The 1,153,433-nt window shown below is 33.5% G+C and overlaps 9 protein-coding genes across 13 annotated transcripts in view; 6 read left to right on the top strand and 3 right to left on the bottom strand.

The window, feature by feature from the left end:
• Positions 1-26,805: 26,805 nt before the first annotated feature.
• On the top strand, positions 26,806-27,204 carry LOC140435752 (uncharacterized). The gene has a single exon (XM_072524472.1). The coding sequence runs from the start codon at positions 26,806-26,808 to the stop codon at positions 27,202-27,204; it is 399 nt and encodes a 132-aa protein (XP_072380573.1).
• A 67,221-nt stretch (positions 27,205-94,425) lies between these two features.
• mEFTu1 (mitochondrial translation elongation factor Tu 1) lies at positions 94,426-111,599 on the top strand. The gene is made up of 6 exons (XM_072525766.1): positions 94,426-94,586; positions 94,677-94,967; positions 95,082-95,459; positions 99,807-100,121; positions 105,066-105,267; positions 108,978-111,599. Exons 1-6 carry the CDS (start codon positions 94,550-94,552, stop codon positions 109,162-109,164), a joined length of 1,410 nt encoding a protein of 469 aa, XP_072381867.1. The 5' UTR covers positions 94,426-94,549; the 3' UTR covers positions 109,165-111,599.
• Positions 111,600-118,039: 6,440 nt separating this feature from the next.
• LOC140436717 (uncharacterized) lies at positions 118,040-130,779 on the bottom strand. The gene is made up of 4 exons (XM_072525767.1): positions 130,162-130,779; positions 129,970-130,092; positions 118,403-122,014; positions 118,040-118,345 (listed from the first exon to the last, which is right to left on the bottom strand). The coding sequence occupies exons 1-3, from the start codon at positions 130,319-130,321 to the stop codon at positions 121,140-121,142; spliced, it is 1,158 nt and encodes a 385-aa protein (XP_072381868.1). The 5' UTR covers positions 130,322-130,779; the 3' UTR covers positions 118,040-118,345; positions 118,403-121,139.
• Positions 130,780-132,614: 1,835 nt separating this feature from the next.
• Positions 132,615-135,688, bottom strand: LOC140435567 (uncharacterized). Its single transcript, XM_072524316.1, has 2 exons — positions 135,499-135,688; positions 132,615-135,301 (listed from the first exon to the last, which is right to left on the bottom strand). Exon 2 carries the CDS (start codon positions 134,022-134,024, stop codon positions 133,020-133,022), a length of 1,005 nt encoding a protein of 334 aa, XP_072380417.1. The 5' UTR covers positions 134,025-135,301; positions 135,499-135,688; the 3' UTR covers positions 132,615-133,019.
• A 10,931-nt stretch (positions 135,689-146,619) lies between these two features.
• On the bottom strand, positions 146,620-153,291 carry Ran (RAN, member RAS oncogene family). The gene is made up of 3 exons (XM_072525771.1): positions 153,137-153,291; positions 152,176-152,624; positions 146,620-147,259 (listed from the first exon to the last, which is right to left on the bottom strand). The coding sequence occupies exons 2-3, from the start codon at positions 152,605-152,607 to the stop codon at positions 147,044-147,046; spliced, it is 648 nt and encodes a 215-aa protein (XP_072381872.1). The 5' UTR covers positions 152,608-152,624; positions 153,137-153,291; the 3' UTR covers positions 146,620-147,043.
• A 226-nt stretch (positions 153,292-153,517) lies between these two features.
• Positions 153,518-679,653, top strand: Syx1A (Syntaxin 1A). 5 transcript variants are annotated; one of them, XR_011950302.1, is made up of 11 exons: positions 153,518-153,662; positions 153,960-154,049; positions 175,635-175,734; positions 480,792-480,866; positions 523,004-523,186; positions 549,769-549,842; positions 564,891-565,028; positions 587,153-587,263; positions 604,088-604,161; positions 635,245-635,315; positions 637,879-645,795. XR_011950302.1 is itself a non-coding variant. In XM_072525768.1 (10 exons), the coding sequence occupies exons 1-9, from the start codon at positions 153,630-153,632 to the stop codon at positions 676,530-676,532; spliced, it is 888 nt and encodes a 295-aa protein (XP_072381869.1). In that variant the 5' UTR covers positions 153,518-153,629; the 3' UTR covers positions 676,533-676,539; positions 679,431-679,653. The 5 variants fall into 5 exon arrangements, 3 of the variants coding, with proteins under 3 accessions (XP_072381869.1, XP_072381871.1, XP_072381870.1); XR_011950303.1 differs by lacking the exon at positions 587,153-587,263 and adding an exon at positions 587,558-587,668; XM_072525768.1 differs by lacking the exons at positions 604,088-604,161; positions 635,245-635,315; positions 637,879-645,795 and adding exons at positions 676,449-676,539; positions 679,431-679,653.
• A 26,477-nt stretch (positions 679,654-706,130) lies between these two features.
• On the top strand, positions 706,131-741,810 carry LOC140436721 (uncharacterized). The gene is made up of 6 exons (XM_072525774.1): positions 706,131-706,427; positions 717,515-717,681; positions 723,555-723,683; positions 729,926-729,981; positions 735,795-736,002; positions 740,836-741,810. Exons 1-6 carry the CDS (start codon positions 706,379-706,381, stop codon positions 741,046-741,048), a joined length of 822 nt encoding a protein of 273 aa, XP_072381875.1. The 5' UTR covers positions 706,131-706,378; the 3' UTR covers positions 741,049-741,810.
• A 74,911-nt stretch (positions 741,811-816,721) lies between these two features.
• On the top strand, positions 816,722-825,904 carry LOC140436723 (uncharacterized). Its single transcript, XM_072525778.1, has 2 exons — positions 816,722-816,869; positions 824,858-825,904. The coding sequence occupies exons 1-2, from the start codon at positions 816,807-816,809 to the stop codon at positions 825,764-825,766; spliced, it is 972 nt and encodes a 323-aa protein (XP_072381879.1). The 5' UTR covers positions 816,722-816,806; the 3' UTR covers positions 825,767-825,904.
• A 16,316-nt stretch (positions 825,905-842,220) lies between these two features.
• The window catches only part of LOC140436722 (transcription factor Sp9-like), a 549,705-nt gene continuing 238,492 nt past the window's right edge, over positions 842,221-1,153,433 (top strand). The window contains exon 1 of the mRNA XM_072525777.1: positions 842,221-842,560. Within this exon, the coding sequence (XP_072381878.1) occupies positions 842,552-842,560 (9 nt within the window). The 5' untranslated portion in view covers positions 842,221-842,551. The remainder of the gene's footprint in view (positions 842,561-1,153,433) is intronic.

Here is a 1,153,433-nt window from a genome sequence, read left to right on the forward strand (position 1 = left end):
TTATCTGGAAAACAAATTGTGTTTATTGTAGTTCAGTATTATGTTGCAGGTTATCGCGATATCAAAAATATAACCTAAATATTGTTGTTAATTGTGGGTGAGAAACTTGGATACGTTATTAGAAGATTTAATGAAATCGGAGAGTATGATCAGTGTGATGTTTAATGTTTATAAACTTAGTGCCAGAATATATTTGAAGCAAAATCGAACATTTTAATTTTTGTAATGATGAGGACTTTTTTAAAAGGTTTAGATTAAGTAATCCGACAGTGATCTATATTCTCAGAAAATATTGTAAATAATTGTTAATAAATGATCATAAAAGTAGGTGTATACCTCTTTTTATTTACTTAGTTTAGACATTCAATGTTTTCATAATCTTGATAATTAGAAAAATGAATTGATTAACGTTTTTCAAGAGATATTGGTGCTATTAATTAAATAATAATAGTATACGTTTCCAAAATGAAAAATATTCACATAGTACCTAGGTGGTCAGATTCTTTTAATAAATATAAAATACATTAAATTATATATAAAAAAGACTCAGCATAAGTACACAAAATATCCAGAGTGTAGTACGAAATTTTCAAAACTATGAATAAATCCTCTAGATAATATATAAAATATTGATTTTAAATTCTTACAATTTCGTGATACTTCTTGGTAGGTACCGCCAAGAACTTCTTATCAAGAATACAGAATTATTTATACCTACCAGTTAGGTATAAATAATTCTGTATTCTTGATAAGAAGTGTAAATGAAGATAATACAAATGGGTTGTTACTTAGTGAAGTAATTTTTAAGAAATCTACTAAACAATCGATGAAGAAAATTTCTATAATGAATTCCATATTAAAATCAGATATGTAACAGAACTTTTTATATATGAAAGAGAAGGTTTAGATACTATTTTACCAATAAAAGTGGTCGTAAGGTTGAAAAGATTCAACCGTTCTAATCTACAGCAAGATTCTACGAGTATAACCTAGCAAGAGATCAAAATGAAGACAATTTTGAAGATTAATTGCTAAATCAATACAATATTGAACTTTCTGAAGTTAAAGATGTTTGAGCTAAAGATTTTAGTGTTATGGATAAACCCCAGAAGAATCATTAAACATGTATTATTTGTTTATTCGTTATTAAATTTTTCTTTACATTGTTTAATTTATTCCTACCACCACAAATTGTATAATCAAAAGAGATATTAAAACAGTAGTGTGATTTCTTTGTCAATTAATTAAATATTGGTGTATTCCGAAATAAATTTTACATCTATCTTACAGATAAGCAAGGTAGGTACATTTTATTTTATGAATAAATGTCTATCCTCCAGATAACTATCTGTCAGATAGGACAATATTTATCTGGAGGTGAAAAGAACGGCCTTTTATGCAATAAGAATGTTAATTTGGTGATCGGTAAGGAATATAATACAAAACTCGAGCTTTCCCAACAAATGAATTGCCAAACTAGAATTACGCTGGTAAGATCGACTTCATAAAACGACTTTACGCAAAAGTTCAGCGATTCTCCAAAACTGACTTATTTGTTATGAAAATTGTGTCCAATCGTTGTATCCAATCGATCCAATCAATTGGCAATTGATTGGATTCCCGTCGCGTGGCGACGGTCAAAATCACTAGTATACTTATCTTTTTTAATCATTTGTGTGTCGGGTTAGAGGTGATAGATATTTTATCTACTACTTCAAATACTGTTCTGAAGCTATTTTCTTGTGGCATTTTAAAGTAATTACTATTTAAATGGGAATAAGCCACAATTAAAGGTTAAAGTACGTTAGGTTATTGACGCTTCAATTTCCACTTCGGAAATTGTTCTCAAAACACAAACATTAGTAAATTAAACAAATTTTGTTTTTTTTTGTTACTATATTGACAATTCAGACATACATTATACATTTTAAAGTAGACGACTTTAAAATGGTATTGCCAATATTGTTCAGTTGCGTTCCTGGGACGACTTTAGTTGTAAGATAGTTCATTCCATTACATAAAATCAACTTTAACTTGAGAATATCCGTCAGAAAAGATCATAGCATGTAATTTGCCTTTAAAAAGACAAACACATGCCGTGATGACAGTAAAAATCTCCTGTTAGTAATTTCATAGTAAATTATGAGGGAGAAACCAGGAAAAGAACCTCATAATACTATCCCGACATGGTAAGTATTTGGTCGTGCATGTAGTTTACTTTCAATAAACACCAAATTCTGATTTTATATGTTTGTTATTAAAAAAAAAACATAAATTATGTATCCTCTATATGTTGCTGACTTACTAATATTGATATTTTCCTATTAATAACTTCCTCTTTTAATGTGGGTAACCAGATCCTACTATATTCTGCCGAGGAATTTGCGACACAATTTGTCTCATTTAGCATATTAGAGCCGCTTCTTTGATTTTTCTCTTTTTACCATCCGTTTCTTTTAGGACTATATTTGAATCATTCCATTGAACCCTATTTTCATTATCCCATGCGTGTTTACCTATTTGAGATCTATCAAATTCTCTATTTTTAATATAAGATTGATGTTCACTTAACATTTTATGGCCTTGATGTTTCACCTAAATAAAACTGATCTCGTTCACAAGGTATTTTATAAATGCAATTCTTTGTTCTTTCTTGTTCATTGTTAAGTTTGGTTTTAGACAAAATAGATCTCAAAATTTGTTTTAATAACAAACATATAAAATCAGAATTAGGTGTTTATTGAAAGTAAACTAAATGCACGACCAAATACTTACCATGTCGGGATAGTATTATGAGGTTTTTTTCCTGGTTTTTCCCTCATAATTGATTATGGAATCACTAACAGGAGATTTTTACTGTCATCATGGCATGTGTTTGTCTTTTTAAAGACGAATTACATGCTATGATTTTTTTTTGACGGATATTCTCAAGTTAAAAGTTGATTTCATGTAATCGAATGAACTATCTTACAAGTAAAATCGTCCCAGGAACGCAACTCAACAATATTGGCAATATCATTTTAAAGTCGTCTACTTTAAAATGTATAATGTATGTCTGAATTGTCATTATAGATGAGTCAGATAAAATTAAATTATTAGAAGAATTTTTCACCAAGTAACAAAGAAACAAAATTTGTTTAATTTACTAATGTTTGTAGTTTGAGAACGATTTCCCAAGTGGAAATTGAAACGTCAATAAATTTACTTACTAACCTTTATTTGTGGCTTATTCCCATTTAAATAGTAACTACTACTCCAAAGTATTACCCATTTCTCCGCTTCTAACTTTTGATATTCGGTCGTATTTTATTTTAAATTTTTTGATCTAATCTGCTGATACTCGTATTTGTAATTCCACGAAAATTCTCACACTCTTTTTTATCGCCTGTTTTATGACTGATATGGTAATAATTTTATCGCAAATTATTAGAAACTTATGGTAATGTCCTATCAAGGCAAATAGTTACTGAGTTTTCAATATCCCACCCTACTACATTAAAGATTATTACATTTTGTAATTATAAAACAATTAACTCATAAAATGGTTTTGAGCTACTTTGGAACAAATATCTAACCTATTCTGTATTACTTTTAGCTTTTCTAACACTTTCTTTAATATTAGTGACCAAATCTGACTACTTTCTGCAAATGCAATTTAACTTTAATTAATTTCGGTTGACAAAATAATTAATATTAATAAAGTTAGTTAAGAAAATAATGAATTTTGTGTGAGTATATTTTTGTACATTATTGATGAATTTTTCTACTCTACTGGACGTTTATTGTGTCTGGATGTTATATTTGAATGTTTTTATACATATCACTTTTCTAATGTATTAAATATACGTTGAATTATACTTTACTTAGGAGTCGGAAACTTTCAGAAGTTCAGGAGAAACAACAGTAGCGCGCCATCCCTATTAACGTAGTTAACAACAATGAACCTATAAATGCACTTATCACAATCAGAGAACTAAGAGAGATGGTAGATTGTTTAAAGGATACATCCCCAGGCCCCGATGACATCCCAGCTTCTTTTTTGAAACACCTTCCTGACGAAGCAGTAGAAATATTATTAAAAATATATAATCGTTTATGGACCAAACATGAATTTCCCAATTTATGGAAAACAGCCATAACTATCCCCATCTTAAAATCTAATAAGCCACAAAACAAAGCACATTCTTATCGTCCAGTGTCTCTATCTTGTGTAATGTGTAAGCTTTTAGAAAAAATTATAAATAAACGTTTATTGTGGTGTCTGGAAGAAAATAACCAACTGATTAATGAACAATCTGGATTTCGTCCTTTAAGATCGACTACCGACAATTTAGTAGATATAGAATCACATATTAATAACGCATTCTACAACAACCAAAAATGTATTGCAATTTATTTTGATTTGTACAAAGCATTTGATATGGCTTGGCATCACAAAATAATTTCAACACTGGAATCATGGCTCTATCAAGGAAATATATTTGCTTTTATTAAAAATTTTCTCCTAAATAAAAATTTCAAGGTAAAAGTAAACGGACTTCTATCTAATGTGAAATATCAAACAAATGGTACACACCAAGGCTCGGTAATCAGCCCGACGCTTTTCCTTATAGCTATCAATGATATAATCAAATCAATGAACAAACCCATTCAAGCGAGATTGTACGCGGATGATCTTATAATATTCTTAAATGGAAACAATATACAGAGTATGGCCAAATTATTACAAGATCAACTCGATAAATTTATAGCATGGTCTAAAAGGAGTGGTTTTCAATTTGCTTCATCTAAAACTCGCTGCATCATATTCTCAAAGAGACCAAAACAGATAAAAGAAATACCTACTTTAAAACTTGGTGGTCAAACACTTAAATATGTAAACACAATTAAATATCTAGGTCTAATATTTGATCAAGCTCTAACCTGGAAGGACCACATCAAATATATATCAGCTATATGTTAAAAAAGACTAAACCTCTTGAAATGTCTTTCTGGTACGAACTGGGGAGCAGACGGTAGAACTCTACTCATACTATATAAAAATTTGATCCGCTCTAAGATCGATTATGGATGCCACGCTTACTCGTGTGCTTCAACAACAACTCTAAAAGTTTTAGACACCATTCAAAATAACGCTCTTAGAATAATAAGCGGTGCATTTAGAACAACCCCTATCTTAAGTCTTCAGGCAGAACTGGGTGAACTACCATTAGATTTACGAAGACAGGAATTAATGCTCTCTTATGCATCGAAGCGGTACTCTTTACAATATCACCAAACCATTCGCTGCTCAAATATCGAGCGCGCAAAAACCCACATTCCCTTTTACGAAAGATGCAGACGAATCATAAATGAATTAAACATTAAAGTCCCCGAAATCTATCCTAGCAAGATGCCAACTTCCCCTCCTTGGCTAATGTCTTCTCCTCACATAAATTTGGATCTATTATCAGAAAATAAAAAAGAAAGCAATTGTCATCTAATTAATTCTAAATATCAAAAGTTAATTTCTCAATTTTCTTCCTTCAAACAGTTATTCACAGATGGATCTAAAACAGAGCGTTGTGTAGCATCTGCCTTTGTAACAAATGATGAAATAAAGAAATCTAAACTAGCGGAGACTAATACTATTTTAACAGGAGAACTTTTTGCAATATATAAAGCCATATGTCATGTTACAAAATGTCCTGAAACTAATTTCTTAATAATTACTGCCTCACTAAGTTCTCTAGAAATCATCTCAAAAATCTATTCTTCCCATCCTGTGGCCGAACTCATTAGACAAGAATTGCATAACCTAAACCACAGAAACATTGCTTTTCTGTGGGTACCATCTCATGTTGGAATCACGGGAAACGATTTGGCGGATAAATATGCACGAGAAGCCTTAGAGGACACAACTATTGAATTCTATCCAAAAACTCCAGCGACAGATCTCAAATCATATTTCCACAGCAAAATAGTCAACATATGGAATAGCAGATGGTGTAAAATACAGGCAAAATTACTTGAAATAAAACCCATATTTCAACCATGGTCTGATAGTTCCACCAACCGTTTTTCTCAGGTTATCATCACACGACTGCGGCCTGGTTATAGTCGCCTTACGCATGGACATCTGATGACAAGGGATCCACAACCGGAGTGTTATGCTTGTGAGACCCCGCTAACAATAAAACACCTTCTAGTGGAGTGCCCGTTACACAGTGCGGAAAGGTGTAAATTCGGAATCCCGGAGAATTTGAGGGAACTATTCTTAAAGTGCGGTGCCAAAGTAATTATCCAATATCTAAAAGCAATAAACTATTTATACAAAATTTAATTGTTACGCTATTCTATTATTATTGATACTTTTTCTTTTTTTTTTTTTGCTAACAGCCTTACAGGCTGATGCGAGTTTGTAAATAAAAAAAAACAGTAGCGCGATTGAATCATGGTGATACCAAATACCGTGAAAATATTTAAATTCACTATATACTTCTATATAGTCCTTACTACATCTACAATATGTACCAAAATTATAGATTATAAGCAACTGGTTTTATTAAGAATGCAAAAAGGAAAAGAGTTGTTAACCACAATAAAATCAGCCAAAATCGAATACCTTGGTCACATCATGAGGAACAGCAAAAGATCTGGGTTGCTGCAATTAATTCTACAAGGAAAAGTAGAAGGAAAACGAGGATCAGGAACGAAGGATTTCCTGGCTGAAAAATCTACTTACGTGGTATAACACAACAACTACAAATCTTTTAGAGCAGCAGTTTGCAAAATACAGATTACCATGATGGTCGCCAACATTCAAAACAGATAGGCACTACAAGAAGAATGGCCAACTAATATAAAGATTCCATATTATGTCAATGTCATCAGCCTAGTCTTTATATTTTTATCGATCTATTATAAATAGATCAAAATAAAAACACTGGACGCTAAATTAGACTTCTATTAGCCTAGAGAACAAGCTGGATTTAGATTGGGATACAGCACTAACGACCACTTACTAGTGATAAAGAACCTGATAGAGAAGTTTGCAGAATACAAAAAACCATTGGCACTGATATTTGTCGACTACAAGAAAGTATTAGATACCATAAGCCATCAAAAAATGTTACAAGCATTGACAGAATGCCAAATAAACTATCGTTAGACTAATATAATCAAATATATCTACCAAAATGCCACAGCTAGCGTAAGACTACCTGAACAAGAAACAAATAAATAAATTCTGTACACAGCGAGGAGTACTGCAAGGAGACACAGTCTCTCCAAAACTATTCACGACGCTTTTAGAACATACTTGTAAGAAGCACATCTAAACGAGCATGGTATCAACATAAATGGAGAGAAGCTCAGTCATTTGAGATTTGCGGATGACATCGTCCTTACAACCGATAGCATGGATGATGCAATAATAATGTTTGAAAAACTATATCACGCTTCCTTGGAGGTTGGACTAAAGGTTAATATGAACAAGACGCAAATAATGACTAATCTGGTGCTAAATTGAAATATTGCTGTTGATGGACGGGATATTGTGTAGACTACATCGTATAAGCACCTAGGACATGAAATTCGGTTGGGCAGAGATAGCGGTGTAGGGTTGTGGTATAGAGGTAGTAGCTTTTATTGGAACGACCACGTCAAGCGTCATAGACAGGAGATGGTTCTTGATAACTGGTCCTCATAAGACACCTAACTCTCACTTATGGCTCCACACTCCGGGCAACTGCATTGGTCTGTAGGCTAAACTAAGTGAGGCTAGCCAGATATGGCGAAAAATTTCACCGAGTGATTGCCGGTATAAGCAGTCCCGCACTTACTGACCAACGGCTTCAGGCGTAGGAGTTGGTAAGTGGTAGGGGACCTTTTAGTTCTGGGGTTGAAAAATCGACCCCGAAGGCGAATGAACCAAAATTTGGCCAACGACATAAAGATGTAGAAGGTAAGAGGAAACCACTACATTAAAGATCCCTACGGATATCACTGGAATAATTATCTTATATGTCGGACGAAATTGAAGCAAAGGCCTTCATTATCGGGCAGACCTTAAATGGTCCGAGGGTGCTAAAAATCCCCCGAGTTCGACTTCAAGATGTTATTCATAAAGTAGCGACATGGAACGTCAATAGTTTGTGCATCCCAAGAAAGTTACATAACCTGCTCAAAGAAATGTGACTCCTAGAAGTGAAAACAATGGGTGTAAGTGAATTTAGGTGATCTGGCTCAGGTATTGATATAAATAATTACCACAGGCATGGAGTTGCAATAGTGCTTGATAATAGAATTGCGTAGTAATCATAGTGAAGTTAGCCGGTCAACCTATTAATATAAATCTAATCCAAGTTTACGCACCTACATCTGATAAACCGGAAACTGAAGTTTTAGATTTCTATAAAGACATAAAGAAAGCATTAAAGGTCACAAAGAAAAACGATATCAACATCATAATGGGCGATTTTAATGCCAAAGTCGGTAGGGGTAGATGTGGTAAGCCGGTCTGAGATTTCGGTGTGGGTGACAAAAATGAGCGAGGAGAGTTAATAATTGAATTTTGTAATGACCATGATTTTGTCATATCCAATACGTGTTATCAAATTGTATACATGGCGAGCACCAGGAGATCGTCCAGGTCATATGATACGAAATCGAATTGATTTCATCCTGATAAACAAAATATTCCGCCGCTATATATAAAAAGAGTGGCCGCTTACTCTGGTGCGGACATTTCGTCTGACCACAACCCCCTAATCGCGAATGTAAGGCGTTGATTGGCAAAGGTTAAAAAGCCATCTAATAAAAAATACATAAACACTAGTGAATTAATAGGAGATGAAGAGCTTAGATCTACATACAGTAAGCACATCAACGAGAACTTGAGAAACATACAAGGAAATTTCATAGAGAAAACCTGTGAGAAAATAAAAATAGCTATAGTCGAGGCTGACGAAGTAGTCACAAGTAAAATAAAAAGAAATCACAAAAACGAGTGGATGGCGGAAGAGATACTTGATCTAATGGAGCAACGCAGACAGTACAAAATACATCAGAATCAACAGGAATACAAGGAAATCTAACGTACGATAAGGGCAAGAATTAAAAACGCAAAGGAAAGCTGGATGAAAGAACGTTGTGAAAAATTGGAATCACTACAAGAAAAGGGAGACAGCTTTGGACTACATAAAAGGGTCAAAGAAATTTCGAGTATACACAAGAAACACCATGAAACTCGCCTGAAGAATGATCAAGGAAACTACGTTCATACCTAGGAAGAACTAGCTAAAATCTGGGCAAATTATACTTCGTCCCTCTTTGCGGATAATAGACCGAATCTGCCAACTACTAACTTACCCACGGAAAATGTATCCGGCCTTCCCATTATTCGCGCCGAGGTGGAGTACGCTATAAAAGTAGCAAAACTAGGTAAGGCCCCTGGGCCGGATGGAATTACTACGGAAGCCATAAAACTGTTAGAAGATGATTACATCGACATGCTGGTAACAATTTTCAATGCCATATATAACACCGGCCACATTTCAACGGATTGGCTTTATTCAATCTTTATAATGAGCCCTAAATCACAAAGAGCGACAAAATGCAAAGACCACAGACTGATAAGTTCAATGAGCCATTTGCTTAAGGTGTTTCTTTTCATCCTTTACACAAGAATGTTCAGAAAGCTAGAAGATCTAAGCAGTGAGACTCAATTTGCTTTCAAGAGCGGACTGGTTACACGTGAAGCAGCTTTCTGCTTAAATACGATTGTACAAAACTGCGTGGATCAACGAAAGGATATAGTCATAACATTCCTCGATTATAAAAAACCGTTTGACATCGTAAAACATGACGCAATGATAAAAATGCTACACATTATAATGTTGATATCGTTTTTCTACACAACGCTAACATTGGCGAGAAAGATATAAGAGTTATCCAGAATCTCTATTGGAATCAAAAAGCACGAGTGAGACTGAACAAATCAACCAACACAGAAAAATTTGAAATTTTAAAAGAAATGCGACAGGGGTGTATTTTGTCTTCTATGCTCTTTAATCTCTATGTGGAGAACAGTTTTGCAGAGACACTGGAAGGCTCTGAGTGTGGAATAAAGGTAAAAGGGTTCCCGATAAATAACATGCGTTACGCAGACGACACCGCGATAATAACAGACAACGAACATGATATGCAGTTGATAGTTAAATAAAATAAACACCGTAGGAAAAATATATGGCTTGAAAATAAATGCTGGAATAACTAAATGCATGGCAATAAGAAAAAACGCACTTTTAAGAATACAACTGCAAGTAGATAATGCTCCAATCGATCGAGTGAAAACATTTAAATACTTGGGAATGATGATGAATGACCAATGGATCCTCAACAAGAAATAAAATGCCGTACCGAACAAGCAAGACAAGTTTTTATTAAATTTAAACTGCTACTATGTAACCGCAATCTTTCCTTCAATATCCGCTGCAGGATGGTTAAATGCTATGTATGGTCCATATTGTTATACGGCATGGAAACATGGACGTTAAGAGAACCTTCCATTAATAACTTGGAGGCCTTCGAAATTTGGACTTTGCGAAGAATGTTTCGCATATCATGGACAGATAGGGTGAGAAACGAGGAAGTCTTAAGAAAAGCAAATACTGAGAGAGAACTACTCAATTGGATCAAGGTATGGAAAATTGGATACCTCGGCCATATTCTGAGAGGGAAAAAATACGCAATCCCTCAAATAATCATCCAGGGAAAGATTGATGGCAAGAGAGGAGTGGATCGCAAACAAATTACGTGGCTACGGAACATAAAGAACTGGACAGTAATAAATAACACTGGCGATCTTTTGCATGCTGCAAAAGACAGACGTCTGGCCTTAAGATAATTCGCCAACGCACTATAGGTGCACAACACTATAAGAAGAAGAAGAGATAACCAGACATGTGAGCTCCCACCTTGCATAGGATTAGCCTGGACAGCGTTTGGTAAATTAAACTATGTACTAAACTATAAAATCTTTGGCCAATATGTGTTACCTGTACTCACTTATGGAGCGGAAACATTAAAACTCACAAAAAAAGGTAGTTAATAAGATTCACGTGACTCAGATGGCTAGGGAGCGCCAGATGTTAGGTGTCTGTCTGAGAGACCGAATGCCAAACGAAGAAATACGTCGAAGAACAAAAACAACAGACCTTATCGAAAAAATCGCGTCGTTAAAATGGAATTGGGCAGGACACGTCGCCAGATTATAAGATAACCGATGGACAAAACCTATTTTAGAGTGAAGACCAAGGCAAGAAGCAATACGGAGCCGGAGACGCCCACCAACTAGATGGACTGACGACCTAAAGCGTGTTAGCAATAACTGGATGCAAGCTGCACAAGACAGAGACAGATTGAAAGAGCTGAAGGAGACCTATGTCCAGCAGTGGACGCATACAGGTTGATGATAATGATAATTGTAAATAGTACTGATGTCTCTAATTCGTGTTTCTTCAACTGACTTTTCCAAGGCACTATTAAATACAAGACAAGCCAGAGTATCCACTTGTATGAATCGATCCTTTATCGCAAAATTTGTAAAATTCTCTCCCTGTATCCTAGCACTTACTTTTACGTTAGATATTCTCATTTTCGTTAATTGGATAAGTTTGTCTGGTATACCAAACTCATGCATTGATTGATATAGTACTGTTTTCTTGACATTGTCGTACATGGCTTAAACTCGAGAAATAGATGATGGGTTTCAAAGTTAAATTCTAACGTTTTTTTTGACGATCTATTTCATTGAAGCAATCTGGTCAATTGTTGATTTTTTTGGAGTGAATTTGGCCTGGTATTTGCGTATTATTCCCATTGTGTAAGCTTGTAGCCCACCATAGAGAATATTTGCTAATTTTTTGTAAGCAGTTGTTAACAGGGTTATACTTCTCTAATTGTCACATTGGAGTTGGTCGCCTTTTTCATGTAACGAGCATTTTACGCATTGAGACCATTTAAAGGGCATGGTCTTAATTTGCCATACAAGAAATAAAAGTTTATGTACCTACTGTCTCCAGCAAGGCATCTCCACCAATCTTGTAGAGCTCACTGCAAATTTGATCATTTATTGATGATTTATTATTTTTAAGCTTTTTAATGGCTTCGGCAACCTCCTCAGTGGTAGGTGGTCTTTCGCTTGGCTTAAACTCTTTGCTCATTTTGTTTGGATTTCTGTAGAATTTTCGAGTTTCGTTTTGATTTTGATTTTATTTGATTTAATTTGATTTGATTTGATTTTTGTAGTCTGGAGCTGGTCGCCTTTTTTATGTAATGGGCGTATCACACCTTGATACATTCACAGGGCATGTTCTCATTTTGCCAGTCAAGAAATATCGTATCTTTATCGTCTAAATAAATTGCTTACTATCATGAAAAAAGCAAGAGTTCTTTATTTCGTTTAAATCTACTAGCATAAAACCATAAAAGATGGAATAGACTGTGAAAAAACCGACACGACTAAAAAAGTATCATTTAATAAAAATCAACGAAGCAATACAAGTCACCCTCAAATTATACAATTCCTTTTAATTTCAAAAACATCTTCATACTCTGTTACAGAGACGATTTATTTAGTTTTTTTTTTTAATAAATCTGTGTTGTTTATATTTCTTTTGAACCTAAAGAACTTTCTCCAAAGAAAAGTTTCTAAGACATCCAATAAAATTATTGTGACTCTACACGGCATTTTGCTTTCTACAGAAATTCGTCTACCTATAAATTCTGTTACCAATACCCGTCTTAGAATTCGAATAAAAAAACTAAAATATAGATCAGGCATTTGGGGTTTTAAATAAAGATTTATACGGTTATGATAAACTAGTGATTTTGCCAAAAAATAGCAATAATGGGAAAAAAAAAGTACAAAAAAATGAAGTTAATCCTTTAAATGTTTTCGACTTTCTAAACTTGACTTACAAGCTCCATATTCCGTCTAGAAAAACTTCTTAATATGTTTAAAACGTGTGCTAAATTTTGTTAAGATCGGTCGGATAGGTTTTGCATAATAATTTTGCAATCCAGCCTACTGGAAAAAAAATCGCAAATTTTCAAATTTATAGTAGGCCCTAAATAAGCCTCTCAGATAGTTGCAAATTTTTTTACATATAAAGGAAGGCACAAACTTTCAAACGCTTTTTGTAAAATTCAAATCGGTTCACTAGGAGAGCCTAGAAATTTTTTTAAAATTTTAAACATTTTTCATATATATATTAGGCTTGTAAACAAATTGAATAACTTTACGAGCTTTAAACATATTAATTTCAAAATTTATACACTTAAAGAATATTAAAAGACGCTTCTTAAAAAAAAGATACATTCGGCTTACTGGTTGCCGAGATATTGAAGGTCAAAGTTGGCATACATTTGCCGTGTAACCATAAGTGATAGAGGGCTCGTTTTTAAACAAGTACCCTCGCCTTGTCAAGTACTGTTTATATGAAAAGTTTTACGTAATGCGCTTCATGGCAACATCCATAAAAAAGACAAATAAAAAACCGTTTTCGCGAAAAATGTCGCTCGGAATGCATGAGAGGTGGTGGTGGGGACATTCACTCGAAATGTGAATCGGCGAGTTCAAAATCATAGCGCGCGCTAAAAATTGCATTACCTCGGCTTCTTGTTAACCAATTTTGCACTTTTTTTTTTAATTGATGTCTCGGACGACAAGGATTTCAAATATCATATTTTCAAATACCATTTTTAATTGCAAATTGGGAAATTTACAATAAACAATTGTATGTTAAACAAGTAATTGCATTTTTTCTTCATGCATTTTTTTTGAGCTTGCAATTTATACATTGAAGTAAATTTTTACTTTTAGTAAACAAATATGTATTTATAAATTGTTAATAAATAATTTAAATTGGTAAAACAAAAGCGAACGAAAAAAAAATTTTTTTTTTCATAAATAAACTTTATTTTGACTCAATCTTCAATAATTTTTTTTAAGTCTTTCTTTTTTTGGAAGGACAAGAATCTTCAGGTCTTATTTCTTCCTCAAAACCTTCATTTTCCATTTCAATATCTTCATCCTCGATCTGTAAATTTAATGTTTCTTCTCCTTCATCTGTAGCTTTATCTTGTGCCTCTAGAAAATCTAAGGAATCCATTTTTGAACAAAGTTTTTTACATTTGCAACTAATATTTCTGAATAATCAGTGAGTCAGGTAGTAATAGGGGAGAGTAACATAAGATGGGACACTTTTTTTGTTCCAACGAATTTTAAACAATCATTAAGGCAAATGAAAAAACAAAATATGGAAACAGAAACTTTATAACATTGACAAGAAACATTTTCATAGATAATATGTAAAAAAACAAAACTTTTTTTTCTAATTTAAAATGCAAAAAACTTTGCAAATGTCCCATTTTAGGCAACCTATATCCTAAAATGGGACATGGGGTTACTCAAAAAGGGACACTAAGTACAACAGTTGATACATGTGAAATAAAGTTCATCTAAAATTCCACAAGTTTCATTTGCCCAAAGGCAACAGTTTTTGCACTGATACCAGTCCTCTTTGCTAGATGCGTAAATACATTTACACACTGCACACAACTCCTTTTCTTCGCGCTCTTTTTTTTGTTCTGAGTCTAGCTTTCTTTTGCCTTTTCCACTTTTATTTTTTGTATTTTCATTCGCTTCAAGTTCATTTTTATACGGAGACTCAGTAAGAATGGTTGATGGTAGGGACCTATTAGAATTCATTTTCTTTTTTCTGCTCCGGGCTACTGGAACAGGACTTATCTGCAATATGCTGATATGCTTTTTCTGAGATTTTTCACTTTCGTCCTGGATTTTTGATGTTGAAGGTTGTGGATTATTTAAGATTCCGGCGTTTTCCTTTGATTTTTTCTTATTCGGGATATTTAGTGACTGATCTTTACCCAGAATGGACACTTCATTGGTGTTACTTTCAATAACTAGAGGGGGAGGGGCTTCAGTTCTGTCGTTTTCTTCCAAAGGTAATTCTGTCGTTTTACTTGGGGCAAATTCGTATTCCTGAAATATGTCGGGGTTGTATGGCCATATGCCAGCTGCTCTAAAACCATTCATAGCAGTTTTAACAGAGTCTGCCTGTGAAAAAGCATCAGTTACCGCTGCAGCAACCTGATATATGCCAAAAGTACGTCCAGGGTGGTTTTTCATCCATCTATTTAGCCCAGCGTCGTAGAATGTCATAAAAGGTTTAAAAAATGACACATCTAATGGCTGCATTTTGTGCGTGCAATGAGGAGGCAAGCTTAAAAGGATAAGATGGTTTTCTCTTGCAAAATTGATTACGTCTAAGCTTTTGGTGTGCGAGACATGACCGTCTAATATTAATAGGACTGGTTTTTCGGCAGTAGGTCTTACATTATCCACAAAATATTTCAAATATTTCAAAAAAACGTCGCGGTCCATCCAGCCCTTATCTTGAGCAAATGCTACACTTCCATTGGGAGCATTATCCATAAGCTCAGGTTTTATCCTCTTACGAGCAAAAATAAATGCTGGTGCTAGAAAATTTCCCGTCGCACTCATTGCACAGACGAGTGTGGTGTTCACTCCTCGTTCGGCACTTGTTAGCCCTCCTACCTGTCGTTTACCTTTCTGAGCTAGTACTTTAGACAGCTTTTGTACTGTTGTTACTCCTGTCTCATCCACATTCCATATTCGATCAGGAGACAAATCATACTTGGCAAAGATGGCTTCTAAATTTTTGAAAAATGTCGAGACAGCATTTTTGTTGAAGCCCGTCGCCCTTGCGTAGGACGTTGCTTCTGGTTTTCTAAGAGAAATGTTCGAATGACGGGACAGGAAACAATAGAGCCATTTTTTGGAAGCCATTCTTGTCACTTGGTTGAAGTTGTTGGGGATGCCGTTAATTGCAGCGAAATCGAAGGCTAATCGACGAAGTTCTTTATAGGAAACTCCAAAGAATCTTGATTCCATTTCCAAAACGTATGCTATAATTTCCTGTTCTTGCTGTTCATTGAAAACGCTACGAAATCTGCCCAGATGTTTTTCGCTGTTCTGTACCGTTTTATTTTTATTTCCCGTTCTTCTTGCGAGGGTACTTTTTGGCACATTGTAACGTTCTGCCGCGTCTCTGATGGAAAGCTCTCCTTTATGGACCTTGACAATCGCCTGCGACATATCTGTTTGAGACCACTTGCCGCGATTGGTTTTTCTAACATATTTGTATTTTTCTAAGTTGGGCATCTAGAAACAAGAAAAAATGCTGTTTACTATTCACATAGTAACTCTTTAAATAACCCTACTAACCGATAACACTTTATAAAAATATGTTTTATTTTTATTGTAATGCATACCAAATATAAGAGAAGAAAATAGAATAAGTTACCTAAGATGGGACGTCTCGACTTAGGAAACTTCTTTCTGTCCCATCTTAGGAATAATGAATATACAAAAAAATTTCATAACCCTACTTATCAGCAGTCGAAAATAAAATCATGCAACCATAGCAATATGTACAGTATAAAGTACCTAATGTTATGCCAAATAAAGAAATAAAACGCACTTACATTTTCCGAGTAAAAACACGCCTCGAATAAACCAGAATATTTTAACGAATGGCACGATAACAAGCAACGGCTTCTCACAGGACACTGCGAGATCGATGATGGCCGATATTCGTAAAACTTGTTCATACTGAAGGAAGGTTTCCGCACGGGACGGTAGATGTCAGTAGCCTCACAGAATAGACGGGCAAATTACGTGTCTCATCTTAGGTTACCGTCCCGTTTTAGGTTACTCTCCCCTCCCTGCTCAGTTTGTATTGGCTCAAGACCATTTTGAGTTAGTTCCCACCCCCACTCAGTAGCATTCAGGTTATTTCCAAGCCACTGCTGTACTTGGAAATATACACGAAGCGAGTGTTGCTCAGCTGCAGATTGTGTTGGTGGCAGCATGAACAATTGAAAATTTTTATTTTTGCAACCTTTATTAAAGCACAAGTAGCGAATTTTATTCAATGTAAAATCGCAATTTGAGTGGCCCATATACAATGCCGATATAATTTTACATCCGCTGCGTTTAATTTCTTCCTTAGTGGCACTTTTTTCATTAAAAATGGTTGCTTCTTGCGATATATCATTATTTGTTGAAAACAATTTAACAATTTTGCTTTTTCCTTGATAAAAAAATGCAGAGGTTGTATCACAACCTCATAAATTTTGAAATTGATATGTTTAAAGCTCGTAAAGTTATTCAATTTGTTTATAAGCCTAAAAAATGTTTAAAACTTTAAAAAAAATTTCTAGGCTCTCCTAGTAAACCGATTTAAATTTTACAAAAAGTGTTTGAAAGTTTAAGCCTTTCTTTATATGTAAAAAAATTTGCAACTATCTATGAGGCTTATTTGGGGCCTACTATAAATTTGAAAATTTGCGATTTTTTTCCAGTAGGCTGGATTGCAAAATTATTATGCAAAAACCTATCCGACCGATCTTAACAAAATTTAGCACACGTTTTAAACATATTAAAAAGTTTCTTTAGGCGGAATATGGAGCTTGTAAGTCAAGTTTAAAAAGTCGAAAACATTTAAAGGATTAACTTCATTTTTTTGTACTTTTTTTCCAATTATTGCTATTTTTTAACAATAAACATTAAATTTTCAATTTTTAGCTAACGAAATATTGTGTTAAATTAAATAGCGAAACTTTTTACTTCTTATAATTTTTTTTTTTGGATCAATATTTTCCGAATTATAAACGAAAATAGGAGCAAAAAAATGGGAAATTTTCAATTGTTTTCAGATTTTGTTAAATAAAAAATTTAGCACAGGGTTTACGACTGGCGCATATCGTGATTATCGATATTGGGTACATCCTGAAGGGATTCCAGCAAAAAAATAGCTTCCTATGGAAAATGTCCATTATGGTCTGAATTTCTACAGATCCCACCAAGTCTATTAATGTATGCACCAATTTCATAAAACTGTTACTAATCAAAAATACAAACCGAAATCTGAGAATTACAAATTTAAATGCAATACATGTCATCAAAAATTTACTGCTATACATGACGAATTACAAAGAAATTTTATGTCGTTAATAACAATTAGCATTTATTCTTCTATTCTGTATATCTTAACAGATCTGTCGATCGAGAAAAGGAGTACGACCGTCAATCCAATATAAATTAAGGATCACTCGAAGAGTGGTGGATTTTTCAGTCAAAAGGTGGAGAGAGAAAAGACAAAGAAGGTGGCTACTTCATCTGTTTATTGAAGACGTTTCGCTTTCTAATCAGAAAGCATCATCAGTTCATCTAAAAAGAACAATATGAAAAACCAAACATTCATAGAAAAGTTATTATAAGTGTGTTACCTCAAAAAGACATAGAGCAGTCAATGATATTAAATATGTAAAGAAGCTTACGACAATGGACATTATAAGATTATGTTGTATAGACAATTAATTAAAACTAAATACAGTTTACAAATTATATAAAAATTATTTAAAAAAGTTTAAGTAAAAAACATTAATTTGCAGAGAACGAACAAGATCATAAGATGCACTTTCAATAGTATATTATTATATATATTCAGGGATTCTACAGTATTCACTGCCTTCCCTCGCTCAACCGTTTACATCTCTCTCTGTTGTTCCATTCTCCATCGTTTAGGCCTTTCTTACTCATGGCGTCGTCTACTTCGTTCCTCCAGGATTTTCGGGGTCGTCCTCTTTTCCTCCCTCCTATGGGGCCCCATTCTCTTTATCCATCTGCTGTCACTAGTTCTTCTTACATGTACATTGTACATACCACTTTAGTCTTTTTTTTCTACGTATGTTAGTATGTCTGTTTCTATTGATGCTCTTTGCTTTATTTCGTCATTACTTCTCCTATCCATTCTTGTTACTCTGCAGCATCTTCGCAGACATTCCATCTCTGTTGCTACTATCTTACTGTTGTTTTTGTCTTCATATTTAGGTGTCTATCCCACCATACTGAGTTAAGTTGTCGGATTGCTGTTCTTGTTTGTCCTAATCTTTGTGTAATTTCTTCCTCTGTTGTTGCCTTTTTCGTGATTATAAACCCCAAGTATTTGAATTTATCCTTTCCTTTGAATGTTACGTTGTCATCAATCTGTAGATCTTCTATGTCTTCTTCACTTGTAGATAGGTACTCTGTTTTCGCGAGGTTAATATCTAGGGCAGCCTTGGTATATTCTTCTTGTAGTTTCTTCATCATGTACCTGAGGTCGTCTTGGTCTTGTGCAATCACTACTTGATCGTCTGCAAAGCTTAACGTATATAGGTATTCGTTCCGTACCGGTACTCCCATGCCTTCGCATTTTCTTTTCCATGTAGTCAAGGCTTTCTCTAAAAATATTTTGAATAGGGTTGAAGATGTGGAACAACCCTGCAGGAGCCCTTTTGTTGTGGTGAAGTCTCCTATGATTCTTGTTCCCATTTTAATGGACACTTTATTTTCTTTATACAGAGCTTTTGTAGCTTATATGAGTTCCGTCTGTATTTCTAATTTGTACATTGCCTCCCATAGTTCTGACCTTGGTACAGAGTCATACGCCTTTCTCAGGTCCACAAATGCCAAATGTATATCTCTATTTTTTACTTTTTTCTTTTCCAACAGTTGTTCCAGTGTGTATATGTGCTCTATGCATGATCTTACTGCCGTGAAGTCTCCTTGATCCTCCCCGATTTTACCTTTTATCGCTTGCTCTATCTTTTCTCGCAGTACCTTCCCATATAATCTTCCTATTGATGATATTACGCTTATTCCTCTGTAGTTTTGCATCGTTTTCTATCTCCTTTCTTAAATATAGATGTCATATATCCTCCGTCCATTCCTTTGGGAGCTGTTCTCCATTTATGGCTTTCTGAAATATCCATTGTATCATCCGGTGTAATTTTTTTGATCTGTATTTTATAAGCTCAGGTGAGATGCCTCTAGGTCCCGGTGCTTTCTAATTTTTGATTGTTTTTATGGCCGTTCTCATTTTCCTATCTGTTATTTCTATTTCTTGTTGTGGGGATCTGCTTCGTCTTCGCCTGTTTTCTTTTCCAATAAATTGTGGTCTTTGTTCTGTTAACAGTTCCTTGTAATAGTCCTTCCATTCTTTGTCTTATATATTTCCCAATTTAATTTTTTCTTTTGAGTTTTGTTTCAATTCTCTCAGTACTTTCCATAACTCCGAAGTTCTTGTACCTCCTATGTATGTTTCAATATTTAAGCAGGTTCTTTCCCATTCCTCATTCTTTTGTTGTCTTATTTGTTTTTTCACTTCTCTGTATTTTTCTCTATATTCTTTATAACTTTCATCGTTGTTTGTAGTCAGCTATTTTCTGTATAGTTGGTTCTTCTTTTTATTCTTTTTGTTGGTTCATTTATTTCATAATAGTGCTGTTTATTTGTTATATGTTCTTTTTCTCCAAGGGCTTCGAATTCTATTAATTTTTTATCTAGACGTTGTTGGTATAGTTCTCTTATTGATTGTTCTTGGAGTAGTTCTATATTGTATTGTTTTTCTCTTATAGTGTTCAACGGTTCTTTTGTAGAGGGGATCTTGTAATGTTTCCAATTAATGCCCATTTTTGCTGTCAGTAGTTTATGGTCCGTTTCGCATTCTGCGGAATTTTAACTTTAGGTAACATTATTAAATTGATTAAGATTGAAATATAGTAATATTTAAAAATATAATGAGGTTAAAACTCTTAGCTTCTTAGCTGCTGCCGGTTAAATGGAAGCAACAAGTAGAACCCACGCCAAACAACGAGAAAAGACAGTGGCCGTAAGGTCAAAATATGACAGAACAGCAATGCGAATTACCAACCTCTAGTGCAAGAGAGCGGTAAATTTAAAGTATGTGATAAATTTGGGTGGCAAACCTGTCAGTAAAAACCAAAGAATGAAAGAAAAAGGTGGTTAAGATCACCATTTTCGCCAGTGATTGGTTAAGAGGGACAATGAACAAACAAGTGAGGTCGATCCATAGTATCATATATTAAAATATTCTACGTTGTGGCTGGATAGCCAGCCACAAGTAAAGATTAATTCAACTTCCAACAGTCCAAGGTTCATAACATTTGGAACTGAGACTAATAAAGATTATCATGCATTAATATTGCAAAATTAGGCTTAATATGTTGTTTACTTTAAAATTGTCCCTTAAGGTGTATGTTTTATCATATATTCGTATTAAATAATTTCAAATAAAAATAAAATAAAATAATATTTTCTTACTTTATTTAACTTAGATTCATTTAACTTACATTTTATCGATTATTTTGTCTGTAATGTGTTACATTTACATATGTGAAATAATTGTTTCTGATCAAATAGTTTAATACAATTTTAGAATTAAAATTGATTCATAGAATCTTTATTAGTCTCAGTTCCAAATGTTATGAACCTTGGACTGTTGGAAGTTGAATCAATCTTCATCTGTGGCTGGCTATCTAGGTCGTTTTGTAGATTTTAATTTTTGTGTTTCGGCTCATCTTTTTATCTCTAAACATTTTTTTTATTTCTATAAAACGCTGTATTTTTTATCTATAAACGCTTTTTATATCTATACTTTTATTTTTTCTGTTAACTAGTACTCCCAAATATTTGAATGCTTCAACCTCTTCGAAACTGTGTGCATCTATTGCCAGTTCTGTCATTTGTGTCTTGTTTTTCTTGTTTACGTTCATGTATTTTATTTTATTTTTATTTATTTCAAGTCCTCCCAGTTTGGTTTCGTTTTCCATTTCTTGAAAGGTGTTCTTTAATGGCTTTTTATCTGTTGCTACTATGGTTATATCGTTCGCATATCCTATTATTTGTACTTTAATATTATTTATACTTCCTACGTTTGACAACTTTTTTATTATCTTGTCCAGTGATAGAATAACTAGCGCCGTTGAGAGCGCATCTCCTTGTCTTACTCTATTTTTTATTTTTACTATTTCTGTTCTTTCTCTTCCGGTGTTTATTATTGCTTGGGAATCTTGCATTGTCATTTCTATCATTCTTATAATTTTATTTGGCGTAGTACTCCTTTGTAAGTCTTGAATCATTTTTCTTCTGTTTAATTTGTCAAACGCCTGTTTAAAGTCTAGGAAAAGTATATCTGTACAGTGGAGGTAAACAGTCGTATATCCATAATGTGTACATTTGCAGGAAAGCGCAAAACATAGAGACTACTTAATAAACTATAAAAAATTTTGTACGTCCATATTATTTAATTCAACATTATTGGTACATTACACTACGTAAATGGAAATATATTACTAGATATTAGTATTGTTAAGAAATGATTTACCTGGTGTACGATATTAGGAGTTACGACTTTTTACCTCTATGTCTTTAAACAGGTAATATGCAAAATAAAAATCGTAAGTGATGACAAAAATATTATATTCTGTGTTTAAAAATGCAAAAACCAAATCACAATGTTTGAAAAAAAAACTCGTTAAGTGGAAAAAATATAAAACCTAAATATTTTTACTTTAGTTGTCGTTGTCACTGTCACCTGCTTGCTGCTTTGAAATTGACAACTGTTGGTAGAAATTATGTAATTGCACCGGGATCCACTGGCAAAGCTTTAATGAATGTTCGTATTTTTTTTGTGATACCTTTACAATTTGCACGCATAGCAGGCAATTGATCAGGGAATGGTATTGGAGTTCTTACTGATCTTGATACATTCAAACTCATAAAATATTGGTTTGTAAAGTTTGTTTTATAAAAAATAGTTAACGACGACGCAGCGCGAATTTGAAAGTGCACCACAGTTGAAATAAGGAACTCTTGTTTTTCATTATTCCGTGTTTTACCAATATATGATGAGTGAGGTTTGGCATACAATATTTCGAAATTTTTGAAATCCGATACTTCCATTTCAATCACAGTTGCACCTGAAGAGCGGATTAACTGCTGCCAGTCCCAAGGCGTAACGATTTCCATAGTTGCTTGTTTTTTTAACGTCCTTTCAATTAAACCACGAACATGGTCTGCCTCCATGTGGGTATGCACTCTCAACAAAAACTTGTGGTTTATTGTTTTCAAATTTGGACACATTTTTAGTTGCCATAGGTAAATGAACATTATCATTATATTACGATTTTGACTGGGACAATTGTCCGACCAAATAATTAAATGTTCTACCGTAGAATTTGCAAGAACAATTTAACTCCACTTCAATAATGCTGAAGCAATTTCATGTCCACCCCTTCCAGCTTTCGATTCGTCCCACACCATGCAGTAAGCCTTGTTTGTGGTGGAATTATAAATTGTCAGGTTTAGTGTCCATAGCTTTAACGAATAAAAGCTTTGATTATTTGTCAGGTAAGGGGTTGGAAGACTTTTTGTAGGTCGATCATAATCACTTTGGTTCTATCAACTGGTAACTTACCTGTTATTTTGTCGTTCTTCTTTTCAGTATTCCTCATATATCAGTGTCGTGAAGATGATCTTCATATTTCTGACGAACGGAAGCCGTTGCTTCATCTTGATCATCTTGTTTGAGTTGTTGACTAAATTTATCGCATCCATCGCATGTATCAACTGAGTTTTGAATCCCAGGTTAAATTCAGTATTGAAATTTTTTTTATAAAGCCACATCTTGGCAGTTTCTGCTTTGGGAACTCCATCATCTTTACATTTTGCCAGGTTCAATTTTATCCTTATTTAATTCAGGTTCATAATTTTAGACACCCTTGCACTAATTAATTGACGTAAATGTTTGTTTTCATTAGAAGTCACGTTAATTCTAACGTCAGTAGAAGCAATAAAGTAAAATAATAATAACAGTTACACGTGGTAACACCCTCAAGTAAATATCATTTAATGTAGAACTGGAGCTACGGTTATTTACCACTACCGCATTCCAAAGCATACTATCATGTAATACGCACGTATCTATGGATATACTACTGTTTACCTCGACTGACTAATGGAGTTGCGGTTGTTTCTAAACGCCTTATCTAGGCAACTAATAATTCTGGATATACGATTCTTTTCCACCAGATGGTATGAAAACCTGACAACAAGAGCGTGGTCTTAACTCCATTTCGGCAAAAATTGGAGTTACGACTGTTTACCTCCACGGTATATATTATGTGTTTCTCCTATGTACTTGTATGCTTTCTCTATCACTTGTTTTAGCCTATGTATAGCGTCTATCGTGGATCTTCCATTTCTAAAACCGTACTGGTAATCCCTATGCTTTGTTCTGTATATATTTTTAGTCTGTCTATAATTATACCAGTCATTACTGTATATGTTACATTCAGTAAAATAATTTCTCGGTAGTTTTTGCATATTCTATGGTCTCCTCGTTTTGGAATTGTCACTATTATTCTCTTCTTCCATTCTTCGGACATTATTTATCTGTCTGTATAGTGCCTCCCCACCGTATTTTATAAGTTCTGTACATATTCCGTCTTCTCCCGCTATTTTTCCGTTTTTAAGTTTGCATATTTTCTGTTTGACTTTTACATAGGTTAATTCTTCTTCTTCATCATCTTGTTCTGTGTTCGTTATTGTTTCTTTTTCTTCTTCTCTATCCGTTTCTTGATATGTTTCTTCGAAATACTTCTGCCATTTTTCTGCTTATATATCTATATTAGCTGTCCGTTTTCGGTTACCTAGTTTTAAGTATTGGTAGAATAGTTTTGAGTTGTGTCTTTTATTTTCTGTTTCTATATCATTAATAATTTCTGCTATATTTTTTTTTTAATTTATATAGTTTATTTGTCTTTTGCCTTTGATCTTTGCCCGCACGGATGATATGACCAAAAAATATTATTTTTGTAAGTAAGAAACTAGATAAGCGTCATGGGCTATTAGCCTTTTCAAGTATTTGTCATTGAAAAGGGGGTAACTTTCAAGCCAGTATGTCGCTAATATTTTAAGACTTACCTTAGTATTTAATCCATATGATGCTAATTCGTTTATTGTAGCTTTAATGTTTTGTAACATTATAATCGGCTTTCGTTCATAGTAATATTCATCGACGTTCATTTGACAGTTTATATCGCTTTAGTATAGTTATTCACAATACTTCGCACACTTCCACATCTCTACAACTTCGTCTGTATCTTAACATGATCTACCGATATTGCAATGGTATTGGCATATTCTTGTAAAATAATATTAATTATTTTTAATCACTTTTTTTAATGTGATTTTCTAATACATTTAATACTAAAACAGTTGAGTTTTAAAAAACTTTTATTTATCCATTTTTATCACCATATTTCTCACTACTTTACATCAATTAATAAAACAGATGATTTATTTCATTGCCTGGACTAAAAGTATAAAGAAAAATAGGAAGCAAACTTCTGGAAAGAAGTCCGGATGGCAAACATGATATAAAAGGGCAACAAAACACCAAAAAAAGTTCAGCACCTTGCAGGAATCCAGTCATAATATTTACGTCTGTCGGAGACGTGCGAGACCATTTCCCTCCATTTTCGCATCCATCCCCCAATGCCCCGAACAATTTATTTCTACTACAGTTAGAGATGGGAAATGTATTCGTACATTTGACGATTGACATTACACTTAACACAAGGGTTAATCGGATTTATATAATACAGTTATTTTCAAGTAGAACATTTATTTTTCAAACTGCAATTTTAGAATAGTTGGGTCATGTGCCGCTGGGAAAACATTTTTATTATTTTGCCCATTGTCGAGAATTTTGTGATTTGATCCAGATAAACTAATTAACTAATTAGGGTAGGGTCGCATATATTGGAACGGCTACTAAATTGGACCTCTGTAGATTTAAGCGAACCGACAATAAGTGGTACTATCCGTTAATACCAGCTAGGACTACATCCCGAAAGCTGTTAGAGTTTCAACACGTGTGCAGCTGTAAACAACGGTTGAGAAAATATTAGTGTTTTCGTGATTATTTAACTTCCGCTACAAAGATACTACTACTTACCATTCAAGTAAGTAATCACAACATTTATAATATCTTTCTTTCTCAAGATTCGTTAAAGAGGCCATATTTTAATGAATATTTTCCTGACCTAACCTCAAAATTGGTAAAACCCGCTGTGGGTGAAAATTGATATTGTTTAGCTTTAGAACAAGATTTCCTAAATTTGACCGGCAATTGACTTGTAAATTGGACCGGTCCAATTTAGGCAACCGTACAAAACCATCACGTGGTAAATACGGTAAGTGGAGCAAAGAAGATTTAAGCAGTGCTATTTCCGCTTTTCGTAATGGTTCTTATGGGCTTAATGAATGTGCAAGGTTGTTTAAAGTACATAAAGCTACTCTAACAAGACAACTCGAAGAGAGAAACAAACGGGCAAATAATGCAATTAAAAAAATGGGCAAGTTTACTGTATTTATTAAAGAAGTTGAAGCAGAATTGGCTACGCATATTTTGATTTTCGAAGAGCTAATGTTCGGGATCAGCATACAAGACGTCCGCAAACTGGCATTTGAATTGACAACAAGAAACAATTTGAAACACAATTTCGACACAGATAAACATATAGCAGGCAAGACATGGAAGAAGCCATTATGGCTTTATGTCAAGACATAAAGAAATATCGTTACGGCAGCCGGAGAAAACATCAATAGCAAAGATTGCAAGATTTAGCAAAGCACGAGTTGAAAAATTCTATGAACTTTTAGGTCTTCACATGAATTTGTGAAGAGGAAAAATTTACCGCCACACGCGTATTCAACGTCGATGAGACAGGCTGCTCAACCGAACAACTGCAATGTCATCAAATTGGGAGCATTTCTAGTGGAGAGGGAAGGGTAAATACTATATGGTTTGTTGCGCTAGTGCAGCAGGGCAGTCTGTACCGCTCATGATAATTTTTAAGAAAAAATGTTCACAAAAGGAACTTTCATTAGGTGCTCTGCCTAGCAATATTGTTACTATTAGCGATACTGGATATATCAGTAGCGATCTTTTTGTGACATGGCTTGATCATTTCGTTGAAATAGTTAAGCCAAACCCTAAGGACCCTGTTTTGTTATTGTTGGACGACCACAGCACACATAGTAAAAACCTAAAAGCTCTACAAATTGCTGGAGATAATACAGTTAGATTATTGCAGTTGTCAAGTCACACCACACACATACTTCAACCGTTGGATGTTGGATTCTTCAGAGCCTTACAAAACGTTTATGGACAATGCATTAAAAAAATGGTTAAGAAATAACGTGGGTCAAACTGTATCAATGTTTCAGGTTTCCGGGATAATTGGAGAGGTTTATGGGCTTGCTGAAACAGTGAGAAATCCACGGAACGCTTCTTTTCGTGCTAGTGGAATTTGGCCTATGGATGAAAATGTTTTTAAAGAAACTGATTCTGCAGCTTCAATGATGTTTGACAGTGCATCAAACTCTAGCCATGAATCCCAACAGGAAGCATCCTCTTCTGAAGAAGATAATATTCCATTGGCAGAGCGAACGAAGAGAACATCGTCAACTTCCCTAAATACTATTTCAGTTCAGGATATTTCGCCGTTACCTATAAAAAAATCAAAATCATCAAAAGTTTACACCAGGACGCAGTTGAATTGACTAGTTCCCCGTACAAAAACGAACTTGAAGCACGAGCTGAGGCATCTAAAGTAAAATCGGTTAAAACTACTTAAACTTGTCAAAAATTGGTTGTGAAAAAAAAGTAGCAAAATTAGGTGTAGCTAAATCTGACAGATGATATTGTGAAATATGCGAGTCTGAATCAGTCGAAGAAATGATCCAATGTCTTAAATGTAAAATTTGGTTTTATGCAAAATGTATCAATGTATCAAAATTAAACTTCTTTGAGATGTGGTGCTACAGGAGAATCCACAGAATATCGTGGACTAAAAAAGTAACTAATATAGAGGTGTTACAAAGAATACGGAAAGAATGTGAAGTCATAAAAACTGTTAAAATTAGAAAGATTCAATATCTGGGTCACATAATGAGGGGCGAGAAGTACGTATTACTTAGGTTAATTATGCAAGGGAAGATACAAGGGAAGAGAAACCCAGGACGACGTAAAATATCCTGGCAAAGAAATTTAAGAGATTGGTTCGGTTGCAGCTCATTGGAATTATTCAGAAGCGCGGCCAATAAAATTAAAATAGCTTTGATGATTTCCAACCTCCGATAGGAGAAGGAACCTGAAGAAGAAGATCAATGTATCGCTAAGAACTAAGATATTTTATTGTTCAAATTATAAAACTTAACATTGATATTCATAATATTACATAACAATACAGATTTTTTACATTGAAGTTAAGTTTATCAGTTATAAAACGTTAAATATTAGTTTATGTTTGTTAATGTATATTTTTTTAATACATTCCGAATGTTTAGATATAGGTTTTACCATCGGTCCAATTTAGGTCGCTAATGGTCCAATTAAAGATGCCGGTATCTCAAATTGGACTTTTGTTTATATTTAAATGATTTTTATGATACAATTTTGAAATATATATTAGCATGTGTAATACAATAGATATTTGAAAAGTGATCCAAATTAGGAAACCTTACCCTAACTATTACATGGTTGAGAGTTAAAGATTAATAAATAGTAATAAAGAAACGGACAAACCCAAAATCGACCATTTTTCCATGTAAATTACCTTAAGAAAATCTAAGAACGTTTGCCTTTAAAACGTTTTTCTTTATGTTAAAATGTTTTAATTGTAAATTTTTCTTGTGAATGGTATCAATAACTTGAGTTTTTCCACAAGGATTGATTATCAGTTCTACTCTATTTTTATTAGCAATAAATGATATAATAAAAATTGTTCCGAAACCTGTTCAGGTAAGACCATAATGACCTAATTATTTACTTCAATGGCAAGAACGTTAATCGTATAGCGTTAATATTACAAAAAACTTAAGTACACGAGTAAATTGGTCCCTTAGTAAAGGTTTCAGGTTTTGCTCTAATAAAAAAAGTTGTAATATTTTCAAAAAGACATATCGAGGATAAACCGAACCTAATGCTTGAAAACCAAAATCTTTTCTACACAAACGAAATAAAAAAAATAAAAGCAAAAAATAGAGATATACACTTGCCATTTGGACGGAACTCATAGAAGCTACAAAAGCTCTGTATAAAGAAAATAAAGTGTCCATTAAAATGGGAACAAAAATCATAGGAGACTTCACCACAACAAAAGGGCTCCTGCAGGGCTGTTCCACATCTCCAACCCTATTCAAAATATACTTAGAGAAAGCCTTGACTACATGGAAAAGAAAATGCGAAGGCATGGGAGTACCGGTACGGAACGAATACCTATATACGTTAAGTTTTGCAGACGATCAAGTAGTGATTGCACAAGACCAAGACGACCTTAGCTACATGATGAAGAAACTACAAGAAGAATATACCAAGGCTAGCCTAGATATTAACCTCGCGAAAACAGAGTACCTATCTACAAGTGAAGAAGACATAGAAGATCTACAGATTGATGACAACGTAACAATCAAAGGAAAGGATAAATTCAAATACCTGGGGTTTATAATCACGAAAAAGGCAACAACAGAGGAAGAAATTACACAAAGATTATAACAAACAAGAACAGCAATCCGACAACTTAACTCAGTATGGTGGGATAGACACCTAAATATGAAGACAAAAACGCAGATTTATAACACATTAGTGCGAAGTATTATGACATATGGGGCTGAAAATTGGATCATAAACAAGAAAATAGCAGTAAGATAGTAGCAACAGAGATGGAATGCCTGCGAAGATGCTGCAGAGTAACAAGAATGGATAGAAGAAGTAATGACGAAATAAAGCAAAGAACATCAATAGAAACAGACATACTAACATATAGAGAACAAAAAAGACTAAAGTGGTATGGACATGTAAGAAGAACTAGCGACAGCAGATGGATAAAGAGAATAACCGAATGAAGCCCCATAGGAAGGAGGAAAAGAGGGCGACCCCGAAAATCCTGGAGGAACGAAGTAGACGACGCCATGAGTAAGAGAGGACTAAACGATGGAGAATGGAACAACAGAGAGAGATGGAAACGGTTGAGCGAGGGAAGGCAGTGAATACTGTAGAATCCCTAAATATATATACGAAATAAAATTTCTAGGAATGATATTTGATCAACAGTTAAATTGGAAAAGTCATATCCAGCAGTTAGTTCTTTCATGTCAAAATGGCGTTAACTTTTTAAAGTACCTAACTCACAAAAGTTGGGGTGCCTATGGTAAAACACTACCTACTCATGTTATACATATCCTTAATTCGTTCCAAAATTAATTACGGATGTGTTGCATATACATCTGCCAGCACTACAAGGTTTAAACCTTTGGATACGTTACATAACACCTTCCTAAGGATTATACTTGGAATGTAGAGAACAACTCCGATAAATAGCATACAAGCTGAAATAGGTGAACCCAGGCTAGAGCTTTGTAGGCAGCTATTAACCCCTAGTTGCACTTCTATCATAACTGTAAATAAAATAATTTCAATAAAAAACATTTTAGACATATATGGCTATCTAAGGCTGTATCAAAGTTCAATCTTCCATATTCCCGTAGAATTTATCATGTAATGAACCTACTTAACTGGAAGGAATTTCCACCCTTATATGAATTGAAATTTCAAGAAAAATTCAAAAATATATCTTTATCTTCACCTTGGATAATAAAAATTCCAACTGTCAATTGCAGTCTATTATAATTCCAAAAAAATAGCACCAATCCTAATCTTATCATACAACTCTTCAGAGATCTAATTAACTCCCATTCCGATTACACAGTATACTATACAGATGCGTCTAAAACTGAAAACGGAGACGAAGTGGCAATAATTAACAGCACAAAGATTCTCAAATATAGAATTCCAGATTTAATTTTGTAATTATTAAATATTACAAATTTAGTAATTATTTTTTTGCGAAGTTAGTTACTTTTGGACAGACTAAAAGTTGCTCGAAATTACTATACAACCAAGCCCACGTGCTCATAGTCAATATTAATAGTAAACAAACTAAATAGTAAATAAAATAGAACTTTGCGAATTACCGACAATCAATATTTAATTTTCTGCGCCATATAATAAATAGCTATGTTAAATTATAACAACTAAAATATATTTTTTAAATATATACTACCCAAAATGTGATGGGTTTAGTATACACTTACACTATTTAAAATAATTCTTCTTTTTTTTTTTAAGAAAGAAGTCTGCAATAGTAGGATACTTGAGCTAGTAATACTGAGAAGTAGGAATTGTTGTGTTGTATTCTACATTTTTGTAGTACTTGCTACACTTACAAAGCATTTTGCTTTCCTCCGTAGTATTTGCTACGATTTACCAGATGCATAGAAGGATGTACTACGCTTTTGAAGTATTTGCTAGTTTAGTAGAATTTGCTTCAGTTTAGGTGAAGTTGGTGGATGAACGACTTCGGCGTAGGTGTTTTTTGTTAAAAAATGGCAGTATTTATGAATGTTCGTAGATAAATCCACAAACCTGAAAGAATATACAATGACGATATTTATCGTAAAATATTCAGGTAATTATCATGAATCGTGCAGTTTTATTCATACAGTGCGATGGAATAAGTGTTACCCCCCATATTAACTCATTTATTGACGTGACAACGTCTTAAATTAGGTTGTGGCTCGGAGTCATTCATGAAAAAGTGTAACGCCCGCTCACGTCTGTTACAGTGAGTCACCGAACGAGAGAGAGGCCCGCCGGACCGGCGAATGCCTTGCGTCTCTCTCCCACTCAAACATGATCGGTCCGCTGCGCGCGCAGCACTAGAGAATTAGGCGCGTTGAATCGGTGCGTGCTTCCATGCTTGTGTCTCTGTCTGTCTCGAGCGTTCTTGGCGTTCAAGACACATTACAGCAGAAACACTTCCTTTCATTTCATATTTCTCCTATCATCGTCCTATCCTCAACAAAATCACTCAAATAGAAATTAGTTAAGTTTAAGTTTACATGTACAATGTTTTAGTAAACAAAATATATTTCTATAGTTAAAATTTGTGCAATTCTTATTTTTATTCAATTCCTTGTTCCTATTGTGCAATTTAATAATATTCATATCAATAAATATTCTACCGAGAAAAAGACGTTATCACGTAAAATTTTCGCCCGTAAAACCGACTTTACAGGCAACCGATTTTTTTTAGTATATAAGCAAAACGCTCGGAGATGTCGATTTTTAAAATAATCATAATTATAGCATCAATGTTTCGAACTTTAAGCAATCCTTCTTCAGGTGACAGTCATAACTTTGATTTTTTAAATGGGAAAGTAGGAAAGTAGGAGGGAGGGGTAAGACTTATTTCAGCGCAATGCATATGTAGGTATATATATTTAGGTAATAATATACAATCTTTATAAAAAGTTACTTTCATATTTTTTGTTTTAGATTCAACAGAGAAAATGTAGAGTAGCTTGCTAGTCATTTTCTTGACGATGATGATTCCATGGAAAAAAGAGGTGGAGCCTTGTCAGCCACTCGGAAAATGGGGATATTTTTGTGAAGTTTAGGTTAGTTTTGTAAATAAGTTGTAAACTTTGAAAAATATAAATATTACCTTTTTAGGAGATCCTAAATATCAGCAGAGAGTTGCTGTTGATTTAAATGTTAACCAAAGTACTGTATCCAGAACCTTGATCAGTGTTTCATCAGAAGCAATTTACCTAAAGAGAAATAACTGGATAACATTTCCTAATACTAACGAGTTATTTAAAGTTGCTATCAATCAGTGGGCAAATACCAATAAGAAAATGCCCAATGTTATAGGTACTATTTATTGTACCCACGTCAAAATAACAAAAGCCACGTATACATGGTGAAGAATACGTGAATAGAAAAGGAGTATATTCCATAAATGTACAAGCTACTTGTAACGCCCAAGAAATGTTTACCAGTGTCGATGCGAGTTGGCCAGGCTCCGTGCACGATAGTCGAATTTGGCGAAACTCCGTAGTGCATCGAATTATGTATAATAATGTGCAAGGAGCAGCCTTGATAGGTGATGAAGGATATGGTATTGCACCGTGGTTGTTGACACCTTTTAAAAATCCAACCACACCTATTCAACAAAATTATAATACAATTCATGCGAAGGAACGTTGTGTCATCGAGCGCTGTTTTGATCAGTTGAAAAGGCGTTTTTCAATGTTACAGTATACTTTTCGCCTAAAAACTGAAAACATTCCAAAACATATTTTAGGTGCATTTGTACTTCACAACATATCTAAACATCTGCAGGATCCGTACCATGATTTTGATCTAGTTCAAATTGTAGTGCAAGATGCAAATGAAGTGATACGTGAAGGAAATCAAGCACAAATTCGAAATCGAGGCACACAACGTAGAAATGACGTTGAGGAGGCTCTATTTCGTAATGCCAACTAACACATATAAATTATTACCATATGTAAAGGGTCTAATAAAAATTCGTAACGAATATTTTGATTTTTATTCTATTAATATTAAACAAAATACAATATAACTTTGTTTTTATAAAAATACATATCTACATACAAATTTTGTCACTGTACCATATCACGTTGAACTATATGGTTGAATAATTGCTCACCAGCTTCAGCAAACTTTATCAATGCATTCGCGGCTCGTTCCTGAGCTTCTGCCGAAGACTGTTGAGCTCGAGCACAAGAAATTAGAGCTTCGGCTGCTTTAATTTGTTTTCGTAAGTAGGTCTTCTGTAGTTCAATCAGCGACTCCTCCTTCGCACTAGGATATTTGGGAGCTCTGCCTGTTAGTTTTTGGCAACCAGAATTGGAGCTAAAAAGAATGTTTTCATCATTATTTTTTTGTGATGAAACCCCAATCTCCTTTGTTACACCCACCTGACAAGCACCTGGTACCCTGTGCAAGACTGGATTTTCTCCAATGTTCCATAACTCATAGAATTTTCTTGAGAAAAGTTAGTTAGTACGATTTTTTTGTTACCAGTATTTTTACGTCAACGATTTTTTTAACATTTGTTTTCATGTTGTTGAATTTCTTCATAATTTGTTTTGAATCCAGGTTTTTTTCGATAATTTCATTAAAGGCAGCAGTTAATTTATTCAATGCAGCTTTCTTTTCATGTTTAATTTTTGGGATCATTCTTTTATCAAATAAAATTTGATAATTTTCAAGAAAATTAACAAACAATACTTGTTCATTTTTGTCCTCGCCTAACTCTTTTGTCGCTTCGGAATTTGAACCACTCATTTTTACTCACTACTCACTTATTTTAATAATAATTATTTACATAACACAAGCATATGAAAAACCACATCAAAAACTAGTTCTAATACGTTTGGTGTGATGCGTACAAGGGCACTACGGCTGGCGCTACGTTTAGTAGTAGCAGGTCAGTAGCAAGTACTTCGGTTGTGTAGTACAGTCTTTTCAACAAAGCACCTCCTTTTATGTAAAAGAAAATGCTACAAACTAGATACTATTTGCTGAAGCAATAGCATCTATTCTTCGTTCACAAATTGTTGAGAGCACGAAATATGCCTCAAACTCATAAAACGGTCGTAAATCATAGGCGTTCCTAAGGTGTTTATTCATTAAATAATAATATAATGTTTTAATACTGTTATATATAATATTGATAATATTTTAATACTAATATATTTAGCAAAAAAACAATTAAAACTTTCACGACTAATGTGGGTTATTATATTATATTAATAAAAATAAGAATTTAACCATTAACAATTTTGTAAATAAGAATACCTTATCTCTTTGAATATTTCAATACTAATCTTCGCGTTTAATCACTTTACTAGAAAACCTGGAATTCATATCCGAAGGTACTATTCGTTGCAAGATAATTAAGATGGAATTCCCCAGATTTTTAATAATATAATTATATTCGAAACTTAACTTGAAAGGGTGAAGTTATTACGAACGAAAACAATTTTTTTGTTTAGTACGTTTTTGGTCGCATGTAATTTACGGCTCGTCGGTGTTTCCGCGTCTACGGCAGTAATTAGCGTCTCGAATATTTCTTTTGCGAATTATATGCAGTGCGTGAGTGATTTTTTATTCCCTATACCTACGAACATATACGTAGCTTTCGCTCGTGCTCGTTTTGTTGGATTGTTTGTGATGACTACATCATTAAGTTTTACACCGGTACTGTTGCGTACAGTCAGTAAGTCTGTCTATTCACCAAGAGAGAAGACTATTGTCCTGAATGTTCACGATGCTCTGGTTTCTCAGAATCCCACAAACACTGTTCGCAACATAGTCGAAAGTTGTGCCAACATGACTGGCGTAGGAGAGTCAACTTTATATAGGTTCCTATCAGAAAGAAAAAAACACGGTATAGCTAACCCAAACACAAACGAACACTTAAAGAGAGGGAAAAGCCTATTGAAATTGATGAATTTGCCAAAAATGGTATTCGAAGGAAAATTCATGGATTTTTTTTCAAAAAAGAAATACCAAACCTAAACAAAATTTTACAAGAAGTTAGAGACGACCCGGATTTGCCTTATATCGGACGAACTAAATTGTGGCAAGTTTTAAAAGAATTAAATTTCCGGTGGGAGAAATCAGACCGAAAATCACTTTTGATTGACCGGGAGGAGAAGATAATGTTGGAGAAGAAATTATCTAAGATTCATACGAAAATTCCGGGCTGAAGAAAGGCCCATCTTCTACCAGTATGAAACGTGGGTAAACTCAGGTCATACTCTAAAAAAATTTGGTCAGATAAAAATATATTAAGCTCCAGGCAAGCCTTTATGGAAGGTTGGTCTACTGGTATCTCCCCACCTTCTGGTAAAGGCAGTAGATTAATAATTTCTCACATTGGCAGTGAAAAAGGATTTGTTAAGCATGGTTTGTTGGAATTTCATTCCAAAAGCATAAAAGACTATCACGAGGAGATGACAGCTGATGTTTTCGAAGAGTATTTTGAGCAAATGATTGAACACATACCACCAAATTCAATTATAGTATTAGATAATGCACCTTATCATTCACGACTAGTAGAAAGACTTCTAACGAATGCGTGGAAGAAACAGGATATTCTTGACTGGCTGCGGAATAAGTATCTGCCTTACGAAGATGGAATGGTAAAAGCAGAACTTTTAAAAATTGCCCGGCAACACAAATCTAAGTTCAAGAAATACGTAGTTGACAAAATGACGGAAAGGCGAAACATCAGTCTTTAGACTTCCACTCTACCACTGCGAAATAAATCCAATTGAACTCATTTGAGCACAAATGAAAAGTTATGTGGCTAGAAAAAATACGTCATATAAAATACAAGTTGTACGTGAATTGTTATACGAGTCTTTATAACATATTACAAAATAAAACTGGAAAGATGCAGTAAGACATGTAATAGAAGAAGAACAAAAAATGTGGGATCTTGATAACATAATTGATGCGACCGTAGAGATTATTAACCTAATTATTAACCCTCAAGACGACTCGGATTCCGAAGTTGATCCTATTTATTTTGAATTTGCATAGTTTTCTAATCGTAATTACCTATATAAGGTAAGTAATAGTAGTTGTAATCGTAAGGTATTAAAGGGGAAAGGCACAAAATGTCGCCTGTCAAAATGTTCAATGTGTTTTAAATGTATCCATTTTTTGAATGAAATATTTTTTAGAATAAATAAAAAGTTTCTTTTGCATGCAATATTTTCAATTAAAAATTATACCATATTTTCTGTATACAACACTGTAGAAGTTTTCAGAGACTTTCTGCCCTGAGTAATAATGTAATCTTTCATTCTGCGTTTAAATTTTTCAAAAATATTTATTAGTTTTCTCCGGACTCGAAAATAATGGATACATTTAAAACACATTGGAAATTTTGCCAGGCGACATTTGGCGCCTTTCCCCTTAATTAAATAAATGTATCTTTTACAAATGGCAAGAAACTTTTTATTTTTGAATAAAATAAATAAGTTTTATTAAAAAATACAATTTACATAAGTACAATTTAAAAAATATATTTATTTAGTTCAAATAAATGTTTCAATCATAATATACTTTACGACACTGGTCGTTCATATCTAACCATTCAAAATACCCCCGTAATAGGATTATAACGTATTGTACTCCTTCAGATACAAGGTGGGTTAGTCGAAAACGTCTTAAACCGTCAGTTTTAGCTTGGTTTTTACTATTATATCGTATTACTTATCCTCTCTGTATTTCAGTTTTCTAATTAGGGTTAAACTTGTAGTGAGCTATCAACAAATTGTGAACCGGGTATACTACGTTTTATGCATTCCACCCAACAGTATCCCCATATTACCCCAATCTGTAAATATGGATCTAAAAAGTTACTATTCGAGAACTGGAACAATAAATGAAAATCCACACCATCAAAATTTCAGGAGATAGAAAATAAGATTGAACCATGGCAACCACCCGAAGTATCCAGACGAAAGCAAATAATTATTTCCCGTTTACGACTTGGACATACCCAGTTTTCTCATGGACACTTGTTTAACCTTCGGAGTACGGAGATTATTTTACTTACTTAGATTACGATGATGGGTCAAGCGCGACCCATTCTCATTTTATTTATAAGGATGTTTTAAATAGTCAGTAGTATTAATCAAAATCTTTAATTCGATAAAAAACAAAGAAAAATAAAAACTATAGTCCTAAATTATAGTATTTAAATTTTGTAAGATAATTCACCATTTTGGTCTGTTTGGCAGTAGTTGCATTTAATTTTGACAATATGGACTTCTTCGCGTTTTGAATAAGTATTACAAACAAATCATTTACACATGTCACACCTTTTTGAATATCTATTGTCACTACCCCTACAAAAATAACAACGACCTCGTTTTGTTGCGGATTGCGGCACTTCTATTTGCTTTTTTACACTAACACCGGTGGTCTCTATTGCAGCGATTACGGATTTATGGTACCCGGTGGGTTCTTCTTGTATTGCCTCAGCTCTTCGTTTTATATTGGGTGAGGTTAATTGTTTTCCAAGCTCCTCCAGAAATAGTTTTCTGCGATGTTTTATATTTACTTGGGTGTTCCATTCCGGATTTTTCATATTCCATAGAACGAAAGCATTGTAGCATGCAATATCCAAAAATTTTAAAAATATACGTAAGGGTCATCTTCTTGTTGCTCCTTTACATGTGTACTCTCGGATCAATTTATCTAAAATATTAACTCCACTTTTGGTTTTGTTGTAATCCAAAATAATCTTTGGTTTAAACTTTTGGACTTCACCAGAAACATCATGTTCATTGTGTAAGGTCGATAATAATACAACAAACTTGTTAGGCTTGGTTACATATGAAACTAAGGTAATTTTTCTAGTGAAAAAAAATTTTAAAGAATACAGTGAGCGATCTGTCATTTCAAGCAATGATTTGGGTCAACTCTTCCTATTTTTTCTGATAGTTCCCAAAAGAGTTAAATTTTTGGATAAGAGTTCTTCAGATAAAGCAATGTCGGTAACAAAATTATCAGTTGTAATATTTCGACCAGACGTATACCAATGTTCTGCAAGTATTTTGACAGCTCTTGGGCCTTGGTTACGTTCAGATTAATCACCAATCTTTCCAGTATGTATCTCAAAATTACAGCAATATAAATTTTCAGCGTCACATAGGGTCCAAGCCTTTATACCGTATTTTTTCGGTTTACTAGGTATAAAAATCAGAAATGGACAAGTCCCCTAAAATCTATAAGCTGCTCGTCGATAGTACCAAAAGCAGATGTTTCATATGATTCTCTACAATTTTGAAAATATAGATCAGTGATTTCTTGAATATGAGCTAATTTGTCTCGTTGTCTTCTTTCTGCTCTTGTATCCAAATTATCAAAGCATATATACTTCAAAATACTTATAAATATATCCCGGCTTAGAGATGCTTTATACATAGGATGTGTAAATCCATTATTTGTATTGGACTATAAATTATGCACCTTCTCATGAGACTCTCTGAACCTTCCACATAATATAAGTATACCAAAGAAAGTAAGCAGTTCAACTAGATCAACGTCAATCCAATCCTTCATTTTTTTCTCGTTTTTACTGTTATACGTAGCTATGAACTCAATAGCTCTCTTATTGGTATACTCGAGAATCATTGACATTATACTATCAGAAAAAATAAATTGAAGGCATCCATACATGTCTCAATATTTTGACTTTTCGTAGTGAGACCTATGTTTTTTTGTAATAAATTACATGCCAATGTCTTACTCTTTTTTGGAGCTAAATAACGCCATGTTCGTCCTTCGCACATAACATTAGACACGTTAGATCTTTCACTATCTGTATTTTCAGAAGTTGTCGCTAAAACTTCCTCGTTTCTCGAGTTTAGTAATTCAGTAATTGATAAATTACCTTTTTGTGCTTCTGGCTCGTCATTATCCTCGCTTCACTATTGCTTTCACCCAGCTTTGCAACGACATCTTCTTCACTATGTGATAGGAGTAAGGCATACAACTCAGTTTCACTCAAAGGTTTATTCTTTTTACACATTTTGATATATTACTGCACACTTCAAGATCGATGCTTGAATTAAATTTAAAAACAAACGTGAAATATCGCTTTACACCAAAGTTAGACTTCTCGTTTCTTATAGAATATGCCTATTAGACACTTCATTTACTCCCAAGATTAACTTCTATCTACTAATATTTCTACAAACATAATCATTTGGCTTTCAATACGTTCACTAGTAAACAGAAACGGCTGCGTTTTACGTATACCTACAAACATATTGAAAATATTCTTCGAAATTCGAAGACCGGTTCAGGACTGACCCGGCGTCATAGATGTTACTAAGAGGAAAAACTGTAATTTGTATGTTCACGAATGATACACGAAAAAATAAATTGAAGCAAATAAGGAGAACTTACGATCAATCGGATTTGTAAAAAAATTATTTCATGAAATATTAAGAAATCGGGTCACGCTTGACCCATTCTTTGTACTCCGAAGGTTAAGGAAGAAGAACGCCCAATTTGTGATGAGTGCGGTTCACCCCTTACGGTAAAATATGTGCTAGTGGAAAAGTGCGAAAAAGTTCAATCGTCACAGAGGTAAATTCCGTTTACCAAACAATCTTAATGACATTTTGAATTCAAAAACACTATAGATAACCTACTTTTGTTTTTAAGAGACTTTAATTTAGTAAGCAAAGTGTAATTAACTGTTACTGTTTCGCTAATAATCTTATTAGGTTTTTTTTTTATTTAAAGGCAGCCGCATCAACCATATTGGTTATTAGCGGATGAATTTAATACAAACAATAATGATTACAAATAACAAATAAATAACATACTTATATGTGGTTCAATATGTTACAGTCTCTTAAAAATTTCACAATATTTTCACTGGTACACTCACTAAAAATGTCCCTTATAACTAATGGGATTTTATTAGTTAGTCTTTCAGTACTATATTTGGGACACTCCGTTAATACGTGTTTCACTGTTAACGGCACGTCACAACTCGTACATTTTGATTGAGGTTCCTTCTTCATGAGATATTCATGGGTGAGTTTGCTGTGTCCTAATCGGAGCCTGGTTAATACAACCTGAAGGAAACGGCTAGGGGCGTTGTTAGTCCATCGTCCAAAATTTGGTTTAATTTCTTTTAACTTTGAGGATTTTTCTCCCAACATTTAGTCCAATTACATATCAGCTTTTGTTTAAAGTACGGATTGAGATCTTTTGCTAATGGTTTTATTATCGGTCTGATATTTGGGGAATTTGCTATTTCCCGAGCATTTTTATCAGCTAGTTCGTTTCCTTTAATGCCTATATGTGATGGTACCCACACGAAGACTAATGTTTTGTTTTCCAGCTGCTGCATCTTGTTTTTAATTAATTTAGCTATCGGGTTGCAAGTGTACATTTTTGACAGTATATGAAGGGAATTGATTGAGTCAGTAATAATAAGGAATTTATCTGGTTTGACTGTTTGTATGTGAATTAGAGCTCTGTATATTGCATACAATTCTCCAGTTATCACAGTGGATTCTGTGGGCAATTTAAAACTTTTTATTATGTCTCTTATAACAAATGATGATCCTACAACAGAAGTTGTTTTAGATGCATCTGTGTAAACTTGGGTATATTCAGGGAAAGAAGAAAGTATTCTATTATAATTGATTATAAATATTTGTGGATTAGTTTCAGATTTATGATATGATGATAGTTCTAAATTTAAAGTAGGCAAAGGTATTAACCAAGGAGGTGGCGTGTTTACGTTTGCTGAATGTGTTGAGGGAAAGTTAAAAATTTCAATAGAGTTTAAAATGTTTTTGATCCTTAATTGAAATGGTAAATGTGTTCTTATATTGATATTTGATAACGATGGCTGAGTAAGAAAATGGTTGTCAGGTTGTAGTGATGATTGTTTTGAAGCGTAAGATAGACTAAGTAATTTACGTCGTTCATGTAATGATGGCTCTCCAAGTTCCCACTCGAGACTTGCAACAGGAGTTGTTCTATAAGCTCCAGAGATTATGCGTAATGCATTGTTGTGTATAATGTCTAAGATTTTTAAATTTGTCTTCAAAATCTTATTAGGTTGAAAAGGGTTTTTTGTAAATAAAAAAAATAACTTGAGTTTGTTTATTCATTAATTTATTCGAAATTTAAAGGTATGATATTAGAACTATATAAAATATTCATGTGTATATTATATTTAGAAACAATTTTAGTGCAGCATGCTTTACATTCAAGTATATTTTTTGGGAAGAAATCACATCTGTAATTAAAATACTATGCTTCCGGTGTGGAAAGTCCATATTTGCACGTTTCTCAAAAAAGTACATCGTTTTTTTTACATATGTTATGTATGTTCGACAGTTGTTTTTATTTATTAATGTGTGAAGTTTTTATTTTCTGATTAGCAAATTCTTTTGTCAAATGAGTATTAATCCTAGTTCCTACTTTTCGCATATAAACTTACATCATAATCCCTTTCGTTTAATAAAGTAAATGCTGCTTCTCTTTTTTATATAGATATAGGCTTGATTATTATACGACTAATAATATGTTCAATTTATTTAAGATAGTTAAGTAAATATCATGAAACCCGTAATGACATCCCCGGTATATCCAGAGAATTTAAAAATTCTTTTGGATAATTTACGGCTTCGTCTTCATTAACAATACTGTCGATTGATTTAAAAAATAGCAGATCACCTGGTAACAACTGAAGACCTGAAATGCTAATCGATCTAAGTGCCATATTTATCAATTTCATTTTATTCCTGCAAAATGATCTATGTCCTGACGCCAATACACTGCTGAAAGATCTAAGTGCCTAACCCCCTCCAAACGGTTTAAATAAATTCCAACGGAATGCGCTGTGCGCAAGTCCCAGAGCAATGGAACTGCTAGTTGATCTATGTGTCAGATGTCAACCAACCATTTTGTTGATGTATATCAGTGCGTTTCTACACGGTTAGTAATTGTTTACATGTTTAAAAGATGTCTATTTCTACAGATATTAATACTAGTAGAGCCTTTTGTGATGAATCTGAAATTGTAGGAACTTCAGGAAGAAACATAAAACCGCCAGATTAAGTGGTAAATCCTATGTTACCCTAAACAAAAAGAAAGAAATCCCAACAAAGCCACTGCCGTGTGAAAAGGTTAGTATAATATTTATTTAGAAAATTTTGTAATTTAGGTCATTCTGCTGTTTATGTACATGTATGATTGTTGATGACAAGTTTATTTATCTTAACAGTTTACTATTAGAATCTATTGAATAGGTTTCGGTTACCGGTATCACTATTCGATCCACATATTACTCATTGCCAAACAAAACATATAACCTAACTCATTTCTTTTTTTTTTTCAGGTAATTTGCAAGTGTAAAAACAGATGCAATCAAGTTTCATTTAAAATGAAGAGGGAACTGTGTAAGTCCTACCACCAACTTGGATTGAATGGCCAAGGTTCTTATTTGATGGGTTTGATAGACATTCGTCATATTACCAGTCGGCGACACGGTTCTTACGTGTAGCCAGAAAGCAGCCGAAGGCAAAGCACTCTAAGTTACAGGGTACTTGATAGGGAAGGGGAGTTCCTTAAAATATGTAAAAAAAAATTTAAATATTTTTGTATTTTCACCTCAAAAAATCTCACTTGTTGTGGAGAAGTAGAAAAGTGGTGACGTGGTTTTTTAAAGATAATCGTGGTGACCCCACTACATTTAAATTTACGAAGCATGACAGGAAACAGATTAAAAACCACATTGATTCTTTGCCTCAAGAAGAGGGTCACTACGGCCGTTCAAAGTCCCAAAAGGAGTACTTAAGCTCCAAATTGAACATGACTTCTTCTTATTAAAGTTCCATCTCCTATCGGAGGTTGGATATCATAACGGCTATGGTCACTTTGTTAGCTGCTGCTCTGAAAAGTTGTAGTGAACTACAGTTAAACCATTCTCTAAGGTTTTTCAGCCAGGAGATGCGTCTTCTTCCTATGCTTCTTCTTCCTTGGATCCTTCCTTGCATAATAATTCTCAGCAGCTCATATTTTTCTCCTCTGGTTATGTGACCCAAATATTCTAGTTTTCTTCTTTTTATGCTGTTCATAATTTCTAACTCCTTATTTAGACGTCGTAGTACCTCAGCATTGGTAATCCTTTGAACCCACTGAATTTTTAATATTCTTCTGTAACACCACATTTCGAACGCTTCTATTTTCCTTATGTGTTGTTTCTTCAATGTCCAAGCTTCCATTCCGTATAGTAAGATAGAAAATATGTAACATCTTAGAGCCCTCAATCTGAGATGCAACTGAAGGTCTCTGTTGGTAAGCATTGTCTTCATTTTCACAAATGCTTGCCTTGCAGTTTCAATTCGGACTTTGATTTCTCTGCTTTGGTCATTTTTGTCATCAACCCAGGTTCCCAGATATTTATATGTCTCTACTTTTTCTATTTGGGTTTGCTCTATCATTAATCTTTCATTTCCATGTTGCGTTTTTGAGACAATCATGAATTTAGTTTTTCTCTTATTTATTTTTAGTCCGTATCTAATGCAATAATCGTTAATTCTATTTACCAATTCTTGTAGCGATTCCAGGGTGTCTGCCATTATAACGGTGTCATCAGCGAATCTTATGTTATTTACTATTCTTCGGTTTACAGAGATTCCATCACCCAGATCCGCTATCGCTTCCTGGAATATGGCTTCACTGTACACGTTAAACAGTAATGGTGACAGAACACAGCCCTGTCTTACTCCTCTCTTTATATCTACATTTTCGGACTTTTGTTCTTCTATCTTTATATTGGCCTTTTGATTCCAATACAGATTGATAATGATTCGTAAGTCTCGTCTGTCTATATCTTTGTTTCTCAGTATTTCTATTAGTTTTTCATGTCGGACCCTGTCGAATGCCTTCTCGAAGTCGATGAAACAGGAATAAATATCTAGGTTCATATCTAAGCATATTTGAGAGAGGACATTAAAAGCAAACAATGCCTCTCTCGTTCCCAGTCCCTTGCGGAACCCAAACTGAGTATCATCCATATCATCTTCTAGTTTTCTATATAATCTTCCATGAATCACCTTTAGAAATATTTTGAGGGTATGGCTTATTAGTGATATTGTCCTATAGTCTGAACAATCTTTGGCATATACTGTTTTTGGTATTGCTACAAAGGTGGACACCAACCATTCCTGTGGGATTTTTCCAGTTTTATATACTTCATTAAATAGGTCCAGAAGTACAGGTAGAGTTTCATCGTCTAGACATTTCAGTAGTTCCGCAGGTATTTCGTCTGGACCTACAGTTTTTCCGTTTTTTGCGTTTCGTATTGCTTGTTCGATTTCCTCTATTATGATCTCTGGCCCCGTTTCGCTGTCGATTTCTTCCGGTTCTTGCCGATTATCCTCAAACAGATCTGTTATGTATGTCTTCCATTTTTTTTAATTTCTCTTTAATTTCTATAATGATTTTTCCATTTGCGTCTTTCAGAAGGGCATCTTTCTACATGAAACATACTAACATGACTAGATGCTGCTTTTAAACAAAAATATTCAGATAGTGTTGTAAGTGCCAAATTCTATCGAAAAGTATTTTTAAAAGACTTCCCAAATTTATCGTTCAAAAGACCAAGGGTAGACCCTTGTAAAATGTGTAACTGTCTTCATATTCAGACCAAAAACAAAGATGTCGCTGTAGCAAATAAAGCCAAGACAGAACTAGAACTACATCATAGAAAAAGTGAAAAAGCCTTAAGTACATTAAAAAAAGATGCATCTGACAGCACAATGCCTAATAGTGGAGTGTTTTGTGTAGTGATTGACCGTCAAAAGGTATTTTCTCTTCCGAAACTTACACATAGCGATATGTATTATTTAAGGCAATTATCTTGCTACAATTTTAATATTCATATTACCGATACCAATGACAGTATTATAAGTGTATGGCATGAGGATCAATCAGGGAGAGGAGGGAGTCAGATGGCTTCCTGTATACTGCAAGCCTTAAATACAGTTATGTTACCGGCTTACAAGAAAAAACTTGTTGTATGGAGTGACTGCGGTGGTCAAGTCAAAAACCATAATATGGTTTTTGACATGGTTTTATATGGTTTTTACATATTATGTTGGTTTTCTTGTACATTTACATAGTATCTTTGGGCATATTTGAGTCTGTAGAGCATAAGTTTTTGGTACCTGGTCACAGCTTTTCTGCAGCAGACCGGGACTTCACATTTATAGAAAAGAGATCTAAGGTATCAAAAATGCGTAAACTGTTAAAGATGTGGAAAACGTAATTAGACCAGCCAGACCATCAAGACCATTCCGTGTGCTAAGCATTGATAGATTTTTTAACTTTGACTAAGCATCTGCTATGTGTATCAATACTAAAGATTTAATGATATCCAAGACAATTGATAAAAACGAACCTGGCTACGTACTTACCAAGAAAAACTTCAGCGAACTGTATGGGTTTGACAAAAACTGCTACGTCTTCAAGAAAAATACTTCTATTGAACACATAGCTTCCATGGAGCTCCTACTCTACCAACAAAGGTTCCACTAGCAGAAAACAAAAAAAAGGACTTAGGAAGCATGTTAGGTTTCATTGATGAAGAAAACAGAGATTTCTACTATGAAATACTCTGTGATGGCACTTAGATCTTTAGAAAGTAAAACATACCAATGGATTTAGATCTCTTAGAAGTGAAAATTATCAATGGACTTAGATCTGTTTAAAAAAGTATATGGTTAACATGCGTTGTATTTGTTTCGTTTTTGTAAAACTGTACAAAAATTACAAAACCATCTATTTACATTTACTTGTTTGATTAAAACCCATTTTTGTAAATAAAATTGTATTCTGTTGAAAACTGTACAGTCTTTTTACTTTTCCCACTAATTTTAGTTTCGGTACTTAGATTAGCTTTTCAGGTCTTCAACTGTCGACTCTGGAAGTCATTGTGCCAATTATGATTCAAGTAATTATTCAGTATAGCCGTAAAGACACTTACAATTAATTCATGTTTGATCTCAACAAAATTGCAGACATTGTCTAGAAGTTTGATACATTATTATGGTCAATCGAACTATTTCGAATTTCGTCATAAAAGAGATTCTGTTAAACATGCATTAATCTCACCCGCATATGTAAACAGAGAAATAGTCGGTAATGTCTGTCTGCCTCTAAACTAACAATTGAAGGGTACGGTCGTAAAACATGTTAAGTAACATTACCTAAGATTTAAATGATTTTGCAATGAAAAAGTTGTTAAGTTACCAAATTACAGATTGCAATTTTCAAAATTGGGTATTTGACTCATAGATGTCACTACCCCACATCGTCAAAATCTGTTAACTGTCAAATATTATGTTTTTTGCATGTAAAACCTGTGAACTGCAGTGAGCACACTATAGGTGTACTTAACAAGTTGCCTGTTTTATTTTGTTTTATGCTTAAAAATGTCGAAAAATGATGTTTCTTCAGCAGAAGAGCCCTTTCAGGGCACAGATTCGGATCCAAATTATAGTGACGAAGAAAGTTCAATCGAAAGTTCCGATTTAGAATAAGTAAGTTTTATTAAGTAAGTAAGTAGGTTAAGATTCTAACACCGCATGTAAAATCTATTAAGTGATGGCGATTAATACGTTTTACTTGCTATTAGTGATATTTATTTATTATATTAGTAAAATCTCTTAAGTTATGATTATGATACATATAACATGTTTTACTTGCAAAAATAGCTAGTCATATTACTGAGTACTTGACATTATTTAACACTACTAAATTTGCATTTTTTTAGAATATTAATGTAAAGAAGGGAAGAAAAAGAAAGAGACGGATAAACAGACAAAAGAAAACAAAAACATTAAAAGATTCTCGAGAGAAATATAAAAAATACAGAGGAAGTGGTGATGAAGTGACATACTACAAGAAACTGGGCTGGAGATAAATTTCGAGAAAACCAAAATGATGACCAATATGGTTCCCAGCGAAGAGATACAAATCAATAACAACAAGGTAGAATTAATCGATAAATACACATACTTGGGTCATGAAATTAGAATAACCAGAGACCCAAACCTGCGAGTTAAATAGACGAATCACGTTGGGATGGGCGGCATATGGAAGGATGAGAGACATTTTTAAAACAAATACCCCAATTCACCTGAAAAGGAAGGCATTTAACCAATGCATCTTACCAGTCTTGACCTACGGAGCAGAGACCCTAACTTTAACGAAAGCTACTGCCGAAAAACTGAGGGTAACACAAAGGCGAATGGAGAGATCAATGCTGGGCCTGACCTTGAAAGATCGCGTGAGAAATGAGGAGATACGCCGACGAACTGGCGTAGACGATATTATACTGCGAATCAATAAACAAAAGTGGAGGTGGGCTGGACATGTTGCTAGAATGGAAGACGGAAGATGGACGAAGAGATTATTGGAGTGGAGATCAAGAGCCGACAAGCGAAGTCGAGGCAGACCACCCACCCGATGGACCGACGACCTAAGGAGAATAGAAACAAACTGGATTGCAGCAGCTAGAGATAGAGAGAACTGGAGACGTTTGGAGGAGGCCTATATCCAACAATGGATGTGAAAATGGGGCTGGATGATGATGATGGTGGTGAAGTAAGCAAGAAACCTGTTGGGCCTCCATGTACATGTAAAAGAAAATGTTTTGAGATAGTATCAGCAGATGAGCGATCCAAAATAGTTTCTAAGTTCTGCCAGCTCTCAAGCTAGATATATAAAATACTTCTATTCGGATGTATGCGTAGAAACAATATAAAACGAAAGACCAGAAAAAGGGATACGAGGAGGACTTCTACTTTTGAATACTCTATTCAATCAAGCAACAAAAGTTTAAAATTTGCAAAAATGCATTTATATCTTTGTATGGAATCGGTAGAGGTCAAGTGCAATATATTGTGAGTAAGCTTAAGAAGGGTGTAATTGTTTCTGAAAAAGGCCGCAGAGGTAGACATTCTTCTTCTTCTTTCTCTTTATAAACAATTCTGCTTGTTCATTTTTATTAATAAATATTTAATTAATTAATAACTCGTACTTCTATGAAAGGTTGTCACTCTATCTTTTGCGCGGTCGTCGGATACTTCTTCTGCCGATTGGTGACTTATCTCTTGCTATTTTGACAACACGGGTCTCCTCCATTCTGCTTATATGGTTATTCCATTTTTTTTTCCATTTTGTGTCCATTTATTTATACACTGTACGTTACATTTTCTTCTAATGTCTTCACTTCCCTTTCGATCTCTCAGCGTATTTTCTGTAATTCTTCTCAGTACTCTCATCTCTGCCGTTTTCAGTAGCCTTTGCGTTGTGGCTGTGTCGGGTCTTGTTTCTGAGGCATATGTCATTATTGGTCTTACACTGGCTTTATAAATTCTTGTCTTCATCTCAGTGTCAATGTGTCGGTTTCGCCATATAGTGTTATTAAAGCATCCTACCAGTCTATTTGCTTTTTGTACTTGATCTCTCACTTCTTTGTCCAGGTCTCCATAGCTAGACAATTTAATTCCCAGGGATTTTATTTCCAATATTTGTTCAATACTGATGCCATCAATTTCTAGTTTACATCTAGTTGGTTCTTTGCTGACTACTATTGTTTTACAAAAAATTTATTAAAATCCTTTATAAAAGGTATATAATTAAAAAACCCAATCGGGCTATGTCGTAAAGACAAAACGTTTTCGGAATCCATATTCCATCATCAGTGTCTAGATGTACATGTTTTGAGTATTATCTGTTAATAACAAGTACAAACTTGAATTTGTTATAAGTTAGTTTGTTTGAGTTTGTTGCAAGTGATTTTTCTTTTGATTTGTTTTAATGAAGGGTGTACTTATTGCAAATAGCAAGTAAAAATTGGTGATTTAATACCGACTGATATTGCTAGGTCGGTAACAATGGTCAAAAATACTTGAACTTCTAGGGAAGCTGCTGCAATGTTGCTGCAACCAGTACGAAATAGATGTCAAACGGAAGTTCAAACCAGAAACCTGCTGCAAAATGTTCGAGGAAAAACCATAAGTGAGCGCACAGTAAGAAGGCGACTTAAAGAAACCGGTCTCAAGTCATATGTGCCAACAAAAGCTCCCACACTTCAGAAACACCATCGTGTAGCGCAACTACAAATTGGTCGAGAACATCAAAATTTGAATAATAATTAGTGTAGTCAAATTCTCTTTACCTACAAGTGCCATTTCTATGTAAATTACATCGACGGTAGAGAAAGTTTGTATCGACGCCAAGAAGAACAAAAGTCACCTTTTAATTTTACTACTACCGTACCTTTTGGTGGAGAGTCAATTGAAGTGTGGGGCGTTATATGTTTAGAGGCACAAACTGAGTTATTGGTGACTGATAGTGGAGCATTAGCAACAGATAGATACATCAGATATATTCTCCAAGACCTTTTGCACCATAAATTTTATTTTAATACAGGATAATGCGTCTTACGCTGTGTAACAGACTTCTTATTATAAGTGGATATAACAACAATGAATCATCCAGCGTGTTTCCTAGACCTAAACCCGATAGAGCATATTATTTTATGGGACAAGCTAAGCAGAAAACTTATGGCACGAGTTTCTGCTATCAGAAACAGAGAGGAAGTACGAATTACTTTAACTAAGGAATAAGAGGACTGCCTCAACAACTGATCGATAGCTTATCAGAAGTATGAGAGGAGGAATGAATGCAGCTGTAAGAGCTTGTGGAGAAAACATACTATTAAAGCCAAAAAATGCAAAAAAAATCATTTAAGTTCAAATTGTACAATAAAGCTATTGTGTTTAAAATTCGTATTTTGTTTAAGTCTGACATATTTTTTTATTTATTTTTAAACAGGTTTCACATTATACTAGCATTGTAATACAAATTCAAAATACTTCACTAAAACTGGTATTATGAGATTATCTAAACAATCTTAACAATGTATAGACTAGAGAGAAAATTATCATCATCATCCAGCCCCATTTTCATATCCATTGTTGGATATAGGCCTCCTCCAAACTTCTCCAGTTCTCTCTATCTCTAGCTGCTGCAATCCAGTTTGTTTCTATTCTCTTTAGGTCGTCGGTCCATCGGGTGGGTGGTCTGCCTCGACTTCGCTTGTCGGCTCTTGGTCTCCACTCCAATAATCTCTTCGACCATCTTCCGTCTTCCATTCTAGCAACATGTCCAGCCCACCTCCACTTTTGTTTATTGATTCGCTTAGTTTTTCGGCAGTAGCTTTCGTTAAAGTTAGAGTCTCTGCTCCGTAGGTCAAGACTGGTAAGATGCATTGGTTAAATGCCTTCCTTTTCAGGTGAATTGGAGTATTTGTTTTAAAAATGTCTCTCATCCTTCCATATGCCGCCCATCCCAACGTGATTCGTCTATTTAGCTCGCAGGTTTGGTTGTCTCTGGTTATTCTAATTTCATGACCCAAGTATGTGTATTTATCGATTAATTCTACCTTGTTGTTATTGATCTACATCTCTTCGCTGGGAACCATATTGGTCATCATTTTGGTTTTCTCGAAATTTATCTCCAGCCCAGTTTCTTGTAGTATGTCATTCAGTTCTTGGAGCATGTCTTTGATCTCTCCCAGATTATCTGACAGAAGCACGATATCGTCCGCAAAAGGTAGATGGTTTAATCTTTCTCCATCGATGGATATTCCTTTCTGTTGCCATGTTACTCTTTTAAATGCATACTCAAGAACGGTAATGAACAGCTTTGGTGACATGGTATCACTTTGCCTGACTCCCCTTTTTATCTTTATTTTATTAGTTGCTGAATGTAGACTTATGGTTGTTGTGGCATTTTCATATATATTTTTAACTATATTACAATATCTGTGGTCGACCCTGCAATCTTGTAGTGCTCTTAAGATGGACGGTAGTTCCACTGTATCAAACGCCTTTGTAAAGTCTACAAATATCAATGCCAAGGGACGGGTATATTCGTTAGTTTTTTCTATCAGGGTTTTTAGGCACTGCAGGTGATCGTTTGTGCCGTAATTAGGGCGGAAACCAGCTTGTTCGCGAGGTTGCAGTGTGTGTATTTTAAACAAATTATATTAAATATTAAATAAATATTAAATATTAAAATAATTTTATGATTTATTATGTTTGCTCTTAACGCCACCTGCTAACACATTAACAAAGCATACGTTACTTACTTCTGACAGATCTATCAAATTCAGACAAGATATTAACAAAGAATATAGACGCTTTATATTCTTTGATATTAAATTAAAAATAAAGCATAAATAAATATCATTTGATAGTAAAGTTAATTATTATATAAACTAAATAAGATGTTTAAAAATAATAATTGTATTTGTATGAAATTATTTTAAAATGAAAAGTGTCATAAAAATTTAAACAGATGATTCTATATTGTTGGAACAGTTGGATGACATTTGTGAATTCTATATTTTGACAATCGTGTCGAATCGAATATTTTATTGACACTCTTTTAATTTTTTATACAGAAAAGATAGTTAGGGAAGATATTTTGACCTAGAAATAATCCAGGTTAAGTCAAAGTAGATGATACTCGGAAATATAGGTACACCAAAAAGAACATGGTCAGTTCACTTTCACATCCAACAAATCAAGAGAATATAAATGTTGAGAGGGTGGACCATTTGACTTACCTGAGGATTATTATGGAAGAGAAATGACATGAAAAATTAAAACTAAAATCCAGATTAGCAAAGAAAAATAGAAAAATAGAGATTTTTCATTTTAGATCAGAAGAGATACTATTCGTACATATTATCAGTATCACTCTGTATAGAGAAACATTAACGTTTTTATATATGCATTATTTCCAATCAACACTTAAATGCATTTCCTTAATATTAATGCTAATAAAAATTTTCTAAGATATTTTTTCAAAGATGCTGATATCCAACGGATTTCCGAAGAAGCCATCAAAACGTATTGCGTGTTTACTTCTGACAAGAAAATAGCAGTTATTTTAAAAATACATTTTTTAAAAACAGTATTACTTGTAAGATGTACGGATGTGGCACTACATTATCCGTAATTAAGGTTTTTGTTTGTCATATAAAAATTAAAAACTGGCGAATTTTATAAAAAGAGGATTATGAAATCAACAAAGATAATAGAGATATACTCGTAACATTAGGTAAAAGTACTAAGAAAGAAATTAAAATCTCCATCTCAGTTTAGGTCTGCCTTTGGTTCTTTTACCTGGTGGTATCCATTCCGCTATAACTCTTACCGGATTGCTCTTCTCTCTTTTCCTTATGTGTCCATACCATGGACGCATCATTCCTTGTGTTTTTATTGCTCTAACTATATTCCATTGATCCATCTATTCTTGTATTCGTGATTTATTCATTCTCTTGCATATTCTTCGTTTTCCCTCTTTGGTCCCAGTATTTTTCTCATAATCTTCCTCTTAAAAAGTCTTCCAAATGCTCTTCTCCTCTTGCTGTTAATGTAAATGTTTCTGCAGCGTATACATTGGTCTTATGGTCGTTTTGTAGATTTTCATTTTTGTGTTTCGGCTTATCTTCTTATCTCTGAACATTTTTTATTTGTATTAGATGCTTTATTTTCTGCTTGAATTCTTCTTTTCATATCTAACTTCCATTTGAATCGCTAACTGCAGAAAGGCATAATGTCCAATGTGTACGAATTTTGTGTATTTTATTAAAATTGTTTCCAGTAGCAAAACGCAACGTTTACTACAAAAAGGAAACACGTCCGCATATTAGTATTGGCATGGAAACGCTTTCAATATTCTATTTACTGCAGAAAGGAAACTAGTCCAGGACAAGTTCTCTTTCTGCGGTAAACAGTTGCGGCGCTAGAACTGCCTGGCCAATATTCGAACTATCCTCACAGCTGAGTTTAGTCAGACAATATTGTGCTTTGTTTATTGATGATTGTTGTCGTCTTTACTGTGGTTAATAATTAGATTAGAATGACTGGTTCAGATGAGGAATGCCGTGTAAACAAGAAAAGAAAAGGTTTTACGAATGATGACAAATATAAAAGGAACATAATAAAGAAGTCTACAGTGGCTGGACAAGAACACGTAAACTGGGTTGGCAAAACTGTACCAGCTAAAAAACCAGGCTCAAATTTTTGCAGGTAAATATTGTTTTATTCATTGTTGTTAATTTGTACATTTTGGTTTAAATACCATTTTACTGATAATTTAATCTTGTATGTCTTTCGAAGTAATATTAGGCTACTAAAACCTAACCTCAAAGTCATTTACTTATCTTCAATATCTTTTTCACTAAATTACTGTTACAATAAAGTCTTTTGTTGTTTCAGTTGCAAATCCAATTGCCTTGGAGTTTTCGCTGAAGAAGATATGATTGAAATATCCGCCAAACTACATAACATGACAACCAAACGGAACAAGACATTTATATCCAATCTGTTATGGAAATTAGTAAGATTGCAAGGGAAAGACCCAGGTCTAGTTCGTCAACCGCGAAACCCAATACTTTCAGTGTGATTTATTATGTAGTACACAATGGAAAACATACAAAAGTATGTAAAAATGGATGTATGAAAACCTATGGTTACCGTTTGCCCCATCTATTGCAACTAAATGAAACACCAACTGACAACAGAGAAAAAAACGTTTCAGGAAATGCAATACCTGGGTCCGTACTGTCTAAATTAAGAGTCCATGTAGAATCATTCCCCACCAAAGTAAATCACTATACAGAAAAATAAAAAAAAGTATTTTTCAGCTAATATGAATTTAAAAATCATGTACGAACATGATGTATTAAAAAGGAACATACTTTCCTTATTTCAACATTAGGAACTGAGAAAAGGCTTTCCTACAAGTTTTTTTGGACATGTTTCAAGGAAAACTACCCTTCTATTGGCTTTGCCCAACCAGTTAAAGATGCATGCGTTACATGTGAGGAACTAAATTTAAAAATAAAAAATCCTGTTTTGAATGAGAATACAAAGCGAACAGCTCTGGCTGAGCTAACAGTAAACAAGCGTAAATTTAAAAAGTTCTATGCATCACTGAAAGAAGTGACCACGCAGTGTGCCAGTAAGCCTGAAGAAAATGTTGGCATCTGCATAGATTTTATGGCCAACATATCTCTACCTTGTATTCCTATTCAAGATGCCTATTACCTTAGACAGCTCACTGTAAACGTCTTTGGTGTGCATAATCTCGCGACACGGGAATGTACAATTTTTATCTATCATGAAGGTGAAGGGAGTAAAGGCTCAAACAAAGTTTGTACTATATTAGATTGGTACATACAAAACAAGTAAAAAACCTTTATCTGTTTGGGGACAACTGCGCAGGGCAAAATAAAAATAATACTGTGATTCGCCTGATGTACTTGTGTGAGATAAAAAAGTTTAATGAAGTCAAACTAACCTTTCCTGTTAGGGGCCACATTTTTATGCCAAATGACAGAGATTTTGGCACCATCAGAAGAAAATTAAAGCAAGAAGAACAATATTATACTATTAATGAGGTTGAAGAGCTTATAATGAAATCATCAAAAATTGACGGCAAATTTTCTGTTATTAAAATGACTGCTGATGATTTCATTGACTTCAGTTCATGGTGGCCCCAGTTTTATAAAAAATAAACCTGCCTAAGTGATGATTTGTATGGCAAAAATGTCCCAAGAAACCAAAAAAGGGCTTTTGCCATATCACAATACAGATTAACATCGGCGGCTTCATAATGGATGAATTCAAACTACGGCATGCAGTACAGCCAATTCTGGCTCCTACTAGAAGAGCATATTCAACTGTACTTCCAATTAACAACAAGAAAATGGAAGACATGAAGAAAACATTGGTATACATCTCGGAAGAAAAAATGAATTTTCGGCATCCGATTTTGTCATGGCCAATTACACCGGCATTTACAGAAGAAAACTTAAAACTTGAACTGAAATTTATTTCAAAGTTTTAATTTATGATTTAATTGCTTTATTTCATGTATAGGACATTGTTTTATTTTATTAAAATTAATTATCATAAAATATTCTGTTTGTATATTAATTGTTTTCCTTAGAACTTCTTAAAGTTTCTTGTTTACGGCAGAAAGGGAACATGTCCTTAACACAAAAAAAATTCTCTTCCATCTCCTCTTAAAATATTTAAATATTTTATAAGTATGTAGTAGTCCAGAATGCCCAATCACATAAACCTTAAATGCAAAAAAAAAATTAATACCAGTAGTGTGTTTGAGTGTACCAAGTTTTTTTGTCTCTCCTGAAAAATTGGCAAAACTGGACTTGTTGCCTTTCTGCAGTTAGCGATTCATTTGTTCTTTTTCAATTGTTCCAAATATTTAAATGTTTCAACCTCTTCGAAACTGTGTGCATCTACAGTCATTTCTGTCATTTGTGTGTTCTTTTTCTTGCTTACAATCATGTATTTTGTTCTATTTTCATTTATTTCCAGTCCTCTCAGTTCGACTTCGTTTTCTATTTCTTGAAAGGTTTTTTTAATGCCCTTTTATCTGTTGCTACTATGGTTATATCGTCCGCATATCCTATTATTTGTACTTATATTTGGATTGCAATACAGATTATAATAACAGATAAATAATTATTATTACTAATAATTATAATACAGATGATCTTATTTAATTATATATTTTAATTACTTATTTACTTTAAAATGTTACAGTATAGTTTTTCTCTTCTATTTAGTATGACACCATAGTATTTGCGGACAACTTAGAAGACCTACAAGTTCTTGTGAACAAAATCAGGTTTTACAGTCAACAATATGTACTAAATATAAACATTAAGAAGACAAAGCTTATGATAATTAGCAAGAAAAGGATAACAGAAGGTCATCTCTACTTCAACCAATCCCCTGTAGAAAGAGTGACGCACTATAACTACCTCGGCACCATAATAAATGAAGAATGGACCAACAACCAGGAGAGCACGCATCGGAAAAGCTAGATCTACCTTTAATCAGATGGGAGCGTTCTTCAAGAGTCACAACCTGTTAATACAAAAGTAAGAATGCTGCGATGCTACGTCTTCTCTGTCCTTTTTTATGGTGTTGAATGAATCGTGGACCTTGAACGAAGATATGTGCAGAAAACTGGAAGCATTTGAGATGTGGTTATATCGGAGAATACTTAAGATCCCATGGACTGACCGAGTTACAAATGAGGAGGTCCTTAGAAGAATGAATAAGAACCGAGAGGTACTGACCACCATACTGACAAATCACGATTGTTACTATTCTTTATACATATTATGCGAAATGAATCCAGATATGGTATCCTTCAAGCCATCCTGCAAGGATAAATATTTGGAAAACGAGGTCCAGGAAGAAGAAGAACATCTTGGTTAAAGATCCTCAGAATCTGGTTCAATACAACATCTGTGCAGCTTTTTCGCGCTGCTGCAGATAAGATAAAGATTGCCATGATGATCGCCAACATTTGTAACGGATAGGCACATCAAGAAGAAGAAGAAGATTTATTAAATTCTCATTGCCAAACTGGCTTGCACATGGTAATCTGTTTTTAAGTTCACAGAAAACCCTACAAAATATCAAATTTCTGTAAACCATTTATTTAAATAATCGCCTTTCAAAATTGCAATACAATAACATTGATTTATAAACATACACTTGCCCCACTAACCTACGGACCATCTAAAAAGAGTGGTCAGAAGGTTTGTGCCCATACCAAGTTAACAGAGATCGCGAAGAGACATCGCGATGTAAACATCTCCAGTTTGACCAGGACGCATCAGTTGCGACGCGCAGATGCTACTTTTCTACCCTATAGAGCATTCCACATTAAGAAAATAACATTGTGCTTATGCAGATCAGTGTGGCCAAAACACTCAGGCAAGTGTTGCTATTAGATTGTCCATATATGATTCATTCTAATCAGAGCCGTATTCAGCTATTTTGACCACACGTGTCTCCCCCATTCTGCTTATGTGGTTATTTCATTCTTTTTTCTATTTAGTGTCAATTCATATATATATAGGTATATATATATATATATATATAGGTATATATATATATAGGTATATATATATATATATATATATATATATATATATATATATATATATATATATATATATATATATATATATATATATATAGTCCAAAGTTCGGTCTCCTACTTGTGAGTTCAATGTCGATTTGGCACTTTGTGTCCACCGATTTGCACATTATCACATAATTTACTCACTGCATGTTAACATAATTCTCATATTCTCTATCATCGCTATCACTTTCATTACTGTCACTGTCATTCATCACATTTATTACCACAGGATCAATATCGTCCATCAACCCGGCAATAACCCAAAATTGTTGCTCTTCCTTAATAGAAAGTTTACAATAGTTTGCATTTCTTATTAATTGTTCCATAGCGGCGGTCTTAAACTCTGTGTTGTATGAGGCAATATGTCTTTTTATGTATTTTTCTTTGTATGTGTTTACAACTTCCATGAGCTCTGATTTTAAATAATCTTCTTCAAAAAAGATATCTTTCTCTAGCAACCATGTCTTAATTTGATCTTTATTGAAGACTTGTGCCGGAATCATTTCTTCTCTCCTCGAATGGTACGAAGCGTTGTCCATCACTACAACAGTTTTCTCTGGAAGATTAGGAAGCAGCTTTTCCTTAAACCATTGTTCAAATTTAGGACCATCCATCTCATCATGATAGTCCGCTGAGTTTTTTTAGCTAAAAACCAAAAAGCAGCATCTTCTACAAAGCCCAATTCGCTACCCGCATGTACTATAACAAATCGGGGGCCTCGTTGTGTCGGCTGTTTTAGGCTTGTTGATAACCCCTTAGCAAACGCATCCCTGGTTGAAGTCACTGAGAGGTCCTTCCATTCTTTGAAAACACTATGTCCAACATTCATTCAAGTTTCGTTAAAATAAACGACGGTGTATCCTTGAGAACGAAATTTTTTATCTCACGCAAATACTGATGCCTCCATTTTAGAATATCGGGCCGTTCAATCATGCTTGACTTTACTCCTCGTTTGCAAAGAACAAAGTTCATTTCATGTATTCTTCACATTATTGTGCGTGGCATGTTTGCTAAATCTTATATCTTTTTTAACCAGTGCAAAAACTTTGTTCAATCTCGGCGGTAAATTTTTAAATAAAAAACTATGCACGATGGCACTTATCTGCGTACGAACTACTGCATCGTAAGTGAACTTTCTGCTGTTCATTCTAGTTTTGGTACGTTTTCTATGGGCCTTAGTCCTCCTTCCGCAGTTTCTTTGCGTATTTCAGAAATAGTACTAAAACTTAATCCCGTCATAGCACTTACTTTATCGGTTAAACTTCTAACACTTTCACCACTTCTTAAATTTAGATGATAATTAAATACATTTAAAACAATTTGTTTTGCACGGGTGTTCAAGATATTCCCTTGGCTTAATTTTTGAATTTCCATTTTCAATAATTAGATATATGCAAAGCGGCTCGTTTAATTGCTTATCTTTCAATAGCCAGCAAAATGCATGATTTAGTTAAAAAATATTTTCTACTGATTTCCGTGATTAATGGCATATGGTGTTCTCACCGAAAAATAAATAACTGTCGTTACTATAATTAAAATAATATAAAATAAAATTATCTTTTGTAAATACTATTTATTTAATTAAAATCATTTTCCCTACTTTTCATCTCTTTTTTCGAATGGGCATTTTTGGTCAATTACGTTAAAAAACATTAATTTTAATTCAGGTCTGTGGAAACCAAAATACAAATAATACAACCCTGAATCGGGCTTGTGTTCATCCTGGCATCGCTTTGCTTCATTCGTCTGTTGGTGAATATACTCTGAGTGTCACTGTCTCTTTACCGTATATGTCTATATGCATTTTAATTATTTTCTCGTTGATTGGTTCCCATGTGCTAACCCTGTTCTTCCACTTATTTTTGATTAGTATTCCCACTCCTGTCTTTGTTCTTCATTCTTTATTAACTTCGCTCCAGCTGTGGATATGGTCTTCTATTGTTTCTGTTCCATATCCTTTCTTTTTGGTTACTGTTGTTACTAGTATGTCGATGTTGCTTTCTCTAAACTCCTTGATCACTTCCGTCGCCTTTTTGTTCCATCCTTGTATATTCCATGTTGCACATATAAATATTCTATCTTTTCTTCGTTTTGATATTTGGTTGAGCTTTGATAAGACTGGGTCTTCCGAACTCTTCGCAAAATTGCCCCCTCCCCCCGTATCCGATCAGAGGTGTGGATTATTTAGGTAAAAATGTTATTGTCATTACAACCAATAATTATAGTGGCTTAATCAAATATAAACATTATATTTAAATTAACTATTATAGTTCCAACTAAAGAATCTTAAATAAATTTAACAAAATTTGAAAGGAAATATTTGACCTATATTTGTAAAATGCACACGATTCATTTTAAATTTTAAATGTATCGATCACCGGCTAGTAAAACATTTTTACATAGTTTTAAGTTTTAAATAATAATTAATAAATAAGAAAAACATTGCCTTCTTAAAAAATAAACATATTACATTCTTTTAAAATGAAAAAAACAAATTTTTTTTTAGTCGATAGTTTATAGGGGCTTGATCAAAGAAGCATATATAAAAAATGAGATATAGTTACGTATTTTCAAATATGTTAAAGATTGGTTAACGTAAAATTGGACAAATTGATCGGACAGTTAAAAACTGGTTTAACAAAGGACTGTAATCATTCATAATCCATTTAGTCATACATAAGTCTGCCGTAAGTCCGTCAGAAGGCACAACAACTAGGAGCAACTGCTTATTTTCAGACGAGGATAGGCAATAAATAACAGACAATTGAAAAGAGTCTTCTTCTTTTGGTGCCTATCCTCTGTGGATGTTGGCAATCACGTTGGTCCATACAACTTTGTTGACAGCTGCTCTAAATAGATGTATGGTAGTTATTCCTGTCCACTGTCTGATGTTCTTCAACCACGATGTCCTTCTGTGCCTTGAGATCTTTTGGCTTTTATCTTGCCTTATAAAATTAGTTGAATTAGTTGATACTTCTCAATGCGCATCACATGCCCTAAGTATGTCATCTTTCTGACTTTCACAATATTTGTTTGTAACATGATGGATATAGGAAATTCTAAGCATGCGGCGGTAGCACTACATTTCGAAGGCTTCTAATCGTTTGGATTTTGCCTCCATCAAGGTCCAGGCTTCGACTCCATATAAAAGGGTAGAAAATATATAGCATCTCAAGGCGATTGAAGACAGCTCTCGATACATCTTCCTTTTCCTTTTCTATACATCTTATTTCCTGTGAGTGGTCCCATTCCTTATTTAGGCTGCATCCGAGGTATGTAATTTTGTCGATTATTTTCAAGGGTTCATTATTAGCTGTGAATTAGTGCTGTATTACGTCGTTTTTACTTACTACAAAAATTTTGGTCTTCTTACAGTTTAATTTCATGCCGTATCTATCACAGGCTTCCACTATACGGTCTATTAATGTTTGCAGAACCTCCGCATTATCAGCAATTAAAACCGTATCGTCCGCATATCTTAAATTGTTTATGACTTCAAAATTGATTTTTATACCTTCTTTTAAATCATCAATAGCTTCCCTGAACAGCATTTCGGAGTAAGTATTGAACAACGTCGGTGATACAATGCAGCCCTGATGTACTCCTCGTTTTATCGTGAATTCTTGTGAGGCTTCGTTGTCTACTCGTACATTTGCCCTTTGCTGTAAGTATAAATCTTTGTCATCAATACTAATTCTTTCAGTATCTGAAATAATTTTTGATGTTGCACCTTGTCAAATGCTTTTTCGAAGTATATAAAGTATGCATAGACTTCGCAATTTACCTCATGACGTATCGTATAATGACCTTTGTATCAATACTTGTATGGAAAATATTGCCTCTCGAGAGAAAAGAGTGTGGTAAGCTAAACCAATAGGGAAAAACAGAAGAGGCAGACCAATAGAAGAGTGGAACAGCGACATAGCAGAGATATTACAAAATAAGAGCAAATCTTGGCAAGAAGTAACACAATTGACGAAAACTAGAAAATGGAGAAAGTTCATCAAAAGCTAGTATCACCTCCCTCGACACCTAACGGTAGAAAAGGAACGATTATGTATATATGTGATAGACAACAATAAAATTATAAGACCAATAATATATGAAGACAAACAGAGCAGTCCAATATTGGAAAGGAAAGATCACTATTTTTTCCTTCTGTAAAGAAGTGAAAAAGGTAATACCCTATTTACACTAAAAAAGGTATCTTATACAAAAATTATTACGCTGATGGATACAAGAACAACGTGTGAACTGATTGGTGCTCACAAACAGAAAAGGACGCGTATTTGTTGGAAACTTCGCATATCCCCGCCGGAATTACGCCACAGCTTAAATCGTATGATTAAATCCGACCAATCGAAAAAATAGCTTCATTAGGACGCATGCGACATCTCTCAAGGAACGTTTGGCCAAACAAATTTAATCACCAGACACTCTTTTAAGACGAAATAAGTCATGCGGGGAGGGCATAATAACTTCAACGTTCTGAATTAAATGAAATTCAAAAAACTGTACGTTCTCTGGATGGTTACACTGCAAAAGACATTATAAAAGGCGATGTGATAATACCTCATACCTTTCGAGCAGAAACTGATCGCTGGTGATCAGTTAGACCGGTATCTGCAGACACAAGCTACAGAAGAAAGGTCAGGAATAAATAAATCCAAATTACGGCCTCTAAGTTTGATGGTCAATGTATTATAAAAAGAAATACCAACCGTGAGATCCCATACTTTTTATTAAATTTTTGACAAAATATTAACAAATGACATATATTTGTTTGTTAGCTAAATTAGCGTGAGTATTTGTTTGTTATTATAACTGTCTCTATAAATATTCTCTATAACTTAATCTAATAAATAGCATAATACAAAAATTTTATAGTCACTATTATTACTTATATTACTACTGTATTTATTTTTTGGTAAAAACTATAAGTCATATTTTTCTGAAGATATTTTCTTATGGCATCTTAAAGCAATTACTATTTTAATGGGAATAAGCCACAATTGAAGTTTAAAATAAGTTTATTGACGTTTTAATTTCCACTTCGGAAATTTTTCCCAAAATATGAAACATTAATAAATTAAACAAATTTGGTTTTTTGTTACTTGATGAAAAATTCTTCTAATAACTTAATTAAATCTTAGTCATTTATATTGACAATTCAGACATATCTTGTACATTTTGAAGTAGACGACTTTAAAATGATATTGCCAATATAGCCGAGTTGCGTTTCTGGGACGACTTTATTGTAAGATAGTTCATTCGATTACGTGAAATCAACTTTAACTTGAAAATATCCATCAGAAAAATCCTAGCATGTGATTCGTCTTGAAAAAGACAACCTAATTTCATGATGACAGTAAAATTCTCCTATTAGTGATTCCATAGTAAATCATGAGGAAAAAACCAGGAAAAAATCTCATAATACTATCCCGACGTGGTAAGTATTTGATCTTACATTTAATTTGCTGCCAATAAACACCAAACTCTGATTTTATATGTATATCATTTAAAAAAACATAAGTGATGTATCCTCGATATGTTTCTGGCTTACTAATAGTGGTATTTTGGCATATAAAAAGACGGCAAGACTAGTTCGATGAAGAATGTAGGAATGTTTTGGCAAGAAGAAACAGGGCAAAACTACAAAGAGATAAGGAAAATACCCGAAATGCGATCGAAAAATATGTGGCAAGAAGAAGGGAAGTGAACAGAATTTGCAGAAAAAAAAAAGAGAACAGCTAGAAAAACAATTGAAAAACATAGAAGAAACCTAAATAAACAAGGAGGTAAAGAATTTCTACCAAGAAGTTAAGAAATCCAGAGAAACAACAAAGAATAATCCACAGTATTGCAGAAACAAAGAAGCCTTATTTCTAAGTAAAACACCAAAAAAATTAAACATATGGGTGAAATATTTCGAAGATCTATTAAATACAGACTAACAAGAGGAACTTGGGGGAAATGAGAATTGGTAAGAAGATGAAGAAGGGACGTGCGAGGAACTAACTCTGAATGAAGTCAAAGAAATAATAAGAGAAATAAAAAATAACAAAATTGCAGGAGAAAGTGGTATTGCAGCTGAGATTTTTAAGGAAGGTGGCGAAAGATTGAAGGAAAGGATATTTCACTTGACACTAATAATTTTTCAAAAGAAATAAATGCCGAAACAATGGGATAGTGCTCTTATTTGTCCTATCTATAAAAAAGAAGATAAAACGGAGTGCGAAACCTATAGAGGTATAGCACTATTAGAAGTAGTCTATAAAACACTTACAAAAATTATTAGGAAAAGATTAATAAAATATGATAACAAAGTGATTGGAGAATACCAGGGACTGTTTAGATCAGGAAGAACAACTACTGATCAAATAAGTATGTTAAAATTAATACAAAATAATAGCTACGAATAAAACTTAGGATTACATATGTTATTTATCGATTTTAAACAAGCATATGACTCCCTAAATCGAACGATGCTATATGAGGCTATCAGAACATTAGAAATACCAGAAAAGCTTATAAGGGTAGTGAGAATGACGCTTAGGAACACGATGAATATGGTAACAATGGAAGGAAGATTTTCAAGACAGCTCACAGGATGAATTGAGGTTTAAAACAAGGGGATCGGCTATCAACGAATTTATTTAACCTAGTTTTAGAACAAATCGTAAGAAGATCAAATATAAGCACAAACAGGACTATTTTCAATAGTAGGGAACAGTGCATAGCGTACACGGATGATGTGGTGATACATACGAGAACAAAAAAACATTTAGAAAAAGTTTTCCAGAAATTTTTTACACATTATATTATGTTCCTTATAATAATTATAACTTGATTCGTTGATTTTCCCGGATTTTTCCGAGATTTCCGGAGGGGTGAAAATTATGTCATCATTATTAATACTGCGACAGATAATTCCAGCCAAATAAGTTTTTACGGTGAATTTCAAATTGACTCAATTTTTCCGAGGTTTCCCATATTTCCCGGCCAGTGGAAACTATGTAGTTATTCATATTTCGACGAGCTACGCCAGATTAAAAAAAGAGGCTTCTAGCTGCAATGGAAGCCGAGATAATGTAGATTTTTCCTACGTGTTTCAATTTGAAGTTCCGATCTCGAAAAAAAACGGAGCTGAAACAGTTATTCTCCACTTTCCTATGCCGATCTTTCGAAAGTGCCTTCGTTTAGAAGGGCTGTAAGTTTCGAAAAATTTGATGAATTTTATATCTATAAATTTTAATATAAAGTTTAGATTTTCATTCAAAATTTGTGTAAATTTTACTTCTTAATGTTTATAAACAATGGAGATATGATTTTTTAAAGAAATAGTCCCTAACTTCGTTCCTATTGGTCATAGAAGGTTTTTTTTAATGTGAGTTTTTTCCCAGCTATCCAATGGTTGTACATACAAGTCTCTGGGTTGAAAAATATAGAAGTTATTACAATTGTTTATAAGTAAAAAACATTACCATTTTTCATACGTTTATTTTGTAAATAATTTCGATGAAACCGCAATATGCATTTAACATCTGAGATTCAGTCTTAAAGAACCCTACGAAATTTGCTAAATATGTCTAGCATCATTAATACAGCAAGTTCAATAGTTTAAATATTTTGCCTTAGGAATAAACAAATTAAATAACTATTAAACTATTTGACCGATCGGGGGGAAATTTCGCACAAATTTAAAAGACGGTAATTCCTCGATGTTCAAATGTATTAATAACATTTTATTTTGTTAATAAAAAAATTATTAAAATTTATAAATTAGTGCAAAAAAACTGCTTTTTTGCAAATATCTCCGTAAATTATTTATCAATTTGAATTTACAAAACGGGGAAATAAAGATATGCTTAATATAAAAAAATGATATAAATATTGTTTATGTAAAATATAAGGGAAAAAACTTATAGACAAAAAATCAAATTGTGACCATAAATTATTGTTTAAAAATACGAGTACTTTTTCATCTATTGGTCATCTAGTAACCCCCACCTATGTCTTAAAAGCTTCAGATATCTGCGAAAAATTTTTCGATCTTTTTTTTAACCAGACTGGGCTAAAACATCAAGATCATTTAATGTTAGAATAAGTGAACATCAATATTATATTAAAAATAGAGAATTTCATAGACACAAATGGGAAAATGAACATAGGGTTTAATGGAACGATTCAATTATAGTCCTTTAAGAAATAAATAGTAAAAAGAGGAAAATCAAAGAAGCTGCTCTAATTAGGCAAAATAAGACCAATTGTGTCTCTATGTTATGCCAAATAACATAAATATAAAATCAGAGTTTGGTGTTTATTGAGAGTAAAGTAAATGTAAGACCAAATACTTACGACGTCAGGATAGTATTATGAGGTTTTTTCCTGGATTTTATCCTCATGATTTACTATGGAATCACTAAAAGAGGAATTTTACTGTCATCATAGCATGATGTTGTCTTTTTAAAGACGAATCACATGCTATGATTTTTCTGATGGATATTCTCAAGTTAAAGTTGATTTCATTTAATGGAATGAACTGTCTTACAATAAAGTCGTCCCAGGAACGCAACTTAGCTATATTGGCAATAATATTTTAAAGTCATCTACTTTACAATGTATAATATATGTCTGAATTGTTCATATAATTGAGTTAAATAAAATTAAATTATTAGAAGAATTTTTCAACAAGTAAGAAAAAACAAAATTTGTTTAATTTATTAATGTTTGTATTTTGAAAATTGATTTCCGAAGTAGAAATTGAAACATCAATAAACTTTTTTTAAACTACAATTGTGGCTTATGTCCATTAAAATAGTAATAACTTAAAAGACTGTAATTGCTGATTTTTGACGACACGCAAGTTTTATTTAAATAACACCGATTTATAATTTGTTCTTGGAATAAAATGTAAATAATATAACCAAGTAAAATCGTCAGGATTGCAAAAATGGTCATAAATCAAACAATTTTAAAACAAAGGAAAGATTACAACAAGGAGACCCACTATCAATGACTCTCTTCAATCTGATACCAGAAGGAATAATCAGAAAAAGCAAAATAAATATGTAGGAAACAATCTTTAAAAATGGTCATCAACGTAGGTATAGCATTCGCAGATGATCTAACGCTAATAATAACAAATAAGAAAAAACTGAAATAAATATTGAACAATATAATAAAGAAAGGCAAAAAATTTGGGTTCTAATAGACAATGAAAAGACAAAATACATGATAATGGGAGAAACAGATAAAGAAAAAGAAGACTTCACATTAGAGATAGAAGAAGAAAATACATGCATAATCAAAAGAGCTTTAGAATATACTTACCTTTTGTAAAGGTAGATGACAAGTCGGTAGACCGACAAGGGGAGATAAAAGCAAGAATAGCAAAAAGAAACAAAAATTATGGAACACTACGTTCGTTAATTAAATTCAAATATGTCTCAAGAAAAATAAAAATTAGAATCTACAAACAGTTATCGGGCCTATAGCTGCAAAACGTGGGTGCTTCAAAAATCAAAAATAGACCTTTTAGAAGATGGAAGAGGAATATACAAAGAGCAATATATGCAGGTGTGAAAATAGATGGTTATTGGAGAAGAAGGAATAATAAAGAACTTCTTCTTCTTCTTCTTCTTCTTCCTACTTTATAAATAGGCGAAATGCCTGTTTTACTTCGGTTTTTAGCCTCAATTGTCGATTTGTCTCTTGCTATTCGTACTATTCTATTTTCTGTCATTCTTTCGATATGTTGATTCCATTCCACTTTTCTTCTTTTGGTCCACGCGTTTATTTCCTCTATACCACATCTCGCTCATATTTCCTCACTTTTTACTCTGTCTCTTAGAGTTCGGTTTGTTATTTTTCGTAAGACTTTCATTTCTGTTGTTTCCAGTAGTCTTTGTGTTTTCGCCGTATCTGCTCTTGTTTCCGCTGTGTACGTCATTATCGGTCTTATTGTTGATTTATATATCCTGGTTTTCGTTTCCGTTGTGAGATATTTATTTCTCCAGATTGTGGATAGCTTGACAGTTTTATTCCTAAATATTCAGTTTCCATCACTTGTTCTATTATTTTGTTATTTACGACTAGTTTACATCTTCTCGGTTCCGCTGATATCACTATCGCTTTAGTTTTCTCTGTTGAGATCTCCATGTTGTATATGAGCGCCGTATTTTCGAATTCTTTAATTAATCTTTGTAGGTCATCTTCATTTTCGGCTGTTCTTATGGCGTCGTCGGCGTAGCATATTATCCTTATTTCCTTTTCTCCCATTCTATATCCCCTTCTTTTTTTAACTTTCTTTATGATTTCATCCATTATCAGATGAAATATTAATGGGCTCAGCGAATCTCCTTGTCTAATGCCAGTTTCATATTTGATAGATTGTGATAGTTTTCCTTTACATCTTACCATAGCTATGTTATCTTTATATATATTCTCAATGGTTTTTACTAAATCCAGTGATATTCCCTTTTCATATAATAAATGTATCGCGTCCCGAATTCTCACTCTATCAAACGCTTTCTTCAAATCTATCAGACACATATATGCTGGTTTGTTGTATTCCAGCGACTTTTCTTCTATTTGTCTTATTACAAGAACTGCATCCGTGCATGATCTTCCTGTCCGAAATCCTTGCTGTTCCTCTTGCAGAGATATTCGTTCGTTTATTTTTGTCGCTATTATTCTTGTTGTCAATTTGAGTGTTGTATTTAATAGATTTATTGCTCGATAATTATTGGGGTCTTTCTTATCTCCTTTTTTGAAGAACATCACCATGATCGCTCTTCTCCATTCATCTGGTATTCTGTTCGTGGTGATTATTTTATTAATAAGAAGTTGCAGTTGTTGTACAAGATGATCACCTCCATATTTTAAGAGTTCATTTGGTATTTGATCTTTTCCTGGGACTTTCTGTTTTTTAATTTGTTTATTCTTTCTTTCACATCGTTTTGGGAGATTTCGGTCTTTTTCTCAGTTATTATATTTGGCGTTTCTGGTAAAGGTTCTTCATTTTGTTTTTTAAACATTTCTGTCAGGAAGGCCACCCATGTATCCTCTTGTATGTGTTCTATTTCAACTAGTTCTTTCATTTCGCTTCTTTGTTGTCATATGAAGCGCCATACTTGTTTCTGTTGTCCTTAGAAATCCATCTCTAGACCTTTTGTGAATCTTTCCCAGTAGTCTGTTTTTGTTTTTCTTACCATTTGATGAGTTTCAGTTCTTATTCTTTTATATTCTTCATATAATTCATTCGTCTTTTCTGACTTATATTTTAGGAAAGCTTTCTTTTTTTGGTGACATTTTTGTTTAACCTCTAGTGTAAACCATGGTGTTTTCGTTGACCACTTTTTGTTAATTATTTTCGTTCCAAGTCCTTCTCGGGCAGCATCCAGAATATTTTTCTTAAGTTTTCTCCAGCTAGTCTCTACATTGCTTTCATTTTCGATATTCTCCATTTGTATTTTCTGTTCTAGCCTTTTTTGATATAATGATTTTATGGAGTCATCTCTTAAATTTTCTATTTTTATTATTTCCTCTGAATTGGTTTGTTTAAGCTTCTCTTTCCATCTTTCATTGAATCTAATTTTACCAAGTACCAAATAGTAATCGCTTCCCACATTGGGTGACGTCAAACTTCTGACATCCACTATCTGTTTATGATGAATATTTCTGTTTATGACCACATAATCTATCATTGATCTATGTCGTCTTGTATTTTCAAACGTGTATTTGTGTTGAATTTTATGATCAAAAAATGCGTTGGTAATCCTTAGTTCGTTTGATGTGCAGAATTCCACCATTCTCTTTCCGTTTTCATTGATAACTCTTTCATTAAACCTTTGTTTTATTCCTGGTATTACTTCGTCTCCTATTCTGGCATTGAAATTTCCCAATAATATAAGTAATTCATTTAATAATGTTTGTAGCTCATCATAGAATTCTTCTTTATCGCTGTCAGGTTTGCAGTCTTCTGGTGCATATATCCCTATTATGTTAATATAATTATATTAACATAATAGGGATATTATATTAATAAAGAACTTAAAGAACTATATAATGAACCAAAAATAATGATGGTAATCAAAGCAAAGAGAATAAGATATTTAGGACACATTGAAAAAATGAGAAAGGAAAATGGTACTATCACGATAGCCAACACAAAAAAGGAGAAAAGGTAGACCAAGAAGAAGATGGAAGGACAGCGTATATGAAGACTTATAATAAGAATTGGAAAGAAACAGTACAGAAATCAATGGAAGGAATTGGTAAAGAAATGTATGGAAAGAATATAAGAAATTATAAATGTATTTTATATGAATAAATGTAAATGGTAATTCTAATAGAAAACCAAACTTTTCAGCCCTAGGCCTTTAAGGCCTGTTGAGCTTTATAAATAAATAAATATAAATAAAATATAAAACCATTGTCTACCAGTTCCAAATGGTCACATCTCTACTCTAACACGCTATAATGTATCACCATCAAGAGTCAATCTGTATGTATATCGATCTGTTTCAGATTCAATTGTCATGATGTACCGAAAAGTGGAGATGAGACGCCCAATAAGGACGACGAACATCCTGTTACAATAGGAGGGAATATGACGAGGACGACATCGTAGTCGTGGGGTCCCGCAAGTGCCTACACAGTGAACGAGAAAAGTAAGAGAACGAACGCTAAAACGAAGGTATTGCGTTAAGCTTCCCCAGATACACTTCATTAATCAATAATTACTGGAAAAAGTAGGTAGAGACACAGGAAATCTTAATATACACTTCAAAACAGTCATGGTGCATATTCTATAATTAAAGGCATTAATTATTATTTTTTTTAATTTTATTATGAATTATAATTAGATTTCTAATTATAATTTAAAAGAGGTCAAGAGTATAAAAGGGAGTTATTGAGAATTAGATATACAAATAGTTATGACGGAAAACACATATTACGTACTAATGTAGAAATCCGCATATTCCAAGTCTTTTTAAAATCACTTTGTTACTAACTTAAGCATCCCGTTGTTGCTATATTTTATATTTGTATACCTACTCATTATAAAACCCCCTTCCTGCTAAGAACGTTCTCAACAATTAAAAGACAAGTTTTATTTCGAAAAGTAACCTCAATTTGTAAGTTCAGTCAAAAAATAGTAACCTTTGTTTTATACCATTTGTTTTAAACCTACTATCCGTGACCCCGTCTAGTTTGTGTTTTTTTAATTTAATGTCTTGATGGGTCCCTAGACGAGAAGTGAGTAACCATGTTTGTTCCATGTATAACCAAATACTCAATAATAAATATATTGTGATAATTATTTTCTTTTCTTTCCTTTGGGAAGAACTTAAAAAAGTTGTGACTGGCTGAATGGCAAATGCCTATGCCAAAAAAAAAAGAAAGACAAGTTAATCCATAAAAAAATAAAGAGCAAAGAATATACTTAAATATATTAAATATCGGATCATAACCGCTTCCTAAACTTTAACTAACCAATCAACGACCACACCCTTGTTTTTTTTGCGGATTTTAATAATTTTTATGGAGTAGAATCCCCGAAAGGTTACAAATTTGCTCTTTTATAAGGGTTCTTATACAATTGTTGATATACCTAATAAAGTTAAAAGCAGTCAGCGTTCATTCCTTAGTCTGGTAAACTATTAAAATTGCAGTAACTCAACATGTTGTTAGGTATTCCTTAGGCGATATCCAACATAAAACATACAATATCTAGCATACGATAAATGTTGCGTATTTCATAATCTGTGAAACGCAACATGAGATAATGTCGAATATTTCATAATAGAATACATGAGCGTGCTAATTATAGAACTTCAGTATTTGAAAAGTTTTCAAGTGAAGAAGATGTAAACACGCCACTGCCATTTTCTCAGAAGAATCTCAAGAATCGCACAACATACATTGCCGAAAGATATGCACCGAATGTCTCACGTGGACATCTTAATGTGGCTGGACGATCTTAATCTCCGTTGCTTCAGTAAACGATAGGTCCAGCAATCCTCAGTAGTTTTAAATGCGTTCAAGCGATACCTATTAACCGGCGATAGTTATTGGATATTGCGTGTTTCATGTTGCCTATTGGATATCGCCTTGGTGGAAGAGCCCACTTAGTTAAAAGGCAGTAGCTACCTTATACCAGCGTTAAAGGCAGTACCTCCTACAGAAAATGAAGATACTGCTTTTTAATCTGACAACTACTTGACCTTATTGCGACATGCCCCACCTCCTCCTAAGTCCTAATCCCTTTTGGGATGTGATGACACCATCAGGTTTTTACAGATTTTTCACGATTTCCCTCCATCCTTCCCTATCCTGGGCTAGTTGTGCGGCTTCATGTAACCCTTGGTTAATCAATATTTTTGTTTGATCTACCCAACGGCTTGGAGATCTTAGAGACCCCTAGGTCTCTTTCCTTCAATTCTACCCTCGACTATCAATTTTTCCATCGTACCTGTTCTTCTAGCAATGTGTCCAAATTACTTCAAATATCTCTGTTGTATTTGTTTAAGCAATATATCCTTTACTTTAAGTTGTTCTAATATCGATACGTTAGTGCGATGATCAATCCAGGATATTCTTAACATGCGGCGGTATATCCATATTTCAAAAGCGTCTAGTTTATTTTTATCCGCTTTCGTTAAGGTCTACGTTTCGGATGCATATGTGGCTATGGGAAAAAAAGTGCCCTTACCAGCCTTAGTTTTGTGTGTATTGTTATGCTAGAATTTTTCCAAATTGTCACACCCTCCGTCATTTGTTATTAGGGACCCAGGTATATGAAAATATTTACTACCTCAAAGCCCCCAATTTCTTTAATGTGTTGAAGATTATTCCGAGCTCCGTCTACTATCATGTTCTTTGTCTTACTCCTATTTAGCTTTAGTCCATATGTTTTGCTTTTCTCCTCCAGACATCTCATTATGTCTTCTATTTCTTCTTGATTTGCCGCGATTATTAAAGTGTCATCAGTATATCCCAAGTTACTGATTTTTTGACCTCCTACTGATATTCCACCCTTCCATCCGTCTAGTACCTTTCGCATAATGTGTTCGCTGTAGATATTAAACAGAGTTGGCGAGATTATGCATCCCTGCCTGACACCTGCATCTGTTCTGAAATGATCGGAATGGGTGTTGTTTATTTTCACTGTGTACTTATTATTTTCATATAGACTTCTAATTAGTTGAATTAAGTGGTGGGGTGTTTCCATTTCCACTAGTATGAACCATAGCTGCTGCCATTTGACTTTATCGAAGGCCTTTGTGTAATCCACAAAGCACATAAGCATAGGAGTATTGACTTCACGAGTTTTTTCGATTAGCTGTCTGACATTAAGGATGTGTTCTCTTGAGCCTTTTCCTGGGACAAATCCAGCTTGTTCTTCTGATATCTGAGGCAATAGAAAAGCTTTTAGTGCCCCACCACAATTGCTAGAATAGTTTCGCCACGTTTTTAATATTCCATCAGTATCGTTCTATAGATTACCTTCCCTATGCATCACAGACCACGTTTAAAATTTAAACTCTCTAGTAAGGAGAAATTTTTGAAATAAATCTCTTGGTTCATTCCAACAACCATGTTCTTTTATTTATCAGCAAGGTCATCCAGATTATTAAAAATCTAGATTGGAATCAAATGACTCACATTAAGTATGGACATACATAACCATTTTTAAGGGGTAGTGGGTCAAAGCATAACCATTTTTAAGCGAATTAGACAGGGCTGAACTGGTATTCAACCTATATACGGAACAAATATTTTTAGAGGCAATGGAAGACTACAATAAGGGTATCAAGATTCATGACGTACCAATAAGGAATCTTCTATTTGCATATGATACGTTATACTGGCCGATAACCTCAAATACTTATATATGGTGATAAATGAAGTAAATACTACAGGTAACATATTTGGACTTAGACGAACAGAAAACTAAAGAAAACTAAATTTATGGTCATTAGTAAGAAGAACATCCAAAGCAGCTCTTAAGCAACCGCAAGCTAAGCGTTAGTATCCGATGGCGACTCACAAGTACAGAGAGTACGTACTCTCTACGCTACTTTATCGAATAGAAGGGTGGACGTTAAGTAGCAACTATGAGAAAAATAGAAGGTTTAAAAATGTGCTGTATCGACGCGTACTGAGAATACCTTGGCCAGATAGAGTGATCAATACAGAGGTATTGAGACAAATGCGTAAAGAGACAGATTTGTTATTAACTGTTAAAAGGAGGAAAGCATCATATATGGACCTTGTGTTTCGTAAATATAAGTACATTCTGCTATAGCTTATAGTAAAGAACAAGATTCAAAGTAGAAGCGGGTTGGGCAGAAAGAAAAAATCCTGCCTGAGAAGTTGTAAACATAATACTTCAGTAGAAGACGTCACATAAATACAAGTAGGCCCTATTAACGTGTGTTCATCAAATATAAATTTTGCCAAATTGCTTCACTAGGTATATTTTCCCAGTGATAGTTATGTTATGTACGGATTCACGCTCTGATCCAAGCGCTGACAGTGCGTTTTGGCACTCCTAAGACCAACTCTGGATAGAAGACTTTGTTGCTGATCCTCATTTAGAAAATTAATCAGTTTTTTTGTTGTCAGGTATTCCTTGTTGATCTGGCACTCATACCAGTGTAACATTGTTATCCACCTCCAGTCTGTCGATTTTTTCTTGGCCTTCCCACACGAGCCAAGAAACTACCTTGGCTATCAGTCAAGCGGCAAATGGGAATACCCATAGTCGCTTTACTGTCTGTGTATATACTGATTCACTTAAATTCATTTATTTACCTGTTTCACAATTTAAGATTGGATAAATCTATTTCTGTACTAAAGACTTATATTCCCGTAGTCGAATAAAGATTCATCATCATCATTCTGGCTTTACAACTCTGCGTGTATCCAAGCCTCCCCAAGAATTTTTCTCCAGTCGTCCCTATCCATCGCCATCCTTCACCAAGCACATATTCCCATATTTCTCATGTCTTCATCGATGTTATTAAGGAACCTTGTTCTGGGTATTCCTCTTCTTCTCTGAAAAATGTGGCAGCCGTAGCTCAGTGGCTATGTTACTGGCTTAACAAGCTGGAGGGCCTGGGTTCGAATTCCGTCACCGATAAAAATTTAAAATTTCTAATTTAACTGAGCTGCCACCGTGCTTCGGAGGGCACGTAAAGCCGTCGGTCCCGGCTACAAAAGTAGTCGATAGGTCATGTTAGGGGCGCTTGCGCGACCTGAAAACCCTAACACTAGACCTTAGCCAGAAGGTTACACGAACTTTACTTTACTTTCTCTGAAAAATAAGTCTATCAAGGAGCATTTTTCTAGCTGGGTCATTTTGTTTCATCCACATCACATGTCCTATCCATCTTAGACGTCCTATCTAAATATGGTTTACGATATCTGGTTCCTGTTATATTCTATAAAGTTCGAAGTTGTATCGTCCTCTCCACGTATTTCTCGATATAATTGTGAATTTAAGGAGATTGAGCCCAAAATAGCTTTTGGTGGCCGTGCAAATTTTGCGAATTATCTCTGCGGTAGATACTGTTTTATTGGGAATAAGCCATAATTAAAGGTTAAAATAAGTTTATTGACGTTTCAATTTCCACTTCGGAAATCGTTCTCATAATACAAAGATTAATAAATTGATTTGTTATTATTATTATATTATTATTTATAATAATCAATTTATCTACTTTAAAATGCCACAAGAAAATAGCTTCAGTACAATATCTCTGCGGTAGTATCATTTTTAGTGTTACGGAGCGCTCCCAGGTATACAAATTCGTTCACTGCTTCGATGACGTCGTTTTCTATAACAAGTTGTTGTAGGATTTGTGGTTGCATGCTTGTTTTCATTTACTTCATTTTGTTAGTGTTTATTATTAAACTAATTTTTGTAGCTGATTCTTTTAATGCTACATACGCCTCCCGTACACCGTTTTCCGTTCTCAAAATAATATTGATATCATCAGCATAGGCAGGATTTACACTGATTTATTATATATTGAACCAATGGTTGTGATTTGTGACATACGTATTAGTTTTTCCAGAGCCAAATTAAACAGTATACAGGAGAAAGGGTCTCCTTAGTGCGGCCCGTTATTTGTTTTAAAAGGTTCAGACAGTTCCCCCTGAATTCATACTAAGTAGAGTACTTCAAGAGTTATTGAGTAGTATATAGAGAAAAGCCTAACCATCATACAAGCCTAAACATCATACAGTGACAGAAATAAAAGAACAATACCTGAAGAAAGATACAGAGAAACGGAAATCGTGGATGACCGATGAAATACTTGAACTTATGGATCAGAGAAAAAAACAAAGAAAATCTCCAAGAATATAAGAGAATACATACAATCGTCAGAAGAAAGATAAGAGAAGCCAAAGAGAAACAAAAAACAGAACTACAAAACAATGTCAAGAAATAGATGAGTATCAGAGTCGATATGATAACTTCAATGTCCATCGAGAGATGAAGGAAATAGCTGGAAATGAAGGCAATATTGCCATAACCAAAGAATATAAAAAGAACGTATGAGAAGAATACTTGGAGAAACTTTTCCATGACCTTAGAACAATACAAGAAACCATCATTGAAGAAAATTCAGGTCCCGAAATCCTACCAGAATAAATAACGGCAGCCGTCAGACAGATGAAGGATGGAAAGACACTGGGACTTGATGAAATTCCTGCAGTACTGCTGAGGGTATTAGATAGAGAACAAAAAAAAATATTAACTAAAATATTTAGTGAAATATACAAAGCAGGAAAAATACCAGTAGAGTGGCTCAAATCGGAGTTCGTACCGTTGCCCAAAAAACCAGGAGCAAAAGTTTGTGAAGACTATGGGACCATAAGCCTAATGAGCCATCTGCTGAAGCTGTTTTTAAAAGTCATCCACAAAAGAATTTACCGGAAATGCGAGCAACAAATTGCGCCGAATCAGTTTGAATTTGTGGACACCCTTGGTACGAGGGAATCTTTATTTAGCGTTCAGGTATTGTTTTAGAAATGTAGAGATATCAGCTGTGATGTTTTTCATGCCTGATTGATTACAAGAAGGCTTTCGATAGAGTCAGGCATGAACAAATTATGAAAGTGCTGAAGAGGACAGGGATTTACGGAAGACACCTAAAAATAATAGCTAACCTGTATTGGAGTCAATCAGTGATGCTTCGAATAGATGGAGAATATACAGATTAGGTCAAAATCTTAAGGGAAGTGAGACAGGGGTGCATAATTTTACCACTGATATTCAATCTGTACTCGAAGCACATTTTTGAAGAGGCTCTAAAAGATATTGATGAATGTATCTCAATAAATGGAGTCAAGTTCAATAACCTGCGGTATGCAGATGACCTGCGGACACATAGCCAGAATGGCAGATGGGCGATGGACAAAGAGGTTATTGGAATGGAGGCCAAGGGAAGACAAGAGAAGCGTCGGTCGACCACCTACAAGATGGACTGACGATTTAAAAAGACTCAATAAAAACTGGATAAGAGCGGCGCAAGATAGACGGGGTTGGAAACATGAGGAAGAGGCCTATGTTCAGCAGTGGACTCTTGAGGCTGGATGATGATGATGATGATGCAGATGATACAATAGTGTTTTTCAATACCATAGAAGCGCTGCAAAACTTAATGAACAAAATAACGGAAACAAGTAGAACATAATGGACTGGATGTAAACACCAGCAAAACCAAGCTAATGATCATCAGCAAGGAAAACATAACTAGAGCAAATCTGAATGTGAGCCAAATGGGAATTGAACGTGTGTCATAGTAGGTACAACTACTTGGGAACTATAATCAATGAGTCGTGGGACAATACCCAAGAGATTAAATGTCGCAACGGAAAGGCAAAAAATGCATTCTTGACTGTGAGCTTTGTGTTCAAGAGCGATGACCTCACCCTAGAAACCAAAATAAGACTCCTTAAATGTTAAGTGTACTCAGTGCTTCTGTACGGAGGAGAAACGTGAACAATAAAGGCGGAAACTTTATCAAAACTTTAGGCTTTTGAGCTATGGTTATACAGAAGGATCCTTAAGATACCATTGACAGACAAAGTCACCAATGAAGAAGTACTGCGGAGGAGGAACACAACCACGGGCTTGGTCAACATCGTGAAGGGCCGTAAGTTGCAGTATTTAGGACATATAATGAGAAATCAAGGCAGATATGAGCTACTAAAATGCATTTGGCAAGGTAAAATTAAAGGAAAATGGCATCAGAACGAAGAAGAATATCCCGGCTTGCTAAACTGAGAGCATGGTATAGAAAGACCTCAACACAGCTATTCCGTATAGCAACCAACAAAGTCATCATAGAAAGAATGATCGCCAACGTTCAGAACGTACAGGCAACCTAAGAAGAATTTTTTTAAATTTACCAACCGATTTGGTATTCCTAGCTCTTTCATTGCTTTGAACATTTCTCTTCTATTCACAGAGTCGTAGGCTGCTTTGCAGTCCATAAATATGTAATAAGTATCAATGCTATATTCCAGTGTTTTTCCTAAAATTTGTTTCAAGGTTTCAATCTGATGAATTGTCGATTTACCACCTCTGAAACCAGCCTGGTATTTTCCTACTATCCGTTCTGCATACGGTGACAGTATTGTAGAAAATATTTTATACGCTGCATTTAGAAGCGTAATTCCCCTGTGATTAGAGGATTCAAAGATATCTCCTTTTGTGTATGGTGCAAAGTATTCCAATATTCCAATAATTTAGGAGGGATTTCTGTGTCCATAGTCGAATAGAAATTATAAACAATAAATTTCTCCACTAAAAAATGTCTACTTGGTTTACCAAGTATTTGAATTATTAATATTTTATCTAAACTTTAAAGTATTGAACGATTATACAGGCTTATATCAGAATGGAAAGCTGGACACTAAAAGTGGATAATATAAAGAAGTTGGAATCATTTGAGATGTGGTGCTATAGAAGGATTTTGAAAATACCATGGTCCCAACGAGTTACAAACGCAGAAGTGTTAAGAAGGCTACAAAAGGATTGCGAGGTCATAAAGCACATCAAAACAAGAAAGCTGGAATATTTAGGCCAAATTACCAGAGGTGCGAAATATGAGATATTAAGGTTCATAATGCAAGGTAAAATCAAGGGTAAAAGATCCATAGGAAGACGAAGAATTTCCTGGCTGAGAAACCTAAGAGAGTGGTATAGTTGCAGCTCAGTAGATCTTTTTAGAGCAGCCGCCAATAAGGTACGGATAGCTGTGATGATAGCCAACCTCCGATAGGAGAAGGAACTACAAGAAGAAAAAAATTTCAGACTAAACTTCGGTTATATAGTTCTGAATGCCATACCAGTTCAAAATATTAATAGGTTGGTAATTTTTGGATTCAAACTCATAATGAAGTCGAATTTTGTAATCGTGTAGGTGTAGTAAAGTTCTTGATAAGCTTGTGAGATATGATTTGCCATATGATTCCATTTCAAACAATTTTACAAAATAGTGCCAACCCAACGCCATTAACTAAGTTTTATGAATATATTGGTAAGACATTAGAGGTAAACTCTACAGTTAAATACATAGAATATATTACTAACATAAATCCTTATTCTAAAAACACGGCCTGCTATTGTACTTCTTTTGTCTCACTTTCTGTGAGAATAATGCTGAATGTATAAAATAGATTACGTATGTACATGAACCTCATCATCCTACAATGTTTTCTTGGGCAATAACTATGTAAGTGGTCAATCTGAGGATAACCGTAGTGGTTTAAAAAATACTGTAAGTGTATCTAGTCTAGAGGTTTTGTGGCATGAAAACTGAAAATGATCGAGCGATCACGTACTTGGCGATTTTGATGAATAATACATTGTAAAACATAATAAAGCAACGGTTGTTACAAACGCCTAACATTTTCACAGACTGGAAATACTACAAATGTTAAATATTATTTAAGGGTCACTAGTAGACTGACAATGAGGAATAATACATGTATTTGAATGAATGAACTGGAAAAATACTGCAGGATGTGGAATCTAAAAATAAATTTAGAAAAATCCAAAATTCTTGTATTCAGAAGAGGAGGGGGTATGATCAGGGAATCTTGGAAACTGAATGATCGAGTATTAGAGGTAGTGAATAACTATAATTATTTGGTAATGATTATATATAGCCCTTTTTCTATCCGAATTGTCGAATAAAGGCCTCTCCCATTTCTCGCCATTCATCCCTGTTGTGTGCTAGGCGTTTCCACATTGGTCCTGCGACTCTTTTGATATCGTCGCTCCAGCGCATTTGAGGTCTTCCTCTTGGTCTCTTCGCATCGTACGGTCGCCAGTTTCCGACTTCTTGAAGTGATTCTGTTGCTGCGTTAATGTTATTTTGAGTTTTTACCAGCTTTCCTTGATGTTATCGTTTTCTAATATTTCATTCCCAGGAATCTTCTTAGATATTCTTGTACTGTATAAATATTCCGTGGATTCCGTATCCTGTCCTTCGACTCTGATTTTTGTTTGCATTGGCGGCGCTATTTTGGGGTGTGAAGTGTTTGATGATGATTCTTATTTTACATAATACTAGGCTATGGTCGCTACGTACATCTGCTGATTTGAGGCATCTTACGTTTTTTATTTTTGATGGTTGTATATCTCTGTTAGTTATAATATAATCTCTCATAGATCTTTGCCCAGGGCTGTTATTGAAAGTATATTCAATAAATACTTTTTGACCACCTTTGTGTGGCCTCCTTTCTTACAGCCGTAAGAAACTGTTACCAACGAGGTTGCGACTTCGGACCGCTACAGGTGAAAATGCCAACATTTATGGAGAAATCCAGGTACAATTAGGAATTGGAGCAGAAAAGTTCGTCCATACTGTTATAGTTGCTGACATCGAAGAGGATGTTATATTAGGAATGGACGTAATGAATGGGCATGGATTCCAATTTGATTTTAAGAATAAGATAATCAAAGTTGGTAACGAGGAGGTATTTTTTCATCCACATGATGACAACACTGTGCAAGCAGAGCCGTTAAAGAAGATATAGTCGTGCCTGCGAGAAGTGAAACGATCATAGAAGCGCGGTTACAGGGAATTGTGGACGAAGGGACACCTGTTATGATGGAGCCTTGGAACCATGACGCCGAGGTTGGCCGAGGAATCATAATTGAAAAGGAATTGGTAACTTCGGATAAAGAAAAACCTGTGAGACTTATCAATGTCAATGACTACCCAGTGACCATCAAGAAAGAGACAAAAGTCTCTAACTCAGATGTTGGTCAGTCTCTAAATCAGATGGAGAAAAGGAAATTAAGGGAATTTCTTCGGCGGTATCGTGATATTTTCGTACCCAAAGGAGGAAAGACGGGAAGAACTACCGTTGTTAAGCATAAAATTGATACTCGTAATGCTAAGCCAATTCGTGAAACAGCTCGACGATTACCACAGGCGAAAAGAGAGAAAGCTGAATATTTACTTATCTTATTCTTATAGTATTTTTAATCACTGAACTTTTGTTTACCACTTGTTGTCGGCTATTGCTGACAATTCGTGAAAAAAATTTTAATATCGAGTAAAAAAATATTTCACTTACTGATAGCCTAATATGCTTAATAATATAAATAACTATTCTTAAATTATATTATGTTTTTTGTTAAATAAATTAATTTAAATAAAATGCTGTTGACACTTCTTCTTAAGGTTCCTTCTTCACTACGGAAGGGTAAGGGTGGCTATAACTACAGCAAATTGCTCTCTATCTTGAGCTGTTGGTCACGTGGTCTGTCCATGAAATCTTCAGCATCCTTGGAAAAACACACATTTTAAAGGCGTCCTATACGCCTCATACTTGTAATTCCGAGAGTCCATGTTTCCATTCCGTATAGCAATAAGGATTAAATGAATGTTTTTACAAATTGATATCGGATATCCAACGATAAGATAGAGTTTATTAGGAATGTTTACATTTCCATTGAGTTATTGCATTTAGGAGGGATGTAAAAGAAACATTTTGAGAGCAATATATAGTGTGTTAGAACATATTATTTATTTTATGAGAAGAAAAACTAACAAAGAATTAGAATGGTATGAAGGGTCAAACATAAGTACGTAATTAAAAGTTAAAGTAATCCCCTTTAAACCTTATTGGTTAGAAGATGCTCAAAGGCAGACTGCAAAAAATGTAGAAAAGTATGGAAAGACTACATTGTCTTATCATTTATAATGGTAATGCCATGGTAGTACCATAATAATGGTAAATCTAACCATTTATATTGGAAATAAAAAGCACTAGACAAAGGGAAATAGAAAACAAGGTAAAGAAGGTTCATGGAAAAAATTTAAAATAAAATTAGGAGTTAAAATCTAAATATTAAAAAGCTAGTAGAATAAAAACATTATGTTTTGATAGTTTCAGTGATGTACGTAACAATGAACCTTAAAGATATAAACGTTTTCAACTAAGAAGTGGACACTATAAATATCACTTGCGACCGGCATTGTTTAAAAATAGCGTGAGAATATCACCGCGATTACGAAATTCACACATACTTGCGCATAATTCTCTTACCTGCCTTATATACTTAATATTAATTAATAACGTTACAACTGAAGAAAAATGCGATTATCCATTCATGCGGCATGTTCAGCAATTCATCGAGTGATTTTAAATAGGCGTAGAAGCAACAGCTCTACATTTGAATATTATATCATGGATTGTAATGTGTATATAAATAAATATTAGTTAACTTTTTGTATGTGTAAGTTTTATTTATAATTTTATTTAATAATAGTGAGACATAATATTCATTAAAGAAACAAAAATATGCAAAAAAAATCATTATATCAGGATAAAATATAATATTTATATTACATACAATACCAGGTAAATATAAACAGGAGTCAAAACTGTTACTCCAGTCACTGTGGAGGAAAAGAGGTCAATACCTCTAAATTTTTTATAACTGAATCGATTTTGCTAATAATTTGGAATTAGGCTTATCTTACCTCCCTCTTCAAAAGTTATATATGCGATAGGTGAGCTTTTTATTTTTAAGGGGTGAAATCACCCCTTATTGAAAATAATGAAAAAAATTTATATTAAATCATTTTATGGATTTAAATCGTGTTAAATTAGGTAATTGAAATATTGTCAATTATATTAATGGATATTGTGTACATTGTCAACCCTTAAATAATCTTAAAAACCACCCCTTTTAATAAAAATAATTGTAAAAAATCGTTTAACAGGTTCAAACGCTTTTGTAGTGCCTTTATATCATCTACAATGTAATTCTCTGCTTATATAAAATAATTTTGGTTGATTGCAACACTTCAACCCTTAAAAACTACCCCCTATGTCAAAATATATAAAAAAATCTTTTTAAACAACTTCAAAAGTTTTTAATGTACATTTATATTCAAAAATTCCTTTCTTATCAATAAAATATTTTTTGATTGATTGCTTATTTTCAACCCTTAAAAACCACCTCTATGCTCACGAAACAAATTCCCCTTTGGTAAATGTCTAAATAAAAAAATTAAGTATACTCATGATGTTTTTATTGTAAAAAATTATGCATGAAAATACTTTACATTAGAAAGTATACAAAATGTATTTACAAAAATAAAAATTATTTACAATATATCAAATTATTCATTGTCTGAAGAGCATGTTCCACACGTAGCATTGTAAAATAGACCTAGTCTACGACAGCCACACGCTGAGCCGCAACCCTTTTTGCAATTGCAAAAAATCATTTTCAATAGTTCTTCTGGTGCAGGTGAACTTTTCATTTTTATTGGTTGTAAAATATCATCACTCTTGAACCATCCCCAATCCGTTATATCAATCTCTTTGTTTCCAAGCCATATCTGAGTTTGTAAATAAACTCTTTTGATATGCTCATCCAGGGCACTTACAGTTGGTATGATAATTTAACTGCACTATTTTTAGTTGTGGCTTTAATAAAGGATTCGTATCGCATTTGTTCAAGTAATGATGAATAATCTTCGACCTTATTCATTTTGTTCATGTGGGTGTCTTTCGCAAGGCCATACAGCAAAATTGTACAGTATCTCCCAGCTTCTAAAATGTCTTCGAGATCTGAAGTACTCCTGTCATTGGCACTCATTGGCGGCTTGCCCACGCAACTTCAAAGGAGTGTCGCTTCTCTGTGTTCGTTAGTTCTCTGAAGCAAATGTTCAGTTTAGAGGTGCCTATATTATATACATAACATATATAGATGTATGTATGTATGTATTATATACATATTTGTTTGAGTGTTAGTGTGTCTGTTACCAGTTTTTCGAATATACTTGAATAAAGCATTTATATATACAGAAAATTAGTTGATGCTCCAAAATATAAATAACATGCTCCAAAATTTTTTTAGAATAACTCCGTTAATTTTTAAGCTACAGTGTCCATTAAAAAAATATTTTGAAGGTAATTTCAAAAGCTACAAGACTAAGTAGATTAAAATATGTTAAAATTCTTTCTTTGTAAATAGTAAAGGGCCAAAGTGCTGATTACAGGTGTGTCAGCCGCTGTATCTCAAACTTCAATTGGCTATATCTCTATTATTTTTCAAGCTACAACAAAAATAAAAAAAACCAAAATTTTTGTTAAGAAAATAACTACATTTTGGTATAGAACCATTTTTCACGTATCTCTTATAGTTTTAGATTTATTTTGAAAAAAAGTAAATTTTTAGATAATTAAAAAAAAAGATTTTTTAATTTAAACATGATTTTTACAAAAAATACGCATTTTAAACAGGCTAAACTTTTAAAACTTATAAATAACACTAAAATAAAATGAATTGTAGAAGATATACGTTAAATTTCAATTCTGATCGAAATAGTGTTACTTATACCATCTTATACTGCTCGTTTTTTTTTAAACGCTAGAGTAATTCAAATTCTTTCCTTCGTATTTCGCTTTGTTTTAAGCGAAATGGCGTTTAACATAGCTCATTTTAAAGGTTTTTTCTAGCTCTTTAAAAAGTGTTGTATGAGTTTTTATCAAAAAAGATCCATTTTCCGATATTTGATGTTAAATGCATCGAGTATAGTATCCCAAAAATAAAAAGTCATCTTCAAACAATTATAAATCGCTTAGTATTGTACTTATAAAATTTAAAAAAAAAACAATCTCTTTGTTTTTTTATAAGCTTTATTTTTGTTCAGTATAGATTTTTCAATAAAACGCTTTGTTTTTGAGTTATTCGTACAAAATCATTGGAAAACATGTTCTTTTTTGCGAAAAGTTTACTTTTTCAAGTGCGTATAACTCAAAAAGTATTGATTTAGCGAAAAAAATTTATATGACATTTTTTGTTTAAAATATTATTCTTTATCAATTCCCGGGGTTATTTTGAGTGTAAAAAGTTCAACCCCCTAGATGGGGTGCCAACCACCCCAGGGGTAGAAGCACACATCGGCACCATATAACTTATGTTTTTTGAGTAATTTACTATCCACTGTAAAAATTTCAGATAAATCGGTGCAGTTATAAAAAATTTAAAGGGAAAATGCCACAGTAACTGGACTATGTTAAGCATGACACTAAACTCTCAATTTAAGTCACTCCATTGCCAATAAAGATCTTCATCATCATTAGGACCATCACCGTCGCTATAGCACTAAAGCCTTGTACTTTCTCTTCGATATTATTTAGTCCTATTCGTTGAGAATCGTTGTCAGTTTGTCTCAGCCATTTTCTTAGCCTTCTCCTTCTTTTCTTTGTTATTCGTCATTCTTCGTCATTTTTGCCTCCGTTTCGATTTGTAATTTAGTATTTGGTTAGTCGATTTTGATGCATTCTATTTATATTTAGTTTCAATTTTATCCCGTATTCTTTTATTTCCTCATTGATTGAATAGATATATTTAATTCTATTCCTACTTCTTTATTTTTTTTATATCAAATCTTGTAATGATCTCACTCTTCTGAGAAATCAAATTTCGCTAAGAATTATCTCTTTGTGTCATTACCCAGCTTTCATATCTATATAACAGAGTAGGTGTTACCATTGATCAGACATCCGCCATCAAAAGATGTTGATGGCGGATGTTAGATCTAGCACTTGTGATAGCGTGCAGTTTAGGCTGCAATCATGCATGCATTATCCGGTAGCTACTGATGTGAAATCTGGTGTGTGAATTCTCGGAGTAACTTAGATCATAGGGATCAAATTCCTTCCACTTCTACTATTAGCTCACTAATTTGGTTTATTAAAGCCTCTCAATTTCTTCTCTTGTGGGCTTTGGTATTTCTTCTATTACTATTTCAGGTTTAGGAACATTATCATTTTTTTTCAGTAGTCACTTCGCCATTTAGCATCTCTTCGAAATATTCTTTCCACCTTTCACAAATTTGGTCTTCGTCCACTATCAGGTTTCCTTGCTTATCTTTTACATTCATCGTTGTTCCCTGATACCCAGTTTTAATGTATTTTACCTCTTTGTAAAAAAATTTTTATTTCATTTTTCTTGTAGTTTTCTTCAATACGCTTTACTTTATCATCCATATATTTTCTTTTCCGCGCCCTAGGATTTTATTTACTTTTTTATTGTTCGGCATACCTTTCTAGGTCGTCTTGTTTTTGCGATTGCAAACTTTTAAATCTCAAATCTGATCTTTTTTTTAACTCTATTCTACATTCATCATCAAACGAGTGGTTTTTTCTAAATATTTCTGTTCTTGGTATGTTCATCGACATTGCTTCCTTATAGTGTTTGTCATTTTCAAGAACTTTTGTTGTATGTTATTCACAGTAGCACTATCTTGTTTGGCGTAGATTTCTTGTATATCCTTTTGATAATGCTGCATTACCTCAAATTTTTGCAGTTTTTCAAAATCAAATTTACGTTGCACTTTCTTTTGCCGTTTATGCTTTTTAATTATTAGATCTATTAGATATTAATTCTAACCAAAAATTGATCAGGGTCTACGTCAGCCCCTCTGAACGTTTTCACCATCTTTGTCAACCGTTTTCCTTTCACTCCTGAATGTAGGTCTCTCCCAATTGCTTCCATCTTGCGCCAATCTAATCCACTGTTTGCCTGCCACTGCTCTTATGTCATTTGCCCATCTTTTATGAGGGTCTTCCTATGCTTCTTGTTGTCGTCCTTGGTCTCCATTTTAGAATTCTCCGTGTCCACCTGTTGTCATTATATCGGGCTACGTGACCTGCACAGCGCCATTTCGTTTTTGTAATTTCTTCCACAATATCCCTAATCTTCGTTCTACGTCTTCGGTGTTTCGGTGTTTCAAACATATTCACATTTGTTATTAAATTGGCGAATTTCTCTTGTATTAAGATGTGGTCTATTTCATTAGTTTCATTTGATCTCGGAATTCTCCACGTTCCTTTATATTTTTTTTTCTACTGAAATGTGTACTAATTATTTTCATCCTGTTTTTAATTGCGAATGTAATCAATCTTTGGCCATTATCATTTGTATTCATTTGTTTACTTTCGCCCCCTGTTTGCATTGGCGTCGCCTATAATAATTTTAATATCTTGTCTGGGCAGTTCTTCAGACAATGACTCTAATTCTTCATAAAATTCATCTTTAACTTCTTCTTCTTTTTGTTCTCTTGGAGCGAGTATATTTATCGGCGATATCATGTTCTCTTTTCCTTTATTTTAATTGCACACATTCTGTAAAATTTTGTTACATATCGTTTTACCTGCTCCACGTCTTCATGTAGCAGAAAACCCACTCCAAAATTCCTATTATCGCCTCCACTTGTATAAAACGTGTATGGATTAATCTTTTCAATGTTGTTTCCAGTCAAATGTGTTTTTTGTATTGTTATGATGTGTATTTTATATTTTTTAAGTTCTTCTAGTAGGTTAATTAATACTACCTCCTCGTATATTCCATGTCGTAATATTGTTCAAACCCATTTTCCTGTTCATCGCTAGGGTCCGTCGGTATAATGGGTCGACTTTTTCTTTTTCCACTACAATATGCCATTTTTTGGGTCCATACTTCTAGAATCATCTCGTTTGAAAGTACTATTTCCGGCTCATTCCAATTTTATGCCATTCACAGTTAGTTTTTTGTACCCTATCTTCACGTTTGTACCTTCAGCTCTTAATTCCTTGCCTTTATTTACAATTTCCTGCCTCATGTGTCTTTCCTTCTCGGTCAGGTCATCATTCATGAAGATCTTTTCTCCAGTAAGAGATGTGAGTTTGCCTTTTTCTTTCATTACCTTATTTTTTCCGCCATAATCCTTCATTTTTACTAGACATATATTATTTTTTTGCTTCATTGGAGATTCTATTTTGACAACATCTTTTAGGTGCTTTTGTATAAAATCTTTTAAGTTATTTTTAAGGGTGTTTCATCTGTTGCGACTATTGGTAGACCCGTAATTACTATGTTATTTCTTTTCATCTGTTTTTTAATTCTTTCTACTTTGTTTTCAACCTGGGTTAATTTGTTTTTTGTTTCTTCCAATTCTTGCTTTTCTTTATATTTTATTTTATTAGCGCTATCATCTCTTCTCTATATTCCTTATTTTTATTCCTGATTTCTTTCAGTTCTCCCATCATCTTCTTGAACATACTCATAATGTCGTCCTCATCCTCTGAATCTTCTTTACTTGGTTTTCCTTTGCTTGTGATTGCCAGTTTTTTTGCTCTGCACGAAAGGTAAAGTTGACCCTCTATCTTTTCTCGTCTTGCCTTTTGACGCATTATCATCACTATCCGTGTGCATCATATATATTTCTAAGGACCGCAAAAGGAACTAGAGCCGCTTCAACCGCTCAAAAATCCAGTTCCTATCAGTCCTTAGTTAACAGAATCATTTTTAACTTTGGCAACGTCGCAAATCTAACGGACAAAGTTCCACCAATATAACTGTTTCGACTTGTAAATAACCTTACTTACTCTTATCACTTCTCATATATTCTCAGTTTTTATTGAAAGCGAGTTTTTTTTTCTGAAATTTCTCACTGCTCTATTACGAAGCCTTTTTAAATTCACATATGTACTGAAACCGTAAATTATTTTTCACTACTAATCGCGATATTTGAAATTTTAGTAGGAGAGGAATAAATTTACTTTTATCTGCTTAGTACACCGTTGCCGGTTTTTCTAGTTTTTAGTCCATATTTAACATCTACACCAACGACCAACCAATGTACCCTCAGACTGAGAGTTTTGTCTACGCTGACGACCTTGGTATAGCCGTAAAGGGGAAAACACTCACACAAGTAGAGTCGACAATGGAAGAGGCTTTAAACATGATATCAACTTACTACAAACAAAACTCATTAAAGCCAAACCCTACTAAAACCCAAGTATGTGCATTCCATCTCAACAACCAACTGGCGTATGTAAAACTGAATGTTTCTTGGGAGGGACAACACTTGAAACATACTGATAGGCCTAAATATCTTGGAGTAATACTAAACCGGTCACTAGCGTATAAATTCCACTGTCAGAGCACAAGACAAAAGGTTTCTACGAAAAACAACCTTCTCCGGAAACTTGTAGGGAGCAAGTGGGGTGCAAACCCCCATGTCTTGAAGACAACAGCTGAGGCCTTATGTTTCTCAACAGGGGAAGATGTCTGTTGTCTCGTCTAGGGTAGATCTAGACACGCCTAACAAGTCACCACGGCGTTAAATGAAACATGTAGAATAATTACCGGTTGTATGAAGCCTACCCCTCTACCCCTACTGTACCGGGTAGCTGGATTCGCATCACCAGACGACCGTAGATGCGCCTCGCAATATGTGGAGAAGTTCAGGCAAACTTTCGATGAAAGGCACCAATTATACGGGTTTGACGAACCGCCAGGAATCAGCCGACTTAAATCAAGGAAAAGTATTTTGAGAAATATCAACGTCGAACCACCTAAACTGTTACCCCTACATCCAGAACGACCTAATGGAATGAATCTGGACTGGAGAACCTGGCAGACACTCAATCGCATACTCACAGGTGTTGCCCCTGTAAAACAGAACCTCATTAAATGGGGCATCAAGACAGACAGCGACGCACTTTGTGAATGTGGGGAAATACAGAACGTGGAGCACCTGAGAGTATGCAGACTTTGCCCATCACAGTGTACCCTCGATGATTTATGGTTCGCAAATACAAAGGGTGTAGACGTAGCCCGATATTGAGCAGAAAAACTGTAGTCGGAACCAGATACGAAAAAGTAAACTAAGTCTTAAAATCCGATTAAATAGAACTACGTACTATATGCTTTAAAACCAAACTACCAAACACAAAATATGTGTCATAACTGAAAAATAGGCCCGAAATTACAATGTTGCCTAGGGCCTGATTTAACCTTAGTCTGCCACTGCACGGAACTATTCACAGCAGCAACAATTAAAATTATCATTGCCAACATTCGATAGCAGATATGCACAAGAAGAAGAATATCCAAAGTTTACTACCACTAAACTCTGGTATCAAAATCAAATAAATTGACCTCATCGAATAATCTCGTCAATCGTAGCACATAGTGGAATCTTAAGTTATTCACTAAATTCAACTTATGCTCGCATAGTTGCTATTTTAATTTCTTTCATAACAGTTCATGAAATCATATATAAGATTATTTTCAATAATATTACGTATTATTATAACTGTTTGGATGCTGTAGAGTATCTATATGAAATAATTACTGTTTAATGATAATGACAGTCCTGCAATTAAAGTACTTAATATGCAGAAGTTGTTGAAGCACTTCATCTTATAGATCGTATGGTATAAAATATAATTATTAGAATTATTGGGTTTGGAAAATATTTTAATAAAACGTATTTCTTATAATATATGACATTTGAAGAATAAGGAATTGGCAATAGAGTAATTGTAAAAGTGAATGGAAACAAAAAATATTTATTTTAATCAATGTTTTCCAATTATCAAATCCCATTAGTAAAAAATGTAAATACCCATAATAACTATAATAATAAATATGGTAAAATTATCTATAAAACCATGCAAAAAACGATACAGAGCTCAATCTTTGTGATACCTTAGGTATATCTGGAATTAGTGAATTTTTCCCAGAAAAGGAGCGAGAGCCACATTTCTTTAATCTAGATACAATACAGTGCCTAGGTTTTCCTCAAGCAATTCGATGTCCCCAACCATGTCTGTTGCTCCTAACCACATATACTCCGTTTTTGACCTGCTGGTCTTAAGTCCTCACTCTTCAATTGTTAAGTATAGGTTGTTGGTACAATAGTGTAAGTTGGCTACGTAATTATAACTTACGTTAAAGTCAAGGACTATAATAATTGTAAGATAAGATGGTTGGAATATGTTGTTCTAAATAATTTTAAATAATAAGGTGGTTGGAATATGTTGTTCTAAATAATAAAGAAATAATCCATTAATAATATACTTATTTTGTCATTTATAAACTTAATATTGAAAAGGTTATGGGCCCAGCTGACTCCTTGACAAATAAGTAAAGTATAAATTAAGAAAACGTGATTACCTTGGAAGATGTTTAAGGGTCAACAATTTTCTATTCTCGCAGGAGAGAATTTTAATAGTTGAAAGTTTCGTGTCAAGATCCTATTAAATGAAAAGAAAGTATTATCAATGATTGAAAGTTTAGACCCAGCACAGAGAGAAAATTTTACATATGACGATTCAAAGGCAAAATCCATTACAGTTCAGTGTGTGACAGATAAACATTTAGGCATTGTAAAAGATGCAAAAACCGCCAAAAAAATGATGAAAGCACTTGAAGATGTATTCGAAAAAAAAAGATGTATTCAAAAACTGGAAGACCATTTTATGAATTTTGACAAAATTATAAGAGAACTGGAAGGTGTAGGTAGTAAGATAGATGAATCAGACAAAGTATGTCATCTTCTTTTAACCCTTAATGAAGAGTATGAAGCTGTAATTACCGCAATAGAAACATTAAACACTGAGGTAATTATGGAGTTCGTTAAATCTAGATTATTGGATGAAGAACTGAAGAAATTTGATAAAAACAAATCACCTAATATGAGCAATGAGGCCGCATTGCGGCCGGGTATTCCATGTTGGATTATTCTCTGACCTGGAAAATTCTTCTGAAAAGTGTCCACAATAATATCAAATGCCCCCTTAAACGATCTGAACATCATCATAACGAGTGATTGAAGTTTATGCGTGGTGTACGGTGGAACAGATAACACGATTACGCTGTTTCCTCTGGCAAGAATAATAGCGTTCAAAATTAAATGCGAACTGTGGTCATCCAAAATTAAAAGCACAGAGTGCTATTTGGATTGTCGAAGAATTTTAATAAAAAACTTCAACCATTCAGAAAAGATGTCTGCATTAATCCAACCAGAATCACTGCACCAAGCGGAGCTACCAACTGTTCCAGGATCCACCATTCTCTCTCCCCACTTTCTTCATGTTTCCGAAAATGAAGGCTGGCGGAATAAGACTTCCAGCGCCATTGATGCAACAAATTATTGTGGTTAGTTCACCTCTCTCAGCAGAACTTATTACATCCACTTGGTTTGTTCCTTTTACTGAAATGAGCCTTGGTGTCTTAGAACATGATGTTTTCACACCAGACTCGTCCATGTTACATATTCTGATTGGGTTTTATACGAAATTGTATTTTTCATACAATTTTAAAACAGATTTCCGAAAAACTCTCCAACTTTTCTTCTATTGAATGCTACACTTCTCGCTATACTTCTCGGCTCAGGCAATCTAAACAGTAATTCCGGATTCCGATTCTTAAAACCGTCAAACCATGCTCTTTCTGCATGGTTGTTCTTAAATGGATGTGGTACATCTTTTTCACTTCGAGCTGGAACACAAGTTTTTGAAGAGAATTCCGTGTGAGGCCACAAAACTTGTAATCCATTTCTTTGGGATATTTCACAACTTCGCGTTCCATTTCTGGACTGAATACTGATGTGAAGTGACCCAACTTGTTTTCGCTGATCCTTTCTTTATGTGAAGGTGAAGCGTACCCAAAGGAATACTTTAGCTTTTGAAACGCTCGTCTTGCGACGGTCACTGCGGGCTCCATATTTTTCTCAGTACATTGACCCTGAGAGCTCTTTCGTTTATATTTATTAACTATTTGAATCTAGACCAGATTTCGAATTTGAATAATTGTAACATGTATATATAAGCAAAGCGGAAAGTTTACACTTTGCCCACAAACGAACTTTCCACTATGCCCTCCCTCAATACAAACCGTGAATTCTAGTATAGAACACTTGTTTAAAAAATATGTGGCGGATCTTCGGTGACTTTGGTCTAGAATAATAAATAAGGTTTATATTTTGGAAAATAGTGAAAAATACACAAATACACCTCAGTTTGTTTGATTTTGATCATATATTCTTCTTGACGTGCCATATCAGAGCGATCCGACGTTGGCAATCACCATTGTGAAGGTTTCTCGATCTTGTCTTCTAATTGTCCTGCATTTGTTTGATGATATGTATATTCACTAAAACAACTCAAACTAATATACAGTCTTGCACGTGGGTAATATAAATGACCATGTGGGACAAATACAATGCTGCCCTCTGTTGTAGATGATATACACCATTCATTAGACTTTCTATAGGAAGCTACGAAGTGCATTTACAATGGCACCATCTATTAAATGTCTATGAGATAACGATTTTCCGCTTTGTCCGCTATTTTCTGTTATACCCTCCTTCCCCTACACACATATTAATAAGGTCAATATGATATATATATATATATATATATATATATATATATATATATATATATATATATATACATATATATATATATATATATATATATATATATATATATATATATATATATATATATACATATATATATATATATATATATATATATATATATATATATATATATATATATATATATATATATACATATATATATATATATATATATATATATATATATATACATATATATATATATATATATATATATATATATATATATATATATATATATATGTAATAGAAATTGAGAGTAAATAGTAGAAAATAAATAATGCTTGGAATCTCAGTAATGATCAGTAACAGTCAGATCAATAGCGTGGAAAACACTAAGAAATAGAGAAAAACTTACCTTTGTAGATATACGATGGTAAAGACAGAAGACGCATGTGGAACTAACATCAAAGAATATAGACGCTTATATTCTTTGCGTCTATATTCTTTGCTAACATGTTACATGAACGGATAGTGAGGGACTAGCCAGAATTGCAAGATACCAAGAAGTTTTAAAACAATTTTAACCAACAAGTATAAGTCCACCGGGAAGTTCTTTTAATCCTAGTGCTTGATCTTCTCCAACAGAAGAAGAATCATGTATTTGTTGAGTAATAGGAAAATACATAAGTGTATTGTTTGATTGCACTATATATTATATAATAATTAACTGCATGTATTTAAATGGGATATTTAATATAAATTCAAAGGAAACGCAATACCTAACACGTTTGAATTAAAAACAATCTTTCAAAACTGCAATAACCTTTAATAATCATGATACCAAAGAATATACTTAGATTATTTGATGATAGGTTTATAATATCATATTACTCAGTATTCATTTAACAGACACTTTTAAGGATATGTGCGATATGTTTGGTTGCATAAAACATGGAAATATTAAATATTTATAAAATATTTATTTGTTATTTTTGTTAAATTTCAATTTAATGAAGTAAAATATTTTATTTTTGAATATTTATTAATAATTTGTAAAACAAGGTTTTATAGTTCATTAATTGTTTATGAACATGTGATCGTTTTAGCCAATCCTGAGCTATGTCACAGAATGCATTGTCAAAAACGTGTTGGTCGAATCTAATCAAGAAAATTTCGAACTATCCTTCATCCTTCGCCATTATTCTGATTAAATAATAAACTCCATGCCGGGGTTTTAATGTAAAATATATTTATTAGTTAATAACTTCCACTTTCTATTCAAATATGACTTCAATTATTGTTGCTAGAACTTTAGCACCAGGTAATTTTATCTTTATGTTGTAAGGTTATCTTTATACTCTACTCTTTTTTTGTACTTGTAAGGTTATCTTTAGACTATATTCTTTTTTAGTGGTGCACCGTTCCCTTAAACAGCTTTTTTCCAAAGGAACTGCCACAAAGGTCAGGAACTACTCTAAAACGTTACAAGTGGCGACAGTTCAATACAACCAAAAACGATTATATGCAGAGAAAAAGGTGTTTGAAAGAACCAAACCACATTGTAATGTGGGTACTATAGGACATGTAGATCATGGTAAGACTACACTTACTGCAGCTATTACCAAAGTTTTAGCTGAACAAAAGTTAGCTCAAGCAAGAGGATATGCAGATATTGACAATGCTCCAGAGGAAAAAGCTAGAGGTATGTAATAGGTGTGTGCTACAGGCAATAAATCGATGAAACTTATTAATTTAATGTGGTATATTTTTAGAAGGATATGAATACTTGCATATAATAAAAATTTACATCTTTTAGGTATTACTATTAATGTTGCTCATATTGAGTATCAAACAGAAAACAGGCACTATGGCCACACAGACTGCCCTGGGCATGCTGATTACATCAAAAACATGATCACAGGTGCAGCACAAATGGATGGTGCTATAATGGTTGTAGCTGCTACTGATGGTGTCATGCCCCAAACCAGAGAACATCTATTATTAGCAAAACAAATTGGTGTCCATCACATTGTAGTCTTCATCAATAAAGTTGATGCAGCTGATAAGGAAATGGTTGAGCTTGTAGAAATGGAAATTAGAGAGCTGCTGACAGAAATGGGTTTTGATGGAGAGAATATTCCAATTATTGCTGGATCTGCCTTGTGTGCTTTAGAAGGAAAGAATCCTGAACTAGGTAAGTGTGGTATTCTGTTGTTGCTAATTATCTTACTGTCATCCTTGGTATTATTAAAAGAATGGGTTTAATATAATCAAATAAAATATGATTGCATTACTTCAATAATAAAACATGTTTTAACAGAGGAGGGACTTCTTCTTCTTCCTTTTTGTATGTAGGCTTTAAAGCCTGTTTCTTCTTCAATATTAGCCTCAGACTAATAAAGCCAACAGACTTTCCCCTGATATTCATCAGAGTATTTTCATCTCTGTTGTTTCTAGTAGTTGTCTAGTTTTAGAAGTGTCAGGTCTTGTCTCTGCGTGTATGTTAATATAGGTCTAATTGCTGCTTTATAGATTCTTGTTTTTGTGTCTTGTCTTAGATGTTTGTTCTTCCAGATTGTGTCATTAAGAGGTCTCACCACTTTACTTGCTTTTAAGCTTTGTTGTCATACTTCTTCAAGATCTCCATAACTAGTGATTAATATTTCAAGATATCTAAACCTTGCTTTATTACTTTCCCATCAATTTCGATTTTACATCATAATGGGTGTTTAGATGTTTTTATACATTTGGTTTTTTCTGTTGATATTATCATATTGTATTTCTTGGCATTGTATTCTGTAACCATGACCTTTACATACTGTTTGTATTATTTTTTCCATTATTATATTAAAGAGAAGTGAGCTTAACTAGTTACACACTGTGTTAGTTTTCCATTTATCTTTGCCTGTATTTGATTATAGAAGTAGGTGTTTTCATATGGAAGTAGTAGAGCAGGGATAATACATAATATTCTTATTTCTCTTCTGGTCTAAATTATAAAAACTCTCAAATTGTTCTAACTATCTACATGATTGTATACAGATACTTCTATAGTTTTTTGACATAATATTCTACTCCACTTTCAAAAGTAAATGATGATTCACTATAAATACAATGTACAAAATTTGAGAAAGAAATTCATATAGATTTTGTACCATAACATATTTATTCATAAAAAAAAATTAATGTTTTGTTTATATAACATGACACCTATTGCTGCTATAGTAAAAAATAGTACATATTTACTTTTTCGTAATTTAAATTCAAACTGCTTTCACAGCTAAAGTGGTGTAGAATGTCTGTGGATATTATATCTCTTTAAGGACTTTCGCAGGCCTTCACATTCCTTCAATTATCTTTCCAGCTGTTGTGGGTGCAAATTGGATATTATTGGGACTGTATAGTTATTTCGGTTGTCACTAAGAATTAAATAGATTTCATATGTGGCAGAAACATGACCTGATAAAGATAACAAAAAGAATACTAGAAACAGTAGAGATGAAATTGCTTATAAAACCGATGGTAAGGCTATATGATAGAACTAGAAGTACAAATATATGACACAGATGCAAAGTGGAATACATACATCAAGGACTGGGTAAGAAAGAGAAATATAGAAGAAAATGATCATATAAGCTGATTGACAACAAATAGAGTAGTAAAGATGGCAAGAGACAGTTTCCAACAGGAGGACAATCAGTGACAAGACTACAAAAATGATCCACTGGCAACTTACTGGAGGCACATTGAAAAACAAACAGATTTATGTCTACACAAAAAAAAAAGCAAAGAAGACATGTTATTTAGTTGAAAGGAAATAGTTCAACATATGAGTGCGTTGAATAGATTTTCAGTAGTGGGTGACCATCGAAGTGTGAAAGAAAAGGAGTAAAGAAGGAAAGAATCAAACTTATAATAAAGAAGAAGCTAATGAAGTTGTTACCCCTGGAAAACTCTTCTAAATATGCAAAGTATGTGTAGGACAGCCTTTAAAAATCTGGGGACTATAAACATTTTTTTTTGAAGAGGAAATCTTCATAAGACCCTCAGGGTAGACCACAGCACCCCAAGAAACCTGCGCATTGTGCTCTCCCCTGGTATGTGGAATTCAGTTTGCTCGCCTGATCCAGACACCTGTGAAGCCGAGGAAATCAATTGTAAGAACGCAACTACCTACCCACTACAACTCACTCATTTCCAGCTGCTGGCACCTGGTATACATTCTTAGCAAATGTTACTGTGGCTGATTCGCTGCTGAAGCTCTCTGTGCTCCGTGTCAGTAAGGCCGATAGTGAGAAGAATTAGTCCATCTTTTGACTTGTTTTGATTTGTTCCATAAAATAACGAATAAACGTATTAGTCTTCTGTCACTCTCTCATCTCCCATCTTGTCTCATTCTCTATCGTGTTTCCTTTTTTTATTATTTTTTTGTTACTTATCAGGTCTATTATCAGTAGTAATATCCCTAGGACATTGATAACAGACAAAATAATTTCATGACAATCGAAAGCTTGTTCCTTGGTAACAGCACGAAGCCGAAGGCTGAGTGCTGTTACCAAGCAACGAGCTTGAGAAATTTGTCATGAAATTATGAGGCATTCATCAATGTCCGAGGGATATTCGGCGGATAATTTTTCGAAAAAAAAAATCATAACGAAACATTTATTTATTAAGCATTTATTAGCATAAACATTTATTTATTTCGAAGCCGAAGGCTGAGTGCTGTTACCAAGCAACGAGCTTGAGAAATTTGTCATGAAATTATGAGGCATTCATCAATGTCCGAGGGATATTCGGCAGATAATTTTTCGAAAAAAAAAAATCATAACGAAACATTTATTTATTAAAAGTACAGTTAGTGAAAGTACAATTATTAAAATTTAAGTTAACATTAGATTCGTTGCTGTTCTCTACTATAGAAGATCTATTACTACGCATAATATTTATAATCTTGTTGTGGTGTTCTTGATCGAGATTCAAGTATGGTTTTATAGAATTCTGATTGCCATGACCACTAATTTTTAGCAATTGTTGTTCTTCTACACCACTTTTTGCTAATTCGCTAACAGCAGTTGATCTATTCGAGTGATTTGTTATCTTTTTCTCCTTTACATTCAAGCCAATTGCTTCAGCAGAAGATTTAGTTTATTTATGTATACTTTGAACATTCTCATTGCCTAAACGTGACATTTTGAAATTTATTTGGATGAAGTTGTCAAACTCGATCGTGTTCTCATAGGGATTGAAAATTGCACTGAATGCAATTATCAGTCTAATGTTGACATGAATGGGTGATGTTCCACATGACACAAAATGACGAAATTTGAATGGTTGTTAGAACAGTCGAAAAATTATCACGTTAAGGTTCTCTGTGTTTTGCATGGCGACATTCATTTTCTGGTGTTGTCGCTCCCAGCCTTGTTATTTATCGTGGAAAATGTTGCAATAGAATACACAACGCTCTGCGTCATCGCGCACTCCGCGTATTATACATAAATCGTTTTCAGTTTTCCTTATGCGATATGTGACCTAAATGAGCCGTGTCTGATCGGGAATTCGCCCCCTCGTTATTTCAGGGGGATCCCTGAATTTTGCGAATTTTGGATTTTGCATTTTTCTCTCCGGCTACAAGCAAATCTTTTTTTCTCTGGGATGTGTTGACTATATTCTCTATGTGCTATCTGTAGTGCTCTCTGTTAATATTTGGGGAAATATAGCATGCTATTATGCCTATCCTATCAATTTTTATTATTACATAACCATCTTTTCTTATCATTTTATTGACTTACACCTTTTTGTTTAGTATATTTATGGCTACGTCAATGTTATTATCATATATCCAAAATGTATTCGTTATTCCCTTTTGAAGTTCTGGGACAAACAAGAGATCTGCTTTGATTTCTAAGGCTTTTGCGTAAATTAAGTTGTGCTCTTCGCTCTTCTGGCATTGACTTGTAGTATTTTTAGTCTCTTTGTCCCTATGGAAGCCATTTTAAGTCTGTACCACTAGCGTATTAGATCACCTAGATGAGCCATGGTAACTATTGTCACTATTACAAGATTCTTCAGTGCATGCTGTCTGATGACAATTCATCCACCTTCTGGCTTATGCCCTAGGGTGTGCAAGCTTCGCTGAGCATTTCGTCACAAGTCTTCGAGAACTCCGCCATAAGAGGATCTTCAAAGACATCAACTTCTTCCACAGGTACCTGCGCGCTGGTTTGTATACTAGGGGGAGGAAACATAGACATGCATAGAGGAAATTACATCCTTTGTACTAAGGAAGTATCTGCAGTTTCAAACTGTCTGATATTTTTCTGTAACTTAAAATTTCTCAATTCCATTTTTTCTTCAGTTAATTGAAGATTTTAGTTTGACAGATTACACTATATAATTCTGTAAAAAAATTGATTCCAATTTTCTGAAAAATAACTGTTCTAGTTATTGATTGCCATTTTATTTTAATTGATATAAAATATGTGGATAATTAATGATTATTCTTGATTAATGATATTTTTATTTACTGTATAATTATTTCTAGGTTCTGAAGCAATCCTAAAACTATTGAAAGAAGTAGATGCCTACATTCCTACCCCAGTAAGAGATTTAGACAAACCATTCTTGTTACCTGTAGAACACACTTATTCCATACCTGGAAGAGGTACTGTGGTGACTGGAAGATTGGAAAGAGGCATTTTAAAGAAGGGGGCTGAATGTGAATTTGTAGGGTATAACAAAGTGCTGAAAAGTACAGTTACAGGTGTGGAAATGTTTCATCAGATTTTGGATGAGGCTCATGCTGGTGATCAACTTGGAGCTTTAGTGAGAGGATTGAAGAGAGATGACATTAAAAGAGGTAATCTTTTTGTATTAACCATTGAAGGTATCTTGTCAGTAACATGCTGTGGGTAAATATAATTTAGTGACAGTTTTATAGGATAAACTTCTACTGGGTTCTTTAGTGCATTTCCAAGTGTGGGAGGATACTTTTCAGAAATAGTTTCGAGAAACCAGAGTATGTACAATCTGTTCAGTCCAGTTGAAATAATTGTTAAATAATATTTTATTATTTTCACCTTAGATGGATTTAATCTAATGAAAATATTTTGCTGTCTGCCTATTTTTCATTTGTGACAACTGCATTTTCTTAGTAAATAAGGTTTATTTTATCTTTCATTTCTATATTAAGAATTATACCAACTCTATTCCTCAGCAAATGGCAAAATATAAATTGGGCATGAACTAATAGGGTTCAAATACTGTGAAAAGCACGCAAGAATCAGCTCGAGAGTCATAACAGACTTCCTTACTGGACATGCACCAGTCAAGATACACCTGCACACATGGCTAAATTCGTGACCCTCCAGTTATAAAAACTGGCCGGACCCTGGTCTTCCTGGCCTGAAAGGCATATGACCGTAAGCGACTCCACTGCCCCTACGAGTCCGACACCAAAATGATACCCGTAATACCTGTGTTGCGATTACGCACACCCATCCGTTAGTCCCCCCTCATGGCGGAAAGGTGACGCAGGCAGAGGAATTCCACCTCGCACGTAGACAGGTCGCCGCCGAGGATCTATTATCTACCACTCTTAAATCTCCAATCCATTGCTCAGTTCTCTGCTGTGCCACCATAGAACCCTCCAGCACATCTTCAATATTATCAGCTGCAATGGCCACTGTCTTATTCAAAGAGTGTATACTTAGGCCGTCCGCACATGAAGCTACTAAAAAGAAACCAGTTGGTAACTTAAGTTACCAATCAGTTGCTTATTAGTTACTTTCCATGTATTTTAATGAGTATCCGCACACAGCGCTACTAGTTAGTAACCGGTCTCTAATGCATCAGTGATCAGTCGACAGCAGACTGGACGTGCAAGTCGCTTGGGGACTAGTTTCTAGTTTGTTGTGATATTTTTAAAGTTTACACGCGAAATGGCGAAATTGGTAGAACAGTCGTTTAATATAAAATTAGTGCAAGAAGTGGAAAAACATCCCTGCTTATACAACTATATGTTAAATTAATATTCGCGAAAAAGATATTACCGAAAAGACTTGGAATGATATATTATATGGTATTCCTTCCCGTTTTCGTACATAATTATGTAGAACACAAACAGATTGTGTTATCTTAATAATTGTTTTGAGTGAGTGACATTTTTAACGCGATTATAACACTCAATAATATAATATAAAGGTTAAAATTTAAACACCCTATAACAAAACTACTCGTACAAGCAAGAAGTGGCTCGTTTCTATTAATTTTCAGTAGCGTAGTGTGCGAGTCACAGTTAGTAAACAGTTGGTAATTCTAGTTACCAACTAGTTTAGTTTTTTTTAGTAGCTTCATGTGCGGACGGCCTTAGCCTTATGTTTTATGTTTGGAAGATCGTTCATATAAATCAAAAATAAAATAGGGCCCAGTATTGAACCCTGGGGTACTCAAATATTTAACACATTCTCTGCCGACAACACGCCACCCACCCTCACAATCTGCACCCTGTCTTTCAGATATGGTTTTATCAGCTCAATACTCTCGAAAAAAACGTTATATTTTTCTAATTTCTGCACAGGGATTTCTTGGTTGACCGAGTCAAAACCCAAGTCACACAAAAGGACTGAGTTAAATTCAAGCTTATGAAATGACTCTGTACAATATAAGGTTTAAAATACCTACCTAAAACTATATTTTAGTGTCATATACTTTTCCACAATTTTCGAAATAATTGGCAGCTGTGAGACTGGTCGATAATTTTCTGGCTGCTTTGAGTACCCTTTTTTGAAGATTGGACAAATTATTGCTTTTTTAAGGACAGATGAAAAAACCCGTTCTTTGTTTAGCATAAGTGGAATTATTGTCATATCTTTTATTGTTTTGATCAACTTTACATTCAGTCCAAGTTTGTCACTGCTGTTTTTATTTTATAAATTATTGATAACAGCCTGTACTGTATTAAAAGTGACTGGGAAAGAAAATGAATTTAATATATTTATTTGGGTTGTATCTATTTGATTCAGTTTTAAAACCGAGATATCTTTGATCAGGTTGAATGCTATCTGTGAAAAGTTATCATTAAAGATATTTGGACTGATATTAGGAGGTTTGCTAGTATTTTTCTTAATACCACAATGTTCATTTATGATTTTCCACATAGACTTTATTGGATTACTAGAATTCCTGATGATTTTGTTATTTGCCATGATTTTTGCATTCTGTATTTGCCAGTTTGTATTGCATTTTAAAGTCTTTATATGTCCTCTCAATGTCTGGTGACTGATACTGTTTTTTAAGTTGTTTTATAAAGTGCAGTTGATCACGCATATCTTTTAAGTTATTATTAAACCCATTATTGTATTCTTCTCTGGGAAAGATTCCAAATAAGCTTCTTCCAGAATATTCATAAATCTGTTAAACTTCTCATTCACATCCAATTCTCTCACATTCACATAGTGCCAACTTATTTAAAATATTCTATTATAAAACGGAAATAGATTTCTCTGTGAATTGGCCTAAAAGAATTTTTTTTTCCTGATACTTAACAACTTGATGCAATGAAAATCCAACCTTTTGTCCTTTGTGGTCTGAGAAATCCAGTTCACATACTCCTGCCATCTCACACTGTATCTCAGAATCCAGGCAAATGTTATTAAGACAGTTTTCTCCTCGAGTCGGCTGAAAAATTGCTTGATTTAAATTGTAACTTCCCATTACATGTACATTGTACTTATAAAATTTGACATTGAAATCACCTGCCAAGACAATCAGTCTCCCCATACCAACACTTTCCAGAAGTCCACCTAAAGATATTACGAAGGTGTCAAAAGTGCTAGATGGGCTTCAATATCAACATATTATAATACTTACATTTATCTTTTTTAAAACAACCATACAGTATTCAATACACTTTTCTTAAGTTAAAATTCACATTACAATTAAACACATTAAAATTCAAATTCTCACATGTTCCTCCTCCAACTGAATTAAATCTGGTTGAAAAGGCTGTCAGTTTAAATTCCTGTAAGTGGATTGCTTGTCTGCATTTTTCTTGTCTGTATTAAAAGCCTCCAGTTCATCAACTTTATTCCGTAATTATTGCACATTTGCATGTAGAATCCCTAACTTGACATTATTGTTTCATGGATAGTATGCGGGATTTTAAGGTTACCTTCCCCTGATTCAGAAAATAGTTAACAGGACATATTTCTCAACATAAATAATGAAATGATTTGAATGAGTGCAATGTTTGTTTCTTCTAGTTTTTATTGTCTCGCACTTGCAGTAAGCATCCAAAACACAGGACTTCAGAAAGTTTTCATCTATCATTTTTGTTACTAACATCTTCCATTTGTTAATATTGTTGTCATGTGTCAGTGGCGTGTCTGAAATATGTTTGTGTTTTGTGTGACTGAGTCGGATTTTCGATCTTCATGGCAATGGGGTTTTCCGCTTGCTGCGCTATAATTAAAGCAGCTCTAGTCGTGTAAGTATCTTGCGGCACAGCTGGCGCATTCAGCTCGTCATTTTCCGCTACAAACGTAGATATAGCTCTATCCTCGTCACCTCATTTGTTGCAAACTTTATGTTGTTGATTTTGATGACTGTTGGAGGGAATGCGGGAACTGCGTTTTGTTTACTAACCTCAGTTTTCTGTTTTTTGGTTGTATTTTTCAACTTCTGCTCCAATTCAAACACCTTTTCACGAAGAAGGTCAATAATTTCATTCAGGCTCATCACCAAGGTACTTAGCAGTCCATTATTTGGGATGTAGAGCTTTAATTTATCCGAGATTGATAAGCCGGCGTTGTTTTTTCAATCGGCACATACAATTTCTTTTATTTCCTGAACCATAAAGCTCATGGTCATCACGATGCACTGCATGTGAAAATATTTCTTGCACTACACACATCAAATTTTTCCTTTTCTATCACAAATTTTACAGAAAACTGAAACTTTTTCAGATGTCGTCAAGTCAATCTCACTTTCCGTCATCTTAAATACAGTATACTCCCTCTATAACGAACACGGTTATAACGAGGTTTCGCTTATAACGAGATACATTAGATGTCCCGTGAAATTTCTATTGAACTATAACCATCTATAGCGAGGCAAATTTGGTTATAACGAGAGAAAATAAGATCCAAAAACGTGTTTTTTACGTTTTTAGTCCGGTCGTAGCTATAAATAAATACCATTTCAAACAGCCCCTCAATAAACTTAACTGCAGCCCGCAATAAACTTCTTTACAATGAATAAATACAACTGTTTCACATCTTAAGAAAATATATGATAGAATGATACTGGACCATTTAAAGCACTTAAAAATAACAGAGTTCTTAAAATTGCAGAAGCAATAGTTTATGTTATCCTTGAAAATACAATTTATACATTATGTAGTTGGAAAAAAATATAAGTACAGCTTTTTTGTTTTAACGTATATCATTGATAATAAAAGTAAACAACTCTTTTATGTTTTAATATATTTCATTGACAATAAAATTAAATAACTTTTTTTCAAAAACGCCATTCAAACAATATTTATTAGCATCTTATATTGCTCCGAATAGCTTCACTATAGGAAGTTAATGGTTTAGAAAACTACAGATTCATATATGTATGCACAGTATTATGATTGTCTGATATAACGAGATCGGCTTATAACGAGGTAATTAGTCTGTCATTTCAGTTCTCGTTATAGAGGGAGTCTACTGTAATATGTTTCATATAAGTCATATTAAAATGTTACTTATTTAAGGTTTTAAGACCTTATTTAATAAATAAATCTTATTTGTTGTTTAAGGTATGATTATGGCTAAACCTGGAACAGTAAAGGGCTATGACAATGTTGAAACTCAAGTATATGTTTTAAGTAAAGAAGAAGGAGGTCGCTCAAAACCGTTCACATCTTTCATTCAGTTACAGATGTTCTGCAGGACCTGGGATTGTCCTGTACAAGTAGTTGTACCAGACAAGGAAATGGTCATGCCAGGTGAAGATTCCAAGTAAGTTAAATAATTTGGAGTATTCTACAACAGATCAGATAAAGTTTTTATTCAAAAAATGGTTCAACAAAAATTTAAGGAATTTGTATAAAAGGAAATACAGTCATACCAAATATTTCTATAAGTTATAATTTCATTTGATCACAAGCTATCGGAAAGGTACCTAAATATTTAGTTTTTTGTTGGTGGAGTTTTTGTTGATTACATTTTTTTGGATATTTAGGACCTTTCTATATAATTTTGCTATAGTTGTTACAGCTATTCATCTTTAGTTTTCATATCTACTTCGATCACACTTTTGCTAAATATTAACTGATGATTATGATGAAAGTACTGTCTTAATAATAACAGACATAATTATTAACAACCGTAGAGATCCTGGAAGGTTACTGACCTTATTGTAATAAAATTTTTATGTATACAAAGAACAACAAAATAATCGGTTTAATGAAGAATGCAAACGGGTAATCAAGAAGAAAAATGAGGTGTATTTTAGAATGATCAACAGGGGAACTAAAACCAATGTTGAAGAATATGAATTAAAAAGGAGAGAGAAGAAACAAAAACATAAGGAACAAATCAAGAAAAAGTTTGAAAAAATTGAAAGATTAAACAGAGAACAGGAACACAGAAAATTTTACAAACAAGTTAATATCAAAAGAAAAGCTTTCTAGACACAAGCAAACCAGAGTAAAGTTCAGAAGGGAGACCTGTAGTAAATGAGGAAGTACTGTAAATGAGGCAAGAGAATGTTAATATGTTACTTAATGGGGAATATAGAGACCCTATAGAGCTCGAGCACGAGGAGATGGAACTACCAACCATCGAAGAAGTAAATAAAGCAATTTAGATTTTAGCTACAAACAAATCACCGGGATCAGATAAAAAGCTACTAGGTATTGTAAGAACGCACTCCACCTGAAGAATGGAATACAGAAATTATAATCCCATACATAAGTAATGAAACATGCTTGACTGTTTGAACTTTAGAGGTATTTACCTTCTTTAAGGAGGGATTTACATAAAATTGACTATAAAACGGAGCAAGGTTTTGAAAAACTTGAATTTCGTTTCATTTTATGGGGTGTATCTGGTGTAGAAAAATCTATCTGCTGCTTCTACTCCAATAAATGGGAATCAGCGGGTTCTCACACCTGTACCATAACCAAATTTTTTAATGTGTTTTTTGTGGAGTCCAGTGCACAGTCCTTTTTGTGTTTTTTCCTTAATAAAGAGGAAAAAATAAAATAGAACCATCTTTTTCTGTAATTTTATTACCAAATGATCTCTCCTAGTAGTGATACTTAAATATTTGACCATAGCTCTGAAGATGGCTTTGTAAGTCGAAAGCGCTAGGAATTAAAATTGTTTACACACTTCAAAAATACTTTCCTTTTTCCATCTTTTGAGTTGTCATAAGTTTGTACAAAAACAAGATCAGTCCTCTTATTTTTTTTAAATGTTAATGGTACACTTATCGATGAATTTAAGGAGCTCTACTGGTAGTTGACCAGATCCTTTGTCTTGTCCCTATCTTTTTGCTTGATCACATGCATAACTTCCTTGCGCATCATCGGTGGTCGACGCATCTTGTAAAAAGTCCGTCATGTATTCTGACCAGCGGATTAACTGTTGACGCTTGAAATTAGTAAACCATTCCTGTCTTATACTCAACTTCTACTTCAAGGAGTTCTACTGGTAGCTTCGTTTGGCTTGCTCTCCTTCGTTTTCTTAATCGCATGTACTACATTCTCGCCCAAAATCGGTGGGCACGTTTCTACAAAAAAAAACCATTCCTGTCTTAAATATTGCAGTTGTTTGCCTATAAGCTCTTAATACAGTCATCTCTTTGCCCTGTTTTTAAAGGGTAAAGCTGTCGTACTTCCGTTCGTATTCTTCAGTCTCGTTACATTTCTTGCGAATTCAGTCTTCCTCGGCACACTTTATATGCCTTTTGAACTTATATTTTATTTCCTTGTATTTAATTGAATCTAGCTTATTTAATCTTCTTTCGCCAATTAAGTTTAACATTTTGTCTTTTCCAGTTCTATATTGCTTGTCGCTCTGCCAATAAATTTTCTTGTCCTACTTTCACTATGGTATTTTTAATGTTGTCCCATGCTTCGTCTATTTTGGACTTATCTTGACAGCTTGGCAGGAGCTGAACGCTTCTTATTTATTTTCTGCTGAACTTGTCGAATTTTAAAATTTTTTAGTTTTCTCGTATCTATATCGTCAGAGTTAGCATCAGTTCTTGGGTAGGTTTTTACAGACTTACCGGAGTTCTTATATTTGTGACTAATTAGAATAAAATCTATTTGGTTTCGGACCACGCTATCCTTATCTTCTGGATACTTCCACATCCACAGTCTATGTTTTGGTAGTTTGAAAAAGGTATTTGTGATAGTGTTAATATATCACAGATAACAATAAACATTGTTGTCAATAATCTTATAATTAAACAGATTACAGCTCTGAAATAAAAAACTCGTAAGAAAAAAAAAGTAATTAAATAATTTCTTAGTGTTTCAAAAATTCATCAATGAAAATAAATAAAATATGAGCTATAATCTCGTTAAAAAATGTAAAGCTTTTCGTTTCTACCTAAATATGGTACATAAAAGAATGGCACATAATATTCTTTTCATCGCTGAAAAATACATTACTTTTAATAATGAAACTAAATATGAATTAATCAAAAAAACTTCAACAAAAAAATGGCCAAAATAAAATAAAATATTTACACACTCACTTTAACAGGTCGATGACATTCGAAGAGAACATCTAATACAACCAAAACAGGTGGGTTTCGGTAGCATTTAAAAGGGCCTAAGGTTACTGCCCTCAAACATTCCTTCATATTTCGTCGGCAAATAACCAGATGTAGGCGATAAAAGAAAAAAAAGTATTTTTCCTTCTTCAGCAAAAATATTGATAAAGGCGGTCGGCCTCAAGATTGACAAAAAGAGATGGTCTGTGAAACCCTATAATATTTCGAATTTATTAACGATTGATTGACATATAATAATTATTTAGCTTACCGCATTTTATGAAGGTTTCACCACAACTTCAAACAAAAGAGATATTTGTGTCAAAATGTATATTTCTCGGAGATTAAAAACGGACTGAACCAAGAAAAGTTGTATTATTTATTTTTACAAATTAGCCATTGGGGAGGGGAAGTGTAGTTATTCAAAATATTTGTTCCCTTGAGGAAATAATAACGCCTTAAAGAAATTATGCCAAAGTCGATAAAATTTTGAGGATGATTATGTAAAATCGCTCTCAAGTGAATTAAATTAAGAAAGAACTGTGCAAGTGTTCATTGGAAATTGAATACCCCAAACATAATTTATTACTGAAAAAAGGGTACTTTTAAGTACATATACTTGACTTATTCGAAGCGATAAAAATAATAATTTCTAGACAGAGCTAACCGAAAATACAGTCTCGCCAAAAGTTTAAAATTTAAGAAATTCAATAGAAATTCACCTTCACCAACTTTGAAGTTGAAATCGCCCAAGACAAGGTTAATTTCTTGGCATTTTGTAGTTCTCATCGCGGTATCTAGTTCCCTATAAATATTCTCAAAAACATTCTACAGGGTTACTATTTCTAAATTTCTAGGCAAAATTTACAACAAATAATCGCCAAATATTGAGCAACTTCGTTTGTTTTGTAAGACCTTAATTATTGTATTTTTGTTACAGGTTAATTTTGAAAATGATGCGACCCATGGTACTTGAGCAAGGTCAGAGATTTACGCTAAGAGATGGTTCACAAACCTTAGGAACTGGTGTAGTAACGAAAACGTTACCCCGTCTCACAGAAGATGAACGTAATTCGTTAACAGAAGGCAAGAAAGCCAGAGAAAAGAAAATAAGTGCAACCAAGTAGATTGTAAATTTTTGTATATTTTGTTAATTGTTTACTATGCCGAAGAAAACAGAAAATACTGATGTTTCTGTGTGAGAATGTTAGAAGGTTTGTTTTAATAGAGAAACTAATAGGTATCATTTTTTATTTCTATGTATTTTAATTTTAGTGTCTCGTTATTAACAGCTGACTGTATATTTTATATATGTTTTGAAGTTTCTTATGAGTTTGTTTTTGAATTGATTAGTTTGCAATAAAATCATGTGCAGATATTACTGGACAATAATTTTATGCTATGCTTTAGTAACCATTCGTTTTCTCTGTGTATTAAAAACTGGGACAAAGAGTATGTATAAAAAATAATAAATACAAAAACGGGATGTGGTACTGCTGCAATGACCGAGGAGGGGAAGCAATGCTTTCTTATTGTGTACGCCCGGAGCGAGTGTTTATCATCATCATCCAGCCTTCATTTATCACGTCCACTGCTGGACATAGGCCTCCCTTAAACTCCTCCATTCTTTATGATTTTGTGCTATTTGTTGCCAATTTTTGGTGATACGCCTGATGTTGTCAGCCTAACGTGTAGGTGGTCTTCCTCTACTACGTTTGTGTGTTCTTGGCCTCCAATTTGTAATTTTGCTCTTCCATCGTGAGTGGTGTATTCTCGCTACGATAAAAAAAGCTATGCTTCCAAAAACAGTTATACTCCATTCGCTTAGCTCGGGCATATTTTGACAGATTCATTGTCGGAAACCTACAACACAACAATTCCTACTTCTCAGTATTAATAGCTCAAGTATACTACTTACTATTGCAGACTTCTTTCTTTGAAAAAAAGAAGAATTATTCTAAATACTGGAAGTGTATACTAAACCCATAACATTTTGGGTAGTATATATTTAAAATATATATTTTAGTTGTTATAATTTAACATACTTAACTATTTATTATATAATGGTGCAAACAAATAAATATTGATTGTCGGTAATTTGTAAAGTTCTATTTTATATACTATTTAGTTTGTTTACTATTATTATTGGCTATAAGTACGCGTGCTTGGTTGTATAGTAATTTCCAGTTACTTCGAGTCTGTCAAAAAGTAACTAACTTTGCAAAACAAATAATTACTAAATTCACTAGACAGTTCGGACTGGAGATAGTGGACCGAGTATACCTTAGTGGCGTGGCTTATATTATTTTTATAACTATATAAAAAAAATATCTAAATTTAAAAAATCAAGCTAGGTCAAGCATAGAAACTTGCCATGGATTGCTGGAAAGGAAAATGAAAAGATGAATTAAAAAAGCAAATGTTTATTTTATGTAAAAAAATTTAGTGATGTAATAATAGATTACATAAAAAAATCGTATATATTTTTAAAATTTAAGAGAATACGTATGAAAAAAATATAGATCTTATAACTTGCAAATTTTACTTAAGGTCTATTGGACACAATGAAATTTCGACTGGGCACACAAATAGCCACTGAGCCCATAGAATAAACTAACCAACCTCAATAAAAGCTACAAATGAATGTACTTATTAAAGAATGTAGGGCATGATAAAACTATCTATTAATCTCAACTAAAAAATCAATATCCAGACTCCTCTACTATTTAGTTGGCAACAATATTAATGGATATACATAATTGGTAGTAAGTGAAAATCAAACCTAAATACAAGCAAGGGTGGATTTATTCTTTGAACAAAAGAAATTTAATATTTAGTGTGAACTAGACAAAATTTTAAACGCTGAAAACTGATTATTTGGCATAAATTAATTTGATTGTACAGTCAGATTTCGTTTTATGGCGAGCCATCATTTAAAAAAATGTTTCATAACTATATACACGATCTCTGTACAGTCTCTATAAAAAATGATGTGTGCAAATTATTTTCAGCGATAAAAAATACTTAGAAAAGTTGGAGAATGGTGCAATTGAAAAAGTAAAGATACAGATTCGGCTGGAACTTCGTCCGAACTTATATACAATTTTTCAACGATTTTCGAAGTGGAAATCGAAACGTCAAAATAAACGTATTTTAAATTGAAATTGCGGTTAATTCCCAATAAAAATAGTAAATAATATTAAAATGCCACAAGAAAATAGCTTCAAAGGAAATATCTGTCGACAATGAAGGTCACTTTACTGCAAAGAGACTCCTGTGATCCAAGAAATCAGGTTAACATTCATAAGCATATCTAGATTGTTGATAATTTGCCCAGTGGGACAAAAAAAATAATTTTTTGCAAATCTTACAAAAGTGCTACAATGTATTATCATGAAAACAGCATAAATTCCATGTCTTTATCAACTATGTGTTTCGACTTGGTAATACTTTAGAAACAAATTGAAAATTCAAAGATATTCAAAAACAAACATAATAAAATGTATTTAAAATCATATTATTAGGGTTACTTTTTCATTGAATAAAGTATAAATAAAATACGCTTTTTTTTTATTTCCGTTATCTCATCTATTTATAATCGAATTATAAGTTATACAGCCGAGACAGTAAAGTATATTTGGTGAACTTACACAGGTTTCGGATTAAGTAAATAAGCAACGATTCAACTGACTAACAAAAAACAATATTTGGGTTGATGTATTGTGTGCGTGGCGACATTGGTTAACTTAAAAATCCCAGAAAATAAACAAATTTATATTTCGCTTTGGTGAATTTCTGACAATGTGATTGAGGTTATGTTATATTTTAAACTGTAAGCTTAAGTGTATGTTAAAGCAATGGCTAGTCGTAAAGCTATTTTAGATAACGCTAAAGATTTTATAATTGTTGAGAAAGACCATTGGAAAGAAAACGTGGCAAAATTTAACCCTTTGTTTCCTGAAAATTTTTAAAATCAAAAATTGAGGTAAAAATTAAATTATCTTACTCTATTGGGTTCCTAAAAGACAAAAAAGTGAAAAATAATATTTTTTTATGTATTTTTTTTTTTTTTGATAGGCTATGCTTTCGACATGATACCACTAGGAAACTAAAGATTTTTCTTAAGCAAATAAAAATCATATAACTAAATAATATAATAGTATAAAACGTAGGTTACTTTTTATGATACAACGAAAAACAGTTCTTTTTTCGCTAAGGCACAATCCAATCTTAGACGTCGCCCACTCCCACCTGGTTCTGTGAGGATCCTTACTAGTGCTACAAAAAGCACATCGTCTAGATGTCCCGTGTCGTGGCATATGCAAACATTGGTCAAAGCGTTTCTCATAAGGCACAATTTTTTTGAAATGTTTACCTGTGACTGTAGGAGAAGCAACCATACTTCGTGACAGTTTACTACCACTGGCGCGGATTAACCGTGAAGCTAAGATAACCTAAAAAATTTCAGGTGTAGAACCGCGCATTTCGTTTTTTGCTGGAAAAGAATAAAATAATTCACAACACATATATCTATGAAATGCCACAAAATTCGGTGCCACCATTTCTTTAATTTGCGGTCAATCTCATACACAGATTGCAGCATATATGTTTTGTCAACGTAGTCCATTTGCTGGTTATATTCTTTGACCATCGTTGGACAGACCACGACTTGTGAATTTCCGTCTTTTTGCTTGCGGGAAACAGTTGCTTCTTCTGAAGGGTTTAGATGATTTCCCAAAAAATGCACTACTTTCCGGTCTCTCCACTTTACAAACACCAGTCCATCTTTGCTGACCCTCCAGTCCGATTGTCTTAGGATGTGTAATTCTTTGTCAGATGCTAAGTCTTTTGGGATATCTTTTCGGTTAGTCTTGACAGTGCTGCACGCATAAATACATTCTGATTGCAGTTTTTTTTTGTAAGGACACAGAGTTGAAAAAGTTATCAAAGAAAACGTGATATCCTTTTGCCACCAAATCTCGAGTCAAATCTAAGATAACTCTTTGGCCCAAATCTTTTTCAGGTTGATCGTTAGTTTTTCCAACATATATTGAAATTGGCAAACATATTTATTCTCGTCAGATCGAACCCAAACTTTATAACACCTCTTGATGGGTTTTAGGCAACTACGACCCTTGAAACGAATCATAGATTCGTCTATGGATTGATGCTTTGAAGGGCCATATTAAGAACGAAACGTTTTTGATAAAGTATACAATAAAGGGCGAGCTTTATACAATTTGTCATAATTTGGAGAGTCGCGACGAGGCATCACTGAATTATCTGCTAAATGCACGTTTCCTAGATGCCAAACAATATCTAGTAGTTCCTCTGTAGATGACCAGTAATCGGAATAACTGGACAACCTTTTGATTCCCATAAATATATTGATAGCAATGACAATTTGAATTTCTTTAGCAGAAGTTGGTGTAAATGAAGAGTCTCCACCACGTTTCTGAAGAGCGTAGAGGTTTGCTTCGATTACAATTTTGTCAATTAGAGTTCCAGGGAACAAGTGTAAAAAAAATCTACTGGCTTCTCCATATCATCTGGAATTTTAGGACCGGTTTCCTCAGTGAACTGCTTGATGCTAGTAACGCAAGATGCCGCTGGGTTAGGCCAGGTTGTTCTTTCAGCTAATTCTATATCCCTCAAAATAGAAGGGGGAATATTGTCCTCGTCGTCCGGGAAGGCTTCATCATCAGGAATATTCTCTGAATTGTCGTCTCTTGAATGTTGGTCTGGCTGGTCATTTTTAAGTATTATTGGCATATTCGCAATGTCAAGCAAATCCTCTTCGTCACTACTCGATTCATCTGACTCGTCATCTAAAGGAATGTTATCTAATAATGTGAATAAACCACTCGACGACATTATTTAGCTCTCTAAATGGACATACTTTTTTTCCTGAAATAAAAAAAAATAAGTACATATTTTATCTAGTTTCCTAGTGGTTTCAGGATGAAACCGGCATTTTATATCTTCAATATACTTATTGTAAAGTGAAAACTTTTAGTAATAGGAAGTATTAATCATACATACAAATGTTTCTAATATTGTAAATAAAAAATAAAGTTACCTGCCATAGCGAAATAATCCAAAAACCACCAAAATTGCTTATACCACTAACCCGGTTCAAAACACGTGTTATTTCCCACTAATAACGAGAATATAAATGGCGGTGCGCGATACATTTTAAAGAAGGAGGAGCCTTATACGTCATATTCCGTGGGTGGTGTCAGTCAAATACCACTGAGAATGTAGCTAAAAATTTATTTGTATGTGGTTTCACAATGAAACCACTAGGAAACAAAGGGTTCAGAGGCAGAGTGGACAGGAGTATGTGTCAAAATTTAGGGAAAAACTGTACAGGGAGTAAGGTATTGTCTGTTGTCCGTAAGTGTTGTGTAGAAAAATGTTTTGCAAAAATAACTTCGCAAGATCAAAAGCGTTTATTTGACTGTTTTTATGATAATGGTTCAAAAAAAGAACAAGACACTCTTCTAGAAGGTTGTATGGTATTAAGGGAGCCTCCAGAAAGGTATAAAAATATAGAAAATCCCAAAATTAGCAGACAGTATCACTGGAAATACAAACTTAAAACTTCTGGTTGTGATGTGCCCGTGTGCCGTTCCTTGTTTGTTGACTTATATTAAGTAGGAGTGAAGAAATGAAAAATGGAAAATGATTGATGAAAAACACGGAAACCAAAGAAAAATTTCAGATGATGTTTATTCTATGGCTTTAGAACATTTAAAATCGATTCCACATAAACCAAGTCATTACACACCTGGAAAAACACAGATTGTACTTCGACAACCCAGACCTAACGATTAAGAACATTTTTGAGCAGTTTCAAAAGTTGTTTAAAAGACACTATTAGGAATAATTTTACCATGAAATGCAAGACCTATTTTAAGTTTTTCAGAGAATCTAATTTTACGTTAAAAAAACCGAACACTGACACACATGTGATTATTGTCGTGAGTGTGAAATCAAACTTGAAAAGAACCGAAATAATGAAGGCCGTGTTAATTACAATATCCATAAAAAAAGCCTCGAGGTATATTCCAAGCTATAAAAATGATTACTTGAGAAAGGCAACAGATGATAGTGTCATTCTTGTCCTTTGGAATTTGATTACACACAAAATCTACCGTTGCCAAAACTCAGCATAACAAAACAGTTCTATAAAATACTTTTATGGATGTACGTATATACGTATGGATGTACGTATTATACACGTGCATAATGATGGATCATCATAATATATGTATGTTGCTTCATTCATCTTTGACTGTATTCACAATAAATCAGACTTTTACGGATTTGTTCTTGGATATCAAAACTATACAGAGTTGAAGTGAAACATATTTATCCTGTTCGTGGACACTCCTTTTAGTTAGTGCAATAAAAATTTTGGGGTTATAAGACAGGCCTTAAAAAGAGTTCAAGATGTCGTGGAACCCATGTTCTACCTAGAAAAAATCGTACAGTGCAGACAAACTCCTCCTTTCTACCTCATGACTCCTGTATAATATATGACTGGGATGCAGCACTTCTTCCTTATTTTTTGAAGAAGCCGGTGAATAAAATAAAACAGTATCGCGTGCTGAAGTATAAGCCTTGTGGGACACTGGCTGCTGCTAAAACCTACTTTGAAATTTTAGCAGATAGGCCCTTCTTCTAGCTACCGCCTCAATTACAAAATTGGTGACAAAAAAGGAAAAATGTTAATTATCGTCAAAGAATCTCGCACAAACCTTATGGAAAAATGCCCTCGGTTAAATCTGCCCAAACGTTGCCATATTTTAGTATTCGATGTGTCAAACAAAAGTTTCCATCTGCACAATATCCAAAAACCAAAATTTACTATGTGCTTGAGATTCATTCTAAAGGTCATTTGGAGGTCAAAATGGCTTCTTCGTTAAAAGCAGCATTTTTTTCTTTGTAACAGAGGTCTACATTTTTTCAAATATGTGTCACAAGAATTGGTAAAGACAAAAGGATTTTTGGGGTTGCTATTTCCGAATTACTGGTCATTTAACCTCTTGTCAAAGATCCAAAGAGCCATGGAAAGGCAAATGCTGAACATCAGGCTATCAGATAAGAAAAGAAATACTTGGATCCCCAACAAAACAAAAGTGACCGATGTATTAACGCAGATAGCAAAACTTACGTGGAAGTTCGCTGGACATACCATAAGACAGAAAGACGACAGATGGAATAAGATGATTATACACTGGAGACCATATAGTTACAAACGAAAAAGAGGAAGGCCACAAATGAGATTGTCAGATGACTTGAAGAAACACGCACACCCGAAGTGGATACAAACTGCCTACAATAGAGAGACTTGGAAGAAGGAAGAGGGGGCCTATGTCCAAAATTGGACAGCAAGGGCTGTATAGATAGATATATAGATTAACCTCTTGTCAAATCGAGTTCGAAGATATTTTACGATTTATCTAAAGTAACCTGAAAACTTCAATGTTAGATTGAGAATGTATGTTATTTATTTTTTTATATTTGCGACGCGAATTGTCCGCGTGGCCTCGCTGGTACTGCAATCGAGACGGCTCGGAATACCTTCCAAGTCGGCTCGCCCCCAATCCGCAACCTTGCGAAGCGCTCTGTAGATTTGGACTAGCTTACATGTTTCCCCGCAATGAGAGATTATATGACACAGTTTGTGGTGTGTCTGTCTCACGATTGATATGATCAATCACGATTGATTCGTTCGTTTTGATTCAATCACTTCAAAGTATTGAACGATCGAATCCCGCTATCCGATCCCGATCGAATCCGATCGTGCGGTGACAAAATCAATTCATCGGCCGCCGACGGCGCCGATCTAACCAAAACAAAATTCCACAGCCAATATCCTTATTACTTTTGATCCTCACTTGCAATGAAGACCGATCCGCTGAATGATTGAAAAATTAAAATACTAAATATTGAATTAAGAATTGTGTGCAAGGCAGGAACTTAGCTGCAGACCGGGAGTATTGGAATTGGAAAATATTCTATCGGCACCCAGCGATTACTTTCGCTTGTGTTGTTAATAGTTAGTAGGTAGTTAAAATCATAAAATATCTATTTGCACGCCTGCAGAAGGAGAGCATATCTGGATTCATTTCGCATGATATGTCCGAAGAACTGTAACTTTCGGGATTTGATGGTGGCCAGTACCTGTCGGTTCTTATTCATTCTTCTGAGGACCTCAGTTTGTGACTCGGTCAGTCCACGGGATCTTGAGCATTCTCCGATATAGCCACTCAAAGGCTTCCAGTTTTCTGCATATCTTTGTTCAAGGTCCACGATTCAACACCATAAAAAAGGTCAGAGAAGACGTAGCATCGCAGCATTCTTACTTTTGTATCAAGAGAGAGGTTGTGACACTTGAAGAAGGCCCCCATCCGATTAGGTGGATCTAGCTTTTCCGATGCGTGCTCTAATCTCCTGGTTGTTGGTCCATTCTTCATTTATTGTGGTGTCGAGGTAGTTGTAGTGCGTCACTCTTTCTACATGGGATTGGTTGACGTAGAGTTGACCTTCTGTTATTCTTTTCTTGCTAATTATCATAAGCTTTGTCTTCTTAACGTTTATATTGAGTCCATATTGTTGACTGTAATACGTGATTTTGTTCATAGGAACTTGTAGGTCTTCAAAAGTTGTCCACAAATACTATGGTGTCATCTGCATATCTGATGTTGTTTAGCCGGTAACCATTTTAGAGTAGAATACCTTTTTCAGTTTCCCCAAACGTAACGTTCAGGACGGCACCTATTTGCCCTTGCAACGCCAAACAGACGGCAGTTTTTAGCGTGCCTTGTGGACGGATGGCACATATATCGGTCAGAACAAAAAAATTAACACGTTATGTTTAATAACTGTTTATTGAGTAAAGACATACATATTTTTTAATATGTATGTTTTATATATATATATATATATATATATATATATATATATATATATATATATATATATAGCTTTTATTAAAAAACCTAAAAAAAAACATTTTTTTTAATTTCTTGGTAGAAAAGTGCATTTTTTTTTTAATTTTCTTTAGTATGGTATGTCTCGAAGCGTGGAACTACACACAAACCTACATCACATTCTTTACACATGTATCTCGATACCTTGCGTTTTTTGTCCGTTTCTTTTGTATGCGAACACACAACACATATTCTGGAGGCAGTTTTTGTCCTTTCGGTCGCTGGAACAAATGAAGGAAAATGCTTTTCCTTTAATCTGGATATATCCGCTAACATGGATCTGGGATTTTTCACTTGATATTCATATCTGAAATTAAAAAAAGCTATAATGTATGTAAATAACGACTGAAAAACAAAAACTTACCTTCTAAAAATCTGATGTATGACTCAGTTGAAATTTGGCAAGTGGCATTGGCATAGTCTGGTTTGTCAAGAACATAGCGTGGGCATTTAGTACACAGATATCTACTGTGTGAAAAAATAATTTTTTGTACCATTTTGTGGTTTTCCTCATGCAATAAATGCTACTTATCATCATGTCAGAGCGGTCGACTGGTCCCATTTGTTTATTGTACTCAATAACACAATCTGGTTTCCTTACTGGTTCTTCAGTAGTAGGATCAATTTTGTCAAGAACAATCATTTTATTTTTTTGCATTGTTGTTATCATCATAACATCTCTTCTGTCTTTCCATTTAAACACCGAGCAAATGTCAGAATTGCTCCAATCTACTTCACCTTTTTTCAATTTTTCTTGCAAAGAAGGCACTTGAAGCCTTTTAGATCTAACAGTCCCACAAGAATTTGTTTTATGGCATACAAATAATGTGACAAGATTAGACTGCTATAAAAATTGTCAGTAAACAGTGAGTGGCCTTTGTTTAGATATGGTTTCATAAGCTGAGCCACAACATTTCCAGTGGCACCCAAGCCTTTGATAGTTTCTTCGGTAGAATATGTATTCTTCCCAACATAAACAATAAAATCCAGAACAAAACCAGTCTCGCAGTCACATATAACAAATTTTTATACCAAAACGGTGGCGTTTGGTTTTTATGTATTGTTTAAAAAGGAGTCTTCTCTTAAATAATATCATACTCTCATAAATAACGAGGTTTTCAAAGGGATAGAATTGTGACTGAAATCTTTGTTTTATTTGTGTCAAAACCTCCTTTATTTTATACGAGCGATCTCCAGCTCCTGCATGTTCATTGATAGAGAAATGCAAATATTTCATAATTTGTAAGTATCTGTCTCTTGACATTTTTTTGTTAAAAAATGCGGAGTACAAAAGAGGATACTTTGACCAATTCTCCTTTCTGGACATAAGCATAGTCAATCCAAGAAAGGTAAAGAACTCATCTAAATAAAGATGTTTCCATTTTTTATCATTTTTTTGCATAGCATACCCCTGTTAGTTTCATCAATTATATATTTGGCTGTATCCTCGGTAAAAATTTTCAAAAAATAATCTATTGCCTTTGGTTCTTCCGTTAAGTTCATCATGTCCTGTACTCCGCTCTGACTATCATCAAATTTATGTAACTTGGGGACGAATTGATTTTTTTTCCCACTGGATTTGTATGTCACTATAATCTTTTTCAATATTATTTTGATCGTTTGTATCTAAGTTGTCACAATTCTCTAAGCTTACATCTTCATCAATTTCTTCTTCAGCACTGCTTTCTTGATCACTTTCTCCAGTTGGCAAATTTTCACTCCCACTATCAGAAAATTGCTCCTCTTCACTATCAGAAAACTCAGGTGTGTCCACTATTTTTAGTAAATTAGCCACTTCCTGTTGGGTTAATCCACAACACGAAGAATAATCATTTGTAGTCTTATTATTAACTTTAATTCTTTTGCTCGAAGGCCCGGCGTTCTGGTTGCACGACATTTTAGTTGCTACTGAAGATTTTTAGATGCTGCGTGCGCATCTTTCTCTCTAGCCGAGAGTAGCACATATCGGTCGGTGACTGATATAAACGACACTCGTGTGTGTGGCAAATTATGAGCTCACGATATATCCGCCAGTCGTCTACCTGCCAATTTCATTTTAAAATTTTGGCTGATTAATCATACACTGGTCTTTGGAGGCGGATAAACATAGTGACATATATATCGGTCAGCCGTCCGTGTATCAGTTTTCTTTCTGTCCGATAAATCGGTCAACCGTCCTGAAAGGGTTAAAATAAGAAGAAAAAAATGTTTACAAGGGTGCTGGGTGAAACTGCTTAAAACAAATTTCACATTTGTAAAATTTTTACCAGCGTGCACACTCAAATGTATTCTAAAATGACCTGCATTACTAAACTTCTCAACATCATACAATTGTACGATTTTTTTCTAGTATGCACTCTCAAATATGTTCTGAAGGTAGTTCCTTTACTACACTGCTTATTTCACACTGTTACTGCTTTTCTTCAGTGTATGATCTCATGTGATATTTCAAACTACCTACTAAGAAAACTGCGTAAAAATTTTTACACTTGTAAGGCTACGCCAGTATGCACTCTCACATGCTTTTTTAAACTGCCTGATACGCTAAATTGTTTAAAACAAATTTCACACTTGTAGATCTTTTCTCCAGTATGCACTCTCAAATGCCTTTTCAAACTGGCTGCTACACTAAACTGCGTCAAGGAAATTTCACACTTGTAAGGATTTTCTCCAGTGTGCACTCTAAAATGGATTTTTAATTTACCTGCTTGACTAAATTGCTTAAAACAAATTTTACACTTGTACGGCTTTTCTCCAGTGTGCGATCTCATATGTTGTTTTATAACACTTAGTTGAGAAAACGGCTTAAGAGAAATTTCACACTTGTAAGGCTTTTCTCCAGTACGCACTCTCAAATGATATTTCAAACCGCCTGCTTCGCTAAACTGCTTAAAGCAAATTTCACACTTATAAGGTTTTTTTCCTTATAAAATGGTTTTTTAAAGAATATTTCTTAGAAAACTGCTTAAAACAAATTTTACCTTCTTCAGTCTGAATGATTGTTTTTTTGTTTAAATTATTTATGCCAGAGAAATCTTTAGGACAAGCAGAATCTTTTAATGTTGCTACTTCATAGTTTAGACTTCTTCATAGTTGTACTGTCAAATACAACTGTAAGGCTTTTCTCTAGTGTGTACTCGCAAATGATTATTCAATGTACTTTTGTCACTAAATTGCTTCAAACAAATTTCACACTTGTAAGGCTTTTCTCCAGTATGCACTCTCAAATGCGTTTTCAAATTGCTTGCTATACTAAATTGCATCAAACAAATTTCACACTTGTAAGGCTTTTCTCTAGTGTGTACTCGCAAATGATTTTTCAATGTACTTTTGTCACTAAATTGCTTCAAACAAATTTCACACTTGTAAGGCTTTTCTCCAGTATGCACTCTCAAATGCGTTTTCAAATTGCTTGCTATACTAAATTGCATCAAACAAATTTCACACTTGTAAGGCTTTTCTCTAGTGTGTACTCGCAAATGATTTTTCAATGTACTTTTGTCACTAAATTGCTTCAAACAAATTTCACACTTGTAAGGCTTTTCTCCACTATGCACTCTCAAATGATTTTTCAAACTGCCTGCTTCGCTAAACTGCTTAAAACAAATTTCACACTTATAAGGCTTTTCTCCAGTATGCACTCTCAAATGATTTTTTAAATTGCCTGCTGCGCTAAACTGCTTAAAACAAATTTCACACTTATAAGGCTTTTCTCCAGTATGCACTCTAAAATGGTTTTTTAAAGAATATTTCTTAGAAAGCTGCTTAAAACAAATTTTACATTTGTAACGCCCCTCTTGAGTTTGAATAATTGTATTTTTGTGTAGATTATTTATGCCAGAGAAATCTTTAGAACAAGCAGAATCTTTTAATGTTGCTTCTTCATAGTTTAGACTTCGTTTAGGTTTCTTCATAGTTGTACTGTCAAATGTAGGTAACATTTTCATAATTTCCATTTCGTTCTTCTGGGAAAAATCTAAAATAAAAATAACTAGCGTAAGCAATATAAAGTAGAGAAATTGGCTTACAAAATAAGAGTTAATCAGTTTAGTACGACAAAGAGAGATGTAGCAAAGAGAGGTGTGTGGGAATGAACAACCCGATTTGTTGGCAAAACAAGGCTCGAAAGAAACTTTTGTAGGCCCAGAAACATTATGTGTTATCACCAAAAATGCTACAAAAACGAGATTCAGAAGTGGCTGATAAGGAATTATCCAAAGAAATGGAGAGCCACTAAAGGGCAAATCCAGACTAAGAAAATAATCAAGAATATTGATAAAAAACTCTCGAACAATTTAATAAACCTCGATAAACGGGAGATTAAAACTGTCACCGAAATGGTGATAGGACAGTGTCGTTTAAGGAAATACATATACAAATAAGGTAAGGTGAATGAACCATGGTGCAGAAAATGCGAAATGGAAGAAGAGACTGTCATACACATCGTATGCGCCATCTGAATCGTCCGATTTTGCGCCATCTGAATCCAATTTCTAGTCACTCTTTTTATGTCATCTGTCCATCTCGTTGGGGGTCGACCTCTATTTCTGTTAGCTTGTATTCGGGGTCTCCATTCCAAAATTCTTTTTGTCCACCGGTCATCAACTGATCTTGCTACGTGACCTGCCCAGTTCCACTTTAGTGTTGTTATCCTTTCAATAAGGATTGGGTAATAAGCATTGGGGATAAGCATTGGGTATTCTATCACGTAGAGAAATCCCTAACATTAACTAACTTGTAGTTTACTCACTGTTGTTCTTGTGAGTGTTAGGGTTTCTGCGCCGTAAGTCATCACTGGCAAAATATACTGATTAAATACTTTTCTTTTTAGACACATTGGAATCTTAGACCTAAAAATATCCTTCATCTTTCCAAATGCAGCCCAAGCGAAGTTTATTCTTCTTTTCAGCTCGATTGTTTGGTTGTCTCGACTTATTCTGATCTCATGGTCCAAGTATTTATAGGAGTCAACTGGCTCAATATCTTTGTCTTCTACTGAGATGTTTTTGTTGTGGACTAAATTTGTCATAAATTGTGTTTTTGAAAAATTTATTTTAAGACCAACTCTTTTTGTGGTAGTATGGAGTTCTTGGAGCATTATCTGTGCCTGATCAAAGCTGTCTGCAATAAGAACGATATCATCTGCAAATTTAAGGTTATTTAAAAATTTTCCATCTACAGTGATACCCTTTTCGTTCCAATCTATTGTTTTACAAGCATATTCTAGTAAAGTTGTAAATAATTTAGGAGACATGTTATCTCCTTGCCGAACACCTCTTTCAATACGAAAGGTTATCTTCATTAAGTCTTACACAGGGTGTAGCATGCTGATAGATGTATCTGATGAGGGATATGTATCGGTGATCTATTCTATTCTACATTGTGTTAGAGCTTGGAGCATTTCACTTTGATTGACTGTATCAAATGCTTTTTCAAAGTCGACAAAGACAAGTATCAGGGGTCTATTATATTCAATGTTTTTTTCAATCAACGACTTAATGGTTTGCAAATGATCATTTGTTCCGTATCCAGCTCTAAATCCTGCTTGCTCGCAAGGTTGATAGGAGTCTAGTTTTGATGTCAACCTATTAGTTATTATCTTCATAAACAACTTATAAACGTGAGATAACAAGCTAATAGGTCTATAGTTCTTTAGCTCTTTTTTGTGTTATATTTTCGTAAGTCCTTTCTCACTGCTTTATTAATATCTTTATTAAGTTGTTGTAGCACGCGTGCATTCGTATCGTTTTTGTTCTTAAGTTCTCTTCGTGTCTCCATAAGTCTTTTTGTCTCTTGACTGATTTTTTCCTCCTTATCTCTCCTAGGATTTGTATTGCACTTTTTCTCTGCGTTCTTAATAGCTTTTATTAAACTATCATTTAAGGTTTCGACATCCATAACGTCTATATTTGTTGTCTCTAGAGATCTCAGAATTTCCTCTTCGAAGGACATAGTGTTTTCGATTGGATTCCATCCTATTGGGTGTGTTTTTGTTATCATTTTGTATCTTTGTTTTTGGAGATTTAGCACGATCTTCGCTCTTACCATTCTATGATCACTTCCCACTGAACAGCTATTAAGAACTGTTACATCATGGACCATGTCTTTGTTGTTGGTTAAGACAAAATCAATTTCATTTTTGGTGACTCCATCTGGACTTGCCCAGGTCCATTTTCTTTGGGGACTTTTTTTGAAAAAGCTATTCATTGCAAAGAGGCCATTTCGTACCAAGAAACCCAAAAACATTTCGCCTCTTTCATTCTTTGTCCGAATCCGTAGGGACCTATTGCAACTTCGGTCCCGTCCAGTTTACATCCCAACTTCAGTATGCAGAGTATTATTCTTGGGTTGATATCTTTAAGTTGTTGGATATTTTTAGTGTCTCTTATGTATAAGAACTCCAACTCCTATTTTTTCTTTGTTTCCCATATAGAAAAGTTGATGCCCTGATTTAAGAGTTATACAGTCTTCTTCTTCGCGTCTTACTTCACAGAGTTAGAAGCTAGCATAAGGCAGGGTCGCTAATCCCTGTAGCAGCCTGTCTTCTACTGGGATTGTAGAAAAGTGCTACCTGCTACCTAAGCTAAGTGATATGAGGCAGGAATCCACCAGTCAACTGAGGATTGAACCAGAAGATCCTAAAACTACCAATAATGAAACTGTTGGCCTTCGTTGAGGCCACATCACTTATTCGAGTGTAATGGAAAAAACAAGCTATTGTACAACGACCAAGTGCCAAAGGTTAACTAGTTTTGTGTGAACTAAGAAGAAGAAGAGGGAACTATGGCTATCCAGTCAGTTTTAAATAATGGTTTGTATATAGAAGATCTGCATCTCAACCTTGGTATATCTCGTCATCAAGCTCCATCTAGTTTTCTCTAGTCTTGTAGAGTAGCTTTCATTTGCTCTGCACAGATATCTTGCTCACTGTAGACATTTAATTTTTATTACAATAACTACATCTTTGGCTTTAGCTATTTTGTTGTATTTATTGTATAGCTCTAAATTATAGTGATGACATTAAGTTGCATTATGATTATTCCATCATATCCATCAATATTAATAATCTGTTTTCATAAACTTATATTTTTAAGCGGTATTCTTCAGTTTATCTCTTCCGATTTTATGTTTGTGGTGTTAACTATGCTTACCAGTTACCACTTACAAAATTATAGCTACCAATGTAGCTGTTTTGTCCCATGATTCTGATTCTCTAGTCTGTCCCTGATGTCAAGAGCTTTCTTTTGTTTTCATTGTATGTAGATCATTAGACCCGTATTATCTGGTGCATTTGAGGATGCAGCAAACATCTCCTTCAAGCTACAGATCCTGCATCCTGCAAGGTCCAAGTCATCTGCACATGAAAACATCTGGGTAGAATTATTAAACATTGTAGCTGTGTTGTTAAATTCTGCATCTCTTATAACTTTCTGTAGCACAATTTTAAAAAGTCTGTCCCAGTTCTCTGTTGGTGTTAAATTCTTCAGAATGGCTATTTTGAACTTTTAATTTACATATGATAACATTATTTTGACACTGACATGTTTATCTTGTCAAACTTCCTAGTTTTTCCAAGAATTCCTAATACAACTGGTCTACTGTTGACTGATTAAGTCTGAATTCTTAATGATTTTGACCTAGAATTTCTTTAGAGTATGGGCTCGCAGGTAAGTAAAAACGCAGAAATAAAGCAGCCACAAAATATAACAATAGGAAATACAACATAGAGGGGGTAAAAATTTTTATATACTTGGGATCCCTAGTCACGTCTGATAATAACGTTACAGAGGAACTGAAGAGGCGAATATTTATTGCAAATAAATGTTACCATGGCTTAATTAGGCAACTAAGATCAGATAACATCGGAAGAAAAACAAAATGCCAAATATATAAAAACCTAATAAGACCGGTACTCACATACGGCTCAAAAACCTGGACACTCACTAAAAGAGAGGAAACGTTGTTAGCCACCTTCGAAAGAAAAATCTTGTGACACATATATAAGGGCACAAAAGAAAACGGAATATGGCGAAGAAGATACAACTCTGAACTATACAAAATATACCAGGATCCGGATATTATAACATTCATTCAAATAGGACGGCTGCGTTGGATAGGACATGTAGAAAGAATGGAAGAAGGCGAAATACCAAACAAAATATTCAAACAGATGCCAGTAGGAAAAAGAACAAGAGGAAGACCGAAGCTGAGATACTTAGAACAAATAGAAAATGATAACAACCTTAAAAATAAAAAACTGGAGAAAAAAAGCATGAAACAGATCAGAATGGAGAAGAATCCTGGAACAGCCAGTGATGATGATGATGGGCTCATATGTGTGTACCTATGTTAGAAAGTATATTACAAATTATATTAAACAAGATTGTCTCTTTAATTGTGGTGGCTGTAGCTCAGCAGCCATTTTATTGGCTTAACAATATGGAGGATCTGACTTTATTTATTTGTAGACATTTATAGACAGATATAACATTTATCAGAATGCAATACCATGGCTAATGGCCAAGTGATCTTGTGACAAAAACCTTAAAGACAGCATTTGTGACTTCTAATTTTTTTTTATTCTGTACTTAATCAATAACTTCTCAAGTGCCATGAAAATATTCAAGTAAAGCATTATACTGAGACAAATTAACAAACATATAACACAGTAGTACTGGGGTTGTATTTTCTAATTGAATCGAATTTTTTCATATGAGTTAACTTGAATGGAACATTTCGTATACGAATCTGAATGTGTATTTTTGAAAGTCCTTCGAAATGCTATACATGTAAAAGGAGAAGAATTTGCACCAGCAATACTGCAAATTCGAATAACTAAAACTAAAAAAAAAGAAGAATAATTGACAATTTTACTTAACTTGTATTATGGTGATTTTGTCATCTAAAAAAATTCGTTTCTTGTAAATTAGCTGAAAGGCGTAAAAAAGAGCGTGAAATATGGTGGTTCAGTGTCGGTAGAACAAAAAAAGAGCCATTTAAGTCTATCAACTCCATTATGTGGGGCTTTTTTAGTCAATTTTTGAAATTGTACATCTGAATAGTTCTGTACAGGGTTAAGAAAGGGATGGTAAACTCTGCCTCTCTGTTGCGCTAATATTTCTGCCTCTACAAAGGCATTAACTATATTTGTTTCTATTAAAAAACTATTTAAACAAGCCATTGAAAACAAAGTTCAAAAATATTGTATTAATGTAAATTATATTGTATTGTTCAATGTAAAACAATGATTAAAAACTATCAGCTGAAATCTTATCTGACATACACGGGCTCAGTGACAACTGAAATGACAACAATTACTTTGATCATATACTAGCATCAAAATTTGAATGGTTCAGAGCCATTCGAGTCGTAGTACATGAAAAAATTCGTACACGCAGATTCGAAAATACAAAAAACTGGATTTCATGCGAATTTCTTCTAATTTGGTATGCAAAATATGCACGAATGAATTCGAAAATACAACCCCTGAAAAGTAACTACATATTGAATAAACGCTATAAAAATAACTAATAAAAGGGAAAACACAGTGGTTGACTCATAGTTTAAAAACTTACAATGAAGTAAACAACTTCTAATGTATAATAGTATATATATATATATATATATATATATATATATATATATATATATATATATATATATATAATTGAAATTACCCAAACAGATTAAAAGTTTCAGAATACATCATTAGTAAAAACCTAAAAGTAAGTATTTCCAAGTTAATGGAAATACAGCTAATACAAAGATATAAAATGTTGACTGTTAAACGAAAGAATGTAGTAAATACTTGAATCATTAGTAATTGAAAGTAGCCACATATTAAGGTCTAATAACCCTTAGATTACATACTGCATTTATTAAATTTTAAAATTCTTGAACTCAAAACAAGAATATGTGTGTCCTGAGAAAGATTGCAGCCAACTGACTGTAAGATCAGGAAGTGAATAAAAGTTTAACAGATTTATGAATGTTCTTGAAGAAGCTTATTTGGAATATTTCCCAGAGAAGAGGTATAAGGTAAAGGCCAATCAAACTAATAAAATTAATTGGTATAACAATGACTTAAAAGCTATATGTGATCAACTACACTTTTTAGAACAGCTTAAAAAACAGTATAGGTTACCAGACATTGAGAGGACATATAAAGACTTTAAAACACAATACAAACTTGCAATACATAATGCAAAAATCATGACAAATAACAACATCATCGGGAATTCCAGTAATCCAATAAAGTCTATATGGAAAATCATAAATGAGCATCATGGTGTTAGGAAAAATACTAGCCTAGCTCCTAATATCAGTCCAAATATCTTTAATGATTACTTTTCACAGATAGCATCCAACTTGATTAAAGATATCCGTTTAAAATCTGAATCAAATAGATATAATTCAAATAAATATATTAAATCAATTTTCTTTCTCAGAAGTCACAAAAACTAAATAAAAATCTCTTTATTTTGAGCAATCTTTCAAAATGTGTCTCACTGGAGACTATATGTACTATGTATTCCATTCACATCTTCCATATTCTATCCTTGTCTGGGGTCATGCAGCTGACACTCACAGAGTATTTGGACTGCCTAGGAATGCAGTGAGGGTCTTTGCTGGTTTGGGATTTAGGGAAGACTGCCGTCAGGCTTATGAAAGATTTGGAATTCTTAATGTACCAGCACAGTACATTCTAGAAAACCTTCAATATTCATGAAGAGGAATACCAATATCGGTAAGATAGTTTCGAAACTAAAAGATAGTTTCATTTTCATTCAGGAATACCAATCTTTATAGAAGCATGGTTATGATACTAGGCACAAACAGAATATGATACCAGCATATTGGTGTTTGAAAAGGTATCAAAATGGACCAGGATATTGGGCAATAAAATGTTTTAATGTTTTGCTTGAAAATATAAGAAACTTGACTGAAAAGGAATTTGAAAATAGAATTAAAACATATTGATACTAAATTCCTTTTATTCAATTCAGGAATACTTACAGCATAATTTTAATTTTAATTGAGATTTTGTAAATATTTGACATGTGTAAGATTTTATATTTTTAACATGAATAAACAGTATTGAGTTTAATTTTAGTTGTTACTTAAATACAGCGTTAGCTGTCTTAAAGGCATTATTGGTTGTAATTAATTTCACTTCCTGATCTTACAGTCAGTTGACTGGTATCTTTCTCAGGACACACCCATTATGTTCCCTTAAAGTAAATTCTTTTAACATCAACCTCATGTCACCTAAATTTAAAAAATTCAATATGTAATCTAAAGGTTATGTGACCCTAATGTGTGGATAGTTTCAATTACTAATAATGTAAGTATTTGTCACATTTTTTCAGTTCACCAGGCAACATTTTACATCTTTTTATTAATTATAATTAATGTGGAAATAATTTTAGGTTTTCACTGATGATGGTCTAATAAGACCAAAATTTTTAACCATTTGGATAATTTTAATTTTCAAAAAAAATATAGGTACATAGTAATTTTGGTGTTACAGAAGAATCCTACGAATATAATAGATTCAAAGAATGTCAAACGTGGAAGTATATAGAATGATATGAAATGGGGCAGAAATAATATTAACTATCAAAAGACGAAAACTTGAGTACTTAGGACATGTGATGAGAGGGCAAAAATACGCATTATTACAACTTATTATGCAAGGCAAAATCCGAGGAAAGCAAAATGTGGGAAGACGAAGAATATCCTGGCTTAAAAACTCAAGGGAATGGTTTGAATGCAGTAGTACAGAACTTTTTAGAGCAGCTGTCAACAGAGTCCGCATAGCCATGATGATTTCCAACCTTCGATAGAAGATGGAACTTAAAGAAGAAGACATAGTACTACCTACATTGGATAAAATAATATCAACCTACACATTGTTACTATTTCCCTCACCTGAGTCTTCCTCTGGTTCATTCTTTAAGTTTTCCAGATTTATGGAGGTGGAAAGCTGACTCTCTATATATTCTTGGTCTAATTCAAAAGACTCTTTCTTAATTTCAGTTTTTATTTCCATAGCTGATAAAAAATAGGAATTATATCACATAGTTTAGTATACTGAAACCAAATTTTTAATATTTGTCTTACCTGAGTTATCTTCATCTGGTTCATTCTTCAAATCCCCAAGATCTGTTGATGTAGATAAGGGACTCACTACATATCTTGGATCACATTTAACAAACTTTTCATTAATTTCAACTTTAAATTCCATAGCTAACAAATTAAAAGTTCGGGAATTATTTAGCATAAAAAAAGCTAAAATTTTAATGTTTTCTTTGAACAATATTGAATATTCAAAATGTAACCAACAAACAAATAATAAATAATATTATCAAAGAATATAGACGCTTATAGAAGAATTGTTCAAATGGGCGATTTGGTTACGGTTTATACTTCAAAACACTCCTCCTGAGGGTGGCTGCATAAACTCAAAGCGTGGCGCCGTGGCGAAAATTTCATAATGAAATATGTAGTTAGGGGGAAGTGGGAAAGGAGTACGAACAGGTAACTTTGCATCTACGCCTAAACAAATTTTATCTAGAAATGTATGACATTTACTAAAATATCATCTTCATAACTGATTTTTTTATTCATATATGAATGAATGAATAAATTATTGGTTTCAAAAATGAAACCAAATGTTAACTTAGTGTTTAATTACTACATAGTATATTCAACTAAATAATATTCTTTTCATTATATATATATATATATATATATATATATATATATATATATAGGTATATATATATATATATATATATATATATATATATATATATACCTATATATATATATATATATATACCTATATATATATATATATATATATACCTATATATATATATATATATATATATACCTATATATATATATATATATATATATATATATATATATACCTATATATATATATATATACCTATATATATATATATATATATATATATATACCTATATATATATATATATATATATATATATATATATATATATATATATACCTATATATATATATATACCTATATATATATATATATACCTATATATATATATATATATATATATATATATATATATATATATATATATATATATATATATAAGAGTAAGAAAAAAGAAGTGCTTGTGACTCGTTTGGAAAAAATATATAAATATGTTTTCGATTGGTTGGAGTCAATAAACGGGGCTAGTATGTAACTATTTTTTATCTCGAGCTTTCAATTGTGTTTCCAATCATTTTCAAGAGCTGCTAAAAAATACAAAATATCTTACAAAGTTGAACTAGAAAAAAAAATATTAACTCACCAAATGAAATAAAATATTTATATATCTCTATATGTATATCGACATTTGTTAAAATAAATGTTAAAGATATATTAAAAAACAAAAAAAGTAAAATAAAAATATATGAGAAATTATAAACGTTTTAAAGGTAAGAATAGTAGATAGTTTAAAAACCTTTTATGTATAAATATTGCTGCTCTTAGCTAATATTAATTTGCTTATAACAATGTTAATAATGTTTAATTAATTTGTAATAATAGGCAAGTTAATATTACTCAGCGGGAACCAAGCGAGAAGGTAGCAGTTATCTCCCACCAGGATGGTAAGGAATATACTCAGAGTCCAAAAGTTAGGCATCCTATGTATATAAAAATTTACTATTTGATTAATTAATATTTTTTCGAAATACGTCAAGTGGATTAAAAAAGTATAAAACGATGGATTCACACTTTTTCAATATTTTAAAGATCCAAAAAAGATGATTTTTCAAAATACTTTTGAACTCTGAGTGTAAGGATAATAAAGGAGAGAAGGACGATAAGAAAGGAGAGAAGGGATGTGTTATTGTTCAATATGATCATAAATTAAACTGATTAAATATGTGCAGAAATATCAATAAAGAAAGAAACTTATTGGCGATTAAATATATGCAGTATACATTCAAGAGAAATATCGCTTTCAAAATGGATTATTTGCCATAAAAATAAATTATCGGGAAAAACGAAAGGCAGAATTTACAAAACAGTCATCAGACCAATAATGACACACGCGGCAGAAACAAGATCTGACACAGAGAAGACAAAAAGGATATTAGAAACAGCAGAGATAAAAACACTTGGAAAAATTGGTGGTAAGACATTATGGGACAGACCTAGAAGTACAGATATACGTCGTAGATGCAAGGTGGAGAACATCAAGAACTGGGTAAGAAATAGAAGAGTAGAATGGAACGAACATATAAGCCGAATGGCAACAAAAAGAGTAGTAAAGACGGCAAGAGACGGTTCCCCAATAGGAAGACGATCAGTAGGAAGACCACGAAAACGATGGAACGACAACTTACTGGAGGCGCATTGAAAAACAGACAGACTCATGTCGATATAAAAATAAAGAGGAAGAAGAAAAATAAATTCTTAGACTATATTTTTTTTTATTTTTGTTAGTTTTTATGTTTTTTTTTTGTTTTTTTTGTTTTTTTTATTAATGTTGTCAAATATTTCTGAAAAAAAAAGGGTATTAGTAATATTATGAAAAGGAAAAATAATAATATTTAAAATATTAATGACAAAAAAGCAATTCTGTGTATAACTTAAAATATGAAGCAGTGAAATAAAAGCATTAAAAAAATCGAAAAATTAGGTAAGGTATTGAAGAAAATAAACTAAAAATTGTTATAGGAATGTATATTTAAGAAATTTTTATTCTAAAATTGATATTGCTTTTTTACATTACCTATTGATGTCTCATTTTTTAAAGTTTTTGATTTGGCTTATCACTACTAGCAATTTTAGATTTTCTAGCTCTTCTAATATCTCGATTATCTTTATTAATCCATTTTAAATTATTGAATATCATAACTCTAACAAAAAATTCTAATAACCGTTGTCGATGTGATTTACAAGAGTCATCAATGTTTAAAAATGATGGATTGATTTCATTTAATTTTTTTTTATAGCATTTAAAATCAACTTACTGACATTTTCCAAATAACAAACATTTTTAAACTCAACATCAAAAATATCAAGTGAAATACGTATTACTTCTGCAAATTCATCTGTAGGTACGCAAAGATTACCAAGTTCGTTACTATTTTGAGAAACTTTATAAGCTTTAAAAAATAATAAAAGATCTGTCATTGAAACAAAATTAACATTTTTACGAACAAAATAATTTTCACACGTTTCACAATTAGTTTTTTTTAGACATTTGTATGCAAAATATCCGGCAAGGTACTTAACTGAATTGAGATAAAGAGAAGTTGAGCCAGTCGAAGATGCATTATGTGATACTCTTTCAAATATTGATAAACATTTTAAACTCGTTTCTGAAAGTTCCTCATTGATGGTCAGATTTGTATCAAATGATTTACAATCAAAAACTTCATTCAAGCTAGATGTACTACCTAATTCATCTTCGACAAACTCATCAACTTCCTTATAAGATATTATCGAATCATCACTATCGCTATTACAATCTTGTGCATCTGAAAACCGCGAGCATTTGTTTAAAGGGTCATTAGAATAAATAGTATTTTTAATATTTGCATCATGTTTTTCTGACATTTCATCCCCTGTATCCATAAAAGCGCAATCTTCTAAATCAATTACAGAATCAATACGTTTATTATTAAAGCTTATTTGTCCATCATTTTTTTCTTTCATTTCATTTAATTCATTTTTAATAAATTTTTGTAAATCAATTAAATTCGGAATTGCTAGTAGCGATATAGTTTCGTCAGCTTTGCAATTAGTTAATTTAGAAACAGATGTTAAATTAGCATACATTGTATATTGTAAATTTTGCCTTAATTGCATCGCAGTTGGATTTGAATTATAACCAGATCTATGTCTAAGCGTTCCGAATAAATTCTCTAACGGATCTTGGTTAAGCCGTGAAGTTAATAAATATTCATTACCCTCTTTTTTCATTTCGTCCCACTGCATTAAAACACTATTAATTGTTAGATAAAAACCATTAAAAGAGGGTGGGTTAGTTTCAATATCTTTACATTTCCATGATTTAATCCAAATTCTTAAATGATTCTTTAAATAGTTTTCAACTTGGATATTAAAATGAGATAATGGTTTACGTAGGGGAACTGCAGAAGTTCATTTTGACCTCAGATAGGAGCCTTATCAAGTGCTTGCTCCAGTTTGTTAAGGATCAAATTTGCTTGAGCCCGATCTAGTTGAGTAACAGGATGGTGCCTGTGTGCTACCACTTTTGTCAGGGTGCTTTATGACCTAGTCTGCTCGTTAGAGCACCTTGAGTTCTTAGCAACTCTGTTACGAGGGGGTTGATGGTATTCTCCCGAAGTGTCTTTTTATCGTCGGGTGTTGCTGATTTGGATTTCTAAGGATTTGCTATGGTCTATGTCCCAGCAGCCATTTTTGCCTTTTTCTTATCTTCCTTTGTTGAGCTCTAGTGAGGAGTTATTTGAGACTTACGTATTTATTTTTTAATTTAAAAATCCGAAATTATACTTCACAATTTCGAATTCTCCAATTGTAAAAAATAATTCTTTGGTGTATTTGTTAAAAAGCAATCCTAGCGTACTATCAAGATCAGGAATTGTTTTTTGATCAAAACACCTTACAATTTTTTGAGCTTTCTCTCCCGGTGATTGACTTTTAATTAATTTTATTTATAGTTTATAAAAAGAGAGTTTTAATTATATTATTTGTAGATTTGTACATTATTTCAATTAAAAATTTGAATCATAATAATTTTTCTAAAAAGATTAATTAATTAAAAGTTAAAACAATATTATTTTCTCTAAAAAATTTTATAAAACGCAAAAATTTAATCCTATTCTACGACCACGCGGCATCTATATATAAAAATATCTAAAGTTGCATTTATTGCCCCACTCTTTCATATTTTAGAAGCAATAGTAGAGCCACAGTGACATGACCGCTCCTTAGTGGTACCATGTGCAACACGTGCGTTCCACTAGTCCCACTTTTCTTTTTCTATGTCTCACTTTTTGCTAACTTTCAAAAATAACAGTGAACAATTCTTCTAATATTCTTTGATATTATATTATAGTTCTTAGTTCTAGTCTTCTTTTTATCTACCTTCTGTCGAACTCATTGAACTGTCACTAGGTAGTTGAAGATCACATATATTCTTCTTGCTACATACTCCCCTTTTGGATCAAAAAACCGACCAGGCTCCAGGCTGTGAATGCTGTGATCAGCTTTGCCAAAGCCAAAACACTCTAGAAAAAAATCGTCAGAATTATATTTAAAAAATCATTAGAAATCGTGAGATTTTCCGAATTCAATAAAAGATTCTTATTAGGGGGTAAGAATGAGAAAAAAACGAGATCCATAATAAATACGTGTATATTTTTGCAACTAAAATAAGAAATATATTAGAAAAACTTAAAAAAAAAAATCCAACAAAAAAACATACCTTTTTTACTGAACGTGACCCAAGTCCACTTTTTTTCCCAGTCCAGTTTGTATTTTTGTTGGTAAACAATTTTCTTTTTTTTTACTAGGAGGAGATCCAACAATACTTTCGTCACTATCAGCAATTTTGTAAATCGCTTATGCACTGGTTTTAATAATACAATTTATCACAATTTAACACAGCTTCTAAAAGTAACCTTATAAAACTGACAACTGACGGCCAAACCAAAGAAAACAGCGACAAGCGTAATGCAACCATCGAGCAAAAAGACAAAAGAGGGAATCTAATCGTTATGAAAAGGCGACCAAAAAAGTGGCCTCTGATGGCGGACATATCCGGAAATGCGAATGCGCCAAATTTAAATTTTCCGACACTTATTAACAGTAGCTATAAAATAGTTTTCAGAATGTGTCTTAGACGAGAAAATTTTAATTAAATATTAACGATAACAGTCTAAAATGTGAAACAATTGTTAAAAAACTTCAATATAAATAAGATTTCATGTGACAGTTGGGACAAATAATAACATAACCCAACTAAATTTGATTTCTTAAACAAGGAAAGACTCTATTTCCTTGTTTAATTTGGCCTCTCAAGATGGCACTTCCTGTATAACAATATTTTTGCCCCCACTACCTTTACATTCCCTCTTTTGTCTTTTTGCTCGATGAATGCAACGCGCGCGCGGTAATATTTGTAACTGGTACAAGAGCGGGACTTCCCCGAATTCTGATTCAATTTAATCCAGGAGCAGCGAATTGTGGATGGTAGAAATAAAATTAATACTTTTAGCTCCTTTTTCGTTCCGTTATAACGGGTTTGTTAACAGGGTTTTTCTGTCTCTAAGTAATTTTTTTACAAAATTATATATAAACCTAGTTATTCCTCTAAAGTGAGTAAAAATGTGTAAATCCCAATATAATTCGTGAAATCGTGAGACATTTACCGAATTCGTGTAATCTCACCATTAATCGTGAGTTTTGGCATTACAGACTCAGTGGCGGCTTTTGGGGGTAGGCAGGATAGGCCGGGCCTACCCAATAATTTTAAGAGCTTTAAAATTGAAAAACATATATTTAAAAATTATCTTAATGCATGTGAATAACTTTTAAATGTACTAAATCACTCAATACATTAGCGTCCGTTAAAACAACTAAGTTATTATATTACCACAGAAAGCGTCGAATCGTATTCAGGCATTTTAAATATCATTAATAGGCCCGTTCGGAACTGGCCGACCCAGCTCACATAAGATCCCCGTACAAAAAGCGTTTGAAGTTAAGCAGCTTGCCGGACAACGACTTATATTGTCGTGTTTATGCTTGCTGTTTAGGCACCAGACGATAGGGCCTACGATGACCGTCGTTGTCACTTGTAACGTAATTATCGAACTGTAATATAAATTTTCTTTTAAATTATGATAAAAAAATATGTAACATAATCTATAATTGTAACATATTTTTAAACAAACAACACAATTGCAAACAAGTGCACGGTTGCCCAAATAAATTTAAAAAAATTCGTAAAATTCGAAGAAAAAAATCACATTTGCGTGATTTCTATATCGCCTGATTGTATGCAACTTATATATGTGAGATTGTTTTATAACTGATACATAAAAAAAAATATGAGTTTTTATGACGCTTTACCAGGTTGCAGTAATAGTAATGTTGATAGTGAGTGTTTGGACATTGTTGTTTCACTATTGGAATCGCCATTATCTAGAAGAACTGAAAGTGATAGAAAAAAAAATTATTATGAATGAAAGGCCTACTCCAACATTGCGAATTGACCAAAAAGATGTAAAAAAGGTGCGTACTTTTAATTGCTCTTGGTATGATATCTACAAATGGTTGTCTGGAAGTATTACGAAAAACAGACTATATGTTGGCCGTGTTTGTTATTTTCTAATAAGAAATATGTATAGAATTGTGAAAGATACTTTGATTTAAAAAATATGTCTGCCTCCTTAAAAAAACATTCCAGTTGCAAGGAACATTTAAGTAATTTGCTGTCCGTTAAGGATGTACAGAAGAGGGAGTTTTCTGTTCGCGATTTGCTAGATGAAAAATCGCAAAAATTAGAATGAACAGAGAAATCATTAAAAAATTAGTTGGGGGGGGGGAGGGGTCATGACCCCGTGACGATAGCTATGTAATTTGCTGGCTTGGCCTACCCAAAATTTTACCACACCAGCCGCCACTGTACAGACTGTGATACAACAAAACAAGCAAGAAGAATTTACAAGTAAAAAAAGTCACGTTTTGGACGGAGCACTCGCGAAAAACAACGGACTTCCGAAACCGGTATATACGATGCATTAGTCTTTGGAACATCTGGATAAGTGGCCGTTGTAATAATCTGGCGGAGTGGATCTGCAGTTTATACTGAGTTCAGACCCTAGATTGTGGATAAAATCTGTCTGGAACGTCCGCGACGTCGAATGGGATGCCCGCTCTTGGAAGAGGCGCATCAGGATCAGTGGCAATATATCTGGTTAAATCAGACACATGGTAAATACCTAAGGGCACAGATGGAGTATCTAGATTCACTATTTCATATAAAGTAGGACATAACTCTGGAAATCATATAAGGTCCATTTCTGCGGGGTGCAAATTTTTAAATTATAATCGCCTTAGCTTCACCAATGCTAAATCTAATACTTGGAATGTCTGATCTCGACGTTTACTATCAGCATATTTCTTCCTAATACTTTGTTGGCTCTCATGGGTGTCTCTGACTTGTTTTAAGGTACCAGCAAGAAATAAACGTAAGTAAGGCGTAATCTGAGGTACGAAGTTATCACTTCCAATTATAACTCGAAAATCTCGTTGAACATCATCTGGGGTACGTAGTTCTTGTTCGAAGGTAAGATAAGCAGGTGTGAAACCAGTAGACTGACAAACAGTAGTATTCATAGCAAACCGAACAGAGGATAGCTTTTCTTTTCAGCTAGTATGTAGTATGGTCACTTGAGGTCAATATAGCCAATAAACGGGAATCAGACTCTGACCACATCCTAAAGATTGAGCTGATGTTGCATGACATCACTGACGAACTGTGCTCCATTATCGCAGATAACTTTCATGGGAGTTCTAAATCGTAACACAAGCTCGTCAATGAGTCATTTGTCACAGGACTCAGCAGTCACATCCTTAAGGGGAAACATCTCCGTCCATCTAGTAGAGGTGTCTTCAACAATAAAAATCCACCTTTATCTACTTGGCGTCTTTGGTAATGGACCAAAACGGTCAATGACAATGGTTTCAAAGTGCTGACTTTGAACTGGGGTTTGAAGCAATCCAGTGAGTTTCCGATTAGTTGCTTTGTATCTTTGACACTCGATACATTTTAACACATAATTGGTTACATATTTGCGCATACCTACCCAAGGGTATCGTGGTATAATTTTCTGTAAGGTGCGCTCTACACCATAATGGCCGACCAGAGGTGATTCGTGAGTTTCTTGTAATACTTCCTAGATGGAACATTTTGGCATAACGTGCTGAGCTTCCTCTCCATCATGTTCAGGGGAATAACGATATAGGATGTCATTCATCATAATATATCCTCTCTCACTCCATCTTTTGATTTTAACAGCACAACTCTCGTGAGTCTCAAAACACTTAATTATATAGACCACACCTGTATCAGATAACCGTTTTTCTCGAATTTCTCTAGCTTCAGCTGTAGGCAAGTTAACAGTCACAAAACAAATATTACATGAATCTTCCTTGGCAATTTCATGTCAAATAGTGTGAGATAAAGTATCTTCTAAGGAATTTTGTTTTCCTGGCACATATTCAACTTTTATATCATATGGTTGTAATGACAAAGCCCATCTAGCAAGTCTTCCTTTTGGTGACTTTAATGACATAAGCCAGCCTAAGGTCTGTAGATCACTCTGAACAATGACATAGGATGACTCTATGTATCCACGAAATTTTGATAAAGCTCATACTACTGCTAGAGCCTCACGTTCTGTTGTGTGGTAATTCTTCTGAGAATCAGTCAGCAAACAACTTGCATATTCTATTGGTCTTTCTTCGGGACCCTCCCCTTGGAGTAAAGCTGCTCCTAATGCATATGTATTAGCGTCAGTCCTAATGATAAATGTCCTCGTAGGGTCAGCCTGACACAGTATAGGGAAGTGAGTCAATAGTCGTATCAATTCGGTGACGGCATTTTCTTGAGAGTAACCCCGTTTACAAATAGATATCTGGCGAGTAAGTAGGCTTAAAGATCTGGATATTTCTGCAAAATTTGGCAGAAATCTTCGGAACCAAGAAAAAGTTTGTAGGTAGCTAAGAACCTGTTTTACATTTTCAGGAGCACGCATGTCCTTAATTGCAGCTATCTTGTCTGGACAGGAAATGAAACCATCCTGATTAACAATATGTCCAAGATATTTTACCTTATCACTGCTGAAAACACATTTAGTACGATTAACGTCAAGTTTAAAAATTTTTATTCTTTTAAAAACCTAATCCAAATTCTTGAGATGGTTATCAAAAGTATTAGACATTATTATGAGGTCATCCAAATAAGCAAGCATAGAGATATGTGGCAAGCCAGATTTGAAACGTTCAATAAGCCGTTGAAATGCAGCTGGTGTTGTCCTTAATCCAAAGGGTATACTATTATACCTATATGTACCAAAAAGAGTGATAAATGATGATGTATCTGGTGATATCCACTTTTTAAATCTAATGTGGTAATGAAAACAACCTTGGCAGTAGAATGAAGTAAATCATTAACTCTAGGTCTTCTTCTTCTTAAAGTGCCTATCCGTTCCGGATGTTGGCGATCATCACGGCTATCTTTACTTTGTTTATTGCAGCGCGGAACAGTTCAGTGGTAGTCGTGTTATACCACTTTCATAAGTTTTGAAGCCAGGAAATGCGTTTTCTTCCCGGTCCTCTCTTACCGTTTACCTTCCCTTGGAGAATCAGCTGGAGAAGGCCGTAACGTTCTTGATTTCTCATTACATGTCCTAGATACTCCAACTTTTTATTTTTGACGGTCATGAGAATTTCACATTCTTTCTCCATTCTACGCAGGACCTCCACATTAGTAACTCTGTCAACCCAGGATATACGTAAGATACGCCTATAACACCACATTTCGAAAGCTTCGAGCCGATTCATAGATGCAACAGTCAGTGTCCAAGCTTCCATTCCGTAGAGCAGAACTGTGAATATGTAGCAGTTTAATAGATGGCATTTTGTTTTTAATGATATGTCTCGACTGTTGAAAATGGTTCTCATTCTAACGAATGCTGCTTTTGCTTTTATTATTCGCTGTTTAATTTCTGTTGATTGGTCCCATTGGCTATTTAAATTGGTGCCTAGATATGTACATTGCTCGACTCGTTCGATATTCTGTTGGTTGATTGTAAGTTGACCGTTTAGTATTGGTTTTTTACTAATTGTCATAAATTTGGTTTTCTTTATGTTAAGAGCTAGTTCGTATCTGTTATGCGATTTGTTAATATCTAAGTCATTCAGATTATCGGTAAAAACTATAGTGTTATCTGCATATCTAATGTTATTCAACCATTCACCGTTTATTAGTATTCCTTTCGCACAACCGTCTAAAGCTTCCTTAAATACCCATTCAGAATAAATATTGAAGAACAATGGAGACATAATACAGACCTGTCGTACTCCACGTTCTATTGCAATTTTATCAGTTAACTGGTCTTCTATTTTGATTTTGGCTGTTTGATTGTAGTAAATGTTTCTGATAATTCTAAGATCTTTGTTGTCAATTCCAATTTCTTGCATTAGAGTAATTAATTTTTCATGTTTTACTCTGTCAAATGCCTTCTGGTAATCTATAAAGCATACGTTTATGTCACAATTCACATCCCTGCATCTCTGAAATAGCACCTGTATAGCAAAAATGACCTCCCGTTTTCCCAGAGCATCACGAAATCCGAATTGTGTTCTTGTTAGTTGTTCCTCACATTTTGTATATATTCTTTTGCGAATGACCTTTAGAAATGTTTTAAGTAAATGGCTCATAAGGCTTATAATTCTATAGTCTTCGCACTTTCTCGCATTGGGTTTTTTTGGAAGATTTATAAAAGTTGACACTAACCATTTTTTGGGGAATTATGCCTGTATCATATATATTGTTAAATATATTTGTCAACCATTTTATGCCATCATAGTCCATAAGTTTTAAGAATTCTGAGTGAAAATTATCAGGACCTACTGCTTTACCATCTTTGGTGCTTTTAATGGCATATTTTACTTCTTCGGCTGTAAATGGTGGTCCAGATTCGCAATTGGTGTTTGTTGTAATACCAATGTTACTTCGTATATCTTCAAAAGTTTTTTCCACGTATTTAATCCAAATATCCCTTTTATGCTCTATTTCCAGTACTATGTTTCCCTGACTATCTGTCAGGAATCCAGTGTTCTTGTATTTATATAAGCCTGCCGCTTCTTTAATCTTTTTATGGAGGTTAAATGAATCATGTTTTTGTTGTAATGACTCTATCTCTGTACACTTCGAGCTAAACCAATTTTCATTTGCTATTTTAATAGCCCTTTTTATTTCGTTATTTATGTTGTTGTAGGTAATGGACATTAAATAATCATCATTCTGGCTTTACAACCCTGCGTGGATCCTAGCCTCCTCAAGAATTTCTCTCCAGTCGCCCCTATCCATCGCCTTTCTTCGTTCGCCAAGCACGTTTTCCCATATTCATTATGCCTTCATCGATGTTATCGAGGAACCTTGTTCTGGGTCTTCCTTTTCTTCTCTGACCAATGTGTTTATCAAGGAGCGTTTTTCTAGCTGGGTCATTTTGTTTCATCCGCATTACATGCTCCACCTCAGATACACTCAGTTACATTAAAACACCGTGTAAAAGCATTAGAAGATACACTAAGTGAAATCAAAATTGCAAACTGTCAAAAAATGGAGGAGTTTGAAAAACAGATTCGTGAGGTAACTGATGAAGTCAAGAGTTTGAAAACTAGTTTTACTACCTCATTTGAAGACGTTAAGAAGAATCTTACCTTCATAAAAAATACCACCTCTACATCAAATACAAATAACGGCAATAATTACAGTTCCACATTGAGTAGTAGTATGCCGTTCCACGGCAGTATTTTGTATGAAGTGTCTGAGAGACAAAAGAGATCTTGCAATCTTATGATCTTTAATATGCCTCAAGATGGTGAGGAAGATGACACATCTAAAGCTAAGGAAGTGCTGTCGGGTTAGCTGGTTCTGATGTAAAAACAGTCAATTCGACTAGAATTGGTAAACGAAATAAAAATGGGTATTAACTAACTAACTCTAGAGTCAGCTGAAATATTCGGTTGATATTGAGAAACAAGAGGGATTTGGATAGAGGTTTAGAAGTATTCCTGGAAGATGATTGAACTAATGAACAATGAGCTTAGGTCAATGCACTGAAAAATTAGTTAAAATAAAGACAGCGTAAGGGTGAATCCGATCTCATTTTGAAATATGTTAATGGTGTGCCAAAGTTAATACGAAAACGCTAAACATATCTACCAGTTTCAAAGGCCCCTCAGTCGAGACTTCAAAAGCGCTGGTGTATTTTCAGAATGTCAGAGGGTTACGTACAAAACTTCAGTTACTGTTTGAAAATACTTTTTACTCACAATATGATGAATAGAAGAGATAGATCCTCAGAAACAAGTACCTTCAAAAGAGGTGGAGGAGTGCTTATAGCTGTCCGAAAAATCATAACTAGTGTTCGTTTGTTAGCGACTCAAAATATCGAACATCTGTTTGTCAAGATTGAGATTGGCCACATCGACAAGTTTATCTTTGCAACTGCCTACTTTCCACCACGTAGTCATCGAGAAGTCGAATTTGCAGAAAATGTAGATAATCTAGCTGAAAAGTATCCAGAATATAAGTTATGTATCCTGGGAGATATCCTATGAGTCTTCTGTGGCTACTCCATTACCAGGAACCTCACCAAGAAGTCGATTCCATTCAATTCCTCTCATTTTTATGTTTCTTTCATAATCTGTATCAAATAGACACTGTTAAAAATTAAAAAACTCCTTATTAGATCTATTCATGGTTCAAGATGAAGAGGTTGAGGTATCTAGAGCTGAGAGTGCCCTACTTCCAGAGGATAGGTATCATCCTCCACTCTCATTTGGGTTTAAATGTGAATCTCAATATTTCAATGAGCCAGGATTGATTGGAGATGGCTTTTATAGAGACTTTCGCTCAATGAGTATACGGGAAGTAACAAACTTTCTTTCACAATTTATCTCAATTACTTGCTGACTATAATGAGTTTTCTTTATTACGAGCTAACTATAAACAACTGAAAGAACAATGCTATCTTGATTATGTTGCTCTAACTGAATCCTCTCTGAAAGACAATGGTAAACATTTCTGGAAATTTGTTAACAGTAAAAAAACAGGAATAATATTCCTTCTGTTATGCACTATAATAATATTTCTGGCTCTTCTGGCATGGAGATTGTCAATTTATTTGCTGAATTCTTTTCCAATACTTTATAGTGATAAAGATTTTGACTTGCAGGAGACCTTTTTAACAGGAGACATTAACCTATCACAATTTAGCATTTCTATTTCGTCTATATATGAAAAACTTTCCATTTTGGATACCAACAAGGGGCTAGGTCCAGATGGTCTTCCACCTTCTTTTCTTAAACACTTTAGATTTTTACTTTCTAGACCTCTTTTTCACATTTTTAACCTGTCTAAAGACGGATGTTCCCGGTCTACTGGAAAACTAGCTTTATTACCTCAATACTAAAATCTGGAGATAATTCTCAAGTGAACAATTATCAGCCTACTAGTATTCTAAGTTGTATTTCCAAAGTTTTTGAGAGGCTTGTCTGTGACTATTTGTCAGCAACTTTAAAAGGCTGTTTTATCAACCAGCAATTTGGATTTCTCTCTAGTTTCTCCATAACTTCATTTATTGACATTTACTGATTTCCTTATAGAATCTCTTGAAGATGGCTTCCAGGTTCATGCTGTATACACAGACTTTTACAAAGGCGTTTGACCGGGTAAATCACAAGATTTTAATTAATAAGTTGAGGAGTCTGGGTATCCAGGGTGAACTTTTAGAATGGTTGTTATCCTACCTAACTGAAAGAATACAAATAGTATGTGTTCAGGGATTTCATTTGTTTGTGATTAAGGTACTTAATCCACACAAGGTACCATAAAGATCACACCTAGAACCTCTTCTATTCAATAACTATGTTAATGACATTGCCTCCTGCTTCCTCTTTGCTGATTTCCTAATGTTTGCTGACGATTTAAAATTATATTTGAAAATTGAGAATGATAGTGACCATCAAAAACTACAGTCTGATTTGGATCGGTTGAGCTATTGGTGTGACAGCAACGGAATTGAACTTAATGTTAAAAAGTGTCATTTAACGGTTTTTGGTTGGAATAAAACTCCTATAAATCATATCTATACTATTAGTGGTTGCCGTTTAGAATCTGTATCTCAGATAAAAGACCTAGGTGTTGTGCTCGATTCCAGCTTATCCTGCATCCCTCATATCTCATAATATGTTGTCTCAAAATCACTTCAACTTTTCGGGTTTATCAAACGTTGTGCTAAGATTTTCTAAATATCCCATCTATAAAAATTTTGTATTGTTCACATGTGAGACCTCACCTAGATTCCTGTTCATGTGTTTGGTCTCCTCACTATAACACCCATATTCAAGCTATTGAGAGAGTTCAACACACATTCTTAATATTTGTTGCATTTAAACAAAACCAGAGGATTGAAGAAATTAACTATTCAAATATGGAAAGGTTACTCAACATAACTTCTCTCCAAATCCGACGCATGCACAAAGATTCTCACTATGTGTTATAGTACACTACACTCGTATTATTTTTGGTCCTCAACTATTGGAAAAAATTAATCTGCATGTTCCCAGTAGACAAATAAGGCTAAATCAATCCTTTTATGTTAGACCCCATCGCACAAACTAAGGACACAATTCCTTCACGTCTAGAACACAAAGGTTTGCTAATCAATATTCCTAAAGGTTGAATTGTTCTAGTATTCTAAAAGAATTTAAAGCTCATCTTAAGAACTGTGTGTGATAGCTTGATTTCCTTGTGTTTTGTACATTCTTTGTTAATTACTGTTCCTACTTTTATTTTTTGTATGATTAAAATTTTTAAATTAAATTTAAGTAGGTTACATTAAGAATCTTCTGTAATTTATAAATAATGTTTACATTGTATTTTAACTGGTCAATTGCCCGTTGATAAATAAATAAATAAAAGGATTACAATTATTCCAAAACGTTTTAGGCCCAGTCAGACCATCGTCAGTGAAACTTTAAGATTCCACTTTAAAAGGACATAAAAAAGGTCAAATTATGACAGATAACTTTCTAAAAATGTAGAAAATACTTATATTTTGAAAGGTAGTTTAAACTAACTACTGAAATATGTTTAAAAACCTTTAAATTAGATGACAATCATGGTTATATTTATTAAGGTGATGACACAAGGTCGATGTTACAGTGAAAATGTGCCTTTTTGGCTTGTTTCAGCTGGTGGTCAAAGTAGTCCTCTTTTTCGAGCAGGGAAAAAGTATGTTCTTTTTAGGTGGAATCTCATATCAACTTTGTGTCATCGCCTTAATAAATATAACCACGATTGTCACCTAATTTAAAGGTTTTTACACCTATTTCAGTAGTTAGTTTCAACTACTTTTTAAAATGCAAGTTTTTTCCACATTTTTAGAAATTTACCTGTCAAATTTTCCCTTTTTTATGTCATTTTAAAGTGAAAATAAACTTTCAGGTTACACTGATGATGGTCCGACTTGACTGAAAATGTTTTGGAATAATTGGAATTCTTTTGGATAAATTTTTGTAAGCCTTTGTAAGTTTTTTTATTCTAGTGTAAATTCAACAAATGGAACTTAGTAATTTTTTGCCTTCAGCAGTCAATATATTTAAACACCCATTTATACAAAGTTGAACAATTCTTCTTCTCTCACTTGTGTTAAACAAGACATGATATAAAAACAATTTTTGGTTTAGCTTCCATAAACAAAGGTAAATTAAAAAGGGTATAGTACATGAAGAAAAGTAACAATACGGAAAAAATATTTATTGAAATTAAGACTACACTCCTATGTGACAAGAACTGTTACAAACGGTAGCTAGCTGACTCATAAAGTTACATTCTAACAACCATACCACTAATATTGAAGAACATACGTCCAGACAAACCTTTCAACAAATTTAGAAAACATTTATATAAAAATATCAACAGTTCTTCTTCAGAAATACATACAACGTAATTTAACTTAAGTCTTGTAATATATCAATTGTTACACACGCAGTTTTTATTTGAGTAGCACCCCAGTTAAAAAAATGTGTTATCGTTATTTCCCCCTATCGCTACTGTCATCACTACCACAAGCTCAGTTCAATAAAATTATAATAAACTAATATTTTTAATGATTCCAGGGTTGCTTTGGACTTGATGACAGAGTTTTAGTAATTGGTTAATGAGTTTATAAATCTTCATCATCATCAGGCAGTGCAGTTTCTGAGGCCTCTTTAAGATCCTTTTCGATTTGTTGTTGCCATTGGGGATCCATTTGGACTTCGGGAGGAAGCAAGGCAGGTGCGGCTACAAATTCTAAGTTTGGATCTCCAATGAGTTTCCTAGCCAACCACAAGAAGGGTTTTTCGAAATTGTAATTGGATTTTGCAGAGATGTCATAGTACTGTAAAATAAAAAAAAAGGTTTGAAAATTTTTACAATTAAGGCACATGTTTAAGAAATTACAAATGTACAATGTTCTAAAGAATAAAGCAATCATTAAAATAAATAATTTCAATGGACTGATACAAATTATAAAATGAACAACAAAAAGCTAAGCTCACAATTTTCATTTCATTTATTTTCAAAAAAATATATATTACTCCAGTTGTCACAGACGAAAATGCCACTGAACCTCTAAAAAGCACATTAACAAGCTGAATTTTGCTGAGAATGTCAATTTTGGGACACCAAAAAATTTGCAAAGAAGTTTACTTTCTCCTAAAACTCCCCTTGTAGAAGGGTAAAAACGAAAAAAGAAATCGATTTACCAAGAAACTGTAAGCCATACAAAAAAAAAATATTTCAAATAAAAAATGTAGCTAAGATAATTTTGAACAAAAATGTCAGTTATGCGCGTGAAATTAATGTTCAATAAAATTTGTATCAGCTCGACGGTAGAAATTCGGTATTCGGCGTTAAATAAATATATGTGGCGCGATTTTTGTAAATTTTTATGATTCTTATGAGATCAATACAATTTATCCCTTTTATTAATTGGCCACTGTGGAGTTTCGATAACTAGAGCCTAATCTTTAAATCTTATAACATAAAATTTTAAAAAATTAATTAAAATCCTTTGTAAAAGGTATATATTGAATTTGTATTTTTTAATATATGGTATACAGCCAAATACAGGAACGTAGATTCCTTGTGGATTATAAAATTTTAGTTTTAGAGTTTTGGCAACAAATTTGTGGCATTTGAGATATGCATAAAAAACACTGAATTTAAACTTTCACATTACAAACAATCTAAAACTGTTCTTTTTCAATTATGATAGAACGTTTTTTAAAACTACTAATCTTCTGCTACGAATTACACTCAAAACCATCTTCTTGGAGGAATTTTCTGTGACGTGCGATTGTTTGTAATGTAAAGTTTAAATTCTGCGTTTTTAAATCATATTTCAAATGCCTCATATTTGTTGTCACAGCTCAAAATTCACATTTCATGTTATAGGTTTTGAGGACTGGTCTCTAAAAATCGAAATTTGACCAGTCAATTAAAGTGACAAATTTTATTGATCTCACGAAAATTGTAAAAAAAATGCAAAAATTGCGCAATGTTTATTTATTGACCAGATTTATAGAAACTGACTTCATTTGCGGCAAAATATAAAAATTGCACAAGAAAGATGCACTCTTCACCTTTAAAACGCATTTTGATTTTTGTCGATACAACACTCTTGACATCTCAGCTACATTTTTTATTTTTTAATTGAAACATTTTTTTCTACGGCGTACAGGGTCTTGGCAAAATTCAGCTTGTTCATATATATATATATATATATATATATATATATATATATATATATATATATATATATATATATATATATATATATATATATACACGAGTGGTGAACTCAGCACAAGTGATAAGGAATGTATTGCTTGGAAGATTGCTGACTACATAGGTAAAAACTATTTGGAAAGTTCATTGCCATGACAAAACTAATAAAACGATATAATATAATAACCATACTTGCAGCAATTAAACCTTAGAAAAACAAGAAAGTATTGCACTCAGGGGACTGACGCCCAGAAAGGAAAAATTCTTAAATTGCATTGAAATTATAAGTATGATGAAAATGAAACTAAAATTATGAGTAAAATGAAGTGTAAATTAAGTTCATTTGAGTATGCAACGTTGCTAAAGAAGTTTTCACTTCAAAAGTACTAAAGCTGAATATGACACATGGAACTTGCTGATCAGTAATTAAATGTTTAAAGACATTATGACAATATATAATATATATCTGTCAGTTTTTCAGATCGTTAGAATATACAACAATGAAGACCATAAGAACAAGGAAATGTACAAAGTCAAAACAGCTTTAAGAAAAAATAGCTTCTCCACACCTACCATTGAAAAGGCACAGAAATCTCGAAAAAAAATTAGAGATCCAGGAAAAAAAGAAAAAAATTGGAAAATCTCGCCCTATATAAAATCAAAAGTTGCATTGGAAAATCTTGCCCTATATAAAAACAAAAGTTGCATTGGAAAATCAAGCAGTATACAAGAACCTGTGTGAGGATTGTGTTAAATCATACATCAGACAGACCAATCGAAGAATACAAGTAAGATGAGAAAAATGGAACAAAGATGCTAGCTAACATTGAAAATAGGACCAAACATGTAATCAAGGAAGCAATAGAGATTGAAAAACATCCAAAAAATTTAAATATCTACCAGGAATGATGCCCAAAACCTCCCAAATAAGTGGAAATTAATTCTACACAAAAACATAGAAATTAAAATAGCGAATTAGACCCTGCCCACTCTACGCACAGGAGCAATAGGGAACAAGCAGACCTATTCTGACTGGACAATGGCAAGTGCGAGCTTGGTGAAACGTCATCACAACAATGTTTTTTCTAAAAAATAAAATCTCTTAGTTAAACTCAGAAAACAGCATAAATAAATATAGCTCTTGAGAAAACTTCAAATCCAACATCCAATATTTTTGATCTCAAAACAAGAGGTTCAATTTGCATGGTTTTCTTTACACTCTATTATTTTTGACATTTTCATTTTAATTTAATAATGAATCTAATTATTTTTCAATCAATCAATAATTATATTTTAGGAAGTTGAAATTAAATATTTTATTTATTTCAATAGATTCTGCTCCAATAAAAATAAGTTCAATAATAAAGGCATTATTCAAAAGATATTTCCAGTGGTTAAAACCTATGCATTTTAAATGCTGTAATAGATTATTTATAAAATATCAATATTTTTCATAAAATAAAATACATAGGTATAATACTTATTTAATCAGGATCTATAAATGAAAATTGAAACATAATTTATCTTCATAATTCTATTTTTAAACATGACATTCCAAAATATGATTCACAATGTATAGTGGAATAATTAATTGGTTTTGTAGACAGTACATAGACACATAAGAACTAAACCTATTAAAATTTTTAACATTACCACTTCTTTTTCTTTTAAACAAATGTAAGACATACTATGTAGGCATCAAATTCTTATTCCAGATTTTTATGTGACAGTTTAGTCATATAATTCTTTTATATAAATATTTAAAGAAATAATTATGTTAATATTTCCTAGTCTATCTCTGACACCACAGACAAACATCAATGACTAATATCAAGACAAATCAAAATTACTAATGAGTAATTAAATGTGGGATAAAACAAACCTATTTCCTTAACATTTCAGCTTTAGAAAGATCCCAAACTTAAGAAGCTGATTAATAGCAAAACTAAGCTATGAAATAATAAATATGATGTGCCTTTCACACTGGCAACATTATAAATGTATCTATTCTAATACATTAAGAGTTATCTATATAGAAGAATATTGGACACACTGGCCCCAATAATCATTGTATCATGAATAGATGGACACCTTAACAACACTTTTAAATTTTGCACATACCTCCATTTCATTGTCACCATAATGATTCATTAGCGCAATTCATTTAATTAACTTTAAGTGAAACTTTTTTTTTCATTTACTCTAAATACAAATCTGCATCCTTCGAGATATTATAAGCTGCTGTAGAGGGTATGATCAAGAAAGTTCTAAATGAATCCACCTGCCATACTTGACAATAATTGGATGTGTCCACTCCATAAAAATTTTGCAGAAAGATCTTGTTTGTGGCTTACGAAATCCAATTCATGCAAAAATTGAAGCCTTGTGACCTAAATCATAGTGTCCATTGGTTGTAAAAATTCACAAAATAAGATTAGTGCAGATCTAAATTTCACAAGAAAATTTTGTTGAGCAGTGAAGCTTTTTGCTTTACTTAATGGCTACATCAACTTGGTATGCTTTATGACGTGGGGGAATTTTCCATCTTTACTTGTTCAAAAATGATCCTGTGTGTTATAGTCAAAAGTAAGTGATAAATAGACAATACCAATATGTTTTTTTGTTCCTGAATTGAATTGCATTGATATAAAGAAGCAGTGGTCTCAACAAGATTGTCAGAACTATCCACACATGCCAAAATCAATATTTTTAACTGGCGAATTAACTTCCAATATCATGTGATTTAACACTACAGGACTATTTTGGATTGGGTTATGTGAAAATGCTAGTCTACGATAATAAGCTAGAGATTATTGATAATTTAAAAGGCAATGTTCACCACAATATTACCAATACATGTCCTTAAATGTTACAGAACAATTGAACCTTCCAATTAGACTACACCTAAATCAGATGTGAAGCACCAGAAATTGTATTGCGATAGAAAATAAAAATCCTGTAATTTTGTTGTTTGACAAATCATCCTCAAAACTTGAAAGTTTCCTGTATCAATATGTGCATGTATCAATAACTGTCCTTTCTCATATTCTATGTGTAGAAAAGGGACAACATAAAATAATTTGGAAATATTGTCACACATATTCAAAGAACAAGTTGATGAATGTTTCACAGCTTTTGTCAAGAAATGATAAACTTCAATTTTAAAAATCATAGTTTTAAACTATACATTAAACAAATGATTTCTGAAGTGGAAATTGAAAAATCAAAAATATACTTTTTTAAATTTGTGGCTTATTCCCAATAAAAATAGTAATTAAGATGCCACAAAAAAATAGCTTCAGAACAATATCAAAAGAACCATTTATAACTTTTTCAGCTTGCTTGTTTTGAACTTGAGATTGAAACTAAGGCTCAGGTAAAATGACTACCTAGAAAATTTTAGAATTATTTTACATATTGAACTTATTTTTACCTAAAGTAATATAAGTTTTCCATTTTTACTCAATCATATGATTGTCAACTAATTTAGAACTAGAATATAACGGTATTAAGGGACTGACTTACTTGTAAATTCTTCTTTCTATGGAAGACAATGCTCTTTGCCTTAACTTTCCTATCTTTGATGTCAACTTTGTTTCCACACAATACAATTGGGATATTTTCACAAACTCTAACAAGATCTCTGTGCCAGTTTGGAACATTTTTGTAAGTGACTCTAGAAGTAACATCAAACATAATTATGGCACATTGTCCTTGGATGTAGTATCCATCACGCAGACCACCAAACTTTTCTTGGCCTGCTGTGTCCCATACATTAAAACGAATTTGTCCTCTATTTGTGTGAAAAACTAAAGGGTGAACTTCTACCCCTAAGGTGGCTACATATTTCTTTTCGAATTCACCAGTCATATGTCTTTTTACAAAGGTAGTTTTACCGGTGCCTCCGTCTCCGACCAAGACGCATTTGAAGGTGGGCATATCTTGTTCTCCAGCCATGATTCTTTGAATTTAAACTAAAAAAAATACAAAAATTACTTATACAATTCGTACATACCATATTGCCGCCAAATTACGACTGTCTCAGTGCTTACTTTTCGTTTATATATCTCGTAACGAATATGTAAATACAAACTATACATCTTATAAATCTTTTATATTTAAAGAGTTACTAATAGAACAAGAAGAAAATAATGTAATAGTTAAAATTTGTTATTGTGTTTTTAATATAACCTTGTCACTTATAACAGTACAATACCATTTTATAGAAAATTCTTCAAATTTATATCACCCCAAGCTCCAATTAATATTGAAAATATTTATCAAATTACGAAAACTCAACATTCAGAAATGAAATTGCAAAGCACGTTTCAGAAGTTTTTAATTTCAATGCTAAATGGCGCTCCTAGAACGTTACAAAGGATTTTGGTATTGAGATACCGACTTTATTAATAATTTACGATGTTACTAATGCAGTAATTGCAAAAATAAAACGTAAAATACGTTCAGTACAAAAAATAATATTTACCTTGTGAATAAAAAGTACTAGGAAACACCGATGGCACAAAAAATCACGGATTACTTTAGCTTGGTTCCAAAGTCGTTAGAGTTCACAATGGCGTTCACAAGAAGACGGGAGTAGGTGTTAGGAATGCGCGCCAAATATTTTTTACACTAAATAGTTTATGATAACCAAATATTTAAGCACCTTCTAAAATTCAATCTAATGTCATTTTTTTAAATCAAACATAAATACTGATTGTCAATTATTAGAAAAAAATTAATAAAGACCGAAGTTATTGAGTGACGTCACGTGAAAATTCAACGTCATTGGCGCAGACGTAGTAAAGTGTCCGTACTGCAGAACTCTATCGATTTTTGTGTGGAAAACTGGTGGCCGTTCGCTTCAAGTTTTGTCGGGAGTTCGTTGTAGTTGTGCTCGTATTTAAACAATAGTTTGAATGGGATTATTTTCTAAAACTCAAGTTTTTAGTGGTTTGTGATACTAAGATCGGATTAAAATGACAAAGGATAGATTAGCAGCCCTTGTTGCGGTAGGTCTTGATCTTCCTACATATCACATATCTCCCAAGATAAATCAAATAAAATTTGACCTAAAAATCATTTTCCTTTAATGACAGTTGGTCCACCTAAAAGACAATTGAAATACTATATGCTGGTATAAGATTTTTGCCCATTAAATGAGAAATTATTGTTAAAATCCGAACAAATAGGTTAGGTGGAGAAACTGTTACTGAAATGTCATTCATATTCTAGCCCCACCTCTCCTCATCAATCTTAATTGATAAGCTGTCCCTTTTTCCTATAATTGTTTTTATTTTTTGTTCTAGGCCCAAAGTGATGATGATGATGTGGGCCCTGATGATGTTGCCGTTAATGTCGAGGGCAGAGACGGCTTCATGGATGCTTTCTTCGGAGAGGTTTGTGTTTCCGAACTTCATAATTCCAAATCTAAATTAAATTTTGACATTTCGTTACGTCATTATTCGGCGAACACCTGACAGATTTGCCGATTACTCATCGAGTCATATTTACAAGTGTATGCAATTACTATTATTTGAAATGTAAATATGATTATCTCTCTCTTAAATCCTTTCTGCTCTTCTTTATAGAGGAAAACAATGAAAATAAATTTGGTATCCTAAAATTCTTGAAATTTGTTATAATCCAAATAAATTACAGAAGTCAAAATGTATTAAGCTTAAATAATATTTTTTCATGATATAGTGTCAGTATTTTTTATATCTAGGTCATGAAATACTAATTGTCAAATTACTATTTTTTATTCTATGCTCAGTTGGTTTCCATATAAATCTATATCAATAGGTTGGGATTCTTAGTACAATTATATCATTTACTGTTCACTTTGTGACAGAGGGCACTGTTTGAAATGTATATAAATTATTTCAAAACACTGAATAATTTGTCACACTTTTAATGTAAGTTTCGTCAGTTAGTTGTGAGTCACTCAACTCTATATGAAAAATATCCCAAAATATAGTTGTTGAGGTCATATTTTGCCTTATGAATCTAAAAGACAGAAAAGCAATATTTGAAACAATATTGCAGATAGGAACAACTAAATTATTTAATATGGTTTCACAACTGATTATCTAGTGGCTTCCCAAATTTGTTTCTCGAACTATATGTTATAGAAAAACACTGAAGATGTTGGTATACAAGACATATTGTTAATGTATTGGTAGGCGGTAGGCTAATACTCAATAGAGATGAACAAATTGAACAAGAGGGTGATTAAGCAATATATAAGTCATCAGTTAGTAATTATTGAGTATAAGCATTCAGATCAAAAATAAAAAAAATGATTGTGGCTTATCTAAGAAAGTATAAAAAACCTCAAATTTGAATGTATTTGGCGCAAACTAGTAAAAGTTTAAAAAAAAATCAAAACGGATTATAAAATTTTCAAAAAAGTTGAATGATATTTAAAATTGTATCCTGAAAAATACTAAATATCAATGATTTTGTTGAATTATGTAAAAATAGATGTTGGTTTTGTCAAATCATTTACAAATTCAATAGAATATGTTGTACATGCTTCTGGCGAATAAGAATGCTTTTTAAAATTAATTTTCTCAAAATTCTTATATATTATAATATAGGGTATTCTTATTTAGTTTGGAAGATATTTCTAGATAATATTATCTGTTGAACAAAAAAACTGTTGATCATTGTATTCTAAAAATGTAAAAAACTTTTTCAAGTTTGTATTTCATAGAAACAAGAGAACTTTATGAGAAAACCTTATCAAACCTTGCCTAGTCAACTAAAAAAATTTTGCTGGCTTGCTTTATTTATTAAGACCTATTCAGCTAATCTAACATGCTTCTTTGATACTACAGTAAACATTTTTTTTTAATAAAATCGTCAACTTATATTTTGTATTTTTTGTATTTATCGAAGATTCGCCTGAGTTATCTTCTGTATTGTGTATATAAAAAAACTATCATTGTTTGTAGTAAACAATAATTCCTATTTTGAATGGAAAATGCATAAAAATTAATATTGAGTTCTGAATCATATGCATCATGCACTAACTGAACCAGAATTCTTTGATATACATTTCGGAATTATAGATGTAGTCTTATAGGTACTATACTAGTACCCCTCTCAATATTGTAAAGGTGTATTAAGAAATATATCTTCACTTGGTAGAACACATATGTAGAACATATTTGAAAAGAATCACATAGATCCAGAAGTAAAAAAAATCAATGTTAGATTGAATAAATGGGAAAACCTTCAACAATCTTAGATTTATCAAATCAAAGGGTGCTAAAATCAGCAATGTTGTGTTTATTTGAATATGGCATATGTATTACATATTGCATATTGTTTATTTGAATAAATTGTCAAGAAGATTCGAAATGATACTCACAACATAAGAAAAAGTATTTTGTATTGAATATTTTTTTTGCCCATATAGAAATGTGCTTTTAACTGAGCCTAGGACAGGCATCAACTGAAGTAAACCATATCTCCCATTATTTCGTATAATATGTTTTTAAATTACTCTAATTTCCATTTTTTTCAGTGAATATAATATGTTGTTTTATCTCAACAGAATGGACCCCTCTGCTGTACATTAGTACCTATATGTATAGCCCTCAACTTGTTCAATTTGTTAATTGTTTATGAATAGCTGATTATTTAGGTGTTTACAGCTCTAGCCTGTATAATTGACTCACTTCTGTTTTTAAATTAGTACTATACTTCCATACTATATGCAAACAAGACTGTTTTCGAAGTTATTGAGTCTACTTATCCGAAGTTTTTTATCCCTAAAGTCTTTATTTGTTCACTAGAATTCTCCCGTCCACATGTTCTGTGACATGTGTAAATTTTTTTTTAGATATTATGCTCGTACAACAAGGGATGATATGCATCCTTATTTTATCCCTCATTATATTAATACTAGAAATGTCAACTATTTTTATATTTTCAGTTTGTTAATGGTTACTAATCAATTTCAGTAATATAGGGTCTTTAATTAAGTGCTTCTTATGTTTAAATTTAAATAAAACAAAGTGTGTGAGATATCATCGAAATTTTTTATTCGTTTTAAAGGCCTCTTGATGCCATTAAGTATGGAATGTAACATCTATCAAATGTTTGTCGCGGTTTCATTGCATACTTCAGAAATTTACAATTTTTCATGCCTCTGACGCATAAATCATGCTGAATTTAACTGATGGCATGGGTTATGTTCACTTTAAGGCTCGCTGTACTTTGTAGCTTACTCACAGACAGCAACTTACGAAAACCCAACAAGAAAGAGTCTAACAGAGTTAAATCACACGCTCTCTGTGACCGTTCACATCACCTTCACGTGAGATGACCATGCCCGCAAACCGCTCGTGCAGATTGTCAAATGTGACTTGAGTTGTGTAGCACGTAGCGCCGTAACCACATATCATCCACACCAAACAGTTTCTGTTTATTGACATATCTGTATATAAAAAAATGGGCCTTATCACTGAAGATGATTTTTCAATGGAAATCATAGTCAATTTTTAACTGCTCCAGAGTCTATTTTAGAAACATGTCGTTTTGTCGTTTACTTTCAGCTACAGGTTCAGTTAAATTTTGTACGGGTGCAGGCCCACGTCACGACGCAAAATTCAACAAGACGAGTTCTTGTGAGCGCCGTGAAATCAACTGCTTCGGATTTTGCAACGTTTGCCCAAACAGATCCATTTTGATAAAAGAATTTTATCATATGCACCGGTTGTATGTTATATCCATACATTGTACATTGGCAAGACAGACTGAATAAATGACTAATAATTCAAGAAAATAAAAGTTTAAAAGTGTTGAGGCGAAATACGAACATCATAGGCAACAAAAATATGTACAAAATAAAAAATAAAGATGGAAACATTACTACTGATAGAACCAAAATCCTTGAAGTTGTCGAATCGTTTTATCGCGAAATGTATGAGAGCACCGACGAAAGGCAAGATCAGCCCCTGCCCAAAATCACAAACCAGGGATCAGAATTAATGCCAGAAATAACTCCATACAAAATCAAAACGGCACTTTTACAAATGAAAAATAACAAATCCCCTGGCGATGACGGAGTAGTGATCGAAGCGATCAAACTAGGTGGAAATAAAATTATCCAGACTTTGGCCAAGCTTTTCACCGAATGCATCTACCAAGGAAAAACTCCTTCTCAATGGAATAATGCAGTCATTACTTTATTACGCAAGCAAGGAGACATAGCAGATTTAAAAAACTACCGTCCTATCAGTTTGCTTTCACACACATAAGTATATAAATTTTTTACAAAAATTATCAAAAAACGACTGGACGCTAAATTAGACTTCTATCGGCCTAGAGAACAAGCTGGATTTAGATCAGGATACAGCACTAACGACCACTTACTAGTGATAAAGAACCTGATAGAGAAGTCTGCAGAATACAAGAAACCATTGGCACTGATGTTTGTCGACTACGAGAAAGCATTCGATACCATAAGCCATCAGAAAATGTTATATTCAAAAAATGTCTCTTGTGTCATCCACCCATTTTCTGACCTTCCTATTGCCCATTCCGGAGGCATATTGCCAATTATTGCTTGTGGGATCCGAACGTATCTATATAGGTACAATCATAGGAGGTACGAGTTCACCTTCAGCGTTTGATGTCAATAAAACTGTCAAATTTTGTTTTTCGTGTCGGCTCCTGCTGCAATGTATACATTTTTGCTCCCTTTTCTGCAAGTACTTTACCAGGTTTGGGATTAAGGAAGAATGCTGTCTCATCACTGTTAAAAACTCGTCTTGGATCTTGAAAAATTTGTTCCAATTTTTTGGTTTTCATGTACTTGCCCACCTCCTTAAACCATTCATAAATCTGATGTTGAGTCACTTTACATTCTCGAGCAAGTTTTTCAACACTAAATAGGAGAGACTCTTTAGATACAGGAAAACCTGATTTTGCCATAGATTTTATCCATTTTACCAGCATTTCTTCTTGGTCGGCAGTAAACACCTGTTGAGGCTCCAGGTTTCACCTTAACATCAATTTTTGTTTTAAATTTTCTTATTAATGTAACTCTGGATACTTTTTTGATGCTGTTCTAAATGCTAGACTATTTTGGATGTCTTCTAGCGCATTTTTCAATTCTTCATTGCTATATTGGCTACGTTTTATGGTCATTCTGTTACTAATATAAACGAATGAATAAATTTTCATTCGCCCCATCGACCGCTTCAAACTAATTTTTTATACGTCTTGAATTTTTCGGAGAATGTGCATATCAGTTTCACGTTCCCGCTGAAAATTTTCTGCTAACTCTCGTCCTAATTGTTTTAAATGTCTATACTTTTTGACGGATTTAAATATCTGGTGAAATTATTTATCATTAGTCCATTTAGAGCGCAAACATTTATAAGATGGAACAATGCCATTGGCCATCTACACACAATTTATCATTGGTATCAACACCAGCTTTCGTCATATTTTAAAATGACAGCTGCTCAAGTTTTTTGTACTTTCAGTTGTTCTTCCTGTGTCCTGCTCGATTATCGTGCGTTGGCTATCAAATTGGCTATAGTAATTTTGTTGACGGCACCTCGGAAAAGGGATGCAGAGGATCTGTTAAACCATTCCCTCAGGTTTCTAAGCCATGACGTTCTTCATACACCTGGCTCCCTTCTTCCAAATAAAGTATATTATACTCTCTGGGTGACGCATAACATATTGCAAGAATATTATTTCTGTAGTTTCTTCTATTGAATCATCCAGGCGGTGTCAAGATCACTGGAACTGACCATCCTTTCTTTGAACAGAAGAGATTTACGATTTACAATAGAAAAGTATGGTTCGAAAATCTAAAGACACTGCTAATTATCGGTCGTCTTTGATTTTATTGGAATTTGGGAGAAATATTTTTGTTTTTTTTTAAAGCGTTTCTTACAATATTAGTTTTATTTAAGCGAGTAAAATAAAGCTTACGTTAGCAGGAGCAAAATTTATATTAATCAACCAAAGAATTTTCTAATACAATTACATATTATTTTATTAGTGCTTCGACCTCCAGCCTGGAAATCGTTCTCATAATGCAAATAACCCAATTATTAAATATATATTATGTTTTATGTCGATGGAGAAGAAATTATTTTTTTAAAAATAATTTATTTATCGCCAATCGACCGAAAAAATCGGTAATATTTATCAATTAGGATATTCGCGTTTTGGGAATGATTTCCGCACTGGAAGTCGAAACTGGAAGTCAATCAAAATATGTAATTTTAATTATAAATCTTTTGGTTTATTCCCAGAAAACATGTAAGTATTAGTCAGTTAGGTTTAATTTTTTGAAGATTTTTAATAAAAATGTTACAAATCTTTATTTTGGTTTTTATTAAACTACTTAAAAATGCCCAAAAAATGCTTTTATTTTCCATCAATCCATTACTCACTGGCTACTGTGCAAATTTGGTACCAACATCTTCGTAATAAAAATCTCCACAACTTTTCTAAGTAAAATTTTTTTGATTGGATTTGGGGAACATGTAAGGTAGATCAGGGTTTGTTTTACTTATAATTAATTTTTGTTGATTTATATTTTGCATACTGTTAAATTCAAGTATGTCGGCTCCTTCAGGTATTGTACGTACATTTTCAAAAAAGTTTCAAGCGAATTTTGACTGCCTTGCAAAATAAATCAATTAGCCCCGGGTGCGGGTTTAGTTGATTAATGGCCTGGGGTTAGTTGACTCAATATTTTCTTAGTGATATCATAAGTATAATAATAGTGATACAACCCAAAAACAAATACAATTTTCAATTTTTCAATTTTATTTTGACCATTGACATTAATAAAATCTAACAATTAAAAACGAAACTCACATTTGATTGCATTTGATGTGAGCCCATCTGCTGCAATGCACCCAGTCATCACATCTAGTGCTATTTCTATAGAATTCTTCACATACTAAGCACTTAGTTTCATCCTCAGATTCCGAAGATGTAGGGTCATGATAAGCTGCAGACGGCAGACGCAGCAGACGTAGATGGAATCGGGATTTCTTCCCGGAAAAGAAATTTTCGACCTTCTATAATTTTCTTGTTCTTAATGTCTTTCTTTTGGTTGCATGTTTTTCTTTTATGTTGACCTTTCTGTTTTTTGCATTCTGTCTTTCTTTCGCGAGAGCATCTTTTATCGGAGTATCGATTAAAATAGCAGTTTGTCTCTTCTTTCTGTGATTTTCTCTGATTTTGTCGAAGACCTGCTTTTGGAAACGGCCTTACTTCTTCAGGGGGCAGCAATATCGAACTTGGAGGTTCTATTTTTGTCGATGCGACTGCGTTTGCAGACAAATTGTCGGTGACACCTGGGAAACGTTCTAGAATTTTTGGTGGATTCTCCATGATTTTAGCTTGCTCCACTGTTGAAATATTTCTGTTGCTTTTGGTAGCGTTTCCTTCTTGATTTGCTGGTGTAGCCCTGTCTGTCACATATGATGGTAAGAAGTTACTCTCTGTGAAGATACCTTCATGCAGAAGACATATCCATGTTTTACTGAACCCAGCCATTATATTTTTTGGCGAAGCAGCTAAAGGCAGACTCAATTTTGTAATGCCAGGAACATCATATATGGAAAATGTCTTATCTGAATTGTTCACCATCCAGTTATTCATAACTGAATTGCAGTATTTTTTTAGGGGCCCGTAAACACTCTTATCTAGAGGCTGCAATTTATGCAAGCAGTGCAGAGGGAAAGATAAAACTGTTACTTCATTTTCCTTACAAATATCTAACGCCTTGATAGAAAGGTGGGATTCATGGTTGTCAAGCAGAAAAAGTATAGGGTGCTTCTTAGAACATCTTGTGTGAAACACAAAATGCTTAACAAATTTCACAAAATGTTGTTTTTTCATCCATTGCATCTCCTAGGCTTCCGACACGTGCATCTCTGATAAAGTGGTCCCTGTAGTTTACCCTCGGGAAAATAAAGAACGGAGGAACAGTATTACCAATTGCTGAAACTGCAGAAGTGAGTGTTACAAGGGTTCCTTTTTCTGCGGACTGAGTCTATTTGCTTGAAGCCACGTCGTGTCAGTATTCTATCCGGCTGAACAATTGTGATATGCGATGCTTGCAAATTTAGACGCTTATATACCGTTTTCAAATTGTTGAAAAACATGTCTACATTTGATTTGTTGAATAAAGTGGTTTTTGACAAACTGCCATTTTATTGTTTGTCCAGCTATCTGAAACTCTTAGATGGTTTACACTGGCATACTGGAAGTCGAATTTTCTAAGCTCATTGGGGGTTAAACCGTAATAAATATACGAAGCTTGTTTCAGCTAATTAGCTAGAAGTGTCTCTTGTTCCTCAGAAAAAATATTACGCCCATTGAAATGACCTACACGTTCTAGCTTTACATTTCCAACATGTGCTCTGGCTCTACATAGCGCTGAAGTGTTTTTTGTGGTATTGAGAAGTGTTTTGCGACACTATTAACACTTCTGCCATCATTTAAAACTGTTGAAATAGCCCGTTGAATGATATCGGGTGCTGTCTTGCCCTTATCACTTTTCCTCTTGTAGTTTCTCATAGCCCTTTTGTAACAAAAATAAAGACGATTAACTCTCCAGATCTATTTACATTTGAAGAAACATATGCAATATAACAGTTGCTAATAGTTTCCAAATGCCTCGATATCACTATCATTAATATCCATTGTAAAATGCAACTTAATTCACAAATTCTGAAATTTGAGTACATAATGGGGTTTGTCGACTAAGTCAACAGACCCGGTACGGCTTAGTCAACAAGCCCCATGCTTCACCCTGTCATTCAAATCATTCAATAAAATCATAGCCAATGTACGTTACTTCTTAAAAATCTTCACTGAAATTTGTGACGAAAGACAAGTAGTACATATTTTTATTACGAACATTTTGCTACCAAATTTGCTCGGTAGCCAACAAGTAAAAGGTTATAATCATCTTTTTCAAGGTTTGCCGCTCATCTATAAGGAAACACTGAAAAGCTATTGTATAAAACATACACATAAAGTTCCTTTTTTCACTTATGGAATTGTCACATTTGCATTATTATCGTCCTATCAAATTTTCCACCCGTTAAACAAGTACTAATTTATGCACTTCTTGCGTATTTTTTTTTAATAAATTTGGAAATGTCACGTAGACATTTAGAATTTTTTTAATAGCATTAGATTATTATATTTGCTATTGTAATATTTTTTAATTTGTCCAATGCCTTTTTATCTTGATAGGTCCTCAACTCTTTAAATGGGGGACAAATAAAAACTGGGGAAATATTATTTCCCCGGTTTTCATTAACTTTCACTTTTTCTAATATGACAATATTACATGATATACAATATTTTATATTTCCTTTGCTTTTTCTTCTGATATTCACATGCGTTAGCTTCTGGTTGGTTCTGCTTTTTCACACCTAATTTTGGCCCTTTCTTGGTACAGTGTAATCTTCAGATGGCTTATTGTGTTTAGCCTATTGACCTCTAATTAGATGATAAGTAGTAGCTTACTGAATCATATAGTGATTTGGCTCGAAGGGGAGATTTGGCAGTATTAAGGTCCAATCTCTAATAAAAATCGGTTTACAAATATTTAATGGACGTTCCACAGGCTCTTCTTCCTCTTAGCATGCTCAACGTATATCTTTGTGTTGCAACTTGCGAGCAAAAAAATCGACTCAAAAGTAAAATAAGTTATATTTTTTGACTACGCTGTTAGGCCAGTGTATATCCACATATGTGAAATTAAAAGTAAAATATCGTGAACAGAACTAATGTTTATTGCAATAACACCAATATTTATAAAGTTATTAGTAAATAACATAACAAAGATAACTTAATATTGTATGTGAGAAAATATATTACGAATGAAAATCATTGTGTAATGAATATAAAAGTAAATTAACATAAAAAACAAATATAAAACTGCGTATTTTCTTCTCTGAGTTGTATTACATTTTGCATGCGATCTCTTAAGGTATTTATTAAGTTTCTGACTGATTCCTGTGGAATCGCTTCCCACTGTTCATCTAATGCAGTTTTTAGCTCCGCCACTGTCGCTGGTGCTGGATTATGGACCATAACCCTGCGTTTAAGTTCATCCCATAGGCGCTCGATGGGATTCATATCCAGACTCAATGGAGACCAGTTCATTTTTGTTATATTGGTGTTGACCATGTAATATTTCGTAATCCGCGCTGTGTGGTATCGAGCGTTATCATGCATTAGCCGGAAGCCATCGTTTATGTAGCCGGCGTAAGGAACAACATGTTCTTACTCAAACCCCTTCCGTGACCACCATGGGCACAAACACAAGCTCTTTTTTTTCTTCTAAAGATATACCACCCCAAAACATACACGAACCATTTCCATAACTTACTGTTTCAACACTGCCGCACTGGGCAAATCGTTCTCTGTGTCTCCGATAGACGCGTCGTCTTCTGCCATTGTTATACAAGCATATTCGACTCTAATCAGAGAATAAAACTGGACATTCGACTCTCATCAGAGAATAAAACTCTGCTCCATTGGCCAAGGTCCCATTTGACGTGTTCTCGGGCAAACTGAAGTCGAGCTTGTGTTTGACGTGCGTTCAATTTGGTTCCTGTGTTAGCTCGTCTGGTAGTAGTAAGTGGCTGCCTTAAGTCTTCTCGCTAACTGTCCACTGAGTGACGGTGACACCTCGTTCATTCCTCAATGATTGTTCAAGCTCAACAACTGTCGCGTGTCGATTCCGCGAGGCACTCAGGACAATGAATCGATCGTTCTTCTCTGTCATTACACATAGACGACCCGAACCTGGTCGTCTACTGTAGCCTGTAGCTACCCTACCGGTCTCCTGGTATTGACGGTAAGCCCCTGAGATTGCAGACGGCGTCATAAGTAGGCGACCGACGATAGTCTTCTAACCATAGCACTCTCGTAATAATGCTTACCCGTGAAGTATCCATTTATAAAATATTTAGTAGGCAAATTATATAACACGTTGCCAATTTGCATAAAATAATTATTTTTTGGAAGCTCAATAATAGACAATATTTTTTTCCATTAGTTATTTTACTTCAAAGTAACACAACAGAAAATTACTAATCATAAACTACAATTCATCGAGTGAGTCGTTTTTTTTTGCTCGCAAGTGTATAATAATAATTCGAATCTTTATTTTATAAAAGAAAGATTTAAACAATATTTGATAAAATGATAAGATTACCTGTAGACTTAAATGTGAGATTGATAAAAAATCAACAGTATGCTTAATAACATCACTTTTATAGACTTAAGTTATAAATAGATTTTAATAATAAATAACTACAGAGCAACACAAGATAAGTGCTCAATTTAACGCATTTGGGTAACAATAATTTGATTCTTATCTTTAATATGTAATTTAATTGTTTCAACTAATGCGTGATATAAAAGGTAATGAAAGGGAATAATTTTTCTAATTTATAGTTAGGTTTTCCAATTACAAAACTTGGGGAGACAGTCACTTAACAATTCATTACAAATTTATTAATGATATATACTAAGTGACATAGAAATCCGAACACCCAGTTTAAATGATTTTATTTCAATAAAATTTTGTGTAATTTATTTATCTTACTTAAAAAAAGAAGTGATAAAGTTTTTAGCCTTATCAGTTGGAGATTCCGGTTTTTATACTTTTTGTTTTTAAATTCACTAACAATTTAAAAATGAATATTTCAGCCGGAGTAAAGATCCAAATTTGGCGGATTGTGGTTCTTGACATTCTTTACGATTGGTTACGATGCCCAGAGTACGGACCTGTACGATTTCGTCAACTTAGTGAGTTTGATAGAGGCCGTATAATGGGACTTCGGGAAGCTGGACTTTCTTTTCGGGAAGTTGCAGTTAGAGTGCAAAGAAGTGTAGACACCGTGGTTAGGTGTTGTCAGGCATGGCTTCAAGAAGGCCGAACGCAAAGAGCAAGGGACACTGGACGATGCCGTAGAACAACAGACCGTGAAGATCGCCGCCTAAGATTATTGGCCTTAAGAGACTGTTTCTCTACTACCAGCTCCATTGCAAATGAATGATTTGCAGAACACAGAAGACCTTTTGGCATGCGAAGTGTTTACCGAAGAATGAGAAGTTTTGGCCCGTTTTCATACCGACCACACTGGGTCCTCCCTTCAACTCCAGAACACCGCCGTAATCGCCTTCAGTGGTGCAGGGAACGGTCACTCTGGAATCAGGAATGGAACAGTATTGTCTTTAGTAACGAGTCTCGATTTTGTTTAGGCGTGCACGATGGTCGAGCGAGGGTTAGAAGGCGACGTGGTGAAAGGAGGAATCCACAGTTTTTTGTTGAAAGACATGTTCATCACACTGTTGGAGTTATGGTTTGGGGTGCTATAGCTTATGGTTCCAGGTCACCTTTAATCTTCATCAGAGGTAACATGAACGCGCAGCGTTATATCCAAGAAGTTCTAGAACCCCACCTTCTACCCTATCATGATACCCTGTCAAATCCAACTTTCCAACAAGATAATGCCCGACCACATGTTGCAGGAGTCACAATAGACTTCTTTCAACATATTGATGTCACATTGTTAGCATGGCCACCAAGATCTCCCGACTTATCCCCAATTGAGCACGTGTGGGATATGATGTGTAGGAGATTGCTTAATTTGCAACGTCCTCCTCAGACTCTACAAGCACTTCGAGAGGAGTTAGTGGTTGCCTGGAATGAGATACCACAAGAAGACATTGACCACCTGATCAGAAGCATGCCTAGGCGCGTTGGAGAATGTGTAACACATTGGGGGGCATCCACACATTATTAAAGGTAAAAGGGCTTTAAAGCAATGCAATCATTTTGAAATTTTAATCATTTACTTATTATGCTTCATTAAGTACTTATACAAAATTTTATTAAAATAAAATCATTTAAACTGGGTTTTCGGATTTCTATGTCACTTAGTATACATTCTCAGCAAATCCATCTTCTTTTACCGAACCTTCTTTACGGGTTACACTTTACCGCCGTACACCAATGCAGGTATATTATATCTTTACTCTCAGCCCTTCCTCGATTTTTCGATCACAGAGTACCCCGCTCATTCGCTTCCAGTTAAAACAACCAGCCTGTATCCTGTGGGCAATGTCTCTATATAGTGTCCCATTTTGCGTTATGTAGGAGCGAAGGTATTTAAATTCCCCGACTTGTCCTAGATTTTTCCAAAACAACTCGTAGTACCCAAGCATTACTGTTCCTCCCAACCACATACCTACCCAACCACATATACGCAGGTACGATTTTGACTTGCTAACCTTAAGTACTCTCTCTACACTCTCCTTTCCAACTTTCCAACATTTCCTTCCTGTCCTCCTCTAACATGATGTCATCCGCAAAGAGCATTGACCAAGGAGCTCCCATCCTTACCTTCTCTATCGGTACAGTCCTTAACTGGACAACTTTCGGTCAATCCGACACAAGTCCCTACTTTGGTATACTCTCCCTCATACACATCGTTCATAAGTCTTACGTACTTCTCAGGAACCCATTTCTTTCTCATACATTCCATGCTCTTGTCTAGGAACTGTGTCGTATACCTTCTTAAGATCTATAAATACCAGATGCAGCTCACTTTTCTTCTCGTCTACTTATACCAATCTAGTTCACTTTATTTCTCTGTGTAAAACAAGACATCCGTTGTCCTATTACCTGGATAAACCCAAACTGTTCCTCTCCTATTTATGTCTCTCTCCTTAACCTCCGCTTCGCTCTGCAGGTATGTTCCAATTTTCATTGTGTGCGACATGTACTTTATCCCTCCATAGTTGTTACAGTCTTGAATGGTCCCCTTTATTTTATACCATCGCGTTCTCCGTCCATGCATTGGGCATCCTTTCTTCCCTATATATCTTACTCATAATTTGTCAACAACACATTAACCCCTTCCTCACCTAGAACATTCCAAACCTCCACAGGTATTACATCATATTATAACTTACCATTCTTCATCCTATTTAATGCCTCGATAACCTCATCTCTCGTTATCACCTGTATCACATTCTCGTTTGGGGTCCCGCATCATCTGTCTCTCCTCTGGTATTCTTCACTTAACAACTTTCTAAAGTACTCGTAACATTTTTTCTTTATTTCAACATCGGATCTTAACACTCTTCCATTTCTTGTACCTGCAGAATGCCTAAAACCTAACTGTGCGTGTATGTGTCAGTTGTCATTGAATTTTCTATAAATTCGTTTGTGGATTATTTTTAGAAAAGTTTAAAGTAAATGACTATTTAAGCTAATGATCCTACATTTCTCACTCTTTTTTGCGTTATTTTTCTTCGACATAGTAACAAATTATTAATTATAACGTTATTTTTCTCCGCCTTGAGCGAGAGCAGGAAGCAGAGCATGCGCTGAGCGACCGCCAATATAGTTTTAGGACCAAAAGGTCTACCATAGATGCGGTCATATAAGTGACCTTTTTAGTCAAGCAGGATACAAAGAGATGGCTGGCTCTCATCCTGCTTGACATCAAGAATGCCTTTAACATGACGTCATGGGAAAAATCATTAGTGAGTATCTGGTTAATATGGTTGACAGATACTTTACTGACATGCCCATAAGGGAAAAAATACCATCAGGTTGTCGCGGGGTGTTCCGCAGGTTTCATTACTAGGTCCCACCCTATGGAATATCCTGTACGACGCGTTTGTTGAGGCTACAGATGCCAAGCGGATGCACTCTTGTAGCTTATGCTGATGATCTTGTACTGCTTGTGAAGGCGAGTCAGATAACGGACATGGCTAATGCGGCTAACACAGCCCTGCGTCTTATTAGTAAGTGTATCAGAGCGAACTATCTACAGCTCGCACCTCAGAAAACTGAGGTGGTAGTTCCCAAAGGGAGCCGTACAAATCATCTCTTCGCTTTATAGTAAGAGGGGTGGAGGTTGCACCGGTTAAATCGGCTAAGTATCTCAGAGCCTTGGTGTCAGAAAAACTAAAATTCGGAGTACATATCCAAAAGACGGTGGAGAAGGCGAAACGAGGTCTGGAGGCATTGGATATCTCAAATGAGGCTGAGAAAGAGAGAGAGAACGATGAAGAAGTGGCAGAGAGAATGGGCGAATGATAGCTGAATGGGCGAATGATAGCTTATTCCCGATCTGAGGCCGCGGTCGGAATTTCAGGAACCAGATTACTTGTTGACGGAGTTACTGACCGGACATGGTAGTTGGATGCCGAACATTGGAGGTCCAGGTAGCTCCAAAAGAAGGGTGCTAAATGGAGTGTTCCTGTCGGTGGTGATCTACGCTGCCCTCGTGTGGTATATCGCACTGAACACTGTCAAATACGCCAAGTTGATGGAGACTTCGCAAAGACGAATGCTCCTAAGAGTATCTAGCGCCTACAGGACGGCCTCAAATGAGGCTGAGAAAGAGAGAGAGAACGATGAAGAAGTGGCAGAGAGAATGGGCGAATGATAGCTGAATGGGCAAATGATAGCTTATTCCCGATCTGAGGCCGTGGTCGGAATTTCAGGAAACTAGATTACTTCCAGACGGAGTTACTGACCTGACATGGTAGTTTTGGCACCTTTGCAAATAGGATAAACAAATCTGTCTCGGCAGACTATAGGTTGTGGGATATGGTTATATGTAAGTTTTTCCTTAATATAATATAGTTATTCGTCTTTTTAGGTGATGATTAATATATGGATTTTAGTTGTTTATTGAGTGGTAAGACCACTACTCTGGAACGGCGGTTAAGGTTTTAGCCGGAAAAAAAGTAACAAATAAACATGTTCAATGTAATTTATGGATTGGTAAACATAATTCAGAATGAGAAGTTATTTTTGTTTTGCAGTATATGTAATGTACAACTTCAAACTCTTGAATAAATGAATAATTGTCTTCTCGAATCTGAAGTTGATCTATATTATAAAATAATACATTCAAGTCAATTTAATTCCGAACTTTCACCATTTTTTAGCCATAAATTAGATCAACTGAATGGTTGACATGTTTATTATCGTAATTAATACAATTTTGATTGCCATTTGGTTAACATGAGTTATTATTGTTTGACACTTCTTATCAGCTGCGCAGATGGAATCAACTTATAAATGATCACACTAATTCTTTTTTGGTGAGGTCAACTCTAAACATTCCTTAACTATCATTACCAATGCATAATCCAAAAAAATAACATATAGGTACTAATACATTACTTTTTAAAGTTTGTTTAATAAAAGGATAGGATTTTTTTTTTAATTTTACCTTTCTTCCCGTTTTTAAGCTTTTACGTATTTTCCAGTTGGCTTAAAATAAAAAAAGTAATTTTATGTATTTCATTATTTAACAATTAATATTATATATATATATATATATATATATATATATATATATATATATATATATATATATATATATATATATATATATATATATATTATAGGATCCAACTTGTAAATACAATACATTTTGGAGACGGCTATCGCCGTTATCCTCCGCAATCCTCCTGGTCCAAACCTCTCAATTCCATCGCTCTTCTAATTCCTTCATTCCATGAGCGTCGAGGTCTGCCTCTTTTTCTTCTTCCAGGGGGCTTCCATCTGTGAAGTTTTTGGGGGCTAACGTTCGTCAGACATTCTCAATAGGTGTCCAAACCATTTTAAACCTCTTCTTTCTATTCTGTCAATGACCGTTTCTGTAGCATTCATGTTATTTCTTATAGATTCGTTGGTTTTCCTTTCCAGCCTTGATGTTCTAGCACTTCTTCTTAAATAATCCATTTCAACTGCCAACAATCTTCGGGTCTGCATTAATTGTCCATACTCCAGAGACATAACAAAGAACTGATTAAACCATAGTTTGCCCTATTCTTTTTTGTTCCTTTTGGAAATGTTGGGATCCCACCATAAGGATTTCTACAGTTTTACGTTCCTGATTTATTCGGTGTTTATTTTGGTTTCTCCCAAGCCATTCTTATCAATGAGTACACCTAAATATTTAAATTTTTCCACTTGTTTGATTTCCACAACTGTCCTCGTCTATCAACACTTCAAACCTTGCATCTGAATTGATAACTAAATATTCTATTTTCTTCATGCTGACTTGTAACCCCCGTTTTACATATTCTCTGTATAGACGCTTTATCATAAATTCTAGATCATAAGAATCTTGAGCTAGGACGACTTGGTCATCCGCAAAGTTCAGGGAGAACAGTACGTCATTTCCTATGGCGATTCCCATTCCCTGGCAGTGGTTTTTCCAATTTTGGAGGGCTGCCTCAATATATAAATTAAACAGTAAGGGTGACATACTGCATCCTTGTCTTAGTCCTTTAGTACGTTTATTGGCTCTGATAGTCTATTTCCGATTTTTAGGTAAGTAGTGTTACTTCTGTGATTATTCCTAAAACGTGTGGACTAATGCCGAGTTGTTGTAAAGCTTGTCACAATTTAAGTCTTGGAACTGTATCATACGCCTTTTCTCTAGATGTACTTCGGTGCCAACCGCTATTCTTTTTTCTATTAATTGTTGGAGTATAAACAAGTTATCAGTGCAAGATCTACCAGGCGTAAATCCACTTTGGTCTTCGCTAATTAGATGGCCTAAATCATCTATTTATTATTGATATATATTTAAGACGTTTACTGATATCAGTAGTAGCATTCCCAGAATTGATCTGATAGTAATAGTGATATTTAGATCATTAGAAATACAGGGTGAGTCATGAGGAACTTTACATACTTCTACCATATGTAGAGTCCCTCAGGGAGCATATCATGTGGCCACTAAAAAATGTCAACTCCTCTTCTTTATTAATTAACAGGGTGATTTGTGTAATTGACCATTTATTTCATTTTACTGTAGTGTTTATACAGCTCATTTGATTTTTTTAATTTTTGCATGATACAGTACACTACTATCAAGCATTCGACTGGTATTAGCTAAACTAAAAAATTCCGGGACTGGCTTTGGAAAAATTAATTTAGGGATTCGTATTAAATATTACACCCTGTATAAATTTTTTTTAAAATGCAATAAGTGATTTTCAAACTACATAAATAGCCAATGAAAACGACATATGCGACAATGTTGTCGCATTTTTATTAAATTTTTAGTGAACGATCAAATCTTATCAAAAATAGAACAACCATAATGAAGTATCAAATTATAAGGTAATTAATTTAAACAAATATTATAAATTTCAAACATTTTAATTGAAATGATAAACTGAGTCACTGCACAACAAAAAACAGTAACTACTAACAATAACGAAGAACAATAAAAAAAAAAAACTAAAAATATGTACATAGTTATGATAAACCCATAAATTAGAACTGGAAAAGATACAATAATGGTAACAAAATAAAAATAATTCAAAATAGATTTTCGAAATGGAACCCTGCAGCCTGTACACATTTTTGTTGCCGAATTGTTAATTGACGTATTGAATTACGGATACTCTGGGGATCGTTTCTAATAGTATTACAACAATGTATAATTCTATCAATTAATTGTTGTCGGTTTTTAATATTCACTGCGTAAATTAGTTGCTTCAATCGTCCCCAAATATGGTAATCAACGGGATTGAAATCAGGGGATCTTGAAGGCCACGAAATAGGACCTGCACGTCCTATCCACCGGTTGCCATAAACATTATTGAGATGTTGTCTCACTGCCAGTAAAAAGTGTGGGGGTGCCCCATCATGCTGAAAATACATCCCTCGGATAGCAACGCTCGCGTTGGCAAGCAAATTCGGCAAAATATTTTGTAGAAAGTTCAAATAGACCTGCCCTGTTAAAGGACCATCAAAAAAGTGAGGACCCACTAATTGGTTATTATGGGGATTTTCTTCTGCCCACACATGTGAATTTCGTGAATTATTTATCCCGTCTCTGGTAAATTGGGCTTCATCTGTAAATAGTGTCCTGTATAGCGTTGGTCGATTATTGTTAATCCATCTACAAAATTCCAACCTATCGATCTCATCTCCAGCATGTAGTTGCTGAACCATTTGAATGTGATATGGGTATAGATTATTTTTTTGTAAGACTCTACTTACTTTTGATTGAGTAACATTGAGTTCTCGACTTACTTGTCTAGTGCTTATTGTAGGGTTCATAGTAACGGCGTCCATAATGTCATCTTCCTGCGCTTCATCTACATGTCGCTCTGTTGTTCCACTAGGAAAAGTGCCATTTTCTCGCAAATAATAAAAAACTGACCCAAATGTTGGATGACTGGGAGTTCGACGATTAGGAAATCTCCTGCGATATTCTCTACTAGCAGCCCTACCATTCCCATTACAGAATCCATAAACAAATATTATGTCTGCATATTCTGTGGTCGAAAACTGATGTGGCATTTTGAACGAAAGTAACAAAAGCTCTACCAAAACTAACACAATGTACTTAACGTAGATATGACAGAAGAAATATGTATTCTCGTACACATAAATAACAATTGATAATGACAATAATGACAATGGGTATAAAATATCAAGAAACATCAAACGGTCAACGCCAACCTTCATTTTAAACTTTTTTAGATTTATTTTTATTTAGTACAGTTGATGCAATGTATTATTATTTGACATAAAATTTTAATCATTTACAATCAACAAAAACTAACACATACAAGAGGTTTGACTTTTTAATCAATTTAATTTATTATATATATATATATATATATATATATATATATATATATATATATATATATATATATATATATATATTTAGGGATTCTACAGTATTCACTGCCTTCCCTCGCTCAACCGTTTCCATCTCTCTCTGTTGTTCCATTCTCCATCGTTTAGTCCTCTCTTACTCATGGCGTCGTCTACTTCGTTCCTCCAGGATTTTCGGGGTCGTCCTCTTTTCCTCCTTCCTATGGCGCTCCATTCGGTTATTTTCTTTATCCATCTGCTGTCGCTAGTTCTTCTTACATGTCCATACCACTTTAGTCTTTTTTGTTCTATATATGTTAGTATGTCTGTTTCTATTGATGTTCTTTGCTTTATTTCGTCATTACTTCTCCTATCCATTCTTGTTACTCTGCAGCATCTTCGCAGGCATTCCATCTCTGTTGCTACTGTCTTACTGCTGGTTTTCTTGTTTTCTTTCTAATTTATTATTTATCGAAAATAATGCCCCAATACGATCTATGAGTAAAAATTTAAAATTGAAAAACAATTGATTCTATCGTAGAGATAATACAAAGTGACAGTAAAGATGTTAATTTTCTACGTATTAGATTATGTTGTAGGAACTCATTTTAATTAAAATGTTTGAAATTTATAACATTTGTTTAAATTAATACCTTATAATTTGATACTTCATTATGGTTGTTCTATTTTTGGTAAGATTTGATCGTTCACTAAAAATTTAATAAAAGTGCGACAACATTGTCGCATATGTCGTTTTCATTGGCTATTTATGTAGTTTGAAAATCACTTATTGCATTTTAAAAAAAATTTATACAGGGTGTAATATTTAATACGAATCCCTAAATTAATTTTTCCAAAGCCAGTCCTGGAATTTTTTAGTTTAGCTAATACCAGTCGAATGCTTGATAGTAGTGTACTGTATCATGCAAAAATTAAAAAAATCAAATGAGCCGTATAAACACTACAGTAAAATGAAATAAATGGTCAATTACACAAATCACCCTGTTAATTAATAAAGAAGAGGAGTTGACATTTTTTAGTGGCCACATGATATGCTCCCTGAGGGACTCTACATATGGTAGAAGTATGTAAAGTTCCTCATGACTCACCCTGTATATCAAAACGCTACATTTCATGTAAAACTGTTAAATCAGCTAGAAGTAAAATGCAAAAAAACAACAACGGGAAGTTCGACCAGGTGATAACATCTCCTTGAAGTTACTCACTTTACTCCTAGAAGACGTTTTTAAGCAACTATAATGGAATGATAAAGGAATTAACATGGTTGGCTAATACCAATTAATCCCATATTCGCTGACGACGTTGTTTTAAAAGCTAGAAACATTAATGAATTCATTAAATGAAATCCTTAAGAGTTACATCAAAACGTTGCAAGTGTATTGTTATAATCTAACTACAGCAAACAAACATTATCTCTTATTCACGATCAACTAAAAGAAAACGCCAGCGTGTATGTCTATTTACAAAATATCCTGAAAAATTCCATAAATAAAATTTATACATGATATAATAATTTTATTATCCTTTGATTACTAGAGTATTTAACATACGAACTTTTGGGTTGCACACAAAAACAAAGGTTATTCTGAAATACAAACAAATAGTGAGACATACCCTACAAAAAACGTTACACTGCGCTGCACTAAATACATATGGAACAAAAATTAAAAATAAAACCAGGTATATTTTATATTTCCTTCGTTCACCAATAGAAAATATTTAGCATTGTATCTCCAACTGTTATGCCACAACTTACAAAGAATTCTGCTACTTTCATCTAATCGGCATGACACTCACTTCAAACACTTAATTTAATTTCTGTTAGCTGCTATTGCATTTCTTTTAAAAAAAGACTGTGTACTTAAATGCTGGTATTATTTAAATCTAATAGTATTGTTCTCTTTTTTACGGGCAAAGTACTCGATTGCACCGAAATAAATACAAACCAACCTTTTTGGTTCGAACCTCCAACGACCTAACTTCTGAACTGATTTCTATTTATTCATTGGGTTAGTCGCCGATCTCAGAATTTTCAGTATTTATTTTAAAATCTACGCTAAACAGAGATAAAACGTATTTAAAAGTGAAACAGTTAATATTTCTTCTTGAAAGTGCACTTGGCCAATTATAAATAGATTCCAAAGTTGTTTAGATTTTTAATCTTAGAAACGCAAAAGATTATGAACCATTTTCGGTTCTTATGATTTACAGGGTGAAATAAAAATGCTAGATTATTAATTTACCATATTCTATTTTGTTTACTAAAAAACACTGTTTTCAGGTGGAAGAGATACGTGACATGATAGACAAGATACAGGCGAATGTTGAAGAAGTGAAGAAAAAACATAGTTCCATTCTTTCAGCACCTCAGAGCGATGAAAGTGAGTAGAGACTTGAATTTTTTTAATGATTTTGAATTTATTGTTTATTTTATGATTAAAATTTAACATATATTTTTTAAAGAAACCACAAGAAAAAATTACCTGTTAGGAACTCAATCTTTCATAAATTAATTAAAGGATATAGTTTCATAATAGGAAGAAGTATAATAAGACCTATAACGGTTGTCGAATGCTAGGTGGAATCAAGCAATGTAAGAACAGAAGTTATAGAAATCGTCAAAATACTTCTAGAAAGTGCTACAAATAATCAAATATTCGTCAATGATACGCAAAGAGAAAAAAATTAGAAATACTGATTAAATTATTTAGAATGAAACTCGGATCCTTAAGAATAGTCTTCTTCTTCTTCTTTCTAAGCAATTATGTTTGTTCATTGGCGGATTAATACCTCTATGGAAGGTTGTCACTTCATCTTTTGCGCGGTCGTTCAATACTTCTTCTGCCCATTAGTGACTTATCTCTTGCTATATTGACGACACGGGCCTACCCTCCACTTTGATCTTGTTGCTAAAACACTCGAATATTAGTTGTCAATTGGAGTGTCTTTAAGTACCGCCACAAATTGGATGATGTTAGTCATGCGTTTAGTTCGTCCGCAGCAGTGAATTCGGGAATAATTATTAAATAAGGAACAGTCTGACAATAGAATGATGGTTCCACCAAAAATGTTATTGATTGTCACGAATATCTTTCAAAGTTCTGTCCAGTGCCTGTAATGACTTTTTGTAAGCCAATGTACGTCTGTCTCAAACGCCTGTAAAATCTTCGAAATTGCGCTATTTTTGGCGATGTTGGAATCTGGTGTTTGATTTTGTATGTTTAATGGTAATTTCAAGGCAAAATGTGCAGTTCGTCCTCCTTCTAATAAAGTTGCAGATATTGCGATTACTGCGATCTTATCATTGCCAATAACAATAAAATTAGTAATGTTGTTTCTGTCCCTCCGAGAGCACCAAGACAGTAAATTCCACCAGATCCAATGTTCACAGCTTCTATCAAAGTATCGTACCCAACCCTTTTTTGTTGATTCAACCGTAGAAAACTTGTACGAACTATTTCGGCAAATGCTTCAGTGTTGAACGGTTGTTCTCTTTGTAACTGTTATTCTCTTTCATAAAGTCAAAAAGGAAATGAATAACATTATTTACTGCCAAATAATAATGGTGCGTCATTTTATTTTTTTTTGTATTATTTATTTATATATAAATTTTCTTTAATATATATATATATATATATATATATATATATATATATATATATATATATATATATATATATATATATATATATAACTACATAAAAATAAACTATATCTTGATACTAAACTAAAATAAAAGATATTGTTCTGGTACTATTTAAATGGGAATAAGCCACAATTAAAGGTTAAAGTAAGTTTATTGGCGTTTCAATTTGATTTCCGAAGTGGAAATTGAAACGCCAATAAACTTACTTTAACCTTTAATTGTGACTTATTCTCATTTAAATAGTAATTAAAATAAAAGAATAAAATAAAAGGCAGACCAAATGACAAACCAAACAATTGAATTAGCATACTGCGGGTCTATTAATATTTGTCAAATTTAAGATTTGATTTTATTATATTTTATTTTATTTTTATTCCCTTTTATTTTAATTTATTTTATTTTATTCCATTTTAATCTAATTTATCTTTTAGATAATCTATTATAATCTAGTATAATCTAATATCTATACTATTCTATTATAATCTAATTTATTTTATTTTATTATTATTTTGATTTATTCTATTTTACTCTATTTTATTCTATTTGATTGTATTTTGTTCTATTTTATTTTATTTTGTTCTCCTTTATTCTAATTTATTTTAATTTAATTTTGTTTTATTTAATTTTATTTTACTTTAATTTTATTTTCTTCTATTTTATTCTACGTATTTTATTTTATTTTAATTTTATTTTGTTTTTATTTAATTTTCTTGTATTTTATTATATTTTATATTAATATTTTTATTATATTTTATTCTTCTTTATTCTAATTTATTTTATTTTTTTTTTGTTTTAATTTTATTTGATTTTATTTTAATAAACACTTTTGTATGTATGTATGTTGTCAAGTTTCCCTTTGTTGAAATGTTGAAAAGGTAACTTTTTTAATCACAGTATGACTCCATCTATTAATTATATTGCGATTTAAAATGACGGAACATATAAAAACTGTTTTTACGTCTGTCCGTACAGTTTTCTGAACTTTACCTTTTATACAAACCTTGTCCTGATAATAACAAACACAACAAAAAAAGAATTATCTAATTTGGTTGCAGTCGTTCTGAAGTTCTGGCGCCTACAAACATTTCAGCGATTCATTTTTATTTATATACAATCCTTTTTATTCCCTAAAAATTAACATTGGATGTATATAAATTTTCAAAAAGCTTCTCAGTTTTAATATAATGGCGAAGGAAGGAACTTCCCGTTTAATGCCATCAACTAAAACATTCACTAAACGCATTTGTTTTGGCGATCAGGCCAATAGTTAGTTATTTGCGCTTTAATTTAGTGGCTTCACTAGTTGCTCCACCAGTGACCAAGTGTAATAGCCACCTAGGGCTCCTTGCTATTATTTCTATTACGTTTTCTAATTACCAATGTATTCTTGGTAAGTATAACCTTCTTATGAGTGTCTCATAGATTCCTGTCACCCTCTGCTTTTCTAAGTTTTTTTTCAGATTATATCCATTTGAAATCATTATTTTCACTATATTCCTTTTGCTCTAACTTCTTTAAGTCTCAACTGTTGATATTATTGCTTTTTTAATAATTTTGTATCACGTCCTTATAAGCATGTTAAACATAATAATCTTTCATATTTTTTCACCCGGCCTTTCTTTGTTGAAAGATACGATATTGTAAATTTCGTGTAACAAGCAATGTAATTACACCGTTGAGTATAATTTGGTGCCTTAACTCAAGAACTTTTATCTGAAAATCTGGTTAATAGATTAACTCGTTGCATGCGAGAGTTTGCTATCTTTTTATTCAGAATCGTGTCCAAGAAGCGTTTCGAGCTCTGTTTGGCGAACAACAAAGGAAATTACCAGATTTTAAAATCAGTCGATGGTATTAAATTGCCCATAGACAGTTGCGAAAATTACTACCAGCTGGATTTTTATATAGTAGTAAATAATTTTTTTTAGATTTCTCCGCGTATTTTATTATTCTTGCCCTAAAGGACAATCGTACCGAATTGATTTTTTTTTAATATACTTAACTAATTACTCCTTGTATATAATTCGGCGCGAGTAAACATTAGTGTTTTTGTGATAGTTTCTTAACTATTTTCTATGAACTATTTATAGTCCAGTCGTTAGGATTTGATCTCTAAAAATGAAACAAGCAAGCTCTATTTTTCTGTGAATATTAATTTGAAGACCCCAAGAAATATGGAAAAAAGTTTGTCACTCCTACCCTCGGGTTTCTCCCTAAAACGCCCCCTCGTACTGGAGAAAACGGAAAATATCGATTTACCAAGAATCTGAATGCCGCAGAAAAAAATGTTTAAAACAAGAAATGAAGCTGAGATAATTTTGAACAAAAATGTTTATTAGCACTTTTTGTATAGAATGAACCGTTCTCTCAAAAACAATGCTTGAATCGACCGGCCATTTTGAATGTCAGGCGCGCGAAATCAATGTTTTTAAATAAAATTTGTATCAACTTTGATCAGAGTATCCTATCGACAAAAATAAAAATGTGCTTTAAAGATGAAGAGTGCTGCTTTCGTGTGCGATTTTTCCATTTTGCCGAAAAGAAAGTCAGTTTATATAAAGCTGATAAATAAATAAACGTTGCTCGTTTTTGACGTGACAACGTCTTAAATTAGGTTGTGGCTCGGACTCACTCATGAAAAAGTGTAACGCCCGCTCACGTCTGTTACGATGAGTCACCGAACGAGAGAGAGGCCCGCCGGACCGGCGAATGCCTTGCGTCTCTCTCCCACTCAAACATGATCGGTCCGCTGCGCGCGCAGCACTAGAGAATTAGGCGCGTTGAATCGGTGCGTGCTTGTGTCTCTGTCTTTCTCGAGCGTTCTTGGCGTTGGAAAACCGAGAAAGCGTCATAATACAAGTTCACACGTGTGGTTAAAGTATCGTCAGCTGTGTCTGTAGTGAAAATGTGGAGTGCTTAGATTCGTCATTTACAACAACTACAACAATAAAGGTAAATAATTGTACACTAATATTTCATTATCGTAAACTATGATTGATTGATTAATTGTTAGATTGACACAAAAGTTGAGAAACTGAGTTTATAGGTTATGTCATACTATTGACAAATGTTGATAGTGTTAAGTAAATTATTAATGTCATTCAATTCCTTGTTCCTATTGTGCAATTTAATAATATTCATATCAATAAATATTCTACCGAGAAAAAGACGTTGTCACGTAAAATCTTCGCCCGTAAAACCGACTTTACAGGCAACCGATTTTTTTTTACCATTTTTTACGGTTCTCATGAGATCAATAAAATTTATCACTTACATTTCGATCTATCACATCGAAATTTCGATTTTGAGTTTTGGCAACAAATATAATTTTGTTAATTTTTTTAATAATTATTAATTTAAACTTTCACATTACAAAACGTCACGGGAAATGCCTCCCACGAAGACAACATTGGGTGGAATTTATAGTTTGAGTTGTGTAGTTTGGAAAAAGTATTTGTGCAATCGAATAGAAGCAGAGCATATCTGATTTTATAGACTTGACAAAGGCTTTCGATCGCATCCAAGTCCAAGACGTCTTATACAAACCATCAAAAACATCTACTTCCATAACCGAATACAGGGAAAAATAAGTGGAAAATAGATATAACTAGTTAAAGAGATGTTGAAGAAGAAGTACAACAAAGCTTAAAAGCAAGTAAAGCGGTGGGATCTCTTAATGACATAATCTGGAATAACAAACACCTAAGACGAGACACAAAAACAAGAATCTATAAAGCAGCAATTAGACCTATATTAAAATACACGGCGGAGACAAGACCTGACACATCTAAAACGAGACGACTACTAGAAACAACAGAGATGAAAATACTCAGACGAATATCAGGGAAAAGTCTGTTGGATAGGGAGAGAAGCGAAAACATAAGAAGAGCATGCAATATAGAAGGCATACATGGATGGGTGCCAAGATGGAAACAGGAGTGGAACGAACACATTGGTAGAATGGGACACACAGAGGATATGTTAGTACGAATAGCATGAGATAAGTCACAAAATGGACGAATAACTATTGGCAGACCAAGAAAAAGATGGTGCGATAATTTAAACCATTTATTAGGCTAATATTGAAGAAGAAACAGGCTTTAAAGGCTACATACAAGAATAAAGAAGAAGAACAGAAGCAGTTTTAAACGTTTTAGATCGTCTGTAATATGAAAGTTTAATTCAGCGTTTTCTAAGCATATTTCAAATGTCTCATACAGTAACTGGCCAAATTATTAGGCCAAACAAGGAAAAATTTACTACATGAAGTTATTTCTCCCATGATTCTAAATATATTTGGAAAAAATTACCATTTTGTTCTTTTTTGTGAATAATAACTCTTAGGTAATAAAACTACTAAAAAAATTAAGTAAGAAAATTTATTTATTTAAAAAGTATAATTTTTACAAAGTAATGATCAGTTCAATATTTTGTATGTTCGCCTTTGGCTGATAGAAGACCTTGAACACGTCGAATCATGCTCTCGATACAGGCTTGAATAGTTTCCTGGAAGTGTTGATTATGATGCCATTCATATATGAGCATTTAAAGTACCTCTCTTTCATCAGTAATGTTTTTTTTTTTCGAAATCTCCCTTTTCAGTAGTTCCCACCCATTTTCAATAGTGTTCATATCAGGCGAATTGCATGGCCAGTCAGGAACTTTAATTTTTTTTTGTTTTAAATAAGTCTCATCTCGAGTACTTTACGGTACTGGTCTTGTCTCATCGTGTTTTCCACCACGTAGAAACGGCCTGTACCTTTGCCGGATACCACAGTCCAGAACATGAGTGACGGTGGGTGTTTGATATCAAAGGTGGGCACAATGTATTCGGGCTAAGAAATGCTCATGTTTTATTAATTTATTGATATTCAAGCAAAACAACACAATATACCTTTTTCCAGTCTTCCACTGTTCAGTTTTTGTATTTTTGTGCCCATTCAAAACGTTTCTTTATCGAAGTATCCTAGCTAGCAGTTTGTTTGCGACAAGTCATCGACGAACTCTTCTTTCTAAAACGCAAATTCCTTCATCTTTTATCTCCTGGGTAAGCATTCGCACTGTTTTTTTTTTCTGTTTTCCAGACAAATATCTCTTATTTTGCGATCAGTTCTAGGAGTAGTCACGCGATGTCTTCGGCTATGAACCTTTCGCTGTGTATCCAAACTGACTCCAGACGCAATTTTCTGTTTTATATGCCTTAAAGAACTTTTTGATACTCCTACCATTGCTGCTATTTCATTTTGAGATATTTGTCCAGCTTTTAGGAGTCCATATATCTGACCTACTGTTTTATGTGACAGATCAGCGTTTTTCCCCATCAAAACATGTATAATAGGTACCATTAATTATACCAATAACTGTTCTATAATCTAAAAAATATTAAAAGAAAGAATAAATCACTCTCCTCTGCAATAAGAGAGGTGTCCGATTTTTTTGTCAAACAGTGTATTTATCTCATGGTCGCGTAATGAAGGACATATTTAAGACAATTCGCACGCTCCATGAAGTCCCTGTAACAGAGATTGGATACCCTTGCTATAAAAAACTAAAATTCTTAAATAAATGTTCCAGACTGATATAGTCAAAATCATAAAAACTATGTGGTCGATAAGATTTCAAATGAAGTAAAACCCAAGTGAGTCATGATATATGAATTTCCTTTGATGGAGGCGTATTTACCGAATTGACTGATTAATGCGGCTGAAACCAACTGTACAGCCTATTATAATCGAGTCTTTTTTAATCATTAGAGATAAGACTATCTAGTAAAATGTATGTGAATATTTTATTCTTTACTTATAGGAAAAAAATAATTTGTACATATTCTTATTTTATATTATTAGATCATAAGACCATTTGCAGTACATACAATGTGCCAAGACCATACATTTTGTGTGTTGCAATGAACATAATTCAGATTTTACGTTTACAATTCTACTGTTCCAGGTTATTATTATTTATATTATCTTCCTCTTTATGTTCTGTTTTCTCGTCGAAGGTTCAAAATCAATATAGCGTTTCTAACTTTATTTACCGTTGTTTTAAACAGTTCAATTGTTGTAAGTCCAAACCAATCTCTTTCTTAAGTACTTAAGCCAGGCTATGCTTCACCTGCCTTGGCTCCGTTTGCCTTTTATATTTCCCAGCATTATATTTGCAGTATTACGTACTTAGGTCCTTTAATGACGTGTCGTAATTGTTCAAGCTTTGTTGTTTTCAGGATGCTAATGGTTTTTTCGACTTTTTTTCATTTTCTAGAGGAGTTCTACATTCGTTATTCTCTCAGTCCTTGATATTTTTAACATCCGGCGGTAAAACCACCTTTCAAAGGCCATTAAGTGATCCATTTCAGTTTTCCTAAGTGTCCAAGCCCCTGATCCATAAAGGAAAGTTGAAAACACGTAGCAACTCAACATTTTTATTCGGAGCCTTAGATTGAGGCAGCTATAACAAAGAAATTGTTTAATCTTTATAAATACTGCTGTTGCTATTTCTATTAGGACTTTTATTTTTGACCATTGCTCTTTGAAATGACCATAAATTTTGTTTTTATAAAATTAATTTTCGACCCATAGGTTTTAAGTGAACAATTTAATCACTCTACAAGTGTTAAATCCCAAAAGTTATCTGTTATACAACTGTGTCGTCTGCATATCGGGTATTGTTAGAAACTTCTCTATTAATTTTTACACCCACACTACGGTCGTTCAAAGATTCGCGGAAAATAAATCCATTGTATAAATTAAATAGAAGATGAGAAAGAATACACCACTCAAAATTTCTACTTCCTCATAGAGCTCATCATCAACTTTAACTTTTGTTGTCTGCTTCCAATAAAGATTCGCTATGATTCTTATATCCCAGCTCTACATATTAATGCCTGTGGGTATTTGTATTAGCTTGTGCTGTTGGACTATATCGAATGCCTTTTCGAAATCTATAAAGCATACATATATATCCTGATTCATATCCAAACACCTTTTTGATTCTCGCTGATTTCAGACTACTTTCTTAAATATTCTGCTGTAAGCTAAGAAAAACCTTAAAGTGGGGCTAATGGAATTAATTGTACGATGGTCGGAACATTCTTTGGCGTTCGGATTTTGGGCAATGTTACGAATGTTGATAATAGCCAATCTTCTGGAAAAGTGTCTGCTAAATAAATCAAGTTGAACAAGTCAACATAAATTTTAATGTTATGGCATGTAGCACCGTCCTGCTGGAATATAAAATCCAAGTCCTGGTAGAGTCGTAAGCACTTGGTACAAGACTATTCTTCAAAATTTCTTGATACTTTGCTGCGTTAATTGTGCCTTTTACAACCTCATAGGTAATGCTTCTTCCTCTAGGTAAAGGTTCTTTTCAGGTAATGCTTCATTTTGACTTCTGATAACCCGTTTTCGAAAATCTTTCACGCAATCATCAAATTTCGATTCGTCACTGAATATTACGCTGCACCACCCAAGATTTCATGGACCGTTGATGACTGGTCCAGAGTCATATTCAGTGACGAATCGAAATTTGATGTTAGCGTGGAAGACTTTCGAAAATTGGTTATCCGAAGTAAAAATGAAGCATTCCATTAAGAATACCTCAAAAGAACTGTGAATTTTTCCAAAGAAATTATGATTTGGGGCTCCGTATCATTAGTGGATCTAGGAAGATATGAAGACAGAATAGAATTAGTTAAGCTATACTATGGAAATCCGAACCACCCAGAAAAAAACGTAAATCACCCAATATGTTAAACATTTAACTGATAAGTTTAAAGCTACATGTGACGTTAATAACACAAAGCACGAAGGAGACCGTCAAGTGCGAAATGAAGCAAGTGAAGTGGCGGTATTGGGTCATTTACAAATGAAAAATCGACAGTCTATCATGAAACTATCTCATGTATCTGGTGTATCAGCATCTAGTGTTTATCGAATTATAAAATCCAATAAATCTCATCCTTATAAAATACGATTTCATCAATTAAACGAAGATGATCCTGGTCGTAGGCTTCAATTTTGTGAAGAATTTAGTGAAATCATAAATAACAACCAACATCTATTTTACAATACGTAAAACGTACAATGCGAAGTCAATAGACATAATCCTCATTTATTCATGGAGACTCATACACAAACACCTCAGAAATCAAATGTATGGGTTGGCAATTTAGGGAATCACGTTATTGGACCATTATTTCTTTAAGGAAATCTCAACGGAACAACTTATATAAATTTGTTATAAGACGTTATTGATCTGCTCATCACTGACACATCTTGTAGAGGATGAACTGACTTTCCAACAGTATGGGGCACCCCCACATTATGATATACGTGTAAGACAATTTTTGAAATAACGTTTTCCATAGCGTTGGATTGGCAGAAGGGGTCCAAAGAGTGGCCGGCAGATCAACTGATCTTTCGCCTTTGGATTTTTTTTGTGGGAATACCTAAAATCAAAAATATACGCCACTATGCCTGCAGATCTTGCAGAGTTGCAAAAAAAATTGTGACAGAATGCCGATTATTGACACCGGAGGTATTTGCAAATGAACGAAGAGGTTTTAAAAATATACTGTATTATTGTATGGAGGTCACAGGAGGATATTGCGAACATTTAATTGGTTAATTTGATGAAATTTAATATTTTTTGTTATTACTGTGTTCAAGCAATAAATTTGTTAAATCCAAAATTATCTTTAAATTTATTCTGAAAATTAAAAAAAAAATGTGACGTGTAGAGAAAAAAACCTTTCAAATGATGTGCCACTCGACCACACTTGCTATTTAAAAAAAACTGGGGGTTGATGCGGCGCAGTAGGGGGTTACATTTGAGGGCATAAATTTGGCATGAAAATTCCTCCCCCTCCCAATACAAATTGACGTGTTTTTTTAAATTTTGAAGAAACTATTGGTTTCTGAGTTTCCTGGGGGAGGGGTCAAATTTTCATTGGAACACACTATATATATATATATATATATATATATATATATATATATATATATATATATATATATATATATATTATATGTGTGTGTGTCTGTATCTGTGTGTATAATAATAATACCATTAATCTCTTCGGTATGTACAGAATCTAATTTATTTGTCCCTTCCATTCAATAAATCTAGCCCCGATGATTATCTGACTATAATTTATTGGCGAGTTAAGGTTCGACATAAATCAACATTCAATACTACTAAGTACACAACATCGACTACCTTGCCACATTTCAATGATGTTTCATTGAAACGTGCCTCAACTACAGCAGAACTGCCTTTGGTATATCAGTTTTATTACAGTGTTGTATACGGGTAGGAAGGATAATGGAGAAGATATTTGGAATGTAATCAAATGTAGTTTGGTTTATTTGATGTTTGTATATTTGATGTTATCGCAGAAAGGTATAGCTCATAAAAAAAGTTTATTTTCATCTCTGAAAGGTTTTAGCCAGAGACGGAAAAGAATACCAGTTATCTGGAGTTATTTTCTTTATATATACAGTGGATGGCCAAATTATTAGGGACAGTAAAATGATTTCTTAATTTTCTTGTTTAACTGAATTTTTTTAGCAAGTAGTTGGCTTTTAGGTTTGCATTAATTTTTTTATAAGATAGTGTGGTATTAAGGTCACAAGGACAACGAGTTTTGTAAAACCATTTATTTTTTTCGCAAAAAAAATTGTAACAAAATCACTAATATTAATAATTAGAGGTGCCACCCTTTAATTACAGCTTCTACTTTATTTAATCTACAGCTTCTCATACAAGCGTCTTCGTTATTTTTTAAATTTTGGAATATGATGCCATTCTTTAATAAGGTCTTCAATCAACAGCCGCTTCGTGGTGATCTATCTATCTTTGGCGATCGCCCGTTTGGTTAACTCCCACATGCGTTCTATGGAGTTCATGTCAGGTGAATTTCCCGGCCAAGGCAGAACTGCAATATTTTCTTTTTCAGAAATGCAGTTACACTCCTAGCTTTGTGGCACGGTGCAGAATCGTGCATAAAAATGTAATGTTTTTACCAGGGAACCGTTTTTTGATCTGGGACAGTAGGCGAGTTTCAAATACTCGCTTGTACTGGTCCTTCTTGTCTCTTCCACGATGTATAAGCGTCCCATACTCTTGGCCGAGATTACAGACTACACCATAACACTAACCAGATATTTAACCCTCTCCACAATGCAATCTGGATGGACCTGCTCCCCAGGACGTCGCCGGACGAACGCACTTTTGTCCACCAAAATCTAGAATGTTGATTCGTCGAAAATATACCTGTAAAAACTGATAACATTCGCTATTCACGAACTCTATTTGTTAAAAATAGTTGTAATTACTCGACTCCAGCCTTCAACAGTCATACTTCTGTGTTGTTTGGCCCATTGGAGCCTCTCTTCATTAGCTGATTCTGTTCGGCCAGTTGTCGTCTTACTGTTCTTCTGGAAACATTAATTGCTTCATTATTAATCATCGTAGTCAGATGTGCCACACTTTTTTTACTATTTTCGAGACAAGTATTTCTGATTTTACGATTAATACGAGGAGTAGTGATCCTTGTCCTGCCATATTTTTGAACACGACCCAGTTCCAATGCCTCGTTTGAATCCATTTTTATTTTTACTCGATTAATTACAGAGTTTGAAACAACTGCAGTAGTTGCTATAACTCTCTTGGAAAGTGTACAGTGCAGTAATGACGTCTTTATTTCTTTTAATTTTCCCTGGAGACAAGCCTGCAGTTTTGCCCATGCTAAAAAAATAATTTTGATTTTGAATAATTTTTTAAATAAAATCGTTTCAGAAATGACTAAATACCAAATATTACTTACCTGTTAAATATATCAGACACGAAAATCTAGCGAAAAACAATTTAAAAAAGTTTAAACGATTTGCAAATATTTTTAAGCCTCACTGCGATAACCAACTGGGATGTAACAGCAATTATTATTTTATGCATACACAGTCTGCCAGTCTTTTCAACGGCAAAACGCTGTTATATAAAAATAACATCCGACTGTTATAAAATAAATTTGTAAAGTAAAGACTGCAATTCAACATATATTGGACAAACACACCAATATCCACATAGAAGAGTTGTTGCACACAAACGTAGTGTACAAACCAACAAATTAATCACTACTGCTTTAGCCAACCATTCAAACCATTCTCTAGAAAATAGCAATTGTTTGGTTTTGAAAATGTACAGATTTTGGAAAAAGAACAAAACTCCAACAAAAGGTGCACATAGGAGATGATTCATAATATCATAATTTAATAAATTGAATTGTTTTTTAAATGCACCATTGGCAGATATTGAAGATACGACTCTGACCCACTCGAATTTTGAAGTACCTACCATATATATTAAATTTTCTGACGGTTATATTAAATTGGTGCAGCATATATTGTAAATCGTCTTGAGAGAGTAGTATTGCGTCGTCTGCATAGCAGATTATTTTCAGTTGTTTTTCTCCCATTTGGTATCAATTTTTAGTTCTTACTTTTTTTATTATTTCATCCATAAACAGGTTGTACAGAAGAGGACTCAGGGAATCTCCCTGTCTTATCATATTGCCTGCTTCAATATTATCGGTTAGTTCTTCTTCTACTTTTACTTTTATTTTGTTGTTTTGGTAGATATTTTCGATTGTTTTGATTATTCCTAACCGTATCTCTCTTGCGTACAATAAGTGGATAACGTCCTTTAATTTGACCCGGTCAATTGTGTTCTTAAAGTCCACGAAACATAGATATGCCGGTTTGTTGTATTCTAATGATTTCTATTTCACTTGCCTCATTATAAATATAGCGTCGGTGCATGATCTTCCCGACTTAAACCCTTGTTGTTCTTCTGCTAGTGTTATAATTTCCTTCAGTCCCCTTTTGAAGAGAGGTATTAGGATGCTTGATCTCCATTCTAGAGGAATTCTGTTTAGTTCTATTATTTTTTGGATTAGTTTTAATAACTGCTTGGTCAGATCTGGTCCTCCGTACTTTAGGAGTTCGTTCGGTGTTCTGTCCTCTCATGGTGATTTTCTATTTTTTAATTTCCTTAATGCTTCCTTTACATCTTCCTCCTCAATATTTATTCCTTCGTTTGTCGTCACCTCTGGTGTTGGTGGTTCATTATCGTCACCTTTAGCAAATAGGGATCGAAAGTAGTCTACCGATGTTTCCTTCTGAATGTGTTTCGTTTTTATTAGTTTGTTCATTTCTTTTCTTTGTCCTCTGATCATTCTCCATATTTCTTTTTATGTTCCGTAGAAGTCGTGTTCCATCTATTTTGAGAAACTCTGCTAGTATTCCCTTTTTATTTGTCTAACTAAAGTATTCGTTTCATTTATGATTCGTTTATAATGGTTATATGCTTGTTGTGTTTGTTGTGTTCTGTATTGTAAAAAGGCTTTCTTCTTTTCTTCACATTTTGTCTTCACTTCCTTTCTAAACCGCGATATTTTCTTTTTTGATATATTAGTGTTCGTTGCTTTCCTCTCTCCAAGTGATTCTGTTGCTGCGTTAAATATGTTATTTTTGAGTTTTCCCAGCTTTCCTCAAGATTATGGTTTTCTAATATTTCATTTCCAGCGATCTTTTCTGATATTCGATTTCTGTATAAATATTCCGTGGATTTATTTTTGTTTGTGTTTGCGGCGCTCTCTTGGGTGTGAAGTATTTCAGGATGAAACAAGTTTAGGTGGTTGTGGTAATTGTACTCTGGTAGTTTTTTCAGACTCAGTCTTACGGCATTACAGTACCCTAGTAATACTTGCATTGTACAGTTAATTAATAATTTAATATTAACTAAACTAATAATATTATTAATGTGTTTAGTCTTCCTTACCAAATTGACCTATATTTAAGAGTAAAAATTCAAAATATTGTTCATTTAGTCTCTAATTATATAGAACGCAGTATATTGATTCACTCGGGCTAAAACATAAAACCAGAAGAGACAAATTACCATTGTGATGCGCGTTTGATTAGTCCCTAACAATACCGAGAATTCATCAAATTCGATTTACTTCAAATGTATTTATTTTTATCAGCCAGATAGCTAATTAATGTGCAGAATGTATGTTGGAGTTATGGTTTAAAAATCGTATAGTCGATGGTCCTTTTCCGAGTATACGCATTTTAGTAGCAAATTTAATACCTATCCCTGTTTTATTGAAAAATTTACTGTTTGAACTGTTCACATAATCTGAAATTAATCGCCGTTTGTTTATTTTAAATTGTCAAATTTTATTTGTTTGAATTTTCATTTAATTTGTGGAATAGGAATATTGTTGATTTACATTGGAATTTGATTTTATTTATCATCAAACGGGAATGTTGACCACAAACTTAAGCATGCACTTAAACAGTGTATGGTATTGTCTATCGTGCCGTATAACTAGTTGTGTAAAATCGCAAATGTTGCAAAATGTATAATATTGTCAAAATTTACACCAGAAAGGATCTAACGAATGTAAAAGATCTTTCAAAAACAAAAATACAGAAGTGAATCTTTATAAGTAAAATACTTTACTTTCTAAAAAACACGCAACAGGAACGTGTTCAGAATACTATATTATGTAATCATCATCATAATTGTCTGGACAATTCTTTGTAGATCTTGAGCTGCTCGCAGAGAAGTCGCCACTCCCGTCAATTCCTAGCAACTTCCCTGCATCTTCTGACCCTTATAATCTTACGGTCTTCGTCCACATCATCAGTCCATGTTCTACGCGGTAGGCCACTAATTCTTCTGCCCTATGGGTTTAAGAATGTCAATCTCTTCGTGTATTCATTATCTGACATCTTAGCAATGTATCCAGCATGCCTCGGCACTTGAATAAATTTCCCAATATCTGGATCTGTGTATAGCTGGTATAATTCAAAGTTATATCTTTGGACGCCATAGCCCATTTTCATTTTCGGCCCCAAAAATCTTTCGAAGTGTTTTTCTCTCAAGTGTACCACGTCACTTCTCGTCCTTTTGGAATAAAGTCCATGTTTTAGCCCCATATATCAAAACCAGTCTTATTAAGTCTTTGGATGCTTTAGAAATCGTATTGTTTGTTATATGTCTCTCTCTTTGTCCGCCTGTCTGCGATAACGCTTGAAGAAACAACCTTAGAGTCTTGAAACTTGCTACATGGCGCAATGTGAGGTCAATAATTGATTGAAAATAAATGAACTTCTATAATATAAATTATGCAATTACCTGAAGCATAGTTTTTCATTATGACCTAAATAAACAAAGTAAGTATAATCGATGGTCTTGCAGTATGAGTTTAGCTCTAGATGTGAGGGATACCGGGTTCAGTTCCCGATTGAACCCATAATGTAGCGTTTTCTTTTTTCTAGTCATAACTGTCCTTAAATTTTGATTGTGCTGCACCACGATATGCCTATACTATCTCATATACTCTTTTTATTACGTCTAATTACGCTGTATTTTTAAGTTTCCATATAATTAATTTCCTTTGTGTTTAGTCGATGTAAAAAGTACGTATTAAAAAGCGTTTACAAAAATCAGATTAAAAACTTTACATAAAGAAATGTTTTATTTTCTTCTATTCGTAATAACGTCGTGTCCAATAAATCTTTTTTCTCATAAGAGATGCTGCCGTGTTCCCTTTAGAGATATAAATCGAGTGAATGCCTAAAGGAATCCACAAAACACATTTTATTTCTCCCAAGAAGGAGGCTTACTAAGCAGGTTTGCGGAGAATACTAGCAAGTAGCAAGAAGGGCTTTTTCTGAGTTTCTTAATAATTTTTTTTCATAAATCTTAATAGCAGAAACAGTTGGAAGCCACAATGATAGGATTTGGGATTCGATTAAAAAGTTTTGAATTGTTTGTGACTGAAATTTAGTTTGTTTTTAAATCAAAAAGTTTCAAATTTAAATTCGTACATTAAAAATAAAAATTAAATAATATTAAATTTAAGCTAATATCAGAATTAGTTGACAACTTGTCAGATCTATTGTGCAAATATATTATGTCGTATTTGTATAAAAATGTTACTGTTTTTAGATAATTTTATGTATTAAACGCTCTACACTCTCGATCGAAGTGCTTCGGACGAAGTGTCGAAGTGAAGTTAATCGAGGCGAAGGCGAGGTGATTCTGTACATCAGCGTTGCCAGGTCCAAAAAATTTATTTCCCCAAATTGTGTTTTAAAAGTTGCCAGATTTTGAACAGAATTCCCCAGATTTATGTATTTTAGTTTTTAACAAATCTCCTACATGTATGCAACCCGTGTTGCGCTGTGTGTTGCCTGCCATGTCGGTTACTGATATCATCCAGCCATAGGAGTTTTCAACGCTTCTTGTTTGTTTCGAGCTTCTGTCATATGGCGTATATTAATATTATCATCGAGCAAAAAGACAAAAGAGGGAATCTAATCGTTATGAAAAGGCGACCAAAAAAGTGGCCTCTGATGGCGGACATATCCGGAAATGCGAATGCGCCAAATTTAAATTTTACGACACTTATTAACAGTAGCTATAAAATAGTTTTCAGAATGGGTCTTAGACGAGAAAATTTTAATTAAATATTAACGATAACAGTCTAAAATGTGAAACAATTGTTAAAAAACTTCAATATAAATAAGATTTAATATGACAGTTGGGACAAATAATAACATAACCTAACTAAATTTGATTTCTTAAACAAGGAAAGACTCTCTTTCCTTGTTTAATTTGGCCTCTCAAGATGGCACTTCCTGTCTAACAATATTTTTGCCCCCACTACCTTTACATTCCCTCTTTTGTCTTTTTGCTCGATGAATATTATACACGGATTATATGACATAACAGAAGCTCGAAACAAATGAGAAGCTTTGTAAAGTCCTATTGGTGGCACTGACAGGCATAGTAATTGTTTTTGACATTATTGACAGTATTATTGACAATTATTATATAGAATTACAGGAAATGATAAATGACAATGCCTCATGACTCCTAAGAAGTCTTGATAATTTTATTTGTTTCCTGTAAGTCGGGGAACCCCGGACCTACACAGGTGGTTCATAATAGATGACACTGTCAGGGAACCCCAGGCAATATCATTGTTCGCGGTAGTACCAATTCATCAAACTGTATTGAGTGTGGCCTATATGTGGAATCAGACAACGCGATCTTATCATGTCGTTGTAGTACATTTAATATTCACGTAATCACTAGTATACTCGGTTCGCTATTCCCAGTCCGAACTGTCTAGTGAATTTAGTAATTATTTTTTTGCGAAGTTAGATACTTTTTGACAGACTAAAAGTGGCTGGAAATTACTATACAACCAAGCACACGTACTCATAGCCAATATTAATAACAAACAAACTAAATAGTAAATAAAATAGAACTTTGCGAATTACCGACAATCAATATTTATTTATCTGCACCATATAATAAATAGTTATGTTAAATTATAACAACTAAAATATATTCTTTAAATATATACTACCCAAAATTTGATGGGTTTAGTATACACTTCCACTATTTAGAATAATTCTTCTTTTTTTTTAAAGAAAGAAGTCTGCAATAGTAGGATACTTGAGCTATTAATACTGAGAAGTAGGAATTGTTGTGTTGTAGGTTTCCGAAAATGAATCTGTCAAAATATGCCCGAGCTAAGCGAATGGAGTTTAGTATAGTGGCTGCTTTAAATCTTCCTCAGAGTCAAAAGATATCACATTATTATCACCTCAACCAGTTTTATGGTACATCAAATATGAACGGACCGTTTTTTATTCATTTTTTACCAAACTATAATTACAATATATGGCCAACATTTTATTTCTCTTTTTACATCGTGTCCCATATGTATGGTGTATATTAATTATTGGCTATTTTTATGTTATCTATCAGCTACAATATTAGACGAGTGGGGCGAACTCCTCAAAGATATAACTATGACTCAAACTCATTGGCTACCGAGCAAGTTTGGTACCAAAATGTGTAATAAAAAACAAAACTGTTCTTAATAATTTTTTGATTGGGGGATTTGATTTGAAACAATATACTATGATAATTTCCGCAAACAATGAGATGTTTCGGAACTCTTAATTTTAATTATAAACAACATTATAGTAGTGGTAGCAGAAGAGAAAGGGTTGAAATTGAATTTTAAATGAAATAAAATCTATTTGAGTTAATTTTTTACTATTCTATTTTCTCTCTCTCTCTCTCTCTCTTCTCTCTCTCTCTCTCTTCTCTCTCTCTCTCTTCTCTCTCTCTCTTCTCTCTCTCTCTCTTCTCTCTCTCTCTCCAATCGCGCTACAGCGCAAATCGAGCTTTGGCCTCCTTCAAACATGCCTCCAACCTTGCCGGTCCCTCGCCTATCTTGTTCAGGTTCTCACGTTCTGCAAATTTTGCGCGTTTGCTGCCACTTCATCCTCACACCTTTTCCGTGACTTTCCTTTTTGATCTTGCGCTCTGCATTTTACTATATCTTGCTCTTTTGTCAATCTTTCTGTCTACATTCTCACTATATGACCAACCCATCGAATTCTCTGAAGTTTAACGAATTCTTAGATCGGTGCCTCTTTGAACAGTTGGTAGAGTTTATGGTTGTACCTGGATCTTCATCACCCATGTCTAGCATCCATAATATACTATTGGTCTGAAACTATTTTAATTCTATTCTAATTCTATTTTCTTCTTCTTCTTCTTCTACGGCACTACAGCCCAAATTTACCATGGCCTCCTTTATTTTTTGCCTCCACCCTTGCTTGTTTGTGGCTGATCTTCTCCATACACGGACTCCTAAAAGGGCTTGTGCATCGCTGTGTATTGTGTCTTCCCAGCGCTTTCTTGGCTTTCCAACTGGTCTCTTTCCCTGCATTCTAGTTTTCAGTGCTCTTTTTAGTGGCCTATCCTCTCCCATTCTTATCACATGTCCGGCTCATTGCAATCTTTGTATTCTAATGAAGTCTGTTTCCTTATAAAGTTGATAAAGCTTCACAGAATTCAGTGGTGAAATTATCCCATATATTGCTTAGGCTCTGTTTTCATTTTCTTTCCAAGTGTCTCTATTGGTTTAAGATCTGGGCTGCTAGAATGATGTGACAAAACTTTAATGTCATGTTATCCCATCCATTTTTTGGTAGATTTAGCCGTATGACATGAAGCTCCGTCCTACTGAAAAATACAAGAAACGAATATTCTAGGATATCTTGATATTTGCTGCGTTTACTATGGCATCAATAAAATGTAAAGTTCCCAACCCTTTGACCGACACACAACCCCACACAATGATGCCCTGTGGAAACTTTACAGTTCTTTTGAGAAAATCCTTATGGAATGCTTCTCGAATCACACTTTTTCCCGAATCACATGCTTTCGATAATCTCCCACACATACATCAAATTTGATTTCGTCTCTATAGATAACTTTGTCCCAGTTATGTTTGGTCCACGAAAGTTTTGATTTAGCCCAAATATAACGATTCATTTTTTCAGTTTTCGTCAGCAATGGTTTTTCTTTGACCTACTTTTGTAGATATATTTGCGACAGGATTCTTTTGAAACATTCATCCCAGTTTCACTATTCCTTCTAGCAGTTACTTCTCGTAGTGTCTGTCTTCTTCCCGACTTACGTATTCTAATTAAATGCTTTACACTCCTTTGAGAAATAGCTTTTAGACAACCTGAGCTCATGCCGTCAACATCAATACTGGCAGTTTCACCATATTTCTTAATTATATTAAACACAGTAGTTGTTGCTACAGTCAATTCATTGGAAATTTCACGCATTGTTTTCTCTTCATGGTACCGATGAATAATAATTTCTCGAACTTTTGGATCGGTAGGGCATCCACGTGTCATTATTATATTTTACTCGTAATAAAACCGTTGTCTTTATTCAAACGTGAATTTAAGAAAAGCAACAAATGTTCCAATATTTATTTGTCAGCAGCTTTCGATTATCAAACAATTAATTAAATAGTAATGAATATAAAATATATAATTAATGCTCAAAAATAATTAGATAATACATTATAAAAATGTTATTTCATATTTACAATTAAAAAAAATTAAATAAAATAATTTCGATAAATTGGCATTATATTCGCAAAATTACTGCCGTATCGTGATTAAATAATAAAATATTTGTATCTGTAGTTTTATTTACCAAATGAATATTGATCAAGTTTTACTCGAATCTATCAACTACATACCTTTTTCAACTTCCTCGTTTATAACTCTTATCTCAATAAAAATTTGCCCGATCTTAGTCTGTCTAATATTATCCCTTTTATAAAACAACGGATAATACCTTAATTGTTATTGAATTATTTATTTATTTAAGAGAAATCCAGTTAAGCGTTGAAGTTTCTTCATAAATCAGCGTGTCTCTCTATAGAGCTTTGCTAGAGATATAATAATACTCGAGCAGGCTTAATTCTCTTGAGTGTAGCTAATATATTCACGAAAATGAGCAGAAAGGTCGTACATTTCCTTTTGACGGGACAGGCACCCATAAATTTGGGAGCGAATTACTCTGGTTGAGTAATAAAATTTCAATATAGTTGGTTAAACAGTGTAGCTGATTTAATATTATATTTATATGGGATTAAGCCACAACTTAGGGTTATGTGGTATATATAAAATTGTTTAATAAGATTATCTTTGTATAAAATCTTTTTTTATATCTGTTAAATATAACTAACCATATTAACAGATATGGAACAGCGAAGATAAAGAAATAATATGAAAAAATTATTTCTTCACATATTATGTCAATATGTGATATATAGTACAAGGAGCAAAGTGGTTGATTCATGTTTCCTTCATTGTTATAATAGTCTATAGTATGTTTATAAATAAAAGCTTAATAATATGTCAATATGTGATATATAGTACAAGGAGCAAAGTGATTAATTCATGTTTCCTTCATTGTTACATATAGACACAAAATCTAGTGTTTATTGCATTGATACAGTTGGAAACAATACTCTGAATCGTCGTCGTGCTGTTGTTTTTCGTCGATTGTTAAGTAAAGTAAAGACAGAACACGTTTTCAACAAAGCTTTCTCATTGTCAAATCTTCATGCAAAATAGAGAATCTACTGGTTTGTGATACCTTCAACTCCTCCTGTATTCTTCTCTTAATCTATATGATTATAATGAGAGCAAAGAGCTAGAGCTAGAGCAAAGTTCAGAGTTTTGTGCAATTTATGTACCTTCAATAAAAACCAATATTTTAACTGTATACAGATCGGATAAGGGTGACTTGTTTTTGCTGAATTTTGAGAATGTCATAACGTCCTTGCTTATTAAAGCAGACAAACTGATCATACTGGTGATTTTAATATAAATTTAAAAATTGAATCTGAATTTTCTTTTGATATTCAAAATCTATTAACATCTTTTGGTCTAAAAGTAACTATAAACGATTATACCAGAATCACATCCCAGTCCAGTAGTTGCATCGACAACATTATGACAAATTTTTCTGAAAATATCTACAGAGTGGGCGTATTTGAACCTTGTTTTTCTGACCATCGAGCTCAGTTTTTATTTATTGACTCTGCGCATAAAGTTGTTGACACTTATCAAACATTTCAACGGTTTATTACTTCTTCTGGTTTACAGAAGCTTAAACGTGCACTTGCTAGTACAAATATGGACTTTTTCTGTGATATTAATAATGATCCTGATTTTTTGAGTCTTTCTTACCGAAACTTATAACAACTGAATATTTAAGCATTTTCCACTAAAAAAAGTATGACAAATTGCTGAAAAACACCCGTACAATGGATTAATAATGAATCTTATTAAACACATTGCAGATGCCACTAAGGATCCCGATTTGTTCAAAGTATATAAACAAAAAAATTGAATATAATCGACAATTACAAATTGCTAAAAAGTCAGCTTACTAAAATTTTATTACTAATTCCAATAATAAACGTAGAGACTGCTGGAAAATAGTAAATTTCGAAAGAAACAACACAAGATCCAGTTCGGTAAAACCTGATCTACCTCCAGACGCACTAATCCATTTTTGTACTACAATTGCAAAGAATATAATTACATCCCTTCCCACTAATAATGTCGATGTCCTCTTCAATTATAGACATTATCCTTCTCCGAGAAAGTCCTTTTTTTCGCCCCGTTGTGGAAGAAAAGGTCTCTGAATTAATAAAGTCTCTTAGTAATTCTAATTGTAGGGACGTTCACGAAATTAATAGCAAAATTTTAAAAGAAACTTACCAAATAGTTTTAACACCTTTCACTCATCTTATTAATTCAAGTCTATCAACTGGAGTATTTCCAGAAGTACTAAAATACTCAAAAGTACTACCTATCTACAAAAAAGGTGATTCCCCAAAAACTGACAATTACACACCCATAAGCATTGTTTCTACTTTTGGGAAAGTGATTGAAAAGGTCATCAAACAAAAATTTTATTCCTATTTTGAATCAAATATTTACTTTAGCAACTCACAATATGGATTCAGAAGTGCTTGTTCTACTACGAACGCGGTATTTAATGTTGTTAGCGAGGTGATTGAGGGGCTTGAATGCGGCAATCGCATAGCAATGTCTCTTTGCGACTTGTCGAAGGCTTTTGATTGCGTTTCACACGACATTTTGCTCCACAAATTAAATTACTATGGAATCAGAGGTATCCCTCTTAAGCTTCTAACTTCTTATCTATGTGCCAGACACCAGGCGGTAGTGTCTAAAGGTCATCTCTCCGATTTTCTATCCCTAAAACATGGAGTCTTACAAGGTTCTGTCTTAGGACCTCTTTTCTTTATTATTTATCTCAACGATTTGCCTAAATTCATATGTCCGTACAAATCCATACCATTCGCAGATGATACGGCATACGTTATATCAGAAAAAAATAATGATGATTTAAAAATATCATATGAGGAAGTTTCTACTAAATCTAGCACATGGTTTGCTCCAAACAAACTAAAACTTAATTCTGATAAAACGCAAAATTTAGTTTGGTCTGCAAGTAATTTACACAATGATCCAGATAACAAAGAGACTGTTAAACTATTGGGAATAACCACAGATAATCGACTGAACTGGTCGGCTCATCTCACAACTCAAGAAAATGATATCAAGTTCATTATTTGTTATTCGCCAACTAGCAAGGGTTGTCAACTTTGAAACATTCAAAATGACATTTTTTCTTCATTCCACTCTCACCTAAACTATGGTGTAATTATATTGGGCATTTTAACAAATACACTTCAAATTTTTAGAATGCAAAAGAAAGCTATCAGGATTTTAGCAGGGGTTAGTTATCAAGAACACTGCCGACCTTTCTTTATCAAATTCAAAATTATGCCGCTACGTACTTTGTTGATATTTCAAGTTCTAACTGAAATTCACAGAAAACGTGCCCATTTAATAAAGCAGGCTGATGTCCACGTTCACAATACGCCACGTTCACAATACGTTCACAAAACTGTCACTACCTACAAACAAATCGTTGTAGATTACGTCTTTCAGAAAAATGGCGTTAATTATAGTTATTACAATATTTTACTAAAAAGTATTAAACAGCTAAGATGTATTAGTTTCGAAAAATTTAGAAAAAAATATCTTCTGAAACATTGTTTTTACTGCTCACAAGAATATATGATTCATTGCAGAACATCCACTGAACAGCTTACCGCGACGTTGCCATAAAACTTTTTCTGTTTAATATGTGTTCTTCTTTGTGATATATTTAAGTTATGTTTTATATTCCTTTTTTATATACTATGTATTTTTTTGACTTGCTACAAACAATATTTGTATTTTTTATGTAGTTAAATAAATACTCTACTCTACTCCTCATACCACGCAACTTCTCGAGCAAATCGTTTTAAAGTCGCTTTTAAATGGATACTCTAAGACATTAGTCAAAGTCTGTAAAAAAAAAACCACGCAAAGTCGTAAATCAATCACTTGAAGTAATTTCATAGCCTAAAATATGTATGTTTTAGATATAATATATTGGTAAATATTTGCTTTCGCTATATAGATCGGTTCACCTAAAAATAATTCCTGATTTAATCACGCTATTAGGACTATTAAAGTTATTAGCAGTGGCATGAACGTGATTTGACATTTCTTGGAATTTTTAATATAAACAAAAAATCGTTTATGAAAAGAGCTTTTCAATATGGTCAAGATGCACAAGAATTTATTTATAGACAACGGTCTCTTCGGAGACTAAGTTCATACATACAAATTGCATGGATACTCAATTCATTACTTTTCAAGAATAATAGACCAGTGTCCAAGCCTTTATAAAAGTTAAAAAGTCAAAAAAATTTATAGTAGAATGAAACCTATTGGAAAAGGAAGAGAATATGCTAAAAATGGAAGAAAAAATAAATTCCACTCCATCCGAGGTCGGGAAGTGGGAGGGGGTGAGTTTTTAAGGGTAAAAATCGGTTTATCGCGATTTTCGGCGAAACTATAAGTGCTATGGAAAAAAGTTAAATGGCAAAGTTGTAGGTAACAAAAAGATCTACAACTTTTGTATTTACACTTTTTTCACATAACCTCAAAATTTTTGTGGAAAATTCAAAAAACAAAGTTTTTGATTTTTTATTTTTATCTTTTACAAAAAAAATTTTTTTTTACGAATTTTGGTGAAAACTTGCCTTAGTATGTACCAAACACACTGTAATTTTTTGGAATTGAAAATTTTTTTTTTTACCTGATATTGATTTAATATCGAAAAAGCACCCTAATTTTCAATCGAAAATTCACGCGTCAAAATATCAGCTTTTTTTAAAAAGTCGGTGGGCTTTTTGTTCGTTGAAATATCTACTTTCCGATAGTTTAAAAAAATATACATTACTATGGGAAATGTTCTCAAAAAACGCAAAAAACGAAGAATATTATAGTCACAAGGGTTTTTCTGTAAACAAGCAGAAGAAGATGCTGATGCTGATATAATTAAGACTTCGATATAAATTGCCAGAGATACAAATAAAACTGTCATTGTTGTGGGTCAAGATATTGATCTTTTGGTACTTTTGATTCAATTAAATGAAAATAATAATAATTTATTTTCTTAAACCAGGTTCTGGAACTGTAAAAGATCAATTTTTCACGTCGAATAGTTTCAAATATGAATCTTGCAAAAATATCATTGCATTTCTGCATTGTTTTTCAGGTTGCGATACAACATCTGGATTTGCCGGGAAAGGAAAGAAAACTATCGTAAATTCATTATTAGACGCTAAAAATTTGTCAAGTTTGGCTAACATTTTTTATGAAAAAGATTCAAATAAACAAGATATCGCAAAAAATGGATTACAATTAATCAAATCTATTTATAAGTGCAAAAATGATAAGCTAAAGCTGAATCAATTACGATTTCAAAAATGTTAATTGGCAAAAATCAAATCATCTTTCGTATTGGCAAATCTTCCACCCACAGAAGGTGCAGCAGAACAACATTGTTACAGGGCATATTATCAGCTTCAAACATGGCTGGGCAACGAACTGACAGCAACAAATTGGGGCTGGAAACAACATCAACGAGGCATTATGCCCAAATTTACAGAAAAGGAATTGATCACGGAAATACTGCTCAAAACTATTTGCTGCAGCTGTGAAACTGGATGTAACAATTTAAAATGTGGTTGCTGAAAACATGGTTTGAAATGCACAAAATGCTCAAGTTGTCACGGTTCAGAAAAATGCTCTAATGTGGAGGAAAAAGCCTACGAAGAAATTAATGATAATGATTCTGATGAAATTGTGGATGAGGAAGTAACGCAGACAGGAAACAATATTGGAGATGAAGACGGTGATGGTCTTGAAGATTTCGAAGATCTTCTAGAATCAGATGGCCTCTAGAAAGAGGCAAAAATTAATGCCCTAAAAAAATTATGATAAATATATACATCATAAATATATATATTGTAAGATTGCCCATGACAAAAATGTAATTAAACATTAATAAACCAGCTTTTTAATTGTAAAAAAAAATCGTATAGCACTCACATTTTTTTGATGAAATTCCCTTTAAATCCCATCTTGAATATTTTTAACAGCTATTTTCACATGTCTTTTTGCAATCTTAATGTTTTGTGGATTTATAATTTTTTTGTTTATCAATGTATCATGAAATCTTAAGCTACATGACTAATTACAGTATTAATTATAAGAAATATCTCAAAATTGTACATAATGATGAAAATTTTTTTTCGATTTGAGTTTTTTTTGTTTTTTGCGTTTTTTGAAAACATTTGCCATAGTAATGTATATTTTTTTACACTATGGGAAAGTAGAGATTTCAACAAACAAAAAGCCCACCGACTTTTTTAAAAAAGCTGATATTTTTTTGACGCGTGAATTTTCGATTGAAAATTAGGGTGCTTTTTCGATATTAAATCAACATCAGGTAAAAAAATAAATTTTTCAATTCCAAAAAATTACAGTGTTTTTGGTACATACTAAGGCAAGTTTTCATCAAATTGCGTAAAAAAATTTTTTTTTTGTAAAAGATAAAAATAAAAAACCAAAAACTTAGTTTTTTTAATTTTCCACACAAATTTTGAGGTTATGTGAAAAAATTGTAAATACAAAAGTTGTAGATCTTTTTGTTACCTACAACTTTGCCATTTAACTTTTTTCCATAGGACTTGTAGTTTCGCCGAAAATCGCGATAAACCGATTTTTACCCTTAAAAACTCACCCCCTCCCACTTCCCGACCTCGGATGGAGTGGAATTTATTTTTTCTTCCATTTTTAGCATATACTCTTCCTTTTCCAATAGGTTTCATTCTACTTTAATTTTTTTTGGTTTCAAAAATTATCGACCCTGGTCTATAACGCAAGAGTAACCGATAGTGATAGTAGCTAAATTTTATTCATATCTTCTAATCAAGATCGTTATCTAGTTACGAGTATAATTCTCGATAACTTGTTGGCTCCAAGCAAAATAAACTGCGAGGCGTAAGTTAGGGATATAGCTTAATATTAAATAAATAATAATACAACGATTATACAACTGTATAAATCAACAAATAGAAAATTTCTGGGGGAATTTGAATAAAATTGATTAAGCAGACAAAGTAAAAACCCACAAATTGGTAAGAGATAATCTATTGAATTGTAATAAATTAGTAAAAAACAAAATATTACTTACATGCCGGTACAAGAATTATTAGTTAATGATTCGGGAAACATAGTTCAAACTATCCTGTATTGCTGATGATGGGTGATCTTCGGTTTTTATTGTAACTGTTTGATAATTAGCGGGGAAGTTTCTTGAGGGGTTACCTTCACTATTATCACTTTCTTCTAATAATACTCATAATTCGTCTATTGGCAATCCTTTACGCTTATTTATACTGACACGTAACTGCATCGTCTCGACTCTTCGTATCGTCAGCATATACGGCTGACGTGGCCCTGAGCGATGAATGAATGCTGGCAGGGTCATGTCGGTTATATTTGACCGACATATTTGTTAGGTAAAATCACCGGCTGTTTCAATAAATGTAGGGTTCTATGTATACGAAATCACTAAAAGTAATGTCAAAAACAAAAATGCGAAAATATAAACGTGGCCAGCTAGAAGACTAGCTGTGGCGATCAATGTGTTAATAGAAAGAGGGTATTATCTCGTGGTTATCGAAACTTTTACTGCTCCATGACATTTAAGCTAAAAAAAGCGACTTTTTTCGTTAATTTCAGTATTGTGAAAAAACTACGCATTCTAGAAACACTTTCAACATGCGACTTTCTTGAAAATATTTGCTCTTTAAAATAAGATTTATCAAATTAAAAAATGTTTATAAGTAAAAAAGTTATTGCAAATTGGTTTTGTTTTTGAGTTTTTATGTAGTTACTACAGTTGTGAAAGATGGGCACAATCGGTCAAGTAGTCTTTAAAAAAATATGTTTGTTTATCTCGTTCGAGAGAACAAAGGTCATTTTCAAATGGCTGTAAAGGTGCTTTGTCAATACTTAAAATGTTTTTTGGTCTGATTCTCACATGAAGGTCTCAAATTTTGATGTTTTTTAAAAACTAATAATTTCTATTTGTTTACTTACAAATAATTGATGCAGAATGTAGTACCATTACCATTTATATTGGCAATATTCCTAACTTATGTCGCGCTGTATAGTTTCGTGGTCATAGCAAATAAGTTTTTTTTAGTAATAAAAACTGCGGTAAGTTTTCCTATTAGAGAGCAGCATTTATCAAAGGGGTACAAAAAACGACAGAAATGCCGATTTTGGTATCTTATTCTGATCTAGTTGTGTATTAAAACTAATATATAAGAATATCGCGACGATAAAAGACACGTTCAGGAATATATTGTACAAAGAAGGTACAAGAACGACAAGAAAAAAATCATAATACGTACAGTAAAATGCAATCAAAACTTCAAATTGTAATCATACTTTTAAGAAAAAAGACTTAAGGATAAAAACGCGAAAAAGCTTTTTAAAATCGGCTCCAACTCTTAATTTTAGGAAAAGTCTCTAAAAGCAAATCTTATTAGTTTAGTGAATTATCCACTAATTCAAACAAGTAAAACTGCAGTTTTATTTAAAAAATAAACTGTAGTTTATGACCGACTAAAGGGACCTGTTTCTGACATGAACCTCGTTAGCGGAGTGTACTTCCAACAAATCTAAATTACTGCTAGACAGTAATTGAATAAGTTTACCCGTATGAAAATTTCGTCTTCAACTTTGGGGAGTTTTAGTATAATTTGCGTTTCAAGGGATAAGAAGGGAATCACGAGGCGGCGTATAATGAAAACAAGTATTATGCAAGGTAACGAAATGGATTGTCTTTGAATTTTTAATAAGACAAGAAAATTTTTTTCTAAAATTTCATCAACAATATATTCCGTTATCCGATAGGGGAGACTATCCATTTTTCATTTTGATGCTCTATTTATCCATACCCTACAGACGAATTTTGAGGATTCCATGGGTACAAAGAGTTACTAATGTTGAGGTACTTCGTCGCATATGTAAACAAAAAGAATTTTGGGTCATGTGTTGAGAGGCGAAAGATATGAATTACTTCAAGTTATACTGGAAGGAAAAGTACCGGGCAAAAGATCAGTAGAAAGACGCCAGAACTCGTGGCTGAAAGACCTGAGGAGATGGTTCGACCGCTCATCCGCAGAGATCTTTCGCGCAGCAGTTTCCAAAACTACAATTGCCATTTGGATCGCCAACCTTCGAAAGGAGACGGCGCAATGAGAAGAAGAAGATTTATCCATAGATATCCTATCCAATTCCTATCCTCACCTCCAAGAAGTATCATCATAGTCACACAGGTGAACTATGGTAACCTGAGCAACCCTACTTGAGATTAGGTAACCAACCCTAATGGAAGGTAGGGTCATGGCTGACAAGGAATAGAGCATTCTGGTCAACGGCTTCGGGCGGATGAGCTGGTAAGTGAAAGGGCACTCTCTTGTCTTGTTGACAAAGCGGTCTCAAAGGCGGATGAACCATGAATGGTAAATGTATATGGCATGTTATAAGGATGCAGAAGGCAAGGAGAAAACACTGCATTAAAGATCCCTAAGGATATCTCAAGAAAAATTACTAATGGAGAGTCAAAACAAATCGGCCCCGAGTGCCTGGCGTCCCTTAAATGGGACAGGGGTGTGAAGAATCTCCGGGCGGAAAAACAAAATAAATATAAATCGTATTACAACGTGGAATGTATGAACATTATATAAAACTGGACAACTAGCAGCAGTAGCACTAGAAATGTGCAGATTTAAATAGAGATACTTGGCCTCAGCGAAGTAAGATGGCCCAGTGCTGGACAATATTATCATAACGACATTGTTCTTTATTACTCGGGTAGCAGTATTGATGATCACAAAAATGGTGTTGGAATCATATATTCTTATAACCTTATTCTTATTCTTATAATGAAAGAATAATAATGTTCAGGTGAAAACCCTCCCAATAAACATAATTCAAATTTATGCACCAACATCAAGCAACACCGATAATGGCATAGATATATTCTATTCAGATTTACAACATCTAACGAAAAACATTAAAAAAACGTAGTAAAAGTAAACATAATAATGGGCGACTTTAATGCCAAAGTTGGTAAAGGGAAAGTAGAAGATATTGTAGGTAATTATGGTCTAGGATTAAGAAACGAACGGGGAGACCGATTAGTACAATATTGTCAAGAGAAAGAACTAGTCATCACAAACAACTGTGTTATCACTTACCACCAAGGAGACTTAATACATGGAGTGCACAAGGAGACAACGAAAATAATCTGATAAGAAACCAAATCGATTACATTCTCGTTAACAAAAGATTTAGAAATTGGATTAAAAGCGTGAAAACATATCCTAGTGCTGATACAGACTCCGACCACAATTTACTTCTTGCCAACGTTAACATTACGTTGAGAAAACAACAGAAAAAAAGTAAAATTGAGACTAGATTTGTCAAAGCTTGAGGGTGAAAAATGTCAACAACAAATAAATGAAGCAATTACACCAGCATTCACATAAGCTTCAAAAAAAATCGGTTGCCTGTAAAGTCGGTTTTACGGGCGAAGATTTTATGTGACAACGTCTTTTTCTCGGTAGAATATTTATTGATATGACTGAATCGACTGAATTACGATTGATTGCAGAGTGATTTAAACTAATAATTTACTTAACACTATCAACTTTTTTCAATAGTATGACATAACCTATAAACTCAGTTTCTCAACTTTTGTGTCAATCTAACAATTAATCAATCAATCATAGTTTACGATAATGAAATATTAGTGTACAATTATTTACCTTTATTGTTGTAGTTGTTGTAAATGACGAATCTAAGCACTCCACATTTTCACTACAGACACAGCTGACGATACTTTAACCACACGTGTGAACTTGTATTATGACGCTTTCTCGGTTTTCCAACGCCAAGAACGCTCAGAACGTAACAGGCGTTACACTTTTTCATGAGTGACTCCGAGCCGCAACCTAATTTAAGACGTTGTCACGTCAAAAAAGATAGTAACAGTGCCTGGAACGAAATGAAGGAGGCAGTACTTAACGCTGGCGAAACGTTTGGCGAAATATGTTATATTGGTTTCTTGAGAACGAATATGTATAAAAGTATATATGTCGAAATCAACAGAAAATATCCAGTTTTTTGAATGCCAACAACATTGATGTTGAAATTTGGATGCATACTCGTGGTACCATTTTTTTTTTGTTCTTTAGTACTTAAAACTGTATAAAAAAACTGAAATTTCGTAAATTAAATTAGAAAAATAATGTGACATAAAAATGCCGCGATTTAAAATCACTGTAGAATCTGTTCAAAAGCACCTACGAACCTTAAAAAAAAATCAAAAAAAGTTTTTTTTATACATACTTTTAAAATAATGCTCAATTTACATATTGATATTGAGTTTTCCATTATCTCGGAAACGGCTTGCACGATTTTTATAGATTCTGGTAAATAAGGGTCTTATAAATATTATGGTGGTATTTATATTAGATCTTTCGTTTTTCTGAAAATCTAATGAATTTTCTTATTTCAAATGGATCACTCCGTACTGTATATTTTTCGCCTTTTCAAGTCCGTAAGAAATAATGTCTATTTTTCATGTGATGTTCCCTAAATGTCATAAATTCGTAGTTAAAATAATACCTTTAGAATAAACTCTTTTAATTTCAATAATCTTCAATAATTTGTATCCTAATAATATCATAACAAGGTCTTCAATAAATCAATCAATAAATGAAATATCCACTTTTTGATGCCAAAACCATTTATTTTGAAATTTGAGAGGCACTAATTTTTTTTTGTTTTGTAGTACTTGAAACTGAAGTAAAAAATAGTGCCGGAATAGTTTATCGTTAAAAAATATAATGAAACTTGTGCAGTAAAAGATTTGTCCAAATCATAACGCAGAAAACCTACAACAGCTGAACATAAATTCATGTTAGAAGTATGTCAATATTTGGGTAGTAGAAAAATTTGGAATTTTAGAAAACAAGTAAGGGCGATTGCAACAGATTCTTAAAATCAAGCCATGCGATTTTTTAAAACTTTGCTGTACATTTTACAGCATCCCTGACTGCTCAATTCTTCTCTTATCTCTGTGGTAAGCCTATCTTTTAATTATTGAATATTAGCAGGTTCTTTTTTTGTAAGCGATGTTTTTTTTTTTTGGTGACCCTACAGGAAATATTCTAAAGGAGTCATGTCCGTCCACCTTCTGTAAAATACATTATTTAGATATTGCTAACCACATGCGCATAGTACGGTGGATCACCATCTTATTGCAGCCAAATATTGCCGTTTGTGATATTGTTATTTTTTGAAAGTTTCTAGTAATGTAATTTCTATATTAAACTGTAACTGAAAATACTTACTTGGATTAACAACAACTTGGAAAACAACCGAGCTAACTCAGGTATAATCCTGGTTTCCAAAAAATCTAATTACGCCGGACCATTTAAGTTTGTCTCATTAAAAAAGGGACCAATTATTTTGTCGCCTATTATTCCAGCTATATAATGTGTATGGTAATCACGCATCCTACGAGGATTTTTACATGACCGATTTACGTTTCTATTAATTAAAAAAGTGTCCTCATCGCAAAACATAACATTACTTAAAAAATTTGGATCATTTTGATTGTAACCTTTTTCCATCATTATTTCTGCAAACTCTTCACGTCTATCGAAACCATCATCTGACAACTCTTGGACTAATCCTGGTATATTTATTTCTTCGTTTGTCGTCGCCTCTGGTGATGAACCACCAACACCAGAGGTGACGACAACCGAAGAAATAAATATTGAGAAGGAAGGGGTAAAGGAAGCATTAAGGAAATTAAAAAATGGACCAGATCTGACCAAACAGCTATTAAAACTAATCCAAACAATAATAGAACAAAACAGAATTCCTAAAGAATGGAGATCGAGCCTCTTTTCAAAAAGGGAGACAAATCGGACCTGGAAAATGCTAGAGGAATGAATTTATTAAACACAACACTAAAATTAACAACCAAAGTGATAACAAATAAACTGCATGAAAGTATACCACGAGCAGAAGAACAAGGTTTTAGGTCGGGGAGATCATGCACCGACGCTATATTTATAATAAGGCAAGTGCAAGAAAAATCATTAGAATACAACAAACCGGCATATCTATGTTTCGTGGACCTTAAGAAGTCATTTGATCGGGTCAAATTAAAGGACGGTATCCACTTATTGGACGCAAATACATAAAAGTAAAAGTAGAATAACTAACTGGCCCTATTAAAGGTGGCAATTGGATAAGACAGGGAGATTCCTCGAGTCGTCTATTGTTCAACCTGAATATGATGAATAGTAAAAAAAAGTAAGAAAACAAAAACGATACCAAATGGGAGAAAAACAATTTAAAAAAATCTACTATGCAGACCACGCAATACTACTCTCTCAAAGTGAATATGATTTACAACGTATGCTGCACCAATATAATATAACCGCCAGAAAATTTAATGTATTAATTTCCCCAAAAAAGACAAAATGCATGGTTATAGCAGTAAATTTATTAAGATGTAAATTTGAGCTGAAAGGTCAGATAATAGAACAAGTGATCTCTTCTAGAAATATCTCGGCATCACATTATCTAGCTACGGAAAGCTCGAAACAGAAGTGGAAGATCAAGTGAATAGATCAAACAGAGCAGCAGTTTGCCTGAATGAAACAATATGGAGAATTAAAAATATCAGGAAAGAAGTGAAAGGCAGAATTTACAAAACAGTCATCAGACCAATAATGACATTACGCCGACAAAAACACGACCTTACACAGACAGGACAAAAAGGATGTTAGAAATAGCAGAGATGAAAACACTTCCATAATTAATCCGTATGTTACCAGAGGTCATATCACTGCTGTGTACATCAATCAAATCGCTTGGGTTTTAACCCCTTAGGTTTTACCCACAACAATTCTGCATTGCAAGAAGAGTTGTGTAGCCTAATTGGGAATATTATTATTATGTGTATTTAGATTGGACTTGGAATCAAAGATCACCCCCAAATATTTTGCCGCGTCGATTCTAACTAGTTCCTCCCCAAATAATCACCCAGTTTCCACTTATTTGTGTAGATAACTAGTTGGTATTAAAAAAGTTCACAGATAGGATCTCTTTTAGCCATTATTTCTCCGTTCCATAAGTTTGTTAACTGTACCTCTCCTTGATTGAGGTATCCTTTCGTTGGCTTAAGCTGATAGCCCCGTCATGCGTTTTTTGCGATATAACTTGAACATTGAAGCATTTGCGTTATTCATTTGTGTGATGTTTTATCGGTCTTATTTTTTATCTTCATACAAGATCGTTATATACGCCCGATTGAGGTAGTATCAAATGCACATTCAGTCTCTAATATAGATTGAATAAATTGATATAAATGATTATATTGCATTAAATATGCAAATCCAGTAAAATTCGAAGTAGAAACTAAACTGTAAACATATTCATATCGTTATCGTGTAAGTTATTAATAAATTTTCAAGGAAAGTGGAAAAAGCAAGGAACGTATTATCGGTGCCGGCGAAACGTTGATTAAAATCAGCGACTTTCGCCGTGTTGAATAAAAATGTTGCCTTTTTAATAAATGTTCGACCGTGAATAGCCTTTCAGGCGACTCGGCTGGTGCACGCAAATTAAAAATAAATGCTTCAGACACGCCGAAAGAAAGGTTAAAAATACTGTCAAAGCCTTTTCTAACTTCTTATCCGTGTCAAGGAAACAATTGAAGTATGTGCTAACATACGAAAAGAATGTAATTATGTTATTATGTTGTAATACAAAAGAAATTCTTTAGCGTTATTTAAATTAGGAATCTGTAGCAAGGACAAAAGAATACAAGGAAACAGATGCATAGGAGCACATGGATAAGCCACGAAGGAACGAGTTAATCCTCCGGTATTAGTCGGTAAGATACTGTTTTATGGATGAGATGTCGTGCTCACGGCATTTCTTGGTCAAATTTGAATAAGAATACAATCCGAATTCAAGAACCGAATAAAATTAAAATATTAGAAAAATAAATAAGGTTACTTTAACATTTTCAAAAAATGTTGTTTTTGTGATTGGGTTACAAGATGTAGTTAACCTTCTAGAACTAGGGGGACAGTGCTGTACCTATAACAAAAAAATTTCTTTGAAATTCCAAGCTTTTTCCAGAGCACTACAAACTGCTTATAAATTACTACCCTCCAGCGCGTAAGTATCTGCAGGAAACGTACAGCGTAATGATTTTTCTTTTGATTTCTTACTTTTTAATTCATTTACAAATGGTAGGAAGTTTTAGTATAGTCTGCAGGCCATCAAACTAGGGAATTAAAAGAAAAACTACAAGCTTCGTTGATTATTACCTGGAATACCTAGTAACAGCAATCCAATTTCCTCAATAAAAAGCATTAATACGTGTTTTTTTTATCTAAGTAAAAAAAATGTCTGTAGATGTTGTAGATTTGTAAAACGATTTTTTTAAATTTCACGCAGCTTTTTAAATGTTTAAAGTTTAATAAATTTCATTCTACTCACTCCAAAATTTTTACCATTTCTATAAAATAATATTTCGATGAAAAATGCAAGTTGTCAAAACTAGGAATGACTTTAAAAATCCTACAATCTGTAAGCCCATTTGATGCGCAGCAAAATTGCAGGACATTTTTAGTAGAAGACGTAAACTCGACTTGAACACTACGTTTAAAAATCGCTTAGTCGTGTTTCGGCGTTCATTCATTTCTTTCTCTGTCTGCTCTTCTCCGAATACTTTCTCTGGCTACTCTCTACGCCGATAGGTAAATTTCGAAAGACATTTCTAGTAAATTCTGCATTTTGATTTCCGGTTCCATCAGTATCATCATCATCAACATGTATGCGTCAACTGTTGAACATGGGTCCCCTCAGCTTTTCCATCTGCCTGTCTTGTGCAGCTTGCATCCAGTTACTGCTAACACTCTTCAGGTCGTCAGTCAATCTGGTTGGAGGGCGTCCTATGCTCCGTAGTACTTCTTGTCTTGGTCTCCACTCGACAATACGTTTTTTCCATCGGTTGTCTGATAATTTTCCGACGTGTCCTTCTCAATTTCATTTTAACGACGCTATTTTGATGGCGTCTGTTGTATTTTTTCTACGACGTATTTCTTCGTTTGGGATCCGGTCTCTCAAAGAGACATCCATCTGGTGCTCCGTAGCCGTTTGAGTCACGCGAATTTTATTCACTATCTGTTTTGTGAGTGTTAATGTTTCCTCTCCATAAGTGAGTACAGGTAACACACATTGGTCAAAGATTTTAATTTTTAGGCATATGGGTAGGTCCGATTTAAATACATGTTTAATTTACCAAACTCTGCCCAGGCTAATCCTATGCGACGTGAGAGCTCACGTCTGGTTATCTCTGCTCAATCGAATTTCATGTCCTAAGTACTTATATGTACAATATCCCTTCCATCAACAGCAATATTTCAATTTAGCACCAGTTTATACATTATTTGCGTCTTGTTCATATTAATATTTAGTCCGACCTCCAAGGAATCGTGATATAATTTTTCAAAGATTATTATTGCATCATCCATACGATCGGCTATAAGGACTATGTCATCTGCAAATCTCAAATGACTGAGCTTCCCATGCTCGTTCAGATCTGCCTTCTTACAAGTATGTTCTAAAAGCGCCGTGAATAAGTTTGGAGAGTCCATCAGTATCATGTAACAGTTTTTCGGAATATTGTCTCCATTCTTTGCAACATTATTGGCAGCTGTTATTGTTTCTACGTCATTGATTATACTTTGTGTTTGTGGTTTGAATTCTCTAAACAGATTGTGTGTAGTTTTGAAAGAAAGTATAGCTTATTTGTTCCGTTTTTTATTAGTTCTTCTACTAGTTTTTCTGTACCTGGTGCTTTCCCGTTCCTTAGTGATTTACAAACGCCCTTTACGTTTTTAAGATTTAGTCTAAGGGATCTTTTGACTGGTTTTAAATTCTTCTCTGTTTTCCATTACCATGTTAGCAAGGTAGTTTTTTTATAAAGGAAAAAGTAAAAATCCGAAGATTTCTACTATATATTCGATACCAAAATTCAGATTCTCACTTAAGTTTGTGCTCTACGATATTCAAAGTAAACAGATGATGAAATAAATCGACATGGGGAATCTAAAATTGCTTTCCGCATCATATCGTTTCATCTAAGAACCTGTGATGAACTCGATTTTAGTACTCAAAATATGAGTAAATAAAAATGTCTTTTCTATAGTTTTTTCTTGTTTGGGCCATTATTAGTTATATTCTTTTCTGGTATTCTCTTTTAACGAGTTTTTTTAATACTTTACAACTTTCTGTACTTTTTCTACCTCCGAGATATGTATTTATTCTGGAAAATTTCTCTCCCAATTGTTTCCTTTTTTTGTTCTATTTCCTTTTCAATTTCTGTATCCCACCAATAACGCTTATTGCTATTTTATTACATTACTTAAGTAATTTTTAAAAATTTAAATTTTTTTATTAATATTCCCGACTTATTTGAGAGGGAGGATAAGTCAATTGTTACTACTGAAATTATCACCTAACTATTTCAGCAGAAATCCGAATGCCACCTCTTACATCCACCTTAAAACATCTATATCCGCCCTGGTCCATAATCATTTTCCACAGCTTAGTAGGAGAGAGTTGCCAATATTGTACCACTTAACATATTTCGGAACCATTGACTCAATTTCAATGCTTGCTGCTCTTCCATAAGCTTCAGAAATCAAGCCAGCTACGTGAAGTTGTGTAACACATAATCCGGGGTTAGAACGAAGCCACTTTTTAACTGATTGAGTGTAGTATCCTTTGAAAGGCTTAAAGAATCATCTATCCAAAGGCTGCACGCAATGGATCGTATGCCGAGGCAATTGTAGCAATATTATACCTTGCTTTCTAGCACGTAAAATTGCTTCAAGATTCTTGGAGTGCGTTGTATGTCCATCCAGTACCCCAGAAGAACTTTTTTTCTACTGTTGTGTTTACAGAATCAATACAATGCTGGAGCCATTTTACAAAGAGATCACGTCATGTAGCCTGATTCTGATATCTCAACCATACTACATGGTGGAGCACCAACCCTCAAATCATTGTTCATTCGCATACGCTTAAATATAAGCATAGGTGGAACTTAAATTTCTGAAGCACTCGCACAGGAAACATCTATGTGACGTGACCCACGTTCTCCACTGGACACTGACCCAACTTGCCTTTTACCTTTTTGTGCGAGAACCTTTTGGCATTTGTTCTGCACAGTGCTGACACCTGTTTCGTCAAAGTTAAATATGCGAGTTGCATCAATATTATTCTCACCAATTTTTTCCAGAAGGTCGAAAAAGACATAAACATTCCTTTTATTGAATCCTTTTACGCGCATCATGGACGTTGCTTTTGGGATTCTTTATTAAAATTATGTGGTATTTGATTTCTCTCGACGATTTGAAATGCAAGCCGTCGAAGATCATTGATCGCGAGGCTAAATATCAACGTCTCCAGTTTTAAAATGTGATCAACTAGCTCCTTCTCCACTGTTGTTGGTAACACACTGCCTCGGCCAAAAGCCTTCGTTTCTTCATTTGCCTTGACATTGGTCCCCTTAAGGTGACGGAGCAAGGTAGGCTTAGGGACTCGTTAGTACCTGCAGCATTCATTTAATCCCATGTCTCCATTACGAGCCCGGCTCATGTCGTCCACAAGTCTCATATATTCCTTTGGGCATCTAAAACAGACAAGAACGGTGTGTGTTATTTATTTATTTATTTTTTAATTATGAAATAGGTCTTAAATACCCAGTGGTATCTAAAATTGTACCGGTACAATATAGGCAACCCGGCGTGGTACAATATGGGAAATTTACACTTTATGTAAAACACCACGATTCCTAACCTAAAAATGGCCCGGCAAAGGGAAACAACTGAGTTTTAACACCTAAATACATACTTTTCTTGTATTTATGAATCAAAATGGTTTGCACATACCTTTTCACATGCTGTAACCTTACTTATGGAACTAGAAAACTATACTGAAACACCATGAAATACAAAAAATTCTATAAAACAAAATCATCAAATGTGAAGTTGTAAAACTTCAGCACTCAACCCTAGGTAATAACTAGTTCCACTAAACGACATAACAGCGCTCTGGCTACCTCATAAAGGATAAATACAGCGGTGGTACAATATTGCCGCCGGTACAATTTCGGCTACTTTCTCCCAAGTCTTAAAGTTTCCATTCTACCAAGGCTTTTGATTAGATTCTTTAGCAATTTTTTTTTCCATTCACACAAAAACCATTCCCGGCGGAGTTTAAACAAATACTCAACTTTGTTATAAATTCGTGTGGTTTATTTTTGTTTGCAAGCTTTTCAAGTTGTTCGGATATATTCGTTTAATAGTCCATTATTGCCTACCTTATATGCCTTTTGTATTTTTTGTCTAGGAGTTTCCTATTTTTTTTGGATCACTTCGAGTACTTAATTTTTGTATGTAGAGATGTTCTTTAAGGAGAGATTTCGAATATTCATTCATTCTTAAGGTCGTGGCATATTATCGTGCACGTTGCGTTTCCAGCACATAGCGTTTAGTTTCCGAAAAATATAATTTAAATGGTTTTAAATATGAACAACGCACACTGTCCGGAACATAGCGTTTCAGACACTTAACGTTTCCGTTCAGTATATCTGAATATTTGAAAAACAATATTTTACTGATGCCGACGGCTACGTAACGAGTCGTAACCGGTTGGTAAGGATAATGTGAATTAGATGTCCGTCGTTTCCCCCCCCCCCGTTGTTTATTTAGGTATTTGTTTGATTTTGATACAGAGTATTTAAAAAAATAATTTCCGAGGCTATTTTGTCATTTATGCATGTGTTTTTATTGCTTTGTGACAATTAAACACGGAAGTGATAAACAATTAGGACTTTTGTACGGAAGTGATACCTCTTCTTTTTAAAAAAACTTTTTGGTTTGATATGTATGGCTTCGTTAAATGTAGTATTTTATTTTTTAACTGAAGGTGAAATTAAATTTAAAACATATTTAAACTGAATCCTATTCATTCTAAAATATCCATAATATTTTTCAACGTCATCAATTAATTCTCTGTATAAAGTCCAGTATTCACCTCCCTTCTTCCTTTCTCTTAGCATTGGATGTACTTCAAACCTTCTTTTTAACACACTTTTTCATTCTTCATCGTTAAGTAGAAGAGCAATTGCACATAATTTTGGTCGAGAAAAGCGAGATCATATCTTCACCGAACCAAACTGAAACGTTCTATGTATGAAAATGTGAACGCGCAGTCCGATTGATGAAGTGGAAACGCTACGTGCCGGAAACTATACGTGCACGATAATATGCCGCGACCTTTATTCATATTTAATGTCGGTCATACATAACACGTGTTTCAGATCTGACCTGAATCGTGTAAACACAATCACTTTGAACGAAGCAGTATAACTATGTGCCAGTTATATTTACAGAGCCGTAAGCCCTAATACTTTTCCCCCACACACCCCCTCTAAACACAATGCATGAAAGTTGTAATGCCGTTATACATAGAGTCATAAATCACGTGTACCTACATATTCTGTTTGATAACTATATGACCGTGATACGGCTGTGATAAAATCCAGCATACGATCGATATATTTACTTTGGTATGAAACTGAATGAGATTTGTTTTGTGGTGACGGCCTGTGTAATCCTCTTGTAGTCGATGCAACAACGTGCATTTTTAATGGAACTTTCAGCAGATTGTGTCGAGGTTTACATCACCAACCTGATTAATTTCAATGTGAATGAGGACGAAGTTCTAAAATCATTTAATTTCACAGTCAAATAATAACGGATCTAAAATATTATTCGATAATTTAAGGTTAAATTATTCGTGCTCATTTCAAAATTATGTTCAGCCTAGCGTCAGAAAATTAACAACTTTATAAACGATCGATTTTTAGTCGAACATTGTCCTTAGATTGTAAAAGGGCAGATTTGTTAACTGTATTTGATTTTTTCCTATCCTTTTTTTTATTGTACCCCATTTTACTGGTTTTGTTTTTCCTTTGTTTGGTTTTTGTGGTAATTTAATTTTGATTTGTCGTTAGATTAAATTTTGATTTGGATATATTTATTGTAATTTTTCCTTTATTCATAATATATATAAGTATAGTCCGTCCCAAACCCTTCTTTCAGTGCGTCACTAATTTTGACGTCATATAGGATTTTAAGAATGTCGAGAATTATTGCATGACATTTTAGTTAAATCTGACAGTTGCAGGATCGTAATCGGCTAAATGTGCAAAGGTAATGTGGAATAAAAACTTTAAAAATTATTAGAGGTCTCGTCCTGTATATAAATTTTTCCTGCACATTATATTGGAGGCAGTTCGTCATATCGTCGGCGTCATGTGAAAATTGCGTAAGTCCACTTTTTAAGAAAATCCGTATTTTAATGCCATCTTGTTAGGCAGTTCGAACTTCATAACACTACAAAATATTTAAGCGATTACTTACTAGATGGTGCCACAAGATATGGATTTGAATGTTGCCCAAATCCGACGTTATCTGAAGCAACGTGAATTTTGCGTTAGTCCGCACATTCTTCACTCTGAACGTGGTTTAATAACGTGCATCCAGAATTATTGCATTTATACGTTTAAAAACAAGATTTTTTATTGAAACAGTAATTGGAATTAGCTGTCAAATAGTTCAGGTAAGTAAGTTTTGAAAAAAAAGTCCATACGGGTGTGTTTTTTTTGTTAAATTCTCTTAAAGTTAGGCATGGGACTTGGGCATTTTTCAGTTTTCATTTCAAATGGAGTTACGCCATTTTCATATTAAAATGATTTGTTGGTTTCATGCACGTGTTGTGATTTTAGAAATAAAATAAAGGGACAACAGAACCAATTGTGAGTTTACTGACGCATTTTTGTTCTTCTTTATATTCTACCTCCAGATCATTCAATTTCAATATCATACGATAAGTTATGCACAAAGCCAAAGGTCCTATGTTTTGGGCTGATTTCTACGTATCCAGTACTTGGAGAGGAGGGTTTATTTAAAACCCGTGCATTTAATTCACGAGTGAAATTCGTATAATACAGTGATGAGCGTCTAATAACCGGCAAAATAACGCAAAAGATGGAAAACATAAGAATCTGTTAAATAAAACGAGATGAAACTAGTCGAGGTGGGAAATTTGGCAATAAAAACTTAAATTAAAAACAAAATTAAAAATCTATTGATAGTTTTTCACCTTTAGACGTATCGAATGAGTTTGGCAACTGCCACTGTGACAGGAGAATTTTATAAAATGTGACAGTGACAGTTTGACTCCGATACGTCTAAAGGTGAGATACTATTAATATTATGTATATTTATAGGTTTATATCGCTAAATTTTCCACCTCTACTAGATAATCGTCAAATGCATAATATAAATCAGACTTAAATATATATATTTTTTTCAGAATGAATGAGAGTTCAAGAAGTTTTAAAATACTAAGCAAAGTGACACTTATACGTGAAGATAAATATGGTACAAGCTAACGGTTATTACTGATGTCAATAAACCCCTTGGAAAATCCGAGCCAAAAGTTGTTGTTTTAAGCGACGTTAGCAATTTTTCTTTAAATTCAGATTATTTATCTGATGCAATAAAAAGTTTAAAAGAAGAGTGTATCCAAGCCGAAAAAGCTCTTAATGTATCTAGAGAAGATTTACAAGAAAATATTGATCCCAACATAACGGGCAATGAAGATTTTGTCCAGGAAATCATAGAACTAAATAACACTGATATTTTAGATGCCTTTATAGACATAGATTCTCTAAACAACGCCGATGTAACTATTGAAGAGGTTAACTACAAAAACAATCTAAGACGGGATAATATTTTGAATAGCGATGAAGAGAAACTAGAAATAACTAACAGTACAAACTTTAGCGATGTTTCTAAAGGCAACAATGCAAATGAAATAAGAAATTCAACTGGTTTTGAAAACAATATCGATATAAATGCCACGAAAAAAGAAAATTCTGGGTTAAATGATGACTCATTAGAAAAAGAGAGTAGCTCAGAAGCAGAAAAAAATGTTGCTGTAGATAATGATATTAAAAAGCGCAAAAGGAAGAAAAACATATTAAGCGACAGCCAAGACTGGGAGTACAATACCAACAAGAAGAAGAGACAAGAAGGGGCATCATATAAGGGAAGAAAGGATAATAAATTTGTGGTGCAGAAACATGAAAGGAAATTAAAAATTAGGTGTTCGTGTGAAGAAAGAACGTCGAAAAAAATCACTTTCAAATGTTATATTTTAAGCGAAGAAGAAAGACAGCAGATATTTCAAAAATTCTGGAGCTTTACATGGGAAGAAAAAAAAGTATTTGTCAGTGGAAGAGCGATTGCCTCAAGTATCAAAAGAGCCAGAAACCGAAAATCTGAAGGGGAGAGTCGAAGAAAATGTTCTTTTTCTTTCTTTCTAGACAAGAAAAAGGAAAGAGTAAGGGTGTGCAAAACCATGTTTTGCAACACGCTTGGTGTGTCTATGAGAACTATTACTCATTGGTTAAGTGAAAGCCTCAATTCACTAGAAACCAAAAAAAGTGATCGAGTAGAAACTACAAAAAGTAATGATTTCGACAATAAGAAGCAGTTAAAAAATGATGAGAAAAAAGAAACAGTAAGAGATTTTTTTAACAGCTTGTCAAAGCTAGAGTCTCATTATTGTCGGAAATCTTCTACTAAACTATATCTAGAGCCACGCTGGAAAACCAAAGCTGAATTGTATGACTTTTACAAAAATGTCTGGTTAACAGATAGAAAAACAGAACCGGCTGGATTAACCCTATTTAAATATATTTTTGAGGAGTCAAATTTGTCTTTATTCAGTCCCAAAAAAGACGAATGTGATATCTGTGTAGGATATCCAACACAAAACGTTTCAGAGTTAGTTTATCAAGAACACAGAATTAAAAAAGATGAGGCGCGTAATGAAAAAGAAAAAGACAAGGAGTCACTAAATCAAGTTTTTACTATGGATCTTCAATCTGTTCTATTGTGCCCACAGTCAAACGTGTCTGCGCTCTATTATAAAACTAAATTGATTCTTCACAATTTTACTATTTTTGATCTTCATACAAAGGATGGTTACTGTTTTTTATGGCACGAGGAAGAAGGAGAGTTAAAGGCGAACTGTTTTGCCTCAATTATTTGCACTTTTTTATGTACCAAAGTCTTACCAAACATGGATCCAAACAACAAATTTATTATCCTTTACAGTGACGGTTGTGGTGCACAGAATCGCAATTTCACTTTATCGAATGCCCTTTTAAATTTTTCAATGGAAAATAATGTTTGTATTATTCAAAAATACTTAGAGAAAGGGCATACACAAATGGAATGCGATTCTATGCATTCGACAATTGAAAGGAAGATTTCAGGAAGGGTAATAAATGTACCAGCCGACTATGTTAATTTGATAAAAAATACGAGAAAAAACCCAAGACCTTATGATGTACAATATTTAAACAATGCTTATTTTAAAGATTTTTCTAAAATCAATTAGTCAAGTCAATTTGTCCTGGACGTAAAACTGGTGACGCTACCGTGCAAAATATTAGAGCATTAAAATACAATTCAGACGGATCCATAGAATATAAGATTAAGCATTCTGATGAGTTTCAGATCCTTCCCGTCAGATTTAATAAGAAATGCTCAATTGTTCCCATGGAAAAACTGCCAAAACTTTACCAAGGTAAATTAAAAATTAAACGGGAGAAATTTGAACATCTTCAATCCCTAAAAAGTACCATGGAACCAGATTACCATCCTTTCTATGATAGTCTTGAACATGATTAAGCTTAATTTTTGTGCGTAATTTTTATTTTTAGTTAATAAAGATTTATAATATCTAGCGTTTTGTTCTTTTTTTAGCGACTAATAAAATTTTTTTAATAAAATAATAGTTTTCTTTTTAAATGAAATTTGCGTAAGTCCAAATATGTAACGAATTTTTGTGTGATTTTTGCCTAAGTCCATTAAATTATCCAAATTAAAAGTAAACGATGTTTCTTTTAACATTCCTGAAATTATTTTTCAAAACTAACTAACTAACTAAAAAAAAACTACAAGTATTATAATTACTCTAAGATAAAAACTGTTTTTTTCACTTCCTATAAAATTTACATTTTGGTACTTAGGCAATTTTCATATGATGCCGACGATATATCCTATTCTATACATTCCAAGGAAAGTGCTTAATTAGCTAAGATTTATTTATGGATTTATTATTATTTAGTACAAACACTATGGAATTGAACTCTTGTTGCATTGACTCTGTGGCAGCCAATATTTTAATTTTGTGAAGATTTATCATTAAATAGTGGAAATAGTTTAAATAGTTCTAATATACACGAGTTCTATTAACATGTTCATATTTATTAGTTAATGAAGGTCCTAGATTATCACATGCTGAAGTACTCATTGCCACAGAATAGCTAGCATCTGTTTGAATGCCCTCATTTGCCAATCATCTAACTGTTGGTAACGAAACTCTTAACGTCTCGGCAACACGCTAAAATGTATAGTATTTAAAATACTATTAATATTTTTTAGAATAATTTAAAACTTACTTTACCAGCCTCTTTTTCTAATTGAAAATAATTTAGTAATTTTAATATTAGTCATTGTTCTTTCTCGGTATATCTCGGCATACTTATTTAAAATACTTTTATGACAATAAATACAAAATTAAATTTTCACTGTAAAATGTTATACTAACCTGGAATGACAATTATCATTTTATCAGTTGACATTGTGAAAGTAGGTACTATCACGATCGAGACCATCTGCGTCAAATTATATTTATGCGCATCATTGATTGGACATCTATTTAGCGTATTCTAAACTCCAACCAATTATACATCTGCTTTAATATGCAAATACCCGTGAACGATACATAATTTTCTATGTTCTATGTTCTATAGACTAAGTTCTATGTATAATAATCACAGACTCACGTTTTTTCTCTCACTTCTAGCTTAATGCGTTAGAGAGAATTCGATCAACTGTGACACACTGAAAGAAGGGTTTGGGACAGACTGTAAAGTCTATTCGGTCAAGGTACACAGGTTTTGCATTAAGGAAATAAGCAACGATTCAACTGGCCACCTCTACAAATTAGTCTAAATAGGTTGGTATCTTTCAGTGAATAACGACCGTGGAAGTCTAGCCGTTAGTCTAAAATTAATATTTTAATTTAATCTTTTGGTGGAAGTTGCAATTCTTCCCAAGTCATTAAGTTAAATAACAACAGAGAGAGTGCATTCAAAATTTGTAAGAACAAATTTCTGGCGGTGCACACGAGTTCTCTCCCGAGGTCAGAAATGAAACGAATACTTAAGTTAGACAAATAAAAAGGGAACACTGACGGAGCTTCTGAAACCAGATGGAACGCGACTTCTGTGGAACACAAAAAGAAATATGGAGAATGATCAGAGGACAAAGAAAAGAGAGGAACGAACTAATAAAAACGAAACACATTCAGAAAGAAATATGGGTAGACTACTTTCGGTCCCTATTTGCTAAAGGTGACCATAATAAACTACCAACACCAGAGGTGACTACAAACGATGAAATAAATATTGAGAAGGAAGAGGTAAAGAAGCATGAAGGAAATTAAAAAGCAAAAAATGACTAGGAGATGACATAATACCGAATTAACTCCTAAAGTACGGAGGACCAAATCTGACCAAACAATTATTAAAACAAATCCAAAAAATAATAGAACAAAACAGAATTCCTTAAGAATGAAGATTAGGCATCCTAATACCTCTCTACAAAAAGGGAGACAAATCGGACCCGGAAAATTACAAAGGAATTAATTTATTAAACACGGCACTAAAATTAAAAACCAGTGATAACAAAAAAACTGAAATTAAAGCACTAACAAAAGAACAACAAGGTTTTAGATTGGGAAGATCATGCACCGACGCTATATTTTAATGAGGCAAATGCAAGAGAAATCATTAGAATAGAACATGTTTGGTGGACCTTAAGATAGCATTTGACCGGGTCAACTTATCCACTTATTGTACGTAAGAGAGATACCTCTAGGTATCAAAACAATCGAAAATATCTACCAAAACAACACAATAAAAGTAAAAGTAGAAGAAGAACTAACTGACCCTATTGAAGCTGACAATGGGATAAGACAGGGAGATTCAATGAGTCCTCAATTATTCAACCTCATTATAGATGGAATAATAAAAAAAGTATGAACTAAAAAAAATATCAAATGGGAGAAAAACAACTTAAAATAATCTGCTATGCAGACGAAGCAATACTACTCTCTCGAAGTGAAGATGAATTGTGGAAAAAAACGGTAGTAAAATTATATGGCAAAATCCAACCCCTTCTTCGTCAAAGTTTTGCCGGCCAATTCGATTTAGATTTGTAAAAGAAACAACGGATGTAACTAAAGAAGAGATAAAATATGTGCAGGAGTCCATTAAACAACTGAACTATACAATTGTTACGTTAAATGAAGAGGAGTTTTCGTTCGAGCACCAACTCAAAATGACTATGATTGATGGTAAGGTGTGCAAAGCAGTCACAGACATAAAGTCAACATCCCAGTGCTACATTTGTGGAGCTACCTCAAAGAACTTTAATGATTTGTCAATTTACAGTATTTCGTAAACCCTCAAGCTTTGGAATTCGGTTTGTCAATATTACACGCGCGGATCCGTATTTTTTGAAAATATTATACGCCTTGCGTATAAACTACCTGTAAAAAAATACAGGGAAAGAAAAAGTGAAGAAGAAAAGGCATTAGAAGCCCAAAAGAAGTCGGAAATTCAGGAGAGGTTTCGGAATGAAACCGGACTACTCGTTGACATGCCAAAAGCTAGCTTTGTCAACACCAATGATGGCAACACAAGCCGCAGATTTTTTGAAAATCCCGAGTTGGCTTCAGGCATTACAGGTATTAGCTTTGATATGATATACAGATTCAAGGTAATTTTAGAAACTATTTCAAGTGGCTACAAAGTAGATGCTCAAAAATATGATATGTATGCGTACGAAACAGCAAAATTGTACGTGGAACTTTATGGTTGGCATCTAATGACGCCAACCATGCACAAGCTATTGATACATGGAAGCTAAATCATAAAAAATTCGCTACTTCCAATAGGACAGCTATCAGAAGAAGCTGCAGAGGCCCGGAACAAGCATTTCCGATCGTATCGGTTAAATTTTGCTAGAAAGTTTTCTAGGGAAGAGTGTAACTTAGATGCATATTATAGGCTTTTGTTAAGTTCACATCCCTTCATTCAGAGTCAATGGAGACGTCTGAACAGGAAGATAATGATTATTAATATATTTTTTTTATTGTTAATTTTGAGTTTTCATTCTTTTGCGTGTTGTAACGATTACTGTTTTTTTATAACGTGACAAATATATGTTTGTTGTAAAAAATATATACTTTTCCTTTAATTTAATTGAACGTAGAACCAAAATTACACCAAATATAATTTTGGCCACCTAAATCTTTGAAATCTATGTATGTGCAACGTAGGTGCAAGATGGAGAACATTAAGCACTGGGTAATAAATAGAAGAGTAGAATGGAACGATCATATAAGCCGAATGACAACAAATAGAGTAGTAAAGACTGCAAGAGACGGTTCTCGAATAGGAAGACGATCAGTAGGAAGACCAGGAAAACGATGGAGCGACAACTTACTGGAGGCACATTGAAAAACAGATAGTCGTGTCTACATAAAAAGAACAAGAAGAAGAAAAAGAAGAAGAAAATTGGTACTGTGACTGTATTTTATATAGGAATTATAAAAAAGATTGGTCGTTACATGTTTATATACGACACAGTGGAATTAGATTATTTTATGATCACTTCATTTTTGTCCGTATTTTGAAAAATGTTAGTGATTGATTTAGAAATTTTGATCTGGTTTAGGAATTTTTTTAGCTATTTCTATGTTAATTCTGTTTTTAAAAATTACTAAAATTATTTGTGCTAATTCGAAAATACATGAGACAATTAATACAAGTGTAAAAACATTCGTAATATCTTCTACCTTTACAAAATTAAACAAATATAAATTAAAACAAGGCATTTGTTTTGCTATAAGGCTAAATGAAATACATTTGAAAAAACAAAATTTACTAATTTTATTTTGCTTTAATTGTGCTATTTTGTGATGAAAAAATTTTTTTTCGGTACTCTTTTTTTGGTTCCACAGAACTTCGTATTTTTATATAAGTGTCAATTTGAATATCTTTTACAACTTGTAACAATTGGAATATATGTTGTTCTGGTAATAAAAAGTCTAAAGCAAAACAAACACCTACGTCTAATGGATCTAGAAAAGGTAGACCAAACATATATCTAAGATATTGCACGACTTCATTTTCCTTTGAGTCCATTTCAATAGCCAGTCCAACTTTTTGAATTTTTCTTCACCATGAATGTTCGAGATGAAATCTACATCCTTTTATTTCCGCAGATGGAAACACTTCACTTACAACTGAATGGATCGTTTTTTCGAAATCGGCATACACAATCTTGGGACTAAAATTTAGGTTTAATTTTTGACACTCCGTCTTTAAACAATTTAAGGTAGTCACATATGAATTTGATAACTTATTTAAAAGCAAAAAGAATGCCAACGGCACATAGTGTCCATTTTCGAGTCCGTGAACTCTAAGCAGTTGAGTAAAATATCTTTTGCAGTATTTAAAAGTTCCATCAACATAAATTGCTTTTAATTTACCTAAAAATGTTAATTTGGATACACAAGAAAAAGCAACAAATTTTTGTACCCGATCATTTTTAATAAAAATTATTCTTTTTGATTGGTTGTCACTTCCACAGAGTTCAATGAGTTATGTACTTCCTGCACAAACTTCGAAATTTTGGGAATAACTTGTTTTCGATCATTAGTAATATTTTTTCTAATCAAATGTACATCTTCTACAGCAAGAGTTTTGAGAACCAGTTCGTTTAATTTCACTGTATATTAATTTCAACGGGTTTTCACACAAATCATCCATTGCCTTACGCTTAACAACATTACTTAATTTTTGCCGGTTTAACAATGTTTTTAATGAACTTTCATGGTTGTGATTATCACTACATTTAACTACACTGTTACAAATATTTAGAGTTTTAACAAATGCTTTGCAACCTCTTTCTTACAAACGTTTGATATTATTAAACGCTGTCGTCATCGTTAATTGTTAATATGATTGGGCTTATTTCGTTTATTTTGACATTGACTGACATTGAGAAGTCACAGGTATTTGGATAAATTAAAATATAAATATGAGTAACCAAATAGAAGATTCATTGTGTTATAGTTTTACATTTAGTTTATTGCTACAAAACGTTAGCGTGGGTCAGTTTAATGTGTTTACAAACATGTTTCGCTTAATAGTCGTGATTATAAACACAAGTTGGTTGTTATACAAATAAAGTAATATAGTGAATTGAAATACATTTTGTTATGAGTTCGTTTAACTAAGGACCCAAAAGGAACCTCGCCCTAACACCAACGTATTTAATAATACACCAAGACTTTTGCATATCGGCTATATATAAGCTTCCCACCAATGTCCGATATACTCCTCTTATTTGGCCTTGCTAAATCCAGAATTCTTGTATCAAAGTTACATCAAATTTTGTCGTAGCAATAATAAGTTCTACTGAAGCTAATGGTTCGCCTACAGGACTCTGATCATCTTGAAGTCTTTAATATTACTTAAAGTGAGCAGTTCTTAATGCTTCGTATAATGCCACGTCGCCACCTTTCCCGATCCTCCGATTTTTCTATAACAAGTTTTCCTTGTTAATTCTTGATATAGGACCAAGGGGGGCTTAGAGACATGTAATTGGGATCGACTAAATACAAGTCTGCTCCGTACTACATATACTTCATAGCCCTCACCACATCAACCGCCCATTTTATTAGTATATTCGTTAGCACAGTTCACCCACAGGTGAAAACATTGTTTTACGGAGCTGAAGAAGTTGATTCTAATTTCCGATAGGAGCCCTATCCTCTATTTGTTCCACTTTGTTGACGATCAGGACTGCTTGAGCCTGATCTAGTTGAGTATCAGGATAGTGTCTGTGTTTTACCTCCATCTTAAATAAATACTTTACTGATATTCCTGTATCACCTAGTATGCTCTTTGAGATGGATAAAAAGAAATACTCAGCTTTATAAAGTAACGAATAGTAGATTGGTTGGGGTATAATATAGAAACAATAAGAATTCACAAAATGGCAAAATGAATCCAGCAGCAAAAACTGAACTGAAACTGAAATAGAGTACTGTGTAATTAGTAACAGTAGGTATATTTTTTAGTTAGAATTTTATGATTGTAATGTATGATGGCATGAAATCGTATCTTTAACCCGGAAACCTTCAAATCCTGTTAACCTATAATCGTTTTGTGTAAAATTTAATGAGGTTGCTGGTTAAATGATAAAGAATAATAAATGCAATAATAAAAAAATGCAATATTTTGATTGTGAATAAATTAGCAATTTAAGTATCACGAGAATACCTGGCTTAACTCATTATTGTTATCTGTACAAAGAAAAACAATTACATTTTAAATACGGTGTATTAATCGTAGCAAGTAGTAAAAGAGTAGCATCTGCACGTCGCGACGTAACGGATGCACTGGTCAAACTAGAGGAGATGCTTACATCGCGATGGCTCGATTCAAAAGTGATCTTTGTTAGCAAGGCTAAAAATCCGCATTAAAACATTCTAAGGTGTGGCAACAGGAAGCGAACCCTCATAAATCAGAGTTTTAAAACGGTCACCCAGCCTTGATACCAAATTGATCTTGAAAACTCAAAGAGATAAATACAGCAAATAAAACAAATCACAAAAGTACTTTAAAAATGATGATATAAAGCATTGTAAATATAGGCTTGATATTTTGTTTACACTGTCTACCAATAATGTTGAAAATAAAACTAAAATGGCTTGGCAATTGGTAAAAGAGATTAAGGGTAATTCCAAAAAGCACGGTAATTTCTGTTTGGAGAATGACCCTCAGGTGCTTTCTAACGAAATAAATCAATTTATGGCAAATGCAGCGACAGAAGCTATAAAGAAAATAAAGCATGTATAAAAAATTATCAAAATAATACCGAACAAAATATTCATTGCATGTTTTTAACTCCCGTTTCAGAGAAAGAAATAAGTTACATAATAAATAACTTAAAAAACAAGCATAGCTCTGGTTATGATGCAATATCAACCAGCTTAATTAAATATGTTTCATCAGAGATTTCTCTTCCTCTTTATTTTATAGTTAATACTTCTTTTAGGCGAGGTAAATTTTCTCAAAGTTTACTGGCAAACTGGCAAAGCAAACTGGCAATTCTTCCATCATTCTCAAAAATATTCGAAAGAGCAATATATTTCAGACTATAAAACTTTTTTACTACAAACAACTTATTTAGTAGTTCACAGCATGGTTTTATCGCAGGGAGACCTGTTGAGACAGCTACCTATGATTTTATATCAAAAATTCTAGAAAAACTAGAGGCAAAGATGAAAACAATAGGTGCTTTTTTGGACCTATCTAAGGCTTTCGATAGCCTAGATCATTTATTACCAAAATTACATCTTTATGGAATACAGGGGCCGGCATTAAAATGGATAAAATCATTTCTCACAGATAGGTCGCAAAGTATGCCTGGAGAAAAGGGGATGTAAGGTTTACTCTGAACCGAACAATTTAAAATTAGGCATAACACAGGGGAGTGTCTTGGGGCATTTCCTCTTTTTGGTCTACATAAACGACCTTCCAAATGCGGTGGTTAGTTGTTCCTCAAACCTTGTAAATTTTGCTGATGACTCAAATATGCTTTTCTGGGAAAAAACAGAAACACTCCTCACAGTGGAAGAGCAAATTCTCAGCAAGGCTGAACAGTGGTTCAGTGGAAATCAGTTGTTGCTTAATACTGATAAGACAGTTTTTGTTTACTTTAGAACCAGCCGTTCTAAACATCAACAGTTTCCAGATACAATCAATTTTCTATCACAAAACACGGAACCTGATAGAGTAGTTAAATTTCTTGGTCTTCATATTGACCAGAATCTGAATTGGGGGTAACAAATACAAAATACAACAAAAAAACTGAATAGAGCCTAAGAGTGTTAAAGAGCTATCTAGACCAGGGGATTTTACTATCAGTATATTATGCAAACTTTTATTCTGTTATGCTATATGGAGTAATCTTCTGGGGTACTGCAGTAGATAGCTCAACTGTCTTTGTAGTCCAAAAAAGTCCGGCAGTCCGGGTGACCTTAGGCCTAAAAGCGGGAGAATCCTCAGCCATCTGTATATTTGAATGTATTATGTTTTAAAAATTTTACTTTGTTTTATCACCTGCTTTCCAATCATGAATATAATACAAGAAGCCTTAATTTGAATTTGCCACTTCACATATTGTCTATAAATAAGAGAAGTCCTTTGTATGCGTGTGTTAAATTTTATAATAGTCTACCATCTGACATTCAACAGGAAACACACTATAGAGCTTTAAAAAAAAGGTTTTTCAACACCCAGTTGACATTGAGCCCTATACTGTGGCGGAGTGCCTGGCCTATTCTTCTCCCTGATCAGCATATTTAATTTGTAATGTTAATATATTTTGAAACGTCATTTGGATGACTACTACTTGTTGCGCTCTGTAACACCATTTTTTATTAATTGTGTAAACTTGTGTAATATTAAATTAAATATGAAAACTTTTTTAAAGGAACATTAAGAAGAATTATGTTATAATTTAAATATATTTACTAAAAAAATTACATTTATGTGAATTCTTTTTTTAAAAATATCACCTTTCTTTCAAAATATTTTTTGTAATATCCCTATCTTATCCAGCATCTCTAGTTTCTTTCACTTTAAGCCACTTCCGGCAGATATCGACCGCCTCCGCCATGGCCGCCTTCTCCTCCAGCCTCTTTCCCGTCCCAACGCCACCCTAGACGCATCCTCGTTTTTGACGGCAACAGCGGCGATGACTTTGTCGCGGTATTTCCCCAAAAATTCCTGCGCTTAATTTAATCGGAAGTAAAAGTATAGCCGAACGAAATTAATTACGTGCTGTGGTTTTTCTTTTAGAATGCCGTTGGTACGAACCCAGAACCGGCACAGAATGTTAAATAAAACAAAAGATCAGAAGGCAATACTGAAATGTTTATTACCCCTTTTTTATATACAGGGCACTATTGTATTGACATTTAGTAACTAATATCTTACCAAAATGTTTAATTACCAACAGTAAAGTATGATTTTGCTACATTAGCTTCCTATGCTGCCTTAGTTATATTAAATATATTTTATACAGTAGACAAAAACCATAACACTCTTAAAACATGTTTTAACGCTCTTTGTTTCGGGATGGAAAAATAGGCAAAACAGGGGAAAAGTGTAAAATGTTCAGGGCTTCGCAATAGCCAGATATTTGACGAGTTTTTCCGGTAATATATATCTATGGTAAGAAAACCGATACGTTTGCTGCAGAAATTTCGGCGTTGTTTTTTTTTATTTATTAACAATTTATTGCAAAAAAGGGGTTTTTTTTCGAATTTTCACTTTCCATTAAAAAAGTATCTATATTTAAATATAAAATTTTATCTGTTAAAAGAAAAAAATATCTTCAAAATGGAGTATTCTAAAACTTTTTAAATTAATTTGTTCCTCCCAAAAAAGAGCAAAATAGGACGAAATCGTTGATTATTTATTTTTGTCCAGTCGTCAGAGATTTGACTCAAAAAACCATACGAACAAGCTGAATTTTGCTGAGGATTTACCGTTCATACCCCCCGGCTTCCGCCTAAACTCCTCCTCGTATGAATCGATTTATCAAGAAAGGGCTCCCACATACTATTAATTTTGTTTTTTAAAAGACTGCTGTACCAAATGGAGGCTCGCATACTATCGTCTAAATGTTGGCTCGACAAAATAGTCGTAAAACCTCATAGATCGCTTTTTTACTGAAAAATCGCACTATCAATCAATTTGTTTTGGCATAGCACAATCACAATACACAACAATAATTAGTTTTTATAGCTATTAATCTAAATTTAATATATATTTATAAGTACAATTTATTAATATATAATATATTATGATCAAATTGTGTAACAAATCAAAACATAAACAAAATTCTTACTCTAAAAAAGCGGCAACACTTTAAACAGTTTTGCCACATGCTGAACTGTCATTAAAATTTTAAGTATTCCTGTATCAGTTGCGTACAATTGTCTAATCTATTTAATTAAAATTATTATTTTGTGGAATATTAGACTTAAAGAGTTATTTCATAAAATTTATATTATTAATAATAACAAATGTTTTTGGTTATTTAATCAATATAATTATAAAATTCTCAATATAATGATGATTACATTTTTCTGATTATTATACCATGTTGACGCCTATGAAAGATCGAGCAGTTTCGTATGGGTTTCTTATTATTAGCTGTGTTAGAAAAAATTTAACTCTAAGGTTGACGTTCTGGAAATTTTATATATAAGTGACGTCACTTTATATAAATTGTCAGCCTTGCCTTATATCACGTAGAGTATAGTAGAGTATTTATTTAACTACATAACAATACAAATATTGTTTGTAGCAAGTCAAAAAGAACATACATAGTATTAACAAAACGAATATAAAACGTAACTTAAATAATATATACAAACAAGAACATATAATAAACAGAAAAACATTTATGGCAAAGTTACGGTAAGCAGTTCAGTCGATGTTCTGCAATGAGTCATATATTCTTCTGAGCAGTAAAAACAATGTTTTAGGAGATATTTTTTTATAACTTTATCGAAACTATTACAGCTTAACTGTTTTATACTTTTTGGTAAAATATTCTAATAATTATAATTAAGACTATTTTTTTCTGAAAGACTTAATCTACAGCGATTTGTTCGTAGGTAGTGACAGTTTCGCGTATTGTGAACATGGACATCAGACTGCTTTATTAAATGAGCACGTTTTCTGCGAATTTCAGTTAAAACTTGAAATATCAACAGAGTAGGTAGCGGCATAATTTTGAATTTGATCAAGAAAGGTCGCAGTGTTCTAGATAACTAACCTCTGCTAAAATCCTGATAGCTTTCTTTTGCATTCTAAAAATTTGAAGTGCATTTGTTGAATTGCCCCATATAATTACACCATAGTTTAGATGAGAGTGGAATAAGGAAAAATATGTCATTTTTAATGTTTCAAAGTTGACAACCCTTGCTAGTTGGCGAATAACAAATAATGAACTTGATAGTTTTTTCTTAAGTTGTGAGATATGAGCCGACCAGTTAAATCGATTATCTATGGTTATTCCCAATAGTTTAACAGTCTCTTTGTTAACTAGATCATTGTGTAAATTACTTGCAGATATAACCAAATTTTGCGTTTTATCAGAATTAAGTTTTAGTTTGTTTGCAGCAAACCATGAGCTAGATTTAGTAGAAACTTCTTTATGAGACATTTTTAAATCATCAATATTTTTTCCTGATATAATGAATTTAGGCAGATCGTTGACATAAATAATAAACAAAAGAGGTCCCAAGACCGAACCTTGTGGGACTCCATGTTTTATGGATAGAAAATTGGAGAGATGACCTTTAGACACTACCGCCTGCTGTCTGCCACATAGATAAGAAGTTATAAGCTTAAGAGGGATACCTCTGATTCCATAGTAATTTAATTTGTGAAGCAAAATGTCGTGTGAAACGCAATCAAAAGCCTTCGACAAGTCGCAAAGAGAAATTGCTATGCGATTGCCGCGTTCAAGCCCCCCAATCACCTCGTTCACAACATTAAATACCGCGTTCGTAGTAGAACGAGCACTTCTGAATCCATATTGTGAGTTGCTAAAGTAATTATTTGACTCAAAATAGGAATAAAATTGTTGTTTGATAACTTTTTCAATCACTTTCCCAAGAGTAGAAACAATGCTTATGGGTCTGTAATTGTCAGTTTTTGAGGAATCACCTTTTTTGTAGATTGGTAGTACTTTTGAGTATTTTAGTATTTCTGGAAATACTCCAGTTGATAGAATTAAATTAATAAGATGAGTGAAAGGTGTTAAAATTATTTGGTAAGTTTCTTTTAAAATTTTGCTATTAATTTCCTGAACGTCTCTACAATTAGAATTACTAAAGAGACTTTATTATTTGAGAGACCTCTTCTTCCAGAACGGGACGAAAAAAAAAGGACTTGCTCGGAAAAGGATAATTTCTGTAATTGACGAGGACATCGACGTTAATATTGGGAAGAGATGTAATTATATTCTCTGCAATTGTAGTAAAAAATTGATTCATTTCGTCTGGAGGTAGATCAGGTTGTACTGAACTGGATCTTGTGTAGTTTCTTTCGAAATTTACTATTTTTCAGCAGTCTCTAGGTTTATTATTGGAATTAGTAATAAAATTACAGTAAGCTGACTTTTTAGCAATTTTTAATTGCCGATTATATTCAACTTTTTGTTGTTTATATACTTTGTACAAATCGGGATCCTTAGTGGCATCTGCAATGTGTTTAACAAGAGAAAGATTGGATCTGTAAGACCTTAATTCATTATTAAACCATTGCGCAGGTGTTTTTTCAGCCATTTGTCGTACTTTTTTAGTGGAAAATGCTTTAATATTAAATTGTTATAAGTTTCGGTAAGAAAGACTGTTAAAAAATCAGGACCATTATTAATATCATAGAAAAAGTCCATATTTGTACTAGCTAGCGCACGTTGAAGCTTCTGTAAATCAGAAGAAGTAATAAACCGCTGAAATGTTTGATAAGTGTCAACAACTTTATGCACAGAGTCAATAAATAAAAACTGAGCTCGATGGTCAGAAAAACAAGGTTCAAATACGCCCACTCTGTAGATAGTTTCAGAAAAATTTGTCATAATGTTGTCGATGCAACTACTGGACTGGGATGTGATTCTAGTATAATCGTTTATAGTTGTTTTTAAACCAAAAGATGTTAATAGATTTTGAATATCAAAAAAAGGTTCAGATTCAAGTTTAAAATTTATATTAAAATCACCAAGTATGATAAGTTTGTCTGCTTTACTAAGCAAGGATGTTATGACATTTTCAAAATTCACCAAAAATAAGTCAAAGTCACCCTTACGTAGATTCAAAGTCCGATAGGATAACCCTGAGAGAATGTATAAAACGTGAAAGAGATTTATTATTGGATTGTTATTGTATATTTACTGTTCGAGATGTGTACATAACGTAACAAACTTCTCGTAGACCTGTAACAAATGTACGTGTATAAATCTAAATAAAAAATTGTGGAAAGTTAGTGATTTTCTTGAGTTCGAGAGTTGGCCCTTTTTATCCCTTAAGGACCAACGTGACACATCCATCGAGAACTTATTTCCAGTTTTAGCTTATAAAAAAATGCTGGTTTTAGGTGAAACAGATCGGGCGCCGAGGATCTGTAGAATAGTCTCAAAGATCACCAAATTTTATTCCACTAGATTTTTCTGGTGTTTATTCATGAGGTTTAAATACGAGCGCATTAAGCTGTTCAACGAATGCAGAAACTCGTTACAGACTTAATTCTAAGACGCTATATTTTGTCATATTTCCTCTAAAATTCGGATGCCTTGACTACATCGCAACTGTGCTTACTACTCACAGATTGTATATTTTTGTTCTACATTCTCAGTAGGCATTATCTGTGATTGGATTTTAAACAAATTTTATCAGAGTTATATACAATTTGTATTGTTGTATATTAAATCATTTAAAACTATTTCAAAATTTGCTAATATATAATACGTGCTAATATATTATACAATTCTATGTTTCTGCTCTCTCTTTTTCCACATCTAATTTCGCTTGATCGTCGAAAAAGTTCCTTAACTCCGTTCCTGTTCGTTTAATCGACGAGACTCAATTTTAGAGCGATTGATCTCGAATCACTTTTTGTAATAGGAAAAACCTCAACACGTAAATCTCGATCGAAACGTTGTGCTTTGGTGGCACGTTACAATTTTCCGGTTAATTAGTCTTGGTTACAAGAAAAGGTTATTATGCGTGTGTGCGCGACGTGGCTTTTGCCTAATTAATAATTGGATTAAAGAAATTTGGCGGCGTCTTATACAGTATGACTGTTTTTTGAAAACGGGAACAGTCAGTAATAATCAGATAATTAATAAAAAGAGATTATCAAGATATTTTATATTAAAAAAAAATTGAAAAAGTCCAAATTAATATATTTTGATGTATTTATTTATTTCTTTTTTATATATATATATATATATATATATATATATTGTGACAATTAGGGTTTATAGAAAATAATTTATAAGTTATATACTACATAATATTAGATATAAAAAAGTATGTGATTATTTTAAATAAGTTATATACTAGAGAAATCTATAAAAATATATTTATGTGAGGGCATTTTTAATAAATTAGCATATAATAATTGTAAAAAGTTGTATTTTAGTAATTATAATGTGGTAGATACAGTTAAGTGAGCCATGTGCCTAGGCAACCAACTATACAGTAAATATTTGACAGATAAAAATTAATCATAAGGGAATATAAGTGGGGTTATATTGTTTGAAATGTGTATTTTATTAAATTAGAGTGTTAGTTACTAATTTGAATGTTTATTCTGATCTGAAAAGCCTAAATGTCAACAAAATTATCAATGGAACAGTAACGAATTCTCCAGAGTGCAGAATTTGACCTTTGTTGACGGTCGAACATTCTGGAATAATGATTATGTCGGTGGATCAAACAGATATTTTTCGAGAACATCTATATAGAAGTTAATAGAACAAATTAGAACATGATATCTTACGAGATGGTTCTAGAAATCCAAAAGATATAAATACCCGTGATTTGGATTCAAGAGGGAGTTTTTGAAAGTTTTTAGTCAGAAAAGTTTTAGATAGTGCAGTCAGAAGAGTTTTAAGAGTTTTTGGAAGTTTTTAGTCAGAAGTCAGGCCAGTTTATTATGAAAGTTAGTAGAGTGAAGTAAATTGTTCAGAATTTTCAAGACAGTCAGTGAATCAGTTACAAATAGTCAAATTGTTTAATATAGTGAGTTAAATGAAGATTAAAAATTATGCATATATTTAATGCACATTTATAATTATACACAAATAATTATTGAAGATAAAAAAGGTATATTGGAAGAAATTAAATTATATTATGGTTGGAGATTAGTATAAATCAACTTATAATAATTGGATATTGGTATATTGAAAAGAAGAATAAATATAAATGCTGTTTGCTGGTTTGGTTGGTGGTGTATAAATGCTGGTGAAGAATACTATATCTTAAATTGGTAGAAGCTGATAATTGGAAAAAGTAATTTCACAAAAAACAAGGATAACTGAAGTACGAAGACATTCAGTGGTGATTAGAATCTATATAGTAGAAAACATTTCATTTAGGCATTCAGTGAAAGAAAGGTACAAAATTTTGTTAATATAATTTAGTTAGTGTCATAACAATTTCAATTTTGAAGATAGTTTGTTTAAATTTTAGATTGTCTATAGAATTTAATTAGTTTTATAAGAATATCAGTTTAAAGATAGTTTATTTTAAATTTACATTGACTAGGTGAGATATATATGTGTGTTTCATAATAGTTATAATAAAGATAATTTAAAAAAGTACTTACAAGCTAATTCTTTGAGAACCGCGATAAAAACCCTATATATTATATTATTAAAAATACTCATTGCTCATAATTCAAACAAAAAAATACATCATAACAATATATATATATATATATATATATATATATATATATATATATATATATATATATATATATATATATATATATATATATATATATATATATATATATATATATATATATATTAAATGCGATCTCTCCAGACTATGATTTCTCGTTGATTGACTACTGCTCTACTGTCCGTTAACTTTGTCTATTACTCTTTAATGTAACAGCTACACATTGATACTATATGAACAAAAGTAATTTATTTGAAATTAGCAAGTTGGTCGAAAAGTGGATCTTCGAGAAAGGATTATCCCAATAGCAATGTCTCATTGAAATGGTTTCTGTGTTTGGGAATGAAGCATCGCACTAGTCAACTATCCCCCGCTGGTTTTGCGAATTTAACATGGTCGCTCCAGTCTCGGCGGCGAATCCAGACCAGGTCCACCCAAAACAGCAATCACACAGTAAAACATTGATGCGGTCATCAGCTAATTAAGGATGACCGCCGTTGATTACCAGAAAGCGTTCGATAGAATAAAACATGACGAACTGATGAAAAGAGTAATTTCAATTGGTCTAGACAGCAGAGATCGCCGTATAATAAACAATATCTATTACGAACAAACTGCAGCTGTTAGTTGGGGATCAGTTAACAGACGACATAAAGATAAAAAGAGGTGTGCGACAGGGATGTATATTGTCCCCATTATTGTTCAATACATATTCAGAGCACATTATGAACCTAGCGCTAACGGACAAAGACGAGGGAATACTTATAAACGGATTGAACAACATAAGATAAGCTAATGATACTGTCATTTTTGCAGACAGTCTTGAAGGTCTTCAGACACTTGTCTCAGGGTCGCAGAAGTAAGTAGCAGGTTTGGGCTTGATTTTAACATCAAAAACACCAAATACATGGTTAGAAGCAAAAATAGGATACCACCTGGTGAATTACTAGTTAACCAACAACCTATAACACAAATCACGAACTTTTGGTTATCTGGGTGCAAACTTAAATGAACGGTGGGACCAATCGACGGAAATTAAGATAAGGATCGAGAAGGCAAGATCAGCTTTCGTCAAAATGAAAAAAATCTTTAACAGCCACGATATAAAATTGGAAATAAAAGTTCGTTTACTAAAATGCTACGTATTCTCCGTTCTTTTATATGGCGTGGAGTCATGGACCTTAACTGAAGCATCACTGAAGAGACTCAAAGCATTTGAGATGTGGTGCTATGGACGCATGTTGAGGATTTCCTGGATAGACAGAGTTATCAACGAAGAAGTACTACATATAATGGGTAAAGAGCGCTAACTAGTCGTAACTATAAAACGTCGCAAACTAGAATACCTGGGCCATATAATGCGCAATGAACAACGATATGACCTACTTCGGACCATACTTCAAGGTAAAGTGCATGTTAAAAGAGGTCCAGGACGAAGCAGAATACCCTGGCTGCATAACCTGCTAAAATGGTTTAACTTAACCACTACCAGACTTTTCAGGGCAGCAGTCAACAAAGTCAGAATAGCCATGTTAGTGTCCAACATCCGTAACGGATAGACACCATAAGAAGAAGCCGTGTAATTTACCGGCATAATTTACCAGATAGAGGCATATTTGTGCATTTTAAAGTCCTCGATCCAGAAGATCCTACATGAAGAACTGGGTATTACGAAGTTGATTTTCCGTTGGATCCCTCATTTGCCTACAGAACAGCAAAACGCGGTTTGCGTCAATTAATGTCGAAAAACAGTGGAACGGTTCAGCAAAGGAAGCTCAAAAGACATTTATAGTATTGCTAGTGTCGATGAATCTTGAATTTACTCCTATGAACAGGGAAAATAAACGGCAATCGGCTGTGTAGGTGTTTCACGATGGGAAAACCAACAAAACTGATCCGTTCTGGATCACTTTTCCAAAAGAAGTGTGTCAAAGAAAATGGTCACAACTTTTGTGTCAAAATCTGGTCATGTGGCAACAATTGCTTTAGAATATCGAAGAACGGTTACTTCTGATTAGTATATAACCGTTTGTTTACCAGAAGTTATCGCGAAACTCCGAAAAAGCAACACACAACGGCGAATCATCCTACATCGGGACAATGCAAGTGCTCACACCGCCCAAAAGACAATCAGAGTTTTGGAGCTTCAAAATATCGAATTGTTAAACCATCCACCGTATAGCCCCGACCTAAGTCCCCACGACTTCTTTACGTTACCAAAGATCAATAATTAAATGCGTGGGCAGCGATTCCAGTCGCCAGAAGAAGCCAGCGATGCCTTTAAAAGAGCGATTTTGCAAGTGTCAACTAAAACCTGAAATAACTGTTTTACCAATTGATTTGAACGTATGCAAAAGTGTATCGATCTTGGTGGGGCATATTTTGAAAATCAATAAATTACTTTAAGTCTATACCTACATTTTTTGTCTTTATGGCTATATGCAAAACTAAAAAGACAACCCTCGCAACACTATTACATTACAATTAAAGGAATATCAATTAAAATTGAGGATACAGTGCTTTTAAACTATAATTAGTTATAAATAAAATATGTATAAATAAGTATGCATATATCAATATCAAAATATCAAAAAATATTTTGTTTAAAATAATATAATAACTATATAGTACAGTAAATAAACGTGAAATACGTAAATAAATTTGGTTCTACAGACAGGTTCTACTTACCCTCCACTTCACTGTTGGACTTGTGCCATTGGTTGCTTTTTATTTTTTAGGGCTGAAAGCAACCCATATTAGAAAAAAATCGTTTAATTGTAAATTAAAGCGGGTAATTGATTCAAATCGTCTTTTATCGTCTGTTAAGTGAGTGAATGTCTCTTAACATTAAACAACATAATTTAAAATTTTATCACAGTTTAACCCATAAGATAACTCCCTAGATTAGTTATAATTAAAACAATGTCATTGAATACCTTGTCTTTTGTCTCCACTAAATTTGGGTTTAGGTTATATATATTATATATTATATATATTATATATTATATATATATATATATAATATATATATATATATATATATATATATATATATATATATATATATATATTACTTCAAAATTGGACTTGTGCCCTTGGTTGCTTTTTATTTTTTAGGGGCCAAAACGACCCCTGCTACAAAAAATCATATAATTGTAAATTCAAGCAATTTGGAATTATGTATTTAATTATAGTGAAATTAAATTTAGCTTTCTTTACTGTTTTAATTTTTTACCACATAATTTCTACCCTTATAAAAACCACCCCTTGCGAAATTCGAATTGCTGTAGTAATTTTTTTTTCATCGAAACTATAAATACAATAATTTTTGTAATCAAAATGTTAGGAATTATTTTCTTTCGACCTAAAAACAACCCTTATTAGTTTATTTTATTAGTAAGGATGGGTAAAAGTATGTCTGTGCCTTAATAGCACATTATGTGTATCCTGATCGAACCGAACGTGTCACTAATCACGAGTGTATGTAAACTTTGAACAGCAATATCTTTATTTTATATTATTGATATTATCTACCAAATTTTTTTTTACAGAAAAACAAAAAAAAACCAAATATCCAGAAAAGCAAAAACCGATATGTTTTTACCTCTTAAGATTATTCGTTACACTATTGTTTTTAAGTTATTCTGAAAAAAAATGCATTTTTTTAATTTCAAAAAGGTTTCTTTTACTTTAAAACCAATTTTTTTTTCAAAGATAAGCTCTTTGAACCGGTTACATTTACAGATCATATACACGATAAGTAAATGAAGTAACTTATAACGATTATTTTTATTTGGGGTGCTAATTAGAGGGTGATTTTTATAATTTTTTTGCCAAAAAATGTATTAACTTTATTTCGAGCGCATTTAACACTTTCAAAAAGCGTTGATGAATTTTCTTCGAAGAGTGCTTTATTTTTTGGTTATTTCACGTTGAAATATTCGATTTGGAATTTGACAATAAGAACCTACTTTTCATGAACTACAACTCAGCTTCTACTGGGTCTACAGACTTCATAAGTACACCATTTTTTTTGTTTTGTGACTAATAAGTCACTACTTTTTTGTTAAGAATAATTTTCTTAATAATTACTTACTTTTTGAGTTCTTTGTGAAAAACCGCCTGAAAACTTTGTTTTTATTTTGAAAAACATTTTCACTTGCAATAACTCAAATCAAATAATCAAAAATAATAAAAATAATAAAAAAACTCTTTAGAATAAAAGTTGCTTAGAATTAGTCAGTTGATCCATTTCCGTACTTATTTTGAACGTATATTTTTCACCCCCTAGAAGGGATGGCTTTCACCCCACAAGTAAAAGCTACTCTGAGCTCAAATCCAAAAGTGAAATAGGGTAAGAGGAACCTAAATCCAAATTTTCAAGCCAATCCGTCGTGACGAGGAAAGTTACATTCCAAAACGATCATTTACTAGACTAATATGGTTCACCACCATTCTAAGTAAAACTATTTTATATTTAACGTACTGATATTGAAAAAGTGAGAAAATACAGTTATTTAGATACTCTTTTTAACGAGATTTTTTTACGGCATGAACTCTCGTCATTCAGCCAGCTTCAATAGATATAGTCAGACAAATACACAATGCTATCCCGAACACGAAATAAATGGATAATTAATGGAATAAAATACTCAAAGGAATATACAAAGTCAGTCGCTTCTCTCGTCTAGGGTTCCAATAATACATTTATGAAAGACAAACAATAGTGGACGTAGTATTTTGTAGACGACACTTTCATCAGTGCGGTACTATGACGTGGAATCATTATTACTAAAAAAAGGATGATAAAATAATAATAATAAAAGCTTGTGACGATCTGGGTGTATGAGCTCCTTCCCATATAATTTGGCCCAACGTTAGGTGAATAAGAAAATTAAATTTTAAACAAAAATAAAAGCGCGGCGTAGATTTTAGAAGTTTTAATGCATCTAACAACATTTTAACTATTGATTAAACTATTGATTAAACAGAATAATAATAAATTTAAAAAAACGGATAGAATATGTAATATTAACAAAAAAAAGTGAAAGTTTACCAATGAGTTACATCCCCTTTATTGTTAATGACATCCACAATTCGTCGAGGCATAGTTTTTACCAACTTCTGACAAAATTCTAATGTAAACGAATCCCATATTTCTTGCAATTTTTCCTTCAATTCGTTGACTGACCTGGCAGGATGTTTTCTCAAAGCTTTTTTCATTTCGCGCCACAAAGTCTCTATCGGGGACAAGTCAGGACTGTTAGAAACCCATTCCAGAAGTGGTATGACATGGTCTTCAATCCATTTTAAACTCTTTTTTTAAGAATGACAACCTGTGCCGTCCTGTTGGAAGACAAAATCTTCCGCTGATGGTGTTCCATAATCGGTAAAAGAGATTCTTCTAAAATATTCAAATATTTGCCGTGTTTACAATCCCATCGATAAAATGTAACTTTCCCACACCTGTAGACGACATACTGCCCCAGATCATGACAGATGCAGGAAATTTGACTTTTCTCTTCAGACAGTCGGGATGGAAAGCTTCATTTTTCCTACGAATGACGCGACTCCTACTGTCTCTAACATACACTTCAAATCTGGACTCATTACTCCATTGTATTGAATCTTATTACGACTGAGTCCAATCTTTATGCTCTTTTGACCTTAGTCTATTTTTCTTTTGTTGTAATGTTAAAAAGTGGCTTTTCCTTAGCCTAAAATAAAATGAAATTTATTAAAAACAATTCGTATAATTTTTTCAACTATAAAACTTACTTTGTAAGTATCAAATCCTAATCTGTGGGCCTCTCGGTGACATGTTGATCTAGAAACGTGTCTTCCAATAACATCACTCCATAAAACGCTTAACTCCCTATAATTTGCTCGTCGATTTTTCACTTTAATGCGTTTTAAGGCCCTTTGATCGGCTTCGATTTATTTTACTTTTTCGTACATTTCTAGGTTTTGTGATCACCGAACCTGTAGTTTTATATCTTCTGACTATATTTCTTACACTATAGCGTGACAATTGCAACATATTCGCGATTTCCGAATTGGATTTTTCAGAATAAAAAAATCTAATAATGATTGAACCAATTTTCTCATCGATAACTTTACCTCGACCCATTGTACAATCCACAAACGGCAAAAAGCTTTACAATACTACAAAATACATTTGACATTAACTGACAATATTATTGTTTTGATATTATTTTTCCATAGCTACCTCTGGATTTAACATAATTTATGAAAAAATCAACGTATATTGACCAACGTATATAGCCAGGGTTTAGTGATTTTTTTTATTGTTAAAAATAAATAAAAACCATAAGGGTAATGTTTTTAATAAATATTAATAAAATTGCCATATTAATTAATATGGGAACTTATAAAAACATGCAGAGTATAATTTGTTTATGGTAATCGATTTAAACTGCAAATTCCATAGGTGGGCCAACTGATATTGAAAGAGGCTCGTATTGCTAGATATTATGAGTTTCATGAGTGAAAACTGGTCTTCCTTGTATACTTTGCACGAGATGGTAGATTTTTCAAAACCTACAATGCCGTCCCCAAAACTTGTCTCTCGTTTTTAAACTGGTCTAATTTCTCAGCCCGCTTTTCAAAACTTCACAAACTATGTGTTGTTATGTTACGTTAATAGACATTACAACTTAAGACATCATCCTCAAAGTGAGCGGAATATCTCAGAGTCGCTCACTATATCTCAGAAAATCAATCACTGATTCTCTTCTTCTTCTTCTTTTTATGTAGACACGACTCTGTCTGTTTTTCAATGTGCCTCCAGTAAGTTGTGGTTCCATCGCTTTCGTGATCTTTTTACTGATCGTTTTCCTATTGGGGAACCGTCTCTTGTCGTCTTTACTACTCAATTTGTTGTCATTCGGCTTATATGATCGTTCCATTCTACTCTTCTATTTCTTACCCAGTTCTTGATGTTCTCCACCTTGCATCTACGTCGTATATCTGTACTTCTAGCTCTGTTCCATAGTGTCTTGCCATAATTTTTTTTTAAGTGTTTTCATCTCTGCTGTTTCTAACATCCTTTTTGTCCTGTCTGTGTCAGGTCGTGTTTTGCCTGCAGCTCTGTTTGCTCTATTCACTCGATCTTCCACTTCAGTTTCGAGCTTTCCGTATCTAGATAATGTGATGCCTAGATATTTAAACTCCATCACTTGTTCTATTATCTGACCTTCCAGCTCCAATTTACATCTTAGTAAATTTGCTATTGTAACCATGCATTTTGTCTTTTTTGGGGAAATTAATATGTTAAATTTTCTGGCGGTTATATTAAATTGGTGCAGCATACGTTGTAAATCGTCTTGACTTTGAGAGAGTAGTATTGCGTCGTCTGCATAGCAGATTATTTTAAGTTGTTTTTCTCCCATTTGGTATCCTTTTTTAGTTCTTACTTTTTTTTATTATTTCATCCATAATTAGGTTGAACTATAGAGGACTCAGGGAATCTCCCTGTCTTATCCTATTGCCTGCTTCAATAGGATCGGTTAGTTCTTCTAGTTTTACTTTTATTGTGTTGTTTTGGTAGATATTTTCGATCGTTTTGATTATTCCGAGACGTATTTCTCTTGCGTACAATAAGTGGATAACGTCCTTTAATTTGACCCGGTCAAATGCCTTCTTAAGGTCCACGAAATATAGATATGCTGGTTTGTTGTATTCTAAACGATTTCTCTTGCACTTGCCTCATTATAAATGTAGAGTCGGTGCACGATCTTCCCGACTTAAAACTTTGTTGTTCTTCTGCTACTGTTGTAATTTCTTTCAGTTTATTTGTTATCACTTTGGTTGTTAATTTTAGTGTTGTGTTTAATCAATTAATTCCTCTGTAATTTTCCGTGTCCGATTTGTCTCCTTTTTTGAAGAGAAGTATTAGGATGCTTGATCTCCATTGTTGAGTAATTCTGTTTTGTTCTATTATTTTTTGAATTAGTTTTAATAGTTGTTTGGTTAGATATGGTCCTCCGTACTTTAGGCGTTCATTCGGTATTCTGTCCTCTCCTGGCGATTTTCTATTTTTTTTAATTTCCTTAATGCTTCCTTTATCTCTTCCTCCTCAATATTTATTTCTTCGTTTGTCGTCACCTCTGGTGTTGGTGGTTCATTATCGTCACCTTAAGCAAGTAGGGATTGAAAGTAGTCTACCCATGTTTCCTTCAGAATGTGTTTCGTTTTTATTAGTTTGTATATCTCTTTTCTTTGTCCTCTGATCATTCTCCATATTTCTTTTTGTGTTCCGTTGAAGTCGTGTTCCATCTGTTTTGAGAAACTCTGCCAGTGTTCCCTTTTTATTTGTCTAACTAAAGTATTCGTTTCATTTCTGATTAGTTTATAGTGGTTATATGCCCGTTGTGTTCTGTATTGCAAAAAGACTTTCTTCTTTTCTTCAAATTTTGTGTTCACTTCCCTCTAAACCACGGTGTTTTCTTTTTTGATATGTTAGTGTTCGTTACTTTCCTCTCTCCAAGTGATTCTGTTGCTGCGTTAATTATGTTATTTTTGAGATTTCCCCAGCTGTCCTCGATGTTATCGTTTTCTAATATTTCATTTCCAGCGATCTTTTCTGATATCGTTTTCCTGTATAAGTATTCCGTGGATTCCGTATTTAGTCCTTCGACTTTGATTTTTGTTTGTGTTGGTGCCGCTCTCTTGGGTGGGAAGTATTTTAGGATGATTCTTATTTTACATAATACTAGGCTATGGTCGCTACCTACATCTGCTGACTTAAGGCATCCCACATCGATTATTTTCGATGGATGTAGGTATATCTCTGTTGGTTATAACATAATCTATCAGATCTTTGTCCACGGGTGTTATTAAATCTATATTTGTGTTGGTCTTTGTGATCAAAAAATGTGTTGTTTATTCTCTTCTGTCTGATTCTGAAAGACTATTTTATCAGCTTTAGAGATCTGAAAGAATTTTTAATCTGGAACCGATTCGGCTCTGAGCGCTAAAATTCTGAATTAATTAGCTTTATTGCTCGCCAGTGTGTATTAGTAATACCTAAATAAAACAAAAGTATTAATTCTTATTTATTTATTTTTCCAATTATATTGAGATTGAAAAAAAAATGAATGTGAGTCGCTCAGTATTACTCAGAGTATTACCGTTTTGACAATTTTTGAAGTAATAACTTAATAATATTAGCTAACCTACTAATGGGATCGAAATTTTATTTTCGGATAATTCTTTCGATCCTATAATTCAAGATTTGTTAGAATTGCACTACTAATATTTCCCACTTAAATTTGTTCGATACTATGTGAATTTAATAACACTAAATGAAATGGTAATTTAATAAAACCTTTACTGTGGATAATGAGAGACATAAACGAGTTCATCAACGAGACGACGTATTTCTCAGCTTACGCCTAATTATTCACACACAAAGCGCTAAAGTCACGGGACATACCCTGATGATTCACGCTTGGGATTCTCCACCTACTTGTTTTCATACCGTCTATAATTTTACGTAGGTAGTGTCGAATGCGCCGTTATATGAATGTTTGTTGGAGAAACTTTGATTAACTTGTTCGGAATTGTTGTATAACCAACGGATTCCTATAACTATTTCTACAAGAGCTCTATTTTTCATTCTTGAAACTGGGCTTTCTGTTGTGAGAAAAAGAAGGTTGACATATTATACCGTGTAATTTATCATTTTAAATAAGTAATATATTTATAAATCATAAAAATGCATATTAAAACTTCCTACCGTTAATATCTTCATTCCCGCAAATAATCTCAGAATTCAGTGAATATTTTTAGTCATCAAGTTTCACCCCTTAGCAAGGGTAAATATTAACTTATAATTTTTAAATGGGAGAGGTTAAGTGATACATCATTTTAAATGGTGTTTAAGTTTCTTTCCAATCGTAGCCTAATTTAATATTTTAATATTTGCTCAACAGTTGCCAACAAATCGCTTTCGAAAGTTATAGAAGTAATTAAAAATTTCCCCCACGGAACCCTGTTAACTAAGATAAGACTGTGCTTGACTACGATCTAGTAGAGATCGTTAGGTCGTTGCTATATAATAGAAGCTTCTCCGTTATGCTAAATGCAAAGAAGAGCAGATGGCGGACTCAGAAAAATGACCTACCCAAGGAAACGTTCTGGCCCCGTCCCTAGTTAACATCTACACTAAGAATCAACCAATGCGCCTCAAGCTGAGAGCTTTTTTACGCTGACGGTCTTGGCACAGATAGAGTTGACAATGAAAGTGGCTTTACACATGATGTCAACCTATTACAAACAAAACTCACAAAGAACAAACTCTGATAAAACCCCCACGCCAACCTCCACCCAAGAGACGTCACCATCGACGGTATAAATGACCGGTCCTCTATTTCCAGCATCAGTTAGTAATGCATTGGTTATTGATCAGTGTAGTAGTGTCTGGGGGCTCGGGAGACAGAGACATCAGAAGCCCTGAAGAAGACATCGAAGAGGATGTCGAAAGCTCGGCGCAAGGATGATCGACGCGGTTCAACCCGGAAGACTATCGAGTTTAATATTAATTCCCGTAATAGTATTAATCTTAGCTCTAGGTTTAATTGTACTAACCGCCGAAATCTTTCGGAACATTTTTGAATATAGTTAAATTTCTTTTTTCTCTACAGTAAAAAATGCTGAGGCGAGCGTCACGGAACTAACGCCACAAGATGGCGTCGTCAAGAGATTAATTAAATTGAGAATTAATGAGAAGTACAAAATTAAAAGAATATCTGTCACTAGAAGATTCGATTCGTAACGATTGTCAAAATTTAAAAGAGTTTAATGTCATCCGATGAACTCCGCCTGGAATGACTGTTGGGTGGATCGAGTAGCTTAACAGTCTTTCTTGCCGGTCCCAAGCCCGTATAAAGGAGGAGGATTAAGCGGAAGGTCAACAACCTGCCCTTATAAAAAACAGTCTGTTATGAAAACTGCAAGTTTGCTCGGAATCGAACAGATACATATGGAAAACGACAATCGCATTGGAAAAGGACTTTAAATGTTAGAACATGGAATGTTCTAAGTTGGTACCGGACGGGAGCATCTATACATGCAATAAAACAGTTAGAAAAAGTAGGAATGGACATTACGGCAATACAAGAACTAAGGTGGCTAGACATGGGAAACATAAAAATAGACAAGGCGGTCATTTTCTACAGTGGAAACCAGACAGGAAAACACAAATTTGGCACATGTTTCATAGTACGAGAAGAATACCTGAACAGTATTATAAGTTTCACGCCCATTAGTGAAACACTTTGTTATATTAGACTGAAAGGAAAATGGTACAATATCTCAATTATATCCGCACATGCTCCGACAGAAGATAAAGACGAACATATTAAAGATAACTTCTATGAACAGTTCGAAAGAACGCTTGAGAAAATCCCCAAACAAGACATGCAGATCATCTGTGGAGACTTCAACCCAAAAATTGGCAAAGAACCTAACCTAAGACCGACAACAGAACAACACAGCCTTCACGATATATCAAACGACAATGGACAAAGGCTCGTAGAGCTAGCATGGCTAACAATATGCTTGTAAAGTCTACTACGTTCCAACATAAAAACATTCATAAACAGACTTGGGTCTCTAATGACCACTCCACGAGGAACCAAATTGACCACGTAATTATCGATACTAGACATGGAAGTAATGTGCTGGATGTAAGAAGCCTCAGGGGAGCAGATGGAGATCACCTAGTAAGAGCAAAAATCAGGTTGAGAATATCTTGAGAGAAACCTAAGGCCAACGAAGCATTGGGACAGTGGAACATCGAGAAAATGCAAAATGAGGAAATCCGAGAAAAATACAAACTAGAAATTAAACAGCATCTAAATACAGTAGATCAGAGCAATGATGTCAAAAGGCTGTGGCAACAAATGGAAAAATCAATTATGGAGTCAGCAGAACTAATAATAGGAAAAAACAGAAAGAGAACAAGGAAATGGTTTGATAGAGAATGTCAAGAAAAACTACACGACAGACAGATAAAGCGAAACATTATGCTTCAACAAGGAACAGCAGAAAGTAAGGAAAACTATACAACTTCACGCCGAGAAACAAGAAAATTAATTAGAGAGAAAAAAAAGGAAGTACGAACAACAGAAATATAAAGAAATGGAAAGGAATAGGCAACAGTCAAATAGTCGAGCATTTTACAAATCAGTGTCAAACGAAACACAACAAGAGATAAAAACCCGAATACAAATGGCAAGACAAGCTTTTGTGAAATTCAGACCGCTCTATGTAATCAAAACCTAAATTTCGAAATACGCTACAGAATGGTGAAGGGCTACATATGGTCCATCTTGCTTTATGGCATGGAAACGTGGACTTTGAAAAAAACATCTATCAACAAACTTGAAGCATTTGAAATGTGGTCATTGAGAAGAATGATCCGCATACCTTGGGTGGATAGATTTCGAAACGATGACGTCCTTAAGAGAGCCGGCGTGAAAAGAGAACTCTTCTAATTAATTAAAAAACGCAAGATTGGTTACCTTGGGCACATATTGGGAGGAGCAAAATATGAAATACCACAGTTAATCCTACAAGGGAAGATCGAAGGTAGGAGATGAGCCGGCCGCAAACAATTATCCTGGTTAAGGAATATTAAAGAATGGACAGGAATACACAATACAGGCGAGCGGTGTCACGCCGCCAAGAACAGAATTCTAGTAATGAGATAGTCGTCTACGCACTTTGGTGTATGGCATGTTAAGAAGAAGAAGTCAAACGATAAGAAAAGCTTCAGACCTAGATGCGTGTCTGTACTCAGAAAAAATGATGAATTAATAATAAATGAAAAAGAACTGCTCCAAACATGGCAAGAATATTTCAAAACTTTACTAAACATACATCAAGAGGAAGAACATGGAGAAAATATATATTTTGGGGTGGACCTACCGGTAGAGGACCCCAAAATAGATGAAATATTGCAAGCAAGTAACAAATTGAAGAACGGAAAAGCTACAGGCTCTGACAATATACTGGCTGAATTCCTTAAGTACGGAGGAGAAACTCTACATAGACAAATACACAAACTAATAACACTTATATGGAAAGAAGAGAAAATACCAACAAAATGGGAGACAAAACCAAGTGCTCTAATTATAGAGGCATCTCCCTATTTAATACGGCATATAAAATCTTAGCGAACATCCTATTAAGTAGGCTGAAACCGTTTGTAGAAAATTTCATGGGGGAATACCAAGCCGGCTTCAGAAAACATAGATCGACCATAGATCAGATCTTTACTCTAAGACAGCTGCTTGAAAAAGGGTGGGAATTCAATAGAACTATCCATAATCTGTTCATAGATTTCCGGCAAGCGTACGACAGCATTAAAGGGGATCAGATGTGGAATGCAATGGCAGAACTTTCAGTTCCAAAAAAAAATTATCCAGCTTGTTAAGTAATGTGTGAATAGCTGTAGATCCAGAATACGGATAGGTAACAAACTCTCAGAATCTTTCGAAATAAGCAGTGGCCTGAAACAAGAAGATGCGCTGTCACCTCTCCTCTTTAATATTATCCTGGAGAAAGTAGTAAGAGCGGCACCACTTAAAACAGAATTACTGACAGTAAATGGACCAAAATTACTACTAGCATACGCAGATGACATTGACATTGTGGGAAACACAGTCACCAATGTGAAGGAGACTTTTAATAAATTGGAGGTAGAGGCAAAGAAAACTGGTCTAAGGGTAAACGAAGAGAAAACCAAATACATGTGCATCAACAGACAAAAAGGACGAGATAGAATAGGGCAAAATGTTACAATAGACCCATATAACTTTGAAAGAGTGGAGAGTTTTAAATATCTCGGAGCAACAATCACTGCAGATAACGATATCGCGGAAGAGATTAAAGGAAGAATTCAGGCAGCAAACATATGTATGTACAGCCTCCACAATACTATTAAATCTAAAAGCCTAACACGAACATCAAAAATTAGAATATATAAAACGGTGATTAGACCGGTGCTCATGTATGGGTGTGAGACGTGGACCCTGATCAAAGAAACCGAAAGAAAACTTAGATGTTTTGAGAGGAAAATCCTCAGAAGAATCTTTGGGCCTTATCACATTAATAGCAACCAATACCGAATGAGAACAAATGCTGAGGTCAAGCAGATGTATAGAGCGAGCAATATAGTCCAAGAGATTAAATCCCAACGTCTAAGATGGACTGGCCATGTCCATAGACTCCCTAATAACCGCCTTGCCAAGCTACTATGGGAGGAAGCCCCCACAGGAAGAAGGCCCTTAGGATGTCCACGAATGCGATGGAGAGACAATATATGGTCAGATCTAAGAACAATGGGGCTAACCACTGACCCAACTATTATGGACGACCGTTCAAGATGGAAGCAAGTTGTGCAGTCATCCAAAATCCACCCAGGGTTGTAGTGCTACGCGAAGAAGAAGAAGAAGATGAATAACAACATTGAATCATCAGTTTAAATTTTTAGGATATTTCTTTTTTAAAATAATTTCATTTAAACACAATTATTATTTTTAAATATATTATATAGTTCATAATTAAATTTACTATCAAATGATATTTATTTATATTTTATTATTAATATTTGGTTTGAATTTGACAGGTTTATTATAAGTAAGCAATGGATGCTTTGTTAATACGTTAACAGGTAGCTTTAGGAGCAAACATGATAATTGTTTTAATTTCTTTAAAATATAATAAATAAATAATAAAATTAGTTTATTCAATTTTAAACATATTATTTAAATTTTCACAATACAGAAAACATAATATATGAAGCTTCACGCTAGTCTACAGTACCGCCTACTGTTCCACCTTTTTTTATTTCAATCTAAAATTTGGTCTGGTGCAATATTTCGTAACATTTATGTACATATTATTCGAAAATAAGAAACGGAAACAACATACATATAACCGTTTTCTTGCTATTTAGTAAATAAATGTGAAGTTTTAGATATTCGAACTACACTTGAATCGATTACTGTGAAGACTTATACAGCATACAATTTAGAAAATATAACCTAAAAACCATCTACCCACGAAAAAGGCTAGACGGTAGGAAAACACGTAGGTAGAGAGAATCCCGAGCGGTGACTCATTGCCATCGGGCGTCTTTTCTTGTATATAGGTAGAGGAAGTGACGGCGTCGGTAGCGTCGGCGTCGACGTCGCTCAATAACTACACGGACGTGGTCGACTTCTCGAACGTCACCGGCTCTCGATATGCGATGCTTATCCAATTTCTGGTTGGTATTTCAATTCAATCCTTCCATCAAAACGTTAAGGGTTGCGAAATTACGATTGATCGAATTCGTAGCTATTTGACATCCTTATTTGACGCGTTAAACGAACGCGTATATATTTTTTTACAATTTCTTAAATTGGCTGGCAACTTAAAAAAAAAACTAAACTTTTTAAGAAACTTGAAATAGGAGTTCCTTGTGGGATTTTTCAGTTCTATTAGAGACTAACCTATAAACCTACGAATTATCACACCAGTTTATTTAGCAGAAATAGTAAATGAATCGGTCGTTCCAGAAACAAAACAAGTCTCTTAGTTTATCTAGTTCTCACTTTGTATTGCTGTGTGATGTTATCCTTAACTGATCCTTATATTCCTCTAAGCATTCTTCTTTCTGCCACTCTCAATCGGTTCTTATTTTGTTTTATTATTATCCATGTTTCAAAGGCGTACATTATTATAGGTCTTATGACTGAATACTAAATTCTTATTTTCGTACTGCGGGATACGTAGATTTCCACCGTGTATTCTCTTGTTAATCTCTTGTGTAATGTTGTTTTCAGATGTGATCGTAGTTCCCAAATGATGAACGCTTTCAAAGTTGTACTGATCCATTGTTACATTTTGTTCTATTCTGTCTCGGTGTTCTGTTCATGTTATAGCCATATATATTTTGTTTTATCTTCGTTGATTCGTAGACCAATTTCATGTGCGCCATTAAAGTTTAGCGAAGTCTTCTTGACACTAATGGTTCTTTTTTTCACTATATACATTAGGGTGTCCCGTATTTGCATAAAAAAAATTTTTTTGAGCTACACTATCGCAAGAGCTCACCAAATTTGCGTAATTTTCCAGAGAATATAAAAAATGTAAAATAAATACGATAGCATGTCACCTTCAGGGCTCTACTAGACTTTAAAGTTTTGTAAATTTTACGTTTGTAGAGACCTAAATCATATACTTCAAATAATACACAAATTAAATTTAAAAGATATTTTAATATTAAAATTAATAAAAAAGATTCAAAACAACTTAACAAACAAAATAGATCCTATATTTGATGACAAAAACTTAAAAATTTGAACTTATTTTTGTGTCAAAAATTTGGCATTTCTTCCCGAGACTCCAACCTGATTCTGATAAAGCTATCTCTAGAAGTAGCACCAGTTAGATTCTGCGAGGTCTCTGTAATCAGTTTAACACATCTTTCCACAGATTGTGAGTGGCAGGAAAAGTCAAAAATATACAAGCTTTCATCTTTTACCATGATGTGAAGGTCCTCAGAAGAAATATGCCGAAGAACCGGTGGTGTTGTAACCTGACAATCCTGACATTCGTGCCACATAATAATATCGGTGTAATCTTTAGTAGAGAAGTTAATTTTTGGTGTTTTAAATATTCTGCGTTTATCGCTACTTTTAGTGCCTCAAGCTTTTTTTATTCTTCGCCATGCCAGCTCCCTAATGTGATCTCTATCATCAAACAACATACTCACAAGTAAGTTTTATGGGTGGGCAAAAAAGGCATTTATTTCGATAACGGTATCCACAACAGATCTTAGATTTTCGGGTAGAAATCGAGAGTACATAATTAGTTGAAAAATATGCTTCGCTCCATCCTTAAAAGACGCTTTTTGCTTAATTCTGAACCACATCGGAGCATATACTTTAACAACATAGTTTACAAGCAATTGTAAATTTTCTGATAGATTAAGCGTATTTACATAAAGTCTGAGTAGACGATTAGCAGTAGTAAGCCATCTGTAGTGCGCCATTTTTCCATGTTGACGGTTTGCCAATTCAGGAGTACAGAAACCGGTTAATACTGCTTGACATATTTCATATAGATATTTTTGATCTGTACTTAATTAATTGACCACATTTTTTGGCAAGTCAGGCAAATTACCATTCACAGCACAAAAAGTCACGGTGAATTTATTTTCATAAGCAATTAACTGTTTTCCAATAGGTCCAGAGTATTCTCTAGGACCCGAAGTAGAACCTTCTATGGTCAGGAACAAGTGACGAAACAGTAACTCATTGGCATGAAGCAAACAAACACACCATTGTGACGGTCTCTCCAAATACTCCTCTAAATATTGAATCACACCACCCTTCCAGCCAATATTAGTTGCAGTTTCATCACATACAACGCAAATTACATCATCTAAATTCAAACTTTGACCCTCAAAAAAAGTTGTGATCGAAGTAAAAATTCAATTTGCAGTGCCACGACTAGGCGTTGTATGTCCCAAATAAATTGATCCGGGTTCTGATAGCAATGAGATGTGTTCTTCCAAAATCTCTTTGCGATGGTAACGATTCCCCATTTTCTCATTTATCAGGGTCTTGTCCTTTCTTCTATCAAAGTAAATGTTATTTACAATAATACCTGCAACATCTTTTGAAGCATCTCTTCGGGCTTTACATACAGCTCTGTGGATTTTGTTTTTATCAATAACCAGTGTCAGATCTTCAGTAGAAACCAAACCCACGTCAACCAAAACGGCAGAAGCAGCAGCAGCAGCAAATCGCATCGATAAACTGTATCTATCACTTTAGCACCTGTTGGCAACTACAACGTATTTCTATTAAACGTGGAAGTCGACGGTGTCTCTGTTGAAAAAAAAGTCAGGCACTGCTTTTTCTTCTTCATCGCAATTTGCTGATATAGAATCGGTCGTTTGAGTAGGACACAACTTTTTTGGTGCCCTCATTGATTCTTCTGATGTAACCAAAGTTCACAGAATTCTCTAAACTTTAACGGAACGTATAATACGACGCAATATTATACAATCGTACAGTACAATCTCAATTTATTTTAGTTCAGGAGCCGAAAAAAAATTATCACAAAAATGACAATTTTCCCAAACTTTGAAGATCGGTAGAACCCTTAAGATATATTTTTATTTTATTTTTAAAAATACTGTGATAATATATTGGTAATTACATAAATTTTAAGAGGTCTTGCATTAAATAATGTTTTATATTTAGTTCAGGATGCGAAATTAAGTATAGTGAAATATTACCATAAAAATGACAATTTTTCAAATCTTTAAAGTTCGGTAGAACCCTAAAGATATATTGTTATAATTTTTTTTTAATTATTGTTATAATTTACGAGCAATTACCCCAATTTCAAGAGGTCTTGTATTAAATAAAAACAAAAAGCGATTTTTCGGGACACCCTAATATACATATCATCGGCGGAAGGTAGTATAATGCGAGGACCTTGATTTCTAAAGAGGAGAGTTTATGTGTTTGTTCTCCGTACTATGCTATCCAAATGCAATGTTAAAGATAAGTGAGGATAGGGTATCTCCCTGTTTGAGGCCACTATGTATTGTAAAGAAGGTCGACAGTTTTCCTTAAGTCTACTGCACTTCTAGTTCCCTCTACACAATATTTTGTGAGAATAATTAATTTCTTTTGTATGTTTAGTTCCGCCATGGCATTCCACAGCTTCACTCGTATGATGCTATCATATGATTGTTTAAAATCTATAATGAGCTGGTATAATGTTATGTTGATATTTGATCCACAGTTGATCAATTTTTCATAAACTCACACTGATGGTCTCCTATTTGATATTCATCAAATTCACTCATATTCAATATAACAGCACAAAAGTTAAACATGTCAATATCCAACGAAAAGACCCAGGCAATGGTTATAGCCAAGAGCCCCATAGAGCCAAAGATCCAAAATCCGGGCATATAAAGCGTATGTAAGACCAGTACTAACATACGCAGGGGAAACGTAAAAAGGAGCTGAAACGTCGCTACAAAAAGACTGACGAGATATAATACGGAATGAGGATACATCAGTTAACAGAATGGACCCACGAAGAATCGCGAAATGGTATGATAACTGGACATCAATATTACAAGAGCTGTGATAATAGAATAAGCAGGACCATGCTCTACAAAAACAAGAAGAATAATATGACCAATTCACTCAATCGTTCCAATAGTATTATAGAAATACCCTGGGTTAGTAAGTGATATATCTGTATAGTTGTTACAGTACATTTTATCACGCTTTTTGTCTGTGGTTATAATAACACTTTCTTTGCAGGTGGTTGGTACTTGATCCTCTTTCCAGATTTGGCAGATCAGCCGATAAAACATTTTGCAGATATAACGTTTTCTGGGGCTTTGTTGTTTCTGCGATTGATTTGTTTAGAGCAGCAAGTTCAAAAATAAAAATAGCCATTATGATTGCCAACCTCCGTAGGGAGACGGCACTCTAAGAAGAAGAAGTTTTCAGATTGCTCTTCTTGCTGATCGGTTTCATTTACCTGCACGTTTAACAGCTCGTTAAAGTATCTTTTCCAGGTAACTATCACTTCAGCCTTCCCCACAGCCAGCTTACCTTCGGCCTTCTTTATGACAGTTTCAATCCTTGGTTTAAAGCCATTTTAAATTTTTTTTTCTTCTCTAACGAAGTGTCTACCCCCGCCATACTCGTTAAGTTTGCGAGAATCTTTTATTTGTGTGCTATTTTTTTTAATATTGTGTGCATCTATTCTGGAAGGCCGGTATTTTTGTATATTTTCCTCGTTAGGATGCAGCATCCATCATTGTCAAGCTTTGTTTCTTAATTTTAAGACATTCTCGAATTCGTCATCAAACTATTCCCTTTTGTAATTTTTTTTTTGACAGTGGTTTGTATACTATGAGTAATTGAATTTTTAATTATTTCCCATATTGTGTCACATTAAATTAAATCAATTAAAGTGGTAATACTTATTCCAGGTAGCAGCACTGCTGATGGAATATTCATTCCCAAAAAGGTTCTGTGATATAGCTCGAAAGGCTTCTTTTACATAAATATACCTTTTTAGAAATGATTTTTTAATTAACATATTTTATTTGGTATATTCTTATTATATATTTTATTTATAACGGTTTTCTTTTTTTACAGGTAAGTCTACCAGATGTGCAGTTTAAAAAACATATTGACTGGTGTAAGTTATTTCTTCTTTTATGTATATGAGAATTCACTAATGCTGTGCATCAAATGATGGTTAATCAATACTCAGTAGTATTTTTTAAATTATCACATGACAAGATTTGGAAGGAGGTAGGAATCGTACTGGTAGAACTTTAAAATCTTCATAAATATGGTGAATGTTGGCTAGATGAAATTTAAGATACCATCGAATAAATTTGTTAGCCACATACAATCAGAACAAATTGGAATAGGGAAAAATGTAAATAATTTATTAGTAATTAACCATAAATGTAGGCAAGACCAAAATACGGCTTAGGAAGCTCTTCTCCTAGTTCTTTGGTTGTTTTGACAATTCTTTAATCTATTGATGTATTTTCTTTTTTCCCCAAATATATTATCTGGTCTATCCATTTTTTTTTCCGGCGTTCCTTTCATCGTTTACCATTGTTTTTCGATTCTATTTCCAACATTATTCTAATTTCTGTTGCGTCTTTTAGGTCTTTTCTATTATCCCCTCTTAGAATCGCTTCAATTTCGTTTTTCTCTATATTTTCTTCATCCAAGTCATACACCATCATCCTTTAAAGTTTCAGGAAACTCTTTGACCATTAAGCTTTCTATTTTTTATCAACAATTTTGGACGCTTTCCACTTCCCTTCTCTTATGCTTTGTCGAATACCATAACGTCACCTTTATCCTTCGTAAGAATGTGGTGACGTTATGGTATTCAACGTACCGCTGCTCTCCATTCTTCTTTCTCCTGGATATGGTGTGCTGCCTCAGAGAGGGAGTAACCGGCGATGCTCTTCATTTGGTCTGATCATCGGAGTAGCAATCTTCCTCGGGATCTTTTACCAACTATTTTGCCTTCAACCACTAATCTCTCCATACCTTTCTTTCTTTTGGCCATGTGTCCAAAATACCTCAATATATTTTGATGATTGATGATTGTGGTAAGCCTAGTGTTGATCTCGAGTTCTCTTATATAGAACTTAATGATATATGGTGTTAATCAGATAAAATAATTTGTACTTCCAGATAGATATCTTCGGTTTATAACATTCGGCGACGTTTTCCGACTTCTTACCACCATTGCTTTCTTTCCATAAATAGGTTATCTTACAGGTCTCTCATTTCCTTTTCTACACTTTCGTCTGTATAATTCTTATATTAATTTATAAGATATATACCAATAAGATACTTAGCGGTCCGATAAGTACTTAGCCTACAAAAGAAAAACGAAAATTTTGGAAAAGTGGCGATTTAGTTCTCAACATTCTCCTTTTAGCTCGATACATTTGATCCAGCGATGCTCCAACATTTTTAACTCGTTTGAAAAATACGCTTTCTTGAGATCTACAAAGTAGGCTTCCAAGGCGGCAATGACCTTCTCATTTGACTTTGCCTTTTTCAAGTTTGAAAATAAAAAGAAGTCGCAGGGGGCGAAATCTGGAGAATACGGTGGATGGAGCAACAATTCCATGTTTCGTCAACAGTTACGAAACGACGTAGAAACTCCTTCGGATTACGCTTGAATAGTGTCAAACATTGCTCTGAAGATGTCTCACGGTTGCGCTTGTTGTCCGAAGTGAGCAAACGCAGCACTCATCACGCCGACAGCTTTCTCATGCCCAAAATTTCATGCAGGATATGACGCGGTCTTTTGAGATGCCTGCTGTCTCAGCTATGTAGCGTTCCTTCAGTCGGCGATCTTTCCATCTAAATATATATTCCATATTGCCAGAGCGTCATATGTATAAGACATCCAGTTTTTTTATTAAATTAAATATGCGAATTTTTTTCTGTAACATATTGTATTTATTTGACCTAAAAATATAATATTTCGTAAAATACACAGAAAGCATTCGTCATTGTAATCAAAAGCAAAAGATAGGCGATGATGGTGAATAAACACAATTTTATTCAGAGATAACAAACACTAGGATTACTAGTTTATGAAATAGTTTAGTACAAATATAGACTCACCATGAAATGTTCCGTTGACCTACAATGTTGGGGAATAGGGTAAATATATGTACAACCTGAAATATCACCGTCCTACAAATATGACGCTGCTACTATATGGGATTAAAGTATTTGTCACTGTAAAATATTACTTTAACTTTCAATGCTAATTGAATCGATATGAAATTTTAATAAACCCAAAATATTGATATTCTTGGAATTTAACAACACTTGAATTTTATTACGTAAGTGTACGATGTTACATTTTTTACCCTGTGCCATTGTTCATTAATGGTCGTCGTCGTTAGTGCGAACGCAATGAGCCATAGCGGCACGCTTTGTTAATAATGGCCGTAATAACGAAAGCCAATCAACTTCCCTTTCGTCCTCAGGGGGATTGAAGCGTTTCTAAACTGTGTTAAAACTATTTTTTCGATTACGTGTGGAATTATGCATGTTTCAACATGCACATTTACATGAACATGCATTTAGGTCAAGTCAATTAGTCATTTACGTTTTGTGCTAGCCTTGTAGCGACACACATACGTCGGAGGTTACATACACTATGTGGGAACTACGTTATAATTTGTGTGTTTTAAGTTTAAATTGACTTAGTTTTGCATATATCGATTTCTGGTGTCCAGATGTTTTCAGCTGAGTTTATGTTACTGCTAAAATTCATTCAAGGCTAATATAAAGAAACTTATGAAGAACTTAGTTTTATATAGAGTGTAAATGTAAAGAGGGAATATTTAATGTTAATAAAAACTACATTTTTTACAAAAATCTCATTTATTTATGAAGTAGGTACTAATGTATTAATTCTGGAATATTTCGGTCACTTTGATGATTGAAGATGATCATGATTAAAAAACATTAGGGCTGAAAAATCAAGACGATGTTAGGGAAAATCGGCTACATCATTATAAAGTAGTCACCAAAATTCTGGAAACCTTACAAAAATTTTAATTTTGTTAGCAACATTTCACTTTTTCACACGACTTGTGTTAGTTACTAGACTATCTATAATTTTATTGCATCGTTTTATACTTCTACTTAATATTTAACGTCTATTTTAAGATACCAAATCCTCTAAAAATTTTAAAATAAATCAAATAATAGCCGTTAGCTATTACTAGATATATTTTAAAAAATGACACAATGGTTATTTTGAAGAAAGTAGAATTTGGTGGGATAATTTTTGTTTTTTAGCGCAGACTCGATTGTGCGAGGCATGAAGTTCACGAGACGAGCCAAATCTTCTGGTGTAATAACTCTATTTTGAATAAGCAATTTTGAAAAACGATTTCTATCAGTTCTCTCTTGTTCCTTGGGTTTCGGCTTGCTATTCTTTCAGTTTGCACCATAGATTTTCTATTTTATTTAGATCGGGATAATTTCCAGGAAAATGCAGAACAGTCACGTCATGGCTTCCCAACCATTCGATGGTAGCCTTGGCCGTATGGCAGGACGCTCCATCCTACTGGAAAATGAAGTGTTAAGCATTCTCTTCAAGCAAATCTCAGATAGACGGCTTACAGTATTTCTGCCTCATATGTTTTTGCATTACTATTCATCATCATCATCATCATCATCATTCAATCTTCGCTTATCCACTGCTGGACATAGATCTCCCTCATAATTTTCCATCTCTTTCGATCTTGTGCCTCTTGCATCCAATTTCTATGACAACGTTTTAGATCGTCAGTCCAACGTGTTGGAGGACGACCTCTGCTTCGGTAGGCATCACTATTGCCCTGTATTAATTCCAAACGTCCAACTCCGTTAGGGGTCATATAAGCCTATATCATGACTCTCAACTGGTGCTTCATAGTGACCGTAGTACACTGGGACAAAAGATCTTCCCCGGTCGGCGGCGAACAACCTTCACTTCACCACTCTCAAAGATCGAGATTCTGATTTCATCACTCTAAATTATCTTTCTCCACTGTACTTCTGTCCACTCTTTGTGTGTTAAAGCCCAATCAATGCGTTTTTTGGTCAGGAACGGGTTTTTTCTAGAGGTTCTTGCTTGCAATCCATTTTCACACAACCTTCTTCTGATAGTGCGGTCTGATATTAGTAAGCCAGTTGATTTGACAATAGCATTAATGTCTTTTTCGGATCTGCGACGATTGTCTAAAGACAAACGGCATATTCTGTGCTGTTCTTTTTGCTGATGTTGACATTCCAGTGTTATAATAAACTTTACAAACTTTCATTACACCTGATTTTGTGGATACATATTTCTTTGCTATTTCTTGACATGTGTAACCTTCTTCACGAAGGTTAGTAATTGCTTTAGGTCACTTTCCTGGCGACCAGTTAAGATGTTTTAGGTTTCTGGGAGCCATTTTCATTTAATCGACACTAATATGTTCCTTTCTGACAATTAAACATATCACTTTAGTAACAAATACCTGAAGCCACTAATAAACACTGGAAGTCGCATTAAATAATACTAAACGCTTTCAATTGGGCAACTAAATCATGCCACTCGTAGTTGACTGACTAGTGAAACTCTGACTCAATACAGTATGTATTGCCACTGCGATGCTATTAACAAATATCAAATTTTCAGCGTTTTGCTTGAATCGGTTTATATATTTTATTGAATAATTATGTAAATTAATATACAGGGTGTTTGGTAGGTCGATGGAAAATTTTTAAGGGATAATAGGGGAGGTTATTTGCAAAATTTTTTGCTAATAATGTATCGCTCAAACTGTTAAGTTTTCCGAAATAAAATAAATTTGTCAATATTCGAAAATACGGCTTTTCGTCCTTTTTTTATTTTTTTAATAATTATCTAAGATGTTGAATCTTAATGCATTGTTAAAATAACCTTCATTAATGAAACGGCTAAGAAAGGTAAAACACAACAACGATATATCATGCTTTTTGCAACATTTATTATGCCTTATTGAGTATGTACATAAACTTCAAAAAACAGTCATTGTTGTTCAAAATGAGAACCATCATTCCTAATGCTTCGATAATCCTTTCCATTAAATGAGCTCTAGTTCGGATTGGAATTTGATAAACAAGTTCTTTGAATCTGCCTCAGATGTGGTAGTCACACGGTGTTAAATCGGGCGATCTAGCAGGCTACAAAATCGGTCCAGTTCGTCCTATTCACCTATTGGGATAGTGATTGTTGAACCAAGCCTTAACAGCACGTGCACAATGTGCAGGGCATCCATCATATTGGTACACCATTCTTCGTCTGAAGATGAGGGGTAAATCTTCTAAGAGTGGTGGTAATTAATTCTCTAGAAAGTCTAAGTACACTTGGCTATTTAACCTGCCTGACAAGAATGGTGTACAAACATTATGGATGTTGGTACACATTATTTTCTTGGCCTTATTTTCGAATATTGACAAATTTAACTTTATTTCGGAAACCTTAACAGTTTGAGCGATACATTATTAGCAAAAAATTTTGCAAATGGCGTCCCCTATTACACCTTAAAAAATTTACATAGACCTACCAAACACCCTGTATATATAGAAGGAAAAATACAGAAATTATTTAACAGATATACAAAACAAAAAGATACAAATTTAATTGTATTGTTAAAGTGTTACTGGAAAAACAATAATTTTTCTAAAGTTTCCAGATATATAGCAAAACTGGTTGAATTATCAATCAAAACATAAACAAATAATTTTGTAGTGAATTAGCAGGAATGCGGTCTGTTATATATTTGTAAATAAAACTCCTTTTTTTCTGTACGTCTCTATATTTCTCTAATTGTTTGTTAGCTTCATCAGGAGAAACTACGATATAATTTTAGATAAAATTAGTAAAAAGAACAATATTATTTATTAAACTAAAGAATTAAGAGTATTTTTATACAGTTCCATGTTCAAAACAGTACTGACAGACAATATCACTTAAGTGTATAATTATAATCAGTGATTACAAAACACAAAAAAGAAACATAAAAAACACAAATACATATTTAAAAAACAATAGAAATAGTCAGTTTTATACATGTTAAAAATATACAGTATGGATAAAATTTTTATTGTTTACACAGTAAAATTAATTTAAATTATATAGTTATATATTAGTAAATATTACTCAACTGTCCCGTACCTGCCTTTAATTTTTATTGACTCTTTTTCTTTTTTAATGTGACAAATTTCCAAAAACAATCTTTGCAACTATTTTCTTTGGGTAGTCAAAATGGTGCCCAGTTTTTAAATGGTGGTCAACTGCCGCACACGTATTTTTCTATTTTCTACAGTCACTTGTGTGTTCTGTTATTCTCTGTTTGAGTCATTGTGAAGTTTGACCAACTTAACAACTCTGACAATCCGAACAAGGCAACTTGTAGATAACATTAGTTTTAAGAAAATTTTATTTAAAAGGCAACGCTCCATCTCTTTATAGAAAAAAAAAAACGTTTGCGGCAGTTGACCACCATTTAAAAACTGGGCACCATTTTGACTACCCAAATGTCAGGGTTTTAAGGCAAGACAATAGTTACAAAAAAATATTGTTTTTGGAAATGTGTCAATCAATTACAAGGCAGGTAGGGGACAGTTAGCAATATTTACTGTAATATTCTAAATAATTTAACTATTAAACTTAACTTAATATTTAACTTAACTTAATATTTACTGTAATATTCTAAATAATTTAACTATTATTTTAAAATAAAACATTTTATCCATACTGTATATTTTTAACATGTATAAAACTGACTATTTCTATTGTTTATGTGCTTGTGTTTTTTTTTATGTTTGTTTTTTGTGTTTTGTAATCACTAATTAATATTATAAATATACTTAACTGATATTGTCTGTCAGTACTGTTTTGAACATGGAACTGTTTAAAAATACTCTTATTTCTTTGTTTAACAATTTATAATATTGTTCTTTTTACTAATTTGGTTGTTATTTTTGCTAATGATTTTCGATGTAAACTAGATTCATTGAATGTTTTATTATTATGAAAAAAACTGGTAAATATAAAATAACAGATAAGAACCTTTTAAACAAAATTAAAAGTATATTTAATTGATTTTTACGATTTAATTTTAAAGAAATAAATAAAATTGTTGTAATGAGAATTTTGTGAAAGAAGAGAATGGTGAAAGAACTTTTAAAATATAGGTGAATATGTGTCGCCTCCACCAGAAATTAAATCTACTATTATTGGAAAATATAATTTGTATAATTATTATATACACATTGGAAAATTGTAGAAACAGATATTCATATCTTTAGTGCCTCATTATAACAGTGATTCAGCAATATAATTAAACAACCTACCTGTTATTGCTCGTTATTTGTTATTTCATTTGCAGAGAGCTGTACGATGATAAATTAACACTTTGAGAGTGATCTGTATTTAAAGTCGTTTGTGTGTTCAGTTTGTACAAAAAATCAGTTTAGTATTGTTCTAAAAGTGTGTTTTTAAAACTTTAGAGTATGTACACTTGCCATGGAAATCCATGTAAAAAGTAAAATTTACTTTTATTGTATGCTACAATATGGGGTCCGTAGGATCCAGATAATAGGGCGATTTTACCAGTTGATGACCGGATCCAAATTGAAAAGGAGGTTATCTCATTCGAGTCTTAGAATCTGAAGATCGCCAACGAGTAGGTACATTTATTTATCTATTGATGATAAACACTAGATATTTTAGTCGACAGGCTTTACGCAGGCAACAAACACTGAAATAGTGCGGCAGAACAACTATTTGTAAGTATTTGCAACGTACATGGTTTAAATACAAAAAAAAGCGAGAGTTACTTATATCGTTTACGAGTATGTCGAATAAAATATTTAAATTATCCTCGAGAGACCACATTTATTATTTATTTAGATAAAACTTGGTTCGACACTCCCGATACGCCATCTAAAGGTTGGGTAAATAACAGTCAATCTTGCACAACAAAGGGTCCTTCTAATAGAGGAAAAATAATAACAATATTGTATGCTGAATCAGTAGGTTATGGATTACCATAACAACATAACTTTCGATATATTTGAAGACTGGTTTAAAAACAAGATCACTGTATTGATGTTTTTATTCACACACACATATATATATATATATATATATATATATATATATATATATATATATATATATATATATATATATATATATATATATATATATATATATATATATATTCAGTGATTCTACAGTATTCACTGCCTTCCCTCGCTCAACCGTTTCCATCTCTCTCTGTTGTCCCATTCTCCATCGTTTAGGCCTCTCTTACTCATGGCGTCGTCTAATTCGTTCCTTCAGGATTTTAGGGGTCGTCCTCTTTTCCTCCTTCCTATGGGGCTCCATTCGGTTATTCTCTTTATCCATCTGCTGTCACTAGTTCTTCTTACATATCCGTACCACTTTAGTCTTTTTTGTTCTATATATGTTAATATGTCTGTTTCTATTGATGTTCTTTGCTTTATTTCGTCATTACTTCTCCTATCCATTCTTGTTACTCTGCAGCATCTTCGCAGGCATTCCATCTCTGTTGCTACTATCTTACTGCTGTTTTTCTTGTTTATGATCCATTTTCAGCCCCATATGTCATAATACTTCACACTAATGTTTTATAAATCTGTGTTTTTGTCTTCATATTTAGTTGTCTATCCCACCATACTGAGTTAAGTTGTCGGATTGCTGTTCTTGTTTGTCCTAATCTTTGTGTAATTTCTTCCTCTGTTGTTGCCTTTTTCGTGATTATAAACCCCAAGTATTTGTATTTATCCTTTCCTTTGATTGTTACGTTGTCATCAATCTGTAGATCTTCTATGTCTTCTTCATTTGTAGATAGGTACTCTGTTTTCGCGAGGTTAATATCCAGGCCAGCCTTGGCATATTCTTCTTGTAGTTTCTGTTTACTTCACTTCATTCACTTTAGTGTTTTTAATCACTGTAGTGTTAACCATAAACATCATAATATATTATGTAAAACATAAAATAAACTATTCATTCAAAATTGCTAGTTGCCCGAATGTCTGAAAAATATAAAAGGTTTTGTTAATATCGTGCTGTTGCTCCAGACTAAGGAAAAGTTAATGGCTAATTCGTGTGATTTGATAAGTTTTATTTCGTGTTGAAGCCGTTAAAAACAAAATACCGAAAAAGTATTTTGTAAAAAAATACATTATTATTAGTCACTAATGAATGTATCCATCACGAGTTTTTTTAATTAGAGCTAACCATTAAGTCATTACGCGAAGCAAATTTTATCACATTTTAATTAAAGTAGGTGTCGCCTCGTCAGTGATAAAGCTGGAAATATTGCCGTTACAATTTGATATTAAAATATCTAAGGCATTTCCTAAAGGTTGAAAATCCGGAAACTAGCAGGCAATTGGAAAAAAATGTACTTCAATATTAGGAAGTAGATACAGCTGATATAGTTTGCCGAAAAGTACATACTCCGAAAGACTAGCAAAACAATCTTAAACGATCTCTTGAGAGATATTGCAGAGGGCTTTGGTAAACTGGTTTCCATAGTTTCATAATACAACAGCCCAAATATACCACTGACTGCAACCAGTTCTGTCATCTCACTTTAACCCTATTCAGACACATCCCAACATTTCTGTCCTCACTTCAAAGCGAGAGATTTGAAGTGAGGACAGAACATTTTTCGTCGCTGACAATTTTAATTATTATTGTAATTGAAAGTAAGGGCAATCAACGAAGAGGTTTGTCCAAGAGAAGACGAGACATCATAAATTTAGGAATGAATGCTAGTTGCTACACACGACATCGTTGAAGAACAAGTTTAATTTACGTCAGCTTTATTGACTGAGAATTTTTTGTTAATTCAAGCTGAATAGAATTAGACGAGTACGAAATCCAGCTCCTAACTCCATTGCACAATTAAGTTGGTGCACACGAATAATGGAATAAAATTCCGCAAAAATTCATGAGAATTCTATTTTTTATGACATTTTATATCGATTGATTTATTTTTCAAAAAATTTGAGGATTTCCGAGCTGGAAGCCGAAACATCAAACAAAATTTACACGAATTATTCCACCTGTTTGTATGTACTATTATTTAAACAAGATTACAAGAGACAATTTTTGTTTTTACAATAATTTTGTAATTATAAATGGTAAACATATTTTAAATACGTACATGGCGTATTTGTTGAATAATTCAGTTAACGGATTAATCAATACGCTCTGAATATCACAGTTAGTGTTATATAATGGAGATTCATTAACAGTAAATTATCCAATTGGACTGCCCATTAAATTATATGTATATTCAACTATAACAGAGTTAATGTTTGCATGTTTAATGGTTACAAAAGAAAAACAAATTATTATGCATACAGTAGGGTAGAGGATTTCTCGTCAAACAGAAGTTGTAAAGCATTCTGAAAAATATTTTATTTGTATGTCAAATAAAAGAGTTTTTTTTATTATAAACTTTTACAGGTTATATTAAAGTTAAAGCAAAACACAATATTTCATTGGTTGTTGTGATAATTTGTTTTATAAATTTTATTTCATGAGTTTTTTTGGAAAAATAATGTCCGATTATAGTCCGACAATTTTCAATTAAAGGTGACTAATCTAAAAATTGAACGAAGTGCTAACGGCAACCATGTAAAATCTCAGAAGTAAATTCTTACCGGGGTCATTTTTATTGTGTATGCTTTGCCCATGTAAATAAGTGAAAAATTAAGACAGTCCCATAAAAATTTGCCCCCGAAACAATACAAATTGGTGCGATTCACGAGCGTATAGTTCGACAAGTTCATTGAATAGTTTGAAGCATCGGTAAACTTATCAACATTTCTCTGGTCTATATATATTTACGTTCTTAGAAAGAATGGGACTGAGATATGATATTTTAGTTTAATCGTTCCACGTTTTATATGTGCATATAAAATTTCTTGGGAATATATTTATTAAATAGACTTTTATTATTAACTTTAAAATAGTTTTGAGGTAAGTAAAGAAAATTTTAGATAAGTTTATTCTTTTTATAGTATTAACCCATTAACGACCGATACAATAAACAAAGAGAAATTTGACAATTAATTTATTAATAAAGGAACATATCGTATCTTAAATGTAAATTAAATTTTAAGGTAAAAATTTTCGAAACGTTCGGGGTGTAGATGCACTCTACACCTTTTACATAAATAAATAGTATTACTTTTACACATCTGACATTCTTGCACTATCGTCTCTTTTTGTAATGTGGCCAATATTGTCGAATCTGGTTTCATCTGGTAAAGCAAATTTAGATTGCCGTCCATGTACTAAGTTTGACACTGATGTAGCAGTTTCTTCACTATTCTCTTCTCTTCATGTTTGATTAAACGAAATCTGTGTCGACTCATGCTTTCTCTTATAATGTGCACTTCTTTATCCTCATCCTTCATATGCCAATAAATTTTTTAAATCTATGTCATTCATTTCAAAATCTTGGTGGTTATTCTGCGATGCATAAATATTTGTAAAATATAGAATGCTCTCAATTACTTGTTTATAAAAAAAGAGTAAAAACACTTCATAATAAACTTGCCTCCATGGCTGGCTTTTATATTGTCTAAATATCAATCAGACTGATGTTGAATTACTACTGAGTACGAAGGAGTATCTATTTTTACCCAACTTGAGACAAATTTGGATTTACTATTTTTGGCTAGTTTTTTCTTTGGACGTTTTATCTGCGGTTCAGAGGAGTATCCGAATATTATAATCAGAATCGTCAAAATTCCCAATCACTTGTATTTCATATGTACCTGCAATATCCGATTTTATTCCTTCCTCACAAATAATATTATCATTAATGTCTTCTACATCGGAAACTTCATCTGATTCCGACGGCAAATAAACCACATTAAGTGAATCAGCATTTTCATAATCTGTCTTCTTCTAAGAAAGCTATTAACTCTTTAGTAGTTAGTGCCATCTTCCTTTCATATTTCGAGAATTTACTGAAAAATGCATTACTATATACACGCATTCACATGATAATAGTTTTGCTTACTTTATTTTAATTTATATGGAATACAAAACAAATAAACACAAGGAAACTTTCAAATCAAATCATTCAATCAGATCATTAATGTCTTCTACATTGGAAACTTCATCTGATTCCGACGGCAAATAAACCACATTAAGTGAATCAGCATTTTCACAATCTGTCTTCTTCTAACAAAGCTATTAACTCTTTAGTAGTTAGTGCCATCTTCCTTTCATATTTCGAGAATTTACTGAAAAATGCACTACTATATACACGCATTCACATGATAATAGTTGAGCTTACTTTATTTTAATTTATATGGAATATAAAACAAATAAACACAAGGAAACTTTTAAATCAAATCATTCAATCAGATCATTAATGTCTTCTACATCGGAAACTTCATCTGATTCCGACGGCAAATAAACCAGATTAAGTGAATCAGCATTTTCACAATCTGTCTTCTTCTAACAAAGCTATTAACTCTTTAGTAGTTAGTGCCATCTTCCTTTCATATTTATCTTGTAGTTTATTCCCAAAGTATAAGATTATATATTTATATCAAAGAATGATTAAGATCAAATCTCCAAAAGCTAATTAGAAAATCTCAAAATAAGAAACATTTGCAATAATCATCGTCAGCTTTCACTAAGAAAATTTACACATAAAAAAAGAAAATGACATTTAAAATAATATTGCATAGTATCCATCCCCTAATAATATTGCTTAACTTCCACCCCCTATAATACCACTATCTAATATCGAAATATCTAATTTATAATAATACCGCCCAATCCCGTCGCCATGTGACGTCAGAGGTCAAAAGCCAAAGTATGCTGAAGTGTCTACCTATCTACTAATACCAACAGTAAATTAGTAAAATTAAAATATACATACAATAGAGTTTTACCGGATATTAGACAAAAAAACTACTAACCAGTGGCGGCTGGTGTTCATAATTGTGTTCAGAAGCGCGCTGATTCGAGAATACAAAAAATAAATAGGTAATTACTTCTTAAAATGAAACTCAATCCTTCGGTTATTATCTGAGATGAACCTTTTCATCACTTTCATTCATTTTCGTTGAAGTTTCCAAGAAGTTTCTCAAACCAAAGTATTTTTACATCGACAACATGGCAAGAGCCGTCAATCTTTGTTCCGACATTGTATTCCTGAGAAAGATCGTAAACTTAAAGTATTTAAGCAACCGATTACATTTTCGTTTTTCTGTGTTATTTCTGGCAGCGAGTAAATTATTGTCAATTCCAATTTCAGGGCATATTTTTCAACCATTGTCTTTATATTGTAAAATTTAGTTCGGTCGGGTAAATATATTTTAATGGAATAAGTTTCAACAGAAAAGGGAATGAAGTTTCAATTGAAAAGTGTGAACACGAAATATGAAATACAATAATGAAATATTTGGACATAATTTTCTAGGGAGGGCGGCGTCCCAGAGGCCTCCTTCACTGGATAACACCTTTAACAAAACTATGGATATTCCTAGAAATACCACAATCTATTCATTATCCAAAATGTACGATTTAGCAATCTACCCGCATTAAAACAAACGACTTAGGAAACTGCGCTCTGACTCATCAAAATTTTAACAATGTATCCAATTTAGTCGCACTTAAGACACCCTTTAGGTACTGTCAGGGCGTTATTAAGCAAAACTATTGTCGTCGTACGTCGTTGCGGTAGAACTAATCCCTCTAATACTGTTCCATTTTGTTTCTCATTCCAGATGTGCTACTATAACAAATCGGGTTACGTTACGATAGATAGATGGGGATAAAATGGAACGGTTAAAACGTGGAAGAGCAACTCGTAAGTAATGTCGAGCTATTATTTGAGTTGATTCGGAAGGATAGTTTTAAAAATGTTTCGTTTAAAAAGTTAATGGAAGCTATTTGTCTTCCAAACTTATCCGGTGAAGATATAACTAAGTACCAGCGAGAAATTTTTAACAAGTTTTGTTTCCTGAATAAGAAATACAGTTTGTAACTAGTTAAATTGCTATTAATAATTTAGGTGAGGACACAATTTCTAAAGATTCTTGAGATGCTATTTATTTATGGCTGGATTTATTAATTTTTATTTATTTTTAAACATAATTTTACCTTTTATATAGAAAATTACGTAAAATAGTTGAAAAAAGATTGTAAAAATAGGTTTATAGATATCATCGAAACTATTCACATTGAAAGTATTGTTTAATGTAGGTTCGATTAAAAAGTCAAAGTCTTAGGGTACGAGGAATGTTAGATAAATCAGTGTGATCAACTATTTACTTTCCGGGTTTGTGTCGTTATTTGTTTTGACAACCCATCGAATCTTTGTTACAAATATATGTATGTATATATATATATATATATATATATATATATATATATATATATATATATATATATTTCCGCGGATAGTATTATTAAACCTAAAGCGTCGATTATCACTGCGCTGAGCTTTCGACATTCTCTCTGATGTCTTCTTCAGGGCTTTTGAGGTCTCAGTCTCCCGAGCCCCCAGGCACTACTACACTGATCACTAATCAATGCATTACTGCTGTTAAGAACTTCGGACGGATCATTTGTACCGTCGATGTTGACTTGATTTGGGTGCAGATTGGTGGGGATTGGTGCGGGGTTGGCGCGAACATTTCTGATGACAGGATTTTGATTGGAGGGTGGAGCGGACGATATTTTCTTTATGAGAGATCTTCATGTCAAATGTAACCGGATGTCGTCATCTCTTTTATTGAGATAATTTGGCCTTTTTTCAATTTCTATGGCTTCTCGTATAAATCTTGGTTTATAGAAGCGGATGGGGGCTATAGTTTTGGAGTTTTCAAAATCAATTTTGTGGCCCGTATAAAGATGGTGTTGACCTAAAGCCGAAATTGAATCGGAATTGCGAACAGAAATGGAATGCTCATAAATCCTATTTTGGATTCTACCATTTGTTTGGCCTATATAAGATCGAGGCAATCTGCACAAGGAATTTCATAAACTCCGTGCTGCCATCGTTTGTTAGACCTTCTGCTACGTTTATTTGCATAGTTGCATTGTCGTATATGCGTTATAGGAGTATTCCGTGTCTGGAATCAATCATTGCATAATTCATTCTGTTTAATACGCCCATAGTTCTATTGTAATCCACAAATTCCAAATGAAGAAGTTAATTTTATTCGTTACACTTTTCTGTCCGTATTGTCTGTAGGTGTTCTATGGTACTACGCCCTTTGAGAAATCTCGCTTGTTCACCAGGCTGTTAACTATCGAACTTATTTGATAGTCTCCTGATATTTATTTTGGTAAGCAGCTTATACGGATATGGTAACAGGCTTATTCATTTGTAATTTTAGAGCGTTTGTGCTTGTCTCCTTTCTTGTGTAGTAAAAGTACCTGCGCATTTTGCCAAGAGGCTGGAATAGCATTTCCAACGAGCCACTTGTACATTAAAATTTTAATTGCTTCCAAACTAGTTCCAAAGTGGTTTGACCTCCAGCTGTAATCATCATCTTGTTATTCCTTCGTCTCCAGGAGCTTTTTTATTTTTCATCTGTTTTAAGGCATTTTTAACTTCGACGGTAGTAATTTTTGGCAGTATTTCAGATCCTAATTAGTATTCTTCGTTCAACGTTGTGGTTTTCGGGTTTTACTTCTTTGGAGGAGTACAATTCTGTATAGTAATCTTCAACAATATTTATTATCTGATTTTTATCGTTTATAGTGATTCCATTTTTGTACTGGTCCAGACTGGAATATTGTACATTGTTCTCCTGGTAGTATCGTTTCACGTAGATCAAAGACATCCCGTTTGATCCTAGTTAGTTTTTCCAGTTAATTCAGTCTTTCAGGCGATTTGAGGGTTCTAGCATTGAGACTAGATGTTTGCTATATGCTGCTTTCGATGGTTTATTTTTGAGTTTTTACGTCTCCCAGATTCCATGAGGCTGACCTCCTTAGAGTGTGAGATTCAGCGCCAACTTGGGGACCAGATCCTATTGTTTCAAAACTCATATAGGATGTGTTATCCATAACTCGTCACGTTGGCACAACTAGTTGACGAGAGTCGGTGGGGGATATAGAGAAAGGATTTGAGATTTCTTCTTCTTTTTGTAGTGCCTATCCATTTCGGATTGATGCAATTTGTATTTTTTACTCTGCTGCTCTGAAAATATTTGTGGTCGTTGTGTTGAACTACCTATGTAGATTTTTCAGCCAGAAAATCTTTCGCCTTCCTGTCTGCGTTTTCCTTCTACTTTTCCCTGTAAAAGCAACACATAACTTTCGCTGTTCCTTGGCGTATTGTGATAAGCAGCGCAGAAGAGAAATTGTTGGTAAGGCAAACAAGCCGAGGGGAGGTATTTTAAAGTGTTACCAGCCATACTAGGAACGGTTCTTAATTAGCATTTTTGGCTTACAGTTAGCTACGATATTTTATGGGGATTGATTCTAATATATCAAAATATTCATCAGGAAGTTCGTTTTCCAGTGTTATGAAGAAGTTTTGCTGGAGAGAATGGAACTTTTCTTTTAGGAACCCTGGTGAGTATTTGCCCTCGGCAATGGCAAGGAGTTTTAAGTATTTGTTTGGCTCGTTTGTTTGAGCCTGCTATAGTGCGAATAACATACCTCCTGCTGAGGGTCAGGATTATGTCCTTAATTGATGTCATTTTAGCTACTTGGTGTATGAGTGCTGACGGGTAGTCTCTGCGCTTCCTCGTGCAGTATTTTTTTTCTATGGCCATGATGGTGTTCATTTGGCGGGTGTTAAGTGATGCATAGACGCATGCCTTGTATTTGATTATCGGTCTTATATAGGTTTTATAGGTGTGCAATAGTGTTTTATTTGCCGTATTTTACCCATTTTACCGAACAGCGCTGCCAGGAGTTTTGTCCTTTTTCTTACCCTGTCTAGGGTGTTTTGTATGTAGGTTTTTCAGTTGAGACTCCTACTAGAGGAATTAGCTAGTAACTTTAAAAAAAAATTATTGCATTGTAACGATATATTTTGCCTACCGTAGGGATATTACTATTAGGGGTAGAAAAGGGGGGATAGAAATTCTTGGGGCGAAGATAGGGTAAGCAAAATAAACGCTACTTGTGCGAACGGACACTCAGGGGTTAGTTGGAGAGCTGGGGTCGTGGATAAGTAAAAAACAGGGCATGTCGAATTGGGGCAACTACAAAAAAATGAAATAAAGGGTCATAAATCTCTTGGGACAAACAAAAACAAAACGAAACAGGAAACACCTCAAGACATTTTATATAGGGCGCCACTTGAGGTGCCTAATTATATCTATTACAACAGCTAGTTGTAACTGGAGATATAATTATCAGAAATGCAAAACATTCAAAATCTTTTTCAAATTAAACTCAAAAAGAGTTAGTTAAAAAAATAAACAAAATGTTGAAAAACAAAATTTAACATTTATTTTTGTGTCACCACAAACAGTTACAAAACATAGAGAACACAAGAATGCTAAAAAAAAAGACAATACAAAAATATAAGAACAATAGCTGCAAAATACAAAAATACAAAAAAAAAACTTACATGTGTCATCTGTTTACAATTTCCAGGAGTTGAAGATACTACAAAAACTTACAAAATTTACATGTAAGCTAACCTTTCTTTTAAAGAAAACAAAACAGATCAAAAATGCTAAAACGGGCTGTCATAAATTAACATTAAATTTAAAAAAAACTGGACAAATAAATTGACAGCTAAAGTCAAACCATAAAATTTACTACTTTAAATATTACAAATTCTTTTTTGTATGAAAGCAATTATTACTCTTTTTAAAAAATGTCTGCTTTACTTTAAATTTACACAAAAAAAATGTTACCTGGATTTCACTATTTCGCACATAACTCTGAAACTTGTTACATCTCTGGACTGAAACTGCAAGAACGAAACTCTGGAACAAAGGGAAACCATTTCCATAATCTTGAACGAAAATCTGACGTGGATGGAGTTGAATCCTGGACGCGAACACACGAACAAAAGGGACTGGATCTCACACTACAAATTGGATCGACAATTTGAGGCCGAAGCCGGCACTGAGCACAAAATGACTTTGCCTCTTAAACAACCGGAACAGGTGGAATTAGACGATTAACTGCTACTAAAATTGATTTCCATAACGTAAGACGAAGATTTCCCTGAAAAGGAACAAAAACAGAAAACTACAAATTCAAATTGAATTTGGACATGACGCTGGCCGCTCTTCACCGCGACTCCAACGAAAGTGACGAAATTATCTTTAAAAATTGCTCGCATAAGTTAGAACAAACAAAGCACTTAGCGTATAAACTAAACACAACGGAAATTAAGACGTAAATTAATTTGAAAACGCAATATCGGGCGGTTTGAACAAAGAAATATCGAAGAATTTGCGCCTGTGACATAAATAAACAATAAAACGATTTATTATCCACGGCGGCGACCTAAAAAGAACGAAAAAGATTATTTGGGTTTTACATTGAAACATTGAAAACATTCTTCGTTATTATAATGCATATATAAGGGGATTTCAATTAACACATATACGAGGGGACTTCAAAAAATAAAATGCTACAGCATAACCCCTACCCTTTTACAATTAAAATTTATAATAAATTTACCTAAACCATTGCAGATAATTTGTACGGACTGGCAAATGTTTTGACTATTGCATTCAAAAATTAATCAGCTTAATATTTTATTACCAAATGTTTATTAATAGATTTATAATTGTAAATATGATATATTTAGTTTCTGACACAATTAATTATAATTTTACTATAGATTAACTTAGTTTTGTAAAGATTATGCCAATATTATTCATAAATTAGATAAAAATGTCTATTTAAAATATTTAGTCTATATCAAATTTAGTTCTGATTACTTCACATCATATAAATTGATGACCATTTTTACAATTCTAACTAAAAAAAAAGCTGTCAAACTTTAACCTCCATCTACATTGACAATGTCAGTTTTACCTCTCAAAAATTTATTAGACAACAAAAAACAAGCCATTGCTAGCCATTTCATCAAAATATCCATTTTATTCTACCTTTTTACAGTGCTGTCTGTTCTAAATTAATAATTTGAATAAATAACACACATTTTCAAAATATATCTGCGCAGTGAATGTAAATAACTTCTAATACAACATCACACTTATTTTTCAACAAAAAATTACATCAATAATTCGATTTCTATCCTGGTTCAAGAACTTTACGAATAGTCGTCAATTAGTGCAGTAAAGCCGATGATCACTAGTCTCCAGCTGACCATAACTGGGTTTTAACTATGTTTTCTCAAACATTTAATAATAATAATTGTATCGGCATGTAAATAACATTTATTTTCCGCCGACCGTCCATTTATGATCAATTTTAACACCCTTAAAATCATTGATTAATGACCCCTATTAATGAATGATTTTCTATTAACGAACGATTTCATTATAGGCAACACAACATACATTGCTTGCATAAATTAATTAAACGCTCTGTGATTGGCAGGGACCTGTGGTGTAGGCAACCAAACATATACCTATTTATATTCCCACTAAAAAATTTAAAATGAAGTAGCCGCTGTTAGTACTATCTGTCATTGTATGTCATCATTTACTTTATTGTTTAAAATTCTGTGTATTTGAAAAATCAAAAGATGGATATTGACGAAGAGTTTAATTTAACTCCACCAGAAGTGGCAGAAACTGCAAATGAAATATCTTTAAGTTTACTGCCTGAAAAGAGCAGAGTGTTGTATGAAAAAACATACGCTGAATTTATTGCATGGTGTGACGAGAGAAAAATAATACGATATTCAGAATCTGTATTGTTGACATATTTTTCAAACATTGCCGAAAAAGGACTAATAGCAAGTTTGTGGCCCAAATATTCAATGCTAAAATCAACCTTAAGTTTTAAGTTAATTATGTTTATCAAGAAAAAATCAGGTTATGTATTAAAGAAATCAAAAACACTTGAAAAAGAACAAGTCCAGAAATTCATCTCTGATGCTCCTAACGACGTGTTTCTAATGATAAAGGTAAACCAGTAAATTAAGTTTATATATTTAATACTCGTATTTCATAACATTTCATTTTGTAGGTTGCATTGATTTTCGGAGTGGCTGGTGCGTTAAGAAAGGACGAACTATTGAAATTAGAAACAAATAACGTTCAAGACTTGGGGTCAAAGTTTCTTGTCACAATAAAAGTATCAAAAACACACACAAATAGAATATTTACCATAGTAGATAACGAAGCAAATACCATTCTCAATGCGATCAAAAACTATATTTCTTTAAGACCGGCACACACACCACAAACGATTTTTCAGTTTTTATAAAAATAACAAATGTTCCACACAGCCAGTTGGCATAAATACGTTTTCCAAAATTCCTTCCGTTATTGCTAAATTCTTAAAATTAGAGCACCCGCATCTCTACACTGGGCATTGTTTTAGACGTTTCTCTGCCTCAATACTGTGTGACAGTGGTTCAGCTATTAAAAGACTAGGTGGCTGGAAATTGACTGCTGTAGCAGAAGGTTATATAGATAATTCTATGCAGAATAAAGTTGAGACGGCTGAAAAACTCTTGGGACAAAATACCACCAAACCTTGTCAAAGTACTTGCTTTAGCACCACCGCTTCTTCTTCTATCACAGAATTTACAGAGGTCCAAGAAGACTTAAAATAAATTTGTCAAAATGCTATACAGCAGATAATCATTTATCAATACCTTCCTTTAATTTCAGTAATTGTACCATTTCGAGTATTAATGTTTACAATAATAAAACTACCACTAAGGAAAATTAAACTTTGAATAAAGTTAATGAAAGCTGAAAAAATTGTTGTTTATCGTTAAGTAAATAAAAATTTAAACTAAGATATCTTTATTTCTGAAACACATTGGCATAATTGCTATATATTTTGTACCAGACAGCACCCTAATACGGGTTATTGTAATTTTAGCATTTAATTTGCCATGTACCATAGACCTGAGGATGCATAAAAAATTGTAGTATGTGAAACCGGTCGTCGGTGGTAGAATAAATTGATTATAAGTCTTATTCTTATTTCTCTTAACCTAAATTATTTATCTACTTTTATTTGAAATAAATTACTTCCTCATACTGATGTAACATAATATATTATCAATTTCCCAGAGTGCACACAGCTCTTTAGTGGCTCTCTCCGACCATGAACACTGTTGCATATACTTCATAGTCTTCGTAAATTTGCTTTTACACACCAATATCCGAAACCATTATTTAAACCATCCATGTTCATATTTGTTTTCCACGCCATGCAACTTCACAGTTCCCGCGCACTATTTTGAATACAAACACAAGAGACATCCCTCTATTTGAACGAAACCTCGTTAGTAGTGTAGCAATAGAAAGGAGATAGCGAAAATGCATCGCCGTTCCACTTTCCGAGCCTCGCAATTACCCCACGACCACCGAACGGATTTCCAGTATGATCCTTTGTACAGAAACAGAAATTCTATTGTCGGTCTTAAATTTATTTGTTCCTTTCTGGACTAAACTACTTGTGTGGATCTCGAAGAATATCTCTGTAACCGCCGGGAATTACTTGAAGCTTTTACTGTTCTTTTTGTTGAAACACTTTGAATTACTGGATTGTCTGCCAGAATTTCTGGATTGTATTATAAAATTAATTGTATGTGCAAAATACAGACTGACTTTTTGATATAAATTAAAAGATTTTTTACGTAATTTACGTGTTTTGTTTATTCTGTAAAACATATATTAGTTTCCAAATATGTATTTACCTTTTATGCAATTGATTATTTAGGAAAAAGATTTAAAAAAACTTTATGTTTAAGCACTATAATTGCCTTAGGTCAGGCATGGCCAATTTGCGTCTAGCGTGCCATAGCGGAGTGAACAATGGCACGCGAAGACAGTGTTGAAAAAAAAATTATACAAAATTTGGCAAAAATCCGCAAAAAATATGCTACGGTACAAACAGTATATATATATATATATATATATATATATATATATATATATATATATATATATATATATATATATATATATATATATTGTTACAAACATGCTCTCGGCATGGCCCAGGTAACGGTTGCATTGCATCTCTAATACCCTTCCAGAAGCTTCTCCGTGTATCGAGTGCGAGAGAGAATAACCGGTCACGTAGGCGAACTAGAGGTGGGACAACGCCAGAATATTCTCGAACGTAGTAACTGTAGTATATATATAGGTAACAATGTTAGAAGTAAGTTAGTTGATAAGAGAGTACCGAACTGTAAACTTATAAATAAATATAGTTATATAAATTCGAACCGCTCGTTTTATTTAAAAACGCTACAGTTGGTGTCCGGTGTGAGATTTGCAAATAAATTCAGCAGTGATTTTTGAAAAAGACTTTTGAACTTTTGAAAAGTATTGTTCGTCGGGAAAATTCGCGTAGTTCGGTAGTGACCTTTGTACGAAAGAACATTTAAAAAAGTACGTGTGTGCCTGACCAAAGATGCTGCTAGTAGAACTTTCGGTAAAACAGTTGCGTGAGCAACTGGAAGAACGCGATGAAGACTGCAGCGGGTCCAAGAAGATACTCCAAGAACGACTGAAGACTGTTCTCAACAAGAATGGAGAAGACCCAGAGACATTCCAGTTCCAGTCAGCAGACGAAGCCGTTTTAACTAAAATAATTGATGGAAAATTCGAGAATGTTTCCAAAAGATTCGATGAAACGTCGCAAATGATAGAAGAAACTTCTAAAAAAACTGATGATAAATTCGAGACTGTTTCCAAAAGATTCGATGAAACGTCTCAAATGATCGAAGAAACTTCTCAAATTATTAAAGAAACAGCTAGACAAAACGACGAGAAATTCGAAAATATGTCTAGAAGATTCGACGAAGTATGTAATCAAAACAATGAGAAATTTGAAGAAGTCTCAAGAACATTTGATAAGATACAGAAAAATGTTAACGACAAGATAGAAGACGTAGAAGAGAAGATCAAACAATTAGAGACCATGATAACTAACACAAAAGTGCTACCACCAGTTAATACAATAGCCTTAGATCCGGTAGTGAAAGAAGAATCACCTAGAGACGAAACGACACATAATATGAGATTCAAATTGCCACCATTTGATGGAAAGTCCTCTTGGTCCATATACCTTAGACAATTTGAAGCTATTTCGACAGCCAATCATTGGACAGAACAAGAAAAAGCTGTTTCCTTGACTGCTGCTTTACGAGGTGATGCTGCGGATATCCTAAGATCGATTCCTAAGGGTCAAGAAAAATGTTACCAGACCTTGTTCACTCGACTAGACAAACGTTACGGAGATGCCCATCTACAACAAGTCTACAAGGCGCAACTAAGAAGTAGAATTCAACGAGCAAGTGAAAATTTGCAAGAGTTTGAAGCAGATGTGGCTCGTATAGTGCGGTTGGCTTATCCAGAGGTACCAGACAACATTTTAGAAGAAATTGCTGTAGATACCTTCGTCAATGGGTTAAAAGAAAGTGAATTACAGAAAGCTTTACGACTAGCAAGACCGAAACTTCTAGATGAAGCGCTCGCTATTGCCTTGGAACATGAAACAGCTAGTCAAACTTCACGGAGTCATCGAGTAAGAATCATTGAAGAAGGCGACGAACCAAACGATGAACGTCTGGAAGAAATGGTACGAAAAGTAGTTCGTAACACGATGCCGAAGAGACGCGAGCCCAGATGTTGGAATTGCGGTGACGTAGGTCATATTCGCCGTAATTGCAAGAAAATGATACAACAGTCGGAAAACTAGAACGGGTCGACAACAAGGGGCAACTGCCGACCTCGAGAAACACAGCCCCCATAGTAACTGTGAACATTACGTCCTCAGGTGGAATTCATAGCTTGTACATAGAGGGTCGTATCAACAATAAATGTAGATCGTTTTTGGTAGACACAGGTGCAACGAGAACTATTGCACGGCCAGAAGTAGTACGAGGCCATCTTAAATTATTGCCTGCAACAGTAAAGCTTAGAACAGCAACTGGTGAGATAATTAATACATATGGCGAGGCTAATATGTCAGTATCCATTGGCCAGACCACAGTGAAACATACAGTATTAATTGCAGAGATCTCCGATGAGTTCATATTGGGGATGGATTTACTAAGGAAAGTTGGGGCTGTATTGAATGTCAAAGATGGAGTTCTCGAGATCAGTGGTGAAGAATTGCCGTTTCATGAAGACAAAGAAGATGTTATCAGCTTAATAACTACTTGTGACGTAACAATACCCGGTAATAGTGAGAAAATTTTGATGACCAGACCTGATGGTTACTGCCGAGAGGGAAGTTTAAGGATGGTCGAAGATGTGAATAATGCCGAGTTCCTAACGGCAAAAGCTTTGGTGAGAATTCGAGATGTCATTCCTGTAAGAGTTATGAATTTAAAGGGAACTGCTATTAAGTTAAGTAAAAGAACTTTGATCGGACAGTGTGTTCCCGTGGCTTCGATTTGTTCCATGAATACTAATGAGAAACCGTCGAAATCTAAGTATCCAAAGGAGCTTGTTGAGACGATGATTAAAACGTGCCAAGACCTTGATGATGAACGAACAAAAAAAGTGAAGTCTATGCTGATAGAATTTCAAGATGTTTTTGCCATGGATAAGAAGGATAATGGCAAAACAAGCATAGTAAAGCATAAAATTAATACCGGAGACGCTCAGCCAATCAGACAACAACCTAGACGACTTCCATTTGCGAAAAGAGATGAAGCCGAAGACATCATCAAAGATATGAACAAACAAGGGGTAATTGAACCATCAAATAGTCCATGGACATCACCAGTAGTGCTAGTAAAGAAGAAAGATGGTTCAACACGTTTTTGTATTGACTACCGACAGCTCAATGCAGTAACTAAAAAAGATAGTTATCCTTTGCCCCGAATAGACGATACTTTGGATACACTTTCTGGTTCTCGTTGGTTCTCCACACTCGATCTGAAAAGTGGATATTGGCAAGTAGACATGGAGCCAGCTGATCGTGAAAAAACCGCATTCTCGATAGGATCAGGGCTTTGGCAGTTTACAGTTATGCCCTTTGGTTTATGTAATGCCCCGGCCACATTTGAAAGATTAATGGAGGCAGTTTTAAGAGGTCTAACATGGAAAACATGCCTGGTTTATTTGGATGATGTAATTGTGGTTGGAAGATCCTTCGATGAACATGCCAATAATCTGACAGAAGTCTTTCAACGATTGAGGGCAGCGAATTTAAAGTTAAGTCCAAAGAAATGTCACTTGTTTCGACGAGAAGTAAAGTACTTGGGACATATTGTAGCAAGTAATGGTGTAACAGCTGATCCTGAAAAACTTTCAGCAATTAAGGATTGGCCTGTACCAAGAGATAAACACGAAATTAGAAGTTTTCTTGGCCTATGTACATATTACCGACGTTTTGTTAAAGGATTTGCCAACATCTCCAAGCCATTAACAAAGTTGACAGAAGAAGGCAAAGAATATACATGGAGCGAAGAGTGTCAAAGAGCTTTCGAAAACTTACAAATGGCTCTAACCAGCGCACCGATTTTAAGCTACCCTAGACAGGCAGGAAAATTTGTGTTGGACACCGATGCAAGCAACAGTGCAATAGGAGCTGTTCTCTCACAAATCCAAGATGGACAGGAGAAAGTCATCGCTTACTTTAGCAAAGTCTTGTCAAAACCAGAAAGAAACTATTGCGTTACTAGGAGAGAATTGCTAGGCGTAGTAAAGGCTTGCGAGCATTTCCATAAATACTTGTATGGCAGAAAGTTTCTTCTTCGCACGGATCACGCTGCTCTAAAATGGCTTCTACAATTCCGTAATCCAGAGGGCCAGATGGCAAGATGGTTAGAACGATTGCAAGAATATGATTACGAGATCGAACACAGGGCTGGCAGAGTTCATTCAAATGCTGATGCCCTTTCGAGACGGCCGTGCAGTGCAAACTGTAATCACTGTCTTAAATTAGAAGAACGACTTTGCCCCGTGAGACGAACCACCGTCATTAATGATCAATGGCAGCCTCAACAGCTACAAGACGCTCAAGCAGATGATCCATGTATAAAAAGAGTATTGGATTGGATGCGTCGAAGTGAAAGACCTTCTTGGCAAGACATTAGTGCATGTAGTCCAGAAGTCAAGTGTTACTGGAGCCAATGGAATTGTCTAGTGCTGAAAGATGATCTTCTGTATAGAACCTTTGAGAACGATGATGGTACAGAAACTAAGCTTCAGTTGATTGTACCTAAAAGTAAAGTGTCAGAAGTATTGCGTCAGTTGCATGACGGTGCATCAGGTGGACACTTTGGTATCACGAAGACTCTGCAAAAGGTTCGGGAACGGTTCTATTGGGTGAACTGTAAAGATGATGTAAGAAGATGGTGCCGGAAATGTGAACTGTGTGCAACCAGTAATGGGCCAGCTGGTAAAAAGAGGGCACCCATGAGACAGTACAATGTTGGTAGTCCTATGGAAAGAGTAGCAATCGACATTGCAGGTCCACTTCCAGAGACAAATGATGGAAATAAATATATCCTGGTAGCCATGGATTATTTTACGAAATGGACTGAGGCCTATGCGATACCAAATCAAGAAGCTGCTACCGTTGCAGAGGTACTTGTTAAAGAATTCTTTAGCCGATTTGGTGTTCCTTTGGAGATCCACTCCGACCAAGGGCGAAACTTTGAGTCAACCCTATTCCAAAACGTTTGTAAATTGATTGGTGTCAATAAGACCAGAACGACACCCCTGCATCCTCAATCAGATGGAATGGTCGAGAGAATGAACCGAACAATGGGTAAACACCTGTCCAAAGTTGTATCAGAACATCAAAGAGATTGGGACCAGCACATTCATTTATTCCTAATGGCCTACCGCTCGGCCGTGAATGAAACTACAGGCCAGACTCCAACCTGTCTGATGTTAGGTCGTGAAGTTCGTTTACCCTGCGACCTAGAGTTTGGCTGCAGACCTTCCGAAGAACATGTTGCAAGCGAAGATTATGTCGACCGCCTGAAGTTAAGAATGAACAACATTCATGAACTTGCCCGACAACACATCCAGATAGCCAGTGACAGAATGAAAGATCAATATGATTCTCGATGCAAGAGTGAAAGCTATGAAGTAGGTGATCTTGTTTGGCTTTATAATCCACAACGTCGTCGAGGCTTGTCTCCCAAACTGCAAAGACAATGGGAAGGTCCATATGAAATTAAAAAGAAAATAAATGACGTAATATACCGAATTAAGAAGTTGCCGAAAGGTAAACCAAAAGTAGTTCACATAAATCGTCTTGCACCATATGCTGGCTCAAATGAAACAGAAGAAGCACGAACCCTTCAACATGAGAGCAAAGATGACCGGCGACCAAGCTTTAATGAATTTATGTCAAATTACGCAGAGAGAAAGAGTGCTAGATTCGGCGTGACCACAGAAGTTCAGCAGGATCTTTTTAGTGTTCCGCATAACGTCTCTCTAGCCCACTGTGTTGCCCAAGATCTTGAGATGACTAAAGGAATCTCATCCGTATTTTATAAGAAATTCGGTCGTTTGGACGAGTTAAAAAACCAGCAGCCTAAAGTTGGAAGAGTACTGAGATTAGAAGATGGTTCTCGATCTTTGTTGTATATGGTGACTAGGAGGTCGTATACAGACAGGGCAAGCTACGAGGATATATGGCGTGCTCTAACTAATTTGAAGAAAATTGTGTGCAATTACGACATCAAGAATTTGGCCTTACCCAAGATAGGCCATGCACTAGATAATCTGGATTGGAAGATTGTCAGAAGCATGCTTGAAGTAATCTTCCGAGAAACCGGCGTACGAATTACTGTGTGTTGCATTAACCCGATGAGATCGTATCCTTCAAAGTCAGTAGACTGTTATTTCTTTCTAAAGGGTTCATGCAGAGCTGGAGAGTCCTGTAGATTCCGCCATCCTGTGCCTACATATAGAGTTGCTGATCGGGACGATCAGATTTAAGAGGGGAGCAGTGTTACAAACATGCTCTCGGCATGGCCCAGGTAACGGTTGCATTGCATCTCTAATACCCTTCCAGAAGCTTCTCCGTGTATCGAGTGCGAGAGAGAATAACCGGTCACGTAGGCGAACTAGAGGTGGGACAACGCCAGAATATTCTCGAACGTAGTAACTGTAGTATATATATAGGTAACAATGTTAGAAGTAAGTTAGTTGATAAGAGAGTACCGAACTGTAAACTTATAAATAAATATAGTTATATAAATTCGAACCGCTCGTTTTATTTAAAAACGCTACAATATATATATATATATATATATATAATATTCTCAAATTTCGTTAATACTCCAGACTACAAACCAATTCCTAATGATCAAACAACCTATCTGGAGAAAATCAAACAACAAAAGCCATTATCAATAAAACCTCTCTTCCTGTTGACATCAAACAATCTCTAATTCCTCGCGAAACATCTTCCAGAACACCTCGAATATATGGTCTACCCAAAATTCACAAACCCGATATTCCTCTACGTCTCATTGTCAGTGCATACAACTGCCCTACACAACCATAGGCCAAGTATTTGGCCAAAACTCTACAACCTTTCACCGAAAATGCTTCATTCTTCGTTAAAAACTCTTTTCATTTTATCGAACTTCTTAAACAATACCCTATATCAATGTCAGACATTCTAGTAAGTTTCGATATTGTCTCACTCCTTACAAACATCCCTATAGATGAAACTCTAAATCTTTATGGAAGACTTCGAGACCCGAGCACTATCCACATCAAAACTCAAACCCACCTGTTAGCTACGATATGTTAACGATACATTCGTCATTTGGCCCCATGGCATGGATGCTTTGGCTTCTTTTCAAATCCATCTAAATGGTATACATCCTAGTATGCAGTTCACGATGGAGATGGAAACTGATTCATCGCTACCGTTTCTCGACGTTATTATAAAGAAAAACCAATCCCAAGGTTTTCATTACTATGTTTATCAAAAACCCACACATACCAATCATTACTTTCATGCCAACGCTCACCATCCACTTTCACAAATTAATTCAGTCATTAATACCCTTGTCTCCAGATTAATACGCCTTTGCAATGATGCAAGTAGACCCGCTGAGCTCTCTTGTTTAAAACAATCCCTCATCGAAAACGGTTACCGCGAAAATTACATCAATAGGAGCATCCACAGACATCAATCTCCCATTCAATCTCAATCCAAAGACTCAGACCCTTATCATACGAAAGCTTTTCTTCCTTACATCAAAGGTGTCACTGACAAAATCTACAAGATTCTTAAATCAAGAGGAATAAAAACAATATTTACCCCCCAACAAACACTTTCATCTCTTGTCCGATCAATCACAGACATTCCAAATGAACAGCACGGAGTTTATGAAATTCTTCGTGCAGACTGTCCCCGATCCTATATAGGCCAAACAAATCGCAGAATCCAAAATAGGATTTATGAACATTCCATTTCTGTTCGCAATTCCGATTCAATTTCAGCTCTAGGTCAACACCATCTTCATACAGGTCACAAAATTGATTTTGAAAACTCCAGAACCATGGCCCCCATCCGCTTCTATATACCAAGGATTATCCGAGAAGCCATAGAGATAGAAAAAAGACCAAATTGTCTTAATAAAAGAGATGACGCCATACGGTTACCTTCTACATGGAGACCTCTCATAAAGAAAATATCGTCTCCTCGATCCTCAAATCAAAATCTAACTGTCGGAAATGTTCGCGCCAATTCCGCGCCAATCCCCACCCTAAAACGATGGTGATTTGAATCTGATCTATAAGTGCAGTATATTATTAAGGTAACGGAAATATCAATCTGTTATGAATCGGGATCAAAGATAGTTTTTTTTAATCGAATTAAAGATGGATATTTTTAATTTATTAAAAACACTGAAACAGAAGCTAACTTCATTAGAACTAATTAAACCCAACATTAATAATATTTGTGTGCAAAATCAAAATTAATATGAACATAGAAATTGGAGCAGATTAGATAAAAGTTTAAAAATCATACATGTTAATGATTTACTGAGAACAAATATCAATATTATTTTCTTGTATATAAATTGTCAACTCCAACATTAATCCTTCTGATCGTTAAATCTTCGTCTACATAAAAACATTTGTAAATTAAAAAACTTCCGTGTTTTGCCTTTGAATTTATTCGTAGCGTACGCACGAAGCTTTCTATGCACAAATACCTGGAAAGAGGATAAAATACGAACATTGTATATTGATAAAAGCTCAACTCTTCCATGACCGGAACTAGGACAACGTTTATCGGATAAATTCTCCTCTCAGGTGCAGTCTACAATATTATATACACGTGCTTTTTTCTCGTATCAACCAGAACCGGAGTAAGAATCAAAAGTCGATACTCTCGTTGATTTGTGCAAATAAGTTTGTAATTAGAGTAGTGTGTATAATAGAGAAATGGAGTTAAATTTGAAGTTAAATCTTTTTTTATATCATTAGTTTATGCTTAGTCAATTTTTTTTGTTTTTGTTTTATGCGTAAAATTAAGGAATTTTTATTTATATATGTCGCGCTGATGTTTTGTACGTCTGTTACATTTTATTTTCTCTCCTTCCTCTTATATCTTCTCTATTCTCCTTATAATTATCATTGTCCATCTACTTGTTTGTTATTCCTATTCCTTTTCTTTTTGGGTTTTCGTTTATTCTCTGCCTTCAAACTACCCTCTCGAACTCAATATTTTTAATTCTTTATTTCCTATTCGTGTTTTTACATTATCTCTGTATATACGTTGCATTTGCCTCTATCGGTATATTTTTTAGGTTTAATTAAAAATATTTTATTTTCGTATTCTCTATATATTATGACTTACAAACGTTTTTAAATTGATATCTTAAGATGGGATCTGAAAGAACGTGGAGCGGCGTTCGTCATGGGCAAAGAGAAATAGAAAATACGCAATGGAAAAACACAAAATATAAAGACAGGAACCAACACAATGTGGAATACCGTTTTCCGGTTTGTCGGTAAATCGACATGGTTCAAAAGACGAATGCACCCCAAAAGAAGCTGTTACACCGCATGCCCAACCCTTCGGACGCGGCTAGGGACTGGTACGGTCAGTGTCGTGGTAATTTTACTATGGAGTGGTCTAACGAAGTTGTGTTAAAATTTGTATCATTGTTCATCATCAGTTCCGACTACATTTTGGAGTAGGTCAAGTGTATTTATCAAAAAGCAAATATTTAATTATTTCACAGTAACCTGGGGTACCAACCCACTGTCTCTTTTCTGTTCACTATTAACTATTTTCTATTTCTTTTTGCCGACTTGAAACAACGAAGAGCTCCTTTCCACGAGCTGTCTGATGCCGGCTTTAAATACTTTATCGGAAATAAATGTAGACCGACATGCATAATTTTGCTATGATTTGCTATTACTCAACCATTTATTCTGTATATTTTTTAAAGTTTGTTAGATGTATTTGATAAATATTAACTTTCGTTTATGACATAAAATAGTGGGCTCAACCAGGATTTGAACCTATCTGAACAAAAACAAGGATCATACCTCTAAATCAGGGGTCTCAACGTTCTAACAACTGCGTACCACTTAAAGGTTTTTAAAGATTTAGGCGTACTACTATCACCAAAACATTTTGCTCCTGTATTTGCGAACAAAAAATGACCAACTTTTTCTTTTTCCGGCATGCCTTTAACTGCTAATGCTTCCCAGGGATTACACAATGTGTATACACATTCAGTAGCAACTTTCTTTATTTTTGCAGCTAGTCCTATTAATTTTCCTGACGTAAGCATTTGCTCCACCTGTGCCTAAACCAATACACTTTGACCAATGAATGTCTATTTTGAACACATACTCATTTTAAAAATTAGTTCCGCTGTAGTGTTTGATTCAAGTGGTTTGCAGAACAAAATCGTTTCTATAACTGCGTGATAATCAAATCGGACAAATACAAGTAGTTGTGCCATGTTTGTTATGTCGCTACTTTCGTCTACTTGAAGTGCAAAATATGTGCATTCTTGAAGTTTTAAACACAATTGTTCTTCATGAGTTGGGCAATTTGCCTCTTCACTGTGTTGTTTGACAATGCTATTTTTTAAATTTATCTGGCTGCCTTTTCTCCCAACATAGTTTAAACCTTATCCAAAGCGGCCGGTAGTACAAGGCCGCTTTTCACCTGTTGTATGAGTCTTTAAATTTTTTGGAATCCCATATCTAGCAAGGTAGGACGTCTTTATTAAGGTAATATCAGTATTTACAAAGCTTGTATATTTATTTTCCCCCTTGAAAGAAGTAGATTTTCTTTCTAAAAATGCAGTTGGCTTACCAACCAAATCAGATTGCTTTGTGTTTTGATGACGCATCAGCAGAGAAGGCTTCATGCTTGGTTTGAAAAGCATGAAGCATTTCGAAACAAGCAACACATTGAGAAATGGGATTGTCACTGTTTTCCATGCCGGACTTTACGATAAAATCAGACTGTAGGTAGCTTTCGTCGTATTTACGATTGGACTGCAATTTAGGTTTTTAACATTATTCTTTGAACTCACAGGGTTCACCAGAAACCGCTTTATAGTTTATAATAGAAGCACAACAAAATCACACACAAAGTTGGTAATAACCAGTTTAAGTAGAAAAAGTAATAAGAACAACATATCCCCTAAAGAAACATTGGCTGAAATAAAAGAAAACGTTAACCTAAAAAAAAGTTCAAGCTATGATTTAATCACTGTATTTAGCACTGAGGTACTCAAAACCTATTTTGAAACTTATAATTAATGCTTCCTTTAGGTTAATCTATGTACCCAGATTATGGAAAATGACGGAAGTCATAATGATCGCTATACCAGGAAAACCTCCCAAGGAACTGTCGTCGTACAGACCGATTCACTACTTGTTGTAATATCGAAGGTATTCGAGACTCTTCTACTCAACAGAATGAAAACAATTAATGAAACAAAAAGTTTGATTTCCGAAAAAAGTGCATAGAATAACAAATATCATTGAAAAATCATTAGAAGAAGAGAGAGTATAGTCTAGTATATTTCTTGATGTTGCTCAATGTTTGATATATAAATTAAAACAGTTATGCTCAAGCAATATTCGCAAATTTTACAGTCTTATATATCTGAAAAACACTAGAATTAAACACCTATTCAGACATAAGAGAAATAAGGGCAGGAGTTCCGCAAGGTAGCTTATTGGGCCTTGTCCTTTTTGGCTATACACGTCCGACATAACCAAGTACCATATGCAAATACGGCAAAATAGGGTATAACATTAGAAGCACAGCTACCTGGAAAGGTCATGTTACCAAAAAAAGGCAGAGTTTGGCATAAGATACAAAAAAATGTATTAGATGCTTGGAAGAAACTCTTCTCTATCTATATACATACAATAAGTTTTTACTTTATAAACAAGCACTATTACCTATTTGAACTTATGGTAGCCAGCTATGGGGGTGTACCAAGAAAAATAATATAGAAGTAATCCAGAAATTTCAGAATAAAGTACAGAAAACGTTGTGAATGCTTCTTGGTTCGTAAAGATCTGGGTGTGGAGACTACAATAATTATCAAGAAGGCGTCATGAAAAGCGATTCCATAGCCATCTAACTGTTAAAACAATGCAGCTCTTTGACAACACAGGGTTGATTAAAGGACTAAAGAGGACAAAGCCCTTCGAATTAGTTGAAGTGACACTGAAAAAGCATAGCATAGTGTTTTTACGCATGGAGCAAATTACAAAATTAGGCATGCAAATAACCAACGATGGCGAATTAGACGAAGATAGGCATGCAAATAACCAACGATGGCAAATTAGACGAAGAAATTAAACATAGAAATAACCAGGGAAGACAAGTCATTAGGCAATTAAACAGTGTACTGTGGGACAAAACAAAATCCAAAGAAAACAAACACAAAATCTATAACAGCATTATAAAAAGCATTGTTACATATGGAAGTGAGGTATGGCCACTGAAAGGAAAAAACTTAAAAGCATTAGAAGCAACAGAAATGGACTTCTGGAGAAGAGCGGCTGGAAAATCAAGATTATGCAGAGTTAGAAACGAAATAATACGAGCAATTATGGGTGTTAAGCACAATATAACAGAGGAAATCAGAATAAATCAACTAAGATGGTATGGACACTTTCAAAGAATGGATGAACACAGAATAACAAAGAAAGTATTGAACTGGACACCGCATGGAAGAAGGAAGCAAGGTAGACCGAGAGTAAGTTGGAGAGAAGGAATATATGAAGACTTAAGGGAGAGGGGAGTTGAAGAAAACCTTTGGAACGACCGAGATTAATGGAGACTGGAAATCAGAAGACGGCGTAGAAAGTTATAAACTGATTGATTGATTTGATTGAGCAAATTAGTCACAGGTATTCTCAAATTCAAGTTGATTTCATGTCATCAGATAAACTAACCACCAATAAGTCGTCCCAGGAACTCACCTCAAAAATATTTCCTAGATTAGCTTTTGACCTTTAAAATGTAAAATATATTTATGTCTAAAAGTTCATGATGAATCAGGCAGAAAAAACTAAATTATTAGTAGAAGTTTTGGTGTTACCAAGTAAAAAACACAGAATAATTTGTATAATTTGTATTGTCAATTAAAATTGTCATTTTTGAGTTAAAACTACTAAAATTTTTCAATTCAAGTTTTTCTAAAATACTGCTATTGTCCAGTATTGGACATTATTTTTAAGATTAATAATTTTGTCCGATTTCATTCCAAACTATAAAGCTTTTACAACCCTTGGTTACAAATCTCTTTCACGCCCAGCCTAACGAGTATTAAATCCTTCAATCTCTGTGTGATCTAGTAAATCCGTCACTGTTTTAACTCAGTTTGTCCTCGCCATTTTAAATCCATTTTCAGCAAAGTTTGTCGGGAATATACATATCTCGATAACTGGTGTTTTAGAATGAAACTGGGGAAAAAGTGCCAGTTTGACTGGCACAATGTAGATATAATCAATATAGATGCAGTATGCATACAATATGCTCTCTAACAATAGACTAGAAAATAAAAGAGAAAAAATTCGGAGAGGGCGTATCAGGTTATATAAAGTTCTGAATTTTTTATAATGGAATCACGTAATATATATTTGCATTTTGTTGTTTCTTTTGGTTAGATTTATTGACTTATGTTGATAATGGTGTTGCCTAACGACCACCACATTTGGGAATCAATATTTATTTGAGTATTATATTTAAAATTTCAAAGGGAAATTCCCAGTAGTTGGCTGTCTAACTTGTTTTAAAAAACTTACTATGAAGTAAGAACTTCTTCTTTTTCTTCTTCTTCTTCTTTTTATATAGACATGACTCTGTCTGTGTTTCAATGTGCCTTCAGTAAGTTGTCGCTCCATCGTTTTCGTGGTCTTCCTACTGATCGTCTTCCTATTGGGGAACCGTCTGTTGCCGTCTTTACTACCCTATTTGTTGTTATTCGGCTTATATGATCATTCCATTCCACTCTTCTATTTCTTACCCAGTTCTTGATGTTCTCCACCTTGCATCTACGTCGTATATCTGTACTTCTGGCTCTGTCCCATAGTGTCTTACCATCAAGTTTTGTAAGTGTTTTCATCTCTGCTGTTTCTAACATCCTTTTTGTCCTCTCTGTGCCAGGTCTTGTTTCTGCCGCGTATATCGTTATTGATCTGATAACTGCTTTGTAAATTCTGCCTTTCGTTTCTTTCCCGATATTTTTATTTCTCTATATTGTTTCATTCCAACTCCAATTTACATCTTAGTAAATTTGCTGTTGTAACCACACATTTTGTCTTTTTTGTGAAATTAACATGTTAAATTTTCTGACTGTTATATTAAATTGGTGCAGCATACGTTGTAAATCATCTTCACTTTGAGAGAGTAGTATTGCGTCGTCTGCATAGCAGATTATATTAAGTTGTTTTTCTCTCATTTGGTATCCTTTTTTAGTTCTTACTTTTTTTATTATTTCATCCATAATCAGGTTGAACAATAGAGGACTCAGGGAATCTCCCTGTCTTATCCCATTGCCAGCTTCAATAGGGTTTTGATTATTTCTAGAGGCATCTCTCTTGCGTAAAGTAAGTGGATAATGTCTTCTAATGCCTTCGTAAGGTCCACGAAACATAGATATGCCGGTTTTTTGTATTCTAATGGTTCCTCTTGCACTTATAAATATAGCGCCGGTGCATGATCTTCCCGACCTAAAACCTTGTTCTTCTGCTAGTGTTATTATTTCATTCAATTTATTTGTTATCACTTTGGTTGTTAATTTTAGTGTTGTGTTTAATAAATTAATTCCTCTGTAATTTTCCGAGTCCGATTTTTCTCCATTTTTGAAGAGAGGTATTTGGATGCTTGATCTCCATTCTTGAGGAACTCTGTTTTGTTCTATTATTTTTTGGATTAGTTTTAATAGTTGCTTGGTCAGATCTGGTCCTCCGTACTTTAGGAGTTTGTTCGGTATTCTGTCCTCTCCTGGTATTTTTTTTTTAATTTTCTTAATGCTTCCCTTACCTATTCCTCCTCAATATTTATTTAAGAAGTAAAAACTTCTTGAGTAGAATGATATAAAATTTATTAAACATTTTTAATAATTATCCAAAATGAATTTATACATTTTCAGAAGGTTTTGAGCCCTATCGGATGATCATCAGTGAAAAACGTCTACAAGTAATTGGAACTAGCAACATAATTTTGGCTTTTATTTGGTGAAATTTCAAGTAGATCTTTTGTGATAACATCTCGAATCATAAGTCGATTTAATTATTTCTCGTTAATGAAGGTAACTTTTGACAATACTAACATCAATCAAATATAATATTACTTTCTCATACCATCGTATTGATTTTCGTGGACAGCTTTAATAAGATGTCAACTGGTCACTTCTGTCAATACCTGTCATATTTAGGTTGTATTCTGAGACTTTTTTTGGTTTAATTTTAGTTTTCCTTTGATGTATTCTCTGAAATTCAGCCTGCCTCTATGTAATAATAGGGACTCATCTAGGGACAAGGCTTCTTTGGGAGAGTAAGCGCTCTGATAGTTCCTGATAAAAATCTTCAATAATTCTCTTACTTTATTGAGCCTATCGGTTTTGTCTTTTTCATTTGTGCAGTTGAAATATCTGAGCAGATATTCATATCGGCGGACATGACACAAGGATTTGACATGACAAATTTCCTTATATGACAAAGACATATAAGAAAATAGAGAGTGGTAGTATAATGGATCATATGAGAAAAGTTTTCGCAGAATTGGAAATCGAATTTGTCCGTGCAATAAAGAAATCCCTATACGTTTATAAAGTTCGTCTTTTGTAGTTTCAACAAAGTTAATTGTTCTGGAATGTTTAGGTTTAGAGCGATTTAGTATCTTCAGCTTGACACCATTTCCATTGGTACTATTCACAAGAAGATCCATTACTATATTTCTTATAAGCATTGTGGTTGCAATAACAGACGTGATATTTTCGGTAGTGAACTGAATGTGTTAACTTTTGACATTGCTAATCCATGCGATAGAGTTAAACATAACTTTATACCATTTTATTTCACTCTTAACAATATTAGTTTTCGGTATATTTGCCTGTTTTGAGTCACAAACATTGTTTTGTTTATTCGTATATGTTGCCGTGATATGCCAAACAGTTAGTAATTAAATTAATGTGCTACTCTTTATTTAACTTTGTTCACAAAATAAACTGCCGGACAAAATTACACTAGGACTCTAGTAAACTTAAATAATTACATCGAAAGGAAATTAATGAAAATGAAATTAAATGAATATATAAATGAAATTATAATGAATACTTACAAATTAAGTTTATTTTAAATCAATATTTTTTGCTAATAGGAGGAACATAAAAGCAACAATCAGAATTAAATTCTTTCAACAACATAGAATGCCATAAAATAAATGAATCCGATGTAACCAGTATTTTGCGGATCTGTCTCAATCTCTAATTACGATTTTCTTCAAATTAAGTTGTTGAATATGCTCATGGAATATTATTCCTGAGAAATAAGGTATATTTCCAATACCTAATTGGAAACTTTGACCCTTTGACTCTGAAAATAAAGTAAAGACCAAGATCTGAAAATAATTAAAAATCTTTACTGGAATCAGATAGCAAATCTCGGAGTTGAAGGTGAACACACTGACTATGTGAAAATCATGCGTGGAGTGAGGCAAGACTGTATTTTGTCTCCTCTAATCTTCAATCTGTACTCTGAAAGAATATTTATCGAAGCTTTGCACGAAACTGAAAAAGATATTCTACTAAATGGTTACCGGCTAAACAACATCAGATATGCAGATGACACCATAGTATTTGCGGACAACTTAGAAGACCTTCAAGTTCTTATGAACAAAATCACGTATTACAATCAACAATATGCACTCAATATAAACGTTAAGAAGATAAAGCTTATGATAATTAGCAAAAAAAAGAATAACAGAAGGTCAACTTTACGTCAACCAATCCCCTGTAGAAAGAGTGACGCACTACAACTTATTCGACACCATAATAAATGAAGAATGGACCAACAACCAGGAGATTAGAGCACGCATCGTAAAAGCTAGATTCACCTTCAATCGGGTGGGGGCCTTCTTCAAGAGTCACAACCTCTCTCTTGATACAAAAGTAAAAATGCTGCGATGCTACGTCTTCTCTGTCCTTTTTTATTGTGTTGAATCGTGGACCTTGAATGAAGATATGTGCAGAAAACTGGAAGCATTTGAGATGTGGCTATATCGGAGAATGCTTAAGATCCCGTGGACTGACTGGGTCACAAATGAGGAGGTCCTCAGAAGGATGAATAAGAACCGAGAGGTACTGACCACCATCAAATCTCGAAAGTTACGGTTCTTCGGACATATTATGCGAAATGAATCCAGATATGTTCTCCTTCAAGCCATCCTGCAAGGAAAAATATTTGGAAAATGAGGTCCAGTAAGTTCCACACTGCTGAACAAAAAGACCAATGTTGAAACGCCACAATACAACATTGGAGATCTTACAAACGACTAAAAGGAAGACCACAGATGAGATGGGTAGACGACATAAAAATAATAGTCAGACATATTAGAGGTATGCTACTGAGGATAGAGATCGATGGAAGGAGCTGGGAGAGGCCTATGCCCAAGAATGGACGACAGAAAGCTAAGAACAAGAACAACAATATTCTAATTATTTTAATGCATATTTTAGGACTGATCGCCTGATTGTTATAATAATAATAACCTACAATTTACCCGAGGAAGAAAAATTGCACCTGTGGATGGGACAATCTCTGCATGGGCGGCATCCCAATGAAGTCAGCAAGTACAATATCGACAATACAGCATCGATCTACTTTTTGACATCTTGAAAGATATTTGCCAAAGCAGAGGGTTTCCTACTTGCCATTCAGGATCAGATAATCACAATCATAAACTATCTCAAAATTTTAAGAACGATTTCCGAAGTGGAAATTGAAACGTCAATAAACGCACTTTAACCTTTAATTTATAGTAATTCATTTAAATAGTAATTACTTTAACATGCCACAAGAAAATAGCTTCAGAACAATATTAATTCTTAAATAATTTTTAACTAAAATTCACATGATTAATTTTCGTTAAATACCTACTTGGGTTTTTTTAATTCTTAAAGTTGGTATGAAATAGGAATTAAAATCTTATATAGAGATATATTACATATAGGCAGGGATTTCTTTAAAGTAACTAGGTTAATTGTACATAAAGGGGTGGTGGGTAGATTAACTTAATTATTAAACTGTACATGTTACAATAACTTGGGTTCATTAAATTTGTTGTACACACTAAATATATTAATTAGTACCTTTCCTTTTGTTTTCAGCCTACAAGGTCACAATACAGATATACAGCACTATAAGATAATTCGTAAAGTATATGTTAATACTTTCCTGGCGCCCACTCATCTAGTAGAGCAACTTCTTTTCTTTTATCACTTATATTTTCAGTCATTTATTCCTTTTTATTTACTTTCTATCTTTATTCTCATATTACGGTCTCTGTAGGGCATGCAAATTGGCCGAATCCTTCGCTGAGTGTCTAGTGGTCATTATCCGGCATAGCCTGCTAGCCAACCTTCAATTTTGTTATATTTTAAATTCATATTTGTACATTTACTTATATTTTATTACCTTGCTCATTTCCATCAAATCTCTTTCTTCGTTTCAAATATTAGTTTCATTGGTGTATCACTGTACATTTTATAGTTTACCATATTGGTGCACCAAAGCCCATCTCCATCTCATCCTTTCATGGGCCTTTGTTACATGGGCGCTCTTTCAGAGTGCCACACCTACAAAGATCACCCGAGGAGTATATATCGTCTAACAGAATTAATACAGGAAATACAGGATACAAAATGATTTGTCTAGTAATATATCTCCGTTTTGTCGATAGTTTCCCGTTTTGAAGCTTCTACGACTGCTTCAGAATTTTTATTTATCATCCTAAAACTAAATATGGGAATATAAATTTAATCATCTGCAATTTTCACTCGGTGCTGCTCTAGATTGCCGATAAAGCTATGTCGGAAATCGTTAAGTTTCTCTAAAAGTTAATCCCGTAGAAATAACCCCAATTTAATTTATCATGAGATTCATCTCACTTTTTCTCTCATGTTCTTGAAAAACTTTAGTGAATCAATTTTATCGAATTAAAAGAAGAAAAACGATGTCGGTGCCTTCCTTTTGATATCAAAAGGATTAATTACTCTCTTTTCACACGACTTTTATCCATCAAATAATTTGCTGGGTGGGGGATAAAAATGTTCTTTATAAAACTATCTTACAAAATCGGATCGTTACTTAATCAATAGTATAATACACTCTTCGAAAAAATTATATCTATATACTAGGATTATAGTAAGTTATATATCTATAGATATATACATAGAAAAATACACTAAAAGTCTTATCAGAACAGTCAACGAGTAACCACAATAAATTCTAATTATTCGTTTTTCTGTTTTTTGTAAAAGTTATTTACGTGTTTTTTTATATGTGCGTTGTATTTTAATTGTTTCTCGACTGCTTTCATGGAATGTATTACTCAAGCCATACGCCAGTGATCACTATCCTATTAGAATTAATAAAGAAGAATCATCTACAGCTGTACCAGAAGCAAAATCATCATCATCATCATCACCCAGCCTTTTGCGTCGACTGCTGGACATAGGCCTCGCTCATTTTTGTTCGTTATGCTTTATCTAGAGCACTTTTCATCCAATTTCTTGAAATTTTCTTGAGATCGTCAGTCCAACGATTAGGGGGTCTTCCTCTACTTCTCTTGTCTAACCACGGCCTCCACTCAAGCAATCTCTTCGTCCACCTTTTATCACTGATTCGGGCGACGTGTCCGGCGCAGTTCCATTTCAGTGTGGCAATTCGGGAAATTACATCGGTAACTCCCGTTCTTCGTCTTAAGTCTTCATTTCTAGCTCGGTCACGAAGCGATATACCCAGCAATGACCTTTCAATGGGTCAACACACAGGTCAAATAGAAGCAAAATGGAATTTAAAAAGTGTATGCATGTACAGTTTACATGTCATAAATCAAAACAGTAAATGAAGAAGTTGACTTTATTAAAAAATTAATAAAAGGCTAAGCAAATAAAAATATTGGGAAATTAACTTCACCAGTAAATTCCATCCAGGTCAAAATATTCTACTTGTACTTGAAGGTTTAGAGATTATAAAGCTTTTTATAAAATTGCAATTCATTTTTAGAAAAAAAATCCCAAAAATACTAATTAAGGTATTTTTTTGGGTGAGAAATATCCTACGCGGGGGTTTTAGGGAAAGCCTTGGAATAAAAGTGGTAAACTTTTTGCATCTTTTTTAAGGTTCTAAAATTAACATTCTCAGCTCAATTCAGCTTGTTTGTATGATTTTGAGAGGTCAAATCGCTGACGACTGGACTATTATTATATTTTTCTCGATATTTTTCATTATTGTACTTACTGTTAATCATTTTGGCAGCTCTATTTTTGTTTTTTATACCAGTATCAGCAATTTTGATCATTGACTTCATTGTTGAAGAAAATGTTCATTCATAATTATTAACAAATGTTCGTTTTTATTGCTATTTAATGCAAAATTCTTAGTGTCCTATGTCATCGTGGTTATAATTAGTTAAGTTAATGGACGTTTATTAGTAAAACAAATGTTTTTTTAATGGCATATCTCTGTATCCTCATTTTATCAAATTGGTCCAGATTGTGAGGCCTCTCCCGCAGAAAAAATGTTTCTGATTTGGCTTCTTTGCGGATTTCTCTTCAAAAATGTCCACTTTAAAAAATTTTTTTAAAACAAATTCCAAAAATCACATTTTTTGCCCCGGAAATCATTTTTTTAGGTTTTTTTGAGCAACTTTAAACAAAAAAGCGTTGCTGTCATTTTTCTCCAAATTTGATATAGTTTTCGAGTTACAAATGATTTAAAATTTGAAAAATGCAAAAATACGCATTTTCTTAGCTTGAAAACTCATGTAAATTGTTATTTATGAGGTTGCCAAGTGCCTAAATTGAAGTTTTAAGATTATGAAGAATAATCTGGGCTTATTTTAATTTAGATCGTTGTTTCCTCATTGTTACTTAGTGCGTACTCGATTTTCAAGCCGCCGCGGCGCGCCGCACTATATGGTGCGTCTCTGTCGCACTTGTTCATATTATACGTAGTTACGCGAAAAATTCCCAACAAATCTTCTTCTTCTTCAAGTGCCATCTTCGTTCCGAAGGTTGGCGATCATCAGGGCTATACGTATTTTCGAAACTGCTGACCGAAACAATTCGTTGCTGCTACAGCTATACCATTCCCGTAGATTCTTTAGCCAGGAGTTTCGTCTTCTTCGTATGGACCTTTTTCCTGCTATTTTCCCTTGCATAATTATTCGAAGCAGTTCATCCTTCGCCTCTTGTAATGTGTCCCAAGTATTTCAGTTTTCGTTTTTTGATCGTAAATATGACTTCCTTTTCTTTATTCATTCTTCTCAAGACCTCGACATTTGTGACTCTCTCGGTCCATGATATTCTCAGGATTCTGCGATACATCCACAGTTCAAATGCCTCTAATTTTTTGGTATCAATATTTTTCAACGTCCATGACTCCATTCCGTAGAACAGCACATAAATTACGTAACATCTCATCAGGTGAAGTTTCATTTCAAGGCTCAAATCTCTTCCGCAGAACACTCTCTTCATTTTAGTGAATATGGATCTGGATTTTTCTATTCTTATTTTGATTTCTGCTGAGCTATCGTTGTCTTCATTTGAATCGGTGAGTTGAAAAAGGTACACATTCCAAAATGGCTATTTTTCAGGAACTAAAAAAAACTGTTTATCTGCAAAACTAAATATGTTACAGAAAATGGTTCCATTATGAAGTTTCACAAGTAAATGGAAGACATTCAACTGTTATGGTTATTTTGGTTTTTTTAATACTATGTCTGAGTTATTAGCATTTTAGATAATGGAATGTGTCCCTTTTTACACTCAATATCTTGCAAATGAGATTTTAAGGCAACATGAAACAAAATAATTTGAAATATAGCAATGTAATATTAAAATACATACATGATTTATAAAAAAAGTTTACAGCACAATAATGGAAAGTTAATTTTCATCATTTTCATCAGGGGTCTCAGCTTCTGTCGTTGGCCAAGTACGACGTTCATCATAAAAGGGCAAGTATTCCTCTGGAATGTATTTGATGAGTTTCATGACGTCATTGATCTTGCTTGCCTTAATAGGTACCTTTCCATAATCGTAAGCCTTGCTTGAAGGAAGCACTACATCATTGGATTTTGTAAGTTTAAAGGTGTGTGAGAGAAAACCACCAATGAACGATGACGCTACCACGTATCCTTTCCGGTCACTTCTGTGAATCAGATAACTATATTTGCTTATGGCAAAAGATATTCTTTTATCTTCAAGGCTTTTTGGTAATTTAACAAAGTAAAGAGGCCACCACTTCTTACAGGCTAGTACATCTTCATTTTTTACTTCTTTTACTTTGTAAGTTGGTTGAATCTTTTTGGCGTTTTCTATGATGGCCTTGTATTGGTCTGGAGAATAAATGCGATCATATTTTCGTACTGCTCTCTTAATAACTGCAAAGGTTCTATCGCATGGCAAAAAGCTATGCCCTCTTACCGGGTAATATTGATGGATTGATGTAAATCTACCGGTCATAGTTAGGGCTGAAAGTACCCTCACCATAGTGTGGTTGCGGTTTTGGCCGCCACATGCGTCACTGAAAATGTGGAGTTCCGTAATCTCTGCAGGGATTTCATTTTGAAGAAAATCTAATACAAAAGAGGTGACTTCATCTGGTCCTTTGTTTGCAACACCTTCGGGGTATGTGTAGAATACTGCCCTATCGTTTTTAAAATCATAAACATTAAATACATAGTACCATAACTTTCTCAGAAAAAACATTTCTTGTACGGGCAAACTGGGTAGCGGTAAGTTTTGCATGTAGTCAAAAACTATCCCCATTACATTAGGTCTAGTTTTACTCAACTCTTTCACTTCATTGAGCTTAGTGTAAAATTTTTTTGCACGTCTCTTATGCACTATTAGCTCTGCAGCAGCGGTACGTTTAGCGTTATCATTCAATGTAGTGGATTTTAGTTTAGTTTGAAGGTCTTCGCAAGTTGAACATACGTCGACTTGTGGCTTCCCAAATCTATATCCAAAATTTTCTTTGAAGTATTTTAGAAAAAACTCGTACTTTACTTTTGTTCCAAGGTCAGGGTGTTTTTGAAGAAACATATCATACATTTTCAGTACATCTAACTTAGCATCCAAATAGGTTATAGGTTGCTTAGTGTAATGGGTTAAATATTTAGGATATGAATCGATATGTTCATGTATTTTGGTAGTTATAGTGGTTGGAATAGTATTAACACGATTTAAATGCTTGCCTCTCATGTCAAGAGGAGACATTCCCTTCGCCAAGAGATTTGTGAGTCTGATAACTATTTTGTGTGAAATTGCATACAAACTTATGAATGCTTTGCGACATACTTCTGAACGATTTCCAGACACGATCACATAATACTTAAATGAGGCATTGATTTGTTTTGAATGATCAACTGTTGGTCTGTGCCGTTTGACATCGAATATTTCAATACACCCCATTAAAAAGGTGTCTTGTTCATTTTTTGATTGGCCAGCATAAAGTTTTTCTAAAATACGTTTTTTGTCTTCATCTAATAGCTTAGACATACACTGTTTCTTACACTGACAGTCAGGGCCAGTTTGTTTAGCTTCAACTAGTTTACCTGATGACGTAACAAACTCTTCACCCTTGCGTCTAGCAATTTTTTCCATCTCTCTGACATGTAATTCTTTATTTAACTTTCCCTTCTTCCGGCGTGGCTCTACATTTTCACTGTCTGAACTCGACATCGCAAATAACACACTATAACTATTCACTGTTAACTGTTTACGTTATAACACAGCTCCACACTAACTAAACAACAACAGATAAATGACTGGCCGTTTATGTGTAGAAGCCGGATATGCGCAAACGATAACTGTGCGGACTCCCACTACACTTGCGCTGTGTGACACGCGTCGAGTTGAAGAAGGGACACATTCCAGGAATGTGTTCCTTCTTCAACTCAACGGAATATTTTGACCTCTGCATAAGTAATATTTTGTAATGTAATGTGTACCTTTTTCAACTCCATAGATGGAACTTGATCTTAGAAACAAAATGGCTATCTCAGTTTAAATTCGCATTTTTTGGAATGTGTACCTTTTTCATCTCACCGATTCATTTATAAAAGTGCCTAAATATTTGTATTTGCTAACTCGATCGATAATTTCATTGTGTAAATATAAATTTTGGACATTTTGTGTTGATTTCGATATTACCATAAATTTAGTTTTCTTTATGTTCAAAGATAGTCCATATTCTTCGCTGCAGTCTGCTGTCTTATTCACCAATGTCTGTAGCTCTTCAAGTGTTTCTGCGATCAGAACGGTGTCGTCGGCAAATCTCAGATTGTTTAATCTAACACCATTTATTTTAATACCTACGGATTGCTCAGAGAGCGTTCTATTCATTACGTCTTCGGAATAGAGATTAAACAGGGTTGGTGACAGTATACACCCTTGTCTCACACCTCGCTTTATTTCAATTTCTTCAGTGGTATTATTCTCTACTCTCACTACTGTTTTCTGATTGTAGTACATATTTGCTATTAGTCGCAGGTCTCGTTTATCTAAATTCTTTTCTGTCAGGAGTCTGATTAGGTGATCATGCCGCACTTTATCAAAGGCCTTGTTGTAATCTATGAAACACATGAATACATCTTGATTTATGTCAAGACATCTTTGAGACATAACGTTCAGTGCAAACAACGCCTCTCTTGTTCCAAGTCCATTTCGGAATCCAAACTGGGTATTGTTGATGTCCATTTCCAGTTTTCTGTGTACTCTAGAGTGTATAATTTTCAGGAATATTTTCAGTACATGGCTCATCAGACTGATTGTACGATAATCACTACATTGTTTGGCATTTATCTTTTTTGGTATAAAAACAAAGGTGGATAAAAGCCATTCTTGTTGTATTTTTCCTGATGTATAAATGCTATTGAAAAGTTCAACTTAAATGTGAATCGAGTCTTTTTCTATTAGTTTAAGGATTTCCGTTGGTATTTCATCTTGACCTGGGGCTTTATAGTACATCAACTAATAATTTTCCAACATAAACATGTCTCATTCTGGTATCAAAGAGACCGCCTTTCAAATCAAGGTTGTCAGACATATTTCCTAAAATTCCTAAGGTTATATTTAAAAAATATTCTCTATTCCCTATTCGTTATTATTCAATTGCTAGTCAACGAACGACACTCTTAAAAAATAATATAAACATATTCTCAAAAAATATATATATAAATTAATTAACTAGGTACTAATATTTCCATGGACTCTTCACTAATGAATTAAAGCAACCGTGAACTTTGTATATATTACTTATATTCTAAGTAATTTTCGAATATTGGCAACATTGTAGTCTGGAGAGAATTTGAACGTTCGACGTTGCCCTGTTGGTGAATTTAGCGGTAATACTTTTATAGATATAATGATCGACTTTTAAGAAATCAGACAACTTAGAATCCAAGTTCTCAAAAACGGTTTCAAGAATTGTATTATTTTTTTCCAAATTTCATTGATTTTATACCTTACCCGGAAACATGAAAAATTGCAGATATATTAATAATGGTATTAAGGTTATATTCACTAATTTTAAACTCATGCATTATGGCAACAGCGCGAAGCGCAAAGCCGTAAATTCTAATGAACACCTGTTGTCTGGCTATGCGACACCCTAAAATATTTCCTTTTGCAGAGGTGGAGGCGGAGGCTTATTATAAGGTATAGGTAATATAAGTTATAAGTAATATTATATTTTTCTAGGATGGCATTTTTTAAGATGCATCAACTTCTGTGTTATCAATAAATAATGACAATTATGTTAATGACAGCTCTGAATTAAAAAATAAAGATTTGCACGTACAATCCCAAAGAATAGTTTTAAATATGTATGAGTGTTTGAAAAAAGAAAATATTGGGATGGCTGATAATGCAATTGTTTCGAGAATTCATGTATTAAAAAAATCGGGTATAAGACGATATATACAATTATTAAATTAGGCACAGTTACAGATCATTCCTTAAAACGAAAGCGACCAAATAAAAAATTGGGTAGGATTGACACTGCTGCAAAAGACGTTATTCAGCGAACAGTTTACAATTGATAATGCAATTGTTTCGAGAATTCATGTATTAAAAAAATCGGGTATAAGACGATATATACAATTATTAAATTAGGCACAGTTACAGATCATTCCTTAAAACGAAAGCGACCAAATAAAAAATTGGGTAGGATTGACACTGCTGCAAAAGACGTTATTCAGCGAACAGTTTACAATTTTTACAAAGAAAATAGAGTGCCTACTTTAGAACTAATTCGTGAAAAATTAAGAGATTTCCCTGAATATAATTATATATTCCGCCGAATTCAGTGATTGTTATGGATAATGCGTCGGATCATTCCCGCATATTAAATAAAATACCTAATAATAACACGAAAAAGGACGAAATTTTAAAATTTATGCAACTTAACAACATCACTGTTCCTAAAAAGATTCCAGTAAAGAAAGAATTAATTAGAATGATCAAAAGTCGGAATTTTAAAAACGAATACGTTATTGACACCATTTGCAGCAGGCACGGCCATACTCTTTTGCGATTACCCTCATACTATTGCATTTTTAATCCAATTGAAATGGTTTGGGGTACCGTAAAAAAACGATTGCGAAAATATAATCAGTCACCAACATTAAGCGCAATGGCCATTGAGAATATTCGAGAAATAATTAGTGGCATTAATAGCGATGTGTGGAAAAATTGCGAAGCTCATGTTGTAAAAATAGAAAACGAATATCCTGTTTTACCGGCAATAGCACCAATAGTTATGCAACCTGGGAACGATTCGACTTCAGAAGACTCTGACGATTCTTTTCAGTCCTTCTAATTAATTTCTTTACAGCTATCGCGATGCATCTTGAACACTAGTATTCATTATTATACAGTGTGTCGCATTTAAGATGAAGACAACTCTATATATCAGCTACTAAAATACATACAGATTTGACATTTTGCGCAGTCATACATGTTGATAGTGCACATTTTTTTAAGATAGTCATCTGAAATTTAAATTTTAAACGCGGCTTACTGCGAATCCACAAACAGGGTAAATTTTCGATATTTTGCTTCGCGTTAGAGAAATCGGAAAAACTTATTTGGAAAAGTTGTTCCACTTATTGTAACCGCACATACCAAATTTCATGACAAAATTCGCAATTTTAGTTTTTTAGTATTATTTGTAATCTCGATCCTAAATCTACAATTGGCTGTCTAAAGATGCATCTCGGGACAGCCAACTGTCCGTTTTAGAATCCTGACTACAATTGATGAGCTTATTTCCAAAGTGTTACATCCATATAATGAAATCCATGAAATTACAGATTTTCATACAAATTTAACATACAAATTATACAATTTTACAATTTTCATATGCACTTTTAAATGGTAAATAAGAAGTTGTTTTGGTACATATAACTTTATTCTAGACTTGAAGAAATCTATAAAGTTTAAAAAAAGAAAATTTAAAAAATCGAAATTTTGGATTTAAGACACTTTGGAAATAAGCTCTTCAATTAATGAAAAAAGTAAAAGTGCGAATTTTGACATAAAACTTTGTTATGTGGGGTTATAATAATATTTGGAACATCTTTTCCAAATAACTTTTTCAGATATCTCTAACTCGAAGCAAAATATTGAAGATTCACCCTGTTTGTGCATTAACAGTAGGCCGTGTTTAAAAATTAAATTTCAGTTGACTATCTTAATTGCTGGATAGACAATCTTTTAAAATTTTCTGACAGAATGAGCCATTATTTACAGATAATTGTAAAAAAATATTATGGTTTATGTAAAAACTAAATAATAAGTCCAATATTCTTATAAATCACTAAAATTAACAAGCTTTAATTTGAAAGAATTAATTTGTTATTTATTCGATGTTGTGAGCACGCTCCCATTTGAAAAAAAAACTGATTCTGTCCTTTGAAGAGTCCTATTCAAAAATGCCCCGTTTAAACAAATCGAAGGTTGAAGGGTGCCGGACATTTTTGCCGGAAACAATTCATATTCAAAAGATCACCTTTTTCTGCTACGGAAAATATTGCTCCGATTTCTCACCAAAATCAATGTTGATACTTTAGTTTAGATACTCTTGAATCTCAAAAATACTCATTTACATATTTTTCAAGCCTCGAAAATGCATATTAGGTATCGCATTTTTCGGATTTTAAATCGCCTATATCTCCAAAACTATTAACTTTTGAGAAAAATGACATAGATCTTATTTAGAGTCACCCAAAAACCTAAAAAATATTTTTTGGAGCACAAAAGGTGATATTTTGAATTTGTTTAAAAAATTGTTTAAACAATTTCTGCCCAAAAATTGAGAAATTTTCCTGAATATAATTATGTAAAAATTATTAAAAATTATATGATTTTTCTTGAAATATGCGTTTGATAACTGATCCCTTTTCTTAATTTCCACGCCAATGGTCGGCATTGACATCAAAGAACCTCAAAAGCCGACGCTTGGCAAATTGACGATGGAAAAAGTATACCATTTTTCATTCTTTTTAGTGCGTACATTACTTCTTCTTCCGTTATTTCTGGATCTTCGTCTCCTTGTATGTTACTTAGCTCAGATTGTTGTCTATCATCTGCAAAGAGTTCTTCAATATAGTTTTTCCATGTCTTCAACTGTTCTTCTAGTTCTGTTATTATGTTTCCGTTGACATTATACAGGGTATTTGGCTGCTTACGTTTTTGTGTACCTGCAAGTTCTTTTACTTTTTTATGTACATTAATAATATCATGTTTTGCCTGCAATTGCTCTATTTCTTCACATTTTCTTTTATAAAAATCTTCTTTTGCTATTCTGATATCCCAACAAATACTTGACATTTACTAAAATTTTGTAATTTATTATTAACATGGTTTTTTTAATTATTTAGTTATTTATTAAATTAATTATTGATAATGTGGTAATTAAAATCGCCAATCATCACAATAAAATTTCCGCATTTTTCAGATTTTAAATCGCATCGCTGATAACTGGAAACTAGCAACATTAGAAAAAAAGGTCTTTTTCTTTTTGTAATGATCCAAAAAACCTAAAAATCGTTTTTCGGAGAAAAAAAAAAGAGATTTTTGGAATTTGTTTAAAAAAATTGGAATAGAAAATTGGAAAATAGGAATCCGCAAAGAAACCGAATCGAAAACATTTTTCCTACGGGGAACTTCCTCACAACCTGGACTATATCTTGCAAAATGTTGACTTTCGAATGGCTTCTCAATCTCTTAGCTCTTAGTACTTTTCATATTTTTACAGAACGTTTTCATTTGTTTGAGTATTGTGTCATTTATATATCTCTACTTATCATGTAATTCTTATACCAGTATAGGTAAGTGTAATCATTGGATTAATTGCTGAAGTAAATTATTTTTAAATGCTTTGTTCATTCTATATACATAATACATAATACCGTGCACATGGAAAATTATACGAAAAATTAGATCTTCATAATAAACTTTCAGAACTTCCTTAGTATATTATTCAGCCACCCAAAACTGGAATCAAACACGATAGTACAAATTTTCTCCCACTAAAAGGTTATAAAGTTGTTTGACTAAAATATGGAGGAAATGTGAAATACAAACAGCGAGACCCAACCCAACCAAAGAAAAAACTTCGCCTACTACCTTTCCCGAAACTATGGTTTCCCCGTCACAATTTAATTTTGGAAGTTATCAATGAATTCACCCTTAAAACACTGATAAAGTAGACGTAGCAAAATATATTACACTATTGCGAATATACATTTATAAATGAATCTGATTAGATCAGGTTCGGGCCTCTGAAACAAAAGTGGTTAAATTAGTAAGTTATATAAAACACGTTTATTCTTCTTTTATTATAATTACCGTTGGTTTTTATCGAAGATGTGAATGGAACAATTTTGCAAATGTCGAGAAAGTTTTATATGTTTTGTTTTTATTATAATTAAAATTCTTTGCTAGCGAAATTAGGGTCCAACATCAACCACGAATAAATTCTAAAACAATGCGAAGCATGCTGAATAATGCTTGTGCTTTATTTCTAATAAAGTTGGTCAGGCACTACTGTTGTGTTAATCAAATTCGGAATTAAAAAAAAAATTGGGAAATTTTGACGATTTGATTCTAGGTTTTGCTCAACTACAAGTCACTATAACCAACTCATTTAGAAAGGTACTATATACATGAAAAGATGGTACAGTAGGCGGTACCGTAGACTAGCGCAGAGCTTCATGCTGTTTTCTATATTTTTAAAATTTAAATAATATTTTAAAAATTGAAAAAATAATTTTATTATTTATATTTTAAACAAATTATATTATATTAAAATAGCAGCTCCTAACGCCAGCTGCTAATGTATTAATATAGCATAAATATGTTGTTTACTTCTGACAGACCTGTCAAATTCAGATGAAATATTAAATTAATAATAAAACATAAATAAAGATCATTTGATAGTAAATTTAATTACTAATTACAACTATTAATTAATAGTTGTAATTAGTAATTAATTATTAATTACTAATTAAACTATTAATTAAATTAAACTAAATTAAATTAAACTATTAACTAAGTAAACTATTAATTAATTACAACTAAATAAGATGTTTTCCAATAATAATTGTATTAAATGAAATTATTTTAAAACCAGTGTCACAACAATTTAAACAGATGATTCAATATTGTTGTTAATTGGATGACTGTTTAGTTTATTGTCTATTGTCGTTTTATTATTATTACTAGGCAAAAATGAAAACTAGGTGGACTGTAAACACTGGCTTTATTTTAACTTTAACAAAACGCTGTTTAAACTAAAACACTATCGTCTTTTGTAAATGAAACCTTTCTTGATGTCGGTAACTTGGATAACTCTCATCTCCTTCTAGAGAGAGAGAGAAGGCTCGTTGACCGCTCTATCCATTGCTTTGTGTGACCTAAGTGAGTAGGGCTCTCGGTCAGTGGCCATAGACACGGGCTATGGACACTTAGCTAGGATTAAATTGCCTTTTTAAAAGAAGAAACACAATAAATAATGTTTATTAAGCAATAATTAGAACAGTTAGAAAAGATATGTTATAACTTATACTAAGAATCTGAAAGAAAGTTATAATTATCTCCTGATCCGGAAATCGGGAAGATAATTATATTAGTTATTCTAAGAATCTGGAAGGTAAAATATGTTAGTTATTAACAATAGACAAAATATAGACAAAATTCAAATTAATAAATAGGGAAAATGTCACTTGTCAAAAATGCTTGGAGTGGGAAGGAATTGAGCTAGAGACTCGGGATAAAGACAGGAATGTTGGTTATTATGCTATTCGGGATAATCAACAATAAAAGGGAACAAAGTACACAGTAAAAATAATTAGAGACAAAATTCGAATTATTTTTATGAAAAATTTTTTAAGTAGCTGAGACCTATGAAAAATATTATAAGTTATTTTAAATGGTGTCAAATACGCATAAATAATATAAGTCAATTTAAACAACTGTAAATAAAATAGCAAATATCAAAGTCAGAAAATAATTCTCAATTTTTAACAGTGTACCTGAAATAAAATAAATATCAAAAAGATGGAAATAAATTTTATAAGTTTTACAGTGTACCTGAAAGAGAAAAGAAATAGGATACAAGTTATAAGTATTTATATATATATATATATATATATATATATATATATATATATATATATATATATATATATATATATATATATTAAGGTATCAGAGTCAAAGTTAAATATATAAGTTTTAACAGTGTACCTGAAAGAGAACAGAAAATAAAACACAGTTTATAAAGTTTATTTGCAAGTATCAAAATATATATATTATCAATATATCTGAAAGAGAAAATAAAACACAACACAGGGAGTCTTTATTTAATCTCAATTTGTTTAAAAAAGGATATATGCACCGTCCGGTGGCTAAGTCCCGTGAAGTAGGGACTTAGCAGAATCCTGAAAGAGAGAATTCCTTACACTACTTGTAAGCCTACCGAAATAATCAGATTTTGGACTAAGTCCAAAAGCACAGATTAAATCGATGAAAAATAGCGACGCTTTTAAGGGAATTATTAGCAAATTCGACTAAGTCGAAAAGCACAGATAAATCCCTCAAAAATGGCCGCCGTTTGCAAACAAACCGTAGTTATAGATGGGAACGTTAGGTTCCGGGTTTAAAGGTGAGCTGTAGAAAGAAAACAAGAAGCTCTGAGAACTTAATCGATCTGAGGATCTTAACTTGCCTAGAAGGCTGGATCTGCGGACCTATCCTGACCAGATCTGATTTCTTGGCCGTCGTGCACTTCTTTTATGCCAAAAAAAAGTAGGTCAATCGTAACGGTCGTTTTGGACTTTTTTACGATTGGACCTGCCCGACGACCAATGCCCAATTTTCAGAATTATCATTGGCTGCAGCTCAGATGCCGTTCGACCAACGATAATACAAAAAATGAGCAACAGACTCCTGAATTATGATTGGCTGCAATTACTGTTGCCATTTGACCAATCACAATTCAGTAGGCTGGGCGACATTGAACGAATTTATTGTTGTTTACCGAACTGCGAACTGCTCGCTTGTTAATGTCTGGATCTCAATGTCGTCTGCTAGGTGCGCGCACTCCTCGCTAAAGTCACGCACACTGTTGAAGATTGTATAAAAAAGTTTAAAATAATTGTTTGCGGCGCAAACAATGACATTTATGACTTTTAAATTTTGACAATAATTTGTACACTATTGCAGGTTCACTGGCTTCTACAAAAGCACAAATATCAATATCCCTGTTTTGACGCTCCTCATCGACAGGTCTAACACGTGGTTCATTACCTTCATGACACTTTTTACAACTGTTTACACATCCCGAAGTTTGAAAATGTTTAATGGTATTTTTAAATGTTGTAACACTTGGTGAGGGTCTATTTTCGAAGACAACAATAAATAAATCAATTACTTCGCGTATCGAATGACCCTGAAAGTACCATGTTACAAGTTGCACTTTTTCTTTGACGGTATACAACGTAATAGGCATTTTATTAATTATTTGTTTATTCTTTCAGAACTTCGTTTGAAATTTTTAATGTCAATGTGATAATTACGACAATTCGTACCTACTGTGAAATGAATATAGAGGTGAAAACGTGTAACATGTTACAGCGATTGCCAGTGTGTTGTATGGTCAATAAAACAATGTCGGGATCTGTATAGTAATAACACGCTGTAAGTATTCACTTCTGTAAACCTGCTTAGAATAAATTGATGACTAGAAACGAATTGATCGAGAGTAGTGAATCGATGTAAAGACTATTTTTAGTGGCGCTAGCTCCGTGACGCTCGCCCCAGAATTTTACTATAGAGAAAAAGTAATACAACGCCAATATAGAAGCTTCGCTTCAAAAACTATGAAGTTGAAGCATATCGGTCATATTTGAAAATACAACCGTGACATGACTTTACTTTTGGCTAACGATTCATTGTAGATAATGGTGATATCTTGTTTTTTATTTGTCCTTATCGTATTGTTTAGGTTTCTTATGCTATTGAGAGCCAGTATTTTGTTTTTTTCTTGACTCGTGCGATAATATAATATCGACCTGAAAATGAAACCAGATTAAATCAATTTTGCGTTCCTTGATAACAAACTCTGGATTTAGTTCGGCTTTTTTTTTCGGCTTTTTTCGGCTCAATGTATTCAAGATGAAAATAGTCAAATACTAATTCACGAAAAGGATGTCAAAAAGAGATGAAAAAAGTACTTTGACAGGTAACAGCAGTTACAGCAAAGTAACAAACGAAGAAGTGGCTGAAGCAATTCAAAAAATATAGAAAGGAAAAGCAGTTGGACCAGATGATAGTCCTGGGGATGTGTGGAAAGCATTAGGAGAGACAGTGAAAAATTGGTTAACAGGTCTATTCAATAGAATTATGAAAGTTGGACAAATACCAGACGAATGGAGAAGTAGTGTATTAGTACCTGTCTACAAAAACAAGGGAGATGTACAACAATGTACAAACTACAGGGCCATAAAACTACTTAGTCACACCATGAAAATATGGGAGAGAGTAATTGACAGACGGATACGTGAAGAAACCGACATATCCGATAATCAGTTTGGCTTTATGCGAGGCAGATCAACAACAGACGCAATTTTCATTATAAGGCAGTTAATGGAAAAATACAGTAATAAAGAAACAAACGCTCATATGGTATTCATTGATCTTGAGAAAGCATATGATAGAGTTCTTCGGGAGATTCTGCGCTAGGTAATCAATAAGAAAGAAGTCCCCGGTAGATATGTAAAGATTGTGAGAGACATGTATGAGGCAGTAACAATTGGTGTTAGGACACGTGAGGAAGGGACTGATAAACTTCATGTGAAAGTAGGATTGCACCAAGGCTCGGTGCTTAGTCCTTATTTATTCTCATTAGTTCTGGATCAAATAACAGCGAAACTGTAGGGTAACATTCCGTGGTGCTTAATGTATGCTGACAATGTAGTGTTAGCAGGAAATAGTGAAGGCTACTTAGAACAAAAACTGGAACAGCGAAGACAAGCTCTTGAAGAAAAAAATTTAAAACTTAGTAGGACAAAAACAGAGTATTTGGAATGTTTATTTAAAGATGGAGTTAGTAAAAATAGAATGATATATTTGGATGGTGAGATTATTGTAAAAAGTAATAGTTTTAAGTACCTAGGACCGGTGTTACAGAGTATTGGGGGACTAGATGGAGATGTATGCAGTAGAATTAGGGTTGTATAGATGAATGGAAGGAAGCGAGTGGTGTGTTGTGTGACAGAAAAACTTCTACTGAAGGGAAAAATTCTATAAAACAGCCATAAGACCAGCTAGGATGTACGGAACTGAATGTTGTGCAGTTAAAAAGAAAGAGGAATGCATCTGGCGGAAATGATAATGCTTAGGTGGATGAGTGGAGTGACAAAAAGGATAAAATTAGGAATGAGTATATTAGTGGAAGGGAAGACCTAAAAAGAGATGGGAAGACGAAGTCGATGAGGATGCCAGGAACTGCCTGGGAACGCGTTCATGGAAAAGAACATCGGTAAATCGAGATGATTGGAGAAGCCTGTTGAAGGAGGCCAAGACCCGATTTGGGCTGTAGTGCCATTGGATGGATGGATATTAGGGAAAGTCTACAGGTGGCACCAATTGTTGCCAAGATGGGAGAGCATAAGCTAAGATGGTTTGATCATGTTCAACGTAAAGACCTTAATCACCCAATACGAAGAATTGCTGATCTGCGGGTTCCTGGAAGTAGTAGGAGAGGAGGACCAAAAAAGACGTGCGGGGGAGATACTTAGACAGGACATTTATGTAAAGGGTATTAATATTAATATGACCGAAGATAGAAACTTATGGAGAAATGTAATTAGATTAGCAGACCCCTTAAAGATAAAAACAAAGCGAATGATGATGTTTAGAGTTGTACCCTTGCAAGACTCAGTTTCTATTGAATTAGATTTTGGACCAATTTTAAACTCATACAAAAGATGCCACATGTAATTTTTCTGCCTCTGTCAATAAACTTTTATTTATTTCAATTTTATCCCTTTCTTGGTAGGTTCCCTGGTGTTGTATTAGAGACATTCTCAAGAATTTCTTGACAATTAATTGCTAATTAAGATCATGGCACAGGTAGGAACATAAGTTTCTGTATATATTTGTAATCTTACACTGAATAAACCAATTTTCTAGACCATTTAGAGCATATTGTAAATATCTAATGGCTGTGTCTGGTCGGATGTTTCTTACTGCTAAGGCTATGTCGTCAGGGTATCGGCTGAGGAAGGTCTCTTGTGTATTTGGAGGATGTTGTGTATATTTTGTACAGTATTGTTGACAATAATGCCCATTGTGGTAATCTTGCTTTGTATAAACTGGTCCATCACACCAATTTTCTCACTCTTTGTAAGTAAGTTTTAAAATATACAGTGTGGATATTAAGTCTTACCCCCTAGTGATCTCCGTTATTTAAGACAAAGATGAAAAACGCTCGGACCCGTCAATTTTTATTTTAATAGAGGTATTTTATAACATAAAAAAATGTCACCCCTTTCATCCCCTTCACTTGACCGCTACCCCCTCAGATTTTTTAAATAGCAATGGGGGTCGTGCGATAGTTCGTTGGAGAGGGGTTGAAAAGAAGAATTCAAAAATGTATAAGTTTTAAATTTTGTATGGCATAATGGTTTTATTTAAAATAAAATATACAAAACATAATGTATTAAATTACATCTTTAAAATTAAAGGAACTGGCAAATTAGCCTAAAGAAAACTTAAATTACTTAAATTTTATTTAAAGTTGGTTACATTATTTAAAAACTAATATCTTACATTACAATTCTGTGGCTAAAGGACTAGTTTCCAAGCCAACTCACCAAACACACACACACACACAAAAATCTAGAGGAGTAAGATCTGGTGATCTTGGTGGTCATTCAATGAATCCACAACGTCCAATCCATCTTCTATGATACAAATTATTTAAAAAATTTCGAACGCCAGCATCGTAATGAGGCGGAGCTCCATCTTGCTGGAAAACAAGATCTTGAGTGAATTTGCCTGGATTGTTTCTAAGCACATTATTAATTGCAAGAATTATTTGTGTTTCCAATAGATTAAGATAGCTTTTCCCCATTAAATTGCCTTCGAATTAAAAAGGGCCTATAATGTGATACCCTAGTATACCTTCCCAAACATTTAATTTAGTGGGAAATTGAGTATGACACTCTCGAAACAATCGAGGGTTTTCATCAGACCAATATCTTACGTTTTGTCGATATACATGACCATTTAAATAGAATGTAGCTTCATCGGAAAAACAAATATGTCTTAAATAACTTGGATCTTGTGAAATATTATTATCCATAGTTTCACAATATTGCAGTCGTCGATCTGGATCATCCTCTGTCAATTCGCGCACTATTTTCATCTTATAGGGATGAAATTTTTGCTTTTTGAAAATGTTTAAGACAGTTCTGTGACTTACTTCGCATTCGCGAGCAACATTTCTAGTTGAACTGGATGGATTTACTACAAATTGAAACAAAATATCTACTTGCTTTTCCTCAGAAGTCTTTTTTCTACCATCCCGTTTCTTGTTTTCGACAGAACCAGTTTCACAAAATTTGGTGACAAGTAGTCTATAGTAATGTCGATCAATTGGACGATTCGGAAAACGTTCATTAAATATTCTCACAGCGTCATGGTAGTTACGGCCTGCTTCACTAAATATTAAAATTGCTTCACATTTGTCTACTAATCTACGAGATGGTGCCATTTTGATTGTTTTGACTTTTGAATACTAAAAATTTACAGGTTACCACTAAAGCTCACCAAATCTCAAGTTCTTGTCAATATTCTTTACAATCAACAGTGCTAATTGCTTGGTTTTTATGACAGTTGTCAAAAACTTGACACGCCAACTAGATTATTTAAAAAATTGTTCTCACCACGATATGTTTTAACGACACAAAAATATTTATTCTGCAAAAAAATAATTCGGTATAAACGTTCAAGAATAAAAATTAAAAAAATTTTGTTATACCGAATGTCCCATATTAAAGCAAAACCAGTGTACTTACTTTTGTATTGTTGTATCGCAAAGTGTATCTCCAAACAATAAATCGTTATTAACAAACATATCCTTAAAGTTAAAGTAAAGTGTCATAGATTTTAGAATTCTTCTTTTCAAACCCTTTCCAACGAACTATCGCACGACCCCCATTGCCATTAAAAAAACTGAGGGGGTAGCTGTCAAGTGAAGGGGATGAAAGGGGTGACAATTTTTTTTATGTTATACAATACCTGTATTAAAATAAAAATTGACGGGTCCGAGCGTTTTTCATCTTTGTCTTAAATAACGGAGTTCACTAGGGGGGGTATCCACACTGTATGTCTTCTTACATAGACGAGACTTCTTTATTAAACTCGGATCGTAAACTATAAGCTATAATAGTGAGAATAACGAATACTTTTAAAACTTAAAAGCATTAAGAATGTTATTTATTTAATTACTTGTCTGTGGCAACATTGCTAATGGAACCTCGTCCTTTATAGCTTATTATAGTTTAGTTTCTTACCGAATGAAAATCGAACTGCTAGTGCATATCTAAATTTAAGTGTATATAACAGCAGAGAACAAATTTAAATTTCTCGAATTCAGAAAGTCTATTAAAACATTCATTGTCTTCGCTATATATAACCGTAAACTGATACCGACTCTTTTAGTAAAACGAAGTTTTTCTACAATTGTTTTTACAACTAACTCGAGCTATAGAAATGAAGTAAACTTCTAAAAGTATTCACAAGCGAAGTAAATGCATTTTTATTATATTACATGTTTTGTTAGGAAGTCGTCTTTGAAAAATCGATTCATTAGTGTTGGAATGGAAAGCAACCAAGTCTTCATTTAATGGAAATATTATCATTTGGGTCAACTTTTCTTGTAGTTCTTGTAGTCTCTGAGTACTCGAAGAAATAAATAAATAAATAATAGCTGCGGTTTTATGGCTGGATATCATCTATGACTATGATAACTTTCGTTATAGATGTAAGACACGGTGAGAGATCGTTTTCGATACATTTTGTCATTTATCTCAAAAATGATTGATTTTAGGGAAACATTTGATTTATCGAAAATGGAATAAAATTAAATGTTTTCCAAGATAGGCATGTTGCAAAATTCAAATTTTCGAAACCTCAGTAAACGTTGGAAGTGATCACAACTTGTTTGCTGACAAAATGGGACCAAATAAAATTATTGAAGAAGACAATATAGAAACGACATGAAAAAAAAAAATGGAAACTAACCAAATGCAAGCAGCGTGTCAAGCATAGGAACCAGTGCAGTAAACATAAACCACACAAAATCCAATAAAACGCCTTGATTCCGACATGAAATCAAAATACCTTGCAAAAAACGAAGCACTTAACTGCAAAAAAAACATAAGAAAGAAAACTAACAAGTCTTTTTAAGAATGAAAGCCAACTTCTGTGGACTGCAGATACAGATTTATTATAACACAAGAAAGAGAAAATAAATAAGTGAGCAAACATAAAAAAAAAAACGAAATAGAGGTCTGGCAAAAGTGCTGCAACTCTTAAATCACCGCGTATTTTCCAAGAATAATGTTGGTATTGTATATTTGATAATAAAATTCGTGTCTTTCATATGAATTGAATACGCAACAACAATCGAAGGTTTCTTATTTCCAGTATACAGACGCACGGCTTTAAAATAAGTTTAGAGAAATCTATACACAACCTCCAGTCCTTAGATAATCAAAATTATCTTGTGTCACAAACAAGCGTTGTAGGTCTTGATCCCATCTACAATACAAAAATATTATTTTTCTCTTTGCAAGAAGACTCTAGAAAGAGTTAGCTAGACACTAACAAATATGCTTGGTTCTTTCTTCTTCTTTTTATGTAGACATGACTCTGTCTGTTTTTTAATGTGTCTCCAGTAAGTTGTCGTTCCATCGTTTTCGTGGTCTTCCTACTGATCGTCTTTTTATTGGGCCACCGTCTCTTACCAATCTTTACTACTCTATTTGTTGTTGTTCGGCTTATATGATCGTTCCATTCTACTCTTCTAATTCTTACCCAGTTCTTGATGTTCTACACTTTGCACGCCTTATATCTGTACTTCTAACTTTGTCTCATCGTGTTTTACCGTAATTTTTTCTAAATGTTTTCATGTCAGCTGTTTCTAACATCCTTTTTTCCACTCGGTGTCAGTTCGTGTTTCTGCTGCGTATGCCATTATTGGTCTGATCGACTGTTTTGTAAATTCTGCCTTTCATTTTTTTTCCCGATATTTTTATTTCTCCATATTGTTTCATTCAGACAACCTGCGGCTCTGTTTGCTCTATTCATTTGATCTTCCACTTCTGTTTAGAGCTTTCCTTAGCTAGATAATGTGATGCCTAGTCATTTAAACTCCACCACTTGTTCTGTTATCTGACCTTCCGCCTCCAACTTCGTAGTAAATTTGCTGTTATAACCATGCATTTTGTCTTTTTTGGGGAAATTTACGTGTTAAATTTTCTGTCGGTTATATTAAATTGGTGCAGCATACGTTGTAAATCTTCTTACAAAGTGAATCGCATTGCGTGGTCTGCATAGCAGATTATTTTAAGCTGTTTTTCTCCCATTTGGTATCCTTTTTTAGTTCTTACTTTTTTATTATTTCATCCATAATCAGGTTGAACAATAGAGGACTCAGGAATCTCCCTATCTTATCCCATTGCCAGCGTCAATAGGGTCAGTTAGTTCTCCCTCTTCTTTTACTGGTATTGTGTTGTTTTGGTAGATATTTTCAGTTTAGTTGTTATCACTTTGGTTGTTAATTTTAGTTTTGTGTTTAATAATTTATTTCTCTGTAATTTTTCGAGTCCGATTTGTCTCCTTTTTTGAAGAGAGACGCTTGATGTCCATTCTTGAGGAATTCTGTCCTCTCCTGGTGATTTTCTATTCTTTAATTTCCTTAATGCTTGCTTAACCTCTTCCTCCTCAATATTTATTTGTTCGTTTGCTGTCATCTCTGGTGTTGGTGGTTCATTATCGCCACTTTTAGCAAAAAGAGATCAAAAGTGGTCTGCCCATGTTTCCTCCTGAATGTGTTTCGTTTTTTATTAGTTCGTTCATCTCTTTTCTTTGTCCTCTGATCATTTTCCATATTTCTTTCTGTGTTCCGTAGAAGTCGTGTTCCATCTGTTTTGATAAGATCTGCCAGTGTTCCCTTTTTATTTGTCTCACTAAAGTATTCGTTTCATTTCTGATTCGTTTATAGTGGTTGTATGCCGGTTGTGTTTTTTGTGTTCTGTATTGGAAAATGGCTTTCTTTTCTTCACATTTTGTCTTCACTTCCTCTCTAAACCATGGGGATTTCTTTTTTAATAGATTACTGTTTGTTACTTTCCTCTCTCCGAGTGATTGTGTTGTTGCGTTAATTATGTTATTTTTGAGTTTTTTCCAGCTTTCCTGGATGTTATCGTTTTCTAATATTTCATTCACTTGCTTAGTTCTTTGACAAATCTAAATCTCGAATTAGATTATTGAGTTTATACTAATTGATTCTGAGTAAATTTCAATATTCAGGAGGGACCGGAATCTCTTCATTTTGGAACCGGATCTTATAGCAGAAAGCAAGTTAGAGTATTTAACGGTCGTCTTGGTCTTGTTCCTTATTCCAGCAATTTTTAGAATGCAGAAGTAACAGTCCATAGGGTCATCATCATCTTTGGTTCTACAACCCTGTGTGGGTCTTGGCCTGTTCAAGAATTAGTCTCCATTCCCCCCTATCTTTCGCCCTGGCTTTCCAATTTCTGACCCCTAGATTCCTCAAGTCATCTTCGACTTGAGTTTTAAATCTAGATCTTGGCCTGCCTCTCTTCCTGGTTCCTACTGGCTCTTGATATAATATCTGTCTTTGGGGGTCTCCAGTGTCCATTCTTTCAAGGTGTCCTAGCCACCTTAGTCTATTAATTTTAATAGACCGAACGATGTTGTATTTTTCATAGCATTGATACAACTCAAAATTGTAGCGCCTACGCCATATCCCGCTTTCTTGTACTCCTCCGTATATGTGCCTAAGTATTCTTCTTTCAAAGCGGCCTAACAGTTCTTCGTCGCTTTTTACCATAGTCCATGTCTCTGACGCGTATGTCAGGACAGGTTTAATAAGTGTTTCATATATCAGTATCTTGGGTTTTCTGCTAATTATGTGTGTTGTTAAGAGCTGCTTTAGTCCAAAGTAAACTCTGTTCGCCAGGTATATTCTTCTCTTAATTTCTACGCTTACTAGGTTGCTGTTATTTAGTTGTGTTCCAAGATATATAAACTCCGAGACCCTTTCGAATGTGTGTGCTTCTGTCACCAGATCTTGTGGTGCCGCTATTTGTGTGCTGTTCGTGACCTTCATGTATTTTGTTTTGGATACGTTGACCTGCAGTCTCATTGTCTTCGCAGCTTTTTTTAATGTTTCAGAAGCCTGTATTAGGTCTCGTTTTGTCCGTGTTTCTATGTTAATATCATCTGCGTAGGCCATAGAGTAGTCACTTAGAATACCATTGTATTCTAAGGGACTTGACTTTACTTAAGGGACATATTCGTCCTGTTTACCGATTGCACAACCGAAATAATGTTTATTTGCCTTTTTTTCAGAAGAAGTAATATTCTTTCTTTGACATTTCAAAGTTAGTCGACCACATTGTTTGGACAGTTTACATAATTTCGCGGCATTTTAAGATAACTGTTCGTTCAAAAATTTATTGGGAAATAGAGACATAATCTTCTTCAAGACATGTAAGTAATTCCTTAGTAGTCAAAGTTCGTGTTAGTTCATACGTCTCATATGCAGTCAAAGCCTGACCAAGCAACCTTCCAGAAGTACTTGGTTGACTCATGTTGGCTGTGTTGTAAAAGACAGTTTCAGGCTACACAGCTAATTTTGAAGTAAAAAGTTGACAGTTCACCTTTAGATCACTTCGACTATTCACATGTGCTACAACAATTATTTTTATATCTTATTTATGTAATATAATCCACGTCACAGTAAGGACAACTATTACACGTGCTCATTATTGCAGTAGAAATGCAACTGTCAATGATTGATTTCACGATGGCGCTGATGCTATTATGAGCCAAAGGTGCGTAGGCGCACCCGCTATATTTAAATCATAATTGGAAAATTTCAAGCCGAGTTTTATCCAAGTATGTAATTTATAATGAAGCGTAGTTTTTGAAGCTATATCATTATATCATATCTTCGTTTCGTCAAAAAGTCGATAAAACATTATTGTCTTCATGATGTTGTGAAACAGTTGAAAGATCGTGTTAGTTTCACAAAGTGTAGAACATCTGTGAATACTTGTTACTATGTAAAAAAAATAAAAAAAAAATGAAAAGGGTGCGTAGACGCATCTTTGGCTGCTAATGGGTTAATACGAAAGAACACTTATTTTTGCTGCTTTAATTCACCACACGACATAATTATTAACTGAATAGGCAATTTGCATTTCAGTACAAACGAAAAATCCTTGTTTGAACATTGCGGTAATCAATTTGCAGAGAGTCGCCGTTTTTCCAGGACACTGAAAACATATTTCCACATATTTTATCACTCTAAATAAATTAGAGACACAGTGCAAATCGTTATGCGGAAACCATTTCATATCTTCTGGAAATAATGTGCAGCATCTGTGAAAACATTTATTTACACTGTCGCTGACAAAGCGACTTAATTTAAAATTTAAAATTTTCTCTTTGTGACTAAACTAACTAGAAAACTGATTTAAGGAATATCTACGAAAAATGTTTGACATCATGTTTAATTTTTCTTTATACGAGTACAAAGCGTTATGTCATTATTACCATTATCTTTGACTTTATCCTTATACGGGATTGGTTTCCTTGTAACGAAGTATTTTGCCTACCACACGGGGCATTAATACAAGGGGTAGAAAATTGGGGGAAGAAACTACTGGGGGTGGAGATAGGGTAAGCAAAATAAACGCTACTTGTGCGAACGGCACTCAGGGGGTTGCTGGAGAGCTGAGGTCGTGGATAAGTAAAAGACAAGGGGGTTTGGACTGGGGCAACTACAGAAAAATGAAATAAAGGGTCATAAATCTCTTGGGAGAAACATAATGAAAATAAACCGAAAACACCTCAAGAAATTTAATATAGGGCGCCACTTGAGGTGCCTAATTATACCTATTACAACCAGCTAGTTGTAACTGGAGATATAATTATTAAACATAAAAACCCATATCTTTTCCAAATAAAACTCAAAAAGGGTTAGTTAAATTTATTTTTGTGTCACCACAAACAGTTACAAAATTAAGACAATACAAAAATATAATAACAATAGCTGCAAAATACAAAAATACAAAAAAAACTTACATGTGTCATCTGTTTACAATTTCCAGGAGTTGGAGATACTACAAAAACTTACAAAATTTACATGTAAGTTAAACTTTCTTTTAAAGAAAACAAAACAAATCAAAAATGCTGAAACGGGCTGTCATAAATTAACATTAAATTTAAAAAAACTGAACAAATAAATTGACAGCTAAAGTCAAACCCCAAAATTTTACAATTTATTAATTATTACAAATCCTTTTAAATTTTAGTGAAAGCAATTATTAAAAAAGTGTCTGTCTTTACTTTAAATTGGACACAAAAAAAAATTTACCTGGATTTCACAAAAACACTTTAAGTTCCTGAGGTTGTAAACTGGCACTTTCAAATACAAAACTGCTCCAGGAACAAAACGATGTTGAAGGGGGCATTTATGCAAATCTTGAAAACTGGAACCATTTTATTTACTTTTCAGATGTTAACACAAATCTTTCAGAACATCGAAACGAGTGGTTACTCTTCTAAATTCGACATATTACATAAGAGTAAAATTCCACTTATTTTAAACAAATTATATCATCTCATAACAACGAACTGTCAACTGTCCCCTTTGATCGACTCTTCAAACCTAACCTCTGTAACTACACATTGAACTGCTACATACTAAAAAAGTTCACTAATTCCGATAAAAAAAAAACAACAAGGAAAAACCATTACGAACTAGATGAAAATTCGGACCAACACCGAAACCACTGCCTCTAACAGCGGCTCCACTAAGAGTGACGAAATTATCTTAAAAAAATTGATGGCATAAACTAGAATAAGCAAAACGCTAAAATAAACAAAACACAACGAAAATTAAGACGTAGATTAATTTGAAAACGCAATATCGGGCGGTTTGAACAAAGAAATATCGAAGAATTTACGCCTGTGACATAAATAAACAATAAAATGATTTATTATCGACGGCGGCGACCTAAAAAGAACGAAAGATTATATGGGTTTTAAATTGAAGGATACGAACTAAGAAACATTGAAAAAATTCTGACACAAAGGGAATTTTAATTGACACATATACGAGGAGATTCCAATAAATTTCAAATGCTACATCCTTAATTACATTTTTCCATAAATTTCATCTTGGTTCATACCAATATTAGACATATCATATAGACATACTTTTTACCGGTATGTGCTCCTAATCATCTTCCACCAGGTCTTTTTTTCTCCCAACTTATGTTCCTTCCAGAACTGGAAAATCAGCAATTCTTCGTATTAGGTGACTAGTATCTCGACGTTAAACATGTTCTAACATCAATTCTTTTTTGTTCCTTATGATCGAGATACCATAGCCTAAGTGTAGTTCTACGTTGAGATATAAGTATTGATACTCTTTTTAATCTTAGATTTGTTTGTGTAACCTTACTTAGTACTTCGCGAAACTTTCTGCAGTATGTTTGGATATTTATGGAAAATAACAAGATTTTGCTACTCCATCCACCACCTGTTTAATTTGGCCTTTGAAAAGATAATAGACAGCCATATGAATAGAGCGGGAACAATATTTGATAATGGTCACCAGTTTCTAGCCTATGCTGATGATGAATGTACTTTTGGCTGGGAGTTGAAAAGAAATAGAAAAATAGCTAAGAATCTTCCAGAGGTCGCAGGAAATATGGGATCATAAATATAAATAAAACAAAATACATGGAACTGAAGAATAAGCAAAAGAAAAGTAGAAAACTAAATATAGAAATTACATTAGGGAGAGAAATTCTGGACACTGAAGAGGTGGAGGATTACATGTATCTGGGAGTTCTTGTGACAAATAAATGCGAAGAAGAAAAGGAAATGGATCTATGAATAGCAAAAGGAAAAAGGTGTGCAGGCAGTTTGAAAAGAATAATAAAATCGAAAGAGGTATCGAGAAATACAAAAATAAGGCTGTATAAAACTATCCTGCGACCTACTCTAACGTATGGGTGCGAGACAAGGGTGTTAACACAGAAACTACAACAGAAAATTTAAATATGGGAACGAAGAAGATTAAGAAGAACTTTTGAAGGAAAGTTGATAGAAATAGGATGGGAGCAAAGAATAAATGCTGAAATTTATGAAATGTTCGGCGAAGGGAGAATAAGTGATTTTGTCAATGCTAGAAGATTGCAGTGTCTATAATGGCTTAGAATAGAGGACAGTAGATAGGTAAAGAACATAGTATGGAAAACACCGCAGGTGAGAGGAAAAGAGGCAGACCGAGGAGATATAAAATAAATTGGAGGAAAGAAGCTAGAGACAGGAGATGGAAGAGAATTACTAAGAAACGGCCTGCTACAAGCTTTTATATATAACCAGATTTTGTTACATTTTTGTATTCAAATTGTAATGTAATAGATTGCGTATATATTTATACTGAGTGATAAAAAAGGTAAACACCTACGTGTATGGTATGTTTATAAGAATTCATTAATTTTTTTACATATCGACTTATCTTGTCACTAATAATAAAATTCTCAGGTTTATCTGTTTTTGTGGTGGCTGCGTAAATTATTTGGTGAAAAAGTAGCATTCAGTTTTCGTGACTTTACGATATCAGTTAAATTTTAAATTTCGTTTGGTTGATTGAGAATCCTTTTTTTATTTTATTGCTCAAAATGCCTGGAGTTTGTAGAATTCACCAGGTGTCCCAACTAAGTAACTTTGAAAGGGGTCGAATTGCCGGGTTGCGTAAAACCGGTTTATCGATAAGAGATTTTTTAGAAAGAACTTCTTTAAATTCCATTTTATATCGAATGTTGGAAATCAATATGGCTATGCAGACCCTGTTGACTGTCGCTCTAAATAATTCTGCACTACTTCATTTAAACGTCTCCCTCAAGTTCTTAAGCCACGATATTCTTCGTCTTCCCACATTTCGCTTTCCTTGAATCCTAGAAAGACTAACAGATACTTATGCAGTATACTGCATTGTGAATGAGCGTCGACTCAGGAAAGCCGAGGACACCGATCGATGGGGTCTGGACATCACAGAAGGACCACAGAGTGACAAGATCGCCGATTAAGACTTCTGGCTCCAAGAGAGATTCAGTAGTATTTGAGCGATTGCAAATCAGTGGTTTGAAGATCATGGAAGGATGGTTGGTATGAGTACGGTATATTGCCGAATACAACAGTTTGACCTTTTTAATTATCGTCCACATTCGGTGCTACTTCTCCAGAGCTAAACATCAGCGTGATCGTTTGCTCTGATGTAGAGAAAGAGTTTCTGGGGATGTATGATGGTCGAGCAAGAGTGAGAAGGCGACGTGGTGAAATATGTGACACACAATTAGACAGAGAGCAGCGTGGTTACCACACCGTGATAATTATGGTATGGGGTTCTATTGCTTTTGGTAGCAGATCACCAATAATATTTATCAGACGCAATATGACAGGTCGACGCTATATTCAGAAAGTAGTGGAGCCTCATCTTATTTCATACCTAAACACCATCTAAAACTCAATTTTTCAGCAAGACAATGCCAGACTGCATGTTGCCTCAGCATATTTATCCTTCATGGATCAATATCACATCAACCATTTACCTTGGTCACCACGATGGCCTGATATGTCTCCAATTGAAAATGTCTAGGACATGTTAGGTCGCATGCTCTTTAAATTGCAGCACCCTCCACAGACTTTAGCAGCGCTTACTCACGAAGTTACAATAGCCTGGAATTAGATATCCCAATAGAATAAAGATGTATAAACGTGTTAATGAGTGTATAAGAAATCGTGGATTCTCAACACATTATCCAATCCGTTTCTGGAATAAATTGACGAATCGAGATGAAAATTTAATCAGTTTACTAATAAGGACTGACATTTTTACCAAAAATTATTAAAATCGGGTAAATATATATATATATATATATATATATATATATATATATTTTCACTTAGTATAGCCATTTGAGCACGCAATAGATTAGCTTAAATTATTGTTCAGTTTCAAAACCTTTTAAAACCCAATATTGCCACAAAGTATGGTTTTAATAGTCACCAACAATATCAGAAATGTTTTATAACAAATGGGATGCAAATTAAAAATGCAACGGCTATGACAAGATCTATTTTAAAAAACAATTTTGTCCAGTTCATTTTGAATGTGGACATGAATATTTATTTTTACATTAACACGTTCAGAATTGAAAAAAAAAAACTGAAAAGGGAAACAAATTAGGTTGTATGCGCTATTGAAGTGTTATTATGAGTAAATTTTATATCGGTTTTTAGTTTAACTACAATTATAAAACCATTTAAAATGAAAGAATTAAATGTGGACTTACACGCCATGTTTATTTACAGTAAACTAGAAAGTATAGGGTGACTGTAAAACTGAATTCTATTATGTAATTATCAGGTTTAGATGTTTTTGTACTCAGATGAATTAAACTTATGCAAATGAACTAATTATCTAAAGGTAGCAATTTTACTTAGATATCATAACAACACCACAAAAGATTACCATTTTGGCTTTGATAAACAGGAGAGAAAAATTATATTTTAGAAATGAATTGTGCTTATTATAAAATTTAGTAAAACGCGTTTGCCAAGAAACTTTACCAAACGGTTGGCCCTTTGGCCGGAAACGAGACGTTTAGCACACAAGAATTAAAAGCGATCTCTGGTTCTCACAAGCAGAAGTGTCCAAGAATAATAATCGTCACGCTATGTACATTTCCTTGAAGGGGATATTTTTCATACACATGTGCAGAGAAAGTTTATAAAGTTACACCCTTTAAAAAGTTAGTCTTAACAAAACGACTTTGATGCCGATATATTCCATATGTCGAGCTCAATAAAGGGGCCAAGATCATTTAATAAATAAGGAGTTCAGCATTCTTCAACAGGTATCATAATATGTCAAAAATTTTGATAGAGCGTACCAAGTGTCATCTATTTTGGACCGTCAGAGTACCCAGTACGTCAGACCGACACTTTTGATAATACACTGCTAATTAATTGGAAAAGTATGATCTATAAAAATAGGTCTTGCCGCACTTTGGAATTGAGTTTTTTATACACTATATTATATATATATATATATATATATATATATATATATATATATATATATATATATATATATATATATATATATATATATATATATATATATATATAAATAAATACGTTCAAATTATCGGGTATAGTGGTCTATAATAAAAATCTTTCTTTTTTCTAAATTACTCAATATTTCGCTATTTATTTAAAAGCTTCCTCAGGAGTAAACTAAAAACAATTTGAACATTACAAAAAATGGCGTACAAATACATTTTAAAACACTTACAGAATTTAAAAGATTTCGCAAATGTCAGTTTTTATTTGCCGTTTTCTTCTAAATGAAGGTTAATATTTCTATAATGTGGTATAAATTTGTATTTATTGTGAAATTTGGTGAACGCAAACGCTCAAATTAATGATTTTTTTGCCTTTTTCTCAGGCCTATAACTCCTATATGCCTAAGTCTACAACTTCAAATTTTTACCCCTTATTCTACTCATTAGGAACTAATATTCAGCCAAATTTAAAATTTTTACTTGCTTGCCCATCAGAGATATAAGGGCTTAAACTTTGAAATTTTTGAAAAAATTACATTTTTGAGATTTTTTTTGAAAAAATTGACTTAAGTCTCAAAGCTCAAACTTTTTCATTTAAATTATGTATGTCTGTCTTTTCGAGAAAAAAATTACAAACCATTATCAGCTTGCCTTATGTTGTTAAAAAAATGCTGAAAACGGAATTTTATCAGTTTACCTTTTCAAACTTTGAGGTTAATTTAAGGCATTAAGGGTAGTTTGTAATTAAATAATGCTATGGACCATTTTTTTAGAGCATACTTTTCCAAACAGTTTGGTTTTTGATTTATTGTTTTAGGACAAACCTAAATGAAAATATTGGCTAAAGAGTGAAGCCATGTTTTCCGTGAAAATGACCGACACGAGGAAACAAAAATGGCCGCTATCTGCAAAATAAATTTTTTTAAAATAAAATTAATGCAATTTTGTATACTCTATGAACTGAAGTATAAAAGGTAGAAAAATAAAAAATATTAAAAATAGTCAAGCATCCACCTTTGGACCACTTGGCAGGATTGACCCAGAAAGAAAGGCTATTGTGGTCTAAAAATACTCTAATTGGACTGTAGACGACTAGAGAAAAGTCTTATTTACAGATGAAACTCACTTTATAGTTCAGGGACAGCGGTCGAAATCACAGAACTCCAAAAATGTCAGTCCCAAGGAGGAGCGATTTTTCAACCGGATTTTGCTCCCTGTCACAAATCAAAGCAAATGATGGAATTTTTCAAAAATAAGCAGATTAATATTTTAGATTGACCCGGTAATCTGCCAGACCTCAGCCCCATTGAAAATTTTTGGGCCATTTGCATTCAGGTTTAGTTTCGCGATGAAAGGATATCTGGGAACTGTCAGAAACTTGTAGAATCTATGCCAAAACGGGTAAAAGCAGTAATTGCAGCCAAATGGGGACATATTTCTTACTAAATGATGTAAGTTTACCTTTTTAGTTTTGTCAAAATATAATCTTTTTCTAAATAAACTGTTTTTTCATTAAAACAGCCTATAATTCCATTAATTCGCACAGTGCTGTAGATATAGGAAACCCCAATATAGATTGAAAGCTAAGTAACTTTTCCACAAGACAGACTAATAAAATACAGGGTGTTTCATTTAAAATAAGTACGTTATTACAGCTTCAATTTGCTAATAGGATAATCTAATATTTTGAACACCCTGTAAAATATTTTGTTATAAAGGTAAAGAATATGAAAGTAATAGTGCGCCTGTGCATCCGCTTATACGTATTTCACCCTAAAAGGATCTTTGGAGCGGCTATTCACAAACGCTCTGAACGTGAAAACAATCTTTCCTGTCATAGTAGAAGCAACACTAAAATGGCTTCGAACTGGACGCAATAGCAACATCTTATAAATAAATCCCCAAACTCATTTTCGAAACCAAATTCAGATTTCTGCTTTAATCTGTGCCTTCTAAAAATTTGCAAGACAAAACAGACGTTGATAAAGATATAATTAGAGACATGGGGAATCTAAAATTGCATTCCACAACATTTCTCCTCAACTAAGCAGAAATCATTAGCGAATTGGTTTCTTGTACTCATACAGAGTAGATCCGAATAAAATGAAAAAGACAGTCAAGATTTGATTTCACGTACAAAGCGTCTATGTATCTGTTTATACGTATTTCGCCTTAATAAGGCTCATCAGAACAGATATTCATAGGCGTTCTCAACGTGAAAAATAAATCTTTCCTGTCTTTAAGAAGCAACATTAAAATGGCTTCGAAAAGGACGCAATAGCGACATCTAATAATAAATCCGTAAAATAGTTTCGAAACACAATTCAGATTCCTGCATTAATCAGAGCCTTCTAAAAATTGCAAGGCAAAACAGACGTTGATAAAGATGTTAATAGGGACATGGGGAATCTAAAATTTGCATTCCACGACATGTCTCCTCAACTAAGCAGAAATCATTAGTAAGCAAAAATCCTTAGCGAATTGGTTTCTCGTAACCATAAAGAAAATTAGTTTACGGTTTATAACAGTTAAGAAATAGGCTATTATTAAGGTCCAAGACAAAATTTGTCTCAAATTCTTAGATTCGTAGACCTTTAACTTTTCTAAAACCGTACATTTTTAGAAAAATCGGAATTAATCAAAACACCCTGTATTTATGTATAGAAAACCCTTATAAAAGTATAGCTTTTAAAATATCAAAATTATTCTTTTTACCCTTCCAAGTTCTTCACATTCTTTTGAACCCATTTTAAATCACTAAAAGCAATATAAGTACAAAAAAATATAAAAACTTTCAGCGTTTTGTGCTTAACTTGTTCACGCGCCCTTAATAAATTCATTATAATTCTCCTACTTCATCTTCCTGCTTCACCCCAAGTCGCTACCACTAAATTATGCTGTTTAAGACCGTCATCCTGTTATTTTTACATTCTACTTTTTCAGTGCACTACAACAAAACAAACGGGAAATAATTAAAACGGGACACTCTTCGTTCTGGATGCCTTTTGCGAATTTGTAACTGTCTGCCACAAACGTGTACCTCTTAAATTACAAAATGCCCCGGAGGTTTTTTCGTGAAAAATAGATATGCATTTATTTGGGGGAAAATATAAAATCCTTCGAGGCCACAAAAGCCAACAATACGACCATAAATTGGTATATTTTATTCATTCGTCGAAAATGAGGTTACTGAGATTTGCATTTTTTATTGGTTCAATCAAAATGGGGTCAAGTCGTGTAACGCTTTTTTTCGATCTGTTTTCTTAGCTTTCATAACTGTAAACATATTTGTTTACTCGACCGTTCATTTTTAATTTTTCTTTATGTATTTATTAGTCGGCAGAAATAAAGGCACCATCCGCATTTTTTAATGGAACACAAAAAAGGACCAAATGTTTTGTATAAAACTTAGAGGTCGCTGGTTAAATGATATTAGAGATAGTTATGAAGAAAAATGCAATATTTTGACTGTAAATAAATTAGTGAAAAATAGCAAATACAACTGTCAATAAATTACGAAATTAACTGGTCTTAACTCATACTCTTGTCTGTACAAAGAATGTAGACTCACCAATATTAATATATTCGTAGCAGGCAGAAGAACTGGTCGCGGTGCGTCAAGACGTAGGGACGCCCGGCACCGAGGCTTAAAAGAGGACTTAACCAATACACTCGATATGCTTACTGTACTCTGCCTCGTGGTGAAGTGAAAGTGTCGTTTCGAGACTTAAGATGGTCAGAAAGAACCCTCTAACCGTTACGTGGTGGTCCGTATACCAAGAGGGTATACCAATAAATCACTCTATTGTATTGCGATTTTAAATGGCGATAATTTAAGTTAATTGTCACGGTAATACGATACTTTACGCTTGTGTGTATTGGCGACACAAAAATAACAAAAGAAGTCAAATTCTCCGTACTTAAAACATAATAAATGAGATAGCCAGTTTAACAATTCGACATAATATTTTAACAAGTCTTTAGAATACAACATTGAATTAGATCACATTATAGTACAGCACAAGAAAAATATTTAATCATATCATAAAATATACCATGAAATTACTTATAAACAGGATAAAAAATAGTACAATAGATACAGAATCAATAAAAATATATAAAAAGGATATAAAAGTAATAAAAATATACAATTAAAATATATGTCTATTTTTGTAAATAAATACCAGGCACTCATAAATATATGTTCAAGCGGCTTCCCACGATCGTCGATATTGCGGACGGACGCAGACCAGCTCGCACCACGCACCGAGTGAAATGTCTCGTCCGTGGTAGCACAGGTACGTACGTACTGGTGCGTCGTATCCATCGAGAGTCGGTAACATCAAAGGTGCGGTACATGCCCGTGCGACGCGATCCAAGCGCGTCCTTGTTTTAACAGACAAGTGCAAGTCAGAACAGTAGTTGTTCATTCGCTGACACGAATAGTTGTGTGCAGTGTTTTCAAAGTTGTTTTGCACTTTTTTGCTAAAAAATGGAATGGACAAAGTTATTTTTGATTTTTTTAAATTTTTATCAAAATAAAACAAGTTTATGTAATTCTACGGCGCCAGAGCATAAGAACCGGAACGATATATACGATGCATGGAACCGAATAAAAAATCGATTGAAGAATAGTACTATTTCGATTAAAGACTTAAAAAAGAAGAGAGACAATTTAATGTCGACATACAGAAGGCAAAAAACAAAAGTAGAGACCTACACAGACTGTCACGGACCGTAGGAAGAGCTCTATCTGCGGTACGTTGCCGTCCGTGCTCATCGGCTGTGCGCGATGATCTGTAGAATCGCCGATCGTGCGAAGCCGCTTTACAGTCCTTACACCTAATTCTTTGAATTTTTCCTTGCATCTACTAAAAATACTTCCTCCTCTTGTATTTGGACACTTGTACCTCCTCCTCTACTTGGTATGATACTGCTGTTCATTTTAGTTTTAAAAATCATATAATTTGTTTTCTCCCTATTTACTTTAAGTCTCTTCATATTAAATCACATCTGAGCCTCCTCCAAATTATCATTGGCAATATCTAGAAGGTTATTCAAAGACGATCCTAAGATTAATATATTTGTGTCATCAGCAAAGTTTACTAGATGAATAGTGTTCCTATATTTTACAATGTTTATAGCGAGATCATTAACATAAAAAACAAATAACAAAGGGCCTATAACACTGCCCTGTGGGATGCCTATAGTAAGAGAGCCCTCCTCGGAGACGTACTTGACTTCTTGATGTTCTACAACTACTTTTTGCTTACGTTTTGTTAAGTAAGATTTTATCTACTGATAAGCTAGCCTTCTAATACCATACCTTTCCAATTTCTAAAGTAAAATTGAGTGGTCCAAACTATCGAACGCCTTTGACAGGACAGATCTAAAAACATTCCCAGAGAAAGATGTTTATTTTCATAACCGGACACAATCTTGTCTCCCCTTGAGACAGGGCGACACTCTCAGCTAAATTATTTATAACGGTCCTCGAATACGCCTTTAAAATGTTAGATGGGGAAAATAGAGGAATAAAAATAGATGGAGAAATGCTCAATCATCTGCGTTTTGCCGACGACATAGTACTTATTACGGAAGATCTGGGTGAAGCACAACAAATGGTACAAGAATTAGAAAACGTATCTTCAACAACAGATCTAAAAATGAACATCAGTAAGACCAAATTTATGACAAATTTAGTTCCCAGCGAACACCTAATCATCCAAAATCAAGTGGTAGAATTGACAGAAAAGTACATATATCTTGGTAATGAAATCAGAATAGGCAAGGACAACCAGACCTGCGAATTTAAACACACGTGCTTGGGCGGCGTATGGTTCACTAAGAGACATCTTTAAGAGCAACATCCCGATAGCTATGAAACGGAAGACATTTGACCAATGCGTTCTTCCTATTATGACATACGGAGCAGAAACTCTCACGCTCACAAAAACAACAGCACTAAAAATGCGAGTGGCACAAAGGCAAATGGAAAGATCAATTCTCGGCGTGACAAAAAAAGACAAAATAAGGAATCAAGACTTAAGGAAAAGAACAGGTATCAGTGATGTCGTCGAACGTATAGCCAAGCTGAAATGGAATTGGGCAGGTCACATAGCGAGACTGAAAGACACAAGATGGACCAGAAAACTAATTGACTGGCGCCCACGAGAAGACAAACGCAGCAGAGGACGACCACCAACACGCTGGATGGACGACATTAGACGAATATCCAAGAAATGGCAACAAGAAGCACAGAACCGTGAAGAGTGGCGAAAAATGGGAGAGACCTATGTTCAGCAGTGGACAGAAGAGGTTGCATGATGATAATGATGATGACACAATCTTGTCCATAAAATTGTAAATAGCAGTCTCGATTGATTTTCCCTTTAAATATCCATGCTGTGCATGACTTAATAAATTTTGAGAATAGAAAAAGCTGAGACGCCTCACACACATCGCTGATTCAAATAATTTGGAGAACGAAGGGAAGAGACTGATAAGACGATAATTTTCCAGAAGTTCAGGATCACCCTTCTTAAACAGAGGTTTGACTAATGCCACTTTCAGTGCATTGGGAAATACATATGTTAAGAATGTATTAATAATCAAATGACACATTGGTGTTGCTAACTCAAAGGTACAAAATTTTATTAAGCTATTTGATATATTATCATATCCTGGACTATGTATATTCTTCAACTTTTGTATTAAAACAATTACCTCATTAATGGTTAGTGGTGTTAGATACATAGTTTTAGTATTTAGTGTATGTTGCTTCTAAACTTTATAGTTGGTATATCACGCAATAATTTTGAGACTACTTCAAGGATAAATTTATTAAAATTATTACTTACATTTGCAGTATCTCCTGATATTTTTAAACTACTTGCCGTTTGATTAGTACCTCTAATTTCCCTGACTATCTGCGATAAACATTTTGATTTATTGTCACTGTTTTTAATTCGATACTTATACTACAACTTCCGTGACTCTACTAACATTTTGTTGTAATTTCGTTTTGTTTGCTGATATTGTTCCACATATTTAGTATCTATTCTGCTAAGCACTAATAAATAATCAAGGAGCTGTTTACACTGTTTCAGTTATATGCTGTTATAATAATTTACCTTTCTTTTATTCGATATTACCGTTTTGTCTTGAAAGCAGTAATTGAAGATAGGAACTAGTATTTGCATAAACATTTCTCATTGTTTATTAACATTTTCAGATGTATTAAATACTTGTTCCCACCACTGTTCTCCAAGCATGGATCTAAAGTGTTCCTTATTTTGTTGATTAATAACCATTCTTTTGATAATATTCACATTATGGTTGTCAGAGACCTGAAAGGTCAACTTTTGTGCTGAGTGATCAGATATATGAATGACTAATACTTTAGCTTCAAAACACTCACAGTTTGTTAAAATCTTGTCAATACATGATCTAGAGGTTCCGAATATGCGTGAGTAATCTAACATTGAAGGAAATATATTAAAAGTGTTTAACATGAAAAGAAAATTTGTTTTATTGTTGTTTTCAATGATCAAATGTATGTTATAATCACCTGCAATAAAAACAAGACAATTTTGGTTAAAAATATATAAAAGCAACTCTTCAAAGCATCCATAAATTGCTGCATACAAGATCCTGAAGGACGATACATTCTTATTACTCAAAATTACTTCTGCAGAAGAACACTCAAACACCCTAAGTATAGCCATCTGATCGATATCTATTCACACTATTCCATTTTTAAGATAAATAGCTATAATAAATAAATAAATAAAGGGGGAAAGCTGCAAGAGTCTTAAGTAACACCTGTCGACTTGAGAAAATATCAATTAGTGCAATTATTTTATTCTTTTCTTCTGTATCGAAAGAAAAACTTAGAAAAACCTAGAAAAACCTGATACAGCCATTATCTTAGCTTAAAAAATTGAAAGGACATTCATAGGCTCTTATTGTAGTATTTTAGCCCTTTGATATACCTTCGATCTCTCTTTGTACCAATTCAGCATTCCATCTTTAAAAACAGGACACAGCACATTTATCCTGTTCCGTTCATAACCACAAACCACTAGAGAATATGGAAAATATTTATATCTTCAGATATAATATATCAGATAGGAGTAATAGGGTCGATACACTATTACTCCTGTCTCGATACTCGCTCGGCCTGGTAAAATATTTTTACATGAGAAACAATAACCTTATTCACATTAAAGTCCTTAAACGTTCCACACAAAATTTTTAATGACATTTTACATCAAAACATTTCACATCGCCTAAAAAAACAGATCGGATCGCGATTAAATATACCTAATATAACTCGAATAATTTGGGACATTATTGGTTTTCGCTTCATTCTAGTTCGTGGTTTGCAGGAACCACCAAGATAAATTTACCAGTTGGCGTATTTCAGGAACTTTATTGCAATAAACTCCTAATTGTTAATTCAATTTAACCCTCCAATAAAAACTGCGGTCTTTAGAGTGAATTAGACAAACTTTTTGCTCGGTTATCTCGATTTCATTAACAAGACCCCATCGTTTCGTATTTACTTGTACTTCACGTTCGTTGGCCAGTATGGATCCTTCTTAAAAAAGAATCAAATCCCATTGTGTCCGTGTCAAGTTTTGGAGGTCGACTGGGGTAGCAGTAACGACTCATTTCTCTCGGGGGTGATATTCCAGATTACGAGAGGAAAAAGTCCCTGTCAAACCCGGTGTTGTTTTTACAACCTTCGTACAACGAAACGGGGGCTTATCTATCGCCGGGAAAGGGTCTTTCCCGTTCGGGCGTTAGCGACACAGCTTCTTTCCTGGGTCAATGAGTGAGAACAGTTTCAAGGACGAATTACAGGAATGGATGTTACACGGGGAGAAATGTAATTGGCGTTAACTGGGAACGCAGAAACGGGTAATTTTAGCGGAATTATAAACGGTTCAGTTGAAGCGAAGTTCCAGACAATTTTATATTTTTAAGCTCAGCATTAGACTATTTGCGCAAGTAACATATTTATGAAGAATAAAAAATAACATCAAATCAATAAATATATAATGAATATCTATATATGTCGAAGGAATAAACAAATACAAATAATTAGATACAAAGATATAATAACTTTAGAGTCAATATATTGTAAGCGAACTTCTTCCTGGCAGCTTGTAAGCGTTGTTGTCCTGTTAAATTACTAGTACAGCTAATCGGAAAAACTCAGCGTTTGCTACATCCAACCAATTTTGTATGTTTCTAAACCAGTAGTCTAGTTTTAAACTATGCTGCGTCTACCAGTCAACCTTGCCGGTGAGTATAGGGTTTCAGTAAGTTTCAGGAGGGAGTATATTGATCCATGTGAGAGGTGTCCAAATAAGGAACCTTTTGTTGTTTCGCTAAGCTGTAAGCAAACGAGCTGCGGAATTGGAGAAATGATTCCGAAAAATATATTTTTCTACTGGAATTGGAGGGTAATATTGAAACTGTCAAAAATAGTGTACCTGTCTCGGTAAAATATTTCTTTCTTTTACTTCCACAGGGACAGTTACCATGTATCATTCATATCATAATATTGAAAATGTTATATATTTTAAACGGCAAATGCAGCTATAAGTCTATACCTCCCGCAACGTCTGGACGGCATATGCCGCTTTGTGTTTGTACATATAGCGTCGTCTGCCCAACGTATTAAGAAGACTTATAATATTTGATAAAATTTAATGGTTTGAAAACTTGTAAAAATTAAATTAAAATGTGATATTTTACTGGTTTTATAACGGAATAATAAAATTCTAAATTTTGCTTAGATTTTGAATTTCTGATCTTTTGTTTAAATTATTATCACTCGTGCTAATACAAACCAGTTCTAAAAAAATCTTTTTGAATTTATTCATTACACAAAATTTTAATGTTATCAAAATCGATAATATGGTCTTAAATGGTCTTATATTATACAGGGTGTTTCAAAAACAGGTAACCCCGTCTCTAGGGTAGGTAAAAAACAGATAAATAATTGGGGTTTGCTTGGTAAAAAATTTACGCATTTTTTACGATTTTGCCGAAACTACTGGCAACATTGTAATGAAATTTTATACGAATATGTTTTGGAAGCTGATACATCCCATGAATTTGTTTTTATATCTGATTCTCATAGAGGGCGCTAGTTACACGGATCGTACTAAGTATTAGTCAATATAACTTTTTTAAGAGTATAATTATTAATCAAAATTTCAAGTAAACTTAAACATCATTCAATTTTAAATGAATAAGGTACTCTTGGTAAAACTCGATACTGTGTACCGTTTTCGGAATATTTTGATTTGAAAATTATGAAGTAATAATTGATGCTGGTAATAATGATAAAGTTCTAACAGGTATACCTCTATTTTCTCCAAGTGTGCCATGGAAATCTGACATTTATTGATTGTTATGACGATAAATCAACAATAATTAGAGTTTTGAAACCTTGTTATTTGTAAAATCAAATCAAAATGTACTCAAATGTTGAATACACTGACATGTTATTAACCTTAGGCGAATGTTTAGGATGTTCTAGTGCAGCTGTGACACGTTATGCAGAAAAGTTTCTAGAAGAAACTTACCAAGTAAAAAAACATTTAGAGCCGTTGAACGACGTTGTCGAGAAACTGGGAATGTGAGACCAAATAAAATAAATTCTGGTAGACCAAGAACAACAAGAACAATTAATAAAGAAAATAATATTTTAAATTTACTTGATCAAGATCCAACAGTTAGCGTAAGGAATATAGCAAGACAAACAAATACTTCTTCTTCAAGTACTTGGCGGATACTGAAAGAACAGCAATTACATCCTTATCATTACAGACAAGTCCAAGAGCTCTTGCCAGATTAGAGTGGATTTTTGTGAAACATTGCAACAAAGGACAGCCCACAATCCAATTTTTTTAAAATGCATTCTTTTTACGGACGAGGCCACCTTTACGCGACAAGGTATGTTTAACTCCCAGAATGCACACTACTGGTGTGATGAGAATCCACGAGTCAAAAGGGTATCACATTACCAACACTCATTTAAAGTTAATGTTTGGGCAGCAACTTTAGGTAACAAATTAATAGGTTATCATATTTTACCTGGAAATTTAAATGGTGATATGTATCTTGATTTTTTAAACAATTCCTTATTCGAGATATTAGAAGATTTAACGCTAAACGAGCGAAGATCTTTATTTTTTATGTACGATGGAGCTCCACCACACTTTGATAGAAGGTGTCGTAATTGGTTGAGTAATCATTTTCCGAATCGATGGATTGGTAGAGGTGCAGAAGCTCCGATTCATTGGCCTCCTCGGTCATGCGATTTTAACCCTTTGGACTACGCAGTTTGGTCGTATATTAAGGAAAAAGTCTATGCTACAGAGGTAAATTCACGACAAGAATTGGAAGAAAGAATTCAACATCAATTTAATGACATCATAGCTGATCCCCTACCGTTTAGAAGGTTAATGGAATCTTTAGAAAAAAGAATAGACTTGTGTATTCGCGAAGACGGAGGGCATTTTGAACACTTACTGTAATTGAATTTTATTTTATGTTCTTAGTCATTAATTTAATTTTCTTCTTGTATGTTTTGTTTAATTACTAACTATTTTATACCAGCATCAATTATTACTTCATAATTTTCAAATCAAAATATTCCGAAAACGGTACACAGTATCGAGTTTTACCAAGAGTACCTTTTTCGTGTAAAATTGAATGATGTTTAAGTTTACTTGAAATTTTGAATAATAATTATACTCTTAAAAAAGTTATATTGACTAATACTTAGTACGATCCGTGTAACTAGCGCCCTCTATGAGAATCAGATATAAAATCAAATTCATGGGATGTATCAGCTTCCAAAACATATTCGTATAAAATGCCATTACAATGTTGCCAGTAGTTTCGGCAAAATCGTAAAAAATGCGTAAATTTTTTTTTTCTTCAACGCCCTATATGTTGGACGTTACAACGGATGGCGTTACAAACATTTTTTACTAAGCAAACTCCAATTATTTTTCAGTTTTTTACCTACCCTAGAGACGGGGTTACCTTTTTTTTAGACACCCTGTATAATATCATTATTATATTTATTAATTTTTCTGCCCTATACTGTTCTATTATTTGCTTGGGTTTTCCATTTCGAACCATATATCCACCTTATATTTTTTAATTTATTCACTTTTCTCTTACCCCCTGGCTCACGAAGTTTTCTTATTTTTTGTCGTTTTTGATTCTAGTGCTACGCCTACATCTCCTGTGTATTGTTAACAAATTTATTTGATTGTAGTAATATGTTTCCACCGAACTTAACCGCATCTAACCGTGCTGGAATATTTTCTGTATCTCACAGTTGTATCTGCGCCTGCATGTTTTTACAAACAGCTTTAAAAATGTTGCGTAGTATCTTTCATTTTATCGAATTTAGTGAGGATCCATGTCTCCGTTACTGTACAGTCATATGTTTGTTTTTTGAGATACAAGGTTTTGAGATAAAGGTACTTTGATAGACTATAGTAGAATCTGTTTGCTAGTATTGTACTTCGTTGTATTATTGCTGATATGTTGTTATTAGCGTCAACTCGTGTTCAAAGATAGATAAACTCTCCCACAACTTTGAAGCGTTGGTCATTAGTAGTGATATCTGCACAAATATTCTAGTCTAGGTGCCAAGCGATATACTGTATCACTCATACATAACATGCTACAATTTTCAGGATAGCTTCATAAGACCTCGACCCCCAAATATCTTTTGGGATACTTTCTGTACCGGGTGCTTTTTCTCTCCAGCTTATCCAAAAGTGGTCATATTGAAATGATGTATCAAGTTTATTAATAACGTATTGCTGTTTAATGAATACAAAAGTCGACTTCGTGAAATATCCGAAAAAAATCTTGTCCGACAAAAATTTTGGTTCCATAAGGGAGTCCACCAAACTAAACATGCCAAAAAAACAACTTCAAAAAATTTAGTAATAACAAGCTGATTTTCTCTGTATCGTTCAAAAATAACGTGAAAAATACTATTTTTACATTGTCCGACAAAATGTACTTGCCGATTTTTCCGTCCGACAGTGAAAATCGGATTTTCCACGAGTCTGTGGAAATTTATTAATCACGTTTTTTTTTATGATTTTTAGTTTTTAAATGAAGAGTACAACTTTATGAATGAATTGTCCGACAAAAAAATAGGGCCTTTTATGTAAAAATTTAAAAATATACAGTCGAGATTACTTTTTTGTAGAATGTGTGAGCATTCAAATTGTAGATACATCCTATTTATAAATAACAAGCTGATTTTTTCAAAGCCGTTTTATAAAATCTCGTAGTATACAAATGTAGAATTGACGGACAAGAATCTTTTTCCGATTTTTCAGTCGAACACGTTTCGTCGTACCCTTCGCTGAAATTGTGTATATAAATTTGTTTTTAATTGTAAAACTTGCGTTTTTATTTATTAATATCTTTGATATATAAATTTAATATAGGATTTCGAATGGATCAACCAATGTACTAATCCTTTCTCACATGACTTATCTGAAGATCATTTATACAACATATCTTCTGGACAAATAGTTTCCAACGATATTTACAATTTCTTGTCATCCGTTGAAAGTATAGGCAATGAACAGCGTTTTAATTTTATTTTAGAAACTTTACAAGCATCAGAAATATTTGATAAAGCAATTAAAAAAAATACCATCATAAACTTTGCTTTTAAAAATACGAAAAAAGTCAAAATTAATGAGAAAGTACAAGAAATAAAAATTGAAAGAAATATTTTTGGACGATTATTGTACGCAGCATTGCATAATAACATTGATTTAGAAAAAGCATTAAGTTATCCTTTGACCCCTGTACCATTTTCTTTATGTCATGTAAATGGCATAATTTGCAAAACTCTGAAATCTGTTATTCTAAAGGAGTTGCATAATTACCAAAATACAGTTATTGATCCTACAGTACGTGACACTACTATTTATGATGGATTTTACTTGCTACATACTTTAACAAGATTACCTCAAAAGTATGCAGCAATTTCTAAATACATTTTTAAATTTCTACTCTTTGAAAGAAAAGAAGTTCATATCATATTTGGCAAATACAACTCATCAACTATTAAAGACCACGAACATCAGTTGAGAGGAGAAGAGAGTAATATTCAGTATGCTGTCAGAAGAGAAAATATGCGCTCAACAGATTTTGGCAACTTATTAAGAAATAGAAATTTTAAAGAAAAGTTTGTGGAATTTCTCATTGAAGACTGGTACAACGACGAATTTGCTGTGATATGTGAAGGAAAAACATTAAAATTGAATTATGATAATTGTTACGTGTATGAAGTTTTCAACAATCGACTGAAGAGATCTGTAGATTATAATTCATCTTGTACACATGAAGAAGCAGATACAAAGATTATACACCATATTTGCCAGATGAACACGAACTACCAAGTGACAGTTCGTTGTACCGATTCTGACATACCTACAACTATGTTATCCAATATGGAATTTTTAAAATCTAATGTGGAAGTAATTATAGATATGTCAACCAACAAAAAAAGGAATATTTTAATATCAATGATATTTATCAAAATTATGGAGAGCAAATGACACGAGCTCTAACAGTAGGTCATGTATTTACTGGCAATGATTATAACTCTGCATTTTATAGAAAAAGAAAGAATAGACCATTTGATATTTTGAAGAAAAATGAGAGATACCAGGTAGCCTTCCAGGATCTTTTAAGAATCCCTCCATCTGAAAATATTTCAAACCCAACATTTAAAGTCATTGAAGAATTTATTTGTAAAGTTTATTCCTTAAAAAGCAAAGACGTCAACATGGGGCGAGTTGAGTTCTTCGAGAAGGGTTTTGGAAACAAAAATCACGATGAAATGGTAATAAAAGCTCAGTTAAGAGGTCTCGATGCATCAAGTATGCCTCCATCTAAAGAAGAGCTATTGCAACAAATTAAAAGAACAATTTATATATGCAGTGTGTGGTGCAATGCACATTTAAGATCACCAACAGATTTAAAACCTCAAAATTGTGGATGGACACCGATAGAAGTAAAATATTTCCACCATTGGTTTGATGGCCCTCAGTGTCCTACATTTGATGATATATCTTCAAATATATCAGGTAATAATATTTTATGCTTGTTATTTATATTTGAAATATAGTACTTGTAAAAAATCATAATCTATTATTATTTCAGATACGGAAAGTCAAAATGAAGAGAACGATAAGGACATTATTAGTTCAAGTGATGAAGAGTTAAATAACAGTTCTGATGAAGTATGACAAAAAAAAAAAGTTTAATTATTTAATTTTTTTTATTGTATACATATGTTTATATATATATATATATATATATATATATATTTATATTATTTTTACAAATATTTTTAATAATCATACAGAATATAATATATCAAATACTTACTTAAATACCAGTAATCCTTGTTATAAGCATAATTCTCAATAACGCGATTTAATAAATGCGAATTTTTGCATTTCACGGGAAAAATAACTGATTTTTTCATGGGGCGCTACCGCACCATTTGATTTCTCCCCCAATAGTATTAAACATTAAATAATTATCTAAAAAATGAACTTTGTACTTAGTCCGACGGTTATTAATAAAATTTAAGCTTTGCGTAATATCTGAAATTTATATAGATTAAATAAATAAAAAAAATTGCCATTTTTGGTCGGACTGCAATTTGGGTACATTATATTTGTCGGACACATATTCCATTTAGTATGTAAATCTTTCACAAATCTAATTTTTAATTGTCCGACAGTTATTAATAAATTTCCACAGACTCGTGTAAAAGCCGATTTTCACAATCATATGTAAAAATATGTGACAATGTAAAAATAGTATTTTTCACCTTATTTTTGAACGATACAGAGAAAATCAGCTTGTTATTACTAAATTTTTTGAAGTTGTTTTTTTGGCATGTTTAGTTTGGCGGACTCCCTTATGGAACCAAGATTTTTTCGAATATTTCACGAAGTCGACTTTTGTATTCATTAAACAGCAATGCGTTATAAATAAATTTGATACATCACTTAAAAATGACCACTTTTGGATAAGCTGGAGAGAAAAAGCACCCGGTACAGAAAGTATCCCAAGAGATATTTGGGGGTCGAGGTCTTATGAAGATATCCTGAAAATTGTAGCCTGTTATGCATGAGTGACAGAGTATGTCGCCTGGCACCTAGACTATTCCCAGCTCTTATGTGTGTCTTAGTCATTATACACCTTTTATTCTACATCTGATCCTATTCTTACTACTGCTGCTGATATATCTCTTATCAGGACTTGTCTGATTGATGAGCAGGAGCAGTCGCATTTTCCAATGGCATTGATCATTAACTGATGTATTAAATGGCTGGCGTATCAGCACGTCGCCTTGTCTAAGTCCGCTGTGCATTTCAAAGTTAGTTCATGTGTCTTTCTTAATTTTTACTATATAGTTACGTTGACATCGTTATTATTTTTATGTACAATGTACAAGATTAAAAACAAAAAGTTATTGTAAAATATATAAAACTTACCAAAATGTAAACATTTTAGAATCTTAACAAAAGCAAGGGTTTCCTGCCGAAACGTTGATTTCAATGGACAATCAAATCTAGTTCCAAATTTAATATTACTTATTGAACCTAAACCAAAGCAATACTAATTTTATATATATATATATATATATATATATATATATATATATATATATATTGATATTTCTTTACGATTTTATGTTTGTTGTCCCTTGTATAATTTGGTTGAACGGGGATGGCCGATATCTTCGGGGCAAATATAAACCTAGACCGACGAAGAAGCATCAAGAATAACGCCATGATGAAATAGTGAAAGTTGTCTGCTAGAGATAAGTTTCCAAAGTACAGCATTATATCGTATAAAAGGACATAACCGTCGATTGCAAGACCCTTCGAGGCTCTGAGATGTCTCTGCGAAGATTTGAAATTTAAGATGCAGACCGTAACTAGTTTCACCAAATTTAAACGAAAAACATGTTTAGGATAAGTTTTCGTTTTATCTGTATCTTTATTTTTTAAGAATTGGGTACTGTTTTAAGAGATAAGATTGTAAAAATTCTAAATATGATTACTTCTTTTTTAGGTTTTGGTTTTTTATTTCTCAATTAATTCACCAACATAGTCGAAGTATTTTCAGAAAAATAATCGATATTTTTTGACGATAAATATTGTATGATTAGTTACTAAAGAGTTAGAACTTTTCTAGTTCTAAGTTGTAGACAATAAAATAAATTAACATATTATGTAAGGAATATAGTTAACTGTTACACCAATTTTGTTAATTGGGAATATATAATAATTGGTTTTTCTGAGTCAGAGAGCTATGGAACGGAGAATGCTCAACATAAAGCTCAGCGATCGCAAGTGTAATGGAGAAATACGAAGACGATCAAAAGTTACATATGTAATCCAAAAGATGGCTATGTTAAAATGGGAGGGCATATAGGAAGAATGGAAGACAACCTTTGGATTGAAGCGAATCATTAAATGGCGACTAAGATCAAACAAGAGAAGTGGAGGCAAAGTTCCAACCAGATGGACTGATGACATCAAGCGAATGGCTGGTCACGAATGGATGCAAAAAACAACAAACATAAATAAATGGACACACCAAAGGGAGGCTTAGATCTGGCGGCTAAGGTAGAAGGTTGAACTATTTAGTATAGACTATATAAGTTATATTAAACATATACATACGTTTTCTCCAGAAGTCTCGGAGAAATCGGAGTTCGAGTACTTTACTTCGTTGGATAGATGATTTCTTGACAGGCCGACATTATAAAGTTAGAGTTGGCGAATCTTTCTCACAAGACATGTTAGTGGAAAGTGGAGTGCCTCAGGGCTCTGCTCTTGGACCTCTGCTTTTTACGGTTTATACCAGCGATGTTCCTTATTATGTTTCCAGTAAAATATTGCTCTATGCTGATGACACAAAAATATATGTCAATCCAATCACAAACCAGCTAACCCTTCTAAATGGACTTGAACTCTATTTTAACTTGGTGTTCCCAATGGCTGGACATTAATCGTATCTAAGAATCTGTTGTCATTCCATTTGCCACTGCTGCAGGTCCTGATTTCCGTTACATACAGGATAATGCGTGTTAAGGCTTAATAATGAGGATATTACACTTTTACTGTGGCCAGCACAATCGCTAGATATTAATCCCATCGAGCATGCATGAGATATGCTTCAGAGACAGATTGCTCCTCATCTGCACAATGTTTATACTAGACAAGGTCTTTAAGATGTTCTTAAACAGGAATGAATCACTGATAATTTAATTTAAAGCATGTCAAGGCGGGGTCAAGCTGTAATTGATGCTACTGTAGGAAACACAGATTAGTAAACACATATGTTGTTAGATTTTTATTATAAGTATTGACTCATTAATTTCATGTGATTTCATCATTAAGAAATCCAGTACACTAAAATTAAGCTGAATTTATTGCTGATTAATCAGGCATTATAACGGTATGTCACTTTTTAAAATCCAATCAAAATTGATGTATAAAAATGGAATGAAGGGAAAAAAACTTAGTTCCTTAGACATTTTTGATATGTTTAGCTTATGTCTAAAAGTTCTCTGTGTGTGTTAAGTGCTATGCTTAAGCCGTTTTAAAAAAAAATGAGGTATACCACTGAATAAATTGTTGATAGGCATCAACTGTAATGTACATGAATAATAGACATAACTGAAAAAGAAAACAATAACTAACTACCTTTTCTGGATATGTTAATCAAAAAGGAGGATACAGGATAGACCAAAGTCTATAGAAGAGAGAGAAATAAATTCTGAATTCGCACGTCATAATTGGAGATATCACGACGACAGAATGGACAAAAAATATATGTTTTATACCAAAAGAATATTCATGTCAGTGGTATAAACGTTGATATTAAGCAATTTCCAAGAACTGGGATCACGAGATAGATAGATAGATAGATAGATAGAACGTTTATTGACCACTTTACATAAAGTTTGAAGTCCGTATAAAAAATACAATAAAAGATATAATAATGTAAACTTAAAATTAACTTAACCATATTGGCTAAAGTAATATACATATGTAAGTATTAGCAGAAGAATTAAAATTAAAAATTTAAGATAAAAAAATCTCTAACCAAAAAAAAAAAAAAACAAACCTAAACTGTCACATAAAAAATCTTTGAAATATGGAAGTAACAAAAATGTGCAAATAATTAAAGAATATTCCCGAATCGATGACTAAATAAACTAATACATAAAACTTAGTACATTTTAATAGCAATAATACAATGTGATATGTAGATAGTAAATCGACAGTATTCTGACCAAACTGGGTACACGTTATAAAGGTGTATTGAGGTATTCTGTCTTTGAGTAAAAACAATATGTTAAAAAATGCTTTCTGATCCTATTTTTAAACAGTGGTGGAGACAGAATTTTTATTTCGTTAGGCAGATAGTTATACAAGTGAATATCAATTGAATTCTTTGTGCTCTTTGATAGTCTGAATCGTTGTGACCTAATTAAATCCCTCGATCTTGTTAGATGATCATGTAATTGGGAGTTTATAGTAAACTTATTTTTATTATCGTGAATTTCCAACAGTGTTGCATACATATAAAGCGAAGGTAGAGGCATAATACCCATGTTCAAAAATAATGGTTTACAATGATCCCTTAAATCCGCTCCAGCAAGTATCCTCACCACCTTCTTTTGTAATTTAAATATTCTGTCGGCATGACCAGAGTTGCCCCAAACAGCTATTCCATATTGTATATGACTATGAAACAATGAAAAGTAACACATTTTAAGGGTACTTTTAGGTACCAAATAAACCAGGTTACGCATTACAAATATTGTACTGGCGAGTTTAGAACTTAAGTTGTCTATATGGATGCCCCAATCTAAGTTGTCATCCATAAAAATCCCTAACAATTTGATGCTATATCCAAAAATGTGTCTTCGATCTGAACTGAAAACTATATTTTGATTTTTATCCTCGTTTAGTTTTAGTTTATTATGTGTAAACCAGTTTTTAATTTTAAGCACATCGTTTCCTATTTTGTTATTTAAATTATATTGATTCTGGTCGGTACTTATAACGGTTGTATCATCTGCAAAACATATACACCTTAAGGGGTGGGTATAATGAAATATATCGTTGAGATATAGAAGAAAAAATGTAGGTCCTAATATAGACCCTTGGGGAACTCCATGTTCAACATTGTGAAAATTGGAGTAGTTATTATTTAAAAAAACGGCCTGTTTTCTGTTTATTAAATACGATCGAAATAAATTAAGAGCATTTCCCCTTATGCCATATTTATGCATTTTGTCTAAAAGTAAAGTGTGTGAGACACAATCAAAAGCCTTAGATAAGTCACACAATGTTAAAGACACGAAGTGACCTCTCTCTAGGCCATCAACTACTTCCCTTACAATTTCCTGAATTGCTTGAGTAGTGCTGCATTTTTTTCTGAAACCATATTGATTACAATGAAGTATTTTGTACTTTTCTATGTACTCTATTAAGCGGTTATTCAAAATACTTTCAAAAATTTTACCAAGAATGGGAATAATAGAAATAGGGCGATAATTTTCAATTTCTTCTGGAGATCCTTTTTTGAGTAGCGGTAACACTTTTGTTACTTTTAATACATCGGGAAAGATTCCTTCGATAAGGCAAAGATTATAAAGTATGACCAGTTTATCAATAATAATATCCAGAGTTTCTATCACTAATTGTTTGTTTAAGAAGTAAAAATCAGTGCATTTTGAGTTTTTCAAGCTGTATAATGTATTCCTAACTTCAGTATCACTAACAGGTGTTAAAAACAACGAGTGGCAAGGGGAGTATATTCCCTCCAAAAAATTCATGGCATCATTTTCATCTGTCTCATCTAACGAGTTCAATATATTTCCCGCTACCGAAGTAAAGTAATTATTAAACTCGTTTGATGAAATATTACATGAAGTTACTTTTTTATTTTGAGTTTTATTCCTATGATAATTGATGACTTTCCAAGAATCTCGAGATATATTATCAGATTTTAAGAAAAACTGCTCATATGCCAGTTTTTTCTTTATTGATATTGTTAATTGATAGTGTTTTTTGAATTGATTATACAGAGTGTAATCACTAGTAAGGTTAGCAGTAATTTTTATCTTCGAAAGGTTTACTCGCATTTTCCTTAGTTCATCGTCAAACCAAGAAACAGGTGCCTCAAAATGAAGTCTTGACTTTTTTACTGGAAAGCAAACTTCAGTTAATTTTACATATGTGTCAATTATGAACTCAGCTAATTCCGTTGCTGTTACTGAATTGTTTATTAACGACCAATCCACAGATTTTAGTGATTGTTTTAACATTTGGGTGCCTTTACATGTTATGTGTCTTCTGATTATCCTATCATTGTCAATGTGATCAGATTTTATTTTTAAATTCAGGAATTGAGCACAATGATCAGCAAGGCATGGGTCTACAACACCACACCCAACTATTTCATTATCTATATTTGTTAAAATATTATCTAAACAACTTGCTGATGTAGCAGTGATTCTTGTAAATTCATCAATCCTCATAGTTAGACCAAAAGAAGAAATTAGATCGGAAAAATATTTTAATTCATTTGAAGTGCCTTTAAAATCAAGATATAGTGAATTGTATACTACAAGAAGAGGAGGAAGGAAAAATTTAATTGATTTTTTTAATACACCTTTGTTAATTACTTTTTTATCTATTTTTATGCGCTTGTAATCTTTTTTTTGTAGATATATAAAAAGCTCGTCGTACCCAAGAAACTAGCTGCGGTAACACAAATGTGTGTAAGTAACTCTTTTGCACAAGTTAGAATAGGGGGAAAAATATCAAATGCTTTCTGCGTAAATTCTGGACTGAGACAGGGAGATCCGTTGTCCCCATTGTTGTTTAACCTGGCCTTAGAATATGTCATGCGAAAAATATATCCAAAAATCAAACCAGACAAAACTGCTCGGGGAGCAAAAATCATACTCGCCTTTGCCGATGACGTAGACGCAGTAACACAATCAACATTAGAAATTAAGGATATTTTCTCGAGCTTTGAAGAAGCTGCATTAAACATCGGTCTAAAAATAAATGACGACAAAACAAAATATATGGTCGTCTCAAAACAAAAACGTGGTTAAATATCTAGGTTAATTTAAATATCTAGGAGCAACAATCACAAATGACAACAAATTAGAGCGAGAAGTTAAAACGAGAATAATGGCAGAAAACAGATCTTTCTTTGCAATGCAACATCTAATGAAGTCAAAACTTCTTTCACGAGGTACAAAAATCCGGATATATAAGACCATAATACGACCAGCAGTCGCGTATGGAAGCGAAACACGGACACTAACAAAAAGAGAAATAAATAAATTGCTGGTGTGAGAACGTAAAATTCTTCGAATGATATATGACCCTTGCAGAGACAGCGTGACAAAACGAATGGATGGGCAGATACAATAACGAGCTAGAGTCTCTATTCGGAAAAGAAAATCTAGTCAGATATATAAAGGCCAATAGACTCAGATGGGCAGGGCATGTGATACGCAGTAACGACAATCGCCTTATAAACGTATGTGTTCTGGGAAAGGCCAGAGGGAAGAAGGTCTGAAGGGCGGCCTAGGAAAAGGTGGAAATATGGAGTCAAAGAAGATCTAGAGAAAATGGGAGTGCGACAATGGGAATTACTGGCACAGGACCGATAAACACGGAAGGCAATAGTAAACGCGGCAAAGACTAACGAAGAGTTGTAGCGCCATTGATGATGCTGAAGATATATAAAAAAATGCGAAAAATTTAAATACCGAGCATCAGTGATAGTAAGGAAAGAACACCGTGGACATTCAGCAGAAAATACAACAGGTTCGAAATGTAATACAAAGACTAAACGCATTACTGTGGTCTCCTAATCTTATTTTATTAACCAAAACTGACAATCTATAAGTCGGTTGTAGAACCAATTTTAACGTACGGATCAGAATGTTAGCAAATGACGATGAAAGACGAAGGACAGGAAGGGTTGAAAATACCGTAGATATAATAGAATTCAAACAACTTTTATGGTACGGGCATGTAATGCGAATGGGATACGAACGATGACCAAAACAGCCCTTAAACTATGTTTCATGGAATAGAAGAAGGAGAGAAAGATCGGCATAAGAATAAAGAGAAGGGATCAGAGGAATAATGCGAGATAGAACCATCTTTTTTGATATATATATATATATATATATATATATATATATATATATATATATATATATATATATATATATATATTTAATATAATTCTTTTTTTTTGATTATTTATTATTTATTTCCTTGTGTTATATAAAAAATATTGTAACACGAAGTAGTTCCTGTTTTTTATAGCAAACCACTATATATATATATATATATATATATATATATATATATATATATATATATATATATATATATATATATATGTTTAGATACTGCTTTGAATGAAAATTCACTAAAATTAGCAATAATTCTCGACATAATTGTAAAAATGAGAGCCTCAACTAAATAATTAGCTGCTGGGTTTTATGAGACGATAGTTTTAAACCTTATTCCCGTACGTAAGATGTAACTTTTTTTTTGTTGTCTGGACATCGTAAACTTTCACGTCCAAACTGTCTTGATAAAGTATGGCAAAGAAAAGCTGTGATAGGTTGTGGTTTCCATTTTCACGAAAGACAAAAAACTAACAAGTAAGACGGGAAATCCCAAGTTTCTTTCCGTAAATTGAGGAAGCGAAAAAAAGTAGACATTGTTACAATTTGTTGGAGCTTCTTTGACATTTTGTTCTTTTGCTTAGGATTCACATTTGTAGTTTTTTTTATACTAGTTGTTATCTTTTTGCGCGTCCTATTTTTTTAGCACAGAAACGATTATAAACTATATTTACTTATTATGGATCAAATATTTTTTAACCACAACAAAATAAAAATAATTGAGATGTACAATTTACTAATGTAGAATGGTTTTTTTTGACTGTTTTCTGGAAGTCTGCAGAAAGTTTTTCTACTGGTAAGAAGGTTTAAGTTGAATCTTTAAAGTGGATACAATATCAGAAAATCATAAGAGAAGTCAGTTTGAATAAAAGGTGTGATTTGGAGTACTAAATTCCAGTATATCGCACAATGACTCATACAATGAATTGGGAGTATTAACCCTGGAGCACACGCAGTTTTAAAAGTTACACGAGCACACGCAATAGTGGTTGAAAGAACCGCGTTTCTACTTAGTGTAAATTGATGTTTGTTTAACGCGGAAAAACAACTGTTACATATTTTTGTCATGTATTCTTGGCATATATATTTTTCGCAATGAGTTTTTGTTTTTCTATTTTTTTTTTCGAGCGCATAAGTAACATCTCCCAATTGAAGTAGAAGTTTGCGGTTCTTCTGGTAATGGATGGTTTATTACCTCCGAAATTCGCTTTTTATTTTCTTTAGAGACATCAGCTCGAAGACGTTCTTGTAAATGTTCAAATAATAATTTATTAGCTAATTTTTATAAAAAGTCGCTTCACCCAGCTTTCTGATTATTGGTATTTTCTTTCCAAATAACGAAACTATTTATACCAGCGAGATTCAAGTAGCTAGAGTCCATTGAAAACGCGCTGACGGTATAGTTGTCAAAGAACAAAAGATATAAAACCAAAACGTACCAAAACGAAATACAATCGTTGACAATATGCAAAAGCAATTCTTAACCTTTCCACCTCACCTGCCAAGACATTAGCGACAAACTCGACAACCATCCCATAAAAACTCCATTCCCTGAAGAGGCGCAAAGCCTAAAACAGGGAGCTTCTCTCTCTCTCTCTCTCTCTCTCTCTCTCTCTCTCTCTCTCTCTCTCTCTATCTCTCTCTCTATCTCTCTCTCTCTCTCTCTCTCTCTCTCTCTCTCTCTCTCTCTCTCTCTCTCTCTCTCTCTCTGAGAGAGAGTATAGCACAGGTGCAGCAGCAAGCAAATAAAATATTACCAGTGGCCACCGTGGACTTATTATCGTCACCGAATAATGTTCTTTTAGCTGGTCAACTACGTCGACTCATTTTGTTTTATTGTAAAAAGCAGCTATTTGTGGTAAATACAAGAATAACGTAATTTGAATTTTCAAGAACAACGTCATTAAAGTGCATAGAAGATGCCATTATTATCACTTTATTATTTTGAGTTTGTAAGATAAAGTTGTTAGAACTGTTGTTGTTAAGAACCAAAACTTCTAAGAAAACAAAGGTCTAGTCCTCATTTGTAAGAATTTAAGGAGCATCCGACGCATTGTCCCAACTGCTGAAAGATTATTTTCTAAAAGTCGATTTATTCCTGGTATTGATGTGAACCAATTGTCGAACGGCACTGTCCTTCCAGAACCCTAAATTGGTTGTGTTAATCGCATGAAGAGTCATCTGGTTTTTCAATTTGTTGGTATCAGTTTATTCAAAAACAAAACAGAAGCTGTAGAAATGGGATAATAAAATAAACAATTGTATGACATACCTTTGTTCTGCTTCCCGGGATATATCTATATGTTTTTGATGTAAAAGCATTTAGCATCATCCACTAACGACAAAATTTTTATGTCATACTTATTTGGTTCTGATGGCATATCTGCTTGAAACTGCATCGTCCTTAAAATGGATCCAACATTTCATCTATTATAACAACACACTCTATCAGATTATAATTACGATTACAGTGATTATTGACAGCGCTGAAACATGAGCGAATTGGTGCTCTATATCCTGCCTCTTTTTTTCCTCGCGTGTAGTTATGTCATCAAATTAAAGTGCCCGTAATCAAAATAAAAATCTGTTCCCTCTCATCGTCAAATAACACACCTTAATTCCGTTTATTTTCATTGCCAATTTTGTCTGGCTAGTATTTCGAGATCTTAGTATTGCAATCAGAAACACCAAACCTCTTAGAGCCTTCAGTTCTGCAAGATTTATTTCCCTGGCATTTTGCTCTCTTGAGAAATTTGGTTTTATTTTTGTACATATCGACATGCATGTATTATTGTACATAATAACATCTTCTTACACTTGCTTAGTCAAGAACTGGAAGACTTTCATTTCATTTTGCAAATTTTTACAGTTCGCTGTAGGTCCTGAGGTTTCGAGAAGAACATTTTGTATTCTTTTCTTTCTAGTAATTGATAGAGCGTGATTCCTCCAAACGGTTAGATTGCCCTTGCCAGTGTAACATAAATTATGGTTTTCTACAGACGAATAACCCTTTTCTTCGAGAAGAGATGACATACACTTGAAGATCGTCATGTTCAACCACAGATATCTTATCTACCCTTTTCTCTGGTTCACTTGAAATCTTCTATTTCTAAAATCTTTTTCCTCACTAAACATCTGTTGCCCTAGAGCTAATTGAACAATTTTCCTGTAACACAATATGGCTATGTCTTATTGACATAGCCATATTATGTGTTAAAACATATAAAATATACATACATACATATAAACACCAAAAAATATTGTAACAAAAGCACACGCGCAGTGGTTGAAAGAACCGCAACAAAGATTATGAGCAGTCTAAAGTTATTTGAAGCGAATTTTCAGGCAGAAAAGCATACTCCCTTATAATAAATAGTTCAAAAAAGGCATACCTAAACTCGCAGACGATTAGATCGGCTGTACACGGACTGCTTCAAGCAGTTAAGATGGACTGCTTGAAGCAACAACCGCGCGGTGGACAATAATCTTATATTCGCTGCCATACACATGACAGCTCGAGCAGTCACGACCGTTTCAAGTTGTTAACAGCACGAAGAAACTTCATCGTGCTGTTGACAGCTGGCGAGCGGTTGCATGGCATACACTGAGTGCTCGAGCTGTTGACTGCGCTAAATATAAAATATAAATATCCTTTCTTTTGACATGCTCAGTATAATCTAAACAATATGTTTCGACCTCTCGTATCTAATTTGAATAATATGAAAATATTTTAATATTATTATATAATAATTCTAATATTGTATTTACTCAAACTTAAGGTTGATATCTTAATTTGGTGTCGACTGGTCGAAAATGGAAAGTATCAAAAGCAGTGCTTCCTCGTTAGAATCCATGATTAGACTGCGGCAGAATGCAGAAAGTCAACTGCTCGAGCAGTTGCAAGCAGTCAACAATCGACCGCTCGAGATGTCCATATATGTCACACAGTGGTAAACTGCTCGAGCAGTCTGTGTACGGCCGCCCTTAGAAATTGGGGTGGGCATATAATAACTGGAATACTCTAAGTCCGGTAGAAAGCAGCGCTTGTGCGTGCGCTCGAGGAATAAAAACAGTCATTTGATGTTTTATTATAGAAAATCCAAACTATCGTCAATTTAGTTTATTTTTTATTCGATTAAAATGTGTACAAAAAAGATACTAGAATCACTTTTTCATTAGTTCGGATTGCTCCTTCTGTCATAGTTCAAGTAAAAAATATTTTCTTTGCATTTTGTTATTTTCCTTTATTTTAAGAATAGTCAAAGATGCTTCTCGGGCGACACTTAATGTCACATTTTTTAAATTGCTTTCAGTAGCCAGGCTTAGTTTTTTAATTAATGTGTAACAGACTCAGTTCAACTCACAATGTTGAATTTATTTTTCACTAGAAAGCTTGGGTTTATGCAATCGAAATTTTGGGTTGCACCAACAAATCCAATATTGCAATTATACAGCGAAGCCAGTCATAAGATTCCTCGTATGCTGGCGGATGATCTTTGGGTCCTCCCAAACCAAACAATACATACAGATTTTTACATGACAAAGGCATAAAATGATAATGCATAGAAGCGTCAAAAACGAACTAGAAATTACCAATAATAATCTCTATCCACTTCTGGAACCACAAGATAATATAAGACTAAAGTATATTCATTTAGCAAATTCCCATCTGTAAACACACGCACGTGTTGATATTCGCGCTCTCATTCTTCAAGAGGATATTAAATATAATTTATTGCCTTAAGCCAAACGGATTCGCATGTTACAGATCCAAACTTGCGAGTCTGTTTAAATTCAAATTGTAGCGTGCTGCTTTTTAAGTTAATATATTGTGTGTTATATATAGTTATTTTGCCATGGGGGTGAGTTTCACCTCTTCTCGGGTGTGAAAGAACATGCGTTCAAAATAAGTCCAGAATTGAATAAACTGAATAATTCTAAGCAACTTTTATTTTATACAGTTTTTGCACAAAGTAAATACTTATCGAGTTATTTGCGAGTGAATATGATCATTTTTCAATAAAACAAACACGTTTTTAGATGGTTTTCCGCAAATAGCTCAAAAAGTAAGTATTTTATCGAAACACATATTCTTAGCAAAAATATAGCTTATAAAAAAGTTAAAAAAAATGATGTATTTATACCTATATGAAGTCTTAGACTCAGTAAAAGCAGAGTTGTAACTAATGAAAAGTAATTCAAATTTCAAATCGAATATTTCAACGAGAAATATCAAAAAAATTAAGCACTTTTCGGGAAAAACTTGCTGTCGGAGAAAGTAAAGTGCTTGTTTTTTTTTATTCTTTCACGTTGAAATATTCGATTTGGAATTTGACGAATAAGAACCTACTTTTCATTAGCTACAAATGTGCTTCTGGCTTTATACGTACACCATTTTTTTTGCTATTTTACAAGATACATTTTTGCTAAGAATATTTTTTCGATAAAATACTTACTTTTTGAGTTATTTGCAAAAACCGTCTAAAAACCTTTTTTTGTTGTTGAAAAATGAACATATTCACTCGTAAATAACTCGAAAAGTATTGACTCGGTGAAAAAAACTCTATAAAACAAAGGTTGCTTTGAATTAGTCAGTTTATCGAATTCCTGACTTATTTTGAAAGTGTGTTTTTTCACCCCTGAGAATGGGTGAAACTCACCCCTAGGGCGAAAACACACATCGGCACAATATAACTTTTTTTATTTAACATGTTAGCTATGTGTATGCCAAATGTCATGTCAATCCAAGCTGTTCTTTGGGGAGGTTTTATCGTGAGTGAATGGAATATTTCTGTAATTACTATTTAAATGGGAATAAGCCACAATTAAAGGTTAAATTACGTTTATCGACGTTTATTTAAATAGTAATTACTTTAAAATGTCACAAGAAAATAGCTTCAGAACAATATTAGGAATTTTTCGGGACTTGAAAAAGTATACAGAATTGCAGTTTCATAACTTTACCGATATTTTCGATGATGCTGGTTTTATTACAATATATATTATTTTTCCCTAGGCTATTTTGACATTCTCTCAATCAAGCACTGATACAGCCGATGAACTCCTTGATATATGATGATTTAAAAAGACCTATTATAGCCGTATTGCTTAGTAAATCGTCGCAGTGAAACATTAGTGGGCACAATTCGGTCTGAATAGCAGAAAACACTACCCCATCCTTTGCTTTAACTAACAAATATTAGTTACGAAACTAAACAAATTTCCGGCTTGCAATCTTTTTGCCGGTAATTATTTATTGATTATTTACTAAAAATTACTACCACAACATAAAAAATAATGGATTAAACAGATATTATGTTTTTCACTTTATTGTACGGAGTAGAGGCTTGGAAGCTTCCTAAGCTTCTTTAAAAAAGCTCCAAATTTTATGGTTTATTAAATATATATTTTTTTCTAAACTTAATTAATAATTATTTTTTTTTGTTACAGGTAAGTCATCTAAACGCAGTGTTCTTATCATAATTGGTTCTCTGTAAGTTTTTGACTAATCATAAATACACAAGAACGAGGAGAGATAATTCGTATTACATCCAAAATTGTGGATACATTAGTTGAATAGAATGTTTATTTATTTTAATTTAAAATAAATTTAAAAATATGAAAATTACGATTTTAATTACATTCCGATTAGCCCAGTCTGGTTAAAAAAAAGGTCGAAAAATTTTTCGCAGATATCGGAAGCTTTTAAGACATAGGTGGGGGTTACTAGATGACGAATAGATGAAAAAGTACTCGTATTTTTACCTTGGGTTTTTTTTTAAACAATAATTTATGGTCACAATTTGAAGTTTTTTCACTTATATTTTACATACACAATATTTATATCATTTTTTTTATCAAGAATATCTTTATTTTCCCGTTTTTTAAATTAAAATTGATAAATAGTTTATGGAGATACTTGCAAAAAGCAGTTTTTTTGCAATTATAAATTTACACACAATTTATAAATTTTATTAATTTTTTTAATAACAAAATACATTGTTATTAATACATTTGAACATCGAGGAATTACCGTCTTTTAAATTTGTGCGAAATTTCCCTCCGATCGGTCAAATAGTTTAAAAGTTATTTAAGTAATTTATTTATCCCTGAGGCTAAATATTTAAACTATTGAACTTATTCTATTAATGATGCTAGACACATTTAGAAAATTTTATAGGATTCTTTAAGACGTCATCTTCAAGACTCATATCAAAAAAAAAAAACTTCTATGACCAATAGGAACGAAGTTAGGGACTATTTTGACGAATTTTTGGAGCGTGGCAGCTGCTACTCATCCCACTTTTTTTACGCATACTAAGATATATTACCGGTTTTCTATTATATAGATGAACTTTCTCCTATTCACATCAATACATATAAAATGTAGGGACACGAGGACGGTATACTCTGTGATCTTTGGAGATATTTAGATCTAAAAACATAAATAAATTTGTTTACCGTCCTCGTAGTGTACATATACCTATACACATATATAAACATGTAGATTGTCAAAGTAGTAAATAATTATACTTAATATAAGGAATATAATAATGTGTAAAAAAATTACCTGAAATTTAATTTATAACATATATAAGTATTATTACATCCAAAGCACGTGGTGTTCGTGTGTATTAAGGTATAAAAAATGCTTATTAAAAGCTTAAAAAATTTTCACCCATTCTCAGGGGTGAAAAAACATACTTTCCAAATAAGTCCAAATATGTACACTTGTCATTCCACTTGACATTGACGGGTACTAACTGATTTTTCATACCATCTTTCTATCAGTTAGCCCTAGACTCCAGCACATATCAGAGGTAATGTAAGTCGATAAAATCTCACCAGCTCCAGGGGGTCATGTAAGATGCCCCCATTTTTAGTTTTTATTAATTAACGAAGTTAACAGTCTATTGCATTTACCTTTGTAAATACCATGAGGATTGTTTTTTAATACTGATGTCCTTCCAATGTTTTTCTGTGGCCATACAATGTTTTTAACAACTTTTTATTAAACTGATGATGGAATGATTCAATTCCGAAAAGATCTTCTTTAAAATAAAAATTTTTAAGCTTTTAATAAGCATTTTTTATACCTTAATATACACGAACACCACGTGCTTTGTATTCAACAGGTATACTAGCCACTCCTGGATATCTCCACTTCATGGTTTTGTTCCAGTTTCACTTTCACTTTTAATATTATTACATCATTGATATAAAATGACTCAATTTTCCTAAGGTTTCCCATATTTCCCGGCCAGTGAAAACTATGTAGTTATTCATATTTCGACGAGCTTCCCAACATTAAATTATTTAATGTTTGTAAGGGCAGCTCTTACGTAGATATATCCTCAAAAAACTCACCCAGTTCAGAATTTTGCGGATTATATTCATCAGAGGTGTACGCTGTAGAAAATATTTCATTACCTGGAGAAAGCATGAATGTATCTTCTGCGGCGACGTATCTTTTTCGTTTTTTACATTTTTATTCGGATAAATCAAAAAATATTTTTTTCGTTAACTTGTTAATCCTAATTCTGAGAGGTTGAGGCTATAATAGATACATCTGGAGAAAATCCTTCTATCTTTACTGTTATTAGATGTGTAGAACCTATCGTTGTCTTTAACTTGTTTGTCCTTCTTTTTATATTTTTAAATAGTTATTAATAGCTATTACGAATAGAAGTAGACAGACATATCTGTCTGTTTTATCTCCTTGTTCATCGTAAATTCTAGCGATTTGCTGCCTCCCTTTTCTCTATTATATGTCGTAGAATGCTTGTAATTACCTGTTTTCTTTTGGCTTTGAATGCTATTTATTCGTCGTCTAGAGTTTCTTCTACCTGTGTTCTATTATTCTCGTATAAAATTTGATCATCACTGATGACATGCATATATCTATAGTTTTCGAACATAGCTTGTTCTTTTTTATTGTGTATTGGGATCAGCAAACTGTCTTCCCATTCTTCATAACCATTTCTTCCCCTATCCACTTTATTACTTCGGGATCAATTTTCTCTGATCCACTGGCTTTTCGTACCTTTATTCTACTTATTGCTCTTCTATTTCTTCAGTTTTTATTTCTTCCATTTGTTCCATTATCTTTCGCGATCTTATATGTCTCTTCATAATATTTCCTCCACACACCCAGGATTTCTGTTATGTCAATTTGTCTCGTACTATCGGGTTATTTTTTTCTTTTCTCTTAGACTTATTTATTCCAGAAAATTCGATTATTTTTTGTATACTTTTGTATACTTCTTCCAGTAGAATCTCTTTTTTCCTTTTCTTACTAGTTCTTTTACTATGTTTCTGTGTTTTTAGTATTATTTTTAGTCTTGTCCCTCCCTAGTACTTTTGTCCCTTTTCCATGCCTTTTTATATTTCGGTTTCCCTCTGTTTTTTACTAAGTCCATGTTTGTTGCATATTTTAAGAACCTGAATCTGGATTGGCGATATGATTCCATGTCAACTTAAGATCCCTTGCAAACACAATACGGGGCACATAAGAAAAGTATCAGTAGAGAGGAAAGCAGTAAGCAGATTAAACAGTATATAGTGGCACAAAGATGTAAACAGAGGAAGAAAAAGGAACATGTACAACACAATTGTAAATATCATCGCAGACTATAATGCCAAAACTTGGAGATATTACAAATTATATTTTTAAAAGAATAAAGTTATATTAAATGACAAATTAACTTGTTTTGTTAGTAAGCTGAAAACATTTAATAGTCTCCCTCGTATACCGAGCATATAAAAGCAGAGAATCTGTTTCTTATCTTGCGACATTTTAGCGAAAGCAAACATTATAGTTCCTTCTCTTTATTAGCCAACAAACATCGTAGCTCTTTCAACTACATTAGCCAACAATAGAAGCAGTGACTTTCTAGTCGTGTATTTAATTACAAAGTTGCATCTCAGCAGACAAAACAAAGCACCTACTTAATAAAATTTTCATAATTTTTTCGAAGCGACTACGTAAAGCAAAGCAAACATTTGTCGCAGTCCGAGTATTTCAGAAATTCTTTAATAATTAGAACTAAAGTAGATGAACCAAAAGAACTATAAAAAAATATAAGGTCATTGAACGAGATTTAGATTGGGAATTCAACTAAAAAATGTTCAAAATTAGTTCTGGAATAAAAACTTATAGAATTTATAAACGTTTTGAGATAATATAATATTACTTAAATACGGGTTCGGCATTAAATTAATTTATAAATAGCAAAACATAAAACTATAACTATTTTTCATTTTTAAAGAAAATAGTAAACTTCCTATGTTTCGCCGAATCATCAGATTCTTCACCAGAAAAGTTAAATATGTTAACTTTTACTTAGCTAATACACAAATAACTACTTCGGTGTGCAAACATGTTTGTTTTGCTTGCTTTAAAATACGCCAGCCAAAGTAAACTATTCCATACTCTACTAGTCCGTCTCAGTCTGAGACAGTGACTCTGAGGTCTCCAGTACCAAACGCAGGATGGACTAGGTGGAAAAATTCACAGACACACCAACACAAAATACTCATACACAGATGCACAAATCATTAGATGGTCACACCACAACTGACTGATCATACGGTGAGATTTATTCTGCGACCATTGAGCTCCCCAATCCCGAAGTGTAACACCAATGTACCATGACCAGGGGATGCATGGCGCAGGGGTAAAAGTGTTCCGTCAGCGATGGCCCAGAGAGCTGGAGAACTCTCTGCGCCATAAACGCGATATAAACCCATTGTCGTGCCTGACAACATTTCACCACAACTCGTTGGAATCAAATGGACACGAGACAAGAAGAGATAGCTCGGAAGAAGATTTAGGCATAAATTAAAATTATTCTTATTGAGGCACAAATAAAAATGAGGAGGGAATGAGCAGGTACGCGGCCCTCGTCTCTATCCTAAATAGGTCTCAATGACCCCAATCATGATCCTATAGGCGCACGTTCAACAAAGTAAGACAACTTCCACTAACTTACTGTTGCTACGGGAGGGTTTAATGTCGCTTTAATACAATAAGTATTCAAGGGCTAAATAAAAAGGTCCATCGGGTGTTGACAGAGAGCTTGTATATAGCACGTCTGCTGAAACACCGAGGACTTGTATAATTGTTATGTACAATAAGCCAATTGACTGAAGTATGGCTGGTGTAGAACAGACGGATTCCAGAGAACAAAATCAACCAATAAAAATAACAAGATACATTGGTAATCCAAACAAAAACTTCTAGAACTGGAACAGTCTTGATCAAGATCACCAGATTATTTTTCATATTTACACATATCTGTGGTGTCTATCAATAAGTATATATAGATATAAGGCTCAATTTAACGGCTATATATAGAGGAACCGTACTAGACAGATAACCATTTAGTAGTTTAGCGTTTTCTTCGCAGATTCGTCATTTGCAATATTTTTTGGTTTTTATTATTTAGTATGTGGTAGCATTATGCAGATGAAATAAATATGAGCAGAACCAAAGCTTCAGACCGGAATACGTATACTAAACTTAAATCACATAGGTCTATCAATAGCTAAACAAATAAGTCTATCAATAAACACAAAAAATACTAAAATTCTAGTACAAAGTCGATCGGAGAGGGTAACACGACCCTACCTGATAGCCTATTATCCTGGCCAATAGTTTGCTTCGAACTAGATATATAAATCACGAGGCGTTCAACAAAGGACTAATACGAATCTGCCAGACTATAGCGATGGAAGGATGCAGTGGATGAGGGCGCAAGAAATCTCTTTGGAGTCGATCGTGGAGGAGATTGGCTACAGAATGTAATAGACAGAGAGGTTTGAGATGAAAACAACAAAGACAACTGATATGAGTTTATAAATTGACCACAAGCCTTGGAAACATTAAGATTTGTCATCTAAACATAGAAAGTACTTCGAGAGCAAAAAGCCAACAATTTTTTTTAAACACTGTTACAAAAAATATTCTATTTTTATAAATTAAAGGTAGTATAGTCGGACCAGCTCTTTAAGATTTGGTTTAAATCCAATATATACCCGGAGAGTGGGGTGGGTAAAATGTTATGGCCCAATTTTATCGAATAATACCGCGTATCGGACCATTAGCCATAACCCAGCGGAGGTGTTGTTGTCACCTATCTATGGTTGTCACCTGTCAAGAACTACACTTTATGTTTATAGTTTAAATTTTTATTTAATAGTGAAGTTAATTGTAAGAATGCTTAGAGCAAATAATATGGATTATTACAATGATTTGAATAACCCCAGCGTATATATATATACCTTAGGTGTACACTACTTTATCAACGGTAAGTTTCTAACTTAATATTATATCACACCGTTTGTATTTTGTTGTAATTTATTCCTACTAAGTTTCTAACACTAACTTAACTAAATTAAATAAACCTTGTAATCTATACCCCTAATTAGTAACTAAATATCTAACTTTACTTGTGATCTAACTTAATCTAATTATACTTTAAACTACTAAATATAATTTAAGGTTACTTTTATTTCAGATATCAATAGTTTCAATTATCTAAACGTCTGGTGGAAGAGAAGGTTATTATAAATACATCAGTTGTATGTAACCACAGATAAACTATTTGAATATGTGACTAGTATTATCCCAAATATGATAAGGTAGACAAGATGGTTGCAGTTAAGGTAAAATGGTTCATTCTCACCAAGTTTATTGTTCACTTTCCTTCTTAGGGTCTATAGCTTGGTCTTCTATATATCCAATAACCCTACAATCAGCTTCTTGAAGTTGTAGATCCAAACGACGAACAGCTTGTATGGAAGCCAATAAAAAGTAAACAGCAGATAGAAGATTTGAAGGAGGAGACGAATATAAAATAAAAGTATAAGGTCGTTGATGTAAGGTGACCTTAATGTAAAATAATTCTCAATCAAGAATTTAATCCGCTATAAGCGCCTATTTTACAAATAGAATTGATTCCTGATCCTGTTGAGGTGAAATTGAGTTTTAAATCCAGAAATTTTCTGTATATTCAGTACCCTTGGCACATGTGAACCCAAAAAATCTCAACTTTTTTCCTCAAAAAAAAACAACTCAAAAAAACCCACAAATCCAACTTTTAAACGAACTGATGACAAGATCTCCTGTCTCCAACCTATTAGGACCAACAATTCAAAGTAGAACTTTTAGTTCCATGAACCAATAAATTGACCTTTAGAAGTTGATGTCAAGTAACCTGTAAGAAGAGGTAAAATGTCATGTCACTCAAGATAAGAATACCCTGCCATTAACCTAACATGTGACAGTTTTGATAAAGAAAACATTTGATAAGAAAACAATAACCTAAAGAAGAACAATTTGAAAAATACATGAAGATACTACCAGAAGAAAAATTAATTAATATTAAGCAATATCCTAAATTAACTATTACTAAGTAAGTTTTTATAAAATAAATTCAAAGCCAATTTATTGTCTATTTTATTTCTAGTTTCATTGACCACATAAGGAAAATAAACAAAGGAAATATTAAACCTGTAACAACTCTCCCCTAACTACAAAAAAGGTTTTCCTCAAGAAAACCGTAATGGAGCCATTAAAATAATTAAAATTTGTATAAATATAAGAAGATCATTAATGCTATTCTAAGTCTGAATCGTCAGTTTTATCGGCATCTGGTGGGTGACTTTTTAAATCTTTCGCATGCCATACTCCTAAGTTTCGTCCTTTATCGTCTTTCAGTTCATAGGACCATGGAGATAGGATCCTGGTAATGTGATAAGGTCCTTCAAATTTTGGGGCCAATCCCGATGTTATTCCTTGAGCTTTATTTGACAATGTGTATACTCGTTTCCAGACTCGTTGGTTGAGTGTGAACTTATCATCTCTTCTTCTAAGATTATAGCGAGTCCGACTCTTCTTAAAAGCAGTTTGAATTCGTTCAGCTACATCCTGAAATACCTCCAGAAGTGCTTTTGATCGAGATAAGGGATCATAGATATCGTCGAGAATTTCCAAGGCTGTGTTGTCTGAACCTTGAAGGTTTAGCTCTCGGGAAAACATAATAAAATTTGGGGTCATTTGGGTGACCTCATGGCGGCCAGACCGCATAGCACAAGCAACCTTTTGCAAGTATGTATCCCAAAGGCGATGGTTCTTTTCCACATAGGCACTCAACATGGTCTTGAGTACTCGATGATATCTCTCAACAGTGTTTCCCTGAGGGGAATAGTTTGAAAGGTAACGTTTTTCTACACCATACTTGTTCAAAATCGTATTGACCTGATGACTATGAAACTGTTTCCCATTGTCCATAATAATCTTTTCAGGTACCCCAAATAGTAGAAATACGTTATCTTCTATATGTTCTGCGATTTTTGAAGAGGTGGCGTTTCGAAGAGGAAAGAACAAAACAAATTTGCTAAATACATCACAGACCGTGAATATGAAGGTGTATCCTGCTGACGAACGGGGAAGAGGTCCAACTAGATCTAAGCTCAAAATTTGCCATGGACGTGAGGTAGTCGGAGTCATACTTAGCATCAGTCCTCGTGGTGCTTTCTGTTCGGGTTTAGTTTTGAGGCAAGTTTCACAGCGACGAATATAACGGGCAATATCTGCTTTCATTTTTGGCCAATAATATTTTTGATTTATCCTACCCAAGGTTTTATATACACCCTGATGTCCACAAGTGACGGGTGCATGATGATCATGAATGAGAGAAGTGCGATTTTCTTTGGGAATTACTAATTTCCATTCTTGAATTCGGCTGATGAGGTTCGGATACGGAACCTTGGCTAGTTTATAAAGTTGTTCATTCTCAATTCTCCAATCGGGATATTTATCTGGAGTCTTCTTTATTTTCCCTAGTTGACGGATGTACCAAGAATCTTTTATCGGGGGATTAGACGGAGTGGTTTGTATGGTTTCGACGCAAGGAACTGATCGGGAAAGAGAGTCTGGTACTACATGTTCTGCTCCTTTCCTATGTATAATCTCAAAATCATACTGTTGTAGACGTACTGCCCATCTGGCTACACGACCGGCCTGGTCCTTAAAGTTGTACAGCCATTTGAGGCTGTAATGATCGGTAATTACCTGAAATCGCGTTCCTTCCACATAGGGTCTGAATTTCTCTACGGCATGCAATACCGCTAGGCATTCCTTTTCGGTGGTTGTATACCTACGTTCTGCCTTACTAAGAGATCGGCTTAGGTAGGCGATTACTTTCTCTCCGTCCTCGAATTTCTGAGATAATGTTGCTCCGATACCATAATCACTCGCATCTGCTTGGATTATAAAGGGCAGATCGAAATTAGGACAGGTAAGTATTGGAGCTGATATCAGATGTTCTTTGATTTTCTGTAAGGCAGCCGTGCATGAATCGTCCCAACAAAATTTAACATTTTTATGAAGTAACGCTGTCAACGGGGCGATAAGGGTGGCGAAATTCGGTATAAAGCGGCGATACCAGGATGCCAGTCCTATAACTCTACGAACCTCTGAGGTGGTTTGAGGGTTTGGGATGCCAACAATTGCTTCAACCTTTTCTGGGTCCACAAGTAAACCAGATTCATTAACTACATATCCCAAATATTTAAGTTCCGGTTTACAAAAATGGCATTTCTCTCGATTGAGCGTCAAACCCGCATCTTTAAGTTTCCGAAAAACTTTAGCCAGTACATCCAGGTGTTGTTCAAAGGTTGGAGTACAAATGATGATGTCGTCTAGATATACGAATACGAATTGTTCCAGTTCATACCCTATGACACGATCAATAAATCGTTGCCAAGTCGCGGGGGCTGAATGTAGCCCAAAAGGCATTCTCTTAAATTGAAATAGTCCTCGCGTGGGGACAACAAAAGCCGTTAGAGGTCTGCTAGCCTTAGCCACTTTTATCTGCCAATAAGCTGACTTGATATCTAGTGTCGAAAGATATCTTGCATCCCGTAATTTGTCCAGGGTGGATGAGACAAAAGGTATAGGATATGCGTCCTTTTCACTAACTTCGTTAAGTTTTTTGTAATTGACACAAAATCGGTAGGATCCATCAGGTTTTCTGACCAAAACAATAGGAGAAGCCCAAGGGGAAGTCGATGGTTCTATTATGTCTTCTTTTAACATCTTATCTAGTTCAGTATTCACATGTTTTTGCAAAGCCGGTGAAAGAGGGTAATGTCTTTGTTTTATAGGTTGAGCAGTGGTTCTTATCTCATGTTCGACTAAATCAGTACATCCTATTTTACTACCCATTGCACGGAAAGTGGTCTCGATCAATTCGTCCAAATGCATCTTTTGTGTCGTAGATAGACGCTCGACGGAATGGATGGCCATTATGTGATTTAGTGGTAAATCATTGTCTGTCCGAAAAGACCATTGTCCGGAGTATAAGTCAGGAACGATGTTCATGGAAATCCAAAAATCTATGCCCAGGATAGCGGTGTGTGGAAGGCTAGGTACCACCATTACTTCCATAATTTTCACCCTATCTTGTAGTTGGATGGGTATAGTGATGGAACCAAGAATAGGACACCTTTCACCGTTGGCGACAGTACATTCCCTAGGTTGTCCCGAAGGTTTCAGTGTACACACTCTTTTGAGTCGTTCCCAACCAAGACTACCGATAACTGTCTTAGAACATCCACTGTCCAACAAAGCTAAAAATTGATTACCTAAAATCGTGATGGACAAATAAGGTCGAGTGTCATGCTTTGCATGAGCTAATACAAAATCTAGTAGTACGGACATAGAAGAAATTTTGGAAGTCGGATTTTCAATAGCTGATCCCGACCGACTTACTGTGGACCGGCCCGGAAGTTTTTTGTGCAGGTAGGACAATTCTTTACCATTACTCCGGCATAACCACACTTAAAGCAGAATTTTTTACGCGGATCAGGACAATTTCGGAATTTATGCGTATCTTTGTGGCAGTTCCAACACTGTGGTTGTCGGCTAGTAGTGGTGGAGTGAGAAGTAGAAGAAGAGGTAGGAGGGTCTCCTAAAGTACTGGTCCTACTATCAGTGTGGTCGGAAAAGTTTCCTTGTTGGCCAGTGCTTCCTAAGGAGGTCCGTATCGCGGAGATGTGTGGTGGTTGAGATGGACGATGGTATGCCAGTTCCGGTTCAAGTAAGTTTCTATAGGAGGTAGAAGGTGGGGTGAAATTCTTCACTCTTTCTTCTGTCTCCTCAACGGCTCTACATAACCGTATTAACTCCTGAACTGTCCTAACCTGATGGAGGGCTAATTGACTCTGGATATATGGTAAAAGGTTTCTTCGTAAGATGTTTACTCGGTACTCTTCGGATGGCTGATGGTCTAATCGGCGAAATAAGTTCTCCACTGCGGTTATGTAAGTCAGAACTTTCTCTTGGCTACCTTGAGTCCTACGGCGAATTTCGTCCCATAAACTGTACTCGTAGTCATATGGTCTAAACGCATCCCGTAACTGAGTCACTAGGTCATCCCAAGAATGAAAATTTCCTGTCCTGAACCAATACAACGCCTCTTTTTCGAAGAGTTCCGGGGCAGATAGAAGAAGTTGGGCTTTACTTATGCCACGTGAGAGCCGGAGTTCTTCAACTCGTTCCAAAAATTCGTTAACGCTAGAACGCCCGTTGAATCTGAGATTCCATCGATAAACGAGTGGATTTGAAGAATATGTCCCCTCTCCGTAACCAGGTATAGAAGTAGTATTAGGTCCCAGACGAAGGTTACCAAACTGCGGGGCAAGGGATCCTGCGGTATCCACAAATCTACGGGAACAACTAGGTTCTTCTAGCGTTGTCATACTACGGGGATATTCCATTTCATCAATAGCCACTATCCGTGAAATATCAGAAGTGAAGTGAACTTTGGAATTGGATGAACTAGGAAGCTCCTCGTGTGTTTTGTTTAGTCCTCGTGGAAAAGGTGCTCGGGCTAAATCCAGGTACGAACTAGATTGCCTAGTCAAGAATTTGCTCGTATATGGAGGAGGGTGGTTTAAATTGTCCTCCGGATGGTCTACAATGTCTCCTATAATGTTTAGGCTTCTTGAGATATTGGGTAAACATGGGGGGTTCAAGGTATCCAGAAGGGATTCTTCGGTTTCCCTACTAACCACTGGATTCCGTTGACCATTTGGTTCTGTTCCGATAGCGGCAGCCGGATCCTCACGTGAGAGTAGATATCGGTTTATCTCTCGTGTTACATCACCACGGTTTCTTCGCATTGGGCTAACCATTTCATATGCCATATTTAAGTTGGTAAATAATTGGTTACATTGCGTAGTAAGTTTGCATCGTTCTTGCTCATCTTCACGGTTATCGCCTTTAAACCTTTCCAATCGATGAGATAAGTGTATCAGTCGTGCACATATTCTACGAAAATCATTTTCATAGTTATCTGGATCAATTTCATTTATCATTTCAGCTAACTCTTCTACTTTATCTCGACAAACTGCATATTCTTCAGCGAAAGTCAATGAAATGCAAGATGTAGCTATTTCTTGATTTCCTGTTTCCTTTTCAGATCGAAGTACCTGTCGTAATTTTGCTCGCTTTTCTTCTACTGTAGCGCCAACCGGTATGCCTCTGATCCGTAGTTCATATGTTAATTCCTCATTCTTTAATCTGTTTACTTCCATGATAATTAATATTAAATATCCAATTCTTAATACCTTCAATGAAAATATAAAACAGTTTTTCGAACTTACAACTAACAACAAAAAGAATGGTACTATCTAAATACCGAATAAAGTGTCTATTTCTATAATAATTTAAAGTTCGCAAAAAAATTATGTAACAAATGGAAGAGTATACACAAAAATATAGTCATGTAAACACACAATTTCCCCTCCTTCCAGGAAGAAAAGAAATTTAAAAGAAAGTCACTCCTAAAATGTGAATTTTTTTTTTTTTTTTTGTTACAAAAAAAAATTTTTTTATAAATAATATAAAGATTTAATTAGAAAGTTGTATATAAATAAATATGATAATTTTGTTGTGTTGATGTTTTGTATATATGTTGATTATATATTATGGTGTAGGTAGGTTTAAGTACAATATAGCACTAGTATTATTATTTTATTTATTTATTTTTTTTTATAATAACCTTCCGTTTTCTAACCACAAAATGTAAACCACAAAAAAATAACAATAGAAAAGCCTTTAAACCACGTAGGGCGCCACTGTTACAAAAAATATTCTATTTTTATAAATTAAAGGTAGTATAGTCGGACCAGCTCTTTAAGATTTGGTTTAAATCCAATATATACCCGGAGAGTGGGGTGGGTAAAATGTTATGGCCCAATTTTATCGAATAATACCGCGTATCGGACCATTAGCCATAACCCAGCGGAGGTGTTGTTGTCACCTATCTATGGTTGTCACCTGTCAAGAACTACACTTTATGTTTATAGTTTAAATTTTTATTTAATAGTGAAGTTAATTGTAAGAATGCTTAGAGCAAATAATATGGATTATTACAATGATTTGAATAACCCCAGCGTATATATATATACCTTAGGTGTACACTACTTTATCAACGGTAAGTTTCTAACTTAATATTATATCACACCGTTTGTATTTTGTTGTAATTTATTCCTACTAAGTTTCTAACACTAACTTAACTAAATTAAATAAACCTTGTAATCTATACCCCTAATTAGTAACTAAATATCTAACTTTACTTGTGATCTAACTTAATCTAATTATACTTTAAACTACTAAATATAATTTAAGGTTACTTTTATTTCAGATATCAATAGTTTCAATTATCTAAACGTCTGGTGGAAGAGAAGGTTATTATAAATACATCAGTTGTATGTAACCACAGATAAACTATTTGAATATGTGACTAGTATTATCCCAAATATGATAAGGTAGACAAGATGGTTGCAGTTAAGGTAAAATGGTTCATTCTCACCAAGTTTATTGTTCACTTTCCTTCTTAGGGTCTATAGCTTGGTCTTCTATATATCCAATAACCCTACAATCAGCTTCTTGAAGTTGTAGATCCAAACGACGAACAGCTTGTATGGAAGCCAATAAAAAGTAAACAGCAGATAGAAGATTTGAAGGAGGAGACGAATATAAAATAAAAGTATAAGGTCGTTGATGTAAGGTGACCTTAATGTAAAATAATTCTCAATCAAGAATTTAATCCGCTATAAGCGCCTATTTTACAAATAGAATTGATTCCTGATCCTGTTGAGGTGAAATTGAGTTTTAAATCCAGAAATTTTCTGTATATTCAGTACCCTTGGCACATGTGAACCCAAAAAATCTCAACTTTTTTCCTCAAAAAAAAACAACTCAAAAAAACCCACAAATCCAACTTTTAAACGAACTGATGACAAGATCTCCTGTCTCCAACCTATTAGGACCAACAATTCAAAGTAGAACTTTTAGTTCCATGAACCAATAAATTGACCTTTAGAAGTTGATGTCAAGTAACCTGTAAGAAGAGGTAAAATGTCATGTCACTCAAGATAAGAATACCCTGCCATTAACCTAACATGTGACAGTTTTGATAAAGAAAACATTTGATAAGAAAACAATAACCTAAAGAAGAACAATTTGAAAAATACATGAAGATACTACCAGAAGAAAAATTAATTAATATTAAGCAATATCCTAAATTAACTATTACTAAGTAAGTTTTTATAAAATAAATTCAAAGCCAATTTATTGTCTATTTTATTTCTAGTTTCATTGACCACATAAGGAAAATAAACAAAGGAAATATTAAACCTGTAACAACACTAAAAGAAGAATAGCTGATAAAAAGAGAAAAAATATATCCTTATACTCTTGGAAGAGACACTTCGCACTCAACGTGCATGACGAATGTCTCTTGCTATGAATGTTAGAACATTGAATCAGTTCAGCTAGTATCAAAAGCCATTCTCCATAGTATTCGTATGGTTACAATTAACGTAGAGGATCTAACAACGAACACCTGTATTTATTTCGTATTGAGAACTTGAATATTCCAACAACCAGTATTCATTTGCCTTTTCCATAGCCCAAGTCGTCGTCTTTTAGTTCCTGTCAAGTTTCGAGGCTTTGCGATCTGGTTTTTACCATTTTTTAAAATTTTTGTAGATGCTGAGCAGCGAGTCTAGCGCTCCAATCTCCAACCTGGAGAGCCAGGTAATTTTTCGTCAAGGTTTTCATCATCTAGAAAGATTGCTTTTTCCGCAACTTCGGAGTTCTTTCTACTGTTGGTTTAATTTCAAAGTTATTCTTCTTTTAGTTGAATTGTCTTCTCTATGACCAGAGAGCTTGATCTATCCTGTTCTGCCTTGCTCCTTTTCTGTGCTTGATTAGCATGGCTTCTGCCACCGCCAGTCTCCTTCTAGACCCTCGCAGCCGTTGCTGTCTTCATCCGTGACCCTTGCGAAGGGACCCTAAAGGCGGGGTCCCACCAGTCGCGCTGCGCTGCGCCGCGCTGTTTGTTTTGGTTCATTTGTGCGCGGAGCGAGCTTGAGCGACTAGTGGGAACGATAAGTAGCGCTGCGCCGTGCAAGTTCAAACAAGAACGAACATTATCCGTTGGTTGTCGGTAAAGTAGGTATTTATTGCAGACAATATCGGTTGTTCCGTCGCTGAAGCTAAAACAAAGATGACGTCTTTGTTGTCTTCATATAGAAGAGAAAAGGTGAAAATGAAAAAGTCAATGGGAACAGGCAAAGCTAATTTTACATTTTAATTTCAGTAGACATTGATAAATGCTTTGTTTCATCTCTTTCTTATTACTGGTTTAATAATTGTTAACAGGTACTCGAAATCGTGTAACGACATACGACAAAAATTTTGAAACTGTCCTGCAACTAAATCACTTAAAAGATTATTTCCATTATAAACTTGTCTACTTTTAAATACTGGTGTAACCCATTAACGACGTTTCCTCCGGGTCTTTCGTTTTTCTTGTAAAAAATGGTTAATTACTATAACAGCAGCACTTGCTATTGCTAATTTTGTTTTCATCGTGCGCGCGTAAATAAAAACTGGAACTGATTTGCTCCTCTAGAATCACATGCGCAAAGTTGCGCCGCTCTGTGTAGTTCTGCTCCGCGCTGCTCGAAGCAGAGCGACGCAGCGCAGAATAGCGCGACTGGTGGGACCCCGCCTTAACAGGTACTAGTTTCCGAGGTATCGACGGAATCGACGAAGGGCAGGGATTGTTTCATTTTCCCTGATAGGAGGATGATTCTTAGGAGTTCCTACTTGCTACCCTAATGAATTTTGATAACTGTTTTAAATATAATGGCATGTTTAATAATGATTTTTTTTAGTAATTCGGTTTTATTTCTATTAATATTGCGTTTCTTAGGTATGCTGTATTATTTTAACATTCAATTTATGTCAAATTATAACGACCTAATTTTACACCATGTCGGTTCCCTAACATTAGAATAACAATCAAAATCCATGAAGAGTTGTTTGTTTAAAAATTTAGTATTGAAAATGGATTAATCAACATTGATTTTCCTAAACCGTGACGTCTATTCACACTTTTCAACGATTTTCCGTTAGTATGGCTACAAAAATGGATTCACTAATGAAATAGACCTCAATCCTATTTCCCGTGACACTTTTCCATTATTAGTCACAAATTACCATTGTGCTTTCATTAATAACATTTTGTAGTACCTGTTTGTCGATGGACGTAAATAACGTTCTTTCACAAGGGGTGTTTTTGTAAAGGAAATTGGAAGTTGAATTGATGACTAAAAAAATATCACGATTTATGATTTATTGGAAACGAATGTACATTTTAATACAATAGTTTTTTAAACTATCGGGAAATATATACATAATTGATTGTCAGTAAAGTTCTTACTAAATAATTGATGAATTGGATCAATTATTGATAATTTATTAATAAATTTGTGGCAGCTCTTTCGCTAAAAACGCTTTTTTAAGGAAGCATTATGTATTTCTATTAGAACTAAGCTCGTATAGTTTTTTAATATTTGTGTGTATTTTGCAAAACGTGGGCGGCTCAGTAGAAAATAAATAGTAGTTTTTTTTTTCGTTCTCTTCTTCCTCTTCTTCAGCTTTTCCCCTTTCAGGGGTCGCCGTTCGTTACTCTTCGTCGCCACTCATTTCTGTCCATCGGTTCTTCTTCACCTAAACTTTTCTCTCTCAAGTCCTCTGTAACACAGTTCTTGTGTCATCAATTCTCTGTTGTCGCTGTTCGTTACTCTTCGTCGCCACTCATTTCTGTCCATCGGTTCTTCTTCACCTAAACTTTTCTCTCTCAAGTCCTCTGTAACACAGTTCTTGTGTCATCAATTCTCTGCTTATTTTTTCTGTATACATATAAAATTTAGATTCTCTTCAAACGTCTTTCGGTCTAATTAAGTATACATTTTCTCTTATTAAATGTAATCAATCAATTTAATAATAAAACTTGCTGCATTGCCTCTTGAACTCAAAAGTTGATTTTTATGCGTAATATTATACTTTTTCCATTGTCAATTTGCCAAGCGTCGGCTTTTGAGGTTCTTTGATGTCGGTGCCGACCATTGGCGTGGAAATTAAGAAAAGGGATCAGTTATCAAACGCATATTTCAAGAAAAATCATATAATTTTTATTAATTTTTACATAATTATATTCAGGAAAATTTCTCAATTTTTGGGCAGAAATTGTTTAAACAATTTTTTAAACAAATTCAAAATATCACCTTTTGTGCTCCAAAAAATATTTTTTAGGTTTTTGGGTGACTCTAAATAAGATCTATGTCATTTTTCTCAAAAGTTAATAGTTTTGGAGATATAAGCGATTTAAAATCCGAAAAATGCGATACCTAATATGCATTTTCGAGGCTTGAAAAATATGTAAATGAGTATTTTTGAGATTCAAGAGTATCTAAACTAAAGTATCAACATTGATTTTGGTGAGAAATCGGAGCAATATTTTCCGTAGCAGAAAAAGGTGATCTTTTGAATTTGAATTGTTTCCGGCAAAAATGTCCGGCACCCTTCAACCTTCGATTTGTTTAAACGGGGCATTTTTGAATAGGACTCTTCAAAGGACAGAATCAGTTTTTTTTTCAAATGGGAGCGGGCTCACAACACCGAATAAATAACAAATTAATTCTTTCAAATTAAAGCTTGTTAATTTTAGTGATTTATAAGAATATTGGACTTATTATTTAGTTTTTACATAAACCATAATATTTTTTTACAATTATCTGTAAATAATGGCTCATTCTGTCAGAAAATTTTAAAACATTGTCTATCCAGCAATTAAGATAGTCAACTGAAATTTAATTTTTAAACACGGCCTACTGTTAATGCACAAACAGGGTGAATCTTCAATATTTTGCTTCGAGTTAGAGATATCTGAAAAAGTTATTTGGAAAAGATGTTCCAAATATTATTTTAACCCCACATAACAAAGTTTTATGTCAAAATTCGCACTTTTACTTTTTTCATTAATTGAAGAGCTTATTTCCAGTGTCTTAAATCCAAAATTTCGATTTTTTAAATTTTCTTTTTTTAAACTTTATAGATTTCTTCAAGTCTAGAATAAAGTTATATGTACCAAAACAACTTCTTATTTACCATTTAAAAGTGCATATGAAAATTGTAAAATTGTATAATTTGTATGTTAAATTTGTATGAAAATCTGTAATTTCATGGATTTCATTATATGGATGTAAGACACTTTGGAAATAAGCTCTTCAATTGTAGTCAGGATTCTAAAACGGACAGTTGGCTGTCCCGAGATGCATCTTTAGACAGCCAATTGTAGATTTAGGATCGAGATTACAAATAATACTGAAAAACTAAAATTGCGAATTTTGTCATGAAATTTGGTATGTGCGTTTACAATAAGTGGAACAACTTTTCCAAATAAGTTTTTCCGATTTCTCTAACGCGAAGCAAAATATCGAAAATTTACCCTGTTTGTGGATTCGCAGTAAGCCGCGTTTAAAATTTAAATTTCAGATGACTATCTTAAAAAAATGTGCACTAACAACATGTATGACTGTGCAAAATGTCAAATCTGTATGTATTTTAGTAGCTGATATATAGAGTTGTCTTCATCTTAAATGCGACACACTGTATAATAATGAATACTAGTGTTCAAGATGCATCGCGATAGCTGTAAAGAAATTAATTAGAAGGACTGAAAAGAATCGTCAGTGTGCCTGTAAAATTGTAAACTGTTCGCTGAATAACGTCTTTTGCAGCAGTGTCAATCCTACCCAATTTTTTATTTGGTCGCTTTCGTTTTAAGGAATGATCTGTAACAGTGCCTAATTTAATAATTGTATATATCGTCTTATACCCGATTTTTGTTAATATATGAATTCTCGAAACAATTGCATTATCAGCCATCCCAATATTTTCTTTTTTTAAACACTCATACATATTTAAAACTATTCTTTGGGATTGTACGTGCAAATCTTTATTTTTTAATTCCGGGCTGTCATTAAAATCATTTTCATTATTTATTGATAACACAGAAGTTGATGCATCTTGATCATTCGTTTCAAACGGTCTCCAAAATGCCATTCTAGAAAAATATAATATTACTTACCTTATAAACCTCCGCCTGTGATATCTGCTTCCAAATAGGAATATTTTAGGGTGTCACCGAGCCAGACACACAGGTGTTGATTACGATTTATCGCTTTGCGATGCGCTGTTGTCATAATGCATGACTTTAAAATTACTGAATGTAACTTTAATATAACATATTAATATATCTGCAATTTTTCATGTTTCCAGGTAAGGTATAAAATCAATGAAATTTGGAAAAAAATAATACAATTCTTGTAACCGTTTTTGAGAACTTGGATTCTTAAAAGATGTCTGATTTCTTAAAAGTCGATCATTATATCTATAAGAGTATTACCGCTAAATTCACCAACATGGCAACGTCAAGATAGATCGAATGTTCAAATTCTCTCCAGACTACAATGTTGCCGATATTCGAAAATTACTTAGAGCATAAGTAATATATAAACGTTCACGGTTGCTTTAATTCATTAGTGAAGAGTCCATGGAAATATTAGTACCTAGTTAATTAATTTATAGATATATTTTTTGGGAATATGTTCATATCATTTTTTAAGAGTGTCGTTCTTTGACTAGCAATTGAATAATAGCGGATAGAGAATATTTTTTAAATATAACCTTAGGAATTTTAGGAAATATGTCTGACAACCTTGATTTGAAAGGCGGTCTCTTTGATACCAGAATCAGACATGTTTATGTTGGAAAATTATTAGTGGATGTACTATAACAGTAGAAAAACCATGTTTTTTTTGCGAAAAGTATGCTTTTTCGAGTGCGAATTAAAGATCGGTTTATACATATCCGTGCCTTGTCCGTTCCGTGTTATGACAGTGCCCGGCAAAAACAAAACAATAATGTATTCTTATGAGTATATTTATTCATATTGACGTTTTCCCGATGCACAGAAATGATACAGACCACACGGACTTGTATAAACATGATCTCTTATTGTTTTGTGAACGCGAGTGCCGGTAAACAGACAAGCAGATGAAAGCGTGAAATTTTGTTTTATCGTCCAATAATCCTCAGATCAAAATTAAGTCAACTTCAAACTTTCCAGATTTATTTTACGAACTCTCCGCAATTGTAAATATGATAAATAAATTTCGATACATAGATATGAGATATGATAGATACGTATGTACAAATATCCTATCAGACAGACATCAGTTAATTTTATTTTAAATAATAAAACTCAAAAAAATATATAATTCTGCTGGCATCTGTATTTCTTTTATATTCCGCTGTATGAAAAATGGTCAACAAACTACACAACGACATGGCCACCTGATGCGACAATATCTCTCCACTTTTTCATACGCCACAGATGGTCCCACGATTTTTCTTTCAAAGTTCGCAGGATGCGACGAAAAGAAAAGTCGAGAAAAACTTTGTATAACAGTTTGACGTTGATTGTTCCCAAAAGCATACAGGAAAGTCAGAAGCAGTTTGTATCAAGCAAAAATAGACGAACAGAAAATTCTAGAAGTGAGGCAATTTTATTAAAGGACTAAGATATATGTTTGTTGCACATAAATAAGAAATAAAAGTATAGAATATATTTTTCTGCTTACCGCTGTAAACAATTTATAACTATTTTTTTTTTAAATTCAATACAATACATTAATACGTCAATTTACACTAATCAGAATTAATAGAAATTTACCGTAACCAATTCTTGCAAAACTGGAGCTTCCGCGGAAGACGTTTACGTTCTTACACTTTGGTTTGTATTTATGCTAATTATGTTTCATCATCATCAGTTACATTACAGCTTGTTGAGTCAAAGCCTTCTTCAGAACAATCTTCCATTCGCCCCTATCTCTGGCAACTCTTCTCCATGCTTTAACTCCGATGGATTTTAGATCATCCTCTATGCTATCTTGATAACTAAGTTTTGGTCTTCATCCGGCTCGTCTTCCCACTGGTCCTCTTCGGTCGAAAATTTTTCTGTTCGTTGCATCTTCATCTCGCCTAATTACATGTCCTATCCATCGACAGCATGCTAATTTAATACATTTTACAACGTCAGGTTTCCTATAACTTCTGTATTCTTTTTCTTCTTCAGCCTTCAGTAATACAACTTTGGACATAGGCCTCCCCCAAATCAATCCAGTGTCTTCTATTTTGCGCCACTTGCTTCCAGTTGTGTCCTCCGATCTTCTTAATATCATCAGCCCATCTCATTTGTGGTCTTCCTCTGCTTCTCTTTCCTAACCATGGCCTCCACTGTTGTAATTCGTGGTTCCATCTGTTATGCTTCAGTCGGGCATTGTGTCCTGCGAAGCTCCATTTTCCTTTGGCAGCATGTTCTCCTGCGTCTTTTACTTTCGTTTTGCTTCTAATCCATTTGTTTGTTTTTTTTTGTCTATAAGTCTCACCCCGAGCATTGATCTTTCCAGCGCTCTTTGTATATATATTTAGGGATTCTACAGTATTCACTGCCTTCCCTCGCTCAACCGTTTCCACCTCTCTCTGTTGTTCCATTCTCCATCGTTTAGGCCTCTCTTACTCATGGCGTCGTCTACTTCGTTCCTCCATGATTTTCGGGGTCGTCCTCTTTTCCTCCTTCCTAGGGGGCTCCATTCGGTTATTCTCTTTATCCATCTGCTGTCGCTAGTTCTTCTTACATGTCCATACCACTTTAATCTTTTTTGTTCTATATATGTTAGTATGTCTGTTTCTATTGATGTTTATGCGCTTGTGCTTTATTTCGTCATTACTTCTCCTATCCATTCTTGTTACTCTGCAGTATCTTCGCAGACATTCCATCTCTGTTGCTACTATCTTACTGCTGTTGTTCTTGTTTATGATCCAATTTTCAGCCCCATATGTCATAATACTTCGCACTAATGTTTTATAAATCTGCGTTTTTGTCTTCATATTTAGGTGTCTATCCCACCATACTGAGTTAAGTTGTCGGATTGCTGTTCTTGTTTGTCCTAATCTTTGTGTAATTTCTTCCTCTGTTGTTGCCTTTTTCGTGATTATAAACCCCGGGTATTTGAATTTATCCTTTCCTTTGATTGTTACGTTGTCATCAATCTGTAGATCGTCTATGTCTTCTTCACTTGTAGATAGGTACTCTGTTTTCGCGAGGTTAATATCTAGGCCAGCCTTGGTATATTCTTCTTGTAGTTTCTTCATCATGTAGCTGAGGTCGTCTTGGTCTTGTGTTATCACTACCTGATCGTCTGCAAAGCTTAACGTATATAGGTATTCGTTCCGTACCGGTACTCCCATGCCTTCGCATTTTCTTTTCCATGTAGTCAAGGCTTTTTTTTTCTAAGTATATTTTGAATAGGGTTGGAGATGTGGAACAACCCTGCAGGAGCCCTTTTGTTGTGGTGAAGTCTCCTATGATTATTGTTCCCATTTTAATGGACACTTTATTTTCTTTATACAGAGCTTTTGTAGCTTCTATGAGCTCCGTCTGTATTTCTAATTTGTACATTGCCTCCCATAGTTCTGACCTTGGTACAGAGTCATACGCCTTTCTCAGGTCCACAAATGCCAAGTGTATATCTCTATTTTTTGCTTTTTTCTTTTCCAACAGTTGTTGCAGTGTGTATATGTGGTCTATGCATGATCTTCCTGCCGTGAAGCCTGCCTGATCCTCCCCGATTTTGCCTTTTATCGCTTGCTCTATCTTTTCTCGCAGTATCTTCCCATATAATCTTCCTATTGATATTACGCTTATTCCTTGCTCTTTGTGCTTTTACTATTTTATCCATATTGGACTTGGTGAGTGTCCTCGTCTGTGAACCATACGTGAGTATAGGGAGGATACACTGATCGTAAATTCTGGTTTTAAAACTTCTGTATAACTCTTCTAATTCTGTTTACAAAGACATAATACAGAACACTTATTAGGTACTATGATTTGCTATTATTTACTATTGATCAAGACGCTCCATTAAATAACATTTCAAACATTGAATCTCCCGCTTCAAGTACAAATAATTGTAGCCACGAAGAAAGTGAGAATAATTCCGAAGTAGTCATGATTGTAGACAATAATTAAGAAGAAGCGAACATATGAAATCGAGGAGTTTATGAAAGTTTGAATCAAATTACTATCCGCTCCAGACAAACCTGATGACGATCTGCCGGTAGCCAGAAAGCGAAGACTGGCAATAAGTCGTTCGTCAACAGGAATTGCTTCCGCATTACTGTATTTTGTGTTCTTCTATGCCCTCAACAAGGTTTAATAGGAGTTTAAATGAATTTTCGTCAATTCTTATATAGTTTCGAAAATCACTTGAATCATTTCCCGCAGCTCTCTCATTAGAGACTCTCATCTGACTAAAATCGTTTCGTCGTAATAACCACTTTTTACCCACATTTTTCTCAATCTGTTTTGCGTAAATGTTTATTTAAAACAAAAATTCCGGTAAAAACTATTGCTTTACGTTTGTTGTTTTCAGAGAACATTTTTAAAATGTCAGTCCGCACTTAGATCTTTTAGCTCGACTAAAATACCACGAGCCAGATCAAATCCACCTAAAATGCAAAATTTTACTCCACTAACGTGCGAATTTGATACGTTGAGCCAGACATGCAGATCTGATTGGTGTGTTTGGTATGTTTCTTAAAGATTTGGTTCGTCTGAACCAGATTTGTCGCATCGAATCTGTACGTATCCGATATGTACGGATTATCCGCTCGTGTACAGGACCTTATTAAGCCAAAATATCTGATTTCGAGAAAGTGGCTTGCCTTCGTGCCACAGAGTTTAAGAAGATCTTCTTTTTAGTTTATGGATTGTTTTCCAATAAGAACTTCCGAACTTTGACAGTATGACAGGTTATATTGTTGCAGTTACATCTGCCAAATTTACTGTCATTTATTTAGTCTGTGTTGCCAAATCACCATGGATGGGTATAGGGTACAAAAAAAAACGTAATGATAAAATGGTTTTTTCAAAATAAGTGTTGTGTTCGGGTAAACGTTCCTCGCGTTTCGCCCATTTTACAGTCACCATAATCATCCTACCGAGAGAACTATTCGCAGTGTGGTGGATAAATGTGAGTCCAGCGGTTCAGTAAACGAAATACACTCGCGATCATAAAATCCGGGTCATCTTGAAAATTTCAAGTTTCTTCAATATTTTTGCCTCTGGTGCAGTAATAACCTTTTTTTTGGCTAATGTATTTTTTATTTGTCATCAATGTTTGATTTGAAAGAAAAAAAAAATGGTTTTTTATTGTTTTTATTGAAAAAAACAGAAAACAAATCAAATTGTTGATAAAACAGACATACGAAAAAATATAGAAAATACAGAAAGTGGTAAAAAATCAGTGAAATTTCAATGACCAATATCGTGTATTGCATCCCCTTGCTCTAATAACCTCTTGCAGACGACGGGGCATACTCTCAATTTTTCTCCGGATTACATGTTGTGGTATGTTATTCCACTCACTCACTAACAGATCCTTAAGCTCCTGTGCGTTGTTAGGAGGAGGTGTATGAGTTTGAATACGTTTTTTTCAAATCGTCCCAGAGATGTTCGATGGGATTCAGGTCCGGAGACCTAGCTGGCCAAGCTACCCTCGTAATTCCAACTTCGTCCAAGTATTACATACTGATCCTGGCAACGTGCGATCGCACGTTGTCCTGCATAAAAACGGCGTTTTCTCCAAGCCCTGCCATGTTGGGCATAACATGTTCTTCCGGAATCTCCGTAATGTACCTTCGTGCAGTTAGGGACCCATTTTCGATAAAGGGTAATTCTGTGTGGAAGTCGGAAGATATACCTCCCCAAGCCATGACCGAGCCTCCACCAAATGGCATTCTTGGAGCAATGCAAGCTTGTGAAAATCGTTCACCGGTTCTCCTCCAAACTCTTACACGTCCATCGGATCCAGTTAGATAAAAACGGGATTCATCTGAGAATAACACTTTGCTACAATCGTTAATTCCCCAACGCGCGTATTGTCGAGCAAAAGCTAGTCGTGTAACTCGAGGCACCCGGCGACGTGGCGGTCCTCTAGCCATTACCCGAGAAGATAGTCAAGAAGAACGAAGTCTTCTTCTGACTGTTGCAATACTAAAATTGCGATTTCGTACTTCCTCTAGACGATTTTGATGCATAACCGCTGTTGAGGTCCGGTTTCGTAAAGACTGAAACACAAGGAAACGGTCATCTAGTGCCGTGGTCGTTGTTCTTCGTCCAGAGCCAGGTCGCCTAGTTAGCAAACTTGCCTACTGAAAGTGTTGAAGCACTCATTGAACCGTAGAAAGGCTTACGCCAACAGTTCTTGCGACTTGCCGTTGAGTGTGACCGTCTTCCACAAGTGCAACAATTTGTGCCGTTTCAACAGTCAAAGGCATTTTGGTCAAAAAATAAACACTAATAATGACACTAATAAACACTAATGGTGGCAATAATAAACGTTTGTCCGTTGCATTTGAACAGAAAGTCGAAGCACAAACGAGACATTTAAAACAAGCGGAGTAACAGGTAGCGTTCATTTTGGGAAGTGTGCACTTTACCGCGAAATTGGTACTATTGGAATTCTTTGTTACAAAGAAAACCGCAACAATTCTCAGAAACATGCATTAGTTTGTATTTGTGTTCTTATTATTTACGATAAAGCTCGTTAAAAATGAAATATCGGTGATTTTCAAAGTGACCCGGATTTTATGATCGCGAGTGTATAAGATCCGCCAAAAACATTGCCGCTGTGAGTTGACCCTGCACTCGTACAAAATTCAACTGACCCAGAAGCTGAAGCTAGACGACCATAGACAGCGACGTGCGTGTCTGGAGAAGTTCTAAACTGACCCTAATTGTCATCGAAATGTGGCTAATATAGTCTAAATTTGACTATAACCAATATTGTGTGTAATTAAATATGTTAAAATTTGATTAATTATAACAGTAGCAACCATCAATATATTATGATAGTGGAATTTAAAGTGTGTTATAAGAAATGATGAATGGGTATGGGTATTATTGTGGGTGGATTGAATTTAGATACAAATTTTGATTGTAGGTAGGCAATCATCTATGCGCATATCTGATTGAAGGTTGAAGAGCTAAAAAATTTAAATAATAAGGCCCTATATGTTTTATAAATATTTTGTGTCTGGAATTTGGAAAACAAACATGTAAAAGAGGTTGGATTCTTCAGGAAGGAAAGAAGGAACGGAAGGCCTATATCCAAAGATGGATGTTTGGGACTGTTTAGATAAATAGATAATTGATAAATCTGACTATTATTAATTAAACTGTTAAATATGCCAGTATATAACTTCTTTACTTTGAACTCCCCATTCTGATGATGCTAATATGAGGTAAAAGATGTTAAAGTGATAAAATGCAGTGAAAATTAAAAATTGTTTTGTGTTCATACAACAAATTTAGACAATACACAAGTAGAATGCGGAGGGATTTACCGCAATAAGCGAATCAAAGAGCTCTAAGTAACAGCGGCAAACATTCCATCAAGAATGAAAGGGCTAAATGATGATGATGTGTGTAATAGACTTTATATTTATATCGATCTGACTCATTGTAAATTAGCACCATGTGTCTAATATAATAAATTTCTTTTACAGTCTAAGTTTTGATTGCTATAAACCATTGAGTATAAAGTGTAGATATATTTTTAATTTTCCATCGTAAATTTTTCATCCTTCCGTCCGATTTGACAAGTCATAAAACATAAACTCGTCTCTAAAACGAAATATCTAAAAACGTATCAACCGTTTATCATCCTTTCCAAAAGTACACCTCTTCGATATAAGTGTGTGATGGCAAAGTGGATTCGAGGTTTCCCTCCCGTCAATTTATGTAAATATATTCCGGTTCCTCAATGGCGTCATTAATTCTACGAAAGTCAGTTTGAATAAGAGTAAAAAAAGGTAGAAAGGGAAAAAGGGAGAAAAGAAAAAAGATGTAAACTTTTGTTAAGGCAGGGATTGGCGATTTATCAGATACTTTATATCGACGAAGATCTTTTTGAAAATGTGGTTCGAACAGAAAAAATTGATATTGGTTATATATCTGAAACATATTTTCAGTAGGCATAGACCTATAAAAGCTAACGCGAATATTTGGGGTAATATTCGCCTTAAATTTTATATATATTATTGTAGATAAATAAAGGCAGAGAAGAAGAAGAAGGGAAATCTAAATATCTAACTGTATAATAACTTGTGTACATAAAATTTGTCAATTTGTAAAACAAAGGAAATTCAAAGACTTTCAAAGGATATTTGTGTTGACCAATAAAAAGGAAGGAATGTTCATTGACAGAAGGGGGCTGATCAGAGGAGAAATTTTGGAAATGGAAAAAACACCAGTGTGTTCGAGATAGCAGATAGGAGCAGTTGGTGACTTAGAAAAAAAATAAATAAAAGTGCCGGTCTACGTTAAACAAAAGCTTTTTTGGCATCCGTAAAAGTTAAAAAGTAGAAAGTGAATTTTTTTTTAAAAGTAAAAGATTCTATCATTAAAAATTTTTGCATTTATTTTTGGTATAAACACAATATTTTTTATTATACGGTTATAATTTATTTTTGAATTTTATTTATACATGAGCTTCCTCTGAGTATTGGTTTGTATTTCTGTTGTTTGAGTGACGTAAAACCCCGAGATTACTTATTAATTTGATCTAGCCCAAGAAGAGATTTGATCTGTTAAGAAAATTAAGCCTTTGAAATCTGGGTGTATCGGAGAATCCTACGAATAAGTTGGGTGGATAGAGTACGTAACGAAGCTGTTTTGCATCGGATGGAAAAAGTTACGGAAGTCGTCAAAACAGTTAAAAATCGCAAACTTGAATATTTTGGCCATGTTATGCGCCACCCAGAGAGATATAATATACTCCATTTAATAATACAAGTCAAGGTAGACGGAAGAAGAGGGCGAGGTCGAAGAAGAACGTCATGGCTTAGAAACCTGAGAGATTGGTTTAACAGATCCCCTGCATCTCTTTTCCGAGCTGCCGTCAACAAAATTACTATAGCCAATTTGATAACCAACGCTCGATAATCGAGCTCGGCACATGAAGAAGAAGAAAAAGAAAATTAAAAATAAATATAATATTAAACTTAAAGCTCTGATAACAGAGTAACTGCATATGTCGCTCTGATGAGACCTAATGAGGTTGAAATACGTATAAGCGGCTTGCGAATGCCCTGCATCGAAATTAAATCTAATGCCGTCTTTCAATTATGTTTCTTTGACATGTATACATCTTTATTTGGCTTTAAACTATTTCGCGAAGTACATTTTTTTTATGCTGTATCAACTGATTCAATAGCTTCTTAATGTGACAAAAATCTTTATTGATACGTCGCGTTTAAAACACAAAGAATTCTGCGGGCGAATAATCAGATGAAAGCGGACAATGAGACAATATTTCGATGTTTCCTTTTTGAAATAATTAATTTGACTTGTGTAGGAGTTGCGAATTGTGTTTTGTGATCTTTGATTAATAACACAAAGTTTACCGAGTACGAATTTTATTTCAACTAGTATTCGCATTTAATTGAATTTACTACAATTGTCGATAACGTTTAAGATGTCTTTAGATTGTGCTTCAATTGCGGGTTTCCATGAATAATTTTAATTGAAGTTTACAAAACTTTAAGTTACCTTTGTAATTAGTTATAGAAAATATTCATATTTGTGAAAAGTTCAGGTTTGCAGTGTATAAAAAAGATTTGTTATTTTCAGACAAATGAAAATCGTTTACAAAGAAAGTTAACTGATATAGAGGCCTATATCGCCATCGGTATGATTCAGAGCTATGCAATTAATGTAATTGAACACTTTAATGTCAGTAATCTTTCGATTAGTTAATCCATCTAACAAAACTAAAAATGTTAAAATAACCTTAAGACCGGTATTTAATACGCCCAGGACCATTATACTACTGAGTTTTTTTTCTACTACAAGGTAGACAATTTTTTAATATGACAAAAAAGCGATTTCAGTATCAACTCTATATCGTAAACTTTCTGAGGGCAAATCGTTTTTTAAGAATTTGACTCATAATAGATCATAAACGCGATAGACTACTTATAAGTCTGGAATATTCAAATTGGCAGGAATAATACAAAATCTATTAATCTATGAAATTGTCCACATATCCAGTAGATATATTTATTTTAGAAGAGTTCGTAATATGTAGTAGAATACAAGTAACATTGCTAGAAAGAAGGGCATTAACAATAATCGTCCACATTTTCACGCCGCTATAGATCAAGACTTGTCATTAATGAATCTCTGCCACTACAGCTCGAAAGAAAAATTAAATTTTGCCAGTATGTTAATGGCATTGAGTATGCTTGGGATCAACTAAAAAAAGAGTATTGCATACACAGGAACCAGATTATGACACTCATTATCGGTTAATGTATGTACTATTTAATCTTTTAACGCAAATCAGGCAAAGCGTGCTTAACAATGCAGTGAAGAGTATGTAAAAACCTATTTTTTGTATTGTAAGTCAGATATTGAAGCTCATGCAAGACACATTACTTATTTTTCTCTTTGTAGTTCTTATATTAGGCCTTAGGTCTGTCAATTTCTAATCTTAAAGTAGGTATATTTGTGACATGTACTAGCAGCTATTTCGCCATCTTTTAAAATTATGGTTCCACTCCCGTCTTCTCTGTATTATGCATCGTGCAATATCCTGGATATTACAGAGATCTTGTATTTTGTTTTTTGGTATTCTCGCTAGTAGTATTTTACCGTTTAACTTAACTCAACGTTTTCGTTGCTAAATGTAGTATTTTCTTTGTTTGTGCTAGTCTTTAGTTTCTGTCACAGGTCATTATTGGTTTTACACTTGATTTATATATGCGTTCTATCCAATCTACTTTCATATCCATATTACTCTAAATAATATTCCTCAGACATCCTAATACATATCGAACTACCACTGCGAAATAAATTCAATTGAACTCATTTGGGCACAAATGAAAAGTTATGTGGCTAGAAAAAATACGTCATATAAAATACAAGATGTACGTGAATTGTTATACGAGTCTTTACAACATATTACAGAACAAAACTGGAAAGATGCAGTAAGACATGTAATAGAAGAAGAACAAAAAATGTGGGATCTTGATAACATAATTGATGCGACCGTAGAGACACAACCGCTAATTATTAACCCTCAAGACGACTCGGATTCCGAAGTTGGTCCTATTTATTTTGACATTGAATAGTTTTCTAATCGTAATTATATAAGATAAGTAATAGTAGTTGTAATCGTATTATATTAAAGGGGAAAGGCGCAAAATGTCGCCTGTCAAATTTTTTTTCAATTTCTGAGAAAACTAAAAAGCATTTTTGAAAAATTTAAAGGCAGAATGAAATATTTATTAGAATATATAAAAAGTTTCTTTTGCATGCAATATTTTCAATTAAAAATTATACTATATTTTCTCTTTTATTTTCACCCCTGTTACATAACATATTAAAATAAACATTGTAGAAGTTTTCAGGGACTTTCTGCCCTCAGTAATAATGTAATCTTCCATTCTGCGTTTAAATTTTTCAAAAATATTTATTAGTTTTCTCCGGATTCGAAAATAATTGATACATTTAAAACACATTGAAAATTTTGCCAGGCGACATTTGACGCCTCTCCCCTTAATTAAATAAATGTATCTTACAAATGGCAAGAAACTTTTTATTTTTGACTAAAATAAAGAAGTTTTATTAAAACAAAAATACAATTTACATAAGTACAATTTAAAAAATATATTTATTTAGTTCAAATAAATGTTTCAATCATATACTCTACGACACTGGTCGGTCATCTGTAACCATTCAAAATACCTTCGTAATCGGATTATAAGGTATTGTATTCCTTCAGATACAAGGTGGGTTAGTCGAAAACATCTTAAACCGTCAGTTTCAGGTTGGTTTTTACTATTATATCGTAATACTTATCCTCTCTGTACTTCAGTTCTCTAATTAGGGTTAAACTTGTAGTGAGCTATCGACAAATTGTGAACCGATTATACTCTCATATATTCGAATCTCAAGGTTTCTCGATTATTTTGTCGTTAGTTACTATTTTGCGTCGTTTAGGCTCCCTTGCTACTAGAGATTTGGTCTTTGATGTTGATATTGTAGAATTTTTAGTTCTACTTAATTTGCGTCTTACAAATCTTCGAAAGGGAAACACTTTTAGAATTGCGTCTCAAATTCTTTACAGAGAATAAACTTATTTAAGTATTTGTTTGGGATATACCTCTGCAATATGATTGGAAAAGAGAGTACCCTCGTTTAGACCGTCTGGGGGTCAAGATAAAGTTTTGGTCTTCCAGCAGGCAAACGTTCGTTCTCCCGCCAGAAATAGGAGTGGAACTAGAATTTTTTGTGCAAAATTTTTATAAAACATTTTCTAGTAGTTTCTAAATTATTTAATAAAAACTAGTTTTTTTTATTATATTGTTATGTTCATTTTAAATATAAGATCAATAAATTGTTAGACAGTGAACTGGAAACTCTATATGTCAAAGGGTCAAAAACGGTATTTTGATAAACAGATCTCCTTTTTATAATTCACGCCAATAATAAAGAGGAAGGAGAACCGTCTATAATTCCACGTGTTCGCTATTAATTACTAGGGAGCAATATTTCGCAAAGTTTATTATTCGCCTATATTCCCAAAGTTACAACCTTCTGATCCCTAAAATCTCCCGTCGGTGAAATCCTTTATCCCTCGCACGGTCAACCTTCGAACAATTGTGTAATTGGGACATTGCTGGGAAATAGGCCTGGAGGTGATCTTAAGAATCGGGGTCGGGAGCGCTGCCGTCGTTTCTCGATAGTCGACACCCTTCGGCTAACGCTCCATTCTATTCGCTAATCAAACTTTTGATCCGATCTACTGCCGGAACTCTGTTGCTCTGCTCACTAACGCTACCGATGTAACTAGGCTGTAGTCTAAGTATGTTGCCGCTTGCTCGAAATATACCTGAATGGGATAAACTGTGGCGGATAAGAAAAACGGGTTAATTTTTTATGGTGAGATATATGCCAATTTGTTGCTATTTTTCTTGAAACGTTTCATTCGGAATGGCAATTGTTCCTTATGAATCACGTAAATTGAGCTTTGGAAATGAATTATTAGTTTCTTTCCAATTTTTTACTTAAATTCTGTGTGCTTTCTACTTCTTCGGTTTCAACCTAGGCAGAATACGGTTGAAAAATTAAAAAGTCAGTTTAACCGCAGTGGTTTAGTGTCATGAAAAACATGAACGAACAAAAAGTAGTCTTACAGTGGAAAACGAAATGAGTATGTTGATGTCAGTTACCGAAAACCCACACAACAGTATGAGGAGTATTTCCAAAGAACAAGAACTTAATTAATACTATGTTCAAAAAATTATATTTAAAAACAAAGTACTCACATTCAAACCAAGAATTAAATAATGATGATTTTTCAGAAAGAACTAGTATGTACCTAGTGAATGACTCTTAGAAAATTAATCAGCAGAGAGATTTTTTATTTAATTATGTATTATTTTTAGATTAAGCTACATTCCAACGAAACGATTTAGTTAATAGGCGTAACTTTCACTACTATTCAACAAATAGGTACATAGTCAAACAAGATGGTCGTTAAATGTGTGGGGTATCGTCGCGTCGGTAACCATGTAGTAGGTCCATATTTTTTTGAAGGTAACTTAAATTATGAGATGTAAATACTTAGATTTTCTTTCGAATCAATTACCGATATTATTAGAAGAGGTTCCACTTAATATGCGTGAACACATATAGTTCTTCTTCTTCTTCTCATTGCGCCGTCTCCTTTCGAAGGTTGGCGATCCAAATGGCAATTGTAGTTTTGGAAACTGCTGCGCGAAAGATCTCTGCGGATGAGCGGTCGAACCATCTCCTCAGGTCTTTCAGCCACGAGTTCTGGCGTCTTCCTACTGATCTTTTGCAATGTACTTTTCCTTCCAGTATAACTTGAAGTAATTCATATCTTTCGCCTCTCAGCACATGACCCAAGTATTGCATTTTCCTCTCGTTGATTATTCTTAGTAATTCTTTTTATTTACACATGCGACGAAGTACCTTAACATTAGTAACTCTTTGTACCCATGGAATCCTCAACATTCGTGTGTATATATACATCTCAAAGGCATCTATTCTTTTTTGTATTTCAGAGTCATATAGTTCTTACATGACATTATTTCAGTGCATCATAACATAACGAATTAGTGGTACTTGGTGAACTTGGTGAACTTATTGATTAGTTTGCTTAAAGATGAATCGGAAAGGTGGCAACTAAGGTCACCACAATTCATAAAATGGACTGTGTATAAAACACTTCCAACAGCAACTCTTTCAAGGACTGCTTTAAAGAATGCACCAATGTTTTGGGAGGTCATTCTGAACACCTTATCTAATAGTCCAGTCGTCAGAGATTTGAAGACTGTGAATTTTGCTAAGAATTTCAATTTTACCCCCCCCCCTCGGGTTTCCCCTTAAAAGGGAGAAAATCGAGTTACCAAGAATCTGTTAAATGTTTTAAATAAAAAATGTAGCTGAGATAATTTTGAACAAAAATGTTTATTAGCACTATTTCTGTATAATGAATCGTTCTCTCAGAAACAATACTTGAAGTGACCGGCAATGTTGAGTTTTAGTTACGAGCGGTTGGGGGCAGATGAGCCTGGGAAAATTTTTCGGACCGTGGGAAAAAGCGGCATCCTTTGTTGACAGGTGTGCAGTTGTGGCACGTGGCAGGTGTAACAGGTGAACGCAGGAACTTTCTTTTTGGGTCGCTGTCATGTCAATTCGTCTTCTTTTCATCTGTCATGACGTCTGTCATGTCAATTCGTCTTCTTGTCGTCTGTCATATGTCAATTCGTCTTATCATGGGGTAGCTATCACGTCTTCTTTTCGACGATACTTTTGACAAAAAGACACTATGACGTATCATATTTCCGTCTATCACTTAATATACAGGGTGTACTCAAAAAGTCAAAACAATTCATGTTATATAGAGGATAGTTGCGAGATGTCGCCGAAAAGGATTTTAGTGAGTAGAATGAAACGATATAGAAAAATCAGCTGGCATCGTAAATCAGCAATATTAGGGATGAGATAAGCAAAATTATTAGGGAGGGGGGATAAGTAATATTAGGGATAAAACAACATTCTTAGGGGTAGGGATAAGTGGGGATGGGTCACTGCACGGACACTGAATCAATTTTAAATAAAATTTGTATCAACTCGGTAAAAATTCGATATCTTTTGATCAGAGTGTGGTATCGACAAAAATCAAAATGCGTTTTAAAAGTGAAGAGTGCATCTTTCTTGTGCAATTTTTGTATGTTGCCGCAATGAAGTTAGTTTTTATAACTCTGATCAATGAATAAATTTTGCGCGATTTTTGCCATTTTTGCGATTCTCATAGAGACCAATAAAATTTATAAATTCAACTGACTAGTCGTAGTGGAATTTCCATTGTTAGGAACTAATCTGTAAAACCTATAACATGAAATTTCAATTTTGAATTTTGTAACAAATATGAGGCATTTAAAATATGCCAAAAAAACTCAGATTTTAAACTTTCACATTACAAACACCCGCACATCTCGGAAAATGCCTGTACGAAGACGATATTTGGTGGAATTTGTAGCTAAAGTCGTGTAGTTTCGAAAAACGTACTTGTGTAATCGAAATTAAGCAATTCGTTAATGTAATGTGAAAGTTTAAATTCAGCGTTATTTAGTCATATTTCAAATGCCTTACATTTCTTGCAAAAACCCAAAACCGAAATTTCATGCTATAATCAATGAAAATCATAATTTTTTTTTCAGTCAATAAAATCCATAAATATTGGTATCATGAGAAACGTAAAAAATGGCACAAATACCGCAATGTTTATTTAATTAACACCCTTATAAAAACTAACTTTATTTGCGGAAAATATAAAAATTGTTTACGAAAGCTGCACTCATTGCCTTTAAAACGTATTTTGATTTTTGTCGGTCGGTAGATATACCTTTAGCCCAGTCTGGTTATATAAAAATCATCGATTTCACGGCAAAATGTTTCGCAGATATCTGAAGCTTTTAAGACATAGGTGGGGGTTACTAGATGACGAATAGATAAAAAGATACACCTATTTTTACCTTGCGTTTTTTTTAAACAATAATTTATGGTCAGAATTTGATTTTTTAAGTTTTTTCCCTTATAATTTAAATAAACAATATTTATACCATTTTTTTATATTAAGAATATCTTTATTTTCCCGTTTTTTCAATTAAAATTGATAAATAATTTACGGAGATATTTGCAAAAAAGCAGTTTTTTTGCACTAATTTATAAATTTAATTAATTTTTTTATCAACAAAAAAAAATGTTATTAATACATTTCAACATTGAGGAATTACCGTCCTTTAAATTTGTGCGAAATTTACCCCGATCGGTCAAATAGTTTAAAAGTTATTCAATTTGTTTATCCCTGGGACTAATTATTTAAACCATTGAACTTCCCTTTGAATGATGCTAGACACATTTAACAAATTTCATAGGATTCTTTAAGACTTATACTATCTCAGAAGTTAAATGAATATTGAGTTTTCATCGAAATTATTTACAAAATAAACGTTTGAAAAAGGGGTATGTTTTTTACTTATAAACAATTGTAATAACTTCTATTTTTTTCAAGATACAGACTTGTACGTACAACCATTAGATAGCTGGTAAAAAAACTCACATTCAACAAAAAAAAAATAAACCTTCTTTGAACAATAGGAACGAAGTTAGCGACAATTTTTTTTGTTAATTATATCTCCGTTGTTTATAAACATTAAGAAGTAAAATTTGCACAAATTTTGAATGAAAATCTAAACTTTATATTGAATTTTATAGCTATAAAATTCATCCAATTTTTCGAAACTTAAAACCTTTCGAAACGAAGTTACTTTCGAAAGATCGACATAGGAAAGTGGAGGGGAAACTGTTTTAGCTCCTCGCTGCAAAATTTAATATTATGGTTACGGATTAATCATTCAAAAGCTTCAACAGTTCTGTAGGAATTTCATCAGGTCCATTTGCTTTTCCATTGTTAGCGTTTCTTATTGCGTATTCTACTTCTTCTTTCAATATGTCTGGCCCAGTTGCATTGATTATCTGAGTTAAGTTGTTTCTATCGTCTTCAAATAATTCATTCAGGTATTCTGTCCATCTTTTTATTTTATTCTCTAGATCTACAATAAGATTTCCATCTTTGTCTTTAAGTTTACCTATTTGGCATTGCTTTATGCTTCCTGTTATCTCTTTTACTTCTTTGTGCATATTGAACGCATCGTACTTTTCCTCATAGGTTTCCATTTCTTTACATTGTTCTTTAATCCACTCCTCTTTGGCTTCTTTTATTCTCTTTTTTATGTGTTTATTTATTTCTTTGTATTTGTCTGGATAATTCTTCATCTTTCTTCTTTGTTCCATCAAGTCTAGTATATCTTGTGTCATCCACCCCTTATTCTTTGTTGTTGTTTTTGTAAGATATTTCTTTCCTGCTGTTTGTATAGCTGTATTTATGTACTTTAATTTTTGGTTAACGTTGTTTGTATCGTTAATTTGTTGCTGCACTGAACGGAGGTTTTCATTTATTTCTTCTCCTGTTTCTCGTCGTATATTTTTGTTTCTAAGTTTATTTAAATCTAGTGCCTTTCTGTGTGGTCTTCTAATCTTTTTTGGTCTCGCCTCTATCACAACAGTAACTACCGGGTTATGATCTGAGCCTATATCAGCTCCTGGGTACATCTTAGTACATTTAACATCATTATGATACCTCCTTGCTATCATAATGTAGTCTATTTGATTTCTCACTATTTTTTCTTTGGTATATTGTGGAGATGTCCATGTATATAACCGTCGAGGAGGTAATTTGAAAAAGGTATTTGTTATTACGAAGTCTTCACTTTGGCAAAATTGAATCAATCGATCTCCTCTGTCATTTCTGTTTCCAAGCCCATATTTTGTTAATTGTTCTCCTACCTTACCTTGACCCACCTTGGCAGTAAGATCGCAAAAGTGAAGATAAACAACCTGCAACAAAAAGGTTCAGACCTGACAGTAAAGTCGAATAAATGAACCAAATTTTAACTTTTAAACCAATGTATGTAAAGAAAATAAAAAAAGTAAAGTTCAATAAACATTGCAAAATTTAATAAGGCAAGTGATGAAAAAATCGACTTATTTTATCAAAGCAGTAAGGCAGATTAGATTAATATTGTATATCATATTTGTAAGAAAAATAGAATAAAAATCAATATTGTTAATTATAAAAATACAAACAATTATAATTAATATAAGGAATATAATAATATAATGTGTAAAAAATTACCTGAAATTTAATTTATAAAATATATAAGTATTATTACATCATTGATATAAAATGAAAAACATATGTTGATTTTCCGGGATTTTCCGAGATTTATGGGGGGTGAAAATTATGTCATCATTATTAATACTGCGACAGACTATTCGAGCAAATTAAAAAAAAGTAAGTATTTAGGCTGAATTTCAAATGGACTCAATTTTTCCGAGTTTTCCCATATTTTCCGGCCAGTGAAAACTATGTAGTTATTTATATTTCGACGAGCTACCCCAGAATAAAAAAAAGAGGCTTGCAGCTGCAAAGGAAGCCGAGATAATGTAAATTTTTCCTACGTGTTGCAACTTGAAGTTCCGATGCCGAAAAAAAAACGGAGCTGAAACAGATATCCTCTCCACTTTCCTATGTCGATCTTTCGATAAAGTTTAGATTTTCATTCAAAATTTGTGCAAATTTTACTTCTTAATGTTTATAAATAATGGAGATATGATTTTTTTTTAAATAGTCACTAACTTCGTTCCTATTGGTCATAGAAGGTTTTTAATTTTTTAATGTGAGCTTTTTTACCAGCTATCCAATGGTTGTACGTACAAGTCTGTAGCTTAAAAAATATAGAAGTTATTACAATTGTTTATAAGTAAAAAACATACCCCTTTTTCAAACGTTTATTTTGTAAATAATTTCGATGAAAACTCAATATGCATTTAACTTCTGAAATAGTCTAAGTCTTAAAGAATCCTATGAAATTTGCTGAATGTGTCTAGCATCATGCATAGGGCAAGCTCAATAGTTTAAATAATTAGCCTCAGGGATAAACAAATTAAATAACTTATAAAATATTTGACTGATCGGGGGGAAATTTCGCACAAATCTAGAAGATGGTAATTCCTTGATGTTTAAATGTATTAATACCATTTTATTTTGTTAATAAAAAAAATAATAAAATTTATAAATTAGTGCAAAAAACTGCTTTTTTGCAAATATCTATGTAAATTATTTATCAATTTTAATTAAAAAAACGGGAAAATAAAGATATTCTTGAAATAAAAAAATGACATAAATATTGTTTATTTAAAATATAAGGGAAAAAATTTATAGACAAAAAATCTAATTGTGACCATAAATTATTGCTTAAAAAAAATGCAAGGTAAAACTAGGAGTATCTTTTCATCTATTCATCATCTAGTATCCCCCACCTATGTCTTAAAAGCTTCAGATATCTGCGAAACATTTTTCCACCTTTTATTTTAACCATACTGGGCTACTTGTTTGAAGTATAATTCCTAAACTCTTCACCTTAAGAGATTTCTAATCTCTTCAGAGAATAAATTTTCTTCTTTGGGTAGTTTATAGGTCACTATTTTTTTTATAAAGTGTTGACTTTGATATTTGAATGTTTTCTGTCTATACAATGAACATTTTCTGATGAATTTTCATTTTTTATGGTGTTAATGTACCACATGTTTTGTGACGTTTTATTACATAAATCTTCAAACTTTCCATTTTTACACAAAATAACTGGAATACCTCAAAACACACGAATTTCAAAACAGGCAACTGTGAGTAAGCATTACAATTAATAGTGCAAATACAACTTAGGCTATCCTCGGTATAACCTCAATTTTTTCAGTTTTCTAAATAACGTTTAATTAAATATATAGCTTCGCTTCCTAGTCCTTTCTTAATGCTAAAGTGATAGTTGAAAAAAATTTAATCACAGAAATATTTTTTTGTTTCATTAAATTTTTTTTAGCAAAATAATTTAGCAAATCCGTGCGACTATGAATGGGCCTATTTTACCAGAATTATTACTTTTCACAGATGTTAAAAAACTATACCTATTGTGGACATTGGGTTTACCATATCGAAAACAAACCTTATTTTTTTAAGAAGTTACAAAAAGCCGTATTATAATTATATCAGTAATTGGAGTTAAAGAATTTTATGCAGCGTTGAAACACAATCAAAGTCAAGTCAATGGTAAAATAACAAAAAGCATTGATGTGGAAAACAGTCACACGAAGTGATGGACCGGTAACTATTCCTTAACGCTCCCAAATTGTAGCGAAGTGGAAATGACAGTTTTGGGATAAAGGAACCGTGCCACATGTGAGTTGTGTCTATTCTAACGGCTTCCCAAATGCTAAATTGCTTGCCTCAGCAACAGGATTGTTCAGTAGAATTGAGGGCATCAACAATATACAAACTAAACCGTTATTGGTTAATCTGCAGATATTGTGGATTATAGTGAAGCTTAGCGTACCAGGAGATACAGATTATATAGAATAAATCCGGCGACATTCGTCGAAATTAGGATCCATTGTTGCCGTTTCCTTTTCCTTATGACAAATAAAATTAAATTGACTAAAATTTTTTTTATTTTATTTGTTAAATTATATGAATGCTATAGAAATGTTTGAATAAGTGAATTAAGAATCTCAGTAATATCGCTGAAATGTAAGTTTCGGGTGTCGAAATATTTCATATAATACCGGATTTTTTTTGTAGCTCGTGATGCCCGTATTAAGGTCAGTTGTAATTCTTCGGCTTTCTACTAAACCTTGTCATTTGGATTGGACATTTTACTTATACAGAAAATACAAATACAGGGTTGGTAACTCAAAAGAGTCCACCATGATCCAATATTCATTGGATTTTGTAAAGTTCGATCTTTATTCCAAACGGGTCATCTTTTAACGGTATAGTCATCTGTTATTTGTCAATTCCCTCCCTTTCAGTACAATATCCTTTAGGGGGGATTCGTCATCCCTCTTCAGAGCTGTGGTGAATAATATTATGATAGCCAATACGATAACCAACGTTTAGTAATGGACATGGTACGGAAAGAAAAAATGTTTTTGGTAAATCGTATATGTTTTATTTAATTATTTCGATTAATTTATTTTGGATTTGGGGCCAGACTTTATTAACGTTTTTTGACAGACCTTATTTTTTCCGAAACAGCCACGCGGTATTTTACTGTACGAACAAGTCTCCCCCGTTAATAGCAGAATACCCAATAGGACAGGTAACAATTTTCGTTTAGAACTGAAATTCGTCTTAGCAATAGAGTCCATTAAATTCATTGGAATCACTACAACCACCTTATCTTCAGCTTAGAATGTTAGTCTGCTAACCCTGTTTACTGTTATTTTAGAGTAGACACAAAAAAGTAGTTTTAAAATAAGTAAACTCATTTGAATGACAAATTTTAATTGCAATTTGTGAATTATTGTCCTGCATTTGATATCTCATAGCCCCAGTACACGTTGGGCCAACAGTACACGTTGGGCCAACAGTACACGTTGGGCCAATCAGTTGGAACAGGCAGTTGGGCCAACGTGTACAGGACCACTTGGCATAAATTTGCGATTGGCGGCCAGCGTTGGTCTACAAACCGAATGTTGTCGGTTTTTCGTCCACAAATCAAACGATTTTTGGGGCTTGCGCGATCTGCCAAACAGCTGTTGGTCATGTTTGGTTATTGACAGCTGATCGTTGAGTTTAAAATAGTTGTTTTCTCATGTTTATAAGTTTTAACGTTGTGGATATAATATTAATATATTTGCGGCGTAAAAAATCTATTTACGAGCTAGAATGGCGCTACAACTTTGCACCATACTGTATGCAAACTGGATGTATTCTTATAATTACCTTGTCCTATTTCGATGAATACTCAGCATCCAGCACCGTCTTTTACGCCATTGTTTTTTAATTACCTTTGTTTGGTACACTTTTCTATACAAATTAAAAGCGCAATACAAATTAATTGCGGAAGCTGCTACAGTCTCCACATCCAGATCCATAATCAGAGTTTACTCTACTCACTGAAAGGTTAATACAGACTGATCAACTCCACCAACGTGTAATCACTGTTCTTACTTGGCCCAACTCATTGGCCAAGTAGTTGGCCCAACGTGTACTGGAGCCATCAGTCCATTCACAAATGTTTTTAACCAAGAAACCTGTTTTCTTCCTCTCCTTCGGCCTTCTATTTTGACTTTATGGATCAGTTGAAAAATATTCTATATCGATTTCCCCTCACTGTATGTTCCAGGTAAGACATTTTCCGATGTTTAACAGTCTTTAGCAATTCTGTATCTTTGTTTTTTATCTGGTGAATTAAATTCATCTTCTAAATTAGTTTGCGCTATTAGTCATGCTTGTTAATTCTTGTTTGCAATTTTATTAGATGATATTCTTTTGATTATTTAAATGTCGCTGAACTCAACGTCGATTATTCATTCTTGAACGTTGAGCTGTATATTCTTAAAGAAAGGCATTTCGTAGCAATTATTCTCCAGAATGGTTTTTTCCTCTCGAGAGAGTTTAAGCAGAGAATTCGAGAATATGAGATCTGACTCTCGTCGTGTCTGTTGCGAGGAATCTGGATAAATCTGTCTAAAAATATCTTTGTAAAGTCCTTGGAGTCGAGAGAGGACGTTAAACCGCTTGATATTCACGGTGTTAACTGGTGAAATAAAAAGAAAACGGCCATTATGCGTTGCCGCAAATGTATAATACGTGGCCGGAATTGTTCGCTTGGAAAATGAATTATTTTCTTTTTATAAAAACGTCACCGCCACTTATTTATAGACTAGATTGTTGAATTTTTTAGTGCAATTATGTCACATTATCAAAAATACGATCACTATATATAATAGTACGAAATAAATTCTTGTTCGCGTACAAAATAAGAGATCTGGAAAAGTGTTTTACTTTTTGCTGGATTCGAACGTATTTAATGACAATTTATCTTTTAAATAAAACATTAAAAGTACTGTTTTGTTATAGCATTTTGAAAGTTATGAATAGTGCTAGAAACTTACTGAAAGCTATTGGACAATGCTAAGAATACACTTTTATTCCCACAATACATCTACAGTTCAACGTTGAAAACACTATTTTTTGCACTCTTTTTCGATTGCATTTTTATTCAATTCGAATGCCACCAATGTTCTACACGTCTGTCGTGTTATTCAACTCTCATCAGGAATATTTGTGTTCACTGATAATAATACAGCTCTGCAAACTGCAACATATGGAACTCCTTTGACTACGTTAATATCTCATTATTCTTTACTACCGTACTTTCCCCAAGTTACAGATAAACTTATTAAACTAATTAAAAATATACCAGTTAAGTTAGAAATAAAAAACGCAAAAACTATCAGGAACTTACTTTCCAAGCCATGACACCCTTATCCTCCCTAGAACAAATTCATGTTGTTTACCAGATTCCCTGTACTGAATGTAATTCGTGTTACATAGGTCAGACTGGGCGGTAAAATATGGATAGATTCACTTCCCACCGCAGTGATATTAATTTATCAAAGCATACATGTGCTCTGGCAGAAGATGCTATCACTACTAAAAATAAGGTCAATTACGAAGAGGTCAAAATTCTTTGCAGTGGAAGAAATTTCACTAAAAGCCAGTTTCTTGAAATGTGTGACATACCTAAACATCCGAATTCTCTCAATAAGAGAACGGACATTAGTAACTTGAGTCAAATTTATCACCCTTTAATCTTGCAGAACTGAATTATATTTTGATTCTTTATACAGTTTAAATTAGCTGACATATAATAATTTTTATAAATTTCATATCCCAACTAAATAAATGATTAATTAAATTAATGAATAAAAATACTAAAAATACTAATAAAAATACTATTCAGTACAACAAATGATACATTATCTGTAACACAAACCATCCCTAACCACACACCACAAAACACTACACCGACCATAGACACAACCACTAACACCAAATTAACTCCATTTAAATACTTTAGATTACTGTTCATACAAGACTTAACACCGAAACTTACACGAATTTTTAAATCAGTTGAGTAAATAAAAATCGCTAATTACACAGTGTTAAAAATTAATTTAATATTCACTAAAGTAAACGATAAAACACCTACAGATCAATTATTAAATATAATCTATCGTATTCCTTGCGGAAGTTGCAACAAACAATATATTGGCCAAACCAACAGACACTTAAAAAGTCGTATCACTTCCCATAAGATTGACAGCAGATTATATCCTAATAGATGTTCCCTTGCAAAACACATACATGATGGACACCATATAATGAATTACAGCGAAACAAAGATTCTTGCAATGGAAAATAATCTCAATAAAAGACTCTTCCTCGAGATGGCATTTATCACTCAAATAGATAATTTAATAAATAAGAAATCAGATGTTGAGCATCTGAGTGAGATTTATGCTTATTTACTACAAATTGAAAAAAAAAATTATACATAAACACACAACTATTAAATAATTAATATAACACAAAATGTAATTTTAAATATTTCAACTAAAACACACCTTTACAATAAATCTCAATCAAACAACAACGACATGGAACTAATTATCTTCTGGCATAATTCAATCAGTAACATTCGATATTTGGTATTTCTGTTACTTAACCTTAATGACAGTCGCTCAACTAAACGTTTTTGTGTTTGTTTTGTTTTTAATTTGAATGTGTATGTGCTTATATTTCAAATGTTAAAGTAAATATAAATGTAAATACAACCTTTTAAACTAAATGTTGCATTTCGAATATAGCTGCAATCCACATTACATCCACACACCGTTGTACTTGAGGTTATTAAAAAATCATACTGCCGTTAACCTCAATCAAGTAAGATATAAATAACAAACAATTATCAAATTGTATTTTACCATGTTTTAAATTATCGTAGCTCTCATCCGATGATGCCAATGAAAATTGGCGGAATATAATGAACTGTTGAACAGAGTACACTTGACTTTCAATCAGCTGCATACCCAATTAACTTCAAGTACCATTTTCGTCTACCAGATCAGCTGTTATTTTATATATTTTATATATATATATATATATATATATATATATATATATATATATATATATATATATATATATATATATATATATATAACATATCTTATCAGTTTTTTACTTTAAAATTGTCTCCTAGGGTGTTTGTTTACATAAATTTTCACTATTTAAATAAATTCAAATAAACTAAAATAACATTTTCTTAATGTACTTCACTTAATAAAGATTGATATTCAACTAATATTTTATTGATTCATTTATCAAGTTTATATATATATAAAATAATTTTTGATGAAATAGTTTTAAATTAATTTGATTCATAGAATTCTCATTAATTTCCCAGTTGCACATTATTATGAACCTTGGACTGTTGGAAGTTGAAGTAAATCTTCACCTGTGACTGGCTAACCTGTTATAACTTAGATACTTATATGATATGTAGTGATTGACCTCACTTGTTTGTTCTTTTTCTCCGAGCCATTACCTGAAGGGAAGATGGTGTTCTCCAATATCTTTTCCTTTCATTTAATGGTTCGTACCGACAAGGTTTTCACCTACTTTTTCATATATTTTTTAAACTTACCGCCTTATTGCATTAGCGGTGGGTAACTCGCCTTGTTGTGTGTCATGTTTTGACTTCAAGGACACTGTCTTTTCACGTGATAGCTATGTGGATCTGAAATGTGCTTCCATTTGCGGGGTGTCTGCTGTAAGTATCTTGCTGGAAGCTATTGTGGTAACTTCATTACACATTTTATAATATTACTATAATAAACTCTTAATCTTTTCAATAATGTTACCTAAAATAAAAATAAAATAAATTAATATCATACTGTTCGAAGTGTGATCTTATGATCTTGTTAGTTCTCGGCAAATACATATTTTTTACATAAGTTTTTTACATACTTTATTAAATTACATGTACTATAACCACATGGTCTTTTGCTGTGCTATGTTTGAATCAAATTGTAAACTGTATTTAGTTTCAATTGATTGTTTATACAACCTAAGTATTTAATGTCTAGTATCTTAAGCTTCTTTACATTTTACACCATTGACTGCTACATGTCTTTTTAAGGTAACACAATTATATTGACTTAATGGATGTTTGGTTTTTCATATTGTGCTTTTTAGATGAACCGATGATGCTTTCTGATTAGAGAGCGAAACGTCTTCAAATAAATAGATGAAGTAGCCAACTTCTTTGTCTTTTTTCTCCACCTTTTGACCGAAAAACCCACCACTCTTCGAGTGATCCTTATTTATATTGGATTAACGGTCGTACTCATTTTTTCGATATATATATATATATATATATATATACATATATATATATATATATATATATATATATATATATATATATATATATATATATATATAATGTATTGTTCAGTTTAAACTACCACTGTACTTACGCACGTATACACAACTTGAATGTATATTACAAGTGTGAAAAAGTTAAACTTTTTTACGTTAACTGTTTACGTATCCTATCCTTCTCGTGTGAATGCACCATTAACCCACTATGGTTGCATAAGCACTTTGGCTGCATTCCAAACACCTTATCTCCCGTTTCGAGCAGGTATATTGCTTTTTTAAGACTTAGCACATGATAGCGTATTATTAAACAAGTCATACGCTTTGAAGCGGCTTATCATCACTTTCAAGAATACAAAGCTTCATGTAAAAAAGAATTAGGCTTTGACTTGAACTTTTCCTTTCAATGAAATAAAAATATTAAAATGTTTTTTTTTTCAATAATTAAGTTTCCAGTTGCTACAATATTTAATGCTGTTCGTAAATAAGAATAAATGTATGCCATAGTGGTGTCAAACTAAATTATAATTTCAATTTACTGAAGCACTTGGCTTGTCTAGACATTCTTTTGCTTAACCTTTAGTTACACGCGTACGTTGTACACCACATAAAAATCAACTTTACGAGACAAAGGAAACTATAATATAATTTTATGAATGCATGGAAAACATATTAGGGTACATAAAATAATGCTAAGAATTAGAAAATCTAAAAATAAGCTGATACAATAAAATATTTTTGTAGGTATTCCACTAATCGCCGTGTTCATGTTCATTATGTGCATTGCTGCATTCTTTAAGGTGGGTACACATATACGAGCAGAACTGTTCGCGAACAGGTTTGTGAACGCTATATTCGTCTATTTTTACGACGGGACGAACCGCTTGCGAGCTGTTCGTTCGTTGCTCGTCAGGAACTACGGCCTGTCGGTTTTTGGGATGAACACAAAGAATGTTCGCAGTTAAATTTGGACGGTGTTCGAGACTATAGATTGTTTCTGCTAAGTGTGCGATGAGATCATTCGGTTAAATAAAATTGGTGAACCAGCGCGGCTTATTCAAAAGTAACGAGAGAAATTAATAACAGATAATGTAAACAAAATACCGAAATATTTAGAATAATGAAGTAAATTAATCCTCGGTTTGTTATTAGATACTTAGGGTATTGGATAGTCGAACATAAACATATTTTCAACGAACTGTTTGCGAACAGCTCACGAGCAGTTCGCGAACAGTTCGGCTCGCATATGTGTACCCACCTTTACAAGAGATTTTGTTAATGGCATGTTTTTTGCAATCATGCTTACTGCAGGTACTACAAATAATTGTGGTACTCTGCTCGTCTCTCACAAAAACAACACTTGTGGCTGAGATATTCTATCTTTAGAAAGAAAGTTTTGAATATCAGATGGATAAGTTTTCACTTCGGCCTTTACTGAGAGTATAGTGTTATCAGAGGCATAGCTAACACTTTTAAGTAATGTCGTCAGTATTTATGTGGATTTTTATGATGAACAGCGTTGTTTAAAATTTGACTATTTATACCGGCTATATTCATTAGCTGAAAGAGTAACGCTAAGGGCCAACTTGTAGACCTTCGAGATACTGAATATAACCCACACATTTTATTGACAGTATCAACTTCACCCTTGTTAGAGTTACAGTCTAAAATAATATTTGGTTTGTTGGTATCGGGATCAACAGAAGAATGACTGCACTGTGGAAAGCAAAATTACTGCCTTGTTTCCTTTTTTGACGTACGAAATAGAAACATCCTTTTGAAACTTAAATATAGATGATCCTGTAGATCTTTCTTTATTTGGTAAAAAATCCAGTGGAATTTCCCATTTATTCTGTTTTACTGTTCCAACCATTGATATATTTTTTGTTAAAAGCTCTTTTGTCTAAAGGGTAGTTTGTATACCAGTTGTCGCAAGTTAAGTTTCTGTTTTTACCTGCCCATAGTTCTATCAAGCGCAGTGTAATAGCAGTTGGAGTCTTGCATTTTTGATATCGTCCTTCGTGCTGTTTACCGTAATATATTTCAATATTACTCACGCAAAAAGTTCGGGAATTACATAAAACAAAGGTCTTAATACCATATTTGGCTGGCTTACTTGGTGTATATTGAGTAAAACAACATCTGCCCCGAAAAAGAACTAACATTTGATCTATTGTCATTTATGCACCTAGACAGTAATTATTTTGACAGTTATCTGCAAAACGGTCAAAGATAAAACGGATATGTGCAAGTCTATCTGTTTTCTTTCTCTCAGGTCTCGTTACCTTATTGTCAAATCTAAGTACTCTAAGAATAAATAACAATCTGTTACAACACATAACCGCCCTGAATATTATCGGGTCACGAAATATTTTTATAATATTTTTCTTCCCAGTTTTGGAATATTTACTACTTATTGGGTGCTTATTCCAAAGTGTTACCTTGTCTTTTCCTATAAAATATTCCTGTTCATTCTCAGTATTGTTATCGCTGCCTGACACCTCCATGCTTTGACTTAGGTCGTATTCCTGATCTGACGCTGAGCTGTGGTCACCATTCTCTATGGCCTTTTCGTCCGAGGTATCTTGTTCTCCACCTACTTCTTCTTCAAAACTCTCGTCGAATATAGCTTGCGCTAGAGCCTGAAGTTCATCATCTGTGAGCCTATTTGGATTATTTATTGTTACTCGGTCTCTAAAAATTAATTTTTTTATAATTAAATAGTTACATCTATAATTAATAATATAATAAATTAAGAAATACAGTATTGCCCAAAATAAACAGTACTGAACTTGTAATTATTTTATTGTTTTAAAAAATACGTATTATTGACACTTTATAAAATGTTCTAAATGAGCTCATTCTCTCTCAAGACAGACTTCATACGGATATCCCAGATTTCTCGGAATGTTATGGAATAAAGGTTGTCTCAAGTCCGCGAAGATGGCTCTAACGGCATCCTTTAACTCATTGATAGTTTGTGGTGCCCGTTTAAAAACGGCAGTTTTAGCCATGCCCCAAATGTATGCGTCTAGAGATGTTAAGTCTGGAGAATGTGCAGGATAGGGGAAGTCAGTAAATCGTGAAATGAATTTGTTTGGAAAATGTCCCTGAAGAAATTGACGAACTACGAAAGCAGTATAGCAAGTTGCCCCATCAAGATAATATTGACGTAGATCCCTGATCTATAAAGCGTGTTAAAATTTGTATGTACCTCTGTTGATTAAGTGTGACTTGCCTACCATTTTCTTCGATAAAGTATGGACCAATGATTCCGTGTCCCGAAACTGCACACCAGACACTCACTTTTGCGCTATGTAAAGGAACTTCTTGAACTTCATCTGAACTGACAAAGCCCAGAAATCGATTTGTGGGACAATTCACATGGCCTGACAAATTAAAATTTGCTTCGTCTGAAAACCATACATTTTTCAAAAATTCAGGATTTTCATACTGTAATACAAGAATTCTGGCACGATATTCCACTCTACTGTGATAATCTCTGGGATGTAACTGTTGATGTAGCTGAATCACATACGAAAATGCACCCAGCTCCTTCGGGATTCTTTGCAAGGAAGTTCGTTTTAAGCTAAGATGCAACGCTGTTCTTGTCTGGCTGGCTTCCAGATTTTCCAAGATTCACTTAAAAACACGTTCATGGTTATCTTTGTTGTTAACTGTCCTGGGACGCCCTGAGTTTCCTTTTCGTTGGCACAATACATTACCCTTATTTCTAAACTTTTCAACAAGCTTCAAAATTACAGGATTTCTTGGAGACCGTTTATTAAACCGTTGTGTGAATTGATCACACACGTATTGCAGACTTGCACTATTACGTCGGCCGATTCCGTATGAGCGAAAATAATGCTCCACAAGAAACACTTTCTCCTCTGTACTTAACACCATATTTAACAATTAGGCCTTAATAATTAATTGTTTATTAATGTTAATGTTAATAATGTTAATTTACTTGACAGGTCTATACTAGTTAATATGAATATGACAGCGCGCGCAAAGAGACATCTATGTTTCAGTTTTAGTACTATTTATTTTGGGCAATACTGTATAACACGTACCTAGTATACTAACATAATTACACGCGTGGTGTATTCTGTTTACCGTGGCGATCTATTACCCAAATACTTAACAAACTACGTTGTTCACACAGCACTAAGAGGTAAACTAAAACCCATATTAACAAGGGTACTCCAGTCGCAGGTTAGGTGGTACAGTGTTGCCATTCTTTTGCTGTTTAAAACATCTTTTATATTTAATCTTGACAAGGAAAGAGAGAGGACAGGTAACGTTCATTTAATAAACCTTCGAAAAGTGAAGCCAGTTTCGATGTGACCGCATGTTTTGGTGCCCTTACGTTGCCCATTACTACCTCTCGCAGGGTTACCAGATCTACTGATTTTTCAGCAGATCTACTGATTTTAACTTCAATTTACTGATTTACTGAAACACTTTATCGATCTACTAAAAAATATGTAATGATAAAATCATGTTCAAGAAGTAATCATTGTGTTAGTGTTCAATTATATATTAAAAAAAATCTATTTATTGATATATATCCATTATTCTCAATCTACTGAAAAAATAAAATATGACCTGGCAACTTTTCTGGTGCCGGTTGGTGCCCGTTTAGGCTTCAGTCAATTCCATACGATTATGCGTCCTCTCTCTTTTCTTGTCTAAGTATTTAATAATAAGCGTCTGGCTTGTTTTTTGACATTTTATCTATACAACGGGGCACATTCCATACCTCCATTTGTTATCATTTCATTTCACCATTGAAGTTTGCACACGTATAAAAAGTATAATACTGATTGCTACAATCAAAAATTTTCATCTACTCTTTAAGATATGGAGATATTATATTACAGAAATATTTCAACGCAAAAGAGCAGAAATTCAAATGGAAGATATAACAAGTGAGCCAAACATAAACTTACGTCTTTTTAGGTTAGCATTTTAATGTGTCCCAAACCTTAAAACAGACAGACATTTATAAACTATAGGCCCACGATCTTAAATAGACGACTCAAACGACACTGTTTTATCCCAGGGAAGTAATTTTTAAGGTAAAATTTAAACCCTAAATTTCAGATCGATCCATTAATTAGTTCAAAAGCTTTTTTTGGAATTAGCATTAGTCAGAAAATAATAAAGATACGGAAGGAGTTCCATGAATATGTACGAAAAAAATGAGAACAATAACTTTTAAATTAATTATCGATTGTAGATGATATATCTTTTATATTCGAAAAATTGTGATTAAACCTGAATTTTTAAAAATTACAATACTTTTTACCCATGACTACAAAGTTTTACACAAAATGGACGAAGAGTAATGGACAGAACAAGAAAAAGATGGTGCGACAATTTAAACAATTTAGGAGGCTAATATTGAAGAAGAAACAGGCTTTAAAGCCTACATACAAGATGGAAGAAGAAGAAGAACACAACAAAGTTTTACATTTTATGAATAAAAATACTTCTGAGCAAGGAACCATTTTGAAATTTAAAAATTACTGGGCATTTCAAAAAATAAATGCCGGTGTTTTTTATAATCCACATATTCGGCAGCTTCTTAAACATCCAGCAGCTCAAATTGCTAGGCTGTAAGATAAACATGAAACTTAATTTTTTACATGGCCACCATGCTGATTTCCCGAAAAATCTTAGTACAGTTGTAAGTAATGGTGGTACATTATCAAGGTGGATGGGATATACATATGATGGCTGAGAATTGTTGGAGCTTCAAGCGAGAATGTCCTCAGATTCAACACTCCCGAAAAAGCTATAAGCAAAAATGTTTGTTTTAATATCTAATTACCGTTCGCTACTTAAACGCATGAATACAATTTACAGTATTTTGCGAATTAATAGAATCATTGTGACATTTTTCAATATTCACAGTAGGCAAAACTGTCCACACATTTACAACTGATCAAGCATTGAAAACATAACCTACTTTTCTCTGCCTAGGAATCGTAAAAAGATCATCACGCTAAGTGAACACACTTCCATGTCACAAACACAAATCGCAAGAACCTGTGGAGTGAGTCAGGGGGCAGTAAGCAAGATTTTGAAGCGTAAACGAGAAACGGGATTAATGCATGTGTAAAGGTTAGGAAAACGCGGAAGAAAGAGAAAAACAACATCAGCAGATGAGAGATTTTTACTTAGATCTCCAACAAGATCTAGCAGCATCAGGTGTAGTGATTTATGACTTAACTGTTCCGAAAAGAATGCTAGAAGGGCAATACGCCCAGAGAAAAAACAGCTTCTAACTGAAAGAATGAAGAAACAAAGGCCAAAAAATACTCTAATTGGACTGTAGACGACTGGAGAAAAGTCCTATTTACAGATGAAACTCACCTTATAGTAATTACTATTTAATTGGGAATAAGTCACAATTAAAGGTTAAAGGAAGTTTATTGACGTTTCAACTACTGCTTCGGAAATCGTTCTAAAAATAGTTCAGGGACAGCGGTCGAAATTCGTTAGGAAGTCTGAAATGAAAACCTTTCACCATCTCATATTGATCAAACCGTAAAACATCCAGTCAAACAAATGTTTTGGAGATGTTTTTCATACATGGGGCTTGGATCTTTGGTACCAATCGAAGGCATGATGAACAGCCAAAAATACAAATCAATGTTGGAACAGCGTTTGGACACAAAACTCCAAAAATGTCAGCCCCAAGGAAGAGCGATTTTTCAACCGGACTCTGCTCCCTGTTACAAGTCAAAGCAAATGATGGAATTTTTTAAAAATAAGAAGAATAATGTTTTAGATTGGCCCGGTAATCCGCCAGATCTTAACCTCATTGAAAATTTATGGGCCATTTGCAAAGCTAGACTGCGAAAAATCGATTGTCATTCAGTTTTGGTTTCGAGATGAAATGATATCTGGGAACTGTCAGAAGATCGTAGAATCTATGCCAAAACGGGTAAAAGCAGTAATTGCAGCGAAAAGGGGACATATTTTCTACTAAATGATGTAAGTTTACCTTTGTAGTTTTGTGAAAATATAATTTTTTTCTAAATAAACTATTTTTTCATTTAAACAACCTATGATTCTATTAATTCGCACAGTACTGTAACTTGCAGTGAATGCTTTTATAAACAGTGTGTTTAATAAGTTTTTACTTTATTTTCCTTTATATGCACAATTTTTATGAATTTTGGCGTATCCTGTATCTTAAAAATTTGACGTAATCGACAAAATATGCGAAAACAAGTCACAGATTTAAAACAACGAAAGTGTTGTTCTCCTGCGTAATTAGAAAACAATTTGAATTTATGAATGTTCCTTAAACCATTCTGGAAGATTCTGTTTCTATATTGTAGATTTCATTTTAGATTCATCAAGTCGTTAATTGCTTCGATACTATTATATTCAACTGGGTTTTCATGTCGTTTCGAATTTATATAGTCTCGATTTTAGCTTGTTTAAAATAACCGTAAATAAATTTCGAGGGTTTACGTAATCCGCAATATTATTCTTGAATTTGGGGATTATAAACCTTTTCCCGTTGAAGTCGGGATTGGGGAGAAAAGTAAACGAGCTTATCTTCGTTACGAAAGAAGTAATAAATCTAGGAAAGTTAAATAGCTTTTGTTACGAATATCTACCCCATGCTTGAAGTTTATCAGGATAATAAAATTGCATTTTCAACATGTATGTTTCAGTCAATTTAGTGACAAAGTAAATCATTCTCCTCTTTTCTATATGTATCTTTGTATCTTTTATTTAAAATTTAAAAAAAATTATTTTAATACCGTATTTTTTTCTTCCCTTTGAATTTACTTTTCTCTATTTATATAATTCTGTATATCATACAGGGTGTGTTAAGAGAAGTGGGACGGTCGAATATTTCGCGAAATTTACATTGGATAGAAAAACCTTGAAATCTTATATAAAACCCCCATTTTTATTGCAGATTTGGATTCTGTATTCAGTACCATAAAAATTTCCGTCCCGACCCACCCCCATGGTTATAATTAAGAAGAAATAATTTTTTTCGAATTTAAAACAAATAATCAATATTTTAATGCATTATTGTAATATTGTCTAATTCTTGATGGATGGTTTTATTATCATGAAAAATAAGATTTGCGAAATAAAAATCTAACAATAATATCTAGTATTTTTATTTTTGAAAATGAAAATATGGTCTTTAAATTAAATTAAATTAAAATTAAATTGAATTAATTAAATTTAAATTAAAATAATAAAAACCTTCAAATTACTTCTTATTCTTTCCGTTTATAAGCAAATAATTTTCTTTATTAATAAATAAGTAAACAAACAGTGAACTATTTTTGTTGTTTTTGTGCTTCATCCATTTGGAAGGTATTTTTTAAAATACACATTACACATTAGTTCTGTATTTGTGTTTTTCTGCGGTTACAGCGCCATCTATTGCGAACGGGAAAAAATTCAGATAAAACTTATTTATTTGTTCAGATAGAATCCGAATCTGTCATAAAAAATTGAGTTTTTTTTATTTGATTTTAAAATTTTGTCCCCGTCCCACCCCCGATGTCAGTCAATAGATTTTTGAAAAATAATAAACACCTGGTTTTTGTTTTTTTTATTTGCAAGTGTATTTCTTGATATATTAGATAATTTCCATAATTTTTCTAGGGTATCACGATAAATCGTTTTTTTTTTCATTTATAGCGCCATCTATCAACAATTCGAAAAAATATTTCAAATAAATATTACTTATTTTTTTATGAACAATGGGATATCCGATAAAAAATGGGGGTTTCCATGTAAGAATTCAAAGTTGCTCCCGCCCCACCTCCAGAGGATGGAAGTAGAGGGTCGTGCTTGCTGTCATTTGATAGATTTTTAGTTTTTCAGTTCTTCGATCCCATCTAAACACATTTCGCGAAATATTCGACCGTCTCGCTTCTTTTAACATACCCTATATATTATTATATGAACAGCTTATTTCAGAAAGGGATTCGACATATGTTAAATAACTTTCGAGAAATATGCAAAAAACTGTATTGGTATGCAAATCCTTAGTTTTGTACAGTGATAATTTTTTCTTAAGTCAACTACATCTGTACATGTAGATTAGAACTAATAATTTCCAATTTAATAATATATCATATCATCACATTAATCACATCATCGTTCATTTATAAAAAATTTATTAATATGTGTTTTTTACTACTTAGGTACCTTTCCAATACCAACAAAATTACAGACTGACTCCATTAAAAAAATTATTTTCTTGTTTCAATCATAGTTCATTATAACACATTACAGTATATTGCTAAACCACTAAAGATTGCTACAAGTTACTATAAACACTTATATTCTAATGATACTGCTCTTAAAAAATATAATATCGACGAAATCTTCAAATTCATGAGGAACGTACTTTACAGCTTTCTTTAGAACCTCAATTTTTTCTTTCTTTAGAAGTAGCATTCCACATGTATAAGCTTGTGCTTTAGGAAGCTGAATGGTTTGTGGGCCAACTTTACTGTCATTGAAATTACTATAGTAGTAAGCATCATTATCATCAGCATTGAGTGTATGAATAAATTCTGATGTTTGAATATTACCCTTGTTGTCAGAAGAATATTCAAAGTAATGATACTTACGCGTATTGAAATATTCTCGCTCTCTTGTATACATGAGACCACCAATTATCAAAATCAATTATACTTCCTGTATCTATGAGTTTGACAGTATTTTGGGATTTGCGGTTAACAGAGCAAACCAATTCACACAGCTGAATATCGTGTATATTCAGATGCAATGTCTAATAGGGCGTCTTGTAATGCTAAATTTCCTATCACATGGCAAGAATGAATGCCCTCTAAGAGGGAAGAAATGTTTAATTTTTTCAAACTGGCCGTTGATAGCAAGAGTTAAGAGGACCCGAGTCAAAGTATGATTTTTATTCTGACCCGGACAAAATTGTTAGAAAATAAATGAAGTTCAGTTACTGAATCTGGTACACTTTCTTCAATGTAGTCTACAAGAAAAGAAGGTACATCATTTGCTTCTTTGCTTGGCTTTCGAGATATAAGTAAAAGTGAACATTATTAGTTTTTAAATTGTAAACACAATAATTGTTCATGAGTTAACTGTCGAAGGTAGTACATCCCTTGCTCTGGAACTTTTGGTAAATCTACAGTTTGCATAAAGTCAAAAACTAAACCCAAAATGTTAGCATTTTGTTTTGATAATTCTTTAGAATCTGCCAATGACTAAAATCGTTTGGCTCGACGTTCATGTATTTTTTGAATTGACAAACATTCACATCTTTATAATGTCTTTCTTTTGTTGGAAAGGATTTATTCCCTGCAAACCGATACCTTCCTACCTGCCAGAAGGACATGATATTTTAATGAGTGTTCAATGTTCCGTCTTGTTGACGAGCTCGATGCTCCTTAACTTCTGTTAACTCAATCATTCTCTGAAAGTGAATGTCTTGTTCATTTTTAGTATTCATACTATTCTTCTTCTTCTTAAGGTGCAATCTCCATTACTGAAGTTTGGCTATAACTACAGCAAATTGTTCTCTATCTTGAGCTCTTCTTAGTATCGAATGTGTGTCTATGCCTGTCCAGCCTCTTACATTTTTCAGCCAGGAGCATTTTCTTCTTCCTGGATCTCTTCTTCCTTCCACTTTCCTTTCCATTATCAGTAGTAGGAAGTTGTGTTTTTCTCCTCTGTAAATATGTCATAGATAACTCGTTTTTCTGGTTTTTACAATATTTAGGAGTTCTCTTTCAGTCCCCATTCTTCTCAGCACCCCGTTGTTCATCACGTGCTCTGTCAAAAACCCACATCTCACAGGCTTCTACAAGTCTCATACTTGTGATTCCGAGAGTCCATGTTTCCACTCTATATAGCAATATGGAATAAATGAATGTTTTTACAAATTGGTATCGGATAGAGGAGTAGAGTTTATTAGGAATTTTTTCATTCTTTGGAAAGCGGTCATTTCAACTTCGCAGTCAAGATCGTTTGTTATCCAGCAACTAAGATATTGGAATTTTTGTACGGGTTCTATCTGTTTGTTGTAGATACGATATTAATGTCGGTATTTGGTGCACGTGAAACGGCCATTACTTTTGTTTTATTTCTGTTTATATTCAGCCCCAAGCTATCTCCCTCTCTGGTTATGGCATTCAAAAGTCGTTGCAAACCCTCAGCCCTGTCCGCAATAATGACGGTGTCGTCTGCGTATCTTAAGTTGTTTACATATTCTCCGTTGATTTTTATTCCTTCTTGAATATTTTCTAGGGCATTTTGGAAGATCTTTTCGGAATATATATTAAACAATAGTGGATACATACTACTACTACTCATACTATACAATTAACTAAAAATATTTCCTTTTTCAATATCGTCAAATTGTGTACATCATTTTTTGGGACACCTACAACAAACGAAGAAAATAATTAGTTGGTTTTAAGGGACTAGATAAGTAGTAGCTTCCCTGTAGTTTAGCAATAAGCTGTGACAACTTTGACAACATTAAATATTACATTGTAAAGAAATTTACCTGCAAGATGCTCTGGTCCTTTTCGCTTCTCTTGGTTTCCCGCTATAATCAATGTATTCTTGTTCAGAAACACGAGCACGTTTTACAACGTTTCTGTTGTATTGTTCTACATTAAAAACACATTTTCGTCGTTTCTGTTTCAGGCATCATGAATGCCTGTCACTGTCACTATCACTCTTCACGAAAAAAAAACTAAACTGTTTTCTAATTAACCAATGTCACCTCTAATTAACAATAATTAACTTCCTAAAGGCGACTACAGACACACATGCAAGCTTGTCCAGCACGCTTGTTCAATCTTTTTGTTCAAGCACGCTTGAGTGTCTGTAGGGAAATGTGGTGCAAGCTTGTGGTTGTACAAGCGGCTTAAGGATTGAAAGGATCTTAATTATGCATGCTTGAATTAAGCAAACAAAACGGTACTTGTGTACCCAAGATTTTCAAGCTTGAACAAATTGGCGTCCGTTTTGTTGCTGTGTGAGGTAGCATTTGAGTAATTTTCGTCATGACTAGTAACCGCAAAAAGGTTAACCATGAATCATTGGAAGAGTTTATTCAAGAATACCAAAATCCAATTGTCTTTGGCACGTTAAATCCAAAGATTATCATAACTAAGCAAAGAGGGATGCAGCGTACAAAATATCATTAGAAAAATATAGATTAATAATAGACGTTACCGTCAATTAATTCCGACAAGGATGAAGTTATTAAAAAAATAAACTCTTTCCGGACTAATTATAGAATAGAAAAGAAAACAGTTGAAGATGAAGAACTGACTAATAGTTGAATACTTCATGTCTTCATAACTCCTTCCAGTCACAAGAAATGTGACTGGAATGTAGTATTATGGCTTCTCTCATGATCGTCTACTGCTTTTGAATCAAAGGTGATACAAGAGACAAAAGGTTTAAATACGCCTGTTCATCCATTCTAAGATAATTGTGCCAGTCACGCGGATATATTTTCAGCTCACTTAGTAAGCTAATGTGAGAATAGGTTTTTCTTTTTATCAACCATTGTTTACACCACACCGCATGTTTTTTTATTCGGAATTTTCTTTTTTCACAAGAACAAAAGTGGCCAAAGCGAGCGTATCGGTGTCCGAGCGCGACATATTTTATTAAACTACCTCTATTTTTATCAAGCATGCTTGTACGTATGGTGCCAAAGGCAAATTGTGCACACTTGTACAAAAAGATTGAACAGGTATGCTCGACAAGCTTGCACTTGTGTCTGTAGCCACCTTAATAGTTATTCCACACAGCAGCGTAACCTCAAATAATAATAATATCAGCTGGAGTAGATTAGATACAGGTTTGCCAACTTGCTACTTTAGTACAGAAAAGTACCTCACTCATTCATAATCAGTAACTTATAGGTGGGATATGGTGTTGAGGTCTTGTGATTTTCTTGTGGCTTTTCACAAGGAGTAATCAGTGTTTGTTTTCTATAATTGTCAATCGACTCCAGTATTTATTTACTGACATTGTATTTCAAGTAGCAGTTTCTTTAGTTCTTTGCAAGCTTTGTTTAATTTTTTTTTGTCTATTTCCATCTGGGTTGTTTAGAATCTTTTTCTTTATTTACGTTTTGTTACGATTTGTTGTTTAACAATTAGGGGTATGATATATTTTATGGATAGAATGAATTGTTCGGGGAGTTATAAAGGTATAGGTAAAACTTTAATAAAGTGGTGGATACGCTATTGAAAATGGTGGATGCTCTTTTCATGTTAAAGGTTGCTTCAGACGTAAACCAGTGAAAAATTTTCGTTAATTTTTTTTCAATGAGTTAGACTAGGTGTAAATCAGCCAGTCACAACATGACTAAGATATCAAACGTTAAGATAAGTTTATTGACCCTAATATCAGTAACTCTTAATGAGACACAAAAAATATATTTACAAGAGAACAGAATTGCAAAATAAAATAAAAACCTTTGGACAAAACGTATTTGTTTATTTAGCATTATTGTCATAATTATTCAAAAATGATAATTCAAAAGTAAATAATAATATTCAAAAATAAATTAACAGTAAAACAATTGAATTTGTTATATATTTTAATTGTCGCAATATATAGTTGTTAGAGCTCGTATATTCCAAGTAGTTTGCTTCTTCTAACACTAAAAAGTGTTATTTTACATAAAATGGTTATTCCGCTCATAACCTTTCACGGTGATCTGGATAATAAAAATTAAATACTCAGAATTTAAGAACCGAATTGGATGAATAGAATTACTATTTATAGAACAAACATAAAATTTTATTCGAATGAATAATCAGGATGAAGAACAAAACGCAACCGTCATTCGAAAACGACTACTTCATCAATCACAATTTAAAAACATGTTACCTTAGCTCTTGAACGCCTTTGGTCCTCGATGGAGAGTCCTTGAGAATCTTTATTGGGAAATTCAACAATGGGGAGATTGATTATGGCGGAAGCAAACAAGCTGACCTGGCACGATTTTTTTTCTTTCTCGTACGAGCTTTTTGTCTGCGTGAAAAGAGGTTCAAGTACAGGTGTCGTTGACGTCGTAATTTCTTTTTCCTGGTTTTATGAGAAAAGTAAAATCTTTTGTAGTTTGTAACTTCTAAATTTTATAGGAGACTTGTTTAAACCGTATGCTATTATTATCACACTGCACGGAGTACACGATTTTCTGAGAAATATAGTAAAAGCTTACAGTAAAATGAGATATTAAGGTTGTATTTGTTAAAATTGATGTGAACTTAAACTTCTAAAACATCTGCAAAGTATTGTAATAGACAAAAAATAATAACATGAATAAAAATTCCAAAGCATTTGACATAATTCCCTAAAAATACCTAACTTTAAATATCTAGGTAAGGTGATATCAGTCGACGCTTAAACACCTGTCCACTCGACCTATTGTGGCTCATCCTTAGGTTGTCTTTAGTGTCTATTATGGCGTTTGGCGAAACTTCTACGAAGTCGTAGGTCTCGAGTTGATAATACTTAAATGTATTCAGTTTTACCCTACCCAATTCTGGGCAGTTGCACAAAAAATGACCCGCTGTCTCTTCTTCAGCCTGACAAAATCTGCAATCCGCACTTTCTGTCAGTCCGGTATTATTTATGTGCCCCTTGGGACAGACTGTGTCCTATTAGGAGACTGATGATAATTCGTAGATAATTTCTATTCACATTTTGTAGGTATTTGTATCTGTTCTTCTAAGGTTTATGTATACAAACGTTCGAATGATTAAGATCCATTTGTTCGTACCAGTATTTACATTTTATCAGTTCTACCCAGTCGGATGTCGTTCTTTTAGCTGTGCCTCTTGCTATTTCATCGACAGATTCTGGGCCTACAAATGTTTCTTTTGTCCCTACCCTTACAATTAGGTGCGCTTTTTCATTCTCTTCAATATCAGTATGTCCAGGCATCCAGAGTAGATTTACTTTGTTACTTTTTCCGATCCGAATTACTTTTTGAAGACAGTTGGACCAATTGAACTTGGAGTCAATTCGATTCGATGACTATCCGAAATAAGTTTTATACATCTGTCCCTACAGTTTACCTTTATTAGTTCCTGCGGGCATATCCCTGTACCATAAATTTCTGCTTGAAAGATAGTGGAATGATTATCCAGGCTGTCACTAAGGCTTAGTCTTGATTTCTTTCCGTATACTTCAGCTTCATCTCTTTCATCGGCTTAGAACTGTCAGCATTGATCTGCCAGTATGAAATTCAGTTTATTCGGCTGCCATTAGTCCCTTCCTGGAAAGCGACGATAAATTATATTTAGGCTGCATTGCTCTGGTATCATTTCCAACTCTGAATGATTTTTTGTTATCTCTCCAGACTTGATCCCGGTATCCTTTCGCTCTGTTTTCTGGCGTCGTATCCGCCTTTTATATGTCTTCGCCTACTTCTTCATCCATACACGTAATGGAGGAAGGTCAAGTATGACCTTCATGCAGATGTTTGGGGTAGTCGACATCGCACCTATTATGATTAAAAGTGCTTATTAAAACTTATTTTGCTTCTATCTAGTGGTCTTTTGTTGGCATTTAGATCACCCTATTAGTGCTCCATACGTAATCATAGATCTGACTACAGTCATATACAGACAGTGCATCTGTACCATGGGAAAGCTGTGCTTTGTTGAAGATTATTTTTAGATGGGTGCTTCTATGAAACGTGTCAAAAATCCAGTTGTTATATTACCTTGTATTCCACAAGTAGGTCCACAATAAAAACCCTTTTCAAAAATACTGCTCGTGTGCTAGAATATCCCGTTTGGAATTTTCATTGTCCTTGGTGTAGTTGCTTATCTAAACGCTGTTAATACAGTCCCGACACTTTTTGTTTGCAAATATAGTAAATATTCTTTAGAAGTTTGACCGAAGAAGGTCCCGTTATATGCAGTTAATTTCCGACCGCCTCAATAGTTTCGTGAAATGTAGACCACCCTCCAATCCATAGGTAATTTTTTTATTTTAATATTCTTCCTATTAATAGGCCAACTCTGGCTATCCTTTTCATTTTCCCGTTAGAAATTAAGTTGTGAAGATCCATTTTCGCCCGTCGCGGGAAAAGCTGCAATTAATACCTTCTACAATTAACACCCGTACTCCTCGCTAATCCAGCCTTTACCTTAAGAAAGTTGGAGGTAAGATGAATACACAATGTCTTTCTTCTGCTTGACGATTTAAGTGAAGTTCTTTCTTAAGAATAGTACAAATACAAAAAGAGAGTAATTATAGTTACCTAATTGCGTTCAATGCTCAAAATCCCATATTGAAACAGTGCACATTTATATTATTTTTTATTTTTAAATATTAAATGTTACTTAATATTCTTGTACATTATCACGCTTAAACATTAACTAGACAGTAAATTTTATTTCTTTTTTTTTTCTATGATTTGTGTATATCGAATTTCTGTTTTTTTTTTTGGATTCAAACACTTAAAAACAATGGCACCGTTTCTTTTTTGAAGAATTGTTCTATTCCTTAATTTCCTTATCAAGGATTACTCCTAGGTATTGGACCGCATTTGCGTTTTTGACAGTTTCTCCATACAAAGCTGACATCCAGATGTTATCTAGGTTCTGTCTCCTTGTGAAACTGACTACTATTATTTTTCTATTATTGACAGAGAGTTTTTCCCTATCTCACCCCCTAGTTAGGATATTCAGATAACGACATTGTTTTGTTGACCATAGGAATTAAGATTTATTGCAATCCCATCTCTAGAGTATATTTATTATAATGCTCTAAAACTAATTTTTTGGTTATTTTTTAGCCTTAATAGCAATACAAATAAATAAGTAAGTAAATAAGTAATATGCTTTATTGTCACTGAAAATTGTACAAATTTTATGGACAAAGCTTATAACAATAGGACAAGAAAGAAGAAAAAAATCAGAATAAGAATTGTTTGTACTTTTAAATAAAAAAAAACAATAAAATTCTTCCAAACTTAAACATAAAAAATACTATCTAATTAAGAACCTACAAACTTCGTAAAATGTACCTACCAAAAAATAAAAATTAGGAAAGCAGATTAATGAATTAAGGGTTCAAATATTCCACCTCCTTGTGCTAAACAGTAACCAAATCTGTCATACAGATTTCTCCTCATATTTTGGAGTAGGACTGGTGTAATGCTTGCAGAGAAATTAAGTATATTTGCCCTTAATTCGACTAGGTTTGTGGCCCTTTCAAACTGATGCCTATAAATGCTTTCTTTGAGAAAACCCCAAAAAAAGAAATCGTTAGACGCTGTCACAGGATTTAGCGGGCCATTTAATTGTACCACGTATACTTATTATCAGTCGATCAGGAAACGTTTGATTGAGGAAGTCAATAGTTGCTTTAGAGTTGTCAGCCGAACATCCATCCCCTTGTAAATAAACCTCCTGAAAAGGCGTCGAACTGTCGGAATGATCTCATTCTGTAAAAGTTGTAAATATTCAGGACCGTTTAGGTTTAAATAAAAAATGGACCGACAATATGGTCGCCTAACATCCCAGTCCAAACATGTAACTTTTGCGGATGGTGCGTTCGCACTGCAACACTGAGGTGCGTATTTTTCCGAGAATAATACCTTGCAACGGATGGATTGTGTTTTTTATATAATAAAAATAAAGATTCGTCAAAAAATAAAATATTTTTTAAAAAGTGTACATTTTCATTCTGTTTATTTAACATAATTTCACAAAACTCCATCCGCCTAAAGTTATCTTCCGGAAACAGTTCTTGTGTTGGTTGTATCTTAAAACAGTGATACCCATTCCTTTTGGGAACAGTTCGAGCATTCACGTTAACTTCTCTAGCAATTTGTACACTATTGCAGGGTTCATTAGCTTCCACAAAAGAACAAATATCAATATCCTGTTTTGACGCTCCTCATCGACAGGTCTAACACGTGGTTCATATCCTTCATGACACTTTTTACAACTGTTTACACATCCCGAAGTTTGAAAATGTTAAATGGTATTTTTAACTGTTTTAACACTTGGTGGGGGTCTTTTTTCGAAGGCAACAATAAATAAATCAATTACTTCGCGTATCGAATGACCCTGAAAGTAGCATGTTATAAGTTGCACTTTTTCTTGGACGGTATACAACGGCATTTTATTAATTATTTGTTTATTCTTTCAGAACTTCGTTTGAAATTTTTAATGTTAATGTGACAATTACGACAATTCGTACCTACTGTGAAATGAATGTAGAGGTGGAGACGTGTAACATGTCACAGCGATTGCCATTGTGTTGTATGGTCTATAAAACAATGTGATCTGTTTAATGTTCTTTGTAGTGTACCTACTGGATAAAATATATCCGTATTTTTGTCTTACTATAATTAAAAGGTCATCCGCATATGCTTGCACTTCTATCCCCTGTGTACATCCACCAAGAGTGACCACAGGAGGGTAGAAATCACCCTCCACTGTTGTACCCCTTAGCTTGGTCACATCCTCCTCTTAAACAATTAAAAATTAGCATATATTTTGTAATGTTTGATCAGTCTCATGTCTTCTTTAGATGAACTGGATAGTCAAATACTAAAAATCAGGAAAAGAGAGAGCTTTTAGATCAAGTCGATTTTTTATATTAAGTACATAAATGAAAACAACTGTTACTATTATAGTATGTTAAAATATTGTTGGTCTTCCAAAACTAAGGTATTTAGGCATGATCATGACTAAATCAGGAGATACTTAGGAACCTACAAATACTTAGGAACATAGATAACATCAAATGTAGACCAAACCAAAAGAAATTAAGATACGTATTGAAATATCACGTACATCATCCTTTAAACTTAAAAAGTTTCTTTGTTCTTCGGATATAAGGTTAGGACTACCCCTAAGGATGCTTCGGTGTTACGAGTTCACTACTTTTCTTTATGGCTTGGAAACATGGACATTAAAGCAAGTTCATCTAAATAAGTTGACCGCCTTTGAATTTTGGTGTTACAGAAGAATCCTACAAATACCATGGACTCCAAGAATGTCAAACGTAAAAGTTACAGAAGAATATGAAATGAAGCTGATATTATATTGACTATCAAAAGAAGAAAACTTAAGTACTTAGGACATATGATGAGAGAACAAAAATACTCCTTATTGCAACTTATTATGCAAGTCAAAACTCGAGAAAAGAGGAACGTGGAAAGTCGAAGAATATCGTGGCTTAAGAACTTGAGGGAATGGTTTGAATGCAGTAGTGCAGAACTATTTAGAGCGACAGTCAACAGGGGGCACATAGCCATGATGATATCCAACCTTCGATACAAGATGGAACTTGAAGAATAAGGAGGTCTTTCAAATTTATCATGTATCGCTGTCCTAATGATTGTTAGCTTAACTTTTATACATAATGTTTTTTGTTTACGTCTTCTTGTCCAGTTTTTTCTAAACCTTCTCTCTCTTTTCTTATCTCTATCGAATTATTTTTTTGGCTATCATATGTTGGTGCTTTTCCTAAATGTGCAAGTAACATACTTCCTTAATAGATAATTCGTACTACTTCTACAAAGGTATATGTAACTTTTTTCATACGCGTTGGGTTCCTCCTCGTAATTTTGATTCTCTCGTTGATATTTTTTAATAGTCCGTATGTGTCGATTTAAATGTTCTTAGTATTATATGCCGCATTTTACCGTTATATGTGGCAATACTATAAACTATACCGAACATTAAAAATTCTGTGAATGTTTTCTGGATTTATCTATTTCAGAATATATCCAACGTATCGAAAATGGAAGTCTTGTTCATTTTACTGTAACTCTTAAACACTGGATCTTCTAGTGTTTTCTGTAGTGTTCTTCCTGTAGTGATATTTTTTAAGCTAATTGTTTTTATTCTGCTGAATCAGATATGCATATCGTTTTTTCCATCTTTTTGAATGTACACTTTCTTGCATCCATTTTATACGAGATTATCTTATCTTTTTGCATGACGAATTTTGAGTTTAATTTTAGAATCCAAAACTATGTGAATTTACCTCTTTATAGAAATAGCCCTTCTACACTCTAACTTTCCCTTACGTTGACTTTCATCGAAAATAAGAAACTTCCTCGACGAACAAAAAAGATCCCCTATTAGCCCTAACTGTTTCCCTCCTTCACATATTCAGACGGATTTGGCACTCGTTACCGATTGATTTCGTATGTTCGACGAACACGCCGGTTAGAAGTAGGTACGTAAGAGAAATTCTAATTTGAAAGAAAATCGAATAAAAACAGACGATTCTGCTATAAATTTTGTCGTAAAACGAACCGCTATAGGCTAAAGTTATCTCGCGCAGATATCGAACGAAGAACCGGCCAAAATTGATAACTCGGTTTCGTTTCAACGGCGTTCGTTTGGAGGTTCATTCAGTGACGGGAAGCCACATTGGCGGCGGCGTCCATTTATTAAATAGGAGTAATTTAATCAGAGATAATATGCTAGTATGGTCAAATGGAGCACCAGAATAATGGGGTATCGTTACGGATACGAATGAATATATATATATATATATATATATATATATATATATATATATATATATATGTATATATACATATATATATATATATTTGTATATATATATATATATATATATATATATATATATATTTCTTTGTAGTACCAATTGACTTCTGGACGAAAAGTATTCCCATTTGGCATCCGTGAATATTCACGGGCCACAATATACAGCGAATTCTGTTGCGGTACCAATTGGCATCAATCGCTGTTGCGGTTTCTTTGGCATCGATTGGCTTTGGACCTTTAGCATCCATTGGTTTATGACTCAAGTCGACAATAATACCTAAAGGTTTCGGTGGAATTCTACCTGAGTCAATTCATCTGTTCAGTCATTGTAATATTTTGTTGTCGAAACGGATGTTTAAAAATTTAACTTGTTAGAGTATATAACTCTTTATCTATAAATTGTAGGCAGGTAGTTATTGCTTTTTTCGAGATTGAAAATTTTTCTTTTAAAATTATGACAGCTTCAAATTTGATTTAATTTGCTAAATACTTTTATTTTACATTTTTTAAGCTCAGTAATTTAAAAATGTTTTATCGTCTTTTAACAACTTCTAGTCTGATTATTCCCTGAGTAAAAGAGCTCTGTTGTAATGAATTATTTGGTATTACTAAAGAAATTCTGGTATAGTAGGATTAAATGTTAAAATTAAATGTTACAATGATTGTAACTTCATGTCTTGGGCTGTTACGTCGCATTATAGGCTATATGGGCTGTATTTTCTCGTTCTTGTTCGTATTTCTCTTCGATTTGCATTTTCGATGACACTTTCCAATATTTTAGCAAATTCAAAGTCCATGAAAAATACTTAGAAAGCAAACAAAAGTACTTATAAGAGTATACGACCATTTGATAACACTCACTGTGAAAATTTTTGCAAGTGAAGATGTTTAAGACAACAGGCACATTATTGCCGAACGCAAAGTGCACATAACTTTCTCCTTTATTTTTTGGTATCTGACTTCTTACAACTGTGGTTGTAAGGTTGTAAAAAAAGGTATAATTGTTAATAACTTTAAAACTTAACAGTTTACGAAATAATCCCATTTTACAAATCAGCTGCACAACTCTGATTTAATGCAATTACTCATAACCACGAAGGAGAAATAGGCTAAACCATGAATACTTCTTAATTTCGGTATGAAATACCTTTAACAAAAGTTAAGAATGTACTATAAAGTATGAATAATTAATAACATGCTACATGTTTTGACATTGCATTATTTTATGTTTCATGAATTTGGCCAAATCTTATCATACGTTAATTCAATCCATAGTAATATTAAATTTACAAGAGAAATAAAACAAAACCAGTCAATAAATTTTCTAGACTTAAAAATTATAACAATTGAAAACAAACACGAGTTCTCTGTATTTCATAAACCTATACATACTGACACAACCATACACAGTACTTCATCCCATCCTGCACAACATAAATTAGCAGCCTACTATAGTATGTTCCACAGATTGACAGAAATCCCAATGTCAAATAATAACTTCGAAGTAGAATTGAATATCATTAAACTTATAGCAATAAATATTGGATACAACGAACACATAATAAACAAAATGTTACAGCAAAAACTACTCAAGAAAGCCCTTAAATCAATCTTCCCACCACAAGAGAAAAAGCCCAATACAATATATTGCTCGATCACGTCATATACAGGTAATATATTAACTAAAATAGCCAGACAGATCAAAAGAAAAGAATAACACCAGCATTTAAATATATTAAGAACAACAAGAGCCAAACGAAAAACATGCACTTACACACTGGGGTTTATAAACTCACCTGTGGAGACTGTCCAAAAGCTTACATCGGTCAAACCGGTAGAGCCTTCAACAAACGTATAACAGAACATAAAAGGGCTTTCAATAATAGGAAAACAGAATCCACATATGCACTTCACCTTCTAGATCATAATCATTCTTTTAACGACCAATTTCAAATTCTTCACGTCCAAAATAAAAGCCTTAAGCTATCTTTATTAGAATCTATGAAAATTAAAAGACACCAATTCTGAATGACGAACTTGAGACTAACAACTCCCCCCCTCCTCAACCTGTTCAGTGAAACTATATAACCTGAACGCACAGTAGGTTAACCATCACTTAAGAAAGGCAAGTTGCCGAAACAGCTGTAGTGACAATTACTAAATAAATTTTGTGGAAGTACAGAAAACAAAAGTTTTCAGTTGTTTTATTCTAGAAATTTTACATTTCATCATAAATTGTTAAGTTTCACACTAGTTTTTCAAAATGAGAGATGACAGAATGATATACAAATAAGCAAGAAATCGTTCTTGTTGTTACTAATGAAAATGGTACCAGTATTCGACAGGTGGCAAGGAATTTTATCGTCAGTTCTTCCGTCATCCATCATGCTTGGAATCGATATGTAGAAACCGGTCGATATAAAAGACGCATTGGACAGGGTCGTAAAAGGAAATCAAACCCAAGAACTTCCTTCAGCAGCACGGGATTCAAACCATGGATTGGCCACCCCTGAGTCTCGATCTAAATCTAATTGAACATAGCTTAACTTTTTGGATCAATAGCAACAACTACTCCGATGGCTAATGCCTCTCCCGGTGTTGAATTACACTATTGATCCAAATGGTTGCAGAACAACACTACTCACCAAGTGTGAAACACTAGACAGCTGTTTCGGTCCACCCAGACTATCATTAGTGACGTTTGGGTTCACCATTGGAAAGTTGTCCGTTCTGCTTTGGGGACTGTGTCCTCTGACTATAAAATATAAGCGAAAAATTGCAATACACTCTTAACTGCTCAACATATCAAGGTGTTATAGCAGGTGTTCCGCGTGCAATGCTGCCATGTTCACATGTACAGCGTGGAAAACAAGAGTCATTTGCTGTCGGTTAAGGTTACCGAAAACCCAAGCAAAGCTTAACTTTTTGGATCAATAGCAACAACTACTCCAGTGACTCCAATAGTGAACATGGCAGCATTGCACGCGGAACACCTGCTATAACACCTTGATGTGTTGAGCAGTTAAGAGTGTATTGCATTTATTCGCTTATACTAATTGAACATCTTTGGGATATGTTAGATAGATGTGTCCCGAGGCGCCCACATCCACCTCAAATCCTTCAACAACTAAAAGAAACTCTAATCGAAGAATGGGAAAATATAGGTACCTCAACAAGATATCGACAGACTTATACGCAGCGTGCCACGTAGATTTCAAGCACTAATTCGCGCTGGTGAAAAATACACACGATATTAAGAATCAATTTTTCTTCATATCCTTACGTTAGAGATGTGGAACAACTGCTTATTCCATTTTATTTGTTGTAGTGTTTTCAAGTTGTTATGATTATCTTCAAAATGGTATGTAGAAATGGTTTTAATTTATTAAATTTATTTGAACAAAACATGATTCCTTTATTCAGGTAATAAGATTTCTATATTATTAAAATTATTAAGACGCAAATATGTGTGAGGCAAAATTAATAACAAACTATGAACGAATAAATAAACGAAACACAAATATAGAGATATCAGCAGCAGTGGTGAGAAAAGCAAAGAATAGTAGAAGGCAGGAGAATAATAATATCCCAGTTAAAGACAAAAAATGATCCAGAAATTGAAATTTCATAAGACACTTTAATAAAATATAGGTAGAAGAGCGAGCACTAAATCCTACATATCTGATCTACCCGAAAATGTATTACTTTGCTATACTATAAAATACTAGTTATGTTTGGATCAACAGAAACAACTACTCCGAGGGCTAATACCCCTACCGGCATTGAATTATACTATTGATCCTATAGTCGCAGAACAACACAACCCATCAAGTGTGAAACGCCAAACAGCTGTTTCGGTCCGCCAGACCTCATCAGTGACGCTTGTCTTCTCCATTGGAAAGTTGTTCGTTCTGCTTAAGGGTACAAGGTCCTCTGAATCTCAAATGTAGATGAGAATGCAATCCACTCTTAACTGATCAACATTTAATATGTCATCACAGGTGTTCCGTGTGCAATGCTGCTAGGTCACCTATGTGATCAGTTAAGAGTGGATTGCATTCTCATTTACATTTGAGATTCAGAGGACCTTGTCCCCTTAAGCAGAACGGACAACTTTCCAATGGAGAAGCCAAGCGTCACTGATGAGGTCTGGCGGACCGAAACTGCTGTTTGGCGTTTCACACTTGATGGGTTGTGTTGATCTGCGACCATTGGATCAATAGTATAATTCAATGCCAGTAGGTGTATTACCCCTCGGAGTAGTGGTTTTTGTTGATCCAAACATAATTGGTTGGGTTTCGGTGACCTAAACCGATCAGCAAAGGGCTCTTGTTGTTCCAAGTTGTACATGGGTGACCTGGCAGCATTGCACACGGAACACCGGTGATGACATATTAAATGTTGATCAGTTAAGAATGGATTGCATTCTCATTTACATTTGAGATGCAGAGGACCTTGTCCCCTTAAGCAGAACGGACAACTTTCCAATGGAGAAGCCAAGCGTCACTGATGAGGTCTGGCGGACCGCAACAACTGTTTGGCGTTTCACACTTGATGGGTTGTGTTGTGCTGCGACCATTGGATCAATAGTATAATTCAATGCCGGTAGGGGTATTAGCCCTCGGAGTAGTTGTTTCTGTTGATCTAAACATAATTAATTGGGTTTCGGCGGCCTAAACCGATCAGCAAATGGCTCTTGTTGTTCCAAGCTGTACATGGGTGACCTGGCAGCATTGCACACGGAACACCTGTGATGACATATTAAATGTTGATCAGTTAAGAGTGGATTGCATTCTCATTTACATTTGAGATTCAGAGGACCTTGTCCCCTTAAGCAGAACGGACAACTTTCCAATGGAGAAGCCAAGCGTCACTGATAAGGTCTGGCGGACCGAAACAGCTGTTTGGCATTTCACACTTGATGGGTTGTGTTGTTCTGCGACCATTGGATCAATAGTATAATTCAATACCAGTAGGGGTATTAGCCCACGGAGTAGTTGTTTCTGTTGATCCAATCATAATTGGTTGGGTTTCGGTGACCTAAACCGCTCAGCAAATGGCTCTTGTTGTTCCAAGCTGTACATGGGTGACCTGGCAGCATTGCACACGGAACACCTGTGATGACATATTAAATGTTGATCAGTTGAGAGTGGATTGCATTCTCATTTACATATAAAATACTAGCTTTTATCCTCGATTCGATTGTGATGGCGTCTTCTGCCGAGAAGTATCCCTTGAAAATACAACTTTTTTTAATAAAATGTATCATCTGTGCTTATTTGTGTCTCTGTCAAAATTGCAAAAATAATCAATATGATCGGTTAAAAAGTTAAACAGGGAATGCGAAAAAAAAACAAGCCGACAAACACCTTACACTCACATTTATAATATTAGTTAATATTTTCACAGAAAAAAAGACAAAGCATAACCAGAGATAGATAAAAACTAAGCATCTTAACGAAAGAATCTTATTAACACAGCGCCAAACCACATTTTCAAAATTCACAACATTTTTAATGCATTTACAACCCCTAACATTAAATGCTTTTTAATACACAACGTTTTAGCAATGTGCTTCAAAAAATTATACACATGGCGCTGAGAAATAAGGTTATAAAACCTTTCAAAAAGAATAAAAGACTGCAGATAACAAGAAAGTAAGATAAAATCAATAATATATTGTAAATCCAAAAACTAAACAAAAAATATCCATTCTAAGAATTAAACTCAAACGCGAATCGACCAGATGTTACTCGAACCTTTATAAACCTGGAATCTAAGACAATCTAAGTGACTAACTGGCTTCCAAAATCGTATCACATCCTGTAGATGCCAATTGAACCGCTAAGCTGTAACGACATGAATATCGCTTCAACTCAATATACACAAATCGATGGTGGCGCTGCTTATTTTTTGCCTCGAACTACGATTTATTTACGAATCAAAAAACGGTCCAATTGGATTCCGGGTTCATATCGCGTAAAGAGCCTTATAATATCATCCACTATGCGTTTCTGATATTATTTTGAAGAGGTCAATTGGCATCCGAATACCGGATGCCAATTGACCAGCGGAAGCCAATTGAACCTACAACTTTACATGTGGGAAGTCAATTGTTACCGTAAATAAATATATATATATTTGTATATATGTATATATATATATATATATATATATATATATATATATATATATATATATATATATATATATATATATTGTGACGATTAGGGTTTATAGAAAATAATTTATAAGTTATATACTACATAATATTAGATATTTGGTTGTTTTAAATAAGTTATATACTAGAGAATTTAATAAAAATATATTTATGTGAGGGCATTTTTAATAAATTAGCATAATAATTGTAAAAAGTTGTATTTTAATATTGTAAATATATATAAGTGAGCCATGTGCTTAGGCAACCAAAAATACTCTCGGAGATTGACAGATATTTATACTCTGAAGTGACGTTTAAGAATATTTACAAATATAAAGTGGGTTATAATAATATATTGTTTGAAATGTGTATTTTATTAAATTAGAATGTTAAGTTACTAATTTAATTATATATTCTGATCTGAAAAGCCTAAATGTAAACAAAATTATTAATAGAAAAGAATGGAATTCTCTGGATCTCCGGAGATGGCCATGTTTGCGAAATGGTTTGTTCCAGAAAATTCATACAAGTATGAAATAGAACAAATTGGAACATGATCTCTTACGAGATGGTTCTAGAATGTCCAAAAGATATAAATACCCGTGATTTGGATTCAAGATGGCAGTTTTGGGCAGTTTTTGAAAGTTTTTAGTCAGAAAAGTTGTAGATAGTGCAGTCAGAAGAGTTTTTGGCAGTTTTTAAGTTTTTAGTCAGAAGTCAGGCCAGTTTATTATGAAAGTTAGTAGAAAGATACAATTAGTTAGTGAATATTGAAGTAAATTGTTCAGAATTTTCAAGAAGTCAGTCAGAAAAGTTTAGTAAGAAATATGAAAGTTAGTTGGAGTCAGTGAATCAGGTACAAATAGTCGAATTGTTTAATATAGTGAGTTAAATGAAGATTAAAAATTATGCATATAATTAATGCACATTTATAATTATACACAAATAATTATTGGAGATTATAAAAGTATATTGGAAGAAATTAAATTATATTATGGTTGGAGATTAATATAAATCAACTTATAATAATTGGATATTGGAATATTGAAAAGAAGAATAAATATAAATGCTGTTTGCTGGTTTGGTTGGTGGTGTATAGATGCTGGTGAAGAAAAATATATCTTAAATTGGTAGAAGCTGATAATTGAAAAAAGTAATTTCACAAAAAACAAGGATAACTGAAGTACGAAGACATTCAGTGGTGATTAGAATCTATATACTTAGTGGAAAATAGTTCATTTAGGCATTCAGTGAAAGAAAGGTACAACATTTTGTTAATATAATTTAGTTAGTGTCATAACAATTTCAATTTTGAAGATAGTTTTGTTTAAATTTTAGATTGTCTATAGAATTTAATTAGTTTTATAAGAATATCAATTTAAAGATAGTTTATTTTAAATTTACATTGACTAGGTTAGATATATATGTGTGTTTCATAATAGTTATAATAAAGATAATTTAAAAAAGTACTTACAAGCTAATTCTTTGAGAACCGCGATAAAAACCCTATATATTATATTATTAAAAATACTCATTGCTCATCATTCAAAAACAAAAAACACATCATAACAATTTGGCACCCAACGCGGTGGCTCTCTATTTAAAAGAATTAGTTTGGGAAGATAAGTGCTCTCATATAATTAAATTAATTATCAGTAGAAAGAAAAAATTATAGATTTTATTTTTAATTATATTTGAACAAGTAAAGTCTCAAAATGTCTCAAGGAAAGAAAGGTACAAGAAGCAAAAAGAATGAAGAAGATGTGGAAGTAGAAACACAACCTATACAAGAGGAGAGTTTAGTTCAAGTTCCACAAGATACTGCAGAAATGAATCCAGAAAGAGAGGAAAATGTCAATATGGCAGCTTTGATGTCATTAATGATGCAGATGAACAAGACAATGGAAGAGAATTCAAAAGAAATCAAAGAAGACATGAAAAAAATGGAACAGAAAATGGAAGAGAATACGAAAAAATTGGAAGAGAATTCAAAAGAAGTCAAAGAAGACATGAAAAAAATGGAACAGAAGTTGGAAGAGAATTATAGAAAATTAGAAAAGAAAATAGAAGATAATAATAATAAAATTGTAAAACAAATGGATAAAAAACTTGAAGCTGCAGAGAAAAAAGTAGCAAATGAAATAAAAAGTATACGGAATGACTACAAGAAAAGGATAGACAATGAGAGGACAGAAGTAAAGAGGATTATTCAAGATAATAAGATAGATATAGAACAGAAAATAGAGTTACAGAAATGTAACTTAGAAGTAAAAATTAACGAAGACAGGAGAAACACAGAAGAAAAATTAGACGATATACAACAAAATATCCAAATAAATTGTAATCAAATAAGAAATGTGGAACAGAGAATAGATGATATTTCACAAATGAGAGACATAGGGAGACCTTACTTAAATTTAACAAATGAGACTGGGATTAAATTCTCTGGTAATATAAAAAATTTGCATCCTAGAGTATACATAAATAGTTTAAAACATAAATTAAGATTGGTGAATAATATTAATGATATTAAAGATTATATTAGAATGACATTAAATGACAATGCAGCAACTTGGTTTGCTAGTATTGAGAATGATTTAGATAATTTTCAAACATTTGAAAATAAATTTTTAAATTATTATTGGGGTGAACTAGAGCAAGCAAAGTTTAGAGAAATTCTATATTTTGGAAAGTATAATCAAAATTTAAAATCAAATATGGTAGATTATGCATTGAAATTGATAACAGTTGCAAAATATTTAGAACCACCACTTAGAGAGGATGAAACAGTCTTAAATGTATCTAGACATTTTGATGCTGATGTTGTGCAAACCGTAACTGTACAAAATATTCAAACAATAGATAGTTTTATTAATTTTATTCAAAGAATACAAAGAGGCAATATGACAAGTAATAATAACAACAGAAAAAACAACAATACTTTTCAATATAATAAAAATGATAACCAACAATATAGACAATCATATAACAATAATACTACACCTCATTCAAATTCGACGTGCAGTAAAAGTAAACAAAACCAGGCTATGCTACGTAAGACTCCATAGGCGTGCGGTTTTGCTTTCATATTTCCTATCAAATTAATAAAACAGTACCTATGTACAATTAAAGATTTGTTTACTATGAACAACGAAGATAAAATATACAATGTTAGTATTATTTTCAAGGAAATTCAAAATTAGCTTCACTACTGTAAAATAAAAAGAAACTTATGGTTTGACAAAAATAATAAAGCAGTAATTGCAACGTTGTTTTGACACTTAAACTATCGAAATCGAAACATCAAATACACTTATTTTTTAAAGTAAATTGTGTAAAATCAATAGAAAATGACTAATTAACATAGGCGTCGCAATTTCCTTGAAAACCATACTAACGTTGCATATTTTATATTTGTTATTCATAGTAAACAAAACTGTAATTTTACATATTGTTTTAATAATTTAATACAAAAGCAAAACCGTATGCCAAATTTTGATTTATTGACTAAGAAGGCTTCTGGCTGAGTACAAAATAAACAACTGATCAAATCCTATCACGCGATATAGAAAATGAAAGGGAAGGATATAACGAATATATTAAGATAGAAAATCAATTACATATCTTAATAGATTCGTTATATCGTCCCTTTTCATTTGCTATGTCGCATGTTAGGTTTCGATCAGTTGTTTATTTTGAACTCAGCCAGAGGCCTTCCTTAAGTCAATAAATCAAAATTTGTCTATAGTAAATTTATTTTCATTCATAGTGCCTTATGATATCTCGTACGTAACTATACGTTCTATATAATCAAGATCCTGTGTAGTGCCATTTTGGTAGTCGCCATGTTTTTTTCTATCTTAATATATTCGTTATATACTCCCCGTTTAATAAATATCGACAACCGAGTTGAAGAAAGCGGATATTCAAAAGTGGCTGCGATCAAAAGTTTTGACAATTCAGTTCTAAAAGTCGAGCTTTTGACTATTGTGAATAAACATAAAAAAATACACTATTGTAAGCATATTGTAGATGAAATGGGTAAAGAAAAAAGAAGGTATTCACAGGCACTTGAGGTAGATTCTGAGTAAAATATTACCTAAGTTACACTTTGAGTTTTTTGTTGTATTTATTACTCAGATATGTTGAATGTTTTTATTTTTGACAAGATTTTTCTGACCTTTGCATAGGTTTTTGCTTTGAAATTTCGTTTTCCTTAAAACAACGAATGGAGTGCCATTAAGAGCTCAGTTCACGAGTGGCAACTCCGTTTCAACCTTAAATATTACGTTTAATTTTAAAACATTTTTACACATTTAATGTAATTGTATTTTAATTCCGTGCATTACAATAACGGATTCACGTTATTATGTTGTTGGAAAACCTCATTCTAACATGTTTATTCAGTTATTTTCAGTTCTGTTATTCCTGTGAACGACTTATGCTACGATGTCTACTTCATATTTTCATATGTATTTCATAATACAGGAAAATATAGGTTTATACATCGTTAAAATCATGATGTGGGAGTGCCCCTCATAACAATCATGCTGTTGACGGTTTATTTATACTTACTGCAGCTCTATCTTGTATTTAGTGTAGAAATGTTTAGAAAGGTTTTCAAAGCCCCGCCCATTGTAACATCAGAGGTGAGGTAGTCCATTAATAAACACAACTGACCGTTTCCACTAAACAGACTCGAGTTTCAAAAACTCGGGACTCGAAAAACAAAACGAACTGTTTCAAAACACGCCAGTCTTTAGTAAAATTTGTGAAAAGTTGCTATTTTGTTTTATTGAATACGAGTTTGTTTTTTGTTTTGTTTTTATTTTGTCCGTTTGGTGGGAAACCGCCATTAGATATTACATTTAATTTTAAAACAATTTTTACATATTTAATTTAATTTTATTAATTCAATGCATTACAATAACGAATTCGCATAATATGTTGTTGGAAAACCTCATTCTAACATTTATTAATTTAATTTTATCTTTGTTATTCTTCTGATCATAAAATATAAATGATAACATTTATTATAAATATAAATGAATAAATTCAAGCACTGTAATTCCCTGACGCACGCCCTGGCTAAAATATTATCACTAGAACAACAGTGGTCCAATTAAGTTATAGCAATTCTTCCGCGTACAAGGACTACTAAATGATATGGTATGCTGAGTTTCGTATACGATGTCTATTTATATAGTTTATGAGGTGGATATTATGTACGTTTATACATTGTAAATCGTGATTTGGGAGTGCTCCTCGTAATATTCATAATGTTGATAACGTGTGTTGGTTTGTTTACTGCTACTGCATCTTTAAGATAAATTTGGTTTAGGTATGGTAATAATTTACAAAATTTTAATAATAATACTAATTATAATAGACAACATTTTAATAACAGTACTAATAATAATAGACAAGATTTTAATAATAGAAGAAATACAGAGCGACTTAACTATAACAGACAGGTAAATTGTGTTCGAAGGAATAGAAGCTGTGAAGACAGGGAACAAAATAGTACAAGGCAGGAAAATGTGAGTAGAAGTCATAGTAGGGAAAGACATAGGACATCAGATCCAAGTGGTCAGATACAATCTGACAATTCTAATAATCAAAATTTTGTGCAGTAAACTTTCTGAATTACAAGTTAGGCCATTGCTATTATGAAAAACCTTCTGAATTTATTTCTTTAGATGAAGAGAAAATTATTGAATCTATTAATTTAATTTATATAAATGCTTTGGCCAAAAATAAAATGATTAAGATTATGATAGATACTGGTTCAGAAAGTACTTTAGTCTCGGAGAATTTTATTTTTAATACATTAAAACTATCAGATATAATAAAGATTCCAAAAATTAAAATTATTGGTGCAAATAATAAGAAGTTGGGTGAAATTGATAAACTAGCCAATTTTAAAATTAATATTCTTAATAAAGAAATTAATATGCAAGGATTTATTGTCAAGGATTTATGTGTTGATATATTAATGGGAAATGATGAATTGGAAAAGAAGAAAGTAAAGATAGATTTTGAAGAAAAAATGGTAACTTTGGAAGGGCAAATAATTAAATTTATGCAGAAAGATGAGGTAGAAGAAGGAATAAGAGTTGATAGGATATTATTAAAAGAAAATAATGATGTTTATGAAGAAGAAATGTATTTTGATGAAAGGGAAATGTCCCAAAAGAATGTAAAGAATAATTATTGTAGTGAATATTTAAGGAATGGAAATTTTAAGCAGATGGATGCCTACGAGGCGGAGTGCGTAAAATTGGAAGCAAGGAATAATGAGTACATAATGAAGAATAATGTTATTTGTAAAAAAGAAGATATGATGAAAGTTTTAAATTGCCCTGAAGAATATAAATCAATAGTCATTTCCATATTGCAGCAACACAAGGGACTTGTCAATAAAGAAAATAGAATTGCACAGAATTATATCCATAGTATAAAAGTTAAAGAAAAAAAAAATTTTAAAACAAAATCATACCCAATACCATATAAATACAGAGAAGAAGTAAACAAAACAATTAATAATATGTTAGAAGATGGGATCATTGAGAAGGTAGACACACGTTTTATCAACCCCATAGTAGTAGTACGAAAAAGATCAGGTGAAATCAGGTTATGTTTGGATGCAAGGAATATTAACAAGATTACTGAAAAGCAATTTGAAGCACCAATGAGTATAGATGGAATATTAGGAAGAATTACAGGAATGTCATTTTTCACTAAAATCGATTTACAGCATAGTTTTTGGTTAATACCTCTAGAAAGAAAAAGTAGACAGTATACAGGATTTCAGATAGATGGAGTAGTATATCAATTCAAAGTAGTACCATTTGGACTTCAATCATCTTGCAGTGCTCTATGTAGATGTCTTCATGATATTTTGGATCAATATGAACATTTTGTAATTCACTACATTGATGATATATTAATTTTTTCTAAAACGGCTGAAGATCATGAGAAACACCTAAAAACTATAATAAATAGATTAGACAAAGTTGGACTAAAAATAAATCAAGAAAAATGTACATTTTTTCAAAAAGAAGTCATATATCTAGGTTATAAACTTAACACTAAGGGAATCGAAATGGATCCAGAACGGACACAAGTCATTCAGGAATATAAAACACCACACAATTTAAGAACTTTAAGAGGATTTATTGGAATAATTAATTATTATAAAAGGATGATACCAGATCTAAGTATAAAAGAAATTCCATTACTTGAACTACTGAGAAAAGGTGTAAAATGGAGATGGGATCAGAGAAGAGAACTAGCATTCCAAGAAATTAAAAACATTTTTCTGTCAAATTTGAAAATATACTATCCTGACTATACACAGCCATTCATACTAAGAACAGATGCATCAATAGAGAGATTATCAGGGGTATTATTACAAATACATGATGGGGTCGAATACCCAATACAATTCATTTCAAGAATTACAAAGCCACATGAAAAGGGTTACTCAGTTTCAGAATTAGAACTAGCAAGTATAATACACTGTGTCACAAAATTAAGATTTTATTTGTTGGGTAATGAATTTACAATAGAAACAGATCACCAAGCTTTAACGTCTATATTAAATAACAAATATGGAAACAGTAGAATACATCGGTGGAGTCTAATACTTAGTGAATACTGCTTTGAAATCAAATACATTTCTGGAAAATCCAATATAGTGGCAGATGCTTTATCAAGGTTAGAAAATACATCACAAAAAGGGCAGCGAACAATAAAAATTGGATTAAATCAATTAGTAGAAAGTACTGGATTATATTCTAAAGAAGAAATTATAAGAGATCAGATCAATTTGAGTGAAAAACAAAAAGTCCTTAGGAAAGATGGAGTTTATTATAAAATAATAAATGGCATAGAAGTATATGTAATAACTAGAACTTTAGCAAAGAAAATATTGAAAAATTTACATAACAATTATATGCATATTGGTTCAAGAAAGCTATGGATGCTATTTAGGGACAATTATTTTGCAAAGAATGACATAAGTATAGCAAAAGAAATTACTACCCAATGCCCAATATGTCAACTAAACAAAGAAAAGAATTTCAAAAATCAGAACACAAATATAATAACACTAATAACTTACTGATAGATCCATTTCATAGATAGATGGTAGATTTCTTTGTTGTGAATCAATTTGACATCATACTTGTTGAATTTTGTACATATGGAAATTGTTTGGTACCCTAAAAATCATAATTTGGGGTTAGATACAGAATTGATTGTGTAAATGTCTTTATAAAAAGTGTAAAACTTACCAATTCATATGGAAGAAAGCCTGTGGAATGGAAATAATTCCTGGATTTTGTCTATAAATAAACAGAACACCATATCGATTATATTTTTAATTAAGGTTATATTATATTCTCTGATAAAATCCATTCTCCATTTGACATGACAGTTTGACCATAGAATAGCCGAACTGTGCTACGTTGTTCTCTGTTTTGACATAGACAGCGAACAGGGATGTATTTAACAAATTTTAAATAAAAAAAAAAAAAAAATTTTGATTTATTAAATTTAATAAGGTATGAGAAAATTAATATTTAAAAAAATAATAAGTAAATTATTTATTTTAAATATTATTTTTGGGGTATTGTGACGATTAGGGTTTATAGAAAATAATTTATAAGTTATATACTACATAATATTAGATATTTGGTTGTTTTAAATAAGTTATATACTAGAGAATTTAATAAAAATATATTTATGTGAGGGCATTTTTAATAAATTAGCATAATAATTGTAAAAAGTTGTATTTTAATATTGTAAATATATATAAGTGAGCCATGTGCTTAGGCAACCAAAAATACTCTCGGAGATTGACAGATATTTATACTCTGAAGTGACGTTTAAGAATATTTACAAATATAAAGTGGGTTATAATAATATATTGTTTGAAATGTGTATTTTATTAAATTAGAATGTTAAGTTACTAATTTAATTATATATTCTGATCTGAAAAGCCTAAATGTAAACAAAATTATTAATAGAAAAGAATGGAATTCTCTGGATCTCCGGAGATGGCCATGTTTGCGAAATGGTTTGTTCCAGAAAATTCATACAAGTATGAAATAGAACAAATTGGAACATGATCTCTTACGAGATGGTTCTAGAATGTCCAAAAGATATAAATACCCGTGATTTGGATTCAAGATGGCAGTTTTGGGCAGTTTTTGAAAGTTTTTAGTCAGAAAAGTTGTAGATAGTGCAGTCAGAAGAGTTTTTGGCAGTTTTTAAGTTTTTAGTCAGAAGTCAGGCCAGTTTATTATGAAAGTTAGTAGAAAGATACAATTAGTTAGTGAATATTGAAGTAAATTGTTCAGAATTTTCAAGAAGTCAGTCAGAAAAGTTTAGTAAGAAATATGAAAGTTAGTTGGAGTCAGTGAATCAGGTACAAATAGTCGAATTGTTTAATATAGTGAGTTAAATGAAGATTAAAAATTATGCATATAATTAATGCACATTTATAATTATACACAAATAATTATTGGAGATTATAAAAGTATATTGGAAGAAATTAAATTATATTATGGTTGGAGATTAATATAAATCAACTTATAATAATTGGATATTGGAATATTGAAAAGAAGAATAAATATAAATGCTGTTTGCTGGTTTGGTTGGTGGTGTATAGATGCTGGTGAAGAAAAATATATCTTAAATTGGTAGAAGCTGATAATTGAAAAAAGTAATTTCACAAAAAACAAGGATAACTGAAGTACGAAGACATTCAGTGGTGATTAGAATCTATATACTTAGTGGAAAATAGTTCATTTAGGCATTCAGTGAAAGAAAGGTACAACATTTTGTTAATATAATTTAGTTAGTGTCATAACAATTTCAATTTTGAAGATAGTTTTGTTTAAATTTTAGATTGTCTATAGAATTTAATTAGTTTTATAAGAATATCAATTTAAAGATAGTTTATTTTAAATTTACATTGACTAGGTTAGATATATATGTGTGTTTCATAATAGTTATAATAAAGATAATTTAAAAAAGTACTTACAAGCTAATTCTTTGAGAACCGCGATAAAAACCCTATATATTATATTATTAAAAATACTCATTGCTCATCATTCAAAAACAAAAAACACATCATAACAATATATATATATATATATATATATATATATATATATATATATATATATATATATATATCGTCGGTATACTGCGAAAACCAGGTAAATGTCGGAATACCGAAATCGAGAAAAAACGTTTTTAAAATTTAGTTTTGTATTGTGAAATAAGCAGTCAGCTTGTTTTTGATATTAGGTATTCTAGTGAAAGATACATATATCTGAAATGATATTCTATCATTAGTTTGAAAAAGTTGAGACACTTTTCTGACTAATCCTAAATTTAAGTTGGAAATGCTATCACTTACCTGGTTTTACCTGTAAATATAAATAAATCAATTACTTTTCAAATAACATATTTAAGAAATATAATAAACCAAGTATAATATTTTCCAGTTTTGTGATCGAGATATAAGGCTTTTACTAAGTAATAGCAATGTTTTAAGGTATTAGTCGATATTTATGACATTTAACTGGTTTTCCCTGAAAATTTTATTAATAGCTGTTTGTAGTTATAGTTATTATTTACATGAATGATAGGCAGTTTTATAGAAAAAAATTAATTTATTCTGAATATAATAATAACAATATTATTATTATTATGAGCCTTCCTCGTCCGATTCGTCACTGAAAGCAGGCTCTGGCAAGATGTCTGTTACATCATTTCCCGTTTTCAAAATTACTATACACCCGTGATATTCCTCCGGTATCACTCCCTCATCACATAGCTGTACCAAATCTCTCTTTTTTGATATGCTAATTGGTAAATGTGCATCATAAAGTCGCTTAAGTTCTTCAAAATTGCTTATATTAGTTGATAACTTTGCGTGCTTTTTTCTTTTTGACTGCCGTGCAGTATCAGTAAGGATATAATTGAAGCTAGTTGACATGGCATAATTAAAATAGATTCTGTTTGTCTCTTCTTTCACGAATCTCATTCTTTTTATCGTCAACCACATTATTTTTTCCCCGTTGTGGACTTTTTTCCGGCTTTTAATTAAAGTGTGTGACAATTTTTTTAAATCGTAAAAGTCGTAGTATTTAAATTCTTTACATTTGTATGGTACTAGACATACTTTTTTATCATCAACCTTGATATCTTTAGTTCTTCTTGCATTTTGAAAAACAGACAAGTAATCTGGCATCCCATAGAGAGATCTGTGTTTTTTAGCGGTTTCGTTACTACTATGCATATAGTCAACTGCCATATATAAATGTCCAGACTCTAAAAATGTGTGTTCAATAATATTTAAATGGTCTATGTTTTGAACATCCCATAATAGTAAAGCTGCAATATGCTGATTACGATTCTGTTCTCCGCAGGTATCAGAAAATAAACTTATTTCACTTACATATTCTGGAACACATTTTGATAAGTAGTGGAGTATAATGCTTCCTGTTTCAGAACTTTCTCGTCTACATAATATAATAGGCGCATAATTTTAGAGAATAATATAGTTGTCCAGTCAATCCACTTGGAATCTGTAGTACGGCCTGTAGATCGAAAGTAATTGCAACAAAATTCCGTTGTTCATTAGATCTTTTCTTATCATATATATATATATATATATATATATATATATATATATATATATATATATATATATATATATATATATATATCGACGTCTCATAAAGAAAATACCGACCGCTCCACCCGGCAATCAAAATCCTACTGTCAGAAATGTTCGCTTCAATCCCCACGCTAGACCCTCAAAGAAAATATTCTGTCAACTCTTTTTGTTTTTCTTTTTCATATTCTCTCTATGATTATTCTACTCTGGTCTAAATTAAATTGATAATATGTGTAATAGTGCATAATACTTAGGCGGGTGTCTTTTGTCGAAAAATGTCGATTTAATATCTGAAACTTATTTTAATCGATAGATCATGATGCCGGTATGGTATGTTTAAAAATTTATCAAAAATTTTACCTATTTATTCAGAAAAATTAAAAAAAAAAAATGATTAAAAATTGCTTTTTTGCTTAGAAACCACTTTTTTTATAATTTGGGTTATTTTAAGGCGAAAGTTATTCTTGTGATTGTCGGCGAACTGTTTATTTTAAGCGTAAAATGCAAATTAATACCTAATTAAAAATAAAGAAAAAAAATACCATTTTTAGCGGTTTTTGAGACCATTTTTCATTTTTCAATAGGTTGGACACATCGAATTTAAAAAAACTAGATGTGGTACTCCGGGAGTGATTGTCGAGGGGAAGCATAGCTTTCTTATCGTCCACGCATCCATCGGATTTTAGTTTAATTTAAATTAATTTATTATATCGCCTACCGTCATTAAAGTAATTCATTATTACACTCGTTTGCGGTAGTAAAGTAATAGTTTATTGTACTGAAAAAAGAAGAGCTTTATCTGCCGCAAATAGACTGATATAGAATGTGAGTGGTCGATGGCAGTTATCAATAATTGATTTGAATAAACTTTGATCTTATCCTATTTAAAATATTGTATAAAAATAACGTTATTATTAACTAAATTCATATCAAAAAGTGAAATTATGTAGTGTTTTGTAATTATATTCACATAAGATAAATCAAAACTTAAATTTAATTAACCGATTGCGTAATTATTCAGTATTGATAACTATCGATTAAAAATCGAAAGCGGCCATCATACAAAACTCATCTGTCAACACTGTCATATGAAATTTTTATTTTGTCTAAAATTAAAATTTCTTTAAGTGTTAAAACCAATTTGAAATTATATAGTATTGATACATGCACGCCACCTGAAATACGTACGAAGTCATTAGGGACAGCTTCAGAACTTTTTTCAGCAAAATCTGTTGAGAAATACAATCGGCAGTACGAGATATTTGAAAAATGGTGTTAAAAAAACACTATTACAAATTATACTGAAAATGTTTTACTAGCATATTTCTCTGAATTGTCAAAAGAATATTCTCCATCGAATATATGGTCCTATTATTCAATGTTGAAGGCAACTCTGTCCACAAATAAAGACATAGACAGAAACAAATATAAAAAACTTTTTAAAGCTTTTTCGAAGCAAAAAGGAAAAAATTACATTCCAAAAAAATCCAAAACCCCGTCGCAAGAAGTTTTAAAATTCTTATTAAATACACCTGATAAAATGTACTTAATGATGAATGTAATTACAAATTTGTTAAAACCATTTTAATACAGAGTATTTATGTTAGGTTTATATTATAGTTGGATTTGCTGGGGCTTTAAGAAGTGAAGATCTCCTAAATTTAAAAATGTCTGATACAGAAAACAAAAAAATATTTTGGTTGTTCATATTACTAAAATTAAAACCGATAAGCCTATAATATTTGTGGTTACTTTGGAGTTTTGTAACGAATATTTTTTCCTACCACATAGGGTATTATTATGGGGGGTTGAAAATTGGGGACAGAAATTACGGGGCTAGAGATAGAACAAGCAAAATAAACGAAACTTATGCGAACGGCTCTCAGGGTTTATTTGGAGAAATGTCTAATCTATTTAATTAAAATTATTATTTTGTGGAATATTAGAGTTTCATAAAATTTATATTATTAATAATAACAAATGGTTTTGGTTATTTAATCAATATTATTCTAAAATTCCCAATATAATGATGATTACATTTTTCTGATTAATATACCATGTTGACGGCTATGAAAGATCGAGCAGTTCCGTATAGCTGTGTTAGGAAAATTTGAACTCTAAGGTTGACGTTCTGGAAATTTTAAATATAAGTGACGTCACTTTATATAAATTGTGACGTGCAACGTTTTTACTTTGAAAAATGGTATATAACTGTTGTATTTATGACTACATATTTTTTGTATGTTCGTGCAATAAAAATGTTACACAAAATATGACCAATTGTAACCGTTTTTTTATGGCTGGCGATAAAATTTTGTATTCACCGCGTCAGTAATTTTATTTTGCTGTTTTATTTTATTTTGCTTTATTTATTATATTATAGGTATTTTATTTATTTTGTTTTATTTTATTATATTTTTATTTTATTTTTTTACTCCACATAGTTTATGGTCACTCGATCTGTCGTTACAGTCTGGCGTTTCAGTCATTTTTATTTTGTCATAGCTCTGCGCGATCTACCGTTCAGTCTGTAGCCCGCGATAATAAAGCTATGCTTAAAAACACAAAAATAGATTTAATTTAAATCAAGTATAAAATTTACATCAAGTATTTCAAAAATATCAATTATATTTTGATTTTATATTGCAAGAGTCAGCTTAAAAATTCTATTGATATACCGCGGTATACCGTTGCGTTTCGGGAAATATAAGCTTTAACGACCGAATATATTGATATAGAACTTTCACATTCGAAACACATTGATAAATTTTTATCCACAAGTTGAATTCTAATGTATCTAATTCCTTATTTGTAAATTCATTAAAGGTAGCTAAGACCCTCAATGAACAGTACACCTACTGGTCAAGCTAATGTTTACGCTTTGTAATGTATATAAACTTTCCCAGATTTAATATTTTAATAAACAATAATTTATCGTGGCTAAATGGATTAAGCAATCCAAAGGCATTAAAAAACTTCGATTCATCAGAACTTTTTTACCAACTTTTTTAACGTTTGGATGTTTCATATTCGTTTGAAATATTTCCCATCGGTTGTAGACTTAATTATATTTAGAAAAACTTTTATTTAAATTAACGCTATGTCTTCTTGAATCGCTCCAGCGAGCAAAGGATTTGTCTCGAAGAGTTCAATTTAGAAAACTCGATTTTTGTTCTACTTTTCGTTTCTTTGTATCGTCCCAGCGCAGCCTTCCATAAGCAGCGAACAAAGAAAAGCAGAGCGTTTATTAAATTTATCCCGGTGGTGGCGGACGAAGACCGTGGAAGAGGTAGTTATACGTGTCCCGGGTGGAAGTTTGCATTTCATTTTTGCATATAAACTCCGTCATTAGCAAACGGGGGTGGCGTTGGGGGTCGGTGCGTTCGTTCGAACGAAAATAACGACGCGCAAATTGACGCCAACGTTGTTTTAGATTGGCTTTATTAATATTTTTCTTCATTTTTTTCACTTTGCAATACAGGCGAGTTGGTTGATTGAAAGGGTGAATCGAAATTGTCTCTTTTTTTTTAATTATGTCGAATTTTTACATAACGTTTCTTTGTAAGTAAATTTGGAAAAGAATATTACAGTTTTTGTTTCATTTTTTATATTATTTGTGAAACAAACAGATTAGATTACATCTACAAATAAAGATACAGCCAGTTTAAAAAACCCTTAGAGTTTAAACAAACACTAATAAAAATTAAATAGATTTAAGTTATCTGGGACAGTTTCTTCTCATTATGATTTTTTTATTATGATTTTTGATTATGGAACATCATAGAATAAATAAAATCCTTTTTTTTTTTCTTAAAGAAATTAAAAATTTGAAACCATGTTCGACGAAAACACAGTGTTGAAGACTCATAACCGTTGTTTTCCTAGTTGAAAACCGCTTAATTAGTGTGGTTTAAAAGAATAGAAAAAAGAACAGTTCAACAATGCTGAGTGAAAGCCTTTTAATTAAATAACCTTAAATGAGTCTTTTTTTTAATATTAGGTGTTCTCCTTTTCGTATAAAGAAACGCAATGCGATATATTTGAACTACTACTGAAATTAGTCATATCTGAAGTAGTACATAAATCTAAGCTAGTATGGGTGTCTTAAAAACTACGGTTACGGTAGCCTGGATACCGTTGCACGAGGGTTATACGGGCTACGAAAAAGCAGATGAAATGGCCAAACAAGGCTCATTAATGCCACTCGTTAGACCGGAACCCTTCTGCGGCATTGTAAAGGCAGTAAGTAACAAGAACGGTTGCAAGAAAGTGGGTAGCTCAAAAATCTCTGGAATGGTGGAGGACTTTACCAAGAGAAAGACAGGCGAAATAGTTAATTACAGAACATTCGCCAAAATTGACGGCGGATCTAATAAGGAAAACAGTCAAAGTCAACAGGGCGCTGTAAGCTGAATAGGCAGTTGAAGCTGATTGGATTGGCAGATGATAACCTATGCAAATTATGTCACTATTATGCTGACTGTACTATTAACCAGAAGTTTTTATCATTTAATTTGAAAATAACATTGTTCCTTGCTATTTCATTTTTTATTTGAGCTCATATCAGTTCTTTCGGGTTTAACTTAAATGATATTTCGGCAATCAAACTACAACTACGCCTCATTCTCGAGCCATTTCGTCTACGACATATTTAATATATTTATCTTTACGACACCGTGCTAAGTTTAGTAACGCAATTTTCAAAATTGGTTCACTGAATTTAATATATTTTTTTAGAATGTCAATTCGCGATCCCGGCTTTTCTCCATTTAGTGGTTGGTAACTGTTATACACACTGGCAGTGATATGGAGCGTTATCCATAACAATAACAGATCTTGGTTCGATTTTTCACAGAATATCTGAAAACCATTTTCCATAATGATCTGCATCCGTTTCCTCATGGTAATCTCCAGTATTTTTAGAAACAAATGCATTTAAACCTCATTCAACCAATCATGAGTCGCTACCAATATGGCTAATAATACTGCGTTTCCCTTTCCAGATAGGGCTGTTAAACCTGTTAAACCATGTAATAAAGCTTGACGTTTGTTTGTCATATTTATATCCTGCTAAATTTTTGTCAGGGTATTTCTTCCATTTAACCATGATTCATCTGTATAATGTTTCTTCCATCTCTTCGAAATTCTGCTATTTGTTTCAAATACTTTCTGGGTCATAAAATGATTTATTCTTTTTCAATAAGGTTACTATTCTTCTTTCTCTTTAAGTACCTAAACTTCGTTTCACGTAAAGTACGTAACAAAACACGTCTTGACATTTTTGGAATATTTTCAGTAGCTTGAAGAGAAGAAGCATTTTTTTAAAGTTGGTAATTCCTTTCTGAAATAAAATTCATGTACTGCAACGAATGGGCTGTTTGGTTGTATCATCCAATTTTATTCGTTATCTTCCACTTGTCTCAACTTTCAAAGTATTATTCCTGTTTGTTTTATCGTCTGTTTTAATTACACTTTTAGCTTCGGAAACTTTTACATCGGTTATAGTCATATTTTGATCTCTGGCTCGAAGTCCTTCAAACACATTTCCGATCATAGTTTTTTCTTCGCGTGTTAAATTGTGACGTTTCTTTTTGATGCAAGGTTCTCTGTCAGTCATATTTATTATTTGTCATCAAATTGAATTAAACTAAATTACTAACAATTCACAAAAATGAAACGAAAAAGCGTTTTCCACTAATATCACTACAAACAATTATGTTCTCTGCTTTATGAAACCCCTATCAGTGCGCTTATGAAACCGACTTATAGATAGTCGAATAAAAGAACTATCCGAGCAATGGCGTTGTTACTAGTTACATTGCCTTAATCTGTGACGAAATTGTAGATCTCGGATATTATCTACCGTTAGAGAAAGATGTAAACTACAACATTGCAGATAACTTCAATTTGAATCATACACGCTGACAATGTTACATTTTCCCTATTTCATATAAAATGAGATATCTTCAATCTGAACGTATATGCTTTGAAAAGACAGAAGAAGGATTTTGTCAATTTATATATCATGTAATGATTATAGATTGATAAGCCTAATGTGCCACCCTTTAAAGATTCTCTTGAAAATTGTTCAAAACCGAATTTATAAGAAATGTGAGGAGCAGATAGATGAAACTCAGTTTGGCTTCAGAGGAGGCATGGGTACAAGAGAAGCATTATTTGCGTTGACGGTACTCTTGCAGAAATGTCGGGAATATAACAAGAGTGCATATGTATGCTTCATAGACTTTAGGAAGGCCTTTGACCGAGTGCAGCATATGAAGTTAATAGATGAATTAAAAAACATCAATTTGGACAAAAAAGACATTGAGTTTATTAAGGCTATATACTGGAACCAGAAAGCAGTAGTAAAGGTGAACGATATAGAAACAAATAATATACCGATTGCGAGAGGGGTTAGGCAAGGATGCGTCTTGTCTCCGACGCTTTTCAACGTGTACTCACAGGTCATATTCAGAAAAGCCTTATGGGAAAGAAAAGAGGGAATAAGAATTGGTGGAGAAATCATAAACACCATGAGATTTGCAGATGACACGGTAATTATGGCTGAGAGTATAGAAGAACTACAAACTTTACTAGATGCAATAAATAGTGAATGCATTCAAATGGGACTTGACATCAACACAGATAAGACCAAATTTATGATAGTATCAAGGAGTCCAATAAATAATGAACAACTAACTCTTGGTGGACAGCAAATAGAGAGAGTGACAAAATATAAATATCTGGGAGCTTACATCAACACAGACTTAGATCCAGACCAAGAGATCCGGGTACGAATAGAAATGGCAAGGGCAGCGTTCTTAAAATTCAAACAATTGTTCTGTGACAAAAATCTGAATACTGCGCTGAGACTGAGGTTTGTTGAATGTTACGTCTGATCGCAACTATTGTACGGGGTAGAAACATGGACACTAAAAGCGCAAATAGTTAAAAAGATTGAAGCCTTTGAACTTTGGATATACCGGAGAATGTTGAGAATTCCATGGACTGCCAGGGTCACCAATGAGGAAGTGCTGAGAAGGATGGGTCGAGACAAAAAATTGTTGAGAACGATAAAAGTACGCAAGACTGCATACCTTGGACACATACTAAGAAATAATAAATATAGTTTTCTGCAGGTCATCATGCAGGGTAGAGTCGATGGCAAAAAGGGAATAGGTAGAAAGAGGAAGTCATGGCTGCGAAATATTCGAGACTGGACAAACATGACTGTAGACGAATTATTCCACGTTGCAAAAGACAGAGAAGCTTTTAAAAATGTGGTCGCCAACCTCCGTTAATGGGGACGGCATAGGAAGAGAAGAAGAGAAAGATGTAAACTACAACGTTGCAGATAACTTCAATTTGAATCATACACGCTGACAATGTTACATTTTCCCTATTTCATATAAAATGAGATATCTTCAATCTGAACGTATATGCTTTGAAAAGACAGAAGAAGGATTTTGTCAATTTATAAGAGATTAAACAGATTCTGCAATAATCCACTATAAATAATAATTAAATATTCTTCTTTTGTTGGAATAAAAATATTTTTTTTTACAGACTTTAGATGACCCTTAGACTGGTTTGTTTGAGCTTAGAGATAATATTTGTCTTCGAGAGCAACACAAAAACGATTTGCGCATTGGAAATCGAAGTGAATTGTGGTTTAATCCCGCACAAAACAATATTTAACACAAAACTGAGCTAATTTGCTCTAATAACCTCGTACATATCTTGCTGATTTGCAATCTTGAATTTAAATTTAAATCTGCAAGGTAATATTAACACGCGACACAAATTGAATATTTTCTCAAGATATTTATGTCATAAATGAAGGATTTTTAACCCACCAGTAGTTTTAAACCCTACAAAAGATTTCCTTTCGTAAATATGCCCGTCGTTTGCCTAAAATTGTAGTTTATTGTATAATAATTGACTTAAATCCCTTTCAATTCGTTAAAGAAATGGGAGGACGCAGGATCATCATCCTTTATTTCATACATTCTCTCACTACACTAAAATTAAACGCATTCTCGCTCTTAATTTTAATTTGGCATAGTATCTGAATACTAGAAAGATCATTTTTCACTAAAAATATTTCATCTCTATTCAAAAGTTGTTTATCGTAATATATTAGAATCGGAAAAATTATTATGTAAAGAATGCACGTTCAGTATATGTAAGAAAAAATAAAATGTATTTTCTAGCAGAGTTCTGACATTAGTTTTTATTAATTAGCCACTTTAAATCGAAACTTACGACGACGAAGTCAATATACTTAAAAGCGACCTCGTAGCGGAAGCTTCTCCCGCTTATGCGTGTGAAAAATGAACACAATTTCCTCACACGAACATTATAACAAATCATGATATCACAAAAACGTTTGTTTAAAAACTTGCAACCGTGGTAACGGATAGTAGAAGTGAACAATTTTTATTATTTAATTATACAACTCCGGTTCAATCCGTAAAAATTCTTGCATAACTAAAAATGTGAGTGAAATGATATTTATTATTTAGAATCAACTAACTAAAACAATAGATACAGGAAGAAACGTTGGAGATTAAAAATGGTTAACGTCAATAGATATTTTTAGTTACACGGATTTGATTTCCGTTCAAAATATTATCCTAGCTTTTCGTATTATCCTTTTTTACTCATTAAATTCTTCGATTACATATTGTTGCGAATGTGTATTTTCGACACTGTTGGTAGTAAACAGGAAATAGGCTACATATTCGTAGAAATGATCTCCGCTCTTACTCATAAATAATATTTATTTGTATCTTAGTTTTTATTATTTACCTTTTCTACCCTCTGTTAAACATAAGGGTTGGGTGCAGTAATTTAGAATAATGGTAGAAATGTAAGCATTTCTAAAGGGTAATATACTTCTGTATTCCATGCAGAGATTTAAGCGATCCTGCATTGTGCAAGATAAATTAGCAGGATGAATTTTAAATTTAAGTGAAGGAATATATGTACAGAGATACTTAAGTGGCTATGGAAGTTCTCATGAGTTTTCAGGTGGCCTGTAGGCTATTGCGGGAATGCCGAGAACAAAATACTTTGGTCCAGAGCCTGCCTTAGGAATGACAAAAAGCACTCCGCTACCCAAGTCCCAAGACTCCCAAGTCAAGCACATGACAAAATGTATATTGGTCTTCATGCGCTAATGGGGCTTAATTACTGCGGAAAATGAACGGGAATTAGCTCAGAATCGAACAGGCTTCTTTACTGGACATTGTAACACTGCCGTGCTACAATGATATATACAAGGCCAGAATCGCTCGTTGTCGAAGAGTGTTGGACGGGGTTTTCATAAACATATAGAAACTATATCGTATTTTAAATCCAAGCACAATTAGATAATATGAAATTATAATTTATTATTGGACGCCATCCCTGGTGTATCCTCGAAGGGGAAGAGCAAAAAAAAAATTAAGATTTATTGAAAGTTTACAAGAAAACTATTCTTTATTATTTCTTAGTAATGAACAAAAAGAAAACATTAAAAGTTATGTCATCCCAAAAGGATACCAAAATACCATTTTATGTTTACATTATCATAAACAAAAAAGCTTTGTATCGTATTAAATTAAGAATTAGTTATAAAGAAAATGAATATATATATATATATATATATATATATATATATATATATATATATATTTATTTACGGTAACAATTGACTTCCCACATGTAAAGTTGTAGGTTCAATTGGCATCCGGTATTCGGATGCCAATTGACCTCTTCAAAATAATATCAGAAACGCATAGTGGATGATATTATAAGGCTCTTTACGCGATATGAACCCGGAATCCAATTGGACCGTTTTTTGATTCGTAAATAAATCGTAGTTCGAGGCAAAAAATAAGCAGCGCCACCATCGATTTGTGTATATTGAGTTGAAGCGATATTCATGTCGTTGCAGCTTAGCGGTTCAATTGGCATCTACAGGATGTGATACGATTTTGGAAGCCAGTTAGTCACTTAGATTGTCTTAGATTTCAGGTTTATAAAGGTTCGAGTAACATCTGGTCGATTCGCGTTTGAGTTTAATTCTTAGAATGGATATTTTTTGTTTAGTTTTTGGATTTACAATATATTATTGGTTTTATCTTACTTTCTTGTTATCTGCAGTCTTTTATTCTTTTTGAAAGGTTTTATAACCTTATTTCTCAGCGCCATGTGTATAATTTTTTGAAGCACATTGCTAAAACGTTGTGTATTAAAAAGCATTTAATGTTAGGGGTTGTAAATGCATTAAAAATGTTGTGAATTTTGAAAATGTGGTTTGGCGCTGTGTTAATAAGATTCTTTCGTTAAGATGCTTAGTTTTTATCTATCTCTGGTTATGCTTTGTCTTTTTTTCTGTGAAAATATTAACTAATATTATAAATGTGAGTGTAAGGTGTTTGTCGGCTTGTTTTTTTTTTCGCATTCCCTGTTTAACTTTTTAACCGATCATATTGATTATTTTTGCAATTTTGACAGGGACACAAATAAGCACAGATGATACATTTTATTAAAAAAAGTTGTATTTTCAAGGGATACTTCTCGGCAGAAGACGCCATCACAATCGAATCGAGGATAAAAGCTAGTATTTTATATGTAAATGAGAATGCAATCCACTCTTAACTGATCAACATTTAATATGTCATCACAGATGCACACGGAACACCTGTGATGACATATTAAATGTTGATCAGTTAAGAGTGGATTGCATTCTCATTTACATTTGAGATTCAGAGGACCTTGTCCCCTTAAGCAGAACGGACAACTTTCCAATGGAGAAGCCAAGCGTCACTGATAAGGTCTGGCGGACCGAAACAGCTGTTTGGCGTTTTACACTTGATGGGTTGTGTTGTTCTGCGACCATTGGATCAATAGTATAATTCAATGCCGGTAGGGGTATTAGCCCACGGAGTAGTTGTTTCTGTTGATCCAATCATAATTGGTTGGGTTTCGGTGACCTAAACCGATCAGCAAATGGCTCTTGTTGTTCCAAGCTGTACATGGGTGACCTGGCAGCATTGCACACGGAACACCTGTGATGACATATTAAATGTTGATCAGTTAAGAGTGGATTGCATTCTCATCTACATTTGAGATTCAGAGGACCTTGTACCCTTAAGCAGAACGAACAACTTTCCAATGGAGAAGCCAAGCGTCACTGATGAGGTCTGGCGGACCGAAACAGCTGTTTGGCGTTTCACACTTGATGGGTTGTGTTGTTCTGCGACTATAGGATCAATAGTATAATTCAATGCCGGTAGGGGTATTAGCCCTCGGAGTAGTTGTTTCTGTTGATCCAAACATAACTAGTATTTTATAGTATAGCAAAGTAATACATTTTCGGGTAGATCAGATATGTAGGATTTAGTGCTCGCTCTTCTACCTATATTTTATTATAGTGTCTTATGAAATTTCAATTTCTGGATCATTTTTTGTCTTTAACTGGGATATTATTACTCTCCTGCCTTCTACTATTCTTTGCTTTTCTCACCACTCCTGCTAATATCTCTATATTTGTGTTTCGTTTATTTATTCGTTCATAGTTTGTTATTAATTTTGCCTCACACATATTTGCGTCTTAATAATTTTAATAATATAGAAATCTTATTACCTGAATAAAGGAATCATGTTTTGTTCAAATAAATTTAATAAATTAAAACCATTTCTACATACCATTTTGAAGATAATCATAACAACTTGAAAACACTACAACAAATGGAGTTCACTATTGGAGTCACTGGAGTAGTTGTTACTATTGATCCAAAAAGTTAAGCTTTGCTTGGGTTTTCGGTAACCTTAACCGACAGCAAATGACTCTTGTTTTCCACGCTGTACATGTGAACATGGCAGCATTGCACGCGGAACACCTGCTATATCACCTTGATATGTTGAGCAGTTAAGAGTGTATTGCAATTTTTCGCTTATATTTTATAGTCAGAGGACACAGTCCCCAAAGCAGAACGGACAACTTTCCAATGGTGAACCCAAACGTCACAATGGATCATTTTATGTACCATTATAGGTATGTGCCATGTATAGCCTTGATAAAGACTTAAAATAAAGTAAAAACATTGGCAAATTTTAAACATTAACTAGGTTTTAATTGTCCCTAACCCACTATTACCATTAGAAGCTATTAAGTGGACACTACTCCTAAAACTTTGTTTACGTTGAAAGCTATGTATCGCCATTTTAAAAAGAGAGACCAAGAAATTTTGTAAATTATATGTTTGCAACTGTGTTTCTTACAAAAACCTTTTGTATGTATATAACTTCTTTATTATTCACTTCTAATGAAGTTAAGAGATAAAATACTGATTCTGAATTTTGTTTAAAAGAAGTGTACCTTTAAACATTTGATTTTCAACTTCTTCAAAGTTACAGTAATTTCAACATCTTTTCAATTCTTGAGTACTTCAATTCCCAAGAGATTTCAGTAATTTTATTTTATTTTTTTCTACGTAGGGCAAACACAACCATGAGATATAATCGAGACTCCATATATTTCAAACTAGGTTGATTTTGATAAAATTGGTTTTTGTTAGGTACAGATAATAATTACCTATGTAGTGCCTTCATAACAGGTAATTCTTATTTTTATGTTACAGCCTTAAAATAAAACATACATTATGTCGAATAAATTTTGATATATTATTTATTAACAAACGGTTAAAGAAAAACAAATATGTGTTAAAATACGACTCTTTTTTAATTATTGCTTTTCATAGTATATGGACATAATATTTTATCTCTTTTTAATGTAAAAGAATCTGGTTCGTTTTGATTGTGCATCTATTATTATATAATACCACATCAAACCAGATTCAGTGACGTACGAGAAGTATGGGCAGAGGAAAGAAAAATACACACAGTTGTAAGAAGTCAGATACCAAAAAATAAAGGAGAAAGTTATGTGCACTTTGCGTTCGGCAATAATGTGACTGTTGTCTTAAACATCTTCACTTGCAAAAATTTTCACAGTGAGTGTTATCAAATGGTCGTATACTCTTATAAGTACTTTTGTTTGCTTTCTAAGTATTTTTCATGGACTTTGAATTTGCTAAAATATTGGAAAGTGTCATCGAAAATGCAAATCGAAGAGAAATACGAACAAGAACGAGAAAATACAGCCCATATAGCCCATAATGCGACGTAACAGCCCAAGACATGAAGTTACAATCATTGTAACATTTAATTTTAACATTTAATCCTACTATACCAGAATTTCTTTAGTAATACCAAATAATTCATTACAACAGAGCTCTTTTACTCAGGGAATAATCAGACTAGAAGTTGTTAAAAGACGATAAAAAATTTTTAAATTACTGAGCTTAAAAAATGTAAAATAAAAGTATTTAGCAAATTAAATCAAATTTGAAGCTGTCATAATTTTAAAAGAAAAATATTCAATCTCGAAAAAAGCAATAACTACCTGCCTACAATTTATAGATAAAGAGTAAATATACTCTAACAAGTTAAATTTTTAAACATCCGTTTCGACAACAAAATATTACAATGACTGAACAGATGAATTGACTCAGGTAGAATTCCACCGAAACCTTTAGGTATTATTGTCGACTTGAGTCATAAACCAATGGATGCTAAAGGTCCAAAGCCAATCGATGCCAAAGAAACCGCAACAGCGATTGATGCCAATTGGTACCGCAACAGAATTCGCTGTATATTGTGGCCCGTGAATATTCACGGATGCCAAATTGGAATACTTTTCGTCCAGAAGTCAATTGGTACTACAAAGAAATATATATATATATATATATATATATATATATATATATTAACCCCAAATTTCGAAATTTGTTTACGTTGAAAATAATATAGTTATTTATCAACTAGGAATAATGAAGAAAATAAACCTTTAAATAAAATTAGAACACTTCACTATATTTTCATTTTTTTTGAGTTCATAATCATTTCTGTTGTCTTGAAAGTAGGTATAATAAAAATTAGTACAACCTTAATCTGCTCTGTTTCTTTTCTTATTTAATCAGTCACCAAATAAACCATTAATTCGGCTACATCCGATATCAATCCACCACCATCCTAGATAAGAGGGGTTAGATATTCCATAAAAAGATACCGCTACTGGGCCATGATCTGGAATAACTCCATAGCAATACTATCTTGCGACAAGTATTAGAAATAAGTCAGCATTATAGCCTCTCCAATAAGGGTCTAAAAAAAATAAATATCTATCTGAAATATGGACAAGAAAAGGATTTATTAGCTCACCTCTAAATTGAGACCCACTTTGGAAACACGTCTTTACGGTTGGACGGTCTTAACAGAAAAGAGCGAAGCGCTATCATGGCGCCTGATTCTGGGCGTGAGTGACAAGTTGATGAATAGGCTCATCTACCGGATATATTTGGGAATTACAGAAGAATCCTTGAGTCGGCTACAGGTAGGTACTTGACAAATAGATGGGGTTAGTAGTTTTATTTAAAAAAAAATAATCGAAATTTATAATGATTTTCTTTTAAATCTTTTGAAACGGTTACAACATGCGCCAGTCAAGGGACACCTCATACAATAAGGCTGTTTCATGGAGACTTAGCTGCAAAGTCTGCGTCAGAGAACATGAAACAATCAATCATATTTTCCATGACTGCGAGGCATTAGGTCGTAGACAGCAAATACTTTTTGGAGACTACCAAGTGACTCCAACAATATACGGTACCCATGGAGTAGACCTTAATTTAGTTACCATTACACAGAGTATACCACTAAAGTTACACACTCTATAATGGCATCCGATCTCCGATAAGAGTGGCATCACAAGAAGAAGAATGGCAATGAAATGTTTTTCGGTAGAAATCCTGTAACATTTCAGGCAAGTATTATATGGTGGTTTGATATCCAAATTATCGGGATTTTTCGGAATATTTATTTATTTTCTTTTACAATAATATACATAGATACAGGATTTACCGTCTTACGTAATGCGTCACTGTTCTCTTTTGAAAATCCTTTTTATTTGAGAAATCGGCCCATTCTGAATTTTATTTTTATTCTTTTAATTTTTGTTTTTTCCAGTATTCTGTCCTAACATTCTCTTTCTTTCACTAATATCTTATCTCCATCGGAGTTATATTTTCTTTTAACTGTTTTTTTAAGAAATTCCTAAAAGATTTTCTCGCCTCTTCACAATTTGTGTCCGTGCAATCTTATGGCCTCTATACTTTGACGTCTTTATCTTTACATAATTAACCTATTTTTGTATTGTATAGCTGATCAATAATGTTGCGGCGTTTGTTTAATATCTTTTTTCCTACTATTTTTCTTTTTTATGGTTGCCTAAATTGAAGGTTTATCATCATCATCAGCAATTGGTGCTACAGCTCCATAGTAGAGCCTCGACCTTCCCAAATCTATTTTGTCAGTCAGTCCAATCTTGCCAGTTTATTGCATGCTGTGACATGCATGGATTCGTCTAGAAGGGCGGTCCTGCATCTTAGTCTTCATATTTTTATGAGGGATACTACGTGTTTACCAGCAAATATCTTTTTGCATTTGTGGTATATCTATAGTTGTACCTCCTTCTTCAAATACCGATTTTGCAGATGCCACCAAATATTCCTATCAGGATTCTTCGTTTAAATATGAATCCATGTTTCCGAATCATATGTCAGCACTGGTATTATAATGGTTTTATATTGTTATTTTTGTTTTCTGGCTTAAGGTCTATTTTTGATGTATCTTATCATTATCAACCTGTATGCGTCCACTGCTGGACATAGGTCTCCCTCAGTTCTTTCCATCTGTCTCTGTCTTGTGCGGCTTGCATCCACTTATTACTAACACGCTTCAGGTCGTCAGTCCATCTAGTTGGTGGGCGTCCTCTGCTCCGTATTGCTTCTTGTCTTGGTCTCCACTTTAAAATACGTTTTGTCCATCGGTTGTCTGATAATCTGGCGACGTGTCCTGCCCAATTCCATTTCCAAGCGTCAATATCTGGCACTTTTGGGTGTCTCTCTGAGAGACCGAATCCTAAATAAAGAAAATCGTCGTAGAACAAAAACAACAGATGCCATCGAAAAAATCGTGTCGTTGATGTATCTACTCAGCCCAAAAAACACTTGTTTGCTAGAATCATCCTTCGTTTGATGTGTTTCGTTATGGAGTTCTCATTGGTCATCAGGGAGCTTAAGGATATCCATCACTTGGATATCGTGGACTAGCGATGTTTCTGGCTCTGTTGCTGGGTGTTCATGGTATAATTTTGGTATGCCAGAATCGTAGTTTATTCCTTATTCATTTATTTTCACGCCCAATTTTTTGAGGCATTTGAACAAGCGGTATACATTTCTCCTAGCTTGCGTGTTTTACGGGCAATTAGATCTAGATCACCCGCTTAGGCTGTAATTTGTGATGATATATTAGACATATTTCTTCTATTATCTATTTTGACGTCTCTAACGGCCTTTTCCAGAACTATGTTGAAAAGGATATCGATATTGAATTCATTGGTTTTTACAGTATTTGCCTTTCTCAGGGTGGGTCCAGACTTGAACATTTAAGCCAGAACGAACTGAGCATGCAGACAGAATTCGTCAAGTCTTGACCTGTGCTATTCGGGCTGCTCGCGGGATTCGTGTTTTCTTTCGTGCATAATTATGTGTTAAAAATTTATTATTTGGAACTAGTTCTTTGAATATGGAGCTTGACCGAGAAAAATGTTTAAATTTAATCGATAACATCGTTGGAAAACTGGTAAAAGAATCACCAGAAGCTAAAAACCTCTATATTAAGGCCAAACGATCAATAATCGACATAGCTCTCCGTAATTTTGTGCCCTTCCTTTCAATTATACGTCCAATTACATTTATTACCTCCTCAAAATCTTCACAACTCATTCTAGTGAAATTCTTTAAGTGGATAAGGTCCATTTGTCGTAATCAAAAATTATCAGTACTGTCAAAAATTATCAGTACTGTGTACATACAATTTTCGTATCCACTGAGTACGTCCTTTGTTGTTCGTCTTCGTCATTTTACAAACAATAAAAAAGGCGCTAACAGCTGCTGCTAAGTCAGTGTTCATATTTTTATCTAGTTAACTTCTAATTTTTGAGAAAAAGAGACTCCAAAAAGGGCAAGCAACTGGAACATTTTACGCGAACGCAATTCGCGTGAACAGCACAATTTATTGTTCGTACTGTTAATTCTGTTTGTTCCTGTGCGCTCAGTTCGTTCGGGCTAAAATGTTCAAATCTGGACCCACCTTTAGGCTTGTCGTTATCTTCAAATATTATTTATTTGTCACATGACATCTTTGTTCTGAAACTGTGGTTGTTCCCTTTCATACCTCCCATTTGATCTTACACAGGCCAACTCTTGTGTCGCACTCAGACCCTCAATCACTTCCTTGCATCCCGGACCAATCAAGCCAAAAGCATCTACAAAATCCTCCTCATTTAAACATCTCTTTAGATTGATATCCCCATTTTTTCGTTGCTGCCTTTTGCTCGCTAATTTTAAACTCACATACTTGTGTAAACTGAGCGATTCTTCTTCCAAAACAGTCTGGCTTACGACCCTGTTTAGAAATAACGTTGAAACCAGTGAGATTTCCAGAAAGGATTCACTATTACATCTCATGAATATAGGTGCCTTACCGTCATTTAGCACGGTAAGCCCCATTGCGTGGATCCATTCTGATAGGTATTTCCCTCTCCCATTTTGCACTCGTAGGTTCCATGGACGATCCTTCGCATTCAGGTCACCAGCTATGACAGCCTCCACGGCTGTCCCCGGTACAGTCTCCGTCCTAGTCTTCATACTTCCTACTCTTCATACACTCGAAGCGGGATGTTTGGTGAAACATAGCAATTGTACACCACCAGGTTTCTGACATATACTGTAACATACCCATTCTTAACGGAGTGTCTGGTAACTCCTCAATTCACCACGTATACGGCTACCTCAAATTTCCTATCTTTAATAATCCCCTGTCGACAGATTAACTTTACATAGGGCTCCTGAAAGAGGATCATGTCATCACCTTCCCTTGATGTGACTGTCTCTGCAACGTCGTGAACAGACCTCGTCGTTCCCCCATTTATATATAGAAATTTCGTAATAAATTGTTCTTATCTCTTTACCGGTACGCTGTCTTATTCTTGGTCCTAGGTGCTTTCACACACTGTTTTCCTCCCTTCTGATAGGATTACCATATTTTTGTTGATAAACTTTTTCCACCCCCAGAGTTAAGATGGTAACCACCGCCAGAGGAAAAACATGCATTGGCGTAGGGTAGACTTAAATATTTGAGCTGTTTCTGTTTTTAGACTGTCAAAATTTTAAGCAAATTAATGAATATAAAAATAATTCTGAGCAGAAAACCACCATATCCTGGACAATTATCCTTCCTGTACCATGTTTCTGGAGAGTAATCTTTATTTTGGTACTTTATAAGTATGTAAGTCATTGTGTTTCCTAATTTATTTTTTAAATAAAGTTTTGGTTTATTTTTATAAGAGTCTTTTGTTTCGTTCATGTACGACATCTGGAACAGATAAGGATTAACACGTGCCCAATGCCTACAACAACCTTTATCAATCGCTCTACAGTGTAGCAACGCCATATAATGTACATTTTTTATTTCAACTACATAGACGCCGTTATGCGAAGCTTAAATTGAAAGGAATTAAGTGGACCCCACGACCTTAAAAATTTTGTTGGAAAACAAAATTCTCGTCTTTGGGGAGAAAAACTCGAAAACTTTATATTAGAACTCCCACTTACTAGTTTAGCATTCGTACGTCATTTGTGAGTTCACTAACTTCACAAACTGTTTTTGTTACTTTCGCCTACTGTAAACATGCCGCAGACAGTTTAGAAAAATATTTTCTTCGATAAAATATGAGTAGGCGTGTTTTGATTAAGCGTGGGAAAAGCTCGGTACAATAATTCAAACAAATTCCATTCAACATTCTGTGGGTGAATGATTTAACGGTTATATAATATATTTCAAATTTCATGATCATGAAATGTGAATTATATTGATACTTATACACAGAATTTTTCGTACAAATATCATTTCACGTCATTCAAGATTTACAACGTCAGAACTCCACAGCGTTGCCAAAACATCAGAATAGTTCATTCTGTCACGAAGTCATGAATTTTAAAAATGTTAAAATTTAAAAATACCTTAGTCAACTCGATTTTTAAAATTGTAAAATGAAGAAAATATTGCGTTTATTCCATAGTATTATAAAATATCAAATAAAATGTATAATTCAGCCACCAGCTCTCTACAGCGACTATTCAGTTGTTTTCGTATTTTTCAAATACAATCACAATACACAACAATAATTAGTTTTTAAAGCTATTAAACTATATTTATAATGTATATATTTATAAATACTGTTTATTAAACTTGTATACTTATTGCGAATCAACTTGATACACAAATGAAAAGAAACAAACAGAATTCTTACTATAAGATTGTAAATTATCGTCAACGCTGTCGGCATTCTGGCCAGACACCCAAATGTCATTTCAGTTTCATTTATACCCATATCACTGGCGTACAATTGTTTGATATAAGTATTTAATTAAAATGACTATTTTTTGAATTATTGTTCCATGACATTTATACTAAATATAATTTACTTAAATTCCCAATGTAATCACAATTACATTTTTCATATTATAATACCATGTTGACGCATATGAAAGATCAGGCAGTACCATATGGGTGTCGTATTTTTAGTTGTGTTAGGGAAATTTGAACTCTAAGGTTGATTTTATGGAAATTTTAAATACAAGTGACATTAGTTTATATAAATCGTGACGTGAAATGATTTTACTGTGAAAAAATTGAACATAATGTTAATCCTATACTAACCAAGCCATAGCGAAGCGTTGCCGCAGCCGGGTCAGCTGGAATTGTTTTCAAGTAAAACTCTTTAAGGTTTGGTTGGGCTTTCGAGTTTATTTAACTTTATCAAAAACATACTAAAAAGAATAACCGCAGTATAAACTAAAGTTGTTATTTATATTCAAGCTTACCATTGAGAGAATGCTATTCTAAATCTAATAGCTTACCATACATTAGAATTTAATTTATTTTATTTTTATTTCCTCATCACTTAAAAAACTTGTCTATGTTGTCCATAGATTCTATTTTTCTCTACATACATTTAAACTGGTTAAACAGGAGACAGAAGAAAAGAACCCATAACAACAAAAAGAAAACAAAACAGCATCTTGCTTTGACCTGTCTGTCTCAACCTTCATTGCAAACTTTGACATAGAAGCTAGAGCTAAACACACATACACACACATGTGATCAAGCCTGCCCCTAAGGAACATGTGTATACCATTGTAAAGTGGGATCCACATGTCCGAATATCAAACCGGTCACACTTCGTTATTGAAGTGGTACCTATCTGACCCCCAGGCTTTTCCTCCACCCCACCTCAGCGTGTGACTTACGTGAGGAAGCTTATGATCTGAAAATTACTTTGAGTGCCCTGGGTAATGGGACACCCTCTGTTTTTATTGACTGTGGTTAAGCCACCTAACTGTAGGGGTAGCACACATATCGGCTTTTCTTCCTATTTACTTTACTGATTCTATAGAATTTACTCTACCTTGACATCGGGACTGGTGTTCCTAAAAAAAAAAACTGTGTGTTCCGAACAGAGAGCCATTAGCCTGGGCTGATGACTCTCTGTCCGAAAAGAGTGTGTGCTCGTACACTCAGCCGCCGATTTGGCAAAGCTAAAGCTATTATGTTTACTCTAACAAAACAAAAAAAACAACACTTAATTTAATTTGAACTTGGAATCACCTCTCCAATCTTCTGTGTAATTTTTATGTGGCTTTTATATATGTGATGTTTCTTTAATTGATAATATATTACTATATTTAGCACTTAAATTCTCAATGTTCGCTCTTTCGTTCAAGATGTTCTGTGTAGTTTTAATTAAACAAATTTCTAAAAATAGACTCTGTGCTGTGATTTCTTTCCCTTACCAATATTTTTACTTGGTCATAGTTTGGAGTGTGGCCGATCTTGACAGAATCTTCACTTAATGCACAGGCTTGTATTTTATTCAGATTAATGTCACCCGTGTGCTATGTTAATCTTTCCGACATGTTCCTCGACTTTTCTCCAATATATACTTTGTTGCAATTATTACAGGGTAGAAAGTACACAACATCATAGCTTTCTTTAATATTTAAGGTTATTTTTAGTTCGTTAGTTGTTTGTTGAGACCTCTGTTTGATCTGTCGTTTTGACTTTTGAGATACCAAAAATAAGTCTGTTTAGAAGATTCGGTGGAAATGAATTCTCCAACATGACTTGTTTTTAATTTTGTAAGACCAGATGTTCTATAGTCAGGATATGACAAGCTTATAATTGTGCTGTTCAGGTTTAATAATATTGTTCTGAAGCTATTTTATCTTGTGGCATTTTAAAGTAATTACTATTTAAATGGGAATAAGCCACAATTAAAGGTTAACGTAAGTTTATTGACGTTTCAATTTAAACTTCGGAAATCGTTCTCAAAATACAAACATTAGTAAATTAAACATCTCTCTCTCTCTCTCTCTCTCTTTCTCTCTCTCTCTCTCTCTCTCTCTCTCTCTCTCTCTCTATCTCTATCTCTCTCTCGCTCTCTCTCTCTCTCTCAGATTATTGTTTTGTATTATTTTTTATCTTAATTTTGACCATTTCCTATATATCCGTATTAGGAACTCACATTGGCAACCTTTTCATCATTTATAGTATAATAATATTAAATATAAATAATATTTAATATCCGAATGATACGATAAGATTTCTTTAAATGAATATTTATTTTCTAGTGGCAGTGCAGACGTAAATAGTTAGTCTCGCCTCTATAAAGAGACAGGCACTCATAATTTCACAGTTGCACAGTTAGAGTACAAGAACGCCATCGTTAGAAATTATCACTGCTCACAATGATGTTTTGAATTGTCACAAAAACATCAATATCACCATCCCTATACAGAAATACTGAACTCACCTTCAAGAAAAGAGTTAACACTAATATATCGTATAGGGAACACATAATCTCGTATATTAATGAAGAACAAATTAATATGGTTCACTGACGGATCAGAAACTGTTCATGGAATTGTATTAGAGCGTTTTTGGACAGACAACTAAATCCTGTGAGTGCTAAACCATTCTGACCTGTAAAAGATACGCAGTTGCCGAATTTGCTACGTTTTACTACCCTTTGTATTGAACGGACATACATAAGCGTACTCCAGAAAGTTTCGTATACAATTCAAATAATTTACATTCATAATAATAATTTACAAGTCAAAAAATATACCAAACCTGTCAAATGGTGACTATAAAACGTTAGTATCATATAATATTTTGGGCTGTTGTGAACTTACCAAACAACTATGAATATTTTTTATTTTGAATATTTTGAATAGCAATATCTGGGTCATATAACACGTGGTAACAGATATGAATTCCTAAAACTGATAATGCAGGGAAAGATTCAAGGAAAGCGTAGCATAGGTAGAAGAAGAACGTCCTGGCTGAGAAACCTGAGAATGGTTTGGATGCAGCTCAACTGAACTCCTTCGGGTTGTAGTGTCAAAAGTTATAATAGCAGTGATGATTGCCAATCTTCGTCGCGGAGATGGCACGTAAAGAAGAATAAGAAGAATATTCCTGGTAGAATCAATGTCAGTTTTATTATTTCAATCCTTATTAGAAAAGTATACTAATATTTATTTAGCATAATTATTTATTTATATAAATTACTGATACTTAATTTTAGAAAATAATAACTATAAGTGACCTATTAAATCTTCTATTATTTATCATCATCCTGTATATCTTTTCGTTGTTGTCGAAAGGCGTCAGCAAAAATTTGTCGACTGCTCTCCCCGTCTGCTTTCACGGCCGACTCTATTCTCTGTGCCGTCATCGTCATTTGGAAATCGGGCAATTAATTTAGGTAATTGGATGTCTCGGTAACTTAATATCAATGGGATACTAGAGGCGAGGGGAGCCAATAAATGGGCTTAATTTGCCGGAGATATTATGGTCTGTGAAGTGTGCGCTCTAAACGGTTTTCAGTAACTGAGTAAACTGATACGGTTTTTGGAGGATGCGAAGGAAATGTTTCATTAGGATGGAACAGGATATATTGTCGTTGATGGGGAACGTACAGCTGATAGTTTTCACGAAGATTTTTATATGAAACTACGCTGTCATGGAAACTAGCGAACGGAAGGTCAATTAGGTGAAATATTTCAAGAAAACAACGATGGATGAAATACGTCAATTAAAGTTGTGTTTTTAGTTGTAAGTGAATGTGGTTTCCAAATATGTAAGCACACTATTAACAAGAAACTTTCTTTGTCGAGCTAGTCTTGATCTAAAATACAATTATCCTATGGGAAAATACAATACTAAATAAAGCAAATTCACGAACTTCCTAGACAGCTTTACCTCGCGAGTAACTCACGGTTAATATTTGAATTATTAATTAGGAACATCAGGAAGATCTTGCAAGATAAACAGCAATTTAGAAACAACTTTCTAAGATTCTAAGAATCTAAGATTCTTCTAATTGTAATAACTTTCATAACGTCGTGTTGTATAACAGAACTTATAAATTTCAGATTTTATGTGTTTTATGTGTACATCTTGATATATTGAAGAATACGGTCGTTTGCGATAATTAACGTAAACCTGTTAAACGGTAATTAAGTGAATTGTTAAAATCGCAGTCAATTCATATGTATCCAAATCAAATACCATCCGCACCTATGATGCGGAACCTATTGTCTCAGCGATCAGAAAATTGCCCGATCTACTAGACATTTGGATCATAAAAGAAATAAGTAAAAATTATATTCAGGTTAAGTCTTTTCTAGATTTATCCTCGGATTCACTCGCTAATCATAACCTCACTATCCAATAAAATTATTGAAAAACCAAGGCAAACTACTCTATATAACCATAAAACAAACTGGATAGAATTTAGGGAACACTTAGATGGACAAATCAATCCAATCAATGCAAATTCCTTTAAAAACGCCACAAGAAATAGCTATACAGAAAACAGCTTGGCAGTAACCCCGACTGTTGACTACACTAAACCAGGAAAAATCTTGACTCTGCAGTTACACAAAAAATACTAGAAAAAAGACAGCTACGAAAATGTGGCAGATATCGAGATTCGCAAGCAATAAATCAAAACCAAACAGAGCTACCAAAGATCTAACAAAGTTACTAAATAATATCAAAAACAAAGGTATCGAGGATTACCTAAGTTCTCTTGCAGTCTCTGAAGATACAGACTACTCACTTTGAAAGCAACAAAAAAACCGCAGCCTTTGCTGAACACCTAGTAAAAGTTTTTGAACCAAACGAACTAGATCCCAACGACAATTTTAGCGAGATTCATAAATTCTTCAACTGGACTTACCGATTAAAAACTTCACGCTGACAAAAATAAGAAATACAAGAATGTACAGTACAATAAAAGGTTACAAATATTTGCAACGCATTTTCAACGCCTTCATCAGATTGTCCAGACACCAAAACCTGGAAAAAAACCAGAAGATCTAAAATTCTATAGACATATAAGTTTGCTGCTGATTCTATCAAAGGTATTAGAAAAACTTTTATTGATTGATTGATTCCAATCTTAGAAGGAACTAAACTTATTTCGGACCACCAATTCGGTTTCAGGCTAAAGCATGGGACAATCGAGCAGATGCACAGAATAGTAAAAAAAATCTCCTACGCACTGGAAAGTAAATCCTACCTCTCAGCAGCCTTTTTAGACGTCAGTCAAACCTTAGATAAGGTTTGGTATGAAGGCCTATTTTATAGAATAAAGAAACAATTGCCATTTCCTTTCTTTCCACTCCTAAAATCCTACGGTAAAGCAGCACGATGAATACACTCAGCTACACCCTATCACAGCAGGTGTTCCACAAGGAAGCGTACTAGGACCTATATTATTTCTAATGTTCACTGCAGACCTCTCATCCAGCAGTAATACAGAAATTGCTACTTTTGCAGACGACACCGCAAGGTGGTCAGTTGAAACTAAAAAGTCTACTATAATATTTTACGAGTATATAATTTACTGTTTTATTTGGAAATTAAAGCTACAATTGTAGTTTTAAATTAATTTATTGACGTTTCATGCATAATAATACATAATATTTTATGTATGCCTAAGGACCTGACGTCCATAAAAATGGACAACCCTGTTTTAGATAAAAAACAAACTCAAAATCGTTTGCTAAGACAACTACATCACATACATATATGTACAATATCGTATGTTATTAGACTAAGCAATATTTAGATCAATAATCTAATAAAATTAACTACCATCGATTGTTTTTCTACAACTGCCCTTCATGTCCGTCACTTGCGATTAACAGGTTAAGTTAAAATATCCTCTCAGAAATACGGCGCTCTGTTGTCAGGTTTACTAGTATGTACACTACGATGGACCGTGGGACTAAGCGCTGTAAATTTAGTTCTTGCCAAAAAATATATAATACGTAAATGTCCATTTAATTGGACATCAGGTCTCAGGAGGTTAAGATAGCCATTATTAATAGTTTTCGATTGAAATTTATTGCAAGCATTTACGGTCCAAATTAAGGTATTGATAATTTTGATAGATTTTAATAATTTTACCAGAACGATTTCCGAAGTGGAAATTAAAAAACTTACTAAAACTAATTGTGGCTTATTCCCATTTAAATAGTAATTACTTTAAAATGCCACAAAAAATAGCTTCAGAACAATTTTAATAGACTTCTTAAGCTTCCTTTTAGAATCAAATTGTTTCATCGACGACAGAATCCTTCGCATCAAAACTTTTTCTAGTAGTTTCTAAACAATTTATAACGTCCTGATTCAGGTATTCGCAGATAAAAATATTCTGTCTGTCATGATTTCTCTTGGCATACATGACTTCTTATAATGACGCCACTTAATAGGTAATTTTTCTACTTGGGAGCAGTTAAAATAACTAAGGTTTTTACTTTTGATCGATTACAATTGAGGCTATGAGAGCAAGAGCGGGCTAACCCCAAATATTGAATAATGGATTTACATGAACCAAGAATATATGCGTTTTTTTGAAATTTTATAAAATTAAAATATGATGCCAAAAAGTAGTCATTGTTTACAAATCATTAATTAATAACAAAAAACTCGAAGATCTTTAAAGTATATACTCGCAGTATATTTAAAAAAATATAAAAATTTAACCTTTTTTTGTGGATTAGACCGCTTTTGCATCAGTGTGCCCTTACAAATTTTAATAGGAATGTGGATTAGACCTAGAGTACAATACAATTAAACAATATCAATGTTGAATCTTTGAATACTTAATGCTGAATACTGAATACTTAATCTTTATCGTTAATGAACTCTTTTTCTTGCTGTATAGTGGATCTTATTGTTCTGGTGCTTGTGTAAAATTCATTATGTAAAGGAGGTATAAATGAAAGTAATTCCAAAAGATCTTTTTTTTGCTTCAGTTATTGGATGCCCATCGGGATAAAGATAATTTAGCTGAAGTATTTCCCTGGATGTCCTCTTTTTGACATCTAGTGAGTAAAATAGAACATCTGCATTATTGCTGTATTTGTAGTAAATTGTAAATGGATTTGTTTTCTTGTATTGCAACCACTGAATCTGTAACCATTGGACTTTTGATTTTTGTGTATGAAGTTTGCGATTTGTTTTATTTCTTTCTAACTTCTGAGTAGAATAAAAATCGTTTTCTGTCACCTTTATTACCGTAAAATGTGCTTTCTTTCGTGCATGTGCTATTACCTTTATGCAGTCGTCAGGTACGTAGATATCTTTAAAAAAAAATTTTTGCTTACTTATTACTCCGAAATCTTGGTCACAGGCAAGGTAAGAATGTTCGCTGACTAAGAACTTATGATCAATATTTTCCACCACAATATCAGGATGTGATACAATAAAATCGCAAAGGACAGCCATTTTAATGTTACGGTTCTGCCCTCCGCATTGATCGGAATATAGTATTACATTTTTTGTTGTAACAACATTTTAAAAATAATGCAGTAAACAGGATCCTATTTCTTGAGGTCCTCGTGATGCTTGTGTCTCGTTTCAAACATACATATGAGCATTATGCAATCACTGTAATTTCTTCAGGATTTTGTTTTGCATACTCTGCATCTTGTTTCGTACCACATCTAGCACGGTCTGCTTTTCGTTAATGAACCTCTAGTGTTACTTCAAATTCACGTTTTTCCGCTTGAACTGTTGATAACTTTATTTTATTGTTATACAAATCACATTTTTTGCACGAATCCGTAATTGGTGCATGGAATCCAATATTAAATTGACTATTAAATATTTTTCGAAATATGTGGAATGAGACAGGATTACTAGTATGTTCTCCTTTGTAAAAGTTATAAAGGATTCCGAAACTCAAACCTGGTGCAAAATAACGTCTATGTTCACTTTTATGTCTCGTATAATGTGATTCGTATGTGGGAAATTTGCTAATGAATTCTTTACTTAAAACAACACTTACTCACCGCCTCGTTACTGAGAATAACAAACGCACAACACATAAATAGATACCGTATACCATAGCACATCTCCAAGTGCAAAGAGAGAATAAGATTAAAAAGAAAGGGACTGCACTACAAGTCTAATTTCCACCTTAACACAAACATCTATTCACTGGAAGGTTAGATTGTGTGATACGTACCCTTGATTAGCACTTAAAACCGGTCTATCCTACAAAGAGGATGGTTAGCCCTCTCTTGCATTCTTTTACGTATTTATGTATTGAACAATTTTGGTCTATTCCACAACTTTGTGGGTTAGCCCATTCGTGTTTTCAAATTTTTGTTATTTTCTATAATGCAAAATCACCTTACTGGAGAGATTTATGTTATACTCGTAATATACGGAAATGTTGGTTAGATCGGTTTTGCTTTAAAACTTTAGGTCGTTAGAAGTGATTGCAATCTATAATTCAATAAATTATCAACAAAATGTTGGTTAGCCCACTCTTGCTCTCATAGCCTCAATTATTAATGTCTTTCCTTGTCTCCAATTATATTGGCGCGGAGAAGAATTATGAGTCAGCCTTTGGAAGCCTTACTTCCACTACATTTTCCTCCTGTAGCTTGTTTTGTTGGGTACTAAACGCTAACTGCCACTTATTTTGTAATCATTTATTGTAATAGTCAACAGTTCGTTAAGAACGAGTTCACTGTAAGTATAAACTCTTCCTTGCTATTAAAATGTTGGTGTATATTAGCAGCGAGTGTTCCAACAAGATAATTTTAATATAATGTAAAGGTGACGTTATGCTGATGTCATACTCCTGGCATAGTTTTTCCCTCCCGTTTTTCGTTTCCGACACTGTTTACATGTATCCGACGGTTCATACATAATACACAATACCGACACATTCTAACGCAACGTAACTGAATGTAAGACAGCCAAGTTTACATTAAATGGCTTGTCGTTGCTTTGTCTAAAATATTTAACATGAAGCTTCTCGTTGTTATAAACGTGTCTGATCCTGATTTAGAACAACAATGGAAGCGCGTGAGCGCGACTTAGTTTCCTCGATTTAGTTTTAATTTAGCCTCAAAAAACACTGTGTCTTGCTTAATAAAACATTAAAGACTTACGTTTATATTGTCAGGTTATTATTTTACCCTAATTCAGGCTTAACAAAATGAAGAGTGTTTGTACAATTTCGTGTAAAAATAATTAATAATATGAATAACTCATGTAGAACAAAATACTATGACCATGGGGGAAATTCATAACACTAAACTGTAACGTTCAAGAAATTGATCTTCAAGTGTATAATGTAAAAAACAAAACAAATGATAAACTCAATGATAATGATGCAGTGAAGAGCTTACAAATAAGAATTAACAGTAAAATACCCGGTCCCAGTTAGTTTGATCTTGAGTGTTTTTCAAATTGTAGGTCGCTACCCCCAGAAGAGGCTCGAAGTGTTGCTTGGTGTCACCTTCGTAAGCTGAAAAAACAAAAAGCAAGGATTATAGGTCCTACGGACAACAACTGTAGTCGGAAGGCTGTACTTTTTTTATTCTTTGATACTTACTCTAATCATAGTTAAATCATTTTCCAACTGGATCATATTTCTGTTGCTAGTTTTTATATTGATCATTGAACAGAAAGTTAGTTCACAAATAAACAAATTTGCTAATTAATAATTTCAAATCTTTCCTTTTGAGCTCAGGAAATTCTTCTTTGTTTCTTCATCCAGAAGACATTAATCGTTTGAGAAGTTTACTTTTTAATGATGCTGTCAGCAGCCAAATCTATAGTTCTGGGGAGTACGAAAGGAATTGAATAGTTTCCCGCTAACGATTCTTCTTCTAGATAGTTCCATAACCTTTATCGTGACTGTATTGACAGCAGCTCTAAATAATATGTAGTCGATTTTCCGTACCATGTGCAAAAATTCATATTTTTCAGAATACCTCATGATGTGACCGAGGTATTCCAGCTTGCGTCTCTTTATTGTATTGACCAGTTGTGTTGTTTGGTTCAGCCGTCTAACGACCTCCTCGTTTCTAGTTCTGTCAACCCAGCTTATTACTAATAATCGTCTGCCATACAGTAGCACTGGAAAGATATAGCACTATGGCATTCTAACGAAGTTTAATACTAAGTTCGCGGCTGCAAAGTACGTTCCTCATTTTTACAAAGCCAGCTCGGGCTTGATCCCAGCTCTCATTGATATTACTGCCGATATACACGAGTTTCTCTACTCTATCCAGTACGGCATCTCCGAATTTTATACTGTTTGCTAACTTTCATGTATTTAGTTTTCTTAACGTTGGGTTTTAATCCATACTGATCACAGGTATGTTTTATTTTGTTCATTAGATCTTGAAGGTCTTCTCCGCAATTAGCAATCACTAAGATATCGTCGCAATATCTACTATTGTTTACGGTTAAACCATTCACAATAATAACTTCAGTTATCTTCATTAAGGCTTCCTTAAATATTTCCTCTAAATACAAGTTAAAGAGTAAAGGCGGTAGTATACAGTACTTCTCTTTTTATGTTTATTTCATCCGACAGTTCTTGTTCAACTTTTTTTTCTTGGTACTTGATACCAGTATAGATTTGTAACTATTCGTAAATCTTTATCGTCCAATCCAGCTATTTTCAATATTTCTAGCAGTTTGTTATGTCGGACCTTTTCAAAAACCTTTTCAAAATCGATTGCACAGATGTATGTTATGTTTATGGTAGATCGGGACAGAGCCCATTTATGAGCCCTTCAGATACTTAGACCTCCTAAGATGGGTCCATTGCATCACACGTATCATACGGAATAGGTCCATAAGGATCTAGTCTTCGGCGTTTCTGGGGCACAGGCTGCTCCGGGCTCCCATATCTGCAGTACTCAGCAGAACTCTGCAGTACTCAGTACTCTGCAGTACTCACCCTTCCTGCCGTTCTGAACGTCTAGAATTTATTTATTTAACTACATAACAAATACAAATATTGTTTGTAGCAAATAAAAAAAATCATAGTATATGAAAAAATGAATATAAAACGTAACTTAAATATATCACAAACAAGAACACATATTAAACAGAAAAAGGTTTATGGCAAAGTTACGGTAAGCAGTTCAGTGGATCTTCTGCAATGAGTCATATATTCTTCTGAGCAGTAAAAACAATGTTTCAGAGATATTTTTTTATAACTATAAACAAAGATATTTTTTTATAACTTTTTCGAAACTATTACAGCTTAGCTGTTTAATACGTTTTGGTAAAATATTGTAATAGTTATAATTAAGGCAATTTTTAATTTTATCTTTGATCAGGCACAGATAATGCTCCAAGAACTCCATACTGCCACAAAAAGAGTTGGTCTTAAAATAAATTTTTCAAAAACACAATTTATGACAAATTTAGTCCACAACAAAAACATTTCAGTAGAAGACAAAGATATTGAGCCAGTTGACTCCTATAAATACTTGGGCCATGAGATCAGAATAAGTCGAGACAACCAAACAATCGAGCTGAAAAGAAGAATAAACCTTGCTTGGGCTACATTTGGAAAGATGAAGGATATTTTTAGGTCTAAGATTCCAATGTGTCTGAAAAAAAAATATATTTAAGGAGTGTATTTTGCCAGTGATTACCTATGGCTCAGAAACCCTAACACTCACAGGAACAACAGTGAGTAAACTACAAGTTGCGGAAAGGGTAATGGAGAGAATAATGTTAGGGATTTCTCTGCGTGATAGAATACCCAATGCTACTATACGCAAAAGATCAGGAGTATGATGACCAGTGGACAAAAAGAATTTTGGAATGCAAGCTAACAGAAATAGACTGCTTTATTAAATGGGCCCGTTTTCTGTGAATTTAAGTTAGAACTTGAAATATCAACAGAGTAGGTAGCGGCATAATTTTGAATTTGATAGAGAAAGGTCGGGACTGTTCTAGATAACTAACCCCTGCTAAAATCCTGATAGCTTTTTTTTCATTCTAAAAATTTACAGTGCATTTGTTAAATTGCCCCATATGATTAAACCATAGTTAAGGTGAGATTAGAATAAAGAAAAATAAGTCAGTTTTAATGTTTCAAAGGAGGAGAAAAATACAACTTCCTACGACTTATAATGGAAGGGAAAGTGGAAGGAAGAAGAGGTCCAGGAAGAAGAAAATGCTCCTGGTTGAAGAATGTAAGAGACTGGACAGGCATGGACACACATTCGATACTAAGAACAACTCAAGATAGAGAGCAATTTGCTGTAGTTATAGCCAACCTTCAGTAATGGAGAAGGCACCATAAGAAGAAGAAGAAGAACGTTTCAAAGTTGACAACCCTTGCTTATAGTTGGCGAATAACAAGAAATGAACTTGATAGCTTTTTCTTTAGTTGTGAGATATGAGCCGACCAGTTCAGTCGATTATCTATGGTTATTCCCAATAGTTTAACAGTCACTTTGTTATCTAGATCATTGTTTAAATTATTTTCAGATATAACCAAATTTTTGCGTTTTAAGTTTTAGTTTGTTTGCAGAAAACCATGTGGTAGATTTAGTAGAAATTTCCTCATGAGACATTTTTAAATCATCATTATTTTTTCCTGATATAATGTATGTCGTATCATCTGCGAATTGTATGGATTTGTACGGAAAAATTAATTTAGGCAAATCGTTGTCATAAATAGTAAACAAAAGAGGTCCTAAGACCGAACCTTGTGTGACTCCATGTTTTATGGATAAAAAATTGGAGAGATGACCTTTAGACACTACCGCCTGGTGTCTGCCACATAGGTCAGAAATTACTTATAAGCTTAAGAGGGATACCTCTTATTCCATAGTAATTTAGTTTGTGGAGCAAAATGTCGTGTGAGCGCAGTCAAAAGCCTTCGACAAGTCGCAAAGAGAAATTTCTATGCGATTGCCACGTTAAAGCCGCTTAATCACCTCGCTCACAACATTAAATACCGCGTTCGTAGTAGAATGAGCACTTCTGAATCCATATTGAGAGTTGCTAAAGCAGTTATTTTACTCAAAATAGAAATAAAATTGTTATTTGATAACCTTTTCAATCACTTTCCCAAAAGTAGAAACAATTCTGTCTTTAGTAACCTTGTGGCCTCACAGAAAGCCAGAAGTCTCTTTAAGGGTGACTCACTCATTTGGCTCGTTTGCATAAAGACCGATACCCAGGATCTGCCAGCACAGATGTATACATTTTAATTTATATCTCTGCACTGCAGCTCTGTATTAGACTGGAACTTGGATACTGAACAAGGCTTCTCTCGTACCCAAGCCACTCCTAAATCCGAAGGGAGCATTGCGAATTCTCTCCTGCAATATTGTGCATATTTTGCTATGCATTGCTTACTTGCTTACTTACAGGAACATGTTGAAAACGTGACTCATCAGACTTATTGTCCGATAATCACTGTGTCTTTACACGATGTTTGTTTGGTTTTGTCACAAATGTCGACTTAAGCCAATCAGTTGGTAATATATGTCATAAATTCTGGTAAAGAGATCACACAGTGTTTTATTTCCATTTTCTCCCAAAAAATTTAGTATTTTTTTACAACTTTATCTGTTTCTTTTATCCAGTTACCGCTACATCATTTTTGTGTTTTGAACTGGCTTCTTAATAGTATACAATGTGATCATCTATAGTTACTTTGCCAGACCCTGGTTATCACAAGAATAATCTTTATACAGACCCTTGAAAAACATATCTTTCGCAGTCGTTACGTAGAGAAAAGATTTTTTAACTTAACTTTTTAATTTGAACAGCACCATTGTTCTAGACGTATTTCAAGATATTCACCTCTTATCAGGAACACTTGTGGTAGCTTGGACTGAAATGAAATGCAATCTATATGGCCGTTATAATAACATAACATGCCTGAATATACTAGTAATGACCTCTATATGAAGTAACACTAAGTTATGTGATTTCTCTTCGATAGCCAGGGTATAGATTGCACGATTTGAATGAATTTTTGGGATACAATCCAGTATACCAAATATTCCAATACGAATATTCCAATAATCCTCCCTCTGGTTTTTCATAGTGTCTGATCAGTGAGATTTTACTTTATTTATATAATATATTAATGACTATGGAATACAGTGTTCGACTAGTCGTTTCGTTCCTTTGTTTATTGACTTTTTTTAGTATCCTTTTTTATAGTATATTAAGTTAATATATTTACATATCTATGAATATATAGTAAGTAATATTTCTTTTACTATTAAATTAATTTTTGATATTGCTTAGAATATTTTTTTTACTTGTACATCATCTTTAATGATTTAAATCGTTCTTGTGTAGGTTTATATATCACAATTGTATAACAGCATCAGTTTATATATCACAATTGTATAACAGCATCAATTTGAGAAAACGATTAAAAATCGCATCAAAATTCAATTACATTTCACAAAAGATAGAAATACCAGCAAGCTTTATTTCCGAGATTTTTCATTTCATTACAAAGCCTTATTATAATCTAAGGCCTTTACCGTTCGGCTCTGCCTTTTACACAGCCATTTTTCTATTGTTATGTGTTGGAAAAGCGCGTCTGGGGGCCGGTGCGTTGCCACGAGGCGATATTTATTTTTCTGATTTATAATGCAGAAAAAAGGCAAACAATATATATATTTATACAACAGATTTCTCCCCTCGTTGGGTTCTTCGTGGTCCAAAATAGTAGCGGGGGAAATTAAAGGTGTTAGACGACCTTTTATCGTTTCATCAATTATGTGTATCACATTAAGGATGTAATAACACTTATGCTCTGCTCTTGATACGTACTTACTTTGCTAAAACATTCATACATGAGAAACAATGAGCCTAGACCTATAAACGTTTTTGCTTCAATTACGTTTCGTTATCAAATATATTTCAACGAATATTTTAGCGAAAGGAGGTAGGAATCGATAATGTGTACGCTTATTTGAGTGTCTTCGGTTATTTCTATTTCTGATGAGCACAAATAAATATATTAAATAGTTGAATTACTTATATATTGTTATATTTTTATTAATCTAATTTATTGTTTTTATTTATTATCAAAGGTTCTACACTTATAACACTTAGAAGTTTATTTAAAGTCTTTATTTGTACAATATAACTAATTTATTTCACACTAATAATTATATAATTTATCTACATTTATTACAATATGTGCGTTACATTTTAAAAACTCGACGTGATGTTCAAAAACTAACTGTCCGTTTACAACAAAATTCCTCTTTAAATATAAAATGCCGTTATTCGAGAATTGCGGCGATTCCCCTTCGAAGAGCCGAGAAGGTCACTCATACTGGTTTTGTAGCCGAGGGAGATCCGTGGATCTTCTTATTAGAAAATACTCGAATGAATAAGGATATAGTAATAAATATGTTTACAGTTTTGAGTCATATGATGCGTCATTATCTATCGTAACAATATTTACATTTGAATAGCATCTGAGTTTTAAAAAAGTTTAAATTAGAACGACATTTCTCCCCGACACGAAAACAGTATGGAGTGTAACTGTGAATATCAGGGTATTATATCGAACTAAAAAGGGAGCGATGGTGTGGTTAGACTCTAATGTTTCACGATATTCTACATTCTTTTTGTGGCTAAAGCTTGTATGTAATACATGTATTGATAGTAGTTACTTACTATTCGTTTGCTGTTGTTGCTTTGGGGTAAACATTTTAAAAAGATACAATTAATTTTTACTCTGAATAACAGTTTTATTATAATTAAGTTTATGCTAGTTTGAATATTTTGATCTTGTTATACGTTTAACTGAAAGGTTACCTACCATACCTTGAATGTCTATAACCGCTAACCTATATTTAGTTAGGGAAAAAAATTATTAGATCCAAAAAAGATACTTTCAAACAATTATTATTCTTCTTCAAAGAAATCAGACAGATGCGATCCTCAGGATACATTAGATCCGGGTCTTATCAGACCCGCGCCGTAATAATTTGGAGAACCGGTTCAATATATACTCGTAGTCCATTAAAATGTTACATTTTTTATGTCATGTATGGGCAGGTTATATGGAAAAATACTGAAAGAAAAACTGGAAAAATCTCAAATAAAATCGGAGAAGATCAGGCGGGGTTCCCGGCAGGAAGATCTTGCATAGACCACATTTATACACTCCAACAATTAATTGAAAAAAAAAGGCAAAAAATAGACCAGTACACATGGCATTCATAGATTTAAAAAAGGCATATGACACGGTCCCCAGAAAACAACTATGGAACACGATGAAGGAAATCGGAATGACTCAGAGGTTAATAGAAGACGTAAAAAACCTTTACAACAACAACAAGGTAAGAGTTAAAACTGGCAATAAATACTCCAACGAATTTAAGACCACAAAAGGCTTATTGCAGGGATGCTCTACATCTCCGACACTGTTCAAGATATTCCTCGAACAAATATTAAAACCATGGAAAAGGAAATGTGAAGGGATGGGAATACCAATCCGGGACAACTTCTTGTACACATTAAGCTTTGCAGATGACCAAGTGGTACCGGCTCAAGATGAAGAAGATCTGTGCTATATGCTCCGAAAATTAGAAAAGGAATACACAAAAAATGGACTGGAAATAAATCTAGAAAAGACCGAATATTTAACAACAGAGCAAGAACCAGTGAGAAACTTGGAAATGGACGATAATAGGGAAATTAACGGCACTGACAAATTCAAATATTTAGGATTCATACTCTCAAAAAATGGAACCACCGAGCAAGAGATAACCAGCAGATTAGCACAGACAAGAACATGTATTAAACAAATGAACGGGGTACTGTGGGATAGACAGATTACCAGAAATACAAAGAAGAGAATTTATATCACCTTGGTACGCAGTATAATGACCTATGGAGCAGAGAATTGGGTAATAAATAAACGAAACAGGTCTAAAATCACAGCACTGAAATGGAGTTCATGAGAAGAAGCTACAGAGTGACAAAAATGGATCGCATCAGAAATGAGGAGATAAAACGAAGAATGGCAGTAGAACAAGACATACTCAGCTACATCGAAAAAAAAAACGTTTAATTTGGTATGGACATGTGAGAAGAACAGATCATACAAGGTGGATAGCAAAGATTTCGGATTGGAGCCCAATAGGAAGGAGGAAAAGAGGTAGACCCCGAAGATCATGGAGGGATGAAGTGGACGAGGCCATGGAAAGACGAGACCTTAGAGATATGGCAGAACAGAAAGGACTGGAGAAGTTGCCTGAAAGAAGGAAGGCGGCGACAACTGTAAAAATCCTTGTATAGATAGATAGATTTTTTATGTCTTAGCGTGCATTTCTTAGATGACGCAATTTTATTTTTTTTAATGTGTTGGTAGGGTAAGTATAAGCTTAAGTTCAAGTTTGTAGGGTCGCCACCCTTGTCTTCCAGCCGCCATCTTGAAAAAGGTAGGGGAAAAGGTTTTCGCGCTGTATTTCGTAAACTAGTAACCCTACAAACAATTTCATCAGATTTGTAGCAAGTTAAATTATCTACAAAAGAACTAAAAATTTTTAAACACATTTTTTTGCGGCCCTAACTTTTTTTCTAGTCATTTTACAATAAAATGGTATCAGGGTAATATTATAGAGCCATGGATGAAAGCCAACCCACATTGGCCCACTGTCGTTGGAGAATGTTTTTCGTCTCTTTATATGGTGGAAATAAAGATGATTCTCTTACAGCATGAAATACAAACGATTCGCCAAGAGAGTGGCCAAAATTACGTTTTAACTTATCATCGCGAAACACTGCGATTCTGAATATTGGGCTGAAAAAAGCATGGAAAAATTTGGATACCAATCTTTTAAAACCAAAACCAAAACTAAAAAATACCAAAACTTTTAAAACTCCAGCACCCCCCGAACTTCTGCAATTAATTTTCTGTAGATGCAAGGGAAACTGTGAAAGTATGTGTGGTTGGCGACAAGTAGACGTCAAATGCCTCAAAGAATTGGAAGATGAATTACCCACAATGACGCCAATGGAACTTCCGTTCTTTCGCAAAAATTCACCTTCGATACTGAATTAGATCCTGAAGCGCAGCCTGTACCATCAAACAAAAAAACGGTAGTTGGAAAACTTTTTAAATATATAATTATGCTCAATATTATCTCGCCTGGAAATTGTCAGTGAATTAGGCCTAGTGGAGATACCACTTAAAAATCCCTCTATAAAGATGTAAAATGACCAGAAAAAAAGTTATAAGCTCCAATATACCGCTTGTGTTATTTCGGCGACTTAAAAATAGTACTTCCGGTTGCAAGTCTGGAACCGGAAGTCCGAGGTCAAATTTCTCACCTTTAATAACATCTTTGGGTTATAATCTGTCATTCGACACCTCATTTGTCATCCTATCTGTTCTTATAACGGAGGAGTTATGTTCACGGACAAACAGACGGGTGGACAGACCTACATGGATAATTCAAGGTTTCAGAGTTTTTTTTTAATATTCTAAAATGGGTGACAAAAATAAATAAATTGTTCTTCCGAAATCATGCTAGAAAGGGACTTATCCTTCTCCATCGATGGAATCAAACAAACAATAAACACATAATAATTTAACTTACTAAGTTCTCCTGTTTCCGATGTTAGTTTATACAAATTTAAATCCACAAAGAAAATAAAATTTCTGTAGTTGGCTATATACCATCAATCACAAAAGTTTAATTTAAAAATCCTTTATAAAAGGTATATAATTAAAAAGACCCTTTCCGGCTATATCGTTACACGTACAAACGTTCTGCGATGTAGCCCGAAAGGGTCTTTTAGTTATACACCTTTTACAAAGGATTTTAAAAAATTTAAATCATTACTATTTAGGTGAGAAAAAAAAAAATAAAAGTTATTTTGTAACTTCATTGGACGAGAAGGATTATTTAAACAAGTCATGAACATTTAAATTTATAATTTGTCCTACACCCTAGCGGGTAAAAGGAGTTTAGAGAATAAGAAGGAGAGAATATTTAATCAACGATTTCCAACATCAAGATACGTATAAACCATAGACCCGTTCCCCCAGTGCGACAGTGAAAACTGACGCAAAGCAGTTCCTGCATATTTTTCTAATGGGCCGGGTTTATTGACTATGTGACCTTCCCATTGGTCATTTAGGTTAAATGGTCAAAAAATTCGGCCCATTAGAAAGAGATGCAGCGACTGCTTTGCATTAGTTGTCTCTATTGCAGTAGGGGAACGACTCTGTATTGCAACGCTTAGTCTATTTGTATTATATATGCTATGGTATAAACATTAAAGAATTATAATCAAAAAATGTTTGGTTATAATTCTTTCGACTCCTGGCGCCAGTATTGCAGTTTACGTAACCTATACGACATAAAAGCTATAAAAATATAAAAGCTATGAACAGATGCCGTGGTTAACGAACCCAATAATTTATTAATTTTAGATTTATGGTTCAGAAAATAGTTGGGGGAGACTTAAAAGGGGGGGGGGGGTAGATCGTGAAGTACGAATTTAAATATCGAAACAAGTGTAAGTGTAAAATTAGTTAAAAAATACAAAAACAAACTAATATAAAATATATTTCAAACAATTAATATGCGTTTTTTTTATTGCAGAAACGAAACAAGAATTGGAAGACCTAATGGCCGATATCAAGAAAACTGCCAATAAAGTCCGTGCCAAGCTAAAGGGTGAGTATTTCGTTGAATGTTAATCTTGACGCTTAATATAGAATATAACATAGTATTGTTCTTATAAAAAACAATATTAAAAATTGTTTAATAATTGGGCGTTAAATTAAATTAGCATAATTGTAAAATTATCTGAATCCAATACAAACTTTTATAATTAAAATCACATGGTGGCAAATATGCAGTTTTTGATAACCCATTCTAATCATCATCTCCTTATTTTAAATTTAAACCTCATCTATCAAGCGCTGCACTGATTTTTTTTTCAGGTTTTTAATCTGTCTATCCATCGTTTACGTAGGCGTACTACACTTAATTTTTTATCTGGTCTCCATTCCAACAGCCTATATTCATAGACCACCTGTCATTTCTGCTACATGTACTCGTCTATTATACCGAATTCCGTGTACATTTCAGTCTGGCTTTCCTGTAGATAATATTCCATCTTATTTTTTTTTATTTCTTTTTTTTTAAGTTCTATCCTTCGCTGTCACTCTCAATTTGATAGCTAAAAGTTGTAAATCATATTTACATGCTTTCAACCATTTTTTCTGTGGCCTCAATGTTCTTCTTACTCCTTTTCTCAGTGAAGTATTTTTTGTACATCTTCTCTTTTTCAGTCTTGTCAAGTTTTCCACTCAGCCAGAAGTCTTTCTGTTTGATCATCTTGCTTATTTCTGGCTTTTAATACAACTGCTTAACTTCAGCGTTCCTTCGTTTTTTTCGTTCCTATTCTACCACTTTAATTCATCTGAATATCTTTCTTAATTCTTCGTTTCCAAACGTTTACATAATGTTTTTTGTTCATCGTCCAAAAGTCACTGCCATAGAGTTATTAGGTGTGATCCTAACGCTAATCCCGTTAATTCATCCTGCCAAAGCTTTAAAGGGCTTCGTGTTCTTTCTCCCAACTACACATTTTTCTACATGTCTGAAATTAGCAATATCTAATTAATTTTCAATATCCCTACCAAGTCAATTGTGATCCTGTTAAAAAAATCAAAATAAATTGTGGGAGTATAAGAAAGAGCTGTTAAAAATAAACAGGTGTTGTGGGGTGAAAATTACCAAATACTAAATAATACTGAACTTCAACTGTCTCAAAAGTCCAAGAACGCGACACTACTCATTCAAATCTTGTTTGTATACTGAAATTTAGGTAATTTACCGACTTAATCATTTAATACCCTTCGAGTATCGTGTTGGGGTTTATACAATAATACGTCGATGAGAGCTTCTTTAGCTTTCTTTACGTATCGCACTAATATTTGATGTTTAATGACATTTCTCTCGGCTGCTATTCTGAGGCTAAAGCTATATTTTAATACATCATTTACAGCACTTTTCATAGCATCTGTGCTAAACAATCCTTTGTTAGATTTTCTTTTCCATGGTGTCAAAAAACATTTGTCTCAAGGAGGCCCATAATACATTATAAACAACAGTAGTTAATATTGTAAAACGTGTAAAAAACACAGATAATCACAGCAGATCATAATAGAAGGTTTTCTTGTTCAATTAAAACAATCACCTTTTAAAAATATCACATCTGGAATATTTTATAACTCCTTAAAGTATTTAGTATAAAAAAATATTGTATACACTTTTATCCAAACGAATATTATTCTCTATCTATGCTCTTTTGTTTCATATGCTCATGGCTTATTTTTCTGGTGGTTTCCTCGATTTATTTCCATTCCATTTCTATATTATTCGGGTTCTGAATAGTAGTTTTGTTGACTATAGGTTTCAAAATTTTTTGCATTGTGTATTTTCTTTACTTTACTAACATCCTCAAGCAGCATAAAAGTAATATAAATATTATGTATATGTTAATAGTGTCATAAAATAAATATGACTGGCCAACTTCGAAATTTTAGTTTCTAAAGAAACAGGTAAGTCATTAACGCCACTTAGAGCAGAATAAAGTTAAACAGATTATACGAATATTGAATGATACTGATAATGCAAATTATAATGACTATTTCACTCATCTTAAAATTTTCACATAATCTGACCAATCACAAACCAAAGACAGCTTGTGTTATCGCGAAAACACCAACTGTCTTCCAATTCTGACTGGTCTATCAGCTTCGTGTTTTCAACGACGTAACCATGGATACCGATCGCAAAGCAAAGTTTGACGTTTGCCAAAAAAATTATTGTAGCTGTATACGTCAAAATGAGTCGTTTCGGTGGTACTTCAAACGAAGTTATAAACCAAAACATTGAAGAAAATATACCGAGTGACACAAGAAAATCTAAATCTTATATATGGAGACAATTTATGATGTTCTGTGTGGATCGCAACTACAAATTAGATGCAGAAAATAACAACGAAAGACTAGCATTCGTTCTAAAAGACTGGGCCTTCAACATGCGAAAAATTGATGGTAGTGATTACAAGGAGAGTGTTATTAAAACCATATGGAACACCACTGCAAAATTGGTACAAGAAAAATATTTCTGTGAGGGTGCCAGCGCATTTATTAGCCACCCTAATTTGAGACATATTTTTATAAAACAAACTTACATATTACTACTAACCTTTTAATTATATCATATTAGTGTGTAATATTTAGTAATTTTTATTAGAACATTGGATTATAATGAAATAGTTGTTGATATTGTTGTGAATTTATTAATTGTTATGTCTTTAATTTATAATGTCTTTATCAAAAGGTTCTTATCTTAATTTATTAAAAAACACAATAACTTATATTAATTTATTTATCACTAAAAATACATAATTTATTTAAAAGCGAACGTGACAATTAAAATTCGCGGGCGCGGTCTTCAGATCTTGACTGTCCCTTCCAAATAAAATGTCCTGTTATATATGCCATTGCCTTTACGCCCATCTTACAAGTTTAATTTATGTTTTGGTTTTATTCCTGAAAAATGGAAGTGAATTCTGTTATTGATATAAATAATATAACACAAAAAAGCGATACTGAATTAATTCAATATTTACAAAATATTGGATTACTTAAAGAAAAATTTAAATGTAAAGTTAGACAATGTCGACGTCTATGTCTAACTATATATATAGATATATATATATATATATATATATATATATATATATATATATATATATATATATATATATGCTGTCACTATTTTTCCGGGTTTGACTCCGCGTTGTAAAATGCTGGTTTTCTTGAAAACCATTGTTTTGGCGACGTTTCGGCAAGGTTTCTCTTGCCATTCTCAAGCCTGGTGGATCTACTTCTCGTCGTTACTCGATTAGTACTGGTGAAAACCAGTCATCTCACACCCCAGGAAGGGAACTCGTATATTTTTATCTTAATAATATACACCGATTAATATATTTTACCTTAATTATTTTTATTTAGGTGAGGATAGGATAGGTCCTACGAACGTCGGTAGGTCATCTCACACCCCAGGAAGGGAACTCGTATATTTTTATCTTAATACTATACACCGATTAATATATTTTATCTTAATTATTTTTATTTAGGTGAGGATAGGTTGAGTTCCCTTCCTGGGGTGTGAGATGACCGACCGACGATGTCCGTAGGACGTCGGTAGGTCATCTCACACCCCAGGAAGGGAACTCGTATATTTTATCTTAATTATTTTTATTTAGTTTAGGATAGATTGAGTTCCTTTTCGGGGCTATGAGATGACCTACCGACGTTTGTAGATCACCATCTGTCTGCTAAACATAACAAGACGTTCAATATATATTTTTTAACATTTTCCACGATTTTCCATCTCGACCTTGCACACGTAAACTATTAGTCTATTGCATATAGTTCCAATTGTTGTATATTTACCACTGAAGCTAGTATAAAAACGTAAAGTGTTCCTCATTTAAAAATGAATCGTTAATATATTACTTAATTGTTAATTTTTTTATAATAACACCGCACATTTAAGTTCTTTAGTAATGAGAAAAATTACAGGAACTACGCTCGGAGATCAAAAGATAAGTGGTGAAATTAGAAGAAAACGTAACGTACAGTGTATAAATAAATGAACAGAAAATTGAAAAAAAACATGGAATAACAACATAAGCAGAATGGAGGAGACCCGAGTCATCAAAATAGCAAGAGATAAGTGGAATGACAGCCTTCCATAGAGGTATTAATCCGCCAATGAACATGCAGAATTGCTTATAAAGAGGAATAAGAAGAATTTCAGTTCTTTAAAATATAAGAAACTTATTTTTTTCTTTAAAAATTTTGTTTAATGATTTTAGTAATTTCTAAAATTTGTTAAATATAATACAGAATTTATTGATCATTTTTATTTTTCATTATTATCTAGTATTTATGTTCAATTGCTGCATTTAGATTATCATTATATTCTAAAATAGTAGTTATATAAGTCGATGAGCAGAGTAATAAGTGTTTATGCACGTATATTACGTAAAAAGAAGTATTCCCTTCAAAAAATATATCATAAAATTTAAATTATAGAGAATATTTGTGATACTATACATTTTTATAGATTTGGAAACGTCGCAGTCAACTCTCAATATGGCCGCCCAAAAAGTGTGAAATTTTCAATTTTCAAAGTCATTTTTTATTTAAACAAATGGAAATTCCGCAAATTTTTTTTTGTGAATAGCTTAAAATAATGTATATTTTCAAGATTTACAAAAATTTTTCACGGAAGCGGGTGGCTGATAAATGTGCCGGAACCCAAGAATTGTCCTATTGGTATTAATACAATATCCAAATGGACAAAAATGTCTGCAGAAAAGATAGGATTAGACACTAAAAAAGTGAAAATAACGAATCACTCTAATCGTGCCACTGCAGTTAGTCAGTTACTACAATCTGGCGTTAGTGAACAACAAGCTATGAAAATTACTGGACATGGAAATTCGAACTCGATGAAACCGTATTTTTACATCTTAGTGCCGAACATCATCAGAACATAGTGAATACTTTTAGGAATACTCCAAGTACATCAAGTAATAATAGCAACAATACATTGTATCCACCTAATAACGGTCATACTATTCAAAATTTTTACAATTGCACCGTTTATAATAATTATAGTCGAGAATAATGTATTTTTTTCGTGTACAAATTATTTATTGTTATAGGTAAAAAATAATTATAACAAATGATTTATAGTTATAATAAATATTTCATGATTATGACTAATTGTGAATTATTCAAAAAATGGGTAGATTTGGGTTACCTAGATCAAATTTATTATTATTAAATTCCTTCCTCTCATTCTACTGAATTTTTGACCTATCACTTTGTTCATGAAATAGTCTAATAAAATACCACTCGTGATTTAATTTAGCTTATAAGTCTGTCTTTTATTTCTAAACTCAACTGAGTTTCTTAAAGAAAACACCACTCGTCCTACGGACTCGTGGTGTTTTCAAGCAACTCAGTTTCGTCTAGAAGTAAATCGACAGACTTTCGCGAAAATTGAATCACTAGTGGTATTACTATTGATAACAAAAGGAAATCTAGAGAAGATTCACACAAAAAACAAAATCAAAGATATGTAAAAATACTAGAAATCTTTCAATTTAGCGGTATTATTTGTGTCTTCTATTGCAACTAAATGACTTGAGAAAACTGGCTTTTATACGAAGTAGTAAACATCTCTGGTTTTCAAAAAAGTTTTAATTTGGAATATAATGTCGTTTATGCGATTTTTATTACGCCGTAAAAAGTAAATTGACTGTAATAATAAAATACTGTTAGGCTCAAGCACAAAATTGCTATCAATTTAAAGAGGAGCTCTATCCATTTATCTCTTGTATGGTTTTATGTGGTTGACGGTTTATATTTTAATTATGATTGGTGATCCGAACGAGTCGTGTACACTAATTTTTTAAAAAGGAAATACTACACATACCTATGCCATTTTGGTAATTTTTATGATGTTTCCAGTTTTTGTTTTGGAGTTTACAATATGGATTTTTAAAATTTAAAATTGTGTGATGGCAACTATACCGTGAAGTATAAAACTTCTTCTTTCGGATTTAACAAATGCTTGTCAAACTGTTTGTTCGTTTTTCTGTGGAGGTGATCGGATTTATCGGGAATTAACAATCATTCTAACTCACTATTATCTCATTTCAAGTCACGTGAATAGTGAATTCCGCCTTTGTGAACCCCCAAAAAAAAAAAAAAAAAAAAAAAAAAAAAAAAAAAAAAAAAAAAAAAAAAAAAAAATTCGTCAGTCTCATTATCTTTATATGATATGCTTCCTAGGAACCTTCCTATGTATTAAACAAAATGCAATGTAAAATTATTACCTTACAACTCATACCTTCCTGGAAATGAGCAAAAAATGAGTTAAATTGGCAACAAGTCTTCCCAACAGACACTGTCTTCACTTATGAGCTTAATAGTCTAATCAGATATTAAGAATTGTAGTTTTTGCGAAAACGAAAGAGCAAGAACAAATCATATACTACCCAACTGCACAGTATTTTCGTGCAAACGGTTTATGTTCCTAAAAGGGATTACTCTTACACCCTCGAAGAAAAGCAACACACCTCCTAGAAAGCTGATTCACAGTTGATTACAGTTTAACTAGATTATAATTATGCACGCAAAATTTTAGGTTGAAGTGCAAAAGTTATACAAGTCTATTAACACAATCTTTTGCATTATTATGATCCATGACTTACTAATCACCACAGATAACAAGAGAAATAAACGCAAGTTAGCATACGCAGTCAAATAGTTGAAAATTCTTTTAATTACCGATTTATGATATCCACTTATTCTTGGCAGTTACACATGAAATAGCAACTATGAAGATGTTGGATAATAGTTTGCCAAGTTATCGACGTAGTTGCTTGAGCCAGGAATTCTGTCCTCTACCTATTGAACTTTTTACCTGAATTTTTCCTTAGATCATCAATCGAAGTATCTGATATCCATCCCCTTTCATTAGTGTCCAATGTACATTAGCTTACGCTATTTGATCTTTGGTATTAGTTCTTTAGCATTCCGTTAAAAACTTTGGTTTTTGTTATTCTTTTGGTGGAAGAAATGGGTAGTATTGTCCTATAAAGATACCTTTCGAAAACTTTAATGCGTTTTTCTATTGAGAAGTTGAGGGAAGGACTCACACCTGTAGATAAGGATTCGGAACATAGCAGGTAGCATGTGTCCTCCAACCCTGCTCTAGGATTTTCTTTTTCAAATTAAAACTACCACTAATTAGTGCTCCCCAGTATCTGAAGAGCCCAGTGCTCCCAAGCATTTATTTAACTATGCTGTTGTATTATCGGAGGATTGCGATAGTGAGTTTGAACTTCCGATAAAACTATAAAATTCGTCTTGTTGATGTTCATATACATTTACTATTATTCGATAATCCTAATAATGTAATTAAAATTTTCTTTTTCATATTTTCAACGAAGATGCTGTGTAGTGCCCTTTTGGTAGTCGCTTTGTTTGTTTTTTTTTTCCTAAATATATTCCTTATATCCTTCACTTTCATTTGCTATGTCACATGTTAGGATTCGATCAGTTGTTTATTTTGTGCTCAGCCAGAGGCCTTCTTTAAGTCAATAAATCAAAAAAAATTTGTTTTATAGTATATCCATTTTTATCTATAGTGCTGTATGATATCTTGTATGTCGCTATACGTTCATTAGTAAAGAAGATACTGTGTAGTGCTCTTTTGGTAGTCGCCTTGTTTGTTATTTCTATCGTAATATATTCTTTATATCCTCCCCCGTCATTGCATAACACATCACACGCTTTAGTTGGACCAATAAATAACAACGGAAATATGGTGTAATGCCCTTTTGGCAATAGCGCCATGTGTGTTTTTTCTGTCTCAACATATTCGCTACCCCTTTTCTTTCCAATGATGTATCATACGTCACGATCCGACCAACTGTTCTACCTCCCACTACAAAATTCTCAAAAGATGAACATAATGAGCGTATCCAAGAGGCGTCAAGAGACCAAGAAGACGTCTAAATTTAAGATACGACTATGACATAATTAAATAAGCCGGTATAACATGGCACGCAAAAGTAAATGTTAGATAATTGTGGGCAGAAATGAAGAACGACTATGTAAAGGAGGCTGCGCCATAATTGGTAGAATACGCTGAGAATGATGACGATGATGATATATACATTAATATAAATCATTATAAATCATTATAAATAAATATAAATCAACGAATTAGTGAAAATGTTTACATTTATTATAGATAAAACTAATAAAAAAAAGAAACTTACTGCTCATGGTTACAGATTAATTCATTCACTTTGATTAACGCGAAGAATTTAAAATGCATAAAAATTTAACATAATACAAATTTAAACTACACTAAATATTATTTTAATGAAATAAATCTTTATTGGATTTGGCTCTAGCAATGGAAATTCCACGGCACCGGTTACTGCACTGGAAGTGATAAATTTTATTGAACACATGAGTAAAGCTCGGATTTATAGGCAACAAAAATTGAAGAAACAGGCGCCTATATAGGCAAAGATTTTTTATTAAAAAAGGCAGGAATATTAACATTTAGGCAAAATATAGGCAATAAAGGAATATAACTTATTATTTATTGTACAAAGTGAATTAACGTAGTATTAACTTAAGGCAGGTATATTTACACATCATAATCATAACATTAGTATAAATAAACTAGTAACTAAATAACTGTAAATTAATAATTAAACATTGTAACCACTTAAAATTGTATCATTAATAGAAACAACTAAATCTCTTTTAATATTTTCGGTCTTAAAACTATGTCTTCGATTACTTAAAATTAATTTGTACATTGAAAACGAACGTTCGACATCGACAGATGTAAGTGGAGCATATTTCAGAGCGGATAATAAATCTGGCATAATTTGAAATTCCTCGGAAAATGTCCCATTCAAAACTTTAGCAACATTAGATAAAAACGAAAAACCTTCATTCTTGTCGAAAACATATTTCATTTTTTTTTAAATTAAAAAACTCACATAAATTTATCTCTTGTTTTTCTAATAAGGTAATTGTGGTAACTATTAATTTATAATTGTCATTGATATAAGCGAGTTCCTGTTTCAATTTGGGATTTTTTAATATTTTTTTTGCTTCTCGAATGGCTTCGGAAATATCATCATCAAATTCTGACATAACTAATTCTATTTCATTGCAGTGTTCAAAGTAGAAAAAACTGCTTCGAGCCAGGTTCCCCACCTTGTAATTACTGGTTTAGGTGGCAAAGGGACACCGGAAAGTCTTTCTTTATATAGTTGCACCCTCAACGGAGCCTTTACAAAAACTTTTTTTATAAAATTTATAAAATTATTTACCAACGGAAACAGATTTCTTATTTCTTCAGCAATTCTATTTACCCCGTGGGCTACACAAGTGCAATGAATTAAATTAGGATAAAAATCTTTAAATTAACAGCAGCTTTTAACATATATGCCGCAGCATCTGAAAGCATTAAAACTATTTAATTCACTGGTATAGCGTTGGGTAAAAAGAGGTTTGTTAAACTATCTTGTATAAATCGACTTATTGTTAAATTGTTTGTTTTTTCCAATTCTTTAACGGCAACTAAATAAGGTTTTCTCGCAAAGTTTTCATTCAAAATTCCAATCATTAAATTAGCTATAGACCTGCCGCATACATCTGTCGTTTCATCCACGATAATATACAAAAAATTGCCCTCGAACTCCCGCTTAATTTTTGAAATACATTGCACATAACATTTTTCCACAGTATGTTTTCTCAATGTACTCTCGTCCGGTAAGGATTTATTAAGATATTTTTCGAAAAAGCATTTAACTAGGGTTATTAACTTTATATAGAGGAATGTTGGATGCAATCATCATCTGGCGTAAAACAAATTTAAATGCGTCTTCCTCCTTTTTTTTTTTGAACTATTTAAACTATCCCGCAGAGATATTTGGGCTAACTTAAAGGAATTTAATTTTTCCAAATTACGTTTATGAAGTGGGGTTCCACAATGCTGGTCAATAAAGTACTTTTTTCTACTTGAAATCTGAGAATTAAAAAAAAATAATTAGAATTCTAAAACCGCTTTAGAATTTAGTTATGTTGTGGGACGAGAAAAAAAGAGAAAAAATAAAACTTAAGCCTTAATTTAGATGTCATCCTTTCACACAAATGTCTAAAACATTTTAAAACGTGTTCTTTGCTTTTCGGTATACGCAACAAAACTAAACTAGGATATAGCAATTTGTGACTAAACTCTGATACAGTAACCGACTGTACAACTGATAATAAACTAATAAAGCTTAGGGATTTCCAAATAGTTAACCCTCAAGTCTCGATCAGGTACATTTTCCTAGAAATCTGTTATATAAACAAACCATTGATATTTTATTATTGACCCAAAATTTTATTATAGAATGGTTTAGTAATAGAATAATATCATGGGTAGTACCATGAAATTTTAAAAAAGGCACAAATAGGCGGAATTTACGAAAAAAGGCAAAAAGTGCAAAAACCAATTATAATAGGCAAAATAGGCAAAAAAGGCATTTTGCCTATAATCCGAGCTTTACACATGAGAATCACAAAAAATGGCAAAAATCACTTAACGTTTATTTGTTTAACAGTTTTATAGAAACTGACATCACTTGCGGGACAATGCAAAAAATTTATGCGAAAGCTACACTCTTCACCTTTAAAACTCATTTTGATTTTTGTCGATAGGACACTCTGATCAAAAGATATCGAGTTTTTACCGTCGATTTAATACAAATTTTTTATTTACAACCTGCAAATTTTATTTCGCGCGCCTATCTGGCATTCAAAATCGCCGCTCGCTTCAAGCGTTCTTTCTGAGAAAACGGTTTATTCTGCAAAAAAACTACTAATGAAACATTTTTGTTCATAATAATTATCTTAGCTACATTTCTTATTTGAAACATTCTTTCCTACGGCGTACAGATTCTTGGTAAATGTTTTCCGGTTTTCCGATCTACGAGGGGAGTTTTAGGCGGAAACCCGGGGGTATGAGTGGCAAACTTTTTTGCATCTTTTCTCTTCTTCTTCTTCTTCTTCGGCTTTTCCCATTATGAGTTCGCCGTTTTCGTCCTCCACAGCACTCTATTCTTCCAGTCACCTTCTCTGAGGTCTCTATCTATCATAGCATTTCCGACGTATGTTTTCCATCTTGTAGCAGGTCTTCCTCTCCGTCTTCTTCCTGGCGGGTCCCAGTTTAATATTCTTTTCAGCCACCTATGCTCTGGCATTCTTTGTACATGCCCGTACCACTGCAGGACTCTGTTTTCCAACTTTTTTGTAATTCAGCATTTTACTTCCATTCTGTTTCATATTTCCTCCGTTCTTATTCTATCCGCTCTTGTGATTTGTAGACATCTTCTCATAAAGTCCAGTTCGACTGTTCTTATTTTATTTCGTATTGTTGTTGTCATTGGCCATACTTCCGCTCCATACAGGGTAATATTCACCACTATGCTTTGAAAGATCCTCTTTTTGTTTTCTTTGGTTAGAGTGTTGTTCCATATTACTCCATGAAGTGCTCTTGTGGCTTGTTTTCCCCGTGCTATTTTCATTTCTATATCTTTCATACAAGTACCATCTCGGCTAATCATTGACCCTAAATACTTAAAAGCATTACAACTCTTAATAGTCTCTTCTTCTAAACTTAAGTTCAAATCTGCAACCTCGGGTCCAATTCATAAGTATTCGGTCTTGCACATATTTATCTTTAGTCCCCAAAGTTCATATTCTTCCTTTAATTTCCTTATCATATATTCCATATCCTCCCTGTCTTGTGCAAAAATGACTTGATCATCTGCGAAAAGTAGTGAATGTAATATATTCTCTTGTACTGGTATGCCCATTGTTCCGCATTTTCTATACCATCTTTTCAAAGCCTGATCTATATATATATATATATATATATATATATATATATATATATATATATATATATATATATATATATATATATATGTTAAAAAGTGTAGGTGAGAGACCACATCCCTGTTTGAGGCCTTTTGTTGCGGTGATTGTTTTTGTTATTTCATTACCTAACTTTATTTGCACTTGTGTTTCTTTATCCAGTCTTTGTGTTATATTCACCCATTTCTCTCTAACGCGCATTCTTCTCATTGCTTCCCATAGTTGTTTCCTGGGCACGCTATCGTATGCTTTCTCTAAGTCGATAAAGATCATATGTGTTTCAATGTTTTTTTCTTTGTTCTTTTCAATCACCTGTCTCATAATGAATATATTATCTAAACATGATCTAGTTTTTCGGAATCCGGCTTATTCTTCGCTATAATGGTCCATGTATTGTTCTAGTTTTTCTTTTATAACTGATGAAAAGATTCTTGCTATTGAAGGCATTACATTGTTCCCTCTGTAGTTATTTGGTGACCTTTTGTCACCTTTTTTTAAAATGGAGGACATGTATGATAAATTCCACTCATCGGGAATCTTCTCTCCTGCTTCGATTTTATTGAACAACATTCGTATAAAGGATACTATCCTTGCGCCTCCATATTTCAGCAGTTCCATTTTTATGTTCCCTGGTCCTGGTGCTTTATTGTTTTTTGATTTCTTTAGTGCTTTATTTATATCTTCCTCTGTGATTTCTGCTTCCTCAGTTATTAGTGTCACATTGTCGTATGAGATATACTCCGGCCTATTCTCTTGCATCTTTTTTGTAGTCCCAAAATTGACATTCTCAGCAAAATTGAGCTTGTTGTCTCGTTTTTAGTGATCACATCTTTGACGACTGGGCTAATGGTATAATTAATATTTGAATATAAAAATTATATATTATTTAGAACAACCGTTATTTACCTCAATCAGATATAATAAACTTTCAACGGTCCCTGTAATATGTGACTAATTATTTCATAATGATTTTGAATCCGTATCAACTACTGATATCCGGATTTTGCCGCATATAAATCCCTAGTCCCGTATTTAGTATCTACTTAAATAGCTCAAATGAAAGATTTATTGACCGATCCGATAATATCTCTGAACCGACATCAACCTTTAACTTCGGCTCTATGATTGTATTAAAATTTAATCGAATGATTATTAACTCGGTTGAAGGATGAATTACGTTGGGAAATATACCCAGTGGCAGAGGAATTCCTTTTGGTAATCATCGAAATAATAGAAAATTAAATGACCAAAAACAAGGACGAAAAAATTGAAACTGAAAAAAAATCGAGAAGGTGATAATTAATTTACGTATAATTATACAGAAACATCTAAAAAATCCTAAAAACATTAGAGCATTCCTTCTTTTGGATCGTTTGGAGAAATTTTTTGGAGGCTTCTACTATATAATGACATTTATATAGCCCCTCATAAAAAAATCAATTTTGAAGAATTCGGGTGATCGCGGGGGCCAAACAGTTGGTCCTTCTCTGCCTATCCATCTCTTAGGAAAGTTATTATTTAGATGATTGTGAATAGGAGCAGTGTGGTGAACTGGAGCACCGTCGTGTAAAAACCACATTCGTGGTCGAATATTAAGCGGTACATTTTGCAGTAGTATTGGCAAATGATTATTTAGACAATCCAGATATATGGCATCATTCACACGACCGTCAAAGCCAACCACATCATCGCCAGCAATACCATCCCAAACATTTATAGACCACCTAATTTGACTATGAGTGTTAACAAAATAGGGATTGCTTGATGTATTGTAATGAAAATTATGCCGATTCACTGTTCCATTTTTGTGAAATGTAGCCTCATCTCCAGAAAGCACATAATCGAAAAAAAAATCGGTCTCTTTGCACTTGCAGCTGAGATTATTGACAAAAAGCTAATCTGCGTTGATAATCATCGACTGATATATTCTGGATGCAAGTAAGCAATGTCTCAACTTTCTCCTAATACCCAGATCATATCTGTTAACTTTTGTACAGAAAAATTCATTTTTAACAATTCACACAGATTGATTAAAAAGGTAATAATATGAAAACTGTTATTTTCAAAGCCTACTACCTTTACATTTGTAACTGACAGAAATGGCCTTTTACTTATTAATAACTGCGCGTCACAATCGACAGTTAGGAATGTTTTACTAAAAATTCCTGGCTGAATATTGTTGATATAACATCCACAATGAAACTAAATTCCTGTAGCTGACTGTATACCATGTATCACAAAAATTTATTTTGGCATTAATATTCCATCATCAGTGTTATCCTAAAAGTATAACCACTTTAAAAGCAAACATGAAATTTCAAATGTTGACCAAGATTAATACAAAAATGTGGTTAATACTTACTATATGTACATGTTTTGAGCCACTAAATACTTGGGTAAAATCCCTTTAAATGTTGTTAAATTAAATTTGACTTACATTATTTGATTTTATATACTAGGTTGTTTAAGTTACAACAGGAATAGATAACATAGCAACGTAAGACTCCACTGGAGGTTGCTAGTCCTGAGACAAAGTTTCTACGAGGACTTGTTGATAGCAACTGATTGAAATGACACTAATGACGGAATGTTAGGACGGAACTAGGAACAAATCAGTCAATGTAACTTGAGGTATTTGTCTGAATATGACAGTAGCCAGCAATATTTAAAAATTGAATGTGTTAAAAGTATAATAATAATGACAGTAGCAAATATCAATATGTTGTAGTTAAAAGTATAAATTTATCTCAAAATTACGTTGCGAAATAATTTCTTAATAATGTAGGTGAACTGAAGTTTGGTAAAATTTTGGGGGTACTGGTAAGCAACCAACTATACAGATATCTGAATTCAGTGGTGGTGAACTAAAGATTTTTATAAAAGGCCCTATATGTTTTCTCAACCTTTGGTACCTGGAATATGTAAAGCAGATATGTGTAGGAAGTTGGGTTCTGTAAATTTTATTATTGCAGAGTTAATTGATGTATTTGAGAGTGCTATTGAGATGGAGTGTGAATAGAATAAATTTTGTAATGTACTGTTCATACACTCATGGACAAAAATATCGAATACTTTGAAATTTTCCAATTTTTTTGTAGTCGCTATTATTTCAAAATAATTTTAGATTACTGGTAATACTCATATAGTAGGCTGATCTACTCAACTGGTTTGAAATACTTTGATGTTTGTTTTGACGTTTATTCAGTGGTTAGTGTCATTCGTACATTTTATCATAAAAAACCTTCACGTAAAGCAAAAATCATACTAATTCGGTTATTTTTAGTTTAATTTATTTAGTTTAATTAAATATTGTTTTTATTTAACTAAGTTTAAAATAAGTATCCCACAAATTCGACACTGCGATGAAGCCCAAGTAGCACACATTGTAATTTTGTACCGCGAAACAGGAAATTTTGTACGAAGGCCTGGTCAAGGACGCCCAAGGTGCACAACCGCAATTGATGACCGTTTTTTGGTTCCTAATTTTACACGACATCGAAATGAGCTATTAAATGTTAGAAAATGTGCGTTCACAAACAGTTAGACGAAGATCAAAAGAAACAAACTTAAAGCCCAGACGCCCCGCCAAAGTTCCACGTCTTGTCCAAAATCATAAAGCTCGTCGTTTGGAATTTGCAAGAACACATATTTAGGGGAATATCGACAACTGGAAAAACGTTCTTTTCACTGATGAGATCAGAATCCTATTATGGAAGCCAGATGGTCAAAACTACGTCTACAGAAGAGTTGGAGAACGATTCGCCAGCTGCAGTCTCGCCCAGACCGTTAGTTTTGGAGTTAATGGCATAATTCTTTGCGAAGGTATTAGTTGGGAGGTACGTACCACACTTGTAGAAGTGATTGGACGGATGACTAGTGATTCTTACGTTTAAAACATCCTGCAAGATCATGTTTTATCATTTGTTGGTTACATTGGATATAAAAGATTCACGTTAATGCACGATAATGCTCGACCACATGCTGCTGCCATAGTGAGTAATTATCTTGACGAGATCCAAATTCGAAGATTGGATTGGCCACCGTTTAGCCCGGATTTAAATCCAATAGAGCACATGTGGGATCACCTAAAACGCAGCATACGACAAAGAAATCCCGTTCCAAATATGATAGAGCAGTTTCGGCTTGCTGCACAGGATGAATGAAATGCAATTTCCCAAGGATATGTCCAAAATTTACTTGCAAGCATGCTGAGAAAGATGCAAGCAGTAATAAAAGCTATAGCGGGGAATACTCGTTACTGATCATGCACTTCTTTCAGTTGAAACGACTTATTTAAGCAATTTTAATTATCATTTAGGTTTAGAGTAAAATATCCTTATTTACCTAATGTTAAACATTTATTTTTTTCACAATTTGCTCCACATAAAAATTTAAAATTGTTCATTAAACATTGTTAAAATAAATTCTATTTTAAAATAAACGACTTGCTTGACCAGAATTTATTTTGAAAAAACAAAAATTAGAAAATTCCAAAATATTCGATATTTTTGTCCATGAGTGTATAGTACTTATAACTTAAGTAGAAAAGGCCTTCTATGTTAAAAAGCAACGTTTAGAACCTGAGAAATGTAAGAAGTTCAAGTTATAAGGTCATGAGCGTAAGGTGGATAGATAAAGTTAATAAAATGTTAGTGTGTGATATACTCTGTAAAAACAACAAAAGTTGATGGGCTATAGGTGGCTCTGTTTGACTAAAATTCTAATATGTATTGTTTTAATGTTGATGTGAGAAAAGACTGCTGAGATCTCCAGAGATCCGAAACCATACCCTGAGTGTGGATAAGTAAAAATGAAAGTGAGTTATAAAGAAAGATAGACGGGTGATGATCTAAGTTAAGTAGATGTGTAGATGTGTGTTAAGTAATCGCTCTGTAGAATTCCACATATTTTCCAAGTATGAAGAATATCATTTTATCAAACCGATGTCGCACTAAAAACTCACCCTATATGTATATATATATATATATATATATATATATATATATATATATATATATATATATATATATATATATATTAAAATTCCTTGTATTTATTTGCGTAGAATCTTTATCACAAAAAGTTATAACTTCTTAAAAGAATTTTGGTTAATTTTTGTGAAGCACTGTATATATGTCGTTATGTCCTCTGTGATATATATTTTTCCCTTCCATGTTTTCGTTGTTAATGCCGTATAACTGATGAATGTCCACCCTTGACGAACTCGTTTCTGATGGCATGCGAAAACCTTTTTATCTGGTATGAACCCAGGTAATTCGATAAAAACAAATACGATGTCGTTTTTCTATAGCGTGAAAAGTCCACTGTTTATGTACTTTTCATAAAATTTAATCGATATCATTTAAGCTCTGTAATGGGATTTCCGCTGTTTACGTTGAATATTTAACTGTCCTGAATTAAATGTATTACAGGCAAGCTTTTTTTCCACAAGCAGTAATCGTCACTTCATAAAATTTTTCGATTATCTCTTATCAGTAAATCTGTAATAATATACAATGTGTCCGTAAAGTATGGAATAAATTCGATATTTCCTAAATGAAGAGCTTTTTTAAAAAAATCTAAAACACGTCGATTTTTAAGTTTAATGTTGTACATTTTAGAATAAATCTTCATTATACAAAGTGATACACATTGAAGTGATGACGTCATCGTTTTTTTTTAATGGTAACACCCTATATTTTATGACATTTTTAGAACGATAAAAATGAGCTGATTCCAAAAAAGCATAATACTGAGGGTCTAACGGATATAATTGGAAAGATATGCGCTTAGAAAATTAATTTTTATTGATTTCTAATATTAATAAATTATAAATAAATTATAATAAATAACTTGAAAGTAATCCAGTAATTAATACATGAGTTTATCTTAAATTTTCGATTTGTAGCCCTTGTTGTATTTGACAGTAACCCAAACATTGTACAAACTCTTGTAGAACCTTGTTTTTGGTTTCTTGAGAAATATATAACAATATTTCTATTTCTATTTCTTCACGAATTCTTGTTTTTAAGTCTTCAACATTTGCAGGTTTCGTTTTATAAACAACATTCTTCAAATGACCCCACATAAAATAATCCAAAGGATTTAGTTCTGGCGACCTCGCTGGCCATTCAATATGTCTTTCAATCCACCTGTTCGGAAAAATTTCGTTTAGGTACCTTGTAACATCTGCAGCATATTGCGGATGCGCAACCATCCTGTTGCAACCATAAACTTTCATCAAAACCTCCAGGATTAATTCTACTGGAGAATCTTCTTCTTCTTCAAGTGCCCTGTCCGTTGCGAACGTTGGCTATTAACATGGCAATTCTGATCTTATTTGCGGCGCTTCTGAATAGTTCGACCGATGTGAGCCCGAACCACTTCCTCAGATTTTGGAGCCACGAGTGTCTTCTCCTGCCTGGCCCTCGCTTACTGTCTATTTTTCCCTGGACAATCAATTGCAGTAGACGGTACTTATCGTGTCTCAATATGTGGCCTAGATATTCAAGCTTTCTTTGTTTAATTGTATTCACGATTTCTTTCTCCTTTCCGATTCTTTGGATTACCTCTGTGTTGGTGACATGTTCGGTCCAGGATATACGAAGAATGCGTCGGTACACCCACATTTCGAATGCTTCTAGTTTTCTCGTGAGCGTCTCCGTCAGCGTCCAGGCCTCCACACCATACAGTAAGATCGGAAAAATGTAGCATTTAACTAGTCGTAGTTTTAGGGGAAGAGACAAATCCCTGCTTATGAGGAGCTTTTTCATATTGCTAAATGCTGCTCTAGCTCGTTCTATTCTCGCCTTAATTTCTGTGGCCTGTTCCCATTTTGCATTTACGTTGGTGCCAAGGTACACATAAGATTCTACATGGTCAATTAGTATGTTACTTATCCGTAACTGTCGAGCAGGCTGTTGCTTCCTGCTTATCAGCATCCACTTTGTCTTCTTGAAGTTGAGGCTCAGGCCGTATTCCTCACTAACTAAATAAACTCTTTCCATTACCTGCTGTAATTCGTCTATGGTACTGGCAAGGATCACCGTGTCGTCGGCATATCTTATATTGTTTGTTAACTCGCCGTTTATTTTTATGCCCTCATTTGCATTTTCCATACATTTATTAAATATTTCTTCGGAATAAATATTGAATAGGAGTGGGGATAATATACAACCCTGACGGACACCTCTTTTGATCTGCACACTTTTAGTGAGTTCGTTGCCAATTTTTGCTCTTGCTGTTTGACCCCAGTATAGGTTTGCCACAATTCGAATGTCCTTGTCGTCAATACCTGTCTTTCGCAGAATATCTATCAATTGTTCATGATTGACATTGTCAAATGCTTTTCTAAAATCCACAAAGCACAAATACACGTCCTTATCAACGTCTCTACACCGCTGTATAAGCACCTGGAGAGCGAAAATTGCTTCTCTAGTTCCAAGTGCTTTCCGAAAGCCAAACTGCGATCTATCAATATTTGACTCACATTTATCATATATTCTTCTATGAATGATCTTAGTGAACGCTTTAGTGACATGATTAATCAAGCTTATAAGCCGGTAGTCATCACAGATCTGGGCCTTTGGTTTCTTCGGGATTGTAATAAATGTTGACTGCAGCCAGTTCTCCGGGATTTTACCGCTATTATATATGTTGTTAAAAAGTTCAACTAGATTATCAAGGAACTGTTTGTCCGATTTACATAGGATCTTTAATATTTCGCAGGGTACATTGTCCGGACCTGCTGACTTATTGTTTTTTAGTGCTGCAATGGCATCTTCTATCTCCGATTTAAGGATTGAAGGTCCTGTTTCTCCTTCTCCATATAGGTGATCATCAGTCCTGTCAGATGCAAATAATTTTTCTATGTATGATTTCCATGTTTCTAAGATCGTTGATGGCTCCGAGATAAGATTTCCATCGCCATCTTTTATGCTGTTGGGTGACTTATTGAATTTCCTCTTGTTTGTCATTGATTTTATTTTTTTGTGCATATTGTAACTGTCGTATTTTCGTTCGTATTGTTCTATTTCCCTGCATTCGTTGGAAAACCATTTTTCTTTGGCTTCTCGAATTTTCGTTCTTATGATTTTGTGGATCTGCTGGTATTTTTCTTCATTTTTATTCTTGAATTTACGTCTTTCATCCATCATATCCATTATCTCATCAGACATCCATTCGTTCTTCTTTCGTCTGTCACGCTTTAATAGAGTCGCGCATGTTGTTTGGATTGCTTCCCTCGATTTATCCCATCTCTCTATTATGTCCGACGTGTTCTCGTTAATGTCGTTTATTTTCTTTACTGGAGAATAAATTAACTAAACTAGGTACGAGATACCCTCTTAAAAACTGAAGGTATCCTGGCCCGTTTAAATTACCTTCGAAAAAGTAGGGTCCGATGATTCTATTTCTTACAATGCCAGCTCATACGTTTACCTTTTGCGCGTATTGTGTATGATGTTCCCGCATCCAGTTGGGGTTTTCTGTTGATCAGTATCTACAATTCTGACGGTTGACCTCTTCATTTAATGTGAATGTAGCCTCATCAGAAAAAATAATATTTTGAACTAAGAGAGGGTTTTGGTAGCAGTTATCCATCATTGTTTCGCAAAATTGTATTCTTTTATCTGGATCATCCTCGTTTAATTTCTGAACAAGTATGCATCTAAAGGGGTGCCATTTGTCAAGTTTTATTAGTTTGTGTACCGTTGTTTTGCAAATATCGAGATCACGACTAACTTTACGAACAGAAGTGTGCGCATCTTCTTCAAAAGCAAGTAGAACATCTAATGTTGTATCATAATTTACAGAGGGACGACTTGATTTTCGTGCATTTTCAACCGTACCAGTTTCGCTAAATTTCTTTTCAATCTTACTTACTCTTGACTGCGTTATGGGTCTTTCTGGATATTTATCATTACACACTTCCATCTGAGTTCACGATTTCTCTCCATACCCAATCATCATGGGTATTTCTATTCTTTGCTTGACACTCAAATTCATTTCTACTTCAAATTAATTCTAAGCAATAATACAGCACATTCACGAATTAATACAATTATTGTACTAGTTAATTGTTATTGCACGTTACTAAAACTAATCAAATTTCACTAAAAACTAGTAGTAGGCTACTTTTTGCAATTGATAATAAATAATTTATTTTCTAAGCGCATATCTTTCAAACTATATCCATTAGACCCCGAGTATTATACTTTTTGGAATCAGCTAATTTTTATCTAAAAATTTCATAAAATATAGGGTGTTACATTTAAAAAAAGAGCCGATGACGTCATCATCTTAATGTGTATCATCTTTTATAATGAAATTTTGTTGTAGAATGTAGAACATTAAACTTAAAAATCGACGAGTTTTAGATTTTTTTTTAAAAAGGCTTTTCATTTAGGAAATATCGAATTTATTCCATACTTTACGCACACACTGTACAGAAATATAGAAAAGTGCTCCTTTCTACCCAAACGTATCGTGACATGTATCTTTTTACATATTAATTTTCTTTTTTTGACATTCCTCAGTATGCTGTGATATTTATTTTCTTGTGGTGATACATTTATTTATTTTTATTTAACTTTATTTGATTTGCATCTGTCTTTTCTTCTGCTCTTTGTGTCCTTGCTACATTGCCATTACTGTTATGCTTCGTTGTTTAGTTTTAAGATAACAGTAAACTTTACCAAGCGTCATTTTGTTCATTTTTTCAAAAGGAAATCACTCGCAGTCCTAGGTTCCCACGTAGCCCTGGGCAACGTTAGGTAATAAAAGTAAATAAGGCAGTTAATAAGATTCTCGTGACTCAGAGGGCTATGGAGCGCCAGATGTTGGGTGATTCTCTGAGAGACCGAATCCCAAACGAAGAAATACATCGTAGAACCAAAACAACAGACGCCATCGAAAAAATCGTGTCGCTAAAATGGAATTGGACAGGACACGTCGCCAGATTATCCGACAACCGATGGACAAAACGTATTGTCGAGTGGAGACCAAGACAAGAAGCACTATGGTGCAGAGGACGCCCACCAACCAGATGGACTGACGACCTGAAGGGTGTTAGCAGGAACTGGATGCATATAGAGTGGACACATACAGGTTGATGATGGTGAAAAACGTAAAAAATTAAGCTATTTCTCAATACATACGTTTTGTTGTAGTATTTCCTACTGTCTTTCCTTTTATCCTATTATTCATTAATTGCTACCTGTCTTGTTTGCATTTTAAAGCAGTCGCTATGTCGGGCACCTTAACGTCAAGCATAGAAATAATAAATAAAATGTCTGTTACATTTAAGGAAACTATGGAAATCTTAAACAATGTAAGTAATTATTATAAAACTAGTTACTACACTCATTTTTTTCTGTCTTCCTCCTATTTAAGGCTAGGACGACAACAAAATAATATTTTAATCAGTTGTACAACTTTCATAAAAAATAAGTCACTTTTGGAGAATCGCTGAACTTTTGCGTAAAGTCGTCTTATGAAATCTATCTACGTATAAAAACCAGCGTAATTCTAGTTTGGCAATTAATTTTTTTGGAAAGCTCGAGTTTTATATTATATTTTATACCGATCACCAAATTCACAGCCAATTTTTTAGGAGCAACAAAATTTTCAAAAGAATTAAAAATTAAATTTTTAAAATAATAAACTTCTTACATGAAAGAACCGGTCTTTTCACCTCTAGATAAATATTGTTCCATCTGACAGATAGTTATCTGGAGGATATTTATTTATTCAGAAAATAAAATTTACCTGTCTTTTCACGTCAAATTACGTTGCGGTTACTTATCTGTAAGATAAATGTAAAATTTATTTCGGAACACACCAATATTTAATGAATTGTCAAAGAAATCACACTAACGTTTTAATTACTTTACTTTATCGTGTCAGGACAAGTCATTCATAAACAAATCTCTGCCACAAATCTTCGAGGGTACATCGATGAGGACAGTTTCTGCATGTAAGAAGATGTTCCATATTCTGTGTTTCTCTTGGTCGATTTTTCCCCATTTTGCCATGTTTGATTTTACTGGAGCGACCCCCGTTCTTATCCTATTCATAGTTTTCCACGTTTTAAAGTCTAGGGACTGGCCGGTCCATTGAACTTGGAGAAGAGGCAAATACTCAGACGGTTTATCCTGCACTGTTCCAAGGAAGCTTTTCCTAGATTTTAGCCGCTTTCGTGATGTTCGAGCTTTGTATAGGGCATGCCGATCGTCCGCGATCTCTTTAATTTTCTCTATGCGCTCTGCAACGCTTGTGCGTGTTAAGGGTTCTGCAAAACCCGCTGCTTTATATAGATTTGAGTGTGGCGTTGGTTTCATGCACCCCGTTGCTATCCTGCATGTCTCATTTAGCCCAGTATCAACTTGTTTGGTGTGGGCAGATCTGCCCCAAACGGGGCACGCATATTCCGCAGTTGAGAAACACAGTATCTGTGCCGTTGTTCTGAAAACGCCAGGACGTGCACTTCATTTACTTCCCGTTAGCTTTCTGAGTATGTTGTTCCTAGTTGTTACTTTCCCTCTAGTTTTTATGCAATGTTGTCTGTAAGTGAGGGACCGGTCGAGTTACTCCAAGATATATAGGTTGGTTTGTGTGTTCTAATGTATTACCATTCCATGCAATTTGGAGTTTTCGCTTGGCTTCTTTTGCGCGAAGGTGGAAAGCGAAGACTTGGGTTTTAGAGGGATTGGGTCTCAGGGAATTCTGCAGGTAGTTGGGATTTCTGCTGTCATCTCTGGAGTTTCTCATCCACTTCTTCAAAACTATTTTTCTTCAGTCTGTTTTGCAGTAAGGAATATACGACCTTACCCAGATGGTGGTCATTAAGAGTGTCATATAATTTGTGGAGCAATGTTTTGTGCCTTACTGTGTCATATGTTGCTGTCAAATCTACGAAAGTAGCCCCTGTTATAAGTTTTTCTTCAAAGACCCCTTCAATGTGTTCTGTTAGTGCGAGGACTTAACCGGTGCAAGTTTTGCCGGGTCTGAATCCTCCTTGTTGAGGAATGAGGTGCTTGTCGACATTTTTTTCTATTCTGGCGAGTATGAGTCTCTCGTATAGTTTGAAAAAGTGTCACAAAAGCGAAATAGGTCTGTAGCTACTGGGGTTTTCTGGGTCCTTTCCTGGTTTTAACAAGGCTATTACTTTAGATTTCCTCCATGATTTTGGAATTTCGCAGACTTTTGAGCACGTGTTATAAAATTGCAAGATCCAGATTTTTGCTTGTTGTCCTTGATGCTTTATTTGTTCACTGCATATATAATCCACACCCGCAGCTTTCCCGTTTTTTAACCTATTCATACCGTCGTGGAGTTCTTTTAGTGTAAAAGGAGTTCCTAGGTGGTTTGTCTCCGAATCCAATCTTCTTCTAGTGTTTGGGTCCTTATGGCGGTTCGTATTTCTTCCATTCATAAGGAGTTAAGCAGCGACTTCTGTCGCTGGTTTGCTGTAACTTTGCAAGGTGGTTTATGTTCTTTTGGATCACCGCTACCGTTTTTTTACAAGGTTCCATGCTATTTTGTTACTATGTGTCATGTCCATTTTTTCCAAGGTGTCAATCCACTTTTCACTCTTACTCAACCGTTACTTGGCTAAAAGGGTCAGTGGAATAGAGTGTTTCGTATGTTCTCATTAGTTCTTTGAACTCGCTGGACATCCCGGGAACATATTGTTGTCTACATCCTCTGGGGATAGTTTTTCTAGACACATTTTTGAGTACCTCTACAAATTTTTCGTAGTTCTCTACTTTTGGTTCAAGACGTAGCAGCTCAGAATTTAGCATGTCTGCATACATTTGCCAGTTTGCCTTTTTGAAGTTAAATCTTCCTTCTGAATGGAAAAGCTTGTGATCTGACAATTGGAAAGATATTTACACCAATTGGTCTATGCTGAGTTTTTGGTATGGGGCCATATACTACTTTGGTAGATCGGTCTTCGAGGTTATTACTTCAAAAACAGATATCCGGGTTATATCCTCTTTTCCAAACTTTTCTCTGAAAAGATGGTGGAAGTTTAGGATCATGGATTAACGTGAGGTCACTCGTTTCGGCCTATGCTTCTACTGCGTCTCCATTTGCGTCCGAATCTGCATAGCCCTAGAGTAAACTGTGACTGTTAAAGTCTCCCAGTATAAGCTGATTGGGTTGTGATTGGAAGTTAGTTGGGGGTGAAAATATAAAAGGCTGATTTAAGGGCTCGTATACCGAGGTTATTTTAATATCTCTTTTAATTATATAATTTGTGGTGGCAGGAATCAATTAATTTATGTAAAAAAAATTTAATAACGAAAAAAAATATTACATGTTTAATGATTCTTCTGAGGTTTCTCCATAACACTAAAATGTTATATAAGGTTAGCTCAAACATCTTCGACTTCAAAAGGTTCAATAATGTCTTCATCTAGCAATTTATCTTAAACATTGTCATTTTCATCTCTCGCTAGGTTATACTCGTAGAATGTTTCTTTACATTAGAACCGTTGAATCTTTTCAACTTTACAGCCACTTCCATTTGATGAAATAGTACCTAAACATTCTCTTCCATACATAAAAAGTTCTTTTACATATCTGGTTTCTATGGAATTCAGTATAGAAATTTTCTTCATGGATTGTTTAGTGGACTCCTTAAAAATGACTTCACTGTATAATCAGACTCTCCAAGTAACAACCCATTTCTGCTATCTGCTTTCATTGCTATATCTATTTAATCTTCTTATCAAGAATACAGAATTATTTACCTACCTGGTATGTAGCTAGAAAAACATATCCAAGAAGTATCACGAAATTGTCAGAATTTAAAATTAATATTCCACGTATTGTATAGAAGATTTATTGAAAGTTTTGAAAATTTCGTACTATGTACATACACTGGATATTTTGTATACTTTACTCTGAGTCTTTTTTAGATAAATTTATTGTATTTTATAATTATTGTTAAAACAATCTGACAACCTAGGTACTATGTGGATATTTTTTATTTTGGAATCCTATACTACTAATAATTAAATAATTAGCACCAATATCTCTTGATAAACGTTAATAATCCATTTTTTTAATTATCAAGATTATGAAAATATTGAATGCCTAAAATAAGTAAAGAACAAGAGGTATACAAATACTTTTATAATCTTTTATTAACAACTATTTACAATATTTTCTCAGAATACAGATCACTATCGTTTTACTTAATCTAAACCTCTTAAAAAAGTCTTTATCATTACAAAAATTAAAATGTTTGATTTTGTTTCAAATATTATATTCTCGCACTAAGTTTATAAACATTAAACATTATACGGATCATACTCTCTGACTCCATTAAATCTTCTAATACCGGATCCATGTCTCTCAGCCACAATAAACAACAAAATTTAGTTTTGATTTCGCGATAACCTACAACATAATAGCAAACTACAATAAACATTATTTATTTTCCATATAACTTTTTATTCCGTACTTTATTTGGGAACTAAATATTTTACATTTTATTTGTCAGATAATTTTAATTTATTTTATCTTTCAAGTGGTAGTTCAGATTTCTTTCCTAGGTGGCACGAGATATTTAAATTTAAACTAGCATAAAGCTTTAAATTATTTTTTTTATTAAATCTTATTTTAAAATTACTGCAACCGATATTTTTGTCAGCGAAAAAATTAAAAGATATTGGTAGTTCCATTTCTTTCCTAGGTGGCGTAGTTACCTTACTGGACAAACGGTGTGACGTGTTGTCCTAGCCTTTTATATAGATAGATATCAGATAAACACTAAGTATAGTTGCAAAGTACATACATAGATTTCAAAGATTTGGGCTGCCAAAATTATATTTGGTGTAATTTTGGTTCTACGTTCAATTAAATTAAAGGAAAAGTATATATTTTTTACAACAAACATATATTTGTCACGTTATAAAAAAACAGTAATCGTTACAACACACAAAAGAATGAAAACTCAAAATAAACAATAAAAAAAAATATTTCCTAGAAAACTTTCTAGCAAAATTTAACCGGTATGATCGGAAATGCTTGTTCCGGGCCTCTGCAGCTTCTTCTGATAGCTGTTATTGGAAGTAGCGAATTTTTTATGATTTGGCTTCCATGTATCAATAGTTTGTGCATGGTTGGCGTCATTGGATGTCAACCATAAAATTCCACGTACAATTTTGCTGTTTCGAACGCATACGTATCATATTTTTCAGCATCTACTTTGTGGCCACTTGAAATAGTTTCTGAAATTACCTTGAATCTGTAAATCATATTAAAGCTAATACCTGTAATGTCTGAAGCCAATTCGGGATTTTTCAAAAATCTGCGGCTTGTGTTGCCATTATTGATGTTGCCAAAGTTAGCTTTTTTCTTGTCAACGAGTAGTCTGATTTAATTCCGAAACCTCTCATGAATTTCCGACTTCTTTTGGGCTTCTAATGCCTGTTCTTCTTCACTTTTTCTTTCGTAGATAAAAAAGCGTATAATACTTTCAAGAATACGGATCCGCGCGTGTAATATTGACAAACCGAATTCCAAAGCTTGAGGGTTTACAGTATTTTTCATTGACAAATCATTAAAGTTCTTTGAGGTAGCTCCACAAATGTAGCACTGGGATGTTGACTTTGTGTCTGTGACTGCGTTGCACACCTTACCATCAATCATACTCATTTTGAGTTGGTGCTCGAACGGAAACTCCTATTCATTTAACGTAACAATTGTATAGTTCAGTTGTTTAATGGACTCCTGCACATATTTTATCACTTCTTTAGTTGCATCAGTTGTTTCTTTTACAAATCTAAATCGAATTGGCAGGCAAAACTTTGACGAAGAAGGGGTTGGATTTTGCCATATAATTTTACTACCGTTTTTTCCACAAACAATGCGCAAAGGTACAAAGGCACTCATAAAAATGTTGGCATCTGAATCAGCATCATTATTGAAACTTTGTTTAAATTTGGATTGTTGAGCACCGTCACAACCCCATTTGCAAATTATCATTAAAGACTTCCTCTCGTGCTCGTTAAGTCGAATTAGCACATCTTCTAGGTATTTTGATAATCGTGTCATTGTTAGATCCATTAGGCACTGTAGGTTACTCTCTGCGCAGTTAGATGTAATTTTTAGAGATTCTTTTGGCGGATAGCACTCTTGTTTAGCTTTCAAAAGAAAATCATAGCAAGGGAAATGTTTTGGATTTGTTGCTCTTATTATCTCATACTGCCGTCTCGATAGAGCAGCTTCAACTAACATCTTGAGTGCTTGCAGAGGCGTGAATGGAGCTAGCTCATCCTTGTCGCAAACTTTACTGTAGGCTTTTCTATATTTACTGGCCCGTGTTGGTGAGTTCGTAATGTCATTAAGCAATTTTGAGGCAGTCCTATGTCCTGTTGTCTGCAACACAGATTTAGCAGCGTGGACAATAACTTCATTACCTACGGAGGCCCTTATTTCTTCCGTTTTCCTTCGTTTACTACGCTGACTTGATTGTCCAAAAGACTTGGGTGGTCGACCTTGAGTGAAAGCTGTTTCAGTGGGAATCTCGAATGTTCCCTCTAACTACAATTGGTTTTTTTTTTTCAGAAAAACATCTAGGTGTTGATTTGCTTTTGCCCATCGTTGCTTAATTTGTGATTTTATATTAGAATATCTTTGTTTGAAGACATCTTTAGCCTCTTGGTTGTGTCCATAACGCATTAGGAGAAAATTCTCATAATAGTCAAGTTTTTCATTTAATGTTGGTAAAATTTGACTTTGTAGTTGACCAAATTGTATTGACGAGTCACTACTTTAGTACCCGATGCAGTAGGTACACCTGAAACAAATGAAAAACGAGTTTAATACAAAATAACGCAAACTCAATATTTTGCTATATTTGACAAAGAGCATTGCAAAGGGGCTTAGCTTAAAAAAGCGCGAATTTGCGCGGCTGTTTTTTATAGAATTACTTAGTTACATATGTCAAGTATATATAACAAAAATTATGACAGGGACGTTAAGAAGTACTTTAAAACAGTTATTGAATATAAATTGATGTAAAAAAATACATTATGAACAAGCTGATGTTTGTCGTGTTAAAAATTAATAATAGATAATATGAACTGAGTTCTTTTGTTTTCAAAAACAATAGTTCTTACCTGTATTATCGCAATCCATCACAATTTAATCGAAACAATTTGCTTGAAAAAGTTTAGGAGAGCGTCGAAAAACACGTAAACACTCGTTTACTGCCAAATTCGAATGACAGGAGGCTAAGTTCTGCGCTTCAGTCTCTGGTGGTGGGTATATTATATTGTAGCTGGAACTGTTGACTCACCGGAACGGTTGATAGCTTACCGTTATTTCGACTTTTTAAAAATGACTTTTGGCCGCCTAACGTAAAAATCTATATAAATCTACGTATGTGCGACGATATACATTCTCGTTTTTAATAGATTTGAGTGCGACAGATCCCAGGTTGAAATCACGGTCGATGTTTTTCTATCGGTTTATTTTTTTGCAGTGCTTGAACAACTTCTCCTTTTAATATTTTCCGTACCATTGCTGTTTCTATATTAGAATTTTGTAAAAAAAATAGTATTAGTTTAGTTTATTTTGTATAATGGATTTCCATCAAGTATAGATTTTCTCAGTTCTATATATAAATCTACTTAACTTATAAATAATTTTTAATAAATGGATTTTATCGTTCATATCGTTCCATATTTTAAACACGGTAATAAGAATTCTTTCCGGAAAAAACATCTTTTATTCAGCAGCTTAAAGGAAGGAAACGATTGATCGAGTACGATACGTTTTAAATATTTAACTTCAAGGGGGAAATACCGTTACGGATAATAATTGAAATTGATTAGTATAAAAGCAATAAAACTTTTGTCAGCCAAGTCAACGAACTTGTTTCTGAACATAAACTCTTCGCGCAGATTAAGTCACCGAGTATAAAAATCATAATAAACTCAAATAATTGAGTATTTTTTATTGTCATCATTGAATATACTTATTTCAGGCAGATATTTTTCAACAAGTTTATGATGGTACTGTCTTCATCAATGTCTATTGCTTCTTATCGTTCAATATTTCTGTATGTTTTTCCACTAACTCGAAATAATATTTAGCGTGACGCGTAATATTGGGACGCGTGCAGTAATCTTGCGGTAAACAGTAATATACATACATGGTATACATTATACGTTTAACAAACCCAATAATTAAAATTACTGCGTATGGATCAAGGTATCATTAAAATCTTCAAGTCATCGAAAATAAGTTAAACTAAAAAACTGTTACCTATACTGTGATTTTCCATTGTCGTCAAAAAAAGCTGAAACCCAAAATATTTCTATTTCACCTCCTGCAGAATGGAATACAGTGGTGTATGAATCAGAAATATCCTTTGAGCACTTTTTTACGTGCGGTGATTGAGTTGGGACTTCTTCTTTAAGTGCCGTCTCCCGATCGGAGGTTGGATATCATCATCACTATCTTTACTCTATCTACTGCTGCTCTGAAGAGTTCTATAGAACTGCATTTAAACCAGTCCCTTAAATTCTTCAACCATGACCCTATACTCTTCTTCCTATACTCCTTCATCCTCTTATCTTTCCCTGTATTATCAGCCTTAGCAGTTCATATCGCTGCCCCCTCATTACGTGTCCCAGATATTGTAACTTTCTTATTTTTATTGTGTTTATTATTTCGCATTCTTTGCCCATTTCTCGCAATACTTCCATGTTAGTTTTCTTCTGTGTCCATGTTATTCTAAGCATCCTCCTGTAACACTACATTTCAAAGGACTGTAACTTATTTATGTGTTCTTGCTTTAATGTCCAGCTTTCAAGTCCATATTGCAGTATCGAAAACAAATCTCAGTGCTCTTACTCTCAGTTCTAATCTGAGATCTTTTTTGCAGAGAATTGTTTTTATTTTTACAAACGCATTTCTTGCTATTTCTACCCTGGCTCTTATTTCGGTTGTTTGATCATTATTGTCTGAAATCCAGGTTCCTAGGTATTTGTATTTATCAAACTTTTCTATCGGTACTTTTCCCAAATGTATGTTTGTTGGTATATTTGTTTTCTTTGGTATTATCATGTATATGGTCTTTTTTATATTCATTTTTAGTCCATATTTTTCACAGAAACTGTTTGTTTTGTTTGGCAGTAATTGGAGTTGTTCAGCAGAGCTTGCCATAATCACGGTGTCATCTGCATATGTTATGTTGTTAATAGATCTTCCGTTAATTATTATTCCTTCTTTATTACTGAGACTGGGTTCTTTATCTATTACGATTTGTGCTCTTTGATTCCAGTAGAGGTTTGTTATTATTCCCTATGGTGTATGTTTTTTGACTTTAAAATTTGGACTAATTTTTCATGTCTTACTTTGTCAAATGCTTTTTCAAAATCAATGTAACAAACATGCACATCAACATTAACATCCATGCATCTTTGAGCTAACACACTAAAAGCAAATAACGCTTCTCTGGTTCCTAGTCCGTTTCTGAACCCAAACTGACTATCATCTATTCCTTCTTCCAGTTTTTTATTTATGTGACCATGTATTATTTTCAGGAATAATTTGATAATGTGACTTATTAGTGATATTGTTCTGTATTCACTGCAATATTTAGCGTTTGTATTTTTAGGGATAGCACAAAAGGTGGAGAGTAACCATTGTTTCGGTATGTGTCCTGTTTTGTATACTGAGTTAAATAAGTCTACTGTAATGTCTAAGGTTTCATCATTCATGCATTTTAAGGTTTCTATAGGGATTTGGTCTGGACCTACTGCTTTACCATTTTTGCTGTTTTTTAATGCCATTTTAATTTCCTCCTTTAATATCTTTAAAACCATATCCTCTTCTACTACTGGGTCAAGTCGGATCGGAATTTTTAGGAATTGGTATTCTATAACTCATCTTGACTTTTATTATCGGAACGTTGGATAGAAATTGATTTCGGTTAGACAAGCTCTGTCGAGATCAAATTTCGACATCGAAATTGGTCTTGACGCTTGCGCCTTGGTATCATTATTGTTTTGACATTTATTTGTTAATTAAATGAGCGGTGAATTTTTGTAGCTGCCTAATTTTTTAGTGTGTGGTGTTATTTATTTAGATAATTGTATATTTAATTTTTGTCGTGTACAATGGATTTTCAAATAGATATGGGGATCATTCTTGATTTTTGATATTTGTCTTAAACCCATGGCATTATGTGAGTGTTAACTCTTCCCGCAATTTATCAATTATATTATTATTCTTTGCTTCTGACGATTTGGTTTGCGCAGCAGATGTTTTTTTCTTTGGTGTTCCTCTTGCCATTTTGTATTCTTTTGTTGAATTTTTCAAACTTAACCAAAACAAACCAAAACTATAATATACTGGAGAACAAGCTTGAAACATAATTAAATACCTCTTCTTTTTTTAATGAATCCTTTGCGCTGCACTAGCCTTTCCAGTAACTTAACGTCACAGAACACTTATTTCACTTTTCATTGCGGGGTTGCACCACTTTTTGAGCGCGTCAAATAGAAGTTCGCGCTTTTGGCTTACACTGATTACGACGTGAGTTTCAGAATGCCAGTCAAAACACGAAAACGACGCGATAGATATACAACATTACGATTTCGGGTAATTACGATACGACTTGGTCATTTTTATTCAATTTGTTAAAAGTTACAGAATAGATCAGATTATCTGATGACGAATTTATCGATTTAGTTGCTGAAAACCAATGCTGATGATTTAGATCAGCGGTTCTCAACCTGTGGTACATACAACAAAAAACAAAAACAGTCAAAATCAGCACCGAATAAAATAACACAAAAACAATTAATATAGTATTATGTTACAAGTTTAGTAGGTGACTATAAAACTAAAATACGGGCGCCTATAAAACTAAAATATGCGAAATGCTGAATTGTCGAAATGCCGGATACGCCGGCAACACTGATTGCGAAACTACGGCGTAGTCGCCAATCGCATTTAGTAAGTAAGTAAAGTTCATTCGTTTACCAAATTCCCATCAGTAAACAAGAGCACGTGTTGATATTCGCCGTCTCATTCGTCAAGAGGCTATTAAATATAATTTATTACCTTAAGCGAGACAGATTCTCATGCTACAGATCCCAACTTTCCAGCATTTTAAATTCAAATTGTATCGTGTTAATTTTTAAGTTAATATATTGTGTTATATTTATGTTATTTAATGATTAAATTTCAAGAAATTCTTACACTAACAGTTCAAAAGTAAATATTTTTAAAAATCGTATGATACATAGGTCGTACATCAGTACGACCTGTTTGGCTTACACGTGGTTCTATTGACGATTGGGAATTTGTAAAGTGAATACGGTTTAGATATTCGACTTCATAAGTGATTAGTAGTACACACAAGTGAGTTAACATAAGGCGCGTACTTTGTTATTTTAATTATAAAGTAATTGTTCAACGGTTAAAGAGACCCGTAGAAGCTGTAAAGTAATGTTCTGTTGTAAACTGTTCTGTAGTAAACAAGTGATTTAATATATACTTGAAGCAAAGTAACAAACGTTGATTTAAACTTAATTCGTAATAAACAAAGAACAGTTACCAGACGATATGATTCAAATTATTTAAAAATGGAATTTTCGTTAGAGCTTCTTTTTTGACCAGTTTAAGAATAGCTAAGTGTGGAAAAGCCCATCCAATTGGGAAAAGACTTATTTTACCAGCTGCCGTAGACATTGTAAATTGTGTTTTGGGGGAAAAGGCAGCCAAACAATGGAATTCCGTTTCACTTTCTGATAATACATATCTGATAGTTAGCCGTACAATATCTGAAATGGCCCGTGATGTTTAGGAACCCATCACAGAACAAATAAAATCCAGTATTTTCCCCCTTTCAAATGGACGAAAGTACCGATGTAACAAATGTTGCCCAGTTAATGGTTCTATTACCGCTTTTTGCACGGAAATGAAATAAAAGAAAAATTCTCATTTTGCAAGTACCTTTCTTCTATGACAATATCAGTCGAAATATTTAATAAAGTAAATGATTTTATTACAAAACATGTTTTGGATTGGCTGAAGGGCGGGGGTATGTTTAGATAGTGCACGTGTAATGACAGGAAAACATGGGGGCGTTTTAACAAAAATTAAAACAGTCACACCAGAATGTGTCTTAATTCACTGTAACATGGAATGTCAAAGAGATGTCAGATGAATTAAGGCAGCTTCGGAACGACGCTGTTAAAGCAGTAAATTTTTTCAAGTCAAGAGCTTGTAATTTAAGACTATTTTGTATTTTGAAATGGGAAGTTTTCACGACAGGTTGCTCCTACATACAGAGGTTAGGTAACTGCTATCTCGATTATTTGAGCTTTGTTCCGAAATTCAAATATTGCTAGCTAAACAAAATCATGGACTGAAAGACAAATTTACTGACTGAATTTGTTTGCTCCAATTAGTACATCTTTGATATATGTACCACACTCAACGTTTTGAAATTGGGTTTACAAGGCAAACATACTCGCTTTGTTATTATTGATAAGGTTGGATCGTTCATACAGAAGCTTGAAGTTGTAAAAATAAGTCTTGAAAATATCTCCACCATTTTCCAACACTTGAAAGCTTCGTACAGATAATGAAATTAATATTAAATCTGAGGTATTGTTTTGGACAAGAAGGAATTTTGCAAAACGGGCTTTAAAATACTTGATACCCTTTTCAACAACATACCTGTGCGAGAATGAATCTGATCCGAGAATGAATGAATGAGAATGGAACCTGATCTTTGACTATATCTGAGTAAAACACCGAACCAGATATTAATAAGTTATGCGGAAATACTCAAGCACAACCATCTCACTAATTAGTTTTTATTCTAACTACTTATATATAAAATCTAAAAATATAACCTAAAAAATTTTTGCTATTGTTGAATTTTATTTTACTCACTCCTTACAATTCCACCATATAAAGTATCATAGGTAATTATAACAAGAAAACACTGAAAACTTTGTTTTCAAAACTTTCACAAAATTTATTATAATATCTTATCACTACAGCTGTTTTGGAAGAGTGCCTTTCTCAAGTGATCTGTTTTTGGTATGTGTTTACACTTTATAGTCTTTAACTGAATAGGTTGAGGAAAGGAGAACTGCTTGTCTTAAGTTGGTCATTCAGAATTATGTCTGTATTTTTTAATTTGGTAATTTCCATAGATTCTAATAATGATAACTTAAGGCCTTTATTTTGGATGTAAAGAATTTGAAATTCGTCATTAAAAGAATGGTTATGGTATAGGTGAAGTGCGTATGTAGAATCTGTTTTTCTGTTATTGAAAGCCCTTTTATGTTCTGCTATACATTTGTTAAAATTATACCAGTTTGACCGATATAAGTTTTTTGCAGTCGTCACATTTAAGGTTGTATACACCACTGTGTAAGTGCTTTTTTATTTTGGCTCTTGTTGTTTTTAATATATTTGCCTAAGTTGTTGTTTGTTCTAAAAGTTGTGTTATTCCTATATTATAATAAATTTTGTGGAAGTTTTGAAAACAAAGTTTTCAGTGTTTTATTGTTATATAGAATGAATTTCCTTCAAGTACCGGTCGAATACATCACTTGTAGTTATTTAGATTACCTAGCTAGGTATTTCAGTTAGGTGGTATCAAAAGTAATAAAAAGTATTTTGTGGTACGAGAATTTAAACCACGATTAAAAATTTGTAAAGACACTAACGGTGAAATTATACATGATAAAAACTCAGTTCTTAACAGATGGGCACAACATTTCAGCGAACATCTAAATATAAACGATATTGAAGGAGAGTACAATATAGAAAATGAACAAAATATACAACGTCAACTACACAGTGAAGACCCAACAAGAAAAGAAGTGTCAAATGCGATCCTAAAACTCAAAGACAACAAAGCCCCAGGAATCGATGACATCTGTTCGGAAATGTATAAAAAAGGTGGCGATCAACTTTTTGCAGCAATCCATAAACTAATAGTACTTATATGGCAGAATGAATGGGTACCAGAAGAGTGGCTTAAGGGAATAATATGTCCATTGCATAAAAAGGGGGATCAACTGGAGTGTAAGAACTATAGAGGCATTACTCTGTTAGCATCTGCGTATAAAATCTTCGGCAATGTATTATTTGAAAGACTTAAACATTTTACAAAGGATATTGTTGGTCAATATCAATGCGGATTTACTGCTGGAAAGTCAAGTACACATCAAATTCAAGCACATAGGTAGATTCTAGAAAAGTCACTAGAATATAACATAGAAACACACCATCTCTTCATTGACTTCAAAGCAGCCTATGACAGTGTGAAAAGAACTGCATTATTTAATGCAATGATAGACTTTGGGATCCCACCTAAGTTAGTTAAGTTGACCCACCTAACAATGCAAAACGTAAGCTCATGCGTTAGAATTGAAGGAGAAAACTCTACGTTCTTTGACATTAATAATGGTCTAAGACAGGGGGACGCGTTGGCGTGTCTGCTCTTTAATATTGCCTTGGAAAAGGCAATCAGACAATTAAATATTAGAATGAATGGAACTATTTTTAATAGATCGACGCAAATTCTCGCATTCGCTGACGATATAGTTATAGTGGGCAGAAGTATGAGAGACATGGTGCAGTGTTTTACAAGGCTTGCGGACGCAGCAAGTGAATTAGGACTTGTGGTAAACGAGGAAAAAAACCAAATATATGTTGGTTTCTAAAAACCCTCGAAATATCCAACAAAGAATTTAAATTAACAACCATACCTTTGAGCAAGTCAAAGAATTTACATATCTTGGATCGCTAGTAAACGCAACAAACACGACAAGCGACGAAATAAAAAGACGCATAGCAATAGCAAACAGAACTGTTCACGGCCTCCAGAGACATTTAAAAAATAAAAATATAAAACGTGCACTAAAGCTTAATATATCATCATCATCATTTTGGCTTTACAACCCTGTGTGGGTCTTAGCCTCCCCAAGAATTTTTCTCCAGTCGTCCCTATCCATCGCCTTCCTCCGCCAAGCACGTATTTCCATATTTCTCATGTCTTCATCGATGTTATCTAGGAATCTTGTTCTGGGTCTTCCTCTTCTTCTTTGACCAATAGGTCTATCAAGGAGCGTTTTTCTAGCTGGGTCGGTTTGCTCCATCCGCATAACATGGCCTACCCACCTTAGACGTCCTATCTTTATGTGTTTTACGATATCTGGTTCCTGGTATATCCTATAGAGTTCGAAGTTGTATCGTCTTCTCCAGACACCATTTTCATTTACCGCTCCATAGATGCGCCTTAGTATTTTTCTTTCGAAACATCCTAACATGTTTTCATTACTTTTTGTTAAAGTCCAGGTTTCTGAACCATATGTTAGGACTGGGCGTATTATTGTTTTGTAGAGTTTTACTTTTGTATTTCTTGATATAACTGTAGATTTAAAAAGGAGATTAAGCCCAAAATAGCATCTATTAGCCGTGCAAATTCTGCGGTTTATCTCTGCGGTAGTGTCATTTTCAGTATTGACGAGCGTTCCCAGGTATACAAATTCGTTAACTGCTTCGATGACGTCATTAGCTTAATATATACAGGACCTTAATAAGACCAGTTTTGATATATGGGGCTGAAACGTGGATCTTATCTCAAAATGATAAAAGACTTCTTGGTATTTTTGAGAGAAAAATTCTTAGAAAGATTTTTGGGGCCGTAAATGAAAATGGGCTATGGCGTCGAAGATACAACTTTGAACTGTATCAGTTATACACCGATCCAGATATTGTGAAATTCGTTAAAGTGCAGAGACTTAGATGGGCTGGACACATTGCTAGGATGTCAGATCACGAATACACGAAGAGATTAACATTTTCAAAACCAGAGGGCACAAGAAGCAGAGGACGACCACGAATGAGATGGATTGATGATGTGGAAGAAGACCTACAGATTCTAGGGGTTAGAAGATGGAGGGAAGTTGCCAGGAATCGACAGGAGTGGCGACTTCTTTGTGAGCAGGCCAAGATCCACAACGGATTGTCGAGCCACTTATGATGATGATTTTGTGGTACGACACTCAAAAAGGTTGAGAACCACTGATTTAGATGACATAGAAGACTTGAATAATACTACGTGCGCTCCATGTATTACACGAGTTTTCATCAAAGAGTCAGGAACAGAATTGAATACTTTACTGAATTTTATAGAGCAGTCCAGCAACTCGCAAACAAGAATTTTCTGCTCTTTATACCTTAGATAATGCTATAAAAAGCAAATAATATTACTGACAATGCCATATTTTTTATTGTAAGCATGTTTTGAAATAAAGTTGATTTATAATAAATAAAAATTTGTTTGTTACCTCTGTAACTTGAATTTTTATTTATTTCACCACTCTAACTCAAAATTAGTACAAATAAATCCCAACCTCTTTATGTCGAATCAAAATCCTCCCAAGTCGAAATAGTCCATAAGTCGAAAAATCTATATAACTCAAATTTTTTAACAAAAGTTTTTTAAGAATGTTTAATTTTTTTGCAATATAACTTTGTTCAAATATTTGTATCTGTACCTCAATTTTTCTGTTATACAATAGAGAACTCTAGGTCAAACATTATTAAAGTTTCATCCTGACTTCTAATCCGTAATTAAAAGCTCCGCCTGCCAAGTCTGCATGTAGGGTTTCGGCGGATCACGGGATAAATCTGTCAAGTTATCGGTGATTACGTTTAGTTAAATCTCCGTTCTCTATCGCATACCATGCGAAAACATCAATGTTTAAACTGGATTTCTGCATCATCTGTTAATTTAATAAATACGGACTATTAATGCATAAAGTTAATATCTTTGAGGAGAGGAAAAGCAATAACTATCCGATAAAATTCAATACAGGGTATCGTTGAGTTCTATTAACTCGGGGAAATAAAATTTTTCTCGGGACTGTGAAAAATCCAGGTGCATATCTGAAATTTTGATAATAATAATCTGAATGATATGTAAATTTTATATCCCTATTATTAACAATTTAGTGTCCAAAAGAGCCATTTTTTCGATTTTTTGTTTACCATTAAAAAGCTTAATATTTGAAGTAAAATTACAAAACTCTATCTTTTAAAACATAAAAAAAACTTTATACGATAATTCTACGCATAGTAAATGAAGTTCTTTCTTTCTTTTTCCCCTTCCTTTTACCCTATCAGGGTGTCGGATTTGGGCTAGCTATTTTAATTTCCATTTACCCACCTCTTCCATTCTTTTCTGTTTCCTGCCCTTATTTTCAGTTCCTTCGGTGATTTTTGTTTAAGTTTTCCCGCCTCTACTACTTGCTGTATCCATTGTTTTCTTGGTCTGCCTCTTTTTCTTTTTCCGATGTTTTTTGCTTCATAAACTTTTCTTGTTATTCTATTGGATTGCATCCTCATCAGATGCCCATACCAGTTCATTTGTCTCTTTGCTATTTTGTTCATTATCGGTTCCTGGTTGGCCATTCTCCTAATAGTCTCGTTGCTTAATCTATCCCATTTTGTCTTTCCAACTCTTCTTCTTAGATGTCTCATCTCCATTGCGTTTATTCTGCTCTTATTTTTCCAGAATTGTCCAGTTTACACTTGCATAGAGCACAGTCGGTATCACTATTGTGTTATATATTTTTATTCTTGTTTCTCGTGCAAGTTCTCTTTTTCCCATTATTGGGCATAATATAACTAACTAATATAACGCATAATATAACTTGTTTGATTTCTTTGCTCTATTTGTTATTTCCCAGTCTATTTTTCCGTCATTGGTTATTATACTTCCCAGGTATTCGTAAGTTGTTACTATTTCCAATTCTGAGTTTTTACATTTTATCTTTATTTGATTATCTTCCTTATCTCCTTTGCCGCTGATTATCATTATCTTACTTTTTTTCTCGTTTATCTCCATTTTTAGTTCTTCTATTTGTTCTACCCATATATCCATTAGTTTCTTCATTTTATTCTCGGAATCTGCTATTAGTACTATGTCACCTGCATACATTAAGGACTCTATTGTTACCGGTTGTAATCTGCGGTAACCTATTATTGTCTGTAGTTGATTGGTTCTGACTCTAGTGTTTCTTATCAATTCGTTCATTACTATTACGAATAGCAAAGGGCTGAGACTATCTCCGTTTAATACCTCACTTCCAATTAAATGCTTCCGATCTTTCCCCCGTTATTTGTACCCTTCCTTTTACCTTTTTGTAAGTACTTTCTACAATTTTTATCAATGCATTAGGTACGTTTATTTTCCTCAAGCATTTCCCAAAAAAAAGGTCTTTCTATCGTGTCAAATGCTGCTCTTAGGTCTATGAATGCTAATACTAGTTTCCCCCGTATCTATGCTTTTTTCTATTAGGTTTCTAATGATATATATAATGTCATTTGTCTGTCTTCCCGGTCTAAATGCCGTTTGTTCTTCTCCCAATACCATTTCTACTTCTTGTCTCAGTCTCTTCTCTATTATGTTCGTATATATTTTAAAGCATACCGATGACAGACATATTGCTCTATAGTTGTCGCAGTTTACATGTTCTCTTTTTTTGTATATTGTATATTGTTCTGCCAGTCTTTAGGGATTGTTTGTTTTTCCCACGCCTCTTCTAAATGAAATTCTAAGAATTAAAATATCAACATATACCAAAAACACTGAAAAAAAAATAAAAGAAAAATAAAAAAACTAATTTGCGAAAAAAAAGTGAAAAAAAAGAGTATCTTTATTATTTTCAGACTAATGTTATTGCAAGTAAAAGGTCTCTGGGATAACCAAATACAATAACTTTTAAACTAATTGAACCCGTCATTTCGAAAAGGGCATAATTCACACTTTTTTTAAATATCACTTTTTTGTATTTGACGTTTTCTGTGGAAAGGACACATCTTCATATACCACTAGCCAATATAAAATGCATATAAAAATTTAAGTCTATTTGAAAATGGCACGAGTCCTTGACTTACGTAGGCGGTTCGAAACTCGCAGTTTTGTTATGACCGCTTGAGAAAGGGTTGTGTCCGCGGATTTTAGAAAAATGGAAAAAGAGCAATATCGGACGATTATTCAATTATCGTATTTGCTAGAAAAATCGAGCAACGAAATCAAAGAGCGCTTGTATGCTGTGTACGGTGACTCATCACCTTCGATGGCAACCCTTAAAAATTGGTTTAACGTGTTTAAACGTGGTCGCACGTCGATGTTTGAAGAGCCGCGCTCAGGTGCCTCGAAATCGGCTACTACGGAAGATTACGTGAACAAAATCCACGATCTCTTATTGACAGATCGCCGACTGAAAGAACGCGAGATAACGTAGTCATCTCAAAAGACCGAGTATGTCATACCTGCTTGAAATTTTGGGCATGAAAAAGCTGTCGGCACGGTGATTGCCGTGTTTGCTTACTCCGGATAACAAGCTTAACCGTGAGACTCTACATCGTTTCTACATTGTTTCGTAACCATTGACGAAACATGAATCCATTGCTACACACCAGGGATCAAGAAACAGTCGAAATAGTTACGGCAACCGGCGAACGTGCTCCGAAGGAGGAGAAGACTGTCTTATCGGCCGGAAAGGCGATGACTACCATTTTCTGGGATTTACGAGGGGTGATCTACGTCGACTACCTGAAAAATGACAAAACGGTCACAGGGCTCTACTATGCCGAATTATTGGTCCGATTCGACGCAAAATTGCAGCAAAAACGACCCCATGTAGCGAAAAAAAAGTTCTCTTCCGGGCAGAAATTTAAGTCAAAACAGAAGGTCATCGCCTCAAACGTATTTTTCATACGGGTTAAAGAAGTTCGAGTATCGCCGGGTTAAGCATATCGAGCTAAAAGTAGAATATGTTGAGAAATAAATCGCCACTCTTTCAAAATTTTCGTTTTTCTTTTGTAGGCTACGTACGTATCTGACAACAAATTAATTTTGCAAAAAAAAAACGGCATTTTTACACTATATAATTAATAATTACAAAAGACGATGAAATCTCTGCAGCAAACGTATAGGTTTTCTTTATATAGGTCTATAATAACTAAAAAAATCAGATTATTACATTTGTCACAGTCCCGAACGTCACAGAAATATAACAATATATACATATACATATATTTTTATTAAGTATCACACCGTGTTCCTCACTATTCATTAACATTTGACCCCAGTTATTAAACAATTCGTATTTTGCGCTATTGAATAAGTTATAATTTATATTGATAATTTTTACTGATAATTAATTTTCTTCGTTACAGTTATAGAACAAAATATAGAACAAGAAGAACAAAATAATAAATCGTCGGCGGATCTGAGGATACGAAAAACTCAACATTCGACGTTATCCAGAAAATTTGTAGAAGTTATGACTGAATATAATCGAACCCAGACAGACTACAGAGAAAGATGTAAAGGGAGGATACAGAGGCAGTTAGAAATCAGTAAGTAATCATTTTAGTATTCTATGATAAAAAATTAAGTATTGTACTTGACGACAGATTTTATAAAAACAACTTATTATCTTTTACTTAAGAAAGTATATTCTTAGTTTTTACGTGTGAAATGTTAACTATCTTGGGAGCTAGGGAAATCCCAAAAGTTTTAATAGTTATAGTTAAATAAACTATCACGACGTGGAAGGGATTTTGAAATTAAACTTTTTGGATCCTCTCAGCTCTCACGTAGTGGTATTTTAGCTTGACCATAGTTCCGATGAGGGCCAGAAGCTCAGCTGGGAATTAAATCGTTACGCATTTTAAAATTACATCTTTAGCTTTACCTAAGTTTTTGTATAAAATGCATAGGTATTTTAAATGATGTTACTTTAATAGATAAGTTAATTATCTCTTTTAGACTCTTTTTTACGCACTTAAGCACGCTTAGTTAGTACGTACATAACATGCTCTAGTTTTCTAGCATTTTCGTCCTTTATTAAAGAGAAGCTAGGTATCAAGGAATATATTAGATGTTATGTTCTCCTTCAAGATGCCGACACAGCGAGTGGTTCCTCATTCAAAATAAGCATAAAATCTAAAACTTCCATTTACTTATTATTTAATAAGGAAATTTGGTCTTCTGGTGTAAGCATTAAATGGTCTATAGCATTTTTATATTCCAAACCAGCGCTTTCTTTTGAGTCAAATATAAGTCCGATTAACATCAGAAGCTTCGTTAGCTTGAAAAATCCAATTACCATGTCAAGCAACAACAAAAATGAAGTGAAAAACACAAAAATACTCAAAGACAAGCAGGTCATCGAAATTTGCAAATCTATTTTTCATCATCTTTCCATTCCCATATTAATTCCATTAATGAAGATATTTTGGCACCATCGAGAAATGACCCCACCTTTGTCCTTTGACCCCACCAAGAGTTATCGAGTTACCAATAACTCGAACAGTCGATACCTTCTAGCAAGATTAAGGGAACCGGATATCTTAAAAACCATTAAGCTACATCTTGCTTTTCTACACGACCAAACTGCTTCAGTATGTTACAAAGGATTTACTAGCACAAACGTTAAACTCTTTTTGTCTTCCGAAGTACTTCCTACTAAGACTGAAGATCTACGAAAAATCCTAAAATTTAACTATGCCTATGGAATTGGTCCAACTGTGGTGGAAGCTGATCTCGCACAGCTTTTAGGTCCTTTTTCACTACGGAAAGAATTATTCACCTGCAAAAATCAAGGGAATGTCACCAAAATTACTATTCCATTGTATAACCAAAACGAAATTTTTTAACAATACGACGTGTTCTGTGGGACTAAAAACCTCAAAATATTTTAATGATGACAGCTTTAGCATGGTTCTGATTAATATTCGTTCTATAATATATAAAACAGATGAATTATTTTTGTTTCTAGAGAAATTAGGATTTCTCCCGATAGTAGCGGTTACAGAGCACTGGTTTGAAGTCAAAGAGCCCTTTTTTGTAGAAAATATACCATCATTGTTAGGTATGATCGTCCAAGTTCAGCTCATTGCGGCACAGTAATTCTTTCTACAAATAATGATTCATCTCCGATAATAAAATATGACTTTCTGTTGAATGAAGCCTTCTTTGAGTGTTCCTTAGTTTATAATTAATCTACACATTCTTTGCATTTATAGATTACCTGACTCTTCCAGGGAACTATTTTTTCAGAACCTGCTAAATTTGTTAGATGGCCTGGGGATAAAAGCAGAAAAATTCTATGCGTTAACTTAAATATTAATTACGATACTGCTTGTGCTACCCAACTATCCTTGGTCAATATATTCGAATCGTATGGTTTCACAATGCACGTTAATTATCCTGCAAGAATTACTAAAACAACATCTACCATAATTGATTATATTCTCTCAGATTTCTCACCCCTTGATGTATGTTCTACAATTATTAATGCAGGACTCTCTGACCATGAAGCAGTATATACCAAGTTTAACATTCTTAACAAACAATCCTCGAAAACCCAACGTTTAGGTAGGATTTTTTCCGCTCTAGAACTTTCGTAAATTCCAAAATTTATGCTTGATTTCTGGGTGGCACTTTCCTTCTGTGCACGTGGACTATAATTATTTCACTGATTTTTTAGATAGGGCTGTCTGTATTTTCAATAAGGCATTTTGTTTAATTACAATTAAGCCAAACATCACAAACCTTGGACTACCAAAGGTAGTCAGCCAAGAATATGCGTTCACTACTGCACATCAAGAAATTTACTACCAACGTCTTTGTCACTGAATATATCACCAAGTACAGAGGAACCTATCTTAAACTTATTAAAACAGCTGAAAAACGTACTATGAATACTTCGTTAACATGATTTAACATATAACATCAACTATTTTGCCACAACAAGATCTTATTTCCCATTTCCCCAATTCAAAAAAGGTCTCAAATTCATTCTTTAAAAGACCAGATGATAAATCTAATCTGATCCAAATAATTAATAGTATCAAAAGCAAATCTTCCTAGTACTGATGGACTATCCATAAATTTTTTTTCAAATCTCCCAAAAAATGTGTTGGAAGTCCTGGTCTCAATAATTAATAATTCCTAAATGATATTTCCAAAGTGCCTAAATACAGCCATTATCATTCCTGTTAATAAGGATGGTGAAAAATCTAATTCCTGCAGCTATAGACCTATTGCCTTACTACCGGTATTATCCAAAATTATTGAGCTTATAAATGCCCGACTTCTGTCGTTTCTCATTGAAAACATTTTATCACAAAATCAGTTCGGCTTTTTATGTAATAACTGTACCAGTGATGATATGTTTTCTGTACTACATATGGTTTACCAAGCACTGAACAATAATCTTTATACTGCCACTGTTTTTTGTGACTATGTCCAAACTTTTGATTGTGTAGATCACGACATTTTGGTAAAAAAAGAACTAAATTTCTAGTTCTAGGAATTCGAGGTTTTTCTTTGAATTGGTTCCAATCTTACTTGGGAAATAGGAAACAACTACTTAAAGCAAATGATCTAGTCATAAAAGCATTGTATGTGGAGTACCACAAGGTTCAGTACTGGGTCCTCTACTTTTCCTTATCTTTATAAATGACATCACTAATTATCGATTGAAAATTTTTCTTTTTGCTGATAATACCAGTATCACCTGGAGAAACTCAAATATTGTAACTCTTCATGCAACTGTAACTACAGATTTACTTTTTTTAACGTGGATAAGACAATAGCATTATCCTATAAAGGAGCTCTTCAATCCTTGCTTCTTAATAACAGCCAGATCAGTATCGTTGATTCTGTAAAATTTCTTAGTATTTATATAGACAGCAACCTTAAATCGTCCATTCATATCGATTTGTTAAGTAAGAAACTAGCTTCAGCCTACTATGCAATAGTATATGTTTCGAACGAAATCAATTTCTTCTTCTTCAAGTTCCTTCTCATATCGGAGGTTATAAATCATCATCGCTATTTTAATTCTATTGGCCGCGCTTCTGAATAATTCTAATGAGTTGCAACCGAACCACTCTCTCAAATTTCTTAGCCAGGATATTTTGCGTCGTCCTGGGTTTCTCTTCCCTTGTATCTTCTCTTGCATAATGAATCTAAGTAATACGTACTTCTCGCCCCTCATTATATGACCCAGATATTGAATCTTTCTAATTTTAACAGTTTTTATGACTTCACATTCTTTCTTCACTCTTTGTAACACCTCTATATTAATTACTTTTTCAGTCCACGATATTCTGTGGATTCTCCTGTAGCACCACATCTGAAAGGAGTTTAATTTTTTGATTTCAGACTGTTTTATTGTCCACGCTTTCATGCCATATAGTAAAGTAGAAAAAACGTAACAACGTAACATTCTTGTGTGGATCTCTAGATTAAGGTTACGGTTGCAAAGTAAGTTCTTCAATTTTATGAACGTGTTTCTTGCCATTTCTATTCTAGATCTGATTTCTTTTGTTTGATCTCCATCTTCGGTTAGCCACGTTCCTAAATCAAAAATCAATTTAGCATCTTCTAAAATAACATATTTTTCTTTGTTCGAATCTCATCTTCCATATGGTCTTACTTATTGAGTTTCTAGGACAGCTGCCCAATCTGATGTTATTTTTAAATTACGAAAAAGAAGCAATACGGTATCTGTTTGGCCTCAGAAGAAGAACACATTGCAGAAGCTACTTCTAAAATCACGCGATTTTCACTCTTCTACATATACAGGGTGTCTCAGTGTAGATTTTAGTATTTAAACTTACCTTACGCCGACCCTGTGCGAAATTCCATGGAAACGATGCACCAGCCGTGTAGCCGACACGTGCGGATTTCAGTTTTCAGTTACCATAGAACAGTGGACCAAGATGCAGCGTGCTTACATGGTTGAGGCGTATTTTAAAGCCAACGATTCCCATACAGTGGCTCGGCGGCGTTTTTGTGTGCGGTACAATATTAGACGCGTGGGGGATCATGCGTGCACCATCCGCGATGTTAGTGCACGCATGGGTAAAGAAATTTAGAAAAGAAGGAGATGTCACAAATGTGAAACATCCAGGCAAGCCAAAAACTATTCGAACTCCTGTCAATATTGAAAGAGTTCGACGTGCTGTGAATGGTAATCCTCGGCGTTCACTTCGCAAACATGCACAAGCGCTAAATTTGTCTCGTGCTAGTATCCAGCGTATTTTAAAGCAGGATTTAAGTTTTCACTCTTATAAAATTCAGTTAAACCAATATTTGAAAGAAACTGATCACTTACTGAGGAAAAATTTTTCTGAGGAGATGATGACTCGTTTTTGGGATGACGGTGGCTTAGAAGGGATTATTTTCAGTGACGAGGCTCACTTTCACCTTAATGGATATGTCATCAAGCACAATGCTCGCTACTGGTGTCCTGAAAATCCAAACGAATTACACCAGAAACAGTTGCATTCAAGAAAGGTGACGGTTTGGTGTGGCAAGTCTGCATCGACCTTATTTTGTTGAAGATGCTAGGGGACGCACGCTAACTGTTAATAGTGCACGATACACTGCCATGTTGCGGAATTGGCTACGTCCAGAATTGAATAATTTTCCAGGGTATAATCCAGGCAATACATGGTTCCATCAAGACGGTGCTACGCCATACACAGCGAACATTTCAATAAACGCCCTAACAGTTTGTGAAATGTTTCCAGGTACACTAATTTCACAAAATGGTGATATTCGTTTTCCCCCAAGATCTCCTGACCTTACCCCTTTAGATTTTTTTCTGTGGGGGTATTTAAAGAACATCGTCTACGCTAACCCATTAGCCACCATCGAAGAGCTGAAGCAAAATATTCGCAACGCTATTAACAACATTCCAGTGGATATGTGTGAGCGCGTCTTTCTCAATTTGCGCTCCAGATTGCAAGAGTACTACCAGCGAGATGGTCAACATATAACCGACGTGTTATTTAAGAAATAAAATCCGCATGTTCTGTGTGTCTATTTTCCTAATAAATGTTTTTCTAAGAGGTTCTAAAACCGAGTTTTATTGATTTAAAAACTAAAATCTACTCTGAGACACCCTGTATTTTAGAAACTATTTGCTTAATTCGTAAACACCTACATGTTTTTCCAGCAAGACCCAATCATGGCTACTCCATCAAAAATTCAACCTTCAATGTTTATTTACCGATTCCTTCCACTGAGTTAGTAAAGAAATCTACATTATAATCGGCAAAAAAACTATACAATCATCTCCCTTTACAACTTAAATCTGCAACATCTTTCCCCAAGTTCCGTAAAATGACAAGAGCCTATCTATTTGAAAGACCATATTTAGTAGAAGAGTTTCTTGATGAATCACTAAGAAATTACAGGACCTTTATGTACACGTAACTAAAGCTATGACATGCAGCAACTTTTATTTTTCGTATAATTTGCATTTTATTTAAATGTTGCAATGGATTGTTTATTATCTTTTATTTTGTGATATTGACGATTTATGTAATTTCAGTATTTTGTACAATGTTCAATGACAATAAAGCATATTTCTATTCTATTTTTCGCAATAGATGATAACTCTTAGATCTTATGTAGTTTGTTGTCATAATTGTCTAATACTTGACCCACCATGTACATTCTCATATGCTTTCACCACAGACTTAAGATTAAGAATATTTCTCAATGTATGTCTTGTTGCAGAAGTTATTAATCAGACACAGGGAAACTGTTTATTTTTAGCAAAAATGGAAATTATTTTCCTAATATGCAAAATATTTCTTTTTGTTTTTCTTTTTAATAAAAAGATGCAACGTTCCTAATGAAATTCTAGTGTTATTTAAATAACTACGAGCCGAGAAATATAATGAAATTCCTAGCCAAACATTACAATATATGCATTAAAAAGTTCGACTACAAAATGCTAAACGTCGCCTTCTTATTGCTTAGTCTATTGAGTGAAGGAGTCTCTCCATGAAAGAATGTCGAGATTAAATTAAAGCAAGAAAATAAAAAAGGAGATTATGAGATTACGTCGCGACATTAATAAGTTCTCTTGTGTGTCGTGTTTTGTTCATGGGAAAATTAATTTCCTTTGGTGATGTGATGAGGCGTTAAGTGTTTGCGTATATAAGATTAAACGAGATCAACAAAAATGTCTTATTATATCAGAGCAGTTTATTAGACGATATAAAAAGGATTTAATATAATAACTCTGGCGCTGTTTGTGTTACGTCATAAAGCCTCGCAAAATCCGGATTAATATGACAGAGTTAATGAATTTGTGAAATCTTACTCGCGAACTGCTTAAATAATGAAAAATATATGCTGAATGAAAACTTATTCCTAATAATAATGATTTTAGGATCCACTTATACAGAGTGTGCAACAAAAAAGTAGGTCATTTGAAATTGGGTTTTCGAAAAAGTACTAAGGTACTAAGGGACTTAGGGTGGTATAACGAAGGCTCTAAAAGAAACGGAAACTGTCCGACCGTTCTGACCCGTAAAGAAAAACTAAGCCATAATACCAAAGAGCTAATAGGTAAAAGAAGACAGCTGACGGAAAAATACAGCTCCAACTACACAACAATGTGTAGATATCCACCGGTCAATCCGAAAAGACGTAAGAGAAAACAATACAAGAGAACTAACTAGAATAATTCAAAAAAACAAAAGTTTATTTTATTATGATGCGAAATCTGAACAACATAGGCAACAAAATATGTACAAAATAAAAAACAAAGATGGAAACATTACTAGTGATAGAACCAAAATTCTTGAGGTTGTCGAATCTTTTTATCGCGAAATGTTTGAAAGCACCGACGAAAGGCAAGATCAGCTCCTGCCCAAAATCACAAACCAGGGATCTGAACTAATGCCAGAAATAACTCCATACGAAATCAAAACGGAACTGTTAGAAATGAAAAATAACAAATCCTCTGGCGATGACGGATTAGTGATCGAAGCGATCAAACTATATGGAAATAAAATTATCCAGGCTTTGGCCAAGCTTTTCACCGAATGCATCTACCAAGGAAAAACTCCTTCTCAATGGAACAATGAAGTCATTATTTTATTACGCAAGCAAGGAGACATAACAGATCTAAAAAACTACTGTCCTATCATGTTGCTTTCACACATATATAAATATTTCACAAAAAAAAAACTGGACGCTAAATTAGACTTCTATAGTATATTTGAAAAATAAGCTGGAGTAAATTGTCAGAATACTAATCTTCGAACCTCTAAATACATAGGCGTGCACATCTTCTAACTAAAACGTAATCTTAAAAGCAAAGTTTGCGTTAAATTTATGTGGATATTTAGAACAAAGAAATAAATCCAATCCAATACTGATTTAAAATAAAAAGATACACATAAAAAGAATAAAAATTCTATTAATTGTGAAACATACTGTTAATATAAAATAATAAAATACAATAAATTATACTGAAACGTAAAATACATACACAAAAACTGTAAGTTTTTATACATTCCCATTAATAATTAATAATATTCTTAATACTAATAATATTGGAAATAAGAATGAAAATTATATTAGCAATAAAAAAAATAAATAAATAAAAAATAAACAGTGAAGTTGACGGTAATTAGTTCAAATGTAAAATAAACTTCTGAGCTACAGTTGAAAGTTAAGCTTTCTCATAGGCGAAGTATTTCAATTCCTCGTGTTTTGGCTACCTCCTCAATAACATATTTTTTATAATTTTGTTGATTAATTTTAGCAAGCTCTAATAATTCTGCTTTTGTCATTGTATCGTCAAAGATTAAATTCTTAGAAGTTAACCACATTGCAATTTCATCTTTTCTCCATTGAGTAGTTGGTAAACGTTCAACTAATCTAGAGTGGTAACTTGCATTGTCCATCACAATAACTGAATTTTTAGGTATGAATTCAATCATCTGCTCGAAATATTCTTTAAACACGTCTCCGTTCTGTCTGAAAAAGATTAGTAACATCTCTTCGTGATAAGCACAGGTCTTTTTTGATTCAAACAAAAGTAAACCCTCCTTAAGAAATCCATTCATACGTCCTATATGGGTAACAATTAATCTTCGACCTTTACCTGTTGGTTCCTTGAAACCAGTTGAATATCCTTCCAGAAATGCTTGTCGACATGTTTTTATAGTTTTGTCTTTTCAAACTCTCCCTACAGTATGCCCTTCATTAACCCACGTTTCGTCTAAATAATACTTAAATGTTCTTATTTTCTGTCCTCATTTTTTTTTTATTTTTCTAAGGTAGTCCTGTCTCCAACACACAATTTCTTTGGAATCGATAAGCATTGACTGTCTGCCAACTTTTTCATACTTAAAGCTTGACTCATGCAAAACTTTCCAAAGTTTCTCTCTACTTATTGTGGGAAATCGGGATCATCGGTAATGGCTTGTAAAACTTTATCTACAATTGGTATTTGTTTATTAAAAAAAAAATGAGTGGACCATTCTACGAATTGCATTTTTGAAAAATTCATCCACATTCACTTTCGACAATTTTGGTCTTTCTGTTGACGGTTTGGTTGGGGTTATACCAGCTGATTTTTCCTCTTTTAAAATGTTGTATGCAGTTGATTTTGAATATCCCATTACTTTAGACGAAATTTCAACTATACTATCAACAGTATTGGAAGGATTGTGTTGCTTAAAATAATTGTAGACATTGAGGATAACACTCTTTTCGTTAAGTGATAAATGATTCAACTTTAATTTTTTAATAATATAATCACACCTTAATTCCATATTCTATAAACTCACTATTCACTCTTGCAAAACACAACTGTGTCAGATCTCTTCACTCGCTTATAATCGACTGAACAAAAATATTCTGATATTAATGTATGACTATTTAAAGACAATTAACCATTTTATTAATCATTGGTTTTCCAAACAAAATCGAAATTTATACTATTTAAAATAGCGTTCACAATTATCGGAAACCATCTTTCGCTAGTCGACTTTTTCCACATAAACTCTCAAAAGACCATTAACTAAATACCTATTAATTTTAAGAGTTTCTTTATTTCTTGTTATTTAATGGGTCATTATCATAACGACAAAAATAACCATAAATAACGTTACTAAAATAAACAGATTTATATAAATCTAATATTCTTTTAAAATTGTTTAAATATCTAATAAACCGAAACAAATAATGTAATTCCCTTAAAGTACGGCTATGACCAGCTGAATAATCCCTAGCCTACTGTTCTAACAATAGCAGGTAACTAAATTTTACGATAGTCCATGTCACGTGGACACATACATAGGTCGCACAGGGGACGTTCGCTGGCCGAGAGTAAATAAGAGTGTGTGATCTTAGTGTGTCCTGCACGTGGGCGTGTTAGAACCGTTTGAATAAACCGTGTACTAGCACTAGTTTTCCGCTGTCGTGTATCTGGTTTTAGCGATGTTAATTTAGATTGCGATAGAAACCATTCGCACTGCCACTGACCAATCACTTTTTGTTTAAAAAACGTTTTGAGATCTTTACATACACTCTCACGCAGTAATTCAGATTCCGCACTTGTTGCTGCATCACGAGCACTACTGTCTGCCTCTTCATTGCCGATAATTCCTATATGCGAGGGGATCCATATAAATTTAGGAGTTACGTGGTTCCCTTGGGCGATTTGTAGTTCAGGTTTTATTAGTTGCTCCAAGGGCTGTTTAGGATACAGATGCTGTATTGCAAGAAGAGAGCTGAGCGAGTCGGTGAGAAACAGAGGTTTTGAAATTCTTGAGAGGTTTGCATGTTTTAGGGCACGGTACAAAGCAAACAGATCAGAGGTGATATAATCATTGTCATTATTTTGTGGAATATAGTAGAAGCGCCTAATACTTTCCTGTGCATTTATACATACATCTACATACGTAGAATCTGAATCTGCAATAAAAAAATGGGGATTTCTATTTAGGATTAAAAGTTGTCCCCCCGCCCCTCCCCTAGCGAGTAGTGGTGAAGAGTCATGTTTGGTGTCATTCGATAAATTTTTGAAAAATATTAAACACCTGTTTTTTTTATCGAATACAGTTTTTTTTCTTGATATTTATAAAGATATTTAATTAAAAAATGTTCCGAATAAAAATTACTTTTGCATAAGAAATCCAAATCTTCAATGAAAAATGGGAGTTCTTATTTAAGATTTCAAAATTGGACCTATTTTTGGTCCATAGAGTAATACCATGTCCTAAAGACAATTGTCTGAAGTTGCTCATAGAAAGCTGCACGTTCTGTTTTGAGTATACAGTTTCTTGTACTATATTGTCTTATTAATAAGTCTAATTTACAGTTGAATTAGGAACAAGTACACCTAAGTATGGAATCTATTTTATAAAATATAATTAATGGACGATTCCTGGATTTTTCAATTCCGATAAGCAACTTAAAGAAGTATATATATGATTCAGCTACATAAGTCTTATAATCCTGACAGAAATCAATAATGATAAATTAATGCTGCTCTGTTTATTTCGGTGAAATAAAAAAAAACGTTCTCCGGCACGCTATTTTCTTATCAATTGACCCAAGTTTGCGCTAATAAAAAATATAACAGTGTTCTAAATTTATCCAATACCACAATTTGTATAAGAATTTTAACGAGCTCATATAGTCCAGTCGGTAGTTTTACGATTTGTTAAAATAAACTGAATAAAAACTGAAAATTTATTTAGAAGATTCGTGCACAAACAAATTTCCTTGATTCCCTTATTGTTTAATAATATCGATCAAAGCGTAAAGGAACACTAATAGAATATAAAGATGTTAATATGAAACAAATGAAACGTTTATTGTATGATCTTTAGTTTACCACAATTGGTATTTACATTTATTTTAGTTGGAATATTTCATATTTATTATTTTTCAGCTCATGGCCGAAATATTCAATTTTTCTCTTTTTGATGGTGTTAATAACTTCAAACCGTTTGCATTTATTGAGTTGAGCTTAATAATTACTCATAAATTGTTTGTGACAATCCACAAAATTTGTAACAATTCACACGGAATATAACTTTACATATCACATTTTGTTAATATTTTCTTCAACTCTACTCGTCTGTTTATGAGATATTTGTAAGTTACTACCGACTCTCATATTACCAACATTTCATTACCAACTGTATATCATTACCACCAGAATATCATTACCAACTGTAATTATTGATGTACTTATTGATAATCTAAGCAACCATGACGTTGCTTAGATTATCCATATTTTTAACTAAAATTAATAACTATAATCCATTTTTTTATTTGATTATTAAACTTCAAGCCAAATACGTCACTTTTGGTTGCTTCCTCACACAAAAATGCATGTAGATCTTTCGTACTGATAGTCAACAAAATAGTGTCGTCAAAATATCTTCATAAAAGTTCATAAGTTGTTAATTACAACACCATTGTCATTTGTTGCAGATTTTCCGCAATTTTTTGGTTCAAACAAATGATGATATAATTAAATATTGATCTTTCTTCCTCTCTATTGAAGTTACTTTCAGTAGTTTCAGAAATTCTAGCATTAATGGAAGAGAGGAGAAAAGTCAAAGGAAGAAATGAGACAAAATATCAAGAACTACAAAGTAGAATTAAAATAGAGATAAAAAAGGCCAAGGAAAAGTGGTTAACAGATCAATGCATAGAAATAGAAGAGCATGACAGAAAATACGACAGCTTTAATATGCATAAAAAAATAAAAGAACTAACAAATACCAAAAAGCGAGCACACTATGGGATACTCAAAGATGATAATGATAAACTCATTTCAGACATCAAAGATAAACTAAGATTTTGGCAAGAATACATAATGAAACTATTCGACGATGATAGAATGATACAAGAAGAACCACAAGAACAAACAGGACCGAAAATAATAATGTGCGAATTAGAACAGGCAATTAGAAATGCAAAGACCGCAAAATCAGTAGGCCCAGATCAAATACCCACTGAGTTAATTAAATGAATTGACGAAGAAATACTGCATATACTTTTAGATCTGTTTAACAAAGTATATACAACAGGAGTAATACCTCAAGATCGGTTGCTGTCCACGTTTGTAACACTACCAAAGTCAGTACATGCGATATAATGCTCCCAGTACAATACAATTTCCTTAATAAGCCACACACTTAAGATATTTCTCAAAACAATACATGGAAGACTATACAAAAAAATAGAAAAAGATATAGATGACACCCAGTTTGGATTCAGAGGAGGACTAGGAACGAGAGAGGCTCTGTTCGCTTTTAACGTTCTCGCGCAAAGACGACTAGATATGAACCAGGATCTCTATGTCTGCTTTATAGATTATCAAAAGGCTTTTGATAGAGTACAACATCAGAAACTAGTAAAACTGTTGAAAGAAAAGAATGTAGATAGTCGAGATATACGGATTATTGTCAATCTGTACTGGAATCAAAAAGCAAAGGTTAGAATCGAAAATGTCGAAACAGAAACAATAGAAATCAAAAGAGGTGTTAGACAGGGTTGCGTGTTGTCCCCATTATTATTCAATCTGTACAGCGAAGCTATTTTTAAGGAAGCAATATCAGAGGAACAACAGGGAACATAAGATTCGCAGACGACACCGCTGTTTTTGCAGACAGTCTAGAAGCATTGCAACGCTTAGTAAATAGATTACATCAAGTCAGTATCAAATATGGACTACAAATGAACGTTAAGAAAACCAAGTTCATGATTATTTCTAAGCAACATACAGTAGGAAGGGTAGATATCGAGGGAAAATAAGTAGAAAGAGTGAGTAGCTACAAATATCTGGGAACCTGGGTAAATGAAAACAATGACCAAGGTAGAGAAATAAGGACACGCAGTGAAATTGCAAGACAAGCATTTATAAAAATGAAAACAATGTTTGTCAATCGAGACCTTCTTTTGGATCTGAGGATAAGAGCCTTAAGATGCTACGTGTTCTGGACTTTGTTGTATGGAATGGAAAGCTGGGCACTAAAAGTGGATAACATAAAGAAGTTGGAATCATTTGAGTTGTGGTGCTATAGAAGCATTCTGAAAATACCATGGACCCAACGAGTTACAAATGCAGAAGTGTTAAGAAGGCTACAAAAGGATTGCGAGGTCATAAAGCACATCAAAACAAGAAAGCTGGAATATTTAGGCCACATTACCAGAGGTGCGAAATATGAGATATTAAGGCTCATAATGCAAGGTAAAATCAAGGGTAAAAGATCCATAGGAAGACGAAGAATTTCCTGGCTGAGAAACCTAAGAGAGTGGTATAGTTGCAGCTCAGTAGATCTTTTTAGAGCAGCCGCTAATAAGGTACGGATAGCTGTGATGATAGCCAACCTTCTATAGGAGAAGGAACTACAAGAAGAAGAATTGAAGTTACTCGATTACCAAACAGTTACTAGAGATTTAGTCACTCGTGTTTCATTTGTTACTATGCACTCATATCTGCCTGCCGATTTGACTTTTGCTTTTACTTTGCTTGAGTAAACATGTTTATTCATTGTCACATTTTTTTTTTGATACCGTTTCGGCCTATTTAGGACCACCTACTCAGGTTTTTATTTTAATGCAATATCCATTTTTCCATGTTTTTTGGTCATCTACTTTCAGGTATTCTATGGATACCAGTTTAGTCTTTTGGCTTCGATAGTATCTATTATGTCTATTTCAATTTCAATTTCTTCCTAATGTCTACGTTCCTCACCTTATCAAGTCTAGTGTGCCGGAAACATTATCTCCAATAGTCCATTTCAATGGCCTTAATTTTTAATTTGTTTATTTGATTGATTTCCCAACGTTCGGCGCCGTACAATCCAATACTTTCTATTATTGTTTCACAAATTCTTCATTTTCTTTTATTATTTTATTATTCCACAATAGTCCGTGTAGCTGTCTAGTGGCTGATCTTGCTTGACCAATCATAGAATGTATTTCTTCGATACTCCATGCTTTTGATGCTATTTGGACTCACAAGTATTTGAAGGTTTCAGTTGATTTTCTAGTTCCACTTCAATTTGTATGCTTTCTGATTTTTCTCCTTTAACTAAATACTCGGTTTTTGTATATTAATTGTAAGAGCCCACTTGGTGTACTCCTCTTCCAGTTTTCTAAGCATATAGTCTATATCACTCTCGTCTTCAGCTAAAGAGGTTAGAATACTGTATCTCGTAATATTACAGAAATCATTATAGGAGAAGAATAACACGGTTTTCAAAAGGGAGGTCTACTAACGACAATATTTTGATTAAACTTCGCATAGCATATTGCATTCATAGATGTGGAAAATGCCTTCGACCGGGCTTATTTATACATAACGGCGATATACCTATATACATAATTATAGTTTACTATTTGAAAGAGAATATCAAGTAAATCGGATTAGTGTGGGGTAAAACAATACGGACGGCCATTTATAAGTTATATGTAGTATATATGAATTTTAGTATAAATATATTGACAAAAAAGACCAAAGTAAGGGCGGTTGAGGTAAATAACCCATACGAACAAAAATAGTAATTGACGCTCGTCCACTAGAACAATAAAGTCACTTCAATTACACAAGTTTCGAGAAAGATAAAGACATTGATCACAAAAGTATCAGGTTTCAGTAAATATGCGGAAAAGTTCAGAGCCACATTTACTCGTAGTCGTACTTTCTATGGATGTGAAAGGTAGTTAATGACGCAAAGAGATAATTCTAGAATCCCGAGTTAGAAATCAATATTACAATCCTAATCTAATTTGTAACTGCTCTAAATATTTCTTTTGATTCAAACCCAAAGCAATCTTAAAATGCGCAATATACAAAAACTAAATAAAAAATCCATTTGTTGGCTGTTTCTAAAACTAGTTGCAATTATGAATAAAACATCAGCAAAATATAATATATTTTTATTCAAATTTAGAGTAGTCATAAATTTGCCTCTGAAGTGGGCAAAGCATAAATGCCGAGCTTCGAAAGTTACTTGACGTCCGCGTTGGTTATTTGACTCTCATTCATAACTTTTCTGACCCCAATTTTTTATTCGGTTAACAGTGTTGCCTAAAATTTGTGAAAAATTCACCGATGCCACCATAAAATTTATGATTATTAAAAAAATAAGTAAAATAAAAAATTTAATGGGGAAGTAAGAAACCATTTTTAACTTTTGTTTTTTCTTGCAATTCTTGATTTACTTAGAAGCTCTATTTTTTCAAATATCACGCGGTCTTCTAATATACCTACTTTCTCAGTGCACCTTTATAGTCTAGGCGGGATCTGTTTTGGATGGGACATTTTCCATAGGAAGCTATTTTTTTGCTGGAATCCCTTCAGGATGTGCCCAGTATCGATAATCACGATATGCGCCAGTCGCAAACCCTGTGCTAAATTTTTTATTTAACAAAATCTGAAAACAATTGAAAATTTCTCATTTTTTTGCTCGTATTTTCGTTTATAATTCGGAAAATATTGATCCTAGAGAAAAAATTATAAGAAGTTAAAAGTTTCGTTATTCAATTTTACACAATATTTCGTTAGCTAGAAATTGAAAATTTAATGTTTATTGTTGAAAAAATAGCAATAATTGAAAAAAAAGTACAAAAAAATGAAGTTAATCCTTTAAATGTTTTCGACTTTCTAAACTTGACCTACAAGCTCCATATTCCGCCTAGAAAAACTTTTTAATATGTTTAAAACGTGTGCTAAATCTTGTTAAGATCGGTCGGATAGGTTTTGCATAATAATTTTGCAACCCAGTCTACTGGAAAAAAATTGCAAATTTTCAAATTTATAGTAGGCCCTAAATAAAGCCCTCAGATAGTTGCAAATTTTTTTACACATAAAAGAAGCCTCAAACTTTCAAACTCTTTTTGTAAAATTCAAATCGGTTCACTAGGAGAGCCTAGAAATTTTTTTAAAGCTTTAAACATTTTTTGTATATATTAGGCTTATAAACAAATTGAATAACTTTACGAGCTTTAAACATATCAATTTCAAAATTTATACACTTAAAGAATATTAAAAGACGCTTCTTTAAAAAAAAAAAAGATACATTCGGCTTACTGGTTGCCAAAATATTGAAGGTCAAAGTTGGCATACATTTGCCGTGTAACCATAAGTGATAGAGGGCTCGTTTTTAAACAAATACCCTCGTCTTGTCAAGTACTTTTTATATGAAAAGTTTTACGTAATGCGCTCTATGGCAACATCCATAAAAAAGACAAATAAAAAACCGTTTTCGCGTAAAATGTCGCTCGGATTGCATGAGAGGTGGTGGTGGTGGACATTCACTCGAAATGTGAATCGGCGAGTTCCAAATCATAGCGCGAGCTAAAAATTGTATTATCTCGGCTTCTTGTTTACCAATTTTGCTCTTTTTTTTTTTAATCGATGTCTCGGACGACAAGGATTTCAAATATCATATTTTCAAATACCATTTTTAATTGCAAAATTGGGAAATTTGCAATAAACAATTGTATGTTAAACAAGTAAATGCATTTTTTCTTTATGCATTTTTTTTGAGCTTGCAATTTATACATTGAAGTAAATTGTTACTTTTAGTAAACAAATATGTATTTATAAATTGTTAATAAATAATTTAAATTGTTAAAACAAAGGCGAACGAAAAAAATTTTTTTTTTTCATAAATAAACTTTATTTTGACTCAATATTCAATAATTTTTTGTCTTTTCTTTTTTTGGAAGGACAAGAATCTTCAGGTCTGACCTTGCCCTTCAATATCTCGGCAACCAGTAAGCCGAATGTATCGTTTTTTTAAAGAAGCGTCTTTTAAGGATCTTTAAGTGTATAAATTTTGAAATTGATATGTTTAAAGCTCGTTAAGTTGTTCAATTTGTTTATAAGCCTAAAAAATGTTTAAAACTTTAAAAAAATTTCTAGGCTCTCCTAGTGAACCGATTTGAATTTTACAAAAAGCCTTTGAAAGTTCGAGCCTTTCTTTATATGTAAAAAAAATTGCAACTATCTGAGCGCCTCTGAGAGCAACTATTTAGGGCCTACTATAAATTTGAAAATTTGCGATTTTTTTCCATTAGGCTGGATTGCAAAATTATTATGCAAAACCTATTCGACCGATCTTAACAAAATTTCGCACACGTTTTAAACATATTAAAAGGTTTTTCTAGGCGGAATATGGAGCTTGTAGGTCAAGTTTAGAAAGTCGAAAACATTTAAAGGATTATGTAGAACACAGGGGGATTTTATCTTCTCCTCCTGACGTGTTGCTCACTGCCTGTTGGGGCAGTACCTTCGATCTGGTTCTAATTATATCTATTAATTAATTAAAATTTGTTACCTTACATTTGGCGATCACACTTCCCGTATTACACTTTAAAAAACATCTTACTACTTGAGAAACTTTATTTTGCGTTAATTGAACATTGTGTGTTGAAAAATGAGCGAATTAATTTTAATTAATCAAATGTGACAGTGACACAATGACTGATGTTTTTTTTCTAATAAAATTGAGAAGAGAATACGTGATAATCTCGCAATTATGTGCAAAGAGTATATGCAACATCTATCGTGCATTCTCGGGTACAACTCGACTTAAAACTAAAAGTAGTATTTTTTAAAAAAGGGTGTTCGTCATTTGGATCATAATTTTAGGTTGCGCTACGCAACATAGTCCCCCTCTTGATGTGAACGCATCAAAAAAAAAAAATATTTATGTACAATTTGAAGAAAGGTATAACTAATCTAAAAAAAACTATTAAAATTCTTGAAGGTGAGTCATAGGAAGAGGACACAGTTTAGCAATAGAGCGAACGTATAACCCTTCAGGAGTTCTGACCTTAACAACTCTTACCTTGTTGTCCTTTCCCGGATATGTCTCAACTACCCGTGCTATAGGCCATTTGAGAGGAGGCGAGTTTTCGTCCTTAAGCAAGACGAGATCATCAGGCTTTATGCCTACCTGAGGAGTGAACCATTTAGGTCTATTTTGAAGCCTATTAAGATAATCGCGAGTCCAAACCTTCCACATATGCTGCTGAATTCTTGTGCATTTATTCCACAAAGACAATTTATTTTCTTGAATATCAGAGAGATCTAATTCAGGATAAGACATTAAGTTAGATCCAATAAGGAAGTGTCCGGGAGTAAGAAAGGAAAAATCGGACGGGTCGTCTGAGAGCGCACAGATAGGGCGTGAATTGAGCACTGCTTCAATCTGCGAAAGTACAGTGGATAGTTCTTCGAAAGTAAAATTGGAGTTACCCATTATTCTTACGAGATGATATTTGAAGCTCTTTATGGCAGCTTCCCAAATACCACCGTGGTGTGGTGAGCGTGGAGGGATAAACTTCCATTGAATTTGACATGAAGTAGCGAAAGAGCGAATAGATTCAGAGGTATCACCTTTGAGAAGCAACTCATAAAGTTCTTTCAATTGATTTTTCGCACCTAGAAAGTTGGTGCCATTATCGCTGAAAATGATACTCGGATTACCCCTTCGGGCGATAAATCTTTTCAGAGTCAATAAGAACGCTTCAGTAGAAAGACTGGAAATTAATTCCACATGCACGGCGCGAGTAGCTAAACATACAAACACTGCCATATAGGCCTTAGTAAGGGGAGCTCTCTTGAGTTTAGAGGTCTTGATTGGAAATGGACCACCAAAATCAACTCCAACGTTTATAAATGGACGTGCAATTTGAACTCTTTCCCTCGGGAGATTAGCCATGATTTGGGAAGCGACTTGTGCGTTAAAACGGTAACAAGTGAGACAATTTTGTATTATACGTTTGATTTGTCGAAGACCATCAAGAGGCCAGAATTTCAATCTAACATTGGACAGTGTATTTTGACGGCCAGAATGTAGAAGTCTTCGATGTTCTCGGGTAAGTAATAAATTGACAATATGTGATTTTGAGGGCAACAGTAGAGAATTCCCTGAGTAGGGAATTTCTGATCATAAGAAACATCTGAAAAAAGAAGACGACCGCCTACTCGTATCATTTGAGACGAATCTAGAAAGGGATTCAATTTACGAATAGACTTATCGTTAAGCAGACGATTATCCATTAAAAATTGGATTTCCGAACTGAACAAATGAGACTGGGTCAATTTGATAATCATTAACTCAGAACTAGAGAGTTCATTTGGAGTGAGAGGACCTGTACGTCTATGAGACTTAGCTCTTACATTGTGAATAAAACGAATGCAGTATGCAAAAGCTCTCTGAAGTCGAGTGAAACATGAAAATTTGCAGAGGGCATCATACACTTGTGAATCTGGTTTTCTGATCAGATGAGTAACCCTTTTGAGTTCAGGCAGTTCATCAACATTAATACTCGAAGGACCATTATATACAAAGAGGTTGAAATCAAAGTGTGGATCTGACAAAATTTGAGGACCATTAAACCAAAGATCACAATCAAGCAACTGCAAGGGTGTAGCACCACGAGATAATATATCCGCAGGGTTGTCTTTCGATCGTACATGTCTCCATGTATGGTTGGAGGTGAGTTCTTGAATTTGAGTTACTCTATTGGCTACAAAGGTAGACCAACGAGAAGGGTGTGAATTAATCCATGCGAGGACGACTTCGGAATCTGTCCATAAATTGACAGAATTTATCTGAGATTGGGATGGAATCAAGACAGAAAGAATCTTCGTAACAAGATTAGAGAGTAATAATACTCCTAGAAGTTCTAATCGAGGAAGAGTCACAACTTTTACAGGACTAACACGACTCTTTGAGGAGATTAGATTGCAAGAGATAAAGCCATTTTCATGTGATGTTCTTAAATAAACGCAAGCACCATACGCGCTAAGACTTGCATCCGAAAACCCATGTATTTGAGTACTTGTTACATTGCTAGAATTTTGCAGCAACCTAGGAATCTTGAGATTGGAGAGGTGAGGAAGTGTTTGTAAAAATAGATTCCATTGTGTAAGCAAATTTGGACTGAGGTGGTCATCCCAATTCGACCTTTCTAACCAAATCTTTCTCATAATTAATTTAGCAGATACCACTACAGGGTTAATCAATCCGATAGGGTCATAAATGGAAGCAATTAAAGAAAGAACTTCTCTTTTTGTATAGGTATCCTTAACGGTAACCTTTGGCACAAGAACTGAAAAATGATCGGAGTGAGAATTCCCACATAGGCCGAGAATTTTGTTCGTGTTATTTTCAGGATTGATTACATAACTAGCTTCATTAGAGATATGAGAAATACCTGCGAGAAATTCAGGTGAGTTTGCACACCATTTATGAAGCGAGAAACAAGCGAGGTTCAAACATTCGGTTAATTGACGATGAATTTCGAAGAGTGTTTCAAAATCGTTACAGCCATACAGCACATCATCGATATAACAGCAATTTAAAAGAGCATCACTAGCCAAGGGAAATTTGTCGAAATGTTTTTGAGCTAATTCCTTAAGACATCTAGTGCTGAGAAAACCGGAGTTATTTAATCCATAAGTGACAGTTTCAAGTTGAAGACATTTCAAATCCTCTTGAGGTGAATCACGCCATAAGATGTTCAACAGAAATAACTGTTCGGGATTTACTCGAATTTGTCTGTACATATGACGTAGATCTGCTACAATACAGTATTTAAATAATCTAAAATTTATCAAAATATCGAATAATTCGCGTTGTACCGTATAACCAGGAAGCATTATGTCATTAAGACTTAGATTTGAGGTAGTTTTCATACTGCCATCAAAGACAACACGCAACTTATTTGTTACGCTATCCTTTAAAACGCAATGGTGAGGAATAAAGTATTTTAAATCAGAGTGAATATTTCGAGTGGAGAGAGGCACATATCTGCAATGTCCAAGTGCAATATATTCATGAATAAATTGTTTATACTGTGCGTATAATTGATCTGACTTGATCAGTTTCTGTTCGAGGTTTAGGAATCGCTTCTTTGCGAGGAAAACCGATTCGCCCAATTTTTTATATTCGTTGGGAGATTTGAAAGGGAGATCTACTTGGAATCTACCAGATGATAATATTTTAAGTGACGATTTAAAAATATCTTCGGCTTGTTGCTCCGAAGGAGTTAGGATTTTTGGAGTACAAGTAGAAGACGAGATTTCTTCTATTTCCCAAAACGACCGTACGAGTGAATCGGTATTTTGAGTTTGAACGAACAAGGATACTTCATTTCGAGGTTGAGTATTTTCTTGAATGTTAAGTATAGAATATGAGTCAATTGACCCAGATGATTGAGGTACATTTCCACCTACAAGATAACCGAGATGAGTATTTGTTAAGGTAGGAAGATTAGGGCCTAATTTTATTAACCCGTAAGTAAGTAAGTCGAAATAAACATCTGCTCCAAGCAGCATTTGAACTTCGGCAGGAGTACAAAATTCTGGATCAGCTAGGTGAATGTTTGGTGGAATTTTGAGAGCATTAAAATCCAATGTAATTTGAGGGTGCTTACAAGTGATGGTTGGGAGAATCGCACAAGAGAGTGTAAAATGTTTTGTGGGATTAACATTTGAGAAAATATTTAAATCCACCATTTTATTCGACGTCGAACAGATTTCGGATATTCCAGAAATTTGAAAACTTTTTGTGTGAGGAATACATTTCAAGCGACTTGCTAATTCCTCAGTGATAAACGAAAGCTGACTAGCTGAGTCTGTAAGGCAGCGAACCTTAACGGGATTATTATGAGAATCATAAATTGTAACACATGCTGTTTGGAGTAGAACCTCCTTTTTGCCTGAGAGTGTAGAGAGAGATGATGCTCGGTAGACATCATTAGACTGAGATTGATTTGCTATTCGTGGGATTGCAGGTGAACTTGAAGTTTCGCTTTGAGTATTGGGATCACGAGATACATTAGAGTGAGTACGAGAATTTGGAGTATCATGCATATTGTGAGACTGGCGAGTATTTTGAGAATTATGATTTTCTTGTGAGTCTTGAGAGTGACGAGTGTTTTGGAAATGAGTGTTTCTAGTGGGTAGACTACGAGAATCTTGATTTGTTCTGAAACGAGAACTATTTGAGTTATGAGTAGAAGCGTTAGAGAAGTGGAGCAATGTGTGATGTCTCCTGTTACATTTAGCGCAATTTGAAGCAGAGGTACATGAGCTTGCTGAATGACCACTAGCCAAGCAGTTGAGACACGCTTTCTTTGCCTTGACCGTTTGAAAACGCTCATCTTCAGACATATTTAAGAATTCCCGGCAAGTGTATATTTTATGGGAGTTATTTTGACATAAGAAACATTTAAAATACTGATTATTACTACTATACTGCAAATTATTGCTGTGTTAAGAGAAGTAAAACGAGAAGGTTGTTTTTGTTTCGGAGAATGAGAGTATTCAGGAACAAGATTTTCGAGAATTTTGCATTTTCTTTCAATAAATTCAAGGAACTCCATTAAACTTGGGAGTTTGTTTATATTACGCTCGGTTTCAAATGATCTTTTAGTATTATAGTCTAATTTTTGAGTAAAGAGATTGATGAGAATTAAATCAGTGAGTTGATTCGAGATGTTGAGGTTTTCTAAGGCAGCGAGATGGCTTTTAATTTGAGTTAAGAAATCCCTTAGAGCATGTGCATTGGGTTTTGTAATGAGTGGAGCATTTAATAAACTGTTCAAATGACTGTTTACTATTAAATATTTATTTTCAAATCTATTGCATAAATTTTGTATTGCAATTTCAAAATTGGAATCAATTATTTCTAGATTGTCAATTAACTTTAACGGTTCATTCCTTAACACTGATTTGAGATAAATAAGTTTTTGAGCATTAGATAACTGTTTATCATTTGTTATTAATTTGGTGAAAACATCAAAAAAGCTGGGCCATTCTGAGATTTCGCCCGAGAAAAAAGGTATTTTTAATTCTGGCAACTTTACATTTTGAATTGTGCTAACAGATGGTATTACATTTGTTACAATAGGTTGAGTTTGAACTGGTTTTGCAGATAATTGCGTGATTTTCTCGTACAAATATGAATCTAAATTATAATACTGTTCTTCAACTATGTCTCTATCTGAACAATATTTATCAAAATCTTCTAATTCAAGTTCCTTTTGTAGGTTGAGATACTCGCGATAAGTTTCATTTAATACATTTTTGCGTGCAATATATTGACCGCAATCTAAAACTACATTTTGGTTTTTTGAGACAAATGTTTGAATTCTAGTAATACAAGCTTTAGTATGCCCTCTCAATTTTATAATTTTTGCAACATCAGTCATTTTGAACGTGAGAAAAAATAATACAAATTTTAAATACAACAAGAGATACTTAGTATCATGAACTAAATAATATTACCATAAAAATCTACTTATAATCACTGCGAATCTAAAATCTAAAAATAAAATGACATGCGACGATGCAAAAAACAATTCGTAAAAGTTACAATAAATGATCAAACCGCACATTAAGTCCAACCGCGACCTCACATAAACTCCTTATCCCTTGCAAGTGTCGATGTCGATATACCGGCCTCCCGGCGCTAATAGAACAACCTTGGATCCTGGAACCGCCAAAACTCCAATGTGTGTATATGAGAGAATAAAAACTATGTCTTTTCTTTGCGAAGAAATGAGGAAGCGAGTGATGTTTTTTACGAATAGTGTGAGAAAATCTTGAGTACTGCGTGAAAACGCCTTTGCAGAAACAAGAGATGATCGCCCTCGTGCTATAATTAATGAAAATTCAGCTTCCAGCTTTACATAAACGGGAACAGTTGCTGTATCCGGCTCGTTAGGAACATGTAGAACACCGGGGGATTTTATCTTCTCCTCCTGACGTGTTGCTCACTGCCTGTTGGGGCAGTACCTTCGATCTGGTTCTAATTATATCTATTAATTAATTAAAATGTGTTACCTTACATTTGGCGATCACACTTCCCGCATTACACTTTAAAAAACATCTTACTACTTGAGAAACTTTATTTTGCGTTAATTGAACATTGTGTGTTGAAAAATGAGCGAATTAATTTTAATTAATCAAATGTGACAGTGACACAATGACTGATGTTTTTTTTCTAATAAAATTGAGAAGAGAATACGTGATAATCTCGCAATTATGTGCAAAGAGTATATGCAACATCTATCGTGCATTCTCGGGTACAACTCGACTTAAAACTAAAAGTAGTATTTTTTAAAAAAGGGTGTTCGTCATTTGGATCATAATTTTAGGTTGCGCTACGCAACAGATTAACTTCATTTTTTTGTAATTTTTTTTTTCCAATTATTGCTATTTTTTCAACAATAAACATTAAGTTTTCAATTTCTAGCTAACGAAATATTGTGTAAAATTGAATAACGAAACTTTTAGGATCAATATTTTCCGAATTATAATCGAAAATAGGAGCAAAAAAATGAGAAATTTTCAATTGTTTTCAGATTTTGTTAAATAACAAATTTAGCACAGGGTTTGCGACTGGCGCATGTCGTGATTATCGATATTGGGCACATCCTAAAGGGATTCCAGCAAAAAAATAGCTTCCTATGGAAAATGTCCATTATGGTCTGAATTTCTACAGATCCCGCCTAGTCTATTAATCGGCGGTCTGCCAATACGAGATTGTGGATTTTTTTCACGTTATCCTCCTTGGTACTCATTAATCTAATTTTGGACGGTCGCCATTAAAGGAGAAGAGTCACCGTATACACGAGCGCTCTTTGATATTAGTCTTTTTCAATTTTCTTTTAAATCCGGGGACCCGCCCACTTAAACACATTGTCAAAACAAAGCTACCGATTCGGCTGAAATTTTGACATTAGCCGTCAACGGAAATTTACTGCACGATAGTAAATTTCTCTTGCGATAGTGGCGCCATTGGGCGGTGAGGCTGAGTACTTATCGGTCCGTCGTCGTACGATGACACTTTTTAAAGTTATCTAAAAGTTGTCGCATTAATATTGAATGGGTTTTATTATACCTTCCGTAATATATTGTATCAAATGATTTTTATTTTTTATGGAGTTTGTTATTCTATCTTTGAAATCATTTAATGCTGCTTTTTCATAATTATCCTGTAATAAAAGAATAAAAAATATACTAGAATAGACTGAAATATGGGCGTTAAGGCAAGCAGCTGATTAAGGTCTAATGGTCATTGCAGAATGCCAGAACCTAGTTTAATGAAACTGTTCATAAACAGCTTATAGAGATGACTTGTCGATGAGCTGAACATGGGAGCGAAATAAGCAACACAGATATAAGTTTTTTTATCTTTATATTGAATACATTTTTAAGTATCCAAAAATCAAGTTTCTATCTAAATTAGTTAAGATAATTCTGAGAGTATTACTATACATTAGTTTAGATATTTAAAGTATAAATATACTAACCGTGCCTAAATTGCAATGTAACTAACCTATGTACACCAGAATGCACCAACTGATTTTAACTTAGCTATCGGACTGAGGAAACTACTATACACGGTACATCGATAACTTGATTAGTTCCAGGAGTAGTTCTGTCAACGACATTGAGTTATCCGGCGACGAAAGCTATCAAACTAATTACCTCGACCTCACTCTCCGCCCCTTTTCATTATAAACATAAATTGTTGACTTCAAACAAACCAATTTAGAAGGGAGCATTGGAAATTCACCGGATGTTGTGGAGGCTTTCAACTCTTTGATACTGCTTCGGTCCGAAGTTATTTTAGGTCTGTAGTATGGAGAGTTCACTTAAGCCAGAGAAACTGTTTATTAAATATGTATCGATATACCGCTACAAATGCAAAAAAAAATCACAAGCCATTTTTTGTTTTAGGGAATACTGAAACATTGGTTGTGAAAGAAGATTTACATTATTCAGTGTTTTCACGTTTTGCGTTTTTTAATTTTGTAAGACTCGAAAAAAAAACTGGACTTTTATATATCAAACAGTAGATCAGGCAGGCTTCGGTGTGGGATACAGTAGAAATGATCGTATTCTTACATTACAGCTACCGAATATCGTTTTGTAAATTTTCTCCTAAATAATACTGTTTGCTTAACTTATAAAACTATTCATATTACGAAGTTTAAATGCTATTAATCGAATTCGAAATGGTATTAATATTCTACGTTACAAAATGCTCCAAATACAACAAACCACTTTTTTAATATCTAATTTCAATCACTAATTTTTAATTTATTTTTACAGCTGGTAGGCAAACAACCAATGAAGAATTAGAAGAGATGTTAGAACAAGGAAATCCAGCAGTGTTCACCCAAGGTGTAAGTAGTTACTTATTTTACTTATTGAATGAACTGGTACCTCTGATTTAAAAGCGCCAGATGATCGTTGTCTACAAAAATTCCTATGGCATTCAAGCCGCAATGATACCATACTGGTTCTTAGAAATGCCGTATTTTATTCGATTTTTACTTAGTACTTAAGTTATCCCGGTAAATTTTTATTTGTAACTAGCTGACGTGCTAACTTCGTATCCCCTTAAAATTAAATAATGTATCACAATAAGTTAAATAAGCTCCTCTTTCGAGTCTGTTAAGTAACAGAAATCTCCGGGTAATGAAATCAATCCAGTTGAGGTGTCATAGCGACTTTACCATTTCCAATATCTAACAACTGCTTCGAAAACATAATTGCACTTTGATGTTATTGCAAAAATACTCGCATGTTATTTTTCAAATGGTCTTTCCATGCCGCCACAAATTGGATGATGTTAGACATGCGTTGAGTTCGTCCGCAGCAGTTAATTAGGGAATAATTATTAACTAAGGAACAGTCTGAAATCCTTGAAAATAACAATAAAATTAGTATTTTTTTTTCTGTCCATCGCCGGCAACGAAGTAAATTCCACCATATGCAATGTTCACATCTTTTATCAAAGTCATACGCAATCGTTTGTTATTGATTCAATTGTAGAAAATGTGTATGAATCATTTGGACAAATACTTCAGTGTTCAACTGTTTTTCTTTTTGTAACTGTTGTTCTCTTTAATAAAGTCACAAAGGAAATAAATAACATTTATTTACTGCCAAATATTAATGGTGCGTCTTGATAATAAACTAAAATAAAAAAAATAAAGTAAAAGACAGACCAAACAATATTTTATTCTATTTGATTCTATTTTACTCCATTTTATACTAATTTATTTTATTTTTATTTTATTTTATTTTAATTGTATTTTATTTCAATTTTATTTTTTTTATTTTATTCTGCTCTATTTTATTCTATTCTGTTCCATTGGATTCTAATTTATTTTATTTTACTCTATTTTTAGAGTTGCCACCATGTTAAAGGCATTGAAACCAATGTCAAGATTTACCAAATATTTAATGAACATTAATATAATTAATAAATTATATACTATCACTTCCCACGCCATGGACATACGAAACTGGGCACTTTGTCTTTGGATGTTAACCTTCACATTCTTCATGAACATACTTTTTGCATTTTTTGCAAAGTCTCATGTCAGCTTTTCTGTCTTCACAGCATAGATGACAAAACCAGTCAATAGCTTTTGATGTTCCACTGCAGCTTAAAGCAGAACCGTCGTTTTCATTACTAGATTTCTCCATATGTTTCTTTTCGCCGGAATTATCTTCCTTTTTCAACTGAAACCTCCTTAGAGGCATTATTTACTTTGACACTCTGCTGCTTTTGTCTTTCAGCGAACAGTTCCTTAGTTACTACTTGCGCCTGATAGTTTAGTGTCTTCCGTCTAGGAGTTTGGAGTTTCATCCTCAGCTCTGGAGTTTTTAAAATTTCGATTAGGGTTAGGGTTCGATTAGTTCGATAGGGTTGTCACTATCATCATCATCGCAATTAAGACTGACGTCAGATGAACTATCTCTGACAGAAAATGGCTCACTTTCCGAAGAACTAGAACTGCTGGATTGGCGTCTCCTTTTTCGGGAACTCCTTTGTTCGGAAACTGTTGGAATCTTTGATGCTTCAGCAGGTTCGTGGCCCATTCGCATGTCCTCTTCTGGATCAGGACTCTATGAAGGATGCGAAGGAGCGAATGCACAGTCAGGAATAGATTCTGGATCAAAAGGACGCAGCTTTTTGTCATACCTTGCTGAAGATTTTTCCAAATACCCGTCTATTAATTGCTCTGTTTTCTTCCCCTGTATTTGACGACCTATGTAATTGGACTTCGTCATCCCAATACGACTCGAATGGTTTAAATACTGACTTGTCCATAGACTGCAGTTCATGAGTCGTATTGCTAGGTAAGCAGTAGGGTCAAATACTGTGACCTTCAGCAACGTCACAAATATCTGGATCTAAATGTGACGATGCTCCATCAAAAATCAGAAGAACTTCTCCTGTAGTTTTGTATTTTGCAAAATGATGGCAAATTGGCAGCCACTTAATAAAGGCTGATGTAGGTGGCAAATAATCTTGCCATTTTCCCCATGTTCAGGAGTAACAAAGTGTAGCCGTTTTTCACCTTTCTTTGCCAAAACTTTAGAAGACTTGTGGAGAGACAATCCGACAACACTTTTCATCCATATTATAGATGAGCTGTGGTTTCTCAAATGAATCTAATTCGGTCATGATATTTTTTAATTTCTGGAAATGACCATCGACAATAAATTTATTCAGTTTTGCAGCTTTTCCTGGATTCATATGTTGAGCCTTCCTTCTGGCGTGAAGGCGTGAGGAACCTCTGGGTTCCTCAGTAGGAATAACTTGAGCCATTTGCCAAACTTGCGAGCCAAACTTTTTTCTTTATTAAAACGATTTTGCAAATTATTTTTTTCGTAGAACTCAAATACACTACGTCGGAGAACTTTAGCTGTGAGTGGATACCCAACATCAACAAGCCGAAAAATTCTTTGAGTGAGTTCTCGTTCTTGAGCTTCCTCCAAACAATGTTTTCGTCCTAACTTCTTGGTTGCTACACCGCTACTTGGTGGTTGCGTAACGTACGCCTGGGGATACCGTTTTGGTAATAGGGGATACGTTTTGGATGCAGTTCTGATTGACATGCCTTCATTAACAACTCCCATCGCTTTTTTTAAATCATCCTCACTCTAGGTAGCACGTTTTTTTCTTTGATTCCATCTAAAAATAAAAAAAAATAATATTCACACTCCTGAATTTTACACTTATATTTTTATAGTTTTTAAAAAATTATTGAGACGTACAAGTAAATTGCCGTATAAACAGAACAAACTAATTTAACTTCCATCATAGATTGTAAAAAAATGTTTTAATATTGCTTATTCAATTTAATTTTTTTTATTAGTCTACTTGTATTATTGTATGTTATTCCTTATCTATTTTTTCCTTATATAATTGTTATTCTCTATATTTAAAACTGTAAGTGATCCCTTGTAGCACAACAAATATTATTTTTTTCGTGCCACTTGGCTTTTGCCGAAGTATGTTACCAATTAGCTCTTCCAATTAGTTATTTGAATTGCACACTTGATCTTAATTTCCAGACTGTATTTAATAGTACACAAAAGTAAGAGTATGTCGAATAAGGCCCACCCGGGCCTTGTTCGGAGCGCTTTGGGTGGGCACTACTAGGAACCACCGGCTTAACAGTAGTTGAAACTCGAGGGATGTTAATAACTTTGTAAATATACGCCGTTTTAGAAAAATAAAACTACCATATTAAAACACATAATTTCCTGTTCATAAAATATAAAGTAAAAAATTATTTATAACAAGCTGAATGTAAACAGATGTAACATACCTTGCAAATAAGAACACAGCTCTGCTTCCTTGATTGCGGCAACAGAAATGAATTTAAAATGCCTAATACAACAATGCTGCCGAAGTAGTTATTGTCTCGTCCACTAGATGCCAGTACCTAACTGATTTCAAGAGAATTTGGTACTTTTTCAAATTGTTTGTGTGAAAACTTAAGGGTGGGCCTTGTTAGAAACTGGGCCTTATTTGATATGTACCTTATTATTTTATTTTTAAATTGCATTTATTTTATTTTGTTTTATTTGACTCTATTTTAATGTTTTATTCTATTGTATTTTATTTTAATAAACAGGTTCTGACTTATCGCAAAACTTAAAATCTATCTAACAATGTATATGTTTTCAAGTCTCCCTTAAAGAAAAGTTAACATTTCAACGATGTCGTGGATGATCGTTCAGCTCTTTGCGTCGCGTTTTCTTTCGTAAAATAAAGTCTTTTTTTATTCACCAGGTGAACAGCTAAATTAAATACAGTGTGATGCCGTTTGTGTATGGAAAATGAAAAAGTTCTCCAAACCACCTCATTGACATATCTTCCCATCTGATACGTTAAAACTTCATCTATCTCAATATATCAATACTAACATTAGTTATTGAAACTGTAAGATGACAGCCGCCTTTATTACAGGATCCTTTAATTAAGGACAAAATACTTCATGTCTAAAAGAGAGTTATTGCTAACATGTTAAAGAAATCTTTCAGTTTGAAAAATGACATTAAATATTTTTGTGTAACATAAAAATAACCAATAAATGCCTATAAGATCCTATTTATTACTTATATACCTAATCTTGGATTAAAAATTAAAATACACTTCTCCAAAAAATTAACGCACCAAAAAGGCAAAGAATAAAAAATAAAACTTTACCATATTTATTCTACATTTTATAGTAATTATAACAATGTGTCTAATCATCAGAAAATGTTGAAGTACAGGAGAAAAAAAAATAAAACGGAAAATTCTAAAAAAATAATGATAAGAAAAGTAAACTAAAATACGAAAAAAGTCTTAATAACGAGTGTTTCCATCTCTACTATGTATAACAGCCTCACATCGTTGGCCCATACTTAAAATTAATTGCCGTATTTCATTTTGGTCTAGTTCTCTCCAAATCTGGATCAGCCTCTCTCCCACTTCCTGTAAGTTGTTTGGTTGGATCGGTGTAGCTCTTAATCGCCTACCAAGGATATCCCAGAGATTATCCCAATCGGATTTAAATCCGGACTATGTGCTGGCCATTCCATAGTGTTAATTTATACCTTTTCTAGATAATTTCTGACGATCTGTGCAGCGTGAGGTCTGGTATTATCTTGCATTAGTAAGAAATTTTCACCGATATAAGGAGCGGATGGTACTACATGTTGCTCCAGGATCTCCAATATGTACCATTTAGTTGTAACAGTTCCATTTTGTATGGCCACTAGGTCCGTACGTGCGGTCAAAGAAATACGACCCCACACCATAATGGATCCTCCACCAAAAAATGTGGTGTGTGAGAAGTTACACTGAGCACATCGTTTGTTGGGTCGTCGCAACACACGAACACGTCTGTCGTTATTATACAAACAAAATCAGGATTCATCAGTAAATAGCACTTGTTCCCAGTCAGCCTCTAACCAATTAACGTGTTCTCTGGCAAAATGTAGTCTCCCCCTTCGATGCTCTTCAGTTAATAGAGGACTTTGGGCGGCAATCCTAGGTGTTAAGTTGTATTGCCTAAGTCGCTGGCGAAAAGTTTCAGTACTAATTTATATAGTATGCACGTCTCGAAGTTGAATTTGTAGACTTCGATGTGTTACAAAACGTTGTCAAAGAGCAGAAATTCTTAAAAATCGATCTTGAATAGGGGTAGTTACCCGGTTTCGTCCTTGCCCTAGTCTGCGAGTATGATCCCCTGTTTCGAGGAATCTTTCTAACACCCGTGAGACGGATGTGTGGGACACATTAAACCGACGACCAATTCTTCAGCAACTCCAACCTTCTTCCGACAGTATCACTACTTGGGCACCTTCATCTCGGGTTAAATTACGTGATTGACGCTCCATAATAAACACAATTAACAATAATCAACAATTAACCAGTAGCCGAATAAAATTCGTGAACACTTGTAAATTAGTATATTTGTGGAATTAGTACATTTTTTGCTTCTTTTTGTTTTGTTATAAAAAAACTATAGCGATAAAACACAGTAAATAAATATAGAGTGTACGAATGGCATATACATGGGGCTTGCAAAATATAACATTACAATGGAAATTTTTGTTAACGCTAATAAAATATTTTAATATTTCAAAGTGGTGCGTTAATTTCTTGGAGAAGTGTAAGATAATTGAAAAGAGTAAAACTGAATATAATTAAATTGTTATTTAAAGAATACATTCATTAAATAAAATATACAACAAATTTGATCAAAATATGTATAAATGTACGTGAAGTTAAAAGTCGTTTTGCTTTCTACACGTAATTTGACAGGTTATGTCCAAATAAGGGATCTTTAAATAAAACTTCTTTGATCTGTATTTAATTTAAATACGGGCGGCGTTTATTTCATTAAAGTACAGTAATAAAGGAAGCAAAAGTGTTCATGCGTGTATGTCAAAATGAAGTTGATTTTATTAAAGGATGACAAAATACGTATTCAATAACTCTCTATTTATTTTGTTATTCATAGCTTCCTTTGTTAGTCAAAGTATGGCGCCATCTATTAGTTATATTGCGATTTAAAATGAGAGAAAAACTGTTTTTAACTTCTTTCCGTACAATGTTTTGAAAATTATCTTTTATATAAACCTTCTCCTGATAATAACAACCACAACTAAAGAAGAATAATTATTTAATTTAGTGTAGTCGTTCTGAAGTGATGCCTGTACAAACATTTTGGCGATTCATTTTTATTAATATACACAATGTAATAACCAGAAATAAATAAATTGTTGCGTAGATATTATGACCGAAATGCTTACCTCGTCAACTGTTCTTTTTTGTGGAATTAATGTGGAATGTGTTGGGGTTTTGTGGTTTTCACTGTTCGGTGATTAGTCCAGCCAAAATTTCAATATATTTATATAAAAAAAAAACCGTTGACGGATTCGACATTCGGTCAAAGTGGAGAAATAGGTTTTTTACTTATGGTGTCGAGAAAACTATAAAAAACGTTTAGTCTCATAAACTATGATAATTAGATATTGCATATTATGAAGCATATTATACGAAGATCCTTGTTCGAATATTTAGAGGGAGTGATTTGAAATCCATCGACAGGTTCTAATCCTGTTCACAACGTAATCTTATTCTTATATACAGTTAAAATTGAATTAAGAAAATATAGTCGAATTTAAAAAACTATAACAGCTAAAGCAATTTTGATAACGGATTGCTCGCATTCATTCTCTACGTCTACGTGATTCTATCTAGAACTAAATATGTAGTTGAAAATCTCGTACAGAGAAAACAATTTTGTAACAGATTTATGCTGTACTTAAATAATATCGAATCATTTTCGATCCGTCCAGTATTACACCCGTTTAGAAGAGATTGAGCTATTTCGCACATTATAGCGTCGTATACTCAATAACATAGCAGTGATTTGATTTTAGTACGTGCTTCGTCTGCAACATTTTACAATATCTCAAGTGCCTATTACACTTCACTTTAATTCTGAGGTTGCAATTTTGAATAGTATGCATGTCTATACATTTTGTAATGCTCCAGTTATTCGTTGTTGAATGTAATAGGGGAGAAAATCACTCGAACAGTTAAAAGAAGTTATTTAAATGAAGTTGGAATTTTGAAAACAATTTGGAGTAATTAGTATTTAAAAATTTTGTAGTATTCTAATTATATACAGGGTGGTCCTTAAGTAATTGTACAAACAGAAACCGTAGATTCTGCACTTTCAAATATTACGATTTAAGCCAACTTGCTTTAATAAAATGTTAATATTAAGAAAGATACAGGGTGTTAAATTGGAAATTTAAAATTTTATTTTTCGCTATAACTTTTACGTTTGTAAATATTTTTGGACAAAAATTTACAGTTGGATGCTTTTGAGTAGGATATATTAAAATTTTTTACTTACTTTAATGTAACTAATAGAGGGCGCCACATATGCCACATGTGTGATATAAATTTGCTCTTAATTTTTTGCTCTTTCAGTTAGCTCTATTTGTGTTAAAAAATATTAAAGATACATTATTTTTACAAAGAAAAGGTATACTTGTTAGTAACCTGAAAATTCAACCGTTTTCGAGATAAATGCATTTTATAAGTCAGCTGCACAATAATTCTTAGTTTGATATTTGTGCGGTAAAGCACTGAATACCTGTAGATAAGCATAATTCATAGTTTATTCTTATTAAAAAAACTCAAAGATGATAATGTAACATCACAAAAAGCTTTGTTATATGTGCTAAATGTCTTATTGAAGAAAGGATATTTCATCTTCTTTAGGTGCCGTGTCCGTTTTCAGACTAATAACCGATATTGTTATAAATATAGTGAACACACAGGCAATTTAGTTCAGCATATTATTAGTTCGTCAGTATAGTATAATAGTCCATTTATTCGAGATGTAATAATAGTTACTCGTAAGCTGTAACGTAATCATATAAATAAGTAATGTCATCGATTATTCATCCATTATACATTACAGCCACCACGTAGCCCCGAATTTAATCCGTTTGATTTTGGTGTATGGGGCGCATTAAAACAACGTGTCTATAAGAATCCCATAAACATTCGCAACCAACTATGGAAAGAAACCAACTATGGAAAGATACTGCAGTAGTTTCTTTAGAACCAATGATGCTATTTAATATGAGACGAGCTTTTATGGAATATATTGACAAATGAATTAAAGAAAATGGTGGACATATCGAACACTTACTTTGACAAAAAGTTATGTTATTTAGTTGAACTATTTCTTAATTTGGTTTGTAAACAAACTGTTTTGATTATGACTTTAATTCAACATAAAAAGTAAAATGTTTAATGTAAAATCCTATTATTAATTATCCTGCTGATATATTTATTTTATTTAATATTTCTTTAACTTTAGTTAAAGATATTTTATACCAAAATTCAGAAGTATTAATGTTTGTGTCTATTTTTTTTTTTTTGTTGCCTGGAGTAATTGCCTTAGATCAGAATTATGCAGCTGATTTTTAAAATGCAATTATCTCGAAAACTGTTGAGTTTTGAAGTAATTAACAAGTATACCTTTTTTTTGTTAAAATAATGTATCTTTAATATCTTTTATCCCAAATAGAGGTAACTTAAAGAGCAAAAAAGTTAAGTGCAAATTTATACCACATATGTGGCATACGTGGCGCCCTCTATCAGTGCCATCAAAGTGTGCATCAAATTATAATTTCTCATATTTAAAAGTACCCAATTGTAAATTTTTATACATAAATGTTTACAAACATGAAAGTTATAGCGAAAAATAAAATTTTAATTTTGCACTTTAACACCCTGTATCTTTCTTAATAGCAATATTTTATTAAAGCGATTTGGCTTAAATCGTAATATTTTAAAGTGTGGAATCTACTGTTTCTTTTTGTACAATTACTTAAGGACCACCCTGTATATATATATATATATATATATATATATATATATATATATATACTGTTCCGAAAGATTTCCGCGGTTAGTACAATTGAACCTAGAAATAAGATTAATACTATTACAAAAATGAATATTAAACTCAACAGTCTTCCGAGTTGAAGCGCGTTGATTCTCATTGCGCCGCGCTTTCGACATCCTCCTAATGTTTTCTTCAGGGCCTCCGAGGTCGCCCCCAGACACTATTACACTGATCACCAATAAATGCACTACTACCAGTGTAGTTTAATATATATATATATATATATATATATATATATATATATATATATATATATATATATATATATATATATATATATATATATACATACCGGGTGGTGAACCGTCAAACGGGAAATAAGAGATAAGAGATATGAGAAATTCTAAACTGTTAAGCGACAAAAGAGAGATATGGTTCCTATGGATCTCACAACAAAAAAAAAATGAAAATCAAATGAATATTTGATTGCAATCTGAACGAATACCATTGGTCATTGTTCTGTTTTACTTAAATTAACGTTACAAAATTATAATGTTACATTTAGTAACATACTAAAAAAACTAAAAATAAACTCGTCAACAAAAAATAATAGAAGTAACTGTCTTTAACAGTAAAAAAGAACATTATCATTATAAAATATTTTACTCACAATAGTTGGTTGGCATTTAAAGATAAGGCCATAGGAATGGAGAAAAACAGGTGGCCCTCTAGATGAAGAATTGCAATATCTTTACCACTAAGGGCGGTTGGCCTCTACATGACAGAAGGAGGTAGTCTGTGAATACTAGCGGCAACAATTGAATTCCCAGCCGCACTGTATAAATAAACGAAAAAAGGCTCTATAAATAAACGACTATAAATAAAATATTTTTTTTACTTTTAACTAAAAACCAAAATTAAATTTTAAGAGGGAATTATGCATAATTAATACTTAAATAAAGTGGTTTAAAAGAAAACGTTTATTCCAACCCCACACATAATTTATTATGAAAAAGTCTTTTAAGAACAAGGGTCTTTTAAACACTTAAACGTATTAAAAGAGATTAAAATTATGAATCCCTCTAGACACAGTATTGAAAATATAGGCCAGTAATAGACAAATTTAGAATGCCACACGTGTAGGCAAACAGAATACCAAAAAAAGCACTAGTACTGTTTAATTATTAAACATTAGCTTTATATTTGACTTTAGATAGCATCATTTGACCACATTGTTACAATCTAATGAAGGAGAATTATTTTTTTATATTACCAACGAAATACAAAATAAACTCGTCAAAGATCTAACGAAAAAGTGACTTGTCAACAGGTTAATTATTTGAACGTGTATATTTACCAACTTACGAATGCACCTGATCAAGAATGACATTTGATAAAGCTCCAACAGACAGGGCGGTAATTTCAAAAAACGCTTTATGGGTTATAGTTATTTGCCCCATATGCTCTATTTTTGTGCTCTCTTACCAAATCATTTTTTCTGTGAATATCAGGTGGGGCTATTCCTGACCGGACGTCATCGGAGTGAGCACGATATGGGAGCACGAAAGAAAACATCAGGGACTAGTTTTCGAAGTATTGCTTATAGGAAGGATTCCGTTCAGTGTAGTTCCTAGATCAGTAGGATACTGATTATTTGGGAGTATTTTGTTTTGGAAAGTGATACTTTATTTTCTATATGCCTCATCATCATCATTATCATAAGTGGCTCGACAATCAGTTGTGGATCTTGGTCTGCTCACAAAGAAGTCGCCACTCCTGTCGATTACTGGCAACTTCCTTCCATCTTCTGACCATTAGAATATGTAGGTCTTCTTCCACATCATCAATCCATTTCCTTCGTGGTCGTCCTCTACTTCTTGTGCCCTCTGGTTTTGAAAATGGTAATCTCTTCGTGTGTTCGTGATCTGACCACTTAGCAATGTGTCCATCCCTTCTAAGCCTCTACACTTTAACGAATTTCACAACATCTGGATCGGTGTATAACTGATATAGTTTGAAGTTGTATCTTCGAAGCCATAGCCCATTTTTATTTACGGCACTAAAAACCTTTCTAAGAATTTTTCTCTCAAAAATACCAAGAGTCTTTCATTTATTTTGAGATACGGTCCACGTTTCTGCCCCATATATCAAAACCGCTCTTATTAAGGTCTTGTTATATTGAGCTTTACTGCACGTTTTATATTTTTATTTTTTAAATGTTTCTGGAGGACGTGAACAGTTCTGTTTGCTATTGCTATGCGTCTTTTTATTTCGTCGCTTGTCATGTTTGTTTCTTTGACTTGCTTGAAGGTATGGTTGTTAATTTGAATTCTCTGTTGGATATTTCGGAGGTTTTTAGAAACCAACATATATTTGTTTTTAGTCCTAATTCACTTGCCGCATCCGCAAGTCTTGTTAAACACTGTACCATGTCTCTCATACGTCTGCCCACTATAACTATATCCTCAGCGAATGCGAAAATTTTCGTCGATCTATTAAAAATAGTTCCATTCATTCCAATATTTAATTGTCTGATTGCCTTTTTCAAGTTAATATTAAAGAGGAGACACGCCAGCGCCTCCCCCTATCTTAGACCATTATTAATGTCAAAGAACGTAGAGTTTTCTCCTTCAATTCTAACGCATGAGCTTACGTTTTGCATTGTTAGTTGGGTCAACTTAACTTACTTAGGTGGGATCCCAAAGTCTATCATTGCATTATATAATGCAGTTCTTTTCACATTCTCATAGACTGCTTTGAAGTCGACGAAGAGATGGTGTCTATCTACGTTACATTCTAGTGACTTTTCTAGAATCTGCCTATGTGCTGGAATTTGATGTGTAGTTGACTTTCCAGCTGTTTAAGTGTTAATGTTTAAGTCTTTCAAACAATACATTGTCAAAGATTTTATACGCAAATGCTAACAGAGTAATGCCCCTATAGTTCTGACACTCCAGTTGATCACCCTTTTTATGCAACGGACATAATTTTCCCTTTAGCCACTCTTCTGGTTCCAATTCATTCTGCCATATAAGTACTATTAGTTTATGGATTGCTGCAAAAAGTTGATCACCACCTTTTTTATACATTCCCAAACAAAATTCATCGATCCCTGGGTCTTTGAGTTTTTGGATGGTATTTAACACTTCTTCTCTTGTTGGGCCTTTAACATGTAGTTGACGTTGTAGATTTTCTTGATTGTCTATGTTGTAACCTCCTTCAATATCGTTTATATTTAGATGTTCGCTGAAATGTTGGGCCCATCTGTTAAGAACGGAGTTTTTATCATGTAGAATTTCATCGTTTATATTTAGATGTTCGCTGAAATGTTGGGCCCATCTGTTAAGAACGGAGTTTTTATCATGTAGAATTTCATCGTTAGTGTCTTTACCAATTTGTAATCGTGGTTTAAATTCTCGACGGCTATTATTTAAGGATTTGTAGTATTTCCTCGTTTCATTCATATCGAATAAACTTTGTATCTTATTGGGGGTGTTCTGTTCGTATTCCCTCTTCTTCTTGGTGGCAATCATCTTGGACTTATTGAATACCTTAGGAAGATTACCTACTACTATGGCAATGTTACCGCTTACGTAACCACTCACTTGTTTTGGCTCTAATATCAATAAAAAACGATGATTCTGCAATCGGTTTAGTTACATACTTTAATCAAACACACTGTATATGCAATTCGTTATTTCTCACTTGCAATTTAATGTTACTTCTATGTTTTCAATATAAACATTGTAATGGATCTAGTCGTCGGTTATCATCAATCAATCTGCTGTATGGTAAGAAACCCAGAAAGATTAGCGCAAAGCTGTTTAATTTTGCTTAAAAGCTTTTTTTATATCATTCCAATTTTACAATCTATTACTGAAATAAAATCTAATCACATGTGTACCTAACTTGCTGTTTTAAATTTAATTTCACCTTCAGTTAAAAAACAAAATACTACATTTAACGAAGCCATACATATCAAACCAAAAAGTATTTTTAAAAAGAAGAGGTATCACTTCCGTACAAAAGTCCTAATTGTTTATCACTTCCGTGATTAATTGTCACAAAGCAATAAAAACACATGCATAAATGACAAAATACCCTCGAAACTTATTTTTTTAAATACATACTCTGTATCAAAATCAAACAAATACCTAAATAAACAAGGGGAAAATGACGGACATCTAATTCACATTATCCTTACCAACCGGTTACGACTCGTTACGTAGCCGTCGGCATCAGTAAAATATTGTTTTCGAATATACTGAACGAAAACGTTGTGTCTGAAACGCTATGTTCCGGACAGTGTGCGTTGTTCATATTTAAAACCATTTAAATTATATTTTTCGGAAACGGTATGTGCTAGAAACGCAACGTGCACGATAATATGCCACGACCTTAAAACAAATCAGTGTGTTGGAAGGAACAACTCGTATTTGAAGAATTATAAAAAATGGTTATTTGTAGTGCAGCGAAGCGTAATAACCGTTTATTTTAATTGTTTTTCGAAAAGAATAAAAGCAACTAAAGGGTAATTTTTTAGATATAGAACTTTAAAATGGATTAAAAAAGATGATTTTTGTAGATTGACATGAAATTGATGTTCTTCGAAATATAATCTTTTGGCATTATAATTTAAATATGATTTCTGACATATGACAGTCATGGCTGGCTCTGACGTAGTCTAATCTGGAGGTCCAATTTTCGATCACTTTCTCCAATATTTGTCGCCGTATATATACAATAATGCGGCGAATTTTGTCCTCCAAGTGGTCAATCGTTTCATGCTTATCGGCGAAGACTAGCAGCTTAACATATCCCCACATAAAATAGTCTAGCAGTGTTAAATCTCACGATCTTAGAGGCCAATTCACGGTTCGAAACGTGAAACTATGCGGTTAATAAACGTTTGCTTCAATAAATCAATTTTGGCAAGAGCTGTGTGACCTGTTGTGCCGTTTTGTTAAAACCACATCTCCTGCACACCATGGTTGTTCAAATAAGGAATAAAAAAGTCAGTAATCATATCTCTATAGCGGTCACCATTGACTGTAAAATTCTGGCCAACATCGTTTTTGAAGAAGTACGGTCCAATGATTCCACCAGACCATAAAGCACACCAAACAAACAATTTTTCTGGTTGTGCCTTCAATTCTTGCATCTTCCATAGAGTGGATGGACACGTATCCAACTGCTGTGCACGATGGCAGATAGACTAATTCGGGTCTTCCTGTGTGCTACGCTCTACAACAGCAACAACTTCATTTGTACGCACTGTAAGATGTGTCTGTGGATGCATGTTATCATTTAGAGTAAACGTGGTGCAAAAACGTTCCATGGTTAATCGAATTACTTGCTCTGATGGACTATTATATTGACCATAAAATGGACGTAGTACGCGATACGTATTTCGAACAGAATCACAATTTTGAAAATAAATTTGTACAATTTGGAAGCATTGTTCAGGCGTGAAGTCTATTCACGCTGAAATGCCAAACCAAACTTAACATAAATCACTTAACAGCTGTCAAAATGACCGACAGTTAAAAAAGTGTTAGCAACTTAGTGTTAACAATTTTTACACCTCTAAAAAAACACCCTTTAGTTATGTATGTATTTAATTGACATGGGAAACATCTCGAAAGAATATTCTAAACATATTACCTATTAAAAAAGTTACCCAAATATGTTACGTAATACAAAGTTACGGAAGAACTATGATTATTTTAATTAATTCCGATTAAATAGAATAGATATACTTAATTATTTTTTACATAAAAGTAGAAAATTTGACAATATTTGGGAAAACATACTGCGGCCTCTAATTTTTCTAGTACTTATACGTAATTAATTAGTTTATTATTAATTACTTACGATGTCCTATATTGTTTGCCTATATTGTGTTATGTTACCTAGTTTCATACAAAAATAATAATTTATTCCAATTATTTCTCAACTTTTGACAATAACTGATATGTTTTCCAATTTTTGTTTTAGATTATAATGGAAACGCAACAAGCAAAACAGACATTAGCCGATATCGAAGCCAGACACGCCGATATCATCAAGTTAGAAAATTCAATTAGAGAATTGCACGACATGTTCATGGACATGGCGATGTTGGTAGAGAATCAGGTAAATGAAATACCGTTTTGGAATTTTTGTTAATTTTAGTAAAAAACAATAATCGGTCGGCCTGTTTTATCTTTTAAAATCGATCTAGTCCAGTAACATAATACTGAATATACAGTTAGGTCCTAAAGTAACGGATAAATTCATTTTATACAATATTATGAATACAACTGGAAAATCCTAAGGTCCATTTTTATATATGAAAATACACTTTCCCAAATATAATAATAATTATGACAATTTAGTCTAAATCATATGCTCAAAATGTTTACCGTTCATCTCTTGACAGAAAAATAGACGGTGTTGAAAATCTTCGATAACATTTTGCAACATCTCTGCGGTGATTTCATTAATTTCTTGCCTTATGCGGTGTTTTAAATCATCAATATTGGTTGGTTTCATCATGTAGATTTTTGGTTTTAAACAGCCCCACAAGAAATAATCCAGTGGAGTCAGATGGCAAGAACGGGATGGCAAGAACGGGGTGGTCATCCGGATAAGTTTGATCAAGAAATGTTCGTACTGCTGTTGCATAATGTGGTGGAGCTCCATCTTGCTGAAAACATATATTTCTATTAATTTCTGCGGGGTTAACAGTATCTGGGAAGCGTTGTCGTAAATCAACTGCTAAAACATTTTGTAGAAAATTCAAATTACTCGGCCCAGTTATTGTACCCTCAAAGACAGTAGATCCAACTATTCTGTTATTTATTATGCCAGCCCAGTGAATATTCTTTCACTTTCTCAGGATACTGAGTGTGACCTTCCCTCATCCAGTGCGGATTTTGCGTACTCCAATATCGACAATTTTGTTCGTTGACCGTTGCATGTAGGGTAAATGTTTCCTCATCTGAGAAAATATTTTTGGGAAATATCGGATTCCGTTGGCATCTTTTCGTACTTACTTTATTTAATTCCTGCAGTAGTTGAATTTTATAGGGATGGTATTTATTGTTTTTCAAAATTCTCAATACAGAAGTATATAACTTATATAATTAGCACCAGCCAATTCTCTTGTTGGTTTATGTGGATTTCCCTCAACAGTTAACAATACATCTAATTTCTTTTGATCATTCAATTTTGATCTGCCAGGTTTGGAAAGATCTTTGACAGTTCCAAATACTCGGAATTTTTTCTCTATTCTACTCACTGTAGACTGGGAAATGTGACGGTCAGGATACTTTTCATTAAATGATCTGCATACCTCAGAATTCGTTCTTGTTTAATCATTCACTCCAGTCAATATTAATTAGAGTAATGTTTAAAAATTCCTAATGAAAGGTATTTTCACTTCAAATTATTAAGGAGGTCTAGCGAACTAATATTATTGTTAAATACGTCTAATATTTTTGTGATATGTAATTGTCATAAAAAGATCCGATGTTTTTGATAACAAAACAATCAATAGACCAGTCAATCGTGAATGATATTCGATTCGATGGCTTTTTGTTGGAATGGATGAATTTTTTCCTTGACTATCCCTGTACAAAAAAGAAAGATATTTACATTGCTAAATAAAGCATTGAAAACCCTTTTAAACGCTGTATCACACGCTACCCCTTTCCTTTTAAATTTTTTTCAGGCTTAACTACTACCCCTAGGGAGTTTAAGATATTTTTGAATAATGGTATTGGGAAAGTGTATTTTCATATAAAAATTGACCTGTTTCAGGATTTTTCATTTGTATTTATAATATTGTATAAAATGAATTTATCCGTTACTTTAGGACCTCACTGTATAATGCTTAGTATATATTATTATAAATCGATAATAGTATAAAATATCAAAAATATTTTAAAAATAACAAATATTACATTTATGCAACAGAAATAAATAACGAAACAATAATATTATAAGTCGAAGGAGTGACAGGTTTTATGAATCTGATCCAATGGATTGTTACTAATGTCCAGCAAAAACTGAGGTCAAGTTGAGATGTGCGACTAAGAACAAGTGTGCAGTTAGGCCCTACAATAACAAAAGACAAAAAGACATGTTTAGAAGCACAAAGCGAGGAAAAACTGCAAGTTATTCTTATTTGGATTAATTGTTGACGTATAACGTGCCACATCATATTGTGCGCATAATTGATCTACGGTATCAATACCGCTTTTTGTGCTGTTATATGCTAATATGATTTCCGGTTTTCCTGTTACAGGATCAATGTCGTGCCCATGGTGCGTAGTGGAATATTACAGAACGTTTTTGTTTTTTTTTTTATTTATATGACACTAGTGTTTCTCTTGAACCAAACCCAAATGTACTAGAGCCAATAGGTCGTCCTTGATTGTTAGAGAAATATGCAGGGATTTCTCTTCTATTTACTTTTATTGTTCCAAGAGAGTTAAATTATTTTCCTTGAAGCTTGTACCAAGATCACCGCTGGTATACCACTTGTCGGTGGTAACATTCCTCTTAGATCCATAGATATGTTGACAGACCCGTTCCGCCACTGCTCTGGTTTTCGTGTCTAGATAGTGGAACCACCCACTTGGTTTTTACCAACGTATACTTTCATGTTACTGGTATAAAATAACGTCGCATCAGACAGTGCAAATATTTTTATACCGGATCTATTGGCTTTGCTTGGTATGTACTGACGGAACGAGCACCGTCCTCTAAAAGCCTTCAACTTTTTGTCCGCGGTTACGTGTTGCAAATGAGAGAAACATTTTTACTGATTTTCGTTCCACTTGGTAATAAGATGTCTTATTGGCGCTAATTTATTCCAACTAACTCTACCATGCCTTGTATTGATATCATCAGTTCGCATGTACCTTAGTAAATTTCTGAATCTCGTGATGGTCATTGTCAGTCGGAAAACCTCTATACCAGTACCGTCCGTTTTCCACAAGTCTGCTGTATTAAGGTGACTTGTCTTTCTTACACCTGCAAGATATAAGAGACCTAAAAGGGCATGAATTTCATCAATGTTTGTTGGGTATATATATATATATATATATATATATATATATATATATATATATATATATATATATATATACCCATATATATATATATATATATATATATACCCATATATATATATATATATATATATATATATATATATCAATCGCGACTAAACTTCTGCTTTTCTGCTTTTATTTTTGTATTGGTCCCACGGTCCACTGCACTGGTTTTACAAGTTACAAACTTACAGTTTGAGCATCAACACTGCAACTGGAATGTTACACAGTTGATTGCAACTGGAATGTTACACAGTTGATAAATGTAGCTATCAAAAGAATGTACAGAGCCGTAGAAACTCGAAAGATTCCGATTGGCTTTAGAATTGACCGTCATTGACTACCACCGGTCTCCTAGACAAGCTACGTCTACTGAAAGGTTAGGACTAATTACCTATTATTTTAATTAGTCATGTGTTAATTCTTACGTGATAAATTTCTCCTTATTTTATTTTAAAATCTTTTAAGAGAAAATTTGTTACTTTATACACCTTGTTTACTTATACACTTATACTGTTATATAATTTTTTTAAGGAACTCTTGTTTATATAAGGAAGAAAAAAATTGTTTGTATATTTTTGGTTACGATAAATGTTTGCGAGAATTTATTCCTACGTAAACATTGATTTAGTTGAAAAAAAATTTCATCCAAAACAAGCCGACCGATCGATGTTTTGAAGCAGAACTTGAACGAAAAATAGAATTCATTTGTTTTCAAACGACTAAACTGTGTATCGATTTAGTATTTTGTACGTAAAATTCCGGAAAGTTGTGTTTTTTAAATAACTGAAAAATATCAGTTGGATCTTGAAAAATTGGACGGGTAACATAAAATTAATAAAATCGCTATTAGTGAAACGTAATTTTATTCAGACTGACTTGTTTTCTGTTACTGTGGTTGCTTTTTTTAGTTGTATTTTAATTCTAATCTAATGCATTTCCAGTTAAAAACCAACGCATCTTTTTGTGTTTTTGTGGGTATATAACTTTAAATTCAATTCACTTTAATATGATTATTGGTATATCTTTAAAATCATTTAATTTGGAAATGATTTCTGGTATCTAGCCACAACGGCTTGCTCGAATGTATTCCAATCCAATGTTTTGTTGTCCATTATTTGAATCATTTTGGCACCGTATATTTTAAGATTTCAATCGTTTCGCGCTTATTGGCCGTAAATAGCGATTTCACATACCCACTTAGAAAATAGCAAAGCGGTGTTAAACCGCACTCTCTTATAAGCCAATTCACAGATTCAAAACGCGAACTATGCTGTCACTAAACTTTTTTTTTACAATAAATCGATTGTGAGTTTCCCCCATATAAAGGTTATTCAGTGCATGAACAAAAAAGTCACAGATCAAGTAAGAGCTAATGATTCCATCAACCCATGAAGCTCACCATACATTCAGTTAGAAATGAGATAGCCAACAATACTCATCGTAAATCAGATATCAGTTTGCATGAGATGTGAGTGAGCTACTAGGAACAGTTTGCCCAACTTAAACTTCTATGACTCTAAAAAAAAGTGTTAGTTATGACGATCTTCTCACGCCCAACTAACTTTATTTTACATCTAAATTAACGAATTCAATGTGTCGTGCTTTACATCTTCTAACTAGTCTTTTGTTTATTTCTGGCAACTTTTTGCTGAAACTTTCTTCTCACACTTTACACCAAGGATAATTGCTAATTGATCTTAGAACTGTAACGTGAAATCCATCCAAATTTAATGAGTATATTAAAGAGATGCATTAGGTGCTGCAGAGGCAATACAAAATTTTGCAATACAAGTTTTTTTAACGATGTAGAGACGTTAAGCTGTTAGGAGTTGGGAAATTCTGACTAATTTTGAGTAGTTCGTCTTTATCGTCGGAAGTATAGCCTATATATAACGGGATCTAGTTCTACCGTTTCCGTGTAACTGAAACTTATCACTGCAGACAGAGCTTTTCATGCCAAGAGAAGGAAAATGAAATGTGGTTGATACAGTTGAGCTGTTCTTAGGTTTCTCTCCTTTGTTCTCACCTGACCTAGTTAGCATCACCACCACCACAAGGTTTTAAGGAACTCGAAGTGGTTCTCTGCCGGCAACTTCCTTACAAGAACTTTAAGGATTTCTGCTGATTTTAACTACTGTTGATTTTACTGGTTTTAACTTGTTTTGACTCTTTCATGACGTACCACGCATATAAGAAACGGGCTATCAGCGCAATACGTCAGTCAGGAATACTGTACAGTGTTGATCGAGAGTATTCACTGAATTATCCTAGGACCCATGATTCTCTAAAGGTATATGATGATATTTAAAAACATGGACGGCAAATATAAATTCTAATAGGATTATATCCTTTTCAAATATATAAAATAAATGTATATACGTAGCAAATATATTAGATATAGTCAGTTGAAGAACAATCTGAATATATTGCCAGAACATCTTGGAAAATTAGAATGTAATTATAATTTAATTGTTTCTGTGTCCTGTGTCCGATTCTTCTTGATCGACGATGATAAAATAAAATGTTGAAGTCGTGGAGTGAAATATAGTTTTGTTGACAGCTACTGAATTATTACACTATAGTTGTCGTTGAGGTAAAAATTTATAATAGACTGCGTCCCAAATTAGTCGCGAAGCTATATTTATAATCTAACTAAAATGCTACTATTCGTCAAATAAGTGTATTGCCCTCTGCATATAACAAAAACCTTTGCCTTTTGAAAGCTGGCAAATACAATTTGAACCGAGGAAATGATTGCAGGCATTTTCTCAATACATATTAGGCAATTTATAGTTTGCAGCAAGTTGAACAAACTGTAATTAAACTACTAATCGATATGTTTCACAATTATACACGGTGAAACTATACAAATTCGGGAAAATAGGATTAATGTGAGATTACAAATTAATAGACTAATTTGTGATTGAACAATCTAGTTGAAATAATTATATGAATAATGTAGGAAAAATGTCTAGATTTAACTGCACTTAGATGAATATCACAATTTAAAATACAACAATATTATATTCTTATAAAATTAGATAATACTCGGATTAATATATTATATCTAGAGTTAGTTTGAAAAGGATTTTATAGCAAAGTACAAATATTTATATCAATTTCTGCTTCAAATATCATTATATAATTTAGAATAGTTATCTCGTTGTATATGCAGGAACAACCATGTTTTCTCGATAAATTCCAATAATTATTATACATTTAAATATCTATAGAAAATTAATATTTTTAAATAGGAAGGTCTTCTAACTAAGGGTCTCTTTTATAATATATTGTTGTGAATTTATTAAAAGGTTCAATATTTATAACACTTACGGATTTAATTTATTTCTTTATTTATATTAACTTATCTGACAATAATTTATTATATCCGTACGTAACGGATAAAATATATACGGCCCTCCATATAAAAATGTTGTATTTATATACGAAATCCTGATATACTAGAACAGCATCGAAAGATCGCATTGTCTTGCATCGAAAAATCGAGAAGCATCTAGTTGGATGATTCACCATAATTTGAATCTAGATCCTTCGCCAAAATTTCTACAATAAAACAGAATTATTAGTGAATAAAAACATGTTTTAAAGGTTAAAACTATGACTCATATTTTTACGTAACATTGCCCCCCTCTCAAAAGATGGTTCCTCCTGGAACCTTGTTGGGACTAGAACTGGAACGGTATGCTGGTATCGGCAACTGGACCCTCTTTTACAACTTCCAGTTGTATAAAAATGACAAGGGACGGTTTTCTCTCCGCACCAGTAACTATGCGGATTGCAACAGACTAACACCTGGACTTCGGTGTCTTTAAAGATCTCCTCCACCATATTTCGGATAACTCTCCAATCTAATTGGCGGCACTCCAACTTTGGCATGGCTAACTTTTGCACGTCGGACTCTAGTACGTGCCCTCTCAATTGAAGTAAGGCTTCCCATACATCTCGGTAGGTAGGTTGGTCACGGGCAGTGTCTTTTGTTACCAGGTAGAAAAGGTAACGTGATGCATCTTGGAGTTTCAAGGTTTTACCGGGAGCTGGCACTTGGCATTGAAGTTCTGCAACTCGACCAAACTTCCTTCGAAAGACGGATGCCAACCCTGGTGCGTCTTTGATACTGGCCGGGATGGTAAGGGCCAGCGAGTAGTCATCGGGGAGCGCGAGTAGATCTTGCTTTTCTTCAGTGGTAACACCATGTCTCGCTTTACCGGTACCTCCATAGGCACCCATGAATTCCTCAAACGTGAGGTCAGACACATCTTGGACTTGGTTTACTTCCACTTCTTCATCTACGTCGTGGTCACCTTCGAAAGATGCCAACCGGTTATGGTGTACTATCATCGGCTTTCCCCTCGGAATCTTGCTTATTCGGTAGATGACATCGTTGATCTTCTCCATGATGAGGTATGGACCTTCCCAAAACTGCTGCAATTTGGGAGAACAACCTTTTCGCTTCTTGGGATTATACAGCCATACTTTGTCGTTCTTCTTAAAGCAACCCTTTTCGGCTTGTGTATCGTACCGTTTCTTCATTCGGTCGCTAGCGATCTGAAGGTGGGAACGGACCAACTCATGTACATCGTCCATTCTTCTTCGTAATTCGATCACATAATCTTCACCTGCTACATCTTCTCCAGGTCGACACCCAAACTCTAGATCACAAGGTAGTCGCATTTCGCGTCCGAATAGGACTTTGGCTGGTGTCTGGCCTGTTGATTCGTTAACAGCAGATCTGTAGGCCATTGTGAAGAACGGAAGGTATTGGTCCCAGTCTCGCTGATGATCGGACACCATCTTTGTCAAATACTTGCCAACTGTCCTATTCATTCGTTCTACCATACCATCCTATTGCGGATGATACGCGGTAGTTCTTGTTTTCTTCATGCCTAGTCTATCACATATTCCTTGGAATAGATCGCTTTCGAAGTTCCTGCCTTGGTCACTATGGATCTCCAAAGGCACTCCAAATCGGCTGATATATTCTTGGATCAACTTATCTGCAACGGTGGCGGCCTTCTGGTCTGGAAGTGCGTAAATCTCGACCCACTTAGTGAAGTAATCCATTACTACCAGCATGTACTTGCCTCCCTTTTCACTTTCTGGAAATGGCCCAGCGATGTCCAAAGCTATTCTTTCAAACGGGCTTCCAACATTATATTGTCTCATAGGAGCTCTCCTTTTTCGGTAAGGCCCGTTACTCGTGGCACAAATAGTACATTTCTTACACCAGTCTTTTACATCGTCGGAACTGTTCATCCAATAAAACCGTTCCCGAATTCGCTGAAGGGTTTTCCTTACACCAAAATGCCCTCCCGATGGACTGTCGTGTAACTGACGAAGTACTTCGGCTATTCTGCTCTTTGGGATCACCAACTGTCTTCTCTTCTCCGAACCGTCATCATTTTCCAGGACTCGTTTGAGCAAGCCATCTTCGATGATAAATGAGTCCCACTGGGCCCAATACGTCTTAACTACTGAGCATAGGTTTGATATTTCCTGCCAAGGTGGTCGACGGTTTTCCTCTTTCCATTTTCGGATTTTCTGTATAACTGGATCTCTCTCTTGTTCTTCCCTTATCTTAGTAGGCGTCCAGTCGTCGTTGACAATCGTCGTTCTTAGCACTGCTGCTTCCTTGGATTCCGTTTTGTTGCAGTGGGGACACTCTGCTGGGCATGGCCGTCTGGAAAGAGAATCAGCGTTTCTGTGGCTAACTCCGGCTCGGTGCTCAATCTTAAAATCGTATTCTTGGAGTCGTTCGATCCACCTGGCTATCTGACCCTCTGGATTCTTAAACTGCATCAACCACTTAAGGGCGGCATGGTCGGTTCGGATTAAAAACTTCCTTCCATAGAGGTATTGATAGAAGTGCTCTACTGATTTCACTACTGCCAGAAGTTCTCTTCTCGTGACGCAATAATTCCGCTCAGGTTTTGAAAGAACTTTACTAAAATATCCGAGGACTCGTTCCTGTCCTCCTTGAATCTGAGACAGCACTCCTCCAATTCCCACATTACTTGCATCTGTATCTAAGATGAACTCTCCTTCTGGCAGTGGATACCCTAAAATTGGTGCTGTTATTAAATGCTTTTTCAAGGTCTCAAAGGCATTTTGGCAGTCTGTATCCCAGCGGTAATCTCTTGCTTCCTCCGTAAGTCGCGTTAATGGCTTAGCGATATCTGCAAACTTCTTAATAAACCTCCGGTAGTAAGTACATAGTCCAAGAAAACTTCTCACTTGATGTTTGTCAGTTGGTTTTGGCCATTCCTTAATGGAATCGATTTTTCCCTTATCCACGGCCACTCCTTCTTTACTGACTATATGACCCAGATAATTGACTTTACCTTGAAATAGCTGGCACTTCTTGGGGTTTAACATCAATTGGGCAGCTTTAAGTCGATTAAAAACGTTTTCTAAATTCTTCAGATGTTCTTCGAATGTCTCCCCCAAGACGATTATGTCATCCAAATAAACCAGGCATGTTTTCCAAGATAACCCTCTCAACACATTTTCCATAAGCCTCTCAAATGTCGCAGGAGCATTACAGAGTCCAAATGGCATAACGTTGAATTGCCACAATCCAGATCCTGTGGTGAAGGCCGTCTTTTCTTTATCTACTGGGTCCATTTCTACCTGCCAGTATCCAGACTTCAAATCCAAAGTAGAAAACAATTTACTTCCAGCCAATGTGTCCAATGTGTCATCGATCCGAGGCAGAGGATAACTATCTTTCTTGGTAACGTTGTTCAGCAAACGGTAATCCACACAGAACCTTGTCGTTCCGTCTTTCTTCTTAACCAGGACCACCGGAGAGACCCATGGGCTCGTAGAAGGTTCTATCACCCCGTCTTTCTTCATTTCCTGAACAATCGTTTCAGCTTCCTCTCTTTTCGCCTGTGGTAATCGTCGAGCTGTTTGACGAATTGGCTTAGCATTACCAGTATCAATTTTATGCTTGACAACGGTAGTTCTTCCCGTCTTTCCTCCTTTCGGTACGAAAATATCACGATACTGCCGAAGAAATTCCCGTAATTTCCTTTTCTCCATCTGATTTAGAGACTGTCCTGCAACTGCAACCATTTGGTCGAATTTGTCGTTGGAATTATCAGATGTTGTCGCCTGACGGATTATGGATGTCACAGGTACACAAGTTCCTACTTTTGTCTCTTTCTTTATGGTCACTGGGTAGTCGTTGACATTGATAAGTCTCACAGGAATTTCTTTAGCCGAAGTCACCAATTCCTTTCCAATTATGATTCCACGGCCAACCTCATCGTCGTGGTTCCAAGGCTCCATCATAACAGGTCTCCCTTCGTCTACAATTCCCTGTAGTCGCGCTACTATGATCGTTTCGCTTCTCGCAGGCACGACTGTATCTTCTGTAATGGCTGCTTGCACAGTGTTGTCATGATGTGGATGGAGAAATACTTCCTCGTTGCCAACTTTGATTACCTTATTCTTAAAATCCAATTGGAATCCATGCATATTCATTACGTCCATTCCTAATATAACATCCTCTTCGATGTCAGCAACTATTACAGTATGGACAAACTTTTCTGCCCCAATTCCCAATTGTACCTGGATTTCTCCATGAATGTTGGCATTTTCACCTGTAGCGGTCCGAAGTCGCAACCTCGTTGGTAATAGTTTCTTACGGTTGTTTATAACTGTTGGGCGTATAATGGTTCTGGTCGCTCCGGTATCCACCAACAACGTATGCTTTTTACCATTTATGTCTCCATCTACATATACACTATCTTCACGACATTTCAAAGAAGCTATTAGTATGAGAGGGTCTTTGGAAAAGTTCTGGGTCGAAGCTGCCCCCTTAAGGCTGACCCGTTCTAGTTTTCCTGATGGTGAGTTTCTTGACTTGCGTCGTACCTAGGGTGCTTACAGGAGCTTCGTACGTGTCCTATTTCGCCACAATTCCAGCATCTGATGGTCTTCGTTTTCTTGTATGTCATGCTTTTTATCATATTAACGAGCTGGTCAAGTTTATCTTCATCTCCTTCCTCTTTTACAGTTCTAACTTTACTGTACCCGCCAGAGGCCTGCGTAGCTGACTCGTATTCGAGGGCGGCGGATAAGACATCAACCAGCGTTTTGTGACGAGCTAATCGCAGTGTTCTCTGCATTTCATGATCACGAAGACCATCAATAAACGTTTGAACGGCCAATTTTTCCATCATGTCTTCGGGAGCTGTTGGATAAGCATATCGTACTAATCTGGCAATATCTACCTCATATTCTTGAAGAGCCTCATCTTTCTTCTGTCTACGATTTTTAAGCTGTGACTGATATACATGCTCCAAATGTTCGTGGCCATATCGCATATTTAACCTCTTCTTCAGTTGTTCGAAATCATCGGTCTCCTCTACGGCTATGGTCTGAAGCACATCTAAGGCATCTCCTCGAAGAGCGATAGTCAGGTTTACAGCCTTTTCTTTTTCAGACCATCCATTTGCTCTTGCGGCTGATTCGAACTGTTTCATGTAGTTGTTCCATGATGATTTTCCGTCGAAAGTTGGGACTTTCACATGGACAGAACCTCCACTTCCTTCAAATTTCGGTCGTGTTTCCAACTTACATTTCGTCTCGTCTTCTTTTGTCTCCACTGTAATTGGATTGTTTCCTCTCTCTGCTGTCCCGGTTTCCTCCATCTTCTTTTCCATCTCTTTCCATATCTTTTCTTCGAAGGCCAACATGTCGGCAGCAACTTGTTTTTTTAACGAAGATATTCTATCGTCCAGGGCAGACATCTCAGAAGTGACTTTAGAGATTTCCGAAGAGATGTTAGCAGAGACTTTGCTTTCCAGCGAAGAAATCTCGTTAGAAACTTTGTCTTCCAACGAAGCGATGTCGCCGGAAACTTTGGCTACATCAGAAGAAACTTTCGAAATATCGTCAGAAACTTTGTTCTCCAATGATGAGATGTCACCAGAAACTTTGGCTACATCAGAAGAAACTTTCGAAATATCGTCAGAAACTTTGTTCTCCAATGATGCGATGTCACCAGAAATTTTGGCTACATCACCGGAAACTTTGGCTACATCACCAGAAACTTTCGAAATCGACGAGAGGACAGCATCTTCAAATATATAAGTCTCTGGATCTAGTCCTTCTTCTAGCAAAGCGTTCTTTAGTCGTTGGACTAACTCAGCCTTTTTTCCGGTAGAAGCTAATTCTCTGTCTTCAAGATGTCTTCTTAAATTAGTCACTGTCAGCTCATAAATCGTAGCCATTTTCACAATTTATTTTATATTCACTTGTAATTTATTTTCGCAATTTATCTAAGTATTCCACTGTTCTGACACCATTTGTTGTGAATTTATTAAAAGGTTCAATATTTATAACACTTACGGATTTAATTTATTTCTTTATTTATATTAACTTATCTGACAATAATTTATTATATCCGTACGTAACAAATTCGCGAGCGCGGGTCTTGAGAATTAACTGGCCCTCCATATAAAAATGTTGTATTTATATACGAAATCCTGATATACTAGAACAGCATCGAAAGATCGCATTGTCTTGCATCGAAAAATCGAGAAGCATCTAGTTGGATGATTCACCATAATTTGAATCTAGATCCTTCTCCAAAATTTCTACAATAAAACAGAATTATTAGTGAATAAAAACATGTTTTAAAGGTTAAAACTATGACTCATATTTTTACGTAACAATATGTTTATCTTATGTGAGATCTTAAAACCATGAACATCAGGCAGTGGCGAAGGAAAGTATCCGACAGGGCAGAATGGAAGAACGTTGTTAAGCAGGCCCCAAGAGCCACAAAGGGTTGTAGCGCCATTAGAAAAAGAAGATATGATCTTATGTGACAATAACTGTTGAACTTAACAAAAAATTAATAAAAAAAATATAGGAATGTCATTAAATTATTAGAACTAAGAAAAACAGTTTAAATAGCATATTTAAAAAATAAATTTTATTAATTGCCGGTGGTCCTTAAAGTTTGATTTTTTTATATGGGAATTCGGAAAAAAAAAGAAATTTCAAAATGCAAGTGGCCAGAAGTATTACTAAAAAATCTAATATAGACGTAGATAGGAGAAAAGAAAAGAAAAATGAGTGAACATGGAAGTATAGTACCTTTAGGTAAATGAAGCAAAACAAATAACGGGCTGCGCCAGGGAGACCCACTCTCCTGTATACTGTTCAATCTGGCTCTGGAAAAGGTAATACGTATGTCAAAAATCGCAACCATTAGTTCAATATATAATAAATCAGTGCAAATCCTTTCCTATACCGATGATATCAATATTGTTGGGAGAACGGAAAACGCTGTAAAATTAGTTTAATAATCAACACCAACAAAACGAAGTATATGAAAATAAGCACCCAACCACAAATCCTACGACCACTTATAGAAAACAATATCGAACCAGTGAATGAATTTGAAATCAGTGGGAAGCGCTCCTTAACATTGAAAATAATACTGCCGCAGAGATAAACCGAAGAATTTGCACGGCCAACAAATGCTATTTTGGACTTAATCTCCTCCTTAAATCCACAATTATATTGATAAATACAAAAATAAATCTCTACAAAATAATAATACGCCTAGTCCTAACATATGATTCACAGACCTTGACAAAAAGAAATGAAAACATGTTAGGATGTTTCGAAAGAAAAGTACTAAGTGAAATCTATGGAGCAGTGACTGACAATGGAGTGTGGAGAAGACTATACAAATTCGAACTTTATAGAATATACCAGGAACCAGATATCATAAAACATATTAAGATAGGACGTCTGAGGTGGATAGAGCATTTAATGCGGATGGAACAAAATGAATCAGCTAGAAAAACGCTCCTCTGACCATTGGTCAGAGAAGAAGAGGAAGACCCAGAACAAAGTTCATTGATAACATCGATGAAGACATGAGAAGTATGGGAATACGTACTTGGCGGAGGAAGGCGATTCATAGGGACGATTGGAGAGAAATTCTTGAGGAGGCTAGGACTAAAGCAGGGTTCTAATGCCAGAATGATGAATGATGATTAGGTAAATGTAGTATCTTTCTTAGACGATCTTGTATGCAGGATCACTAAACCCAAATACACAGCTCATCAGAGCCCATAACCATCAGCCGCAAAAGGAAATTCATCCTTTTGCCAGCCATCAGGTGAATCCATCATTATCGTTGTGAAGTTTGTCTACTATTAAAGGCGTTAAATATTTTATATGACTGAATAAAATAATTAATGGATTCTGATTTATAATATATTTAATTATTTATAGTATTAAAACATTTTCGATGACTTTTTCTGACATTATATAAACTGATTTACTTCTGATTTAATTTTATCCGTAAACTCTTTATTATTAAATGGATACTATCAATAAGATGCTACGGGTTACTAAGAGAAAAACTGGTTGTTTCAAGTGCATAATTCAACATAAAATTTCTTACTTTATTATTCGTTAAATAAATCCAAATAAGACCACTCCCTTGTTACCTATGAGAGTTACGCGGCTCATAGTTTATAACTGCAAGCTATAGTGCTAATGATGGTCATAAAAATAAAATATATATAGCCATGAACCATTAACAATGTCTATCATAAAATTATAATAATAAATGGCTGCTTAGTTTTTGCTTAAAAACAAATCCTGATTTTTATAAAAGAAATATCGATTTGCTGTGAACTGACAGTTCACAGCAAATCACATGACTGTGAAGAAATGACAATAAATGTGTACTTTTTCTAGTAGGAAATATAAATGCGTGACTTTCCTTTTTTTCTAATTTTTATTCCATTTTTATTCAAAATGTGTAAGAATGACAAGCTGACACTATACTTAATTATTGATAAAAAAAAAGAAAATGATCTGCCACAATTCATACTGTAGGTTACAATCGAATGTAGAAGAGATGCATTCGACCGCGATGTGACCTACAGAACTGTTCAAATAAGCAGTTGATAAAATTAGTTGGGCTACCATGACCACATACATTTAAAGACGATAAACACTAGAAGACGAATTTCTAGAAGATGAATAATGGCTACCAACTCCTACAGAATACCTAACGCACATTACTGTTGTGTTACGAAGTTGTGTAATGAAGTTACATATATATGTACTAAAGAGAATCTGGAAACAGACAATTGAAATAGATGAGACCAGCTATATGAAATTTCAATATCTTCTTCTTAAATCAAGCGAGACCCCACTTGTTTCTGACATTTGATCGTGAGATCTTTATACCAAATCTGTCCTTTCATTATTCTTCTTATGGTGCCCTATCCAATTAGTGGATGTTGGCGACAACTCTGGCATACTCCTCTCGGTCTTGTGTGGCTCTAAAAAGTGCATGGGTATCGAGGTTTGTCCAATCCCTTATTTTTTGAAGCCCTGAGTATTTCCTTCTTCCGATGCCCCTTTTTCCTTCTATCTTCTCTTCCATAATAAGCTTTAAGAACTGGTACTTCGAATTTCGAAATATATGACCCAGAAAAGCAGTTTTTCTTCTTTTTATTATTGGCAGCAATTCTCATTCTCTGTTCATTCGATTTAATACTTCGACATTTGTTGTATGATCTGTCCAGGAAATTTTAAGTAGTCTTCTAAATACCCACGTTTCAAAGGCCTCCAATCAGTTCATCACATTGGCCTTTATGGTTTCTACACCATATAGCAGTATGGAGTAAATGTAACATTTTACAAAGCGATATCGAAGAGTTAAGTTAAGGCTGCTGTTGCTTAACAAGGTTCTCATATTAGTAAATGCTGTTTTGGCTTGCTCAATCCTGCTACGTATCCATATGTCTGGATCTAGATCTTCAGTTATCCAACTACCGAGATATCTGAACTTAGGGACCTTTTGGATGTTAAAAAATCCACAAGGAAAATAAATTCCTGCAGCTGGCTGTATACCATGTATCACAAAAAAGACGTTTAATTCTTTGTAAGTAGGTATATTTAAAAAACCCTTAGAAGGGCTACATTAAAATAACAAACGTTTTCGGAATAATAATTCCATCATCAGGTTAAAAGCAGGTTACTAAGCCACCAAAATATTAGAGTAAAACCCTTTACAGAAGTTAAAGTTGCCAAAAATGTACACATTGTTGTTAAAAATGAAGGATGTTTAAGATTTTATTAGATTTAACTTCAGGCAACATATAACCATGCCTCACGTGAGTACCAGCGTCCGGAGGGTAGACCTCTTCAAACGGAAAGTTGCCAGCTGAAGCCCATTTTAATGTAGCCCTTCTAATGGTTTTTTAAATATACCTACTTACAAAGAATTAAACCTCTTTTTTGGCTGTTCTTATCGTTTACTCTTATATTTAATTGCATATTTCTTGTTCTGCTAACCACCATTATATTCGTCTTGTCTATATTAATCTTTAAGCCCAGTCGTTCTCATTCAGTGTTTATTCTATCTATTCCTGTCCTTTCATTATGAAACTTCAACAAGAAGTCACTTGCCTTTGATAAAAGCCAGCAACTTTTATGAAGTTTAAGCATTTCTCGTGACTCAATATTTGTCCTGGCGGTGTGAGGACATTTCACTAAACATTTCACATTCAGAGAGGCTTAATATCAGTATCTTTTTCTTTTCCCCTTTCGCATTTCCTGCACCAAGCTACATTGAGACTACGTATGTCACGAGGAAATTCCTCGACTCTTCCTATGTAAAATTAACGAAATATGACGCTCAAGCAAAGATAAAAAGCACTTAAAATTTAAATGTAGAGCAGAATTTTGTGTCTCGGATTACAGAATCAACGAATGGGAAGATATTATTAACATTACTACGACCACAATCGTTAGAAACTCGGTTATAGAAACATGGTAGTTGATAATTAAAAGAAAGGTGGACTTTAGAAGGGACTAAGATCAAATAACTTCCTTGAAATCTAAGAGACAACGCTAACAAAGATAAGACCAGTTGTTAGAGAAGTCCAGAACTAAGAAAACTATCACATAATGTACCGTTCCCTAACCACCTTGTGAATTCGAATCTCGTCGGGCACGGGAATGTTTCTATTAAATAGACATTCTCATATACATCGGAACCGTACTAATCCGAGTTATCGTAGTCGTTTATCTAAAATACGTAACTAAATAATACGTAAAGCAAATCTAAAATAAGTAACTGTTACTAAAAATTGAAGATAAACAATTAACTCTTTGTAAAAACAATGAAGTCCATTTTGCATAGTAACCAGGAATTTATGTGACACACCACCACATGACATCAAAGATTATTAACAAAATATCTCGATAAGTCGTTGTGCAGAGAGGCTGCTTGCGACCCCATACTACAGTCTTAGTCTCCTAGGTACGGTTATATAAAATTTCTATCGAGTATTAAAGTCCCATCAAAGAGGAAGCAGGTTGGAGCGGTGGCTCGTCGACGCCCTCTGTCATTTGACTAATTGATTACTTTATATGTATAAATGAACGCTGATTCTCCGCTATTGTTGCCAACCCATTGCCGTTTATTGGAACTTAATTCCCATCTGAGGTTGGCTGTCGTTAGACAATCTCGAATGAATAGTTAAAAGTAAGCTAGCACACATTTTATGATACAATTTTATCGATCACTGAAGCTATTTCTATGACCATCAAATAGCTAAGCTCTTGCTAAATTAATTACGTCACATATTTTTTATAAACGTAATATAAATTGCATCTACTGCTCAGAATGGTTCATTTTTTTGAAAAACAGTACTACCAGTTCCCAGCGGAATTTCTACTAAATGCATGCTCTTAATATATTTCTGTTATATTGGTTTAACAGTTTACAATTTACAATATTTTATAAATTTTATTAACACAATAAATTGGATTGAGTTTTAAAACTAATGCTAACAACCTATATCACGAAGACTCCAAAAAATAATAAACATATGAAATGTCCATTGAATGTTTTTTTTTCGATGCAGTTGAATGTAATAAAAGTATAATATTTTATTATGTGATGTTTTTTTTTGAGTTTTCGTGAAACTACTTAACGAGAAAGCTACTTTACTTTTCTTTAACTTGTCAGTAAAACGTCATGTCGGGTGCTTTAAAATAAATAAAATTGTCAAACGTCATTTTGAGTGCTTTAATAGTTATTTAACCAACAAGTGTATTAATAAGGGCGATTAACAATTGAGATATATTAACGCGCGAGCGAAGCGAGTGCGTTAATGTTCGAGATTGTTAATCGCCATTTTAATTCACGAGTTCGTTACAAAACTTTTCCGTCGACCGAACTTTTCAGAAATAAAAATATCTTAGTTTAAATTTTTATTTACTTAACGATAAATAATAACATACAATGACAGACAGTACTTACAGCGGCTATGTCATTTTAAATAATTTTTTAGTGGGAATATAAATAGGTACCTATATGTTTGGTTGCCTACACGACAGGTCACTGCCAATCACAGAGCGTTAAATGTGGTTAAATTATTATACAAGCAATGTATGTTGTGTTGACTATAATAAAATCGTTCATTAATAGAAAATCATTCATTAATAGGGGTCATTAACCAATGATTTTGAGGGTGTTAAAATTAATCATAAATGGATGGTCGACGGAAAAATATATAAAATTTCTAGAGTCACTGAAATTGATTGAGAATATGTTCAGATTACCTTTTTATTCAATCTTTACGTTTTTCGGTATGACTCATCTCTTTGGGGAGTCAAAGTTAGTTAATATGTCTTTGACTACGAATTGCCTTTATTTCTTTCGGTTTCAAAACACAACTTACCCTCTCGCATTCTCTTTACGTTAACCACTGCCTGTGTTTACTGATTTTTAACATTTATCTTTAATTGTACACTGATTACAAGTTATTGTGCTGCTAGCCTTTGGTATTTATCTGGTTTAATTCTGGTAATATGCTCCTTCAAATTCGGTTTTCCCTTTTTCTTTTTCTATACAATTCTTACTTTCTGCAAATACTGACAGTGTTCGGCCATTTCATCTGTTTTTCTGCAGAATCTGCTAGTCGCTCTGTCCACTATGCTCATTTTACAGATATTATATCTGAGTGAGCAGTGCCCAGTGAGAATACTGATTATTCTGAGTTCAGTGTTTTGAAAGAGTGCTAAGAATATTGTGGCGTAGCGAAGAGAAAGTTCTAATAACCGTTGTGTTTTTGTTTTTGATCTGAAATATTTTCCCATTAGGCTGCATTAAGTTCCTTTTACCCATTTTTGGACATCCTCTCCTGTGGGTTTTTTTTATATCGCAGAGTAGTTCTAGTTCGATAAAAGGAATATTCGTCAGTTACTTAAGGAAATTTATTCAGTTCCAACCGTAACATGGTCATAAGTTGTAGACTTGTCCAAGTACCGTTATTGACCATTATTAATATTCTTGTGAAGGACAAATGTACTTACTACTTTGAGTTTATTTAACATTGCCAATGATGCTAATCTTATGCCGTTGTTGCAAGAAATATCTAAACTTTGATTACCAAAGGCTTTTGCACGCATTGGTTCTTTTCCCAATTTGGCATTTGCATCTCTCCTTTGTACCTTTTCATATTCATTCTGGAGTTTGTCATAGAATTGTCTTCCATTCCATTCATATCCTAAAGAATTAATTAATCGAAGAAAGGGATAGAAAAAGTTTTCAACAACTGGAGTGAATCCATAGTTGTGTGTGATTCTATTGAAGAAAGATCAAAAATCAGACCAAGTATCACCCAATAACTATCCATTTTTGGTCATCTTCCACGATGATGCTATTTAGGGATACTGCAAAATGATTCTGGTTCTTCAGCAAGGCTATCAGTACTTTGTTGTGGTTCGCCAGATGGTTAAGGGACTGTTTACAGTTCCAAGCCGTTACAGATTCACAAATTGTTGATTTCATAGTTTTCAGTTCTTCTTAGCTATCTGAAATAATAAATGTTTTGTCGAAAATAAGACATTTTCAGGCACACTTGAGCAAAAAATCGATTGCTAGGAGTTCTGCTGTAAATATTGCAGAAATATTGACAGTACATCAGTATCATACATAGGGGTACCTCTGAGCGTTTGCTGTTTGCTCATACTAGTTTATGATACTAGTTAGTGTTAGTCCGATCACCCAGATGGCCAGTTGTGTTTTAGATACTGAGTGAGCATAAAGGCTCTTCTCAGGACGATTCTTCTTTCATGTATTTGTAGAGGAGGAGATCAGTGCATCTAAGATTGCAAAGAAGCACAATCTCATTGTACTCCTGATTCCTATACAAGTGAGTCCGCACATTTTGCACTTTTTTTGGTATTGCCTTATGTTGCCCTGTGGTTTTCTAAAAAACCAGCACAGCGTCAGTAAATTATGGGTTTGACAACTGTTATGTATAACTAATAGATCAGTTTAGGTTTCAGAATCCATCTTTTGCCACAAAGCTTAGACTTTGGTGCATCTAAAGATCCCTTGTTGTTTTGGTTGCTATATTGCTTCATCGTCAGATATTTTCTTTCTTATCCGTTCACATCTTGATTGAATTGATCATTAGGTATTTTCCAAATAATTGAACCAATTAAAAGAACATCCTACAATTTATTTGAATGTTATAATTTGCAAAACAAATAATGATAATAATTTAATAAATATTTCCTAGACATATTCTTAAAAGCGTACTGTTTATTTTACTGCTATGAAGTGAAATTTTTAATATTTAATATTGCCTAGTTTGTTTTGTATCTTAATAATTGTAATAATAATGAGCTTATTAACTAATTTTAAGCGGCATTTACCATTTATTTAATATAATAATATATAATTACTACACTATTACAATTTAATTGTTGTAATACAAAAAAAACGGGATATGGCATTACGGAAGTGACCAAGGAGGGGAAGTATAGCTTTCTTATCGTCTACGCACGGAGCGATGGTGTTAATTTAATTTATTTTATTTTATTTTAATTTAAATTGTTTTAATTTGTTTTTATTTTATTTTATTGTATTTTATTTTATTTGATTTTATTTTAAGTATTTTAATTTATTTTTTTTTTATTTATTTTTTATTTTAGTTTATTTTAATTTAATTTATTATTTTTCACTTATTGTATTATTTTATTGTATTGTATTTTGTTTTATTTTATTTTATTTTATTTTAATTTATTTTATTTTGTAGACTGCGTTTACTACTCCACGTAGTGCGTGGTCGCACGATCTATCGTTATTTCAACCGGTTTTATTTTTTCATACCTCTGAGCAATCCACCGTTCCGTCCGTAGCCCGCGATAAGAAAGCTATGCTTCCAAAAGATATTATTTTTTTCTCCTTACTCATAGCTAAGGTTTTCTCTATGTCGTTTTCATAAATTTGGGGAAATTTTGTTATCATCTAATTCTTCGTGAGTAGTTTCATTTTAACAAGACACCCAATTTTTGCCCTTACAAAAATTTGCGTTTGTGGTAGCTAACGATGACCTCGTTAATGATACATGTTAGAAAGAGGGGACTCTTTGATAAAACCTAGCATTTTGTAGGACAAATATTTTTTCGGCTAATTTAGATAATTATCTTGAGAATTAACAAAAAACCCGTTAGGAATAGATATTTCATCCCTGCTACCCCTGTTAGCTACAACAAACGCAAATTGTTGTACGACAAAAGTAGGACGGTTCGTCAACATGAAGCTACTCACGAAAAATTAGCTTGTTAGTAATATATGGTGAAAATGGCCCTCGGATTCAGGACTACTAGTTAAACTTCCCGTAAAAGTGAATGTGTTCGAGAGAAACAAATATAGATTTAACACAACATCAAAGATTTCAAGTCCAATCTAATTTACCAAGCTTATGTCTATCTTATATCTCACCAATAACTACGATTTCTATTAACTTTATATTTAATATACCATTAGTAGAAAACTACACTAGGGAAATTTTAACAGTTTGCAAAGATATAGCTGTTTCGTAGCAAACTGTTTAATATATGTTTAACTTGGCAGCAAGGCAGATTGCCTCTCTTAATTAAATCTTCCTCCTACGCTGAGTTGTCAATTACCAGCCTTATTTTGGCCAGATTGCTGCTCCGCTGCCTAATTAAACATATAAATATTTAATGTGATTAACTAATTAACATGTTACTCTAAGGATCATGCATGTGGTTGCTTTCTTTTCTATCTTGTTAACAATTTTCCGCTGGGGATTTTAGGGCGAAATGATCGATCGCATCGAATACCATGTTGAACACGCAGTGGATTACGTACAAACGGCCACCCAAGACACTAAAAAGGCTTTACGGTACCAAAGCCGTGCCAGACGGGTGAGTCCCCTCTTTAGATTTTAAGTACACTGTGTATAAGACTGCTTCTGATTTTGTTTTATACTTTTTTCTACCCCTTAACCCTTACATCCTTCCGTACCCTAAATGTCGTAATACTTATTTTGCTTTGCACCCAACTTACTAATAACGGACTACTTATATGTGCCTTTGTCACTTTATGGGAAACTAACTGTTTGTATATATTGATAACTGTTTGCTATATGTCTTTCTCTGTGGTACTTTCTTTGTTTTCCCTTGTACTATTCCCCCCTGTTCCCAATGTACCGAAACTAGGGAGAACTCGTGGACAGAGTGGAATACAACGTAGGCACTACCCAAGACCACGTTACGCTGGGTCGAAAGGAATTAAAAGATGCTGAAGGGTACCAAACCAAGGCTAGAAAGGTAGGTGGTATGGTAGGATAGGTTAGAGAAAACGCTCGTCACATGTTTGTTCTAATTGTTGTAAGTTATATTTGTTATGTTTTGTTTGTGCACAAAATTTCGTTAGCTGGCTAACTAAGATCACTTTAGATAAGGTTTTGTTTTTTATTGCCGTATTTATAAAAAATTGACATAAACAACATCAAACACTAAATTACTGTAGAAGATAAAAAGTAAGTTTGTATAGAAGTGGGTATCAGTGTAACTCCTATATTACCAAACTACGTAAACTTCTTTATAAAAATTAGATTCAAGTCTAGGTTGCATTACCATCAACTTTTTCTATTTTCAAGACGCTCATGTTTCTTAAAAAACTATTTGAATAAATTAAGTAGGAACTACACCTAGACTTTTAAAAACAAAATTAGATCTGTGAACATAAAATGTGAGAAATATGTATGTTCAGGCGGTATTCAAATGCCACTTGGCAAAGTTTAAACTAGATTATATGATGATTATACAAATACCGGGATCCACTTTTGTAAAGCCAGAGTTGGCCTTTTCACTTTTGGCTCATGCTTTTCCTTTCATTTGAAGTTACTTTTTTACAGCGAAGCGAATACATTTGTCTGCAAATTTCTTGCAAGGCGTGTATTTATACGTTAGACAATAAAACAGAGTCCACTTTAATAGTTTAACAGGTTCTGCGGACAGAGAACACCGGTGACCGCTAGAATTTTTTGTTGTTAGGCCATGTCGGACACCGGTATCCTTCGTCCCTAGAATATTTCAATGATCTCGCTGTTCCGAGAGGACCTACCTACTTTCACGAGTTATTAAATGTCCGTTGTGGTAGATGACACCAGGTTACTGCTATTAAGCACAGGTTGAATAAAAAAAATATTTTGCCATATTATTACTAGAAACAAATGGTTACAATGAAATATGAAATTTTTTTAAATATTTGTATGAATTGCATTACAGGAAATCAATCAATATCTGGGATTTCCTGTAAACTGTAAACGAAGAGTACTACATTTTTTGACGTTATTTTTGTCAATAATACCATAGACCTTTTTCTTGTTCCGAATGACTAGGCAGATTATTATCGTTTTTTTGACAAAACCCATGTTTTATCGACAGCAACAAAACTAGTGTCACATTGATTACCATCCACGTTACTGCTACTACTTGATGGTATGAAACACGGGTCATCAAAAGAGTTATTTGGGAACATTATTTCTTGATAAGTCATCACCTAGAACATTGATCTACTGTTAAAAATAACTTCAACATTGAATTGAAAATACTTACTTTCTTAGTGTTGTTCTTGCTTCAAAGATAATTCTACTAAACGCTCTCCGCGACTGCTCATTTTTAAAATAAGCAGAACTTTATTCACAACTGAAAAATTATTCGGACAGGGTCAGAAATGAGGAAGTACTCAGAAGAGCGGGCTTACAGGATAGGGAACTTTTTAATTATGTAAAAAGTAAGAAGACTGCATACTTGGGGCACATTATACGAGGAGAACGATACACTTTTCAGCAACTGATACTCGAAGGGAAAATAGAGGGTAGGAGAGGTCTCGGACGTAAAAAAATGTCATGGCTGCGCAATATTCGACAATGGACAGGAATCCACAGCTATGAAATGCTTCGCAATGCTGCTAAAAACAGAATTATTTAACATCTCACCTGACAAGACGATGTACGGTGGACGCCTACGCAGAAATGCATGGCACCTTAAGAAGAAGAAGAAAAATTATATGTCGGCTAAAACACTTCCGTGTCACTGTACTCAAGCGTTGCGAAATGTTCACTGAATTTGCAATGCACAATGCACGTGTTAAGCCGGGGACCCAGCCTTCCGATCCTACTCTAATCATACATAGTTCGGCGGCTGGATAGATTTCTGTATACATGGAAAGATGCATAGTTGAAAACTATTCTACCTTATGTAAATTTTTTCGTCGGGAGCTGGATACATTTCTGTATACATGAAAAGATGTACATATAGTTGAAAAATATTCTATCTTATGCAAAAATTTTTCGCTGAATACGAATATGTAGTCCCCCATCTCATTTACATAAGGAACTCGTCGAATAGTTTTCAACTGTCCACCGTTCCATGTATACATAACGGTACCCAGCCGCCGCACTATGTATGATCGGAGAAAGATCGGAAGGCTGTATGCCAGATGTATCCCTGGCTTTAGAACGGAATTGAACGGTGGTTACTCCCACAAGATAGATGCGTTTCTTTTTTCCATTTTTGTCAGGCCACAGCGGACACCGGTTACCACTTCTTTGTGTAGGACAAAGCGCGGCGTCCGCCGTCAATTTTATTGCTTCTATAACGTCAAATTTAACAAAACAACACAAAACTTCGAACAAACCGTCAAAGAATTTATGTCATTCCGAAATAGGTATCTCAGAAATGAGATTTTTGTATGCTCAACCACCTCATCTGGCGTCTTAAAATTTCGCAGTTTGTTTTTGATTCTCGGGAACACAAAGAAATCACACGGTGACAAGTCAAGAATGTGTGCAAAATTGCCCACCAAATCGATGTTTTTCTCCTTCAAATAGTAGCATTGTCCTGATGCACGACGATTGTGTTAGCATTGACGGTTGTCCAGGGACTACTTTTGGTGGCTTTGGCTCGTATCAAAACACCTATACGATTGATCGGTTTTTTGTTTCGGTCTCATGGCAATTGATCCATGTTTTGTCACCAGTTACGATGTTTCATATAAAATTTGTGCTGCCTACGTTAAATTATTTGAGTGTGGTGCGGCATCAATCGATGCGTGTCTTTTTATGGGCAGCAGTAAAGTTATGAGTAGACTTCGGCAAATATGCAAATAAAAATGTAGAAAATATGCGCATAAATATGCACGTGTTTACCCGAAAATATGAAAATATTTTACAAAATATGCATACAAATAAATAAAAAAATCGTAAAATAGTAACAATTTTATTAAAAAAAAAAGTGTACATAACTAAATATTTCCTACTATTCATTAAGATTTACATTTATTTTAAGTAACTACATCATTTTTAAGTATGAATAAACTTATTTAGAATTATGGTAACAATAAATGACCAAGTGGTGTTCAAAATTTTCTAACAAAAACTTGTGGCTTCTGTCTGAGTACATATATTTATATATGGAAAAACTTCGTTCAACATCAACTGATGTAACGGGAGCATTTTTCAAACTAACCAAAACATTTGGTTCTAAATTAATTGTTTCCGAAATATTTCCAGCTAGAACACTGACTACTTCAGAAAGAATATGGTAACCTTTATTTTTTTCCATAGTAGCTTCAAATTTTTTTAAAATATCTTTTCCAATATTACCTCTAACGTTCCGACAACATGACGCAAATTCTTTTATTAATGCTGTACTTTCGAACAATGACAGTTTTGGTGATTCTAACTGAGTAATTGTTTTTTGAACAAAACTAAAATTTGATTTTATAAATGAAAGTTCTTGTTGAAGCAAGTTACTCTGAAAAGTTTGTTTAGAATCCAAAAGAGATTGGGAACTTTCATCTGTTAACGTATCAATTATGTTCTTTATTTTAACAAAATGATCTGCATAAAAATTAGCTGCTTCTAACCATGTTCCCCATCGCGTTAAAATAGGTTGTGGTGGAAGAGGAATGTTAGGTAGCATTTCTTTATAAAGTTGAATTCTTATAGGAGATTTAAGAAATACTTTTTTGACACTGGATATCATGGTATTTACAAGAGGAAACTTTTTTCGTATTTCCTCTGCAACTCTGTTTAATCCATGCGCTACACAAGTAACATGTATTAAATCTGGGAAAAATATTTTTAAATTTTGTCCTGCTTTCACCATATAAGGAGCAGCATCCGATAAAATAAGCAGTAATTTATTAGAAGGAATAGTTGTCGGAAGAAAAAAAGTTGCTAATGTTTCTTGTATAAAACGCGAAATTGTTAAAGCATTTGTTTTCTCAAGTTGCTGGCATGAAATAAGATGAGATTTTGGTAAGGTATCTTCTTTAAGAACACCAATCAATAAATGAGCAATATACTTTCCTGAGGAATCAGTGGTTTCGTCTACAGATATGTAAAAATAATTATCTGCAATTTCTTCCTTAATATTAATTAACACCGACGAGTATAGCCCGTTTACATTATTTCTTCTTAGAGACCGATCACTTGGAACATTAAGTTTGCAATATTTTTTTAGAAACGAACTAAAATTTACATTTGCTAATTTTGAAAGCGGTATGTTTGCAGACACTAATGCGCGACACAAGTCTTCATTAAAAGTTTCTTGCTCATCTAATTTTTTTGAAGTAGATTGGAAACATTTAGCCATTGAAGTTTGATGTTTTCCTCCTATTTTTCCTTTTTTTGCAATGTGTGAAGCAGTTCTCACATGTTGGTCTATCTGAAATTTCTTCTCACATGCTATCTATAAATAAAAATAAAAACCTTTATTTTAACCCAACCTTTAAAATATAAAAATATACAAGGTGTTTTTGGTTAATCAAATAACTGGTTTGGAAAAAAAAACACTCGCTAAGTGTTTTAAATGCAGTATTAATCCACAAATTAGTTTTTGTTACTAACCATTAGTACATCATATAACTTATTTTAAAATTCAACAAAAGTTTTTTTTTTGTTAATTCAATTACAATAAAAATAATTGTGTTTTAGAATAGCTGACTTCATAAAAAAAAGTAAAGGTGAAAAATTTTTCTTAATACACACCATTGTATTGTACCATGGACAATTTTTTCTCACTAAAGGAAGCTATTTTTCATTTAAAAACAACCTACGAGTACTAAATTTCAAGTAAATACGTTTATTGGTTTTAAAGTTATTGTTGTTATTAACTAAAAGAATTTAATTTTTTTTAATTTTAACACCCTGTATCTCGAAAAGTAAATAAGTTTGACCCCTCATTAACTATATCGTTTTGTTCAATTTTTCGAGAAGTATCTACAGTCAAACGTTGTAAGTGTCATTTGGAAACACCCTGTATGTATGAAATATTAGATATTTAATAGAAAATATTAGATACTTACAATTTTGCCACAGACTGAACAGTAGATTTTTCCCATATCCATAGACAGCTCTTTATAAGGTTTAATCCAAGTTGAAGCACTGGTTGTTTTAGGCATTATAAAATCACAATCTTCCTTTTTGTTACTCACAACGAGTGTTTACGCTTTGAATATCAAAACAAAAATGATTTACAAATCTGAGCATCAAATTAGAAATGTTTAGGTACCTAATTCAATAAACTGGGAGATTTTGGAAAATCCCTAAATTAGGAACAAAACTATTAGCCGTTTACCTGCTGTTAAGATACAATAAATTGTAGATAGATTTGGGGATTAGATCATAAAATGCAAATGAGCGAACCCTTAGCGATTATCCAATAACTGAATGCCTCAGTGACCGAGACTTTCTAAGAATGTTTAGGGCTACTTAAATTGATCTTCTTTGAAATTGTAAATGTTTTGTACCTGTAGATATTACGTACTTAGATCATTTCTTGATTAAAATGACTACAAAATTTTATACAAGAATTGAAATAAATTGGTATGTTTAAAAATTTTCAAATACAGTATAAAAATCTGAACTTTTATGCACTTTATGCAAACTTTTATACAAATATGCCAAAATATGAAATATTTGCATAAAATATGCACAATATGCAAAATATGCAATATGCATATTTGCCGAAGTCTAGTTATGAGGAATCAAACAAGTGTGCCTCTTTCTTACTGCCAATTAGTCAAGCAAAATTGTATTTTACTCATATCTATGCCCAAAAATGAACGAATCTCATGATAAGTAACATGTCGATCTGCTTCAATCATGCCCCGCATATCAATCTTCTTCCGGGACAACATATGTGAGAACACTTGAGGGATCTGGTGTTTTATCACGAAAACCAAGAGGTAGTCGATCGAAGCTTTATTGTTTAGTCAGGCCAACTTTAAAATCATATAAAATCACCACACGAACAATTTCACGACAGATTTCCATTTTTTTTTCACGAAATTGATTGTTTTGAAAAATTTTTGCTGCCAACCTTCCGCTAGATGGCACTGTACAAAACATTGTACGCCTTGTACTTATATTCTTAATAGATATTCATTTAAATATCTGTAAATACGACATCAGCTGCTGAATATAAAGACTTCTGGTGATACAGTAGGTTTTTAATTGCCGGAAGGTCTTCTAAATTGTCTTGAATCTTTATTTTAACATCTTGTAGAATAACTGCGCAGTCCACTCTGGAACTAAACATCAATGAACTGCTGATTCATTGGTCTTATATTCGAAAACAAAAGTAGTAACATCCTATCATCTAAAATTTTCTTTCGAGACAAATTTACTACGTTGTATTAATTTTACGATTTGATTTGTTCGTTTTATTTACTTCATTTCGTTTAATTTTTGCTTTTTAGGTGTAATGCTTCTTATATTTTATTTTGGTGAACTAGATGAAGATAACGAAAAAAACATGATTATTAAATCATATCCTGTAATAGTGTAAATTTTCAAATCCCTATACAAAGTTAATTCATGACAAATTGAGTTTTGTTTTCACTATATGCTAATGTACTTTGAAGTATAAAATATGAAAGTACAATATATTTCTTCTCATCTTCTGAACGCTAAAGGGTTTTATTTACCATCGCTGTAAATAGCTAATTTATTTTTACCTTAGTTCTTTCTATATAATAATAATATTTCTTAGCTATATTCTTTTCGTCTTCTAGTTTTCCATCCTTTCCTCCTACCTGCATGATAACTAAATAAATCTACATTTAACAGTTCTAAATTGTTTTATTCCTGCTTCCCTAATTATTTTACATAAAAAGTCATGAGATACTGTATAGGCCTGAAATCTATGTTGAAAACAAAGTTATAAGCGTTCTACGAACTAAACACATACCAAAATTTTGCAAAAATTAAATAATTTGCAAGAGCAATAATATCAGCCAAAACATATCCTGGAGCTGATATAAACTCTGATCATAATCCTCTTGTAGCCCAATTACGAGTCAGACTAAAAACCTTAATCCAGAAACAGAACAACAGAAGATTAGATATGGATCAACTTAGAAATCCCGAGATAAAAGTCAAGCTTACAAATAGCATTAATAGTAACGTTGCTTTAACAACCAATACTGATGATATTGAAAGAGACTGGATCAACTTAAGGGACGCTATATGCAACGGTACGAAAGAAGTCATTGGTGACTACGAGCGGAAGAAGAAGAACGAATGGATGACAGATGAAATATTACACAATATAAAGAACTGGATAGAACTGTCAGCAGAAAGATAAAAGAATCCAAAGAGAAATGGTTACAAGAAAAATGTCAAGAGATAGAAGAGCTAGAACGAAGACACGATAGTTTTAATATGCATAAAAAAATCAAGGAGTTTACTTATACTTACAAGAAAAAACAGTTTGGTAGGTTAATAGACGAGAACAACAAACTTTTGTAGATAAAGAAGAACAGTTGCAGACTTGGGCAAATTACATAAAATATTTGTTTACGGATTATCGTCATATTTCTACGAACACTCTTGATCTGAATGGACCAAAAATATTGAAAAGTGAGGTGATAAAAGCTATAGATCAAACGAAAGATGGAAAAGCAACAGGATGCTATGAAATACCAGTCGAATTTTTAAAAGTTTTTAACGAGAACAACCTGAATGTAGTATTGGAACTGTTTAATAAGATATACGATACTGGTCAAATTCCATCGGACTGGTTGAAATCTACATTTGTGCCTCTTCCCAAGAAATCGAATTCTAAGACGTGTAGTGAATATCGCCTTATAAGTTTAATGAGTCACACCCTTAAAGTATTCTTGCGTATTATCCATTCCAGAATACGAGCAAAATTAGAACACAGCACAAGTAAAACACAGTTCGGTTTTAGATGCGGTTTTGGAACTCGAGAGCCGCTCTTTGCAATACAAGTCTTGATTCAAAAATGTCTGGATCAACAGAAAGATGTTTACGCCTGTTTTATCGACTATGAGAAAGCATTCGATACTATCAAACATGACAAACTCATAGAACTATTACATCTTACAGGACTTGACACTAAGGACATCCAGATTATAAAAAATCTATATTGGAATCAAACAGCCCACATGAAGAATGGACATATGGTGAGTGAAATCGTAACCATTTCGAGAGGGGTTAGACAGGGCTGTATTCTTTCGCCACTGCTTTTCAACCTGTACACGGAACAAATATTTCTAGAGGCACTGGAAGAGTACAACGAGGGTATCAAGATTAATGACGTACCAATAAGTAATTTTCGATATGCAAATGATACTGTTATACTGGCCGATAACATCGAAGATTTACAGATGATGCTAAATAGAGTAAATACAACTGGCAACCAATTTGGACTGAAGATCAATAGAAAGAAAACTAAATTTATGGTGATCAGTAAAAAGAAGATTCAACATATTGACCTGAATATTGAAGCTGAACGTATTGAAAGAGTACACCGATTTAAATATCTGGGATATACAGTAAATGATAAGTGGGACCCAGACGTAGAGATTAAGATCCGAATTGAAATAGCAAGATCCAAATTCATCAAAATGAGAAAGCTCTTAAGCAACCGCCACCTAAGCGTTAACCTCCGATGGCGCGCCACGAAATGCTACGTACTCTCTACGCTACTTTACGGAGTTGAAGGGTGGACGTTAACAGCAGCAACTATAAAGAAGTTAGCGGCTCTAGAAATGTAGCTGTATCGACGCATACTGAAAATACTTTGGACAGACAGAGTGACCAACACAGAGGTATTAAGACGAATGGGTAAAGAGGTGGAATTGTTAACAACTGTTAAAAGGAGGAAAGCGTCATACCTGGGCCATGTGTTCCGTAATGATAAGTACAGTCTGCTACAGCTTATCGTGAAAGGCAAGATTGAAGGTAGAAGAGGTCTGGGCAGAAAGAAGAAATCCTGGCTGAAAAACTTGAGAGAATGGTTTCAAATACCAGAAGCTGCGAACATAATACATGCGGCACAAAACAGAGAAACCTATCGTTTGATGGTCGCCAACCTTCGGTAGAACGGCACATAAAGAAGAATATTATTGTCAAAGTTAGGCCACACGTAGTGCAGAATGTGTGTAATGGGTTGCGTTCGGTAACAATGAAGTTAGATATTAACAATATTTTAATTGTCAATATTTTGATTGGATGAGTTATTGTTTAAAAAGTAAAGTTAATGAGACGTAGTCAGTTAAGAAAACAGCAGCAATAATCTTTTATTCAGTCAATAGAGCGAGCCCTCTCAGATCTTTATTTAGGGTAAGATATTCTAATAGACCAATTACAGGTTATACAACAATTCAAGTGATTTTAAAAAATTTTAAAATGCTGGGACCGTGATTCCTAATTGTAACTGTACGTTTTTATTATACAAAAAACGAAAAAAAAAATTATGATAAGTTTTAAACGTAAACCTATAACAAATGTTCCAACAGTGCGCCATTTTGTCCTAAGCTGTATATCGATCGATTGTAAATTCTCGTCTAACATTAGCTAGAATGCTTGGCGTCATTTTTGGATACTCTTTATTAATTCGCATTTTTAATGTATATGCAAATTTTTGGGGAAAATAAATTTTGGATTCTAGATATCCCCAGATAAAAAAATCATTTGGAGCTAGATCTACAGATCTCGGAGGCCACTTAATATTACAGTTAGGTCCAATGAAACAAACGTTAAAACTGTTTTTAAGGAATTCCTTAACCCCCGGCTGTTGTGCGCAGGGCACCTATCCATTTGATACCAAATTTCTTCTTCATCTGGAGTTACTTCTGCAAGTCTCGGTAAAATCTCTTCCTTGTAGCAAGTCAAAAAAATTTTCCGAATTTAAATTTTTCCTCGTAGAAAAATGATCCAATAATATTGTGCTTAAATACTCCTAACCCAACATTTATTTTTCAAGAATATTGTGTTTTGTTTTCCATAATATCCTCCCTCAGGCATTTTTGTCGACCAAATCCTATACTTTTGAAATTATGAATGTCAAACTGGTTTGCAATGGTCCGAGAATTTATTGTGCGATTTTCAACTACTTATCGTTTTCATTTTCTAAATTTCTTGGTACCTCAGCTGTATTGTTTGTAAAATTAGGAATCGGTCTTTCAATTGTTGATTGACTTGGAATTCTTCTTCTTCTTGATGTGCCTATCCGTTACGAATGTTGGCGATCATCATGGCAATCTTTATCTTATCTGCAGCAGCTCGGAAAAGCTGCACAGATGTTGTACTGAAGCAGATTCTGAGGTTCTTTAATCAAAATGTTCTTCATCTTCCTGGACCTCGTTTTCCAAATATTTTTCCTTGCAGGATGGTTTGAAGGAGAGCATATCTGGATTCATTTCGCAGAATATGTCCGAAGAACTGTAACTTTCGAGATTTGATGGTGTTCAGTACGTCTCGGTTCTTATTTATTCTTCTGAGGACTGAGGACCTACTCATTTGTGACTCGGTCAGTCCACGGGATCTTAAGTATTCTCCGATATAGCCACATCTCAAATGCTTCCAGTTTTCTGCACATTTCTTCGTTCAAGGTCCACGATTCAACACCATAAAAAAGGACAGAAAAGACGTAGCATCGCAGCATTCTTACTTTTGTATCAAGAGAGAGGTTGTGACTCTTGAAGAAGGCCCCCATCCGATTGAAGGTGGATCTAGCTTTTCCGATGTGTGCTCTACTCTCCTGGTTGTTGGTCCATTCTTCATTTATTATGGTGCCAAGGTAGTTGTAGTGCGTCACTCTTTCTACAGGGGATTGGTTGACGTAGACTTGGCCTTCTGTTAACCTTTTCTTGCTAATTATCATAAGCTTTGTCTTCTTAACGTTTATGTTGAGTACATATTGTTGACTGTAATACGTGATTTTGTTCATAAGAACTTGTAGGTCTTCTAAGCTTTCCGCAAATACTATGGTGCCATCTGCATATCTGATGTTGTTTAGCCGGTAACCATTTAGTAGAATACCTTTTTCAGTTTCGTGCAAAGCTTTGATAAATATTCTTTCAGAGTACAGATTGAAGATTAGAAAAGACAAAATACAGCCTTGCCTCACTCTACGCATGATTTTCACATAGTCAGTGTGTTCACCTTCAACTCTAAGATTTGCTGTCTGATTCCAGTAAAGATTTCTAATTATTTTTAGATTTTGGTTGTTAATTCCTGTTTCTTTTAGTATTTGCATCATCTCGGCGTGCTATACTCGATCAAACGCTTTCTCGTAATCGACTTGGAATTGGTACACGCTAAATAAAGAACTGCCACTCCACGCAATATTGCTTAAAATAAGACACCCTTATTATTGCTACTTTCTCTTTAACTGAGTACATTTTATGAACTTTATTGTTTTTTAAACAATAAATAAGAAAATAAAAACATTGACAGTTCAAATATTGTTAATATCTAACTTCATTGTGACCAAAAGCAACCCGTTATATTGCATTACGTGTGGCCTAACTTTTACACAATATTCTGGTAAATGTATTATATTTTGCAAAATTTTGAAATGGGTTTAATTCGTAGAACAATTTTAACCTCTGTTTTCAATACAGATTTTAGTCCTCTTTAAATAGTATCTCATGATTTTTGATGTAAAATAATTAGGTAAGAAGTAATTCAACAGTTTAGTATTTCCCATTGAGTTTTCTATGGCTTGTTTGACGATGTACCACCCGGTATACATTAAATGTACACACTATTAGTGTTTCACCTTAACCTATCTTTCTTAGTACTTCCCCTTTAGAAATCATAATTCTCCATAGTATTTCTAAGACGTATGTATATTACAAAATATAATTCCAATATATCAATTACCATCAAAAACCAGCATTACCCTTTTTAATTGTTTGTCATAAAAATGCCACCATAATAACTACACTTACGTGCATGTCGTGCATAGAAATTCATCCACTTTACAATTTTTACAAATCAAAATAGCATTTGGAATGTTTGATTGATTTTTTTTATATATTTTAATTATCGTGTCTTGACTGCTGAGGTCATTGACACGATTACAATATGGTACATTTTTTTTTATAGCCCTTTTTCTATCCGAATTGTTGAATAAAGGCCTCCCCCATTTCTCGCCATTCATCCCTGTTGTGTGCTAGGCGTTTCCACATTGGTCCTGCGACTCTTTTGATATCGTCGCTCCAGCGCATTTGAGGTCTTCCTCTTGGTCTCTTCGCATCGTACGGTCGCCAGTTTCCGACTTCTTTGTTCCATCTACCATCTTCGAGACGTTCGTTGTGTCCAGCCCATTTCCATTTTAATTTAGCTGCTTGTTTCGCGGCGTCCTTTATTTTTGTTTTGTTCCGGATTGCTTCGTTCGTTTGCCGATCTATTAGTGAGATACCAAGCATCTGTCGTTCCATGGCTCGCTGAGTTTTTCGAATCTTGTCCATATTCTTTTTTGTGAATGTCCAGGTTTGAGCTCCGTAAGTGAGAACGGGAAGGATACAAGAATCGAACACTTTGGTTCGAAGGTTTTGGGGTATCTTTTTGTCTTTCAGTATGTATGAGAGTTTTCCAAATGTGGCCCATCCCATTCTTACTCATCTGCTTATTTCGGTAGTTTGGTTTTCTTTGTTTACCTTGATATTCTGACCCAGATATATGTATTCTTCTACATGTTCCACTGTTGTTCCTTGGATGGTTATCGTCGGTTGATCATTTTTCGGCTTATTCGACATTAGCTTAGTTTTACTCAGATTCATTTTCAGTCCTTTTTTTATGGATTCCGTATGAAGCTCATCGATCATCGTCTTCAGTTCTTTCCAGCCGTCGGCTATTAGTACTACGTCATCTGCATATCTTAGATGGTTTAAATACTTTCCGTTTATCGATAGTCCCTTCGTTTCCCAATTTAGTGATTTAAAGATGTCTTCAAGTGCGGCAGTAAATAGTTTTGGAGATATGGTGTCTCCCTGTCTTACTCCTCGGTTGATTTTTATTGGCCTCGTTTTCATTCCGTTATCCATCGTGACTACCATTTCAGCGTATTGATATATATTATGTATTAATATCCTATATCTAGAATCTATTCTGCTGTTGACCAGTGCTTCCTCAATAGCCCATAATTCTATGCTGTCAAAAGCTTTCTCGTAGTCTATAAATGCTAAACAGATTGGTAAATTGTATTCGTTAACTTTTTCTATTAGGACCTTTAGTGTGTGAAGATGGTCACATGTACTGAACCCTTTTCTAAATCCGGCTTGCTCTACTGGTTGATATACATCGAACTTTGTTGTCAATCTATTTGTAATTATTTTTGTGAATGTTTTATAAAGTTGTGATAGTAGTGATATTGGACGATAATTTTTCAGATCTGTATTGTCCCCTTTTTTGTGTATTAATATTGTGTTAGCAGTATTCCATTCCTTTGGTATGTTTCCTTCAAATAGGCATTTATTAAAAAGTATTTTTAGGTACCTGATGACTTCTTCTCCGCCTTCTTTCAACATTTCTGCCAGAATTCCGTCACTACCCGGTGCTTTATTTCTTTTCAATTCTTTAATTGCATTTTCTATTTCTACTTCGCTTATTTCGGGCATTACTTCAGAATTTACGTTTGTTATTTGTCTTTTCAGATTTTGCTTTGAAGAGTCGGGGGGATCGTTTCTTGAGCGGTATAACTCAGTATAGAAGTTTTCAACTATGTTTGATATCTGAGCTTTGCTTGTTTCTAGTTGGCCTTGTTGATTTTTCATAGTTATAATATTTTTCTTTCCTAATTTCGGTTTGGTATATTTCAGACTTCGATTTTTCTCTATCACTCTTGTTGATGTTTTTTAATATCGTCTTTTATCTGTTTTCGTATGGCTCGATTAAGTTCTTTGTATTCTGTGGTATTTCTTTTGTTTAGTGACAGGAGCTCTTTTCGTTTTTTCAGCATATTCTTCGATTCTGCACTTATTTTGGATTTTTTGTTGTTATGGCGGGTTGCTACTTCTGAGCTAGCATTCAATAGTTCTTTTGTTATAACTGAGTTAATTTTATTAACTCTGAGTTGTTCTAGATTCAGTGCTTGGGCGGTTTTTAATTTGCTAGCATATTTTTCTTTATCGACTTTTAGCTTTTCTGTGTCTATTTGTATCGTGTTATTAAAGTTAATTCTACGTTTGTTATACTTAATCCTTAGTTTAGCTCTAACCATTCTGTGATCACTACCCAGAGAGACATTATTTATTACTGTTACATCTTCTACGATACCTTTCTTGTTACACATGATGTAATCGATTTCGTTCCTTGTTTTTCCGTCTGGTGATAACCACGTCCACTTTCTTTGCGGTTTGGTACATTGGTACATTACAAATAAAATATTAGACGTTACTTATTACACTGTTATATACATTTACACTTTAAAGTGTATGAAGTATGGGATTTCCATTAGGTATTGAACAGATTTGTGTATTCCGTGGATGCATTTAATATTGTCTTCCAGCTGATGATGCTGTTGCCATGACTGCATACAGGTGGATCAGTAGATGCTATAAAAAAGCCGTGCGTAAGCCTAATGTGTCCGATTCTAAGTATTCTTATAACGACTTTGTTTTTCCTGGGCATATGTGGTAGCTCTGAGGAAGATATAACTGGATGTATACACATAAGTGACTGGCAGTTGTGTTCCATTGAGCTTACCATTTGTCATGCGTTATTCTCTTTAAAACAATTCAATGTCACCTTTGTTACCGATATATCTAAAGTGAGTCCTGTTCTGTGAGTACCATATATGAAGGTACCCTGGAATAGTGGCAATTATCCCATGGTCTATACATTTATTATATATGTCATGTATAAAATTCATCTGAGAAATTTTTTTAATTTCTTGAATGAATAAAAAGAATGCTTGAATGATAACGAAATACCTCGATTATTCAATGTATATGGCAGAGAGTTTGATTAGTTTTGTAGTGCTATTAAATGTGCCCCCCCCCCCCCATCATTTTTAGATGCATCACTATAAAGAATTTATTTTTATGAAACTGGTTTAGATTAGTTTAATTAGATGGGTTGGATAAATTGTTTGCTTTTATTAAAGAAAATGGAGTTATTTATATTCGGATGTTTCTTGTGCCATGGAAGACATGTAGAGATGAGGAAGGGTAATGCGAACTAAGGATGTTGGATGAGATTATTTGGTTTAAGAAGTAGATGATAGAGTGATTTTGTGGATTGGCTGATAAACTAGTTCAATATGAAAGAAAGTGTTATCCTCTTAACTAGAGTGAAGGTTCGCTGGTTTTACAATAAGTGCTTACTTTCATCTGTGCTTAATCTAAAGGCACTCAGCTGATCCTAAGACCTATATTGTGAACAAAATCAAGAGCTTTCAGATACGTCTTGGACATATGGATAAAACTTCTATTGTCTATTCTGGAGCGAATGATTTATCTGTAAACTGCAAGCAATACTTCCTCTCCAGCTGTCCATTATAAATTTATTAAAATGTATTCAGCATTAAGGTAGCAATTATGTTAGAAATATAACAAATTATCATTTCATTTTTTAGGAGAAAATGCTCGATTGGATTTAGGTAGGGCTACATGTCAGGCCACTCCATAACCTGAAAATTGACTTCTGCAATATAGTGCAAAATTAATTTATAAAGAGACCTTAACCAGGCGTAGGATAAAAGCAAGATAGTGGGTACATTCAAATGAACTGCTGCCATACCCAAGCCATTCCTGAATACAGAGCTCGACAAACCTACCACCACTGCGTTAAAGATATAGTGGAATAAGTTTTGGACCAGTTACAGACCTTTTGTAGCCAAGCTTTTTTTCTTAACTCTTTTTTTTTGCTATTAATTCATTAATATGTACTGCTCGGGCCTCACGAAGCTGTTTTTGCACTTAAGCTGCATTAGGAGGAAGGTTTCTTAATACCTTGATAAAATGAAGTGGTCGTTACGTTCATTCTGAACAATGCTTTACATTGCTGCCTGTTCCTGATAAATGCTGCCGTTCGCAGAGCTGTAGGCCATATAATTTATAAAAAATGACAAAATTCAAAATTGTGAAATGGGCTGATTTCTTTACACGGCAGTGTTAATGTGTGAAAATAATACTTTAGCAACAGTAGCAAGCTATACATTGTGAAATAATATAGATTTTGTTTTTTAATTCCACAACGAATTTTGATTGGTCTTAACTGGTTCTTTACCCATTCTGTAGGAATGCTTCTTTAAAAATTTTTGTTTCTCTATTAAATGAAATCATACAATATTTCCAATTATTTAGCCAGCAAGCTTTGTTGTTTGTCTTTTTTATGTACGTATTTGCTATGTTGTTTATTTTTAGTCTTTTTTTATTATTTTTTATTTTATTTTTTCGTTTGTTTTTTTTTTCAGAAACTAATCTACATCATAATCTTCATTGTAATACTTATTATTATTATTGTAGCGATAATATTAATAGTCAAACTGTAAGTTTTTATTATTTCATTAACCTTATTGCAATAAATTCGTGTTTGTGATATACGTAAACCGAGGCTGTGATTGTATTACGATTAAATGTTAAATATTAATTCCATTACCATTTAGAATGTACTAAATGAAAATTAAAACATACGTAATAATTGAATTATTCTAAAACGATTCAGTCAAATATGAGACCTAAACATTCGTGGTGGAACGAATATTGTACTAAGGCTATTTAACATAGAAAATAAACGTGGATAAAGTGAACTTAAAAAAATTCCTTGAAAAATTTTTAGAGATTAAGAAAGAGACATCAAAAATAGTGAAATCAACTAACAAACTATTCAACAAAAGTCAAATCAATGAAATTGAAGTTAATTTTAAAAGACCCAATACTGGTGAATTATATCAAGTTTTTAAATCACAACTGATGGTAAATTAAACCTTAACGACGAATCTTGTGCTGCAGCTTTTGGAGATTATTTTTCATCCAAACTTAATGCTAAAATCTCTAATGAAAGCCAAGACTTCTATCCTAGTGTGTCTCCGTCAGATAGTCTTCCGCCCACTTTAGGTGAAATCATGGAAAATATATGTGACATGAAAAACAACGAATCTGGTGGTTAAAATTGTATTTTGACTAAAATGTAGAAATTCGCCGAACTTGATACGATAAAGCGTATTCAAAATATTATTTTTAATATATGAGGAATCAGAAATTCTACCCTCTGATTGGACCACAGCACTTATTCATCCACTGCATAAACAAGGAGATGTAAGTGATTTAAACCATTATCGTGGAATCTCTTTGTTTCCAGTGATTTACAAAATCTTATCTAGGCCGCTAGCGTTTGCTGATGACTTGGCCCTTTTAGCTTAGTAATGTCAATGAACTGGTCTGAAGATATCATAAAATTCAATTTTCCAGCTTTGAATCAATTGCCGAAAAATTAGCCTGAAATTAGCAGTTAATAAAACTGAGTTTATTACAAGCATCAAGAGTGTACCTGCCTTATATGAAAATGCCACAAGAAAAACTCAAAGAATGAAAAAAGTTTAAATATCTTGAAAAGTTTATTACACCTGATGGCCCAGGGATTGCTGCCATTCAAAGTAGATGTTCAAAATTGGAATGTGCATTCCATCTGTGCAAAGACCTGTACAAAAGTATAAGCTTATCTTTATATGCATCCCAATGTTTAAATACGGTAAAGAAAATGCATTTACGAAAGGAAATAAATAGTAAAATTTTGAGACAAGTCTTAGTACCGATCAAGGAAAATAAAGAATTCAGCCGAAGGCACAACCATGAGTTATATAACACTTGGAACACATTGTTACCAACATGCGTAAACGAAAAATGATGTTTTACGATCACCGAGAACTAATGAACTTTTAAAGACTTCATCATATTCACGTTTCAATCTCAAGATCATTATATTATTCAAAATGGGCAAGCCAGGTTAAAAAAGGGTTGAAACAAGTGTAAATCCATGTGGTCACCACATGGTAACCTCCAACATCGTCAAGGTCTCAGAGATAAGGTGAAATCTACTAAGAATCTTATCCCTCTAGGTATCTTTCTATCTCCTCGCCCCGCTAGTAAGTAACCAAAGAAAAAGAGTAACATTCCATTAAAATTAAAACCTACTGACAGAGGAGGAATATCTGGGTTGTCATGATAAAGGTGAAAAAAACTACACTAATCTAATTTATCAATAATTAGAGAGAGGACAAAAGTAAAAGATGTTATTGAACGAGTAGCGTCATTGAAATGGAAGTGACATGGCTCGGCACAACCAACGCCTCGATGATGGTAGATGGAACAGAGAAATATTTAGTTTACGACCTTATGAAGCAAAGAGATGGCGAGGAAGATCCCAAATGCGGTGGAGCGATGACATTAAAAATGTTGCAGGCAAAAAAAAATAGGAAGAGAGAGGAAATAGAAAGGATACATGTACAATATTGAAAGAGCATGAAGCAAAGCACAAATTTGAAAATTTAGAGGATTGGTTGTACCTACCTAGTAGCGCGTGACAAATAGGCAAAAATAGAGACATTTATAAATTACTAAAGAAAGGTAATAAACAGTGGCATCATTAAACACACTGCTGTGTGATAAAAAATGTGTGTAAAGCTACCAAAATCCGAACTTACATAATTTTTAATATAATATTCACGTGAACCAGAAGGATTATAGTCCAGGCGATATCTGTTTTAAGTTAATGTGAAGCATATAAACGCAGTTTTTTCCATAACTGGCTCCAAAATATTAATATAAATGATAATTTCACTATGCGTGAAAAAAATTGAAAAAATCGATGTTTCCTCCTTTTTTCGCATAAATCTTAAGAACTATTGGTTTTAGAACAATTTTGTATCAGGCATAAAAGTTTTGTAATTGAATTTTACATAAGATAATGCTAATTTTAAACCTTAAAAAGTATTATTATATTTGAAAAAATACTAAATACATAAAAAACTGTTAAAAAAGGTTTTTTTGCTGTTAAAAAAATGATACGGTAAATAATTTTTGGTTGTTTAAAGGACCCAAATTTTATTAATACGTGATTGCAAATGCGATATTTGATTTTTTTTAGCTCGCGAAACCTGGATTAAAAAAAAAACATCAAAATTGGTTGAATAAAAGCGGAGATAGTTGAAATTTTTGATCGCCAACCGATTTTGAACACGTAAAATTAATTTCGATTTAGCCGCGACGACCGCTTTCTCACTTACTCCCACCTCCTACCTCCTGTCAATTTTTTTACGGACGTACTACTATTAATTGAATTTAAACCAACTTGTAGTATCTGTAACTAATTTCATAATAAAATTATCATTTGTAGTGTTGGTTTCGAGCGATTTATGCAAAAAAACTGCTTTTTATATGTTTCACACCCAAAAATGCTTATTTTAAATACTGCTTAGATAGAGATAGATACTTAGATACTGCTTGGGCTATTAAATGAAGATGGAGAGGAAAACCTTCAGAAAAATCTTCATAAGGTAAAAAGTTGAATTATAACGTAGTAGACGAACTAATAAGTATATTTGAATGAAGCAATATTTGAATAACCCAAAATAACACGGGAAATTAGGGATGCCCCTAAGTAAAATAAACGCCCTAAGAATATCGCAAGCAAGAAACACATAGTAGTAAAAAGAGAACTAAAAAATAGATCGATGAACAATGCTTATATGGACATAGAAGCAATGGAAGTAGCAGACTGAAAGGAACAAGTGTTAGAGCAAAAAAATTGAAAACTCGAAACTAACTTCGAATCGTCAAGAAACTTGATTTAAAAGCTTTTTTTCAAACCTGAAACAGAACGTATATAAAAAGATGCATGATGCTTCGTCGAAACGTATTCTAATCATAACTTCTGAACTGATAATCACGCACTAGTTATGGATTTATTTATCAAAGTGAACTAATGTACAATTAATAATGCAGCACTTGACCTGAATAAAATATTAATATGTCAGAAAGTTTTCATTGTGCTCAAGTTGCAAATAATCCAAGTTAAAATCAGGTATTAAGAGCCAGACTATTTAAAAATTTAGTGGTTGAACTATAAATGTATTTTTTGTGTCCGTTTTTCAATTGAAATATAAAAGCTAATACTTTGTGGTAAAAATTACTAAATGGTAATGGAAAAAGCAACATCGGATTAGATCAAACTCATAGTACAACGAAATCAGCGCTTATACCGTAAAAATGCAAATGTTTAAGCTTAGCATTTCAGTGATAACGGACGCTTTCTTCAACGTTCAACTTGTGTTTGTCTTACAAAGTACTTAATATAAATTATCATTCTTTGCATCTCGTTTACAATTAAAACAAACAGTAGACTATCAAGAGATTGCGGTGAATAGCTTTCCTTTCCTCGAATTCGGGTTAAAATTGTGTTTTCCGTAGGTTCTTACGAAATAAAATAGAATTTAAAGAAGTTTGTAATCAGCTTTGTTAGAATAAAGTTTTTCTTAAACTTTCGCTAATGCTTATTAAAGACTGATTTAAAAAATATGGTAATATCTGGTTTGTACAAAACCTTATTATTCTTTATAAATTCCAATATTTTTTCTTTCTGCTTAGTCATACGTACAGGTTTATAAAGCTGTCTATTTTTCTCATTTTTTTTTTCAATCAGTGACGAAGTTAGATAATTTTTACGCCATATGTCGCGATGTATGTCGCCCAACTCGTGATTTAAAACAAGTAAATCTAATTTCTCGTTGGTAGTTTTCTATATTAAATTGTTAAAAGACGTGATAGTACAGGGAATTAAGCAAAACAGACACTCTTCTGGATTGTGACCAAATCTAGGTATCTGAATTTTTCATAAGCGTATATAAAGAAAATCTATACGGTTTCGGCATCTTTTGTAATTATTAACACTGTAGTGTAAAATGCCATTTTTTCGATTTTTTAATTACTATTAAAAAGCGTAATATTTGAGGTAAAATTACAAATCTTTCTCTTTTAAAACATAAAAAAGCTTTGAAATTAAAAATGCTTTAAATTAGCTATTGCTAAAAGTTGTAAAAACTGCAAAATAAGGCATAATCGTTAATTGTTTATAACTGTTATAAAAAATCAACCTAGATATTTGATATTGCGCCCAAAGTTCTGTGATCTTGTCTGTCAAATCTGACAGTGTCGCTGGTACGACTGCCGGATCTTCTAGAAATTCAGGGTTTTGATCGCCTGCACCTTTAGCTTCTCTAATATACTTCATAAGATGTGAGACGGCTATATGTCTGCGAAAATCGATTGGTTTTACTGAATTGCCGCTCTTCTTTAAATATGCCAAGCGTTTCCCAATGACGCGTCTAGTAACCATGTAAATAATGGATACTACCAATTATTTTTTAATCAAACACCAATCGTGTACCTCCCCGTATTTTGAACCATCATGTCCGTTCCTCCCGTCGATGAGTTATATTTTTCTATAAGACACGGACGAGGTTCTTGAATAATTTTCTTCTCTTTTGAGAAAACCTTTTTACTGGTGTCATTGTTTGGATGCCTTAAGGGGTAGTGGCAGCAGTAACAGTTTTATTGTCGGTCTAGCGTACAAAAATTTTCCCATTGTTGCGTTCAATAACTTCATTACAATCACCTCGATCTGCTTTTTTTTAAATCAGTTTTCGATGGTAAGGGCATACCTTTAGGTAAACGATTTTCGCGATTGGTACCGGTGCACCAAATACCATTTTCTCGCATATTCGACAGTAGGTTAATACTGACAAACAAAGAGTTTATATGGTAAATTCCTTTTATTTGTGGGTATCTCACGCAAAATGTTTATCAGTAGAGCAGTAGCTTTTTCGTATAATTTTTCGTCTCTTTCGCTGGATTTTGGGTTATTTCCCTGATATAAATATATCAAAGTTTATTAGATAACCATTTTAATTGTGATAGTACCTAACCATAGATTCGTCATAAAATATTTCTTCTTCTGACACAAAGTTCTTTATAAATGTTTTCGGTTTGATGTCATTATTGTCTGCCCAATGTACAAATTGCATAATTTGCTCGAATTGATTCCGCCTCATGGCATTTTTAACAAAAAGGATGCTCTATGTCTGGTTTAAAATTCCAGTAATATCGCTTTCCTGGTTTTGGATCGTATTGTCTAAGAATCAAAATGCAATAAAGCATTTCAAGTTCTTGACATGAGGTATTTGGATCGGGAACATTTTTGAGAAGAGCATATTTTTCAATTTATTACTCTAAGTATTGGAATAATGGGTTATCCGAAAATAACTCGAACAATTCAACGGGTGTTAAATTCTTATATTCAGAAAAAAATGGTTTTGGAATGGTATCCAGACGATTTTGAAAATCGCCTCCTTTTAACCAAGCATATGTATATTTTGATGTAGATCCGCTGGCTTTAGTGGTGCTAATTCTCTCATTATTTGTAAGTTTTACCTCGGCTTGGACACGAAGTAGTTTCTCTGGCAAATGGTCAAGATCTCCATCAATCATTTTCATCTTCGGATTCTTCGTCTGTGAGAACCTTTATTTCTGGGGGTTATGTGTAAACGGCCTCTAACTCTACACCACCGTAAGCTATTTGAAGTGCTTCTTCTAAAGTAAAACCGCATCTTGCAGTTTCTAAAAAGGAAAAAATCCGTAAATGGGAGATAGAAATACATTCCCATATATGCGGTTATTTTTGCAAAAATACTGTCATACTTTATTCTAGCGTTGCATACATGTAAAACTGAAATTTGGAGCTATACAGAACTAAGTGATTAAGTGAACTAAGCGAAATATATAAGTAAAATTTGAAAGATTTAGGTTATGTACCTTTATGTAAGGTTTGACTTACTTTTTGAGCCTAAAAAAATTCAAAGATATAAAAATAATTATACTTACTCTAGAATCTAGATTGATGACCGTTTATTTTAAATGCATACAGGTACAAAATTTCTGCACACCGTATCTGCAAACCAGTAAACATGCATTACAGGGAGTGTCAAATTGCACTGTACTTACACCATCTTTGCGATCCTACTACAAGTTATTCCTTGCAGCGCGCTGTTTAAATTTCATAATGTTGCGTTACTTATATTGTAACACTAGGATATTAAGGGTTTAAATTTAAAAGTTAACCTATCAATATGTATCAAAAAATCACTTTTTATACACTGTAATAGTTTAACTCTTAAATTGTTATTTAGTATGAGTAGAATTACCGTATCACTGTTTTGTGTCTAATGCTCTTGCAAAAAAGGTCTGCGGGATAAACGAATATAATATCTTTTAAATTAATTGATGGATCGATCTGAAATTTTGAGGGTTTTCTAAGGACGACAATACACAACTTTGGTCCTAATAATAAATAACTAGGATGATTTTTTACAATAGTTATAAACAATTAACCATTTTGCCTTATTTTGCAGTTTTCGAAGCAACAAATTAATTTCACAACTTTTAGCAATTGTCATTTTAAAGCTTTTTTTATGTTTTAAAAGATAGTTTTGTAATTTTACCTCAAATATTAATCTTTTTAATGGTAAGCAAAAAAATAGAAAAGATTGCATTTATTCACTAAATTGTTAATAATTAAAAAAGACACCGAACTATTAAGGAATAGACAGACCAGAGATAAAAGTTGATATCTTTTTTACTAAGTTAAGAAGCTATTTGGACACTTCCGGCTTTGTGTACAGGGTGGGCCACAAAGAATGGGCCAAATTTTAGTTGTATGTTCAAAAGGCTTTAACCCTTTTGAAAGGTCAAAGTTCTCATATCATATTTTAATATTGTTCTGAAGCTATTTTCTTATGGCATGTTAAAGTAATTACTATTTAAATGGGAATAAGCCACAATTAAAGGTTAAAGTAAGTTTATTGACGTTTCAATGTCCACTTCGGAAATCGTTCTCAAAATACAAACATTAGTAAATTAAACAAATTTTGTTTTTTTGTTACTTAGTGAAAAATTCTTCTAATAATTTAATTTTATCTGACTCCTCATTTATATTGACAATTCAGACATACATTATACATTTTAAAGTTGACGACTTTGTATTGTTGAGTTGAGTTCCTGGGACGACTTTACTTGTAAGATACTTAATTCGATTACATGAAATCAACTTTAACTTGAAAATATCTGAGAAAAAATCATAGCATATAATTCGGGTTTAAAAAGACAAACACATGCCATGATGACAATAACAATCTCCCGTTAGTGATTCCATAGTAAATTATGAGGGAAAAACTACGAAAAAAAAAAAACTTCATAATACTATCTCGATATGATAAGTAGGTATTTGGTCGTGCATTTAGTTTACTTTCAATAAACACCAAATTCTTATTTTATATATTTGTTATTTAAAAAACATAAATCCTTAAGTCCATAAGTCTATAAATCCATAAGTCCTCTATATGTTACCGACTTACTAATACTGGTATTTTCCTTTTAATAACTTCCTCTTTTAATATGGATAACCAGATCGTACTACATTCTGCCAAAGAATTTGCGACACAATTGGTCTCATTTAGCATTATTAGAGCCGCTTCTTTAATTTTTTCCTTTTTCCATTCGTTTCTTTTAGGACTATATTTGAATCATTCCACTGAACCCTATGTTCATTATCCTATGCGTGTTTACATATTTGAGATCTATCAAATTCTCTATTTTTAATATAAGATTGATGTTCACTTATTCTAACATTTAATAGCCATGGTTTTTCACCTAAATAAAACTGATCGCATTCACAAGGTATTTTATAAATGCAATTCTTTGTCCTTTGTTGTTCATTGTTAGGTTTGGTTTTAGACAAAATAGATCTCAATGTGTTTGTTGTTTTGAATGTTGTTGAAATGTTGAATTGATTTCCTATCCTTAAGTTTTTCTGATAATCCTTTTATGTATGGTATTGTTATTTTCCTCGTATTATTCCTTGTGTATGCTGTAGGATTTCGTTCTAAGTTGTTCTGTTCTATTCGGTCGATAGGTGAAAATTCCTTATTTATAAACGATAAAAGATAATTATTTTTTAATAAAACAGATGTTAACAAATGTTTTTCCTCCAAGAACGAATTTTCGTTAGAACAAGTAACTTTGGCTCTATCATATAAGGATTTAGTGATTCCCTTTTTAATATTAATATTGTGATTTGATTTGAAATTTAAATATCTGTTGATGTGTGTTGTTTTTCTATACACCTGAGTCTCGTATCCAGTATCGTTCTTAGAGATTAAAACATCCAGGAAAGGTAGTGTGTTATTATATTTCTTTTCCATGGTAAATGTGACTGACTCTGATCCATGAGGCCATATTCAGAATACATTATCTACATACCACCACCATACTGTATGAGTGGGAGCCTTGTAACTGGTTCCCTATATTCGAGGGTTGGAAATCTTTTGATTCCAAGCCTTACTTCAAAGGACTTGTGAATGGATGTATCTCCATAGGTTTGGTTCTTCAGTGACCGTTGAAGGATAAGGATTGTTAATGGGAGCAAATATAACTCCAGAGAAATAAAATCACCTTTAGTTTATCGACTTATAATTAACTATTTTTAGAGTAAAGAGGTTCAAAACGACCGTAGCTGACAATACAGTATCAAATAATTCTTTCTTTATCACACGTAAAATAGAAAACCGTATTTATGAGAAAAAATGCCCGATTTCGGCGTAGAGAAATATTTTATATATGAATTGAGAGTGTTGCCTCAAGGGCGTGTGAGTGAGAACTAATAAAATAAAATTTGGTGCGTAAAAGTGTAGATTACCCCTCTTGTATTTAGGTGTGAAAACTATTTAAGAGGCTGTGGTGGCGCCAACCAGTCGGGTATTCCGAGCAAACTTCATAAAGTGACTATTTTACTTATTCTACACTAAGAAAAGTGTAAAGAACAATATTTTTATTTTATATTTTAAAATGATATGTTCATTTCTGGAACATAGACTGCCCGCGTTGAAGTATTTACTTCAAAACGAAAGAAAGAGTGATTTGAGAAAGTAAGCAAACTTAACTTAAATGTAATTTAAGAAATAACTATTCCTAAACTAGAGTAATACATATAAATGTGACAAAATTTAAAATTTTAAATTTCTACTTTGTCCACAGGAAGAGGACAGAGTTTTGTAATGGGTCTGTTAAAATATCCATCTCTAGTCTTTATTTTAACACTACGGACCTTATCGTCCTTACCAGTAAACAATTCAACAATTCTTGCCAATGGCCAGTGTAGGGGTGGAACTTTATCTTCCTTTAATAGAACTAAGTCGTTAACTTCAAGATTCTTCTGTGGTGTTAACCACTTGGGGCGATTCTGAAGTTGATTAAGGTAATCAATTTTCCAGCGTTTGGCAAATGATTGCTGAATCTTCATGTAGTTTTGCCAAATTGTTAATTTATTGTCAGGTATTTCCGTCACTATCTCTTCAGGAAATGACGTAATTGGTTTTCCTATTAGGAAATGTCCTGGAGACAATGTGTTAAAGTCATTTGGATCATTTGACATAGCACAAAGAGGGCGTGAGTTTAGTACTGCTTCTATTTGTGCGAGAACTGTGCTAAAGGCTTCAAAAGTTAAAGTGGTATTGCCTAAAAGCCTTAAAATGTGATATTTGGCACTTTTTATGGCTGCCTCCCAAATTCCACCATGATGCGGAGAATGGGCTACAATGAATTTCCATTGAATTTCAGAAGAGGAGAGAAAATTGAATATGGACTCAGAGGTTTCCTTTTGTTTAAGAAATAGTGCAACTTCCCTCAACTGATTTCTAGCTCCTAGAAAATTAGTGGCGTTATCTGAGTAGATAATTTGTGGACAGCCTCTCCTACTGATGAATCTTTTTAAAGCAAGTAAGAAACTTTCGGTAGAGAGACCTGTGACTAATTCGATGTGCACTGCACGAGTAACCATACATACGAACAACGCTATGTAGGATTTTATTTTTGGAGCCTTTCTTAAATTGGAGCTTTTTATAAGAAATGGACCACCAAAGTCTAGACCAACATTGGTAAATGGAGGGGAGAAACATGAACGTTCCCGTGGTAAATCAGCCATTAACTGTGTGGCTGTCTTTGCTTTAAATTTAAAACAATCGTGACATTTATTAATTATCCTTTTAGTTTCTTTGAGACCATTTAGACACCAATATCTTAAACGAAAATTGGAAAGAGTATTTTGAGGGCCTGCATGACATAATCTTATATGTTCTCTATGCAGCATTAATTTTACTATGTGATTATGAGAGGGTAGAAGTAATGGGTACTTCTGTTCATATGGGACGTCTGAGTACCTTAGACGACCACCTACACGAATCATTTGCTGATTATCTATGAATGGGTTGAGTTTTAAAATTGTTCTATTTGAAATTATCTCCTTATTTTTAAGACAAGAAAATTCTCGAAAAAAGTGTGCCTTTTGCAAAAGTTTTATTATTAAATTTTCAGCATTTTTTAATTCTGAAACAGAGAAGGGTCCAACATATTTTTCATTTGGAAACTTGAAATTGTGAATGTACCTGAGAATAAGTGTGATACTGCGTTGTAGTTTTGAGAAGTTTGAAAATTTGAGAGATAAATTTTCAATGAAACTTATTGGACTTTCTTGTGCTAGATGAACTATTTTCTTTTCCTCGGGTATTTTACTAACATTTGGTTTTGAATCATAAGAAGTTAAATCTAAGTCATAATTAAGTAGAAATGCGGGACCTTGAAACCAAAATTTTGAGTTTAGAAGTTCAGGAGCAGACATGCCTCTTGACGCAATATCTGCGGGGTTTTGTTTTGACTTTATATATCGCCACTTAAATTGTGGGTTTCCTTGTATTTCAGAAACTCTATTTGCAACAAACTGTGACCATCTCGAGCTATGTGAGCCTAACCAAGCAAGTACGATTTCTGAGTCCGTCCAGCAGTTTATTGAGTCTATTTGAGTTAATTTATTATTTAGAATTTCAACTATTCTTTTAGTGAGTTTGCTGCATAAAACAGCACCCATAAGTTCTAACTTAGGTAAAGTTAATGTTTTTATTGGAGCTACCCTACTTTTAGAGGTGATGAGTGTGGAAGAGACATTTCTTGAGCTATAAGTAACTCTAATATATATGCAGCTGGCGTATGCCTTTTCACTAGCGTCGGAAAATGCGTGTATTTGTATAGTACATATATAATTTTCAATAAAAAAAGGTCTGTGAATTTTTAAATGTTTTAGTGCTGAAATATGTTTGAGAAAATTTAACCATTCATTTAAGAGTGTAGAGTCTAAACTTTCATTCCACTGAATTTTTGAAAGCCAAATTTTTTGCATTATTATTTTTGCAGTTACTATTACAGGATTAATTAATCCCTTGGGGTCGAAAAAACTTGCGATTATCGAGAGCACTTGTCTCTTAGTGTAGGAATCCTTTATTTCGATTTCTGGCACTGAAATAGAGAAACTATCTAATTTAGAGTCCCAACAAAGACCTAATATTTTATTGGAATGATTTTCTGAAGATATAACATACGTAGAGTCAGTTGAAAATTGTGAAATATTTTCTAAAAATTGTGGTGAATTTGAACACCATTTGTGAAGAGATATGCCTGCCTTTTGTAGCAGTGCAGTGATTTGCTCATGCGCAAGTGTGAGTGTTTCCATACTATTTGTACCATATAATATGTCATCAATATAGCAAAAATTAATGAGCATATCATGAGCGAGAGGATATTCTTCCTTATGCATGTTTGCGAGTTCAATTAAACATCGTGTGCTAAGGAAGGTAGCTGGTTTCGTTCCATAGGTAACCGTTTCCAATTGTATACATTTTAACGGCTCCGAGGGAGAGTTGCGCCACAAAATATTTAATAAGAAAGTTTGGTTGGGGTTTATTCTGATTTGTCTAAACATCTTTTTTATATCAGATGTGAATACATACTTGAAGAGTCTAAAGTTGACTAAAGTGTCAAATAGTTCTGGTTGTGTGGTATAACCCTTTAACATAATATCATTAAGGCTAAAACCAGAAGTGGTTTTCATGGATGCGTCAAAAACTACGCGCAAACGAGTTGTGAGAGAAGTGTCTTTTTCTACACTGTGGTGAGGCAAGAAATATTTGTTTTCTGAGTGTACATTCTGCAGAGACAACGGAACATATTTTGCATGTCCTAATTCAACATACTCATCTATAAAAGATTTATATTGTTTGTAAAGAGAATCATTTTTTGAGAATTTGTTCTCCAAATTTAGAAATCGCCTTCGCGCCATTTGGAAAGAGTCGCCCAATTTATTATTTTCATTAGGCGTGCATAGGGGTAAATCTACTTGGAACTGTCCATTCGGTAGGATTTGTGTTGTGGCTTTAAATATTTTCTCAGCCTTTTCATCATCAGGACTTAAACGCTTTATTTCGGGAACTTCTTCAATGTCCCAAAACCTTTGGAGAAGATTATTTATATTTTCTTCTTCAGTGTGAGATTGAACAAATAAAGAAATATGATTCGAGTGTGAATAGTTACAGTTTGAGTGAGAGTGCATCTTTTTCTTAGATGAAACTTGTGGAGATAGGTTACCGAACATGACATATCCTAAATGAGTGTTTTGAAGCACTGGAAGGCCTGCTCCAATATGAATTAAACCATCCTTTAATAGATAACAGTAAATTTCTGCACCTAATAAGAGATCGATTCTCCCTGGGGAGGAGTAAGAGGGATCACTGAGCTTTATGCCAGCTGGTATTTTTATTTTGCTACGATCTAGAGGTACCTGAGGTATTTTACACGTAATATTATCCAAAACTGCACATGATACTTCAAATTTCATATCATTGTTTTTATATGGGAAAAATTCAATGTTTACCATTTCATTTGAGATGGAACAATTTTGAGAGATTGTGGAAATTTGTAATCTTTTATTAGTGGTAGAGTAATTTAGTTTATTTACTAAATCTTTTGTTGCAAAGCTCGATTGAGATCCATTATCGAGAAGACATCTTGCGTGTACAGGTTGTCCACTTTTAGAGTAAATTGTTACCAGCGCTGTGGCTAGCAAAACTTCGTTTTTTGGATTGAAAGTTGAGAGAGAAGAGATGCAAGATGAATTTTGACTTTGTGTGTCTGATAGTAGACAATATTCATTTGTCTGAGTGCTTAAGTGAGTAGAAGTGTTTGGTGATTCATTATATGAATGTGGAGAATTAATTCTTTGAGTAACTTGGGCATTATTACTCCTTTGAGGAACATAAAAATGACTTTGAGAGATATGTGGTGCACTATGGCGAGTTTGTGAATCACCCTGTATACTTGCGGAGGATTGAGAGGTTTGTGGTGCATTAAAGCGTGATTGTTGCCTATTGGCGTGACTTTGATTACTATCATGTGAATTTGAAGCACTTTGATTGCTTCGAGTGGGAGAAAATAAATTATTTTCATGAGTGTGAGAAAAATTATTTTCTTCATGCAGAAGTGTATTGTGCTTTTTATTGCAAATTTTACATGTGTATTTAGAGATGCATTTATCAGTAAAATGCTTAGTGCCAAAACAGTTTCTGCAAAGCTGTGCTTGCTTTACAAAATTATACCTTTCTCGAGAATTTGTGTCTTTAAATAAGTTACACTGATATATTTTATGACCAGTTTGTTTACAAAATATGCAATTTTCATAGCTAGATTTATTATTATTTATAGTGGAAATATGAGCAGTTTTTTGAGTGATTTTATTATTAAACTTTGACTGAGTTTCAGTGTAATTAAGTTTCTCTAAAACATCACATCTTTTTTCTAAAAATTCAAAAAATTGTTTGAGTGTTGGAACGTTCTTAGAACCTACTTCATATTCAAAAGCCTTGTGAGAAGCAAAATCTATTTTTTCTAAAAATATTTCTATTAAAAGGAGGTCCCAATGTTCAATTGGAACTTCGAGATTACTAAGAGCTTGAAGCGTTTGCTTCATGTGTACAAGAAAATCTCTTAGTACCTGAGGAGTGCATTTAACTAGAGATTGAGACTTTAACAGCTTTTTTATAAGAGTACTAATCACTCGTGATTTGTCATCATATCTTTCTTTTAGAGTTTTTATAGCGATAGCAAAATTTGCATCTACTACTTCGATGCTGCTAATTAGGTTTAAAGGTTCTCCTTTGAGGAAGGATTTTAAATATATAAACTTTTGTACATTATTTAAACTTGAATTGTTTGTGATCAGAGTTTCAAATAATTGAAAAAATTCATTGAATTCTGAGAAATTGCCGGTAAAGGTTTTCATGCTAATTTCAGGCAGCCTCGCACTGGAAACAGCATTATTATTTGAGCTAGGTGCTTTATTTTCTGTTAAATTTAATTCTATTATTTTTCTTTGCAAACCTTTGAGTGTATTTTTCTTCAACATTTGCTCGATCAGCTGATTGTTGGTCGCTATCATCAGTCTGTTCGATTTCTAATTGAATTTGTTCATATTGTGTGAAAAAATTAAAAAGTTTTTCTTTCCTATTTTCAAAATCAAGTATTTCGTTTTCTGTGTCTTTATTGGCTATAAACCATTCTGAGATACGTGTAATTGATGCTTTAAGTGATTTGCGCTTTTTCTTTAAAGCTTCCATTTTTTATTTAAAGTGAATTTATTTGCAAATATATGCTGAGCGAGAAATAAGAGTGAGTGATTTTGTTTAGTGTAAATGTCTTTTTCAACTAAGACGCGATTTTAATTTTAATAGAGTATTTTTACTAGAGTGATAAACAAATATTATTCGTGAGAGCGGGCTGTGAGACAATCTGTATAATAAACAATTGTCAGCTATCTTTAGCGATATTGAGAAGAAAGATCTGTTGTCAAATCAAAGCCATTAGTTAATATAAATATTAATAAACAAATAAAAGTCGAGACAAATATCTACCAATATAAATCATGTGCATGCAGTGACTATAGAAATATATAGAAAGAGTTTTAACCTCACCAAATGTTTTTCAAGTATCCAATTTAATTACCGCTGTCGCTTACCAGCACATAACGCACTTTTCACAAAACACACGTGTCTAATCTTGAACGAAGGTCAACTTGTGCAATCTTTCTTCTAGGGACGAGAAACCATTATTCTTTCTTCCTGTTGCTCTCCGGCGTGTGTAATCCTTTTCTTTCTTCAGTCCTGTTTCATCAAATAATCTGTGCTCGATAGGACCACGAATGAGTGGGGAGCCTTTTAACTGGCTCCGTAGATGAGAGGGTTGGAAATCTTTTGATTCCAAGCCTTACTTCAAAGGACTTGTGAATGGATGTATCTCCATAGGTTTGGTTCTTCAGTGACCGTTGAAGGATAAGGATTGTTAATGGGAGCAAATATAACTCCAGAGAAATAAAATCACCTTTAGTTTATCGACTTATAATTAACTATTTTTAGAGTAAAGAGGTTCAAAACGACCGTAGCTGACAATACAGTATCAAATAATTCTTTCTTTATCACACGTAAAATAGAAAACCGTATTTATGAGAAAAAATGCCCGATTTCGGCGTAGAGAAATATTTTATATATGAATTGAGAGTGTTGCCTCAAGGGCGTGTGAGTGAGAACTAATAAAATAAAATTTGGTGCGTAAAAGTGTAGATTACCCCTCTTGTATTTAGGTGTGAAAACTATTTAAGAGGCTGTGGTGGCGCCAACCAGTCGGGTATTCCGAGCAAACTTCATAAAGTGACTATTTTACTTATTCTACACTAAGAAAAGTGTAAAGAACAATATTTTTATTTTATATTTTAAAATGATATGTTCATTTCTGGAACACTGTATTTAGAAATAATATTTGTTTAGAAATAATATTTGTTTCAAAATCTTCCATAATTATAACGGCTAATAATGGAGATAAACTAGAGCCCATTGCTAGACCAAACTTTTGTTTATAGAATTCATTATTTAGTTGAAAATATGTATTATCAGTACATAATGTTCCATTATAGCTAATATGTTTAGTCTTGTTCTAGTTGCCAATGTATCATCACTCTCTAATTTTGTCTTGACTATATTTAAAGTCTTATCTAATGGTACATTTGTAAATAAACTATTTATGTCAAAACTCACCAAAGTATTATTTGAATTAAATTCAATATTGTATAATTTATTTAAAAAATGTTGTTTATTTTTTATAAACGTGTCATTTTTATTTGCAAGTGGTTGTATAATATTTAATAAAAATTTTGATAATTCACTACAAGGAGAATTCATGGTACTACAAATGGGTCTACTCCATAAAAATGAGGGCTCTTACTGTAACTAGGTGTAATTAATTTAAAACATTCAAAACAACAAACACATTGAGATCTATTTTGTCTAAAACCAAACCTAACAATGAACAACAAAGGACAAAGAATTGTATTTATAAAATACATTGTGAATGCGATCAGTTTTATTTAGGTGAAACATCAAGGCCATTAAATGTTAGAATAAGTGAACATCAATCTTATATTAAAAATAGAGAATTTGATAGATCTTAAATATGTAAACACGCATGGGATAATGAACATAGGGTTCAATGGAATGATTCAAATATAGTCCTAAAAGAAACGGATGGTAAAAAGAGAAAAATCAAAGAAGCGGCTCTAATTATGCTAAATGATACCAATTGTGTCGCAAATTCCTCGTCAGAATGTAGGAGGTTCTGGTTACCCATATTAAATGAGGAAGTTATTAAAAGGAAAATACCACTATTAGTAAGTCGGTAACATATAGAGGATACATCATTTATGTTTTTTAAATAACAAACATATAAAATCAGAATTTGGTGTTTATTGAAAGTAAACTAAATGCAAGACGAAATACTTACCATGTCGGGATAGTATTATGAGGTTTTTTTTCCTGGTTTTTCCCTCATAATTTACTATGGAATCACTAACAGGAGATTTTTACTGTCATCATGGCACGTGTTTGTCTTTTTAAAGGCGAATTACATGCTATGATGTTTTCTGGCGGATATTCTCAAGTTAAAGTTGATTTCACGTAATCGAATGAACTATCTTCCCAGGTAACTAAGGTCTTCCCTAAGTAGAGTCGTCCCAGGAGCGCAACTCAACAATATTGGCAATATCATTTTAAAGTCGTCTACTTTAAAATGTATAATGTATGTCTGAATTGTCAATATAAATGAGTCAGATAAAATTAAATTATTAGAAGAATTTTTCACCAAATTAAAAACAAAACAAAATTTGTTTAATTTACTAATGTTTGTATTTTGAGAACGATTTCCGAAGTGAAAATTGAAATGTCAATAAACTTACTTTAACCTTTAATTGTGGCTTATTTCCATTTAAATATTAATTATCATATTTTAATCACGATAAATAATGCGTTACAAGGTTTGAGTTAATTTGAAGGTTGCATATTGAACAGAAGAAATCAGCAAATAATTTTTTCCATTCACTAATTTACAAGATATATGTTTTATAAAGTCTTACAATTTTTGTAAAATAGATATACGTGTTTGACTTTAAAATTTTACAGTTTCTGAAATATTTAAATATTACTGATTGATTGCAAGGACGATGCGCCATCGCTTTCTTTTATTTTTAAAATTTAAAATTCACCCATTGAAATAAATTCATAATAAACCTACAGAATTCTGTATAAACTGTATTCAAAAATATTAACCCTAAGAGTACAAACGATTGCAGAAGTACTACTATAATAAAAACAAAATGATTTCAGAAAAGCAAAAAACATAATTTGAAGATTTTTTGTTAACACAATACTTTCGATTTATTTACTTAAGAGTTATACGAAATTGAAAATGTCCAAAGAAAAACATGTTTTTTCTGAATAATTAAAAAACCTTACGTTGTATAGAACAAAATATTCCAATGAAGACTAAAGCTTATAAAAAACACAGAACTTTTTATTGTCGTAGACGCAATATAAAGCGAGTTATAGCTCCATAAAGCCGATTTTTTTTCTTTAGTTTAAATAATTAAAAAACGAACAAATTATCAAGAAAGGTTTGAAATATATCTTTGAAATGAGCTTCTACAAAAGTATCCAGAACAAAAATTAAAAAAGTTATGATGATAATAGGATAGACTTCACAAATTTTTTAAGAAAAAAATTAATTTAATTTAATAAAAGTGACTTTATTACCAGTAGAACTAAAACTTATCGTAACCCTTGAAGAAATCACTTTATTTATGCCGCAGTAACATGTTTCAGAAGTTTGAATATTTTAGAATGCATAGATTTAGAAAAAAAGTTGTTTTAAAAAAATTTATAGGTGAATTATATGAATTCTTAGAAGTCTATGACTTATATGAATGTTTTGAATTAATTTTAGAAATTAATTTACCGTTTAAATTCTAAAATTCATTGCAAACTATAAAAATATCATATATTATTTTACCATAGAGATATAGGTCTAATATTCATACAATTCTCTAAAATATTCTGGAAAATATTATCGTTGGATAAAAAAGTGATATCTTCAAGGCTTACGATATGTTTTAGTTATACTGATAATGACTACATTTTAGCACTTTCAGACAGTTTGTTTTTTCGCTTTTCGTAATAAGTTGCTCATTTTTCAGTTATTTAACTTTGAAATCTTCACATAAGTTTTCGACAACAAAAATGGGCTTCATCTACTTCATAACTCGCTTATATTGCGTCTACAGCAATAAAAAAAATACATTTTTTTTTGTTTTTTATAAACTTTATTTTTCATGATAATTTTGTCCCATACAACGTAAGGTTTTTCATTTATTCTCGAAAAACAGTTGAAAAACATGTTTTTTGGACATGTTCAGTTACGAATAACTAAATAAGGTATTGGGTTAACAGAAAAACTTCATATGTCATTTTTTGCTTAAAATTTGTGTATCGAGTTCCTAGATTATTTTGACGTTTTAAATTTACACACCTAATAAGTGGTGGAATTTACCTTTAATTTTCACCAACTTTTGTTATTTAAGATATTTTACAAATTTTGTCAAAGTTTCAAGTAAGTCAATACGGTTTTTTTTTAAAGAATTCGCAGAGAAAATTATTCAGGCACTGGACTATTATCAGTCCATTTACCGTTAAACAAAATAATATTTTTGACTTCTGAACTTATAGTTACAAATTTGGTTCATTCTGTATGACTCACCCTATATACCCATCTGAATTATATTTGATTACATCAGCAAAATTTTAATAATTTTTTATTATGGTCTTTTCATCATAGGGCAGGAAGAACAGCTATCATAAATAATTGTTACACTGTTTTATCTCTTATAATGTTTGTTTATATATTTTAAAATATTTTATTGCATTTGTATATATTTCCATTTTTTTTTTAATTTATCGATTATTCTCAAATCTTACTATAGGGGCAATTTTAAATTCAATAATACACATATTTATTACAAATTTAACTTTTGAAACCATGGCACAAGAAACCAATGTATATATCGACTGATTAAATTAATTTTGTGTAACTGTATACACTCATAACATTGTAAAAAGTATAACAAAAAAGGCAAATAATTGCAATGTTGGAAAAACATGTGGGCGCTTTTTCTCTAATTCGCTTGTTTCCTTCCTATTTCAGCATTTCCCATTTCATTGTATACGTACCTAGTATGTTCCTTTACTCTAGTAGTCGCTAGATGCTATCATTTTTATTTTTGTGTTTAGATAAAATGGCCAGTTATAAAAAACAAAAAATTGAATAATGAAAAATAATTGTACTTAGTTTATATAGAAATTCAATAACCATTACCGTGTATTATTTTTGATAACTTTAACAATGATGCCCTTCGCCTTCACACACACATCTCAAATACGTCTAGTTATCATGCGTTATTTGATTATGCTCCACGTCCCTACATCAGACAACAAGGTCGGGAAAATCTACATCAGTAATCTAATTACATCCGTAATTAGATTAATAAATAAAAAATATATTCGTAATCTATTTGAAGCTTAGGTTTGGGCTATACGAGATTTGTTATATTTCTCTTGAGAATTCATTTGAGTCGGTAATATTTGTTTCTAAATACATAGTTGTATTATATTTTTGTAATAGTGCTATTCGTTCGTTGTTATTTTACCTATAAGATTGTTAGTCGGGACACGATACACATGCCAGGTTACACAAATTCGCATAGTGTTTAAAATTGGTACGAATCTTTGCGACACCATTATAAATGAAATGTAAAAAGTCCCCATCAATCCCATATCTACAAAAAAATTTATTTCAGGTCAAAGTCTCAAAGGTTTTTTTGCGTTTTTTATCTAAAAGGTAAGTTTTATCAGAAAATTATATCAGACAAAAATTAGATCAAGCAATTATCTATAAAAATTGTCTTTATACTAAAGAGTCTTCTCCCTAAGAGTCACCGTTTCGGAGATATAACGATTACAAAAGTTCTACGCCACCTGTGAGGTAATGTACTTGGCGCGTTTTTTTAACTTTAAAGCGATGTGGATTCTAAGAAATTTTGAAAATTTAAAAATTATTGGAACATGGAAGCACCACTGACTTAGACAACAGGTACATGCTAATGAGCAAAACAATCCAACTTTTAGCAGCCTTATTTTGCATTACATTCCTTTGGACAATTGCAAAAAATTGTGTTGAGGAGTTTTCCCGGTGAAGGTGGGTGTAAAGTTTGGATTGGTTCCAATGCGTTGTCGATTAACTTCCACCCCAGTGTTTTGGGTCTAGTTGATTACCAATCCAGACTTGAACTTGATCGAAAGTAGAAAGCGAATTCCGTTTGTGATTATGGAGTCGATTTAATTCTTCTGGAGTAGATTTACTCTTTTTAAAAATGTCAGCACGATGAACTAATTTTTTTTCTTAAATATTTTAAAAACTGTTGGTTTACTCCTCATGAAAAATTCTGATGTCGTATCCCAGCTAATTATTGCGTGTAAAAACAGTATAATTTTGACGCTTTGCACTGATCTTAAGCTTTGTGTTTTGAGATCGAGCTGTAGGTAATACCAATAAATCAAGTCTTCGTCAACAACTACAGTTATTCTTGACCAGTTCATCTACTCTATTGCTATTTTAATTATCGACGTTAGCATCATTATCCGCTTGTTTAACAAAAATATTTTTGTGGTTATTCGTTCTTTCAACATTGAAATGAGCAGAGAATGAAATGAACGAAATAAACTTGTGACTATTTGGACGAAATTTTTGGAAGAGTGGAGAGAACTATCATAAATTCATCAAATAAGATATCAGAAGATGAATGTTCACACATACACAATATATGTATGGTGATGTTCGCCTATAAATTTCTTTCTGATTGTACTTTTTACAACACTTCACATGAATTATTACAGAGTTCTGGTTTTTCAGGTATTCCAGAAATTCATCAGCTGTTTCAGTACTTGCATCAATTAATGTCTTTATGCCCCGATCAACAGTAACAATTTTACTTTCAGGTAAAGGTTCACTTTCAGGTAAAGGTTCACTGTTCATTGCCAACAGATCAAAGAACAAGGAAGACAAGGAAGTCCAGAAAGTAGAAAGACAAGGACAACTTAAGGCTACAGAAAAATGGAAAAAAGGAGGAAATACAACAATAAAAACGAACCACAATACAAAAACGTAAATACAACAATCAAACAAAAAATAAAAGAAACGAATGAATTGTGGCTATCAGAAAAATGTGCAGAAATGGAAGGATTAGAAAAACAAAAAAAACATGACAGATTTAACATTTACAGGAAAATTACAGAAACAGCTGGCATATACAAAAAAGAGGTATTGAAATGAACAAAAACAACAAAATAATAATTGAAAGTAGTGCATAAAACATAAATAGATGGTAATAATATATAAAAGAGCTATTTGAAGACGACGAAAGAACGGCGACAATAGAACCAAGAGGTAGAAATGAACCTACAATTAAAAGCACTTCTTCTTCAAGTGCCATCTCCGCGGCGGAGGTCGGCGATCATCATAGCTATTCGGACTTTTGAGACGGCTGCTCTGAGAAGTTAATTTGATGTACATCCGTACCACTCTCTCAGGTTGCGCAGCCATGACATTCTACGCCTCCCTATGCTTCTCTTTCCTTGGATGTTTCCCTGCATAATCAGTTGGAGCAAGGTGTATTTCTCTCCACGTGTAATATGTCCGATATATTCTAATTTTCTTGTTTGAAAAAGCACTAAAACGTATTAAAAGTGATAAAGACATGGGATCGGATGAAATACTCATACAAATCTTAAGACTACTAACAGAGAACCACATTGATATACTAGTAGAATTATTCAAGAAATTTATTATACTGGGAAATTCCGAAAGAATCTCTGACTTCATTCCAATACCCAAAAAACCCAACGCAGTGAAATGTGAATAATTTTGAACGATCAGCTTGATGAACCATATGTTTTAAAAGTCTTCTTGTGAGTGATACATAAACGTGTCTTCCAAAAAACTGACGATAGAATAACAGGAAACCAACTGGGATTTAGAAAACACTTTGGCACTTGAGATGCATTATTTACTATACAAACACTAGTAGAGAGGTGTCGAGATGCCAACTGTGACGTATTTATATGTCTAGTTGACATGAGAAAGAAGGCTTGCAAACATATTACGGAACACAGAAATAGATGATCAGGATGTGAGAATCATTACAAATTTATACCGATATGAGAAAGCCATAATACGAGTAGACCAACAGAAATCTAAAGAGATACCTATAAGAAGAAGAGTAGAACAAGGATGTGCACTATCCCCTCTACTTTTTAATATGTGCTCAGAAGAAATGTTTAAGAGGCACTAGAAGACATCAATGAAGGTATATCAAATAACGAAACATTAGTGAATAATCTCAGATATGCAGACGATACAATACTTATTGAAGACAGTAGAGAATGGCTACAAATTTTGGTTGATCGCACTACGCAGTACTACGAAAGATATGTAATGGCTCTGAATAAAAAAAACAAAAATCATGATTGTCAGTAAGAACAAGGTTGAAGACGAAACAATCTACGTTAAATTAAAAGTTTTAGAGAAAGTACAAAGATACAATTACTTGGGATGTAAGCTAAGTGAACAATGGGACCGCAACCTTGAAATAAAAAGTTAAAGATGACCAGAAGCGTTTTCAATAAGAAGCAGTATTATGCAATGGAAAACTACGAATAGAAATTAGAACTAGAATATTGAGATGCTACGTATTATCTGTCCTTTTATATGCTTCGATATGAAGATGAAGCCTGAACAATTACGAACGTAACTGAAAAAAGATTTGCCAGCTTTGAGTTGTGGTGTTATGGAAGAATGTGGAAGATTTGATGGACACAACACGTAACAAATACGGAAACATTAAGAAAGATAAAAAAGAAAAAGAAATCCTCAACACTTTGAAGTACTTTGGTAACATACTAAGAAATGAAAAATATGCGTTGATGCGATTGGTTATACAAGGGAAAATGGAAGGAAAAAGAGAACCAGGGAGACGATGCACGTTCTGGTTTTAAGTCGAAGTGGTAATAATAAGTGTTTGATGAATTTAAAAGTACTTTATTTTACGTTTCACTATTACAAAAAAAAAATACTTATTACAGACGTATGTAACTAAAACTAACTTCTTACTTTTCTGTATCTACGAAAGAAATTTACGTACTGCGTTAAATTTGCGTTAGCGAGATAAGTGCCCGAGATGCTATGCAGTTAGACAATATGCCGGGTTGAACTGTCCTTACGGGAACCGAAAGCGGAGTCTTCAAATGCCTGTCGAATCCACTAATTTATAGTAAAAGCAAAGAGCCGCCAATTCCTCCGGTTTTAACGACTTGTAACGAACTTACGGTGTTGTAACGTATTTTAATACAATGGGTTTATTCTTTCAGCGATAAACCATTTTTTGCTGAGTTTACTGAGAAAATCCATAAATAAAACAATAAAGCTGAAAGATTTATTTTACTTTTCTGAGTTCATAAAACAAATCAACCTTACTGACCCACTTCTTGGTAGACATTAAACTTGTTTTTTTCTAGTGAATTAGCGAAGCGGTTTAGATACCAACAAGACAGATTTTAAACAAAGTGGGTCAAATGACAACCTTTCGAGCAGGTGTTTCAATGGAAAAACGGACGAAATAAAACTTGTTTTGTTTGAGTTAAGATATATGGAAAATAAATAGAAAAGATTTTCGTGTTTTAATTAATAATTGTAACAAAAATAATAAGGGATTATTGATGTGTTAAGATTTTAACAGGAGTGGAAAACAACAATAGAACTCTTAAAAATGGATGCAGACAGATTAAATGGGCCGTGATGATCGCCAATGTCATTATAAGATGACGAACACGAGGAAGAAAGAAGAAAGGTTCACTACAAATAAAACAAAATTGCGAAATTTTTGTTTTAAACTAGAAACAGCACAAATTAGGTTAGGAAATATTTTAATAAACACGTGCTTTACTAGGGGATAACGATCTGATTTACACTTATGAAAATAAGTGTAAATCAGATCGTAATTACGCATATTATGAAAAAAAAAACAGATTTTTCAACTTTTTTAATCATTTTATTTCCGAAACGCTGAATCTTATGATAAAAAGTACACAGACAATTTTTATAGATAATGGCATAATCTACAATTTTGCTCTGATTTATTTTTAAAGCAAAACTAACCGTTTGGCTGGAAAATGCAATAAACCTATATGTGTGACCTTTGAGCTTGAATTTAAACTTTGAGCTTGAACTTTTTTTTTCAGATTTCGTTTATAATGGTATTTCGAACAATTTTTAGCTCTATTCGATATTTTGTAACCTCCAATTTTTTGGGAAAACTTGACCGATCTATATTGTCGATACCTATGTTTCTTTGTAATTATTATAAATTTAGTTTCCTGTATATTCAGTGATAAACCATATTCATAGACTACTTGAAAAAGAATATCTTCGTTTGTTATATTCTGTTTGTAACTACTTCTTTTATTCCCTTGTCTTCACTTTTTTTGATATTTAGATGCTGTGCCTTTATATGCCAAATATAAAAGTTTCTTTATTTAATCGATCATCTAACTGATATCTCATGAAAATGGAAATATGCATATATATCATTTTCTACCCGCAATTCGTAGATTACAAGTGAATGTATGCATAGTTTTTGCATAAAATCTAAATCGCAAATTTTCCAAAGGACGGCGAAGGTCTGGGTGATATGCATATAGAAGGTTTTAGCATTTTTATGAGAAAAATGAGTAAAATTTGGCTCATTTTGGCTTTGTACAGGATAGTCAAACTTTGCCTAAAGTAAAACCACAAAGTATCCATACTTTTTGTAACCGAATTGGCCATTTTATATTTTTATGTATAAACAGGGTTTGTGTTTTGTCATATTTGTAAATTTCATTTTTATTTATCCAAAGACTCAGCTTACTAAAATAGCAGACTGACCAGAAGCATTAAAAATTTTTAGTTACTTTAATATATCGGACAAATTATCTACTGCAAATTATCTACTAAACCATAATTTTATACTCATCTCATTTTTTTTTAAATATGAATGACAGGTAATTTAAACCATTGTTATCTGAATTTATTTGTGTTATCTTTATTTTGAAACGAGAACTTGTATATATACAGGAAGAAAAAAAGGCAAACAGTTTCATGCCCTAGTCTATAATATTGATGTTAACTAATGTTATATTTTATGTTTTATTTATTTTTAGTAAAACATAGCTACATATATTGACAACTTGGATGTTTCTAATGTAGATAGGGAAGATTTTAAAATCGTGTTTTTCAAAATTGAAGGATGGCTCACTTGATTATCCAAAATTTGCTAATACATACCGATTAAGAAAGGTAATATCAACATATTATCACAAAAAATATGTGTTGGCAATTTGTCAACCCATTAAAATTGTAGAATTCAAAAGGGAAAACGTACTTATCACATTCTACGTTTTTCTGCACGTTTACATTTCCCCAATTCATGTGACATATCCTTCTTTGCATGTCCAACCTTGTATTCATATTCCTTTGTTTGTGACCGGCTAGTAAAGTAAAACTTCCAAAGATTCGTGAGGGTGCGGTCAAAATACCTAGTGATTAAAACACTAATATATGTAGACTCTTTTATTAAAAGTCGAGCTTTCGAATCTGTTTAGTTTCTTTATTAAGACAACTGGAATATATTATATGTAATTAGTTTTATGACATTCTATTCGTAAAAAGTACTTACTAAATTTTGAGATTGAAATGAGAAACAATATAATACATAATTGTAAATTACAAATATATATTATATATCATCATCATCATTATTATTATTTTTGGCGGATTCTACCGATGGTGCAAGCTCCCTTACATAATCGTCCTTTATTTCTCCCCAAGGATTGTCTAATATTCGCTTTTCATGTCATAGTCCCATGTCCCATCTTAAATTTGGACGTCTTCTTTCTTGGTCACTTGACGCCTCTTGAATACCACAGTGTAACTCTAGTGGACCATCTATTGTCAGTTCTTCTTGATAAATATCCCGCCCACTTCCACTTTAAATATTTAATTCTGTGAATTCCATCAGTGACCTTTGGTTTTCTGTCTGATCCATTCTATTCTTTTTCGATCTATCTTTGTTATACCTAGCTTGCATTGCTTCCTTTACCTTTGAATGACATTCAGTTTTGCTATTATCTCTTTTTAGTGTCCAAGTTTCGCAGCCGTATGTCATGATTGACTGATCCAATGCTTTTTTCTTCAGGTTAAGTAGTATACTGGATTTGAATATAACTGCATTTTTACTAAAAGATGCATAAGCCAGTTTCATTATTCTGTTGATTTCTGGGAGTAAGGAGCCAGATTTATGTATTAATTGACCTAGGTATATATTCTTATCAACTGTCTAAAGTGCCGTATTATTACATCTTGGACATCCACTAGGTCATTGTACATGGTTTTTGTTTTTATCAAGTTCATTTTTAGGCCAACTTCATTGCTAGTTCTGCAGGATTATTATTAGAAATGAGAATGATGTCGTCTGCAAATCTTAGATGGCTAAGGTATTTTCGATCAATGGATAGACCTTTATTCTGCCAGTTAATTTTGCTGTATATATTTTCAAGAGTTGCAGTTAAGAGCTTTGGTGATATTCCATCTCCTTGTCGGACACCTCTGGTAGTCGGAAATTCTGGAATATTTTTATAAATTTTTACCTTAGCTTTTGCGTGTCTGTATATATTTGCTAAAGTCTTTATGTACGGTTTGTCAATGGCGTGATTATTCAAGGCTTGGATTACTGCCTTGGTACATATACATAGAATCGACAGCCTTTCATATTCTTTAGCTCTACTTATTAGTTCTCGAAGCGTATGGATATAATTCAGGGTCCTGAATCCACTTCTGAAGGCAGCTTGCTCTCTTGGCTGTGCAACATCTAATGCATTTGTTAATCTGTTGTTGATGATCTTTCTGAATATCTTCTATATGATTTGTAGTAGACTTATAGTAGGTCTGTAGGTTTTGATATCTTTGCCACACGAAATTGCGCCTAGTACGGACGCTTATCTTTCCTATCGCTACCTATGCGTCAGAAACTTGGATCATCAAAAAGTCCGACTCACGACGTATAATGGCCTTTGAAATGTGGGTATATCGTAGAATGATGCGCATACCCTGGACAGCACATCGCGCAAATGTCTCAATATTGACAAAACTTGACATCAATACTAGGCTTACCACAATCATCAACCAAAATATATTGAGGTACTTTGGACACATTACCAGACGAATGGAAGGCTTGGTGGTTGAAGGCAAGGTAGATTGTAAAAGAACCCAAGGAAGATTGTCACTCCGATGTTCAGACCAAATAAAGTGCGCTACCGGTTACTCTCTGTCTGAAGCAGCACACCGCGCCTAGGAGAGAGAAGAATGGATAGCAACCATTCGTCAAATACCATAACGTCACCACATCCTTACGAAGGATAAAGGATAGAGCAGGAGGGCCACCTTATAAATGAGAATTATGTTTGCTGTATTCCAGTGGTCTGGTATGCATCTTGCTCTTAGGCAGTTCGTAAATATGCCCGCTAAGATTTTCCAAAGTTTTTTTGCTAGCGCATTTAAGCAGTTTCACTGTAATGCCATCTATTCCAGATGCTTTACCCCTTTTCATTTTTGTAATTCTCGAGTCTACTTCGTCCGGAAGGACTTCTGGTACATGTTCTTGGTTACTGATTGCTTCTTCAAGTGTTGCAGGGGCTTTGTATAATTCGCTGTAGAATTTAGTCACGAGTTGTATTATTTTATTTCCGTCTGTAATTTTGGGGTTTTCGTTTGTTAGAAAACGATTTGCTTTTTCCCAATGTCTAATGATTTTCTTGTTTTCTTATTGTTTTTTCTGGATTTTCTACCAGTGTTTCAATGTACTTTCTTATGTCTTTGTTAATAATTTTCCTTATTGGTTTACAAAGATCTGTGTATTATATTCTTCGTATGTTGCTACTTACTTTCGTTGCCCTTCTTTGTCTGAACATTATTTTGGTTTTATCAGTCAGTTTACTATGTTCATTTTGTTCTTGCGGGCCTCCGATTTCTTTGGCACTATCAAGAATAATTTTCATTAATTGAGAGCTGTCGATGTGGTCATGCAATCTTTCAACAATAATTGTCCTTTGGTAGTGACCTGAGTTTTCTTTTAGATTGTTAATTTTTATAACGGTTACTATTGGTTTTGTGCTTAATTTTATTTTTCTAGAACAATGTAGTCTATGGTCGCTGCCTATTCGAAATTTATACTGACATCTTTTATTGTAGCAATCTTGTTGGTTAGAATGAAGTCATTTTCATTCTTAGTGGTTCCATTTGGTGCCACCCAAGTCCATTTTCTGTTTGATTTTTTCTTAAAGAATGCATTTGCAATAGGCATGTTTTGGTATTGTGCAAACTGAACAGTTTTTCTCCCCTTTCATTTATCTCACCGACTCTCCCATGACTTGTTTCTTAGCGTTTCTCTTTCCCACTTTGGCATGAAAGTCACCAATTTAATACTTGAAGTGACTTTTATTGTTATTTAATGCTTCAGTTATGTTACTGTAGATTTCCTCTATTTCTTCGTCAGTGTGAGTAATCCTTGGGGCGTATATTTGTTTAATTTGTATATTTTATCTCTTTGATAGTTGTAAGGTTAAGCTAGCTACTCTATCCGAGATACTAGTTATTTTTACTTCTCTTGTTGATAAAAATCCAATACCGCCTGTGATGCCCGTTGATGTTTCTCGGCAGTAGCTCCTCCTGACGCTAATTCCCATAGCTCTTGGGGGCTGAATTTTCTTTAAAGTTCAAAACTGTTTTTTGGTTGTCGATATCTCGGAATATGCAAGTTGGTCTTGCATATTGAATGTTTTTTGTCATCAAATTGACCAAAACATGCGCTTTATAAATAAAATTTTCTATCTAAGGTATTTCGAAAGATTAATCATTTTTTGCTCTTTTTTTATAATTTACTCATCTATATTTCGGGATCTAATCTTTTCCGGCGGAAAAATCTCAGATTCAAACTCGGCACTCCGTCACTACATGTTAAGATGTTACATTTTCGTTTAAAGTGAACATATAATCACTGTAAAACCAATGTTATGTCATCGAATGCCATAGTCTGTGGACTAGTACTCATTTCGATGCGCATCGCCCCGCCTCGAATTTTCCCATTGGCTCTTGACCTGGAAATCCCTATTTATCGCTCGAACAGCGCATATAAATATTGGCGATTTTCAGGTAAGCCAAGTCAGTCCCTCACGGGCTCTCCGAGAGCTTAGTACTCTTGGGGCGCTGCTTCCTGCATTTAATTTCCATACTCTGTGACTGAGATATTATTCAACTACAATCTGATGTTTTATTTCTACCTATATTTTTGTCATGTAAGAAATATCTTGTCTTTTTTAAGACAAGCCATCAGAAGAAGAATATTTACAAGTCCATACCCAGTAAATGGACTTGGGTAGAGGAGCTCTCGACTGCGATATTCGAAGCCCTCTACAGAGCACTCGGAGATAACAGAAGATGGTTAGACCCTTAATTGTTCCCCCGAGGTGACAGTTACGAGCACTTGCATTTTGCACTATTTTATATCGGATTACACCCTGCACCCTATTCATCAGACTCGCGATAGGTATCAGTTCTCATCTCAAATCTCATCATTATATCACAAAATCATATCTTATTACTAAGTTTTTTATCGAAGATATTAGAATTTGGCTACGAATATTAAAAGATTTATTAGATAAAATGCATATCTAAATAAAAATTTTTATTGATTGTGATGACGATGTTTATACCAGTATAAGCCGATCATTTTCTACCATTTCTTCTACAAAAGAGAAAAGTAACGAGAGAATCTTATAGTAAAATAACACTAAATGCGTTTGAATTGTCAATATATTTCAGCTATGTTAGGTTAAATCAAGACAAGGTGCAGTATATTAGATAAAATATATTAGGGACAGACTAGTTACTATTTATTTTAGTATTTCATTCTTTGCCGCAGCGAAAATGCAGCGTTTTGCAGATAAAATATATAATATGGATTACTGAGCACCATGCGGTTGCATAAAAAGTAAGCCTTGTCTTTGGTAAACCCTGTTATTTGATTTTCTTTTGATTTATTTTATTTTTTGTTTGTTTCTTTTTTCAGAAAAAGATCTTCATCATAATCTGCCTCGTAGTAGCTCTCATCATTCTAATAATAATATTATCGGTAACATTGTAAGTTGACAAAGGGTATCAACCATAAACAAACTTGTGCAAATATAATGTACAAGTGTATTTATCTATTCAGTTTCTTAGATATTGATAGCACAGGATTTTGATGTTTAGCTATGATAATAAGGAACAAAATGTACACACAAATTATGATATGTGATAGTTCTATAAAAAATTCGACTATTTGATGAAAATGCTCTTCGGGATGTTTTTATTTTCAAGTAGAGGTCAATAAGGATATCAAAATGTATTTTCATGCGTATACGCCGACACGAGATTTGCTGTTCTTATATACTTTTATTCAAAATTTGTCAAGTATAATGTTGAGATGTTAACAACGATAAGTAAATTTTTTTACTGGTACAGCTGAATGCGGAGACACTTCTAGAGAGTTGGTAAATATGGACTAGTACTAGTACTGCATCCTTTTTTTTTGTCGGCTTATTATAGCAATATAATCCGCAAATGCGCATATTTGGTAACATCTTGCGTTTATACAGATATCTAATTATCTAATGCTGGCTTCCAAAGTTGTTCTTGGAATAAATCTTTGCGCTTGTCGTTTGGTTTCTTCGTAAAATTTCCTGGTCCTTTATCTGTTGTTAAAGTCTGTTATTTCACTTTTCTATTTAACATTTCTCTGTTTTTACTCCTGCATAGTCTCGTTGCATCCCTATTTTCATTCATATGCTCTCTTATTTAATCGGGAATTTATAAATATTTTTGACTAGCTGTGTTTCTGGATGTTGGCATTATTGATCAAACCATTCTACGTTTCTCTATATTTTCTCCTACGTTTCTTTGCTATGTCCTACTGAATGATGATCTAAATCGCACTTTACGTCTCTATAGGTTCTAACGTCTGTTATTGAGGTAGTTCATGTTTTAGTTTTAATCATCTATCTGATTAAATTCATTAGTACCAGGTACCCTTTTTAATATACTTGTGGAGGAAACATGTACTTGGTTTGCCATTGCAAATTGTTCTAATCTTATACCGCTCTTGCTGGTAATATCATGTAAACTATGATTAACAAAGATAGAGTTCCTCGAGAGATTCTGTGGTGGACACTCAATAAAAAAGTCCCCGGTGAATATGCAAATATTGTGAGAGACATGTATGAAGGAGTAACAACTAGTGTTAGGAGAGGTGTGGGAGAGACTGATAAATTTGATGTGAAACTAGGATTTCACCAAAGCTCGATGCTTAGTCCTTATTTATTCTCAATAGTTTTGGATGAAGTAACAGCGAAACTACAGAGTAACATTCCGTGGCGCTTGTACTGTTAGTAGGAAATAGTGAAAGCGACTTAGAACAAAAGCTGGAACAGTGCAGACAAGCTCTTGAGGAAAAAGAAAACAGACTATCTAGCATATTGATGTAAAGATGGAGTTATTACAAATATAATGATATCTTTCGATGGTGAAATGATTGTGAAAAGTAATAGTTTTAAGTACCTAGGATTGGTATTACAGAGCAATGGAGAAATAGATGGAGATGCATGCACTAGAATTAGGGTGGGATCGATGAAGTGGAAGGAAGCGAGTGCTGTGTTGTGTGACAGAATAATTTCAATGAAGCTGGAGGGAAAAATCTATAAAACAGCCATAAAACCAGCTATGATGTACGTGACTGAATGTTGGGCAGTTAAAAAGAAAGAAAGTCACATGCATTCGTGTGACGGAAATGAGACTGGTTAGATGGATGAGTATAGTTAGAAAAAAAGGATAAAATTAAGAATGAGTATATTAGGGGAAGTCCAGGGGTGGCACCAATTTTTGCCAAACTGGTAGAGCATAGGTTAAGATGATTTGGTCATGTTCAACGTCGAGCCGTTAATCACCCAATATCTGTTGGTTACTGGAGAGAAGTTTCCATAAAGAAGATTTGAGAGGAGCAGCTTAGGCAGGACATGTCGATAAAGGAGATTGATATTGATATGGCCCAAGGTAGAAAGTTATGGAAAATGTAATGTCTTTGCGGTAATGCTGTCTTTGTTCGATGTATGCTGTTGTGCATGGACAGGTGGCTTAAGTTCATGGTTTTAGTTTCTGTTAGTATTAAAATAATTCGTGATTAATGTCATAATTGTGCAAAGATCCAGGGAATGGACTGTACTTTGTATTATTTTTAAGCTTATTTTTCTCTGCTAATTATAACTTATATTGGGATTGATTGAAAATATCTATAATCGATATGTTGAGAGTTCAATAGAATTTCCTCGAATTTTTATCATCAAATCTCTGTCATCGGTTTTTGTTTATATATGCCAGTTATATAATTTTTGGTATAGATTAAAATAATCGCATTTGAGTTTGAGTTAGTTGACTTTCTCTATTGATTCAATGTTTCTTTTGTTTGTTTTGATAATTGATGTCAATTCCTTGTAGCGGCGTTATTTAGAAACTTTGATTATATTAACCAATAATGATATACTAGAAAGTTTATTTAATTTTTGATTTATGGTAAAATTTTATGTGCGATAAGATGCTACCTGTGCTATCAATAATTAAGGAACACACACACAACGGGTATAATGTTTTAATAACCTTCAAACTGTTTTAGGAAATGAATACAGTTCATAATGTTACAATATATTAATGGTATAAAGAATAATGTGCCCTTTCCTGTTTTTGTTTTGTTGTGGCATTTTGGATATTTTTTTAACCACCACCCAGTACCAGTAGATTGTTGCTGCCCAAACCATCCTCAACATTTCCAGACGACCACGTTTTTAGTTCGATTTTATTTTCAGTTCGTTTGAGATTAGAATTTTATTCTCTAAAATATTTATGTTATACCGATCTGTAACTAGCGTTTTTAAAAAAGTATATATAGATTATACAAATGAAAAAGTGTCCCGCGAGGATGTGATCCTCGGGATATGCGAAAAATATAATTACATAGCTGAGGGTAGTGTATTAATATGAATTTAAGCAATAAAAATGGTTGGTATACTGAAATATAGAAAGGTAGAAAGGACATCAAGATGAGTAGGTGCCAAATATGTAATAATTGTCTTGGTGAACTCTTTCTATAACCGCATTCACATATTTTTAAACACTATTTTAAAATACAGACTTTAGAGGTTTGTGATATTTTGGCACTTACTTTTTTTGATTCTGTCCAGATATGTATTACACCATGGATTAAATCACTTAATAATATTAGCTAGTATTTCGCATTTACTGTTTAATTTTTGTTTAATATTTTTTAAATCTCTACTTTTGATATAAGTTTATATATCTGTCTATATTTTAAAATAAATAAAAAGTTAATAAAAAGAAATAAAAATTTAAATAATTTTTTTCTAATTATCTGTGGGTATGTAGGGCCTGACTATATGAGATCAAAATATGGGATACAGGTGATGCATTATGAATCGCTTTTAACGGAGAGTTTAAAAATGATTTTGTACTAAAGTTCGTTAACGAATATATTACAAAAACTTTTCTTTTGAAGATTAAATCTAAAAATTCGAAGAAACTTTATTTTCAAGAGGTAATAGAATGGAATAGTTTAAATGGTTAGAAAGAAATCACAAATAATAATGTCTTGATAAAATATTTAAAATACATAAATGTATTTTAATGTATTATTGGAACTCGACTTTCTCGTCTTGAGTTTTGTAACTTAACATGTTCGTTGGATGGGTTTTTTGGCATCGAAAAACATCTTATAATTTTATAATTTTTTTAGCTACCTCGTACTTGGATAATACATTATTTGCTATAGTTATATTAAACCGTGAAAGATGCTCTCTGGTGGTGATTATACTTACCAGACACTGTAGACTCAGGCGGCATCTACATCTGCTTGGATTGGCGGATGGTCCACGTTGCCGTCTATGTGATGATAGGTAAGAAATCTCCTCACATGTCCACTGGAAATGCTTCGCACTGGAATATCAGAGGTGGCAGATCCTGGGTTTGCCTTTTATTCAACTGAGCCAAATGAGCCAACTGAAGGAATTACATTACATTACGTTACATTTACCACCACAACTACCATCAGATTCTTTAAAATGTGCGTAAAGACGCTTTGCTTTATTCCGGACCATTGGACCAGTCGGAGGCAACCTTTCTCTGGTCTCCGATCCATAATTACAACTTCACTTCAATTTTTCTATTGCTGGATGACGAACCTAAACATTCTGTTTGTTTACATTCTCAAAACACCGACCGCGGCGAAAGTGGCTTACCTCAAAGGAACGGTCGAGCCCAACAAACAACGCCGATAGCTTTTGAAAACACAGTCTAGTCGTAGTTTTTTATTTAGGTATATGTATGTAGATGTACCGATTCGATCCGCGAATAAAGAAATCTTAGGCGGCGAATATAGGAATTGGATCGCATTTTTTGAATCCGCGAATAGTAAAAACGCGAATTAAAGGAACATGGAGGAAAAAGTTAATAAAACCCTTATAGTCCTAAATTACTAAATTATAGTGTGAGGGAGAAATAAATGGAAGAGAAGTTTTTAATAGTAAGCTAAATATGTTAGCTACACTAAAAGCTAAAAAGATCATTTTTATCAGATGTATATATTTATGTGTAGGACTTTTGAATCTTATATATATTGCAACATGGAGCGTTGTTCTAAAGTGACTCCTCGTATTCCTATATTTTAATCTCACAATAATAATATTAGTAGTTTGTGTTTAAACAGAGCTAGAGAATATATAAAAAATAAATTTATTTATAACAAAATATATTATAAAAAGTAAGTCTCAATATCTCGTGCAACGCGAATAAAATAACTTTCTTACATTTCATTATAATTAAAGTATGATGATCTTCCATTTTGTCCTGGGTTTTAAATACCTGTCTATAATTGGTGCATCAAAAATTAGAATTTTAGACTTTTCATAGTTACATAGAGAGTTACATCAATAACAGAATATGAAATTCTATAACTAATATATGCCACTATATTTCATATGACTGAAATCGTTTTTCACACGACACCTATTATATAAAGTAAATTATATTATACTTAAAGATAAAATAAATATAATCGTTACTCAAATTCAAAGTACATATGTGTCAAATGAAAGCTCTCAATTAGAGGAACAATCTACATGTATAATCCAATTTTACTAACCCAGATAATCGAAAAAAGATTTCAAGTTCTAACGTTCAGTAAATGGTGCCCATACGAGCCATTTCGTTCTCCCATATTTTACAAAAACTTTCTTTTGGTCTTTTGTCCTGCATTTTACCATCTAGAGCTCTTCTCGACAGTCTGTCATCATCCACCCTTACTACATCACTGCCAGTCGAATCTCTGGAGTCTAACGAATTCCAAAATGGGTGTTTCTTTAAACAGTTGGTAAAGTTCATGATTAAAAGTATCTAGAACTTCATATATCATTTTCGGTGGTGGGTCCAAAGATCTTTTTGTCCGAAATCTCCTAACTTTCTTATGTTTTCTGTCGTACAAAAATATTATCTTTTAATTATTTCTATTTTTACAAAAGTTGGCTAAGAATGCTAAGATTGTTTCAGTGATCATAGAATTGTCAAGCAAATAGTAAATGAATGCAAACGTATACGCATTTTATTACTTTTTAGGTTATTTATTTTTGTTTCATAACCCCGTCACCGTTCACTAGCAACGTTATAGGATACGGGTAAATTTAGAGCTTTTATATGACACATAATTTGACTTGGACTGACTATTTTGTTTATTTGACTTCTAAGCATAGTACTATACGACAAAGCTAAGTGGCAACTTTGGTCCACCTAGAAGTATATGGGGCCATTTTACTTCGACGATTTTGAACGATATTACTACTCACATATTCTATCTATTTAATGCTCGACCTTTTATGCCCAGTTTTATCAACATTGTCCCTTCCAATCGTTTCCTTCTTAGAGAGATATTCCACTGCGGCCTTTTCAGATCTATTGTGGTCCTCCAGTCCTATATAACACTCCAGCCTGACCCTTTTTAAAAAGTCTAATAGCTTCGAGACTGTACCTTCCATGTAGATATTTGCCGGTGGATTTTCTTCTCCTAATACAAAGAACCGCACATTTGCCAGACTGTCGAGGTGACAGAATCTTCTTCGAGGTGACAGAATCTGCACAGGTCATCATCTGATAACCCCATCAGCTTAACCCTGCTACGGTCTCCTAGTTTATTTAGGGCATACATACAATCCCATACTAGCTTAGAATTGACCTCTACAGAATTGAGTTCCTTAAGCGCTGCCTGACTGTCTGTGAAGATGGCAACTGAACGGAACGTTCTTTCCTGCCTTTCTATTTCTTCCAAGCAGTGATGGATTGTCGGTATTTCCGCCTGGAAAACTATCACATCCTTAGATAGACTTACCGGGAAATGTATCCCTTGATTTGTCCCTACTATGTCGACTCCCATACCCCCCGATGTTTTTAAGCCATCCGTATACCAGGTAGCAGCAGCTTGTATCGGTATACCAATCATTCCAGTCTTCTGTGCCTGGTATCTTAATTGTGGACTTATTGTTAAAGCTATATCTCGTAGCTATTGCATCTCGACAGGTTGTCCCATCACAATATAGCTTTCTGTCAGCACCATGCATCTGGCTTATATGTCGCTGACTATAGATTAATTTGTGCATCATTGATCTGGCTTCGCCCTGTATAAAGATATGTAGCTTTCTGTGTGGTTTTCAGAATGTGAGTGTTCCATGTATGATTCCAAGCGTATGATTAAAATACACCACAAAGTATTTTGTTTCTTTGGCGAATAAAATCTCTGTTCCTCCCAGCACCGGTGGTTTTAGGCTTTATAGTGCTGTTTCTTGGTGAAGATGACGTTTGTATTTTCTGAGCATTGACTATCAGTCTCTCTTGTTCACACCAGTCGTCAATTATATTTAGGGCTGCTTACATTCTCTCAGACACCACATGGGCAAACCTGCCTCTGACAAGGAGCCTCTGCTATATCGTCAGCATATCTTAGACAGTAAAAGCCTGTGGACAGATTTCTGAGGAGATCATCTACCAAGGTTGCCCAAAGTAGACGGAATAGAACTCCTTCCTGTGGACAGCCTCCACCTACTTTTGCTTTGATGGTTGCTTTACCCAGGGTGTATATTTTTGTCTTATTCTCTAGGGATGCCCTTATCCATCTGCATATTACCGCAGGTCCGCCTCGTCTACTCCTAGCTCCTATCAAAGAGCTGGTTTAACTCAGATTTGTTGTTCAGGACAATTTTAATAACAGAATAAATCAATCCAGTAAAAATACATAAATGATAACACTTGTTATTTTTTCTATCAATCTTGTAATGAAATAATACTGTACAAAGTTTGTTTGTTCTATTGCTTTGGTGAAACTCTCTTTAGAAAGTATTTTTCTAAATTGTCATCGATCGTATAATTTATGATTGCTTAGAAAAAAAAATTATACATTTTGGTATTGTGTGCAATATTCTAATAAATGTAAATATATAATAAATATCGATTAGTTACCAAAATGTATGTAATTTTTATGAATTAATTGAAGCTGGAATATTTAGAAGGCATGGCTTGATACCGATGTACGTTTTATATTGTTTAGCGAAAAAATACGCATGGATTTATATAGCATAATTATTTATACCTATTAGCTTATAAGCAATCTAATAGAATACAACAAAAATAAAAAATTTTAATGAAAAATCTTCAATGTGCCATATAAATACATCATCAAATTAAATACTAATTCTTTTAATTTTATTTTCCTAATGACGTATATAGTCGTCAGAAGAAAATGTCAATTTTAGGTCGCTAAAAAAGATGCAACAAAGTTTACCACTTTTTCCCCCGGGCTTTCCCCTAAAACCCCCCACGTAGAGGGTGAAAACGGAAAAAAATCGATTTACCACGAATCTGTCCGCCATAGACAAAATGTTTCAAATAAAAAATGTACCTAAGATAATTTGGAACACAAACATTTATTAGCATTTTTTGTGTAGAGTGAACCGATTTCTCAGAAACAATGATTGAAGCGTTCGGCGATTTTAAATGGCAGTTACGCACGCGAAATCAATGCTCAATAAATTTTTTATCAGCTCGACGGTAAAAATTCAATATCTTTTGATCCGAGTGTCATATCCACAAAAATCAAGATGCATTTTAAAAGTAAAGAGTGCAGCTTTCGTGTGCAATTTTTGTATTTGTCGCAAATGAATTCAGTTTTTATATAGCTGTTAAGTAAATAAATGTGGCGCGATTTTTGCCATTTTTTATGATTTTCATGAGTCATCAAGTTTATTTATTGAACAGCTTTATAGAAACTGACATTATTTTCGGCAAAATACAATAAGTACATACGAAAGCTTCACTCCTCGCCTTTAAAATGCGTTTTGATTGTTGTCGATAGGACACTGTGATCAAAAGATATCGATTTTTTACCCTCTAGTTGATAAATATTTTATTTAAAATTGATTTCTCGCGCGAACTGACATTTAAAAAAAAGTGCTAATAAACATTTTTGTTCAAAATGATCTCAGCTACATTTTTTATTTGAATCATTTTTTTCCACATCGTATAGATTCTAGGTAAATCGATTTTTTTGCGTTTTTACCCCCCTGCGAGGGTGATTTTAGGAAGAAGCGCGGGGGTTAAAATGGTTAAACTTTTTTGCACCATGTTTGGAGTCTCAAAATTGATATTCTCGGCGAAATCAACTTGTTCGTATGATTTTTAGGGGTCAAATCTCTGACGACTGGAGTATATATTGTTTACCGAATCATGTCATAAATGTATGAAATTGGGGATCCAACCTCTCGGATATCTCAATGATACTTTGTCTTAACATTTTTGAAAAAATTGATATTGTTGTTATCGTAAAGATACTCCTATCTACCTAATGACTACCTCCGATAGGAACATGATCAGTAAAGTAAGTGTAAAAACTCCCCAAAGTTTTAATGAGTACACAAAATCCATAAACATCAACAAAACTATACCTTATCTTGTAGTAAAATAATAGTCGGTATCAATCCATTTCTTCTATCAAATCACTCTACGTTCGCGTGAACATTTCTTTCAACCAGGATCGTATTATAAATAAAACTGTAGATGTCATCTTTAACTGCAAGTGTAGATATATTTACAATAAAATTATCCACCAAGTATTAAGTAATTCATCCACCCTATCGATTTTTATTATTTTTATTGCTTATATTTTATTTTTTGTTACTAGTTACTTAAAATATTCTGCTGCAAGTAGATTTTAGAGTATATAGAAAATAGTTAATCGAAAAAAGTGTCTCTACTTCAAGCTTGTATACTTGTGATATGTGAAGCTTTGTTTGTAGTGATAGACTACTTCAATTAATAAAGGTTCACATACTTGTGTTCTTAAAACGGGTACAAAATGGATCTATTGTTAGAATTTAAACATATTGTTAATGGTGCTGCATTTATTAATTATTTGACTGGTAGTAGGCATTCATTATTATACTGTTGTTAATAGACGCTTTAAGACTTGGTCAGAAGTTCAAATGTTCAAAAATAATTTGAAACCGTTAGCTAGAAACAGGTGTTTAAGCGATTTTGATACACATACTTTTTAAACTGTACAACTCAAATCATCTTGATTTCATCTTAGAGTTCTTATAATTGTACAATCTCATTCTTCTTGAAGTGTTTTGCGGAATTTAACTGCCAGAATGACGATTTGCACCTTACTACATTGGTCGATTGTTTGCCAAATTGTACAATGAAGGAATTAAATGAGTAGTAATAAAACTAGTCTCGGTATGTAGGCGACATTTTTAGATATAACGCGTAAAGAAATGGGGCTTTTTATGCAGCATATGTTTCAACGATTTAAAGACGCTAACGTATACATACAGCAGACAAACGCTGGTGTCGGCCGGTAGGGAATGAAGTATATGCGCGATATATCTCGGATTATCTATTTCAACACGCGTTTGGTATATGCACAGGCACCGTTAGAATCTTTAAACTATCTTCTTCTTTAAGTTCCATCTTCTATCGAAGGTTGGAAATCATTTCTATGCGGACTCTGTTGACTGCCGCTCTAAAAAGTTCTGCACTACTGCATTCAAACCATTCCTTTAAGTTCTTAAGCCAGGATATTCTTCGTCTTCCTACATTTCGCTTTCCTCGGATTTTGCCTTGCATAATAAGTTGTAATAATACGTATTTTTGCCCTCTCATCACATGTCCTAAGTACTCAAGTTTTCGTCTTTTGATAGTTAATATTATTTCCGCCTCATTTCCTATTCTTCTAGTTACTTCCAGTTGAACTATACGGTATTACAAATATCACAAATCATTCAACCGTGCATAACATAAATTAATAAAAACGGTCTATAAGCAAAAATTGAAGTGTCGTCTCTTTATGAGTTTAAATAGTAATGAACTTACGAAAATGATCGATATATACTTATTCTCGGAAGTAAGAGTGATACGTTGTACTATTTTAGGTAAGGTATGCCCAAGATAGCGATGAGCCGCGAAAAAGATATATATATATATATATATATATATATATATATATATATATATATATATACCCGACAACGCATGGATAGGATAGCTCAGACGGTAGTATGTCTGACTTCCAAACAGAAGGCCGGGGATCGAATCCCAGCGCTGGCAAGAACATCTAGATAGTTTACATGTCTATAGGCCCCAGGTCGATTCACCTTGAATAAAATGAGTACCTTGGGAAAAACTAGCGGTAAAAAGAGCAGGCTACTCTGTTATATTATTAACTCAGCATATTATTATTATATCACAACGTTACAACATTGCACAAAAGTGATCGGCAAATGTTAGAGAGTAAATAAGCACATATTAGAGATCTTTCTAATTGGCGAATATGGTTTAAGATTATAACGGTACATCAGTTCAAGCTAATATGAAGAATAGTTATAATAATCAGAAAGGTCATGAACGAACAAACACTGTAGGAAGAACATCGGTAGGTTCTGTTTCAGATTTAACAGATTTGTCGATTCAAAATACTAGCTGATGTGTCATATATATTTAATAAATTAGTGACAAAATGTTCGATTTTGATAGTTTTTGCACGCGAACTTTTCTCTGCCATAGTAAAAATTGTCGTAATTTATGAAACAGCCATTTCATAATTTCTGGCTAATTGCAAACAGATCTGAGCATTTCTAGACAACGAATTGTAAGCATCTCCAGCTAATTGAAAACCGCAGTGTACGCTGAGTAGAGCAAAGTATAATCAAGTCTATATTACGTTTTCAAGCTCATGTTAGCATTTCAGTATTAATTTTTCATATCTTAGTTTTCGCTTTTATATTACTAAATAAAAGTATGTATGGTCGAGTTACGTTCAACACGCATTAACTCAACCAGTTAAAATATAACGTTTAAATATATCTACCACATTTATAGGTAAAATGGACATAATCGTCATTCAAGGTTATGGTATGTGTCAGATAAAAGTTCGTAATTAGCTTATTAATTTAGGCGTATCCTCCAATTTTTCTATTGAACGATTTTCGATATCGCAAAAAACTACTTACATTTGCATTCATTTACTATTTAGTTGCCAGAACAAGAGAAACAGTCTTAGCAGACTGTCAAAATATAAACAATTGAAATATCGATTTTGACGTTGTGAAGCCTTCAAACTGACACACGACGTGCAGACCGACGTGCAGAATCAACAAGTATTCTTTTCCGTCAAGCTCATATGACTCAAATGTTTATTGAGTCTACATTGTCCATTTAGCAGCCCTCCATCACCCCGACACTCTTTCGATTGTGGGTCAGTCAGTCGGCTGTGAATTTGTCCGAATGTCTCTTAATGAACTCTTTCGTCTGTCTTAATCCTGGTACATTTCTCCAATATTCCAATGACTTATTGTGCACCCATTTATCAGTGATTGCTGTTTTGCGTGTGTTCGCAACACCAAAGCAGGGCTCCGGGCCAATTAACTGTCCCTTCTCGGGCCAGTTTATCACCCTTCTCATTTCCTACGTTGCCTTCACGCTAGTATCAGTATAAACCAACTTCCAACCTGGAATGGAAAAAAAAATCATATTTGTCAATTCCTTAACGATGACAAATGTGAATGTTGTGGTTAAGTGGTTATTTTAGATTCTTTCGCCACTGTTTACTAGCAACATTGGAGAATATAGCAAAATGTTATCGCTAATTGAGGACTTTAATTTGACTTATCCCTTGACCTTGAGAGACGATATTGCTTATTTTACTTTTAAGTATAGTATACTTAATTTCTCTTTTTTTTTTAATTAAGCGCATTAAAAAATAAATTAAAATTTTTATTATATAGGGCTGAGAATTAAATCTAAAGGTTCTAATCATTTCAGAAATGCAATTATATATGAACTCTTTTGTTGTTATTTCTTGACAAAAAATTTCAAGCTTGAAGTGAGCGTAGAATTTCTCAAGAAATTAAAGTAATAATTTTATCTATTATTTTTAGTCGCAGCATTAAATGTACAAACTGTTGTATCCAGCAATATCACTATGTATAAGATCACTTATTTCAAACATGTTTGCGTTTCTTTAATTTCTTGTAGAATTAGTTTAGATACAGTCGATCATCTCAAAATGTGATGTCCAGTAAGTATATTTCACATCACTACTACCAGTACGTATTTTCTTACGGATTAAGTTGTTAATACTCATATACTTGTTATTCTCTTGAGGGAGATTTTTTTAAAGATAAACTTTTGAAGTCATAAACTCGGAACACTGTGATAAACAGATCTAAGATTATTTCAGTTATAAAAGTTTAGTTTCAAGGATGGTGATCAGCTTATTAAGATTTCGAAAGGTCTTTCGTAAAAACGTTTTGTTGTCGCTCAATCTGTGCGATAAGTCTTGAAGGAAAAATTCTAGACTCGTCATGAAACTTGGTACAAAGATTCCTTTTGATCTATGAAAAATATTGAATTTTTCGTCAATAGATTAAAAGTCATTAGAGTTACAGATAACTCTGGATAGGATGTGTAGTATTGAAACTGAAGTGAAGTTATACATTCGGCAAAGGCTTTCGTTGCGTTCAAAAATTATGTCGGATCCTTCAATACTCTATTCTACCGGTTTGGTGAAAAGAAAAGTGCAAAATTTAAAAGTTTTTCTCTAATGAGTATCAAAGGAGCCGACGGAATGATTTAAAGTAACAAAATTTACCTCTAACTGAAGTTAAAAGGTTCTACGACCTCTCTAACTGGAATTATCAGTAACTTTCATTGGTAAACTTTGACTCATTGATACCAAATTCCCTTCCTTGGTGCGAATAATCTATATAAGTTTTAAGTCACTAGGATTTTTCGTTTAAGACTAATGGCACATGCAAGCAAACAGAAAACGACACGACTTCAAGAAGACCTGTTGGGCCCTTAATAATTATTTACAAAACTGGCGAGGTTATGACTTCAAAAACATTTGATTATTTTGTATTAGAAGTAACTTGTAGGTTTGGTTTTATCTTTGTGCTTGTGATAAATTCACATTATGAAAAACACAGTTAACTTTCCAAATTATACTTAATGGTTTGACTACTCGTTCTGTCATTTAGGTAAATATTTTTAATACTAATAATGGTAAGATTGCACGATTTTTCAGATCTAGGACGAGATATGTAACTCCAGTCGCCCGTAGAGCATGTTTTTAAAGCCACTGCTGTAATAATACACTTTTTATTAGTCACATGTAGAAAAGTCCCTGTATTAGTAGTTATACAAATATCTAGTATGGCTGAGAATTTAGTATTTATGGAATTGGTGGTCACCACTGTGTTTATAAGAAAATAGTCAATGTGGCATGTTCCGTTGAAACATCAGCTTCAGTAGAACAGTAATTTTAAACTAACCACTTCAATGTGGAAATAATTTGTATACATAACTAACAGAAGGTTTATTGCTAACTTCCCATTAGGTGTAATAAAGAAGACCTACAATTATCAGTTTGTCCATTGGCAATTAAAATTGCATTTTTAAGATTGATTTCCAGTATTTCAAGTTAATCTAAATTTTTACGTTCTGAATGTTTACTTATTCTTTGTTATAAAAACTGTTTTGTCATCTATACAAAATTTAAAAGTTTTGCTTGAATTCATGGCTCTCTTTAATCAAATTTGACTTAGTTTGACCATTGATAAAATGAAATTTGTGTTTCGTTATCCGTTTTGTAAATTTCTTCCTGTCTGATCTATGTATACTTTTGGTTAGGTGCCAAAGCTGATCCAGAAGCGATAATGTTGTTTCAGCGAAAAAAACCAAGTTTACTATATTCTGAGAAAATTCAACAGTGTTATGTTTGTGAGTATGAGTGTTATTAGGAATTTTGTTACAAATTATCCTAGATTGCGATTTGTGTCCATTTTCCTATTGTAAACCCATGTTCTTCTATTGTTTGAATTAGTTACTTATTCCTTTTTAGCTTGCTTTCTAGTGGTACTTGTTATATTTTTATCTATTAAGCATATTTATTTTACTACTTTTGTATTCATTGGATATTTTGGCTTATATAGACATAGAAAACTACAATAGCCTAATTTTTAATTTGTATAGTGATAAGAAATTAATTCGAGAGTGAGTTTTTTACTCGCTGTCCTAGTATACCTTGTTTGAAACAGGGTAACGTAAGTATGAAATAGACATGTACTGTGCAAAATATATTGTTTGACATCCATCATCGCATATGAGATGTTTTATGACCTATCATTTTATTGACTTTTCTGTTATACTGTTTAATAAATTTATATATTAGTTAGTCGCAAATCAAAATACTACAGAAATAAATAAATTGATGACTTTGATAATTTGGATTGAAACTAAAGCAAACTTAGATAAAACCATCCTATACTTATATTACCCTAAAAATAAATAAGAAATACACATTCTGTGGAATATTGGAAAACTATTTTAACGAATTGGGTGCTTTTATTTTAGATATCTTGCTTTTTATTTTTAAAATTTTAATACGTAATAATGCAGTTGCTGCCTACTTCTCTGCCGGAGAAACTAATTGGGAGAAGTGAAGTATTCGACATAGTCTGTACAATAATAAATGTTGCTAATATGTATGAAATCCAATTAAAGGTATGTGACAGTTTTATTAGAGCAAAGGTACATTAGAAGAACATTACGTGATGAAACCAAAGATTATCTTCCCTTTCCCCTCCCCTCCCTGGCCCCCTCTTAGGTCCACTTTCTTTTACAAAAATGTGTTGTGATTTCTTTAACTTTATCTACCTAACGACACCGAAACACACTACACATTTCAAATCCATATACTTTATATATTATTTATGAGACAATTAAGATTGCTTTATATCTGATTTATTATTTTTGTAGTTAGAAATTTATCCATAGCACTCCCTTCTCTTATCTAGATCTTATCTCTGTTGTTGGTACGGCTGCTGCTTCTCTTCTTTCTTCCTAATTATTGAACGGGTTTAATTGTGCACACTATTCCATCTTTCCTTACTTCTCGTCATCTTCTCGATCATCTCCCCGATAGTCACAGGGTTCATACCTATTTCCCTATTCATTCTCTTTCTCTCTACTGTCCATCTTTTACACTCCAGCATTGTGTGGGTAACAGTATCGTAGTATTCGCCGTATAGGCATTTGTCTGTATCTGCCTTTCCGATCCTGGCAAAAAACTGACGTTTTGTAAAACTTAGTAGGTAGAAAGTAAAAAAAATTTCTAAATGTATACATCAGATAGTTAGCATAAGAATAGTGAGTTTTAAGTTATTTTTCTGAGGAAACTAGTGTTTCATTAAACCATGTATTCGTTCACTATATTCTTTGGATAACAAAAAGTGTTGTTTTATTTTACATCTAAAGTGTTTTGAGTGATATAGATGTTCTGTTACATACTGCCAAGTCGTTGTACTAATACAATAGTTTTACACGTTTCCTCATTGGTTTAGGGTTTTCTGTCTTTATCATTTCAGGATAAGGGATTTCCTTGGTTTCATTAATATATAATATAGGCTTCTTTTATTTTGATGAATATTATGTGATAATTTAAAAGTAAGTAATCTCTTAAGAAAATATCGTATTATATTTATAAAAATGTGTATTAACCTACATATTGTTTTTCATACCTATTAGCCAACTTAAATATAGATATTTCTAGTTTTTTTTTTAATTTCCTAGACAATTTTGTTAACATGTTTTGTATAATAATCCTAATAACAATGCCAAAGAAATAAATTGGAATTGTTTTTGTATATATTTGCAAATTATTTATATACGTCTATTTTATTTGTATTATTTTATTATTCTTATTTTAATATAAAAACGGAGATGTATTACAAAAGACGGTAATAATTTTAAGTTAACTAAAATATGTATTTTAAAGTAATAAAATAGTATTTTTTGATAAAGTAGATTTTTTCAATTACAATTAATACAAAATGATTCCCTTTTAAGTCAGTTACAGTGTTGTGTCTTTTAATCCCATTCTGAAGTGGTACTTTTGTTATTACTAAAAGATTGTAACTTATGTAAAATATTTCCAATTTTGAAAAACAGTTACCCTGTCTTTAGTTGTTCCAAGGCCCAGTAAATTATTTGAATTGACTATATATGGTGTGACATCCATTGTCTAAAAACAAAAACTTTATTTTTACTTCTTTCCCACTTTAACCATAGGCTCCCTCAAATAACTACTATATTTAATGGCAGTAAACCACAATTTTAATTTAAAATATTTGACAATCGGAAGTTGTTTTCAAAATACAAATAATTTTGTTTTGTGACTTGTTAATTTGTATTTTGAGAACAGTTAAATATAAAATATTTTTAATTTAAATTGTCGTCCCAGACTCACATAAAATATGGTAGTTAATAAAATCCCAGAAAAAATAGTTTCATATCTCCCAATCATAAAATGCACATCTTGAATTGAACATGTAGGAAGATACGTGTAAATTTGAGATTGACAACCGAATGATAGAGCAAGTAAAGAAATTTAAATCAGGTTATTAAATGAAAACAATATTGAAGAAGTGAAACAACAAGTGACAGAAGCATCAATATGCATGGTTATAACAGCAAATTTACTAAGATGTAAATTGGAGCTGGAAGGTCAGATAATAGAACAAGTGATGGAGTTTAAATATCTATGCATCACATTATCTAGCTACGGAAAGCTCCAAACAGAAGTGAAAGATAAAGAGAAGTGAATAGAGCAAACAGCCGCCAGGTGGCCTGAAAGAAACAATATGGAGAAATAAAAATATCGAAAATCGAAAGCAAGGGCAGAATTTACAAAACAGTCATCAGACCAATAATGACATATGCGGCAGAAACAGAACCTGACATAGAGAAGACAAAAAGGATGTTAGAAACAGCAGAGATGAAAACACTTAAAAAAATTGATGGTAAAACACTATGGTACAGAGCTAGAAGTACAGATATACGACGTCCATGCAAGGTGGAGAACATTAAGGACTGGGATAGAAGTAGAAGAGTAGAATGGAACGATCATATAGGCCGAATGACAACAAATAGAGTAGTAAAGACGGCAAGAGACGGTTTCCTATTAGGAAGACGATCGGTAAAAAAACCACGAAAACGATGGAACGACAAATTACTGGAGGCTCATTGAAAAACAGACACTCATGTCTACACAAAAAGAAGAAGAAGAAATTATCACCACCGGAACATCTGGGAGTAATTCGGTTTTGCCCTTCTATCTTTCTTGTCATCTTTTATAATATGCTGATATATATTTTTCTCCAGGTGGTACCTCGAACTCAAGTGTAGACTGCCACACCATCTTCATTGGGCATCTCAAACTATACTTCCGAACAGGATATTGATCTCGATCAATTATATTTTTTCTGTTTTCCCTTATTCTCTTTATATTTTGATTTTATAACTTTTTATGTAGATTCCAATCTTATTTCCCATATTACAAGCTCATCTGTCATATGACTCTTCTTCTTCTTGTAGTGTATATCCGTTTTGGATGTTCAGCCAGGAAATCCTTCGCCTTCCTGGTACTCGTTTTCCTTCAACTTTCTTAATAAATTTACATTCTTAATAAAACGTCATTAACGTCACCCACCACTTCCAGTAATACCGGAAGTTGACTAAAAGTTCCTTATTTTAAATATAATATCCTGTATAATATTATATGAATTTCGCAAGAACACCTGTTAAGAAATCTCTCAATATAAAGTTATGCTACCTTATACAGAGTGTTTTAATTTATTCATATCATTTTTAGTACATTTTTTTAATATTGTCTATTTTAATGAAAACTATATTTTGTGGATGAAATAATATTTAATGTAGGTACAAGGTGATTCGAAACGCTAACTTAAAAATTTCTTGACTTACTTACATGGTTCACTCTATATTATGCCATTATTAAAAACAATTGTAATTGTTCTTTTAGTTTAGTTAACTATTACCTGATGTGAGAAATCTATATTGGAACCAACAGGCTGTGGTAACATTAGATGAAAATAGAACGGATGATGCAGATAAGTAGAGGTGTGAGACGAGGCTATGTACTTTCACCATTACTATTTAATTTATACCCCGAACAGTTAATTACACAAGCACTTGAAAACTGTACAGAAGGGATCTTCTAAAAGAAATAACATTTGTTATGCCGATGATACAGTCATTATCAATTTGTGATACTGGGGAACAGTTTGGTTTAACAATAACTTAAAGAAAACAAAAACCATGGTTATCAGTAAGAGGGGTAAAGTCATAACAAGGATCCAGATAAAAAAATGAAAATATTAAACAAGTGGACAAAATGGACTACTTAGGAGTCTGGATTACTGAAGATCTAAAGCCAAAATTATAAATTCGATCAATAATAGAGCAATCAAGAGCAGCCTTTTTAACGATTAGGAAATTTCTGAAAGACTCAATCTGCAAATCCGATATCGGATGGTAAAATGTTATATATACTCCATTCTTCTTTATGGTGCCGAAGCTTGGACTGTTAATGTTAACTGAATGAGAAAGCTGGAAGCTTTTGAGATGTGGATTTTTAGAAGAATTTTGAAAATACCATGGACCGATCATATTACGAACGAAATGGTTTTACACAGAATGAGAAGAGACAGAGGACTTTTGACCACTATTAAAAGGAGAAAGACAGCATATGTTGGGCACATACTTAGAAATGGGAAGTACTGTGCTGCTGATTATGAAGGGTAAAATCGAAGGACAAAGAGATTCTGGTAGACGACAAATATCCTGGCTGAAAAACATTCGCGACTGGACCGGTTTAAACACACAGACCCTTTTAAGAAAAGCAGCAGATAGAGACGAATTTGCAATGGTTATAGCCAACCTTCGTTAGTGGAGTTGGCATTAGAAGAAGTATTTCCTATAACTAAATTTAGCAATTATTGAGGCATTTAGCTTTAAATGTATAGATTAAATGTTTGTATTATGACATGTATCATTTCTCAAAAATATAAGTCTGTTTATATGTGTATAATTGACGCGAATTGGGAACTGTCAACTAGAATTTCCATGGCACGCTATACAATATTAATCAAAATCATACAAACATTTAATATACGAGCCCCTTCCCAAATGAATTGGCCCAACGTTAGATTGATAAAAAAATTAAATTTTAGAGAACAAAAATAAAAGCGCAGCGTAAATTTTAGAAGTTTTAATGAATCGAACAACGTTTTTGAATTTCCTAATAATTATAGAAAATATTTTATAACGTAATAAAAACTATTGATTGGGCAGAATAATAATAAATTTAAAAAAACGCATAGAATATATACTTAATATTAACAAAAAAAATGTGAAAGTTTACCACTGAGTTGCATCCCCTTTATTTTTAATGACATCCACAATTCTTCGAGGCCTAGTTTTTACCAAGTTCTGACAAAATTCTAATGTAAACGAATCCCATATTTCTTGCAAATTTTCCTTCAATATGTTGACGGACCTTGCAGGATGTTTTCTCAAAGCTTTTTTCATTTCGCGCCACAAAGTCTCTATAGGGCACAAGTCGGGACTGTTAGAAACCCATTCCAGAAGTGGTATGCCGTGGTCTTCAATCCATTTTAAATTCTTTTTTCAGGTATGACAACCTGCGCCATCCTGTTGGAAGACATCTTCCGCTGATATTAAACGATTAAATAGATTCTTCTAAAATATTAAAATATTTGCCCGTGTTTACAATCCCATCGATAAAATGTAACTTTCCCACACCTTTAGACGACATGCTGCCCCGTATCATGACAGATGCAGAAAATTTGACTTTTATCTTCAGACAGTCTGCGATTGACGCGACTCCTACTGCCTTCAACGCACACTTCAAATCTGGACTCGTCACTCCCTTGTATTGAATTGCCACTGAGTCCAATCTTTATGCACTTTTGACCATCTTAGTCTATTTTTCTTTTGTTGTAATGTTAAAAGTGGCTTTTCCTTAGCCTAAAATAAAATGAAATTTATTAAAAACAATTCGTACTAATTTTTTCAACTATAAAACTTACTTTGTAAGTACCAAATCCTAATTTGTGGCCTCTCGGTGACATGTTGGTCTAGAAACGTGTCTTCCAATAACGTCACTCCATAAAACGCTTAACTCCATATAATTTGCTCGTCGATTTTTCACTATAATGCGTCTTAATGCTCTTCGATCTGCTTCGGTTATTTTACATTTTCGTACATTTCTAGGTCTTGTGACGACTGAACCTGTAATTTTGTATCTTCTGACTGTAGTTCTTACACTATAGCTTGACAAATGCAACATATTCGCGATTTCCGAATTGAATTTTCCAGAAAAAAGCTTTACAATACTACAAAATACATTTGACATTAACTGACAATATTATTGTTTTGATGTCATTTTTCCATAGCTATCTCTAGATTTAACGTAATTATGAAAAAATCAACGTATGTTGACATAAGTGAATGCATAGCCAGAGTTTAGTGAAATCTTTTTTATTGTTGAAAATAAATAAAAAACCATAAGGGTAATGTTTTTAATAAATATTAATAAAAATGCCATATTAATTAATATGGTAAATTATCAAAAAAAAAATGCAGAGTATAATTTGTTTATGGTAGTCGACTTAAACTGCAAATTTCATAGGTGGGCCAACTGATATGGGAAGGGGCTTGTATACTTTAAAAGCTAAATATCTCAATAACTTAGATTTAGGAATAGTTAACAAAACTTAAAGAATAATTAAAGTTCTTTCTCATAATGTCATAATATATAGGGTGATCTGTTTTAGAAAGTTGAGACATTTTTAAGTTTGCATTTTGAATTACCCTGTATAATAAATATTATTTTATCCACAAAATGTTAAGGTTTAATGAAAATAGATAATATTGAAAAAAATTGTACTAAACAAAATGTGAGCAATTTTATTACTTATAAAGATGCATGGTAGGGTGTCCAATCGAACACTGTTTTTAAAATAAAACTGGTCATATTTTGTAAAATACTCGGTACAAGGTAGCATAACCTTATATTTAGAGAATTCTCAAGAGCTATCGAAATCTGTAATAATATGCAGGGATTTATATTTAAAATAAGCAACTTTTAGTCAACTTCCGTTATAAATGATAGGAAGTTCTAGATATATTTTAGAATAATAATTGGATATATCCAAAAACCTGATATCTTAAATTTGCAGATATTAATTATTCAAGTTTCTCTAAAACATGTAACTGGAATTCCCAAAGAATCACCCTGTATTTTAGTGGGCCTTGGAGATAAGACAGACTCGTATGCCGTGGCTGCAAGCGGCTTGTCATTTAATGCTTGTATTTCTTGGCAACTGTATATACACAATAATATTCATTATAATATTTTCAAAATAATATTAGGATATTTAATATGTGGTGGAAGTCTGTGTTGACAGAATGTTTTTTTATATCTTGTCTTCGACTATTTTATAGATTACTCCAATTTGGTTCTGCCTACTAAATGGCTGGCGATGTCTATTCGGAGCGTACTACATTATTTCGAAATCCACTTTTAGCTAATTCGTTATATAGCTATCTTCATACATGTTCTTTTTCTTCTTTTGCGTACTTATTCGGAATATACAGGTCAATAACATAAAATAACCACTGAAAAGAAAACCGTTTAAAAAAATTAACGATGAGAAGTAATTTAATGGTAACTTTTATAAATTAATAATTGGGACTGAAATTAATTTAAGGTATAAAATTTCATAAAACTTTATGTGAGAGTAGAATATTAATATTTTTGAAAAACTTGTTCACTCAAACAAGCTGTTTTTTTTATACATCTCCATACGATTTGCACTTATGTAAAAGTATTTATAAATTATTAAAGTTATTTCTTTTTATGTTAATTTTGTTTTATTTTAATTTTTCTTTCACCAAATACACACGCACACAATCACACCTGTTTACCTCTTTTGTAGAAGAAAATCATGATACTAATCTGCCTTTCCGTATTGGTCTTGATTGGAGGAGTGATGATTTATGAAATGATTCCCATATAAATATTTTAGCCAAGTAAGTATAATATAATATGTCTTTACCCGTTCCTTAACAGCAATTGAATATGTCTACCAAAACCATTTTAGAATTTTTTAGTATTTGTAAGCTCCAAAATAATCCGTATAAACCGGAATTTCGTTTAACCGTACGTTTCGTAATCAGACATGCTATCATAAATTTAGCACACTGGTATTATGCCTGAATAGGCAGTTAACACATTGATTACATGGGATGCATAAAACCTACTGAAACTTTAAATCGAGTTTCTGTGCAAATTTCTTTTTCAAGATTTCATCTCTACTATGACACCGGACAAGAATCTGTTGATTTTCGGAAGGGTATAGTGGCATTATGTCTTTATCGTTCGATTCGGGATTCTCCATCCTTCTTTATTTTGGGCTGCTACGGGAACTTCGTATAGATCATGGCCAATAATTCGTCTGACTTGCTTCTCCCAGAGTTTGGGAAATCTTCCTCGCGGTCGTTTCCCATTAATTTGATCTCGACAATCACTTTTGTTATTTTTTCTGTTCTTCTCGCCATATGTCGAAGTATCTGACGTAGTACTGATTTATTTTTCTTGACAGTTCAGACAGTGGTGTGTTGACTGTTCCTCTGATCTTTTGTTGCTTTCTAATTGAAATGTTAAGGCGATGTTGTTTGTATGTTACTTGTATAATGTTTCTGTAAGCCCACATCTGGGAGTCATTGCTTGTTCTTCGGTTAGTGACCTTTAACGTCCTTGTTTAAGATGCATATGTATTTAATTCTTCTTATTGCGCCGTCTCCTTTCGAAGGTTGGCGATTCAAATGGTAATTGTAGCTTTGGAAACTGCTGCACGAAAGATTTCTGTGGATCAGCGCTCAAACCATCTTCTCAGGTCTTTCAGCCACGAGTTCTGGCGTCTTCCAACTGATCTTTTGCCCTGCACTTTACCTTCCAATATGATTTGGAGTAATTCATATCTTTCACCGCTTAACACATGACCAAAGTATTGTATTTTCCTCTCATTGATTATGCCGAGTTATTCTTTTAGTTTACTCATGCGCCGAAGTACCTCACCGTTGGTAACTTTTTGTACCTATGGAATTCTCAGCATCCGTCTATTATTTTTTATGTTTTAGAGTCCATTATCCAACTTTTGCAACACGCAAAACAGAGAAAACTTGATTTCCGAGCTCTAGACTAAGTTCTGATCTTGTATAAAATGTTTTCATGTTCATGAGTGTTTTCCTCGCTTGCTCGATTTTTGATAGGATTTCTTTTTTTTTTTGGGTTACGCTGGCTGTTGATCTTTGCTCCTAAATATTTTATGGAAGTTACCTGTTCTATTATTTGTCCCTTGGCACACAAATGTTTGTTGGTATCTTTGAAAATACTAGAATTTTAGATTTGGAAACACTTATATAGATATAATCCCGAACATTTCGCTATAATGAACTATCGCATTTATTATATTTTGTAGTTCTTGTGTGTTGGTTGCTATTAGGATGCTTTTCTGACTATAGATTCCGAATACAGATTAAATAATAGCAGTGATAAGACGCAACCTTGTCGCACTCCTCGTCGGATTCGTTTGTCTTCGGATGTTGTGTGTTCTATTTCAATTGTTGCCGTTTGATGCCAATATAGTTCTGAGATAATTCACAAGTCTTGTTCATCAATTCATGCTTCATTCATGCAGTCTGATGGTATTTTACCTATGTCATATATGCCTATGTCTTATTGAATAGTGCTGTTAAGTCGAGGCTTTTATTTTCGTTGTCTGCAATTAATTTAAGTATTTCGACATTGATATTGTCTGAACCGGTGGCTTTTTCGTTTTTCTGAGCTTTTACTTAAATAACTTCTTCTTTTGTTATTTTTGGACCTTTTTGATTTATTCGATCATTCGTGGATGGTGGAGAACAAGGTTTATAATCGTCAAAAAGTGTCTGAATGTATTTTTTCCAGTTTGTCCATAATTGTTAATTATTATTTCTTAATATTGTTACTTGTCTCTTTCTGTGTCTACCTCTCATTTCTTTCACTTTTTTTATGGACATTTAAGGTGCCGTGTCTTTCCTGAAGTTGTTCAATTCATAGGCATTTGGTTGATATTTAGTTTTCTTTAGCTTCTTTGCACTTTTTTCTAATGTTTTTATTGACTCGTTTGTATTCTTTTGGGTTTGTTTGATGTTTTCGTCTTACGTCCATGAGGTCCATGATCTATTGCGTTATCCATTCTTGTTTTCTGTTTTTTTTTTTTCGTGAACCTGATGTCGTCTTCTTATATCTTTGTTAATTTTCGTTTTTAGAGCAGTCCATGTTACTTCAACGTCTGCCTGTAGCAAGTTCTCTAGCGTTTCTTTTCTTCCTCAACCTTGATACTTTTTTGACATTTGATCATTTTTCTTTTCAGGGTTCTTCAGTTGTGAGATGTCTATTTTTCTTGACACCTTTTCCCTTTTAACTTTAAGAAACCTTTTTAGTCTAAAATCCATTATAACTGGATTGTGATCGCTGTGAATGTCAGCTCCAGGATATGTCTTAGTAGATTTTATGTACTTCTTGAAGTTGCTATCAAGCAAAATGAAGTCAATTTGATTTCTAACAATTTTATGTTTTCTGTCTGCAGGTGATTTCCAAGAGTATAGCCTTCTAGGATGTTGTTTGAAGAAGGTGTTGGCTATTAACAGGTTGTTCTCTACGCAGAATTGTACCAGTGTATCTCCCCTATTGTTTCTGGTAGCGAGACCGTATGCTCCCATTTTGTCTCCTTTGGCACCACGACCAATTTTTTATTTAATAGTTCGACTTTATTTTGTTGGGATATTGCTGAGTCTTTCCGTATAAGAATTAGTTTGATCGTTGCTTTATGAATGATTGCTAATTTGTATTTGATTTCTTACAGACTTCTTTGTTTGTAATGATAGATCTGAGGTACTTAAACGTCTCCAACACTTTTTTATCATGATTTGGATATATTTTTTTTAAATAAGATCATATTTCCTGCTGATTGTTCATTATTTGGACCAGTCCCTCTTTTTAGCAGGCTAAAAGGGGTTTGCGATTCTTTTCCCACTTGTCGTTATTGCGAATCTCCATGCTTTTAAGACTTTCCCATAATATACCATCCTTGTATTGAATACTAGAAGTGATACACCAGATTTTGATCTAAATGGTTTGGAAAAAACGTTGTTGACTGTTTTTAAATAGAAGGATTAGACATTGTCTTTTCCACTTCTGCTCTTACCAGAATCTTGATTGTGAATCACGGTTACAACAAGAGTATCATGTAATAATTTTCGCAATGTCTTTCCCATATTGCAGCAATCTTGTTGGCATTTCGGATTGTTTTGCCGTATTGATTCTAATTTGTGTTTGAGGTTTGATTTCTCTAGACAAATACCTAACTTAGTTATAAAATTCCTATAAGTATATAAAAATCTACTGTTATTTGCAAGCTCTTCAAGTTTTCGCAGTTTTTTAATATGCCTATTGTTGTCTTCCTTATACGCTTTTTGTATTTCTTTGCTTAGGATTTTCCTATTTTCTAAATATATTGTTTTTGAGAGCATTAGGTCAATCGCCCTTTCTGTCTATTGTTATTGGTTTTGTATTTTCACTTACTTCTTCTTCTTTTTGTGCCTTGCTCGATTATCGTGCGTTGGCTATCAAATTGGCTATACTAATTTTGTTGACTTTTGGAAATATTTAAGTTTGCGATTTTTGACTATTCTGGCCACTTCCGTAACTTTTCCTATTCGCTGCAAAACAACTTCGTTACGAACTCTATATACCCAACTTATGTGCAGAAATCTCAGATACACTCAGATTTCAAAGCTTCAAGATTTCTTAGAAGTGTATTTGCTAAAAGTCCAACCTTCGACCATATAAAAGAATAGAGAACACATCTTACTAATCTAATTTTCAGTCTCCTAAGTAATATTGTTTCCACATAAGATTTTCTTCAACTTAAAAAAAGCAGCTCTGGCCTTCTCTATACGTAGTATTCTAATTTCTTTGCTAATGTCCTAGTTCTCATTTAGATTACAACCAAGATGAAGTGATACTGTTGGTTCTCTCCACTTGTTCTCCATAAGCTGTTATCACTTCTGGTTGTATTGGCGTTTTACTGACAACCATAAATTTGTCTTTGTGGTATTTAGCTTCAGTCCATATTCATCACACGTTGTGCTAATCCCATTATTCAGATATTGAAGATCTTTGTAACTATTTGCAATTAAAAGCGTGTCATCCGTGTACGTTAAATTATCAATATTGATGCCAATAATTTTGATACTACATTGAACACTATCCAATGCTTTATTGAAAACGAATTCTGAATAGATGTTAAATATTAGTGGGGACAAAATGCAGCCTTGTCTTACTTTTCTTCGTATTTGTAGCTCGTCAGAATTATCCTGGCCAATCCTAATGTTTGCACGCTGATGCCAGTAAAGATTTTTAATGATACATAGGTCTTTATCATTAGAACCTACCTGCTGAAAAATGGCTATCATTGCAGTATTTTTTACTCGATCGAAGGCTTTCTCAAAGTTAATAAAATACGTATAAACCGGATGGCCGACATCTCTGCAGCTCTGTACCATAACCTGAATACTAAATAGTGCTTCTCTGGTTCCAGATTATTGCGGAACCCAAACTGCGTGTCACTAAGTTGTTCTTCTATTTTTTGGTACATCCTTGAGTGCAAAATTCGAAGAAATATTTTTAAAACATGGCTCATCAAGCTGATGGTTCGGTAGTCACTACATCTTTTCGCATTTGCTTTTTAGGTATCGTCACAAAAGTCGAGAGCAACCAATCCGTTGGTATATAGCCAGTTTCATAATTTTATTAAAAAGATGGAGAGATATTTCACCTGAACTTTCGAAGAGCTTTATTATTTCACTCGGTATTTCATTCGGCCCCGTCGCTTTTCTGGTCATTACTAATCTTATTGCTCGTCCATAGTTATGTCAGTTCCTGTCACTACTTTAAATTCAAGATCAGGCCTTCCCTCATTAAATTGTTTCTCAATGTATACTTCCCATCTGTCTATTTCATCCAAATCAGTGATAATCAGTTTACCGTCTCTATCAACGATGTTATTGGTTTGTGTTTTGTACTGACCCGTTACTTCTTTTATTTTTTATACTTTTTAGTAAATGCATCATATTTTCCTTGTAACTCTTCAATTTTCAAACATTAATTTTCTAAATATATTTCTTTTGCAGTTCGTATTTTAGTTTTTATCTCCCTTATTAATTAGTTTATATATATTTTGACGTTTTACCTCTTAATTTGCATCTTTTGTCCCTTAGATTAAAAAGCTTATCGTTTATCCACTGTCACTTTTTGTGGTTCGATGGATGCTTGTAATTCGTCATTCTCAAAATTGCTCGCTAAATTGTTTGCCTCACCTACAATACATTGTATTAGTAGACTTATATAATACTATATATAATACGGGTATTATTCCGAGAGATTGGCTCAAATCAACATTTATTACATTACCAAAAAAACCTAATGCAAGGGAATGTAATGACCACCGTATAATTAATGTAATGAGTCACACACTAAAAATATTCTTAAAAATTATCCATTTAAGAATTTTCAGAAAAGTGGAACAAGACATCACTGAAACCCAATTTGGATTTAGGAATGCCATGGGTACACGAGTGGCATTATTTGGATTTAACGTTCTGATGCAAAGATGTATGGATGTAAACCAACCACTCTATGTTTGTTTTATTGATTACAATAAGGCGTTCGAAAAGGTCCGACACAAGCGTCTTATACAGTTACTTAAAGATAAACTCATTGACAAAAAAGACTTAAGAATTAATAACTCATCTCTACTTTAACCAAACAGCAAAAGTCAGAGTAGGCAAAGAACTTTCGGAGGAAGTAGAGATAAAAAGAGGCGTAAGGCAAGGTTGCATACTCTCCCCCTTATTGTCCAATCTATATTCGGAAGAAATAATTAAAATATCACTCGAAAATGTAACAATTGGAATAAAAGTCAACGGCAGACCCATCAACAATATCAGATATGCCGATGATACTATACTAATTGCAGGGAATATACAAGGTATACAGACACTTTTAGATAATGTAGTAAATGCTAGTGAGGAAAGCGGACTAACGCTTAATGCTAATAAAACAAAATTTATGACAATATCCAAAACACAACAAGACATTTTAAACATAAGAGGGGTTCCAATAGAAAAATTGAAAAAATACAAATATCTTGGTACAATTATTAATGAAAATAACGAGTGTACAGAAGAAATAAAAATGAGAATTGGACAAGCTAGAGCAACATTTAATAAGATGAAAAAAGTAAAGGACCTTAAAGAAAGAGGTGAGCGATCGACTTGAAGCATTCGAGATGTGGACCTACCGAAGAATATTAAAAATAAGTTGTGTAAACCGAATAACAAATGTTGAGGTCCTCAGAAAGATGACAAAGGAAATGGAAATCATGAATACGATTAAGATAAGAAAGTTACAATATCTCGGCCACGTTATTAGAGGGGATAAATATGTGTTGCTACAAACCATAATGCAGGGAAAACGAAGTATTGGAAGAAGACGCTTTTCTTGGCTCAACAATCTGAGAAAGTGGTACAATTGCAGTTCCGTCGACTTGTTCAGAACTGCAATCTCAAAAGTGAAAATAGCTGTAATGATTACCAACCTCCTTAGAGGAGACGGTACCTAAAGAAGGGAAGAGTTCGTCATCTTAATGGCCTGTAGTTGACATGTATACTTAAACAATATGTAGTTGATGGGCTTGTACGCATGTTCTCTCCGTACTTTGTGTACCTTTTATTAACCAGAAATGCCACTTCTATCGGTTTCATTGAGTCCTGATTGATATAATAAGAGCCCTCTTTTTCCAGGATATCTAATTTTACAGATTAAAAAAGGCCTACTACAGTCCATGTTTCTAGATGTATGTAATTTTCGAAGGTTGAGATTATCTCTTCCAGCGCTGGTTACCAACTGGATCTCAAATTGTATCATTTTCTGTTTTCTGGCTTTTAGACGTGATGTGTTCCTTGAAATATAATCAGGTGGTGTGCCATTGTCTGCCTGATCTTTAACATGCTCGTTAACCAAATTCTTTATTCCTCCGTCTTCAGGGACGATTTCCAATCCCCAGGATTAAAGCTTCCGCTTTATAACTCATCCGTAAAAAAACCGTTGATCAGTAAGTGGTGGATTATTACTTGCAAACACTCGATCCCAATTTACGTTAACACTCCATCTGACAAGAAAAACATTGATACATTTTAATATAAACTGGCGAGTAAAACATTTAAGATACTTTGAAGTTACGATGTTCTTCTCTCTTGTTACTGAGTGGTTGAAGAATGAGGCTTACTTTCCTAGGTATATAGTTTAATAGGCACTACAAGAAGAAGAAGATCTCTTCTAAAATAGCCGTTACGATTAGCTTAATTAGTTTTTATTTACCTTATGGTGTTATTCATCTTGCAAACAACTCGAATTTGTGAACTGTACTCGAACTAGTGCTAACGATTTTATTGGCAGAGTGCTCCATGAATGTGTGAGAGGTCAAAGGGTCAATATAGAGTACTACCCACCAACGCCGTTTGCGTTGAAGCAATCCGAAAAAAAAAACAGAATTTGTGGAAAAACAACCCATGGCTTTTGCATCACGATAATGCACCAGCTCACACTTCATTGCTTGTTAGTGAATTTTTGGCCAAAACCAGTATTGTAATGATGCTCCAGCCTCCACATTCACCAAACATGACTCCGTGTGACTTTTTCTTATTTCTAAAAATTTTAGAAAACTTTAAAGGGTCGACGTTTCACAAGCATAGATGACATTAAAAGCGTATCGCTGATATAACTAAAAACTTACCTATTTTACATATTTATACTGTACCATATATTGATGTCACCGCTACGATTTTAGTGTTAGCTTCAAGTACAAAATGAAGGCACTGAGGATGATCTGAACTAGATCGAAAACGTTACGTTATGCACCTGTAAATTTTGGACGACACTTTTAAAAAGTTTTAATTTGGTAAATGTTTTATACCAAGATACAAATTTGAAGTGTTTTACCTCTGTAGAAGTTTTTAAACTATGGTATACAGCCAACTGGTCAGACAGCCAAGCGGGCTGGGCGGCCGGCTTCTCATTCGCTTCACTGCGAGTGGTTCAGTGGACGTGGGTTCGGTCCCCAGCTCGGAGTACAGAAAAACAAAAAACGCAGCAGTTTAAAATTCTAGATGAATCTGCGGCTTAGACTAGAATATGCTGGTGTCTGATCGGCCTATGGTGGAGCAGTACGGCAAGAGATAGGGGCTTGCGGCTCGGTGATACTCCTCCATAGATCCCTACCGGAAGGGCGTGAGAAGGGCGTGACGCCTAAAATACCGGGTATATATATATATATATATATATATATATATATATATATATATATATATATATATATATATATATATATATATATATATATATATATATATATACAGCCAACTACGGGGACTTTCCCATTAATTTTTGATATAACTAAAGGCTATACCAAAGATCGAATTTAAGAACTGTTTCAATCATTGGCAGAAGCGTTGGCACAAGTGTATAATATCTGATGAGGACTACATTAATGTAGACAAATAAATAAATATTTTTTTCAAAAAATGAAATCTCCGGGTATGTTTTGAGCACACCTCGTATGTCTTTGCTCTATAGAATCTTCCATAAAATTTTTCAGTTATTTTTTTTTGATATTGTCTTGATCGTGTTATGTTTCTCCATCTTGATTTTTCAAGGAAATAATTTGGCACCCTATCTACTTATTTTTTTCATTGTCTGATTTTATACTTTGAATTTATAGCAGATGTAAATGTTGAGTTTACAGCAATATTGAAATTTGGCATTATTCTCTAACCAACTAGTCTTATCTTTCAAAGGCTGAATCTATTATAAAGTTACTTTTACAGTTATAGTTTTATGCTGCAAAACTGCCCATGGGCCATGATTTGTTTTTGATTGGTCTTGTTTGGGATTTGAAAATTCTAGGACAGTTTTTATCCAAATCTCAATTGTCAGATTTAATAGAAACATCATCTGCCATTGATATTTACTTAATTGCATTTTCCTATATACTTCCAGGCGTATAAGTATCGTACTATATATAAAAATTCTTCATGCATCTCCCGTATTGTCTCATTGATACACGAAAGCAGATTTGCAAACATTCATAAAGCTTTCAGTGGCATATTTGTGTTGCTTTTGTAGAATTTGATTCTGTTACATAATGTACATATAAGAAATGACATTGTTAAAGCGTACCGAGTTCTATAATATATTTTCTTTATTAATTTTTAGAAATGGTTTCATTCTTATTTAACTTTCAATTTTTTGTTCTAATGGATAGGTGTCTTTATTTGACTGTCGGTTGGCCTTTTAAAGACTTAAAAAATAAGTATCAATAATTACTGGCAGGTGATGGTTCCTACCAGTGTCCCCAAACGTAAAAAAATAAAATCGGTAGAATTTTTTTAAAAAATCGGTAGATTGTGGAGTAAAATCGGTAGATCCTTCAAAATAGAATATTTTGTTTAAATTTCATAATGTTTTGCAATTCGTTTATTTAAGAAAAAATAAAATATGTTTATTCATTTAAATCTAATAAAATAAAAAAATGAGAACCGAGATACTGAACATAAAACGAGAACATTGTGACTAGCAATCGAATACTTATCCGAGAACCGAAAATTCGAGTATAAAAAAAACCCTTTTACAAGGAAATATTATACAACAAACAGACTACCGAATTTTTTCGTGAGGTGCACTCGGAAGCTTAGATTAACTATGCGTTGTTCCGGTTTTCTAACTTGACAAATTCCCAGAACCAAGCGGTCGGGATCACAATGGATTTGGATTCATTTATTGTATTATTAGCTTTTATGACATCATGTACTTTGTAAGTACCGCTTAGGTATCATTTAAGAATAAATTTTGGAATGTTTTCACACGGTTTCGTGAATACACAAAAATGCTCAATGCAAATTACACCTATCGCAAGAAAAATTGTTTTGTCTCTTACATATTTTGTCTCAAATTTAAGAATAAGTAAATTTCTATCTGAATATAAAAGTCAGTAGAATTTAAGTCTTTGTCGGTAGATCCGTAGAAAAACGTCGAAATCGGTAGATCTACCGATTTATCGGTAGGTTTGGGAACACTGGTTCCTACTAGAATTTTTACATTTTCATTCGGGCATTTTCCTTTTAAATTTTGTAATGATTTATTAAAGAAATTCCATTTGTAAATGTGAATTTACACTACACTACTATTTATTTGAGCTTTTCTCTAACTTGATTAATATTTATAAATTATAAATATTAAAATTAAAGCCAAAAGCTTTTAATTTTAATTTATTTAGTAGGTGATCCTTAATAATTGTAGATGAGATCAGGTAGGTATCGTCTGCCAATTCGTAACAAGTGGGGCTGCAGACTTCAGAAATTTAGTTTCTGAAAAACCCATTCATCATTTCTCATCTGAACAATCAGAAGGATCAACTTACATAAATTGTTGAAAGGAGCTACCGGGTCGAGAGGTGCGTTCAATCGCGGTACGCTAGTATTGCCATCTTCGCAAACATCAATGAACTTTTGAATTATTGGCGGATAGATGGCGTTGGTGCAAGTATATAAATTCTTACATTAAAATTATTAATAAATTTTTATCAAGGTACACATTACACAACATAAAACACTAAGTTATTTTATTTTTAATTTTTTGTGTCAGATTTTTAATGAATTATTGAAATGACCTTTTTGTGTAGAAACTATTAAAGTTAGACTAGTAGGACTTTTGTTATTAAATTAATACTTTCACTGTTTATGTCTATATACTAATAATTACTTTGTCATAAGTAATTACTAATTTAAAATTCTATTTATTCTTATTTGTAAACTATTCATACCTATTTGTTTTTGCTTAAGATATGAAGTAAATTATTGTAGAATTGTAGTACAAATTTCAGTTGTAGTACCTACAAAATCAATTGACAATCAAAACTTCAATTTAAAAAATATAGAAGGTGAGTCATACATAAAATGAGCCAAATTTTGAGTGTATGTCACAAATCAAAAATAATATTAAACTAATATTATTAAAATAATCTGTAAAATTAGCATATTTTTTGGGTTCTAAATCAACCATTTAGGGGATTACTACACGAAGATTGGGGCATAGCTCTTTTTAATAACGATGGATGGGAATATATTATCAGATTTATGTGAACGTATTGAAAAGGAAACTTTTTTGTCACTGTTAATTTACTACGTAAACTTAAATCTATTTATTATTAATTTATTTAAAAATAGTTAAATTTTATTTATTTTGAAAACATCTGAATTAAATAGAAAACATTCGAAATAATAAAACAACATATTTTAAAATATGTATTACCGTTATGATTATGCAAAACCGGGTATTTTTTGTCAAAACAACATATATAGGGTGTCTGAAAAACATTAACATACGGCAGAACGATTCAATTTTGGTTAGAGTTGCAGAAAATACGAAAATAAGCATTGGTGGATTATTATTTGTAAATAGTAGAATTTTCCAATCATTGGTTATCAGTTCTGGAACATGCTTTCAAAAAATTTGAGTTGGACGCCAAAGGAATCAATGTCGGCGGCGATTTGCGGGCGACATGGTTTTAGTAACAGATAACTTAAAAGAGATTGCAACTAAGTATGCTTACTGAGTTACATGCTGTCTGTAAGAAAGTTGGTTTGAACATAACTTTTGGAGAGACACAATAAATGACAAATCTGGTACCAAACGAAAATAGGAAAAGGAAATTGATTAGTTTATAAATATAAATACTTAGGTCATGAAATGAAGACGTTCGATCAAAGTGTGCTTCCAGTCATGACAGCGCCGAAACACTCACCTTAACCCTGACTATAACAACCAAACTCAGAGTGGCCCAAAGAAGAATAAAACGCTCGCCACTTCGACTGACTCACAGAAACAGGGTTAGAAACGAAGAAATAAGAAGGATATGCGTCACATATGTCAGAGCGCATAGCATGGTTGAAGTGGACCTGGAGAAAACTGAATCTGCGCCTGGAAATTTGTTATTCTTAGCTTTTCTTAGGGCTAGTTTTATTTCGTCTATTGTGATTTCCGGTAGTAGTTCTGATCCTTGGTTGACAATGTCCGTTTTCCTTGTTAATATTTCTGGTACTTGATCTTCTCTGCTATTTTGCTTTGTGTTGGCTTGTGTATAGCAATTTGAAGAAGTCTTCAACTATTCTAAGGATTTCCTCTCTGTTGGTTGTAAGATGACCATTTCTCTCTTTAATCTGTATTATATGAACGGGGACCCGTTCTTAGTCATTTTCTCAATACTTTTATACTTCTATTGTTCTCAATGGTATGTTCGATTTGTTCTTGGTTGTATTTTCGAGTGTCTTGTCTAACAGCTTCTCATTTCTCTTCTTTTCTCCATTAGTTGCCTGGTATTTTGGCTAATCTTCTCTTCTTTTTGAGTTATACGACAAAATTTGTTTTGATTTCCAGTAAGGCATTTGTTAATTTATTATTTAAATCGTTTATATTATTTTCTGTTTCAGGACTACTAAGTGTGTCGGAAATACATTGCTGAAAACTATCTACATCTGACGGTTTCATCCATGGTTTTGATTTGTTCTTCTTTTTAATCATCTTATATCTCTCCTTTGCTTATTTCTATTTTACCTCGTACCATTCTATGATCGCTACTGGTAACAAATCTGTTTAGAACCGTGACTTCTTTAACGGTGTGTTTTTTGTCCGTGATAATAAAATCTATTTCGTTTTGAGTTTTTCCATTAGGACATGTCCATCTTTTCTGTGGTTTCTTTTTAAAAAAAACTGTTCATTTGGAATAGTTCATGTTGCACCATAAACCTTAACAGTATTTCGCCACGTTCATTTTTACTATCCAAGTCAAAGTTTCCCAGTGGTGTTTCTGTAGGGTTGAATTTCATTCCTGTTTTGGCGTTAAAATCACCACATATAAAAGTAAAATGTCCTTGATGGTCTTAGTGATAACGATAACAGACGACGTCAAAAGAAACGCTGGGAACTAGCTAAAGGAAGCTCAAAACCGACGAAACTGGAAGAAATTAAGGGAGGCCTTTGTTCAACTTTAAACGCAGAAGGCTGGATGATGATGATGAACGGTTATCAGCATTTTCCAGAATTCTTACAAGCTCATGTATAAAAATGGACGAGCTTGAATTTAGCTTGTTCGATACCTATGTAGGAAAAGCAATAATAAATAAAGCGGAACATTTAAACAATCTCCATCCTGTTGTTGCAGCCAATAGTTGATTACTAGCTGTATTAGTCGGCAGAAGGATTTAAAATTTGCTATCCGACAGGTACTACCGAATTCATATTGAGGAAGCCTATATACTAAATAACCCAATCAAGAGCGGAGTTTCACAAAGCTCAGTACTCTTTTTTGCCTATACCAGCTATTTTTCGCTCATTATATCCAGTATGGTTTCCATTTACTATTCTTCAATTCGTCAATACGATCCTGACTCAATATTCAAGTAGTCCTCAGAGTTGTTAATTCCTTATACAAATCAGCAAAAATAACCCATCCACTCGGAAAGTTCCCAGTATGATCTCGGAGTGATAATTAATAGTGACTTAAATTGGTTGGATGGCAAAGTGTCGGTTGGAAAACTTGCAAAATATAAAGTATTTATGGTCCGTAAATCTTCTAAAACTAAACAAAGAACAAAAAATAATAAAGTGAACGAGAATATTAAAAACTATAAACTAAATGACCAAAAAGTCGCGGCCATGTTCAAAAGTAAAATAGAAGAAAAACTAGCCAAATTAACTAATGCACATAGTACTGACAACGTACAGGAAACTTGGAAACAATTTAAAGAAACCATCGTGACGACAGCAAAAGAAACGTGTGGAATAAACCATGTAAACAGAAATAAGAAGCAAACACGATGGTGGGACGATGAATTGAAAGCCCAAATAAAATATAAAAAACAGAAATGGAAAATATACTTAAACAAGAAAACAGAAAATAGTTACGAAGAATATAAACGACAAAGAAAGGTGGTGAAAGAAATGGTACTGAAGAAGAAGAAGAAAGCCTGGGATGAGTTTGGAATGAAGATGGAGGCAGATAGTCGGGGTAACCAAAAATTGTTTTACAAGGCACTAAAGACGCTAAGAAAAGGTAAAGAAACAACGATGAAACAGGTGAAACGTAAAGACGGCACACTGATTATCAGACCAAATGAGATTATGGAAAGATGGAGACAATACTTCAGCGAACTCGTAACACCAAGACAACCGAAAGAGGAAACTGTAATGATAGAAGTAGAAGGAGAACATGGACAAGAAAATTATATTCAAATAGAAGAAGTCAAAGAAGCAATTAATAATACAAAGAGAGGTAAATCAGCTGGTCATGACAAAATCACTGCTGAAATGTTAAAGACAATGGGACCGAAAGGAGTTTAATTTTTAACCAAAATTATGAACATGGCTTGGAACCGATGTACAGTCCCCGAAGATTGGAGAATTGGCATAATACTACCAATCTTTAAGAAAGGAGACCCAAGTTCTTGTGAAAATTATAGAGGAATTAATCTACTCAGTATCGTCTCCAAAATATATGAAAGCATCCTAGAAAAGAAATTAAGACACATCGTTGAACCACATCTGGATGAAGTACAAAGTGGGTTTAGGAAGGGACACAGTACGCAAGACCATATATTTACGTTGAAACAAATAATTGAGAAAGCTAGAATAAAGAACACAGAAATATATATGGCATTTCTAGATATTGAGAAAGCATTTGACAGAGTGTCCCAAGAAGCAGTTTGGAAAAGTCTGCAAAATAGAAATATTGACCATCAACTAACAGGTGCTATCAAAAGTCTGTATCAAAATAACAAGAGTTATGTACATAAGGATAACTTGGAATCAGAGATGTTTGCAATAAACGAGGGTCTAAGGAGGTGTTATGAGCCCCACACTGTTCATATTGATTATTGACGACATAATTAAGGAAACAAAAGCAAGTATACACAAAGTACATATCGGATATAGTAAACTACGACCGGTTGGTATAGCTGAGTGTGCATTCGCAGATGATCTCATGTTATGCGCTTCCAACGAGAGGGACCTCCAGAAAAATATAGACAGATGGAATAATGAGCTGGCAATTAGAAACATGAAGATTAATGTTAAGAAAACCAAGGTGATGCTAATAGCGAAAACTAACCGAAATGTTAACATAAAAATTAACCAACAACTCATAGAACAAGTAGATGCATTCAAATACCTAGGGGTTACAATAGACAGAGAAGGTACCATGCAGAATGAAATAACAGAAAGAATAAGTAGTGCTTCAAAAGTGTACCATAATCTTAGTAGAGCATTCATAGGTAAACCTGAAATCAGCAGAAGAACCAAAATGACAGTTTATAAGACAGTATTCCGACCAATCTTGATATATGGAAGCGAGAGCTGGGTTTTAACAAAGCAATTAAAAAGCAAGATACAAGCCATTGATATGAAATATCTAAGACGAGTCAAAGGAATAACACGACGAGACAAAATAAGAAATGAAGATGTTAGAGAAGAACTGGGCATAGAATCTGTACTACACGCTATTGAAACACAACAAATAAAATGGTTTGGTCATCTGTGCCGAATGAGCGACAACCGACCCGTTAAGCAAGTCTGGAAGGCTAAAGTGAAAAAGTTTAAAACCAGAGGCAGACCACGGAAAACCTGGGATGACGAAGTAGGGCAGATTTTGAAAAGTAGGGGAATGGAATGGTCAGAAGCTCAAAATAAGGCAAAAAACAAGAAAGAATGGACAAAATTCGTGCACAGAATAGAATAAAAAAAAATTCAGAATTTTCATTGGATTTGAGATGTAATGTATATCTCTAACCTGTATTTATATTTGTATTTACCTCACACCTTAGGGTAGAGAGGTGTTCGATTATATATATAAATCTTCTAAAAACCTCTAAACTCTACTCTAATTGTGACCTAAAATAATTATGTCCCTACGTAGAGACATGATTATATATTATTGATTACTTAAACACTTTAGCATTTTTGCTCTGATTGAGTAACTGATTGATTGATTGAGTAAAGATATTTAGGCGTTCTTTACTAAACATATATATCTTGCAAATTATAGTTATAAAGCGGTTATTGCTGATTTCTTCTGTTTTATGAGTTCGGATTTCGCAATTTAGTGTTACGTCCAAACAACTTATTGTTGTTTGGACGTGAATAAAGATGTTTACGCCTGCTTCATATATTATGCAAAGACGTTTGACACAGTAAGGCACGAAACACTAGTGACAATTTTGAAATAAATAGACAAGCCAGATATAAACATTATAAAAAACTTATAATTATAACCAGACAGCGCACATAAAAATAGATAACACACCACCGGAGAACATCAAAATTAAAAGAAGGGTACGACAATGGTGCATTTCCTCTCAATAACTATTTTACTGGTACTCGGAAATTATTATGCAAAAAGTACTGGACAATAAAACACCTGACGTTGTAGTAAGCGGAATCTCCTTTAATAACAAAATTTGCAAAGAATAGGTGAAAAAGTTTATACGGCAAGTTTACATTATGTCTTACGAGTAAATATAAACCTGGATAAAAACGAGTTTCTAATCTTTACCAAGAAACCACATAAGTAATATTCAACTTATTATTGTTATTTTTATAAATATAAAAATCTTGGAACTTTAGTAGGTAAATGAGAATAATGATTTTGAAAACGAAATAGCAACCAGAATTTAAATTACACGTATCTTAATTGAAAATGAAGTATTTTTTTTGCAATTGAACTTTTGAGTGTCATCATAAAAATGTACATTTTTAGATGTTATCTATTTCATATTCACCTATTCGGTATTCTGGTAGCCACTCTAATTAAAGGGTAAAAACAAAATGGAGCAGCGAGTCAAGCGGTGCGTCTAATTCGCTTCAATCAGGCATGGGTTCAAGTTGACACGTACATAGTGATGCGTCAAGCAGCGCTGTATGCATTGACATGAATCTTGACTCGCCTCGCCTCTCGTTAAATCCAAAAAGAAAGTTTTGCGAAGACTTTTAAAAGAGACAGAACTGAATAATGAAATAAACATACGAAAATTGCATTACCTTGGCCACGTGATGAGAGGAACAAAATACCAGCTTCTGCAAGTATCAATCCACGAAAAGATTTTAGGAAAGCGGAGTGTTGGAAGGAGACGAATATCATGTCATTATCGCCAACTTTCGTAAGATGACGGCACCTTAAGAAGAAGAAAAATTTAACGACAATAATAATGTGGAAATAAAACAACAATGTGAGAGAAATGATGAATATCTATTCAGAATTACCAGGAAGACCACCAAAGGGATGGCTAGCAGGTGTTTATCGGAATGGCATATATTAATAAACAATCCAGTAAACATAGGTCATCGACCTAACGTAAGAAAAATAAAGAAAGAAAACTTGTGATAATGGTTTGGGTACCTCACAAATAAGCTCTGTATATAAGCGGTAAATAAGATATGGCCCTAATGATTCCAACAATAGTGCCTAGTCAATATAATGGAGTTGTTTGATTTTATTGGCACGATTTGATAGCGGTAAGCAAGTAGATAGCTGCAGAAGAGCTGTGGAACTCTAAGGACCTCATGGTCTATTTTATATATAAATAACTAAAAAAGCACCTAATAGGAAAAAAACTAGAAACAAATTCCAAAAAAAAAGGCAATATATTAGAGATCAATACTATATAATATTAGATTTAGGATAAGATTTTATAACAAACAATGACTAATGAATAAATCAGGAAAAATTGTGAGATTGGCGAATGGATTCAGTGTCCGTAGTCATTAAACCCAAACAAACAATAACACCTTCATCATCAGTGATAACAGAGCTCTAGTTGACCCCTTCCCCCCCCCCCCCCCAACCTTCTCTAATTTGTTTTTTCAATCATTCCTATCCATTCCTATTATTTGTGCTGTCATTTCTTTGTATTTCTGTTAATTCTAATTGTCCCAAGTTGTCGAATATATTATCCCCATCGGAAATAATATATTGAAGGGTTTTCTGCATGTGTTTGTTTCTCTATGTAGGTCATGGACAAGTCCCGTTTTCTTATTATTTTTAATATAATTAATGTTTCTGTTTTTGTCTCTTGACAGTGCCGGTACTTAAGTTTGAGTGAATTGTTATTTTCATCTAGTTATCGAAGTTAATATATTAGAAAATTTTATTAAAATTTAATGTAAGTCTATAAGTTTTACCATTAAGTAAAACATAAACATAGAGAAACATACATTTCTAGCAATTATGTGATTTTTTTTTGTTTTTTAGGTTATAGTTTATAGTATTAACACCACATAATATAACCAAGCACAACACATACATGCACACATACACTAACACTAAACCAGCGCATCAGAGCTACACATTATACACAAACACCAACACAAGCACTTTGTAGAAAAATAATTGTAGTTCTGGTGACAAAGGGCATATTTGGTAGTGTATTTAATGGATGGACAAAACTAATATTTGGTTGTGTGTTTTTCATCATTTGCAGAAGAAAATTATGATTTTAATCTGTCTTACAATCTTGGCAATAATTATCACGTGTACCATTGGAGGATACCTTGGATTGGTGTAAATTTTTGGTAAGTAATTTTGTTTTAATATTCAGAACTTTTACACTGTTTAAAATTAGTTTTATCGAGTGGGATGAATAAAATCCCGATTGGACGTTCTATTAACTAAACATCATCTAAATATTTGTATAAAACAAAAGTGATAAACACACTCTACAAAGCAAGCACGATATATCTATGAATATATCGTGCCTTACTCTACTCATTTCTGGACATTAGCCTTCACTCTATTTGATACTGTTGTCAATCATCTTTGTCTCTTCTTCTTGTTTTTACCTCTAACGAGACACTACTTGTTTCTGGCACGTTCAGCTTTTTACCCATAGGAGATTTCTTCCGCCTGCCTATTCCCATAGATTCTCATTCGGTCTCCTGCATGGAAGTGATATCAGGCTTTGGCTGATTAGTGTTCAAAACTTTTTTTTCGTCTTTGTAGTGGGAGGGTCTGAAGTCTTTAAAAGACATCTCAGTACAGGACGGTGCCTGACTGACCTTAGTGCAGGATTCGTTCTTCGTAGTCCCGGCGATAGTTCCCGAGGTACTTTAATACGCCGTCTCGTCGCCGAGTCTACACCGAACGCCTACCTGCTAAAACAGACCATCCTCTATCATCCAGAGCTCCGAAAGTGGAATGTCCGCTGTATAACCGAGCATCAGTTCAGAAGCACTACCTTCGCTTATCCACAAACTGTCAGCAAGGAGGCCTCCTGTCCCTTCTCCCTGTATCCTATTTTTTTGGTTCCAAAAACTGGGCTTTTTCTTTTTTGAGGGGAACTACATTCCAGCGCGTGGAAGACCCACATGGCTCCTAAAACAGCATCACTCCCGGTCGGGCATTTCGTCCTTCCCCACAGTCTGACTCACAGAGTCTAACTCACTTGTTCGCCTCTTATCAAAACGTATTCCCTCTACCTTCAACTTAAGGCATCGTTCCCTTTTACCTTTACTGTTGGTCCAGCTATCTTTCTTGTTAATCACTGCTTGAATATAGTTGTGTACACTAGTCCAACCTGCTTTATTTTCAATCATTTCTCTCACTGTCACAAAATTCACACTTGTCTCTCTTTCCATTCTGTTTCTTTTTACTATCCATCTGTTGTTGCACGTTAACATCGTATGTTCCAAAGCGTCCGGATGTTCGCAGTATAGGCAATTATCTTTGTCCACTGTACCACAGCCTCCGCGTTGCTCCATTCTTTTTGCCATGTTTTAATTGAAATTTCCCTTTCCTGACTTCTCTCGGCTATTCTCCACAAGGCTGCCACAGAAACAGTCCTGTAGGCACAGGCCATTCGCAGCAGGCTTGTTCTGTCCACTCGGGTTATGGGTCTCCCGTAGGCCGGTATCTCTACCGCCCCACTCCAGACTGGTGCCATGTACAGGACAATCGACTGCACAACACCGTGTAAATTCCTCTTTCTTTTGGATTCACTCCCAGGTATTTTACGTGTTTCTTGGGCGTTAGAAACGCCCCCGCAAATTGTAGTTCGGGGATAAAGCTCCTGATTACTCCATCATGTCGTCGATGCGTTCTCTCAGCATCCTTTCATACAGCTTACCGATCCACGGAAGGAGGCAGATGGAGCTACAGTTTTCCCAGCTTTGGGGAGCAGTATCAACCTCGATGTTCTCCAAGGCTCAGGAAAGGTCTGTGCTTCCAGCAGTGCATTCATGAGTTTCAGAAGCAACAGAGGCTCCACTCGTCCTAGACCCTTCACCGCCTAAGGTGGTATCTGATCCAGACCGGGGACCTGCGCGTCTCGAGTGCGCTCAATGTTTCGACAAGTTCATCTATGGTAAAGAGTACGGTCCTCTAAGCTATCTCGTCCCTCCATACTCCATGCCGTCTGCCGACCAGAAAGAGTTCTCGTGTTACATCGAGCTTCTTGTCCATAGGAATTTCGTATGGAGGGTACGCATGGAACTTCTTCATGGCAGTCCTGTATCCCTGACCCAGATGTCCTCATCCGGCTTTTCACACAGCATTTTCCAGTGCGTTCTCGTTCTGCCCAAATGTTCCTGTAAAGTTCCCTCTTCCGTACGCAGTACTCTTCCTCGATCTCCTCGACTAGATCAGGATTAATCCCTGCTCTGCCCCTTGCTTCTCATTCATACACATTCATTTCTCAGTGCCTCGATGTACGCATTCCACCAGTATGGCATCCTATTGAAATCTCGGCAACCTGTCCTGCTTCCTTCCATCGCTTTTTTAATGACTCTCTTCAGGTTTTCCACAATCGGTGATTGGCTCTGCATCATGATCACTCTCCATTTAATCAGCTCCATGTATACTTTCCAATCATTTCTATCGCCTCATATATTTCTTAGTGTTCATAACCTGCATATATTTCTTTTCATCCAACTGCATAAACCTAGTACGATTAAGTTGATAATAGGGTTTTAGTGCAGCTTATTTAATTTTGTCGATTCGATTTTGATTTTTCTAGTCCTGATAATATTGGTAACATATTCATTTTTTTTTTGAGTCGACTTATTTCTGGGAGTATTCTGGGTGTCTTGTTTTTGAATATGTAGGTTAATTTGTTGAATGCTTCCTAATTCAATATAATTTGTTTTTTTAATGCTGCTGTTCTAACATAGACTAGCATGCCCCAATTTTTTGAATACTTGTGCCATATTATTACCAATTCTAGAAAAAATATTTACTGTCGCCTACTAACGACACGTATAACTGTGGTGTTGGAATAGGAAACTACAGGAAGTCAAGCATTCCCTATTCTTTGCTTGTCTATCTTGTATACCATTGATTTTTAATAAAATGCGAACCCAATTCTTAATGTGTCATCTATTACATACTATTTAAAAAATACTGGTTTTGAAACATCGTTTGTTTTTTGTATGCATTAACAGCACGTATTAATTTTCATTTTCTGTTTCAGAAGATAACATATATCACCTTCTCGAATATGCATCATTGTATAACAGAAAGCGTTGTCTTTTTTTTCCAATGTTATAAAAAATGTAAATTTATTATTAAGTTGTAGAAATTTTAGAAAAGCTGTAATATAGTGAGCTAATAAGTGAAAAAATTTTAAGTCATATCCTTTTTGCAGAAAAAAATTTGCATAGCAATAATATTCTGTTTTTCACTGTGTGATATTAAAAGAATTTTGTTAAGTTAGTGGTTTCTTTATATGAATATTATTAGCTGGTTTAGGTGACGTTTTAAAAGCGTTTGTTATTGAACATTGGAAGGAGCTACAGTTTTGAGCTTTCCTATGTTTTCTAATATTCATTTCAGATTTAAGATTGAAAGTAATTAGGATATTTTGAAATAACGCACTTTATTGTTGTATAGGTGTACAACTACCAGTAAGTATCTAATTCTCTTCCGAGTTTTGACTGTATGTTTTTTGGACAACAAGTTTGTGGGCCCCCTTCTACTGAAGAAGCCAGCTAGAGGAGTAGCGAAATGCCGAGAAGAACTCCACATACGAGTCATTCAAAAAAGAAACAGCGTCTAAACACGAAAGATGATTAGTTAATTCTGACTGTCAACGTAAAGTCTACGATTTCATTTAACTATCAAATAATGTAAAAGGGAAATAATATGGCATGTCTTCGATGGCATATCTTCAGCTAGGTAACGAAACTAGTTGGATTCTGGAAGGGCAAGTGACAACGAAGGGCAAGGGCAAGTGTCAAGAAGAGCAGACAACATTAGTCAGTGATGATACCTTGAATCATATACAATATTTTTTATTACACTCATATAATACAAAACAACTTTAAGAATTATTTATAGATCGGGTTATGGAATTTGCATAAGAAGAAGTTGAAGATTTAACCACTACACAACTGAAGTTATAGGAAGAAAGGATAAAAATCTGATATTTAAAATAACTGATCTGATGGTTTTGATTCAATTCAGAGTTATTGTAGTATCCTAAATATTTATATTTTTTCACTTTCTTTATTTGCTACCCACATAGGGTTAGTTGTTCATTATTTAATGGACCCTTCAATATTATCATAAACTTGGTCTTTTCAATGTTAATGTTTAGTCCATTTGGATACATTCGCGATTGAGTACATATTTACTTCGTTTGCATAATACTGATACAGACTTTACTAAGTTTGTAACTCTACCATACTCTCAGCCATAATAACTGTGTCGTCTACAAATCTTCTGGAATTTATTCTTGTTCCGCCAATTCTTATTCCTTCTTAGGTTTTTCTGAAGGATGAATAAGACGCACCCTTGGTTGACCCCTCTCTTTTCTCTTTTTCTTTCATGGCTCTACAACTCTAAATGTTGCCGACGTTTACTATTTTCCTTCATTTTTGCCGGTTTTGTGCAGCAATCTCCCATTATTGTACCCCCATCTAACGTAGATCATTCGTTACTGTATCTTTCCATCTCTTTCTTGGGCGACCAACAGACCTTCTGCCATCGGGCCTTTTACAGAAGGTTGTATTTAGTAGTCTGATTCCTCTCGCAATCGGTATATTATTTGTTTCTATCTCATTCACCACATATTGCTTTCTGATTCCAATCTTCTTCAGGTTCCTTCTCCTATCGGAGGTTGGAAATCATCATCGCTATTTTAATTTTATTGGCCGCGCTTCTGAATAATTCTAATGAGCTGCAACCGAACCACTTTCTCAAATTTCTTAGCCAGGATATTTTGCGTTGTCCTGGGTTTCTCTTCCCTTGTATCTTCCCTTGCATAATTAATCTAAGTAATACGTACTTCTCGCCCCTCATTATACGACCCAGATATTGAATCTTTCTAATTTTAACAGTTTTTATGACTTCACATTCTTTCTTCATTCTTTGTAACACCTCTATATTAGTTACTTTTTCAGTCCACGATATTCTGTGGATTTTCCTGTAGCACCACATCTCAACGGAGTTTAATTTTTTTTTTTATTTCAGACTGTTTTATTGTCCACGCTTCCATGCCGTATACTTAACGTAGCATTCTTGTGCGGATCTCTAGATTAAGGTTACGGTTGCAAAGTAAGTTCTTCAATTTTATAAACGTGTTTCTTGCCATTTCTATTCTAGATCTGATTTCTTTTGTTTGATCTCCATCTTCGGTTAGCCACGTTCCTACATATTTATATGTTGTTACTCTTTCGATCGTTGTATTATTGATGATCAGGTTATCTACATTTTGTGGTTTTTTTGAGAATATCATTGATTTCGTTTTCTTGAGATTCATTTGCAGTCCGTACCTTTCACATGCATTGTATACATGTTGTATTATGTACTGTAGATCTTTCATGTCACTTGCAAATATAACCGTATCGTCCGCATATCTAATATTATTAATGCTATTTCCGTTGACCAAAATACCTTCCACAATATCCAATAAGACTTCTTGAAATATCACTTCACTATAGACGTTGAATAAGAGTGGTGAAAGTATGCACCCTTGTCGAACTCCTTTAAGTATACTTACTTCCTCTGTCAGTTCTCCTTCGACTCTTATTCTTGCTTTCTGATTTTGATACAATTTGATTCGATATAATTTGTAGATCTCTACTATCTATGTTTTTGGTCTTAAGAATACTTAAAAGCTTTTCATGTTGAACTCTGTCAAAAGCTTTTTTAAAATATATGTCCTGATTCATATCCAGACATCGTTGTGCCAGAACATTGACTCCGAATAATGCTTCTTTAGTTTCTTTCTAAAACCCATCTATGAATCACTTATTTCTTGTTCTAATTTCATGTGGATTCTGTTATGTATGATTTTAAGGAAGGTTTTTAATGTGTGGCTCATTAATGCAATTGTCCGATAGTCATTGCAATCTTTAGCATTTGTGATTTTTGGAATCTTTACAAAAGTTGTGAAAAGCCATTCTTTGGGTATGTGTCCCGTCTTGTATATGGAGTTAAAAAGGTCTTCCAAGACATCAATATTATCTTCATCAATTATCTTCAATAGTTCAATTGGTATATTATATCTGATTCCAATATATAGGCTTTATTATTTTAATGTCTTTTTTGTCCAAATTGATGATTTTTAGTTCGTTTATTAGTTTTTGATTCTGTACTTAGTCAAAAGCCTTTCGAAAGTCTATACAGCATACATATACACTCTTATTGTACTAGCGACATTCAGAAATAAGAAACAAAAACAAGTACTGAAGACTCTTACCAAGGAAGCAAAAATAAGAGGACTTAAAGATAAATGAAGAAAAGTATTTTACTCTAGTCTCAAGAAACAAATTCAATTTAAATTTTATTAAAATTGAACAAAATCCATTCCAAAAGATAGATTTAACTACTAAAGGGAGACTTAGTAGTCGACAGCTCAAAAAATTAGAACCACGGTATGAGAAACGCATTCTTTCATTCATCATCATCAACTTGAAGGCGCGCACTGCTGGACATAGGTCTCCCTAGGCTCTTTCTATCTGTCTCTGTCTTGTGCGGCTTGCATCCAGTTATTGCTAACACGCCTCAGGTCGTCAGTCCATCTAGTTGGTGGGCGTCCTCTGCTCCGTAGTGCCTCTTGTCTTGGTCTACACTCGACAATACGTTTTGTCCATCAGCTGTCTGATAATCTGGCGACGTGTCCTGCCCAATTCCATTCTAGCGATGTTATTTTTCAATTCTAAAAGTGCCGTTTTGATTTCGTATGGAGTTATTAATTCTGATCCCTAAATACATATAAATCAAAAATATAAAAATATGTATAAAGCGGCAGTCAGATTTCTAGTAATGACCTATCTCGTAGAAATAATGTTCCAAACTAACATATATTAAAAAGGAGGATTAAAGGATTCTAGAAACAAAGATTCTCAAAAAATTTTGGGACCAATCAAAACTCAAGAAGGGGAATTAAATCGATCAATAACGAAATTATAACCCAGATAAACAGAGAGTATATAATTCGCTACATAAATCCACAAAGACAAAAATTGTTCGGTCATATCCAAACAAGTGAAGAACATAAATATAATAGATCAAACCGATTAATCCCCCACAGAATGTAAGGCAGTCTATGAGCACAACAACATGTGGTATTTGTATTTGAACTCGTAAACACTTGCATGTTATCCCGATTTCAAGCTCATTGGTTATCGTCAGACATGCACAAGAGTATACAAATTGAAATCCAAGACCGACCAGACCTATCTGCATATATTCCCTTTTAAGTGGCAGCGTACCAAAGGTGCCATTAACTTTCACGATTATGAACGAAAATAATTTAATATAATTGTTGTTTTCTGTCATAGCTTGTTTGTTGAAAGTAATGGAAACATTTTCAAATAGACCGTCGACTTTAATTGTTATTAGAATATATGTAATTTATTGTTTCAAATGTCAATTAACTGCCATAAATTGCCTTAGGATTTTTCTATTTATTTATATACTATACAATAATTCTAGAGAAATCTACAAAAAGGATTTATGAGAGTTAATAACTTAAATTCCTAATTCATTAGGGGACTATTGAAATAAAGGACTTTCTGAAACCTGTCATTAAAATTTCATGATCATATTATGACTGTAGATAAACTGATCTTTGTCTGAGCATAACGAATTAATGTTAACATTTTTTTGAAAATTTGTTTAAATTTATGGTAAAATTTTAAAACGTTTGTTGACTGCTTCCTTTTAAATCGTTACCTGAACTCTTGTTAGTGTACAAAACAAATCGAAGTATACCGCTAAGACGGCGTACTTATTTTTTGGGCATTTAATGAATTTTCAAATCACCATTTTTCCAGTGGATGAAATGGTTATATTTATATTACCCGATTCGGGATGTAATTACTTTTGTAAAAATGTTCACTAAAAGAAGTTCTACTGATATCTAACTCCAGCCTACAAACATTATTTAGCTACTTGCAAAGATTATTAATTACTAAAACATTTATTGAGAGGATCATGCAAACAAGAGTAACATGATATATTTTTTAAGTAATAAATTCAGTTTAAAAATTCGAAATGCGTTAAAGTGTTACTAATTGGAATATTAACTAATTTTTCTATTTTTCTCACTCTACTCAATTAATAATAAAATGTTGATTCCTTAAGAATAATCTTTTTAGAACTTTAGAATTTAAAAACTTTAACAATCAACATATACGATAGAACCTATTATTATAGAATTCTGTTTTGTTTTGGGATCATAACTGTACACCTATGGCTCGATAATGATCTTTTTAAGCATATTTTTATCATAATTAGTGATCATTTGAAAGTTTTTCAAAGAGCCTTTTAGCTGAATCTATTTATGCGCAATTTTAGCATTTTTCTTCTTCTAGTGCTGACTTCACTAATGAAGGTTGGCTTCACCATTGAAAATTCATCTCTATCTTCTGAATGTCGCGGATGTTTTTCAGTCAGTATATTTGTCGTCTACCAGGACCTCTTTTTCCTTCGATTTTACCCTTCATAATCAGCTGCAACAACGCTTACTTCTCATTTCTAAGTATGTGCTTGAAATATGCTGTCTTTCTCTTTTAATGGTGGTGAAAAGTTTTCTGTCTCTTCCCATTCTGTGCAACACCATTTCGTTCGTGATATGATCGGTCTATGGTATTTTCAAAATTCGATTGAAAATCAGTGTAAACTAGTGTAAACTCAGAGGTTTTGGGGTCGTTGAACACTAATACATATTATATTGGCGAGGTATGCGAAGTACCTGGTGCCCAGGACGAATCTTGTCACCTAGAGTTTTGTAGAAATTCGATATACAATCAGTCTCCGATGCACTTCAATGCACTAACTCTAGGAGAAGAGGCCCATACTGGGCACTAGATGCCTCGGAGACCATCGCCGATATGATAATAGTGTTCAGCGGATGTGGCGAAGACTAACCCCGGGTTGTAAATCCAGTCAAGAAGAAGAAGAAACATACAAGAAAAGGTTTTTAAACAAGGACTGTAAGTTTCACAAAAACAAACTTGAATGAAGGAATAATTTAAACCATCTTCTTCTTCAAGTGCCATCTCCGCGACGGAGATCGGCAATCATCATAGCTATTCGGACTTTTGAGACGGCTGCTCTGAAAAGTTCATTTGATGTACATTAGTACCATTCTCTCAGGTTGCGCAGCCATGATATTCTACATCTTTCTATGCTTCTCTTGTCTTGTATCTTTCCCTACATAATCAGTTAGAGCAATTTGTATCTCTCTTCACGTGTAATATGTCCGAGATATTCCAATTTTCTTCTTCTGATTGTATTTAAAAGATGTATCGCTTTTGCTTCTTGATGCATGTAATGTTACATACTTGAAACAAAGCAAAAAAATACCATTCAACGTAAAGACATATTGAAGATACTTGAATAAATGCTAATTTTAATTGGAACTAGGTTGCTTACGTTTGAATTGATGGAAATACATTGAAAACAATTGAAACCTTTTAAAAGAATTCAAACAATATTGCGATTTTGCGATTTTTGTTTTTGTTATTCAATTAAAAAAACAAATTGGATGATAATGCACAAGAAACATAAACGTATAGCCCTTTTATAACCTTCATTTTTGTGGAATAATCACAATGGGTAATAGAATTATCTAGAGAGTAGCAACTTACGAATATCTTGGTCACTGTTTGTATGTATAGTGAGACAACACTCAAGAAATGAGATGAAGACAAAAACTGCCCTTTAGGTCGAAAAAATTTAAAAGAAATTAATAACTAGAGGTGTTTAAAAATTATACTCCATGTGCTCTTATACCTAGCATTATGCTGTGTGTTTAGTATTCTCTTATGTTGTATTGAGACATTGACTCTAACAGATGATGTATATAAGGGACTGCAAGCATTCGAAATGTTGTCAATTGTGCAAATTGATTAATGTTATCGATTGATTTTATCAAATAAAAAACAATTCTATGGACTCCCAGGAAAACGAATGAGTATTAATTCAAAAGGAACTGAAGTTATTAATACTATCAAGAAAAGAATATTTCGGCCATGATTTGGTCAAAAATATTAATTGGGTATTAACTATTGCAACTATCAATCGAAGACACAAGTCAAGGTAAGCGTATATAATGGTACCAGATCATTATTTCCAGCAACATTAGATAACGTGGAGACCATACCAGTAATTATAGATTTTACAGAAGGACATGCCTATTGAATAAGAGATTTTTCATATCTATTCCATGGGTTTGCTCATTTTTCATGTCTGCTTAGAAAAAATTAAAAAAAAGTAAATATTACTCTTATTTTATTCGTTGAACATGTATTTATATCTAATAAAATACTGGTATGGTCATAAATACCGTAAAAATTTGTTCCATCAAATATCTAGCTTAGTGAATTTTAATAAAATGTTTGGAGTAAATATAATACAACACTTGAGTCTATAAAATACATATTTTATTGTGATACTGTATACTATAATAGAAAATATTGTTTCTAGGCTGGACTACTAGACAACTTTAGAATCTGTAGAGTAGATCAGTAGCCAAAAGAATATTCTCGTTCTTACACAGAACTACTTGCACAATCAGTAGCGTTTGAGAGGCCTAAGTAAGTCATTCGAAGGCAGTACCTTCCTCAAGTACCTGCAATTCAGAACTAGATTATACTTACATCTAAATTAAAACCAGGTGCTGTCTTCTTACACCTTGTAATTTTTGAGTTTGTTTTCGGTTATTTTTTAGTGTAGAGTATGATCTAAATATAAATAAACTTGTACTTATAAAACTAAGAAACTAATATTCTTAATAAGCACATATAAACATATAGTTAAAATAACCGTCGTCAAGAAAATTGTAATAGATAGGTACTCTTTCCAGTATTTGAGTATTGCTTCATTGGGCCAAGTCTGACACGGTTTTCTTCTGCGACTTTTTTTGGTTTTGGGACGTTTTTCCTCTAATTTTCCCGAAACATCGATTTTACGACATACCTACCGAAAATTTATAGACACTGCTGTTCTTTTTAATTAAATAGCTTAAAAATTATAAGAAAAACAGGAAAATAAAATTGTCTTAGAATAAATATAGGTTATTCAACGTTTCTGACGACTCAAACCTGTGGGAAAAACGACTGTGACCAAATTCATAGATAACCAGCAATTTTTTTACGAATACTTTCATTAACAACAGCAAAAAACTTTATATTATCTGACGGAATTTGTTATTTGCCAATAACAAAAAAAAATCTGACGGAACTTATTTTCAAATTTTCCTGTCTGACAGTTGAAAGTTGTCGATTTTATGACTATCAAAAAATGTATTAATAACCGTCAGACATTGAAAAGGTATACGTAGAAAATCAGTACTTACTATGTAGTACAGGTCTCTGACAGATATATTGGGACATAACTAGCGTCTGACGGGAAAAAATAATTTTATAGCGATACAGACCTACATTCTCTTTTGTAATAATTATCTTTATATATAAAAATCTCGTGTCACATTGTTTGTCCAAGCTAATATTCAAAAACCACTGAACCGATTGCAAGAAAATTTTGTAAAAGTGTATTTGTTGATCCAACTTAGGAGGTAGGATATTTTTTATCTCGATGACTGACCCTTATTTTTTTTAACTAAATTCAAAATGTTTTATACGACTTCACCTCTACAGTTTTAGTTCATGTGATCCGTTTGTTAAATTCATTTTATGATTTTATGATTTACAAAATGTTTTATACGACTTCACCTCTACAGTTTTAGTTCATGTGATCCGTTTGTTAAATTCATTTTATGATATTTTTTAACTACATATAAAATTACATAAAATGGCGTTTAACAAATGTCATTTTATGTCTTTATAACTTTTTTATGATAAATCGAGAACGATTAAATCGATTTTTCTTATTTTGGTTTCGAAATAATTATTTGAAGTCCTAGGAAGGTCTAATAGTTGAGAAAATATATACGGAGAATAGCAGAAACAACGGTTTTATTTACCCATAACAACAGTACATTATACCCTTACACAAAATGTTTTATAAGACTCTACCTCTACTACAGTGGTAGTTCATTTAAACATAAAGTGACGTTAAACAAACTAGTCACGTCTGTGTATTTTTTTTTGTTTCGCACAAACTCGAGAAAATATGATATGATTTTCTATACAATCAGTTATAATATACTGATCTATACCATAAACCATCAGATATCAACTTTTATTAGTTGTATATGAACTGTTTTACAAAAATATGATTTTTACTGTAATTGCAATGTTCAGCCCCAGTAAAATTAAAAATACTAGTATCTATATAAAATATGGGTTTGTTAAGATATTTCTACATATTAATGATTATACTAACACTCATATTGATGCATGAATTAGCAGTAAAATGGTCGCATATACAAAAAAAAACACTGATGTGCGTTGAAAAACTTTATGCTGACACTTTGTAGTAATTTACTGAGTAGGTATATAATGACAACAGTGTTTGAGAGTAAAGTAGCACGCACGACATAGCATATTAAAATAAGCCAAAGGCTAACCTGCAAAACTTATTCACTGTAGAAACACGAGTACAAGTTTATAAATATTTAGTTCTTTTGTCCTTCTTCAATTACGATTTATTGGCGTATAAATATTAGACGAAATTTGAGAAAATTTAGTAGGCTTCTAGGTAAAATATCGAAGAGAAAACATTTTTCTTGTCTTCCGCTAAAGAAATGCCCAACCACTAAGTGATTTTGTTTATCGATTTTTCGTTGAGCATTCCAGTAGGCTTTCAAAGATCTCTATAATATTGAACATAACTTACCTATTGTCATTTTAAAAAAAATATATTTATATAGGTATGTAGATAATTTTATACTCAATTCAAATATTAGCGTAGCCTTTTGTGAATTAGGTATCTATTTTTTGAAAGACTTAAGTCCGCTTCGGTTCAAAACAGTCCAAAATTATTTTCAACCAATGTATAAACAAGTGATTAGTCTGATTACTAGTTATCTTAGACGCAAGAATATTTTGCAAAATGACTACACGTTTCCTCATTAAGAAAATTGGCTGTTATGGAAATCATTTTATAAAGACTTAATTGAAATTTCCTTATCAAAAGTGAGTTCTTGTACTTTAAACATCCATTTTATACAAATATTTTAATGGCCACACAAACTACGTATTTACTGTTCCCATAAGTATCGCTATTGCTAGTTTTTATGGCACCTAAGTAATTTAATCATTACAAATGGCGGTCGAGCGCCATTTTCTATAATAATTTTAAATGGGATCATACCACGAGTAATACCTCATTTGCAAGATTGTTGCAAGTTCTTCTTCATAACATCTACACAATTATTAATTTCAGCCCAAAATCTTCAAAATATTCATTTTAATTATTATCATTAGTTAAACAAATTTCTGGTCAATAAATTTCGTCACTGAATTCCATCAAAACTTATAAAATAAACATTGAGTTGCCCAATAAAGTATTAATTTGCATTTTATCGTTCCTTAAATAAGATGCAACGATCGTTTATAATTGAAATGAGTATTTTGAAGCTTTTAAGATAAGCTTGACACGAGGTTTCAAATCAGATATTACTTGCCATATGACCCTAGTTAAAATGATATTAATAATACTGCATTAGTTTGGTTACCTAAAAATTTATTAATTTTTATGGTTCAGAAAATACGTTGGACGCGAGATTTTAGATGTAAATTGTCCAAAATTGTAAAATTAGAACTATGGTATTTGAACTTTTGGCCCCCAGGTCAAATGAAGTATTACGTGGTGACTGAAAAGTCAATAAGGTAGTTCCAATTTTACAATAATTATGGTTAACTGGACATTCTACGGAGTTGGGATAAAATATGGAACCAAGTAAATATCTTTGAAACCAAAAAGATGATATATCATATAATGCATCTAATGCAATATTTTTAATTACTTATTTAATTTAAATATGCACATGTATATTTTTTCAGATTTTAAAAGAACTTTTTAATCATAATTCACGCATATCAAGTTTTGGCAAAAAACGAGAAGTCCCGTTTTGATCAAACGAGAAATAAATCACTTTACAGTTAAAGAATAGAAAAATTTATTTACTAACGAGAGTAATAATTAAAAAACATCAATTCAAAAATGTTTAAAATGTTCACATCTTGACAATGTGTAAGTCTATTAATATGTAAAGTGATTTATTTCTCGTTTTAACTATTTTTTTCTACCAAACTTATTATTTATGAATTAAGAATAAGAAGTTCTTTTAAAATATGCAAAAATATACAGGGTATCCCATGTACATTAAATAAGTTAAGGGTATTTCCGGTGAAACCGGAATTAAAGTATTAACAAAAAATATGCCATCAGATGTGTTATATGTCATTGTACTTACTTGCAAAATTTCATGAATATCGCTTGTTTGGTTTTAAAGATATTTATTTGGTTCCATACTTTATCTTAACTCTGTATATTTTTTAGATATCCTGGTTCCCTCATTTCCAGTTGTTACCTCAATACTTGATCATATGGGTTCCTTTAAAATACAACAGATACGAGTATTTTAGAAACTTCAAATTAGATCTGGATTTTTCAACTTCTATCTGAGTTGCAAATATTTCTTTATAGGGATGATTACAGATTTATAGGGTACAAACTAGAATGTCGTATGATATGATACATGCTACCTTTGCAGAACTATTGTGCTTTCCTTTTATATTTAAAGCACTTAACTAGGTCGTCAATCTGCACGTTTATCGTTCCACCTTGGGTGGGGTGGGTAAGGAATGGTATATTTATTTTCGTGTGCAGACAAAAAAAGAGAAAACACAATTAATGGACATGGAAATACTCTTTAGGGAAGACAAAACACGAAAGCATATAAATTTATAAAAAAAAATAAAAGAAGGATATAAACCCAAAACCAATCTGTGCAGGAATAAAAATGGCGAAGTAACCAGCAACACTAAAAACATTAAAGGAACTTGGAAAACATGTTTTGAAAAACTGCTGATCGAAAACTCTCACAATGATGATATAGAACCCACAGACCAAGGCTGATGGATGGATGAATATTTTTTTCGTATCGTGTTAAAATCTGGTTATTGGAAATTTTTGCATCCAATCGAATTCAATCTTTGAATATTCTATTATTCAATTATCGTCTAGATGTGTTTCCAGCTTAGTTCAATGTTATGATTAAATGCTAGTTGTTTGTGGTATTTCAATTTTTGCCAAAGCTGTAATAATCACGAATGGTTTCTTAAGTTAAACTACCTCTAAGGATTGTGTCTTTTTAATCCAGTAGTGTTAAGGAAATGAATTGCGAACATTGACAGGTCTATGGTGTTTCTATCGTAATTTGCTGCTGTCTTCTTGATTATTTAATCCATAAAGATAACTATTTCCATTAGATACCATTTCTAACATTTCTGTATTACGAGCTTTGGATTTTACAATTTGAGATATAATTTTCTTCTACCACAAACAAATATGATTGTTCTATTATGAAATGATTTATGTAGATGGAATCTTATTCACAATGTTTATTGAGTTTAAGTGATTACTCTAACATTAAACATTATTTAATGCATACATTTTTTGTATTCCCTCTACTTAAATGAAATAATGTGCTTTTTGTAATTTATTGTTAAACTTCAAGTTATTATTCTATTTGTAAGATTTGTAATCAAAATCCCTATATTCAGCTATGGCACTATAATGTTCCCACCCATATTTTATATATATCTTCTATAATGTTTATCATCTTCAAATATTTATGAATTTCAGTTAATTTGATCTTCAAATGGTGGCTTTTAAAAAGAACCTATGGTTCTATTGATCTGTACTGATCATAATGACGATGTATCATGATGCATAATACTATCAAACATAATATTTGGTCATTATTGTCTGTTTCAAATAGTAGACAACGATTTCAATATGTTTTTTAGATTATTAAACAAATGGATATGTTTAAAAAATGCTGCGTTTACATTGGCGTGACTCTTTTGGTTTTGGAGGAATATATCAATATTACAAAAGGAATAGTTTTCAAATTTTAATAGAGTTACAGAGGTAACAGACATACTCGTCACTAGTTATTCGCCATTTTTAATTCAAAATTATACAATTCAACATTTATATACAGTGCATTTGGCATAAGAAATCTACATTGATCACTGTCATAGTTCAACTATTATCCTCTAGGCGATTGCAGCTATTTTCAATTAAAAGTTAATTTACAATTTGACATAGAACATAACATGCTACATTTATATGACATTTGACATTTATTTGACGTTTGACATTAAAACGTTACATTTATGTGGCCAAGTATTAAATCCTGGTTATATAGACGAATATTATGAATATCTTGGACTTTTCACCACCAAAGTGGACCAGGACGAAGACCGCTTCTGTCTTAAAACATTCGAAATTGGATTTGGTTCGAACGATTTGCTAAAAAGACCTAAAAAGGCATTCCAAGAAGAAGATCTGTAGAGAATCATTGTCCTATCGTTGACTGAATATCATATTTTTTTCTCTTCCTATCGCGTTTACGCAATCCAACAACTCTTGAAAGCCCTGGAGACTATCGCACAAGATAGTAGTGTTATCAAGATTATTAACCATTGATTTTTACTCCAGAGTCTTTATCTTGCAAAGCCTGTTTGAAAATTATATCCGAGTAGATAGTGAATAACAGCTGGAATAGAATGCATCCCTGTCTGAAGTATCTTTCAATGCAACAGTCGTCCTTTAATCTTCCATCGATTCGAACGACTTCTTTCTGCTTCAAATATAAATTCTCTATGATACGTAGATCTTTACCATCAATGCCATAATACTTAAGGTTGAACAACCCTACTACAATATCTTTACGTTGGCCGCGGCAATTTTGGTGTACACTTAAGCCAAAAAGTGCCTCACGGGTGCATTTTTATATCCAATTTTGATTTTATCTTATTCCTTCATGAGTAATGAAAAGAAACCTAATGCCTTCTAGTACATGTACAATTTCCAAATGACAATATTACTATCACAGCTTAAAAGTTACATATTTTTATTTCAGTCAATATTTTATATTGGTGTAATATGCTACCATTGTATCATGCTGTATATGTACATCGTAACTCTATACTTTAAAGAACTTGCATTAAACTGAAAACTATACTTTTTGCAATATTAACACAATCCTCCAAAACGAGAACTTTGCACCGCTTTAACTCCGTTTGGTGCCCTACCCTTCTTATCGTTAGATATACCTCGATGTTATAAACGAACCAATACAAGCAATAATAAACTTTGTAAGCCTTTAATACTATGAGAACCTAGTTGATTTGGACTGTTTCGACTCGAAGTAATCACCAAAATATACTTCAAGTTATAAGTGTCAATTCAATTTGAAAAAATCTTTCATCTTAATTGTAATTATGAATTTCTTGCATCATTTCGAAGATGATGCATAAAAAGTGAGATTTGAGTAGTCAAATACATTTCATATAAGTAGTTATTCTACGAATATAAAACTGTTGTAGCATAGATTAATTCGAAAAATATGTGGTGTTCCGCATTTATGTATGTTAATATCGAATTGATAAAGTTTGTTTCCATAAAGATTGCTAAAAACACTATCTAATACTTATTCATAGTTGAAAACGACAGTTTGAGTTTTAAAAATGCTCAAACAACGGAGAATATTACCGAAATAAATAAATGTATATTGACAGCGTTTCATTTGTTGGACATTGTTGTAATATTTTAAGTGTTTCCTTGTACGTAATTTTGTTTCAAAAAAAGAAATAGCATTACTATATTAAATATAAAAAATAAATACTTTTGTAGTAATTTCTCAGTGAATCTCCTCGTATATGATATGTATCTGAAGTGTAAATGTACAGAGATTCATTAGCCTTTTTAATCAATGACAGCTTCTTTCGTCGGGCAAGACAGTACTTGTCCTTTCCTGGTCCTTTCATTAAGAAGTCCTTAGTGCGATTCTTTTATTTGCATATATTCCCTGTTGGTCTCCTGAAAATGATTGTCGCAGGTTTTGATTTATTAGTGCTTCATCATTCCTTTTTTTATCCGATCGCATTAATTTAACATAATGATCAGTGTCCGTCTTGGAGCCTAGCGCTCCAACCTTACTGCTTTATTTGTTTTACAACACAGGCTAATGTCAGTTTATTCAGTCTTAATAATTTTTCTCCCTATATTCTCTTCACGAAAGTGATTGTGATGTTAAAGGACTCTTTCTCAGTGCATGTCAATCCATCAAAGTCTTCAAATTTTAGTTTTGTGTTTGTTCAATTAAACCATATTTCCATTAATGGATAAAAATCCATTTTGTCGGGGCGATCACTGTTATTTTGATTTTCATTGGCCGACACCAACAATCTCTTGGGAAGGAACTTGCAGCTCTAAATTCTGAATCAAACTGATTCTTTATTATTCCGCTCACTAAAACCCAATCTGTCTCTTTAGTCTTGACCATCTAGAGGAAGTGTAGTTGTCTCCATAGATTTCTGTCTCTGGTCATTTCTGTTACATCGCGCATAGGTCTTTTGCAACTTCCTGTAGTCCTGTAGTCAATTCATCTTGTTGGAGATCTTCCTCAAGGTTTTCGGCCTTCTACCTTCCCTTGAATGACGAGTCTTTCCATATTATCTATGTCTAACGTCATGACATGTCCAAAGTATTTTAGTCTTTTACTGATAGTTCTCTTAGAATATAATTATTTGTTATATTATCAGCCCATGGGATCTGCAACATTATTCTCTAGCAGAATATTTTAGCGGCATTTATATTTCTCCTTTCTGATTGTCTTTGTGTCCAAGATTCGCATCCAAATGTCAGTACTGCAAATATTAAGTAGTTGAGCAATCTCTTTTTTGCGATTTTTTAAATATTGAGGTTTTTCATATTTTGGTCATCTTTTCCATAGCGATTCTTTATCTCCTGGAGTATCCCTGTGTTTGTGACAAGTGATACCAGATATAAGTAAGAGTAACATCGAACCGGTCAACTTTGGTTATATGTGGATGATTGTTGTGTTGCCTATTCACTATCATGATTTTTGTCTTTGACTGCAAACAAACCTTTTACTCTTATTTTTAAGTAGCTGTTTGAGATTAGTCAGGTTTTCTCGGATGTTAACAAGGAGGGCTATATCATCCGCAAAGCGTAGATTGTTTATTTTTTGGCTATTTATTGAGATGTCTTTTTCCCATTCTTCAAGCGCTCTCCTTACAATATTTTCTTTATAATAATAGTTGTGGAGACAACATACATCCTTGTCTGACATCTTATTCTGGGTGGAATCCATTTGAAAATCACTTCTTCTAATCCCGTGGTATGTTTGTCATAATTCAGTTATAAGACAAATCAGGTGCTGCGACACCTGCATAAATAATTCCCTTTGACTTTGTCGAACGCCTTTCTATAATCGATAAAGCAGATGTATAACGGGATATTGAATTCTCTTGACTTCTCAATTATTTGTCTTGTTCTTTTTCTTCTTCTTTTTATGTACATATGACTCCGTCTGTTCTTCAATGTGCCTCCAGTAAGTTCCATCGTTTTCGTGTTTCTACTAATCATCTTTCTATTGGGGAACGATCTCTTGCCGTCTTTACTACTCTATTTTTGTCATTCGGCTTATACGATCATTCCATTCTACTCTTCTATTCCTTACCCAGTTCTTGATGTTCTCCACCTTGTATCTACGTCGTATATCTGTACTTTTAGCTCTGTCTCATAGTGTTTTCATGTCTGCTGTTTCTAATATCCTTTTTGTCATCTCTGTGTCAGGTCGTGTTTCTGCCTCGTATGTCATTATTTCTCTGATAACTGTTTTGTAAATTCTGCCTTTCATTTCTTTCCCGATATTTTTATTTCTCCATGTTGTTTCATTCAGGTAACCTGCGACTCTGTTTGCTCAATTCACTTAATATTCCACTTCAGTTTCGAGCTTTCCGTAACTACATACTGTGATACTTAGATATTTAAACTCCATCACTTGTTATAATATTTGACCTTCCAGCTCCAATTTACATCTTAAGTAAATTTGCTGCAATACAATGCATTTTGTCTTTTTTGGGAAAATTATTTGTCTTATATTCAAAAGATATTCTCGTATACCTCTACCCTTGGCAAATCCGGCCTGCTCTTCTGGTATTTCTGTCTGGAGGGCAGTTTTCAACCTCCCATTGATGAGTTGTAGCATTATCTTGTTGGCTAGATAAGAGAAATAGTACTGTAACTGTCGTATTTACAAAAGCTGTCTTTTTTGTGTATTTTTGTCATTGTAGAGTACGGCCAATCAGTGGACTATTGCCTGGAATGTCATATTTAAGATAAAACTCAATAAGTAAAAGATATTCTTCATGTCATATGTCATATTGTTAAGTCATCTCTTTTAGAACGCAAGAAATGCTTCGTTTAATGAGTCTCTGCCTATTTTAGTCAAAATAGTTGTATATGTTGGTTAGATATGATGACGTGCATTCTTTACATCTAGAAGTATAAATTAATTCAGTTATCCACAGTTTTCAAATTTCTCTCTTGATGTTGTTTTCTTGGAAGTCTGTTCTTCTTTGATTTGTGACTTCCAATATACTTCACACATCTTGGTTTTGTATTTTCTAATTCTTATTGTTATGTTGATGTGATTTACAGTTGGTGTTTTTGTCACCGATACTTTTAGTTTTCTAACTACCCCCGTGTGTTAGGAAAACGAATAAGTTAATGTTTCCATGTCCTTTGTTTTATTGTGTCTTATTTACTTCTAATCCTTTAGTTTAATGTGACCAAAAACAACAACTTTAAATAAAAACGGTAAAGAGATTGTCGACTTTTTCTTGCGGTTAACAATCTGTAGGTACCTAACCTAATCTCCTAAACTTTTGTTTTAACAAATAAAGGATTCTTTTCTCCAACCTATAATCTTTCATTTAATGTCAAATTACCAATGATATTAGCACTTGTCCACAACAACGGCAATTTTGCTGATTAAGAATATATAATTATCCACTGATAAGATTAGAAGAATCGTTTCTGTGGTTTCACCACTGAGTACTTTAAGGATAGTGCAAGTCAAGGTACTGTATTTTTGGAGCTTAGACTTTTAAAATATTTTGACAACTATAAACCCTTTTCGACAAGGGCCTTGGCACGTATGGACGTATATAAAGAATAACGTGCGGCATTAATTAGCGCGTACCGAGATTCTTGACGAAGAGGGTTTATAGTTGTAAAAGGATTTAAAAGTCAAAGACATGTGTGTGTGCTGTTGGTTTCTTTTGACTGTGAACTTAATCCATTAGCCGAACTAAAAAGTCAAAGACATAATAAACAATATATCTTGACCTGCACTTCATTCGATTTACTTTACATAGATCCCACTCAATAATGTTGGTTTTTATTTATGTTCTCCGTATTTGGGCGATAAACTATCAACCTTCACCGTCATTCTCATGATAAAATCATATTATAAAAAACCAGAACTGGATCAAAACTCTTGAACAGCTATATATTTGTTTGTTGAAGAAACGCGATTTATTTTCATTAATTTTTGTAAGCCATGTCCCATAATAATATTATTCAGTAAATAGATAGAGAAAAAGAAATATGTTCCATTGTAAATATTTCGAAAGTGTTATCAAATATGTACATATAATCAAATACGTTTTAAGGTATTTTAAAGTTGATCATTTTAGTTGTTTAAAAAGTTTATGTAATAATAGCAATAGCTTTTATAGGAATTGTTTTTAGTAATCTTTAATATAGTTTATAGGAATTCACTTTGTACAAATAATGGCAATATATGTAATCTTCTCTATCCCTATTTATATAGGAAATGAAGCAATAGAAATTAATATGCGCATATCAAATTTACAAAATACTTAAAACCACCATAAAATAAGTAAACACTGTCATCTTTAGATCTCTAACGACTGTCATGAGCTGAACCAATCTTATTCAGTTACTGTACATTAAGACCGATTAATAAATACATAGTGTGTTTTAACTTGTAATATGTTTTAAAAATGCGACAGATTCATACTCAAAGTTTTGTTCGTTCCATACAAAGTACCTATTTACATATACATATATTGAACATGTTTCCTGTAACATTTTCTATATATCTTATTGCAGGTGTCTGTCAAGTTAGGAGTCAATATTTGGCGTACAAATTCCTTGGCAATTTAATATCATCACAATGATCTCAGTGAATATTAATGTCAGTAAAATCGGTATTTATATTCAAAAGGCACTCGCTAGGATCCACCATAAGCTAAAAAAATATATAAACGTAAGATCTGGAGTACGATAGAATGATAACATAAGCAAAGTTTATGTCAATATGGGGGTCAAAATGGAAATGATATGCAGTGAAGATAATATTAACAGCAAAAAGTAAAGATAACTTCTAATATCTGTTACTAAGATTAACAATAGTAGAGGAAATATACAATAATGTCACCCTCAAAGGCAAAATTAATGTTATGGTAATATTAAAGAAGCATATTTGATGTTTTACCTCATTTTGCTATGCTATCAGATCTATCCATCCGGTACGGATTTTGTTTAATTTCACCCATGTCTTACGATTAAAAACAAAACCTAAAATTATTTGATCAGGATAACACATTCTTTATAAATATTGATTTTTGGGCTTAATTCCCATATATTCTTCCAACAATTATTTGTATCGTAATCATCTATAATAGAAATCTGGTGGTTAACAAAATTTCTGGATTTTAGATTAGATTATGTTTTATGCTCATTTGCTAGCGAATTCTTTTTGCGGATATTGATGTTGCTTTTCCTGATAGGATGTGAAGCTATTAAAATGAGGTAAATCTTATTCATCTGGTTAACATATTCATGTTTCTGTGCATTTGAGTATCGACATATCGTGTGTAAGTACTCTTAATCCATACAAAAGCAAGGTATTCCGCTACAAAACACATCAGATATATTGCAGATAACTAGAGATCCCCGATGTATAGTGTCGTTTATCCTCGTAAGCTCTAGCATACCGCAATCTGAAAGATTTTTTGTGTATAACCTATATATCCATTTAGTTTAAAATATGTAGACTTATAGGAAAGCATATTATCTTATCTGATCAGGTTCTAATAGGACATGTTCCTGATATCTAGCATCGGAAAACAATTGGCTTTACAGTTGCAGACAATTTGTTCGGCTGTTTCCTCTGCATTTTCAAAGAATCTACATCCACTTTGCCCATTTTACAGAAATAGTTTAATTAGATATTAAGGACAAGAGAAATCATACGATTTCCTACCTGGCGAAACCGAATTCAAATTTTTACCACTGTGCTTTCTATAACTTAATGAATTACCCAAAGCAAACATCTTAATGAATTACTCTGCAAGGAAATCTAAAATATGTATTCCACCTGCCGTTCATCATGGTCAAAATTCGTAGTGAATTCAGTTTCTAGTACTCCAAAAAGAGTAAAGAAATAAAACGAAAACGTAATGACGGTATTAGATTTTTGTTTCGATACAGGGCAGCGGCAAGCCGCTTATACGTATTTCGACCTCTTTAGGTCTCATCAGAGCGGTATGTGCCACTGCTCTGAATCGAAAAATCTATCCCGTCGTAGACCAATAATTATCGAAATAACTATTTACAGACGTAACAACGCCATCTAATAACAACAAGAGAATCATAAGATTTCCTACCTGGCGAAACCGAATTCAAATTTTTACCACTGTGCTTTCTACAACTTGCAAAGCAAACAGCTTGATGAATTACTCGGCAGATATTAAGGAATTTCCAGTGAGATCACCTGAGAGTCACATTACTCTGAGTTAATTTTTCTGAAGTATTTTCATGGTTTCTAAAAAGTCTTTGATTAAAAAGACTTATTGTAACATTCAAAAACTAAAAATCTTGCTTCTTTGATATTGTATGATCTTGAATAGTCTGATTTCTATTCCTTTCTCAGATGTTTACTTCATCTTGGGTGGATGTTATTATACTATCCTTTCATTGGTCGTTGAAAATACAAAAAGGTAAAATTGTTTGTAAGATTAATACGTTCTTCACATGGTGGATCGATCTCTTCCATAACGTAATGTACAACTGTTTATTTGCGCAATTTTCATTAACATTTCATAATGCCGTATGTTTCTTTTCCTAATTTTCAGATATATATGGTCTAAATCATATGTAATGTGATGTAAAACAACTTATATAATGCTAAATGGGATTACTATTATATAAAAATAATTAAAGTTTAAATGCATCCTTTAGTCTATTCATGTTTAACACATTTTCTTTTAGATTTACATCTTTATAGAATAATGGGATAGAGGAGAACAACTTTCATGATTAATGTGTACTTAAATCTAATTCTGTTCTAAAAAGCAGCACAAAATGTTGGACTAGGAAAATTATCTGTTGTGGTTATAAAATATTCTTTCATCTTATAAAATAGAGAAATAAATTCTTGGTTCAAGTTTTTTAATGTAGGTGCTACATTAAAAAAAACGTTGATCAAATCCTATCTGTATTATACAAATATTAGAGTTGAAGATGCTAGTTCCATAGAACCAAAATTTATTTCATTTGTTGAAAAGTTAATGATTATATTATCAACTAGGTAATATTTCAAAATGTACACAGTATGAATAAATGATTGCTTTTAACACAAATACTGTTTTATTTCCCTTGTTTTTAACCAGCAATAATAATGATCTTTTTCTATTCTTCTTTGTCTAAATTGAAATACATATGTAATGGACCTCTGGTTTAACATCGATTTCGAAGGACTTAATTCAGAGAAGGTACATCGGTAATTTTCCTATTTTCTGCCAGAAGATAACCTTCAGTTATAAACATTATGATAATATGTTACTCCTACGACTCAGTTCTCATAGCAGAGAATGAAGATGGTTTACGACGAATGCTACACCAGTTTAATACCAAAGTCAAGGAATTTAACATGAAAATTTCGTCAAAGAGCGAAAAGGTAATGAAGGTTCTGTCAGAGTATTTCAGATATACCTGCCAGCACTAGAATCTACAAGATTCTTTCCAAAGATACGGCATAGGGGACCAGGCCTACTTAAAAGGCCTGATGGCACCTTTACCGAATCTAAAAAGAAATTGTTGATGAACAGGTTTAGGCTGGAAACCTAGGACGACCTAAATGTTCTAGAAAAGAAGACTAGAAATTTTCTGTAACAAAACATCAAACCGAAGAATGTAAAGTGAAGCCTAAACACTAAGTTTTATCTCAAAGACTTATAAAACTGTAAAGGTGGTGCACATACACAAAATAGGACGACAAAACAACGCCCTACAAAAATCCTACAGACCGATCAGTTTTACATCATTTCTTTTGAAGACAATGGAAAAAATTCTTGATAGACGTTATAAGGACGGAACCATTGAGGGGTCATTCTCTTAATCGAAACCAGCATGCCTATTAAAAAGGAAAATCAACAGAAACAGCGCTGGATGAGGTAGTTAAGAAAATCAGTCAATCCATTAATAACGGGGAGATTTCGTTAACCACCTTTCTAGTTTTAGAAGGCACATTTAATAATGCACTACCAAATTCCATTTAAGATGTAGCATCATCAAAAGGAATATCCATCTGTATACAACTGAATTAAGGCAATGCTGGAAAATAGGCCGATTCTATCAGACCTGCAATGAGAGGATGTTGTAGCGGGCTCAAAGGCATGCCCACAGGAAAGAAGCTTTTTCTCTTTCTGTGGCCACTCCTGGCGGATAACATGATCTCGCTCCTTGATGCGCAGGAGGTAGAAGGGCAGACCTATGCGGATGATCTACTAATTATGGTAACAGGAAAATACGGACATTTTCTATCCAGCATTTACTAGGTGGTGCGACAGGAAAAATGGAAAACCCTTCTTACATCCTAGCAAAACATCTAACAAAATAGTAGTAGTCAGTTTCGCAAAGAGAATGATGTCAAATATCTAGGAATAATACTAGATAAGCGGCATACATGGAACATCCATTTGAAAAGAATATCTAACAAAGCGAAGCTTTTCCTTTGGGCATGTCGAAGGATATGTGGGAAATCATGGGGTATGAAATCCAAGAAGGTATGTACGATCCTAGACGCAAATTAATTGGACCAAAACCAATGTGAATCCCAATTTTATTTTCTGAATTAGAATTTATTTAACTATTATAAATTATACTTATAAGCTTATTTACATATAGAATATAGGTGTAACAATGGAGCAGTAAAATGACCAAAATCTATAGGAAATTTTGTGATCAAAAATGATGATATGGAAATGAAAATTGCATTATTGATCAAGGAAAATGCAATTTCCAAAGTGTATTTCGAAGCGATGAACACGAATGTCATGTCGGCGATAGTTTCCAAGACACCAGGTGGCCAGGATGGAACTCGTCTCCTGAAGTTTTGTGGAAATTCGGTACAAAATCAGTGCAAACTCGTTACCCGGCAGTTTTTGATGGAGAGGAGACGAGGCGAGTACATCGGAGGCCGTCACCGTTATGATATTAGTATTCAGCTATTCCAAAAACCCTCGAATAACAAGTTTGCACTGGTTTTGTATCAAATTTTTCACAAAACTCCAGGAGATGTCCCGTCCTGGGCACCAGGTGCCTCGGATCCCCAATATAATATTTGTGTTCAGCAATCCCAAAAAACCAAGAGTAACGAGTTTGGACTTACGTATCGAATTTCTATAAATCTCCAGGAGATGAGGCCAATCGTGGGCACCAGATGCCTTGGAGACCATCTTCGCCATAATATTTGTGTTCAGTGACCCCCAAAACCCCCGAGGAGTAATATTGAACTTATTTCCGTAAATTGTTTGCGAATTGCAAACTTATCATTTTTCACCACTCCGAAATGCACTTTGGAAAATGCATTTTCCATGTTCAATAATGCAGTTATGATTTCCACGTCATTATTTTTGTTACATACAACATTTTCTGATACACTCATTGAGATCCATCTAACTGCAAAAATTTGGTAGGTTTATTGCTTTATTGCATCGCCTAATACTAACAATATCTTATGCTTTTATTAAAAACAATAATTAAAAAATAAACAAAAAGGGAGAGTAATGTAATTTAGTCAGCGCTACCACTGTGTGGAGTTACCCTTATGATTTAAAACGGCATCAATTCTCTTTGGCGTAGTAGGCATCGCTTACTGATGTTTGGCAGTAATCTGGTTGAAAGTTGTTAAAATTTCCAAAACTCTTCGGAATTATGCGAACTGGTGTAGTTCGAAGTGCATTTTTCATCTGATGTCAAAGAGTCTCGATAGGGGATAGATCAGGATTACTTGAAGGCCATTTTAAAACAGAAATATTCATTTCCTGCCACCATGATATTACCTATTTCGCTGTATGGCAGACTGAGCCATCGTGTTGAAATATAAATCTCCCATTTTTTCGTTGAATTTCATTAATGAAGGGCAATAATTCTTCTTGTAAAATACTTTTGTATTTTCTAACATTGACAGTGTCATCAATTAAAAGGACATGCTTATGTACTTGATAGGACATACAACCGAAGACCATCACAGATATCGGGAACTTAACCTTTCTTTTGTGGCAATCTTTGTGATACTCTTCCCCTGGCATTCGAATATCTACTTCGTGTATCATCAACACAGACCACAAACTTAGATTCTCCTAATAACTGAATTCTATGAATGTTGGTACTCCCAGGTTCGTTGATCTTTTGCCCCTAAAAATCGGCCCAAAGATTCTTCTGAGGATTTTTCTCTCAAAACATCTAAGTTTTCTTTTAGTTTCTTTGGTCAGGGTCCACGTCTCACACCCATACATGAGCACCGGTCTAATCACCATTTTATATATTCTAATCTTTGATGTTTGTGTTAGGCTTTTAGATTTATTAGTATTGTGGAGGCTGTACATACATCTGTTTGCTGCCTGAATTCTTCCTTTAATTTTTTCCGCGATATCGTTATCTGCAGTGATTGTTGCTCCGAGATATTTAAAACTCTCCACTCTTTCAAAGTTATATGGGTCTATTGTAACATTTTGCCCTATTCTATCTCGTCCCTTTTGTCTGTTGATGCACATGTATTTGGTTTTCTCTTCGTTTACCCTTAAACCAGTTTTCTTTGCCTCTACCTCCAATTTATTAAAAGTCTCCTTCACATTGGTGACTGTGTTTCCCACAATGTCAATGTCATCTGTGTATGCTAGTAGCAATTTTGGTCCATTTACGGTCAGTAATTCTGTTTTAAGTTGTGATTTTATTGGATAAATGAATATTTATCACTGATTGGGTGATTATCTAAATAATTTTAATTTGCGCCAGACATTACGTTTCCTTTTTGTTTATTTTATAATACCTAATTGTAGTTAATAAAAGTATTATATATATATATATATATATATATATATATATATACATATATATATTTATATATATATATATATATATATGTATATTATATATATATATATATATATATATACATATATACCTATATTTATATATATATATATATATATATATATATATATATATATATATGTATATATATATATATATATATATATATATATATATATATATGTATTTATATATATGTATTTATATATATGTATCTATATATTGTTGATTAATTAGCAAAACCGCATAGTATCAAATAAGAACGTTTAATTTATAATAGTTAGATAAACTCTAATTCAGAAAAATACCTATAATAAAATATAATATAATTGTGTTGCTTGTTGACGCCGGGGTCGTATAACTGTAGTTAGAACTATGCTTACGTTTGGAGCACTAGTATGGTGGTCTAAATATAAAACAAATACCACTACATTGAAGATGAATATGCTTCAATGACAAGCATGCTTATCACAATAGGGGCGACGTCGACTATCCTAACCGTCTCCATAGAGGTCATACTTGACCTCCCTTTATTCCATATATGAATGGAGAAAAAGGCAAATGTAGGAGTATTCAAGCAGGGCAAAAATATACCGGGATTAAACCTGGAATGACAACAAATAATCATCCAAAGCACTGCGACTAGGTATTACAGTATGTAATATTCAACAGTATAATAGTTTAGAAACCAAAGAAAAATTTTTAAAAATTAAAATGAATATTCGTCAATAATATTCCTAGTAAATTGTTGTTTTGCAAGTTTTTTTTAATTACTAATTTCCACTATTAGTTTTTAATTTGTCTGTGAGAAAAACCAGAATTCTATTATGAAATAAATCTGCTGTAAAAGATGGGTAGATGACATATGAGCAGTGGGAAGCAAACAGTGGATTAAATTGTAGCAAAATATAGAAAGATGGAAGTAATTAAGAAAGATCTACATTCAGGAGTGGATGGATGGAAAATGGTTGAAGAAGAGATATTTCTATTAGAGCCCAACCAACTTTAATGTGTCGAATACAGGCAACCAGTATGTATAATATTCTACTCCAATTGGGAAATACAAGTTTGAAAATATATATTTAATCAATAGAAAATCGAAAAATAAAAAATGTGAAATATGAAAGATAAAATGATGTAAATTCCTTGATTTATTAGGATTATTTTTATTGAGAATCCAATAATTATATTATTAATAATACAAATTGCTGGCGCCATCTCTTGAATATATTTCAACTCAAAGTATGTAAAGGCCTTATTGTACATTTAACTTATAGATAACTACATAATGGGAAAACAGTCAAAACAAATGTCAAACAGATGATATTTGAACGATCTCGGATTTTCACGATTTTCCGGAATTAAAAGTACTATTGACAATAAAATAATCTATTAACGGTATCTAAGATAACATATGCCAGTGAAAGTATATAAATGTAGCAAACGGAAAAATAATAAACTATAGTGTTCAAATTAGCTAGCAAGTTTTTTCAACGTTTTTCGTTCACCCAATTGGTTTTATTAGTTATTTTGCTCGGCCCCCTTATCCTAATGTTAAAAAATATTATTGTGCTATGTTTAGCGTTTTTCAACAGCTCAGGTGAGAAACATTTTAATACGTATGGTCAAATTTTAGATTATTTGTAAATAATACACCAGCTTTTGGATAAAACATTTACTTAGTATGTAGTTAAATATTTTAGCAAAGAATATAGACGCTTTATAAGCGTCTATATTCTTTGATTTTAGTTTTGGAAAATATAATATGGTCAGTATTATTTATTTAGAGAAACAATTGTTTAAAGTAAATGAATTAAATAATTAGGTTGTAATTATGCAAATTGTATTTAAAAAAATAATTTGATATGTCCTTGGTAATTTTGTATACATTAAAATATATTTTGTTAAAGTGGAAGCTTATTTTTCCAAAATAAATATGAACCTGGGTTTCTAAGTATATGATATACATACATATAAAAGATATACGTATTTTGGCAATATTAAAATTAGTCTTATGTTAGGATTATTTTCATAAGCCATTTACTCAAGTAGATATTTAATATAAGAAATTTATTCAAGAATTTTGAAATTATCAGTTTTTTATTTGTACAGGAAGTTAATAGATGTGGGTGTTTTTGTATTCAATTTAAAGTAACTACTTATCATTTTATACATATTTTGGAAAGTAGTTACCTACATAAATATATTTCTTTATATTGCTAATTTTAATGCAGTTGATACCAATGATGATAATACCAATATTTTATTTTTCGTTACCTATATATTTAATACTTATCTCTAAGGATCACTTTTACTTTTGTGTTCATTAACTTTCAATTTTCTTTGTAAGTTTGTACCTATATTGTGTTAGTAAAAATATTTTTGCTTCCTATTTGGCACAATATTGAATAATTTCAGTACATGGTTTGTACTTTTTATTTCTAATCAAATATTTTATTTCATCCACTTATAATATAATGTCCCCTTCAAAAAAGTTACTCTTTTGTTTCTTCTAAGTATCTAATTTGGCACAATATTGAATAATTTCAGTACATGGTTTGTACTTTTTATTTCTAATCAAATATTTTATTTCATCCACTTATAATATGATATCCCCTTCAAAAAAGTTACTCTTTTGTTTCTTCTAAGTATCTCTCAGATTTTTTATGCTACATGTGCAGTTATTTCTTTTATTTTTTATGACTGTCATTTACTTTAGCCATTTTTTGTACTCATATACTATTACTTAGTGTTTAGATTTGCACATGTCTTAAAGTTTTCATTTTTTTTTCTTTGAATTTACTGTTATTGTAGATAATTGATACTCTTCATAGCATAATCTGATATATTTCTATTTTCCTCTGTCTCTATTTCATATAAGACCTATCTCCATTGTTCTAACACCTTCTTCCTGGTGGTTTTTTTTTCATCACATTCATCACTATCCTACCTTTATATTTATCTATAATCCTCAATATGAACATCCTATTCTTAGTCTACCTTCAGTCCAATGAAGCGAAGTTTTTTTTGGAAATGGAGTTACTTTTTCTGTTACTTATGTGCCCAATTGCAATCTGGTTCATTTATGTTGAGAGGATGGTCATCTAGCAGATGGACCCCTGCACAGAAATAAAGGTGAAGACCATAGTAGTGATGGCATAAAAGACTTTTGTTCAACATTAATGGTAGAAGTGGCATTCTTGCTTTTAGGCATAGTGAAGTAGCAATGCAGCCTCTGACCCCAACTAAGTAGCTGTCAACTGTGTCTGTACCCAGAATGGGTGGCCGAATACAAATCTCGCCAACACATATGGTGTTTTAATGCTAAAGTTTGCCTCATGACAGATAAATCAAGTATAGGGCCTAGTTCTTTGCCTCTTCAATGTCTGTGAACCAAGATGGGAATATATTTGGAGCAGAGGGTGCTAAGAATCACCAAGAGAGATCCTGCAATGATTCTTAAGACCAAGAAATACATATATGTGCTTAAACAACAAACCCTCTCATCACATGTAACAGTGATCTAAGTAATTAAAGGCAGAGTTAAAAGTGATAAGGCGTGAAGTGTATAATCTGTATAAGTGAAGTAACGAGGGATAAGTAGAGGAGAATACCAAATAACAATAAAATCGGGAAATTTGTTTTATTTCGGAGGAGAAGAAGAGTCATTAGTTGGAAAAGTTAATTTTCTAATACCTAAAAAACATATACAACACTTAGTGACAATTCACATCATCTTCACTAGAGTGAATTGTCTTATTCTAAAACTAAATTCAAGATACAAAATTAAAATTACACAGGCATAAACACCAACTGCGAGCTGCCAGATGACAAAGTTAAACAATATTAAGAAGATAGAGAAGCTATACAAGCAGTATCCATTGCTATTTTGTCTGTGGGAAATTGTGGCTATTATTTAGAGACAGCAGTACTATTTACAATAGATTGATACAAATCTTAGCATATGCTGATGACATTAACAGAATAGGGCGTAGCAAGTGAGAAGTTAAGCAATATTTTCTGGAATTGGAAACAGTGGCAAAACAGTCTAGTCATCAACAAAGACAAAACTAAGTACATGTTGGTTACTAAGAATCCTATAGCAAATTAGGAACAGGAAACAGCCTTTGGAAGCTATATCTTTGAATGTGTTGACAGCTTTACATACCGTAAAGCTCATTAGTGCTACTGCCAACAAAACAAACGAAGAAATTGAAAGATGAATAAACCTTGCAAATAGGGTGGACTATGGTACTATGGACTCCAAAAATAATTCCATTCAAGAAATATCCAAAGAACTAAAATTATTATATACAAAATACTGCTGATGCCAGTGTTCACATATGGAGTGGAAACATGGACTATAATGCAGAAGGATGAAAGACTTTCGGGAATATTCGAGTGTAAAACACTCAACACGAAATATTTTTCTTCTTCTTCTTCTTTTTATGTAGACATGACTCTGTCTGTTTTTCAATGTGCCTCCAGTAAGTTGTCGTTCCATTGTTTTCGTGGTCTTCCTACTGATCGTCTTCCTATTGGGGAACCGTCCCTTGCCGTCTTTACTACTCTATTTGTTGCCATTCGGCTTATATGATCGTTTCATTCTACTCTTCTATTTTTTACCCAGTTCTTGATGTTCTCCACCTTGCATCTACGCCGTATATATGTACTTCTAGCTCTGTCCCATAGTGCCTTACCATCAATTTTCATCAGTTTTCATCTCTGCTGTTTCTAACATCCTTTTTGTCCTCTCTGTGTCAGGTCGTTTTTCTGCCGCGTATGTCATTATTGGTCTGATGACTGTTTTGTAAATTCTGCCTTTCATTTCTTTCTGATATTTTTATTTCTCCATATTGTTTCATTCAGGCAGCCTGCGGCTCTGTTTGCTCTATTTACTTGATCTTCCACTTAGGTTTCGAGCTTTCCGTAGCTAGATAATATGATGCCTAGATATTTAACCTCCATAACTTGTTCTATTATCTGACCTTCCAGCTCCAATTTACATCTTAGTAAATTTGCTGTTGTAACCATGCATTTTGTCTTTTTTGAGGAAATTAACATGTTAAATTTTCTGGTGGTTATATTAGATTGGTGCAGCATACGTTGTAAATCATCTTCACTTTGAGAGAGTAGTATTGTGTCGTCTGCATAGCAGATTATTTTAAGTTGTTTTTCTACCATTTGGTATCCTTTTTTAGTTCTTACTTTTTTTATTATTTCATCCATAATCAGGTTGAACAGTAGAGGACTCAGGGAATCTCCCTGTCTTATCCCATTGTCTACTTCAATAGGGTCGGTTAGTTCTTCTTCTACTTTTACTTTTATTGTGTTGTTTTGGTAGATATTTTCGATCGTTTTGATTATTCCGAGAAGTATCTCTCTTGTGTACAATAAGTGGATAACATCCTTTAATTTAACCCAGTCAAATGCGTTTTTAAGGTCCACGAAACATAGATATGCCGGTTTGTTTTATTCTAATGATTTCTATTGCAGTTTCCTCATTATAAATATAGCGTCGGTGCGTGATCTTCCCGACCTAAAACCTTGTTGTTCTTCTGCTAGTGTTATAATTTCATTCAGTTTATTTGTTATCACTTTGGTTGTTAATTTTAGTGTTGTGTTTAATAAATTAACTCCTCTGTAATTTTCCGGGTCCGATTTGTCTCCCTTTTTAAAGAGAGGTATTAGGATGCTTGATCTCCATTCTTGAGGAATTCTGTTTTGTTCTATTATTTTTTGGATTAGTTTTAATAGTTGTTTGGTCAGATCTGGTCCTGCATACTTTAGGAGTTCGTTCAGTATTCTGTCCTGTCCTGGGGATTTTCTTTTTTTAATTTCCGTAATGCTTAATTTACCTTTTCCTCCTCAATATTTATTCCTTCATTTGTCGTTACCTCTGGTGTTGGTAGTTCATTATCGTCACCTTTAGCAAATAGGTATCGAAAGTAGCCTACCCATGTTTCCTTCTGAATGTGTTTAGTTTTTATTAGTTCGTTTATCTCTTTTCTTTGTCCTCTGATCATTCTCCATATTTTTTTTTGTGTTCCGTAGTCGTGTTCCATCTGTTTTGAGAAGCTCTGCCAGTGTTGTAAAAACAACCTGTATAATATTGTAATCATATAGTTATTTTATCAAATTGTGCGCTCAGGTCGTCAGCTATCGTGTTAACGTGTGTGCGACTGATTTCCTACATCAGGGACCCGTCCTCCCCTCGTTATATAACTTAGGACAGACAGTGCTAATTTGCCTCTCGGCAAGTAAAGACGGGCTGGGGTGTGATCCCGAGAAGTGCGTGGTGCGTAAGTGATAAATGCACTTGTAAACCCGGTGTTTTTTTGTTAAACGTATATCAGTTTGTTTCTCTCAATTCTATGTATCTCTGTTACTGCCTCCCAGCACTGTAAAGCTAATGATATTTGTATAACTCTTTTTAGTATTATCAGAATTGCGATAATTATCAATGTTGAATTAGCCCTTAAGTTCATTATAAATAAATCGAAGGAAAAATACATTTTAATTGTTTTATTGCTTCAGTGGTCCTTAATAAATATTTTGAAGCAATTAGGTGTTCAAATACGCCTCTCTTAAATGTGGATAGTTTGGCAACAAAGTTTACCCTTTCCACCAGCCAGTGTTCCCTTTTTATTTGTCTAACTAGAGTATTCGTTTCATTTCGGATTCGTTTATAGTGGTTATATGCCTGTTGTGTTTGTTGTGTTCTGTATTGTAAAAAGACTTTCTTCTTTTCTTCACATTTTGTCTTCACTTCCTCTCTAAACCATGGTGTTTTCTTTCTTGATATGTTAGTGTTCGTTACTTTCCTCTCTCCAACATATTCTGTTGTTGCATTAATTATATTATCTTTTGAGTTTTTCCCAGCTTTCCTCGATGTTATCGTTTTCTAATATTTCATTTCCAGCAATCTTCTTTGATATTCGTTTTCTGTATAAGTATACCGTGGATTCCGTATTTAGTCCTTCGACTTTGATTTTTGTTTGTGTTGGCGCCGCTCTTTTGGGTGTGAAGTATTTCAGGATGATTCTTATTTTACATAATACTAGCACTAGGCTATGGTCTGCCTACATCTGCTGAGTTGAGGCATCTTACATCGATTATTTTTGATGAGTGTATATTTCTGTTGATTATAACATAATCTATCTTTATCCACGGATCTTATTAAATGTATATTTGTGTTGGCCTTTGTTGCAAAATATTTGGAGTTTATTTGCCTTAATTTTTTTTTTGGCTGTTGAGCACAGTATCACACATCCTCATTAACCCAACTCAAGAAGCAGAGTTATCTTCTCTGTCGCTCATATTGCGCTCATTTGGTAAGTGGAAGCGGAAGTGACATTGTTGCCTTTAGGCATAGTGAAGAAGCAGCACAGCCTCTGACCCAGAGTGGACGGCTGCTAACAGTGTCTCTACCCTGAATGGGATACCCAATACAAAACTCGCCAACAAATGTGGCGTTTTAATGCTAAATTTCCCTCTCATCAAATGTAATGGTGATAGAATGACACGGAAGGAAAATGATAAGGAATATCTATGTTTAACACTGGACACATTGGTCTTTACCAAAGCCATCTAATTAAGTTAAAGAAAAAAACACTGGATACGGGAATATTCAATGATGATGATGATATGTTTTTTGCGATAATTAAAGAAAATAGTAGAGTACTGAGTAGTTTATACACGGAAATAAAACACAATGGATTGTAATCAAAACTACTTTTTGGTTTTCGACACTTCAATTTTTAATCCAAAAATTATTATCAAAAAAATTCCTGAACTAAAAATTGTAAATAATTGATATAACCTGTGTTCATTCTTATTTATTTCCATGTATAAAATATGCAGTGAAAAACATGCCACAAAAAAAATAGTTTCAAAACCATATTAAATGTAGAATGGATTATTTAAATGGCTGCTTTTTGTTAAAAATGTTTGATTAGAATGGACTTTGTAAGAGTTAATACTTATAACTTAAACTACCAGCTATGTCTCCTCTTTTTTGTGATGCTACTGATTTTTCTTTTCTTTTATTACTGTTCTCTTTGGTCTGTTTTTTACACATTCTGCTTAAATGGTTGTACCAGTTACTTCTTTCTGGTCATATATTTTGTCTTGCCTTGGTGTTTGTCACTTGATTGATTATTTTATTAACTATATTCTGTTCAGTGTTGACCTCAATTCTTTGCAAATCTTCATTTTATTCGTAAATGTGTATATACTTCATTAATATTTTGCCTAAAACATATAATCAATTTTAATTGAGCGCTCTAGAGCTATATATAATTTATTATGTTGTCACCTTAAACAGAACAATCTAAAATGAAAATGCTACAACCTTAAAAGTGACGTGTCTAGGATTTAAGACCAATCAACAAAGAGCTCTAAACAGCACATATGGAAATTTATAGAAACAATAAGCAATTTTTAGTAGTGCATATGCTAATTTGTTGTTAAGACTTTTAGAAGACATAACAAATATATAACTGTGATTTATATTCAATATAAACTATATTTTTACCATTAAATGTTAGTATTTTGATATAAACAAGCCTAATATGTTTAAGATACTCATTTGTATTGTTTATTGACTTTAAATGACTAACTTCTGAGCTTATGAACTAGTTTCATTGATGAAGGACCCTTGATCACAAATAGAGATTCTATTGTATAGACTCGGTGGCTATACTGTACCTATATGTTATATTAGAAATATTTGGGTATTGTTTTAAAAAAACAATTATTATGGTCTAAACATATCCACTACCTACAAACAAGATGTGAGAAAGGAGTGAATGTACTTAAAGTTATATCTAAACAAAAATGGGGATCTGACGTAAACACCTAGCTCTTGTTTTACAAAGCTTATATTCGCTCTCTAATAGATTATGGGTGTACATTATATGGTTCATCCTCAAACACTAACTTATGTAAATTAGACAGAATACAACTTAAATCTATCAAAATATGTTTAGGGGCAATGAAATCATCACCAAACCTGCAATTTTAGCCGAAGCACAAGAGCCTCAATTAACTATATGTAGACAATATTTAACAAATAAATGGTTAATAAAATACAGGACATACAATTAATTTTTGTTAAACAAAATAGCAGCAATTAATCTCGTGAACCTAACAAATCCTTATTGGAAAAAAAAAAGAATTCTCCCCCATTTAGCAGATGCCTTTATTGATACCAATTTATATAATAAATATATCAAACAATGTAACAAATACCCATTCTGTATGGGCTTGACGCTATGTTATATAAACAGCATATTCTATTTCCTATCTATTCTAATCATTGATGTATAAATAATGTTATTGTAAAATCAGTCTTAAGGGAATGCTCTAGCAGTGATGTATACATTTACACAGATGGGTCTAAAAGTGAAACAAGTGTGGGCTTTGCATTATTTATTTTATACCCTCCATCCAATACCTAGACAAGTACCGTATTTCAAATATGTATATACAGATTGAACGAATTTAAAACGGAACATACAATTTAATATGTGTCTGTTTGAACTGCATTTGAAATAGTTGACCAATATAAAACTTGGACGAAAGTAAATCCATACCCGGTGATAGACATTGTATAAAATATCGTTCAACTATCTGTCTCCTTTAAAGGAAAGAGGAGCTTGCCTAATAGTCGGAGAGATAGAGCCGAAATTTTGAACTGATCAGTAATATGACATTTCTCTATTGGAATATATTCATTGTAACTGGGTTAAGACTTTGCCTTACAGGCGGACGCCCCTCGTGGTACAGGGGGTGGCTATACAGGGATGAAGTTGTCATTTTTTTCGGAAAAATTAACGATCGATAATATGGCTGAAAATTTGCCCAGAGTAAGATCTTGGTATAACTAGACGAAATCCCAAAGGGCGGACGCGAGAGTGGATACATAAGGGGTGGCGGACAGAGGTGAAGTTGCAATTTTTTGGGGAAAAATTAACGATAAGTAATATGTCCGTAATTTTCATGGCTCATTATTTAGCCCCTAAAAACTCTAAATCCAAAAGGGCGGACAGCTGGGTTGGTACAGAGAGCCATAAAACGGGGTCAAATGTACCATTTGCCTGCGCATTTTAGGTCTCGGTAACAATTTTCAAACTGATTTTATTATGATATTTTTATACCGATTGATTTGAAAATTTGTATGCTCACTTCTGTTACTATTCTGAAAAGCGTCAAGTAGAGTTTTCCTCAAAATTTTCCAAAAAAATTTCCGTAAATGAAAATTTTCGTAATTTTTTGAGGTAAAATCTAATTTGTAGAATCCTTTCGATTTTCTGTCAGTTATACCATGATTTTTTTTCAAAAATTTTCAAAAGATTTTTCCGATAAGAAATAAAAAATTTAGAAAAACTTTTCTAAAACATTTGATAAAACTCTTTTAGGTCAATCAGTCACAAAAATTCTAGTCTATTATACTCTAGTGATTTTTCAGTAATTTGTTTTATAACGAATATTGCATCTGCTACGAACCTGTTGTTCATCTGCTAAACTTATCCTCTGATTCATTAGTTCTTGTAAAATTTTAGTTGTAAGTTTTAGGGTAGTATTTAAAAAGTTTATACTTCTGTAGTCTTCTGGCTGTTTTTTATCTCTTTTTTGAATAGTAGAATTAGTTCACCCGTTCTCAATTCTTTTGGTATTTTATTGTGTTTTATAATTTTATTAATTAATTTTGTTAATTGTTCTGTCATTGTTGCTACACAATATTTCAGTAATTCGTTTGATGTCCCGTCTGTACCTGCTCCTTTTATATGACCAGGATTATTCTAAAGAATACCAAAAGGCCACATTGTGGATGTAGTGTTGGAGAAAACTGGAAAATATTGCTGGCCAATGTCAACCAAATAGGTTATTAGACATACAAAAATACTTTTATACTATGAGCCCAAACGACCCCTTTGAAATCTATCAATTAACAAGTATTTAAACCAGTTTTGCCTTTTCTTCCCGCGATAGTACCTACTAATTGATGAGATAACTAAAGAACAATGAGTGAAAACTGTCCTTTTATTTATTTTAGCCCTTACTTATAAAGGTCCGTTTAAACTATTCTGTTTATGCTATATTAATTTGTGAATACACCGTCCATCTAGTACAAATTACCATACGGAGGATATGATGAGGTAAATGAGCTTTGTTAGATATTTGCAGCGTATATGTCTCTACTACCTAGAATGCGTTTGTAAGGATTTATATGTTTGCCAGTTTCAGTTGTGGTTTGTTTGTTACGAGTTTATCTCCCCATATTCTAGATTGTCTAACGGTGGCTGTGCTATCTACACCTATTCAAATTTCAAGTACACACGATCCTTTATTCGATATTTTCGAGGTAACGTGTGCGAGATAGTATGTTATAAGGGAAAACCCTGCTAAACCGTTCGCTCTTCTAAGAGAGCAATCGAAACATGAGTTCTCTTTATCATATTTCTGTCTATGATGGAAATTATCTGCGTACTGTTACCAATACTTATGAATTTTCATATTTTGAGCTCTACTTCTCCCTTATAATTATTATGCCGTTATAATACCTGCTGATTATAAGTTTTCCATAGAGGGTTATGCTTTTCTCTCATTTATGGCTACTTCGCGCATAATTATTTCTGTGTATGTACTGAACTAGTACCCAAAAATATTCCTGTCGGACGCTAATTCTCTGTGTAAATGACTGGTCAGGTTTTTGAAATAAGTTTTACCAGTTTTCTTCATTCTCTGGCTTTGCCATCTATCCAGCTTTAATTTTTTTACACTTTCGTGTTTTTTACGCTAATAGTTAATTTGTCAATCAATATGTCACCAATAATAAGTTTCACTCAGAAAAACAAGCGCAGATTCCTTCTTTTCTCAGCGATTTAAGTATATGAAACTTTATTAGTTTGTACACAATATCGGGAAGTTTCAGGAGGTCTGAACATAGATTGTCTTTTTGTCTCTTAAAACCAATTTCGTGTAACAGAAATATTTCCGTTTCTTGTATCTTGAATATAAAAAATAATGGACTTACTTTTTTTTATATATTTCGTAAATTAATTAATAGATTTCACAGATACTTATTCTTTGTTCTTGGACATTCTTGAAATATTCCCAAAACCGTGACAAATATCCGAAACAAAATTTTTAATGTAATATGTAATTAATACAGCTGATACAAATGCTACAAAATTCCTATTGCAACTCTCCAAAATATATTCTCAAATATTAAAAAAAAGTTTCCAAATATTTTTAGATATCAAAGTTACGCAATAGCTCTCTAATAGCATGCATTAGTAATAATGGACAATCATTAAATCAGTCTTGTTGAAATGTTAAATTTTTCCACAAAAGGCAAAAGACTACAAGCCCATGGGGAACTTTTAGGGGGTCATTTGACCCAACATGAATCACATAAATGAATACTACAATATATAATAATAACTTTAGAAACTATGCCGCCAATTCTTATCGGTACTAAAAGCTCGGGGGTTCAAATTAAGGGTTCCGCCTGATCTGAAAATTATCGACATAATATACAACATATCGGAATGATATTTTCGTACATTTTTAGAATATAAAACATAAGAATAGTAACACTTTTTTTTTTCGTGTGTTTCGTTTAAACGATTTATTTTTAGTTCAGAATGTACTATACTAATATATTTTTTTCGACTTTAGCTATGAAATACAATGATTACAGTAATAGATGGGAAGGTAATTGGTTTCCACATTCACCCAATGAGTTGGACCAAAATCCAGTGGTCCAACTTAAAGGATCCAATAATATTGATAGCAAACACGGAGTTGTTATGGGTATACGAAACCCTGAATGTGACGATGCAAAAGTAAGTATAATAAATTATTTCGTTTCGTAAATGACAAACTTACGTCGATGCATATGTTACAAAGTTTAGGGTCTAGCAGAGAATTAAATAAAAGAAAGAAAGGAATCAATACTGGCTTCCCGCATTAACAAAATTGAATGCTTGGAAAAAGACTCTAACTTGTACACACTTCTAAAATATAGATCAAACTGACAACAGGTGTATGTTCTCAAAAACTTGATAGTGTGTAAATTTTGTTATTAAAATCAGCAAAAATGAGTACTATCTGCATCTGACATGCCATCGTCATAGCTTCTTCTTATAGGTTACAAATACCTTAGGGAAGAGTGATTGTCCATACAAGACATATTCAAAAATATTAGAAGGCCAACGCCTCTATTATAAACGTGAAAACCCTTTTAAAGTTGTAAAAATCACATTTAAAAGGTGCTTGGTGTACCAATGGCTGACTCGATGAGACGTGAAGCTGATTTCTCTCGTGATCCTGTAATCATATTGCTCTGGACCCATGTCTTCCTCGCAAATCCTATAAGACTGGTTTAAAAATCTGGAAATGCCTAATTATTTATTTAATTGATGTTTCGAATTGTACAAAATCCTGGGCACGCCTATTCTGCAGTATGGAAATTTTAAATTTGATGCTTGCAATGTTTGCCATATTTACTTTTCTGATATCATTAGTCACTTTGGTTTTTTAAATATACACTCTGTACATTGTATTATTATTGGAATACCCACTTCAATACGAGTTCAACCATATGTAACACTTGTTATATTATATACTCACGAAGGTCTTAAATAAATAAAACTTCTCAGTGCCAAACAGTTTTGAAGTAATTCAGTAAATATAGAATGCTGTGATTTTGATATTAATTCATTGAACTAACAATATCTTGACGTTTATTGAAAAGTTTTGTAAAATAAATTCTATTAATAAATAAAGCTGACAGTTGTTTTATGTGTTTTAAAAGCTCTACAATAAAGATGGTTAGTAATGAAAAAGAGCGAATTACTGTTTTATTGATGAGGGGCTGTAGCAATGGAAAAGATCTTATAATACAGTAGCCAAATTTTCAACGATACTTTTTCACACAAATCTCCTATCCATAAAACGACGGTACAAAAAATTGTAAAGCGCTTTGAGGAAACTGGACGAGAAGAGAAAACTTAAGATATAATGCAGAGTATTGTTGAAGATTCACGCAGAGCTGCACAAATACATGATGTAGGTCATTCTTCAGTCTTGCATGGACTTACTAAAACCAAACTAAATGTATGGTCTGGTATAGTGGGTACTCAGTTAATTGGGCCGTTTTTTATAGAAGAAAGTTTGACAAGCTTTAATTATGAAATGCTACAAATGAAATTGTACCTAGCCTGAAAATCAAGTTTGAAGTCAATTTTAACGAGATATAGTTTCAGCAATACGGTGCTCCAGCTCATTTTGGTGTAAATGTTCGGTGTTATTTAGATCAGACATTTCTCGGACGATGGATGGAATTTCTAAAGAAACATGAATAAATATAATAGACGCATTCTACCATCGTTTAGGATACTGTCACTTGATTAAGTAGACATAAATTTAGCAATGTAGTAAACTTTTAATTATTATGTTCAATTTTAGTTGTAGATAGGGGAGAGTCACCCAAGTTGGGACAGTTTTTTTTTTAAACAAATACTTAAAAATCTATAGATATTAAAAAAAAGTTGAGGTAATAAAATGAAACTTTATTCTAATTATTAACACATTTTAGATATAAACTAAATAAAAAATAAAAAATATGCTTCGTTTTTTGTTATTAAAAAAAAAAGTGTAAATGTCCCATCATGAGAAACCGGAATCCTAAGATGGTCCGTTGGGTTTCTCAAAAATGGACATTACTCTATACAACTTCCACAAATAAAATAGAGATCATCCATTACTCCACAAGACTCATGAGCCCAATTTGAACATATTTTGCAGTTGTACCAGTCTTCACTACTCTCTGCGTACTTCTTTCCACATACAATGCAGTTTGAATCATCTTTAGTTGAAGTGACGACTGTGATATTGCTAATATTTGCATTTCGAGCGCTGTGATCCATAACTACAGTTCTTTTCACAGATTTAACCTTGTTAGTAGGGATTGTGGATTGCAACGTCTCTAATTCATTTTTATACGGCGATTCTGTGAGTATCGTGGATTTCAGAGAATGTCTAGAAGAAGTCTTACCTTTCTTTTTCTGTGCCTTTGGTAGCGGACTAATATCAGTCACTTTTACCTTGGATGTCGGAAATTGGATAGGAATGATTTGGCTTCTCTGTATCGGTCTGTTATCTTCGGAATCGGCATCTTTAGGTGACCTTAAAACAGACTGTTTTGAGGTTGAAGGAATCGGATTATAATACATTTCAACTTGATTTACGCCTTCGGCATGAGCCATCATTACGGGTAATTTATTGACCTGTGATGTAGTTTCATTGTCCACTGATTGTTCCGTCGTTTTAGAGGGAGCGAATTCGCAGTCTTGAAATATGTCTTCGTCAAAAGGCCAAATTCCGGTTACTCGGAATCCATTTGTCGCTATCTGTACAGAAGATGCCTTTGAGAATGCTTCTGCAACAGCCCCTGAGATTTGATATATTCCAAATGTACGACCACAATGATTTTTTAGCCATCTAGTAAGGTACAAATCATAATAACTCATAAATGATTTAAAATACGAAACATCTAGGGGTTGCATTTTATGCGTACAGTGTGGTGGCAGGCATAATAAAATAATACCATTCTCGCGACAGAAGTTTATAACGTCTAAACTTTTTGTATGTGAACAATGGCCGTCCAAAATAATAAGAATTTTGCACTCCTTCGAAGGTCTGGTTTGTTGTGCAAAATATTTTATGAATTTTAAAAAAACATCACGATCCATCCATCCTTTGTCCTGTGGAAATGCCGGACTACCGTTAGGTGCATTGTCCATCAGCTCTGGTTTTATTTTCTTTCTGGGAAATATAAAAGCAGGCGCAAGAAAATTGCCACTTGCACTCATAGCAGCTACTATAGTGACATTAACTCCTCTTTCGGCACTTGTTAAACCTCCCACTTGCTTTTTACCCCTCTGAGCAAGAATTTTAGATAATTTTTGGACGGTGGTCACTCCGGTCTCATCAATATTCCAGATTCTATCTGGAGTGAGGTGATGTTTATTATAAATACTTTCCAGGTTGTTGAAAAAACTTTGGACTGCATTCTTGTTGAATCCTGTAGCTCTAGCGTATGAGGTTGCTTCTGGTTTTCTCAGAGAAATATTTCTATGTCGACTCAAAAACCCATAAACCCACTTTTTAGAGGCCATTCGAGTATCTTTATTAAAATTGTTAGCAATATTATTGGCTTGGGCAAAGTCAAATGCCAGACAACGAAGTTCTTTATAAGTGATTCCAAAAAATCGCTTTTCCATTTCAAGAATATGATCTAAAATTTCGTGTTCCTGTTCAACTGAGAATATTTGCCTAAACCGACCAAGATATTTGTCATTTTCGGTCACGATTTTATTTTTGTTTGTAACTCGTCTTTGAAGAGTACTTTTAGGAATATTATATCTGTCAGCAGCTTCTCGAAGCGATAGTTCGATATTCCGAACTTTTTGTACAGCTTGAATCATATTTTGAACGGACCAGTTTCCACGATCAGTTTTTCTTTTGTAATAGAAATTTGGATTTCTATTTGGCATCTGTAAAAGAAAAATATATCAGTGCCACTTACGAGATACAGAGTTCACTGAATAAAACATTTTTTAGTGACACATTATCTTTACTTAGCTATAATCAAGGTTAGAATATTATGACCTCCTTGGGTATAATCTAATTACTGAACCCCTACTTATAAATGTTTTTAGAATAAATTACCGTTATATGTAAGAATTTATGAGTAATTAATGATTTAATTAGTTAAAAGTAGGCAGGTATAAGAAGAATATCTGTAACCATATTTTAGTTCCTAAGATGGGACGTCCCGACTTAGGAAATTTAACTTTGTCCCATCTTAAGAGATTTGCACCCATTTTGTAAAAATCTTAACCGATATTAAACAAAAGCTTTAGTGGCAAATACTTTACAGTGAAATGCAATGACTATAAACTCTGTTATTGACTAATAACGTTAAGTTTCACAGATACTTACCATTAACGCTATATTCACTATAATGTTGTACGTAAATAAATTTAAAAAAATATGTAAACATTAACAACTTGTTCTGACGAACGCTACCGGTATGCTAGCCTCGTGTCGTTTACGTGACAATACGACTGAATGGCAGTCCTGGCAACACCTGCACTTTCATTCTTCCAGTGCAGGTGTTGCCACTTGTTACAGATTTTCTAGAATTGCTAGTGTCCCTACTTGGGAACCGTCCCGTCTTAGGTAACTCTCCCCTACTTAGTCTGAATCAAAACATTTATCGAGCCGATTAGGCGTTTCTAGAGTTTTGTTTTATCTTATGTTCCTTAATGGAAATTACATAAAATCAAAAGTATTGTATACGGTTGAACTAGTATTGAAGTGGAGATTTCAATAAAAGTACAATATATAGGGTGTTGTATTAAAAAAACCAAAGTGACTAATGATATCAGAAAAAATGTAAATCTGTCAACGTTACAAACATTAAATGTCAAATCTTCATATTGCAAAATAGGTGTATCCCTGTTTTTGTACAATTCGGAACATCCGTTTAAGAGATAATTAGGTGGTTCCTGACTTTTGGTCCACTCTGTATATTAGATTGTGTATAATTTTTAGAAATAGCTTGACATATGACATGAGTCTTATAAGTCTGAAATCGCTATATTTTTTGGTATTTCCAATTTTTGGTAGAGAAATAAAATCTGATCTTAACCATTCCTTAGTAATTTTTCTCTCTTATATGTGTTGTTGAAGATTTGAGCGAAAAGGTCCAAATTTTCCTCTTCAATGAGTTTTATATCCCCTCTATAAGTATACTGGAGCTGAAGTTTTCCAATTTTTAAGTATAAGTATTCTGGAGCTGAAGTTTTCCAATTTTTTCATGTTTTGTATTGGATATCTTCATATTGGATATATGAAAATCATTTTATTAGTGATAATTGCGTTTGGTTTTTCTTGAAATCCGAACTTAAATCCACAAACGGGAACATATAGATAAATGGGTAAATATTCAAACAGGTATACCCGACCCACACACATGAAAGTATTGCAACAGGTGTACAAGTATTTATGGATATACAGTATGTATATATTGAACATATGTCGGTGGGGAGAATTTTTTATCTTAAATATTCGTCATTTAGAAATGATTTTCATGTAAGTACTCTAATAACGGCGTTATCATTTATAAATACTTGTTTGCCACAATGTGAAGTAAATATTTAACGTATTTTTTTGTGTATAATAATTGTGGATTATTCCCATAACCTATTATTCTCATATAACCTGGGATGTCATAAGAAAACAGTTTCACAATTTTTTATTAGTTTATTTGTTTATGTAAGACTAATAAACTTAAACTTAAAAATAAACGGTTATGTAAGAACAATAAACTTAAAAAAAAAGATAATAAGTCTCTTACATGGTCTTCAGTCCTTGTTACCTGAAACGTTGGGGACATCCAGGATCTGCTTGAAAAACATCGTTATCCGTTTCCCCTTTTTTTCACCAATATTCAAGGTAGCCATTAGATACCACAGTTTGTACATTGATTAATTATTAATTTACTTATATGGTGCATCCGTAGATACACACATGAACAACGACCTTTTTTATATACAACTGAAAAGCGCGTATTGATGATTGATATTATAAATTTGAGTTTCATTTGTGTATTAATTTGAACAGAATTAATCTAGTTTTGATGTTTTAGACGAATTTAACACTAGATTGGGACATGAATCCGACGAATTATACATGTTTTGGAGGGAAAGACTTGTACCAGCCCAACAGTTATATCCATCCCGTTCATAGTTATGAATATATACCTGCATCATACAATGTAAGTATTGAAGTGTAGAATTTCTATCGCACTTAGCACAGTAGCCTTAATTTAGACTTATTGTTATTTATAATATATTTTATGGTATGATAATTTGTGAACAATGTGAATATTATGGTTTCCTGGCCCAATCTATCAGCCATTAGCTTTATTGGGCCTATTGTATCTGAACTTCCGTTATACTAAGACACACATATATGTTCCGATACATACATTGTGTTAAAGTTACCATTTTTTTGCTAATTATTTCAAAAAATATCTGTAAATTGTTTTTAAAATCGGCACAGAAACATTACCTTAAGATAGGGAATATTATTTTATTTATTATGTTATATTTTCTTAAAGAAGGCTTCATTTGGATGATTCCTGATGATGAAATTTAGTCGAAACATTGTGCTGATTTTGATATGAGAAAATATGGCGTAAACATTATTTTTTCTTAATGTTGGTACTCACTGAGTCCCAGGAAAGAATTTTAAGTATTATTTCGCTGTCAGAAAATTGTTGTTTAATGTTGATAAATGTCATTTCCTAGCTTTTTTGCTGCAACAGTCTAGTATATTGCTTTTTTTAAATGGACTTTTTGTTTTTTTATTATAATAATCAAACGTTATGTTGATAAATATTTTATTAAGAATATTATGTTCTCGGATGAAGCAACGTGTAGCAGAGATTTTTAACTAGTGACCCAGACGTTACTAGTAGCCAGACGCCCAAAAGGGATGGGACAGAGAAAATATATTACCCAGGTAACAGAGTTATACTTGGTATACAGATGGTTCTGAAACTTTGTAAGTGTCGGCTGTAGAAATTTAAGTAGTGGTGGAAATCTAAACATTTTTATTTCACTAGGAGAATTTATCTGTGTATTCCAGGCAGAGATTTATGCAATCTTACATTATACAAGAGAAATTAACATGAACTCAAGCAGATCAGTATATACACAGATACTCAAGTGGCTATGGGGACTATTAGAAGTTCTAAGGTGGACTCTCTACTAGTGTGGGAATGCCGAGAACTATTCAAAAGACTGGCGGAACTCTTTATGGGATCCAGGTCACCGGAGAGTACACGGCAATGAAAGAGCTTATGAATTTGCCAAAACAGTATCAGCTATAAATTACTTGGTCCAAAGTTGGCTGTAGAAGTGCCAAAAACCTGTATCTTAAAGCAACCAGTATACCAGTCAAAAACATGGAAAATGAAAACAGCCAACAATCAGCTTAGAGTCAAAACAGGTTTCCTTACTGTATATCCGCCAGTCAAGGAACTCCTCTATACAATGTGGTTGTTTCGTGGAAACTTAAGCTGTAGGTTCTGTCGCAGAGAAACTGAAACGGTCAACCAAATCTTGCATGACTGCAAGGTATTAGATCATGTGGCAAATACTTTTTGGAGACTACCAAATCACTCCAAAAACATATGGTACCCATCCGCTAGATCTGTACAAGTTGGTACAGGATTCCAGAATTCTGGAATTGGTATCATGAATAAATGGATGTGATACAATAAGCCAATGGGTTTCAGTATGACTGGTTTATAACAGACAGCTTTCGAGAAAAAAATGGAATCTTGCTCCCGTGAGCACTAGTGGAAATAAGTATGTATACTATTCTTTTATGAAAGGCAGCAAGAGCTTTTTTGATTTTTGCCAGCTTTATTTGTAGACTTTCTTTATTTTTTCAGTGTTCTCTAAGACCTTAATAATGGGTCATTCTCTTAAACTTATTGTGCTCCATTTAGTCTCTGGAGAAACTGTAATTTGCCATAGCCACCTTTACTGAAGAAGCAGCCCCTGTGAAAGTCATTTCTTACTTTTTGGGCCTCTTGCTAACTGAGCAGATGGCGTCATGTTATCCGACATGACGTTATCCGAATGCGTTATTGGTCGTTTCTTACTAGATTTCCGTGTAACTATTTTCAGTCTTTGCTTTGTCTATGGTGATTTGCAGTCCTGCTGAAACTTGTCTTATTACGCAGCATTTGGCTTATATGATGTTTTGGCCTCTTTCAACCAGACTCTTTGCTCTTTTCTTGCAGGCACACAGCGCACAACGACCTCTTCGTCAGTCATAAGTCTATCTCCTCATTGGAGGAGATTCTGATGGGCTCTACTTTCCCCAGCCCTACGACCTCAGTAACATAGTACCTTTAGAGCCTTCTGTAGCTTCCTCAGTCTTTATATTAATATCTGTTTTTTTAAACCTAACTCATGTGGTTGCTACGAGCAGAAGGGACATAACTGGTCCTCTCCGCTGAGTACCACATGCCCCGAGTAAGGTTAAAGTACACACGGATGTCACCAGTTTTGGCGTACTTTTCATTAGTTTATCTTGGCATTCCCTGAAGGTTAAATTAAATTGCTGAGAATTTATTGGTATATAATAATTTTAAGCTGTATGGAGTTGGACTGAATCATGGTCAAAAGTTTAAAATCGATCAAATATTTTTTGGATTGTATCGAATTCGATCATAAAATACTTTTACCTAAATTTGTTAAGGACGGTAAAGTGTACTAAGTTTTTAATCGATTCTCAATCAATCAATCGAGAATGGTACAGATAGTATATTGTTATACCTTTTGAAATAATTCAATATGCGCTCAAAATTAGTGTAAATGCGTAAGCAAACGGGATGGCGCAATGAGGTACATTGGGATTCAGTATTTGGTTCACGATATCCCTCAGGAAATATAGAAACGCCACAACGAATAATAATTTAATTTTATAGTTTGCAGCAACCACAATATATTTATTATGCTGTATGCAGAATCGTTATGAATATTATTATTATATCTGTAGGGTGCATATTTCATATATATACACTAATATATACACTGTGCAATATATACACTAATAAAAGCATTTTGGTATTCGATAAAATGTTGGATTATGTTAAATATGAATATAATGTCGATACCAAATAATATAACTAGAACTTCCAACACTGACCAAAGTTTATGACTCATATGACTAGAGTATAATGCCTCTATTACTCATGATAACTCCGCAACGTATGAATAAAAAAGAAGGATATTCCTAATGTAACGGAAAATGAACCTGAAAATGACCTATTTTCTGTCACTGTTTGTTAGATTTTTTTTCTATTATTTCATTTTTGTTTGAACTAAAGAGCCGGCGACTTAAGAAAATTTCACAATAAAGAGTCTAACGGGGTTAAATCGCATGATTTCGGTCCAGTTCACAGCACCTCCACGTAAGATCCCGTTGATGGTGAATGATGGCCTGGCCAACAACGTCGTTCTCAAGGAAACATGGACCGATGATCAACAATATGGCCGCTACCAGCTGTCAAATTTGGGAAGTCCCTATTTGGAAGACCTTCTGAAAGGTATTGAAAATACCTATTTAACCATACTAATTTTGTTTGAGTGTAAGCTCATTTTGATGAATAAATTAAATAAATACTAAAAGTGTAGCTTCTCATTGAATTAATATTTAACAACCAGTTCTTATAATAAGTGTTCAAAATGTGCTCCATCTATTTCCTGACAATAATGCATCCTATTTCTAAACTCTTGCCGTACTCGTTCAAATGTGTCGGGAAATTGCCCTACATTCTTCAATAATTCGTTGTTTCAAAATGTCAATATTGTCGGGTGCTGTATCGTAAACTTTAGATTTCAAGTATCCACACAGAAAAAAATCTAATGGTGTGATTTCCGGTGACCGAGCTGGCCATTCTATCGTACCTTGTCGTCCAATCCATCTACCTCGATATTCCTCTTCTAGGTAACGTCTTACTGCACCATAATAGTGTTCAGGAGCACCATCTTGTTGAAACGTTATTTCCAAGTTGCCGAATTCATATGGATTAACCTCTAGAATTTCAAGTATTAACGGTTCAATTGCATTTTGTAACATCTCCAGATACACTTCACCGGTTAAGTTAGTATTGAGAAAAACAGGCCCAACTATGTGGATTCCCAAAATACCTGTTCAAACATTTATTTTTTTTAAATTGAGTATTTGTTTCACGAAAGACGTGAGGATTTGTGTCACTCCAATACCTCACATTGTGTGTGTTAACAATTCCATTGAGAGAAAAAGTACTTTCGTCACTAAAACAAATTGTTTTTATGTAATCGGACTGTTGGTTAATTTTATTGGACATATTTTCACAGAATTCTAGTCTCCGGTCGGGGTCATCATCTGAAAGTTGGTGCACAATTTTTAATTTGTATGGATGAAATTTGTTTTCAGCCAACACAAGGTCTTTTGACTGATTCCATAGATAGATGCAACTTGGGCTGTAGAAGAAGTAGGGTTCACTACCATTTCTGAAATTATGTAAATTTTTTTGTCATCACTAATTGGTGGTCGACCAGATCTTTTGACATCTTAAACACTACCTGTTTGTTTAAACTTCCGAAGAAGCTTCCTCAAATAAGCTCTCAATGTAGGGCGATCGGGGTACCTCTCATTAAAAAGACGTTCCGCTGCATGGAAATTATTTCCACATTCACCAATTATTAACACAGCTGCTACTTTGTCGGCTACAGTACGTACCATTCTGCTTTTGTAAAAATTTAAACCTCTCGTTAAACAATAATTAAACTAAATATTAACTAAGAACAACTAACTAAAAACAACTTGCCTAAACTTGAATTGACTAAACTAAGCAGAAACAGAAACTAAATATTGAGCTATAAACGCTTTTGCAATGTTGCAAACTAAAAACAACTAGAGAATTGACAAACGTCAACTTTTTTGATAAATAACCAAAGGCGGACGTTAGAATTTTATTAATTAAAAACAAAATTAGAATGATTGAATAGGTGTATTAAAATAATTGTAGTTTCGCATTTAATTAATAAATATTTTAACATTCGCCTCTGGTTAACTGTCAAAAAAGTTGACATTAATGTAAAAACAATTAGAGAATTGAAAAACGTCAACTTTTTGACAAGTAACCAGAGGCGAAGGTTTTAATTTTTATTAATTAAATGCGAAACTACAATTTTAGTATTTATTTAATTTATTCATTAAAATGAGCTTAAACTCAAATAAAATTAGTATGGTTGAATAGGTATTTTCAATACCTGTCACTATTACGTCACTTGTTACGACTAGTTAAGAATCCTACGTCTGTTTATTACCTTCCTCCAAATTTCACTATTATAAGTATAACCGTTCAACATATACGAGGGGGGAACGGACTTTTGACTAACATATATATATATATATATATATATATATATATATATATATATATATATATATATATATATATATATATATATATATATGTATATACACATGTATACATGTATATGTATGTATAGATTATCTGTTATATTGTCTCTAATTTTTTACAGAATATAAATAGTTGTCCACCAGTTTACTACTAATAAATGGAATAATACAACAGTGGTCAGTTCTTGAAGTAAGAAGCAATAAAAATTTGATTTTTTCTACAAATTTCTTTGTACGTCATTCATAAGCTGTTCAATTTTAACGCTAGTAGATCGTTGTCATAGCTTTACGACATTGACTCATATCAGAATTAAATTACAACATATATATTGTTATGATTCGGAAATATACAAGGGGTTTTAAAATGCAGAGAAGAGAACAATTGACAATTTGTTATTTCTAGTTATAATTATGTGATATCAGTGAATATTAAAAGAAACTTTACGCTGAACATTTGCGTTTCAAAGATTCAAAGGAGACGATTTGGTTTGTTACAAATGTTTGAAATATCCAAAACCGACTAACGACCCATTGCTTCGGAAGCCGGTGGACAGAGAACCATCATCTCAAAAAAAAACAAAAAGTTAGTGCTTAACTCGGTCTAAATAGTAAACCTTTTTAAATACAAAAAATACTATTTATATCTTTGTTGGAAATTTGAATACCATTGATGAAATTTGTAGGAAAAAGTTGAGAATTGTCTTGTGATTTGGAAGTAATATTTTGCTACTTACTTGCTTCTATAACTAACACTAACGCTTTTGTATTTGCTAAAAGGATCGCTTAAATATTTCTTAAACGTATTGTGTCGAATTTAAAACAGTGTATGTATTAAACTGAACTAATATTTCTATGTTAACATTCCACATTTAAATTACGAGCAAAGTACCATTTAGAAAAAAATTCTGTATTTATCGAGATACCATATCAACATTCCGTGTTAATTGCTTTGTACGTGTAGTAGCTAAACGTGTGTTTTTATAATTCAATTATAAAAAAATAATAATATACTTTTTATGTTTTTAGGCACAACACAAATGTATGGACGAATCAATAGAATACAGCGAAATTGTTCCTACATTGTAAGTAAATATTTTTAGAATACTTTACTACGTTCTTGATAATGAACTCATTATATATATATATATATATATATATATATATATATATATATATATATATATATATATATATATATATATATATATATATATATATATATATATATATATATATGTTTGTTTTGAGGTTTCCGCGGGAGCTATATGTGCTGTCACTATTTTTCCGGGTTTGACTCCGCGTTGTAAAATGCTGGTTTTCTTGAAAACCATTGTTTTGGCGACGTTTCGGCAAGGTCTCACTTGCCATTCTCAAGCCTGGTGGATCTACTTCTCGTCGTTACTCGATTAGTACTGATCGATAAACGAAATAGTGTAATTGACTTCGCAGTGGGATTTGGCTGTCATTAACGTTCTTTATCACGTTCTTTATGAAGACTGAAGACCAATATGTTACCTATAGTGGCAGGGGAGGGAAAGTGAGATAGATTTTGTGCTGTGTAGAGGAAGTCAGATAAAAGACATTACCAACTGTAAAGACATAAGGGTGAGTGTGTAGCTAGTCAACATCGACTGTTGATAGTGAATGCGAAGATAAAGGTAAGGCGGACAGGAAAGCAAGTAGGATACCAGAAAGTAAAGTGGTGGAAGTTAAAAGATAAGAGTTGAGTCTTTAAGAGAAGAGTGCTAGAAGAGTTTGAGGAAAAAAGTAAATGACTGGTAAGAAGCCAACGGTAAAGTTGTGATGCGAAAGACTAAAGTGAGATAGATTGTGTGCTGTATAGAGGAAGTCAGATAAAAGACGTTACCAACTGTAAAGACATAAGGGTGAGTGTGTAGCTAGTCAACATCGACTATTGATAGTGAATGCGGGGATAAAGGTAAGGGGACAGGAAAGCAAGTAGAATACCAGAAAGTAAAGTGGTGGAAGTTAAAAGATAAGAGTTGAGTCTTTAAGAGTAGAGTGCTGGAAGAGTTTGAGGAAAAAAGTAAATGACTGGTAAGAAGCCAACGGTAAAGTTGTGGTGCGAGAGGAAGAGGAAGTACTAGATTAAACATCTGGTAAAGGGCCTCCTAGAGACAAATAAACTTGGTGGTGAACAGTGCAACAGAAGGTTAGAGAGAAGAAAGAAGCTAGAAAGGGGTATGACAGATCTAAAAGAAAGGAAGATAAGGATATTTACAGGTAGCAAAGCACGCTATAACTACTACTAAGGAAAGATAGTCTGCACAGCTCTATGAAGAGTTTGAGACACCCGAGGTAATTGCTAAAACAAGGGACCAGTCATCAAAGGACTTGACCCTCGTGAGGCAGATTAAGAGTGCAGATGGAAGAGTGTTAAGAACCGATGTTGAAATAAAGCAAATCCGGTATGAGTACTTTAGAAAGTTGCTAAATGAAGAACACCAGAGAAGAGACGGAGTATGCGTGTTCCCAAATGTGAATATAATACCAGGGATAGCGAGACATGAAGTTGTTGAGGGGTTAAATAGGATGAAAAATGGTAAGGCAGTGCGACCTGATGAAATATTTGTGGAGGTTTGAAAGGCTCATGGAGAGGAAGGGGTTGATATTTTGTAGCAAATGATAAGTTGGATATATGAAGAAGAAAGGATGCCCAATGCATGGAGAGAGGGTGTGATGTTATCATTGTATAAAGATAAAGGAAACATTTAGGACTGTAAGAACTATAGAGGGATAAAGTTAATGTCGCATACAATGAAAATCTGGAAGAACACTGTAAAGTGAAGGTTAAGGAGAGAGACGTTGATAGAGAAATACGGCGAGAAGAAAAGAGAGCTATATTTGGTATTTATAGATCTTGGGAAGGCGTACGATACAGTTCTTAGACAAGAGCTATGGAGATGTAAAGAGAGAAATCGCTTCATTCATTCAATTTTACAAGTCACGGTTGGTTTGCATTAAGGCTCTTTACTAAGTCCTACCTGTTTAATCTTGTTATGGATGTACTGTCAAAAAAAGTAGGGGAGAGAGCTCCTTGATCAATGCCCTTTGCTGATGATATCGTGTTAGTAGAGGAGAGCAAAGAAATGTTGGAGGGGAAGTTGGGGTGTTGGAGAAAGGCTATTGAAGACGGAGGACTACAGGCTGGTTGGTTTAACTGGAAGCGAATGAGCGAAATACTTTGTGATATAAAAATCGGGGAAGAGCTGAAAGGAAAGATATACAAGAGTGTGGTGAGACCTACGTTGGTGTAGGTTTAAAAGATTCAGGAAAATAAGATGGCGGTAGCTGAAATAAAAATATTACGGAGGATGTTGAGTAACACTAGAAAGGACAGGATCAGGAACAACTTAATTGGGGAAAGAGCCGAGATGACTACAGTTTTAAAAAATACTCAAGAAAAAAGGCTGTGGTCATGTCAGACGTAGAGATGAAAACTATGTGGGATGAAAGATAGAGCTGCTAAAAGTTGATGGAAGGAGAGGTAGAGGAAAACCGAGGAGAATATGAAAGGACTGTGTGGTAGAGGACTTGAGAGACAAAGATTTAGGTGAAGAAGAACCGGTAGACAGAAATGAGTGGCGACGAAGAGTAAGGAACAGCGACCGCTGGAAATAAAAAAAGCTGAAGAAGAAGAAGAAGGATAGGGGTGGTAAAGCCTTGTTTTAGGCTACATTCCTCTTCTTGGAGTTTTTCTGTATGTTTGGGACGATTTTCTGTTAATCACTTAAGACCGGCGTAGGAGTCGAGGTGGGAGTTCGACGTCGATCGGGTCGATGTTCGGTGGGCAACTTCGCCGTGGACTAATTTAGGAGACCCGCTGATAAAAATACCAGATGCATCCAAAAATAGAATGATTCCTTTGAGAATAAATTGTACTTTATTTAGTAAATCGCGTGGAGGTTAGCTGTGGCTAGTTCCTCATCTTGGTACAGATATCGATGTGCAATGAGCTTGGGAAACCACAGAAAACCAATCTTCCCATGTCCTTGTGTAAATTAAATCGACTATGAAGGAGTTATGTAGTTTTGTGGATGGCTAGTCGGTGCATTTTAGGAGCTAGAGTGTAGGTGGGATGTAACGGGATTAAAATCTGGATTGTATAGATGTTTGATTTATAGAAAAGTTGAAGGTTGCGTGTCCGTACATATTTCGGAAGATCTCGTTAGAGATATTGGTAGGAGTTTTTTCAGGTAAGATGTAGAAAAAGATCATAGGAATGAAGTTAATTATCGATTTTATGTCCGAAGTGAGTTCGTATGAGGAAATTTGTCTAGGGTAGTGACTGTATGTGTGTGTTTCTATGTTGTCGGAGCACTTTTTCTGGCGGGACATTTGTGTGAATATGAGGAGTATGTGCCGCAATAGTTTGCACCGGATGGTGCATCTATCATTTATATGATTTGTGATTTTTTCGCTTTGGCAGCATCTAGAACAATATTTTAAGCGCAGGGGGATGACGTCCAGGGATCTCACAACGTATAATCTTCAGTGTTTCATTGCTTCTGAGAATTTTTGTTCTGAGTTCTCGAAGACTTAAACAAAGTGTATAGGGATGTTATTTTAGCGGACAATTATTCTTTTTTCTTCAATTTAAATGATAGGGAAGTGGCCTTATAATTGATGGTCTACAATGTTTTTTTGTGAAAAATTTTTGTTAACGCCTGTCATGATGATATGGAGGTTTGATTGGATTTTGGTTGTGATTATCACGATATTGTTTCTTAGTTTTGTCTGGAATTCGTGGATATTTAGGGTTAAAATGTATTGAGGGGTGCTGTTTTGTTTAATGAATAGACTTTTAAGTGTGCTATGTTATTGGAAAGAAGTTCGTTTGATTTTAAAATATTGTTGAGAAGTGTTTTGTTGGCAAATGTTTGGTGGGATGTGTTCTATAAGGTATTTGCTTGGGTTGTGTTGTCTTGTTGAGTTGTCTTGTGTTTTTTTGTTGCTTGTGTGTGATGGTTGTAGGGGATGGTTCGGATCGATTGTTTGAGTTGATTGTTGTGTAGATTGAGTTGTATGTGTTTCGTTTTGTGTTTTTTGATTGTAAGGTTGAGGGTAAAGGTTCAATAGGTAATGTTGTGTGTTGTGTGTAACTGTAATGTTAATGTACTGTAATATGGGATATAAGGTAATGGGTGATGTGTTGATTTTGGATTTGGTTGTAAGTGTGGCGGATTTGTAAGGAGAGTTGACTGTAAGTGACTTGAATTTTGATAGGTAGGTAGATTTTGAGTTTTAAATAAATAATCGGTTGAATCTGCGTTGATTATGGAATTATGGATTATTATTATTAAGAAATGCGTGCGTTTAGATTTGTTTGTGTCATGTTTTCTGGGACTAGACGGCGGGGTGGGATGGGTGTTTTTTGGTTGGATCTGTTTGTGATGGTTAGGTATTTGGCTCCGGGTAAAACGAGTTTTTTCTGCAGAGGTTTGGCATTAATGGGGTTCGTTGTGTAAATCTTATTCAACTTGTTCACGTAGACTGCAAAGAAATTGGTTTCGTCTTCTAACATATCCGGAACGATTAGGATTAGTGGGGTTTGACTGCAGAATTTTGTTAGAGATGCGCTTTTTCGTGTATTTTGTATCGTGTAAGTGTGTTGCATCGAATGATACATGGGACTCTTCGTTCTAGTAATCGTAATAGTTCCGTATACTCGCCGCTGCTTCCCTCAGTTCCTCAGTTGTTTGAATCGGGCGTCCATCTATATTAATGGACACTCGGAACAACCGGGATGAGCGTAAGCATACCGACTGGTTATTAATCTCCTCTAACAGGAGATTAATACTCGACTATTAATAACTCGACTAAAATAAGCTAGAGCTTCGTTTTCTTCAAACCGCATCTCATTAAAATTGGTAAACTTATATATTATCTATATATATATATATATATATATATATATATATATATATATATATATATATATATATATATAATCAGATGCACAAAAAACGCAACGGAGAAAATATTTTTCGCCCTTCTTTGATGATTTTTTTAGCACACTGTAAAAATTTATAAATTTTAATTTAATTTAGTATAGTGAGTTTTTTAATAAAATTTTGTGTTTGACTTATGATTATATGGGGTTAATCGAAAGGTGGTTTTTTATCCTAACTTTGAAACATCCTGCGTAATAGTTCAGTTAGCGGATTTTCGTAAAACCTTGTTTACCTGTTGCAACCATGTCTTCTAACTATTATGTTTTTTGTTTCATGTGAAAATATGGATTGGTTCATTTTTAGGAGCGAAATGACTTTGCCACCCACAATTTACGACTTTTCCTATTATTACCGTTATCTTTTGTATTCATTTGTAATACGACGATGGGGGCTTTTGGTGACTGATATCGAAGGAACGGCATATCGACAATCCAGAAGCACTGTATTTAAATAATGATTAAAATCAACAACATGATCTTGGTTTTAATAAACAATGATAACAATAACAAGATATAAAAAAAACAACTTAAATGTAACTTAACCTAAGTACGCAAATAACAAAGAAAAACTACTAAAAAATAACTTAATACTTTGTATTGCCTCCCCTAGCCTTTATAACAGTCTGTACACGTAGGGTCATGCCGTCTATGAGGTTGCGAATATCATCTTGCTGGATGTTTTGCCATTCCTCTTCTAGAGCCAAGCGAAGTTCGTTTGGAGTACGCTCGAAGCGAGCGTACTCGTACTCTCAGTACGAGTACTCTCCCAAGAAATAGAAGAATATATTGTTTGAGTGTATATAAAATACATTTCTGTAACTGAAAGAATATAATATCTTTAAAAATCTTATTTTCATTTTTTCTGATTTGATTATTTCAAATTTACTTGATATAATATTCATATTGTCTTCTTTGTTGCAGTGGAACTCACCGTCCTCTTTGGCCGAAATATGGCGAATACAAATTTGTTCCTAGGCAGCGTTGGATTCATAATTTAGAGCATGGCGCAGTCGTGATGCTTTATCATCCATGTGCGAATAAAAACGAAGTTAATTTACTTAAGGAGATAGTTAGGGGATGTTTGTTTAAACACATTATAACGCCATATAATCTTTTAAGTCCTAATAGGGTGAGTAATAACCTTTTTAGTTTAAAAATTATCTTTAGGTTAGGTATAGTGCTTGCCAGCCAGGAAAAACCGAGCATATTCTCATTTTCGTACCGTTCTACCCCGAACGGTGTCATCACCGATCACTATATGACACTTTATTAACAATATTATTCATACACTGTTCCTCAGTCACATTCAGAAATACTAAAAATGTGCGGCGTATTCTTCTCCTAGCTTTTAATTACTAAAGCAGTTTACTATTATCTTTATTACACCATTGTGTCTAATTTTGGACATAGACCTTCGACTGCCTAGCCAGTACCTGTCAAGTCTTCTACTTTTCTTATATGTCTATGACCGCCAACATATTACTGCGTATTCCATTTCTCATGTATTTGTCGAATCATATGACCTGCAAATTTAGATTTAGATTGTTTTTACTATCCCCCCCCCTCTCTCTCTCTCTCTCTTGCTCTGTAACGTCTGTTACTTTTGTCTAATTTTCTCTAATGCATATATTTCCTTTTTGATCCTTAAAATCTGTATATTTTTATTTTATTATTTATGTTTATAACTATCCAAACTTTTTAACTTATAGGTAAATACTTTTGCCAAATTTTAACTAAATGTCAAACTCTATTTGCCATTTGTCTAAATGGGTTTTACTAGAGTACCTTCTGCTCGATTACATATACAGGCAAAATATCAACAAAAATAGCCTAACACATAAAAAGAAAGGAATAATACCAGCTTTCAGAACAAACAACAACTTAGACAAATATATTAAAAACAACAAGGGCCAAAATAAAAAGCACTTCAGAGTGTATACAAACTTAAATGTGGAGACTGCCCAAAAACTTACATCGGTCAAACTGGTAGAAATTTTAATAAACGAATAGCAGAACATAAAAGGGCTTTCAATAATAGAAAAACAGATTCTACATACGCACTTCACCTTCTAGATCATAATTATTCTTTTAATGATGAATTTCAAATTCTTCACATTCAAAATAAAGGCCTTAAGCTATCTGTTAGAACCTATGGAAATTAACAAATTAAAAACACAGATATAATTCTGAATGACCAACTTGAGACAAACAGTTCTCCCCTCCTCAACCTATTTCATTAAAAACTATAAAGTGTAAACGCATGCCAAAAATAGATCACTTGAGAAAGATACTCTGTCGAAACAGCTGTAGTGATAAGATTTTATAATAAATTTTGTGGAAGTTTTGGAAACAGAGTTTTCAGTGTTTTATTGTTACATAAAATGAATTTCCATCAAGTAACGGTCGAATCTATCAATTATTTAAATTTACAGTTTTAATATTCTTTCGACTTTAACCATTTCATGTGGTTAATATTATATCTTGTTATCTTATTACTGTTCTCCTTTGCCCTTAATGCTTTGATCTTATTCCAAAAGGATCTAAATTTGTTTTATAACCTTCATTTAAGCTGTTCCCAAATTCTTCCCAGGATTTTTGTTTCACATCTTTTACTGCCTTTTTGACAATTTTGTTTTTGTTTTATTATTATGTAGTTCTTTGTCCCTTGGATTCTTTGTTTGCACGTATCTTTTTCATCAATGATCGTCACTTCTAATCGTTTTTGTCCACCTCCTGGTTCGTTTTTGGTTTTTCATTATTTTCTTAATTCCACAGAATTTTTTTTAACTATTTATATTTCTTTACGATTTAGTGATGTTATATTCCAGCATGCTACAGCATGGTTACCAGTTGTTTTATTGTTTGCTTTGTTTTCAGTTGGTCCTTGCTTTAGTTGTTTTTTGGATCTATGTCCTCTATAATATGTTTTTTTCTCTTTCCGGTAGCTGGCTTCTCTTCCTTTTCGATTTTGTGTAATATGTTTTGTTTTTGCCGTTGGGTCATTTGCTTCTGTTCCATATCCTAATGTTTCCGGGGTAGACCATTTCCCTCCAATTTTTAATCTGTTGTTACTTATGTAGGCGGTTTGTCCTTCCTCTCCTCGCTTCTTTTAGATGTTGTGAATAAAACATAGGTAAACTGAATAAATATAAATATGTTCGTGCCTTTTTTTTGCTCGTGTCATAATTTCTCTTTTTATTGTTTGTGAGTTTTGCTGATTTCTAATTCATATATTTGTATATCTTCAAATATATATATATATATATATATATATATATATATATATATATATATATATATATATATATACAAAAGCACAAGTTTATTGGGGCTTCAGTCAGAAGGTTTGCCGAAATGTTAGAGAAACATTCTTTTGACTTTTTGTCGATCTTTCGGAATGGTTTTATTCCTTTTTCAATTATATATATATTCAATATATATATATATATATATATATATATATATATATACTGGAAATACTGGATATTAGTGACTGTCCATATAAACAAACAACACAGTTTATTAGGGTTGCAGTCAGAAAATTGGCCGGGATGTTAATGAAACACTCTTTTGACTTTTTGGCTAGCTTTCGGAATGGTTTTATTCCTTTTTCAAGACACTGTAATAAGAAAAATATGTGAATATTTATAAAATATCACAATTCTTCAGTGCAACTTACTAGTCATTGAGATTATTTATAAAAGCATTGACACTCAACATTAATAACACACATATAAAATATAAAATAATGGAGAAAATACATTCTAAAATTTTTAAAATTTAGGTAAATTTACTCTTTACCGTATATGTCTATATGCATTTTAATTATTCTCTTTATTATTATATCTTTAACTTTATTTATTTCCAGGTTTATTGTATTAGTTATTTTCTTTACTTTGTTCTGTAGAAGTTCGGTATTTTCGTTCTTGGTTACTTCTATTCCATGAATTATATATAATATTTATTTTCTTTATTTCCTTTTCCACCTTCTTCTCCAATTTTGCGATCTTCGATCTTAATTTGTTTATTTTCTAGTTTTAGACTAATTAGATCATTTGATATTTTATCTATTTTGTCTTCAGTAGCACTTTCTTTCATTTCTTTTAGACGCTGTTTAGGATTTCATTTTGAGCTACCCTTAGCGAAGTTAACTGTTATTTGGCCTATCTGCAAAATATAATTATAGACGTACTTATAATTTTTTGTGATGAGTTGTTAACTTATTAACATAATTAGGGAAGTGAATATATACTTCAATTGATTTAAATGCAATTATCGGGACATCCAATCATATAAACCAATCAAAAGATGACTTACATAATGAAGTTATAACCATGAATAACTAATAAAAACAACTCAAATTAGATACTATTTGGAGGCAAATAGAAATGTGTTCTTTGCCCGTGAATGTCGAATGTCGATGCCTAAAATATACAGTACTGTGCGAATTAATAGAATCATAGGCTGTTTTAATGAAAAAACAATTTATCAAGAAAAAAATTATATTTTCACAAAACTATAAAGGTCATCATCACATCATTTAGTAGGAAATATGTCCCCCTTTGGCTGCAATTACTGCTTTTACTAGTTTTAGCCTAGATTCTACAAGCTTCTAATAGTTCCCAGATATCATTTCATCTCGATACCAAACCTGAATGACCGCTTCCATCATTTTTATTTTTGCAGTACAGTCGATTTTGCGCAGTGTAACTTTGCAAATGCCCCATAAATTTTCAATGGGGTTGAAGTCTGGCGAATTACCGGGCCAATCTAAAACATTAATCTTCTCATTTTTGAAAAAATCCATCATTTGCTTTGACTTGTGACAGGGAGCAGAGTCCTGTTAAAGAATTGCTCCTCCTTGGGGCTGACATTTTTGGAGTTCTGTGTCGCTGTTCCAACATGGATTTGTATTTTTTGTTGTTCATCATACCTTCGATTGGTACCAAAGATCCAACCCTCATGTATAAAAAACATTTTTTTGACTGGATATTTTACGGTTTAATCAATATGAGATGGTGTAAGGTTTTCATTGTCAGACTTCGTGACGAATTTCGACCGCTGTACCTAAACTATAAATTAAGTTTCAGCTGTAAATAGAACTTTTCTCCAGTCGTCTACAGTCCAATTAGAGTATTTTTTAGCCCACAATAGCCTTTGTTTTTTTATTCGTTCAGTTATAAGCTGTTTTTTCTGTGGATGCACTGCCCTTCTACCATTCTCCCAAAAGCCTTTTCCGAACAGTTGAGTCATGAATCATAACAGTTCATGCTAGATCTTGTTGGAGTTCTTAGCTTGTTTTTCTTGGGTCCAATTTGCTCTTTAGTAAAAATCTTTCATCTGCTGGTGTTGTTTTTCTCTTTCTTTCGCCTTTTCCTAACCTTTTCACATCCACGTTTCTCGTTTACGCTTTAAAATCTTACCTACTACCCCCTGACTCACTCCACACGTTCTTGCGATTTCTCTTTGTGACATAGTGTTCACTTAACGTGATAATCTTTTCACGCTTCCTAGGCGTAATATCCGTGATGGAATTAAACGAAACGAACTCACTAATTACCGAAAACAACACAAAATAGTATGAAACACCACAAACTTAGTGGGGAATATCCCAAAACACCCTCAAATAAAAGGCAGAGGAAAATAAGGTTATGTTTTCAATGCTTGGTCAGCTGTAAATGTGTGGACAGTGTTGCCAACTGTAAATATTGAAAAATGTCAATGATTCCATTAATTCGCGCAATACTGTAGTTTTGAAACATTTTTTATAAAGATCTTTCGGAGTCTTCAGTGACTATAAGTGTGACAATATTATAAATTTGTTTAGAAAATATAAACTGTTGCGTCAGATATAATATTATTAAAATTAATGTAACTATGGTTGATGCGGTTAATGTTAAAAAAACATTCAGATATTTTTCTAATTTACTTAAAAACTTAATCTTTTTTTTTTTAATTTCAGCCTTTAGCTTTAGTAACGTGGGGACATCGTTTAGAAATGTCCAAAATCTCCAAAAGCCTAGTCGTAAGATTTATTCGAGAGCATGCCCACCGAGGACCCGAAGATACTTTTAAAGATGGTCAATACGATTTTTATCTTACTCGTCCGGCGAAATTCGTCAGCGGCTTCAAAGATTCCAACTTGTGCCCAACCGAACGAGATATCATGAAGTAACTTGTATCTTTAGATAGGAAATTAATGCAAACAGTTATCTAATCAGTAGGTATTTAACCAATGTTTAGTTATAATTAAAATGAAGGATAAAGATATAGCAGGAATATATCTTTTCGGAAATGTTTATTTTTTTTTTTATTGTATTTTAATCATTGTAGTTCATATATATTTTTTACCTGAGACAATATTAATAACTAACTCAGTATTCATTGCTACCTTATACGGTTGAAAATAAATTACAACAAAACCAAAATTATTAGTGAAGTAACTACTACTTATATACTACTATATATATTTTTTACCTGAGACAATATTAATAACTAACTCAGTATTCATTGCTACCTTATACGGTTGAAAATAAATTACAACAAAACCAAAATTATTAGTGAAGTAACTACTACTTTCTCTATTCAGGATTCACCATTAGAGTCACTAGAGCATACAATGAAGCTTGCCAAGAAAATCTCAAGATCAATAGATATATCTGGCTTTCACTAATAGCTTTTAGGAAATTTAACTAAGTATTGAGCAATGTAACATAATAACAGGAAACCGACTGGGATTTATACAAGGCTTTGGTACTAGAGAGGCATTATTTACACGAAGATAGCAGGAATAAAGCGCGTCACGCTGTCCTGAATTTAAAATCGATTAGGGAATCATGTTGGAGTTCTATTACCCAGGACTCCCACATGAAGAGCATTTGGCTGATAGGTGTGCCCCTATCGTGCATCAAAGTGCTATAGGGGGAAAAGGGATCGTCTGGAACATTGGAGGGAGGTTACTCAAGTTAATACACCTCGCTCCAATGAATTGTTACACCGAACGTAATTCTAAGGGATGAACATGTCTGGGCTGGGTTTAATTAAATTGCTTGAGGCATTATTTACTGTACAAACACTCATAGAACGGTGTCGAGATGTTAACTGTTAGGTATTCATATGTCTAGTTGACTTTACACAAAATACAACAGGCTTGCAAACATTACAAAACACAGGATCAGGATGTGAGAATCATTACCAATTTATACCAATATCAGAAAACTAAGATACGAGTAAACTAACAGAAATCTAAAGAGATACCTATAAGGTATCTAACAGAAAACAGAGTAAACTAACAGAAATCTAAAGAGATAACTATAAGGCAAGCCTCTTCTGAGCACTATGTGCTCAGAAGAGATGTTTAAAGCGGCACTAGAAGATGTAAATGAAGGCATATCGTTTAACGGAGCACTAGTGAATAATCTCAGATATCCAGACGATACAATACTCCTTGCGGACAGCAGATTTTGGTTGGCATTCAGTTGACCAGAAGCGCTTTCCCTAAGATAGAAGCAGTATTATGCAATGGAAAACTGGGAATAGAAATTAGTACTAGAGTATTGAGCTGCTACACATGATCTGTCCTGTTATATGGAGCTGAAACCCGAACAATTACGGATGTGGAAAATATCATGGACTCAACACGTAATAACCACGGAAACTTAAGAGTCAACTCTACGAAGGAAAGAACATACTAAGAAATGAAAAATATGAGTTGATATGATTTATACAAGTAAAGGTGGAAGGAAAAAGAGGACCAGGGAGAAGTCACAGTCCTGGTCGAAAATTTTAAAGCAGTAGAGTGGAAAAACAACAGTAGAACTCTTCAGAACTTCTGCAGATTTATTAAAATTGGCCGCAATGATCGCCAATGTCCTTAAAGGATGAAAAAATATTAAGAAATGATAAAATAAGAAGATTGAGGAATGATAAAATTTTTATAAATTGTAAAGTGTATATACACTGTAAATAAATTTTAGTAAATCTGCCGATTTAAATAAGGTAAGAAATTGTAACCCTCACTAAACGAGGTAAAATTACTATAAGAAAACTGCACATGGATGTAATATTACTGTTAAGATCAATAAGTTTACCTGCTGGCAACTTCAAAATAGCCTTTCAGTTTGTAAAATTACCAGCGATAAAATGTCATCCGAATTACAGTAGTTCCAGTAAAATTGCCCATGCAAATGTACTTTTACAATCTTATTAGTAAATTTATGTATTTATTTAAAAAAAATTCCAGAGGGTTCCTTGTTTAACCTGAAATCAATTTGCCTGGAAAAAACCAGAGCAAAAAACCACAGACAAAAATACAGAGCAGCAATTAGACCAGTGTTAGCATATGGTGCAGAAGCAATATTTCTTACGAAAAAAGACGAAGAAAAGCTAAGAATAATTGAAACACAAATTAGAAGAATACATGGTCTAATAAAGACAACTAGAAGAACACTAATGAATTCATGAAATAATAAATATAACCGAAGGGCAAGATATAGTAAAAATTATTAAAGCACAAAGACTGAAATGGTTTGGTCACACACAAACAATAGGAAAAGACGAATTAATTAGGATGCTAACGAGCTTCAAACGAGTAATAAACGGACTAAGAATAAGACCAAAATTAAGATGGGAGGACCAACTGCTAGAAGATATATCAAAGATGGAAATTGTAAACTGGAGAGAAAAGATTCAGGATCGGTCAGAGTGGAAGAAGATAGTAGATAGAACAAAAAACATGACGAATTTTGAGAAATATCCTAACTGATATATGCGGCCTAACGCACCCCGTTAACTGGATTAAAAGAGCTTACGGAATATGTTTGGTGATGGCTTTTTCTTAGTATTATATTTTATAAAAAAAAAATTTAAAAATAATATTTAACAAATTTTATGCTTATTAACAACTGGTAACTTTTTTATCGTTTACAGTTACAAAAGCCGAAAAGTATATTCTTTGCAAATATTCTGAGTTTCAAATTTGTGTAAAACGTGGTATATTAACCGATGATAGAAGATAATCTTGAAGGAAATTGAAGAAAACACTTAAAATTTCTCTATTGTCAGTTATTTACCACATTCGATTTAACTTTCAGTTTTTAAAAACTTGCCAATTTTTGTAAAGTTTAAATATGTGTTGCTTTATTGAAAAGGCGGAAAATGTGAAGAATTTAAAATAATTGTTTAATCGATAACTATGCAGCCTCATTAATTTTCGTCATGTTCCATTTCATGTGTCTGAACTGTGTTCTGTGTCTGTGTCACCGATTCTTGTTCTGTCTCTTGTAATGTCACCTGCCACCAATTATTTACTAAGTGTTAAAGGCTCTTGTAGATATTCGTTTTTTCACCGCATAACGGACCCGTCAATAAACAGAGATCGGTATACACATAGTTTTAGTGCCGTTTCTCTCAGTTTTATCCCACAGTACAGATCAATTTTCGACCAAACATATCAATAACTCCATATCAATGTTCTCCATTGCTTTCATGTAATATAAACAGGTATAAAGTTATCAATTTCTAGAGTGTGGACGATGGGTCCTGTAACATCTACACATATCAATACAATAGCGTGGCTGATCTCACTTCTTCCAGCGGACCAATACACGTTAATTTGTTCACTGGACCGGTATCCGATTCATAGGCACAGATCTAAACATAACTTTGAGTCCGATAAAAAACACGATTCGTTGTGGGGTGGAGATAATGATTTCTACAAAAGTCCTAACTCAATATGGAATGGAAAATCTTTTCTTCACAGACAAACCTTTACAGGCATATCGACATATTAGTTTTAAAGATCGTATTTCTCAATTGGCCAATATTCGTTACCGCTAAATTAATTCTTCTTTTAATTTCACTGGTTTTGTTATCTCAACCACTTCTAAGTTGCCTAAAATAAGATATTGTGTAATAGCTTTTAGTTACTAGGTTTTGAAATGTTTAATGCTCTATAGATTATTAATAAGATGACCAACTTTTTCCATATCTTGTTTTATACTTATATATAATTGATATCCACCCAGTACTGTACATTTTTAGACCAAATTTAAAACTTTTCGAAAAATATACCAATTTCTATTTGTTTTTTATTATATAGTGGAAAACTGCTGAATACTTCACATTGTCTTGAATTTTCGATTAGTTCTCAATAATAAATTCAGTTGGATTTGTTTTTAGATAATAAGTAATACAATTAAAACTAGGTAAATAATGCAATTAATAGACGAAATTTCAGTAGAACCTAATATAGAAAAAGAATTTCTAAACTACAGGACCAGCAATCGAAAATGTTCATTGAGACTTTTTTTGGGAAACTTTAAATATTATAATATACCAGTTGTAATGTCTGTGAAACCTGTCTTAGAACACGCAACAGTTATTTCTTGCAAATATAAATATGTCATAAATATTAAATGTATCTTCACTACTGATTTCTTAGATTACTGAAAATGTAGTTACTTATTTATCTTTTATCTTCAGTTTCTTTTCTTCTTTAATTCAGAATCGTTTGATTCTTCTGTTTTATTTATTTTTCTCTGTTGCTCTGGTAATATTTCCATATAAAATTACAAGATAGAAACACCACAGAGATAGCTAATATCTTATTAGGTATAACTTAAATCTAACCTAACTTATCCTAACCTAATTTGCTATGTATTATGAGTGTTTTAAATACAGACATATAATACAAATAGACTGAGTGCTGCAATACAGCTCCGTTCCCCCAGTGCGACAGACAAAACTGACGCAAAGCATCTCTTTCTAATGGGCCGGGTTTATCGACCACGTGATCTAAATGACCAGTGGAAAGGTCACGTGGTTCATTAGAAAGCGATGCAGGGACTGCTTTGGGGTTTTATTTGTCGCACTGGTGGAACATGTCTGTATTGGAGCGTTCAGTCTATTTGTATTATATGTCTATGGTTTAAAAAATATATTGTCTAAGAAATCATATATAAATGTTGATCTCCATTGCTTCATTTATTCTTTTTTGGGGAATATTTTGCGTGTATATAAAAATTTTCTAAAAGTCTGATTCTCACAATTAAACGTATTGCTAACAATTTGTAAGCCCGGCCTAATAAGAGCTTTGCTAAATAATAATTCCGGCCTGCTGCTCTAGTGTATAATATCTGTACTTACCGTGTACAAAGCTACTGTTAATCATGACTGAAAATTTAGCGCTATGGAAAGTTGTAGGAATGTTAGTTCTTTGTTAATGTGCAGGTTCTTTTTAATGTTAAGTAGTTAAGGGAGAATAACGACACACCTTTAATAACGAAGTGTACGTTTATTCTGATTTGTAAAGTGAATTACAAAGTAAAAGGGAAAAACCCCAGTGGTTGGCTATATATCATAGTTTAAAAAATTGTGAATTGTATAAATCACCCTATTCCTTACGCGACAGAAGCGTAGCTTTAATAATATTCGAAATAGAAAATTGATAATTGAACAGGATAATATCTAGTTGTAACAAAGTTTGAGCTAAAACTATTTTAGTACAAAATTAATTAAACAAAACAAAGAGTTGTTAACAAGCGAATGAAAATAGATTTAAAAAATATTATTGTTCTTCTTCTTCTTCCTTTTTATAAGTAATTCTGCTTGTTCATTGGCGGATTAATACCTTTATGAAAGGTTGTCACTCCATCTTTTGCGCGGTCGTCCGATACTTCTTCTATCTTCTACTACTAAAAAATATTGTAAAGTAATGAAAATTAATTGAACCTCATTGAACTGAGATCACAAAACATAATTTGGTTTACTGCTGTATAACTTTAAATACAGTATAAAATATCATTTAAATTTCCATATAGCCAAAGTTGTAGCCAGAAAAATATGAGCTTAATCCATTCAGAAATTATTTATAATATTATTAATATTAACTTGTTATGTTGACAATTTTAAATTTTATGTGTACTTAATATTTTCTATTTGTTATTCGTTGTGATATTTTTTTGTTAATTTTATTTAGTTATTTTCATCTATATAGTCATAAGGAAATAATCAGTGTTATGTATTTGGCTGCACATCCTAGAAATATGTTTTTATGTTAAAATAATTTTGCCTAGATATAATTTTGTGTACTAAACAGTCTGCCAATTATACTAAATAAAGAATGCTACTATAAATATTGTGTTTTTAATAAATTAAAAGAATCTGTGACGAAATAACCTTTTTCCTTAGAATCATGCAAATTGTAGCAATACTACTGTACAATCTTTCACATGCGAAAAACGGATATGGTGAACGTCAATTTAACGTGCCCTACTCCGTTGTTTAATGCCCCTCAGGTTCAAACTTTTGCTAACCAAACCACGCACTCAGTGGCCTCTCTTACTCGAAAAACTTCTACAAATATTGACAATATCTTGACAAGCGTTAATAACTTGGAAGGGTTTCACATACTCTATTCTCAGCTATGCTCGCTTCCAAATACTCACGGTTTTCAACTCTATAAAATAGTATTAACTGGTCACTTGATCAAAACAATTTCTCTTTTAAGTCGCCTGTTTGTGACGAGGCGCCTCACCGAACAAAAAGAAAAGTGTTGGGATATGTTTCACCGATGTATGACTCCTTAGGAAAACTCATCTTTTATAGTACACTCTAAACGCTTTTTACAACGTCTCTGATAATTGCCCTTAGACTAGGACAGTGAAATAGTGGACGATCTATTAATTTTTTACTGGAAATCATTGTTGAATACATTCCAATCAATATCTAAAATTACATTTCCCAGATGTCTGACACTTTCACTGCCTATACTGGATATGCTATAATGTTTTACCGATACCTCTCAGGACATAATACTACTTGTGTGTGTTTGCGAGTCGTGTATAATGATAATACAGTCACGTCTCATCTCATAGCATCGAAAATTAGAATAGCTCCACTAAAAAATAAACTAACCTTTCCTCGGTTAGAATTGCCTTGTATCTTATTAGCTGTCACTCCTACTAAAAAAGTACTTGAGGTCCTTTCGAAAAACGGCACAATATCTGAGTTTTTCAGATAGCCTCATCGCTTTAACATGGATTTCAATAACTAAATTTACATGGAATCCATTTACTTCACCGTGTCAATGGAATCAAAGAATTAAGTAAGTTCTTTTTATCGTATCATGTAAGTTTCCCTTAAACGAAGCAGATTTGCCCTCTAGATCCTCAGATATCACTCAGCCAAAGTTAACAAAATTGTGGAGCGAAGGTCCCCTTTCTTAATTTTCCAGTACAATAGACTACTCTCAATTCAGAATAAAAGAATGGACGGGAGATTTACTGGAACTCAGACACATTCAGGTCACTTTAAGCCTCAACATCTGATATATCTCAAGCTAATGATACACTTGAAACTATTTTTAATAAATTTTCGTCATTCTCAAAAATTCGGAGAACTCTGGCATATGTTTTTCGTTTTCTCTCAAATCTAATAAAAAGACATACTAATTCACCTTTAGAATTAGGACCACTGTAGTTTTGTGAAATAAAATCCTCCACCACTGTGAATGTTAAGTATATACAATCACAGGCCTTTTCTAAAGAATTTCATGAGTTAAAACGTCACAAAATAATCTCTGATAAAACTATTAGGGCACTAAACCCCTTCCTCTCTGAAAAAACTGGACTTTTCCATGTATGTAGTAGATTAGAATTTGCCCCCATTCCTTTCGAACCAAAAAATCCTCTGCTACTACCATGTAATCATTCAGTTGTCAAATGAATGATAAAGCAAATGCATGTTAAATTGGGAAATGCAGGTGCATTGACCACATTGTCAAAATGTTCAAAATATTGGCCTATCTCTGGATTAATACAAACAAAGAAGATAGATAGATTTAGAGAGGCAGCCTTTTGGCCTCTTCCACTGCGACCTTTTCAGATCTATTGTGGTCCTCTAGTACTAGATAACATTCTCTAGCCTGACCCTTTTTAAAAAGTCTAATAGCTTCGAGACTGTACCTTTCATGTAGCTATTTGCCGGTGGATTTTCTTCTCCTGATACAAACAACCGCACATTTGCCAGACTGTCACACTGACATAGAATGTGCTCTGCTGTTTCTTGTTCGAGGTGACAGAATCTGCACAGGTCATCATCTGATAATCCCATCAGCTTCAAGTGCCTATTCAGCTTACAGTACCCTGTTAGAAGACCTACTATGGCTTTAACTGTTTTCCTGTTTTTGCTTATTAGGTCTGCCATAAATTTTGGTGAATGTTCTGTAATGAACTGTTTCGCCTGTCTTTCTCCTGGTGAATTCCTTCACCATTCCAGAGATTTGTGAGCTACCCACTTCCTTGTAGCCGTTCTTGTTTTGTCCTGGCCTCTAATGGCTTTGACGGCATCTCTTTTGCCCTTTCAGCGTTCTTGATGAATGATCAAAGATTGATTACACAGCCCCAATCATTGTTGGGGTTACCCAGCGGTCTTGACATGGTTTAAGGAGGTGCAAAGTCCTAAGACTCTCCGTGCAAAACTCGTCCCCTGAGATTCGTTCTTTTCCCGCTCAGCTTTACGCCGATTAGAAAAAGAAAATTATATTTAAACCGCTAACGCCGTATTCACACGCATAGTCGCCATCTTTGTCTTGAGCGTTTTTTTTCCCCAAATCCTTGCGCTTCCCTACTACGCCTCTCTACTATTCGTTTTTTACGTGGCCATCTATTTTTTATCATACGTAGATGCCTAAACCACTTGAGACCATTCCTTTCTATTATTTCTGTTCACGTGTCTGTGGCATCCAGTATCTCTCTAATGACATTGCTAATTTTGTCACACCTGCATATTCTGGCATTCCTTCGAAGATAATACTTTCTCTTTGCTTTAGCATTTAAGGTCCACACTTCACTTCCATACGTTACAAATGCTATTCCAAATCTAATCTTTTATTTTTCTGTTATATGTCCGTTACGCCATACTGAATTAAGACCTCCAAATACTTACTTTCACTGTTCTACTCGGTGTATAATTTCCTTTTGTCCTAACCTATCCGGCCTAAAATTGCTTTTAGACATTTAAACTATATTTTACCTGTGTTGTCTCTAAGTCATTGTCAATCAAAACTTCAAAATTAGCTTAAGAGTTCAACACGAAATATTCTGTTTTCGAAAACTTATGTTGAGTCCCCATTCTGTATAAATGCTCCATATATATAATTTTTTCAGTATAAATTGTAGATTGTAGGAGTCCTGTCAAATAATAGCTTGGTCATCTGCGAAGTTTGGTTTTGTTCTTTCTTTTTTTTTTTTGATTATTTTTAAATTTAGCTACAAGAAAGGTGTGATCGGTGGGAACATTTGCACCGGAGATGCAGTTTTATTTATTTTCTTGTAGTGACTTCCACGTCTATAATCTGCGAGCTGGTAGTTTAATCTGTATTTGTATGTGTATGTATTCATAACATCATATTCTGCGCTTGACAGAATTCTTGCAGTCTGTGGGCTCTTTCATTCGCTAGTCCCAATCCATTTTCAATAATCATGTTTTTAACTTCTCATTTTCTCACTTTCTCACTTTTGCATTGAGATCTCCCATTATTATGGTTATTTCATGTTTTTCTGTAAATTGCATTAAGACTTGTAGATCTCTATAGAACTGTTATATCTCAATATCGGGTTTATCGGCTGTTGGAGCATAGACTTGTATAATATTGATTGGTTTTTCATGCAGTTGTAGAAGTAGCATACGATCTAAGTGAAAGACCACATTTGTAACGCTTCTTTATAAAGTTTCGCTTATTATGATTTCGATACCATTCCAGTGCTTTGGTTATTGCCTGAGTAATATATTATCTCCTTCTCAATGTTCATTTTTCCTGAATCAGACCATCTCATTTCGCTTATTCCGAGGTTATCAAGATTTAACCTATTTATTTCTTAGATGGTGGTTTCTTGGATCTGAACAATTAGTTTATCATAAATTTTTTCACTTTGTGTCAACGTGTGATTGTACTTTGCATAGTCATTGTTCTTGGGATATCCTTACAGATCTTTAATGTGATAGTCCTCTCGTGGCTTTCCACATCTTTATGCCAATGACTGTTCCTAAAAGTTCCGCCACCTTTGAGCTAAATTTCTCCTCTCTAGGACAAAAAGGTGCCTTAACATTTACTAGTTCCTCCACCCGTAGCTGACTAGGAAACTTATACCCTCAATCATTTGGTTAACCGAATCTCATCAGTTATCTAGCTTAGTTATAGCCGTATAGGAGCCAGGCAAACTACTTCAGTACTGCCTCCTAGTATCCAATATTTTATCGGTCCAGGATCGACTCCTATACGCCACAATTTGGTACTGGAAATGCTGTTTAACATTACCAGGAATGTTTATCGACCTTCCGTGGGTCACTCGTGTAGGGTATGGCTCTTCACCATTATGATCTTGACTAGAGAGAGTCTGAGGCTCAACTTGAAAGAATATATAAAAACAACCAAAATCGAAATAAAAACAGGGAAAACAAGAAAGCACTCTATAACCTTGACAGCAGATAAAACAATATAAAGCACAAACATCACTACGGGTCTAATGGCTACACCACATTTCGCTGTGTTATTTTCTATGCGGTTTCACTGTATTCGCTCAAATATTTGTTATTCGTCAGCGAATAACAAATACGCTACTCCACACTTGTGCCGGCGCGCCGTGACGTCAGCGAATAACAAATACGCTACTCCATACTTTGGCATCGTACGTGCTTGGCAGAACCAACAGAACATACATGGAAGTATTGACGGTCGCTGTGTGCCAATAGGTACGATAGTTGTGTATAAACACCCTTTGTCGAATTAATGGTTCAAGAATAACGAGAATTACAATAAAGTTAGGTTAACATAAATAGCCGTGATGATCGCCAACGTCCGGAACGGATAGGCACTTTAAGAAGAAGAACATAAACAGCGAGACAACCACCGGTGCGAGCAAGCGTGGAGAGTCGACACATACATTCGGCTTATTTGTGTCCTTTAAATTGTGTCAAATAACTGACAAGTGGACGGATAGGCGTATTCGCTATTCGGGTATTTGCTTATGCTTGCGAATAAAGCAAATAATTCATAAATATACCCTCCACACTTCATCTTATAAGACCGAATATGGCGCATAACGAATCACACATAGCGAAGTGTGGTGCCACCATTATAGATAGGAACGTGGTTTATATTACAAGGTCGTCAGTCAATCGTTATTTTCTTTTTCTCTGTGCTCAGTTGTATTAACTGTTAAAATATTTATTTTTATAAATGATGCTGATGAATATGGGTTTATTGTAAGATAACATTTTGAAATGGGATTGGGAGTAGGGTAACTTAAAATAAACTCACAAAAAGTGAATATCAATGTATAGAGGATATTTCGATGGACGCATTTTTTAATGATGGAACTAAAACAATGCTACCTAATAATAAACATAAATCCTCGCCAGCATCATTAGTCAAGAATAACAGAGTCAAACAGACTAAATCAGCTTTTCATACACATCTTCTAACGCGAATGCATATTAACGAGGAATTTTTAGCTAGAAATTTCTAATAGAAACTTTTATCCAATAGTTAAATACATTTACAGATCATATTTACATTTACATTTGCCAATCAAAGAATATTTCGAAATTCCAAGTACCAGTTCTTAAAGCTTATTATGGAAGGGAAGGAAAACGGGCATCAGAAGAAAGAAATACTCATGGCTTAAAAACATAAGGGATTGGATAAACCTCGATGCCCATGCACTCTTCAGAGCCGCACAAGACCGAGAGGAGTATGCCAGAATTGTCGCCAACATCCACTAATTGGATAGGAAAGAATCAAAGAATAGTCCCTTCTGTGCCAGTTAAAGGTAGAATGGATCCTTACCACAGTATATTGCTTTATAAAGAATTTTTTAGCAACAGACTGTGTCCTTACCATGATTTAATAAATTAATAATCGTGAACTGAAAACCAGAGGGTTGTAGAAGTAAAAATTTTACTAAAAATGAGATATTTTGCCTACAAATTGCACGTAGATAACTGTATCCATGGTTTTACGAGCTTTGTCTATCGGCCAATAGATGGAAGCTTTGATTCAGATATAAATTAGTGATTTGTAAAGCAGTGAACGTACTTTTGATACGTGGCAGAAATATTCCTTTTTAGAGAATTACAGCAAATTAGACTGACTGAAATAATGAAAGATAAAGCAAGGACAAAGTTCGCAGAGATAGAGAACCATCCAAGTCACATAATGCGAGAGATAATGAGGTACGACGCTTTCCACAGATGGAAACGCAAAAGACCCAAGCAACAAATAATAGAATAAAACCAAATGTATACTAGAGAGAAAATTAAAAAACACCAGAGAGAAAACAAAACACCAGAGAGAAAACATTACAAAAAATAACATAACAGCACACAAAGAAGATAGTTCGTAGCTCGAAAAACTCATGGACAATCGCAACGTACAGCGTGGGCCCAGTTAATTTTAAGTTATTTATCATTATATATTATACATAATATAATTATAAGTATATACTAATTATGATTTTTTTACAGGCACCCTACAAAAAAATCCACAAAACACAAAAAACGGGTTCGGCCAACAAAAAAAATCAAAAAAATACTAACAAAAAAATCGGTACAAGCCAAAAAAATTAACAAAAACCACAAAAAACCCGGGCACATAGGGCACAACCCCTTGAGCACCAAGTCGCCGAACTGAGCCTAGCTCAGAGCGGAGGCTTGAGGCCCAAGTAAGCAATTTTAATTCGCGGATAAGCCGCATTAAGATAACAGGAATATAGCGACAATGCGCTGTCCTGAATTTGATTTGGTTAGAGAACCATGTTGGAGTTCTATTACCCAGGACTCCCACATGAAGAGCATTTGGCTGATACCTGTGCCCCTATCGCGCAACAGAGTGCTATAGGGGGAAAAGGAATGGTCTGGAGCATTGGAGTGTGGTGAAGTGACTCCTTTTTTACTCGAGTTCTTTAACGTGATTCTTAGGGGTGAACGTGTCTCATAGGCTGGGTTTAATTAAATTGCTTGTTTGCTTGATTGCTCTAAAGCAGTGGGTCAGAATACGTACAGGAAAACAAAATTTTAAGATGTATTTTACTATATTTTCTCTGCTATAATTTTCTAACCTAACATTTTATTGCAGAAAACCGACATTCATCGAGTGATAACAGTAATAACGATGAAGATATGCCGGTATTTTATGGAAATTCAATAAAACATAAATCCTACTGATTAAAAAAAAAATAATGTGAAAAAAACAATATTAACGAGGAGAAGCTTATCTAAATACCAGAAAATATCTTGTCCCTGCCAAACAAATTAACGAAGAAAGGTATTGGAAAAACAGTTGAAGATACCAGTGCATAAACATTCTATGAATTAAAATGAAAAGTACCATTATCTATTGAACAACACATAACGCATTTTAGTGATACGTAAAAAATCTGCTGTGATGAATTACAAAAGATCTTTTTCAGAAAAGTCAAAAACCAAGTAATAATAGTTATTTAAAGAAATATAATAGGTACTGGAACTCAAGTCAAGTCTTTACGTGGAAATTTTACTAAGGTGAAAATATCAAAATATGATAAAGATATTATTAGATATCATATTCAATCCTTTCCTCAAGTAGAATCGCATTATTGCAGAGCAAAGTAAAAGAAGAGCTACTTAGACTCCACTCTTAATATAAAAAATGTACCTATGAGTTATATTACAAAACGTGTCAGGAAGAAGAAATAACACCGCAAAAGATATGTTTGTATAGGCATATATTTAATTTTGAGTTCAATTTAGAGTTCCTACAGCCAAAGACCGACTGGCGGAAAAAGAGAACAGCTTAAATCCAGATGATGAACAAATATGTTTAAGTTACACATTAAAAACAAAAAAATAATGAGAAAAGAACGTGCAGCCGATAAGGCCAAATAGGGGAACGACGGGTAATTAGGAAAACTCGGAAACCACTACAGAGTGGCTAACAGTAATACAGCTATTAATTTTTGTTATTGGATAATCAAAAATAAAAATTTTAATAATAAAAAAACTCAATTAAAAATTTTCACGAAATGTTCGCTGTTACATGAAATGTCGGGTAATAATAAACATGAGAAGGGTAATGGCGAACAGTATTACCTATTAACAAAAATCACATTTATAGTTGTCCGGTGTGTGCAGTACTACCAGGAGAAAGAATTAGTCATAACAAATACATACTACGACCTACCCTTACGAAGATTATACACGTGGACTTCGCCAAAAGATAACACCAACAATATAATCAGAAACCAAATAGATTTTATAACGATTAACAAAAGGTTTCGTAATGGAGTACAAAGTGCAAAAACCTATCCAAGCGCAGATGCAGATACGGATCATAATCGATTACTAGCAAACGTCAACATTAAACTCAGGAAACCGGAGAAAAAAGTTAAAACTACCAAAATTAACATCAAAAACCTAAAAGACGACAACTGCCAACAGCAACTAAACGCAGAGATAAATAAATTAACTGAAGGAAGCGTTTAATGGGCAGATATGAAAAAAGCCATACTAAAAGCGGGAAAGGAGGTCCTAGGCGAAGAAGAGAAAACCACTAAAAAAGACTGGATGACACCGGAAATAGTTGAGCTAATAACTGAAAAAAGAAAATACAAAAATAAAGATGAAAATGAATATAAAACCATCAAGAATAAAATCAAATATAAAATCAGAAAGGCTAAGGAGGAATGGATGAACAAAGAATGCCAGGAACTGGAAGAACTCAGCAACAAACATGACACCTCAAACTTACATAAAAAAATGAAAGAACTTACAGGCAACACCAGACAAAGAAAAACACTCATAACAAGAGATAATAATGGAGAAATACTTACTGAAGAGAGCAAAATAAAGGAAGTATGGGAACAATATATAATCCATCTGTTCCATGACGAGAGAGAAAATGAACAAGATATAGGTGAAGAAAAACAATACCTACAAATTTTGCCCTCAGAAGTAAAGAATGCCCTACAGAATGCAAAACAAGGAAAAGCACCGGGTCCTGATCAAATTCCAGTTGAACTGTTAAAAGCCTTAGATGACGGTAATATAAAGAGACTCACCCGAATTCTCAACCACATATATGTAGAGGGCAACATCCCGGAAGAATAGCTTAAATCGATATTTTTACCTCTACCAAAAAACAACAATCCCAAATCATGTAATGACTATAGATTGATAAGCCTAATGTGCCACCCTTAAAAGATTCTCTTGAAAATTGTTCAAAACCGAATTTATACGAAATGTGAGGAGCAGATAGATGAAACTCAGTTTGGCTTCAGAGGAGGCATGGGTACATGAGAGGCATTATTTGCGTTGACGGTACTCTTGCAGAAATGTCGGGAATATAACAAGAGTGCATATGTATGCTTCATAGACTTTAGGAAGGCCTTTGACCGAGTGCAGCATATGACGTCAATAGATGAATTAAAAAACATCAATTTAGACAAAAAAGACATTGAGTTTATTAAAGCTATATACTGGAACCAGAAAGCAGTAGTAAAGGTGAACGATATAGAAACAAATAATATACCGATTGCGAGAGGGGTTAGGCAAGGATGCGTCTTGTCTCCGACGCTTTTCAACGTGTACTCACAGGTCATATTCAGAAAAGCCTTATGGGAAAGAAAAGAGGGAATAAGAATTGGTGGAGAAATCATAAACACCATGAGATTTGCAGATGACACGGTAATTATGGGTGAGAGTATAGAAGAACTACAAACTTTACTAGATGCAATAAATAGTGAATGCATTCAAATGGGACTTGACATTAACACAGATAAGACCAAATTTATGATAGTATCAAGGAGTCCAATAAATAATGAACAACTAACTCTTGGTGGACAGCAAATAGAGAGAGTGACAAAATATAAATATCTGGGAGCTTACATCAACACAGAATTAGATCCAGACCAAGAGATCCGGGTACGAATAGAAATGGCAAGGGCAGCGTTCTTAAAATTCAAACAATTGTTCTGTGACAAAAATCTGAATACTGCGCTGAGACTGAGGTTTGTTGAATGTTACGTCTGGTCGCAACTATTGTACGGGGTAGAAACATGGACACTAAAAGCGCAAATAGTTAAAAAAAAGATTGAAGCCTTTGAACTTTGGATATACCTGAGAATGTTGAGAATCCCATGGACTGCCAGGGTCACCAATGAGGAAGTGCTGAGAAGGATGGGTCGAGACAAAAAATTGTTGAGAACGATAAAAGTACGCAAGACTGCATACCTTGGACACATACTAAGAAATAATAAATATAGTCTTCTGCAGGTCATCATGCAGGGTAGAGTGGATGGCAAAAAGGGAATAGGTAGAAAGAGGAAATCATGGCTGCGAAATATTTGCGAAACCAAAGTTCGCTTTTCCCGAACTCACCACAAATTAAACAAGATTCTCCTTCATTACAATCGTCGGTATTAATATCGTCATTGTCATCAGATTCATCATCTTTATATGATGTCGAATCTTCCTCTTCGCTTGAAGATTGTAGTACTTTTCTCTTTGCAGTTTTATTTTTCTTTTTTAAAAAATTTTGTTTTTCAATTTGTTTTTCCATTTTTTGTTTCCTTCTAAGCTCCTTTTGTTCGAGTTCTAATTTCAAAGGCTTTGAGGTTAATATTTCGGATCTTTGTTTTTTTCTTCCACCCTTCTTCGGAACAGATATCTTTTGTTTTTCTTTCGGTAAAGGCAAGATATCGCTGAATGAAACATTTTCGGTATTTTCACATATCTGGTTTTCTTTGGAAGGGCCTAGTTGGGGTTCCAGTAAATCTTCTTGAATAGTTTGTGAAAGACCTTCTTGGCTATTATTTTGTTGAGTTTGATTATCGTTTGAACTGTAAAAGTCTTCTTCATTAAATGTATTTCGGTTGAATGGAAAAATTCCGGTCTTCTCAAAACCGTTTGCAGCTTTGTCTATGCTTGCAACTCTAGTATACGCCTTTGAGAATAAAGTGCTTATATGGCACATTTCAATTTTCTCATAGGGTTGAGATTTTAAAAACGAATCACATTCAACGTCATATGCTCGCTTCAATGATGAGAAAAAGCTAACGTCTAGTGGTTGCAGATGATGCGAGGTATGTGGAGGTATTGACAGCATAATGATACCATTTTCTTTGCAAAAATTATAAATTGCAATAGAGCAATGACTGGAGTGATTGTCCAGCACCAGTAAAATGGGATCATCTCTTGTAGGTTTATTGGTTTTCGCAAAATGTTGAATCCAAAACAGGAACACTTCTTCGTTCATCCAACCGCTTTTTGAACAGGAGTACAAAGAACCTGGAGGACCATCCTTTTCTAAAGCAGGATTTCTTCTCAGTCTTGGATAAATGAATAGTGGAGGTGTAAAAGATCCGCTGGCACTCATACAACAGCATACCGTCACGTTCTTGCCTCTTTCTCCACTTGTAACGGCTCCAACTTGTTTTTGGGCTCTAGGTCCAATGATCCGATTAGGCCTATTTACTTTTTTAATGCCACTCTCATCGACATTAAATATTCGAGTAGGTGGAAACTTGTATTCATCGTACAGCTTACCCAAATTGTCATAAAACCTTGAGACTTGATCCTTATTGAAACCTTGAATGCGATTAAGACTTGTTGCTTCAGGTTTACGGAAACTTAACTCAGGATGCCTTGACATGAATCCATATAACCAGTCTTTACCTGCTTCTTGTTTTTCTCTGTTGAAACTATGTTTTAAGTTTAATTTCTCTGCATAGGCGAAGGCCTCTTTTCGCAACTGAATTGGGGTTAATCCATAAAATATTTTAGATAACGTTAGTAAATGACGACTCATTTCTTCTTCCTGTTCATTTGAAAAGAGAGTGTTTGCACCCAGCCTGCCTTTGTAAAAGCCTCTAGAGACTCTGTTTTGTAATGTTGTAACAGGTATATTAAATTGGCGTGCAGCTTCGCTTAGGCCATAACGTCTTTCTTCAATTGTATTTAGAGCAGCTTTCATTTGATCATCAGTCCATGAAAATTTGTTGGTACTTCGTTTCCGTTTAAAAGGCATCTGAAAAAGATACAAATTGTTAAATAAGCAAAAGAAAAGCAAAAATGTAAAGAATCTAAGCCAAATTATTAAAAGAGTCAACGCGAACATCTGTTCGTGATTACCCGATTTGGAAATGAATATGAAGAAACGAAACAATCATAATATAAATGCATTTAACTTCTCCGTAATAGGACAATTTTATAGGTTAAATAATAGTAAGTTAACTAACTTTAACAATTTAAATGAAATCATCAATCAATGAATGGTTATATTCTAATATATTTTTAAATTTACTGCAGCTTAGTAATACGAACTCTAAACATTTTGGGTATCCTAGAGGCATAAACACCTTCTTCCAAATATGGTTCTAATACCCTTATTAAATAATTTGCAGCTTGTTTATTAAGCCGGAATTTCTGCCTAAATTGAGCATCACTTAGTGAAAAAGAATTTTGAGTATCCCGTAACATTCTTCTTATCCTCCGTTATGAGCGTCGGATATCTATCCTCTCTAATTCCTCCAAAACTAGCAAATGTCCTTAAAACACAGCCATATTAATACTTTTTGCCTCAGTTTTCCTTGCAAGGCTCAAAACACCGCCTACCTAAACTGAACCTAAGTTCACTTTTCCCAGTCCAGTCAGTCATGTCAGATTAATTTCGACTCAAAATGAAATTTCAACCACTTTCTTGAAGTTGAAATTAATTTCGATAAGTCGAAAATTAGTGATGTCGTTTGGTTAGTTCAGCTGAAATCCACAAGGTTCGCAAAGTCGCATTTCGACGTCGCCATATTAATTTCGACATGTTTTGAGTCGAAATCTCAATTAGAATCAGGGCCCTGGTAGTAACATTGCAAGAGCATTTATACAAATTTTTCAGATGTTGGTATCTCATCTATCTCAAGACGATAACAATGAAATATTCCTTACCTGGACACTCTTCTTTCCAGGAAATCGACAACCTTCACTATCGAATTTAAAAGTGTTTGCGTGTACAATATGTGTGGTCGCCGATTTCTTTCTTAAGGTTGTTGAAAAAAGTAAATAGGAGACATTCATTTATTCTTATAAATATACACAAAACATTTAAAATTCTCAAAACATTTTAAGGATTTAAAAAAAAATTGCAGAACTGTAGCACTACAGTAAAGTTCCACATTCGAAAGTTTGTCAGCTAAGATTCACCAAGGGTAAATGGTAATAATATAAAACGCTACTGGTGGAATATAAAATAAATGCACACAATTCCGGATTTGCCAAAGCCACAATTACGAAGAAAAGAAGACGAAACTTGAAAAATATCCCTACAGTATGTACTAGTAATAAAGAACAAAATAAATTATTTACAGATAAGAAAATTGAAAGTATTCAGTCTTCCTTTTCCTATATGCCCCTCCTTGATTTCAGACTTAACAAGGAAAAGTAAATCACAGCTTGGTATCGTTTCTTTTTAATTAATTTTTACGATTAAGGTTTAATTTGCGTTTTTGTTAAAATATTTTTAAAGAATTTGTATACGTTGAGAACCAGAAGATTGCATGTGCAGTGCCTCAAGGTTCTAAGTATATCTTAGTAATAATCTAAATTAGTTATAGGAAAAATAGATTGTAGCTTGTTTTGTTTTTTATCAATAAAGTTTTAAGAAAGGTGGTGTGTTTAAAAAAATATCTTTTTATGATTAAATTTTTTAACTATTTTATTCATACAGAGCCAGAAGGTTCCATGTACAGTGCCACAAGGTTCTAAGTACATTTTTACATTATTTTGACATTCTCAATTTTTAATGAAGAAACCAATGTTATTTTAACATTTTTAATAAGTCATGTAAAGAAATGTCTAAAATTTATTTTACAATATTTATTTCAAGGAAACTTTAATATGCTCTGATTTAAACTTTAAATTTGCTCTCCTGTAAAATTTCTGATTTGTGACTTAGAACCCTCTAGTTTTCAGGTCACGAAATATTAACCGAATGGAAGAAATTGCCTATAAGATAATAATTAGTGCCCATATGCATAAGTCCATATTGTGTTATGGACTAAATAAGATATGTGAACCTGAAATAAACAAGGTATCTTAACCTATGTTATACTCCCAACCAATCCCAAATTTTAACTAAACCCCTCACATATCTAACAACAGTTTGTAATAAATCAAGCAATCAAATCATCATTCGTATTATAAAATATATTTTAAAAGCAGCAGACTATTCAAAATAAAATATATTTATACCACTATAAAAGTCAACTTTGATGGTGTGACATTAATTACATAATACAAGAACGCGGTTATAGTGGAGAAGAATGTCACACATATATCAATACATTTTATTTTGTTCAATTTGTTAATTTGGTCAAATCAGTACATGAATTTTTGCGGTCAATTTCGGTAAATGCTCGTTTTTTTCCATATTCTGTACTAAATTCAGGCTTTTCTCGTGGGATAGAATTGATAATTTTTTTATGCTTACTGTAATAACTCTGTGGACAGTTGGTTTAGGTAGAAGCCATAGGTACGATCTACGATACCTATAATTGATAGGCTTAGTTCAAAGATTTAGCGTTCCCGTCTCCACGCTAATATAGGAAATGTAGATATTTGTCAAGACTCTGATCAAGGATATTAAACCATAAAAAAATATAATAAAGGCAATAAAAGTAAAATTCATCTTTTTCTTCTTCTTTTTATGTAGACATGACTCTGTCTGTTTTTCAATGTGCCTCCAGTAAGTTGTCGTTCCATCGTTTTCGTGGCCTTCCTATTGGGGAACCGTCTCTTGCCGTCTTTACTACTCTATTTGTTGTCATTTGGCTTATATGATCGTTCCATTCTAATCTTCTATTTCTTACCCAGTTCTTGATGTTCTCCACCTTGCATCTACGTCTATATCTGTACTCCTAGCTCTGTCCCATAGTGTCTTGCCATCAATTTTTCTAAGTGTTTTCATCTCTGCTGTTTCTTACATCCTTTTTGTCCTCTCTGTGTCTGTGCCGCGTATGTCATTATTGGTCTGATGACTGTTTTGTAAATTCTGCCTTTCATTTCTTTCCCGATATTTTTATTTCTCCATATTTTTTCATTCAGACAGTCTGCGCCTCTGTTTGCTCCATTCACTTGATCTTCCACTTCAGTTTCGAGCTTTCCGTATCTAGATAATGTGATGCCTAGATATTTAAACTCAATCACTTGTTCTTTTATCTGATCTTCCATCAATTTACATCTTACTAAGTAAATTTGCCTGTTGTTAAATTTTCTGCCGGTTATATTAAAGTGGTGCAGGATATATTGTAAATCGTCTTCACTTTGAGAGAGTAGTATTGCGTCGTCTGCATAGCAGATTATTTTAAGGTGTTTTCCTCCCATTTGGTATTCTTTTTTAGTTCTTACTTTTTTTATTATTTCATCCATAATCAGGTTGAATAATAAAGGACTCAGGGAATCTCCCTGTCTTATCCCATTGCCAGCTTTAATAGGGCCGGTTAGTTCTTCTTCTACGTTTACTTTTATTGTATTGTTTTGGTAGATATTTTCAATCGTTTTGGTTATTGCTAGATGTATCTCTTTTGCGTACAATAAGTGGATAACGTCCTTTAATTTGACCCGGTCAAATGCCTTCTTAAGGTCCACGAAACATAGATATGCCGGTTTGTTGTATTCTAATGATTTCTCTTGCGCTTGCCTCATTATAAATATAGCGTCGGTGCATGATCTTTCCGACCTAAAAGCTTGTTGTTCTTCTGTTCTTCTTCTGTGCTATAATTTCATTCAGTTTATTTGGTATCACTTTGGTTGTTAATTTTAGTGTTGTGTTTAATAAATTAATTCCTCTGTAATTTTTCGGGTCCGATTTGTCTCTCTTTTTGAAGAGAGGTATTAGGATGGTTCATCTCCATTCTTGAGAAATTCTGTTTTGTTGTGTCATTTTTTGGATTAGTTTTAATGGTTGTTTGGTCAGATCTGGTCTTCCGTACTGTAGGAGTTCGTTCTATATATAAAGTAGTCTACCCATGCTTCCTTCTGAATGCGTTTCGTTTTTATTAGTTCGTTCATCTCTTTTCTTTGTCCTTTCTGTATTGTATTTGTTGTGTTCTGTATTGTAAAAAGTATTTCTTCTTTTCTCACATTTTGTCTTCACTTCCTCTTTAAACCATGGTGTTTTCTTTTTTGATATGTTCGTAACTTTCCTCTTTCCAAGTGATTCTGTTGCTGTGTTAATTATGTTATTGTTGAGTTTTTTTTCAGTTTTCCTCGATGTTATCGTTTTCTAATATTTCATTCCCAGCGATCTTCCCTGATATTCTTTTTCTGCATTAGTATTCTGTGGATTTCGTATTTAATCCTACTTTGATTTTTGTTTGTGTTATCGCCGCTCTCTTGGGTGTGAAGTATTTCAGGATGATTCTTATTTTACATCTGCTGAGTTGAGGCATCTTACGTCGATTATTTTCGATGGATGTATATCTCTGTTGGTTATAACATAATCTATCATAGATCTTTGTCCGCAGGTGTCATTATGTATATTTGTGTTGGTCTTTGTGGTCAAAAAATGTGTTGTTTATTCTAAGTTCGTTATTCGTGCAGAAGTTTATCATCAGTTCTCCATTTTCGTTTTTAACATGCTCGTTATGTTTTTGCTTAATTCCGGGTATTACTTGATTGCCTATTCGAGCGTTAAAATATTGTCATCTTCCCCCTGTCTTGATCTACTACTTGTTGTAATTGGTCATAAAAAGTTTCCCTTGTTGTTTGAGGCTTGTTATTTTCTTGGCCGTATACTTCGATAATGTTCAGGTCTTCCTTCTCCATTCTTATCTTTGCTGTTACATCCTTTCTGGTATGTATTGACACTCTTTGAGGTGATATTTGATAACTTTGGTGTATTAGTAAGGCTACACTTTCTTTGGCACTGTTTTCTTTTGCTACTCCACTGTAGATTCGTATGTATTCAAATAATTTTGATTGTCCTATTCTTTTTTTTTATTTCCTGTAGAGCACAAATATCTATTTCTTTCTCTTTCAGCACTTGGATTATTTCTTGGTCCCTTGAGTTGAGCGATCTGATATTCCAAGTAGTAATTCTCATCTGGGTTTTGGATGTTTTTCGCTTGTCCTTATTTCTTGCCCTGGTCGTCTTAGTATCAATTCAATTCCGGGGCTGTACATACATTGTTTCGTTGAGCAGTATTTGTTTTTACGTTTGGTAGGTTGCTAACCTTGCCAATCACCATCCACATTTTATCCCAGCTTGGAACCGGCTGTGATAACTGCAGAGCTACTCAATCCACCCCGCAATCACCCCAGGCAGTGTTAGAAAAAAGTAAAATTAGTAATAAAAATTAAATTTTACATATACCAATTGATCACACACAAAAATCTGACACATAGAGAAACTATTTGTAGACATAAATATCAATACTATGACGACAGAGAGCGATGAGGTGGCATCCACCTTCACACAGATAGAAGTCGAGTTAGCTATCGAAAGACTAAAGAACAACAAAGCTCCCGAACTAGACCAGATACAGGTAGAAGCTCTTAAACTACTTAACACAAATCAAATAAAATTATTGACCGCCCTCTTCAATAATATCTACATAAGCGGACAAGTACCAAATGATTGACTTCTGTCAACGTTTATTCCGGTTCTCAAAGAGACCATCGCAAGTAAATGTTTCGATCATAGAATAATCAGTCTGATGAGCCACGCCCTGAAAGCTCTCTTCGGCATTATACAAACGAGAATACACAAAACGCCAGATGAAAACACAAGCGACACATAATGTGGCCGTCGAGAAGGGGGTACGACACCCGAGAAGCTCTATTCGTAGACGCAGACGTAACAAACTCATCTCAGCGTTACAAGAGTCATAAATTGACGACAGCGGCTCAAAAAGAATATCAAAGCTATATCTACAACAAAAAGCCATTGCACGAATCGATAATTAAACATCATAGGAGTTCAACATAATGATGACTTATGCCGGTATTTGGAAATTGTTTGGTAATGGGTTTATCTATTTTGTCTAGATTTGGATTTGCAAGATTTAGGTCTTTAATTAGTCTTAATTTATTTTAATATTTTTCTTATTCTCCTTTAGTTTTCTGTGCCTTTTTCTTTCATCATCATCATCATCATTATCATCATCATCATCATCATCATCATCATCATCATCATCATCATCATCATCATCATCATCATCATCATCATCATCATCATCATCATCAGCCTGTTTGGTCATACATTGGTCAATGATTTTCCTTTTGAAGCATTGAGTAGATCCGATTTAAACACAGTTTAATTTACCAAACGCTGGCCAGGCTAATCCTATGCGACGTGGGAGCTCACATGTCTTGTTATCTCTGCCCAACCGAATTTCATGTCCTATTTACTTATACGATGTAGTCTGCACAATATTCCTTATTAGCCAACAGCAATATTTCAACTTAGCACCAAAGTAGTCATTATTTGCGCCCTGTTCATATTAAGCTGTAGTCCGACCTTCAAGAAAGTGTGATATAATTTTTCAAACATTATTATTGCATCATTCATAAGATCGGCTATAAGGACGATGTCATCTGCAAATGACTGAGCTTCTCTCCATTTATGTTGATACCATGCTCGTTCAGACGTGCCTTCTTACAAGTATGTTCTAAAATTCGTCGTGAATAGTTTTGGAGAGACTGTCTCCTTGCCGTACTCCTCGCTGTATACAAAATTTATTTGTTTCTTGTTCAGATAGTCTTACGCTAGCTGTGGCATTTTGGTAGATATGTTTGATTATGTTAATGTAGCGATGATCTATTCGGCATTCTGTCAATGCTTTTAACATTTTCTGATGGCTTATGCTATTAAATGCTTTCTCGTAGTCGACAAATATCAGTGCCAATGGTTTGTTGTATTCTGTAGACTTCTCTATTAGGTTCTTTACCACTAGTAAGTGGTCGTTAGTGAAGTATCCCGATAGGCTGATAGAAGTCTAATTTAGCGTCCAGTCTTTTTTGACAATTTTTGTGAAAAGTTTATATATGTGTGAAAGCAAACTGATAGGACGGTGGTTTTTTAAATCTGTTATGTCTCCTTGCTTGTGTAATAAAGTAAGGACTACATTATTCCATTGAGAAGTAGCTTTTCCTTAGTAGATGCATTCGGTGAAAAGCTTGGCCAAAGCCTGGATAATTTTATTTCCACCTAGTTTGATCGCTTCGATCATTACTCCGTCATCCCCAGGGGATTTGTTATTTTTCATTTCTAAAAGTGCCGTTTTGGTTTCGTATGGAGTTATTTCTGGCATTAATTCTGATCCCTGATTTGTGATTTTGGACAGGGGCTGATCTTGCCTTTCCTCGGTGCTCTCATACATTTCGCGATAAAAGAATTCGACAACCTCAAGGATTTTGGTTCTATCAGTACTAATGTTTCCATATTTGTTTTTTATTTTGTACATATTTTTGTTGCCAATGTTTTTCGTATTACGCCTCAAAACTTTTACACTTTTGTTCTTCAATTAGTTTAGTTATTTCTTCTGTATTGTTTTCTCTTTCGTCTTTTTGGATTGACCTGTGGATATCTTTATTTAATTTCTTCATTGTTGTGTAGTTGGAGCTGTTGAGACAGAAAGGAAGCCGTCAGCACTCCCTTTCCGTTTCTTTTAGAGCCTCACTATGCCATCCTTTGGTTGATCTACATCTTCTATTTCGTCTTGCAAGTCTTGTATATGTCTGTTTAGCGTATCTCATATAGTTCGTTGTTTTCTGGAGGAATCTATTTCTTTTTTTTTTGTTTTTTAGAATCATCTTTGTTCTTTTCAATTTGACATTTAATAGTATCTTAGCTCGAATCAATCTGTGTTGGCTTCCTATTGAAAATTTGTTGAGTACTTCGATATCTTTGATGATTTCTTTTCTGTTTCTTATGATATAATCTATTTAATTTTTGACACTGCCATCTGGGCTGATCCATCTCCATTTACGCTGAGGCTTTTTATCGAAAAAAGAGTTCATCATGAATAAATTTTCCTGGAGTTCAGCAATCTTTGCTCCCGTACATTTCTTTTGCCATAGCCATACTTACCCATTGCTACTTCTGAGTCATTTAAACCCCATTTTCGCATTAAAGTCGCCCATAATTATTGTAAAATATGCTGGTGTGGCATGTAACGCTGTTTCTAGGTCCCATAAACTTTTTTTCATAGAAAGCATAATATATTGTCTTCTACATTTTTGTGATTAATAGTAATAAAATTGTTGGAACCAATATAAATAACGGTGAGTTCCATTCTTAGCAAATATATTCATGGAGGATTTCGAACCAAAACACTGTATACAAACAAAACAAACAACCCACAATTTGGGGGAGATATGTAGATGATGTGTTCTACATTGGGCGGCATGGACTAGAAGCTTTAAATAAATCTCTGATGGACATCAACAATAAAGAAAAATCAATTAAATTCGCCATCGCAACAGAAAAGTGTGGATGTGGTAATCACAAAAGAGGACACAGGATAATATACAAACCAAAATGTATCCAACGTTTATAGAAAACCAACCCACACCAACAGATGTTTAAATTACCACTCAAACCACAACGTAAACATCACAAAAGGAATTATCAAACCCTTATATGATAGAACCCCCGCAACACCTGCTTCAATGAAAATGCATTTCAGAAAGAAAAAAAACCTGCTAACAAAGGTTTTGACAAAAAATGACTACACATTGTCATTTATAAATAAAAAATTCAAAGAAGCAGCTTACTTAATGAAGAAAAATGTTTAGCATATCCATTAGCAGAATGTAGCAGCTTTGGTTGCTAATACTAAAAGGAGAAGTCAAAGCAACAACAGTCAGCCTAGGGTAAAAACACAACCCTCAAATTTTCTCAACCGGTAGCACGCTACTGCCTACAAGATCGACGCCAAGTAATTCATCCATCACTTTTTAACAACATAACCTTTTAATAACACATTGGTTATACATTTTCACAGAATTTTTAAAATAATCTTTTTTTAAAAACGTTTTCCGGAGTGGAAATCAGAACATATATTATATTTATGCTGTTGTTTGTAAGAGAATAAGGTGTTGTTGATGCGTAATTCATTGTTAACTCTTTATAGGTAGGTATGTGGTCGATATTTCGACCACTGAACTTAATAATACTTATGAGCTAGTAATTGACATGAAAAGTTACCGAAGTGCTAATTCAGTGTTTGTAAATGAACTATACCCAAAATGAACACCACAGAACAAATTCCGGCAACGTGGCAGCAATGTAGTCGATTCTCCAACCACAACCCATCATACTCTGTAAGTTACCGTTGAACGTGATCACAGGTTTTTGCCGTTTATGAAAGTTAGAAAAATAATTTACAAAGGATTTATACATTTTAAATCTATAAAATTATATTCTTTTTTTACGTCAGTCTGATTTACTTGATTAATATTTCTAAGAATTAAATTGCTGTGCGGTAGTTCAAGTCATTAAATTTTTCAAGGTCTTATTTGATACGACCTAGATACTTCTTCAGGCGAAGACGAAATAGAAGAGAACCAAGAGAAGACACTAAAGTGCGATGAAGTAGATAAATGGAGAAAGAAGGCTCCTGATGCACAAAAATATTAGAATGCGCTGTTTACCACACCATTTGGCTCAGCAAAACGGGTCAATATAAATTCACCATTAGACGTGTTTTTTTTTGTTCATGAGCAAAGATATTATAGATAATATAATTACACAGTCAAACCTTTATGATCAACAAAATCATAATAATCTCGATCTAACTGAGGAAGAACAAAGCATTCCGAGAGGTTCTTATAATCATGGAATTTCATAAACTACCTAGTTTGAGACATTATCGACAAACAGATATCGACATGCACGTGCCAAGAGTTTAGCAAATTTTTACGCAAAAACGATTCTTAAATATTCATTGTTTTCTCCATCTAAATAATAACGAAAATATGGAAAGAAATCAAAATAGCCCCAATTTTGACAAACTGTTCAAAGTAAGGCCTTTGAACAGAACTGCAGCAATACTTTCACGAGAACTTTTATACAAGTAGAAATGTTGCGGTAGATGAAAGTATGGTTGCTTTCAAGAGGCGAAGTTCTCTAAAACAATATATGCCAAAAAAGCCCATAAAAAGAGGCTTCAAAATTTGGGTCCTTGCATGCTCCGAAACAGGATACGTGCACAAATTTAGCATATATGAAGGCAAATCTCAATCACAACATGCTGAATATGTTTTAGGGGCTAAAACGGTATTAGATATTACCGAGTTTCTTAGAGGCGGAAACTACTGCATTTATTTCGATAATGTTTTCTCGAGTTTTCCTCTTCTTAAGAAAATGTTAACCTATGATTTGTTCTGCTGTGGAACTTTTAGAATAAATCGTAGAGGCTTTCAAACACAAATGAGAAAGGGCAAAACAATGAAAATGGGAGAACACGATTATTTCATGTCCACTGATAATGTCTGTTGTTAAATGGAAAGATCGGAGGCGCAAATGTGTTCTTGTCGGCAGTACTATGCGTAATCCACTTGAGATTACTTCAGTTTTGCGAAGAAAACCGAATGGTGAACAAGAAATTGTCAAGTGTCCAAAAGCCATAAGTGATTACAATTGCTACATGAGTGGAGTCGATCTATTCGATCAACTTCATGCTTCTTATTCAATTTCATGGAAATCTCGAAAATGGTATATGAAGATTATTTACTATTTGATTGATGCAGCAGCGGTAAATTGATATATAACTTATAAGACTACAATGAAGATGAGGTCAATTAAATAGAAACCAATGAGTCACCTGTATTTTAGAAGTGTATTAGCCAACGAGCTCATAGGTGATTTCCATAACAGAAAGAAGCCAGGACCTAAGGTAACAATAGGAAGAAATAAACTGAAGAAAATGGGAGCAACACATAATGCTGTTAGCGTTAAAAGCACGGTAAGACTAAGCGATGTTGGCAATCACATGCTAGAAAAAGGAACATCAAGATATTGTGTACTCTGTTCAACGAGAACGAAACGAGGTTTCGTATTCAATGTCTTCCATTATTTCGTAATAAAAATGTTTAAATAATGTGTTTTTTTTCTGTGGTCGATTATGGAACCACAACTACATATACCAAAGTCAGCATAGCTAATCAGGCGGTGGTCTAAATTTTAACCACCTAAAAAAAAACAACAAGGAGTGAAAATAAAATGAAAAGACGAATGAAAGTGCAATAATGGATCCTTCTTTAATTATAATCTGCAAAGAATTTATTTATATTACCAAAAAATAATTCTGTCCTATAAATGGTTAAAATAGGAATTAATTATTGAATCACCATTACCATTTATCACATCGTCATTATATTTCTAATAAGCATGAAGTCTCCTGTTAGTAAGAGTCTATAATTTTTCGAGATTTTATGTAGGATATTGTGTCATAGAAACGCTATTCGATTTACTAATTCTTGAAATTAAATTTCTCTTAAAAAATGTAGTAAGTAATCCCCAACACTAATAAAAATATAAAATCGGTGACTTATTTTACTGGTTCTCAATTTCATAAGATCATTTCACTTGGCAATGATCTTCTTTTGTAGAAACAGACCCCGCATATGTTTACACAAAGGACACTCTGCCGAAAATAGGTCTTAAAATGCCTCTTGACCTGCCAGTTTACAGTTTTCTCTGACACTTTGCTTTTGTCGGGTCATTTTAGCTGCAGGGGGTAGCTGCTCAACGTTCAAGATATGGGATCCCTAGAAATTATTATGGACTGACTGAGTTCTTTGTTTCTTGCCGAAAATATATTGGTTTTTTTAATCACCTGTCTAATTTGTTTTTGGGTACCGAGTATTTTCTAAGGATGATGCGGTTTAAGATGATTTTGTGTGTTTGGTAGAGGAAGGAAATGTTGAAGGTTTTATTAATGAGTTTCACGTTTTTTGCGCTTTGTTTGACTTTAAAATTCATCTAATCGGTTATGGTTATTCTAAGAAATTTTGTATAACATATACAATTTATTATGCCGAAACACGTCCCGCTTGGATTTTGGTATGTGGTAGGTAAGTATATATAAAAGTATATTAATTTTTATTATAAACATTTATATATTACATATTTATGTTCCATACCATAATTACAAGACAATAAGAAACGAAACACATGCACTTATAAGAAAAATAAAAACGCTTGGGAATGCTTTTCGAAAGAAATGGAAAGTGATTTTTATGTTCTGCAAAAAGAAATATGGTGCTTTATAAGAGGTCACATAATGGAGGAAAAGAAACTAATAGAACCAAAAACCATAGAAAAGGATACATGGAGTGGCTCCTAAAAAAGCTCTATGCAGAGGAAGAACAAACGACGCTAGAAACGGAAACACCAGAAATTACCACAAATGAAGAACTTAAAATATGCCTAAAGGCAGTTCGTTAATTACTTGAAAAGCTGAAGAACAGAAAATCAGGCGGTAAAAACGGAATACCAAACGAATTACTGAAATATTGTAGAGCAGCACTGACAGAACAATTAACAACATTAATTAACAAAATTATAAAACATAAACACAATAAAATTCCGGAATAATGGAAAACGCTCAAACTAATTCTACTGTAAAAAAGAAGGAGACAAAAGCGAGAAAACTACAGAGGTATAAACTTGGTGAATACTACTCTGAAACTTATAACTAAAATTTTACAAGAACTAATTAATCAGAGGATAAGTTTAGTAAATGAACAACAGGTTTTCGTATTGAAAGATCGTGCACAGATGCAATATTCGTCATACAGCAAATTACTGAGAAATCACTAGGGTATAATAGACCACCATTTCTGTGTTTGATTGACTTAAAGAAAGCATATAAAAGACTTATAAAATACTTGGAATTACACTGTTCAACTACGGAAAAAAGGACAAAGAAGTGTTAGATCAAGTAAAAAAGCAAATAGACTGACAGGATGCCGTAATAACACCATATGGCGATACAGACACAATAGCCTGAAGTCAAGAATTTATAAAGCCAGTGTAATACCAATAATGAGATATACCTCAGAAACAAGACCCGACAACACCACAAGACAAAGGCTACTGGAAACGGCAAAGATAAGAGTACTGAGAAGTATAACAGGATATACGCTGAGAGATCGAAAGAGAAATGAAGAAAGACATAAGAAAATGTAACGTACAGTGTATAAAAGAATGGACACTAAATAGAAAAAAGAATGGCATAACCAAATAAGCAGAATGAAAGAGACCTGTGTGGTCAAAATAGCAAGAGATAATTCACCAATTGGCAGAAGAAGTATCGGACGATGGCAGAAAAGATGGAGTGACAACCTTCCGTAGAGGTATTAATCCGCCAATGTATAAGCAGATTTGCTTATAAAGTAAAAGAAGAAGAAGAAAAAGATATTTATGTTCCATATATGATAAAGAGACTTCACCGGTTAGGTGTTAAGTTTAAGTAAATTATCTCTATATGAATTTTCTCCATAAGTTCTTATTTCTTGTCATTACTATTCCTCTTTGCCAGCTTAGTCCTCTTTTCTTTAGGCTCTCCATCTCCACCCCGTTTCATATTTTTTTGAGTTGTCCTTTGAATCTGTTATTGTTACTTTCAGTTTACCAAACATTCCTTACTTGCCTGTTGTCTATCATATTTACTATGTATCCGAATCCAGTTTAATTCCTGTCTTTCTATGCTTTTCTGTGGCCTTTTGGGGTTACATCTTTTATGTCTCCTAAGTGTCTTATTTGTATTGATTGTATTTTGCTTGTTCTTTCGAGAAAACTTCGTCAAGGTAGTAGTGGTTTAAATATGGTATTTTACGCTGCAACTTTTGTTTTCTTTGACACTTTTCTCTCCGAGGAACTTATTATTTTGATAGTTATTTCTATTTCCTACATAAGTTCTGGTTCGTTCTGCTTCCCTTCTTGCGTTGATATATACATGTGTCCATATTTCATGTCAGTGTTCTTTTAAGTTTGTACTACTTGTCAGTATGTGTTTATAGCCCTAGCACGTTCTATGTACCGATATTTGTTATTTGTCTTAGTTGTAACTTCTGTAGACCACCTCCATCATCATCATTATCACAGGCTCAACAACATTTTTTAGGTCTTGGCCTGTTCCAGGATTATTCTCCATTCTGATCTATTTCGTGCTTTTTTCCCCAGTTTCTATTCTTAAGGTCGTTATATTGTTTTCTCTTTGTTCTACGTATGCCAGTTTCGGTCTTCCTCTTGTTCTTTTTCTTACTGGCAGCTGTTTAAATATTTTGTTTAACGTTATGATATCCGGCTCCTGGTATATTTTATATAGTTCAAAGTTGTATCTTTTTCTCCAAATTCAATTTTCTTTTGTACCTTTATATATGTGTCGCAAGATTTTTGTTTCAAAGTTGGCTAATAACCTTTCCTCAAATAGGTAAAAGAAATAAGACTTTTTCACAATTTATTTAATCTACCCCCAACGACCGGTTTCGCATACTATAATTTGTTATGCATCTTCAGGTCTTAAGGTACGTGGTAAACTAAATGCTGAAATTACAAAAACCCGCATTAGGGTGCTGTCTAGTAAAGAAATACAGCAATTATGCCAATATTATATGTCTGTGATTATTAACTATGACTTAAATTGATTAAAGCAGTCAAAGTAAAATTAAGTAACACAAAATAATCTAGTAAATTGAAATTAAATTAGTAAATAACCAATAAATACTACTTACATGTCGGTACAAGAATTATTAGTTAGTGATTTAGAAAAAACATAGTTCAAACTATCCTGGTTAGCTGGTTGACGTGTGATCATCGGTTTTATTGTAACTGTTTAACAATTAGAGGGAGAGTTCTTGAGGGGGTGGAGAGAGGTCCTTCCCCTCTTCAGTTCAGTTCAGTTCTTCACTCCGTGTATATCAGTATCTGAATTTCCACACGACTTAACGACCACTTACGTAACCGTGACCGATAGCTTAATGTGCCCTCTGAAGCACGGTGGAGGCCCAGTTAAATTAGAAATTGAAAAATGAGTCTGCCTGAAATCGAAACTGGACCCTCCAATTTGTTAAGCCAGTAACATAGCCACTGAGCTACGGCTGCCACCAGCCCTTATATTAGATGATATTACTTTTGAAATAATAATGCAGTGGATTTTCCCCTCCTGCATCGCAGTATCATAACTATTTCGATGTGAAGACGGCATCAAATAGCTCGTGGAAAGGCGCTCTTCGCTTTTCCACCAGTGTTGTCTATATATTACCTAAAGATAGGTAATTTATACAATGATAAAAATTCCAACACAGCTTCGTTAGACCATTCCATAGTAAAATTACCACGACACTGATCGTGTCTGTCCCTAGTCATGTCTGAAGGTTCGATGGGGTGTAGGTACGTGCCTTAAATCAGCTTGCAAATTCCTTTGAACCGTGTTAATTTACCGAAAAACAACGGAAGTGGAAGTGCTGGTCGTAAACAGACAGTTTTGCTGTATCCCAGGGGTCGTAAACCACAAATGTGGGTAAAAACGGTATTCCACGTTGGATTGGTTAATGTTTTTATAGTTTGCCTTTTTCTATTAAGTATTTTCTATTTCTCTTCGCCGATGAAGAACGCCACTCCAAGTTCTGTCAGATCGCACCCTTACAGCTTGGGTTGAACTAGTCCAATGATAAGATGCTCGAGGATCGACCTTGCGATCTGGAGTGTGGTGTGGAAGGATACATCAGAATTTGATGAAATAAAGGATTGGGACCTGTTTCTTCCGGGGAAGTGGAGCATAGGACAGAAACAGTATCTATCGTGAGGCAGGTTTGTCAAGTCCTGAAGTAGTTTGTGCTCTACTGAGCCACTACCCGATGTAAAAGTTATTAAACTTAGTAAGAAAAAATTCTACACATTACAAATTTATACTTAACAAATGTTATTTTCTGATTTACTAGTATTCTGACTAGCCAATATTAATATCCTCCGACTGAATACACTTCTATTCAACTATGTGATCTTTAACGATTATATCAAATTTTGAAATACAAAACGTACAAACCAGTAGAGTAAATCCACATTTTCAACCTCTTCATTCTTGCACCGAAACAATGTTCTCTTTTTGTTAATCTAAAGAAGACCCTTTCGCATAATAATTGGTACCTAATCGGTACACCTTCGCATCAAAGGCTTTTTTGTCAAAAGACCTGATATCGGGTGTCAAGTGCGTTCCCATGGTTATCAAAAGAGATTTTTTCGCAAAAGTAGGTACCTATAAAAGTTACAAATTTCAATGGAAGAATAGAGTAACATAGATCGTAGTTTGTAGTGGTTGTTTGAAGTTTCTTTCGGGCTGATGTAACAGGTTCTTAAAGCGTTAAACCAGAGGTACGAAAAAGTTTAAAAAACCATGAAAAATAAATATTACGGTCAATTTTTATTCTTAGATTAGTTAGTAATTAAAATTAAATTCATATTAAGTGACCGAGATGTTTTATAGTAGGGGAAAGTCTCCTATGATGGCATACCTAATTTTAAGTCAATTTTTTATGTTTATTTAAAATTTTAGAGGCATTTTTGTATTGCCAAGTGATTCCAAATTAAGCTACATTTTAAGTTTTGTACAATATAATACTTATTTTTGGCAAGCTTTTAATTTTTTTTTAATTAGCAAGTATGCCGTTATAAGTGACACACGTTTTCTATGATGGCACACTATTTATTTTAAATTAAAAGAACTTACTTTTTTATGATTTATTAAGAAAAATAAAAACAAAAATTAAAAAATAAATGCCTAATATAAAAAAGGTTACTAAGCAAATAATATTCTTTATAAACACAATTCGCATATAAGCTGTTTTACTTTTTTTTACCACATCCGCAAATTCTCTTTGTGGTTAATGATGGAGCAAATATCCAGTCCTCGAAGAGCTCTGGATTGTATGGCACTATTCCTGTTTTGGCAAATTAGTTAACAGAACTAGACGGTATAGCACAATTTAAAAACACATTCTTAAAAAGACCAGTTATTTGAAAATTTGTCACGATTCTGCCTGGATTTTGCTTTGACCATAACTAGATTTCTTGGTCATAATATCTTTGTAGAGGTTCAAAGAACCCTACGTCTAATGGTTGTATACGGTGTGTACAATGAGCGGGAAAGCAAAATAACACAATCCCGACCTTGGTAAATTCCAAAACCTTTAAACTTTCGTGACTACCATGGCCATCTAACATCAACAGAATTGGATTGTCAAGAGACGGTTTAGTATAATGTGCGAAGTGCTTAAGCTATTTTAGAAACAACTAACTTGTCATCCATCTTTTTTTTGGCAAAGTGCTTTGCTTTCAGGTGGTGTATTGCCTATAAGTTCAATCTTGGATCTCTCTGGAGAAAATAAAAACTGGGTATAAAACTTTCGATTGCATTCATGGCACACGTCACAGTGCAATGTCTCCTACGCTCACCACTGCTAAGAGTATCAACTTGCATTTTTCCTTTTGTGGCAAAAATTTTCTGTGCTCTCTTTTGTACAATATTTAACCCTGATTTGTTAACGTTAAACACATTTTCTGGTTGAAAATGACGTTTTTGCAAAATTGCATATAAGGCAGTAAAACATGCTTTGGTGTTCTCCTTACTGAATACCTGAGCACGAGTATTTGACGTATTTTTTGGAATTCTTAGAGATATTGTAGGATTTCTTGACAAAAATCCTTTGGCCAATTTTTTTCCAGTCATTTTAATTTCAGCACTGAAATTATGTTTAAGGTTATTTTTTCTGCTATTTGGTAAACAAGCTTTTGTAAGTCTTTAACAGTAAATCCAAAGAATCTCGTTTCCATATCAATTATGTATTTGGCTGTCTTTTTCAATTTTTTGGGCCAACACTCTCCGACGACCTACCAAGTCTCCCTTTTTAGCGTTATTTTATTTAAATCTGCGACGTTAAGTTGTGACAGCAACGTTGTAAGTTTTGACGGCTAGCTGCCGTCCCACTATTTTTTCTTGTATAGCTTGTATTGTCTGATTCATATTTATTTCTTCCCATTCTTACCTATGCTTAATAAATGGCTTATTCTGAGATATATCTGAAAAAATATGTAGTTTTACTTAACAATTCCTATGATGACATACCTATGGCATCATTGGATATCCCGAAGTGTTCCCTCATAGACAAAAATCGGCATTTTATTAAAACATGACAAAAATCAAAAGATAATCTCAAAATAACGCATACAACAAATATAATATGTCTGACCAATACATTCAAGGTGTTATTTAAGTTTTTCTTCAATTTACTCTATTGGATTCTAAATTTTAATTTTGTGTAATGTTATTTTTATGTGTAATAATCCTTATTAGATCGATATAATGACCAATTTAGAGTGGTTCCTTAATTTTGCATTATTTTTCTTAAAATATTGTTTATTGTATATTGTGGTTTTATCTTTTGTGGAATGCGCCGCAGTATGCTTTCAAGTCCCTTAAAAAAGTCCGAGCAAGAATATTAAAACTTTTTGTATTGAATTGTGACTGTTTAGGCATACAATTGGACAGATCAAATTGATATATGAATTCAATGAAACTCATTACAATGTATTGAAACATAGGCGAAATTATTTTCTGAAGAATATCCAACTAATATTAATAAATCGGTGAGTGGAGCTACCTGCGACTGAAGTGGAACACCTGTAGAAATTTTGAGAACCGCTGTTGTGGTCCTCGACCTGAATATGTCCGACTAACACTTTTTAACAATGCAAACTGTCATGTGGAATTCTTGTAAATTGTCCCCCACAGGGTCTCGATTTGTTCCGGATTAGTTGTTTCTTGTTTCTCCGTTTCAGAGATGGACTGACTTGGTAATATCGACAGTTTTATTGTGGAATGGGCGTTTTACTTAAACATCAAAACTGTTTTTTTGTATCACAAATTTGGAGATAATACACAAAAAATGGGAAATTCCGATAATTACTTTTTTTTGTTCTTATGCTAGTATTTAAATTAAATTAGTCTGCTATCTAATAGCATAACGAATACACTATTTTAAGTACATGGTGCGGCAGTAGTGCGTGAACCGTGAACGTACGATATATTCATAATTATAGAAGATATAAAAAAAAGTTATTTACAAAAATTATATACAAAGCTATACTTCTTTCTTTTTCATTTTTCTAAATCGGTAAACTGCCTGTTAATGTTTCGATATCTTCTTAATACGGGCTTTACACAACAATAAATTCACGAAGAAATTCATGAATTTATTCATCAATTTCTGTGTCAATAAATTCGTGAATATCTTGGATGTCAAAGTTGCTTTGACTTGGTGACAATGGTTTTATTATTGGATGTTATTTATTGTTGTTTGTTTAAATAAAGATATATTTGGAAATATAATCAGAGAACAATAATATTATTGTTTTTAAAAATTGATTAAGAAGTAATGATTGTACAAAAAATTATGTTGAATTTAGTAAAGAGTAAGAGCTTTAACAAGAGGTAAAAATTAGTGGAAATAACATGTAATTGGTGGAAACTGTTGATTTTTAGACAGAAGATAATTTCTAATAACTTAAATAAGGATAACATAACTAAAGAAACAGAAAAAGTGGTAATTTTATTTTTTTTATATGATAGAACAAGAAAATCTCGCATTCATTATACAATACTAAAAATTAATTTACTGTAGTTAGTAGAAATGTTAATCAATTCATTGTGACTTTTAGAATGATGAATCATTTATTTAAATACAATACCTGCCTGCTCCAAGTCGAAGTAAAGAAGAAAAAAAGGTACAATACTTTTTATAATCATTTAACCACTATTCATAATATATTCTTAATGGATACCTAATATAAATAAATATGTTTATTGTTAGAATAATGAGATGTGTAGAATTCTAATCAAAAAGAGATGTTTTAAAGAAATAAGTACTTAAAAATAAATAAAAAATGGAAATAACCAATAATACTTTACCACTGGTTTGTGAGCTGATTTTTTTTCAATTTTAATGATTTGTCTTCAACATATTACAATTTGCTATATTGAATAATAGGGTGGGGTAGGACTAAACTAAATATATAAAAATAAAATAATTTTTAAATATTGTATAATTTAAATGGTAAATTAAAGAATCAAAATAACACGAATAAAAGCTAATTTTAATATTTGTTATACATAAACAACTATGATTTTTTTCTAAATAAACAATCATATTTACAGATGTTATCCGTAGGAGATGGAATCCTGCATTTTTAAAGAAAAGTAGTCAATTTAAGAAGGAAACTATGAATAATAAAGAAGTGAGCATCAATACACTATAATATATGGTAGCCAGCCTATTTGAAGAAAGAACAAAACTATTAGCAGGCCAACGACTTCAACGGTAGAAAGAGAGGAGAAAAGGGCACAACAGAAACATGTCAGAGAATTGGAACTGGCGGAAGACATGCACTGAAAAGAAATAGATTTATTAGATCTAAAAATTAAATTATACAAAGAAAAATTTAATAAGAAATAAAAAAAATTGTATATTAATGTTCCCTCTGAGGTTTTCCCATAACATAAAAATATTTTATAGGACCTTCAACTTAAGGAAGTTCCAAAATGTCCTTATTTAGTAATTCATGTTTAAAATTGTCTCCACTTTGATTTTTCAATTGAATAATTTCAACTCTACAGCCACTTCCATTGGCTAAAATGGGAAACTTTCTCTTCCATACACATTCCGTTACATATCTGGAATTAATTATACAAATTTTCAGGATGTCTTGGTGAATTGTTTTAGTGGACTTGATCTGAATGAAATCTTATCAGTAATATAGAATTATCCATATCGAGTTAAAAAAAAAATAAACGAGTAGATTCGATCTAAAGTGAATTTAAAAATCCTATCAATAATATAGAATTATCCATACCTGGTTAAAAAAAGTATTACTAAGTATTTAAAACATATCCAGGGAGTATCACAAAATTATCAGAATTTAAAAAAATCTTTGATGTATTTAGAGCATTTATTGTAAATTTTGAGAATTTCATGATACACCCTTGATATGATTTGGATACTTAATGATTTATAACTCTGTCTTTTTTTGCAAGTTGCTGTTTTTGAGAATAATGAGCGGAATCTGACCTAGGTACCGTTCTCGTCTTAAAAAACTGGTACAACTTTTATAACCGAAAATCGTGATTTTCAAGTTGTGTAAGTTGATCTTGTCACATATGTAATTCTAATTTCTAGGGTAACGTAGCCAGTTCAACGAAATATTGTATCAAACCAGCTAAAAGGAGGGCTGTGCGACAGACACATTATAAAATTAGATTCATTCCAATGTTCCCTGTGCCAATACCGTACGTTTAAATATCCTTTAAACATTTTGGACATTAACGCAACCCTCTCTTTGGTTATTAAATTTATTAGATACGGTTTTTTGTTGTTAATAATAATAATAATGCCTATATAAAAACTTTAAACATTTTTGAACGTTCTTTTTTTATTTAGATTTAGTGCAATTCCGTTATCTGTAATGGCAACAACGAATTGATTCACGAACCAAGTCTAAACACAGGTTTACGTTGGGAAAAAAAAGTGTACCAGTTTTATATGACGGGAACTGTACTATATCCATACCACTCCATACTTTTCATTCTGCAATTTTATAATGTTTGGCATGGCAATTCAACGAAACCCATCCCTTCCTGTTTTAGAAGTCTTTTTTAATCAGTGCCACCCATATCCCTTGGAAAACGTTAATTAATCCCAGTTTTAAACTTTCAAGATGATAAAAACATTTACTTAAACCTAATGACTAGACCAAGTAAATAATAGGAGTGAAGAAAAAGGTATGTAGAAGGTAGAAGACTTTTATAATCTTTTATTAACAAATATTTACTATATATTAAAAAAAAATTAAAGAAATAATATTTGAATAAAAAGATGTAAGAAAGGGAAAATTAAACAATTTTTTAATAAAACTAGAGTTTCCTGCCTAGAAATTGTATGTTTTTCCTAAAAAAAAAAAATACATAATCTTATTTTGTGTCTTTTATTATAGGATAATAAACTTACCTCTTTTCCATAACTAATTTTTTTTTAATTCTCAAATAAAAAACTAGTTAAAAACTCTTTTGACACACGACCTAAAGATGCAGTTGGTGACACTGAATTCACGTAAAATAAATGAGAAAAATAGAACATGTTCTATTTCGTCAATTTCTTCACGAATTTATTCATGAATTTATTCACGGCAAAATTGGATGTCAAATTGTGCTTTACACACGTCAAATTTGACCTTGAAGCGACTTCTGAATTTATTGTTGGTGTAAATTGGCATGACAGTTACAGAAGCGTTTTTGAGTCTTCCAATGCTTTTTCGTTTTATTAGCGATTTTTATCGAGATATTCTTACTATTCTGTTTTTCACCATTCTATTAAATAAAAGTTTATTTCATTCAATTTTCTTTTTTTTTAACTTTGTGTTTTATGGACCTATTTTGCACTGCCTTCTAATGTTTTCATTTTGTTCCCTATCATATAAAGTTTTACCAGCTGTTCTTAGTATTTTCATCCCTGTTGTTTCCGTTGTTATTCGCTTTTTTCTACTTGCTTCAAGTCTTCTTTCTGCTATGTAGGTCATAATATTTGGTACATATCTTGTACACTTTAATTCTTATGTTTATATCAAGATTTTTATTTATCCATCTTATACATAGAATAGCTAAATATTATATTCATTAAAAATTGCGTTAAGAATATTGATTCATTCATTCATTAATTTATTTGGATTTGAAACATATTGATTTATGCCAAAATTACGTTAATAATATTTAAGCCCATATCATCCAAAATCTGTTTTCTCAGTTACAGATAAAATCTTTTTTTTTACCCATTATTTGAACTATCATTGACAGGTTTATATTTTCATAAGGGTCAGTTAAAATTGACAAAAGCTCTGTAAGAGCCCTGACAATTGATTAAGAAAATGTCATGTTCTACGAGTACAAAAGAAATGTGCACAAGTGTATCCGGCTAGTAAACAGATGATGTAAGTGGTTGAACTCAGAGAAGCATTCGAAAGTAAACAAGATTTTGTAGATAAAAATTTTTTTTTATTAAAGAAAATATCCCATCAACCAAAAGCTTATTAGCGATTACATGATAAGTGAGCTAAAAGTACATTACAGTTTGAATCATAAATTTAAATATTTAAATAAGTTTGTTCTAACATATAAGCTAGATTTCTATCAACGATTCAGAAAACATTTTAGTACCATAGACCACTTGCACACCGTAAGAACACTGATAGAAAAATGCACCGAGTATAATGTTCCAATTCATACGGCGTTCGTCGATTTCCATAAAGCATTCGATTCCATCGAATTATGGGCAGTGCTTGAATCTCTAGAAAATGCACGGATAGATTCAAGATACACTAATATAATTAAAAACATATATGAAAATGCCAGCATGCAGATAAAGCTGGACGAAAGAGCAAAAACTAATCCCATAAGACTACAACGGGAGTAAGACAAGGAGACACCATCTCTCCCAAACTATTTACCCTTGCTCTAAAAGACATTTTTAAGAAACTAGAATGGAACAACAAGGGTATCAACGTCGACGGATCATACTTAAACCACTTGAGATTCGCAGATGACATAGTTTTAATAGCCGATAATATTCAAGAACTAAATGATATGTTACAACAATTAAATGCAGTTTCAGGAGCGGTAGGCTTAAAAATGAACTACAGTAAAACAAAAATACTGAGCCGAGACCAGACGAATATAACAATACAAAATCATACCATAGAAAATGTTGAACATTATTTATATCTAGGTCATGTCATCAAACTAGGAAAACTAAATCAAGATGCTGAAATTAAAAGAAGAACACAACTGGCATGGGACGCTTTCGGCAAACTAGCATATATCTTGAAAAACACCTCCATTCCTGTAAACTTAAAGAAAAAGGTGTATAACACATGCATATTACCAGTTTGTACCTACGGCTTGGAGACAGTAGCCCTTACCAAAAATCTGCTAAAAAATTAGAAACAACGCAAATAGCAATGGAACTAATCATGCTTGGAATATTAAAGATAGTTCAAACACTCCTGACCATGCAGCTGCGCGAAGGAGGAGTCAATATCACGAAAAGGCAGAAAGTAATTATTGTAAGCAGTAATAATTTTTACTTTTTAATAAAGCAGTAATTATTGCAGTTATTGTAAGTTGAATTATACAGTGCATAGTACAATGCGTTTCGCATGGAAGTGGGGACTAAACCAAATTTCGTCTACTGCGCCGTGGTCAGGAGTGCTTGCACTATCCTTACCGAGAGACAAGATTAGAAACACTGAGATAAGACGTAGAACGAAGATTAGAGATATTGTGGAAAAAATTACAAAAATTAAATGGCGCTGGGCAGGTCACGTAGCCAGATATAATGACAACAGGTAGACACGGAGAATCCTAGAGTGGAGACCAAAGACGACAACAAGAAGCATGGGAAGACCTCAAAAAAGATGGGTAGATGACATAAGAGCAGTGGCAGGCAAACAGTGGATTAGATTGGCCCAAGATAGAGAAAGATGGAAGCAATTGGGAGAGACCTACATTCAGGAGTGGATGGAAAACGGTTGACAAAGAGAGAGAGAGAGAGAGAGACAGATACTTAAATTACAACGTAAACATCACAAAAGGAACCAGCAAATCATTATATGATAGAGCCAAAACACCTGCTCCAATGAAAAGACATTTCAAGAAGAAAAAACCTACTAACAAAAGTTTTAACAAAAAATGTTTACCCATTGTCATTTATCATGTCATAAACAAGAAATTTTACAAGATAGAAGAAAAAAAAACAACAAAACACCACAAGCAATCCAGAAACACTCACAAGAAGGGACTCAATGATGGCAACAATACTATATTATATAAGGATAGGTAAAGTTCAACATCACAACAACATTTAAAATAACCAATATACTTAGATCTATTCTGTACAAAACCAAATCTAACAACAAACAAGAGAGATTAGAGAACAACATTTACAAAATACCCTGTGAATGCAACAATTTCTATTTAGGAGAAACTGCAAGACCGCTAAGTGTCAGAATGAATGAGCATGAAACATACATCAAAAACAAGGATTTCGACAAATCCCAGATATACAAACGTGCCTGGGACAATGAACACATACTATAATGGAAAGACGCATCAATAATCATGAAAGAGACAGACATAAAAAAGAGAAAAATTAAAGAAGCAGCACTCATTCTACTCAACGAAGAAAAATATGTAGCAAACCCATCGGCAGAATGTAGCAGGCTTTGGTTGCCAATACTTAAAGAAGAAGTCAACAACAAGACTATACCAAGATTAGCGGATTAAGAAACGCTGAGACGTCTCCAATCATTCATAATAGGTAAATATGCAACACATCACACACATACATAACATACATACACATACATAATACACAAACTCTCTCACACACAAACGCTTATGGCACATATTAATAATGCAGATTACTTAGAGTAATCAGAATTTGAAGTTCCATAGGGCAAAAAAATTTGGCGGTTATACATTCTTTTCAGCAAAATTGTTAAATAATCTTTTTCGAGAAGGATTTCCGGAGTGGAAATTAAAACGTCAAATTTTTGAAGTTAAATATGTAATTATGATTATAATCAATTGTGGCTTAATACCATATAAACACAATATTTACATGTTTTACTTTTTATTGTTTTACAATCTACATTAGATATACTACTTTTTTTAGAAGGAAGAGCTGTGGATGCAGTTGGCCCAATGATGGGGAAACTGAGGTACCCTATTATTATTATTTTTGTTAATTTACGTTTCATTTCAATATTAGTATATCAAAAATCTGCTTTTAGATACTTTTTGTACAAAATAAACATGTTTAGATTACTGGGAGAACTAAAATATCTTAATAGTTGTTTTTATATAAGGATACGACTTTTTATATCAATTTGAATTTAACCATTTAGTATTAAACACATATGGGAGAAGATAATCTGACAAGCCTCCGCCCGGAGGGTTTGTTAAAAACGAAAGGAACAATGAAAATAAGCTTTCATAGGAGTGCCGAGTTTTCACGCCTATCAAAACATGAAATTCATCGCTGAATGACTTTTTTTGTATCCCTATGTAGGAGCTCAAAGGTCTAGTCGTCTTTTGGCAAATGTGCGCCTCATTGTCCAGTGGCGGTCGTCAACGGCCCTTGCTAACTTGGTGATTTATGGACGTATGCTGGTCAAATTTTTGATTTACTGTTTTCAAAATAAACGAGAACACATGGGCGTAGGTACAGGCAACAAAAATAAATGCATGTTTATCATTTTCGTACAAAAACTTAAAACACTGTTCATTTTTGCCACCCAACTTTTATTATTATTATTCTTGCTTCATAATTTTACTAACAAATTATAAGTAAGATTATAGAAGAACTTAGAACATAATAAGCCTTATAAATTTTTTGGGGAATTAAAAATACTATTTATAATAACCAGAAGACATTCGACAAAGTTGAATCAAAGAGATTATATATATATATATATATATATATATATATATATATATATATATATATATTGAGATGATTGGTGTTTAAAGAAAATAATTTATAAATTATATACTAGATAATATTAGATATTAAAAGTATTTGGTTATTTTAATAAGTTATATACTAGAGAATATTTTAAAAAATTATTTATGTGAGGGCATTTTTAAGAAATTAGCATATAATAAGTGTAAAAAGTTTTGTTTTAGTAATTATGATGTAGATATATTTAAGTGAGCCATGTGACTAGGCAACCAAAAATACTCTTTAAAGTGATGTTTAAATAATAATTACGAATATAAAATGGGGTTATAATAATATGTTCTTTAAAATGTGTAGTTTATTAAATTAGAGTGTTAAGTTACTGATTTAAGTGTATATTCTGATCTGAAAAGAGTAAATGTCAACAAAATTATCAATAGAAAATTAAAGAATTCTCCAGAATACAGAATTTGACCTTTGTTTACGGTAGAACATTCTCGAATATGATTATGTCTATGGATCCAAGATATACTTTTTCCAGAACATTCATATAGGTAGGGAATAGAACAAATCGAACAGGATTTCTTGCTAGATGGTTCTGGAAGATTGAAAAGGTATAAATACTCGGTGATTTGGATTCAAGATGGCCATTTTAGTATGAAAGTTAGTATGAAATAAGCCATTCAGTTAGTAAGAAGAAGTCAGATCAGTTACAGTTTAGTCAGAATTAGGAAGAAAGTATAAAGTATGTAATAATCGGTGATTTAGTATTAAAATTTGATAATATTGGAAAGTATATTAGAAGAATATTGGTTGGATATTGGAAGAAATTAAAAATTATATTATGATTGGAGATTAGTATAAATCAACTTATGATAATTATATGGTGATTGGATGTTGGTATATTGAAAAGAAGAATAAATATAAATATATAATATATTTGGTGATTGGATATTGGTATATTGAAAAGAAGAATAAATATAAATGCTGTTTGCCGGTTTGCTTGGTGGTTTATAAATGTTGGTGAAGAAAAATATTTTAAATTGGTGGAAGCTGATAATTGGAAAAAGTAATTTCACAAAAACAAGGATAACCGAAGCTGAGAACGAAGATATTGAGTGGTGATTAAAATCTATATAGAGGAAAACAGTTCATTTAGGCATTCAGTGAAAGAAAGGTACAAAATTTTGTTAATATAATTTAGTTAGTGTCATAACAATTTCAATTTTGAAGATAGTTTGCTTAAATTTTGCATTGTCTATAGAATTTAATTAGTTTAATAAGAATTTTAATTTAAAGATAGTTTATTTTAAATTTTACATTGGTTATGTTAGATATATCTGTGTGTTTCATAATAGATATAATAAAGATAATTTAAAAAGTGCTTACAAACTAATTCTTTGAGAACCGCGATAAAAACCCTATATTATTAAAAACACTCATTGCTCATCATTCACAAACAATACATCATTACAATATATATATATATATATATATATATATATATATATATATATATATATATATATATATATATATATATATATATATATATATATATATATATGTGTGTGTGTGTTTTATTGGCACTGGTTTTGACAACCAAGTGGCCAGTAAAAGAGATATATAAATTATTGCTAAGTTCTACTGGGCTCCAAAATTTTTAATGAAATGTCCATGAAGTTTCGGAAGCAAGTGATATAATAGTCAATCAGAGATGCATTTAATCTTTACTCATATCTAATCTGTAGGTGTTAAAAAAATTATACAGGCACTACAGAACAAATCAGGAATAAAAATTAGCGGTGTCCATAAAAACAATCCAAAAAACCCAAATAGAAAAAGTAGAGACATATAAATATCTGGTAACCTGGGTTGATGACAAAAATGACCAAAGCAGAGAAATCAAAGTCCGAATTGAAACTGCAAGGCAAGCATTTGTGAAAATGAAGACAATGCTTACCAACAGAGACCTTCAGTTGCATCTCAGATTGAGGGCTCTAAGATGTTACAAATTTTCTATCTTACTATACGGAATGGAAGCTTGGACATTGAAGAAACAACACATAAGGAAAATAGAAGCGTTCGAAATGTGGTGTTACAGAAGAATATTAAAAATTCAGTGGGTTCAAAGGATTACCAATGCTGAGGTACTACGACGTCTAAATAAGGAGTTAGAAATTATGAACAGCATAAAAAGAAGAAAACTAGAATATTTGGGTCACATATCCAGAGGAGAAAAATATGAGCTGCTGAGAATTATTATGCAAGGAAGGATCCAAGGAAGAAGAAGCATAGGAAGAAGACTCATCTCCTGGCTGAAGAACCTTAGAGAATGGTTTAACTGTAGTTCACTACAACTTTTCAGAGCAGCAGCTAACAAAGTGACCATAGCCGTTATGATATCCAACCTCCGATAGGAGATGGAACTTTAAGAAGAAGAATAAAAACAATATAATGATACCCAGATGGCATAGTTCTACTAGTTTTACATAGTGTCAGCGTGCGGCGAGCACGAACTAGAATTAAACATGACATACATATATATCATCTCAAATAGTTAGCAATACAACTTACCTGGGATGCAAAATAAATAGCGATTGAGACCCCTCTTCAAAAATGTATTGTCGCACTGCTAGTTAATATGATGCGCTATGAGGGATAGAAGGGTTTCTACAGATTCTGTCGGTTATTTAACAATAATCCAGAGTGCATCCAATCCAGACGATGAATCATTGTGTAGTTTGTGTGAATGTTGTTTAATTTCTTCCGATGAAAGAGATGCTATCAAGAGTCGCATTCAGATGTGGTCATATTATTTGAGAAACTGTATCGGATTGAGATTCCGAGGATTCTTTATTCGAAGAACATAAGACCCGTCGAATATTTAAAGTAATGGTATCGAGACTTTAGTAACGGTAAGCAGCCTACGACTCTGTGACTAGAAGTGAAATGGTCAAAGCAATGAAAGAGCTAGGACTACCAAATCAGTTGGTAAATTTAACAAAACTAACTGTTGATAAAGTTGAATGTAGAGTACGAATTCAGGGGGAACTGCCTGAACTTTTAAAACCAATAACGAACTGCGCCAGGGAGATCCTCTCTACTGTATACTGTTCAATCTGGTTCTGGAAAATGTAATACGTATGTCACAAATCACAATCATTGGTTCAATATATAATAAATTAGTGCAAATGCTTGCCTATGCTAGAATATCAATATTGTTGGTAGAACGGAAAACACTGTGCAAGAGGTGCATTTTGAGCTGCAGGTGTAACACGTTCTCGTCCTAGACGTTGCTCCGCTGGATTCTCAGTATGTAGAAAACGTAAATGTAATAGAAACTACTTGATATTTATTAAAGTAATAAAATTTTATTTTTTTTCTCTCCTGTAAATAAATCGATAACACATTTGTTATTATTGCTACGTTGTTCATTAACTAAATATACAGAATGAGCATTTGTAGCAATAAAATATAATTTAGAATCCGCGATAACGATCTTTTTATTAATTTTAATACTTTATAAAATTATTCCTAGATATTAGTATACAAATATATATATATATATATATATATATATATATATATATATATATATATATATATATATATATATATATATATATATATATATGAAAATTACTGAGTTCTCGGGAAGAACCGCGTTGAGAATTTAAAACTCGACGTTTCGGCACCCATTTTGGAGCCATTATCAAGAGTGATACGGTTCGGTTCGAGTTCGGGGTCTCAATCTGCCTACTCCCCTCACTCGAGACGTACCAGGATCGTGTTCTATATTGCAAGAACTGTCTCTCGGCACTGAGGTCTCAATCTGCCAACAAGGTATCTCGTAGACACCATGGTCTTCATTGGGGATTTGGTCTTTTACGGATCTGACGAGATTGGACAATTTGGAGTGAGTGGTGAAGATGGTTTTGATATTAAGAGGGATAAGAGTTCTACTGATCTTGTCAGTGACACCTTTAATGAACGGTAGAAAGATTTTGGGTTGATCCGGCGGCAAGGTTTCTTTTTTGGATGGAATGGGGTTTAGAAGTTTTTGAATGCTTCTATTGATTTGGGTTTTGTGGTAGCCGTTTTGTAGGAGTGTTTGTCTTATTGAATTGATTTCGGATGACCTGTGATTGTTGTCGCTAAGTCTTATGGAACGGGAAATAAGAGTGTTGATGACTGAATTAAGTTGGGCGGGGTGATGATGTGACTGGGCATTGAGATAGCGGTTTGTATGAGTGGGTTTCCGGTACACGGAATAGGAAAAACTGTGAGGTGGATTTTTCTGAATAAGAACATCAAGGAATGGCAAAGACGCTTCAGACTCAACTTCCATCGTGAATTGAATGCTGGGATGTATTCCATTCAGGTGGAAGAGGAAGAGATCTAATGTGTCTTTACCATGGGGCCAAATGACAAAGGTGTCATCAACGTACCGTAACCAGCAGGTGGGTTTGAGATTTGACGAGGACAAGGCTACTGTTTCGAAATGTTCCATGTATATATCTGCTATTACGGGAGAGAGGGGCGATCCCATTGGGGCACCTTTGATTTGACGATAGAAATGATTTTGGAAAGTGAAATATGTATTAGACATGCAGTGTTTTATAAGAGATAATGTGTCTTGGGGAATTTGATGTTTAGAGTCCAAGATGGAAATGGTTTCATCGATGGGAATGTTGGTGAATAAAGAAACAATGTCAAAACTGACTAGTATGTCTGAGGGTGAAATAGAAAAGTTTTTCAGAAGATCAATGAAATGAAAAGAGTTTTTGACAAAGGACGAGGCGTTTTCGGCTAATGGTTGTAAGGATCTTCATCAATTTCCAAAATTCTTAGAGCCACTGGTTTTTCGCTTCTTAGAAATTCAATTCATTCCACCCGACGCAACTTAGATACAACAAATTCCCAACTTCTTAAAACCTACAATGACATCCACTCTTTCAATATCCATCCATTATTATGGGATACTTTCGATCGTCTTTCTCACCAGAAGCCCAACACATTTCTGACAACAAAACCCAAACCCAGAAACGCAAACTGGACCAACTTATCTCTCAGCAAAATCCACCGCCCATTTCAAATCAACAACCTTCTACTGTTGTTCACAATTTCTCAGATATTCACATATCCGATTCAGCTACCAAAGCTCTGTCAAAAGGCTTCAATTTCTCTCTCACTCCTCTTTCCATTCCAACTGTGAAAATTATTTGTCAAACTGAAGAAGCTTTTTCCCATCTTCCTTCCGACCAAGCCGAAGTTGCTAGACAAGATGTCGCCAGAATTCTCCGTACTTCCAATCCCCCACCTTCAAATATCAGTCTTTCAGAAAGACGTGCCCTCAAAGAACTTTACAACAACCCTGACATCGTCATCCTTCCGGCCGACAAAGGTAATGCCACCGTCATTCTCAACTCTTCTAACTATTTCGACAAAATGTCCGAACTTCTGAATTCCACAGAATACAAACATGTCCCAAATGATCCAACCAAATATCTAGAAAAACGACCAAATCCATTATAAATAAGTCTACTCTACCTCCCGACCTCAAAAAATCTCTTATACCCAGAGAAAAATCATCCCGAATTCCAAAGATATACGGCCTTCCAAAAATCCATAAGCCCAATGTTCCCCTAAGACCCATCGTCAGTGCATACAACTGTCCCACTCAGAAATTGGCAAAACATCTCGCTTCATCCTTACAACCATTAGCCGAAAACGCCTCATACAAACCTCTATCTCAATGCCCAGTCACATCATCACCCCGCCCAACTTAATTCAGTCATCAACACTCTTATTTCCCGTTCCATAAGACTTAGCGACAACAATCACAGGTCATCCGAAATCAATTCAATAAGACAAACACTCCTACAAAACGGCTACCACAAAACCCAAATCAATAGAAGCATTCAAAAACTTCTAAACCCCATTCCATCCAAAAAAGAAACCTTGCCGCCGGATCAACCTAAAATCTTTCTACCTTTCATTAAAGGTGTCACTGACAAGATCAGTAGAACTCTTATCCCTCTTAATATCAAAACCATCTTCACCACTCACTCCAAATTGTCCAATCTCGTCAGATCCGTAAAAGACCAAATCCCCAATGAAGACCATGGTGTCTACGAGATACCTTGTTCCAGTTGCCCACGTACATACGTAGGACAGACAAACCGACGAATCCATAACCGTATTTACGAACATTCTCTATCAGTCAAACATTCCGATACCACTTCAGCCCTAGCCCAACATCATATTCAGACAGGCCATAAAATAGATTTCGAAAAAGCAAAAACCATCGCTCCCATCCGCTCATTAAAAGCGAGAATCATTCGTGAAGCTATCGAAATCAAAAAACGGCCTAACAGCTTGAACACGTGCGATGACGCGAAACGATTGCCGGCAACATGGCGACCCCTGCTTCAGCGACCTCCCGCCCACACCGCTCAGGCCACGTCGATTCAGACCACGTCAGCACATACCGTTGCCGCGCATACAGCAAGTATAAAAACAGCCACACAGGGTAAGACCGGTTGTCACTCGACACTGAGGAGTAGGCAGATTGAGATCTCAATGCCCAGTCACATCATCACCCCGCCCAACTTAATTCAGTCATCAACACTCTTATTTCCCGTTCCATAAGACTTAGCGACAACAATCACAGGTCATCCGAAATCAATTCAATAAGACAAACACTCCTACAAAACGGCTACCACAAAACCCAAATCAATAGAAGCATTCAAAAACTTCTAAACCCCATTCCATCCAAAAAAGAAACCTTGCCGCCGGATCAACCTAAAATCTTTCTACCTTTCATTAAAGGTGTCACTGACAAGATCAGTAGAACTCTTATCCCTCTTAATATCAAAACCATCTTCACCATTCACTCCAAATTGTCCAATCTCGTCAGATCCGTAAAAGACCAAATCCCCAATGAAGACCATGGTGTCTACGAGATACCTTGTTCCAGTTGCCCACGTACATACGTAGGACAGACAAACCGACGAATCCATAACCGTATTTACGAACATTCTCTATCAGTCAAACATTCCGATACCACTTCAGCCCTAGCCCAACATCATATTCAGACAGGCCATAAAATAGATTTCGAAAAAGCAAAAACCATCGCTCCCATCCGCTCATTAAAAGCGAGAATCATTCGTGAAGCTATCGAAATCAAAAAACGGCCTAACAGCTTGAACACGTGCGATGACGCGAAACGATTGCCGGCAACCACACCCACACCGCTCAGGCCACGTCGATTCAGACCACGTCAGCACATACCGTTGCCGCGCATACAGCAAGTATAAAAACAGCCACACAGGGTAAGACCGGTTGTCACTCGACACTGAGGAGTAGGCAGATTGAGACCTCAGTGCCGAGAGACAGTTCTTGCAATATAGAACACGATACTGGTACGTCTCGAGTGAGGGGAGTAGGCAGATTGAGACCCCGAACTCGAACCGAACCGTATCACTCTTGATAATGGCTCCAAAATGGGTGCCGAAACGTCGAGTTTTAAATTCTCAACGCGGTTCTTCCCGAGAACTCAGTAATTTTTATTTATCTGACCGCGGAAACTTATCCGAACATATATATATATATATATATATATATATATATATATATATATATATATATATATATATATATATATATATATATGAAGATATTAAATATTTGGCAACTATTTTATGTAGAGCTCAATTAGTCTCAAAGTGAAAATTTTGGCTGTAATTTTATTTTCTTAAAATTTCTCTTATCCTCACAAAGTTGAAGTCGACACTTAAGTAATACGCTTTAACTCATCAGCACGCAACACACATTAGCCTGTAGTATAATTAGTGTATACCTACGCCCCTGAGAACACAAAAATTACATTCGATAATGACCATTATGCCTCGGAGGAATGTTTTTGAACCGCACGATGGCAACTACGAAAAGTTTACAATGTGCTAAACACAAGTGCTACCCAAAATGCCCTGTCGTAAAAAGATTATCGGTTGGACTCCCATTGCCCACCTTTTTGGCTTCTTAAATGTACTTCTGAGTATCTAAATGGAAGTAATAATGAAAATTAGTTACATGTAATGCGACACTGAAAGATAAAAGTACGGATACATGAGCAGATATTTCAAATCAATTTTTCAAAAAGAAAATGTCTAGCGGAAGCAACTTAATGAAAATACAATATAAACAATTACGGCTATAGAAATACCAAGAAAAACATTAAAATATTGTCCAACAAAATTTATTGTAACATTATACAGGGGGATCGACTTTTGTGACGTTAGATCTCTTATTATAGGAGATACAAAAAATAGTTTAAAAAAAATAGGAGATATTACACTGGACCCCACAGAGAAACGGAAATGGGAACATCGGCAATAACATGAATGAATGGCATCGCCAAGACGATGTTTAGGGAAATCTTATAAGAAGAAAATCGCCAAAATAGAAAGGAGTGGCGCTTAGGAACGGATAGGAGTATTACTTACCAGGTATTACGCTATGAAAACTGTTTTATATACACTGTGCGTCACGAAAAAGAGGCCACCTAAAATTTTTGCCATTTTTTAATTTTTGCGAATCATACCACAAAGTGATTGTCATTAGATGTTTGTGTAATGTTTAAAAATATGTTCTACAGCAGTATGCAATCATTTTTTAAATAAAAAATGTCAAAAATAACTTCTTCCAAAATAATGATTTTATTGAAAAATAAAAAAAAATTAACTTTGTACATTTTTCGTTTTCTTTATAAAATTACAATTAAGTCGTGATTATTAATACTGTGTATTACCACCTCTGTTGTAAATTACACTCCTCATTCGATTTGGTATTGAATTTATCAAATTCTGGATGTCGTTTTGAGGAAAAGCTTCCCACTCTTCCATGAGCGCCAACCGAAGCTGCTCACGGCCAGTTCATTTTTGGCACACCGACAGTTTCCAGATATTGCGTTACTATCTTGGCTACGTGTGGCCGCGCGTTGCCTTGCATAAAAATAAAGTTTTCGCCGACAAACCCAGCAAAAGGCATTACATGCTCGTCTAGAATTTCGGTAATGTATCGGTGTGCATTCAACGCTCCTCTACCAATAAATACAAGATCAGTACGGCCCTCGAATGAAATGCCTGCCCAAAACATTATCAAACCTCCTCCGAAAGCAACACTTACTCATCGAACACAAGCAGCATATCGTTCCCCACGTATTCTGTATGTTTTGATGCGACCATCTGAACCATAAAGAACCATCCTGGACTCATTACTAAACAAAACATTTTTCCAATCTTCTATCGTCCAATGCTCTAGGAGGTTGCGAAGGAGGTTGTACCCTCTTCGTATTCACAGTTCATAACCTCATCATATGCCAGGTTCCATAGTAACGAGCACAAGACAGATACCTAGGGGACCCCGACCGTCACATAGAAGCTCGTGTCCTTCTCCACCATAATCCTTCTCTCAGACAGATACTCCGCCACCACATTTATCAGGTAACCAGGACATTCTTTCTCCTCGATTGCCTTAATTAACTCGTTCCACTGCAGCTTATTGAATGCATACCTAACATCAACCAACAGCAGGGCCACCCAGCGATGTTCATCCCCAATGTTGCGCAGTGCTTCGAGTATACTCCCGATTGCATCAATCGTGCTTTACCCTTTATAAGAATCAAATTGACTCGGAGATAAACCATTTAATTTCCCAATCATGTCGTCTATGCGTACTCGCAGCATCCTTTCATACAGCTTCCCGATGCACAGATGAAAAAATATGGACCAATACTTTTCCCAAGCCTTATGGAGCAGTACTAACCTCGATGTCCTTCAAGGCTCAGGAAAGGTCTATGCTTCCAGCAGTGAATTCATGTGTTCCAGAAACTACGCAGGCTCCGCCCGTCCTAGACACTTAACCGCCTCAGGTGGTATCTGATCCAGTCCGGTATACCTGCTCGTCTTAAGTGAACCCAATGCCTCGACAAGTTCATCCATAGCAAAGAGTACGGCCCGCTCAGCTCCCTCGTTCCTTCATATTCCATGCTATCTGCCGTCCGGAAAGAGCTCTCGTGTTACCTCGAGCTTGTTGTTCATAGGAATTTCCTAAAGAGGATACGCATGGAACTTCTTTATGGCGATCGTGTATCCCTGACCCCAGATGTCCTCATTCAGCTTTTCACACAGCTCCTTCCAGTGCCTTCTTTTTTGTACGGATTTTCCTGTAAAGTTCCCTCTTCCTTGCGTGGTACCTCCGTTCCTCGATATCGGAAGCATTCAAAATTGGTGTTACCGGCATATTTTGAAAATATCATGGATGAATCGCAAAACAAATGCACAAGTTCTCGAAGAACTAGGAAAATAATGCGAACTTCTAAATTCCATAAAATAAGGAAGTTGGAATACTTGGGGCACATCATGAGAGGCGACAAATACGAACTATTAATAAATATAATGCAGAGCAGAATTAAAGACACAGGAAACGTAGAAAGACGAAAATTCTTGTGGCTACGTAATCTCCGTGAATGGTTTGAATGCAGTTCAATTGAACTATTTAGGTGCGTAACAAATACAATTATAATTACCAGAATGAATTCCATCCCCCGTAGCAGAACTTGAAGAAATATCTCTGTCATTCTACCGCTGGCGCTGACACCAATGTTACACTTCTTTATAATTACTTTATTTGAAACAGCAACAATATTACAATGCTTATATTAACTTTAACTAAATGACAACTATGCAACAACAAGCTCAATTACTATTGTTACCTACTTAAACTGTCAACTTATTATGTTTATATACATTTTCTTATGTTCCAAACTTTATGACACATTTCGAGATTTTTCAATGACATATCAAACATTCTAGACTTTTAATATTTCTTCTTTTTCATCACGGGACTTTTTCTATACGGAATACATCTTACGGAACTGTCGTAACAATATATTAATATAATTTTCGATGTTAATACATATTAATATTCATATTGATAAAATTGCTTCTTATTATAATCTTTCATATTAGCTACCAACGGCGTTAAGTTCTCGTAAAAACATTAAAAAATAATCTAATATAGATCTACTTTAGCCCGAGGACCAACTAATTCTATTACTTCCTAAATTATAGATTCTTATATACCTGCTTGGACAAAATTAAATTCTCTTGTTGACCTCAAAGGGTTAGGTGCTCAAGTCGTTTGATGGGAACACCAGATTAATTTCTTATTATCATTATATAATATCTTTGAAATAAATATTAAAAACCAGTCCGTAATTGCCGGTTACAGAAAGGCCAATTCTGATAGAAAGTTTAGTAGGTTTTGGTTCTCATGGAGTTTGGGACTCGCTAAGGAGTTTATAATATTTTGTGATTAAAAAAGTAATTTTTATAAAAAAGAACAAACATCTTTTGTTAAAATCTATGATTATCAAAATTTAGAGGAAGTGCAAAAACTTCGCAAATACTATGAATCTTAGCAATAAACTATAAATCAATCCGGTTCTATATTATACACAGCCATCGAAAAAGAAAGTAATTAGAGCAGGCCTTAGAGCCAGCCTTCTTTCTTTTGGCTGGTTAGTCACTCCCACACAAGGTATTTAAAATATAACCTAACTTTTTTTATTTAATCCCCATTTATTTTAACAATCTGTTCCTTCCCTAGGAACAATAAGTTGTATACCATTTTTCAAAGTAAAATCGTTGCACGTCACAATTTATATAAAGTGGCGTCACTTGTATTTAAAATTTCCAGAACGTCAACCTTAGAGTTCAAATTTTCCTAACACAGCTAATTATGCTAATGTCAACATGGTATAATAATCAGAAAAATGTAATCATCATTATATTGGGAATTTTAGAAGAATTATATTGATTAAATAACCAAAAACATTTGTTATTATTAATAATATAAATTTTATGAAATAAGTCTAATAAATAATAATTTTAATTAAATAGATTAGACAATTGTAAGCAACTGATATGGGAATACTATAAAATTTAGTGACAGTTTTTAGAGTAAGAATTTTGTTTATGTTTTGATTTCTTAGACTTGATCATAATATATTATATATTAATAAATTGTATTTATAAATACATATTAAATGTAGATTAATAGTTTTAAAACTAATTATTGTTGTCTATTGTGATTCTGCTATACCAAAACAACAAAATAGTCTGTAGAAAGCTAATAATCTTTCATATAAGATAGATTTTTTGAACAAGAAGTAATGGCGGGACATTTTTACTATTAATGCTCTAAAAGAGATATGTTTAAAATTTAAAATATATAATTTTGTATTAAAATGTTTTCTTATGTATTTTAGTGTGTTGTAGTAGTCTTAAAACTAAGTGTATTTACTGTTAATATAACAGTTTGACAAATAGTTGACACTTTAAAAATTCCTCACTTACTAACTATTCTGATGTTTTGGCAACGCTGTGGGGTTCTGAAGTCGTAAATCTTGAATGACGTGCAATCATTTTTATATTAAAAATTCTATAGATCTATTAAATGGTCATGTAGGGAGAACTTCCAATGAAGTTTTCTTTTAATTAAACATTCAATAATGACAGAACATATATATTCAATAAATGTTTAAAAATTTAATCAACATCTGTTTTAGTCTGATCTTAACATCTAATTAAGTCTGTTTTTTTATACCTCTTTAATCTGTGCATTTCGTTACTAACAGCTCATTCGCGAGCGCGTTTGAATGTATGCTTAGTCTATCTTTGTTTTTTCTGCTGAGGTAATATTAGAAAATTTTAGGTCTCTTCCTATCACTTAATTGGACACGTACAAAGGAGCATTTACTATACCAACCTATACCGGCGACCACATCATATCCTAGCAGAAAGCAAGCGATAGTATTAAATGCTCTTCCGGATACAGCTCTCTTCGATTACATTAAGGCGATCGGTGAAATCGTAACACCAAAGCGTATTACCCACGCTTCCCGCTTATCCAACCAACGCATTTGCATCTTTCTTGCTTCTATTTCTGACGTCGATATTCTTCTTAAAAACAATCCCACCGTTTCCGTTAAAAATGAAATCGTCCACATCCGCAGACTCATTTCCCCAACTAAAAGATTGTTAATATCTAATGTATGTCCATCGATTCCAAATCAACTTATCGAGCAGGCATTAAAAAACGAACTTGGTCTGCAACTAGCCTCACCTGTATCTCAGATTCGTACAGGCTCACCCGATGAAGATTATTCCCATATATTAAGTTTTCGACGGTCTATCTACGTAATACCAGATAAAGAAAATTTCGAAATACAAACCTCCGTATTAATACATTTTGAAAACACTTCCTTCCGAATCTTCGTTACATCAGACAAACTAGAATGTTTCCTTTGCCAAAAAGCCGGACATACGGCTGAAACCTGCCAAAACCCACCGGATACCACTACCCACCCCCGTTTTGCCCAAGTACCTAATGAATCCACCAACAATAGCCCCACCGCACCTTCCGGCACCTCTCACACTTCTGCCCCAAATTCTGCCTCCGACAATTTATCCAACATCACACCTCTACCTTTAGATTAACCTCAACCTACACCTCCTACTATCGCCCTCCTGAAAAGAGCCCATTCAACTGACTCAAGCCTCGATTCTCCCCCTGTAATTGCCATTTCAGATCCCACTACTCACACTCCAATCGATCCACATTCCCTCGATGACAACTCCTTCCGGGCCCCCAAATCAGCCCCTAAAAAAAATCGAAAACCAAAGATACAAAACCATCAGCCACTATCAGCCCGTCTGCCCGCTTAATCATAGAAAATCTTATAGCAGCAAACCCATCATCCTTTTCAATTAACTCGCTACAACTAATTGCTTTCTTGGAAAATTCTTTCGACTGCCATGACCCCTTAGCTGAAGCATACCAATTTACTACGAACATTAACGCCCTTCTTGATGACTTCAAACAAATCTACCATAATATCTCTGATAGATCACTTAAAAATCGTATAACTCGCCTACAAAAAAAATTAAGGTTACGATGAATCTAAATGATGTTATTGACACTGTTAGTCTTGCATCTGTTAGCTCTAATGACAGTGGCCCATCCTTAGACAAAACCGACCTGCCTTAATTTATAACTTTTATATTCACTATAATTCAATGGAATTGCGACGGATATTATCCGCGCTTAGAACGTCTGCAGCTACTGATATCTCTCCACCACCCTACCTTCATTTGCTTACAGGAAACTAACTTCACGTCAACTAATCTCCATACACTCAAATATTTTGAAGGGCATCATTACATGAGATCTGTCTGCTCCAGAGCTAGTGGAGGTGCATCTATATTTGCTTCTAAAGACCATTACTTCACTCTTCTTCCTCTGACTACCAATCTCGAAGCCGTCGCCATCACTACTTACTGCCCTAGCAAACTTACAATATGCTCCATATACATCCCTCCTGACTACATTCTAAAAGAAGAAGAACTTCTTGATTTAGTATACCAACTCCCCCAACCCTATATAATTGTAGGAGACTTCCTTGTCTCCTACAAATATTCTTGATTGCACTAGCTCATGTGTCCTCAATACGGGATCATACACCCACTTTAACATTGCTTCAGGTGCTTTTTCTGCCATCGATCGAAGCATATGTGATCCCAAATCGGCCCCCAACTTATCCTGGCAAACAGCGGACGACCTTCACGACAGCAACCATTTCCCTATAATTATACGTGACAACACCTATGACCAAGTTTCAGTGAGAAGTTATTTTCGCTTCAACAAGGCTAATTGGCCAGAGTTCTCCATAAAATCTGAATCCCTTATATGCAAATTACCTAACTCTAATAATATCGATGATTCCATAAAACTATTCTCAGATGCCATAATTAAAGCAGCATTAACTCATATTGTCAAAACTACAATTAGCTCCCGACATAAAGTTGTACCTTGGTGGAACTCTAAATGTGAACTTGCACCTATGACCAAGTTTCAGTGAGAAGTTATTGGCGCTTCAACAAGGCTAATTGGCCAGAGTTCTCCAAAAAATCTGAATCCCTTATATGCAAATTACCTAACTCTAATAATATCGATGATTCCATAAAACTATTCTCAGATGCCATAATTAAAGCAGCATTAACTCATATTGGCAAAACTACAATTAGCTCCCGACATAAAGTTGTACCTTGGTGGAACTCTAAATGTGAACTTGCACCTATGACCAAGTTTCAGTGAGAAGTTATTGGCGCTTCAACAAGGCTAATTGGCCAGAGTTCTCCAAAAAATCTGAATCCCTTATATGCAAATTACCTAACTCTAATAATATCGATGATTCCATAAAACTATTCTCAGATGCCATAATTAAAGCAGCATTAACTCATATTGGCAAAACTACAATTAGCTCCCGACATAAAGTTGTACCTTGGTGGAACTCTCAATGTGAACTCGCAATTCGACAATCAAAGACTGCGCTCAATCAATACCGCAAACATAAAAGTCCTGAAAATCTAATTAAGTATAAAAAGCTGAAAGCCAAAGCCAAATACGTTGTCAAACAGAGCAAGAAAACATCCTGGCATAACTATGTATCGTCTTTGAATGATAACACAAATCCCTCCCAAATGTGGAAAAAAATCCGACAAGTTCAGGGACAAAAACTAACACCAAAATTACCCATTTAATCTCTAACAGCACTTCTTCTAGCAACAGCCAAATTATTTGCAATACCCTGGCTAATACATTTGAGTAACAATTTCACAACAAACTCAAACCCCTAATTTCATTTTCTACACAAGAACCGCTCTCCTACAACCTCACTTCCCAGCACTTACAAGATATCGACAATATTAATTCTCCTTTCTCACTTTCTGAACTTACATCTGCTTTATCCTCATGCAAAAATACTTCCGCCGGCCCTGATAATATCCCTTATATTTTTCTTAAAAACCTACCCAACCGCTGCCTCACTTTCCTGTTAGACATATATAACTCTATCTGGTCTTCTCAAATATTTCCTACTCAATGGAACACATCCGTAATTATACCTGTCCTAAAACATGGCCAAACACCAATCTTTCCTCAGTCCTATAGACCGATTTCTCTCACTTGCACCATGTGCAAATTAATGGAAAAGATGATAAACAGACGTCTTTTATGGTTTATTGACAAACACCAAATTTTACATAAAGAACAATCTGGTTTTCGCCGACATCGTTCCACAAGCGATAACCTCGTCCTCCTTCATACCCACATCGCCGAAGCTATTAATAACAGTCAAGAAGTGATTGCCTGCATTTTTGATATTGAAGCTGCCTTCGATAAAATACCTAGACAGATTATTCTCGATAAACTATTATTATACGGCCTTAATGGTAATATTTTTAAATTTATCAAGCACTTTCTTAGCTCTAGATCCTTCAGAGTCTCTGTAAATGGTTGCCTATCATCACCCCACATCCAACAAGACGGAGTCCCTCAGGGCTCTGTATTAAGCCCCACATTGTTTATTTTATCAATTAACCATATATGCCACAGTCTTCCCTCCCCAGTCAAATTTACTACATATGCTGATGACCTTGTAATTTATTGCCATGGTGTTGCGACCACTACTACTTGCAAACTTCTCCAAACATCAGTGGACTTATTACAAAATAGATTGACTGCCATCGGCCTGTCCCTCTCATCTACAAAATCACAACTCATTAAATTCACCAGAAAAACACTCTCCACTGCCCCTAAAATCTTAGTGAATAACCACCCTCTCCCAGTCGTCGATCACCGCAAAATTCTAGGACTAATATTCGACTCCCGACTTTCTTGGAAACTACATATTCAGGAAACTAGAGCAGAGTGCCTACAACGTCTAAATATTATCAAAACACTTTCCCACTATCAATGGGGCGCTAGCGAATGTACACTATTAAAAGTATATAGGTCTCTTATTCGCTCTAAACTCGATTACGGCAGCTTTATATATATGTCAGCATCCAAAACATCCTACCAAACCCTTAATTCAGTGCATAATACTGCTATCCGCCTCTGTTTAGGAGCTTTTCGTAGCAGTCCAGCTGAGAGCCTCTACCGCGAAGCCAACGAACCCCCTCTTTGGCTTAGGCGCCAATATCTCCTCCTTTCTTATGCTGCCTCTACTTCAGCTAACCTTTCTAATCCAGTACACACACTACTGACATTACCCAACTATACTAGTACTCACCCTCCTGCTCCACGCATACACACTATCGCCCTCCTACTTCCAAATTTAATACCAACTAACTAACTAACTACCAACTAACTAACCCTCTCCCGATCCCGCAGAATCCTCCTTGGACCAAAACTTTACCGAAGTTTCATGTATCACTTACAAAGTTTAGTAAGGCAGAAACCAACCAGGATTTGATTAGGAAATCCTTACTAGAAATTCTTAATTTTAAGAAATTCGATCGGGTACTCTACACTGACGCATCAAAGAGCGAAACGGGGGCTGGTTGTGCGGTTACCACTACGGAAACAGTCGTTAGTTCATGTCAAATACCTGCCACATGCAGCGTTCACACTGGTGAACTGTATGCTATTTACCAAGCCTTCAAACTCTGTACAGCACCCAATCAACATATTGCCATCTGTACAAACTCCCTTGCCTCTATCCAGTCCATCAATAATCTATTTACTAATCACCCTCTTGTAGAAAAAATCCATGACATTTACCAAAATCTTATCATCTACGACATCCATATCACTATCATATGGATTCCCTCCCACATCGGGATTATGCCGGGACAACGGGACATCGGGACAACGCCGATCGCTTTGCCAAAGAAGCTGCTGTATCTAATTGTACACCACGTAATATACAAATTGCCAGTGACCTAAAAACTAGTATAAAGAAACTCGTACGAAATTACTGGCAGAATCATTGGAAACAATCCACTACATTTTTACACCAAATAGATCAAACGATTGAGCGGTTCGTTATCCCTGGTATAACTAGAAATGAGATGGTTGTTGCTAGAAGATTGCGTATCGGTCACACCAGATTTACACATGGTCACCTAATGAATTCTACACCTAAGTCAATCTGTCACTATTGTCAATCTCCACTAAGCGTTCTACACATCCTTGTGGACTGCCCTCATTACAATAAACGACGCCAAGAACTGGGCATGAAGGGCGACATCACAGATATATTATCGAACCAGAGCCAAGTCATCACAGCTATCCAGTTCCTGAAGCTAGAAAACTTACTAAATAATATATAACTATAGTATATTATAATATGTAATTGTACCTTATATATAATTGTATCCACGGTGCCTCGTGCTAATGGCCGAAGCTGTCACAAGCACGTTAAATTAAATAAAAAAAACCTTTACTTTTAATATTTTATGTACAGTTTTAGAACAATCATTCTTTTTTAAAATAAAAGATACCACACTCTTTTGACATGTTTTTCATTCTTTCTTGCAGAGGTAATTTCTCAGTAAAAGACGCGACCTTGCCGAAAAAAAGAGAGTATCAATCATTACCAAGAATGTTTATTTTTACCTTTTAATAATTGTTGTAGGTGATTAGGAGAACAAACGGTATAATTTTACGTTCTTTATCTTTTTTGTTTTGTTTGTTTTCTGTGTAAAAATGTACAACTGCTAGTAAAACAGGTATAAGTTATACTATTATGTCTTTTGCATTAACAAAATAAATAAAGTTTGACAATCATCTTAGTGTATCCTTTACCATTTCATCTACCTATACCCCAAAATCATAATACTCATAAAAATAATCTTCTATAATCCTTTAAGCAATACGGTAATTTACAACTTTCTAATCTTCGACTTGTACAAACTTTTTCCTAAAGCCAAAATAACACAAGAGGAGAATAATTGGATTCTAAAAACTTACCACAGTCAATTGTCAAACAACAGCTACCAAATGCATCTATATGTTTACAAAGACGATGTCCAGCAGAGAGACCTTTTGGCGGCACGGATAATTAATAAAGCCGGGTCATCTCTGCAAGATTTTTAATGATAAAAGACGGACTGACTGGTGCGGTTGGATCGATGACAGGTTTTTACGACTAATAACCAAAAGTTTTGTGGTATTTCTCGTTTTTAAAAATAATTCGCTGATGTAGGTATATTAAAATGAATTTTATTCCTTGTATTATTTGTAATAACTATGTCAAAAGTATTCAATGTGTTTATAAGTGAAGAAGTTGACCGATATTTGACAACAATTTATTTCATATTATATGATGATTACTTTATAATTAATTTAAATATTTTTAAATTTTTACAACTTCTAGAATTACCTCTAACATCTACATTTCTTCTTCTTATTGCGCCGTCTCCTTTCGAAGGTTGGCTATCCAAATGGCAATTGTAGCCTTGGAAACTGCTGCACGAAAGATTTCTGTGGATGAGCGGTCAAATCATCTTCTCAGGTCTTTTAGCCATGAGTTATGGCGTCTTCCAACTGATCTTTTGCCCTACACTTTAGCATCCAATATGATTTGGAGTAATTCATTTTTTTCACCTCTCAAAACATGACCCAAGTATTGTATTTTTCTCTATTTAATTATGCTGAGTAATTCTTTTTGTTTATTCATACGCCGAAGTACCTCACCTTTGGTAACTTTTTGTATCCATGGAATTCTAAGCATCCGTCTGTATATATATACATTTCAAAGGCATCTATTCTTTTTTCTGTTTCAGAGTCCATTGTCCAACTTTCACAGCCATACACCAAAACAGAGAAAACGTAACATCTGATCATTCCAATTCTGAGCTCTAGACTAAAGTTTGATCTTTTAAAAAATATTTGATTGTTCATAAGTGTTTTTCTCACTTGTTCGATTCTTGACAGGATTTCTATTTTTGGGTTACACTGCGTTGCTTTGGAATAACAATGTTCTATGTTGTGCGGATGCCATTTTGAGTTTGATGCTTTACCCCAAAGGTCAAAAAATAACCCCTTGGTTGAACCTCCCTCAATATTGGAAGTGAGAGAAGCAATCAGACGCCTCAAAAATAACAAGTCTCCATTAGTGGACTGTATTCTTGCAAAGCTTAGCAAACATGGAGGTAAGAGCATCATGCAAGTTATAGTGAGCGCTAGAATCCAGTATATTTGATCACGCGAATTCAATAAGAAGGTACCGCCTATCATCATCATCATGCAACCTCTTCTGTCCACTGCTGGACATAGGTCTCTCCCATTTTTCGCCACTCTTCACGGTTCTGTGCTTCTTGTTGCCATTTCTTGGATATTCGTCCAATGTCGTCCATCCAGCGTGTTGGTGGTCGTCCTCTGCTGTGTTTGTCTTCTCTTGGGCGCCAGTCAATTAGTTTTCTGGTCCATCTTGTGTCTTTCAGTCTCGCTATGTGACCTGCCCAATTCCATTTCAACTTGGCTATACGTTCGACGACATCACTTATACCTGTTCTTTTCCTTAAGTCTTGATTCCTTATTTTGTCTTTTTTTGTCACGCCGAGAATTGATCTTTCCATGCGCCTTTGTGCCACTCGCATTTTTAGTGCTGTTGTTTTTGTGAGCGTGAGAGTTTCTGCTCCGTATGTCATAATAGGAAGAACGCATTGGTCAAATGTCTTCCGTTTCATAGCTATCGGGATGCTGCTCTTAAAGATGTCTCTTAGTGAACCATACGCCACCCAAACAAGTGTTATTCGTCTTTGAAATTCGTAGGTCTGGTTGTCCTTGCCTATTCTGATTTTATGACGAAGATATATGTACTTTTCTGTCAATTCTACCACTTGATTTTGGATGATTAGGTGTTCGCTGGGAACTAAATTTGTCATAAATTTGGTCTTTCTGATGTTCATTTTTAGACGTATTGTTGAAGATACATTTTCTAATTTTTGTACCATTTGTTATGCTTCACCCAGATCTCCGGTAATAAGTACTATGTCGTCGGCAAAACGCAAATGATTGAGCATTTCTCCATCTATTTTTATTCCTCTATTTTCCCACTTTAGCATTTTAAAGGCGTATTCGAATACCGTTATAAATAATTTAGGTGAGAGAGTGTCGCCCTGTCTCACACCTCGCTTGATATGAATTTCTCTGGTGGTATCATGTAGTTTTACACGCATTGTGGCGTTTTGGTATAATGTTTGTACTAGCTTTGTGAGCCGGTAATATATTCTACTATTACCGCCTATCAGCACCGAATATTCCGAAAACTTACAACATAAATTGCGACGTACTAGAACAGCAAATTCAGCAAGTGTAATTATTGTAAATAAAGCATTGTAAAACCACCTTTTTGAGTCTCTCATTAGTGTGGTATTAATCTGATATATTTGTATTTAAAGTCTGAATATTATATCTTGAATTGTAACCAAAATCTTTGCTAGTGCAAATAAAAGTTTATTTTAAGTATTTGTGCCTTTTAAAACAGAGTTTATTAAAAGAACGTTCATAATTTACACCAAATACAAAGTAGAATAGTCAAAGTCTGGGAAGAAGAACAAATACCAGAGGAATGGTGCACTGGAATCCTATCTCCACTGCACAAAAAGGGAGATTTGTTAGAATGTTACAAAATATTTTCCATCGCCCTGTACAGCCGTTTAAGTACGTACGTGGAAGATCTCCTTCGTGAATATCAAAGCCGTTTTAGGCCAGGTAGGTCGTCAGCACTTGACCAGATTTTTGTGCTACGTAAAATCTTAGAAGAAACCAATGAATTTAACATTGATACGTTTCATCTCTTTGTGGACTTATAAGTTACTTTCCTTAATCAATATATCAATAACAATATATATATATATATATATATATATATATATATATATATATATATATATGTATATATATATATATATGTATATATATATATATATATATATATATATATATATATATGTATATATATATATATGTATATATATATATATATATATATATATATATATATATATATATAACTTCTTCTGTTATTAAACATTTTTTTAAAATTTTTTAATTAAATAATTATTTAAACACATTGTATAATTCTAAGGTGGTACGAAGTTCCCGGGTCAGCTAGAAATTATACTATATATACAGTGCTAGTCAAAAGTTCGTTGTTTCCCACCTCGTATCTTTTGAACGGTTATACTTATAATAGTGAAATTTGCAGGGCGGTTTTAAGCAGACGTAGGCTTTTTAACTAGACATAACAAATGACGTAATAGTGACAGATGACGTTACGGCGCCACTGTGACAGATAATTTTAAATAAGACCTTAAGCCAAGTGATACCTTGTTTGAAAGGTATTGAAAATACCTATTTAACCATACTAATTTTGTTTAAGTTTAAGCTCATTTTGATGAATAAATTAAATAAATACTAAAATTGTAGTTTCGCATTTAATTAATAAATTTTAAAACCTCCGCCCCTGGTTACTTGTCAAAAGGTTAACGTTTTTCAATTTTCTACTTGTTTTGACGTCAACGTCAACTTTTTTGACAACTAACCAGAGGCGAATGTTAGAATATTTATTAATTAAATGCAAAACTACAATTATTTTAATATACCTATTCAATCATACTAATTTTGTTTGAATTTAAGATGATTTTGACGAATAAATTAAATAAATACTAAAAGTCTAGTTTGGCATTTAATTAATAAAAATTCTGACGTATGTCTTTGGTTATTTGTCAAAGAAGTTGACGTTTTTCAACTCTCTAGTTGTTTTTAGTTTGTAAAAGCGTTTATAGTTCAATATTTAGTTTCTGTTTCTGCTTAGTTTAGTCAATTCTCTAGTTATTTTTAGTTTGCAAACGCATTTATACCTATATATTTAGTTTCTGTTTCTGCTTAGTTTAGTCAAGTTGTTTTTAGTGAGTTGATCTTAGTTAATATTTAGTTTAATTATTATTTAACGAGACGTTTAAATTTTGACAAAGGCAGAATGGTACGTACTGTAGCCGAAAAAGTAGCAGCTGTGTTAATAATTGGTGAATGGGGAAATAATTTCCATGCAGCGGAACGCCTTTTTAATGAGGGGTACCCCGATCGCCCTACATCGAGAGCTTATTTGAGGAAGCTTCTTCAGAAGTTTAAACAAACATGTAGTGTTCAAGATGTCAAACGATCTGGTCGACCAACAATTAGCGATGACAAAAAAATTGACATAATTTCAGAAATGGTAGTGAACCCTACTTCTTCTACAGCCCAATAGTTGACTGAAAACAAATTTCATCCATACAAATTAAAAATTGTGCACCAACATTCAGATAATGATCTTGACCGAAGACTAGAATCCTGTGAAAATATGTCCAACAAAATTAACCAACAGCCCGATTACATAAAAACAATTTGTTTTAGTGATGAAAGTACTTTTTCTCTCAATGGAAATGTTACACATACAATGTGAGGTATTGGAGTGACACAAATCCTCACGTATTTCGTGAAACACATACTCAATTGCCAAAAATAAATGTTTGGACATGTATTTTGGGAAACCACACAGTTGGGCCTATTTTTTTCAATACTAACTTAACTGGTAAAGTGTATCTGGAGATGTTACAAAATGCGATTGAACCGTTAATACTTGAAATTCTGGAGGATAATCCAGATGAATTCGGAAATAATGTTTCAACAAGATGGTGCTCCTGCACACCATTATGGTGCAGTAAGACGTTACCTAGATAAGGAATATCGTGGTAGATGGATTGGACGACGAGGTACGATAGAATGGCCAGCTCGGTCACCGGACCTCACACCATAAGATTTTTTTCTTTGGGGATACTTAACATCTAAAGTTTACACTACAGCACCCGACAATATTGACATTTTAAAACAATGAATTGTTGAAGAATGTAGGGCAATTTCCCCCGACACATTTGAACGAGTACGGCAAGAGTTTAGAAATAGGATGTATAACTGTAATTGTATTGTTTATTTAATTTACTCATCAAAATGAGCTTAAACTCAAACACAATTATTATAACTGAATAGGTATTTTAAGTACCTTTCCAACGAGGTATCACTTGCCATAAGGTCCCATATAAAATTATCTGTCACAGTAGCAGTGTAACGTCATCTGTCATTATTACGTCACCTGTTATGACTAGTTGAGAAGCCTACGTCTGTTTATTAGCTCCCCTCAAATTTCACTATTATAACAATAGCCGTTTCAAAAGATTCGAGGGGGGGGGGGAACAAACTTTTGACTAGCACTGTATAATAGTAATAAGAAATTTTGATAAATAATCAAACTCTAGTAATTCAATTAATTCGAGGTATTGTCACTTCATGTACCTAATTAATTTATTTTTTTAAGAGTGTAAAAGTATATTTTTAAAATAGCATAATATGATAATATTATTTATAGCAGATATCAATTTGTGCCAGTTTGAAGGTAATCCAATATTGAGAAATCTGTCAATTTCAACCGTCCAAAAAATTTTATTAGTTGTCAATAACTTATCGCAATATATTTTAATAATTCAATTAATATTTCGTTCTCATAAGTCATTACCAAATATACAATTAAACATTTAATTTCCCCCGAGCCAGCTTTTGCTACATTTTAAATGTCCATCTAGCCGCAGAATCGATCCCAATAGAATGATATATTTTGAAGGCGAGCTCTTCCCCAAAAGACACCTATAATTACAAAATAAATTTTCGGTGGCATAAATCACCAGGAGACTGAACTTAGTTCGATTTCGACTCGGCCACACCATACCAGATAAAAATCGACGGTCGACAATAAGACAAAGCCGTCTTTGATCCTCAAATATTGTGAACCTGAGAATACGGCGCGTCAATTGCACCTAACAGGTAAATTTTCTGAAAACTGCACTGTACAAATTAATGTTAATAGTTATACCATTCGTGGTAATGCTTTCTTCTTTCACTTTTATTACCTTACACTAGCAGTGACCAAATTTTCTTGAAAGTGTGTTACTATCTGCATATGAAAAGCTATTCGTGCCACCAAAAATATTCTAACAAAAACTTCAATAGATGAAATTTGTACATATAGAGGTTTATCGTGTAATACATGTTTAGTTGATGCGATTAATGTGGCTTTTATATCTGAGTTTTCCTAATTAACTCTTTCGTCCCCGAATTCAAATATTTCAATTTAAATCATAAATACTATACAGTAATAATGTTTGGGTTTTCTATTAATAAGATTTTATTGATATATAATTTCTCTATTGCATATAATACAGTGGAGGGGATGGTATATGTACCAGCAGACACATATAGTGGTAAAAATGTGTACCAACAGGCACTGTATGTCCACAAAAAAGTGCTACATCTGATAATATTACTTTAGACAAGCAAATACAAATACACTTATTCTGAGGTAGAAAATTAATTTATAACTACTTGGTATGATATAACCTAAAACAGTTTTTTTACAATGGACGATTACACTATTGACAAAGAGTTTTTATGCTTGTTTGCCCTTTTCCTTCATAAAATCTCGTGCATTTTCTTATGGTTCTCTCTTCAATGGGAAGATGTAATGCTGAAGATCTACATATATAATATTCTTTTTCCTGATTCTGCACCTTACTTAAAACTTAAATTTTGTATACCTTCTAATACTAATTGTTCTGCAAGTTCAGTGAGGAAAGAAAGGAAGAGAATTTTTTAACTGGTCATACATGATCCAGGAATTGACTGCACACATATTGAGAAATATGTATAACACTTTTTTTTCCTATATATATTGGATGCACATGCGTTAATAAGGCTGACGTACCTCGAAAAAACAAGTAATAATCGATTCAAAGTCATAAGATACGTCTTCTTATTTTACATGGACCAGTTAAGGGACATTTTCATAAAGTGAGGTTGTTTCATGAAGACTTAACTTGCAAACTCTGCAACACACAAGAGTCAAACATATCTTATATGACTGCAAGGCTTTTATCAGACTAATCACATCATCACATCATTCAATCTTTGCTTAGCCACTGCTGGACATAGATCCCCTCATAATTTTCCATCTATTTAGATCTTGTGCCTCTTGCATCCAATTCCTATGACAACGTTTTAGATCGTCAGTCCAACGTGTTGGTGGACGACCTCTGCTTCGGTAGGCATCATCTTTTGGTCTCCATTCCAGTATCCGTTTTGTCCATCTATTATCTGTCATTCGAGCCACGTGACCTGCCCAGTTCCATTTCAGTGTTGCTACTCTCTCTACTGCATCAGCCACTCCTGTTCTTTGTCGTAGCTGGCGATTTGGGATCTTGTCTCGTAGTGAAACGCCTAACATAGCACGCTCCATCGCCCTTTGACACACACGGATCTTTTGAACTGTTATCAGACTAATAATAAGTCTAAATTCGCCGCATTTTCGTGGGTTTACCTTTCTTTCGTAATATTACGAAGAGCTACTCAAGCCAATCCTTTGATATTTTGCCGTCATTGTAGATTTTATTAAAGAAGGTGGTTAAGCAGGCGATACTCGTCCAGAAGTTTAAATATTTTGGCAGAAATTGGGTCTTTTCTATGGGCCTTTTTGTTTTGTGCTTATTTTAATGCTTTTTTCGGGCCTAATTTCAATATACCGGGGCCTCTACATAGTATGGGCCTCTATATAGTATGTGACAAGCTTTCTGGACTGTCATGTTGAAAAATACCAGTGACATATTCTTCCCAATCTTTGCGATATTGCTCACGTTCAAAAATTTTTCCGTTGGCATCCTTAAGTAGGAAAGCGTGTTTTGGTTTTCTAATTTCTGGAATATACTTGAATTTTTTACATTTTAATTTAAACTTTTTACAATTTTAAGATTGTTACGCACTGTTGAATAGTAGAATAAGCTCATTTACATCTTCTTAAACGATCTTCTGGCTTGTTCTGTCTCATTTTTCATTAAACCAACAGCAATATTTGAATGATCCTTGTCTTGTTTCTTTATCTTATCTGATCCCAATTTTAAGTTGTTAGCTAGATTTTTGTCGTTAGCTGTTTTTGCGACGACTATCCACTTGATTTTCTTTGTATTTACTTTCAAACCCATTTGTTGTTTACCATGCTCTGTTACAGATGATCTGATGAAAGTATCTGTAAACCATTTTTATCCGTTGCTAGAAAAACTGCGTCATCGACATATCTTACGTTGTCAATGACTATTCCTTTGGCAATTAAACTTCTCTTCTACCCCCCACAGCATCTCCGAAAATCTTTTCTGCATTTGAATTAAATAAAAGCTGAAACACAACCACAGACACAGCTCACAACCTTGTCAAATTCCTTTCATGATAGGAATTTCTTCAGATATCTGACCCTTATTTCTAGCTTTTCGTTTTAATACAAATCAGCTAAGTACTAACCATCTATCCAGGCCTATATCATGTAAAATAACAATTACCTTCTCATGTTGAACAGTGTTAAATGCTTTCTCTTAATCGATAAATATATCACGACTTAATCGATAAATATATACATATCACGACTTACATCTTGTCATCTTTCGATAAGAATCTGGATGAGAAATACAGAAATCACTTTTAAACCAAAACTGAAATTTGAAAATATTTTCTTAACATTGGTATATATTCAGGAGTTAATGATTTTCAGAAACAACTTTAATACATAGCTTATTAAGTAAATTGTTCTGTACTTGAAGCCTGTCTTCAGAAATTACTTCAGTCTTAGGAAGGTCTATCTTCTTCAAACATTTTTAACACGTTGTACTTCATCTGGTCTTAGCGCCTTTCCATCTTTAATGTTTATTTAATGTAATTTGTATGTAATGTAATTCCGCCGTAACCGGACCCGCCCTGTTGAGAAAAGAGGAGAGTGAATGGTTAATGTATAGGACTTGATATTAGTAGCTATGCTAAGTGGCTTCTTTCCTTAAATACCAAGTAACGCTTCTAGTTGGAATATGTCAGTGACACCAACAAATCCTACCCAGCGAGTCTCCAGCGCCTTAAATCTGGAACACCTTGACTAAGTAGACTAAGGTTACCCTAGCAGAAGAGTCTCTTGCCCTCCAGGGGGGAATTGGGTGTAGGGTTAACACCCTGAGGACTGAAATTTGGTCGACGACTTGGTTTATTCACGTAGAATGTAAAATCGGTATACAGGCCAAGGACCTTACAACAGACGCCTATTGGCAATTTAGAAAAATATGGAAGCGATGTAGTTGCACTTCAGGAAATGAGATCGTAAAGAAAAACCTATCAATGAAATACTATGCAAAATAAGAATAAGTGGTAAATTCTTAAAATATTCAATAAGAAATGCTCAAGCACCAACTGAGGAGAATTTAGATGAAGAAAAAGAAGAATTTTACGAACAACTGGAAAGGATTATACAAGGCTGTCCTATAAATGAAGTAAAGGTATTAATGGGAGATTTTATTGTAAAGATAGGTAAGGAAAGGAAATACGCTTTAACTATTGGAAACCACAGTTTATATGAAGAGTCGAACAACAACGAAACTCGACTGATACACTTAGCCGCCTCAATGAACATGGTAGTTGCTAGCACATGCTTTATGCACAAATATATACATAAAGGAACATGAAAAAGTACTGATGAGAATATAGTAAATCAAATCAACTATGTAGCTGTCGACGCAATACACTTCAGCGACGTAATAGACGTATGCGCAAGGCAAGGGACAAACATAGACTCGGACCACTACCTAATCCAAACGAAAATAAGAGCAAGGCTCTCCAATGTAAAGCAATTCAGAGGCGTTGAAGAAAAAAATGTTTAACGTAGAAGTGTTAAAAAACTCTGCGATAGCTGGAGGTTCTTCTTCTTCTTCTTCTTACGATGCCTATCCGTTCCGGATGTTAGCGATCAATATGGCTATCCTAACTTTGCTTGCTGCTATTCTGAATAGTCCGGTTGTCGATGTATTAAACCACTTTCTCAGGTTTTGAAGCCAAGATATTCTTCTTCTCACTGGTCCTCTTTTTCCAAATACCTTGCCCTGAAGAATGAGTTGCAACAAGCCGTATCTCTGTTCATTCCTCATAACATGGCCAAGATATTCTAGTTTGCGCTCTTTGATGGTGTTAATAATCTTGCATTCCTTGCCTATTCTACGTAGGACCTCAACATTAGTCACACGATCCACCCATGAAATTCTTAAAATACGTCTGTAATACCATATCTCGAATGCCTCGAGTTTTCTTAAAGAAGCTTCGGAAAGTGTCCAGGCCTCTACTCCGTATAATAATGTAGAAAATACATAGCATCCAATGAGAGAGATTTTGGTAGCAAGTGGTAAATCGTGACTTCTGAAAAGAGACTTCATCATTATGAACGCCGATCTCGCTTTTCCTATGCGCTGTTTTATTTCACTGGAGTGATCCCATTGGCTATGGGTTGGAGGTTCTAGAGAACTGTAAAGGTGGTATAGTTGACGATATTAACAACTATGGAAGGCAGTGTAGAACCATATTGGAAGAGGTAGTTACTGAAGAGATTGAAAGACAAAAGCGTAAAAAAACAAGATCGGACTTTAAATAGTACCTACGATGAGAAATGTGAACAAGCAACGCAAAGAAAAAATCAGGTATATACAAGGCTCCAAGGACGAATAACGATACAAATAAAGGAAGAGTATAGACAGTTTAGACGACACGATAAACGAATACTGAAAAGAAATAAGAAGAAGCATGTAGAAAACCAACTCAACTCAAAGAACGAGAGAAGTATAACGAAAAATTGAAACGTGAAAATTCTACAAGAAGGTTAACCAGAACAGAAAGGAATTCAAACCTGGATTATCAATAGTTAGAAACAGAACAGGATAGATCATTAGTGATCAGAATCAGATACCAGGAAGATGAGCAGAAAATTTTGAGGATAGACTAAATATAATAAGTGAGATGAGGTTGTAAAAAGCAGAAATCTAGCTCGAAGGCATGGAAGACAAAAAATAGAACTATCCCGGATGAAAGTTGAGCATAGTACAGATTAAAGAAGGTCTTAACATCAAACATAGTTTAAAATAAAACGAAACTATCGATATCCAGAACTTTTATAAACGTGACTGATGACAAAAGGCGATGAAGAACGTTTAGGCTGTTTTGAACGTAAAATCTTTAGAAATATTTATAAAGGCGTGCAAGAAAACGGATTATGGAGTAGGCGCTATGATTTTAAGCTTTACTGCCTTCATAGCGTATCTAGTACTGGTACGTCCATCAAAATAACTTTAAGAGAATGAACGAGATAGCTGTTGAAATACATTTATAATATAACCAAAGATCGGATAGAGTGAGATGAAGAAGCAGGACCATAGCACGATTTTAGGACCAGGTGAAAGACGACTTACGAGTGTTAAGAGTACGAAATTAGAAAACCAAAGCAAAGGATAGAAAAGAACAGAAGCGGATTTTAGAACAGACCAAGACCCATTATGGGTTGTAGAGCCAAAGATGATGATGAATGTAATGTAATGTAATGTAGGTATAATTAAAGTATTAAATGAATCTCTAATGCTTGCTAAGGCCTGAACACGTTCTTAAGAATTTGGTCTTATTGATTCGAAAGAATGTTATGATTTCTCCTTTTATATTGACCTGTAAAAGGTCTGATTTAATTATACTTATGAAATGACTCGTGTTTGGCGTATAACTGTTAAAAAAATAAGTATAAAACCTGCACGCATGATATATATGACTTTGTATCTCCTAAATAATACATAAGGTTAAAATAAACTTAAATCAACTGAGGGAAAGCTAAGAAAGTAAATACAATAATAAACAATACCGCACAAGGTATAAAAATTTCTGGAAATAGATAAATTATATAAAATCTTTATCTTTTTCAGGCTTATCTTTATAATAAATCCTATACCTGCAATATTCTTTAATATTCTTATCTATATCTGTTCTTTATCTATGTATATCTTTAATAACTACAAAACAAAACAGAACAAAAGTGAATCTTTTATTAATTCCGTTTTTTAAATAATATTCTCAAACAAATTTTTGTTGTATAACAGCAATATACTACAAACAGTATATATAGAGAAATTAAAATTAATATTAATCTCTTGAATACTTTTCCTAGCTGCATTACCACCCGGTGTTAACAATATGCAAATACACATGTACATTGTGTAATGCGACCTGGTAGTAATACGTTATGAAAAGACAGCTAGGAAATTATTATCTTTAGATTTGTGCAATTGCCCTTCGACCTTAGTAAGGACACATTTCCCTCTCAACATCCCCTACGGGTCCGGGATGGCCCGGAGCTAGACCGTTGCGCAACCACCTTGCGCATCCACGCCCCCGGTCATCAAGATCGTCATCTGTTTCTCCTAGGCGACGCCGCAATCTCAGCCAACTCAGTTATTAGTGCATCGTTTAAGTGTCGAGTTTGTCGAGTAGTCCACGATGATGGCATCTTCGGTTCCACTACATCAGTATCATCAAGGTGGCGCAGCGCAGACGCATCAGGTGCGTGATTTTAATCATAGTAATCTTGGAAATGGAATAACCCCTCATTAGTGTGTTGTTTACTGTTGGTTTATTTTGTTCTTTGATTAACATTTGAAGGGATTCGGTCATAAGGTGGTTGTTGATTTCATTCAGTAGCTGTTCCGACTTGTTGGGTGCGCTTTGACTTATAAAAAAACTTAATAATTAGTATAATTTGTTTCCTAATTTACTCATACTTTACTAAAACGTATAACTAATCATGTGAACTTTTTCTTTTAAGTAATTTGTATACATCTGCAATAACCCTTTCAAAAACGTTTTATTTTACTTTTTATTTTATATTTATATTACTTATCTCTAAACAACTGAGTCAAGTTGAGTAAATTGTGATTCTTTTTATTTTGAATCTTAATTATTGAGAACTGGAACTACAGTGGCTACTATAATTATAGTTTAACGCATTTACGTGTAAATACAGCAATTTTTTTGGGATACATGTTTATTCTTTTTCTTGTTTTCAGAAAAACATTTAATTTTATTCCTTTTTTTCTGATTAATATTTTATTTAAGGATTTCACAAAGATTCCAAATTAATTGAAAAATATGATGGATAAATTCATAATTTTTGATGTTTTCTAATATTTTTTTTTTAAATTTTCGTTTGCTGAAGCATTTTTTATTTAGAGGCAATATTTTTTCTAATTCTTCCTGGTTTTAATTTTACTAATAAATAAACTAATTATATTTTTAAGAGGACTGCATGCTTGATCTTATTATGAATACAACTTGTGTCTAGTTTTAAGATGCTTGTCCTTTGAATTTAAATTAATAGCTTTTTCTTAAACTTGACAAATTCACGAGCCTGCAACTTTATCTCATAAAAGTAAAAGTTTGGCGCAATTTTTCTTGCATTTAAATTCATATTTCAATTCAATGTGCTTACGATTTCTTCCAAAGGGGAAGCTAATATACTTGTGTTTTAAATATTGTAATTTATGACGTAATCTATCACTAATTTAGACATTTTTGTATAATTTTGAATATAGGTAATGTGGGGCATTTATCGTTGTGGGATTTTTATTTCGTAATTGTAATAATGTGGAGGTTTTAAGTTGATTATCTTAAGTAATTTCATCACTGCTTGGTCATCATAGTGTATTTTAATGTTGGGTTATTCTAATTAGATCTTATTCTATGTTCCTTTTAATTGCAATCGAAATATCTATATATTTAGATGTTCGGACTCTAAAAATAGGGATTTTTCTTTTCTTCAGGCCCCTTCTCTGATTAGCAGTTTAGTTATTATCATAGCCATTTGAATTTTATATTCAGTTGCACAAAATAGTTGATAGAATTTGCAGTCAACCCATCTCTTAAGTTTCGCAACCATGTCATTTTTTCCCTTATTTTTCACCTTGGGTGATATTTTGAAAAAGAAGTGTTTTCATCTCTCCTGTTTCTAACATTATTTTTGTCCTCTATGTGTCAGGTCGTGTTTCTGCCGCGTATGTCATTATTGGTTTGATGACTGTATTGTAAATTCTGCCTTTCATCTCTTTCCTTCTATTCTCTTGATCTTCCACTTCCGTTTAGAGCTTTCCGTAGCTAGATAATGTATATTTAAACTCCATCATTTGTTCTATTATCTGACCTTCCAGCTCACAATTTATATCATCATAAATTTGCTGGTATAACTATGCATTTTGTCTTTTTTGGGGAAATTAACGTGTTGAATTTCCTGGCGGTTATATTAAATTGGTGCAGCATACGTTGTAAATCATCTTCACTCTGAGAGAGTAGTATTGCGTCGTCTGCATAGCAGATTATTTTAAGCTGTTTTTCTTCCATTTGGTATCGCTTTTTAGTTCTTACTTTTTTTATTATTTCATATGAAGATTAGTTCATGTATTAAAAACAAAAAAATAGCTATGTATAAACGATTTCGGATTTTTAATCTAACTTGGATACTCATGAAGAAAATAACATCGACACTTCAAGCGATGCTGGATGCATATCTACGAGACAAAATAAAAAAACAAGTCAAAATACAGAACATAACATATACAGTCACAAAACTTAAGTATGAGTTTGCGGGACACATAGGATGGAGTACAAAATTATAAAATAGACACCATATCTAGAAAAAAGGAATCGAAGAACATCATAAACCAGGTGGTATTATGACAGTAAGAAAAACCAAATTAAAAGAGACCAAATTAAAAAAGAAAAACAGATGAAACTAGAAAAGAGTTTTATGTTTAATTCTAGATGCATGACGAACAGAGCTATCAAGAAAGAGATATCAAGCACATATTGCAGTTTAGGACTTTTAATGGTTACCTAATAATGCACTCGCTTTTTTAATTTTTTTGGCTAATTGTGTACTTGATATTTAAGACTCATCATACAGCAGGTTAAAATGTACAACAAACATTTCATAAGTTGTAGTGTTAGTTCTAGACCTTAGTAGAACTAGAGTAGATTAGGCTGGGAGACATTCTTATTGTTGCTTTTTCATTCACAAATGTTCCTAGATAACTATATTTCTCAACTCTGTAATTTGTTTTGCATAAATTTATATGACGAATGTTTTTTAAAGGTACGATCGTAAATTTAGTTTTCTGTGTGTAGAGCATATCCTTCCCTCTACCTTTCTATAAATGCTGTTTTTTCTGTTGCATTTCAGGCTGTTTATGTATCTCTAGTTGATCAGTGTTATTACAATATTATAAATAACGTTTAAGACATTTTGATAAAGTATAATCTGTTTTATATCTAGGTTTAGGCAAATATGCAAAAAAATTAACTCACAAAAATACTTGGTTCTAAATGTATTTCTTCGCAAAAATCACCAATAAGAACGTCCGCTACATTTTTTCTAATTTCTGCCACTACTCTGTTTATTCCATGTGCTAATCAAGTAACGTGTACTAAGTTGGTATAAAATATTTTTAAATTTTGTCTAGGAACAGTTGCAGGAAGAAAAAAAATTTGATATTGTTCTGAAGTTATTTTCTTGTGGCATTTTTAAGCAATTACTATTTAAATGGGAATAAGCCACAATTAAAGGTTAAAGTACGTTTATCGACGTTTCAATTTCCACTTCGGAAATCGTTCTCAAAATACAAACATTAGTAAATTAAACAAATTTTTGTTTTTTTGTTACTTAGTGAAAAATTCTTCTAATAATCTAATTTTATGTGACTCATCTATATTGACAATTCAGACATACACAATACATTTTAAAGTAGACGACTTTAAAATGATATTGCCAATATTGTTGAGTTGCGTTCCTGGGACGACTTTACTTATAAGATTCGATTACATGAAATCAACTTTAACTTGAGAATATCCGTCAGAAAAGATCATAGCATGTAATTCGTCTTTAAAAAGATAAATACATGCCATGATGACAGTAAAATAATTCTCCTGTTAGTGATTCCATAGTAAATTATGAGAGAAAAACCAGGAAAAAACCTCATAATACTATCCCGACATGGTAAGTATTTGGTCGTGCATTTAGTTTACCTTCAAAAAGAAGTTTTCCTTGAAAGAGGAAGTTATTAAAAGGAAAATACCAGTATTGGTAAGTCAGTAACATATAGAGGATACATCAGTTATGTTTTTTAAATAACAAACATATAAAATTAGAATTTGGTGTTTATTGAAGGTAAACTAAATGCACGACCAAATACTTACCATGTCGGGATAGTATTATGAGGTTTTTTCCTGTTTTTTTTTTCCCTCATAATTTACTATGGATTATAAGTTAAAGTTGATTTCATGTAATCGAATGGACTATCTTATAAGTAAAGTCGTCCCAGGAACACAACTCAACAATATTGGCAATATCATTTTAAAGTCGTCTACTTTAAAATGTATAATGTATGTCTGAATTGTCAATATAGATGAGTCAGATAAAATTAAATTATTAGAAGAATTTTTCACTAACAAAAAACCAAAATTTGTTTAATTTACTAATGTTTGTATTTTGATACCTTGAATACTTTGATACTTTGAATAGAAACCTAAATTATCTCCACCGATAAATAACCATTCCATCAAAATAAAATAGACAGTAAAATTCTATGAACTATGTATAACTCTTGCTCTAACGTTAGTAGTTTTTAATATACAAGGTATCTAAAGTCAAATAATTAGTTGACAGTTTCAATACCATATTTAATTTTTAAAAGCAGAAAAAAATGTTTTGGTTATTTAAATAAATATCTAATAGTTATAAGATACTGGTTGAGTTTACCGAAAGTACAAGCTGAATATAGCCGCAAATGTCAACCAAGAATTAAAATATTTCGGTTTGGCAGTATTGGGATGTTTTTAGAATGCATCTGTTGTATGCTTCAAATATAAAGAGAGAAAACTTTTAAAAATTACATATCGATTATGGTATTTTATGAATTCTGCAATTTTTAATTTATATGAAAGAATAACGAGTAAATATTTGTCTCTCTCCAGATTAATTGCAAACATCTGTTGCAATCTGGCAACTGCTGATTTGACGATTGCCAAATCTATTCCCTAATCTATCAAAGGGTAATTGCCAAAAAAATTTCTAATAATTAACTGCAATTAAATCTCCAAAGAAACAAATATTTACTCATTCTTGTTTTATATAAATAAAAAATTGCAGAATTCATAACATAATATAAACAAAATGTACTTTTCTAAAGCTTTACCTTTTTGTATTTGAAGCATACAGCATCTACATTTTAAAAACATGCCAACACTGTTAAACTGAAATTTTTTGTTCCATGTTTGACATTTGCGGCTATATTCAGCTTGTACTTTCGGTAAACTCAACCAAGATATTAATTTTAAAGCAATAGTTATACCTACATATTTTTGTTAATAGAATTTCATTGTCTATTTAAATTTGACAGAAAAAAATATAGGTTTTTATTTAAAAAAAAAAACAAATGGATGACGTCATCTCGTCTCGACGGCATGGTGCCGTCATCAAGGTTGCTTTTATCCCAAATAAGAAAAGCTAAATTTAATTTGACTGTTGGTATTTTTGACCTGTCTTGGTATCTTTTTTAATATTTTGCATTTCTGAAATATTGATAAATGAGTGCTTTTCAAATAGTGTAGTTTTTCTATAATTTGGCGAATTCGCCAGGCGCACTAGGTCTCACTTGGTACTGGTTGATACATAAAATCTGTTTTAATCTCTTGTCTTGGAATATACATACTTAGTTCATATTATGAAATTAATAATAGTATGTATACAGGATATATTAAAAAAACGTGCACTGCATTTTAAAAAACTTTATATTTTAGTTAAAGATCTTGTAATATTCATAAATTTGGATCTATATTCCACAAATTTTACAATTGTTGAATGATCTACTTCACTTATAATTATGAATTTTCTAATATTTTTCATCTGACAAATTGACCATTTCAACTATAGTTTTTTTTACCGTTAATTTTTTTAATTTTTCTATGATTTTATGATAGTCTATACCGTTTTTGTTTAATTCAATCTTCAATTTTTCATTAAATTTTTGGATACATCTCAATTTACTCATTTCGTATATTTTAATATTTATTTGAAACAATAACAATCTTTAAGAAGGACAAATGATAACATTGCTACTAGAAGTATTAATTAAATATACATTTGGCATCAAAAGCAGCACAAAGAACCGATCCATGTGTAAAGATTTCTTTTTTACTTTTTATCTATTTAATGAGCTACATTTCTTCCCTTAAGCTACACTTAAGAGATTATCACTTTACATGTGGTGACTGCCCAAAAACTTACCTCAATTAAACTGGTAAACCTTTAACAAACAGATCTTAAATCATAGAAAAATAGATTCTACGTACGTTTTCACCTTCTAGATCATAATAATTCTTGTATTGAGAAATTTTAAATTCTCCATATTTAAAATAAAGGCCATAAGCCATCTTCATTAAAATCTGTTAAAATTATTAAGTTAGAAAATACAGATATAATTCCAAATGACCAACTTGAGACAAATTGATAGTACAGATATAATTCCAAATGACCAACTTGAGACAAACAGCTCCTCCATCTTCAATTGATTCAGTTAAAGACTATTAAGTGTAGACCATGAGCCTTTGTGACTGACATTACCCGCCTTCTCATACTTCTTATGAATCATGTTATCGATCATTCCTTGTACCTGTTTTTTTCAGATTTCAATTAGAAAAGTTCTCAGTAAATTGGTGTTTTGAATGGCCAAAATTCTTGACTTTCTTTCTATTCTTCTAGTCTTCTTTCTATCAGGTTTAATTAAGTGAAGCAAATATACATGCCGATTAATGGATGGTATTTTCACTTCCATTTCCAAGTTCTCAGTAAATTGGTGTTTTAAATGGCCAAAATTCTTGACTTTGTTTCTATTCTTCTAGTCTTCTTTCTATCATGTTTAATTAAGTCAAGCAAATATACATGCCGATTAATGGATGGTATTTCCACTTGGTTTTAAAAGTCATTTACATAGAGCCATGGACGGGCTAGCATTGCCTTACATAAATAGGACATTTTTTCCAATATACGGATTGAAAAGTACCACATGATCTTGCAGAATGTTCGGATCTGAACATAAACATAAGACCCTAGACATAAAACATGCTACACTATAATTGAGTGTATCATCAATCAAGTTTACGAAAATGCGGCTCTCTTGTCGTAAAACTAACTCCAATCATCATCATTCTACTTTTGATGATGTTATCTAACAAAGACTGGTCATGCTACTAGAGGGCATGTAAAAATGTTTAAATTTTTTTACCTGTATGCTTTCACACTAGCTTTTTAAATTATTTTTTAATTGTGTACCCACTTACTTTGGTTTCACGAACTTCTTCTACTTTATTTACTGTCCTAAAAGCCATTTGACGCTCTATCTGTGTGTTTGTAATACTTTCCAAAAGTCCATTTTCTATAGCCGTGGTTTAACATTTTCTGCCTTGGCTCCGTTTTCTAACATATTTACCCGTTTCTCATATGTTTCATAAAACAAACGTTTAATTAAGAAAAGATTATGAAGAATATTCTTTTCGTTGTATAAAATTTAACTCCATCTAACCATCCTATGACTCTAAAGTCCAATTTGAGCCCTGGCCTCCTTCAGCAAACCTCTTCATCCTCCACGATCAACGACCAAGGATATTACTGGGGTCCTCATCCCCATCAACCTTCCATTGTTTTCTCGGTCTTCCAATAGGTCTCTTCCCTGCATTCTTGCATTCAACAGTTTTTTTGGAAACCTGTTTCATCCGTCCTAAATAGATGACCTGTCCATTGAAGACGCTGTAGGCGGAGATATTGGGATTAAGGTGGTTCTTGAAATTATATATTATATATTTCATATTTGTATTTGATTTACCACCTGTTGTTCGGATTTATAGGGCCTTGTATTTATCTCTGTACCATTTTTTCAAAAATGTCTATGCAGTTTACAAATTTTTTATTACAAGTGTGTCCTCTTCATTGAGTGATATGCCTGTTTGAAGGCGACGAAAAAATATTATAGACATCTATGTCATATTTTAAGACTTTGCTTAAGAGCTGCTTTTAACTTTAAAATTTAACCCAATTATTTTAAATTTACCGGTGTCTTTATATTAAACAGTCTCTAACTTTTTTGTTAGCGCCAATTTTTGATTTGTAAATCGTACTTACAGTCCCTATAATATAAATTAGACAAAATTTTAGAATACACTTTCAAAGTATAGATTTAAATATAAATTATTAATCTTTACATAATTTTTAAAGTTTTTTTCTATTAATTATGCAATCCAGTAATATACTGCAATCACTTACGCAACATATTTTAATATAATATATGAGTGTTCTATGGTTCTTTCACCCAATACGAATAACATGAATTAAAATGTGTCATTCTAGATCTAATTTTTTTGACGTGATGCATTAAAATATTTAGTTTCTGAGTTAAATAGGCTTATTAACTAAAAATATATAAATATTTTTATCTTTTTTTTTGTTGCAGATAAATCCACTTAATCTTCTGGCAGCTACATGTAATCGAATATACACCCACCAAACTTACCCACATACGCAGCTTTCTCCTGCCTCCACAACATCATGCAGCAGCGACGGTTATGTTTCTCAAATCCCTATGGAAACCTCTCGATCTCCATTGGAGTATTCTCCACATTATCAGCCAAGTTATACTCATGCTTATAGCAACCAATATTGGTTTCAACATTCTCCTCCACACGGCGATATTGCAACCAGTGGGTACCAACCGAATCATCAAAGTATTAATCAACAGTATCAGTGGCCGCAGACTAATTATATGCCATTCACATCCAAGATGATGGTAAAACCCGAGATAGGATTTTCTTCCAAGGCAAGGCGGTGTATTAAGTGTCAGTGTCCCAATTGTATAAACGAAGAAAATGGACTAAAGAAACCCAGTGCTAAGAAAGTTCATATTTGCCATTACCCCGGCTGTGATAAAGTATACGGAAAAACTTCACACCTTCAAGCACATTTAAGATGGCATACAGGGGAAAGGCCTTTTGTATGCAATTGGTTATTTTGTGGTAAAAGGTTTACACGATCAGACGAATTGCAAAGGCATTTGCGAACACATACCGGTGAAAAAAGGTTCGCTTGTTCTATTTGTTCCAAACGGTTTATGCGATCAGACCATTTAACTAAACATGTTAAGACGCATAAAAATGGTACTTCTCCTACAACCAAAAAGGGTGAAAAGGAATCATCTAAAGAAGAAACAGAGTTAAAGTCTGAACCACAACCCCAGTTCAAACTACAATCAGTGTCTAGTGTACCTCCAGCTCAAATTTCCCATTACGAAGCTCAGGTTGTTCATCACCCCGTGCCCACATCGTATAATAATAACATGTATTTACATAATTACAACGAACAATGATAATAGTGATTTTCATACTAGCTATATCTTATTAGGGACCATTGTATTTTTTTGTATATATGTATATAGTTGCCAAATTGTAAATTTTATTTTTATTAATAAATGCCATATTATTTATAGTAAATATTAAGTTTTAAATTAATTTTTTCTTGTTTTTACCTGCTACAAAATAAATTTTTTCATTAATCCTGAATCTTATATACTAAAAGGCTAAGCCCTTTTCTTGTGCGCAATACTTCTCCTAAACGGTGATAGATAGGAGAATAATTTTTTCGAATAATTAAACAGATTGTTGAGTAGATTACCCCTAATGTTTAAAATTTAAAAAATTCGAACCGGTTTAAAAATGGCGGCCATAAAATGAATTTTTCCTATAGTAAAGTATAGGAATTTTACAGGTTTCTACTAGCTAAATGAATTAATAAATATTTTGTACTTGAAATTCGAAGTTGGTTTTTTTGTTTGCAATTTGGTTAGTTTAGGTTAGGTTAGGCTGGGATATCTTACCGGAAGTAAATACTTCTGGTTTCATAATTCTGAATTCAATCAGTAAGTATAAGAAAAAAGTAGACGCGGGCATATTTTAAAAATACATTGAAAATTAGGACTTTAAATTTTGAAGAATGAAACCTGTAAAATTCCTATACTTTACTATAGGAAAAATTCATTTTATGGCCGCCATTTTTAAACCGGTTCGAATTTTTAAAATTTTAAACCTTAGGGGGAATCTACTCAACAATCTGTTATTTTATTCCAAAAAATTATTCTCCTATCTATCACCGTTTAGGAGTATTGCGCACAAGAAAAGGGCTTTCATTTACACCAGGCTACGGAAACGATGGATCGTTAGACTCCGCCCCTCTTAAATATCAGCAAAACTTACATCAAAACTCGATGTCGAGTTGGTCTGCTAGTTTATATTATTAGCCATAATATTGGTACTGGACTGAGCGAAATCCAGTCTGTTCTCGAGGTAGATAGTTGTATATAATTTATAAAGATGATTTAACATGCTAATGGGTCGATAGATCTCAAGGTCAGTTGGGTCTCCCTTTTTGCGGAGATTGATCATAATAGCGTTATTTAAATTTTCAGAGATTTCTTGTTTATGTAGACAAAAATTAAATAATAGTTTCTTATTTTATTTATTAGTCATTCGCCTTCATTCTTTATTGGTTCTGTTTTCACTTGATCTTCTGCCAGTGCTTTGCACTCTTTAAATGTTTCTAAGAGCATGATAGATTTCGTCTATTATTATGTAAGAAATTTCTTCTGAATCTTGGTTTATTCTGTTTTTGGTACATAGTTCTCGTGGTTTTCACTATTACTTAACATAATTTTGGCGACGGGGAGCGACCTTGTGCGATCTGCTTTAATTCTGCAATTGATCTCTTTACTTGGGTGTAGTTTGTAATGTACCGGGTGGTCCAATAAGTCGATCTCTCGGCTATATATCAGAAACTATTCTTGTTATAACTTTAGAAGAAAAAATTCCTTAGTAAAAATGGCTAAGAGAAATCGCTGGAAATAACTTTTAAAGTTTGAAAGTTTCTGGGTTAACCGCTAGGTGGCGTAACCTGTGAAGAAAAATTTGAAAAAAAGGTTTTTGTGAAATATGCCCAATTATACCAAGTGTTAAATAAGTAAACTACAAAGAGGCCTAAATTCCGCAAAAAGTTGTTCAAGTACTTTTTTTAATTTTTTTCAAATAAAGGGTGGGGGAGAGTGGGAAAGTATTTGTGGATAAATACCTATAACTTTGGTTTGGACTAACCGATTTTAACGAAATTAGTGTCATTAGAAAGAGTGTGAATGAAACTAGATTAAATTCGTAACAACATGGCGCAAACCGCATGTTGATAGCTTTTGTCGAACTTGAGATATGAATAAAAACGCATAAACATAAGTAAGTATAGTATTAACTCACCCTTTATTATAACTTAAAATTAAATATGTGAAAGATCATACAAATATCTCGATCATTAAAACTTAATGTCCAATTAAATGTTCAAATTGTTTTCCATCGTTGTCCTCACAAAGATGTAATCTTTCGCGCGTAGACGTAACAGCTGCTTCAATCTCAGCTGTTGATATACTATTTATTACGTACACTAAGTCTTTCAATCTTCCCCACAGATTAAAGTCCGGACATGTTAAGTCTGGAGATCTAGCTGGCCATGAAAATATACTTCCCCTTCCAATCCATTTATTTGGATAACTTGCATACAAATAATCTCGAACTCATCTGGAAAAGTGCGCAGGACACCCGTCATGTTGTAATATCATATCTCTTCTTGTTTGTAAGGAAATATCTTTCAATAAAACAGGCAACTGATTTTCCAGAAAATCCAAATATGTTTCGCCATTTAAAGTTTTATCAAAGAAATATGGACCTACGATCTTTCCATCAACTATATCACACCACACATTAAGACTCCATCTACCTTGAACCTGCACCTCATGTATCCAGTGCGGATTTTCTTCAGCCCAATAATGCATATTATGCAGATTAACACCACCCGCACTATTAAACGTAGCCTCGTCTGTCCACAAAATCTTTGACATGATATGCGGTTGTTCTTCTAGCAGACCTAACGTCCAATTGCAGTAATCCAGCCTTGCATCAAAATCTCTCTCATGTAAATCTTGGTGGAGAACTACATGATAAGGATGCAGTCTAAAAAACAGAACAACAAATATTGGTGAAAAAAAAAATCACTATATTTACTAAAACTCAAAAAATCTTGAAAAATCTACAATTGTTTCACAAGATAAATCGTGCATAAGTATTGTTAAGAAACGGATAAAAGGATAAAAGCGCCGTGTTGTCGTTTTTATCTGAATATTAAAATAACAGTTGAATCTAAAGTTTAAAGGGAATTCCAAGTTTCTGACCTAAACGTTCACTTTATAATATGAAAAACCAACCTGTGATGTTTTAAAATCCTTAAAACAGTAGTTTTGGGTATGTTTAATTTTATAGAGATTTGCCGACTACGTATATGTGGATTCTGTTAAATTAAAGCAAGAACATTTATTGAATTATCTTCGGTCATACCTCTACTACGTCGTTTAAAACAAGGATGATGAAAACTACCAGTTTCTCTTAATCTTATTGCCTTTCTTTCAAATACTTCTTTGCCATAATGTCTCCCGTCAGGATATCTTACAGAATATATACGTGAGGCAATAGCGGCATTTTGGTGACATTAGAAATAAACTCCAATCATATCATACAATTCTGCATTTGAAATACTCATCACGAATTATTAGTACTGATAATTAATTACTGATATTACCAATATTAATATCTATTGAAAAAAGTGCAATCTTCAATTCGAATTATAATATAACACTTCTTAACAATGTTTTGACTGATGTCAATAAATAAACAATATAAACAAATTCATTGTCGTAGCTTACTTAGTTTCGAAAAAACTATTTTTAATCATATGAAGTAACAATGGTCAAAATAGGTATCAACATTAAGATTCTTCTGCTATAAAAAAATTTGAAAGGACCTCCTGACTTATTTTTAATTTAATTTATAATACAGGGTGAGTCAATACTATACTTACTTATGTTTATGCTTTTTTATTCATATCTCGAGTTCGACAAAAGCTATTAACATGCGGTTTGCGCCATTTTGTTACGAATTTAATCCAGTTCTATTATAATTTACAATAAATAGGTGTTTCCTATAAACATTTTAAAGAAAAACAAATTTTAATTTTTTATATTCCAAAGGACCGTCTACCTATGACAATTAAAACTAAATGCAATTATTTTATAGTAGATAAAAATTAATTCATCCACACTCTTTCTAATGACACTAATTTTGTTAAAATCGGTTGATACAAACCAAAGTGATAAGTATTTATCCACAAATACTTTCTCACTCCCTCCCACCCTTTATTTGAAAAAATGAAAAAAAGTACTTAAACAACTTTGTGCAGAATTTAGGCCTCGTTCTAGTTTACTTATTTAACACTTGGTATAACTGGACATATTTCCCAAAAAACTGGCTTTCAAAGTTTTCTTCACAGGTTACGCCCCCTAGCGGTTAACCCAGAAACTTGAAAGTTATTTCCAGCGATTTCTCTTGTCCACTTTTACTAAGGAATTTTTTCTCCTAAAGTTATAACATGAATAGTTTTTGATATATAGCCGAGAGATTGGCTTATTGGACCACACGGTAGTATGCCGAATATTTAAAGTGAGTAACTCTCTCAACGTTTTGTTGATCTATCTGTAGGGAAGCATTGTGAGGATGGACTGAAATCGTAAATTTGTCTTGGAAATATTCATTTTTAGATCTATCTATCTTCCTGTTGTGTTAATGTAATGCAACAACTCTCGAATGCCGTAAAGACTATCATATACAATAACAGTGTCGTCAGCGTATCTAAGATTATTATTCAGTTCACCACTGGTTTTCAGTCCCAAAATCTTTATCTTGCAAAGCCTGTTTGAAAATTATATCCGAATAGATATTGAATAACACCGGGGATAGACTGCATCCCTATCTGACGCCCCTTTGAATCTCCCATCGACTCGGACGACTGCCTCCAATATAAGTATTCTATGATACGTAGATCTCTACCATCAATGCCTTTGGTTCAAAGGAATGTCATGTCCAAAAGCGTTTAAGGCTTTACCCTATCAAGAGCATTTTTGTAATCAATGAAAACCACATAAATATCTGTATGTTGGTCGCAGCATTTTTGGGGAAGTACATTTAAGCCAAAAAGTGCCTCACGGGCATCCAGTGCATTTCTAAATTTAAACTGGGTTTCATCTTGGTCTCGTTCACAATAAATAACGCAAAGAAAAAAACTATTATATTCATCACATCTTTTTGCCCTCTGTTTCTTCGGAATTGCTAGAGAAACAGACTTCAGGTATTTCATCAGTAGTATATACATCATTAAGAAGCTCAACTAGGGCTCTGAGGTGGTCTTCTTGTATTATTTTTAAAAGTTCAGCTGGGATGTTGTCTGGTCAAGTTACTTTCTTGGTTTTGACTAATTTTATTGCATGAAGTAATTCAGATTTTAAAATTTCAGATCTTTTTTGATTTACATTGCTGTCAGCCTGTCATAGCCTGTCATCTTGGAACAATGCAGGCATATAGTTATGCCATGTTTTCAATACTTCTCGTTCATCAATGATTACTCTTCCTGCATTATCTACTGGAGTATTAGTGTTTGTCTTATTCTACAGGTCAGCAACCTCACGAACTTTCTTATGTTGCAAATTGAACATGTCATGCTTCTTCTATTCCAAATATCTATCCACCATTTTATTTTATTTCTCTTTGTTTTTTTTTTCTGTATTTATCTGCCTTATCCTTTTACTGTTTTCTTTTTTCCATAAGGCCTAGTATTTCTGCCACCATCCATTGAATCTATTAGTTATACTATGTTCTTCTATAATCTTCGTCATATGTTCACGAAATAGTTTCTATGTTTTCTCAACATTTTCGGTTGTTCTTACTTTTTTCATGTAATTGTTTTGACTTTTGTTAACATCTAAAATAGTAATACTATTATGCTAATGTTTTTTCTCAATTCATTTTAGCCTGACTCTTGCATCGGCGAAAGGGTTGTGATCAGATCCAATATCTGTTTCAGGGTATGTCGTAACTGTACTGATGGAGTTCCTAAATCTTTTGTTGACAAGAAGGGAAGAAATAGATAAGTATGTAAAAAAATTCAATAGGAGTTAGTACTCCTCTGTTTATTGGTTTGTCATCCACTCAGATTCTTTCAATATTGGCTTCTGGAGAGCAGACAACGAGGGTTTCGGAATTATTAAACCACTTACTTCTACTTCCTTTTCGTCGAGCTAATCAGCATCTTCAATTGGATGTTTTATTGTAGCGCACAATGCAGAGAAACTAATTTGCCCTTTTGGCAGCAAGTCGCTGTGGGATATGAAATAGATCCTACTGATTACACATATTCTGTTCATGAGGTCGCATTGTAGTAATGGACAAAAGAAATCATAGGACACATGCTTAAATTATTTCAGCTAATCCGACAAATCAACGGACAACCTCACAAGAAGTCGTGAAAACTTGCTTTATCTAACTGACCAGGCACCACGAGCTTATTTGGGGTTTAAAGGATTGGGCAGGCTGGCCGCAGGAAATCTGTAAAGACAAATTTTAATTCACTCTTTGAGCGACAACAGCAATATTTTTCAATAGTCTTCAAAATAACAATATTGTACAATACAATTGAGCAATTCCCCATAAAACAGAACGGAAAAGGATAACCAACTTTGGAGATTCTTTATAAGAGAGAATTCCATAGAACTTTTATTTAAGTAAAAAAAAATGTTACGTAACTTACGTATAATAGTGTTCTTCTTCATTATTACTTATAGTTGGTGCATATACTTGGACAATTTTTATCAAATATCGGAAATTTAAGTAAAATAATATATTCGACTATGCTGAAAACTGTTCGCACCATTAGTATTTTATCTAAGGGCCTTCTATTTACAAAGAAACCCGCCTCTTTAATTAAATTTCATTCTGTTCTCTCTCTCCAATGGCACTACAGTCCAAATTAAACCTTGGCCTTCTCCAAAACTCTGCCTCCAACCTTGCCGGTCCCGCGCCGATCTTCTCCAGATTCTCTCGTCTAGCAAATTTTGCGCTTCCGATGCCACTTCATCCTTCCGTCTTTTCCGTGGCATTTCTTTTGGTATTGCGTCATGCATTTTACTTTTTAGGGTTTTTTTCGGCAATCTTTCGATCTCCTTTCTCATTACATTACCAGCCCAGTAAGGTCCTGAAGTTTAAAGAATTCTGAAATCGGTACCTCTTTGTTGGTAGAGTTTATGGTTATACCTCGATCACCAATTTCGTTAATAGGTCCAAATATCTTCCTTACGACTTTTCCAGCTTTATTTTGTGTTTTCTGTCATCACCCATGTCTCTTATCCATAATATACTATTGGACTGATAATGGTTTATTAGACACTGATTTTCACACATGGACAAAAAATAAGCTTTGTTTCCCTTTACTATTCTTCTTTGAATTTTTGTTTCTTCTGGTTTATTCGTGCTTAAAGCAATTCCCAGATATGTGAAACTTTCTACAGTTTCAATATCATCTTCTAATTAAACTGTGCGTCAGTTTCCCCTAGCTCCGGTCTGTGTTAGCTTTTTAGTCTTTTAAATATTAATTTATAGTCCAATATCTTTTGCCTCTGTTTTTAATAGTAAATATATTTCTGCCATCCCCTCTGCTCTGCAAGACTTAATGCTAATGTCATCGGCATAGGCGGCAAATCTGTATTGATTTATTTGTTAGATTAGCTCTTCCTATATTCAACTGATAGTTGGATAGTTGGCAAAAGTGGAAGGAAAGAGATGGATTGGTCAAAAGAAACGTTCATTTCGCCGCAATATTAGACAAAGGTGTGGTACTACAGTAGAAGAATTATTTCGCGCAGCAGCCGATAGAGAACGGATTTAGGAAATTGTAAACATGATGATGGCCAACGTCTGAATACGGACACGGCACCTAAAGAAGAAGAAGAAGCTCACCTATTCAAAAGACAGGTTGAATAATGTCGGTACCAGCCCGTCTCATTGCTTTAATTCTTTGACTATTCAAGTTCTCAGGGTTATGCCACTATTATTTTCGGAATTGGGTTTATCCCTTTTTTTATATAGTGGGCAAATAATCTCGGTTTTCCAGTCGCTAGGGATTTTTTCAGGGATTAAATCTTGTTTATGGGCTAATGCATTTATTCTACTAGGTGTTTGTCATCTAATTTATATATTTCAGAAGGGATGTTATCAATACCTGGAGCTTTTGGTTTTGTTTTGTGCTCGATATGTTTGCTTTACCTCTTCCATCGTCGGGGTTTTATAGTTTCGTACCTCCCTCAATATTTCCTTTTGTGATAGTGTGGTAAAAGTAAGTTTGTTTTACGATAGTAATGATTTGACGTTATTTTGCAATTTAGTGATTTTTAGGTCATTTGATCAACGAGTTCTTGTGCCCTCATATGGCGGGTAAGGGTATAGTACAAATGATCACCTGCAATATCACAAGACCTTAATTGAAAAAACGGTCGAATATAACAAACCCTTGGTGCTAATTTTTGCGCAAAGCTTTTAATACAGTAGATATTGGCGCCATTTCAAAGTCATTAGACTAATGCAGAATAGATTATCGCTATTCCAACGTCATCAGAAATATATATAGAAATGTAACAGCTACTATAAATCTCCACGAGATCACCAATAAGATAGACATTAGGATGGAAGTAAGACAAGGCAAAATTGTTCTCAACAGTATTAGAATATACTTTCATAGCTGAACTGAGGGGACAAAGTAATCATCATTAAAGGAGACTACTTAAATAACCGTTGCTTTGCGGATAACGTAGTGTTGATATTGGATGACTTAACAAATTTGCATATTTTGGACATGGAGTGATAATCAGACATGTCAGATACAAAGAAGAATATCCCTGAGCTTATGGCAAATTAAGATACATTTTGATATCGAAAGTACCCATCAGCATCAAAAAAGGAGTTCAACTAGTGTGTCTTACCAGTCCCTACATACAGAGCCTAAACTCCTTTAGGCTGTAAAAAAAAAGAGTTTGTATGATGATGATATGGCTATTACTTTATGAAATCGTAGTTTTGAGAATCAAGTCAATATCTCACATTGACATCAATTATTTATATCAAACATATAAACTTTGCTTTACATTCTCTCTCAAATTTTCATTGTGTGCGACAACAGCTTATCCCTCTATAGTTCTTATCGTCTTGAATGTTCCTTTTATCCTTATATATAATATTCTCTCTCCATGGATTGAGCATCTTTTCTTCCTTATTTATCCTACTTAGCATTTGCCACAAAATATCAAGCCCTTCCTCTCCTAGAGCCTTCCAAACCTTTACAGATATTTCATCAGGTCTTACTGCCTTACAATTTTTCATCTTATTTAGCCTCGACAATCTCATCTCTCTCTATCCCCTGTATTACATTCTGTCTCTCCTCTAATGTTCTTCATTTAGCAACTTACTAATACCATATTTCAATATTTGTTCTTAATACTCTTCAATCTATACTCTTAATCTGCTGCACGAGAGTCAAGTCCTTTGATGATATGCCTCTTGCTTTAGCAATGCTGTATAACCTTTTCATTCTTCGAGTATTTCCAGCTCTTCATACAGTAGTGCAAACGACCTTTCCTTAGTAGTAGCTGCCTTGTATATATCCTTATCTTCATATCAATTGGACCTGTCATGCCTCTTTTTTCGCCTCAACCTTCTGTTGCATTTCATCGTTCCACCACCAAGTTTTTTTGTCCCTAAGAGGCTCTGTACCAGATGTTTTTTCTAGCATTTCTTCTCCCACTGTTGGCTTGCTACCAATCATTTACCGTATCTTTTTCCTCAAACTCTTCCAGCAATCTACCCCTGAAGACTTTTGCCAAATCCTTATTGCACCTGTATCTACCAAAAACGATCTACATTTATTATTGATACGACCCTCTATGTACAAGCTATGAATTCCACCTGAGGACGTAATGTACACAGTTACTATGGGGGCTGTGTTTCTCGAGGTCGGCAGTTGCCCCTTGTTGTCGACCCGTTCTAGTTTTCCGACTGTTGTATCATTTTCTTGCAATTACGGCGAATATAACCTACGTCACCGCAATTCCAACATCTGGGCTCGCGTCTCTTCGGCATCTTGTTACGAACTACTTTTCGTACCATTTCTTCCAGACGTTCATCGTTTGGTTCGTCGCCTTCTTCAATGGTTCTTACTCGATGACTCCGTGAAGTTTGACTGGCTGTTTCATGTTCCAAGGCAATAGCGAGCGCTTCATCTAGAATTTTCGGTCTTGCTTGTCGTAAAGCTTTCTGTAATTCACTTTCTTTTAACTCATTGACGAAGGTATCTACAGCAATTTCTTCCAAAATGTTATCTGGTACCTCCGGATAAGCCAACCGCACTATACGAGCAACATCTGCTTCAAACTCCTGCAAATTTTCACTTGCTCGTTGAATTCTACTTCTTAGTTGCGCCTTGTAGACTTGTTGTAGATGGGCATCTCCGTAACGTTTGTCTAGTCGAGTAAACAAGGTGTGGTAACATTTTTCTTGACCTTTAGGAATCGATCTTAGGATATCTGCAGCATCACCTCGTAAAGCAGCAGTCAAGGAAACAGCTTTTTTTTGTTTTGTCCACTGATTGGGTGTCGCAATAGCTTCAAATTGTCTAAGGTATATGGACCAAGAAGACTTTCCATCACATGGTGGCAATTTGAATCGCATATGATGTGTCGTTTCGCCTCTAGGTGATTCTTCTTTCACTACCGGATCTAAGGCTACTGTACTAACTGGTGGTAGCACTTTTGTATTGGTTATCATGCTCTCTAACCGTTTGATCCTCTCTTCTACTTTATCGAATGTTTTAGAAACTTCTTCAAATTTCTGATTGTTCTTTTTAGAAGTTTCTTCCATCATTTGAGAAACATTTTTAAATTTTTCGTCGAATCTTCTAGAAACATTTTCAAGTTTCTCGTTCGGCAGTACCTCAACCAAATATTTCGAAATTGGTGGATAGGGAGACGAGGATCGATGGAATAGCCACCACGATACCCCGATTTGACGCCATTAGACTTTTTTTCTGGGAATATGTGAAAAGTATTGTATACAAAACTAAACCCACTGACTTACGAAGACGAATAACGCTTGCGATTAGATCGATCACATCTGAAATGTTGAGTAACGTTAGAAGACATTTCTATTCACGGTTAAGATGTTGCCAAGACGTTCGTGGGGAGCATTTTGAACATCTCCTACATTGACATTATTGTTTAGATTTGTATTACTTAGAAGTTTTTGAATATGTTGTAGCATTCTTCGACAAATAGATAATTTTCTTTTCTAAATGTGAATTTTTGCATTTTACTTAATATTTCCGAAAGAGTCAAAGATAGGTATAGTACATTGTATTCAAAAAATGTCTAAAATAATTTGAGGAATCTAAAAATTAATTAATATACAGGGTGTTCTATTTCAAATAAGCAAGTTTGTATTGGCCACCGTTATATTAAGTCAAAGAAAACTACTACAGAAGATCGGCAGAAGCAGAAGGTCCACCACTGAAACACACATCTCCAAAAGAAGTGACCGAACCGATCCGGAAAACCTTACCAACGAAAGTACTTGGACCGGATGAAAAAACCAAAAGGGCTCTTAAATACCTCCCAGTGAAAGCAGTCTTTTATCTTACCAACATAATAACGGTACTGATAAGATTTAAAAGATTATATAATCGGGAAAGCAGCCCATGTAATCACAATCCATAAACCAAAGAAATAACAGCATTTTTCCACATACAGGCCAATAAGTTTATAAATTAACAAGTTCTAATGCTGAACGATCCAAAGGTCATCTAATCATGCTATTTGCATAATATCTGCACTACAGTAGCGCACCTAGAATTTTCCTGTGGGGAGGGTTTTGATTGGACACCGAAATTTTTTTTATGCTACCTCCATTTTGAGGCCTTAAAATTTGTGAGTAACAGTGTCGGAATAGTGCCCTGGGGGGGGGGGGTTAAAAAGTTTACTACTTTTACCATGGTCTTCCTCCTAAAACTCCCTTCGTAGGGGGGTAAAAACGCAAAAAATCGATTTAAAGAGAATCTGTATGACGTAGAAAAAAATATTTTAAATAAGAAATGTAGCTGAGATAATTTTAAACAATACTGTTTATTAGCAGTTTTTGTGTAGAATAAACCGTTCTCTCACAAACAACGCTTGAAGCGATTAACGATTTTGAATGTCAGTTACTCGCGCGAATTCAATGTTCAATAAAATCAGCACGACGGTAAAAATTCGATATTTTTTGATTCAAGTATCCTATCGATAAGAATCAAGATGCGTTTTTATAAAAATCACTTTTTGTGATTCTCATGAGCTCCATACAATATATCCCTTTCGTTGACTGGCCACTATAAAGTTTCGATTACTAGAGCCTAACCTTTAAAAGCTATAGCATAAAACTTTGATTTTTGTAAATCCGGGAGAGTTGGACCACATTTCTTTGGACGCTCACTAAAATTATAATTGTCAACTTATTAACATTATTATTTAAGCGTTTGGTAAAGAATTTAGTTTTATACCCTTAAGAGTTTACTTTCTAATTGAATATTATTAATAAAGGCTACATTGCATTTTTTTCCAAAACTTTGCATGGTTCATTTCACCCGGACGTGCCTAACTGAGATGGACCAGGGCTAAAAAGTAGGATCAATGACTACAAACCAAAAACCAAGTATAAAGTAAAAAATATGTATATTTTATAAATAATAATAAATTAATAATAAATGTTATAATAACCAAATAAAAAAACCAACAAGTCTATTCTTTTGCTTTCTTGACCACAATCTTCGTATTAATGGGAAACTTCCCTTTTTGTCACAATATTCCCTGGTACCGCAAAAGTCACATTTTACTTCAAATCTGGAGCAACCTTCAAGAAAAACCGAGAACACTGTACACACTTCACCCAGTCTTCTTTTTTTGTAGCTTCATTGTAAGCCTCTCCACATCCCACACATTCATCTTCATCCAATTCTTCTACTGACATACCGTCATCTTGTACTAGATCTGCAGAACCATAGCTTTCTGAGTCTGGACTTTCAAACTGTGTTACTTTGCCAGATGGTTTCTTTTTTGGCTTGAGAAACATCTTTTTGATTCAATTTTTTTTCTCAGTTGATCTTGTTTCTTTTTCTGTTTTTGTTTATTTTTCATTGCTTGCTTAACTGCCTTCCTTTTTACAACAGCAATGTTCTGAGCTGAATTTAATACTTTTGAAACAGTCGTCAAATATCTTTTAACGGTTACTTTCTGCGTGAAAGAAGGGATGGGTGATACATGTTCTAGAAGTTTAGAAGGAGTCATTTTTGACGGTGTAAGGCTACTAGAAGTACTGGGGATACTAGCAAGATCAAATTGAGTTCTTGGTACTGCACAGGAGACAGAAGAATCAACAGTGTCACTTGTTGGCACACTAGTTACAGCGTTGACGTGTTGGCCGATAAGTTCTGCATTGGAGGCAAGAGGATCAACCTAGCCGGTTGTTGTACTAGCGAGAGTGTGCGCCAATACTTGGACAATGGGCACTGCACCGGAGGAATCGGGCTCTAGGTAGGCGTAGGCTGGTATTACAGACATATCTAGAGGGACTATGCCACAAGCTTGAAATCCACTTACACCGTTTTGTACACCTGCAGCTTTGGCCAATGCAGAGTTGAGAAGTTTTCCAAACTGCCGACGATTGATCTTTCTGGATGGATTGTTTGTAATGAAATAATTACAAGCACTATAAAAGTAAGACTTGAAGTAATTTGAAAAAGGATCGGTCTAAAGGTTGTAGCCAGTGCGAAGTATGGGGTGGAATGCTCATCGAAATGATTCCTTCTTGCTCCGTGTACACTAGGACTTCCAAGGAACTGGTGTGTGAAGTGTGACCATCAAGTAAGAGAAGTACTTTCCCGGCTAGTTTTCTAGGTTGGAAATGACTTTTTAACCAGTGCAGAAAAATGTCACTAGTGACATAAGAAGATTTTTGTAACATTTTTACAACTGAAGCAGGAGGCATCCCGCCCATGAACTCAACTTTCAAGTTCTTGCCCTTCATTATGCAGTATGGAGGAAGAAATGTACCTTCAGCGTTAGCACAAGCTAGAACAGAAACGGTTTCACCCTTTTCCCCTGACGTAATGAAAGTTACATTTTTGGAACCTTTAATGGCAACCTTTAATCATTTCCTGGCTTGTTGTTCAGTAGAAGCCCGGTTTCCTCCATGTTAAAAATGTGCCCAGGCTTTTCAACCAAATTGTTTTTCAAAATAACACTTTCACACTAAATAACTTAAAAGTACTCTTCCACACACCTCTTGTTGATTTCCTTAGCTCGGGATACAGATACACCTTCTGATTTTCTAATAGTGAGAGTAAGATTTCTTGAAAGAAAAGAGTTTAGCCAATCATAAACAGCTTTTCTAGTTTCCTTGTTGAATTTGTGAGGTAGTTTTAGCTCTTCAGCAAGTTCAAACGCCATGCTTCTCACTGAATCCCTCCAAGGAGTAAGCCCATGAGCTTATAACTTTTTTACCTACAATCTTCTGTTTATTTACTCTTCCTAAAATGGAGGAAAACCCTAAGCTGTCCTTCGTAAACTTTTGTTTTTTAATCCTTATTTTAAGAGTCGTCTTAGGAATTTGATATGCTTTAGCAGTAGCATTGACACCGATTTCTTTATTTTCCACCGCATTAGCCGCTTGTATTAATGCATCTTCCGTCCACGTCCTTCTATTGGTATCCTTTCTTAAGTAGTTAGTTGGCATTTTTCTGAAACAGAAAAATACCAGCTACTTAGTTAGTAATTACACCATAAGTCGTTTTAATAAAAGTAACATTTAAAAACGTTGGTACTGCTCCATCTCTCCCGTATTGAAATACGTGGCCCATGTCTACCAAAACGTACTGGTCCATCTCTCCGAAAAGTCCGGGTGAGATGGACCACCTCATAATTCGCATTTTTAACGTACACATGGGGGCCTTTTTAGGCTAGGTTACTACTTACATGTTTATTGACATCGCTACAACAATCCTACGACGATATCACGTAAACTTAAATTGAAAACTAAAACTATGTTACTACGTTAAAAAACTTTTGGACTTACCAAAACAGATAATGACGTTTTTCTCGACAAATATTAACAACAACACCACACAACTAACAGCATGTCTTGTAACTGAAGCATACTCACAACAAACGATGGTAGCGCTCGAGCGTCACAGTTTGGAAATAATGGACTGTACCATCTCTCTCGGTGGTCCATCCCTCTCGGACTTACCCTAACAAATGTGAGGTATTTAAAATATGCTTAAAAAACGCTAGATTTAAACTTTCACATAACAAACGATCTAAAACACTTAAAACTTTTTTTTGTCAATTACAGTAGTACATTTTTTAAAAGAACCAAACTTCTGCTATAAACTACACCCAATACCGTCTTCTTGGATGCATTTCCCGTGACTTGCGAGCGTTTGTACTGTAAAATACTAAATTCTGAATTTTTTGTTCATATTTCAAATGCCCCATATTTGTTGCCACAACTCAAAATTAAAATTTCATGTCATAGGATTTAAAGTTTGATTTCTAAATCTGGAAATTTTACTATGATTAGTCAATGAAAGGCATCAATTTTATCGATCTTACGAGAATCGTAAACATGGCAAAAATCGCGCACCGTTTATTTCTAATACAAAAGCTGCGCTCTTGACCTTTAAAACGCATTTTGATTTTTGTCGATAGGACACTTGGATCAAAAGATGTCGAATTTTTACCGTTGAGCTGATACAAATTTTATTGAACATTGATTTCGCGCGCATAACTGACATTCAAAATCGACGGTCGCTTCAAGCGTTGTTTCTAAGAGAACGGTTCATTCTACACAAAAAGTGTTTATAAACATTTTTGTTTAAAATTATCTCAGTTACATTTTTTATTTGAAATATTTTTTTCTTCTACGGCGTACAGATTCTTGGCAAATCGATTTTTTGTGTACGAGGGGAGTTTTAGGGGAAAGTCCGGGGGTAAAAGTGGTAAATTTTTTGCATCTTTTTTGGGGTCCAAAATTAAAATTCTCGTCAAAATTCAGTTTGTTCGTATGATTTTGACGAGAATATTAATCTCTCTGATGACTGGACTATAAAAAATATATAGAATTAAATATCCCCAAATTATATCAAAATAACTATTTGCAGTTTTAGTTTATAAAAATAATAATGTGAAAAACTTTGGTTTGTTATCCATTAAGTGGTACATAATTTCGTAGTAGCCATTTCAATATATTGTAACTACTTAAATCGAATAACCGCGAACAAATTCATATTTTTATTAATCTATTAAACTATGAATAATTTTTTCCTACCATGCTACCATTAAGTAAATATTTTTACTTTTTAATCAAAAAGATTTAGTTTGGAAGTTAAAATATTGAGATGTACGTTTAACACGTACAATATTATACTTATACTACTCAAAATCGCCGCTTTCCGACAAATTTAACAAACATGACTTTCTATAAGATATATTGTACTAAAATAAACTTCCCAATTTTCTCCTGTTAACTTCCCAAAAATCCCCTACTTTTGATTCCTGCTAACTAGCACAAGGCGCCACCTGTCAGCATGTTAGCAAAGCGACTTTTTCTTCGCGATCCGCAAGATGTCCGCCCGATCGCCATAATTGAGGGTGCTATTAACTGGGCGGGTTTTACGGATGCATGGCCGCCCCGGCCAGAGGAGGGCAGCGAAGTAAAATAAAGACAAAAAACGCAAATTATAGTGAGATTTTATGTATGCGCGGTGGGGCTGGTGAGGAAACGGGTAATCGTAGACGGCAGCAAGTGCCTTTCGAAAAATTAACTCAGTTCCAATCAAACACATGAATGTATGTAACTATCCGTAATATGTCGCTATTATTCTATTGTTTTTGCAAGTAGCGTTCGCCGGTGCTACAAGTCAAATGGCTCATGTAACGCGTGTGGTGTGTTGAATACTAACAGTCTTCTTCCTTTTGCGAAGCTGTCTTTTTATTTTTTATTTTGGCGGTTTTGTGAGAGTGTCTGCTGTGTGTGAGGACCTGTTTGTGTTTCTAACTGTCAAGCTGGAGAACAGAACTGACCGAGACAAGGGGCGAGGTTCCCCCGAAATGCTTGCAGTAAGTTTTATAACTAAAAATATATTCTTCTTTTTAAATAAACCCGTTTCTCCCGACTACAATGTGTGAACCACCGATTTGTTTTCCAAGTGGCCATAAATTATATTTTGACATATATACGTCTCTCTCTTTTGCGCCCGCGCTCTATCCGGTTGCGGTTACTGCCTTGAGGGTTGCTTTGACCAGGCAGGAAAGAAAGTTATGCTAACAACAAAACGGTATATATACAAATATTTATGTGTATTTGCATAAAATGTTTAATATTAGAAATATTTATAGCTTCTTCCCACTTTTTTTTATTTTGAGTAATTTTATTGATTTTCAAAATAATTTTTAAATGTATGATATTTGCTTTGTTTTCTACACTTTCATCTTCTAGTACCTATTCTTTTCTAGTTCTCATATTCTTACAAGGTTAGCAATAATGATTAAAATCATTATGAAATATTTTTTTAAAATTTAAATTGAATTTAATCCAAAACTGTTTCAAGAGAGGACAGATACACAACCTATTAGCTGTTTATTATTTTTTGGAATATGCCCAGAAGTGTGATAAGTTTTAAAAAGTGTAAAGGTAAAAGAACTATGTACATAATATAAGAAAATAAAAAATCAGTAATAAAAAACGTAGGAAAGAGCCCTGAATAGAAATGATTTTGGAATTGAGTAATTTGTATTTTATGATTTATGTAACTTGTATCCAGAAATCATCAGACTATTTTATAAATAAATGAAAAAGTTAATGCTTTTAAAACTTTTTGGAAATAGTTTTTTCCAGCTGGTTTATTTTCTTGTAATTTTAGTATTCTGCTATTCATCTTTTGTTTAATGTGGTTACGCCAACTTTTTTTTGTCTTTTCGAAAAATTAGTCTTGAAAGCTCAATTTTTGTTTCATATTTTACACTTAAAAAAAAACAGTTCGGCAAATTGAATGAAGTTTTTGAGAAAAAAATAGAATCTTTTTTTATTTATATTTCGTAAATTATAATTGAACTAAAATATATAAATTTGAACGTCGATGTCAAAGATAATATATTCTTTTGTAAATACACTTTTTGAACTGAATTTATTAAGCATTTTGTATAACTTTCAACATGACAAAAATACTAATTTTTGGGACAAGCATTAATCAGCGTCAGGGCTCCCGCAAGGCGGATCGGCGCCCGTGTGCGGGATATATTTTAGCGCCCTTTAAATCGACACCTGATATGAAAAACATTGTAACCCACTTTGGCTTAGTTTAGAGGAGAGCGATTAAAAAACACACATTTTATTTGTTTACTTCGTCAGTTTTAATATTTTTTGTAGTTTTCTTAATTCATATTTTATAACTTTTCCTTAGCTTTTCACTTTCTCGTACCGCATTATTGTTAAAATTACTGGTCCTGATTTAGATCGTGTTACAATACCATGTTTTTCAAGAATTTTAAATTGAAGATCATTGTAAGTGGTTTATACAATGATATTTCAATGAAGTATGTTTCTTTGTTAGGTGCATATAAATGGTAACTAGGTATATAAAAAGAAAGAGAGTATTATTAATTTTTTTCTCGTGATTTTTTTTACTCAAATAAGTATCTAAGAATATTTACATCCTACATACTAACAAGAAGTAAATAAAATTAGATGTATTAAAGTTAAATTTATTTATTACAAAATGAGCATCTACAAATTATAAAAGAGTTTATAATATTTGCATTTGTGTATTTGCACATTTGCAACAATAACCTTCCGCAGATCCAATATTAAAGATAGTAAAATTATACACTTTATCTTAACTTCCTTTTATAATAAAACAATGATACCTCTGATTGGGGTGTAGTTAATATTTTTTGCAAAACAAAGCGGACAGTTACAACTGTTGCTGTTTTCTTAAAAACCTTTTAAACGATTTTTGGCTTCACGTGTAACACATTTGTTTGCAATATATCTCTCTCTCTCTCTGTTCAATCCTGACCCACCATGCATAGATCTTTTGCATAGGCCTGTAATTTGATCGATCCATCTTGTTGGAGATCTTCCCCGTGGCTTTCTACCTTTCCTTGGGTAATAATTCTTTCCATATTTTCTGTGTCTGCTCTCATAACATGTCCAAAGTATTTTAATTGTTGGAGATAAACTTCGCTAACTTTAAGCTCATTTAAAATTAAAATATTTGTACTTGGTAGGTCTACCGAATGCGTAACATTCTTCTCTAACAGAACATTTCGGTGGGGTCTATCTTTCTTCTTTCCGCTTGTCGGAGGGTCCTAGATTCACATCCGTATGTTTGCAATATGTAAAGAATATTCCTTTTCTATTTGGTCTTTCTCTGCTTTAGTGTTATGTAGATTACAAGTGAGACCCTGATTTTTTTACGGTACAAAAGCCGATATTAAACTCAGTATTGAATATGTGTCTATACTCACTTTTGGTGGCTGGCTTATCGCATGGGTGATTCTCTAACATCTATTCATTATACAGTGAATATAATTTGGGAAGCGTTAAAGACTCATCAAAATACATCTTAGTTGTTCTTTTCTTGCGTAGTGGGTTTTTTTGCTGGAATAGAGTTTATATGAGAACGAATGTAATTTTCACATATCTCCAGGTATAAAGCCTTCACCTTCCTGACTATCTTTTTTTTTTGAATAGCGTAGTTAACCACATATCTGTTATGTTAAAAGTGTCCCAAAATGTTTTTTTTTAGAAACGAGCAGTCAGTGTTCTGCTACTTACAAATTATATTCATATGACCAGCTTCTTCTGAACTCTTTTAATTTTGCAACTTTTCTCAGTCGTCTGAGAATATATCTACATAAATATTCGCTCTCTTTGTCATAAATAGCCATTTCCCAAAAATTATTAAATAAATTGACTCTATCATTTTCAGATAATTTTGATTTACGTTCTGTTACATTTATCGTTACATCCAGGTCCCAATTTTCTCATTTTCGTTAATTTTCCAGTTTTTCTAGTATATTCTTGGACAAAGTTCCACAGTTCCAAATACTTGGATCCCTTTGTCACTTCATTTCTAAATTTTTTTTCTTTGGGTATTATTTGGTCTTAAACAAATAATAGAAAAAAGATCGGCTAAGAATCTAGAAACTCATATTACTTTTGTAGACCTGCAAAAACCATAAACATCCCCTTAACAAAACTGTGGACAACGTTGAAAAGATCTAACATCAACCACACATTGATAAATTCTGTACAAGAACTGTATAGAGACTCAAAGGCACAGATAAAAACAGGAAAATATCTAACGGAAGAATTCCTGGTTACAAAAGGCTTGCGACAGGGATGCTGTATCTCACCAACCTTATTCAAGATATATGTTGCAGCAGAATTGGAAAGATGGAAAAGAAAGGTGCATAGGATGGGTATAGAGCTTAGCAATAAATGTATATATACACTCCAATTTGCTGATGACCAGGTAGTGCTAGCGACCGACAGGGAAGACATGCAGTACATGCTTAGAAAACTGATAGAAGAATATAACGACTGGGGAATGAATGTCAATACAACAAAAACCAAATATCTTTGTATTGGAAACGAGTCAGATAACATAGACCTCGAAAACGGACAACATATTTCCGGCTGTCAGAGCTATGACTACTTGGGTGTTGCCTTTGACAATACAGGAACTGATACACGGGAAATAGAAAAACGAATCACTCAAGCAAAGAAAGTCTTAGGATGTTTCAATGGTATAATGTGGAGTAAAGAGATAACGAAAGGAAGAAAATTTAATATATATGAGACCATGATTAAAACTACTCTTCTTTATGGCGCTGAAACATGGAGAATTAGTGAAAAGAACAAAAAGCGAATAGAAGCAGTGGAGATGGATGCAATGAGAAGATCTTTAGGTGTTTCCAGACCAGACCGAATCAGAAATGATGTAATAAAACAACGCATGGGAATAGAAGGAAATATAACTCAAGATATAGAGAAGAAACAATTAAGGTGGTATGGGCATGTTCAACGGATGCCAGCAACAAGACTCCCCAAAAAAGTAGTAGAATGGCAACCGATAGGTCGACGGAAAAGAGGAAGACCCAGATTAGAATGGCAACACGGCGTAAACAAGTCCATGAGCGAAAGAAATTTAACAACAAACGACTGCGAAGATAGGGAGAGATGGTGTTTAGGTATCGGACAACGTCGAAAGACGTTCTAAACCGATGTATATATATTATTTTTTCTTAGTAGACGTATTTAATGATGAACTTATACCTTTGGTGCATGTAGAAGTTACAGCTGTCGATGTATCTTGAGTATGTAATGCACTCTGAACATTTGGTACCTTATTTTTATCAGTAGAAGTTAGTTCGGTCGTAAATGATTCAGGTAGGTGTTATTAATTTTGTTTAAAATTCAAAACTAGTATTTTCACGTGAGTTTTTAGGATTTAATACAGGCTCACTATGCATAACAGTTAATAATAAAGAATTTACTTCTTGTTTCTCATCGTTTTAATTAGAAGAGCCTAGTAAATTGATTTGAATGATATTTATAGTAATAGTCCACTACCTTGCTTTCTTGTATCACAACTTCCAATGAAGTTATAAAAACTTTTTGGTTACAACGTTGGTTACAACGTTTTTTCCACCGTTATTCAAAATTTGAATTTGCACTTAGAATGAGGTTATTTTGTCAAATACCTTTATATTTGGATAAGATAGGATAAAAGTAATTAGACCAAAATAAAGGTTATCCTTTATAGATGTTATTTAATCCTTAGCTGAAAAACATTGTAAGTAGAGTTACAATGTTATTCATATCACGTGTCGAAATGTATTATATCCAATTATGAAATAAATCTATAATTTTTATTTAGATCTCGAATTAAAGGCCCGTTTTCACACTACGTCTTATTGTACTTTTTGTGAGTCATATAAAACGTACGACAAAATGTACGTTTTGTCCAGTGTATACACACTACGTTTTTCCTTCCGTTTTCTACCTCATTTCTAATTCAGAGTCTTGAGTTGTGTGAAGTTTGTTAAGTGTTTTTTTTATTATGGAGGAAACACGGCTGTTTTCTTTTATTTTTTTAACTATAAAGATACTACGAATGAGGAAAAAGGGGATGAAGAGGGAAAAGACAAGACGGTCAAGAGAGTGGTCTTCTAAAAAGAAGCCAGTATTCCCATGTCTCGTTACTAAAAGAGGCGAACCAGATGACTGGCGCAATTATTTGCGAATGGACACCTCAGCCTATTGTCAATTGCTAGAATTGGTAACACCATACATATTGAAATAAGACACCTCATGAGAAAAGCCATTACACCCCATGAAAGACTCACAGCAACTCTCAGATATCTTACAACAGGACGCAGTGTCAAGGACTTGGAGTTCACAATCATAATATCCAAACCAGCGTTAAGCCAAATAATTCCTGAAACCTGTAATGCAATCTACTTGGTTTTAAAACATAACTACTTAAAAATTTTTATACAATTCAATAAATTCCCCGAGAAAATCGTGGGTGCATTGCCGCAAATCTGACATTAGGCTTTTTTTTTTGGAAAAATGAAACGAACTGCAGTGGAACTAGTCGTCAAATAAGTCAAGATCGGACAACTTGTCTGAACATGTATTTTCACGTAACGTTTTATCCTATCAGTTCTCGCAAAACTATGCTTCTCCCATCATTTCTACGATCTGACCTTGGATTTCATTTCGATTCGACAAGACGTACGTTTTGCTGTTTACATGCCACGTTTTATTGTATAGGATTTGTCCTATCCATCAAAACGTACAATAAGACGTAGCGTGAAAACCGCCCTTTAAACAACCGAAATTGCCAGACCTCAAATGTTATTTTTCTTGTAGCTGGTTTACTGAAGATGGCAAAAAACAACAAATAAAACATTAATATATTACCTAGTAAATCTAGAAATCGATACCTTCAATCTAAATTGAATTAAATGAGTGTTTTCTAGATTTGATAGCAGCAAATACTTTTATAATATCTTGCAAAGTCAATTTTATTGACGAGCTCTTGCTCTATTACTAACATTGCCAAACCAGATAATCTTTCCTGTACCATGGTAGACATCAAATACTGTTTAATCAATTTAAATTTTAAAAATGATCTCTTACCAGAAGCAACAAATACAGGTAAAGTGAGGAGGATTCTTTATGAAATAGTGATGTTTGTTAAAGGTGAAGTTAGATCATTTTCAAATAAATCAGTTGCATCAATATCAGCCTTCGTCTTTACTGGATCAGTTAGCTGTGGTTGAAGAGCAAGACAGTTTTTTAAAATATCATCTACTTATGTAAAAATACTACTAAAAAAATTTAAAGCATTATCATAATCAGACATCATATCAAATCTACTATTTAACGAACTTGGTGCTTGATCAATAATTCTAAAAAATTAATAATATTTTAAAAGTTAATTTTGGGTTTTGAGGTATCTCATCTCTATGTTCATAGTCGAAAAATTTTGACCTATATTTTCGCCTCACAATATTTAACGAAAGAAAACCTTGTTCTATAGTTTATTTTTATGAACGAGAGAGTAATTAGCATAATTTTAACTGGTAGCTCCGACCACTCCATGGGCGTGCTCAAGATTAATTGAAAAATTACTTTGAATAATTGTAAAAAATAAATGAATTATTTCAGTGTTATAAAGTGTTATGTGTATGTAAATAAAAGTGACCTCCTTTATCACACACTATATTAGAACTGACTGGCCTACATTAAAAAGGGTTTTAAAAAATTCACATTTTTTTTAATTTTTAAAAATTACAAAAGAGAAAAAGAGTTTTTAAAACCGTCTAAGGTATGTTAAATAGATGAATAAAAATATTAATATAAAACTTACAGCTACTTGTTACAAATCCAAATCAGATTCAGAAGATGAACTTTCAGAACCAAGATTTATAATAACTGGCTCGATCATTTTATCAGTAATATTGTCCAGCTTCCACATTTTTTCCTCTTCTTTAATAGTGTGATTTACTGCCTTTTCCCAGTTTTCAGGTTTTACATTATTTACGGCCTCCAAAAACAACTGTTTAACATCATGAATTTTAAAAGTGGTATTTTTTCTTGAAACTTCACTCTTTATCTGTGCCCATACCAGTTCAATCGGGTTTAATTCACAATGATATGGTGGGGATCTAAGTACTGTCATTCCACGATTTTTGGCAATTTCATCAATTTCGTATTTTTTAAATTTTTCTTTATGAAGGGCACACAACGAATAAAGTTCCTTTCTTATAGATCCGGGATGGTACGTAATATTTTTTGAACTCAGCCAATTCTGCAAGTCTTTTTTTAACCACTTGGTTGTGGGCAGTCCTTCTATAAGTCTGGAGTGATAACTTGCATTATCCATTACTATTACACAGTTCTTAGGAAGAAGATCTATCATTTGTTCGAACCATTCTTGAAAGACATCAGCGTTCATGTCTTCATGGTAGTCACCGGTACGAGTTGATTCAAAAGTTAATAAACCACCTTCAACAAAACCGTCTGAACTGCCAATGTGTACTATTATCAGCCTGCGTCCCTTTCCTGATGGTGGGTTTAAACCAGTAGATAAGTTATTTACAAAAGCGTGCCTTTGACTTGTAACAGTTTCATCCTGCCAAAATTTATTTGGTGTATGACCCTCGTTGATCCATGTTTCATCAAGATAAAATATTTTTCTTTTTTGGTTTCTCATTTCCTTTTCCTTTATGGTTCTTAGAAAATGTCTTCTCCATATGACAATATCGCTTCTTTCTAATAAAATAGACTTTCTGGGATTCTTTTTCCAGCGGAAGCCTATTTCTTTTAAAAGTTTCCATAACGTACTTTGACTCATTTCTGGGTAATCCTTATCATCTCGAACTGAGACAAGAACTTTATCCAATGTTGGAAATTCTTGTCTAAAGAAGAATTCATGCACTTTCCGTCGAAGTCCTTCTTTAAAATGATATTCTATTTGAAATTTTGGTTTCCCTGGAGCATTACGTGGCATTTGAAAACTACATTTCTCTTCTTTAATAACTCTGTAAATCGTAGATTTCCCAACACCAAGTGTACTGCTAACTAACTCAACGGTCTCATCAACACTTTCACATAAACGTTTGTCTGTAAATGATTTAAAACAATTAAATATTAATGTTTTTTCATTAACTGTTAGAGAACCAATTTTTCGGCGTTTACACGGCACTTCCAAATTTTCCATAACACTAGTATACACAATAAACTGCACCTTGCAACTGAAGTACCTACTTTTAGTGAACTGTTAAGAATTTTGAATACGCCACTTGGACCTTCCTACAAAATGGAAAAACCCACTATCACATTTTCTGTGGAATAAGTTTAGAAGGTAATTATCTAGTCAATTACTGTCGTAGATACCTGGAATTAAATAATTAAATGTTTGATTGTTGAAACCCTTACTTAGTGGAATGCACTCATTTCAGATAAAATAAAACGTTTTATTTTATCTAAAGAATTAAACTTTATTTTGCAAATAGGCAAAGAATTAAACTTTATTTTGCAAATAGATAAAATAAAACGTTTTATTTTATCTAAAGAATTAAACTTTATTTTGCAAGTAGGTAGGTATTTATTAAAATTTTATTGGTTATATATAACCAATAAAATAAACATCTTACATTTCTTGCAAATTCATTAGTACCTGTTAACCTCCATCACTCCGACACTGGCAACCTTATTTAGGGATTAGTAATTCCTCACAACTATTGTATTCTATTCTGCTCCAACCTTTATACCTGGTGGTCATACTCAATTTAAAATTGTTTTCCTATATACTTCTGTAAACTTGTTGACAAATATCTGTTTTTCATTGAGTCACCCGTATCAACAGTTTAGGGATTTGCATACATAATTTATTGTTTTATTACTCTCTCATACATAAAAATACACTATAGTTCAAGATCAGCGGCTAATTTTTTCGCTTGAGCAATTATTTTCTCAAAAACATTTTCATCTGTGTAATTTTTAAAATGACCAACTAGATTTTTTAAATAGTTTTGACATACTTTTATGTCAATGGTTGCAATTTGCATTATTTTGCTAAAAATATAAATCTGGAATAAAACATCATACCAAATAATCATACTACAAATAAATTTAAATGATTGAATATTTTAATAGTAAAGAACTTGCTTTATGTCTACTCTCTATGTTAAAGGTATCATTATTTGCTATTTCTAGAATATCAGGAATATATAGTTTTATAAAATCCCATCTTTTTGTGTAAGAAGAGAAAAATAAGTTAAGTTCTTGTACAATACCAAAAAAATTATCTATTTTATTTGAAATTTTAGCAGCATCATTCACTACTAAATTTAAGCTATATGCAGTGCATGGAACAAAAAAGCCCGAGGGTTAGCATCGAGCATACGTTTTTGTAAGCCATTATGCTTTTCACACATATTGACACCGTTATCATACCCTCTTGTGTCTTTATATTTAAACTTTAATTTTGTAATAGTTCAGCTACAAAATTAAATAGTCCTTCCCCTGTAGTATCGAAGGTAAGAAGCTAAAAACTCTCTCGTATTTGAACTTTTTTAGAATTATCTTAGTTAACACCACGTAACGCAAAAATGAGGTTTATTTGCACTATATAACTTGAAAAGCTGAGGTACAGTCCATAATCATCATCATTCTGGCTTTTCAACCCTGCGTAGGTTAGCCTTGTCAAGAATTTCTCTCCAGTCGTCCCTTTCCATCGCCTTTCTCCGCCAAACACGTATTCCTATATTTCCCATGTCTTCATCGATGTTATCAAGGAACCTTATTCTAGGCATTCCTCTTCTTCTCTGATCAATGGGTCTATCACGGAGCGTTTTTCTAGCTGGGTCATTCTGTTCCATCTGCAATATATGCGCTATCCACCTATCTTAATAAGTTTTACGATATCAGGTTCCTGGTACATTCTATAAAGATCGAAGCTGTATCGTCTTTTCCACACTCCATTGTCATTCATTGCTCCATAAATTTGCCTTAGTACTTTTCTTTCGAAACCTTCTAACATGTTTGCATTACTTTTTGTTAGAGTCCAGGTCTCTGAACCATGTGTTAGGACTGGGTGTATTATTGTTTTATAGAGTTTTACTTTTGTATTTCTCGATATAATTGTGGCACTCTATTATCCCATTGGACCTCTCTAAGTCTTGCGCTAATCGCCTTCGTTGCTCCCTTTCTCCAAGATTTATTGGATCTTCCTCTCTTTCTGCGGTTTGGTGGTATCCATTGCATAATTATTTTTGGGAGTCTTGAGTTATCCATCCTCTGAACGTGTCCGTACCATATCAGCTGTTTTCTTTCTATGTCTGGTGTTAGAGAGCCGTCAACCCCCATTCGCTGTCTTATCTCATCATTACGTATTCTCTCTCTGCGTGACACTCCTACTGATCTTCTAAAAGCGTCCATTTCTACTGCCTCCAGTTTTCTTCTGTTGTTTTCGGTTATTCGCCAAGTTTCCGCTCCGTACAATAGCCTGCTTTTAATAAGAGATTCGTAGATATTGTGTTTTCTTCTTTTTCCTATTTCATGACTCCACAGTAAGCTGTTTAGACAACCTATTGTTTTTCTGGATTGTGTTATGCTTCTCTTTATTTCTTCATCATATTTCTCCGTTTTGTCAAAAACGATTCCTAGGTATGTGTAATGATCGCAGGGCATGATGATTTCGTTATTTTCTAATGTGATGTTCGATAGTTCGGTACCTATTGGTAAGTATTTTGTTTTTTCTGTATTAATTTCTAGTCCCCACTTTCTATATTCTTCTTATAATTTCCTTGCCATGTACTCCAGATCATCTTTATCGTTTGCTATAACAACCTGGTCATCAGCAAACTGCAATGTATACAAGCAAATCTCTCCAAGGTCTACGCCCATACCTCTGCATTTTCGTTTCCACTCTTTCAATGCTTTTGCAACATATATTTTAAACAAGGTCGGTGATACACAACACCCCTGACGTAGACCTTTATTAACCAGAAAGCTTTGCGATAGTCTGTTTCCATTTTTTATTTGTGATGTTGACCCTTCATACAAATTTCTTAAGGCTTTTATTAAGCTTACACTAATATTCATCTGTCGTAACACGTTCCAGAGTTTGTTTACAGTAACTGTATCGTACGCCTTCTGCAAGTCAATAAACATGAGGTGGGTTTCTTGATTTGTGCTTATTTTTTTTTCTATTAGTTGTTTGAGGCAGAAGACATTATCAGTACAGCTTCTTCCTGTTCGAAAACTGGATTGTTCTTCTTCCTCTTGGTCTGTGTATTCTTTCTCAATGCGGTCCTTAATTATTCGTCCATACAAACGGCTGAATGTACTAGTGACTGATATCCCTCTATAGTTTTCACATTTAAGCTTATCTCCTTTCTTATGGATCGACGAAATATAAGCAATTTTCCACTCGTCGGGTACGGGAGAACCATTTATAAATTGATTTATGCACCAAGTGACGGTTTCAAACAATTTTTGTGATCCACATTTTATTAGTTCGGCTGGGATATCCCCTGGTCCTGAAGACCTACCGTTTTTCAGTTCTTTTATAGCTTTTCTAATTTCTGTCACTTGTATTATTATATCTTCTCCTTCAATATTAACCTCTGTTGGTGATTAAGTATTCGTCCCTATTTTCTGTCAGTAGTTCCCCATAGTACTTTTCCCATTTTTGTGTGGATATTAATTGAATGTTTGTGCTCTTCCTTTTGTTAGTTCTTATTTTACTGAGGAACTTCCATGTTTCTGTACATTTTCTGCCGCCCAGGTAGGTATTAATTTCCTAGAACTTCTTATACCACATTTCTCTTTTTGCTTTTACTGTTGTTTTTCTTGTTATTCTTTTGAGTTAAAGGAATTCATCTCTATCTTTTTGTTGTTTACTGCTCAGCCATCTGATATACGCTTGCTTTTTCTCTTCTACGAGTGCTTCTATTTATTTGTTCCACCATAGTTTTTCACTTTGTCTTTGAGTGTTAGAGCCGAGTGCTTCTTCTGCAGCTTTTTTAACGCTAACGACTACGTTTTTATATACCTCCTCTACTGTTGATGTTTCAGTTATATTCATTAGTTTGCCATCCAGTCTTTGTTGATATAGTATTCTTGTACTCTCTTGGGTCAAAGTATCCAAATTATAACTTCTTTTTTCCAAAGTTTCTTCTTGTTAGAGCCGAAATGGAATATACCATTAAGATATTCAAAAACACGGGCCCAGGTTCAGATCAGATTTCGTATATTATGTTACAAAAAACTGCATATTTATAACTGTATTTTGAAAACTGGAATACTTTCTTACAAATTTATTGATTACTTTTTGACAAGACAGACAAGATCGCCTATTTCAAAGCTTTTATTCTTACTTCGAGAATCATAGTGATTCGTCATTCTAAAACTGGTTATCTGGATGTATCGTGTTGGGTAATATCATAAATGTGTTAGTAGAATAAATAAATGTGCTGGTCCCAATCTCTTTGATGCTTGGATACAACTTTGGACGGATGTTTACCCATTGTTCTGTTCATCTTCTAAACTATTCCATCTGATTAAGGATGCAGGGATGTCATTATAGTCTCATTAACATCAATTAATTTTCAATCTTTTTGGAAGAGGGCTGACTCAAAGTTTTATCCTTGATCTGGGTGTACCTCCAAAGAAACACCAAATCGGCTGAAGAATTCTTTAACAAGTACGTCTGAAACGGTCACAGGTTTTTGATTTGTTACTCTTTATGCTACTCTTTTCATAGGACTACCACATTGTACTGTTTCATGGGTGTCCTCTTTTCATGAACTGAACCATTACTAGTAGCACATCGTTCATATTTATGACACCATCTTCTTACATCTTTACAGTTCACCCAATACAATCGTTCTCGAACCTATTGCAAATATCAAAGTGTCCACCTAATGCATCGTCATGCAACTGCGCAATACTTCTGATACTTTACTTTTAGGTACAATCAAATGAAGCTTACATTCTGTACCATAAATAATAAAGGGACAAAAGAACTGTTTACCCATCAAAAAAAAACGAATACACCGATGCTATAATACTATTCAAAGTACGAATGCAGAGAAAAGTTTAAGCATTAAAAAAAATGACTGTACAAAAATAGTTTTTTAAAATAAGCAAACGTAACTGGAATGTAGTTTTGCAAAATTGCCCATTATATCCTATACCAACGTAAACGAAGAAAATGTTATGCAATTAAATCATATTTATTTTCAAAGTACTAACACTTGCATGGTAGTTAATGACACTAATAAAGCAGAAGGTCTTCTAAAGTACTAAGTAGGCAAATGATAGTATTTTTCTACGAGAATAACACCATAAAAGAAGTAAATGTTTAAGTTGGATTTAAGTGCAATATATTACACGTTTTAGTAGATAATTTACAACAATAACTGAAAGAATTTTATGATTTATTATACAAATATAAATCAAGCATTAGGTTTACAACAATTGTTTAAGTTTAATGTGTCTGTTTTATAGCACTTAGTATAACTTTTTTACATTAAGCAGCTCCGTTGTTTTATTGAGTTGTTATGCCTCTTATAAATGTTTTATAATTCTGACCAGAATAATTGATTTCATATTTCATTTTCATTACTCTTTTTTATATTCTTAGTTTTAGTATTTTTAATATATCTATAATATATAAGATGCAAAAAAAGTTTCCTACTCCTATTCTTGGACTTTCCCCTAAAACCCCCCGCGTAAGAGGGAAAAACGAAAAACATAGATTTACCAAGAATCTTTACACTGTAGACAAAAATCTTTCAAATAAGAAATGTAGCTGAGATAGTTTTGAACAAAAATATTTATTAGCATTTTTTGTGTAGAAGAAACCGTTCTCTCAGAAAAAAAGCTTAAAACGACTGGCGATTTTAAAGGTCAGTTACGCGCTCGAAAATTCGATATCTTTTGATCAGAGTTTCCTATCGACAAAAATTAAAATGAGTTTTAAAGGTGAAAGAGTGCAGCTTTCGTATACAAGTTTCACATTTTGCCGTAAATGAAGTTTCTATAAAGCTCTTAAATAAATAAACGTTTCGCGATTTTTGCCATTTTCTACGATTTTCATAAGATCAATAAAATTTATCACTTCCATTGACCGGTTGCTATAGAATTTCCATTGTTGGAGACTAATTTTCAAAACCTATATTACGAAATTTTGATTTTGAGTTTTGGTAACAAATATATGTGTATGCTGTAGGATCTCGTTCTAAGTTGTTCTGTTCTATTCAGTCGATTGTTGAAAAGGATTTAATGATTCCCCTTTTAAAATTAATATTGTGATTTGATTTGAAATTTAAATATCTGTTGGTATGTGTTGGTTTTCTATACACCTGAGTCTCATACCCAGTACCGTTCTTAGGTAAGGTATTGTGTTATTATATTCCTTTTCCATGGTAAATGTTATTGTCTCTTCTATATCGTTTATATCATTCAGGAATGTGTCCAACAACTCTGATCCATGAGGCCATACTGAGATATGTAGACGATGTATTCTGAATAGCCCGGGGAAATTTAGGAGGAAGCCCGGATGTGGTAGCGTTTTAACTCGTAAGTATTAAAACGGAAAATATTTTATAAATTACAATAAAAAAATTCACTATTAATATTTTTAACAGTAACTAATCCATCGATCTCACCTGAAAGTACGTATTGATGGCCTAGAAAGTGTATTCGGTTCATAAACAATATTATTTAAGCTGACATAAGTATTTAGATATCTATAGGTATAAATACAATACATATCGTAAGGGTATTTATATTAGAATATAATACAGTCAAAAATAATTAATATCTCGTTGTAGATATAAGAGTATTATTTCACAACAGTTAACGTAGGTTGATATTGTTGACTGATATTGTAAACAGTCGTTCACCTAATACTTCTTTTTTGGAGTTCCAAAATTGACATTCTTGGCAAAATTCAGATTGTTCATATGATTTTTAGAGGTTCAGTGGGCATTTTTGTCTCTAACGACTGAAGTATTATTTTTAAAATATAATTATTTATGTAAATAATAATCGTATGTAAAAGGTTTGTCAGAAACACTTATAAGGATAGGAAGTACTTACTTACTTAATCAGTAGACCCATTTGTACCTTTCGGTGTTGGGCCGTTTATAATACAATTCATCAAATTACAATATTTGACAGTCTTCTGAGGTGTCCTAGCTCTTAACGAACTTTCTCCGTTCCTTCCTATTGGATGCCATTTGTGTTGCTTCCTGCCAAGTCTTACTCTTTCTCTGCAGTATCTGCGAGATGTCACTGTTCCATTCTTTAATGGGTCTTCCTCTTCTGTTCTTTCCTATTGGTTTGGAGTCCCACACTCTTTTTACTTGTCTATTATTGTCCGTATTGTCTATTGTTAGATGTCCGAACCATGCCTATTTTTTCTCCTCGATTGACTCGAGTATCGGTTTGATTTTGACTCTTTCTCTTATTTCTTCATTTCTGATTCTATCAGTTCTTTTTACTCCTATCGTTCTTCTGAGGTATTTCACCTCTGCTGCCTGAATTCTGCTGTGATGTCTTTTGTTTAATATCCAATTTTCTGCTCTATATGTCACTGTAGGTCTATATATTGTTTTGTATATTGTCATCTTGGTCTTTGTTGATATATCTTTGTTATTAAGGATTCTCTAAGGATCCTCTAGGATAGGAAGTTCAACATTGTAAATGCAATATTTAAATAATTAAATATAATGAATATAACAGCAAATATTGAAAATAATAAATCCTTCTTCTTCTACTTTTATATAGGCAAATGGCAAATTATTTTCGACGTCAACTCCTACCCTAGTAGAATTAAATCATTCAATCTTTTCCGCAGACAACCTGTACTTCTTTTTCCAATTGTAGACTTATCCCGGGCTATTCTAGTCACTCTGTTCTTTACCATTGGGCTGATATGACTGTTTTTTTTCTTCCTTGCACCTATTCAATTGTTGTTTATTCTGCATAGGTCTCTAATCTCATTACTCCTTGTTCTGTCTAGTATTTTTGTTCTGGTTATTCTTCTTCTTATTTCTCATTTCATTTTTCTCCAAATATCTTCTTGTCGTGCTTGTATCTGGTTTTGTTTCTGTTGTATATGTTATGGCAGGTCGGATTACAGCATAAGCGTGTTTAAGATTTTTTCGTGAGGGTGCCTTGGTCTTAATAGAACTTTTTCTTATTAATGATTTTTTTTTTATTATTAAACATTGACTTGATAATTCGTTTTTTTTTATTTTCATAAAAATAATTTTCGAATTTTCTTTTTTCCAAATATTTTAAAATTTTTATTGTACGCAATAAGTTAATTAGTTAAAGAGAGTAAAATTAGCAGCAATTTCTTGCTCTATAAGTAGGCTACTGATTATGTACTTTAGAAAGGAACTAAAACGTTAAAGGGGTTTTATTCTTTGATATAGTCAATGGACTCCCAAATATATAAAAAAAAAACAAGGCGTGGTGCCATTTAAAGGGGTATGTTTTTAAGAAAGAGTCAAATTATTCCATTTTTCAGTTTTTTATTTTTAACTCGAATTCATTGCACTTTTCGTACACACACGTTTACAGAAAATTTATTCAAAATTAAATTTTCTATCAAAATGTCAAATTTTAAAGTCAAAATTTTTTTTTGTTGACAAAAATATATTCAAATAACGAAGTAAAAAACAGGACCATACGCGATTTTTCTGTTTTGTCCCATAAATTTTTTCCACGGGGGTATAGGTATAGGCATTGCTTCACAGGAAAAAAGTTATATACATACTTCCTTTTCAAAATGGCATTTGGTAAGGCAAGGACTAACGGTAACCAAGATATGGTTCGTCAAAATGTGATATTTGCAACGATGTTGCAAGTATTATAATCTCATTATAACTCTTTTTTCTAGTACATTTAAGTATCATCATTATCAACCTGTTTGCGTCCACTGATGAACATAGGTCTCCCTCAGTTCTTTTCACCACTCTCTGTCTTGTGCGGCTTACATACAGTTATTGCTAACACGCTTCAGGTCGTCAGTCGGTTATCTGACAAACTGGCGACGTGTCCTGTCCAATTCCATTTTAACGACGCAATTTTTTCGATGGCTTCTGTAGTTTTTGTTCTGCGACGTATTTCTTCGTTTGGGATTCGGTCTCTCAGAGAGACACTCATGTCCTAGGCACTTATACGATGTAGTCTGCACAATATCTCTTCCATCAACAGCAATATTTCGATTTAGCACCAGCTTAGTCATTATTTGCGTCTTCTTCATATTAATCTTTAGTCCGACCTCCAAGGAAACGTGATATAATTTTTCAAACATTATTATTGCTTCATCCATACGATCGGCTATAAGAACGATGTCATCTGAAAATCTGAAATGACTGAGCTGCTCTCCATTTATGTTAATACCATGTAGATATATTTGATACATTTGATTACCTTAGTGTAGCGATGATCTATTCGGCATTCTGTCAATGCTTTTACTATTTTCTGATGGCTTATGCTATCAAATGCTTTCTCGTAGTTTCTCGACAAATATCAGTGCCAATGGTTTGTTGTATTCTGCAGACTTATATATTAGGTTCTTTATCACTAGTAAGTGGTCGTTAGTGCAGTATCCCGATCTAAATCCAGCTTGTTCTCTAGGCTGATAGAAGTCTAATTTAGCGTCCAGTCTTTTTTTGATAATTTTTATGAAAAGTTTATATATGTGTGAAAGCAAACTGATAGGCCGGTAATTTTTTAAATATGTTATGTCTCGTTGCTTGTTCAATAAAATAATGACTGCATTGTTCCACTAAGAAGGAGTTTTTCCTTGGTAGATTTCTACTTCGAGAAAAAAAGAAATTTCTAATATAGCTTATAAAACCCTGTGTAAAAGTTGCACAGAACAGCATTTGTATTATAATCATACGGCCACATACATGCATTATTGAACCGAGTACTTTCCTAGTTCATGATTTTCTATATCATTATTTATACTTTTTGTAGTAATACATTTAATACCATCCAAATACGCTATCGATCTTCTCTTGCTACACTTGTTTGTTCGTGATTGCAACTTTTGTTTCAAACAACAGTTTTCGTATTAGTATTTATGAACATTTCCGTTTAATTTATAAAAGCTATTTTAATTTTATGCTTATTCTAAATAAATCATTACATTACCACAAACAAAATTCTTTCATTTATTTTATACTATTTTCCCCGTATAAAAATCAGCAAAGAGCGGTATTGTCCCAAAATTATAGTTACAATGAAATACCTATTTCCTTTTTATTAATAACATTGCCAAAATCACGATACGTGAATTAAATAATAATAGAGTTTTAGATCGAGTCGGTACCATTTTTTGTTGGAACACAGATACCTATATTATTCGAATTCCGCATGCAATCATAGAATAAAAAACAAATTATTGTCAATGACGATAATTATTTGGAACTATTAAAGTAAATTATATGTAATTTTACAATTTTTTACGGTACCGATGTTGGTACTAATAGGAGGACACTTAGGATACTAACAATATTAAATGACGGTTGTTTATTACTTCATTTTATTTTTTAACTGAAGCCAGCGTAATCGTTAATTCTACAAGGACTAAATGGGCACTAGTATTCCTATTTTCAATTTGACCACAGACAGAACAGACAGAACAGTGAAATTAGATGACCGTAAGCAATAACTTAAACAGTTTCGCCTAAACTGTTTACCGCAGTACTAGAATATGCTTGTAAAAAACTTAACTAACTGGAAAGATAAAGACATAGTTTTGTTCTCGGACAACCTCAAGGAGATATGTATAATGCTACATGAACTTCAGTCAGTGGCGGATCCAAGGGGGGGGTCACGGGGGTCATGACCACCCCCAAAACAAAATTAAATATCAATCAAATAATCCTAAAAAAAAATAATTTAAAACCCATCAACCCTATAAGCAGGAAGTCAAGAGTTGAAATGATTCAAACTCATTTATTGTAGGGGTAAGTATAGAATTATACAGAAGCCTTTTTAAATTGCTCTTTAAAAAAATCAACAATTCTAAATACCTCGACTAAGACTTCCACGAATTCAGAGTTACGCGATTTTCAAATTGAGTCAATTCGTCATTTGAGTGCCAAAGAATCGTTCGATTATCGATGAGATAGAATTACAGTCCACACATTATTGCTCATTCAATGTACATGCCATGACTTTTCGCACGAAATCCGCACATTTTTATTTTCTATTAGGTATTTCTTATCTTTAGTTTTGTCTACGAATTAGTTGTTTGTAGTTTGAATATGTATTATAATTGTTGAGACTGTGTGCTACATTTTATAATTCATCTATAATAAATATCAAAGTGAATATTGTTGTTACTGATAGTCTGATATGTTAGTGAATACAAACTAAAGGAACTGGGGGCTGCTGTCCAAGGTATTTTGTGAAATTGTGAAACAGTAGTTTGTCTTAGTGATGTTTTAGGTACAACTGTATCACTTGGTCGTCTTCTTTAGTCACCAGAATTAGAGTTTAAGTAGGCTACTGATACCACAGAGGACACTAAATGCATTCTTCAAAATAAAAGATCAAATGCTAAATCTGTTTTTAGCAAACTTTACTATGAAGTAAACAAATAGCTGAACAACTAGACATTGAATTGAAGATGCCTCGCATAGTTTCTCGTCAAACCTGTCGTCAAAACCAATCTGCTAACTCTTGGAAGAATATTTCCGAAGATCTATTTATTTATCCCTTTTAGACAATATCTTAAATGGTTTAGAAGAACGACTTTCATGGAAAGTTTTGAATCTATTTAATCTTCGAGTTGTTTTACCTAAAACTGATAACACACCAGAAGATAAAGTTGCATTAAAAAAATTGTTGACACCTTCCAGGATATTATTGGACCAACTACTTACTGCATATTCCACGGTAGAACAAGAGTTTTCACTGTGTATTCAAAAGTGGAAAAGAGTCGTGCAAAATAATGGAAAACTTCCTGATTGTATTTTAGAAGTATTAGAAAACTGCGATATTCATATGTATCCAAATACCAGAATATTTCTGCAAATATTAATACACTGACAGTCAGTGCTGCAGCAACAGAGCGTTCTACGCTTAAGCGTCTAAAGACTTGGCTTAGAAATAGAACTTCTGCGGTAAGGTTAACTGGTTTAGCACTCATCAATGTGCATCCTCAAATTTCTCTAGATGTTGATGCAATCATAGAGCGATTTGCTAAATCGGATAGGCGAAAAGAATACATTTTTATAAAATTATATAATATTTACCTTATCTTATTCTTATAGTATTTTTAATGACTGAATTTTATTTACCACTCGTTGCCGGCTGTTGCTGACAAATCGTGAGAGAAATTTCAATACCGATTAAAAAAATATTTCACTCACTTATAGCCTAATATGCCTAATTATAGAAATAACTATTCCTTAATTATATTATGCTTTTTGTTGAATAAATCAATTTAAATAAAGTGCTGTTTACACTTATTCTTAAGGTTTCTTCTTTATTACGGAAGGGTGGATATAATACAGTAAATTGCTCTCTATCTTGAGTTGTTCTTAGTATCGAATGTGTGTCAATGCCTGTCCAGTCTCTTATATTCTCCAGCCAGGAGCATTTTTTTCTTCGTGGACCTTTCGTGGAGCTCTTTTTCCTTCTACTTTCCCTTCCATTATGAGTTTTAGAAAGTTATATTTTTTTCTCTGTAAATATGTCCTAGATAACTCGTTTTTCTGTTGTTTACAATATTTAGAGTTCTCTCTCAGTCCTCATTCTTCTCAGCACTTCGTTATTGGTCACGTGCTCTGTCCACGAAATCTTCAGCATTCTTCGAAAAACACACATTTCAAAGGCTTCTTCATACTTATAATTCCAAGAGTACATGCATTTCGTATAGCAATAAGGAATAAATGAATGTTTTTATAAATATATATCGGATATCCAACGATAAGATAGAGTTTATTAGGAATGTTAAATACATTCATTAATGTTTACACTTACATTGAGTTATTGCATTTAAATTACTTAACTTTAGTTTATACTTATTTATCCTTGGTTTGTTCTTGATTTTGTATTTTGGGTATTTGGGTTTTAATAAGTTCTCATTTGTTTAATATATCGTTTAAAATAATTATTGAGAAAATGGTTCCCTTACATGAGGCACAAATCATATCAATCGTAAAGGTCCAAAAATCTAAATCCTATATCAAAATCACCCTCAAGACCCATGACTCCCTTTTCCCCCCCCCGGCAAATTTCTGGGGATCAGCCAATGAAAGGGCAAACATTTAAATAGTGTATCAAAATCACCCTCAAGACCCATGACCCCCCTGACAAAAATTTCTGGATCCGCCACTGACTTCAGTTAGTGTATGCTAGTAGGGTCTTAAAATAAACATCTCCAAAACAATTGTATATGACAAACCTAGTACCTAGCGGAAATATCAATATTGGAGTCAACGAAGTAGAGCTTGTGGAAAAATTCATAATATATCTTGGACACGAAATAAAGATCACAAAAGACAACCAAACATGCGAACTACGAAGAAGAATAGATCTAGCATGAGCAGGCTATGGAAAACAAAGACATCTTTAAAAGCGATATACCAATTTCTTTAAAACGTAAAACATTTGACCAATATGTGTTGCCTGTGATGACCTATGGTGCCGAAACTTTGACATTGACAGCTACAACTTCTAAAACGCTGCAAATAGCTCAGTGGAAAATAAAAAGGTCAATGCTGAGAAATTAATTGCCCGAATTGCCACACTGAAATGGAAATGAGCCGGACACGTCGCCCGAATCAGTGATAAAAGATGGGCGAAGAGATTGCTTGAGTGGATGTTGAGGTTAGACAAAAGAAGTTGACGAAGACCCCCTACTCCTGGGACTGATGATCTCAAGAAAAGATGATCCCAAATGAGGGAGGCCTATGTCCAGCAGTGGACGAGAAGGGCTGGATGATGATGAAGCAATAACTAAAATAAACAATAAAAAGTCTAACAAGTTAACAAAGCTACAGTTACTCAAGAAAAAGTTTGCCTTAAAGTGTGTCATAGGTGTTAGAAAGTAAAAAATTAATCGGAGCTAAAAATATTAAATCCAGAAGTAGACTGGACAGCTTAAATATAGCTAACGTGTCTTGGAGGTAATTTAAGTTATCGATTCTTATGTTACACTAAAGTTCTGACACAACTGTTTCCCACTGAAACCCACTGTTTCCTATTGAAAATGTTAGGACCTAGATATAAGTATAACGAGTACAAAGTTTAATCGATGTGTCGTAGAACTAAAACAGATGGATTAAGGGAATAAACTCTAAAAGAAAATTCTGACCCTCCATGTTAAAGTTTGAGCTGTAGGTAACTACCTCCATCATAAAAATAATCTAGTTACAAAAACTGAGATTTTGGGGCAGATCTAGACATAAATTTAAGAAACGATTATAGCAATACAAAAGGATCCATACATAGGTAATATGGATATTGGAACAAGGTCTATCCAAAGCTGTGGTCGCCATAAATACCATGCAATAACTATAAATTGAAAATATAGGAATGGACCTAATAGTAGTTCAAGAAGTGATTGCCAGACAGGCAATTTGAAAACGATTTTTTGATCATAGATTATTTTTAGTGTAAAAGTGACAATTATGCAATATATCGATTACTTCAACTCACTTAATGACGAAAGACAAAGATTTTTACGACCTTTGAAAGATACTTATTTCGTTTTAATTTGGTTGATTGTTTAATGAATTATAAGATTTAAAATAATAAAAAATAGAAATTTAATGGACTTAAAAAAAAACAAAAAAATGTCTCCACGGCAAAAATTCGAACTCTGGTCATTTAAATGCAACGTAAAAAAGCTAATAGACACGAAGATAACCACAGTTTTAGTGACGTCAATCGAAGGGAGTATAAATAATTGTTGTATGTGTAAATAAAATTGCTGTTTTTACTTTTTTCCTTACAATTTCATCATATTTTCCTAGTTCTTATAATTTCCGTAATAATATTCAATTTACTTATGAACTAGAAGTTAACAATAAACATAATATTTAAGTTTAGAGTATAACAACATAAACCGAATGATAACAACTAACTGGTTTACAAAATTTGTTTGGCAAATCTGATATAAGTTAAAGATATCTTAAAAAAAAAATTATTCACCAGAATGTTACAACCATCTAATTAAAAAAACAAATTGTATTATCAGAAATCAATCTAATTTCAATATCAATCCAAAACAAACCCAAATCCATTCCTAGCAATTATAATAATAATGCCACTAAATCTAACAAACACTATATTTCCCCACCATACATTAATGGATTGTCTTAAAAAATGTAGAAAATTTTGGCAAAATATGATATTAATGTTGAACAGAAATCGTGAAAAACATCTGAAAAATCTTTTTTAAAATTGAAACCCAAGGTTTTAAAATTTAAACCCATCAATCAAATGTTATTTATAATATAAATTGTAAAGCCTGTAATTCAACATATATTGGGCAAACACGCCAATACCTACATAGAAGGGTTATTGCACACAAATATAGTATACACACCAACAGATTAAACACAACATTTCTAGTCAAACATTCTCTAGAAAATAGCCATTCCTTTGATTTTGAAAATGTACAGATTTTGGAAAAGGAACAAAATTCAAACAAAAGGTACATATTGGAGATAATTCACATAAAAAAGATCTAAATTCTATAAATAGTAAGACTGACATCGGGTATCTTTAAAATGTGTATCATAATTTAATAAATTGCGTTGTTTTTAAATGTACCATAGCGGTAAAAGCAAAAATGTTACCTCTTACTCGCCGTTGAGTTAAATAATTTAAATCAGATAATATTTTAAAGAACAAGTGTAGTATATTATTATATGTAAGTAGGAATATTAAACTCACAATAGGTTTCATGATATGTGAAAAAAGAGTGGATTTATACCGATACGAATGATTTTAAAAACATATGTGTGCTACAGGTCCCAGAGAGCATTAAATAATAATAAACTTAGCAATATAAGACATTATATTGCATTTTAAAAAGTTACAAAAGTAATAAAGATTTTCACATTATATATGTACACCATGGTCGTCTTCCAGGCAGTCACATGGGTTTTGATGTCGTTCTTCGTTATTGCAGTCTTCTGTTGTTAAGAGTTTCTTATACCAATCTAAAGACTCATCCTTCATCCAGTCATCGCCAAAGTGCTGTTCTAAGAGATGTTTTAGAGAATTTTTCTTCTTTGCAATAAGGGCGTTATTCAGCAGAATACTGTCCAGTTCCATACCCTGATCAGTTTTTCGTGCCTTTATCAATGTTTTTCCAACTTCTAGAAGACTTTCATATCGAAAGTTTTGCAAACACCAAACTTTTATTGTATTATCTTGTAGTTTTTTTTAAATTGATTCTTTATAAATCGAGTATTCCACCAATTTTTTTGTAAGTTGTTTAGAAGAGACTTAATGTCATAAAGGAACCAGTCTGTTCCAATATTCTTCACTAAACCGAACTGTTGATAAATGATTATGTATTCCTCTTTTGTGTTTACAACAGATTATTTTCTTAAGCATTTCTCAACCCTGCCAAACATCCTATCTGCTGGTAAAAAACTGTGGCCACGTACCAGAAAAGTTATTATAATTTCTCCTAATTCTGGAGGAGGTCCTTGACTTTAAGTCAATAATATAATGCATGGATTATGTGTGAGTTCTTATTCTGTCCTCCGCATCCATCACAAAAAAGTCGCAGTATATTTTTTCCATCTAGATTGATTAAGTCCAATTGAGGCAGAAGAGCAGATCCTACTTGCACAGAACCCCGTCCAGCTTGATCCTCGTTCCACGTATAAACATGGTGACGTTTTGATACCATATCAACACAGCAGAAAATATAAAAATTTACTTGGTGTGCATAAAATGCGTTAGATATGAGTGTCGTAGGCAATGGCTAGACCTGCTGCAAGTCAAAAGAAAAACTCATTGAAAATTCTGGGCGATCTTTATATAACTCGTAGAATCCTTTAGCTCTTGTGTTGTGAATGCGGTTTTGTACAATTAATTCTCTTATTTTTTCTGCATTTTTTTCTATTTTAATTTGGTTCGTGATTCTCATGCATGTGGCACATTCATCTGAAGCAGGTGAGGAAAAGCCTAACTTCAAATCCTTTTTGAAGATTCTTGAAAACATTGAATCTTGAAAACAATTCCTTTTTTTAAGTAGTATGTTACTGTTAACTTACGAGATTTTAAAGGTATGGATTTTCTTCGTCTGTTTACTTCAGAGGCACTCATCATGACACAATTTTACATCTTGCTCGGTTCTATAAGTTAAGCTGTAAATTTTTTCCTAATTTCTTTTAATATCACTCAGGGTAATATTATTACACTGGTAACTATGGCCGTCATGGTTTCACGGTCTTTTAAAATTTGTCAAAGCTACATTTTTAGATATGGTGATCTGAATCACCATGTCTAAAAATGCAAAGAAATAATTTTAAATTGGACATCTCATGTAATAAAAAAAAAACACTTTACCTTAGGCGTTTCCTTCTCGCATGTTCAGAAACATTGTCACTCCTTATCCTAACACCTTTTTCTTTAACAGTTACATTTAACTCCTTAGAATCACTCATTTTACATACAAAATAAAACTACCACAAACCAAAACAACCTGTCGTATTAAATTATTTTTAGGTTAGAATTATAGAGACAGAATATCGCCACAAGTTATTAAGGAGTACTTGCCCCATCTAGTACATACATGCCAGATTAATCTATATTACTTTCTTCAAATACTGGTACCTATGGTGGAGAAGTTATGGCACTTTAATTGAAGTTAGGAACACAAATGAATTTCTTGCGTTTTGATTTATTTGCACACTTTCCATAGCTTTTTCTATCGGAAATATTGCGTTTGGAAGAAATTGACTGTAACCACGGGATATATTTCATGACAAAGCTATTGAGTATTAATTTAACTCAAATTCTAAAAAACAGGATTTATTGCGTTTTGATTGATCGTTCCCCAATTATTGTCAAGTTTTTCTTTTTTTTGGCGTTCAGGCGAATTCTAATAAACGACGTTGCTTTTTTCAGATTAAAAAATATCTTGTATCATATTACAAATGAATTTTTGACAAAATGAACAGTACATTATTTCAAACGTATAAAATAATTTATAGAGTTGCTGTAGAGTATCGTTCATCCTGATTAACACAGTCCACATGGAGCGTATGCAATTAAAGTGACTAAGTGTACATAAGTAAGTGTAGATTCACGACTTCTCGAGAATCTGTTGACCCCTCGTAGAAGTTTCTATCTCAATTCCTCAGTACACATTAATATGTGTCAAACATATCCCCCCGGAATATAAATAATCTAGCGTTTCGAGCATCAGTGGTCGAACAGCGGGACTTCGGAGCTACCGCGGCGATGGTCTATTGTCAATTAGAACTGGCGCACTCGATCATGTTTATTGGATTAATGAGAGATGCTCGATTGTTACCCAGTGTCGGCCACACTCGCGTCTGCACAAGATGTGGCTCTGGCCACATTTTGATTTGTTGAAATGGTCGAAACGTTTGATGCGGATGGAGAGGTTATTTTGATTGATTGTGAAGAAGAATCGGAAATTTATTACTGACACTCGATTTAGATTGATTGGTTTGGCTGCTGGAATTTATAACCTCTGCCCTTGGTTATGGCAGTGGTTTACTAACTGAGCATTCCTGATCTTGAGTTTGATTTAATTTGAAGTTATTGGTATTAAGTATCTGAATACATTTACATTGACAGTTGCTTCAGAACATGTTATTTACCTAAAATGCCTACTATTTATTGTTATTGACATATATGTAAGATAAAGTTTAGGGGCATCTACGGGAATATATTCGTTGTAGGAAGCATTTAAAAATAATGAAAATCTTATTAGATTTAAGCTTAGTTCTAATAAATCTAGCTCAATAACGTTGTGTCTATAAGTTTTATCTTCACTCAGCAATGTTTTTTACTGAGTTTGTTATTTGTTTGTTATAAGGAGCGAAATGAAACCAAAATACAAAAGATTAAATGAAATTAAAATGATCGATTTATGGACAGAGTAAAAGAAAAAATAAAAGTGAATAACAGAATTAATAAAGTTGTCAAGATAATAGACCTAAATCGTATCTTATAAGTCGCCAAAGAGAAAGTGAAAGGGCTATTAGTGGATAAGAAAGGCCGAAAGTAATGAATATATTTAAATAGGCCAAATATAGAGCAATCGAAATAAACAATTTTAATCGGATAAGGTTTAGACGAGACGAAAATATTAAAATACTAGTAAACAGTATCCTAATACTTATATAAAAAAACAAAGATGTTTAACAATGCATAAATTACTAGGGCTTAACACTAATTATCCATACCAACAAAATGTGGCACAGATGATTATAATTGATTGCCTGATAATCGAAAAAACTGATATATACAAAAATCCGTTTGGATTTAAATATAATAAATCAACAACATCTTCTTCTTTTTCTTTCTTAGCTTTTCCCTTTTTAGAGGTCGATGTTACGTACTTTTCTTCCTCTGACTAACTTCTGCCCAACGTGTCTTCTTCATTTAAACCCTTCTCTGTCAAGACTTCTGTCACACAGGCCATCTCCTTCTTGGGTTTCCTGTACTTCCCTTTCCTTCAACTTCTATTTTTGAGACCGTAGTCACTTCGGCAATTTCCCTAATTTATTCGTTACTAATCCTGACCCCTGTAGTCTTACCCAACATCCACCGTTATATTTTCATATCAGCTACCTCCATCTTTTTTTCCTGAACCTTCTTTACAAGCCACACTCGACAGCCATACACCAATGCAGGAATCACCACAATCTTATATATCTTACCTTTGAGCCCTTCTTCGATTTTTTGATTACATAGTACCCCACTCATTCGCTTCCAGTTAAACCAACCAACCTTTATTATGTGGTCAAGTTTTCCATATACTGTTGTGTTTTCCGTTATATGGGAGCCAAGGTATTAAAATTCTTTTAATCATCCTAGTTTTCTCCCAGGAATTCGATATCCCTAACCATCTCTATTCCTCCTAACCACATATATTCGTTTTCGACTTGCCTTAAGTCCTATTTCTTTAATAGCCCCTTTCTGACCCTCTACCTTCTCCTCCAACATTTCGTTGCTCTGCTTCAGTAACATGATACCATCAGCAACGAGCATTGACCAAGGAGTCCCCTCCCTTACTTTTTATGTCAGTAGATCCATATCAAGATTAAACAAGTAGGAACGAACTGAAGAGCTTTGATTCAAACCAACTGTCACTGGAAAATTTTCACTCAATCCAACACAAGTCCATACATTGGTATATCCATACATATCCTTCACGTGCCTTACGTACTTCTCAGGAACCCCTTTCTCTCTCATACGTCTCCATAGATCTTGCCTAGGAATTGTGCCGTACGCCTTCTCAAAAATCTATCATCTATCTCTATCAAAAGTCTCAAAGTAAACAAGGCATTCACTCTGCTCCTTCCTTGCATAAATCCGAACTCTTCTTCTATCGATGTCTCTCTCCTTAACCTTCGCTCTACTGTTCTCTCTCAAATTTTCATTGTGTGAGATCAACAACTATGTAGGCTGTTGATATATGGAATTTGTATTAGTATTATAGTTAATCTGATACAAAAATATAGAAATCAAGAAACAAACCCTCATATGGTATTTATTGATATGGAAAAAGCCTACGTTAAGCGAAGAGAGGTCTGTAATGGTTACTATATAAGAAACCAGTTCTTGCTGAATATATAAAGAATGAGAATGATATGTATAATGGAATGATATCTTCGCCTGGGCTGCCATCGGGTGAATTAGGTAGCTCAATGGTACTTTTGCCAGTCCCAAGTCCAAATAAAGCAGGAGGGTTGTAGCAGTAGGCTAGCTCCCTGCTCTACGTTAAATCCCAACCTGCTAAAAAGCCTAAACATCGCCTCGGATTATCGCACAAATCTACAGATAAACGATAAAAACAAAGAAAACGGTTGAGGAATATTTGAACAAAATAATCATCATTGTGCCGGAAGGACAAAATTTTAAAATGTATATCGGGACTCCTACCGGAACAACAAACAAAAAAGGCAGTGGGATTGAATGAATTGGAAAATAAGTCCATATATAAAGTAGAATATAAAGAAAGAACAAACAAAAAGAGGTGTATCCATTTTATTAAAAGCAACACTAAAGAATAAAATTACATATGAAATAATCAAAGAAAATATTCTAACAGTGAATATTAAACTCTACCAGCAGAATATCACGTTAATAGCAATATACGCTCCAGATGATGAATCTGTCGCTATTAAAGAGAATTTTTTTAATTCCTTAATAAAATTGTTACTAAAATTGGGAACTCTAGAGAAGTTGTTTAGGTGCATCCGACAGTCCGTCGACACTGCTCATAGACAATATATTATGCTCTTTTAGCTCTACCATTTAAGTAGGAGTTCCATGTTAACTGCCTGTCAAGGGTAATACCAAGGTATTTCACCTCGTCAGAAAAGTGTAGAGTGTAGTTTAGAATCCTGAGGGTATTAAGCCAGTGATTCTTCTTTTTCTGGTAAAGAGGACCATCTCTGTCTTCTTAGGATTTATAGATAGTGAGTGTTCCTTGCACCATGTTTCTATTAGTCAGGACAGCAATATCGTCTACACAGGCTATTGTGTAGTACCCTTTGTCGCTGAGTTGGTCAAGCAGGGTGTCTAGAACTTTGTTCCAGAGGAGCACCCCTCCCTGTGGACACCTTCTCGTAACCATTATTCGTCTTCGACATTTATGCTTATTGCTCTATTAGAAACATACTGAATATCCATTTGCTCACGCCAGGGGAACATTCCTGAATTGAGCTATTAATTTGATGGTTGGGAATGTGGTTTTCAAACGTTCCCCCAATTATGAATATACCTAGGTTGGATTCATTATTATGATGTGATCTTTCAATTTTTCCCACTACTTAATGAAGTGCAGAATCAATAGATCTTCCCGAAGTATATTCATGCTGATTTGGGTAAAGTGGGTTATGAACCAGAAATTCATCCCTTTTTTGCCTATTAAACATTTCGTTTTTTGTAAATTTTGATTTGTCACATCATAAAATATTCTTCAAAAATTCATTACCTTTTCGACATTTTACCGTTACAAATTCTGTTCTTTTATTACAGTCTGTTTAGTTTAAACTTTGAACTGTAATGTAAGAATAGGATGAAATTTTGTTTTTTTTTTAATTTGCTGAACAACGTAATTACACTTCGGAATAAGCAGCATAGTAACCATCAAGTGTTTTTTAGGGTCCCAAATTGACATTCTTAGCAAAATTCAGCTTGTTCTTACGATTTTTAGAGGTTCAGTGGCATTTTCGTCTCTGACGACTGGAGTAATACTTGATAAACTACTTTCAGGTTTTCGTTATCTGCTCATTTTACCTCTTTATATCTAATTTTTCTTAAAGTTTTTGCATTTTTTAATACTTTTATGCAAAATTAAAATTCTAAACTAATATAATAATAAATTCTGCAAATATTATTCGTAGTTATTACTTAGATGTAGTAATACCATCTCAGTCTTTTCTCATCGTTCATCACCAAAAAGTTTTTTCCCAAACCAATTTTGTAGTCACCTAATAAAGATTGTTCACGTATATGTGTATACCAACCAAGAGTAAGAACGATTCACTTTTTTTATCGATCATCTTTTCGATTATTATCGATAATTAGCTCTACCTTGAACCTACTTGATTAGAAAACGTGTTTCTGTGCGATGAGATGACGATGCCAGGGATATAAAATTTATTATTTTTTTCGTGCTTTGCTTCAACGGCTGGCTTAGGTGCCCACGGCAGTGGCGGAGCAACCACAACCAATTTTATAGTTACTTAAAACAAAAATCCATAATCTAAAATTTAGCTTGATATCGTACTATATTATGAGATAAGCTTATAATACTCTTTAAACCCTAGTTAAACAATATATTCAACTTCAAAAGCAACTTTAAAGTAAATATTGTACAAATATGATGAAAGAAAAGTTTTTTTGTATTTTTTTGTACTTTAAGAAGATTTAAACGTTACATTTTCTTCTAATGTCTTCACTTCTCTTTCGATCTCTCAGCGTATTTTCTGTAATTCTTCTCAGTACTCTCATCTCTGCCGTTTTCCGTAGCCTTTGCGCTATGGCTTACACTAGTTTTATAAATTCTTAATTTCATATTATGGTTAATGTGTCTGTTTCGAAATATAGTGTTATTAAGGCATCCTACCAGTCTATTTGCTTTTTGCACTTGATCACTTACTTCTTTGTCTAGGTCTTCATGACTAGACAGTGTAATTTCCAGGTATTTTATTTCCATTACTGGTTCAATACTGATGCCATCAATTTCTATTATTATAACATTAAATGAAATATCTAACAATATTTATATAGATAAATAAAATAGATTAGAATAAAGGAGGGTTGACACGATCCAAGTGTTCTTGGTTAAAGTCTGCTTGGACGTTGCACGCGCAACACTTGGAAGCTACTTTAATTGTGTCACCTGTTCATCCAAGTACATTTGTATCAACAAGTTCTATCTAAGTTAAGTGGGCCGCTGGCCAACTTCCTTGGATCCAAGTAGTGTGGTATTGAAAAATTAAAATGGCGTCGGTGTTGAAAAATCGAATCGAACTTTTTGAATTTTTGAATAGACCATTTTAATAGTTGTTCAAATTGTTAATTTGAACAGGTTAGTCTTAAATTTTTAAATGAACCTTTATCTTCATTTGCTACTTCACTTAGAAAGTTGGAGGAAGCTTCCAGCGGTTCACGTTTACGGATCCAATTACGTGTCCAAATTTTTCCTTTTTCTGAATTTCAAGCTCAAGCTCTGAATGCAAGCATTATTGGATCGTGTCAACCCGCTTTACGGAATAAGAAGAGCATAGAATGCCATAATTAATAATTACCTAATAAAAAAAAATATGTAAAGTATTAGACAACAGCAAGATAAATATGAAAAACCGTAAAAATAGTTTCAAATATCATTAGACGAGTAAAAACCGTTAAAAAATATGAAGTGTCTCTATTTTTTCATTTGTTGATTAATAATAAATATAAATACCACGCCTATGTTTACGTGTATCATCATTACGATTAAGTTGAAGCAAGAAACAATATTATGACCGGTTCTCTGAGCATTATCCAGAAGGGTCCGTATGGTAAAAAATCGACCTAAGCTTTGTTTGATTTAATTAAAGATAAGTTGGACTGCGTATAATGGATAATTATATTTTGAGAGAAATAGCCTCGATTAATTCATTAAATCGAAATTGCTGTAAAATAACCATATAATATAATCAGATGAATATACCTACATCCACCACGTCGCGCGTCGTTGGGGGAATTAGTTATATAAATACGAATATTTTTTCTGCAGCTGAAAGATCCTTAAACAATTAAGAAATACACATATTTATATCCTTAATATGTTTCTTTCAATTCTTGAAGAACATACATAATTAAATTTTTGATAAAGTATTTGATTTTTAATTTTGATGTTTCTATTGTACCTATATGGCAGATTATAAACTGATTTACCTATCATATAGTCAATTTACTTATGATGGACTTCTCTGTAGACAGAGTATAATCTATTATATATTAGTTGTATCTAGTTGTATTTGTTATATTTCTTTCTATATTGTTTTATATAGTTTATATAGAATATTGTTTATATTTTCCTTGGTTTACTTTGTTACGAACCAATATAAGTTTAACATTATCGTCAATCCATTATGGTAAAATTATACCTAGGAAATTTTTGTCCATTCAGGGTATATTATATATAGACATCAACTGTAAAACATATCCTGGTGTAGACTGTGAAAGTGATCATCAACTCCTGGTATTGAACGTTCGACTTTGTTTTAAAGTCTTAAAAAGAAGACCCCTAAGAAAAGTCATGTCTCTTAAACCATCAAAAAGCAATGACTCCCAACAAAACCTAGAAGAAGCTCTTTCTTTAGACCAAGGTAATTGAGACTGCGTTTGACGATCACCCACTCTAATCGTCAAACCCAGAAATTACCGATACAACGTGGAGTACGCCAGGGGGACACCATATCGCCGAAACTGTTCACTACGCTTTTGGAATATATATGTAAAAGGGCAAAACTGACCGACAAGGGCATAAACATAAACGGAGAAAAGCTTAGCCATCTAAGGTTTGCAGATGATATTGTACTAATAGCTGATAGGATAGATGAGGCCAAAGAACTTTTAAATCAGCTCTACCTTTCCTCGCTAGAAGGGGGATTGAAAATAAATATATCTAAAACCCAGATGATGACAAATCTTGTAGTCAGCGAAGATATATGCGTAGGAACAAGATCCATAGACCAGGTAATGGCCTATAAATACCTAGGTCATGAGATTCGCATAGGAAAAGATAACCAAACCATTGAGCTTCTCCGTCGTATAAGACTGACTTGGGCAGCCTTCGGCAAGCTGAACCATATTTTCAAATCGTCTGATATACCAATATGCCTTAAAAGAAAAACGTTTAATCAGTGTTTTGCCAGTGCTAACTTACGGTGCCGAAACGTTGACCATGACAAGGAGAACAGTTCAAAAGATCCGTGTGTGTCAAAGGGCGATGGAGCGTGCTATGTTGGGCGTTTCACTACGAGACAAGATCCCAAATCGCCAGCTACGACAAAGAACAGGAGTGGCTGATGCAGTAGAGAGAGTAGCAACACTAAAATGGAACTGGGCAGGTCACGTGGCTCGAATGACAGACAATAGATGGACAAAGCGGATACTGGAATGGAGACCAAGAGATGATGCCTACCGAAGTAGAGGTCGTCCACCAACACGTTGGACTGACGATCTAAAACGTTGTCATAGGAATTGGATACAAGAGGCACAAGATCGAAATAGATGGAAAATTATGAGGGAGATCTATGTCCAGCAGTGGATAAGCGAAGATTGAATGATGATGAATTGAGACTGCAAAAGACTGTGAGATAGCGGTTTCCACGGGCCATAAGCCGTGGATATTTGATAATATGAGGACTGTGATTCAACGCAGAAAAGAACATAAAACTAGATATGGAACAAACGCTGAATACAGAGCGTTATCGAAAGAAATCAGGAAACAGTGCCTCAAAGACAAAGCTGATTACATCTCTCAAATATGCAGAGAGATAGAGGAACAGGGCTGTCGAAATTAACAGAGAGATTTATTTCAGAAGATCAAACTCCTTACCAGAGAATTTAAATCTCAAACGTGGTCTGTAATAGATAAGGAAGGTAATCTAAAGACCGATACCGACGAAATATTGGAAAAACCGCGAAACTACTGTGGCGAGCTATATAAAAATAACGAGGTACCAGCAGAGAATCTGTGGCCCTCTGACTACCCTAGAGAACCTACTGTCAGACTCGCTGAAGTCAAAGATGCAATTAAATTTCTAAAGAGAAATAAATCCCCAAGTATATATACCAGGTGAAATACTACAGTTACTAGGCAACAAAGGATTACATATCATCCATTCTAACTGTGTCGCTATTCGGAATTCAGGAAAATGGCCATCTGATTGGTGTACCCCAATTTATATCCCGCTACACAAAAAAGGAACTACTAACAGATGTGAGAACTATCGCACACTGTAACTAATAACACATGTTAGTAAAATCTTGTTTCGTATCATCAAAAACAGATTGAAAACCTACCTTACCAAATACCTCAGAAACAAGCGAGGTTTGTAAAGGGTGAAGGTACACGGGAACAAATCCTTAACCTGAGACAACTCATTGAAAAGTCTAGAGAATTTCAAGTACCTATGATTATATGCTTCGTTGACTACAAAAAGGCATGTAAACTGGATACATCTGTGGTCCATTTTAATAGAAATGGGCACACCAATGCACATGGTGACACTTATTAAAAATCTGTACCAGTCCAATATAGCAACAGTGCGACTATATCAGAAGTTCTCAAACCAATTCAAAACCTAGGGAGCTGTTAGACAAGGATGCGTATTGCCACCTGACTTATTTAACATTTATAGTGAACATGTCATGAGGATGGCTTTAGATGGATGGGACGGTGGAGTAACAGTGGCTGGTAGGATAATCTTTAATTTAAGATTTGCTGATGACACTGCACTTATAGCAGCAAATGAGCAAGAAATGTTTAATCTTCTGCAAGGAGTTGAATACGAAAGCAATAAGGTTGGTCTGAAAATCAATAAAGATAAGACAAAAATAATGTTGGTCGACAGATTCCACACTATTCAACTGACTAACTTGTTATAGGAATACTAGATAGTGGACAGTTTGGTCTAGCTCGGGTCTAGTATAACTAACGATGGTAACTGTAAAGCAGAAGTTCGGAGACGTATTGGTATGGCAAAAAATGCGATGAGTCGCATAACTTATGTTTGGAAAGACAGATCTATCGCTCAAAATATCAAGATGAAACTGATGAATAGAAGAGAAATATGCTTTATTGTCACTGAAAATTGTACAATTTTATGGACAAAGCTTACAAAAAGTCAAAAAAATAATAACAATTAAAATTTACTAAAATAACATAAATTGCCAATATCACAAAATAAAACATACAAAATATACAATCTATTGCAAAATTTCACTAAATTGCAACTTGCATAATAAAACCTTACGAACTAGTTTACGAATAAGTTTAAGCTGCTGTATGTGATACCCAGATATATATAAAAATACTTTGTTGCTTGTACCTAAACGTACTGTAATTTCTTAGTTATTCGTTAAGAAACTCTTCCACTGAATAATATGGTCTTTCAGATAGATAGGCTTTTGTCAATTTACGGAACTTAAGGAAAGAAGAGTAGATTTAAGTTGTAAAGGAGATGGTTGTATAATTTTTTTGCCGAATACAATATAGATTTTTTTGATAACTCAGTGGACGGGATCGGTAAATACACGAGTAGTCATGATTAGGTCTTGCTGGAAAAACATGAATATATAGAGAGGGAAGAATTAAAATCCAGTGATTTTTGAAGTAGCTTCTGGAATTTGTTATTCTACTGAGGCCAAAAAACATCAGATTGGGCTGCTGTACTAGAACCCCAAAAAAAGGCCATATCGAAGATGAGACTCCAACAAAGAAATGTATGTTATTTTGGAAGATGCTAAATTGATTTCCTTTGAAACAGATCTTATTGCATAGCAGGCTGAGGCTAGTTTCTTACTTAACAAATCGATATGAAGGGACCATTTAAGGTTGCTGCCTATAAAATTCCAAGAAATTTTACAGAATGAATGATACTGATCTGGCTGTTATTAAGAAGCAAGGGTTAAAGAGCTCCTTTCTAGGATAATGCTACTGTCTTATCAATGTTAAAATAGAGTAAATTAGAGTCGGACCAGGTTTTTATTTTAAGTGGATCAGAGTAATAATTGCATAAAGAGTTGCAATGTTAGAGTTTCTCCAGGTAATACTGGTATCATCAGCAAAAAGAAAAAAATTTCCATTGATTTTTAAGTTAGTAATGTCATTTATAAAGGTAAAAAAAAGTAGAGGACCCAATACTGAATCTTGTGGTACACCACGTACAATACTTTTGTGACTAGAGTCAGTATCATTTGCTCTAACTAGTTGTTTACTATTCCTCAAGTAAGATTTTAACCAATTTAAAGAAATACCTCGAATTCCGTAGAAATTTAGTTATTTTTTGTAACAAAATGTCGTGATTTACACAATCGAAAGCTTTGGCACAGTCACAAAAAACAGTTGCAGTATAAAGATAATTGTTTAGTGCTTGATAGACATCATGTACGACAGAAAACATAGCATGGCTGGTACATTTATTAGATAAAAAGCCGAACTGACATTGTGATAAAATGTTGTTTTCAACGAGAAAGAACATAAGTTGGGCTATTATAAGTCTCTCAAAAATTTTGAATAGAACCGGTAGTAAGGCAATAGGTCTATAGTTGCAGACATTCGATTTTTTATCACCCTTATGAAGTGGAATAATAATGGCTGCCTTTAGGCACTCTGGAAATATACCTTTTTCAAAGGAAATGTTCCCACATGTTAATGTACCCACATTAACAAAGCATTCATTTAGATTTTCAGGGTTTGGAAGAGAAAATGTTTGAGCTGTTTCCCTTGTTTTTTGTCATAATTGTGAGAACGTATTCTTGATTAAGCAGCTGATTGGTTTGTCCAATATATATTCCATCACAATTATCCATCACAAGCAGGGAATTTCATACACAACATGCGATTTTTTTAAAAGAGTGGTTTTTGTTTTTAGTCTTGTAAAATTATTTTTCAAAAGATTGTGCCCTTTATAAGCAACCGTAATGTTATGTTTAGACAGAAGATTTGCAAGTTGTTCTGATAAACCTTTTGTATATGGGAGAGACATATAGTTTTTCTTTACCGTGTTGGTTTTATTGTTATTGTAAAATGTATGCAGTCGCGATTTGAAAGTGTTGTCAATAAGGTGGTGTGGGTATGAATTAAGTGGTAGTGCTGTTTTTACATAACAATAAAACCAACATGGTAAAAAAAAACTATATGTCTCTCTCCTATATAAAAGGTTTATCAGAACAACTTAAAAAAAACTCAACCGCCCTCACAAAACATGAAAACGAAGAGAAACATAAATTTGATTTTGACAAAACCAAGATCATAAAAAGTGAACATAACAGGAAGAACAGAGAGCTCCTAGAGTCTATACAAATCAAAAAGAATAATAATGCAATAAGGTGCCATGCATGTCTGCGTAAGCGTCCACAGTACATTGGCTTATCAGGTGGGATGTTATAAGTCAGGATTAAATAATTTCATTTTTAGCAGCATTGCAAAGCATTTCATAACTTGTGGAGAATATTAAGTAGTCATGACATCTTTTTACGTCCTAAACCTTCCTTCCCCTCTATCTTTCGTTTTGGTACTAGTTGCTGAAGACGCACAGTTGCTGCCTGGTTCCAATACAGATTGGCAATAACTCTTATATTCTTGGCATCCAACCCCAACTCCTGTAGACATTTTATTATTAGTTCATGTTATGCGTTATCGAATGCTTTCTCATAATTGATAAAACAGAGTAAAATACCCTTTCTTTGATCTAAACAATTCTGTATTACTAATGTTTGCATACTCCATTTTTAAAACCAAACTGAATCCAGCCACTGATCTCTTCACATTTCTTAAATAATCTTGTGTGTAGTATTCTCAAGAAAATTTTTAAAAAGTGGTTCATTAGGTTAATTAGCCGGTGGTCTTAGCAGAATTTCGTAAGTGATGTTTTGAGTAGGCGATAAATGTTGAGCGAAGCCAATATTTTGGAATCTGGCTTGTATCGTAGGTATCCTTAAAGAGCTCAACAATAATGTCTAGAATTTCTTCATTAAGTAACTTAATTGTTTCTGCATACCTATCATCTTACGGTGGTCCATTATTAGTTTACTTTGAACATCGTGAACAACGGTGACTCGTTTTTAGTTGAGGATCCCAGCAATTTCCTTAATTTTCTTGAGGAGATTGAAGCTGTCGCCAGACTGAAGGTTTTCAGTTTCGGAGCAAAATTTAGTCATTTAGATCTCCTTCGCTGCTATAATTTCTTTACGAATTTTGCTTTGTATATTTCGGTACCCCACTTGGCCTGATCTTACGCTGCCTGTATTGCTCCATAATCCCTAATATTTCTTCAGTTAGAAGAAAAATGTTGTTTACATCATCAAATGATTTTTCTCTGGTGGTCCATGATTGTTCAACATCATCTACAGTTGCCATATCAGAGAAACTATTGTTTCTTTCATCTGTATTTGCTTCTCTTTGATTATTGTTTTCGACTTTTCTAATGACGATTTTTGGTTATTTCTTTTGGTTGTAGCGAGATTGAATTAAATACTTGCAATCAAGGCATTGTGGTCGGTTCCTGTTTTCAGGTAATGCAGAAACCTTAGTTAAAGCATTCCTCTACATTTTAATAATTGCCACGTAATCTATTTGATTTCTTATAATGCTCCAACGTCCATCTAAAAGCGACCTGCATGTGTAAAGCCTCCTGGACGGTAACGTCTTATACCAAGTATTCGTTATAACCTGAAGTGGTGTCCGTTCCAGGTCATTTGTCGTCTTTCTTTTATCTTCTAAATTTTAAGCTGCATAAAGTTAACGAATGGATTTTACTCACTTAAAGCTAAGAGTGAAGAACGTAATTTTAGCCTGCTGTAGAGTAAGAGTTCAGGCATTTGAATTTATCAACCGGTTAAATTCGTTTGCTGTTTACTAATATATTTATAATTTGTACATTTTTTTTTAAATTACAATTATTTTTACCTTTTTGCATTTAAATTAAAGCTGTATTGTTCACGTTCTCACAGTGCTTTGTTTAACAGAATTTTTAAAACATTTGATAAATAAATGTGGTTATATATTTTGGACTATAATAAGATAGTATAGGACTATTTATTTAACTCGGTTTAATGAAGTTTTTTATGCATAGCCGAACTTTAGATTTGAAATGGCGCAGTGGCTTAGCTTTTTATGGGGCATATTCCTTATACCCATATAAAGCCGTAAAAGCAACCTTTTCTACATACTTAAGCAGTTTGCAGAATAATGGTATGGAATCGCTTCGAAGGTTTTGTATTTTTTTTATTTTCGTTAAAATAGTAGTTCTTGCTTTCTGAATTGCTCATCTTTTCAGGTTGAAACCTGTTCCCGTTTCCAAGTTTTAATCGTCTTATTTTTTAATTTTTGTTAGACATTCGATATACAGATAACGATATTGTTTTGTTGACCATAGAAATTAAGATTTATTGCAATCCCATCTCTAGATTATATTTATTATAATGCTCTAAAACTAATTTTTTGGTTATTTTTTAGCCTTAATAGCAATACAAATAAATAAGTAAGTAAATAAGTCATATGCTTTATTGTCACTGAAAATTGTACAAATTTTATGGACAAAGCTTATAACAATAAGACAAGAAAGAAGTAGTTAGGCGTTAAGTCACAGGATCTAGCGGGCCATTTAATTGTACCACGTGTATTTATCAGTCGATCAGGAAACGTTTGATTGAGGAACTTAATAGTTGCTCTAGAGGTGTGAGCCGAACACCCATCCTGTTGGAAGTAAACCTCCTGAAAATTAACGGGAAGGCGTCGAACTGCCGGAATGATCTCATTCTGTAAAAGTTGTAAATATTTTGGCCCGTTTAGGTTTTCATCGATAAAAAATGGACCGACAATATGGTCGCCTAACATCCCAGTCCAAACATTTAACTTTAGCGGATGCTGCGTTCGCACTGCAACACTGTGGTGCTTATTTTTCCGAGAATAATACCTTGCAACGAATGGATTGTTATTTATGTAATGAAAATGAAGATTCGTCAGAAAATAAAATATTTTTTAAAAAGTGTACATTTTTATTCTGTTTATCTAACAAAATTTCACAAAACTCCATCCGCCCAAAGTTATTTTCCGAAAACGAGTCTTGTGTTGGTTGTATCTTAAAATAGTGATACACATTCCTTTTGAGAACTCTCTGGACAGTTCGAGCATTCACGTTAACTTCCCTAGCAATTTGTATACTATTGCATGGTTCACTAGCTTCCACAAAAGCACAAATATCAATATCCCTGTTTTGACGCTCCTCATCGACAGGTCTAACACGTGGTTCATTACCTTCATGACACTTTTTACAACTGTTTACACATCCCAAAGTTTGAAAATGTTTAATGGTATTTTTAACTGTTGTAACACTTGGTATTGAATGACCCTGAAAGTACCATGTTACAAGTTGCACTTTTTCTTGGACGATATATAACGTAATAGGCATTTTATTAATTATTTGTAAATTCTTTCAGAACTTCGTTTGAAATTTTTAATGTCAATGTGACAATTACGACAATTCGTACCTACTATGAAATAATTATAGAGGTGGAAACGTGTAACATGTCACAGCGACTGCCATTGTGTTGTATGGTCAATAAAACAATGTCGTGATCTGTATATACAACAGCTAAGGTTACTTTGTTTTTTTTCTCTCAGTTTCTTAAAAGCATACATTTGGTAAAAGATTTATTAGTTCTTCTTTTTTTGGCATCATAACCCTGGATGGGTCTTTGCCTGTCTGGCTATGTCCTTCCATTCAGATCTCTCTTGTGCCCTTCTTCTCCATTGTCTTATGTTCATTGTTTTCAGGTCGTCTTCCACGTCATCCAACCATCTCGTTCTGGGCCTTCCTTTTTTTCGCCTTCCTATGGGCTTCCATTGTAACATTTTCTTTGTTGTTTTTGCATCGTTTTGTCTCTGCACATGTCCCAGCCATGACAGTCTTTGACTTTTCACAAATCTTACAATGTCATAACCTTCATTTAACTCATTAACCTCGTCGTTTCTCCTGATTCTCCATGTGCAATCTTCCTCTTGTACCGGGCCATATACTTTCCTCAGTATTTTTCTCTCGAATGTCCTGAGTTGGGCTTCATCTTTTTTCGTCATTACCCAAGTTTCACATCCATAGGTTACTACGGGTCTAATCAGTGTTCTGTAGGTAGTCATTTTGGTTCTTTTGTCTAATAATTTCGATGTCATGAATCTTTTATTAGAATAGTATGTACGATTCCCGCTGGAAATACGTGCATTAATTTCGCTACTTACGGAGTTCTTCTGATTGATTTCTGTGCCGAGATCTAGTTAGTCTCGAAAGAAAGATTTATTAGTTAGTCAAGATATAACTAAATGTTATCAAATTAAATCTATCATATCAATCTAGTTTGCAATGGAAAGTAGATCAGAGAAAAAAAAAGAAACAAAAAATAAAAAGTAAAAAGGGGGAGGAAGAATTTTGTTATAACTATAAACATTCCATTCGCATTAAATATTTACTTTTTATAGGACCCTATAATTTATGAATATTTATTTGTAGTAAATTTTTTTACAGTGCAAAATTCCAAGGAGTATTAAATCAACTGCCAAATGTTCTCGCTAATATTTCCTACATTTTCCGAAAAAGATTCGTTTATCATATAAAGTACATCCGCTTTTTTATACACTCACATATATCCCCGAAAGCCAATAAAAAAAGAATTTTATTTCCACTCGAAAGCATCAGCTCTGTCCTCCCTGGCCTGTTTAGTATTCAGTGCCCCTTCTTCCCGGTCAGCGCTATTTCAGAATCTGGAAATAATCTGGAAATCGAACTCAATGATTCGGAACACTCCTAAACCGGATGAAAGGTCTCGATTCAGCACTTTTAAAGTTCGCGTTGTTGCATTCAGGGATACACATTAACAAATTTTATGTGTTTAAATGCAAGAGACTCCACACCTTAATAGCCCCTATTTTTTTTTAATATTTCGTAAGTTAAGGAAGTAAATTAGTTTTGTGCATTGCCCACAAATATCATTTCTGGAGTTTTAGTTATCTTTTCTATATGCCAATACAAGTGTAAAATTAATATTGTTCTGAAGCTATTTTCTTGTGGCATCTTAAAGCAATTATTGTTTTTATTGGGAATAAGCCAATTTTAAGGTTAAAATAAGTTTATTGACGTGGAAATTGAAACGACAATAGACTTGTTTTAAACTTAAAGTGTGGCTTATTCCCAATAAAAATACTAAGTGTAAAATTAATTATGATGAAGTGTATATATAAGTAGCAATTTTAACATTTTTTTAAATGTGTCTCGACAGCGTAGGTTACAAATATAGGTAAAATTTTATTTGTTATAAAGTTACATTACAATCAATTAAGAACTTTGACCGCTACTATGTAACCGCAATCTTTCCTTCAATCTCTGCTACGGGATGATTAAATGCTATGGTCCATATTGTTATACGGCATGGAAACATGGATGTTAAGAGTACCTTCCATTAATAAGTTGGAGGCCTTCGAAATGTGGGCGTTGCGAAGAATGTTCCGCATACTATGGACAGATAGGGTGAGAAACGAGGAAGTCTTAAAGGCAAATACTGAGAGAGAACTATTCAACTTGATCAAGGTACGAAAAATTGGATACCTCGGCCATATTCTGAGAGAAAAAAAATACGCAATCACTCTAATCATTTAGGGAAAGATTAAAGGCAAGAGAGGAGTAGGTCGCAAACAAATGTCGTCGCTACGGAACATAAAGAACTGGACAGGCATAAATAACACTGGCGATCTTATGCATGCCGCAAAAGACAGACGTTTGGCCTTAAGATAATTCGCCAACACACTATAGGTGCACGGCACTATAAGAAGAAGAAGAACATTGAATACTGGTAATTTTTTTTATTTATTTTTCGCTGCAAGCACAGGGATTGTTAGCAGCATAAAATATAATACAATTAAGGTTACAATAACTTATGTAAAGCGTCTTTTAAATAACCTATTGTATTTTCAACATTCATGTTTGGCATAACAGAATGGCTCTTGGTCGTTCAGATTTAACGGAAATGTTAAAGTGACATCTGGCATGATAACTTAGAGGGACAGTTACTATTATATTGACCTAATAGTGACTGTCCTTCTTAGTTGTCGTATGGGAGATGTCATTTTAACATTTTCCTTAAATCTGAATGACCAAGAGCCATTCTGTGACCTGCCATTGCCCCCAATGTAGCACCCTAAAGAATTTTTAAACTAAATCAAAAAGTAAAAATCCGAAGATTTCTGCTTGTTCAAAACCAAAATTCAGAGTCTTACCTAAATCTGGGCCTTCTACGATTTACAAAGCAAATAAACGATAAATAAACCGACATGGGAAATCTACAATTGTATTCCGCACGATATTGTTTCATCTAAGTATTATTGTATAGTATTGATGAGCTGGCTTCTAATACTCAAACAGTTTAAAAATGTTGAAAAGACAGTTAAGATTTGATTTCAGCTCATGATAGCGCCTCAGAAGGAAATCCAAGTAGGAAGAGCTTCCTACTAAGGTGTTCTGATTAGACCTGAAAGGACGAAATACATATAAGTCAATTGTAGGGAAACTATACGTGAAATGCTCAATTATATGCGTTTTGTCGACGACATAGTACTCATTACCGAAGATCTGGGTGAAGCACAACAAATGGTACAAGAATTAGAAAACGTATCTTCAACAATAGGTCTAAAAATGAACATCAGTACGACCAAATTTATGACAAATTTAGTTCCCAGCAACACCTAATCATCCAAAATCAAGTAGTAGAATTGACAGAAAAGTTCATATATCTTGGTCATGAAATCAGAATAGGCAAGGACAACTAGACCTGCGAATTTCAACGACGAATAACACTTGCTTGGGCGGCATCTGGTTCACTAAGAGACATCTTTAAGAGCAACATCCCGATAGCTATGAAACGGAAAACATTTGACCAATGCCTTCTTCCTATTATGACATACGGAGCAGAAACTCTCACGCTCATAAAAACAACAGCACTAAAAATGCGAGTGGCACAAAGGCGCATGGAAAGATCAATTCTCGGCGTAAGAAAAAAAGACAAAATAAGGAATCAAGACAGGAAAAGAACAGGTATTAGTGATGTCGTCGAACGTATGAGCTGAAATGGAATTGGGCAGGTCACATAGCGAGACTGAAAGACACAAGATGGACCAGAAAACTAATTGACTGGCGCCCACGAGAAGACAAAAGCAGCAGAGGACGACCACCAACACGCTGGATGGACGACATTAGACGAATATCCCAGAAATAGCAACAAGAAGAACAGAACCGTGAAGAGTGGCGAAAAATGGGAGAGACCTATGTCCAGCAGTGGACAGAAGAGGTTGCATGATGATGATGATGATAAACGTGAAATAAAATCTTAACTGTTCTTTCTAAATTTTTAAACTGTTTGTTTTTTTGTCTAGTGTTTGTCATTTGTATAAGTGTATCTACTTAATTGTCTATGACATTCGTTAATGTGCTGGATAACCAAATTTTTTAACGAAGTAAATCTAAAGCTTTATATATTTTTTATCAACCATCAACTTGTTTTTTTTTAAGTTTGCTACTTTTTTTTCACTTGATAAATGTTTTTTGGTTTATTTTAGATGCTCTGAGAGCGACAGTACTTGGGCAAGATTTATTAAATGCTCGATACGTATTTGCCTTTTATTTGAAAAATTCATATATTCGAGCATTCAGTCATATGTTATTTCCTTTGTATTTATTGAGACGTAATGGTTTTTTCTTGTAGCTTGATATGGTTTACACTGAGTTAATGTATGTTTCACGGAATTGGCAATTTTCGCACATTGGTGACACTGTTCGTGTAAAGAGCTGTTTACGTGTTAAGTTACTGTGTCTTAGCCGAAATCGCGCCTCACTTGGTGTTATCTGTTCGATGTTGGTTGTGGCCACGGTGTCACTAATTGTTTAATTTCTTTTAGTTTATTTTGCAATACACTCCACATGTTTTTCTATGCAGTAAAGACTTTAGACTTGATTTCAAAAGATGCTAAGCTGACTAATTGGTCTGCTTCTTGATTTCCTTTTATACCGGAATGCAATGTGTCAAACAAATGGCGACTCTGATCTTTTTTTCGTTTAGGTTCCCCATTTCTTATTTGATTTGTAAGGCGATTAGATTATTGGTATAGAAATGTTTGATAGTGTAATGGGAGCTTAGTGAATCGGTAATTATGAGAGACAAGGAAGGACTGTTTCGACTCTTTTATATGAATAAGTGCTTGTAGTATGGTATATAACTCTGCAGCGTATAACGAAGTAATGTGTTTGAATTTAAATTTTAAGGACGTATTTGGTATGAGAATGGCTGCACCAACACCATCTGATGATTTGGATGCGTTAGTGTATATCTTATAGTGATTTTGATAAGTTTTTATTTCTTTTAAGAATTGATCAGGTTTGTTAGGGCCTCTCTTTTTTTGTATAAACCGAGGTTGGTAATAATTTTGGGAATTGGTATTAACCATGATGAAAAAGCTAGAAAATTGAACATGTAGGTCTAATCTAATCGATCTAATCTTGCTGCAGGGAAAGTGTCTTGAAATCGATCCGTAAACTTATTGTTATAAGTAGAGTGTTCTTTATTACTAGCTATTTTGGAAGCATATGATAGACAAAGATATTTGCGTCGTAAACTTAGTGGTTGGTTCCTCTGTAAGGCATTGTAAACTTTTCATTAATATCGTTCGAAACGCGCCTGTAGCCATTCGTAGAGCTGTGTTTTGGACAGTTTCTAAGGTTTTCAATACTGATGTTTTGCTGGAGGATTAAACTATCGCGCCATAGTCGAGTTTGGATCTAACTAAAGATAATGTACTTTGATCTGCTCCCCAGTTTTTACTGGAAATAGTTTTCATAACATTTAATCCTGCTTGACATGATTTTTTAAGATCCTCTGAGTGTTTTTTCCAGGATAGCTTTTAGCCAAAAAACATATCTAAAAATCAAAGATTGTTTGTGAAGCTGAATGTTTGAATATATAGCTTCAGAAATGGTGCAAGAGCAATATGTTTTCGTGTGAATAGAATACATTTTTGATACTTTGTTGGTAAAAATTGTAATCAGATTCAGATCATGATTCTAACTTATTCATTGTTTGTTATAAATGTTTTTGAATAGATGTAAATTTTTTGCTTTGGCAAATAAGACTAAGGCATCGGCGTACATTCTTCATTCATCGTTCGAGGTCATTTCACTATGTTATTGATGGCCATTAGAAAAAGGGTTGTGCTTATAACCGATCCTCATGGTGCGCCGTTCTCTTAATTTTTTTTATCCGAGCTAACGTTGTCTGAACGTACTTGGCAGTTGCAAAGTTTCAAAAGAGAAGTTTTCGAAAGTTGCGAAGTTTTGAAAGAGAAGAAATTTTCTCTCCGCTGCGAAGGGCAAATTTGATATGCATTTTAACAAATTACCTCTAATATTCCAATATGCAATTTTGATTAGATATTGAACCGTCATACAGTATCATAAGTTTTATTAATATCCGCTTTGTTGGGGAATAAGGAGTTTTTGTCGTTCTAAATACCATGTCAATCTGTTATTTACCATTTTTTCTAACACTTTACAAATAATATTGATCAAAGATATTAGCCTATATGATTCTGGAATGTTCGGAATTTATCTGGATTAAGAAAAGCTTGGCGGAAATACCTGGTTGTTTCAGATATGCTTATAAAGATCTAATAATAAATTTTTCCATTGTCTGAAAGATGCAGTAGAAATGGTAAAGAGATACCATCTGGTCTGGGACTTAAATCTTTGGAAGAGTTTAAAGCTCTAGCAAGTATTTAAAATTAAAACGCCTTCTTCTAAATATGATAGTGCTGACTTATTTCTTAGAGATAGTTGTTAAGGGTTGGATAGGATACCCTGTATCAACTGACTTACTGACAGTGATATCTGTCACTGAACTGAACTAGTATTACCACAGTGTCCACATGAAAGTTAATCTTAAGAGGTCAGTAAATACGAAGTCAACGAAATTAAATTTTACTTTTTCGTGTCATAAAAGAAAAGTCAAACTTTACAACGGTTACCGGTTGGATGGATATTACAAAACTTGAAAGAAATTAATATTAAATTCACTTGGTCTAGACAGCAGAGACAGCAATAGATAAACAATATCTATTATCATCAGTTAACAAACAACATAAAGGTAAAAAGAGGTTTGAATAAGAGGTTTCAACCCTGTAGTCAAATTTATGTACCCAGATATCTAAAGTGTTCCATACTTTTTAGGATTTTGTTATCTAATTTTAGTATTGAGTCTTCGATATTAATTTTTCCGACCAACGTTCATTTTGTTTTCTTTACGTTGATTCGTAGGCATTTTTTAGTTCATTCGTTGTTTAGCCCATTACAGGGTTTGAAGGTCTTCTGGCTCTCTGCCATTATGGCGGTGTCATCTGCGTATCTGATTGCAATTTAAATCAGATTTAGATCAAAAAGTGCTATTTATTTTTAAATCCTTATGTGTACATAAATGTAATTTTTTTAAACTTTAGGTTATTTATATACGTCTCTGCAAATCAAAACAGTCCAGTCCAGATCTTTAAGATACATTAGTCAAATTACCTGGACCGAATTTAGAAATTAGCTCATTTTTCAAAAAATCTTATAAACAAATTAAATTTCGCAAAAACTGTTCAACCGATTTGGCCCATCTTTGGCACATAATTCAAACATGACAAGAACCTTGAGTTCAAGCACAAATGTTACTAAATAATATAAAAGTTATTAACAATATTTAAATATAGCATTTTTCATATAAAAATGCTTGCACGTCACAATTTATATAAAGTAACGTCACTTATATTTAAAATTTCCAGAATGTCAACCTTAGAGTTCAAATTTTCCTAACACAGCTAATAATACGAAACCCATACGGAACTGCTCGATCTTTTATAGACGTCAACACGGTGTAATAATCAGAAAAATAAAATCATCATTATATTGGAAATTTTAGAATTATATTGAATAAATAACCAAAAACATTTGTTATTATTAATAATATAAATTTTATGAAATAACTCTTTAAGTCTAATATTCCACAAAATAATAATTTTAATTAAATATATTAGATAATTGTACGCAACTGATACACGAATACTTCAAATTTTATTGACAGTTCAGCGTGTGGCAAAAATGTATGAAGTGTTGCCGCTTTTTTAGAGTAAGAATTTTGTTTATGTTTTGATTTCTTACACAATTTGGTCATAATATAATATATATTAATAAATTATATTTATAAATACATATTAAATTTCGATTAAAATCTTTAAAAATTAATTATTGTTGTGTATTGTGATTGTGCTATGCCAGAACAAATAAATAGTAGCAGTGTTGAAAGCTGATAAGCTTTCATATAAGATAGATTATTTTGAACAAGAAATAATGACGGGACGTTTTTACTATTAAAGCCCCAAAAGAGGTAAGTTTAAAATTTAGAATATATAATTTTGTATTAAAATGTTTTCTAATGGATTTTAGTATGTTGCAGCAGTCTTAAAACTAAGTGTATTTACTGTTAATATAATAGTTTGACAAATAGTTGAAATTTTAAAAATTCCTCACTAACTATTCTGATGTTTTGGCAACGCTGTGGGGTTCTGACGTCGTAAATCTTGAATGACGTGCAAGCATTTTTTATGAAAAATGCTATACAGCGATTTCGTTATTTATTTTGCAATCACTTTTCAATTCTCTAAATAGACAAGTTTTTAAGTTATGAGCAAAGTAATGAGTTTGGTGTTTTGATTGTTTATTTAAACATATTTACACTAAAAAGTTAATGAATCCATAGATGAAAGTCTTATTATCTCATATTACACATTTTAACTGTCAAACCTGTCTGTACAGTTGTGTCGAGTAAAAATCTAACGTAATTGGCCTATAGGCATAAAACAATATTAAAAAAAAATATATATTCATACAGTGGATTGTGAATTTTAAGCGAAATTGTTATTTTACGTAAAACAGTTTTTACTGTTTGCAAACAAAGTTAAACATGGTTAAACATAACTGATATGAATGATATTTTGCCGTAATGTGTACAAAACCTTTCTTACTAAAAGAAAAACATATTTTCAAAGCGGATAAAGACCTAAAAACGTACTTACAAATAAGATTAATTGAAATATGATAAAAAGAATAACCAAAAGAAAGAAAATAAAATAAAATATAGCATTTTTCAATCAACTTTTATACTTGTTTACTGTCCAATATATTTCCGGTAGATTCTTTGATCTTATTTGTTTGCAAATAATAGCGACGTTAATTTACCAGAAAATATAATTAAAAGGCAGGAGTTCATTAATTAGCCAATTAAGAAGGCCTTTTATAATAATTAGCTTTACCATCTAATTTATTTAATACCTCAAGATAATTGGATCAAACGTCGAAGCACTACTCGGATCTATAACGCGGTATGAATTTTTAAGGACTACAACGTTTTAATAAATATTTATCTTCGCAAAAATACGTGTTATACAAATTAATGTATATAAATTATCTTGTTGTGTTATAATGAGAAAATTTATAGTTAACGAACATTATACCTGGTATTCCCAGTTCTAATTTAATTCAATTCTTATAAAAAAAAACAGAACAAGTGTTCATATCAGAGTTTTGTTTTATACGCGGAGTTATAAGATTATTTGTGCAGATTATCTGAAAATGAACTTTAAATCAAAATAATCTTTTTCAAAAACCATCTCCGCTACGCAGTTTGGTTATCACTAGACGTAAGCAAATATCTGGGGATATTGCATATTTATACAAAAAACTGTAAAAAATGCATAAACATCAATTTATTTCAAATCGCTGATTTTAAATAATATTTTTCTAACCGTAGACTGAGCTTGACCAGGTAAAACTGGAAATTCCAATGTTCATTTTATTTCATTATTTCAGTCTTTCGATAGTACCTATATATACTACATAATATTATTGATATTGTTGTAGCAGGTAACCGATTAAAATCCCGTAATAAAAGGGTGTTTCAAAAGTTTATTGCGTGGGGTATGAATAGAATTGCCATTTTGCAAATCATTTTGTTCTCAAAAGCGAAAGTGAAAACTTAAACATTGTTAGTGGAGCTTATTTAATTTGTTAAGTATTTTGATGAAATGCGGTAGTTCACCACAGCGAAATGTTCGGTTTACATCTAAACGTTTCCAAAACTAAAACTTTAGTAGTTTGAAAGACACCAATAAACGTACAAGTGTATGTGTAAGAGCATGAAAACATTTTTTACAAGATCAGACCTTAGTCTACAGCTTAGTTCTTGTTGTTATTAATATATTTGCTTAAGCTGTTGTTTGTTCTGAAAGCTGGTAATATTCGTTTCTTTTTTATGTGTTTACGATTATGATTACGTATGCCATCAATATATCAACAAAAATATCCAAACACATAAAAAGGAAAGGAATAATATCACCTTTAAGAACAAACAGCAAAGTAAGCAAATATATTAAAAACACCAAAACCCAAAAGAAAATGCTCTTAAACAATGATGTATACTAACTTAAATATATGATGACTGTCCAAAAACTTACATCGGCCAAACTGGTAGAAATTTTAAAAAACGTATATTAGAACACAAAAGGAAAAACAGATTCAATAATAGAAAAACAGATTCTCCGTACGCACTTCACCTTCCAGATCACAATCATTCTGTTAATGACGTAGTCCTCTCCTCGTAGTAGAACTGCATCACTTGAAAAATGCATTCTGCGGAAACAGCTATAGTGACAATAAATTAAAATAAATTTTGTGGAAGTGTTAAAAATAAACACTTTCAGTGTTCTATTGTTAGGTAATTTAACGGGTTTATTGATTTTTATTAGTTTCTTTCTTTTATTTCCAATTATTGACATAATCTGGAAAATTTATTCTCAGCGTTTAACATATTCGATTAGCAATTTTCTAATTTTTTTTTAAATTTTCGATGAAGTTAACTAAAACATATTATTGTTTTTAAGCAGTGTAAAATATTCTTCGTACTTCTCTCAAAAATCATAATCTTTGTAGAGATTAACCCGCTTTTAATTTTTCACGGGCCCTTTTTTCCCAGAAAACTCCCCCTATAATTACGACCAATTAAAAAATATTTCAAATCGACCATTAGTTTTGCCTTCGTCGAGAATGCTTTATGGGCTACCTCCAGAAGAACGACGGTACCGAAGACGAAGCTCCGCTATTCATTTACTTGGTGGCAGTTGAACTTCACCAAAGAGATGTTTAACATATCAAGATACCGAGTTTAATTACATATTATTTCGATGAATACTGTGATTTTCGAAACTAACTGTCAAAGGGGACTGATTAAAAGGCACTTTTTGCCTTTTTCCTCCTCGGGGTATGCAGTAAGGAGCTTTGTCTTATCTAATACGGTTTTAAATAGTGGTTTAGATGTTTCGATGGTTCTTAAATTTATTGAACTTAAACGAAGAGCTTTTTTAAATGGTAGGTTTCAAGTATGATTCATTTACGCCAACTTCTGTGATTTGATTGGGTACTACTATTAATCACCATATTTTTTTTATATTTTTTAAAGTAATTACTATTCTAATGGGAATAAGTCACAATTGAAGGTTAAAATAAATTTATTGACATTTCAATCTCCACTTCGGAAACCGTTCTCAAAATACAAACATTAATAAATTAAACAAATTTTGTTTTTTGTTCTTTGGTGAAAAATTCTTCTCATAATTTAATTTTATCTGACCCAATTATATTGACAATTCAGATATATATTATACATTTTAAAGTAAACAACTTTAAAATGATATTGCCAATATTGCTGAGTTGCGTTTCTGGGACGATTTTATTGTAAGATAGTTCATTCGATTACATGAAATCAACTTCAACATATCGCGACATGATAAGTATTTGGTGTTACATTTAGTTTACTCTCAATAAACACCAAATTATAATTTTATATGGTTGTTATTTAAAAAACATAAATGATGTATCCTATATATCCTTTATAGATATGTTACTGACTAATAGTGGTATTTTCTTTTTATTAACTTCCTCTTTTAATATGGGCAACCAGATCCTACTGCATTCTGTCGAGGAATTTGCGACACAATTGGTCTCATTTAGCATAATTAGAGCCGCTTCTTTGATTTTTCTCTTTTTACCATCGGTTTCTTTTAGGACTATATTTGAATGATTCTATTGAACCATATGTTCATTTTCCCATGTTTACATATTTGCGATCTATCAAATTCTTTATTTTTAATATAAGATTGATGTTCACTTATTCTAACATTTAATGGCCTTGACGTTTCACCTAAATAAAACTGATTGCATTCACAAGGTATTTTATAAATACAATTCTTTGTTCCTTCTTGTTCACTGTTAGGTTAATTTTAGATAAAATAGATCTCAATGTGTTTGTTGTTTTGAATGTTGTTGAAATGTTGAATTTATTTCCTATCTTTTTAAGTTTTTCTGATAATCTTTTTATGTATGGTATTGTTTTGATGATTATTTTTGATGTATGTATATCTCTGTTAGTTATAACATAGATATTTGTCCACGGGTGTTACTAACTGTATATTTCTGTTGGTCTTTGTGGTCAAAAAATGTATTGTTTGTTCTAAGTTCGTTATTCGTGCAGAAGTTTATCATCAGTTCTCCATTTTTGTGTTTAACATTCTCTTTAAGTGTTTACTTAATCCGGTTATTACTTGATTGCCTATTCGAGCGTTAAAATCCCCCAATATTATCATCTCCCCACTGACTTGATCTACTACTTGTTGTAGTTGGTCATAAAACGTTTCCCTTGTTGTTGTTTGAGGCTTGTTATTTTCTAGGCCATATGTTCCGATGATGTTCAGGTCTTCCTTCTCCATTCTTATCTTTGCTGTTACAATCCTTTTTGATATGTATTGACACTCTTTGATGTGATTTTGTCGCCGTAACTCAAATGTCAATAATAATTATATTCCTACATTAGCGTTATACATATTATAAAATGGTATTTCTTCAATACAAGTAGCTTTGTCGTAACTTCTTAGGAAATTTTTCGTACGCTTGAGAGGCATAAGAATTTACTTCCTACAATTTTGATTCTCGATTATAGTATAACAACATTGGAGGAGACGACTTAGTTAAACCCTACATAATTAAGGAGTTTTATTTAACATATACGTTAAATGACGAGTATTTTAGTTTTACTTATAGTATAGTAAAGCTTCTTTGACATGTATGTTGGCATGGCTGCTTTTTGTTGTTTTATAATATTTTTTCTAGAAACATATTTTCCAGTTCTTAAAATGACTTGATCCATTAATTCCCCAGTGGTCAGTAAACACCGTGGATACATATATAATTAACCATTTTATAAAAATCTATTTACGCCATTTATTATATTTTTACGATGTCAAAACGCTAGACAAGTTGTAGCAACTCCTTTTCTTACTTAATTTAAAGTATTTAAGTCCAGTGTTTTTTGTTTCTGATACGAAGTTCTTCAGTTAATGAAGACCAGTCCGGTCTTACATAACAAAAACAAAACCAACAAGGATTTAATTGCAAGATATCGTGCTCGTAGTATAATTTGCATCCTTCAGGCTGGACAGGATGTTTTCGAAACATTTACTAGTTTGTCATGTCTTACTAACCTACATAAAAGAATACATTTGCCGTTTTTTTGAAATATCAAGTTATTTAGTACGCATGTACCTTCTATGTGAAATCAACATAATTGGTCAATATTGATTTTATTTTCATATGCAGTTAACGATCGTCGTAATTTGCTCTACCTACTCGTTTATTTTGAAATTAGCTAAACAGGTAATCGATAGAACAAAAAATACTTTATGTGGGAATGATAGTTGAATTACACAATAAAATTATGGAAGACAGTTTTACATTTCTTTTTTCATGTCGTGCTTTTTCATATACAGCCAAATTCAGATTGAGTTGAGGAAAATTATAAGCATAATTAACATAGCGATGGACTTGGGTAACTATTATATTAGTAATAACAGTGGCGTTCCATAATACACATTCTATTTTTAAAAATATTAACAATAGTATTCTGTTTCTTCTTTCTTGGCCCTACAACTCTAAGTGAGTCTTCACCATGTTTACTTTTTTCGTCCACTCTTGCTAGTCTTGTGCAGCAATCTCCCATTGTTGTACCCCATCTTACGTAGATCACTCGTTACTGCATCTTTACACCTCCTTCTTGGGCCATTAACTGACTTTCTGTCATCGGGCCTTCAGATTTACCTCGATGTATTGTACCCTGCGGATTAAAGATGGGAAATCATCAGGAACTGATGAGGTGCATGGTGAAATTTTAAAGATGTTAGAAGCACACCAAATCACAGCTCTTACAAAGTTATTCAACAATATCTACGAGACCGGCTATTTACCAATAGATTGGCTAATATTTTTCTTCGCGTGCCATACCAGAATTATCCGACGTTGGCGATCACCATTGCGAAGGCTTCTCGATCTTCTGCAATATGGAATAACTGTCCTGCATTTGTTATCTGTGTCCATTCACGAATGTTTTTTAACCAAGAAACTTGTTTTCTTCTTACACCTTTACGGCCCCTTTATTTTACCTTTAAGGATCAGTTGTAATATGTTATATCGATAACCTTACTATATGTTTCAGATAAAACATTTTTCGATGTTTAACGGTCTTTAGCAGTTCTCTATCTTTGTTGACACTCCTTAGTACTTCTTCATTAGTTTTCCTTGCTGTCCAAGGTATCTTCAGCATTCGTTTATGAACCCACATTTCCAACGCTTCAATTTTATTCATGATCGATACTTTTAGCGTGCACACTTCTGCGCTATACAAAAGTACGGACCAAACATAACCCTTAACCATTCTTTGTCTTAGTTCTAAACTGAGATGATTATTGTAAAGAAATGACTTCATTTTCATAAAAGTAGTTTTTGTCATTGCTATTCTATGTTTTATTTCTATGTCTGGATCTAGTTGGTCCGTTATCACAGTTCCCAAATATGTCATTTTGTGGACTTTCTCAACTTGGACTACGTTTAATTAAAGCTTTGCATCGGGATGTGGGTCACGACTAAACACTAAAAATTTGGTTTTGTTTGAGTTTATTTTTATGAACATTTCCTCTCCTAACTCGTGAATACGATCAAGCAGAATTTGGAGACCTTCCTATTAGATTGGTTACTATCAATATTTATTCCACTTCCTAAAAAAGCAAACACTAGAAAATGTGAAGAACATAGATTAATTAGTTTGATGGGCCATGTACTTAAAGTACTCCTTACTATCATTTACTCGCGCATATGCACTAAATTAGAAGAACACCTGAGTGAAGTTCAATTTGGATTCAGAGCAGGACTTGGAACGAGGAAAGCACTTTTTAGTTTGCAAGTTCTAATACAGAAAGCCAGGGATGTCAACTGCGATGTGTATACCTGTTTCATTCATTTCGAGAAGGCATTTGATAAAGTCCCACGTGGAAAACTAATCGATATCCTAAAAATATCAGAACTAGATGGTGCGGATATAAGACTGATCTCAAACTTATATATCCAACAAAAAACAACAGTCCGATTAGAAAATGAAGTGTCCGAGATCTTCACAGTCGAAAAAGAAGTTAAAAAGGGTTGCAAATTGTTACCGGCATTATTTAACATACACTTTGAAATCATCTTTAGAGAGGCCTTGGACGAATCAGAAGATGGGGTTGCTGTAAATGGCCAACTTATAAACAATATTAGATATGCAGACGATACAGTGTTGCTGGCAGATAGTGCGCAGGGCTCCAAAGGATGACGTTGTAGAAACATGTAACAAATACGGCCTAAAACTTAATTGCAAGAAGACAAAAATATTGATCATTAGTAAGAACACCAACATAAACGCCCAAATTACAATAGGCGATACACCGATAGAAAGAGTGCAAAAAATATGCTATAAAAATATAGAAATTCTTAGATGTTACGTCTTTAGTGGCCTCCTTTATGGAATAGAAAGCTGGAGCCTTACAAAAGACGCCAAAAAACGATTAGAGGCATTTGAAATGTGGTACTACCGACGTATGTTGAGGGTCTCATATATACACCACTCAAGTAATATAACTATTCTCCAGAGGCAAAGAAAAGACAAAGAAATTATTAACACCATAAAACAGAGATAATTGGATTACTTCGGCCACATCATGCGTAATAATAAATACTGACTTTTACAGTTGATTCTACAAGGCAAGATTGAGGGTTAGAGAGGCCCTGGATGTAGGCATATATCCTGACTGGCTAATCTTAGGAAGTGGATTGGTCTAACGTCAACTAATTTATTTCGAGCTGCTGTGAATAGAATAAGATGGGTCAATGTGGTCGCCAACATCTCTAGACGATAGGCACATTTAGAAGAAGATCGTACCCTGTTTTTGTCTTTAAAGAGCGTGTAGAGTTCTTGGTTATGTCTTCTTCTCCAGTCTACTGGTATACAAACCCTACAAGGACTAAAGATCGCCCGAAAGAACTCTCGTTCTAAGACTAATAATTTTGTTGTTTTCCGCTGGTTCAGTGTCTACATCTCACTTTCATACGTTATTATGAGGCGATTATAGTCCTATATACCTTTGCTTTAGCTGTCTTTGAGAGCAATTTTGATTTAAGTAGTGTCGCTAACGAGTAATACGCTCTATTTCCTGACATGATTCTAGCTGCTCATCTTTTTCAGAACTATTTTGGCTATTATCACTGCTAAAAATGTTTCTTTGCTTTAAGTATTAAAAATTAATATGAAAATCCCAGTAGTTGGCTGTATACCATCGTTTAAAAAAACATACAGAAGTTAAAACACTTCACCATTGTATTTAGGTATATAAAAAAACATATATTATAGTTAAAACTTTTACAAGTGTTGTCAACATTTATACAGTAGCAGCATAACGTTTTCGATCTAATCAGATCATCTTCAGTGCCTTATGTACTTGAAGCTAACAATGAAATTTGTGGCTATGACATCCATATATGGGTTTACATCTTTCCAAACTTAAATTATATGTTGACTCTAGGTCGATGACAATGGATAAATTTAATACTTGAGGAGCTACATGTCTCTCTGCTCGGTTTTTAACACGTGGTTCTTGTCAGTTAAGACGACACAGACCTGGCTGAGGCGACAGGAATATAATTTAAGAAGACAGCTAAATATGACAAAGTATTAGCGTGTTCCACGACGAATGTAATTATTAAAAATTAAAAATTTTTTATTTTGTTGTAATAATACCTAATATCTTACTAATGAACCTTTAATTAAAATTGAATCTGTTGAGTGGTACTATCCACATAATAGTGTAAGAATGATATAAAATAAGTATATAAATGAAATGATTAAGTTGGAATCCAATGAAATTGAAGTTAATATGATAGTGAAGAAATATGATAGTGAAGCTCACACGTCACACCTTGTGCAGCCTTTGGATGTTGGTGTGTACAAAGCAGTTAAACAGTCCTGGAGGGGAGTTCTACGAGAATACTCTCAATAGACTGGTTACAAGAATGTTGACAAATTGGTTTTTCCTTCGCTTATGAAAAAGCTAGAAAATTCTGGATGTCTGTCATCATGATTTAGCCATTATGTCGGTATTGAAAAAGGACAATGACCAGAAAATGACTTTTAATAAACGCAGTCAAGTAACACGAAAGTTTGCTGAAAGCTTGACAAATTTAAAAGTGAGAGAAAGACTAGCAAAAAAGAAACATGAAAAACAAAACAAAGCAGAAAAAAGAAAGCGAGTACAAAGAAAACAAGAACACAAACAAAAAGAACGAAGAGAGAATATTTAGATATCTTTAAAACTACTTAAATTAAGTTGTTCGTCACAAATCAACAACTAATTCCTTAATCTCCTCCTACTATTTTTACAACAGTATGTTTCCAATGGATAAACGATTTATCTTCCTCATTAAATATGTAAAAGTTGTGGTTACCATCTGCACCATTGCCAATATAATTAGCATATTGAATCACGCCAATATATTTGCACAAAATTTAACTTCGATTTTGTTTAATAACATATTGGGATTTTTTTTAGTCGATAATTGCTATAATTTCCATTATCTCCGAGTTATGTCACACGTATCAAGCCGTAATAGCTATGCTTTGCTCTTTAATTTAATCAATTTTGTGATAGGAGCTGTATAATTGGTGTTGATTTGATGGATTTTTTATGTTATTTATGGGCTTTTCGATATGTTGTCTTATTTTCTAAAGAAGGTTAATCTTTTACATTACATTGTTGTATTTTTTCCTTTTTATTTAAACGACGAAGAATAATATTTAAGAGTTCACAAGGAAACTAAATTCCTCTAGTTAGCTGTATACCATATATTACAAAAATTTAATTTAAAAAATTCATTTAAAAAAGGTATAATAATAAAAACCCTATCGGGCTACATCACAGAACGTTTTCGAAATAACTATTCCATCATTAGTGCTGTCTGGATGTACATGTTTGAATCCACTAAATATGTGGGTAGTTTTATTAAGTTTGAGTTGCATCTTTGATAATTTAAAACTGTGATGTTTAAGTTACAAAAGAAATAAACCACATGGTAACGTAAGACTCCACTGGGGTTGCTAGTCCTTAGACCAGCGTTTCTCAACCTTTTACCAGTTGCGACCGAATTTTATATAATTATTTTCACCGCCCCCCCCCCCCCATACAATAAAAATATATGAATCCAGGACCGATTTTCAGGGTGGTACCGAAATTTTTTTAAGGCACTTTTCACACATTTCAGTGCCATAAAGACAATCAAACCTTATCGTTATTAAATTATATTTATTTGTCAAATTTTTAAGCCAGTCTCTCTGGATCCGCCCTTGCACTAAACTTACAGTAAAACCTTAATTACCAAATTACCGAGAATAAGTAAATTTATTGATATGTGGCAACACCAATCCAGAACCGATCGTCTCTTTTCGCGAGAAGTTCCAAGTTCCGAGTTCTCCTCTCTCCACCTCTCGTACAGTCAGTCCTTCTGCACCTGTTAAATTTATTGTGAATGTTTATGTTGTAGTTTGCCTGTATTAATTGCAGTTCACGGTATTAAAATATTCTAAGCAATATGTAAATATACTTAAATTTATAGAAAATCATGGATAAATTTTTAACTAGGCGTAAGCGAGCATTCGATACTAGTGAAGCATCAACAAGTGTACAGGCGAGAGTGGTTTCAAAAATAAAATCAAGAAAATATTCTCAAGATTACTTAAATTTTGGGTTTACGTCTACTGAAGTAAATGAAGAAGAACGGCCTCTATGTATCATTAGCTTAAAAATTTTAGCAGCCGACAGCATGAAACCAAATAAACTTAAAAGACATTTGGAAACGCTTCATAGTGAGTGCATTAATCAACCCCGAGAATTCTTCGAGTTAAAATTAAAATCACATGAAAAACAAAAATCATTTTAAAAAAAAACTTTGACTGTGCATGAAAAAGCTTTATTTGCCTCTTATAAAACCTCCCATCAAATAGCTAGATGTAAACAGCCTCACACTATTGGTGAAGAGCTTATTTTGCCAGCTGCAATTCAATTGTAGAAACTATGTTTGGAGATAATTTTGCCAAAAAATTGGAGTCTCTACCTCTATCAAATGATACTGTTGCCCATCGAATTTGTGATATAGCTGAAGATGTACAGGATCAGCTACTCGGGAAGTTGCGCGACAAGCTGTTTTCGATTCAGCTTGATGAGGCAACAGATAGCAATAAATATGCTCATTTTATTGCCTACGTTCGATTTTGTGACGGCATATCATTAGTAGAAGAACTACTTTTTTGAAAACCAATAGAACTGAAAGCAACGTCGCTCGTTGCTTCAAGAATTGCGTCGGAATATACACAGATGGTGCTCGTGCAATGTCCGGAAAATTTCATAGTCTACAAGCGCTTGTGAAACAAAAGTCTCCAATGTGTATATTCACATACTGCATCATCCACAGAGGAGCTCTGGCTTCCAAAGAAATCTCTCCTGGCCTGAATATTGTGCTAACAACGCTGGTAATAGTAGTTAATTACATAAAAATGAGACCTTTGAAAACCAGAATCTTTTCTGCACTTTGTAAAGACATGGGTGCATTACATTCAGCATTATTATTTTATTGTGAGGCAAGATGGTTATCAAGTGGGAAATTTTTACAACGTGTTTTTAAATTAAGACATGAAATTGCTATTTTTCTAGAAGAAGAAAATAGACCGGAAGCCGAGATGTTTCGAGATAGTTTATTTTTGATGAAATTAAGCTACTTGGTTGACATATTCGAGAAAACTAAATATTTTGAACATTCAGCTTCAAGGAGCCAATACACATAGATTGGATACGAGTGATAAATTCTTCTCATTCTTCAAATTTACGTCATATTTATATTACTTCTTTAAAATTTGAAGACGATCTGGTCGATGTTACATCTATTACACCAGAAACCATATTGATTGTCTTCTCATATAGCTTTATCAACCAGATTTAGTCTTCCGTCCCATACCTTTTCGAAATATCAATAAATTTTTTATATAGAGTTAACTAGAGGTTTGTAACTTACTAGAACATATTTAAGTATTAACAGTTTACAAGGAACTTATTGTTGATTATTTTTATAAACATTTTTGATAAATGAAATAGGTACTAAACATATTTAACTAAGCTGATCCACACTGTAAGTTACCAAATCGAGTAAATGTGGGAGAACCAATGTGATATACAGCAGATATAAAGACAAATTTCACCGCATGAAAATAAGACAAACTGAAGAAAAATGATGTCCGCAGGGCACGTGTGTGATCTCCACCCACATCGAATTATCGAGCAGATCTAAAGAATTTTTTAATGTCGCTATTATTGAGACCAGTAATGGTACAACACATTGTCTTCTTCACCGCAGACCGTGCCTTCGACGTGTTTCTTTTGTTTTTGTTAAGACCGGCGCGAAAGATGATGATCCCACCAGATATACAACGTGATTTGGCTCAATTATTATCGGTTAAGAGGTAATTTTACCAACGAAATTGGTATTTTTAAAGTTGATGAGCTTGCTTAAAAATCTAAGCAGTGTTAGTCTAATAGAATTTTAGAATTTATAAATCATTTCTATTGCATTATACACTGATCACGTAAAGTACTGGATAAACTCAAGTTTTTTCACTAATTAGATTTTTTAAAAACAGCCGAATATATTAACCTATTAGCGCTCAGCGTTCTCTTTTGAGTACAGCTTCAGTAAGCTCGGACTGGATCGTGTGTCACTTTTTTGTTCAGTGTTAATGCTTAGTTATTTTTGCTTCAAGTTTTGTGTTCTTTGCGCTCAATATATTTATTGTAAGTTTATTTTCCTTTTTTCACTCTGAATGTTTCGTCAAAAATTTCGGAGACTTAAGGAGGCCGTTGATTATGTTTTTTCTTGATATTGTCTAGCTCATTTACAGTCAGTGGTCTTGCAGCAAAGCGGCAAAACGTTAAAGAAAAGCCAAACGGGCGAATAATTCAACCCAACCATCAAACCAACCATGGGCCATAACAAACACCTACACCAAAAATGTTGCAGATATGTCTCGAAAATTGGAAAACAAGACTTCATTAGAACCTTTGAAATGTATTTTTTTTAAATAAATTTAAAAATTTTTTAGAAATCAGTCTATGTTAGAAATCAGTTAATCACTAGCGATGATATAAAAGTTTTTCTTGGTTTCCAAATTTTTACTGACTATCACATACTATCGAGAGGACATGGTTATTTGTCCGAACAGGATAATTTGAGTGAAAAGATTTGGGTGAAAGGCGCCTTTGGCATAAACAGGTATTGGGAATTAAAGTCTGTTCTCAATTTCAATGACAATTGTCTATTCGAAAATAGATACTAAATGGTCTGATAAGTAACCTTCTTTGAAATGGAAAACATGTTTTTCAGAAAATTCTTTTATTTTATTCCATATGGTCTCCTTTTAGCATAATACAACGATTGTGGAATCTTTGCAAAATAAGCTTTTGTTTCGACAACTATACTTTCGTTCGAGCTGAATTTTTTATTTTCATTAGATTTGGAAACACGTAATAATGGAACGGGGCAAAATCAGAAAAAAAACTGGATAAAAAGCAATTTCGAAGCCCAACTCATGAATTACTGTCAATTACTGTCATAACGTTCTTGTAAGTCGGTACATTCTCCCTTGAAGAAACAACACATTTTTTTTCTCCATATGGGGCTATTTCTCACTGAGTTCCTACTTCATTTTATCCAATAATGCAGAAGAATATTGGGTATTCATACTTTAACATTTTTTAAGATAGTTAATTACTGATTATTTATTTAATATTATGATTATTTACATACGCAGTGTTTTTGATTGGAAGGTCTGCAAAATTTTTGTGTTTGAAGGCTTGCTACAGCCCCAGAGTTCTACGCCGTAAGTCCATATTGGTTTTAGTATGACTTTGTAAAGCAGTATTTTGTTCTCCAGTGACAGTTGTGACTTTTTGTCAATTAACTAATTTATTTGTTTTAATTTTATTTTTTGAGTTTTTTTGTCGTTAATGTGTTGCTTCCAGATATGCTTTCGGTCCAAATGCAACCCAATATATTTCACAATGTCTGTAGCAGGAATGGGGGGCATTGTTTAGACTAACTTGTGGACAAGTACGTCTTCTTGTTGTTAATATGATTTGGGCTGATTTTTCATTATTGACTTTAATTTTCCATTTTGTCAATCAATTCTCTAATGTATGCAAGACATTTTGCAGCTTTTCAGATGCTATGTCTGGGTCTTAGTTTGAAACTAAAACTGCTGTATCATCGGCAAAAGTCGCCACTGTGACGTCATCTGTAGTAGGTATGTCAGCAGTAAAGATTAGGTACATGAAGGAAAATGACGTACCCTCGACATCTGGGCCAAACCCTGAGACAATGACTGTAGATGACGACGTTTTTCGCAAGGCAAAGTTCCTTTCATTAATGGAGGAATTCAAGAGTATGTGCGTCGAGGCCATTGAAATGGCTAGCAACATAGCGGAAAACAAAAGCAACGATCCCGTCCCCGACACTAAAGAACCGCAGGCATTGTCTGGACTAACTCCAGACAAAACTCTGCGAAAAATACTCAATTGATCCCAGTTAACTCTCATCCTAGTGATAAAGAAGACCTAGTTGTAACGACTTAAAATGGATTCGATCCAGATGAAAGGACTTAAAATACTGCAGGTGAACATTGGAAGAGCAAAGATGGCACACGACCTAATTTACTCAAAAGCCCTGCAAATTGACGCAGGTATTATCATAATCTCAAAACAAATTGGTTGGATCTCCGATAACAGAGCAGACGTTGCTGTATTTTTGGTGAACAACAAAGTGTGCATAAACAAAATTATCAAAAAAGAGGGATTTTTAAAGATAAAAATAAATGAACTAGCAATCATAGCCTGTTATATCTCACCTAATATAAACATGACACAATACAGGCGTCACAGAGAGAAACAACATATATAATCGCTGGTAATATAAACGCCAAATCCATTCTTTGTGGGTGCCAAAAAAATAACAAAAGAGGGGAAATTTGGAACGAATGGATCTCCTCCGCAAACCTGACTGTATTAAACAACGGTAAACACACATTCGAAAGAGGTGAGTCGCGAAGTCATCGCGAAGTCACATAGACATTACTACACTCGCAACCAACAACTATACCAAGAAAATCTCGGGATGGGATGTGCTTGATGATAACATCTTCACATTTTACAAGTACATCTCATACGAAGTCGACATTAAAGTCACAACCAGGCACGGCAGAAAATTACTCGAGTTCGATAAGAACAAATTCATGAATCAGATACGAAACTTACAAGAAGAAACTAATATCTTTAATAACTTTAAACATAATAAAAGCACACAAAGCGAGCATCAAAAGCAAACATGTCACATACACAATACCATACTGGTGGAATGAAAACATCCACCAAAAGCAGACAGAAGGCCTTAGAATCTGGCGCACGGCAAAGAGAAATAGGACCCAGCAAAGAAAAGTATAAGAACTCCAAAAAGAAACTCAATAAATTGATCAAATGGGCTAAACGCACATGCTGGCAGAACTTGTGTGCGAGGCGTTGAAGAACGATATATGGGGCGAAGCATACAGGATCGCCACTAAGACGCTGAGGTCAGAGACCCCATATAACCTGTGCGATGACAAAAGAAGAAAAATAGCAAATACTCTGTTTCGTAACAAGCCTATAAACGATTTCCTAATTAGAGACGATGAGAACTGTCCCAAAGAATTAACGGCGGCTGAACTCACCAGAGCTGCCAATTCCATCAAAATAGGTAAATTCCCTGGACCGGACCGTGTGCCACCAGAGGAGATAAAAATACTAGTGAATGAATACCCAGAAGCTACTAGACGGGCACTCAATGAGCTGCTAACAAGACAAGACTTTCCAGACCAGCTAAAACTAGCTAAACTTACACTGATACATAAACCCGGTAAAAATCCGGACGAAGCCAATTCGTACAGGCCTATATGTCTATTAGACTGTCTGGGAAAACTATACGAAAATATTGTCAAAAATCGCCTAGAAGATGAATTGAGTGAAAGAGGGACTATCTCCAACAGACAATACGGATTTAGAAAAGCTAAATCAGCTATAGACGCGGTAAAAAGTTTAACTGATACTGTAAAAAAATATATATATATATATATATTATATATATATATATATATATATATATATATATATATATATATATATGTATATATATATATATATATATATATGTATATATATATGTATATATATATATATATATATATATATATATATATATATATATATATATAGACTTTCTAGAACTAATGAGGTTACGTATTAGACCACTAGATTTATTAAAGTGAAATACTATAGTTGGCAAATAAGCAGTTTATAAAAAGAACTTGGTTACCACTGAAATAATAACCAAAAAGTAAATTGTATTTGTTAGTTAATCTTGTAAAGTATTGATTTTAAACGATGTACACTAGCACCCAGCGTCCTCAAACGAGACCAACACTTTACTTAAAAAATAATAGAAAAATATTTTTTATTGGAGCTTACTATAATTACTAGTAGTAAATAGATTGCAATAAACATAATTTTATAATAAAAAAAGTAGGAATAAATCATTTCAGCGCTAATGGATTAATTACTACATTTTAATAACGCGGTGAACGCTATCATGTAATATTCTACTGCACTCTTTTCAACAAAATTCTTGACCAATCTTTTTAAAAACCATTTCCGGGGTCAAAATGGAAACGTCAAATTTAAGCTAGTCAAACATGTAATTTTAATTACAATCAATTGTGGCCTTATCCCATATACACAAAATATTTTACTTATACATGCCAAAAGAACACATTTTGAGAACCATATGTATTAATGTATTATGTAATACATTAAATGTCAGACATCTAATCGAAAAAACTCGTGAATTTAATACTCCTATGCTTATGTGATTTGTGGATTACACAAAGACCTTCGATAAAGTCAAATGGCAGCAGCTATGGTCCATACTAGCGGAAATGGGAACACCCCACCACTTAATTCAACTAATCAGAAGTCTATATGGAAATAATAAGTGCACAGTAAAAATAAACAACACTTATTCCGATAATTTCAGAACAGAGGCAGGTGTCAGGCAGTGATGCATAATCTCGCCAACTCTGTTTAATATCTACAGCGAACACATTAGACGGATGGAAGGGCGGAATATCAGTAGGAAGTCAAAAAATCAATAACTTGAGATATGCAGATGACACTTTAATAATCGCGGCAAATCAAGAAGAAATGGAAGACATAATGAGACGTTTGGAGGAAAAAAGCAAAACATATGGACTACAGCTAAATAGGAGTAAGACAAAGATCATGATAGTAGACAGAGCTCGGAATAATCTTCAACACATTAAAGAAATTGGGGACTTTGAAGTAGTAAATAGTTTCATATACCTGGGGACCCTAATAACAAATGACTTAGGGTGTGACAGAAAGATACGTAGAAGGTTGACTATTGCTAGAACAGCTATGATGAAACTGGTAGCAATTTGGAAAAATTCTAGCATAACAATACACACAAAACTAAGGCTGGTAAGGGCGCTCATTTTTCCCATAGCGACATATGCATCTGAAACGTGGACCTTAAAGAAAGCGGATAAAAATAAACTGGACGCTTTTGAAATGTGGGTATACCGCCGCATGTTGAGAATATCCTGGATTGATCATCGCACTAACGTATCGATATTAGAACAACTTAAAGTAAAGGATACATTGCTTAAACAAATACAACTGAGATGTTTGCAGTATTTTGGACACATTGCTAGAAGAACAGGCACGATGGAAAAACTGATAGTCGAGGGTAGAGTTGAAGGAAAGTGACCTAGGGGAAGATCTCCAAGCCGAAGCCGAACAACTAGCCCAGGACAGAGAAGGATGGATAGAAATCGTGCAAAAACTGTAAAGGCCTGATGGTGTCACCACATCCCAAAAGCGATTAGGACTGAGGAGGAGGATTATGTAATATCGTAAAATCACCTAATAGAAATAAAAAAGAATGGGATACCCCGAGTATCCTATTGCAGTAGAATATAAGATAAATACAAACCAAACCGGAAACACAGATTCGGTTGTTAAAAAGATGAAGTAGTTGGCAATCATCCTATAAAAAATTGGTATAATGCTCTTATGTAATAGATCCATAGTTTTCTAATAGATAGAACAATAATATGAACAATTATTATTTTATTGTGTATAATTATTGTGTGTGGATGACCAAACATGTAAAAAACTTATCTCTCGAGTTTCTTAAAAGCTACTGAAATAATTTAGTTGGAAGCTAACGATAAATTGCATTGTTCATCCTATAAATGAACTACCATTATAACAAATGATCTAATAGACGTGGCAATGATATATATTATAGCGTTTTCTACAGGTAGTCATAACTATTCGTAATAATAAAAAATGTGATAGGTGTGCTTGTTAATAGAATTAAAACAATTACCAACATTATCAGATAATTGTCGGTTTATAGAGAATATAGTGATTACATCAAATATAAATTAATTTATTTTGACAAGATTAATGAATTTATTACATGTACCTTAACGCACTTCTTCTGTGAATATATTATTAAGTAATACATAAAATATTGAAACGTTTTAAATTAATTTATGTAATGTAAATACATAAAGACGATTGATTTTCAACAAGAATAAATGATTATTAAAATAAAAGAATAATAGATTAAGCAAGCAAAGACAAGGAAAAATAAAGTAATTATTGTATTATACTAGATTTGGAAATGCATGATAGCAAAGTTTTGTGGCAGATGATTAAAATGGGTTTTTTACAGAATACAGTGCCAGATAACATGAGTTTACTTTATAAGGTAAGTGTACGTTCACTCAGACCGCTATGGAGCGATCAGCGATGCGATGCTTTGCTATGCTTTGCGTCATGTAGAAAAATCCATATAGTACAATATTTTCAAAAAGTGTTTAAATAGAAAACGTAAATGGGTTCATAAAATTAATATAGAAAGTGCGACATTTGGATAGTTTCATTATTGATTTGCTAAACTAATTATGCATCCTGATAAATTTCGAGAATATTTTCGGATGTCTTTAGAAAAATTCGACTATATTCAGAGAGATATAACTCCTTACGTAGAGAAAATGCACACAAACTAGAGGAAGCTAATAGGCGTCAAAGAACGGCTTACAATAACTTTAAGGTACGTTTGAATATTAAAATAGTACATCTAATATTTTCATAAATCTACCAAAAAAATACAGGGAGTCCCGTTCGTGCACGATCACACTTCAGGGTTAGAAACTTACTTAGAACTAATTCAATTTCATGGGGAAATATAAAATGTGGGGTGTCTATCCAATATAGTCTCTCAATGGTGCAACTGTTATAATGCGTATAAAAAATACACAAGAATAATAGAGAACCGTTTTATTAATATACGTATACATTTTTATAGTTTTAAATCAGATAGGGTGGAATCTGACGTACATGAACCAAACGGAATCCCTGCAACTGTACTCGAATGCTATTGTTCGTGTTGTTGTTGTTAGTTGTGAACAGTACAATTATACAAATATTCTTGCATCTTCCAACGGAACCACATTTAAGTGTCCTCACGCATTCTTTATAAAGGTGGGTAGAAACTCATTAAAAAATGATAATCTTCATCATCATTATGTTTTGAGTTAGTTGCAGAGTTTAGTAACTCTATTTTTTTTTCTTTCAAAGACATGAATCGCTCGATATTCAAATCATCTTGTTTACGTTTACGCCCTTGGTTAGTATTTTTGGAGCGCTTACTAGAGAATGACGTACTAGGTTGGAGTTCTTTATTATATACTGAATTATTGTCATTGGAGGTTCCCGTATTAATTTCAGCCTATGATATATTATCATATGCAGTATATTCTTCAGTTAGAATTCCATTCTTTTGTGATAACAGATCATGCTCATCATTAAGTGAATTGCTGTGAATATTCTTAGACATCATATCACTTTCTTCAGTTGATGGTAGATTGCCACTCATGTTGCGACATGCCATTAAATCTTTTAAAAAATTAAACTTTTAAAATGTGTCCAAGTGTGTATACATTATATTGTATACGCAGGTGCTTTTGAGAAATTATTTATCAATAGCATTAGCAGCATTTAACTTTTATTCTCTTGATTATTTGGGTATTTTGATACTGAAAAAATAATTATTATTCATTAACAACAGTCGTTAACAGTTTCATATATTATTCAGAGTTCTGTTTAAATACAGTTTTGATTTTTTTTTATAGCCCTTTTTCTATCCGAATTGTCGAATAAAGGCCTCTCCCATTTCTTGCCATTCATCCCTGTTGTGTGCTAGGCGTTTCCACATTGGTCCTGCGACTCTTTTGATATCGTCGCTCCAGCGCAGTTGAGGTCTTCCTCTTGGTCTCTTCGCATCGTACGGTCGCCAGTTTCCGACTTCTTTGTTCCATCTACCATCTTCGAGACGTTCGTTGTGTCCAGCTCATTTCCATTTTAATTTAGCTGCTTGTTTCGCAGCGTCCCTTATTTTTGTTTTGTTTCGGATTGCTTCGTTCGTTTGCCGATCTATTAGTGAGATACCAAGCATCTGTCGTTCCATAGCTCGCTGGGTTTTTTGAATCTTGTCCATGTTCTTTTTTGTGAATGTCCAGGTTTGAGCTCCTTAAGTGAGAACGGGAAGGATACAAGAATCGAACACTTTGGTTCGAAGGTTTTGGGGTATCGTTTTGTCTTTCAGTATGTATGAGAGTTTTCCAAATGCGGCCCATCCCATTCTTACTCGTCTGCTTATTTCGGTAGTTTGGTTTTCTTTGTTTACCTGGATATTCTGACCCAGATATATGTATTCTATACAGTTTTGATAACCCAAACTAAACTAATCTTTTTGGCGAAGTCTTTATGTTCGGATAGAATGGTTTTCCAATTACAAACACCTCAAATAAACAAGAGCATAGGTAGTAACGTAATTATTAATAAACAGTAATTCATATTTACTTGTCACTTGTAACTCCTTTGCGACCTCAACGCATAATGTATTCACCTTGTTCCTATTCTGATAGTTTTTTGATTGTTGATCCCATAGAGCCGGACGAATTCTAACATTTTTTATTAATTTTTCCACATCCATATCGCTCGCTAGACATGCGACTACTTTCGATAGAATGAAACATTCTTGAAAACCTAACCGAAGCGCATACTAGTTGCTACTAGCATCGCATCGCATCGCACTAAATCGCGCGCTAAAGGCACTTAAGATAAGTGTTTGTTATCATTGCATAGCAAAGCATTGCATCGCTGATCGCGTCATAGCATTCTGTGTGAACGAACACTAAGGAAAACTAAATCTTAAGAAATTTTATTAAATCTTAATACATTTAAAACAAATTGTTTTACATGCGGTCGAATTGAAAGTAGGTTAATGCCGAATGTGATATGGTAAAACAATTAATAAACAAATAAGTGAGAATTATGCAAAATGTATACCCTAAACACCCCATTGAGAAAATTATCAGGGCCGAATTAATGAAAGCTCAAGAAAATTTCAGAAGAGTCCACTTCCTATGGATACCATCTCATATAGGCATAGAAGGGAATGAAGAAGCAGATACTAGTGCGCGTAACGCTATCACCAGTGACGTATCAGAAACAGAGTGTCGGAGTATCGCAGGCGATCTAAAAGTTTATTTCAAAAATAAGGTGTTAAGTGCGTGAAATCGGGAGTGGAATGACTCTAGTTCGAAACTCAGAACCATCAAAAGTGATATTTTTTCATGGAAGTCCACAGCCAGAAGTAGAAGATGCCAAACTATTATTACACGTCTACGACTTGGACACTGTAGGTATACTCATGCCTATCTCTTCTCAAATAGTGAACCTCCAAAATGCGAAACCTGCAATACAGTAGACAGTATAAAGCACTTCTTGATAGACTGTCCTAAATATGTAAATCAAAGACAGTCTTACAATTTGCCAAATAACCTGAAAGCACTCCTCAACAAAAGTTTAGTTCCGAACAATTTATTAGGTTACTTAAAATCTATAAATATGTTACACAAAATTTAACTTAATTAATTGTTACAAATGTTCAAATGTTCACAAATTGTAATTAATTGTTACAATGATTGATTGTTACAAATGTTAATTTAATATTATTACAAATGTTACAGGAATGTCGCTAATAACCTTTGGGTGGATGCGACTTTGTTTCTTTAAATAAAAAAAAAATAAGTGAGAATGCTTATTGAATATAATTAAATATTTATTACAACCGTCCTTGTAAGCCGTATATTTAAAAGCGACAAATGTAAACACAAAGTGTTCATATTTCAACCTAGTATAAGTATATTTGCAGACTGTCGTAATATAAGTCGCAACCGTGACCCATGTCAATTGTAAGCACGTTGAAATTGTTATTGCATTGCTTGCTAGGGTGTCCACTTCGTCATTGCTACTTAGTCCCCCATGAGAAGATACCCAGATGAAAGAGATATCTTTTTGATGAGCCAGTAGATAAAATAATTCTTCTTTGATCTTGAGAACTATAGCGTGAATTGTATATAACTGTTTTATTCCAAGTAAGGCGCTCATTGAATCGGTGATAATAACAAATTTGCTTTTATGGATAAAACTACATTTTTTCGTGGCCTGGTGAAGTAGTGAATAAATACCTTAATGTGGTAAATTTAAATTATCAATGAGATTATTTAAGATCTTACCACATTTGTCACTTTTGTTACTTCCCAAGTACTTTTGTGACAGTTAAAATTGCCTATTACTTTTGGTTGTGGAATTTGGTTTAAAACATCGCTTAGTACAGATATGTGTGAATCAGTAGGATAATTACAAATTTTGATTTTTATTTTTTGGGTGACTGTTTCGAGGACTGTTTGTAAATGTATTTTAGTTGATTCTATATAATCCCTTAAGAACATTGCTGTCCCACCGGTTGAGTGATTAGCAACTCGGTTTCTCAAAAAAGGAACATAATTTTTCATTGTTACATTTTGGTCTTTAAGGTAAGTTTCTTCTAGGTATATGATTAATGGAAGATATCCGTGTATAAAAAGCTTGAAGGATTCTATATGTATTCCATTGTAATATGAATATATTGGCCATTTTAACTATTTATTTGAGAACTTGATTCATAGTCAGTTTCATCACCAAAAAGAAGACTGTCTAGAAGCAATTTCTTCTTCAATCTCGTGATATTGATTTTTAGTTTTATCTTGTGTTTGATTATATTTTTAAAATTTCTTTTAGTTCTTAGTTTTTATTGTGAAGTGAAGGGAATTTACCAGAAAATCACATAATTTCATGAAAAGACAGTGAAAAGAAAGGACTTCCGTTTTTGATTGTTTCTGAAATTTTATTAAGACTATTTACAATGTCATCTTAAGTTTAAAGTAAGGCTGAGGCTGAGTTGAGGCTTTTTCTTAAGTTTTTGAGTACTGGAAGGAGGTAGGTCATATTCAAAGATTTCGGGAGAGGTGGAAATTTGTTTTTAGTAACACAAGGAGCTTCCGTGATTTATATATTGCTTTCAATTATTAAAGAACTATCTATGCATATTATGGGTTGTGACAAACCCTGTGATTCCTTGTTTGTTTGTGAGAAAGTGGTTTGATCTTTTGCGGCTGATGTTAATGTGTGAATACTTATGGTTTTGTGTTCTGGATCCATTAATGATCCCGTACATTCTTAGTATTCCTTTTGGGGTTATCCTTCTAGCTGCTTATATGCACTTATTTTCTCGGTAGTTTGATCATCTTTGGAAGAGTAAACTGACCATCATTCACGTTATGATCAGTTTCCATTTGATTAATTGGACTGCTTGATGATGATCAGAAACAATCAGAATCTTGGTGTCCCACTATCTTGCATCTGGATCAATTGAAACCGTCTATGGAAATGTATAGTCGATACGACGTATTGTCGAATGAAATTAGGAATAAATTGATGCATTTTTCAAAGGATTTATGAACATTTGCCTTCTAAAGCTGTCTACGTGGCTGTATTCCGGGTCTTGCATTCCTACTCGTAAAAACGTCATATTGAAGGCGGAATTTATACCCAAAGCTTTTAAGTGCTTTTTACTTATGCTATTAGGTACAGTAGGGTATGCATTAGATATGATTAATCTCTGTACAGCTTTTACATATTTGAAAATTTTTATTGCTGGTATTTGACTCTATTGTTTCTTCTACTTTATCATATCAAATTTTCCAGAGTTTTTCTTCCTTTGAGACGATATATCTTATAGCTTTTTACATAATGTCAGATGATTTTTTTTTAAATTAAATCATTTAGTAGTTGACGAATAGCTTTATGTTTAAATGTAGTAAAATTTTTTGCGACATCACCTTTTATTTGAGCCTAGATTAGTTTAATAAGGTTAAATTCGCAATGATAAGGTGGTACTCAGAACACCGTAACACCACGATCTTCTGCTATATCATATACAGCATATTTCTTAAATTTTCATGATTTCCATAGTTGCAAAAGTTCTTTTTTGAGTATTAATTTTGTTTATTTATTTGCTTCTTCTCTAATATAAAAGCTCTAATTAATGTTTTATCTTATTACTGTTTTATGCTTATTTTATCGACTTTTTAGTTAGATTGATTGTATTTAATATCAGTTTAAAACCATAAAATATTGTTTCGGTAGGACTGTGAACTTAAAAGCAGAGGCCGGAAGAAAATAGATAATTGATATTTCTTAGTACATAAATACACACTAAACGGATAATTTAACTCACTTTCCGTTATTTAAAACCCAACCACCTTTTCAAATACCTTAAATGTAATTCAAGTAACACTTCATCCAAATATTTGCCCAGTCCATTAGTCTTAGAAATTAACAACAAAATTTGAGGTCTACTAATAAACGGTTTTTCTTTCTTTATTTTTCACCCCTCAAAAGAAACACGCGAATGTGTGGTTGAACGCACTTCATACTTTGCCATATGCCGTGCCACTAATTGGTTACGGATCACTTGAATAATAAGCCTGTTTGCTATTCTAGTATATCGAAACTGATAGGTAATGACTTGATCGTTTGTACATTTACAAAAATTTGCGTATTACTGAACTGCTTTCATTATAAATGCAACCAAGTATCTGTTTTAGATTAAAATAACTTTTTTGCCAAAAAAAAAAAAATGAAATCATTAGTGGCAGTAACGTCAGAAGTGGCAACATCGACAAAAAATATTTAAAATTTATATTTAATTTTTTCTCTTTTCTGAGACAAACTTATTTTACTCGTAGACAACTTATTTATACGATAATATTGGATGAAGTCGGTTCCATTTTTATTCAGCAATAAAGTCCGTGGCACACAGTCAAATATTTGATCAAATTAATTTAAGCAAATCAAAAAATTGACAGCATATGCCGTCATGTGCTGAATTTGACCAAATCCTCTAGTTTCAACAAACTTTACCTTTGATTGTTAAAAATATCTAAAGACAAATGACAATCAACAGTTAGACATGACGTGGACTGATGAAATTAATTATGCTTTGGTTCACAGTATGTGTTTTGTGTTAATATTCTTATTTTGTTATAAAATAAAATTAAGAGTTTAAAATGTTCACCAAGAAACTACCTTACTGTATACCACGTGTCACAATTTTTTTTTTCTAAAATGTCCTTTATAAACGGTATATTAATAAAAAAATCCAAACCCCCATCGGGCTACATCACAAAACGTTTGCGGTATAAATAGTCCATCATCTGGACGTGTATGTTTGAAGCCACTAAATATGTGGACAAGAAGCCTTTAAATATAGTTTGATTAACTTTGAATTACATCTTTGATAAACAAAACAGACGTTGATAAAGATGTTATTAGAGACATGGGGAATCTTAAATTGCATTCCACAACATATCTCCTCAACTAAGCAAAAATACCTAGCGAATTGGTTTCTAGTACTCATAAAGAGTATACCGGAATAAAAGGAAAAGACAGTTAAGATTTGATTTCATGTATAGTGCGTCTGTATATCCGCTTATACGTATTTAACCCTAAAAGGGATCCTCAAAACGGCTATTCACAGACGCTCTGAACGTGAAAATAAATCTTTCCTGTCTTAAGAAGCAACTCTGCCTTGCAATTCTTAGAAGGCACAGATTAAAGCAGAAATCTGAATTTGGTTTCGAAAAATTAGTTTACGGATTTATTATCAGATGTCGCTATTTGCGTCCATACAAAGCCATGTTAGAGATTTTTTCAGAATCTTGAAGCCCTGCCCCCAGATATCCTTTTCGAGATCCTGAAACAGGTTACTCCACCTTTCTTTCTTATATCTTCTTATCTCATTCCTGTATTAATTTTGCATTCGCTTTAATTAATTTATTCTTTCTTTCAAATATCCTGCTTATACTTTTCTTAACCACTTACACTCCCTTGCACTTTGTCCTCAGATTTTCAAGCTGCTCGTTCAACCAGTATGGTCGTTTTCTTTCATACCTCCCATTTGATCTTACACAAGCCAACTCCTGTGCATCGCTCAGACCCTCAATTAACTCACTCACATTCTCACATCCCGGATCAATCAAGCCAAAATCATCTACAAAAACCTTCTCATTTAAACATCTCTTTAGATTGATATCCCTATTTTTACGTTTCTATCTTTTGCTAGGTATTTCAAAACGCACATACTTATGTAAGCAAAGCGATTCTTCTTTCAAAACAGTCCAGCTACGACCCTGTTTAGAAATGTAGTTGAAACCAGTGTGATGTCCAGAAAGGATTCACTATTACCTTTCACAAACGCAGGTGCCTTACCGTCATTTAACACAGTAAGTCCCATGGCGTGGATCCATTCTGATAGATAGTATGCTTTCTCTATCCTAGATATTATTTTTAGGGAATGGTTTCAGTTTTAATTGACGTTCGTACCAAGGTAGGTGTATGTTTTTACTCTTTCTACTGGTTGACCATTCACAATGATTTTTTCAATTTGCTGTTCCTTCTTAGAGATCATCATACATTTTGTTTTCTTAATGTTCAGTGAAAGTCCATAGCTCTGACTCACTTCTGTGATTTTATTCATTAACTCCTGGAGGACTTTATAACTGTCAGCGGATACCACCGTGTCATCATCTGCGTATCTGATGTTATTGATAAAATCTTCGTTAATTCGAATTCCGGCTTTAACATCGTCTACTGATTCTTGAAAGATTTCCACAGAGTATATGTTAAATAGCAAGGGTGATAGTATACATCCCTGTCGGACCCCACGTTTAATTTTGATATCATCGGATTCTCCTGCCTCTGTGCGGTTAGATGATGTTTAATTGCAATAAAGATTGCTAATATTTCTTAGATTACAGGTGTTCATTCCAATATTTGTTAATATCTAAATCAGCTTGTCATGTTTTACTATATCAAATGCATTATTGTAATCAATGATATCATAAATATCGCAATGCACATCTCTACATCGTTGAAATAGCACTTTGCCTATATCCTATAGTCTATATATCCTTTAATGTATCATATTTAGAAATAACTTTTAAATGTGGCTCATTAAGCTGATGGTCCCAAAATCATTGCAGGATATGGATTTTGTTCAGTGTTTTCCTTTAAATATATTATTTATTCATCTACAATTAAATCTAGAGTTAATTTATTTTTCATAAAAAACACTGGAAATAATTTGTTCGCAAAGAATGTTCCCAATATTTTTTCCACTCCAATTAGGAAAATTTGCAGAAAACTTCTTCATAATATGTATTAACCTTTTTAAACGTCCACATGTTTATCTGACACATGTTTTAAGAGCAGCCTACACTAATTAAATTAGTTTTAAGTCCGGTATAGAAGTGGTTCTCTTAAAACATGTACGTGACCTGAATCATTCATAATCTGATCTATATCATACGTTTAACTCTAGAGTTTTGATTTCTTATTATGCTATACGATTCTGCCTCTATCAATTCTTTTGAAAATGGAATGTTCCGCTTCTTAACAACTCATGCATTTCGTATTTTCTACACCCCACAGTAGGACATTTTTTAACTTGGACATTTATGTTTGTATATAAATAATACCATATGAGCCGGTATTTTGGGATTAAGTTTTTCATAAATCCATTTTTTACAATTATTTTAATTTATTTCGCCGTTGTAATCTCCCAAATTTAAATTTGAAACGTTTTAGATTTAAAATATCAGATTTAAATTTTAGACATGCGATTTTTATGAAACCATTTCGCCGCCTACGCAAAGAATAATCAACCTCTGCCCTTTTGACACTGGATTTGACCAGCTTGAATGGATATAAGTTTCTTCCATGTAAATAATGGATCGATTTTCTTTCTTATAATGTTGAATATTACGAAAAAAAATTTTTCAAAGCACACTTATTAGGTTTTTCAATAGAATTTTTATGTTATTTTTCACTTTCCTCCATCGAAATCCCTATTCCTTATCATTTTCTCAAAAGTATTATACGACTTTGTATAAATACTGTTTTTACCATTTTTTTTTGTTATGTCGCAAAGTTGGAACTCAATTTTCCCTTGTAGCAACCTCTGTCAAAATCGTTCAAGTTGGATTTTGTGGCAAATTTCATCCTTTTGTTGTTATTTTTCGTCTTAACGTTTCTCATTTTTTAAGGACATTGGCGATCATCACGGTCCATTTTACTCTATCTGCAGCAGTTCTGATGAGTTCTATTGCTGAGTTTTCGCTCCGCGGCTTTAAATTTTATAACCAGGACATGTGTCATCTTCCGGTCCTCTTTTTCCTTCTACTTTCTCTTGTATAGCTAACCACATTGACTCTTATTTTTCATTTCTTAGTATGTGACCAACGTAGCTCAGCTCATTTTTCTTTCCTTCATGATGTTGAGTATTTCTTTTTCCTTTTTGTATTTTTCTTAATGAGATAATATTTCAAATTAACATATCTTCGGTCGCTAGTAAACGCAACAAACACGACAAGTGACCAAATAAAAAGACGCATAGCAATAGCAAACAGAACTGTTCGCGGTCTCCAGAAACATTTAAAAAATAAAAATATAAAACGTGCAGTAAAGCACAATATATACAAGTCCTTAATAAGACCGGTTTTGATATATGCGCTTGATATATCTCAAAATAATGAAAGACTTCTTGGTATTTTTTAGAAAAAAATTCTTAGAAATATTTTTGGGGCCGTAATGAAAATGGGCTATGGCGTCGAATATAAAACTTTGAACTATATCAGTTATACACCGATTGAGATATTGTGAAATTTGTGCAGATACTTAGATGGGCTGGACACATTGCTAGGATGTCAGATCATGAATACAGCAAGAGATTAAGATTTTCAAAACCAGAGGGCACAAGAAGCAGAGGACGACTACGCAGGAGATGGACTGATGACGTGGAAGAAGACCTACAGATTCTAAGGGTCAGAAGGTGGAGGGAAGTTGCCAGGAATCGACAGGTGTGGCGACTTCTTTGTGAGCAGGCTAAGATCCACAACGGATTGTCGAGCCAGTTATGATGATGATGATCTTTCTTAATTTTTCCGTATTTGTTACGTCTTGTGTCCATAATATTTTACATATTCTTAGAATTTATTGTTTATGGGTACTTTTCCTAAAGCTTTTCTTTTAACGTAGATTGGTTTGTCTTCAATCTTGTTGCAAAATTTTCTTAATAGATCAAAACCCTTCTTGGGCTAGCTCAAATTAATAAGTAATCTCAGGGTTTTACGTCATTCAAACAGAAATACAAAACCAATACTCAGAGGAAGCTCATGGATAAATAAAATTCAAAAATAAATTATAACAATATCATATCATTTATACCAAAGAAATAAATGCAAATTTTTAACGATAAAATAAATTGTTTAAACAAATACTCTCTGAAACGAGTATTTAATTTAATGTACAATATAAAAAAAAACGCAAGTTCTTTAAAGAAAGCAAATTACCCAATATAGATACAAAATGAATTATTACTGGTTCTAAGAAATACTTTTAAAACACTTTACGAAATTGTTTATGCCAAATTTCACTATAGTCTTTGTAGACGTTGATAAACATTGAGAGAAGGAAATATCATTAGAAATATAGGTGAACACCTTGGAACAATTTCTATAGACGCTGTCAGGATACAATTAATTGAGTACTTACAAACTCTTGTCACTGATCACCGAATCTTTTACTTTTAAAAAAAAATTCACTTTCTACTTTTTAACTTTTACGGTTGCCAATAAAGCTTTTGTTTAACGTAGACCGGCACTTTTTATTTTTTTTAAGTAACCAACTGCTCCTATCTGCTATCTCGAACACACTGCTGTTTTTTCCATTTCCAAAATTCCTCCTTTGATGCAGCCCACTTCTCTCAATAAACATTCCTTCCTTTTTATTGGTCAAAACAAATATCCTTTGAAAGCCTTTGAATTTCCCGTCGTAATCATTTTAACTGTTCCTAGGAAATTCTAGCCTCAGATAGAAAATAAGAATTTGCTGGGACTTGTATCTTGGAATTTTATTACCAATTTTATGTGTGTCAATTTTCATTTTTAAATTCTATTAGTCATCCATTAATTCAAATCATTATTTCCTTATAATTATCAGTGACTCAACTGACACTTTTCTCTATGTGCTACAAATTATCCAAAATATAATTTTCCTTATGTTAAGTACATAACCGTGTTGAGTGTGTTAGGTTTATTATGAAAAACAAAAACATAGTCATCTGCAAAACATATTTTTATGGCGATCCATATTTGTTTATAAGTAAATGCTTATATATTTAATTATGACCAATAGATATTGTTTATAATAACGGTAATAGGATCTAGATAAAAATAACAGTTTTAATAATTTTATAATACACATTTACAACCGATTAATTAAGCTTCAAGTTTTTTCACAAGTTGATTTTGTTTTATGTAAATCTGCACAATATTTTAAACATATTTAAAACAACTTTTGGATAGAGTAACCTGAAAGTTCTGAACCGGACTAAATGTGCGAAAAGCTTTCTGCCAAAAAACGGAACTCATCCAAAACATCCGTTTCCAATCAAGAAATGGTGGTCATCCGAAACTAACGACTTTACCACTCGCTATTGAATGGTGAAAATCGCCGATATGGTTTGTCTATAATGAGGGGCGGCAACATACTGTCCTGCGATTCCTATGTCCACTATTCTGTGTATTAGTGTCCGAGAATGTGACGCACGTGCTGGGGAAAGTGATCTCGTGCTACCAATTTATTATCCCATTTGCTGGTATTTTTCTTGAGATATGTTAGGGGTCGAAGGAAACTCCATCTGCTCGTTTGGGCGGTGATAAATTTGTGGCAGTTTTTGTAAAGAGCTTTCTGGATAATGCAATATTGTCAAATTATATAACTCTTTTCGCAAAAGAAACGTTAAAACAAAATATTATATTTTTATTTGAAACATAAATAATAAAAGGCACTGAAAACTTAAACCAAAATTAGAAGAGCTAATGCTATCTAATTTTAGTTTAAATTTAGTCAGAGATATAAATATTGATAACGGGAAACAATCCTCATAAACAAAGGTCCTCATACATCAAAATCCTCATAAATAAAAGATAACAAAAAAGGTACAACAACCACAACAATATTGTCCTCCAATAAGAGTCATGCAGGGTAAATGGGCCGGAGATATCAATAAAAAGCCGCAGCATTGATATATACAAGAAGACCCTATATTCAGCTATAGGGCACCGCTAGTAATTCTTATCTTTCAATCCTTTAACGCTTCCAGAATAAAGTGTTAAAGGTTTATACTAAATGCTCCATGGTATATTACATCCCCCTCTATAAAAAAAGATCTGGAAGTGTCCTCGGTAAAAGAAGTTGTATGTAACAAGTTACAGTGTCAAATATGTTTCTTACGTGATATTTTATATAAATGTTAAAGAATAATTAAAAAAGTATAACCTCTTTTTTTTTAATTAGTTATCTGGTACTTATTTTTTAATAGTTGAACTTAATCTTGATCTCTTTTCCCAGTAGATGTACCGTAGTACTGTCCATAATTGGTAAATTTTCCTATTGACATTAAAACTTAATAATATTTTCCTCATATTCATGGAAGCAACATTCAAATAGATATTTTCCATATGAAATTAATATATGGCATCAAAGTATACTTCTAATAGTCTTCGATTTCTATCGGCCCAAAAATCAAATTTAAATTTATGGGACTGGTTAAGAAGAATCGAGCCTTTTTAATTATTTCTGATGCCTTTCTGATATATCTAAAAGACTTTCACAGAAGAAACTGTCCTATATAATAAACACGAACATATAAATTACCTGGAACAACAATCCCATCGATATAAATTATTTTTGAAGTGAACATCGACCATCCTTTGTTTTTGTTTTCTTTTGATAGAACGTGTCAGATAAGGATGGAAAATATGGTGTTATAATTTGGTGTTGGTACGTAGATATAAAACTAATTTTTATTCGAAGAAGTATGAGTAATGATTGAAAGAGTGCGGCTTAAGTTGAAATAAATTTGGGCATAGCCATAAATTAAGTTTCAATTAAATTTATAAAGAAAAATATACGGTAAAATTTATTTCCTTTATATTATTACCTTTATATTAAAAAAAATGTAAAGAAAAACAAATAGGGAAAGAGTAATAAAAACTCATTGGAAATTCATATATTGCGGTGTTTCTAATAGATAGAACACAACGAAGAAATTGTTTGGTAAAGACTTTGCACAATCCTTTCAAGCAACTTTCGCTGTTAGATTAATGGCTTTTAATAAAGTTAATGTGGAAAGTTTCTTTAAGGGATACAAAGAACTCCATCAAAAATATTTATATTCTGCTACACAAATTTAAAATACTGATGAAACCGGTTTTTCTTTAGTCCCTATCAAGGATCCTAAAGTATTAACCCCAAGAGGCAACAGTCGAGTGGTAAAGATTTCCTCAGCAGAAAGAGGGGTTAACGTGACTGCTGTTTGTGACATGAATGCCATTGTAAATTTTATACCACCGTTCCTAATATTTCCAAGAGTAAAAATGTAACCAGCTCTTAAAAAGCTCCCGAAGGGATTATGGCAGTAGCTTATCCTTTTGGACGGATGACTTTTGAAAATTTTGTTAAACATTTGAAAAAGTTCATTCAAAAGACTCGTCCAAGCGAAAACAACTTTATGTTAGTGTTAATGAATAATCATCCCAGTCACGTTTCTTTGGAAGTACTTACGCTATGCAGGAAAAATCACATTACTTTACTTGGTTTCCCACCGCATACCAGTGATCGTATGTAACCGTTAAATGTGTCAATATGAGGACCCCTGAAAACAGCATACCCACCAGCTTGCGAAGATTTTTTGATTAGTAATCCGGGTAATCAGTAATCTTATAACATCGTATGACATTGCATATATCGCATATAGCTCGATAGCAATATATTGCATATATTGCTATCGAGGTATATCAGTAACCAGTACCTTAAGTCGCCTATATGGAAGGATACTTCGAGACATTATCGAACAAGAATATAAGGAACAAGAAGAAGAGGAACAATCTGGCTTTAGAGCGGGAAGGAGCTGCACCGATAATGTGTTTGTTTTGAAACAAATAATAGAAAAAAGATCAAGTACCAATCAAGAAACCCACCTTATGTTTATAGACCTTCAGAAGGCCTATGATACTGTACCCGCTAAAAAGCTATGGAAAGTTTTGCAGGAAACAAACATTAACCACACAGTAATTAACGCCCTTAAACAGCTTTATGAAGGATCAACGTCGGGAATAAAAATTGGAAATAGACTTTCAAAAAAATTTCCTGTAAACAAGGGACTCCGGCAGGGGTGTTGCATATCCCCCACATTGTTTAAAATCTACGTGGCGAAAGCACTGTATCAGTGGAAAAGAAAGTGCAGAGGAATGGGCATTGACCTGGGAGAAACTTGCCTATATACCCTACAGTTTGCAGACGATCAAGTCCTTATAGCCAACGATAAAGAAGACCTGACATATATGGCCAGAAAACTACAGGAAGAATACAAGAAGTGGGGTTTAGAACTCAATACACAAAAAACAAAATATCTCCCAATAGGCGCAGAACTATCCAACATTCAGATGGACACAACCGAGATTGCATTCTGCACTGAATATACCTACCTAGGAATGGATTTCGACACCACAGGCACAGACAATAGGGAAATTAGAAAACGAATAACCCAGGCCCGTAGAACAATTGGATGCCTTAACGGAGTTCTTTGGAGCTCAGAAATTGGTAAAAGACGAAAATACAATATATATGAATCTCTCATAAAAACCAGCTTAACCTATGGTACAGAGACATGGAGACTAACAGAAAGCAATAAAAGAAAACTCGAAGCAACAGAAATGGATGTATTTAGACGATCACTTCGAATATCTAGAGCAGACAGAATTAGAAACGATGAAATAAGAAATCGGATGGGGGTAGATGGATCACTGGCAACAGACATAGAAAGGAAACAACTTATATGGTATGGCCATGTTCAAAGAATGCCAGAAACAAGACTACCAAAAATCGCCATGAAATGAATACCACCAAATCGTAAGAAACGAGGAAAACCAAAAAGAACATGGAAGGAGGGAATAACAAAGGCAATGAGCTCCCGAGACTTGACCGAAGAACAATGGAATGATAGAAATTCGTGGAAATTAGGCATCGGACAACGACGCAAGACGTTTTGAAACCGATATATATATATATATATATATATATATATATATATATATATATATATATATATATATATATATATATATATATATATATATATATATATATATGACATTGCAACCCTGTTTGGGAAAGCGTACTTAGAAGCAGCAACTGTTTCAAATGCTCTTAGTGGTTTTAGAGCCACTGTCATATATCCTGTTGATAGCCAGGTGTTTGATATACTTGATTTTGAGTCATCTTTAACAACAAATAAAGATAAACCAATTTTAACGGAAGTTCTAACTACGTCTGCTTTGGAAAATGTGGAGGTCGAAGAGGAAATGCCAGATATTCAAGGAATGTCACCAATAACTTAAAAAAAACAGGGCATCAGGAATCTGTTCAAATATCTGACGAAATTTTAGATATTCCTATTCCAAGTACGTCTAACTATGCCAGGTCTATATTAGGAATAGCTAGTCGGACATTCCCTCATGTATCGAATCATATATTGAATAAGGTTCTACCTAAATTACTTGTTACTGAAGTGAGACCAAAACGACCCAGAAAGAAATTACCATCTTTCGTTATTTCCAGTATACCAGCAGTAAAGATTTTAGAAGAAAAGGAAGCTGCAAAATTAACAAAAGAGAGGAAAAGGAATATAAAAGAGCAGAAGAAAATTGAAAAACAAAATAGAAGCAAAGACTTTATTAAGTCTGGATAAAGGTATTGGAAAAACGACTAAGAGAAAAATAAAATTTGACGACTCTTGTAACTCGTCAGTAGATATGAAATATGCTGATACTGATAACGATTCAGAGGAAGAGAAATATCTGCAGTGAAAGACAAAAATATTAGCTATGGTATTGCTGCAGCAGGTGTAGAGAATGGCTCACGCTGAATGCACTGAAATGGATAGCCAAGAAGCAAAGGTTTAAATTAGTTGCAGAATAAATGCATTTTACTTTAATTTGTGTACTTTCTGATATAACTGTCTGTCTTTCTTAGAATAAGCATATCTCGACATCTTACCCTCCACGTTTAGTCATCTTACTCTCCACTAAGGATAAGATGAAGAATGTAACGTAGATAGATAAATTTAAAAATTTTTATTTGAAATATTAACTCTTACGTAATCTATCTGTATCTGTAGAGTAGGGAGGGCGAGTTAAGTTTGACAGCACTTAGGCCACAATTGACCCATTGTGCATCCTCCCAGGGAGCTGTCACCCTTAGCTCATTGTCCATCCTGCCATTTCTAGGAAGGTGGACAAGTCACCAGGAGACATCTCTCTTATGTGGGCAGGTGTGGGCCAGGACTCGCCGAACGCGTACTCTTGTATTAACGATAACTCTGGGCATTCACATAGGACATGCTCTACAGTTTCGTCTTCTCGTTCACACTTCCTACATAGAGGTGTGTCTGCTAGCCCCAGTGTATGGAGGTGTTTGCTTAGTTGACAATGACCAGTTAAAAAACCAACTGCCAAACGGAGATTTTTCCTGGTCATTCCCAAGTACTTCTTAGATGTTGACTCTTCAAGGTTACTTAGTGTTACCCTGGCAAGTTTACATCCTTTCCCTTCTTCCCATCTTTTTACGGTTTGTGTATGGGAGTGACATTTGACAATTTCCGCGATTGTTGTAGTTGACCAACCAAAAAGATCCCCAGGTCCTAAGAGTCTTAGGCCTGCCGCCTTCCTAGCTAATTGGTCAGCAATGCGGTTGCCTTTATTCCTATTGTGTCCTTTAACCCATCTCAGGATGATGGTATTACCATCCGAAGCTTGAGTTAGTGACTTGTGACACTTCATTACTAAACCTGATGTGACACGTGGTCTATTCAAGGTTAGTAGCGCTTGTCTGCTATCTGTGCAGATCATTATAGTTTTACCTGCTATACCTTTTTGGGTTATCTTTTTATTATTTGGGTTATCTTTTGCGGCTATGGAGATACCAGTCAGTTCTGTCTGAACTACGCTGGCATTTTTGCCCATAGCCCACTTTATTCTTAGGTTCAGTGATCTGGAGTATATCCTGCATCCTGAGCCTTCTTTCATTTTGGAGCCATCGGTGTATATGCAATAGGCATTTGCCACGTTTGTCTCCATATACTGTCCTGTTTCAATTTTGTAGGGTTTGTTAAAGACAAACTTTGGTTCAATTGAGTCGCAGCCTGCCTGTAGGAGTGGTAACGCATCCAACTCTTCTCGCCAGAAACGAGTTCTCAATTGTCCCATTCCTACATCAAGGTTTGCACCAGCTAAGCGCAGTCGCATCATTGTCACTAGCGCCACCTCTTTGACATATATATCTAGAGGCGTGATGCCAATGATCAACTCCATTGCAGCAGTTGGTGTTGTTTTCATGGCACCTGTTATATTTATGCAAGCCATCCGCTGAATATGGTTTAGTTTGTTAATCGCTGTTGCCTGTAGCACTTTTGGTACCCAAGCAATACCTCCGTAAGTTAGCATTGGCCTAATGACAGCGGTGTAGACCCAGGCGATCACCCTGGGCGTGAGGTTTCAGGTGCGTCCGACCGTTCGTCGACACTGCTCATAGGCAATATATGCTCTTTTAGCTCTACCATCTAAGTGTGAGTTCCATGTTAACTTCTTGTCAAGGGTAATACCAAGGTACTTCACCTCGTCAGAAAAATTTAGACTGTAGTTTAGAATCCTTGGGGGTATTAAGCCCGTGATTCTTCTTTTCCTGGTAAAGAGGACCATCTCTGTTTTCTTTGGATTTATAGATAGTGAGTGTTCCTTGCACCATGTTTCTATTAGTCGGAGAGCAACTTGTGATCTCTCACATAGTGTGTTCTCAAACTTACCGCTTTGCAGGACAGCAATATCGTCTGCATAGGCTATTGTGTAGAAACCGTTGCTGCTGAGTTGGCCAACCAGGGTATCTAGAACTATGTTCCAGAGTAGTGGTGATAGCACCCCTCCCTGTGGACAGCCCCTCGTAACCATGCCTCTAACAGAAACGTCTTCTACATTTATGCTTATTGCTCTATTAGAGAGCATACTGAATATCCATTCGCTTATGGCCAGGGGAACATTCCTGACGTTGAGCTGTTGGGTGATAGTTGGGAATGTGGTTTTATCAAACGCTCCCTCAATGTCTATGAATATACCTAGGGTGGATTCTTTATTATCCAGCGATCTTTCAATTCTTCCCACTACATTATGCAGTGCAGAATCGGTAGATCTTCCCGAAGTATATGCATGTTGATTTGGGTGAAGTGGGTTATGGACCAGAACATCATTCCTTTTACGTAATACGTAATCTAAATTTAATATGTAAAATACTACTATCAGCCAATTACCTTGTAGTTGCATGCATTCGGTACAAGGAAAAATATCAGTTCTAGGAAATTTTTAAGCTAACTATCGTCGTCTTGCCCCCCTTTCCCCTATAATATGCCGAAATTACATTTTTAAAAGAACAAAAGGTTGCCTTCTAAGGATCACATAAGAAAAAACGACATAAGGGCCGAATTCATCATTCTAATGAACAGCTGAATAAATAAAAAAAATTTAAAACGGATAGGATAGAACTCAAGAGGAAGATTAGTCAAACAAGTAGTTAACTACAGACCATGGGGCGGAAGAAACGTGGGTAGGCCAAGAAGATAAAACATGCTTCAAGCCTTATTTTTAAAGTGCAGAATAGAAGAAGAAATTGTTTAAAAAAAATTAAATTGTGAATAATTAATATCTATCATTTGCAAATGTTATTTTGAATAGAAATCTAAAAAATACTGTATTTGTACTTGATCTTTTTTTTAAATTAACTATTCTATAACAATAATGTAATAGATATGGAATTATTAAATTGGTATAAATAAAAATAGAAAGCAAAAATTTATATTATAAATTTTTTGTTAATATTCTAGCATCAAGGCTATTATTTTAGAAAATTTGCATTGAAAATAATGGCGCAATGCGACTCATCAGGAGCCTCGAATGCCAGCGGGCATCATCAACAGTAATCTGATACATAATTTAATCAAATTAATGCTTCGCAAATGTTTCCAGCTGACTACCGAGGATCAAAGTGACAAAATTTACCCTGAACTTGTGTCAATGGGCTAATTGACATAGTAGTATCAAAGGTGGGCCCACTGACGCCCTCCATCAAATTATAGACTAGCATCGCATTGGGGGTGTAATTACAGCCCGACTCCAAGAAAATTGCTTCAAAAATATATTGCGTCGCGTTGCGGCTCTCTTTTCCTCGTTCCTGCCGTCGCTCTTTCATAATCAGGAATATTTTATCCATTTCAACAAGTGTTTACAGTTAACGTCAGATTTAGTGGAATTTTACAAAAATTAAGATTGTAATAATAACAGCCTGCAATATTACAATTTTTAAAAATACTACTTGTAATTAAAAAACTACTTGCTACTTGATTTATTCCTTAAATTACTAGCTTGTTATAGTGGAATCTCAAAAGATAATTTTAAATTTTCTATATTATTTATTATAAATAGAGCTGAGACTTGAACATTAAAAAATGCAATTTAAAAAGAATCGAGACTTTCGAACTCTGGTTATACCGCAGAGTATTAAAAATATCATGGATTGATAGAATTACAACTAAAAAAGTAATAGAGAGTGTTGGTAAAGAAAGAAAACTAATCGCCACTGTACAAACCAAAAACCTAAAATACATAAGCTACGTGATGAGGGGACCCATAATACAGGGATGAATATTCAAGGAAAGAGATCTCTCGGATAAAGGCAGAATTCTTGGTTAAGGAATCTACGTGATTGGTATCAATGCAGATTGATTGATTTGTTTAGAGCAGCAAGTTCAAAAATTGCAAAGGAGCCATTAGGAGCAAGACAAAAGAGCAGCTGCAGGTGTAGGTTGAAAGAATGGAAAAACCGATATATTTCTGGAAAGTATGGTCAAAGAGACTATTACTAATTAAAATAAATGATAATGAGTGTAGCCGTAATAAAACTATTATATTAGTATATGGACCAAACAAAGATGATAACACAAGAAGGAAAGATGAATTTGGGGTTAACATAGGAGTATTTGAACGTTCTAGGCGGCCAAAATTATTTTTGTATTCTATTACATTTTAAAAAATGTTACTAAGCCAAACAAATGGTTTTTATGAAAAAAACAACATATACTTTATTATTATTATTCCATCTTTCGTCTGGCCGAGGAAGTCCCGAGGAGAGGAAAGCTGTGTTGTCAGCGCATAGCAGGATACTTTCCGACAAGTTGCGAGGAGTTAGGAGGTGGTTGTTGTAGACTGTATAAAGCATTCGCGCAATTATTGAACCCTGAGGTACTCCTGCTAGAGAAGTGAATGTTGTAGGGAGTTGGTTGTCGACTTTAAGCCGTATAGTCCGAGCGTTTCTCTGCTCTATATAAGCAGGTATTCGCCTGGCCACTGCTGTTCTCTGTCTTCCTTTTTTGTTTCTTGGATGACGCAGATATATATCTTGTAATCTTTTAATTATTCTATTAGTTCTTTATGCTTACAGTCAAATAACCACTCCTAACCCCTAAATAACTAAAATTCTTATGTTAAATGTATGCCCGACTATTTATCATAATGTTCTTTAAAAAAATATTACTTAAAATCAGTCTACATATTATGTCTTTCATTTCTAAAAATCGCCGCAAATCTTCCCGATTTTAACCATATCCTAAGCTTTAGACGGCAAGTATATATTAGTCCTTATATGTAATCAACCCAAGCGCCATAATAATAACATTCGAAAATACAAACTACACAATATATAATATAATAGAAGTATAAAACTTCTTTTTATAAGATGGAAACATGTAAATGTACTTTAAATATATGAAATCAGGACACGCGACAGCAGCCTGCGCCGAACCAACAAATATATCTGCAATACAACAAACTACACTAAGCTCTACAACATTTAATACTACAATTATAGCTGATTTAACTGTATAAACTGCAACACCAACGTTTTCTATGCAGATATTTTCCCTTGTTAGTGCGACTAGCCAAACTGCAATGTCACTATCTAACCAAGCTCCATCCCCATCACATCATATCGAAGCACACTTTCGAAACCTACTGAGTCAGAATTATTGTATGTAAATACAAAAGTAGCTGAAAAAAAACGCATTCAAAACTTCTTCTTCTTCTTCTTCAGCCTTAAGTAATTCATCTTTGGACATAGTCCTCCTCCAAATAAATCCAGTGTTTTCTATTTTGCGCCACTTGCTTTCAGTTGTGTCCTCCGATCTTCTTAATATCATCAGCCCATCTCATTTGTGGTCTTCCTCTGCTTCTCTTTCCTAAGCATGGTCTCCATTGTTGTATTTCATGGTTCCATATTTTATCCTTCCTGCGAAGCTCCATTTTAATTTGGCAGCATGTTCTTCTGCGTCTTTTACTTTGGTCTTGCTTCTAATCCATTGGTTTGTTTTTTTTGTCTATAAGTCTCACCCCGAGCATTGATCTTTCCATCGCTCTTTGTGCCTTTACTATTTTATCCATATTAGACTTGGTGAGTGTCCACGTCTGTGAACCATACGTGAGTATAGAAAGGATACACTGATCGTAAATTCTGGTTTTCAAATATTGTTCTATTTTAGTGCTTTTCAAGATCCAACTCAGTTTTCCAAATCCTGCCCACGCTGACCTTATTCTTCTGGTTATTTCGGCAGTTTGATTTTCTTTGTTAACTTTTATTATCTGTCTCAGGTAGATGTATTCGCTTACTGTTTCTAAATTTATATCGTTCAACGTTATTTATCTAATGTTCGATGTATTTGCCATTATTTTTGTTTTTTTCAAGTTCATCTTAAGACCTACCTTTTCCAAAGCTTGAAATATTTGCGTCATCATCGTCTGTAGTTCTTTGAAACTAATAGCGAATATTACAATGTCATCAACGTATCCCAAATGACTCATTTTTCGTCCATAAATATTTATTTCTTTATCTGCCCAGTTAATGTCTTTGAACACGCTTTCCAGTCCAAGTGTGAATAGCTTTGGTGAGATAACATCTACCTAGCGAACTCCTCTGTTGATTGGTATAGCTTGGATTTTCGCATCTATTTGTATTTTCATTGTAGCTTTCTTGTAAATAATATGTATGAGCATTCTGTATCGGGAGTCTATCCTGCAGTTGTTCATAGCTCTCTCTATTGCTCAAAGTTCTATGGAGTCGAATACTATTTCATAATCAACGAAGCCAATGCATAAGTTCAAGCGATATTCATTGGCTTTCTCTATTAGCGTTTTGACTGTAAGAAGATGATCCGCTGTACTGTAACCCTTTCGGAATCCTGCCTGTTCTACCGGTTGATAGCTATCGAGCTTCGACGTTAACCTGTTAGTTATTACTCTCATAAACAGTTTATACATTTATCACAGCAGGAAGATTGGCCTATAGTTTTTCAGATCTCCCCTGTCTTCTTTTTTGAAGAGAAGTATTGTCAAACTTTCATTCCAATAATCTGGAACTTCTCCTCTGTGAAGACATTCGTTGAAAAAAAATTTGAAAAAAATTTTCAATTCTTCGAGAATAATCTCACTCCCATCCTTCAACATTTCTACAAGTATTCCATCTGGGCCAGGAGCCTTGTTGTGCCATAGCTTGTTTTATTTCGAAGGATTTTATGTTAGGGAGTATTTCTGAGTTGACATTCGTTATCTTTCTCTTAAGATCTTCCTTTGCAGTGTTTTCTGGGTTATTGTTTGAGGAATATAAATCACGGCAAAATGTTTGAGTAACTTTTAGGATTTCGTCCTTTTCTCTTATTTCTTTTTTTATCTTTATCCTTCAAAGAGATTTCCTAAGTTTGATCTTAAGCATTTCAGGTCTCGGTTCTTTTCTATTATTTCTTCTACCTTGTTTTCATTGTAGATACTTAAATCTTCCTTTACTCCCTTCTTTATTTGTTTCTTCAATTCTTTGAAACCATCGGTGTTTCGCTTTCCTTCGCTTAGAATTGTGCGTCTCTTTTCCATCAACCGTTTTGTTACATCACTTATTCTGTCTTCTTAATTTTTTGTTTCCTTTGAAACAGAGAGTCTTGCTTTCAAGAGCTTTCGTTGCATTTTTTATTAATTGTGTTCATGTCGGAATATTCCTGTTGATAATGTTCTACACATTCTTTTCTTAACACTTCTCTGTACTCATCTCCCTTCTGTCACATTTTAGTTTGATCCATCTGATTACAATAATTATGTGGCCTGTTTCTACTGGTTTTCGTCTGTTTAACAAGAATCCTTACTCTTAAAAGACGATGAACGGTGCCAGTTGTGAATTGAGTAAGAGCAGTTCAAAAGTTCACTTCAAGAAAACCCATTTGTAACACCAAAATCCACAAGAACTCTATTCTATAAAGAAGTCAAAGATAACAAAACTTGAAGAAACGCATTTGGATTTATTCATTTAATCCATGATAGAACAAGCCAAAACCTTCATCAATAATCACGAACCACCATTTGCACTGAACAGTGGTCAATCTCCTACTAGACAACACTGCCGTCTTAGGAATCCCATAATTTCGATCAAGGATTTCACTTCTGATTTGCTAGGTCTCACTCACATGTTAAAACAAATCCGTACCTATTTAAAAAAAAAATCAATAAACGCTGGGTTAACTAACTTGAACAAAAAAATTTTTGCTTATCTTTTAGAAGTGGAAAAATTCTCTTCGTATGGATCGTATTTATATTCACTGTGTTTATCGACTGAACAGTTTCAATTTTCATTTTAATTATTTTTCTTAGACTTTGATATATATTATATATATATATTGTGGTACATATTATATTTTCTTAATAACGAATCGTATTTGCTGACTGGTACTTTACGATACTTAAGTTTTTTGAAAAACTGTACTTCTCTATTATTGCTGTGGATATTTTTACGTGTAACAAATTATTCTTTTACCTAGGCCGAGACTAACCCACAAATTATCATAACTTAGTCGGCGTCTTTTCCCATTACCTTCTTTCTTCGGTGATTAAATCATTTAACACTCTGTTTGTTCAACGCCGACTTGTTAATGACCAAAGAGAGCGTTTCAACTTCGCTCCATATACGTTCATGAGCAGAAGAAAACAAAAAAACAATAGCTGCACTTAGGGTGCTCTGACAGATCAGTCATCATTTGTTTTCTCGTTTGACCCGGGCCGCGCTGATGATGGTGCATGCGTCAAAGTTGGCTTTGCTTTTGTAGACTGGGTCAATGATGATGAGATGAGATCGAAAAAGGCGCCAACGCCAACGAAGTAACGATTTGTGGTCGCCGAAACATTGGTTGGTCACAAAATTGCTGTGTCAGCGGTTCTCAAAATATTGAAAAGTATGTTTATGTTTTCATACAAAAAGTCAAATATATACATTATTAAAGAATGTTAAAATGTAACGGGAGAAAATATATTGATTTAAAAATAAAAAAATCTCAGTTAAAATTACATAATTATAGACATTATGTCCTTTAATTTTATGTTTATTTAACATATTAAATGTAAATCAAAGATTTTTATATCGGCTTTTTAGTCTGCTGCTAATTTATTTGGTGTATATTGGTGTGGTTGGCTTTGATAAATATAAGAAAATTAAAAAATAATCCTGTAAATTAGGGAAACCATATAAAAAAAACCGGAATAGTAATTTATGTTACAAGACCAGAAAGTGGTGTTTTTCAGATCGAGGCAGGCAGATTTCTGGAAGTTTGGGGAGATTTGCAAAACACTAATTTTCGGTCGCATGACGTACATTTTTTTTAAGATCGATATTTTGATGCATACCTAATACATTTATTTTATTATATATAATAAAGTGATTTACACATAGTAAAGCTAGAGAGAGGATACAACTGAAAAGTTTGACAAACAAAAAATTAAAAATCGTCCGTTGCTTTATAATATATCGCAACGAGACAGGCACTCTTTTCTCCTTAGGGTAGAAAACTGTCTCTAAAAGGCGGATAAACAAAGGATGTCAACGGCATAAGAATACGGAAGGCAATGGGAAACCACCGTATTAAAGGTCCCCAAGGATATTCCAAGAAAGACAAGGATGGAAATACATTGCAAGCAACGGCTTCTAGTCCGTGGCAGGCCTTAAGTGGCCAAGCGGTGCTAAGAATCTCCGCGAAGAAAAACAATGCTAGGAACCACCCGAAACTGAGAAAAACCTCAAAGCTAATACTGGGTACTTGGAAGGTTAAAAGTCTTTACACCGCCGGTAAACTAGACAACATAATACAAAAAATGGAACGATGCGAACTAGACATCATAGGACTTAGCGAAATCAGATGGCCCAACAGTGGTAAATGTACTAAAGAAAAAGCGACACTATATTACTTAGGAAATAACCTACCCCATCATTATAACGGAGTTGGATTTCTAGTTAACACAGCCTCAAACAAATCAGTAATGAACTTCATGGCATACTCAGATAGGGCAGCACTACTACAAGTCCAAGCCGATCCTGTTGACCTTAACATTATACAAATCTATGCATCAACCTTGGACAAGCCTAAAAATGAATCAAACAATTGTGCAGAGAGATGAAGGAGTTAATGAAACTGATCCAGAAGAACCAGACACTTATAATCATGAGATATTTCAATGCGAAGGTAGGGCGAGGACTTGTTGAAGATGTCGTCGGTGACTTTGGCTTAGGAGATCGAAACGAGAGAGGTAATATGCTAATCCAGTTCTGTCAAGAAAAAAAATTAGTCATTGCGAATACCTGGTACAAACTGCCACCTCGGAGACTCTACACCTGGCAGTATTCACAACATACGCATGACAACATTGTAATAAATCAAATTGATTTTTTATTGATTGAAATAAAATTATGAGAAATGGATTGCAAGGAGTAAAACGTACCCTGGAACAGATATCGGATCTGATCACAATCCTGTAGTAGGAAAATTTAAAATTAAGCTTAAGAAAATTAAAAGAAAATCCATAAAGAAAATTGATATAAATAGCTTAAAACAACCTAACGTTAAACTAAAAGTAACAAAAAAAATCAAATGAGGCAATAGCGGCTATCACGGCAAGATCTAAACAACCGGCCAGTATAGAAGACAAATGGAATTGTATTAAAAGAGCTATCGTAACGACCACCCAGTCTCTGATCGCTTCCCAAAAGTACAAAAAGAAGAATTGGATGACTGACGAAATATTATCAATACCAAATCAAATGATCTGCGGATGACCGCAGATCATTTAAAAACAAAGACCGAACCAAACATTAGCAGATTAACCGACAAATACGAAAAGAGTGTCGCAAAGCTAAAGAACAGTGGCTGCTAGACAGGTGTGCAGAAATGGAGGAATTGGAAGAAAACATGATCACTTTAATATACATAAACTCACAGTATTGTGAAGGACAATAAATTAATTACTGATCCCAAGGATCTACTTCAACATTGGAGAAACTACACACAGCAACTATACTCAGACAACACTAGAAGAAACTCTGAAAGTGAATATAAAAGTAAACCCTCCCCCAAAAAATTTAAGTCAGAAGTTGTAAGGGCAATCAAACAGAGCGAATGGGGAAAAGCACCAGGCCCAGACGACATATACATATAGGTTCTAACAATGTTAAGTGAAGACAATATAGACGCCTTGATAGATCTTTTTAATGACATTTGTGGGTTCGGTCAAATACCACAGGATTGGCTTCAATCAACTTTTGTACCAATCCCAAAAAAGCCAAACGCTAATAGTTGCGACCAATTCCGAATGATCAGCTTATTGAGCCAGGTTCTAAAACTCTTCTTAGAGATAATCCACACAAGAATACAAGAATACAACAGAAGTGAAAGAGACATTTAACTTATGTTTTACTTAAAAATAATAGATTCAGATAACTCAATTCGGATTTATCTTTATATATTTTTGGAGTACTGCTGAACCGTAACCAAAAGAAATAAATCAAGAACCACACTCTTACGTGAGATGTCCATCAATATACAATAAAGAATATTTTAACTTGGAATATTGTACTGACGACGAAACCTAGAATGGACAAAAAAATTGAGCAATTTAGTTGAATTGAGGTATAATTACCTCCTCAGGTTATTTTGTTTAACATTTATATTGAAAATTTCGCTAGACTTAAAAGTAAAAAAATATACTCTAGCTGATAGCTTACAAACATAATTTCTTGTTTTGGGGTTTTTTGGGTTTGACGCTAAAGACGATATTTACGATATAAGACGATATAGTATCCATATACAGGGTGACAAACGAAGACCAGAGATTCCTCAGATAATTTTAAGACATTTTAACCCAATTCACCTAGTCCGAAAATGCTTCCTAAGGAAGCTAGAGCTCTTTAAAGATGGCGCCTTGTAAAATTAGTTTTTGTTAAATACCTGCAAAACGCTTCTATTTAGAAAAACGAAAACTGGTACGATTATTCATCCTTCCATCCATCGATTTCATCAATTACGAATTTCTAGTACCGATCATAGGCGTCCTTTTTGGGTATGTCAACGTTTATTTTAACGCACAACTTTTTTGTTTTTATCTTTTAAGCATTCGTGATACTAGTTTATTAAATTTTCAGGTATTCTAGTACTAAAAGGTACTCATACTCTAAGTCGAAAGGATACATCGTTTTCTACAAAAATCGATTTGAAAATTTTTCGTTGTTTCATCATTGAAGTTAAATTAATATTTTTTGCACTAGTTGGCCGTGGACCTGTCAACAGAAGTATAAACTACGTTTTTCATTGTTTGTAGTCAGTTCGTGAAGTTTACCTTTTAGTTTTTACTTTGTGGCATTCAAATATAACAATTTTAATTCAACAAAAATTGGTTTTACTAATGAAGAATACGCTAATATGTTTTAGTTTATGGCGAAATGAGGTTTAACGCTGAGCAGCACAACGTAGATATCTTGAAAAATTCTCCAATCGTGAGTTCACACACTCAAAATTTACAGCTCTTCATCAACGATTAACAGAAACTGGTTTAGTGGTCCCAAAACTAATGAAACAGGGCGCCATGATGATGTAACGGCAGCACATGAAGATGTTGTTTTAATGGAAGTTCGAAGACTATCTGCCATATATCCTACAATTTCAAAATCTTCCGTAAGAAATATCTAACACAACGAAAATTTATATCCTTTTTATTTTACAAAGTGATATACACTGATACTGTACAAGCACTGTTATAAGGAGATTTTCCTGCTCGTGAAGATTTTGCTAGATGCTTACAAAAATCAGAAAAATCAAAATGAAGATTTTTTCAGATAAATTTTGTTTTGCGACAAAGCTACATTCACAAAAAAAATTAAATTTTTAATGTGCATAATGCACAATATTATTCGTACGTTAGTGACAATCCCCACGTTGTTCAAGAAATTAAGGATCAGCATAGGTTTAGCATAAACGTCTGGATAGGAATAGTTAACGATTATCTACTTGGGCCTGTGGAATTGCCTGCTCGTTTAACTGGTGCTGATTACTTACATTTCCTGCAAAAGTTTTACCTGATTCGTTAGATGATGTGCCTTTAAATACCCGCAAAACTTATAGTTTCTACATGACGGCTGTCCGGCTCACTTTAGCAGAAATGTACTAGACTTTCTTCTCTCTCTGAAGAGGCTGTTCAGTTGCTTGGCCAACAAGGTCGCCATATTGAAATCCTTGCTATTATTGTGTTTATTCCGTTTTGATATAAAATTGGACACAACTCTGGCTAAGGATATAAGAAATTTTGCAAGAATTCGGCGTTATTTAAGCAAAAAGGCAAATTTAAGCATAGAGACTAATAGTCATCAACATCGAGTATCTTTTGTAACTATCTACTTTTGGTACTTGTTTTTTTTTGTGTTAGTTTTGTTGTAACGAAATATTTTGCCTACCACATAGGGTACTACGGACAGAAATTATTGGGGGTGGAAATATGGCAAGCAAAATAAACGATACTTATGCGAACGGCACTCAGGGTTTATTTGGAGTAGCTGGGTCGTGGATAAGTGAATGGCAAGGGGGTTGGATTGGGGCAACTACAAAAATGAAACAAAGGGTTACTTACATGAATCTTCTGGAACAAATGGACAAACAAAACAACAGGAAGGACCTCTAGCTATTTAAAATAAGGACGCCACGCCGCTTCGAGGTGCCAAATTACAACGATTACAACAACTAGTTGTAACTATTGAAATAATTATTAGAAATGAAAAATATATCTTTTTAAGGCGCTAAATTGTAATAGGGACATATGTGAGAAACAAATTGTTTTGTGAAAAAAATTGTAACCAAAATAAATTAGCAATGGTTTAAAAAAAAAATTAAACATTTATTGTTGTCTCACTACAAACAGTTACAAAAATATACACTACAAAAATACTATATAAATAGTCACAAAAGTAAATACAAAAATAACAAAGAGAAACACTTACTATTGTTACTGGGCTATAATTTATAGCAGAAATAGGTTGAGTTTACCGAAAGTACAAGCTGATTATAGCCGCAAATGTTAAACATGGAACAAAAAATTTCGGTATAGTAATGTTGGCATTATAGACCAAAAAGACATAAGATGCATTGAAAACTTGTACTGGCATCAAACGGCACAGTTAAAAATAGACAATTCTATATCCAAACCCATACATATAAGAAGGGGCGTTCGACAGGGATGTGTGCTTTCCCCTCTTTTATTTAACATTTATTCGGAAGCCATATTTCAAGAGCCTCTGGAGGATCCAAAGATGGGAATCAAAGTGAATGGAGTACTGATCAACAACATACGATATGCTGATGACGGTGTCTTAATTTGTGACAACATAGTCGATCTTCAACAACTTGTCACTATAATCGGAGAATACAGTAAGCGAATGGGATTAGAGATTAATACCAAAAAAACCAAATTTATGATCATCTCCAGAAACTTGGATGCACTTGAAAACTCCACCATAACACTGAATACTAAGTCCATTGAAAGAGTGAGTAAATTTAAATATCTGGGATCGTGGCTTTTTGAAGACTGGGCATCGGACAGGGAAGTAAAATGTCGCATTGAGCAAGCTCGACAAGCTTTCGTAAAATTCAAGAAGGTACTGACTTGTTCAGAGTTCGATCTTCAACTGAGACTAAGGTTTACTAAGTGCTACATGTGGTCAGTGCTGCTATATGGCGTAGAGGGCTGGACACTCAAAACGAGGGATATAAACAGATTAGAAGCTTTCGAAATGTGGCTCTATCGCCGTATCCTAAAAATACCATGGACAGCGAAAATCACAAATATAGATGTCCTTAAAAGAATAAACCAAGAACGCCAACTTTTCGAAACCATCAAGAAAAGGAAAACGGCGTATCTAGGTCACATCATGCGAAATGAAAAATACCAGTTCCTCCAACTTATAATCGAGGGTAAAATTGAAGGCAAGAGAGGAATGGGACGCAAGAAAATGTCCTGGCTCCGAAACATAAGGCAATGGACAGGGATTAACGACATACAATCTCTGATACATATTGCAAGAAATAGAGAATTAATGGAAAATGTGATCGCTAACATCCATTAGTGGATTTGCATCTAAAGAAGAAGAAGAATGTTGGCATGTTTTTATAATGTAGATGCTGTATGCTTCAAATATAAAAAGATAAAGCTTTAGAAAAGTACATTTTGTTTATATTATGTTATGAATTCTGCAATTTTTGATTTATATAAAACAACAATGAGTGAATATTTGTTTCTTTGTAGATAAATTGCAGTTAATTATTAGAAATTTTTTAGCAATTACCCTTTGATATAGTAGGGGATAGATTTGGCAATCGTCAAATCAGCAGTTGCCAGAGTACAAGAGATGTTTGCAATTAATATCGAAAGAGACAAATATTTACTCGTTATTGCTTCATATAAATTAAAAATTGCAGAATTCATAAAATAGTATAATCAAAATGTACTTTTTAAAAGCTTTATCTCTCTATATTTGAAGCAAACAACATATGCATTATAAAAACATGCCAACACTGTCAAACCGAAATATTTTTGACATTTGCGGCTATATTCAGCTTGTACTTTCGGTAAACTCAACCGCAGAAATAAATTATTACAAATAAAAAAGTATCTTTTTAAATAAGCAAAGCAATTATTAATAAAAATGTTTATTTTTCCTTTAAAATTTAAACACAAAAGTTACCTGGATTGCACTGGGGTTTTACACAAAAATGCTGGGGTGGAAACTAGACTTCACTGGAATTTCTGGGGGTAGAACTAGGCTTAAACTCTCTGCCACATGAAAAAAAAACTGCTTATCACACTGCGAATTATTGAGGTTGGAAGTTGGTGCACTGGAACACAAACTTTGGAAACTTTTCGCCTTTTAGAAGGGAGATAGCCTTTAGTGATTCATTTTACTGTTTTAGGATCTATCATCATATTTTGCTGACTTGTTTTTGGTGACACCTGTTTTGAGGTGTGATAATTCTTCTACTACTGGTTCTATGCTCTAGTTCTTTGTTTTTCTATTGTGGATATGCTCAATTTTCATAATCATTTGTTTCATTACTAAACTTTCATTCATAGCATTCTTTCCTTACTTTAGCTATTCGTTTCGGGTTTGCCTGAATTTTATTTAGTTACAACGAATTGGAAGTTTTGGACCCCTATTCTATAAGCTAGGTATTATGGGACCCCCATATTTAACCCCAAATTTAAAAATGATGAAAACTGTGTGTATAGTTTTCATCATTTTTAAATTTTATTTGTTGTGCCTCTAACTGCTGTTATTTTTGTATAAATTTGAATATCAATAATTAAAAGTCAAGTCAATTTTAGATTTGGACTTCTTCTTCTTCTTAGAGTGCCATATCCCTACGGAACGTCGGCGACTACCATGCTTATAATATTTTTATACAGATCTCGGTCTTGCGCTACGTGTAGCAATTGGTCCGCTGTCAAACCTGTCCACTGCCACAAATTCCTCAACCAAGAGAGTTTCTTCCGTCCTATCCATTTCTTTTCTTCGATTTTACCATTAAGAATTAGCCGAAGGAACTCATATCTTGGTCCTCTGATTATATGTCCAAGATATTCTAGTTTACGCCTCTTAATAATATTTAATAGAGTTCGTTGATGTCCCATTCTTCGAAGAACTTCTTCGTTTCTGGTTCTGCTAGTCCATGGAATTTTTAGTATCCTTCGATACAACCACATCTCAAACGCCTCGATTTTATTTATGATATCGGCGTTTAAAGTCCAAGTTTCACATCCATACAAAAGTAGAGGCACATCCATAGAGGCGTGAATTTTTAAAATGAGTTTCTTGCCTGTTCAATTCTACATCGAATTTCGAAGGATGGATCCAGATTTTGGGTAATCCAACATCCAAGGTATTTGAATCTCTGAACTCTCTGCAGCGGTTGTTGGTTTAATATCAGTTGGGTTGCGCCGATATCCACTTTACTGGTCACCATGTATTTAGTTTTATCGATATTAATAGACAGTCCCCAGTTTGTGCATTCCATGTCAACTCTATTGATTAGCTCCTGCAGATCGTCAGATTTGGACGACGTGGTGTAATTAGTCCATTTTAATTAAATATATTTTATATTTAAATATAAGGTTGAATGCTCGGATAAATGAACTTTGATCAACTAAAAGGCATATATCGAGCACAGTTTAATTTAATCTTGCCCAAGTACTTTCGATCCCTAGATCATCTTCAGGGGCATTTCGTCAATTGCGGCCTATCCGACAAGAATAAAATGTCATAAACATATAATTGTACAACACACTACACTACACAAGGACAAACAAACACTTTAAAATTATTGGAAAATAGCTACATTGCGTACAGAAGCATGTGTAGTGTAGTGTGTTGTACAATTATATGTTTATGACATTTTATTCTTGTCGGATAGGCCGCAATTGACGAAATGCCCCTGAAGATGATCTAGGGATCGAAAGTACTTGGGCAAGATTAAATTAAACTGTGCTCGATATATGCCTTTTAGTTGATCAAAGTTTATTTTATATTTGTTTAACAATGTTACTTAACTTTATAGATCATAATATTTCTATAAAAACCAATCTAATGTGCAGATTTGCCAACAGGTGCATTTCGATAATCAGAAATAGGTGTAATTAAATTTTGGATCCGTTTAAAAGAAACGAGATCAAACCCAATGCTCCTCGCCGACTTTCTCACGAAGCGCAAAGTGCTCCATTACCCATTACCTCAATCCATCCACCCTCCGAAAGGAGCAGCACCTCCTTCTAATAAATAAAGTCGGTTGCCACAAAGTATAATAGTGTATTTAAATGTGATCGCTAATATCCCCGTTTCTAATTAAGGGAGGCGAAGGGGGCGGGGGAGTCGAAATGCCGCCGGCATGGCGCCTCGGCTTCCGACTTTTCGAACTTCTTGTGAGTGTATATGTGTGTGGACGTGAAGGTACATTAGGTCTGTTGTACCTGACCAACTGGCCAAAATCGATTTCACACTTTGTCTAACGATGGTACACTGAAAGAAATTAGACATTAATTTCTCTCGAGTTCATTACATGAATTAAATGTATTCACTTGTAAATTTACACTTGGAATAATACAATATGAATATTGAAGAATATATTGTTTTGTAAAAATTAAACGTACTAGTAAACGTACGTAAAGTAAAAAGTAAAGAAATTATACTGTTTTCTTTATTTAATTTTTACTTCTCGCGATTTTGCTACTTGGCTTTCTTTTCTTCCATTTATTATTCCGCTATTTTCTTGCTAGTCTTCACTTTAGCTTTTAAAATGAACTCTTTGTCTTCTAGTTTTAAATTATTTTTTTGCATTAAACAGCCAATATATGTTTTCGTCGATTTTTCAATTAGAGGAACGTGAATTAAAACAAGAAATGAGTTAAGTGAAACTGCTTTTATTTAGATGGTATAAGATATTTTGTAACCAACGGAAAGAAATGGCACAATTGAAGGAGTACAATAACATACCAGCAAACGAATGGAATAGATATCTGATGAAACTGTTTAAAGGAAAGGAAAATAGTAATCAACATAATAACGTACCTGAATTAAGACACGAAATAGAAATCAGTTTTCAGGAAGTAGAGATAGCCATAAATTCACTCAAAAATAAAAAGTCACTAGGACCAGACGGAATAACCAACGAGTTTCTAAAACACGGAAGAAAAAGTCTAACCCTAGAGATGACAAAACTTATACAAAACCTAATTTGCACTGCAAGATACCAGAATGGAGAAACAGCATAATGATACCAATGTTTAAGAAAGGAGATGAAGAAGACCCCAACAATCTATTGAATACTGCACTTAAGCTTACCACAAAAGTTCTAACCAACAAAATCAATAAACTAACAACTTTATCGGATGAGCAACAAAGATTCAGATACCAAAAATCCTGCGTAGACGCCGTATTTGTACTTAGACAAATCACAGAAAAGGCCATCGAGTACAATAAACCAGCATATCTATGTTTTATAGACCTGATAAAGGCTTTCGATTGCATTCAAGTCGTAGACGTCTTACAGCTACTGTAAAAAAGAAACATACCAATGAATATTATCCAAATCATCAAAAACATCTACTTCCATAATCGAATACAGGCAAAGATGAATGGAAAACTAACACAGTGTATACTAGTACAAAGCGGAGTCAGACAGGGTGACTCGTTAAGCCCACTTCTCTTTAATATAATAATGGACGAAATAATACAAGCAGGACGTAAAGGTCATGGTTACAGAATGGGAAACAAAGAAATCGAAATATTATGTAATGCAGACGACGCCGCATTAATCGCCGAGACAGAGCACGAGCTCCAAAGATTAACACACATCTTCAAAACAACAGCCAAGAAATACAATATGATAATATCAGCAGAAAAAACCAAATATATGACATCTAAATACCCAGTACGATGTAAAATCGAAATTAATGGGAAAATAATAAAGCAGGAAGCAAGGTTTAGATATCTGGGAATAGATGTAACTAGTTACGGAGATTTTGAAGAAGAAGTACGACAACAAAGCTTAAAAGCAAGTAAAGCGGCGGGATTTCTTAATGACATAATCTGGAAGAACAAATACCTAAGACATGACACAAAAACAAGAATCTATAAAACAGCAATTAGACCTATATTAACATACACGGCGGAGACAAGACCTGACATATCTTAAACGAGACGACTACTAGAAACAGCGAAGATGAAAATACTTCGACGAATATCAGGGAAAAGTCTGTTGGATAGGAAGAGAAGCGAAAACATAAGAAGATCATGCAATATAGAGAACATAAATGGATGGGTGACAAAACGGAAACAGGAGAGGAACGAACACATTAGTAGAATGGCAGAGGATAGGATAGTACGAATAGCACGAGATAAGTCACCAAATAGATGAAGAAGTATTGGCAGACCAAAAAACAGATGGTGGCGATAATTTAAACAATTTAGGAGGCTAATATTAAAGAAGAAACAGGCTTTAAAGTATACATACAAGAAGGAGGAAGAAAAGAAAGATATTTTGTTCAAAACCCTCTTGTAGTGAAACCCTAGAATATTAATACTAATGACGTAGTTTACAAGCATTATGGCATGCATGTTTCTAATCTGCTTGGACGTACGAATAACGTGAAAATTTTATTGAGTACTGAGGTTTAGGCGATAATTTATAAACAATTTTGCTTGATTTATCGTGCTTTCAAGCACCGAACTCTCTTTTTACGTGACGTTTGGTTAGCTCACAAAAGACTTTCAGGCTTATAAGTTACTTCTTTCCTTTTTTTTCAACTTATCAGCTTCCTTAATTTCTCCAATTTCGTAAGCTTTAGTTTATTTAAAGTACCTTGGTTATCTGTAAAAAGTAGCTACTTTCTTCAAATCGATCAGACATAGATATACTGGTATATTCTACTCTAATGATTTCTCAAAAATTTGCTTTATGACGAATACTGCATCTGTACACGATCTATTAATACGAAAACCTTGTTCATCTGCCAAACTTATCCTCGGATTTATTTGATCTTACAGAACTTTAGTCTCTGGGTGGTATGTAATAAATTGATATCTCTGTAGTTTTTTGGTCGTTTTTATCGCTATTTTTTAATAGCCAGATTAGTTCGCTAGATTCCCAACTTCCGATATTATATTGCGATTCATAATTTTATTAATTAATGCTGTTAGTTATTTTTTCATAGCTACTCTATAATACTTAAACAGATCATTTGATATCTCATCTTGACCTGCAGTTTTTCTATTCTTCAGGTTTTCAAATATTTTTTGAATTTTTTTTCGAAGTAATTCGATTTTATTGGTCACTTTATCTATGTTATTTTTTAATTTTCATTTGTAAGTAATAAAAATCATGTTCCATTTCTGTTAAAAACTTTTTTCAGTGACCATTTTTCACTTTTCCTACAAGACCATGTGTTTGTTTTGTAATTATCGTACGATTGTTGTGTCCAAACAGTTGACATGTTTTTCCTTACTTTTTTTCCTCCAGTTCTGTGCAGAATTCTGAAGTGTTTCGTCTAGGGAACAATTTATTTTCCTTTATATTCATTTAGACAAGAATTTCTTTAGCTGAGTGTAAGATATTTAATTTATTCACAGAAAACCAAGGTAATAATCATTGATCTAACTAGAAATAACCAGCCCGAAATATCTAACGTATGTTATTTTTTCGGACGTGTACGAACTCATCACTATATAGCCCCCCATAAAATTATTCGACCCTCGGAGATATAGTAAACTGATCACCGGCATCCTTTGGAGATTGGTAAACTCATCACCGCAGATAGGTAAACTCATCACCGGGATTTTTGCCTGGTTTCTAATGCGAAAGATTGCCTCTTACCTGTTATACTTCTCGTTTATGTGATAATTTAATATTAAAATTTAACTGAGATATTAATATGTCTCACGGTGTGGCCTATTAGACGTATCTGCCAATCTAAATGGTTTTGAGATCTAAAAATTTAGTTGCATAGGATTTCGATAGTGAACTTTAAAATATTTGTCAACATGTACTATTTTTGTTTATATCGGAAGTAGTCCCAACTTCGTTATTTGATTTTCATTGCATTTTTATATTTTTCATTGAATTCTCGAGATAATTTGTTAAGCATACATTCGGTCTAAGTCTTACTGTTTTGGCGTTATTTGACTATCTTGAAAATAATAGACGATTTTGGACAGGAAGTAAATATAAAATGTCTAAAAAATATGAAAAGCTAAAAACTTGAGTGTGCCATTAGTGCATTGAAGTCGAAGGAAACTTAATTTTTTACACGTACAAAGCTTTACATTTTATGGCATCATTGGCGAAAATTTTTAAATTTGAAGTAATCAGAAACGCATTTATTGTGACAGAATGCATCAAAAGGCTTAAGTACAGTTTCCTGTACTTTATCTTTCAATGACTTGTACAAAGATTCCACAATTAGAGTGCTTTTAAAAGCAATTTATTTACATTTTTTGGTTAGTTTTAGCCATAATTTTTATTCTGTAATTTGTACTAATTTTGTTTATTGTAGCACCCTGATAATGCAAATAAAGATTTGCGAAAGCTTGGTAGACTAAAAAGAGTACTTCTTTGTCCTATCTTCAGCTGCACACCTAAATAGTTGCAAGATGCAAATAAAGATTTGCGAAAGCTTGGTAGACTAAAAAGAGTACTTCTTTGTCCTATCTTCAGCTGCACACCTAAATAGTTGTGTTTTGTAGTCTAACTGATCAGCGTTGACTACAAGCGTTTATCGCTTTTTCAGTATATATATATATATATATATATATATATATATATATATATATATATATATATATATATATATATATAAGGAGTCCAATTAAGTCGGTAACATATGGAAATTTTTTTAATTTTTAGTTTTATGTAAAAAAATTTATTCTCTAGTTCTGAATGATCTAGAACTTCAATCATCAGAATCAGATATTAGTATTCTTCAGTCATTTACGCGGTTCGTTAAACAACATGAATTTTATTAAGACTTGAGAATATCCACAATTCATTTTTTTGACAAACCGCGTATACAACTAAAAAAATTTATCATTCAAAACTTTTTATGTACCATAATTATTTTATATAACAAAATTCATAAAACTAAAAATAAAAAGGTTTCACATATGGTGCCGACTTAATTGGATACCCTGTATATATATATATATATATATATATATATATATATATAACAATGTGACTTTAACAATTTAATTAGAAATCTCAAAATGTAATATCAGAAAAGGTAATCTACAGCAACAAAGTAATATTATGCTTTCGTCGCACAAGTCCACAAAAGGCAATTCGATTTTTTTAATCTTTCGCAATTGAAATTTGAAATTATTGATAACCATTATTTTTTGTCCGATATTCAATAAATTGCAGTTGCATTTAAGACATCTGGATTTGGATTATTCTGTGAAATTACCAAAAACCAGCCGTTTGCTGGGATTTTATGGTCTATACTTGATCCGGGGTGCAGGTAGGCCAGTGATCAGTTTACCAATCTCTTAGGGTCTATTTTGAAAACCCTAATTTTATGGCGGTGATGAGTTTGTACTATGTACGAGGGTATTTATGGTAATTGGTGATGAGTTTACGTGTACCTATTTTTTCACAAAAACTGGTGTATGCGAAGAAGCAGTACACACTTTGACGCCTTACAATGGTCAGTGTGTATATTATAGAATGATACGCGTAATTTGGACAGCACATCACTCAAATATCTTAATATTAACAGAACTCGTTATCAACACTAGGCTTACCATAATCATCAAAGAAAATATATTGAGGTATGGACACATAGCTAGAAGAAAATGAGTCGTTGAGAAATTAGTGCAAAGTTGAAAGTTGAAAGCAAAGTAGATGGCAAAAGAACCTGAGGAATATCGCCACTCCGATGGTCAGACCAAATAAAGAGCACCACCGGTTACTCTCTGTCTGAGGCAGCACATCACACCCAGGAGAGAGGAATGGATAGCAATCATACGTCGAATACCATAACGTCACCATATCCTTACGAATGATAAAGGATAGAGGAGGAGGGGGAATAATAACCTTGAGAGAATCATAATTTCTGGAAACGTTGAGAGTCGCAGAGGCAGGGATCACTAATCCACTCGGTGGACAGATTAAGTTAAGAAAGTCAGTGGCAAGAGATTCTCTGAGGGAGGTCATGAGAGCAGCCTAGGATACAAGCAGATGGAAAGAGATAGTTGCCCGTGTGGTAGGGAATCATGACACTCATTAATGAGGAAACTACTAGAAAGAGAGAGAGAGAGAGAGAGAGAGAGAGAGAGGGATGAAAATTTTGAATTTTGATTATTTATAACGATTTGGTTTATTCTTGGAAATTTTAAAAATTCTTGGCTTAATGTTTAAAACACTTTAAGTTAATTTTTTTACATTATATTATTTACGTTATATATGTATATGTTATTTAACGTTACATTAGTTAATGTATTATATGATTATGTTAGAATAAACATTTTATTTCAGTGTACAACATATCTCATATCGCGTTTTTTTTCGTTCTTTAGGTTAATGGTTGAACTAATTAATGTCCTATTGAAGCGCACAAATCGGTTTTATGTCCCAAAACACCCATTTAGGGCGGTCGATGTTTGAACGTTAAACAAGTTATAATAGAAAACAGCCCTTGACATCAGTTTAGGTTTGCCTTTTTATTTATTTATGGTATAAATTAATTGTTCGCTTGTTTCGTGGTCTTTTACCTACGCCGAGTGGAGAAATAAAAGTTACCTTATTATACAAAAGCGTTCTGTTTTTATTAGAGTAACTTTTAGACACAATAAAATTGAATCAAAAAAAGGGTTTATGTCGGGTTTTGACAATTTTCAGATGGCTTAAACAACTAATTTTGTTTCAACCACTACATTTATAACAATTAGAACCATAAATATTTTGTTTTTGATGTAAAAAAAATCGGTTGCCTGTAAAGTCGGTTTTGCGGGCGAAGATTTTACGTGACAACGTCTTTTTCTCGGTAGAATATTTATTGATATGAATAATATTAAATTGCACAATAGGAACAAGGAATTGAATGAAAATAAGAATTGCATTACCGATTTATTAGGTATTTTATATATTATTTATATTTTATATATTATATTTTTATATATTATTTTATATACTATTTATTTTATATTATATTATTGATCTTATTATTTTCTACAAAATTTATTTGAAAATTTTTTCGATATATCAATTAGTTGCGGAGATATCGATCATTGAAGTTATTGTTTGCTACCAGTATTTTATATATTTATTTTTTTCAGTTATAAAAAATTACTATTTCCAATTGTGTCTACCAAGTATGGTCACATGTATTTGCCTACATATTAAATAATAATAAGTACAGATAATGTTATGTGACGTTCACTTCTGATTATATATATTTTAATATTTTTAATTTTAAAGAATCAATTTGAAAATCAAAACACTTATTCAGATCGAAGGTTCAAATTTTTGCTAAATAAATTTGAAATTAATTAAAATTTGTAAATGTAAATGGTAAAGTTGAAAATTAAAACATTTACTAAAATTGGAATTTGAAATTCTTGCTAAACACAGTTAAATTCTAACTCCGCGCGTGGTGATTGGTCGGTTTAGTTCGTTTGTTTGGTCGCCCTGTTTTGACAGGTTAGAAGTTATAATTTGTTATTTTAAATGTTTGACTAGCAATACGCGCTGTTTCTTCTCAATCGACTGAATTACGATTGATTGCAGAGTGATTTAAACTAATAATTTACTTAACACTATCAACATTTGTCAATAGTATGACATAACCTATAAACTCAGTTTCTCAACTTTTGTGTCAATCTAACAATTAATCAATCAATCATAGTTTACGATAATGAAATATTAGTGTACAATTATTTACCTTTATTGTTGTAGTTGTTGTAAATGACGAATCTAAGCACTCCACATTTTCACTACAGACACAGCTGACGATACTTTCAACGATTGTCAACTTTAGCGATTCAACGCGCCTAATTCTCTAGTGCCGCGCGCAGCGGACCGATCATGTTTGAGTGGGAGAGAGACGCAAGGCATTCGCCGGTCCGGCGGGCCTCTCTCTCGTTCGGCGACTCACTGTAACAGACGTGAGCGGGCGTTACACTTTTTCTTAAATGACTCCGAGCCACAACCTAATTTAAGACGTTGTCACGTCAAAATTTAAAAAAATAACTAGAAAATCATTAAAAAAAATTCGAGCAGCAAGTCTGACGTCAAAAATATAATAGTTTTAATGATGGAAAGGTGGCTGGTGTGAGCACATATTCATGAATGTTATGAAAGGAAAAGTGTCTTATATTAATAATCCGTTATAGGTTTTATTAAAGTTAATAAAAGAGAATGGGCTACTGGTTTCGCTGTTTACAAACTTTTACAGCATCTTCAGGCCCTCAAGAAACTAAGGCTAAAATACATGGTGTATATAAACAAAAGTGTATATGATAAAACAAACAAACAGTTATTATTTGAGCAGTAGAGAGGACTTAATTAATAGTCAGTCAATTATGACAAGTAGATAGAATAAAATAGAATAGAAATATGTATGTGTTTAGTTTAAAACATCAATTTTTTTTCTCTGAAATGGTTTGTTTTAATATAAGCAGGCCTGTTATAATTTTGCCATGGTAATGGTTATGTTTAATAAATGAATTACATATTTCAGAAACCCCATAATTCCATTTTTATAAAATGTTGAGAAATTAGAAAAAGAAGCTTATTTCATGAAATATTTTAAAAAACCTGTTGTGCTTTTGTAATAAAATCATGAGATTAATGTGTTTTAATCAGTTTGCATAAAAAAGTGGTGAATGTTAGCTTTATATATGTTTTTTTTTTCTTTTTTACTTTTGTGGATTTTTGGGATTTTTGAAATATATACATTTTTCAAGGGTGTTAAAATAAGAAAACATGTTTTATATAAACATTTATTCAAAAATATGGGCATACAGAATAATATATCAGTAGTAATCACTCATCTGGTTGTATTATTTCATTTGAATCTCCCTCGCATGTTGGCAAATTAAAACTTTCTCCGTAAAAGTCCTTGACTTCTTCATTATCTGGTACTTTTCCAGTTTTCTCAAGTCTTGCATCTTCTTGATATACATAGGAATATGTCCTTCGGTGTATGCTTTTCTTGTAGGGAAACTAATAACATCCTTGTTGCTATTTCGTAGCCGAAAAGAATGATCTATCAAGCCATCTATGTACTCTTTTGTAATAACAATTCCATCGTGATCACTCGAATGAATAAAGTGTCTAAAGTTGGATATTTTAAAAGCAATTTTTTAATCTCTTGGAATATTTCTGCCCAAAGATTCATTGGAGAGCATCGTCTTTTTAAAATACGTGGGCCACCATCCTTTAAAGTTCAATATGTTATCAGAATTCGGCAAAACTACAGTAAATCGGTTTAAACTCTTGGTAGATGTTATGATAAGCTCTACCTACATACTCTTTTAATGTGTAAATCCTGTCTGATTTTTTAATTTTCGTTTTAAGAATGGAAAAATTTCGATCACACTATAGAAATGAATGTCCCCGTGTGGGATAATATTGTTGAATCTTTTTGAATCTATTGGTTGAAACTAATGCAGAAAAAAGTCTAACTATTGTATGGTTCTTGTTCTGGGCGGCACATGCATCAGAAAAGAAGTGAAAATGGTTAATATTTTTAAATTCTAGATTGTTATCAAGAAAATGTAATAAAATTGATACAACTTCATTAGGCCCTTTAGTTCCTGTTCCCTCATGATACACATAGAATGTTACCTTATCATCTTTCAGATTCTTCTTCTTCTTCGTCTAGCCATTCACGTCCACATCTGAACATAAGTCTCTTCAAGTCTTCCTTTCCATTGTTTTTTATTGTACGGTACTTGTAGCCAATTTTTCCCGGCAGTCCTTTTCAGATCATCTGTCCATCTCATAGGAGGTCTGCCTCTGGGTCTTTTGTGTTGGTATGGTCTCCAGGTTAAAATTGATCTGTGCCATTTGTTTAGATCGCTCCTAGCTACATGTCCGGCGTATTCCCATTTCAACTTTAATGATTTTTGCACCACATCGGTGACTTTGGTTTTCTGTCTTATCCATGTGTTTGTTTTCTTGTTCTTAAGTGATATACCTAGCATTGCTCTTTCCATCGCGTGTTGAGTGACTCTAAGTATATTCATATTCTTTTTTGTGATTGTCCATGTTTGTGCCGCATAAGTTAATATCGGAATAATGCATGCATCAAAAACTTTAGATCTAAGATGAAATTGAATTTGTTGATTTCTGAGTATATAGTTCAGTTTACCGAATGCTGCTCAATCTAACTTTCTTCTTCTTTTTATTTCTTCAGTTTGAATTTCCCTATTTAGTATTATTTTTTGTCCTAAGTATATATATTCTTCAACTTTTTCTATAACTTTATCGTTTATTATTGTCACGGTGTCCTCGGAGTGCATGACTTTTGTTTTGTTTAAATTCATTTTCAGTCCTATTTTAGAAGATTCGGTATGTAGTTCTAAAAGCATGGTTTGCATTTCTTGTAGGTCAGTAGCTATCAGGATTATGTCATCTGCAAATCGTAGATTACTGAGGTAGCAGCCATTGATGTTTATTCCCTTATATTTTCAATTTAGGCTTTTAAAAACGTCCTCCAAAACTAAGGTGAACAGTTTGGGTGATAAAGTATCTCCCTGTTTGACTCCCCTGTTTAATGGTACAGGGTTCGTGTATTCATTTTCATTTAGGTAGTATGTAGTATCTTTCAGATTATGAATACATAAAACATTAACAGTAAGTTGTCGTAAATAGAATGTTTCCTGTAGTTGCAGGTTTTCCATATAATCAATGCAAATACCACCTACATTATCATCTACTTTACGAAGTTCTGAAATGGTTTTAAGTTTGTTATAAAATTTGTTTGCCCGTTTCTTATGAACAGTTTTTTTCTGCCAGTGCCACTCTTTTTACTGTTTCATTTAAGAATTTACTTTTTATTTTAGTTTCTAACTCTTCACATGTAGAGCAGGTGTCAACTTGTGGGCAACCGAAAGATAATGAAAATTGTTCTTTTAACGTTTTGTTCTGGGTGAACCTCTTTAAACAACTTATACATTATAAAAAATTTTAATTTTACATTTAGATACCTATAATCTCTACTAGTATATTGGGCAGTTTTGGCCGGAAACGAAGCAATATGTTGTATAATTGAATCTATAACAAGTCGTTACTTGGCATTGCCAGATTGATTTTTACCTCGTTTATCTATAGGAACTTGCCCCTCTCGTCTTAATGTGGTTAAGCGACACAACCGATCATGGGTAATGCCAAAAATGGCAATAAATGCTTTTCTACAGATTTTATTTGTACCTGTTGGTCCCTGAATTGTATATTCAAAAGAAGCTAGTCTATCAGGCTTGCAAGAAATATCAGCTGGTTTTATGCGCCTTCGACGTGCAACTTCATGGACTGAAATAAGCAATTGTAGCAAACAATCTTGTTCGTTCTTGGTGTTAAGGCTCCTGATGTTTCGGAATAATTGAATGCGTGTTTCTTCAAAAATTCGTAACAAGCATTTTTGGCGACATCTAAAAATAAGTATCATTAAAATTACGATAATAAAATATTACATATTATTTAGCTAGTTAGTAATATTTTAAAGCTTTAAGGCTTACTTGCAGTCTGGTCCTTGGTTTACTTCAGGCGCCAAGGCAGCACTAAAGCGTTTATAGGCAGACCCTTTAACTCTAGAGTTTTTAATAACTTCTCTTTTATATTCACTGATATTACGTATTCCACGCTTTTTTTTGCGCGTTGAAGACTCATTTTCAATTTCCATTACTTAAATTATTATTAATTTTTACTGTAATAACAACTAACAATAATATGTAGAGAGATCACAAATAATGTGCATAACCTAAAAAACTCAAAACCTCCTGTCATGTCAAAAATCAGTGTGTTCAAATATTATATTTTAGAAACACCAAAATTCCTGGAGTTTTGGTGTTTCTGCAATACATGAAATTTTCAACTGGCAACAGATGTATGTAAATTTAGTGAGTTTTTGGGGTTTCTGTTTACTGTTAAGTGCGTATACGTATATACTACCAAAAATTACAGAAAACTAATTTCATAAAGTTGTGATTTTTGGGGTTTCTCAAATACGTGATTCAAATATGTTTTAGTAACTAAAAAAGACCCAGTGAAAATAATACAATAGTTGTCAATCGATCAAAAAGACAGTTCAACTCAACAGAGAACACGGTGCTCCCTAAAAGTCTAAATTTTGCTGTAACCTGCCCATCAATTCCAAAACTAGATTTAATTAGCGCGTAGATTTAATTTAATTTCAAATAGTCTGTCAACAACCATCAACACATGAAAAAGAAGAGTACAGAGTACTGTGCAAAAGAACAAAATCAAAAGCAAATGAAAGTAAAGAGAAACTTAAAGCTATTAAAGCTCTAAAAGAAGAAGAGTCTCAATTATTCTTACCATCATACAAGTGTAACACAACTGTAGTCATTAAAAAAGTTTTATACCAGCAGAAAATATAAGAAAGAGTCACAAATGGACGATATACAAAACTACTAAAGGACGCAACCAAATTGGAGAATAAAATGTACAAAACATTAGACAAATTTAAGAAGTATCTGACAGACTACCAAAGCAGGACACCACACCCAGAGTCCCCAAAATACACAAATAAAACATACCCTTCCGACCAATTGGCAGCAGCATGGGCTCTCCTTGCAGCACACTGTCTAAATTCCTTCTAGATATAATAAATCCATTCCAGAACTCAAAACATCTTTTGCAAAAATTAGCAGAAATAGGTTTTTGTTAAAACTAGAAGTGACTTTGGAAATCCTCAAATCGGCATTTGATACGTAGCAAAATTACCGGAAATTATTTTAATAAAAGAAGTAAACTCGAACTGTAAAAAACGTTTAAAAATAAAGTAGTCGAGTACAGGGATCTCTTTCTTTCCGATTACTTTCTCTGTTTGCTCTCTGCGCAGATGGGCAGAATTTCGAGTCATTCATAGTCTTGAGGAGTAACACAACATCAACAATATGCTAATCAGTTTTTACATTACCAGCCTATCCATTCATATGCTTCTGGAAAAAACTTTAAAGGTAATAAAAATCAAATTGTTTTTGGGTATCTTCCTTTATAATGGATCTATTGAGATTTATCTTATGTAACTTAATGCTATTTTATGTAAGTTTTTTTAAAATTTATTTGCACAATTTGTCTGCATTGACAATAAGTGTTTCTATAATGGTTTTTATTATGGTCATAACGGCCATTAGTTTACTTAATTTATAAATTAAATAAATATTTTATTATGATTTGTAGGCAGTATTTCAGTAAGTAATGACCTTTCAAATATCAGAAATAAGATTAGTCTTAACCTAAAACATATTTTAACAGCTTAATCAAAGCTAAAACCTAGTAGGCAAGTCTGAAGGTCAGGAGGTTATTTTCTTTTGGTAATTAACTGGATCACTTGCTAGTTTGTTTTTGTGTGAGTTCACTCGATCATGATAGGGTACACTAAACTTTTTGATCAATTCTTTAACAATCTGAACTTATTATGCTGGGTACGTACCATGTCGCATTCACTAGTATGTGTAGTATCTTATTTTGGTACCTTTGGATGATGTCTATATCGGAGTTACTGGCGGTACCCAATAATTGAATACCATATGTCTAAATTGGTGTTATGATAGTTTTGTATAGGAGGTGTTTGTTTTCGAGGGTGAGTTGTGATTTTCCCTCCTGTGAACCTACAATACTGTTTCAGTCTGAGACCTAATTATTGTTTCCTTTTAGCGAATATGTGCTTTTGCCATGTAAGTCTGAAATCCAAAAGCATCTAGCTATTTAGCGCGTTCAAAGTGTTAAAAGCTGAAGTCCATTCAGTGTGACAGTTACCTAGTTTCATAGTAAACGTTACATGTACACATTTAGTGGCATTTGCTTTCATACGACAATTGTGTAACCAGTTACTGAAAACGATGTTTAAGCCTCTAGGCAGCTTCAGGTCTGGTATGTGATGCCATAATAACATTGTAATCAGCATTGGTTGCAACTGATTTGGTTGCGGGTAGAAGGCAAAATAGAAGGAAAGCGAGGAATTGGAAGAAAAAAATTGTCCTGGTTACGTAATATCAGAAACTGGACAGGACTTGGATTTGAGGAACTCTTAAGAACAGCTGAAGATAGACAAACGTTTGCCACCATAACCGCTAACCTCCATTGATGGAGACGGCACTTGAAGAAGAAGAAGATCGGCAGTAAATAGCAAGTACATGGTTGGTCCCAGTATGCTTCCTTCCGGTACTCTTGCAGAGATAGGAAAAATTTCGGAGAGGGTGACGTTTTTTATTTCATAGAAGGGGTGTGCTTAGGTTTGTTTTTTTATTTTATAAAGTGAGGCTTCATGACGTACCAAATCCCTTACTTATGTCTAGAAAAGCTACACTACAGTATCTTTTGGCTTTTGAGGTCATTGCTGGTTTTTGCTACCACCCGTTGAATCTGTTCCACAGTGCCATGTTTGTTTCGGAAACGAAATTGATGGTCAGGTATCAGTTTTCTTTTATTAATTTTTTCCATCAATTGCTTAAATACAATTTTCCCTAGTAGTTTTGACAAAATTGGCACCAGACTTATTGGCCTATACGAGTTTAGTTCTTCTGGTTTTTCCCAGGTTTCATTATCAATATTATTTGAACAATTTTTCAGGGATAGGGAAACTTGTTTAATCTTAATGCTGCATTGATTATTTGTTAAAGTGCTTTTATGGCTATAATATGTAGTTTTTGTATAGTTTTACTGGTAATTATTAGAGATAAAATTTCTGTAATCTTAACACTCTTAAGGTGTAAGTCCATTTGATAAGGTGCTTGATGTAATTAGTAATTTTTTGTTGATGTTCAATAGGTGTGTTCGATCCGTAGGGTTTAAATTTTTCAGTGAGATTATCTGTAAATATTTCGACTTTTTCGGTGTCAGTTTTTGCCCATTCACCGCTAGGTTTTTAAATAGGTGGGATATGCTATTGAGGTCTTTTGATTTTTTTTATGGCTTTTCACAAGGAATAACTAATGTTTTCTGTAGTTGTCAGTTTACTCAAGTACTTATTTACAACAAGCTTCGTTGAATTTTTTTGTATTTTAAACCTGGTTATGTGACATCTTGTTCTTAATTTACGTTTTGTTGCGATTTCTTGTTTAACAATTAGGGGTGTTTTATATTTTATAGATGGAATGAATTTCTCTGGGGTAGCTAATAATGCATATTGCTGTAAATTTTACAAAATAATTATTTTGTAAAGTTGACGACTGCTGTGTCAAAGTCTTCGTTTGTTTCTAGCGGAATTTCTAAGTCAATCCTTTCACTTAATCTTTTTTTACGTACTGTCCCAGTCCCCAGTCTGTATTTTTTATGTGCAGTCTAGGCAGTCGCAGTATATCAGAGAACATAGTTATAATTACTGGACAATGATCGGACGACAGATCTAGAGTTGGAATCGGTTTTAAATTTTTTTATATCAAGGCCCTTTGTAACGCAAATGTCAAGTAGGTCCGGACAACTATGATCATTATCCGTATCATTATCCTTGTCAATATGCAACTATGATTCCCTATATACAAGCTGATACCAAAACCATTTTTATCTTACTTTGCTACTGCCCAAGGTAGTACTAAACTTTATTTTAAATTTAATCAACGCTTTAAAAACTTTAAAACTTCTTGTCATCGGAGTGTATTTCCTGTATTTCTTACTTTTGCTTTTACAATCTTAATTTAAATTATTTCTTTCTCCTTCTCGTCCTTGGATATTTTTGAATTATTTAGCCTTCAAGCGGTGTATTTATCTCATTGTTTAAAACAATATATTCTAACAAATAGCAGTAATAAAGAAAAAACAGTGTAAACTATTTTGAATTTTATTTTATCAATCGTCATTTCATTGCTCGCCATGAAATGAATAATAGAGTGCTTCACTCAATTTATGTACAAAAGATTAAGCGTGATTGGAATTTATAAATCGGATGATATATTTTTATGGACGTTTTTTTTTATTGAGCTTTACAACAGCTTTTTATATGTACGATATTTATTTACACTTACATTATTTGTTCTACAAACACCACAAACCGAAGTCACGAAAGCCGAAATCAGTGGCGCACGAATCTTATTTTTTCAGTACGAAAAAGAAGGAACTGTTACATATAATAATTATTTTAAAGACACAGATCAAGATGAGACACCATTGAAATAATAAGTATTAAATTTAATAATGTAAAATAGAAAATATGATAAATTGTATGGAAATAAACTGTATTAGTATATATATATATATATATATATATATATATATACAGTGTGGAAACCACTTATGGAATAAAATTGTTTGTGTCCTTATTTTAGAAAATAATAAAAAACGTTGAGATACCTTAACTTTTCCTTAAAAGCTCCTTAACAACTTAAACGGTTAAAAGATTCTTAACAACCTGATCTCAACGAACTATGTCATGTAGGGTCTATTATGAATAATACAAGGTGAAATTTTGAAATTAAGTATAATTATCTTCAAGACAATTCATTCTAAGATCTGGCGACCTAGCTGGCCACTTGATAGTACCCCTTCGTCCAATCCATTTATTGAAGATTTCATTCAAGTAATTTCTCACCATTAAAGCATAATGGGGCATTGCACCGTCCGACTGGAACCAGACAGTTTCATGCGGTAGGGTCGGATCTATTGGACTGGGATATAAGTTAGCCAACTGAAGAAGAACATCGTCTCTTAGCATGCTTAAATATTTTTTCGCTGTCAAATTACCATCTACAAATATAGGACCAATAATATGATCTAGTATAATACCTTCCCAAACATTTAACTTTTAAGGATACTGAGTGTGTGTCTCACGCATCCAATGAGGATTCTCCGCTGACCAATATCAACAGTTTTGTCGGTTTACCTCTCCGTTCAATGTAAATGTTGATTAATCAGAAAAAAGAATTGTGCCAAGAGCTATTTCATTTGTGTTAATTTTATCCATCATTCTCTCGCAGAAATCCATTCCACGATCTGAATCGTCTTCTGTTAGCTCCTGCACAAAAGTCAATTTATATGGATGAAGTTTTTCTTCGTGGAGACACCTTAGGACAGTTGCGTGACTTACATTATTTTGACGTGCAATTTGACGTGAACTTGATGTTGGATTCTCTGTGACACTTAACAAAATATCCACTTTCACCTCATCTTCAATGAAGTTCGGTTTTCTTTTTAATAGTTTGACATGTCCAAGTTCTCTGAATTGTGCATAAATTTTAGACACCTGCACCTGTGCAATATTAGACAACTGAGGATACATCTGATTAAATACCTTTGCTACTTCAACTTGACTTCAACAATTGTCCCCGTAACCGATCATCACTAAAATCTCAAGTCGGTGGGTCTCAGTTAAATATTTCATTTTTATTTATGCAAGAAATTAGCTTTTAATTAGGAATTTATTATTTTAATGTAAAATGTCAACACACCAACAACTGATTGATAACAATCCGCATTATGTTGACCTATTAGCTAAAAAGGCCATTGATACCGGAACGCAAGCTGGTCACCAAATCTGTAGACAAGACGCATTAACAATAATTAAAAATAATATCAATAGTAAATGGAAACAATCTTGGCATATATATAGTACGCAGTCTTCCTCGCAATATGCTTCTATACAGCTTTTAATCCCAAGTGATTATTGGTTTAAAAATTATTCTGTTCCACGAAGGTATATAACATCCATAATTAGAATAAAATTTGGACACGCCTGCTATCCTAGTCATCTGTCCAAACTTAAAATCGTAAATTCAAATTTATGTCCAGACTGTCAAAAAGAAGGTGATCTAGATCACATTTTCTTCGAATGTAAAAAATACACAAAACAAACTGAAATTCTAATAAAAAATTTAGTCAACATCAAAATTTTTCCTCCGTACAATATGTGCTATCTGCTATCTCTAAATATAAGAGTTGTAAATGAATGTTTGATGAAATTTATTTGCAAAAGTAAGCTTAATATTTAACTGTTATTAGAACCTAACCTCTGTTTTACCCCATTTGTTATTACCTTTTATCCGTGACCCAATCTAGTTTGTCTTAAAAGCAATGTCTTGATGGGTCCCTAGACGAGAAACGGGTGTCCATGTTTTATCTCTATCCTATCCTTAATAATAATTTTAATGCTTAAAATTTGTAATGCTACTTAAGTTTGAAATTTATATTATCTTTTTATATTGTACTACACAATCGTCTTTCTGGGTAGAATATTTTCATGTTGTGACTGGCTGTATGGCACTTGCCTATGCCATTTAAACAAAAAAAAAACAATCCGCATTATTTACCGATTTAGTTTAATTAGCAGACTATCTAGACAGTTTTTACCTATTCATGACAAAAAATGTTAACACGGTTACTAAACCGAAATTTTCCCCACTATACTGATACTTAGAGTAGAAGTGTATTGTCTGTATTTAGTTAATTTAAAATAATACCAAAACACGTGATAAATAATTAATTTCAAAATTTCACCTTGTATTATTCATTATAGACCCTACATGATATAGTTCGTTGAAATCAGGTTGTTAAGAATCTTTTAAAAACATAAAAATATACAGGGTGTTTCATTAAAAATAAGGATTATGGACTATGCCAGACTTGCGTGGTTCACCCTGTGCATTTAAATTTATGTTTAAAAAGCGCACATTTAAATTTAAAAGTTAACTTGTCCCAGAGTTTTTTATTATTTTCTATAATAAGGACACAAACAATTTTATTCAATAAGTGGTTTCCACACTGTATATATATATATATATATATATATATATATATATATATGTATATATATATATATATATATATATATATATATATATATATATATATAGCTTTATAAAGTTTCTTCTTGAGTTTAGGTTTAATAAGTGATATTAAATTTGGAACTAGATTGTACTGTCCATTGAAATCAACGGTTCGGCAGGAGGCCCTTGCCTTTGTCAAGATTCTAAAATGTACAAGTTTAGGAAAAAAAGTTATTGTAAAATATGTTAAAAACTTACCAAAACGTAGAACGAGACACTGACATTACTGAATTGACAGCAATAAAAATTGATATCTGATATCTCATGGTTTACTGTCATAATATATAATTATTTTTACATGGGCGTATCGTTGGTGTTTTCGAAAAAGGTAAAGTGGAGATATGTTATGACTTTAAGAGTTTTGTGTATCTTTTTTGTCATTGATTTCGTTGGTATTTTTATTTCTATTAATTTGTATATCTCCCTCTTCTTTTTGTTTTGCTGGGTTTTTAGAATTTTGATGTTTCCGAAGTCAAATTTATGTTTCTTCCCATGTTCATGTTTTGTAAACGCAGTGATGTTGTTCTTGTCATATTTGTACAAATAGACTGGTATTATGCTAGTAGTCGGCAAGTAGGTTAAAGGCAATCAGAGGTAGGCTGTCAATTATAGAGAGAGTTGGCAAGGTATAACATCGAAATTTTTGAACTAACTGAAACGCCTTGTTTATGGGAGGGCCTTTTTAGAACACATACTGGCAAATATGTTTACTTCTCTGGCGGTAAGACCCAAAACTATACAGGTGTTGATTACAAGATTACAAAAATCTGTGGTCGATTTCAAAACAATTTTGGAAAGAGAAATTAATTTACGTAAAAGAGAATTTAAAAAAAATGGTTTGGATAAAAAAATCAAATTGTATTAATAAGAGATCTGACATTGATAATTTAAGCATTAGTCATAATAATATTTTTTCTTATTAATCATAAAATTTAATTAATAGTATCTTGCATTATCTCTCCATATTTAATTTTTAATTCATTATTCTACTAATTTTACCTGGAGATTTTTATGTCTTTTTATCATTTTGCCATGGATTATTTTTTTCGTTAATTTTTTCGTTAATTCCTTTCCCAACCTACCAAATTATTTTATCAGGCAAACGACATTTGTGTGATGTCAAATTAACATCAAATAATTATTTCGACAAAATTATAATTAGTAGCATAGTTGGAAATTGTAATTTGTTTAATTTTTATTTTATTTAAATACTTCATGTTTATCGAAGTTATTGTATTAATTATTAACCACGAGCAGTAAGATTTTTTTGTATATTAGTTTTATCTAAATACATATAAACTTTCATTTTTAGATTGTCTTGAGAAAGGAAATAAAATCTAGAAAAGTTTAATTATGCCCAATTGCAACACTTTTGCCAATTACAAACGAAAAAAATAGCGTTTTTGAATTCCTTGGAGAGATTACCACATGAAATTTTTTTGAAAATAGTAGGTATACACCACCCTTTTGTTTATACTAATTAAAATACTGTTTATAACTTTTTATACTGCAACACTTTTAAAAATTTCTTTCAGTTTTCCATATAACTTATTTTTTATATTTTTATTGATGACACACTATTTACAATTTATAATTATTGATTTGTGTAGTACTTAATTAAAATTGTAACGCGATTCACTTGGATCCGCATAGAGATATCGTTGACTACACGAAGATAAGATTACATTTATTAAACTACAAATATATACCATGGACAAAAGTCACCAATAAAGAAGTACTGCGGAGGATGAACACAACCGCGAATTTGGTCAACATCGTGAAGGGCCGTAAGCTGCAGTCCTTGGGACATATATTGAGAAATCAAGGCAGATACGAGCTACTCCAATGCATTTTGCAAGGTAAAATTGATGGAAAAAGGGCCCCAAGACGAAGAAGAATATCCTGGCTTGCTAACCTGAGAGCATGGTATAGAAAGACCTCAACACAGCTATTCCGTATAGCAACCAACAAAGTCATCATAGCCAGAATGATCGCCAACATTCGGAACGGACAGGCACCCTAAGAAGAAGAAGTCCACCAAGACAAATTCTTCTCTTCAGTCATGGATCTGATTATCCCTGCCAATCATAATTATGTATCCTAGGTATTTATATGTATTTTACTTCTTGCCCACCAATACTGATGTTCGGGTTGGGTACCAAATTTGTCTTATTTTTATTTTCAATATGTTATTATTTGAACCTACATTTTCTATAGACACAATAAGTTCCTATGCCATCTCTCTTGTTATTTCTAGATCCTCAGCTATTATGACTACATCATCGGCGAAACGTAAGTTGTTTAGATATTCTTTATCTATTTTTATTCCCGTTATAAAAAAAGTTTAGGTGACATTGCCTTTTCTTGTCTAACCTCCCCTCTATTTTATGCAATTACTATCAGTATGTAATTTGACAGCCTGTAGGTATGTAATTGCATAATAATTTTGTATACAAATCTTGAATGTGTTGCTTGTGTGAGTTCATTTCAAATAGGTAAAAGAAATAAATTAGACTTACTCACAATCAATTTAAATTTATTACCCAAAAACGACCGGTTTCGCTTTTTAAAATTTGCAAAGCATCTTCAGATCAAACGGTACAAAGTAAATTAAATGCTGAAATTATAAAAAGCCCATATTAGGATGCTGTCTTATAAAGATATAGACCAAAAAAGTTATAGTAATTATGCCAATATTACATGTCTGTGTTCATTAATATGCATAAAATTGATTTAGAAGACAAAGTAAAAACCCACAAATTGGTAAGAGATAATCTATTGAATTGTAATAAATTAGAAATAAACAAAATACTACTTACATGCCGGTACAAGAACTTTTATATAATGATTCATGATACATAGTTCAAACTATCCTGTATTGCTGGTGATTGACAAACATTGACCGAAGATTTCAGCATTTCAGCATTTAATTTACTTTATACCATTTGACCTGAAGATGCTTTGCAAATTTTAGAAAGTGAAACCGATCGTTTTTGGGTAGTAAAATTAAATTGATTGTGAGTAAGTCTAATTTATTTCTTTTACCTAATTTTGTATACCTTTATTCTAGCCTGCATTCTTTAAGCGCCTGCAGTATTTTGTTTAGCACAACTGTGTCAAAGGTTTTATGAAAATCGACAAATATTATTACTATAGGTTTATTGGATTCCACTACTTTCTCAACTAGGGTTATTATGCTTTGTAGATGTTAATTAGTTCCGTAGCTTTTTCGGAATACTGATTGTTCTTTTGGTTGATAAGTCTTTAATTTTCTTTCCATTCTCTTACTTATTATTTTCGTAAACAACTTATATATGTTGTATTATTCCATTTATTAGTAGTAAACTGGTGGACAACTATTTATATTCTGTAAAAAATTAGAGACAATATAACAGATAATCTATACATACATATACATGTATACATATATATATATATATATATATATATATATATATATATATATATATATATATATATATATATATATATATATATATATATATATATATATATATTGCTGAGGCTAATCAGTCTGTAATTCTCTAAATTTGCTTTGTCTCCTGTTTTATTTAATAGAATCATCGTAGCGTGATTTAGTTCGTTGTAATATTGGCGTTGTGAATGCAAATATTAAAAAGTAGTTTACTTTCTTTAAGTTATAGATCTACTCCATTTTTTAATGTTTCTGTCACTATTCCAACTTCACCTGGGTCTCTATTATTTTCCAGTTTTTTCAGGGACTATTTGATTTCTGATTTTGTTATATCGGGCATTAAATCTGATCCTTGGTTTAGTACCCCAGTTTTTACTGTAATTGGAGGTTGCGTATTGTTATCTTCTTCTCTTGATCTATATATCTCTGTGTTGACTATTGTTAATATTTTATTTCTGTTCGTAGTCACTTTTCCAGCTCTGTTTTTTAGTTTGTTAATTTCTATATTTCCCTTTTGCACGCTACTTCTCAAAACTTTCATGTCCTTATTTTGTTCTATTGCTTGTTCAATTTTTTCTACTTTGTAGTTTCTTATGTCTTTTCCTACTGCCTGTGTGATCGTATTATTTATTTTATTTAATGCTTCTTTGCTTACACTGTTATCTCCTTTCATCATATTTTCCAAAGGTCTTTGTAAGTTGAGTTGGTTTTCCATTCTTTTTATTTGTTGGACAATATTTAGTTTGCGCCTGTTGCATTGTGTTGACCATTTGTTTTTTCAATACATTGATGTCTGTTGATGTTGTGACTTCAATAAATATTGTCAATATATTTTTCGAACTCCTGAATATTAGTTGATTTTTTCCATTTATTTGGTTGTTTCTTATTTAATTTGGAGTCTTTCTTTTTCGGACGATATCGTTATTTTCGTTCATTTAAATAATTCCTTTTTGTTTCTTTACTCTTTCTCTTAGGGCTTTCCTATGTCCATCTTCTGTGGTTTTTCTTTTTAAACAAGTTGTTCATTTGATAGAATTTGTTTTCCAAGAGGAAGGTTAACAGTTGTTTGCTTCTATCATTTCTGACTGGTTTCAAAATTTCCCAATATTATTTCAGAGGGATCTTCCTTAGTGCCTATTGTTGCGTTGAAATCGCCACCCAAAATAAAGAAGTTGCCAGGATTTTCATTGATTGCACAGGCTATTAATTTAATCGTAGAATATTTGGACTTCTTCTCCTGGATGCCTTGTAGTAGGGGAGTACACTTGAACTTTAGGATATAACTTGCGCTTATTTTGATGTTTAAGTATGTAGACCACCCCTGTTGAAATTTGGTTTATTGATACAATTCTGTTGGTTATTCTTTTGTAAACGGAGAAGCTGACGCCTCCGACTGTCGATTCTTCTTTTCCTTTTTAGTATCATAAATGGCCTGATGGGAGTGTGATAAGAAACTCCATTTTTACTTAATTCACTAATACTCTCTTCCAATTCACGTTTGAGTGTTATACCTTTATCTTTGCGAATCTTTCCACGGTAGAGAGTGACCGAGCATTATATGTGGCGATGTTAAGGTTTATCTTTTTGACGCACTTTGAGTAGGGTTGGTTTACAGTAGTCGGATTTTTACCATTTAAACACCATGCTTGCCTTGTATGTTGGTGAGTGTTCATGTTTATTTCTATGAGTAGCTGAGGTTCGTTGGTCGATTCCTGTAGAGCCCCGCATACATGAACAAAATTGATATTTAATGTAATTTCTCCCGGTGCCCCAAGAGCATCGTCAGCGACCGCTATAACTGATAACTAGTTTAAAATATTTATGTTTTTAATGATATTAATTTAATTTAATTAAAAAATAAATTTCTTCAATAAAAACAATCTGATAAATATTTTGTGCCAAAACTTTTAGGACATACGTTATATAGTATCCATGTCACAATTATTTACAATGATATGTATTTGTTTTCATTTATCCTGACCACCACATGTATATGACTGTTTTGGACTTTGATTTGTAATGTTCTTTACTGAATATTTGACTACTCGACTTCTTTTCTTAAAACAATCATTTTTTTAATAGCTTTTATCGAATTTGCCCTTTTATTTAAGTCTGAAGTCGACCTTCTTAAAGGACATTCTTTTACAGTTTATAAGCGAGCCGACACTGAATTCATACTTCGAAACTTTTCAGTATTTTAATGTGCTTCAACGATTTGACAGATCTTGATATAAACAGTTGCGTGCACGAACGCTTTCCTAGAAACCGACAAACCGACCGACATGAAATTGTTCAAATTGTATTTTTTTAATGGGAGCCTCTTTTCTTCTAAATCGCTCACTTCAAATGTTCTGCTTCCTCCGCTTTCATAATCGCCACCGACTATAAATGCACAGATACATAAATGTGCTGACTGCTAGACGAATTAATTCATTAAATTACCCCAATTTTTTCCTTTGATCCAATTGCTATTCCAAGAAGTAATTTGTCTTCCAGACGACAGCGAGAACCGAGTCTCATGCCATTAGTGTGTCTGTCAAAAACCGATTTATTACAAATGATTATTTATTTATAAGGAAACAAAATAGTTACTGGATGATAAATTTTCGTAATTTTGTAATAACAAGCCCAGAATGCATACATTAATTTTACACATATTGTAAACCATCTGCAGACTTATAACCTCACATAATTCTTTAAAATACTCAGTACAACTAAATAACATATAATTAGAGTATTTTGAGTATATTAAACGCATATCTCATAATAATAAAGAACAATAGCTGACTATTTACACAAAAATTTAAACAAATAAAAGACAGTGGCACAAAAAGGCACACGAAGTGTATAAATTAATTTAAAAGGATTGTTCCAAGGATTTTAAAAAACTATACAAGAGTGCAGTTATCAAGATAAGTCATTTATTAGGGATTTGACAGGTCCTTCTAGAAATTGTATCGTATGTCCGTTTGCCTGTAGCTTGAAGGCAAAACGCGCTTTCTTTTCTCTTGGCTGAACAGATAATTTCGGATAGAGAGAACGTAGTCCTCTTGTATGTAATTACACAGTATATATATATATATATATATATATATATATATATATATATATATATATATATATATATATGTATATATATATATATGTATATATATATATGTATATATATATATAAACAGATAATTCATGTCAACTTGGAGAAGCAGTTTTTCTTTCAAACATCTTCGTATTCATGTTATCGTGATAAATCGTGGTGAGATATCGTGGTTAAAATTATTATAGTTTCTTAAAAACTCAATTCGAAAATATTTTCACTCACGCATTTCAGGCAGTGCCCCTGTGAGAATTGCTTTGGGTCTGATGAGATATGGATCTGGTATTGGAGGATGTATGGATGAGGTGGTGTGTGGTTGAAGGTCGTGTGACTTAATGTCTGCACAGCAATCTCTTTGTGAGGAATTCTGGGATTGTTTGCCGTTGGAACAACGTGACCTCGTATGAGTCATTTTTAATTTTTCCGAACAGGTAGGTTGGAAGACGTGGACATATTGAATGGCCAGCAAGGTCGCTAGACCTCAATCCTTTGGATTATTTTATGTGGGATCATTTAAAGAATGTTGTTTATAAAACGAAACCTGCAAATATTGGAGACTTAAAAATAAGAATTCGTAAAGAAATAAACAATATTTCTCAAGAAAGCATAAACAAGGTTCCACAAGAATTTGTACAACGTTTGGGTTACTGTCAAATACAACAAGGGCTACAATTCGAACATTTAAGATTAAATCATGCATTAATTACTGGATTACTTTCAAGTTATTTATTATAATTTATTAATATTGTAAATTAATAAAAATTAATTTTCTAAACGCATATCTTTCAAATTATATCCGTTAGACACCCAGTATTATACTTTTTGGAATCAGCTCATTTTTATCGATCTAAAAATGTCCGAAAACACAGGGTGTTACCTTTAAAAAAGAGCCGATGACGTCATCACGACATCACGATGACGATTTTTTTAAAAAGTCTTTAAATTTAGGAAATATCAAATTTATTCCATACTTTACGGACACACTGTATATAACTATTTATGGACTAGTTTTAATTCAAAATTATTAAATTAAACAAATTTATATATACATGAAATATGAGGGCGAAGCAAACTGGATTTATTTCACTGAAAGATAAAATTCTTATATTACCTGTTGATAAGTTTGCAAATTCGGTTTGGTATTTCTTTTTCCTGTCTCTTTTTGAATAAACGTTTGGAGATATCCATTTAAAATAGGAAATTCCCACGTATTCAATTTATTAAAGATTATAATATTGATTCGCAGACATTATCTGGTGCTCTTTAGGAAACTACTAAACGCCGTTTTTTCTCGAAATAAATTAACTTTGTGATCAGTAATATTCGAGAGCCTATTAGATCGAAGATAGCCACCAAAGTAACGAACTGATCTTGATGGGTTGCTTATCGACTGCTATATACCCGTAGAGTAATTTCGAAATAATGGGTCTATAAAGGGAAATAAGCAATCAAGACACACAGCTGTCGTTGACCCAGGGTGTGTGTGCTTGAATTCCGTTTAATTTCTTTCAATTTGGTGCTCCACTAAAATCTTTAAATCGTCATGGCTAGAAAATACAATACGAATACAATATTCATGAATGAAGGTTTTTTAAAAATTAATAAAAACAACAAATATTTCAAGATATTCAACAAATATTTCAATAAAAATGAATATACCGGGTGGTCCAATAAGCCGATCTCTCGGCTATGTATCAGAAAGTATTCATGTTATAACTTTAGGAGAAAAAATTCCTTAGTCAAAGTGGCCAAGAGGTTGGCCAAAATCTTGGTTGGAAATAACTTTCAAGTTTTTGGGTTAACCGCTGGGGGGCGTAACCTGTGAAGAAAACTTTGAAAACCAGTTTTTTGGGAAATATGCCCAATTATACCAAGTGTAAAATAAGTAAACTAGAAAGAGGCCTAAATTCTGCACAAAGTTGTTCAAATACTTTTTTCTTATTTTTTCAAATAAAGGGGGGGGGGGAGAGTGGGAAAGTATTTGTGAATAAATACCTATAACTTTGGTTTGGATCAACTAATTTTAACGAAATTAGTGTCATTAGAAAGAGTGTGGATGAATTAATTTACATCTACTATAAAATAATTGCATTTAGTTTTAATTGTCATAGGTAGAGGGTACTTTCGAATAGAAAAAATTAAAATTTGTTTTTCTTCAAAATGTTTAACGAGACTACCTATTTATTGTATATTATAATAGAACTGGATTAAATTTGTAACAAAATGGCGGAAACCGCATGTTAATAGCTTATGTCGAACTCGAGATATGAATAAAAACGCATAAGTCAGGTTGCTTTCTTGGCTGTGCCGTATCTAATGCATTTGTTAATAATCTTTGTGAATATCTTATACATGATTGGTAGCAGAGCTGAAAGTATCTTTAGTAAAAAGATAAAAAAGTATCTAAGATACTAAAAGTATCTTAGAGATATAAAGATCGGCTCAGAGATACTGATCGAAATTATTTAGCAGAATTATGCCAAATACTAAAACCGTTTGCTTTGGCACTTGGCATTCTTCAAGGCGAACAAAATATGTACTACGGTTTCCTTCTACCATCAATCATAAGCTTGTTTGTTAAAATTGAAAAGCTTAAAACCAATAAGTTTAAATATGTGGAACCTATTTTGAACGCTCTGACAGTATCTTTAAACTCCAGATTTGAAAAACTTCTTAAGTTGACTAACCAATCTGCAATAATTGCTGCAGTTACTAATCCTTTATTTAAAACACGTTGGCTTACTGCATTTCGAGGAATCAGAAATATAGAAAACGACCTTAGTGAAATTAAGGATTTGGTAATTACAGAAGCTATAAAAATTATAAAGGAAAATGAGGAACAATTAAAACATTTGATGTAAGTACAAATAACATTACTACTGTAATCAAAAGTAACAAAATGCAAAACGACTTCTTTGAATTTGATAATAATTCCGAATACTCCGATCTTCAAACGCAAAACGAAAACACTGGCTATACTGATTTAGATTATTAACGACAAGCTGAGCTGCAACTATTACAATATTTGGCCGTTTCTGAAACCAACATACAAATGTTAAAAAAATATAATATTATAGAACAATTATTTAAAAAGTTCAATACGCCATTACCTTCTTCTGCAGCTGTTGAAAGAATGTTTTCTTTTGCAACTTTTATTAATTCACCCCGACGTCATGCCTTGTCTGATCATACTTTTGAAAATTTAGTTTTACTAAAAGCTAGTGGTTATACTAACTAGTTATTAGCTACCAAAATGTTGCTATTTTTTATATCCTATCCTATTGTGTTTAAAAATTTAATTATGTTGAATGTTCTGTTTTTAATGCATAATGCATCTTATGCTGTTTTTAACACACGAATTTATGTTTATTTTATATTGTTTTGAAAATTTAATGTCGGATTTTTGTTTTCAATACATAGTTATTAGTTTGTAATAACTTAACGTTTTTTATTTCTTATCTACCCCAAAGCCCAAAGTATACCATTTCAAAGTACCTGCTGGCTTAAACTAAAATTGTATGATAATTTAAAGGGTTAAAATGATGTTTTTAAAACAAAAGTATCGACAATCTACTGTAGAGTAGTAGAGTACCGAGCACCTTTATATTATACCCCAAAAGTATCTTAGTTACTACAAAAGTATCTCAGTATCTTAGATACTAGAAAAACATCTAAGTATCTTTGATACATAAAAGTATCTTACATACTTAAAAGTATCTTAGATACTTAAAAGTATCTTAGATACTTAAAAGTATCTAAGATATTTTTACTCTAAATACTTTTCCGGTATTTTGTATCTTTAGATACTTTCACAAAAAAGTATCTTAGATACTTAGTATCTTAAGATACTTTTTGCCTCAAGTATCTTAAAAGTATCTAGATACTTTTAAAAAGTATCTTTTACAGCTCTGATTGGTAGTAGACTTATAGGTCTAGCATTGATGGGGTTGGGATTAAAGAGAGAGATATTGGTCTTTTTCCATTAAGACCGTAGCATTCCCTTTATCACTAGTGATTACTAACAAGTTAGGGTGAGTTTTTAAAAACGATACTATTTTTCTTTACAGTTTATCTATCTCAGAAAGTGAAGTTATGATTGTCAGAAAACGACAAAATATTCTCAACATCAGCTAAGATTCTGATAATGGAGTAATCCTTCAGTGAACGTTGAAGGTTAAATTTGGGACCAAGAGACAACAACTTCAGAATCTTTTGAGGAACCTCAACGTCAGCAAGATTCTTAATCCATTTAGGATTAAATGGGATTGTCTTGAACTCAGGGGAACCTAAGTTGTTAAGTTTCTTACGGAGATGTTCCATAGATTTATGGTATATGAAATTGAATTTTTTATGTAGAGAAGATTAAAAATTATCTAATAGAAAAGAAAGAAGAGTATGGTCCAAAAGTAATCAATAATATTCTGAATTTAAAACGGAATAAATTTAATATCAGAGTGAACTGTAAATATATATAAACTAGTAATTTTACCCGTCGCCATGCAACGGAGATCTAACCAATCTCCATTTACAGTCGCCTCACTAAATTTTTTGTTACTCTCTTTACTTTTTCTAGTAAAAGGGAGTAAATTCCTCATCCTTCTCGACTAATTTCTCAATTCGGAGTAAGAGTAAACCCATTCACGGGAGTAAACCCACTCACACGAGCAAGTTCGTTGTACTTTGTATGTAGCATGCGTGAAATGCAGATCATATGCAAGAATAAAACAAACATGTAAAATAAAAATTACTTCAAATCATTGATTTATTCTTTCATAACAACTGACAACTCATTTTAATTTCGGAATAATTATTTAAATAATTTTGCATACAATTACACATTTAAACACATTTAAAAACAGAAGAGTTATGTCTACACAAAAAGAAGAAGAATCTTACAAAACATTTTAAAAAACTACATTTTTAGTGAAAACTATCGTTTTCTTGAATTAATTTTCCTTGCGATGGTGTATCAACAACTTTGACGCTTACGTTTGTCTTTTTTCTCACTCTTGAGAAAACAAAACTAACATATTGCTTTGAATTACCTTGGCCAAAAAATTAGAGCAACCACGATTTTTGTCAATTTTGCGAAAAAAATAATAATAAATATTCGAATTATTAATGATCTATCTAATTAATATGTATTATTAATTATCTATCTAATTAGTATGTATTAATATTAATATAATATATGTAATTAATCTTGTCAGTATCTTTATCTGAACCTATCATTTCAAGAACAAAATATGAATGAAATGTCAGATGTGAGTAGTTCAACTTTTCTTTCTTAGATGGAGCTAGGTTTCAAATCTAAAATAAAGTAAATCTTTAAATTATTTTATAATAAATTCTAATTTAAAAATGTTTTTAAAATTAATTATGAATTATATTAATATGTATAATTAATATGTATAATTAATGTATAATCAAGAACAAAATATGATCGAAATATGGTAGTTCATATTTCTTTCCTAGATGGCGTGTTTAGTTTACTGGACTTACAGTGTACATTAAACGTCAGAATTAAAATAATAATAAAAGCATAGGATAGACCCACTAAGTCACTACATGTAAAATGTATTTTAAAAGTTAATATCTTGTTTATTGATGTTGGTTTATCATTTAAACAATCAGTTATTTTAACATCATAGGCGTTCTGAGATTATTTTTCTGTGTGTTTTTAAATTAAATTAAAATATATCTTGTTTAAATTTTTGACATCTTTATTATTATTTATTGCATTATCATTCTTTTTGATTTGTATAGACTCTAGGAGCTCCCTCTTCTTCCTGTTATGTTCACTTCTTAGGATCTTGCTTCTGTCAAAATCAAATTTATGTTTCTTTTCGTTTTCATGTTTGGTGAGGGCGGTTGAGTTTTTTTTTGTCATATTTGTGAGAACGTATTCTTGAGTTAAGTAGCTGACTGGTTTGTTCAATATATACTCCATCACAATTCGAGCAGGGAATTTCATACACAACATGCAATTTTTTTAATAGAGAGGTTTTTGTTTTTAGTCTTGTAAATTTTTTTTTTCAAAAGATTGTTGTCTTTATGAGCAACCGTAATGTTATGTTTAGACAGAAGATTTGCAAGTTGTTTTGATAAACCTTTTATATAGGGGAGAGACATATAGTTTTTCTTTACCGTGTTGGTTTTATTGTTATTATTGTTATGTTATTGTAAAATGTATGCAGTCGCGATTTGAAAGTGTTGTCGATAAGGTGGTGTGGGTATGAATGAAGGATTAGTGGTGTTTTTGCTTTTTTAATGGCCTGAGGTCTATTGATAGGATCGGATAATCTGATAGCTCTATCGGCGAGTCCGATAACTACAGATTTCTTTTGAGACAAGGGATGAAGAGAGTTGAAATTCACATATCTCGACGAACCAGGTTTTTTGGTGTACCATGAAGTAGTTATAGTGCTGTTTTCTCTATGTAAAGTCAGGTCCAGAAAATTAATTTAACAATTTTTTTTCAACTTCTAATGTGAAATTTAGTTTTTGGTGAAAGTTATTGGAACTTTAAGTAAAAACATTTTAGAAGTAAATTATGGCTACTTTAAGTGAAACCCAACGCATTCAAATTTTAATTTTTTATAGGATGTGATGATAAAATAAGAACTAAGCAACAAATATGCGATTTGTTTAATGCAAAGTATAAAGACAGACGTGTCAGGCGACTGTCAACAGTCAGTAACATTGAGAAAAAAGTTAGAGAAACTGGTCATGTTAAAAATATACAAAATGCTGTAAGTCCTAAGATATCAGAAAAATTGAAATTTGATGTTATTAAGTGTTGAACATAAATCTTATATCACTTTACGCCAAATTACAACGGACCCAGGCATATCTAAACGGGAAGATGATACAGATCTGCAGGATTGCAGGATTTATATAACTGCAATCCACGTTTTATTAAATAAATTATGTGCTCTGATGATTCTACAGAGAATTTTACTGTCATATTTGATTGTGTTTGTCATTTTTAAGTCAAATCACATGCTATAATTTTTTTGACGGGTAAAGTTGACAGGTAAGTTAAAGTTTATTTTATGTAATCGAATGAATGGATTCTTTCATTAAAGTCGTTCTAGGAACGCAACTCAAAAATATTAACAATACGATTTTGTCATAGACTTTAAAATGTATGTCTGAATTATTAATATTAAAGAGGCAGATAAAATTAAGTTAAGAGAAGAACTTTTTGTATTTTCATATAATAAAACAAAACATTTTGTTTAATTTCTATTTTGAGGACGATTTCCTACGTGGAATTCGAATCGTCAAAATCAACTTATTTTAAACTGAAATTGAGTTAACTTCCAATAAAAATAGTAAATGATAATAACTTATTAAAAATATCGTGAATTCTTAAGCATAAGTCGTTAATTTTTGGCAGAATGTTAATTTTGTTTCGAAACAATTTTTCTGATATATCTTTTATCCCATCACAAACGTAAGGGTCAGCTTCCAACAACATCTTAATGCTCTAGTGGCAACAACACATTTCCACAAAAAACTGAAACAATGCCGTTTCCTGGCCATAATCAAGGCCTACGTAACGTGCGATTTGTTAGAAGAGAAAAGAGGGATCCCGGAGAGGGTCTTAGAAGCACTTTCGTGATGCGGTTTACTGATTTATTCCGCTAGACACGCCCACTCTTCAACCCTTAGCCCTTCAGCGGTATCGCGGGGGAGTCAGATCGACCCCCACACCCGAAGCCAACCCTCGTTTTTGATGTAATGTTGCGGTGCGTGGCACGCATCTCTCAGTACGCAGGTTTTCGCAGGATATCGCTGAAGTTCTACGATCCTGATCTGCTCAAGGCTGAAAGATTCAGACCGTTTTATGGCGATCTTAATTTCGTTTCTTCTTGGAGCTGGTTACATAAAATAAGAATCTTTGGGGTAAACTGAGTTTTATAAGATAGAAAGGTTTTAGTATCAGGCTATTTTCTTAAAATCAGAAGTTATAGTTATCTAGAAACTTTTTTTAATTTGATCCACATTAATATATCCTTAACAATTTGTACATTCTGATTAACATAAATATGATTATGATTACAATAAAATATATTATTAAAAATAAATAACATTGCAAAAAAGTAAACGTTTAAAAATAGATATTTATTTACCTACTATTTAATGATTTACTAAAATCGTATAAAGCAATGTCTAGGAAAAAATCGTGGAATGATGTCACTAACTTTAGATACTTATAAGAGCACTACGGGAAATATATAAGGTAAAAAGAAGTGGACACTAAAACAAAGTCGAAAACATAGGGGGGAAACATACAATAGGAGCAGGAGGAAATAAAAGAAATGCCAAAATGTTTGAAAGTTGCGCGGGCAATATTGATTCGCTCTACTGTTCCGTTTTAAAACTTTATATCTTTATAGTATTGTTTTCAAATTTTAATAGACCGCTTAACTTTTAATTTCTTTTATTCTAAAATTGACCCATGTTGACTCTTGTCAACTCGCTAGCTAACTCCTCCCTTGGATCTACTTTCAAATAACAAAACTCGATTTCACGTCCTAACCAAACTTTCTATCTCCTCTTGGATACTAAATTCTCCTTGCCTAAGCTTCTCCCGCTGCAATGATTTTATTGGTATTTACAATTGCTCTCAACATTAACTTCTGCACTGCTACCATTCAGCGTATCTTCTTCTTCTTCTTCAGCCTTCATTCATCCATTGTTGGACATAGGCCTCCTCCAATTGTCTCCACGCTTCCCTATCTTTTGCAATTCTCATCCATTGCTTTCCAGCTACAGCTGTTATATCGTCTATCCATCTCTTTTTGGGTCCATCTGTTGGTGTCTTGTCTTGCTACATGTGCTACCCATTGCCATCTCAATGTCGCTATTTTTTCCATGATGTCGGTTACTTTAGTTCTTCGACGTATTTCGGTGTTAGGAATTTTGTCTTTGAGGCTTATATTTAACATGGCCCTGTCCATGGCCCGTTGAGTTACTCTTAATTGTTCTGCCATTTTTCTTGTTATTGCCATAGTTTCCAATCCATAAGTTGCAACTGGTAGTATACAAGTGTCATAGGTTTTTCGTTTTAAGTGTATTGGGATTTTTCTGTCTTTTAAAATGAAGCTCAACTTCCCAAAAGCAGTCCATGATAATTGTGTCCTTCTTTTAATTTCTAGGGTTTGATTTTCCTTTTCGTTTTTAATTGCATGTCCTAGATATAGATATATATATATATATATATATATATATATATATATATATATATATATATATATATATATTGTTCTACCTTTTCTACATTGATGTTATCTATCGTGATGTTTTCTAGGCTGTTGCTTAATATCTTTGTTTTGTCGAGATTCATTTTTAATCCTATTTGATTCGATTTGTGATTTAAATCTTGTAGCATTGATTTTAGTTCATGGATATCTGTGCTTATTAGTACTATGTCGTCTGCGAAACGCAAATGGTTAAGATATACTCCATCTATTTTTAATCCCTTTTTGACCCAATTTAGTTTTTTGAAGACATTTTCTAATGCCAAAGTAAATAACTTGGGTGAGATGGTGTCACCCTGTCTCACGCCTTTGCCAAGGTCTATTTTCATAGTTTCCAGATCATCATCTATTTTTACGTGAAAAGTAGCATCATCGTATATATTCTTAAGGAGGGCAGCATATCTTGAATCTACTCTGGCGTCGTCCAATGCTGTTAAGAAAGCCCATTTCTCGATACTGTCGAATGCTTTGTGATAATCGACAAATGCCAGATGTAGTGGTATGTTGTACTCTATTGTTTTTTCAATAACTGTCCGGATTGTTTGCAAGTGATCGATAGTGCTAAAACCCTTACGAAAGCCTGCTTGCTCCACCGGTTGGTATGCATCTAGCTTAGCTGTCAATCTATTTGTTATTATTCGGGTTAGTAGTTTGTAAAGGTGTGACAACAAGCTTATTGGTCGGTAGTTTTCTATATTTGCGGCGTCTCCTTTTTTATGGAGTAGAATGACTTCCGCATTTTTCCATGCTTTTGGTATTTGTCCTTCCAATAGGCATTTATTCAGTAATGCTCTCATTGCCTCTTCTAATGCAGTGCCTCCCATTTTTAGCATCTCTGAAGTAATTTTATCTTCTCCTGGTGTTTTCCCATTTTTCATTTGTTTTAGGGCGGCTCTAATTTCTGATGTTATTATTTCAGGAAGATCCTCTGAGCCCACATTTAAGATATGTTTTGTTGGTATACCGGGGTTCGGAATAGTAGAAGTATACAGCTTCTCGTAAAATTTTCGGATTTCTCTAACGATCTCTTCCTTATGCGAGCACAATGTTCCACGGTCGTTCCATTCAGCGTATATGGAATCGCTACTGCTACCACTTTTTCATACACTCGAAAAGAAATTATTTACTTTTTACCTCAACTTAATTTCTTCCATATATATATATATATATATATATATATATATATATATATATATATATATAAATTAATAAATTAAGGAACACTCGAAGAGTGGTGGGTTTTTCGGTCAAAGTGGAGAAATAAAAGACAAAGAAGGTGGCTACTTCATCTATTTATTGAAGACGTTTCGCTTCCTAATCAGGAAGCATCATCAGTTCATCTAAAAAGAACAATATGAAAAACCAAACATCCATGGAAAAGTTATTGTAAGTGTGTTATCTTAAAAAGATATGTAGCAGTCAAAGATATTAAATGTGTAAAGAAGCTTATGATAATGGACATTATAATATTATGTTGTACAATTAATTGGAACTGAATACAGTTTACAACTTAACTCAACTTAGCACAGCAAAAGACATGTGGTAATAGTACATGTATATAAAAAATATGTGAAAAAACTTAAGTAAAAACATTAATTTAAAGAGAACCAAAAAGATCATAAGATGCACTTGAAAAAGTATATTCTAGTTAAATTTGATTTTAACTTTGGGTAACATTATTAAAATTGAAATATAGAGATATTTAAAAAAATATATCTCTATAATTATCTCTCTATCTCTATCTATTAAATATCTTTATAATTCAATTTTAATAATGTTACCTAAAGTTAAAATCAAATTTAACTAGATTATACTGTTGGAAGTGCATCTTATGATCTTTTTGGTTCTCTATAAATTAATGTTTTTTACTTAAGTTTTTTCACATATTTTTTATATACATGTACTATTACCACATGTCTTTTGCTGTGCTAGGTTGAGTTAATTTGTAAGCTGTATTCAGTTCCAATTGTCTATACAACATAATATTATAATGTCCATTATCAGAAGCTTCTTTACACATTTAATATCTTTGACTGCTACATATATTTTTAAGGTAACACACTTATAATAACTTTTCCATGGATGTTTGGTTTTTCATATTGATCTTTTTAGATGAACTGATGATGCTTCCTGATTAGGAAGCGAAACGTATTCAATAAATAGATGAAGTAGCCACCTTCTTTGTCTTTTATTTCTCCACTTTGACCGAAAAACCCACCACTCTTCGAGTGTTCCTTAATTTATTAATTTATATATATATATATATATATATATATATATATATATATATATATATATACATAAATATTGAGATTAACTTTAAGTTAGGTTTTAGGCGTTAAGTTTTTATTTGCCTCCTATTCATATATCTCCCTCAAATTCCAAGATCCTAATTCTATATTCAGTTGTTTAATAATTTTTTTTCTTCCTTGTTTCCTTGCTACGTGGTCTGTTGGTTTTTTGTGATTACTTCTATGACAAGTCTCTCTTTATTATCCCATCTCTAGACTTCACTTTTCGTTTAAAGTATTTTCATCCTTATTTGTCTTTAATCAGACATTGTCAGGTCTTCCTTATTAAAAATTCTTTCATTCTTTACATGTCTTAGTTTATTGCAGTATCAGCTGTTTTTATAGACCTGTTTTTTCTCCTATTTTTTGTTTAAGATATTTTTAAATGTTTGCTTAACTGTCATTAAAGAAGTTATTCATGATATTTTTTGTTCTTTTTTTCATCGGAAGTATCTCCTTTTAGACCTGATTTAGATAATGTTATACCTTTTACTTTCTTTTTCTAAGTGTCCATTCTGCTTACTAATTCTGATATAATTTTTTTATATCTCGAGTTCCTATTTTAGTTTGCTATGTTCTTTTTTTCGCTTCATCATATCATTTTCGAAATCTTTTAAACGAAGTTGCTTAAATGCTTATAATAATATATATTTTCTTTACAGTGAATTCTGACTGTTTGCTGTCTATATCTTTTACATGCCTTAATAATGGTGATTAAATAACTTTTTTGCTTTGTTACCGCTTCAATACTTTTCATTTCATTTGTGCTGTGCAGAAAAATCGGTACCTTTTGGGTACATTTTAGTATCTTCTTCTTATTGCACTGTCTCCTGTCGAAGGTTGGCGATCCAAATGGCAATTGTAGCTTTGGAAACTGCTGCACGAAATATTTCTGTGGATGAGCGATCAACCATCTCCTCAGGTCTTTCAGCAACGAGTTCTGGCGTCTTCCAACTGATCTTTTGCCCTAAACTTTACCATCCAATATGATTTGGAGTAATTCATTTTTTTCACCTCTCAAAACATGACCCAAGTATTGTATTTTTCTCTCTTTGATTATGCTGAGTAATTTTTTTTTTGTTTACCATTAGCAATGGTGAAGTACCTCACCATTGCTAACTTTTTGTATCCATGGAATTCTCAGCATCCGTCTGTATATATACATTTCAAAGGCATCTATTCTTTTTTCTGTTTCAGAGTCCATTGTGCAACTTTCACAGCCATACAGCAAAATAAAGAAAACGTAACATCTGATCATTCGAATTCTGAGCTCTAGACTAAGATCTAATCTTGTAAAAAATGTTTTCATGTTCCTGAGTGTTTTCCTCGCTTGTTCGATTCTTGATAGGATTTCTTTTTTTGGGTTACACTGGCTGTTGATATTTTCTCCCCAAATATTTTATGGAAGTTACTTGTTCTGTTATTTATCCCTTGGCTTACAAATGTACGTTTGTTGGTATCTTAGAAAATACTAGAATTTTAGTTTTGGAAACATTTAGATGTAAACCTAACATTTCGCTGTGGCGAACTTCCTTCATTTATTACATTTTAGTATATTTTGGGTAATTCAGTAAGTTTATTTTTCAGAAAACCATAAAAAAAGTATGTATATATATTATGATTATTTAAGTTGACTTGACGATCGATAAGGCACAATAATAAATTGTTTCTTGTAACAATATACCTAAAGCAATTGAACAAAATATTTAGATCTGATTAAAAAATGTCGATATGATAACTATGGTAGTTCCCCTCAACTACTTGCGTCTAGTATTACTTGGTTATATTTTTATGTAAACGATCCAGCACCTAATAAAGTTACTCTAAATTAGAATCAATGACAGTCGAGATTGATAAAGTGGCCGTTTTATCGTAGGTAATAACATTGTTTATGGAATCTGGTTTTTTAACGGCGTAAGTACAGAAATTTGTATTCCATCGCGGTTACTTACAGTAATTGCATTCAAAATTGATCATATAAGTGTATTCCGCTATCGTACTAGGCACAACGATATTCATCTAAAATTGGATAACGCCGCAATCTAACGCAACGCATAGCTAACTTAGATATAATTTACACATTTGATTCATAGGCGTACGATGAATAAGAATATAATAGTGGTTTATCTCAAAAGATTAATCTTTTGCTAATATATAATACCAAAACACAAAATTGATCATAAACAATTAGACGATAATTGTTTTTATCCCTATATGAGACCCATTTCTCCACTAAAAATTTTATAAATAAAAATAAAAATTTAACATTGAAGTACGCATGCGATTCTTCGTATTAGTAGATTAAAATTTTACCATTAAACAATCCAGATTATCATCTTAGCATGTTTTATATCATTTTGTCATCAATTAGTACCACACTGTCAGTAATAAATTCATAATAAATTGTATATTTTCTTGTCATTCCACACATTTATTTTAAGCATTCTCACTTCTACTAGATATATTTGTATTTCTTGATTTAAGTGCCTAACATTTAATACTGTGGTGTATAGAATTACGCTGGTTTTATATAATTTATCATATTGAAGAAGTCAAAGTCATGTGTGCAATCATATTGAAGACTTTTGGCCCCGATGAAGTAAGTGCTGAAATACTAAAGTATTGGGAGGAAATGGTATTAAAGGACTGTGTGGTCTCTTTAACAGAATTTATGACACAGGGATATTACCAATTGATTGGCTTACGTCGACATTTGTCACAATCCTAAAGAAACGTCGTGCAATAACATGAATAATAGATTTTTGGACAATAAGTCTGATGAATCACGTTTTGAAGATCTTCCTGCGAGTAATACATACCAGAAGATATACGATATTAGAGGAGAGAATAGTAATACTTAATTTGGGTTTAGGAGTGGCTTAGGTACGAGAGAAGTCTTGTTCAATACTACTGACTACTGACACAGAGATGCAGAGATATAAATCAAAATGTATACGCCTGTGCAATCGATTTTGAAAACGCTTTTAACAGGGTCCGATATCATAAAATGCTAGAAATATTGAAAATAGCTAGATTAGACGAAAAAGATTTGCAAATAATTACAAATCTACACTGGCACCAAGTGGCAAGAATAAAAGTTGAACCAAAATTGTCGGATGAAATAAATGTAAAGTGAGACAAAGTATACTATCGCCTCTTGTATTCAGAAGAAATATTTATGGAAGCTAATAGAGACAACAGAAGGTATTTTTTTTGTATGGTGTAACTATGAACAATATTAGATATGCCGATTATACCTTGGTGCTGGCTAATTGCGGAGAAGACCTTCACAATCTAATGGACAAAATAAAGCAAACCTTCTGATCTAAATGAGAGCTGGAATACAACCGTCGAAATGCAAAGCCGAATAGAACAAGCCTGAGCTACTTTTGTGAAAATGAGGAAAGTACTTTGCAGCAACGATCTTAGTATTGATCTTTTCGTTCGAATGACATATTGTATGAAGAGGACGCATGGTTTCTAAGTGAGGCTATGCGTAGAAGCTTGAAAGCCTTTGAGATGTGGGTATACAGATGACTAATAAAAATAAGCTGGGTCGACAGAGTTAGGAATGATGAGGTCCTTAGACGCCTGAACCAAACGACACAACTGATCAATATAATAAAGAGACGTAAACTAGAATACTTCGGTCACATTATAAGACACCCTAAAAAATATGAACTTTTACATTTGATCATTCAGGTAAAGGTAAACGAGGTTCTGGTAGAAGAAGAACATCATGTCTGAAATATCTAAGACAAATACATCGACTAGATCACGTACTGAAAATTGACAACACTATTATTTACAGCTGCTGTCAATAAAGTCCCGATAGCGAATATGGTAGCTAACATTATATTCAACCATCGATAATAGTCACATAACTAGAAGAAGAAGAAGAAGAAAAAGAAGAAAAAGAAGAAAAAGAAGACAAAGAAGAAGGAGAAGAAGAAGAAGAAAAAGAAGTATTAAAAAGAGCTGAAGCCGAGAACGTGAACTTCTACAAACTATAAAATAATGAAAATTTTCTGATTTGGGACATGAAAGATTAATTTAGATGGGTGGGATAGAAGGAATAAGCGACCCGGGGAGAAAACAACATTCGTGGTTGCGGGATATAAGATTTTAGTGAGGAATTCGTAATGCTGGAGAAACTTTCACACTTACTTATTTCTTTTTTTTTTAAGTCGTCTTTCAATCGGAGCCTGGATATTATCATCACTATCTATCGCTGCGTGGAAAAGTTTTTTTGTACTCTATTTAAACCAGTATCTTAAAATTTTCAACCATAACACTCTTTTTCTTCCAATACTCCTTTCTCCTCTTATCTTTCCTGGTATTATCAATCTGATCATTTTATGTCGCTGTCCTGTTATTAAATGTTCCAAACATTATAACTAATTTATTTTTATTATGTTTAATATTTTATATTTTTTACCCAATTCGCTATACTTTCATGTTGGTTTTCTTCACCTTGCTTGCTATTGCACAACTGTTTTTTTGTCAATTTTTAATCATCATAAAATTTGGTTAAAAAAGTCTGTCAAATGGCTTTGAGCCCGGTTGTATAATGCTGTAGTCGCCACTTTTCTTAGCAAAACAGAAATCTATTGCGCAATGTATCAGTCACTTTGCACTAAACAGAATTATTGGCAGATAATCCGGTTTAGATTTAATATTTAATGCAGTGTCATTTAAACACACTGATATATAAGTCAAAATATCTGTGTTTCCTTTTAAATTGTCTCCCAGAAACTAATTTAAATGTCAATAAAAACAGAATTAGATGTCAGTAATACATTTTGATTGATTTTAAAGCAAAATTTTAAGCAATATTTTAGAAGATATGTCGGTTTATTTAACACTAATGCAGTAGCATAGAGAGTGATTATTGTAGGTTTACGGGAGTATATTAGTGGGGACAAATCAAAATCATACTACCTAGTTTTCTACAAGCCCAAAAAGAACTAACTCGAAGTTTGTTATTAACCACTTATTGTACGCAAGAGATGCCTCTGAGAATAATCAAAACGATCGAAAATATCTACCAAAACAACACAATAAGAGTAAAAGTCGAAGCAGAACTAACTGACCCTATTGAAGCTGGCAATGAGATAAGACAGGGAAATTCCCTAAGTCCTCTATTGTTTAACCTGATTATGGATGAATTATTAAAAACAGTAAGAACTAAAAAAGGATACCAAATGGGAGAAAAACAACTTAAAATAATCTGCTATGCAGACGACGCAATACTTCTCTCTCAAAGTGAAGATGATCTACAACGTATGTTGCACCAATTTAATATAACCGCCAGAAAATTTAACATGTTAATTTCTCCACAAAAGACAAAATGCATGGTTACAACAGCAAATTTACTAAGATATAAATTGGAGCTGGAAGGTCAGATAATAGAATAAGTGATGGAGTTTAAATATCTAGGCATCACATTATCTATCTACGGAAAGCCCGAAACAGAAGTGGAACATTAGGTGAATAGAGCAAACAGAGCCGCAGACTGCCTGAATGAAAAAATAAGTAGAAAAAAAATATCGGGAAAGAACGCAGAATTTACAGAACAATTATCAGACCAATAATGACATACGGGGCAGAAACACGACCTGACACAGAGAGGACAAAATGGATGTTAGAAACAGCAGAGATAAAAATAGCAGAAAAATTGATGGTAGAACACTATGAGGCAGAGCTATAAATAGAAGACTAGAATGTAACAATCATATATCGAATGACAACAAATTATGTAGTAAAGACGGCAAGAGATGGTTCTCTAATAGGAAGACGATCAGTAGGAAGACCACGAAAACGATGAAACGTCAACTTACTGAGTCACATTGAAAAACAGACAGAGTTAAGGCTACATAAAAAGCAAAAGAAGAAGAAACTAAACGTATTGTTAACTGAAATTGTGGTTAATTCTCATCAAAACAGTAAATAATATTTAAATATTGCAAGCAAATAACTTCAGAATATTATTTGTATTTAATTATCGTAAAAATAATAATATTCATAATAAATTATAAATAACTTTCCTGTATCGAGGTAATTAGTTAAAGTATAATTAGCCAACGGATAAGTTGATACCATAAATAAAAAATTTAAACTAAATTTACCGTTTTTGCTATTTTTGAAGAATAAAATTACAAGAAGATTAGAAATTAAAATATCCGTTTTGTCTTATTATGTCTCATTTGTTATCTTAATCCTGCGGGTTTGGATATTTACAAACCCATTAAATGTCACGATCCAAGTTTTATATGCATACGTGAGGGATAATCTCAATAAAGTTTTGTAAATGCTGTTTATGCGCCTGCTATCATATTTTACTGTACTTAGATTACCTGCATGAAGCTTCTGTTTGGTTCATTACACCCATATCTATAAAATTGTCTTCATCCTCTAATTACGTAATGTGCCGTCATTTTTATATTAGTTTTATTTGCTAATATCTGTTCTAGCATATTTTTGTATCACTTACATTTTTATTTATTGTACGTAATTTCGTATGACATTTTCTGTACGTTAACTTGTATAACATATGGGTTTCGTGAAATGTAATCATTATCAAAGAATATACAATCATAAATATTTATATCTTGCCTTCATTAGAGAGTAATTGCAAAGATGAGATGCGAGTATACCTGAGTTCGTATATTGATGTCTCAGATACAACTTTTAGCTAATACGATAACGGAGCATTATAATTCAATCAAATAAAGGTAAATAAAATATAATATCTTCCATGCAATTCTTTGATCGTCACTAGGTAGTATCAGATAATATTTTCGATAAAATATCCAAAACAGGTGCCTTAAAAATAACTTACAACCTATTACTATAATAAAAGTATATGATTTACAAATAATAATTCAACAGAAATACTCTTTGCAAGTCATTTTTCATGACAGCAAATGCCCGAAATTCTTATATGTATATTGTAACGATTAAATTTGCCTTCCACATTGGGTGTCACTTGTAACAATATAAATTGCTTATGACGGTTGAAAGGGAAAACTGAACAATTACTGGGCTGGTGATAGGGTAAGCAAATTAAATTAAAAGCAAAGATCAAATTAAAGAGTGCCAGTACATATTTCAGAAAATACTTTTAGTAAAAATTAGGGCGAACAGCAAAATTATTAACATAATAGGGATATATGCACCAGAAGACTGCAAACCTGACAGCGATAAAGAAGAATTCTATGTAGAGCTACAAACATTAGTGGAAAGAGAAGTGAAGCAAAATGAATTACTTATATTATTGGGAGATTTCAATGCCAGAATAGGAGATGAAGTAATACCAGGAATAAAACAAATGTTTAATGAAAGAGTTATCAATGAAAACGGAAAGAGAATGGTGGAATTCTGCACATCAAACGAACTAAGGATAACCAACACATTGATCATAAAATTCAACACAAATACACGTTTGAAAATACAAGAGGACATATATCAATGATAGATTATGTGGTCACAAACAGAAATATTCACCATAAACAGATAGTGGATGTGAGAAGTTTGACGTCACTCAATGTGGGAAGCGAACACTATTTGGTACTTGGTAAAATTAGATTCAATGAAAGATGGAAAGAGAAGCTTAAACAAACCAATTCAGAGAAAATCATAAAAATAGAAAATTTAAGAGATGACTCCATAAATTCATTATATCAAAAAAGGCTAGAACAGAAAATACAAATGGAGAATATCGAAAATGAAAGCAATGTAGAGACTAGCTGGAGAAAACTTAAGAAAAATATTCTGGATGCTGCCCGAGAAGCACTTGGAACGAAAATAATAAATAAAAAGTGGTCAACGAAAACACCATGGTTTACACTAGAGGTTAAACAAAAATGTCACCAAAAAAAGAAAGCTTTCCTAAAATATAAGTCAGAAAAAACGAATGAATCATATAAAGAATATAAAAGAATAAGAACTGAAACTCATTAAATGGTAAGAAAAACAAAAACAGACTACTGGGAAAGATTCACAGAAGGACTAGAGATGGATTTCTATGGACAACAGAAACAAATATGGCTCTTCATAAGACAACAAAGAAGCGAAATGAAAAAACTAGTTGAAATAGAACACATACAAGAGGATACATTAGTGGCCTTCCTGACAGAAATGTTTAAAAAACAAAACGAAGAACCTTTACCAGAAACGCCAAATATAATAACTGAGGAAAAGACCGAAATCTCCCAAAACGATGTGAAAGAAGGAATAAACAAATTAAAAAACAGAAAGCCACCAGGAGAAGATCAAATACCAAATGAACTCTTAAAATATGGAGGTGATCATCTTGTACAACAACTGCAACTTCTTATTAATAAAATAATCACCACGAATAGAATACCAGATGAATAGAGGAGAGCGATCATGGTGATGTTCTTCAAAAAAGGAGATAAGAAAGACTTCAATAATTATCGAACAATAAATCTATTAAATACAAAACTCAAATTGACAACAAGAATAATAGCGACAAAAATAAACGAACGAATATCTCTCCAAGAGGAACAGCAAGGATTTCGGACAGGAAGATCATGCACGGATGCAGTTTTTGTAATAAGACAAATAAAAGAAAAGTCGCTGGAATACAACAAACCAGCATATATGTGTCTGATAGATTTGAAGAAAGCGTTTGATAGAGTGAGAATTCGGGACGCGATTAATTTTATTTCATTTTGTGTTATGTTTATAATATTTTTTGTAGCTAAGCAAGGGTTCTGTGACCACTAAATAATGTTGTGGGAAGTTTTTAGAATTTTTTTTTCTTTACTTTCTTTACTTTTCTCTTTACAAGTTGAGTTAAATTGATAATAACAAAATGTTAAATATGATTTTTTAAATAAATTAAAATTAACATTATTTGTGTAAATGTATCAACTACCTTAATCCGATTTTAGTTTTCATATAAAAGATCTACTATTGCCCAAATAAATAATAGAATCAATTATGTAACAACTTGCCCCCCTCTCCCCTACTTCGGAATAAAACTGTCAAGCTACGGAAAAGTGGAAGAAGAAGTACAAAAACAAGTGAACATGGTAAACAGAGCAACAGGATGTCTCAACAACACAATTTGGAGAAACAAATATCTCACAACGGAAACGAAAACCAGGATATATAAATCAACAATAAGACCGATAATGGCGTACACTGAAAACAACAGAAATGAAAGTCTTACGAAACATAACAAACCAAACTCTAAGAGACAGAGTAAGAAGTGAGGAAATACGAGCAAGATGTGGTATAGAGGAAATAAACGCGTGGACCAAAAGAAGAAAAGTGGAATGGAATCAATACATCGAAAGAATGACAGAAAATAGAATAGTACGAATAGCAAGAGACAAATCGCCAAATGGAAGAAGATCATTGGGACGACCGAGGAAAAGATGGTCAGACAACGTCAATTGAGGCTAAAAACCTAAGTAAAACAGGCATTTTGCCTATTTATAAAGTAAGAAGAAGAAGAAGAAGCCTTTGTTTATTATTATGGTTCATTATAATCTTATCTTCCAACTTTCTCTGGTCATTATTTTTACTGATTATCTGCAATATCACCACAACAGAACATGAGGACTTCTTTAGACATCTATCAGAAAAGTTCTTAATTGGAGATGACTGAAATGGCAAGCATACAGATTAAAGGTCGAGACTATATACGACAAAGGGAAAAAATCTCAGACAAGTCATACCTAACACAAACAGCTCTTAGTTATCTACAGAGCAATTCACCTACTGGACATCAGATCCAATTAAAATTCCAGATCTACTAGTTTGCTATATCCTTCATAGCATGGCCACAAATTGTTTTGACATACAGGCATCCTGGGATCTGACCATACCCCCATAATTGTCACACTATCCAGATACATAATATTCCGAATGTCCCTAAGTTGACCAGGCCAAAGACCAACTAGAATATATTTGAGTCTTACTTAAATAAAAATATAAATATAAATATTAGATTAAAGTAACCAGACGATATCGAGAATGCCGTGTTTCTTCCCACCCAAACTATACACGCAGCTGCTGAAATAGCTATACCCCCTCAGAACAACAAAGAGCAAAGTGACACCAATATACCCGTATATATAAAACGTCTTGTTGCACAGAAAAGAAGAGCCATGCGGCATATGCCATGCGCGTAGAGAAGTTGCAATTCTACAGATTAAAATAAATACAATATATTAACACGGCAACTTAACACTCCTCTACAAGACGCGAGGAGTGACTGATTTGAACTATTCATCATAAGTCTTTCAAAAAAGGACCACAGCATCTGGAAAGCAACGAAATCAGTCAAGAGGCCTACACAGCATATAGGAAAGCAAAAATTGTCCTACTGACTACGATATATAATAGTATCATTAGATTATCCTATTACCCGTTAATTTGGAAGTTTGCACAAAGTAAACCTTTCGCACATATTACCACCTCATATAGAGCTTACTTCTAATATTGTCAAAAATCAGTAATGCTTTGCTCGAAGAATCTCAGAAGACATCGAAATTAACTCAGTCATCCTAACATACCAGTTTGGTTTACGTGAAGCCCGTTCAACTCTACAACAGTATCGCAGGATTGTTAAAAAGATTAATGTATGACTCGAAGAAAAAAATATGCACCGCTGCCTTTTTGGATGTAGAACAGGTTTCCGACGATGTTTGGCATGACGGCCTCCTATATAAACTTAAGTCATCCTTTTCCACACCTTACTATCTACTATTTAAATCAGACATTATAGAACGTAACTTTCAAGTCAGATTCCTTACAGAAACCTCTTATTACTATCCCATATAATACGAAGACTTCAAGGAATTGTCCTTGGTTCCCTCCTGTACCTTATATATACGGCTGATATTAACAAAAAATTTTACTACAGTAGCCATGTTTGCAGATGACACTGCCATAATATCCATCGATGATGACCCTCAAGTAGAATCAGGAAACCTTCAAATACACCTGAATCTACTACTACACTGGATAAATAGATGGAAAATCAAAGTTAATCACACCAATTATAATCAAATTAAATTCACGAACAGAACAATCATATGTTTGAGAATCACACTGAACGATATATTACTACCAATGAAAACAGAAGTCAAATACCTGGGAATGACACTTAAAAAGCACGCATCTTGGCAAAAAACCCCATATTAACATAAAAATACGTCAAATAAATTGGGTAATAAGCCGAAAATCGCAGGTATCACTATGGGCTGTGCCAAGCCCTCTAATTCCAAAATCATTAAGAGAATCCAATCCAAGATACTCAGAAGAATGATTTTCAATGAGCCGTAGTATGTTAATAACAAAACATTGCAGGACGACTCTGGTATAACGTTCATTGCAGAAGAAATAAGTAGACTTATTTCAAGAAACTATCTGGAATACCTGCCAGCCCACCACAACGAGAAATCAAGGCAACTACACCTCCAACCAGAAGTAAGACGAACATTGAAGAGACACTGGCTAACATACTAGATTCTTGAATTTCAATTTTAATTTTAATTTTTATTTTAATTTCAATATTAGTTTCAAATTTAATCCAACATTATTTTAATTTGTTAGTGTTAGGATTGGGAATGTTATCAGTGGATAATTTCTCCTCTCATATATTTACAATATTTACATTTATTAATAGCTTCCAATAGCAGATTCAGATTGTAGATTTGCAAATTTAATACAAAAAAAAAATTAAAAAGGTATTAATTATTTCCAAATTATCAAATTATTGGTGGAGCACAACCAGATTATTAGTTCCCAATAACTATTTTAGAGTTAAAAAAGACTTTATATCATTTCTGATATTAACGAGTGTCCACTTCTGGCATTAAAGTCACCCACAACTATTTCCATTTTAATCCCATCGATCACAATTTGCAGTTCATCATAAAACTTTTCACTATTTATTATGCAATCATCTTGGGCTCCATTTATATTTACCCTCTTTTATTCATCATCATTAGACTTCGGCAAATATGCAAATAAAAATGTAGAAAATATGCGCATAAATATGCACGTGTTTACCCGAAAATATGCAAATATTTTACAAAATATGCATACAAATAAATAAAAAAATCGTAAAATAGTAACAATTTTATTTAAAAAAAAAGTGTACATAACTAAATATTTCCTACTATTCATTAAGATTTACATTTATTTTAAGTAACTACATCATTTTTAAGTATGAATAAACTTATTTAGAATTATGGTAACAATAAATGACCAAGTGGTGTTCAAAATTTTCTAACAAAAACTTGTGGCTTCTGTCTGAGTACATATATTTATATATAGAAAAACTTCGTTCAACATCAACTGATGTAACGGGAGCATTTTTCAAACTAACCAAAACATTTGGTTCTAAATTAATTGTTTCCGAAATATTTCCAGCTAGAACACTGACTACTTCAGAAAGAATATGGTAACCTTTATTTTTTTCCATAGTAGCTTCAAATTTTTTTAAAATATCTTTTCCAATATTACCTCTAACGTTCCGACAACATGACGCAAATTCTTTTATTAATGCTTTACTTTCGAACAATGACAGTTTTGGTGATTCTAACTGAGTAATTGTTTTTTGAACAAAACTAAAATTTGATTTTATAAATGAAAGTTCTTGTTGAAGCAAGTTACTCTGAAAAGTTTGTTTAGAATCCAAAAGAGATTGGGAACTTTCATCTGTTAACGTATCAATTATGTTATTTATTTTAACAAAATGATCTGCATAAAAATTAGCTGCTTCTAACCATGTTCCCCATCGCGTTAAAATAGGTTGTGATGGAAGAGGAATGTTAGGTAGCATTTCTTTATAAAGTTGGATTCTTATAGGAGATTTAAGAAAAACTTTTTTGACACTGGATATCATGGTATTTACAAGAGGAAACTTTTTTCGTATTTCCTCTGCAACTATGTTTAATCCATGCACTACACAAGTAACATGTATTAAATCTGGGAAAAATATTTTTAAATTTTGTCCTGCTTTCACCACATAACGAGCAGCATCCGATAAAATAAGCAGTAATTTATTAGAAGGAATAGTTGTCGGAAGAAAAAAAGTTGCTAATGTTTCTTGTATAAAACGCGAAATTGTTAAAGCATTTGTTTTCTCAAGTTGCTGGCATAAAATAAGATGAGATTTTGGTAAGGTATCTTCTTTAAGAACACCAATCAATAAATGAGCAATATACTTTCCTGAGGAATCAGTGGTTTCGTCTACAGATATGTAAAAATAATTATCTGCAATTTCTTCCTTAATATTAATTAACACCGACGAGTATAGCCCGTTCACATTATTTCTTCTTAGAGACCGATCACTTGGAACATTAAGTTTGCAATATTTTTTTAGAAACGAACTAAAATTTACATTTGCTAATTTTGAAAGCGGTATGTTTGCAGACACTAATGCGCGACACAAGTCTTCATTAAAAGTTTCTTGCTCATCTAATTGTTTTGAAGTAGATTGGAAACATTTAGCCATTGAAGTTTGATGTTTTCCTCCTATTTTTCCTTTTTTTGCAATGTGTGAAGCAGTTCTCACATGTTGGTCTATCTGAAATTTCTTCTCACATGCTATCTATAAATAAAAATAAAAACCTTTATTTTAACCCAACCTTTAAAATATAAAAATATACAAGGTGTTTTTGGTTAATTAAACAACTGGTTTGGAAAAAAAAACACTCGCTAAGTGTTTTAAATGCAGTATTAATCCACAAATTAGTTTTTGTTACTAACCATTAGTACATCATATAACTTATTTTAAAATTCAACAAAAGTTTTTTTTTGTTAATTCAATTACAATAAAAATAATTGTGTTTTAGAATAGCTGACTTCATAAAAAAAAGTAAAGGTGAAAAATTTTTCTAAATACACACCATTGTATTGTACCATGGACAATTTTTTCTCACTAAAGGAAGCTATTTTTCATTTAAAAACAACCTACGAGTACTAAATTTCAAGTAAATATGTTTATTGGTTTTAAAGTTATTGTTGTTATTAACTAAAAGAATTTAATTTTTTTTAATGTTAACACCCTGTATCTCGAAAAGTAAATAAGTTTGACCCCTGATTAACTATATCGTTTTGTTCAATTTTTCGAGAAGTATCTACAGTCAAACGTTGTAAGTGTCATTTGGAAACACCCTGCATGTATGAAATATTAGATATTTAATAGAAAATATTAGATACTTACAATTTTGCCACAGACTGAACAGTAGATTTTTCCCATATCCATAGACAGCTCTTTATAAGGTTTAATCCAAGTTGAAGCTCTGGTTGTTTTAGGCATTATAAAATCACAATCTTCCTTTTTGTTACGCACAACGAGTGTTTACGCTTTGAATATCAAAACAAAAATGATTTACAAATCTGAGCATCAAATTAGAAATGTTTAGGTACCTAATTCAATAAACTGGGAGATTTTGGAAAATCCCTAAATTAGGAACAAAACTATTAGCCGTTTACCTGCTGTTAAGATACAATAAATTGTAGATAGATTTGGGGATTAGATCATAAAATGCAAATGAGCGAACCCTTAGCGATTATCCAATAACTGAATGCCTCAGTGACCGAGACTTTCTAAGAATGTTGAGGGCTACTTAAATTGATCTTCTTTGAAATTGTAAATGTTTTGTACCTGTAGAGATTACGTACTTAGATCATTTCTTGATTAAAATGACTACAAAATTTTATACAAGAATTGAAATAAATTGGTATGTTTAAAAATTTTCAAATACAGTATAAAAATCTGAACTTTTATGCACTTTATGCAAACTTTTATACAAATATGCCAAAATATGAAATATTTGCATAAAATATGCACAATATGCAAAATATGCAATATGCATATTTGCCGAAGTCTAATCATCATCATTTTTCTTAGTGACAAATAAACACGCTCTTCTATTTAATCTACATATTTCTTTTCATTCAAATTGTTAAAAACAAATTTTCTTCTATACACACTTAAACTTTGCCCTTCGATTCTAGGCGAAGCCGCTGGTACATGCGAAATAATTTATACTCTCTGATTGCGAGTGCAGTTATGTGGTAGAATTATGTAGTAACATTTTAACTTCCGAGACCGCATAGCCTATCATTTGCCCGCTACTCGTAATCGTACCTAGTTTACACCAAACTGATCTAATTGGAATCCACGGATATTTGGCTCCAATTATACAAGCTATGCTTGGAGTTCGTGGAGGGGCATGGTAAACTATTAGTTGTGGAATGTAGAAAATGCAACTTTTTTACAATGTTAATTACATACGTTTTTTAGGTTTAGAAGAAAGGACACGTGATCAAACAAGTATCTAATTCACCTATTATATTTTTTTATATAATACGGTAGTAAGCATGGTATTAGGAAACTGTAAAAAAATATTGACAATTAAATTAGACAAAATATAATGATTATTCCTGGTTACTCTAGATTAGTCCTAGGGTCCTGGTTTAGCCTAATAAAATCAGATTTATGGAGGGAATAAAAGTTATAGAATCATCGCTTAAGGTGTTGAGCTTGAAGAAATACATTGGAATGCGGCCTGCTGGAGGAATAATATTGTACGGCATTTTTGCCGAGAAGATCCTTTTGGATTGTTCTGGTACCAATTGCATCTTTAAACTTGTTTTGGTAGCTAGTATCGATGAATAGCTCAGGGGGATCGACGGCTTTACGTACTCTACAAAGCACAGTAAACGGCTCGTATCAATTTTAGAAATGAAAATATCGTTGTTGCTCCATGTAAACAGTGACCAGAGAACATTCTTTGTCTGGATACCTTCTGTAAGTGGTAGAGAAGTACGCTACTTATCAGTGAACGGTTCAACGTGCCTATTGTACTGAGGTATGCTTGTATTACACTTGTGGTTATTGTTCACTCCAACAGGCTTACGGACTTCGATCGATGTGTAACATAGTGAATACGGAGAAGATGGAGTACCACGTAATGGCTACAATTTTAATCTATAAAAGCATTGTATGTAATGTAGGAGCATTGATTATATCTGGCATATGCGTGGCAATATGCGATTACCTTCCCCATTACTATCTAAATTCCAGGCATTGAAGATTTCAACTGTCAACACTTGGTAGGTTGCACTACTCCTAGATGAAATGGAGTTATCACTCACTTTGACATGGTTCCTTAGGTTGGATAGGTGGTGATATGTTGGTGCTAGAGTAATCTAGCCATCGTGCAGTAGAACGAAAGATTTCCTGAATTTTCTCGTTGACAAAATTAACACTTTTTTTCAATCAATTATAATTAATAACTTAGCAACATGCTGATTATACAGTAGTTAGGGTAAGGCATCCGTTGATACATACACAGACCGTAAATATAAATATTGACCTTGCTTCTCATGCACATTCCGATTTTAAAATATAATATGTAGGTCTTTGTTCTACAAACTATTTTTGCGTAGATATCAGAATTAATGGTCTCGTAAATAAGAGTCCAGCGGGTGTAAATAACTATAATAAACATTAATTTTTTATGACAAAGGACTTGTTTAAAAATTACTTTACTACCAAGGGAACCAAGATACTGTTAGCTTTTGCTGACGATGTCGACACAATTGCACAACCCACCAGACATGCGAAAGAAATTCTTACCCTTTTTGAAAGCGGGACCAGAGAAATAGATTCTAAGGTCAACAAAGATAAGGCCAAGTACATGGTAGTTATAAAAAATTTATTAGATAAAACATTTTAATAAACGAATATAATTTCGAAGTTGTCAAAAAAATCAAATACTTAAGAGCAGTGATAACAACCAAAAATAGTTATGAAAAAGATGTGGTAGCTAGAATCATGACAGGAAATAGAGCGTATTATTTCCTAGCGATGCTACTTAAATCAAAATTGCTCTCTGAGACAGCTAAAACAAGGGTATATAAAACTGTAATTCGCCCCATAATACCGCATGAAAGCGAGACATGTACAAAGAACTAACGTGAAACAACAAAACTATTCGTCTTAGAACGGAAGATCTTCGGGACAAGCTTTGAACCTTGTAGAGCCAAGAGAACAGGAGAGTGGAGACTAAGACAATATCAGTAACTTTAAGGACTCTATGGAGCAGAAAACATAGTACGATACATTAGAGCAAATCGGATAAGACAGGCAGGACATATACTAAGGAGATCGAATGATGAAAGACTACTAAATACAACCTTCTGGAAAAGGCCCCATGGTAGAAGGTCAGTTGGTCATCAAAGAAAAAAATAGAAAGATGCAGTAACGATATGGGAGATTGCTGCACACGACCGGCATGAGTGGAGGAAAATAGTGTAACGTTTCAATCAACCAATTGAACGTGACACCAAGCTCCGCTTGGTACTTGTCCCCCGTACTATATTATTTCAAAGCGACCTCACTAAATTATAAATATTTTTGGTAGCCGTTCCATCCTATATAAGCCGATACAAATTTTTATTAGCGCTTTTCAATCTTATCACTACAATCATTCTGCCAATAAAACATTAGTCACACAAATTGGTTAGTGTCTTAGCCGTATACACGGCCACTACCGCGGGGAGCAAGAAATAGCCAACCACACTACCGTGGGGAGCAAGCAAGAGCCAACCACACTACCTTGGGAAGCAAACAACAACCAACAACACTACCTTGGGGAACAATCAGCAAGCACCCATACTACCTTAAATCCACTGATGCATCAGAATATAATTTGAAACCCATTTACCAACCTGAGGACAAAAATGATTGCTATAATATAGACCAACAACCCCCCTTAACCCAACCAACAACCACCGACAGCGGCTAACTTCCACAAAGATCGGAACCCTTCCTGGAGAACTGAACGACTCCTTCAGAACGAACTAAAGCTGAGTACTTTTTTATACTTAAGTTATTTTATACCGGCAACCGGCAGAATCTTTGAGTCTCAGTTTAAAAATTTATTTATGTTTCACATTCCTAATATGAGTTCTGTTTATTGTTATTTAATAAATATATATACCTTTACTATGACTTCGTAAGTTTTTTTATTTCCTGTACCTTTCTGGGATTGGTGTGGGGAGAGAATGAACAGGGAACGAACCCAGGGCTGAGCAGTTCGGCAGAGCACCATTCTGATGGATGGAACGGTGGGCGTTTTTCTCTTGAATATCCTTAGGGATATTCGAAGAATTTCTCCTCTCGTTTCTTCCAGCAGTGTGGTGTTGCTTAACGCTCTGGTCTTAATAAGATAAAGATGTTACAATAGTAAAGGCGGCCAAGAATTACCAAGTTACCAAGTTGTAAAGCCAAGAAAGAGGAATACTTGTTTAAAAACTATCCCTGTTCCCTATACAAGAAAAGTACATGCATTCATCTGTAAGGTGTAGTAATAAAGCTGGTAGTTACCAAGATTTAACCAGCCCTTTAGCCAACCCAAAAGCTTTTGATTAACACAGAAAGCTGCGGTGGGTCCGTTCCTATACTGGAAAAAGACTCATAGTTGCTCGGAAAAAAAATTTATTCTAAGTGGTGGTACCGTCTTTTGATCCATGCTAATGAGATCGTTAAATGCGTAAAGGTAAACAAGTATAATCAGTTGACGGTAAAATGGCTTAATCTTTAGCAAGTTAAAAGTATTTGTTACTATTTAAGCTAAAGGTATAAAGGTGTCAAAGTTTTCCTTATGGTACTTCAATAGCCACGTTTATAATAATTTAGTTCCACGTAGTTACAAAACTTACGTCTGTAGCCACATAGATTGGCTATAGACACGACCAACATTATGCAGGTGCTTGCCAATCTACCAGATTCCCCTGGTGCGATTGTAAATATAATTCTCTGAGACAGACATGCCGTCTGACATTTCCACTGGAAAGCTTAATTTTTTAACATAATCTTCCTTAGAGTTTTTTGTTAATTATCTTTTTTTTTCTCAGATGTCAAGAATTAATAGGATTTTTAAACATATTAATAACACCCATGTTTGATTAGTGCCAAGTGGAATAAAAAACTCTTTAATTGTGATTCGAAATACAAACATAGGTGTACAAGTGTACAATTAATATTTGTAATGTACAAAATACAAACATTAGTAATGTTTGTATTTTGAGAACGATTTCCGAAGTGGAAATTGAAACGTCAATAAACGTATTTTAACCTTTAATTGTGGCTTATTCCCATTTAAATAGTAATTAATTTAAAATGCCACAAGAAAATAGCTTCACAACAATATTAAAAAATAAAAGTGTACAAGTTTACAAAAGTATAAGTGCAGAAGTGTAAAAGTACCGATCAAAACATCCTGATGGGATGATACCCTTGCAAATCAAAGAACAGAAGTCAAACGAAAATTTAATTCCGCCAAAGGTTCAAGCAAAGGATTAAGCGAAGCTGTAACCGAATATATCAAAAAAATAAGAAGGACAAAAAAAATCTTGAACTACGCATTCCAAGGAGATAAAATAGACTGAAGAAATGTCAGGGCTCCATAAAATTCTCTTAAAGGACCCTAAGAGTATTCCCTAAGTATTTCCTTGCTCCAAAAGGAGTCAAGTAAATAAACTTTTAATGGTAAAGGGATCCTAAAAGAACTTTTCAGGGTGTAACTATCCTGAGTCTAAAATAAAACTGATACCTCTAGACATGAAAGCAAACTGAACTGGATACCATGACCTGGTTCTAGGGAAAACTGGCGTGTGGTAAAAGAAATGGTAAATCAGGATACAATTAAGAGGGCAATAAACTCATTTGAGGTATATAAATCATCGAGTATGGACGGGATTTCTACAATATTTCTACAGACGGGAAATGATCTAATTATCAGAAAATTATGTATGATACTACATGCTAGCTTATTACTGGGGTACATACCAATGTTAATAAGGGTAGTTTATATATAATTTTATATATAATACTAAAAAACTTCTCGATATGCATATTAGCGATGGTGCATTGGTTAAAAGGTCGATACATTAGGGACAGTATGAGTATCGAGCAGGACTCTCTACGAAAATGGCACTTCACGATCTCGTAGAGACAGTGAAGTATGTTCAAACGGCAGCTATGGAGGCCCTACAAGACTTATCTTCTTTACACATAGTTTTAAGGGAAGAGGGAAAATTAGATATTATACTAGACTGCGAAAAAACTTGAGCAACGTATTATTAGATCAGGATAGTTAAAGGAACGGTTAGTTAAATGAAATTTGTGATACCGAGTGGATGATGATTTCTGATCATATGGTACCCAAATATTTACTAACAGTAACTTTCTAGGTAAATACTTGCCAACAAGATAGATACGACAGAGAAAAAACTTGACCCAGACTGCGGTGATACCTATTATATGGACGGGTCTACAACTGCAGAAGTGTCGGGTGCAGAAATATTCAGTATTGGTAGAAATGTTAACATTTCTATTCCACTATAATATAAATAGCTTCGTATTTCAGCGCAAGAGAAATTAACATGAGGGTTTCCCAGGTTTAAATATATATATCAATCGGTTTTAAAACGTCTTGCGACGTTGTTCGATGCCTAATTTCCATGACACTTTATCATCCCATTGCCCCTCTCTAGGATCTCTTGCGATCATCGCCTTCGTTACTCCCTCTTTCCAAGATTTCTTGGGCCTTCCTCTCTTTCTGCGGTTTGGTGGTATTCAATGCATAATTATTTTTGGGAGTCTTGAGTTATCCATCCTCTGGACGTGTCCGTACCATATCAGCTGTTTTCTTTCTATGTCTGTTGTTACAGAGCCGTCAACCCCCATTCGCTGTCTTATCTCATCATAACGTATTCTCTCTCTGCGTCCTACTACTCCTACTGATCTTCTAAAAGCGTCCATTTCTACTGCCTCCAGTTTTCTTCTGTTGTTTTCGGTTATTAGCCAAGTTTCCGCTCCATACAATAGACTGCTGTTAATAAGAGATTCGTAGATATTGTGTTTTCTTTTTTTTCCTATTTCATGACTCCACAGTATGCTGTTTCGACAACCTATTGTTTTTCTGGATTGTGTTATTCTACCCTTTATTTCTTCCTTATCTTTCCCCGTTGTGTCAAAAGCAATTCCTAGGTATAATGGTCGCAGGGCATGATGATTTCGTTATTTTCTAATGTGATGTTTGATAGTTCGGTACCTATTGGTAGGTATTTGGAGCTATTAAATACTCCGCAGAATATTTGGAGCTACAAAAGACCAAGAGCATTGGCACAAATGACAGAATTTCAAATTATATCAACTTTTTAATGAACCAGATGTCGTAACGTTAAACACAGTGACTTAAATGGGCTGGACACAATACGAATGCCAGACAATATGATTGCTACAAAGCTAATGACAGGAACATTTATAGAAAGAAGAAGTAGAGACCGACCGCGAATAAGGTGGTTACATGAAGTTAAGACCGATTTAGGGATACTAAAAATCAGAAGATGGCAACACGTCGCCAGAAACCGAACAGAATGGGTGACAAACTTTAGAGCAGGCCAGGACTCACAGAAGATTTCCGACTCAAAGATGATAATGATGATGCTTTCGAACTGAAGCCGATCAATATATGCAAAGAAAAATGAATCCTGTGGCTAATAGATTATGTCTAAGGCCATCTTTTCCTCTACACACACACAATAGATGCAAAGATAGCCAAGCAGCGATGGTGAATCTTATAAGCCCTAAGGTGGACTATAGGTAGTGTGGGAATTTGCGACATTGCCCGATGCCTAATATACATGCCATTCGATCATTCCATTTGCCCTCTTCAAGATCTCTTGTGCCTTATTGCCTTATCCATTGCCTTAGTTATTACATATCTCCAGGATTTTTAAGGTCTTTCTCGTCTTTTGCGGTTTTGGTAAGGACGCCCATTTTGACAGTCTCCAGATTTGTTGTAATTCTCCGTTATTCTCCAGGTTTCTGCTCCGTTTAATAGACTACGGTTAGTCTATCCGCCTATCGGATCAAACAGCCTATCGTTCTTCTTGCTTGCGTTAATCTTTGTATTATTTTTTAATCATCTTTCTCTGTCGAGTTAAAAACCACTCTAAGGTACGTGTATTGTTTACAGGACCTAATTATGTCATTATGTCATTATGTTGATAATCTCAGTTTCTATTGGCAGATAGGTTTTTTTTGCTGTAATTTTTATGTAATTTTTAACCCACACTTTAATGCCAGATCATCTTTATCATTCGTTAAGATGACCTGGTCATTAGCAAACTGCAACGTATACAAATACATCTCTTCAAGGTCTACACCTATAACTATTCATTATTGTTTTAATGCATTTGCAACATATATCTTAAATAAAGTTGGCGAAATACAGTATCCTTGTCGTATACCTATCTTGTCAAGGGATCTCTGTGATAATTTGATTCTATTTTAAATTTGCGATGTTGTTCCTTCATGTTACTTCAAAGTAGCTAATACTGGTTTCTAGTACAGTTGGTTTCTAGTACAGTTACAGAGCTTGTTTATAGGAACTGTATCTAAGCCTTTTGTAAGTCAACAAACATAAGGTGGGTTTCTAGATTTGTGCTTCACTTTTTTTCTACACGTGCTTTCAAGCAGAATACATCATTAACACAACTTCTTCTTCCTCTTGTTCTTCGTACTCGTTGTGAATAAGGTATTAATGATTAATGAGGAATTAATCGTCCATACATACTACTAAATATACTAGTCACTGATATTCCTCTATAGTTCGCTTAAGTTTATCTCCTTTTTTGTATATAGATGATATATAAGCATTTTTTCATTCGTTAGGTACGGGAGTGTCATTGTAATATTGATTTATGCACCAAGTGAGAGTTTAAATAGTTTTTGTGTTCCACATTTTATCAGTTCGACACGGATATCTTCTAGTCCTAGAGATCTACTGTTTTTCAGATCTTTTATAGCTTTTTGTACTTCTATATTTTATATCGTTATTTCTTTACTTTAATCTTTACTTTCGTTAGTGATCGAGTTAAAAAATCATCCCTATTTTCTTTTGCTAATTCCACCTATTACTTTTTCCATTTTTGTATTGATATATTGTATATTTAACTTAAATTACGTAAAAATTACCCCAGGGAGGTTAAACTATTTGTAGGTGTATGTAGAATAAGCAGTTCAAAGCCAAATTTGTAAAATATGACAAGCATATTGAATATTTTATGACAACAAGCACTAATATTAAAGAAATAATTGCCCACTTTTACAACATGCAAAAGTATTAAAAACATTGTAACTAAAAATTATTTTGTGTCAGTTTAAGTTTCTAATTGTCAAAATAACTCTATTCACAAAATTATTGATCTTTTACAAATTTACAGGTGTTTTTCCCGAACAAGTTTGGTACATTATACCCATCTGAAAACATGCATGTTCCAAGAACCGATTAGTTTGCATTTCGAGGTCATTTTCGATCACGCCATGTTTTGCCATTTAAATGTTATTAGTTGCTTATTCTTTACTTTAAAATGGTAATTATAATACGACAGAGTTCATGACTATTGTGCTTAGATAGAATTTACATAAAATATACTTGAATACATAAGACACAACAGAAAATGTACGCAATACAAACATAAATTACACCATTTTTCATACAAATAACAATACGAATAAATATATAAGGCATATTATATGACAAAACGGACTAATTTTTAAATTAACCTGTCGTGATTGCCCTTAGTTAATATCGGACATGCAAGTAGAATATAAAGAAATGAACGCTGAAGCACAAAACCTTTTAATATACAAACAAGTCTTCAAAGATATTTAAAAAACATATTAAAGACAAACGTATTTATTGAATTACCGAAGTAGCTTTTAAAGATTATGTCAAGGTACGCAGGGAAAAAGGAAATATATATTTTCTCTACATCCAACTTATTTTTTAATCTTCTTCTTTCTGTGCCTATTCCTTTCGGATATTGGTGATCATCATAGCCACTCGAGAGAGTCCAGTAGTTGCCATAGCAAACCATGTACTCAAATTTTTAAGCCAGGAGATACGCCTATGTTCAGGACATCTTTTTCCCATTATTTTCTTTACAAGATCAGCTGTAACAGCCCATAACGTTCGTTGTTTTGCATAATATGTCCCAAGCACTCAAATATCCAAGGTAGCAGGTAGCACTACGATTTCGGTAGAAGATATGTTGCTGCAGGGCTTGGTGACCCTGCCTTATACTAGCGTCTGATGTACTACCTTCCTATTATAAGGGAGTCAGGTGCTTTTACCCTTTCCTGTCTTTTCCCAAACTATCCCCACTTACATTCTTGAACTAAACAGACCAACACGTCTTGTCAACCGAGGCAGGTTTTAAACTCAAGCCAAACACCCCCTAAAATAAAACGAAAATGTCATTATCTTAAAATGTTTTATTTTCCCAGGCGAGTAAGAAAAGATTTATATGGAGGGGGGTGGGGTGGCGAGGGACAACATTCTGACAGGTAAACATATCAAACTTAGAAAGAAAACCATTAACACTGGGATGTGATAGGCGGTAGCGAGGTAAAACAACGAGAGGATAGCCTGAAAAAACACAAACGAAAGTTTAAAAATCATTCAATTATATGCCCCTACATGTGGCCATACGGACTATAAAATATAAGCTACGATGACATTCCTTTAGCGCCAAACGACACAGAATCACACTTTACTATAATATGTGGTGACTTAAAAGCTAAAACGGGGAGAAAGGCAGATAAGACAGAAGCATCACTGGGGATAATTTGGTTTGAAAAACTAGGAACTAGATTATGATCACTCACAAGAGGCAAATCTTTAAAGGTGATACAATCCTAAACCAGTTTTTAACAGGTAGCGGCTGCAGAATGGTGAAAGTGTAGATAGAAATAGACCTTTGAAAAGAGAGATACCGCATGATCAAAAAGAAGTTTACACCTACCTGGACAGAACCTAATAATATAAATGCATTTAAAAACCATATCAATAGCATTGCAATACGAATACAAACCAAAATGTCAACACTCTGAATGTCATTATAATAGAAGCTATAGAGGAAAGCCAGAAGATACACTGCTAAAATAAATGATATAACGAAAGAGTAAGTCCCAAAACCCAAGCATTAATGAAAGAGAGGAGAAAAATGCAAAGTAATGGAAGCAAAGAACACCATGAACTTGGAAAGATAAGTAAAAGAATACAAAAATCTGTTGGATTTTTTTAATAAAGAATGGACAACCGAAAGCATAAAAGCCAAAAAATCCAACAAACGATTGAAAATATGAGAGTTTCAAAGTTTTAAAGAGAAAATTGACAAAATGACAAAAAAAGAAATATTGAAACAAAGAATAAAGATAGAAATATCATCATTAATAGAGATGAATAACTAACGATAGTAGAAGATTTCTATACAGAATTTTACAGAAGTCAACGAAACCATGATGAGCAACTAACAGAAAATATAATAAATTTACGAAAAAGACTAGTCAACCAAGGATCAAAGTTGATACCGGATATATTAATAGACGAAATAAGGAACACACTGAAGAAAATGTAAAGCAATAAATCTCCAGTAGAAGATAATATTATTATAGAAGACGCAAAGACAGGAGTCAGACTTATAGATAATATAAGGAAATCGCACCAAAGTGAAATACCTACAAGATGGTATAGTGCACTTATCATTTAATTACACAAAAAGGGCAATCCAACAGACCTCTAGAATTACCGATTCATAAACCTGTTAAACCACCTCTACAAGTTATTCACAATAATAATAACAAATAGACTGAAAACCAAATTAGATTTCTACTATCCTAGGGAGCAGGCAGGTTTTAGGAAGAATTTTGGTATGAACGACTACCTCCACTGTATAAAAGGAATTATAAAAAAATCCATCGAATAGAACCGACCACTGGTCCTGGAGTACTAGGCCACTAGACTTTCGCAAAGCATTCGATAGAACTTAACAGCGTAATGAAAGCGTTGGAGGAAAGTTGCATAGATTATGGAAACTCCAAACTAATTGCGAATATATACAATATTACAACCGTGACCGTAAGACTACTCAAAGTAACAAACTGTACAGAATCGAAAGAGGAATCAGACAAGGGGACACGTTATCTCCCAAAATCTTTACGGCAGTTCTGGACAATGCTTTAAAAAAATTGGAGTGGAACGCCAAAGAAACTAATGTCGACGGTGATGTGCTCTTCCACCTACGATTTACGGACGACATAGTTCTGATAACAGACAATATAAAAGACATTGGAACTATGCTTACTAAGTTAGATGATACATGTAAGAAAGTTGATTTGAACATAAATTTTGGAAAGACACAATACAAATCAAATCTGATACCAAGCGAAAATTCTAGAGTCGACGGCAACGAAATAGAATTAGTTCATAAATATAAATAGTTAGGTTACAAAATCCAAATTTCTAAGGACAACTAAACTGCTGAATTTTAAAAAGAATTACTTTAGCTTGGGACGCATATGGAGCACTATCAGTCATCTTCAAAAACAACATGTCAAATGATTTAAAAAAGAAGATGTTCGATCAATGTGTACTTCCAGTCATATCCAGGAAAGTCATTACAGGAACCAAACTCAGAGTAGCCCAAAGAAGAATGGAACGCTCTCTACTTGGACATCCTCATTTGAAATAGGATCCACTCGAGTAATTTAGAAAATACGACTATACAGCCACATTTAAAATGCATAAATCTTCTTATCTTATGACTCTAGCAGTATCTATACTTTTGCTTTGTGTAGAAGTACGGTAAATACATAGCATCGAAGTATCCGTATTTTGCTATTAAAGTTAAGATCTTTACTCTTGAATAATTTCTGCATCCGCTTGAAGGAATTTCTGGCTTTTTTAATTCTACATCTTATTTTGGTGTTCCGGTTTATCATTGGCATTGCTTCCCAGATAAGTATATGATCTGATTGTGTCTATTTGATTCCGATTTATTTCCGATATGTTTTTGTTTTTCCGACGAAGCAATATATACACTATGTGGGAAGGAAAATTGCTAAAGGTATTAGAGTGAGGTAAATCCACATTGGATAAGTGAAAACCTTACAGAAAACCACAAAAATTAAATGTATGATCGGTTGGGTATAGTGGGTACCATTGGGTACCATTTGGCATTTATTAGTTAGGAAATTTAGCAAGCGGTAATTACAAAAAATGCTACTTAGGAATGAAATTGTACCTGCCCTGAAAAACAAGTTTGGGAGTCAATTTAAATGAGACGTCGTTTCAGTAAGATGAAGCTCCAGCAAGATGAAGCTCCAGCTCATTTTGGGGTAAATGTTTAGCGTTATTTAGATCAGACATTTCCCGGACAATAAATTGGTAGATTAATTATTGAATAGGCACCGAGTTTACCCGAATTGAATCCTAAAGAATATTTTTATTGGGAATAATTGAAAAGTAGAATTTATAAAACGTAGTCAACTTTTAAGTATTATGTTCAAATTTAATTTTACATAGTTTGAATCAAAAAAATTATTGAGACGATTAGGCGATCCTTGGCTTTGGATTTATCTTTGTAAGATGTTCTTGACTACATAAAATCAAAATTGTTGTATACGGTTGAAATGGTATAAAAGTAGAGATTTCAACAAAAGTACAATATACATTTAAAAATTTAAAGTTACTAATAATATCAGAAAAATGTTAAATCTGGCAATGTTACCAATATTAAATTTCAAATCTTCATATTGCAAAATAGGTGAATCCCTGTTTTTGTATTATTCGGACCATCCATTTAAGAGATAATTGGACGTTTCCAGACTTTTAGTCAACTCTGCATATATACATAAAACTTGATCAATGATAACTAGGGCAATTCTGGTAGCGAGTTCATGAAGTATGCGAAAAACGATTTATAATTGTATGCAATATTTTACTTCAGGTGATGAAATTTATTAAGAATGCTCATTAGCTTTATACTAGGTAAAAGTTAATTGATCTGCCTTTATTTTCTGTAGTATGGAGCAATGAATATTATTATTAAATATATTACATTATATATGTCTTTTATTGATATGGCATGTGCTTTAGTATATGTTGAAATAATGGAACTCCCTTTGACTTCAGCTTAACAGATGCTAAATTTTCAGTATTTAGGTTGTTACTAGTAAATTACTTAAGTGAGGATAATTTCTCTATTCTCCCCCATCAGTGACGATATTCAGCTTGTATATTTTTATTACATAGGTATTTATGTACAATTATTTAATAATTATGAAAATTTACAATGAAATCATGAGGGATGGTAATAAACGTTTTCAATATACTTTTGCACAAAATTGTTATTTTTAATAATCCACCTGATAACATAAAAAACATTTTGATGTAATATAAATCTACTAAATGTCTTACAAGTATACAGGGTGTCCCGGAAAATAGTGCGTTCCTTAAAGGTATGGGCTGAGTGTAGCATTTAAAACAAAAAAGTCTTATAACATTTTTTTATAAAGTCAACCGTTTTCAAAAAAAAATATATATTAAATTTAATCCATTTGATTAGTGTCCACAGAAAAGCAAATACATCCGGCAACGTTGCGCTCCAAAAGGTATGGGCAGAATGCGATAGTTTAATTTATTTTGATACAGAAAAGGTACATTATTATTGTAAACAGTTGTAATTACCCGTAGCTCAAGAATAAATAGTATTGTCATGTTTTTACGTACGGTGAAGCCCACTGTGACAGTAAAAGGGCTGTTAGACTTTATGTTGAACGCTATCCCGAACGACGATATCCTAATGCCCGAAGTTTTGTGAACGTGTCCCAAAGGTTATTAGAGACGAGTTGTGTGATACCTAAAAAAGCTAGCGGTAGAACACGAACTAACCGTAGACTAAATGCAGAAGATGTGATTTTGGATATAGTCAGTAATAATCCAAGAGTAAGTACTCGATCTGTGGCTAGAATGGTTGGCATTTCAAAAAACATTGTTCACAAGACATTTACGGAACAACTGTTACATCCTTACCATTACCAACGAGTGCAAGATTTACACCAAGGCGATTTACCTCGAAGATTAAGATTTTGTAGATGGTTTCAAAACACAATCGCCAGAGAATCCGAATTTCCATGCAAAGTGTTGTGTGCAGATGAAGCTTGTTTTACGAGAAATGGTGTATTTAATTTTCACAATTGTCACGTGTGGAGTAATGAAAACCCATATGCTATACGTAGGACAAATTTTCAAAAACAATTTAGTATAAATTTATGGGCTGGGATTATTGGTAATTGTCTGATTGGACCGTAAGAACTTCCCAGAAGATTGAATGGAGAATCCTATTTAAATTTTTTGCAGCATGTTCTACCGATACTTCTTGAAGACGTTCCGTTACAAATATGCTCTGAAATGTGGTTTCTTCATGACGGGGCTCCAGCACATTTTACGAGGCATATTAAAGATTTCCTCGACATCACTTTTCCTCGTCGTTGGATCGGTAGAAATGGACACGTTCTGTGGCCACCCTCTATCACTGTTATCAGTATCAATACATATTATGCCTAACGATCGATGATTCATGATAGCTGATTTACAGTAATTAACGAAGAATAACAAGGAAACCAACGTTGCCGGCTGTATTTCCTTTTCTGCGAACAATAATCAAATGGATTAAAATTATTAATTTTTTTTTTTGAAAACGGTTAACTTCATAAAAAAATGTTATAAGACTTTTTTGTTTTAAATGCTGCAATCTGCACATATCGTTAAGGAACGCACTATTTTCCGGGACACCCTGTATATTAGACACGTTCTAATGTTTCAAGCATCGATTTTTTTATTTAAAAAGTGAAACTTAGTACTAATACCTGCTCTGAGTGAGTATTTGAACCAGCGTTAAACAATTGTAGGAAAGGTGTAAAAATCGGTGGCGGACTTAATAATACCATCAGATACGCAGATGATACCCCCATATTGGCAGAGAGTCTAGAAGATCTTCAAACTCTGTTGAGCTCAGTAAATAACGAATGTAACGAAAAGAGCTTGATCATCAACGTAAAGAAAACGAAATAGATAATACTTGAAAATAATAATATTGAAGATTCGATAATTAAACAATTTGCTGCTGCTGCATATTTTGTTAAAGAAGGAGATGATAATCGCAACACTCTTATTATCTAATAGTTGTAATAACACTCTCATTATCTAATAGTTGGTTGATGGTCTTCTACACTTTTGAGACTAGAGTCGGTGGGCCCGAGTCTCTGTTCGATGTCATCTCTTGGTAGATTTTTTGATCGTCTTTAAATAATTCTGTTAATTTTCCCATTCGGTAAAATGCTTCTTAATATCAGTTAAAATTATGCCATTAGAGTCTAGCGAGATGTTTGCTTTGTACATTCTGCTTTTAACCGTCAATCAAGTTTTCATTTCATTTTTTCAGTTTTTCAAGTAAATGAAAGCTGTCGTATCGTTGCTCCAGCTTTTTAATTTTTAGACAGAACTTTGATAGATATCGGTCTTTTAGTAGTATACTTCTTTTTCAGTTTTTTCTTTCCTTACCCTTTCCTTCTTTCTATTTTTATTTGTTTTTAGTTTTGTATTGGCTTCGAAGGAAATGTAAAACAGCCAAGGAAATGTATTTGATGTCACAATAAAAAGAGATAGAAAAACTGAAACAACATATGATATGAAAAATATGCAGAAAAAATAAGAGAAGTACCTGGAATGGGTCAAAAAAGTCAAGAAGGACACATAAAAAACAAGAAGTACTCTTAATAGATTTACCCAAACAATTAAGTAAATAGGAGGAGTACGTTATAGAACTTTTCCAAGATGAAAGAGGTGAAATGTAGGAGATACAAGAATTAAATCCTCCAGAGAGACAGAAGATTACGATAGATGAAATCAAAATATGCTATCAAAAACTCTAAAGATAATAGGACATCTGGATTAGACGAAATACCTGTAGAACTGTTAAAACTTTTGGAAGAAGATAACTTGAAAGTATTGGTTGATCTGATTAACACGGTGTACGATATGAAAATAATACCGCATGAGTGGCTGAAGTCAGCGTTTATAACCATCCCTAAAAAACAAGCAGCAAAAGAGTGTTCTGACTATCGAATGCTAAGCCTCATGAGTTATACTTTAAATGTACTGCTCATAGTAATACATAAGAGAATCTATGAAAAGTTAGAGAAAGAGATTAGTGAGACACAGTTCGGATTCCGAAACGGAATGTGTTCAAAAAAGAATATTTGTCATCAACACACTAATTCGGTGACGTCGTGATGTAAACGTTGACCTACACGTGTGCTTTGTTGACTACGAAAAAGCTTTCGTTAAAATAAGACATGACAATAAGCATATTGACAGTAAAATCATGAGGATTGAGGAAGACGGCACTCTTAGAAGAAGAATGCCTTCGAGCATCCATTGGGTCCAAGATATCTTGTGCCATCCAGTCTTTTTCTCGAATTGTAGTGATTATTATCGTTGCCATTTTTCCCCAGCAACCGTTTGTATTGTTAGTATCTTCCAGTCCAATTTCGTGCAACTTGTTAATTTCTTGGGAGACTTTATTTGGAGAGCATGGGTCTTGAAGTGCATCTAGTGATATTGTGGGAGTTTTCTGACTTTTATAAACTCTCTTTAGCCTAATTGTGATTGTAGAGCACAGTAGTGTATCGTCTGATCAAATATCGGCACTGGAATAAGTTTTTACTAATTTTATATAGTTTTTAATCGATCATTGACTGTAACATAACTAATTTGATTTCTTACAATATTGTCTCCTCGATCACTTAAGGACTTCCAAGTATACAGTCTACGTGTTGGTAGACAAAACCAAGTGTTCATAAAATTTTTCCTCTCGGCAGAACTGCACAAGTATTCTTCTGTTTCATTTCGTTGCACTACATTAAATTTTCCAGTAATATTAAGAGTACTTTATAATCCCACCCTTTGCATTAACCCTTGGTTAGTGTTCTGGGGTATACCATACCCCAGGTACTCCTTTTATTTCTATAAAATCGAAAGTAGATGAAATAGCCTCTTCCAGCGCCTAGTAGCTGTAGTTTATACATGTTTTCTCACGGTGACCTTGTTACTAGCTGTACATACAATTTCAGTTTGAATTAGGAGTTGGTCAAAGGCGGTTGGGGTGTGTGATACCCCGGTACACTACTGTTACCCCGGTAACTTTGAGTTGTTTTGTGTTTTAGAGGTAAATTTACATGATATTTTTGATATTTTTTCGAGATGTACTATGATTTTTATTTTTCTTTCAGCGATACGGAATTATAGAATAATTATGTCTTACGAACAAGAACAGGAAAGGTTAAAACGTTTATGGGCGGAGTTTGGCAGTATTTTTGACGATGATAAATCGTTCATTGATAGTGAATCTGACGAAGAACAAACCGCATTAGAAAGTGAAAAGGCAATTATATTGGAAGAAGGGATTCAAGGAGAGACAGCACTCAAAAGGGAGGATTCTGAAAAAGTGGAGGCTGAAGAAGAAAGTGAATTTTCAAGTAGTTCACAAGACAAATCAAAGTGGTTCAAGTTTCCACAAAAAAAGACAAGTGGGAACAAGGTCGGACAATCTAATTACATATTTACCTGCTGTAAAAGGAATAACACGAAAAAAAAACAGAGTGTTCTTGATTGTTGGTTGTTATTCTTTATAGAAGAAATGTTAGATGACATTGTTGACTATACAAATGTAAAATTAGCGAAGAAAACCACACGGTACGATGCACGACATCAGTATTTAGTCAAAGTTTCACACCTTTCCGACAAAGTAACATTCCGCAAAACATAGTTGAATGTTTGATTGAGCCAGTTTCTGGTACTAAACGTAATATTATTTTCGATAACTGGTTTACCAGTTATCTGCCCATGATCAATCTACTTCAGACTCATCATCTTACATCGATTGGGACAGTTAAGAAGAACAAAAGGCAAATTTCAACAGCACTTCTGAACACACGAGAAAGAAAAATTCGCAGTTTAAAATTTGCATTCACAGAAGATATAACGGCTGTCTCATATGTGCTAAAAAAGTCAAAAAATGTAATCCTCTTTTCTACATTGCATCATGATGATACTATAATGGAAGAAACTGGCGAAAAGAAATTACCTGAAATTATCGGCTCTTACAATTCAACCAAAGGCAGTGTACACACATTGGATGAGATATCTGCTAATTACAGCGTATCAAGAAATAGTCGTCATTCGACTTTGACACTATTTTTTTCGTTTTTGAATACAGCTTGAGTGAATGCTCAAGTTATATATAAAAGAAATACAAAAAAACAATAAATTAAAAAGACGAATTTTTTTGAAAGAACTGGGTTTGCAGCTGATTTCTGAGTTTCGAAACCAACGAAGACAAAACCCTTTCTTGCATCGACCACTACGTGATAATCAGCAACCAGAGGTGCATTAGTTGGGACCTAAGCGAAGTAGGACTAGCAGTAGATGTTCTGTTTGTCCAACAAATAAAGATAGGAAGACTTTTTACAATTTTACATATGCATGCGATGTGATACTCCAATTTGTTTGGAACACGCAATAATGACGTGTTCAAATTATGACAATTTTGAGGAGTCGTTATTTTTCTTATTTTTCAATGTATTTTGGCGAATATTTTTTTCTTTAGTTGGTACAATCTTAGGCTATAAGTTTATTTAGAGTCGTATGATCAATAAACTGTGTTTTTTGACTAGCATAATTGCAATATGTTGGATAAATGATGTTTACCATTTAAATATAAGACTTTTACAGTACCATATTTATTTGAATCGTAAATAAGTAAAAAACCAAGATAACCATTTTAAGTGATTCAATTTAAAAATTTTAACTTCCTGTATTAGTTTAGTTTGGGGTATGACATACCCCGGAACACCTCTCGTGCTAATTTAGCTGGGCACACTAACGCAGGGTTAAAGTCTCCATGATAAGAGTAAGTTGGTGTTTTTTTTTTGTCATAACTAAGGCTTCTGATATAAGTTGGTAAAATATTGCAATCACGGTATTTTCTTTGTCTGCAGTGGGTGCGTATACTGTCTCAGTATTCACTGAGAATGAAGGTAAATTGTATTAGCATAACTCAATCTAATATCGAGACAAATTTTCTTATACATATTATACATATATACATATTTTGCAGGTAATTTCGTTAGTATGACCGTTAATATACTTGTTCGGTCTGGGAAAGCATCTTATTACATTTTCCCATCTTAGTCATGCGTTATTGCTAAGACTTATTATTGAAGATTTAGGTAAACAGCTACATCTACCATATTATTAATTATAAATAGATAGAAATGTGTTAGTTTATACTTTTCGTAACAATTGGGTATAAAATTCATACTTTTTAATAAAGTAGTTTCGGCGAAGTGGTTATTAAGAGGAAGTCCTCGGTCTGGCCTTCCTTGCAACTGTCCAGTGTCAAACCGCAGTAGTGTCGACTTCCTTGACAAAACACACAGAGGGTTTGCGTGATCTCGTTTTTAATAATTTTCGAGAAATATTCTTTAATTGTGTCTATACATGTAAAGCCCGCATACGGATAAACGAATAACCCACATCTTAAACGTTGGATAGCATGCGAATGCGTTTCCCACTCGTTAACAAATTACGCCTTTTCAGAACACAAAACAAAAATAAAGTAATTGTTTGAATTTGGAGACGTTCTCAAGGAATTTTTAACTATGGGAAGAGTTCGGTATTTGAAAATGTTTTCAATGATGATTAATTCAAAACTGTAAGGCTGTAATTGAAATGGAAGATTTTAGTAAATGATTGCCGCTTAGAGGAGTTACCAGTGATTGTTATTTCACAAAATTTATCGACGTCCATGTCAGTACACAGTTATTATTTTAATAAGTGAAATACTCAGTATTACTGTTTTTTACTAAATCTTTCTTCTTCTTCTTTAAGTTCCATCTTCTATCGAAGGTTGGAAATCATCATAGCTATGCGGACTCTGTTGATTGCCGCTCTAAAAAGTTCTGCACTACTGCATTTAAACCATTCCCTTAAGTTCTTAAGCCAGGATATTCTTCGTCTTCCCACATTTCGCTTTCCTCGGATTTTGCCTTGCATAATAAGTTGTAGTAATGCGTATTTTTGCCCTCTCATCACATGTCCTAAGTACTCAAGTTTTCGTCTTTTGATAGTTATTATTATTTCCGCCTCATTTTCTATTCTTCTAGTTACTTCCACGTTTGAAATTCTTTGAATCCATGATATTCGTAGGATTCTTCTGTAACACCAAAATTCAAAGGCGGCCAACTTATTCAGATGGACTTGTTTTAGTGTCCACGCTTCCAAGCCATAAAGAAGAGTAGAGAACACGTAACATCGAAGCATTCTCAGGCGTAGTTCTAACCTTATATCCCGACAACAAAGAAACTTTTTAAGTTTAATGAATGATGCACGTGCTATTTCAATGCGTGTCTTAATTTCTTTGGTTTGGTCTACATCTGATGTTATCCATGTTCCTAAGTATTTATAGTTATTAACACTCTTAAATTTTTAAAATTTATTAATATGAAATGTAAGGTTACATCTAGAACTAAACTCTAATAAAGTTGGTATCTGCCCCCTACTTTACCTTCATGTTGTGGCGACTTGTTCCTAGTATCTCTTTAGCTGTATTTATCAGGTCTGGAGTATTTTCATCTGAAGTTTTCGTCGTAGTGTGTTAATTATCCCAGGATATGTTTAAGGTGATTTTTTTCAAACTTTTCAAACTATCAATACAGAAGTAGGAGTTCGACAAAGGAACAGCCTGTTTACAATATTTTTTACATAGCACTGAACGGAGTAATTAAAAAAACTAAAATTAACAAGATGATCATACAAAGCTCTGATAGAAGAAGCGAAACTTAGAGGACTAAAAATAAATGAAGAAAATATAATGTATATGCTTAAGGAAAAATTGTAGCATAGAAAATATAAATGCATATTTCAAAAAGTAGAGAGATTTAAGTATCTAGGTGTACCAGCAGCTCTTCTTCTTCTTTAAGTTCCGTCTTCCATCGAAGATTGGAAATCATCATGGCTATGAGAACCCTGTTGACTGCTGCTCTAAATATATTGTTACATACCAATTTTATATGCAATGACTGCTACGGAAAATAAGTTGTTTTGAATCAATTTTTGGAAAAATTACTGTTTTTTAGAAATTTTTTATTAAAATTTACGTGTGTAAGATGTTTGTTAATTTTTTTTATATGAAATATACCTTTCGTCTTTCGTTTTTGTTATTGACTCATTTTCTATCATCATCATCGTCAACCTGTAGGTATGCGTCCACTGCTGGACATAGGTCTCTATCAGATCTTTCCATCTGTCTCTGTCTTGTGCGGTTTGCATCCAGTTATTGCTAACACGCTTCAGGTCGTCAGTCCATCTAGTTGGTGGGCGTCCTCTGCTCCGTATTGCTTCTTGTCTTGGTCTCCACTCTAAAATACGTTTTGTTCATTGGTTGTCTAATAATTTGATGTCCTGCCCAATTCCATTTTAGCGACATGATTTTTTCGATGACGTCTGTTGTTTTTGTTTTACGATGTATTTCTTCATTTGGGATTCGGTCTCTCAGAGAGACACCCAACATCTGGCGCTCCATAGCCCTCTGAGTCATGCGAATCTTATTCACTACTTTTTTTTGTGGGTGTTAATGTTTCCGCCCATAACAGGTAACACACATTGGTCAAAGATTTTCCTTTTGAGGCATATGGATAGATCCGATTTAAATACATAATTTAATTTACCAAACGCTGCCCAGACTAAACCTATGCGACGTGGGAGCTCACATGTCTGGTTATCTCTGCCCAATTGAATGCCATGTCCTTATTCGATGTAGTCTATTCCATGCCAAGTACTTATTCGATGTAGTCTGCATAATATCATTTCCATCAACAGCAATATTTCGATTTAGCCCCAGATTAGTCATTATTAGCAAACCAGATGGTTTGTTGTATTCTGCAGACTTCTCTATCAGGTTCTTTATCACTAGTAAGTGGTCGTTAGTGCTGTATCCTGATCTAAATCCAGCTTATTCTCTAGGCTGATAGAAGTCTAATTTAGCGGCCAGTCTTTTTTGATAATTTTTGTAAAAAGTTTATATATGTGTGAAAGCAAACTGATAGGACATTAGTTTTTTAAATCTGTTAAATCTCCTTGCTTATATAATAAAATAATGACTGCATTGTTCCATTGAGAAGGAGTTTTTTCTTGGTAGATGCATTCGGTGAAAAGCTTGGCCAAAGCCTGGATAATTTCATTTCCACCTAGTTTGATCACTTTGATCAACACTTTGTCATCGTCAAGGGATTTGTTATTTTTGATTTCTAAAACTGACGTTTTGATTTCGTATGGAGTTATTTCTGGCATTAATTCTGATCCCTGGTTAGTGATTTTGGATAGGGGCTGATCTTGTCTTTCGTCGGTGCTCCCATACATTTCGCTATAAAAGTATTCAAAAACCTCAAGTATTTTGGTTCTATCATTAGTAATGTTTCCATCTTTGTTTTTTATTTTGTACATATTTTTGTTGCCTATGTTCTTCGTATTTCGCCACAAAACTTTTAAACTTTTGTTTTCTTAAATTATTTTAGTTATTTCTCTTGTATTGTTTTCTCTTACGTCTTTATGGATTGACCGGTGGATATCTTTATTAAATTTTTTCATTGTTGTGTAGTTGGAGCCGTATTTTTCCATCAGCTGTTTTCTTTTACCTATTAGCTCTTTGGTATTTTGGCTTAGTTTTTCTTTATGCGTCAGAACGGTCGGGCAGCACTCCCTTTCCGTTTCTTTTAGAGCCTTCGTTACGCACCATTTGCTTGATCTACATCTTCTATTTCATCTTGCAAGTCTTGTATGTGTCTGGTTAGTGTATCTTCATACAGGTCGTTGGTTTCTAGGGGAATCCATTTCTCATTTCTTGTTTTTAGGATCATCTTTGTTCTTTCCAATTTGACATTTATTACTATCTTAGCTCCTATTCTGTGGTCGCTTCCGATTGAAAATTTGTTGAGTACTTCCATGTGTTTAAATATTTCTTTCCTTTTTGTTACAATCTATTTCATTTTTGATGGCTGATCCATGTCCATTTACGATGAGGCTTTTTATCAAAAACAGAATTCACCATGGATAAATTTTCCTGGTGTAAGAAGTTTAGCAATCTTTGCCCTCGTACATTTCTTTCGCTATATCCATTCATACCCAGTGCTACTTCCACATCATCTTGTTTAAACCAAATTTTCGCATTAAAGTCTCCCATTATTATTGTGTAATTTGCTGGTGTGGCATGTAACGCTGTTTCTAGATCCTCATAAAATTCTTTAATTTCTTCACCCGAATGGGTAGTCGTTGGAGCATATGTCTGGATTACCTTAAGACTATATCTTGCATTTAGTTTAAAGATGAGATACACGATCTTGTGTATTATGCTGATAATTTCAACTATATTTTGTGTGTGCTTTCTATCTATAATGAATACTACTCCACCATTTGCAGTGTCTTCTTCACCTCTAAAATGAAATATGTGTCCCGATTTAAGAGTAATTTGGGCTTCTCCTCTTCGTCTTATTTTACTGAGGCCGATGATTTCCCATTTTATTCTTTTCAGCTCTTGTTCCAGTTTCATCATTTTTTTGTCTAATATAAGAGTTCTAACATTGTATGAAATAATATGCATTTGTCGCTCTTTGTAGTAGACTGATTTTTTTCCGTGGATTCTTAGCACCCTCTGCTCTAAATATGTTCCAACCGCTACCTTGGTTGGGGGTGTTGGAGCTGCCAGAGACTGAGGGCGGTTCAGTAGGTTCGTCTTTCATGGAAAATAAATTTTAGGGTTTAGAGCCATTATTACGCCACGCTTAGCTAGTGCGTGTTTGCGATTTGGTTTGGAAGTGGAGGGAGGAAAGGATTGAGATGGGAATGATTTGGGTTTGGACATGGTTTCCCTGAAGATGGGAGGCTGAGGAAATCCATGATTTCGTGTGGGCAGGTATGCTATTCCTGAAGTACATCTATCCCCTACCAGGATCGCAGAGAAGTAATCACCCGCTACCCATTTATTTTTTATAATTTTGATTAAAAGAAACACAATATTTTTTCAGGTAATTATTGTTAGTTCAAATAAAATAAAGCCATAAATAAGTGTGGAGTCCGCGCACGACATTGCATGTTTTAAAACTGGCGCGCCCACTGAAGGGTTAAATAAAATTTGTATCAACTCGATAGTAAAAATTCAATCACTTTCGATTATAGGGTCGTATCTACAAAAATCAAAATGCGTTTTATAGGAGAAGAGTGCAGCTTTCGTATGAAGTTTTTGTATTTTGCTCCAAATTAAATCACTTTTTAAATTTTGTGTGAAAGTGTTAAACGTTGCACAATTTTGCCATTTTTTTATGATTCTCATAAGATCAATAAAATTTATCACATTCATTGACCTTTCACTATAGAATTTCCATTGCTAGAGTCTAGTCTTTAAAACCTATAGCATGGAATTTTAGTTTTAAGTGTTTTCAACAAATGCGAGGCATTTGAAATATGTCTACAAAACGCTGAATTTAAATTTTCACATTACAATTGATTTAAAAAATGTGAAACTGCTTCTTTTCAATCACCCAAGTACGTTTTTTTAAAACTTCAGCTACAAATTTCATCCAATATCGTCTTCGTGGGCATTTTGTGTTAGGTGCAATCGTTTCTAATTTAAAAGATTAAATTATGCGTTTTTTAGGAATATTTCAAATGCCCCATATTTGTTACCAAATCTCAAAATCAAAATTTCATGATCTAGTTTTTGAATGGTAGCCTCTAGCAATAAAATTTCCAATACGACCGGTCAATGAAAGTGATTTCATGAGTATCATAGAAAATGGCATTATATCCATCAATGTTCATTTAAGACCTTATAAAAACTGACTTCCTTGGCAGCAAAATACAAAAATTGCGTAAGAAAGTTGAGCTCATCACCTTTAAAATGCATTTTAATTTCTGTCGATGGGATATTCTGATCAAAAAATATCGAATTTTTACGGTCAAGTTGATACAAATTTCATATAAAATTGATTTAACTCGCAACCGACATTCAAAATCGCCGGTCACTGCAAGCATTGTTTCTGAGAGAACGGTTCATTCTACACAAAAAGTGTTAAAAAAATACATTTTTGTTCAAAATTATCTTAGCTACATTTTTTATTTGAAATATTTTTCTACAGCCTACAGATACTTAATAAATCGACTTTTTCTACATTGCTACATTGCAACCAATGTAGTCAGTCGTCGAAACCACATCGAAATCTATCATGGAATTTCTCTTGGTTTACTCTAAGATTTAAAGGAAATAATAAATAAATAAATAAATGTTGCTATCAGAATTGGATATGATGGAATGTCTGTATTAGTAGAGATTAATCAAAAGTTATCAGTATTTGTAAAATTGAGACCTTTGAGTTTAAGATTTTATGTCAATTCATTAACATTTTATGATAGTATGTACTACCCTTAATAAAATTACCCTGAAACATCAAAAGTACTCAAAATAAAATTTTATATTCTTACCTTTTAAACTTTTCTATTGTTAAAAATAAGTTTCCTTCTTTTATTTGTGTAGACATGACTCTGTTTTCTGTTGTCTGTTTTGTTGTCTGATGTCTGTTTTCAATTTCTTCTATTGATTCTCTTCAATTCTACTGATCGTCTTCCTATCGAGAAACCGTCTCTCGCCGTCTTTACTACTCTATTTGTTGTCATTCGCCTTATATGATTGTTCCATTCTACTCTTCTATTTTTTACCAGTCCTTGATGTTCTCCACATTGCATCTACGTAGTATATCTGTACTTCTAGCTCTGCCTCATAGTGTCTTACCATCCATTTTTCTAAGGGATTCTGTTGGATCGTCTTTCTGCCGCGTAAAAATAAATCATGCAATATAATTAAGGTGTTTCGTAATAAAAGGGTTCCAGTTTTCAATCTAGAAACCATATCTTTATTAAAGAATATACATTCTAATTTATAGTTTATTCTTCACAGAATATTGGTTAAAACATTAGAAATTTACAAATTTTGGTTTGTTATTTTTTTTTCTAACAAGGTAATATACATTAATTATATTTTCTGTGCCTAATTATTCGGTTTTCTAGTTAAGTCTTTGTCAGCTTTTGAATATATTTAAAATTACATAACTTCAGGTCATTACCAGGCACAATAATTATAAGGTATCTAAGAAATTATTCCAATTACCGGGCATTTTGATGTAAATACTAAGTTTTTAAAATTCAAGCGCATATCTTTCATGCACCTGTGCCTTCATGAAGCAAATAATGAAGCTATTAGAAGATTCCTCCTATTCGAATTATACAGTGTATATATATATATATATATATATATATATATATATATATATATATATATCGAGACCGTCAATCCAATATAAACTAAGGAACACTCGAAGAGTGGTGGGTTTTTCGGTCAAAGTGGAGAAATAAAAGACAAAGAAGGTGGCTACTTCATCTATTTAATGAAGACGTTTCGCTTTCTCCTCAGAAAGCATCATCAGTTCATCTAAAAGAACAATATGAAAAACCAATGAAGTTATAACATTGTGTGTTACCTTAAAAAGACATGTAGCAGTCAATGATATTAAATGTGTGAAAAAGCTTACGATACTGGAAATTTAGAGATAAAGTTGTATAAACAATTAATTGAAACTAGGTACAGTTTACAAATTAACAGACTTAGCACAGCAAAAGAACATGTGATAATCATACATGTAAATATATAAAAAAATTATTATAAAAAACTTAAGTAAAAAACATTAAAATTGATATGTAGAGAACTAGAAAGATCATGAGATGCACTTATAACAATGTATTATCATCTAAATTTAATTTTTACTTTAGGTAACATTATTGAATTAGTTAAGATTCAAATATAGTATTTAAAAGTAAAAATGAAGTTACTAGTCTTTAGCTTACTGAGTGCCGCAGGTACTATTTTTCTCAAACATCGCAAATAATTTTTATGTTACTATGGTTAATTCTATTGCTTGTCACTTTGATCAATAAGAAAAATCACCGATTCGTGAGCTATTCGTTAAGTTTTGTGAACGTTTGTGTTTATTGTTTCCCAAAAGTACTATGTCTGAGTATTATGTCTGATTCCGAACATCCCACGGCATCGCGTATTCCTCCAGATAGTTTGTGTACTGCAAAGACTGTAACCCAAGGATTGTTGTCTAACAAGTCCACTGCGGTTTACGAAGCTTTTGACCTTTTAACTTGTACACTTTTTGGCCTTATTCCTAAAAGTGCTTCTCTTTTATATTTAGGCGTAACAATAACATTTTTATATTGTCAATCAATATTTGTGAATACTTTTGATCAACTTTTTTTAACTTTTTATCTACATTTTTGAGTGTACGTATTTAATTTTAACACATATTTTTTATTTTTAGGTAAGTACCATCGACAGCAGTTTTAATAAAGAGTCATAAACTGACTTACGTAAGTAAAAATGAAAATAAAGTAATCCATTTCATAAAAGTAGATAATATATATCTTCAGTAGTAATGATAAAGTTCTAATAGGTATACCTCTATTTTCTCCAAGTATGCCATGGAAATCTGACATTTATTGATTGTTATGACGATAAATCAACAATAATTAGAGCTTTGAAACCTTGTTATTTGTAAAATCAAATTAAAATGTACTCAAATGTTGAATACACTGACATGTTATTAACCTTAGGCGAATGTTTAGGATGTTCTAGTGTAGCTGTGTCACGTTATGCAGAAAAGTTTCCTAGACGAAACTTACCAAGTAAAAAAATATTTAGAGCCGTTGAACGACGTTGTCGAGAAACTGGGAATGTGAGACCAAATAAAATAAATTCTGGTAGACCAAGAATAACGAGAACAATTAATAAAGAAAATAATATTTTAAATTTACTTGATTGAGATCCAACAGTTAGCGTAAGGAATATAGCAAGACAAACAAATACTTCTTCTTCAAGTACTTGGCGGATACTGAAAGAACAACAATTACATCCTTATCATTACAGACAAGTCCAAGAGCTTTTGCCAGATGATCTACCGGTTAGAGTGGATTTTTGTGAAACATTGCAACATAGGACAGCCCACAATCCAAATTTTTTAAAATGCATTCTTTTTACGGACGAGGCCACCTTTACGCGACAAGGTATGTTTAACTCCTATAATGCACACTACTGGTGTGATGAGAATCCACGAGTCAAAAGGGTATCACATTACCAACACTCATTTAAAGTTAATGTTTGGGCAGCAACTTTAGGTAACAAATTAATAGGTTATCATATTCTACCTGGAAATTTAAATGGTGATATGTATCTTGATTTTTTAAACAATTCCTTATTCGAGATATTAGAAGATTTAACGCTAAACGAGCGAAGATCTTTTGTATGCACGATGGAGCTCCACCACACTTTGATAGTAGGTATCGTAATTGGTTGAGTAATCATTTTCCGAATCGATGGATTGGTAGAGGTACCGAAGCTCCGATTCATTGGTTCCTCGGTCATGCGATTTTAACCTTTTGGACTACGCAGTTTGGTCGTATATTAAGGAAAAAGTTTATGCTACAGAGGTTAATTCACGCGAAGAATTGGAAGAAATAATTCAACGTCAATTTAATGACATCATAGTTGATCCCCTACCGTTTAGAAGGTTAATGGAATCTTTAGAAAAAAGAATAGACTTGTGTATTCGCGAAAACGGAGGGCATTTTGAACACTTACTGTAATTGAATTTTATTTTATGTTCTTAGTCATTCATTTAATTTTTTTCTTGTGAGTTTTGTTTAATTACTAACTATTTTATACCAGCATCAATTATTACTTCATAATTTCCAAATCAAAATATTCCGAAAACGGTACACAGTATCGAGTTTTACCAAGAGTACATTTTTCGTGTAAAATTGAATGATGTTTAAGTTTACTTGAAATTTTGATTAATAATTATACTCTTAAAAAAGTTATATTGACTAATACTTAGTACGATCCGTGTAACTAGCGCCTTCTATGAAAATCAGATATAAAAACAAATTCATGGGATGTATCAGCTTACAAAACATATTCGTATAAAATTTCATTACAATGTTGCCAGTAGTTTCGGCAAAATCGTAAAAAATGCGTAAAATTTTTTTTCTTCAACGCCCTGTATCTTGAAAACGGACGCCGTTACAAAAATTTTTTACTAAGCAAACCCCAATTATTTTTCAGTTTTTTACCTACCCTAGAGACGGGGTTACCTTTTTTTGAAACACCCTGTATACCTGCATTATTAATACTTGGATAAAAGTTGGTGTGGTATTTCCACAAACAAACATCTTGGAATTTCCCTTTTCCCTTTTCGTTAAATTAGTTAAATTTGCAACGGACAGTATTTTTTCAATAATTTTTTAAGTTAAATTTTTTACTGTGCGGCATATATTTGATTCCTAACCATGGCGTCAATGGTCAGCAAACTGGGAGCACTTATAAAAGTAATCGAAAGATGCAAGTTCCGAAAAGCATTTGAGACGCAGATGGGAATAGTTTGGAAATATAAAAATAAAAAGTAACCATCAAAATTTTTTACCGAGAAAATTGTAAGGCGCGAAATTTAGGCATTATCAACATTTATTCGTAATCATTTTATTAGAGTCAATATGGAAAACGCACGATACAAACATTTACACCGCCAGCAGGAAAAAATATCCGAAACAACCAGCATCTAGGAGCGAAGATCACGCTGTACTCCACAAACAAGGTACTTAATTCAAAGTCAAATCTCATATGACTGGCAGTTTATTTTAAGTATTTTTAAAACATGAATATTTTCTGAAACATATAGAAAACTTGCAACATGAATCAAAATAAGAAGTTAACTGTTTTCGAATTGAGAATTTCAGTAATACCATTGCTATTTGTAATGAAGAACTACCTTAGAAAATTAATTTGCTTACCTTATAATGTACTTTTAACACTTAGAAGTCATAAATATAATCATAAAGCCAACAAAATCGTAAAATGTATGTATATAGGGGCATTTATAATAAGAGACTCAACACATTTCCTACAAACGGAATTAAGTAGTCAGTAAATTACTAGTACTAATCAGTAATACAATATAAGGGTCAAACAGTTGCTTCATGTTTTGCCCAAAAATTTATTGACGGCCGTAGCACTACAAATGACAAATTTGTAAAGATGTTTACTATAAAAACAATTAAAGTTTCTGAAATTAAATTCATGAAAGTTTACATGCTAACAATAATTAACCTTTCAGCGATAACGTGACATGATGGTACATAAAGTGTAACGTCGGACTAGCAGTCCGAAAATCTAGAAAAGGTCCAAAAAACAAATATTTTCGGTAAAACGGTCTGAGAACTGGTCGATTCTTTAAATATCTAATTAAAATAGACAAAAAAAAAACATTTACACACAAATTTATTATAATTTGTATTTAAACTCGTGCTTTAAAACACTTTAAAAAATAAAAGTTAATGAATGAATTTATAACTTGAAAATAAGTCAATCTTCGCTGCTGTCTTCGGAAATACCATCTTGTAGGCAGTCGGCGCAAATGCATTTTGGGTGTTCTAAGCATACAAATTTTTGGCATTTTTGACAGGTACATCTGGTTGGTGTAGTTTTTTGTCTACTACAGTAAGAACAACAATTTCTTTTTCAATATGGCAAATTTCTTTTATTCTTGACCTAATTGATCTAGGAATACGTTTATTCAAACATCGACGTTGTAGATGATCGTTTACTAGTTCCATACCAAGAGCTTCTAGAAAATGTTTTCTATGTGTTTTATCTATCTCATTAGATTTATATTAGTTTAGTACAAATGAATAGATACCAGCTACATTCATTGCATACTAAAAAATGACCATAGGCCATCGGCGAGTGGCTCGAGCGCAATTGTAGACGGCACACATTTTATCAACTAAATCTACTCCTCCTTTGGATTTATTATAGTCAATGATGATTTCTGGCTTGCCCGTTAATTCATCTAGCAAATCGTCGTGGTGCATAGTTGAGAGTAAAATAACGTTTTTGTTTTTTCTGAGTATATATGACACAATCGTACATTTTTCTCTAAAACCAAACATACTTGTTTTTTTCTGGTCTCTTAGGATCAGTAAATTGTAGTGGAAGCTCTCTTTTGTTTTTTCTTATAGTGCCTATCATAGTCAAAAGAAGATCGGCCAAGCTCAGGCTCGTAAAAAAATGGTCCATTGTTACATTTCTGTGAGAACCAGATATAGGACTGCTGAGGCGAGGAACGAGGGAAATATTGCTCGTACCAACTTTATATGGGCCAGGTGGCTGTTGTCCAATGTAGACTTCTAGATTTGCGGTATAAGGAAACTTTGCGTCTACTAATGCGTATATTTTTATGCCGTATTTATTAGGTTTATTGGGCATATATACCCTAAAGCCACAGCTGCCACGAAAAGCTTCCAGTTTTTCATCTACCGTTGTATAAGCTGATAATAAAAAATGTTTTGGTAAATTTGAATTAAACGAATCGAAGAATTCTCTCACAGCTGCCAATTTGTCATATTTTTGGCTCTCTAATCGTGTTCGTTTATTATTAAAACGGATGTGTCTGAGCAAAAACTTGAACCGTGCAAGGGACATTGTCAATCTAAAAATCTCTGGCGGTGAGCCGTTTATCCTAAAGAGATCTTCTGCATTTCTGTGGTTATTTTTGGTTACCCCAGCTATATATAAAAGACCCAATAGTGCCCTAAGTTCTAAATTATCTGTTTTCTTTGCAGATTTATTACTGAGATTGTAAGAACACAGTTCAATAAAGATATCCGTATTGTCTACAATGGTTTGCAAAATCTCTTTAGCAAAAAAACAACTCCAAATCTTTGATGCGCTTTTCATATCTCGTACTTCCCTAGATACTCCAGAAATTTTTACCTTAATTAAATTGACACTACGAGTTCGTATTCGGCGGTTTTCTACATGTTTCTTCTATTTAGTTGTTCCATCCTTACCAATGAAATGCTCTTTGTGGAACATCCAAGACTTCTGAGATTGGATCTTCAATTTCTTCTTCCATATCGGTGTCGTGGTCCTCGATCTCTTCGAAATCTTCTTCCAAACTAGCATCGTCATCGTCAGGTTTAACTTCTGATTCAGAATCAGAGAGAAATTCCGCATGAAGCTCTTAAAGATAAGCGTGTTGCTTTTTAAAACTCATTATTAGAAAAAACTGTAAAAAAATAAGTTTATATCAATCAATTATACAGAAAACATACCCAGTAGATTACTCCCAATTATAAATTACACAAATATTTTTTATTTACCCTAGAAATAAAATATTTTAAAATTGAATCTTACCTGAAGATTTGTGACAACTTTATAACGTGCGGACTCACGTTCCGCAGTTCAATATAGCAGCGGAACTAAATGCACTACACAACTCTCACAACTGTACGAAATCGAGAAATAATTCGACAAGCGGACTCACAGTCCGTACGTTAAGTCTGAAAGGTTAAAAAAAATATAGTAATCGTCAAAAACCACACATATTTTTGCCTTTTTAATTTGAATGTGGATACAACGTGAGAAAAAATAACTTCAGTTTTAAATTCAAATTAGAATAACATTATATTAGTGTACAAATTTTACTTTAAAGGTCCAAATCGCAATATCTTATAATAACTTCTTTTGCTTGTATTACCTATCCGTTTCGGATGTTGGCAACCATTATAGCAATCTGTATTTTGCAAACTGTTGCTCTGAAAAAAATTGTGGTTGTTGTGTTGAACCACGGTAGGTCTATAGATTTGGTCTATAGAATTTGGTACTAAAAGAAATGGGAAAAAATAAAAGGCGCCACCTACTCCTTTGTCGAGAGACGAGGAAAACTCAACACATGGACTATGAGAAGATTGGCTGAAAAAAGCAAAAAAATATAGGCTAACCCACTCTAAAAAAACCAAAATGTAGACAGTAAAAAAAAAAAGAATCTCGTATTATCGCTCTACATTTCTCTCTGATTTATTTTCTTATTAGTTACCAGAAGAAAAGAAGATTACAGGAAAGCATTAAACAAAAAATTGGCTACAAACATAAATAAAACAAAGCAAATAGCGAATAAAACAAAAAATACAAATTTGAACCAGTCAGGTATTAAACATGATACTCCTATAACAAGATGAAATACCTTTATAACTGGGTAGAGCTTTAAGGTGAATTCAAATAGTAAAATTTAGCAAAATCACGTAGTCATTACCTCAGCTATAGTATACTATCATGATAATATGGTCATTAACACTTACTCTCTATTAAAAAAAAAACTATAAATTAACTGAACAAAAAGTATTACTTTACAAAAAAAAAACAAAAGATCATTACGGAATACAGAAAAAAAAATATTTTTAAGGTACTCTAAATAGAAAAAAACGTAGTACTGCACTAAACATTCGGACAAGGTTTAAAATTATTGTCAACTTACATAATATTGCTGTAGACTTCACTGCCTAATTTTCGACTAAATTAAAAGGTATCACTTTATTTTATCTTTGTTTAACTGTTGTACTTATATTAGTAGTACTGCACTACATTATCTTTCTTACGGGCTACGTGCCCAATTGCGAGAAATCGCACTAAAAACAGGCCAAGTCTTAACGGGACTCCACGGACTCCATCGTACTCTGACGGTTGTCAACATCAAAGTCCTTGATGATAAAATTCATTCTCTTGCAAGTATACATTTTACACCAGCCTAAGTGGAAAGTTCTTATTTATTTTATGCGTAATTATCTAGGCGGAACCGAGATTAAATGAACGAGCAATTTGTTTATTATAAACAGACCCAAAATGTTGAGATTATCAATCTCAGAAACGCAAGAAGATTCAGAATATTTTTCGGTTTTTATGATATACGGGGTGAAACGAAAATGCTACAATATTTATCGATTTATATCTGTCTGGGTCATTAGTTGCTTTTTTCTTTTTCGTCCATGAGTTTTAGGATCTTATCTGTCATCCATGACTTTTTCTTCATTATTTTATTTGCCTTTAAGTGTTTTTCCTTTATTATTTCTTAATTATTTCTGTAATCTGTATGATCGTTTGTTCTTCGTTCGATTCGTCTTTAATTTTGCTTCACTTGCTCACTTGCTCGTTTAACGTGACTTCGACCCTCATTATTAAGGTCTTTTAGCATTAATTCCTAGATCTTTTGATTGTAGTTTCATTTTCCCTTTTTTATTTTTGTTTGTCTTTTCTGTCTTAATTGTATTTGTTATCAAACCAATATTCCCTGATCAAATTATTCTTTTGTCATCAGTGATGCACTCAACTTTAACGGAATAGTCCCAGTGATTGTTGGTACTTTGCTAAGGAACGTATACCTATATTATCTTTCCATGTATTGACGGTAGACAAACGGTGTTTAGGATGGATTATTTGATAATATGTCTATCACTCTAATACATGTTCCTGATAATTTATATTTGTTTAATATATATTTATATCGTAAGTTATGTTACTACATATTTCAAATTGTCACGCCTCCCCATACGGTTTCCAAACCCAAAATGCCGATTGAAAATATGAGCTTTTTAAACAGAATTTTATTTAACAAAATTATTAAATGGTTAATCTATTTATTCATTTTATTTTAGTTACATGAAATTTATTTAATAAAGATCACCGTTCTTATGGACAATCAATCAATCCTATGCCGTTTAATTTTGTAATACCACCCACTGAAACAACAACAAAAAACCATAAGACAATGCAATCAATCAGCGAAAGAGCATAGACCGAGAGGGCCTTCTGGGCAGAAGCACGCAGTATCTAAAGAATTCTTAATCTGCGCGTTATTGTGATAAAACACGCAATTCTCAAATCGAGGGGAGCATTTTTTATTAACAAATACAATAGGCCTGGATATCAAGACAAACGAAAGCTGCGTGTAGGCGAGTCCGTTGGTTGGTTACTCGATGGGCGTTTAGAGATGCAATTATTGATTGTTTTGTTTGTGTACGTTTTGTAAAAGATACCATTCAAAGTTCTACAATGCCGCGGGATAGAAAAAAGGAAATTAATTAGACAAACTTCGTTTATAACTTCTTTTTTAATATCTGTTTTAAAGTTTTTATAGAAGAAGATACTTTAACACTCAAGTATATTTTTTAGATTTTTTTTACTAAATAAAACATGTGTAAATAAAACTATCGTTACTTTTACTTTAAATATTTAGGTATTTTGTTTACATGGTAGTCAGCATTATCTGTTATTAATTTGTTTCTTTACTTTTGAATATTAGCCGCACTCTTTCAGCAAACTTTGTTTAACCGAATGATCGCACCGCAAACTCAGCAGAAACGATGTTTAGTCTTACGCCTATAAGATTTGTGGTATTTAGATTCCTTCTAACTAAATTAAAATAGGGAAAAAATTTAATTATTAAATGGGTGTCCTTAACAGTAGGTATGCTAACCTTATTATATTTTTTATCAGCTAAGGTGACACTTTTAAAAAGTTTCGATGCGATATTACTGTCGGCGTTGCAACGCAAGAAGATTATTTTATGATTAGAGGGCGGCTATTCTCAAAATTTGGATAATTAATTTCAGAGCGAAAAAGTCATCTGCTAGGAAAGAATGTACAAAATATTTTATTTTCGCATTGTAATACTAACTGCAAGGTGCAAGAGTCTCGCAAGCTTAATCTTCTTCTTCTTCTTCAGGTACCATCTCCGCTACGGAGTTTGGCAATCATCATAGCTATTTAAATTTTTGAGGCAGTAGCTCTAAAAAGTTGTTTTGAGCTGCATCCAAACCATTCTCTCAGGTTCTTGAGCCATGAAATTCGTCTTCTTCCGATGCTTCTTCTGCCATCTATCTTTCCTTGCATTTCGAGTCGCAGGATGCCATACTTCTCGCCCCGCATCACATGTCCGAGATACTGTAGCTTTCTTTCTTTAATTGTAAGTTCAACTTCCTTCTCTTTACCTATTCTTCTCAGTACTTCATTATTCGTAACTCTATCTACCCAGGAAACCCTCATAATTCTTCTATAGGTCCACATTTCAAAGGCGTTAAGTCGTCTTATTGTGTCTAGATTTTACGTCCATGATTCCACTCCATAGTATAGTACACTGTTTACGTAACATAGTTTAGTCTTGTTCTTGCTTAAATCTTGCACGGTCAGTCTTGGTCTTGATCTTGCTAAAATTAGGCGGTCTTGGTCTTGGTCTTGCCAAAATACAAGAACAAGACCAAGACTGTAAGACCAAGACTGTAGTCTTGCAGTGTGAGAGTTCACGACTTAACTCCGTACATCAGTATAGGAAAGATATACCATCGTAGTAACCTGATTTTTATGGGTACTGCTAAATTAGACCAGTGGTCACATATGGATGTGAAACGTGGACCCTCTCAACCACTGATGAAAATCAACTGAGAATATTTGGCGCAAAATACTAAGGAAGATATTTGGACCAACCCAATGCAGCGATGGTTCGTGGAGAATTAAAATGAATCACGAGCTGGATGAACTAATGCAGAGCGCAGATATTGTCAGATTTGTAAAGTCACAAAGACTAAACTGGCTTGGTCACCTAGAAAGAATGCCAGATAATCGAGCTGTAAAAGTAGTCCAGAGATGGAAGCCCCAAGGAAACAGAACAAGAGGAAGGCCCCGTAAAAGATGGATAGACGACGTAGAGAGGGATCTTAAAACCATGAACATCAGGCAGTGGCGAAGGAAAGTATCCGACAGGGCAGAATGGAAGAACATTGTTAAGCAGGCCAAGACTCACAAAGGGTTGTAGCGCCATTAGAAGAAGAAGAAGAAGAAGCTAAATTACGACATTTGAATAGCTTTGCCATCTTTTTAAAATACAGATTTTGCTTTCTCTATCCTACATTTGATTTCTAGGTAACGGTCCCAATTTTTATTGTCGTTCGTGCCAAGGTACATGTATGTTTTTACCCTTTCTATTGATAAACCATTCGCGCACTGATTGTTCCCAATTGCTGTACCTTCTTAGATATCATCACATATTTTGTTTTTTTTTTAATGTTTATTGAAAGTCCATATTTTTGACTTATTTCTGTGATTCTATTCATTAACTCCTGGGGGCTTTGTAACTGTCAGCGAATACCATTGTGTCGTCCGCGTATCTGATGTTATTGATACATTTTTCGTTAATTTAAATTCCGGCTTCAACAACCTCTTCTGGTTCTTAAAAGATTTTCTCGAGTATATGTTGAACAGCAATGGTGATCGTATATATTCCTGTGGGACCTTACATTTGATTTTCATATCATCGAATTCTCCTGCCTATGTACGGATAGACGATATTTAATTCTAGTTTATAAGTGGTCTAATTTAAATAGAACACCCTGTTTTTTATTAAATTTTCCCCTGTATTTTGTTTTAATCCAATTCGTTTGGTATAAGTAGTCCTTATACCTAAATCCAACCACTTTTGAGATATTTCATTATCTAAGTTAAAACATCTTCTTCTTTGTGTGCCGTGCTTGTATTCAAGCGTTAGCTATCGTCATATTGACAATCTGATGAAATGATTCTCGGTCGGCAGCTAGATGAAACAGTTCCTCGACCGTTCGACCTGTCCATTGTCTAATGTTACGCAGCCAGGATAGTTGTTTTCTTCCGACCCAACGTTTTCCTTCGATTTTGCCCTGAATGATTAACCGGAGTAAGCGATATTTAGGTCCTCTCATTATATGACCGAAGTATTGGACCTTTCTCATTTTGATGATGTTGATCAATGCTCGCTCTTTATGCACGGTCTCTAGCACGCGTTCGTTAGATATGTGTGCTGTCCACGGGATTCTGAGCATGCGACGGTAACACCATAACTCAAACGCTTCTAATTTAACAACTTCTAATTTAATTTAAGTTAAAACATAACAACACTTAATTATTTCAATATTAGTAAACAGTAGCCCATGGTTGTCAAAAATTTGATAGAACGTTAATTGTTTATATTGTTACGAACATGCATATAACGGTTGCAGGCCGGGACGAGAATGCTCTGTCCTGTCCTTACAGTACAGATGCGACGGGAATTGCCGACCGCTAGAAACTAGAAAGTTCGACCCGTCAAGCGATGAAACGAATTAGAGGTAAGACTACCCCAGAAGATTCGAGAATAATACTTTTTGGTATATATATGTAACGATGTTATGAGTTAGTTTAGTTGATAAGAGAGTACCGAACTGTACACTTATAAATAAATATATTTATATAAATTCGAACCGCACGTTTTATTTAATCTCGCTACAATATGTATTGTTGTGACAGTTTTCTTTACAAATTTGTATTTGTATGACTTTTTGAATTTGAAGTATAAAAAAAAGTATTTGATGTATTTCTTTTCTTGAAACTTCCAAGAAGTGGCTCAAATTTAGGATGGAGCCGCAATATGTACGAACATTAAAACAATGGCCACTTTCTATGCACGTTTCAGTCAGTTGTGGCCCAGGTGAAATATTTGAAATGATTTTGTAAATGGTGACACGATCACATCAGATTGCTTTGATGTGCTTGGTTGAGGTTCTGCATTTTCAATGTTTTTTTGATTTTCATCATTCGAACTTGTTTGTCTTATCTTGTCTGCAACACTACTTGCAATATTATGGCCTACAAAGAAGGCATAGTTAGGAATCGCATTAGGATTGAAGGGATAAATATATCTAGTTTTAAATCCGCCAATAGCCGTTTTTTGGGGTAGCAGATTTTTTCCAGGATGATTGTCGAAGTTTACCAAACTGGTAGCGAGAAGGAGTCAGGCAGCATAGAAGTGGTTTTTTACAGACTTAAATACAGCCCTGTCAAGAGGCTAGAGGTAGTGAGTTGTGTGACTTGGAAGGCACAGCAAAATAACTGCAAATTGATTCTCAAATTAAAGCATTTCAACTGAACTTGAATGAGAAGCGTATCCGTCCAATATTAAAAAACTTTATCATCAGGTTTCCTAGAAAGAAAATGACCTTTTAACCACTTTAGAAAATAATTATAAGTTATTCATGCATGATGATTTTATTGACATGTAGAGCGCAGACTCAAGAGGCATGTTATCGGTATACTCATCTTTCTTAATTTTGCCCTTAATTAGGCAGGTTGGTATTAAAAAGTTTCCTTGTACGTTACAAAAAGCTATGAGTGTAATAGTTTTACCTCTTTCCATTGAAATAATAATGGACAAATTGCTTGAAACTTTTGCAGCTAATACATCCCCTGGACGGGTATTTACTTGTTGCCCTAACTCGTCATGTTGAAAATTTATTGCCTTTTTATTAAGTTTATAATCCTTTCAAACATTTTTCTAACAATTCGAAATATTTTAACCTCTTTGCTGTGAGAAATGAGTATTTCTGGATAAAAATAATTTTAGCTAATTTGTATCCAGCCCTTCTCTCTCTGCTTTGATTACAAATTGCTTTTCAAAGTGGTACACTATAGAGCCAACGTCGTCACGTGTTAATGGAAAACCGCAATTTTGCATCTCGTATATGACGAACATGCTTACGTTGTCTTTCCCAAGCCGTCAATCGGGGCAATTGTTATCTTTGGCAAGATTTGCAGCTTTCACACATCTTTCTAATGTTTTTCTCGGAACTTTATAAGTTATAGATGCATTTCTTGTAGAAGAACCATTTTTAACAGCTTGGACGGCACGATTTTCTTGGGTTCATAAATCGGGTATACGTAAACTCATCACCAATTACCATAAATACCCTCGTACATAGTACAAACTCATCACCGCCATAAAAGTAGGGTTTTCAAAATAGACCGTAAGAGATTGGTAAACTGATCACTGGCTTACCTGCACCCCGGATCAGGTATAGACCATAAAAACTCAGCAAACGGCTAGTTTTTGGTAATTTCACAGAATAATCCAAATCCAGATGTCTTAAATGCAACTGCAATTTATTGGTTTTTATTTGGGAATTCCACAAAATTCTATTGATAGCTACCTAAAATCATGCGAAAAGAAAAATTTCTCTTCATTTGCCCTTGTTTCTTCAACATGGATAGTGAACTGCTAATTAATTACGTCCTGAGCCAACGCGGACAAAAAATAATGGTTATCAATAATTTCAAATTTCAATTGCGAAAGACTCTAAAAAAATCGAGTTGCCTTTTGTGGACTTGTGCGACGAAAGGGTGTAAGGCTAAATGTCATACAAGTGGTGACTAGAAATTTTATACCGTTTTTGTTTAGTTCTTTCGCACTGGTTTTCGCGAATCATCCTGATCAAACAGAAAAAAATCAGCGTAATTAAGTTCTTTAAGTTATACGTATAAGATGTTTCTTGTAGGCAAGGCACAATATTACTTTGTTGCTGTAGATTACCTTTTCTGATATTACATTTTGAGATTTCTAATTAAATTGTTACAGTCACATTGTTATATATATATATATATATATATATATATATATATATATATATATATATATATATATATATATATATATATATATATATATACTGAAAAAGCGATAAACGCTTGTAGTCAACGCTGATCAGTTAGACTACAAAACACAACTATTTGGGTGTGCAGCTGAAGGTAGGACAAAGAAGTACTCTTTTTAGTCTACCAAGCTTTCGCAAACCTTTATTTGCATCATCAGGGTGCTACAATAAACAAAATTAGTACAAATTACAGAATAAAAATTATTTTGTATCTTACACTAATTGAGGTTAGTTGTCATGATATTTATAAAATGAAATAAACAACTCATCTGACTCCTACAAATAATGGCGAAAACTAACCAAAAAATGTAAAAAAATTGCTTTTAAAAGCACTCTAATTGTGGAATCTTTGTACAAGTCATTGAAAGATAAAGTACAAGAAACTGTACTTAAGCATTTTGATGCATTCTGTCACAATAAATGCATTGCTGATTACTTCAAATTTTAAAAATTTCCGCCAATGATGTCATAAAATGTAAAGCTTTGCACGTGTAAAAAACTAAGTTTCCTTCGACTTCAATGCACTAATAGCACACTCAAGTTTTTAGCTTTTCCTATTTTTTAGACATTTTATATTTACTTCCTGTCCAAAATCGTCTATTATTTTCAAGATAGTCAAATAACGCCAAAACAGTAAGACTTAGACCGAATGTATGCTTAACAAATTATCTCGAGAATTCAATGAGAAATATAAAAATGCAATGAAAATCAAATAACGAAGTTGGGACTACTTCCGATATAAACAAAAATAGCACATGTTGACATATATTTTCATTTTAAAGTTCACTATCGAAATCCTATGTAACTAATTTTTAGATCTCAAAACCATTTAGATTGGCAGATACGTCTAATAGGCCACACCATGAGACATATTAATATCTCAGTTAAATTTTAAAGCAACTTGCTTAAAATAATTTCTGAATTTATTAAATTCTCACATAAACGAAAAGTATAACAGGTAAGAGGCAATCTTTCGCATTAGAAACCAGGCAAAAATCCCGGTGCTGAGTTTACCTATCTGCGGTGATGAGTTTACCAATCTCCAAAGGATGCCCGTGATCAGTTTACTATATCTCCGAGAGTCTAATAATTTTATGGGGGGCTATATAGTGATGAGTTCGTACACGTCCCATAAATCTCGGGATACAAAATGTTTCTTTATGTACTTATTTGATATCTGAAAAAAAAATACAAATTTCTAGAATAAACCGAAATACGGATAGATCATGCAACCTCTCATAACTACTTCACTTACTCTGATTTGTTTTATCATATTATAATAATAAAATAATTTAAAACAATATATGTTACAACTTTGCAGTTTGATTATATAAACTGACTTAATTCTGTACACATGCACACATCTGTCGTCAAATGTAAGAAATTTTAAGCATGGCCATCTCACCTAGTATGGCCATCTATCTCGGACTTATCCTAGTTCAAAATAGGAACAAATCTGTCATGATAATAGTCAACTTCAACACGCATTACATATAGGAGGATACCTTTAGTTAAGATTTTTTTCTCCTTAAACATGATACCTATATGTATACATGAATACAAAAGTATCTGAATTTTCTTCTTCTCTTTCTATATTTCCATTACTAAAAGTAAATTATTAAAACACGAAATATACTAGTGCGGTTCTGTCGAACGATCAAACGAACCACGCTGAATTTAAATGTTATAATTACGGTTTCCTCTCTTATCGCTACTATTTTAACTATCTTGATTTTTACACGTTTTATTTAGCACTTGCTGAAATCAGCTTTGTACCAGTATAACTATTATTACGCTTTATAATTTGCTACTTCTTTGAACTCTTTATCACCGGTCAAAATCTTACCTTTTATTAACATATTAAAATTTTTAAGAAAGGCGTGAAAGAATGTCACCTTGTAGTGAATTAAGACCTTGTGGTTCTGTTTTAATGTGGTATTATTGATATTAATATTTATGAAAATGCTTAAAATCTACTTATATTTTAAATATTTCTCGTTCGTCAATGATAAGTTGTCTTGCATTATCTACTGAGTAATAGTGTTTTTCTTATTATACAGGCCAGAAACTTCACGAACTTTCTTGTGCTGCAAATTGTACATGTCATGCATGCTTCTTTTCTAATTCTTCCACTTCTAAAGCTCCTTTTTGCTCTTATTTTTCATTTTATTTTTCCGTCATCCATTGAATCTATTACTCGTAGTTACATTATATTCTTCTATTATCTTGGTCATACGTTCAAGAAATATTTTCAATGTTTTCTCAACATCTTCGGTTGTTCTTATTTCTTTCATGTAATTGTTTACATCATTTTCTATTCTACTGTTGTGGACTAACTGTTGCATGGACGACTAAAGGGTTGTGGTTAGATCCAATATCTGCTCCAAGGTACGCCGATAATTTACTGATGGAGTTCCTAAATCTTTTGTTGATAAGAATGGTAGAAAGATGTAGGTATTTATAAAACAATTTAATTGGAGTTACTACTCCTCTGTCCATAGATTTGTCAGCCAGTCAGATTCTTTCAATACTGGCATCCAAAGAGCAGACGAAGAGAGGGTTCTGGAATTATTACACCACTTGCAATAACTTCGTCTTTGTCGAGCCACTCGTCATTCTCAGACGATGTTTTATTGTAGTGCATTTTAGTTTTATTGTATGCACTATTGTGGGATGTGAAATAGATCCTACTAGTTGCGCATATTCTGTTCTTGGGATCACATTGTCTTCTTCTTAAAGTTCCATCTCCTATCGGAGGTTGGATATCATAACGGCTATGGTCACTTTGTTGGCTGTTGCTCTGAAAAGTTGTAGTGAACTACAGTTAAACCATTCTCTAAGGTTCCTCAGCCAGGAGATGCGTCTTCTTCCTATGCTTCTTCTTCCTTGGATCCTTCCTTGCATAATAATTCTCAGCAGCTCATATTTTTCTCCTCTGGTTATGTGACCCAAATACTCTAGTTTTCTTCTTTTTATGCTGTTCATAATTTCTAACTCCTTATTTAGACGTCGTAGTACCTCAGCATTGGTAATCCTTTGAACCCACTGAATTTTTAATATTCTTCTGTAACACCACACTTCGAACGCTTCTATTTTTCTTATGTGTTGTTTCTTCAATGTCCAAGCTTCCATTCCATATAGTAAGATAGAAAATATGTAACATCTTAGAGCCCTCAATTTGAGATGCAACTGAAGGTCTCTGTTGATAAGCATTGTCTTCATTTTCACAAATGCTTGCCTTGCAGTTTCAATTCGGACTTTGATTTCTCTGCTTTGGTCATTTTTATTATCAACCCAGGTTCCCAGATATTTGTATGTCTCTACTTTTTCTATTTGGGTTTGCTCTATCATTAATCTTTCATTTCCTTGTTGCGTTTTTGAGACAAACATAAATTTAGTTTTTCTCTTATATATTTTTAGTCCGTATCTAATGCAATAATCGTTAATTCTATTTACCAATTCTTGTAGCGATTCCAGGGTGTCTGCCATTATAACGGTGTCATCAGCGAATCTTATGTTATTTTCTATTCTTCCGTTTATAGAGATTCCATCACCCAGATCCGCTATCGCTTCCTGGAATATGGCTTCACTATACACGTTAAACAGCAATGGTGACAGAACACAGCCCTGTCTTACTCCTCTCTTTATATCTATATTTTCGGACTTTTGTTCTTCTATCTTTATATTGGCCTTTTGATTCCAATACAGATTGATAATGATTCGTATGTCTCGTTTGTCTATATCTTTGTTTCTCAGTACTTCTATTAGTTTTTCATGTCGGACCCTGTCGAATGCCTTCTCGAAGTCGATGAAACAGGAATAAATATCTAGGTTCATATCTAAGCATCTTTAAGAGAGGACATTAAAAGCAAACAATGCCTCTCTCGTTCCCAGTCCCTTGCGGAACCCAAACTGAGTATCATCCATATCATCTTCTAGTTTTCTATATAATCTTCCATGAATCACCTTTAGAAATATTTTGAGGGTATGGCTTATTAGTGATATTGTCCTATAGTCTGAACAATCTTTTGCATATACTGTTTTTGGTATTGCTACAAAGGTGGACACCAACCATTCCTGTGGGATTTTTCCAGTTTTGTATACTTCATTAAATAGGTCCAGAAGTACAGGTAGAGTTTCATCGTCTAGACATTTCAGTAGTTCCGCAGGTATTTCGTCTGGACCTACAGTTTTTCCGTTTTTTGCGTTTCGTATTGCTTGTTCGATTTCCTCTATTATGATCTCTGGCCCCGTTTCGCTGTCGATGTCTTCCGGTTCCGTTGTCGATTATCCTCAAACGGATCTGTTATGTATGTCTTCCATTTTTTTAATTTCTCTTTAATTTCTATTCTATAATGAATGTAGTGATGGATAAAAGAAATCACAGGGCGCCTGCTTGAAAGTTTTCAGTGGAGGCGACAGATCAACGGATAACATCACAAGAAGTGGTAAAACCTTGCATGAAATTTTATCTAACTGACTAGGCACCACGAGCTTACTTGGGATTTGAAGGGTTGGACGGGGGGCTACAGGAATTCTGGAAAGACATATTTCACTGCACTCCTCGAGCGGCAACAGCAGCATTCGTCCGTGCATTTAATCACTTGCAAAAAATATTGCGATTTATGTATGTGTGCTATACCATGCCAGATTAGGTTTTGTTGGATCATGCAAGTCATGTTTAAGCTTTCTATAATCCGCCAAAACATTATAGTTGTAAATTTTTTTTAACTTTTGATGACATTACAGTATAATATTCAATTTAACAATACTGACTACAGCACTACTACTATAAGACTACTACTATAAAACTCACTTACGATTCTATATATCTTTTTTTTCACTACTGGCTAAAACCCATCTTGTATGTATATACACCATTTATAGTGTCATTTATAGTTCAAAAACTCATAAATTTTAAATATTTAAAAAAAAATTAATAACAAGAAATTTAGGCGTGATATATTATGTATAATATCGGTCAACGGAGATATATTTAGAGCATTGATATCTTCATATTTATGATAAAATTTGTGGAAGGAAGATTTGTTTGCAGACCTGTGTTATTATTGTTAGGTATCACCACATCAATTAGTGTTGTTTGTCTCTTTAATTATTTATAAACTAGTATGAGATCTGGTCTATTATGTGCCAATGGTTTTTCTGTGAGCACAGTGCGGTCCCAGTATAGTTTGTAGTAGACATTTTTAAGTACTCTGTCAGGAACGTATTAATAGTAAGGAAGATGGTCGGTTTGGAGAAGTCCCAGTTAGTCAGCTAGTTCTTGATGGATAATCTTTCCTAGTGAGTCATGGCGTTCTTTTTAATCAGTACCAACAAACCCTTAGTTTTGGGAAACATCTTTCCTGATGTCAACCAATAGTTCGACGCTGTATTGTCGATATCTTCTTGGCTGATCTCATTGAGACGTCGCCCACGCACAGGTTTACTCATCCAGGCCTGCATTTTTTCTTGCTTAGTCAGGTGATTTATGCGCATTTCTTATTCCCTTAGTTTAAGCGGCGTTGTATCGTCTACTGCGCAAATTGCTCGATGTAAAGTAGATCTCTCAGCCTGCACCTGAAAATAAGTTCTTACTTATATGAATATATAATTCTTACTTATATTATAATCAATCAACGATATGAGATATATGAAATATGCTATATATACTTACTTAAAATATATATAACAACCACCAAATATAATTCCTTGATTTTGTAGTAATAGATCCATTGTTTGTCAGTGATTTTTTTTTATAAAAAAACTCCTATACTATACTTTTGCGCTTCACCTCGTATACAACCATGTTACAATCTTTTGAGAATTTCCAAAGTTGTTAAGACACGAAACCCTATGTGCATATATAACAAATCCCAGAAAAGCCGGTTCTTAATCAAGTCCATATAGACGTCGTCGACGACTTAGACTCTCACTTGTTTTTTGACCCTCACTGGCCTCCCACACCGGCCGAGACCAATTAAAAAATAGCTGCACGCCGGCCAAGTCTGACCAGCTGCCTTTCCGACCAACCGCTCGCTTCCCAGCCAACTTTGATAAATCGTAGTCAGCTCAACGTATCTGGTGTCGCACATTTGTTATTTCGATTCTTTCTTTCACTGTTTTATCTTTTTCTTCATCATAGTTGGTTGGAACAATATGGCGGTGCTTGGGTTGAAAAATTGATTCCTATGTGGGAGGTCAAAGTTTTAATGCAACAAAATATTCACGACGGTTAACTGTGTATTTAATTGAATGGGTAGGAACACTTATAAGATATATTTATATCTACATAATAAATTTATGATTTGTAAGAATATTGCATTACGAGGAGTCTTCCCAAGTTTTAATTTTTGAATTGCAAAAGCTCAAACATGCTATTCAAAAGGGAATGACTATAAAAAGGGTTCGTAATTGCTCAATAAAATTGCAAGTTGTTTACTTTTTATTGTAACTTTTTTAACTATATTCTTATTTGCACGTTTCTAATAGATTTAGTAGCCTTGAGTGTTCTTCTTAAGTTTGTTCTACTCAAGAATTGGTGGACCTCTATATTTGTATAAAACGATTCGTTTGTTTCTGACGTTTGACGGTATATCTCAAATTACCTTTACAAAATTTTGATACGTTATGATACAAATAAGATTTGTAGGCGCCATGCAAACAAAGCGGAAAAAATCATCAAGATCTTTCGTTAAATCATTACAATCCAAGGGTACTTCAGAGGACAATCACTTTCATGCATGAGACGTTTTGTTATAAAAGAGTCAACAGAAAAGTAATCTTCTTCTTCTTATGCCGTCCCCATTAACGGAGGTTGACGACCACATTTTTAAAGGCTTCTCTGTCTTTTGCAACGTGGAATAATTCGTCTACAGTCATGTTTGTCCAGTCTCGAATATTTCGCAGCAATGACTTCCTCTTTCTACCTATTCCCTTTTTGCCATCGACTCTAAGAAAAGTAATACCGATTGCAAAACAAATCTACAAAATCGCTGGGGAAATATAAAGATTAGTTTTTAAAGTACAAGCGATTGACAATGGAAATTTTCTTGGGTATAATTATCATTAACAACAAATATATTTTCATGTTGACTTTCATCTCAAAACGCCTTCGTGATTTTCATTTTAACAAGGAAATATTTCTTAACATAGGTCTTCGCAATCTTGTGGCTTTTCCACGCGTCATTACGTTTTAAATTTTCTATACTGCCGCGTGTGCTGGCAAAGAGAGTAATCAATTTTCTTTTGCTAAATCTCCTATAAGATAATGACTCTGTCAGAGATACTTAAAAATTTTCGTTGGAATCGTTCTAAAAGTACCACACCATACTTGGTATACTGTGCATTTGTTATATCTATATGCTACAAAATTATCGGCTACAATTATTTCTTAATACATTTTATCTTTCTTTCTTTCTTTCTCCCCTTCCTTTTACCCTATCAGGGTGTCGGATTTGGGCTAGCTATTTTAACTTTACCTTTTTACCCACCTCTTCCATTCTTTTCTCTTTCCTGCCATTATTTTCAATTCCTCGAGTGATTTTTAAGTTTTCCCGCCTCTACTACTTGCTGTATCCATTTTTTTCTTGGTCTGGCTCTTTTTCTTTTTCCGATGTTTTTTGCTTCATAAATTTTTCTTGTTATTCTATTGGATTGCATCCTCATCAGATACCCATACCAGTTCATTTGTCTCTTTGCTATTTTGTTCATTATCGGTTCCTGGTTGGCCATTCTCCTAATAGTCTCGTTGCTTAATGTATCCCATTTTGTCTTTCCAACTATCCTTCTTAGATGTCTCATCTCCATTGCGTTTATCCTGCTCTTATGTTTTTCCAGAATTGTCCAGTTTTCACTTGCATAGATCACAGTCGGTATCACTATTGTGTTATATATTTTTATTCTTGTTTCTCGTGCAAGTTCTCTTTTTCCCAATATTGGGGCTAACGCATAATATAACTTGTTTGATTTCTTTGCTCTATTTGTTATTTTCCAGTCTATTTTTCCGTCATTAGTTATTATACTTCCTAGGTATTCGTAAGTTGTTACTATTTCCAATTCTGAGTTTTTAAATTTTATCTTTATTTGATTATCTTCCTTATCTCCATTGCCGCTGATTATCATTATCTTACTTTTTTCCTCGTTTATCTCCATTTTAAGTTCTTCTATTTGTTCCGTATATCCATTAGCTTCTGCATTTTATTCTCGAAATCTCCTATTATATTTTTTTGGTCTTCACATTCTTAAGTTTGTATTTGTTTCTTAAGATTGTTGTTTTTTCTTCTTCGCTTTCTAGTTCAATTAAGCATGTTTTTATGCTCTTTTAATATTAGTTTTGACTTCAAGATGATTTTCTAATATAGTAGTCATTCCTTCTTTCAATGTTTTTGGGACTTCAGAGTCTATTATTGTTCCACTAATGATTATATTCTTCTTTCTTTTTTCTTTGTCTAATCTTTCCAATGAGTGTTTTAGATTATTTAATTCTTCCGTTATCTTTTTGTTATCGGTTTTGGTTAGTTCGTTTTCTCTTTTCAGTTCTTCTTTCTCTTTTGTCCATTCTTCCTTCACCCTTTCTATTTCCAGCTTTATGATTTGTATTTCTTCATTATTTAGTTTTATCTCTTGTTTAACTTCATTTATATATCTTCTGATCTCCTTATTTTCTTCCTTCATTTCTGTTTTCAGCTCTTTTATTTCCGTTTTAATCTCTTTATTTATTTCTTCTAGTATTTTCTTAGGTTCTTCCATTTTGCGATTTTTTATGTTATCCTTTGGAGGTGTTCTTAAAGTAGCTTTGCTTCTTTTGAAGGCTTCCTCCTCGTCGGATGAGTTATCGTGTTCTGGTTAATTTCTTTTGCTGTTCATTCGATTTTGTTACCTTCTATATTAATATATATTTTCTATATTAATGTACACCAATATAGTATTTTCCTATATTAATTAAACTTTTTTATTACAATAACAATTAATATTTATTATTTTAATTTAATTTAATTATAATCTTAACTTTAAACTAATTTATTCTAAGGCCGGATCTAGATTTTTGTCATAAACTTATGAGGCTTTTATTTTAATATTTAATTTTTGTCGGCACTAATTACTTTCTTATCTGCCAAGAAACCAAAAAGCGCGTAAGAATGCCTAAGCGGGTCGATCCCTCGGACTTAAAACATTCGCCAAAACCAGGTTTTTTTAATCTTTCGCAAAATTATTTATTTACTCAAAACTTGTTAAAATTATTTAAAATGGTTATATCTTACTTGTCTGATGGTATTTCTTTTATTCACTACTATCACCTGTATGCACTTAACTTTTAACTCTTTTTGAACTTTGTTGAATTTTCTAACTTGTAATTCCCCAATTATTTGAAGTTTATTACCATATAGCATCCGCACATGTGTGTATAAATTCTATCCCTACGTGGATAATGGTCAATACATTTTATCTAAACTCTAAAATCATCGTACATAATTAAGTCCTGTTGGTAAAGGTTTTGGTTATATGAACATTCAAGATTGTTCCTTGTGCCTTATGTCAATTCCTCTTAAATTTAAAAGTTCTCCAGTACAGCAAGCTTTAGCAACGACACACTTAACAAAAATCTAGAAGGTTTCTAGAAGAAATCTATTGTTGAAAAATTTGCGGCGAGTATCACAAAAAGTCAAATGGTGAATATTAAAAAATGAGAAAAAAGAGCTATTCAGTGTAAAAATAAAAAAAAAACCAAGTGGAATATGGAAGGAAATCCTAATATAATTTGGAGAAATAGCAATAGTAATATTATGGATGCTGCTGTTAATATATTTGGACAAAGCTCAGGACAGAAGTTTAAGAATTAAGAGACCTGGTGGCGGTCAGATGAAGTTCAAGAAAAAATAAAAAAAAATAAAACTTTATAAAGTGGAAGGTAAGTTTATAGGTCACGAACAGATTCTCAAGTAGCAAAAGCTAAAGCAGAAGCGTATACAAATTTTAAGGTTAAATAAATCTTTAAATGTAAACATGTGATAGTGACCCTTTTAAGCAACACACGTGGTGATCTTAAAGTGATATTAACCTTGTGAATTAAGTGTTGTTAAACAAAATAAATGACTTAGAATGAAGCACTGGTCAATCCTTAGCGCCTGTTGTCGATTACGGATTATATGTAAATTTCTGAGTTGACAAAGAATATTAAGTTATTGAATTGAACAGGTTCTAATAAAAGCCATATTACCACATTCATTATACTAGTTTTGTACAGTTACATGAAAAGCAATTTATGCAGACTAAAACATTATTGAACCAAAGCCATTGATAGACACTTCCACGCATGAGACTCAATAGGAATCTACATCGGCGAAAAAATTGTCATCTGGGCAATAAGCTAAATATTCAAAAGATTAGGAGACTCAATTTTAGACAAAAAGAAGCTAATTATGGGGACAAGAGATTCTAAAATTAAAAATTTTATACAAGTGTTTTTGTACAAGTGTTTTTGAAGAATTTTAATTAAGGGATTCGGTAAGAATGTCTGACAACATAATAGTAATACATTGGTATGGGTTCCTGGTCATCGGAGAATATGTGGCAATAAAAGAGATGATGCCTTTGCCGGAAGAGCATCGTCAGTGACCAGAAAAAACCTGGGTCCGAAGACAACACAACTCACAATGAGAATATATATCCGGTCAAACACATGGCAAGATGTATATTGGATACAATGGAACTGTTTTATGGAGACTTGAGCTGCAGACTCTGTTGTAGATAACCTGAAACAACCAATCATACCTTTCATGACTGCTAGGTATCAGACGGCAGACGGAAAACACATTTTGGAGACAATGAAGTGACTCCACAAATATATAGTTCGATCCATTAGACCTGTGTAAGTTAGTACAGGGTTCCAGACTCCTGGAATGGGTATCATGAAGGAATGGATGATGTAAGGTAAGTCAACTGGCTGCGGTACGACTGGTACTAGGAAAAAATCAGATGGCTTCCAAATAAAAAGTGGCAAGGCCACGTAGTGTCTTACCTGAGCTAAGAAGAAAAACAAGTACTATTTATAAAATCAACGAAAACAATTGGCGGTTAAAGCATAATTTTTTACACCTTTAATTTTTTTATATACTCTAAAGTCAAAGAATATATCCACTGTATCGGTTTAAGATCATAACTTTTTAAATTAATACGTTAGAAATTTTTACTCGTAGTTTCACAGTAGTGTTTATCACAATCCTTGAGGTTAACTTGTGTAGAATCGCTTATAATACGTATTTAGTAACGCAGAGGCTCATGCTTACCATCAATTTTAATTTCCTGTCGTTCGTACCCATAAGTCACATGTTAGGAAGTAATAATCGATCCATATATCTATCAATACTAATTAAATCACGAGCCAAAATTACCAGACAGTTTATCATCGTACAAGAACGGCTAACTACCACTTGTCACGTGACTTCAACGTACACAGCTTTCTTCCAAAAATACTACATATAGCATATAGGTAAGTTGTGACAGATGTTCAGGGAAGTACATGTCGAGGGTTTAAAATTCAGTTCAAATAGTTTATGCATCCTCTAAAAAGATAAGGAAAGTAGATAAACCTTTGATTATATCTGTACAGTAGGTACACGCTGTTGTATTTCTGTTTTCAATAAAAATCAAAAACTTGTAGCTTGCCACAAAAATCCGTTATAATCAACTCACATAGATTAAGACAATTATAATTATTTAATATTAAAAATGACATATAACGTTAAGTTTGTTTATTTTTATTATTAGTGTCCAGTATATAAAAAGAAAATTTAGTCAGTTTATTTTGTTGATAATTAGTTTAATTTCGTCAAAAATCTTCTTGATCATTTATATCATCGGTGATTCCGCAAAATCTCTTATGAGGCTGTAAGTTAACTTTACGGGAGAGGTAAAAAGTAGTTTAACACAACATTATTTTTGTAAAGGACTTATATATTACTACTGATTAGCAACAAAGACAAACAAACTTGAAGATCGCCCTGAAGGTGCCAGAGCCAATGGAATCATAATTAACAATATAAGATATGCCGATGACACCGTAGTATTAGCAGAAACAGAAGACTAACTAAAAATATTGATGAACATATTATCAGAAGAAAGTCACAGGCTGGGCCTGGACATTAACTTTTCCAAAACCAAAATTCTGGTATTCCACAAAAACCACCATGAACAAGTTACACCTAACATAAAAATAAATGGTATCACCCTTCAGAATTCCCAAAGCTTCATATACCTGAGCAGAAAACTAAATAGTCAACTAGACCACTCAAAAGAAATTAGAAGACGCATTGAAATAGCAAGATTTGGTTTCATGAATATGCGTAAAATGCTCTGTAACCCCAAGCTATCAGTCTCAATAAGATTAAGAACACTAAAGTGTTATGTGTGGTCTCTATTACTATATGGCTGTGAGACCTGGACATTAAAACAGTATGACATCAACAAATTAAATTCATTTGAAATGTGGATGTACCGCCGAATGCTAAGAATAAGCTGGACCAGCAGAACTACGAATGAAGAAGTACTGAGAGCAATGAACACACGCCCTCATCTGGTCAATACTACCAAAATTAGAAAGACTGCTAGATTGAGCAGCTCCAGATAATATTAGAAGGCAAGATCGAAGGTAAAAGGGGCATAGGACAAAAGAAAAAATCTTGGCTACGAAACATCAGAGATTGGACCCACACAAAAAAAATGAATTAATTCATCAAGCCCAGAAAAGAGGGAAATTTGCCATATTGATCGCCAACCTCAACAGAGAAGGCACTTAAGAGGAGGAGTAACAAAGGTAATTTCTAACAAATTTTTATAAGATATTTAAGTGATTTCTATAAAATGTCTTCCTTTGATTTCATACTAGGTTTTGAAGATGGCGAAAGTGTCGATAAAGTTCTGATAAGGGTTTTTGCTCACCAGAAATAATAAAAACGTTACCAAAATATGTTTATTAACCAAAGGTACATGTTTTTACTAAAGGAAAACGTATTTTTATGTAATAAAAAAGTAATAAAACATTAACACTAATGGAGTATATTATTATAATATTCTCAGAATTCGGAATCCATTGCTATTTTTAAACTTTATAAATGGTTATATTTCTGTTGCTCTATTTTTAATCTTTCAGTATAATTAGGTGTTATGCTCTGCATCTGTTTCAGATTGGGCCTTTTTGTCAAGTTCTGCCATTCGTCGGAGAAATTTAATTAGAACTTAATTTGGCCACTGATATCATACTTCAGACATCGAATGTCTGATACAGTAGGATCACCAACTTTATATTCTGGTCTGATACTGCTGTAAAACCTACTTCAATTTAGAAAAATTGTGGAAATGATTATAATGAAAATACCTCACAACAAAAGGTTTGGTAGAGCGACTTCTCTGTACATCTGAATATAATCGGAAGGAAGATAAATATCTTTTATATATTCTTTAAACAATGTTCTATGAGACTAGGTGCGCTATCCACTTCCATCTGTATAGGTATGTCCCTTCTCTAAAAAATGTTGAATTATAATGATCTTTTTAATTGATAATTTCAGCAAGGCATTCGACAAAACAACATTACGATTTTGGTAGCAGCAACCATCACTATATATAACTATCTCTGTTAAAGAGGGACACTTCGCAAATTGAGTCTTTCAAAAAAATGTAAATAATCAAAGTTATATTTGTAGCTTCTAATGAACCGTTGCGCGTTGGTTTCATCCCATAGAAAGCAGAGAACATCTGTTAGAGCTAAATCAAACACGGTTTAATTATGCACACATAACTTTGTCTTTTGTTGCCTTGCTTCTGTTTTTCTTTTCTGTTGTGCTTCATACTCTTCATTTGTTTCATGAAAAATGTTAGTAGGCCATACATACATCGCACTGGTCTTTTTTTGGTCGAAATATACTCAAGTTTCGCTTGTTAAATTCTGCAGTAAACGAACTTCGGCTCAAAGCTTCTATATTTTTCTCTTTTGAAATTTTTATATATTCCATAAACACTTTGTTTATAGATTGAAAAACTGGTTCAAGGTATAATTTTGTCATAGAGGCTCTAGAGTAATGGCATTGGAAATAGTTTTGGAAATATATTTAGGTATTCTTTTTTTTTAGTATTCGTTTGACTCTCGACCTGTAAACATCGTTACGAATTAGGCGAAAGTTTATAGTGGTGATTAAAAACGGACACAGGCCTCGTTTTTACCGTCATTATCGTGTATCAAGTGGATATCCTATTTATAAACTATTTAAAAATTAAAATATACAGTTTTAACAATTAAAATCAGTGCTCCACCAGATTTATCGGTGAGTGTTCCTTTTTATACTACTACTGTTAATGGTAAACCTATAAATATTCAATATCAGCAACAGCAAATTCAACCAGAATGCCCAAATGTTCTTTTCTCACAAACTTTTCAACCAAATTCAGCACAAATTTTAAACAACCCACCAACAACAACATATTATGTTCCTAACCAAGTACTATCACAACCTTCCTCAAACTGTCAATACAATCCTAAAATAAATCCCACATTATCTCCACCTCAAAATGAAGCTTCTGATCCTATTGAGATGACACATACATTACAAAATGAAGAATCTTCAGGGGAAATCAGCGACATTGAGTCATCGGACATCCACGAATGGTAAACTATACCACATAGTAACAAAAAACGTAAAATTAATCCTCCGACACCAATAGAAAACGGAGAAACCGTAGTAACCAGCAATACATTTCAGATTCTACAAAATTAAAACGAAAACGACAACAATAATAGTACAGAAAATATCAACGAAACTTCAGCAACCTCTAAACCCCCACCAATTTTTATATATGGTGTTACTGAATACAATAAAATGGTTATTAACCTATCGGAAGTAACAAAAACAGAGACATACTATTGTACAGCATTAAAAAACAACACAATAAAAATAAATTCCCGGGACTCTGAAACATACCGAAAACTGGTAAGAAATTTAAACAGCAAAAAAATTGTGCATCATACGTATCAAATGAAAGAGAATAGAGCATACAGAGTTGTAATTCGTAATCTACATCATACAGTGCCCATTAATATAATAAAAAGTAAAATAGAAAAACATAGGCATTAATACGCAATGAGTACGCAATATTGTAAATATGAAACACAGAGTAAGTAAGGACCCTCTAATGACCTTTTACGACGATATAGATAATCAAAATAATAAAAAAATATATGAAATTCAATTTATAAACAACGAGAAAATAGTGATTGAGCCACCGTATAAAAAGAATAATATTGTCCAGTGTAACAGACGAGAATTGTATGGACACTCTAAGATATACTGTAATACACCTTATCACTGTGTCAAATGTGGAGGCAACCATATGTCAGCCGATTGTAAAAAATCTAGTGACACACCTGCCATATGTGCTCTCTGCAATAGAGCACACACCGCAAATTACAAAGGATGCATGGTATATAAAGAGTTAATTAGCAGTAAAAACAGAGCAAGAGGAGTATCATTGCACACTCCAGAGAACAAACAACTGCAATATATTAGAAATACAGTACAGAATAATCCGAACTTAAGCAATCAAAATCACATGACTTACACACAAGCAACAGGTGGAACAAATGTAAATAATGTCCATAATAACACGAAATCATACAACCAAAATCATGCAACTTACGCTCAAATAACAAGTGGAACACATGTAAGTAATGCAAACAGTGACATTAGAGAGATGATGAAGAGTTTCCTTAACGAATTCAAAGCTATGTTTTCACAACTAATAAATCAAAATAGAGTGATCTTTAACATGCTTTTCACAGTAATAAATAAATCCAGTATTGAAACTTAAGTCACTACGAATTGCACAATGGAATGCCAACAGCCTAGGCAACCATACCATTGCATGATGACTCTGGTATATCGTTCGTTGAAGACGAAATCAGCAGACTAACAAGAAATTATTTAGAACATCTGCCAGCCCACCCCAAGAGGAAGCAAGACAACTACACCTCCAACCAGAAGTCAGACGAAGATTGAAGAGACAGTAGCCAACAGACTTTATTCACTAATTTCAATTTTAAATTTTAATTTTCATTTTAATTTTAGTTTCAAATTATAATTCTACATTAATTTAATTTGTTAGTGTTAGTATTGGGAGTGTTTCGGTGGATAATTTTTGTCCTCTCATGTATTTGCAATACTCGCATTTACTCATAGCTTGTAATAGCAGATTGTAAATTTGCAAATTTAATAAAAAAAAGGTATTCTTTTAATACATTTGTACTATGTTGTACGCCAGCAGAAACCCTTTTTCGTGATTCATTAAGTTGCTTATTTTCCTTGGCATGCATCCCTGTTTTATGTTCTGCTGACAAACACCAGCTTCTTCCTGACCATTCCTTTATAAATATCTCAGGTACATTCACTACATAGGTACTCCTTAGTTGTTTTCTTTGTTACAAGTGTATATGACCTGTTAATTAAAGTTTTAAGGAAAAAAATAAACATTTAACATAAAAACATTTTTATGTTTTTTCAATATTTTTAAAGAATAAATTTCAGGATACCATTTTCGAACAATTAAATTATGTTGTGTAGTATGCAGTACTATCAATATTATTACCTCCCATAATAATTAATTAAGTCTAAAGGTAAACTCATCTAACACAATCCCTAAAACAATATAATTTCGTGCACCAATGCCTCATTATGACACACGTTTGTCAAAATTAATGAATTTGACGCCAAATAGTGGTAGTTGAAACCAGCGAGAAGACTCTGCTGGCCGACGGAGTGACACCCTCACGTGCATGTTGCTATGGACACCAACGGGCGTGTCGGAATAGTAAACACACCTGGATGTCATTCCGCGGTCTCTTTTTATACACCGACTGAAAGCTTAATTAGATATATTGAGATCATTCTTTTTGCCAAAAACTAAACAAGTGTGTTGGATTATTTATTTATTTTGATGTATGTAAATAAAAGATATTTTTTAATTTTACATATTTGTGGCAATAACCAATAGAGTTGTGGTGATGACAAAAACGAAAATGTTTTTTTTATCAAAACTCTCTGTAATAGATATTAGTAATATTAACAAAAATAGTTATTATATTTTAATTTTAAATTACACAAAAGAAAAATTAATAAAAATGTAATGTCCAAAAAATGCGTGGAAAAACCTCCAGTTCTGGTTAAAGTGCCTGCAAATAAAAGAAGAGTTAGTATACTATAATACACTCATGTAATTTTGCAGTACACAGATTTTTATTTACTCCTTTGAAATTTGGAAGAATTATAACCCTTCGCCATCTGCAGGTTATATTTAGGTACATCAAATTCATCATCACTTTGGTTTACTTCAACTACTAGCAAATTATCATAAAATGATTGTAATTCCTCTGAAATGAATTTTTTAAGTTATTGGAGCTGCTTATACTTTAAGATAGGTAATGGTATTAATACACTAGAAAGTTGTCCAGGCTCAACCTTTTGAGTTTGCAGGTACTAGAACAAAATGTGTTGATGGATGATAGGCAATCTGTTTTACTGCAACCGTACGAGGATGGTTTACTTATAGAATACTGTAGCTTTCGGACTCTAGTTGGAAAGAGACAAGTTTTTTTATATAATTTGGAGACAAATTTTGTCCAAGCTAAAAAGATTTCTTGATTGCAACCAATTACATCAAAAGGTGTTGGTTTTAATCTTGTCACTTTAAACACGTTATTCCACTGCTCAGGAACTTCCACTCTAGCTTTTTGATTAATCAATCAGGCCAGAGGACCGACAATTTATTTTATTTTTTTGTTCTTCGCCACCAGAGCAGGTGACACCTCTGTGCTCGAACCACTGAAAGTGGGAAGATTTTAGTTAGACTTTTTAGAAATAGAAATACTTACTTAATCAAAAGCCTCGGCTACCAAACTGAAAGTCACACAGAGAAGAATGGAGCGATCCATGTTAGGAATAACATTCTGAGACAAAATAAAAAACGAAGAGATCAGGAGAAGAATCAGGGTGATTGACGTCATCGAAAAGATGGGCAGACTAAAATGGAGATAAGCAGAACACATAGCTAGAATGACAGATGGGCGGTGGACAAAGAAGTTATTAGAAAGGAGACCAAAGGAAGATAAGAGAAGCATTTGTCGACCACCTATACGATGGGCAGACGATTTAAGATGACAAAATATAAAGAAGAGAAGAGCAAGATGAACGGGGTTAAAAACACTAAGAAGAGGTCTATGTTCAGTAGTGGACTTTTGATACTGAATGTTGATGATGAATTGGAATACAGAAAAGGCTTTGACACTAGAGAGACATTATTTAATATACAAACACTCATAGAACGGTGTTGAGATGTCAACTGTGACGTATTTATATGTCTAGTTGACTTTAAGAAAGCCTTCGACAAATTACAATAGAAAAGACTTGCAAACGTATTACGGAACATAAAAATAGATGATCAGGATGTGAGAATCATCACAAATTTTTACCGATATCAGAAAGCCATAACACAATAGACAAACAAAAATCTAAAAAGATACCTATAAGAACAGGAGTACGACAAGGATGTGTACTATCCCCTCCACTTAATTTGTGCTCAGAGGAGATGTTTAAAGAGACACTATAAGACGTCAATGAAGGCATATCAATTAACGAAATACTAGTGATAATCTCAGATATGTATACGATACGATACTCCTTGCAGACAGCAGAGAAGGGCTGCCAATTTTGGTTGATCGCACTTCGCAGTAACGCGAGAGGTATGAAATGACTTTGAACAAAAAAAAAAAACAAATATCCTACTTGTCAGTAAGAACAAGATTGAAGGCAAAACAATCTACGTTAAAGTAAAAGCTCTAGAGAAAGTACCCAGATACAATTACTTGGGATGTGAACTAAATAATGGGATTGCAGCCTTGAAATAAAACGACGCATTAAGTTAGCCAGAGCGTCAATAAGGTAAAAGCAGTATTATGTAATGAAAAACTGGGACTAGAAATTAGAACTAGAGAATTGAGATGCTACGTATTCTCCGTCCTTTTATATGGAGTTGAAGCCTGGACAATTACGGACACAATTGAAAAAAGACTTGCTAGCTTTGAGATGCGGTGTTATCGAAAAATGTTGAGAATATCATCGATAGAACACGTAACAAACGCGGAAACATTAAGAAATTAAAAAAAAGAAAAAGAAATACTCAACACTCTGTGGACAAGAAAAATAAGCTACTTTGATCACATACTAAGGAATGAAAAATATAAGTTGATGCTATCGGTTATACAAAGGAAAGTGGAAGGAAAAAGAGGATCGGTGAGACGACGTACGTCCTGGTTGAAAAATTTAAAGCAGTGAAGTGAAAAAACAATAGAACTCTTCAGAACTGCTACAGACAGAGTAAAATAGGCCGCCATGATCACCAATGTCCTCAAAGGATGAGGCACATGAAGAATAGAAGGACCATAACATGAAAGTGCAATAAAGCAATATATAAGAAGACAAGATTAAGATAAATTCTTTTACAATTACAGTTTAACACTAGTAATTTTTCGAGCATAGATATTTGCAGCTAGATAGATAATTGGATTGGGACAAACGGTATGGCATACATTAGTGCTAAGGGGAATAAATCGTGATTATTGCCTAACCCCAATATATTCTCTTGGTATAGTAAATCTGTTACATTTGATTAAATCTTGTCGGGGGTTAGCCAAATTTCGAGGGTTTCCCCAACTCCCACGTTCAATGGCTACAATGATGCAATGGCGTTCGTAAAATGGGATAGACAAATGATAAACAACTTACAAATTTTATTACTTTCTGACATTTATTGAACTACTGTGAGCTGTTTAAAACGTACGAACTTTAAATAAAAATGTAACGTATATTTAAATTCTATCGGACGTCGAATGGAAAAGAATTAAAAAAAAAGAAAGGCCATAAGATGCGACCTACAAATAAATAAAAAAAAATGGCTAAGCTCCATAAAAATAATGTAAAATAAATTTAGATATACAAAAATTAACAAAAACTGTAAAAACTACAACAATTCGAAAATCATTTTTAGCAGGAGGAATACACCTTGAATTAATAAGATAGGAATCTTCAAACTATTACAAAATGCTAAGGAGATTTTTATTAGAAAAACAGTGACTCTATAAATAATAACAGCAACTATACTTTATTTATAAAAATGACCCCAAAAACAACACTAAGAAGTATAGAAGGATTACAGGTTTAAACAAGATTGGCCCAATAACCTCCAGAAATTAATAGGTTAAAATAATAAAAACAGCAGAATGTACACGAAAAGTACAATAAAAAGTGCTGATTATCAATTAATAAACATTTTAATAAAGTAACACTACCAGTAAAGCAAATAAGAAATTAATATGAAGACATGGAAGCACCCACGCTGGTCTAGTTGACATAGAGAGTGTTCCTTTGGAGGAATTTTTGGAAGCTATTGAAAATTACCTAAATATGGAAAAGTATTATAGAGAAAAAGTTTTATAAATATAGAACACCAACGTAAAAAAACCATAATAATTTAACAAATCAATTTTACACGGCACAATGTAATGTCGTATTTTCGCCAGCCTCAAACATAATCTAGTACATTTAGATTGTAACTAATTGGGTGATTGTAAAACTGATGTAACTAAGGGTGGCAGGCTGAAACAATTAGAAATATAGATACATTAAAATATATCATAGTGTGGAACGAAAACATTAAATTCGAAATTTGACGTCTTATTAAAGCTTCTTTTGTTTTTACCTTGGGCGAGATATTACTGTTCTTCCATTATACTGCAATAAAAAGGTCTGTGACATAAATTAAAGAGATATAAAAGCCAGCAACGATATCTTTTGTCTACACAAGTAAAATAAAAAGATACAGCTTCAAGTTTTACTATTCGATGTACCTGTAATTAGGTCACATCAGCTGGAATTTAGTCGCCTACGCTTTAAAATGTTAAATTTTGTGGTCAACTTGTGTTCACCATGTGACGTTTCTTTATTCTATATAGATTTTCCTTTAGCTTCCTGCAGGTAATGCACTAAAGTAATTTATACAGGCTCTATTTTATTGCTTGATATTTTCTACAGACTTCTACGTAAACTCAAGTAAACTCAACTCATCTTCCCACCATTATTATTTAATCATCCGTTAATTTGTAGTTAAAGAGAAAAATCATGGTCCGAGCTGTTCGAAGTTCAGTCTGATGTGTCACAAGGCAGCGTTATTGACACTATTTTATAGATGATATTTACTAAGTACCAGATTATTAAAACTGTCATATATGCTTATGATACGGCTGTTATTGCATCACATATAAGCCTTCAAAATATCACAAAACTTGCAAGTCATTTTAAACCAAATTTAAAAAAGGGTTAAAACAAGGAAAATCAAATAAAATGAAGCAAAATAGTGGCATGTGACATTTACAATGCGACGTGAAACTTTTTTTCCAGTTTCTTCAAATGATGGGCAACTAACACAAGCAGACTACACAAGATATCTAAGTATAATTTAGATAGTAAACTGACTTGAGAAGCATATCTTTACTAACAGCAAAAAACTTTGACTTAACCTTTATAAACTCTACTTAAACATAAAAATAGAATACTAATCTACAAATCTATAATCAAATACGTGTGGAATTATGGAATACAATGAATAGGTACAGTCAAGACTTCTCACTTTGGCATTCTTCAGAGATTTCCAAAATAAAGTTTTACGAATGATGGTAAGTTCCCCCTGGTAAGTGTTCAATGAAGTGGTAGGAAGAGACTTAAAAGTTCCGACTATCAAGGAAGAAATCTCAACCTTCAGTAAAAAATACAAATAAAGCAAGTGAGCTGTTCAACGTTATTGGTGAAGTACGCAGACTAAAACGGTATAATAGATTTATTGTTTCAATGAAAGGACCATATTGTTAAACTAAAGGGGGTCAAAAAAAGCAATTAATTTTTACATGACTTTTGTGACTTGTGTTTGTAAAAAAGTAGAGTAAAAACTTCTTTTTAATAAAGGATATATTAATTTAAAAATATCCAAAATGGTTATTTAAAATTCATCAACACGTTTTGGATTTCCCCATCTTTCCATCCCGAAAAAAGCCATGTTCAAACCCAAGGTACCCCTTTCCTTTCTCCACATCCAAACCATCTCGCCAAGATACACTAGCCAATCGCGGCATTGAAGGAAAAGTCCCTTCTCAATACAACAATGAAGTTATTCTTTTATTACACAAGAAAGCAGACATAGCAGACCTAAAAACAACCGCTCTCTTAGTTTGCTTTCACACAAATATAAACTTTTCACAAACGATCGGGATACAGCATTAATGACCACTTACTAATGATAAAGAACCTGATAGAAAAGTCTGCAGAATGTAACAAACCATTAGCATTGATATTCGTGGACTGCGAGAAAGCATTCGATACCATAAACCAGCAGAAAATGTTACCAGTATTGACAGAATGCCGAATAGACCATCGCTACACTAACATAATCTAAAATATCTACCAAATTGCCACAGTTAGCGTAAGACTATATGAACAATGAATAAATTCTGTATATAGCGAGGAGTACGGCAAGAAGACACTGTCTCTTCAAAGGCATTCACGCTACTTTTAAAACATTCTTGTAAAAAGCCAGATCTGAACGAGTATGATATAAACATAAATGGAAAGAAGCTCAATCATATGAGATTCACAGGTGACATAGTTCTTATAGCCATTCATATTGATGATGCCATATTATGGCATCAATTTTGGAAAATTATATAGCACTTCCTTGGAGGTCGGACTAAAGATTAACATGACGAAAAAGCAAATAATGACTAATCTGTGCTAAGTCGTCATATTTCTGTTGATGAAAAGGATATTAAACAGACTGCGTCGTATAAATACTTAGGGCATTAAATTCGGTTGGGTAGAGACAACATCACAAGTGAGTCTTGATATAAGCGTGCGTATATTCTCATGTGAAAAACTTAAATTTGCGCATTAAATTTTAAATTAAACTTAAATTTGATGACACAGTTCAATGACGATGACGATTCAGTATTTTAAATAGGATCTTAGGATGTTTCCTTATAGCTAAATCCATCATTGTCGATATTATGCTTATTAATGTGAATGTGAATTTAAGATTTATTATGTAAATTTAATCACTGATAAGATATGATAAGACCGACAACGTTTTGATTTATTTTAAATAATCCTTGTAGATATTTTTACATAAATATAAAAAAGTTTTAATACTACTTTCTGTTTAATAATAATAGCATCTCAACTCACTCCCGTAAATAAAGAGCCCTTGTTTAAAATCATCCTAACCCTAAGTGCATTTACTAGTATTCACTATTCCTACTGGTGAAGGTATTGTAACTGTTTTGTGTAAAATGTATTGAGGCCGCTGGTTAAATGATTAGAATACCAAGAAAAAAAAATGCAAAATTTTGATTGTGAATAAATAAGCAATTAATATATAGCATTGATGAGCCACACACTAAAAGTATTTTTAAAAATAATTCACAAAAGAATATTTAATAAATTAGAAGAGGACATAAGCGCCACACAGTTTGGATTCAGAGGTGGACTGGGAACACGGGAAGCTTTGTTTGGTCTGAGTGTGTTAATGCAAATATGTTTGGATGTAACCAAGACCTCTACGTAGGTTTCATAGATTTTGAGAAGGCCTTCGATAAAGTCAGACACCAAAAGCTGTATGAAATCCTAAGAAGCAAAAACATCGACAGTCGCGACATTAACATCATATCCAGGTTGTACTGGGGACAAACAGCAAAAATCAAAGTTGATAATGAGTTAACCGAAGAAATTGAGATTCGTCGAGGTGTGCGTCAGGGTTGTGTGCTTTCTCCACTATTATTCAATATATATAGCGAAACAATATGTCAGGAAGCGCTCCTAGAGAAAAACATTGGTATGAACATTAACGGAGAGTTAATTAACAATATACGATACGCTGATGACATGCTAATAGTAACAGATAACCTAGCAAATTTACAGTTTTTGATGGAAAACATAAACACCCATACCAATAAGTATGGTCTAAAACTGAACATCAAAAAGACTAAATTCATGATTGTAACAAAGAAGCTATACACCAATGTGAATTTAACCATAAATAATCAGCCAGTTGAAAGAGTTACATCCTACAAATATTTAGGGGTTTGCTTCACTGATACTAATGACCAGACAAGAGAAATCAAGAGGCGAATAGAGATAGCGAGACAATCTTTTGTCAAAATGAAAAAGTTCCTATGCAGCCGGGACATAAATATAAACTTAAGAACGAGAATGTTAAGGTGCTATGTTTTCTTCGTTCTGCTGTACGGCATGGAAGCCTGGAAACTGAAAAAGATAAACATCAAAAACATTGAGGCATTCGAGATGTGGTGTTACAGGAGAATGTGGAAAATACCATGAACAGAAAGAGTAACAAATCAAGATGTTTTGCTGAAGATGGGGAAGGAATGTGAAGTCATAAAAACCATACAAACGAAAAAACTGGAATATCTGGGACACATAATGAGAGGAGAAAAGTACTCTCTGCTTAGACTCATAATCCAAGGAAAAATCTCGGGAAAGAGAAATGTGGGACGTAGGAGGATTTCCCGGTTGCGAAATTTAAGGGAGTGGTATGGGTGCAGTTCAATACAGTTGTTCAGAGCTGCAGCCAACAAAGTAAAGATTGCTGTGATGGTAGCCAACCTCCGATAGGAGACGGTACTGCAAGAAGAAGAAGCAATTAATTAAAAAATCACGAAAATACCTGGCATAACTTATTAATGTTATCTGTACAAAGAAAAAGCACTTACGTTTGAGTATGGTGTATTCAATGCAGCTAGCGGAGTAAAATAGTAGCTGAGTGCTTGGTGAGAAGAAATCCGATGAAGAAGTATGTATTATTGTCTAATAAATCTGGATTTAACTAGGTTTTAATTTACTAATAACTTGCACATACACAATTTTAAGTATAAACAAATCTCAACTACATTTATCATTGTATTGCACTCACTAGACTTAGTACTTCAAAACTTTATATATCATATTAATACAACACATAAGAAGACTTGTTATCACTACCTATAAATAGGTTATGGTACAGAATACTAAATTTTTAAAGCTGATAAATTAAAATAATTAAAACTGACTGGTTAGTCTAAACCATTCTACGCCACTGTTTGGAATAGGACGTTTACTCGTCCATAATGCATTCATTGCTTACTTAGTTACAACGGCTGACTTTATCCAATAATGCGTTATAATTTTATGAACTTTACCTCGGGGGATTTTTGGCCAATTAAATGGAAATTAGATAGAGTACAACGAGAACGAATTAGGGTGAGAAAATTGGAAGATAAATTGTTTATTTATCGATTTGTAATATATAGAATATATGATATTTATAGTGTAAACGGTCAAATTAAACTAATATGAATGATATAACCTTGGATGCTAATTGAAATATAAATGGTAGAGTTATTTAATCTAGCGCAATAGTAACCTCAAGCTCACGTGTCTTTTTGCTTAGATTAATCCAAATTGTTATAAATTCAGAATAGTCTTTTTATAAGAAGTCAGTAAAATAGAACAAAGATTAACAATATATACATTATCTCATCATGAAACTAATAAATTTAGTTTCTAACATTCTTAAGAGACTGTGCATGCCTAGGGTCAAAAGTTTCATTTACGTATCTTTCACATTCTTTGTTACACGATTTTTCTTTCCACTTGACGTTTACCTCTTTCAGATAACTTTCTACTCTTTTTATCCATTGTTTTTGTTTTGATTTACCTCTTCTTTATTTTTCAACAGGATTTCTACGTTAAACTATCTTGAGTACTCTTCTCAATCCCTCCTCCTCATTCCTTGAGCCCTTGTCATGGCGTGGTGACATTCTAAATATTATTGGCTTGCTGCCTCCTTAGGCTGCGATCTTATGCCATATGGACGGCTTCGTGTAGGAATTTTCTCACCAGAGATTTCATTTGGTCTTCTATATTAATGCATCCTTAATGCTTCGTTCATCAACATGAGGTCCTTAAGTTGAAAAAGTTAAGAAAATTGTAAATGACAATGTTTCTTTGTTATTAAATAGTTGTATTCTTCATACTGCAAACCATAACAAAATCTCCTATTGGGTTAGAACAATTTTGGTACGAATGACTTTTTATGTTACAATTCCAAAAAGTGGAAGAAGAAGAAATATACTCAACAGAAAACTTACTGCGAGAAGAAATAAAAACAGCAGATTTAAGTCTCTTACAGTATTTGATAAGAACAGCAATTGGTTCTATATCTTAAAAAACAAGAGCCTTCACACAATCAGGAAGAACAATCATTCACAATTTCCTTAACTGTTTTATCTTTAGAAACTGATTTTGAATAATAAAGCATTAGGAATGTATTAAGGACTAGTTGATAGAAGAAGTATGCGTGTGAAACATGATCAAAAAACTGTTTGCGAGGTCAAACTTCGACAGACAGCAGGACTTAAAGCAGCCAGATGTCTGTCCCAAACATATCTCAAAAAGGGAAGAACATCCCAGGCTTCTTTATTGTAACCTGAACCCTTACTCTTTTCTAATATACAACAATACATCTGTGACTAATGTTGGAAGCCAATTGTTTTGCGCTTCGACCAGCTCAGTGTCTCAGGTGTCGGTAGTCTTATCTTGAATGCAAATCTGAACAAAGAGAACAAATAAAATATGATATTAACTAATCATATTTATTATACATTAAAATGAATTTACGCAGCTGAATGCAGTGTTAACTGTGGTTGTAGCTGAATGTAGATGAATGTAAGCTGAAGAAGTTTCAGGTAGGTATTGAGTTCTCCATAGTAGCGACCATGTTCTCTGTGATGCACCACGTGGTTCGGGAAGTCCCACCCAAAAACGGGGACGAGAAAAATTTGAAATAAATGAAAAAGCCCAAGATTAAACAACACAAAATTTAACGGAATATTTAGTTGATAGAAGAGTTAAGCGCCAACTATTTTTAAAAGAAAAATAAAGAAAAAAAGCAGAATGTTAACAATTTTAACAAGAAAATGGGAATAAAATAATATTCTTTGTAGGCTTCCTAGTTTTTTTCTACTTATTTAAACTGCCTCTTCTTGTGTATCTCCCAAAAAATTATTATCATTTTACAATCACATTTTTCCACCTGTTACTCTTGTAGTAACAGGTGGTAGTAACTTGTGGTGGTAGATTAAGTTTTGTCTTCTGTTACAGGAATTTGGATTTTAAGTTATCTATATTTTCATATTTATTATTACATCTTATCAAATTATGAAAGAGTCGCTTGTGTGATTCCGTATTGTGATTTTTGGTTTTTATGGATATTTTGATACTAGAAACTACCGAGTTATGATCAGCTCCTGGGTACACTTTTACAGACTTAAAGGAGTTTTTATATCTGTCACTAATTAGAATAAAATCTATTTGGTTTCTGACTACGTTATCTTTATTATCTGCTGGAGATTTCCACATCTCCAGCCTTGGTAGTTTAAAAAAGATGTTTATGATAAAAGTGTTTTGTTTTGAAAAAATTCTATTAGGCTGTACCTCGTTTGTTTGTCACTCTAAACCCAAATTTTCCAGCACATCCTACTACTTGAGCTTCACCAACAATAATAATAATACACAATATTTTAGGCCTTTGTCAAATGATGATGATTTTAAATTTCAAATTACATCACTTACAATAATTATTTCGTCCTTTGAGTACATAATATTCCTCGTATGAGATGGTGTAAGTCTCCTTTGATAACACAGTCTAATATCCTCTATTAATTATGCCACAAATACCCAAATATAAATTATGGGTTCTTGAATATTGAAAGAATCTTCCTGTGAAGTGAGATTTTATTCTTGAAGTGTCGACACCGAGGTAAATAAGTAAACAAATCAATTTAGCATTAAACGCCAGTTAATGAACACAAAATTCCTGGTTGTGCCTAATAAAAGCCAATAATAACAATAATCTATAGGGATTTATACGCAATTTATAACTGTTTATATCAAAAAATGATTAACGCGGATGATGGATGGATTGACGGGCAGGCAATAAGAGCGAGCAACCAGTCTGATCACAGTAATTTAACCATCACCTCGCTAGATGGCTGTCCAGATCCACGATATTTATGAGCTTTCGCTTTAGATGTTGGGCATTAAGTGTGCTTAAGATGGGGCTTAGGGAAAGATGTTTACTTATAGAATTTACAAAAGAGTACGTGAATTATTAATGAATGAATTGTACCGGTATGAAAAATTGAATATTGTTTGCAATACCTACATAGATACAATTTAACAAGTTGTAACTATAAATAGCTATAATATTATACTAGTTAGATTTTACTGAATTTAGTAATGCAAGTCACCTGGATATATTCGTCCATTGCCACTACATAAATGTCCTAGCGTTACATGTTTTTGTTTCTCTATTTTTTTATTCCCTAATTGACGTACATGTGGAAGATATCTAAGAAAAATACATCAAAGATCTGTTTGATGACGAGAGAACAGAACCACAAATGAATATAGTACAAGAAACAATACTTGATATATTAACATCGGAAGTTACAAAAACAATCAATACGGCAAAGCCACGAAAAGCCTCAGGTCCAGACGAAATATACCTAGAGATGATAAAGCTTATCAAAGAAGAAAATCTTCAGACGTTAACACTATTATTTAACAAAATATATATGACTGGAATCTTTCCAGAAGACTGGCTTAGATCGACATTTATACCTATACCTAAGAAAAATAAAGCAAATAGATGCTCACAGTTCAGATTAATTAGCCTGATGCGCCATTTTCTGAAAATTTTACTCAAAATTGTACATCAACTGATATACAGAGAATGCGAAAGAAACCCGAGCGACAATCAATTTGGATTTCATATGGGGCTTGGTACAAAGGTGGCATTATTTGGCCTCCAGATATTACTACAAAAATGCCGAGATCGGCGAATAGACGTGTTTCTCTGTTTTATCGACTACGAAAAAGCGTTTGATTGAGTTAAACACACAGAACTCATAGAAACCCTAACACAACATGATATAGACCATAACACTGTAACATTAAAAAACTATATCAAATGGCGTCGATCAAAATAGACAATTATCTGACAGCAGAAAAAGAGGAGTTCGTCAGGGCTGTGTACTTTCTCCACTGTTATTCAATATATATTGCGAAAAGATCTTTTAAAATGCCCTCGAAAATATTGAAGAAGGAATAAAAATCAACGGAGAATACGTAAACAACTTAAGATACGCAGACGACACTGTCATTATTGCGGACAGTGCTGAGGGTTTACAACGACTTTTAAATGTCCTAACCAGAGAGGGAGATAGCTTGGGATTAAATATAAATACAAATAAAACAAAAGTAATGGCTGTTACATGTGCACCAAATGTCGACATTAATATTTGTATCTATAACAAACATAAAGAACCAGTACAAAGATTCCAGTATCTTGGTTGCTGGATAATAAACGATCTTGACCACGAGGTCGAAATATGTGCTCGTATAGAATATGCTAGGTCCGCATTTCAAGGAATGAAAAAATTCCTATTAAACTCTACGTTATCGTTGGATATCCGATACCAATTTGTAAAAACGTTTATTTATTCTATATTGCTATACGGAGTGGAAAAATGGACTCTCGGAATTACAAGTATGAGGCGTATAGAGGCATTTGAGGTGTGGGTTTTTCGAAGGATGCTGAAGATCTCTTGGACAGAGCACGCTACCAACAACGAGGAGCTAAGAAGAATGGGTACTGAGAGACAACTCCTAAATATTGTAAAAAACAGAAAAACCAGTTATCTAGGACATATTTACAGAGGAGAAAAATACAACTTCCTACGACTTATAAATGGAAGGGAAAGTGGAAGGAAGAAGAGGGCCAGGAAGAAGAAAATGCTCCTGGTTGAAGAATGTAAGAGACTGGACAGGCATGGACACACATTTGATACTAAGAACAGCTCAAGATAGAGAGCAATTTGCTGTAGTTATAGCCAACCTTCAGTAATGGAGAAGGTACCTTAAGAAGAGAATTGACGTACATATACTATATGTGACGCTGTCATCTGTACCTGACAGATGCAATCTGCAGTTATGATATTATATCCTTGTACATTCTCTTTGTACGAAATATTTCAGTCTAAGATCCCACTGCAAGAGTGAACTACGTTATGAACTACGTTCATAACGTAGTTAATCAAACTCACATTTTTTCATACATTTAAAATTAGAAGAATACATTGATAATATCTTGGCAGTCAAATTGTGGCTGCACATAGTTGTAATTGAATTAATAGTTATTAATCTTTAAACACAACTGTCAAAAAACTGTTAAAGTGTTTGGACGCGTTTAAGAGTTCCTCCTAAATACAGAGTGTTTAGCCATTTTGTTTGTTTTGCTTTATATTTAAACACGTTGATCGCCACGTCGGACATATATGGCCGACACCAATAATGCGTATTAGGCCACGTCGCTGATATATGTCCGACACAACGATTTTTCTTGTATATCATATAGCGCCGCGTCGCTCATATTTGAGCGACACTATACATATTTTAGCATTAGGCATTGTATGATCAAAGCACAGACGAAAATTGTTTAAAGGTAAAAGAATCTAACTTTAGACACATTTTTAACACACGTTTCAATGTCAGTTTTTCGTCACCTCTTACAGATGTTTGCTCAACTTGCCTTGAGTTTGAAGAGAGAGTAAAACAAGCTACACAAAAAAAGAACACTGATATGATTAATTCACGGGAAACCAAAAAGAAGCTTCATAAATGCAGGCTCGAGCATTTTTTGACCATTTCCGGAAGCAAAGAAATGGACTCTTGACAATCTCTTTCGATACGCAAAAATATTTGCCACTTCCAAAAGTACCTGATCAAATGGCATATTACAGTCGACACCTGTACTGCTATAATCTTGCTGTCGTTTCTGATAATTCGTCAACTTTACAGAATCCAGACTCTGTCTTAATTTATACATGGTGTGAAAACGACATGCAAAAATCGTCCAACCAAGTTTCCTCTGCTGTTTTTAACGAGCTATGTGAAAAAACTAGAAATGGAGATCTTGCACAAATTAATGTGGTTCGTTTGGTTGCTGATGGTTGTGCGGACCAAAATAAAAACATGAATGTACTAGCAATATGCGCCGTTTTGGTTAAATAACTATGCTCCTAATAATGCGGAATATTTAGAACTTGTATTCCCGGTAACTGGTCACTCTTTTCTTCCAGCGAGCAGAGTTTTTGGTATGCTGGAGAAAGAGTTTAAAAAACTGACAACGATAATTGAAGTGTCAGAGTATTTGGAGGTGTTTTCCAAATATGGAAAGGTAAAAAAATTGGGTGGGAATTGGATTGCACTAAATTGGAAAGATGAAACTAAAAAACTTTTAAAAACCGCACAGAGTGTTCACTTTGCCGTATCCAAGTGCAAACGTTTTCGTTTTGCTCGCAATAAAGCTAAAACTAACGTGTTGGTTGCAGGAGAGCTGACATATAATTCCGACACTGGCAAGCAGTTGTCGATCACAAAAAAAGGAAAAGTTATTTCTCAAATTAATCCAGCTCTAATTACTCTGGGTTGTTCAGTAAATTTTTATTAAATTAAAATTTTTTTCGTAGTGGCTTTGATGGATGACTCGTAACGTTTTCGATTAAGTAAAACTTTTAAAAAATTGTCAAAAATTGTTAACCTGTTGACTCGTTATTAATGAAGAAACAACAAAAAAAGAAGATAGAGATCATTTGTGCGTGCCATTTTTGATGCTGTCTTTAATTTCATTTTAATATTTGTTGTAAATGGTGATTGTTCTTATGTATTTTGCGAATTTATTCTATCTGATCCATTTTTTCAAAAATCACACACTGTATTCTATAAACTTATATACTATAAACTATAGGTATCTACACTTCGGTGGAATTTAAAACAAAAAAAAAATATAAAAAGAAAAATCTCATCAACACAAAAATATCTCCTACGTATACTGTATATACACTATAAACCATTATGTACTTTACTCACTACTTTATATTATATAGATTACGGTAGAATTTTCAAAAAATAGGTATATAAAAACAAATTAGATCTGAAAAATGCGAAACCTAAAGTAATATCGAGAGAAAAAAATTTACCTCACTTATATGTCAATATATGACAGAAGATGAATGCCAATGTAAGCTGCAAATTAAAATTTTTGCTTAAGCCGTCATAGTAGGTGACTGTAGCTTAAGCAAACATATTTGTACTTAAGTAGAAATTTTTAGTTGGTGAAACGAAACTCAACGGACTTAAGTAAAAATTATTTCATAAGATCAAATTTTCACTTAAATCACGTTGGTGGACCTGACCGTAAGGAAATAAATTGCTTTGTCTTCTTTGGATCTGGCAGTTAAAATTAAAAGGATGTCGAAAGCTTTCGCTACAATGATTTTCTGCAAATCTGATTCTATCTGATGGTTCCATGGGTCGAGTGTGACTGAATGTATGAGTGTATATTCTAACGTACAGAATACAAAAAAAAAACACCACTACCTTACATTATTATGATTCCAATTGGATTTTTCAATTAAAAAAAAATATTGGTTTTTCAACTATAACTTTTTATTTTTTATCTTGGAAAGTTTTGTAAAAAGCATTTTGTAGGTTTTTACAAGAGCTATAAGGCTGTTTATACTAAATCCTTTTAAAACCATCAGTTTCATAAAGGGGTGACTTTGAAAGTGTTGGCAAAGATAGTTTTTGCATGTTAGCATAATTAACCAAATTCCTAGGAAATAAGAAGCTACAACTTTAGGTATTAACATTTTTTTCATAATGCCAACCTTTCTATTTTGAAGAAAAGGGCATTTTTACCCAACTATAAAAATTCTTTATTCACTTCTAACTTACTCCAGTCGTCAGAGACGAAAATGCCACTGAACCTCTAAAAATCATACGAACAAGCTGAATTTTACCGAGAATATTAATTTTAAGGTTTCAAAAAAGATGCAAAAATGTATACCACTTTAACCCCCAAGCTTCCCCCTAAAACCCTCCTCGCAGGGGTTAAAAAAGCAAAAAAATCGATTTACCAAGAATCTGTACACCGTAGACAAATATTTTTCAAATAAAAAATTTAGCTGAGGTAATTCTAAACAAAAATGTTTATAAGCATTTTTTGTGTACAATGACCCGTTCTCTTAGTAAGAACGCTTGAAGTGACCGTCGATTTTGCATGTCAGTTACTCGCGCGAAATCAATGTTCAATAAAATTTGTATCAGCTATAGGCTTTACAGCTAGGTAAAAAGTCAATATCTTTTGATTCAGACAATCTATCGACAAAAATCAAGATGCGTTTTATTTAAAGGTAAACAGTTCAGCTTTCGTATGCAGTTTTCGTATTTTGCCGCAAATTAATTCAAATTTTATAGGTTTTTTCATTTTATGACGTTTTAAACGTCACTTCTTACTACTTAGCCTAATCCATCTTTTGTGTTGAGAGTAGCTTAAGTACTAATACCCACTAACGACCCTGTCTGGCTTCCTTCTGTCAGTGGTTCTCAAACATATTATATTTGCTACGACATACTTGGGTTAAATTAAAATAAAATAGAAATTAAGAGATGCCTTTTATTTATGTTACACAAGCAGTTTGTTTTTAATTCTACAGTATGTGCTAGCGATACAAACCATTTGTTTATAGATTTAAATAAAATCGAATAAAATAAAACTAAAATATAAAGAAACATTTTATTTATGTATTGTTCCGTTCAAAAGTTAAGGGGGGAAGGACTTTTAAAAACCGCACTGTATATGTTGGCAGTAACAAAACGTAGAAATATCCGAAAATAAAACTAATAAATAAGTTGAAAATAAAAGAAGTCATTATATTTAATTTCGTGTGTAAGTAATCGTAATTGTACACCATTATATTTAGTTCCTTTTTCTGTCAATCGCTGTCACATTTAGTTTCTACTTCACTATCATCATAATCATTATTATCGTCACTGTCATCACTATCTCCGTTATTTATGTTTATAATAATTGGTTCGATATCATCCAACAAATTGTCAATTTCCCACATTTTTTTTTCTGTTGCTATTACGTTGTTTACGTAGTTTTTCCATTTCTCTGGCGTAATGACCTGGTACGCTGCTGTAATTAAATTTCGCATTTCAGCTTCTTTAAAATTCACGTTGCGTCCAGCTATATACCGTTTCACTTCACTCCAAACCATTTCGATGAGATTGAGTTCACAGTGATATGGTGGGAGCCTCAGAATCTTCACATTTGGCATATACATATTTCACATACTTTTTGGCAATATCTTCTATTGTGTATCTGTCATATTTTGCTTTAAAGGCCTTGACTACATCAAGTAACTCGCATTTTAGGTAGTCTTCTTCAAAAAATAGGTCCTTTGACAGAAGCCATTCTTGAATATCTTTTTTTAGGTGTTAAAATATTGGGAATTTGTTCTGACTTTTTGCTCTAATAGGAGGCATTGTCCATTACCACAACAGTTTTTTCTGGCAAATTTAGCATTAAGTTATTTTCGAACCAATCTTCGAAGGTATGTCCATCCATTTCGTCGTGGTAGTCCTGAGTATTTTTCTTTGCCAAAAACGTGAGCTCTGCTCTATCAACAAATCCGCTGGTAAAGCATCGCGATGAGATGTAATTGTTTTATCAACCCATTCTTTTTTCACACTGTGCCCGATATTTACCCATGATTCATCTAAATACACTATGTTGTATGCTTCTGCACGGTATTTACGAATTGCGCCTAAATAACGATGACGCTACGAGATGATTTCTGGTTTTTCAATCCAAATTGAATTTCTGCCACGTTTTATAAACACAAAATCCATATCACTCAGCAAGCGATGTAGCGTGGCCCGTGAAAAGTTGGGCAAAGTTTCTTCGACATTTACAACAGCTAATATGGTGTTTATTGTTGGTGGTATGTTGTCACGAAAAAATTGATGAACCATTCTACGAATTTGGCCCCTGACACCTTCATTGTACTTGTTGTCACGAGAATTACCAACCTTTCGCTTCTTGAGCCTGCTCTTTGGAGATTGTAATCCAGCAGCTGATCAATAATATTCATGTCGTATGCGAAACAGAGTCTTTTCGCAAACACCACTTATTTCTGACACTTTCCTAATTACACTTGATACAGAATCGTTGTTATCCTGATTAAGATAATCATTAATAATATTCATTAGTATCTGCTTCTCTGAAAGTTTCAGAGCCACGTTTTTCCACGTTTCCATTGAACAATTCCTTCATTTTGCGGTAAAAATTCGGCGTCAAATATAACAATAGCCATCAACAGAAAATAACAATAATTGCCAACAGCAAATCACAACAACAGCCACCAACAAATAATAACAATAACAAAACATTAACAGTACATCCAAGATGGTACAAATAATCGTAATTCGAATATGTTTACGCGCTCCGAAGAACAAATAAAGACTAATTAAGGCTCTGGATGTATCAAGCTTTTAAACATATTCTGTATAAGAATAACTCTAATTGCTTCTTAATTACCGAATAACTTAGAACAGAGTATTTGCAGTTGATATCAACCAAAATTACAAATTCCTTACACATTATGGCAGTAATTAGCACCACAGGGACATAAATAACATTTTAAATTTGGCAGTTAGTAAAAATTACCGGAATTATTTTAAACTTTGAAACAAATGTTTATTTAATGCACAATTTATTATACTACTGCTACTAATAAAAGATAAAAGTTAATGTTACTATCAGAAACAAATAATATATAGTATTATGTAAAATTATTAGCAAACGATATTTGTAAATTACATAAAATTGTACGTGAGGACTTGTTGAGAACTCCTGGTTTATTCCGTTTATTTTGAAAGAATGACAATAGAGAACGCCATCGCTCACTGCATAAAACTGGCAACGTCTTGGCGAAATTCCCATAAGGTTAGCATTGCATATCTTACCCTGTACAGACTAGTCACTTTGAGACAAAGTATACAAAAAATATTCATCTTGTAACTATCAATTTGTTGTATCATGTGTTAAATATTAAATTATGAGAGATTTTTAAATTTATCTGTAAAAGTATTTTCTGATTTAATCGTTAAACAAATGTTTTAAAAGAAAATTTTAGTTACCCAGAATTTTAATTACAGAAATTCCACCCTTATGGTCATAATCTCAATTTTGTAAGTTTTGAACCTTTAATAAACGTTCAATAATATGTAACTCATCAAATAACGTTTTACCTATCGCTAAACAAGGTATAAAATATCAGTTTCCTTTAGGTACAAAATATAATAAATTTGTCCCAAGTAATACCTATTTCCATTTACGAAACTATCCATAGTATCCATTGTCTTTCCCTAACCCAACAATACATTCATTTCAGTTGTTATTGTGTTTGACAGCAAGAGTCTGTGTCAGATTCATCTTGCATGCAGTCACGTGGACACTTTAAAATTTTCTGTGAAAGGGGTGCAAATACATTGACACTGGGAGTCAAGGGGGAAATTCACCACTTGCTGTTGTCGCCTCATTGTTAACAGTGATTGATTGAATAAGGGGGTAATCGATAGTTTTTAAGATAAAGCATCGGGATCAGTACGAAATTTGGTTCTTTTTGCTTTTGAAAAGGCACATCTTGAAAATTGTGATCGATTAGATTTATTTGAAAAGTGGATTGACAAAAAGCCGTTAAATTGTGAAAATAAAGGGGTTTTGTGTGTCTACAGTTGATGAGTATATGTTACAACGTTAACCGTATTATGTAAAAAATCGGTTTTTGTTTTAATCGATTTGTTATGTGTTTTTTAATTTCACACAAATTGGAAGGAAAATAAATTTTTTTAATTAAACAGAAAGCTTAAAAAATGTAAAAGAAAACAAACAATTTAGAAATAGTACCGCAATAAAATGGATGCCAAACCCGCGTATGCCAGTAGTAATTTTGGTCAATTTACTATTAGTAGTTCTGTGTCAATTTGTGCTGTTCTTTCTATTTTCCCCAGGATTATATTAACAAAAAGATATGATAGTGCGTTCTCTTTGTTTAAGGACACTGTTTATTTCTAACGCTTCTGAGAGGTTTTGCCTATCCGTACACTGAATCTATAGCCATTTACACATATTTTGTCGAGCCGGATAATTTTTTTTTAAACTGAAAGTTCTGCCATTTCATTCCACATCTGATCTCTTTTAATACTGTAATATGCCTGTCTTAAATCTATGAAGAGTTTATGGATGGTTTAATTGAATTCCCCTCCATTTTCGAGCAGCTGCCTCAGAGTAAAAATCTGATCGATATTAAGATGGATGGTAGATCTATTTTTTCTGAATCCGAATTTCTGAATTTTCTACAAAAGGTGTTAGCGTACTTAATAGGATCTTCGATAAGATTTTGTATGTCGTATTATGTAGATGTCTGTGTAATTAGAGTACTTGGTTTTGTCTTCCCTTTTATGGATGGGAATTATTACACCTTAGTGCCATTTTGTTGGTATTTGCTCTTCGTTCCATATTAGTGTTCTTATTTTGTGTAATTGTTTTATGTAAAGTTTCTCTTTCGTACTTAAGAAATTCAGCCGGTAAAATGTCGTGGAGCTTTTGCGTTCTTCAGTCAATTTATTAATTGCTTGCAGTGTTTCGTCTATTTTTGGGTCTTCTACCGGTAGGTCCACTCCAAGGTATGTTCTTCCTCTTGATGTACATATGTTCAGTAAATTTTTAAAATGTTCTTGCCATGTTTGAAGCAGCCCCGTTTTGTTGATTATTATTTCATTATTATTTTTACTGACACGCAATTAGGTCTGAAGCCTCTCTTTTCGTTTAAAACCTATTTGTAAAATGCTCGTCTATTTGACTGTTGTCTATTCCTTTCCACTTCTTCATATCGCTGTTGTTCGTATTTCCTTTTTTTTTCTCTTTAATTAGTTTTCGTGGTTCTCGTCGTAGTGTTATATAGATTTCTATACTTTCTGTTGTTTCTTTTTGTAGCATAATGTTTCGCTTTTTCTGTAGTGTGTATCTTGAAGTTTTCATGGCATTATTTATCAAACCATTTCCTTGTTATCGTCCTGCTTTTTCCTATTATTGGTTCCGCTGTCTCTTAATTGAGTTTTTCATTTGTTTGCATTTTCTAAATAATCCAATGTCCAAATGCGTCATTCGTTTTAAGTTTCTGTGATGGTATTCTCAACAGAGAATACATCCAGATCATTATTTCCATGTCCTGCATCGACAATTACGTGGTCAATTTGGTTTGCGTGGAGTTGCTAATTAGAGACTTAAGTCTTAGACCTAAGTGTTTATTAATGTTTTTATGTTGGAACATAGCAATCATTACAAGCATATTATTAGTCGATGCAAGCTCTACTAGCCTTTATCCATTATTATTTGAGATTCGTGGAGGCTGTGCTGTCCTATTGTGGGTCTTAGGTTAGGTTCTTTGCAAATTTTAGCTTTGAAATCCCCACAAATTTTTGCATGGCTTATTTTGAGATTTGCTCGAGCGTTTAGCATTTCTCCTAGAAAATAAAGACACTAAAAACGATAAAGCGCTAACGGACGGAATTTCCGCAGAATTATTAAAACATGGGGAAGAATTCATTATCGAATAATATTAATATGGACAGTGGGCTTTGTACATCCAATATATAAAAAAGAAGATACGAGGAAATGCATCTTATTTCCTTTTCAGAGAATATATTCAATGATTATCAAAATATATTCAGACCAAATAGAGCAACTACGGACAATATATTCATACTAAAAACGATTAAAGGAAAAGGTGATGAATACATACAACTATATAATATGTATATAAACTTATAAACTATAAACAAGCTTTTGATATTGTGATAAGAAACAAAATGTTGGAAGATATTCATAATCTAGGTATATGTAACAAATATGTCAGCCTTATAAAAATGATGTCACAGGGTTCAAATAGCCGCAGTTTGACGAGAACGAGAATTTACTCCCCTATTTGACATTATTGTGGGAGTGAGACAGAGCACTATCAGCTATGCTGTTCATCCTAGTTATTGAGGCAGTAATCAGAAAAAACAATGTACCCGTCTATATAAATACCAAATTAGTACACACTACTGCATATGCAGATGATGTAGCTATTGTTAATAGGAGCAAGCTACGATTAATGGAAGCGTTCACGAAAATTGATCCTGAGGCACGAAAAAGAGAGCTTTAAATAAGCTAAACAAAAACCAAGAACATGGCCGTCAAAAGAACACCTGGCAATGAAAATAATATCGCAATAGTCGCAATAGACAACTATACTATTAAACGTGTATTGCGTAAGTAGCAAAATGAATGTACGTACTTCCAGTGTGAAAAAGAACCAAAATGACTATTTACAGAACATTTATTTATTATTTTACCAGTTTCTGTAGTAACATACGGTTGTGAGACTTGGGTAAGAAAAAAAGAAAAGAAATATATGAAGCGCATTTGAAGACATTCGAGAGAAAGATACTGAGAAAGCTATAGGACCCAATGCAAGAGAAAGACGGCAGATGAAGATTAATCGATTGAGCAAAGGGCACGATATTATAAGACTTTTTTAAAGTCAGCGGTTGGCATGGCTGGGACATGTCCAAAGACAAAAAGATACAAAATCAACCAAGAAAATATTACAATGAAAGCCGATAAGGTTAATGGAATTGATAAATATTATTGATCTTATGAGAATCGTAAAAAATAGCAAAAATTGCGCAACGTTTACGTTTACGTTATTTAACAAATTTATAGAAACTGAATTTATTTACGTCAAAATACAGAGACTTCATTCAAAAGCGGCGCTCTTCACATTTAAAATGCATTTTGATTTTTGACGATAGGACACTTTGATCAAAAGATATCAAATTGTTACCATCGAGTTAATACAAATTTTATTGAAGATTGATTTCGCGAGCGTAACTGACTATTAAAATCGCCGGTCGCTTTAACTGTTGTTTGTGAGAGAACGGTTGATTCTACGAATAATGCAAAAGTGCCAACTAACGTTTTTGTTTAAAACTATCTTCATATCTTATCTATATTTAAAATTAATTCTATTAACGATATTAGAATGATAAAGGGATACAACAATTACACTATAATTTTTATTGTAATTATTTGCATCCGAAGATCGGAATTTAAATAGCAAGATCTAGATATAAGATATAATAAGCTCTTAAACAACCGCAAACTAAGCGTTGGCATCCGATGGCGCGCCACGAAATGTTACGTACCCTCTACCCTACTTTACGAAGTAGAAGCTTGGACGTTAAAGGTGTAAACTATAAAAACTTTAGAGGTTTTAGAAATGTGAATTAAATTTGTGAAAGAAAATATTAACGTTGACATTAAACAAACACAAACTTTGATGTATTGGATCTACCTCATTTATATAGAAAAAAAAACAATTTTTATGTTAATATATTCAGGATCGGGTTAATATAATACTTCCCCATTTCTTTGGCATTTTGTCACACTTAGTTTTTTTTTGTTAGTGGCTTTGTTACCCAGCCCCTTCCTTGCTCTCCTAACATTGTTCACAATTCCTGATGGATATCATCGGGTTCAATTACTTAACCGTTAATTTTTTTAAAGTGCTTGAGCAATTTTGTCGTTTGTTATTTTGGCGACATCGCTGATACTACCTTCTTTAGTTAACTGGATTTCTGTCCAATTCTCCGTTTAAAAAACATCTGAATCGTATTTTTTTAAGAATTTAGAACCTATACTATTTTTTTTATATTGCAAAAGTGTTCTGAAAATAGTCATCGCCCGGAAATTAGAACAAAGGCTTTATTTGCTTCCGTAAACTTTTACACTAGAGAATGTCATTATTTCATTATAATTTTTGATATGTTGAAGAAGATCTTTTCACTATTATTGACTAAAAATATTTTCGAAAATTTGACCCCAGTGTTTTACTTTACTATCAGCAATATGTGCAGCTAGATTTTACCAACACACGACAAAATCAAAATGCGTTATAATTTTTTTTGCCATTTTTTATAATATTCATAAAATCAATAAAATTTATCACTTTCATTGACCGTTTACTATATAATTTTTTATTACTAGAACCTAATCTTTAAAAAATATAGCATGAACTTTTAGTTTTGAGTTTTGGCAACAAATGTGGGGCATTTGAAATATGCCTATAAAACGTTATACATATTTAAATTTTCACATTACAAACGATTTAAAAATTTGAAACTACTTTTTTTCAATTAAGCAAGTACTTTTTCAAAGCTACAGAAATTCAGCTACAAATTTCATCCAATACCATCTTCGAATATGCATTTTCCGCGGCGTGCCATTGTGTGTAATATAAAAGTTTAACTTGTGCGTTTTTAGGTATATTTCAAATGCCTCATATTTGTTGTCAAAGCTTAAAATCTAAATTTCATGTTATAGGTTTTGAATAGTAGGCTCTATTACTTCTCTGTTCTTATTCTCTGTTCACAAATTGTTGAGAGCACGAAATATGCCTCAAACTCATAAAACGGTCGTAAATCATAGGCGTTTCTAAGGTGTTTATTCATTAAATAATAATATAATGTTTTAATACTGTTATATAATATTGATAATATTTTAATACTAATATATTTAGCAAAAAAACAATTAAAACTTTCACGACTAATGTTGGTTATTATATTATATTAATAAAAATAAGAATTTAACCTTTAACAATTTTGTAAATAAGAATACCTTATCTCTTTGGATATTTCAATACTAATCTTCGCGTTTAATCACTTTACTAGAAAACCTGGAATTCATATCCGAATGTACTATTCGTTGCAAGATAATTAAGATGGAATTCCCCAGATTTTTAATAATATATTTATATTCGAAACTTAACTTGATAGGGTGAAGGTATTACGAACGAAAACAATTTTTTTGTTTAGTACGTTTTTGATCGCATGTAATTTACGGCTCGTCGGTGTTTCCGCGTCTACGGCAGTAATTAGCGTCTCGAATATTTCTTTTGCGAATTATATGCAGTGCGTGAGTGATTTTTTATTCCATATACCTACGAACATATACGTACCTTTCGCTTGTGCTCGTTTTGTTGGATTGTTTGTGATGGCTTCATCATCAAGTTTTACACCGGTACTGTTGCATACAGTCAGTAAGTCTGTCTATTCACCAAGAGAGAAGACTATTGTCCTGAATGTTCTGGTTTCTCAGAATCCCACAAACACTGTTCGCAACATAGTCGAAAGTTGTGCCAACATGACTGGCGTAGGAGAGTCAACTTTCTATAGGTTCCTATCAGAAAGAAAAAAACACGGTATAGCTAACCCAAACACAAACGAAAACTTAAAGAGAGGGAAAAAGCCTATTGAAATTGATGAATTTGCCAAAAATGGTATTCGAAGGAAAATTCATGGATTTTTTTTTCAAAAAAGAAATACCAAACCTAAACAAAATTTTACAAGAAGTTAGAGACGACCCGGATTTGCCTCATATCGGACGAACTAAATTGTGGCAAGTTTTAAAAGAATTAAATTTCCGGTGGGAGAAATCAGACCGAAAATCACTTTTTATTGACTGGGAGGAGAAGATGATGTTGGAGAAGAAATTATCTAAGATTCATACGAAAATTCCGGGCTGAAGAAAGGCCCATCTTCTACCAGGATAAAACGTGGGTAAACTCAGGTCATACTCTAAAAAAAATTTGGTCAGATAAAAATATATTAAGCTCCAGGCAAGCCTTTATGGAAGGTTGGTCTAGTGGTATCTCCCCACCTTCTGGTAAAGGCAGTAGATTAATAATTTCTCACATTGGCAGTGAAAAAGGATTTGTTAAGCATGGTTTGTTGGAATTTCATTCCAAAAGCACAAAAGACTATCACGAGGAGATGACAGCTAATGTTTTCGAAGAGTATTTTGAGCAAATGATTGAACACATACCACCAAATTCAATTATAGTATTAGATAATGCACCTTATCATTCACGACTAGTAGAAAGACTTCTAACGAATGCGTGGAAGAAACAGGATATTCTTGACTGGCTGCGGAATAAGTATCTGCCTTACGAAGATGGAATGGCAAAAGCAGAACTTTTAAAAATTGCCCGGCAACACAAATCTAAGTTCAAGAAATACGTAGTTGACAAAATGGCGAAAAGGCGAAACATCACAGTCTTTAGACTTGCACCCTACCACTGCGAAATAAATCCAATTGAACTCATTTGGGCACAAATGAAAAGTTATGTGGCTAGAAAAAATACGTCATATAAAATACAAGCTGTACGTGAATTGTTATACGAGTCTTTATAACATATTACAAAACAAAACTGGAAAGATGCAGTAAGACATGTAATAGAAGAAGAACAAAAAATGTTGGATCTTGATAACATAATTGATGCGACCGTATAGATTATTAACCTAATTATTAACCCTCAAGACGACTCGGATTCCGAAGTTGATCCTATTTATTTTGAATTTGAATAGTTTTCTAATCGTAATTATATAAGGTAAGTAATAGTAGTTGTAATCGTAAGGTATTAAAGGGGAAAGGCGCAAAATGTCGCCTGTCAAAATCTTCAATGTGTTTTAAATGTTTCCATTTTTTTTTCAAATCCTGAGAAAACTAAAAAGCATTTTTGAAAAATTTAAAGGCAGAATGAAATATTTTTTAGAATAAATAAAAAGTTTCTTTTGCATGCAATATTTTCAATTAAAAATTATACTATATTTTCTCTTTTCTCTGTTACACCTCTTCACCCCTGTTACATAACATATTAAAATAAACATTGTAGAAGTTTTCAAGGACTTTCTGCCCTAAGTAATAATGTAATCTTTCATTCTGCGTTTAAATTTTTCAAAAATATTTATTAGTTTTCTCCAGATTCGAAAATAATGGACACATTTAAAACACATTGGAAATTTTGCCAGGCGACATTTGGTGCTTTTTCCTTAATTAAATAAATGTATCTTTTACAAATGGCAAGAAACTTTTTATTTTTGAATAAAATAAATAAGTTTTATTAAAAAATACAATTTACATAAGTACAATTTAAATAATATATTTATTTAGTTCAAATAAATGTTTCAATCATATTCTCTACGACACTGGCCGTTCATTTCTAACCATTCAAAATACCCCCGTAATAGGATTATAAGGTATTGTATTCCTTCAGATATAAGGTGGGTTAGTCGAAAACGTCTTAAACCGTCAGTTTTAGGTTGGTTTTTACTATTATATCGTATTACCTATCCTCTCTGTATTTCAGTTTTCTAATTAGGGTTAAACTTGTAGTGAGCTATCAACAAATTGTGAACCGTGTATAGCAATAGAATTTCCACTACAACCGGTCAATAAAATATATTGATCTCATTAGAATCGCATACAGTTGCCAGAAACCCGCAATGTTTATTTCTTTAACACATAAACACTGACTTCCTTGGCAGCAAAATACAAAAATTGCATAGGAAAGTTGCATTTTATTTTCTGTCGAGAGGATATTCTGATCAAAAGAATTCTCATCGAATTTTTACCGTCGAGTTTGCATATTTTTGGGGTCTCAAAATTTATATTCCCAGCAAAATGTTAGTTTATTCTTATGATTTTTATAGGTCGAGCCTCTGAAAACTGGATTATAAGAAAGTAAAAATAAGAAAAAACAAAATTAGAGAAAGTGCTTACTACACGTGTTCACGCTAATGAATAAAATTGTTCAGTTCTTTCTTCTCTTTAGTCTAAGGTTGTTTTTAATTAAATAATAATGTGTCAATAAATACTTATTAAACACTTTTTGATTATTAATCTCAATAAATCTCCTGTCTTAGCTCTACTATGAGTGTGTCGAGAATCAATTATAATTCCTTATATTTTAAAGGTTTAACTGTCATAGCAAAATCAATAAAATGCATCAAACTTATAATTAACACAAGGCACATAGAAAAATTACAGAATATATCAAAACATATAATTTTCCAATAGCAGGCCATATACTATAGCACACCAGCCCGCTATCTAATCTTAGATCTTTAACTCTCTCGAAGTAATAACAGAAGTCGTGAAGATATTGAAGAAAAATTCGATAACATCGTATTTCCACTACTTCTGGATCTATAAACTTGGATCAGTGGCGGCTCTAAACATTAAAGTTTCAAACAAAATGGTTGAGAAAAATAATAAGAAGTAGTTGATAAACTAATATTATTTAAATTATTTGTCTTAAATAATACATACAAATACAGCCAATAGTTTTGGAAATTTTGCAAATCGCTTATCATCCCCATTTTAAACAAGATAGATATCTAAATTATACAAGACGTAGTACGAATCAAGGTCAAAATCAATCATTAACATAAGGTACCTTCTTATGTTAATGATGAAGCTAAAGAAGTTAACAAATGTGTACTTAGTTTTATAGGAATATCAGATAGAGTTGCAGTACTCAAAATTAATGCTTAACCAGTTAACGTGAACATTATTCAAGCATATGCTCCAACTTCGGAAAGCTCAAAGCAGGAAATAGAAATATTCTATGAACAATTGAAAGAATCCCTAAAACATACCAAAAAACAAGAACTGAATATCTTGCTAGGAGATTTCAACGCCAAAGTAGGCAAAGGAGGTGTTGGCAATACTGTGGGACACTTTGGACTAGGAACGCGAAATGATAGAGAAGACCGCCTTGTTCAGTTCCGACAGGAAACGGATATGGCAATAATGAACACCTTTTTCCAATTACCACCTCGAAGACTCTACACCTGGAAATCTCCAGCTGACTGTCCAAAAAAAAATGATTAGAATCCAGATTGACTAAATCATCATCAACAAACGATTTCAGAATTCCGTAAAATCCGCAAAAACATATCCGAAAGCAGATGTTCCATCAGACCATAATCTTTTACTAGGACGTCTCAAACTCGACATGAAAAAAGTCCATAAAAGAAAAGCACAAAAACGTCCGGACATCCAAAATAAAATATACAGCATGGTAATCTCAGATATTAATCAAGAAAAGATAAGTATGGATAATATATGGAGTAAAATCAAAAATATCTGTAATTTAGTGGTAGATAATAAACTTAAACCAGAAAACAATATAAGGAAACAGCCATGGATGAGACAAGAAATATTAGATCTAATGGAAGAACGAAGAAAATACAGAAATAAGAATGAGGAAAAGTACAAAGAAATAAACAAAATCATTAAGAAAAAGAATACAGAAGCAAAAGAATCATGGCTACAAGATCAATGCATAGAAATAGAATCCCTAGAACAGAAGCATGACACTTTTAACCTACATAAAAAGATCAAAAACTTAACGGGACGAAACGAATCACGAAGTCATAACATACTAGACGAGCACAACAATCTGCTCTACGAAAATGAGAGAATACTTGAGGCAATACATGGAAAAATTATTCAAGGAAGAGCAAAAGACAGAAGTCAGTGTTTTTAGATGTTCAGGACCAGAAATAACGCTCAGTGAAGTAACCTATGCAATAAAAAGACTAAAAACCAACAAAGCACTTGGACCTGATAACATACAAGCTGAAATATTGAAAATAACCAACTCAAACTCCTAACGAGTCTACTGAAAAAAATCCATGAACTGCAGAATTTCCTACAGATTGGCTAGTTTCCACCTTCATCCCTCTCCCCAAAAAGGCAAATGCTCTGATTACATAATTATAAGCTTCAAGCCATGTACTCAAAATCCTTCTTTCTGTTATTCACTCTCGCATATAGAAAACTTGAATAAAACATTAGCAGTGTTCAGTTTAGCTTTAGAAGCGGACTGGGAACGCGAGAGGCCCTATTTTCCACACAAGTATTGATACAAAAAGCTCGAGACGTAAATTGCGCAGTCTACGCATACTTTATAGACTTTTAAAAAGCATTTGACAAGGTACAACATCAAAAATTATTTCAAACGCTGAAAGAATCTAGTATTGATGACAAAGATTTACGTCTAATTAAAAATTTATACTTACAGCAAAGGGCAACTGTACGAGTAGACAACGAAACCTCACAAGAATTCACGATAAAACGGGAAGTACGTCAGGGCTGCATTTTATCACTGACTTTGTTCAATACTTACTCGGAAATGCTGTTCAGGGAAGCTATTGATGGTTTAAGAGTAGGTATAAAAATCAATGGTGAAATCATAAACAATTTAAGATATGCGGACGATGCGGTTTTGATTGCTGATAATACGGAGGATCTGCAAACATTAATATACCGTGTAGGGGAAGCCTGTGATAGATACGGCATAAAATTAAACTGTAAGAAGACCAAAATTCTTGTAGTAAGTAAAAACGACGTAATACAGCACCAATTCACAGCTAATAATGAACCCTTGAAACTAATCGACAAAATTACATACCTTGGATTAGGCCTAAATATGGAATGGGATCACTCAGGAAATAAGATGTCGTATAGAAAAGGCGAGAGCTGTCTTCAATCGCCTCAGGAAGATTTTATGTAATATGCACCTGAACATTGATATAAGAACACGAGTCTTGAGATGCTATGTATTTTCTACCCTTTTATATGCAGTCGAAGCCTGGACCTTGACCGAGGCAACATCCAAACGATTAGAAGCCTTCGAAATGTGGTACTACCGCCGCATGTTCAGAATTTTCTATATCCATCATGTTACAAAAAACACCGTGATCCAACGTATGAATAAAGATCTGGAAATTATGCGTATCGTGAAATCAGAAAGATGACATACTTAGGGCATGTGATGCGCAATGAGAAGTATCAACTAATTCAACTAATTTTACAAGGCAAGAAAGAAGGCAAAAAATCTTAAGGGCGCAGAAGGACATCGTGGCTGAAGAACATCAGACAGTAGACAGGCATAACTACCATACATCTATTTAGAGCAGCTGTCAACAAAGTTGTATGGACCAACGTGATTGCCAATATCCACGGAGGATAGGCACTAAAAGAAGAAGATCGGCATTAGAGGCACAAGATATTTAGCATATTAAAAATTTGTTTTCCTATAGACATTTTTCAATTTTCACTTATATTGTTATTACTAAAAATGTAAACAAACCTTTTTATTAAGCAATAATAATCACAAATATGACACGTGCTGCATAATAATTTAAAGGTTATGCGTGTTAAGTTAGTTGCTCGTTACATTAAAATCTAACCGTGAATAAGGGGATAAGTCAAGTTTTCTCATTAGTTACTAACTAAGAGAAATACTGATATAGGCAGTGCCAAAAGGAATATGTTGACATATCTCTTTTTACATTAAATTTTATATACTTTTAATTGAGTTAATCCCGTTTTCATCAAAAATTGACTTTTCCCCTTTTTCATGCCCAACAGCGATTTGGTACAGGATGCTTGACAGGTAAAAAATGACTGCTACTACCAAATTCCAAAACTAAATATTTGCTGAAGTTTATATAAAATAAATACCCATTACCAACAAAATAAAATTACATATATTTTTTCTCAAGAAAAAGATAAATGCATAAATAGTCACTTAATAGAGATTTGGTTTTTAGAGCATATAAAAAAATTGGCACTCATACTAGAGGACCAAATATTACCTAAACTTTGACAACAACAAAATTTTATATGGTGAGAATAGCCAGGCTAGATGATCGAATCAAAAAGTGAAAAATTCGTATGTAAAGCTCATGTCAGAATTACCAAGAGTGGAATAATCACCAAACACGATGATTTTATGAGATTATGTTTATAAAATAATATTCAAAAACTGGATAAGAGCGACGCGTCATAGATAATAACTGAAATAGAAACTATCTTAGGTCTGTTTTCGATAGCGGACGTTCAACGATGAATGATGACTCAATACAACTAGGTATATAATTGCGGATAAGGTTAAAATTTTGTAAACAGTTAGGAGTTGCGCAGTTTGTCAAATATACTCTAACTATTGCCACTATACTCAAATCATTTTAGATAATTTCTGCAGGATTTTGTCAAACATACAACGTTCTTGAGTGGGATTAAATTGTTTTCCATCATGTTTTCACTCCATTGCTGATCATAACTACTTCACTGTATCGTATACTTTTGGATCATTAATCTGTAAGCAATTTAACGGCGATTCAACTGCAATTAATTGCTTTTGAACTATGTGGTCAGCGTTAGATAACCTTTCTCTATGAATTACATTAACCGCTATGTAGAATGAATGTGTCTTGTACAAAAACATGGGCGCACCCATTTTGATTGAGGTCAAACTACTGGAATTTTTCTGTTATCATTTTTAAGCAGTAAGGAAGTGCACGAAAGCCGTAGATATGTAACTAATTAAAGAAACTATTCATTAACCAAGAAGATTAGGATTTAATTCGAATTTAATAATCTTATTTATCTAGATACTTTATGAACACAACAATTAATTCAAAAATAATAAGGAGAAATGCAGGGAATCTTTATATACAGTGTGTCAATTTGAAAAGGTACCACCCTCTATAATTTGGTCCCTATAAAAAATCTAAAAACATGCAACAACACGTTAAATTTATTTGTGAAAATACTGTAAAATTTAGTCTACTGTAATCCAGTAGACTAAATTACATCAACCCGCTAGCGGGGGCGGATACAACCCCTAAAATTTGTAATGAAAAGTTTTGAGTGATACCTGATTTTAAAGGTCGTTCAACTACCTTTTTAAAAATCCCATATACATTATATTTCTTACTTTTTGAAAAAATAAGTAAACCTGTAAAGTTATTTAAGTAGGTATAAATATTTTGCAATAAAACATAAAACTTAAATGAAAAGTAACTTCCTAAACTAAAAGTAAATGTAAAAAAGTATAAACGTAACTTACGAATGTAAATGTTTGAAATGTTGTCCATTATTTTGTAAACAGTGGCAAAGCCTCCTCTCATACTCCTCTCTAACATTTCGAAAAACTTCAGGCTGAAGTTCTCTACACACAGCCGTTATTTTTTCCTTTAAATCTTCCAAATCTCGAGGTTGTGTTTTATAAACCATTGCCTTAGATATCCTTATAGAAAGAAATCTAGAGGTGTTAGCTCAGGTGATCGTGGTGGCCATTCTATTACTACTCTTTGACCAATCCCTCTGCCAGGAAACCTACCATATAGCAGTTTATTGTCTAAATGGAAGAAAGTAATGTGGTGGAGCTCCATCTTGTTAAAGATGAATGACATCTTATTTCAATATCATGTTATCAACCGCATCAATTTGATTTTCCAAAGTAGTTGTTATTAATAGGTCCATTATCTCGTCAAGCAGATTTAAGTAGAGCTCACCAGTTAGATTTTCCTCATTAAATAAAGGTCCAATAATAGTATTTACAAGAATACCAGCCCAAACGTTTAGTTTCTCGGGAAACTGTATTTTTTCAAACATTTTCAAAAACTAGCGTCCGTTTTTAATAACATACAGTTGAACAGTTCCCCTTTCACACCAGAACGATCCCCAAAAATGGGCTTGACTCGTATACTTCCCACAAATCACAAATAAGCCTATTAAACTCTTTAGAAACTTACCCGCTAAAATAGGCCTCTAAATCACCAGAACTGTAGGAGAGTTGCTTTCGAAGACCAAAACTCCATTGACTCCTTTAAAACATACTAATGTTGTCTATCACATATCCTGTGCACAGTGTAACTTCTGTTACATTGGCAAGACCAACAGCCGCCATTCACAACCTCCCTTTAAACAAATTTATATCACGAATCACCTATATTTCTTCGTCAATCCCTTTTCGACAATTCGCACTATTAAGTAATGACTATTTGACCACACACTGAGGGATGGAATATATACATACAAGTGCGGAAGTTCTCATTTTCTAAACGAAGCAAGGCGCAGTGTGTTTTGGATCTACGTTGTCACCACACAATAAAAAAACGAAATGGAGCCGTCGGTAAAATTTAAATTTACCTGACAATTAAATTGATGGACCTTAGTGCGGTGTCGTCGGTTGTGTTTTTTGTTAAGATATTTGCTCTATATGTTAAGTAACCTTACAGTTTCTAGAACATCTGAAACAACTAAAATTTTTTTTGTAACTATAGAAATCCATCATTCTAGTCGTTTACTTATAAACTTCTTGATTATATTTGTAGTGAACCAAAAAAGCTTTTGAAACCTTTTCAAGAACATTTCACATATGGTCCAATTAGGTCTGCACCATACGAAAAACGTTTTTATTTTTAGTTTTATGAAAAAAAAGTATTCTTTATAAAAAGTTCTGAATGATCTGAAACCTATAATATGTACAATCATTAAATATTAAATTTGTTCAGTCATATACGCGGTTTGTTAAAAAATATGAATTTTATGTAAAAGTTAACAATATCCCAATTAATTCACATTTAAGTTAGAAGAGAATCCTTTTTACTAAGACATATTATTTTTCCCATGAAGCAACATTCTCTCCAGATTCAGCAGAAACAAAGGCTGATATGACCAAATCATAAAGATTAATGGAGACGGCAGAAATAAAAGTTTTACAAAAAAATAACAAACCAAACGCTAAGATATAAAGTCAGAAGTAAGGATATAAGAGCGAGATGTGGAATAGGGGATAAACCTAGTTCAGAAAAAAAATTAAAATGTAATTAACCTAGAGAGAATCGCAGAAAACAGAATAGTAAAAATAGCAGTAGACAGTCGAAAGAAAGTCAAATGAACACCCGAGGAAAAGTGGTTCGACAACATCAGCTGAGGCTACAAACCAAAGCAAAACATAAGCATAAGCCTGTCAATAGAGCAGGAAGAAGAAGAAAATCTTCGTAGAATTAGATAAAATGTTTGCTTTGTTTAAAATAATTTACGTAACTATTTTGTTTTAGGATAATCACCGCTTTACTATTAATTATTGTGTTAATATAAAGTATTTTATTTAAAAAAAGCATTAGAATATACTTTTTACAACGCAAATCCTTAGGCACTTAAACATGATCTTGTACTTAAAGTAAATTAAACATAAAATGCAATAATGCAGGACAAAGAATGACACGAACTACGTCACCAGTTTAATTGCGTCTTATTCAATTAGTTTTGCGTGTCAATAAGAATAAAAACATTATTAACTCTAATTGGTGACCAATTAAATGCTAAATTGGGTAAAATCCACCTTGAACTTTGTTGCATATCCATCAAGCAAAAAAATATAACAAAAATAAGTTCATAGCCCAGTTTAAGCTGACAAGATATGTCATTTCTAATATTTTTGAACTATTACTATACATTGTAACTACGTGTAAGTGCAACAGAGATGCACAAGTGCGGCGACTTGAAAATCGAGTACGCGCATAATTAACAATTAAAAAACCACAGCCTAAATTGAAATGAGCCCCGATTACTTTTCAGAATCTTGAAATTCTGAACCACAAAAATATTGTTTACATATGAGTTTTCAACCCTCGAAAGTGCTTATTTTTCCATTTTTCAGATTTTAAATCGCTTGTAACTCAAAAACTACCAACTTTGGAGAAAAATAAGAAAAAAACTTTTTTTGTTTAAAAGTTCCCACAAAATCTAAAAAATGGATTTATAAAATTTGTTTTAAAAATCGCCCAAAAATTTCGCCAGGCACCCTTCAGATTTGTTTAAAGAAGCGGCAAAGAAACCAAATCAGAAACATTTTTCAATAAAAACGCTATCAATTAGAATAAAAATATAAAACATTTTCGATTCTTTAACTAAAACAATTAAATAAAAAATATATCCTTGTGTATCTGTCCTGCCGGGATTATTGCATCTAAAACAGCAGCAGATACACGAAAGCTAATAATATAATCGAATTCAACATTAAAAATACTCTCTTTTCCTCTATTTATCCGGTAGTAAAACAATTGTCCGACTACACTGTGTCCAAATAACCCCTATATACAAAACAAAAAAAAAATTTTTAGGTAACCTACGAGCGGGCTTTTACATGTCCAATTATTAAAGATCTCACTCTTACATTTATAAAGCACCAAAGACACCAACAACAAATTGTTCTCAAGAAAAACCTTATTTTTAAGCTAACTAGAACAAGTTAAAATTCATTCAAGTGGGCAAAAAACTCAAGGAACCAGCGCGGGTGAGATCGAGCCGTCAAACAAACGAATTAGAGGTGGACTACTCCAGAATATTCTAGTACATAATAACTTTTATATATAAGCAGACCTTGTATGAGTTAAGTTAGTTGATAAGATATTTTCGTGCTGTAAACTTATAAATAAATATATTTATATAAATTAAGGACCGCTCGTTTTATTTAAAAACGGTACAGTTGGTGTCAGGTGTGAGAATAATTGATTTATTTAAAAATAAATCACTTCAGCACTTGAAAAGACTTTTAAAAAGTATTGTTCGTCGGGAACTACCGCGTAGTTTCGTAGTGATCTTTGTACGAAAGAACATTTAAAAAAGTACGTGTGTGCCTGAACAAAGATGCTGCTTGTAGAACTTTCAGTAAAACAGTTGCCTGAACAACTAGAAGAACAGAGACATTCCAGTTCCAGTCAGCAGAAGAAGCAGTTTTAACGAAAATAAAAAATGTGTCTCAAATGATCGAAGAAACTTCTAGAAAAAATGATAATAAATTTGAAAATGTCTCGCAAATGATTGAAGAAACTTCTAGAAAAAATGATGAAAGATTCGATGAAAAGTCTGAAATTATTAAAGAAGTAGCTAGACAAAACGACGAGAAACTCGAAAATGTTTCTAGAAGATTCGACGAGAAATTTGAAAAATGTTCCTCAAATGATGGAAGAAGCTTCTAGAAAGAACAATAAGAAATTTGAAGAAGTTTCTAAAACATTCGATAAAGTAGAAGAGAAGATCAAACAGTTAGAGAGCATGATAACCAATACAAAAGTGCTACGAGTTAATACAGTTTTAGATCATCATATGAGATTCAAATTGCCACCATTTGATGGAAAGTCTTCTTGGTCCATATACCTTAGACAATTTGAAGCTATTGCGATAGCCAATCATTGGACAGAACAAGCAAAAACTGTTTCCTTGATTGCTGTTTGCTTGAGTTGATGCTGCGGATATCCAAAGATCGAATACTAAGGGTCAAGAAAATGTTACCAGACCTTGTTCACTCGACTAGACAAACGTTACGAAGATGCCCATCTACAACAAGTATACAAGGCGCAACTAAGAAGTAGAATTCAACGAGCAAGTGAAAATTTGCAAGAGTTTGAAGCAGATGTTGCTCGTATAGTGCGGTTGGCTTATCCGGAGGTACCAAACAATATTTTGGAAGAAATTGCTGTAGATACATTCGCCAATGGGTGAGAAGAAAGTGAATTATAGAAAGCTTTACGACTAGCAAGACCGAAAGTTCTAGATGAAGCGCTTGCTATTGCATTGGAACATGAAACAGCTAGTTAAACTTCACGGAGCCATACCAACCCAACCTAAGAACCATTGAAGAAGGCGAAAAAACCAAACGATGAACGTCTGGAAGAAATGGTACGAAAAGTAGTTCGTAACACGATGCCGAAGAGACGCGAGCCCAGATGTTGGAATTGTGGTGACGTAGGTCGCATTCGCCGTAATTGCAAGAAAACAATACAACAGTCGGAAAACTAGAACGGGTCGACACCAAGGGGCAACTGCTGACCTCGAGAAACACAGCCCCCATAGTAACTGTTAACATTACGTCCTCGGTGGAATTCATAGCTTCTACATCGAGGGTCGTATCAATAATAAATGTAGATCGTTTTTGGTAGATACAGGTGCAACGAGAACTATTGCACGACCAGAAGTAGTACGAGACCATCTTAAATTATTGCCTGCAACAGTAAAGCTTAGAACAGCAACTGGTGAGATAATTAATACATATGGCGAGGCTAAATATGTCAGTATCCATTGGCCAGACCACAGTGAAACATGCAGTATTAATTGCAGAGATCTCCGATGAGTTCATATTGGGGATGGATTTACTAAGGAAAGTTGGGGCTGTATTAAATGTCAAAGATGGAGTTCTCGAGATCAGTGGTGAAGAGTTGCCATTGCCGTGAAGAAAAAGAAGATGTTATCAGCTTAATAACTACTTGTGACGTAACAATACCTGGTAATAGTGAGAAAATTTTGATGACCAGACCTGATGGTTACTGCCAAGAGGAAAGTTTAAGGATGGTCGAAGATGTGAACAACGCCAAGTTCCTAAAGGCAAAAGCTTTGGTGAGAATTCGAGATGTCATTCCTGTAAGAGTTATGAATTTAAAGGAAGCTGCTATTAAGTTAAGTAAAAGAACTTTGATCCGACAGTGTGTTCCCGTGGCTTCGATTTGTTCTATGAATACTAATGAGAAATCATTAAAATCTAAGTATGCAAAGGAGCTTGTTGAGATGGTGATTAAAACGTGCCAAGATCTTGATGATGAACGAACTAAAAAACTGAAGTCTATGCTGACAGAATTTCAAGATGTTTTTGCCATTGATAAGAAGAATAAGGGCAAAACAAGCATAGTAAAGCATAAAATTAATACCGAAGATGCTCAGCCAATCAGATAACAACCTTTTTTTTGATGAGGGTGGAAATGTTCTAAACACCATACCATTGCTCGGCGTATGTTGGATTCAGGGCAGAGGAAAACATCCGAGCCCATTTCCTCCTGTTTAGAGGAGGTCCTGCAAACGGATGCCTTTCTGTTGCCCTGCTTATTAACTAAAACCACCCAATCTTCGTCAAGACACCCCCGTACGTGTTCAGTTAGCGAACGAAACTTAGGGGTGCCTTGCGTTGCCTGAATTGATAATGAAGATTTGTTACCGGTTTTTAGCTAGGAGCTGTAAGGAACCAGAAGAAAATGTATGTAAAATAGTGACATGGCTTTGCCGATGGTATTACCTAAGAGCGGTAAGGAACCAAGGGGAGAGTATATGGAATGTATAGGTATACAAGGTAACAATAAGGTATAGGAATACTAGGTATTAGGTAATACTAGGTAACAATAAGTAAGTATAGTAAACAAGTGTATTGCATACATATGTACATACATAGACACGTACATACACATACACACCTACGTACACACAAATACATATATACACACATATCTATATATTCATACATAATATAAAATGATAACCAGTTTTGAATGAAGGCGGATTGCCTCAGATCACTCTCATCATGTCTCAATCTCTTTCTCGAGACAGACAATTAGACAATAATCTAGACGACTTCCATTTGCGAAAAGAGATGAAGCCGAAGACATCATCAAAGATATGAACAAACAAGGGGTAATTGAACCATCAAACAGTCCATGGACATCACCAGTAGTGCTAGTAAAGAAGAAAGATGGTTCAACGCGTTTTTGTATTGACTACCGACAGCTCAATGCGGTAACTAAAAAATATAGTTATCCTTTGCCCAGAATAGACGATACTTTGGATACTCTTTCTGGTTCTCGTTGGTTCTCCACACTCGATCTGAAAAGTGGATATTGGCAAGTAGACATGGAGTTAGCTGATCGGGAAAAACCGCATTCTCGATAGGATAGGGCTTTGGCAGTTCACAGTTATGCTCTTTAGTTTATGTAATGCCCCTGCCACATTTGAAAGATTAGTGAAGGCAGTTTTAAGAGGTCTAACATGGAAAACATGCCTGGTTTATTTGGATGATATAATTGTGGTTGTCTAAGATTTAAAGAATGTTATCCGGATGTGGAAATAATTTACCCGTTAAAAGGTATGTATGGGGAAATTAGAAAACAAAAACGTTTATGGCTGCGAAATACTCGAGACTGGACAAACATGACTGTTGACGAATTATTCCACGTTGCAAAAGACAGAGAAGCTTCTCAAAAAGTGGTCGCCAACCTCCGTTAATGGGGACGGCATAAGAAGAAGAAGAAAAACGTTTACTTTTAGGTTCTTGAAGTCAAAACTACAAAAAACTTATATTTACTCGTAAATAATAAAAATATATATAGGTAGTGTATGATAAACCTATTTTACCTAGAGCTGCGGATATTGTCAGATTCAAGAGATGTGCTTGATTTCGAATAGCAAATTAAACTTTTAAAAATAAATCAATATAATCAGAGCAATTATTGTAATAACTGAACAATTATCTACATGAAAAATGCATCTAAATGATATTTTATAGTGAACTTCACTTAAAAACCATTAAAAATTCTTATTAATTACTTATCTATGAAGAAAAGTTGAAGAAAGTTAAAATTGTCGCTCCATGTAATTGTTTTTCATTTAATCCCTTTTTCAACCTTTCTTTCTATTCTCGATAACAGATCAAATAATACAACCGTTGCAGTTGTGGTAGCCAAAATATGCACAAATGGAACTAGGCTGATAGAAACTGATTTAATATTCGCGTTCAGCTTCCAGTCGATCTGAACGATGATAATTACAAAGCAGTCATTTTGAATTGCGGTAATTTCAAAGAGAGACTTCCCAACGCAACTATCAATCAATATATCCGTAATACGGAGTCATTGTAAATTAAATAATGATTACTTTGATCAGAAATTGCTAGTATGAGGTGTGCGTTCTGAGGGAAATAATATTAGCAATTAATTTCAGCATGGAGATCACGTCCGAAGTAACTGGTTTTCGATGAACTTCATTAATGGTATGATATTAAAAAAAGACAAAACGAGATTAAGTAGAAGGGAGAGGTTTTTTATAAAAAAATTATTTGCTCACTTTTTAAAAATACATCACGGAAATTTTTATGCCTGAAGATGAAGATTATATAATTTAAAATCCTCAGCACATCATAAACTTCACAGCGTATTTATGTTGAACACTGTTAAAAAACAATTTTATAAAGGGTTTTGGACAATTGATTAATGTTATGCCACAGGAATTAATTAATAAAATTATTTGGATTAAAAATAATTATCTTATTTATATAGCGCTGACGCAGGCCTTTTAGGCCAATAGCTTGACAATTGAGGAGTTTGCTGTAAGAAGGATGCAGCTCCATATTTGGTAATTGTTGGGAAATTGAAATAAACTGTTTTTTAATAAAAGCTTTTAATTTAACCCGTAAGACATAATATCAATCGATGACAAACAGATTTAGTCAATAGTTGAGATTATTTTCAAGTAGATAATTTTTGAAAAAAATAAGAAAAAAAATTGAAAAAAAGTTGGATCTGCATCTTTCTTGCATCAAACACGTGAAATAATGCTTCCTTACCATCATTTTTGAGAAAAAAAAACAAATTCCCAACAAAAACTCTTTTATTCTGTTACAACAATCAAATGACTATGATTTGCTTACTACACAAATACGAAAAAATCTGTAAAAAGAAACAGGTTGGTATCAAGAAAATAGCATTCAGAAAAAAAAAATAAAACATTAAACACACGGGAAAACACATCCCTTATTCATCTACCTGGTCGTCATCATTCGTTCCAGATGATTCGGTTTTCTGGTTCTCTGCCATGCATCACTTGTGAGACGGGTGTAAAAAGTCATTTGGTCCATAGGAACGAATCGTGTTGACATCTGCATAGGTATTTGGCTTTTTTGACAGGTATAGGATTGCAATTGACAGAAATATCAGAAGAAACTGAAAGGTCGCTGTCAAGGTTTCTCAAGATTTGGAATAAGTGAAAACCACCATCTAAATGTTCATTGCTGTACTGGAAAATTCGGTCTTTGAAAATCTGGAATCTTTGCTTTTCTGCATCTGAAATAACTTTTTTAAAATGTCCTTCATTGTGAAAACTAAAATTCAGGACCATATTTTGTTTAACCAGAATGTAAATAAACTGTTTTGATGATTGTTTAACAAAATCAGCATATTGTTGGGGGCTAAAAACGTTCTTCCTTAAAAACTTCTTAATAACTCCAAAGCAGCGTTCACACAGAAGAAAGCTATGTCCTGGATCAGAAAAGCAGTGCCCTATCTAGTCAATAGACCTAGTTCTCACCAGCAAATACAGAAACTGAATCATTACTGAGTTTTTGTTTAGCGCAGCAGCGTGATCTGAGAAAAGGTATAAAACCTTAACATTTTTTGGGAGTAAATTTTTATATAGTGGTATGCTTGCACAATGTAGTTTTCTTCTTCAGCTCCTTGAAAAACAAATCGGCCTTAATTTCATGTAACTTCTTTTCCGCTGCTAAAACTTTTCGTTCATTTTCGTCGAGGGTCAAATCTTTGAGTTTGTTATCTAAGACATCACATTTTTTGCACGTATCTGATCGAGGTGAGCCAAACCTGTAGTTGAAGTTAACTTTGAAGTATCAATGGTATAAGTCATAGAGAACTTTGGGTTTATATTTAGGATTGCTAACACTTTCTGGTTCGTAAAGTTCCAAATAGAGTTGATGCATCTTCTCTGGAGATAAATAGAATAGACGGCATTTATTTCTACTATAATGCGATTCACGCCTTGGAAGGCTCTGGATGTGCATGTTCATATTTTTGAGTGTTTCGTTAGATGTTCGGTTGAGTCTATTTGTATGCTTTCCTTTGTTACTAGGTGGCGCGGCCATATCTCTCTCACGAAAAGTTTGAGCAATGAGATCTACACGTTTCCTTTATAAGCCGTGGATTAAACCAAAAGCATGTCTACAAACTCGTTTGGATAGCTTACCCAGCTTAATAGAGTATTTGTGGGAACAAGTGCGGTCTTGCCTTTCATTAGTCTTTTTTAGAGTTCTTTGAATAGTAGTAGTTTGAATCAACCCTTCCAAATAGGTATTTTGCAAATCTTTGTCGCCTATTTTGTTAAACTTTTGTAAGACAACTTTTCTTGTTTCTTCGTCCACATTCTGTTGTACCTGCAGTTGCAGTTCGATCCAGTTAATCTCGGTCCCTTCTGTATTCAATACAATAGCTTTTTTTTCATATTTTTTTCCAGAGAGTGGAGTTAGCACTTTTTCTATTTTTGGTTATAGGACCAACTGAGGGGCTCTTCCGTGCGCTCCATGTTGACAACAGGTTCAATGTGTTATTTTTTTACAGAGGTACGTTTCTTCTTTGGATACTTCCTCCTAGCTGAAGGTCCTGCGACATTACTATTAAAACAACTTTCATCAGAGCTTGTAGGTTCATAGTCTGGCTCACTAGCGCGAAACGGATCTCGTTCGATTTCACTCATTTTTACACGAGTACACAAGTTTACACAAGTCAAAACAAAAACAAATCAGCTGCCCTGCCGGCCCAACGCCAACAGAAGATGACCTTGCATTCCACGAAAATTACCGAACATCCCAATCGTTTGGTGCAAAAAGGATGCAGGTCCGGAGCTGCACCCTTCATGCACCAAATGAGTGAGTAGATAGCTCCATAAAGACGTATAATTCCTTTATTTATTATCGGATCTGCATCGTTCTTATACCAGTTAATCCACCAATTTTTTTTAATTATGGCATATGTTTGCACCCAAAACGTTCTAAATATGGAGCTGCATCTTTCTTACAGCAAACTCCTCAATTGCTGTCCATTTTTGACTGTCTTTAGTTTTTCTCTCCAATTTTTTTTTCAACATATTTTCCTTTAAGGTCCTTTTCTACTTCTTTTAACCATCTCTGTCTTGGTCGACCTTCTCTTATTTTGTCTCCCATCTCTGTATTTATTAAAATTTTTAGTATTCTTTTTTCTTTCCTCTTTCTAAATATCCCAGCCATCTCAATTTTGATACTTTTACTACTTCTGATATGGCAAACTCTTTAACAAAACCCATTAACTCGGCATTGGTTCGTCTTTTGTATACCTCTTCCTCTGTAATACCTTCAAAAATTGTTTCGTTCCTATTTATTAATTTTTCTTTCTTGTGTTTGGTTAAGCATACATATTTTCCTTGCATAGAGTTTTGTAGGTTTAAAAACAGTTTCATATATATGTATTTTGGCTCTGCTTAACACATTTTTTTTTTATTTAATTGAAAGTGCTTGTCACAGCTTCGGCCATTAGCACGAGGTACCGTTGATACAATTATATATAAGATACAATTACATATTATATGCTATAGTTATATATTATTTAGTAAGTTTTCTAGCTTCAGGAACTAGATACCTGTGACGACTTGGCTCTGGTTCGGAATAGTGACAGATTGGCTTAGGTCAAGAATCCATTAGGTGACCATGTGTAAGTCTGGTGTGACCGATACGCAATCTTCTAGCCACAACCATCTCATTTCTAGGTATACCAGTGATAACAAACCGCTCAATCGTCTGATCTATTTGATGTAAAAGTGTAGTGGATTAGTTACAATGATTCTGCCAATAATTTCGTACGAGTTTCTTTATACTAGTTTTTAGGTCACTGGCGATTTGTTTATTACGTAGTGTACAATTGGATACAGCAGCTTCTTTGGCAAAGCGATCGGCGTTGTCGCTATATGATAGTGATATGGATGTCGTGGATGATAAGGTTTTGATAAGTGTCATGGATTTTTTTACAAGAGGGTAATTAGTGAATAGATTTTTGATGGACTGGATAGAGGCGAGGGTGTCTGTACAGATGGCAATATGTTGATTGGGTGTTGTGCAGAGTTTAAAGGCTTGGTAAATTGCATACAGTTCTCCAGTGTGAACGCTGCATGTGGTAGGTATTTGACATGATCTAACGACTGTTTCCGTAGTGGTAACTGCACAACTAAGCTCTGTTTCGCTCTTTGATGCGTCAGTGTAGAGGACCCAATCGAATTTCTTAAATTTAATAATTTCTAGTAAGGATTTCCTCATCAAATATCGGCTGGTTTCAGCCTTACTAAACTTTGTAACTTTGTAAGTGACACATTATTCGGTAAAGTTTCCAATTCCAAGGAGAATTCTGCGGGATCGCAGAAAGAGGATCGCCTATAAGGAGGATAATATGTATGCGTGGAGCAGGAGGGTGAGTACTTGTATAGTTGGGTAATGTTAGCAGTGTGTACAGGATTAGAAAGGTTAGCTGCAGTAGAGGCAGCATAAGAAAGGATGAAATATTGGCGCCCAAGCCAAAGAGGAGGTTCGTTGGCTTCGCGGTAGCGGCTCTCAGCTGGACTGCTACGGAAAGCTCCTAAACAGGGGCGGGTAGCAGAATTATGTACTGAATTAAGGGTTTGTAGAGATGTTTTTGACGATGGCATATATATAAAGCTGCCATAATCGAGATTCACACAGGCAAAAGACCACTCGGACGTCCCAGAATGCGGTGGAGAGATAACATCCAAGCAGATTTTCGGAAAATGAACATTCCATTTGACCCTAGGTTGATGGAAGACCGAACAAATTGGAACAAAGTTGTACAGTGAGCCAAGACCCACCTAGGGTTATAGCGCTACGTGATGATGATGATAATCGAGTTTAGAGCAAATAAGAGACCTATATACTTTTAATAGTGTACATTCGCTAGCACCCCATTGGTAGTGGGAAAGTGTTTTGATAATATTTAAAGAGAGAGAGGGTGGTTATTCACTAAGATTTTAGGGACAGTGGAGTGTGTTTTTCTGGTGAGTTTGATGAGTTGTGATTTTGTAGATGAGAGGGACAGTGAATCTATTTGTAATAAGTCCACTGATGTTTGGAAAAGTTAGCAAGTAGTAGTGGTCGCAACACCATGGCAATAAATTACAAGGTCATCAGCATATGTAGTAAATTTGATTGGGGAGGAAAGACTGTGGCATATCGATAAAATAAACAATGTGGTGCTTAACACAGAGCTCTGAGGGACTTTTTGAATGTGGCACAGATATGTGATGATAGGCAACCATTTACAAAGACTCTGAAGGATCTAGAGCTAAGAAAGTGCTTGATGAATTTAAAAATATTTCCAATAAGGCTGTATAATAATAGTTTATCCAGAATAATTTGTCTAGGTATTTTATCGAAAGCAGCTTCAATATCAAAAATGCAGGCAATCACTTCTTGACTATTATTAATAGCTTCGGCGATGTGGATATGAAAAAGGACGAGGTTATCGCTTCTAGAACGATTAACACATTTTTTAATATAAGAATTTTGTGTAAAACTCCTACCTTAATTTGTATTGTATATACAGCTCAGAGTAATCGTTTCTGCTCTGATGTATTTTAGTTAACCGGTAAGTAAAATTCTCAACTTGTTCTAGTTCTAGGACATTGTTTGCATTCTCGTTGATCTTGAAAATTACCTATACTCCTGGTTGTGCTTTTCAGCTTAGGTTTACAACACACTGCATACGTCTCTCAATACATCTGTAGATCTAGCCAGAATCGCAATATCATCAGTATAAGCCAATATGTGATAGCGCTTTGTTCTTTAACTCCCTGTTCTATTTAAATTGCTATCTCTTAGCTTCCACTCTAGACAAATTAAACAGGATTGTAGACAGAAAGTCTCCTTGCTTTAAACCTTGTTTGGTTTCGAAACTATTTGAGAGTTTTCCGTTGGATTTAAACTTCATACTTACATTGCTGATTGTCATTTTAACTATGTTAATTAATTTGCTTAGTATTTTTAAATCTTTTAACAAATTCAGTAATTTTTGTTGACTGACTGAATCATATGCTTGTTTAGAACCAATAAAGACAGTGTGAATAGAAACATTATACTCATAGAACATTTGCTCGGTTTGTTTTAATGTAAAAATATGATACGTGGCTGATCAGGCTTTTTTGAAAACTACATTGATACTTTCCTAATATTTGTTGTGTGTACTCTTTCAATTTTCCTTAAACACTCTTCACTAATATTTTGTATACCGTATTCAGCAAGGTTATTTCCCTATAGTTTGAGAAGTCTTTCTTATTTCCTTTTTTTGTATACTGGTAGGTATTCATCATCATCTTTGACTCGAGAATCCTCTGTGGATCTTTGCCTGCTCTAAGATTCGTCGCCATTCTGTTCGGTTTCTGGCAACATGTTCATTCCATCTTCTAATTTTTAATATCCGTAAGTCGGTTTCAACTCCATCTAACCACCTAATTCGCGGTCGGCCTTTGCTTCTTCTTCCTACAGGTGTTCCTGTGGTTAGCTTTTTAGTAACCGGCAGGTATTAATTATTCCAATATATATGCAGGCATTTCTTCCCTCTCCCATTTAATTTTTATGAACCCATGTAATTCTTCTGCTAATTTTTCTTTTCCATATTTAATAAGTTTTTGGTTTATTCGGAACTCAAAACAGAAACTCGCCTTTCTGTATTCAAAACCCCCAACCCTTTCGTTGGAAAACGAGTGGACATTTTTCAGAGTTTTATTGCAATATCAGAGTCGACATCTCATATTACCTCCGAGGTCCATAACCAGCCTTTAACCACCTTACATATAACATCTTTTTCTTAATAAATATCTACAACAAATTTTCACGGATTGTGAGTATAAGACCATAGTGTCTAACATTCATAAATATATGCTCACACCAGCAACCTTTTCATCATTTGATAAAATATCAGTTTGTAACAATGCTTTTCTCAGGTTACATGCCATTTCTAACTCATGACTACAACGTTTTAATGCACTTTTAAAAGCTGAAAATACCCCCGTGGACTTAAGACTGAAACCTTCAGAATATAATGTTACGATAAAAGAACATACAGAATCCTTTAGTAAAATGCGATGAATGTGAACGACTTGGAATAAAGCTAAAAGATCCGCACCTAAATGATAATGCACAAACGATGACCGCCCAAATTTAAACTGTAATAAAACTGTGTGCTGAAAGAGACAATGTTTGTGGTATACCTTTCGAATTTATACAAAACTTACCTATGCCCAACATACCGGTACAGGAATTTTTTTATTATCGTAAGCTATGGATACATGCCTTTGAAATCCATAATTTATTAAACGACCATAACACTGGTCATGTTTACACGTATCATGAAGGGTAGGCTTACCTGCGGACACTCGTTTTCACGTATAACGTATATAAATAAAAGTAAATAAACAAACCAAATTGAAGACCTCGAGAGATTCCAAAAAACAGCTGCTACGTTCCAGATCTAATGATGATATAAATTCCACGAGGAAATACAAACTGTGCTCTAAATAAACGATTGAGATTCGATCAGTCTGCTGCTGATACAGAAGAGAAGTAATGTAATGTGCTTTATTAATAAAAGCTAGTTGTCTATGAATTATTTGTCATATGATTAGATTCAATATTGATCACAACATTAGAGCCCAATTTTTCACATCATATGTCTATAAGTCTATATGTCTAGTTTTGAAGCAGAAAATGTACTCTGCTTTACATAAACAAATAAGTCACAGTAAAAACAGTTTAAAAGTATATCGTTAGTAGGAGACATCACTCACTAACCACAGACAGCCCTCCAGACGAGATCCATATATCATAGGTATCTCTGCGTAAAGTTAGCTGTTTTCATCCGCGACTTACAAATGTATAATTGTAGGTCTCGTGAACGACTGCGGGATTCTTCTGGATCCATTAATTAAATTACAGGACGCAGTGGTAATAAATCAAGTAAAGTTTCAAATAACTGGTTTCAACTGGTCAAATATAAACAGATACATGTTTTGTGATTTGTGAACATATTCTTTCATTTTTAAAAGTTGTTATTTAAGTGCATATTTGTATAGCTTAAAATATAATTTTTACATATCGCTCACTGAGTTCTATAGTGGCACAACCGCAAATATGAAGTAATGAGATAATTGACCATGAAGTTTCATGATATCATAAATGCCATTCAAAATTACAATTTATGGATAACAGGTCGTTAGAAGAAGATAATTTCTTGACAATATAAAGGGTGAGATATTAAATTTTTATCCATTGTATGAATTTCGAGAACTTTTAGTTTTTAGTAAAGGTGGTCGTAAATAGTGGCACAAAGGGTTCATAAAATAAACGTTTTTTTTAATCATGTTTTTATTTGCAATCATCATCATCATCATCCAGCTCCATTTTCACATCCATTGTTGGATATAGGCCTCCTCCAAACGTCTCCAGTTCTCTCTATCTGTAGCTGCTGCAATCTAGTTTGTTTCTATTCTCCTTAGGTCGTCGGTCCATCGGGTGGGTGGTCTGCCTCGACTTCGCTTGTCGGCTCTTGGTCTCCACTCCAATAATCTCTTCGTCCATCTTCCGTCTTCCATTCTAGCAACATGTCCAGCCCTCCTACACTTTTGTTTATTGATTCGCAGTATAATATCGTCTACGCCAGTTCGTCGGCGTATCTCCTCATTTCTCACGTGATCTTTCAAGGTCAGGCCCAGCATTGATCTCTCCATTCGCCTTTGTGTTACCCTCAGTTTTTCGGCAGTAGCTTTCGTTAAAGTTAGGGTCTCTGCTCCGTAGGTCAAGACTGGTAAGATGCATTGGTTAAATGCCTTCCTTTTCAGGTGAATTTGGGTATTTGTTTTAAAAATGTCTCTCATCCTTCCATATGCCGCCCATCCCAACGTGATTCGTCTATTTAGCTCGCAGGTTTGGTTGTCTCTGGTTATTCTAATTTCATGACCAAAGTATGTGTATTTATCGATTAATTCTACCTTGTTGTTATTGATCTGTATCTCTTCGCTGGGAACCATTTATTATTATTTGCAATAAAGATATAATATATAAACATAACAATATTTATCTTACTAATAACAAAAAAAGAATCTTAAAAATGATTATCAGTAATAAAAAAACCTTTAACAGGATAAAAACAACACAGCTACTTATCAATGTAATGTAAATTTGTGTGTAAACTTACTGTGACTTTCAATAATTGCATTGGATCGAATAAGATACATTAAATCTTTATACTTTTTTCTGGTAATTGGAATTTGATTCTAAAAGACTCATAATGATTTCAATGTCTTTAAAGAGTAAGTTTTGTTGGGATTTCTGGTACGTATTTGTTTGAATAAGATGACGATTTTAAAATTAGATTCTTTAAATGAAGTTTAATACAGGAAAATGTTAGGATTATTCTTTTCGACTTTCAGTATTGAAACATCACTTAACTTAAGGACCTCTCCTGTAGCATTACTTAAATTGAAAGCAGCTTTTTCTATTAATTTTTTTCAAATCAAGTAAATCTTCATGCGTATATTCGATTACTTTATGGTTAATGATGGTTAATGGTTAATATAGTGGTTAAATGGTGTTCCACTTTTCTTAGATGTTTTTTTCACTGCTGAATATTGACCTGGTGTATATATTGGACCCAACTTTGGGACCCTCTTAACAATTTTTTCGATGGGCGAATGAACATTGTCGCCTTTGTTCTGTGTGTGGCCAGTAACTAAATATTTATGCGTTATTGATTTTATTTAAGAATAGAAATAAGAATAACAAATCTCCTGGGAAAGATGGAATAACTGTGGAAATGCTAAAAAATGGGGGGAAAACTACAGTGGAAGTCCTTTATGTACTAATGAATAAAATATTGAACACAAAACAAATAACCACCTCATGAAACGAGGCAATAACACTATTACTATTTAAGAAAGGCGATAGAAAAGATCTGAAAAACTATAGGCCTATAACGCTACTGAATGTAATGTACAAACTGTTAACTAAACTACTAACAAACAGATTAACAACTAAATTAGATAATTACCAGTCAAGAGAGCAAGCCGGTTTTAGAAAGGGATTCAATACAAGCGACCATCTGCTTACAATAAAAATATTAATTGAAAAGGCCAACAAATATCAAATTCCAATGTATATGACATTGGTAGACTTTGAAAAAGCATTCGATAAGGTATAACATTGGGCAGTAAAGAAGTCTTTACAAAATGGAAGAATAGACTATTGATATACGGACTTAATTTTCAATATATATGATAAAGCAACAACATCCATCAAAATAGTTGAACAAACGGAGCCCATTAAGATACGGCGAGGAGTCAGACAGGGTGACACTATATCACCCAAACTATTCAATCAAGCTTTGGAAGACGTTATGAGGAAATTACAATGGGAAAAATGGGGTATTAACATAAATGGCCAATACTTGAATCACTTGAGATATGCAGACGACATTGTATTAGAGATAGTGCAAGCACTCCTGACCACGGCGCAGTAGACGAAATTTGGTTTAGTCCCCACTTCCATGCAAAACGCATTGTACTGTGCACTGATTAATTCCACTTACAATAGAACCTTTCTGCCTTTACGTGAATTTGACTCCGCCTTCGCGCAGCTCCATGGTCAGGAGTGTTTGTTTCACTTATAATAACAGATAAAAGGGAAGAATTACAAAATATGATGGATGAATTAAATAGCGAATCAACAAAAATAGGTCTACAAATGAATTATAATAAAACGAAAATTATGACCAACCAACCAGAAGAATTAATAATTACAATTGCACAAACAACTATAGAACAAGTAAAAGAATATGTATATTTGGGACAACTAGTTAAATTAAATAAAGAAAATCAGACCGGAGAAATAAAGAGAAGGATACGGTTGGCTTGGGTATCCTTCGGAAAACTTTCCTATATACTAAAAAATAGAAGATACCCCCAATATTTAAAAAAAGAGTCTTCAACCAATGTATACTTCCTGTTCTCACCTACGGTTTTCAAACTTGGACGTTTACAAAGGAAAACATGGAAAAAATAGCAAAGACCCAAACAGCCATGGAAAGGCAAATGCTGAACATCAGGCTATCAGACAAGAAAAGAAATACTTGGATCCGCAACAAAACAAAAGGGTCCGATGTATTAACGCAGATAGCAAAACTTAAGTGGAAGTTCGCTGGACATACCATAAGACAGAACGACGACAGATGGAATAAGATGATTATACACTGAAGACCATATATTTACAAACGAAAAAGAGGAAGGTCACAAATGAGATGGTCAGATGACTTGAAGAAATACGCAGGCCCGAAGTGGATACAAACTGCCTACAATAGAGAGACATGGAAGAAGGAAGAGGAGGTCTATGTCCAAAATTGGACAGCAAGGGTTATATAGATAGATTGATTTTATTTTATAATTTGTCACAGCATATAAGAAAGCAGTCAGAATAAATTTATTTATTTGCTGCCAAATATTTGTCTGAGTAAAACACTATTTCAAGATTTTCAGAGATAGAATTTTCGGCTGTTTCTTTTAAAAAATTGAGCACAGAGGTTCCTATTTCAGTCGCTCCTCGTTTTCCTTTGTCTTCGTGGTACACAAAAACAACATACATTATCTTTTGTCAAGGTGGCATACAGTAACGTTATAGGTCGATAATATGGACTTAGGATAGTAAAAAGATGACAAATTGACCATTGGATTTGTTGTTGGCAATGCCGCTTGTAAGTCAAAGCACGGTACTTGGTAATCTGGCGAAATCATGCTTTTATCTCTTATTTTTTTCTGCCTCCTATATGGTTTTTCCTCCTATATGTTTCGCATGGCTCTCTTGCATTTTTTTTCTTTCTGCGTCGTTGTAGTTCTGAAAGGATACGCAAATATGACATTGATCTTTTTTACGGAAAAAAAATTCATGATTGAAAATTTCTCTGTACATTGAATATTTAGCAATAGGCTTATTTTCTTTATGACAATCTTCTGTATAATCTCTATGTAACTGTGTAATTGTGTTACTTCCTTCGATATATCGTTTTTCACTGTGCGCTTGAATGTAGTGTTTTCTTATATAATTTTTTATTTCTTCTGATACCTGCGTCTGCTTTTTGTGTTTTATTCTAAGATCATGTCCTAATAAACCTTCTTGTTTTTTAAAAATTGTGGTGCGAATACACCTACTGGTAATACCTAAAGTAGAAGTGAAAACAACTTTGCACATTCTTACTTTTGTACCTTGTTTAACAAAATAAAAAGCATTGCTATTGGTTCGTCCACCACTCTTTGCTACATTAACCTGTTCCATTAATGCAATTATGTAGTTTTGCTGCTTGAAAATATGTATCTCCCAAATACCAGTATAACTTAACAAACGCGAGTATCTCTTCTTCTGTGATTTTTTCTTTACATTTTTGCCTGCATTTTGCTATGTCACACGGCTCTTTAATTGATCTTTCTGGAACGTCCATCTTCCTGTTGTACGTTTGATAAGATTGTCCAGAGTTTCGTGACAATAATAACTGAGGAAGCAGAAATCACAGAGGAAGATATAAATAAAGCACTAAAGAAATCCAAAAACAATAAAGCACCAGGACCAGGAAACATAAAAATGGAACTGCTGAAATATGGAGGCGCAAGGATAGTATCCTTTATACGAATGTTGTTCAATAAAATCGAAGCAGGAGAGAAGATTCCTGATGAGTGGAATTTATCATACATGTCCTCCATTTTCAAAAAAAGGTGACAAAAGGTCACCAAATAACTACAGAGGGATCACTGTTATGCCTTCAATAGCAAGAATCTTTTCATCAGTTATAAAAGAAAAACTAGAGCAATACATGGACCATTATAGCGAAGAACAAGCCGGATTCCGAAAAGCTAGATCATGTTTAGATAATATATTCATTATGAGACAGGTGATTGAAAAGAACAAAGAAAAAACATTGAAACACATATATGACCTTTATCGACTTAGAGAAAGCATAAACGTGCCCAGGAAACAACTATGGGAAGCAATGAGAAGAATGCGCGTTAGAGAGAAATGGGTGAATATAACACAAAGACTGTATAAAGAAACACAAGTGCAAATAAAGTTAGGTAATGAAATAACAAAAACAATCACCGCAACAAAAGGCCTCAAACAGGGATGTGGTCTCTCACCTACACTTTTTAACATATATATATATATATATATATATATATATATATATATATATATATATATATATATATATATATATATATAGATCAGGCTTTGAAAAGATGGTATAGAAAATGCGGAACAATGGGCATACCAGTACAAGAGAATATATTACATTCACTACTTTTCGCAGATGATCAAGTCATATGTGCAAGACCGAATACTTATGTATTGGACCCGAGGTTGCAGATTTGAACTTAAGTTTAGAAGAAGAGACTATTAAGAGTTGTAAGGCCTTTAAGTATTTAGGGTCAATGATTAGCCGAGATGGTACTTGTATGAAAGATATAGAAATGAAAATAGCACGGGGAAAACAAGCCACAAGACCACTTCATGGAGTGATATGGAACAACACTCTAACCAAAGAAAACAAAAAGAGGATCTTTCAAAGCATAGTGATTAATATTACGGGATACACAAGAAGACGGAGAGGAAGACCTGCTACAAGATGGAAAACATACGTCGGAAATGCTATGATAGATAGAGACCTCAGAGAAGGTGACTGGGAGAATAGAGTGCTGTGGAGGACGAAAACGGCTAACTCATAATGGCAAAAGCCGAAGAAGAAGAAGAAGAAAAAGAAGAAGAAGAAGAAGAAGAAGAAGAAGAAGAGTTTCGGAGGCGTTTATTTCGGTATTTTATTCATTGAGAAGGTTCAGTTTTCCTTTTTCTCGTTTTCTTCTTATATTCTTGATCCGCTGTTTCATCAAGCTGAACATTATGTTTAACCTTTATTCTGTCTGTATTTGTTCCTCGAATTTCCTTTTCTGAATCAGAGGACGAAGCTGAGTTATTATAGTTTGGATCCTTGACAGAATCATCCGAATGAATGAATATGACAAAATAAATATTTACCATTATTTGAGTTATGAGTTTGCCGGGCTTTTAAAAAGAATGTTTATGTTAATAACATCGGCCGCAAAAGATTAAAAGTATTTTCCTTCAAGAAATATGTACGTACCTAATCACCTTTTACTTGCTTAAAGTTTGCAATCTAACAAAATAAGCTTCAACTTGACTTGTGGTTCTTGATGTCCCTTGACCTGGCCTCCTGATGAATTGTCATGTTTCTCGAAATCTTTGTATTTCATCAAACGCTGTATTCCCATCCTATCAGAAATTCCCAAAGTATTTACGATCTAATGTGTAATCCGCCCATTATCCTGTAAACCAACAGCTTGTGCTACTTCTTCTGGTGTCACTATTTAACAAGTCTATTCACAAAAAATTTTGTGAGAGTAAACAGTAGAACAGTTGTTGTTCGCAAAAATCATAACAGGCTCAAATAAAAAACTTTATTGATAATAAGACATAAAGTAAATTTCAAAAAAATTAAATAAGTTTTTACCGAAAAACGATAAAATACATAAAAATCTGAGTGTATGTTTAATTTTGCACTCCAGTGTATATGCCAATTCATTACCATTTACGTTTCCGTATTGTAATTTTTATTATTTTTTTTTTGCATCAATTCTTATTGTTTTGCAGATCCTGCAAAGCAGACACCCTATAGAACAAAAATCATAAATATACCCTACAAGGTAAACAAACCAATAATACCTTGTTTTAATTAATCTGTTATATTTTTTTAACTCTGGCGTTAACAAATCCCCCTCAACGACAATAACGATCCCTCTGGTGACACCACGGCGTGTATTCAAATGTAACTATAATTGAGATACCATTATAAAAATGAGAAACTAACAAGTCGCTTGATTTTCCAGACATGAAAACTGATCATTTATAATATAATTATCGGATCATTATGGTTAACAGAGCGATGGTATCTCTTTCATTTTCCGCAGCCTTATCAAGGGTATTTATTTTGGGATTAGTTTGGCCATAAAGACTTATATATGTGAACAGGATTTTTACATTACGTGGTAATTACGCAGCAAGTAAAATAAAGGAAGGTGTAAAGGGTGAAATGAAAAACTTTTTATATATCCTTATTTAATTTGACTACTACATTTTTTGGGGAATACACCGCAATAATTCTTACTAAAATTACATATTTTATCAACCCTTCGACTTTCACTCCAGCAATCATTCTTAAACTACAAATCAACTTTCAATAAATACATATTATGTTTACTGACGATTGTAGGAAAATAAAGGCTTCTGGGAGTATAAGCTTATCTGCCCCTTACATAACAATTTATCCATGCATTAAACTTCTATAGAAAACGACTATGATGGAATTTTTATTATATTGTTACGATAAATATACTGGCCTAACTTTTATGACTAATTATTCTGTTTTATTGTAGAAATTTCGGTGGAAGTCTGGAACCAAAATTATGGTGAATGAGCCGGCCAAGCTTCTCGATCTTTCGATGCTGTTCTAGTATATCAGGATTTCGTATATAAATACAACATTTTTATATGGAGGACAGTTAATTCGGACGACGCGCTCGCGATAAAATGTTACGTTCGCTTTTTAATAAATTATGTATGTTTAGTGAAAATAAATAAATATCAGTCATTGTGCTTTTTAATGAATTAAGATAAGAACAAGACATTATAAATTAAAGACTTAACAATTAATAAATTCACAACAAATGGTGTCAGAGTGAGATCGAACATAAATTAGACTTATAATAATAATACAAGTGTGATATAAAATAAATTGTGAAAATGGCTACGATTTATGAGCTGACAGTGACTAATTTAAGAAGACATCTTGAAGACAGAGAATTAGCTTCTACCGGAAAAAAGGCTGAGTTAGTCCAACGACTAAAGAACGCTTTGCTAGAAGAAGGACTAGATCCAGAGACTTATATATTTGAAGATGCTGTCCTCTCGTCGATTTCCAAAGTTTCTGGTGACATCGCATCATTAGAGAACAAAGTTTCCGGTGACATCGCATCATTAGAGAACAAAGTTTCCGGTGATATCGCATCATTAGAGAACAAAGTTTCTGACGATATTTCGAAAGTTTCCGGCGACATCGCTTCTTTAGAAAGCAAAGTTTCTAACGAGATTTCTTCTCTGGAAAGCAAAGTTTCTGCTAACATCTCTAAAGTCACTTCTGAGATGTCTGCTCTTGACGATAGAGTGTCTTCGTTAAAAAACCAAGTTGCTGCCGATATGTTGGCCTTCGAAGAAAAGATATGGAAAGAGATGGAAAGGAAGATGGAGGAAACAGGGACAGCAGAGAGAGGAAACAATCCAATTAGAGTAGAGATAAAAGAAGACGAGACGAAATGTAAGTTGGAAACACGGCCGAAATTTGAAGGAAGTGGAAGTTCTGTGCATGTCAAAGTCCCAACTTTCGACGGAAAATCGTCATGGAACAACTACATGAAACAGTTCGAATCAGCTGCAAGAGCGAATGGATGGTCTGAAAAAGAAAAGGCTATAAACCTGACTATCGCTCTTCGAGGAGATGCCTTAGATGTGCTTCAGACCATAGCAGTAGAGGAGACCGATGATTTCGAACAACTGAAGAAGAGGTTAAATATGCGATATGGCCACGAACATTTGGAGCATGTATATCAGTCACAGCTTAAAAATCGTAGACAGAAGAAAGATGAGGCTCTTCAAGAATATGAGGTAGATATTGCCAGATTAGTACGATATGCTTATCCAACAGCTCCCGAAGACATGATGGAAAAATTGGCCGTTCAAACGTTTATTGATGGTCTTCGTGATCATGAAATGCAGAGAACACTGCGATTAGCTCGTCACAAGACGCTGGTTGATGTCTTATCCGCCGCCCTCGAATACGAGTCAGCTACGCAGGCCTCTGGCGGGTACAGTAAAGTTAGGACTGTAAAAGAGGAAGAAGATGAAGATAAACTTGACCAGCTCGTTAATATGATGAAAAGTATTACATGCAAGAAAACGAAGACCATAAAATCAAGAAACTCACCATCAGGAAAACCAGAACGAGTCGGTTTTAGGGGAGCAGCCTCGACCCGGAACTTTTCCAAAGACCCTCTTATACTAATAGCTTCTTTGAAATGTCGTGAAGATAGTGTATATGTAGATGGAGACATAAATGGTAAAAAGCATACGTTGTTGGTGGATACCGGAGCGACCAGAACCATTATACGCCCGACAGTTATAAACAGCCGAAAGAAACTGTTACCAACGAGGTTACGTCTTCGGACCGCTACAGGTGAAAATGCCAACATTCATGGAGAAATCCAGGTACAATTGGGAATTGGGGCAGAAAAGTTTGTCCATACTGTTATAGTTGCTGACATCGAAGAGGATGTTATATTAGGAATGGACGTAATGAATATGCATGGATTCCAATTGGATTTTAAGAATAAGGTAATCAAAGTTGGCAACGAGGAGGTATTTCTCCATCCACATAATGACAACACTGTGCAAGTAGCCATTACAGAAGATACAGTCGTGCCTGCGAGAAGCGAAACGATCATAGTAGCGCGACTACAGGGAATGGTAGACGAAGGGACACCTGTTATGATGGAGCCTTGGAACCACGACGATGAGGTTGGCCGTGGAATCATAATTGGAAAGGAATTGGTGACTTCGGCTAAAGAAATTCCTGTGAGACTTATCAATGTCAACGACTACCCAGTGACCATAAAGAAAGAGACAAAAGTAGGAACTTGTGTACCTGTGACATCCATAATTCGTCAGGCGACAACATCTGATAATTCCAACGACAAATTCGACCAAATGGTTGCAGTTGCAGGACAGTCTCTAAATCAGATGGAGAAAAGGAAATTAAGGGAATTTCTTCGGCAGTATCGTGATATTTTCGTACCGAAAGGAGGAAAGACGGGAAGAACTACCGTTGTTAAGCATAAAATTGATACTGGTAATGCTAAGCCAATTCGTCAAACAGCTCGACGATTACCACAGGCGAAGAGAGAGGAAGCTGAAACGATTGTTCAGGAAATGAAGAAAGACGGGGTGATAGAACCTTCTACGAGTCCATGGGTCTCTCCGGTGGTCCTGGTTAAGAAGAAAGACGGAACGACGAGGTTCTGTGTGGATTACCGTTTGCTGAACAACGTTACCAAGAAAGATAGTTATCCTCTGCCTCGGATCGATGACACATTGGACACATTGGCTGGAAGTAAACTGTTTTCTACTTTAGATTTGAAGTCTGGATACTGGCAGGTAGAAATGGACCCAGTCGATAAAGAAAAGACAGCCTTCACCACAGGATCTGGATTGTGGCAATTCAACGTTATGCCATTTGGACTTTGTAATGCTCCTGCGACATTTGAGAGGCTTATGGAAAATGTGTTGAGAGGGTTATCTTGGAAAACATGCCTGGTTTATTTAGATGACATAATCGTCTTGGGGGAGACATTCGAAGATCATTTGAGGAATTTAGAAAACGTTTTTAATCGACTTAAAGCTGCCCAATTGATGCTAAACCCCAAGAAGTGCCAGCTATTTCAAGGTAAAGTCAATTATCTGGGTCATATAGTCAGTAAAGAAGGAGTGGCCGTGGATAAGGGAAAAATCGATTCCATTAAGGAATGGCCAAAACCAACTGACAAACATCAAGTGAGAAGTTTTCTTGGACTATGTACTTACTACCGGAGGTTTATTAAGAAGTTTGCAGATATCGCTAAGCCATTAACGCGACTTACAGAGGAAGCAAGAGAATACCGCTGGGATATAGACTGCCAAAATGCCTTTGAAACGTTGAAAAAGCATTTAATAACAGCACCAATTTTGGGGTATCCACTGCCAGAAGGAGAGTTCATCTTAGATACGGATGCAAGTAATGTGGGAATTGGAGGAGTGCTGTCTCAGATTCAAGGAGGACAGGAACGAGTCCTCGGATATTTTAGTAAAGTTCTTTCAAAACCTGAGCGGAATTATTGCGTCACGAGAAGAGAACTTCTAGCAGTAGTTAAATCAGTAGAGCACTTCTATCAATACCTCTATGGAAGGAAGTTTTTAATCCGAACCGACCATGCCGCCCTTAAGTGGTTGATGCAGTTTAAGAATCCAGAGGGTCAGATAGCCAGGTGGATCGAACGACTCCAAGAATACGATTTTAAGATTGAGCACCGAGCCGGAGTTAGCCACAGAAATGCTGATTCTCTTTCCAGAAGGCCATGCCCCGCAGAGTGTTCCCACTGCAACAAAACGGAATCCAAGGAAGCAGCAGTGCTAAGAACGACGATTGTCAACGACGACTGGACGCCTACTAAGATAAGGGAAGAACAAGAGAGAGATCCAGTTATACAGAAAATCCGAAAATGGAAAGAGGAAAACCGTCGACCACCTTGGCAGGAAATATCAAACCTATGCTCAGTAGTTAAGACGTATTGGGCCCAGTGGGACTCATTTATCATCGAAGATGGCTTGCTCAAACGAGTCCTGGAAAATGATGACGGTTCAGAGAAAAGAAGACAGTTGGTGATCCCAAAGAGCAGAATAGCCGAAGTACTTCGTCAGTTACACGACAGTCCATCGGGAGGGCATTTTGGTGTAAGGAAAACCCTTCAGCGAATTCGGGAACGGTTTTATTGGATGAACAGTTCCGACGATGTAAAAGACTGGTGTAAGAAATGTACTATTTGTGCCACGAGTAACGGGCCTTACCGAAAAAGGAGAGCTCCTATGAGACAATATAATGTTGGAAGCCCGTTTGAAAGAATAGCTTTGGACATCGCTGGGCCATTTCCAGAAAGTGAAAATGGAGGCAAGTACATGCTGGTAGTAATGGATTACTTCAGTAAGTGGGTCGAGATTTACGCACTTCCAGACCAGAAGGCCGCCACCGTTGCAGATAAGTTGATCCAAGAATATATCAGCCGATTTGGAGTGCCTTTGGAGATCCATAGTGACCAAGGCAGGAACTTCGAAAGCGATCTATTCCAAGGAATATGTGATAGACTAGGCATGAAGAAAACAAGAACTACAGCATATCATCCGCAATCTGATGGTATGGTAGAACGGATGAATAGGACAGTTGGCAAATATTTGACAAAGATGGTGTCCGATCATCAGCGAGACTGGGACCAATACCTTCCGTTCTTCACAATGGCCTACAGATCTGCTGTTAACGAATCAACAGGCCAGACACCAGCGAAAGTCCTATTCGGACGCGAAATGCGACTACCTTGTGATCTAGAGTTTGGGTGTCGACCTGGAGAAGATGTAGCAGGTGAAGATTATGTGATCGAATTACGAAGAAGAATGGACGATGTACATGAGTTGGTCCGTTCCCACCTTCAGATCGCTAGCGACCGAATGAAGAAACGGTACGATACACAAGCCGAAAAGGGTTGCTTTAAGAAGAACGACAAAGTATGGCTGTATAATCCCAAGAAGCGAAAAGGTTGTTCTCCCAAATTGCAGCAGTTTTGGGAAGGTCCATACCTCATCATGGAGAAGATCAACGATGTCATCTACCGAATAAGCAAGATTCCGAGGGGAAAGCCGATGATAGTACACCATAACCGGTTGGCATCTTTCGAAGGTGACCACGACGTAGATGAAGAAGTGGAAGTAAACCAAGTCCAAGATGTGTCTGACCTCACGTTTGAGGAATTCATGGGTGCCTATGGAGGTACCGGTAAAGCGAGACATGGTGTTACCACTGAAGAAAAGCAAGATCTACTCGCGCTCCCCGATGACTACTCGCTGGCCCTTACCATCCCGGCCAGTATCAAAGACGCACCAGGGTTGGCATCCGTCTTTCGAAGGAAGTTTGGTCGAGTTGCAGAACTTCAATGCCAAGTGCCAGCGTCCGGTAAAACCTTGAAACTCCAAGATGCATCACGTTACCTTTTCTACCTGGTAACAAAAGACACTGCCCGTGACCAACCTACCTACCGAGATGTATGGGAAGCCTTACTTCAATTGAGAGGGCACGTACTAGAGTCCGACGTGCAAAAGTTAGCCATGCCAAAGTTGGAGTGCCGCCAATTAGATTGGAGGGTTATCCGAAATATGGTGGAGGAGATCTTTAAAGACACCGAAGTCCAGGTGTTAGTCTGTTGCAATCCGCATAGTTACTGGTGCGGAGAGAAAACCGTCCCTTGTCATTTTTATACAACTGGAAGTTGTAAAAGAGGGTCCAGTTGCCGATACCAGCATACAGTTCCGGTTCCAGTCCCGACAAGGTTCCAGGAGGAACCATCTTTTAAGAGGGGGGCAATGTTACGATAAATATACTGGCCTAACTTTTATGACTAATTATTCTGTTTTATTGTAGAAATTTCGGTGGAAGTCTGGAACCAAAATTATGGTGAATGAGCCGGCCAAGCTTCTCGATCTTTCGATGCTGTTCTAGTATATCAGGATTTCGTATATAAATACAACATTTTTATATGGAGGACAGTTAATTCGGACGACGCGCTCGCGATAAAATGTTACGTTCGCTTTTTAATAAATTATGTATGTTTAGTGAAAATAAATAAATATCAGTCATTGTGCTTTTTAATGAATTAAGATAAGAACAAGACATTATAAATTAAAGACTTAACAATTAATAAATTCACAACAATATTCTGATCTTAAAATTAAATTCTGATCTTTTTGTGCTAAATTTTAATTACGTGAAATGTTATTTTTAAATTATAAAATATGTGTTCTCGATATGTTGTTAGCTTATCAATGTTGACATTTTACTGTTGTCGGAGAAACCAGTACTTGATTTTAAATAATTATATATACAGTTTCCAGGTCCAGGTTTCACAGATTTTTTTATGGAGCGTTTTGTTTAGTATAAGTAGAAAATCTAATTAATTACTATACTATATTGTTTTTTCTTCTTAGCCTTCTCTCGTCCATTTTTGGACATAGGCCTCTCCCAAATCTTTCCATCGATCTCTATCCTGAGCAACTTACTTCCAAATTTTTCCGGTTATTCTTTTGATGTCGTCCATCCTTCTCACCTGTGGTCTTTCTCTTGGTCGTCTACCTTTGTATGGTCTCTAATGTTGTATTGTCCTGTTCCAACTTTGGTCTTTTTGTCTAGCAGTGTTGACATATTAAGCTCTATTTGAGTTTGTTGATTTTTGTTGTGATATCCTTAAATTTTGTTTTTGATCTTACCCAGTCATTCCAATTTTTATCTGATAGTCGTATACCTAACATTGATCTTTCCATTCAGGCTTTCTGTTGTTTCTGGTTTATTCATATTTGCCTTGGTTTGGGTCCAGATTTGATATACGTGTGTCATGATAGGAAGGATGCATTGGTTGAACACTTTGCTCCTTAAGCATTGAGGTATTTTGTGGTTGTTCAGTATCCAACTGAGTTTTCCAAATCCTGCCCATGCCAGTATTGCTCTTCTAGTGATTTCCGCTCTTTGGTTTTCTTTATCAAGTTTCAAAATTTAGCCTACTTAGATATATTAAGATTTAAGGCTAGTAACAAACCTTTATTACAATCAGCGAGCAATAGTACGAATTAAAAAAGAGACACCTGAAGAAATGGAAATAAAGAGAGGAGTCTGGCGAGGCTGCATACTATCAACTCTATTATTTAACGCTTATTCTGAAGAGGTAATTCGAGAAATTTTGGAAGATGAAACAGTCGGCATAAGAGTAAATGGAGTCTTAGTTAACAACATCAGATATGCAGATGATACAGTAATAATAGCCGATGGTTTACAAGACCTGGAAAGACTCATAAGTAAAATAGTAATGTGTAGTAGGGAGTACGGACTCTCGCTCAATATCAAAAAGACGAAGTTTATGAAAATTTGTAAAAACAACCATAATACTAACGAAATATTGACAGTAGAAGGTCAGCAGATCGAAAGAGTAAAAAAGTACACTTACCTAGGAACACTTATAACAGAAAGTAATGACTACACTGTAGAAATCAAAGTCAGAATCGAAAAAGTACGTTCTAATTTTATGAAAATGAAAAAGGTCCTATGTGGCAAAGATTTAACATTAGCTCTTAAAATATGCCTAACAAAATGTTACGTATACAGTGTACTGTACTATAGAGTGGAATCATGGACGTTAAATCTAGACACAATGAGAGGACTTAACGCCCTTGAAATGTGGACCTATAGAAGAATTATGAGGGTTTCCTGGGTAGATAGAGTTACGAACAATGAAGTACTGAGAAGAATAGGTAAAGAGAAGGAAGTTGAACTTACAATTAAAGAAAGAAAGCTACAGTATCTCGGACTTGTGATGCGGGGCGAGAAGTATAGCATCCTGCGACTCATAATGCAAGAAAAGATAGATGGCAAAAGAAGCATCGAAAGAAGACGAATTTCATGGCTCAAGAACCTGAGAGAATGGTTTGAATGCAGCTCCAAACAACTATTTAGAGCTACTGCCTCAAAAATTAAAATAGCTATGATGATTGCCAACCTCCGTAGCGGAGATGGCACCTGAAGAAGAAGAAGATAATATTCCTCGACTTGTTCTATCTCACTGCCATTTATAGTTATACATATGGCATCGTCTGTGTTGGTCATTGTTTTTGTTTTTGTCTTATTCATTTTATGACCGACGTATTGGGAGCTGCCTGCGAGGTCCTTCATCATAAGTTGTAATTTCTCAAATATGCTCGCTCTAATCACGATTTCGTCAGCGCATAAGAGGTGATTTAACTTGTTGCCATTAACGTTGATGCCATATGTTGACCAATTTGTAGTTACGAAGTCGCCTTCTACGGCTAGATTAAAAAGCTTTGGAAACGTTACGTCGCTTTGTCTAACTCCTTTCTTAATGGGAATGGGATTTGTATTTTCATCGTAAAATATATTGTAATTTTTTTATTAGTATACTATAGTATGGCAACAACCTACGTATAGCATACAACTGCAGGATAGACTCCCGATACAGAATGCTCATACATAATATTTACAAGAAAGCTACAATGAAAATACAAATTGATGCGAAAACCAAAGCTATACCAATCAACAGAGGAGTTCGCCAGGAAGATGTTATCTCACCAAAGATATTCACACTTGGACTTGAAGACATGTTCAAAGACATTAGCTGGGTAGATAAGGGAGTAAATGTTAATGGAAGAAAACTGAGTCATTTGAGATACGCTGGTGCCATTGTAATACTCGCTACAAGTTTTGAAGAACTACAGACCATGATGATGCAACTATTTCAAGCTTCGGAAAAAGTAGGTCTTAAGATGAACTTGGAAAAAACAAAAATAATGACAAATACACCGAACTTTCCAGAAATAACATTGAACGACATAAATTTAGAAACAGTAAGCGAATACATCTACCTAGGACAGATAATGAAAGTTAACAAAGAAAATCAAACTGCCGTAATTACCAGAAGAATAAGGTTAGCGTGGGTAGGATTTGGAAAACTGAGTTGGATCTTGAAAAGCACTAAAATAGAACAGTATTTGAAAACCAGAATTTACGATCAGTGTATCCTCCCTATACTCAGGTATGGTTCACAGACGTGGACACTCACCAAGTCTAATATGGATAAAATAGTAAAGGCACAAAGAGCGATGGAAAGATCAATGCTCGGGGTGAGACTTATAGACAAAAAAACAAACAAATAGATCAGAAGCAAAATCATAGTAAAAGACGCAGGAGAACATGCTGCCAAATTAAAAAAGAGCTTCGCAGGATACAATGCCCGACTGAAGGATAAGAGATGGAACCACGAAATACTACAGTGGAGGCCATGGTTAAAAAAGAGAAGCAGAGGAAGACCACAAATGAGATGGACTGATGACATTAAGAAGATCGGAGGACACAACTGGAAGCAAGTGGCGCAAAATAGAAGGCACTGGATTGATTTGGGGGAGGCCTATGTCCAAAGTTGGATTACTTAATGCTGAAGAAGAAATACTATAGTATATATTCGGCGTTCCTTTCACAAATATTTTCTTCGGCATTAATATGTGTTCACAGTTTCTCTAGTTTTCCATACTTCCTTTTCAAAATTCCTGTTCAATCAACAGGTTCTATCTTAAAATTAATATTTTGTTTTGAAATTTCAATACTTATTTGCACGTTTAAACATTTGAAAATTTGTATACGGAAAAGCCAGTATGGTAAATACAGAGGCTCTGACGATCGAATTTCTACTGGAATAACTAACCCCCTTATTATCGCCAATAGCTCCTCAGGAAGGTAAATGAACAAAATAAGTTTAGAGCGCTTACTTGTTCTTAGAATAAGAAATTCAATTTTAAATGCGGACGAACTGCAATCACTAAACGACACTCAAATATCGGGCTTCTCAAGGAGATGTCTGTTGAAACTACCGTTCTAATGTCCTAAACCTTCTTATGACTACCGTAATGGGCAATCTCCTAAAATTATGCACAAAAGTATATCTAAGGTTCAAGAAAAGCAAATCGGTCGTACGTAGTTAGATTTTCGAAACGCAGTGAGTACTATTGCAGCTTTATTTAGTTTTTATGTTCACTTTCAAATATGCATAAATGTGAATTGCATAAAATACGCATGTTCCATCGATTATTACCATAACGCATTCGATACCTACGAGCTAAGTGAGAGTTAAAAGATTAAAATAAAACATAGATATAGATAGGGAAAAAATCAACATTAAGGCATTGACACCCAACAACAAAGCCAGAAATATTGGTCACCAATTCAATGTTGATAACTCTTAGCTTGGAATTGGTGGACAAATTCATATTCTTAGGCTCCCTGATGACCAATGACAACTCCATAACGAAAGAATTTAAACGAATAATAATTCTAGCAAACGAGTAGTATTTTGGGTTGAGTAGACGCATGAAAAGTAAAATATTTAGCCAGAAAACAAAAATACCAATATCCAAAACACTTATACTGCCAGTGCTGATCAGTAACATAGACCATCTCCAAGATAGATATCTTGCTCATGTTTGAATGAAAAATCCCAAGAAGAATATTCGGTTGCATTTGTGAAAATGATATTTAGAGAAGGAGATACAGCTATGAGATATACCACAAATACTAACAGATATCTGGTGGTAAAAACTTGATCTTTCTCTTATTGTGCCGCCTTCTAAGGAAGTTTGACAGTCACATCTTTAAACGCTTCCCTATCTTTTGCAACATGAAATATCTATTCAACACTGAGGTTAGTCCAATCCTTAAAATTTTTCAGCAAATTGCAAATTTTCAGCTTTTCTTCAAGGCTTTTCTTCCTACGTTTCTTCCTTACATAATGACGTATAGCAGAGAGTATTTATCGTTGCAAGCAAGTGACTCAGATACGATGTTTTTATTTTATTTTAATTGTGGTCATAAGCTTTATGCCATGTTTATTAATTCGTCTTCATTTAAGACTTTTGCAGTCCAAGGAATTTTCATAATACGCTTATACAGTTACATTTCGAATGCCTCCAATTTTTTACGGATTGGGCTTTCAGAGTCCAAGTTTCTATCCCATATAGCAGTTGCGACTATACATAACATTCAACTGTGAGTTTATAATTACTCCGAGGTATTTATACTTGTCGACCCTCTCTAACGGTTTACCCTCCAATGTCAGATGTATGTTGTCAACAGGGGTTTTCTAGATTACCATGTATTTGGTTTTATCTATATTCATTGTTAGTCCCATCTTTTTGCTTTCTCTGTTAATGTTAATAATTTATACAAGGAATTTGTAAATCGTTTATATTTTCTGCCATGACTGCGGTATCGTCTGCATATCTATGGTATTAATGATGCTCTCTCCAATCCTTATGCCTTTAATTCATTCCCGAAGTGCCGCCTGAAATAGTAGTTAGGAGTACACATTAAATAATTGTGGTGACAGCATACATCCCTGTCTGACTCCTCTTTGAATTTCTGCTTGGTTTGTCTCACTATCTTCCATCCGTACAACCGTTGTTTGATTGTAGTATAGATTTTTGATTAAATTATTATTCTTAGGATCTAGGTATATGTGGTTTAATGCATGTATGAGTTTACCATGCTAAACTCTGTCAAATGCTTTTTGTAAATTTATGTAACATACGATTACGCTTTTATTATATTCCCTGTATTTTTGTAATAGTACGGTCATTGCGCACAATGCCTTTCTTGTTATCATTCCAAATCTAAATCCAAACTGTATGGTGTATAATTGTTCTTCACATTTTTTATATATAGGTGTACGCGGTTGAATAACTTTGAGTAGTATTGTTAAAGTGTGGCACATGAGGCTAATTAATCGGTATTCATCGCAAGATTTAGGATTATTTTTCTTGTATAAGGGTAAAAAGATATATTTTGACCATTCATCAGGAATTTGACAGTCGGTCGTGGTAAATAATTTAGTTAGACACTCTATATTTTCGTCATTTAGGATTTTTAATATTCTATTTGAATTGCATCATACAAATTCGCTCTACGAATTTTTGAGTTTTTAATTGGCTGTTTTTCCTCTGATATTAGAATTTGTATAAGTATTTTCATTAGTTGGTAATGTTTCATTTATTTTTTTTTTTCATTACTTTAATCTCTCACAGCATTACAGCAAAACTTTTTGTTTTTTGTCTCTATAGATAATTATTACTTACTTACTACTAAAACTATTAAGATTATTAAGGTCCCTAGGATCTAGTAATAATATCATTAGAAAAATACAAAAATCTATAAATAAATAACACATAGGTATTTTTCTATTTAATTTAAGTATTTTATGTTAATATCGTTTTTTTTTTTTGTTTTAGGTAAGTACCGCCTGTTGACATTTTTTCGTGTTATAATGGATTTTGGCCAAAACTGACGTACAAAGCAGCAATTGTTTATTTACAGTAAAGGAGTAAGTACATTAATCTGAATTTAAATTTTAATAGTTGTGTTATATTGTTCTGGTTGCTTTTATGCATAACTATCCAATTTGTAAATATTTCTCAAAATTACAAACAGATGACTACGACAAACTCCCAAAAAGATGACTATGAACTATAACTCCTTGACAACCGAGTAATTTGGTACCAAAATGTTCATAATAAAAATCTGCACAAATTTTCTTATTAAAAATATTTTATTGGGTTGGGGAAGCATAAATAGACAAGAAAACAGCAAAAGTTTTGTTTATAAACTTTTATATTTAGGTCTCGATGTCTCGAAATGTCATGTATTCGAAATAAATCTGAACTCTTATTTTAATTTTAAAGGAAATTGCGATTTTTTAAAAAAATCGTATGCTAGTCGTCGTATTTTATTCTAATTAAAAATTTGTGATGCAAATTTTTGAATTTGCCTTTTTAGACTTTTTTGTCTTTTTAATAATTCCAACTTTTACTATTAAATTCTAATTTATTTCTACGAATAAACTAATTGAAATAACATTATTTCAAGCCATCTCTCAGCCTCTCTTTCACCAACATTTTCCCAAAGTCATTACGTTTCGTCGTGTAACGTTTTTTGTTCATTTTATAAAAAAAAAATATATTACAAAATTTAAATGTTAATCATAGCTTGGTCGTTACAAAGATTAATTTACTAAGAAAAAAGTTCACACGACCACAGAGGCCTTATTACACCCGAGATCTAGCTGCACAACTCTTATAAATATTGGCCAGATGTAATTAAAAAAAGAAACGAGAAATATTGTGCCTTTGTGAGCGTTTTTGTTCTCTGGTAGAGGCTGCAATAAGGGTTAAAGTTAGAGTATTAACAACTGATGTTTGAAAGAGTATTTTATAAACCGGTAGAAAATAAAAGTAGATCAGTGGTGGAGAAGTAATATTTTAAAAGGATAATTATATTTAAAATTGGCTATAAACTTTATGGACGCTTACAAGAAAGGATGTAAAAATGACAACCGTACAATATGTAAAGGGCTTATCAAAAAATCTAAAAAGAATAGGAAATAAATATAACATCACAACAACATTCAAAACAATTAGTATACTGAGATCCATTCTATCTAAAACCAAGCCTAACAACATACAAGAGAGATCAAAGAACTGCGTCTATAAAATACCCTGCAAATACAACAATTCTTACGTGGGAGAAACCGCAAGACCACTTAGTATCAGAATATGCAATCATCAAATACTTCGACAGATCCTAGATATGCTAACTTGCTTGGGACAATGAACGCAGAGTACAGTAAGCAGTTTTCATATTACTTAATGAAGAAAATGTGTAGCAAACTCATCAGCAGAATATAACATACTCTGGTTGTAAATACTAAAAGAAGTCAGCAAGAAGAATATACCAACATTAATGAATTAATAGGTCAGAGACACATCATCTATATATACATAATACACAACACATAAACACACAATACACAAACACACAACAAATCAGAATTTGACATTGATCCTAAAGTACAACATTAGCCTCAGAATTTTCAACTCAATACATGGTATATTGCATGCCTGCAATATCGAGATCGGGTAAAACAAATTTGACCAAAAAGCGCCAAAATATTTCGTTGGCAGTGTTGCCATGTTTTTATAATGTATACGTTCTATGCTTCAAATACAAAAAGAGAAAGCGTTTAGAAAGTACATTTTTATTATATTATTTTATGAATTCTGCAATTTTATAATTGATATAATACACGAATGAATTAATATTTGTTTCTTTTGATATTAATTGCAGTTAATTATTAGAAAATGTTTAGGCAATTGCCCTTTGATAGGTTAGCAGATAGATTTGGCAATAGAGTCAGAACCCTCAAACCACCAGTTGCTAGATCGCAATAGATGTCTTTTAAAACTGTTTTAAAACTATTTACTTTTTCTTTTTTGGTGATTCTAAAGTATTAATTTTTAACTATCTCATTGCTTTTGATTGCATATATTTCATTTGTAATGTAAATTTCGACACTGCCAAATACCAATATTTCGTTTTGTCAAACTCATTTGAGACTATTTTTACTGTGACCAACTGTGAAAAATGTCCAAAATTTTGATCCTCAGGTCAAACTTCGAAGGCGGATTTATTAATCACAGCAATATTTTGTTTAAAACATACCTTGACTTTGACTGATTTGGCGGATGTTTATTTTACCAATAAATATAGAACCTATATTTATTCAAAATACTTAATAAAATATAACATACATATTTAAATAAATCTTGAAAATGTTTTGTAGTTTTAAAGTCAAAATTATATAGTATTTTATTAATATTTTCCATATTACCATATAACTTTTAAATTCATAATTGAAGTTTATGGCTAATTTTTCACTTTAATACAAGATATAGTCTTATATTAACAAACTGTTTTTATTATTCTCTTCTGTTCGGAATATGGTTTTTCTTTCGTACCAATACTAGCGACAATTCTTTGGAGTTCATTCCGGCACAAAAATTGTTAGTCGGATAAATATTTCTTTTTTCCAATTGAGTGTAGGTTTAAATTCAATTTTCTAGGCTCTGCTATGAAAATTTCATAAACATATTATTCTTCTAGTTCTTTCCATTTCGTTTTAACATCACGAATCGCTTTATTCTTTTTCGTTATCCTAACGTTTCGATACAGAAGCTTTTATGAACATAGTGAACATATATTTTTCAAAGCCGTACCAAAATCGAAAAACTGTATAAACATGATATCCTTTCGTAAGCTTTCCCACGTTGCACGGTTGCATTTAAAGGCTTCACGGAAATTCAGTTAGAAAGGTCTCATCTTTGACTCAGCATGTCTCAATGGCTAATAGAGAACGTTTTATTTGACAATTGTGGACAATAGAGTATAACCAAATAAACATACGCATATTAACGAGGAATATGATGTTTATGACATAGGTGCTATGTCATCAAAAATATAGATTTGTTGATTAGACATGACACACACTCACATATACATATTTACACTATGCTGACTCAAATCACTAGAGGTGATTACTACGAACTGCAGTTCCAAATTCAACACTATCATTTCCAGGGAACTTTTGGCACAAGGGGAAAGTGTTGTCGAAGCGATGTCTCATGTCTCAAAGAGTTAGCGAACTCTGGAGAATTAAAGTCTTGGCAAGGTATGGGTGTACTGTAATGCTTAACAGCATTTTGTCCCATCTTTTGGGCATAAAATAAATACTAGACTAGATGAAGTGGTAAACCGTCCCAAGTTCTCAATGACCTCAGTCATGAACACAGTAAAGCAGCTTCTGCAGAATATACTGATACTATGATTGTTAGAATATCCAACATAAAAAGTGGATGTTGTCCTATAGTTGTTCTATATGAAGTGACATTGTTGACAGTTCAATGAGTAATATCAAAAAATAGGTCATAAACTACTGTCAGTCAAGTTTTGTATTGTTCTGTATGTAAGAAGGAATAAAGTATAATTGTTGATGACCAGACGTTTATTGGTGCATATTTGATAAAGTACATATTTCCTTGTCTCTTGATGTCTTCAAACTAGAAGGAGGACTTCGCCTAACTTTAATTATAACAGGTTATGGGCCCAGTCCACGTGTGAACTGTGAACAGGTTAGATTCGTACTTCATTCAGTTTTGTTTGTTGTTATTGTCGGTGAATAAAATATGGCGACCAGCAATAACGATTATAAAATTCAAGTTGACAAACTCGAGGGTCCTGAAGACTGGGAAAAGTGGAAATGGAAATTTGGATATTGATGCAGAAGCACTGATAATACTAGAGCCAAATAAAAGGTTCATAGGGCGTCGGTGGAGAGCTTATTGTATAATAGGTAAATGAAGATGTACATAATAGCAATAATAATACACATAATGAAGGTACACTACATTGTATTAAGCAAATTAACTGAAGTTCAACCACTTTAGAATAAATATCCACAAGGAAACTAAGTTCCTGTAGCTGACTGTATACCATGTATCACAAAAAATTTATTTAAAATCCTTTATAAAAGGTATATAATTAAAACACCCTTTCGGGCTACATCACATCACAAAACGTTTTCAGAATTTATATTCCATCATCAGTGTGTCTAGGTGTACATGTTTTGAGCCACTAAATATTTGGGTAAAAATCCGTTAAATGTTATTAATTTAAATTTAGGTTACATTATTGGATCTTATATGATATGATGTTAAAGTTACAAGTAGAACTGACGAGAGTTGCTATCAACAAGTCCTCGTAGAGACTTTGTCTCAGGACCAACAACCTCATGTAGAGTCTTATGTTGCCATGTTATCAGTTCCACTTGTAACTTTACCATCATATCATATAAGATCCAATAATGTAACCTAAATTTAAATTATTAACATTTAACGGGTTTCTACCCAAATATTTAGTGGCCCAAAACATGTACACCTAGATACACTGATGATGGAACATAGATTCCGAAAACGTTTTGTGATGTGATGTAGCTTGATGGGATGTTTTAATTATATACCTTTTATAAAGAATTTTAAATAAACTTTTCACTGTAGAATAGACGTCTTTTAGAGAGAAAAAAAGCGGATTGGTTGGGTTTCTAAGGGTTTTGGTAAATTTTTTAAAATAGTTTCTTGATGGGCCGCTAATAAAACTTCTTGTTGAACGTAAAATGTAGGTTAGCTCACAGAACTATTGATTCTATTTTTTGAGGTAAAGTTAACATAAAAATAAGCATTTTGTCTATCAATGACAGAATAAATGTGTACCTACAACTTAATATGTAGCAATATAAAATAGTATATTAGCTAATATGTAGAAATGGTTAATTTGTCCCACACTATTTTTACTATTCTATTTGCTATTGTGGTGTATGTTTCGATTACTTCCATTTTTTCTATTCCTGGTCATTTTGTTGAGTTTTTTATTTTTCATATTTTATACATTATATCTTCATTCTCTGTCATTCTTCAAGAACTCTTATTGTGCCGTCTACATAATTGAAGATAACCGATAATGGTTGCAAACATTTCTCTGTTTTCAGCTGTATACATAAGTCCTTTAAAGCATAGTTCTCTACAGTTTACGCAGCCATGATAATTTTTTCTTCCAATATTCTCCTTTTCCTCTATTGTAATCTTGATGATCAATTGAGAAATGACCTTTAGTACTTTTTGTTAGATAGCATATGATTCAAATAACTGATTTATTTTTATTTAACCGTTCTTAATAGTTGTTTTTTATTTTAAGTCTATTAGGGACTTCTATATTAGGTTCTATATGAATTCTACTAGCAGAAGAAAGAAAAGAGAGGCTATGAAAAAACAAGTACAAGAAATCGTAAAGCATAACAACAGATGCGAAAGCAGAAAATTCTATAAATGCATAAAAGAAAGCACACAGTCATTTAGACCAAAACTAACGATATGCAAAGGCAAGGACGGAGAACTACTAATAGAGAAGCAAAAAATTATAATGAGATGGAAACAATATTTCGAAGAAAATCTAAATGCAGACAACGAAAATGAGCAGAACGAGACAATATATTATACGGCGGAGCTGCACATCGAAAATCCGAGTTATGAAGAAGTAGTTCAGATAATAAATAAACTAAAAAACAATAAAGCACCAGGAACAGATGGAATTTCGGCAGAATTATTAAAGCATGGAGGATCCGAACTCTGGGAAAGAATCCATTACCTAATAACATTAATATGGACGAAGGAGCAAATGTCAGAGGAATGGACAGTTGGCCTTATACAGCCAATATATAAAAAAGGAGATAAGAGGGAATGCCAGAATTATAGGCCAATTACATTGCTAAATGTAATATACAAAATTCTTTCTAGTATAATTTACAATAGATTATTAGAATACTCCGAAAATATAATTGGTGATTATCAAAATGGATTCAGACCAAATAGAGCCACTACAGATAACATATTCATACTAAGAACGATACAAGAAAAAGCTTATGAATACGACATAGACCTATATAATATGTATATAGACTTTAAACAAGCTTTTGATGTGTGAAAAGAGACAGAATGCTGGAAGACCTTTGTAATCTAGGTATACCTAAGAAATACATCAGCCTCATAAAAATGACGTTGCAGGGTTCAAAGGCCGCAGTCAGAGTAGATGGAGAACTGACTCCCCTGTTTAACATCAACATGGGAGTAAGACAGGGAGATGCCCTATCAACCACGCTATTCAACCTAGTTCTTGAGGCAGTCATCACAAAAACCAATATAACCGGCCATATAAACACCAAATCAATACAAATTACTGCATATGCAGACGATGTAGCTATCGTTAGTAGGAATAAGCCACGACTAATGGAAGTGTTCAAACAAATTGATCCTGAAGCAAGAAAAAGAGGTCTCAAAATAAACGAAGCAAAAACGAAATATACGACAGTCAAAAGAATAACTGACAATGAAAATAATATCACAATAGACAACTATACTATCGAACGAGTGGATGCCTTTATATATCTCGGCACAGAAATCAATCAGAAGAACTTCGTAAGTAGCGAAATTAATGCACGTATTTCCAGCGGGAATCGTACATACTATGCTAATAAAAGATTGATGACATCGAAATTATTAGACAAAAGAACCAAAATGACTATCTACAGAACACTGATTAGACCCGTAGTAACCTATGGATGTGAAACTTGGGTAATGACGAAAAAAGATGAAGCCCAACTCAGGACATTCGAGAGAAAAATACTGAGGAAAATATATGGCCCGGTACAAGAGGAAGATGGCACATGGAGAATCAGGAGAAACGACGAGGTTAATGAGTTAAATGAAGGTTATGACATTGTAAGATTTGTGAAAAGTCAAAGACTGTCATGGCTGGGACATGTGCAGAGACAAAACGATGCAAAAACAACAAAGAAAATGTTACAATGGAAGCCCATAGGAAGGCGAAAAAAAGGAAGGCCCAGAACGAGATGGTTGGATGACGTGGAAGACGACCTGAAAACAATGAACATAAGACAATGGAGAAGAAGGGCACAAGAGAGATCTGAATGGAAGGACATAGCCAGACAGGCAAAGACCCATCCAGGGTTATGATGCCAAAAGAAGAAGAAGAAGAATGAATTCTATTAAATCTAATTTAATCTATCTTCATAAGTATTCTTGAATTTATCATGTTATACTGTAGGATAATGGTACACAATTGGTGCAATATTAGATGCTGACTATCCCCATTTTCTGCAATAATTATTGCATAATCTCTATCATTTATTTGTTTTTTAATTTCTTTATAGTTAAATTTCCTAAATGATCAAGTTGAAAAACTTAGACTCATGGAGTTCTTTTTTCTTATACTATTTCTATACAGTACGTAGATCACATACCGTTATTTTTATCCCAATAACTGATTTGTTACACTGTGTATATTTTATGTATTTGAAAATGAATTTTAAAAACACTTTATTTTTGATCCACGAGCCTTCCCTGATTAATATACCGCTGAAACAGCAACAAAGCAAAGAACAAGACGAAAGCAGAAGAAAAAGTACCGCTGGAACCACCATCTATAATTAAATATCGCAACCCTATAATTATGGTCAGTAAATTTCTGTATGCGGGGGCCCAAATATACAGATAAGGTCCCGATCGTCAGGTCCCATCGCCGAAAACCGACGGCGTTCGAAAACTTTTTATGTCGACAAAAAAACTTTCGGTCTTTACTGAAAGGTTTCGGCATTAGAAATATATATATAGAAAGAAATCATAATCAATTTGATCGTTAATTTGTCTAGAAGAAATCACACGGAAAAACAAAATGTTAATTCTTCAATTATGGCAGCGCAATATTAAAGTTTGGGAACATTGAATTAAAATATACATTGAGTGAGTGTGTATGTGTGTGTTGGACTTTATTCTTTGTGTATAATACTGGAAAACAGAAAATGTATTTTATTTATACGAGTACAAGCTTATATATTAATTCTTCTTAACTAATTCGTGGTTGCTGATTTCAAATATGAAATTATTTTTCCCTGTAAGCTTTCGATTCTTCTTATTTAGTCCAAACTTGATTCTCTCATAATTGCCACCTTTTTGTTATCGACGATTTCCGTTACCTTTGATCTTCCCGTGCATGATAAGTTTTAAAATTCTATACTTTTTATAAAAAAAAATTTATAAAAATATACAAAAAGAAATTTGACGTAAAATACGAGAAGCAAAGAGTCAACATCTAGCCAAAAAATGTCATGAAATTGAAGAACTCTAAAAAATATTAGGACATGTTTAACATGTATAAAAACAAAAAAACTCCCATATACGTTGAAAGTTATAGGAAACTAACAATATTTGAAGAACAATTGTATCAAAATAAAATACCACCAATATATACACAATCTCCTAAGACTCTCTTCTCTAAGATAATAGAAACATATTATATGGATTCAAATCTTCCAGGAAGTATGATCAATAAAATAATTAAAGATAAGTGGCCTGCATTTCAATATATTTTTACTGACGGCTCTAAAATTCAAAATAAAACGGGTTGTGCAATATATCACTGGAATTCTGATTACAAAGAATCATGTCAATTGCCCAATGAAGCTTCAATATATACTGCCGAACAATCAGCTTTATTTCTTGCGTTAAAATATATAGCCTCTATTGGTATGAATAATTATATCATTCTGACTGATTGTAGAAGCATTATGGACAAACTCACTTCTATCAAAACCACAAAAAACCTAAACCATATTGAGATAGAAATAAAGAAGTTACATTATGATATTATTTCCGCAGGTAGCTCGATTATTATTTGTTGGGTAAAAGGACACTCTGGAATATTAGGAAATGAAGAAGTCGACAAATTAGCTAAATCTGTAGCTTTAACCAAACATAATATAAACAACATACTTCTTCCAGTAGCAGACATAGATAATATCAGTAGAAACAACTGCAAACAAAGATGGCAACGTTTATACAACCAAAGTACAACTGGAATAAACTTTAGAACTTGCCAGCCACTAATACCCAATGAGAGATGGTTCAAATATGAGACAAATAGATTATTTATAAAAACAATAAACAGAATAAGATCAAACCACGCACTCACTCCTGCATACAAACACAGCATAGGTATTACTGATAACCCATATTGCTCCTGTGGTAAAGTGAGAGATCTGCAGCACTTTATATTGGAGTGTAGACAGTACAAACAAAGTATCAAAATGATGTATGAAAAACTAATTGAGCTAAATTGTTCATTGCCTGTCAATTTAAGTACAATTATTTTTTCAAATAATAAGCAGATATTAAAATGTATCTACGAATACATAACATCCTGTAAATTTAAATTATAAGTAGTTTTAGGTATTCAAATCAAAAATTGTAAATATGTCAAAAATTGAATGTGTATACCAACATATTACTTCCTGTAAATTTATATTATAAATAGGCTTAGGTAATAAAATCAAAAATTGTAATTACCACAAATAGTCTGGCTAATTGGCTATGCCAAAGCCATTATACAATAAAAAAAAACATGTATAAAAGAGTAAACGGAGCGGCTAATATCATCAATAAGAGACAAACTGCACTGCGACGTGATAAACATGTAAAAGTAATATTTGATGTCGAAGACAAACTTATGATAGAAGATGATAGGATTAGTTCACCTTCAGATATTACTAACTGTGAAGGGCCCCCAATAACACGCTATGAGGTAACACAAGCCATACGATCATCAAAAGATGGCAAAGCAACTGACAGAATGAAAGGTCCTGATGAAATTTCAAGTGAAATATACAAGCTTATAAATAATAGCAATGTTTTAGAGGCTATAACTTTGCTTTTCAATACCATTTATACCAGCGGACACCTACCTAATGGTTGATCTAATTCATTGTCCATAGCTCTAACTAAGAAGACAACAGCAAAAACCTGTGCTGATTATAAAACCACCAGTTTATTAGGCCATTTATTAAAAAATTTTCCAAATATAATACACGGCCAAACTGGGTAGAACACTAAACAAAGAAGAAACTAAAATAGGAGATTTCGGGTATGGTCAGAGAAATGATAGAGGTGCTACTTTAATGAACTATCTAGAAGAAAAGCATCTATACGAAATGAACTCCTTTTACAAAAAGAAGCCCCAACGAAAGTGGACATAGATCAGCCCTGAAGGATCAACCAAAAATTAGATCGACTATATACTGTCCGCGGAACGATATATCATTAAAGATGTAACAGTTCTTAACAGATTCACAACAGGTAGCGATCACAGGATGGTCAGAGCAAAAATTAGTGTTGACGGTAACTATCGGTAACTATAAAATGAAAAGAAAAATAATTAGAAACTTTGATCTAGTAGACAGAAACAAACTAGGGCAATATAAAGAGATATACCAAGACCTATTAAAAGAACAACTTACCCAAAAATTAGACAGTGATGATAAAGATATAGACGAAATAGACAAGATTCTTACAGCAACGATGATTACATCAGGAAAAGAAATAGCAAAAAAGGATCTAAAAAAGAACAACTATATATCAACAGAAACAAAGAAGCTTATGGATAAAAGAAGGAAGCTGAACGTAGAAGGTAAAAGTAAATTTATAGAATACGTAGAAATCAATACAACAATAAGCAGAATGATAAAAAAAAATAAGGGAAAAGAACGAGAAATAAAAATAGAAGAAGTAATACAGGACAACAAAAATATGAAATTCTTAAGACCGAAATTAGGTAGGTGTGAAATAAACAAAATAAAAGATGTAAACGGAGTAGAAACAAACATTAAAGATGACATCATAAATATTATCCACCATTTCTACTCAGAATTATATAAAACAAAAAAGGAACAACCAGAAGAAATTAAAAACCAACTTAAGGCTAAAATAAAGAATGTCAACTCAGAGCTACAGCCAGAAATAAGCAAATCAGAAATAGAGAAGGCATTGAAAGAAATGAAAAACAACAAATCGCCTGGAAAAGATGGAATAACTGCAGAGATGCTGAAATATGGTGGAAAAGTGGTAATTAATACTCTACATTCCCTTTTTAACAAGATATTAAAAGAAAAAAGAATCCCAAACAACTGGAAGGAATCCGTAACCATTATCTTACACAAGAAAGGGGATACAGCAGATATAAAAAACTACCGTCCTATAACACTCCTCAATGTAATGTATAAACTCCTAACAAAAATTTTAACCAATAGATTGACGACAAAATTCGACGGATACCAGTCGAAAGAACAAGCAGGTTTTAGAAAGGGATTCAGCACAAGTGACCATTTACTAAGTATGAAAATACTTATAGAACGAGCAAATGTGGTATTATTCCTTTATATATAGCGTTCATAGATTCGACAGTGACAGATTAGACAGTGTCGAACATTGGGCAGTGAAAAGTTCTTTGATTAACAGCAGAATTGACCAAAGATATACGGAACTGATAGCCAATATATATAAGGAAGCCAAAACAACAATTAAAGTATATGAAGGAACAAAATCAATACAAATAAATAGAGGCGTGAGATAGGGTGACACAATATCACCGAAACTTTTGAATCAGGCTCTGGAAGATATTTTTAAAAGATTAGATAGGAAAGAAAAAGGTCTAAAAATTTGTGGACAACGCTTGAACCATCTAAGTTACGCTGATGACATCGCATTGATAACCGATAAAAAAGAAGAATTATTTGAAATGATGAAAGAACTGGACGTAAAAGCTGGAAAGATAGGCCTTAATATGAATTACAGCAAGACCAAAATCATAACAAATACAGATGAAGACATCACAATGAGGATCGGACAAGATGAAATAGAACAAGTTCAGAATTATATATATATCTGGGTCAAACTCTAAAACTTAACAAGGAAAACCAAACAGCAGAGATAAAAAGACAAGTTAGACTGGCATGGGCGGCATTTGGCAAACTAAGCTACATTCTTAAAAACAAAAGATATCCACAGCATCTTAAGACCAAAGTATACAATCAATGCGTACCCCCTGTTCTCACTTATGGTTCCCAAACGTGGACATTTACAAAAGCAAACATGGACAAAATCATAAAAACCCAAAGAGCAATGGAAAGACAAATGTTGCACATAAGACTAATGGATAAAAAGAGAAACGAGTGGATAAGAGAGAAACCAAAAGTGAGGGATGTTAGACAAGAAGTTGCAAAATTGAAATGAAGATTTGCCGGACACAATATAAGACAAAAAGAAGACCGATGGAACAAAATTCTTATAAGTTGGAGACCGTCGGAATATAAACGAAGCAGAGGAAGGCCCCAAATGAGATGGGCAGATAATATCAAGAAGCACGTGGGCTCTAGGTGGATAACTATAGCGACAGACAGAGAAGAATGGAAAAGGATTGGGGAGGCCTATGTCCAAAGATGGACCGAGGAAGGCTAATTAGATAGATAGATAGAATACATGGCCGTATCGTATCTATAATAAATGCGAGGAATGCCTAAGTGACACATAGTTTGATTTCTGTAACGGGTTTAAAATGAAAAAGGCATTGTTTGGGATGAACGTACTTGCTCAAAGTTTCAATGTCGTGATATATCTGTAGACATCTACTGTTGTTTTATTGACTTTCAAAAGGCATTTGATTGCGTTAAGCACTCTAAATTAGCATCAAGTAGCCGGGAACGGAAACGTAAAGTCCATTTTATGGGGATTCCCACAAAAATGGCGAGAGGGACGAACTTGGATCTCTGTGGCCAACCTCGTAGTGTAGAAAAACGGTAAACCAACTTTTGTAAGAGGTACATCTGAAAGTCATATAGATATTTCTCTAGCAAGAAATGGTGAGGCCAAGAAGATTCAAAACTGAGATGTACTGGATGAGAACCTTTTCACCTTTCACCGGTACATCACGTATGAAATTGGCACTAAGTTCACAAAATGCGGTAGGAAGAGGATAGTATTCGATAAAGAAAAATTTAAAAGAGAAATAAATAACCTACCAACCAGAAGAAACTACCAACTTTAATAAGCTCCGAGAAAATAAAATTAAATGCACATAAAAGAAGTACTACAAATAGGCACACCACATACACAGTACCTTACTAGTGGAATGATCAAATCCAAAATAAACAAGAGGAATGCTTAAGACGTAGGCGAATAGCACAAAGGGACAGGATTCAAGAAAAACATAAGGAGCCATGTAAAAGCGCAAAAAAATTAAGGAAAAAATTAAAGTAGCTAAACGTACAATACATGTTGGCAGAACTTGTGTGCCGCGTTGGAGGAAGATATATTGTACAAAACATACAGAATTGCCATGAAAAGTCTACAGTTTGAGACCAATATAACCTTTGTGCAAAAAGAATGATCTAAATAGCGAACACCCTATATTCAAGGAAGCCCAACAACACACTTTTATGGATAGACAAACATACTGGTTGTTTCAAAAACGTATGTCATAAATTAAATCACGCATTCCGGGGACAAAAATAAATTAAATGAGTCCAACTTACCTTAGTACAAAAGTGTACACAAAAAAAGTTACAGCCCTTTGGAGTTGCAAAATAAAAATTGTTTTTTTTTGCAATATCTCCTAAACTACTTGACATTTTGTAATAAAAATGGAAACGTTACTTTCTTGTTCTGAAAGCATTTTTCATCAAAAAGAAACAACAAAATCTAAGCGCACAGAAAAATTTTAAGGGGGTTGTGCAGCCCTAAATCCCCCCAAACCTTTAAGTACGTTCAAATCAAATGAAGTTTGTGGCATCATTAGTTTAACACATTACGGTTACGAGTTACGGCCCTTTTCATTAATTTTTAAAAAATTACGTGCAACTAAATAAATGGCTTAAATGAATTAACAAGTACAAAAAATGTCTATAACCTCTATAAATATGATATTACAATAAATGTTCAAAATGACCCCCATTTTCTTCTACACATTCGGTATCGTTTTAATAAGGAAAACCGAATGCGCTGAAACATCATATTTTTCTGACTAAATTGATTTGCAGCTTCAATTATTCTAACCCTCAATTGTTGTTTGTCCTCTATTATTACAGAATACACTTTCTCTTTCATAAACTCCCAAAAGCAAAAGTCCATGGGGTTAAGACCTGGACTTCTGGGTGGCTAAGAAATAGGTGCTCCACGACCCCTTCCAATTCCGATATCCGACCAGGATACTGCCTGCAAACGTATTCCCGGACTTCATTACTGTATTGCGGCGAAGCGCCATCTTGTAGAAACCACATATTTTGCCTTATTGCAATATTCACTTCTTCCAAATACTCTTGTAAAGCGTTTGCCAAGAACTGCAAAATAAATATCACCATTTAAATTATTGGGAAGAAATATTGGGCCTATTAGATTGTTATCCACAATTCCTGCCCAAACATTAACTTTGAAAGTCCTTTGGTGATGAGTCGTTTTTTTGGCGTGAGAATTTTCGTCAGCCCAAATGTTCTCATTATGATGGTTTGTAATTCCATTTTTACTGAAGGTAGCCTCGTCGGTAAACAAAATATTTCTAATAAAATTAACATTTCGAGTGTTTTCCATTAACAACCAATCGCAAAATCCAATCCTTTTAGGATAATCTTCAACCAATAACTGATGAACCGTTGTTAAGTGATAAGGTTTAAGCAGCCGATCCTTCAAACGCCTCCAAACCCTTACGTGAGGAACATTTAGTTGAGGAGCTATTACCCTTTTACTTGCTCCAGGGACTTCTTCAATGTTTTCTAAAATGCCTTCATCAGTTGCATCCATTATTGGACGACCACTATTGCCAGCAACTTGCGGTTGGAATGTACCCGTTTCCCGTAAACGACGATTAATGGTAAGAAATAATCGTCTATCGGGTGTATTTCAATTGGGGTATTTTACTGCATAACGCTTTGCGGCTGCTGCACTATTTATTTGACATTAACCTACGATATTCCCGATAGTTTATTGAAATCATAATTTAATCTGATCCAACTAACCCAAAGTTAAATGCATATCTGCCATTTCCTGAAATGTGTAGTCCATTGTAATATCAAATTTTTTAATATTAATCTTATTCACATAATAAATGATAGCTTCAAATTATTGACTATTATTGATGGAACTGTTTGTAATAATTGTATCCGTAGAAACTAATTATAATTTTATGGCCAACTAGGAAAAAACTAGTTTTTCGAAAAAATGATAAGGGGCCAAAAAGTTTTAAAAATAATGTGTTAAACAAATCATGCCACAAAATTCATTTGATTTGAACGTACTTAAAAGTTTGGGGGGATTTAGGACTGTACACTCCACTTAAATTTTTTCTGTGCGCTTAGATTTTGTTGTTTCTTACTACTACTAAGGATTTCCACAGTTTTCACTGTCTTCCTTCACTCAACCGTTTTCTCCAATTTTCCCTGTCATTCCAGTCTCCATCTCGCAGGGTTCTTTTCTCCATAGCCTCGTCGATTTCATCTCTGAATGACCTTCGGGGTCTTCCTCTCTTTCTTCTTCCAATCGGGCTCCATTCTGTGATTTTGTTTATCCAGCGTCCTCTGTCCGCTCTTCTGACGTGGCCGTACCAGGATAGTCTCTTCTCCTCTATATAGTCGATTATGTCTGATTGCACTCCCATTCTCCGCTTAATCTCTGCGTTTTCAATTCTCTGTTTCTTTTGTATGAAAAATGCTTTCAGAACAAGAAGGTAACGTGTCCATTTTTATTACAAAATGTCAAGTAGTTTAGGAGATAATGAAAAAAAAACAATTTTTTTTGTAACTTCCAAGCGCTGTAACTTTTTTTGTGTACACTTTTGTACTAAGGTAAGTTGGATTCAATCAATTTATTTTTGTCCCCCGAATGCGTGATTTAATTTATGACATACCTTTTTAAAACACCCTGTAGTGCGGAATGGGCACTCTGTCCAATATAGCATATTAAAATATTAGAAAAGTGCTTATATTATTTCCATTCCTTTCCTAAATCCGAACTGGATATAATTTGTATCCCCTTTCAGTTTTTTTGCAGAGTCTTCCGTGTATTATTTTCAGGAAGATTTTAACTGTGTGGTTTATTAAAAATAATGTTCTGTATTGTGAAGCTCCTGTTGCGTGTGCTGTTTTTGGTAGTATAACAAAGGTGGATAATAGCCATTCTTGGGGTATTACACCTATTACCTAGATTCTGTTAAATACATTAAGTAGTATGTGCAGGGTTTCATTTGACTTAAATAATTTGAATAAGTCAATGCATTTGATTAATTCAGCAACTATTTCATCGGCCTACCGCTTTCCCGTTCTTTGCATTCCTAATTGCTTGTTCTACTTCTGCCATTATCATATTTGGCCCTATCTGTTCTTGCAGTTCTTCTTACAATAATCTATCATCCTCAAATAGTATCGTTATGTATTTTTATCACAATTTAAGTTTATCTTTGATGTCTGTGATGAGTTTGCCGTATTCATCTTAAAGTATTTCATAATGCATCTTTTTTTGGTATTTGTTAATTCTTTTGTTTTTGTGCATATTAAAACTATTTTATTATCTATCATATTTTTCTATTTCGTTACATTTTTTTAGCCTCCTTTATATTTAATCTTACCTTTCTATGAAGTTCTTTGTATGTTAGTTTCTTCCTCTCTTGAACATTTCCTCTCTCTTCCATCAGTGTTAAGATTTCTGAGGTTCTACTTTTATACATCTATCTTTTATACACTCTATATTTTATACATCTTTTCTGGCTGTAGTATTTCTTCATCTGTATCAGCTAATATTTTTTGTGTGCTTTATAGGCATCATCCAGCTATTGATAATTATTAAAGCTCTGTGGAAAATTATTAATGATTGTCATCGTCAGTGGTGCTACATCCCCTAGAAGGACTCTCAAGTTTTCTGTACAGTACTGTTTTGTTCTTCGCTTTGGTTTACTAGTTAGGAGCACAAATATTTTCAGTTTTTTTTGTCACCCGGCCTATGCACCGGAGCTTTGGTCTACTTCGTTTTTGGTTGCACAGATTGAACTTTTAAGATTTTTGTTATATTTCATTATAGTAGCCGGGCTATATGTTCTGACTATTGTAGATCAATTTGTTTAATTTTGATAATAATGTCTTTATTGGTAATACCCATTGATACTTCAAAAACCGTCAAGGAATTAACTAGAAATTATACAGAGTTATTTCTTCGAAATGTTAACGCCGAAACTACAGGTCATCGCTCATCGTTTATTTAAATGGAGAAATCCCTACTTTAAGTTTTCCTTAACTCACTTTACGATGATCAAAATCGATCTTATTTAAAACATATTGCAATCCAATAAAATATCCTGTATAAATAGATTATTAAAAAAAAATTATATAGTCCTCTACAATTGTTTGTTTTTACTAAAGTATTACTTTCTTTGGTTACTGTTCATATTGATCTACATTAAAAGTTCTCTTCTTCTCAATAAAAAACTTGTAATATCGCTTCGTTGTCTGTGTGTGTATTTGCGAAAGATGGATAAGTTTTTAGAAACCCCCGTGGCTAGATACCTTCTAATTATACCCTTAGCGCATCAATGTATCATCAGAAATTTTTACGGATGTAAGGGGGTAATTAAAACCAGTTGAGTCTGATAAGATGTGTTTTACTGTCATTTGTAACAATTATATTTGACTCGGCTCCAATTAGTTTTGAATAATAAGCCTAGCGTTTCTGTTTGTAGAATATATTAATATATATCAAGATTCTTCAATAGGTTTGATTATTTGGAAATTCGCCGAGTATTTTTAGATATTTAGATAATAATGTTTTAGAGTAGAAAATAAAATATTTTTATTTTTTTAAACTCAAGGTATAGTATGTAAAGCTAAGATAATTAAGGTTTGGTTTCGATACAGCGTACTACCATTCGCTCATATGAGTATTTCTGCCTCTTGGCATCCTCAGAGTGATTTCATGGTAAGCTCGAACGAAATAAAACCTTTTCCATCCATAAAATTAAATATTTAAAATATCTACCGACAGACAGAATAAACTGACGCCATTTTGTAAGATAATTTTAAGTAGAATACAAACAAGTGGAAAGTAGGAGATATGAAAGGAACGCCAAACGGAAAACTTCTGTATAACCAACGGATTCAAGTGGCGATAATGGAAATGGAAATAAATACTTCGATACCTTGAACGAGTGGGTAAAATGTGAAGTAAACAAATATAGGAAAAATAAACAGTGAATAATTTAGTTTTATTAAAAATATTGTTAAACAGTATTCATTTGTTTTTAATATGTTCATTTTAAATTAAAAACTAAAGGAATAGTATGTAAAACCTTTAATAAAAATTTCGAATGAACTGACGCCATCCTGTAAGATAATTTTAAGTGGAATAATATGACAATTATTTAAGTATCACTTAAAATTATTTGAAACGTCTTCTATTATTCCGTACGTTTCATAATTTTTGTGTAATTCTGTTGCGCCGTTTCAAAAAGTGTGTATTGTAAACAGTTCAATCTACTATTTTAGTTTCCTATCTTGTCATACAATTTCTGATTTATTTCGTACTCTCTCTTTCTTTCTCTTTCTCTCTCTCTCCAATGGCGCTACAGCCCAAATCAAGCCTTGCTTTCTCCAAACTATCCCTCCAACCTTGTTGATTTTCTCCAGGTTCCTACGTCAAAAAAATTTTGCGCGTCCACTGCCAATTCATCCTCTCACCTTTTTTTCGGTCTTTCCACTGGTATTGCGCCCTGCATTTTACTGTCTATTATAAGGCTTTTTTCAGCAATCTTTTAGTCTCCAGTCTCATTATGTGACCAGCCTATTAAAGTCTCTGAAGTTTAACGAATTCTGTGATTGGTGTCTCTTTAAACAATTGATAGGGTTTATGGTTGTACTATTCCAGTCGTCAGATGGTTGACCCCCAAAAATTATATGAACAAGCTGAATTTTGCCGAGAATATTAATTTTAGAATTTCAAAAAAGATGCAAAAAAATTTACTACTTTTACCCCCGGGCTTCCCTATAACTCGTAGGGGTGTAAAAATGGAACAATATCAATTTACCAAGAATATGTATGTTGTAGAAATAAATATTTAAAAAAATGGTTATTAGCACTTTTTGTGTAGAATGAACCGTTCTCTCAGAAACAACGCTTAAAGCGACCGTCGATTTTGAATATCCGTTTTGCACGCGAAATCAATGTTCTATGTGCAGCTTTCGTACGCAGTTTTTGTATTTTGCCGCAAATAAACTTAGTTTGTATAAAAATGTTAAAATAAAAACGTGTCCCGACTTTTGCCATTTTTTTACGAATCTCGTGATATCAATAAAATTAATCACATTCAATGACCAGACATAAAAACATTTCCAATTTTAGAGATAAATCTTTAAAACCGATGCCATGAAGTTCCAATCTTAAGTTGAGGCAACAAATATGAGACATTGATAATATGAATAAAAAACGCAGAATTTATTGTTTTGCATTACAAACAATCGCACGTTACGAGAAATGCTTCCAAGAAGACGGTTTTTGGGTGAAGTTCATAGCAGAAGTTTGGTTCTGTTGAAAAACGTACTTTGTTATGTGAAAGTTTAAATTCAGCGTTTTTTAAGCCTATTTCAAATACCTCACATTTGTTCGCAAAACTCAAAACTTAAATTTCATGCTATAGGCTTTGAAGGTTAGGCTCGAGTAATACGAAACTTTATAGTGGCTAGTCAGTGAAAGGTATACATCGTATTGATCTCATGAGAATCATAAAAAATGGCAAAATTCTCACCACGTTTATTTATTGAACACCTTTACAAAACCTGGGTTAATTTGCAAAAAATACAAAAATTGTATACGCAAGCTGAACGCTTTACCTTTAAAACGCATCTTGATTTTTGTCGATAGGATACTTGGATCAAAAGATATTGAATTTTCACCGTCAAGATGATACAAATTTTATTAAACATTGATTTCGCGCGCGTAACTTTCATTCTAAACCGACGGTTCTGAGAGAACGGTCCATTCGACACAAAAAGTGGTAATAACCATTTTTGTTTAAAATTATCTCAGCTCTATTTTTTAATTAAAACATTTTTTTCTACGACGTACAGATTCTTGATAAATTTATTTTTTTGGGTTTTTACCACTGTACGATGGAGGTTTTAGGGGAAGCCCGGGGGTAAAAGTGGTAAAATTTTTTGCATCTTTTTTGAAATTCCAAAATTTATAGTCTCGGCAAAATTCAGCTTGTTCGTACGATTTTGAGAGGTTCAGTTTTATTTTCGTCTCTGACGACTGAAGTATACCTGGATCTACATACTCCGTTTTCTATAATGGGTCCAAATTTCTTCCTTAGGACTTCTCTTTGTAATACTTTCAGCTTTCTTTTTGTGTTTTCTGTCATCACCACTGTCTCGCATCCATAACATACTATTGGTCTGATGATAATTTTGTCGACTCTGATTTTCGATCTATAGTGTGTGTTCTTGGACCGACACACATGGGCGAGCGAAAAATAAACTTTGTTTCCCTTTACTATTCTTCTAGTTCTGGTTCTTCTCATTCGTGCTTAATGCATCTTCCAAATATGTTAAATTTCTATAGTTTTAATATTGTCCTCTTCCGTTCTGCGTCACATAATACTGATGTTATCGGCATAGTCGGCAATTTCTATTGTTTTGTTTGATAGGAGGTAGGCTCTTCCAATATTTAACTGTTTTATTACATATATTCGAGAGTCATGATGAACAGTATCGGTGCCAGCCCGAATCCTTGCTGTAATCCTTTGACTATTGAAAAGTTCTCAGTGTGCTCATTTTGTACTCTGGCAGTTGCTGTTGACAACTCCATGGTTGCTTTTACTAGTCCAATGAATTTTTGCGGGATGTTAATAGTTGATGTGACGTTTTATTTTATAACACACTGTTAAAAATATGACGTGATCGATATTTTTCTTAAATTATATGTGGCATGTGGTATATTTATTTAGAAAAATTGCGTAAAGTTAAATATACATAAATAAAATATCTATTTAAAGTATGCGTATAGATATATATTGTCAAATTAATTGAAAAGTTCTCCTTCTGTGAATATCGCCCAGATTTTCCTTTCTGATATACTTCCCGTTCGACAACATACAAATCGGTGTTTAGCAACACATACATGTACATAATAACTTTTATATAAACATCATATATATTTTTACTCTGTTGTCTCTGGGGTATTTTTTTAATAATTGATCAGTTTTACAATTTCCTCCAAAGATTTCACTTCTAATTCATATTTTGAACATTAGTTTGAAAAATTATGCGACCGTGGGTCCCTTTGTTTTATTGTTTTGTTTTTTCATACCTTTTTTGAATTTCGCATCACTAGTTTTTTTTTATTCCCATTAAGTTCACCTTCATTAGCTGATTTAATACGAGTACTTTGCTTTTTTCTGACTAGATTTTCATGATTTTAATTGTACTTGCTGCTAATACTAACATCTTTATCTTCTCTACGAGTATGTCCATAATTCACTGTATTGGATCTCCATTCGACTTATTAACTCATACCTGTAAACTATCCTTTGGTGTCATCCATCCTAATTTCTTAATTTCAAACTAATACACCAGGAAGCGAAACACTAAACCTATCAATTTTCCGCAGCAACATAAATCGATGGGAAACTTTTTGCATTGGATTCGGCAAGTGTCAGGAAAATTTGTGAACAACATTCATGGTGATAAAATACAAATTGCATTTTTTACACAAGGAAAATGTTTTTTCAAAATGCACAGAAAATGAAAAATTTTCAACTAAGAAAATATCGAAAATAATGAGTTTAATTTTGTTACTCGGGGGTTTTCGAAGTCACTGAACACGAATATGGTAATGATGATGGTCCTCGAGTTATCGCCCAGAGTTAACCTCGTCTTCTGGAGTATGTTAATTTTCTTTTAAATCAGTAAACAGTCATTACTCGGGGGTTTTCGAGGTCGCTGAATACAAATATGATAACGACGATGGTCCTTGAGCTACCTGGTGGCCAGGGTAAACCTCGTCTTCTGAAGTTTTATGTTATTTTCACTCGAAACCAGTCAAAAGTCATTACTTGGGGAATTTTTATAGTAGATAAACACAAATATTATGACAGCGATAAACCTCAAGCAACCTGGAGCTCAATGTAGACCTCGTCTCCTTGAGTTTTATGTTATTTTTATTGGAAATCAGTCAAAAGTTACAATATTCGTATTCAGCGACCTCAAAGACCTCTATGTTATGACTTTTCAATACTTTAAAATAAAATTAAGATACACCAGAAAACGAGGTTGACCCTGGGCACCATGTATGGTACAAAATGCATTTTGCCGAATCAAATGCAAAAAGTTGAACAGCGATTTATCTTGGTTCGGAAAATTGGTAGGTTTAGTGCTTTATTTCCTCGCCTATAATTCTTAACCTGTGTATTTTTCCTGTTTTCCATTTGTAGATAATATAATTTATTTATAATTTATATATAAGGAGGATTAATATCTTTTCTCATGTCCGTTTTGTGTCCATCTCGCTTTCCATCTTTCTCATTACGTATAGTTAAAAAATACAATCTTATATACTAAAACGCTAAGCCCTTTTCTGGTCCACCACTTTACTCAAAAACCATATTAGATAATTAAAATATTTTTTCGGAATATTATTAGTATTACGTATGAGATTGTCAAGATAATATATACTTTTGGTACAAAAATTCACTTCCGGTTTTGAGATGACCGGAAGTTAAAATTTACTTTAAGTTTTAGACCCCACAATGTATATATGGATCGAAAGGTCTCGTCGAGACGAATCTTAATATGTACTTCCGGTTGCGATCCGACACCGGAAGTGACCCGAAACGCGCATAAAACGTCAAGATAGAGCAAATCTGACACCGGATTCGTGATCAGCATGCAAAATTAACTGCTAAATGATATCCATGTCGACATTTGATGAAAATAAATAAAATAAAAATTTCATTTATAAAACTCGATGTCGAGTTGGTCCGCTAGTAATTACAATTAATGTAACGGTGTTTGAAGTAATTTAGAATCCACAAAAAAGTTCTTCTTTTTGCCATTATTTTATGTCTGTCCATAAACAATCATCAAACTTACATGCGATTCATGCGAACCCTGAATTTAGAGCTGAATTTACGACTAACATCGATTTAATGATCCTCAACTCGACTGGCCTTGTGATTTGCGTGTCAAAGTCAAAACGGAAAGATATATGAAGCAAGCTGTAGCAGATATCTGTGGTACCCTTCTTCGTCTGTCAAAAAAGTAAAAATTATAGCTAGCGATAGCCTAAAGGCTCCATCTACCGAATAGTTATATTGTGCGATATCTTACCTATTATTAAATGCTAACTAAACGTTCGGAAAGAAGAGTTCTAATGATTTATTTGATACATCGCATATGTGGTGTTATGTAACGTTTTGTTGCCTTTCAGAGAACAATGTTGAAACAACTGTGATCTTTATTTCATATTTTTAAAGGAAATTTACAAAAGAATTTAATGATTTTTAAACTATAATTAATCAGTACTTTTGACAAAATAAGAAAAATAAACGAAATTCGTAATACTACAAATAAAAAGATTAAAAATAAGCATAAATACGGTGATTCAGTTATCTATTTAAGATTTAAATATCATAAACATGTATCAATAATGTATACTCGTATAGTTTACTGAACATTTAATTATTTGACTGTTACACGAAAACAAGATTCATTCAATTGTTAACTATCAACATCATACCACTTATGTTTTAATATTACCACTTTTTAAGGTTTTAACCTTAAGGATTTAAGGTTTAAGGTTTAATCACATACATGTTTTAAAGTGAGTATGTTCTTCTTCCTGGTAATATTATTTAGAATATTTTTTCTTGCGCCATGGGTCATTAGACGTTAAAAGCTATAAGACCAGGTGAAAAGTTCGGGTTCGTTCGGAGAAATATTCCCATGATATTTTGTTTCATAATCACTTTCATGAGATACCCCAAATAAGGTTTAAGAAGTCTCCTAGGCGACAATTGTAACAATAAATTTCTTTGGCCTGGGATTTTTTTTTTAATTTTTTGGACCATTTTGAACAAAACAGGTCTCTTGTATTTTTTCTGTAAACTTTTATTAAGTTTATTAAGTTATAAACCATAGAAAACTGAAAAAAGCGCAAAATTTTCAAGGCTCAAAAACACAAGTTTTTCTTCTTCTAAAGGCGCTACAACCCTTTGTGAGTCTTGGCCTGCTTAACAAAGTTCTTCCATTCTGCCCTGTCGGATACTTTCCTTCGCCACTGCCTGATGTTCATGGTTTTAAGATACCTCTCTACGTCGTCTATCCATCTTTTACGGGGCCTTCCTCTTGTTCTGTTTCCTTGGGGCTTCCAACTCTGGACTACTTTTACTGCTCGATTATTTGGCATTCTTTCTAGGTGACCAAGCCAGTTTAGCCTTTGTGACTTTACAAATCTAACAATATCTGCGCTTTGCATTAGTTCATCCAGCTCATGGTTCATTTTAATTCTCCACGAACCATCGCTGCATTGGGTTGGTCCAAATATTTTCCTTAGTATTTTGCGCTCAAATATTCTCTGTTGATTTTTATCAGTGGTTGACAGGGTCCACGTTTCACATCCATATGTGACCACTGGTATAATTGCTGTTTTGTAGATTCTAAGCTTTGACTCACGATTTAGTAACTTACTTTTTATTAAGTCTTTGTATACATAAAAGCATTTATTACCGCTAAACACCGCTAAAAACACAAGTTAAAAATATTATTTTTGAATTCACCAAAGACCTAAATTCAAGTTCAAACCTTGTTCTTTCATTTCCCGATAAGTATTTTGGGCTTATTTAATTTTAAAACATTGTTTTCTTAATCGTTAATAAATCGCTTATGATATAACGGGTGCTTGGGGTTCGGCGCGTATAAGAGAGAGAAACAAAATCTATGGCATACATAAGCTGGTTTGAATTCTCATTGTACAAATGAGCGCCCGCCCTGCCATACGCGCTTTATTAATAATTAAAAAATAATGTTTTAAAATAAAATAAGCGCAGAATTTATACTACCATTCCCGAATAATAATTATAGTTATTCACTACCTTTAATACTCGATCATTTGGTTTCCAAGATTCCCTGATCACACCAACTCCTCCTCTGAATACAAACATTTTGGATTTATTCAAATTTATTTTTAGATCGTGACTCAACTCGTACAAAAGAGACCGCCGATCAACTGTATCAAAAGCAGCAATAAAGTCCACAAAAAATGTATAAATATTTTTTAGTCTCCTTGCATTTTGAATTTTTACTATACTCGTAAGATTAAAACTGTTGTCTATAGTTGAAGAGCTGGTTCTATTTCCTGCCTAGAACTCATTTAAAATGTTATTATTTTGTACCCACGAGGTAAGTCTGGTTAAAGTCAATGCAGTAATAAGTTTGGTTATTGCATTTAAGAAGCTAACACCTCGATAACTTTTTGCACTTACCATGTTTCCTTTCCTATAAAGAGGAAGAGCATTATAAAAACTCTGAGGAAAGTCTGGTTTGACAAAAACATTATCAGCAAGCCCATGTACAAGCACTTTTCGGTCTTCTAGAAGAAACTTGTAGAACTCAGCAGCAATTCTATCAACTCCTGGTGCTTTATTTGGTTTTAAACAATCCAATGCTATTTGAAGTTCTTTCATACTGAACGGCCGCTCTAAATGTTCATTGAAAAGAAACGGTTCTGCATACAACACAGGATTTGCTGTTAACCACGTATTCAAATATCTTGCAAAATGTTGAAGTAACCTGTTTCACTGTAACACCTTTCCCAATGGCTCAACTTCCAAACTTATCGAGCATAACAGCCTCCCAAAATTCTTTTGAATTTTTTGTATTTTTTAAACTCAATGCAACATTCTTCTCATAAAATTCTTTCTTTTTCAAGTCACAAAGGTGCTTGTACTCCTGTTTACCGTCCCTATATATGTTCGTTGCATAAGTCGAGCTAATTTTTTTAGATACTCTGAGATATGACGTTACTTGCTTCCTTTTTCCTGCGCACTTACCATCAAACCATTGCCGGCTTTGTTTACACTCCTCCTTTACCTTAAAAAGGTTACATTCTTCCTTGTCTGCTGACTTTTTTATACATTGCTGTAGCAACTCTAAAGTTATCTCCGGTTGATTAGTCCACTCATTCACCCTATTAATTTCACAAGGTATTCTTTCTTTATATTTTTCCGTATCAGTTTGGGACCTAGTAATTTTTGGAAGCAGTGGCAAAACTTTACTAGTTGATCTTTCACCGTTATCGTCGAAGATCAACTCCACTATTAGAGGCATATAATTCAAGATTCATGATTTATTTTACTACGTGTATAAATTTTACATTTGTTTGTAGATGGTCAATTATATGTATAAGTAAAAAAGATAATATATAACATACACAAAATACAATAGGAGATGAAAATACATTAATGCCCATAATATAAAATACAACATAACATATTCAAAATAAGACATATTATACCAACATAAAGAGTACATCCATGTTCATGTTACTGCCTTGAAGTGATCAAAGTATTCACTAACAGAGTAAAAAGCAAATCTCAAAAGGTATCTTTTTAGACTTACTATAAATTTATTCATCGAAAGATGTTTTAAATTCATAGGTAGGACATTGTATATGTTCCGATGTTATTTGCATCTCTTGTGTTATAGTTACGTAAGTCAGAGTGTTTAATTAAAGTATCAGCGTTTTTATGTATTTCTACATTAACGCTGTGGAGCCATAATGTTGGCAAGGGAATTATCTTATATTTAATTTAACGTTTAACAACGGTTTGCAAGATTCCAAGTACATAGCTAACTTTTGCAATTATTCTTATTGCTTCTTTTTGCAATTTAAATATTGTTAGGGCATTGCAAGAGTTTTCCCACAGAATAACACCATAGCTTAAAAATTAATGGAAAAGAGAAAAGTACGTTATTTTCAAGGTATCAACACTTGTAACAAATTTTAAGTCTGAGTAAAAATAAGGTACTACAAAGTTTACCTTTGAGATGGTCAATATGGTTATACTAAGTCAATGTGTCAACTGTTATGCTCAACAATTTGACATTATATATTTCAACAGACATCGTAGGTAGACGAAAAAATTAAATTTTGAGTTTTGTTATCATTTAGTTAAGTTTATTTGCTAAGAACCATGATTGAGCATTGGAATTTACAGACTCAGACGTGGTTTCTAAAAGTGAACGATTTTTATCAGAAAAAACAAAAGTAGTGTCATCTGCAAATAAAACTGTTTTAAATGGAGCCATGAAATTGGACAAGTCATTAACATATATTATATATAATAGAGGGCCCAGAACCATCCTTTCTAAACCCATATTGTGAACTAGTAAAAAAGTTATTTGTTTCGAAGTACGATATAAGACGATTCTTCAGAAGTTTTTCGATTATTTTACTGAATATCGAAATGATGGAAATTGGTCTATAATTGCTACAAGATCACGATAGCGCTTTTTAAAAATAGGAACAATCTTTGAGTATTGAAAAAATACTATTAATGAGATTTTGTTAAAAGTTTAGTAATTAATTCACTAGTTCTTTTAATAAAAGATGCGTTTAGCTCATTAGGATCCAAATAATTTGAATTTTTTAATGTTTTTATAACTGCGGATACTTCTTCTTGACAGGTTGGAGACAGAAAAAATGAATTCGATGGAGCTGGAAATTTTTGATAGTCCAAAATTGTGTCGTCTGGTGTATTTGGAAGGGATTTTATAATATTCTCAGCAATTTCAACAAAAAAGTTATTGAAAGAGTCACAAGATATGTTGGTTGTTGAATTATGTAAACCATTTGTTTTATTTCGCTCATAGTTAATTACCTTCCAACACGTCTTGGATCTACTCTTTGAAGTTAATGTTATATGGCCAGAATAATATTCACAACCAATAAAAAATTATCTAATAAATTTAACATCGGTCTTAATGCACATGAAAAATCTATGACAGAACTACCTAACAGCCCCAAGAATGTATATTTCCCCTCTATATCGCCTTTTGTTTTGCCATTCAAAATAGCCAAATTAAAGTTGTCACACAGCCCAATTACCTTTTCCCATGATGATTAATCAACTTGTCTTTAGAAACCCCTCTTTCACTCAGGCTTGTCCTTCTGTATACCTTATCTTCATCAAGCTCATCACCTAGACTTTCTTCCTCCCTCAACCGTGCTTAAAAACACCTACAACTTACCTATTTTCAACAGTCTGATCTAAATTTTATACTAAAATCCTTTCAACATTTTCAAAACACTCCTCCCATTACTCTCCAGGCCTCAGATACATTGGAATAATGCTTACTTTTTCATCACCTATTTTTATATCCAGAATCATTTGACCATCCCTAATTTCCCTAATTTTACATTGCATCTAATCATTAACACCATAAACCACCCTCTACTCGCTCTAACAAAACTGGAACACAGCTGCCTGTGTATATAACTTATACTTATTATTAAAAACCTTATTACTTAATATAACATAATATCACACAAAGATGTATTTATTTTAATCCAATTTACTATATCATATTTAAATAGTTACCAACATAGGCAACCAACCTCACGAGAAATATCATTTAATGAATTTCATTTATTCAATCTCCTTTCACATCTATTCATTATCATACAAACATAATCATTACCAATATGTAATCTTCTTCTTAATGTGCCTTCTCCATTACTGAAGGTTGGCTATAACTACAGCAAATTGCTCTCTATCTTGAGCTGTTCTTAGTATTGAATGTGTGTCCATGCCTGTCCAGTCTCATTCTTCAACCAGGAGCATTTTCTTCTTCCTGAACCTCTTCTACCTTCCACTTTCCCTTCCATTATAAGTCGTAGGAAGTTGTATTTTTCTTCTCTGTAAATATGTCCTACCCATTCTTCTTAGCACCTCGTTGTTGGTCACGTGCTCTGTCCAAGAGATCTTCAGCATCCTTCGAAAAACCCACATCTCAAAGGCTTCTATACGCCTCATACTTGTAATTTCGAGAGTCCATGTTTCCACTCCGTATAGCAATATGGAATAAATAAACGTTTTTACAAATTGGTATCGGATATCTAACGAGAACGTAGAGTTTATAAGGAATTTTTTCATTCGTTGAAATGCGGACCTAGCATATTCTTTACGAGCACGTATTTCGACCTTGTGGTCAAGATCGTTTGTTATCCAGCAACCAAGATTCTGGAATCTTTGTACTGGTTCTATATGTTTGTTATAGATACAAATATTAATGTTGACATTTGGTGCACGTGTAACAGCCATTTCTTGGGCATTTTGAAAGATCTTTTCGGAATATATATTGAATAACAGTGGAGAAAGTACACAGCCCTGACGAACTCCTCTTTTTATTGACAATTCTGCTGTCAGACGATTGTCTATTTTGATCGACGCCATTTGATCCCAATATAGTTTTTTAATAAGTGCTACGGTGTTATGTTCTATACCATGTTTTGTTAGGGTTTCTATGAGTTCTGTGTGTTTTACTCGATCAAACGCTTTTTCGTAGTCAATAAAACAGATAAACAAGTCTTTTCGCTGATCTCGGCATTTGTGTAGTAATATCTGGAGGCCAAATAATGCCTCCCTTGTACCAAGCCCCATAGGAAATCCAAATTGATTGTCGCTCAGATTTCTTTAGCATTCTCTGTATATTCGTTGATGTACAATTTTGAGTAAAATTTTCAGAAAATGGCTCATCAGGCTAATTAATCTGAAGTGTATTTGCTTTATTTTTCTTGGGTATAGGTAAACATGTCGATCTAAGCCAGTCTTCTGGGAAGATTCCAGTGGTATATATTTTGTTAAATAATAGTGTTAACGTTAATAGTGTTAAGTGAAAAAATTTGAGGTCAAAATTTTGTTATGGTGTGCAATTTCTGAGGCTGGCTTTATCTCACAACCCTACATTGGTGTTGTTCGAGGCGAAGCCTTAAACGCAAATATTTATATTCAAAGATGTCTCTCTAAATTGCTTCAGTTTGTAAACACACATCATGCAAATGATCAAATAGTCTTTTGGCCAGATCTTGCTTCATATCATTACGCGAGGATCGCAAGGGACTGGTACGAAACTAACAACATTACCTTTGTACCGAAAGCAGACAATCCCCCCAACCTACCTCAGGCTCGTCCAATTGAAGAGTTCTGGGCAATATTAAGTCGGAAAGTCTATAATAACTGATGGGAAGCACAAAATCAGGAACAGTTAAGACGCCGCATATATACAAAAATTAGAGAAATTGACGCCGAGGTCGTCCAAAGGATAATGCAACGTGTCAGGGGAATTATTAGGCAAATTGAAAATAATGGTCCATTGTCTGTCATTTGAATTTTGATTTATAATAAGGATAGTTAGGTTAAATTGTTGAATAATTTAATAAAAATATAAGATTATTGTGGTCAGAGTTATATGCTTTTGAAATTTTTCTCAAAACTTTAGGACCATACGTTATATTTACAATTCTATGTTTTTTAAACTATGGTATACAGCCAACCACTGGAATTTCCTCCTTTTACTTTTTACTATATTATTTCATAATCTATTATTCACTTTTCTGTATGATAAGTTGATCTTTCTTGTGTCTAGAACTACTGATAGTTCAAGCATATCATTTTCAACATTATTTCTACTTTTATTCAAATGTCATGTCATGTGTAAAGGTATAAATTAAACCATGTTCTACACATCAATTATCATAATATATATTCTATGAGTGCAATAACTTAACATGGTATAAAGATTTTATATTTTCAGATATTGTTGCCTACGTCTTAAAATTAAAAATTTTCACAGGAAATCACAGCGCATTAAATAATCGTCATTGCTCATGGCGTGTCGTTAGAGCCTATTTCACGTTGAGTGGGACAAATCAATAAATTCAATGGAAACGAATGTGAATTAATAAATAATTCATAGATTTTCGTAACCAATTATGTAAAGCAGGCCGGCTTTAGATAAAATCAATATAAACAAATTGTGAAGTGTATAATTATTATAGGCGATGGACAAACATAATGACAGAGTCGAACTTTATAAATAAAACACCGATATTGGGTTGCCATCAATGAAATTGAAAAAGAATTGTTCAGTCAAGTTGTCTTCGTTTTTTCCTGAGTGATTGTCAATCGAATTTGAAACGTTTTGTAAAGTTACAATGCAAGATTTGAATACAATGCAGGTGAAATTGGCTGT

Source organism: Diabrotica undecimpunctata, chromosome 3 (genome assembly GCF_040954645.1).
Source record: "Diabrotica undecimpunctata isolate CICGRU chromosome 3, icDiaUnde3, whole genome shotgun sequence".
NCBI lineage: Eukaryota > Metazoa > Arthropoda > Insecta > Coleoptera > Chrysomelidae > Diabrotica > Diabrotica undecimpunctata.

Bases quoted from the DNA above. Each gene is read 5' to 3' on its own strand.
- Ran (XM_072525771.1), bottom strand. From the start codon at position 152,607: ATGGCTGGAGAACAAGATATGCCCACCTTCAAATGCGTCTTGGTCGGA. The intron at 147,260-152,175 runs GTAAGTCAGTCC...TTTATTTTACAG, and splicing joins ATAGAAAGAAGAATTTACAA to TACTATGACATCTCTGCAAA.
- mEFTu1 (XM_072525766.1), top strand. From the start codon at position 94,550: ATGACTTCAATTATTGTTGCTAGAACTTTAGCACCAG. The intron at 94,968-95,081 runs GTATGTAATAGG...TACATCTTTTAG, and splicing joins TCCAGAGGAAAAAGCTAGAG to GTATTACTATTAATGTTGCT. The intron at 100,122-105,065 runs GTAATCTTTTTG...TTGTTGTTTAAG, and splicing joins GAGAGATGACATTAAAAGAG to GTATGATTATGGCTAAACCT.
- LOC140436721 (XM_072525774.1), top strand. From the start codon at position 706,379: ATGTTAAAAAATATTATTGTGCTATGTTTAGCGTTTTTCAACAGCTCA. The intron at 729,982-735,794 runs GTAAGTAAATAT...TCTTTGTTGCAG, and splicing joins AGCGAAATTGTTCCTACATT to TGGAACTCACCGTCCTCTTT. The intron at 736,003-740,835 runs GTGAGTAATAAC...TTTTAATTTCAG, and splicing joins ATCTTTTAAGTCCTAATAGG to CCTTTAGCTTTAGTAACGTG.
- LOC140435752 (XM_072524472.1), top strand. From the start codon at position 26,806: ATGGTTTGTTGCGCTAGTGCAGCAGGGCAGTCTGTACCGCTCATGATA.
- Syx1A (XM_072525768.1), top strand. From the start codon at position 153,630: ATGACAAAGGATAGATTAGCAGCCCTTGTTGCG. The intron at 153,663-153,959 runs GTAGGTCTTGAT...TTTTTGTTCTAG, and splicing joins GATTAGCAGCCCTTGTTGCG to GCCCAAAGTGATGATGATGA. The intron at 587,264-676,448 runs GTGAGTCCCCTC...CATCATTTGCAG, and splicing joins ACCAAAGCCGTGCCAGACGG to AAGAAAATTATGATTTTAAT.
- LOC140436717 (XM_072525767.1), bottom strand. From the start codon at position 130,321: ATGCTAAATAATTCCCGAACTTTTAATTTGTTAGCTATGGAATTTAAA. The intron at 130,093-130,161 runs GTAAGACAAATA...ATTTTTTATCAG, and splicing joins ACCAGATGAAGATAACTCAG to CTATGGAAATAAAAACTGAA. The intron at 122,015-129,969 runs GTGAGGGAAATA...TTTTTATTTTAG, and splicing joins TGAACCAGAGGAAGACTCAG to ATTTTTCCCAGAAGAACGAA.
- LOC140435567 (XM_072524316.1), bottom strand. From the start codon at position 134,024: ATGCAGTGGGACGAAATGAAAAAAGAGGGTAATGAATATTTATTAACT.
- LOC140436723 (XM_072525778.1), top strand. From the start codon at position 816,807: ATGATGGCATCTTCGGTTCCACTACATCAGTATCATCAAGGTGGCGCA. The intron at 816,870-824,857 runs GTGCGTGATTTT...TTTTTGTTGCAG, and splicing joins GCGCAGCGCAGACGCATCAG to ATAAATCCACTTAATCTTCT.